The following is a 1,153,433-nucleotide window of genomic DNA, read 5'->3' on the forward strand; positions in this document are numbered from 1 at the left end:
GGTCAGTAGATACCAGTAGTTCAGCTTATCATTTATGGCAACAATTGGAAATTTGGAGAATTTTCATCTGGGCTTGTTCAAGGTGAAGAGGGGGGCTTATTCATGAGCCTCCTAGAAGTAGTGTGATTCAGAAGGGTGGTCTTTCGTCATAAGCCCTTTCCCCAATCACAAAAGGATGAAGGGATTTCTTGACCTTTGCTGTTTTCCAGCCAGGATATATCATTCTCAGTATATATCATTAAAGCATGTTGAAAAACAAACCTCTTAATGTTTAATAAAGCAATTCTCTAATTAGAATATGTATGTTGGCTTGAATTGGGTTAATTGCCTCTAGGGCTGGGCACAGTGGTACATAATCCCAGCTACTTGGGAGGTTAAGGCAGGAGGATCACAATGTAAGAATGTAATTAAAGAGAATTTGCTTTATTAGATGAATGCTAAACTTCTCTTTTAGGAAGGAAAGTCATAACCAAACTTAGCATTATACACATGCAAATATATAACATCGACTTTTAAAAAGTATTTTGAGAATAAAATTGGGTGAACTATTTAAATCTGTATGCAACAGTTGCAACTGAAAAAGATACTACATACTTTTTTAATGTCAGTAAATCTGGCATGCACAATATGTCAAACTGGTAAACGAGATGTGCTGGCAAGTAATGAATTATATACAGTAATAAGAGAATAATGTGGCTAAGAGGGTGTTCACAGGTTGTCACATTAACAGTTTCTAAGAGTAATCATCATGGCAGAAGTACTTTTTTTTCATGTGTAAAGTGTCATTAAAACAAAACAACTGGGGCTGGGGATGTGGCTCAAGCGGTAGCGCGCTCGCCTTGCATGCGTGCGGCCCAGGTTCGATCCTCAGCACCACATACAAACAAAAATGTTGTGTCCACCAAAAACTAAAAAATAAACATTAAAAAATTCTCTCTCTCTTTCTCTCTCTCTCTTTCTCTCTCTCTCTCTCTCTCTCTAAAAAAAACAAAAAACAAAAAAACAAAACAAAAAAAAAAAAAAACAACTTGCAGCAGGGAAATCTTTGAATAAAGGTTGGTGAGAAAAAATGTTTAACTTTTTTAATAGTACATTTTTCAGTTTTCTGGTACACTGTGACAATTGGTTGACTATAACTTCTATACAATAATACAAATCCTTTCTAATATCATCAGGGGCTCTTGCCATAGTGTTACACACTTTTGCATTGTTGTTCTCTATCATTTGTTCTATATTATAGGATCATAATTGATTATACAAATTGTAAATGCATAGAGGTGCTACTCTGAGTCTCTACTATATTTCTTGCTTTTCTAAAGGTGGTATTATGATAAATTCAATTAAAGATGAATGGACCCCAAGGGGAGGAGATGACTTTTTTTTAGAGAACATGAGCTGCTCAAATGCAATATAAAGCCAGACCTAAAAAAATACTGAATATGGTAACAAAGGGGCTCACTTCAAAGTCAGTATAGATTTAGGTTAATCCTTAGTGGGATTCTGGGCATTACAATCCCATGATAAATGTATGCAGTTTAAAAAGAAATAGCCTCTAGTGCTGGGAACAGTGGTACATAACTATAATCACAGCTACTTGGGAGGATAAGGCAGGAGGATCACAAGTTCTAGGCCAGCCTTGGAAACTTAGCAAGACCCTGTCTCAAAATAATAATAGTAATAAGAATAATAATGATGGCTGGGGGGGCATAGTTCAGTGGTAGAGTGCTTGCCTCACATGTACCAAGGTCCTGCGTTCAATCTCCAATATCACACAACACACATACACACACACACACACACACACACACACACACATACACACACAGACTCTAGTGCCACCTAACACTTCATGTTTATGGGCAAATACTAACTTATCAATATGCTTTCTTAGCTTAGAAAACTCTTTGAAACATTCTTCTGTTCCAGTTTTAAATAGCATCTTTGTTATTTCTCTTTTTCATTCTTGGCCTTTCAGAAAATAAACTTAGAACATTTCAAGAGTATTAAAATATTTTTTTTCCATTTTAAAGTTAGAACTGAGTTTGATTTCAGAGGGAAGCGATCTGGCTACTAACATATGTTCCAAGATCCAGTCTACAGGTTTGTAGTGTCAGAAATTAGAATTGTGTGATGCTTTGAGTCAACCAGCCTTAAACTTACATAGCCTAACTGTACTCATGAGAAGCTGATTTATAAGCACAGTAGCAGTTTATTTGTTTACACCATGAAATTCAACATTTAAGAAGACTAGAATATTTTTTTAGCCATATAGTACATTTATTCCCTGCAGAAAAGCTGTGGGTTTTGGTGAGCCACAGGAAATGGGATAAGAAAAAAAAAACAACTAGATGAGCTCACTGGTTGGTGTTATCCCCCAGTGGGTCCTTTGATAGTCACAACTTCTGGGTAGGGCTTGCGAAAAGATACATTTTAACAAAAGCTAAAACCATGACTTTCATATAAATATAAAATGAGCCCAGAAGATATTTTATGAATCTTATTAAACAAGTGAGAGACCCAGCAAAATATTACAACAAGTTCCAAGTAGAAGTAATGAACCACTGATTTCTTTGGAGTAAAGAATGTTGAAATGAACTTACAAGTGGACATAAACTGACTTTTCCTCCAGGGGTATGGATGAAGGAGTCAATTGCACTGCCACTAGATAGATTTTATTTGCATGTCTATAAATAAAAAAATATTTTCTACTATCAGTTACTACAACTTAGAGTTGTACATAGCACAAATAAATTAAATAATTTGATAACCCAGAGGATTATGCTGCACCCAGTATATGGTTTTCCCATTGGAGATATCCAATATCCCTTTTTTTGTTTATCCCAACTTTTCATAGAAACTTGATATTTTCTATTTACTAAGAGTTATTATCTCTAAGGTCACTTGTAGAACCAATTTCTCTCAGCCTTGGGACACCTTTATTCCTCCCCTCTTCACTGTCCTACAGCCAAGTGAAGGAAGTAGCTTTTATTATTTAAAACAATCTTCAATTGCTCTTTTATTTAATTAAAATGTATTGAGCATTTAATACATCCATTCCCAAAGCTGGTTGATCAGAATCACCTAGGTAGATTTTTAGAAATGCAGGCTGCCAGGCTAAAATCTGGATTTGATATAGGTTCTTGAGAATTGGAGCCTTGAAACATGTATCTTTAACAAGATTCATGGTAGGAGTTTGGGAATGTACTCTAGGTGAAAGACAAAGGGGTCTGAAGGGAGGAAATGTCAGAGTTGATCTAGAGGAAGGTTGGGCTGTCACTTTACATGCAGGGATATTTCAGGTGAAAGTGGCAGGACCTAGTGACAAACTGAATATTGTAATAGATGATGGGACAGGAATTTTCATGGATTCAAGACAACTTTCAGTCACTGAGGGTGTCAAAAGACCATTACAACAAAATTGAAAAGCTCAATTAGCTTTTATTTGCGATTCTAGAATTGGGTAACACCTCATTATTCTATAAAGTGAGAGTACTCATAAGCTTAGCAGAGAAGTTTGGCTTTATAAGCAGAAAATGGCTGAAGGAAGCAGAAACAGACTGAAAAGAGGTTTTTGTGGTCATTTCAAAGTCACTTTTCTGGAAAAGGTTAAAACATAGGGGAAATCCTAATTATGCTGACTGAAAGTGACCTGTTCAGAGACTTGGCTAATATCTATTTCTTCTAATTTCTTGGAATTTCAGATGAACAATTTAGCTTTGGCTAAGTCAGATGGAACTTCAGTGTGAGTAATTCCATGTTGGTTTGATATGTTGGGCCTAGTGTAGTAGCTCAGTACAAACTAATTATTTCCCATAAATTTCATTGAAAAAATGACCTGTTGGGTGATGATAAGGCCCATTATCTTCTTTATAATATGTATGTCATTAGGATTCTCACATTACATTAATATACTTTAGGATAGCTTTTTTCCTTTACCACCATTCTAAAATTAATTCCCTGTTTGCTATCATTTAGAAACATGAATTTTGTGATAGTCGGCAGACAATAAATAGGATCACATTTTATTTTATAACAAAAATCAACATGGAAACATATAATATATCTGGTAATTATTTTGGTCCCCATTACGTTACCTTAAATGGGCATTTAAAATCATCATGCAAAAACACCCCTGTGAAATTCAAAATTGACAATGCAGTTTGTGTCCTAAAAAGAAATCTCGAAAGAAAAGCCCAGGCTATGTATTATTGTAGATTGCATTGCTTAAATCCATTTCTATAAGTGAAGCAGGCATGCCTGGTTCCCAATTGAACAGCTTTCTATAAAGGACATAAAAGCCCTTAATTGACATATGCTTTCTCAGAGGGAAAAAAAAAATTGCCTCGGCAAACAGTAATCAATGATGCCAAAGACAGCTCTGTTGGAGGTTCAAGTGTCTCAAATGATTGGGCACCACTAGATGAATTCAAGAAAGCCTAATCTATCAGTGTTAAAAAGGAACAGCATGCACGGCAAGCAGCAGGTGTGTTAGCCTTTCCAGCAGCTGGGGTGTGCATCCCAGAATAGGACCAGCATATTACAGTGCTGATTATTACAGTGTTAGGGAGTAAAATGTCAATACCAAGCTGCTTTCTTGTGGGGCACTCAGGATTTCCTATGGATCCCCTCTGTGCCCTTCCCTCCAGCTTTCCTTTCCAACTCCTCTGTATATTGCCAGGGATCATTTGGATTTTAAAGGCTGAAAAATAAGTCAAGCTCTCTCTCACCTGGGGTTGATCAGTTGCCAGCTGCTTCCTACTTGGGGGTATTATCACAGTCAGTCTGTCATTGGGAAGGCCGTGCATTGCTGCCAAGGAGGACCTGAGAAGCAGCCTGAAACTGATTCATATCAGGGGATGATATTTTAAAATGGTTGTCAGTTATCTGTTTTCCTGGCACAATTTTCTGGAGATTCATTTGGCTCAAAGGATGGTAAAGAATTTTGACTTTCACATCCATATTTGAAGATTTAAATTTCCTACAGTATAAAGATGGGCACACCATCTTTCCTTATGGATTAATTTTGTCTTTATTCTGATTCTGCAGGCTTTTCTTTAATAAACCTTTGCCTTATGCTTGCAATCCACTCAGAACTTGGTATACACCTTGATCATAGCATTCATTATAGTGTATTGAATTTAACTGCATCTATGTATCTGCAGCCTCCTCAGAAGTCACCTTATGTTATTCATTTCCATATTCTTATTGCCTAGCACAATGCTTAATACATATTTGACTTAAATTGAATTTATTTCCTTTTCTCTTAAAGGATAAATCTCAACTATTTAGCCTGGTAATCAAAGCCTTACTTATCTTCTCACTTGTTTTCCTTTGATTACCTACTTATAGCCAGTATGTAGAACAAGAAGGAATTAGGGGATGGAATCATAAAGAAATTTTAGTTTTGCATCTAGTTGAATTTTATTTTTAAAATCTGTTCTGGGGTTATTTTTTTCTCTTGTCCTTAGAGTTTTCTAGCTACCCTTTGATATTATAAATTTCTGCAGTTTCTGGGTACAGTAGCACACATTTGTAATCCCAGCAGCTCCAGAGGTTGAAGTAAGAGGATCATAAGTTCAAAGCCAGCCTTGCAACTTAGCAAGGCGCTAAGTCACTTAGTGAGATCCTGTCTCAAATTTTTTAAAATAAATAAATAAAAAGAGCTTGGGGATGTGGCTCAGTGGTTAAGCACCACTGGGTTCAATCCCTGGTACTAAAAACAAACAAATAAATTCCTATAATCACTTCAGGTTGCACAATACAGTCTCAGTTTTGTTACCACTCCATAAAATCCTGAACTTGGACCTGCTGTAGGCAGGAAGTCTGCCACCAGACGAGGGCACATGACTGGCTTTTCTTCACTTTCCTCGTCTTGAGTTTCTCTACCCCGCTCAGATTTCTAATCATGGTTGCTGATTCCTCCGGAGTAGAAAGAGACTAGAGGAAAAGAGGCAAGAAAATTCTTTGGTATTGCCTTAGTGTTTCTTAGTAAGAGAATACTTTGACAGGGCTGCAAAGTTGTTTCTTTATATCATGAACATTCATCTATTCTAGTTGGAAATTTAGTCCTTTCTCAGCCCTGAACAATCTGGAAATCCCTCAGCTTCTGTATGCTAAGAGCTGTTTGCCACTTTTAGTGGTCCTCTTGGATTGGATTAATACAGTGCCATGCCAGCTCACCCTCATGCAGAGCTGACATCTGGTCCCTGGGAATCATTATCATTTGTGGCAGACACGAAGAGTTCAGAACCATCCCCAGTAAACTCCTCTACTTTTTAATGCCTTCAAGGAAATTATCCAGTTCAGTTGTCACCCTTCAGATTCTTGTGAGTCAAGCACCCAAATTTTAGGGAATTCATCTTATCCTCCTGAGTATTTCTCTTGATGACCTTGTCCCCAGAAATCCCTTCACATTTTACTCCTGAGCAACCTGGTCCAGTAAGGAGAAAGAAATCACACTAGGAATTTGGATAGGGTTTATATAAAACATTTAACTTAAGGAATTGTTAGCTAAATTTAAAAGTTGTTAACCACTGGAAAGATAAAAGGAGAATACTAGGAGGTGGCAGAGGTGGGCATTGCTACAACCCCTAAATCTGACAGACCAAAGGGAAGAGGTCGGAATTATCAAAACTTAGAAATGAAGAGAAGGAGTCTCATAGAGCCAGTGTCTTGGCCTATTCCTACTGCTATAATAGATACCTCAGATTAGGCAGTTTATAAACAATAAAAATACATTTCTCATAATTCAGAAGGCTGGCAATTCAAGATAGAGGCTCTGGCAGATTCTGTGTCTGGTGAAGGCTCTCTGCTTTATGGTTGGTACCTTTTGGTGTGTCCTCACATGATGGAAGGAACAAACAGTGTATGTTTACAGATGAAGGAGGGAAGGGCAAAAGTGAATTAGAGGTCCAGGTGTGGTGGTGCACACCTGCAATCCCAGCAGCTTGGGAGGTTGAGACAGGAGGAACGTGAGTTCAAGGCCAGCCTCCGCAAAAGCAGGACATTAAGCAACTCAGTGAGACCCTGTCTCTAAATAAAATACAAAATAGGGCTGGAGATGGGGCTCAGTGGTTGAGCACCCCTGAGTTCAATCCCCAATACCTTCCCCTGCAAAAAAAGTGATTTAGAGGATTCCCTTCAACCTCTTTTACAAGAGGACTAATCTCATTCATGGGAGTGTAGTGATCATCACATGATTATGTCTCCAAAACACCTACCTCAGTAGGTTCCAAAGAAGGAATTTTGGAGGAACACATACATTCAAACCATAGCAGCTGGTGTCTCTGGGACCCACACTTCTGAGGAGTGTCATAACTCATCCACAGGAACAAATTCCTGCTGCTGCTATGAAGAAACCTTGAGGTGTCACTCACAGGAACTGCATGCTGACAGCCTTGTTCGGCTCAGCAGAGCAGAACTAGAAGAAGCCAATTCCATTGACCTCTTCCTTCAGACTCTCAGTTCCCCACTACTTCCCAGTAATGATCAGCTAACAAAGTGGAAATGTGGGACACAGAGTCCCAGACCCAGCATCACAGAGCAGAATATGGAAGGGTAAGTTTTCCATCAAATAAAAACAACTTACCTGATTACCTGGCCCAGCTCTACTTGTGTTAAGGCTAGACTCCCAACACAATCTCTTCAACAAGCCCTTCTTGTGTGTGTGTGTGTGTGTGTGTGTGTGTGTGTGTGTGTGTGTGTTTGGACTAAACCCAGGGGAGTTGTGCCACTGAGCTACATACATCCCCATCTGTTTTTAATTTTATTTTGAGACAGGGTTTCACTAAGTTGCTAAGGCTGTCCTTGGATATGTGATCTTCCTGCCTCAGCCTCTAGAGTAGCTAGGATTACAGGCATGTGCACCTGGCAACCCTTTCCTTTTAAAAGTGTGATATATATTGATTCTTAGTATATATTTAATATATATCCAGCTGACTTTAATTATCTTTCTCCTACCAATTCTTCATGTCACCCACAAATAAGAAGTTTATGCCATGTTCTCTATTACAATAACTATCTTATTTTCATTTATGTAACTTCTTTTAATGTACATATGAGGCAGGGAAGTTGAAATCACAAAAAGGAAAGAGCTGCCAAATCAGACTCCCATGAATCAGAGATCTTAAGAACTTCAAAGAGCTGAGTGTGGTGGTGCACACCTGTAATCACAGTGGCACTGGAGGCTGAGGCAGGGGGATCACAAGTTCAAAATCAACCTCAGCAACTTAGCGAGGCCCTAAGCAATTTAGCAAGACCCTGTCTCAAAATAAAAAATAAAAAGCCCTCAGGATGTAGCTTAGTTTTAAGTCCCCCTAAATAAGAAGAACTGTGAGGATACAGTTAATTGTGAAGCATAAGTGATACATGGAGAGGGCTAGAGCCACTCACTCTTACCCGTGTACCTTGTGTGTGTGTGTATGTGTGTGTGTAGGGTCCACTGTTCCAGAATGAATTGAAGGGGCTCCAAATTAAATACCACTACATTAATTACATAATACACAACTTTTTTGAACATAAGCATTTACATTTTGTACTAAGTTATATGACTTAGATGACATTCTATACCCTGTAAATCTAGATTTCAGAACTGTTTGTCATGAGCAGTCCTGGGCAGAGCAGGTATATCTTGCTAAAATAATTTGATATTAAAAGTATCTCCTACTAGCCATTAGTCTGTTTGCTAGGAGGTCTATGATTAGCATTATTTCCAAGATAACTATCCAGGTAAACTACTTTTTTTTTAAGAAAGATAATGGATTGCTAGCCTACTGGCTAACCATTTCTGTCCCAGCAAGTGAGATGGAACTACGAAAGTTAGTACAAACTATGTTCATTGAAACTAAGTGAAAAAGAAAGCCACGGACAGAAATGTATGGGCAAGTTAAGTACGCTAAATCTGACAGATGTTTTCTTTAAAAGGTGAGGGGAGGCTAGGTCAAAATTGATAAGCCTAAGGTAAGGAGCAGTAGCAAACTTGGAGACTTTTAATAGCAGTAAGCAAACATTTTTTTTTTAAAGAGAGAGGAAAGGGGGGGGAGAGAGAGAGAGAGAGAGAGAGAGAGAGAGAGAGAGAGAGAGAGAGAATTTATTTATTTATTTATTTATTTTAGTTCTCCGCAGACACAACATCTTTGTTGGTATGTGGTGCTGAGGATCAAACCGGGGCCGCACACATGCCAGGCGAGCGCGCTACCGCTTGAGCCACATCCCCAGCCCAGTAAGCAAACATTTTAGGGGAGGTTTGTGGGTAGGGGTTGATAGGAGGCATAAACCAGCTCACACTTGAAGACTATCTTTGGGTCATTAAATGTCCCCAAAAGCTAATTGTGCTATTGGGATGTGGTGGAAACAAGAGGTGGAGCCTATTGAAGGAAGTAAGCCATTGCAGTGTGTGACCTGGAAGGATATATTGAGACCCTGGACCCTTCCTTTCTCACTCTGATTCCTGGATGCCATGAGATGAAAGTTTTCCTTTGTTGTGGGCTCCCTGCCATGATGTTCTGCCTCACCACAGGCCCAAAGGCAACAGGCCAAGCCATCATAGACTGAAAACTCTGAAACCATGAGCCAAAATATGTTTTTTCCCACTTTAAGTTGTCTATCTCTGGTATTTTGTCACAGTGATAGAAATGTGACTAACACAGGGACTTACAGATTGAATATATGAAAAAAACCTAGGGAACTGTGTAGTCAGATGTACCAAAAAAGTTTTCTAACAAGGTGTTTCTCAGACTTACCTCGTCACAGATTATCCTTTGTAGTGGGGGAAGCTTTCAAAAAATGCATAATCCTGCTCTCCCCTCAGACCTACTTTGATCAGCATCTGGGTGTGTAATGAGAATTAAGTATTTTAAAGATGCTTCCCAGTAATGTTCTAATGATCTTTGTGGCTCTGATTTCCCACATTGCCCTGTATAATAAGGGCAACACCAAGTCTACAAGTATCTGGCCCCTTTAAAAAACTGAGGCTCTCCCTCAATGTGCTAATATCCTGTAATATGTATGGTGTGTTCCATTTGGCATTAGATATTTGCTATCATAAGTGATTTACCTATTTATGATTGTGGCCTGTATTAGTTTTCTACTGATACTCTGACCAACCAGCACAAGATTAATGATTTAAAAAGTACAAATTTATTAGCTCACAGTTCTGGAGGTCTGAAGTACAAAATTATTCTCATCAGGCTAAAACCAAAATGTCCCACAGGCTTCTTTTCTGGAGACCCTGGGAGAGAACTCATTTCCATACTCTTTCCAGCTTCTAGTGGGCAGCCCACATTCCTTGGCTTGGGCTTCCTTCTTCCATCTTTCATCTTCAAAGTCAGCAGTGACAGACTGAGCCCTTCTCTTACTATCATTTCTTTTATTCTTTTATTTTTATGTTCTGTTGTGCTCATATTGGACCCACTGGGATAAACGAAGCTAGTCTCACTATTGTAAGGTCAGTCAATTAACAAACTTAATGCATCCTCAACTCTAATTCCTCTTTGCAATGTAATGTCACATGTTCACAGATTCTGGGGATTGGGTTGTAGATATCTTGGGAAGGCATTATTCTGTCTACTGCATGACCTGTTTCTAGTTAAATTTCCAAGAGAACAGGATGACATGTTTATTCTTTTAAATAGAAGGGTGTTTTGCTAGACTAATCTTTTAATCATTAATTGCTGAATGGTTGGATGCATTTGGGCTAAATGCTCAATTAAAATGCTTTTATTCCTATTTATATGGAAAGGATTCCTTTGTGTTATATAGTTCATACTTCAGAATAATTCTACTAAGTACATTTTAATTAGAAGGATGACACATTAATTTACTTAACTCATCTCAGTATCCAGAAATATATTAGGTCTGCGTCTGTAGATCCTCATGCATGTTACCATAGCTGTTGTCATTTCTCCAAGATCATGCTCTTCTCAAAGTTTGATTCTGTAAGTGTTTCACTTCTTCTACAGTCACTGGCAGAATAAAGACCCAGAAAAATCATCTTCATGTGTAATAATTCTTGTTGGGAGTAGAAATCAGCATTCTTTTGTCAGTAGAACATGGTTCCTGTTTGTTGCTTTCTACTCTCTTAGCATCTTAAATTTTATAAAAATCAAAACAATACATGAATGCAACAGAAAAATGACATTAGCTATTTCCATGACAGCATAGAATTTGAAAAAATATCTTGATTTGATTTTCATTTAGAAAAAAAAATACTTTATGTTCCACAGTCTTGGAAGGCAAGAAGTTCTTGCCTTCTAATCGGAGGCACACAACATTTTTCCTGTATGTCTCACAATAAAGTAATGCTTCCTGAATTCCATATTTTAGTGTTTAGTGACTCAATTAGAAAGTTTTTGTAAGACAGTTTGCTTGATAAGAGACATCTAAGAAATAAATTCTACCTAAAAGAGTCTTAAATCTAGTGGAAATATATACAAAGTTGGAGGAAAGAGTATTGATACAAAGAGAAGCATTCATGGAGTCTTTTCTATGCCATAGAAGCACATTTGCACCTAAAAATATGGTGTGGTCTGAGTATTTGTGTCCAAAATTCAAATATTAAAACCAAATTTCCACTGTGGTGATGTTAAGAGGTGGTACCTTTGGGAAGGGATTAGGTCATGAGGGTTCTGCCATAATGAAAGGGACTAGTTTCTTTATAAAATAGGCCTGTGAGGACACCTTTACACCTTGTGAGGACAAAGCAAGAAGCATCTTTGAAGCAAAGAATCAAACTTCAGCAGACCCTGAATCTGCTAGTGCCTTGCTCTTGGGCTTTCCAGTTCCAGAACTGGGAGTAATCAATCAATCAATCAATTATGTATATAAAACCTAGTCTCAGGTATTCTACTATAATAACCCAGAAGGATAAGACACTGTCTTAATCCATTTTGCTCTGATATAACATCTGTTATCTGGGGGTCTTTTATGCTTTTTATAGCAAAAGATGACAGAACAAAATCCTGTCTTCCTAAAGTTCGAACTGTGCAAAGATTTTAAATGGAAATATATCTTATCTATATTAGGGCTCCTTCTCCTAACTGCCTTCCCCACTGGTACAATGTACAATGTAATGACATGTTTTGTAGGGTTAGCACTGTTCTAAGATGATGTGATATAAAAACTTTACAGATGCATTTTCTTAAAAGAAATTAGATTTAGAGTCACAATTTTCTGCCTCAGTTAGAACTTCCCCTGAATGACTTATTTGCACAATGTGTTCATAGCAGTAAGCTTTTGAATTTGTAAATTTCTGATGCTTTGTACCCTTACAGTATGACCTGATCATTTGCATTTTTACAATGAGCTCCTGCTCTTGCAGTCCCTGGTCTGGCTCAGGAATAGAGGAGAAGCTTACTAGCTTCCTTTAGCTTGCTGACTCGGATTTACAGGAATTTGGGATATACTAAGAAGCAGATGACTTCTAGGCAGATATGATGATTTTTTTAAAGGAAGCTAACCAGAGACAGCTGGAGGAGGTGTGTTTGTTACAGATGCTACTGGCATTATCTTAGTTTTCTCTGAGAATGATAAATGGAAGATTGGCAGGAAGCTCCACTGAGGGAGGTGGACAACATTTAGAATTCTGTATGCACTTTTCCCCCTATTTGAACACATAGATCTGCCAGTTCTTTTCATTTCATCTTCTCTTAGTTTTGCATTCCCTTTTCCTATGACCAGCTGGGGAATCCTTCGCCTTTAGAAACATAAAAAATATCACCTGTGATTCAGGGATGGGTGGGGGATATTTTCCCTGTGGCCCCAAAGCCTGTCTGCAAGAAGGGTAAGTGAAGCCAAGGGATGGAAATCATCTCCCTGCCCCCCAACACCCCACAGACCAATCACCTGAGCCTTGGATCTAGGTCATGACAAAATCTACAGTTACAGGTCAGACACTGTTCTAAAATTTTCAATAGCCCATTGGATAAATGCCTGTATTTTCTCCCCTCCCATCTTTTTTTTTTTCAAGATAAGGCAGCTGAGGTACTGAGAAGTTAAAGAACTTTACATAAGGGTAATAGTTGACAGAGAAAAGATTCAAATACAACCATGTCTAGCACCAGAATTCTTGACCAGCAAGTTACACTGATATTAGTCTTGCCACATGCCATCTCCACCCCATCCTTCCTATTTAGGGGAGGCAATGAAGTTATTTCTTCTGCTTGTAACCAGATGAGGCCTGACAAACAGACCAACCAGAGTCCCAGGAAGGCCATTGGGTGTTAAGACAGTGAACTTTGGCCTGAACAATCTGGATGATTGGCCCTTATCTTCTCTTGTACTGTGTCAGTGGAAGCTTGGCCAAATATAGAGGCTATTTCTTATCAGCATTTCCTCTCTGCAATGGGACTCCTAAGAGGGACTCCTTCTCAGTAACTTAAATAGGGCAAAATGCCTTGAAAATCTTCTTGGGTGACCCCTAGCACAACCACTAATCCATTTACTGAAACCAGGCCAAGTTGCTGAGCTTCCTAGTCAAGTACATGAATTCATTTGTGAAAGTGAAAACCCCAGGCATATTACTGGAGCAGTATAATCCTAAGGCTGAAAGCATCAATGGATTGCCATGGGGTTAGGCCTTAGATCTGAAAATATGGAGGCTCTCATTAATGTCATGGATAATGGGATAAAAAATAACAGATGCAAAGATTTCAAGTCACTTTAAAGCAATTTTAAGGGGTTTTCCTGCAGCTTAGAAATTAGATCCAAGTCTAAAGTTGCCTAGCTGCCACAGTCTGGCTGGGCAAAATAACCGGGGGGTGACAAGCAACTTGTGAAGATTGAAACAGCGGGAGCTGCTTTATTACGGGACAGCAGAGGTATATATACCCAACTAATTACACACAGCTTAACTTAATTAACATCATCTAGATACAGTAGTCAGCCATTAAGGAATCCTTATCATCTTAATGGCTCGCTGGCTTTACTTCACAAACCACTCCTCCTGGCAAACTGCCAGGCGCCATCTTGACTTGGTTGTGGCCCTCAACACCTAGCAATCATCAGAATCAGTTAGCAGCACAAGGCCATCTTACTATAGACCCACTGATGAATTTCATTATGAAATGATATGTTCTATGAAAGGCTGGATAAGTTTACTTTGTTATTTAAAATATGTAATCAAGATGTCAGTTCATTCTTACTTATGTATTTCAAAGTAATTAGTTTCATAGACTATTAACAGGCTGCTTTAACCTCCTTTCCCTTCACCCTCCCCAACCTTGCCTCTCTCCAGTCCCACCAGCCTTAACTGGTATATACAAAATGCAGATGATCTTATTGTGTTACAGTAATAAACTATTACTAGTACATTCCTCTCCTATCCTCAGTTCCAGTAGCTGTGGTACTTTGGGAGTTAATAAGATACTGGAGAAAAACCAGAGAGACAGTTTGCTGCATTTTTGGAAACTACTAATTTTGTGATACCTGTTGGCACCAAGCGAGTAGGCAATTTGGGTCACCTGCCCAGGTTGAAGAGATGCACTTTTCCAAAGGTGTTTATTATTAATAAAGGCTCTTCTGCATTTGCCATTCAACTTCCTGTCACCATAATAACCTTCATTCCATAATGAATATTGAAATTCCAGGGAGACTAAAGAGGAAGGCTTTTTGTAGTATAATGTGTTTCTTTTTCTGGGGATCTGGCAATTTTCTTATCTTATAGGCTCTTTTTAAAAAAAATATTTGTTTTAATTAGTTATACATGACAGTAGAATGCATTTATGTACTTTGATATACATAGATGGGATATAATTTCTCATTTTTCAGAGTGTACATGTTGCAGAATCATATTGCTCATATAGTCACACATATACATAAAGTAATAATGTTTGTTTCATTCTACTATCTTTCCTTTCCCCACATTCCCTCCTCTCCCCTCCCATCACTTCCCTCTACCTAATCTAAGGTAATGCTATTCTTCCCTAGTACCCCCTGCCTTATTATGAATTAGCATCTTCATATTAGAGAAAACATTCAGCCTTTGGTTTTGTGGGATTGGCTTATTTCACTTAGCATGATATTCTCCAACTCCAACCATTTACTGGCAAATGTCATAATTCCTCTTTAAAGCTGAATAATATTCCATTGAATATATATACCACATTTTCTCTATTCATTCATCTAGTGAGGGACACCTGGGTTGGTTCTAGAGTCTAGCTATTGTGAATTGAGCTACTATAAACATTGATGTGGCTGCATCACTATAGTATCCTGATTTTAAGTTCTTGGGTATAAACCAAGGAGTGGGATAGCTCAGTCAAATGGTGGTTCCATTCTCAGTTTTCTGAGAAATCTCTATACTGCTTTCCATAGTGGTACATCAATTTGCAGACCCACCAGCAATGTATGAGTGTAACTTTTTCACCATATCCTTGCCAATTGTTATTGTTGCCTGTATTCTTGATGATTGCCAATCTGACAAGAGATGAAATCTTATAGTAGTTTTGATTTACATTTCTCTAATTGCTAGAGTTGTTAAACACTTTTTCATATATTTGTTCATCAGTTGCATTTCTTCCTCTGTGAAGTGTCTCTTCTGTTCCTTAGCCCATTTATCGATTGGGTTATTTATTTTGGTGTTTTTTGAGTTCTGCATATGTCCTAGAGATTAATGCTTTATTGGAGGAGGTGCGTGTGGTAAAGATTTTCTCACAATCTGTAGGCCCTGTCTTCATGTTATTAATTGTTTCCTGTGCTGAGAAGAAGCTTTTTAACTTGAATCCATCCCATTTATTGATTCTTGATTTTACTTCTTGCACTTTAGGAGTCTTGTTAAGAAAGTCGGATCCTAGGCTGTCATGGTGAAGATTTGGGCCTATGTTTTCTTCTATTAGGCACAGGGTCTCTGTTATAGTGCCTAAGTCTTTGATCCACTTTGGGTTCATTTTTCAGGGTAAGAGATAGAGGTTTAATTTCATTTTGTTCCATATGGATTTCCAGTTTTGCCAGCACCATTTGTTGAATAGGCCGTCTTTTCACCAGTGAATGTTTTTGGCATCCTTATCTAGTATGAGAGAACCATATTTATGTGGGTTTGTTTCTGTGTCCTCTGTTCTGTACCATTGGTCTGCAAGTCTATTTTGGTGCCAATACCATGCTATTTTTGTTACTATTGCTCTGTAGTACAGTTTAAGGTCTGGTATTGTGATGCCTCCTGCTTCACTCTTCTTGCGAAGGATGGCTTTAGCTATTCTCGGTCTCTTATTTTTCCAAATAAATTTCATGATTGCCTTTTCTATTTCCATGAAGAATGTCATTGGGATTTTAATAGGAATTACATTAAATCTGTATAATGCTTTTGGTAGTATGGACATTTTGACAATATTAATTCTGCCTATCCAGGAGCATGGGAGATCTTTCCATATTCTGAGGTTTTCTTCAGTTTCTTTCATTAGCATTCTGTAGTTCTCATTGTAGAGGTCTTTCACCTGTTTTGTTAGATTGATTCCAAGGTATTTTTTAGGCTATTGTGAATGGAGTAGTTTTCCTAATTTCTCTTGGTTCTTTGAAAAAATAAATAAAATAGATAAACCCATGCTAACAAAGAGGAAAAGAAAACTCGAATTACTAAAATACAAAATGAAGAAAGAAATATCACAATGGACACGTCTGAAATACAGAAGATAATTAGAAACTATTTTGAAAATTTATATTCTAAAATAGAAAATATCGAAGACATCAACAAATTTCTAAAGACATGTGACCTACCCAAACTGAATGAGGAGGTCATACATGATTTAAACAGATCAATTTCAAATGATAAAATAGAAAACACCATCAAAAGCCTACCAACCAAGAAAAGCCCAGGACCAGATGGATTCTTAGCCAAGTTATACAAGACTTTCAAAGAAGAATTAACACCAATACTCTTCAAAGTATTCCATGAAATAGAAACGAGGGGAACCCTTCCAAATTCTTTCTATTTGGCTGATAACACCCTGATATCAAAACCAGACAAAGACACATCAAGGAAAGAAAACTTCTGACCAATATCCTGATGAACATAGATGCAAAAATTCTCAAAAAAATCCTGGCAAATTGCACATACACACATACACACACACACACACACACACAAAGAAAACATATTAAAAAGATAGTGTACAATGATCAAGTGGGATTCATCCTAGGGATGCAGGGTTGGTTCAACATACAGAAATCAATAAACAAAATTCATCATATTAATAGATGTAAAAACAAGAATCATATGATAATCTCAAAAGATGCAGAAAAAGTATTTGACAAAATTCAGCACACCTTCATGTTCAAAACACTAGAAAAACTAGGGATAGTGGAAACATACTTCAACATTGTAAAAGCTATATATGTTAAATCCAAAGCCAGCAACATTCTAAATGGAGAAAAATTGAAAGCATTCCCGCTAAAAACTGCAACAAGACAAGGATGTCCTCTTTCACCACTTTGATTCAACATCATCCTTGAAACTCTAGCCAGAGCTAGAAAGAAAGAAATTAAAGGGATACAAATAGGTAAAGAAGAACTCAAAACTATCACTATTTGCTGATGACATGATTCTATATATAGAAGGTTCAAACAAATCCACCAGAAAACTTCTAGAACTAATAAATGAATTCAGCAAAGTGGCAGGATATAAATCAAACCATTCCTTTACGTCAGTGATGAATCCAATTATAGGCTCTTTATACTTTGTAATAGATGATTATGGCTATTAGATGTGTATTCCCAGATGGGTTCAGACCCTCACCACAGTGTGCTCAAATTTTGAACCACTCTTTTGCCTCTCTACTTTCTAGTGTCCACACATCTTGATTGGGGTAAATGCCCAGTTCCAGTGATTCTATTTAGAGAATGGGGAAAAGTGTTTGTTCGCAGCACTAACACACTACTTCTGAATCTCAAAAAATAATAGTGCTCAAAATGAGTTGAGAGATGTCACTGCTCTTCATAGATGTGAGCTATATAAGAAGCACCAAAGGAACAGAAGGAGTAGGTGTTGAAGCCAAGTCAAGAGTAAAATTTCAACTGCCTGCAGATCTCTGCCCCTTTGACTGTGTGCAAGGATTTTCCCCAGAAGGTTTTGGTGACTGCCTAAAGTACTTGCCAGTTTTGCTAATGTGATTTGACCTTACTGGGCTCTGATCACAAATGCCTGTCATTCATCTCATACTACTCGCAGCTGAGGCAGAGAAATGTATTCCTAGCCAAGAATCTCACAGAATTGGATAATCACCCCTTGGTGCAATCCAATTGCATTCGATTGTCCCCCAAGACTAAGCCTCCTCACAAAACAAATGTAGTATTGATCTGGTAGTTTGTGTATGAAACTGCCAGTTGTTCTTTACCTCTTTCAGATCATTTCTGTGTCTCACATGGTATATGATGGCTGAATTTATCAGGGGTTTTTCTCTTGGATGTCCTAGATTTTCATGGGTCATGATCTTGTCCTCAGGGTTTCTTTATTTCCTGTCTTTCTGGAATCTGTGAGTCACTAAATGTGCCCTAGCTCTGGGCTGGCCTGCCATCCTTACTCTAAAATCAAGGTCTGAATTGCCATTTTACTTGCACCATATTTTGTTAGGGCCAAGGAAATATGTTTTCATTTACTTAAAGCAAAGCTTTTTGAGGGTAGCATTCTACATAATGTTATCTGTGGTCTTCCATTCCCTGTATTTGATTATTATTTGGTTATTGTTTGTAGAATATGACTCAATTACTATAGTATTGATTTATTACCTATGTAGAAAAAACATGTTAATATAAATTTAACAATGTAAACATCAGAAGAGTGTGAACTATTCAATGGCAGGGTATGTATCTCATTAATCATTTGTGTCATAGCACTTTGATGAATAGAAGCCCATAGTCAGAATTCAGTAAATGCTTTCCTTTTAATGAATAAGTAAATAAACAAAATAATAACTTTGCACTCTTGGATTTCTCCCATTAAATGTGCCCAGTATTGTAAAGAATATTTTCATCATCTTCCCAGCATCCATTCCATTCTTCTCCATGAGAAATAGTAGTAAAGTATTTGGTGCCAGGACTGGGGCCACTTCAGCTCTAGAGGTCACTCCTAACTAGCCTGGGCCTATTGTTCCAGTGCTAAATACCAAAAAGGGCACACTATCTTAGGTACGGCTAAGAATTAGTGGGCAAAGCCATTAACAATTATAACTGTAATATATTTTTACTTCATAGATGGTACAATATGGAAAATATGCATCTTGCAATGGATAAGAAATTATAGATTGGATTAATTGCAGTGGAGTTCAGGATTTTTGTTTGATGGCTTGGAAAAGACATATATGTATTCTTAAGCAACAATGAGAAAACCTATAGCTCTGAGAATCCTTGGCCACCAGCATCCTCTGACTCTGAGTGGGGCTGACCCCAATGCAGTTTCAGTGGCAATAAGGAATGCTGGAAAGAAACTGGGTCCCTGACTCAGTCCTGTCTCAGAAGCTCTTCAGTTATGAGAATTGATATATTCTGTTTATCATTTAAATGAGGTCTACTTTTATTTTCTTAAAATTTGGAGCCTGAGATATACTGATTCAATTATGACTTTTAATAAAGGATACTAAGTTCAGGAAAGACAAACGATACTCTGAGCAGGAGTAGGACTTATTGGTGGGGGGGGATCCACATCATAACCAAGGATTGGATATGAATGAAAGTACATACCCCTTCTATGTATACTCTCTAGCTGGAGTCCAGATCATAACTGGTTACTTTTTTCTACTCTGCTTGGACTTTTCATCAGACTTATAGAAGAGTCCTCCAAGAAAAAATCTTGTAAGAAAATAAACTGGAATAGTCCAGTATAAGAAAACACACACACACACACACACACACACACACACACACACGTAGTAACAGAAAGGCAGGATAGTTTGGTTCCACAGCTCAGGGGCTAGAGTCAGAGATGCCAGAGTTTACATCCTGCCTCTGTTGATCACTGTAAGGATTTCAACCACATTGCTCCCTTCCTTGTATCTTTCTTTATCTGTCAAATGAGTGTCTTATAGAGTACCTATCCTTTGTATTGTTAACATAATTAAATGAGATTGATGCATGTAAAGCATGTAATGAGTGCTTTATACATGCTAATAAATAATATTGAAGAAATTTGGAAATTATTTTCAATTATATGCCATACCCAGAAAAGACAGTAATCAGGTGACCTTGGCCTTGCCAATATATAAGAAAAATTAATTTATGTGGAAAGTTCAAAGATGCAGGTTGGTTAAAAGGAAGACTTGTCAGCCAGTAAAAGCTGCTAGAGCACAAGATAGATAACTGACAAATAAGATTCCTATTTGTCTAGATTATGTAAAGTCACCCCTTGAGTTGGTCCAGTGCAACATTCTGAAATAGAAGGCTTGATTTTGCCTTCCTCTCACATTGGTTCTTCTGCTCAATCAGCAGCAGAATACAGTAACTTTCCTTTTGCCTGGTTGCCCAGTAACCTCCACTTCAGTGCCTCTTTTTAAGTCGTACTTCCTCTGTCCTTTGTCTTCCCTTTGTTGAAAGAAGCAACTTATGTTTGGACTAATTCACATTTCTATCCTTAGCTACCAGTAAAGAAACCATTGTTATGTTTAAAAACATTTGATTTTACTTAAATGTATTATAAAGTCCTGTGTTTCTTTTTTTTTTTTTTTTTTTTTTAAGGCTTTGGCCTGAATCAGAATCAGAGATCAGGGCTATCCAATCTTATGTGTACTACTTCAGAAGGCCATGTATAAATCCATATATGCATAGATCTAGGGCTTTGCCCTCAAAGTGTAGATCTTGAAGTAGCCAGAGCATCACCTGGGAGCTAGTTAGAAGTGTAAAATCTCAGCAGTCCTCTTGTCTCCTACTGAAGCAGAATCTGCATTTTGAATAGCTGAAAATGTTTGTGAAACATGTCTCTAGGGAGCAAATCTGAACAAAGGTGGAGAATTAACTATAAAGCTCATCTTCTGATTGAAAGGAGGCCTTTGTTTGATTTTATGCTGATAAGTGTTCATTCTTTGTTTACTCCATCTTTTGTATTCTCTTTCTTTGTCACTAAGAGAAGGCTCTCACTTATCAAGAGAGAAAAGGACAGAGACCAAAGGCTATAAGGGTGGCAGCTAATTAATTCTACTCCAGTCTTGAGGAGAACCAGGATTAGATTCAGCAGCTATTGCCAATGATCGAAGGTTCCTGTGTGCTCTGGGATGAAAGGGAGCCAGGAATGACAGACGCAGGGCATAGCTCACAGGGATTGACATAAAGTCAGCTCCCAGGAGGAACTAAACCTGGGAGGCAGGCTTGATCTAGAGATCTGGAGTGAGTGGTTTGGAGTGGAACTCTCTGCATAGCATGGAGTTAAGAGAATTTGCAGAGAAAATGTCAAAGTCAAGAAACAGGGAAGAGCTAAGAAAAAGTTTGATAAAGGCCCAGAGCAATAATCAGAAACCAGGAGACCCCTGGGAGTTTAAGAGGTAAGAAACAAAGCAAAGTAAGACGTATGGGACATTAGCCCTACGAACAGTCTACTAAGCCAATGATATGCTTTTGAAGGGTTGTAGACACAGAGCCTTGTATGTGGTTTATCAGAAATCTGATATGTGGTTTATCAGTGATTGTGAAATGGGAATTCCTTGTAGGAGTGTGGAGAGAGGGTCATGAAGACAGGCAGCAACTGAACCAGGGAGCTGTTGACCTAGGCAACAGCTCAAAGAAACAGGATTGAGAAGAGTTAATAGAGGAGCCCTGATTTCCCTATCATGGGAGCAAAGAGGTCCTGAAGGATTATTGGGGGCCAGCAAAGTAACAGAAGGTCAAAGGGTGAGGAGGAATCAGGCAAATGAGGCAGTTGGCCTGGGTTGTTGGAATTTTTTTTATTTGTTCTCTATTCTCCTTCATAGAGTCTGATGGGCGTGAATGACCCTGAGCATAAATCACACCACAGAAGAGGGTGGAGACTCACAGAGAAGATACTACATATCAGTGAGGCTTGTGCCTAAGTCTAGTATTTTCAGTTGTTTAAGTCTTTTTTTTTAATATATATATTTTTAGTTATAGATGGAAAATACCTTTATTTTGTTTATTTATTTTTATGTGGTGCTAGGATTGAACCCAGGGCCCTGCACATGCTAGGCAAGCACTCTACCACTGAGCCACAACCTCAGCCCCCAGTTGTTTAAGTCTTCATCCACATAAGATATTATTCCTTTGAATATAGGACAAAACATGCTATCAGGAAAATTTGTAGGCATTGTGATAAAAAACAATGGGGTTTTGGGAAAATATCTTTCAGCTTTTGTTCCTGTATCCATCAAATTGAGAAAACCCTACTTTCTTTACAGGGTGATTGCAAAGGTTTAAAACATGTAGAGCATTTAGCATAATAACGCCAAGTACATAGCAGGGGCTTGATCAGATGCAACTGAATAAATATGAAAAGAAAAAAAGCATTCATACCTGCTGTCACAACCCTGGAGCTACTATTATCTCATGATGCAAATTGTGTTTTGCTTTTTGAATTTTGGGGCTATGAAATTTTTTTGCACTTTCTGCATGAAGATTATTCTGTTTCTAGTGGGCAATGAATGAAAACAGATAAAATTCTTAAACATATACTTGATAGAAAGTTGAACACCACCTGATGCTGCACTCAGCACAGGATGAGGAACAGCTCTCATTTACTGTCCACTTCTCTGCCAGAGGGTAGAGAATGTGTCAAGGACAATAACAACTTCTTCTATACTAGCCCTGAAAGATCTTTGTCAATAAAGTGAGGACAAATGTCTCAGCTGAAATAAAAGAGCTACTATTTATTTGGTGAGTTATATGTAGGACCAGCTGCTTTTGAAGTTAATGGGTGGGTATAGGTTAGTACCCTACCTATTCCAGATAAGATATTTGCATTTTAACAGGGCTCTTCATAGAAAAAGGCCACCATTCAAAATTATGACTCTCTTTGACTAGGAAATTTTGATACCTTTGTGGGACCATAGGAGAGCAATTTGGGCATATGGTAGATTTATGTCATCCCTGTCCTTGGTGTACTTGAGCATTACCTCTCTGAATGAGCCTAATTTTCTGCCCACTTATTCCTGGACTTTCCCAAAGTGGAGATGGGGGAGTGGATTCTCAAACTGTAGTTAGCCTGATATTTTAGGTTCTGCAACAGAGGTATCTGAATAATCTGTAGCTTATCATATGCAAAACAAACAAACAAACCAAATCTCAGACAAATTATCCATGAAAAATTAAGCAGGGGGTTGGGGGTATAGCTCAGTGGTAGAGCACTTCTATAGCAAGGTCCTGGGTTCCACCTCTAGCACCACATGAGTAAGAAGGACCTACTAACTTTTTGATAGTGAATACTGCAATAGATGAAAGTATTTCCTCTCAAAGTCCCCCTTTTTTTCCTTTAAAATATCATGCAGCTTTGATGTTCTGGTGCTATCTGCCTTTTCAACAAAAACCCTTTAAAGTATAGCATTCTTGACTACGCATCCATTTCCAGGTAATTTGTGGCAATAAGTTTTATCTAAATAGGAAAGAAAAACTACTTTTATGGCAATGGCATCAATCTAGTTGACCATTTGAAACTTGATTACTGTTTTCAAACGAAGTTGAAACTGTAGTGTTAAATATTAGATCAGTTGATCAATTATAATTTGATTCCTTGGATCACACACTTTTGTTTTGTGTCAAACAAACCCATCGCTATTCAAGTTGTTGCTTTATGAGAATTAATGCCTAACAGGTTATCAATGACTAGCCATTTAAGAGATTTTTATTTGAAGGGCTGTGATTCAGAGGTCTTCATTAGATCAATCTTTTCCTCCTTACTTTTATGACTCATCAGCTTTGATGGGACCAGTTATGTGATCAATTTCACTTTGTTTTCTCTTTCTAAAAAGTACATCAGACATTTACTTTAATTTTCATTTGCATGGGATAATACTTTTTGTAGAAGGACTTTATTTTTGTAAAAATCATAATAGTATAAAATCTGCTTCATGAAAACAGTGCTAAACTGTACTTTACCTCTAAGCAGGTAGTGGTTTTTCACATGTACAATTTAAAAATGCTAAGAAGGTATTTAGGTGGATGCACATTGCTACAACTTATTTTCTTAAAACAGCCAAAACTGTCAAAAAGAGACTATGAGAAAATGACTACATTTGTGTTAATTTGGTTTTAGAATTATTCTGGTGGGTTCCCAGTATTAGAAATGGAATCTAAAGAACAGTGGTGTCAAGGACACCCACCAATGTACCTGTTTTTATTCTCTGGCATGCTGATGCACTATCATTTGGGACCTCAAACTGGTTATTGCTCCTGGAAAACTGCAAGGTGGAAGTCCTTCCCTGTGATTCTGTAGGGGTTGGCTACTATTTTTCAGAATGGTGGAATATGTTAAATCATATCAATTGGAGATGTGAGAAGAGAACTATATCCAAGAACACTGTAGCATATTTGTTTTGGCAAGATTGAAATCTTTAGGGCATTTTGTCTGTTTCAAACAAACAAACAAACAAATAAAAATACATTTGGAATTGAAAGCCAATTCAAAGAATATGTGCTACTCATTGTTTTAAAGGGAAAGGGAAAAATCCTTCTGGTAATTACTTCAGGAAAAATCTAAAGTGAATCACTGAAGTAATGAAATGGTTATTATGAGAACTATAAGTCAGGGCTGCTAGGAAAATGGAATTTTAATGAGTGGAGTGTTTGTAGAGAATAAATCATGCCCCACAAATATAAAACTTTATTTTGAAGCAATTAGAAAATTATAGGACAGAAGAAAGGAACATCCTTAAGATCTTAATTTACATTAGGATTAGTGTTTTTTCAATATATTCAGAAATCAGTGTGTGTAGAACTGGAATATCCCCTGTCTTTTCTCCGCTCCAACCCTGCTCCTAACAACTCATCCTAGGATAGGTTCACATTTATTTCCATAGAGCCTTATATTTATTCTTTATAGCATCAAACATTTTTGTAATTATTACTGTCTTTTAAATTTAATGATGGTAACATATGTCATCATATAAAAGAATGCATATAATATTACAGTTTAAAGAATAAAGTGACATTTTATAGCTCTCTCTCTCTCTCTCTCTCTCTCTTGCTCACTCGCTCTCTCTTTTTAGTACTGGGGATATGAACCCAGAGCTTCATGCGTGCTGGGAAAACACTCTACCCCTGAGTTAAATATAAAAGCTAAATATAAAAGTGAAAGGAAAATCCACATACCCACCATCCAAATGAAAAAAAAAAGATAATAACTAGTATTGTTTAATGTTTTTACTAGTATATCATAATTATACCTAATAGTGGTGTTTATTGTAACATGGGCATATAACAGTTTGCTCCAATTTGGAGCCAATACTTTTAATATATCCTTTATGCACTCCCCAATTAGTGTCCCCTTTCTTTCCAACAGTGGTCATTTTCCCGAATATCTTATTAAAATTGTCTTGCTGTTCTTTTTGAACACTACATTTAGATAAAAATTTATCACTATATCTCATTGATTTTTGGCATTATACAGATTTTTCATTTTTGCCAATCTGGGAACAGGAAATGAAATTTTACTGTGGTTTTAATTTGTATTCCTTGTTTACTATTGAGGGTGAGTATTTTTTCATATATATATAATAGCTATAGACATATCTAATAACCATTAGTAGGATTTGTTTCATGCTGAAATGCCTGTTTATGTCTTTTGCATTTTTCCGTGTAGTCAATTTTGGTTTTGATTTAGAGGATTCCTTCGTATAACATATTCTTTATATATTCTGGATAATAATCCCTTGTTTTGTCTACATCTTATCTACATGGCTTCTCTTTTCTCCTGGCTCTGTCTGCAACCAGCAACTTTTCTTGGCAGATGTTCCATGTTACTGGCATCTCTTAATCCCTGGGTCTCAATTTCAGCTTTGGCTTCACCTATATAGTTTCATACATTGCCCTTTCAGGGGCAACCCTGCAGGGATTCCCATCCTGATTCACTTTGCCTAGCCTCTCAGGCCTTCCTTTGAAATCTTAGTGAAAGTTTCCATGACCCCCCTAACTTCAGCATCCTTCATTCCTCCAGAACTAGCAGCACACATGGATATTGCCAAGGCCTGCTAATAGGTCAAGAAGTATTCAGACTACCTTGGACAAAGGATATAACAGCCTCTGGGAGCTTGGAAAGATGAGCATGGTGAAATGAATCCTGGGAAACAACTTTCTGGACACCCCTGGGTGAGCAGTATGTCCTCATAGTTTCCTAGAGAAATTTTTACGTATATACCCTTGAGCTTGCCAAATTTCTGAGATGTCCTCAAGGCATCTTTCCTATTGTCTCTGTGCAAAGTACTTATTATCTCTTTAGTGGCCATAGTCTCTTTAGCTATTACAGCTCCCTTGGCCTCAATTTTGTACACGCTTTTCTGGCCAAACTGCAAGTTTTTAGAACCCTTCTTAGTAAACCTGGCTAAAAGCCTTCGGGAAAATCTATATCACTTCCTGAATGCCATTCTGCCTTAAAATTTCCTCTGCCAGATTTATTAGTTCATCACCATTGAATTTAGCCTCATGCAAAGCCTCAGGATATGGGCAAAATAGAGATGGTATTCTTTGCCAGACTATAACAGAAATGGCCTCTAGTCCAATTCCCAATAGGGCCTTCATTTTCCTCTGAAATTTCATGACCAGTCTTTACTGTCTGCATTCCTATTGATATTCTAGTCTTCTGAGCTGCCACCAGATACATCCATTAAGCTTCACTTACAATATTGTAAGATTTCTGCAGCCTCCATTTCCAAACTTTTCCAAACTCCTCCTGTAAGCCATTTCCAAAGGCTTTAATATCACCTGGTCAGATTAGTAGCAACAATTATCCCACTTCTGGTACCAATTTATGTGTTAGTCAGATTTGTTTACTGTGATCAAAATACCCAATAAGGCAAACTTAGAGTAGGAAAACTTTATTTGAGGATCATAGTTTTGGAGGTGTGTCCATGATCAGTCAGTTCTATGGATCTGGATCTGAGGTGAGGCTGAGCATTATGACTAAAGGGCATGATAGAGGAATGTTACTCAGTTCACAATGGCCAGACAATAGAGAGATGAAGGTGTAGGGGCCACAAGGAAAATGAGCCCTTCCCAGGCATGCCCAATGACCCACCTCCTCCAACCATGCCCTACCTGCCTATGGCTACCACCTAATTAATCCATTTAAACCAGGCTGGACTAATTAGGCCACAATTCTCAATCTAATCATTTCACTTCTGAGTATTCCTTCATTAACACATGAGCTTTGGGAGATACCTTATATCCAACCATAATATTTATCCTCCTTCTTTTCCATCTTCTCCTCCACAGGGGTGCTTTACCACTGAGCTACATACCCAGCCCTTTTAATTCATTTTTTAATATTTGAGACAGAGTCTTGCTAAGTTGTCCAAGCTGGCCAAAACCTGTGATCTTCCTCTCCATCCTTCTGAGTAGTGAGGATCAGAAACATGTGCCACCACACTTAGCTCAAGTTGTTCTCTTCTAAGGCAAGTATTTTTTTTATGAATTTCTTCCCATGTAATACTATTATTTCATCCCTCAGATTTTCACCTCTCATTTACTTTTAAAATGAAACATAATAATATACATACAGGGTAATGAACACATAATACTTTTACACCTGGATGAAGTCTTTCACATCTAAATATAACCATTTTAAGTATTCCCTGAAACCCATCTCGAAAGTTTTATTTTATAGGGTTTCCATTTTCATTTAATTCTAAACATTTTCTAATTTTAATTGCTTTTTTCCCCTTTGACACACTGTTTGCATGTGATTCTAATCTTTCAGATGTGATTTACATGTGATTTCCATGATTTATTTTTTAGTTATCTTTACTACTAATTTCTAACATAATTATCCAAAAGCTAAGTTATGAATCAGCAAACTGCAGGGTTTTTTTAATAAATAAAGATTTATTAGAACTCAGCCATACCAGTTTGCTTCCTTATTGTCTACAGCCGCTTTCAGTATACCCACGTAGTGCTTAGTAGTTATGAGAGAGACCATCTGGCTCACAAATCCTAAAATATCTACCATCTAGCTCTTTATATAAAAAGTTTGCAGACCCCCTGGCCTAGGAAAATAGGGAAGGTAAATTTTTATAAATATTCAAGATATATTTTCCATATGTTGGGTATTATATTCTACTAATGCTCTTTAGAACAAGCTTGCTAACTATGGTATTCAAATTATCTTTATTTCTGGTTTTCTTATCTGCCTAATGTATAAATAGTTAAGAAAGAGATATTAGAAAATCATAATGTAAAATAATTGTCAATTCTTCTTAAAATTCTGCCAACTTTGCTTATATCTTTTTTTAAAAGAGAGAGAGAGAATTTTTTAATATTTATTTTTCAGTTATCAGTGGACACAAAAATCTTTATTTTTTAATTTTTTTAAATGTGGTGCTGAGGATCAAACCCAGCACCCCACACATGCCAGGTGAGTGTGTTACCACTTGAGCCACATCCCCTCCCTGCTTATATCTTTTGATGCTATCTATTTATCTTTCAGTACTAGGAATTGAACTCAGGGCCTTGCACATGCTGACAAGCACTGAGCTACCTCCCCAATCTTTATTATGATTTTATTTTGAGACAGGGTCGTTCTAAATTGCTGAAGCTGGCCTTAAATTTGCAGTCCTCTTGCCTCAGCCCCCTGAGTAGCTGGGAACATAGGTGTGTGCACACCCAGTGTTGATGCTATATTTTATTTTATTTTTTTTAATTATAACGATTTTATTTATCTTTATTTAATTAATATCCCTCTGTATCACAGTCAATTATTACAGGGACTCAAACATGTACAACACTCCCTGAAACACAACGTACCATACTGACAAGTTGGTGTAGCACTGTTATTAAACAAGGCTTCTGTTAGATGTCATTCCTTTTTTTTTTTAATTTTTATTGGTTGTTCACAACATTACAAAGCTCTTGACATATCATACTTCATACATTAGATTGAAGTGGGTTATGAACCCCCAATTTTACCCCAAATGCAGATTGCAGAATCACGTCAGTTACACATCCACAATTTTACATAATGCCCTATTAGTAATTGTTGTATTCTGCTACCTTACCTATCCCCTACTATCCCCCCTCCCCTCCCCTCCCTTCTTCTCTCTCTACCCCATCTACTGTAATTCATTTCTCTCCTTGTTTATTTTCCCATTCCCCTCACAACCTCTTATATGTAATTTTGTATAGCAATGAGGGTCTCCCTTCATTTCCATGCAATTTTCCTCATCTCTCCCTTTCCCTCCCATCTCATGTCACTGATTAATGTTACTCTTTTCTTCCCCCTCTTCCTCCCTGCTCTGTTCATATTTGCTCTCATTATATCAAAGAAGACATTTGGTATTTGTTTTTTAGGGATTGGCTAGCTTCACTAAGCATAATCTGCTCTAGTGCCGTCCATTTCCCTGCAAATTCTATGATTTTGTCATTTTTTATTGCGCATAGTACTCCATTGTGTAAAGATGCCACATTTTTTTTATCCATTCATCTATTGAGGGGCATCTGGGTTGGTTCCACAGTCTAGCAATTGTGAATTGTGCTTCTATGAACATCGATGTGGCAGTATCCCTGTAGCATGCTCTTTTAAGGTCTTCAGGGAATAGTCCGAGAAGGGCAATAGCAGGGTCAAATGGTGGTTCCATTCCCAGCTTTCCCAGGAATCTCCAAACTGCTTTCCAAATTGGCCGCACCAATTTGCAGTCCCACCAGAAATGTACAAGTGTACCCTTTTCTCCACATCCTCACCAGCACTTGTTGTTGTTTGACTTCATAGTGGCTGCCAATCTTACTGGAGTGAGATGGTATCTTAGGGTGGTTTTGATTTGCATTTCTCTGACTGCTAGAGATGGTGAGCATTTTTTCATGTACTTGTTGATTGATTGTATATCCTCCTCTGAGAAGTGTCTGTTCAGGTCCTTGGCCCATTTGTTGATTGGGTTATTTGTTATCTTATTGTCTAATTTTTTGAGTTCTTTGTATACTCTGGATATTAGGGCTCTATCTGAAGTGTGAGGAGTAAAAATTTGTTCCCAGGATGTGGGCTCCCTATTTACCTCTCTTATTGTTTCTCTTGCTGAGAAAAAACTTTTAAGTTTAATTAAGTCCCATTTGTTGATTCTTGTTGTTAACTCTTGTGCTATGGGTGTCCTATTAAGGAATTTGGAGCCCGACCCCACAATCTGTAGATCGGAGCCAACTTTTTCTTCTATCAGACGCAGAGTCTCTGGTTTGATATCAAGCTCCTTGATCCATTTTGAGTTAACTTTTGTGCATGGCGAGAGAAAGGGATTCAGTTTCATTTTGTTGCATATGGATTTCCAGTTTTCCCAACACCATTTGTTGAAGATGCTATCCTTCCTCCATTGCATGCTTTTAGCCCCTTTATCAAATATAAGATAGTTGTAACTTTGTGGATTAGTCTCTGTGTCCTCTATTCTAAACCATTGGTCCACCCGCCTGTTTTGGTACCAGTACCATGCTGTTTTTGTCACTATTGCTCTGTAATATTGTTTGAAATCTGGTATCGCTATACCACCTGATTCACACTTCCTGTTTAGAATTGCTTTTGCTATTCTGGGTCTTTTATTTTTCCATATGAATTTCATGATTGCTTTATCAATTTCTACAAGATATGCCGTTGGGATTTTGATTGGCATTGCATTAAACCTATAGAGAACTTTTGGTAATATCGCCATTTTGATGATGTTAGTTCTGCCTATCCATGAACAGGGTATATTTTTCCATCTTCTAAGATCTTCATCAACTTCTCTCTTTAGGGTTCTGTAGTTTTCATTATATAAATCTTTCACCTCTTTTGTTAGGTTAATTCCCAAGTATTTTATTTTTTTGAGGATATTGTGAATGGAGTGTTTTTCCTCATTTCCGTTTCAGAAGTTTTGTCGCTGATATACAGAAATGCCTTTGATTTATGCGTGTTGATTTTATATCCTGCCACTTTGCTGAATTCATTTATTAGTTCTAGTAGTTTCTTTGTAGACCCTTTTGGGTCTTCTAGGTATAGAATCATGTCATCTGCAAATAGTGATAATTTAAGTTCTTCTTTTCCAATTTTTATGCCTTTAATTTCTTTCGTCTGTCTAATTACTCTGGCCAGTGTTTCGAGAACTATATTGAATAGAAGTGGAGATAGAGGGCATCCCTGTCTTGTTCCGGATTTTAGAGGGAATGCCTTCAACTTTTGTCCATTCAGAATGATGCTAGCCTGAGGCTTAGCATAGATAGCTTTTACAATGTCAAGGTAAGTTCCTGATATCCCTAATTTTTCTAATGTTTTGAACATAAAGGGATGCTGTACTTTGTCAAATGCTTTCTCTGCATCAATCGAGATGATCATATGGTTCTTATCTTTAAGCCTATTGATGTGGTGAATCACATTTATTGATTTCCGTATGTTGAACCATCCTTGCATCCCAGGGATGAATCCTACTTGATCATGGTGCACAATTTTTTTGATGTGTTTTTGTATTCGATTCGCCAGAATTTTATTGAGGATTTTTGCATCTAGGTTCATTAGAGATATTGGTCTGTAGTTTTCTTTCTTTGAGGTGTCTTTTTCTGGTTTCGGAATCAGGGTGATGTTGGCCTCATAGAATGAATTTGGAAGAGCTCCCTCTTTTTCTATTTCCTGAAATAACTTGAAAAGTATTGGTATTAATTCTTCTTTAAAGGTTTTGTAAAACTCCACTGTATACCCATCCGGTCCTGGGCTTTTCTTGGTTGGTAGTCTTTTGAAGGCTTCTTCAATTTCATCCATTGATATTGGTCTGTTCAAATTGTGTGTATCCTCCTGACTCAGTCTGGGTAGATCATATGACTTAAGAAATTTATCGATGTCTTCACTATCTTCTATTTTGTTGGAATATAGGTTTTCAAAATAATTTCTAATTGTCTTCTGTATTTCTGCAGCATCTGTTGTGATATTGCCTTTTTCATCCCGTATGTTAGTAATTTGAGTTCTCTCTCTTCTTCTCTTCGTTAGCATGGCTAAAGGTCTGTCGATCTTATTTATTTTTTCGAAGAACCAACTTTTAGTTTTGTTAATTTTTTCAATAGTTTCTTTTGTTTCAATTTCATTGATTTCCGCTCTGATTTTAATTATTTCTAGCCTTCTGCTACATTTGCTGTTGTTTTGCTCTTCCTTTTCTAGGGCTTTGAGATGAAGTGTGAGCTCATTTATTTGTTGTTTTTTTTTCTTTTTTTGAGGAATGACCACCAGGCGATGAATTTTCCTCTTAAAACTGATTTCATTGTGTCCCATAGATTCCGATATGTTGTGTCTGTATTTTCATTTATCTCTAAGAATTTTTTGATTTCCTCCTTTATGTCTTCTGTAACCCATTGATCATTCAGTAACATATTGTTCATTTTCCATGTGATGTAGGATTTTTCCTTCCTTCTTTTATCATTGATTTCCAGTTTCATTCCATTATGATCAGATAAAATGCATGGTATTATCTCCACCCCTTTATATTTACTGAGGGTTGCCCTATGGCATAATATATGGTCTATTTTTGAGAAGGATCCATGTGCTGCTGAGAAAAAAGTATATCCATTTGATGATGGTTGATATATTCTATATATGTCAGTTAAGCATAGGTTATTGATTGTGATATTGAGTTCTATAGTTTCTTTATTCAATTTTTGTTTGGAGGATCTGTCCAATGGTGAGAGAGGTGTGTTGAAGTCACCCATAATTATTGTGTTGTGGTCTATTTGATTCTTGAACTTGAGGAGAATTTGTTTTATGAATGTCGCAGCACCATTGTTTGGTGCATAAATATTGATAATTGTTATGTCTTGTTGGTGAATGGTTCCTTTTAACAGTATATAATGACCTTCTTTATCCCTTTTGATTAACTTAGTCTTGAAGTCGATTTTATTCGATATGAGGATGGCCACCCCTGCTTGCTTACGAGAACTGTGTTCGTGGTATATTTTTTCCCATCCTTTCACCTTCATCCTGTGTATGTCTTTTCCAATCAGATGTGTCTCCTGGAGGCAGCATATTGTTGGGTTTGTTTTTTTTAATCCATGATACCAGCCTATGTCGCTTTATTGGAGAGTTTAAGCCATTAACATTCAGAGTTACTATTGATATATGGTTTGAACTTCCATCCATGTTTGATTGTTTATCCTTTTTTTAAAAAAAATTTAGTTTGTTTCTCCGTGATTATCTTTCCCGTCGCCCTCTGTCTTTAGTGAGGCACTTCCCACTGATGGTTTTGGTTATTGTTTTTCATTTCTTCCTCGTGAAGTGTTTTGCTCAAAATGCTTTGCAATGCTGGTTTTCTGGCTGCAAATTCTTTTAACTTTTGTTTATCATGAAAGATATTTATTTCGTTGTCATACCTGAAGCTTAATTTTGCTGGATACAGAATTCTTGGTTGGCATCCATTGTCTTTCAGAGTTTGAAATACATTGTTCCATGACCTTCTTGCTTTCAGTGTCTGTGATGAAAAATCCGTTGTTAACTGTATTGGTTTACCCCTAAATGTAATCTGTCTCCTTTCTCTTGTAGCTTTTAATATTTTCTCTTTGTTCTGTATATTGGATATCTTCATAACAATGTGTCTTGGCGTTGGTCTATTGTGATTTTGTGTGCTCGGTGTCCTGTATGCATCTTCAATTTGTATATCTGTTTCCTTTTTTATTTCTGGAAAGTTTTCTGTAATTATTTCATTCAGCAGGTTTCTCATTCCCTTGGTTTGAATCTCTGTACCTTCTTCTATCCTGATGACTCGTAAGGTTGGTTTCTTCATGTTATCCCATAACTCTTGGATGTTTTTCTCGTGATTTTTTACCAGCCTTTCCGAGTTGGCTAGACTCTTTTCAAGATGGTATATTTTGTCTTCATTATCTGACGTTCTGGCATATACTTGCTCCACTCTGTTAGTGACACTCTCAATTGAGTTTTTAATTTGGTTTATCGTTTTCTTCATTTCCAATATTATTGTTTGATTATTTTTTATAATCTCTATCTCCTGATAAAGATGCTTAACTTCTTCTTTTATCTGTTTATGTAATTCATTCTCAATGTGTTCTTTCGCTGCTTGAATTTGCTGTCTTGTATCCTCTTTAAGGTTCCATTCCATCTGTCTAAGGTGTTCCTTGAGGTCTTTATATGACCATTTTTCTGATGACTCTAGGTCCTCCTGAATATTTAGGCTGTCCTGCATTGTTTGTACTCCTTTTCTTCCTTGTTTCTTGAAGCTGCTCATGTTGCTTCTTGTTCTGTTTGACTGCTGAGTTACTGTTTACTCCTATAAATTTATTTGATGCTTGGGAGGAAAGGTATTAGGAGGGAAGGGAAGAAGTCACTAAAGAGAATGAGAGTAGGCAGATAGAATTCAAGGAAGGGGGGATAAGAAAAATGAAAAGACAAAAGAAAGAAATAGGAACTAAAAAAAGAAAAAAAATTAAAAAAAATAATAATAATAATTAAAAAAATTAAAATTAAAATTAGAAGAGAAAGAAGAAGAAGAAAAAAACAAGATAGAAAAATGAGGATGAAAGAAAAACCCAAATCAAAAAAAAAAAAAAAACTAATAAATGCCGTCTTAGAGTTTGATTAACTTCTCTTCCACTAGGTGGCGCTGTGCCCACCAGGTCAAGTCTCTCCTGTCAATACGCGGGAACCAATCACTGTGCAGCAGCTCCCCCCAGACTGGGCGAGTCTCCAATCCTGAGTGCCTAGGGCCTCCTCTTGTGACCAATCACTGCCACTTTTCCTCTAGCCAGGCCCCTCTCACCACAATACTGGCTACACGCCAGGTCTGGTGCTCCTGGGAGTCCTGTTTTCATGAACGACTGGGCACACTCTTCCAGTTTGCCATTCCCTCAGACCCTAAGTTTGTAGAGCTTGGGTTTGAGAATCCTCAGCGAATTTTACTTGCCCTCCGGTAGCCACTCCCCCGTAGCTGGTGCAAGAGACCTCAGCAGTCAGCCCTGGCGGGAGCGGCAGTTCCGTGCTGCGGGTTCTGCCCCACCTCTGACTCCCTCGGGCTGACTGTAGCACTCACGGGAGAGCTGGGAGGGGCCCTTACGGTTTCCCCGATGCGTGGAGAGGGAAGGCTAGGGGGTTACACACCTGTAGCAGCAGGCTTCAATGAAGTTATCTTCTTCACCGCAGTCCTGCGACACCAGCCCTCCGCCACAGTGGTATCCCCCGCAAACGGCGACAGTTCGCCTCCCCCTGCCGGGCAACCAACGCAAAGGCCCGGCAGGCATCCACCTCCGTATGATGGGAAGGGCTGACCAGCCGCCTCAGCTGGATGGATTAATGCAGAGTCACAGCTGTCTGTCTCAGCTTTTCAGACGCTGCGGCGCGGGGCACGGAGCACAGAGAGTCTTACTCACTTCCCGCCGCCATCTTCCTCTTCTCACTATCTTGGGATGATGGCGGGGCTCTCCCTCCGCTCCCTCCGGTGTGTCTCAGCCTCGGGCTCCCGTGCCTCTCTCCGCCGGCCTCCACTGCCAGTGCTGCCCCGGTCACTCTCTCCGCCCCCGGCGTTCCCGGCTTCTGGCTGCACCGCAGCCGTGTCTCTCCGGCTCGCGGCTCCGGCGGTGCCCAGGGCCGGGGAGGCGACAGCCCCTCTCTGGCAAGTATCGCAGTCCCCGGGCCCCGAGTCCCAGCGGCCACAAACTGACACTTTTAATAAACCTACCAATTCCCGGCCGGACCCCCTTCACGGAATTTTGCTAGAAGTTCCTCAGTAGGTAGACTGCCGCTGTTCCAAAGGGTCTTTTTGATCCCGTTATGTTCTGGAGGCTGGGAAGTCCAAGAGGAAGGCATAAGCAGGTTGGGTGTTGTGGTAGGTCTGCTCTCTCCTTCAAAGATGGCACTTTACTGCTGCACCCACCAGAGGGAATTACATGGTACCTTAAATTCTGCTTTGACATGTAGATAATGAATAAGCTCTTTAGTGTAGTCACTTTCCTTTTCTTGTAGAAACTTCTATTCTATACACCATTCTCGAATGCTTCCTTGAGAGTTGCAGAGAATCGCTGGGTCTTCCAGGACTTTTGTTGTCTTCTAGATGCTATATTTTAGATATTATATTATTATTAGGTTAGACATTTCATTCTTAATGGTCCTTAATTTTGGGATAAATATCTTAATTGATCCTTAATTTTTAATGAATCATTTTTGTTACCTGTATTGACTTTTGTTTTCCTTAAAACCTAACTTATCTAATGGTAAAAATAACTATACTTTTCCAATTCGTGACTTCATTTTCTATATCCTTGTATTTAGATGTGCCTCTTTAAAATGTATGAGACTTGATTTTGACCCTTTATGACAGACTTTGCTTCTTAACAAGCAAGAATGTAGTTACTTTATATTTATTTTGATTACTGATGAACTTGAATGATTTTCTTTTATTTTGTATTTATCTGTTCTGATTTGTTTCTTTTTCCTACCCTGACACACTATGCATGGTTTCCACTTTGAATGCCCTTTTTTCTCAACACATTTTTGCCCTCCAATAGATTTGAAATTATGGGTTCTGACTCTTTTTATTGTTACTTCCAGCTATTTTACCATGTGAATGTTACAAAGTTAATCAATATCTTGTCATACTGTTGAAAACGAAGAGAAAATTTAGTTTTTAGCACCAATAACTCCTCCCAACATATCTCACAGTATATAGCATTTTAGATATCTCCTTGTAATTCTACAAATTACTTTTATATACTCAATATTTTCTTATATTTCTTTACAAATTTCTTATAATTTCTGAGGCTCACAGTATCCAACACTTTCCTTTTGCCTAATGTCTATGCTTTAGCATTTTCTTTGGTTAATATTTGTTGTAAGTATATTCTCAGAGTTTTTGTGACTACAAATATATTTTTCCACTTTATTCCTAAGAGTTTTTGCTGGGCATACAACTCTAGGTGGAATCATTCTTTTCCCTTAGCTTCATCTTCTGTTTTTCACTGGTATATTTGAGAAAATTTCCATCAGTCAAATTACAGTTTTGGTACAAGAACTATCTTTTCTATATTTTCCCTATCTCCTTTTGAGATCTTTTCTTTGTTTTTGTTGGTATTTATTCCCCGTATAATATACCTACTAATGTATTTTTATTTACTCTGCTTGGAATTCATTAAAATTCATGTTTTGTAAGTTGAGATGTCTTTTTAACACTTCTGTAAAACTTCCATTTTGTCTTCAAATTTTGCTTCTATCCATTCTTTCTAGTTTCTTATTAAACTCAATTAAATGAGTAAAACCAGTTTGTGTTATCTACTCTGCTTCTTGACAGCCTTTTTACCTCTTTGCTTTATCTAGAATAACTTTATTGGATATCTTCTAGTTCAACTGTTATTGAGCTATGCCAAACTTGCTGTTTAATCTATTAGGAATTTTTTTCTATTAACTTTTGAATTTAATTATTGAATTTTCATTTCAAGATTGTTTTTCCTTTTTATCCAAATTGACTTGATGAATTTTTACTATCTTTCTCTGACTCATACTTTCAAGGTTACCTTTTATGTCTTTAAAAATGTTTGAATCATTTTAGATGTGGATTCTGGTAATTCTAATATATGAATTATTTTTGGTTCTGATTCTTTTGTCTTATTTCTGCTATCAGTCATGTTATTTTGTTGCTTTTTCTATTTTGTTATTTTCACTAGCTTTTCTGTACCTTTAAAGTATATTTATGGTCATTGTTTAAGGTCTTGGTTGAGATGAGTTCCTGAAGAAAATATAGATGTTATTCATATCAGTCATCTAGGAGTACCTCCAACCCAGGATCACACTTAATTCAATTTCCAAATTAAGCTTTTCATCTCACATTGGTAACATGAACTGAGAATGCAAATCTATGTGTGGGCCAGATTTAGGTAATATACTTAGGGAAATTGTTTCTTCTAACACCAAAATCAACACCAACATTTATTTGCTCACTATTCCTTCATGGTGGATTATATTTTTTATTCCCATTTACACTAAAGACTATATAGCTTCTTAGTGAATCACCTCTTAATGAAAGGATGTCCTAGTATTCCCTGATATATTGTCTTACTGAGAGATACTCTTGTCTTTATCTCCTCTTTACTGTATTTTCATGAAATTTCAGGATCTTTTGCTTTCAGCAGAATCCCCTGAGTATAAAGCTGAATGTTTAATTTCTTTCTTTCCTAATCTGGATTTTAAGCCCCATAAGGACAGGGCCACACATAATTTCTTCCTTGCTATTTCATAGCAAAATACCTGGCATGCTATATATAAATGTTAATTATTTTCCTTATATGACAGAATCTTTGCAAGCTGTGTTCCAGCCTCAGTTAAAAATTGATTTCCTCAGGGCCTCAGTTATACTTGAGATCCAAAGCATCTCCTTTTTTCCATTTTTAACACCTAATCAGTCACTTTTCCATGTTTACTGAAAAATAGAGCAGCAGTGTGTGCAAGGCATTTATGAAGATATCGCTTCTCAGTGTACAATCTTCCTCTAACCAAGATTCAGCTTCTATCTCTTAGACCTGTGAAAAGACCAATTCTGCTGGGTCAGTCTCTTCAGCTTTTCTTTTATGGGGTTCACTTGAGTGATTCAAGGAATTTTTTATTAAGAAATATTCGAAGCCAGAAGCAAACTATTAGATGTCATTCATGAAATTATAAAGTTAATGAGTGGCAATACAGGAAACCAAAACACAGTGTAATATAATTTTAAAGGAAAAAATTCCAAGAATTAAGTGTGCACACAGTGATTTATTTCATATATCTTTTTCCCCCTGAGTCTTTGTGAGAATGAGTGATCAAATGGGAAGTTGATGGTTACAAACTTTGAAATAAGTTGGTGATGCCTCATTTATCATTACAAGTCTCTTAAAAGCTTAATAAGCACCATTTACAAAAATTAACTCAAAATGAATTAATGACCTAGATATAAGAGCTAAAACCATAAAAGAGCTTAAATCATGAGGGATAAATTCCTCATGACTTTGGATTTGCCAATGAATTCTTAAATATGATACCAAAATCACATGCAACAAAAGGAAAAATGGGTAAGATAGACTTCATTAAAATTTAAATTTTTTGTGCATTAAAAGAAATTATCATGAAAGTAGAAATACAACCTATATAGTAGAAGAAATAATTGCAAATAATTTATCTGATAAGGATCTGGTACCTAAAATATGAAAGAATGATTACAACTCAAGAACAAGAAGACATCCTGACTAAAAAATGGACAAAAGACTTAAATAGATATTTTTCCGAAGAAGATACACAAATGACCAACAAGCTGGGTATGTTTACCTGTGCCTATATTCCCAGCTACTGAGGAGTGTCTTCCAGAAGGTTCACAAGTTCGAGACCAGCCTTGATACTTAGTGAGACCATGTCTGAAAATATAAAAGAAGACAGGGTGTATAACTCAAGTACAGCATTTGCCTAGCATGTGTGAGGCCCTAGATACGATAGCTAAGGGACACTCCACTAAGGCAATCAGCAGCCACCATCTTGGAGAGCTGAAGTATCCACCGCCACTCTCCGACAGATTGCAACAACAAAACAGGTGTGTGTCACTCAGCTCAGCCCCCATACATAGGGGGATTTCGCATAAAATCTCTCCTAGACTTTACGGGGGACAGAGTATCAAAGTGAGCCTGCATAAAGACTAAGGGAAAACTAGAGGCACCTGACCTTCAACCCCCCCTCCCATCAGCAGCCAAAACAAAACCTGTCTAGCCAGCGCTGGGGGAGGGGCAAGCAGAAAAAATCAAAACCATAGACTGCCGGGGATCCCAAAAGCCAACGGTGTGACCCCGGAGATCCAGGCTGTCTGATTCGCGCGGCCTGCCCCGCGGCTACAGAAGGCGTGGCGCTGCAGAGAGGGGATTAACTAGCAAGCAGGGAGATAAGTGGCTGCGACAGAGTGGAATCCCGCCAGCCAAGACCGTACTGACCCCCGGGCTGAGTACGGGATTTCAGACGGGGAAGGAAGCGGTACAGTTCTATCCCCCACAAGGGAAACAAAACAATAGAGTGCCGGGGTTCCCAATAGCCACCCTCCACACCCAACAAACGGCAGGCCCAGAGTACAGTTTGAACTGCTGAGAACCATCACTCAGGGGAAATCTGGTCTAGCAGGAGAAACCAAGACTAGCAGCAGAAACCAGGGGACTAGAGACAAGGCCCTCGCGACTGGGCAGCTGGAAACTGCAGGCCCACCGGCGACAGTTCACCCACTGCCCGCGTAACTGGGCGGTAGGAGAACGCCCGCCCGCTGGCGACTGATCACCTGCCCGTGGCCTGTGATACTGGGCGGCTGGAGACCGCCCGCCTGCCGCGACCGGGAGCTGAAACCAAACAGAGACAGTCCAGTCACACCCCCCATTAGGACACCCCGGCAAGGAGACTGGGGCCCGTCATAGCAGTGTCGTCACTGGAGCTCGGATGTCGGAATTCCTTCCCAGCAAAATCCACGTTAGCAGGCATAGTTTAACAACACAAAGGAGAGACATCAGAGTAATACAGAAACAAAACAAATCTATAGAAGAGAGCAGAAACACGACAATCAAATAGAGCTGGAAAGTAACGTGGACAACATGAGAAAACAAGGGAAAAAAGGATTACAAACAATGCAAGACAACTCAATTCTTCAGGAGGACATAGAAACATCAGAAACAGGGATAGGGAAAGAACTCAAGGCATACCTAACTCGAATGGAAAGGAATATTAGAGAAGACATGAGACAGCAAGTCCAAGAAATAAAAGTATATTTTGAAAATGAATTAAACAAACAAATTCAAATGGCAAAGAACGAGCTCTACCAGGAGATAGAGATCTTAAAAAAAAAAAATCAAACAATCCTAGATTTGCAGGAAACTATAAACCAAATTAAAAACTCAAACGAGAATATTACAAATAGACTTGATCAAGTAGAAGTCAGAACATCAGATAATGAAGACAAGGTTTATCAACTTGAAAAGAATATAATCAACACAGAAAAGATGCTTAAATCCCACGAGCAATCTATTCAAGAGATATGGGATGTCATAAAAAAACCAAATTTGAGAGTCATAGTGATAGAAGAAGGCACAGAGATTCAAACCAAAGGAATGGACAGCATATTAAATGAAATAATTCTAGAAAACTTCCCAGAGATGAAAGATGGAATGGATTGCCAAATCCTGGAAGCCTACAGGACCCCAAACATTCAAAACCATAATAGACCAACTCCAAGACATATAATTATGAAGATAGCCAACATACAGAACAAGGAGAGAATATTAAAAGCTACAAGAGAAAAGAGGCAGATTACATTCAGGGGTAAACCAATTAGGTTAACGACCGATTTCTCATCACAGACTTTGAAAGCGAGAAGATCCTGGAACAATGTATTTCAAACGCTGAAAAATAATGGATTCCAACCAAGAATACTGTATCCAGCAAAATTGAGCTTCAAATATGACAATGGAATTAAAATCTTTTACGATAAACAAAAGCTAAAAGAATTCGCAGCAAGAAAACCAGCTCTGCAAAGCATTTTGAGCAAAACACTACAAGAAGAGGAATTGAAAAATAGTGCCCAAAACTAACAGCAGGAGGTATCTCAGTAAAGGGGGAGGAAAGTAACCAAAAAGTAAAACTAGCCAAACTAAAATAAATAAATAAAGAAGCATGACTGGAAGTACAAATCATATCTCAATTGTAACCTTAAATGTTAATGGCCTAAACTCACCAATCAAGAGACATAGGCTAGTAACCTGTATCAAAAAAAACCAAATCCAACAACATGCTGCCTTCAGGAGACTCGTATGATAGGAAAAGACATACACAGGCTGAAGGTAAAAGGTTGGGAAAAATCATACCACTCACATGGCCCTCGGAAGCAAGCAGGAGTGGCCATACTCATATCGAATAAAATCAACTTCAAACCTAAGTTAATCAAGAAGGATAAAGAAGGACACTATATACTGTTAAAAGGAACCATCCACCAACAAGACATAACAATCATCAATTTGTATGCACCCAACAATGGAGCCGCAATGTTCATAAAACAAACTCTCCTCAAGTTCAAGAGTCAAATAGACCACAACACAATAATTATGGGTGACTTCAACACACCGCTCTCGCCATTAGACAGATCCTCTAGACAAAAACTGAATAAAGAAACTACAGAACTCAACAGCACAATCAATAACCTAGACTTAACCGACATATATAGAATATATCAACCATCATCAAGTGGATACACGTTCTTCTCAGCAGCACATGGATCCTACTCAAAGATAGACCATATATTATGCCATAAGGCAAGTCTTAGTAATTATAAGGGCGTGGAGATAATACCATGCACCATATCTGACCATAATGGAATGAAATTGGAAATCAATGATAAAAGAAGGAAGGAAAAATCCTACATCACATGGAAAATGAACAATATGTTATTGAATGATCAATGGGTTATTGAAGACATAAAGGAGGAGATGAAAAAATTCTTAGAGTCAAATGATAATACAGACACAACATACCGGAATCTATGGGACACAATGAAAGCAGTTTTAAGAGGGAAATTCATTTCTTGGAGTTCTTACCTCAAAAAAAGAAAAAACCAACAAATAAATGAACTCACACAACACCTCAAAAACCTAGAAAAGGAAGAGCAAAACAACAGCAAATGTAGTAGAAGACAAGAAATAATTAAAATTAGAGCAGAAATCAACGAAATTGAAACAAAAGAAACCATTGAAAAAATTGATAAAACTAAAAGTTGGTTCTTTGAAAAAATAAATAAGATAGACAAGTCCTTAGCCATGCTAACGAAAAGAAGAAGAGAGAGAACTCAAATTACTAACATACGGGATGAAAAAGGCAATATCACAACAGACACTACAGAAATACAGAAGATAATTAGAAAGTATTTTGAAACCCTATATTCCAATAAAATAGAAGATAGTGAAGACATCCATAAATTTCTTAAGGCATATGATTTGCCCAGATTGAGACAGGAAGACACACACAATTTAAACAGACCAATAACAAAGGAAGAAATAGAAGAAGCCATCAAAAGACTACCAACCAAGAAAAGCCCTGGACCGGATGGGTATACAGCGGAGTTCTACAAAACCTTCAAAGAAGAATTAATACCAATACTTTTCAAGCTATTTCAAGAAATAGAAAAAGAAGGAGCTCTTCCAAATTCATTCTATGAGGCCAACATCACTTTGATCCCAAAACCAGACAAAGATACTTCAAAGAAAGAAAACTACAGACCAATATCTCTAATGAACTTGGATGCAAAAATTCTCAATAAAATTCTGGCGAATCGAATACAAAAACATATCAGAAAACTTGTGCACCATGATCAAGTAGGATTCATTCCTGGGATGCAAGGCTGGTTCAATATACGGAAATCAATAAATGCTATTCACCACATCAATAGACTTAAAGACAAGAACCATATGATCATCTCGATGGATGCAGAAAAAGCATTTGACAAAGTACAGCATCCCTTTATGTTCAAAACACTAGAAAAACTAGGGATAACAGGAACTTGCCTCAACATTGTAAAAGCTATATATGCTAAACCTCAGGCTAGCATCATCCTAAACGGAGAAAAACTGAAGGCATTCCCTCTAAAATCTGGAACAAGACAGGGATGCCCTCTATCACCACTTCTATTCAATTTAGTTCTCAAAGTACTAGCCAGAGCAATTAGACAGACAAAAGAAATTAAAGGCATAAAAATAGGAAAAGAAGAACTTAAATTATCGCTATTTGCGGATGACATGATAATATACTTAACAGACCCAAAAGGGTCTACAAAGAAGCTGCTAGAGTTAATAAATGAATTCAGCAAAGTGGCAAGTTATAAAATCAACACGTATAAATCAAAGGCATTCCTGTATGTCAGCAACAAAACTTCTGAAACGGAAATGAGGAAAAACACTCCATTCACAATATCCTCAAAAAAAAATAAAATACTTGGGAATCAACCTAACAAAAGAGGTGAAAGATTTATACAATGAAAACTACAGAACCCTAAAGAGAGAGATAGAAGAAGATCTCAGAAGATGGAAAAATGTACCCTGTTCATGGATAGGCAGAACTAACATCATCAAAATGGCGATATTACCCAAAGTTCTCTACAGGTTTAATGCGATGCCAATCAAAATCCCAACGGCATTTCTTGTAGAAATAGACAAAGCAATCATGAAATTCATATGGAAAAACAAAAGACCCAGAATAGCAAAAGCAATTCTAAGCAGGAAGTGTGAATCTGGAGGTATATCGATACCAGAGGTCAAACTGTACTACAAAGCAATAGTAACAAAAACAGCATGGTACTGGTACCAAAACAGGCAGGTGGACCAATGGTACAGAATAGAGGACACAGAGACCGATCCACAAAATTACAACTATCTTATATTTGATAAAGGGGCTAAAAGCATGCAATGGAGGAAGGATAGCATCTTCAACAAATGGTGCTGGGGAAATTGGAAATCCATATGCAACAAAATGAAATTGAATCCCTTTCTCTCGCCATCCACAAAAATTAACTCAAAATGGATCAGGGAGCTAGATATCAAATCAGAGACACTGCGTCTGATAGAAGAAAAAGTTGGCTACGATCTACATATTGTGGGGTTGGGCTCCAAATTCCTTAATAGGACACCCATAGCCCAAGAGTTAATAACAAGAATAAACAAATGGGACTTACTTAAACTAAAAAGTTTTTTCTCAGCAAGAGAAACAATAAAAGAGGTAAATAGAGAGCCTACATCCTGGGAACAAATTTTTACCCCCCACACCTCAGATAGAGCCCTAATATCCAGAATGTACAAAGAACTCAAAAAATTAAACAATAAGATAACAAATAACCCAATCAACAAATGGGCCAAGGACCTGAACAGACACTTCTCAGAGGAGGACATACAATCAATCAACAAGTACATGAAAAAATGCTCACCATCTCTAGCAATCAGAGAAATGCAAATCAAAACCACCCTAAGATACCATCTCACTCCAGTAAGATTGGCAGCCATTATGAAGTCAAACAACAATAAGTGTTGGCGGGGATGTGGGGAAAAGGGTACACTTGTACACTGCTGGTGGGGCTGCAAAATGGTGAGGCCAATTTGGAAGGCAGTATGGAGATTCCTGGGAAAGCTGGGAATGGATCCACCATTTGACCCAGCTATCGCACTTCTCGGACTATTCCCTGAGGACCTTAAAAGAGCGCACTATAGGGATACGGCTGCATCAATGATTATAGCGGCACAATTCACAATAGCTAGACTGTGGAACCAATCTAGATGCCCCTCAATAGATGAATGGATAAAAAAAATGTGGCATCTATACCCAATGGAGTATTATGCAGCACTAAGAAATGACAAAATCATAGAATTTGCAGGGAAATGGATGGCATTAGAGCAGATTATGCTAAGCAAAGCTAGCCAAGCCCTAAAAAACAAATGCCAAATGTCTGCTTTGATATAAAGATAGCAACTAAGAACAGAACAGGAAGGAAGAGCATGAGGAAAAGACTACAGTAAACAAAGATGAGTGGGGGGAGAGAAAGGGAGAGAGAAGGGAAAGCATATGGAAATGGTAGGAGACCTTCAATGATACATAAAATTATAAGAGGTCATGAGGGGCAAGGGGGAGGGAAAAAAAAGGGAGAGAATTGAACAACAGCAGGGGAGGTAGAGAGGGAAGATGGGAGGGGGGGAGGGGGGATAGTAGGGGATAGGAAAGGTAGCAGAATACAACAGTCACTAACATGGCATTATGTAAAAATGTCAATATGTAACAGATGTGATTCTGCAATCTGTATTTGGGGTGAAAATGGGAGTTCAAAACCCAATTTGAGTCAAATGTATGAAAGATGATATATCATGAGCTCTGTAATGCTTTAAATAATCAATAAAAAAATATGCCAAAAAAAATAGATACGATAGCCAGTATTGAAAAACAGCATTGATAAAACAAATGACCAACAAACACATGAAAAGATGCTTATTGTCATTAGTCATTAGGGAAATGAAAAATCAAAACCACAATGAGGTACCACCTCATAACCACTAGGATGGCTACTATTAAAAATTATGGATACAGAAAATTTAGAACCCCTGTACATTGCTGGTGAGAATTTAAAATGTTTCACCTACTATAGAAAAGTGCCATCACGTATAACAAATTAGAATAAATAAATAATTTAATTTAAAAAATAATTGTTGAAAAAAGTGTTCCTCAAAAAGTTAAACATAAAATTACCAAAATATCCAGCAATTCCATTTTTAAGTATGTAATCCCCCCCAAAATTAAAAACTGATCCTCAAATAAACTTACCTGTATGTTTGTTGTAGCACTATTCACAACAGCCAAAAGGTGAAGACTGCCCAAATGTCCATTGGTGGATGAATGGATAAGAAAATTATGGTATACATATATATGGTGGAATATTACTCAGACATAAGGAGAATGAAGTTCTGATACATAGAACAGTGCAGATAAACATTTAAAACATTATCCTAATAGAAGAAGCCAGATGCAAAAGATTACATGGCATGATTCCATTTCTATGAAATATCTAGATTAAGCAAATCCATAGAGACAGGAAGTATATTAATGGTTTCCAGGGACTGAGGAGCCAAACTGGGGAATGATGATTCCCTGGGTACAAGGTTTCCTTTTGAAGTGTTGATAATATTTTGGGAATAGAAAGATGGTGGTTGCACAACATTTTGAATGTAGTAAAAGCTAATGAATATTTTATTTTAAAATGATTAATTTCATGATGCAATATTGAATCACTTCAAAATTTGAAAAATTTTAAAACTCTAAGGAAATCAGAATAAAATATGAAAAAATCTTCAAAATTTACAAGCACTTATGCCAAACTAGAGAAATGTGCTCATTTCCTGTCCTAGTTCCTTTCTATATTTTCTCTCTATACTCAGATTTTAGGGAACTTTAGATATAACCTATAGTATCCTCCATCATGGTTCATTTCTACCCTACTTCATGGAATTGCTGTCTGTATTAATTTCTCACTGCTCAATAACAAATTACCACAAACCTAATGGCTTAAAACAACACACATCTATCATCTCAGTTTCCATGGGCCAATAATCTGGACATGAAGAAACTGTATTCTCTGAACAGGGACTTACCGAAGTTTCTTTCTTCACTGTAAAGCTGCAGTGAAGACATTGATTGGGCTGCATGCTCATTTGGAGGCTTGAGTGTGGAAGAATCCACTTCCAAGTTCCCTCAGTTTGTTAGCTTAATTAATTTCTTTAAGACTCTAAGACTGTGGGCCCTGGCTTTTTTGCTGGTTGTTTTATGGAAGTCACATTCAACTCCTAGAGGTTATCCCAGTATCCTATCCTAGGAGTTGTCTACAGTTCTTTGCTTTGGAGCCTGATCCATTTGCTTATTTACTAAATCAATCTCATGAGGTAAGACTCACTCCAGTTTGCCCAGATGGAATCATATAAAGTGACAATCTTGGAAGTGATATCCCATGATTTCTGTCATATTTTGTTGGCAAGTCATAAGTCCTGCCTGTACTGAAGTACAGTGATCACAAATTTGTGTGAACACCAGGAGGTAGGACTCATTGGGGGTGAACTTAGGGTATAATCCTTAACATCGTTTCAAAATTTCCAGTGTTTCAGATATAAACACTTTTAAGTTTATGATTCCATAAACTAAGTATCATGTAAAACAAAGAGCCTGCCTGTTATTGTTGCCTATACAGATCTTGTACCTTTGAATTTATTTTATCTTTTTCTGAAAACACACAAATAAAAGATGCCTCAAATAAAAGGTAATGGAAGTATACACTACAACATGTCTCCCAGCCATACTTCTATTCCAACAACAGACATGGATTTAAAATTAGAAACTAATTGTAATTGGCTAGACTTTCAAAGTCAAATTCAAGGATACTGATTACTTCTAAAGCCCCACCCTTTTCATATCCCAAGGAACCTGAAATTCTGTGCTTTGAATGATAAGGAAAAGTGATTTCCTTTAAATTTCAGACATTTGCCTTATAGTCATCTAAAAACATTTAGAAATTTCCTCCTCCAAACAGAATAGGAGATAACAATACCTTTGACACTGATAAAACATGTGCTTTAGTTGAGATGTGTTACAAGGACTCAGAAGAGTTGAGTTGATTTTAGGTTTGCTTTCTCTAATTACACAGAGCCGAAAGTGAAATTGCATTGAAGTTTTACTGCAAGTGCAGTCACATCCAGATCACAGGGAGCCATCGTATTTTTATATCTAGACTACTATCCAATGATTTAGATGATAGATCTGCTCTAATTTTATTCAGTGTGTTCTTTCTGAGTGCTATAATAGGCTTTTGTTTGCACGCAGGCACCTAATTAAGAGAGAAAAAAAAATCCCTTGTTAAAATCAGCTGGGAATAATCAGAATGATCATTCCGCGGCTCATAAATATTACATGAGCAATATGGGAGCCTCGGTAATATTTAACTGTTTTCCAGTTCCACTTAAAACTTTTTGTTCTAAAAGTCTTCAAGCCCAGGAGAAGATTGGTGCTTTAAATTCTTAATCACAAGAAGAGCTCACAGGATTTCTATTTACAGCGATTTGGTTTATTTATACATGTTCAAGGATTATTACAAAAACCAACATGTTATTGCCATAGCTACTTTCCTAGTGTCTCAGGAAAGGGATTTAACATGGCTTACCCAGCTTCCAAGGGCAAGATGCCTACATTCTTTGGGCTATTTTATTATCTCCCATGTCTCGGACTTAATATTTTGTCTGCCCTTTTTTGTTACTGTTTGAATTCCACCACCTTTAGGGAACTTGGAGCAAAGGCATATGATTACATAAATCTTTTTAAAAAAATTAATTCTAATCAGGATTCTCATTTTAAAAATTTAGCTGGCATACCAGAAAAGAGATTCAAAAGAGAAAATAAATAGATCAAAGGAGGAGGAAAATTCAAGCCCTAGTGGAGTACTTATTGCCCACTATTTGCTCCCACTCTGAAACATGGTGGCCTCCTCTTGACCTCATAAGGCACTTGGACATATTCCTCTTCTGTTTGCTACCTCTTCTTGGTGGTTAAGGCGGGATTCAGGGAGAGGAAAAGAGCTTTGAGCTCCCCCTGGAGGTGCAAATGCATAACCAACAAATAACTTCCAACATAATCAATGACAATGACTTTCTGGGTCCTTGTTTTATGCAAACAATACAGTTCATTCACTTAAATATAGGGTTTTATTTCTTTTTTTATTGGTTGTTCAAAACATTACATAGTTCTTGATATATCATATTTCACACTTTGATTCAAGTGGGTTATGAACTCCCATAGGGTTTTATTTTAACCATACTTTTTTGTTGTTTACTTAAAACCTTACTCAAAGAGAATAAGAGTTTTGTTTTGTTTTGTTTCCCTCTGCAAAATTGGACTTTTCAGATAACAATATATGTGGGTTACCGGCAATGGATATAGTCCTATACTAAGCATGATGAGCCACTTAAAATGGAGAAGATGTAGGTCTCATCCTTTTCCTGGTGGTTGTAACCAAATCATTGAGTGTGAATGGGCATTATAATTATGTGTCTAGACCAAGGTTTCTGAGACTTAGCACTATGGACATTTGAGACTGGATAATTCTTTGTTGTAGAGGACTATCCTATACCTTGTAGATTATTGTTTAGCATCCCATTAGATGTTATTTGCACACATATACACACAAGTGTGACAACTAAAAATATCCTCAAATATTGACATATGTTCCCTGGGACACAAAATTGACCCCAGTTGAGAACTACTGGTCTTGGAAAACCATAGAGAATAAAGAATACAAACAAAAAGCAAAAAAAAATCATTTAAATTGATTTGTTTAAGACATTATTATGTCTATCTTGAGCCTGAGATATGTATTATACAAATCCGGGATCTAATACTAGCATTTGTAAAAACAAAGCTCTGCTCCTTCATATGTGTGACAGATTTTGTGATGCATTAATTTCAAGGACTACAGGGAGTTTAAAGGAATATAGTCAGTTGTCCCTTTAATACATTTTCAAGTATTTGTAAATAAATCTGTGAGCAAAAAATATGAGGACGTATTGAGGTTTTTCCTTGAGAATATTATCTATGTGGAAATTCTTCTTCAGTGAACAAGAACAAAGGTCTTGACTAGAGTCCAATTCTGCTAATTAATTTGTGATGAACAGGTTTCCTGTTTTATTTTCTCCCAAAGAGTGATTTATCTACTAACAACAACTGCAAAAGAATAAAAACAAAGAAAGGTTACCAGTATTTGCAGGTAAGGCCTGTCTTCACATAGATCACAGTTTCTTCACCAGGTGATTTTGCCCTCCAGGACACAGTTAGTGATATCTGGAGAGTTTTGATTTTCAGTTGAGTGAGGGGCTGCTATTTGCGCCTGGTGGTTAAGGGCCAGGGATTCTGCTGAACACCCTGCAATGCACAAGACAGCCCGCAGTGGCAAGGAATTCTCTGGCCCCAGATGTCAATAGTGTCAAAGCTGAGGACCCCTGGCACTGACATATGGGAAAGGAGAGTGTCATCATATACAGTCACTTGAAGGGTAGAAGAAAATTATTTTCCCCCAAATTACCCTTGAACTGTCCTCTGGGATTTCATTCCTTTGAGTCTAGCACAGACTTCTCATTCTCTTTTTTTGAAAGTCAAGTAGTCTTGGAAGAGGAAAGATATTGTGTAATAACCATCACAACCTTCCTGATGGTTTCTTTTATCATAAGAAGATTGCAGAATAGAGCAACTTTATTTGGGGACTGTATTTGGGAGTGGAAGAAGAGTCTTTGATGTAAGAGAGAAGCTACTGAAAGGGGCAATGGAGTCTGTTAAGACTGAATTCTATTGATTGCGTCATTTCCTTATGGTTGGTTGTTTTCAGGATCATTTTTAGGTTCACGCAAAACTGTGCTTGTGCACATGCGCACATGTGTAGGAGTTGTATTTCAGATTAAATCTAAAATATGATTTTTATAAAATGAACTTCCCATGCTCTTTAGTTCTTCAGATGGTGAGTGATAATGAGCTCTCTTCATCCCAATAATTCAAACAACCCACGGTTTACATTTAGCCCATAGACTCCTAGAAGACATCAGTTCTGTAGGGAGGGCTATGCTTATTCTATCATTCCAGCTCTGTTTCTGTGATCTTCCTTTTAATTATTAATTTTTCAATGCCACATGTCTGCTCTGAAGTAGGTCCAGAATAATTTGAAATACTAGTATCACTTTAAAAGTCCTCACTTTTCCAAGTCACTTTTCCACTTAAGGCTCTAAAACATTTATAACATCTCTCTCCTTTTTCTCTCAGAACAGCTTGAATATGTGGTCTTAGGACCTTTTCATTTTCCAGAGTATGTATTTTGTCTGTATACCCTAATATTTCTCATTGATAAATTGCAGAACTTTACAAATGAAGGTTGAATATAAGAGGTTAGCAGAAACTTTCCAAAGTGATCTGAAGAACAAAGTTGATTACCAAGAATGTCACACAGAATGTTCTTTGAGGCACAGCATTCCCTAAAATTGGGGTTTCCTGACATCTGTTTCTTCACAGTGGCATACTGTAGCATCTTTTTCTTTTTTCAAGTCACAGATCAGCCTGGAAGAGGTCCCAGAGAAATTTAAATTTATCATTCCAATCTTTCCCAACTCTCACTTGGGCCCTGCTATCTTTATTTTCTTAGGTTTCCCATTTGGGTTGCCAGTATGCTGTTAATAGAGTTGAATTTTCAATATTTCAGACTTCTTTCCCTCACCAACAGGAATAAGGAAAGATTCCATTTTGCTTAAAAACATGCCTTAAAATTGAAGATTACAAATTAGAGTTTTATTTTACAGCCTTTCACCAATTCAAGTTTTAAACATGTACTTATTGAAAATATTAACCAAAGCTTATTTAAATTGTCAAAATCTCCTATGTCTGTCAACATAATTTTTGATATAATACTTCTTGAACATTCAAAGACTTTGGCCCAATAGGGATATTGACTTCTCATATGACATCTCTGATTCTTTCAGATCATCCTGGACTTGAACTTAAACATAAATAAAACAATTCACTTATGAGGATGAATGTCCATTCGTGTAATTAGTATCAAATCATATTTGGAATATCCAGCACTTAACCCTTATGTGCATTAAGATGTGGTTGAAATATTGGAGGTAGGAAGTAGTCATCAAGCACATTTTGCTTTCTGTTAAGTGTATCAAGGCCATTTTCAGAATCTTGTGGCAATTCTGCTCTAAAATTCTGGTAGTGACTTCTGTTTCATAATCAGCAATGAGACTTTAAATTTTCCTTAAAATATGCCAGCTACAAAGACTTAGTTAACTAGATAAGTTTGTTCTCTTTTAATAAAAGGGTAAAAGAGCAGACAATATACCTAGGAACTGTAACTTCATTGGTTAGTGCATAGATTTTGTAAAATAACATGCTGCTTTTTCAATAAGTGAGGGAAGTTGCTGCGTTTCTGTCAGATGACAAGGGGGGATTTAAAAGTGCACTTATATATTAGTTTCTGGTAAATTGTGGAAAACTATAAATAGTGTGCTTTAGCAGAAGATTCCCTCCCTAGCAGCCCTTTTGGCCCTTCCTCACTGCCTTTGCAAAGAAAAATAAATAAGGAATGACAACCATGTTCCCAGAGTGGTGGCAATTAGGTTAAGAAATTTCTCTGGGTTGGACATGATTGTGACTTTAGGAAATCCATCTATCATGCTTATCCTGCACCTTTTAAGTCTGGCAATAGATGTAAATGCTCACAACTTATACAGCAAACAAAATAAAATTTCTTCAGAAGAAAATCCTAATGATTTTTTTTACATATTTATTTGTTGCGATTAATTGTAAAGTTCTAAAGGCCATAGGTTGTGGTTTGTCTCTTTTCACCCAATACATATGACAATGCCTGGTACATAGTAGGTGCTTAATCCACATGTATTGAACAAATAAAAGCTTACTTTAGGGTATCGAGAAAATATTTATTATTGTGTTCATGCATTCTTCAAAGAACTTTGAGCAGGGTCAAGAGAATACAATAAAATTTAATTTAATATTGTTCTGTCTCTCAAATATCATTGTGTGTGTGTGTATATATATATACATACATATATATGCATATATACAAAATAGATGCTTAATCAGATATTCCTGGAATACAGATGAAAAGTGTCAGAGGAATGTATAGGTCTTACATCTCTAAGAAGTCTAGGAAGGAAGATTACTATATGAAAGATGACTTAAAATGGAGCTTTGTAAAAGAGGTAAAAAGAGGAAGTAAATATTTTCCCTGGGGCTTGAAGAGAAAGGTTCTGTCTGAACAAAGTATGGCATCAAGAATTAGTCTGGGATAGAAATAATGAAGGAATTAAACTAGTTAGTAGTATTTGGAAACAAGACATAATTTGAATCTGAAATGGTGTGTAATGGGAAGCCCTGCAGATTATGAGATGGGATATGACATGAAGGTGTTGTTTAAGAGGAATAATCTAGACATAGACTTTAGGATTCTGAAGAAAAGAAGACTCAGGGAGATTGATCGGGAGGTCGTTCCAATAGTCCAGTTTTAATGAAAGATTGAAAGGATGTCCCTTTGATGTTTTGTATTTGGAAGGAAGGATACCAGGTTAAAGAAGAGGCAAAAAGTATCACATTATTATGACATGCATGTATTAGTCAATGATTGCTATAGTAATACTGATTGACAAATCTCTCCCAAATATTTTCTTAATACCCTGAATCTCTCCCAAACTTATTGGTTTACAACAGCAAGTATTTGCTTTTCTTGCTTGTAAGTATTTGGATTAACCACAATTGCTGTGACTGCTGCTTGGTAGGGCTCCATTCTAGGTTTTGGAATCCATACACCAGGCATTGAACTCCAGAATTCAATTCAACAACCTGGGTTTCATTATTGGGCCTAGGCTGAAGGACCAGAGGTTATCTAGGATGGCTGCTTTCTTTGTTATTGTCTACATTGGCAAAAGGCCAGGCCAACTTGCATAAGTAAACTTATAGCTTCTGTTTGTGTTATCTTTCTTTGGTCAGAGTCATATGGATTATTGCTCAGAAAATATTCATTTAATCTACCTTTTCATTGGCATACATTAAGTATTTCCCTGCCCATTGAACTTAGGCTTTGTCATGTGACTGACTCTGACCAAAGAAAGATAACATATGCTCCCTGCTAGTACTATTTTAATGAATTTATCTGCACAAGTCACTCACCTGAAAACTTGTAGGTGGCTCCCTACTTGTGTAAAGTTCAAATATAATATACAGGGTTTGTTTTTCATTATCACCCATATTTCCTCCTTATTCTACTGCATTCCCAACTTGTCTTTCACTCTGATAACAATGACCTATTTGCAGTTCATCATGAAGTTTCATGCCTTCTTTTCATACTTGTACCTTATGTCAAGAATGCTACTCTATTTTCAGTCCTTCAAGTCCCAACCTAAACGTTGAAGTATTTTCTGCCCTGCAAGACTATGATTGATGCCACTTATGTTTATCCCCACTTATGTTTATGCATAACTCTGTCGCAACACCTATCACTATTTGATGCTGTGCCCTCAGGGTTGAACATGTGGCTTGTTCATCTGTATATCCCTTGCATATGTTGTTGGAATGAAACTACGAAAATGGTGGGACCCTTTTGAGGAATTGGGAACTTGGGAAGCAGATTCAAAGGTTTTCTTTGTTTTGTATTTTGGGTGGTTATTATGTGTGGGAGAATGGAGGATGTGAAAATGAGGAGTTTTCCATTTGGGCATGTTTAGGTTGGAGGTGAAGGAGGCATCCACGTGGATCTCTATAGCTGAAAGTCTGGAATTAGAGCAAAGGTGAGAGGTGGGAGATAGAGAATCTAATCCAGTAACCATTTGCATTAAACCCATATTGAAATCTTGACCATGGCCTTAGTCATATCTATACAACTGCTGTCTAAAGTCCTGCTCTTGAAAACTTTGTCATCAAGAATTTTTTAAAAGCTTTGTGGTAGTCAATTTATGACTAACATTCAGATCACAGGAAATGTGTGATTGTTCATACTCAGAAATTATTGTTTCATCAGCTTTACATAACCTACCATCAAACTTTTATTTCTTAATGTTGATAAGAAATTATGAAAAGTTCGACTGCTTCTTTAGAAAACAACTTGTCTTTCCAAACAGCTTGCATCATGAACAGCTGCACAGTAACTTAAACTAGTTGACTAAGGGCTTTTCAGTTTGTATGGGAAGATGTTTTTCCTTTGCTTAATAAAAAAAAAAAGAAATTTGCTTTGATTTTATAAAGCAGGATTCCACTCTGAATGAGCTATTTAGTCTTTGGATAATTTCTCGTGTCTGTGAAATACACAGTAAATAATGGTTGCACATCTGATTGCTGATGTATAAGGATCTTATCTAGAAAGCCCTTCAAAATGTTTTTACTTGGAGTGGGCTTGGAAGATAGTCACCTGTGGAACTGCTTCACTTACTACTCCACCTATCACTTTTTCCTGGAAGTTGATCCTGTCTCTGTCTATATCCACTGGATTTCTTTGAGAGTTGTCATAGCCGTACACGATGTGCCACTCGATACAAAAGCAATAAAGATACCATGAGCTATATTAGACCCAAACTGAGTGATTCGGCTTGCATCTTCTGTGTTAGTATTCTGAAGAACCTCAAAGAAAGAAATCTAAAACCAGTCCAATTCCATAAATTAATATAGTTTTAATAACATTGAATCAGAAAACATTCAAGTTGAATATATGATTTTTAGCAACTCTGACAAACATGTGTACATTAAAATAGATAACATTGGGCATATTGCACCTATTCCTTTGAAATAGTAAAGCATGCTTGAAATGTGATGGGGGAAATTGGAGCAATTCCTGACAGCACAGAAATGCAATGCATGCACCTGTAACAATCACACAGGGACTGGATCTGCATCTCCTATTACTCATCACATCAAATATTCTTCAAAGGAGGAAAGCAAGTCTGAATAGGAGATTACAGAGAAATAGGCAGAGGAAGCAATTAGCAAATGGAGCATTCCCACTCCCCCAACTAAACACCTCTTTATAAAATGATCATGAGCACCTGTGCATGTCGTGTCTTGCTGTGCCTGGCTTGGGGAGCCAGCAATATTCAGAGAGTGGTAAAGATAAACCTTCTTTAGTCAACACACCATGCACACCCTGAAAAGATTTCCTAGGTTTTGCATTCTATTCTCTTCTTTGAGGAAAATAATTGAATTTAGTGACATTTTAAAGGTCCATGCTTCCAAACTAAGAAGCATGAATGTACTTGATTATAAGGTTGTATCTGATCTCTGTTGATAGCATATTTAATAAATGGTATATGCATAGCTCACTTTTCTAAAGCGATAAACCTTCTCAGATGTATTATTTTTAATTACACCAAATCTTGTGTTCTAATGATAATTTTAAAACCCACTTTGTTGTATTTTACCTAGGTGAGTTCTTTGACCATCTCTGCTCTGCCATCTTTCTGCTTCTCCAGATGAATTCTTCTCTATAGGTCTTGGTGCAAGTTTGGGTTAATTTTCCACAATTAATTTTGACATAGAACTATGGGGAAAAACTATGAAGATTTTGAGTTACATGGAGGCAGGGATAGATGAATTGATTATTGATTGTTAAGTGTAAGGCTGACTTCAGCTTGTTCACAGACATCCTCTATTCATTCCTTCCCAGAACATACTTGGCTCTCCCTTCCCTTCTTCAGTTTACATTCATACTTTTCAAAACTGAACTCAGGCATGACCTTCCACTGGAATCGCTTCCAATTCCTCATGCTAGACTTGTCTTTTCTCTCTGTGACTACAGCACCCTCTGGCTGGCTCTTTTCCACTGAAGTACCGTTTACCAACCCGTTTACTCATTTGGGAGCTCCTTCCCTGTGAAATAGTATCCTTTATTCCTTGAACCTCCAGCACCATAAAATTTCATTGAATGAATGAGTCTTTTATCTGTAAATCTTATTTTTTTCTACTTGATACAATTTGTAACTCATTGGGTACATTTTAAAAGCTAACAGCAGGCTTGGAGGGGAAGGGAGGGAGCATGGGGTTATTAATGATGGTGGAATGTGATGATCATATTATCCAAAGTACAAGTATGAAGACATGAATTTATTGTACTGTATATACAACCAGAGATATGAAAAATTGTGCTCTATATGTGTAATAAGAATTGTAATGCATTCCTTCATATATAAATAAAAAAATAAAAATAAAAGCTAACACAAATCTATTTGTAGTTTTCATTTTGTCCAGTATGTGCGAATGAATACTCATGGAGTTAGCTGCAGAAATATGAATGTACTTGATTATAAGGTTGTGTCTATTCTTGATAGCAAATGTAATAAGTGGTATATGCATGGCTCGCCTTTCTAAAATCAGAAGAAAAGGGATGAATTCAGGTACACATTTAACTCTGAGAGTTTCAGATAGAGGCAGATGTATCCATCTATAGACCCCACTTGCTGGCACTTGACACTTAGGGAGTAAATATTTGTATTCCTTAAGATTGATTGTACTAACAGCTATAACAAAAAATTGAGAGACAGTCATGTGGATCATATAGTCTAAGAGGAGGAAATCAAGCTAGAGAAAGAAGATACTATATAAATGACCATGTACTTCTTAGGTATTTTATGAGCATGGGCAAATATTGATATAGGAAAACAATGATACCCATACTATTTCCTCCAATCCAGAGTGCCTGAAACAAGAAGCAGACATTGTTATTGGAAAAAAAAATACAAAAAGACAAAACAATCACACTATTTAAAAGGAGGGGTAAAGTCATCCTGTTTGGTTAATTCAGAATACCAATGCTAAATTTTCAGTTTTTCTTCCTAACCAGAGGCTTGCTAGAATGACTGTACCTGAAAAATAGACACATTTTGATATGTGTAATTAAATGAAACTTTTGAAATTTGTCTCTGTAAATGAATTCTTTAGGATGGCCATTGAGTCTCCCCATTATCATTTCCCAAAGATTGTTGTTTTTGAATAAAGATTGACTTGCAGTCATTTACAGACTAGAATCAATGCCTGGGCTTTCAGAAAATGTGATTTAGACTAGAGAATGAATGCAATGTTGTCTGTGTGCAACCAGATCTATGAAGTAAATAATAATGACTATGACTCTTACTCTTCCTGGGGGCCCACAGGGTAACCATTGACACACAAAGCTTTGTCTTAAACACAGGATTAGGCAGCTCCTTGGAGGCCCATTCTCATAATGGCAGAAAGGAAAATGCAAAATGTGACTGCAGAGCATTGGACTTCTTTCTCAGTGCATTCAGTAAAGCATTTATTACCCAAATTCTAGACAATGAAAGATGCATTTTAATTAACTTTCTGTCTCTCCAATGAGTTCTTCGACCCCTTACTTCCCTTTATGAAGCTCAAATGATATACAGGAACAATAGCCTGCCTGCTTCTGCTTGTGTGGTGTGGGAATCAGTTATTTTCCTGAGCTTGTTCAGAGGCAGGCAGTTGTGATTGTATGTCAGGTCAGCAATTCCAAGAACTCAGTAGCATTGCTCCTAGAGTCATATTTCTAACCATTTCTAATGGGACAGTGCCATGGTTGATTTAAGACAAGTATATGGTCAGGGAATCTGTCTCAGTGGTAGAGCAATTGCCTAACAAACATGAGGCCCTGGGTTTGATCCCCAGTACCTTAATAAATAAATAAGTAAAAAAGTAAATAAATAAATAACAAGTATGTAAAGAAAGAATCAATTAAAATTAAGTAATGTTGGAGGTTAGTAGTAGTCATGATACATGCTTGTTTTTCTCTCCCTTATGCCCAAACTTAGTACAGTATTGTCAGTAGCTGAGAGCCTTTGTGTTGCTATCTTCTCATTTCCTGGAATGTGTGTATGGCATCTAGTAGCTGCTAGTAAATGTTTGTTAAATGAGTGGAAAAAGTATCCCTTGGAAGTTGGAAGAGGGATCCCCTGAGTTGTCATTTCTGTATTCATCCATTAATTCATGGGATGATTAATAACAGTCATTATATATCTCATAGACATTTAGTGTGCAAGGCTGACATGCTTGAGTTTCTCAAACTTAGTAAGGTAGTATTTGACACAAATAGTCACATTGATATATATTTACAAAGCTTGCTACAGTAGTCATACATTTCAGTAGTCCACCTAACAGAGAAAGAAATGGGAATTTCTCCTCCAAAGACCCAGGTCTTAGAACACTATCAGGTGGAGTTTCAGTAAAATAAGGTGTCAACCAACTACTCTAGAAGCTACTCTGGCATTATACTACTCTTGTTTATTGAGCCCCCACCCCCATCCCAGGAACTCAAACCCCAAACACAAATTGCAGTGATCCAGGAGCAGCAGCAGCAGCAGCATTGGCCTGAGTCACCCATGACATTCCTGCCTGTTCCAGCCCAAGGTGGTAGGTAGAAGAGGGTCTGAGATAAAGAGGAGAAATCTGGAATGCTAGCTCTACAAATTGATTTGACCCTCTTAATTCTTGATTTCTTTATCTGAAAAATAGTGATATAATATTGGTCACAAGACCAAGTGAAGTGATATATTGTACCTTACTATAATCTTCGTACATACACATCCATTAATTTAATTCAGTTTGGCAAGTATATATTGAGATTCTGCTGGAAATCTGCTTGTTCCATTTTCCATTTGTTGCCTGGTTTCTTTCATTGGTTCCTTTCATTGTGCATTTATTTTTTAAAAATCTATTCACCACCCAAATGAATATCATTAATACTATGGAATGAACAATTTTTTCATTATACTATCTCAGGCTGCAGACAACTGATTGCATGAGGATATGTTAGCCACACCAAATTCTTAAAAATGTTTCCCTCCCTCTCTCTCTAGCCCCCCAAAAGAAGACTGGTTCGGGGCCAGTTTTTTTTTTTCTAATGTAGGCGGACACAATGCCTTTATTTTTATTTATTTTTTGTGTGTGTGTGGTGCTGAGGATCAAACCCAGTGCCTCACCTGTGCTAGGGGGCACTGTATCCCTGAGCCACAACCCCAGCCCTCAGGGCCATTTTTTCTTCCTTCTTTTTCATTCCCAATGCTGGCTGTATAATATAATCACTAAGTATTATAAAAGTATTCCTAAAAATAAAATTTAAAAAATAAAAAAATACTCCTGGTCCTATCTTCAGCTATGAAGTTGACCTGAGCCTGCTTCATCATGCATTAAAGGTTCCAGAGATTGAGAACCATTGCTACAAAGCAGAGTTCTGTTTAAGACTTGATAGAAAGGAAGACTTCTGCCTGAGACCAAGGTCAACCAATCTGATTAAAGCTAATACTATTGCCAAACTAAAGCCATAGAATTGGGAGTTATTCATTGTTGAATGAGTGGCAGTCTCCTTGTTCTAGACATACCAACAGTATACTTAACAAGTTTGAACATGGCCTATAATTTGCATCATCATGGTTAATCTCTAAGCAACCCGTACATGGTACTTGCCTGAGGATATTCACAATTTACCCTATCTGTCCCACACCATACTATGTACATCTAATAAAGCTTGCCTCCAAAATCCTTGTATTGTTTATCACCTTGGTGTTGGGTCACTTAACAATGGGAACAAATTGCAATAGGTTCGATTTTCAACTTCTGCTTTTGTGATTCTGTGTCCTGTTCATTATCTCCACTTATTCTCTTATATCTGAAAGTTCAGTTACATTACTTGACATCTCGTCTGTCAACATGTATAGTCTGGCTGTGCAGCTGCTCACTGTCAGCAGTACATGTTCTGTCTAGCTCAATACTGCCACTAGGCCTCATACTGGTACCAGGTGCTTCTCCATTCCAGGAGTTGGCCTAGTAAACCAACATTCTACCTAACTTCCTCCTTGCATTGTTTGAATCCTTAATACCCCACATGTAATTTTCACCATTATTTTCTTTTTTGTTTGTTTATTTGTTTGTTTAAAAAACAGTGTCTCATTAGTTTTTCCATACTGGTCTTAAACTTGTGGTCCTCATGAGATCCTCCTGCCTCAGCCTCCTAAGTAGCTGGGACTACAGGTGTTTGTCACCACTCATGGCTCATCACAATTTTCTGTAATCTGGAATACACCATTAGTGATTTGGGGACAAGTGATTGTAGTAATTGATCTGCTAGTTTGTTGAGTTTCATTGATTAGCATTTATTCATCTTCTCTCAAATATAAGGCAGTTTTCTATATACCTAAATAGCACATGGAATATGGGTCATTTTATTTTGTATTCTTTAAAGTTAAGCCTGAGTAAACTAGTCTTCCTATTTTATCAATTTTCTTTTATCTAGTCTGAATTGAGGTTTCTCACATTAAAGCATGGTCAAAAATTGCTAGGAGGCCTGGTAAAACAGATTTCTGAATTCTACACCCAGAGATTGTGATATCATAGTTCTGGGATGGGGCCCAGAAATTTGCACTTCAATCATGATTCCAGGTGATGCAGATGCTGCTGGTCCACAGTTTGAGTAGCACTCATCTAAATCACAGACATCTCATCTTGGTTTGACAGTTTGTATTTGACCATTAATGAGAATCCCCAGCATGAAGACTCTGTGACATAAAAAACATAATCATTTGCTTGGTTCTCTTTATTTGACTATTTTTTTCCAGTCTAGACTGAGTCCATTTTATTTCTAATGTTTCCTTTAATCCCTAAGTACCTGGAGATGCAGAACCATTCTGTAGAATTCTATTGTCCTAGTTTTTACCCTGATGAATCATCTTTCAACAGACATGTGAGCCCTCACAAAATGCATTATGTCATCCCTCTGAGCTCTGCAAAGAGAATTGATATGCTTTGAGATCTGATGTGAACTGATGGCTTCTGTTTGTCCCTCATGCAGCAACTCTGACTTGGTAGGGTTTCCAGGAGTGTGACAGGAAATCCATGACTAGTGCTGAGTGGGGAAAGGGTGGGCTTCTAATCATGTTTCCCAGGCCTCCTAACTCCATGCTTGTGTGAGCAGAACTGTCTCCTCCCAGGCTGCCACATGCAAAAGTGGGATTTATTTTTAGAGAAGAAATCATTAGTCATTAGTCTCTCCAAATCTTCTTTTTTTTCCCTTTGGGTAAATTTTAAGAACCTGATCTTTATAAGAAAATTTTCAGGCTGTTAGAAGAAATGGTAAAATGATTATAGCCTTGGTACAATGAAGCCTCTTTTCTACACAAAGGCAGACTTCCCACAGCAGTCCTTGCCTAAAGTCCTGGTCTCTACATCTAAATCAGCTTTAACTTTCACAGCTTATTAGAGAAGTCCCTGAGTCTTTTGATTTTCTAGACCCCCTAAAACCTAGGACTTCAAAAACTAATTTTATCATACAGTGAACATTTGCCCTTTAAGCCTTTTATGAAATCTCATAATGGAAGTTGATTCTTAGCAAAATGGTCCTTTAGCTTAGGTATGTACAAATTCTATTTATGAACAGAAGGATTTAATAGATATAATCTATATTGAAGCAGAAATAACTAAAAACAAGATTTGTTTGATAGCTTGAAGTTCAGAGTTGTAAGAATTTTTAACATGCTTCCATTACCTTGGGGCTGAATAAATGTGGTGGTTATGATTTTACTATCAGACAAGCTACCAAAATCACCAACTTTTGCATTTAATTAAATTATATTTATAAGTGTGTAGTTGGAAATGTCATCATTTAGATGGTCATCAAAAATTCATAATCACCTGGTGGCTGATAAGGCCCAGCCATCCCCTGAGAGAAACATAGCATATATCCCTCCCTTCCTCTCCACAGCTATTGCATTTTATTTTTACAACTTAATCCTAACAAGTGAGACTGATTTAATCAACTTCAGGAAAGCAGGAGGTAGATTTTAAAAAGGTATACAAGGAATCCAAATGGAAGGGTTTCTAAAATATGACACTTGGAATACAAAGGGTTTCTGTGGTCTTTCTGTGATCTTTCTGGAGGAAGTGCCCATAACTATAAGATAGCCAGTTAAAGCTCCTCTGCTGTGCTAAAGTGATAGAGGAGGAGGAGGAGGAAAGGTAGTTATGAGAGTCTCAGGTCAGTCTCTTCTACTTAAAATGATTTTGTGTGGGAAATGAACATGGCCATACATTTGTTGACATACCACTCATTATAGGACGATCCCTATGTTCCCTCCAATTGAGTCTGAGTGGACACTGTGATTATTTAGAAAACAGAATGAAATGGTTTCTGGGCCTAGACCTTAAGAGGTCTGAGACCTTTCCCTGTTTTTGGAATTTCCTGTCTCTTGGAATACCCACACCTAGTCCCTAGCCTCTATGCTATGAGGAAGCCTAAGCAGCTCTGTGGAAAGGCCCACTTTAAGAGGAATTGAATAACTGAACATGGTGGCTTATGCATGTAATCCCAACTACTTGAGAGGTAAGAGAATGCAATTTTGAGGCCAGTCTGAGCTACTTAGTGGGATTCTGTCTCAAAATGAAAAATAAAAAGGGTTGGGGATGCAACCTAGCAAACGTGAAGCCCTAGGTTCAACACTCAGTACCAACAAAAAAAAAATCAAAACAAACAAACCAATCCAAAACAAAACAAAACACAAAGAACAACTATGGCCAGACTACAGGTAGCTCCAACTTGGCATCCATACAAATAAACCATGTCAGAAGGGGATCTCCCATCTTCAATAGAAGTGCCCCAGCTGACACTGGACCTGTTCATCTTACAGATTCAGGAGAAATATAAATTATGGTAGTTATTTTAAACTATCAAGTTTTGAAGTCATTCTTCATATGGAATAGATATTCCTAGTTAGCTTCTCCTTCTTGTACTCTTTCCCATAGTTGTCCTAAAAGACACTAGCAAGCTACTAGGCAGTAACTCTAATGCCATAGTGTTTTGGACAGGGTCCTGTCAGAATTTTCAAGTCAGGATGACCTTGGGTTTGTCCTTCTAGTCCTTTTCCTTGCAAATGTTGTCATCTCAAATGCTTTCTGTACTTACCCCTCCTCTATCATCCACACACTGTTGTTCTCTTTCATTCAGAGTTCACTGATTAACCAAACAGTATATTCAGGGTGAAAAACAAGTAGTAGTCTGAGATTTTCAACCTGCTGTTTGTCATAATCCCAACAGAAAGCTTATTAATCCATATTAAAAGCTTCTCAGTCCTCTGTATTTCCTCCTAGATGACATAAGGTAGTCCTCAAGGGTACAGCTAAAATCTATGATATGGTTGAACTCTGAGAATGGATTAGTGACAATCAACTAAGAAAATGGATCAGGCTATTAGTGACCACAGAATGGCATCCCACCACCCTCAAAAGTACTAGGAAGGTAAGTATATGCAACATTAAAGGGAAGAAGGAGCAATGTACTCAGAAGGAAACAGTAAACGGAGAGGGCCTCAGAAGTACACTTAGATGGTTTACCCCTGACTAAGAGAAACTGTTCTGAGTCACTACTTGCTGGGCCAATGCTGAATCATTACTTACACTAGTATTAATGCTCCTTCTACTTGCTAACATGGTGAGGCTTTGTGCAAGGTACTGCTCCAATACCCCACATGAATCAAGGTAGTTGCTATTAGCCTACTGACTTAGGCCTGAGAATACTGAGGCATAGAGAGGAAAGGACACTTTGCCAAGGTAATATGGCATGATAGTGCATAACCAGAATTCAGAACCAGGACCCAACCACAGGGATTCTGTCTCTAACACTTGACCCCATCTTTGACATCTGGACTCTAGGTACAGAGACAGAGTTCACCATACACTTTTATTAGTCTTTGGCTCATGTCAAGCATCAGAGGGACTGAGATAACAGATGTTTCATCATTTTTGTTATTTCAAACACATTTTAATCTCAAATATATCATATGTACCTTTGCAGGCTGCTTGAAGGCATCCTTAGAAAAAGACAGATTATAAGTAAACAAATATAGAAGGGAGATTTCAAAAGAAAATGTAAAAGATTATATAGTATCTTCATGTAAACAGAATTAAGATTTTTTTAGGATTGGGGGTATATCTTAGTGGTAGAGCAATTGCCTGGAGTCCAGGGTTCTATACTCAGTACCATAAGACAAAAAGAAAAGTTTCAAGGTTTGAGGGTATAGTCCAGTGGCTTTTCCTCAGCAGAAATGCTGACTCTTAAATGGTTGCCTGGAAGGACTGGATAAACTGGATGAGTGGTTTACTGGGATGAACAAGGAAAATAGGTCACACTATTAGATATGTCCTAGCATTTATAGAAAGTCTAATAACCCTTATCATAGTGACTTGAAAATATATTCATTTAAAAAATGTCTTAGATGTGGATGGTTTTAGTCTATAGACATTTCTTCGGTACCAACATAGTTGCATGCGTACCTTGTGGTATGTAGGCCAATAGGAGAGCCTCACGCTCAGAGAACTTCCTGCCAAGATCAAAATTTTTCATTTACTTTAAATTGCATACATGATTTAAGCTGGTTGTAACACCTTAAAAAGCTCAAAAATGAATCTATTCCTTTTTTCTGGGCAGAAATAAGTAGATTCTCTGTAATTGTAAAGAATGTGATCCATTTCAGTATATCTTCAGTGTTCTCACACACACAAAAATAAAATAGTAACTGTGCGGTGGTGGCTATTTTAATTAACTTGATTGTGTTGATTATTTATCAATGCACAATTCATAGAAATATTTAGTTGTATACCTTAAATATACAAAATTTTTATTTGTAATTTCTAGCTCAATAATGATAAAAATGACCTGAGAAACAGGTATTTTTTTAATTCTATTTGTGTATCAAAAATGTGTAGTTATCTAATATAAATGTAAAGACATTACAAATATTGTTTTAAAATTCATGAGTCTATTGTTTAATATGTTCAGAAAAAAGCCAGAAAACTTTTACAGAAGTCATAAAACAAAGATCCTATATTCTCACTACTCTGCTTTTTTCCAATATTTCATATGAGTTGTGTAAACAATTAATACTGAATAGTAAAGAGGTGTTACTGAGCAGATAATGGACTTGAATTAGATAAAATTGTCCTGGGTAGACTGAACACACCATTGGGGCATATTATTCTTACTTATGGTTTAATCTGATAGCTACTAACTTGAAGTCAATAGTTTTAAGATGTTGTATGAAAAGGTGAGCAACTACCTCTGTAAGGACAAATAGAGCAAGAAGATACAGTGAGACAAGCATAGGAAATATATATTTTCTATATCTCTTGAAGTTGTGGGGAGTGGGGAAGCCATGCTTTTACTTTGGAGGGAGAATTTTTCTTGTAAAAATTTTTTTAACTCTTAAATTTTTAAAATTGACATTGAAACTATTTGAAACTTAGAAACAAAAATATTTCAACTGGTTTTCATAAAAAGCAGTTGTACATCTGGGGCTGGGGATATAACTCAGTGGTTGGCTAAATACAGCTTGGTTAGCACGAATGAGGCTCTGGGTTCGATCCTTGATACCTGCCCCATGCATACACCAAATCATTGCATTTGTATTACAATGAATATGGCTTACCTTGTCCATTATTATAATTTACTAACTAGATATATGTATGTACATTTTAATTTTGGGTGCCATTGGAATCTTAGTTTGATTGAAAGGAAATCAAATAAGCACAGGGGCACAGAATGAGGTGGTACTGACAGGAAATTAGAAGATTTGGGTTATGACAAAGTTATGGACATCCTTACTAGTTGTGAGACCATAGGTAAATCTCTGTGCCATAACATCATTTCTCACAGAATAGAATGTGGATAATGATACCTACTTTCTCTGTGCCAGGAAGTTTCTTGATGAGTAAATGAAATTTGGTTGGACTACTGTTTGCAAATAGAAAATTGACATAGATAAACAAATGTTACTATTGAATCCCATAAACAAAAATATCATTTAAATATTTATGATGTCACTGCTATAAGGAGAGCAATATTCTAGGTTTTGTGATGATCAGAAAAATTAAAATATAGTTTCTGTGGACCATTCCAGAAACTTTAGTAGTATGGGTCAACAAATATTTTTTTGTGAAGATCTCTGCAAGAAATATGTTAAGCTCAGAAGACTGGATTGTCTCTGTTGCTACACTCAGTTGTGCTGTTGTAGTGCAAAAACAGCCATACACAGTATGTAAAATAATGAGCCTGGCTGTTTTTCAATAAAACTTTATCTACATAAACATACAACAGACCAGATTTAGTTCATGTGCTATAGTTTGCCCACCTTGGGTCTAATTTGATTGATGATGTGCATACAAAGCTATGATATGAGGTTGGAATACTCAAGTGTTACAAATGAAAGAAATAACAATGAATGACATTACATTCACCTGAGGCAAGAAAGTCTTCCAGAAGATTATAGATTCAAATTAGGCCTTGAATGATGTGGTCATGTTTATACTTCTTGAGGTGGAGAAAGACATTCTCAAGAGAAAAGATACCCAAGAAAAGGGGAAAAGTAGAAACATCGAAAAGCAATTTAAAGAAGAGCAAGTGGTTTGGTTGGCAAATCTGTAAGGGCAGTTAGAAACCAGAGTCACTAGAATAGATGTAAGAGAAGAAAAACAAGCCACTTAAACATAAGCCATGTTATTTATGACCTCATCCCACCCTTTCAATGAATACTAAGCTGTAATTTTTAGGAAAACATGTCTTTTATTTTTGGTTAGTTAGGGCACTATTACATGTTTCTGTGTTGCAGAATCATCTTAGGTATTTCCAAGGATGTTCTGCGTCTTGTGATCATTCCCGGGGGTGGTTTGTTTTCCTTCATGCTGCTTCACATATTACTCATCTATTGATGAAGAACTGCACGTAGGCTGGCCACTTTGAGGATAGAACCAGGAGGAGGTGTGTCTGATTCAGAGTAAGAGCTAAATCTTCAGAACTACACCATTCAACAAAGAAGCCTCTGGCCTCATGTGACTATTCACATTTAAATAAATTTTAAAATTCAATGATTTAATCACACTATCCACACTTCAAATTTTTAATAGCCATTTGTATCTAGTGGCAAGTATACTCAGCAGTGCATATACAGAACATTTTCATCATCACAGAAAATTCTATTTGGCTGTGTTGCTCTTAGGATTTAAGAAACTAAGCAACCTTAAAGCACTGGCTTAAAGTTCCAGAGCTGAAAGTTTGGGTAACAGTTGATATATGTAGTAACTATGGGCCCATTAATAAATGTTTTAGTTTTTAAGTAATTGGTTTTGTTATATATAATAGTAATAACAGTACCTACCTTGCAGGTGCTTATGAAAATAAAATGATATATAGCTCTACAGAAGCTGTAAAATTCTACATAAAGATGTTGCTGTTATTTCAGTGACACCATCTCTATGCCTACAGGCAATTTCTGTTATTTCTTTGCTCACTTCTACTTACAAAATCACATCATTTGCAAGTGTTCCTTCTTCCCTTTCCAATCTGAATGTCTTTTATTTTATTTTCTTGCTGAATTGCCCTGGCTAGAACTTCCAGTGAAATGCTGAACAGAAGAGAGCAGATATCTGTGTCTTGTTTCTGATCTTAGGAGGAAAGCTTTGCATCTTTCACCACTGAGTCAGTGTTAGCAGTGGGTCATTGATAGATGTCCTTTATCAAGTTGAGGAAGTTCCTTCTTTTCCAAGATGTTGACTTTTTTGTTTTGTTTTGTTATCATAAAGGGTGTTGGTTCTTGCTTTGTTCTGTTCATTCACTGTTTTAATCACCTTTTCTTAGCTCTTCACTTACTTTTTCCCCTCACAGCTCTTTATAGTGCCAGAAACCAACTATGTGACTGATTATACCTACCATCTCCTAAAGAATCTTCTTTAGCTGACCATGAGGAAGGCCAGACACAATACTGTAGATGGTTGGATTAGCCAAATACTTGGCACCTACATTAAGGATACTCTTTAAGAATCAGTGGAGAATTTATATTCTACTACAGTAGGAAACATGTTATCACCTGGGAGAAGAACCTCATACCATTAGTGTTTATAATTTATTCTTTTGATATGGAAGGAAATAGATTTTTATTGCTTATTGTAGCCTGGTGTAAAAGAAAAGTGGACAAGAAAAGGTAGATAAAAGGAGAGAAGTTGAAGAATGGGAAGAGAAGGGACTCTTGTGTTGGGAAAACTGCATGAACAAAAATGTAGAAGAGGGAATAATCATGGAAAATTGAAGAACTAGTGATGTGTCTGAATTGATGTATATGAGTTCAATTGTTTTTGTAGCACAAGTAAGTAGTGTGCAAGTTCTAGATTTCATCTTAGAACTTCAATTTGTTGACAAATCTACCATATCTAGACTTGGAATCCCATTGTTCACAGTGGTCTCATGGTTGAAAAGGAGCTATTAACTAATCTCATGGATTTTAAGGAAGTTGTATCTCAGTACAACCCCCAAATAACTTTCCACTTCTTTATAATCACCAATTTAGTGTGTATTTTTGGGTTTCAAAGCCTTATTTTTCTTAAGAAAAGGTAAATAGATTTCTTGTGCACTTCCTCAATTTTATCCCCAACCTTCCATTATTTTCTGCATGTTAATCTGAAGAGACATCAAACCTTTATATCTGGGGTTAAGAACAGTTTAGTCTCCTGAAGGTGTTGCTATGGTACAATATATGGTAAGCATCATTTCTAGGACCCTTACGTATTATTTTCCTCTTTATCCAGCTTAGTTTCAAGCTCACTTTATTTTACTACAGTGCCAATTTGCTGACTCATGGTTAATTTGCTTCACCCTGGAGTATTTTCTCAAGCTCCAGTGATGCCAGTCCTGTTTCTCTTTAATTCCTGCATCAGTGGATGGCAGTAGAAGATAAGCTTCTTTATGGCCCACCTCCTCTTTATTAGATGTTTACCAAATGGACAACATCATGGTACACTGAGAACTAACCCTTATGGAACCAACTAAATACAAACCATGTATAGTAGACCTTAGATAATTCTGAAATCAGGTATACTATTTAACCTATATTTTCCTAGTTTTCTTTACAAAAATGGAATGTATTTATCTAAAGCATTACTAAAGCCAGGTCTTATTTCTCTCCTACATGGCCTCCACACCAAAAATAGAGGTGTCTCCTCAGATTTCCTTCCCACTTTCATCCAGAGTATGCAAGCCCCAGATTTGGCAGTGCAGGTACTGGCTCTTATGTGAACCTCAGTGTATCACTGATGGTAAACAGCAACAAGAAACAGCTGGAGAGCTTAAGGTCTCTTCATTCTCATATTCATTCATTATTCATATTCATTCATATTCTCTCTCTCTCTCTCTCTCTCTCTCTCTCTCTCTCTCTCTCTCTGGCATTCATCATTCTGTTTCAAATTAACTGTTTTTATAGCATTTGGATTTTACAAAGCCAAGTGATGCTACCATCCTTAACAATTACAAATTATTTTTTGGAGGAGGTACTGGGGATTGAACTTGGGGGTATTCAACCACTGAGCCACATCCCCAGCTCTATTTTGTATTTTATTTAGAGACAGGGTCTCACTGAGTTGCTTAGCACCTCACTTTTGCTGAGGCTGGCTTTGAACTCATGATCATCCTGCCTTAGCCTCCCAAACTTCTGGGATAACATGTGTTTCAAATGCTGATTTCCAGTTGCTTTGTGGTCTGGACACTCCTTTCTACAAGCTGAAATGTTTGACTAGGTCTGACATAAATGATAGGTTATAGGTATCCCTGCCTGTTTGGTACCTCTTTTACAGAGAATTAAAACAGGTATTGTGGAAAGTAAGAAAGAAAGCAAAAAGTGTTATTATTTTATCAATGTTTTCAGTGCTTTGGACACGAAATAACAAAAAAATAAAAGTCTATTGATGCAAAATATAGAAATATATACATACTTGAGCATGTGTGTTATTGTTGGGGGCATGATTAAAGAATTCATGTGAGAGAGATGTGCCTGGGTAGCTGCTGCAAATATATAGCATTGCGTGCCCTGTAATTGTATTGAGTATGAGCTTCAGTGTAAACAATAACTGCTCAAGTACTACAGGCCGTGACAGAGAAGAATATAAGGATTTAAAGGCACAGTTGTGAAGATCATATTGCAAATCTCCCTCCATTTTCCATTAGATAACAGTATAAAATAACATTTCAGACAGTAAGAGACAAATAATTTAGCCTACTGAGGACTCTGTGGTTGGGACCAAAGATACAGTAAGGAAGAGCAAGAGTGGTTTATTTGTTGTTTAGTTGGGTTTTTGTTGTTGTTTGACTATATTTATGTGACTAGTAGCACTATGCTAAGATTTCAAAAAAGAAAAATTCATGGGTCTTTATTCAAATTTTAAGTGTATTCAGATAAAGTGATTGATGTTTATATAACTTGATTTTGGAGTAGAAATTTTCTCACCTAAATTCTATATTTCCTAGGCTCATATACATTTATAGCTAGCCATGTGACATAATTATAACCATTAAGATGTAGGTGAAAATTATACAGTGAATATTTATTGAATTATCTGTAAAATGTCAGTAGACACAGCTGACTTGGTGTCTTTTGCCTATCAGCCTCTGTCTTTTCCTGCTTAAGATATAGTCACAATATTGGAAGAGAAGGAGCCACTTTGTAACCACAAGGTTGCAATCATTGAAATCACTGCCACAAATATACTGAGGCTCAGTAAAAAAAATGGTTGCAGAATGGATTTTCCAGTGGCATCACAAAGCTGCCATATCTTTGGGACTTAATTTTAAGACAAGAAATATTGCCACTTTGCTGATTTTCATGCTATGTTTCAGAGATTCTCTTATTTGCAGTGATATAGAAAGGTAAACAAAGAAGGAGTTATATTCCAACTATTTTACTTAGAGAAGAATGGCTGTGTTTCATTAGATTGTATAACATGGATTTGAGGAATGATGTAAGAGGGTTATACCCCTTCCTGGGACTCACAGTAGGAGAAGTCAGTATAAGAACGGAAAGTTGTGACCGAGCTCAGGACACCACTGCAGAGTAATGGGAGAGTTGCTCATTGAATGAGTTAAGTCAAAGGAAATGGAAAGGAAATTATGAGGGTCTGTGGGATATGTAATGCTTCTGTTATTAAGTGTGGTTGAGTTGGAGGAGGGAGACTCAATGTGGTTAGCGTACTTATTATATGCATTAAGCAGAATAGAGTGCATTAAATGTGGAGTGAATTGATTTTATACAACTACCCTCTGCCATCTTTTTAGTGAAATAATGACTAATGCATCCCTGCAAATGTGTTTCTCCGGAAAAGCTTTTGGGGAAGAGAGATATATTTTAACTAATCCCTTTTTTCTCTGTTATAGATTATTTAGTGTGCTTATTTGACCTTGAGAATCATACCTCTGGCCATTAGGCAAAAGAAGGCTAGCCAAAGAAGAAAAAATTATATTGAGCATTATTTTTATAAAATCAACTATTTAGGTTAATTCTTTTCATACTGATTTATACAGAGTACACTGCCAATAAATGGGAAGCTCTTGTTTTGGAAGGTGAGGTCTATAGGCCAAAGTACAACCCAAGATAGGGAGCACCTCTCTTTCTACCCTCCTGTAACCCCATTTCTTCCTCTTGAGAGATTTTTTAAATGACTCCAGCTATGGGCTTCAGACTAGGGAAAGGGGCAGCCTTCCCAGGAAGCAGGCCAAAGCCTCTCATTGGAGGTGTACTCTGATCTCTTCTCTAGAGCTTGCATCTGACCTCCTAAGGTTTGCACTGTTTCTCTATTTTCCCCATTCACTAGGCTATTGTTGGCCTTAGAATAGTGCTTGGCCCATATACCAATACTATTTATATCCTCCTGCTCCTTGCTGATTGACCTAGCTTTGGAATCCTTACTTGCCCTGATCTTGGATAGTTGTATATGCTTTTTAGTGACTTGCCTTGTGGAGTCTGATCCCTTTCCTGCTCTGACTTCTAGTACTTGCTCAATCAGTAACACACTGCTTCTGCTTTCTTGCTTCCTTGACTGAGCCCTTGCAATTAACTCATTGATTTCTTTTGTAGGTTTAAATACAGAGAAGCAAAAAGATCCAGGACTGTTCAGCAGGAAATTTATATGGGTGTGTAACTTGCACATATCCGAGCCACACAGTAGACTTCCCACTGTGGCTATATTTAAAGTATCCCTCTCTCAGCAAGTCAGGAACTGGTTAGTATCTGGAATATGATTTTTTGAGCATATTCCAGTTCAGATGTCCATCTTTACATGGTGTTTTTTCCTATGTATTTGAGTCTGTTTGGGTGTTCAAATTTCCTCTTCTGATGAGGAACTTCACACTGGAATAGAGCTCACCCTAATCTCATCTCAACTTTATTATATCTACAAAGATCCTATTTCCAAACAAGGTTTTAATCACAGACACCAGGGGTTCAGACTTCATCATATCTTTTAAACCCATAAAACATACCAATCTGCTATCTAAAATCCTTTGGCAAGAAGTGTTTTAGAATTCAGAACTCTTCAGATTGTAGAAGGGCAGGGTATATACCATCTCTTCAGTATTACATCCATCAGTACATTATATTCTAATGCTATATTATGTTTTTACAGAAAATTCAATTATATTTACACTAAGATAAAGACCACTAATGCAATTTTACCAGCTTGCATCAAACTTTACTGCTAAATGAGTTAAGACTTAGCTCTCAGGGTATTTGTTTTGTGGCACTTGGGTCTTTATGAATTCATGACTAAACCATCATATTGAGTTCCAAATTATCTTCTTCTTTCACATGTTCATGAGTTCCTGACCAGTCTCTCTGATGTCTACATCTCCCATCTTCAACTATGCCTGTACTCTGCCCCTAGAATAATCTTTCTATTTGACTAAACCATTGACCTGATCAGATATCTTCTATCCCTCCCCATTTTCTTGTGAATAAATTTCAAACTCCTCAATAGAGACTTCAGTGCTTCTATAATTTGGGCTTTCTTCTTCCCTGTAGGATCTCTGAGTGAGTCCCACTGGACTACTCTCTTTTTTAGTCTCTTACCCCATAATGTCCTCCTTGTACATATGCTTTTCATGTCCCCAAGCCATGACTTCTAAATATCCAAATTACACTTATTCATCATAACCAAGTAAAGATCATATCAGCAGGAAGGCTTCATTGATTCTTTTAGTTAGATGTGACCTTATTTAGTTCCCTTGCCCCATAATAATGATAGAGATATTATTTTGAAGCACTTACCATGAACCAGGCATTGTTTATAGTGTTTTGCCTAGTTACTTTAATTCTTACACCAATCTCTGAGGTTAAATCCTTTTTTGCAGCTTTAATTGACATGTGTAGAAACTGAGGTTCAGAAAAATTAAGTAACTTTTCCAAAGTTGCAGAGTCTGTTACTGATAGCTCAAAATGAATTTTGAACACATGACATCTAGCTGCAGAGATTATTTGTTTAATCACTATGCCCCTTATTGTATCCTTATTATATCATTTATCACTCTTTCCTGTGTTATAAATCTCAGCATCTATCTATCTAGATACTAGCTCTTTGATTTAAAGTTTCCAGCTTTTATCTTTTTATTTCCAATAACCTTTTAGTTAACAGTGTATTGAAAGAATTTTCTTTACTGTTAAAGGTGATACAACCTACAGTAACACATCGGCCCTGAATCTAAACGGCTTAACACAGCAAAGCATATTTCTTGTTTACACAACTAGTTACAGTAGGTGTTTCTGGGTGGGTGGTGCTTCTCCCATGAGTAGCGAGAGGCCTATTTTTGGTTTGTTTTCTTTATTTGAGGTACTAGGAATGGAACCCAGGATCTCTCACATGCTAGGCAAGCACTAAGCTGCAAATCAAGCCACTAGTTTTGTTTTGTCATCTCACAGATGTGTTCTTTCATCACCTGAGTTCCACAGTTACCCCAGGATTGTCTTCCTTCCAGCCAGCTGGAAGGTGAGTAGTATATGAAGGAATGGCAATGGGAGGTTTTTGTGGGCCAGGCCTCGAACCAATACAAATTATTCTACTGGCCAGAGCTCAATCACCTGGCCAGATCAAACTGTTAGAGGAACTGAGAAATGTGATCAAGTTGCATATGTATGTGTGGGGGAGGAAAAAGAAACCACACAAGTACAAATAAATATTGAGAATATGTACTGTAGATTCCTGCAGTGTGCCATCACTGTAGGATTTTAATTAGCAACTCATCCCTCTTTGAGGACACTCTTACTACCATTCAAATAATACTACAAACCCTATCATCATGCCAACCATGATTGTTCTTATAATTTTGGATAAATTGTGTCAAAAGTCTTGGTACAATCTGGTTATATACTCTATTGCTATCATTTTCCTACATACATGTACATTAAATCAGCTTTAAAATCTATATTGAAATACAGTAGTTTTACAGAGACATGTCCTAGTGATATAGGCCATTCAAGAATCCTTTGATTTCATCTGTCTTCTTGTGGTTCACTATAAGAGATTATTTGTCTATTTAAAAAAAATCACATGTACACATACTCATGAATCAATGTATCAAATTTACCTAAAGTCAAAGTGTCCTTCATCTGGATTGCTTTATTGAGTGAAGAGCTATGTGGCTGATTCTATATTTTTTTTCTAGCCTCAAACTTTACAATAATTAATCAACTGAAAGTAGTAATAGGTTTACCTTTTTACTATATTTCATTTTGTTTCCCAAATGAGAAATATTAGAGAGATGTTCATTTGAGTTGTAAAAACTCTTATGTGCTTTCTTCTCTATTCATCTCTTCATCCCATAAGGCTATCAATTTCAGGGGACCAAATAGTCCTCTAACTTTAAAAATACACATATTATATAGCAGATATAGAGTACCAAATTGATAATTACTCTCATAAGATATTAACAAAACACCACTATAGGCCTAAACTGTTTACATCACTTAAAGGATCGAAGTCAAACATTAAACAAACATGTGAGTAATTAAAAATTATTGCTCCAGTTTGATTCACTTCTTTGTGACCTGTGCAAGTGCAGACTTTATTAGGCAAAGCCTTTCCTGCCCACTTCCATTCTGACCCAAATATATACATAAAAAAATCTATTGGTTCTTAGCAAGATGTTTTTCTAAATGCTTAAAACCCTAGAAATTTAGTTATGGCCAGTTCCTTGGGCATTACTAGATAGCTTGTCAGGGAGATTCCATTTTCACTTGAATCATATATGTTGATGTTTTCCTTGAACTATTCTGGAACCTCAAGTCCTTCAAGCTTATCAGCTGGATTAATGATTTATTAGATTCTATTCTGGAATAATACCACATTTCAGGGTGAAAACATCAATATAACTGAAAGAGTGCAGAGCGAGTTGGAAGGCCCCGGTGACAGCCCCTGCTGTAGTGCTAACTTGCTATATCACCATGGGCAAGGAAGACTTTTTCTTTGCCTCGATTTCTTCATCTGTGTATATCTAAAGGTTGGATTAAAAAAAATTTTCCAAGATTTCCTTCCCTGGTCTTGGGGATGGAGGAGCTGGGACTGTGTCACTCCTCTGTGTCCCCAGAACTTGGCATGATGCCTAGTCTATACTTGGTACAATAGAAATGTTTAATATTTTAAAAAAATGAATGAAACAATACATGTAAAGCACTTTAGAAAGTATCTGATGTGATATAAGTATTGTACAATTATTTTCTATTATTTTATCTAAAAGGCCACCTGCATTCATGAAATCTGCCAGCGGCATTCATGCTCTGAGCCCATTTGCTAGTGCAGGAAGGTGCTGAGCCAAACCTTCCTTGGTAGGTAGGCCTGCTCATTCCGTGTGAAAAGGCACACATTAAAAATTTTTCAATACTGGGCTTTCTCTCAGAAATAAATATAAGGATTAAATACTTATGGGTACACTAAGCATCACCTCTTCTCTCTGGCTGGGCAGCTCACTCTTGAGTCATTCTGTGTTCAATTAATGGAAAGCTGGCCTGGGACAAAGCACGCTGAGCCTTCCTCAGTCATGCTCAAGATGTCATCAGCATCATGATGGCTTGGAAAGTCCAGATTCCTATGTACTCTTGGTCATCTCCCTTAGGACCTAGTCTCTGTCCTATGTTGATGCCTCTGATCACAACACATAAAAACTGTAGTTTTTCACAATTCAAAAAAGCACCAACATTTTTTTTTTCTTTTTCTATCGGTCTTGGCTTTTAGTAGGTTATTCAGCTCACATACCTTATAAATCAAAGAGTCAAGAAGGAGCCCTGGGGCTCTATTGCTGGGGTCACTCTTCCTCAAAACCTGCACAACCACCCTGCCCATTATGCCTCCTGTTGCACACACATTCATAGCCTTTTTGCCACTATCAACATGATTTGCAACTATTAGGACAAATCTTGCGCTTTATTCCAGTTTTCACTGTGTTATAGTTGAGTATTCATGTTCTGGTAAGCTATCTTTCCCTTTCTACTTTGAGAGGTTACAGTAAAAAGATGGCCATGTAGGAAGAAGACACCCAAAAGACCTGAACCTGCTATGCCCTGGTCGTGGACTTCCCAGCCTCTAGAACTGTGATCAATAGATTCATGTTGTTTGTCACCTAGCTAGTCTGTGGTATTTTGATCTAACAGTCCCAACAGATTAAGACACACAGGGAATCACAACAAATTCAGACTCCCCAGCATCTCCTGATCTCTCATCCTCATGCATGGCATATTATTCCCTTCTCACTGGATTTGTTATTTCCACCTTTTCCTCACATCGTTTATCTGCTTTTTTCATTTGTTCTTTTTATATATACATGACAGAATGTATTTTGACATATATACATGGAGTATAACTTCCCATTCTTGTGGTTGAACATGATGTAGAATTTCACTGGTTGTGTATTCAAATATGAACATAGGAAAGTTCATCTGATTCATTCTCCTATCTTTCCTATTCCCACCCCCCTCCCTTCCCTTAATTCCCCTTTGTCTGATCCAAAGGACTAATATTCCCCTCCTCCCCTTATCGTATGTTAGCATCCCCATCCAGCCTTTGGATAAAGAAATTGTGATATGATATGATATGATATGACACCACACACACACACACACACACACACACACACACACACACACACTAGAATATTCAGCCATAATGAAAAATGGAATTATGGAATTTGTTGGTAAATGGATGGAACTGTTGTGGTTTTCTAAATTACCAATGCTTAGTTTCTTTGATTATTTGTCTGTCTTTTCCCATTACAATATAACCATCACAAACTCATGAACTTTTTCTTATTTTCGATGTTTTCTCAGTGCCAAGAATAGTGCCTGGTTCATAGTAGAACTTGAAGGACAATTATTGGAAGACTCTCTACAAGTAAAGGACTTGGGAAAAGATTCTCAGGTTGTTTTAGTCAGTTTTTTTAATTGCTATTTCCAAAAGACCTGACAAAAACAATTAGAGGAGGGAAAGTTTATTTTGGTTCATGGTTTCAGAGGTCTCAGTCCATAGAACTGTGACTCTATAGTTCCAGGCCCAAAGTGAGGCAGAACATCATGGCAGAATACCATAATGGAAGAAAGTAGCTAAAAACATGGCAATGGGAAGGAGAGAGAGAGACAGAGAAAGTGCTCTCCACTCACCAAGGACAAAACATAAACCCCAATGTCATACTCCCAATGACCTGCCTATTATTAACCAGTTAATCCATATCAGTGGGTTAATGTGCTGATAAGATTAAAGGTCCCATAACCCAAACATTTCACCTTTAAATTTTTTTGCATTGTCTTACACATGAGCTGTTGGGGACACTTCACATTCAATAACACTGGTCTTTAGGCTCTTTCATCCACTTATAGGCATTCTACTCTATTCCTTGCTTTTGGCACCAACTATCTTTCAGTTGCCCTTCAAGGTCTCTCAACCTGGTTTGTTTTTCCTGACCTGCTCATAATAGTAGTGATCACCCTCCTTAGGCACCACCCTCAGCCTACCTTTTCTGAGTTAAAAAATTGCTGAATACATTCCCACTTTTCTTTTTATTTTATTCTTTTTCTGGAAAAGCAGCTGAAGACAGAGTGGAGCTGGGAAACTGCTTTTTTTGAAAGTCATGTTACTACAATCAAGCCACAAATCTTGGCTGGTTTCTGAAGGTCTTTTTCCTTCTACTTCCTTTGTACTACTTCAGACAGATCTGAATACCATTTGGCAGAATTCCATACCATTTTCTTTCTCCTTTCCATTTTCATTTCTTTTGTCTATAATCTACGCTTCAGCTAAGCTCTGAGAGATTTTCTTTTTCAGTCTTCACCATGAAAGTTGACTTGACTTTGGTTATTTCCTGCAACGCATTTATCCTTGTGGGTCTGTATGTGTGTGAATGTGTGTGCAAACATGCCTACACATATACACAATTTTACAGATGAGAAAAACTGAAGTATAGAGAGATTAAATAACTTTTTGAAGGTTATTTAGAAGGTGAAGTCAAATTTCTTTTTAGTACATATTTTCTTTTTAGTCCACTTTAGTCTACCCCATTTAAAACCACTGTTGAAAAGATTGCTGAATCTTGTCAACTTTTGTTAATTTGAAATTTTCCCTACAAAATATTTTAAATGTATAGACAAAAGAGAAAAGTAATATCAGGAAAACCTATATGTTATCCTACGTTTGATTCAAATATTTTAAAGGAATACTGCATTACAGAAAAGATGATAATATCTGCTGCATACTTTTCCCTGGCCACATTCCTTCCACTTCCTCCCCAGATATAATTGCCTTAATGGTTTTTTAAATAATTCTTTTGCTTGATTTTACATTATTCCTAGATAAAAATGGATTTATACCAATATATACTTAATTTTAGATTTTTAACTTTTAAATAATATCTGCCTTTATAGCAATTGGCTTTTTTAACTCAATATTATGTTTTTGAGATTTTTCCATGCTGGTCTTCCCTTTTCATTCATTTTAATTGCTCACAGTATCATTGCATAAATATACTACAAATTATTTATCTGACTTCCTGCTAATGTATAATTCGAATTTTTTAGTACTTTAATTTTACATACAAAAATGTTACTCTCTTCATTTTATTCCACTACTTGACAACATTTGTCACATTTGACTATCCTTTATTCTATAGTTTTCTTTCTTGGTTCTGCAACCCCAAAAGTCTTGGTTTTTCTTACTGCTCCTCTGGCCACTCCTCTGTTATTCTTCCCTTCTCATCTTTTTATACTTAGCCTAAAAATGTTGGAATTACCCAACTCTTGGTCTTGGACCCTTTTCCTTTTTCTCTGCCTCCTCTTTTCTTTCTGTATGGTCTCATCTATTTCCATGACTTTAAATACAGGCTGGGCTCTAACTCAGTGAAATAGTGCTTGCCTCATATGTGTGAGGCCCTGAGTTTGATCACCAGCACTGTAATTAATACTTAAAATATAGGTTGACAATCCTTATAGTAACGTTTCCTGTCTGTAGCTCCCCTCTGACATCCAGACTCATGAATCATGTCGAATACCTACTTGGCACCTCTTCTAGATATCTCAGAGGCCATTCAAGGCCAAATTTAAAACATCTAAGGAAAAAATAACTCTTAATTTTTCTGTCTAACCCTGCAATATAAACTATTCTGCAATGGTCTAGCCTCCTGGTATTTACATCTGTGCCATATCTGTGTGTTGTCTCCTTGAATATGGGCTAGAAGTCATGACATGCTTCTAATAAGTAGAATACAGAAAAAGTGTTGGGATATCACTTCCACGATAAGATTACAAAAATAACTTCCATCTTCTTTGAATTCTTTCTTCCTCTCTTTACTTGCTTACTCTCATGAAGCCATTTCCCATCTTGCAATATGATGATAAAGATGTCTACATGACTAAAAACCAATTGATTGTTAAAGTGTGTATATATATATATATATATATATATATATATATATATATATACTTCAAAACATGATATTATACAAAAACACAATGTTATCTGTCAACTTAAGAAAATATAAAAATAAAATAAAATAAGTTAGAAAAAAACATGGATTCTGCAAATAACATGACCAAGAACCTGGAAGAGTGTCCTGCCACATTCAACTTTGTACTGACTACAAACACTGCCAACACTTTGATTGTACTCTTATGAGAGACCCTGAAACAGGAAGACCCAGATAAGCTGCTTTGAGATACCTGACCCACACAAATTTATGAGACAATAAGTACAACTTGGGGGGCAATATGTTATACATTTAATACCAATCATATTCACCACTTGGTTACTTAAGTTATAGAGACTTTTTTAACTTATCATTCTTTAGCTCATCTTTTTCATCCTTCACAGCAACCCATTTGATAGTTCTGTGGCTTTTATCCCCCAAATATGACATGAATGTCTCCATTTCTATCTCCAGATACTAGACAAGTCATCATCATCTCTTGTTTGAGAGACAAATAAGAGGTTCTTAGATGGGTCCCTTAGGATATGCTAAGGATGTTTTATCTTCCTGTCCTTTTTTGGCTATTAATTTATTTATTCACTAGACACATTTTTATATATCACTGAAGTCCCTTTTTTAAATGCTGAAGATCATAATAAAAACTTAATATGGTCCCTGAATCATGGAGTTTGCAATGAAATAAAGGAGAAAAATATTAAATTAACTGAAAAATATAAAAATTTCTCTGAAGAAGAGATAACTGGTTCTCTGAGAATAAGATCATATTATTCCATATTGTTGCTCAGTACAGTTGGGCAGAAATAAAGTTATGCATGTGACATTATGTCCCATCATCTGACTAATTGTCCCCTTTCCTGCCTTAGTTACCCTCCCATGTATAAATGGCAGGAATGGTATTTTAAATACCAGACACTGTACCTAGATGTTCTACTTCCCTTAATCATCAGAGAGATTACATTATATCTAAGAAGGAAAAGGTGTTATTATTTCCTGTAATATAGAATGGGTGATGTATATATCATGTCACTAATCATATTCTAATGCAAGCACATAATGGTATAGGATCACATCATTTTTTGTGATTCTCAAACTCTGAAATGGCGACTTCTACTGATTGTTAAGTTAACTTTCCCCTGTAGTTTGCAGATTTGCTCTATGGCCTTCAAAACTGGCAATTTTCCAACTTCTACATAGTTATTTCTAGTAACTGGCAACTCATTATCTCATAAGACCACTCATTTAACTATTAGAAAGATGTAAGTGTTGAGACCTCATATATTAGTGAGAATTCTGCTTCCTTTTGACTTATGTCTGATCAACCGTTTACTTCAAGCCAAACTGAGTAATCTAGAGTTCATTTCTATTTGGCAAATTCATATCAAAGGACTTAAATTCCTATAACTAAGCCTTTTTGATAGGCTATTCCTTTTGGGTCCTCAAAGTTAGCTAAATCTATTCTCACATCAGTCCCATAGATTATCTCTTGTAAGAGACAATCTTCAAATATGGAGTTGCAAGAAACTATAATTTTCTCAACCACGTAGATATTTGATGCAATCAAGTTATGTGTGTGAGCAGTCTGTGTGAGGAAAACTAGAACCAGCCTGAAACAATTCCTTCCTGCTACATGGAGTGTGACAAAAACTGTTCATGGAAATCAACACTCATTCCTCGGTCTTTGCTTTTTGAAAACAATTTTGCTGGGATATAAATATAATGTTAAGAAACAAAAAGTAAGAAAAACGGTCCTTATTTTTTAAAAAAGCCAAACAGAAACATCTAAGCCTGTGCCTCTTGTAAATTGAACTTCATAATGCATGTATTGATATCAAATAAAATATTTTAAAGTAAAATTTTTTCTAGTGAAAAGAAATATTAGTAACAATAGTATCTATGAAGATAAAATTATTCCTGATAAATAACAAGTGGAGTACTAAATAGAAAGGTCTTGTTTGTAAAAACACTGAAAATTCTCTTTTATAATATTTAAATATTGCCCAAGTCTTTGAGGTTCCATAGATGGAAGAAGCAAGTTTATTAAGTGGGTCATTGGTCTCCATTGCCAACCACTGAACTTGATATTCCAACATTGAGGGAGTATTTGTTTTAATTTGTTGCATAATAAATTGCCACAGATTTAGTGTCTTTAAAAACATTCAGTTTATATGGGCCAGGAGGGCATCAGTAGCTTATCTGAGTTATGTGCTCAGGGTCTCTCTCACAAGCTTGAAAGCAAAATATCAGCTAGGCTGTATCCACTTCCAGGCTTACATGGTTGTTAGCAGAATTCAGAATTTCTTTGCAGTTGAAGGACTGAGATCCCAGCTTTCTTATTGGCTGTCTGCTGAGAAGTACTCTCAGCTCCTTTTGATTTTCTGACAGCACTGCAGTTTACTTCTTCAGCACCAGCAGGAGAATGACTCTGAACTTTAGACTCTTTAAAAAAATGTGTGGAGATAAAATGCTTTGTTTGTTTATTTCAATACACTTTGTTTTTCAAAAAGCAAACTTTAGGTTCACAGCAGAATCGAGAGGAAGGAATAGAGATTTCTCATGTATTCTCTACTGCCCACCAACACACAGCTTCCCTTAGTATTAACACCCCCAACTAGAGTGGTATCCCACTAATGTTTTAATGTGCATTTCACTGATGACATGATATGGAACATCTTTTCATATTCTTATTTACCATCTCTATGTCTTCTTTATTGAAGTGTCTATTAAGGTTTGTGACCATTTTTTAATTAGGTTGTTTATTTAGAGACAGGGTCTCCCTGAGTTGCTTAAGGCCTTGCTAAATTGCTGAGACAGGCTTTGAACTTATGATCCTCCTGCCTCAGCCTCCCAAGCTGCTGGGATGACAGGTGCATGCCACCATGCCAGGCAACAACAGAGGGTTTTTAAAGAGGTGACTCAAAGGCGACATTCCAGGTGTTCCCTGACATGGGTTGTGATTCACTTGTTAATTTGGGAAATTTCTTACATCTTATAGCACTATCCCCAAGTCTGAATTACTTAGTTTCTGTGGTAGGTGTGTGCTCAAGGATACATAACTAGGCCTAGGATGGAGAAGAAGAAATGTTTCCCCTGTGATTAGGGAGGGGGAGGGGAGAAGAAAAGAAAGAAAAATGTCCCTTTTAAAAATAAAATAAATCCCAGTGGAAGAGCAGCAAGAACTATATTCAAAGCATAAAGTAGACCACTGTTAAATTTTCCCAGTGTAAATTTCTACATTCCATTTCTGTGGAAAAAATGGGCAATGGCATCTCCGAGCTGGGAAAGACTCGTGTTGAGCTATTCAAAAAAGACCTTATTTCTTGGCAACTGAAATTCCTGAAAATCCAGCATCAGTTGCTACAAACAACAGAAAAAACAGAATATGTTCTTTATGGCAAATCTGGGAATGATGATGGACCATAACCATCTAACAATTCCTTTGTTACAAGAGGAATCTGAGCCATTCTAATATAAATGTGCATAAAAATTGTTAGAGAAGGCATTTTCCTTTAGCACCAGTAGGGAGGAAAATGAAAATGAAATCAAGAAGCAAGTTGGAGCTAGCCATTGACTTACTAGAGATAAGACATACAGAATGTTAGCTGAAACAAAGCAAATGGAGGAGGAATAAAGGCTATATTTTGATGGTACACAGTCCCCTCTTAAACTGAAGTGCCTAGTATTACTCCTCTTAAATACAACTGAGGTACTCTACCAGGAATCAATAATGTCTCAGTGGATATTTTTTGGTCAGGACCATTGATTATATTTGTAAAATGCCTATCATAATATCTTTCAAACAATGAATGCACATAACAAATGCTAGCAAGTGGTGTTCTTAAAAGAAATAGATTTGCATACAGTAATACCCCAGAAGGAAAAAAATACTATAAAGTAACAATACCAATGTTCACAGTAATTTATGGGAGGATTGGAGAGAGAAGGAGTGAATACAGAAAAGTGTGTTTCAACATGATTGGTCAGTTTACAGATACAGGAATGGTCATGTTTTACCCCGGAGGCCAGTCTTGGTAGGAACTGCAGTGAATAGAAGCATATGTTATTTGTGTTTATATGATGAATGCTATTCAAAACAAAGAATTGTTTATAAGAATCTTCCAAAATTAAATTCACAGGGATCTTTGTCAGTTAAGAAGACATTTGGTGAATTAGAGGAACACCAGAAACAAAAGATCATAGTGTTAAAGGATCTAGTGTCCATGGCTATGTATTTTTCATTGCAAGCTGGAAATTATCAGTGTAGATGATGCACTGGGTGCATGAGAACTGAGGAGATGTGTTGGTTTTGCATCACTCTAGCTCAGTGGTTTTCAGCCAGGGGTAAAATTTTCCATTAAGATGCATTTAGCAGTTTTTGGAGACACTTTTGATTGCCACAACTTGTGGGAGGAGAGGCAGTGCTACTGGCATCCTATGGGCAGAAGCCAGTGATGCTGTTAAACCTCCTACAGTAAACAAGACAGCTCCCACAACAAAGACTCATATAGCCTTTAAAGTCATAGTGCCAAGGCTGCAAAACTCTGCTTCTGATATTTTCATTTTATTATTAGATAAAATAAAGCTGGCATGTGCTTCATCCAGGTTCTGTTAATTTAGTCCCATATAGAATCACAAAGTTGCATTTTGGTGTTTTACCTTTCTCAAAACCAACACTACAAAAACCTTAAAATTTACCATGATATTTACAATCATAAAAATATTATTTACGTAATTTATGTAATTTCATTACTGGTTAGAAAGAATACCCTTTGCTGAGGATTTTTAATGTATCTCCTGTTCAATTAGACCCACAGTAACAGATCTTCTTCCCCTATTTGCCTTAGCAGTCAGGAAATTCAGTGTAAAACTTGAAGCTCATTCATAATTTTTGAGCATTTGAACATAACAGCTTGAATAGTTTGTATCATTCTTTTCTTTGGTTATAATTTTCTTCTTATATTAACATTGACTGCTCCATTATATATGACTTTTTCATTAGCAGACAAAAAGAACCTCTTTGTCTCTAGACAGTTTCTAATAATTTTAAGATGAACTAATGAGATTATTTATATGTAAGTGTTATTGTGAACTCCTTCTAAGTACTGTATTTTCAATGCATTTTGCATCAAATGCATTATTGAAATATCAGACAAAACACTACATTCTAGGTAATCCATTGAGAACAAGACAGATAGGGTCTCCCCATCCGTCATCTGGTGAATGTAAACAAGTAAAGTGGGCAACTGAAACTGTATGCAAGTGCCCTAGTAAGGGAATATGTCCACAAATAATGCACTCCAACAAAAGTCTATGGATTTAGGAGTGATTTCATGAAAGACATGCTAGCCAAGCTGAGATCTGAGGGATTAGCCAGTAAAGGGTGATGTATACAGGCAGAAATTGTTCCAGGTAGGAAAATAAGAGTATAGATTCCAGAGATAAGAAAGGGCACAGGCTGCTTTAGGTAAGGAACAATGGTAAGAATTGCTAGAGAAGGGTGGGGATATCAATAGAAAGGTAGGGAGAGGAAGAGCTATACAGCTGGAGGAGTAACTGGGTGCCTCATCAAAAAAGGAAATGTAAGCTTATTTGAAGTTTGGGCTCTAAGAGCAACAGGTTATTGGTGAATGAGAGCAGGAAAATCACAAATCAGGGGTATATTTTAGAATGCTCTCTCTGCTTTTAGAGTAGAGATTGGACTGGAGCAGGACCAAGTTGGACTCAGGGAGACTTCTTTTTTAAAAATATCTTTATTTAATCATTCACTCATTCATTCATTTTTATATAGTGTTAAGGATCTAACCCAGGGCCTCCCATGTGCTAGGTGAGTGCTCTACTACTGAGCCACAACCCCAGCTCCAGGGGGACTTCTTAATGAACAATTTTCTTCTTCTGGAACCAGGGATACCTGTGGTCTGAATGAAAATTGTGACATGGGGAAGAGAAGTAACAAGCAAATGACAGAATCAAGAAAGTTTAGGGGTTAAAGTCAGAAAAAATTGATGTTTCACTATATGTATTGGATGAAAGTATGGGAGAATTCTGGCATTAACTGCAGGGTTTGGTTTGATGGCATCATTCACCAAGACAGGAAAACAGGAGAAGTTAAATGTAAATGAAAAAATGCATAAAATAAACAGATCTGAGTTTGATTTGCAAGCTTGAACAATCAAATGGTATAATCCAGTAAGCAAGTTTTAATTTGAAACTCAGGTGAAAACTTTTGAATGGTGATATGGATTTAGGAATCACAATAATTGAATCTATAGGAGTAGAGATTGAAAAGAAAACTAACAAAGAGGGTGGTAGAGAAATTTCAGTTTTTCAAAGTTAGGCAGAGAAGAGTAGCATACAAAGGGATTAGAGAAAGAGCTCCTACACATGTACAGGGACGTTGCAAGATGTGTTTCCATAAAAGTATTTGAAATATTCTCAGTTGTAAATGGACACAATTCATTTTATTTATTTATTTATTTATTTATTTTTATTTAATGTGTTACTTAAGATCAAACCCAATATCTCACATATAGTAGGCAAGCACTCTACCACTGAGCTATAATCCCAGCCCAAGAGTATGTTTTAGAGGAGGAAATCCTTGGTGTGTTTTATGTCTAATGGAAATATCCATTGATTTAACAACAGGGTCATCATTAACAATAATAGAGAGCATAGTTGCAATGGAATCATTTGACCTTAAAGAGCGGAGAACAATAGGAACATAAATTAGAGAGCACAATAGTTTTTCTATGGTTTGTATGAGGCTTGTCCCTAAGGGTTCATGTATGGAAGGCTTGGTCCTCAATGTGGTGGTGGCAGGCAGTGGTCCTTAAAGAAGTAGGGCCAGTTGGAGGTACTTAATTCATTTGGAAACATACCCTCAGAAGGAACTGTGAAACCCCAGCCTTTCTATCTTTCTGTTTGGCAATGTGTTCCCTCTTTCTTCCTTACGTTACTGCTGTATGTTGTAAGGTCCTCACCAGAGCAAAGCTAATGCTGGAACCATGCCTTTGAATCTCCAGAACTTTTAGATAAATAAACCTCTTTTATGTAAAACGTTAGCCAACCTTGGGTATTTTACTATAATAACAGAAAATAGACTAGTATAGGACCCAAGAGAGGAAATTTTAAATAAATGTTGGGAACTAGAACATGTTTGAATGCTGAAAATTGGTGCCAATTTAGAGTAGAAAATTTGAAAGTATAGGATAAAGAAGAAAAGATGGTTTCTAGAACACAAATGAAGAAACTGGCCTTAGGTGGAAGAAAGAACACTTTCTGGTATAGCCAAAAGGATCATGGAAGTTGCTGGTATATTTGAGTCTTTTAATAATAGATAAATAAGTACTTGCTAGAGAGCTTCTTTCTTCTCTGGAAGGTGAAAATAAAGTCATCTGAAAATATAGGGAAGCATTTGAGAAACTTGGGGAAAGTTTGAAATAGCTGATGTGGAAATTGGGAAAGAGCTAATAACCAAAGAAAAACAAAGGGTTACTAGTCAACAGAGTTCTGAGGACTGTTAAGGCCAGCTATTTTCAGTGTGGTCCCACCAATCCATTCTGATTCCAATTCTTTACAGCATTTGTCAACATCTTTGTATAAAGATGGTGCCAGTGTAGATAGCTGGGTTTATTATGGTTAAGATTTGTCTGTGTGGATTTGAGAGAAGGAGTATAAAGACAGGGCATTATGGAAATAAATGTCCATAAAGCTAAATTAAATGGAGAAAAAAGCAAAGACAGGAGATAGAAGTGATGGGTTGGAATAAAATAATACCATGATCAAGGACATAGGAGGTCCCTCCAAAGTTCAAGAATAGCTAATTAGAAAAACTGGATGCAGAGGAAGTTGTGGTTCAAAGGAAGCCACATGAGTTTACAATTCCAGATATGGGAAATTTCTAGGTGAAGGCAATATAAAAATTTTGCCATGAAGAAAAGGTTGAAAGGAAGTGAAAGTGAAGCTAATTATTGGTGAGGAAGTCGAGAGGTTGAGAGACAAAAGTTGTTGAATGCAATAGCCAAACTATTGTGGACTACTGAAGGAGAAATGTCTTCTTGGAATAAGGGGAAAGGTTTAAAGGTAATGGGAAAGGAAGAGGGAAGAGAAAGGTGGTATTGGGTGTCATCCACAGAGGAAGTATTTTAAACCAAGGATTCAGGATTGATGATCTACAGAAGTCACCGTGCAGGGTGAAGAGGTAAAAGGTCTATTTCCCAATCACACTATTTATAAGATGAGAATATGGGTTTCAAGGGATGTAGGAAGGAACAAGGAGATAAATTAGCCATAATTTCACCATCTTGAGCAATCACTGTTAACACATTTAAGAAGATGGCACTGGAGATGGGGCTAGACAAAAAGTAATGAAGTCTTTGATGTAGGGCTGTGATTGAGATAGAGAGGGAGTTGGATACAAACAAGATCAGTATTCATATGGTCAGTTAAGTTTCCTACTCACAAATGTCAATTTTTGAACACTGTGTTCAGAAGGCCTGCAAAATTTTAGCACTCTTCTTTCTAAACTTTTTTTCTGGACCAGAATCCATGTAGCTCTTGACTCCTACTACTTCCTTCAACTGGGAGTTGGTTTAGCCGAAAAGGTTTTCATCCAGTGTATAATTCTTGTTTTACACAAAGCTTCCTGTTAAGTCAGTAGCTTCATCATTACTTATTTCAGCACTTGTGAGTAGAGCAACAATTATAATACTGGTGGACTCTTTTTTTCAGTCTTTTTGTTTCTTTCACTGTGAGGGTTCATGCAGCCACCATCCCTATAGTCTAAGCACTCAAGAAATGGATTCAGTGAACTCATAAAACAGCATGTATGCATTACTTGGAGTCATGCTTTGGTTAACTGGTTTGTTTCTTTGCCTATTGTGTTTATGTGTGTTCATGTCTATGTGTGCATGTGTATACATAACTGATAAAGGCAGTGAATGTTTCCTACTGCCCTTGGTGTAAGCAGATCTAGCATCACTATAAAAGGTATACAGTGGGTTGACAACACAAGTTGGCAGTTGTTCCTCTTAATAGGATACTTTGCTCCTTGAAGTCTGCATGGAAAGCAGTCAGTCTCTAGAGCAGTTTGTGCCTAGTCTTGCCATCATTAAAATTCTGTTATGCTCAGTGTTGCTTCATTTGTGCAATCAGGATGCTCCATTTTCAGGCATTCAAAGTGTTGAAACTTCTTTAATAAATAAGATTTTTAGTTGACATTAAATCCAAGTTGAGTGATTTTCCATGGAGAAAATAACCACATAATTGTATTTTGGAGGGCAATTCCCCTCTTACGCTAACATTTGTAAGTGCTTTTATAGCTTCCAAAGCTCTTTCATGTCTGATATGATTTGTTGCTTATACAATACCATAGAGTTGGTACTGTGAGCCTCAACTTAGGGATGAGTAAATGGATTTTCAGAAAGGCCCATTTAAGTGATGGAGTTAAGCTAAAAACACTGGTTGTGTGAAACTCTAGGGATCTTTTTGTCATAACGTGCTAACTTTGAGCAAGTGAGGTTTCTAGTGTGATACCAGTTTTCATTGTAATAAAGTGTGTTCAACTTGATCTCCAGCTGTATTTCAAGGTTAACACTTTATAAATGGAACTAAATCATTGGAGCTTAGGCCAGGGGCTAGAAGTTTATTTATTGATCTAGCCCAGTCTCTTGGGTTTCTCGATATTTGGCGAGATGTTGTATTTGTCAGTACATTGGAAAAGCATTTTGTTTCCTCTAGAATGAAGAGCACTGGTCTTGAATTTTAAACATAAGAAATGACTGTCCAACTGGGCTTATGGGCACAAAGCAAAAACAACAAGCTTCATGTTGGTACAGGAAAAAATAAAATAGGCAATTTCTGAAGAGCCTTCCTATCAACGTAAACCTATGCCTTCAAAATATAGGGCATGTATGATAGCCTCTGAATCAAGTCTGCATAGTAATTAAATGTATCATTCTATTTCAAAGCTACATCCAGTGAGGTTATTAGTGATTAAATATGTTTATTTTGAAAGATTTTTGTACTGTATAATGTCATAGTGTTTTATTATTAAAATGTATGTAATGGAACTAAATTATAAGCTATCAAAGTTTTTCTACAGGAATTATTTGTTAATTACAAAGGATAAAATTTTCTCTTTGCCATAAATAAATCTGATGAGCATCACCAAACTTAAATGACTTGAGTTAATATTTACAGTAATAGAACACATGAACATGTTCTGCCTCCTAATGTGATGTACTGTGAAGAACACAGCATCATATCTTTGATAGCAATGTTATGAAAGACAAAGGCAGAGAAGCTGCCTTTTAATCTGGCAGAGAACTCCAGAATTAAAGAATATAAAGAAGCATAACCAGTAAATGCAAAAGATGATATCTGACTCAGAAAAACAAAATTGTTGCATAGGATATTAATAGGGAAATTTTCAAAACAAAAGTTGAATAAGAAATGAGAAATATCTTTAGAAACAATTGAAAATACTTTGACATTTCTTTAGAAATATTATAACTTGATTCACATGTTATTTTAATAAAGATCTAAAACTAAGAAATGAGCAGTTTGCAGAGAATCCTTTGAGTTTGCTTCATTATTTAGATGTAGTAAAAATAATAAATTTTAGCTGTTGAGTATCGGTAATACCAACTACTTGGGTATCTGAGGCAGGAGGATCATAGAGTCCCAGGCTAGCCTGGGCAACTTAAAGAGGAAGGAAAGAAGGGAAGGAGGGAGGAAGGGTTTATAGATTAATGTTGCCTATGTAAAGTGAAAAAGTTTTATAGATCCCTACTTCAGCTCAGCTATTGCCTAACCCATGCTGGTTAGTTGTACTTACATAGAATTTTAATACTTGGATGGAGTTGATTTCAATTTAACTGTTATAACCTAAGTGAATCATTTGAAAGACATGTTATCATTTATAAATAATACTTTTTTAAAAAGTTTGTCTATTGATTTCACAATGCAAAAATTTTCAAATAGCTATCCACTCACCATTGACACTGTGGTGTGTGGAATTACATTAATTTTTAGATTTTTCTGTTTTCATATTTCAAAATTTAATATTCTACCTTTACACCTCTCAGTGGGTCTGAGCTTGGCTAAATATCTTAGTAGAATCCATTTTTCTTTTTGTTAATATAAATACTCATTGAGCAACTACAAGATTATGGCCCTTTACGGAGTACTGGAACTGTACAGACAAATGTGTCGCTTTTTTCTCACATACGCAGTGCACTGACTTATGGAACTTCCATATAGTTCTCCAATATTCTCAGCTGAATAATGGGTATATATGTAGAGTTTTAGCATGAGAGGACAGGGAGATCTACTTCTCTACCTGTTCTTTCATAAGACTTAATATTTGTTAGGAAGCTTTTTTCCCTTTGTACCTATTTATTTAATTATGATGTAGTTCAACAGATGTTTAGTCATTTACCCAGCACCTCTACCAAAATATGGAACATTTCCATCATCCAAAACATTCTTCATGCTCCTTTATAGCCATCTCCTCTCCCCCTCATCCCTGGCCCCTGATCCGGTATCCATCTTTGACTATAGTTTAATATTTTTATTTTAATGAACTTATTGAATTGGTTGGATTTATGTTGCCATTTTTATTTCTTTTCAACACCTAATGAATTTTTTATTCCCACGTTGCTCATTTACTGCCTCCTATTATGATAAATGTTTCAGTGTTATGTTTTAACTTCGTTATTTTTAAAGTTTCCCCCAAATGTTTTCTTAGTGATAATCCTAGTGACTACAATATACATCTTAAATTGTCATATTCTACTACAAATTAACATTGACTTAATTCCCTCAAAAATAGCAACTTTCCTTCAACAGCTCTATTTTTCCTACTTCCTTTTGTAGTATTGTTATCTTATATAAACAGAGATATAAAAAAATGTGGTATATGTGTATATTAAGAATTGTAATACAAACAAAATAAATTAAAAAATTACATTTGTATGCTATAAACTCAAAAATGCATCTGTAAATTTTGCTTTATAGGAAATCTTTTAAGAGAAATTATAAAAGAAAAATGTGTGTTTAAAGTCTTTTTTTATTTATACCTACATTCAACCCCAGTTTTTCTTTTTCCCTGAATTAGTGTCTACTATCACTTCTTTCAACCTGAAAGATTCCTTAGTATTTCTTTTAAGGAAGACCCAGCAACAAATTTCTCTGTTTATGTAATGATGATGTTACTCTATCTTCATTTTTGATGACAGTTTTGCTAGAAGTTGAATTCTTTTTTTTAATTGATTATTTAAAACATTACATAGCTCATGATATATCATCTTTCATACATTTGACTCAAATTGGGTTTTGAACTCCCATTTTCACCCCAAATACAGATTGCAGAATCACATCTGTTACATACTCACATTTTTACATAATGCCATATTAGTGACTGTTGTATTCTGCTACCTTTCCTATCCCCTACTATCCCCCCTCCCCTCCCCTCCCCTCCCATCTTCCCTCTCTACCTCCTCTGCTGTTGTTCAATTCTCTCCCTTTTTTTCCCTCCCCCTTGCCCCTCATAACCTCTTATAATTTTATGTATCATTGAAGGTCTCCTACCATTTCCATATGCTTTCCCTTCTCTCTCCCTTTCTCTCCCCCCATTCGTCTTAGTTTACTGTAGTCTTTTCCTCATGCTCTTCCTTCCTATTCTGTTCTTAGTTGCTCTCTTTATATCAAAGCAGACATTTGGCATTTGTTTTTTAGGGCTTGGCTAGCTTCGCTTAGCATAATCTGCTCTAATGCCATCCATTTCCCTGCAAATTCTATGATTTTGTCATTTCTTAGTGCTGCATAATACTCCATTGTGTATAGATGCCACATTTTTTTATCCATTCATCTATTGAGGGGCATCTAGGTTGGTTCCACAGTCTAGCTATTGTGAATTGTGCCGCTATAATCATTGATGCAGCCGTATCCCTATAGAGCGCTTTTTTAAGGTCCTCAGGGAATAGTCCGAGAAGTGTGATAGCTGGGTCAAATGGTGGATCCATTCCCAGCTTTCCCAGGAATCTCCATACTGCTTTCCAAATTGGCCTCACCATTTTGCAGCCCCACCAGCAGTGTACAAGTGTACCCTTTTCCCCACATCCCCACCAACACTTATTGTTGTTTGATTTCATAATGGCTGCCAATCTTACTGGAGTGAGATGGTATCTTAGGGTGGTTTTGATTTGCATTTCTCTGATTGCTAGAGATGGTGAGCATTTTTTCATGTACTTGTTGATTGATTGTATGTCCTCCTCTGAGAAGTGTCTGTTCAGGTCCTTGGCCCATTTGTTGATTGGGTTATTTGTTATCTTATTGTTTAATTTTTTAAGTTCTTTGTACATTCTGGATATTAGGGCTCTATCTGAGGTGTGGGGGGTAAAAATTTGTTCTCAGGATGTAGGCTCTCTATTTACCTCTTTTATTGTTTCTCTTGCTGAGAAAAAACTTTTCAGTTTAAGTAAGTCCCATTTGTTTATTCTTGTTATTAACTCTTGGGCTATGGGTGTCCTATTAAGGAATTTGGAGCCCGACCCCACAATATGTAGATCGTAGCCAACTTTTTCCTCTATCAGACGCAGCGTCTCTGATTTGATATCTAGCTCCCTGATCCATTTTGAGTTAATTTTTGTGGATGGCGAGAGAAAGGGATTCAATTTCATTTTGTTGCATATGGATTTCCAATTTTCCCAGCACCATTTGTTGAAGATGCTATCCTTCCTCCATTGCATGCTTTTAGCCCCTTTATCAAATATAAGATAGTTGTAACTTTGTGGATTAGTCTCTGTGTCTTCTATTCTGTACCATTGGTCCACCCGCCTGTTTTGGTACCAGTACCATGCTGTTTTTGTTACTATTGCTTTGTAGTACAGTTTGACTTCTGGTATCGCTATACCTCCAGATTCACACTTCCTGCTTAGAATTGCTTTTGCTATTCTGGGTCTTTTGTTTTTCCATATGAATTTCATGATTGCTTTGTCTATTTCTACAAGAAATGCCGTTGGTATTTTGATTGGCATCGCATTAAACCTATAGAGAACTTTGGGTAATATCGCCATTTTGATGATGTTAGTTCTGCCTATCCATGAACAGGGTACATTTTTCCATCTTCTGAGATCTTCTTCTATCTCTCTCTTTAGGGTTCTGTAGTTTTCATTGTATAAATCTTTCACCTCTTTTGTTAGGTTGATACCCAAGTATCTTATTTTCTTTGAGGATATTGTGAATGGAGTGGTTTTCCTTATTTCCATTTCAGAAGTTTTGTTGCTGATATATAGGAATGCCTTTGATTTATGCGTGTTGATTTTATAACCTGCCACTTTGCTGAATTCATTTATTAACTCTTGCAGCTTCTTTGTAGACTCTTTTGGGTCTGTTAAGTATATTATCATGTCATCCGCAAATAGCGATAATTTAATTTCTTCTTTTCCTATTTTTATGCCTTTAATTTCTTTTGTCTGTCTAATTGCTCGGGCCAGTGTTTTGAGAACTATATTAAATAGAAGTGGTGATAGAGGGCATCCCTGTCTTGTTCCAGATTTTAGAGGGAATGCCTTTAACTTTTGTCCATTCAGAATGATGCTAGCCTGAGGTTTAGCATATATAGCTTTTACAATGTTGAGGTAAGTTCCTGTTATCCCTAGTTTTTCTAGTGTTTTGAACATAAAGGGATGCTGTACTTTGTCAAATGCTTTTTCTGCATCCATCGAGATGATCATATGGTTCTTGTCTTTAAGTCTATTGATGTGGTGAATAGCATTTATTGATTTCCGTATATTGAACCAGCCTTGCATCCCAGGAATGAATCTTACTTGATCATGGTGCACAAGTTTTCTGATATGTTTTTGTATTCGATTCGCCAGAATTTTATTGAGAATTTTTGCATCCAAGTTCATTAGAGATATTGGTCTGTAGTTTTCTTTCTTTGAAGTATCTTTGTCTGGTTTTGGGATCAAAGTGATGTTGGCCTCATAGAATGAATTTGGAAGAGCTCCTTCTTTTTCTATTTCTTGAAATAGCTTGAAAACTATTGGTATTAATTCTTCTTTGAATGTTTTGTAGAACTCCGCTGTATACCCATCCGGTCCAGGGCTTTTCTTGGTTGGTAGTCTTTTGATGGCTTCTTCTATTTCTTCCTTTGTTATTGGTCTGTTTAAATTGTGTGTGTCTTCCTGTCTCAATCTGGGCAAATCATATGCCTTAAGAAATTTATGGATGTCTTCACTATCTTCTATTTTATTGGAATATAGGGTTTCAAAATACTCTCTAATTATCTTCTGTATTTCTGTAGTGTCTGTTGTGATATTGCCTTTTTCATCCCGTATGTTAGTAATTTGAGTTCTCTCTCTTCTTCTTTTCGTTAGCATGGCTAAGGACTTGTCTATCTTATTTATTTTTTCAAAGAACAAACTTTTAGTTTTATCAATTTTTTCAATGGTTTATTTTGTTTCAGTTTCGTTGATTTCTGCTCTAATTTTAATTATTTCTTGTCTTCTACTACATTTGCTGTTGTTTTGCTCTTCCTTTTCTAGGTTTTTGAGGTGTTGTGTGAGTTCATTTATTTGTTGTTTTTTTTTTCTTTTTTTGAGGTAAGAACTCCAAGAAATGAATTTCCCTCTTAAAACTGCTTTCATTGTGTCCCATAGATTCCGGTATGTTGTGTCTGTATTATCATTTGACTCTAAGAATTTTTTCATCTCCTCCTTTATGTCTTCTATAACCCATTGATCATTCAATAACATATTGTTCATTTTCCATGTGATGTAGGATTTTTCCTTCCTTCTTTTATCATTGATTTCCAATTTCATTCCATTATGATCAGATATGGTGCATGGTGTTATCTCCACACCTTTATATTTACTAAGAGTTGCTTTATTTCATAATATATGGTCTGTCTTTGAGTAGGATCCATGTGCTGCTGAGAAGAACGTGTATCCACTTGATGATGGTTGATATATTCTATATATGTCGGTTAAGTCTAGGTTATTGATTGTGCTGTTGAGTTCTGTAGTTTCTTTATTCAGTTTTTGTCTAGAGGATCTGTCTAATGGCGAGAGCGGTGAGTTGAAGTCACCCATAATTATTGTGTTGTGGTCAATTTGACTCTTGAACTTGAGGAGAGTTTGTTTTATGAACGTTGCAGCTCCATTGTTTGGTGCATACAAATTGATGATTGTTATGTCTTGTTGGTGGATGGTTCCTTTTAACAGTATATAGTGTCCTTCTTTATCCTTCTTGATTAACTTAGGTTTGAAGTTGATTTTATTCGATATGAGTATGGCCACTCCTGCTTGCTTCCGAGGGCCATGTGAGTGGTATGATTTTTCCCAACCTTTTACCTTCAGCCTGTGTATGTCTTTTCCTATCATACGAGTCTCCTGAAGGCAGCATATTGTTGGATTTGTTTTTTTGATCCAGGTTACTAGCCTATGTCTCTTGATTGGTGAGTTTAGGCCATTAACATTTAAGGTTACAATTGAGATATGATTTGTACTTCCAGTCATGCTCCTTTATTTATTTATTTTAGTTTGGCTAGTTTTACTTCTTGGTTACTTTCCTCCCCCTTTACTGAGATACCTCCTGCTGTTAGTTTTGGGCACTATTTTTCAATTCCTCTTCTTGTAGTGTTTTGCTCAAAATGCTTTGCAGAGCTGGTTTTCTTGCTGCAAATTCTTTTAGCTTTTGTTTATCGTGAAAGATTTTAATTTCATTGTCATATTTGAAGCTCAATTTTGCTGGATACAGTATTCTTGGTTGGAATCCATTATTTTTCAGCCTTTGAAATACATTGTTCCAGGATCTTCTCGCTTTCAATGTCTGTGATGAGAAATCGGTCGTTAACCTAATTGGTTTACCCCTGAATGTAATGCCTCTTTTCTCTCGTAGCTTTTAATATTCTCTCCTTGTTCTGTACATTGGCTATCTTCATAATTATATGTCTTGGAGTTGGTCTATTATGGTTTTGAATGTTTGGGGTCCTGTAGGCTTCCAGGATTTGGCAATCCATTCCATCTTTCATCTCTGGGAAGTTTTCTAGAATTATTTCATTTAATATGCTGTCCATTCCTTTGGTTTGAATCTCTGTGCCTTCTTCTATCACTATGACTCTCAAATTTGGTTTTTTTATGACATCCCATATCTCTTGAATAGATTGCTCGTGGGATTTAAGCATCTTTTCTGTGTTGATTATATTCTTTTCAAGTTGATAAACCTTGTCTTCATTATCTGATGTTCTGACTTCTACTTGATCAATTCTATTTGTAATATTCTCGTTTGAGTTTTTAATTTGGTTTATAGTTTCCTGCAATTCTAGGATTATTGTTTGATTTTTTTTAAGATCTCTATCTCCTGGTAGAGCTCATTCTTTGCCATTTGAATTTGTTTGTTTAATTCATTTTCAAAATATACTTTTATTTCTTGGACTTGCTGTCTCATGTCTTCTCTAATATTCCTTTGCATTCGAGTTAGGTATGCCTTGAGTTCTTTCCCTATCCCTGTTTCTGATGTTTCTATGTCCTCCTGTAGAATTGAGTTGTCTTGCATTGTTTGTAATCCTTTTTTCCCTTGTTTTCTCATGTTGTCCACATTACTTTCCAGCTCTATTTGATTGTCGTGTTTCTGCTCTCTTCTATAGATTTGTTTTGTTTCTGTATTACTCTGATGTCTCTCCTTTCTGTTGTTAAACTATGCCTGCTAACGTGGATTTTGCTGGGAAGGAATTCCGACATCCGAGCTCCAGTGACGACACTACTCTGCTATGACAGGCCCCAGTCTCCTTGCCGGGGTGTCCTAATGGGGGGGTGTGACTGGACTGTCTCTGTTTGGTTTCAGCTCCCGGTCGCGGCAGGCGGGCGGTCTCCAGCCGCCCAGTATCACAGGCCGCGGGTAGGTGATCAGTCGCCAGCGGGCGGGCGTTCTCCTACCGCCCAGTTACGCAGGCCGTGGGTGAACTGTCGCCGGCGGGCCTGCAGTTTCTAGCTGCCCAGTCGCGAGGGCCTTGCCTCTAGTCCCCTGGTTTCTCCTGCTAGTCTTGGTTTCTCCTGCTAGACCAGATTTCCCCTGAGTGATGGTTCTCAGCAGTTCAAACTGTACTCTGGGCCTGCCGTTTGTTGGGTGTGGAGGGTGGCTATTGGAAACCCCGGCACTCTATTGTTTTGTTTCCCTTGTGGGGGATAGAACTGTACCGCTTCCTTCCCCGTCTGAAATCCCGTACTCAGCCCGGGGGTCAGTGTGGTCTTGGCTGGCGGGATTCCACTGTGTCGCAGCCACTTATCTCCCTGCTTGCTAGTTAATCCCTTCTCTGCAGTGCCTCGAGTTCTGTAGCCGCGGGGCAGGCCGCGCGAATCAGACAGCCTGGATCTCCGGGGTTACACAGTTGGCTTTTGGGATCCCCGGCACTCTATGGTTTTGATTTTTTCTGCTTGCCCCTCCCCCAGCGCTGGCTAGACAGGTTTTGTTTTGGCTGCTGATGGGAGGGGGGGTTGAAGGTCAGGTGCCTCTACTTTTCCCTTAGTCTTTATGCAGGCTCACTCTGATACTCCGTCCCCTGGAAAGCCTAGGAGAGATTTTATGCGAAATCCCCCTATGTATGGGGGCTGAGCTGGAAGTTGAATTCTTGATTAACTTTTCTTCTTTTTCTTTTAGCACTTCAAATATGTCATACAATTCCTTTTGTCCTCCAGATATTTGTTATGAAGTCAGCCTTTAATTGTATTGTTGTAGGTGATGAATTGATTTTCTCTTTTGCTTTCAAAGTTTTCTGTCTCTGGCTTTTAGCAGCTGACAGATAGATGATAGATAGATGTTAGGTAGGTAGGTAGGTAGGTAGGTAGATAGATATAGATAGAAAGATAGATAGAGATATCTGTATTTATCTTACCTAGGATTGATTGAGTTTGAGTTTCTTGGATCTGTAGATTAAGGTTTTTTTTTTTTTTTTTTTTTTTTTTTTTTTTTTTTTTTTACCAAACATGAGAAGTTTACAGTAATAATTCCTTCAGTTTTATTTTTCTGTCTCTTTGTCCTCTCCCTTATTGGCTGAGATTCCCTTTAGATTTAAGTTGGTATGCCTGATGCTATACCATGCATCTTGGAGACCCTGGCTATTCTTCTTTCTTGTTTTATTTTTCAAGTAGGATAATTCTATTGATGTGTCTTAAGTTCTTTGATTTTTTTCTTCTATTTTCTCCAACTTGCTTTGTATTAATCTTAGAAATTTTTAATTTTATTTATTGAACTTTTGTAAAATTTCTAATTGGTTCTTTTTTCATTGGTAGTTCTTATTTGCTGAATCATTGTCATAGTCTTTCTCTTCCTCATTCTTTATTATTTCAGGTTTGGAATCCAGGTCCTGGAATATGCTAAGCAGCTGCTCTCCCCTGAACCACATCTCCAGCCCATATAATCTTTTAAGCATGACTTCCTTTGGTTTTTGAATATATTTACACTAGTGTTATGATGTCTTTGTTCTGCTAATTCCAACATTCAAAGTTACTTTTAAGATGTTTTTATTTTATTTTATTTTTACAATGCAAGAACCATGTCCCTATTCCTTTGTGTATCTCAAAAGTTTTTATTGAATACTAGACATTTTAGATAATATATTGTAGCATCCTTGGATTCTGCTTTTTATTCCCTGAAGATCTGTTTTTGTTTATATTATTATTTTTTATTTGTCTATGGTATTATTTTATTCACTTGCCTAGATTTCATTGCAGAATCTGACTTTCCTGAGATGTGTTGTATAGTTCCTGGTCATTGCTCTCTTTGGTGAATTCTTTTCCTAATTTTAATTTTTACCTGGCATTTATAGATGCAGCTGCTTTATCTATAGAGCTTAGCCCCCAGGCAATGATTTGGGCAGAGGTTGGACTCAAACACTTGGAGGTGTTTGAAGGTCACACTCTACAGATTAACTTGTGTAGGGGATAGGAGCACATTCAATATTCAGGCAATTGTAAACCAGACACCAATGGCACACACCTGTAATTCCAGCTACTCAGGAGGAAGAAGCAGGAGAATAGTAAGTTCAAGGTCAGCCTGGACAATTTAGTGAGACCCTGTCTCAGAATTTTAAAAGTTATACAAAATGATGGTGATGTAGTTCAGTGGAGAGCATTTGTCTAGTATATGCAAGGCCCTGGGTTCAGTCACCAGTATGGGGATGGGGCACACAGGAAGAACAAATTTCAGGAAGTTTTAAAGTCTATCTCAACTTGTTTCTCCTTGACCATACCCATAATTTTCCTAGTCAATCAAAGATGTGTGGAGAGCTTTTCTTGCACCTTTGAGTGACTCTTATTTTTAGCACTACCTTTTTGTTAAATTTTTGGTTGACTTCCAACTGGCCATAGAACCTCAGGTGAGCAGGGCTGTGGTTTTCTCCTTTTTGTTCCCTACTGAGTTTGCTATTTTTACTAACAACACTGCTGAGCATGGGTTTTCAATCTCTGCTCAAATCAAGCCAGCCAACTCTGGCAGTTAAAGTGCTGGTTTGCAATCTATCCCCATATCCTTTAGCTACCTTTGTTATCTACTGAACCAGGCTCTGGGGGTGGGAGCAGCCCCAGGCAAGAAGGCCGCAGACTCCCACAGTTCTTGCCTCAAGTTCTGGTAGCCTTTCATGAATAAGCACTTCTCTATTTGTTATTTCCATTTATTCACTTTCTAGAGCTCTAAAACGCTTATTTGTGACCATTTTGTCCAGCTTTATATGTGCTCAGTGAGAGGAGGATTTGCCCAAATTCTCAGTCACAGATCATGTCCTGCTAGCCATAAGGGATTTAAAGGAAAAAAGTATGATTGTTTTTGTGGTAAAAGAAATGATATACAGATAATTTAGTGAACTAATGATAAAAGCCTATAAATTACATAAGGAGACAATTAAAATTAATGAAGATTAAAACTAGAATCTGAAATAATATCAAGTTTAAAGAAGAACAAATTTTAAAAGCTTCTGAAGCTATGTATATAGCGCAGTTGTAGAGTACTTGCCTAGCATTCACTGGGTTTGGTCCCCAGTACTATGAAAACAGAACAAAACAAAAGCTTCTAAAACATAAGCATCATATACTTTACAATTATACATAATGAGAATTTGACTATCTTAAAAAATCAGAGCTGGATCAGGAGTGGTGTCTTGCGCCTTTAAACCCAGACACTCAGGAGGTTGAGACAGGAGAACCACAAGTTCAAGGCCATCCTCAGCAATTAAGTGAGACCCTAAGCAATTTAGTAAGACCCTGTCTCTAAAATAGAAAATAAAAAAGGGCTGGCATTGTAGCTCAGTTGTTGTAAAACATCCCTGGGTTTAATACCAATTTCTCTCTCTCTCTCTCTCTCTCTCTTCTCTCTCTCTCTCTCTCTCTCTCTCTCTCTCTCTCTCTCTCTCTCTCTCTCTTTCTCTCTCTCTTTTATATATATATATATATATATATATATATATATATATATATATATAATTTTTTTTTTCATCACTAGAAGTGACTTGTCAAGTAGTCTCTAATCCACTGGTCCTCAAACCCTGGGCTATGGATTATTGGGGCCTTTAAGACCCATGAAGAATTGTTCTCTAATTTGTAGCACGTTATTATTTTTTCTTTTTAAAATGTTTTTATTAGTGCATGATAGTTATGTATAATATCAGGATTCATTTTGACATAAATGCAGAATACAATTTGCTCCATTTCAATTTGGAAGTACTTCCTCTTTTTCCCCCCTCTTGTCCCCCCTGTATGCCTCTTTCTCTACTAGTTTTTCTTCTATTTATTTATTATTTTTAATTGTATTTTATACATATACATAAAGATGAAAATCATTGTGATATGTTCATAGTTTAATTTAGTAAAAAATTAACATGCTTTTCAGAAAGCTACATCTATTTAAAATACTACATTAATCAGCACATTATTCTCTATATTTTGATATTAAAATGTCCCTTTTATTATAGGAAATACTAGCAATAGAGAAACATACATATCATGTTCTTATTTAGCAAAATTAATTTCTTCCCTGCATGTTATTTTCTAGCATTTTAAATTTTAGTTGAGGTCCTGAAAAGTTAAATGCTTTTCTCAATTTCATTCAGTTATATGATTTTTTAAAAGAGGAGAAGATATCATTTCATGATAATAAAATATAGTTTGTTCTTCATGAGAAAAGCTTTTTATACAACTGACAAGAAAAATGAATTACTGCTTTCCCTTCTATGTAATTTAGCTATTTGGGTTGTTTTTTTTACCAATTTTCTGAATGATACAATCCTTGTTTGGGCTGTTTTGGGGGACGTCACCCACAGCTCACAGCTCTCTCTCTCTCTCTTTTTTATTTTTATTTTTATTTTTTAGTGCTGGTGAATTTAACTGAGATTCTCATGCATGCTAGGCAAGTCCTATACCGCTAAACTAAAACCCACAAAACAGTTCTTAAATCTTTCTTTTTAAAATCAGTTTAGTAATGATTGGATGATTTTATAATTAGCAATCTAGAATCATAGTCACATAATTTTGGTTATGTTCTTATCACAAAACATATATTCTAAAGATCCAGAGTTTTGTATGCATATGCAAGAATGAGACCAGGGACAATCTATCAGGATCTACATTCCAGCCCTTTTGTTTTTGAAACAGGGTCTGTCTGTAAGTTATCTGGGCTGGCCTCCAATTTACAGTCCTTCTACCTCAGCCTCTTGAGGAGCTGGGATGTGCCACCATAACTTTTACATGAGTGATTTTCAGGTGTCAGCTTCATTGGTCCACACATGAGAGATGGACCAATCTAGCAAGAGAGAAAGCTGTTTGCATTATACCAATAATCACCACTAGGGAGTATGTGCAAAGTATAAAAGTTAGGTGGCAGACATATTAACATTGGACAGTTCTGGAGAGACTTGTTTGAAGAAGTGTCCAATTAGTCCTAACCCTGTTTTTATTTTTTATTTTGAGATAGGGCATCGTTAAATTGCTGAGGCTGGCCTCAAATTTGCAATCCTCCTTCCTCAGTCTCCTGAATTGCTGGGATTACAGGTTTTCACATACCTGTAATCCCAATGACATTTCAACTATCTAAATCCTATTCCTGAAGTTTGCTCTCAGTGTGGAATTACTTTATTGGTTTATTAGCAATTATTTTATTGGTACAATCTATAGAAAGCAGTGATCTTACTATTATGAGCTCTCTGAATTTGCCTTAAGTGCACAATTAGAAGCTTCTTATTTGCCATTTTGCTCAGAAAATTACTATGGAAACAGAAGTATTCTTTTAAAATTAGTAAGTATTAATTCTGCTTAGTTTTAATAATAATAGCTGATACAGACATCATTTGTTATATATTTCAAAAAGTTCTAAACCAAAGGTTGGCCAACATTTGTCTGTGGACCAAATCTAATTTGTGTCCTGTTTTTGAGTAGCCTATGAACAAAAGACACTTTTTATATTTTTTAATGTTGAAAATAAATAAGAATATTTATTGATACTTCAGAATTATATAAAATTCAAATTTCAGTATCCATAAATAAATTTCTGTTGGAACATAACCAAACTCATTCACTTACATAGTGGCTATGGCTGCTTTCATGTTAGAATGGTAGAACTGAGTAGTTTCAACAGAGACCACATGGCCCACAAAACTTCACTTAATTTTTAGTATTTGGTCCTTTTTAGAAAAGCTATGCCAGGTTCTAGTCTAAACATGTATCAGGAATCTTTTGAGGCTCAGGTTGAAGATATTTCTCTTCAAATACATTTTGTGTTTACTCCTAGGATTACTACCAAAGAGAGACCATGTTTTATTATTTTTTTCTTGTGTTTGGGTTTCAAAGGTGTTTTTACTTTGCCTCCAGGGGTTGGGAATCATTTTAAACTATTTATTCAGTTCTTAGCTTACAGGTTCCTAGAAAGTAGCATCATTTAACATCTGAACCCAAAACCTGTGTAAGAGGTGGTCTTCAATTTCAAATTCCAAGGGAAGATTTCAAATTTTCCCTGAAAAAGCCCATCTTGAGCAGACACATTACCCTGTTTTTCTTGGCCAGTGTGGGGATTATTTTCCTTGTCTATTTTTGAGGTATGTAGCTAGTCAAGGATCTTTGACAAGAAGGAAATTAAAAAGGGAATTGATATTTAAGAAGGGAAAATTATGCAGGAAAAAAAATCTCTGAACAGGTGGGTAAATCTAAAGATGACTGAATGAGATAATATCCATATTTAGGGGCATAAAAGCAAGCAAAAGATAAATCAGTGGACTTCAGTGACATATAAAACAGATGGAAGTATTTTTAGAGTTAAGTTGCTCTAAGAATCCTGTATTCTTTGGAGGAGGTAGACATGTAACTCAATTACGGACAAAATATATTTTAAGTAAAAAATCACTTTTAGAGGTAAAGAGAGATACCACACAATGAAAAATGGGTATATATCAACTCAAACAAACACATTCTAAACTTTTATGATAAAATAAGAATATAATCTTCACTGGTTGCAGTGGAACACACCTATAATCCCATCATCTCCGAGGCTGAGTCAGGAGAATTACAGGTTCAAGGCCAGCCTCTAACTAGTTGCCTAGTGAGACCCCTGCTTCTAAAATATATAAAAAAGGGGTGAGGATATGGGTCAGTGGTCAAGCACTCCTGGGTTTAATCCCTGGTACCAACAACAAAAAAGAAGATAATCTTAAAATAAAAAATAATACTTACAGAATTACAAGGAGAAACTAGCAAGTCCCTAGAGGAATTTTTTTTAATATTTATTTTTAAGTTGTATTTGGATACAATACCTTTATTTTATTTATTTATTTTTATGTGGTGCTGAACATCAAACCTAGGGCCTCATACTTGCTAGGCAAGAACTCTACCACTGAGCCACAACCCAGCCCTAGAGGAAGGTTTTAATAAACTACTCTCAGTAAATGCAACATTTACAGAAAATGACCAAGAAATAATTCTAGTAATTTTCCAAATATTGGTATCATACAGAATATACTTTTTATTGGTGATGGAATAATGTTAGAAATCAGTAACAAGCATATGACAAAAGAAATCCCCTTTATAATCAAAAGATGCAAAGCACATTTATAATTAACCCATGGATCAAACAAGAAATTATAATAGAGAACATTTGTAATTAAACAATGATAAAACAATACTGATATTTTAGAATTTGTGAGATGTTGCCAAATTGGTTCTTGGAAGAAAATTTGTAAACATTAATTGTTAATAAAAAGAAGAAAACTAAAAATGTAAAGGTATATATATATATATATATATATATATATATATATATATATATATATTTACTTGTATGAGTATATATAATACAGTGTTTTTCAAATAAAAAAATTTTGTTAATTTTTCCTATCTTATCTTTGTTGCCTATTTCTTTTCTACTCTTTATTATTCTTTCTAATGTCTTTGAGCTTATTCTAACATCTTAACTGGAGTTCTTAGCTCTTTAATTTTTAGATTCATTCTTTTTGTTAATCTAATAATTTGGGATTACAAATTTTCTCTCCAAGAACCACTTTAGCTATGTCCCACATGTACTGAAAAGTGGTTTTCTTTTATTATTGTTTAACTACAGATGTTTTCAAATTCTATTATAACTTTTCCTTTGACCCATGATATAATTATAAATGTGCTTCTCAACTTCCTAGTATACAAAGAATTTTTTGTTACATGTTTGTTACTGATTTATAACTTTACTTACTGCATCATGGTTGAAGAATGTGTATTTTGCATATAGACACATACATATGCCAGCATTGCTCTCCAAAGTGTACCAGTTTATATGCCAACCAGTAGTACATGAAAGTTCTGATAATGCCACATCATCACTAAGACTTAATTATCACCTTTTAATTTATGTCAATATTGAGTGTATATGGGTATCTTATTTTAATTTGTAATTATATGAGTACTGATAACAATAAGCAAATATGACTGCTGATTTAGGTAATGTGACAGTATCTAGTAAGGCCAAAGAAATTCATATCTTATGACCTAGTAGTTCTAATCCTGCCTAAAATCATTTCACAGTTGTGTGCAAGTATGAAAAGACTTGAACAAAATATTCATATTACCATTTTTGATAGAGCCAAGTATTGCAAACAACATAAATATCCATCAAGAGGAGAATGGATAAATAAGTTGTGGTATGTTACTACAATGGAATACTAAACAGCAAGAAAAATGAATGAGCTAAAGCTACATGTATTAATATGAACAAATCTCATGTTGAGTGATGGAAGCACATTGCATAAAGATACTCAAGTCTATTATCATCCATATGAAGTTTTAAATTATGTAAACTGTGTTCAGTATATATGTCTACATAGTGAAAAATATAAAATTATACATGGGAATAATAAACAAAAAAAATCAGAAAAATGCAAGCTTTAGGGAATATAGGGAGAAATGTACACAGAGAACTTTAAATATATCCAAAATATCTTATTCAGTTGGGGGATGGGTAGACAAAAATTTTAAAAAAATATTTGTTTAGATGTTGCTGGACCTTCATTTTATTCATTTATTTATATGTGGTGTTGAGAATCGAACCCAGTGCCTCAGACTTGCTAGGCAAGCATTCTAACACTGAGTCACAACCCCAGCCTGACAATTTTTTTAATAAGAAAATGTTATACTATTTTGAGAGATGAGTTAGCAAAGAAACCTATACTATATAAAGTAAATGCTATTTTAGAAGGGATACTCTTGGATGAAATCCTTTGTGGTGGCAGCAGTGAGGAAATGTTGGACTTTTAGAAGAAGTAAGATTATTTTTAATTGTTTTATCAAGCACAAGGTGTAAACAATATAATGAATTAGAATACCTTATAGTCTAACTTCATAAACTTAAATTTTCTCTATTTTAAGTTGAACTTCTTTGAAGCTTTCCATTCAGAGTACAAAATAAACTTATATTGAGAAGACTAAAATATCATTTTACTCTTTTTTGGCATTGAATTTGAAAAATAGAACTGAATTTGAATTTTGAAATATAGAATTGTTTAGAATTAAAATGATCCCAGAGATCACTTATTCCAATTCTTCTACTCACTCCTTTTAGAGAAATCATGGCCATACAACCATCCATCCACTCATCTACCCATCCGTCTACCATGCATTCAACAATCCATGAACCCAATAAATGCCCCATATTGTGCTGATTGTTGGGGTAAAATGATGAAAATAAACCATGGACCCTTTCCTACAAGTCTCTAAGAAGGGAATATAGGAACATAAAATTATACCACCATATGAGAAGAGATATATTCTGAATACTTCAGAAGCACAGAAGAGGGAAATAATAACTTGGTCAGGGGAGGCAATTTTTATTTGCATTCACTGTAGAAAATATAAAACATTTCATTAAATGGAGCCAGCAGTCTTTTTGCTAATCTCTTAGATATATTTTTTATATACCTCAAAGATTTTTAAATTTTTCAACCATATAAATTTGTTGAATTTACTTGGCGAAAGGGTCCAATGGCATTCAGCCATTTAGATGTGTTGTGCTAACTACAGACACCTAAATTTTAGTAGAGTTCATATTCCTGAGGTTATTTCTTCGAGTCAGAAGTAGAATCAAATGAGTCCTTTGTAAATCACTGTGTCATATTGATAGAGAAAGGAAGCTTGTAAACCTGTTTCTTGTCATTAAATGCCCTTTGTCTTCAGCTTAGATCCTGCAGTACTGATGATCTAACCAACACATCAAATAAATGTGTGTGGTTGGTACTTTGGTCTCGCTTAGTGAGAGAGTCAGAAGGAGTGAAGAAGAAAGGACATTTTAGTCCTCAAATAATGTCTTTACAGTAATTCTACAAAGAAATTTCTTGTTTTTTTTTAAGTGGGCAAAGGGATATATACTGTGTCTCCCATAGTAAATTGGGTATAATAGAAAATCCCAAATTAAAAACTAAGGAGAGACAAACTGACATGTTATTAGTTCTGTCACTCTGTGACATTGGGCCAATCAATCAGCCATTCCAAAATAATCATTAAATGTCTAGGTCTGTTTATCTGCTTTATCCCATGGACATTTAACTACCCTACAAGCAGGGTACTCCCCAATATTTTGTTCATGAAAAGAAGTTTGATTATTGACTTACAATTGAGTCCTTTTTAAGTCTCTAATTTAGTAGGCTGTAGAGACTATAAACCATCCTCTCAACTACTTTATTTTAAACAACTACCACTAATAAAAAGCCACCTACACTGAACTAACAATACTTGCTTAATACCATCAACCTGATATGGCAGGATTTAAGGCCAAGAGCCAAGATATCAGAGAAGTAATTGGTGCAAAATCAGTTAAGTCCTAAACATCACAAATGAAAATGGGAGAATAAAACAGAAGTGGACAACTTAACTGTGGTCGGTTCTTAATTATGAGCCATTCCAAACTCTCTCAGTGATGACACTTAGGAAATAGATGAATTGCCACTGTGTGTATGTTGGGGGTGGTGGTAAAGTTCTTTTCCTTACCCCTTCTAGGCTCATGGCCAAGACCTCCATACTGAAAGACAGATTTCCAAGAGAAAAATATACAAATTCATTTAGCATAAGCTTTACCTGGCTTGGGAGCATTTATAAAGAAATGAAAACCTGAAAAAATATTAAACATATATTTTTGTGCTAGGTTTGATGACTATCAGGCAGTTGTAGAGAAATGTATTTGATCTAATGATGATAAACTGGGGAGAATTTAGCAAAGCCTGTTTATTCAGATTATTCTCTGTGTCCCTGTGTCTTCAGAGAGAAGGATGGTTCTTTCTTGTGGGTATGAGGAGTGCACCATTTATGTGAGGATCTTATGACCTCTTTAAAGGGAAGTCAGTCTTTCTAGGTTTCTGACTTGCTTCAGGGCAAAAGGGTGCTGTGAGGAGTAAGAATTGAGAGTAACCTACCAACTCTTGCAGTTTTCTCAAATTCCTTTCAATTAAGATTTTGGTGTAGTGTATCCTAAAGCCTACCAGCCCATCAGTTCCAATTATGAGCTTCCAAATGACTGTCAGCACTCACATATCTAGACAGTGGTTAAAGGACCAGAAGGTGAAAAGGATGACAGATATCTCACCCAGGCTTGCTCCTTGGACCTGTCTTCAGTATTATGGTTGGCCTTCAAGTCATACAGACTCCTTACAACCCTTTAGTGTCCTAAAAGTCTGATGGACACACATATTCCTGCCCCAATTTTTGTTATTCTGCTCTTCTCTTTCTATTTCCCCTCCATAGCATTTACTAATGTGTTATATTTACTGATAAATCATTTTCTCCTCTCTCTAAAATATAATCTCCATGAGGACATCTGTCTTTATTTGGTCACCATGATTATTTTAGTCAGGAAATATTTGTTGAATTAAATTTAATTAACTCTGACCAGATTAAAATGGAAAGATTTTATTTGGGATATATTTTACTCCTGAAAATAAAATGGAATAAAAGAGAATAATACATAGCAAAAATTTTAAGCAACCTACATAAACCATGTTTGATATAAAAATTATTATAGAAATGTGACATAGCCAGTTTATTAAAGTATATATGTTTCCAAAGATAAGTATGTGAATGAGGGGTATATTAATCAACTTGATTTAATCATTTCAGAATGTATACTCTTGGTAAACATCACTGTGTACATTGTAAATATATAAAACTTTTACTTTTCAACTATACTTTCATGAAGCTGGGGCAATTTTTTGTTCTACTGGAGATGGAACCTAGGGCCTGAGCTACCTCTTCTTTCCAAAAATGGTATTTTAAAAAATATACAGATGTTTCTAGTCTTTCTGCCTGAACTTATTCAAAGAAAAAAAAAACATCTGCCTCCCTTGTAACAGTTAGAAAATAAGATTTTTGGAATGAACCAGAGAATGGTTGGAGGAAGATGAGGCTCAAATTTTTGAAGAATCAGGTAGGAGGAAGCTCAGTAAAATAGGCTACCTCTGTTTCTTAGTCCATAGAAACCACATAGCAGGAAGAAATATAGCCCACTAGAGGGGGTAGGAAAGGAATATGATTCTAGTTTCTGGGGTTTAGGATTTGAATCTGATTTTATGTTTGTGCAACTTGTAGTTAGACATTTTAGAAATGAGACCTTTTATTTGGAACCAGAGTTTGACCCCAGGTCCTGTGGAATGCTAAGCATGTACTCTACCACTGAGTTATATTCCCAACCCCTGAGAAATGAGAAATATTAAACAATTACTATTCTGTTTGGTGGGATCCCATGAGTATATAATTCATACAGTCTCCAGTGAATAAAGTACAAGTAAAATTTCCCAAGTCTCTCCTTCTTCCCAAATGTTATCTTAGCAATTTGTTTTTTCAAACCCTTAACATTTTAACAAACTTTATATTTTAAACCTGTTCATATGTAACCATAAATATATACATAATATTTTAAAAATAAACATTATCTAACTATATGTATCATATGACAACTTTTTTCATTCAATAAAATTTATGGAAACATCCATGTCATTCATGTCAGTACATTCTGGCAAGCTTATTCTTTTTAATGACTATAACGGTCTGTGATATGAATATATACCGAAACTTATTTAACTGTTTCGATATTGATGGGCATGTGGGGGGTCTATGTTTTATTACAACAAATAATGTGGTAATTATTATACATATGTATTTTTAGCAATTATGTAGTTATGTCTATCCAAATGACTCACAAAACATAGTCTAGTTTAAAATAAGAAGATTATTTAAGAGGAAATTATATTTTCTTCCTGCTTTTTTCCACTGGATAAGTTCAAATTCTAGTGCTTTTTTTAAAAAAACAAAATAGTGCTATAAAATGCTTTGAAGCAAATAATAAAAACATACAGTAATTGTATGATGAATTTAATGTGAACATAATGAAGACAGGCATTTATTTTAATTACACAAATTTTGGCAGATGTCCCTTCTGCTTTCATTTATCAATTAGTTACATTACTAATGATGGTGTTTTTGAGCAGAGCATAATTTAGTCTCATCAACATCACTGAAAAAATTCAAAGTCAGAATTACTATTTTTAGTTATTTCTCATGTTGTTTATTTCTTTTGGCTTAAATGGAATCTATTTAAACATTTAGATCATCAATTAAAATTTGGATCTACTGCTCTGAGTGTTGTCAATTTGATGTTGTGTTATGTATTAATGATATGCATTAATTAAGAGATGGTGAAATACAGAAATTGCCCCTTTTTTACCAGGTCTTATTGTGGCTAGAGATATTCTAACAGAGTTTCCAGATTTAATAAATTGAAGTTTGTTTTTTCAAGGCCTCAAATATTTTAACCATTTTAGCAAGAGTGATCTTACGGCAACATTAGTCACATCCTACAATACTAGTTTTTTATTCTGAATAACCAAAAGCAAGGGCTTAAAAATAGAACTAGTTTTTTCTCTTAGTTTCTGTGGGTCAGGAGTTCCAGCCTGGTTAGCTGAGTCTTTTTCTTAGAGTCTCACCAGGATGATGCTAAGAGGGTAGTTATTGAGGAGGCTTTTGTCATATCATGCTTACCTTCTCAAACAGGTCATAGTAGAGTTAATTTAATCATTTTTGCAAATACAGGAACACTATTATAAATATTCCTTCCTATATTTTGCTGTTACATACAGCCCAATTCTGTATCAGTTATTTATTTTAATGAAAGCTTTATTGTTATACATAGTAGTTGGGTTCATCCAATGTATCAGCATTTGAGGTATGATGACAATCTGTTCTTCTGCCTTTGCCTTCTAAAATCTTTAATTCAGGTTAGATTTCCAGAGGCCTGCATTTTGAGGCAATTTATCATTAGATAAGTAAGCAATTCTTGTTCTAGGGCTGGTGAGAGGGAGTTTTTTTTTTTTTTATTGTTGGTTGTTCAAAACATTACATAGTTCTTAATATACCATATTTCACAGATTGATTCAAGTGGGTTATGAACTCCCATTTTTACCCCGTATACAGATTGCTGTGTCACATCAGTTACATTTCCATTGATTTACAAATTGCCTTTCTAGTGACTGATGTATTCTGCTGTCTGAGACGAAGAGCTGGAGAAGAAGAATAACATTAAACAGGGATGATGGAATTGAGAGGGAGTTTTCAAAACTTAGAGTGCCCACTTCCTTTCACAGTATTTCTACAAACCCTCAGAGTTGTTTTTCTCCCATTTTTTCAAACCTTTCCCAGCAACAGAGTCAAGGTCAGCAAAACAAAATTACACAGGGAACTCAAAGGGTGTCACCTGCCATTCACAGGCAAAAATCACTTCATCAAATGTTGTCATAAACCAGAATTATATTTCATATAATACTCAATCATCAAATAAAATGATTCTAAGCTCATTGACAGGCAAGTAGGAAAGTAAAAGCCAATAAATAAAAATAGTACACCATGATGTGGTATGCCATTTTTCATGTACTAGCTTCATAAATAATTTTTATAATGTAAATTTTATAGGGTTCCTTATTATTGGTGACATAAAAACCATATTCTCTGCAAATGGGAGTGTCTGTTGGTTCAGCATTCCTAGAGATTGGAATTTTAAAATGTTCATAGAACTGGGATATAGCTCAGTAGTGGAGTACATGATCAGTATGCATGAGCCCTGGGTTTGATTCCCAGTACCAAAAATGTATATATAAATTAAGATATTTGTATGCTTTGATTGTTTAATCCAACCTAGGCCTTTGTACCAAGGAAATCATCACATACCCAAAGAAATTTGTGCAGTTGTTTCTTATTTATCATGAAAGAAATTAAAGGTGATGAAACTAAAATGTCTAATTATACAGAATTAAATTATTATATGTTGTAATATTTAAAAATCACTAAAAGACATATTTAGAGACTATTTTGTGATAAGGGAGAAAGCTCATCATTTCACTAAGTCAGTTATTTTTCAAAAAGGGACAGTTTTCTCCTCCTTCCCCCAAGGAGGCTTTAGGCAATGTCTGGAGCCATTTGGGGTTGTCATAACTGAAAGGCAGAGGGGCTATTGCCACTTAGTGAGTAGAGACCAAGGGTTCTGTTAAACATCCTGCAATGCACAGAAGAGTTCTGTTACCAGACTCAGGTCCATCTGCTCACTGCCTAAAAGCCAATACCCAGGAGATGGGAGTTCATGGGAAAGAAATCAGGTTTAATCAAGGGCCAGCATGCTTGCAGATGCAGGAGAGCTATTGTCCCCTAAGAAAACACCATGTTAGTAAGCTGAGATACACAAAGGGGCTTTTTTTAAGGAAAGAAATGTGATACAGGGGGGAAATGGGCAGGAAGACTTCATATTGAGCAGGATCTTCGTCCAGGGCATGTGTCTTTTTTTTTTTAATTTCTAGAATGAACATTATAGTTAGCTATGACCCCATGGGGCTAATTCCTGCAAGTTTTTAGACAAACATACTTTTCTGCAAGTTAAACCTCACAGTTATTTACATGATGTGGGTTCCTTGATACACAGAAATAAAAAAAGGAGGGGTGTTGTTACCAGATTTCTGAGTTTTGTTAACCTAAAGAAAGATTATTTAGCAGTTGACATCTTAATCATTTAGGTATGGGTTTCCCTCCTTTAGAATTTAGTTTAGAATGTGGGTAAAGGGAGGGCAAGTAACTTTGTTAAGGACAATTTCCAAAGGGTGGCCATAGTCACAGTTTCCCACAACAAAGAATTCTACAGCTCAGTAGTTAATAGAGCAGAGTTGAGAAATTTTGCATTAAGCAACATTTAAATTTAAGTTAAAATTTTAAATTAAGCAAAAATTAAACTTAAAATATGATACCAATATAGTGAAAAAGTCCCACCTATGTAGTCTTCTACCCATCTCTATAATATATTTTTAAAGAATGAGGACCCCATAACACTTTCCTATGGGATTGAGCAAAGAATACTACTTAACATACAAATTGGTATGCTGAAAAGATCATTGATCTTGGATGAATGAGTAAATCCATGAAGGTTCTGGGTTCTCCTTCCTCACCACTCTACACCTGCTGTGTGTATGTTCCCCTCCTCTTTCCCAATACCTCCAAAATCTGATTTAAACTCCTGTTATTTCATAGCCTGACTCTTCTACATAATTCTATGCACTTTGTGTTTGAAAGTATCAACTTTAATATTATATATGTAATTTAATATGTGTCTCTGAATGTGTTACCGTGCAGTTTTCTCTGAATCCTTGTGTTTAGGAATGACAACAACTCTCATATTTTAGTGTAATAAATATTTGCCCTGTGCCTCACTTAATCTTGCTCGGTGGTAGGTGAAATCATGATACTCTTGGAAAGAAGAGTTTTCCCTCTACCCTTCTGAGTTCTATTCTAGGGCTCAGGTATCAAAGAAAGATTGATACAAGAAAAACAAATAGAAGTTTATTAATGTGTATGTCTCACATACACATGGGAAATGCCCAGAGAAATTCTTAACCACAAAGAAGTGGCTTAAAATTTGGCTTATATGGTATTTGCAATTATTCCAAAGAGAGAAAGGGTGTGGGAAGGCAAATTAATGGAGGGTGACTAGGAGAAGCACAGTAAACAAGAGGAACTTTCCTGTGCAGATCAAAGTCTATAAGACTCCTACCATTTAGTCTTCCTCTTCCTGGTATTCAGAGGGAGACACCCTTACAAATGGAAATTTCTTTTATAAATGTAAATTTTCCTTAAAGAGGTGACTTCTACTCTGTTCTCAAAGCTTCTCCTATGTCTGCTGTTTCTGAAAATAATCAGCTCAAAATAATCCTTATGCAAAAGAGGCATATTTTTGTCTCCTACAATATTCATTTAAGAGAGAGCAAAGTGAGATGAAGTTCACCAATTAGGAAGATGTGGAGACTGCAGAGTCCAAATGGAGTGCTACAATTAGGAAAACAAAACAAAACACAAAGAAGCAAACAAGTAAAAATTGAAAGAGAAATGAACAGTGTTTAATTTATGATTGCCATAGGCCAAAGACAGGTTATTATTTTTTCTTTCCTTTTTCAACTTGAAAATGTAGATTTTACATTTTATAGTAAGAAAAATTGATGATAAGGATATTTTATTTTAAAAATCCATTTTAAATGTATTTATTTTCATGTACTTCTTGTTCCATTGTATTGTGTATTGAATTTTTTTTTTGTTTGTGTGTGATATTAGGGATTGAACCTAGGACAATCTACCACTGAGCTACATCCACAGACCTTTTCCTTTCTTTTTTTGAGACACAGTCTCACTGAATTGCCCAGGCTGGCCTCCAACTTGTGATCCTCCTGCCTCAGCCTCCAAAGTAACTGTGATTACAGACATCCACCACAACATCTGCCTGGAAGAACATATTATTAATATTTATTTTTTAGCTATAGGTGGACACAATATATTTTTATTTTATTTTTATGTGGTGCTGAGGATCAAACGCTTTTTGTTATCCATTGAAAAAAGGATAGGCTTTGCTGCTTTATCAGAGTTACATTGTGAAATTCATTCACACATTTCCTAATATTTATGTACAGTTATTTGGTAATCAAAACTACAGAATAGAATTTGCTAGCGCGCTCGCCTGGCGTGCGTGCGGCCCGGGTTCGATCCTCAGCACCACATACAAACAAAGATGTTGTGTCCGCCGAAAACTAAAAAATAAATACTAAAATTCTCTCTCTCTCTCTCTCAAAAAAAAAAAAAAAACAGAATAGAATTTGCTAATACTTGACTTTGTAACTTTGTGTAGGTACTAATAAGTGGCAGAGATTGGTAATACACCTTATCTTGTGCTATTTTCAGAAAATGTCCTAGTGTTAAAGAGAAAAAAAAACATTTTTATTTTGTCTATATTCTGAACTACTTTCAATAATAGAATTATGTGATCTTTCAAGTTTGTTCTTAGTTTTCTATAAACCATCTTTGCCTTTGTGGGGTTGATTTTTAACTACCTTTTAAAATCCTTCTATGTTTAATATGCAATTCACATTATCCGTATCTCCTTTATTTTATTTTAAAATGTTATAGTTTCATAGAAAACTGTTTAGTTCATCTAGATTTTTGAATTTATCAATACCACATATAGTTTAAAAATGAACTTACATTGGTTTTAATAAAGGCATTTGAATTCTACCCAGACTATTAATTATGGTGCTTGTGTTGGTGGTATTAATAACTATTTATATCATAGTGCTATTTTAATAAGCACCACATATTATCAAGTCTCATTTAATTAGAGACTGAAGATCAGGGTGAATGACTAGTTCCCTCTACTTTATACATATCTGACTGTAAGGAACCCTGGAACTTTCCACAATGTTGCACCTCATCCTGATATATATATATATATATTTGCTAGTCCAAAACTAATTGGTTGGTGTTCTTAGCTATTCTTTATCTGATTATGAGCTTGGGAGTTCCATATTTGAATGAAAATTTGTGTATCTTAGAATGGTTTGTGGCAAAAATTATCATTTGACCATCTCTTTGTTCCAAGTACTGTACTGTGTGATTTACATTTAAAATCATGGCCACTTTTATATAGGTAATAAGATACAGATTTAGGAGGGTATTGCATTTGTTTAACATTTCAGAACAAGTTTGTGGCTAGGTTGCAGTTTGAACCAAACTCTGTGGCCAAGAGGAAAATTTATGACATGGTACCAAAGCTCTGGAATAGAAATGAATTGTGATGAATTTTTCAGGTATCTAGATAAATCAGTGTATTTCCAGAATATGCTTTCCTGGGCTTCTTTCAAGTTGAAGACATTTGATTAGAAAATATGTCCAATGTGTCACTTACTAGTCAGGTAGCTTTTTCTAGAGGTGAATAAAAGTAAAATATCTTAACTTTGTTACTGGAAATACTTGTATGTGAAACTATATAGTTGTTGATAATGAAAATAAGGCTTAGAACAACAAAAAATGAGGAGTTCCTAGGTTAATCTATAAAAGAATAAAACAATCGTCTACCATATTAGGTTCCACTGCTCATTTAAGAAAAAGGAAACAGATTATCACTATTCTTGAGAATATATCAATATATCCTGAGGGAATTTTATTGTAGGCTTCATATAGTAACTAGTTAAGCCCCCAAACAATTTAAATTGTTAATTTCTGTGAATTAATTTAGTGTGCAACTGTTGTAAATAAAGATTACTAAAACTTTGTGTTCTTTAACAATCAGGGGCAAATGTATGAAGGAAGGAATATGGTTGAACCCTTGATGTTAGTAGTAAGTACATATAATCCATGATTTTTAAATGTCAGTGTGCATAATTAATGATATCTATTTACTAAAGGAAGAGAAGGTAATTAACATAAAAATAGATTATGCTTCTGTAGTTTGCTAGAAGACATACAGATTCCTATTTGCAAATACTATTGAATTTTAAATCATTCTCCCTTGGCAAATTGAGTGGGCGTTGTGACTTTTAAAAAGTCAGTGAATACTAGAAGGAAATAAATCATTAAGCCTTTAAACAGATTTCTGTATGAGTTCCAGGTACTCTGATTTATCCCTTTCAAACAGAGCTGTCCCTGGCCAGGCTTAAGTGGTGAGCCACTCTAAGAAGCCAGTAGCTGGAAATGCACAGTGACTCAAGGTAGAAGAAGGGAAGAAAAGACATGTGTGTCTTTAGTCAACACCAGTGACAATTTCATATTCTTGTCAAGAGCTTATTCGGAACCTAGGACAGTTCCATTGAAAAGGATCAGGCGGCCTGACAGGCTGGCTAGTTGGAATAGGCTTGGATGCCTAATGGCTATATTTCTCCTTTCTCCCATTCCACATCCATGTCAACCCTTGAGGCTACATATTGAAAGTGAGTATCTCTTCTGGCTTTGTGTATTGCTGTAGCAGTGTACCTACTGTGGCTGTTTTCATTTCTGCTTTTGGCTTGATAGTTCAAGGATACCTTCAATGATTATTTTGAACAAAACATTTCCTAAATACTAATATTCCAGAAGTAGATGGGGGCATAGACACACCTTATGGTTTGCCCATGGTTCTTATTTTTTCTTTTTTAGGGAAGGGTCTTTTTTCATCAAAGTAATTTTAATGTGTATATTTTTAATAATTCAAACTGAAACCTTGGGATTATGTGAGAGGTTATTTATTTTTCATTATATAGAAATCTCACTTATGCTGTATTTCTAGCCTTTCCCATTTTTAAGATGCAGGAATCATCTACTATTATTCAAACATTTAAATCTAACTACTCCTTTCCAAATGATTTATAAACTATATCATGTCACAGTCATTGGGTTAAACTGTGAGCTATTTTATGTGTTTCAGAAACTTAAATCATTTGGTTGAAACCCAAGATTAACCTTCTAGATAACACTATCCTGCACTGAATTAAATTTCAGTACGTTTCCAATTTTGTTTCTTTCTCCTGCTATTTTTATTAACTTAAATAAATTAAATTTTCTTCCAAAGAAGAACACCCACCCCAAATCCTTCTTTTAGATTGTCTGTTCAAGTCATTTTCTGCTCCTCAAATTTACACTATGTAGTTTCAGGATCTTTATCCATGTGTAGGAGCAAAATGATGAGGCACTGATACCAGATTTGAAGGGGTGTTACCTAGGAAACAAATCCAATTCTAAGATTTGTTTTCTGTAATCTTCCATGGTTGGAGCTGAACCCTTGAAATTTAACTTCCCAGGAACATATTTTTTGGTGAGCATGGTGTACACAAAAACAATTGAAAGGATCAATTAAGCAAATATATTTGATTGGATATCCAGCATTATTTTTCTGCCATTTCCCCTTTAGACAACTTGAGTTCTGTTTGTCCTTTAACAAATGTAGCTACTTTGGTCATGTTTATGGGGAAGGACTAATTTAATTACAAAACATGTAGGTTTTTGAATGCTTGAAATATTTGATGAACAATAAAATATTATGAAATTCAGACAATAAAGGCCATGTAATTTCCCCAAAATTACAAAAATTACAAAAAATGTTTTGTTTTACGTTTTTAAAAAATATTCTGGATGATAGTTGTTAACAGAAATGGTATATAATATGCATTATTTGGGGATGAAATCCTATTGTAAAAGTTACACTTCAGTCCCCATGGATTATACTCCAGATATCTAAAAATAGGACAAAACAAAATAAAAAATAAGCTAGCAACAGCCCCCAAGTTCCATTGAAAAGGATCAGACAGCCTGACAGGCTGGCTAGTTGGAATAGGCCTGGCTGCCTAATGGCTAAAGAAGCATTGAACTCCATGACAGGTTTATTTGTGTAGTAAACTCCTTTCATGTGAGAAGGCCAGAAGAAGTCCACAACACCCTTAACCCTCCCTCCTCCACTGGATTGAAGACATTATTCAGGTTCTAGAAATGCCCATGACCATTCAGGGTTCCCACTGCTCACCTTTTATGGCCTCAGTCATTTACAACCAAGCACTAAATTGATACATTTTAGATATAAATGACCTGTGTTTCCACAGGTTTGGTTATGGATTTTCATACCCAAATTACTAATCTGATGATCCAACATTATTTATCTTTCCCTCTCATTTTCACAGTACATGACTGTTGTAGGCAGAATAATGACTTCCCCCAAAGATATTTCTGTCTTAATCCCAGAACCTGACTATGTTACTTCACATGCTAGAACCACTCTGAAGTTGTGATTAAGGATCTTGTGGTGGGGAGACCATCCTGGATTATCTAGATGAGCTCAGTGTTATCATAAGGGCCCTTATAAGAGAGAAGCAGCAAGGTGAGTGACATAGAAGAAGATGTAAAGACATAGGGATGGAAATAGAAGTGGAGGAAACTAGAGAGTGATTTGAAGATGCTACACTGCTGACTTTGAAGATGGAGAAACTATGATCCAAGGAATACAGATGGCCTCTGCAGACTAGAAAAGATAGGAAAGAAGATTCTCTCCCAGAGCCTCAAGTAAAAACACAGTGCCATTGGCACCTTGGATTGAGACCAGTAAGACCTGGACTTCAAAACTGGAAGAAAATATGTGAGCATTGCTGAAGGTTAGTGTTGCTTCAACACAAACTTCCTGAATTACCAAGTGTTTGGTAATTGTTATAGAAGGAATAGGAAACTAATACAATGACAACTTTCTTTTACTTTCAAAATGGAAACTCCATTTTTTCTGAATAAAATAATAAAAAGCTCAGATGATAATGACGATGATGATGATGATGATTTTGGTGCTGAGGACCAAATCCTGGAGCTCACAAGTGGTAGGCAAGTGTGCTATCATTCAGCTTCACCCCTGGCACTACTAGCTGAGATTTTTAAAAAAAGTACTCTATAGAAAAATATAAATGGAGGATCAAAACCATCACTTAGAGAATATAATAGCCCTATTGACAACAACTTATCTGTGTCAGTACTTCCTGACCCTCAACCCATCCCCTTTTCCTTTGCTATCTTATTGTCAGTCTAATGAAGCATTATGCTATAATGTGTTTTAGTTAAACTATGGAACTAGGCTATTTACTTTTCTAGTTTTCCCACTTAACTATAAGCTGTTAATACTTGATTTTATTCTTGGATTTTAACAATTTTTTTGCAGTACGAGGTGTCAAACTTTGCAAATGTTAGAAAAGTTCTCTACTACTAAACCATATCCCCAGTCCTAAGCAAAATCCTTAGCACACAGTAGGTACATAATCAATAATTGCTGAACTTGCTGGTTAGTTGATTAGTAGTTGGATTCCTACTGAAACTACACTCTAATATTATGTTCATGAATATTTGTTTAGTTTCTACTATATATCTGACTCAATTCTAGACAAAAGAAGATAAATCCCCTGCTCCTGAGGTTCTTATATCTAGAGGGGATACACAGACAGTAAATAGATAAACAAGACAAAAAAATGCAGTGCACTCTTCCTAGCAGTGATCTGTGCTTTAAAGAAGAAAAAATTGCATGCTGAATGAAGAGTGTTAGATTGGTGCTGTTTATGGAGAGAGGCAGGGAAGGCTTCTCCAGGATGGTGACATTTGATTAGAACCTGAAGGAAATGAGAGACTGAATAATACCACTCTCTCACTGAAAAGCAAGGGTTCTGAGCCAGGAAGATGCTTGACAGATTCAACAAAATACAAAGATGACTGTGGAGGGAGGTCTTCCAAATAAGAGGAAGACTGGTAGCAGTGAGATTGGAGAGTAAATTTGTTCAGTCAAGGGGGCCATAGTTAGGCTTTGGATTTTTACCCTGAGCGTGGTAGGAAACTTTAGGAGGAGGCATGGTGTGACAGCTTAAAAGTATCTCCCTGTTTGCTATATTGAGATTAGATTTTAGGTGGCAAGGGTAGAGGCAGAGGGAATGGGAATCTAGGCAAGGTATCATGGCAGCTTAGATACCACTTGCCATGGCAAAGGTGATGAGAAGTCACTTAATTGTAGATATATTTCCAGGGAAGTGCAAGTAGGACTTTTTGTGGATTGGATGTGAGATATGGGATATGAATCTAGAGTTCTGAAAAGAGGTCCAGGCTAGAGATATCAATGGTGAAAAGGTAAGTGGATAGAAGATAATCCATAGCTGGAGGCTTGATGAACTTACCTAAGGGCTAAGTGTGAAGCATAGAGAGGTTAGGGCCCAGACTGCCCCAATATTTTGAGGTAGAGGACAAGAGACTAAGAGGGATCTTCAATGAGAGGTCAAGGGAACCATGAGAGGTATCCCAAAAGTCCATGAAGAAATCACTTTGAGGAGCAGGGAGAAATCAGAATGTCAAATATGTGGATAAAATGACAATGAAGGAAGTTTTGATCATGAGAATTGACCTCATGGAAGTCACTGGTGACCTTGAATGAGCAGCCAAATAGATAGATTGCAGATATTTCCAGAGAGAATGGGATGGTAGGAAGTGGAGACAGTGAGTTGTAGGCAAACCTTTTTTTTTTAGGGACTTAGCTGTAAACATGAAGAAATCAAACATGAGCTAGGGGAAAATGTAGGACCGAGGGAAGACTTTAAATTCTTAATACAGAAGGTATTACAGAATGTTGAATGAAGCTAGCAGTGGTCAGATAGAGAGTGGGAAATTGAAGTTGTAAGCAAGATGGGAGACATTGCTCAACTGATGAGCTTGAGTGGACAAGAGGAGGGGTGGGGTCTAGCCAGCAGGTGAGGAGCTTGACTACGTAAGTGGTGAGTGGACAGTTCAATTTTTAAATTAACAGGGACACATATTTTAGTGAAGTATTTTTGTATGTGTATGTTTGTGTGTGCGTGCTCATATATTTGCATGTGTGGTTCAGGAGATTGAATGCACGATCTTGCACATGCTAGGCAAGTGTTCTACTGCTGAGCTTCACAACCAGCTGCTTAAGAAAGGATTTTATGCCACTTGTTAGTGGGAGGCATTTCAAGAAATGGGGTCTTGATGCCAAAAGTGTTTTTAAATAGTTTTGTTTTGTTTTAGGAAATTTCATGGTTTCAAGAGTACAATAAGACAGGACATATTTTAAAACCTGGACTTTCACACACAAAAAAACCCCACATATACAGACAACTATCTAATCAAGTGGTAGTTATTACATATACTTGAATTATTTAAATCACTTATTAGAACATATTTCAAGGTCCTTTTTCATTTCATTCCCTCCAATATAGTTACTTCTGTCAGCTTTAAACAGTCCTTTGGACTGTACCACTAAAGTGAGTCATGCAAATCAAGATTGGGAGAGCATGAGCACATGAGGCTAATTTATTGCAGGGCCCTCCTCTTTACTGGGAGAAAAAAAAATAGTTCCAATGAGAATGAAAAAAAAAAATAGTTTCAATATAAGTGCATCAGCATCATCCTATATAAAAGATGACCCTTGGAGACAAAAAAATGTATACATTGTGGAAATGATATTTTCAACGTAATGAAGCGACCCTTTCAAAGATGAGCTACAGCTGAACTAAATCATTTAAAGTGCAAGCCTTAGAGCTTCTGGAACATTTGCATTGCAAATCACTGTTTCATCACAGCAACTCTGCAGCTGTATTGGTTATTACAATCTTTCAGGGAGTGTGCCCTCTTGACTTATTTTGAATTGTCAAATCTTTGTCTTAGAAAGATACCTGACAGCATTTATGAAAGACTGGTTAAATTATCCACATATTGCAGGTGACAATGAGAGGATTGATTTACTTGCCCAAAGTGCATAAATAGTGCTGAGTTGAGTGAGTCTGTGTATTGATCAGATCTGATCAAGATTTTCCTTTGGGGGCAATTTGATCTTTCCCTCCATCATTCCTTGCCTCTCTCCCTCCCTCCGTTTCTCTCCCCTATTCTTCTCCTCTCTTCTATCATAGGCATCTTTCCTCCTCCTCCTTTCCATCCTTTCTCCTTCCTCTCCCTCTCCTACTTCCCTTTGGTAAATCATATGTACCCTGGCATATTCCATGCAGAACAGTAGAAAATGGTCTGGTAAACAGATAATATCTTTGTAGTGCTTAACCTATTATAAACCATTTTTGCAGAAATTCTTCTTTAAATGTTGAATAATCCTGTGAGATAGATGTTTACTCTCATTAGCTTATGATTTCATTAATTTGGGCTTGGTGAGAACAAAGATCATAGGAGCTTTCCAGGGTTGCACAGATGGCAAATGGTAAGACTAAGGAAATGCAGGGTATATGATTGCAAGTTTCTTGCCTTAAGGCTGCCTCTTTGTAGTGAAGGCAAACGAGTGCAAGTGTGGGGCTATTGCAGCCTGACAAATTGCCTGTGCCCTTTCTCCACCAACTTTTTCTTCCAAGATGTTACAAACTTTTCTAAAGTTCCACTTCTACCCTTATCAGCAAAAGGGAAGACCAGGAACAAAAAGGCAAATGTGGTCTTACCATTAAGTGATTTCATGAGGAAATGGGCTTCCATGACACACTCAGTCCCTGGTGAACCTCAAACTCCTAAATGTTTTGATAAATGTTAGTTTCCCACCACACTGGACATCATTCTCATTAGTTTTTAATCATGTTTCATAGCAATTTCCCTCTCAACTCCTACTCAAGAATGGCACATTTCTATCTCTTTTCCAGAGACAGCTGTTGGAACCAAAGCTGTATTTTATTCAACATATCTTGAAATGCACCCTTGTATTAAGAGAGGTATGATTGCAAGATGCTTTATTCTCCATGAAATATATTGCTACTGAATTCTTTTTCATTTTCATCTCTGTTCCAAAATTCATAAAGCATTTATCTCGGGTTACAGCAATTATTTTGTCACCCATACCCTATAGTGCTCACTATAATTAGGTGTACAGTCAAATAACATGGCTTTATGGACTATGTAATTAATCATGCCTGGTTGTGTGAATTCCCTAGCATCCAACAATGCAGGGCTGACACTAGCCCAACCTCCTGCCTGATTTTCTTCCCTAAGTGCTATGTAATTCAAAGGGCATTTATAGAAAGGTTGTGGTCAGCTGAAAATATGGACAATAGAAATAATAGCTATTGGAGTGGTTTTGTAATGCTGGAATATATTTTCATTATGAAATTCTTTCATGCATTTCAGATATAGAGCACATACAAATAAACACACATATACCCATATTTAAAATTATGGTTATTTTTTTATTTGCTACAGGTATTTCTTTTAAAAACAATAAATAGAACATTATAGATGAAGATAGAGGTCTTCACTTTATTCCCTTTTCTTCCTCTGCAGAAATACCAGCATCCTGAATGTGTATTTTTCCTATCCGTATTTTTATATTTTCATTCTCCATTTGTACTCCAGGCACTGTAAATTATATCATTTATGATATTTTTCAGAACATAAGTAGTTTCATATTGTATCCTTTTGTACTAGATCTATTTTTTTAAAGAGAGAGAGAGAGAGACAGAGAGAGACAGAGAGAGAGAGAGAGAGAGAGAATTTTAATATTTATTTTTTAGTTATCGGTGGACACAACATCTTTGTTGGTATGTGGTGCTGAGGATCGAACCCGGGCCGCACGCATGCCAGGCGAGCGCGCTACCGCTTGAGCCACATCCCCAGCCCCCTAGATCTATTTTTTAAAAAAATTCTAACTCATTGTATAAAATATAGCATAGTTCATTTAAGCAGCCACCTTTTTAACCCATTTTTTTTTCTGTGCTGGGAATTGAATCCATGTCCTCATGCATGCTAGGGCTACCACTGAGCTATATTCCCAGCTGATGCAGTCACATCTTGGTGGACTTTCACATTTCTCCCAGTTTCTTTTAATATGCATGGTGTTGCAGTGAATATTCCTATACATCATCCTTGCACACATGTATGAGAGTTTTTCTAAGCTCAGGGATCCACAAACTAAGTATTTTCAGCTTTTTAGTCTAAAAGACCTCTCGGACAACTACTAATCTTTGAATGGTAGCATGAAAACAGTCATAGACAATTTGTATGGGCATGGTTTTGTGCCAGTGAAGCTGTATTTATTTGAATTTCACATCATTTTGACATGTCATTATGACTCTTGATTTTTTCCTATCAGCCATTTAAAAGGAAAAAATATTACTACCTCATGGTCACACAACTGTCATTGGGCCTGTTTCAGCTCATAGGCTGTGATTTGCAGACCCTTGCTCTAGGGTTTATACCTAGAAGTATCATTACTATACCAAATGGTATATGTAACTCCATCATTGGCTTGATAAGGCCATATTATCTCTCTCCAAAATAAATTTAATTATTTTTATATTCCTACTCACATTTTTCCAATAGCCTTACTTACACTGGTATAGTCAGGTTTTTTAATATATTTACAATCTGATGTATGTGAAATAGTATCTTATTGTTGTTTTAATAGTCATTTTCTACAAATCAGCACTTTCTTATTTCTAGTCCTTCAGAATTAGCAGACAATGTTTTGTGTGTTCATTAGCTGCTTGTTTTCACAATTCTATTGATTTGCCTGTTTCCTTTTCAGGGTTTTATTGGGTTGTTTGCTTTTCTTTTCTTTCCAATTTATAGTCTTATTATATAATCTAGCTACTAATATTTTGGCAGATATAAATACCACATTGTCTTTGTCTTAGGTTCAGGCCATGTCTTTGATGTACTGGAATAGTTTGTCAAACTTATCGATATTTTATTAATGATTATGATTTTTCTAAAAGAAATTTCTAGATTAAAATATTACTTACTATAAAGTCATTGATACCTATTTAGAAAACTACCACCACTACTACAGCTCCTACTTCAAAATTGAGGAGGACCTGACCTTGTCTCAGGTGAGCCCTCTCTTAATTTTAGTGGCATCTTTCATCCAGCCCTATCTCTTGGCACTGTCCCTGCATCTCATGTTTCTTTACTTTCTCCTGTGTGTCCTATTAAATCCTGCTCTCAGGTTCCTACTTCATTGCAGATTTATAATATCTGTTTAGGATTTTTTTCCAGAAAAGGATATCAATGTCTAAATCTGTGGGATAATTGACTGATATAAAAATTTAGATATCAATCAGTAAAATAAGAGGATTTTCTTGACTCCCTGAAATCAAGCCAGTTAGATTGCAGTAGACCTGCCTTACCATTGCAAGATAAATGAGCTTATTACTTCAACACCACATGTTATTGATTCAACATATGGTTCTTATATTCTATTAATGAAATTTGAGATAATAAGAATGCGTGAGTATTCCAAAATGTATTACATGTTTTGCTAGCTTTTCTCCAGTAACACTAGATTGAAAATACATTTGCTCGGCATGGTTCTTGCACCATGTCGAGTGACATAATTAAGATAATCTCTTTTATCCTATAATTCTTATAACAACATTCAGAGATATTTCCCCCAAATGCATTAAATTATGGTGTTTCCAAAAAGAAGTGCAGTGTTTGTAAAGGGAAGAAAGATCTTTCAGTCTGTGTGGAAAGAGGGTTGTAATCAGTAATAAAGAAACTGAAGAGCAATAAGCTTTCAGGCAGCAGAAGGCAATTTCCTTGGCCAGATCATGTCAGAAACTGGAGAAACAGTGGATCTGATGCTTATGCAGGCTATGATTCAAATGCACCCTTGAGCCCAGTGACTGAGAATGGATGTGACCTGGAGGCAATCCATGGATTTTCCTGGGCATAAAATGAACAAATTGATGCCTCACTTTGCTCTTTCATCTTCTAGATCAGAAATTATTAGTTTTATGTGCCTGTGTTTATCAAGCATGTCTGAGATGGGCCATGGATCAAAACAGGGAATTTGGACTCGGGTTGTGGCTCAGTAGTAGAGTACTTGCCTAGCATGTGCTAGCACTGGGTTCAGCCCTCAGCACCACATAAAAATAAATAGATAGATAGATAGATAAACGAGGAATTCTAGAGAGGAGGATCATTGAGCCAGTTCTACCATCAGCACTACTCAAGTCTGGGAGAATACAGGCTACAGCCCAACAACTCAGAGGCTTCTACCTGAAGGTTTCTAAAAAGGGGACAGGAATTGTGATGGGGATATATGGGAAGGATCTGAAGACACTTTTAAAATAACTCTAGAAGGAATTTTCTTCTTGTCTACAAGAATAATGATACAACTCAGGACCACAGAATGGAGAGAAGAGAGAAGTCTGACAGATCTAAACAGATTTTTCTCCTGTTCTTGGGTCAAGGATATTCTGAGTATAATCAGGCAACCTTAGGGAAAGAGTGCACTGAGGTATCCAGACTGAGTCCTATAAGAAAAAGAGAGAACTACAGACTATGGAGCAGCCTGGATGGCAAGGTTTGAACAAGATACAGATGTTATGGTAAAATCTCCCCATGAAAACCCAGAAAGGGGAATTTTACAACTTAGAGAGCAATGAAACCTTTGGGCCTTTTCTAGATTTAATGTTTATATCAGTTTTACAGTGGTGGTGGTGTTTATGACAATGGTGGTGGTAATGACCCACAAGGGAGACTAGAAAATACAGTGCTAGTGGTGCCGAGAATTGTAATATATAGCAGCCATATGACAAAAGATATGTTCTATATTATATGACCTGAAGATGGCCAACATGGCTGTTATTAGATAACTACACCACCAGTGCTTGCTTTCTTCCTTTGGTGATGGGAATCAGACCCAGGATATTGTGCATACTAGGCAAGTGTTGCACCACTAAGCTAAACCCCCAGGCCTACTTTCTTTCCTTTCAATCCATATGTTAAGAAGTAAGTTGTTTGCTTTTCTTTTCTTTCCAATTTATAGTCTTATTATATAATCTAGCTACTAATATTTTGGCAGATATAAATACCACATTGTCTTTGTCTTAGGTTCAGGCCATGTCTTTGATGTACTGGAATAGTTTGTCAAACCTGTGTGGACTCATGTTCTAGAGAAGATAGATAAAGGGATATAATAACAGTCCACTAAATGCTGTGACAGGAGTCTCATGTTGGAATTTATTCCTAAATTTTTTCTGTGCCAAATGAATTTTGTGATTGCTTTTTCTAATTCTATGAATAATGTTATTGGGATTTTAATAGGAATTGCATTAAATCTATATAAAACTTTTGGTAATATGCCCACTTCAACAATATTAATTCTGTCTATTCAAGAGCATGGAAGATCATTCCATCTTTTAAGGTCTTCATTAATTTCTTTCTTTAGTGTTCCGTAGTTTTCATTGTAGAGGTCTTTTACATCTTTTTTTAAACTGATTCCCAAGTATTTTATTTTATTTTTCTGAGGGTATTGTGAATGGGGTAGTTTTCCTAGTTTATCTTTCAGTAGATTCATCACTGATATATAGGAACATGTTTGATTTATGGGCATTGATTTTATATCCTGTTATTTTGCTGAATTCAGAAGAGTTCTGGCAGAATTTTTTAGGTCTAAATATAGAATAATGTCTTCAGCAAATAGTGATAGTTTGAGTTCTTCCTTTCTCATTTGTAGCCCTCAGAATTGCGAAAGCAATCCTTAGCAAGAGGATTGAGGCAGGAGGCATCACAATACCAGATCTTAAACTATACTACAGAGCCATAGTAACAAAAATGGCATGATGTTTTGGCACTAAAACAAACATGTAGACCAATTTTACAGAATAGAGGATACAGAGACAAACCAACATAAATACAGTTATTTCATACCACACAAAGGTGTCAAAAACATTCATTGGAGAAAAGAAAGTCTTTTCAATAAATGGTGCTGGGAAATCTGAAAATCTATATGTAACAAAATGAAATTAAAGCCCTATCTCTCACCCTGCACAAAACTCAACCCAAAGTGAATCAAAGACTTAGGCATTAGAACAGAAACCATGCACCTAATAGAACAAAAAGTAGGCCCAAATCTCCACCATGTGGACTTAGGAATATGACTTCCTTAACCAAACTACTAAACCACAAGAAGTATAATCAAGAATGAATATATAGGATGGATTCAAACTAAAAAAGCTTCTTCTCAGCAAAGGGAACAATCAATATCATGAAGAGAGAGCCTACAAAATGGGGGAAATCTTTACTACCGTCACCTCAAATAGAGCATTAATCTCCAGGTTACATAAAGAACTGAAAAAATTTAACACCAAAAACCATATAACCCAATCAATAAATGGGATAAGGAACTGAGAAGATACTCAGCAGAGGAAATACAATCAATCAACAAATATATGAAAAAAATGTTCAACATCTCTAGCAATTAAAGAAATGCAAATCAAAACTACTCTAAGATTTCATCTCACTCCAATCAGAATTGCAATTATCAAGAATACAAGCAACAATCAATGTTAGCGAGGATGTGGGGAAAAAGTTAGACTCACACCTTGCTGGTGGGATTGAAAATTGGTCAACCATTATGGAAAGCAGTATGGAGATTCCTCTGAAAACTTGGAATGGAACCATCATCATTCAGTCCAGATATCCCACTCCTCTGTTTATACCCAAAGGACTTAAAATCAGCATATTACAGTGAAGTAGCCATTTCAATATTTATAGCAGCTCAACTCACAATAGGTAAACTATGGTACCAACTTAGGTGCCCGTCACAGATGAATGGATAAGAAAAATGTGATATATACACACAAGGGAGTATTACTCAGCATTAAAGAAGAATGAAATTATAGCATTTGATGGTAAATGGATAGGGCCAGAGAATATCATGCTAAGTCAAATAAGCCAATCCCAACAAACCAAAGGCTTAATGTTTTCTCTGATATGTAGATGCTAATTCACAATAAGGGGGGGGTGGCTATGGAAGAATAGAGGTACTTTGGACTAGACAGAGGGTAGTGAAGGGAGGGGAGGGGTATTGGGGTAGGAAGGACAGTAGAATGAATTAGACATTATCACCCTATGAGCATATACTATGAGTATATATGACTACATATAGTATGTTTCTACATCATGTACAACCAGACAGATGAGAAATTATACTCAATTTATGTATGATGTGTCAAAATGCATTCTACTGTCAGGTATAACTAATTAGAACAAATAAAAATTGAAAAACATTTTTCCTGGGCTGGGGATGTGGCTCAGGCGGTAGCGCGCTCGCCTGGCATGCGTGCGGCCTGGGTTCGATCCTCAGCACCACATACAAACAAAGATGTTGTGTCCGCCGAGAACTAGGAAATAAATATTAAAAAAAATTCTCTCTCTCTCTCTCTCTCTCTCTCTCTCTCTCTCTCTCTCTCTCTCTCTCTCTCTCTCTTCTCTCACTCTCTCTAAAAAAAAAAAAAGAAAAACATTTTTCCTTTCCCCTCTCTTGAAATCTCTCCTCACCTTCACCATACATACCCAAATATAAAATGGATATTTCTTCATACCATTGACTAAATTAACCTGATTAGGAAGATAGGTTAAAAGCTCTGGTGGTAATCTTTTTTTAAAAAAAATCCATCTCAATTTTACAGTTAGTATAAGCAGTTAAATTTATAAGAAGTGACAACAATATTAATATTTAGAAAGTACTTATACTCTGCCAATTACTGTGTTAAACACTGTACTTGAAAGTATGACATTTAGGGTTGGGGATGCAGCCCAGTGATAGAGCACTTGCCTAGTGTGTTCAAGGCCCTGGGTTCAATCCCTAGCACCCCTCCCCAAAATTAACTGACAAAAAAGGAAGTATGATATTTATTCATCATAGCATTTTAAAAACAGGTGCATCCAGTGCCTTTTCATTTTAATATCCTTAATTTATTTTATCCTCTTTATTTTCAAAAGTCAAGGAAAAGGAGGCATAGTGAGTTTAATGGACTTATCTTAGGAAACACAGCTAGTAATCATTAGAGCCATAGATCCATCCAGGTCTGTCTCTAATAGCTGAGCTCTTATTTAACTGAACTAAAATACTATACTACTTGTCATGTGTTTGGGGAGTTAAAAACCAATTCTGAGGAGGAGGGATGGATGAATAGGTAGAACATATAGTATTTGTCGGGCCATAAAAATACTCTGTATGATCCTATAATGGGAGATGCCTGTCATTAGCTATTTGTCCAAACCTATAGAATGTACAACCCCAAGAATTAACCTTAGTTTTGAACCAAGAATGAACTATAAGTTATGGGTGATAATGATGTATTAACAGAGTTTCATTATATATATATATAATATATATATATTTCATTATATATATAATATATATATATATCATTATATATATTATATATATATATATATCACTCTGGTGGGGGATGTTGATAATGAAAAAATGCTATGAATGTCTGGGGAAACAGGGCATATGGGAAATCCCAGTACCTTTCCCTTAATTTTTCTATAAATCTAAAACTGCTCTTAAAGAAGAAAAAAAAAGAAGAAGAAAGGAAATGGTAAGGGAGAATGGACTTAAAATATAATAAAAGTGGGGCAGATGTGATGGTACACACCTGCAATCCCAGTGACTCAAGGATCACATGTTCAAGGCTAGCCTCAGCAACTTAGTGACACTGTGTCTCAAAAAATAAAACAGGATTGGGGATGTAGTTCAGTGGTAGAGCACCCGTGGATTCAATCCCCAGTAAAAAACATAATTAAACAATTGGAGAAAATTGAAAAACAAAAATAAAATCAAGTCCATTGGGCTCTGGATATAATTGATTGGTTGAGCACTTACTGAGAAAGTGTGAAGTCCTGAGTTGCATCTCCACATCATACACATACACAAATAACAACAACAAGAAGAAGAATTTGTGTAAAGATTAAATAAATAAGTTATTCTGAGAGCCTTAGGACTGGGTGCAAATTGTGATTGGACCTCACAACCTGGCCCACAGTACTGAGTCAGCAAAAGAGCTAGAGCAAGTGTCCTGCATCTGCCCACTACCAGCCCACCCAGCATTGTGCAAAAGTTAGCTTTCTTGGCCAGAACTCAATGATAATTATGAAGCATCAAAGTCATTTCCAGACTTTATTTATAATAGCAAATTAACAGCAAAACAGCCACTGACCACAGCAGTTGCCGAATTAGTTTGCCTGCACTGAACTGGGCTTCCTATGGGTCTTGATTGCAAAGAGCACTGAGAGATGGAATGTGGAATTGCAAAATAGGACATTTCTCACTTTTCAAGTCCTACCCTGTTCTTAGTAGTGCTTTAACCCCAAATTCTGGTCTCTGTTTCATAATTAATATTTCATAAAATTATTCTCTATGTTCTTTTTGAAAATGTTGCTTGTCTTTTTCTTTTTCTTTGAAACATAGCCATAAAGGTATTTTTTTTTTATTGCTTGCTTTTCTGTACTGAATGCAGTGTGGACACTTGGGGCAGAGGATGAAGAGCATTTCTAAGCTCTCTCAGAAGGTGGCTGAAGCATATCAAATGCATGAATAGCATTTAGGCCTACAATAAAGCAATATCTTCACTGACTCTTACCCTCTGTAGAGTAGCACCAGCTGGTCTTTTCGATGGGCAAACTACTAGTTTTTAGATGGAGTGATACTGGAGAAAACATCAACTGCATCTCTCTCTTTTCCCTGCCTCCCTCCCTTCCTTCCTTCCTTCTTTCCTTCCTTCCTTCCTTTCATATTGTGGGTTGAACCCAGGGGCACTCTACCACTGAGCCACATCCCTTTTTATTTTTTGAGACAGGTTGTCACTAAGTTGCCCAGGCTGGCCTCAAAATTGTGATCATCCTACCTCAAACTGTGGAGTATCTGGGATTACAGGTATGCACTGCTGTACCTGGTTTTTCACTGTACCTTCCACCCTTGAGAGAGAGAGATGGGGGGGGGGAGAGAGAGAGAGAGAGAGAGAGAGAGAGAGAGAGAGAGAGATATGATACCCTGACCTGTTGCTGGGGTTAAGACAGCCTAGTGTCTTGAGACAGAAATCTTATCTAAAAGGCTCTAAAAGTTAGCTTCAAAACAAAATCTATTGTCACAAGCAAGGATGGTTATAAAAGAACTCCTATTACCAGCTTAGGAATCCTAGTTGAAAACTTCTGATGATCAAATAGACACCTGCTGTTCCCACTTCGATCTGGAAAGTACTGATTTCCCCTTGGCAACCCATAGAGATCAAGGATACTTGAGGCATCGCAATTGAAGGCCTTCTGATTTTTCTTCCTCCACACGGAAGTTTTTTGCTACTTTGTCTTCTCTTTGGTGACCTTTCCTTAGTCCTTGATACTTCCTGCCCTTGTTTCTAGAAACTCCTTGCTCACATTCTATAAAATGATTCTATTTTCATTTTCTCCCTGCTTCTCCAAAAGAGACCATTTTCTTCAGTCTCTTTTCTCCCTAAATTTATACCCATCCTTTTCCATCCCCACCACATTCAGCCTAGATAAGTTCAAATCACTCAAGTTTATGTTCTTTCAATAAACTTAGCAAATACTAGCCTTGCACCAGTTCTTTTAGTTCTTTTATGCTTATTTTTCATCTTTGCCATCACCCTTTTCTTCTCATTCCTTTCTTATTAATTCATTCTACATATGATTCTATTTATTTAGGTACTGTGGAAATGACCCAGGGTTTTGTGCATGCTAAGCAAATGCTCTCCCATAGATCTACGTGATCCACAAGCCCCTTCTTATGATTTTACAGAGCTTTTGTTTTCTTTGATTTTCAAGTTTGAATCACTTAAAATATCTGTTTGTGTGTGCATACTTGAATACATCTTCCCCTGATATTTCATTTGCCTCTCCATCCACAATTTATTATTCTCCGTACAAATGCACACTGGCAATTTCATTTGTTTCTGTGTCCTTTCAGTTGGAACAGTTCTGCTTATACTACTCTAGGCACATATCTCTTTCCCAGTAAGTAGCACTGATCATGTTTTCTCAATTTTCTATGAATTCTGTTTGAATCAGCTTCTTGGAACCGTAAATGGAGGTCTGAGCATTTGTTGCTCTTTTTTAGCCTGTGTTCAGACCCTCTATTTTCTATGAGCATGAGGATGGGGTGCTGGGGCTTTGGAACTAAAAAATGAGAAATTATTTATTTTGAATTTTTCCTCCTGCCTTGTGAAACTCCTACACTAGTAGGTTCCTATGTCAGGCAAAGGCATGACTGTTTCTCACAGAAGAGCATCTCCCACATTTCTACCCACTTAAGGGCCATATGGCCACAGTGCAGAGAAAATGAGTGAGGGTGAAATCTAAAGGATTTCCAGACTTCTGTTTGGTCAAACTGTGGAATTTTGTATCCATAGTTTCCTCTGATTCACTGTTTCCAATTTGTTTCTATTTACCATTTTATAGTTTTCCTAACCCAATTTTCACCCCCACAGTTACTACTTTCTTTGTCTTCTCTTCTCCTCTCCTCTCGTCTCTCTCTCCCTCTCATTTAGGAATTCTGACCAGTAAACTATTACGTTTCTATGTTTTTTTTCTTTAGCATGGCAAACACTGCATTTTCAGTGTTCATCCTGTTTCTGCATAAGAAATTGCCACAATGTCAGTGTCTTAAACCACACACATTTTTATCACATAATCTCTGTGGGTCATGTTCAAGCATGGCTTGTCTGGATCCTCTGCTCAGGGAGGATCTGCAGTTCTGGTGTCAGCTAAGTCTGCAGGGTCACCTGAGATTCCCCTGGGAAAGACTTCTTCTCTCTTCATTGCAGTTGCTAGCAGAAACTATTTCCTTAAGGTTGTAGGACTGATGTCTCTGGTTTCTTACTGGCTGTCAGATGGAGGCTGCTTTCAGGTCCTAGAAGCCTCCCACAGTTCCCAAATACATGGTTCACTACATAGGCAGTTCATAGCATGGAAGCTTGCTTATTCAAGGCCAGAAGAAGGTTCTCATTCCAATCTTCTAAGAACAGAGTAATAATAAATTATGTAATATAATCATGGGAGCAGTATCCCATGAACTTTTTCATTATCTCTTGGTTAGAATCAAGTCACCATTTTCATCCACACTCAAGGGAAAGGATTCTATAAGAAAATGACTCATTGGTGGATATCTTGTGGCAGGAAGAATGAAAGGCTGGGCATTTCTTAACAAGATTCATCAGAATTTCTTCCCTTACTTCTTATACCAGAAACATCTCCTAAAGACTCTACAACCCTCTGAGTGAGGACTATCAAGCTCCAGATGCAGGATTTTCCTACAATCAAGAAAGAAATTCTAAAAGTATCTAATTTTATAATCCATAGACATCAACATAATTTGGGTTGATTTGATTATCCAATGGTGGTTTCTAGTCTATGAAATAATTTAGAAATAGAGGAATTAGTGTCTAGGACAGTATTTCTTAACCTCAACATTATTGACATTTGAGGCTGTAAAATTCTTTGTGGTGGGGTTGTCATGTGCATTTTAGTAGGTTTAGCAACATTCTCAGCCTCTGCCTACCAGATGCTAGTTGCACTCTCCACAAGTCCAGTTGTACCATATAGAAAATATCTCCAGACATTGGAACATATCTCTTGGAGATAGTGACGCATAATCAACCTCAGTTGAGATCTGCTAAGCTAGGGTCTTTCCCCAGGTTTCCATTAAGGAGACAGTGGGCATCTCCTGATTGCAATAAAATCCATGCAGTGTAATTTCATGGAAACATAATTAGGGTGAAATTGGTATGAGCACAGCTGTGAGTCTATCCAATTGCATTCAAACTAATGATCTAAGGCACTGGGAAGTTTAAATCTGACTTTAGGCAAACTATTAGGACATAAAGGATCCTAATCCTAGTGGGACTGTAACTTCTATATGCCCAATTCACCCCATCTGTAAAACAGGTATATTTTACACACATCTGTAAAATAAAGATATTGTAATCACAGAAAAAGTACTTTAATTTATAAAATGTTGCTACATCTGTTGAAATTCCTTCTCTCCCTTAACAATGTACCTGGTAATTGAATGTATCTGTATTTACCATTGAAAATCTCAGGATATTTCTTATAAGAAATAATGAAATTTTGTAACTTAGCTAAATAAAAATTAATAAAAACTCTTTTTTGGGGGAAATACTGAAGATCAAACCCAAGGCTTTATGTGTGTTGAGCATGCTCTATCATTGAGCTATACCCCAAACCCTAATGAAAACTCTTTTGAAACATGTGATTTGATTAATAAATCTCTCTATACATGATCCATTTTCCAAAGGTTTGTTTATGCCCCTATTTTTAATACTTGAATTTAAGGCTCCAATATTCTTGCCTTTCAAATAATAATAAAATGACAGAATTAGAAATGAAAGTCCTAAGATACATGTTTGGCAATCCATTAGAAATTGCAATTGGTATAGATGACCCCATAAATCTAAATTATTGGCACTCATGAAAGATTATTTCCATTTATTTTGTTTTATTATGTAATATTTTTTGTTCAAGCTGAGGTAGTTTTAAGTCCTGCCAGTTCTACAGTCTTAACCTTATGATATCATTTATTTTATAAACATCTGCAGTCTTGAACTTCCTTCTTTAGGTCATTCTGCTATTGGCAGCATTAATTGAAATATATTCTGTAACCAAGGTCTTAAAATAGAGAAAGCCTGGTAATAATCCGCTACAATATAATTTGGCTGGAAAATGAATCTCTCTTTACATTCCAGGATTTAAATAAAAAGTAAAATCAAAGACATATTATACCTTAATGTGCCATTTGGATTATTAACACATTTATGTATAAATTAAGTTCTTACATTTTGAAAATTGTTGCTGAAACAATTATTTTTGGAAGCTCTCTGAGGTTTAGCACCATATCCTTCCAATCAGTAACATGCTTCTTTCTCTGAGTGCAGATGGAATGAGAACATCATGTCTACCAAAAGAGGATGACAGTGTTATTTACCAACTCTGTGACTCTCTACTCTCCCCTCCACAGTTAGGAAACTATTTCTTGCTTCACTTGAGTTATAGGGTTCAAGTTCACTTTTTCTCAAATTAAATCTTAAAATGGCTTTTAAATCCTAGGATGGCCATACACTGATGGTCCTGGTTTGGCACCTGTTTTTCTGATATCCTAAGTTTTAAACTTCCTTTTCTCTTAAAAGCATTCTGCTTTGGATGATGACCTTTGTGGTCCTGCTCCTCCTAGCCCTTCTTAAAGGAGAAGCAGTCCATCTCTATTTAAATGGCATCGCTATGGGTGTCCACCAGGGAGTGCTCTTGTTTGTGGCTGGCATTCCTTGACTAGACATGATATTTTCTCCTGGCAGATTTTAAGATGAAGAAGGAGGAGAAACTAACTCATGGATATCTGTGAGAAAAAAAAAATTAGTTAGACACAATATTCTCAGTAGAGCTTTCAAAGTTTGGAAGCAAAAACAGAAAGCACAATCTACTCTAAAAGTGCAAGAAAATATCAGAGCCTGCAGAAGGATTAGAAGACAGTCATTGGGAAGGGAAAAATAGAAGGATATATCTACACTTCCAGCAGTTGTTTATGGTGTGATTGGGAATTATAATTCAAAAGAATTTATGAGTATGTCCCTTTCAGTAGTGATTCCAGTTGCTTTTCTAAGGTAGTCTAGAAGGTCAATGCAAATATTGCCATAGGTTTCTTGAACAACTCAGCTAAACAATACAAAAGCTGAATTATTTCTTCCTAAAGGCATCAATATTGCATTGCATTGCCTTCCAAAAATGTGTCTGACTTAACTCCTGTGAATTATTTACCTATATGTTTGCTTTTCCTCCTATTTAAATGGCTGCTTATTTAAAGCTACTCAGAGGAAACTTCATCATGGCAAATCTTTCCTTGCTTTTGCACTTGCTTCTTTTCATGTGTGAAGTCACCTTGTACAGAACAGACTTTGCATGGGACCAAAAGATTAAGTTGTTCTAGTTTTCCACAGCCTGGTGCCCAGCAGGAAACCCTGGTCCCTCACACACTAAGGCCACCAAGAATGAGAATAAGCTCTCTTTTGTTGCATTTATTTTCTGGCTTGTGGACACAACCTGTTTTGTAGCTGGTTGAGGTTAATGTTGATGACATTTTCCTCCCTTCTAGGATAATGGTTTCTTCCTTCTTCCTTTTCCAACTTAATTTTTCTCAGAAACTATACTATAGGACTACAAATATAGTTACTATTTCATATGAGAAGAGCAGATGCTCAAAACTTCAGTTTTTAGATCATAGAGTAATTGATGGTGAACTTGTCATGACTCGATTATTTCTCTTTTCTGTGGCTTCTCAGCAATGACCTTGACTATTATCTTATGTACTCTGAGTATCTACCAGAGAGGAAGAAGACTTGTAGATCACTAACAGGATGAGAAAGAACAGCAAAGCTGCCTGAAACCTTTCATAGCCCTGATGACACCTAGATCACTTCTTTTACAATACTTGTTTCTTCTATTTAATTCCTTTGGTATAAATTTAGATTCTAATGGGGAGGGAGAAATATATGACTGTCGATTCTTTTAGGAGTTGTGCTTTTCACTTTTTATTATATTTGAAATCCCCCAATGTCATCAGAATTGACAGCTCCTACCTTAGAAAATTTCATCAGTACTCTCTGCTGTGTTATGAAACAAATTTCCTCATTCCTGTGAAATTTATGATGTAAGAAAAGAGCCACCATAAATATTCTTCCCTATTACTATGACATTATTTAGTCAGTGAGTTATACTCTTAAAATTATGTGATGTAGCCCAAATGCTATTTTCAGGATTTTTTTTTCCTTTCATGAATGAAACACAAGTCATTTTCTATAGGTGACCCATTAATTGGTAAAGCAAAGTGAGATTTTAATCAAATTGTATGATAATATGAGATGCGATTAATTTCTTATTTGTTCATTGAAAATACCTAAATAAATAAATATATATATATATATATATATATATATATATATATATATATGTTTTGGACACAAACCTTCATTTTATTTAGTCATTTATTTTTATGTGGTGCTGAGGATCAAACCCAGGGCCTTGCATGTGCCAGGTGAGTGCTCTACCGCTGAGCCACAACCCCAGCCCACCTAATTATATTTTTATGTAGCTGTTTGTGCATATGGTAATTTTTAAGCACCCCTTCAAAAGACTTATATTTCAGAATGAGTAAATAGATGAAATGTTCAGGTAATTTTGGTCCCCTGAAATTTGATAGAGAATTTTGATGTTAATATAAGACTCTTACTTTTGATTTTCAAAAAGAAGTTAAACCTTTTGGTAGTTCATTATCTAAAATAGTGATAATTTCCAACAGATAAGGAAAACAAGTAATGGATGTTGATATTTCTTGCCTCTCTACTATGAATAAAAGTAGAATAGTTTGATACCTAATTAGGAGAAACTTCCTCTGACATAGGAAACTGCCAGAAGAGATAAGTCACATTGGGTGAAGACTTTGGAAAGACCAGAGACTTAAATGTGAGATTCCCTTTTGTTTAAAGCATTAGATGGCACAGATTTGGATAGGAGAATATGCATGTGGACAATGTAAAAAGCCTTAAGACAAACTTAGATCTGATATTTTGAATTTTGGTAGAGCCAAAAAAGTACTGGGGAAAAGGTTGTTGTTTGGATATCATCAGGGGATCACAAGCAATGAGAAAATAGAAAATAAAAAGCAGCATAAATAAAATGCCTATAGTTTCAATCCAGTGTGTTTAGAACTCAGTGTTGGGATACAGTAAAGCATGTGGTTGATATCAATACTTGTTCAATAGTTAACTATGATAATAGTATTTACTAGTGCTCCATAATATCACCAGATGACAAATTTTACCTAGTAAATGTGGCTTCAGAGTTTAATTAAAGTCTTTATATGATTCTGCCACATGATAATTACTGTACGAAATATGTATATTTCAATTGAAATGTATTTGAATGTATGAGGGGGGCTCATGTCCTATAGAAACCTTTGGGCATCCTTGGAATACTAAAAGAAACTTAGTTGATCTAATTATATTATGAATAATCACTACTAAATAAACTAAAAAAAAAACTCAGGTTGGGTAGATAATTGCTAACTGTTTTCCCTATTTTTTAACATCTTTTAAACAGTATTTGCAAAGAATAAAAATTATGGAGAAAAAACATTCTTAAGTCCACTTGTATACAATAACTATTGATATCAGTAATATCAATTATAGGCATCATTATCATCATTATATTTGACTATTTTCTAGCCATTTCACATATATTCATGTGTGTGTACAGATGTGTGTTTTTGTGTTCATGCTTGGGATGATATTCTTTGAGATTTCACATACACACAAAGCACATACATTAAAAAGAGGAGTGAATGGCTCCGTAATGAAGTATTATAGGAGTGCTGCACTGATTTTTCTCTTGAGGGTGTATATGTTTCTTCAAGTTGTTAAAGGCTCTAAAACTCCATGAAAGGTCTTGCTTAATTTTGCTTTACTCACCATTTCCCAAACATATTTGGCTACTGGACTGTTTTGTATTCTTTTTTGTTTTGTTTTGTTTTCTTTATTATGATTACTCGGGGAACACATGTAGCAAAATACTGAGGTTTTGTATCAAAAAATTATGTCCTTGGAGTGGATATATATTAATGTCATTAACATTTCATCATTAAATTATCAGAGATTAATAAGAAATTATCATTAAGGCTCTGGAGAAATCAGAGCATGTAGATATCCAAAGAAAGAGGGTGATGTGAGCATCTCTCTTTCAAATATAGGGAAAATGTGTTAGTCAAGTTTCCACCACTGTGACAAAATACATGAGATATTCAACTTCAAAAGAAGAGCTGGGCACAGTGGCTCATACCTGTAATCCCAGTGACTTATGAGGTTTAGGCTAAAAAGGACCACAAGTTCAATGCCAGCCTCAGCAACTTAGGGAGGTCCTAAGTGACTTAGTGAGACCCTGTTGCAATAAACAAAAAGTAAAAAGGGCTATGGATGTGACTCAGTGGTTAAGATCCCTGGATTCAATCCCTGATACCAAACAAACAAACAAAAGAAAGAAACAAAGAAAATAAAAAAGAGAAATAAGCCTTTTGGAGCTTTCAGTTTTGGAGGTTTCAGTCCATGCTCAGGTGGACCCCCTGCTTTTAGGCCTGTGGTAAGGCAGCACATCATGGCAGGGTTAGAAAAAACATTTACCTCATGGCAGCTGGGAAAAAAAGAGAGGGAAAGTGGAGAAGATCAAGGTCCCACAATCCCATTCAAGGGTATGCCCCATGACCCAAAACCTCCCACCATACACCAACTCTTTTTTTTTTTAGAGAGAGAGAGAGAAAGAGAGAGAGAGAATTTTAATATTTATTTTTCAGTATTTGGTGAACACAACATCTTTGTTTGTATGTGGTGCTGAGGATCGAACCCAGGCCGCACGCATGCCAGACGAGCGCGCTACCGCTTGAGCCACATCCCCAGCCCAATATACTAACTCTTATAGGTTCTACCACCTTCCACTAGCACCACACGCTTAGGACCATGCCTCTAATACATAGGCCTTTGTGGAACATTCCAGACCCAAACCATGGCAGCAAACTAGAGAGGTGTAGGTGAGATGTGACAGGAAAGGCCCTGCAAAGTCAGGCTAATCCTGAGAGTAGCGTATTAATTTCCTGGTGCTAACAAGTTACCACAAAAACAGTAGTTTAAAATTACACACATTTATTCTTTCACAGTTTCCAGGTTTGGGAATCCAACATTATTGAGCAAGGTTCTTTGCTCATCATTTCACGAAACTGCCATCCAGTTTTTGACTGGACTATGTTCTATTCCTGGGCTCCTCTTCCAAGTTCACATGATTATAGGTAGAACTGTTTCTTGGTGCTGAAGTACTAAGCTCATTAGATTTCTGGCATCTGTCAGTTGGGGCCATTGTCACTCCTAGGCACTTCCTGCTTTTCTTTTCATACAGCCCTTTCCCAGGCCCCACAGAGGATTTCTCTCACAGCATGGCAGCTTACTTCTTCATTCCAACCTGCTAGGACAGAGTCTTACATAACATCCCAACACCTTTACCAAAACTATTGATTGGAAACGAGGTAAGGGGGAGGTTATACAAGGCTATAATAACACATTGGAGGTCACCTTAGAGTATGTCCCCCAAGAGCATCAAAGATCTAAGGGTGGGAGAACTGGGTGGAAAATCAAAGAGAAGAAAATTTTCAAACTAGGCAGTGATGGTGGCAGGCTTTCCAAGCTGATTTCCCTGTTTCATAATTGGGCTCCATTCTGCCCTGTTTTATAGCAAGTATTTCATGTCCAACGTTATGCCCTCAAAGGCTCTCCTCTCAGAATTTCTTTCTCATTGTTGCTATCACCCAGGTTTAGCATCGAGATTCAGGAAGACTCCCAGGTTTACTCAAACTAAGTTATGTAACATTTTGGCCTCCTTGGTAGCTTTACCTCTTTCTGGCATCAGTATGCACTAAGCAGTGAAGAGATACAAGAGCCTTGTTCAAGCAGAAACAATAAAAAAGCCCACATTAGTAAGCATGTTTTCCTTAAATACAAAATATAGATTTTTCCCCTTTTGGCCTTCAAAATGACAAGGCAAAGAATTCATACTTGTAAGATATTTCTCTTTCTTCTACCCAAAGCATGTAACAGCCCTATAACACAATGTAACATATAATTACTAACCAAGTACTAGGTTATGCTTCTGCTATTCAGTTGTAGAAATTACCACATTCTTATAGTCTGAAGCAAACAATTGGCACCAAAGAAAATCAATAAATGTGTCCTCTCCTATTAGATTCCTGTCAAGATTTCATAGAAAAGTGGGTTGATGGAAAATTTGTGGTGCCTTTGCTGCAGGACTGCATCTGTTTTTGTGCTCCCAAGATGATAAGCTGCCCCAGAAGATGTAAACTATGAACCTGTCCCATGGAGTTTTGTGGGTAGAGGTGGCAGGATAGTGACTGGGAGTCATGGGTCTTGGGCCCACATTCCTACTTGTCTAAGTGTGTTCCGGCTGCTGTCACAAACTACAATAGACTGGGTGGCTTATAAACAATGGAAATTTTATTTCTCTTAGTTCTGCAGTATGAGAAATTCAAGATCAAGGTGCTGGCAAATTTGGTGTCTGGTGAGGGCTGTTTCCTGGCTCATATATAAATGACTTCTCTCTGTATCTTTACATGGCAGAACAGGCAGTGGAGCTCTGATATCTCTTTTATAAGGACAATAATCCCTTTCATGACCCCAGCTCACCTCATACAGATCCTAACTCCTAGTACCATCTTCTTAGGAGGTAGGATTTCAGCATATGAATGGTATTCAGGGGGCATATACATTCAGTTCTTTGCAACCCTCAACTGTGAATTGGTTGTGTGGTATCAGGCCAGCAACTTGACTTTTAGAGTATGTTTTCTTGCCTTTAAAATGAAGAGTTCTTTGCAGTTCTTAAGTACTCTGAGCTCTGTGTAAAGAATGACATGTTCTTCTGTGTTTAGCAAAAGACTGGAGGTGGTGAACTGGTGCTGGAGAATTGAAGGGTTTTTGTGACAATCTGAGCAGAACAGCTGTTCTTTCATTATAAATTTCTCTCTCCAGGGAATGGTGATTTTATTATCTACATACTATGTATAAAACAGAAATCACTACCTGGAAATACAGAAAAATATTACTAATTGGCCCCTATTTACTCTCACCTAAGTCAAACTAATTTTAACTTGATATTGAGGAATGGACTACATATAGAAAAGCACTCATATTTTAATTGCATGGTTTAATGAATTTTACAAATCAAATACACCTATATAATCACCACTTGAATTAAAATCTAAAGATTTAGCAGATATCCCTGAGAGGGCCCCTCCCATATGCCCTTTCACAAGAATAACCAGTGTCTTATCCTCTAACAACATTGGTTTGTTTTACCAGGTATTGAACTGTATATAAATGGATCGTGGACTTTTCTCTCTGGCTTTCACTCAACATTATGTTTGTAAAATTCACCCAGGTTCATGAGAGTGCTGTAATCATTCATTTTCATTGTTGTGACATATTCCATTAAAATAATATAGATGTTTCTTTATTCATTATACAGTTAGTCAACATTTAAGTTGTTTCCAGGTTTTGACTGTTATGAATGGTATTGTCATGTATATTCTGTCTTTTGCTGAACACATGTATGCGTTTCTGTAGAGAATAAACCAAAGAATGAAATTGCTGAGTCACAGAATGTGCTTATGTTAAGAATTTATAAATACTGTTTGTTTTTCAAAATGGTTGTATTTACTTGGGTCCTATAAATTGTGTGTCAGTGTGCCAGTTGCTGTTTTTCATTTTCACTGTTCTGGTGGATATATATATAATGATAGCAACAATAGGTTTTCATTTGCATTTCCCTGATATCTAATGTAATTGAGTATCTGTTTTTATAAGTTGGCCATTTAGATAAACTTTTGTGGAGTGTCTGTACAAATTTTTCAACCATTTACCTATGAGGCTATTTCCTTTTTGTTCCTTTGGGAAGTATCTTTATCTATATATTTATGTACATATTTAATATATATATATATCTATATATGTGAGTGCTTTCCTGAATATATGTACAGAGTCAACCAGTGTATTTCTAAATCAATGAGTGTGTTTAATGTCTATACCAGCTCCTGCTCTATACATAGTACAATAGGAGATGCTGTAAGAAGCATAAGTTAAAGTCCTCACCACAAATCATTGACAGTTTGGTTGGGAAACGTAAGTTGCAACTGTGTGGGGGATAAAGCACCTTGTTGAGAGATGAAGTCCTCTAAGTACTGCTATATATGAAAAAGTAGCCTAGAGAACATGTCAAGAGCCACAGGGAAAGATGTAGTATACATGACACATGGAGAATAAATAGGAATTAGAGAAATTGCAGAAATAGCCTGAGCAAATATGAAGGGACCAGGAAAAAATTAATATGCTCCTGATCTAATCAGGGTGAGGGATTTGTGGTGGGCTGTATATATATCTAAACCCATATAAATGTACATTATTACCTGAAATCCATTCGTTAAAAATAAGATAAGGAAAGAGACAACAAAAAAAGAAAGCATGGCCTTTCTTGATCTGAAATGGCCAGAAAGTACATAAATCCCATATCAGTTTCACTGCACATTTGCATTTCTTTTCTTGAGTTTTTCTATCAGATACATTAAGCTCATATTTTTCAAAGGCATTTTATACTCCCCTTCTTTCTTTGAAATTAGCACATCAAATATTAGTGAGATGATTGAGGGAGAGAGACATCTGCATTTATTGAACACAGAGAATATATTCTTCTCTGGTCTGATGTTTTGTGTGTGTGCTGGGGATTGAACCCAGGGCCTTGCACATGAATAGTATGTTCTCTATCACTAAACTACACCCCCTAACCCTGGGCACATTTTTGAATATGGAAATTAATCCCCTTAAAAAGTAAGATTGACATGTTTTCTTTGTTTCCCTCCAGAAGAGTTTTATAATGGCAAATGCTTATTGAGTGCCTATGACATTCCTGTGACTGTTCTGACCACATCATGTGTCTTTATTCATTTAGTTTTCATAACAGCCCTGTGAATTTGACATCATTATTATCATTCTTGTTGTCAGAATGGGAAACTGAGGCACCAGGAGATTTAAGGAACTTACAACGGATCGTATCAGTCATAAGCAGTTGAATTAGTGTTTGAAACCAAGCAGTCTGCCTCAGATTCTGTCTATGCTATAAACCAAGACTACATACACTTTGTCGGTGAAGGGCCAGATGTAAATATTTTAGTTTTTTTTTGCCCATATAATCTCCATTAATACTACTCAAATCTGAGTAATAAAGCACTCCTAGAATATTGTGAATGAATGAACATGTCTATGTTTTGATAAAACACTATTTATGTGAACAAGTGATGGGCTGGATTTTACCCAGGAACCATTGTTTTCTTACCCTTGATCTAAACTAATATGATACATTGTCACTTAATGCAAAGGATTTAAGTAAGATCTGATTTTTTATTCCCTCCTATTTCCTGTTTTTGGTCAGATATCAGTAGTTCTCAACCTGGGGTGATTATGCTTCCCAAAGGACATTCAGCAATGTTTACTTTTTTATTTTTTATTTTTTTATTATTAGTTGTTCAAAACATTACAAAGCTCTTGACATATCGTATTTCATACATTTGATTCAAGCAGATTATGAACTCCCATTTTTACCCTGTATACATATTGCAGATTCACATGGGTTCCACATCCACTTTTTTACATACTGCCATACTAGTGTATGTTGTATTCGGCTGCCCTTCCTAATGTTTAGACATGTTTGTTTAGCACAACTGAGAGGGTTTCTACTTCATATAATGTATGTAGGTCATATATGATGTTAAGCATCTTAAAATATGCAAGATAACTCCATAGAGTACAGATATGTGGCTCCAAATGTTGCTCATGCCAATCTTGAGAAACTGAACCAGTTGAGTCAGATTCGTTTTTCAACTTGGAGAATGCCCCTCTTCTCTAATTCTCTCCGTATGATGGTACTAGTCTTTTACTGTCTCCGAGGTAGATCAACACTTCCAAATAGTGAGGACAATGATGGGGTGGATGGTGGTAGTGTCAGCTGGTATCTATTAAATATTCATTATAATTATATACACTCTCTTATTCTTAAAATATCCCATTTCATTTCAAAATAAATTCATAAAGTAGGACTTATTGATTTTGCTTTTTCATATGAAGAAATATAAAAGCTTATTTCCAAAGCCTGAATCTTTCCATTCTATCCTGCTGCCTTTTTCTTATAAATTTAATGAATTATATCATTGGATATAATCCTTAGACATAAGGACTTCAAAGTGTGGGCAGCTCCCATGAATACTAGCAATGTCTAGGAGAGAGCGCTAGATGTATATATTCAAGTTTTATTTGTAAAGTTGGTTTTATAACACTAATTAGCTCAAAAATAGCTTTTGTGAGAGTCTGGGATTGAAAATTTGATGTTGGCTTCCTTTTCCCACATCAGGAAATAAGGTCAATGGTCAACCCCATGCCTTCCTGTTGATAGTAGTTTTCACCTTCCATTAGTGCATGCCGATATTTTTCCCTTTTGTTCCTTTACTTCCTACCTAATTTGCCTTGGGATGGAACTCCCACTGTCCTGAAAGGGAGTAGCCCAAGGACAGAGATTGAAAAGGGAAATAGAGCTAGAAGAGCAGAACAAATATGGACTCTGGAGGAGGCCATGAACATGATATTAAAGCAACAGCCCAAAGGCTGACCAGGAAAAGCAGTGAAACTTAAGCACATGAGCTGAGCCTCGTTCCCATTCTCATTGTGCTGCCTTAGTTGTGTTCATTCATCCAGCAAACATTCATTGAGCCCCATGCTGCATGCCTGTCAGTCTTCTAGGTGCCTGGACGCAGCAGGGATCAAGATAGACAAAAGCCCTGACTCAAAGAGCTAAAAAGTAAAGTAACTTCTGCAGTGTGAAATGTAAAAAGCATATTGGAGAAAAATAAATCAGCAAAAGGGATGGGGAGTTCTGGGAGATTCCAAATTGTCAATAAGGTAGTTGGACTATTTCTTCCTGTGAGAGGGACTTTGGTGCATTTGAAAAATGCAAAGGAACAAGCAATCACAATATCTAGTGGGGATGGGTGGGATTCCAACAGCAAGGACCCACAGAAGAATAGACCCTGAAGTTGGAAGGTGTTAGGTTTAGGAAGGGAGAAAGTGGCTTTAGAGAGGCAAATAGTCTAAATATCCTTCAGGGAAAGAAGTTTATTATAGCCTTAGTATGATGGGGTCTGAAGTAGAGCTTTAGCTTGCCCAGAGAAAGCAAAATTTGTTTTTTTTTAAGATTCTTTAGGGTGGAGGAGTTTTTGTACCACAAGGATGCAAGTCCCAGGTCCATTTATATTACCAAGTTAGGTTAAGCTATGCATTCAGCAGTATGGACTAGAGCAGGAACTTGGAAAGATCCAAAACCACTTTTTGGTAGAAGGAGAGAATCTCACAGAACAATGGACCCCATTAATTTGTGACCTTTCTGTGATAAAATGTACAAGGTAAATTGGAGGAATGGTGAGAAGACTTGTATGGCTAGGCTTGGGTTCTTTGGGGGAGAGGTGGAAGAGATGAGTGAGGATATATCCAGATTAATCAGTTTCTGTAGGTCATGGAGAGGACAATAGCCATCAATCTGGGCAACATGGGGACTCATTTGGAGGATGATGAGCAGAAACATCAGAGTTGAATTACACTGTAAACCAAGTGGACTTAATAGACATCTACAGAATATTCCATTCTACAGCTGTAGAACACACATTCATTTCATCAACATATGTAACTTCTTCCAAAATAGATCACACATGATGCCATGAAGTGAGTCTTAACAACTTTGAAAAATTGAAATAATTTATTGCATCTTAACAGATCACAATGAACTGAAACTAGAGATCATCAGCAAGAGAAACTACAGATATAAACACATGAAGACTAAATAACACACTACTGAATGAACAGGTGTCACTGAAGAAATAAAGGAGCAAATTAAAAATTTCCTAGAATCAAATGAAATTAAAGCACAACATCCTAGAACCTATGGGATACAGCAAAAGCAGTACTATGAAGGAAGTTTATATTAATGAGTGCATACATTTAAAAAAAAGAGATCTTGCTGGGCACGGTTGTACACACCTATAAAATCCTTGCTACTCAGGAGTCTGAGGCAGGTATTGCAATTTTGAGGACAGCATTGGCAACTTAGCAAAATGCCCCCCTCCCTCCCTCCCTCCCTCTCTCTCTCTCTCTCTCTCTCTCTCTCTCACACACACACACACACACACACACATACACACACACACATACACACACAAATTAAATAGGGCTGGAGATGTAGCTCAGTGGTATAGCATGCCTGAGGTTAATCCCCAGTTATGGAAAAAAAGAAAAACAGAGAAAGAGGTGGGGGAGAGATCTAAAGTAAATAACTAATAACCTAATGATTCGTCTAAAAGTCTTAGATAATAAGAATCAATCAAATTTAAAATCATTAGGAGGAAAGAAATAATAAATATCAGGGAAGAAATAAATTAAATAGATACCTCAAGAACAATCCAAAGGATCAATGAAACTAAAGCTGGTTCTTTGATTAACAAAATTGACAAACCTTTAGCTAAACTAGCCAAAAGAGAGAAAAGGCTAGTTTAGCTAAATAAAATAGAGGAGAAAATGAAGACATTAGAGCAGATACCACTGAAACTCAAAGGACCTTTATGAAATATTTTGAAAAACTATATGCTAATAAGTTAGAAAACCAAGAAGAAATGGATAAATTTCTTGACTCTTATGACTTATCAAAACCGAGCCAAGAGGATATAGAAAAACCTAAATACATCAATAATAAGCAATGAGATTGAAGCAGTAATAAAAAGTCTCCCATCAGGGCTGGGGTTGTAGCTCAGTGGTAGAGTGCTTGCCTAGCATGTGTGAAGTACTGGGTTTGATCCTCAGCACCACATAAAAATAAATAAAATAAAGATATTGTATTTATCTACAACAAAAGAAATTATTTTTTTCAAAGTCTCCCATCAAAGAAAGACCCAGGTTTGAAAGGACTAAGTACTGAATTTTACCAGACTTTTTAAAGAACTAATAGCTACTTTTCTCAAACTGTTCCATAAAATAGAAAGGGAAGGAACACTTTCAAACTTACTCTGTGAAGCCAGTTTAACCTGCTACTAAAACCTGATCACCATGCAATAACAACAACAAATTAAAACAATAGACTTCTTGTAAACATAGATGCAGAGATCCTCAATAATATACTAGCAAACCAAATTCAATAACACATTAAAAAGAGCATACATCATGATCAATTTGGCCTGATTTCAGGGATACAAGGATGTCTCAGCATACACGAATCAATAAACATTAGTACAGTGCACAAATAAAAAAAGTCACATGATCATTTCAAATAATACAGAAAAAGAAATATATTTTCACAAAAAAACCTCTGAAAACTAGAAAAAGGATCTTACCTAAACAGAATAAAATCTGTATGTGACAAATCCATAGCCAACATCATTCTAAATGGGGAAAAACTGAAGACATTTCCTCTAAAATCAGAAATAAGGCAAAGGGGTCCATTTTCACCACTCTTATTCAATATTGAACTTGAAATTTTAGCCAGAGCAATTAAGCAAGAGAAAGAAATCAAAAGGATACAAATAGGAAAGGAAGAAGTTAAATTATCCCTGTTTGCAGATGATATCATTCTATACTTAGAAAACAATTTAACCCACTGACTCTCAGAACTAATATACAAATTCAATGAAGTATCAGGAAATAAAAATCAGCATATAAAAACCAGTAGCTTTTCTACACACCAAATCACAAAATTGCCAGGAGAGGAATCAGGGAAACATTCTCATTCAAAACAACAGACTAAAAAATATCTAGGGATAAACCTAATTATGGAGGTAAAAGACAACTACAATGAAAGTTATAAAACACTCAAGAAAAAAATTGAATAAAACACTAGAAGATGGAAAGAACTTCCATTTTCATGGATTGGAAGAATTAAAATTAAATAGCCATACTTCTGAAAGCAGTCTACAGACATAATGCAATCCCCATCCAAATACCAATCACATTTTCACAGAATTTTTAAAAATAAACCTCTTAAAATGCATATGGAAGCACAGAAGACCTTAATAGCTAAAGCAATTCTCCAGCAAAATGCAGGAGGCATCACAATACCTGATTTTAAAATATACTATAGAGCCATAGTAACAAAAAACAATGTGGTACTGGCATTAAAACAGACATATAGACAAATGGAACAAAACAGAGGACTCAGGACTAAAACCAAGCAATTACAGCCAAATAATTCTTGACAAAGGTGACAAAAACATACATTGGAAAAAAAAAAAGATAACCATGTAAAAGATTGAAACTATACTCCCATCTCTCTCCATGTACAAAAATCAAGTTAAACCAAGCATGTTGGCACATGCCTATAATCCCAGTGACTTGGGAGGCTGAAGCAGGAGGATGCTGAGTTCAAAGCCAGCAAGTAAGGCCCTCAGCAATTCAGCATGACCCTGACTGTAAAAAAAAAAAAAAAAAAAAAAAAAAAGGGACTGGGGATGTGTCTCAGTGATTACCCCTGGGTTCTATCCTCAGTACCAAAAAAAAAAAAAAAAGGCAAAATGGATCAAAGAACTTAATGTAAGACCTGAAATTTTAAAGCCACTAAAAGAAAGCACAAGCACACAAAGACTCCTAGATGTTATCGCAGGAAGAATTTCCTGAATAGTATTCCAGTAGCTCAGGAAACAAGAACAAGAATTGACAAATATGATTACATTAAATTTAAAAGCTTCTGCACAACAAAGGAAGTAGTCAACAAGTCAACAGAGTGAAACATACAGAAAGGAAGAAAATCTTTGGCAACTATTAATCTGACAGAGGATTCCTATCTAGAACATATAAACAACTCAAAAAATTAACAAAATAAAAAAGTAACCCAGTCAAATAAATGGGCAAATGATCTGAACATAAATTTTTCAAATGAAGAAGTACAAATGGATGGGCAATAAATATATGAAAAAAATGTTCAGTATGTTTAGCCATCAGGGAATTTCAAATCAAAGTTGCATGGAGATTCCATCTCACCCCAGTTGGAATGGCTATTTTAATAAACAACACACAAACAACAAATGTTTATGAGGATGCAGACAAAAAGGAACACATACATTGTTGGTGGGAATGTCAGTTAGTACAGCCACTACAGAAAACAGTATTAAGACTCCTCTGCAAACTAAAAATAAGCTGAGTGTGGTAGTGCATGCCTGTAATTCCAGCAACTCAGGAGACTGAGGCAGAATGATCATGTGTTCAAGGCCAATCTCAGCAACTTAGTGAGGCTCTATCTCAAATTTTTTTTAAAAAATTAATAGGGCTGAGGATGGAGCTCAGTGTTAAAGCATCCCTGGGTCTAATCCCCAGTACCAGAAAACAAAGCTAAAAATAGAACTACATGATCCAGGTATCCCACTGCTGGGTATATACTCAAAGGAAAGGGAGTCAGCTTATAAAAGACACACCCACATCCCCATGCTTATTGCAGCACTATTCAGCACAGCTAAGATATTGACTCAGCCCAGATGCCCATCAACAGAGAAATGGATGAAAATATAATTTAAATACATTTACACACACAGTGAAGTATTACTTAGCCATAAAAAAACAAAAAACATCATGTCATTTGCCAGAAAATGGATGGAATGAATGGAACTGGGGGTCATCATGTTAAGCAAAGTGAGCCTGGCACAGAAAGGCAAATATCACGTTTTCTTTCATATGTGGAAACTAAACATCAATAATAACAACAACAAAAGCCTTGAAATTAGAAGAGGGGCTTGCTTGTAGGTTTTACAGGAAGGGCAAGAAAATAGAGGGGCAAGAGATGGAAGAGCAGAAGGGAAGGTGGACAAAATCAAGATGCAATATTTGCATTTATGTAACTGTTGTAATGAAACCCAATAATTTCTACAATCATTTTATGTTAGTAATTGTAATTAAAAATAAAATAAAATATAGAAGATTAAAAATCTGTGCACCAGTTTTCTCACTGGTATCATAGACATGACCAGCTTGCCCTTCTTTGAGGTTTGGTACATAGGTTAACTAAAGTAATTCTTCTGAGAGAAATGCTTCTGGAGCCAGGCTACCAGTGATCAAGTCCCTATTTACCACTTTGTTGCTGTGGAACATTCTCTATGCTGTGGTCTCAATTCATGTAACCTGTAGTTATAAATATTGGCAAAGGCGGGATGAGTTTAAAAGGTTGAGTCATGACTCAAACTCAGAGTCACAGACTGGAAGCAAATTCCATCAACTGGCTTAGGGGTTGGCAAACTGTGACCTAAGGTCTAAATCCAGCTCACTGCCTGTATTTTTAAAGTCAATGAGCTTAGAATTAATCAGGAAATAAATCAAGAGAAGGATAATGTATTTCCTGACATGTGAAAATTATATAAAATTGAAATTTCAGGATTCTTAATTGCGGTTTTATTGAGATGCAGCCATGTTCATTTATTTACATATTATCTGTGGCTGTTTTATTGCTACAGTGTCAGAGCTGAGTAGTTCCGACAGAGACTATGTTGCCCATAAAGCTAAAATGTTTACTCTCTGGCTCTTTGAAGAGATCTATTCCAACAAAAAACTCATCCGTTTGAATACTTTTTGCATTAGTAAACTCACTACTATATTAAAGCACCTCTCCTGTTGTCAGTGGAAGTTCTTTCAAATATTCACACAGATTGTCTGCCTCTTGTAATGTATCCTATTGGTCCTATTTTTTTCTCTGCAGCAGCAAATATAATTCTTCAACCACATGACATAACTGTAGACATACCCTATTGATTCCGCCTTGTTCAGGTTATCTGTCCTCAGAACTCTCCACTGTGCCTTACTGTTCCCAGACCCACTCCATCCATGTTGCCTTCCTATGAAATTATCCTAAGGCTAAGTTCACCATTATCTGCTTGCTTGCTCTCTTCCCTTTTTCTCTGGAAGACATAACATGCTGGTAATGGTTGACTCAAGGCCTGTATTCCCTTGGGTCTTATAAGATTAACAAAGGCAAGGACCTTGTTTTCTTTTGTTTTTCCTGTATTCCCAGTATGCTGTCTGACACTGATGGTTTCATTATTTGTCAAAGGTTATTAAGTGATTAATTTATAATATACCTCTTAAAACATTATATCCAAACATGGATATAACACTTCAAATGTCATCTGAATTCTCTCCTTTATTACTCTGCATGTAACCATAATATTCTTTTTATAAGTACATTGCATATCCAGTACACATAGAAATTGTTGGCATGTGAAATCCACAAGCTTCTTTTAAAACAGTGATTGTGAAGCTGGATCTCATTCATTTTGAAATGTGTTTTTTGAGCATTTATACCTAAGCTATGGCTTAGATATGTTTTCATCATGTTCTTCAAATGTTCATGTGCCAGAAGCTTTGTCCTCGGTGTGGTGATGTCAAGGGGTGGTAGAAGCTTTAATAGGTGAGGCCTAGTGTGAGGTGATTAGGTCATTGCTGGTGTCATCCTTGGAAGGATTTAATGCTAGTCTTACAGAGTTAAAGAGAGGCTATCCCATGCACCTGGTCCCTTCTGCATGTGGCTGATTACCTTTATGTTTCTCCTCCATGTTGTGATGCAGCTGGGAGTCCTTGCCATGACACCAGTGCCATGCAGTTTGGAACCTCCCATCACCAGAATTGTGAACCAAATAAACCTCTGTCCCTTATAAAGTATGCAGCCTTGGGGATTTTATTATAACTACACAAACAGACCAATAAATTCATTAAATTTTATTTTGTTTGTTTCAGTACTTCATTTCAACTTATTAAAATTTAAACAAATTTAATTCTATTATATAATATGTTTTCTGCCATCTCTACCTTTGAGTAGCTAACAAATTAAATGAGGAGTCTATGTCTTCAGCACTGTTGATAACGACATAGACCTGTGGCAAACCAATGGAATTTTCCTTCTAGCTTGATCAAAAATTAATCAAAACACTTTTGTTTAGCATACATTTGACAGGAACTATTAGAATCAATGCCTCAGCCAAAAGAAGCAAAGAGAATTGAGAACAGGACAGAAAGAAGAACTCTTTGGAATATAAGGACTTTACTGCCCAATCTTCCAGAAATTAGTTACCACCTATTCCACTGAAATGAAGAATTGCTTTCTAATGGATATAGTCATACAAAAGTAAGTAAATTGGGGACTGGTGCTGTAGCTCAGTGGTAGAGCACTTGCCTCACGTGTATGAAGCACTGGGTTTGATTTTCAGCACCAATCAAAATAAATTGTGTCCATCTAAAACTAAAAAAAATAAATATGTAAATTGTGATTCTTTTGTATGTCATAACAGCAGTGAAATGAAAACCTGTAAGACTTGATATTGTGTCTCAGTCTCATTACTTTGAAGGATGCAGAGAATGTTAGAACTGTGAGGGGATACAGAGATAAGGGCAGATCTCTCATTGTTCAATCTGCCTGCATTCAGTCCTGATGGATAGAAGAATGGTAGAACTTTAAAGACTGAGTTTACAACCTGGTAGGTGAATTTCAGTTTTTATTCAGGATAGGTATTATCTAAACTTCTGTAATATATTTTCACAAATTCAGTGATATTATAATTATATATCATAGATTCATCCATTTAAAGCAATAGTTCAATGGTTTTTGAGTTTATTTACAGAATTGTGCAAACATCAGCATGATCTAATGTTAGGATATTTTCATCATCCCCAAAAGAAACCCAATACATATTAACAATTACTCTCCATTTTTATCCTCCATGTATATATCCAGCCTTATGTACTTTCTATATGTAGAGATTTGCGTATTCTGAACATTTCGTATAAATAACATAGTGTAATATATGATTGATCACTTGAGTCCAGCTTCTTCACATAATGTTTTCAAGGCTTATCCATGCTATAGCATATTTTAATATTTAATTTATTTTTATTGCTAAATAGTATTCCATTATATAAAATATCACATTTTATTTATTCTTTAACCAATTAATGGACATTTGTGTTATGTCCACTTTTAAGCTTTTTATAAATGATGCTATTAAGAACATTTGGGTACAAATATTTATACAGACATATGTTTTCATTCCTTTTGGGTAGATACCTAAAGTTGAATTGCTAAGTCTTATGATCCACTATGTTTATCTTTTCATAAACTGCCAACCCATTTTCCATAGTAGCTACACCATTTTACCATCCTACCAGCAATTATGGCTGTTCCAATGTCCTCACATCTTGGCCAACACCAGTTGTTATCTTGACCTAACTCTTATTTTAATTGACATTAGAATGACCTTTGTTTGAGGACTGGTTACTTTTATTAAAATTTTAAGTAACTGAATTTTAGTTAGGGAAGGTCAGAAGTAATATAAGTTCTGAAAGATTGTTATGGCAAATTCTATTTAAAATGTGTAAAAAAATGAAAAAAAATCAGGGAGAACTGGTGATGCTTAGAGGATTAATATTGACATGAAACTTACTACAGTGAATGACAAATTACATTTAGTATCATAAGAAACATGTCAAGAAAGAATGTTAGTGCATGCATAAGATTTGCAATGAGTTCAAAGCTTCAAAGTAATGGCTACACTTTTAAAAAAGGTAGAGTTGAGAGTAGGTTTCTAGTGTGTCCTTAAGTGACGCAGAAGACTGATCTAACTAGATTTCACATGGACTTTATCATCTCCATTTTTATTTGTTTGTTTGTCTAGGGTTGAATGTTAGAATAAAACTAGAATCAGATGGGTTATATTCTAACCCAATACTTTAATCAGGGTGATTTTGGCCCCTGAAGGAATAGTTAGCAATGTCTGAAGACATTTATTGTCATGATTGGGAGTGGGATGCTGCTGGAATCCAATGGGTAGAGGCCAGGGAAGCTGCATCCTGCAATACCCAGAACAGTCCCACAGGAAAGATTATCCAGCTTAAAGTATCCATAGTGCTGAAGTGAAACCCTGCTATAACTGATGTTTCTGAAGGTGGAATAATTAGAACTACTGAAAGTGTTTGTTTCCCCTTATTTGGTTCGTAAGTATGGATAACAATCCTTTCTCCCCGCCCAGGGGATCTTGAATTTTGGGGTGGTGGGTGTGAAGGCTGGGCTGTATATTTGTAATAAAAAGTTATAATTGACTCTTTCTCTATTTTCTCTCTTCCAAATCCAGTCAGAAACTATCGCTCTAAACATTTTGTAATGACTCTGATCTGCCTTTAAATGAAATTAATGTTAAGCATAAATAAATTGGAGGGATAGATATGTTCATATTCCCACTTCTTATTCTGTAAAGAATTAATTACTTGGTTCTTTTCTCTATGACAATGCACTGGATGTTTAGGGCACATCTCTGGGTTATCAAAACCCAAATAAAAAATATCTACTAGTGTTTTCCAGGAAGTTCAGGATAAAATTTTTTTGACATTTGTGTAATAATTCTCCACTTGATTTTGGAAAGAACAACTTCTTACTGAAATAATACCAGCAAACCCTTTTGAGACTATAAATTTTACAATGAACATGGGCCCTGGAATCTTGATATCTTCTACTTGAGTTATTAGGTCACTTTTTTGTGTTATGGAGTAACTATATTTAGTTGAGCAGAATCACTCTCCTGAACCATAAATTCTGCTTTTAAAGGGCCATGATTAACGCAACTCGGCATGGAAGAAAGAACATGAGCTCTGGGACAGAGGATCCCAGGTGCAAATCCCAGGTCCACCACTTATGAGCTATGTGACCTAAGACAGCTTAAGCATTCAGAATAATACTTTCTTTATTTCTAATTTGGGAATACTATATGGCTCAGAGATCAACAAGCCATGAACAAAATCTGGCCTTCTGCCTGCTTTATAAATAAAGTTTTATTAGGACACAACTATGTCCATTCATTTTCAGATTATCTACCTTTATTTTTGCAATACTACAAGGAAGTAATTGTGAGAGACTTGTGTGTATGTAAAGCCTGAAATATTTACAATCTATCGCTTTACAGAAAAAAAAAATTGTAACTCATAGCTTTAACTCAAATATTTGATGGGGACTTACACTTAGTATACTTAAATCTCATATAGAACCTAAGGAAATATTAGTACTATTCCTTGCCAGGTCCAACAAATCATTCTTAACAATAACACTAAAATTAGGATTCATTCAACAACTAATGAATATATCTAAATATAAATACATTTAATTCTCAAAACCCAAGTGATTATTAGTCTCACTTTGTACATGAAAAGGAGAATATCAGAGAAATTAAGTAATGTCCTTAATGAAACACAGCTAATTTGGAGAGCTGGTGATAAAAATATAAATATCTGTCAGGTGTAGTGGTGCATGCCTATAATCCCAGTAGCTCTGGAGGCTGAGGCAGGAGGATTGTGAGTTCAAAGCCAGCATCAGCAAAAAGTGAGGTGCTAAGCAACTCAGTGAGAACCTTTCTCTAAATAAAATACAAAATAGGGCTGGGGACGTGGCTCAGTGGTTGAGTGCCCCTGAGTTCAATCCCTGGTACCTCCCATTATATATATATATATATATGTATATGTATATAAAAGACAGTTTTTGTTTGTTTTTTTCTTCTCTTCCTATTTTAAACTCTCTGAATTTTTGTAGGGCAGTTTTATTTTTATCTTATTATTTATGTATTTGCTGGGGATTGAGCACAGGGTTTCTTTACCACTGAGCTACATTTCAAATCCTTTTTAAATTTTTTTTTTAGTTGCAGATAGACGTAATACCTTTATTTAATTTACTTATTTTTATGTGGTGCTGAGGATCAAATCTAGTGCCTCACATGTGAAAGACAAGTGCTCTGCTACTGAGCCACACCCCCAGACTCACATTCAGAATCCTTTTAAAAATGTATTTACTTGTTTTTTGTGTGGTGCTGTGTGTCAAACCCAGGGCCTCATGCATGCTAAGCAAATACTCTACCACTGAGCCACATCCCCAGCCCTAATTATATTTTCCTATTTTGAGACAGGATCTCACAAAATTGCTGAAAACCTTACTTAGTTGCCAAGATTGATCTTGAACTTGGGATCCTCCTGCCTCAGCCTCCTGAGTTTTGGGGGTTACAAAATGTTCACCACTGCACTTTCTGTTTTTGAACTATCTAAAAAGAAGTTTTTGACGATTTAAGCAGTTAAAAAAACTTTTCAATATTTTCTGTCAATCATTTTCATAAAGCTTTATATTGGCATTACTTTGTTGCTTTCTTTCATGTTCTCTAGACTTTAATCATCTTTCTTTTCTCCTCTCTTCCTTAGTTTTTTATTTCCCTCCTTCTGCTTTCAAGCTCTCCCCTTTATTTTTTAATTGAGAGCATTTTGTAATGGAGGATAATTATCATCTCCCCTGCATCTGTGAATCTAAAAGTAGGGCATTGGCAAGAGCTGGCTGAGCATTACTTTGCAACTCTTTGGAAGCTAAATGTCACCAGTGCCATTGATTCCAAGGTGCTCTTCTTATTCGTGAAACACCGTCATCCCTAAAGATTGTCACTGGCGTTGTTATTTTAGGACATATCTCACAGCTCTGAGGAATATCTCTTAGGATGTAAAACCACCTTCACAGTCACTTCTTTTTGGTGTGTCATCTTCAGGAAGACATCCATCATTGGAGTATATGTTTCTTCAAGTGGTCATTGGCATCTGGATGTACCCTTTTGTGTATAGCTATCTGGCACTTAGGGGTGTGTTTCTATAGGCACTCAGCTGACATTGGGGTGTTTTTCTATAGGTTGCCATCTGGTTTCTGGATAGAGATATGTGTGGATGGGCATCTGGCATTTAGATGTGTTCCATCAGTGGTCATTCTTTATCTAGAGTTATATTTTCATGGATGGCCATCTAACATTTGGGGTTGTGTTTCTGTAGATGGTCCCCTGTGTCTGTGGCTCCATACTGGGTGAGCCTGCCCAGGTCTTTGGTACATGGACCTGCAATTTCCCCTCTATATGACAGCAGTGAAGCTGCCTTTACTTTTCTATTGCCCCCACTTCCACTCTCAGAAGCTACCTGACATAAAGTCTAATCCCTCTTCTGTTTGGTTGCTCTTCAGAATATTTGACAAGTCTAATCTCATCCTCCAAAGCCTTTATTTATCCATAATAAAAACTGCACAGTCCTTCAAATATGTGACACAAGATAAGATTATGGCCTTTTCTTATTCTGGAGATGCTTATACTGACCCTTTTTAGCATCCAGTGCCACATATATGCCACACATATATGTGTGTACATGTGTGTGTAGATAGATAGGTAATAAGTGGATAATATATAACTCCAAAATAATGAAAGGAAAGGAACAAAGGAAGGAATGAAAGAAAGGGAAAAGGGAAAATTATGTATTATCCAATTACCTAGGTAAATATTTCAAAATTGTTTCCCTCATTTTTCAAGCCATTATGTGTGTGAGTGAATAAATATGTGTTTATACATGTCCTTTTCTGTCTACAGCTTTCTCTTTGTGTTGGCATAGAGATCCAACTACATGCAGCTTTATGACTTGATTCTGTATTTATTCATAGCATGTTTACTTTCCCTCACAGTAAATAGTAGTCATGGACATTATTCTTAATAACTATATTTTACTCCATCATGTGGATAAATGAAAAATGATCTCTGCCCTTTTTAAAGTATGACTGACAGAAGCCACTGTGGTACTACAGATGGAATGGAATATGGCAGAAAAAAGTGGGGATCATCCTTGTCCTTCATCTGGGCTTTTATTTTTTCTGCATGTAAACATGGGTCTTGAAATTAACTTAATTTTCTTAGTCCTCACATCAAGTTTCTTCTTACCTGTCCAGCACCTTCAGCCTACAATATATAGGGGAAAGGACCATTTGCAAATTCGATAGCTTATGTATATAAGCTACAAAACAAAACAGAGACAGAATAAAATCATTTGAAAGGAAGATTATTACCCTGTTTGATTCAAGTTCTTTTGTGATTTGTGTGTGTGTGTGTGTGTGTGCGCGCGTGTGTGTGTACACACATCTTTGCACAGGCAGTAAAAAGTAATTCAAAGAAATTTTACCACCCATTTTCAGCTCTGTTCCTTCTCAGTATCTCTCTCTCTCCAGGTGATAAATGATACATAGATGTTGACTTTTTCTATTTTGTAAATAGAAATGTGAGCTCTTTGAAAAACTGAATAGCAAGTTTTAGCTGCTGAGATCCAACATATTTTAGACTCCCAGGAGTTCTGTGTGTTTCAAGTAAGTAGGAGATATAATTTGGGCATGTTGTTAGTGATTGAAAGCACGAGTTTTCAATTTAGTGTTCAAGGAGCCTCAGAATCAATGGATATTTTCAGGAGGTGGTCTATGAATCCCTGAAAATTCAGTTCATTTTTTTTTTCCTTTTTGCAGTACTGGGAACTGAACCTAAGGTCTAGCACATGCTGGGCAAGCACTTTACCACTGAGCTCCATCCTCAGCATTTTTAATTTTATTTTAAAACAGTGTCTTGCTAAGTTGCTGAGGCTAACTTTACAACTTTCTACCCTCCTACATCAGTCTTCCAAGTTGCTGGGTTACAGGTGTTCACCACTGGACCCACATGAGTTCAAACTTTTGTTGTAGTATTTTTTCCTGGAAATATTGTTCTTACTAGATTTTCTTATGTCCTATGATGATTACTGTATAGTGTAACTTAGCAAAACTAAATTAGTCCTTGAAAAGTCTTAGTTGGTTTTCTCAGAGTGATGCTGTCATCAGGGGAAACAGTGACTAATATGAGGGTATCATTTGAGAATGCAAGGTGGATGGCCTTTTTCCTTACATGATTTATCTCTTGGTGTATCAGGCATTGATTTAAATGTGAGAAGATGCTTTCAGCATTCAGAAATCCTTTTCTCTCAGTTAGTTCAAGATTCCCCTAGAGGATATCTTGATAATATTGAGATACCCCCTATCCCTACCCCATGGCACCTGTCACCTTTTCCTCTCCTTTGTGTCTTTCCATGATGCAGACAACTGAGGCCTTGTCAATCTGGAATGTTGTGAGGCTGTCTCTCAAACACCTTCTAGACCCCATGGCAAGTGACCTGCTGGGTGTGGATCTCACTCTCCTCCATTCCTCCAATGCTCATGGTCTTAAATCCTGGTGTAGAACTGGGACTATTGAAGCTTCTTTATGTCCCCTTCATAGTTATATGAAACACCTTCTCCCTTTCCCCTATAACTTTGACCCTAAAGTACCCTCTTTATTCCTTGCTATTGCGCAGCCACAGAATTTGCAGTAAAGTTAGTTGCTTCAAATTTAGCCTACAAGTTTTATTTCTCTCTCCCTTTCTTTTTCATCTTTTCCTTTTCCTTCTCTCCCCCCACCCCCTATGTTTTCCTTCTCTTCTGCCTCCCACTCCCTTTGCTTCCCTAGCTCCCTCCTACTACTGTTCCCTTCCCCTTCCTTCTGTTCCTTCTCCTCCCAGCCCTCTCTCCTACTAGTACTCTATGCTACAACCATATTCCAATCCTGCTCTACCCCCGTCCATCTCTTCCTCCCTTTTTGCATGCCTTATCCACAGTCTTCTTCCCTTCTTCCTCTCCCCATCTTCCCTACTTTCCTTTCCTCCCCCAAGGGATTCTATGAGCTTACATAGAGGACCAAACTTCAGTCAAACATTTCTTCTTCTTCCTTCAAGTATCCCTTCCCCATATCTTTACCCTGATCTCTGCTTTATTAAAGCCAGACCCCTGTCAAAATAACAACATACAATACTAGTACAGATAGTAATGCTAAGATGTAGGAATCTTTTCCTTTATGATGGTATGAAAGCTCATCTATATAAAATTCCTGTTTTTACTTTCAATATGATATTCAATACATTACATGAGATATTGAACACTTTGTGATAAAATAAGTATAATGACTTTGACTGTAAGCTAATGTAAATATTTTAAGCATATTTAAGGCTAGGCTGGGCTATAATATTTGGTAGGTTAAATGTATTAAACACGTTTTCAACTTACAATGGTTATGGTGACATAACTCCTAACTTGAAGAGCATCTGTACTCATCAACCATCCATCCTCTACCAAAGTCTTAGAGGGTCACCAACGCCTTCCAGACAAGTTAAGTGATCAAGGTGTGGCAACTGGGCATACTACATTAGGAAGGAGAAATCTGTGCCTAGGTGAGAAGGGTATGCCCTTTCACAGAAATTTAAATTCTGGTTCTCAAGCATTAGATAGCTAAAAAAAAAAAAGCACCTATGTAAATACCTTGCAGGTAGGTCAGGATTTGCTGACTTATACCTTAAGGAAAACCAAGGTTTGGCAAATTTTCAACAACACAAAATCCTGAATTTTAGAAAACTAAGGTATCCTGGAGGTCATGTGATGGAGACCCTCTTTTGCTCAACAATTTAGCTTCATGCCCAAGAGCACAGGTCTAGAACTCAGATTTTCTGAGTTCTATTCCTGTCTCAAATCCTATGAGTCATACTTCCTCAATTTCCTCATATATAATATGTCAATGATAATATAATCTGTTTCAGGGCTGTTATGAGAACTAAATTAGTTAATGCATGTAAAACACCAAGAAGAGTACCTGATGCATAGTAAACATTCCATGAAGATTATGATTCATTTTTACAAACAAGATAACTTAAGAGTTAAAAGCCATGTCTTAGTCATTTCAGGTAAGGAGTAGCTAACTTATGACAATTATTTCATAATGGGAAGGCCCTGCTTGAGAATTTTCTTTAAACTGTCCATTTCAGGAGTCAGTACATTTTGCAAAGGGCCAAACAGTACATGTCTTAGGTTTTGTGAGTGTAAAGTCTCTGTGACAGCTATTCAACTCTGCCACTGTAATGCCAAAGCAGTCACAGAGGATGTGTAAATTAAGGTGTGTGGCTGTGTTCCATTGAAACTTTATTTACAAAATCAGAGGGCAATCAAACACTAATTATTTCTCCCACCCTCTTAGATAAAATACTTGGGGGTTGGGGGAATAGTTCAGTGCTAGCATGTGTGAGGCACTGGGTTCAATCCCTAGCACCACAAAATGAATAAATAAATCAATTAAATTTAATTAAAGACTTGGATTTACATTTTGGTGAGTATTTAATGAGTATTCTTCTAGTAAAAAGATATTATTCTTAACCTCTTCCCTTTGTAGGTCTCTGGGAGCTTAATTTATTTGTGATTGAATTTTTAATTGTTACCACTTAATTATGGTAATTAGTTAGGGCAGGGCTATTGTGTAGGTCCAGTATCTGTGTCATTAATGGCCAGGGTCGAGATCACAGTGAGAGAATATAGATTTGCTATTGCAAACTTCCTTATGTGATTGTCATACTTGTTGCCTGAAAACTGTTTAATATCTATGGGATCTTGACTTGTATCATTATATACTGTATGGGTCAGAGTCTTTGAATCCTATCCCGTAAGTTTTATATATGCACATATAAAAATTGGTTATATTGCTTAATGATTTTAAAAGTTAATATGGGGCACACATAAGGCCTTCTCTTTGTTTTTGTCATCCTTATTGCTGAGAAACATCGACTATTTACTGAACCCTTATCATATGTTGCACAATATGGTAAATACCTTGTACTCGACACTCCACTGAATCCTTCTCAAACCCTCATGAAATACATGTAACTGTTCTTTTACAGACAAGAAATCAAAGGCTTCTAGAGGTTAAAGTATTTGGCCAAGACCCAGGATTTGAAGTCCTGATTCTGTGGACTGATCTTTAGTCTGCATACTTGAGATGCTCTGTCAAGTGCTCATTATCTGCCTTCATTTTTGTTTCAGGCAGTGGCCTTCTTTAAGTGTAGGGGAAGTTAAAATCCCAGCTGTGCATTGCATTACCTTCCTCACTTGACAAGCAGAGCTGCTCTTAAGACCAAGTGCAGTTATTTGCATACTTATCAGTATGCTGGAGAAGTTCCCTCCTCACACTTGTGACTCCTTCCATCCCATTTGCCATTCGATTTTGCACATGAGCAAAGCTGTCTCTGTCTTCTGGTGGATGCTGAGTTTTTGTCTCTGCTTTCGTTGATTGAGACATCCCAGCCCTGCTTTCCTTGGCACTTGCTACTCGGGTTATGGCATTGGCACAAACTGTACCTGCAGCATCATGTTACTCTTTTGTGCTAAAAATAACCGAGATCCTGAGTGAAACTTCATATATAATTCATGGTTTTGATTTATTAATATTTCCATTAAGCAGCAGAATGACATTTTTGCTGGCTGTCTTCCAATCTGTATTATCTTAGACATTTAGAATTTGCATTCACTTGCATACCTTATGTGTGTGCACATGCATGTGTACCTCTTTGTTTACATGTCTGTTTATTTTCATTGCAGTAATGTCAGAATCATCGCTGCTTATAAATACCTTTATCTTTAAGTTATCCCATACTTCAGACCCTTAACCGAAATGCAATACCTGAAAGCAGCAAACATCAAATGCATGTTGATTATAAAAAAATACAAAACCAGAATGAAAAAGGATAGCTGTGTCTTTATGTACAGATTTAAAGTTAAGTTCCTGTTCAACAAATGAGAAAGGGCAAAAATTTGAGAACCGTTCATTCATTCAGTATTTATTTATTGAGCTCCTCCTAAGTACTAGGATCTGTGGAAGGATGAGCAAGGTGAGGGTACTATAGTTAATGCCTCAACTTTCAATCTTTCATTCTACTCATTAAGGCTTTAGAGTAAACTAAAATCCTTTTTGCACTCCTATACTAACATCCGAGTTGATTGTGTTCACCTCAAATTTGAGAAGATACCTTGCAAAGAGTAAAAACATTTTAATTGTTTTATAAGACACTTGGTGAGAGCAATACCCTGAGGGTCACTTCAGCTTCTTGGGCACCATTACCTTCCATGAAACCTTTACCACCACTGCCATCTTTCTTTGGTTTTGACTATTCTCAAAGCAGAATAGAAGGCTCTGTACTAACAGATTAAAAAATGAAGGAGGAGAGCCACTCTAGTAATAGAGTCCTGTTGCTTTCTCATCAGACTCTATGAACCATCAGCTTTTTATAATTCTGGTACCCTAATATCCCAAGCCCCTTTTTAAACATGATTGTGTCCTTGTGGAGAGAACCTTGACTCTGATTGAAAACAGTACATCTTGAATATTGTATTTTGTAATTGTTTTGCCTGTTATGAAAGTAATAATTGTCCTTCTGTCTGCTGAGTTTCCAGATTAATTTATAAATATATAATAAGTCAACTTATTTAAGAGCCATATCCATACATTGGAGGATTAGGGGTAAGGGTATTAATGAAATCAGAAGTGTAATCAAAATCCAGTATTTATTTCATTTTATCATAATGTTTTTAAGGTATATAATCAATATTCAAAGAAAGTTACAACCTCAGTTTTGAATTTTCAACAAATATGGAATATGTATTTTTAAAAGAGTATATTGTATTTTGACCCAGTGGTACCTATAATTCTTATTCAGTATGCTTTCCTTTCCCTTCTTCTACTAATAGAACTTGTCTTTCTTGTGGATATCCAAGTTCATATGGTTTCTATGGGGAAGATACTCCTCCACTCCATCCCAACTACATGGGTGGGATGACCAAGGTCTAGCCAATTAAAGTACTGCATACCCCTAGCTAGAAGATAGGTTCAAGGAAAGGGGTGACCTGTGTCAAGCCAATCAGATTTTCCCTTGGGCCTTTCTGGAGTTTTCAGGGGGGCAGGGATTGCTCTTACTTTTCCTCTGGGGTTGCTATCATTAAGCAGGGCCACCACTCAGTGTTCTCAAGGGGGTTACATTCATTGAGGAAAAGAAAAGCCTGAATCTCCCTGTAGTGAGTTCATCTTTTCCATGATGTGAGGGGGAGACCTGCCTGAAAATGAGACCAGTGCAGTGAGAGCATTGCTTAGAGATTATTGTAATAGGTTCACAACATTGTTTGAGCCCTTTGATTAAGCTGGCTGGTTAAGTTAGCTATACCTCTAAACTTCTCAGTAATGTGACTGTATTAGTTTCCTACTGCTACTATATCAAAATACCACAAACTCAGTAGCCTAAAAAGATACATATTCATTACCATGTTTTTGGAGATCAGAGGTCTAAAATGAGTCTGCAAGGCCTCTTTCCTTCTGGGGGCTCTAGGAGAAAATCTATTTCCTTGCCTTTTTCAGCTGCTAGGATCCACCCACATTCCTTGGCTTCTGGCTTTATATCACTCTAACCTCCGCTTCTGTCATCACATCTCTTTCTCTGATTCTGACTCTGCTGACTGCCTTAGTTGTTTACCTTACAAGTCCCCTTGTGATTAAATTGGATTCACATAAAAAATCCAAGACAACCAACCCATCTCAAAAATTTTAACTTATCAGCAAAGTCCTTTATGTTATGAAAGGAAGTATATTTTCAGATTCTGGGAATAAGGGTAGGGACATCTTTGGAAGGGGAAGCTTTATTCTGCATACCACAATAACAAATTGGTTCCTTTTGGTTAATCTGAGCTGTAATACTGTCATTTACACCAAGAGTCTTGAAAACCACTATGTTGAGGACAATGAGAACCTAGTGCAATTTACAAATTCTGAGAAAAGGACTTTTTATATAAACATTTAGAGACATAGAACATTTTTTCTTCTGTAAAAATGAAAGAATCACAGAGAGAACATTGAATTATACCTACAACTTTAATTGGCTCCAATACTTTCCTCTCCTTTAATCTTTTTGTATCTTTCTAGAATATCTTTTCCACTTGTTATGCTACCAACTGGGAATTTTCTTTCACGTGATCTTTTTCTCATTCAAGTTCATCTTTAAAATTTTTGCTTTCTACTACAAAGCCTTTCTGCAATAGTTTCCCCCTCTTAATCATTCTTATTATTTCTTCCCAATGTCACTCTCCTCATTTTCTAAAATACTCATCTGTTCCCTTGTTAAATTTGAATTGTTTTTCCTTGTTCACTTTCTGCTAATATTTTTTTCTATGTCTTTAGGGATGGGATTAGGTGAAAACCTTCTTTTTTTAAAAAAAAATCATGTGCTTCTGTTCTAGGGAATGTTTCATGATAATTCTCATGCCTGGCATCACATAAATATAAATTCGCATTTCAAAATAAATGAATAAATAAACCTCTTCCAGGTTGTTCTTGTTCTTTGCTGTTTCTATGTAAATAATATAATCTTGTATTACTTTCCTGGAAACCTTATAAAATAATATTTTTAGTCTTTAAGTACTCATCTATATTTCAATTTCACCTTTTAAAAATTAAAATATTTTACTGGGCCATTTGTACTTTTTGCTCATAAGAATACATTGTATAAGCTCTTTATTTATTCAATGGCATTTAACTGTATCATTTTATCTATGGCAATTTACTCTAACAAGTGAAAATTCTTTTCTTACTGTATTAGGATGCCAGAAATAACTGTCATATTTTATTCTATGTTTAACCATTTAAAAATATAAATAACTATGTAACAGATAATACAAATATAGAATAACTTTTATAATGTAATATTGATGATTCATAAGAGCCTATGACCCTTTCTAGTATGTGTTCTGATATATAAACATGTAATTTTTTTCTCTTTCCTTAATTCATATATTTTTTGTGTATCTACTTGATCTACTCTGGAGGATATTGCTATAGAATAGCTCATGTCGCCATTTCCCAGGTTTTCTCACTTGTCAGATATATTTTCTGGTTTTATTTTTGGTTTGGGGTGCTGAGAATTGAAACTCATGCATCCTGAGCACATGCTGTACCACTGAACTACACCACCATTGCTATTATTTTTTTCTGTTTTTCTTCTGCTTTGCTTATACTATGAGCTATATAGCCAGAGCCATAGCATAGTCCTGAATACATTGTAAAGTAATTCCTTAGGAATTCGAGAGTCCTAATGGTGGTAAACCAGGATAATCAATAAAATCATAATTTTCTTATCTATATTACATTTTAGTGCTCTCATAATAAAATACCTCAAGAGTAAATAAGATTTTCATGAAATGAAGCAAGGACATGAGATTATTAAATATCATATAATAATTTCAAGGAAAGCTATTGGTTTTGTTTGTTTTTATAAAACTAGGGTCTAAGGGATGTTTAGGAAAAGGAGTGAAATGTATAACTTTGCAATGGAGATTTCTGGTCTTTGTGATTACTTTCTCTGTTAGTTGTGCTTTGCTTTCAGTGGTGCATGTCACCCCAATTGATGTTGCACTCTTGACATTCTCATCTTTCTCCCTTGTCCCTTCTGTTGTTTCCTTTCTTCCCCTAACTCTGAGTATCCCCCAATGCTGACATCTTTCTTCTCTTCCTTTATGTCAAACATACTCGGTAACAGATCTGAGTTTAGCTCATGTCCCTCACCTTGGCTTTATTGTCATTACCATAATGTGTTCTCTTTCCCAGTGTCGTTGCCACTTCCTTTTGGCAAGACCTTATCATTTATCCCCTGATTTAAATTCACTCCTGGCTGGTTTCCCTGCTTCCTGGTGGTTGTGATCCTCACTCTGCCCTTGCAAGCTGTGCCTCTCTACACTAGTCACTGGAACATTTTCTAGTCTTGATTTATGCTCATGGGCTTGTGGATGAATGGCCTGTTGCCCCTGACATATTATATTGATAGTGGTTTTCTGAATCTTCTAGTCTTTCCTTCTTAAACTCATCCTCCATCAATCTTCTTATTGTGGCAAACAAGTCTCGTCATGTCACTTTTAAACTTTACTAACTTCAGTGACTTTGCCAAGCCTGCAAGGTAATGTCCATACTCTTTGCTAGAACATAGCTGGCCCTTCATAGCCTGTTCACATTTAACACCTCATCTTCTGTTGTCAACCCCCAGTCTCACTCTCCCTGGCCCTATCATGCTTCTCACTATTGCCCCCAACATGCCAAGCACCTTTACCCTTTTCTCTTTGCACATGGTGAATTTTGGGGCTGGGGGAGAGGCTGAGTTTGCAGCCTGATCTTTTTCAATATCCATTTTACAGCATCTCCCTTAAAGATTTTCCAGACATTTGAACTCTCACCACATTCCTGAGACTGAATCCTAAGTGAGTGGAGCAATAATATGGGAATGAAGGCAGCGAGTGATATGTGGCAGAGACTACCTTGTCATAGTGACTTCTGTTTAGCCCTCAGGCAGGCTTTCTTAGTTGGGGTATCTCATTTGAACCTTAGACGCTGAGAATTATTTCAGTGACAATTTTTTGAATTCTGCCTGAGACGGTGCCTAACTATGTCATTATGGATGTGTAGGAAGAGAGGTAAGTTGCTATATGTGACATGTGCTATGGAGTGCTAGAGCTTCCTTTTCTCATGAAACTCAGGTTAGAAAGATGGCTACAGGGCATTTTGGGCTCTGTCAACTTTCTAAGCCTGACCTTCCATCATTGGTGCTGTGAAAACCTGATAATTTCTCTTTGTGTACAACAACTAGAATCCATTTTGGTAGCTAACAAATGAGACCTTTCTTTGATATAACAGTGTATTTGTTACTATGTGTGCTCATTGAATGATTGGATGAACAACCTTTGAATTCCTCTATTTTTTTTCCTTATACCAAATCAATCACCACACCCATGAATTTTTATGTACAGTGTCCCTCATAGTCTCTCCTTTCCTTAGATTTCCCAGGACCACCATTCTGATGCAGGTATTTCTCATTTCCGTCCACGTTCCTGGGGTCATCTCTTAATGTTGCCGTTTAGCTCTTTCACTCTTCATGTTACTGTACCCAGAACAATTTCCCTCCCCAATAAAAGAACACACTGTCATTTCACTTCCAACTATCATGCCAACTGGCTTCCCACATTAAGTCAAAACTCAGAAGCCTGGCACTCAGGGCCTCCTGTGATTGGCCTCACTTTCTCAGCCCAGCATGCTTCCTCCACTCTGCTCAGATGGGGACTGTCACTCTTCTGTGTTGTGATCTTTGCTCATGCTGTACCTACCACATCTCCTTCCCAGAAACCTGAATTACTGACTTCTTTTTACAATTTATTTATCAGGTTTATCAGATTTTACCAAATGTTCTTCCTGATATCTATGTTCCAACTGTTTTGTTTTCTGAGTATGTTAAGCACTGTTGCTTCTTTTTTTTGCCTGATGTGCTCTTTTCCTATTTATTATACTCTATTTCATCTGAGTCATTTTGTTTTGTTTCTTTTGCTTTTTGTAAATATATAAAATAGTTGTACTCTTTATATAACACACATACAATGGTTAAAGAAAATTAGCAAAGGGAGAATTACAGACTGCTCAGAAATATTTTTTTTAAATTATTACTCACTTCTAAAACCCCTTCCACATCAATATCTATCTCCTCCCAAAAGCCTGCTTGACTTTCTTCATCCCAAATACTCATCCTTTCTTAATTTTGATTCTTAACACTTTATTACTGCCTTGTTTGCATGCTAGTAAGTGTAATTATCCACTGGAACTCTCTTCATTGAGAGCCATTGACTAACCTGTTAAACATGCACTTAAGTGGATGTCAAAGAAGCCAGACATTTCTGGAAAATGCTTAGAAGTATTCTTTCTCCACTTATTTTCTTTTTTATACCAAATTGCCAGATACTTTGTCTGAAAAACTGATAGTCGACAGCAGGTCACTGCTGTCTATTAACAAACCTAAAAGCAAAACCATTTCCAAGTCACTGTTGGGGCACTGTCATTGTCAATGGAAGCAGAAAGACCTCCTGTGGGGGTCTGCAGTAGCTCAATGAGAACACCTGCCACTGAGGAGTGGGGGTGGGGGCAGGGTGGCCTTGGATGTCCAGGACTGTGTCAGACTTGGAGCACCATGCCTCTCAAGACTGTGCCATTCGGTGGTAAAGATGATCTTGGCCGGAAACCATTTGACTGCAAGAATTAAAAATTTGCTCAAACTAGCTGATTTGATGAAGAGAATCACAGTACATTTCCACTGTGTTATCATGCAGATACATCAATCAAAATGTGGCCAAATTTCATGAGGATGCGAGAAATGAAGTCTCTGGAACTGACAGCTCTTCATTTGTCTCTTGTCACCTGTTAGCAACTCCAGGACCTCTCCCATTTCTACTTCTCTTGGTAACTTTTTTGAGTGTTTTTAAAGGGCCTGAAAGGACCCCAAAATCCATGTCCTTAGAGCTCTCTCACCCCCCATTGACCAAATGCACTTTCTATGAGTTTGAATTCTCAAGTGAGTTTTTGGCTAGTCCTTTAATTTGACAAAGGTGGTTGACCTTAGACCAAGTATTCATCCTTGGTCCACAGCAGTGTCCAGAATTGGGGTTACATATTATAAAAATAAATACTTGGACCTGTCTTTTCAAGGGGACTTTGAGTAGAGTCTTACACAGTTTCCAACATTTCTATCATGAAAAGTTCAGTGTGCTGTATATATTTGAAATTCATCACTAAGTAAAAAAAAAAGAGAACTCAATGTAAAACAATTATTTTTAGTTGTAGATGGACACAAAACTTTATTTTATTTATTTATTTTTATGTGGTGCTGAGGGTCAGACCCAGTGCCTCGTGCAGGCTAGGCAAGCATTCTACCACTAACCCAAGCCCCAAAAGAATTCAATTTTAACCTTTAGAGCTGTTTCATTGCTTTCTTCTAACTTACATAGTCAGTTTATCCTGATATGGAAAAGGAATCATTAGTTATTCTGAAAATTAGCATGTCACTGATATGTCATCAATATAAAATGGGAAAACTATGAATTAATTTGTTAAGGTCTGTAAACAAGTCAGGATGGCGCCTGGCAAATGTTAGAGTCTGTAAACAAGTCTGGATGGCGCCTGGCATTTTGCCAGGGGGAGTGGTTTGTGAAGTGGCGCCAGGGAGCCATTAAGTATGGAGATTTCTTATTGGATGACTGCTGTATCTAGTTTATGTTAATTAAGATAAGCTGTGTGGAATGTATAAATACCACTCCTGTCCTACAATAAACGGCTCCCACTCCTGCTGTATCAATGTACACAAGTTGCTCGTTACCCCCCGGTTATTTTGCTGCAGCCGGACTGCGGCATTAATTTCTACTGTACATTATGTGGTTATAGAGCAACCTTATCAGAGACTGGTCACAACCTAGGGCTTCAAACTTTAAAAAGCATATGAAAGAAAAGGAGGTTTTATGGAAAGCTAAGCAAATGATAAAAGGGAAAGAAAATAAAATGTGAGCTTCAATTCAAGGAAGATGATAAACTTAGCCTGGAGAAGGGAGGACAGAGTAACAACATGAGAATTTCCTCCAACATATGAAAAGGAAGCAGGGTTATGCCACACCCATATATATTGTCTTAAAACAATATACAACAAAATATAGGCTTTAATGATAGCACAGACTCAAATGTTCAGACTTTACTGCCACAAGTAGAGAAATGTGTGGACTCTCTTTTAAGAATACAGTGTGTAAATGTGTCTGTAAGAACAGAATGTGGTGTCATAGTCAAGGAGTATAATTACAGGGCTTCCCTGAGATTGCCTCAAGCTCTATGAGGCTGAAGTCTGTTCTGTTACACTAAGTAGAAATAAAAGACAAAGTAAAGACATTTTGTAATCATTTTTTCTTAATGAGTCATTCTGGGTATGACCAAATGAGTGGTGTTCTCAAAGGAACATTCAAAGGAGCAGCACTAGTCACTAATCACTGACCTTTATTTGCATAATGAGGATTATGAACTAAGGGAAAAAGCTAATTTTTTTCTTCAATAACATACAATTCTGAGTGATTCTGAGGGAAGAAAGGAAGGAGAAATGGATTTACCAGAAATGAGGAAAACATGGCAGAAGTTTCAATTAGAGAAACTGCCTGACTTTTTCATAGGTTGTGTGTGGTGTGATCTTTCTCCACCTCCCTATCCCTACCATTTCTTCATAAAATCATCACAAAATCTCCACCTCTAGTTATTGGATCATGGGATTGGATCTCTGCTATGATGCATAGAAAATGCTAAATGTAGCCTAAAGGTGGTTTTGGATGAGAGTTGAGCTCACCTCTGCAAAGTGTGCTGTGTTCAGATTGCCTATGTTTATCTACCCAACAGTGTACTAAGTAGACATTTTGATACAGTATCAGGACTTAGTCAGAATTTTGATTGGGTAGAAAAAAGACCTAAATTTTAGAGACAGAGTAACTGTATGACCCTTAGTGGCGTAAATAAGCTCTTTATGCCTTATTTTCTCCTTCCAGTGTGTATATTTCACCTACCTCAGAATACAATAATGCATGATTGCTTTAAAGGAAACACAAGCATTTAGTATTATAAGTCTCACTGCCCAATAGTGAGACCTATTCAGAACCGAGCAAGTGCTGGGAGCTGTGGCATGTCTGCTGCTTCTAGTGATTACTCAAATGTGGTCTTAGAATCCTGGGGGGTCCTGAAAACTCATTCTGCAGGGTCATAGGTCAGAATGATTTCTCTAATAACTCTAAGATTGTATTTGTTTTTTTAAAATACTATTATCTCATTAATGTTTCATGGAGTTTTTCTGGTGGCTATATGATATGTGATAACTCAACAGATTGGATGCAGAAGCAGATACAAGAATCCAGCTGTCTTCTTTAAGCCAGATCTTAAAGAGATTTGCAAAAATTTAAAACAGTGCCACTCTTCTCACTATTTTTTCTTTTGTATGTGTGAATATTTTTCATTTAAAATGTTATTCATGTTAACATGGAATGGGTGTGTTTTTCTCAATTAATTATGTTCATTTTTTTTTGTTTTAATTTCTAACATAGTAAATACTAATTGCTGTAACTTATACAAACAAAAGATTTGGGAAGTCTTCCCAAAAAAGTATAATGGGACCCTAAAAATGAAAGAGTTTGAGAACTGTTGGACCACCATTCCACCTTGGCAAGGTGACTTTACATACAGTGTTTCATGCATATTAACTTTCCCTCCTCTCAAGGTCTTGTGGTTGGTGGTAGGACCCTCAGAAGATTCTCTCAGAGAGTACATATCTTTGGGATCTGTCCCAAACTGACACAAGACACAGCTGAACTGTGTATTTGGTTCCCTAGGCAACACTATCAAATCCAAGTCTCACAACATGTCCCATTTTTATGCTGTGGGGATTCTCCAAGGTTACTTATCTCTGGGTCCCAGAAATTGATGGTATTTTAGGCTGAAAGAAGGGTCCTTAGGAAGATCTGGTCTTGACAACAAGGCCTACTCTGGTATCATTAGCAGCCTTCTTCTGTCAGTCTCTTAACATATGCAAAGGCAGAGTGCTGAGTATTAGCTTCAGAATAGCAATTAGTGAGGCTCATGATGTATGTGACATACTTATGAGTTAGGTATAATTCTTGCCCCAATTTTGTATATGAAGAAATGGAGGCACATGTCTAAGTAAATTATTTCAGGAATTCATAGCTAAAAAGGAGTAGGATGCAAACACAGGCCCTCTGGATCCAGGTTCTGTGACATTAAACACTACTTGGTGATTATAATTTCTCCCTTAGCAATATACTAGGAAGGGCACATTAACTGCTATACTGAAGAACCAAAATTTACAAAAGACTAGTACAAAAGTTGTTCCATTGTTCTCTAGTACTTAGTGGTCTGGTAAGGGCTCTATATAATCACCCAGAGACCTATAGATAAGTTATCTGTAGCTCCATTCTTCTGTAGGCCCTTGGAGTTTTCTTGGTATAGATAGGAAAAGAAAGATTAAAATATTGAATATAGAAGGGTTTTATGGGCCAAGCCAACACTTTCACCCAAATTTTATAGCATCAAAGCACTCATGTGACCACACCCAACTGTGAGAAATGCTTAGAAATATAATCTAGGTGTCCAATGAGGAAAGGGGAAGAATTGAACAAATAATTGTCATTTCTTTAATGAGCACTTTGAATAGCTTTATGTTAACTAATAATGCAGAGATTCGAGGAATATTGCCAGAGTCCGAGCTCAGAGGTCAACTGAGACTTTACAAGGCATATCAATAATTCTATGTTCCTGACGTGGAATAAGACCTACAGGGTCCAGGTTCTCAAATAAAAAGTATATATGGGTCTGGAGTTAACTATAAAAAATAACTTTAATATGATGGTTAACTCTAAGCAGCTCTCCTAACATCTTAGTGAAAATTAGAAAAATACATTTTTCTAAAGCAGTTCAGTGTTGTCTCAGAAAATTTTCTGAGTAAATATTCAAATATATATTTAATATTATATGAATGAGACTATGATTGAGCAATGCACATAATACACACTGCATAAGGAGTGCTTGCCTTTATACTTTTATACTGGGTAAGGATTACTACTCCTTTTTTCCCTACAGTTTATTCCAGGTTCCCAGCTGTCATAATGTAACACACCTAGAAACATAGTTAAGTCATAACTTGGTTTTCTTTAAATGGTCCTCTTCCTAGTTCTTTCCATTTATACCATGTGTTCAGGTATCTCTCTTCTTTGCTCAACCTTATTTGAAAAGAAAACACTGTTGTTCTAGCTTCCAGTTTGGGCAGGGTTTGTCAGCACACATTGTTCATTAGTCTATAACATTGCCCCATGTCAGGGTTTCTCAAACTTTATACCCATTGACAATTGAGGTGGATCATTCTTCGTTGTGGGAACTGAACTGCAATTATAAGATGTTTAGCAGTATCCCCGATCTCAACCCATTAGAGTCCATCTGCAATTCTTCTTCCCAGGAATGACAATGAAAAATGTTTCAGGACATTGCTAGTTATCTGTTGGGTGGTGAAATCACACCTGGATGAGACCCATTGGAGGCAAGTGACAGTGTGGGAGTATAGTAATCATTTCCCAAACACCTTAGGTTAAAACACTTCTGGATGGGCTGTTGTGCTTGTGCTGCTTGAGTCATAGCAGAGGAGTCTGTTATTTTTATATCTTTCTGTGTTCTCTCCTCTCCCACTACGAAGCCCTGGGACATGACCAAAATTCCTGATATGAACAACTTAGAGGAGGGAAAGATTTATTATGGCCCAAGGTTTCAGAGGTCTCACTTACAGCCAACTCCACTACAGAAAAATCATGGTGGAAGGGCATAGTAGAAGAAAGTTTCTCAGTTCATGGCAGCCAGGAAGCAGAAAGGAAGGGGCCAGGGACAAACATAGTCCAAAGCTATGCCCCCAGTGACCTACTTCCACCAACCATGTTCTACCTGCCTATAGTGATCCACTCAGTAGCACATTCAGCTATCAATAGATGAACCAAGCAAATGAATTAACTCACTATTGAAGTCAGAGACCATATCATCGCCTAAAAGCCCAACCTCTGAACCATGCTGCACTGGGGATCATAGTTTCAACATATGAGCTTTTGGGGGGACATTCTAGATCCAAATCATAACAAGTTCCAAAGCAGGGTGTTCCCTAGAATACAGAAGTGCTAGAAGATACATTTGTTTGGCTCACAGTTGTAGCCATCAACATCTTACACAATGTCATTCACGTGGTAAATGCTCAGTAATGTTGAATGAAAGAATGAGTGAATCATGAATCAATTGAATGTACTCCACTGACAAGGCTAATTGTGTGGTTAATTTCTGTTTTATATAGTGTTTCCCATCCTATAAATCAGCTAGGAACCTTTTCACCCTCATTTCATTTGAGACAGTGTAAACTCTAGCAGCAGTCTCCCAACCTGGACAGATTTTTTTATTATTATTTTAGTACTGGGGATTGAACCCAGAAGTATTCTACTTCAGAGATATATCCTCAACCCTTCTTTAATTTTTTTGTTTGTTTTGAGACAGGGTCTTGCTAAGGTGCCAAGGCTGGCCTTGAACTTTTTATCCTCTTGCCTTAGCCTCCTAAGTAGCTGGGATTACAGGTGTGCACCACTTTGCCTGGTTTGGGTGGGTTCTTAAATCATTGTGCAATCGTGAGGGAATGCTTGAGGTCCCCAAGAGGCTTTCTACAAGCTATAAGGTCTTCCAGTAATTCCACAAAGAGGCCTTAAAATTCTCCTCTGCTGAGTTAACATTGTTTGATATGACCACACCTTTCATTTGTGAGTCAGTATAGGCTATGCTAATTTCCTGGAATATTCTCCTGGAATCCAGACACCCTCAGATATCATGCACCTGAAGTTAGAAGGCTACCCATCCCTTAGGTTTTACAAAATTGAAAAGAATCCACATGTGGAAGGCTTTCCTGGGATGTAACCAGAAAGAAAACAGTCTTTCTATTGGCTAAACTCAAATACTTTTCTCACTTTGTAATCTTTACATCTTCACAGACAGCCTCTGATGTGCAACTGGGAAATTTCCCCTCCCTGGCCTCCCTTCTTAATGCTTTTTTATCCTTGGTACCTCTCTGGGGCCTTCCTGACAAATACATATAGGGTCATATGGGCAGGAGCTGTCTCTCCAGGCCCTATTCTGGAAGGGATCCAATGCATCCTTCTAGACAGGGAAAAGTCATCCATAGGAATAGATTTAGATCCTTCAGCTTCTTTAGGGTGGAACAGACAACCTTTCCATTTGCTAACATTGATAATTCCTCATAACAAGAATCCCATTGTTATTAACTTAAGAAAAAGAAAAGACACACAAAAGCCTCTTTCACCCAAGTTGAGGAGGGCAAGTATTGAATGGGGTAAAGCAAGTATTGAATGGGGTGAGGATGACAGGAAATTCTGTCCTGCCATACTGAAAAGCCCTGAAGTATGTAACTTAGTGGCCCTTCTCTATTCCCATGCTCCTGATTCCTCAGCAGTTTCCCATCTTATCTAGTGTTTTCTTCTTGCTCTTTTGGCATCCCCGCCTCCCTAGAATCCAAGGGCATCTCTAAGACCAAGAATGCATGGGAGAATTTATATCACTCTGTATACCAGTCCGCTAACAATTGAGCTAACATTTTGCTAGATTACTTCTGGGTGATGGCAATCAGCCTCATAATAATGCCTTGCAAGTGTAACATTCTGTAATTAGACTGTCCTGTAATTAGGGAGTTGACAACTTAGCCACAGCTTGTCACTAGCCAGTGACACAGCAGGACACAGGAAGCACCATAGAGAAGGACATCTGTTTGCCAATTGATGGAAAGCATTCCAAGGAAAGCCAGAATGAATAGCATAGTAATAATAATGACAAAAGCAATAAAGCCATAAAGAGGATAAGAACATAGTTCTTGATGAGAGATGAAGCTGGTATCTTGGAAAGAAGGGACCATGGCTCTCCTTCCATCCTCTTGCTCTAAGGGATAATGAGTGAGAGGTAGATTTTAGTGTCTCTCAAAAACAGACATATAACTAAGGATGGGTCTGAAATGTTGGTGGTAACTCCAGGAAGAGTGATAGAGGTCCCACCTCACATTTAAATTGGACTGATGGCACAAAAGAAAGTGCTTTAAGTGGTTCTGAAGAGAACAGGGAATCTGATTAAAATAAATTATAGGGCTCTTAGGTTTTTGAGGAGCCAATGAATCCATCATCTCTGTCTGCCATTCCCCTAAACCTGGTGGGGTTTTGTTGTTGTTGTTGTTGTTGTTTTACTGAATTACTTGGAGTCTAGTTTAGTTCCTAACTTCCACAGCATCTTCCACAGCATCTTCCACATCTAATAGGCAAGTCTAGTCAACCATCCCATTTCCATCCCATCTTTCCCATTTTGGATGACCAGCCCTACTTTGGGCTGTCATCATATACTCTCTCACTGGACTGACCACCATATACCCCTGCTACTGGTTTTTGTACTCCAGGATTTCTTCTTCTTATTCTTCATCTACCCAGAGCTCAGCTGATAAAGCTGAATTTCCCATTGAAGTCATTCCCACCACCTCTGCTCTATATTCACCAATAGAGGCAAATTGTCTACTAAAATGGGATTCTGGGTATGAAATTTAACACCTGATTTCAGAATTCTTTTTATCCCTTATATCTTTAGTTTCTTTCTAACTCAGGACTTATACTCCAATTGAACTACTTGTTCAGTATATCTTTCTGTTTTCATCTTCAGGACATTCTCGATTTTATATGATCTTTTCTCTGAAATTTTTTTCTGAATTACCATCCATACTTTATTTTTTTCATAACAGTTTATTTAACACTACATGTGAAATATTAGCACTTAAACATGGAACATAACATTATTAAGATATTCTACATTCTTTTTCATGCTAAATTTTTAAAATTTAGCATTTATGTTAGAACTGACTAGCAACATATCAAGTGACTAATAGCCACATGTGGTTATAGCCATAATAAACATAATGACTTTAGTTATTTATAGCTACTAATTTTTTACTTTCCACCTTTTTATTGGTACATTATAGTTGTGCATAAATGATGGGATTTGTTGTTATATCACTTCCTAGTACTCGACCATCCCTCCTCTTCTCTTATCCTCTCATGCCATTCCTCTACTTATCTCTCTTTGATTTTCATTAGATCGCCTCACTTTCTTTTCCTTTTTCCTAACTTCCACATATGAGAGAAAACATATGACCCTTGACCTTCTGAGTTTGGCTTATTTTTAAAAATTTTTTGCTTGACATGATTGTCTCTCATTCCATCCATTTTCCTCCAAATGCCATATTTCATTTTTCTTTATGTTTGAATAAAACTCTATTGTGTATGTATATTACATTTTCTTTATTCATTCATCTATTGATGGATAACTAGGCTGGTTTCACAGTTTGGCTATTGTGAATTGTACTTCTATAAATATGGAAATACATGTATCACTATAATATGATGACTTTAATTCTTTAGGTTAAACACTTAAGAGTGGTATAGCTGGCTCATATGGTGGTTCCATGCCTAGTCTTTTGAGGAACATCCATACTGACTTCCACAGTGGTTGTACTACTTTACATCTCAACAGCAGTGAAAAAGTGTTCCTTTATCTCTACATCTTCTCTAACATTTATTATTATTTGTATTATTTTTATTGGTTCTTTTTAGTTATACATGACTACAGAATTTATTTTGATAAAATTATAAAAACATGGAATATAATTTGTTCTAAGTCAGTACCCAGTATATCCCCTTCCCTTCCTTCCTCCCATCCACAGTTTCCTTCCCTCTATTCTACTGATCTTTCTGCTATTTACTTATAGTTTTTTTAATTTAGTGTCTTGTGGATGTGCATGTTCCCTCTCATGCTTTAAGGTCCAGGTCAGAAGGTTGCCCCCAACCCCTGCTCTCTGGAGATTTATGTTTCCCAGCCCCATGAGTCTCCCTCCTTCAAACATGGTTTACCTTCCCCATCTTCCTATCTCTGACTTTCATGGTTTTCTCAGTCCCCATGACCACTGGGCTGAGTGACGTAGCTGTGATATATTTGAAAACTCAGTAACTTAGAAATTAGAATGCATGTGTGTAAGGATTGTTGCTTCTAGTTTGCTTGCTGTGTGATCTCTGGCAAATCACTTAACCTCCTAGGGCCTCAGTATTGTTATTTATAAATTGGAGGTAATAATCCCTGCCCCAAAGGATTGATAAGCCTGAGACTACATGTACAGAAACCTTTCTAGGCAGAAAAGCATTATATCAATGTGGAGTATCCTGATGATTATCTGGCGTATACTCTAATTATTTATATTGTTGCCTTACTGAATGTCTTATAGTTATTTGAAAAATGATTTTATGCTGTCCTCTCACAATAGTTGCTAACTCCCTGTATCAATTAGGCATGCATTCAGTACAAGTAACAGAATATCTGATTATCATTGGCTCAAGAAGGATGACAAAAAAAGAGATTTATTTATCTCCTAAATGGATATTTGAAGTCTAACATTCCATTTTGGCTTTAGAACACAGTATTTGGCTGGGGCCAAACTCTTCCTTGCTTGTATTCCACTATCCTCAAAATCTTCACTTTCTGTTTTTACACTTGTTGCCTCATGGTTGCAAGATGATGACTACAACCCAAAATTACATTACTTCAGTTAGAGGCAGGGAACAATGCGGGAAGACAGGAGTACTAGATTCTTTTTGGGGAATGGGTCCTTAGGTAGTCTTGAAAAGGGCTTCATTTCCACATAGAAAGAGTGAGAACATGCTGGTTGAGCTGGCAACAGTGTCTGGTATAGCTCTGGAAATCAAGGTGGGTAAGAGTAGATTACCTCTTCACAGTGCCTAGTATATAGTAGATGGCATATGGTAGATGTTCAATAAATATTAATTGAGTGAATTAAAAAGTAAAATAATAAATTAATATAGGAATGAGAGATCATAATCGTGGAATAACTCCTTTCAAGTCAGACATTATTGAACGTACATACATTTTACTTAAAGTTCACCCTTGTAATAGTCTTCACGATTAGAGCAATTTATCCATCAGGCAGAAGTGCTGTTATTCAAAGTGGTCTGATTGGTTTTGTCTAGTCTGGGGCAAAGGAGCAGGAATACTGTGTCAGAAAGACAGCGTAACAGTGAGTCTGGATCTGAGAGTTTTAAAATGAGTTTGAAATATTAAAATTTCTCAGGCAAATATGAAGTTTTATAGTTTTTTTTAATATTGCATAAGAATTCAAAATATTGTTACAGGGTATGTCACATTAAGAATTCATATTCTGACAATTATACACCAGAGGGATCTTCTAAATGACCTCTTCCCCCTTTTCTTTCCATAATTCATCTGACAAAGGAGATTCAGAGGAAAAACAGTGATTATAATCCTACATTGGTAGACTTTTGGTATATTCCTGAGAAAAATGGGTGAGAAAGGGTGGGGATAAATATGTAAAGGAAATGAGGTGATGTAATGAAGCCTAGTGGAAAGTTTATATAGCAAATATGTTTCTTGACCTGAATCAAAGTTCAGCTCACAGGGGGCTGAGCTAATAATTTTCTATTTTATAAATATATGATTAACTGGTAAAAGTTTCTGATCTTGAATGCCTTCCTGTAAAAACTAACCTTCTTGATTACAGGATGACCAAAGTAGATAAAATCTCAAAACATTATACTTCTCTTGACCTTCAGGAAGATTCACTTGTATATCTACATTGCAAGAGAAGGGAAAGGGAATAAGAACATGGGAACTTGTTTTAACCTATTAAACTTATAGTTGAGGGAGTCAACCCTAAGACAAGTTAAGTAACATTCTAAGGGTTACTTCTACTTACAGATTTGGGAATGGGACCCAGCAGGACATGCTAGTGCCTTGTCTGTTGTTCATTCTAATGCCCTATATGGCATTTAAAATGTTTGAGTCTTCTTTAACATAATTAAATATAAGAAAAATATTGAACCATACTGGTAGAACTTGAGACATTTTTATTCCATAAATCTGTATTCAAACATTCCCCTTATGATGCTAGATTTATTACCAGAAAAAAATGTTTCTCATAATATAGTAATCATACTTACTAAGAATTATTGTCATCACTTAGCTTTTCTGGTCTCACCTTTTGTCATCCCTAAAATGGGATAATAATACCTTCTTTGCCTAACTTCCAGGGTTACTTCCAGAACTAACAGAACTAAAGCATTTAGAAAAATTGAACCTTACAAATGTATGATATCATTCATATCTTTAATACTAAAAATAATAATAATTAAAACTAGCTTATCTTGTCTTCTATGTTCTAGTTCCTCCTCCATCCCCTGTAAAATATTAAGAAATACACGCAAGATAGAAAATTAAAGAAGGGAGGGGAGAAGAGTGGAAGGAAGGAAAAGAGGAAGGAAGAAAGAAAACCATCCTTTTTTGCTATTGTTACTAGTTTTTTCCTAATTTCTCAATAATGTTTTGTCTTCAGTTCTTGTATGAATCAGCCTTGTGTCACTATGACCAGAATTCCTGGAAAAACAACTTCAATGTGGAAACATTTATTTTGGCTCATGGTTTCAAAGGTTTCAGTCCAGAGTTGGATAACTTCATTGCTTTGGACCTGAAATAAGATCGTATATTGTGTTTGGGAACATGCAGTGGAGAATGCTGCTCAACTAATGGCCACCAGAAAGGAGAAAGAGAGACGGAGGGTCTGAGAGAAGATAAACGCTTTCAGGGCTTGTCCCTAGTGACAAACTTCCTCCAAATAGGTTCTACTTCCCAGTCATCCATCCAGCTATCAATGAATTAATCCACTAATGAGATCAAAGCCCCCAAGATCCACTCATTTCCCAAAGTCCCTACCTCTGAACATATACATGACACTTGGAGGGACATTGCAGATTCAATCCATAGCAGATGCCAAGTCCATCTCTGTGAATATCATTTCATTAATCAAAACTAAATCCCTCTGTAGAAGGTAAGTTAACATTTATACTAAATTCATCATATTTAGTGGCTCATTTATGTGTCACAATTGCCCTTGGGTTTAGGCTTATAGATCTAACATCCTGTGGACATCAACTGGGCATTTTATAGCCAGGATATGACAAAGGAATTTCATTGCTTTCCTTAAAAATTCTTGCTTCTCAGGTACCTCTGAGAATGGAGTTAGGGTCACCCCCAAAACCCCTGACATACACGTTTGACATCTGAGAGGATTCATTGACTTCCCCCCTTTTGACTCCATACATAATCAAATATTTAATCCTGATGATTTTATCCCCAACATAATGTTCTATCTTTTTTATGTCTGCCATAGATTCCTTCTATATTCTCATATTTAGACTTTTTAATGCTAGGGATCAAACCCATGGCCTCATACATGCTAGGCAATTGCTCTGCCACTGAGCCACAAACTTCTCCTGAGTGGACTTCTTATTTCCAGTCTTCTCCCCGCAACTTCCAAAGTATATAATTAAAGTATCCATCTGACAAGATCATCTCATACTTTAAGCCAGTCCATTACTCCCCAACACTAACACCATGGTTCTCAAACCATGTATGAAATCATATGAAGCCTACAGTAGTACCTTGGAGGGGAGAAAAAGGGGTGCCATTTGGGCTGGAGTCTTAATTCCCTCCTCACTTAGAGAAATATTATTCTATATTTTCTTTTTGCATTGGAGTTCTTGGGAAAGATTTGATTTTGGACAAAAACATATATTTTTTTCTGTTAAAATTGGAAGCCAGCCCAGTGACCAATAGGAGATATATATATATATATATATATATATATATATATATATATATATATATATATATCTTCCATGATATTGCCCCGGCCTGCATCTCCAGTTTCATCTCTCATTTTTCTCTTCTATTTGTAGAACCAAGCAGCAACAGAGTTCCCACTTTGCCTGCATACACAACAATTTTCCTTTCCCTAGACTATCTTCTTATGTTGTGTCCCATACCACAAAAGCCCACTAACTCCCCATCCTTACCTGTAGGATAACTAAATGTAATACCCTCTATGACTTGATATCATCACCTCTAGGAAGCCTTCCTTCTTTATCTCTAGTTGCCCCTCCTCCCCCAACAATCTTCTATCTGTAAGAGGCATTAAGTGGTGTAAGACAAGAACAGTGGCTTCTGATCTTCACTTTTTTTTTTTTTTTGCTAAATATGTGTGACTCTAAGGAATTAACTTTACTTTTATAAGACATCATTTATTCATTTATTCATCCATTCATTGATCCTTCCCCCTTGCCTTATGTAGCTTACATTCTAGTAGGAGAAATAATAAAGTATCTTATGGCATGATGTGTGTTGGAGAAGAATAAAACAAAGATGAATAAACAGTGCTGGAGAGTAGGGTTTTTCTATTTGTTACAAAAGAAAGACTTTTCTGATATCTAAGAAAACTTTCCTGGCAGTCAGAACAAGTTCTGTTGAGTATAGGGCCAGTGGGCAAAGCAGGGAGACTATAGTTAGTAAGTTGTTGCATAAGTGGCAGTGGTGGAGTTGGTGAGATACGTAAACAGCATGGATCTCCTTTGAAAGTGTAACTGCAAGATTTGATGATTGATTTTTGGTGAAGTTAAAAAGGAAAAGTCACAGGTGGCTCCTGGATTTTGGAACTGAGCAACTAGAAGGATGGAGTTGATATTACAGCTGAAGACTGGAGGGAGGGGTCTTCTCTATGGAAATTAGTTTTAGGATATGTGAAGTTCAAGGTACCTATTAACATCTGATGGAGATGTTCAGTAGATGATCTGTAGTAGAGAAATACAGGCCAGAGATATACATGTGGGAATTGTTGCATGTAGTTGATGTTCAAAATGATAAAACTTACTAAGAAATAAGCAGAGACACTCAAATAGAAGAAAGTGTAGGACTGAACTCCAGGGCATTCTAATGTTTACATGTTGTCAAGATGAGACACAGTGACAGAAGAGTAGAAAAGAAAATATTGAGAAGGAGCAAATAGGAAAGAAGGAAGAAGAAAGAAAGCCAGTACAGTATGGTACCTCAAAGCCCAGTGAAGAAAATGTTTCAAGGAAGAGTGAATGATCAGCTGAGTGAAATACAGTAAGGACCAAACATTGGCCGTTAGAGTTAGTTAGCTACATGAATGTTCCTGGTTACATGGACAAGAATGGTTTCAATGGAGTGGAGTGTTGATTGTAAGGGTATAAGAAAACTGATGGAATAGCCAGGCAGGGTGGTGCATACCTGTAGTTGCAGCTACTCGGGAGGTTGAGGTGGGAATGTCACAAGTTTAAACCTAGCTTCAGCAACTTAGCAAGACATATTCTTTCAAAAATGGTGGGGGGGGGCTGGGGATGTGGCTCAAGCGGTAGCGCGCTCGCCTGGCATGCGTGCAGCCCGGGTTCGATCCTCAGCACCACATACAAACAAAGATGTTGTGTCTGCCGAGAACTAAAAAATAAATATTAAAAAACACACTCTCTCTCTCTCTCTCTCTCCTCTCACTCTATCTTTAAAAAAAAATGGTGGGGGGAAGGCTGGAGATGTATCTCAGTGGTACTGTCCCTCAGTTCAATTACCATTCCCACAAAAAAAAGAAGAAAAAAGAAAACAGATGGAAAAGATTCAGGATACAGTGGGATAGCAAGTACAGAGATTGATAAAGAAGTTTTAATGTAAAGGCCAGAACAATTGGATTTAGCTGAAGGAAGACAAGTGTGGGGGGTAAGATAATTTTTAAAAATGGATGAAAAGAGCATTATTGAAGGCATCTAAGAATGACCTAGCAGTTCAAGGAAAAATGCTGATGTAGGAGAAAGAGAAAGTATCAGGATGGGGGCCTTGAGCGGGCAAGAGAGGTGATAATCACATATCAGGAGGGTCAGCCCTCTCAGCACAAGAGTTCATGGACAAATGGGAGAAGGCAGAGCATATGAGCACAGAAGTAGGTAAAACTCTTCCCATTTTTGTTTACCATCTTTAAACCAGGGTATTTTAAAAATAACATAAAATAATAACTTTTTCTTTATTATTTTTTCTCTCTGCCTCCCACAACCAATTCATCAACAAACCTTGTTCAACACATACCCCAAACCTCACCACTGTTTGCCACTTCCTTGTCATGATCCTCTCTGAGCCACTACCACTACTATTATAATAGGCTCCAAAGTCATTTCTGTGCCCCATGCTCATTTCCCTCAAGAGTGGTCATTCAAGATATAAATTGGACATTACCATATTGGTGCTAAAATACCTCCTAAGTCTTCTCATTCCACGGTAACAGTTGAACAGTTTAACTTGACCTGCTGAGCCCCATTCAATCTCACCACTACAAAGTCCTCCAGTCTCATTTCTATGAACACAATACCCATTTAAACTGGCTGCCTTCCGATTTGTCAAACAGACAATAGCAGAGACTCTATCCTTGTCTGTCTTTGCTGTTGCACATGAATGTTGAGTGACAGCCTCCTTCCTGTCCACCCTATCACACATTAAATGTTGCCTCCTTAGTGTAATCTTTCTCAACCACTTGATCTTTAGTGGCTACATGGTCACTCACTTTTAATCAAAGTGACAAATTCTCTGCACAACTTTATCTGCTATTTTTTTAATTTAAACAATGTTTTCTTTTGATGTTTCTTATCTACCTTCCCTATTACAATATAAGTTCTATGTGAGCAGAATCTTGCCTGTTGCCTGGTCTATCTTGCAGTGCTTAGAACAAACAGTCCATGGTATATAAGTGAACTGCTGTAAATATTTATTGAATGAATGGCCACCTTGCTTTGAGTTGCTATTGCTGTCAGGACTGAGGCCAGATGGTGGAGAAATGCATGGGGCTTTCTCTATTACAATTTGCAGCAAAAGAACCTCATTGGCTCTCCTGTATGGAACATCCAGCCCAATAGCAGATTCCCAACACCAGATTTAGATAAGGCCTTAACAGTGATGTAGAAATTCTTCCTCTTTCCTCTGACAAATCCCCAGAACATAAAAGATACCTCATCTTAGGGCTTTGTTGACCAATTAGGAAACAGTTTGATTCTTAAGCAATAGGGCTCACCTTTGATAAATCCAAGCAGATGTTTTAACTTTCAAAGTAGTGATGTCTGCACCCCCTCTCCTGAGAAATGAACCCAGTGCCTTGTGCATGCTAGTCAAGTGCTCCACCACTGAACTACACTTTCAGTCACTTTTTAAAATTTATTTTGAGACAGAGTCTTGATAGATTGCCAAGGCTGGCCTCAAATTTGTCATCCTCCTGTTGTAGCATCCTGTATAGCTGTGATTACAGGTGTGTGCCACCATGTTTGGCTCAAAGTGGTCATCTTAAAGGCTGAAATTTCTCCTAACAGTAATGTCAAGGGTTAAGATAGTTGTGAAAACCCTAGATTTAGCCTCCATGTGCCTAATTCAAATGTAATCCAATTCCAAGTGTTCAGTCTAGGTAAAGTAGGTATGTATTACTATTTCTATTTTACAGGTGGGAAAACTGGATCTTAGAGAAGTTACAGTCTTTCTCCAGAACTGATGACCCTGAGTCACTTATTCATGAGCACATTCAAAAATGTTTGAAAATTTGCCTGCTTTTCAGAAATGACCAAATGTCACTTAAATCTATGAAAAGCGAATTAAATAGATTTTCAAGACTAGGAAATATGGTTTGTGATGGGCAAGTCTCTGTAAGATCTAGAAGGGGCCTTAGAAATTATCCAGGCTGGAGCTAAAACTTCGGAAAATCACAGAGATTCCCAAGATCCCACTCCTTGGCTTTTGTTTATTTTAGGCTGATTCATTTCTTGCTAGAAAAAGAAGCCTCTCCCATGCTCTGCCACACACACCTGGCACAGACAGATCGGACAGGGCTGAGAGAACAGGTACTCAAATATCTGCCTGTCTGCCAGGATGGCTCAAAGGTATAAACTGGCGGTGTTAGCATGTTTCAGGGGAGCAGATTCTTCCATTTTTACATTAACGAGAAACAAAGGAGGAGGAGGAGAATCTCTTTGCTTTAGAAAATGCTATCAATCCATTAAAAAGCACACTAGATAATTAGTGTATCAGAGGAGCATAAAGACCTGGAGAAGCCAGTCATTCCCCTGGTGCCTATTTTGTTGTGAAGCATCAGCATCTGCACCATTCATAATTGTAGTGTAGAAATTGGCACAGGAAGAAGCTGAGTAGCAAGCTGTTCCAGGTAGAACAGATGTCTTGAAGGGAGGCTGTCTATAAGTAAATACAATGACTATTTCCTATCACTTTTACTGTTTTGAATAAGAAGCAATTGGTACCTAGAATAATTCCTTTTATAAATTTTTTTGGTGCTTAGGGATTGAACTTAGCATTTCATGCATGCTAATCATGTGCTTTAACACTGAGCTATATACCCTTATCCCCTAATAATTCTTGATTAATAGGGTATTCTTTTTTAAAAAAGGTATCTAAATTGTCATGCTATCAAAAAGAAGCACTTTTTCAAAATACATTCTCCAAAGCCATCACTGTAGTCCTTTTCTCCCAATCAAGAGCTGGTCTTGTGATACCAGATGTTGTTGGCTCAGAGATAAAGGAAGGTGTTGGTGACCTCTCTATTGAGAAGGGGTAGTAAGGGTGAAGAGAAAAAAATAAACAACTGGAAAAAATGAGAGGGCCTTACTTCCATCATTAACAACCCAAAAGAGGACAAAGGATGCAGGAAAAAGAGAGCAGTGGGAAGGGACAAACATCCATGAGGACATAGAGGCTTCAGAACTCACAGGGAATGCTTGACCAGCTTTTATTTGGCTGTCAATTGAATGATTCACTCAACAAATATTTATTAAAGGCCTTCTACATCCAGGTAACTGTTCTAGGCATTTGGGATCCATCAGTAAAAACAGCAAAGCAAAAAAAGAAAGAAAGAAAAGAAAAGCAATAACAACAACAAAAACAAAGATCCCTTTCCTTATAGATCTTTCATTCCAGTGGAAGATTCAGATAAGAAGCCATAATGGATTTTGGACCACCAAATAAAGTTTCAATTTCAAGCCCTGCTTGGACTTGAAAAAAAAAATACATGATCTAGTGTGCTGGTGGGTGATAAGTACTATGGAAACAAGAAAGCAAAATCCCAAAATAACCAGTTAATGGGGACTTGTAGTCCAGGATGTGAGGACCTTGCTCTTTTAAATAGGTTTTTCAAAACTTGATATTTTAGAAATGATATTTGTGCCAAGACTTCATAGGGTAAAGAACTGTCCATGCAAGTATCTGAGGGAAGAGTATCCCAGGTTGAGGGGACAACCGTAGCAAAGAGTCTTAGGTTGGATGATATCTACAGAGTTTGAAGAAGAGAAAGGAGGTCTGTGTTGCTGGAGCCCAGTGTGGGGAGGGGGCAGGAGGAGAAGAGTGAGAGGCAGAAGTCAGAGATGGAGCCTTGTTGGTTGTTGTAGGAGTGCAACTTCATCTCAAAGAAGAATGGAGAGCTTTTGCAGAGTTTGGATCAGACAAGTAACCTTATCTGACCCAAGTTTTAAAAAACATCTCTTTGGTACATTAAGAATGGATTATGGCATAAAAAGAAAAGATTTCTCTTTTTTTAAACACATTGCCTTACTTATGTGACAGGGTTGCTATGAGACTCAAATGCAAAAGTGCTTTTAAAATTATAAAGCACAGTGAAGACCCAAATCATAATTATTTTACACAAACAATAGGGGGTTCAAAAGCCAAGGTCTCTCTTGCCTTCCTCTGATCCATGAAAAGTAACTGCGTTCATTAAACTGGTCTGCGTGCAAGAAGCTAAAGGAAAATTGATTCTGTTTATTCAAAAATGTGATTTTATGCCCGAGTTTGAAATAATTTAGATTGTGCAGATTGCTACTGATTTCATGTTTAATTATAAAAGAAATGCCTTAAAAAACGTGGAAGTACTAGGCTTGAATATTGAAGACTTTAAATATAACAGCAGACCAGTATAGGAGCAGAAGTCTGGGAAGTTTAAATCTATTTCCTTTTCCTTAATCCCCTCAGAGAGCTAGACGCACTGGCTAGATCCTCCAACATTTCGCGGGTGGTATCTTTTCTTTGCGGTGGCCCTGCCACCAAGTAAACGCTGCTGGGTGGGAGCACTTTGTGCGGCCAGCTGACCTTCAGAGAGTCTGGGGAGAAATTTTAAAGACTTTTGGAGAAGAGGCCTTGAGGCTCCAAGAGAAAAAAGAAGAGAAAGGGGCCCCAGGAAGCCCAAGCCTCCCGGGAGATTGAATGAGTTAATGAACGGGCGTGATTGTCCAAGACAATTATGTAAAAGAGAAGGCGAGGAGTTCTAAATGGCTGCAACTTGGAGTTTACTCTGCCTAAGGTGAGTGTTTGTGTTTCTGTGATTTTGTTTCTCGGGCAAGGTTTTTTTGTTTTTTTTTTTCCCCGTTTCCAGTCTTCACCCACCGCTCAATTTTAAAAAAAAAAAAAAAAAAAAAGCAACTCGCTCTGCCGGCCAGACCCCTCATTCTTATCCCTTCTCTTCCTTTAGCTTCTGAGCCCCAATCAAATTAGCCTCTGCACCACAGCGCCTGGGACCCTCAGCTCAATCCGCCTCTAGTAAAGAGCAGCTGTGTTGTGTTTACCGCGCCCACCCGCCCCCCGTGCCTCCTGCTGTTGCCGCTGTGGTGCCGCTGTCCAAAGAACACACCTTCCTGGCCAACCCAGTTGTCACATCTTGCCCCAGCAGTCGGTGGGGAAGCAGTGGAAACTCTGCGATCTCCAAATTGAGCCCGCTGCGCTGTGCATCTCCTTTGCCTTCCCCTTGACAAATTATCCAGTCTCAGTCAACCCTGCTCCTTCCCTAACGCTAGTTTTGTTTACTGAACAAACCAAGGCTTTGGGCAGCCTGCGGTTGCAGGGCTCCCCTTGGGTTTGGGTAGACAGGGTAGCGTTCATGGTCCTCCCTGGTGCCATTGACTGTTCGACTAGATCTTTCAGATCTGGAGGCACAAGCAGCGGGTGACAGGAGAGTGCCCCCTCCCCCCCAGGCGGATGGGGGTGGGGAGAGGAGAAGGGACTCGGCTAGGGGAAGGAGGCTGGGAGGCAGCTGCAGTGCCGTGAGGGGTGCGTGCGCGTGTGCCAAGCTTGCCCGCCGCCTCCAGGCTCAGTCTGTGCTCTTCGGCGTGTGGGGCACAGGGTCCCAAGGGCCAGGGAGCAGGAGCAGTGTCCCTCGCCTGGCCTTGCCTTCGCAGGGCATCGGGTCGTCCCCGGGCGGAGCGCACGGGGCGGGGCGCAAGACCCGGGCCGCTCTCCCCGCCCTCTCCCCGCCGCTCGCGCCCAGCCTGGCTCCCTCTCCATTGAGTTTTCCCAGCGCCAGCGCCCATCAATGGTCCTGCTCGGGGATGCACACGCAGCTCACGGCCGGAGGGGGGTAGCAGCCGCCGCCTCCAGGTGCAGGCTCTGCCCGGCCGCCGCCGCCACCGCCGCCGCTGCCACCAGAGCCCCAGGCGCGCTGAGGTCCCCGCGATGGGGCTGCTGAGGCTGTCGTTGCTGGCGTGAGAAGGGGCAACAAAGTCGCCCGGCTCTGGGATCCCCCGCTGCCTGCATGGATGTCTTCAGCTTTGTGAAGATTGCAAAGCTCTCGAGGTAGGGGCCGCGCCGGTTTTCTTTGCACCTAGGGCCGCTGCCGCCTAGGGCAACTTGGTGCTTTATTTTTCGGGAGGCTTGGGAGAAGAAAAGCTGGACAGAGCAGCAGGGTTTAAGATAAAGCTGAAACCAGGTGGCCAGGGGCTGCCGTGTTCAACTTGTTTCTAACTGACTGGTGGGGTTTGTGTGTCTGGCTGTAGACCACACAGAGAGACACACATGCTCCCCCCCAACCCCCAATGTTCAGGGCAGTTTGTCTTCCCTTAGGGAAAGCCCCAGTGGTGCTTGGGGTCACATGTATAATTCAGGGCCAAGAGAAGATGGTTGTAATTGCTACTGCTAGGGAAAGACAGGAGTACTTGAAGTGTGTGTGAGTGCCTTCCGAACAGCAGTGACTAAAAGTGCCCCCCCCTTCCTCCCACCCCTGAATTAGACCTCCACACCCTGGAAAAGTCAGTTTGTAGGTCGACCCAGGTGTTCCCACCAGCGACCCAGATGGCAAAGCCATGGAGATAGAAGAGAAAGACTTTCAGCCTTTCTTTGAGAAACTATATATTCTTAAGCCTTGAAAGATTTAGAAATTTGCCTCCAAGTAGCCATGTTGTTGAAACTGAAGAAAAACAATCTAGTGGGGCAGATTTCTCCAGCAGTGCTGACAGAAGAGGAATATTTCCACTTTGGGGCCTCGAGATGTTACCTAGTCCTTCTGCTCTTGCCCTAATGTGCTTCCAAAGTCTGCATTGAACAAATGAAGTAAGGTCTTATGCTGGTAGCATTAACTGGGAAGAGCCAGATATGAGAGGTCTTAGAAAACCATTCCTAATCTTCTCTGTCCAAGTCTCTGCAAGGGCTGGCCCTCTGCCCCTGGACCTCTGGGGAGGTAGGAACAAGGAGGTAGACAGTTGTGTTTTTACAGGCTGCAGTTGAAAGACTTGCTTGCAATACCGGGAGACTAATTCTAGGTTTTCTTTCACTCTTTAGTATCAGAGTGAGATGTGTTGATTGCATCAGGCAGGGATGAACAGCCTCCAAAAGCCTGAGGCAGAAGAGTATGTTGACTTTGCTTTGCTAAATTCCATCTGGGCCATCTCAGAACCTTTCAGTTTGGATATTGCCATTCAGATGGGCCTCTCTCCAACATCCACAGGTCTTTGTTCTTCCTAATCATTTTCACCTGCCCTTTGTATTCACATGGGTCAATCTTCATGTTAAACAGATTTCTCCAGGGAAAGGGGGCCGATGTAACTTCCGTTGGGTAGACTGGTGATGGGTAAGTAAATATGTGCTCCTTAGAGCCGCCCACGAGAGGTCTCTGCAGATCAGAAGATTGATGTGTTAAGCAGTGGATGATTGTAGTGTAGCAAATTGTTTGGTTTTACGTTGATATTGTAGAGGGCCATGGCTTCACACCACTGTTCTATTAACTTCTTGTGTGCTTCTGCCTATGGCTGGATTATAAACAGCTGTCAAATGATGAACCATAGTAAGCAAATAGCCGTGGGCAAGTTTAGAGATTGTGTGGTGCCCTCTGTGTGATGGACAGAAATATCACTAAAGGAAGAGAGAAGTTCCACTAAGAGTATAGCTTAAGTGTTAGTGGCCTGGAGTGCTAAAACCAACAAGATTAACAAAACATCTAGACCTCCGGTGTAGTCCTTTAACAGGAGCTTTGGAGAGGTCAGTGCTGTGTGTCAGGGGAAAGATGTTTTATATTAATCAATTCTAGCATGCTTTGATGATATTCACAAACCTGAATATTTGTAAAACCCAAGCAAGGCTGTGTAGGTGGGTGGAATTAGTATCTTATTTTAAAAGAGTGTTTAAATTTTAGTAAATGAGAATGAATTTCACTTTCTGTCCTTCTTGTGATCCAATGGAGTGTTTAGAGAAAGAAGGTGCATATGTTCTGAGCCACTGTACCAGTTAAAAAATCTACCATCCACAGGAATTCTTCCTTTTCTTCATTGTGAGCTTAAGGATGGTCCCCAGGCTGAAACAGAGACACCTTTGGAGGGCAATTTGGCCTGCAGAAAAACATTTGCAGCTGCTGGTTTCTGCCCTTGAGGGAAGAAAGTCTTGAGCATGTGTGTTTAAAATACTCACAGAAATCAAGTTGTTTTCTCAAAGGTGAAGTATAAAAGTGCTTACATGGCAGGATTTTCCTGATTTCAGAATGGATAATCTTCCTAAAGGATTTAGCTTTGATCTACGTGGTTACTTGAATGCTTAAAATTCTCTTGGTTTAGAGGCAAACATACATAGTTTTTCTGGATGTTAGCCTTGTCTTTGGTTCCTATGAACTTGAGTTTCTAAAAGTTGATTCTAAAAGCATTTCCTGATATTTGCCAAGTGTCCTATCTGTGAGTTAAGACAGTGGTAATTACAGAGCATTCCAAGAGAATATTAATCCAAACAGGAATTAGTAAACTACACGTTTGGCTTTCCAAAGTACATTCAACCATGTTCACAGAATCTGTGGCCCTTTAATCATGTGAAAAGTCAGAATTCAAATTACCTCTCAAGTACCCAGTGCCATCTTTTGATAATCACTTAAAAAATTATTGCCAAGCATCAGAATAGCTGGCAAGTGGTTGCAGCCCTTTACACCATCTGTGTTAGTTGTGACCCTTGAGCACATCCTATGTGGGTGGCACAGTGTGTCATGGTTCTATCTGAAGGTTTTTACTTGTTCTTCTAATTTTTTGGTTATTAAACTGTTTTATAGTTTACATGCAGTGTAACTTCACCGTTTCCCTGGTAACAGTTATATATCATTTTCCATCTTTGTAGATGAGAGCATTACAGATGATTGCTTTATAAACCAGTAATAGTATAAAACTAGGCATATATTTTTATTGTTACTGCACTTTGTATTGACTATTTCATTCGTAAAGCAGACGCACTCTTTCAAATGTTTATAAAAGAATGTAGTTCAGTAGAAAAACATATGATTATGCCCCTTTTGCTTAAGAGAGGTGATTTGAAACCCCAAATTCATACAGGTATTATTTAACTGAGCAATGTGTTCCTGAATTGAATTCTTGACTTCTTTTTGTTAAGCACTCTGAGATAATGACTGGGTCCCAACTATTAATATGAAGATATTTCTTACAGAACTAGGTACATTTTGGAGGTGCTTTATTTTATATTTTCTGATAGCTGCATGGGTTATATTGTGGTATATAGAAGTGACTAATAAAGTGTTAATTTTGTTAAAAGCATATTTGAGGAAGAATAAAAGTATGTACTTATGGATTCCTTTGTTTTTTTTATTTAGATACTATGAAACTTCTATTTTTTTAATTGTTGTATTATTCAGAATTAAATATTTCCCAGGGAAATGGAGAAGTTAAAGAAGAAATACAAGAGGTCAGAGTTTCCCATATCCTTTATTTTTACCTGAGTAATTACATTAATATTGCTGATAATAGTGAGCTCTGGAGGCTAGCAATGAAAAAAAAAACATTCTGGATTTGAATTTTATTAAAAATGCTACTTACTCCTCTTCTGAGCCTTTCCTGAATTCTGCTGATTTTTGTGGCTGTCAGGAGGTGAAATGATGGAGTTTCATAACAGAACTAGATTCCTGTTTTAGGAATGTTTAACTCGTGTTTCCCAGGGGTTGTTAGTGTGCAGCTGAAAAAGTCTAGTCACTCTTGGTTTGGGAAAGAAGGCATGTAGTTAGAGCTTTGTATCATTTCAAGCCAGTATGTCTGTCTTTCTGTCTGTCTTTCTCTCTCTGATAAGTATATTTCACCTTCTTGCTCTGAGGTTTACCAGAGAATGTCAGCTTCTGTGAAAATCACTTGTACTTTAAATGAATAACCTGCAAGTTCTTGTTTTCTGCTTATGGACCATCCAGGTGTTTGTTGTCTCCTTACACACACACACACACACACACACACACACACACACACTGTTCAATGTTATTAATTTATTCTTTATTATTCCACTTGGGGTTTACCATAGAAGCTTAGCTGTGAGAGAATATACATTATTGATGAATTAGCAATGTTTATTTTCCTTTTGCCATTTGGGGGATTGAATCCAGGGCCTGGCACATGCTAGGCACGTGCTCTACCACTGAGCTACACCCTGGGTCCCTAGAAATTTATATTTAAGGAGTGATTTTGAAAACACTGATTTAACATTTGGCATAATAAGAAAAATTGATACTGTTTTTTTTTTGTTGTTGTTGTTGAAACAGCAGTCCTGAAATTTACCACTCATATACCATCAAGTGAGCTTGAACATTGAAAGCTAATCATATTGCAGAAATAAAATTATGAATAGGTTAAACAAAGGGTTGGCAAACTATTACCTATGGACCACATCTGGCTTTCGGACTGTTATGATACATCCTGTGAGCCAAGAATGTTTCTTTATTTTTAAATGATTCAAAAAACAAAACAGCAAGAAAACAAAAGAGTGATAAGAAATTTAAATTTCAGTGTCCATAAATAAAGTTTTATTGGAACACAGCCATACTTATTCATTTATGTATTGTCTATGGCTGCATTTGTTCCACAACTGCAAAGTCAAATAGATGCCACAGAGATGCTATGGCCCACAGAGCCTGAAATATCTACTGTTTGGCTTTTACAGAAAAAGTTTACTGACGCCCAGATCAAATGATGCCTTTTTCTGTTTTCATCATAATCAGCACACATGTGGGCGCATACACATGTCAAGTTGAGCATATTAAGTACTCAAATTCACTAATGCACATTCACAATTAATTTAGACCTTCATTGAAACTTCTGATCTCAAATTATTTATTCTCAAATTATTTATGGCCACTAAAAACCACTATAATTGCCCAACTGGTATTTATTGCACTTAGGGAAATTATGTATGGTTATTCTTTGGTCATTAAGTTAGCCTTCTTTCTTTAGGCTGGAGAGTTACTTGTTGGAATGATGCTTGCCTTCTATAGCCTTTAAACTTCTACCTCAACGTGGATGGAAAAAGAATGGGCAATAATACTTTTAAAGCCTCAAACAATTTGTGCTGGAAAACTGATAATCAAGTCCACAGGAGAATGCTGAGTATTTCCTTACAGTACACTTGAGCCATCTGGTCCTAATGGCTAATGACCTTCCCTAATCTGTTTGCAAATGGAAAAAAAAACCTAGATAAGTGGATTTAGTTGTAGGCAGAGGAATGCAGGTAGGCTGTATCAATGTGGAGTTGAGTTTAACCTCACATTTTTTATGATCTGACTGAGAACATTGTAATGAAAAACTATAGACTATCTTTAGTTCTTTATAGTGAAAGCAAATAAAAAATATGCTGTTTTGCTACTGAGTAATTTAGGTCATTTTGTACTTAAGCTCTGAAAGTTATCTTGAGGAAATCTAAGCCTTAGTTTTAGATAACAATGTTAACATTCCTATTTTTCCTGGCAAGAGATGAGAAGGGTTTTCTGCCTGAACTGTTCCTCCAGAAACATATTTTCAAGTATGGCTTACAGTATTTGGCATATGATAAATCCTCCATACTAAATAATTTGGAGTCAAATCATATACAATCCACTCTGATACTTGTTGCAAACAAATGGTCATTTTGTTTACCTGAACAATTCTCATGATCAGTACTTCTTGATTGTAATGGAGTTTAAGTTAATATGTTAGAAGTAAATGCCCTGCTCTTGGCCCAAGTCTCAGAGAATAAACTTTTATTTCTATTTTGACATTCAAAACATATCTTTTTATGTGAATTATGGTTAAAAAGTCATCAACTTGAACTTCTAAGAAACCTGTGCTTTACTACTATAAGCTGAACAAGCAAGTTATGATTACATTTAAATAGATTTGTATAGATTCCGCTATGTTAGGAAGTCCTTTCAGAATGGTAAGAAAGCATGGTCCTTTTTATGAAGGATATATTTCTAAAGTTTGAAAAGGAATAGTAGTTTCCCTATAATTGCAATTTACTCTCAGGCTTTAATTTTTATTTTAGTTATATTTCATATGTTTCCTAAGTTTTGTGAGATTTGATTTAATGAAAATAAGAACATGAGTTTTATCTGAAACAGATAAGCTTAAACCCCATTAAATCCCATCATCCCAGATGTGGGACATGTATAAAGAGTTAAATTGAGCAACAAATGTACCACTCACCCTAAATTTTGAAGTCATGTTTTAAGAGTTCTGTTCCTTCCCTCTTTCTTTCTCTCTTCCTTCCTTCTTTGAGTACCTAGGATTGTACCCAGGGGTGCTCTATCACTGAGCCACACCCCAGCCTTTTTTTTTAAATTTAAATTTTTATTTTTTAGTTGTTGGTAGACCTTTATTTATTTGTTTTTTATTTATATGTGATGCTGAGAATCAAACCCAGTGCCTCACTCATGTTAGGCAAGTGTGCTACCACTGAGCCCCAGCCCCAGCCCCTCACCTCAGTCCTTTTTATTTTCATTTTGAGACAGGATCTTACTATGTTGGCAAGGCTGTCCTTGAACTTGCAATCCTCCTGCCTCAGCCTCCCATGTTACTGGGATTATATGCATGTGCCACCATGGAATTCTGTTCTTTTGAGAAAAATGATATGTCAATGATTAGAGCATTTGAAAAAATATATGTAAAATATGTAAGGTCTAGATCATTATTTTAACCTATTTTAATGTACCTGTGTGAATCTTTTTTAAAAAAACATATTTTTTAGTTGTAGATGGACACAGTACCATTTTTTGATTTATTTATTTTTATGTGGTGCTGAGGATTAAACCCAGTACCTCACATGTGCTAGGTAAGCTACAACCCCAGCCCCTCAATCTTTTTTTTATTTTATTTATTTCTTAAAAATGTTTTTAGTTGGGGCTGAGGTTTTGGCTCAACAGATAAAGCACTTGCCTGGCATGTGTGAGGCACTGGGTTCGATTCTCAGCACCACATATAAATAATAAAATAAAGGTCCATCAACAACTAAAAATACATATATTTTATTAAAAAATGTAGATGGACACAATACCTTTATTTCATTTATTTATTTTTTTACGTGGTGCTGAGGATTGAACCCAGGGCCTCATACTTGCTAGGCAATCATTCTACCACTGAGCTACGACTCCTGTGTCAATCTTCTTGAAATCTTTGCAGAATTGAAAACTTGGAATTTAATGGAGTAAAAGAAAGCAATAGAGTTTGATGTGGGAGGGCAGCCATCCTGGGAAACTTAGCAAAACCCTGTGTCAAAATAAAATTTAAAAAGACTGGGAATGTAGCTTAGTGATAGACCACATGAAACACAAAGAATATTTACTACAGGTTTCCACCCTTTGCAGAGGTACGTATTTTCCTGTTCTTCCTTTCAGTTCTTAGACTGTTAGAAGTTACTATTGCATTTGTAGGTTAATTTTGAAGCTTTCTGAAGTGACTCTTCTATTTACTCGCTCCACATTCTTTATCTTCACTTTTTCAGATTTGGTACACATTCCCTTTATTTCCTTTGGATATCATATTTCTGGACACTTATTACTTCTTTTTCCTAGCCTTAACTTCCTCTTCAGCTCCAATCACACATGTATACACACATGCATCCCTATCTCTAGCTATGCTGAACTTCTTAAAAGTCATAAAAGATGCCACACCTTTGAGCCTTTGTATAAATTCCTCATCTTGTCTGGAATAAACTTTACATTGCAGCCGTTTTACCTGGTAAACTGTTTGTCTTTTATGTTTAAGTTTTTAATCTAAACTTATTCTATGTAGCATTCTCTAACATCCCAATGCTTTAGTAGCACCTTATGGGGGCTATGATAATCTAACTGCTTTAAAAGATTAGCCTCTCAATAGGTAGCGACTTATATTTTGTTCACTTAAAACTTTAAACCAGTTTTCCTGATGTGGTGAGGAGTCTCTGCCACATATAGTCATTAAGGGAACATGGAAAATAGATTCTCATTAATCTTCAATATGAGATGCAAAGTTGCCTTCATATCACTGCTCAACTGACAAGTGTAGGGAGAGAAATGGTGGAAGACTGAGTGGGAGGTTTTTAAGAGCCATGCCCCAAATTGAATTATAACATTCTAAGTTCCATTAACCAGAACTCCAGCCATATTAACTGTGAGGGAGCATGGAAAATTTAGTCTCCTTGTATATCCTGCCTCTGGTGGACATCCTGGGTCCTACCCTTTTTATAGCATTTATTCCTAGTGTGTTCGATTGAACTTTTACTTTGAATTCTTGAACCTTCCTTGAATGCAAGCTTTTTCTGTGTGACATTATAGTTCTTCCTGCTGGAAATGGGGTATATTTCCTGCCTTATTGTGTAGGGCTTGAACAAAGGACTTGCTTTGGCCAATGGAACATGGATAGGAGTCACAGTGCCAGTTTGGGTAGAAGAATGCTTTTATTGCCATTGTACCTAACTATTGCTTGTAACATTACTGTATGAAGAATTGCTTGGTGTAGCCTATTGTTTCCAGAAGGTAGATTTACATGAAGCAGCACCATCTGGTAAACTATAAGCATGAAAACAGATGTTTACTGTTGTATGATGCCCTGTTCTGCCGCTTTATCATGGTAATAGTTGACCCATAGAGATTACATTATAATTAAGTCCAGTATTGGTTTGTATCTCACTTATGAATTCTTTGAGGGTAAAACCTATTTGTATTAAACCTCCTTGGTTCACAGTAGATAATTTGGTGAATTATGAATGAATCAGAGTAAAACCATACTGCATTCCACATTAGGTCAAATATTGTTGATCATAGATGTGTTTGCTTCTGTATCTCATGCAACAGATTGAATGACTTATCACTGCCTGTACCACTGCATTCCTGGCAAGGAACTGCAGCCTGCCCCTGCAGCCTAGGGCCCAGCCCTACATCTGGACCTGGATTCTTTCATTCTCAGACTTATTTTCTTTCCCTTTCCTTCTAGTTGGAAAATTTTAGTCTTCTGTAATTGTAAACATTGCATCTGTACTAATGAGAGAATTACAGGTAATGTAGATGATCTTGCTAAAGATTATTATTTGACATAAAGGTTAGTTTTTATATTTTTCTCTCTTATTTTTTATATCATTAATTAAACCCAGGGACACTTAACCTTAAGCAACATCCCCAGCCATTTTTATATTTTACTTTGAAACAGGGTCTCACTAAGTTGTTTAGGGCCTCACTAAATTATAGAGACTGACTTTGAACTTGTGATCCTTCTGCCTCAAGCCACTGGGATTATAGGCCTGTACTACCACACTCAGCTATATTTCTCTTTTTAAATACCACACTAGACAAGCAAATTTTAACAAATGAGTCTGTAAGAACTTTATTTAAAAGTTATATTAAATACAGTACAGCTGTGAAAAAAGGAAATTCTTTTTATAGTGATCTAGAAAGATCTCCAGATATATTTACTAATCAAAAATAATAAGTTACAAATGTGTTGTAAAACGTTTTATATATAAATATATATACACATTTTTATATATACACATATATAAAAATGTGTATATAAATGTGTGTGTGCATATAAACATGTAGATATATATCTATATATATGCACACACATAAGATATATATATATGTGTATGTATACATGCATACACATGTATATATGTACACACACACATTTTTTCAAGTGTTTATATAAAAATGACTGAAAGGACATACAAATAAACCAGTTTTTAGTCCTATAAAACAGTGGTACAGAAGGTTATGTGTGAGGGAGTGGGGTACATGGGGATACGAGTTCCATGCCCGTCTTCAAGTTTTGCATTGTATTTATTTTGATTTTGAACCCTAGGAATCTATTACTTATTAACAGATAAACTTGAACTTAGAAGATGCTAATAATGTATCCACATAAATCTAAGGTCCAAACAACAGTAACAACAGGTTTGTAACATATTTTTTTGACAATAAACATTAGACCTTCAGTGTAAAAATTTTTGAAAATATAACACATACAAAGGAAAGGATAAATAAATATGTGAAATTCCACCAGTCTGGTAAAAATCACTTAGCTTCTCTGTTCTTTAACCTTTACACATGTTTCACATAGATAATATGAAAACACAATTTTATACTTAAGTTTTTACAAAATATTATATTTCCCCATCATTAACCATTCTTTATAAATATAAAATTAACAACCACAAATACCATTATTTATTTAATGATTTCCTATTTCATTAACATTTAGATTGTTTCCATTGTTTTACTTTGGATAATAAATATGATGAATAGCTTCACAATTAAGTCTTTGGATTTCATGAGTAGAGTTTTTCAAAGACATAGTATTCAAAACTGATTAAAGTCAGAAGGTAGTTTGAGCTGTCATTAAAATAGTATTTAAATTTTATGCTAAAATTGTGGGCATTCTAGTCACTCAGAAGTATTAAAGTTGACAAGCAGCATTTGTCATGCAAGTTAACCTAATAACAAGACTTGAAGCAGTGGTAAAGAGGAAAGCTTGGGCAGTGGTAGGTGGAACTTCAGGTAGATTTCAATCAAATAGACTTTGTTTCCTTTTTTTTTGGAAAATGGTAAAATTATGTGATATGCCCTCTAAATTTAGTTCTATTTCAAAAATTCCATCACTTTACAACAGAATAGCAAATTCAAGGAAATTCATATTTGAGAACTTAGATTAAAATAGCATGAAACACTATACAGCTGCAAAAACTGAATAAAGCAACATTCTCTGCAGTGATAGAGAATGATCTTCAGGATATATTGAGTGAAGATATTAAGGCACATAATAGTAAATATGCTTATATGTGTATAAAAGATACGTAAGAAATATAAGAATCTAAAAAAGTGGTTTAGAATTGGGGAAGAGTAGGAGGAAAAAAATCTACTTAGAAAAATAAAATTGATAAAAGCTAGATATAGCTGCACAGGCCTGTAGTCCCAGCTACTCAGGAGGCTGAAGCTGGAGGATCTTTGGAGGCCAGCAGTGTGTGCCCAGCCTGGGCAACATAGTGAGACCCTGTGTCCAAAAAAAAGGGGAGAATTGGATGAATTAATATCTCCAAAAATATGAGAAAATGTTGAAAAAATCTACCCTGGATGGATATATAAATTACTCACAGTTCTAAGCTATAATTTCTTAGTTTTTAACTATTTTGAGTGAGTGAAACATAAGAGATAGTTTAATATATTAAGGATATATATCAAAAAGTCTAATAAAAAATTTATATCTCTAAATTTTTAATGATGATTTTTATTAGCAAATTAAGATAAAGCTCAAAGAGCATGTCATTATAAAAATGATCTCTTTTTGAATAGAATTGAGTACTCTGAAGCAAACTTCTTTCATTTTTAATATCTAGGTAAGGTTTTCTCTGTTAGGAATATAAACAAAAATACTTTTTGTTCTCCAACCCTAGCAAGGAAAGCATGTCTGGTGAGTTTTTTAAACTTAAATTTTATTAATTTTTGACAGCAGTCTTAAAAACCTTATCATCTGACATTTTTCCACTCACCAAAGGGGACAACTTTGTGGGTTTTTTGAGAATCACTTTCTGGGCATTTATTGATGGATGTTTCCTTTAGGACTGTAATTTGATTACAATGCCATTAGTTCATAATTTGCCTTTCCGGTTGAGATCACGTTGACAGGCTGAAGAATAGAGTGCTATTTAAACTAAGTTGATGAAACACATAGGAGGCAATAAAGTATTTAATCCTTCTCTACTGGTCAATCCTTTACTTTATCTCCCTTTGATATTGTTGCAGTCATGTAAATTATGTAAATTTCCATTTATTTTGAATATAAGATGTCTTAAGTAGTCTATTACAGGTATACATGCTAACATTTTTGAAAGATTGTCTGAACACAAGAAGATATGTACATAACACTATGCTGGGCATAATTCATAGTTTTATTGCTGGCCTAGAAGTCATTTTTTTGCTGAATTTTTGCTGTGTCATAGTTAGGGGTCAGAGATTGGCAGATTACAATCTTTGGGATAAACTGTTGCCTATGTTTGCATTAAAGTAAGAGTGGTCCTCATATTTTTAAATGATTCCAAGAAATCAAAAGAAGTTGGGCACAGTGGAACACACCTATGATCCCAAGCTATTTGGGAAGTTGAGGCTGGAATATGGCAAGTTCAAACCTAGCCTGGGCAGAGTAGTGAGATGCTGCCTCAAAAAAAGTATAATATTTTATGATACATGAAAATTATGAAATTCAAATTTTAGTGTCCACCAATAAGTGTTTTTTGGAACATAATTGTCCATATAAATTGTCATTTATATGTTGTTTATGGCTAAAACAGCATGGCAAAAACAGTAGTTTTTGCTGAGACCACATGGTCCACAAAGTCTAAAATATCTGCCCCTTTATAGAAAGTTTGCTAGACTCTATCTATGTCATCAGATGTCACCAAGTGGTTCTTATTGGGAAGGGAATTTCAAATGAATGTGTAGATACAGATTAAGATACATATTTATCTTTCTGGGTTTTAAAAAAAATTCTGCATAAATGGGGCTTTGAACAATTTCACTTTGCACTTTGAATGTTTCTCTGTATGAATGTTCCTACTATAAAGAGTGATTTTTTCTCCCCAAATAGCTTTTAAACAACTTAAATAGGAATTGTGTTTGAAGTGTTTATGTTCTGCTGTTGTGCACAAAGAAAATATAGTAACCCATACATGCTATTCAGTAAAGGATTAAAAGAAAAGTGTTCATAAAGTGGTTCCCTTTGTCCACTGGTTGTTTTGCTGCTACAGGTAGATGCTCTGAAGGGAAGTGGAAAATCATACTGGAAAAGTTGGCTTGTTTAAGAGAATAAAAGAAAAAGAAGGGCATAATGACCCCAAGCCCCACCCTATAAGATTATCCAGCTACTACCTATTTCTATGGAGGTGGTTGTCAAAACTCAACTACAGCATCATAACTTCAATAAAACATAGTAGTGTGTGTATATACATACACACACTATACTTTGTGTGTGTGTGTATGATCTAAATTGCAGCTATGTTTTAAAGCAAAAATGTCTTTCTTATATTTCTTAAGTTTATCAGAATATTTTAGTTGCAAAGAAAGGAATGCTTAACTGTCAGTGGCTTAAACACAATATTTCTAAAAGTAGATGGTTCCTGGATTGAGGTTCATTGACTCAGATCAACAAGGATCCAAGCATTTTCCCCTTTTTCTTCTTTGTCAGCCTTAGACTTTGTCACCTCACAGGTATAAAATAGTTGCCACACCTCCAGGTATCATGTCATTTTATGACTGGGTTCAGAAATGGAGTGGCTGGAGCATTATGAGCTTTCTCCTTTTGTGACTCTTACTTTTGGTCATGGGGGAACATCCTTTCTAGAAGCTGAGAATTTCCCCTTAGAATCTTAGTGACCAAAATGGGTCAAATGGCCACACCTACTAAAGGACAAGGACATAATCATTTGTGGCCCACCTGTCTAAATATCTTAACATTTAGAATCAGGGTTCTAATGGAAGGGAGGAAAAAAAGGAAGGGAAGTTGAGATAGCAGTCAACACACTGTTATCCAGTAATATCCCTTTTATTCAGAGATACACTTAGAAAACTAAAACAAGGCTGTTTGCACAACACTGGAATTTGGGAAGTTGCTAACAAGCATCCATCTGAATACTCAGATTCTGGCAGAAATATATTATCCTTACTGTTTTATGGCCAAGTTGAAAGTGTATTCATTAGGATGCCGTCAGCCATAAATAATAGAGAACACAACAAAAAATAAAGAAAAGGATCATTTATTATCTCATGTAAGGAATGTGGAACTAGGGCCATTTTAGGATTGTTTAACTAGATTCGGGGTCTCTGGCTTTTTAAAAATGGGTTAATTTATTTATTCTAATTAGGTATATATGACAGCAGAATGCAGTTTGATTCATTGTACACAATTGCAGCACAACTTTTTATTTCTCTAGTTGTACACAATGTCTCTGCCTTTTGATACCTTTTTAATGTGCCATCTCAGAATTTTAAATGTCCCTCTTGTGGTTGCAGAATGGCTGCAGTTGTTGAAGATATCATGTCTTTACCCAGAAAAGACCAAAGGTGAGGAAAAGGGAGCAGGGTTTATTCCTTTGATGCCTCCCTTTCTGAGAGTGTGGAGAATTTCCCCAAAATTTGTGTAGCAGAGTCCCCCAAACTTGCATTGTCCATAATTGTCACCATATCCCAAATCTTTCCTAAATTTAGTTGGTGTGGAGAATCACCATAGTTGCTTTAGATTAGTAGACATTGGCAAGCTTGATCTATGGAGCAAATCCAGCCCACCACCTGTTTTTGTAAATAAAATTTTATTAGAACACAATTCTGGCCATTCACTTACATATAATTAATGGTTGCTTTTGCATTAAAATACCTGAGTTACATGGCTGCAATAGACATCATATGGTCCACAAAGTTTAAACTATTTAGTATCTGTTCCTTTATAAAAAAAAAAAGTGTGCCAATCCCTGTTTTAGTGTCCCAGTGGTTCTCAACTAGGGACAGATGTTGGGAAATGCCCCTGGGGATGTTTAAATTGTTTATTAAAGATATGTTAAAGATAGATGGAGTGTGGGTGCTATAGGTACATGGTGGGAAGTACTAGGGATGCTCATCATCCTAACACGATTGAGACAGTCCTATAAAATGAAGAGCTATCCCACTCAAAATAGCAGTGACATCTCACATTGACAAATACGCTTATATGATCAAGAATCAATTTCTAGAATGGAGAGAACCTCAGTTCCCTTTGCCCCATTTCACTGCAATCCCAGTCCATTTCCATCTGATGCCTCTGCAAAATTGGGACTCTGATTGGAAAAAAAAAAAAAAGGTGAGGAAATGATTGTTGGTCTGGAGATAAGGAGCACTGGCTTTGGAGAGCACAGAGGATTTGCTAAATTAATATCCAAAAGAAGTGGTTCCATGGGTACTAGATAATTATGGACTGACTCATCAGCTGATGATAGTGGTTGCCTTGATAGGAAACAGCTCATAATGCTGCAGATTTATACCAGTAGGACATGTGCTTCCATGTGTCCCACATACTGCAGAATTGGAATTTACAAAAACTGAAGAGGACTTTTCTTTTTTGCTTTCCTGTAATGAACAAGTTATCTCTAGCAAGCATTTGTGAATCATGATTGAAAGTAAGTTTTTAAGGATGATCATAAAAATTAAGTCATTAAATAATTTTCTTTCTGTTTATGATAAAACTAATTAAATTCATAGGCAACTTTGTTTGGATGTCATATTGAAAAGAAATCCCAGATTGTGCATTTCTTATTCTTAAGCATTTTCCCATTGATTGAATAAGGTGCAATAATAGTTCATATTAAAAAATGTCTCAGATATGCTTTTTTCTGTATCTACAACAATAACCATATAACCACATTAATGAAGACAGTGATAGATATGAAATACTTGTTTAATAGTCCCATAAATGAGTAGGTGTACTCATTTTTAAACAAATCTGATTGATGATTGTAGTAGTCTGATATTTTTCCATCAAAATGCACAATAAGAGGCCTAGGTATATGGCTCAGTTGGTAGAGTGCTTGCTTCGCATGCACAAGGTCCTGGGTTCAATCCCCAGCACCACAAAAATAAATGAAGAATTTTTTCTGCTGTTACTCACACACATGAGTATATATACACACGTGTGTATGTGTATACACATGCACACATACACACATAAAGTTTCAAAAAATAGTACTGAATCATAAACAATCAGATTCTCTTCTCCTTTATCCTTTTCCGTATTCTTAATTCTGCTATTCACAGCCCACTGAAGTAGTTTCACTATGTTGCAGACATGTTTGAGAAACACTAGGGTGTGGATATGTGATCTGTTACCCTTCTGGGAGCTCTTTCCTCTTCTTGGAACTTGGCTTCTCTTCCTTTGGGAACTTCTCCTTTCCCATGCTAACCATTGTGTACTGAAGTGTCTGCTGATCATCAGACCGCAGTCCCAGGTTGAACCAGTGAGAGCACTCAACCTGAGTGTTTTGAACTTTTGCTGACAAAGGGCAGCTTTTTTCTTCTGTAGTGACAAGCCTTTAGGAATGTAAGTCTGGAGCTCTCTGCAGCTTTAGGTGCCAGTTTCAGGGAAATTCTGCCTGAGAGCCTGAGCTAGTAGCATCGAGTTAGGGGTTAGCCAAAATGACCTTTTAGGGCATCAGTGTTCTGCATCCAGCCATGCCAGAGGCCAGTACACTTTGTTGGTTTTCATTATATAAGCTGATATTTTGTTCTTTCTTCATCTAATCTCAGATGATTTCTGTATTGAAAGGATTCTAAGTAATGTGCATTAACCAGTACAGAAATAGTGAGCCCTGGAGATGGCCATGTACTGACTGGCAAAGAATCATCTTTTGCATCTGAAATGGTATAAGCTATCCAAACCATATAGCCATTACTCATCTCAGTGAGTCAGGAGATATGAATGCATTAGAAGTGATAGAAGACAAACCTTCTTTTGTGTGTGTGTGTGTGTGTGTGTGTGTGTGTGTGTGTGTAGATACAGAGTGAAACATCCCCAGCCCGTGAAAGGGAAAAATGAGAAAGAAGGGGAAAAATAGGCAAGTTGGTTAGATGGGGAAGATTTGTTGGGAAAAAATAAACTTGTTATCAGAGAAATTCATTTTCCCCACAATCCTACTTGTGTTCTTTCTAGTATTTGCAGAGATGTTACTCCTCACATTTTGGGGTGTGCTTTGGTGGCAAAAAAAAACAATTTATAGTTTGGATTGGAGGCTATTAGACTGGGCTACAAAGTGAAGAAGCAGATAGAGGTTCATTACTGTATAGTGTTCCATTGCATGAAGATCCTGACGATCCTCAATTTATTTATCAGCTCCCTTGTTGGTGGCTATTTGGGTAGTTTTTCAATTTTATAGTAAACAGCTTCTCTGATCATTCCTTTGCCTGTCTTATCCTTATGTGCATATGCCTAGGAATAAAATTGGCTCCACAACTATCTTTTGTCATCAATTACATTTTCTCCCTCCTTTAACTAGACTGTATATTCCTTGCAAGGAGAGAAGACCTTATTCACCATTATCTAACCCTTACATTTAATAGAGAAGCTGTTGCATAGAAAATGTACAGGCTTCTTGAACAAGTGTAAGAGAGATCTGGTTTTAATCTTTGCATTTTATTTGTTATTTTTAGATATACATGACAGTAGAGTGTATAGCTTATTGTAAGAGTATAACTTATTCTATTTAGGATCCCGTTCTTGTTAACCTTTGACTTTTAATCTGGAACAGGGTGCACATGCATTGTATGCTCAATTGCTCCTCCCATCTGATTTAATGAGTTAAGGTAAAGCTGCTGCAACTAAATGACCCCAAAATGTATAATGTCTCCATTATTGAAGTCGTTTATGCCCTGCTGGTGTAAGGTCTCCTCCAAACGGTGATGCAGGAACCTCAGTTGCTCCTGTCCTGTCTTCAGTATGCAGCTTCCAAGTCTTCCTCCTTATCTGCATAAAGCAGGATGATTTTGAAAGGGAGAGTGGAGCAGACAGAAGGCAGGAAGAGCACCTGTGCTCATCTCATCAGGAAAACTTGTTCTGAGGTCAGGCCTGACCCCCAAGAGAGACAGGTCATTGTGTCACAAAGAGAAGAAACTGATCTGGTAACCGGCTGAGCAGTCTCTGGCATGGAGACTTCTGTGGAGCTCCAGAAGCTTTATCTTAACTCTCCTTTGAACAAAGCTCACTGTGTTCTCTGTCTCCGTCCTCCTCTGAGGGTGAGCAGAGTCTCCATCTTCAGGACAATTTGCTTTCTCTACAACAGTTGCCTTAGATGCCACATGTCTCCATGTTCTGTACTCTCTTACTGAATTTTGGCAGTAGAATATGTCTTATACTGGGGAAGCTTTGGAAGATAGATACAGCCAGTTCTACTATAATGCAGCATAAGCATTATTAAAATTATGGCACTATACAAAATCATGTGATAAGAAAGCACCAGGCTGACAGAAGCAATAGTTGAGGGGCATGACATTTAAAATGCACAAAACCTTTGCCAGTGACACATTTTTTTAAAAAGGCAAGGTAATGGGTAAGTTTTGCATATGTTGAATGGTTGGGAAATATTTAATACTACAATATGTATATCCTGTTCCCTTGAAGAGACCTGAAGTTTGCTTGTGGAAGAAGTGGGTGTTGGAAGAGTTGCAGCTACTGAGTTACTGGGAAGGGGTAACTTGAAGAAAGATGCTCAGAAATTAAAGGATAAGTTTTAATACTTAATGGGAATGGATATTCTCATACATGCTATGTCCTGAGGTAGCTGTGTTGTTGAGTGAGGTACATGTTTATACACATGTGTTTGTTTTGTGTACACTTCTACAGCTCTATTCAGATGGGTGAAATTTTCTGCATTCACAGTACATTTGTCAGATGAAAATGTGCATAAGAAAACACAAGATTTGCATTGTACTCAAATCATTCCCTAATGTATTAATCCTATTGAAATAATTTCACATTTGTAAAACAAGTGTTATAGCCAAACTGACTGTACCAGAATAATGCAGGTAGTTATAATTAGGTACACTGTAGTATGTGTTTGTTGCAAGGAAGTTTAATTACTGCATGCTATTCTTTATGTGAATATTTTTGTGCCATGTTTTTGACCACCATTATTCTCAGACCAGATAATCTGCTTCTAGGTAAAGAAGAATCCACTGTAGTTTGGAAGCTACTGTTGGTGGTGCAATATGCTGTTTTCTTTCCCTTTTGGGAGAGTGCCTGCCTCTATATTCTTTTCAGTGTAGCATTTTCTCCTCATTGGTAATCAACACAAATCATAAATAACCCTTACTTCAATGGTTCCTCTGTGGCTTTCATTCCCTCTAATCTACAGATTGCTATTTTTCCTAAAATTGCTCCAAGATATAATTATTTTCTTCAAGAGGAAGGCAGAAGAGTTTCATATTCTTTAGAATACCCCTGTGTACAAAATAAGTGATAATTTCTGGTACAAAATAGATCATTTTTATATTGCATTATTTTTATTGACTCTGCAAGGATGTTCAGGGCCTTGTTTATTAGTATTATTATGAATACTGGTTAATAGCAATGCTCTTTGTATTGTTAATTACAAATGATATTAGAAATGTTGGTAATAGTATTAGTAAGAGTATTACTATATCGTTACTAATATGTATATTAATTCTGTTATATAGTTCTGCAATTTACTGTTACTAATACTATTTACCACTATTTATATTAGTAATTACCATTCCTGAATGCATGGGTGATATTACTCCTAATGAAAATGCCTGTTGTTACTGCTGCTATGGTTCTACTATGATTTACCAAGAACTTACTGTGTCCCAGGCACTTTGTTAAGCATTTTATAAAGAATAGCACAGGTATTTGTTCTTCCAACAACCCAGTGAAATGGGTTATATTGTCATTCCCACTTAACAGAGGAAGAAGACAGCAAGGGCCTAAGAGGATAAGTAACTTACCCAAGGAAGAAGCAGAGTTAGGACCTGACAACTACTCCAGAGTCTCTACTTGTAAACACTGTGAATACTTCAAGAATGAATGCCACTCATATATGCTGTCATCATTTGCCTCCTGTAATCACATGGAACTACCTTTTAAAATAATAATGCTGCTGGGCATGGTGGTGCCTGCCTGTAATCCCAGCACCTCTGGAGGCCAAGGCAGGAGGATCACAACTTCAAAGCCAGCCTCAACAAAAGCAAGGTGCTAAGCAACTCAGTGAGACCCTGTCTCTAAATAAAATACAAAATAGGACTGGGACGGTGACTCAGTTGCCCAGTGTCTCTGAGTTCAATCCCCAGTACTACAACCCCCAAAATGCTATCACTTTTATGGAAAAATAATCTTTGTATTTTTGTTGTATTTTATATATATGGAGCTATAGAATCAAATACTAATCACTACATCTCCAATAATGTAAATATTAGTGATGTAAGCTTCTTCCCCCACCCCAACCTCTTTCCTTTTTTTTTTGTTGGCTCTGGGGATGGAACCCAGGACATTGTGCAGGCTAGGCATATGTTCTAACAATGACCTACATCCCCAGCCTTTCTCTCCTCTTTTATAAAAGAGAATTATTTTTATTACCACTATCAAAGGAAATACAGCCATTAGGCTTTCCAAAGTTCTTCAATAGCCCTCTTTCTAGGTAACCATCCTGGGCTGGGGATGTGGCTCAAGCGGTAGCGCGCTCGCCTGGCATGCGTGTGACCTGGGTTCGATCCTCAGCACCACATACCAACAAAGATGTTGTGTCTGCCGAGAACTAAAAAATAAATATTAAAATTCTCTCTCTCTCTCTCAAAAAATAAAAAAATAAAAATATCTGAAACTAGATAACCATCCTACTACATCTTCTCTTCTCTTTTTGAACCCATGCTACCTGTGCATTGTGTTTGTGAATTAAACGAAAGTGATTTACTCAAAATCACGATGACTGTCATAAAATTTCAGAGAATGTAAAAATGTCTGCATTATAGGGGTTAATCTTACATTGTAGATGAAACTAGTTATTTTCCTCCTAGAATAATTGTTGGAGAGGCTGATGACTAATTTTTGGTAGCACAAATAGTTAACTCTAGGGTAGTGGTTGGTTTCTCATATTTAACAACATTTATCTAATTGTTAACACCATACAACTCAGAATTAATTGAGGTGGGGTTATGTGGTCCATTTTGGACAACCCAAAATCAAACCCAAGAAAGCTGTTGGTGGTTTCTAAGAAGAGAAAGAGCCTTATAGGAATAGAGGCTGCTGAAATTACTGCAGCACCTTGTCCTTGGAACAGACATGGTTGCTTGAGGTATGTTAGTTGGCAGACCAGATCCCCCACTCAGAATGCAGTAGTAAGTTGGATCTAGACTGTTCTATAAGCAGATGCACTTTTTTGTGACTTGCTTCCTTTTTATCATTTCCAGTGACATTTACAATTAGTGCCCTTGAAACTGAGGACCACAAGTGCCAGGGGAAGTTAGTCTGTGTCGCAGTGAGTCACAGTGGTGATAACATATGCTTTCAGAATCACTGCCCACCACAGACACCCTGAAAGCAGCATCTGGGGTTTAGGCAAATCTGGGAAGACTCCTCTGCTTTCATCCCTAGCAGGTGGCATGTCCCTTTTGTCTGTTGAACATGGCATTTTGAGGTTAGGGAGATTCCTTTTTCACCCAATATGTGATCTGCTTATGTTGCAAAACAGTGAAATTTGATATATATTTTTTTCCTTCTAATCTCAAATGTTATGGTCAGCTGAAGAATTTGCCTAGATATATCTTCAGCTTTATGAATTTCTCCACTATTAAAATGTCCAGATTGACTCTATTAAATAAAAATCATACTTTATCTTATTGTGAATATTTTACTAGTAGCATCATTTGGACCACCTCCTTAGGTTACATCATGAAAAAAAAGGAATTTTCCAGGCATAGTGGCACATACCTGTAATCCCAGTGACTCGGGAGGCAGAGGCAGGAGGATTGTAATTTTGAGGCCAGCCTCAGGAACTTAACGAGACTTTATCTCAAAAAATAAAGAGGGCTGGGACATGGTAGAGTGTCCCTTGGTTCAATTCCAAGTACTGCAAGGAAAAAAGAGGGAAGGAGAGAATAGAGGGCCCAGTTTTTGTGTACAGGTAAAACTGAAATAGATGATTATCTGATGATGCTTTCCAAATGATAAATGGAACTATTAGGTTCCACTTAGGGACTTGAGCCTCCTCAGCCCATGAGTACCCCTTAACAGAGATATCCCACATTTAATGATATTTGTTGTTGAGATTTCCCCTGGGTGTTGAATAAGAAAACTATTCCAATTATTCTTTCTTCTCTGGAGTTGTGTCCCTCCCCCATGTTGCTTATTCTTTGAGCCCAACTTTTTTTTTTTTTTTTTTTTTTTTGCAAATTAGCCTATTATTATTTGATTATTCTTGACAGTAATAATTTTTCACAATTGAATTTCTTGGTTGCAGTGACCATTTTGACAACAAAATAGTGGTGCTTGAGGGATGGGGTTGTGTCTCAGTGATAGAACACTTGCTTAGCATGTGTGAGACACTGGGTTCAATTCTCAGCACCATATATAAATAAGTAAAATAAAGGTCCACTGGCAACTAAAAATATTTTAAAAAATAGTGGTGCTGGAGACCTTAAAATGTTAAAGTTCAGTTATTGTTTTTTTTTTTTTTTTTTTTTTTTTAAGTATTGGGGATTGGACTCAGGGGCACTCGACCACTGAGCCACATCCCCAGCCACTTTTTACATTTTAGAGACAGGGTCTCACGGAGTTGCTTAGTGCCTCGCTAAATTGCTGAGGCTGGCTTTGAACTCACGATCCTCCTGCCTCAGCCTCCTGAGCTGCTAGGATTACAGGTGTGTATCACTGCACCTGGCCAAAGTTCAGTTTTGATAGCAGCTCTTGTTATAAGTCCCCTCACCTAAGTGAATTGTAGCCACTATATTTTTAATTCAGTGCCAGGCAGAATTTACACTGTCCAGTGCACATGATTTCTTCTGCTTCTAAGTCTAGCACTGTCCTGAGTGACTTCATTTGTTCCAATATGTGCAGATTGTGAGAAGATACCACCACATTAATTAAACTACTCTTTCCTAAACAACCATTAAATGTTAATAGGAACATACAAAAGGCACAAGACTGCCTTTGAATACTATTTGACAGCTTCACATCAGCAAGAATGAGAAGTAGTGAGGTTTCAAGGGAATTAGGATTGTAGTAATAATTATCAGGGGTCCCAACATTTGGCATGTAAGAGCCACTTTTATGATCTCATAGGCTTTGTTCTCACAGAAGTGGTTTTGTGCACACACTCTTGCCTTCAATTTGAGAGAAACTGGGTGGATGGTGGAATTTTAAGTGAGGGTGAATACCAAGGGGTTTCTCTTATGTCTGGAAAAAATTCTAAGGGAACCCATTTTACTCAGGGTTTTAAAGACTTCTGTGATTTAAGTGTGGAGGTTTTCCTGCAACCAATGGAATGTTTCTGAAATGCTTGTGAAATAATTCAAGGCAGGGATAGGACACTTCCATTTTATGGGAAAATAATATAATGGACTTTCCAGCTGAAGTACCTGTATCCAAGAGCTAATTGTGATCATGTGCCATTTGTATGACAGGAACAAAGATAATGTGGTTTTTATACACACACACATGTAATTTAAGAAAATACAAATTAGTCTTCTGGGGATAAATAGAAATACACCATCTCTGATGGGTTGGTTATAATAATGTTTTCAAGTAAGTCACTGCCTCTCAAGGTGTGTGGGGAGAACAATTGTGCCCTCAGGGGACCTTTAACAGTGTCTGGAGACATCATTTTTGGTTATCAAAAGTGAGAGTGTGCTATTGTTATCTAGTGGGTAAAGGCCAGGAAAATGGTGCTTTATGTACCCTTCAGTGTCAAGGCAGCACCCCAACAACAAAAATGGCTGGCCCAAGAACAATCTGAAGGGTAGCACTGCAATATTGAGAAACATGATCTAAAGGTTTAGAGGAAGAAGAGCTACCAATGGAAGGTGTCTGGGACCCTAAATGAACTAATGCAGCAAAACACCCTTACACCCCTCCCCATCCCAATAATTTCACTGGACTTGGATAATAGAAAAGATAAAGTTTGACTAAGTTAAACCACTGCTATCTTGGAATTATTCTATTATACCAAAATAGTCTCTCTGGCTAAGATATTCAAAGCCAGGTTGAAAACATATTCCTGCAGTATGATCAGAATACCATAGATACACAACTTCAGTGAATGACATGCATCCTTATTGTGGAGCCATCAAACACAAAACAGTAGGAGTAGTTTTGGAAGCTTTTTAAATGCTCAGGTTTGAAATGGGGAAACAGATTTTATTAGAGAATAAGTAACTAAGTTTCTGAAATTTATTTTGCACCCCTTTGAAATTTTTAGAGGGTAAAGACACTGATTCTTTATTAGGTCTTATTTCACTTCAAAGTGTTTCTTTCATCTTCTTTGACATAGCGCTTCCATAATACAGCTATTGAACTTACTATTCATGAGGCTTGTATATTAACACATATATGAACGTGCCTTTCTAATGCCATGAGAATTTTAGAAGAGAATAATAAAGAACATATGAATGAAATTATATATGAAAGAGAGAGACAGACTGCTGGCATGGAGAATTAAGTAAGAAATAATTAGTGTAATCTAGAAGAAAGGGAAATCTTTTTTTATGTATTATCTCCTTAAATAGTACAGAAAGAGTTACTAAGGTGAGTTATGAAGGTATTGGTTTTATTTATTGGACTGCTCAATGATCACTGTCATTGTTATGTATACTAGATTTCACAGGATCAAAGAGACCAGAACTTGCTAAACATCTTTTTGTGTGTATGACATATGAATTAAGAAATAATGTTTTGCCACCTAGACCATAGGTTTGCAAATTCTCTTGCAGGCCTAATCTGGCCTGTTGCCTGTTTTTATAAATAAAGTTTTATTGGAACACAGCCATACCCATACATTTACATATTTTTCTGGCTGATTTCTTGCTACAATGGCAGAGTTGAATAGTTGCCAAAGAGATTGTATGGTCTATAAAGTCTAAACTATTTGCTATGTGGCCCTTTACAGAAAGTTTGCCAAACCTTTTATGTGTATTGAGCTAGCTTTTAGATTTCACTGTACATTTTAATTATATAATACTTTTGTGTGCATAATAAAGTGGAATATAAGCTAACAACTTAGTTGAGCTACTCCTCAAACTTTTGCACACATGACATGTAGAAGTTGGCCCATATTAATCACTTTTCAATGCCAATTCAAATCTGAAACCAAAATTATTATTTTATATGAAATATTTTCCCTGATACCACAAAAAGCATAAATGATGCCATGTTTCTTAAATGAGTGCTTCATTATTGCCTTTGGCATTTTATTACAGGCTAACAAATCCCATTTTGCTGTTTTGATGTAGATCTCTCCAAAAGCTGTCCCCTGAATTTTTCTCCACAGCAACAACAAAGACTCTTATTCTTTCCTCATATGATCTTTAAATATAATCATGTACTGAATAATGATATATCATTAAGTATCAGACTGCATGTATCAGACTGGTTATAATTTTACCTAGTGACATCATAGCTATTTTAGTTTGTATAAGTGCACTCTGACATTTGCACAATGACAAAATTGCCTAATAACCCAATTATCAAAATGTATCTCTACCATTAGGTGATGAAGAACTGTAAGTTGGTTGCCTGAAATGGGGAGGAGTTCCAGTTTTCAGTCATGATCCCAGTAATAACCAACTGTTTGTGCTTGCTGCAGATAGAGATACAAAAATGTCATTTATTATGAGATGAATTTGGAGACATTTTCCTCCAGTGCTGGTGATCAAAACCAGGGGCTTGTGAATGCTAGGCTAGTGCTCTACCACTGAGCTGTATCTCTTGACCTGATCCTGCAACCCGTTTTATTCTAGTCTTGGGGATGGAACCCAGGGCCTTGTGAGTGCTAAGCAAGTCTTCAACCACTAAGCCCCACGTTCAGCCCCCTGAGCCTGGAGAATTCCAAATGCAAAAGGCATGTGTCTGTTAGAATCCATGAACTATGGTAGCTTGTTTCCCAGCAGATGGGGAACGATTTGGTTTCTGATTGCAGGGAGAGAAGAAAGGAAGTTTCCAAGCCATGTTTCTGCAGGACTTTTTTAAGCCAGGCACTACCTATATACTTGAAATATTCAGTTTTCTTTTTAATTCTTCAATGAATAGATTTCTTACCAAGGCTCAAAATAAAACTTCATGAAAACGTTTTCCAAAAATGTCTAGATTCTAAGCTACTCAACTCCTCTGGGGGCACCAGTAATTCAGATTGATTGCAGCAATGTTCGGAGGTTGACAGGGGAGCTGGACTCCCACAGCTCCAGCAACCTGGCCCTGGAGCTTGTCAGACTACTGCTTCATCAGCCACAGTGTCCACTATGAATGTTGGAACTTCACTAATCTCTCTCCTCTGTTTTGTATGTAATACAGATGTCCTGTGAGAATCTGGAAACCTCTGGTTGGGTTAAAATAATGAGATCATTCTTTGAGTGACTTTTCAGGCACTAGTGTGGTTCAAAAGAATTGTGCCTAATGAACAGGTGTTGCTATTTTTTCTCAGATTTCTATCTGCTAGCACTGTACTTTAGAGAAGTCTCCTGCAGGGAATGGTGGTTAGATAGCACCTGAGGGTCTAAGAATGCTGATCTTCCCTGTCTCAGGGCACCCCAACTGTTGGGGTCTAGGAACCCATTTTTGTTTTCCTAGCAGTTGGGGGTGATAAAACCATGTGATCCCTAGTACAATGGAGGAGGGGCTGCTTATTTTCAATCCTCTCCTTGTGAATGGAACCCCACAAGCTAAAAAGGCAAAGGAGTTAATAAGTTGGGGGACAATCAAAAACAGCTAACTTTGAAATGTATTGGGTAAAAATCAGGGTTCAGTGGTAGGGTCTTTCTACTGATTATATATTCCAGTTTGGGTTGCAGGTTCTATTCATTTTTTTTTTTTGCTTTATGACAGATATGGTTATATAAGCAGCTTTCAAAATAAGACACAAAGCTTTTGATTTTTTCATCCTTTACTTTTGTGAGATCCTGGAGGCCTTTTAAAGAGCTAAGGCTATTTCAAACAGCAGAAGAGAACAAAAATTGATTGCACTTTAGAGTAGAGCTTGGCATGTATGCTTCTAACTTGTTCAGGTTGAAGAGCTGTCTTAGAACTTGGCAAGATATTGAAAACGAAAGCCAGGGTTGCAGAGCTGCAGTGGTTATAGATTCAGTTTTTACAAGTCAGAACCAAACAAACCAAAAGCCTTTGTAGACCTAGAAGTCAAAACTTTGTTGAGGAGGTTTCTTGGGTTCATTTACTTCTAGAAACAGGGAAAGTCATATCAACAGTTAGTAGAGATTTTGGGATGAAAAAAGAGACTAATAATGATGAAACCAAATCTGGCTATCAGCTGGGGCCATTATTAGAACTCAAAAGGCTGGCCCCAGAGGATCCCTCCTTGCTTGCTTCATGGTAACACCACAGAATGCCATTGCTGGTTACCCCTCTCGTCAACTTCAAGCACTGGTTGTGGCCATTAGTGTAGTTTTCTTCTCTCAAATTTCTTGGGTGGTGTAGACAGCTGCTATATCCCTTCATTATTACCTGATATCCATACATGGTCCATGCTTGCAGTGCATGAGATAATCTATAGAATAGTCTAGCTTGATGTTGAACCAACGAGCTCTGGTTTCTTTGCTAAGGTCTTTTCTTCAGGGTGTAATGAAATTCAATTCTCAAGTCCTTCTGTAAGAAAATTTACTCTTGCTGTCCTTGAAAATCACTTAAACAACACCTTCCTCTTCTCCTGTGTGGGTGGGAAAAATCACTCTGGAGGGCTTGTTAAAACATGAACTGCTGGGCCCACTCCCCAGGTTTCTGATTTGGTCCGTCTGGTTTGGGGCAGTCTCAATCTGGATTGAGAATTTATATCTATAAAAACTCCTAGGAAATGTTAATTCTTCTGTTGCAAGGACCATACTTTTTGAACCAAGAATAATAAGGGAGCAAGAAAAGAACAAGGAAGAGTAGATGTAAGAGATTCAAAGGTGAGAGACCCACTATAGCTAGTTGTAAAAGGACAAGAAGTGAGGAATAGACATTCTCTAGAAGCTGAATCAGAGCTAGTGGCAGCAGGCAGCCAAGTCCGTCATAGAAAAGAACACTTTCTGGCTGGGTACAGTGGAAGATACCTGTAGTCCCACCTCCTCCAGAGGATATCTTGATCTCAGGAGTTTGAGACCAGCCAGGACAACAATAGAAAGACCCCCAACTCAAAAATAAATATATAAAAATTTAAAAAGAAAAGAAAGCTTTCTTTAAGAGAAACATTATCTGCAAAGGTGCACTCTGCCCACAACCACTTTCTCATTCACCACCACAGCAGTTCTTGCATTTTAAACATCCCCTGTGCTTTTTATAGCCTCCACTTTACATTTACATAACTAAATGGTCCATTCACACAGCTTTTGCCAAATAAAGTAATCCTCTGTCCAAAACTTATATTCACTCTCTACCTAGAAGAACCCCAAACCGCTGTAGCTCTTAGTTCTAAAGATATAATATCTAAACTTTGGGCTAAGCCCAAGCTTAAGGTCCCTGTCTTTTTTTTTTTCTGATCAGAAATCTCTGAAAGTGAGAATGATTTCTAAGATGAGGAAGCCTTAAGTGATTTCTACTTAAAATAGGCATGTCAGATGAGGCAGGTAATTAAAAGATATTAACAGATCTTGTACCTGGAGTGTAATAGTAAATTAAATCCAGGCTGTTCTCAGGTAGATGTATTTGGGACATGGCATTCCTGCCTTCTTGTAACCTACCATGGTAAGGCATGGGGCCAAGATGGAACCCACACATTGCTTATATCTCTTGCTGTAGGAATCACCAGCTTTTCCCTATGGCTTCTCATTAGTGAGGCCTGAAAGAATAATGGCTTTAATATTCAAATTCAAGGAGAGCTAATGAAAGAGAAAGTCATCTAACATATGAACAGTGTTGGGAAATGAAGGTATATCAGAAAATGTTACATTTCTATCTTATACTAAGTCAAATTCAGCCTTATCTAGCCACTGCCCAACTAACAGGTAGAAGGTGCAGGAGAGAGGGCTGCTCTTCCTTTTCTTAGCATTGTTTAGGAATTCCAGGTGTAAGAAGACCAGGAATATTAAAGTGTGACTCTGGTCTTCATTTCATGACTCTGCTGAGATACTCATGGCCCAAGATGGCACCAAAAGGTGGGCCCACTCCCTCTGATGAGCTTAGCCTTTTGACTTTCCCTGCAGCACACAAGGCTGCAAATCTTGGTGGCCCTTCTATGAGGTCCCATTGGATGATTCCAGAAGACAGCTGTTTCTTTGAGAGCCAAAAGTAAGCCTCCTCAGTGCCTCTGTACTTGGAACCAGCCTAAGGATCCTCTTACTGGGGCTTAATCCCTCTCTGCTCTTTCACCATTTGAAGAGACATCTCCAGCTGTAGAGCTTCACAGGCTTAGAATTAAGAATGGGAGTGAGCAGGTTTTTTCTATAAAGGACCAGATAGTATGTATTTCCCTCTCTGGGGGCCATCTGGTCTCTTTTGCAACTCTTCACCTCTGCTGATATAGTGAAAAGTCAGCCACAATCAAAAATGAATGAGAGTAGAACTGGATTACAATAAAATATTTTAATAGACACTGAAAAATTTGAATTTTATATAACTTTTATGTGTTATGAAATATTATTTTTTCAACCAATAAATGTGTAGAAAGCAATACTAAAACACCAGGTGGTAGGCCAGATTTGGCCCAGAGCCTACAGTTTTCTGACTTCTCCTTTAGAAAACCAAAGCTGCTTATTCTCAAATCTTCTTGGTAGCAATGGATGTCTAGATGGCTGGGAGAAAATAAAAACACTTCTTCAATTTTATTTGTATTAAAATATAATTTCAAACTACTTTAAGGTCTGGCCCTGGCCTCCTCTTTTGTCTAGCCCCTCTTTCCACTCTGGGACCTACTGTATTACTTTAGCAAGCCACAGGTCTGGTCATGAGTCTCAGTCAGCACTTCTCACGCTTTAGTATAGATTAGGATCACCAGGAGAACTAACAAAGGACACAGAGGGTTAGGTGTGGTGGTGCACACCTGTAGACCTAGTGACTTGGGAGGGTGAGACAGTAGGATTACAAGTTTGAGGCCAGCATCAGTACGTTAATGAGACCCTGTCTCAAAATAAATAGGGCTAGGGATGTAGCTTAGTAGTAAAGTGCCCTTGGGTTCAATCCCCAGCACCTTAGAGAGCTCAAACCTTTATATTTCCCTCAGATTCAGATGATTCTAGTGCCCAGCAGTATTTCAGTATTTCATGCCTTCTTGATCTTAAATAAGCTGTTCTCCTTACATCAGAGAAAAAATTTGGTATTTGGTTTTTTGGGATTGGCTAACTTCGCTTAGCTTTATCTTCTTTAACTCCATCCACTTACCTGCAAATGCCATGATTTTATTCTTTTATTGCTGAGTAATATTCCATTGTGTATATATGCCACAATTTTTTTATCCATTCATATATTGAAGGGCATCTAGGTTGGTTCCACAGTTTAGGTATTGTGAATTGTGCTGCTATAAACATTGATGTGGCTGTGTCCCTAGGCTGATTCATAATGGGATAGGGAGAGGGAGCATGGGAGGAATAGACAAACTAGATAGGGCAGAGTTGTTGGAGGGGAAGGGAGGGGGCATGGGGTTATAAATGATGGTGGAATTTGATGATCATTATTATCCAAAGTACAAGTATAAAGACACGAATTGGTGTGAATATACTTTGTATACAACCAGAGATGTGAAAAATTGTGCTCTATATGTGTAATAAGAATTGTAATGCATTCTGCTGTCATATATAAATAAAAAAAGGAAATGCTAAAATAAATAAATAAATATTAAAAAAAAAATAAGCTGTTCTCTTTGCCTGGAATGGTTTATCTCCTTTCTTCCTGTGGTCTACTTAACTTGACTGTTATGCATGTTCTAAAAATCTAAGTCAACTAGTATTGGTTCTGACCAGACTCATTAATGCTTGCTCTATTTAGCATTCTTAAAGCAAGCTACATATATCTTTATGATGGCATAGTTATAAGACATTTCCACGCTTTGATTGATAGCTCCATGTCTTCCTAAACATAATGTGACCTTCTAGTCTGGAGTTTTTCTCTTTTGAACTTTTATTTCTAACATAGTATAATGCCAGGAATATAATATAGATTCAAAATTATGGTGGTGCCAATGAATGAACAAATGTACCCAGAGACTGTAGGGCAAGTGATAAGGAATAGGACAGAGATGAGAGGCATCAACAGAGGTATCTAATACTTAGGTCTTGTTCAGCTTTTACTGCAAACAGTGATTTATCTGTCACAATATTTTGCCTGCTCTCTATTCTTACTCTAAGTGGTCCACTTGTTAGTTCACACAACTAGTCCCTGGGCTAGTTGTTCTCAAAATGTAGTCACTGGACCAGTTTCATAAGCATCATCTATATTCTTGAGCTCCACTCCAGATCCACTGAATCAGTGTTTTATCAAGTCCTTCAGGTGATTCTAATGAGAACTCAAGTTTGAAAACCACTATGTCAAGTTGAGGAATTGGGTTCCTAAGCTAATATGATGGAGATTTGGGCCTACTTTTTCTTCAAGTAGGTGTGGGATCTCTGGGATCAAGCCTAGGTGCTTGATCCACTTTTAGTTTTTTGCAGGGTAAGAGATAGGAGTATAATTTTATTTTATTACATGTGGATTTCCAGTTTTCCAATTGCCATTTGTTGAAAAGTCTATCTTTTTTCCAATCTATGTTTATGGTGCCTTTGTTTTGGATAACTGTATTTATGTGGGTTTGTCTCTGGGTCTTCTGTTCTGTACCATTGGTCTTCATGTCTATTTTGGTGCCAATACAATGCCTTTTTTGTTACTGTAGCTCTATAATATTATTTATATATATATATATATAGATAGATAGATAGATAGATACATAGATAGATATAGATATATAAAATAAAAACCACTGTCTAGATTACTGGTTCTCAAACTTAGCTTTATTTGGAAACCATTTGGGGAGTTTTTAAAAATACAAATGCCTGTGACCTACCCAGTGCAATTCTGGGAATGCTTAACAATTGACTCTCTGGAAAATAAAGAGCCCTGATTGATAGTATCTACCTATTTCCATGATGTAAACACTCCCACCATTGCTAACTTCAAGCTATTAATTTGATGCCACTGAGTACAGATTTGGGAAGGTCTGTGGACTATGGACTTTTGAAAGGTGGTAGGAGGCCAGCCAGTTTCAGCATATAATAATTATATCCTCAGACATCCTGATTAATTGGCCAGGTTGGGATCTAGGCCTCACAAGTTTGAGGAATCACCCTGCCAGGTGCTTCCAATGTGGAACAAAGAAGTAAAAATCATTGTGAATATAATTCCTCTCATCCAGCCATGAACAAAATACTTCCCACCCCTTTGATTTAATCATCTCTGTATTTTGACAGTGACAAAGTTTGTTCTATAGGGAAGTCACTGGTTTGTAAATCAGGAAAATAGTACTGTAGGTATTTTATGGGGACTGTATTTCCCCAAATTTTCTTTTCAAAATATATTTGTATGAATATATGACTAAATGTGATATTAAAATTTGTATAATTGAAATTAAATCTAGTATACATTCCATAGTTTTACACATTTTGGGATCATAAAATATATAAGTTTGAGATAATTTTACTCACTATAAAAGTTTAAGATAATGATTAATGTTTCTAAAATTAGTTCCAAACATTCTAATCATTTAATTAATGCATTATCTAAACAAAACAGCAGTGTTTTATATTCTGAACTTTAGAATACATACAATTCAGATTTATAGTTTAGTTTAAAGGCAAATAAAATATAAAGGAATAATGCATTTTGAAAAATATGGTATTAGTGAAAAAGGCAAACCATTAGGTGTTTTTTTTTACATGATTTTCCATATTCATGCCAGGAAAATGCAATTTCTCAGATCCATGGGAAGAAAAATGGCTTAATAAGTATAACAACTATATAATTGATTAAAACTAAAATGAATCATTTATTCTAGTGTGACATTTGGTATTTTTGTGGATGAAAATAAAAAGCCATTATGAGTGGGCTATTTTTCATATACTTAGATGAAATCATCACTTAATAAAAAGATGGTATTAATTAGTGTCCATTAAATACAAATAAATCTGGGAGCTTCACCTACTGGATTGTAGGTGAAAATGATTAAGTGGATCTTAAACCAAGTATTCATTCTAAAATATTCATGTAGTATGAGATGAAGGAATGTAGATGTGGTTTGCATGAAACATGGAGATTCATTAGCTTGTTCTTTCTACTATTGTGTGTGTTTGAAATTTTCTATTAAAAATTTTTAAAATATTCATTAAAGCTTTATTGTTTATATCTGGTATGCTAGGCAAAGTGGCAAATAGAAAAATGCAAGAGACAGCTTTAGCTGTCAAAATGCAAGGTTAAAAATGAAGACACGTTCTAACACACTTATCTGACGGTTCATATTCATAAATTTTTCAGCTGAAGGAAGGTTTATTGCTAATATATGTTCAAACTTTGAAAATCAATTTTAGTAGAATTCTTTCCAAAATGTTGCCTCCTGCCCTGTGTTCTTAAACTTGATATTTATTATGCTAATTATTGTGTTAATATGCTCATTGCATATTTTAACCTTTTCCTGATAACTCAGGTTTATTTTCAATTTAGACATCAGTTTGATCTAATTGCCTTGAAGGTTGTTCATTTCCTGAACTTCCTGAGTGCAGACGGATGGGTCAGGTACTGGTCATACAGCAGTGAACAAAAGAGATAAGAATCCCAGCCCTGTAGCTCTAAAATTCTTGTGACTCTTCAGATGTTTTTCGTGGCTTAGATGAACAATGAGTGAGAAGGGCCACCGAATAGCTCAGAATCCTGTACATTTTCTGGCTCTCCTGTCTGTTTTTTTGTAGTTTATTGCATATATCTCCTTTCTAAATTGTTACTTTTGTTATCTTTTGGTTTGACTATGGCTATAGTCTGAATGTTTGTGTCCCCCATTCATATGTTGAAACTGTTAATCTAAAAAACAACAATGGAGAGAAATATTTCAAAGAATGCTGATATTTATTTGGGAATAGCAGAGCATTGCAGTTGTAATATGTGTGCTGTGGTAAGCCATGACATATTCAAAGAGGTTGAGGCAAAGGGACATTTTAAAGGCAAAAATCAGAAGGATTACATCAGATATTTTGAGACTATTATCTTTGGCCACAGTGATTAATAGGAATAGAATCAGGCCAAGGTTGAAGAGACAGTTTCTGTTCTTGGAGAAGTACTTTTGTATAAAGTTGCATTATCCTGTCTTTAAGCTTGTGGATTTTGGAATAATCTTTTGTGATAGTTATTGTCAGACACTTATTAGCCAGAACCCTTTCTTCATAACCTCCTAGCTTTATTTCCTTTGTGGTTTTCATTGTAAGAATTGACACAAGCAACTCCATTTTAATTCTGAAAACTTTCACAAAGTCTAACCCTAAAGGTGACAGCATTCAGAGGTGGAGACCTTAGGAGTTGATTAAATCATGAGAGCAGAACCCTCACGAATGGGATTAGTTCCCTCATAACAGATTCCTGAGGGAACTTGTTATCCTTTCTGCCATGTGAGGACTCAGCAGGAAAGTACCATGTTTGAAGCAGATAGAACCTCACCTAAAATCTGAATCTGCCAAAGTCTTAATCTTGGACTTCCTAGCTTTCATAAATATTAGGAATGAATTTTTATTGTTTGTAAGTTACTCAGTCTAAAATGTTTTGTTGTAGCATCCAGAATGGACTAAGACACTTACTCTGAATAAGTTTTTTTTAAAATTATTTAGTTTAAGTGTTCATGTCCAGTATTTCAATCATTGCTAATCTAGTCTGCATGATATGATAATTAGATTTGTTATAAATTTGTATAAAGTAAGTCACACTAGGCTTTGAGTATTTATTTGAGTTGCCAGTTGGGTGGCTCTTTCTTTTTTCCCCTCCCAATTATTTCTGTGTTTTATGTTTCTAGAAGATTGAATTAAGATTGACGAGTAATTTTCTCTGTGATCTTAAGTACCTATTGCAATGCATCATGGATCGATTCAAACACATTTTAGGATGATACTTTAGCTGAACGATTCACCCATTTAGTATTATACAAATAGCTACTAAGCACCTATCATGTGCCAAGAACCATTCTAGGAGTTGTGGAGACAGTAAACATAAACTACTCTGTATGTCCTAAGAACTAGGAGAAAGTCTAAGAGTTTACAATCCTGTGTGTTAGATGGAGAAGTTTTTGTAAGAGTAACTCATGAAAGCTGAGGATAGGAGATGGGAATCTGAAGGGAGCACAGTAAGGAGTAAAATTTGACCTGCTTCTGAGATGTGCAAGAAGAGATATCTAGGAATTAGTTGGAATTTCCTTTATCTTTTGTTGCATAACTACCATAAACCTTAATGAAACACAATTTAGTGTTTCTCACAATTCAGTGGGTTTTCTGGACAGTTCTGGTGTGTGGGCTCACTTATCTGATTGCATTCACCTACAGCATGGCTAGGCTAGAGGTCTGAGAAAATCTTGTGGCTTGTTTGGCAGTGGTTTCCAGCTGTTGATTTATCTTCACTTTGTGTTTGATCCTCCAAGATGATAGACTGGCTTCCTTTCTTACAAGGTGCTCTCTGGGCAGCATGCCAAGTTAGAGGATGCAGAAGTGGCAAGACTTAAGTCCTATTTTTGGTAGATGCATAACATCATTTTAGACATAACCCCCCCCCTTTTTGTTTTTTGGTACTAGAGATTGAACCTAGGTGCACTTAATCACTGAGCCACATCACCAGCCCCCTTTTAGTTTAGTTTAGTATAGTTTTTTTTTTTTTGAGGCAGAATCCTGCTAAGTTGTTTACATCCAAAAAGTTGCTGATGCTAACCTAGAGCTTGTGATCCTCCTGCCTCAGCCCTCACAAGCTGCTGGGATTATAGGTGTACATGTTTAGCCACATTCTTTTGACCAAGCCATTGACATGACCAGCCTAGGTCTGAGGGATGTGAAGATAGACCAAACCTCCTAATAATAGGAGCAAGAAAATCACCTTGCAAAGGGTCTTTTCTTACAGGATCAGGAGCATACACAGCCATATTTTGTAATTTATCAAAACTGCATAGATACATCTGAATCTCAAGAGAGTAATTTTGATGATAGAGTTTTGGAAGTAATCAGTGTATAGGTTAGAGGCTGAATAGTAGGATATGAAAAACAGGATGTTTCCACATGCTGTACATGAAAAACATGACAATTAATTATGCCAGAGATGCCCCAAAGTGTTGGATTGGAGAACTTAGCTTCTAGAGAACTGGACACCAAGCAGTGAAGATTGAAATGATTCTATAGAATCATTTCATGGAATGAATGATTCCATAGAAACTAAGTCAACAAATTATGATTCATCACCGGTGCAAACCAAGAACTTCAGTGCCCCACACAGGGATTTATTATGTTCAATGAAGAATTTGTCATAAAATTAATACAACGAATTCCCAAATAGCCCCTGATGTGTTACAGCTTATGTACTAGCCTGCTAACCTAGCCTCTTTTTTAAAAAAAAGATATCTTTGTTTCATTCCCAGAATTGATTCAAACATGAGCTGTATTTAAAGTCCTCATTGACCATTAACTGTCATGGATAATGTAGATTTCAGCCCACCAGTCACCTCTTGGTAATAGACATGGGAAAAATAAAGGAATTCTCTTTAGGTAATTATAGCAGAATCTTAAGAAAATATTGTTTAGAAAGCATGGAGATTTTACTATTTCTTAATGTTCTTAAATTTCTAATGTGCTAACACAGTAGCCATTAGTCACTTTTCCATATTTATATTTAATTTAAAATTTATCACCTTACTTAAAATAAAAAAAAAATGCAGTCCCTCAGTTGAACTAGCCATGTTTTAGGTGCTCAGTAGCTACACTTAGCCACTGGCCACCATCTTGGACAGTGCAAATGTATAACATTTCCATATACCTGGTCAGTTATATCAGACAGCACTGCTTCCATGTTTCTTGTCCAATTAAGAATAAAACTAGTAATGTCAGTTGTAGATCCTCATGTTGAAGATTGAATTAAGAGTGAGGAGTAATTTCCTCTGTGATCTTAAATACCTATTGCAATGCATCATGGATCAATTCAAACAAATTTTAGGACGATACTGGGGATAGGGAATACAATTATGTTTAAGAAACCATTTGGGAATTGGATTCAGGTTACACATTGATGGAATTAAAGAAGATTGCACCAAGCCCAAATGACTAACAAAATAAAATTTAAGAAGGATAATGTAAATGTTAATATTATTGGTTTAAATCAGGGGTTGGTTAATATATTTTTCTGTAAAGAGCCAGATGGTAAATATTTTTGACTTTGCAGGCCCAATAGTTTCTGTTGTGAGCACTTAATTCTATTATTGTAGCAGGAAAGCAGCAAGGTAGTGTGTAAGAGAAAACAGAACGAAATGAATGTGTGTTCCAATAAAACTTTATTTACAAATAAGCAGAATAGGTGGTGGGCTGTATTTGGTTTCTGGCTGTCATTTGCTGATATCTGGTTTAAATGATCAGTCATTCAAATTGAAGATGGGAAGGCTTGGCCTAATACTTTTTCATCTGACATTATCCCAGGAAGCTTCGGTTTGCTGATATTTTGGCTTGAGCCAGTTGCCTTAGGTTAGTTCCATTTTAGTCTTTGGTAGATGCATTCCAGCCAAAGGCAGGTAAGGTCAAATCCTGTTGCTCACTGTGGGAACTTTATTCAGTCTGTATATTGATGAGCTGGATATTGTATGGGTCGTTCAAAAACTTGGAAAATGAATTAAAGACGAATAGAGGAACTAGGGTTTAACTTAACAATGCAGAATTGTTAGGGGATGTGAATATAGCTATTTCCAGGTATTTGAAGGCCTGTTATATGTCAGGAAGTGTAATTTATCTGAATAATTTTACACATTAGAGCTATCACTAATAGATACAAGTTAATAAAATAATTTATCAAAAATAGTACATTTGTTTCAAAATGGGCTACTTCATAAAGTAGGGAGTTTCTCACAATTGAAGGTTTTTTAGGAAACTGATGGATAGCCATTTTTAAACTGAAGAATTTTTTCTAGAATTGGATGAGAGGTTAAAAGATAATCATATAAATTATTGTTATAGTGACATTGCAACTAGGTTGTACATGGCTAAAGCTCAACCCAAACTAGCATAAAGAAAAAGGGGAAATCTGTTGGCTCATACAACTGAAAGGTCCCCAAATAGGTTTAATTTCAGGTATGGCTTTTCCAGAGGTCTTTCAAAGTCTGTCAGCAGAACTAGCTATGTAAACTTAAGATTCTTTGAGTTTTATTTTTCATTGGGTTGGTTTCATTTCATTGAGAGCTTCAAAGCTTGCATTTTATTTTATTTTTTTTTAGATTTTCCAGAATTTATTTCAAAATATTTTCAACATCAGGATATATATCTTCTCAAATTAATATGTTTAAAGTCATATTTATCATGCTCCTTTTTTTTCAAACCACACTCCCCTTTCTATTAATAAATGGTATTTACCATCATTTTCCTTTTTTTCTTTTTTTTATTGGTTGTTCAAAACATTACAAAGCTCTTGACATATCATATTTCATACATTGGATTCAAGTGGGTTATGAACTCCCATTTTTACCCCAAATACAGATTGCAGAATCACATCGGTTACACATCCACATTTTTACATAATGCCATATTAGTAACTGTTGTATTCTGCTACCTTTCCTATCCCCTACTATCCCCCCTCCCCTCCCCTCCCATCTTCTCTCTCTACCCCATCTACTGTAATTCATTTCTCTCCTTGTTTTTTTCCCATTCCCCTCACAACCTCTTATATGTAATTTTGTATAACAATGAGGGTCTCCTTCCATTTCCATGCAATTTCCATTTTTTCTCCCTTTCCCTCCCACCTCATGTCTCTGTTTAATGTTAATCTTTTCCTCCTGCTCTTCCTCCCTTCTCTGTTCTTAGTTGCTCTCATTATATCAAAGAAGACATTTGGTATTTGTTTTTTAGGGATTGGCTAGCTTCACTTAGCATAATCTGCTCTAATGTCATCCATTTCCCTGCAAATTCCATGATTTTGTCATTTTTAGTGCTGCGTAGTACTCCATTGTGTATAAATGCCACATTTTTTTTATCCATTCATCTATTGAAGGGCATTTTATATCTGCAAAATAGTATTTCTCTGGTGACACTAGCCAATGATACAAGATAATTTTTGACAGAGTTTTCTCAACTATGAACCAAAATACATGGTGGTACTTCCTTTGGCTAGGCCTGGGTGATGAGTCTGCCACTGGAGCTGAGAGTAGTCAGGAGCAAGAGAGAAGGGAGCAGTTCTGTAATTAAAAGCAGGGATATAGTTACCTGAAGAAGGGGGATGGATGGAGGGCATTCCAATAACAAAGGTCTACTATGTTTAGCAAATAATTATGAGCAATATAGAAGAAGCAGTTCAAAGTAAGAAGTACTAATCCAGATACCTTGCCAATAAATAAACAGATGCCTTTAATTGCTGCATTTTAAAATTCTGTTTTTTTTTCAGATATGCCTTATGATTTTTCCTGTTTCATGTTTATTTAGTATGTTTGTATTCTTAATATGAGCTTCTGATCAACTGTCTGTCAAGATTGTATGATCTAACACTTACTGTTCTACCTGAAAATTATTTCAATGCTGTGAGAAATGTTGCCTGGAACTTCAAATATATTTCTCAAATGAACCTTCTATCCAAAACTTTGTTCAGTGTCTTAGGGGAAAATATGCATATACATATAAATTTTAGGCTTCAGTTGCTGTTTGGGTCAGTCCTTGCTGCTGAACCAGCAGAGTGTTTAGTAATATCTGCAGAGTGTTTAGTAATCTCTACTTAGAAGTTGACTTTTGCCAGGTGTTATGGTGCATGCCTATAGTTTCAGTGACTTGGGAGGCTGAGACAGGAGAATTGCAAGTTCAAGACCAGCCTGGACAACTTAGTGAGACCCAAAATAATTGGGGGATTTAGCGCAGTGGTGGAACACCTCTGGGTTTAATTCCAAGTACCAGGGGGATAAAATTGATTTTCTTGGTAAAAATCATGTGTCAAATTTCCAAATCACTTGAAAACATGAAGATAATCAGGTCATATTTGGACCATGTTGAATTTTGGGGGTGGATACTGTTAGACCAGGATGCAAGGAAAGACCACTGACTCCAATTAAAATCAAATTAAAGCAAGCTTATTATTTCAACTGGCTGGGCTGCCTTTCCCTCCCAAAATGGAGGGAACAAGACAGCAGCTCCACCTTTCCTACAGCCCAGCTTTATAGTCCAGAAAGTTACACAAAAGGGGGGTTACAGATAACAGAACTCTGACAAGCATCACACTAATGGTAGTTTACATTTTTTTTTTCTGGCCCCAACATCAGAATTTATGAGGACCATTAGAGCCTCAGAGAGGGTCGTTGTCTGGCCAGGGAAGGCCAATATTTATGAGGTGTCACTAAAGTTTCAGAGAGGGCTGCTATCTGGTCAGAGAGCCAGGCATGGGTGAGTTCAAGGCATGGGCAGGCATTCCAAGCAGGTTCAGAATTTGTAGTAATTTATAGTAAAGCAGAAATTAGCTTTTCATGGCTTTGTGGCAAGATGGCTCCCAATTTTAATAAAAGATCAGGTTGGGTCTATCAGATACCATGGAATGACTTCAGGGGCACTTTACCACTGAGCCATATCCATCCCCAGCTGTTTTTGTTTGTTTGTTTGTTTGTTTTCGAGTCAGGATATAAGTTGCTCAGGGCCTTGCTAATTTGCTGAGGCTGGCCTGGAACTTGTGATTCTCCTGTCTTAGCCTCCTAAATTACTGAGATTACAGGCATGTACCACTGTGCACAGGTCCCATTTGAATTTATAATGGATTCACCACCAATACAAATAAATTAATCCAAGATGTTCATTCTAAACCAGTAAAATTATACTTTGTTTTTCTTGTAACATCTGACACTTTTGGGGAACTAAATTAACAAACATATTTCTGTCAGTTTACCACAGGAGGCAGGGGCAAGTTGAATCCAGTCAGTCCCTTTGGGGTTCCATATAGCTCATGCTGAACCCTTCCATAAATCTGCTGTACCTGGGCAGAAGTTAAACCCAAGATCTCTGGAGCCAGACATCTGGGATTTAAAATCTGATCCTGCCACTTATGAGCTGTGTTTCCTTAGGCCAGTCTGCCTCTGTAAGCTTTCATTTTTCTTATCTGTAAAATGTCATTGTGGCTCTCTATGTATAAGCCAGCCATTAAAAACAATAGAAAGTACTTACCTGCCCAGGACCACCCACACCTGCCAAGATTCTCAGAGTACATATTCCTGGGTCATTCAACCAGGATGCTAGGATAGAAAACGAGATGGGTGTTCCTTGACTTCCTCTTAATATAAACAGAATATCAATTATTAATGTACTTGGTTAAGCAGACATTGGCATCCATTTATATTGGTCTGATTTCTACCAAAAATGTGTCCTTTACCAGCAGAGCATATCTTTCACAAATCCCTGACACATAAATTTACATTAATTTAATGTCCAAGAAGATAGTCTTTTGTTTCCTTTTTCCTATGTCAAACAAAGATGCTCAGTAAAATCAAGAAGTTCTGAAGTTCTGCAGCAGGGGGCATTGGGGGGGGGCGTGGGGAGAGCTTCCAGGAAGAAACTATCTAATTTCCTTCCTTCCTTCCTTCCTTCCTTCCTTCCTTCCTTCCTTCCTTCCTTCCTTCCTTCCTTCCTTCCTTCCTTCCTTCCTTTCTTCCTTCCCTTCTTCCTTCCCTTCTTCCATGCTGGAGATAGCTTGGGACCTTGAGCATGCTATGCAAGTGCTCTACCATTGAGCTACATCCCCAGCTCAAGCTTTATAGATTTTTTTTTTTTTTGGTACCAAAGATTGAACCCAGGGGCATTTAACCACTGAGTTACATTACCAGTCATTTTAATTTTTTTAATTTTGAGATGGAGTCTTGCTAAGTTTCTTAGGCTGGCTTTTAACTTGTGATTTCCTGTCTCAGCCTCTTATGCTGCTGGGATTACAGGTGTGCCACTACCATGCCAGTTTATATATTTTTAATACAAATTGTATCATGTAAGAGCTTGATTCCCACTAGTATTTTACATGGAGACATAGCTCTCTCTCTTCCTCTCTCCTCCTCTCCTCTCCTCTCCTCCCTCTCTCTCTCTCTCTCTCTCTCTCTCTCTCTCTCTCTCTCTCTCTCTCTCATTTTACTCTCATTTTAGCAGTATTGGGGCTTGAACCCAGGGCCTCACACATGCTAGGCAACCACTCCACCACTATCTCAGCAATCTATACCCCAGCCCTTATAGAGACAGTTTTGACATGTCTTCCCTCTGACAGATACTCATAATCTATGGTTCTTTAAGACATACACAGCAAGTGTTCTTCAAAATATAAATAGAAACATGAAAATATTCTTGGAGCTTTCTAAATTGACTTTGCTGAACCAAGAGAGAAATTAAAGTTGAGCTGAGGCGCCTACCTTTGGTTCATTAAATCTTGCAGTGTTTTCTCTGAAATGGCAGGTCTTCTGGGACAAATCAAAGAAAGGTTCTCTTGAAAATCCCTGAAAATCAGAAGGGCACAATTTTCTGATAATTTTTAAATTATTTTTACTAGGAATGCATATTAAAAGCAGATCATAAAATCTGAGTAGATAAGGGCAATAGAGGAAACAAAAAAGAAAGACAATATATGACTGTACTCACTAGGAAAATATTCTGAAACATAGTTGGATTTTTTTAAACTTCCAAGGTACTCTACCATCTTGGCTTACAGAAATACTTCAATTTAAAACAAACTACAACTTTAGTGAATAGAAATAAAACTCCTAAACAGTAAGCAAATACATGTTTGAAGGAAGCTTTTTGAGAAACATTTGCCTGCTTAGATATATAGAGATGGTACTGAGCTGCCTGTAAACTCCTGGATATACCTACAGGACATGGTAGGCAACCATTGAATTTGATTTCATATTCAAGCCATCATCTCTGATGGCCATACACACACACACACACACACACACACACACACACACACACACATCCTGAAAGGGATAAATATAAACAAATTGCAATAAAAACCATTACCCGGAGCTGTAAAATTTGAAAGAGTTCTGTCAACATATTTTGCCTTCATGAATCAAGGAACATAGCAGAATTGCACATTTACTCCAGTAAGTACTAATGTAAAATGAAGGTGCCATGATAGAAGAACATTTCATGGCCAAACAGGTAAGGCTACAGGAAACTCCTCAGCTCCTACTTACTTACTCAAGTCTTAAGATAAATGGTGTACATGTTCACCATAGAAGCACTTTTGACCACAAGTAAGCAAATGAGTCCCTGTGGCAATTCATGTGTACAGATAGATTCCCAGGCCCCACTGCATACCCACCAAATAATAATTCTGGGGATGGCATTCTACCATGGGGACAAAGTCAACAACCCCACAAGTGAATCTCATTAAGAATTACTAGAGCAACATGAGATCTAGAACCTTCAACCATTAAACCTAATGCCAGGGCTGACTCTTAGAAGGGTTCTTCTCTACCCACAATCACCCACCCTCCCAATCCCAACAGTTTACTCAACTCCCACAATTCCTGGAATAGAAAACATCTCAGAGGGACAAACTGTTCACTGACTCATTTTTAAAATGTCATTGCAAATGTAAGCAGTTTTGGTCTCACATAACTAACAAAGGGAAAAAATGGACTGTTAATAGTGGTGAAGGTTTAAGAACTCAATTTATTCCCAGGAGCTCCATTCATTAAATTTCACTATAACTTTATTGCATATTCACAAGAAATCATTACATTTTGGCAGTTTTTGAGTTCTATTACACAGGGTCATAAAATTCCCTCTAATAAGAAATCACTGCTGTCAAGTCCAGTTTGATTAAGGAGAATGACAGATAATCTGCCTTGGAGATGATGTTTTTGTCTACCCATTTTTTTTTTACATAGAAAGATGATTATATAATTATAAAAGGAAATCCATAGTTACACTTACAGGGCCCTACAGCATAAATAATTTTAAAGGTGGATAATCTGCATTTTCATATCTTTTATTGTTTGCATGCAATTTCTTGAATAGCCTTTATCTCAAGGCACTACAACTCGCTCTTTCATGTAAAACACCTTTTAGAAATCTCTCCAGCCATATACAACATCATAACCATAAAATTCACTAGTCAAATTTCTTCATGTTAATAAGCTGCAATGCCTATCTATCAAGAAACACCACATACCTATCACATTTTGAAACATGGCTAAGACTTCTGGGAACATTCATCAAACTGGGGCTCAGAGCCCTGTAGTGGCACCACTGTGACCGGCCTCCACACCATTGAACATCATATGACATGAGCATTCATGATGTTCAATCAACTTGCCTGTTATTCCTGTAGTGGCATTTAGGAGAGGAAGTATTGTTTAGTTTCCAATAGGTATTTTGAAACTTAGCCCAGAGCAAACTGTAGTTTGAGATTACTTGAGAGCCTGTGCAAAGATGGCAGTCTCTTTGACACTAGAGTGAGGTCTTGTGCAGTGACTGGTAGGGAGGATTTTTTGTGACTTTAACCTGATTGCTTCTCCTTAACCTTGTCAGTCAAGGATGACAGAAGGATTAACCTTCTTGGCATCTTCTTTCTTACCTCTAAAGATAACAGTGTAGGTACACCTGTACTCAGTATTTCTAAGTTTAAGTGTGTCTAAACATTGAAGAACAGCAATTCCCAAACTTTAGTGTCCATCAGAATCACCTAGAGGGCTTGTCATAATCAGATTTCTGGGCCTCACTCCCTGATCTGAGATAGGGCCAGAGAATTTGTACGTTTTTACAAGTTTCCATGTGATGCTAATGCTACTCATCCAGAGACCATAGTTTGAGAACCTCTGCTATAGGAAAAGGTCCATAGAGATAACAGAGGAAAAACTTAATGGAAGGATTAACACCACCAAAAATCATCAGATGCTAATCCAGCTGTTTCTGTTTAAATGGATAGATTATTTTAAAAATCTGTCCTGAAAAGAAATAATGGTGAGTATTCCAGATTTAAAATGTAGTGTTCCACTTTCATTTAAGGAATGATATAAAATAAGAATAAAGAACAGGTGGGAGATGGACAGCAATATCAAAAAAGAAAAAAAAAGGGAACTTTTCCTTCCTATTTCTAAATCAATTCTGATATTTTTGCATGTATTTGTCCATCTCAGGATTTGATAGATTTGTTTTCTAAATTGTATTGCCAGCTTTATGAAATAAATCAATTAACTTTGAAAGCTTTGTCATTTTCTGCATACAGCTTGATGGCTATCTTGAATTGTTGGTAATTGTCTTATTCTTCCTCCAAAATATTATCAAATAGTCATTTAACATCAAAGACATTTTAGTGCTAAACACTTATTTGTTTAAACAGACAGAGAGAATGGAGCTCCAGGTCACTGTGAAGTGACAGGTGAAAAGAGTAGTTGCAGAAGAACTTAAGCTCATTAGATAATTTATAAATTGTCTTATTCTTTGGTAAAAACCTGAAAAATAAAGATCAGTGAGTTCAGATCTTGTCTCCATACCCTGGCTAACGAGGTGATGTGTTAAAATGAAAGCAAATTTCACATCAGAACTTGTATAAGTAATTAGTGAGCCAGCCAAAAAAAAAAAAAAAAAAACAGAACAAAGAAAAAGAACAAACCTACTACCTTTTCTTGGGAGGTCAGTGAATACCTGTGTAGTACCACTGCTGAAGAGTTCTCCTTGCAACAGACATGGTCTCAGGCATCTATCTGGATCTGTCAAGCATCTTCTGTAAAGTGAATAAGGGTGAGGGATAATGCACAAAATCAAATGACAGTGTTGGAATTCCAAGCATTTCTCTTGGGTGTTTGTCTGTTAGTTTTGCCCACTTTTTCTTTTCTCAGGTTAGGGACTTTGTACTCTCATTTTAGCTGCCCCATTTCTGGAACACCACTTATTTCACCAATGTAAATAGTTTCTGACACCCCTCATGTTAATTAGCAAACTCTCTTGTACAGACTGAGATAAGACGTTAGAAGCGCTTGCCTTTGCAGTCTCTGAAGTATGGGTTCCTGATTAGGGGGCTTTAAATATGACCTAATTGTTTCTAGGATATGAGTTAGAATGAACCTGTAAATGAATATATTTATATCCATACACTATTAAATTTTAAAAGAAGTTAGCAGTGGTGAAGCATTAATTCTCTCATGTTAATCATAGTGGGACTTAAAAAATTGGGGGTGCCCCATTATCAGATGTATGTGTTATAGGTGTTGCAGTAAAGGAAGAAGTTTGAGGATCATTATTCTTTACTGAAGTGCTGTTCTATAAAATTCGGTGTTTTGTGTATGATTAGGTTTGTATCAAGAAAATGTTATAAAAATGATTGTAGCATTTTCTAATTCCATCATGAAGATGCAACATTTTTTAATCTCTAAGGCAAGAAAGCTAACAAGAGCAAAAGCATGCTGAAAAAGCCGGATGGATCTTTTGCAGAGGGAATACTGTTTCTTTTCACACTTCTCTATTCCTAGCACAACACGTGGGTAATGCTGATAGCAAGCAAGCCCTGCATTTAATTATTGAAAACAATGCCAACATGAAATGGAAGTTCCCAATGCCGTCCTCTACTTTCATCCAAGATCATTTAATTTGCCAAATAATTTGTGTGAGGGGTTGTGGCTGAAAGGTTAATAGAAGCCATGTTGCCCTTGGCTTCATTCTGTCCTTTCTTTTTATGTCATTTGATGTTCAGCTCAGACTTGAAAATTCAAAGATACGGCACATGTGTTGTGTGTCTGTTATGTGTTAAATACTGTACAGATTTCTGTTTTTTAAAAATATTGAGCATATAGGCAGATGAGTCAAAATTAAAATGAACTTGACAATTTATGTTGCTGAATTTGAAATTTTATTCCCTCACACTCTCAAATTCACTGACTGAGTGTCTGGAAGGGCATGACTATATAAATAACAGTACAAATGGTAGACTATTGAGACAGTGGGACTCTTTGGGGGTAGGCCATAAAGACCACCCACATATTTGGGTCTAGAAGAACCCATGGAACTCAGCATGCAGTGGTACTTTCAACATTGTTTATTCAAGCAACTAAGCAAGGGTATACAGAGGGATCAGTAAGGGAAAAGGGCACAGGCCAAGTTTGGAAGAGTATGTGCAGGTTTACCCTGTTGTCCATGAAAGAGGCCCACAAAGCACTTTCTTCCCCTGTAAGGACGAGGAAGCAACAATACTTGCAGTTTTTCTGCCCAGGATAGCCCATCTGAAATTCAGAGCCCAGGGATTTTATTGGTATCTGGTTATGTGATCACAAGTACTAACTAGTTACTGAAATTCCAGACTCCCTAAAAGAAGGCAGGTGCTTAGTGCCTTATGTGGGCACAACAACATGGTAGCATGGGGGATCTTCCCAGAAGCTGAGTTCCCACAAGCTAGCCAAAGGCCAGCCCTGCATCTGCCCTTTTGGCAGATAACAGCTCAGCCCTACAAGGTTTGTACTTCCTTGTAGTACTACTTACATGTTTAGTGCTATTATAGTTGCTTTAATATAATAGTTGGTAAATGTACATTTGTTTGAATAACTATACTAGACCATTGGCTCTATGAAGGCAGAAGTCATAAGCTGTTTATCCATGTTTCCTGGTATCTGGAATGAACCTGAAGTTGGACTTGAAGGGAAATCTAGTTTTGGGGCTAAGTGCATTCATCAATAGGAAGTGAATTCTAGTTCTGTGTGAATTGCAAGTTGGATATTAATTAGATTATAATTTAACTTTGGACCTAATTTATGGGATGATAAAAATCTCATCTTCTGAATAGAATTCTTGTAGCATGGCCATAAGAATCTCTAAGGAAAATCATTTCTAGACTCTCCAAGCTAATTACTAAATACTTAACATTTTGTGTCATTTCCAGCTTTTGAGTCAGTTGTGCAACAGTGATCATAATAAATGTGTGCAAGGATAAGAATCATTGTGGTGTTTAAACAGTGTTAATTGAGCTACAATGTATTCTCATTGGCAATTTTCAAGGCCCTTGCTTGCCCCAGTCCCAGCTGTCATTACACTTTGCTTTGGATTTAGGATGGAACAAATACACACACACACACACACACACACACACACACACACACCCCAATCTGGGACAATTGAAGTTCTAGACTGCTTACACGAATCTGAATCAGGCTTATTAGATACTTTCCATCTATTTAAACTCAGTTTATATGTTAAAATGGCCAATTAAGGGGTGATTAATACTGGTGAACCCACTGAAGCAGAAAACATTTGTTATTGAAAAAGAAGTTTCAAAATATATGAATAAAGAAGTTAAATATGTATATTTGTATAGATAACTGTATAGGAGCATGGAAGGTCGTGTTTGCTGGAGAACAAATTGGTTTTAAACAGTTCCTGAAAAGAACATCAGAAGACATTGGAATGTGTATTTCTTTCTTTTCAAATTCAATTACCTCAAATGTGAATATGTTAGAAGCACATTAACAGTGGAATTGAATCATTATGAATGTCAAGGTCCTCTTTAACCTTTTATGAACTGTCTTTACAGGTGTGTAGGAAGTGTTACAAGTCTCAACAGAAAATGGAATATTCTGTTTTTATCACATATTGTGGTTTAATGAATGTTACCATGAGTATTTCATATGAATCATTTCTTTTCAAATACATATATTTGGTCATATGTATTTTAAATTAAAGTACTATTGAAGTTAGTACATGCCGGTACTAATTTGCCCAGATGTGCCTTGGGAAACAGTCAGATGACTGTCCATGGACTCTGAAGTCCAGAAATGACCTCAACATAAATAAAATCAAGATGCTTTAAATCTTGGTTTCCTCAACCATGAAATGTGGCTGTACAGACCCAGTGAGATAGCAGATCATTCAACAACTACAAAAATAACTTAATGTCAGAAATTATTGCTTGTGGAATGAGATGCACATCATTACCCTGGGTACATGTATGACTGTACATATAGTGCATTGCTACATCATGTACAACCAGAGAGATGAAAAGTTGTGCTGCATTTGTGTACGATGAATCAAAATGCATTTTGCTTTCATATATGTCTAATTAGAATAAATAAATTTTAAATAAAGAATAACATTGTAAATAATAGTTATATTGTTTTACTGCGCTTTCTTTTATTAAAAAAAGGAAATTATTGCTATTGTCATTGCACCTGCATATAGATATTTGGAAGCACCCAGAAATATGCCTGCTTCTGGTCTTGTGCTCCATTTTCATCCATTGCTTTCTCAATGGAAATAGGAAAGTTGGGAGAAGGCAGAAAAAAGCTGAAGCTGAAATAAGGCAATAACAATGGTGAACTTGGACAATGGTGTCTCTTTTTTCTCAAAGACTTTGCTGTAATATCTGAATGCAAAGGTGATTTTTTGGGGGTGTGCATTGAGGGTGACCTTTGAATGCAAACAAGATTAAGGGCAATCTTGTAGACAGACTTGATATCCAGTGTATTCAAATCACACATTCAAAATCCTGTTTCTCCCTTATTTTTTAATACTTGAAAAGCAATCAAAATTTTACAGTCACCTTTTAAAGGACATTCTATAACACATTAAATGACTTTAAACATTTAAATAATATTTCTATATCTCTTTTAAAGTCCTCAGATGTCTGCCAAACCCTTTAAGTAATTCAATAACTTTTATAAAGATAATGTTTTAAACTTACAGATGTGTTTCATGGTCTTAAAAGTTTCAGTCCAATTTATAAACTCTTTTAACATTAGTAAGCCAGTCACCAAATCTCAAGCAGTTACTGAAATATACATTTTATTTTATTTGTGCTGGGGATTGAACCCAGGGCTTTGTGCATGCAAGGCAAACACTTTACCGCTGAGCTACATTCTAGCTTATATATATATTTTAAGTTAGAATTCCAAGGCTATCCTATTATAATGTCAAAGTATCTAACATCATATAAAGTACTCATAATACCAAATATATATAGATTAATTTTAAACTTAATACAAGTATATGAATACTCTGGGGATTGAGTTACTTCATAATTTCTGTATTTATTTCTAAACCTTTCTGTTTGAAAGATATAAAATAAGGAAAAATAGTTTCAAGTTGAGATGCTATACTTGTTCACTCAGTCTTTAATTCAGGCAAAGATACACAGGCCTGGTCTTTATTCATACTTGTGATATTGATGAGAGAAATATCTTTGCTGTTAACATCTTGCTGATTTCTTGACCAGTGTTTCTCAGTCTTCAGTGTGCCCACAAATCACCTGGGGGTCTTGTTAAAATGAAGGTTTGCATTCAGTGGGTGTGGGTAGGGCCTGTGATCCTGTACTTCTCAGGAACTTCCAGGGGACTCCTGTGCTGCTGCTGCTGTAGAGATCATGCTAGAGTAGTGAGGACACAGATTCAAGTGGCATTTTTTCATCTCCTCTTAGATGACTTTCTTCCCCACTGTCCTATTTAACTTCCTTCACAGTTTGATTAGTTTTGCCTTTCTTGACTCTCAAGACATTCAAATGTCATTTCCATTAGACTCTGCATACTTCTCCAAGCTTTGTGTCACCATGGTCATAAAATTAAAAGTACCCTCGAAGATTAAAATTACTCCTACTCCTTTATTAAGAGGAAAATGATTGTTTTAAAATAAATGCATAGATATATTTTACAAGAAAAATATTAGAAAGAATGGAGGGGACAGTATTGTCAGAGAGACAATTTAAGCTCTATTGAATGAATGTGAAGTTTTTTAATATAAAATATAAAATTTTAAAAAGCTGGTTTCTGCATTGAAGTGACTTTTTATTTCTAAATACTATGTTATGAATAACTATGTTAATAAAGCTATAGTTTCCCCCTCTCTTCTTTCTTTTCTGTGTTTGTTTGTTTGTTTGTGCCACAAGGGTTCTGTCTCCCCTCTTCCCCAGGAGTTCTTATTAGGAAATGTAGCTCCTAGTCTGGATACTTTCCACATCAAATGCCTGAAGAACAAAGAACCTCGTATAGTATGTCAGATTTTTTAGTGGAAATAGCTAATACCAGACCAAATTTCTCACTAACATCTCTTTTCTCAATAAAATAGACAATTTAAATTTTAGGAAAAATATGTGGGGTGTGTGTGTGTGCATGCGTGCATGCGCACATGTACGCACATTCACTTGGTTTAAATACTTTGGTGTGAATAGTATAGGAGGCAGTGGGCAGTGAGCCTCTGCTCTCTTCAGTCTGAGGTCATTTATCACTCTGTGATTTTACCAAAAGGTCTGAGTAACACATCTCTGTTTACTTGCTTGGCCCTATAGGCAGTTATATTTGCCACCTTAGTAGAACTAGATCTTCTCATATAGTGTTCATGGGAGTGTACCTGTGTATAGCCTGCCTGTAATAAGTTTCTGTATTTAAATTTGCAAGTACATTGGCCAAGCAATTCCACTTGTAGAAATCTGCCCACATAATTAATTGGACAAGTGTGTAGTTTTGTTTGATGATGGTCATTGTGGCACCAATCACAACACCAGGATATTAGGCATTATATAAATATCCATCCATATGGATTATTTACACAGATGGAATACTATGCAGTCATTACAAATCTATACTAATCATCATTGAAAAGAACTGCATGTAAGCAGGCTACAAAGAAGTGGTTATAATGGAATCCCATTATTGCAAAAAATCATGTGTTATAGTATAATTTTCAAAACAAGGTAAAACTATGACTCACACTGATATAAAATAAACACGTTAGATATTTTTATTTAATGATGTAAAAATGTTACAACATTTCAAAGGAGAATCCAAATAACAAAGACATTTATGGATTAGGAATACTGAAATTAGTTTGCAAATGGTTGCAAAGTAGCTTTTACAGTAGAAAAGAGAATTAGTTGTACCTTTAGCTTATAGAATTTATTTCCTTGCCTATAGGTATTATTTTGCATTGAAATCAGTTCTCTACAACTTAGAGCATTGCAAAATAGCTTAAAGACAACTAAGGGCACAGAGCCTCCATATAGTCAGAATCAGGTAATTTGAACAGGTGTATTATCTAGTTTGTAGCCTGAACAATGCAGTTGTCCCTTAAAGCACAAATTTTCTCTACTTATATTTATGTATATATGTGTGTCCATGTATGTGTATATGTGGGTGTGTATGTATGTATATTAAATTCTGCAATGAGGACAGAAAAATGCTAAGTTATCTATATTCAGGAAGATTTTGTGTTGTTATTTTTGTGTTTTAAAATTTTTGCATACATAGTATTTTTTTAAAAGCATGTAAAATTTTCCATAGTAAAAAGAAAAATCGACTTCTATGTTAGAAAACATTTATAAATTACCTTACAGATTTAGTAAATCCTTCAATAGCAACAATTAGAAAACACAATATGCTGTAAATATGCTGTCTGTAGGTTATGATAAATAATTGGGTGAGAATGCAGGCCAGAGTACATGGAGTGGTCCACATCCTCCTTGCTAAACTATTTCTGGTTACTCCTCCAATCGATTGCTTTATATTCAGGCCTAAAATATACCACTTAAAAGAGTTGGTGATGAAACCAAGGTGCATTAGCATTTCAGAAGATGTGTTTGGCTTTTAACACTCAATAAATGAAGTGGCAAGAATTTCCCAATGTTTTCTGTGACTTTTTAATGTGAGTCAGGATAAATCCTGTTTACTGATGAGCAACTTTTAGGAGGGAGGTGTGAGAATGGCGATGGTTTGTGTGGGGTGTCAGGAAGGCAGATGCTTTCATAAGTGTGTGTGATGACAGCTATTAGTAAATAGATGCTTCAGCATCTATGCAGTAGCCCCCCACCCTTACCTCACCCAGGTTAATGTGATTATTTAGAGACTGATTTGAAAATTAAATAACTCTTTCTTTCCCCAGTTCTGTAGTTTTAAAGAGATAATAAACATGCTTATGGCTTATATTATTCCAGAGTATTTGCCTAGATATCAGTGATTGTCTAGAGATTTGTCCCCTTTCTCTGCTCTGGGTGTTCATCTTTTTTCTTTTTGTCTCTCGTATGCTGTTGTACTTCTGATCCAATCCTCGTTTCCTTACATCCTGCCAAACAACATATCCTTCTGGGTGCTAGGTATTTTCTTATAATCCTCATCCTGACTGATGGGATATTTGCAGAGAGGAGGTTGGCCCACATTTACAATGCAGTGATGAATCTTATTGACAGTGTACATGGAATGATTTGAATAATCCCAGAAGCTTATATTTATAGCATGTAGTATCAAAATGATTAAGATAGCATCATTAGTTAAACAACAGTCTCTTGTTTTTCCTTCATTTAGCTAAGAGAAGTTGTGAATGTGGGTGCCAAAATGTTTTTGTTGAATGAATGAACAATATTTTTTATGTTAAATTCTATCACTTTTCTGGAGTGTTAGCGTGAGTGTTCATGTAGACATTCTTTCCTCAGAAGGAACCACTTCACCTATAAGAAACATTTTTGAGCAGGAAGTATCCATATTTGATTTGGAGGTTTAATTCTAAGAGCATATGTCTTCTGTGATGCTGGATGTCCTTCCTGTTATGCTCAGAGCACCACCTTATGGCAGAACTGGCTTTGGGTGCAAAGAGGCAGGAGGCAGATTTTATCTTTAATGATTATATATCTATACTAGATAAAATAGTGTCACCTAAAAGTTTGTGTCCACCCAATACCTGTGAATGTGATCTTATTTGGAAATAGGGTCTTTGCCATTATAATCAAGTAAAGATGGATTAATACTGGATTAGGATGGACCCTAAGTTATCTGCTTGCAATCTATTGGAGAATTAGGTAGGTAAAGTGGGGAAAACTCTTGTTAGTATAATGAACTCAGTGCAGCAAAGACAAGAAACTGCCACCTAGACAGAATCTTAGCAGCCTGTAGCACTTAATGGAGTCACTGTCAGGAAAATGCTCATGAGACACCAATAAAACCCTGTATCTGTCATCTGTCGATGTCCACATATCTGATTCCAGCTGCCACCAGTGACTATTATTTTCTCTTACTATTTCCCCTATCAAGTTTCTGCCAGTGACTATCATTGTCAGAATATACATGGAAATACTACTGCTAAGGGGAACTGGGAAATGTTCCAGGCTTTCAGCCTCAGTGGTACTGAGGGAGTTTCAAAGGGAGGGACAGAGCTAAATACATCCTTTCTCTCAAAACAAAAGCAAAAGTACTGGATTCTCAGAAAGATTCTATTAATCTCTTCATTTATACCAAAGTATTATAGACCAATAATGCCTTAAAATGCCATATGTACTTTTTATAAAATTAAAATAATGCCATATATACTTTTTTCTCTCTCAGGACTATTTATACTTTCACAACATCAGAGATTTAATTCAAAGAAGAGAATCTAATTGACACTTGGTTGGAACAGGGACTTACTAACAGCAATGTTTCTGAAAAGTCTTCAGAGATACAAAGAAATTTTGCTCTTCAGGATTTTAATCTACTTTGGTATTCTCTTTGCATACAGATATTTTGTTTTGTCCATGTTTTTATACGAATATAGAAGAGAAGGACAAATTCTTTCTGGATAAATGAATCATATTTTTCTCAATTCTCAGTTAATGGTGTTTTTTTAGTGGGGCAATTTTGATTTCTCCCTCGTTTACTCAGGTGACATTTGTAATGTCTGGAGCCATTATTGGACTTCACAACTGAGGCATAGAGTAGGTAGAGGCCAAGATTTCTGCCAAATGTTCTACAATGCACAGGACAACTCCCATCCCCCCAAACAAAGAATTACCCAGCCTAGAATATCAATACTGCCACACTTGAGAACCCCCCTCCTTTTTTTCTGTATGTGGCCCTTTTGTAACCTGGATATTTCTGTGGGGCTATGATGGGATTACCTGCTCTTGGGTACTCATTGATGCCCTTGCTACCTGCATCTATTGTCTTACCTTCCTCACTGACCTCTGATACACCTGATGAAAAGTGAGGCTGATGCTTCTCCAGGATTCCTAATTCAGAACCAAGGTACTGGCAACACATCCTCTACCTTTGAGTTGCTTTTTAGTTGTTGCTGTTCCATTCAGACATTTTCCTGGCCTTCAAAGCCACAGTCGGCTTGGTCCTCAACCTCTGAAGTTCCTTCTCCAGTGTCATCACATTTCTGAAAGGTCTCTTCTCTTCCTCTCTCTCCCCTTCACACCTATATTTTGCCAAATGCTCTACATCTTGGCATTTTACATCTTTTCATATGCACTTTATAACCTTCCTAGATTCATGGAGAAAAGCTGATGGTATAGAAATCAGTTCTTCTCCCCAAATCCCTTCCTGCTAATACACACACACACACACACACACACACACACACACACCCCTCCCTGCCCAGGGTCCCTGTTTTTTGCACCTATTTCAATCTGCTCCATTCATGAACTGTGCTAATAATTGTATTTTTTGTCTGGTTGCAGAATGCTGGAGGACTCGCATCTATGGTTACCATAGAATAAGTTCTTGGAGAAAAAGAGGTTCCTATAGTGCTCTTTGATCGACCTGGTCACAAAACAGGGATAATTAAATGCCAAAGGAAGGTTTTCTAATGATAAAGGTGATAATATTCCAGGGTGGAAGAGAATTTTGGAAGCACACAGAGGCTTTTCCCAATGCACCCAGATAGACTAAATTATCCAAGATAGATGAGGATCTATCCAATTTTCAAAGATTTCCAGAGAGAAAAATTTCACAACCTGTTCCAGCTATTAACTACTCTGTTATGAAATGCTTTCTTCCATGTAGCCTACATCTACTGCCTCTTAAGGAATCAACATTGTGTAAAAATATATAGCAATAAATGTTGAAATATGAGTAAGATTTTCTTTCTATTTGAGAAATTTATATGGTACAATTTCCCTTCAAGCTAAGAGGATTTTAATTTTTATCTGAAGAAATTGCTAAGCCAGGACTTTTGGCAAGGGGTTTGAAATTCAGGATAAATGAGTAGCTGGAGAAGAAGATAGATTGTATGAAGTAAGAAAAGTGGTTTAATTCATTCCATGCACTCTTAGGGTGTTACTGCACAGCTGACTTAGAATGCCAAAAGCACTTTTAAGATGACTTATGTATTGGGGTATTTATTTCTTTAAAGGAATCATCCTTCCTTCTGTATTAAAATGGTGCATTATATTGTTTCCTTCAAAACTTCCTACAGGGCAGCTGTTTAATTATGCAACTTCACAGGCAGTTCTGTTTACCTCAGCATTACCCCTTTCATTGCAGAAATGAATTTTCAAGATTTGTACAATTTATTCAGCAAACAAGGATTGAGTCTCTCTTCTGTGCCTAGGTACCATGTGGGCTAATTATAGATTCAGGGAAGGAGATGCTGTCTTGACCTGCAAGGGACTTTAGAGTTGAGCTGGGCGTTCAGACATGTAAATAAAGAAGTTCTGGAAAGGCCTGTGGACTCTGTGCTAGCGGCTTATGTAAGGTACAGTGGGAAATATTTGATACATAACTTTCTGTTAAGTATGCTTTCAAGAACACATGCCTCTTGGCTTTAGATAAATCTGTTGAGAAATCTGGTGTTATCACTGTGTGATCTTTCTGAGCCTCACAATCTACTCTTGCAAATGGAAAGAAATCATGTCTGCCTTAAAGATTGTGGTAATTAAATAATGTGGCTTAAAAGTGCTAAGCAAAGAGTGTAGAATTGCATAGGTACTTAATAAATGTTTTTCTCTGATTTTTTGATGACTCAAAGGCATTATGAGAGAATTTTATTCGTTTTTGTTGTTGTTGTTGTTATTGAGGAGGGGGAAGGAACTGGCTTCCAGCATCAAAATTACAATGGTACATTTGTGGACTCTCCTAAGTCATGAGGCAGAGCCAGCCATGCTTTAGAATGTGAAAATGGCACAGACTCATCTTTCTGGCCTTTCTTGCGGCTATCAGTGGGGCATACATCCAAACAGACATACTAACACCTGTCCTTGAATTACTGGCTTGTGATTTTGAGAAGCAGGGGCCAACCCAGAATCTTTTCTGATGACAAATCATGATGGTAGCAGCTATTCTGACTAGTCTTAGAGGTTTCGATTGCTGCATCTCTAGCAGAGAGAGTATTTGCTGTGCAAGTTTCAGTGTCTGTCCTCATTGGTGGCATTTGTGAAAGTATCTTTACTCTCCTGATTTGTGATGTGATTTTAAATATTAACCCTGAGTGCAATGCATCCTACTCTAGCTCTTATTATGTTCATGAACAACCATCACTAATAACGAAATATCCTTTAGTGAATTCCTTTTGAGCTTGTATCATCCACATTCTGTTTATGTTTCTTACAACTAGAACATTTGAATGATAAAAATATTGTTATAAATATCATAATGATATTGTTTGGTTATACAGTGATGCTTTATATGCTATAAAATATGGAAAGATGGTTTTCTTCTATGTTAAATAGACCTTTATAATAATCCCTTTTCAATTGTTTTGCATTTTTCATTTTTGAACCTTAATCTTCCTTTACTGTCACATGTCATTTCTTATTAGAAAAATAACAGTGTACCAGAGTTTCCATTTTCTTGATGCTAGATCTACATGACAGGGAGATGGATAAACCTTGTAGAATTGCCAGAACCTATAATGCCATATGCAGAGGGGAAACACTTTAGATTTTCTCTTTTTGGCATGAAAAATATGTCTCACTATTCATTAATTTTCTACTTTATAACCTGATTATTAAGCCCCAAACTTCTTTGCTATAGATAGAAATTTCCCAGTATTTTAACCAATGCTATGAAATAGAAAAATGGAGTGCCTCTTTATGTCATTATTTTTTAAATAATCAATCAAAGGCTGGATGTGGTGGTACATGCCTGTAATCCCAGTGACTCAGGAGGCTGAGGCACAAAGATCACAAGTTCAAAGCCAGCCTCAGCAACTTAGTAAAACACTGTCTCAAAATTTAAAAAAAAAAAATGAAATTAAAAGGTCTGAGGATGTGGCTCAGTGGTTAAGCACCCCTGGGTTCAAAACCTGGTACCAAAAAAGAAAAAAAAGAAAGAAAGAAAAGGAAAGAAAGAAAGAAAAGAATCAACCAGAGACAAATTCCTCAGGTTCTCATTCCAGTATTAGCAGTGTAGCTTATATTGTAATAACCAAAATTGAACTAAACATCTTGCTGATAATAATTATAAACTCAAAATTATAAACTATAAAAACAATGGTTTTAAAGCTGCCTGGAGAACAGCAAAAGCATGCCAGAACTCTAGGGGATGTGACCTTTGGAAGAACAGGAGCACATTAAGTAAGATCCACATTTAACTGTCTTTTCCACTGAGGGTGCTTCCCACTTTATGCTGCACATAGGGATAGAGCTCAGGCAGAAAGTGTCATTAAGTAGAGGAATCGGGATAGATTTTAGGACTGCCAAAACACTTGGAAGTTGAAAAGGGGGAATTCTGAAAATGGGTTACCTCAAAATTTTCGTACAAATCCCTAATTGACTCCTAAACTGCAGTGAACACAACAGAAATCATAGTTGGGAAATTAAAGACCTAAGGACAAATTTTGCCATGTTCCTGGTGCTAGGGAGATAGAGATTAGAGTTCAAGTCCTGAAAAATATTAAGGTTTTGGCAAACAATTTAGGGTTTTAATTGGAGCCTCTGTATAGCCTGGCATTCAATAGGGCCCATGACCCAGGAATCAAATATGTTTTTGAGTAAAGGCAAAGTAGAAATAGACCCATCCTAAGAAGATCTAAAAACCAAGCTCCCACAGAATTAAAGTGGCCTTTCAGTAACATAATTACCTACCAAGACAAAACTCAACACTATTCAGAGGAACATAACAGAATCCAGATTCTATACAATATATTGTTAGTAATGTCCAGTGTAAAACTACAGATTGCTAGATGGGCAAGAGTCAGGAAAATATAATTTCATAATCAAGAAAAGGAAAAAAATGATATCTGAAGACTATGTGTTACTCAGATGTTAATTTTAGCAGACAAGGACTTTAAAATAATGTGTTTAAAAGTTGTAGGAAAGGATGGATATAATGAATAAAAATTGGAGGAATAACAGAAGAGAGAAGGGAATTTTAAAAAAGAAAAACACAAATAGAAGTCCCACAACAGTAAAAAATTTCAAAATTACATCTTTGTATCCTTTCCAATGCCTTTTGCCAAATAGTTGTTTTTACATAGCTAATTATTATCATTGAAAAACTGATTTCTTTAAATCCATTAATTTGGATTTCCTCCTTTAAATCATATAAAAATAGACAGATAATACATTACTATACTGCAGATGGTCTCAAATTTACAATGCTTCAGACTATGATTTTTTCAGATTTACTATGGTGTGCATATGATATGCATTCAATAGAAACCATACTTCAAATTTGGAATTTTTATCTTTCCTGGAACCTAATTATATGTGGTATGATACTCTATGTTGATGCTGGGCTAATGTAAGTGTTTTGAGCACTTTCAAGTTAGGCTAGGCTAAGCTTTGATATTGGGTAGGTTTGGTTATTAAATACATTTCAACTTACACTATTTTCAATTTACAATGGGGTTACTGGGAACTAACCTATTATAAGCTGAGGAGCACCTGTATAATGAAAAGTTTACAGTAAAGTATAACAAATTATTAATTTTTATATATAGTTGAAAAAATTATTTCAATTAAACCACTTTACTCCTTCCTCAATTTAATGCATTTATGACCTAAATTTATTGTGTAAAGAGTAGAATTATGGAAAAAATTTTGGGAATTTTTCTTGTAAAATTATCAATCAATTAGAAGAAAGTAAACAATTATAATTCATTCTGGTAGAGTTGTTTTGCCTATTTACCTACCTGAAGCCAGCTAACTGAAGTAAAATGGCTTTTAATAAGATGTTTAATTAGTTGATTTGGATTATTGAATATAAAATCTATTTGTAATATTAATGATCATCACTAATATTTAATAAACATCTGACTTGTAAAACTAGTTGCTAAAGTATCATTTTTTTCAGTCCTCTTATGAAACAACCCAGTCTATCTTGAAACAACATACAGATGAAGTATTTATAATCATAAAATATTTTCTTTCAATATCTGTAATACAAATTTGGAGGTTTAAATCTGGGGCCCATAAAACTAAAAGCAGATATCCCCATATTTTTGTATTTTATTGAATAGTAATATATCAAAAGGTATAGTTTTGAGATTATCATTAATTATTTGCCAACTTTATGTTGGATATATGAAAGTGTGATCCTCAAAACCAACACTCTATATTTTCTTTGCAGTATAAGATAAATAACTTTATGAAACCAAAAATTAATTTATATAATCATAATATCAAGGGAGACTACAGGCCTCCATAAGCAAGGTCTGTAGACATTATTCCATATGTATGTAAGTATGTATGTATTTATGTATCTATATATCACACAAAGTTTTTTGTTTTGGCTGGAGAATATTGGATACTTCCTCACTTAACCCAAATGTACACATTATTCTTTGTACACCCCTGCTGTAATGTGATGGTCTTCAGTGCAGTGGATGGGCCTGGTGAATAACTCTGTGGAACTTGCAAAAGCATATCAATCCATTCATCCAACAGCTCAGTTTCTTGGAAGAGGAATGATTCCTCAGTTTCACATGATTATCAGATATGTTCTTGATTCCAAAAAAGTATAAGAATCCTAATAATATTTTTCATGTATTTACATTGGTGAATTTCTTCTACTTACTCACTGCTCCCAACTTTGAAAAAAATTGTTTATTTGTCAATGGACCTTTTTTAAAAATTATTATTTTTTTATAAGTGGTGCTGAGAATTGAACCCAGTGCCTCACACATGCTAGACAAGAGCTTTTCCACTGAGCCACAACCCTACTCCCCAACTTTTATTAACTGACAAGAAAACTAAGTTTAAACAATCATTCATTTAGTCACTTCTTAAAATCATTTTACTTATAATAAATGATGTGAATTTTTTCAGTATCAGATGTTGCCATTGTAAAATATGAAAGTCACTCCTGTGTTTTCATAGTTTCCACTGATGTGTCAGTTGTTTGGTCTTCTTTGTGTAGTAGTGCTTTTTTGAGTAATTACTTGCCAGGTCACTCTAAGCATATCAATGCATTTATACCCTGTATAAAACAGTGCTGGGTATGGTGGTGCACATTTGTAATTCCATGGACTTGGGAAGTTAAGGCAGGAGGATCGCAAATTTGATGCCACCTCAGCAACTTAGTGAGATCCCATCTTAAAATAAATAAAAAATTAAAAAATAGAGCTGGGGATGTAACGTGGTGGTAGAATGCTCTTGGGTTCAATCCCTAGTATCACAAAAAAATATTAAACTGCTCCTAAATATCTGTACAAAACAAGACAATATGTGAAGATATGAAACAAATAAGTAAACAAGAAAGGTAGACCAACAGGAAAGATGGTAAGAAGTCAAGTGTCAGTGTGTAAAATGTGTCTGAAGCTACTTCACTCTTGCTCGATGAGCAATTCAAAATTGAATCTACTCCTAATTTGAACCAGCAGAAGGCAGCTTGAATGGGCACAGGCCTGAATGGACGAGCACTAGAGAGTATGAAGTCAAGGAATTCCCCCATGTATTGCATCCTTCCCTTGATAGCAACATGGCTCTGGTTTCCTATAAGAAATCATGGAGAGCTCTGGGAAGAGAACAGTGGAGACCCCCTACCACCTCCTTCATGAGCCCCAGAACTATTTCTTCAGCTGCACTTCTCCACCTTTTGTTCCATCCTCTTCTCATTGGTAGTCTCTATCCTGCTTTCTACTTTCCTTTTTGTCCTTCTAGGAATATTTTCTGACTCCTGCTTTGTACCACGTTCTCTGCTGGACACTGGGGACATAGTGTTGTAATAAATTTAACTTCTGAGGAAGCTGACCATCTTCCCGAGAAGTCCACATGCTATTGAGGGTGAAAAGTGAGGGACTCTGGGATCCAGCCTTCAGAAGCACCCCCCACTACCTGGGAGATTGATGAAGGTTTGCAAAGAAGAGCTATTGGAGGGGCTGGCCAATCAGAAAGTATGTACAAAGGTGTCTTCATCTTGCCAAAACTACAAGGAAAAATAGCTTCTTATCATAAATTTGAAACTAGCTTGGCCATGCTCCTATGGGATGAGTCTGATATTCTGGAGACTCCATAGCCTGTCATCCTGTGTAATATGGGAAACTCCAACCCACACCAACATATTAAAAAGGGGAAAATAAAACTAGACAACCTGCAGTTTGAATTTAGATGTATGAGACAAAGTGACAGCCTTAACATTCACCAAATTTAAAGAGACAACATTGAATGGTAAGTTATATTTTAAAATATCAAGCACCAAAATGTTGAACTTTCAGAAATATGAAGGTTTTGAAATGTCAAAACTAGGCATTTAGGAAAAAATCTGTGATATAATTTCAAAGTGACAAAATTAAATAGAATAATTTTCAGAAAGATACTATTGTCAAGACATAAGTGTGTTTGAATTCAGTGGGTGATTGTTCATTGCTCTGGCATTTATTTTATGGTCTCATAAGAACCTGAGAGAGAACAGCTCCATGTAGTAGGGCAGAGTAGGACAGAGTAACATTTTTTGTTTTAGTTCTCACAAATGGTATTGAATCTAGCAAGGCTTGAATTAGAGCTGGTTGCAAAACTGGCTATCTAAATTTTCTTTGATAAGCAATCCCTGAGGAGCTCTGGCAGAAAATGGTGGTTACATGTATAACATTTGCCAAAGCAGCTCTCATCTTTTCCAGATTTGGAGGAATTTCCTGCTTCCCCTTTCTTCCTTTGACTCCTCTTGGCTTACATATAGACCTGTTGACAGCCAGTGAGCTGTTCTATATCCAATGGAAAACTTCTGCATATGGAATGGATTGTTTGAAGTACCTTGACTTTAATTTCATATCCACTTGGTTAGACTTATATTTGCAAAAATCCTAATTTGTTTTGTGTTTTGAAGTTTGTTGTATTAATCTTATTACTCTATTTTAAATACTAGTAAAATAAATACAATCCCCTTCATGTTTTCTTCAATAGGTATTTAATTAATCCAAGTCAAATAAATTATAGTTTCTTAAATAATTAGACCCATTTTTGAAGGTAGTTAATTAAATTCTCTTAAATATTTTACATTCCAATTATGCATTTAATATAATGTGTCTTTCTTTGAAGTGTTTGCAATGAACTGATAGGACAACTCGATATGCAAACAATAAAAGCTTCCTGAGCACTTAAAAGTACCCTTATGAATATAATAAATTCAGCCTACAAACCAAATAAGCTCTAAGAGATATTCCAATTCAGTTTAAACATATCATTTTTTTATTTCCTTCAGCTTAAAGTGACAAGGCTAAATTTAACAAGGTTTGTTAAATCAGTTATATAACATAGATTGTTCATAAAATTATCCCCAAAGTACTAATTCTAAGAGTTTATGTTATTTTAATTCTTTACATAACTCTCAACATTCCCAGCATTGATAAGACATTTTTTACTGTGGTTGAAATTTCCCATTCCTCCCCGATATCCACCCCCCCTCCGCCCCCATAACTGGCCTTGGCAAACCTTTTCTGTAAATGGCAAATAGTAAATATTTTAGGCTTTGAAAGCCACATATAGTCTCTATTGCATATTTGTCTTTTTAAAAACAATCATTGAAAAATGTAGGAAAAACCCTCTTAACTCTCTGGCTATTGAAAAACAGTCAGTAAGCTAAATTTGGCCTATGAACTCTAGTTTTTTGACCCCAGTTTAAGAATTTAAAAACCCTTCACTTGTTTTAGCTGGGCACATTTCCCAGAATGTCTTGTAGTTAGGCAACTATGTGACTCATTTCTGTGCTATTTCCCTCTGATGGAATGCAGACTTAGTGGTGCATACTGTACTTGGGACAACACCATGGAGCATGAGGATGGCAGAGCAACAAGATGGAGGGAGACTGGGCTCCATAGCCCTCCAGGACTCCCTAGATTACTGACAACTTTATGGAGCAGATTTGATAGTCCATGCAGACTTTCATGTGAGAGAGGAATAAATTTCAATCTTGTTTAGGTCACTGTAACTTGCAGCCAAATCTTTTTCTTAACTGATTCACTTTTTAATGGGACAGATTTCATGCCTCAGATGAGCTTAGGTTAGTGAATCAAAATTTTATATCCACCATATGGCTGTTATTAGAATGAACAAATTATTTGGCAATTGCTTTCATTTTCTTTTTTATTTTCATACTACAATCCTGTATCTTTCACCCTGGTCAAAGAAGTGCAAAAGCTGTTAGCACTTGGACTTTTCAAATACTTGGCATAGTCTGTTAGAAAGCCCATGACCTTCTTTTGTGTGTTGGTTGTTTGAATGTTTTCTCTTAAAAATGCAGAGCTGTTCATGTTTGAGAACAAAAGTACCCTTGATTTCTGTTCTATCAGTTGTGGTCCAAGGCAGAAGGGAGAGAGAATGGGACTCCATTGCTAAGGCTCTAGATCACATCTTTCTCTTTACCTCTTTTCTGAGACCCTGTAGCCAACTCGTACTGATATGCCCATTGTCTTCCTTGGTTATGTTTCTGAGCCTCAGTTTTAAGGTCTTTATATGATTTTTCATGTTCTAAGGCTCTATCTTATCTTTGTTAGTCTCCTTCCACAATGGAATCTACCCTCTAAGTCTGTTCTAAAGGTCCCTTCTAGGACAACATACTTGGCACATAATAGAAACTTAACAACAGCTAATTCTCTTGCTTATAATGTATTTAAAAACTAGAATGAGGCCATAACTTTTGGTGATACCTCTCCTTGCTAGTTTTAAAAAATAAAATTATACAATATAAGTATATTTTGCCATATTAAATTGGTTTCCTCACACGTAAAGTGGATGGATGGGTGGGGAACATAAAATTTATGGAACATATTTTGTCATGAAGAAGCTGGGGCATATGTTCCCCCATGAGGTATTGATGTCCTGAGCCTATTTTACTCGAATGGCTCAACTTTTTTTGTGGATCCCAAATAACTGAGGGACATTTAGTAATTTTTGTTTGATGGGTTCTTTTTTTTGTTGAAATTCTTTTTGCAAAATGCCTTTCAGCTTACTTTAAGTGTGTAGACTTTACATGATTAAGGAAGCCTTTACATATTGCTTGTTGCATGCAATCTTTGAATGCTCTGCTTAGATCTGTGTAAAATGAGAAGGGGTAAAATTGTATGGTTTAACCAAATTCTGCTAAGGTGACTTCTTGTAATATGAAAATAGAAATGTCTTAAGTGTTCATCCTCAGCTATTTGTTTCATCTATTATCCTTAAGAACTCTATTTTATTGTTGTATACATGTATTAAAGAGTGTATAAAGTACATTTATTTGACTTACCTTTGGGACACATCTTTTCTTAATTTAGTTGAAAGTGAAGATAGAAATTTTTTTTGAGTATCTGTATTTTATTTAGAGATGTTGAAATTTAAAGGAATATTGTAGTGCATACTTCAATATTTTTTAAATTTCCCTGTGATACCATATTAACTTAATGGTAATTTGTTAAGTTCTTTATCATCCAGTTAGAAGTTAATTAAAAATCAGAGCTCTTAAATAGTTTAGGTTTTTCTCTTTGATTTATTTTTTTGGTAACAGGCATTATAAAAGTAGCCTACTCCTGAGTATTGGCCTTGAAAAATAACAAAATTGCCAAAAAAGTGCAAGCTTAATGCAAAAATATATTCTCTTGCCATTGAGTAAATACATTATTCTCTTTTTAAAATCTTGTATCACTTAGTTTCACAAGATCCCAGGTTCTTAGTCTGTCATAGGAACTCCATTTATTTATATTTTTATCTATTATGATTTATGTCCTGTTGTATCAATGAGCTATGGATAAAAACACAGTATAAAATTTATTGTTTGTAAGAAATCCAAGGGAAGAGTCAAAAGAGACCTCAAGGCAAAGAGTGATTTTGGAAAAAGTAGGACCTCAAAACAAATGATATCTTTGCTGCATTTTAGTGGAGCATGGTAGATGCCTCCCCTAAATTCTTGATTTTTCCATCTACTAATGGCTATATCTTTATGTAGATGACATTGGGTTTCACATATCAACATACCCCACCTTCTACAATAATAAGTACATAGACTATTAAACATCATTTTAAAGCAATCTTAATTATATGAGAAAATGGTCAAAAGATCATGTTTAAATTTTAGAAATTTATTAATATATAGATGTGACAGATTATTCTGTTATATATGTATTTATACTTCAATCTTCTTATATAATGATTATTATAAAATACAAAATATTACAATATTTTAAACTTGTTACAGTATACATAAATTAATATTTTGCATGCAAAATATTTTGGATATACATATGTGATCATATGTGCAAATTATATAAAAAGGGGAAATGACACAATAAATTGAAAAATATAAAATTGTTGACATTCAACTTTTTACTAACCTGCCAAATTGGCCATTTTCTGGGTTATGTGATCACATGAGATTTCTCTCACAATAATTACATTTCCTTTACTTTATGATTCAAGTTTTCTATGAAGTGTGTTTATTACCTTTAGAGTTAGGAAGAAACCTCCATGAAACTTGTAAAATTAAATCTAAAAGGCAGCCTCTTCTGTCCTCCCTCATTCTGGTACCACTGTCTGCCCACATGGTTGGCTACAGTGAAAAATTGCAGAGAGATAACTTCAACCATTCACCTGACACTATGATGTTCTCCCCAAACACACATCTACTCTTTTTTCTCACCTCTTGCCCTTTGTATCCAGCTTGTTATAGAATCCCTTCTTCTGACATATATCTCATATTTTTCTCCTTCTCTTTCTTTCTGTTGTTACTCTTCTAATTAAACACAATAAAAAAGCAACAGGCATGTGACAGGCACTGATCTAAGCCCTGTCCTCCTGATTTAATTCTCTCAGTGACCTGAGAGATGGGTAATATTATCAACTTAAATTTTAAGGTGGATTAGGAAACTGAGGAACAGAAAGTTTAAGTGGGTTGCCCAAGAAATAATCTGGATCCACAGGCCATATTGCTTAAGTACCAAACCAAACTGTTTTCCAGGTATCTTGTTTTTCCTCCAAAGTGGTCTCTTTCATTTCTAGAATAAGTAGGTATATTTCTGTTTCTCGGACTGATTAGTTCTCCCTTTGCCTAGAATAGGAATCAGTAAACTATATCTTGTGGGCCAAACCTGCCCTTCCCACCTGTTTTCATAAATAAGAGTTTTATTTGCACACAGTTAAACCATCCCTAATATTCTGTGACTACTTTCCTTTACCACAGCAGAGTAGAATAGTTGGGACAGAGTCCATGTGACCTGCAAAACCCTCAAATATTTGTTATGTAGCCTTTTAAAGCAAAAGTTTGCTGAGTCCTGGCCCAGAATGCAATTCCTGTATCCAACTATTTGAACTATACCACTATGTAATCAGTCACTCCAAATATTTGTACTGTAAAACAATCTTTTCTCATGCCCATGTATTCTGTGAGTCAGGAATTCCAACAAAGCACAACATTGCTTCTCCATGAAGTTTGGTACCTGGACTTGAAGATACATAGTGAGGGGATTGAGCTGCAAGTCTCCTCAGGAATTACTCCCTGATCCTGGGTGGTTTCTCCAAGTGTTCTCCTCTTGAAGGTAGCTCAGGCAAGTGCATGGATCCTAGTGTGCATGACCTAAGAGGGAGCCAGATGTATGAGTTTGTGTCTTTGATGAGTAGCCCAGGAATATGAAGTGTTACTTTTGTATTCCGTGGATCAAGGCAGTCACAATGATCCTGCCATGTTCAAGCATAAGGAACAAGGGTACCATCTCTCAATGAAAGGGTATCAAAGTCACATTGTAAGAATAATGGGTGAAATGGAATATTTATCAGTATGACTATAGTTGGAATATGATATCTCCCATCCCCAAGAATCCACTTGACATAAACTCAGATATCTTACTGTCTGTCAAGACCTTCACCAGGAAATTCACCCTGTCCTAGGCCAAAGAAAAAAAAGTCTGCCATATATTACCTCATCTATGAAACCTTTGGTAATCTTTGTGTCTTATAAGTCACATTCATCTCACTGTTTTCTCATCCTTTCGTAGGAGAAAAAGTCACATTTTTTTTTTAATCTAAGTGCCATGCATTGCTTCCAGCCTCTAGTTCCGTTCCTTTTATGTGGTTATTATAAATGCATTTGTTTGCTTGTCTTTTTTTTCTGAGTCAGAACCAAAACTTATAATCTGGAAGTACCTTTCTTTTTTCTTTTCTCCTGTGGCTAACCAGGGCCTCTGGTCTGATCTAGGTTTAAAAATCTCCATTACCCTTTTGTAGACACTGTAGAAATTCTCTGTAAAATGGGGCAGGTTGCAGTTAGAGTTGATATGAAAAGTGTGTGTGTGTGTGTGTGTGTGTGTGTGTGTGTGTGTGTATGAGTATGAGAGAGAGAGAGAGAGAGACACACACACACACACAGACAGACAGAGACACACACAGGGGAACAGGATCATGGGACTTGTCTTGAAGCTGAATTTATAACAGTATTTCACACTTAGCAAAAATAAGTCAGTGGACATTATTTAAAACTCACAGGCAGTGGGTTTATGTTATCCCTTGGTTCTCCTACTGACTTCCTAATTTTGGACTCATCTCTGTCAGGTGTAATTTTTGTTGTCTTGGGAAAGTAAACTTCTGCAGGATTGCTTTTAGATTTACTGAAAGAAAGGAATGTGAGAAAGAAAGTTTTCAAAGTTGATCAAAAACACAACTTGTGGGGCTGGGGATATGGCTCAAGCGGTAGCATGCTCGCTTGGCATGCGTGCGGCCTGGGTTCGATCCTCTGCACCACATACAAACAAAGATGTTGTGTCTGCCGAGAACTAAAAAATAAATATTAAAAAATCTCTCTCTCTCTCTCTCTCTTTAAAAAAAAACAACTTGTTCTTCAGTCTGATTCTGTGAATAATAGTGGATAAAAGAAAAATAATCTTTCCTCAGAAGGTCAAATTAATTAATTTCTTCAAATAAATGTATATTAGCAAAAAACTTACAGTTTTGATGTTCCATCTTATAGGTACTTTGGGTAATAAGCTTAATACTCTTAATTGCCAAACTGGATTTCCATTATAGTTTATCTCAGGGAATAGTACTTTGGTTAAGTACTATACCATAATTAATTTTGGTAAGTCAGAGGTCAGCAAACTATAGCCTGTAGACTAAATCCAGACCTCCATCTTTTTTTTTTTTAATTAATGAAGTTTCATCGGAACTCAGTCATGCCCATTCATTTATATCCTGCATGTGACTGCACTAGTACTATAGTGTCAGGACTGAGTAAAGAGATGACATGATCTGCAGAGGGAAAATATTTACTATCTGAACTTTTAGAGAAAAAAATTACTGCCACAAAGCAAATATTGCCATTTAAACTAATTTTTAGATTTTTTTTCCATTTAAATGTCAGATAATACAGTGAAGTGAAATTCCATGGAAAATTTTAGTAAGGGTATATTTATCTTTACACTGCATTATGTATTTAGTCAATATAAAGGTGTTAGGAGAAATCAAGCTAACTCTTAAGTTTGGCGCTTGTATGATGGGACTTGAGAAATAAACTTTCTAAAAAAGGATTTTGGTCCTAAGTTCTCATTAACATCTCTATTTTTTAGCATCCTAGTTAATGAGAAAAAGAGGCTAAGACAAAAAGTTATGAACCTATGAGATGAACTCTGGAAGAAGATATTAAGATAAATAATATCCTATTAATGTAGAATGATACTTGGTTTAAAATAAATTTGTAAAAATATTTCCAGTGACTTTCAAAAATGGCTGTAGTAAAAATCCTTGGCAATAATAACAAAAATATTAGTTAGACATCTGCATGCTGTGATGACAGGAACTCTACAAGGGCCTGGGGCAGGTAGTGGGTACTGATGACTATCACTATGAACTACTGTGCAAAATAGGGATTAAGTATACTCAAAGAAGAGCAGATTTGTCTAGTCAAAGAATGTGAAATTGTAAGTTTAGTTGTGGTGATTTATAACATTCATAATCTGGGCTTATAAATCTCTGTTGAATTTATTTTTCTCTGCTTTTAATATAACCTACCCTCTCCCAAATTGAAGTAAAGGAAATAGATCAGTTCTAAAAGTGGCAAAGTGGCCATCCAATGACAGTGGCTTATGCCTGTGATCACAGCTACTAGGGAGGCTGAGGCAGGGGGATTTCAAGTTTGAGGCCAGTCTTGGCAACTTAACGAGACCCTGTCTCAAAAAATAATTTACAAAAATAGGGCTAGTGGTATAGCACAGTGATAGAGCACTTGCCTACTATGTGAGGTCCCAGATTCAATCTCCAATACCAGAAACAAAGGTAAATAAATAAAAGTTATACAGTTGATATGAGCTGAAGGATTTTGGAGTGATAATCATCACTGTCAACATTTCAAGAAAACTAGTCCAGAGGTTTGAATTGTGCTCCATTGTCTAATGGTTCTGTATGGTATCCTTGGGGGCCATGAGAGCTGGAGGCCTAGTTGGTGGTCCAGTGAGTACCTGGTCTTTTCTGCCTTCCTACTATAACAGCTGTGCTTTTGTTTTCTGTGTACTGCGTTACACATAGCATTTGTTTTATGACTGGCTTTTAATAAATTGTTTTGAAACTACAGATGCTAGGCCATCTCTTACAATTCTGCAGATGAGAAGACTAAGGCTACCATAATTTGAATAACTGGACTTGGATCATACATTAAATTCCAGTAAAACTAGAATTAGAATCTAGGTCTCCTATGTCTCAGTCAAGAGTTATTTTTTTCTTTTGTAATTCTATAATGAGAAAGAACAGACTCCCATGCCTTAATCTACTGACACAAAGGGTAAGCTTTATATTTTTAGTTCAGTAAGAGTTTAGTGTTTGTCAGCTTTTATGACTTTTGTCATCATATTCTAATTGCTCTCAAATTCTAGTATACGTAAGAATCACCTGGGAAACTCATTTTAAAAAAAACAAAAACATTTCCTTTCCCAGTCATCCTTTCTATGAATTCTGGAATGGAAACATATGCATTTTCATTAAGAATTCAGGTATGTGCTTCTGATACAATCTTCCAACTATCAAACTTTGAAAAATACTGCCTTAAAGCTTTATAATTGCACATGAAAGCTATTAATACATAAATTATTAGTTATTCCTTTGTACCATGCCCTCTACTGAAGCAAACTTCTACAATTCATTATTATTATTAGTTGATGTAAGAATGTAAGGCAAGCTAGGTTAGGTGAGGCCTTGATGTGGTAATAAAACAACCTCATTTGGGGCCTTCTACAGGAATTTCTTATATTTCACATTTGTGTCATTAGAAACATGTGGGGTTTAAAGTGGCCATGGAAGGTGAATGGGGCAATAAAATCATGCTTGATAAACTTGTTATTTAAATTAAAAACATTCAAATATAAACAACCATGAGTGTGCAGCTTAATGAAGTTTTATAATTGAGCACTTTCTTTTAACTAACACCTAGATCAAAATAGAGGTCATATAAAAACCCTTTGGTGTCCTTTCCCAGTGTTTATCCATATCCAACACCATAAGCATAATCACCAGGTAGGATTTTTTGAATCCAGATTTAGAAGTAACTTGTATGTCTTTCCACTGCATTTCACTAGGCAAGAACACAGACATATGGACCCCAACTTAACTGTAAGGGGTAACCTTTCTGTGTTCCCAGGAAATGAAACAATGTGGTGGACATAGAATATTTTCTTTATTAAAGTTTCTAGATTATAAACTAGAATATGATCTCATAGTTCAAATAATTATACTTCCTATGCTTTTCTGTCTATGGAAGATTAAACACATATTTGCATGCCTTCTAACTTAATCTTTTTACGTATAAATGAAATGAATCCTCAAATAGCTATATATATTTTTTAAAGAGAGAGTGAGAGAGGAGAGAGAGAGAGCGAGAGAGAGAGAGAGAGAGAGAGAGAATTTTTAATATTTATTTTTTTTTTAGTTCTCGGCGGACACAACATCTTTGTTTGTATGTGGTGCTGAGGATCGAACCCGGGCCACACGCATGCCAGGCGAGCGCGCTACCGCTTGAGCCACATCCCCAGCCCCTCAAATAGCTATATATTTATATTGATGATTATTTGAATACTATTATATGGAGTTGTGGATGACAGCTAATTTAGGACAAAATGGAAAGAAATGGAAACTTCCAGGACCACTTTATTTATCAGACATACATGAACACCATATTAATTTCATGGGAAAAAATATTATTCTCTGTGGTTTCTGGATTCCTGAAGAATGTTCACCTATGTCCTAGGTGCACCTTTCTTCAGATCCTAAGACCAATTTTTTCACTTCATTTTTAAACCATTGCTACTCAACATTTCTAGTTTTTGTGAAACCCTTAAAGTTGCTCAGTAAACACGTCAGAAAAGCCATGAATTTACATATGCTTCTGGTTTTAAGCCTCCCAACACCATCTTTGCTCTGTTCAGTGATTGCAAATCAACAACAAGTTTCCCAGTACTAACAAATGTACAGCTGGGAATGTAGCTCAGTGGTAGAGCACATGCTTAGCATTCAGGAGGTCCTGAGTTAAATTCCTAGCACTACAAAAGCAAAGAAAACAAATGCACTACTGCTTAGCAAATATAGAGGAAAATATAAAACCATGGAAAAACTGAAAAAATATGGTTCCTTCCACCACAGGGTCACAATCTGGTTGTTACCAAGACAAAAATAAAGGGAAATACACTGGGTGAACTTTATCAGTTTGAAGTCAGTGAATAAGGGCATCCCAGGTAGAGAGGAAAACAAAGCCTTCTTTTTTTGGCTTTTTTTCCTATTTGTTCTTTTTAGATAGCCATAACATTAGAGTGTATTTTGACATTATAAATACATGGAGTATAACTTATTCTAATTCTTATTAGGAAAGAGCACATCTAATTTGGAGAAAAATGAAGGAACTGCCCTCTATAAAAAGAAAATATAAGGTGTGAACACATTGAGAGATTCTTTATATGGTCTATTTTTGTGTGGGGGGGGTGGGAGTACTCAGAATTGAACCCAGAGGTGCTCTACCACTAAGTTACATTCCAAGCTCTTTTTGCTTTTTACTTTTTATCTTGAGATAAGTTTATGCTAAGTGTAGGAACAGGCCTTGAACTTGCAATCTTCCTGTGTCAACCAAGTGGGATTACAGATGTGTGCCACCATGCCCAGTTGTAGTGCCTAAATTTGATGGACCATGGGTAGAAGTACCTGTATCTAATACTGTAAGAATTTAGAAGTACTTTCCTAAATACATAGGAAATACTTAAGCAAATTGTGCTACATAACAATATAAAGGATGGGATATAAAATATAATTTAAGATATAGTTTATGAGCTAGGCCCAGTGGCACATTCCTGTAATCCCAGTGACTTGGGAGGCTGAGGAAGGAGGGTTGCAAGTTTGAGGTCAGTCTGGGCAACTTACCAAGACTCTGTCTCTAAATAATATTTAAAAGGACTGAAAACGTAGCTCAGAGGAAGAAAGTTCACGACTCCTAGCTCAAACCCACAAACTATTTGAGCCTCCCCAGGAGGGAGGAAAATACTAACAAAGCCACTGTGGTGTCCTGTGCAGATGCTTTGCAAGAGCTCCAACACCCAGCTCCACCCAAGGGTTCAAGGCCATGTTTAAGGGCATGGAATCTTTCAAACTCAGCAGCTACCTAAAGGTGCCAGGTAACACACCCACTAAGTGCAGTGGCATTAACACTCCATGGTTAAATTTTGCATGATAAAAAATGACTCAAATGATTCCAAAGTATGGTGGCTCTGCCTGGCCTGTGTAGAAGACACAGCCCTTGCTTGATTTGATGTGTTTTTTCTTATGAAAGAGTAGGCAGATGTGTAATGCACCATCTAGCATTTCCTTCCCCTCTTTCTCTGTCTCACTTCCTTTTTTGCCTTGTATTTGCTGCCAGAAGATCGCATCTCCAATAAATCCCTAAACTATAACAAAAAAAAAAAAAAGAAAGTAAGTTCATGAGTGTGATTCACAGTGCAAACAAAACAATGCTAAACAAATGATGTTTATGAAGAGTGCTGTGGCTTGGATATTGGTTGTCCCCACCAAAGCTCATGTTGAATTTTAATTCCTCAATGCAACTGTGTTGGATAGAGCCTAGTGTTTCAGGGGTGTATGTGTTTTGATCTTGGGAGCAAAGCCTTCATGAATGGAATGAATACTATTTGAATGAAGTAAGTTCTGTCATGGAACTGGATGAGTTATTGTGAGAGCAGTTTCATAAAATATCTCTTGCTTTGTCCTCTTCTTTGTTATGCATGGTATTACTTTCCACTTTTGTATTTGCTCCTGCCATATGTTGCCACCCACCATTTATGATATGGCATGAAACCTTCACCTGTTGTGGCAGCAATCTTGAACTTTCCAGCAGGACTCTGAGTCAAAACAAATCTTTTTATAAATTACCCAGTCTCAGATTTTTCTGTTATAGCAACAGAAAACAGACCAAGACAAAGTGCTTAAGTAACATAAAACTTAGCTGATAAATGAAAATTAAGATACATATTTATATTGCATAACCATAACTGTATGAAATAATGTTATTAAATTAAAATTAAAATTATTAAAAATATTTAGTGATATTAAGGTAAATAAATTCTGAATGACTTCTTCTATTTTACTTTTCAAATTCTTTCTAATGAACATGTATTTTATATTAAAAATTAAATAATAATTCAAAGTGTTTATTCATTGTGGACCCAGAACTGCAGTGATAGAAAAACAAATACAGTTCACATTATTTATGTACTCATGGAGAAGAAAACCAGTCCCCCATGGATAGTTAAATAATATTATTACAATGAAGCACTTTAAACTATTTTAGCAGCTTAATTGAGATATATATTTGCATGATATAAAAATAATAATTTTGAATATATAGTTTGATGTGTTTTAGTAAATTTATATGGTTGTACAGTCATCACCAGCATCTATTTCTGAAATAACTTCTATCATATAAAAACATTTGTAAAGATTGGCAGCCATTATGAAGTCAAACAACAACAAGTGCTGGTGAGGATGTGGGGAAAAGGGTACACTTGTACATTGTTGGTGGGACTGCAAATTGGTGCAACCAATTTGGAAAGCAGTATGGAGATTTCTTGGAAAGCTGGGAATGGAACCACCATTTGACCCAGCTATTCCCCTTCTGGGTCTATTCCCTAAAGACCTAAAAACAGCATGCTACAGGGACACTGCTACATCGATGTTCATAGCAGTACAATTCACAATAGCAAGACTGTGGAAGCAACCTAGATGCCCTTCAATAGACGAATGGATAAAAAAAAATGTGGCATTTATACACAATGGAGTATTACTCTGCATTGAAAAATGACAAAATTATAGAATTTGGAGGGAAATGGATGGCATTAGAGCAGATTATGCTAAGTGAAGCTAGCCAATCCCTAAAAAAACAAATGCCAAATGTCTTCTTTGATATAAGGAGAGTAACTAAGAACAGAGTAGGGAAGAAGAGCATGAGAAGATGACTAACATTAAACAGGGATGAGAGGCGGGAGGGACAGGGAGAGAGAAGGGAAATTGCTTGGAAATGGAAGGAGACCCTTAGGGTTATACAAAATTACATACAAGAGGAAGTGAGGGGAAAGGGAAAAATAATACAAGGGGGAGAAATGAATTACAGTAGAGAGGGTAGAGAGAGAAGAGGGGAGGGGAGGGGAGGGGAGGGGGATAGTAGAGGATAGGAAAGGCAGCAGAATACAACAGACATGAGTATGTCAATATGTAAATCAGTGGAAGTGTAACTGATGTGACTCTGCAATCTGTATACGGGGTAAAAATGGGAGTTCATAACCCACTTGAATCAAAGTGTGAAATATGATATATCAAGAACTACGTAATGTTTTGAACAACCAATAAAATAAATAAATAAATAAGCTGCTGAGACTCAAATAAATCAAAATAAAATAAAATAAAAAATAAAATATTTTGTTTCACAAAAAAAATTGTATTTGTTTGTAGTCAGGATTTATCCAGACCCACCTAACTACTGATATGTTTTTGGTTTCTGTAGTTATGCTTCATTTAGAGATTTCTTGTAAATGGAATAGGATATCATGTGGTCTTTTATGTTTGACTTCTTTTACTTAGTTTATTGTTGTTGATGTTTAGTTATGTTGTACCTGTCAGCAATTGCTCCTTTTTATTTGGTAGTGGTATTCAATTATAGAGATTTGTCACATTATATCTATCAGTTCACTGGATATTGGACATTTGGATTGTTTCCAGTGGTTAACTATTATGAATAAAGCTACTATGTGCATTTGTGGACATACATTATATCTCCTGGCTAAATAACTAGAAGTGGAATTGCTGGATTGTACATTTTATGTATTAAGAAACTGACAAACTGCTTTCTACAGTGGCTAAATCCTTTTACATTTCTACCAGCTGTGTATAAGAGTTCTAGTTTCTTCATATTCACGATAACACTTGTAATTATTTGTCTTTTTTATTATAGCCATTTAGTGGATTTTAATAGAGATCCCATTGTGGTTTAATGGACAACTGATTCTATTCTTTTCAAATGCTCATTTGCTGGTCATGTATCTTCTTTAGTTAAGTATCTTTTCAAATCTTTTGACCATTTTTATTTATTTATTTTGCAAAATATTTTAGAAGATTACATAATTATATGATTCAGTAAAAGGTTTATCCATATTGGTACTACTGACATTTTGGATCATTTGTTGTTGTGGGGACTGTCCTGTGTATTGTAGGATATTTAGCATTTTCTATGGCCTCTATTCCAATAGATTCCAGTAGCCCACCCTGTCATGAGAACCAAAAATGTCTGCAGACTTTGCAAAGTATTGCCTGGGAGATAAAATTATCTAAATTTTTTTTATCTAAAAATATCTATGGATATGAATTTTTAAAAAATTAAGATCAAATGTGTGTAGTAAAAGTGGAACTTATTTATTTTATTTCTGTCTATTCCATATTTGTATTGGTGCATTATAATTTTACACAAAGGTGGGATTCCTTATTACATATTCCTAAATGCACACAATATAGCAATATAATCTGGCGAATAGCATTCCCCATATTTCCCCTTTATTTCGCATTCTCCTTCCATCTGCTCCCTTCCCTTTACCCTATTAATCTTCCTTCAATTTTCATTAGATTTCCCCCCCTTTTTTTTCCTTTTTCTCTCTAGGTTCCATGTATGACAGAAAACATAGACCCTTCATTTTCTGAGTTCGACTTGTTTCACATAACATAATGAGCTCAAGTTCCATGCATTTCCCTGCAAAGAAATAAAATTCCATTGTGTACATATACCACATTTTCTTTATCTGTTTATCCATTGAGAGATAATGAGGCTTGTTCCATCATTTGGCTATTGTTAATTGTACTGCTATAAACATAGGTATGTATACATGTATCATAAAGTATGCTGACTTGAGTTCTTTAGAATAAATACCATGGAGTGATATAGCTGGGTCATATGGTGTCCATTCCAAGTCTTTTAAGGAAACTCCATACTGATTTCCACAGTGATTGTACTAATTAACAATCCTACAAACAATGTAAAAGTGTTCCTTTTACTATACAGTGTCTCCAGCATTTATTATTATAACATTTATATTTTTGATGGTGGCTATTCTAACTGGAGATGAAATATCAGTGTAGTTTTGATTTGAATTTCCATAAATGCTAATGATGTTGAACATTTGTTCATATATTTGTTGGCCATTTGTATTTCTTCTTTTGCAAAATGTCTACTTAGTTAATTTGCCCATTTATTAATTGGGTTATTATTTTTGTGTTAAGTTTACTAAGTTCCTTATATATTCTGAATATTAGTTCTCTGTTGGAAGAGTAGCTAGCAAAGGTTTTCTTTCATTTAGCTTCTCTCTTCATAGCCTTGATTGTTTCCTTTGCTGTGCAGAATCTTTTTTACTTGAAGCCATCCTATTTATTAATTCTTAGCATTATTTCCCAAGATTTAGTGGTTCTATTGAGAAACTTATTGTCTGTGCCTCAAAACTGAAGTGTTGACCCTATGTTTTCTTCTAGGAGTTGCATACTTTCTGGTATAATTCTGAGGTCTTTGATCCATTTTGAGTTTATTTTGTGCAGGGTGAGAGATGAGGGTTGAGTTTCATTCTTCTACATATGGAATAACCAATTGTCCCAGCACCATCTCTTAAAAAGGCTGTGCTTTCTCTAATGTATGTTTTTGAAGTTTTGTCAAAGATAAGATGACTGTATCTGTGTGGGTTTGTCTCTGTGTCTTCCATTCTGTATTATTGGTCTATGTCTCTGTTTTTATGCCAGTACCCTGCGGTTTTTGTTACTGCAGCTCTGTGGTATAATTTGAAGTCAGGTTTTTTGATGCCTTCAACTTTGCTTTTTTGGCTTAAAATTGCTTTGGCTATTCTCAGGATTTTATTTTTCCAAATGAATTTTAACACTCTTTTTCTATTTTTTTGAATGATGTTGCTGGTATTTTGATGTGGATTGCATTGAATCTGTATATTGCTTTTGATAGTATGAACATTTTATTAACTTGTATATTTTAAATGAATAGAATTTAGGAAGGTAGAAAGAAAAATGGGAACTTCAGGAAATACATTTCCTTTTTTATGATTAGTTTTGCTGCTGAAACATTTTTGTGATGCTAGAGATTTAAGATGGGAATTATATCCTGTTTCCCTACATGTTTTCTTGTGCTTTCATCTCATCATTAGTCACAAGTGTCTCTTGATAAGCAGGACTGCACAAGCCTTTTGTGAGACATTCAATTTGCCTCTGATTTTGTGCTCTTCAGTCCAGTCTTGCAGTGTGTTGCTCTGTTCATATAATTTCTCTTTTTCTTACTTTGAATTATTTACCTATAATGAATATTTATGAATAATGTTACTGGGATAAAGGATTAACTTTACTTTTATAGGTTTTATTATGGACTGCCTCTTTGTTTTCCACATTTGTACCAGTTAAGAAATTCCATTTCCGCTTCGTATAGGCTCTGTTATACCAAAGATAGTCTTTGAATAAACCATTTTTTCTCTACATATTGATAAGCAGCTATTCCAGTTTCTAAGCCTTTAACACTAATATTTCAACACTTTTGAAAAAAACAATATGCTAGGTCAGAATTCTTCTGTGAAATAAAATCCCTATGAAGGACTAAGATTTGAAGTATGGAATGATAAAAAATGAATTTAAAAGATAAATCTACCTCTGTGCCAAGTAAGGATGTTACTTTATGCAATAAAGGCTCCTTAAGTAAACATTTGATGGAAGGAATAGAATCTTTCTTGTGCATAAATCTTTTTTATTAACAGCAAGGTTGTGTGTATAATAAGTGAGTGCAAGGAAAGAGGAAGCAGGAGAGATTATAGCAAATAAGATGAGGGCAGAATTGTTTCACCATTGATCATAAATTGATCCAAAGTTGTTTAACCAAAATCAAAGATAGATGACCATCCTGATAGTGTTTTACATAACAGAGTGAAGCTAGTGCTTAATCAATAGTGTTAGCAACTCTCCCTAAGGGTTCTGAGTGCTCTAAAGAGTTAATGTTTTTCAGGTATAAAAATGCAAAGTGTTTCCTGCCCTCCTCCTTTTTGATTTTCCTAGTTTAATCCAAAATGGAACAAAAAAAAAATACAGACATCAGATGGAGCTAGTTAGGAGTTGAGCTTTATGGTTGTAGTTCCAGTTCTTTTATGTAGAACCCCAATATTACCATGGGTAGATTTTTCTGGATTATTTTGACCTGAGGCATTTGGCCAAGGACAAGTCTCACTCTCCCTTGGAATTAGTTTTCTGTCAAATCATAGTATTTCACCAGAATATTCCTTTTTATAGATTTAACAATGAGGGATAGTGTAACTAATATCTGAGAGGAATAACAAAAGAAAAAGTGATGTGTACTGGTGGGGTTCAGACTGTGTAGGGTGCTGGCTTCATTGCATTCCGGGCATCAATCAATCAGTTACCTGAGTTGGAAGAATAGTAACTACCTCCATTGTGAGTATTAAGAGAGAAAATCAGTACGTTGTACGAGAACTCAAGAATTCAGGAGTTTTAACCTTTGTTGTGGGTTTTTATTTATTTATGTTTTTATCATAAGAAGCTTAGGAGTTCTAGGGTATGGAGGGAGGCCATTTTTTCTTTCAGTAGTCTCACCACCTTTCTTTGCAGTACTCCCAAAGTGTTTTGTAGAGCCCCAGGTTGTACTTCCAGATACACTGCAAAAGAGGAAACCTTTGACCAAATACATTTGAATATCATAATGCCCCTTTGGAAATTTTTACTTCCAGTAACATTAAAGACTCCTAGTTGTCCTGCCCTTTAGGATGATTTTGCACTTTAGTCTTGCTTAAACTCACCTAACTAGAGAATCCTATTTCATATAAATAACATTCATGAAAATCTCATGGAAACAATTCTTTGGAGAGTAAGTTGTAGAAACTGTTTTATGGTAATTTTATAATATCACTGCCACAATTGAAGTGCTAATAATAATAAAGGAGACTTTTCAGTGATACCCATTGTTTCACTTGTTGCTTATTTCCAAGATCAGTTAGAAACTTGACATTTTTCCATCATGGCACTGCATTCTATTCATCACTAATAAAAGTTTCTAGTTTACCAGACATAATGTAGAAGTATGGATTTAGATATTAGTAGTTAATCTGAGATTTTAATAGCCATAGTTTAATAACCAACTTTTAATAACCCATATTTATTATGGGTTAATATGATTGTGGTTGATTGTGGTTAAAAACTAAATATACTTGTCATTTCATGAAGGTTGAACAGTACTTATTGAGGGTAAATTTCCAGTCTTTGACAGGCTTACAGAATATTAACACTTGTATACAAACAGCCATTTGTGAAGTTCTTGAGCATATAGAATACAAGATTGGTGACTGTTGGCTAAAGATGTCTTTCACTTGGGTCCATGTGGATTTTTTTCTAATTCTATATTGTTGCAAGGTAAAATAATAATAATGCAGTTAAGAATTGGATAGCAGCCTTGGTTTTCAGCTTTAGAAACCTGTATCAACTTGCTTGAGTGTTTTTCAGCATGTTAAGGATAGGTATGGTGGTACATGCTTATCATTCTAGCAACTTGAGAAACTGAGACAGGGAATGGCAAGTTTGAGGACAGCCTCAGCAAATTAATGAGACCCTGTCTCAAAATAAAATAAAAAGAACTAGGGATGTAGCTTAGTGATAAAGTGCCCTTGGGTTCAATCCCTGGTACTAAAAATAAAGTTCTTTTTAATCTCTCTTTTGTACAAATCATACATCAAATTGTATATATGAAAGCTGGTTTTTTTTGTAGTTTTCTCTTAAAAAATAAGAAGTACATATGACCAACTTGGTGGAATTGGAAGCAGGTATTTTGGCAGGAATGATCACATTTATTCACACTGGATTTTGTGATAAGTTTCACAATAGCTACAAGTTTGATGGATTTAAAGGTTGTTTCTCTCCAGTCACATTTCTTCTTCTTCTTCTTTTTTGTTTCTTCATGCATTCAAATCTAGGAGATTAGACACATTTGTGTTTCAGTGCTGGGTCCACCATGGGAATTTACATAGTGTATATGAGCCATGGTTTCTTCTTTTACTAAGAGGAGTATACTTCGGTTGTAGGGTTTGGGGTATGTTAAATGAAATGCCAACTATGATTAACCTAGTATGCTCCTAGCATATAATACATGCTCTGGATATATTCATTTCTCACCCTTCCTTCCCTCCCCTTCTTCATATTTAAGAACATTCTCTTTGCTATACTTTAACTGAGTTTCATGTAGCTCTCCCCTAGTTTTGCTTTTGTTTTTTCTTTTTCTTTCTTTTTTTTTTTTTAAAGAGAGAGCGATAGAGGGAGAGAGAGAGAGAGAATTTTTTTTTAATATTTATTTTTTAGTTATCGGCGGACACAACATGGTTGTTTGTATGTGGTGCTGAGGATCAAACCCGGGCCGCATGCATGCCAGGCGAGCGCGCTACTGCTTGAGCCACATCCCCAGCCCTGTTTTTTCTTACTCTTGAACATTTTCTCCTCATCCTTAATTGATTTTTTTTCTTTTTTTCTATTGGTATTTTCCTTAACTTCACCTTCACTCTCTCCATCTCCATTGGCCTTTCTGTCAGGCTTCAATCCTAAATTGGTCTCAGGCACACTGACAAGGTCTTGGTTCTACTATCTTCCTCCCTTGAGCTACAAACTTTGTTCTTTCCTTCATTTCTATACCCAAATGTTAGAACATGTCCATGCCATCTGCTTTCTATTTCCTTACTCTTTACTCTTTCTATTCCTTTGCCAATTCTCTTAATAATCTGTATTTACCCTACAGCTTTCTATTTTATTGTAGCACCTCTCTTGATGGACACTAAGAAACCATTTTGAAAAATTCATTTACCTCCCCCCATCATCATTTTTTATACTTTTCTGCTACATTTGATTGTTTGGATCACCCCTCATGAATGAGTCATTTGCCTTCCACTAAAAATTTATCAGACTTCTAAGTCCTTTTGCTTCCTTTCTGATTATTCTTGCTTTAAAGGATTTTGACTTTTTCCTTTTTCTGTTTTATATGAAAGTTATCCTTGGCCCTTTGGCTCTGTCCCAAACACTATAATTCAGTAGGATTAAATTATATCACAGACAAATCTGACCAGCTATTTTCCTCTATATTCACATCATTATCACTTGAGAAGTAGCCCATAGGGAAGTGATCCTTTCCAGCCATATTGGCTCTGAATCATTTTGGCACTACTATTATTCTCCTGACATTCAAGTTTTCAAAAAAGACCATGCTAGTCCTCGTGTATAAGGAACTGAACACTGGCAAATAGAAACCAAATTTCTTTACTGAGACTACATTTGATATATGTACAGGAGATATTATTACAGAATATCCATCTTGTTTTGAACCAAATCTATAACAAGTGTTGGAAGTCAAATCAAACCCCACACCCTATCCCTCCCCCCCCTTTTTTGTCACATACAACAAACTTCTTTGAATCAAAGTATGGAAGACACTAAAGTCTTGATAAGGAGGACTAGCAAGTATGGTGAGACCAGATGGTAGAAGGTACGGTTTCCAAGGGGCTGGTGGACCAGATGGAGGCCTGCATATTGAATGGATAAGCTCATGACATGAAAAAGGAGTTTCTTCTTTCCTGTTTTCATTAATTTATTTAAATGTGATTTCTAGTCACTTTTTCTAGTCTACATAGAGCTAGTGATTCCAAAGAATTTTCTCAACCTTTAATCCTCCCCTCTTATTCTTTTAGGCCAATCTACAAAAAACAGTACATTAAAATTACATTCTAATTCAAATAAATACTTTGTGTATAGTGGGTGAATTCCGACTGTGAAGTTGGCTTGAATCTAGATCTAAGCCCCCCTACTGGATGTGTATCTTTGAGTAAGTTGATTAACTTCATGTCAGTTGCCTCTGTATAAAAGGATTAATGATAGCACATGGCTTGGCTTTTCCCCTGTAGTATGTTTCTTCTTAATTTGGTAGTTCCTTTCTTCCTATGCTTGAACAAAGCATTTGTGAACAGCTTGCCAGGCTCTGGCTCACACACAGGGCCCCGTGTAGCTTACCTTCTAAACATCTAAGTCTTTACTACCAGAGGTTGGGGAAGATAAGCAGAGGACAGATGCTCACTTGCATAGAAAATTCACTTGGGTGAAGTTTAAATAAATACAGATTTCCTGATCTGAGCTGGATTTGCTAGATACAACCTTCTGGGGTGGGATTGAGGGCATGGATGGAGTACTGTTATCCTGTTTTTGAAGCATCCTAGGGCTTAGTTAGTTGATTCTCTCATGCAGCTGCTCTTTTTACCATGACTAGGAACCAACTGATGAGATTTAACACTCCAGTACTCCCCGCCTTATGAGTCTGCTGTCCTAGTTTCTAGTTCTTAAATGGAGAAGAGAAACACTGATTAATGGGGGCTGGGAGGCTTTATCATGGGCATACTCTTGAGTATTTCCATGCCATCTGTCTGTTTAAAATGAGTTCTTGAGTGTTCCATGAGTGGGATAACCATCCAAACCACTGTGCTTCTGAGAGTGAAAAGGGGAAATTAATAATGAGTCAGAGGCAATAGACATAAACCTAGGTGGTCTCAAACAACTTGTGGTGGCCCAGTTTTACTTTTTGGATGTAGTTCATAAGCCTAAATTCTAGATAACCTTACTCAGTACTGAAGATATAAATGCATCAAGTTCTAAAATTTAAATTCTCCCATCCTCTATTCTTGTTCCATGCTCATAAATCTGATTTTCTGAGGCCATTAACTGCTGCATGGGGACCATTAAAACAATTGACTTGAGGGTATGACCTTCATAGGGAGTGTTTTAAACTGAAACATCAGATAACCCAAAGGAATTTCAAAATGTTATATTTATAAGATAGATTTAACAAATAAAAATATAAGGTGCTAAGTAAATTTTGAATATCAGTAAACAATACCTTTTGTTTTTAGTAAACTATGTCCACAATATTTGGGACATACTTTTGCTAAAAAGATTCATTGTTTATCTTAAATTCAAATTAGAGTCTTATGTTTTATCTGGGAATCTTATATTTTATTTGGGAATCTAAGTTTGAATCAAGACTTTCTGGAACTTTTTTATTAAGTCTTACTTTTTATAATACTGGCCTTAACCATGTTCCATTAAACCTGTCATGGCTCAGGACTTGGAGATGCACAAGTCACTGTATCGAGCAAGATGCACAGTAAAGTGGCTAAATGGGAAGTCCAGGTGCAAGTGTGTGCCATGGGTGGGCGTGAAGAGGAGCAGTGTGGTTATGCTGAAGCTGCCTGATGGAGCATTTGGAGATCAGAGGGAAATTTGGAAATGGAGGCAAACAACCAGGGACCTTATAATCAAGGAAGAGAAACTTCTTGAAGTCAGAACTTGTGCTGTATTCATTTTGTCTTCCCATAGGTCTTAAAACAGTTTTTGCACATAAGAACTTCTCAAATATTTGGATAATTAAATCACCTTTTCCAAAGGGCTGTCTTCTGCTTTTGCCTTCTGGATAAACAGGGAATAAAATACTTGACTGATATATTTCTTAGCTGGATGCTGCACTTTATGAGTCCCTTCTTTAAGTTTGTGAATTACTCTATGGGATTCAGCAAAGGAATCCATGTGAATAAGAATGGGCTGGTAGACTGTATAGCCACCCAAACCAGGCAGAGGCCTACATTTGAACATCAAGACGGAGTGTAAAGGTATGAGTCTGTGTGTGTGTGCACACACACATACACAATCAATCAAGTTATGCAGAGGGCCTTCTTTTAATGTTATATTTTGATGTGATGTTAATGTTTTAATGTTATGGCAGAGTATGTGTGTGTTGTGAGAAAGAGAGGGAGAGAGAGCTGTGCTAAAGATGGATTATTGTGTTGGCATTTTACAATATCAACTTTTCATTAAAACCTCCAAAATACAGATTAATTTAAAAAATAAGTCAAAGTCAACCCTGAAGGTGAGAAATGAGCCACTGTATAAGAGACATCATACAGCAGCACTTAGGTGAGCCTTTGTCGTGGTTGGAGCAGAGAGGTGTGCAGAGACCACTCCAAGATGATTACAGTGAGCAGTATTCTTGGCTTCTTCTGCTACACTTTGTGACAACTGTGTTTTGCATCCTCCTGGAACAATGCCAAGCCACCTCTAGGGGTGTTAAAAAATATACCAAACAAAATTAAAATAAACTCACTTTTATTTAAAATGCAATTATATTCTATATAACACTTTTAGGAGCAGCAGGACTGGTTGTTAGAAAACCAGGCAAAACAATGGTGCAGCAATTTACCAATTGCAAAGTTGGAAAAAAAAAACATGCGAAAGACTCGGTAAGGGATTGGACACTGATGGAAGGAGATAGAAATTGGCAGTAAAAACAGCCTTTAAATTAGCTTTAATCAAACTCTTGGGAACTTGTCCCTATTTTTGAACTGTCCTTGTGGAATCTAATTTTGACCATTTGTTTGCTTACTTATTTATGAGTCATTCATTCATTCATTCCATGTTCATATTGTGTATTAACTCTCTGCTAAGCACCAGGATGTGTTTGTCATGAGTTCCTTTAACACTCCCATGTTATCATTCCATTCATCCTCAGATGCTCTCTGGTCTGTACTGGAAGCTGAGAGGGGACATGGTGTCAGTAAATAAAATTGAATAAGCTTCTTAAATGGCACCATTGAGAACCCATGTGTACAGGACACTGCAAATTCCTTTTTGGAATATATATAATCACTAATGACCTTGGGCATGAAATAATATATGCTGACCTCAAGGAAAAATTGGAGTCAGAAGAGAGAGAATGAAATATTTACCACCATCAGTCATGCCTTTTTGTGGATAGAGATGCCTTCCGAACTCTATACATGGTCTAACCAATAAGGAGATCAGAGGTATTGATGATTTGGTGGTAATTTTATTCCTTCTTGTAATACAACTTGATTTTGAGTTGACCAGCAAATAGCTAAGGTACTTTTTTAAGATAAGAAAATTCAAGCTTTCTCAATATCAAAATAAAATAAAATAAAATTTAGTTGCTTGACATGTACAACTAATTGTATAATGAGTACTATTAAGCTGTTTTAGAACATCAACCATCAGTAGTTATAAAAGTAAGTGTAAATTAAGGGGCAGTACTTACAGTTATATCTATTATTCACTGTTAAACTTTTTATCCAATATTGTATCTTTGTCTCTTTTTGAGGGGAAGTAGGTAATAGGGATTTAACCCAAGGGTGCTTAATCACTTAGCCACACCCTCAGCCCTTTTTTAAATTTTTTAAAAATATTTTTAGTTGTAGATGAACATGATACCTTTATTTTATGTATGGTGCTGAAGATCAAACCCAGTGCCTCACTTGTGCTAGGCAAGAACTCTACCACTGAGCTATAACCCCAGCCCCCCTTTTTACTTTTATTTTGGGACAGGATCTTACTAAATTGCTTAGGGCCTCACTAAGTGGCTGAGGTTGGCTTTGAACTTGCAATCCACCTGCCTCAGCCTCCTGAGCCACAAGAATTATAGGTGTGCACCCCCCCAGCCTTTATCTAGGGCTGTTTCTCAACATCTATCTTTGAAAGTTCAATTATATAAGGAACATTTTTTTTTTGTCAGAAAGAGACCCAAGTGCCAATACTAGCACTTTTGCTAATTCACCTGGGCAGGTGCCTTCACCTCTCTGAGCCTCAGTATGTTTACCTGTAGTGGGAATAATAGCATTGACACCATAGGGTTGCTGTGAAGTTCAGTTACAAATAGGTAGCTCCTGGCACAAGGCAAGAGTTTAGTAAATGTCAGTCACATCCCATCTACCTGCCTTTCCAACCTGTCTTCCTCCACCTGATGGTGTTGCAAGTGCCCAGTTGCTTCTCCAGGATTACAGACTGTAATTCAGAGTTATCAGATTATATCTGAGTTATTGATGCTAGTTTTTGCAAAAATCCTGGTATATAACTAGGACTGAGATGTCCTGCATTTTTAACAGGAAGAGCCTTTTGGCAACTGTGAACTTCCACTTCCTCATCAGTAAATGGACATTATCAGACCCTGCAGCATTATTTCAAACTCGAATGATATTTTATGAGGAAAGACGTTTTTAAACTGTCAAGCAGTATAAAATGTAAGATTTGTTCAACTGTTTCATTGAGCACCAGCCAACTATGTATTACTCTTCTCAAATCTAAAGATGCTCATGTGAAATTGGCATTCTTGTTAGGAGAAATCAGGATCAAATTAAAAGCTCTTTAAATGTAGGGATTCAGTTCTCTTCATTTTTGCATCCTTGCTTTTCTTACATTAAATTGACATACAGGGTTTCATAAATGTTTAATGAAAAGGAAAGGTAAATTGTTTTATATAAACGAAAATAGTATTTATATACTTTCAATGATTGTATTGTCAAATATTGAGGGAAATTTATATGACAATGATAACTTCCAGATTAAATATGTACCAAGAATCTGAACAGAAAGAGTGCTTGACTACAAGTTTAAATATATATTAGAAATCTGAAGACCAATGTCTTGTCATGTTCATTACTCAAGAAATATCTTTGGGTTCTTTAAGCTTGCTCTATCTAGTATGGTTATTAATTTCTCTTGGCATTTACAACATGAATCAATCTACATCAGTCATTTTTTTAAACAAGGAGTGATTTTGCCCTCTGGGGAAATTTGGCCATTTCTCCAGATTATTTTTGATTTTCACAACTGGTGAGAGGGTTGATCCTGGCATCTAGAGGGTAAAGTATAGGGATTCAGCTAAACTTCCCACAGTGCTTGGGACAGCCCACTGCAAAGAATGATCAAGACCTAAACTTCAATAGTGCTGAAGTTGAGAAATTCTGATCTCCACAGTGGAAAAACAAGAGTTTACATGCATTTAATAACATGAATATATATTTATGAGGACTTTACATATAGTTTTTCTTACAACAATATAGTGAATTTAATAGAGTAAAAATTAGTTTTTAAAGTATGTCTCCACATTCAAGAAATATATTTTAAATCATTTTTACAATGTATACATCTTAGTACAGAAAATATTCTGTCTTTTTTTGTACTTGTTTTGCAGCTGCATCAGAAGAAAAAGGTGATTTGAGCATGTTCAGATATGCTTCATTCATCCTGATCATGAATGAAATGTCTGTCAGAGAAGGATCATCTCATACAATATTTTTTAAAATTATTTTATTGTTGGTTGTTCAAAACATTACATAGTTCTTAATATACCATATTTCACAGATTGATTCAAGTGGGTTATGAACTCCCATTTTTACCCCGTATACAGATTGCTGTGTCACATCAGTTACATTTCCATTGATTTACAAATTGCCTTTCTAGTGACTGATGTATTCTGCTGTCTATCCCATTCTCTACTGTCCCCCCTCCCCTCCCCTCCCTTCCCCTCCCCTTCTCTCTCTCCATCCCCTCTACTATAAATCGTTTCTTCCACTTATATAATTTTTCTCCTACTCCTCCTTTCCTCTTATATGTAATTGTGTATAACCCTGAGGCTCACCTTCCAATTCCGTGCAATTTCCCTTAACTCTCACTTTCCCTCCCGCCTATCATCCCTGTTTAATGTTAATCTTCTTCTCCAGCTCTTCGTCTCTACCCTGTCCTTGGTTACTCCCCTTATATCAAAGAAGACATTTGACATTTGTTTTTTAAGGATTGGCTAGCTTCACTTAGCATAATCTGCTCTAATGCCATCCATTTCCCTCCAAATTCTATGATTTTGTCATTTCTTATTGCAGAGTAATACTCCATTGTATATAAATGCCACATTTTTTAATCCATTCATCTATTGAAGGGCTTCTAGGTTGGTTCCACAATCTTGCTATCTCATACAATATTTCATGTTGGCAATCAGACTTGGTCTTTTTTAGCAGTGTTCTTAGCATTTTGAACAAAGATTTTTCCATATTCATGGGAAGGAAGGTTCATTAAAATATTTTCAATTAAATTCCTTTTCAAGTCTTAGTGCCAATACACTCTACTTAATTTTGTATTATATGACTTTCATACTTGACCACACATTCAGAGAAAGAGGGTATATTTAGATATTAACACTAAGGATTTCTGGAAAATTCTCCATTAAAAAATATTTCTTACTAATTCTTTCTCTCTGATATTTGCTCCTAAGGTTTTTAACTACCAGATGAAGCTATTTTCCATAATATTTATTTATTTGATCTTTTTGAAAGTCCATTTTTGGACAGTGTTAAGAACTTGACACAAAATTTTAAGAAAGTGATAATAGTCCTTAGAATTTTATTCCTAAATTTATTCCTAAACCAATGGTTTAAGAGTTGAAGGCAACTACTTTTAGGTTGCCATTGGGAAACAGTACAAGAGGGGTTGACAAACTATAGTCAGGGCAGTGTTTTGTTTTTTTTCAGTGAAGTTTTACTAGATCACAGCTATGTGCATTGCCTATGGGGGTGAGTGTTTGTAGCAGGGCCTGTATGGCTTGCAAAGCCAAAAATATTTACCACTTAACTCTACAAAAATATTTGCCATCTCCAGCAGGACAATATTAGGCCTTTAAAAGTGTTTTCTATAATCTGCTATAAACTATCAATAACATTTTTTCTAAGAAAAGGTTAAAGATCAGTATTATCTATCATTATATGCAATTATTATTTTATCACAATGTCTGTAAGCACCTAAGGTTTATATTATGTCTCTTTATATCTGATATAAAGTTACATTTTAAAAATTCTATGTAATAAGAAAGTCATTAAAATTTTCAAAACTGAATTCTTGAAAAAACAAGGTTTTCCTCCAGATGATATAGTCTAATAAACTTCAACTATAAAAAATTGTAATAACTAATCCTTCCTGCAGAGTTTTACTGCCCTTAAATACTCCCTTTTAAAATAGCAATGCCATTATAAAATCTGTAAAATCAGGAATGTTGGAAGGCTTAATTACAGTGTGTTTAGAGTATTCTTTAGATAGTGGAATAATAATGCTCTAGGAAAAGTATTTGCTCAATGACATGAAATGATCTCCTTTTTGGTTCTATCTCAGATGAGAAAATGACTTGTTTGTATATATCATTGCATGTGCCTTATTTGTATGCCATCAGTTAATCACATTACATCAGAATCAAGGCCATTGCCCAGAATGAAATTGTACCTTCTTTCTTTAAGGCAGCAGCACTTTTCTTTTCTCAGATATCCATTATTTAGAAATCGGTCACTAACAGAAGTTACCCTAGGAGGTGATACTTGGCAAATATTTAAAAAGGAATGGGGGACAAGGGAGGAAAAACAGAAGCTTTACTTTCTTAAGAATTGTAAAATAAGTCTTTAACTTCAGCAAAATCTGGATGCTGAAGCCTGTCATAGGGACCCAGATGGGAGGAGCATCATTGTTTCTCTAAAGAGACTGCATTTTTTATATATTTTATTTTTTAGGTGTAGACGGACACAACACAATGCCTTTATTTTTTTTCTTATGTGGTGCTAAGGATCGAATCTGGGTCCCTCCTGTACTAGGCAAGTGCTCTACTGCTGAGCCACAATCCCAGCCCCTAAAGAGATTGCATTTTTAAAAACAGTTTGTGTGATGTCTGTTCTTTCCAGGATTGTCAGGATTACACAATTCCTTTTTTTATTAGGGTATTCTAACTTCTTTAACAAACTCTGAGGCTTAGAACAATAAATACTATTTTTTTTATTCATGTCACTGTTCAGTGGAGGGAACGAAAGAATTTCTTTTCCACACAGTCATATAGAGGCTCAGGATTTCAGTCTAGGGGGTGGCAAACTGTGACCTGAGGGCTAAACAGGGTGCTTGAATCTGTTTGCACTGCTGTATTGGAGCATGCTACACTGAGTGACTTATAACCAAGAGATATTTATTTTTCATAATTCTGAAATATGGGCCATTCAAGATCAAGTTGTAACAGATATGGTGTCTGGTGAGGCTGATTTCCTAGTTCATTGATGGCATCTTCTCACTGTGTCCTCACATGGTAGGGGTGGTAGAACTCTCTGGGATCTCTTTTATAAGGCACTAATTCCATTTATGAAGGTTCATAACCTCCTAAATACCCCACCTCCTATACTATCACATTGGGAGTTAGGATTTCACAAAAGAATTTTGGGGGAGGGGACATGAATATTCAGTCAATAACACATGGGTTTTATGTTTTACATAGTTTAAAATAATATTTTATTACATGTGGAAATTATATGTAATTCAAATTTCTGTATCCACCATACAAAGTTTTATTGGAAGCCAGCTATGCTTATTTGTTTACTTATTGTCTATGGGTACATTCCTGACACATTTGTAGAGTTCAGTGATTGTGAAAAAGAACTTATGTGTTGCCTAAAAAGATTGAATATTTTCTGTCTGGCCCTTTGCAGAGAAAATTTGGTAATCTCTGTTCAGCGGGGCTTGAACTTGGTGCATCTCTCAAGAGGTTTTCAGGGCATGGATAATGTATGGCTTTGACTGCACACACACAAAAAAAAGGCTGGCTATAAATCAAACATGTATGTCCAATGCCTGTCATGGAGGCTGGTAAATGCAGTCTAGCATTGTGCTGTGGATGAGAGCACAAAAATACTAGTGGACAGAACTCAGTGTCTGTGGTTCTATAGAAGACACATATTTGAGTGGACTCACCATTGAACCCTGCCTTCAACCATGACTTTGTCTGATTTATGTTCTATAAATACATAAATGAATGAGTTCTCTTATAACCCCCTCCCCACACTATCATTTCAGCTCATCATGCTATATTTCCTCAATGTGCACAGTCACAAGATGAAAGACAGGTTGTTTGTTTTTTGATTTTGAGGTTTTTTTTCTCTCTCATTTTTTAGATCAAGGTAAACAGCAGGGGTGTCCAATAATTGAGTTGGATTTGACAGGCTCATTTGTGTATTTACTGACTTAGTCATGCAATAGGTACTTGGAATATCGATCAAAGCAATGTTTTCTTTTTCTGGATCCTGTCATCCTTCTTTTTGGTCCGATTACAGTTGTTCATAATTGTGAGTTATTGTCAAATGGGCACCTTCCCAAAGAGTGATGGTTCATTGCAATATAAATTTCATGTGTGTAGAAACTCCTATGAATTCAAAGATTGTGATCAGACAGACTTTTCTTTCAAGACAGAAGAAAGAGCCAAATAACAGGAATACAGCAATCAGAGATTTTTATATTATTAAGGGGAGGTCTTTTGAAATAAAATTCAACAGGATTCTTGGTTTTCTTTGAGTTCCTAGGAATTTTCTGACATCAGGAATAACTTTTTAAAACCTGGTAATGAGAAAATACAAGAATTTATCAGCCTACCAAGGCAAGTGAACAAAGTTGGTGCTTGACTCATTGCATTCTGGAGATTTGTCTCCTTTGGTCTCAAATTGCAACAAGAGTAACTCAGACCTTGTCTAAGTGGGTCACTCATGCTCTCAACCTTTAGTCTGAGAGTCCTTGGAGGGCCTTGGAAAAGTCACAACTGTATGGAAAGTGGGAGATGGAGAATTGGCAAATGTACCTTGTTTGTAATTTTAAGTTTTATCACTTTTACATATCAAAATGATATTTCCAGGGCTGGGGATATAGCTCAGTTGGCAGAGTGCTTGTCTCACATGCACAAGGCCCTGAGTTTAATCCCCAGCACCACAAAAAAAGATATTTCCAAACCTCAGTATTGGAGGTTTTGTAGTGAAAGCACATTTCCACCTTTCATGTCAATCTGCCACTTTCCTACCATCATAGGTACCCTGGCCCCAGACTGGGGCTGCTGCTCTGGTTAGTGTAAAACACCTTGGGGTAAACTCCAAATTTCTCATGAGGGGCTAGCAGGTACAGAGCAAGAAAAAGAAGAAATTGCCAGGATATTTTGATACTTCATTACATTATCACATATCACTCCATTTCCTGTAAACTTTGAGTAGGTTCTTGATGTACTTGACTTCAGGATTATTACTGAGTTTGAATGTGAGTGTATCCATATTTTAAAGGAATTATCATTTTTTAGCTTATAATTAAAGAGATTCAGTGTTCTGGCCCACAGAACTAACCCATCCACTATTCTTCAAATAGCTATAGATTGCTAATTAAAGAAATGATCATCTTATTTTGCATAAAATTAATGGTCATCTCTGCACACCAAACCTATACTGTCATTCATAGTATCCTTTCTCAACTATCCACTTCCAAAGATTGTGGTGAGTTTACATACAGGGAGTCTATATTACTATGTCTGATGGAGTTCTTTTTTTTTTTTTCTGATGGAGTTCTAACCTATCCAAAACTGTAGACTATTTCCCCTAAATATCACCTAATTACTCTGTTACCATCCATAATGGATTTCTGCATAACATAAAGCATAAAAGACAAAACTCACCAAATAATTTAAAAATGAACACATGAATTGGTGGGTTTGTGTACAGTATGTAACACTACTGCACAATACTAAATGCAAATTCCAGATTTCTTTTTTACTGTGGTAAACATTGTTCCAATACACATAGGATTTCCATGTATGAAGCATGTGTTTTAACACATGGAATCTTAGAGTACTCCTAGATCCCCTGCTTCATTCATGTGTTTTCCCATTTTCTTAAAAAGCATTTTCAGGTAGTAATATGGAGAAGACTATCAGAGTTATGCATAAAATACTGAAACAATACAACACAGGATGTGTGACCAATATGACCACAGTCCAATACACATCCCTCTTCTAGACAGATGAACATTGAACATTCATACTACCATACATGTGAAAATTAATTATGCCAAGTTTTCAGCTTGGTGAATGTGGAGTATAAATATGTGGCAATTTAATAGACAGGATATTTAGAAGGTGAGTGTGAAGTATCAGGGTCTCTGCTATTTTTTATTTACAAAGTGGAAGATTTTCTTTTCATTATATATCATAGCATAGCATAGCATACTAAAAGTTCTTCAGGTGGAGGAAACACCCCAAGGTGGTTTGTGTTCAAAATTTTTCTCTTTGACTATGTAGGAAAGTGGAGCAAGATAAACATTTAGAACAGTATTTGCTGTGTAGACATCCTGTAGGATGTGGAAACAGTTGTCCATTTCCCAGAAACCTGGATTGATTGGTTGATTATTTACTTATTTATCCATTTGTATATGCTCCTTCATTCATCTAAAGAGGAAGTGTGCCCAGAACTCTATGTTGATAGGTTGGGCTGCTTGTCATTTGGCATCTAGCATAGCCCAGGAAATTCTGCTTCCAGCTCAGACAAGTTTTTCCTCGCTCAGTCCTCTGGCTGGTGCAGGGATAGTTCCACCTTATTTCATGGCCAGAAAAGACAAATGCCTGCCTCTTGGACCAGGCCACTCTGTCATTTAGAGGACATGAGGACAGTTTTCTTTTTCCAATTAAGGTCTCCCTTTTCTTAATGTAATGGAAGAATTTTTCATTTCCCCAGTTAAGGAAGGAGACTGTTGTAGATAGCTAAGTTAATTGGTGCCCTTGTTATGATTTCTTGGAGGGTTGTCATGCCAGAGCCTCTGTGTGTTGTTACATATTTGGTTGTCAGGCCAGGGAGAGAGATGTGGTATAAGTGGGGGCTAAAATCCAGAAATACTATAGACTTCAAAGCCTAAAATATTCACCAAAAAGTGGGATCTTCACAGGAAAATTTACTAATTCCTGTTGAAGAACATGTGATAAGTATCTGGGCTCCTGGGATTCATTGCCCCAATAGTCTGGAGCATGCTTCCAGTGCTCTTCAGGGTAAGCCACAATGAGGAATAGCCAAGTGGGTCTGTTTGTAAAGTAGAGGTGGGCAGCACCGAAGTGTATGGATTAGTTGTCCCCATGGGTCTCTAGAGTGAGTAGGAAAGAGAAGAAGTTTGGGCTACAAGCAGGGCCCTGGAGCTTTGTGGTGGCATACTGTGAGTAGCACTCTGAGGAGTCTAATGTTTTTTTTTTTTTTTTATTTGGGAAATTCCCTGTATGTTTTTTGTGAAAGTACTCTTATAGAATCATGAGGATAGAGTGCATATTTGACTTATTGAACTATTAATTTGATTCAGAACCTTTATACATTCAGAGGTACAGCAGGTGGCCCTCAGGTGGCTTTCCATTTGTGTTTGTACACAGACCTGCACATGTTGAGGGTGAACATGCATGGAAGATGGCCGCCACATTTAAGTACAGGCATGGCAGGTGCAGAGAGAGATAGTGACCTGATTGAACCACCCTTAACTTTACCCTGCCTTCCTCCTAGGGATTCCAAGCACTACAATAATGAGAGGGGACAACAGTGTTCCTAACAAAGGAACAAGGTCCTAGGCCAGACCTAAGGCTCACTTACTCAGGACATTGACATCTTAGCAAGAGAAGTAGAGCCCAAGATGGGAGAAGTACTGGGAAGTCCCCTGTCAAACCCTAAATGTTGACTATATACTCACCTAGAGCAGTCATGAGAGTTGACAAAATCTACTTTGTCTCTTTTTCTAATCTCTTCTCTTCTCTTTCATGTGTACTCATCTTTCCTTTCCTGGGGTTCTCGGCTTAGTCTTATAGAGAGTGTCCAAATATAATCACCAGGGATGGATTGCCTCAGAGTTGCCTGCATGGAAATTACTATTCTAGCACCTTCCCATCCAGCTGGGGATGCCTGAAGTGTTCTTCCCCCCTTGGTCTTTGTAAACAGATGTTTTGAAAACTAACCACTGCTTCTTGGGATACATTTTCTTGGAATTACTGAACCCTGGACCCCATAGGGTTTTTGAAAAGATGGCTTCACAGTTGGATTACTACTTTGTTAAAAACCAGGAAGGTTTGGTTTACATTGTATCAAAACCAGATCCATCCTCCAGGTTTATTTATTTAACTGAAAACTTTCAATTTCCCACCATCTTCTGATATGTAAAGGTTACTTTTGTCTTCTCTTAGTGGACCTAAATGCTAAAGTGGTAGAAAAATACAGGATTTGTCAACCTTTACCATCTTTGCTTCATTGATAGTCCAGGGTACAGTGACCTGCTATGGAACTCCTGTGAATTCTAAGATGAGCTCATTAACTTCACTGGTCTTTTGTTGTTCATTCTTTGAATTTGGAGTAAGATTTATTACAAGAGTTTTTTTTTTTTTTTTTTTAAGGATAAAATTTTCACAATCTCTGATAATCCTGTTAAGCCACTTAGAGTCATAGGAAAAAGTCACATATTTTCTTTGCATAATTCTTAGGGTAATTTCTGTTCTTTTTTCCTACTGATGAGGAACAGTACAGACAAAGAAAATGCATATTGCATGAGATTCCTGAACCAGATTAGCATTTTTTAGCTCATTTCAGTACAGTCTTTCCTGGACACCTTAAAATTAAGGTCTCATTTTCAATTAATGTGAGGACCATAGAGTATCATTACATCTGCCAACAGATTGGGTTCTTATAATTTAAAAAGAAGGCAATAAAAAATTTAGAAACCAGATTTCTAGCAACCTAAGTCTATGTTAAATCAAGTGTTGGCAACTAATAAGCCTAAGAGAAGATTTTTTTGGTCTAATGGACCAGTGGTTGGTGCCAGCTGGACTCTTAAGGGGATTCACAGAGTAGGTGAAGTTTGTCTTGCATTTTTCTTGTCTCACTTCTACTTCCTTATAACTGGATCAGAGGTTCTCAACATAAGCACTATTGACATTTTGGGCAGACTAGCTCTTTTTGTGGGATCTGTTTTGTGCATTGAAGGATTATTCTGTGTATCAGCATTCCTGGCTTCTACCCACTAGATGTCAGTAGCATCCCCTCCCCCAGTGGTGACAATCAAAAATGTTTCCAGTCATTGTCAAATGTCAGGGGTGGGGGGGCAGTAGGAGGAGCAAAATCAGGCCTGGCTGAGAACCTGTGCTCCAGAACCTCCCCTCCACCATTCACTAGATGCTGCATGTTATGTTGTAGAGTTTTCAACTCATTACACCAGTGATGCATCCCAGACTACCCTCCTTTGGAGCATGCATGCTGGAAAGTTATTGCTTTCTCTCCATCAAGGCATGACCCTCATAGAGGAAGGATGTGATTTACTTGTTTAAAGGGGTTCACACTGGTGTATGGAGGTCTCATGGGATGAACCCAGACTAGCACACGTGCATTTGGCAAGAGGAGATTGTTAAACTCATTTAATGTCTAATCAGAAAAAAAAAAAAAACTAAGAAACTGCAGCTTTACTAAATTTTACATGGTCTTTTTTTTTCAGACTTAGAGCAACTTTCTCAAATAGGCTAGGTTGTAGAAAAGGAAATTGAGACTCAGGAGATTAAGTGATTTGAACAAGGTCAAGCAGCTTGTTACAACAAAGCAGGAGGATCTTAGCCTAGTGATCATGGTACTTTGAAATGTCAAGAGAGTCCTTCTAGGTGTTTCCTAATTGTCCCAAACAATCACAAACATTCTTCTTCCTCCACCTGCCACCTGTCATAGATTGCCATCTTCTTTTATATCCTTTCAGTCACAAAAAGACTATTCAAGAGTTGAAATTCCAAGGAACTGATACACATCCTTTGAGATTCCCTGCAGTTTAGGGGAGATTTTATTCAAAATATAATAATTCAGCTAGTACTACTTAATAATTTTTTATATAGGCTCCTTTTGCCAGTTTAAAATCTCATTTATTGCAAACAACAAGAATAAGACTGTTCTTCATATTCCTCTTCTAGGAGACAATGGCATGGTCATTCTCAGATATACTCTTGCCTTAACAATTGTCACAAGAAATATTCTGATAGTTTTTTAGAGTTCAAGCAACCAATCTTTTATGTGATTGATTTCTTATTTTTCTAGGGAAATGATAAGAAATGCTGTGACATGTTGGGCAAACATGTACAAATGTACAAAACCTTGAAGTTGTTAAGGGTTGTGTGTAACTTATGTTTAACAATTATGAATTATTATTAGTTTTTTTTCCTTTTTGTAATTATACTGTAACAAATTTGGTTTATACAACATAAAACCACAAGGAGCAAAGCTTTACTCATAATTTCACTGCTCAATTATGATCACTGGTAACATTTTGATGCCTATCCTTTTTCTTACTCATATACATATATTAAGAAAACAAACACATTAGAATTATAGTAGTCAAAATTTTTAAGCATACAAGATTATGGGTATCATAATTATTATGTATTTGATTTAGATGACTGCATATGCTCTGTTTTATGTTATATAATGTTCTGTGTATTTGAATATATTTTTCCGTTTAAAATCCTAAATACAATAGGCATGAAAGGCATAAAAGACAAGTTTTTTGGCATGCTGCAGGTATCCTGTGGCATTAAATTTTGCTGGTAGAGGGAAAGAAGGATTCCTGGTGTTTGGTTTCTCTGAAAATCATAGACCTGAGCAGGTTCCATTGAATGAATAAAAGTTTGGTTAACCTCCCCAATCACATTTAGTAGGACAGTGTAGTTAAACTGGGAACAAGTACAAACAGTGCTGGCTGGTACTGAAGGAGGAGGATGAACTCCTGTTTCCTGGAATCAATGGTGCCTTGTAGCAGCTGGGTGGTGGGACATGAGATTAAGGGTAAAGGGGAATGAGTTTGGCTTACAATGTAATCATGCTTTGTGGGGCAAAAAACATCATCAGCATCATCCCCAACACACATTGCCTGAATAGAGGGCACAAGGAAAGTGGGATGCATTTGAAAACATGGGCTTAATAACTGAAAGTACACCCAGAAAGAAAGAAAGAAGACCATTGAGCAGTTTTTCCAGAGACTCAAGTCATCAAAACCATTCTCTTAAAAACTTTTCAAAAAACTATTAGAAGGGAAAGAGAGGTGTTAGTGAGTTATTTAATGGTAAGTATAACAGATAGTTAATGTTAGGACAAAAAAAGCCCTTCCAAGCCCCAACTTTACTTGAGCTATATTTTGCTTATGGAGGCAATGGGGTAGCAGAGACCCTTGCCTAATCCATGTTCTTATTTTGTAGTTCAGCAATTATGAATTATTATTAGTTTAATTTGCTCTTTTTGTAATTCTACTGTAACAAACTTGGAAACAATGTAAAACCACATTTTCACTTTTATTGGGCAGAGTGTATGTCATTAAACTTATTTTACATGGGGTTTAATGATTAATTATGGTGCAGGATGTGTGTATATTTGTGCACATATGTTCTTCAGCTCAAAATATTCAGTATAGTAGGCACAGAAGGTATAGAAAGAATTTTTATTGTGCTGGAGGTCCCTTGTGGTATTAGTCCACAAGGAGTGTTTGCTTTGTGACTTAGTTTTCAGAAACTTATTCATGGAGTGAGTTTTAAGTGGGCATTTAATCATGTTTTCTGATACACTTACATGATTTGGAGAGATTTTTTTAACATTTTCATTTCATGATGATTATTTTCACAACAAAAAGAGATGAAGGCCACCACCAAATATACCTAAACTTCTACTGAGTGAGTTGTAATATCTTAAGAATTGCCCCCCCCCTTTTTAAAAGAGAGAGAGAGAGAGAATTTTTTAATATTTATTTTTTTAGTTTTCAGCGGACACAACATCTTTGTTTGTATGTGGTGCTGAGGATCGAACCCGGGCCGCACGCATGCCAGGCGAGCACGCTACCGCTTGAGCCACATCCCCAGCCTGAAATTGCTTTTCTTGATACAAAATTATTAGTGTGGAGCTCTTTCTCCATTCAGTGCTTCCCATTATCCATCCATTCTTCCTCCTCCTCCTCCTCTCTCTCCCTCTCCCTCACTCCTCCTGTCTCTCTCTCTCTCCACCCATCACTTTGAAGATATTATTATACTACACAAACATTATCCAATTTAACTAAAAATATGCTTGGCATGATTTTTGCCCATTTGAGAAACTACAATATTTTTATTTTTGTATGATAACTAGTAGCAATAATTAATCCTCGATCCTCATTATTTTTAGTAAATGGCAATGACATTTTGTGTCATGTATCTGACTTCAAGACACAGTTTCTTAACTAGATTCACATAAATCACATGGGTATAAAACTCATGACATTTGAAATAATATTAAGAATACTGATTATGCTTAAATTATAAGAAACATAAATGATTATGGAAACTAAAATGAAATATTCATAGAACTGAGGGAGAATAAGACTTATCCAAAGCTTTCTGTGGCATCCTTGGTAAGTGGAAAGGACCTGTTCTGCTGGCTACCTCACTTATTGTTTCCTAACAGAGCTGGAAGAAAGTACATCCTGTAGTGAATTCAGTGAAGCTTTCCTCTGTCAATTTTGGTTCTACCTTTCAGAAGCATTTGCAAGAAATCTACACCTTCATCCAAACCGCAACTCCCCAGTATTTGGAGGACATTTCTACATTCCTGTATGTCTTGCCTATATTTGTTATTTTCTTCAATTAACAATCCTTTAACATATAGCTCATTATGTTTTGCCTTTCCACTGCATATTTTTTGTTCTCTGGATGCCATTACAAACAGCTAACATAATTCAGACCTGGTGGCCTGAAATCCTCCAGAAAACTGAAGCACAACTTCAATTCCTTTATATATTATTCAAAGTCTTATTTCTAAGTAGATTTTCTACTCTTGACCTTCACATCTAAACTACTGAAATGCAGTTACTTTCACAAAGGCTTGACTCAGGCATGCCCTGCAACATAGTCTGAATATGTTACATTCCAGCACCTCAGAATATTCAACACACCTGAGTATTTTCTCCCAGAAATTTGGTATATTGAATGTACCTGAGTTTTTTTTTTTCCTCCAAGCAATATGGTTTTCCATATGTCTGATCTTAATTTCTTTGCAAGTAATTAACACATACATGAACATAATCATATGTAGATTTATGCACATGACCTTCATATTTTTCATATGATATTTCCAAATTCACAGATTCAAGCTTCTTAGTACACCATAATCTAAACTCTTTTTCATTTCCTCCAGATGACACAGAAGAATCAATACCAGAGATTGCAATCATTTGAAATGAAGAAAGAATCACACTTAATGAAAGATTATTATTATTTGTGGTGTTCAAAGAATGGTTAAAGGACAGAGTCTTACTATTGTCTCCTTCTTCCTTTATCTCACATCTTTCCTTAATAGTATACTATTCCTGGAACTAAAACATAGCTCAGTTGGTAGAGTGCTTGCTTAACATGTGGGCCTAGGCCAACCCCAGCACTGCAAATAATAGTAGTAGTAGTTGTAGTAGTAGTAGTAGTAGTAGTAGTAGTAGTAGTAGTAGTAATAATAGTATAATAATAATAATCTATTTTTAATTTTTAAAAATCTCAGTTTCATAGCATAATTCATTTAATTCCATTCCTCTCTTTATAAAATATACCACAGTGAACTTCTCCTTTATGTATATCTATAAAGTACTAATTTAAAAAATAAACTATAAATAAATAGAAGACAGACCAGCAGAGGAAGGGGAAGAGAGGGAGGAAAAGGGGTAAGGAAAGGGAAAGCCCTAGGGACTGAAGTAGAACAAATTAAATTCCATGTGTTCATTTTTATTAACCCCAATAGTATGTATAACTATAATGCACTAGGAAGAAAACATTAAAAAATATCTTAGGTCCATTTTATACTTGGAGTTTGATGTACTCACTGGTTCTAGTAGACGTATTCCCACAATGTCAGACCACTAGATGCCAAAAGGTTGTGTCCTGTGCTAGCCCAGAGCCCTGGGTCCTAGTCCCAAACCACAACAAACCATGTGACTCCATACAAAGTCACCTAATATTTCTGAGTCTATCTTCTCCCCTATAAAAAGGAGACACACATAGCTGTTCTCTCATAAGGCTTTTTGTGACTTGTGCTACAGAGAATTATCTAAACACATGGATTCCTCTGAAACTTAAGAGCAAAATTTTGTACAAAGCTAACACTTATTAAGGGTTTATTATGTGTCACCACCCACCTCTTTTCATGTATTATTATTTTTTTAAGATTCATGACAACCTTAGGAATTGAGCTCCATCATTGCTCCACTTTGTAAGGAAAATTTTAGGTTGGAGGGGTCAGCCATTTTGTCAAATGTTCCACAGCTAACAAAGAAAGAGGGGAGGGTGGATTCAAGGCCTTGTTTTTGTTGTCCTAATTAGTTATACATGACAGCAGAATGCATTTCAACTCATTGTACACAAATGGAGCACAATTTCTTATTTATTTGTACATGATGCAGAGTCACATCGTTGGTGCAATCATACATGTACATGGGGTAATAATGTCTCTCATTTCAAAATCCTTCCACCCCCAGACCCCCTCCTCTCCTCTCCTCTCACTCCCCTCTGCCCAATCCAAAGTTTCTCCATTCTTCTCTACCCACCCCCATTATGGATCAGCATATGCATATCAGAGAAAACATTTGGCCTTGGATCCAAGGCTTTTCTGAGTCAAGAGCTCCTGCTCTTAACCATGAGGCTGCACAGTCACATGCAACTTGGGATGTTGGCATCAGACCTTGTTATCTCCCACTTTCTCAGAATCTATGCGCTCACCTGCTGTTTTAGTCCAGGCTTTCCAGAAGCAGACCCTGAAATGTAGGTTTGTGTGCAAGCAAGTGATAAGAAAGGCAGTGCTCCCTGGGCACACTTGGTGAGGGACTTGGGGAGCAGCACAGAGAGGAGAACAAGCCAAAGAGAGGATCACAGGATAGGTCTTTGAAGGGGAGCTTCAGCCTTATCCTACCCACAAGGGTCTCCAGCATGTGTAATGCCTCAGAGATGCCTTGGCCATGGGCAAAGGATTTCAACCTTCATTACTGGGTATTGGCATAGGCAGCCATGGGGTCAAGTGCTCTATGTTTGTGTGGTGAGTCAGGTAGAGATTCTCAGGTACTTTCAGGTATCTATTCAGTGATAGAAACCGGGTTCAAAGTAGATTTTAATAGTCAAAGGGAATTGCCAAGAAAATGAAAAAAAATAAAATAAAAGCAAATCAAATAGGGAGAAGCAGGCACAAAAACAGTTAAAAGCCTTGTGGGTGTAGACTCTGCATCATCCCCTCCATCTGGGAAGCATTCAGCATTTGCCTGACTCCCTTGCTCTGTGCTCTTTGATCAGTTGGGTCTCCTCAGACTTTCTGGCAGTTGGCTTAGACTGGAACTCAGAAAAGGATATTTCAAAACTTCAAGCAAGTTGACCAAATATTAAATTCCATTTGTTATGTTGGGAACTGTTATTCCTTTCACGGTGGGTCAATGCTCACAGCGAGATTAGCTTTAAACAAATGAACAACAAAGCTTAGCTGGGTTCTCTGCTGCCCCGGCCAAAAACAATGGGAGAGCAGCCCTGTGATGGCTGGACTCACAAGCATAAGCCTGTCCTCCATCAGGGCCACCCAGAGCCAGGGAACAAAGGGCATGAGGTCAAGGGGCTCTAGGTCAAGGAAGTTCTAGGAGATTCTGACCTGAGGCATCAGTTACAGGCAGCATGCACTTTCTAGGTTCTTGATCTACAATCCCACAATCCCTCCAGGTATGGTGCTGTTCACATCCAAGGACATCCTGCCTTGGCCCTGCTACCTAAGTTTTTTTTTTTTTTTTTTTTTTTTTTTTTTTTTTTTTTTTAAAGAGAGAGTGAGAGAGGAGAGAGAGTGAGACAGAATTTTTTTAATATTTATTTTTTAGTTTTCAGCGGACACAACATCTTTGTTGGTATGTGGTGCTGAGGATCGAACCCGGGCCGCACGCAAGCCAGGCGAGCGCGCTACCGCTTGAGCCACATCCCCAGCCCGCTACCTAAGTTTTGCTTTTGTTCTTTAATCAAAACAAAGCACTTTGGTCTTTGGAAACATTGGCAGGTTTGGCTATCTGGTTGAGGATAGGGAGGAGAAACTTATATTTTTATCTTTGCCTTCTCTTTTCAGTGTAGATCTCTCTTTTTAATAGTTCTATGCTAACTTTAAACTTTGACAACATAAGATTATTAAATTAATTTAAATGAATTTTTTATTTTCTCTGTACTTTAGTGAAATCTTTATTTTATTTCCCTAAGGTAGTACACTTGACTGCGATAAAGACACTGTCACTTAAAAGATTTCTGTATCATTCCGTATTCTGTGAAATTAAGTCTAATATGCACCAATCTCCCAAAGGTATATTCCTTTTCATTATGTGCGTGAGCAGTGAATTTGTCAAAGAAATATCTAGCCAGACATGGAAACTCTGGATTTACTGCAGAATATTTACATGTGTATTCTAAAGAAAAGGAGTTTAAGAATTCAGGAGGTGTGGGCTGGGAGTATAACTCAGTGGTAGAGCACTTGCCTAGCATGTGGATTCAATTAGCAGCACTACAAAAAGAGGAGGGGGGGCTGGGGATGTGGCTCAAGCGGTAGTGCGCTCGCCTGGCATGCGTGCGGCCCGGGTTCAATCCTCAGCACCACATACCAACAAAGATGTTGTGTCCGCTGAAAACTAAAAAATAAATATTAAAAAATTCTCTCTCTCTCTCTCAAAAAAAAAAAAAAAGAAAAAAAAACAAAAGCAATTTCAGCTGGGCTTTGTGATGGACACCTGTAATCCCAGTGGCTTGGGAGGCTTAGACAGGAGGATCTCAAGTTCAAAGCCAGCCTCAGCAAAAGCAAGATGCTAAGCAACTCAGTGAGACCCCGTCTCTAAATAAAATACAAAATAGTGCTAGGAATGAGGCTCAGGGGTCAAGTGCCCATGAATTCAATACCTGGTAACCGCCTACAAATAAAAGCAATATAAAACTCATGACATTTGAAATAATATTAAGAATACTGATTATGCTTAAATTGTAAGAAACACAAATGATTATGGAAACTAAAATGAAATATTCATACAACTGGGGGAGAATAAGAAAAGCAATTTCAAAAGATGAGTTGCGGGGGCTGGGTAGAGCCCTCACCTAGTTCCTGCAAAACCCTGGGTTCAATCCTCAGGGTTGAGGTATTAAATAAAGTTATTTTAAAAAAGAAAAAATATATGAGTTAGGGTTTTAATTAGAGTAGGTTGAGTTCCATACCTTTGTGATCATGTCAGTGTGTATTCTGGTATTATATATAACTAAAAAGAATAAAAATATTTTTACAGTAAATAAAACACAAGAGATTTTCTTATTAAAATGATCACTAAGAGTTTCCTTCAGAAACATAGGAATATTATTGGGAGAATATAAGATGTAAATACTGTTTTCTTTTTCCTTTCTCCAGAAAGGGAGACTCACCAATAAGAAGTCAGTCGTGATTTCTCATAAGCTCAGTGTATGGAGTGCAGAATATATGTGTGTGTGTGTGTGTGTGTGTGTGTGTGTGTGTGTAAAATAGAAAATGTGGTAGTACAGTATTTCTTGGGGAAAATAGATGGGACAAGGGCAAGGGCAAAAAGGGCTGTAGATGCCAATTTTTTGGCTACTACAGTGATTTTGCTATGAGAGGGAGAGACACTGGGTAAGAAGAGAAACAATTGTTAGAATTGACAGGACTTGGTAACTAAGGAGATGAGTGAGGAGCACTGGAGGGATGTTGGTGTCTTTTAGCAAGATGAGAAACAGACTTGGGTACAAGGCTCAGTTCAGGACTGGCAATAACAAAATATATTTGACACATCCAGGTGCAAATGTCAAGTGGTACCATGGAATATTTTGTATAATTTGACAGGCAACTGAGGCAGCTTGCTTTGGGAATCAAATGAAAAGATGTTGTTTCCTAATGACCACAGAGTAGAAGGCCCATAACTTTCTTGTTCTCTGAGGATTCTTGAAGCCAAAGCTGGTGGTAGGGAGGCAGCCTAAATTTCTGCTTCAATGGAATTTGATCAGTATACCATCGCCTTGTCCTCACGGGGTCTCAAGTATAGAAAAGAACCTCATTGTTGGCATCATCATCAACAACTATAATTTACACAAGATATTTATTGAGCCAGTTCAAACTCCTGGGGAATTGGAGGAGTTAACATAACAATTGCATTTCAACTTATTTTTTTTCAACCTTGTGGGCATATTATTTAGTTCTCTTCTTCCTTCTTTATGACCCCCTTTCTTTACTGTTTTCTGGATCCTTCCTATAGGGAATTTTGGGAAAGTCTGTTCCTCTCATTCCACACAGCACAGTATTTTACCTCTTCATAGACCTCAGTTACCCACCTCTGTACTTTCTCTACCCTTCCCAGTCTCATGAAGATCTTCCTCTACTCTGAGATTCAAGCCCTGCTCTTCTTCATCCCAGAGACACTGAAAAGTTCTTTTTCTTCATGAAGTGAAACAGAAAAGCACTTAATTATCCCATGTCAAAATCTATCACAAAAGTAGGAACAATTTTCTTTTGTGTTAACTTTTATTCCATCTACAATTGGATCTTGAGCTGAGAAAAGAAATCTGGTCTGGGGACATATTTGAGTGAGTAGCTGAGGTGGGTGATGGCACTCTACTCACAAAGTAGTAGAGGGGAATGGTTACAGTTTTCTTCTCAATTTGCCAAAAGGGAAACATTAAGCATTTTGGGGCCCAAGCCACATTTACCATGAGGACACTAGGGGTTAGAGTTTAGGGAGTAGAAGGCAGTTCCATGGTCAGGATTTGGGGAAGAAATATTGTCAAATTAAAGGCAGTGATTTATCAGCTGCTATATTTTTTCTGTCTTTAGGGGAATATTTTGTGAAACATTATTTCTGAGTAGAAATTCAATTTAATTCAGTTTCTGAAATATTCAGGCTTTCATTTAAGAATTCAAGTATTTGTTTTGCATTTCTCTAATTGCTAGTGATGTGGAACATTTTTCATATATTTTGTGATTAATTGTTTTTCTTCCTCTGTGATGTGCCTGTTTAGAGTCTTTGCCCATTTATTAATTGGGCTAATTGATTTTTGTTGATTTTTTAAAAAAATATTTTTATTTCTAATTTTTTGTTATACATGACACTAGAATGTATTTTGGCAGAATATACATACATAAAGTATAACTTGTTCTATTTTGGTTCCCACTCTTATGGTCATACATGATGTGGAGTTATCCTGTTCATGTATACAAATACAAAGCTAGGAAAGTTATGTCCAATTAATTCTATTGTCTTTCTTACCCCCCTCCCCTCCCTTCCCTTCATTTCCCTTTGCCTAGTCCAATGCATTTCTATTATTCCCCTCCCTGACCTCCCGTATTTTAGGTTAGCATCCACAAATCAGAGAGAAATTTGGCCTTTGGTTTTTTGGGATTAGCTTATTTCACTTAGCATGATGGTGTTAAGTTTTTTGAGTTTTTTATAATATCCTGGAGATTAATGCTCTGTCTGAGGTGCAGGTGGTTAAGATTTTCTCCCATTCTGTAGGCTCTGTCTTGATTGTTTCTTTTGCGGTGAAGAAGCTTTTTAGTTTGCAACCCATTTATTGGTTCTTGATTTTACTTCTTGCACTTTAGGCATTTGCCAGTAAATGGATGGAGCTGGAGAATATCATGTTAAGTGAAATAAGCCAATCCCCCCAAAAACAAAGGCTGAATATTTTCTTTAATATGTGAATGCTAATTCACAATAAGGGAGGGCTAGGGGAGAATAGAATTATTTTGGATTAGACAGAGGGGAATGAAGGGAGGGGAGGGGTATGAGGGTAGGAAGGATTGTAGAATGAATTGGACATTATTACTCTATGATGTGCATACATGACTGACGTAATTCTATATCATGTACAAGCAGAAGAATGAGAAGTTATACTCTGTTTATGCATGATGTGTCAAAATGCATTCTACTATCATGTATAATTATTTAGAAAAAAGAAAATGTAAATTAAACAACAACACAAATTGAATATAAATGTAAGTTTTATGATATATATATATTTTACCACAGTAAACATTTTTAAATTGAAAATTAAAAGCTTTTAAAAATAAAATAAAAATTAATTTAATATATTAAAAATAATAAATGTATTTATTAAATATTCATTAAATATTCATTATAGTCAAATAACTATTATACCTCTGTTTATGTTTCAGTAGTTTATAAGTTTTGAAAAATGAATTGAAGTATTTGGGGCACATAAAGCATTGTTCTCTAGAGTAGTTAAAGGGAGAGTTGAGTCATGTAATTGAATGCCTGTTCATCAAGGTAGTGGGTTTGCAGATGAAGAAAAGAAGCCTTTCTCTTGCTTTGGGATTCATTGAAGTGGCTGTGCTACAAATGGATGTTGTACCTTTTTTCCATTTATTGAAGATAGATGCAGAGGGCTAGAAACCAGGCAAACTCATGGACAGTGGTACTAATCTGGACATTCCCTGTGTTTTGGAACTTGATTCTTGAAATTGAAAGTCAGGTGCCACCTTCTGTGGGCCAGCCCAGCAACCTAACATTACCAGAATCAAGACTAAATGAAAAGGCTGAATGTTTAACATCAAGGTCAAAATAGCTACTTGCCATCCTATCTGCTTGACTGTCACCTTTTTGAGAGGCTTCCATAGAATGTAGACATGCACTAAGTGTTAAATTTTGCCGCAGCCCGGCTGGCTGGGCAAACTAACCCGGGGGAGGGGGGGGCGGTGACGAGGAACTTGTGTAGATTGATACAGCAGGAGTGGGAGCCCTTTATTGTAGGACAGGAGGGGTATATATACATTCCACACAGCTTATCTTAATTAACATAAACTAGATACAGCAGTCAACCAATAAGGAATCTCCACATTTAATGGCTCGCTGGCTTTACTTCACAAACCACTCCCTCTGCAAAATGTCAGGCGCCATCCAGACTTGTTTACAGACCCGAACAAGATTTCTTGAAGCAGTTGACCTCTGTGACTTTGTAACACAAAACCCTGGTAGACCCCTGACAAGCTCTCTGGTGATATGAGCAACCTAAATCTAAGGTGTTTTCATGTTTGGTCCAGGAATGCCTCTGACCTAGACACCCCCTTTCCCCACAAACAGAAGAAAATGGTGGAATAAAACATGAAAGATTGGTGCTACATGCCACCAGACAGGGCCAGCTAAAACTTATGCCTAAGAACTAGCTAGGACTTCCTGTAAACTACTTAGGTCTATGAACTGGTAACCAAGACTTGTGCTTACCACCCCCCAGGGAAGCTACACCAAGCCTTAGTGAGTAAATGACTGTATGTCTTGGGCCCTTTTGAAAGGGAATTCTGTTTTGGTTTTGTTTTGTTTTGGGGTATTGGGGATTGAACCTAGGGGCACTTACTACTGATCTATATCTCTAGTCCTTTTTTATTTTTTTATGTTGAGACAGGGTCTCCTTAAGTTGCCCAGGCTGGCCTCAAACTTGAGATCTTGACTCAGCCTCTTGTGCTGGGATTACAGGTGTGTGCTGCTACACCTGGATGATTGGAAGGACATTCTTAGTTAACCTTGAAGTTGGGATGATCTCAAAAGATTATGACTAGGAAACAGTCCAGACAAACCCTGTACAAAATACCTGTTTATAAAATCCTATTTATTTGCAGTTCCAGCATCTCTATTTGTCAGGGTTTTCATGTCATGACAAATGCAGAACCTAGTATATGGGTGAGGTTATTTGTTTTACAGGGTAAAAACCCATAGCAGCCAAATGTCTTAGGCCATTCCCTCTGGTTAAATATCTGATGAAGAATATCAGGTTAAATATTTCAACATGTTTATAATTCACTCATGGCACATGAGTGTACTTAGGAATTATACATTATTCCATAATTGTTAATCATCTAAATGTTTATTTCACTACCACTAATAAATCAAGTTATTCTTTCAGCATTCTCATTTATTTAATGACCAAGGTGTGGCAACTCTGTAAACATGTTTTCCAGAAAAGATGTTCATTGTCAAGCATTACAAATATCATCTGGCTTCTCATTTAAATTTTAATTATCATACTAGTTGAAATGAATCTTCAGAGTTAATGTTTCTTATCTGATTTTACTGGTGTAGTGTCCCTTGCCAACATTTTCATTTTCTTTGTGTTGTAATTGTTTGGTATTTACAAGTAATTCTATTTCACCAATATTTGGCTTTATGATTTTTTTCCTTGCAAACTTGAAAGGCCTATGTACCTGGGGAAAGGACTCTTGATTGAAAATGCTAATTTAAGTTTATCATACCTGTGGTTTCAATCTGGGTTTTTTTTTTTTTTGCTTTTTCTACCATGTTACAAATTGTAGGTAGGTGATTTACTTGTTCCTGTGCCTTCTAACACACACACACACACACACACACACACACACACACACTCACACACACTCACACCACTCACCCATGCACATGCATGCACAAATGAAGTCTTGCTTTGATTCTTGATCCATTTTCCATGTATTGATACTTGAGGTCAAAGACTTTTATTATTTTATTATTTTGTCATTTTCAGTTTTTTGGAAGTCTGAGTAAATATTTTATTTGTTTTGATTTTTTTTTCTGTTGTGATTTTCCCTATAGAACCATGAGAACTGTATGGTAAATACGATTAGATGAGAGGCCCCTCTAATCTGCCAGGTGTATTAGAAAGAACATGGGATTTTTGTTGTTGTTAAACAAGCTTGGGTCCTAGTATTTTTTATCCTCCTATTTATTGATTGCATATTCTTAGAAAAGAACTTATGCTTTAAGTCATTTCCTTACTTCAAAAAATGAACTTCTAATGTACCTTGATAAACTATTTTAAGGGGTGTGTGAGAAACCATTTATAATTATCTTATATTGTGCCCAGGGAATTGTTGGTGTCTATAACTAATGTTTATGCTCTTATGATGTTTTCTACTTAGAAAGACATCCATACATGCTTCCCTCCAGTTTCAGAGGACAAGGTGTCCCTCATTTTCTAGAAGTTACCTCTCCATCTATATGCCTGATCACATCACCTCTTACCTCTTGTCCCTGCTTCTACAACTTTACCTTCTCTCTCCTTATAAACTGCCCTCAGCCTTTATTAATCTAGACTGTCATCCTGAGAGTACCCCTATTTCTACCTTTTATTCCTTACTCCATCCCTCCTCCCCCAAAAGCTTTCTTGTCACCAACCATCATTCCAAGTTTCTTTTATCTTTTTTCTTCTCATTCTATCCTCCACCACTATTTCACCTTTACCCAAATGAAAAATGCTGGAGCATTTTCACCAGGCATCCCTTGTGTTCTTCAAAATAAACGTAAGTTTTGTATCAGCTGCAGCCTTCAAGATCAATGGCTTAACAATAAAAGATGTATTTTTACCTAATAGTGTTTGATCCTTGTCAGGAAGTTCTTCTATAATCAATGAAATAAGGACCAAAACTCTTCCCATCTTGTGGTTCTGCCTTCTGTAACACTTGGATAGGGGAGAAGGAATGATCATATGTTGGAAGTTTTATGGTTTTAAAGGTAGGTCTTCTTAATCAAATGTGACTGATGTCATTATAAAAGGGATATTTTGGATGGAGAAAAACAGAGACATAGGGAGAATATCATTATCACCTGGAATTAAAATAGAGGTTGGAGTGATGCAGATGCAGACCAAATTTTCAGCAACATCCAGAAGCTAGGAGAAGGTAAGCAGAATCTTCCCTGAAAACCTTCAAAATACATGGCCCATCTGACAAGTGGATTTTTTACTTAGGGCCTGCAGAACTGTCAGAGAATGTATTTCTGCTGTTTTAGATTGTTTGGTTAGCAGTATTTTGTTATGTGGGCCTAGTACACTAATGCATGGTATGTTAACTTTTCATTGTTGTGACCAGTTTCAAAGTTTAGTCCATGATTGGCCGACTTGGTTGCTCTGGGCCCAAGGTGAGGCAGAATATTAGGGCTGAAGGTTGTAGTGGAGTGCTGCTCTGTCCATGGTGGCCAGGAAGGGAAGGAAGGGAGGGAGGGAGGGAGGGAGAGAGAAAGAAAGAGAGAGAGAAAGAAAGAGAATGGGAAGGAGCCACATGGAAGGTGTTCCCTTCCAGAGCATACCCCCAAAGACCCAGCTCTTCCAGCCATGTCCCACCTGCCTACCATTACCACCTAAGCCATTCAATCTAGGATGGATTATTAGGTTTGTTAACAGCTCTCACAATCTGATTATTTCACCTCTGAGTATTCTTACATTAATATAAGAGCTTTTGGGGGACACCTCATATCCAAACTATAACACAGCTAAATCTAAGAGAGGTTAAATCATTTCTTTTCACCTCCATCGGCCAGAAATCAGTCCCATGGACACTTAAATGTTAAGAAACTAGGGAACAGTGGTCTAATTCTGTGTCCATGAAGAAGAAGAAAATGTGGTCTGAATGATAACCAGCAATTTCTGCCCCCTCTACATGACCAAATATTGTAAATATCTTTAATCATCCCTCCTGCTACATTTGAAAATATGATCTATATGGTCTTAATGTTGGTGAGGAAGTGAACGTGGTGACTACTAGATATTGAATGCCTGCTATGCTCCAGGTATTAGGTAAGATGTTAAAAACTATATTGTAATCATAAGGAGCTATTGTGCTATCAAAACTCTGTCCACATGAAATATTTGCTTATATTGCCAAAGTGAGTCAGAGAATAAAAAAGTAATGTTGAAGAAACTTATGAAATAAGAGAAATTCAGAAAAGTAAAGTTAGAAAATATTCCTAAGGGGTACTATGTTCAATTCAAAATATATTTTCAACACGTACATGGTTGGTAAGGGGGATGGAAAGGTACCCACTCTTCTGATCCAACGTGAGGCCTGGATATGGGCAACACTTGCTACTAACAAGAATCACTCTAAGGAATTAGAACCCAGAAAAATAGAGAAGACCCTTATTACATTTTCTGGGCTTATTCTTTGCTCACAGACGTTGATTGATTTACTATGAAAATCTTCACTATTGAATAAAGTATCAAGCCACAGTATTAGAATCTGCTCCAGACAAAGGGTTTCAAAGATCTAACTGCACATTAAATCACTTAAAGAGATTAAAAAAATACTGATGCCCAGGTCATAATGCAGACCACATACACCACAATCTTTAGGGGTAGGACTCAGGTATTTTTAAATCTCTCCAGATAGTTCTAAAGGTTGAGAAATACTTTGTCTTTGATTATTCTCCAGGCTTAAAACCTAACACAGATGACCCTTATTTTTTCATTAATGCAAAGTCAAGGTAACTGTTATTTGACAACCATAAGGTACCATGCTAACATATAGCAATAGGCCTTAATTTTTCTGTACTGAAAAGTGGCTCACTTTACACCACAGCTCTTTATTCTAAGACTATTTAGAAGATGGAGGGAAGAGATCAGTCAATTTCATTATTATGTTTAACATCAAATTTCATAGTAGATCCTACTAGGATGAATACAACCCAACTCCATACTTTCCCATCTAGAAAGGGCAAAAAGAAATTCAGATTAACCAAAAATAATTTTGTTTTCTGAGAAGTAGTCAAAAAAGTATTTTAATTCAACCAAAGAATACCTTAAGACATTCTTCAAGAACATAAAATAAAACATCTCTCAGCATTCAAAAATTTGTTATGTTAAACTAATAGACAAACTCATTAAAGTATTGTGGGAAAACAAACATATGGTAGCCTAGACTTACATCACACTTAATTCCAATCAACACCTGTTATAGAGAGATGGATTTATTATCACATTATATTATTAGAAGTATTAATATAGGGCAGAATTGTCATAAAATTCAGAAAGCAGCTGCAGTGTGAAATAACCACCCCTCTAGTTAACTGGGGAAGAGGAGAGTCTTTAGCTCATATGACAACACCCAGCCTTCTCCTCTCCTCTGAACTCCAGACTTATACCTCCAAAAGCCTATTGGACATTGCTACTTGCACATCTAATCAGCATCTCAAAGTCAACTCCTGATCTTCTCTTTAAGAGAAGTTTCTTCTCAGTTGGAGGAAATGGCAGTATTCACCTTTCAGTAACTAAAAATCTTCCATCACCTGTCTGAATTTTTGAATTTGTTCACTTCATATCCAAATTGTCAGGGAGTATACAATATATATCCTATCATTTCTTTATTTTTATTTTTTTTATTGTTGGTCGTTCAAAACATTACATAGTTCTTAATATATCATATTTCACACTTTGATTCAAGTGGGTTATGAACTCCCATTTTTACCCCATATACAGATTGCCGAATCACATCAGTTACACTTCCATTGATTTACATATTGCCATTCTAGTGTCTGATGTATTCTGCTGTCTATCCTATTCTCTACTATCCCCCCTCCCCTCTCCTCCTCTCTTCTCTCTCTACCCCCTGTACTGTAAATCATTTCTTCCACTTGTATTATTCTTCTCTTAGCCCTCATTTCCTCTTATATGTAATTTTGTAAAACCCTGAGGATCACCTTCCATGCAATTTCCCTTCTCTCTCCCTTTCCCTCCCACCTCTCATCCCTGTTTAATGTTGATCTTCTTCTCAAGCTCTTCGTCCCTACCCTGTCCTTGGTTACTCCCCTTATATCAAAGAAGTCATTTGGTATTTGTTTTTTAAGGATTGGCTAGCTTCACTTAGCATAATCTGCTCTAATGCCATCCATTTCCCTCCAAATTCTATGATTTTGTCATTTCTTATTGCAGAGTAATACTCCATTGTGTATAAATGCCACATTTTTTTTATCCATTCATCTATTGAAGGGCATCTAGGTTGGTTCCACAATCTTGCTATCGTGAATTGTGCTGCTATGAACATCGATGTAGCAGTGTCCCTGTAGCATGCTCTTATTAGGTCTTTAGGGAATAGACCGAGAAGGGAAAAGCTGGGTCAAATGGTGGTTCCATTCCCAGCTTTCCAAGAAATCTCCATACTGCTTTCCAAATTGGCCGCACCAATTTGCAGTCCCACCAACAGTGAACAAGTGTACCCTTTTCCCCGCATCCTCTCCAGCACTTGTTGTTGGACTTCATAATGGCTGCCAATCTTACTGGAGTGAGATGGTGTCTTAGGGTGGTTTTGATTTGCATTTCTCTGACTGCTAGCGATGGTGAGCATTTTTTCATGTACTTATTGATTGATTGTATATCCTCCTCTGAGAAGTGTCTGTTCAGGTCCTTGGCCCATTTGTTGATTGGGTTATTTGTTATCTTATTGTCTAATTTTTTGAGTTCTTTGTATACTTTGGATATTAGGGCTCTATCTGAAGTGTGAGGAGTAAAGATTTGTTCCCAGGATGTAGGCTCCCTATTTACCTCTCTTATTGTTTCTCTTGCTGAGAAAAAACTTTTTAGTTTGAGCAAGTCCCATTTGTTGATTCTAGATATTAATTCTTGTGCTGTGGGTATCCTATTGAGGAATTTGGAGCCCGACCCCACAGTGTGTAGGTCGTAGCCAACTTTTTCTTCTATCAGATGCCTTGTCTCTGGTTTGATATCAAGCTCCTTGATCCATTTTGAGTTAACTTTTGTGCATGGCAAGAGAAAGGGATTCAGTTTCATTTTGTTGCTTGGAGTTCATTCCTGCTTCATTTTTTCTCATAGTTCTTACCATAATTTATAATGCTCTATATTTAGGTATTTATTTGGTTTCACTTCTGCCTCCCCCAACAAGAAGGTGAACCCATAAGAGCTATTTTACTTACTTCTTGCTGTATTCTCAGAATCTAGAACAGTACCTGACACAAAGAAGATAAGAGATAACTGCTGAAAGAATTCTCTACATTATAAAAAAAGGCTTCAGGGAATATTCATAACTCAAGATGACTATATTGTTTCAAGGTGGCAATAATGGATCAAATGCTATTCTTCATGATTTTTAGGACTATAACCAATAAGATGATTACAAAAACCAATGACACATACAAAATTTACTGATTGTGCAAGAACATGAACTTGAAATTTGAGCCAAAGAACTCCAAGAAAGTTTGACTGAAAAAGGGGAGTTAGTGTCACTGAGATAAGATACATTTTGCTATTTGTTCTTGCATTTATATGCAGTACAATCCATTTAGAATTCTGAAAATCTCATTGAGACTTTTTGCAAACAATTATTACAATATACCTAACGAAAGCAACCTAATGACACAAACAACTCACCTGAGGGTGAGATGTTTAATACATTTTATTGTTATTAAAGATTGGCAGTATATCAGGCACAGTGCAGATCAGAAATCACAATCACCTCATTTCACCCACAACTGGCTTCATAAACAAGTTTATATTATCCCAAGAATATGCCGAGGGAGTCTTTGTTTTCCTCCCAAATAAATATCTCATTTTAAGAAGAAAATATTTGCTTCATGAAGATAAATGTTAAAATTTCTAACATATTTTTCCTCCCTCTTATGAATATTGGATTTGATTTTACTTTCAGGATATAGCTTGCCATTCAAAGTTGGAGGCTTATGAAGTTCAGGGCATGCTCTACTTGTCAACCATACAACAAATTCCAGTGTAAGTTATCAAACTCCTTCCATGTGAGCAAATGAGTAGTTGCTCTCCCAAGCTACCTCACACTCTACCCCAAGATACCCTGGGTTTGCCTTGTTCTTCAATGTAGAAAAAAAATCTAATTCACTATTCTTAGATAGCAAAAGAAAGAGTACCAATCCCCACCCTACTTGAAGTGGAGACACAATCAAATGCTAGCACATCCCATCCCAGTCCTAACTGAGCCCATCAAAATGCACAGCTGCTGGTGGGAGGTAGAGATGGACTCTTTGTTATGGTTTAGATATGAGGTATACCCTCAAAAGCTCATACATTAGACAATGCAAGAAATTTTAGAGGTTAAATGATTGGGTTATGAGAGCCTTATCTTATTCAGTGCAGGGATTAACTGGGTGGTGTATCCTAAGCAAGTAGGGTGTGGCTGAACCAGTTAGATCATTAGGGGTGTGCCTTTGGGGTTTATATTTTATCTTTGTTGAGCACAGAACTCTAATTCATATTCATTCTCCTCCCTCCCTCCCTACCCCCCTCTCCCCCTCTCTTTCCTGGTGGTCATGTCCTGAGCCACTATCCTCCACCACACTCTTTCCCCATAATGTTTTGCCACACCTCGGGCCCAGAATAATGGAGTCAGCCATCTATGGACTGAGACTTCTGAAACTGTGAGACTCAAATAAACTTTTCCTCTAAAATTGTTCTTGTCAGGTATTTTGGTCACAGTGGTGAAAGCTTACTAAAACAGTCTTCTTAGGCACCAAACATTAAATATGTAAATGATTTAAGAGATGGCCCTTATTTTGAATCCACTAGCAAACTTCCATGGATATTTATGTCTTGGATGGTAATATATGATGTGGGGATATAAGTGCCTGATCTTTTTAAACAGTTCTTCTTTTAGCAGTAAAGGTTTACAAATCAGTACCATGACTTGAAATCTGTTCAAGAGGAAACTTTTGATTTTCTAGAAATAACAAAATGGATCCTAGACCTTCAAAGCTGAGCCCTAGTCTTTGGACTGCAGTAAATTAACCAAATCCCTGAGGCTTCTTGGGTACCAGTCAGATAGATCTCTACATAAGAATACCGGCAAAGACACATTAATAACAACAGCCCCAATTTCATGAGCCTTTTCCATATTCTAAGACTTTGCTGTCTTCAAACCTTACCCCATCTGACAAGGAAGGGACTATTATCTTCCTTCTATACAGAAATGGGTGAAGGCAGAATGACTTACTTTCATGAGACTCAAATGACAAATGCATCTGGAAACCCATGGGTTTATCAGGCACCAGTACTACCACTAACCTCACTAATGATGTTGGTGATTATAATGATTATGATAATGATATGATAAAACTAACACTTAGTGGTTCTCATGAGCCAAACACAGTATTTTACATTGATTAACTCTTTTGAGCATCAGAACAATTCTGAGTTGGACTTGATTTTCATTCTTATTTACAGATGACTAAAAACAATCTCAGAGAGACTAAATGACTCATTTAAGGCCACATGAATGATAACAGGAAGCTCACACACTAAATAAGGGGTTGGCAATTTTTTTTGTAAAGGACCAGATAAAAAATGTTTTAGACACTGTGAGCCAAATATGTTTGGGTTGTGTGTGTGTGTCATGTTTTACTAAGGAGAGTAGATAAAAACAAATTATATTGCTACAATACAAAGCAATAAATATCTAATGATTTACATTTATAATTTTACTAATTTTATGTTGAAAATATTTTTGACATAGGTATACTGGCCTTGTATTTTTGAATATGTAAAATGAAAACCTCAATTTTACCTACAAGAAAAAAATGGGCAATGTCTGGGTGTTTAGATGATTCTGAAATGGCAAGATATAGGTAATTATTGAAACTAGGTAATGTGATAGGTTGTTTTATTATCCCATTTATCTATGTTTGATATTTCCATAAGGAAGATCTCACAACATGAATGCCTTACTTATTGTTGAAAATCAAATGCAAATCATATCTTAAGTTACTTGATGGGATCTAACTTCATTTTTCTCCTCACTTCTTGCTGGACTAAGCTATTTGCAGGGTTTTGCTTGGTTTGGTTTTGGTTTTCCTTTTATCACAAAAGTAAATTTGCCAGTCCTTTAGCTTCCAACAGCCTTTTCCCTAAATGTCAACTCCTGGTGGTATGCACTTGAGCAGGAGAGATGCAATTATGGCATTTTAAGAGGATAAGTGCAAATCACCAGCTTCTGAAGTCAGAGGTTCTAGGAAGCATCAAAACATGGTTAGTTCTTATTTTTCCTTGAATCAATAAATCCACAGATTCAGACAACATTTAGAGTATTGTATATTTTACATTCTATTTATGTCAGCTTTACTGACTCTGAAATGCAATTTCATAGATTTTTATAAAACAGCATATCTTTTTTTTTTCTTCTGAGATTTAGAGGGGATAAGCCATTGTCTGTGGTCAGGTCCAGACTTAAAATCTCTATCCAGGTGATTATGTTCTCTGCAAGAAGCTCAGCTTCATTTAGAAAATATTTATTCAATATCCACTATGTTCAAGAAACTACTGTGTCTTGTAGTGAGACACGCTTCCCTGCCCTACAATTTTATGTGCAAAGATATAAAACCACAGAGTATAAGTAAAGCCTGTAGGAGGGCTGTTTGGTTGTATTAACACAGAGGCATCCTAAGAAAAGATCCCCTAGACACCTGGAAAGATAAGAGGGATTAGCTGTATACATAAAACAGAGAGGGTCATCTGACAACAGACACCTGAGTAAGAAAAGGAATGAGGAACAGAAACAGTGTTCTGAATTAGGAAAACTAAACAGTTTGTTATGCTTGAACATGAACAATGACACAGTGGATAGAAGAATAGGAAGCTGAAGAAGAGGCATAAGAGAAAGGCCATTCATGTCCTTATGTGCCATGCTTTGGAGTTTGGATTGGCACATACAAGGGCATCACTGGTAAGTAAACAGAGAATAACTGCATACAATTAGCATTTCAGATAAAACATCCTGGTACCTGAGTGGATAAGGGATTTGAAGGAGGTAAAATTAATGTGAGACCATCAAGAGAAACTGAAATAAAATCCATCAAGGAATAAGGAGGCAGAGTTAAGCACTGGACAGTTAGAAGCGGAAGGAGCTAGTTTAAAATCATATCTAGGAGGTAGCACTGGGAAGAACCAGAAAAATTGATGGCTACCACCAGCCATCTCTGGTTTCAATGAAAGAACGGTATCATTTAATATGAGAATATAGAGGGAAGAAAATTCTTAGGATGAAATTTGAAAAGAATCTTTTAGAAAGGGCTGAGGTTTAGGCAGCTGCAGAATATAAGTGGCAGATATTTGAATATATTCTGGAGTTGAAGTAAGAGATCAGATATGGAGACTTGAAATTTGGAGTCAACAGCATACAGGTATAGGTAAAACTACAAAAGGATGAATTCACGAAGGGAATGCATATTGAACAAGAAGCACAAAAGGACAAGGCCACAACAAGAGAACATCTTAAATCCAAGATGTGCCTATGAGAAAAACCTATAAGAGTATTGTAGATATATCTAACTCTTTGGAAAAAATATACTTTAAGCATGACATCAATAGCACCTTATAATTTCCCCAAATGTCTTCTATAATACTAAGTAGTGGTAGGTTTACTAAGCTTGGCTATTATGACAGCCCATTTACTCCCTTTATGATGTAAAAAATATCTAGTGCTCTAAATAGCTCCAATTTCTTTTTTATCTCAGCCATATGGGATGGTTGTAAATGAAATATTGAAGCATGGCTATTAGTTTAGGTCTTGATAAATTCAAATTATTGGTTTGCTTTTAGGTTATTAACTATTGGTAGCATATTCAAATTGTTATTTGTTTTGTTGGTCCTCACATATTGTTCTGTTTGGAAAATGTTTGGGAGAAGGAGTGTTCACTTAAATATACAGGAGAAGCTAGTACTCATTTCCTTAAAATCAACTATCAGTAGGAGTTTGGGTGAAAAGGGGTCTAGAAGTCAAGTCCTTGGAAAGCAAAATCTTTGAGCAGAGGTGAGAAGGGCTTGATGATGATGCATATCAGCCTGCTGAGTTTCCTCCCACAAGCTGAAGAATGTACTTGGGTATTCTGCTAAGGGTTGTCTGTGACTCTCTTCTTTAGACTGAGGCCCTGGAAGAGGCTAAGGCCCTGGAAGGCCCTTGGAACGCTTCTAATCTTTCCCTTCCCCATCGTGTTGCTATCTTAGTTGTTTTTAACAAAGTAGTAGTAGTTGTTAAGATAATTATACCCCAAATCTCAATGGTTTGATACAATACAAGTTTATTATCTCCATTTAGCTAGCAGATTGTGAGAAAAAGTGAGGACAAGTGGTAGATTCATCAGGCTTAGAAGCAGTACACTCACTCACTTTTTACATGGTAACATTGCATAGAGTTCATTATACAGCCATAGGTGAATGTAAGAAAGGATGAAAAACCTCACCTACCTATTTTCCCAGGAAGATGAAGAGAGGATGAGTAACCATGAGTGGTAGCAGGTTCTACCATAACCATGCACAGGAAAGTTTAAGGAGTGCAAATATTGTAAACACCCAATGGGCTGAAGCTTCCTACTCCACCTCTAGAGGCAGGCTATAGAGCAAAGAACACTGACCATCATAGAAAGGAATATAGGTTCCAGTCTCATGAATGGTTGGGGGTTCATGCCTCATTTCTTCACCTATAAAAATGAGGGTAGCAATCTCTTAGGATGATTTTGAGGACCAATTTGGCTAATGGTTAGGAAAGGACTTTTGAAGTATTGTGATTCTTTTGTATTCTACCTTCTCTCTAATTATGCTACACATAGCCTATAATTGCCTCTTTGTGATTCTTTTTTCCAAATGGAAGTGTTCCATTTCATTGACAAGAGCAGCACATCATTAGTTCCCTAGGGTGCTCAGCCTTCTGCAAGAAGTTATATTTCTAATTTTGGGGGCTCTGGGTGCAATGCTGAGGGATTTTGATATAAATGTCACTTCAAGCTTTACCTTCTTAATGAGAATAAAGATTCTTACTTTACTTTAAAAACAAAAATAGCTGCAATTGTTTCCTTCCACTGGTGGTTTGGTTATAACCTGCATTTAGATCATACACTTTCCACTAGTCACAAAATAATACATTGGAAATGAATTAGGTCATCTTTTCAGTATGCTATTTCTTAATTGCCTATCTTTGAAAGTCTGGTTGGATTCTCTTATAACAATATATATATATATATATTGCATAGCATTAGGAGTGGGAAGTGAGATTTGACTTTTGTTTTTGATTCTGTTGTCATTTCCATATTTTTTTCCTTCTGTAGTTTACCAGTGTGAAAGGCTAGGTTGTGGCTTTATATCACATACCTAGATAATTTACAGCCTATCAATAAGATCACATTTAATCATGTAATAAGAGTCTGAGAGAATCCAAGGAGCCTTCCAAGATATGAATGGAGCCCTGGACTAGAAACCAAGCAGCATGGCTCACTAGATGAATGTGGAAAAATGCTTATGTTCACAGAGAGCCTCAGTTTCTTCATTAAAAAAATCAAAAAGTAACTGGAAGCTATTTTGGAAGGCTTCTAGCTATAGGCTCTATTCTTTAGTTTTATTAGTTGGTATTTTTTTAACCTAGACCATTCTTTATAATGTCATTCTAATGAAGAATACTAGTTAGCATGCCAAATACCACTGGCTTTTAAAAAATGTTTTTTAAAAATATCTTCTTTAGTTTGTCTTGGATGAACTGCTTAATTGAGCCATGTGTCAAATAATTTTCTATTCTCTTAAAACTCTCTGACCATCTGTTTGATGCGTAGCTCCTAAAAAGTGTAGTCAGCTTGTTAATTTCCCTGAAGAAAAGGAATCAGAATATTGCAGTTAGGTAACTGGTAGGACTAAATGATTATAATCAACTTGATGTGACAATGTCATGAATAGGAGAAGTTAATTGCAAGTTTACCTAATGGATGTTTTACTTTTCAATTTTAGATATACAGATTGAGCTATAGATATCTACACATACATACATAGATTTGTATATATTAACATACCTACATAAATCTATGAAATACATAGAGAAATAACATCTAACAGTTAAAAACAATCAACATATTTCATTGTATTAACTTATTCATTAGTGTTTTTTTTGTTCTGTTGTCATATCCATATATATATATATATTTTCCTTCTGTAGTTTACCAGTGTGGAAGACTAGGTTGTGGCTTTATATTACATACCTAGATAATTTACAGCCTATCAATAAGTTAACACTGAGTAATGTAAATAAGAGTCTGAGAGAATCCAAGGAGCCTCCCAGGATATGAATTGAGCCCTGGACTAGAAACCATGCAGCATGGCTCACTAGATTAATATGGATCTATGAAGAGGGTCAAAAGGTTTAATTGGTAGCTAAGAGAGAATATAATTTTTAATTTTTTTAGTTGTAGATGGACACAATACCTTTATTTTGTTTATTTTTATGTGGTGCTGAGGATTGAACCCAGTGCCTCACATGTGCAAGGAAAGCACTCTATCACTGAGCCACAACCCCAGCCCCAAGATAGAAATTTTTTTTTTATTGTTGGTCGTTCAAAACATTACATAGTTCTTGATATATCATATTTCACAGTGTGATTCAAGTGGGTTATGAACTCCCATTTTTACCCCGTATACAGATTGCTGTATCACATCAGTTACACTTCCACTGATTTACATATTGCCATTCTAGTGTCTGATGTATTCTGCTGTCTATCCTATTCTCTACTATCCCCCCTCCCCTCCCCTCCCCTTTTCTCTCTCTACCCCCTCTACTGTAAATCATTTCTTCCACTTGTATTATTCTTCTCTTACCCCTCCTTTCCTCTTATATGTAATTTTGTATAACCCTGAGGATCACCTTCCATTTCCATGCGATTTCCCTTCTCTCTCCCTTTCCCTCCCACCTCTCATCCCTGTTTAATGTTGATCATCTTCTCAAGCTCTTCGTCCCTACCCTGTCCTTGGTTACTCCCCTTATATCAAAGCAGTCATTTGGCATTTGTTTTTTAAGGATTGGCTAGCTTCACTTAGCATAATCTTCTCTAATGCCATCCATTTCCCTCCAAATTCTATGATTTTGTCATTTTTTAATGCAAAGTAATACTCCATTGTGTATAAATGCCACATTTTTTTTATCCATTCGTCTATTGAAGGGCATCTAGGCTGGTTCCACAGTCTTGCTATTGTGAATTGTGCTGCTATGAACATCGATGTAGCAGTGTCCCTGTAGCATGCTCTTATTAGGTCTTTAGGGAATAGACCAAGAAGGGGAATAGCTGGGTCAAATAGTGGTTCCATTCCCAGCTTTCCAAGAAATCTCCATACTGCTTTCCAAATTGGCTGCACCAATTTGCAGTCCCACCAACAATGAACAAGTGTACCCTTTTCCCCGCATCCTCTCCAGCACTTGTTGTTGTTTGACTTCTTAATGGCTGCCAATCTTACTGGAGTGAGATGGTATCTTAGGGTGGTTTTGATTTGCATTTCTCTGACTGCTAGCGATGGTGAGCATTTTTTCATGTACTTATTGATTAATTGTATGTCCTCCTCTGAGAAGTGTCTGTTCAGGTCCTTGGCCCATTTGTTGATTGGGTTATTTGTTATCTTATTGTCTAATTTTTTGAGTTCTTTGTATACTCTGGATATTAGGGCTCTATCTGAAGTGTGTGGAGTAAAGATTTCTTCCTAGGATGTAGGCTCCCTGTTTACCTCTCTTATTGTTTCTTTTGCTGAGAAAAAATTTTTTAGTTTGAGTAAGTCCCATTTGTTGATTCTAGTTGTTAACTCTTGCGCTATGGGTGTCCTATTGAGGAATTTGGAGCCCGACCCCACAGTATGTAGATCATAACCAACTTTTTTTTCTATCAGACGCCGTGTCTCTGATTTAATATCAAGCTCCTTGATCCATTTTGAGTTAACTTTTGTGCATGGCGAGAGAAAGGGATTCAGTTTCATTTTGATGCAAATGGATTTCCAGTTTTCCCAGCACCATTTGTTGAAGATGCTATCCTTCCTCCATTGCATGCTTTTAGCCCCTTTATCAAATATAAGATAGTTGTAGTTTTGCAGATTGGTTACTGTGTCCTCTATTCTGTACCATTGGTCCACCCGCCTGTTTTGGTACCAGTACCATGCTGTTTTTGTTACTATTGCTCTGTAGTATAGTTTGAAGTCTGGTATCGCTATACCGCCTGATTCACACTTCCTGCTTAGCATTGTTTTTGCTATTCTGGGTCTTTTATTATTCCATATGAATTTCATGATTGTTTTATCTATTTCTACAAGAAATGCTGTTGGGATTTTGATTGGCATTGCATTGAACTTGTAGAAAACTTTTGGTAATATCGCCATTTTGATGATGTTAGTTCTGCCTATCCATGAACAGGGTATATTTTTCCATCTTCTAAGATCTTCTTCTATTTCTCTTTTTAGGGTTCTGTAGTTTTCATTGTATAAGTCTTTCACCTCTTTTGTTAGGTTGATTCCCAAGTATTTTATTTTTTTTGAAGATATTGCGAATGGAGTGTTTTTCCTCATTTCCATTTCAGAGGATTTATCTCTGATATACAGGAATGCCTTTGATTTATGCGTGTTGATTTTATATCCTGCCACTTTGCTAAATTCATTTATTAGCTCTAATAGTTTCTTTGTAGACCCTTTTGGGTCTGCTAGGTATAGAATTATGTCATCTGCAAATAGTGATAATTTAAGTTCTTCTTTTCCTATTTTTATGCCTTTAATTTCTTTCGTCTGCCTAATTGCTCTGGCCAGTTTTTCGAGAACTATGTTGAACAGAAGTGGTGAGAGAGGGCATCCCTGTCTTGTTCCAGATTTTAGAGGGAATGACTTCAATTTTTCTCCATTCAGAATGATGCTAGCCTGAGGCTTAGCATAGATTGCTTTTACAATGTTGAGGTGTGTTCCTGTTATCCCTACTTTTTCTAATGTTTTGAACATAAAGGGATTCTGTACTTTGTCGAATGCTTTTTCTGCATCTATCGAGATAATCATATGGTTCGTATTTTAAGTCTATTGATGAGGTGAATAACATTTATTGATTTCCGTATATTGAACCAGCCTTGCATCCCAGGGATGAATCCTACTTGATCATGATGCACTTTTTTTTGATATGTTTTTGAATCTGATTCGCCAGAATTTTATTGAGGATTTTTGCATCTAGGTTCATTAGAGATATTGGTCTGTAGTTTTCTTTCTTTGAAGTGTCTTTGTCTGGTTTAGGAATCAGGGTGATGTTGGCCTCGTAGAATGAATTTGGAAGTTCTCCCTCTTTTTTCTATTTCCTGAAATAGCTTGAAAAGTATTGGTATTAGTTCCTCTTTAAAGGTTTTGTAAAATCTGCGGTATACCCATCTGGTCCCGGGCTTTTCTTAGTTGGTAGTCTTTTGATGGTTTCTTCTAGTTCCTCAATTGTTATTGGTCTGTTTAGGTTGTCTATATCCTCCTGACTCAATCTGGGCAGATCATATGACTTAAGAAATTTATCGATGCCTTCACTATCTTCTATTTTATTGGACTATAAGGATTCAAAATAATTTCTGATTATCTTCTGTATTTCTGAAGTGTCTGTTGTGATGTTGCCTTTTTCATCCCGTATGCTAGTAATTTGAGTTCTCTCTCTTCTTCTCTTTGTTAGCATGGATAAGGGTCTGTCTATTTTATTTATTTTTTCAAAGAACCAACTTTTAGTTTTGTCAATTTTTTCAATTGTTTCTTTTGTTTCGATTTCATTAATTTCAGCTCTGATTTTAATTATTTCTTGCCTTCTACTTCTTTTGCTGTTGTTTTGCTCTTCTTTTTCTAGGATTTTGAGATGAATTATGAGATCATTTATTTGTTGGTTTTTTCTTTTTTTAAGGAATGAACTCCAAGCAATGAATTTTCCTCTTAGAACTGCTTTCAATGTGTCCCATAGATTCCGATGTTGTTTCTGTGTTTTCATTTGTCTCTAAGAATTTTTTAATTTCCTCCTTGATGTCTTCTAAAACCCATTGATCATTCAGTAACCTATTGTTCATTCTCCAAGTGATGCATGATTTTTCCTTCCTTCTTTTATCGTTGATTTTCAGTTTCATTCCATTATGATCAGATAAGATGCATGGTATTATCTCTACTCCTTTATATTGTCTAAGAGTTGCTCTGTGACATAATATATGATCTGTTTTTGAGAAGGATCCATGTGCTGCTGAGAAAAAAGTGTAACTGCTTGATGTTGGGTGGTATATTCTATATATGTCAATTAAGTCTAGGTTGTTAATTGTGTTATTGAGTTCTATAGTTTCCTTATTTAACTTTTGTTTGGAAGATCTGTCCAGTGGTGAGAGAGGTGTGTTGAAGTCTCCCATGATTATTGTATGGTGGTCTATTAGACTCTTGAACTTGAGAAGAGTTTGCTTGACACACATAGCTGCACCATTGTTTGGGGCATATATATTTATGATTGTTACGTCTTGTTGGTTCCCTTGAGCAGTATGTAGTGTCCCTCTTTATCCCTTTTGATTAACTTTGGCTTGAAATCTATTTTATTAGATATGATTATGGACACTCCTGCTTGTTTCCGCAGTCCATATGAGTGGTATGATTTTTCCCAACCTTTCACCTTCAGTCTATGTATATTTTTCCTCTCAAATGCATCTCTTGTAGGCAGCATATTGTTGTGTCTTGTTTTGTGATCCATTCAACTAGCCTGTGTCTCTTAATTGGTGACTTTAAGCTATTAACATTTAGGGTTATTATTGAGATATGGTTTGTTCTTCCAGCCATATTTGTTTATTAAGTTACTAAACCTTATTTGTTTTCCTCTTTGATTACTTTCCCCCCTTTACTGTCCTACCTCCCACTGTTGGTTTTCATTGTTATTTTCCATTTCCTCTTCCTGTAATGTTTTGCCAAGGATTTTTTGAAGAGATGGTTTTCTAGCTGCGAATTCTTTTAACTTTTGTTTATCGTGGAAGGTTTTATTTCATCTTCCATCCTTAAGCTTAATTTCGCCGGATACACGATTCTTGGTTGAAACCCATTTTCTTTCAGTGTTTGAAATATGTTATTCCAGGATCTTCTAGCTTTCAGAGTCTGTGTTGAGAGATCAGCTGTTATCCTGATTGGTTTGCCCCTAAATGTAATCTGCTTTCTTTCTCTTGTAGCTTTTAAAATTCTCTCCTTATTCTGTATGTTTGGCATCTTCATTATAATGTGTCTAGGTGTGGATCTCTTATGATTTTGCACTTTTGGCGTCCTGTAGGCTTCTAGGATATGGGATTCTGTTTCATTCTTCAAGTCTGGGAAGTTTTCTCGTATTATTTCATTGAATAGATTGTTCATTCCTCTGGTTTGGAACTCTGTGCCCTCCTGTATCCCAATGACTCTTAAGTTTGGCCTTTTAATGTTATCCCATATCTCTTGGATGTTCTGCTCATGGTTTCTTAACAGTCTTGCTGAGCTGTCTATGTTCTTTTCAAGTTGAAATACTTTGTCTTCATTGTCTGATGTTCTATCTTCTAAGTGATCTATTCTGCTGGTAGTATTGTCAATTGAGGTTTTAAGTTGGTTTATTGCTTCCTGCATTTCTAGGATTTCTATTTGTTTGTTTTTTATTACCTCTATCTCCCTGTGTAATTGATCTTTTGCTTCCTGGATTTGTTTATGTAGTTCCTTGTCAAAGTGATCTTTCATTGTCTGATTTTGCTGTCTCATGTCTTCCTTGAGACTCCAGATCATCTGAAGCATGTATATCCTGAACTCTTTATCTGACATTCCATCTGTTGCAGCTATTACCTCTTCTAGAGTTGAGTTGACCTGCATTGCTTGTGGTCCTTTCTTTCCTTGTCTTTTCATACTGCTTGCGTTTCTTTCTGCTTGGTGAAACTGTTGTGTTTTTGAAATTTTCCCCCTATTTATTTATATTGCTCTTGTATAGTTGGAAAATCTCCCTTGTAGGGCGGGTAGTAGCTGTGCTCCTCCTCTAATTAGGGTGATCTCTCTACCACGCTGGTCGGTCGCAGGTCTGCCCACCCTGCGGGCGCGGGTGGCGGCCCTGCTCTGCCCGCACTCCAATTGTGGTAATGTAACTACCACGCCCTCGGGTCGTTGGTCCTGATCCGGATGTGGGTAGCGGCTCTGCTCGGCCCCTACTCCAATTGGTGTGACGTGTCTACCATCCTGGCAGGCCTCTAGGCCTGTTCCGCCGGTGGGTCGCAGGTCTGCCTACCTTGCGGGCTCGGGCGGCAGTTCTGCTCAGCCCCCACTCCCAATGGGGGTACCTGACTGCCTCTCCAACGGGTCGCTGGGCCTTTTCCCTACACGGGCGGCGGCTCTGCTCCACCCCCACTCCAACCAGTGTGACGTGACTGCCTCGGTGCTACGTGTCCACCACGCTGGCAGGCTACCGGGCCTGTGCTGCCAGTGGGACGCAGGTCTGCCTACCTTGCAGGCTCATACGGCGGCTCTGCACAGCCCCTACTCCAAATGGGGTGACTTGGCTACCGCGCCGTCAGGTCGCTGGTCCTGTTCTAGGCGTGGGCGGCTACTCTCTTCGGCCCCAGCTGCAGTTGGGGTGTCGTGATACCATGCCGGCGGGTCACTTGGCCTGCTCTGGGTGCAGGCGGCAGCTCCACTCTGCCCCCCTGGCCCTCACAGCACCTAGCAGGACCCAGACCGAGAAGCAGTCACCGCAGGTTCCCCAACCCTGGGCCAAAGCAGCTTCGGGAGCCAGAACCCGGCCTCTCCGATCCCGGCTCACGCTCTGCTAGGAGCAGGCTCCAAGGAGCGACCCCCGCGAGTTCCCCTGCCCCAGGCCAAAGCAGCTCCGGGAGCCAGAGCCCGGCCGCTCCAAGCTCTCCGAGCTCGGTGCACGCTCCGCTGGGAGCAGGCTCAAAGACGCAGTCCCTGCGGGCTCCCCAGCCCCGGGCCAAAACTGTTCCGGGAGTCAGAACCCCAGAATATTTTTAATGAAGACTTTTAAGTAGAATAAATGGTATTGTGTCAATGTCAGTTTCCTGGTTTTGTTAGTACAATGTAGTTATGCAATATTGAACTATCATTCAGAAAACCTAGATGAAATATATATGGGAGCTCTCTGTGTTATTTTTGCAATTTCTTTCCCTTTTTTGGTACTGGGAATTGAACCCAGGAGTGTTTTACCACTGAGCTACATCCCCAGTATTTTTAAAATTTAAAAAAAATATTTTAATTTTGAGACAGTGACTCACTAAGTTGCTGAGGATGACTCTGTCTCAGTCTCTGGAGTCACTGTGATTACAGACACATGCCATCACCCATTTACTTTTGCAACTTCTTATGAGTCTAAAACAGAATGTTTAAAAAGTCAAAATAGTTAGGATGATCTTCCTGCTTCCAACAGTAGTATTGGCATAAACAGTAACTGTGTTAAATGAGTATACTTTGTGCTTTTATCGAAAAGTATAATAATAATACTCCTATACATGCTGTGCAATTCCCACCACTCAGCTATAAAATATTAATATTTTCTGTTTTATCTGTTAATTAGTGAGAATACTTTATAATGGCAATAATGTTTTTATGTAAAGTTGTTCAACATATAATGTGCATGCAGAATTATGCTGAGGAAGCAAGTCTACAGCTGAAGAATATTTACAAATTTAACACATTGATGAAACCAGCACCCAAATCAGGAAATAGAATATGACTAATACCCAGAGCTCCCCAATTTGGCCCACTGATGCCCTTTCCAATCCCTAACTGGGTCCTAACTCTACCAAGGGTAGCAGTAGCTTGACTTCTGGTATCACAGTATTTCTCACTTTGGCATGGTAAAATTGCAAATGGTTCTACTATTTTTTTGACTGGAGAAAATTGTGAGATCCTAATCTACCATCATAAAGACTGTACTATACCACTGGACTGGACTGTACCACTGGAGAGGTTCCCATTTTCATCCTGTGTACAAGATAGCTGCTATTAAGCTCTTTGCTGCTCACCTGTGCTCGGTGAGCTAAAGTAAAGCAGAACTCAATACCACCGATTTTCGTTTTTAACTTAAATTTGTGACTGCAGCTTGTTGCAGCAATATAAAGTAATAGCTTTTATTCAGATAAAGCAAGAGCTTGGCACATGCCTATAATCTTAGTTTCTCAGGAGGCTGAGGTGATAGGATTGTAAGTTTGAGGCCAAGCCTGGGGAATTTAGTGAGACCATCTCAAAATAAAAAAATGAAATAAGAGCCCCACATGGTGGTACATGCCTGTAATTCCAGGGACTCAGGAGAATGAGGCAAGAGGTTTGCAAGGTCAAAGCCAGCCTCAGTAACTTAGTGAAGCTTTAAGCAACTGAGACCCTGCCTCAAGAAAAAAAAATAGGCTGAGGATGATATTGCTCAGTGGTTAAGCACCCATGGGTTTAATCCCCATACTAAAAATAAATAAGTAAATATAAATAAAATAACAAGAGCTGGGCATGTAGCTCAGTGGTAGGTAGCTCATCTCTGGGTTCAATCCCCAGTGAGAAAGAAAGAAAAAAAGGAAGGAAGGAAAGGAGGAAGGGAGGGAGGGAGGGAAGGAAGGAAGGAATGGAAGGAAAGACAAAGGGAAAAAAGAAGCTTTACTGCATAGTGGTCAAAAAGTGAGTATTGTACCTTTTGCCATTAATGAGTTCCTTGGACAAGTACATCTCAAACTTTGCAAACATCAGACTTCCCTGACAGTCTATTCAAAATGCAGATTCCCATGAAGTATGGCTGTGGTTGTGTCAAAGAGTCTGCATTTCTTCCAGTCTCTTGCTGATACTGAGCTTTTTGGTACAAGGACGACATTTTTAATGGGGACATTTTTTTTTTATTATTATCAAGGGCACCAATATGTGCCCACAGAGACTATGGAATAACTGCAGAGACTATGGACTGGTTTTGCTATATACCTGGGAACTGTGAATAAACTTTCTGATCTTCCACTGCCACAGTTTATATATCTATCAGATGGGGAAAATAATAGTAAGGTTTTGTGAAGATTAAACTATGTAATGCATTTAAAGTGTTTTCCACAGGGGGCCTGGACATAAATGTCACCATCATCATTATTCAGTGATTGGGCATTTGGGAATATCTTTTGTTAATCATTGACTTTGAATTTACAGCCACATGGTGAAGTAGATATATATTTGTTTCTGGAAGTATTAAGGATAAATGTGTTGGTGTTTGCACTTGGTTGGTAATGATTAAGGCATAGACAGTGGAGTCTCACTGCTGCCCAAACCAGAATCAGAAAAATGGGAGGGTGTGGTGGGAATCCTTCAAATGATGAACTAGGCAGCACCTGATGAAATGACTATGGAGGAAGGGCCAAGGTGGACAATAGAATGGATGGTTTGAATCACATTTTATGAACTCAGCTTTCCTTTAATTATAAATAATCTCAAGTGTTTTGAGTTTGAACCTTTGCTTATTTGTGAAATTTGTAACAACTCTTATCTAATGAGCAGCTATCTTGTGGGGGAATAGGTCAGGGTAGAAAATAAATACCACAACCTGAGATATTTTTGAAACAAAATATAATTGTTGTGTGAACTTACAGCTTAATGAAGAAAAAGGCTGTCATTTTAATTATCAGTGTGGATGGCATAGCCACTTCATTTAAGGAACCCCAGCTCCTACCCACTACTAATTTTAGTCTTGTATTAATATAGATAATTTCATGTGATGGAGTTTAATTTTTTTTTTGTTTTAAAAAAATGAACTCCTTAAAAAGCATTAGGGGAATGACAATAAACATGGAATTTTGAAAGTATTAAGTAAATATCTAAAATTGATAAACAAGAAGATTGGTGTCCATTTTACTCAATTTGTTTCTATTTTATATTTCTGCCAAAGTATAGTATGACATTTTTTAGCACTTATAGTAATTTGGCTTTCAAATCAGACACATTAAAAGACACTAGAATTATTTTGTGAGCATAAAATTTGACATAGATTATTTTCCAAATATAGATTATTCCAGGAATAAAAAGTAGAAATGACAAATAACATCTTATGTAAATGTAGTACATAATCATATGGTATGCCAAGATTATAGCACCATCTTTTCTAATTGACACTTCTGATCCCTTGCAGTGTCAGTCTCATTAGTGGGGTTGATATTTTAGTAGAAGCACACTAGAATATATAGTACCAGATATTAAATATATTTTTATGTTTTGCTCTAGAGTGCAAAGAACATGGAGGTCTGGATGCAACTTTCTATGCATCATGTACAAGAAATTACTTTGGGAAAACTTTTGTCTTTGTACTCAGTTTGTATCCCAGGCGATCAAAATGCATATGATTTAACTTGCCTCCTTGACTAAAATGTCTCTTTATTGTGTTTCACTCTCATTTTTTTCTCCACAGAGATGGCAGTATTTCCATGCTGTTGTGGCATGTTTGTAAAAGTTTTAGTTTCCTCATTATGGAATACTATGACATCTTAAAATTTCATTCATGTATCTATTCATTCTCTCAGTCATTCACTGATTGATTCTTTCCAGAAATTTTATGGGTCTTTTCATGTGCAGAATGGAAAATCTACTAAGTCTGCAGGATTTGGAGCTAAGACATTCCCATGGGTTTGGGGGCCCCTAAGTAGCATCTGGGAAGGGTGTGTGTGTGTGTGTGTGTGTGTGTGTGTGTGTGTTAAGATTGGAAACACACACTTAGGTATTTGCTTTTTTCAATTAAAATTTAAAAATAAAATCAAGCACAGATCTAGGGTTTAAGTAGCCAGAAACATTTACTTTTAGAAGCCCTCTTTGGGAAGACTATAAAATCATGAATACAAACTGCCAGTATTCCATCCAGAGCCTCACAAGGAGCCTTACAATTGGAGCCCTTCAGCTAAAATGTCATTAGCCTTGCAGTCAGGTCCACTTTGGAATAAAAACATGTCGCTTTACTGTGAACTAATGCATGTTCATTTCTACTTCTGTAGAAAAGATGTAGCACTGATAGAACAATAAAGCAAAGAAATGACATGATTGAGTACTACAGTTTATATAAGTAACCAAATAATAAAACATAGCTTTTTTTGTTTGTTTCATTTTGTTTTGTTTTGTTTTTATCTCCTCACACTGGGATTTGTTCTGGAGAGCTGATAGAAGAAAGGAAGAAGGAGGGACTGGGGCCTAGCCAGTGGCCCTTCCGTGTTCAATATAGAGAACTGCGTTTGGAATATAAAAATGGGCTCTGCTTTTCAGAAGCAAGTTCAGGAGATGATACATGTACATAAATAACCATAGCCCAAAATAGGATATATTTCCTTTTTAGGAGGCAGTGAGACGTGGTGTTAATGAAACTCAGAAAAGGTAAGATTATTGCCAGCTGAGGAAATATGAGCTTTCATGGGAAAGGTAACATTTTAGTGTGACTGATTGATGGGTGACATTTGAAGGTGTGAGGATGAAGTAAAATGGGATTTCAAGCAGAGGACTTGATGCAAAAACCACGGAAGAAGGCTGGGCATCAGGACAGCTGTGTATGGCAGAGATGCAGGGGTAGATTCAGACTGCAGAGTGGGAGAAGAGAATCCATGGAGTTTTATTTTGTATTGGGAACATAATGGGTAACCCATGAAGAAGTTTGAGTTGAGGGTGATATGAACTTAGAGGAAGATTAAGGAACAGCATTGTGGTGATCTAGAGATCAGTCTAGCTCAGCCTCTCACATCTCAAGATGAATAAGTGGGGCCCTGAGAAGGCAGTAGCTTCTCAAGACCACAGTTCAAGTCAGGGAGTCAACTTAGGTCTCCAAATGGACAATTTACTTTCCTTGTCTTCATGACATCATGGGAAGAATCAACCTCTAGCCCTATAACTTAGTTCACAAAAAACAGTGCCCCTTCTTGTATCCAGGTGGTGAAAAGAGGTAAGACAAAACTGTTTGAGAGTTAGCCAAAGTATTGGGTATTTGACCACAAGTATCAATTTTTAAGTCCTTTTTTTATATAAGGCAATACTCTTCAGTAGAAATATGTAAGGCACATGAGACATTTAAACTTCTCTAGTTACTACATAAAAAATTTGAAAAGTCTAGATTAATTTTAATAACACATTTTCTTTAACTTACTAGATCCAAAGCATTATCATTTCAATACATAACTGTAGGGAGGGGAAAAATCCTTCTCCTTTGACTCTTCTTGAGTTTCTCAGCTGGGATCTCTGTAACAAGAAACTGATTAATGAGAGAAAAACCTGAAAATTGATTTAATATAAGTTTTATGTGACACAGGAACCCTCACAAGGAAATGAAGAACCAAAGAAGCAGTTAGAGTTGAATACTTTTATAATGAATTGGATGAAGAGTAGTAAATCATGAAAACATGACAAGACAAAGGGGCTTGAGCTAGGGCAGTTCATGGTAGAAAAGTAATTAGGAAGATAAGGGTTAGTTTCATGAGGTTGGTTGGTATAGATTATTCTCAGCCTTGACTTCCTGTCTCTGGTGATAAGAATGTTTCTTTCTGGTACAGGGAAGACATCTCTCCTATGAGAGTTTTAGGAAGAAAAGGGAGTGATCAGAGTGCCCTTCTTGAACTTGCCTTTAGCTCAAAATAATTCTTATACCAAAGTGACATATTTTCGGGGGGTGCATATCCTGCTACGCTGGATGATCAATAAAAGAAGTATTTATATATATAATTTTTTAACTAAGATTTCATGATTGTATAATTATGGCAAAGCCCCATTCAGATTAATCATATTGTAAGGACTCAATACCACTTGAGGCTTGTGGCTACCTTATTGGACAGCACAGGCGTACATCTATAAGCTAAGTTTTAAAAGGGAGATTTCTGGTTTTTAGTTTGGAATTTCATATTCTAATCAGTCTCACACATGTCTGATCTAGCTAGTATTAGGAATTGCAAGAAATAACTGAATGAATATCACCTAAGTCAGATTCTTCGTAAAATATAGACTCTCACTTCTTATTTTCTAATTAGAAATCCCAGTGAGGGCTGTGCATAGATCTCAAGTCCACAGCCATTCTTTTTCTTGGCTCATTGGTCTCAAAACTGTCCGTTCTTTAATGTCACTTGTGGCAACTGCCACTAAATAAGGATAGATAATTGTAAGACATGTTAATTTGATGTATTTACATGGAAGATTAGTTCTATAATTTCATTGAAAATCTTAAGATTAAATAAATTGTTTTAGCTGTTGGTCGACAGTGATTAAACTGCAAATAGAGAAGTAGACGTGTTAAACCTTGTTTTTTCTCAACCTATATTACTACTGATTTCTGAGGTAAATATCATTCTTACCCAGTGACATTCTGCTTATATACAGAATACTATATTTATTAAAAATACACTATGTTCATTTTTTTGTATTTCTTTGCTTATTTTTTAACCTTTATATCCTTGGCATAAATGTATCATGTTTAAAGTTTTTGTCCTCATGATTCTTAAAAAAAATAAATTTCAGAAAAAAAAAATGTTCATTTGTCCAGGAAGGTGGTGAATCCCTTTTCTCAATTAAAAAAAAAAATTCCATCTAAAATTCAGGGTTTAATATTAACAAAATGTTCAAGAAGTATCAAGCTTGTTCTTTGACAGGAACTGGGTTTTTTTAGGCCCTATTTGATTTTCACCCATTTCAGTTGCCACTTGTGGTCACAGATGCTCCTAGTCACCTGTTTTCTGAATATATTCTTTTCCCAACTGGCTTGTCCATTTGTTTTGCTATTGAGAAAAGCAGACTCCAGCCATCAATTATTCTACTCACTCATTTATTCAGCCAGTTCAGTCTGAAAAGGTATGCTCTCATCCAGCCAGGAAACAAAGTCACAGTGAATTTTCCAAATCTAGTTCTAATACCTCAGAAAATTTTGTCAGTATGTCCAACCAACAGATCAATGCCCAAAGGGAAAATAGGGACAAGGAAAGATATTTGGCTGATTAAAAGGTATGAGGGAGAGAAGGCAAAGATATGAGAGGGTTTTAATATGTTTTGATTTTTATATTGCCCAGATGACTTGGTGTAGCAAACACTTTGGGGGCCCCACCCCCAAATCCTTGTTATTCTCCTTACCTTCACGTACTGAGGATGCCCATTGGAAGCACCCAGAACTGTGAGAAAGCAGAGGTATAAATGGTCTATTTTTCCATGGGGCAGGTCAGAAGTGCTGGGGAGTTGGTGTCATAGGAAACAGTGCTCAGCTAATGACAGAGGGAGAGGAAATTCAGAGTACATTCCCAAACTTCCTCTCCCCTCCAGTGGAGCAACTCTGAAGCATGTTCTATAGTCTCCCAGAGGTGCTGACAGGACTGAGCTTCAGTTGCCCACAGCAATAACTTACTTATTAACATTCTTTATAATGCTTTCCCTCCCCTGTCTGATTTCCCTAGTTGTCCTGGCAGAGCTCTTCAGACCATGTCCCAAACTGTTTTCACTCATCACTTTGCTTCTGATCTGCTTCTAGGGAACCCTGACTAAGGGGCTGCATTTTCCAGCAGTGTTTAGAAGTCAGTTGTGATTGTAGCCATTGTAATGGTAATATATGTGGTCCTGGGCTCTGAGGACCCCCACTGTGACATTCAGAGTAGAAGGTCTTTTCTTTTAATTCCTTCTCATCTCAGAAGGACCAAAGGATGTGTCCTGAATTCTTGTTGGTGCACCCAACAGTCTCCTGTCATCTGTCCTGCAGCCTCCAGTCTGCTAATATCCTTGCCGCTTCTTGCTCATGGCAGCTCAATATTTGCTACCTTCTTACTGACCTGGCCCCTCTGAGGCTGCCAAGGCTGCTCTTTTTCCAGGGTAAAGGCTGTCTGCTTTAAGGCCCTGCAGTGATTTTTAGTTTGCAAAGAAGGTAATCTTAGTTTGTGTTTTATAGTTACCTCCTAGTGTTGGGCACATATTAGCTATGCCTATGAGGTTCCTTTCAAGTCAATTGAGACAGTTTTCTCTAGATGTCAGACAGGGGATGCCTTACCTTGCATCTCTCCCAACATCCAGGCTTGTTTCTGTATCTCTCAACTTTCTTTTCCATGGGAGGTGCTGATTAGCCCTGGCCTGGTCCAACCTGCCAGTGGATTTTGCTATTCCACATCTCAGCATCCTGAGGAATCAACGATTCTATTACTTTTTCCTTCAGAAGGATCCCAGGTATAGAAATGTCATGCTTCTCAGCCCAAGCTTGCAGCATCTGCAAAAGAGTACAACAGTGCTGAGAGCACAGAACCAGACAACCTTGACTCAAATCCCACTTCTGTCTCTTACTAGCATAGCAGGTGCCCCGCCTCTCTCTGTGCCTTAGTTCCATTATTTATGTAATGGGGATAATAATGTGATTTACTTTATGTTGGGAAGATTAAATGAGTTTGCACATGTGAAATATGCTATACATTGGACAAGCCATTTGCTTATTATCTAAGTATATGCAAGCACTCATGCACACACACATACACTTGAATCTCAAGCATGTAGCACATAACCTGGTAGAAAAAATAGCCATAATTGATCATGTTTCTATTATAATCTTTTGCTCACCATGCTATATACTTATTTATGATTACTATTATTATTTTAATACAGGATATCACTGAGTTGCTGAGGCTGGCCTCAAATTTGCTATCCTAACATCAGAATCCTAAGTAGCTGGGATTTAGAGGTATATGCTACCATGTCTAGCTCAGTGCTACATATTTTATAAGGCTGCTTTAAAAAAAAGGATAATAAAGTCATGTTTATGAAAGAACAGCAAAATGATCTGAGGGAACACATATCTCATATAAATGTTGAATCAGAGGTTACTTCTGTGTAGAGATCCATGCTATTTATTGATGTGAGAGTTCAGGGAAGGAGAGATGTGGGGCTCAGGATCCTTGACCTTGAATCGAACCTGAAAGAACCCCTTTACTCTTGCTGGGGAAGCTGGCCTTCTCTTCATGGTAAATATTCATGGTCATCTGTGGGCTTTGTGTGTGTGTGTGTGTATGTGTATGTGTTGTGCTGCTGGAGAGTGAACCCAGAGTCTTGTGCATGCCATATTGTTTAATGAAGAGTGCTGATCCACAGGAAAAGCTTGATTTACTTCATTGAAACCACAATAGCATGAGGATATCACTCTGGCCACATACCTTGAGGCCCCCACTCTCTTAGGGGGAGGAGTTGCATTAGTCCACTGAGAAGGGGAAATCTTCCCAGGCTGGAACCTAGGAACTTTGGCACCCTTATCTGAGGGTTTTCTTACGCTTTGCTCTTCCATTACTTGCAGGGTGGGGTGGCAAGGGAGAAACCCTAAGCAGTCCTGGGGAAAAAGTAAACTAAAAAAGTAAAACAAAACCCAGCAACTACATCTCCCTTGCTTTCAGTCCTGAGTGCTCATCACCCATCCAGAGTGCAAGGAAGTTTCGGTAATGGAATGCTGGCTTCTCATTCCCTAAAGAAAGTTGCATATGAAGTTAGAGTGAAATACCACCTTCTTTCTTCTGAAATTCCATTCCCAAATCAAGGAACTATACAAAAAGATACACTAAACATTATGAGTTATGTCTTAAAGCAAATAATTCCAAATCAGTTAGATATTTTAAAAATGTATCTTTCAGCCCAGTAACATTTTGTTATATTTTTAAAGTTAGTGTTAATAATATTTTCAAGTATGAAAGATAGTGTGCTTTGCAGACATCATCTCATTTAGTTATCATTATTACAGTCCAGTGAGGTAGCTATTATTTTATTTCAGTTAGCTCTTTGAAAATTGGGTTACAGAGATCTTAAGTGGCATTCCTAAGGTCGCAGAGCTTTCTGGTGTAGAACTAATATTTGAATCTGACTTCATGAGGTTATAAAGATCTTTACTGAAGTTTCTCTTTATACCTACCCCAAATGCTATAGTTTGATATATGTGCATTATGTTACCTAGGAAGCATATATCAATGGGCTATCAGTACAGATAGAATCATAACCTAAGAGGTCTGAGGGATCATTCTACACTGTCTTTTAATTGTAAATCTAAGCATTTTTAAAACATGAACTCAGATGATACTAATTTGGAATTTATTCCATATACTCAGTATATCTTTACCTGATGTCTCTCTCATTGCAAAGCCCCTCACCCTTTCCCTTACCTAGGGACGCACCATGCTGCCTACCTGAGATCACACAGGAAGCTTCAGGTCTTATAAAACTGGAGGCCCAGGTCCAGATGAGGGGTAAGAACAAATAGTTAGCTCCAGCTTCAGCCCAGAGTAATTTTAATTCTTTTACATATTAAAGAAAACTGAGATTTTTAAGTAAAAGTTTTAATATGTAATATCAATATATTTGTCATATTTATTTCAATGTAGTTGTGAAATGTAACTTTTTAATTCTTTTTATGAATGAAGGGGTTTATGAAGGCAAAAGTGTTTGGGGCCCACAGAAAGTATCATGCGGTAGATGACAAGTCAAACCAAAGGCTGAATTGAAAACTACCTTCAAACAAAACCCATTGTATTATTTTGAAAGTTTATAGGCATTTGAATTGACCCAGGGCTGGGCTGGGGAACGTTCAAGAGAGCACATGTGTTGGGTAGGATAACAGCCTCAAGGGACCCTCTACCAAATGGAAGGGATTGAGAATTGCCTATGGAGCAAGTTGTGCTCATGTTAGAGCTCCCTCCATGGTCTCCATCAACATGCCTTCTGCTTGACCAGTTCACAATACACACACCATGCTTACATACTACCAGGCAAATGCGTGCTCAACTTCAGGACAAGTCTGGAGTGAGGAGGCCCCAGAAATTTCCAAGCAGGTCAGTACCTAACCTGCACTATCCACAACCATTAGTTACAGGTGGCTATTGAATTTAAATTTAACAATTAAGATTGAATACAATTAGAAACTCAGTTCCTGTGCTACACTAGCCACATTTCAAGTGCTCAATAGCTGTCACTACAGAAAGTGTCATTGGACAGTGCTGGTCTGTACCATATTCAAAGCTTGTTTAGGATTATTGGCTTTGTGGTTTCATAGGAGCAAAATCTCCAGTTACAGACCCTTCAGTGAAGACTCTTTGGGCTTTCAATTCTTGTTCTGCTAGCGTTAAAGCTGTCCTTGCAAAGTTCCATCTGGTGCTGTGAGGACCGGGTGTTTGGGGAGAAGGCCAAGTGGAGAACCCAGTGGGCGGGCCTGCTTTAATGAAAAGATAAGAATGATTTGCAATTAGTTTCATCATTATTTCTAAGTGAATGTTTTTCAAGTCCTTGAGATCAGTTTGTTCTTGTGGACAAATTAAGCATGTCTTCTGAAGCCTTGTTTGTGCCATTAAACTGATGAACACACACATCATAGTGAAGACATAAATTTTAACTTAGACAAGGTCAACTGTTGACACATCCTAAATTGGTGGGCTCTTATTTAATGAGGTTTTTGTACATATCATTTTCTCTAATAAACATTTTTAGTTGAATTTTCAGAGTCTGAATTGCATAAGTGACTAATTAAAATATTAAGAGATATTGGATTTCTTTGTAACTATTTGAGTCATTTCCTTTCTTTTTTTCTTTGATAATATTTATTCTCCATTAATTTGCCAGACTAGTACAAAGAAATGATGAATAACACCCTAGACAGGTCCAAAAGATCACATATAACATTTGTGTGGTTTTACAACTTTTGTTCTTGATATTTCCTTAATATAAAATTAAGAAATTGTGAAAAATCTCTGTTTCAATGGAAATGAATTATTGGAAACTGATATTGAATAGACATCACAGGAACTCTCTCCTGAAGTTCATTATACCACCACAGATTATCCAAAACTCTATTCTGAACTGCTCTATGTAGGATTTAATGAACTAGGATAAGGAGTTTTCAGAGAACAAATTAAATAAATCCCATGGACAAGGGAAACATATCTGTAGAAGATGATCTGATTCAGTACTTCTTACTTTTGTTATTATTACTCTTATTATTATTTTCAGATCACCACTCTTTAAAGTTTTTTTTTTTGTTTTGTTTTGTTTTTTGGTGAACAGCTGTTATAACTGAATAGTATATTAGTATTATCTCTTGAAAGTTTGGAGAAATATAATGAGGGCTTCAATAAAATGAATGAATTCCCTACTCTGTATGCTAGATGCCCCTAAAGTAGGAGCCCCCAATTTGGAACCTTGGTTTTTTGTACAAACCATTCATTTTGCAGTGCACCCTGGATGACAGATTACCTTACTGTCCTGCCCTCATGCCACACCCTCCCTCAACAGCTTCTGCCCCAAGCTCCAATGTTCACTGAGTAGTGAGTGGTTCATTTGTTCCTATGACAAGAGCAATTATTTTTGTAACTCAACCAGAACAGGTAGAAATGTGTTTGTGGCAGGTAAGACCTGTATTTCAGATAATAAAGTACTTTCTAAAAGGGTTCTAGGCAGAACTTGGGAAAGCTGAAACAGCCACACATACTCTATTACTTGTATGCTAAAGGTTCTAGGGCACAGCCTACATTAACAGCCATAGAGTCCTATTAATTCATGTTTACATTAGAGACTATTCACATGTTCCTAAGTACTTACTTGTAGCATATATGGTGGTTAAAACACATGTCCCATCTTCCTCTTCTCACACCAAACCATTCACAGATGCATGGAAAGATGTATTTTTGCATTTGCATTCAGAATGGTGCACATATCTACCAGTGTTGCATTTTACGTTGCCAAATTTAGCCTTCCTAGCTATCAGAATCCTTAAAAGCAATTTAGAGAAAGACCTTTCTAGGCAGCCTGTTTTGTAGCTTTAGCTCTGCCCCTCATGATCTGTAGGAACTTGGCAAATTTTAAAATTTTGCTATGCCTCAGTTTACTTATTTGTGAAGTGGGGAAAATAGTGTGATCTGTATCATAGGCCTGTTCTGATGACTGCAATAGTTCATTGATATAAAGCATTGGGAAACATGTTTGGCATAGAGAAAGTGATTAGAAAGACTACTGACTATTATTATTTCAAGCTTGGCCTTTCACAAATTTGTTATTCAACTCTTCTAGCTCTCTGCCCTCTGTAAATTTGATTGGGTTTCTATCCACATCTCCATCCAAATCATTAATAGAAGCATTGAATGTGAGAGAACCATTTGGTATGCCACTCAACAGCCTTTCCCAAGGCTGATGCAGGTTCAGTGGTAGAGCACTTAACTAGCATGCACAAGACCCTTGTAACTGAAAAACAAAACAAAAAATAAAGCTTTCCAGTTGATAGAGACCTATTCATTACACAATACCTTTTGAACAGAAATTCAGTCAGAAATCATCTCACTCTTCTTCTTCAGCACATGTGGCTCTAGCTTGTTCCCAAGAAGAATTTTTCCACATGTAACATTTGCTAACCAAGACTATTATTATTTTCAAATTTTTTCTCAGTAATTCTTATGGTGGGGCAGTATTGGATAGCAGAATCATTGAGGGAGACTTTGGGGCCATTATTTTGTCATTTCCCATTTTGATATATAGTAGAAGAGACTAAGAGGCAGAAAGAGCAAGATGAGCAAACACATAGAAATGTGTATGATATGTTGGGGAAATCCAGGCAGCTAATGTGTGTGTGTGTGTGTGTGTGTGTGTGTGTGTGTGTGTGTCTGTCTGTCTGTCTGTCTGTCTTAGGTATTTCATATATGCAAGCATAGGAGAGATGGGTTGAGCAAATTGTGGAATACAGAGGGAGCTCTGCCTACCCATAGAGGAGAGATCTGGAGGAAGGAGTCCTTTAGGCTGTTGTTGACCCAAATATTTTAAGCAAAGAATCCTCTAATCAAATTCTGAAGAAAGATTATGATAAAGCATTTGAATATTCATTTGCTTTTCATTTCTCTATTCTGAAATATTTTCACTTTGGCATGCTTCTTGTAGGAATCTGCATTAAACAGCCAAAATGCCAGACATATCTTAAGACTAATTGAACAGGAGTTGCACATATCAGTCATTAATTATCATGCACACTATCATATGTACTCACATTTAAGACAGTTCTGTGGATAAACAAATCTGTATAGGAAATATCCTGGTTTGGAATTTATACTCAATTTCATGATTTGGAATTTATACTTTATATAGTGGTGTAAATAGATAACATGCAGTTTTCCCCATTATCCAAGTACACAACACTTCCCATTTTTACTAAATTGACCATCAACAGGGAACAATAGCCCTATTTCTTTATTGATAGTTCTTTTCATTTCTTAGAGAAAAAATGCATTTTGTATACATGTATACATGTAAAGAAAAATCAAAGGTGAAATTTAATGTGTTATAATGTATACCACACAACACACACACACACACACACACACACACACACACACTTATGCACAGAAACACTACATTCAGTCATCCAATTGTCCCCAATGAATATATTTGGGGGTAATTATTTGCATTCTAAAATAATTCTAGGTTTTGTGCAAAAATCTTATTCTTAATCTTGGACCCTCCCAGTATATATAAAAATATTCATTGTAAACACAACAGTTTTCTTGTCTATAATGTTCAACAGGGAAGGGCTTGGGGGCTTAGAAGTAGGGTCATCCTCCCACATGAACAGAAAAGACTCCCAAGAGATGCCATAAACTGGAGACAAAGGTGACCAGGGCACATTTAGAGGCCATATCAGAATGTGGAGATTTATAATAGGAAGAGGTGTAGTCGGAGGTCATGAAGGGCCAGTCACTGAGGACTTGTATGCATGTTAAGGAGTTTGACTATTACTTGGATAGTGGAGGAGCACTTTAAAATAGAAAATGCCATTATTAGATTTGGAACCCAAGATTGGAAGCCTCAGACTAAATGTTGGTTGAGTTGTTGCAGATACATAGGACAGATGTGTCACTGATCTAAGTTTTTTTGACATCAGGAGATCAGAAGGTAGATTTAAGAACTTATAAAGGCATTAATTTGGATGAAGACTTAAAAATAACATTTACTGTTAAATAATCCTCATTATTTTATCATTTAGGATAGTTTGGTTGCTAGTAAAGAGTATCCAGTTAATATGGCTAAATCCCAATGGCCTTTATTATCTTTAATATTGAGAAATTTGGATGTCAGTAGTGACATTGCTTAGTGATACAGGGCTCTGACTTCTGTGCAGTGTGTTTAACTTCTGTGTCAAGAGTATAGGTGGCTGCCACATATTGAAGAAAATGCCCACCTGTGACAATATCCAAAGTCAGGCAGGAGGGGTGTGCTTCTTTCTCCTTGCCCATCTCTCTTCTCATGGTATTTAGTATTTCCTTCACACGCTTCCCTTAATATTTCTTTTAGTATTTCATTGGCCATTATGAAATCACATATTCAAGACAGGAGGGATGATATTGCTACAGCATATTCTAACAGTGTATTCCAAAACTATTATCACCCGCGAAAAAGAGAAGTAGGAGTGGCTTAACATGGAGTTGCTACAAAAAACCAAGGGGAAAAACCTTGCCTATTCTCTAAAGCAACAACTATCTCCACTCAAATTGCTCCTTATTATAATACTAGTGTTTTGGCATCTGGGCTGAGGTTCTGTTGTGCCTGTGATTGTGATACTTTAGGGGATGTACACTTAAAATTCCCTGTTATCCAAAGGAAGAAATGAGGAAGCTCCACTGTCCTAGAAAAACTGTACTTCCTATTTTCTAAGTTCATCTTAACATTTCAATTGTGTGCATTTTATACATTTTTCTTTATAATTTCTCTGTGCTAGAATGTAGCATCTCCAGTTTATTTCAGACCAGTATTCTGTTAGTGATGAATGACATAATCCTAGGTCGATTATCTTATAGCTTATCATTTGACTTGAAGAAGTATTGGTTTCAAACAGGATGGAGTAATGAACAATTTGTCCCTTCTATTTAAAAAGAGTGATATGGTGATTTGGTTTTTTTTTGTTTGTTTATTAAGTAATTTTATTCACATATATTGGAATGTAGCTGGCTCTGAATCAGGGCAGCTATAGGTATTTGCAAGATGACTAGTGCAGCACAGAGGTTCTGACTAAGTCTCTCTCTGTGTGAGTGTCCAATGGAGCTAACCACAGGTGCTGCCTTGTAGGCATGTTAAGAAAGAGGAGCTGATTCAGCACAGTGGTAGGAGGAGCTCGAATAAATAATGTGTAATTCCTGAGTTTCCTAAGTAGATCCACTGGGTGGGAGAGACAGTGGTTTGCATCTCATTGCATCTTTTTTATGTTTACATTGTATTCTAATCTCTAGACCTGTGTGGCTCAATTCAGTAGTCACTAACTTACATGTAGCTATTTAAAAACTCATTTTAAATAAGATTTAAAATCCCATTTGTCTGTTATACTATGTGCATCTGAGTGCTCAAACCTACCTGTAGCTAGTTGCCATCATACTGGGTAATGCAGGTAGAACCCTTCCCTTCTTGCTGACAAGTTCAATATTGGAAAGCACTACCCTAATTGCTTGCCAATATTCCATTTCTAAAATCCTTTTGGAATATTTGGGATGTACAGGGTACAAGGCAATGGGAAACCTCTCTGTCTCTACATGAGAACTTGAAGTAAGAGACTGTTTCTGACTTCTCCCCTCATATTTTCCATGCCTACAGTTCATGGGGTCAGATGTTGTTACAGAAAAGAAAAAAAAAACTCTCAGCACACAAGAAGGTTCAAATTAATACTGAACAAACTCCATGTCTTCTTGCTTGTTTGTGAGCTTCTGGCCATCTGAGATATGACATCGAGATAAATAGAGTATTTCCTGAGATGTTTCTAAAAGCCGTCTGTGTACTTGGACCTTGGTTAGGAAGTACTACCCTTAGTATGGGTACTGCAGAGTGAGAAAACCAGAGTAAATGCTGGTACACATTTTGTTTCAAACAAGATGGAGTAATGAACAATTTGTCCTTTCTATTTAAAAAGAATGATATGGTGATTTGTTTTGTTATTTAAGTAATTTTATGCACATATCCTGGAATGTAGTCCTGCTTTTAAATGGAAAAGGAACTTTCACTAGACCCAGCCATCTTACACAACCATTGTCCTGAAGTTCCGGATTCTGCTTCCTCCTAGTAACCATAGAAGTGCCCAGACATAGAGGCTGCCTGTGACAGTCAACAAAAGGCAGTTGCTTCCCCAGAGAAATCAAGTGAATTTGCGTGTTAGCATTAGCTAGACAAAGTTATCAAATATTTGCTTCATTCTGTACAGGAGCAAAGGTAATGAAGAATTTACTGACCAACTGACTTGGTCTAAAAAGGATTCAGGTAACCACTTAAGACTTGATTTAATTGAAGTAGCAAGATGTGCATGTAACTTAGAGTGCACTGTTAAATACATTATTTTCTTGGCACTCCCCATTTACATTCTACTACCCTCTACCCACATGCATACAGAGAGATGACCTTATATTTCACAGAGAAATAGAGCTAATAGGTAAAAAGCTACCTTATATCAAGATGAACTCCTTGCTTTGCTATGGCTTGTTTTTGAAGAAGGAGGAACTTCTTTCTTACAATGCTAACCATCCAAGGCTCTTTATTCTCTTCCCTTCATCTCATATTTGTGGTTATCACTTTTCTTCACATATATGTAATCTTTTGAGCCTAGGCTGTATCCCCATGGACAGTTTATGTGCTCAAATCGTCCCTTGGGTTAAAAAATAAATAAAAGGCCTTTATACTCTCCTATCTCACTTGCTACACATCTCTTTTTCTGAAATGTTTCCCTAAGTTCAAAGGCCAGTTTTTGATCTTCCTCTTCCTTGAACCACTTTGTAACATGTGTCATTCACCATTACTTCAATCTTTTCCTCCTTTTGATTTCTAGCTCTTGACTTTATCTTAATTTTGTTTTGACTCTTTTTGGGAGGGACTTTTTTCTTTTTATTGATGCATTATAAATTATACATAATAGTGAAATTTAGATGTTATATAGTTTACATGTACACACTATACCAGTATAATTTGGTCAATTTTATTCCCCAATGCATCCCCATCCCTCCCCTCCTCCTTACCAACACTCTTTTCTTTTTTTCTACTTGTTTCCCTTCTATTTTCACAATATCTCTATTACATGAGATCCTCAGCCTCACTTTTTTCTGTTTTTCTCTCTAGCTTCCACATATGAGAGAAAGCATCTGACCCTTGACATTCTGAGTTTGGCTTATTTCACTCAGCATGACATCTTCTAGTTCCATCCATTTAATAGCAAATAACATACTCTTTGTTATCACTGAGTAAAACTCCATTGAATGTATATACCAGATTTTCTTGATCCATTCTTCTGTAGATAGGTACCTAGGTTGCTTCCATAATTTGGCTATTGTTAATTTCACAGCTATGTATGTATCACTATAGTATTCTGCCTGGAATGCTTTAGGGTAAATACCAAGGAGTGGTGTAGCTGGGTCATATGGTAGTTCCACGCCTAGTCTTTTGAGGAACCTTCATACTGATTTCCATAGTGGGTTGTGCTAATTTACACTCCCACCAAGAGTGTAAAAGTGTTCCTTTCCCCCCACATCCTTGTCAGCATTTATTGTTGTCTGTATTCTTGAAGACTGCCCATCTGACTGGAGTGAGATGAAATCTCAATGTAATTTTGATTTGCATTTCCCTAATCGCTAATGATGTTGAACATTTTAAAAATTTGTTTGTTGCATATCTTTTGACTCTTTTTCATTTTTTGTTGGATGTTCCATTTCCATCAAATGTTATGATCCCTCAAGGATTGTTCTGGGCTCTCTTAAAGGCCTCATGGTATATTCGATCCCAGGATAATCTAATCCATTCTCATGGCTTCAACTGTCATTTACTTGTTTTTAAATCTTTGGCACTAGATTTTCTCCTAGTCTCCATGTCTGTACTTCCAAATTAATGATATTTTCTACATATTTATCCTATAACAATATTGACTTTATAATTATCAAATTTAACTTATGATTTTTTCCCAAACCACTTTTTATTTCTTGTATTCCTGAACTCAGTCACTGGTGACAGAGTTCACCCAGTTTCCTCAGTAGATATCAACAATTTTCCTATTGCCAAGTCACCCCCTCTCTCAGTCTCCCATTGCTTCTTAGTTCTACACTGGACATGTGTCACCAGTCTCATGCCTTCTCTCCTGATGGTGCTCACCAACTTACTCCTGTCCTCTTCCTTTCTGCTAGGGGTTTTCTCTCAATACCCCCAGATTCTTCCTAACTCAGCTCATCACCACATTAGTGTAAGAGTTATTTTCCTAAACAACAACACTTGTTATTTTACTTCTCTGCCTAAAAAATTCTTTTTGCTCTCTGTTACCTAGGAAATAAAAATCATAGGCCTTTGTTTGGCAAAAAAGATGATTTTCCATGCTTTCCAGACCATGACTAAGAACACACCTGGAGCTGAACAAGTTGAGGGAGAATACACACCATGAGGAACTGTTGGGTGTCTCAGTAAAATAGAAGAAAATTCTTATTATAGATTCTGAGCTAATGTTAGGGGAGAGTAAGGAAGCAGGACTTTCCTCCAGATTGGATACCTCAGGAAATAAACACAATTCTATAATTATACAGGGGATTAATGAATTGTATTTAGATCTCATGTATAAGGAGGAAAAATGAATTAAGGCCAAAGTTAATTTAAAAAGAAACGGCAGACACTCATTTTAGCCATGCTAGAGTGATGTTTGGTCATTTTCATGGTTTGGACAAGGTTCTTGTCTGTGTTCAGAGACAAGACGATTAACAGTGGCCTTGTTTTTAATTTGATCCACCTTAGAAATAGTGTCCTTGTCTGAGGTTGCTCTTCAGTAAAATATTCAAAGTTGACAGAACACCCAGGCCCAGTTGTGTTTGCACCTCCTGGACATCAGGGGCTACTGTCCTCTTCCTGTTTTTTGCCAGCTCTTTTCAATGGACCCCTCTAGTCTTCTAATTTACCCTTGATACACTCTCTCCCACTCTCCTACTCTCTTTTATATTTCCCCTGTTTTCCATCCTGTATTTTTGCCATACTGAAAATCTAATGTTTGGTTATAATATGATATATTTTTTTGCCCTCAACTCTTTTTGCAAATTCCCTTAATTCATATCATGACCTGCTTGATGTTTACTCAGTTTCCTCAAACTAAGGTGGTGAGTCAGATTAGAAATATTAAAGGTATGAGAAATTTAAGAAACAAAGACAAGGCATGGAAATAAGTGAAAAGCAGGGCATGGTGGAGACCAGCTCTGTGGAGACTGGGTCTATCCACAAAATGGTGCCCATGGGCTTTATTTAAATGGGTAGGAACAGCAATGGGATTCAGTGTGAAGAACTTCCTGGAAAACAGGATGAAGGTGGCAAAAACAACTTGATTTGGCTTAACAGGCTATTACCCACTTCCTCTATTTCCAGGCAGCTGTGTTTGAACCCAGGGCTGTCTGAGCCAATGAGTAGGGTGTCCGCATAAACTGAGCCATCTCAAATAGGTGAGATTTCACTGAGGGTTCTCAGAACAGCAATGCCCCTGCCTTGAAATGACTCAAACAAACTCATAATTTACTCACAGCCCACAACACTTATTCCTGTAATTCTAGCTGAGAAATACAAAAATCATTAATTCTGTCTTTCTTGGCATAACTGTATTTTATCACTTTCTGTCATGCACTGTAATATGTTTGTTTTTCCACTATATCATTACTTTCCCCAGTGGTATAGCTACTTGAATTCTATATACCTTAGTTTGCTTATCTGTAAAATGGGATCAATAGTAGTACCAATCCAAAACTGTTGCTGTGGGGTTAATGTATACATAGTAAATACCGTTTTTACTATTCATGGTGGTGATAGGCGAGGGCTGTGATGCCTTTTATTGTTATTGCCATATTTCTAAAGTTTTGACGACAAATTCAGTGCCCAACCCACAAAATGTTGATAGAAGTAGCGTTTTGTATTTATACATTTTGTTTGAATTGTAAGGTATTTATGTATTCATTACTTGACTTCGATTTGGTGTAACATTGTAAGTTAATTTTAATTGTAGTTGAGGAAACAAATGTGGCATCTTTTACCTGGCTGGGCTGTTCATGGTCTCATAAACAAACAATTTAGATGTGAAACTTGAACCAGGCTCCTCTTATACCTGAACCATTTTTTTTAAACTGATTGTGCCAATTTCAAGAAAAACTTTTTCTTATGCATTATTTTATACACACACACACACACACACACACACACACACACACACACGCTTCCCAGGTTGTAAAGTCTCTTGATGTGCATTAGGGAAATAACTGAATGATTTCAGTCATTTTGTTGTATTGGAGTGTAATTGAAAAACTGAGAAAAACATTGAATCTCTCTAATGAATCCAAATCAAGGCTAAAGAAAGGTTTTTGTGTGCATGTGCATGTACTTGGGAAAAATATATGCATCCTAATATTCTGCTATAGTATATATAATATAAATTGTTAAAATGAAAGTTTGTTGGTAACTGTGCCTATATTTTTTCTGTCCATCACCCTCTAGATTGTTAATGCTTAGAGACTGTGATCTGTTTTTATTAAAATTTCAACTCTATTTTTGGCTGATTTGAGTGTATACTTCCACAACTTTGCAGCTAGAAGGCTAAGAAAGCAGCTTGCAGTAATAAGAATATAGGGGTGTGAGAAACATGGCTGGGGAAAAATACTGATTTATGTAGCAAAAATAGATTCCACAAATAGATTTACTTCAGGGGAGTCCATTTGCCAGGCTGCAGTTTGTATCCAATGTAAATTATTGCCTGAAGAAAGGGAATAATTTGAAATCCAACTTGTCTTGGACAGCAGTATATAAATATGCAAATTGTTTCATTCTCTGAAATAGCAAGAAAGAATTATACCTTAATTCGCTTGTAGTGTCACTGTCCATTTTTATATGCACAAAACCCTGGATTCTTTCTACATTTAATTTATCTCCTGTCTTTCTTTAAATTATTCTTGTTGTCTTGTATGGCCACTGTTGTACAACAAGAAGGACAAATAAATTAAGATTGACTGCCTTGTATCACATAAGCCAAGGCTGCTGGCTATAGAATTAATATTAGGTAATTTTGCTTGAATTTAGTGCAGGCCCACTGTTGTGCTTTTTAAGTGTTTTATAAGTCCTGTGTGTGACAGTGTTTTAAATCTATGTAACATTTAGTATTAATTGTGTTAGGAATGAAATATTGCTACTTTTGTCAGTCTTTAAGTTGTGGTATTGTATCATATATTACAAAACATATGAATTTCATTTATAAACCTGTTTTCCATACATAATGTTGATTAAACAATTATATATTTGTCAATAAGATTTTTTAAAGGTATCTTGGATTAAGAATAATGGAGAAGACTTTAGAAATAATACATTCTGCTTCTGGAAAGAATAGACTAATAAAATCAGCAAGTATTTATTACACATTCTTTGATCTAAGATGATGATGATGTGTTAAAACAAAGCACAAGACATAGTTGTTTAGACTCTAATAAAAGCTTATAGTCCATATTCGTGTTTTGCAGATCCCTTCCCTCTCATCTTTACTTCAGGCCCTTATTTCTGTTATTCAAACAAGCTGTTGCCCAACTGCTCTGTTGCTATGATGCATATGGATGAGATTGAGAAAGGCATGCAGTTTGCTCAAGTGGCCTTGAAGTGTGCTCCTAGAATTCTGGGGTCCCTTAGAGTAAGGTATAAAAACCATGGTTCCACATGATGAAATAAGATGCTCTTTTGAAAAGCTAATGACCCAACAGGAGTTAGAAAATAAACTATGGGATCTAAGCAATTAAATTTGTTCATCAAAGGAAGTGAATTTTATTAATATCAAATGTGTTATACATTTTCAAACACTAGAAAATGGGACCATAATCCCATAACTGTAACACACACACACACACACACACACACACACACACACACACAGCTTTGTAATTGGTCCTTGTTATGCTTGGTATATAACACTTAAATACAATATAACTGATGAAGATGTTATCCCATATATGATATATGTGTCACAGGGATCTCACCAGATAGTGACTTAACTTTCTATCTTTGATCTAGTTTACAAAGTGTCACTGATAAGATTGAAGGATCCCCCATTAGAGAGGGTATCTTCACCAGATGAGGGACCATGTCACCCTGATTATCACTGTACTCTTGTTCTACAGTGCATTTCCTGGTAAACATCCTCTCAATGAATAAGCAAATACAAAAATCTGGGTGATAGCCTTGATCAAGGATCTGGTCTTCAAATGCATAATGCAGGAATCAGATTTTGGTCTCAAACTGAGTATAAATTGGCCTCTCAAGGATGGGATTCTATTAATCAAGTTCATGGAATTGATGCATAAATTTATATATCTCATTTATATGTGTAAACATGCAGAGATTATTTATAAAGATTTCTATTGAAATATTCCTCTACAGCTCTAGCATGAAAAATATAGTCCTGAAATGGACTGGAATGTTCATTTTCTTATATCAATACCTATTTTCTCTATAGGCAAGCTATCTGATAAGATGAATTATAATCAGACTTCCAGTTTATAAAAGTATAATGAGAACTCTCAAATCAACTGAAGGTTCATATCAGCTTAACCTGCTCAATGTTTCCCTACAGAGAAACTAGAGGAGAAAGCAAATTATCAAAAGTCTGTTTTGGTGAGTCTGGAATCAGAATAAGGGGTATTTGCAATATCAGTTGACTGTTTAATTGTATCAAATTTTTAATTATTAATATACTGATCAGAAAAGGGTCCTTTGGTTTGTCTGAAGGGAGCCTGCCTCTTCTAGCTAGTATATTCATGGACTGTGCTATGGTTTGCCTCTGAGAAAGAGCTAGAACAACATCCTACAAATTCATTAAGATTAAATGACATAAACTCTGAGGAATTACTGATAATTCAATAAACATTTATTATTTCAATAATGCGTGTTTGTTATTCCTTCTCTTTACCTTCCTCAATTTGGCCTTTTCCTTATTCATCATCTTATTCTCTACCTAGATGATTAACACCTCTTCTCAAAGATGCCTTCTTTCTCTGCAGGTATTGACATCTGACTTTTTCTCTTCTATCTAGAAGTCTTTTTGCCACTTTGAGAAAAGTTTGCATTTCTCTGATCTAATTAATTATTTACATATTTCAAAGTCTAATTTTCAAATGTCAACATGCTTCATTGCCAAGTTTTTGAGGATTACAGGGAACATTATTTTAGCATCTGGATGGATAGCAGCTTTTCTAATTTAATGGATAGAGCTGCCAGCACCTATAGTCTTATATGGTATTGAGCACATGCTAGGCAGTAAATATAGGTTGAATTACTTGTAGCAGTTAAAAATAATTTCCTTTAGAGCAGACCATATTTATATTTGGGGATGGATAATTCTTTGTTGCGGATCTGCACTGTGCATTTCAGGATGTTTAGCTATCTCTATGGTCTCTATCCACTACATGCCAGTAGCATGACTTCCTTTCCATTGTTTTGGGGTGTTTTTTTTGTGGAGGGTACCAGAGATTGAACTCATGGGCACTCAGTCACTGAGCCATATCCCCAGCCCTATTTTGTATTTTATTTAGAGACAGGGTCTCACTGAGTTGTTTAGTGCCTCACCTTTTGCTTTGAACTTGTGATCCTCCTGTCTTAGCCTCCCAAGCTACTGGGATCACAGGCATGTGCCACCATGCCCAGTGCCCCCCTTTCCATTGTAAGAACCCAAAATATTTCAACACATGACCACCTATTCCCTGAAGGACATGAATATCCTTGATTAAGAACCACTGCTTTAGAGCAAAACAGTACCCATGAGTGGTGTATATGCCTGTATTATCTCCCTTTAGTTCTCAAAATTTCCCAACAAAAACAGGAGACAAGGGCACTGTCATTTATATTAATCAGTATTCACTAACCTAAGGGCAGTAGCATTTAATGATGAATATTGCAAAGAATCACAGTTACCAGCTATGTCTCTATTACTCAGGTTTTTCTTTTATGGATCTGGGCAAGACACAAAGGAAAAGGGCCAGAAGAAGAAATTAAGGAGTGAAGATGGCTATGTCCACATACTGATCCTTTGTTTAGGGGTAGCTGTGACTTTGTCCACAGCTGTGGTATAGTGGAAGTGGGTTAGATCAACAATGCAGCCCTGAATCAGTTACAGCTTGCTGTACTTCAGATTTTGGAACTGTAACCTCAGATTCATAGCCTGATACCTCTAACTAATTCACAACAGTTTATTAACATCCTGATGTTATTTAGCTTCAGTCAACTATGGCAATAACTCCTCCCAAGAAACACCCTTTGGCTCCTGAGTCCCCAAACTCTCTGGAGTAGCAGTTCTCTCTTCAAGTACATTAATAAGGTATAGTCATATGGTGACCCCCATGGTGGAGGAAGATGGGCAGGTTGGGGAAGGGAACATCTTTTGCTAAGCTCCTCTCAGTCCTCCAGGGTATCCTGCTGAGTCCTGGCACCATGCTGTTGGGCATGGGATAGCTCTATGTTGGCTGTGCCCCACTCCTAAATGTGTCCCACCTGGTTCTGGCACTTACCTGAACATTTCCACTAGAACATGAACTTTGTTGCTCATTCTTGAGCACTTCATTGATTCCTTTATTTTTTCAGTGACTCCATTTATATATCATGAACTAAGCTAAGTGATAGGGGGAAGTACCACTCCAGTGCTATTGGTCCAGCTAATATATGAAGCTGATTCCAGAATATAAAACTACTGTATCAATAAGCACCATGTTTATTTGATACAGTAGGATTTTCTTGATAAAAGAATGATTTGCTTTCCCTTGTTACATAGCTTGTATATCATTGTACACTAGTAACAGCACGCTACTCTCCTGAAGGGCACATTTTGAATACCACTGATATAGAAGATAGAAATATTAATACAATATATTTTCAACCTCTGAAATCCATAGGCAGGTAATGTGAATACACATTTAGACACCAAATTGTGGCAGATAATAAGGAGTTTGGGGATGGAGAATTATAGGGGAGATAAGGAATTGAAATCTTGGAAAAGAACAGAAAATCATGTATGTGTGAGAGAGCAGAATTTTGGATGAGAAAGAATTGTGGAAGATCATACAATGGGGATGTACTGGAGAGAAGTGAACACTATGAGAGAGGTAGGGTAATTGTGTGAGAGAAGAAAGAATTGAAAAAACCATTTGGTGAGATAAGGAACAATTTCATAAAAGAAGATGAACATGAGGAAGAAGGGAAGGTGGTGGGGAGAAATGGAAATTGTGGGAAGGACCAGTGTAACTCCACATCATAAACAACTACAAAAATGGAAAGTTATACTCCATTTATGTATGATATGTCAAAATATACTCTATTGTAATGTTTAACTAAAAAAAATAAAAAATAAAGAAATTGTGAGAAGGATAAGGAATTATGGGAGGCACTGGAAATTCTAGGACAAAATAGAATTGTGTGAAAAAATGTAGGATTGTGCAAGAGACAGAAATTGTGAGAGAAATGAGGAATTCTGGGAAGATAATTAGGAGACAGATTTAGGAATTGTAGGAGTGAATAAGAGATTGTGGGAGAACAGGGAATTTAGAGAAAGACCTGATAATTTCTTGATAGGTGTGAAATAGAAAATGTTGCATTCCACTGACATTTATTTAATAAAATGAAAAAAGAAAAGATTCACTAGGTTAAAATAAATAAATGCATAAAACTAAACACCTCTTCCTCAAAAAAAAAAAAAAAGAGAGAGAAAGAAAGAAAATGGTGGGAGATACAAGGAATTGTTGGAAGTTGAAGACTTCTGGAAGAGAACAGAGAATTATGGAAGACAGTTTTGTGATAGTAGATGAAGGATTATTGGATGCATATGGTAATTGTGTGGAAGAATGGAGAGACACAGGATAGAACATGGAATTGTGGGATAGAATAGAAAATTGTAGGACTGAACAGGGAATTGTGGGAGACACTGGAGAATGGTGAAAATAAAGGGCATGTTGTGAGAGAACAGGGAAATATAACTGAGAATGGAGAATTATGAGAGGGTAAAAATAATTCTATAAGGCATGGGGAATTGTGGAAATAAGGGGAATTATAGGAGAAACAGGAAATTATGAGAAAGAACTGTGGCAGTAGCAATGAATTTGGGGAGGGATAGGAAATTATTCATAACAGGGAATTGTGAGAAAGTATTGAGAGTTATGGGATAGAAGGAAGCACTGTGGAAGACAATGGGGGAATTATAAATAAAAGCAATATTGGGAGATATAAGATAGGGAGAGAAAAGGAGCTGGCCCTCTGGGATCCATCTGGCAGGTTCACACCCCTCAGTTCTAGCCATGCCAACTATGCTCATCCCTAACCAATCCTCAGTTCACTCCTACATTTCCCCACCCCTAGGCTTCTCTCCCACCTGGATCAATCCCCTGCATACCCCACACTTTTCCAGGTCAAGTCTTCCTCCACCAAGGCATCCCCCTCTGGGGTACACTCCTACCCTTCTCCCTCTTAGTTCTCCCCTTTAAGAGCCGATACTGTGTTTTATATTGAGGCCTACTACCACCAGGCAATGTTCCCTGCATTCTATCCACTGTTAGTGACTTATATTCCCCTTCTGCTGCACTTATTTCTGTACTCTGATGTCACCCTTCATGAACACTTTGCTCAGGCCAATCTCTGTATCTGCCTGACCATGTCTTTGCTTTAGCCATGCCCTCTTATTTAGGTCAAGCCCTCTCCCTCCTTCTATGACTTCTCCTCCCAGTTAGAACATGCTCTGTGCTCTGACTGGGCCAAGCCTCTCCACCAATGACCAGGTCTTACCACCTTTGTTCTGCCTGAGCCATGGCTCTCATGACAGGAGTTGGAGAGCTCCTCTTGTTTACGAGATGCCTGGGCTTTGGGGAACCAACAAACATACTTGGAGGAGCCTCTTAATTCTCCCGAAAAACCCACCCAGGCCTGGGACTGGATGCTAGCTGCATTTGTAATATTAAATGAGGCTACATACACATGATTCTCATCTAAAAATGTCTTCTAATTTCTCCCAGCTGTACACACCTCATTTGAGGGATTGAGATTTGGTTCATTGGGGAGATAAAGTGACAGAACAGTAGTAGAAACATATCCCTTCCTGCTAGTTTTCTTGACCTTTAACACAAACTATAGAATCAATTCCTCCCTGCCAGTTTCCAGTGTTCTCTAATGTGACCTGGGTACTTGTATTCTTTCAGGCTTCTCAGCAAGACTTTAAATGCAATCAGACCTGAAGTAAAGTGACTCCTGTACTTCCTGATATCTCCTCCCCATACTTTTCCTAGGTTATGCTGTATCCTCTTGCTCTTTTGGAAAATCTTTACAACACCCCACTTAAACCAATCCTATAGTTATGGCCCTGGGCTCTGAGGTTACTTTTCTAATTCTCATTTGCAACTCTGGGTCTACAAGAAATAGTGTATAGTTTACAACTAGTATCCCACCTCTATAGAAAAATTTCAGAATGGGCCCTCCTTGGAGGAGCCCACTCACATTCATTCATATTTACCAAGTCCTTCATTCCAGGGACAAATATAACATTCCTCAAGTAACTTACAGCCTAGTTTGCACCTTTTTGTGTTTGTATGAGACAAGAAATGATGAGACAGTTTAGGAAGATGTGGGGAAGGGTTGATGGGTGGAAAGGGGCTTCGTAAATGTATGTCTCCTTGATCCCATGGGAAAGAATAATTTGGGCCAGAAAAAATAGGAGGTTACTTTTCTATACTTACTACAGTCCCTTATATAATAAATTACCTATCAGTCTTCATTGAATCTATACATTTTTTACTTGAGGAGAGAGCTACAATCATGTGCCAGTATTATAGTTTGGATCTAGAATGTCCCTCAAAGGCCCATATGTTAAAGTCTTTGTCTTTAGCTTGTCACTGTTGGGAGGTGGAAGAACCTTAAAGAGATGGGCCTTAGTAGAAAATTTTAGATCACTGGGAACATGCCCTGGAATGGGATTTTCAGACACTGGTCTCTTCCTCTCTCTTTACTTCCTAGTTGTCATAAGGTGAGAGCAACAACAGGGCAACCAATAATGGACTAAAACCTGTGAACCCCTGAGCCTAAATAAACCCTTCCTCCTTATAAATTGAGCATCTCAGATATTTTGTTATAGTGATGAAAAGCTGACTAACATAGCAAGCAGTAAAGATTTTGGTATAACCTGTTAGCTCTCTTCTCTTCTCTTTGTAACTTTATTGTATTTCTGAGTTAAAAACAGTTGGAACATTCCATGGTAAGCTAGAAGAAACACAGATAAAAGAATGTTTAACATAATATTTTTATTAAGCTCATGTTGACCCTGAAAACTGTTTTGTTTGCATAAAATGTTTCAACTATTGTTTAACCATTATTTCTTTCTTGACAAAAGTAATAAAAAAGTACCAAATACAGCCTCTATAAGTTATTTTAGTGTTGGTTTTTAGGTCATTAGTAATATCTGGACTTCTGCCATAAATGATTTGAGGCAATTTACCAAAAGATAAACAATACCTGATTTAAAAAATAAAAGATTATTTGAAGGAACCAGGGAAAGGGAAATTTAATGAAAGGAAAATAATGTCACAATGGTAAAATGAACAAATATGTGGACCATCAGATCCTGAAATGTTTCCTTCTGAGAACTGAGGAAATTGCTCTTGCTTAAGGGTCCAGAGATTGGACTCTTAAGATTTTCCAAGGTTCATAAGATGAAAACTAAACAGGCTCTATTGTTGTTGTCATCACCATTTATATGATTGTTTTTTGAGAACTACATTTTTCTTGATTTTTAGTACCAAGCGATCCCAGTTGCTCATAAAGATTATATTTTAAGATAAGGAGGAAATAAATGTTTTACAGAGTTATATACAGATTGATCTCCTCAATATAAGCTTTTGTCACAGTCACAAAGCACCATGCATTAAACCAATTCTATGAAACATCAAAACTTCAATTGAGTGTACAGGTTCTCAATAATCCATTTAGATCATTGTTCCCCATAATGGAAATCAAGTTTTAACTTGTATACCGTCTCTCATTGATTCATAGTCGCTGCCCCAATGGCTATGCCAGGAAGTTTTGTAGCTGAGTCCAGGCTCAGAAGAAAAAGGTTCTGTGATTGAATAACAATGTCTGTTGTGGGTACAAGAAGGACATCTCTGGTTTGTAGGAAATGAGGGCTTGTTTGCATGTCTTCTAGATAGCCCTCCAAAAAACATTTTTCATTGCAAAGCTTTTGACAAACAAGGCCATTGCACTTGGCCAAAATCTAGAGGTAGAAACTCTGAGATATTCATTACTTTATATGTTTTGAATATCAACCAGATAGAAGGTAACTTATTATTTTGTTATAAAAATGAGAACACCTATCCTAAAAGGTACATGAGCCAATGGCACTTCCACCTCTTTTCAGAAACTGATGAGGAACTACTTATACCTGGTTAAACATTTTTGGACAACTTTCAACTGGAAGGCAAGTGAGCAATTAAAAATGGAAAATCTTGCTCCACAGAGCAAGGCTGCTATAATTTTAGTCTAGAAAAATAAGCATAACCTTCCAAGACCACGAGAAAACTCCCAGTATAACAATCAAGCAACAGTGAAAAGAAATACTAGGGGAAAATGTCAGAAGATTTAGTATGGTCTTGTTTTTACTGTATGGAACTCATTATGACATCTTTGTCTACATTCACAGGATGAGACACACCAATAGGCACATATACATTATATCTAAATAACTTATGAATTCATACTTTGGGACTACAACCTTGGAAAAATTGTATCACTTGGTTTATCTAAGTTAATTTTTATCTCTAAGCAGTAGGTCATTAACATCCCTGAGTTTCAAAAAATGTTATTCTATGAAAATAAAAATTTCTGATATTTATGGCTTAGTTGATCTACAAAATTGTTGAGCCTTTTGAAATGTATTATTTTATATCATATTCTCATTTTAAAAAGAGACATAAGGTATGAGGGTGAACCAAAATTTCCAAAGTCATGGGTTCTTTTCTTATGGTGAATTCTGGAGGCTGTTTTTCTCTTGTTTGGTATGACAAAATGTAATGTATCTCAAGACGCTTCTTTATGTCAATAGCTTTCCGGTACTTCTTAGTATTTATCTTGGTTCTTTTTTGTGCTATAGTAATAGAATATCCAAGACTGGGTAATTTATACTGAAGAAAAAATTACTTGGCTCACAGTTCTGGCATCTGGTAAGTCCAAGATGGAGGGTCAAACATGATAATCCTATTCTTGCTGCAACATCTCATGATGGAAGAGCAAAAGAGCTTGCACCCATGCCTGAGAGGGAAATGTGAATGAACTCATTCTTTTATGTGGAATCTGCTTCTATAATAATTAACCCCCTTAGGTGATAATGGCATTAACCCATTCGTGGCTTAAGGAAACTAGTCACCTTTTGAAGGTCCCACCTCTCAACAGTGTTGCATTGGGGATGAGGTTCACAACACCTGTACTTTGGGAGACACATTCAAACTACAGCAGTACTCCACCTTATTGTAAAGATCAGTCATTTCAGGTTTATTCAGCAATCAAATAGTAATAGGCCATGAGAAATTTAAAAATGGACCAAATATAGCCCCTACCCTCCAGGAAGTTTCAATTTTATAGGACACAAAAGTAAACAATGTTGATAATAGATGCATGTAAGAATGTGAATAAAATGTTATGGGAACACTGACAGATGTGAGAATCAAAAGATAGTAGATTTGACAAGTCAATTATAATACTATATAGCAAAAGCAAAATAAAAGTTTCTCAAAGGAACTGATATCATAATAGGCCTGGGACAGTAGCTAAGACATTTAAATATGAAAATGAAAGTCCACAAGATGTAAGTTAAGAAAATTGTGTGAAAACAAATACATATAAAGGACAGAGGTAGAGCATGGCTGACTTGCAGGAACTTGCTGGTAGAATGCCTCAGAGGAGGATAAAGGAAGAGGTGGCAATTGTTAGTCAGCTTGGTGTTGCTATAACAAAATACTCGAGAAAAACAACTTAAATTAGGAAAGGTATATTTTAGCTCATGGTTTCAGAGATTTCACAAAGGTTTCAGTCCATGGTTAACTTGATTCATTGATTTGGGCCTGAGGCAAGGCAGAATATCATAGCAGACTGGTCTGGCAGAGGAAAGCTACTCACCTTAGCACAGTCTGGAAGCAGAGGAGAGAGGGAAAGAAAGGAACTGGGATCCCAACATATCCTTCAAGGCTGTACACTCAGTGACCTACTTCTTCCAACTAGACCCCATGTCCTAAAGTTTCTACTACCTTGAAATAGCACCATCAGCTTTTGACAGACATTCCAGATCAAGACTATAGCCATATATTTGTGTAGATATATCTGAAAAGCCAAGATGGCTCATATCTTATAGGACAAAGTATTTGGATTTTCCAACATTGTCCCTGGGATACTAGTGAAGATATCTGTGTAGGAATGGCTTCAGTGTAAATGATAAGGAAAAAGACAATGGAAGGCACAAAGAGCATTCCATCATAGTGAGCTGGTTCTTACTAATCAAGGGCTGTTGGATTGAAGGCCATAGGTATATCAAACAACCTTGGGGAGAGCCTGAAATGGTTTGGGGATAGGAAGAAAAGGGGAGAGAAATTTTTTTAAAATGAGTGAATGAAAGGGAGAAGGGAGAGAAGAGTTTAAAACATGGTATAGATTTTATGCCTCCCTTTCCAACTTCAGTTGTTTCTTCTTGTAAATAGACACCATGAACTAAAGCATGTATGAGATTTCTTTATATATTATTAAGTCTTTTCTGCTTTGAGGTGTTTCAGGTTATGAACAAATGTGAGAAGAGAATGCTAGGGGGTTTGAGGTGGGTGCTAGGTCATCTGAAAAGGAGTTCTAGAACTAACAGATATCAGACAACTGTAAGGAAAAAATAAAACATCAAGAGTGACTGAAAAAGTGTTAAAAACTTTCCTGAAGGTGGTGTGGAGGAGGTGGTAGAATTAGTGGAAGATTAGATCCACAAGGTCTTTTTTTTAAGCAGTGAGGATACAATCCAGGGCCTCATTCATGCTATGGAAACACTCTACTAATGAGCTAAACCTCCAGCCCTTAGATCCACAAGGTCTTAATCCAAGGGATTCTAGAAAATTTTTTAAAAAATATTAATATCTATTAATTATACAGATTAATGGAATATGCTGTGGTGTTTCCATACATGCATACATCTTGCATTGATAATGTCCATCTGTCATTCCACTCTTACGTCCCCACCTGCTTCCTCCAGCACCTTCCCCATTCCCTAGTAATCTGTCTTCTATTTTCAGGTTGATTTTAAAATTTATTTTTAAGTTAACACATATGAGAGAGAATATGCAATGCTTATCTTTTTGTCTTTGACTTATTTCACGGAACGTTATGTCCTCCAGTTATTTCCATTTTGCTGCAAATAACAGGATTTCATTCTTCTAGATGACTGAGTAATACTCCATTGTGTATATATACCATATTTGCTTTATCTATTTCTCTGTTGAGGGGCACCTAGGCTAATACCATGTCTTAGCTATTGTGTCTAGTGCTGCGATAAATATGGGCATGTAGGTATTACATTTGTATATTGACTTCATTTCCTTTGTACATATACCCAGAAGTAGTATGACTGGATAATATGATAGTTGTATTTTTAGTTGTTGTTGTTGTTGTTGTTGTTTAGTGTTACTGAGTATTTGGCATTGAACCCTGGGACTGTCTACTACTGAGTAATATCCCCAGTCCCCCACCATTATTTTTAGAGGCACTAGTTGCCCAGACTGGTTTCAAACTTGGCAATCCTTCTGCCTCGGTCTCTGTACTGGAATTACAGGTGTGTGTCACTATGACTGGCTTATTTTTAGTTTTTTGATGAACCTCTGTACCATTTTCATAATTGCTGCATTAATTTACATTCACACCAACAGTGATTAAGGGTTCCTTTTTCTCTGCATCCTTGCCAGTATTTGTTGTTTTTGTTGTTATTATTGATAGTAGCCATTCTAACTGATGAGTGGTATCCCTTTGCAGTTTTGATTTGCTGAAACAAGTTTTGAGTTGAAAAAGATAAGGGTGCTCAAGGGCTACAAGGAAAAGCTGAATCTCTCCACCACTCCCTCCCTTCTCACTACCCTGGAGTCTTCCAGCATCCACATCTCCAATTGACCTCACTGCATTCCTTTCCATTCTGCTGCTGCTTCTGTATTCCATTGAGCTGACAGGGTTGCTTCCATCTACTCTGTTTCCTTGGACTTGAAACCTCAGTAGTCCATTACTGCTTTCTCTTCTTCACAACCCATGGCCCTGTGGATTCACTTCCTGAAGGTTTCTCAAGCTTGTCCTCACTTCTGCACATGCTGTAGCCATTACTGAGACATCACTGTCCCCTCTCTGACTTTTCACAACTGGTTGTGGCTGGCATATTGGCCCCAGACCCTCCTACCCCATGTGCACTGTGCTGGTCTCATAAACAAATCTCAATGTGTGTTTCCTCCCTTAAAACCTTAGCTGGCTTGTAATTGATTTCCAGATGAAGTTCAAACTCCTTAGCAGAGCCCATAGTTTATCAATATCTGGCCCCAACCTAATTCTGCAGCTTCATACAACCATTCTTCACCAGCCAGTGCTGCAGTCATTGCCAAAAAAGACATAGATGTTTTGTTTTATGTCTCAATATTGGCTCTTATTTGTGTTGTCTTTCTCTTCCTTTTAACCTGGTCTTTCATGTAAGACCCAGCCTAATCATCATCTCCTCTGGAAACTCTCATAAGTGCTCCACAAGCAAATAAAGTCCCTGAATTTTCTTTGCTTCTTTCACACCTCACAGATTTCTTGAAAATAAACATAGTATTATATTTTCTTATTTGTTAGTTTCATCCATTATGCTTCTCAAGAGCACCAGCCCCCTGACTAAAATAAGATTAACCATAAAGTAGGTGTTCAGTAGATATTTGTTTAAAGTCAAATTCAGCTAATTTGTGAAATATCCACAGTAAATGCCAAGACACCATGGCAGATACTAAATAACAGGCTTTTTCTGAACCATTTGGCCTTAGGGTGAAATCCAAAGCAATATACTCTTATGTTTATGATGACCAAGTCAAGCTTTATCATGACAGTCTACATAAGGGAAAGACTATCTGTATTTACTATATGTAGTATATCCCTGAGCTTTTTTCTTCACATGCAGCAGAGTGTTTGTTGTATTATAAATAAGCACCCTATCCATACAGAAGAAACCAAAATTGATTTAGCTGGAAAGAGGAAAATGTGCAAGACTAACCTATATTTTGGTCCCAAGATTACCAATTTAGAAGAGAGGGCTGCTTTGGATTCTGGCAGAAGCACATTAACCTGTGGTGGAATAACAGAAATCTGCTTTTGGGGGTTCACCCTACCCTGGGCTGGATTCTTTATACATATCCATATCTTTAGCCCAGATTGCTCTTACTTCCTAGAATATACTATGATTGGAATTTTTCCCTGTTTTGCTTATCAATTCTATTCCTCACCAATATTTTCTACATTTTTTCTCAAACCAGATATATTTTTACATAATTATTAGGTATTAAGTAATTTATTCTTAAAATAGACATTATTATTGTTGCATGTATATAGGTGACTGTATGACCAATGTGATTCTGCAACCTGTACAATCAGAAAAATGAGAAATTATACCCCATTTGATTCAAATGTATGAATTGTCAAGATCATTGTACTGTCATGTGTAACTAATAAAAAAGTAATTTATTCTTATTATAGTTAGCATTTCTTGACTCTGTGTATCAGGCAGTATGTAAGCATATAGCATATAATATCAACTTCATTTAATTCATATCTGATTTAATAGTCACAAAATTCTAGAGGAAATATTGTCAAGACCTTAATAGACATAAAGAAATATTAAATAAAATACACAGGAAGAGCTTGTCCTGAACCCACTTGGATGAGACTGAGATAGACTGACCTGTGCCCAAATGCCACTCACCCTTCTTTTTAAAAAAAATTTTTTTAGTTGTAGATGGACACAATATCATTTTTTTACTTACTTATTTTTATGTGGTACTGAGGATTGAACCCAGTGCCTCACACGTGCCAGGCAAGCACTCTACCACTGTACCACTAAGCCATGACCCCAGCCTTCACCCTTTTTTGATATCATCCCAATAGCTCTTGAATAGCAGGTCTGTTTCTCATACTTGGCTCCTGTCACCTAGTTTCTAAGAAGCTTAATGAGTGTTGCAATCACTCAAAGAACTTACTTATAAAGTCTTGGAAAGAGCTTACTTTTTATAAAGGCCTTGGTTTAAAAAATGTTTTAAGAATACTCCAATTCTCAAATTATTAATTTTTTAACACTTAAAATCATTTATTTCTTAATTTCCAGCCAGGCTTTTGGCACCATACAATATATAAAGCTACATGATTCAAAATTTCCATAACATTTTATAATTTAATGTTATTATTACATATAGGCATGCACACATAAGTACAAGGGCCAAGCATTTGGTACATTTTGCAAGATGTTAGATGAAAAAAAAAATAAACAGTGATACTGGTAATGTATCATTTGTTAAAAGTCTTCAAGCAATTCTAGTGTAATAAACTGGAGGATTTTAGGGAAAGGGAGCTTTGGGACCTGAGTGTAGGAAAGAAGCACCTTTGTCCAGAAACAGCATCTGTGGGAATGAACCGACTCATCCAAAGTATAAGGTAGACTCTTTTTGTAAACAATTTCAATCTTGTTACTCAACACCAGCATTAAAATACTTATTCAAAATGAATCTTTTAAGGGGGATAAAATCTTCTTGTATTTTTATATGAAAAAATAAGCCTCAAATAGAGAAATAAAATAAAATTTTGATTTTAGGCAGATTGTATAAGATACATGAGTGAGGGTAAAACTAATGGACCGGTTTGCTTGCCGGACGCGTACCAGGTATTGGCGGCATTTTCAAAAATAAAGTTTTGTTCCTGCTTGAGTGGCTTGTGATTCTGTGCCCAGCCAGGCTGCGGCAGTTAAGCATCCCAGAGTTCAATCCCTAGTACCAAAAAAAGAAGGTAGATGAATTTAATTATAATTTCAAAATAGAGAAATTTTTAAATTATAAGCTTATAACATGTTTATATGAACACATGTACATACATGCATATATATGTACACATATATATTATGCTGATTTCTTATTTTGGCCAATATGCCATAAGTATATTAAATTGAAGTCTTTAGGGAAACATTATTTAGGCCTTTAATTGACATCTACTTCTTCTTTTCATTTCAGTTATTGGGAATAATCTCAAATAAGAATAGAACTTTAGAAAGGGAAGCAGAAAATAAATTTATAAATTCATAAGTTAGGCTGATGGTGGTAAGATGAGAGCAAAGGTTCATAAAATAGAGTTTTAGAAGCCCAAATATTGTGCTAACCACAGAGGAATGTATATTTTTAGAAAGAGAGGACTTTGGTCAAAATAAAACTCCATATTGCACAAGTAGTGTAGAAGATTGACAGCAACCTCTGCATTATTTTCAATATAAAACATTTATGTCCAAGTTGAGAACTCTTCAAGGTAGACTGTGCAAACCTAAGATAAGGAGCTTCTAAATAGTGGTCAATATGGAATTTGATTATTGGTATCTATGCAAGTATAAAAAAAAACTCACAATGGTGGCTGGAGATTCTTCTCAGATTATATGTGACTTATTTATTTATACATGTAAAGAATAAAAGTAATGTTGTCAGTTTACTTAGGTGTTAGCACTAAGTATTCCCTCTAATACACTGAGTCCTAAGTTGCTATTTTTAATAATGGGTAACTAAGAAGGACTTTGTAGTTCATTACTAAAATCCTTGCATGAGTAAAATGGCAACATTAGGTGCAAATAAGTCTCTTAGGGTCAGCACTATTGACATGAGAGGCCTGATAACTCTGTTGTTGGGAGCTGTCTGCCCTCTACATTATGGAAGTTCAGCAGCATACTTGGCCTCTACCCATTAGATGCCAATACCCTCCCCACCTCACAGTCATCTCTAGACATTGCCTAATATCCCCTAGGAGCAGAGTCACTCATGGTAAAGAACTACTGCTTTATAGTGAACCTGCAACAGTACAACTCACATCCTTCTCCTGGTCCCAAAGTTATTATAAGGAAGAAAATAAGTCAGTGATGGGGGCAAGGAGGTATGGATTTCCTATCACTGTTCATTATCAGCAGAAACAGAGCAGTCCCACTGCCTGCTTTTGCCCAGTGGAACCGTTTTAACTCAGCCCCTCCTGTCACTTATTCATTCACTTGAGGAAGAAGCCACCCTGAGAAAATTTTATTTTATAATCACATATAAAATATAGATGCCTGGTGCATGATTTTGAATTTTGACTTGCTGTATGTCATGTGAAATGAATTATTCATGATGAAACCATGATATAATCTATTGTAGAACAATATGCCATAGAGAACCTTATTAATTGGGTGGTTATCAATAAAATATGAATGTTGTAGGTCAGATATTACTCTGCCATTTTACCAATTTGCTTGCTGCAAAATAGTAAGTATAAAAGAATTAGAAATTAGGAAGCATGATTGACGGAAAAAGATTTTTTGTGTACACTAATTTAAGTATAATTTCTCAATAGCAAAACATTTCTTATAGGGTTTTATATATAAGCTTATGACATGTTTGACTATGAAAAAATATATATATATATTAGACAAATCTCTCATTTTAACCAATAATCCATAAATATATTAAATCATAACCTTTAGAGACATATTTTTCTCATCATATAGCATCATATACACATTAAGTTACACTAGTGCAGCTCTATTTAGTGGTGTTGGATAGATAGAGGAGGGGTGGATAGATGATAATTTACAATCCTAGAAACCCTGCTGCCTAGCTTCATACAATCAGCCTGTGCCCACAGGCAGGGAGGCAAACTCCAAATATTGCTGAATATTGGCAAAGCAGGGTAGAAAGAATATTTGAATGACATTGGAGTTTCTTCTAGCATTAACAGAGAAGTAAAGCACATTCTCAGGTGATAAGCTAATGGCCCCAGAGACATATTGACCAGGGAAGAGTTCCAAGGAATCCTAAAGTTGTTCCCAGTGGATTAATAACAACCAAAAGTCAAGCATGGAAATCTTCATCAATGTGCTGAAATGTCCTAAGTGGCAGAGCACTGAAGTTATTTAATTATTAAAACCTTTCCATAATTCTTTTTAGATTAATGTATATCAATTCCTGCATAGTATTGATTACTATACAAGACAGTGGCAACTCTATTTCATAGCCAGTTTTAAAAAATTCCAAGAGTGACTAGATGCAAACATAAGACCCTTACCACCATTTCAACTGGATCTCCACTTTATATGTATTCACTGGAGAGTTTGGTCATTAATTTTACAAACTTATTCTCTTTCAAGAAATTCACAGTAAAGTGTGACCCAAAAACTTTCATTAATAATGTGTCACTAAGGGTTCTAAACTGACTTTAGGCTATTTTTACAGAAGATCATTCCATAATCAGAGATACCAATTGCCTTTCTTATTCATGTCAAAACACTTCCTTATATTTCTCAAAGTGGTATTTACATTGATTATTCTATTGTTTTTAAGTTTTCTCCAGTAGATGATAAGATCCTCCAGGGCAAAGTTTATAAGTTCCTGGTACTTATACCCCACACAGCTCTTAGAACAAGACTTAGCAATGAGGAACAGTTAGGAAAAGAACAAAATAAATTATTTATTAGAAGAATGGCAGGGTGAATGTAACCAGTGATCCTCTCTTATTAATTCTTTTCTTTCTCTTATTAAACTCAGAAAAGTCAATGTCTTTTAAATCCCCGTTTTATTAAAATTAACCCCAAACTGAAAATCATCCAACTAATTTACTTTCTCTGGATTTGCCCAAATCTCCTACTGCTTAAGTGATTAAACAATTAATCAGAGAGAGTGTTTACTTTCCAAATGGAATTTCAGTAACCAAAAAATGGGCTACTTATACTTAGGAACACGGTATAAGTAGCATCAGAAGTTCCATTAGGAATAGCAGCCAACCCCTCATTCCATTCAGTTCTCTGGTAATTATTATGGGAAAGTCAATTTGGTAACACTACCATGGAAAATACTGGGAACACTTTCCAGTGTAATGGACTTCAAAGATGGGGAATATCATGTTTTCTCAGGATTTCCTGGAGGAGCTGGTATTTTTAATGATCCTAGGTGTTATATATTTTCCACAGACATGAATTAATATATTAGGGAAGGGGTATCCAGGGCTAAAGGTATTAGAAAAAGCCAAGGCCCCCAAGTGAAAGTGAGTAAGGTCTGATGACTAGTGGTAAGAGATCTAAATAGGCATAATAAAATACATGTAAACCTGGAGGGCAGAGATGAGTTTGATAAAGGCTGGATAATGAATTAAATTTAGTAGTGGAAACTTTTGAATGTTAAAACCAGGAGACCTACTTTTATTTAGAAAGTCAGTGAGAAACTATTGGACTATATGAATTTCGGAGTCATTTAATGGTAACTTTGCTGTGGAGATAGTAATTTGGTGGCTTGTGTAAGAAACAGTGATGGAGGAGAGACTGGAAGTCTGAGACTTTTCAGTCAGATACCTAAAAAGTCACCATGAGCTTTTCCCATCATAGCCACAAATTACAAACAAATAGCCATCACTTATATATCATTGCATAATATTCCATTGTATGAATATAGCACAATGAAAATGTATCATCACTCCATTCAACAAAACTTGGATGAATCTCACTGCCCAACAATGAGCAAAAATCCAATAAGAATCATTCTATTTATATGAAGTTCAAACATTGTCAAAACTAATCGAAAGTCTTAGTCATCAGAATAGTGGTTACCTCTGGGGGGAATATTGGCTGGAAACAGGCCCAAGGGGACCTTCTGAAGTGCTAGAAATAGCCTGTATGCGTGGTTGTATCCACATATAAAAAAGTTCATTGAACTGCATGCTTAAGATTAATGTTATCTGCTGCATGGATATTGTCCTGCATCTTTTTAAAAAATGGCAGTAAAAACTAATGAAAGCAGAAAGAAGTCATTCCAATAGTATTGTGGAAGGAAAGAAGGTCATCACTAGAGACCAGGGACAATAAGCAAGGGATAGATGTGACAACACATATGAGATAGACAGAGCCTAGGGCTTGGCAAGCATAAGGTGAGAAGTCAGAGGAAGGAGAGGAGTTAAAGAGCACCCTGAGATTTTTAAGTGTAGGTTATGTAAAAGAGAGAGAGAGAGAGAGAGAGAGAGAGAGAGAGAGAGAGAGAGAGGGAGGGAGGGAGGGAGGGGAGAGAGAGAGAGAGAGAGAGAGAGAGAGTGTGTGTGTGTGTGTGTGTGTGTGTTTTCCTAAAGTAACTAAAAGAAGAGAACGATTGTGGTGTGTTTGGTACCATATTGTTAGGATAACCATTAGATTTTCAGGGCCATCCAAAGCCTTGGCAGAGTTACCTCAGCTATGAGGCTCTATCATATTCTGCACACTTCTTTTCCTTTGTTCACACCCATAGAAATACAAGGACTCACTGGCTGTACTTCACATTTCATGTTCCTCTGAATCTCGTTAGCATCCACCTTGTATTCTATACAGAGCTGCCCTTCATTCTGAGAAGTTCAATAAATGTATTCTCACCAAGGTCATTGCAGAGCTTACACAGAAACCATCCAGTGCCCAGAAGATTTTGAAGTCTGCAGTTATAGGAAGTTTGTCTTTGCCTTTGTCTTTTCAGGGTTATTACAACCAAAGAATTTTGATATTTGGTAGCTAATGTTCCAAGTATTCTTGGATTCTTTATTGTGAACACACAAGGAGATCATGAATACCATTGTCCTTCAGTATCCTCAGTTTGGGTCCAGGACCCTGGAAACCCCCAGAAAGATGCTCAAGATTTTTATATAAAATGGTATGTATTTGCATATAACTTACACAGTCCTCTCAGAGACTTTAAACCATCTCTACACTACATTAATATGCTGAACTACAATGTGTTTACAATGTAAATGCCATGTAAATTGTTGTTACACTATTCTGTTTAGGGAATGATAATTGAATAAATGTCTGTACATGTTCAGTACACATTTTTTTCACTGAATATTTTTATCCCTGGTTGGTTGAATGTGGAACATGTAGATACAGGGGATGGATGGTATGTGCCTCCCATGCCTGACTTTTTATTTATGGGCCCTGTAGAAATGGATTTGGTGCTTTTCACAGGGCCTCTTTGCTATGCTTAGGGCTGTGCATTTGAATTGAAGTATAAATTCTTGAAGAACCAGCTACCTTGGCAATAATTTGAGGCTTCCAATGAACCAGCAGAGTACATTGATTGTAGGGGGTGGATGACAGAGACCAGACTTGCACAGGAAGGCAGCAGACTCTCCAAGGGACAATTGGGAATAATGTGTACTCTTCAGAGCAGCACCCTGTTTCTGGCTCACCAGGCAGTGGAGGTGGCCCAGGAGCCATATTGACATTTACTAACAAAGAAAAGTAGGGATGTCTTAATCATATGAAGATAAATATCTTGCATAAATAAATAAATAAATAAATACTTTATTAAATGACTACGTAGCTACCTGTAGGGAGCCAGTGTGATGTACAACAAATACTGAAAGTGCCTTTTTCTCTTCTAGTAGCTCCAAATTTGTCTGTGTATAGCAGCTAGAACCATTTTACTTATAGTTAAGATGGTCCCTTCCTAAATTTCTCCAAAAGCTATCTTTCTGGAAAGGATCAAAGAGTAAATATGTTCAGCTTTGTGGTCTGTATGATCCCTGTCACAGGTACTCAGTTCTGCTGTTGCAGCATGATACGTAAACAAATGAGCATGTCCTGTTCTAATAAAACTTTATTTATAAAAACAGATGGCTGCATGTAAGACCTGGAGAATCTTGAGTCCTAATTTATTTGTTTATTTTTGCTAAGAAGAGTAGCACCAAATTACTTAAAACTCTTTGAATCTTTGCTTGCACTACTTAATACTAAAATTTCTTATGAAGTGAGAAATTGAAATGATCAAATAAACTGATTTGATCACTTGATCATTTACTAGGCTGTATATACCACCATGGTAGATATGGCTAATCATTGTATACCAAGCTCCTAGTCATAGAGCACAATAAGTATTTGTTGAATAAATTAAGGAATTGAGCATGCAGAGAATATAGCCTAATTTCCAAGATTATTTATTTTGAAAACAAATTACTATGGTGTCATTTCAGGGCCCACACCATGCTGTCCTCCTTCTATGATACCTCAGAGCAGCCTTCAGGCAGGGCATCCATGCATTGTGTATTGGTGTTCCAGATTTGCTCTGCTCTGTTGACACAGCCTTGCTGATCCCCTTGGTGTAAGAGTTGCTGATTGGATCAGAAAGGACATCTGTGCTTGTGCAGGAGTAAAGCTAACTGGTCCCCATAGATTGGATTTCGCTTGTTTGTGTTCATTGTCCTTCCAGCCTAATGAGCTGCACAATGTCAACATAGTTTCTTACTTGTCCTGATCCTAGTCAGTCCTCTGAGTGAAAATGAAAGAAAGCCATTAAAATAAAATTCAGAAACCATTACCAGCCCTGTTTCCCACCTTCTTTCCACCAAAGAGGTATCATTGTCATAAACTGAAATCAATAGTTTTCCTCCAGATATATCTAGTATAAAATTTCATTCATATGGAGCTAAAAAGGAGCAACTGCTTATAAAGCTGTGTTATCCACAACCCAATGCAGTCAGTTTAACTTAATTTGAGAAATTTATCATAGCAGGTAACTATTTTCAACTTGAATAGCACCCTAATATAATCAGAAATCCTTATCTGCTCAGCAGACTAGAAGATCGATGATTAGTTTAAATTTTCCACTTTATTTCTGATGCTAGGTAGATATTCCTCTCTGGATTTTCTTATGCTTTATCCTTTACCTTTCTTTCTATATCCTTATATTTTTATGTCTTGTATAAAGAGAAAAAGATGGCTTTTTTTTTGGGGGGGAGGGGTTTACTAGGAATTGAATCCAGGGGCACTTAAGTAATTTCTGAGTCACATCTCCATCCTTTTTTTCATTTTACTTCTTGAGACAGGGTCTCATTAATTTGCATAAGGCCTCACTACATTGCTGAGGCTGGCTTTGAACTTATGATCCTCCTGTCTCAGCCTCCTGAGTCACTGGGATTACTGACAGGTACCACAACGCCAAGCAAAAGTTGGAATTTTAAAGTGGCTGATTTTATCTTCTAACTTGACATTAATTTCACTTACATTTAATATAATTAGAAATAGTCATATACATAGATTTGTCTACCATATTGTTTTGGACTTTCTCTTGATGATTCCATGCCCCCTAGTCTATTTTTGCTGATCTTGTTGCCATATGTGTTTGGTGTGTTAAAAGTAGGGGAAATCTATGACTGCCAGGTGAGCACTTTTCTGCTTCCAACTGTCTTGTGAATTTACTGGCAAATAATGGCTGGATATGCATGTGACACTCAAGTGCCATTCATTTTCAGGGCAAGTTGGTTAAGCAGGGTGCTATCATTTTAGTGGTTACCATAGAAAATAAAACATGGATTTTTAGCTATAGAAGTCTAAAGTTAATCAATATTTTCATCCTTTTTTCATGTAATAAAAATTAAACTATTTTTACTTCTTTCCACATAAAATTATACCTTGTTATTGAGTATTTTAATTTTTCCTACAAGATGAAACAGATTTTACTTGATATGGTCAGTATTGCTTTAAGTATATCCAAACATTTATTATTTTCTTTATTCTTCTTTTCCTTTAGGCCTCTTATGATTTTCTTCAGGCATCTTTCTTTTTTTGTAACTTGCTTGGTGAATACGCTTTTGAATTTCATTTAGATTGCCTCTGTTGGTGGTAAACTCTTTCTATTTTAATATACTTTGTACTTTAAAATGTTTTATTTTGCTTTTATTCCTTTTCTATTAAATATCTTTTCCTTTTTCTTTCTTTCTTTTTTTTTGTTATAGTGCTGAGAATGGAACCAAGGGCCTCATACATGCTAGAAAGGTACTCTACCACTGAGCAGTACCTCCACACATTTGCTTTGATTCTTGATTCTGTTGTTCTAGATTGGATATTTTCTCTCAGCTCATTTTTTATTCCACTATCTTGAACTTCTATTGTTGTGAAGTCAACTTTAAATCTAACTATACTTCCTTTGAAGATAATATCTATTTTATTACAGTTATTTTTAAGAATATGTACATTTCTAAATATGCATTTCATTTATATTCATTGGTAGATTCTTTCATTTATACAGGTTGAGCATCCCTAATCTGAAACTCCAAAATTTGAATTTCTCTGAAATAAAAAACTTTTTGAGCACTGACATTATATACTAGTGGAATTTCCACACTGTGAAACTTTGTTTTCTGCACAAAATTAATTATCTTCAAGATGTATATATATATATATATATATATATATATATATATATATATATATACACACACACACACACACACACACACACACACATATATATATATATATATACACATATATAGAGAGATAGAATGTATATGAAACATAAATGAATTTACTGATTAGACTTGGCTACTTTCATCAGAATATCTGATTATATATATGTAAAATATTTCAATATCTGAAAAAAAAATCTGAAGCACTTCTGGTCTCAGACATTTTGGATAAGGGATACTCAACTGGCACTCTCTATTCTTTGGTAATTTGTTTGTACCTCTGGAAACTGTGGACTCATGTGTCAGGGTAAAATATTCTCAGGTATTTTCTCTTCATATATTGCCTCTGCTGAATACTCCTTAACAAAGTAGTTTAAGTTGGACATGGTGTTGTACACTTATAATCCCATCAGCTCTCGGAGGCTGAAGCAGGAGATCACAAGTTCAAAGCCATATTCAGCAACTTAGGGAGGCCCTAAGTAACTTAGGCCCTATATCAAAATTAAAAAGAAATGAAGGTTAGATCCTTTCACTGGAGTTTCTTTATCTTTTACACACTATTCTGTTTTTACTAGAACATTGCTCTCCATGCTACATATGTATATTTCTTCTGATTTACCTTCCAGTTCATGAATTCTTTATTGTGCTGATTTTTGGTTAAACCTACCATTGTGGTTTTAAAGTTAATTTTATTATTTTCATTCATATTAACTCATTTGATTCTTTTTCTGATATGCTCCATTACTTTTTGTAGTTTCTTATTTCTTATAGATTTAAGATGATGTTTTCATTTATTTGTTTCTACTTGTTTAATTATTCTCATTCAGAATACTGACATACATGATTAAACTTGGTATTATTGGGAAGTGGATGCCCTTGCTTTATGCATTTTTTCACATTTTTTTGGCAAAAGAAAGCATACTGAAGTCATAGATTTCATAAACCTATTCACAGACCAACAGCAATTATAAATTATCCCTTTTAAAGGACCAAACATTTTCCTATGGTGGGCTTCCTCTGTAAAGAAACAGAATCCCCTCCCTCCCTAAAGCATGGAATGAGTAAGCCAAGAAACCATCAGTGATAATTGGGTATGCACCAATGAGACAATGGAAAAGGAAAAGGAGGAAACTCAGGGCCCTAGCAGAGGATGTAAGGAAAGATGCTGTGGGGGAGTGAACAGTAGAGCATAGATGAGATCATCTCATTTCTTATGAGAAATAGAATATTTCTCAAAAGAAGGGAAAAGACTAAGTTCTGAAAATGTGTATATTTCATTAGGGAGGTGGAGGAAGAGAGGTCACAAAGGTACATGAGAAGTAATAGAAATCAAAAGGACAGCATCCTGAGAACCACATCCTGAAATTAGTGGGACTAATTTCAAACTTAAAGATGAAGGACTGGGATAGGTAATATGATCAGGCAGTTTGACTGTCCTTAATGACCTTTGAGAGAACAATTTCCAAAGTGGTAGGTAGAAGTCAGGGCTCCTAAGTCAGGCAGGGGTAGTGATTAAATGGAAGATGGAGCTATGGGATAGCACCTTGAGGAGAGAGTACTAGGGGTTGGCAAACTGTGGCTTAAAGGTCAAATCTAGTCTATTGACTGATATGTAAACAAAGTTTTATTGAAACACAGGCATGCCTTTGAAAAAGAAAACCAAGTTTTTTGTTTTTGTCTTATCTATGGAAAGGTTGGGTAGTTGTGAAAGAGACAATGATGTGCAATATAAATTGAAAATATCTGGTCCTTCACAAAAACGTTTATTGACCCCTGAGTCTTACAGGGGAGCAAACTTCTGCCTGTTTCCTTTCAGTTGTACAGAGGATCAAGTTTGAGGTCAATTGGGAGGAGTGGTGAGGAAAAGACTGCCAGTCACAGTAAGAAAGTGGCTAATTGATGAGGAAGGTTCTCAAGGAGATGGGGTCTAGAAGCTAGCAGAAAGATCAGCTTTCAAGAAGATGAGACTTGCTCTGTCACTAGATAGACAAGAGAGAGGAGAGGATGAATAAATTTGCCACAACTTTGGGAAAAAAGAAAACTGAGAGAGCTCAAGACCAAAGAATCAGAGGGTTTTTTTTTTCTCTTTGTAATGTAAATATCTGAAAAATTGAAAAGCCCCAACTCTTTGAAAGGGCAAAGCTTTGTGAGCTCTTTCCCCCATATCTTTCATCTTTATAACCAGCTTTAAATTTCCAGAAGGATGTATAGTTTTGTTTTTATTGTATAAGTCTCATTTTTGACTTGGCCTTCCCACTATTTTTAATTTCTGTTTTTCCTCTCAGTGAAACTGACTGACCCATCCCCCATGAATTTTTCAAAATTCCCCAGTCTCCAAGAGTTAAAATGGAAATTCTCCAAAAGTTAATGTAATATGTGTAATGTAATGCAAATATATTAAACTAGAAAATGGAAATCAGGACCAAGGAATGAAAGGTGTCTATAAATATTGTATTTTAAAGTGATGTTAAGGCTGCTCTAGGTTTCAAATTTGGCAAGTATTTCTGGACTCAAGGGCGAAATTCAAGACATGAAACTATAAAACTTGCATTAACTCTCATCAGAAAGTGGACAATGTTTATTCAATCAGCTAATCACTGATTATCTTCTATCAATTAGGCATAGAGAACTATGTAAATCTAAGACAATTTCCTTATGTAGTTCAGAGTGAAAACCCGGTCAATCCATTACAGCTAGTAAGGACAGTGATTTAAGAGAACTCAACATACTTTGGTAACACAAAAGATGGACTTCTAGGCTAGCTTGCAGTTACTTGAAGGCTTCCTGGAGGAGGTGTTGCTGAATTGTCTTAAAGCTGTGATTTTAAAACTTTGTGGTTCCTGAGAATCACCTGGAGATCTTGCAAATAATATGCATGCCCATGCTCTTCCTCTTACAGCTTCTAAATCAGTTTTAGAAATGAGGCTGAGGACTCTGTGCAGGTGGTTTGGTGACTGTGGACCCTACACTGAGCAACTGGGCTGTAAAGGATACATAGGGATTATACAGCAATAATCAAGATAATATCCCATTGAGATGCTCAGAACATAAAATTCTCAATTTCAAATGTGCCTATGATTGCTTTGGGAAAATCTGAGGTTATGAACATTGAGTGCTTATGGTTTATGTATGTTTTTATGACTTTTTTAAACTTGGTAATAGACCTGTTAGACCTTTGTGTGTCTCTCTGCCTACTAAATGTGTAGGTGGTCCACTTAAGAGACAAGTGACTAGAGGACAGCATGATTAAAGAGGGACTCTAATTAGCGACACAGCTAACACTGCGAAAGCAAAGGCATCTGCTACGGTTGCTAAATATAATTGCTAGAGAAAAGTTTATAAATATTCATTTAAATGTATTTCTCAAAGGCTCATGTTTGGAACCACAGCTGCTGGGTTGCCTAAAGAAACATAAATGCACCACAATTAATGCATTCTTAAAGGAGGGGGGGAAGCTTTATCTTTAACATGCAGGCATTTGAGTAAATACCATGGATCAGCGATTTCTATAGCTAACATTTTGTATGTCATATTTATTAGATGGTGTTACTCTTATACGTTAGAAATTCAGTATTTTCTCTGATTATGGCTTTCTAGATTTAACAGTTATAAATTTAACTTTGCCAAATGACTAATATACTATTTAATGTCTTGTGTGATTAAGTTTTGAGTTTTCTTGCCAGAAAATTTGGCTAATGACTATTAAAATGAATTTCATTTTCTTCTCAAACAGAAATATGCAAACCTCCTTTCATTAAAAATTTCCAAACACATAGTTTTTTTTTTAAAAAAAGGAGTATTGGGTTAATTCTGTATTTTGTTATCTTGAGATGAGTGTAGTAAGTATTCACTGACCATTTGTCCCTCAGAATGTTCAAATATGAATCGAAGGATACATTTAATCCATAGCAATCTCATATTATTTCATATATTGAATTTGGTGTATAGATTTAGGGGAGAGAACATAACAAAGACCAGAGGTAGTAAACAGCCTGCAAAAGCCAGTTAGTGATGGTAGGTGATATGTAGGTGCCTGAGAATAATATGGGCAGGCATGAAGTGAAAATATGGATGGAATCCTTAAAGGTAAACCAGGCAAGACACATCAATGACCTCATTGCCAGAGGCTAGAGCAAAGAACAAGGCAGAAAGCATGATGGACAGATGAAAATAACAACTAGGCACCAAAAGAACAAAATGTCCTGTGAGCTTGAGACTGGGACAAGGTTTGGCCAAAGAATATTTGTGCCTGGGGAGGATCTAAATCTAAAGAGGTGGTGTTGTCTCTTAGAGGCCCTTTGGCAAGGTCTGAAGACATTTTGGGTTGTCAGACGGAGGGTGGGGTTATGCACCTGGCTTCTAGTGGATAGAGGCCAGGTACACTGTAAAACATTTTACACTTGGAGGGGCAGGAAAGGGGTCTCTGCCATCATAATGAGTCATAGACCCACAGTCTTATCACAAAAGACAGGTCAGTAAGAAAAATACATAACACATTTATTTGATTATAGTTTTACATGGCATGAGAGCCTTCATTTTGGAGACCCAGAGTCCCAGGGTGTGAACAATTTTATGCTTAGATTTGATGAAACATGGACAGCTGTGTAGAGCTATGAGTGGACAAAAAATATGATCTATTAGCAATATACAGAGGGGGAAAACTCAGCAAGGTGCATCTGTTTCAAATCTTCTTGGCCTCTCTGTGAAGCATTCTTCCTTTCAGACATGGGGTAGGATACTTTATGGAATGGGTTTATTATAACCTGCAATCCAACAAAGTAGGTTGAATTTTTTAATGGGTAGCTCTTATACAGAAGGGTTGGTGAAAGTTACAGCAACATTTTTAGATTTTATGATTTTATTTGGGGCAAAGGGGTTCTGGTTTCAATGACCTAACTTGGAGAAGAATTCTGCTTTTTATGGCTTGCTTGACTTGGGGAAGAATGAGGGGTAAGAGATAGGAGGGCAGCAAGTTAGAGACAGACTTTGTTTCTGAGTCTGCTCCTAAGGCGTTTGCTTTGGAGTATTGATTTCTAAGTCCCACACATTGCACAGAACAGCTCTACAACAAAGAATTATCTGGTCTCAAATATTGATGATAGTGAGAATGGGAAACCACTGTCTTTAGGCCAAAGGCTGATGGGAAACAAAGTTGGTATGCATTTCAAGCCTAGATTACAAATGACAGCTATTAGATTTAAGAAGCCAAGTGAATTGCTACAATTGTGTTCATTTTCATATTTCTGAAAAAGTAATATCTTTTTTGGAGGGGATGTACCAGGGATTGAACTCGGGGGCACTCAACCACTGAGCCACATCCCAGCTCTATGTTGTATTTTATTTAGAGATAGGGTCTCACTGTGTTGCTTAGTGCCTGACTTTTGCAGAGGCTGACTTTGAACTCAAGATCCTCCTGCCTCAGCCTCCAGAGCTTCTGAGATTATAGGAAAAAGTAACATGTTAAGTGGTAATTATATGATTTAAATTCTCAAGAGAATCTAAAATTTAAAATATTCTCAATAATTATGTTTTTAAAGATGATATAGCATAATAACTTATTAAATTTGACTGAAAACTTGCTTATTTTATTTTTATCAAACATGATGAATTTTGTTGATGATTCTTTCCATTATTTTATATTCACTTCTGAAACATGTTCCATCACAAGGGTACCAGGTAAATTCACTGTGATTCATGTTTATTTTTAGCATTAAAAATGGTGCTAAAAAATTCTGGGCTCTATGGCATTCTTTTCCTTTATGTTACAAAGGGTGCTTAAAAGCTAAACACAGAGCTACTAGGATGTACTGATCATACTATCTGGTTCAGAAGGAAATATTTTTATAGTTATGGTGATCATCATTGAAAATGGCATGCACAGTTTAGCACTTTTAATGTTACTAAAATCGTTAAAATTTATATTCAGTGAAGAATGTTTAGTTCTGAATTAATGAAGTTCCTATTGCCATTTTAAGATCTGAATACTAAAGCCATTTGAATTTTAAGGTCTTTGATGACTGCATAATTTGGATTTCAAATGAATGGCAAAGATGTATATACTGTCTTGTCAGTATTAAGGAACAGATTACCTTTATCTGTTTTGTTCTAATCACCATAGGGGAGAGTGTCAGGCATATTTAGGTGAAATGAATGACAACTTAAAAGTTGTAATTTTTTCTGTGTATCTTTTGATTGTCTTTTCTGGAAGATTCTAAGTTGTTTAGGATGAGTACATGATGATTCTGTTTGTCCTGTTAGCTTTCCAAATATTGATGTGAGTTTCCCCCAAAGCACAAATTGTGCCTAGTTAGAGCAGGGCAAAAGGAGAGATGGATTTCATCTCATGTCTATGACAGACGAATTGGTAGTGCTTGCCTTTTCATCCTGGAGGATAAAAAGCATTCTGAATGATAAGCAATGTCTGCTACAGGCATAGAAAGGAGTGTGTTGGTGATCTTCAAGCATATTTGCCATCCTTACTACATCCTTTAACTCTGCCTTCAGTGAGCTCCAGAGCTGAAAAGTACAATATGTTGCTCCAGGGTGGGGCTTTGAATTTGCTTTCTATCTAAATGTAAGAAAAAAGAAACGCTTTTTAAACATATAACATAGGGATTGATGTGGGAATGCTTACATTGTGTCCGTGCTCTGTGTTCATATTTGTGTTGAATCACGTACCTAGAGGGACACGTGAGTTTTATACTCAGAAGTGATTGTCAGACACACTATTACTGCTTTTTTTTACTTTCAATATTTTACAACATGTTATCATTTACATCCTGTAGGATGTTGGTATTGGGCCTAGTTTAATTACAACATTATCTAAAAAAGAACAAATAAAAATATGCTTTTCAAAAAAAAAGAATAAAGAAAAACAAATAAAAGAAATATCCAATAAAAAGAATAACAATATGTTCAAAAATTAAGAAAAATTATCTATTAAAACTTTAAATACAATATTCACATGATTTTGTGACAAGGTGGGACATGGCCATGAATTTTTTTTTCTTTGTACAGAGACTTGTTCCTTATCTCATGGAACTTCTTGAATATGTTGTCAAAATTTGAAAATGTTACCTTTTGTTTTACAAAAGTTCTTCTATTAGGAGGGTATTGAAAGTATACTTTCCAGCAGATCATTTTGACACATAAACATATTTGTCATTTCAAGATAAAATGTTAACCAACAAGCAAGCAAATTACTTCTTTTAAAATGAAATATATTTGAAAATTCTGGACCATTTTGAAAATGGATGTTTGTCAGTGTTCCCATTGTTAAATATTCTGAAATAAATATATTATTGATGAAAGTGATAGGTGCTACCTGTCAAAATTCTTATAGGTACACAATAGAAATCCTTGGAAGCAGAAACTAGTAACCTATTGTAAAAGCTCCTAGATTTAAGCTTTCAGTGGGTTCTAAATGCTTATATTAAAAATATGAAAATTAGCAAATTCCTGTTAGTTTCCAGAACAACTAACTGTTGCTGGGAAAGATGGACTTTTACTTTGGCTCAGTGGTTGAGAACCAAAAATAATGGCTGTTTGGTAGAAATGGGTTGAAAACCAAGGCTTATGAGTTGGAAAATTCAACCAATCAATATGTGAATCCACATATCTCTATCAAGTTTTTCTTTCAGTCCGAGAGTCACAGACCCAAGGTTTGCAGTAAAGTTGATGCCAGACCTGCAGATTGCTGTGTCATAGCATATGAAGCTAAGATTTTCAAAATTAATTAACATATTAATACAAATTGCTCCCAGTAATAAATATTGATAGGAGTAGTTCCACAGGAGCACATTCTGTGCTGTTAATAATAAAACACATAGATACATTTATTCCATTCATTTAAATTTTTCATTTCCATGTGTTTTATAATGTGTATTGCATATTACTATAGTAATACAGGTAAACAATTTAGCAGAATCTTGACTGGAGTGGCAAACTAAGGCTCCAAGGCCAAATCTGGCCTCTTGCCCTTTAGTTTATGTATTGTCTGTGATGACTTGCATGCTGCAAAAGCAGTGTCGAGTATTTGTAACAGAAACCATGTGGTCCCAAAAGCTCAAAAGTGTTTACTCTCAGTTTGGTAGAAAGGATTTACTGACGTTTGGTGAAGATTAGTAGGACAACAGTGGAAAAGAAGTGACCTCCCCTATCTCTCACATAGGCAGTATTTTTCAGAATGCCTCATAGTTCTGGTTCTCATATATAGCTGTATATTACAAAAGTCAAGAGAGTTTTTAAAAATAATGATGCCTGGTCCCACCCCCAGGGATTCTGTTCTAATTAGTATGGGAGTGAGCTCCGGATGCTGGAAACTTTCATACAGGAAATCAGTTTTTCTGTATAGGAAGGAGTTGCCGCTGTGTAGCATTATAGAATCATTCTTGCTGGTATGTTCTGGCTTAAAAAAAGTAGGCTTGAGGAGGGCTGACACCAGATTTAGTGGAAATCAAACAGGCTTGGGAATAGGAGCTCATTGTCCATCAACTTCCTCAGGGCTGTGGCAGGAAAGAATGAGATCGCCACTGTAAAACACTGATTCCCCAGACTTGGATGGAATGGAAAACTCAAGGGCTTCTATTGTCTATGGTTTTAGTGCTTTTCTTGGCTCTCTGGTTCCTATTTTTATCAGTGAACAATGGAAATTTATTGGCAAGAGTCCTGGTAGTTATCTTCCATTCAAATGTCAATGGAAGATGATCTGCAAGTTCTAGAAGTTTGGCCACGGTCAATTTCTTTTCCTGCATGGCTTAGGAACTAAGGATTATTTCAATAATAATCCTGTTTCTGAAAACCTGGCACACAGTGTTATTTTGCAGCTCTGTGCATGGCTGTCATTGTAAACACTGTTTATAGAACCTTTATCAGCATTTGCCTCTGGAATTTATAAAGCACTTAGTATAATTTGCTGTGAAACCACTGGTGTTTTTTTAGCTTAATAGAGTCGACACATATGGAGTATTTGGAAGATAGCAGTTTACATCCTATAAAATGACTTTCAAATCTAAAGCACTTTTATTGTGGGCATTTAAAATGATTGATTAGTTAATTCACACAGTCAGGTACTGTTCTCCTAATTTTACAAATGAGGGAAATGAGGCAAAAAGAGGACAGGGGACTTCTTCAAGGCCATGCAGCAAGGTGGGGGCAATTGAAAAGTGGAACTCAAGGTTTCCAGCTCCCCAGGCTGAGCTTCTCATTTCATTTTTTCCCAATACTGTGTAATAGTAAAGTCTCTAAACACCCCTTGGTCTACATCTGCCCAGAATATGAAGCATCTCCAACAGATGCTTGTAGTAAGTAAAACACATGACCAAATTTCTTCTCCTTCCTTGAGGAAAACATCTTCAAACTTTGTTATTATATTTTGCTTGAAATGACAAAAATGCAAATAGATCCATTGAGAAACAGGCATTTTGCTTTTTAAAATTAAACTGAGACTCCAGGTAGGCAGCATCATCCACAGAGCAATGGGAATGCATTTCACTGATATTCTGTAGGGCTCAGTGATAATCAGCAATGTGCTTTCTTAGTACCATGGTGTACCATGTAGTTATGTTGCTTCTTTAATTTAGAAGGCTTTTTGAAGGAGTGTTATAAAACTTGAATAGCCAAAGACAAGGAAAACAAATGTGCCCTACTTAATCGACTATACCTGGAAAGAATAACTAAAACTTAAAAACATCACTTTTAGGAGTTTGTTAAAAAATTTAATTTCCAGATTAAGTACCAAGAGAAGAACCCCCTCCTGTTTTAATCATGTTTAATACTTTTGACAATGACCCCAAGGCAAAGCAAGACACTCAATTATCAAACAGGAATCACTTGTCTGTATATTTTCTAAGGCAGCAGAATACATTTTTTTTTCAATTGTAAAAAGTATTCCAGTCTTGACTAAACTGTACCTATTCATCAGAAATTCTAGCTAAAGGAGTATTGTTTTGATGTTTTAAATACATGGAGACTTTGCTTGAGATAATAAACATGAGTGGCAGTGTATGTCCTGGAAAAGGAATTTTTGTAAAGTGAGACCTTTTTGCCCACTTATTTGATGGCTAGGTATTTCTGTAGCAGGGTCATATCTAGATCAAGAAGTGAATATAAATTATAAAACTAGTGGGTAGCAGTATATACTTACATTAATTGTAATTTTATTATTACTTGATCTCTGTGCTCATGAGGATTACAATTAGTTGAGGAAATTAGGCAATGAACAGAACTAACTAAATATATAGATGTGATTAATGTCATGAATAAGCATCAGGCAGTCCATAAAAACAGCATATCTACCTACCAGACTGACTTTGAACACTCCCATAAACTTAGTTGATAAGGAAACATGGAACCCAAATGGATTCAAGGCACCACACATTTACATTGGTTTTAGCCCTACAAGCTCCACATGGTGATGTAGAGGATACCTCTGAGATACTATGCACATAGTGGTTTGTGTCACAGGTGGAAACACTGAGCTTAGGAAATTCCCAGTTGTGTAGGGGACCTTCTAGTAAGTCTGTCCATCTTCTCCTTCAGAGATAGAGAGATAGCGAGGGAGGGAGGGAGGGAGAGAGGCAGGGGAAAGAGGTAGGAAGAGAGGGAGGGAGGAATCTTTATTAGCCTGGAATATAAGCAACCATACTTGGGGAGAGGAGGCGGATTTTCCTATACTTTAATGTCTCAGGATGGGAGTCAGGGAATGAAAAGAGAGGGACCTCTACCTCTTTTACTCTGGTCCATAAACAAATTTGTGACTCAGGATTATACTACCTCTAGCTCCGAGGCTGTTTGCTATTCAGGCATCCTTGTACAAAGCCACCAATGTCCTTGGTTCAGAGGACATGCAGAAACACTGGAATTCCCTTACAACAACAAAAAGAAAAGGTGATGTGATGTAGAGTAACTAAAGGGTGTCAGGGGAATGAAGAGCTGAACTTAGAGTTGATACAAGTAAAAATGGGAATCTGGCCCTAGGAATAACAAGGAGTGGGGTTCAAGAGGGGTCAAGATGAGGTGATTGTGTACTTGGTGTGTTCAAGTGATGCCAAGAATACCATCTCAGGAACTTCTTGGGCAAGCAGAAAGGTGACTGTGTAGGTCAGGTAGGGCCTTTTAGTTGTGGTTTGAGTTGGAAGTCCATCTTAAGAGTGATAGGAAACCTATGCTTGTCTCTAAGAATGAGTGACCTTTATTTTCAAATTATAGCTTTAAGCCATGTAGTGGATGAGTGAATCAGTACAGCTGATCATAAGCAGCATTTCAGTTTTAGATAATGAGATAGATTAGGACAGATGTCAGAGTGCCATACCTGCAGTGGGGTGTCTTATGTAACTATCATTTCATGAAACTTTTGTTTGTCATCATATATCATTAACACTAGGTTGCATGTGTTTCCTATTTTGACATTTCTTCCAAAGTCAAGGTGAGCTGTACAATCACTGGCATCTAAGATTTGACAAAAAATGCGGTATGAATGTTTTACATATGCATGGGCCAAGTAGATTGCTATGCAATATTTATTTCTGTCTGTGGCTTAGAGTTAATATTTTACCCCAGATGCAGAGTTAATAGTAGCAAGGTTGAAGTAGCTCGGTAAAGTAGAATACTACCTAGAATTGGAAACTCCCACCCTGCATGGTGTGATTCAAAGGAGATACAAGTATCCTTGGACTATGGGAGTAAATAAAGTCTTTATGTTGGCTACCTATGCCTAACAAGTGTGATCAAGTCAATAGACTCAGGCATTGACAATGAAATGTAAGGCAAGGGGGTAGCAGATACCCACTGGAGTACATGTCATTAGCCAGCAGATACTCCAAAAAGTGCCCTTTATTAATTGTCAGCAGATTATGACTAAAGGGAACTGAGGGAAAATGGGATCTGATAAGTCCTAGTTCTCTTCCCAGAACATGCCCTTACTGATAGACTATCAGGAGTAAAGCTAAGCCTTTAGTGACATGTTTATTGAGGTGATTGCCCAGGCCTGTGATAGAAAGAAACAGGCTCAAGTCTTCTAATTGAAAGAAGGCAACCCAGTTGGAACTGGGGAGCCAGTCTCAGGAGGAAAAAACTGTTTTTTATTGGGATCATCCTTTGGGCACTCTGTTTGATTAACCTCATTATGAGAAAATTCCTGAGAGAAGCCAACTTAAAGTTTTATGGTTTCAGAGGTTTCAGTCTATGGTCAGCCCAGTTGCTTTTGGACCTTTGGTGAGACAGAACATCATGGTGTGGGAACATGTTATACAACATCAAGTTGTATAACAGAAGAGGCTATTTACTTCATGATAGTAAAGGAAGGGAATAAGGGCCAGCGACAAAAATATATCCTTCCAGGGCATAGCTTCAATGACCTACTTCTTTCAATAAGGCCCCACCTCCTAAAGTTTCCACCACCACCCAATATCCCATTAAGTTATGAATCGATAAACAGATCAGTCTACTCATGAGGTCAGAGCCCTCATGATCCAGTCACCTCCCAAAGGCTACACCTCAGAACTTTGCTGCATTGGGGACCAAGCCTTCAACGCATGAGCTCTGGGGGATATTTAATATCCAAACCATAACAGCCAGTTTTCAACTAGACCTATCATTTTACTTGCTTACTTCTTTCTTCATTGTTATAGTCTTAATTGCCTCTATGGAGGGGTTACTTTGCGGAGAGAGCCCACCGGATTCGGATTTGGGCATCTAAATTGGGGGAACTGGATTTCTGGGACCAAGTGGAAGTCAGACCAAGACAATAAGGGCAGCTGGAATCTCAGTGTTGGATTGGGTTTCTGTAATCCCATCTGTATAAACCTAGGTAAAATTCCTTTTGGAGTAAGGCTGTGCTTCTGGGTAGGATCACTAGTGTAGGGAAGAGGAGGGAAGCTGTGATTGAATCCTGCAGTGGCTTATACTATCTCACCTCCCTTAAGAATTAAAAGAACTGATGACATAACAAATGATTATAGCAGAGTTGGCCAAAAAATAGAAAGGAGACTCAAGAATCAGTGTCATGGGCTGGGGATGTGGCTCAAGCGGTAACACGCTCGCCTGGCATGCGCAGGGTGCTGGGTTCGATCTTCAGCACCACATAAAAATAAAATAAAGATGTTGTGTCCACCAAAAACTATATATAAAAAAAAAGAATCAGTGTCTTGACTTGGAAGTATAGCTTGGCACTTCTTTCCTTCTTGAAGTTCTCTTTCCACAACCCTGTCTTTATTTCCCCAGTGCCAATAGAAGAGGGAACATAGATTTATGTTTTCAGTATGGCTGCTGGGCTGCAGCTCCATTGTCACTAACTTCATCTTTTCCGCCTGATAATGATGCTTAGTTCAAGTCGTATAACCTTTCCCAAGGAACTGAATTTAGTTCTAACATGTCATTAGCCAACATGTACTCTAAAAAGTGCCCTTTATTAATTGTCAGCAGATTATGACTAAAATTAATCAAATCGCTGAAGGCTGCTGAGAACCAGTAAATTAGCATGTGAGAATTTGTTCTTTACCTAATTCTGTGCTCAAACCATAGCTTCTGTGCTTATATGTGGGTGCTACGATATTAAAAGGCATTTCTTGAACTTGACAAGGTGACACATTTTGCTTGTTTTTTAATTGTTTTCAAGGATAACTGTTAGGAGTTTTAACATCATTTTAATGTATTATGAAGACAGTTCCTGCCAGTAAACTGAAAATCAGTTTTAAAATAAACATTCTATGGAGAAAAATTTGTAATTTTCATCTTATTTTGCTTTATCTATAACAAATTAAGTTCACAACTAATGAGTTTCAAATTTATTTCACTTGTGGTTTCACTGACGTGAAACTGTATTCATAAATACATATCTTGATGCATCCAAGTTACTTATCTTCTCTTTAGTTAATATATTTAGAAAGTTATTGATATTACTAATATATTTATTAAGTAAGAATGGGGTGAATTTTTTGTTGGTATGTTACATACATACACACACATATACACATATATGTGCACACACATAAAATAGACTTTGACTAAGTATAAGTTGGTATTTTATGGTCTTTTAATGTTTGTATGACACCAAATGTTTTACTAATTCAGTGAAATTCTGTGAGGACTGAAAACAATTTTGTTTGATGCTTTGTCAAAGCTGTAAACTCTTTAATGTAATCTACATTGAGTTTGTTTTTATTTCTATGATGTTTCCCTCACCCAAAACACAAATTAAAATATTCCAGAAGAGGAAAGTATTTTAAATGAATCTAATCTGTTTTCCCTTTTCTATTGGTAAAAATTATATGTTGCAAGATAATATGTGAAACAACTTCATATGTGATTTTTTATTTATTTATTTTTTTTAAAGAGAGAGTGAGAGAGGAGAGAGAGAGAGAGAGAGAGAATTTTTAATATTTATTTTTTAGTTCTCGGTGGACACAACATCTTTGTTGGTATGTGGTGCTGAGGATCGAACCCGGGCCGCACGCATGCCAGGCGAGCACGCTACCGCTTGAGCCACATCCCCAGCCCAATATGTGATTTTTTATATTGAACCCATAGTACATCTATTTGAATGAATACTGAATATATAGTCTAATTTTTTTTAATGTTGGACATTGAAACCTATGTAAATTGAGTAACTCAATTCTACCTATGGATAGTTTAACATTGAAGGGAATACTGATGGACTATGTGGCAAAGCCAAAAAAAATTTTGCTCTGTGGCCTTTCACGCACAAAAAAATGTAATCCAACTGCACTATCTAAATTATTTGGGTCCTAATTGAATTCATGGAAAGTAGTCCTTAAAATTAAGAATTTGGCATTATTGCCCTGAAATTGTAGCTCTTAGAATTACTGCATTTTTAGAATATAGGATCTCTGTCACAATTTCTGAACTCTGCCCAGTAGCATGAAAACAGCCACAGACAATATGTAAACAAAAGAGTATGGCTGTGTGCCAATAAAACTTTATTTACAAAAACAGGCTCCAGCTGAATCTGGCCTACTAGTAATTTGCCAATCCTTTCAAGCCTTTGATACTGAAAGAATAGTCCACACACTAGGAACATCAGCATTCTCTAGGGGCTCCTTAGAAATGACGAATTTGAGGCCCAGTTACTAAGATCCTGACCCTATTGAGTTAGAATCTATAGTTTACCAAGATTTCCTGAGAGATATTTATAGTACTTAAAGTTAGAGGTTCATTAGTCTAAACTACTCCTCAAAGAGAAGTGAGAAGTAGTTCATGAGGAAGCTCTGTGGAAGAAGTATTTGGATTACTGGGCATAATACTAGGGTTATCTGGAAAGGAGCTGTTTCTCTGTGGCCTTCTAAATGCTGGTGTTTGGAGATCTTTATCTGGGCCACAAGTCACCTCTACTTCCTGTCCTAATTCTTCTCAGATGGTTTATTCCATTTCTTTAAAGAAGACTCTTCTAATTTCTTGCCCTGGATTATATTGGCTATGGACATTTCTGCATGAGGTAATGGATAAGATGAGTTATTTCATATATGGATATTTGTGTATGTTTTTTTATTTCTTCTTTCTGTCCATAGCTTGTGCCAACCAATTCTGTACCTGCCATTTCTGAGTCAAACTTTTTGTCATTCTTCAATATATATCAGGTGTAACTTCCATTGTATATCCTGCTGATTGTCACCTAAGCTTCCAAGCTTTGGTTCTGAGACTCAATGATGAGCCACCCATGAGTACAACAGGGTTTCATGGATTCAGCATTGAAGGCTTTAGGGCCAGGTTGTGGGAAACAACCTGCTTTGGAAGATGTTTATCAGGATCCCTGGGCTCTCCTCATTTGATGCCAATAGTATATCCTGCCCCCCAGTTGTGATGTCTAAAAACATTTTCATACATGGCCAGATATGCTCTGGTGTATAAAATTGGCCTCAGGCGAGACCCACAGAATTACAGTGGTGTTGAAAAATCAATGCCTTCATGGGTGATCTTAGGGCAGCTAGAGATCCAGGACTTCAAACTCTAGTCTTAAAGATTTTTTCTGTTCCTCCAGTAAAGAATAATAATTTCATGTTCCATGTGAATCATGAAATGAGAAGCTTAGGACATGCAGTGAAAGCCACAGCATCTCTGCCTGGCTGCTCCAGGCCTTGCCCTTTACCAGTCCTGTATCCTCCCAACACTCATGGCTTCTCTCAGTTTTCCACCCATCTTCAGTCTCATTCTCTCTGTCAGTGTCAGTTCTCATTCAATTTTCTTCTTTATTTTAATGTTAAATGATCTTAACTGGCAGAAGAGTTGACTGTGTATCTGGAATTTTTAACTGAAGTCTCTACCATAATATTCTCTAAAAGAAACATTTTGGGGATTGAGAAACAAACAGACTTTTATAGTTTTAGAATCTTCTTTCAAATTATAATTCTGTTGCTTACTTTTCACTATTTGGTGCATGTTATCTTTTTGAAAATCATCACTAAATAACTTATTTTTTTTAGCTGATTCCTAAGAATGGTGCATCAAATTCAGGATTGACAATATGACTGCCCTCTGTAAGGAAGAAAGCTGTCCTTTGCTCTCTTGATATTTGTGTGAGTAATAATGGCCCTCAACTACCTCTCCTTTCTGGTCAAACCTAATGGATTTACTCCTATAAAGAGTCATTTTATTTTATGCAGAAACTAAAATATTAAGTTTTCAAATATTGAACTTTGTTTTCCATTTGATTATTTCCTGAATTTGTGGTATGCAAATTTCACTTTATTCAATTGACTGTAATAACCATTGCAAAAGGGAGTAAGTCTGGGTCAGTCAGAGAATCAAGTATGGAATCTACCTCCTGAGATGAAAATACTGTATAACAAATCTGATTTGTAATTTTATGCAGATATTTCATCATCTTCCAAGGAGAAAAAATGATTACATCTAGTCCAATGCTCCTGATAGTACACACTGTTACCTTAGTATCATGGATTGTTTACAAAACTGACCCAGTTCTCTATCTTTGCTTTGTCAATGTTCTTTGCACTGATTTTGTGCCTTACATTGGCCAATGGGAGAAAGGAAGAGAAATGATGTGCCTGTTTTGAACCAGCTACTCAAGAGTTCCTCCACACTTCTGCTTTCTTTTTCTTAGAAGACTGCCCAGCTCCCATGATATTAAGCCAGGGGTAGACTGCTGGAAGTTGATAGGCCACATGGAATAGAGAAGAGCCATTCCACTGTAGGACCCCCTAGACTACCACTCCTAATAAACCCTACATCTGACTACAGATGTATGAGTGAGACCAACTGAAACTAGAAGAACTGCCTAGCTGAGCTCAGTCCAGTTGCCAAACTTAAGAGTTGTTAGTTCAGTAAAGAAAGTTGTTTTGAGCAATTCAATTTTGGAATGATTTGTCATATGGCAACAGCTCAGTAAATAATGAGAGCTGGAAAAGATATGCCTTTCTAGGAGGGTTGTTGTCTTCTGCTCTAGGCACAGCTATAGAGAAGCTATGCAATCTTTAGGGGGGGACTCCATAACCCTTAGTATTAATTTCCCAAGTTTAGGTATTAGAAAGGAATTGACATATTATACTCATGTGAGGCCTTTGTTTAAAGACAGAGGATCTGGAACTGCAAGATAAAGCAATGTGGCAAGTTTCAGGAGTCTAAGAGGCATTCCAGCCACTCAGGCCTCTTTCCTCTGAGTACACAGAGCTGGACTGCCCTGAGATCTATGTGAGCAATCTCAGCTTGGGGAGAGATGACTAAAGCTCGCCATGAAGAGCACCACTTTTGTCATAATCAAGCCAGGGCTGCAGAACCAATTAGGGCAGTTATAAACCATCAGTAAAGAATCTAACTGTGGGGGTTGCCAGAAAAAAATTATACCCCTAAAAAAAACCCCATACCTTAAATCCCACTTCCCTTTCCGTGGCCAAGTATCAAAAGCCAAACATGCAGCAGTATCCTCAGTGATAAAGATAGAGCTTTTTCCAGTCCAGCTATAAATCAATTATATCTTAAAGCCCTGGTTTCCTTGATTGTAAAAAGGGGTACATTATAAACCTTTATAATAGGATTACTATGAGGATTGTATGAGGTGATTCATGCAGAACACTTACTATAAGTGCCTGGAAATTAGTAAATACTCAAATATCTGCTACTGTTATTAATTAAATGAAGAATGTTAAGCTAGGAGTCAGGAATAAAATTTGAGCCATGTGACCTTGGATGTAGCACTTCAGCTACCTGGGCCTCAGTTTCCATGGATGAAACAGGAAACTAATGATAGGTTAGTCCCATTCTGTGATTATCATAATTTCAATTGAACTGATGTCCCCAATCCCATCTAAGAATCCTATTTTGTTATCCTTAGGTCATTCAGGTTAGCATCTAGTAGGTGAAAAAGCTAGAAAAGTGACTTTAATTTATTCCTAATTCCAAGAGGGTAGTGCGTAATTATGTGGATAATCTCATGAACTAACTAACTTCAGAAAGCAGATGAATTGAAGAAGCTCCTAGGTTTAGAAATAGCTGTTGAAAAGTGGTTTTGAGAAACTTTTGGCACTGAAATTTTGGGCACCATAGAAAGTAATCTTTTTAGAGTCACTTAGCTGGTAGGGCTCCATTGTGGTCCAGGAACATTTGGTGATCAGTAAATTTTCACTTGTAGCCAGTGAATTGATGGGGCTCTTAAGGTAAGATATAATTTTCTAACACCAAGAAAGCATAAATGGGATGCTTGGTTTGCCATGGTGTCCTTCTTAACTGACGTTTGATTTAATCTCTAAACAATATTGACACCTTGGGGTCATTCCCTGATACTTTAATTCCCAAGATTCTGTCTGATGTATGTTCTCATGCTACCTGTACTTACCCTTTCTCCCTGCTCTGCACCCACAGTTGCTAGATGCTGAGTGGAAATATGGACACACCCTACAGAAGTAGCTCAGTGACTAGGAGCAGAACTAATGATTTACAGCAGGGATTGGCAAACATTTTTTGTCAAGGGACAGAGAATAACCATTTAAGACTTTATGAACCAGACAATTTTTGTCACAACTACTCAACTCTGCCATTGGTTATAGCACCAAAGAAGCCATAAGCAATATGTAAATTAATAAACATGTCTGAATTCCAGTAAAACCGTATTTATAAAGCAGGGAGTCAACTGATTTTGGCCCTGAAGCTATAGTTCACTGACTCACAGGTTGGCAGAAATAAAACATATATTGTTAAGGGCCAGGAAACAGAGCTTTTGGGATTTCTTTTTTAGCATAAACAGAGGACAATCTTCTATAGTTTACACATGAAAATGATATAATAGTATAAATGTATTAAGATTAATCCCTTCAAAATAGCTTCATAGAGATACATTTCAGAAAATAACTCCAGTGGCCCAAATGAATAACTTTTACAAGTACTAATGACTATACCCGTTCTTAGTGCAAAGCTAGCAAATTTCTCAAAATGGAAATATTGTGAACTTAATTGAAGGTTCATATCTGAATTACATCTTCCAACATAGAGAATAAAAGGCAGTTTTGAATTTTGAACACCTGTAGAAGCATCCTCACAGGCATGACTATTGAATCCAAAGCAACAAGAAAACCCATAATCTTATTTAGTTATCCTTTTCAGGATACATTAATATATTTCCTAAGGATATCAGTGAACTCAAGGTAATTGAACACCACGTAGCAAATATAATGTTTCAACATTAACAGAAAAAGAAAAGACCTAAAAAAGTTCTGGAATGGTGAACATTTTGATATTTAAAAGAATACTTTTATTGGAAATAAGTTTAAATGTTTTATGGCACAGTTTGGTTTTTCAAGCAGCCAAGGGATGGAAACCATAGCCTCATTAAATCTAAGGAAATAGTGAATTGATCAGGTGGCTCATTATAATGGTCCATAATAGGTACATGAAATGTGAATACTTACTACAATATATGGTTAAGTGCATAGTATTTTCAAGATCACTTTAATATTTATGTCCAAATTAATTGTCTTTTAGGAATCAGGTAGATATATTGTAATCTACTTATTTTCACCCAAACTTGAATTGGAACTAATATTAAAACTTAGGATCTTGGGTTCATAGGTTAATTGAGAATCCTGAAAGTAATTTTTTCTGGCATTAAAAAAACGGAATGTTAAAATTGCTTAGCAATATATTCTAACATTTAAAAATAAAAATAACAGCCACTAATAGTCCCCCTCTACTATTTATATATTCTTCTTGAAGATTTCACTCTTAAAATACTACATCATGAAGCAAGGTGCCCTTGTACTCTGAAAGCAACATATGGACAGAGTAAATACAATCCTGATTAAGCTCCCTATTTTATATGGGATGGCAATATAGCCAGACATTTTAAGTATCTGCAACTTGTCAACCTCTAATTTGTGTTTTCCCATAAGACTAAGATGCTATAGTGTATTTTTCCTAACTACAGATGTTTGCCATTTTTAACCATAATAAATGTACCAAAAGTTTTTAAAGCATTATATTTTTCTAGCTCATTTAAAGATAAACATCTGTTTGCTTTAAAATTGGAATAAGGTGTATGAATCATAAGAAAAGTGACACATTTTATGGGCCATATGCACAAACTCTAGATTTGGGCTAATTTTCAAAAATTATTATGGACAATTATGTGCTTGAAATTTTGCAAGCATGTATGATTCATTATCTAAGGCACTTTGATCATTTTTGCGGTTAAATGTTTTTGTAAGAAGGCAGCCACTAGGGCATGTTTCTGTTTTGGTCTCATAGTTACAGAGGTATGGCCAAGTGGAAAGGTAACTGAAATTAGCCCAAGTTTATGGGCAGGAATTATGATCCTCAGAAAACGTAGCTTTAGACATACCACTGCTAACAAAATGAATCTTCATTCCTCCAAGTTAACCAGGAAAAGAGATGCTTCCAGGATATTCGGTAACTGGGGTTGTAGCCCCATCTGTGAAAATTACAATCTAGGCTACAAATGAGTACAATTATACTGCATCATTTCTAAAAACCTTGGCCTTACCTTTTAATACCCTGTGGGGTCTATGATGTGCAACATGGTAAAGTTGTAAATATAGCTTTTTCAGTGAATGCTAAGAATTATGATTCTCCCTTTGAAAAGGGACACTTTATCACTAAACTATATCCCCAGTCCTATTGTTCTAATCATTTTAAATTTATTTTTAATTTGAGAAAGGGTCAACCAATGAAAGTTTTTTTGGGGGGGTAAAATTTAATTAAGATTAAGAAATCTTTTTGATATTTCACATAATTTATATAGAAGGTTTATATTTACATGGTTGGAAAAAACAAATTCAGGCATATAACATTTTGTCATGGTGTTTATCTCCAAATTTAAGCATTTGTGGCAGAAAACCGTAGTGATGTCCACTTTCAAGGATATATGTGCATCTGGTATAGAAGGTGAACAGATTTCCCCAGATCATTAAATAATGAGGAGACTTTTCTAATGTGCAAGATAAAACTAAACTACAGGGCTTAGCATTATCGTTTCCCATTAAAAGATCCTTCTTATATATGGTGCAATCACATATTCTTTTTATTGATGCATGATAATTATACATAATAGTAGGCTTTATTATTATATATTTATACATGAACACAAGATGCTTTTGTCACTCTTCATTCAGTTTCTCTCCTTTCCCTTCCCTTCTCCCTCCCTCTGGTTCCTTTCTCTTGACTACTGGTTTCTTTTCTGGTTTAATGAGATCCCTTCTTTTTTTCCCCTGTTTTTCTCTCTGGCTTCCACATCTGAAAGAAAACTTTCAACCCTTACTTTCTGAGTTTGGCTTATTTCCCTTAATATGATGCTCCTCAATTTTATCCATTTTCCTGCAAATGGCATAATTTTGTTCATTTTCAAGATTGAATAAAATTCTATAGTGTTTGTCTGCCACATTTTCTTTATCCATTCATTTGTTAATGGATACCAAGGCTCATTCCATTATTTGGCTAGTGTGAATTGTGCCGCTATAGACATTAGTATGCATTTATTGCTATAGTATGCTGACTTTAGTACTTCAGGTTAAATACTGACGAGTGGTATAGCTGGGTTATATGTTGGTTGTATTCCCAGTCTTTTGAGGAACCTCCACACTAATTTTTATAGTAGTTATATTAATTTGTGATCTGGTCAACAGTGTAAAAAGTGTTACAAAATTGTTCCTTCCCCCACCCCTCACTTAGCATTCATTATTATATAGTCTTAATGACTATCATTCTAACTGGAGTGAGATAAAAATCTCAGTGTCTTTTTGTTGTTGTTGTTGTTTGTTTGTTTGTTTTGGTACTTGGAATTGGACCCAGGGACACTTTATCACTAAACTTATATCCCCAGTCCTATTGTTCTAATTATTTTAAATTTATTTTTAATTTGAGAAAGGGTCTCACTAAGTTTTTGAGTGACTTGCTAAGTTGCCACAGCAGGCCTCAAACTTGCAATCCTCTGATCCTCCTGCCACAGCTGCCTGAGTTGCTGGGACTATATACATGTACTACCATGCCCAACCCTGTGCATTTTTTGTTTGCATTCCTCTGATTGCTAAAGATGTTGAAATTTTTTTATACATTTGTTGGCCATTGCATTTCTTTTTTTTTTTTTGAGAATTGTCTGTTTAGATCATTTATACATTTATTGATTGTGTGTGTGTGTGTGTGTATCTGTGTGTGTAAGTTTATTGAGTTCTCTTTATATTCTGGATATTAATATTAATCAGAAGAATACCTGGCAAAGATTTTCTCCCATTCTGTATGGTCTTTCTTCACATTCCTTATTCTTTCCTTTGCTGTGCAGAAGCTTTTTAATTTCATTCCATCCCATTTATTACCCTTGGCATTATATTCTGAACTTTAGGAGTCCTATTGAGAAAGTCATTTCCTCTGCCTATATGCTGGAGTGTTGACCCTACATTTTCTTCTAGGAGTGGCATGGTTTCTGGTCTAATTCCTAGGTTTTTGATCCATCTTGAGTAGATTTTTGTGAGGGGCAAGAGATAAGGCTCTAGTTTCATTCTTCTACATGTGAATAACTAGTTGTTCCAGCACCAATTGTTAAAGAGCCTGTCTTTTCTCCAACATGTTTTGGTGCCTTTGTCAAGGATCAGATGACTGTGTCTATGTAGGTTTGTCTCTGTGTTCTATTCTGTACCATTGGGTTTTGTGTCTATTTTTATGCCAATACCCTGAAGATTTTTTTCCACTATAGCTCTGTAATGTAATTTGAAATTATGAATTATAATGCCTCTAGCATTGCCTTTTGGCTTAGAATTACTTTGGCTATTCTGAGTCTTTCATTCTTCCATATGAATTTTAGGACTGTTTTTTTTATTTTTTTTAAGTTCTGTGAAAAATGTCATTGATATTTTGATGGGGGTCCAAGCACATGTCCTTATCAGGGAATTGTGGAAAGGACCTGCCCTTCTCATACCCTGTAGATCACAGAATGTTATTGTGGTGTCATTACCATGAGTTGTATCCTCACTTTGGGTCATGTTTTCTAATTTCAAGAGAGAATGTATGTTTTAAAATGGTTTAAATATATGAGGTAACTTGTGTCAAAGTAGTTATTTCATTTGCATGCAAATAGAATTGCCTTCAACCCTTTGTTTCCTGCTGTCTCTCTCAGATTTGTATCAGGATCAGGCAATGTATCCTGTGCTAAGAAACATCTCCCCATCAACAACCTGCCTCAGTGGCAATGTAGTGCTCCCTGTCAAAGACAAGAGCAACACTGGAATGCAACGCAGATTTATTCTAAATGTGTGCTTTATATGAAGGCATACATTCTTGGGAATGAGACAAGTTTCTGTATCCTCTAAGTTATTAAACCTCTCTCTGCTCCTCTGTATAAATAGGTATGGCATTTGCAGAACTCTTTTCATTGGTAAACAAACCAACTTCTATACAGGTAGGTAGCTAGAAGAGGTGTTTTTGTCCTTGTGGTTATTAACTGAGAGTTCTAATTCTTTCAGTTCAATTCAACAAACATTTATTGTGCACCTGTTAAGTGCCAGCTGTACTGTGAGGATAGATGAGACATAACACCTGCTCCCAAGAAGCTCACAGGCTGCAAGAAGAAAAAGACACGATGAGGTCTCTAGTACATCTCGTGTAATTGTTTACTTTCTTGGTAAAATGCATATTTTAATAAATACCTGGTGGTGTTCTAAGTGCTTGACATATGTCATTCTCAAGAGCACTATCAGAATTAGTATCCTATTATACAGTAGATAAAATTAAGGTTAAGTAATTTTTTAAAAGTCACAGAATTCCATGCAAGTTCCACTTAAAAATAACTTCAGGTGTTTTTTTTTTTCTTTCTGTATTTTCTTGGGGCAGGAACTGCATTTAGATTTATAGCTCTGTGTCAGTACTGCCTTTACTTTTTGACTTTTTTTAAAAAAATGTTTTTTTTTGTTTTGTCTCATATTTCTTTTAATACTACATGTTGCCTCTTCTGCAACACAAGGAATGTATTAGGAGCCTATTTCCCCTTAGACTCCAGCTTATTCCCATATTCTGGGGCCATTTTGCTCCCCACCAAGATGCTTTAACCATCAAATCTCATTTCTAAATTTCAGGGCATTCAAACCTCAATTTCTACAAGGAGCAATAGTATACTGGTGTCTTCCCCAATACACTGTGTCTCTTCTTTTTCTCAGCCTTTATATTGCATTAACACTGAGATCTAGTTTACATCATCGCCAGTTCCATTTAGGACTTTCTCCAAACAATGGAGTGGCTCTCTCTCAAAAGCAGGAGCTTGGCTGTCCTCTTAGAGTAATGAATTTATACTGCAGCCAACTTCTACAATATGATTTTCTTTTCTTAGGCTCTTTACTTATAAATATAATTTGCATAAAAACTTTGGACATGTCTTTTCAAAGGAACCAGTGGACTTGCTTTAATGGGCATTCTTGATAACAAAATCTTTTTGGTTTGGATTCTAAATGCAAAACCTTGATTTTCTTATGAGTGAACTTGTTTTACAAAATGAATTTCATCATCCAAAATATTTTTCTTTTTTATCATAAAGTGGAAAGACATGGCAGAGATCAAGATGATGGCTCACTTTAATCTCAGTCAGAGTTCAAAGATTGACACAAGGTACTCAATTTCTTTGCATCTTTGTTTAGCTCCTTCTGAGCTGGCCAATTGTGTGCACAATCCATTTCTAGGTCCAATGTCAATAGGACGATTATTAGAGCTCTGTGCATTCTTTGTATCCAGCACTTCGTATTTGTAGATACCTGAATGTCAAACTGGCAATGGCCTTACCAAAGCTCAGTCTGGTAGCCCTGGGCTTGAAGGCTTATTTCTCTTTGGGGCCCTCCTCAAGGATTAATGAGGCTTGGGATTCAGAAAGCTGAATGCTCTCTTTATTGCCTTAGATACCCCTTCCCATGAAGAGAAAATATTTGCTGAGTACAGCCATGCAGATACATCTTTTCTTAAATTGGGGCCTAGCACATGGCTGATTCTTGTATAGAAACATATCAGTCAGCATCACAGATACTGTGCAGGAACTGTAATATTTGGCACAGGCTGACTCATCTTAGAAGAAAGGCCAAAGGATCTTTCCCTATAATATCTCTGATGGACTTTTGAGAACTATGTTTTGGATCTAGAAGAACAAACTAATCCCATACTGAGCCTGAAAGGGCACACAGCTGGTAGAGGAAAAATGTCCAACTTCAAAGGCAAGCTTTTCACTTGTGTTGCTGGGATAGGAAAAGGTGGTTCAAAAAGGCGAGCTGTGTGTGTGATGGTTCAGAGCTTTTGATGGGGGAATAACAGTGAAGTGAACCCAGAGGATAAATAATTCTGGCAGAGTAGCAGGTGTGGATTATGGGACAATGGAAGGTGGCAGGGCTTGAGCCCTGAGAAATGCTGCCTCTTTTTTTGTTGCAGAGAAAGCAAGGGGATAACTTAAAGGATGTAGAGTTTTAAGAGGTCAGGATGTACAGAACAGACTGAAGGGTTGAAAATCTGGAGACACTTTGACCAACAAGGAAGCAATTAGAGCAATTTAATGTAGTACAAATCCTTTCCTTGTGATTAATACAAAAATTAAAGGTGATCTTTTTGTAGGCAAGTGTTCATTCAGAGACTTTTCTGTTCCATTTATTTATTAGCTTAATGTCTTTTTAATTGCAAAAGTAAAATAAAAATTATCTTTACTGCCATTGTTCAGGAATTTTGGTCAATGTAGAGTTGTTGAGGATCCAGTGGAAAAGCACATGTACCTAAATAGGAAAAATGCAGTTAGGATTTATAAGAAATGCATACATTCCAGAAATATTCTGTGTAATATTTTAAGTGTCTAGTGTATGAATTTTGGGGGGATATGAGTTTGAGGTAATGAAGTACACTCTGATGGACCATCTAGATTATATAAGGTAAGGAAATTATCAAGGGCTATTTTTTCCTTAATAATTGTTCTGATAACCAAATCTGCCTTTGAATTTAATGACTGTGTAGGTGCTTTTCAACAGTGGTCTATACCCTCTAGGTGGAGAGGTCAACTGCCTTGCAAAATAAAAGTTTAGGAAGATAATTGGTTTAAATAGTTCTTTGTATGGTTATATTGCTTTACTGTTAATAACTGATGGGTATCAGGTCTTACTACCTTCATGATAAAAAAGACTTTCAAAGAATATTATGTCTTTCTGCATATGTTTTGAGTTGACTTATGAATATAAAAAGGGGCATGCACTTGGCTCAGTCAATTCAGATTGCTATGACAATATATATGAATTTGTAAATAATAGAAGTACAGTTTTAGAGGCTGGGAAACTGAAGTTCAAGACACCAGTAGATTAGATTCAGTGTCTGGTGAAGGCTCACTCTCTTTAAAAGATGGTGCCCTTTTACTGTGCTTTCACATTGATGGAACAGGGACTGTTGTGGTTTCCCATGATGAAAGGACCAGGAACATCTTTCAACCTCTTTTATAAGGATACTGATCCATTCATGATGGCACATCCCTAGTGACTTAATTACTTCATAAATGCTCCCCCCTCAATACCACAAAATGGGGATTAGGTTTCAGCATAAATTTTGCAGGGACACATTGAGATTACAGCAGTGCTCAGATGCAGTGGTACCTAATCATAGATATACGTCCTGGTCAGCATATAGTCCTAAATAAAAGGAAGATGAAAAGCAGATTGAAAGGAAAGTTATCACATCATCTGTATTTGCCTCTGACTTATAAACGAAAGAAATCCCAACTCCATTATTCATTCAACCATCCATTCACTTGACAAACATTTACCAAGCATCCATTGTGGCCAATGGTTGAACACCTGGTATGTGCCAATCAGTGTGTTTGCTATAATTCAAATTAAAAAAAAGGATAAAATAGTCTGTTGTCTGGAAGAAGTGACACTATTAGAGGATATAGATGTGAGTTTTTAAAAATATAAATTGACAATGGTTAAAGATGGTTGTAAAATATTTCAGAAATTTAGGAATGTTTGCATAATTTTACCCAAGTTAAGCCAAGCCATTAGAAGGGAAGACACAGTGTGGAATACATCATACCTGGAGGACATTTGGCCAGGCAGTTGGTGAACTAAATTTTGCAGTAGCCATCAGGTAGCATCATTATTGCCTTTTTAAAAATAAGGAAACAGGAGTTTCCATTGGTGAAGCAGCTTGCATAAGGGCAAATGCCTAGACAGGAACAGAGCTGGGATTTCAGGATCAGTCCATTTCACTTCAGAGCTTGACTTGCCTGTGCTCCATATTGGATCTGCAAGGATAAGTAGGAGTTTACCAGTTAGTGGAGGAAAGGAAATTTCAGCCAGAGAACAGAGAATGTGGAGAGGTCCTTAAATGTTTGAAAGTTGTTGAATTGAGGCCAAAGCATTTGGGGTGAAGGGCAGCAGGAAGGAAGAATTTCGATAGTGAGAAGAATGTCAGCACAAATTAGGGGTTATCATCTTGTTAAGATAAGTGAGGGAAGGGTGTAGAAAAAATGAATATCTATCTGGAGCTAGACAATTTCAGTTTATGCAAATTTTAGAGAGAACTTTTTGGAGAATTTTTTTTGAATAAGCACAGTTTCAACTTAGACAAAGGATTATTTTATAGAACTCCAAATAATGGTTTTTGAAAGTTCCAAGGCACTTTTCTCATATTAGGACAGCATGCATATAATCCCTTGTAGATTCAACATCTGTGTCTGTTGTCCTCATGGATTATGTTCTTTGTTTTTATACCTGTAAGCCCACAGGTGACATTCTCACCTGTCCTGGTTTACCTATGGTTAAACTTGAGTCCATATTTAGTTCTACAATTTGAAAATTCATTAATTTCTGGCACATTTTATTCTCATAGCATTCCTGGGAACATATGAAATAAGAGATCAGGCATAGCCTGACTAACATCTTGCGGACACATCACCGTATCATTGGAAACTGTTTAATAAGATTACTTAACAGATGTGGACAGGTACCTTTCCTGGAATTCACTCTTAAAATGGATGGTGGAAAAAATCCCATTTGCCATTGAGTGACTTAATAGATGCCCTTCAATAGATGAATGTATAAAAAAAATGTGGCATTTATACACCATGGAGTATTACGCAGCAATAAAAAATGACAAAATCATGGAATTCGCAGGGAAATGGATGGCACTAGAGCAGATTATGCTTAGTGAAGCTAGCCAATCCCTAAAAAACAAATACCAAATGTCTTCTTTGATATAATGAGAGCAACTATGAACAGAGTAGGGAGGAAGAGCAGGAAGAAAAGATTAACTTTAAACAGAGACATGAGATGGGAGGGAAAGAGAGAGAAAGGGGAAATTGCATGGTAATGGAGGGAGACCCTCATTGCTATACAAAATTACATATAAGAGGTTGTGAGGGGAATGGGAAAATAAACAAGGAGAGAAATGAATTACAGTAGATGGGGTAGAGAGAGAAGATGGGAGGGAAGGGGAGGGGGGATAGTAGGGGATAGGAAAGGTAGCAGAATAGAAAAAAAAAGAGTGAATTCCAACTTCCTTTAGAATTGTTCTCCTTGATAGATTGTAGGGGTGCTCTAACACTGAGCTATTTTCCCTTCACAAGCCCCCCATTTTTTCTTTTCATACTGGGAATTGAACCCAGGGTCACATTACCCCTTAGTCACATTCCCAGTTTTTTTTTTTTTGAGACAAGAACACACTAATTTGCTAAGGATCTTGCTAAATTGCTGAGGCTGGCCTTGTACTTGTGATCCTCCTGCCTCAGCCTCCCAATTTGCTGGGATTTCAGGCATGCACCACCTTCCTTGGCTGACAGATTCAGTTTTATGCTTCTTCCTATGCTATATCAGGTTTCCCATTAGAGATACTTAAGGACTGGATTCTCAGCTTGCCAAGTATTGCTTAGGCTGATTACAAAGTGTTGATTGTATTATAAAGGTCATTAGCCATCATTTCATAAATGGCATTTTTCCAGTGAAAATGAACATAACATTTCAATACTCAACACTTTTCAGACACTTCTAATTATTTGCATGTACTTTTAGTTATAAGGAAAATAGTCTGTAGACTATTTTCTACACAGAAAGAATGAAGACAAAAACTGGATTTATATGAAAGGGGAGAGAGAGAGAGAGAGAGAGAGAGAGAGAGAGAGAGAGAGAGAGAAAGAAACAGAGAAACCAGTCTGAGAACAGTGAATGTTGGTTAATGTTTTAGGAAAAAAAAATGATTATTTGTTTGGGAAAAAAGGCATAGTGGACAGTTTTGTCATTTAGTAGGCTAACTGGAGTTACCAAAGAAAACCACCTCCATCTCTGGAAAACCTGGAGATTTTAACTGAGCAGCACATATGACAAGTTATTTCTGAGCTAAGTTGATCAGTGTCTTCTTAGTAAGGTGAGGTCTACACAATTTTTCTTGCTCACATTTCATAGTTTCTTTAAATATGTATTTGTATGTGATTTGTGAGTCTTAGTCTTCAGCCATTTTCTGCATCTAAAGATTCTGATTTTTACATCACCACTGACATTAAATAGGCTCCAGACCTCTCTGGTCAATGTTAGTTGTTCCCATCTTACAAATAGATATCTATGTAACCATTGATCCACGTGAATGACCTATTTCAGTGGAGTACTTCTTTAGTGCTTGGCTTTTCCCTTACTGCATTCAAGGTAAATGATACTCCAGCAATGTCAGGTGAGCTGATTGGCACTTTCTACTGTCACCATGCTGATTGATGACTGGGACTGTCTTTTTTTTTATTGTTAGTTGTTAAAAACATTACAAAGCTCATGACATATCATCTTCCATACATTTGATTCAAGTGGGTTATGAACTCCCATTTTTTTTCCAAATACAAGTTGCAGAATCACATCGGTTACACATCCACATTTTTGCATAATACCATATTAATGACTGTTGTATTTTGCTACCTTTCCTATCCCGTACTTGGGACTGTCTTTATTACTTGTTATCTCAGGAAAACTGAAAATTTCACTTTATTTATAAACTTCAGGCCTCCAGGTGTCAGCTAGTTGAGTTTTTGGGGGTTTTATTTGTTTGTTTGCTTGTTTGGTTTTAAGTTAGTTTTTTAAATCTATAAAATTACTAGATTTGAAGGTATAGTATTTCAAGCTATAGCCTTTGATTCTATGGCTAGGACTATTCTTCATGAAGACTTGCCTCCCAAAGCATTCCCCTTTATCTTCAAGGCATGAAATAATATCTCAAAATTGTATCATTTTAAGAAATGAATCTAAAACATTGATCAGAAAGTAATGATGCATAGGAGGCAAACATAGTGAAATACTGCCCTAATCTAAGCCATTTGCGTTTTTGCTTTAAGGCTATCTTAGAGATTTTATTAGAACCCAAAATGTGATTGCTCTCTAATTCATGGGGATTTTTTTTCTTGGTACTGTAGATTTAACGCAGGTGTATTTAATCACTGATTCACATCCCCAGCCATATATATATATATATATATATATATATATATATATATATATATATATGCAGAGTCTCACTAAATTGCTTGGCCTTGCTAAATTGCTGAGGCTGGCCTTGAACTCACTGTCCTCCTGCCTCAGCCTCCCAAGTCACTGGGATTACAGGTGTGCCACCATACCTGGCTCATGGGGATTTTTGTAAATTGATTATTGACACTAAAGGAAAGGTCAAATTTGTTTTCCCAAACTATTGTTATTGTTGCTGTTGTTATTGTCATTAACATACACCATTTACTGAGTGTTTGTTATTTTTCAGGCACTCTGCTGTTTTATGAGACAGGCATTAGTGTCCCCACTTACAGTTAAGGAAACTGAGGCACAGAACAGTTCAGTGGCATGAGGTCACACAGCTGGTAAGTGACAGATCCAAGATTTGAACTCTAACTCTGAACCTTGAGCTCTTAATACTCAACTACATTTGATATTTGTTGCTTGGTTTTATTATGCCTTTTCCACATAGTTTTGTATTATTTCATATCTCCCAACAAGTGAGTGAGAAATTCTTGATTCAAGAAACTTTTAAAGAGTGTCTCACATTTCAGATGTTTTAATGACTCTTGGAATTAAAATTCAACAAGCCTAAGATCTCCATAATTAATCAGAACTGGAATTGCTTTCTTTTCTCATTCTGTAGTGAGGGAAAAGCTAAACGGAAAGCAAATAATTCATTACCAAAATACTGATTTTTCCTCTGGATTTGGGCAAATGTCCTATATCTTTTAGAATGGATATTCAATAGAATAGATATTCAGATTTGTGAACCTGAGCCAAACATTCACTATGCTCCAACTCCACTCCTAAGGCAGGAAGGTTGACTGATGGATACTCATTCAATGAACATTTAAGTCTTTAGTAGTACCTCCCTAAAGCTAGATACAAGACCCTCTAAGAGCAATAAGCTATCATTTTTCTTCCAAGGTTCCAGAATACAAAACAGAGAGACATATATGAAAACAAACAGGTGTATTTCTATAAGCAATTGCTGGTATTTCTTGAGTGTTGAGACCTTTAATGTCTCATTTAGTGTCTAAGATCCTATAAAGAAAGTGCTGTTTAATCTCCATTAAGATCTTCAGGCATAGAGAGAAGTTAAATCACTTTCTTGGGATCATAACTACTAGAGAAAGGGTAGGAAAGTCCAATTTAGGCAGCATGACCCAGAAATGGGTACCCTCAATGGGGTCATTAGTGGGTTGGGTTGACTCCAGCTAAGATGCCTCATGGAGAAGAGAAAATTGGAATCTGGTTATGAACAACAAATTCACACAAGCCATCTAGACCCTGAGAATGAGGACTGGGAAAGTCACTCCAAGCTGAGAAAGTAACTTGGAAAAATAACAGTCCCAGGAGGGCAAAAAAAAATTATTTATAGAGCAGTGTTGGGTCAACCTGATAGGAGTGAGTTGTTTGTGTATAAGGGGATTATTGTTAAAAGATTAGTGCAGGTCGCCTACATCCTGGGAACAAAGTTTTACTCCTCACACTTCAGATAGAGCCCTAATATCCAGAGTATACAAAGAACTCAAAAAATTAGACAATAAGATAACAAATAACCCAATCAACAAATGGGCCAAGGACCTGAACAGACACTTCTCAGAGGAGGACATACAATCAATCAACAAGTACATGAAAAAATGCTCACCATCACTAGCAGTCAGAGAAATGCAAATCAAAACCACCCTAAGATATCATCTCACTCCAGTAAGATTGGCAGCCATTATGAAGTCAAACAACAATAAGTGCTGGAGAGGATGTGGGGAAAAGGGTACACTTGTTCATTGCTGGTGGGACTGCAAATTGGTGCAGCCAATTTGGAAAGCAGTTTGGAGATTCCTGGGAAAGCTGGGAATGGAACCACCATTTGACCCTGCTATTGCCCTTCTCGGACTATTCCCTGAAGACCTTAAAAGAGCATGCTACAGGGATACTGGCACATCGATGTTCATAGCAGCACAATTCACAAAAGCTAGACTGTGGAACCAACCCAGATGCCCTTCAATAGATGAATGGATAAAAAAATGTGGCATCTATATACAATGGAGTACTATGCAGCAATAAAAAATGACAAAATCATAGAATTTGCAGGGAAATGGATGGCACTAGAGCAGATTATGCTTAGTGAAGCTAGCCAATCCCTAAAAAACAAATACCAAATGTCTTCTTTGATATAATGAGAGCAACTATGAACAGAGCAGGGAGGAAGTGCAGGAAGAAAAGATTAACATTAAACAGAGACATGAGATGGGAGGGAAAGGGAGAGAAAAGGGAAATTGCATGGAAATGAAGGGAGACCCTCATTGCTATACAAAATTACATATAAGAGGTTGAGAGGGGAATGGGAAAATTAACAAGGAGAGAAATGAATTACAGTAGATGGGGTAGAGAGAGAAGATGGGAGGGGAGGGGAGGGGGGATAGTAGGGGATAGGAAAGGTAGCAGAATACAACAATTACTAATAGGGCATTATGTAAAAAAGTGGATGTGTAACCAATGTGATTCTGCAATCTGTATTTGGGGTAAAATTGGGAGTTCATAACCCACTTCAATCTAATGTATGAAATATGATATGTCAAGAGCTTTGTAATGTTGTGAACAACCAATAAAAAAAAATTTAAAAAAAAAAGATTAGTGCAGGTCAACTTGTAGAGGGCCACAAAGGTCAAACTGAGTTATTATAGGTAATTTTTTTATTGGTACATAATAATAATACTGAGTAAGCAGACTTATATAGCACTAACCACTGGTTTACACATATTAACTTATTTATTCATTATAGTGAGGTTATGTGTCATATAGCCATTCTCATTTCACAGATAGAAAACCAATTATATACAGAGACTAACATGCCCAATACCACATAGCTAATATGAGGTAGAGCTGGAATTCAAATTGAGGAAGTATGGCTTTAGAGACTATGATGTTATGCTGCCTGTTTATTTGGAAGTGAAATGATGTAATCAGAGCATGGCATCAATAAGTGAGGACCCATAAACAGGAAAAGGAAAGAAAAGAAAAGCAAGATGAGTAACTGGGGGAGGAGAGGCCAGGCGAGGTCACTGTTGCTCTCCTCAAGACAAATAGTCACTAGTATGGTAAGGTGGAAGCCTTGAAAAGGAGTGCACCATGTGGATGGGATTTGGAAATAGGAGCTCAGCGTTCAAATTCTGACCTTTATTGGTTGCTGAGTGACCTTGAGCTGGGGATTAACTCAGTGATTTGGTTTTCTCATTCACAAAGGGGGACATGGAGAAGAGCCTCAGCAAATGAATTCTGTTTTAGCCCAGCTGATTGTGAGGTGTCAGCAGGCCATCCATCTGGCCAGCCCCAGCAGGTCAGTTGGAAATCTGGGTCTGGAGCTCAGGAAAGAGGTCAGGGTTATAAATGTACTCCAGTGTCACCTCCAGGGATGTGAGAGTAGGAATTGCTAAGGGGGATGTTTAGATGGTAAGAGTAGCCAGAGAGGAGGGCTGATGAAAAACCACCAGTCTACTCCAGAGAAGCCATCAGGATTGATGAGCCCGCTAGGAGTGTAGTGCATTTTTTTACATCCATCATTCCATAGTTAATATATTTTTTGATATGTGAAGCTGTTGCTGACCTCTTCCCTCACATCAGCATTTTTCACCTGCACAGGATTCATCATAAGGTGGAGGTTGCGAGTGCTAATGATACTTATGTATTGATTCTCCATGTTTGCTATTTCTGCAGTTGCTATGACTTTAGCAGCAGGACCTCAAATAGTAGTCTTTAGTTAATTAAGTCCACAAGCAATTCCCAAAAGGAGGTTTTCCCTTCCTTCTCAATGTCCCAAAGTTACCATTCCTTACTCTCTTTTATTTGGGGTGGGGTGGAGTACTGGGAATTGAACTCAGGAGTACTTGACCACTGAGCCCCATCCCCAGCCCTATCTTGTATTTTATTTAGAGACTGGGTCTCACTGAGTTGCTTAGTGCTTCACTTTTGTCGATGCTGGCTTTGAACTTAAAATCCTCCTGCTTCAGCTTCCCAAGCCACTGGGATTACAGGCGTGCACCACTGTGCCCAGCTACCATTCCTTTCTAGCAGGCATCATATGTTGACAGAGAAATTATGATGCTGTTATTTGGGATTTTATTCATGCATTCATTTCCTTGATTTTATTTGGGATTTAGAAATAAAGTAGACCACTGAAGTTAAGAACAATTGCTAAAAATGGGCTTAGAAATGGCTTTTGTAAGTGCCTTTTTTTATTCACTCTGACGTCCCCTTGTATACATGCCTGGTGTCTATCTAGGCTGTTTGTTGTTGCTCTGAGGCTCACCTCAGCAGGCTGTGCCATTAAAGGAAACACAAATACAACCCTAAGAAGCTTTGCAAAAACAATCTAGGTCCTTGCTGAAAGCCTTGAGGACCTGTGGTTTGTATGGAACATGTGGGGGGGGGGGCAATCACATTTTATTGCAAAACTTTTCCAAAAATCTCATTAAATTCCCTTTCTCCAAATCCCATTTCCTTCTAAGTAAAATCTGCTAAGATTTTATTTTTTCTTCTCTCCTCTTCTCTGTCTCCTAGCCAGCCTCCCGTGAATACTTTGTTTTCTCTTTGAGTGCTACATTTTGCTCTTCTCTTTCTCCTTGCTTGCCTCCCCAATTCCAGTCCTTGTCAAAACCAACCCCTTCTCCTTATTTATTCACTTTCATTAGGAAGTGGAGGAGGAAAAGGAGGAAGAATTTTTATGCTTTTTCCCCGTCACAAAAATATTGATTTCATAATGGTAATTATTGAAATAGAACTGAACCTCATTCAATAAATTGTGTGCAGGAGATTCCTAGCCAAAGAACATGCATTTGTCTTTTGGTAATTTAGTGAGATTTCACTGACCTTTGTAGACTGATAGTACTCACTTCCTTTGTAGTCTGTTTCTGGGATTTAAAAATATATATATATATATATATATATTTTATACACAAACACACACACACACACACACACACACACACACACACACACACGTATCCTTCAGTGGATGGCAGGTGCTAAATGGATCCAAATTTGTAGACCTCCAGATCCACCATAGTGAGGAGGGGAGGTAAATCTAACTGAATTTCTTCTTCAACCCATCCTTTCACTTCTTCCCGATTTGGTACAAACTTGGGGTGGGGGAATAGCAATCAAAATTCATTCAAAGTTTTTTTGTTTGTATAAAGATGTAAGTTGGTTTAGGCAGCTTTTTTGCTACTGTAACCTAAAGACCTGACAAGAAAAATTTTAGAGGAGGAAAAGTTTATTTGACACAGTTTCAGATGCCTCAGTCCATAGACAGCTGGCCCTATTGCTCTAGGCCCAAGGTGAGGCAGAACATTATGTCGAAAGAATGTGGTAGAGGAAGTATCTCAGGACATGACTACCAGAAGCAGATAGACTGATTTGCTCACTATGGACAAATAATTCCTCATGACCCACCTTCTCCAGCCATACCCTAACTGCCTACAGTTACCATCCAGTTATTCCATATTTTTGGATTAATATACCAATTAGGTTAAGGCTTTCATAATCCAATCATTTCACCTCTAAACTTTCTTGCATTGTCTCATACATGAGCAAAGAATGTCAGGTATTCTTGTGGGTATTTAGTGGGTGGATGAAAGATGGATGTGCAGACTATTGATGGATAAATGGACAGAAAGATGTGTTGATGGGTAGTGTAAAAGGATTTGGACCTTCTCCCCCTCTAATATAGCAAAGCGAGCCATGAGTGAGTGTGCTTATAGCCCAGTTGTAGATTCATGCAAACTTGTATTTCAGATCCATTTTGGCATTAAGAAAATACTTTTTTTTATTCTAGTAAGTGCACCTCTGTATATTTCTCACTAAATTTAGGAAGGCTGAGTAACTTTCCCTGTGACTTCTTCCCAGGTAGTGGTGGCAGTAGACTGCCATCTGGAGAATTATGGACTGTCGATCACAACTAGTGATAGTGAATACTTGAAGAATTGGGGAACATTTGAAATTCCTCATGTTACTGATTTTTATTACCCACTGTCAATTTCCCAGTGGATAAGCCTACATTTTCTGATATGGGAGTATGATTTGTGACATACTAGGAGACTAGGAGGAATGGTACCAAATCTAATTTGTCACTTGTTTAACCAATTTAATTCAGTATTCTTAATTCTGTACTTTATTAAACACTAAATCTATTCACGCCTTATAAAATATCATTAATCTTTCTAGTTATTTAAAATATAACAATATACAGTGTGTTTAAGGCTTAGGAATATACAGTGTGTTTAAGGCTTAGGAATTTGAAAAAGAGCCCCCAACTTTTTCTCTAAATTTATAAAATGCATTTGTTAAAGGATATGCATATAGCTCATTGGTAGAGCAATTGCCTATTATGTGTGATGCCCTGAGTTTGAGGCCAGCACTGAAAAAAGAATCCAAGAATGGACAACCTAAAAAAGCATTAATTAAGCTACTTTATGAATAAGAATTCTATAAGGAAATGGAAGTATCTTTATGATTTCTCAAGCTTTGTAATATAATTTTGCCTTTGAAATACATTTTCAATAAGAATTTTTAAATATCTAATTTTAAAATCTATTAAATTTAAAAAAATGTACATTAAGATAAATGCTTAATAAAGACTATTGAACTACTTGAACTACTACTACCCCAAATTTAGAAGCCATATAGAAAATCAAACCAGTAAGCTAGGATTTGGTACATTATTAGAATGGCAAGGTGATAGTTAATGAAAGGTTTTGTTAATGAAAGAGCATTATGGATCACCATGGAATAAGTAGAAAGAGTTTCTTGGGATGATAAAATTTTATAAGGAAAAATGAGGCTGTATTGGAATTATGTAAATAAAGAAGAAGAAGCAGAGCCTACTCTGAAATTCTCACATTGAAGGGTTACAAATTTAGACAAGGTTTAAGCAGAGTAGGCTTAGATAGAGCCCTGAGTCCAAATTCAATCTCTCCCACTGAGCTTACATTCCTGTGGAAACCTCAGCAAAATTATGAATTTCTCTGCTTAGATTGCCTTATCTATAAAATTGCCAAAATAATGCCCACTTTAGGGAATTGTGGTGTAAGTATATCCTCTTATCTTTCCAGCATACTTCCTGTACAAACTCAGCTACATATAATACCCCTTACAAATATTTTGGAGTCTGCCACCTACTTTTGTCAAAAATGGCATATGCATCTTTATTCTCTAGTCATCTTGTTTTGCTCCTTTATTTGTTGAGGGAGAGTACCAATTCCATGGTATTTTTTCTTTTGTTTAGAGACTTTTCAAATAATCATTTTATTGGTTCAGATGGATGCTTTTGTTATTTCTTTGAATAATAATATCTCCTTCCCTTAAAATCATCTTAAATCTTAAAGATTTTTTTCATCAATTCATAACAGTAGAATTGGCACTTGCAAATAGAATATGGTATTATGTGGGATCTATTATCCAATATTCTGAGACAAGTAGTTAGCATAAATAATATTTTTTATTGCAACAAAAGTGTACAATTTTCTTTTCATGTAATTAGTTGGGGGTAGTTGTGATAATACCGTGATTCAGCCTGGTTGGGAAAATTCTTTTTAATCATATAATTCAATTGAGGAAAAAACCTGCATTCTCTGAGTTTGAGCCCAGGAAAGAAGGCTGAAAAAAATTAATATTCATCCTGAAACATATTTCTTCTTTCTTAAAACTATGTTGTTAAAATTTTATATGTTTAATATTTTCCATGGCCATTTGTTACAAAAATCTTGGCAGTATTTATCAACTTTTAAAACCTAGAATTTTATAATATGCCTTATAAAATTGATACAAAAATTTCATCTCAGAATTAGCTTTGGGCTGGGGATGTGGCTCAAGCGGTAGCACGCTCACCTGGCATGCGTGCGGCCTGGGTTCGATCCTCAGCACCACATACAAATAAAGATGTTGTGACCACCGAAAACTAAAAAATAATTATTAAAAAATTCTCTCTCTCTCTCTCTCTCTCTCTCTCTCTCTCTCTCTTTCTGTCTCTCTAAAAAAAGAATTAGCTTTAATTGTACATGGGGAATTAGAAATGATTAGTTTTAGAAGAAATCATAATAAAAGTTAGCAAAGATTAAGATAAATTCTTATTCTTCCTAAGTATTTTAAAGTTTCTAATCTGAGGTGATATCAATTAATTTATTGTTAAGATTATTATTATTGTTAAGTTATTGTTTAAATTGCTCATCAAAATGGAAATATTTATTTAAAAATTATACTGAAATGTGCCTAGTCTTAATATGATTTTCAGTTTTGTTGTATTGTAATATACATACATAGTTATTGCAAATTTATCTAAATCTAATTGTAATTTAAATTACCACTACCAGTTTTCATTTTAAGTAATATTTTGTAAGTAAATATGTACATATATTTCACTTTTTTTCCTGCTGGGAGATCCAGGTTATGAACAGTTGCTTACAGGATATACTCAAAGTACTAAGGATAGATTTCATTAGATGAAATTCATGACGTCTGATAATATGTTATCTCTTTATCACAACTTACAAATATTTACAAACCTTTACATTGCATGAGCAGCAGCTTATTTAAAAATGCATCAATGTTGGAAATTAAATTGCATAATTTACATTAAAATTTTGTTTTCAACCAATGATCCTACTTAGAAGCTAAGAACTCTTAATCCACCAAAATCAACCTCTTAGCTTCCTTATAAGTAAAGGAAAATATAAAAGAAGTATTATTTGTCTTTTTTTTTTACAAGTGGGAGAGAAACAGAGAATGAGGATGTTTTATGATTCTATTTCTTACAATAGGAGGGACAAGTGAAATCAGGGATCTCCAGGAATTCAGTCATGCCTGAAAGTAGAGTGCAGAGGAAGACCCCTGTGACTCCTCATCATTTCCTGGAGTGGGAACTGAAGACACTTGGCCCTGGGATCCCCTTTGCAATAAATAAAAATTGAAGGAAATTCTTCTGGGTGGGGGGACAGGGGGACAGTAGACCTTGAGTGAGCCTTCACTGTCTAGAGGACCTAAAATAAGACATTTAACCTAGTAGCTCAGGAGGCTGAGACAAGAGGATCACAAATTCAAGACCAGCTTCAGCAACTTACCAAAGCCATAAGCAACCTAGTGAGATTCTGACTCAAAATAAAAATTAAAAAGGCTAGAGATATAACTCAGTGATAAAGTGCCCCTGGGTTCAAAACTCAGTACAAAAAAATTTAAAAAACATGTTTTGATCATGAACTAAGCCAAATAAAACAAAACTGAAGAATACACTACTAGTACATAGGCTAAGACTGCATCCCCCACGTTTTACTGAATCCACCATTTTTCAAAATAGAGTAAAGGAGAAAATTGTTGAAAGAGGACACAGTTAGGATGCTCTGACCCCATTATCTTCTCATAAGTTAAAGGGGGGAAAAAAACAAGAAAAAGAATGCAAAACAGAGAAGAAAACACCAATTTAAATGGAACCAAACAAACAAATCCCAACTTACTGATCATAACAGGGAGTGGTCACAATCAGTGAAACCCAGCCTAAACAAAGGTGCCCTCTGGGAAAGAGTGTTTCATAAAAGAAGAAGTAGAAAAGCAAGGCTCAGGGAAGGACCCTGAAAGAGCAGGATGTGGAGAATGAGTGACTCTACTCTTGCCAGAGAGCAGCAGAAACATCTAAGACAAATGCCATTTGCAGAAGGCCAGGCTGACTGGAATATGGCTAAGTGGAGGAGAGACAGTGGGTGGCATTCAGCTATGCAGCAGCTTATGTTAGCTGAAGAAAAAGAAATCATTTTAAAAAGCACAGAATCACCACAAACATGCACAAATCTTGTGTCATGTTGGGTTTCCTGCAAGCCATATGCAAACCTTCTGTTTGCACTGCAAATGGTTATTATGATATAGAATCCTGTAGTTCCCAATGTGATCAAAAGCAGCTCTCCTGGGGGAAGGGGAGGGACCTGACAGTAAGGCTACCTCCAGAATCCTCCAGAGCTAAGCTCCATCCTGAAGTAACCAAACAACTATGATGTCAAGGGAAGACAATGGTGAAAGCCAAGAAGTCTGTGTGCAGCCAAGTTACCATTCAGTTATAAAGGCAAAAAGAGACATTTTTGAACATGTGAGTGTGACATCTGCAAGGTCTTCTTGAAACAAAAAACTTGACTGAAATTTCTTTAGCTAGAAATTAATAGAGAAGCTGAAATGAATATTATGTCCATTTCAATCGAAGACTCTAACCAATTGTGGGAAATAGTTACAACAGAGAATGAAAATACTTTATATCTTCCTAATGAGTCATTAATAATATAATTTCTATAACATAATTAACAAAATTTCATGGCAGGAGAGCATGTGAGAGTTTAGCAGCAAGGATTTCCTCATATGTAAGAGGCAGGAGAAAAATTTATTGCCTAAATTGAATGCAGTAAGTTGAGTAAGGTGGTGAATGGCTATAATCCCAGTGTCTCTGGAGTCTGAAGCAGGAGGATCACATGTTCAAGGCCAGCCTGAATATGTTAGCAAGAACCTTTCTCAAAATAAAGTCAAAATGACTAGGGATATAGCTCAGTGGTAGAGTGACCCTGACTTCAATCCCTACTACCAACAAACAAACAAATAAAATTAAAAATGTAATAAACATTTAAAAAGGGCTGGTGTGTAGCTCAAAGATAGAATTCTTGCCTAACATGCATGAGGCTCTGGGTTCAATCCCTAGCACTGCAAAGAGAAAAAATAATACATTAGGCAATAGAGCCTTAAATTATTTTATAAATACAAATCAGTTGAGGAATTCAAAATATAACAAAAAAAATAAAAATTGAGAGATGGAGTTAGAGAGGGGATGTAACTGGAAGCCTACTGTCTAATATTCCCATGTATTAGGCATGTGATAAATTTTATCTATTCTTTTTCATGTACAAAAAGGATGAAGCATATGTATATTGATTTCTCTTAGAGTCAGAAGTTAATACACCTTGTCTAAAACTAATAAAACATGAAAGGGATGCTTGGACACATAATACACTTATAAAGGTAACCATTAGGAGATCTGAAAAACTGACTATCATATGTCCGAATTGTCAACTACAGAACACAAAACAGAGCATGTAGCTGTATGATTTAGGTATGATATAGGAAGTTTTTTTTTTCCTTATTCCTTTTGTCCTATTCAATTTGTTTTTATACATGAACCATTTTAAAATTAAAAGACATGAGTATAGAATTTTTAAAAATTCACCCCAACTCTAGATTTGCATTAACGATTGTATTGTTCTTTAAGTGCAAAATTTCTGACCTGTTTTCTTGGCCAGCTTTTAGAAAATGAGCTACCAGATTCATTTGTGGGAATGAGGTCTAACATCTGTGTTGGTCATTCTGACCTCATTGTTATTGAAAAGGAAAGTTTTTTGGGAGTACAATGGTGGGCAGAGATAAACTGTTTCGTATTTAATTAAATTTTCAAAATGTTTCTGATTGAAAATACCCTGATATGGACTATACGTTGCTGCAGGTTAGACATTTCAAATTAATTTTGTAATAAGTTAAAAACAGGTCAAGAGACAGGAAATGAAAACTGGAGGTGAGCAAGGAAAAGTTCATGGAAAATTCTTTTAGAATGAAAGTGTTCTTAAATCTATTGATTAAATCCTTGAAAGAGGCTACATCATTTCAAAACAAGATGTACTCAAAGTAGAATAATGCAGGAAATGAGAAAGAACATTTGGAGAAAATGTATTTACCTAAAACATTTGATAATGTTACAGCACTTTCTAGAAAATACTGTGTAATGTGAAGTCCTTATTTAGCCACCTTGTTTGTGAATGCCTCCCTTAAAAAACGGAGGTGCCTGAGGTTTGGTTCTTCATGTGTGAATTTCTTAGCAGCCTCTAAATAAGCAGTTTCTAGTCCAGAAGATTTCACAATCTTCTACATTTTTCTTAGAATTAGGGGACTACCATAGTGACAATCTTCATGATGTCAAAAAATAAAGGACATTTTAAAATAAACTTTTTATTAAAGTAAGCATGTAAGCAAAAAATGCACAAGTTATAAATGGACAAGGCAAAGAATTTTCACAAAGTAATCAGTCACATGTTACAATTATAGCTCAGAGAAAATAAACAAAATGTTACTAGTCCATCTGCAGCACCTCAGACTTTCACTATTGGCCAGAGGCAGTATCTATCCTTACTGCCATGGCTAGGGGTTAGTGTTGCCTTTTAAAACTTGATTTTAATGAAATCGTAGAGCATCTGTTCTTTTCAATCTAGTTTTTCTCATTGAACATTTGTTTGTGAGTTTCATTCATATAGTAGTATGCAGTTGTAGTTTATTTTCAGTGCTATTGAATTTCATTGAATGAATACATCATGAAATGCTTAGCCTTTAAACTTTTGATGGACATGTGAGTTGTTTCCATTTATGAGGTATCCCAAATAGTACTTATATGAGCATTTGGCTACATGCCATTGGCTCAATATCTGTCTATTTATGTTGGCTAAGTAACCATGAAGATAACTGTTGCTCCAAAAGGTCTGCCTGGTCCTTCTTCCTTCCCTCCTTTCTTCTTCTTCTTCTTCTTCTTCTTCTTCTTCTTCTTCTTCTTCTTCTTCCTTCTTCCTTCTTCCTTCTTCCTTCTTCCTTCTTCCTTCTTCCTTCTTCCTTCTTCCTTCTTCCTTCTTCCTCTTCCTCTTCTTCTTCCTCTTCCTCCTCTTCCTCTTCCTTCTTCCTCTTCCTCCTCCTCCTCTTCCTCCTCCTCCTCCCCCTCCCCCTCCCCCATTTCTTTCTTTCTCTCTTTCTTGTTCAACTTTGGGCCTGACTTCCAGTATTCTAAACCATATGTGCCATTTATATCTCAGCAGCGGTGTGTAAGAACTCCATTTGCTTTGTCACCTCTCTTTAAGTCTTGTCATTATCTATTTTTTTTTTAGTATGGACACTCTGAAGGGTGCACAGTGGTAGCCCATTTTGGTTTTTAGTTGTATTTCTTAAAAAGGAACATTTTAACAGCAAAATTAGAAAATATGTATGCAGAAAAAAATATAATTCTTTCCTAAAGAGAACAATGGGCAACTTTTAATGACCTGCAAACTTTTATACAAACATTTCACAATATAAATACTGAAAAATAACAACATAAAAATTTCCTTGAGCATGTGACATAAATCTTAGTTGTTTTCTTGAATACCTGTACTATTTTGTGGTTTTGTTATTGTTCTCTAGTTCAACATAAACCCAGCTAGCAAAGCCTGGGTATTCAGTTTGTTCTGATGTTTCCATTATTATTACATTTATAACTGAAATTGAAATTAATAGCTCTATATTGATATTCTAAATCTAGAATATTCTGTCCAGACTGAGAGGCCAAAGAATCTAATAGCTCATATGTCTGAGACTCCTTGCAGGGCCAGGAAGAAACTGTGGGTGTCTGGCTAGTCAGAACCAGAGAAGGGAACCCTTCCTGATCATGTTCCTCTTTGTGTGTACTTACTCAGAGAGAAGATTTTGGGCCTAGCTGGACCCACCATCACAGGCAGAAATGTATCTCAGAGGGATCCTCTCACTGGTAAATTGTTGGCCCACTGGCTAGCACAAGTCCACAGACAAGCTTTGAGAAACAATTTCTCTGATTAGGAGGCTGTGTTTCATCACTAAAATACTTATCTCTCTCTGCATGGGGTTGCCCCATCTTGGCCCATCATGAACAACTGCTTTGACATCCTATTATTATCCATTTACTAGACATTCTTCCCAGAAGTGTGACTTATGCCTTGTAGAAAGCTAGAAACCTATTACACTGGACTTAACAGCTGAAACTCAAAATATTTGGGTTGTTCATTAGAATGTTCTTCAGAGGCAAATTTATTGCCAAATTAATGACCCTTATACTTCAGAGTTTTTCACTTGTACAGGCCACTTGTAAGGCTCCATATCTAATTTTGCATTCATATTTTTGTTGTTACTCTTAAGAATTCACCCAAAATTGTATAAACTTTAGGTCCGAGGAAACCTTGCTAACATTCAGCTTCAGATGTCTGTCATCTTCTTCAACTTATTTTATTTATTTGTAATTTGGAAGAGAACTTGGAAACTGAATATATTAACAGTACTTTGTGGCACAATGCTATAATTAGTTGTGAAATGTGTTAAAGAAACTTACATATGTCCTATGTCTACAAAGTGATAGAGCCAGGTCACTTTGCTTTTACTAACAATTAATCACTAAAATGTTTATATGATCAACCTATCTCAAATCAGTTTAAATATAAATAAGACAAGTTCTCAAGTATTACCAATATTAAGTTTTCATTTGCCTAACAATGTGTTCTTTCTGTTGGGAAAGAATCGTATGTGACCAAAATGTATTATATCCATGCTGTGTTCTCTAAATTCTCAAAAAAAGGAAAGAGCTCCCATGTGAACATCTGTCATTTTCATGTGGCAGACAAAAATTAAGAGCAGCCAACCTGGAATGCCTGTCTGCCTTTGTTTCAAAAGAAATAGACATGGCTAGCTGCTCCTTGCCCATGAGGACTAGGGGATTAGCTTGAAACTGGATGCAGTGTCATATTCTGTGTGTAGCTTAGTGGACCTCAGGGATACCTGCCTATCTTGACAAGCATAGAAGAACTGACTATACAAAAGCCAGAGCTAAGCCAAGGTCATTTCCATGGTTTCAATTGTTTTTTTCCACTTCATTCAGTTCTACAACATAGATTTTATAGTATCAGAGATTATACAGTTAATCTTGAGCTTTGGGTTTGGGCCAAGATGTTATTTCTTTGCTACTTAATGAAAAACTTGTCTGGTTTTCTAGATCCAAATGAGATGCTGCTCCTGAGAGTTTAGATATTTTGAAATTTGGTACACTATGATTATTTTTTTACAAGTAGCTACATAATCACTAATATAAATTGTTCTGCTTGAAGATCACATTAAGTGATACAAGAGAATTCTGTCCAGAACTAGAAAATCAAGTGACAGAATAAGAAGTCATTGCCTCCTTCCATCCCACTGAAGGGGATTAAATGCAATGCTTTAAAAAATGACTGGGGATACTATTGGCAAATTTTACTTTAGTTTTTGCCATTTGTTTTTTATGCATTTATTTTATTCATTTTTATGTGGTGCTGAGGATCGAATCCAGTGCCTCACACGTGCTAGGCAAGCACTCTACCACTGAGCCACAACCCCAGCCCCAGTGTTTGGCACTTCTATATATAATGGGCTTTAAAGTTTGATTCCCTTGATGAATGAAAAATCCATTTAAACAACATATTGTATGAATAGCATGGCATTTTCCTTCCTCTATGAGAGAGGTAATGGGATGCTTTATTTTTTCTTTCCATTGTCAGTATCTACATAGTCCCTTCAGTGTACTTTTTCTATATTGAGGTTTGTATCTGTAATTTTCTAATAATAATGAGGCACTACTTAAATGTACCTGCAGGCACAGGTACATTTAAATCATATTCTATACCTCATATAGTGTCTACAAAGTTTTAATAGAAGTGTACTAAATGACAAATTTTATTATATAAGTTATTCAGGGAATATAAAATAAGTGAATGGATTTTCTTTCTCCAGAACAAGAGATTCTCAAGATGAGTGTGGATAGGTGAAGTGCTTGGTTCTTCCTCTTCAGTTTTCTTTTGGGTATTCCATTTCCCTCTATTAGGAATGGATTCATAATTTTCATGTTAGTTCTGTGCTTCCAATGTACTAAGTAATAAAATCAAACCCAGTATAGAAAAAGTAGCAGAGGATAAGATTCTTGAGTCATTTACATTAAAATATGAGCTGTATATATGTAATGGGCTAAATGGTTGTGCCCCCTCAAAATGCATATGTTGAAACCCTGAATGTAATGTGACGATATTAGGAGATGTGGCCTTTGACAGGCAACTAGGCATCAGTGCCCTTATAAAAGGGACCCTAGAGAGCTCTCTTCATTTCTTTTTGACATTTGTGAGAACAGTGGAGAAGGAAGCCATCTGCAAAACCAGTACCAGGTTCTTGCTAGACACTGAATCTGTTAGCACCTTGATCTTGGACTTGCCAGCTTCCAGAAGTGTTAACTTCTAGAAGTGTTAGAAGTAAGTGTTTATTGTTCAAGCCACCCAGCCTATGGGTGATTTGTAATAGCAGCCTGAGCTAAGTCACTATGTATTGAATGACACGAAGTCAGTCACTCCTTTGCATGTACCTCAAGCAAAAGTAGCCAAGAATATCTGACCTATATGAAAGCAGTAAGGCTGCAACATATTAATTTCTATGTAAGTAAAAGTGGTATTACATATTGTTATTTTGTGACCATTAATTATCTCTTAACTTCAAAGGAAAAAATAATTCATGTTTCTTAACCTATGAGTAGTCAAATTTATAGAGACAGAAAATAGAATTGTGGCCAGGGGCTAAAAATCAGATTAGTAGGCATCAAAAGGAAAAAAAAATAGGTAAGTTGGACTTCTTCAAAGTTAAAAACTTTCATACATCAAAATAAAATATTGAGTGAAAAGGTAAATCATGAAGTGGGAGGAAATGTCAGCATGTTATATATCAGATAAGAGATTAATATCCAGAATATACAGAATAACTATGGCTCAATAGCAAAAACAAATGACCAACTTAGAATGTGGACAAAGGATTAAATAGACATTTCTCCAAAGAAGATATACAATGGCCAATAGACATACGGAATGATGTTCAGTATCACTCACCATTAAGAAACTGCAAATTAAAACACCAGTGAGATACCACTTACTCATTAAGATGGCTGTTATCAAAAATGAAGTAAATTAGAGTAGGTGAGGATGTGGAGAAATTGGAACCCTTGTGCATTGTCAGTGATAATGTAAAGAGATAAAGCCCCTGGGGAAAATGGTATGGTTATTCCTAAAAAAAAAAAATCAATATAGAATTCCCATATGATCTAGCATTTTCACTTCTGAATATATACCCAATTAACAAAATCTGAATCTCAAAGAGAGATTTTTACACAGATGTTCATAGCAATATTATTCACAATAGCCAAAAGGTTGAAGCAACCTTTTAGATAGATAGATAAGCATAGCTAGATAGCATGGATAGATAAGAATGATGGATAGATAAGCATGATGTGATAGATAGATAAGGATGGATAGATAAGTGTGATATGGTATATACACAGAATGGACTATTATTTAGGCTTAAAAGGAAGGGGATTTTGAAGTGGGCTACAGCATAGGTGAACATTGATGACATTATGCTAAGTGGAACAAGTCAGTTACAAAAGACAAGTGCTGTTGATTCTGATTATTTGTCTCAAATTTGTCTCAAATTCATAGAGACAAAGTAGAAGGGTTGTTGTCAGTGGCCCATAGAGGAGTTAGTTATTGTTTAATGGGCACAAAGTTTCAGTTTGTGAAGATGAAGTTCTGACTATAGATGGTGGTAATGGTTTACAACAATGTGAATACGGTTAATGCCACTGTACAGTTAAAATGGTAGATTTTAAGTTATGAATGTTTTGCTACAGTAAATAAAAAGAGAAAGAGAGGTTGATATGTTCAGTCTAGTATTCATTCCAATCTACTTTTCCTTGGGAAGTTCTAAGTGATAACACCAAGGTTTTAATTCTGGTGAGTTTTCCTTGAAGAGCCCAAGAGCCTACTGCTTCAGGGATAACTCTGTCTTTAATGCTTGGGTAAGGTCACTGGGAGACTCTGAGGGAAGTCTTTACTTACCATGATTTAAATTTAAGGAGAAAAATGATCATAAAACATCAAGAAGGATAATTCAATTACAGTTCTTAAATCAGTAAAGGGATGGCTTTAGAAATTTGATGCTGTATATTTGTAAGAATAGGGGAAAATCTACTAAAAGAGTTCAGAATGTAGGTATCCCTTGCTCAGTTCCTTATAATTTGATTTTTACTCACCCAGTGTGTCATTCCTAATGATTTTAAAACTAGATTTCCAAATACAAATTACTTCTATAAATGCAACAATATTGTAAAGTATGCTGCAAAGCTTGCCCCAAAGGGAACCATTGCCTGTTTTGTATTTAAACAAGGGTACAGAGTGCTGGAAGCTATCGTCAATGCTAGATAGAAAGAATGTGATGTCTGTTTCCATGATGCTGCAAATGTGATTGCTGGTGGATCTATTAATAGCTCAGAGTTGATTTTTGACCTTCGATTTATTAAATTAAAGAAGCTATAAAAATAGAGATGAATAAAATGAACTGATGAAAATTCAGGGCATATTGCTCACTTATTTTCTTTATGAATATTTAGAATATGGGGGGCACATACATATACATATAATTAATGTTTCCTGTACAGATCTTTTCAAAATGCAAATATTACTTTCAGGTTAACCTGATTGGATATAAATTCAGTAGAGTTCACTTTCTCTTATCTTTCTGCCATTTTGTTTGTTTGTTGCCAAAGAATCACTGCTCTGTTCTCAACAAAGTGCCACCATTCTATTGAAAGACAGAGAATCAGCAGTCTAGACAGTTTCTCTCTCTCCCCCTGAATTATGCAGTGGGTTACAGGTCATCTAGGGAATGCAAAACTAGAGAACCTCAGTGTCTCATTTCTGACACTGAAGTCTCTGATTTATCTGGTAATGACCATGACAGATATTTAGGGACAGGATATGACCTTGATTGACCTTACTGGTTCCATTTCATCAAGCAGACCCTTCTGAGGTTTAGGTTTAGCTCTTGATCTTTAAAGGAACTGGATAGTTCAGATATGTGCCCAGTTAAATTATATCAGGCATGCATACTTCAGTGTGAATAAATTCTTATGATTCTGTTCTAAATCTGGTAGGGATTGGGGGCATGGAGACCAAGTTTCAATAACTGCAAAATTTTGCAAGATTGGCCCACTCGTTGAGTTGAACTGAAAAACAGTTCATTTGGAACATATGGGGATAGTTCAGTGGAGGGCAACCATCCATGTATGTACATTGGCAAGCTGAATGTTTTCAGCTTAATTTTCTATATCAAAACTAAACAGAGAAAAAAGGAAGGAAAAATTCCTGTGTCATCTTCCCTTTACTCAAATGCTAATTTTGAACATCTGAGTCACTATTGGTCACCAATATTCTCAGATGTTAAGAGTAGTCATGCATTTCAACTGATATAAAAACCCTTTACATCCCGTCCCACAGATTAAACACATAGTAAAATATCACCATGCTCTGTTAATTACTGATATTACTTCAGTACTTAAAAACTGATTTTACAGTACTCAGTCCATGCTACATATTCCTACATTGAGAGAGTGACCACATCTTTGAAAAACTATTTCAAGAAATGAGTATATTCAAGAATAATTTTATGTTCAAGCAACATAGTTTTCTGACAGTTCTACTTCTACTTAATGTATTCATTTATTTTCTAATCATTTGGGAGAAACTCAAAGACAGCTTATTTGTGCTACTGCTAAAATCTCAAGTCATGAAAAGAAGAAACCAGTGTTTTGAACTCTGCAGACCTAAATAGAGCTCTCAGGCTCTGAAGAGAGATCACAGAAGTCAGTTAATAGTGCTCTTGTTTTGTCATCTCAGAGACATTAAAAGAAGTGGAGTTTCTCTGAAAAAAATAAGGTGATGCAGTGTAATAGTTGTATATGATGGCCTTGTTTAAAAAAATAATATAAATCAGGTCTTTGTTTAACTATGTCAGACTATGCGATCTGATGTTGCAGTTTTCTGAATCTAACACTTAAGGTCCAGTTTTGAGGAATACTTAGGTATTGGTTACGAGATGGATTTTATAAAAAGCCAGAGCAATGAAATTTCACTTGGAATATTAAGAAAACCTTCTTGGTAAGAACATATAAGCAATAAAATTATTAAAGGGAATAATGGGATTGCCAACTCTGGAAATGTTTCAGGCTGAACTTGACATCACCTCACTGGGATAATTTTTAAATCACAGGAGCAGGCTTGCCTTAATATAGAACAGGCAGATGAACCACCAGGCTTTGCTGGGGACACCAATACTGTCTTTCCATTTGGTTCCCCCTAAGATTTGTTAACCTTTTTCACTGAGGAAAGAGCTAAATAAAACTACTTGCTAGATGCAATTTGAATACAGTGTTTTTCAATTTTTTGAGACAATGTCTTCTTTTGTTTTATTATTTGTGTTTTGAGGACTTTGAATGTACATATGACAGTATATTCATTTCCTAGAGCTGTTGTAAGAAACTGAGTGGCTTAAAACAACAGAACAGTATTCTTTCATAAGTCTAGAGGTCAAAAGGCCCAAGTCAAGGTGTTGGCAGCATCATGCTCCCTCTGAAGGTTCTAAAGGAAAATCTTTCCTTGCCTCTTTCAGATTTCTGTGCCTCTAGGCATTTCTTTGCTTTATGGGCTTTACTGCAATGCCTTCCTGTCTTCATATGGCCTTTCTTTTTATGTTTTCTTCTATCACTTCTCCCCTTTTTGTCATTGGATTTTAAGGCACAGTTAACACAAAATTATTTCAATTCAATATCTTTAACTTATTTACATCTTATTTATTTACATCTTCAAATACACGTTTTCCAAATTATGTTTCATTTACAGAGACTGGAAGTTAGGACTTGAGCATAATCTTATTGGGGACAATTCAACCCACTACAAACAGCAAAGAAGACTCTATTAAGAGTAGAAATATGGCCATTTCTTTTCTGAAAGGCCATGCAGCCAATCTTAATCTTTTCTAGGTCTCTGAAACTATTGGAAGGGAAATTCTGTCTTCTAGAAGTTTTCTTTATCTTACCCAATAGAAGTTATAATTTTAAATTATTTTCCTACAAGCAGAATATTTTATTCCTTTAGAATACTTGCCTTATGGATGATACAGTTCTTCTGGGCAAAATGTCAAGTATTAGCTAAATGTTTGCATTTGTCTTTGAGTCCTACGATAAGTAGGGCTTCCGAGACCAAGAAATCAGTAGTGACCATAGTTCAGACTCTCTATGTCCCAATAGCTTAGCTATTAAATGACATGGTGAGGAAGGGAGATGATAAAAAATTTTCCAGTGCTTTTCAGCAACCGTGGAGAAAAGAGAAACAGGTTGGATCTGGATGAGGAGTGAAGGAGGTCCCTCTAAGCGACCACCAGAAACCATTATTCCCTTTACCTGAGTTGTCAGGACTTTGAAGGGTTCATAGAATTTCACAAGCCAGGTTGCCAAACAAATGCATTTGAAGGTATCTGCCATTGCTATTATTTGGATACGTAATAACTTAGACATCCTAAATTTGAGTCACTGTTCAGTCCATTGTCATTGTATGTGTGTGGTTTAAAGAAGAGTTTGACAGCCTCTTTAGGGAATACAGTGACAAGTTGCCAGCATGACAGTCCAGAAAATGATGTCTTGCAAATAGAGAGGAAGGTGATGCCCCTGGCATTAGCACCATGTGGTTAGAAACAAGAGAGCACACTAGGTGACAAAGAGTACTTTGGAATGAGGTCAGCTCACTAAAACAATATCTATGTTGCAAGTTCATTATATCTGATAAGAAACTTCATTTTTTTATGTTTAGAATATATTTGGTATTGGAAACTTTTCTATTTCCATATCAAAATTGAAGGTTCTATTTTCTCCGAAGATAACTAGTGAATCAGATCATCTACCTCCACCACCCATACCCACTGCCAAACACAAACATACTCTTCTTAACTATGGTGTATTAATAGAAAATTTAAGCTATAGTGAAGCTGATAGATCAGGAGGTGATTGCCACTGAAAGATAGTTTATTACTTAGAATTCCCAAGAGGAGGGATTACATGATGACATGGGGCCACACAGGAAGGATCAGTGTTAATCAAGAGGCGGATAGAGAGGGTAAAATTATAGGCAAGGGTGTTTATGGAGATGTTCCTTGGAAGCAACAGGCAAAGCAGGGTAATCAGACTCAGGAGAGACTACTTTTAATAATTTCAGTGAGCTTTGGGGTGTGAGGGTGATTAGAGCATGTGAATAATGACTTGGCATATAGTAGCTCAATAAAGGAAGTAGTCGGGGGATGTGGTCTCTGTATTGGTTGGTTTGTATTTTACAAATGTATCCCCAGGAGGAAGAGGATGCCTAAAAGGGGATGGAGATATGAGGGAGGCAGGAGGCAAGGGGAGGTGACTCAGACCTATCATCCTGTTGTCTGGAACAAGATGTGTCAGGAACATGTGAGTTGGGCAGATGTTCAAGATCCAAGATTACAAAACTAGAAATGTGGTACGCATGTGCACTTGCACACACACATGTGCATGCTAATCATCATAAGACTCCTCCAAAAGTAAGAAGTCAGATTAGAATCTTGCTGCCCTAGGCCATAAAGATTGATTTACTGAGCTTCATAGCTTCCCTTGGTTAGAGCTACCTAAAGTACTAAAATACTCATTGATTAGGATGATTCTTTTCTTTCTTTCTTTGTGGTGCTGGGAATGGAATCCAGGGCCTCATGCAAGCTAGCCAAGTGCTCTGCCACTGAGCCCTATCCAAGCCCCATCCCTCATTCCTTTCTTTCTTATTCTAATCAGTAGAGGTCCTTCCCTTGGCCTCTGTCCTGGTCTGGAGGCTCAGTGCATCCAGCTGGTGTTCTGCTTAGCCAAGGCCTTACTGTGTTTCTGTAAACACCCACTTGAAGAAAGATCTGGGGCTTGCTTCCCTGACAACAAGCTCAAGTGGGTAGATGAGTATCAGAAAGGCAAAAGATAGTGTTGATAAAACAGAGCTCTACCAGTGCCCTTCCTGGATATAGTTCCTGGCTGCCTGAGTATGGGATGATGCATCTGTGAAGTGTCTAACTTGTCTTTGGCCTCCATTTTGCTGATCTCTTCCTCCATCTTATCATCCTGTTTGTCAAGTTCCAGAGCTTTCTTGCTGTCCCTTGTCATCTAGACCTATCTCTTTGGGGTCCTCCCAGACATAATGGTCTATGTATGACCTCCTTCTCCTCCATCCCTCAGTATTCACCTGGCTCTACCTTATTCCATAAGGCCATTCTGGGTAGGAGTAAAGCTGCCTCTCCTGCCACCACAAAAGCAGGGGCAGGGCCAGGGACAGGGAAATTAGGAAGGACACTAGTGAGTGGTTTTGTGATTTGTGTCTTCTCTCATGATTTCTACATTATTCCAACCCCTTCCATCACCATTGCTTTTATTTTCTGTTCTTAGTCAATTATTGATGTTCTTTCATTTCATCATTCATTCATTAACTTAATTCATTGGGCTCTATACTCAGCGCTAAAGATGGATGAATAAGGATTGTATTGCCCTCAAAGTTCAGATTGGCAGCAAACAATTAAATAATTAATGCCGCTACAATGCATTTCAACTTATGGTAGAGGTTGGGGTAGAGAGTTGTAAAAACTCAAGGCGAGAAACTAACTGGTAACTCAGCCTCAGGCTTCTGGGCACATCACCAGAGTAACATTTCTACTATATTGTCAGGACATGAGGTGGTTTTCCAGGCTGAGAAAAGGCAAAGACATTTCAATCAAGGCAAGAAAGAGAATGGTCAGTCAACCTTATAAAAGGATGGACTAGCCTTAGAGGATGGGACCTGAGGGCCATGGGAAGCTAAAAAGAAGGGTGAGACTGACTGTTGAAGAAGTCCCTCACCTTCATTGGGATCTTGAAATTCATCCTACTGTCTCAAGCATCTCATGGGATTGAGAAGGGCAGTGAATATATTAGATAGGATCATAAGATCCAATCCCAACTCTGATGGCAGGGCCAGGAGTGGGCCAGGTGCAAAGAGACTAGTTCCCCAGTCCAGGGAGGATATTGTGGCAGTTGTCCAGAATGAAGATGAAAAGCACATAAATAAACCAAGTCCTTAGCAGTCTTCATGCATTTATTCATTTATCAGAAATTTTGCAGTCACTAGATATGAGCACACCTGCCCACTGTCCCCATGGGTTAGACTCTATGCCAGCCCAGTGAATAGAACGCCACACAAAGATGCCCCAGGACCCATTTTTGATAGATATGCAGTCTGGTAGGAGAGGGCTGCTGGGTCCAATGGGCATATGAAGAAGTGAAGCATACTAGTGGCTTGGAGTACATTGAAGGAAATTTTTAGGGCCTGTGATGCACGTTCCAAGGCACTGGACTGAGGTTGGCAATAAAAAAGGGCAGAAGGGCTGTGCGCCAGTGCTGAGGAAGGCAGGAGCCAGCTAATGTTATGGTTGCAAAATTGACACCTGTTCTGTTCTTCCTATGCCAGGATGGGCTCCTGTCTGGGCTGATGGCAAGGGTGGCGAGCATAATCAGACCAGGCTGGTGGATGGATTTTTGTGTATACCAGGCTAGCTCCCTGAGGACATTAGGAGGCTGAGCCTTTGCTTTTCCTAGTCCATGGCTTTTCTTTGCATGAAAGCTGGTGAAACAACATGGAAATATACAATCTTTTTTTTTTATTCACTTACCTGCCCAGAATTAGTAGAATAAGAACAGAATGTTTCAAGTTCTCTAACACTAAAGCACAGTTTTCTACAAGCTCTTAAGCCTCACCTCTGATCCCCACCTCTTTTTCTTTGTATACAGACAAGATTTCTACTCAGTTGGGCCACCTTTGGTTGGGCAGTGCTGCCCACTTCCCTGGCCCATTTTTGCCTGTGCATTCAGAGCTATAGCACTGCCTAAACCTAGGGGACACCCTTCACATCTTATCATAATGAAAGGCAGCTCTGGGAACCCTGGGGTCATGGAAACAGTGGACATAGTGCCCCCTGCAGTTGTGCAATGAATCACCATCAGTGGCTACGTCAAGACTAGATTTCCTTTTTTGACAAGGGCTTACTGGTTGCAGGGTGGACACAGATGAGGGTATACATAAGGAGAATGGTTACTTGGAAGAGAGTTGGTGATGCTTGAAGTGGCAGTAGTACGGGATGCTAGTGATGTGATGGAGGAAACATTTGAAGGTATTTCCACTGGAAAAATTTATGGACCTGGTCAGGAATTTGATATGAAATGTGAAGAATAAGATCGTGTCAAGAATGAACATTAAGTCAGGTGATATTAGCAACTGGTAAAGCTTGGGGGAAAGTATTTATCATGTTAATCAAAAAAATGCAAGTGAATAAACAGGCTGGATATGCCTCCATCTTCATTAGAAATAAATGAAACAAAACGTCCTCCTAAAAGTTTCATCTACCTGACGCCACCTGTTTATTTACACACAAGCAAGATGTTCTGAGTGACTTCAATATCCATAGAGATGACATCTCATGCAATTGCCATAAATTGTCAGTTCATTCCTGAAGAGCATGGCTTTTCCTGGGAGATAGGAGAAAGTAACAGCTAGCTCCTCGGGGTACACTGTCAAGTTTCAAGCAAGTAGCTACATCTTTGTGCCTCAGTTTCCTTTCCCAATACTCAGACACAAGCTCTAACCAAGGTAAGATGTATAAACAAAGAGCTGTCACAACCCAAGGTTTGGGCCTTTATTATTTCAGGTAGCTGACATTACCAGGAGAGAAAAAAGGACTGAATGCAAGGCACACTGAAGTTAGACAACCCAGCTAGGAGGAAAAATTCACAATGTATTCCATACAATAAAGTGAAACCTAGAGCTTAATTGGGAAGGAAATTAAAAAAGTAAAAAGAATGGTTTGCAGATTACTACTTGATAAAGGAACATGTTTTAGGTTTTCTACTCTGTGTTATTTTTTGCAAGTGAATAGAGTCAAAATATTTAAACATAGCCAATTATCTACAAACAACATGATATGTAACAAACAACATGATATGTAACAAAAGCTCTAAGGTAACACAAAACTATAAAAAGCATATGACAAATGTGGACCTAATTTAAATGCTTTCTGCCTCACCTCCTTCTCCACCCCCAACATGCCCCCCTCTCTCTATGTCTCTCTTTAGAAAGTAGACCCTAGAAAATAGAACTGTGTACCATTGCATCAAGTTTAGCTTCCCTGCTTCTCTAAATTGGGGCGCCTTCCCTTTTCAAGGTGCAGTATGGTCTATGTAAGGGCATCGTTACATTAAAATAAATTTTCCTTTTTAGAATTACTTAATAGTTTATGATACCATGCAAGTAATTGGAATTATACAGGTTTGTCTCCAAATGAGGTTTAAGAAACCTTATTTTCAAGGATGGACTATATCATTTAACCCAATCCTCCTTTTACTCAGAATTGATTTCAAATTCAAATTGGCTCATACTTAGTTTGTATCTTCACTCAACACTGAAGATACAAAGATGAAAAGTCAGAATGGTAGTTGTGTAGTCTAGAATGGGAACTATATTCATATAATGTGAGAAGTGTTATGGGTTTATACAGAATGTCATGGTGAATGATAACCATGCCTGGAGTATTCTGGGGTGGCTTCATGGAGGAAGTGATGTTAAATATGGGTCTTATAACATTAATAGGAGTTCAGTATTTGGAGTAAAATGGTGTGTCTTATGGTCAATGGAAATTGTTTCTATAAGTCACCTTTTCATCACTATAAAGAAATACCTGAGGCAGCTAACTTTATTTTGTTTTTTATTTACTTTTTTTTCTTTTTGAGCTGGTCATTGAACCCAGGGCTTTGTGCATATGACACTATATCCTAGACCTTGAGGTAGCTAACTTTACAAGAGAAATAATTTATTTCACTCACTGTTTTAGAGGATCAAGGGCATAGTACCTATATCAACACAGTTCTAGTGAGGACGTTATGACAAATGACAGATGGCAATGTTGGAAGTGTGTCAGAGTAAGCAGTCACATCTTGAGCCAGGAAGTAGAGATGAAAGGATGGGCTTGCTCCTTCTGTAACAGTCTTCTCATCTAGAACTCAAGGGGTTTCATGGACTTACATGAGAAATACCAAGGAGTCCCATAATTTCTTCTAAGGACACACCTCCCCTTGTCTTAAGGACCTCCAACTATCCCCCACCACTCAAATGTCCTACCTCCCAATACCACCACCCTGGGGTCCAAGCCTCAGATCACAGTGGATCTTTGGCCAACACACAGACCACACCCAACCCATAACACTGCTGTTATAAAGAATGTCTCTGAAATGTATAATGCATGATAGTTTTAAGGAACAGTTTGATATGGAGTATGACTTAAGATCAGGAAGAGAGACTGAGGGCATGTTCAAACAGGCCTAGTTGCTGAGCTAAAGAGTTTGGACTTAATTTAGATTACTACCTATGACTATCAATCCAGAGCAATGGGATTCCTTCTCTATTATAGAAATGTGTGTGTGTGTGTGTGTGTGTGTGTGTGTGTGTGTGTCCTCCCTTTCCTCTGCAAGACTTAATGGTTATATTTTTGATTGGCCTAAACTTTGCATGTGAAGGAGTTTCCTAATATTGAACAAGTACTGTTTCACTCCTTGTAATTTTCCTATTAAAAAAATCTATGCTATTCAATAACCAGCCTAATTCACTAAGAGAATGTCCGCAGGGCATTTGTTTCAAATTGTTTGCTCCATTTAAAATTTTCAAACTGGTAATGCAGATGAAAAAAAGGTAACAAAAGCAAAAGCCAGATCGGTTGTGAGTTATTCTAGCTATGTTATCCAGGAGGCTCACAACAATCTTAGGGAAATGCAGCACCTCTCTGTCCTTGGCCTTAGCCAGATGTAGTGAGCAAACCTTGCTGGGGGCACTAGAGCAAACTGGCTATAAAGGCAGTACTTCCTGGAACTGCATGTGGCCCCAGGGCAATATCCCCAACATCATCCCCTGTGCTGGGAAAATCTGCTCACGTGGAAAGGCAGCAAGGTTAGAAGATGCTTGCAAAATGTTGCAACTGTTCAAAAAATTAGGTGGGAATCCATTCTAGCAAACCAGGCTGTCACTATAATCCTTAAAGTTTCACTATCTGGACACCTGGCCTTTTCTAAAATCACTATACCTCAAACCTTCTTCTTTAAACATATTTTTAATATTTTATTCTCATCTGCTTTATATTCAGGAGCTTTATCCTTAGAATATTTGAAATCCCAAATGTTTCTGTATCTTTAGTGAAATATAAAAATAGACCTGGTCTATTGTGTTGTCTGGGTAGATTTATTTATTAATGAGCAAAGTGATATAATTTTTAAAATAATTTTTAGTTGTAGATGGATACAATATTTTTATTTTGTTCATTTTCTGTGTGGTTCTGAGGATTGAACCCAGTGCAGCAAGCATGCGAGGCAAGCACTCAACCACTGAGCCGCAACCCCAGCCCGAAATGTATATATTAATCTCACTGTCAGGGGCAAATTTCTTTTGCCTAATAAAGTATGCTTCCTATTATTATATGACTTTCCCTTTTTGCCTCAGCTTCTAGGAAACTTTAGGTTATATTTTACACTAAGTTGAGATACACAAGCTATCTTCAGCCTCGGTTTTCTTAAAAACCAATCTCATTCCCTGCTGTACTTGAATTTTATATACTTGTTTTAGTAACTTTATAGCATCTATATTTCCTGGTATAAGTTATCTGAATAATATGTTTTCCAAAACATGACAAAAAGGAATTGGATGCCCTTATCACATAGCCTGATGAATAGGTCCTACCCACACCATGGGACAGCCAGATCATCTGGTCACTATCACACCTGAGAATTATGGTTGGCTACAATTTTTGAGACACAGGTAGACTTACAAGAAGAAAAGAAGAAAAAAGCATAATAGTGTAGAACTAATATCCCTAATTAACTCTCATCTTCTAAACAAAACCCTGGCGCTTAAAGAAGAACTAAGCCCAAAATTTCTATATTAAGAGTTTATTCTTATTTTAATATGAATGCAGTTGTCCTTCACTATCCATGGGACTCTCTGATAAGGAGTGTATTTCAAAGACCTTCCTGCACTGAAGTTGTACATCAAGACCAATGCAACCATTTAAGCAGTCCTTGTTTTGTACCATGTAACCTCCAGATCTGTACAGTGGTAGTTTCTGGAAAAAATAAATATGTTAAAATATGCTAAATATTTAGCACAGTGGCTAGCATATGAGATCAATATGAATATGCCTCTAATGATAATGATGAATGATTATGAATATAGTGGTCATATGTAACAAACATACAGGATGCATAATCAAATGAATTTCAGATAAGCAGTATGCACTTTGTAGTATGTATATGATCCATGAAGTATTTGGAACATACTTATATTAAACAATATTACCCTGTGCAAATTTGAGACATACCTATATTAAAAATATTTGTTTATCTGAAATTTATATTTAACTAGGTATTCTGTGTTTTATAGAGCAACCTCAAAAATGAATAAATGTGCTATGCTGTCCTCTGATAAATGCTGAGTGCTGTACTTCAAAGAAGACTCACCCACTCGCCACCTCCTGTGCTTATTTAGAGAAAGGCTAGGCATCAGTTTTCTTGATTTAATCCAGATTTCCTGTTTCTATGGTCAGATGAACTAAGACCACACGCTACCTTCTGATGCTTGACATTTGCTAACTTTCAGAAGTTCCTGGAAACCTGTCAGCATTACCCTGGTGTTATCTACCTTATCTGAATGGTATAAAGATATTCTAAAAATACTGATGCCCAGGTTACATCCCAGACCCATTTCATCAGATTACTAGGGGTGAGACCAGGCATGAGTATTTTTAATGCTCCCCCTGTGATTCTAATATAGCACCTGGGAAGAGAGCCACAACCTAAAATTATACACCTACCAAAGCCCTGGCTGAAGCCTAGTAATACCAGTTCCTCGTAGCCCCTGCTGGAATATACTTCCTTGAATTCTGTTCCATCATTCACTGTCCTTATCATTGACATTCCTGCATCTCCCTATGTAGTAGCAGAGTTTGATTCTTGATAAACCTGCAAAGATCAGTCATGCTGGTTTCTCAGAGCAGAGTGTGTCTAGACTAGGCCGTCACATTTTGCTCTAGGTTCTGTAACTTGGGCCTAGAAATGATTAGTTCCATTTCTGGAAAACTCTTGGGAAGATGACATGCCTTTTTTCCTTTTAGTTGTGTGCCCACAGACCTGGTCTCCCTATCAACTGAGTTTGAGGCTCTTCCTCAGAGGACAGTTAAGAAAATGACTGTATCTGCAGAAAATGACTGTTAAGTCCTGCAATATGGCAGGACTTAACACCATCTTTCTGGGACTGGTTCCCCCAGAGAGACAGGGAGTTGGTGGTATAATCACTGTTCTCCTAGAGCCATATTTGGCAGAGAAATCCTTTAAAACTTAGGGAACATCCCAACTGAGTTCTCTCTGCCCAGGGCCTCAACAGTTGAGTCCACATTTATAGGACAGTTTACTTATAGTCTTCATCAGGTGTGAAGTGTAAAAGCCTTGCATAATTTAGCCCTGGATTTGTAAAGTCAAGTGCATAATCGCAATATGCATGACTTAATGTTTTCATGGGGCAGGTTGACTCACCCACTTTGCTCTGTGTGCTCTGTTGAATTAGAGGAGTTCTAAGTGACTGCTTAGTGAAAAGGAAATAATTCATTTTGCAGAGAGAATATTGCATTTCACTTGCTTTAACCTAAGTGTTTAAAGATCCAAATTCTCATATGACATTGTGTTCCTTTTTATTTGTTTGCATTTTAATTATTATGGAGCATTCAAGAGAGTTCAGTCATTAAGCAATAATCAGATGCTGATTGCTTGAACTCCACAGAGTGTTTGCTCTTGAAAACCTAAGTCTCAGATAATAAATGGTGCAAGTTTATCAAAGCAAGTGGCATATACTTTTCTTCTGGTTAGATCCAGATGTGGAACAATTTCTACCTGCTGGTTTCAATTGGCCCTGGGAATACCTTTTGTGTTAAGCCCACTCACAGCTAGAGGGAACCAGCATCAATCTGACAAAAGAATAATATTATCTTCCAACTAAACAAAGCAAAAAAGTCAATGGGACAAATCGTTCTGTCAATAATCCAAAGCCCAAACTACGTGGTGGTATCCTGCTATTTTTAGAACTTGAGGGGAAAAGAGTCCTTCTTATTGTAAAAATGATCCAATTAAATAGGAAGTCAGCCACTGGGAAACTCAGTGATTTCTGTGAGCACCATTTTGGATACCAGCATTTTTTTTTTTATGAAAGCAGAAAATGAAGCCCACAAAGGTGGCAGCCTTTCAAAGGAAGAACAGGTAGCATATATGCCAGGTGGCGGTTCCTGAAAGTTGCATTACCAGCTGCATGAAGTGGCAGAAGTAGTTTGATTTTGTTGGACTACAGAGTTGTTGGAGTACTAACGCTGATTTTGCTCTCCCTGAATTTCACCAAAACCTTACATTGAGCTCATCTTTCTTTACAGGTGTGTTGGAGGTCCAGAATGAGAGCTCTGTAGATTTTTCTGCAGTGAAATTATTCCAATTTAATAAGAAACTTGATGTGATTAATTAGATTAATACTCCAGACAAGCTTATAGAACATAAACCTGAGTTTTTATAAATCTTCATGCAACTAGGAACTTAAGTGACACCATTTATGATTTCAGTTTTTCTAAGTGTCAAGTATGTTGTAACATAGCTGGATTCTTTGTTAGGAGTTTTACCAGCCTGAAATCAAGGCATCAGCTGAGTTTCTAAGCCTATGTACTCTTTGGAGCTCATCACTTATTGGCTGATTCAGTTCTTTGCAGCTGTAGGATTGAGGTCTCAATTTTCTTGATATGTGCTTACTTCATCTTCAAGCGGACAACAGCACACTGATTTTTTCTCATGCTTTGAATCCCTCTGCCTTCCTCTGTGCCTCTCTTTGTCTCTGAGGACTCATGTGATGACATTGGACTCAACCAGGCAATCCAGGATTATCTCCCTATTTTAAGAACAACTGATTAATAACATTAATTACTCCAGAGAAGTCTGGTTGGTCATCTAAGAAAATCACAGGCACAAACCAGAAGGTGTGGGTCATGAGGGCCACAGTGGTGACTACAGAAGCTGACAACTTTGGGGTGTGTGGGGGAGAGAGAGATGAGAACTTGCAGTTCCTGCTGGCACCTCAGGGCCCAACTATCCTTGGCTTCTTCTTAGCTTCAGTTCTCAGGGTATTTGGGAAGATGAGAGTCAGCTGTTTAGAATCACAGGCAGGTTATTTCTGATGGGTAGAATCAGAAGTCTCTCTAGTAGAATACTACATTATCATTTCTGGGACTTTGGCAGAAATATTTATTTGTGAAGTGAGGAAGAGCATCCTGAGTTCTAAGACCATGAGCCCCATCTGCTCTGGAGGAGTGATCTATTACTCATTCCTGTATTCCCAGTGGGCAGCATGGCCCATGGCCCATGCAAGACACTCTAGAAATGCTTATTTGAATAGATAAACAAATGAATTGATCCATCCTGAGCATCTTCTATTTGGAGTTTTTGAACTGATATTTATAGTCACCCATTTCCTCCCAGCTGCTTCCCTATTCCCCCAAATGCTGGAATATATCATGCAATTGTCCATGCTATCTGTAAGCAATCATAATCATAAAAACCTGCTTCCCTTCTGAGAGAGCTGGATGGAACATTTTCCTGAATTTTTTTCTACCCTAATCATTGGTGCTAACATATGCATCTGTTTCTCCTTCCCCATCACCACTCATGCTTCCCAGGCCCATGCTGATGGCCTCAAATGTCTATGCTATGATTAGAAACTGAAAGGGTATACTTAGGTCTGGTGTTGAGTCTAAGAGTCTACTATAATTTATTTTTTAGCCTGTTGATTTTCTCTGAATTGTTTTTTTAAAATTTTTCATTGACTCCTAGGATGAGATTTATATAACCTGATACTTATTCCCATACCATCATTATACACATGCACAAGCGTGCGTGCACGCGCGCGCGCACACACACACACACACACACACACACTCTGAACTGCACAGTTTCTTGGTCCATGAGGAGAGAATTGATGATAGTTTCAAAGAGAAACTCATAGAAGGTATTATTGCTCATTGATTTTATGCTTGGTTTTGTACTACATTTATTTTCTCTTTAATATCTTTCTGTGTATCTGAAATAATAAGTTATCCTCTGAGTACCTGAATCCAGGTAAAGAAAAGTGGACATTTGTGTCAAACCTAGTAGGTAGGTATGAAAATTCTGATCATTTGAAACATATTTCCTTTGATATGCCTTATTTGTTGGGTAAATTAGAATTTATAAATTATAGTTTAGTTTATACATAGCTCTCTGTTCAGTGTGATGAGTATGACTTTCTGGAGAACTCCATAAACCCTGAGTATGATGAGCAAATATATATATATATATATATATATATATATATATATATATATATATATATATATATATATATATTTTTTTTTTTTTTTTTTTTTTTACCTGCAGAGCAGGGTAGAATTTCTCAGCCCAAGCAATGACCCAGTCTGCATTTCCCAAAGGGATACTTCTGCCAGGGTTCTGGAGGACTTCCTGCCAGTGGGGGTGTTTGCTACCCTCCTAGAGGCTCTCATGACCTGTCATCTCACCCCCCAGGAAGAAATTCTCAGGAAAAATCTTCCTTTTATATCCAAATGCATATTTCCCAAATTCAAGGTTATGAGACAGAATTTGGAAATTTGGAAAAGGCCCACCTAGCCCACCCCAAGACTCTGCCTGACTGTCTGAACACAAGAACACATACTGCAACACAGCCATGCAAATTTAGTGCCTAAACCTGCTAGACAGTAGGGACAATTTTAAGGAGGGAAGAAAAAACTACCATAACAATGTTGTCTTTGCAAGTCTGTCAACTGTGAACTGCATGTGAGGGGAGAATGTAAAATTAAATGTACCAAGAGAACTGCTTTCTTTCACTACTGGTAACAGGTCATTTTAATCAGATGGGGATGTTGGTGGTGGCGTGGTAGCCACATGTCATTATGTTACATAACATCACACACATTTTGGACAGTGAGTTTCTATTAAGTTTTTAAATATTATCTAATGTCATATATCAAAGGTGAATTAAAGCCAATGTGCCCTGTTTTCCTGGACTCATTTCTAATAAAGGACCAAAGAGCAGTTACCTCTCAGCATAAAGCTGACACACCACAGTGAATCCAGTGATCATTTTTCCAGTCTGGAAAATTGCTGATTGAAAGACAAAAGGGAACATGACAGTCAGCTCAGCCAATATCAGGATCACCAGGAGGATCCCTGGGTGCAGATGGGAACTCACAGAAGGTGCTTCTCTTACACAAGACAATCACAACATTGCAGGTGTGTGGAAGTGTACAGATGGGTTGTTGACTGGAAGTGGCGATGCTTGCAGAAGTGCAGTGGGGGCTGGCAGTGAAATGTAAGCTAGCCCTGTAATAAAAGCTCCTGGGAATGCAGAGGATGCCTCAGCATTAGGCATTCTCCTCGTGTTTCACATAAATGCATCCTGTTCTCAGGAGCAGATGAGCGGTGCGTTTGCACTGGCTCATTCAAATTGAATGTTGGTAAAAGGAGAGTCCTGAGCAAACAGAGCAGTTTGGCATCTTTGAAGGCTAGGAGCAAGGTTAAGCGGCCAGCCGTGTTCTCTGCTGTTTATTGGATGTTTATTCGCTGGCCTCAGTGCACACCTAAGGTACGTTGCAAAGAGGCACCGATAGGGCGGCTGATGCCTGAATGGCACAGGTGCCCATGCACTTTTCCCCAAGCTCTTTTGGGCACTAAAGTTCAAGGCTTCATATGTGGCTTCACATGTTGTCCCCTAACTTGCCATGGCTAATGTTTTGCTGGAAGAGAAAGCTCCTCTGGAGAGGCAGTTTATATTGTATTTTTTCTTTTGTTCTCTCTCTTTTTTTTTAATGCTGTAGCTTTAATTTTGTCACAGCAAGGGTAAGGTAGAGAGCCTGTAGAGGGCTTTTTGCAACATGCTTTTCAATTAGTTTTAAAGGGAGCAGAGCATCAACAGCTGCAGTGCTCACTCGTTCTCCAGTCATGTGCTATGAGGAATAAAGACACTGTAGGGCAGTGAACCTGAACTTGGCCCATTCATCCATACTGCATTGAGTGATTGCATGGAGTGGAGTCAGATGCCACTTGGGGGTGAAGAGCATGCCTCATCTTGCATTCCTGCTGGATACATTAGGAAGGACCCTTGACAGAATCCAGTAATTAAAAGGTAAACCGTGAAGTGTGTGTGTGCCGTGTGTAGGAACTTGGACACTGAGGGGTGCTGATCATGTGGGGGCAGAGCAAGTTATGTTTCACTTTGGGGGAATGATACAGTCATTAGCTTTTCTTGGCTGATTGATTGGTAGGAGAAAGGGAGAGATTTTGACTTGCTGCTGACTTACAGTATATTTCAGAAGTTTCTTTTATACACGATGACATCTCTTCTAGGCCCCAAGGACTCTGGACTTGATTGTTGTACTTCTATCCCTGAAACAGAGTGTTCACAGTGGCAATCATGGTGAAAAGTTTTGACCACAGAAATGAATGAGTACTCCTGGCCACCTCTGAGTTCTATTGGGTGAAATCTTATAGCAAGAATTCGTTCTGTGTTTTGATTTTCTGTTTGTTTTTCCAAAATCTAGTAAAGAAATGGCTTCGGGGAGGGGTGCACAAAAGCACTGGAAAATATGGCATTTGCCTTTTATTCCTTTCTGAAGACATGGAGTCACCATCATGCCTCCTTAGGGGAGAATCTGGAAGAGAGGCTTCTCATTTAAAATACACCAGCTGCTTTGTGAAACTTAGTACCATCTTTGTAAATCATTTTTACAGATGCTGCATTTAAAACTTTCTAAAGTAAACAAAGTCTTTTGGCAATGTGTGTTCCATGCAAGTAACTGATGAATTTGTGACCATAAACATAACTTGTACCTAGTAAATCTCTTGTCCAGCTCTCTGAGCTCTTTTACAAGCTGCATTAAAAATACAAGGATAGGTTTTTAATTAAACCAGGTATTGGATTTGCCCTCAGGGAGCTGAAATGCAGTAACATGGGCATATGGACAATGGGAGTTCATTGTTTCTAAAAATTGTTCATATAAGTTGCGATTTAAAAATTAGTATATTGCTCTTTGGATCTTTCTGATATTTTCTTTTGTCACCTTATGCAATTAAATCTACTGAATATGTGTTTCAATTAACACATTGAATAGATGCTTAATGATAATTTGTGATTTCCTAAAAGTATACAATATATATACACACATGCATCCTTTTTATTGATAAACACCCATGTGTATGTATTCTCACAGAAGACTTTTTTTCCAAAAGGTTATTAGATTGGGAATAGTATAATTTGTCAGCATTAGGGGTAGCAAGACTTGGAATAGAGGAAAGCATTCTTAGCATGTAAATACTGGCTCTCAAAAAGAAGAGGTTATACTAAAGTGTGGATCATTCAGTAGCATTTCATTTTAGAAACAATGCTGGTGATTACTTCAAGATTCATCCTAGCATGATGTGCATATCCATGTTTTCATGCCAGAAAGTATGCATTTAATCTGAAGATGAGAGGACAGGAAAAGAAGAGGACAGGGACAAAAAAGAGAATGCAAATTCTTGGGGAAAAATTGGTATCAGAAGGAGTCACTTTTAGTAGATTCCATGCTGGCACTAGGAACAACTGTGTGGAGAGTTGGTAGGAAAAGCAATTTTGATTGATGCCATATTCTTCATTTTGAGCCTATTAAAGTATATACCTTTGCCATTCTTTTTAATTTGTTTGTTTAATTTCTTGTTTAATGTGCTTGTTAAATTCTTCTAAGGAGTACTTTTATAGTGATTTTTAAAGGTATAAACCTAGTTTATGGAATATTTTATAGCAAAATATCAAAATAAATAGCAAATGCATATAATATATGTTACTAAGTTTTCAGAAATATAGTTTTGCATAGTGAGTACTGAGTTTAGAAATGGGCAAGTTGAAAAGGCATAGCACAAGAAGATTCATTCCAGTTATGTTTTTTCAAAGAAAAAAAAATTATCTTCTTACCTTTAATTAGAATATATATGGATTCACAGAAAGGAGGGATAATAAATCATTTAGTTTCTGTCATGTGGACTCTTTTACTTGAACTAAAGCAAGTATTTGATCTGTTCATGAAAGTTGCCCAGAGCCCCACTGGGCCTGAAAGTTTCTGCAATAATCATTTCTTTGAGGGTCCAACCTGTTAAAACAGCTGGGAAGAGTTCTGTGACACTGCAATTCATGGATGTCTGTGCTTGATTTATTTCCTAATGTGATTTATCAAAGCAATTGTGATATCTTGTATTTACAGAGCAGCCTTTTGTGAAGAGCTCAGAGTGTTTCTTGGACATTATCTAATTATCAGGATGCCAGAGGGAAATAGAAAGAGTACACTATCTCCACTCCACAGTTGAGATGACACTGAGACAGAGAGGTAATGCAATTTATCCAAGATGATTCAGAAAAATGCTGACACATAGCTAGCAAATGAGCTTGGGTGAGTTCCACAGATGACTATGGGGGCTTTTGTCTCTAATACCAGCTTACCTTATTGGTGGACCCTTGCTCTGTTCTCTGGAGTCCTCCACCTAAGAACATGTTCCATCTGGACTTCAGGGATTCCATCCCAATAATTTGAGGTTACAGGATTCCAGTGTCCTGTGTGACATCTGCAGTCATCAGCTGGAGTGAAAGCAAGACAGGACACGCCCTTGGGCTGCAAAACATGGGTCACAGAGTTAGCGAATAATGCTCAAGGTCATTACAACCAATGCAGAGAACAACAGGACCTATAATTTCTCTGTGTTTAGACTTGAAAACCATTTGAACCCTCTCCTTCCAGAAGCCCGTCAATTCTAGAGAGAGTAAGGATGCTTTCTCACCCTTCAGATGGAAACCATAAAAGTGAGAGGCAGGAAGCATGCTTCTATTAGTATTGCAGCTCTTAGGCAGGCTAAGCTTGCTCAAGATTGAACTAAAGCTATAGAAAAAGTGTTCTCACATAGTTGTGAAGATATACTCATTTTATCTGCTCTACTTTATTATGTGCTTATTTTTCAAAGAAATCATGCCCAGTTACAAGATAAGAAAATTATTTCACATTCATAGAAGTTAGCAAATAGACACTAAAAAAAAAAGGAACTTGAACCCTTCTGTAGAATGACAAACAGCTGGATAGCAAGGCAAGAACCTTCCACTTCTCTCTTCTCTCTTCTCCCTCCTCCTCCTCCTCCTCCTCCTCCTCCTTCTTCTTCCTCTCTCTCTCTCTCTCCCTCTCCCTCTCCCTCTCCCTCCCCCTCTCCCTCTCCCTCCCCCTCTCCCCCTCTCCCTCCCCCTCTCCCACTCTCCCCCTCTCCCACTCTCCCCCTCTCCCACTCTCCCCCTCTCCCCCTCTCCCCCTCTCCCCCTCTCCCCCTCTCCCCCTCTCTCCCTCTCTCCCTCTCTCCCTCTCTCCCTCTCTCTCCCTCCTCCCTTCTCGTCTGCGACTGGCTGCTATGGTCCTACTAATAAAATCTCGGACAGGTTAAAAAAAAAAAAAAACCTTCCAGAAAATTGAGACTGTCTTGGTAGCAGTTGAATTGTAAATGTGCTACTTATACAGTGACCCAGAGGTATGGTCTGGAGGTATGGTCTAGACAGATGGATCATAGAAGGAAGATCTGCAAAATGGAGGAACTATACCAGAAGTTTACACAAAGTAATCCCTGAAAGGCTATCCTACTCTGGAACTTTCTCTACATGACTGGTATTATTTGTATGTTGTGCTCCACCCCTGCCCCAAACAAGATTATAACCTTTGGAAGAAAGCAAATTATTTCATACTAATTATTTTAAAAATTCTAACTGAATAAGCCAGGTGCAGTGACCCATGTCTGTGATCCCAACTGTTTGAGAGGCTCAAGCAGGAAGATACCAAGTTTGGGGCCAGCCTGGGCATCTTAGAAAAACCCTGCTGAAAATAAAATTTTTTTAAAGGGCTAGGGATATAGCTCAGTGTCGGAGAACATGCCTAGCATGTACAAGGCCCTGGATTCAATTCCCTATACTCCAAAACATATAACTCCCTTGCTGAATAATGTACTATCTTAAACCCGTGAAGGTACTTGCTAAATATTTTTTATTTGAAATTATTGCCAAAAATGTAGGTCATGATTTATCATTATTAAAATTTTATAGTCATTCTAATTTAGGGCATTGAACATAGATACAAAATTCCGTAAGAGTATGAGGATATGCTAAAACTAGTGGTTCTCCAACAAGAGTGATTTTGCTACCCCTCCCCTAGAAGGTACAAAGGAAATGTCTGGAGACATTTTTGTCCTCACATCTGGTGGGGATACTACTGGCATCTAGTGGCTAAAACCTGAGGATGCTGCTATACATCCCACACTAAACTGGGTGGTCCCCATCAAGAGACATTTGGCTCTACCTCTCTCAAAAGTGTCAAGGTTGAAAAATTCTGATCTAAGATAAAATCCACATCATATTGTTTTTGAAATGACTTTTGCTATTTGTCTGTTTTCCCTTGAACTCTGAGCTTCTTGGTGGTAGGGGTTTGTTTTACTCATTTGTGGAGACCAAGTTCAGCACAACACCTGACATATATTAGGTTTTTAATATGTGATGGCTGAATTGATGAATGAATGAATGTTAATGATGCCAGAAAAGGTGCTCCTGTATCCTCCTTGGAACAATATTTTAATTAGAAACTACATTTCTAATCAAGGCCTTGACAGTAAATAATCAATGGGGTCAATGACAAGTTGCAAAAGCAGAGACACAACACTCACACATCCTTGTCTTTATTTAAGAAGTCCACTGGGCCTCATGTCATAAAATGTTAGCTCAGAAGGAGACATGAGAGGTCATTCAGTTCAACCTGCTTAAATTAAAGGTGAAGCCATTGAAATCCGGGGATGTTAAATGACTGGCCTAAGGTCACACAGCTCAGTGGCAGAACTGAGGGTAGAATCGTTTCTAACTCAGAGCTTTGGCATGTTATATGAAGATGCTAAACTGTCTCCATTATGTCAACCCTAAAAATGGGCAAAACAGGTCGTTGTGATCACAAGAAGCAACATGTTGATACAGTATTAAATGTAACAACATAAAAATCCTATTTACAGCATCATAGAATTTGATCTCAAACTTGTATTCTCAATGTCATCATCATTAATACAGAATTTAAAGGAAAGAAATGTTAGGCCTAAAAAAACTCTTGGTAACCATCTGGTGAATCCCTATATTCTGTAATGGGAGGAAAGAGGGCTTCAGAGATGTGAAGCTATATCCAGAGTCATAGGAAGGGGGTGCTAGAACTCTCTACTCAGTTCATCTTCATTCTTAGAATGTTGTGTCTAAAGTGGAATATTCGTTGCAAAGGATATTACAGGGAAACACAGTATAGTCAGATGATTTTTAAAATTCTAGAGTAAAGAATGATTAGAAGGTATGTTTGCAAAGAACATCTCAGAGTTTTTCCTGTACTGTGTACCTCTCCAAAAGAAAGATACAATATTCAGCTTCTCTAGAACTTATTAATTGGGAGGTAATTTATGTTATGCACCAATGTTCCTCAGAACATGCTTTGAAATCTGTGGTGCCCCATTCTTCCAGTCTATTTAAGTGCCAGAAAATCAGCAGCCCTGCTAAGGTTTCAGAGAGACTTTTAGGTATACTTTCAGATGGTTCATCTATCTTATCCTCCCATGTTTTGAAAAAGCTTTCCAGAGTAGTTTGAATCAGTCTGTTTTGTTTCTTATGATAAGTTTCCCAATTGCAAGTCAAGGTTTCAGAGTTGTTTCTGTAACCATTGTTGAACCATCATGAAGTAGAAAGACTCAAAGTCAGAGGGTGTTGCCTTGGCAAGTCAGCTAACATCTATTGGATATTAATGAAACTGTACATGACCTTCAAGGTCATAAGTGAAGAATTTCATTGTGATCAGAAGAGACTATAGGACTAGTTAATTTAAAGAATATAATCAACTATTTGATAAAAACATGGAGTGGCTTTAGAGAGACCACTTTCTTATCTGCTGCCTGACAATTTCATGTTGCTACAAATTCAGTCCTTATCCAGTAACACCATGGACTTTAGTCAGTTCTTTAATTATCTGGCACAATTGTTACAAGGTTGATATTTAAATTGACTTGAACTGGGATGGGATTATGGCTCAGTGGTAGAGCGCTCCCCTAGCACATGCAAAGCCCTGGGTTCAATCCTCAGCACCACATTAAAATAAATAAATAAAATAAAGGTATTGTGTCCAACTACAACTAAAAAATAAATATTTTAAAAAATAAAAAATAAATTGACTTGAACTTATAATAAAATGATTCTGTAATAAGAAAGCCCAACAACAAAATGTTGCCCCTCACATATTAATTCAGAGAGGGAACTAAACTATATAAAAAGCACACATTTCAAAAATATGTGTATAACAAGAGATTGGCAAATTTTTTTAAAAAGTATATTAACATGTAACTAACAACAAGGAAAAAGAAGAACCAAAGATGTTTTTAAAGTGAGCCTATTTGGCACTAAGTTAGAATGACAGATAGCAATCTTTACCTTAGACTATAAGTAAAGCAGTCCAAATACAAAGAGAGTCATTTTTGAAAAAGCAGTCCAAGGGAGTTTAGAATGGTACCATGTTTTTCTCTAAATACTTCGTCCGATTTGCAATCCAAGGACTTTATAATCATTTCTATGATGGCCCTTCCAGAAATTTGGAATGTATACAAAGAAGTGGGACTCTGCTTTCAGGTGAGTTTTGACATGATCCACCTCGTCTTCTTTTCATAGAACTTGATGACTTTCAAGTTCAGTGGAATCAAAACCTTCCTTAGGAAGTCATATGAACAGCATCAGCATTTTCCTCATAATTTAAAACAAATCCCACCCCTTCAGAGAGAAGTCAGGTTTTCAGAGTTAAATCTCATAACATCTAGAAGGAGCTCAGTGCAGCTAAAGTTGCCACCAAAAGAAACGACCCTGACAGATGACGAAGTACAAAGCAACAACCCATTTCCCTGGAAAATTATGTGAGGGAGAATAATTTGGGAGAGTTGGCACCCAAATATAGCCTAGATGGTTTTTACAGTGGGTGTATGGAAGGAAATCTATGAGCTGTCAAGGATGGAAGTGTTTGGAAGGATTAATTAGCAGGGGCTTTTTCCAGTTCTTGTGATTGCATCTTAAATTTTGATAGATGGGCTCCTCAAAGCATTTGGGGGTCTCCCTAACCTTCCCAGATTCTGTGTGTTATGGCTAACTACTTGTTTAATCAGTTAACACTATCTAGTAGTCTGTTTACTTTGAGGAAATAAAAAGAACCAGAATGAATTATCTCCTTCTCTGCTTGCTTTATGGTAGCCAACTCATCATCCTCTTTGGATGAAAGGCCTAGCAGTTCTTATATATTTACCTAATATGTCACAGGCTACAAAGGGGTGGCAATGGAGAATGGAAGAGTGGGGTGTGGCTCATGGGACAAAGTCTTTTCATCAACAGTAATAAATGAAGATGGTGCTGAATAAAGAAAAGGGCAAGAAACTTGTCATCAAGAAAGAAAGTTATAGTAAAGACATACAGTTATTCTGATGAGGTAGAGCATGGGAGAAGGGAGGCTACCTCTAAAGAATCATTACAGACAAATTGTTTTTCTTCTAATTATCCATACAAGAAGAAAAACATTTGCTGAGCATTTAGTATTTATACTAGAAAGGGATCAAAACATGCAATTATTGGCAAATAAGACAAAAGAAAGCTTTTTAAAATTTTATTGGAGGCTATTTTGCTGTACTGTCTTTAGTTTTAACTATGTGTTCATGGTTTGCTCTGTTCTTTTAATTACCAGGTTAAGAACATCATAAAACAATAGGGAAGCCATCCTTTCTTTGTTTCCATGTGAGATGAATGTCTAATGATATCAGGAAGCTTTTTAGTAACAAAATTTGCAAATGAAACCTTAATAAATATTTTTCAGTGTTTTGGATCCCATAAATATCCCTGGGGGCCCAGGTACATTAAACTTGGGTTAACATCATTTCAGACAGACCTAATGATTAAAGGCTGTTCATTTCTATTTTGCAGCATTAAATCTAAGCCTCTAGGAAATTCTAAGACAGATTAAATAATGTGAAAGCAACTACCTGAAAGATGCACAATGGAACATGAGGCTTATTGATTATAAAGTGAAATGAATCTTACTCAGAGGCAGGAAGGAAAATTATGTCTATGAAGAAAGCTTTTTAATAAGGTGTCATGACTTACGAGAGAAGTTTAAATCAGGTAAATAAGAAAAAAACAATTAAATGAATTAATCATAGATCAGTATGTTGTAGGGAATCCCTCTTATTTATGAGATTTAATAAAAATGATAATAATAATGCTACTGTTTCTAACTTGATGTACTTGCATCATTTCGGGAACTTCCATCTGTTTTTTCTTTTCTTTTTCCCTGCTAAGTCTCTGAGGACTAGACGAGCACTATGGTATGATAGTAAGCAAATTCTGAGATCATGAAGTATTTTCTATCCCTTCTCTCCCCTTCTATTCTTCCCCAAGCATACAGTAGATTTGTCTTAGTTAATGGCTTTAGTACATCAATGCCACTGTCCCTGTTTATGGGTGAGTGGTGTAACCACCAATTGAACCCTCAGTTGCCACTGTGAAAATAAGATTGTCGGCCCTCCTGTGTTGATTATAGCATAAATCATACTAGCCAGGTTATGGGATCAATCTAAATGACTAGCAACAGATGAATGGATAAAGGAAATGTGGTATACATGCACATTCACTCTTTAATAAAAGGAAATTCTTCCATTTTCAATAACATCAATGGTTTGTTTCAGGTGATGGGTATGTTAATTAGCTTGAATTAATTATTCCACATACTCCTCAAAAATCACCATTATCACTTTATACTTCATAAATATATAACTATAAATTGTTATTTACAATAAAATAAAATTGAGAAATATATTCTAGTGAATGTATGGATGTTTTAAGCAAGAAAGGATCTCTGAAATGTGAGAGTGCTATTATTTTATATAATTAATAAGGGTACAGAGACCCTTGGTAAACACTCAACTTGTGCTGATACTATCATATGTTTTCTCATTTACTATTTCTCACAAACCCTTGTAGCATAGTCAATCTCATTTCCATTTTATAGATTTCCACTAAGAACATTTACTAATTTAATATTTTACACCACTATGAATGACTTGCTGAGATTTAATCCTGGGTTCATCTGTTTCTAATTCCATTGGGAAATAATGAAATTGTGACTCTAACAGAAGTCAAATCCAAAATGGTGTCTGGTAAATTACCAACCTCATTGTTGTACTTTCTAGAACATTCCTAATGCCGTTAATATAACTATCTGAGCTACAATGTTGAGCCTTAACTTTGTGACAGAATAAAATCATGCAGGGAATCAAAGGTGGTTGCCAAAACTCAGTGCCATTTTGATTTTATTTTTTTTTTCAGTCTGATGACAGAATCTGTCAATGGCATAGTAGAGTGAGTATGAACTTTAACAGGAAAAAAAAAGAGGAAAACTCTCTGAACTTTAAATAATTTGTTAATATTCAAGACATGAAGTTTTTTCTATTTTTCTGGCCGTGATCCTTTTTTTTTTTTTTTGCCTTTTTGTAAGTTTCTCAATAGCTGTACCTTATACTAAATATTTGCTTGTGAGATCATCACTTTTTCTATCAGTTCTTTGCCTTTTAGAAAAATGCAGGAATTTTCCCTCAGTGGTTAATAATCTATGTTACTTGTACTCTTTAGAATATTCAATGTACTCAGATAATGCAACAAATCATTAATTTTGCTTTCAGAGTTCTTTTGTCCATCACCCTATGGTGGCACAAAAGTGAAATGAGCCTTAATAATCACCTTTGGGACCTCCTCATTTCAGATAAATCTGAAAATTGGTGTCCCTCAAAGGCCTAGAGCTTTGTTTATGGCTATATTGCTCAGGTGGGATGAAGCTAAGTCTGACATTACCTTATTATGTTTATCATTGTCAGGGGGCGGGGGGAATCTGTGGTGAGACACTCCAACTCAATGTTAAACTTTTAGGAGCCAATATTTAAATCTTATATATGTTTGAGAAATCCTCTCCTGTTTTTTTCTTGCTTACACTTTTGTGATTTCAATGTCCTGGCTCAGAAAATATTTTAAAATGTATTCAAAAGTGCTGATGGAAATCACCTCAAATTTATTCTCCCATCTACCTCACTGACTCTTTGTAGTTCAGCCTCCTCTGAGGTTTCCAGATTAGCATGGGTAGAACTAGAGTCTGTCTTTTGAAACAGAAGGCCTAGATGTGATGCTCAATTCAAACCCTTTAATTTAGAGTTGAGACTCTTTTAAACTTTGAAGCATTGGCTTCTCACAGACAACTTTTTAAAGTTGCAAATTCATTTAATAAGGAAAATCCCCAAGAGATTACTATCCCTACTAAAGAGTTACACACCCCCACTCCTCACTTATTCATGCAATTGAAATTGGAGAAGGGGAGAAGAGCATAACACAAATCAGACTCCTGACATTTAAGGTCGCTTTGCTGTCAAGAAAGAGAGAAATAGCTTCTCCAGGGCGATATCCTGGACAGAAGTTATTGCAACCTGTAGCCATCTATGAAAAATGAGTCCACAGAGTGATACACTGCCCTTGTACAAATCATCAGCATTCAGTGATGATCAGAACCAAATTAGGATTGGAGTATTACTAGTTATTATCAATATTTGCTCTATCTAACTCAGACTCTAGTTTCTCAATGCTGCCCACAAAGAGAATCATAGCATTTGAAAAATCATCTAATATCAGGTTCTCATTTTAGAAATGAGGAAACTGCTGTACAAAGAGGGGAAGTAACTGATGGGGTGGCGGAGTGCTCACAGGAAGTCCAGGTCATTTGACTTCTGCACCAGGGCTTTGTCCTTCCTCATATTACTTTGTTATAAGTATATTTAAAGCCATGTAGGTGAACATCTTAAGCACTGATGAGCATTTGGACAGAGCAGGTGCCCAGGGTTTCCCCAACTACAGAATGGCCAAAACAAAAATTCTGACTGAGAATAGTATTATCTTGAGACTTGGCAAGGCATGGAAAGTGCTGCTTCTACCTCTAGCTCAACTGCATGAGTTTGCATAATTCTAAGTAGGGTCCTGATAGATTCTAAACCAACCCTGTCTAATAAACCTTTCTGCAATAACAGAAATCTGTACTAATAGCCACATGTGGCTACTAAGTGCTTGGAATTAATGGAGCTGTGCAGCTAAGCACCTATAATTTTAATTTTATTTCATTTTAATTAATTTAAACTTAAGGGGTCTCATGTGGCTAGCTAATGGCTGTCATCTTGGACAGAGCCTCTTCTTTTCTTCCTGAGTCTATAAATTTTCAATTCAGATATAAGTGTTTCTGTTATTTGCTTTCTGCTTCCCATATCTTGAAGATAATCCCATACCATTTAATAAAAACTATGTCTAGATACGGTAAAAGATTTTAGATAATTATTTTTGGTTCCATCTCTGTATATACATACTTCACTTTTTGAAAGCAAAAACTTAGGAATTCATGATGAGTTGTGAACAGGTGGCATTAATGGTTTGGAGGGCAGGAACTGAAAATCCTATTTGGAAACTTTGGAAATATCTTCAGTAGGTCTTCTACCTTTATCACACTGTTCCATGATTTCTCTAATTCTGAAGGACAAATAAAAGATCACTATTAGAGAAATTCATCTGAAAAGATAAGAGACCCAGAATAGCCAAAGCTATCCTTAGCAAGAAGAGTGAAGCAGATGGCATCACTATACCAGACCTTAAACTATACTACAGAGCAATAGTGTCAAAACAGCATGGTATTGGCACCAAAATAGACTTGTAGATCAATGGTACTGAGTAGAGAACACGGAGACAACATATATATTAGACATCAGTGCCAAAAACATATACTGGAGAAAAGATAGCCTCTTCAACAAATGGTGCTGGGAGAACAGGAAATCCATATATAGCAAAATGAAATAAAGCTCATATCTCTCACCATACACAAAACTCAACTCAAAGTGGATCAAGGACCTAGGAATTAAACCAGAGACCCTGCACCTAATAGAAAAAAATCTTCATTATGTCAGATTAGGCTCCAAGTTCCTTAACAAGATTCCTATAGTTCAAGAAATAAAATCAAGATTCAAAAAATAGGATGGATTCAAACTAAAAAGCTCCTTCTCAGCAAAAGAAACAATGAGTGAGGTAAATAGAGAGTCTACAGAATGGGAGCAAATTTTTACCACACCTATATCAGATAAAGCGCTAAATATCTAGGATATATAAAGAACTCAAAAATCTTAATACCAAAAAAACAAATAATCCAATCAATAAATGGGGCAGGGAACTGAACAGAGACTTCTCAGAAGATGGTATATAATCAATCAAAAAATGTTCAACATCTGTAGCAATTAGAGAAATGCAAATCAAAACTATACTTAGATTTCATTTCACTCCAGTCAGAATGGCTGCTATTAAGAATACAAACAACAGTAAGTGTTGGTGATGATATGGGGGGAAAAGCACACTCATACATTACTGGTGGGACTGCAAATTGGGTGCAGCCAATCTAGAAAGCAGTATGGAGATTCCTTGGAAAACTTGGAATGGAACCACCATTTGACCCAGCTATTCCTCTCCTTGGTTTATTCCCAAAGGACTTAAAAACAACATACTACAGGGACACAGCCACATCAATGTTTATAGCAGCACAATTCACAATAACTAAACTGTGGCACCAACCTAGATGCCCTTCAGTAGATGAATGGATAAAGAAACTGTGGTATATATACACAATGGAATATTACTCAGCATTAAAAGGGAATAAAATCAAGGCATTTGCAGGTAAATGGATGGAGTTGGAGAATATTATGCTAAGTAAGCCAATCCCCCCAAAACAAATTCCAAATGTTTTCTCTTATATGAGGATGCTGATCCATATTGGGGACAGGGTGGGAGGAACATGGGAGGAAACTTTAGTTAGGGCGAAGGGAATGGAAGAGAAGAGAGGGGTTATGGGGGTAGGAAAGATGATGGAATGAGATGGACATCATTACGCTAAGTACGTGTAGGAACACACAATGGTGTGACTCTACTTTGTGTACAACCAGATATGAAAAATTGTGCTGTATATATGTATAATGAATCAAAATGCATTCTGCTGTCATATATAACAAATTAGAATAAATAAGTAATTAATTTTAAAAAGAGATCACTATTAGAATTGCAAGATTTAAAAATAAAAACGTAGCAGATGACTTGGATGTTTATATGGAATCATGATTTAACTGGATGGTCTGTATTTTACCTGGCAATCCTATTATTCTGTGTATTTAACACATCCATGCTACTCCTTTTTTTTCCTGTTGTTTCCAGAAGAAAGCAAGATAAAAAGTCTTTCATTATCTTTACTTTTCATTCATTTTTCCTTAAAAGGATTTTCTTGACCTTAGTGGTGATTTTTAAAAATTTGTTCTAATTGGTTAAACATGACAATAGAATAGATTTTGATAGATCACATATAAATGGAGTATAACTTCTCACTCTTCTGGTTATACATAATGTAGTGTCACACTGGTCGTGTAATCATATATGCACATAGGGTAATAATTTCCAAGTCATTTTACTATCCTTCCTACCCCCTATCCCCTCTCCTCCCTTCACTCCCCTCTTGGTCTATCTTGCCCTATGTGCTGGAAAACAGTGAATTAGGTATTGAGCTAAAATGGAAAGAACTGTTCATTTCTAAAGAGTCATTATATTCCACTAATGTCTATTATAAATGGGCTGTATGCACAGAAGCCCTATTCAATCTGCTTTTTAAAGCAAGAGCATTTTTTTTTGTTGCTGCTGTGTTTAGAACAGATATGCCTGGCTTTTCAGGAAAATGTCAGAAGACATTGCCTTTTGACTAATGTCTATCTTCAGAAACACTGGGAATTTGCACATAATTTTTCCTCAAGAAATCCATTTGTCAAAACAGCATTTTCACCCCTGAGGGAGTATGAGGTAATAAAATATTTCCCTACAGGTCTAAGAGAAGCATTTTTAAAAATTAGAGCCTTTAAAGAAAATCTTAAGACACGTGACTACTTATGAAAGAAGGATATTTGTAGCCATTCTGTAAAAACTTGAAGTGCAATCACCATATATGTGTGATAATAATAAGCAATAGTGTTGATGTCAATATCAAAATGCCATGACCTGCTCATTTTGTCATCACTGAGTGACAACTGTCAGAATTAAAAGTTATAACCTGTTAAATAAGAGAGGTTTACAGTAGAATCAGAATTTCAGCATAAGAAGGGGTCAAACATCTCCATGTTTATTTTGAACTTCATCAAGTGATGTTTATTTTGGACTTAACCCTATAACTTCTTTTCCCCCTTATGAACTTTTTACTTTTTACAGAATTTTTCTTGTTGTTGTTTTTCTTTTTGCTTTGTTAAGGATGGATCCCAGAGCACCATCTACAATAGGCAAGTACTCTATGAGCTACATCCCCAGTCCTCAACTTTTCTCTTTTTATTTATATATTTGTTTAATGGAACTTCAAAAAAGTATTTTTAGATATAGCTCCTAATCGTGTTTTTTTTAAAGTGATGGTTCCATGGGGCACAGCGACACAGCACTCTAATCCCAGTGACTCAAGAGGTTGAAACCCGAGAATCGCAAGTTTGAGGCCAGCCTCAGCAGATTAGTGAGACCCTATCTCAAATGAAAAGTTAAAAAGGGCTGGGCACATAGCTCAATGGGAAAGCAATCCTGAGTTTAATCCCTAGTACCACCAAAAATAAATGTTAGTTGCTCTTCTCTGACCTATTTGGACAATTGAATAATTATATCAAAGATGATCAGTACCTGTTAGGGTCAATCCTTTTTTTTTCCTCTCATTGACTTGCTCACTCATTCCTTCTTTCCTCCTTTTCTCCCTTCCTTCCACCCTTCTTCCTGCTTTTCTCTCTGGAATGGGAATAGATAGTCATTGTTTCATCCATCCAGTTATCATGTCTGGAATGGCCTGAAAGAGTTGCAGTGTTTACATTGTTTTCGTCCCAAAGTTTGCATTTATTTGTGCTCAGCACACTGATTTATGGCCAATATATGGTACAAAGTAGCCCTTTGTAAAGATTTGGGGATGAGGGTGAATGTTACACACATGTGTGATGTTTGGCATTTGGGTCTGAAGTACTAAGGTAAAACTGACAGATTTTCAGGCAGGCCTAGTACTTCCCGAATATTGTTGGTTGGCATTTCCAGATCCAGGCTCGGAGAAGTCTGGATCTAGCTCATCACATCTGAAGCTTGAAATTCCCTATTTATCTGGCTATATTGACAGATTTAACCAAGAGACATCTGTTGGTGTAGGTACTGGGCACTGACCAATAACAATTATAGCTTCCAACTGCTTGTGTGAGGCATAATGTAGAATTAGTTAAGCTCTATTGATAAGCATACTGGCAGATTAATTAGTTCCCAAGAGGCTTCTTTGAAAATGGAGAGATGGTAGACTGTAAGGTAGGTAGAACTTCAACTAGATATTTCCACAGGACCTCCTTGATCTGGAGAACAAAAATAAATTCCTTTGAGGATACAAAGGCCATAAAGTTTGGCCTGTACCTGTTTGTTGTTGATGTTGTTGTTTTAGTTTTTCACTGCAAGGATTATATTATGAACTATTACAACTAGCAAATATTTCACACAATTCATTTCCATGTATTCATCCAATTAAAGATGAACTTGATAATTTTTTATCATGCTTCTAAGGATATTATTGGTAGGTTTTTATTCATAATACTGGAAAATATAATTTTTTTATCTATTTACACTTCTTTGACATAATGTCCCTTGAGAGTTTGAGGCTATAGAGCCCTCTTTTGCCTTAGCTGTAATAATGGCTGCATATTTTACTAAATGTCTTTATATCTTGTTTTAATCATAGAATGATAAAGACTGTGTTTTTGTAAGAGTATGAAATTTGAGGGATTAGACTGAGGTAGCAATTTGAGAGCTTTTTAAAGTTAAGAAATATTTTCAGTTTTGTCTGTTTCACATATATTTTGATGTTCATGCATGAAAATAATATTCAAATCAATATTTGTATTATAATATCCCACATAAATAGCAGAATTGAATGACACATTCTGTAAAAATTAATGGGATATTGTTTAAGGCAACATTAGTATCTATAACAAGTATACTCTATAATCTCTGTAACTTTAAGTGGTAAACATTTATGTATCATAAACATAAAGTTCAACCAGTTACTTGGGAAAGGGGGATTGTTAAGTATTTGATCAACTCAAGTCCTTCAAGCACCAAAGCTGACAGAACCTCTACCATCTTCAAAATGTGTGGTTTCTAGATTCACCCTGTCATTGATATTCAGCCGACTTATGGGGAAAGGGAAAGCTCAGGAGGATTTTATGGACTAGGCCTGGAATTAGTGCAAATGATTTTGTCCACATTATGCTGCCCAAAATGCAGTCACATATCTTCTCCAGATCCAAGGGAGGGTGGGAAAAGTAGTTCCTGGTTGGGTGGCTTGTCCAACAACAGTTCTACATTATTTTGTTAGATAGATAACCATTTTTAAAGCAAAGAATTCATAAAACCTATGCATGCTTCTAAAAGCTGGCCTGTGATTTTCATTATCATTTGGCTAATGACTTCTCAGTGACATGTTTTCTTATTCAGTAGCAGGAACTGTACTGTTTACAAGTCTTCTCAGGGGTCTGTTATAGGATTACTCTTGATAGCACACATACCTGGCTAATAGGTAGACAAAAGTAAAATAATTATAGATATTTATTAATAAGCATGGAAGTCACTTTTGTGCATTGAAGACTTCACAATAACAGAAAAGCCAAGAGAAGAAATAAAGAAAACATTAATACAAACATCCCATTGTCCAAGCAAATTCACTGTTAGTTTTTGGTATATTTCTTACTTTGGGGGTTTTACCTATGTTTGGGAAAAAATAATCACACTCGAACTGTAAAGACAATTTTGTTTTCTGTTTTTTAAAGTTAATGTTTAGTTATAGGCATTTGTTCATCAATATATTATAAAATATTTTGTAATGATTTTTGAGTATTCCATTAATGAATGTTCCATATTTTGTTTAATCATTAATCCACAATTGGACATTTAAGTTTCTTCCAAATTTTGCTTATATAAAATACTTAAGAGGCTGTCTGATTCGCGCGGCCTGCCCCGAGGCTACAGAAGGTGTGGCGCCCCAGAGAAGGGGTTAAATAGTCAGCAGGGAATTAAGTGGCTGCGACACGGTGGTATCCCACCAACTAAGCCCAAGCACGCACTGATCCCCGGGCTGAGTTCGGGATTGTTGGCGGGGACGGAAGCGGTACAGCCCCACCCCCCACAAGGGACACTCCACTAAGGTAACCAGCGGCCACCATCTTGGACAGCGGAAGTAACCACCGCCACTCGCCGACAGATTGCAACAACAAACAGGTGTGTGTCACCCAGCTCAGCCCCCATACATAGGGGGATTTCGCTTAAAATCTCTCCTAGACTTTCAGGGGGAGGGACTATCAGAGTGAGCCTGCATAAAGACTAAAGGAGAGCTAGAGGCACCTGACCCTCAACCCCCCCCCCCTCCCATCAGCGGCCAAAACAAAACCTGTCTAGCCAGCGCTGGGGAGGGGCAAGCAGAAAAAATCAAAACCATAGAGTGCTGGGGATCCCAAAAGCCAACGGTGTGACCCCGGAGATCCAGGCTGTCTGATTCGAGCGGCCTGCCCCGAGGCTACAGAAGGCGTGGCGCCCCAGAGAAGGGGTTAAATAGTCAGCAGGGAATTAAGTGACTGCGACACGGTGGTATCCCACCAGCCAAGCCCAAGCCTGCACTGACTCCCGGGCTGAGTTCGGGATTGTTGGCAGGGACGGAAGCGGTACAGCCCCACCCCCCACAAGGGACACTCCACTAAGGTAACCAGCGGCCACCATCTTGGACAGCGGAAGTAACCACCGCCACTCGCCGACAGATTGCAACAACAAACAGGTGTGTGTCACCCAGCTCAGTCCCCATACATAGGGGGATTTCGCTTAAAATCTCTCCTAGACTTTCAGGGGGAGGGACTATCAGAGTGAGCCTGCATAAAGACTAAAGGAGAGCTAGAGGCACCTGACCCTCAACCCCCCCCCCTCCCATCAGCGGCCAAAACAAAACCTGTCTAGCCAGCGCTGGGGAGGGGCAAGCAGAAAAAATCAAAACCATAGAGTGCTGGGGATCCCAAAAGCCAACGGTGTGACCCCGGAGATCCAGGCTGTCTGATTCGCGCGGCCTGCCCTGAGGCTACAGAAGGCGTGGCGCCCCAGAGAAGGGGTTAAATAGTCAGCAGGGAATTAAGTGGCTGCGACACGGTGGTATCCCACCAGCTAAGCCCAAGCCCGCACTGACCCCCGGGCTGAGTTCGGGATTGTTGGCGGGGACGGAAGCGGTACAGCCCCACCCCCCACAAGGGACACTCCACTAAGGTAACCAGCGGCCACCATCTTGGACAGCTGAAGTATCCACCGCCACTGTCCGACAGATTGCAACAACAAAACAGGCACAGAGTACAGTTTGAACTGCCGAGAATCATCACTGAGGGGAAATCTGGTCTAGCAGGAGAAACCAAGGCTAGCAGGAGAAACCAGGAGCCTAGAGGCAAGGCCCTCGCGACTGGGCAGCTGTAAACTGCAGGCCCTCCGGCGACAGTTCACCCACTGCCCGCGTAACTTGGCGGTAGGAGAACGCCCTCCCGTTGGTGACGGATCACCTGCCTGCGGCCTGTGATACTGGGCGGCTGGAGTCTACCCGCCTGCCACGACCGGGAGCTGAAACCACACAGAGACAGTCCAGTCACACCCCCCCATTAGGGCACCCCAGCAAGGAGACTGGGGCCCGTCATAGCAGAGTAGTGTCGTCACTGGAGCTCGAACGTCGGAATTCCTTCCCAGCGGAATCCACGTTAGCAGTCATACTTCAACAACACAAAGGAGAGACATCAGAGTAATACAGAAACAAAACAAATCTATAGAGGAGAGCAGAAACACGACAATCAAAAAGAGCTGGAAAGTAACGTGGACAACATGAGAAAACAAGGGAAAAAAGGATTACAAACAATGCAAGACTACTCAATTCTACAGGAGGACATAGAAACTTCAGAAACAGGTATAGGGAAAGAACTCAAGGCATACCTAACTCGAATGGAAAGGAATATTAGAGAAGACATGAGACAGCAAGTCCAAGAAATAAAAATATATTTTGAAAATGAATTAAACAAACAAATTCAAATGGCAAAGAACGAGCTCTACCAGGAGATAGAGATATTAAAAAAAAATCAAACAATAATCCTAGAATTCCAGGAAACTATAAACCAAATTAAAAACTCAAACGAGAATATTACAAATAGACTTGATCAAGTAGAAGTCAGAACATCAGATAATGAAGACAAGGTTTATCAACTTGAAAAGAATATAGTCAACACAGAAAAGATGCTTAATTCCCACGAGCAATCTATTCAAGAGATATGGGATGTCATAAAAAAACCAAATCTGAGAGTCATAGGGATAGAAGAAGGCACAGAGATTCAAACCAACGGAATGGACAGCATATTAAATGAAATAATTCTAGAAAACTTCCCAGAGATGAAAGATGGAATGGATTGCCAAATCCTGGAAGCCTACAGGACCCCAAACATTCAAAACCATAATAGACCAACCCCAAGACATATAATTATGAAGATAGCCAACGTACAGAACAAGGAGAGAATATTAAAAGCTACGAGAGAAAAGAGGCAGATTACTTTCAGGGGTAAACCAATTAGGTTAACGACAGATTTCTCATCACAAACTTTGAAAGCGAGAAGATCCTGGAATAACGTATTTCAAACGCTGAAAAATAATGGATTCCAACCAAGAATACTATATCCAGCAAAATTGAGCTTCAAATTTGACAATGAAATTAAAATCTTTCACGATAAACAAAAGCTAGAAGAATTTGCAGCAAGAAAACCAGCTCTGCAAAGCATTTTGAACAAAACACTACAAGAAGAGGATGTGAAAAATAGTGCCCAAAACTAACAGCAGGAAGTATCTCAGTAAAGGGGGAGGAAAATAGCCAAAAAGCAAAACTAACCAAACTAAAATAAATAAATAAAGAAGCATGACTGGAAATACAAATCATATCTCAATTGTAACCTTAAATGTTAATGGCCTAAACTCACCAATCAAGAGACATAGGCTAGTAAACTGGATCAAAAAAACAAATCCAACAATATGCTGCCTTCAAGAGACTCATATGATAGGAAAAGACATACACAGGCTGAAGGTAAAAGGTTGGGAAAAATCATACCACTCACATGGCCCTCGGAAGCAAGCAGGAGTGGCCATACTCATATCGAATAAAATCAACTTCAAACCTAAGTTAATCAAGAAGGACAAAGAAGGTCACTATATACTGTTAAAAGGAACCATCCACCAACAAGACATAACAATCATCAATTTGTATGCACCCAACAATGGAGCTGCAACGTTCATAAAACAAACTCTCCTCAAGTTCAAGAGTCAAATAGACCACAACACAATAATTATGGGTGACTTCAACACACCGCTCTCGCCATTAGACAGATCCTCTAGACAAAAACTGAATAAAGAAACTATAAAACTCAACAGCACAATCAATAATCTAGACTTAACCGACATATATAGAATATATCAACCATCATCAAGTGGATACACGTTCTTCTCAGCAGCACATGGATCCGACTCAAAGATAGACCATATATTATGCCATAAGACAACTCTTAGTAAATATAAAGGCGTGGAGATAATACCATGCACCATATCTGACCATAATGGAATGAAATTGGAAATCAATGATAAGAGAAGGAAGGAAAAATCCTACATCACATGGAAAATGAACAATATGTTATTGAATGATCAATGGGTTATAGAAGACATAAAGGAGGAGATGAAAAAATTCTTAGAGTCAAATGATAACACAGACACAACATACCGGAATTTATGGGACACAATGAAAGCAGTTTTAAGAGGGAAATTCATTTCTTGGAGTTCTTACCTCAAAAAAAAGAAAAAACCAACAAATAAATGAACTCACACAACACCTCAAAAATCTAGAAAAGGAAGAGCAAAACAACAGCAAATGTAGTAGAAGACAAGAAATAATTAAAATTAGAGCAGAAATCAATGAAATTGAAACAAAAGAAACCATTGAAAAAATAGATAAAACTAAAAGTTGGTTCTTTGAAAAAATAAATAAGATAGACAAGCCCTTAGCCACGCTAACGAAAAGAAGAAGAGAGAGAGCTCAAATTACTAACATACGGGATGAAAAAGGCAATATCACAACAGACACTACAGAAATACAGAAGATAATTAGAAAGTATTTTGAAACCCTATATTCTAATAAAATAGAAGATAACGAAGATATCGATAAATTTCTTAAGGCATATGAATTGCCCAGATTGAGACAGGAAGACACACACAATTTAAACAGACCAATAACAAAAGAAGAAATAGAAGAAGCCATCAAAAGACTACCAACTAAGAAAAGCCCTGGACCAGATGGGTACACAGCGGAGTTCTACAAAACCTTCAAAGAAGAATTAATACCAATACTTTTCAAGCTATTTCAAGAAATAGAAAAAGAAGGATCTCTTCCAAATTCATTCTATGAGGCCAACATCACTTTGATCCCAAAACCAGACAAAGATACTTCAAAGAAAGAAAACTACAGACCAATATCTCTAATGAACTTGGATGCAAAAATTCTCAATAAAATTCTGGCGAATCGAATACAAAAACATATCAGAAAACTTGTGCACCATGATCAAGTAGGATTCATTCCTGGGATGCAAGGATGGTTCAATATACGGAAATCAATAAATGCTATCCACCACATCAATAGACTTAAAGACAAGAACCACATGATCATCTCGATGGATGCAGAAAAAGCATTTGACAAAGTACAGCATCCCTTTATGTTCAAAACACTAGAAAAACTAGGGATAACAGGAACTTACCTCAACATTGTAAAAGCTATCTATGCTAAGCCTCAGGCTAGCATCATTCTGAATGGAGAAAAATTGAAGGCATTCCCTCTAAAATCTGGAACAAGACAGGGATGCCCTCTATCACCACTTCTATTCAATTTAGTTCTCGAAGTACTAGCCAGAGCAATTAGACAGACAAAAGAAATTAAAGGCATAAAAATAGGAAAAGAAGAAATTAAACTATCGCTATTTGCGGATGACATGATAATATACTTAACAGACCCAAAAGAGTCTACAAAGAAGCTGCTAGAGTTAATAAATGAATTCAGCAAAGTGGCAGGTTATAAAATCAACACGCATAAATCAAAGGCATTCCTATATATCAGCAACAAAACTTCTGAAATGGAAATAAGGAAAACCACTCCATTCACAATATCCTCAAAGAAAATAAGATACTTGGGTATCAACCTAACAAAAGAGGTGAAAGATTTATACAATGAAAACTACAGAACCCTAAAGAGAGAGATAGAAGAAGATCTCAGAAGATGGAAAAATGTACCCTGTTCATGGATAGGCAGAACTAACATCATCAAAATGGCGATATTACCCAAAGTTCTCTATAGGTTTAATGCGATGCCAATCAAAATACCAACGGCATTTCTTGTAGAAATAGACAAAGCAATCATGAAATTCATATGGAAAAACAAAAGACCCAGAATAGCAAAAGCAATTCTAAGCAGGAAGTGTGAATCTGGAGGTATAGCGATACCAGAGGTCAAACTGTACTACAAAGCAATAGTAACAAAAACAGCATGGTACTGGTACCAAAACAGGCGGGTGGACCAATGGTACAGAATAGAAGACACAGAGACTAATCCACAAAGTTACAACTATCTTATATTTGATAAAGGGGCTAAAAGCATGCAATGGAGGAAGGATAGCATCTTCAACAAATGGTGCTGGGAAAATTGGAAATCCATATGCAACAAAATGAAATTGAATCCCTTTCTCTCGCCATCCACAAAAATTAACTCAAAATGGATCAGGGAGCTAGATATCAAATCAGAGACACTGCGTCTGATAGAAGAAAAAGTTGGCTACGATCTACAAATTGTGGGGTCGGGCTCCAAATTCCTTAATAGGACACCCATAGCCCAAGAGTTAACAACCAGAATAAACAAATGGGACTTACTTAAACTAAAAAGTTTTTTTCTCAGCAAGAGAAACAATAAAAGAGGTAAATAGAGAGCCTACATCCTGGGAACAAATCTTTACCCCCCACACCTCTGATAGAGCCCTAATATCCAGAATGTACAAAGAACTCAAAAAATTAAATAATAAGATAACAAATAACCCAATTAACAAATGGGCCAAGGACCTCAACAGACACTTCTCAGAGGAGGACATACAATCAATCAACAAGTTCATGAAAAAATGCTCACCATCTCTAGCAATCAGAGAAATGCAAATCAAAACCACCCTAAGATACCATCTCACTCCAGTAAGATTGGCAGCCATTATGAAGTCAAACAACAACAAGTGTTGGCGGGGATGTGGGGAAAAAGGTACACTTGTACACTGCTGGTGGGGCTGCAAAATGGTGAGGCCAATTTGGAAAGCAGTATGGAGATTCCTGGGAAAGCTGGGAATGGAACCACCATTTGACCCAGCTATTGCACTTCTCGGACTATTCCCTGAGGACCTTAAAAGAGCGCACTATAGGGATACGGCTGCATCAATGATTATAGCGGCACAATTCACAATAGCTAGACTGTGGAACCAACCTAGATGCCCTTCAATAGATGAATGGATAAAGAAAATGTGGCATCTATACACAATGGAATATTATGCAGCACTAAGAAATGACAAAATCATAGAATTTGCAGGGAAATGGATGGCATTAGAGCAGATTATGCTAAGTGAAGCTAGCCAAGCCCTAAAAAACAAATGCCAAATGTCTGCTTTGATATAAAGAGAACAACTAAGAACAGAACAGGAAGGAAGAGCATGTGGAAAAGACTACAGTAAACAAAGACGAATGGGGGGAGAGAAACGGAGAGAGAAGGGAAAGCATATGGAAATGGTAGGAGACCTTCAAGGATACATAAAATTATAAGAGGCTATGAGGGGCAAGGGGGAGGGAAAAAAAAGGGAGAGAATTGAACAACAGCAGGGGAGATAGAGAGGGAAGATGGGAGGGGAGGGGAGGGGAGGGGGGATAGTAGGGGTTAGGAAAGGTAGCAGAATACAACAGATACTAATATGGCATTATGTAAAAATGTGAATATGTAACAGATGTGATTCTGCAATCTATATTTGGGGTGAAAATGGGAGTTCAAAACACAATTTGAGTCTAATGTATGAAAGATGATATATCATGAGCTATGTAATGCTTTAAATAATCAATAAAAAATTAAAAAAAAATAAAATAAAATACTTAAATGAGATATAACTATGTGTATGATTAAATATTTTTGAGGTGAGAGGTAAATTTCTTGAAAAATCACTAGATAAAAAAGGAATAAACAGGGGCTGGGATTGTGGCTCAGTGGTGGAGTGCTTGCCTAGCATGTGTGAAGCACTGGGTTCAATTCTCAGCACTGCATATAAATAAATAAACAAAATAAAGGTATTGTGTCCATCTATAACTAAATAAAATAAAATAAATGTATAAACAGTTTTAGGATACACACACAAGTAGACACCTACACATAATATATGTGTGTTTTCTATCTACTTTGTAAAGAGTTTCCATTCTTTCACTCATAAAATCAATTTGTAAGAAATTTTTTTGCCTTTTTGCCAACATTGATTTTTTTATCCTTGCTAATTTAAAAAAGAAAATTATATCATACATGGAAATCCTTATTTATTTTATTACTAACATAAGCATAATCCTTACATTTGCTGATTTATTTTCTATCTTATGGATTCATGTTTATAAACTAAGAGTTATTTTATACAGACTGAGAAATCCAAAAACAGCACTAGCTCTTGGGAGTTCACAGACACTCATGCACTAAATAGCGTGAGTAGGACATACCTACCAAGCCTTCCCTGCTGTACTCGTTGGTTTTGACAGATGGATTGTCTCTTGGTCCTTCACCCTGATACAACCAAATTCATCATCCTAAAGAATGCACAGGATCTGGAACAGTGTCCCAGGACCCCACCCACAAATAGCATAACATCTTCCAAAACCTGCAACACTAAGTTTAGCCATGTTTCTCAAAACCTTTTAATTTGAAAAAAAAAATTATACAGATTTATAAACAAATTTACAACCCTCTGAACTAGGCTTCTATGGACCATGTTTTAGGAAATGCACTGCGGGGAACAACAATCAGCTGAAGCCTTAGTGGAATTAAAGCAACATGAGTAAAGAAGATAAGCTATAGATATCAAGTAAAAAGCATGCTAAATTGATTTCAAATTACAATGAAAGAGTAGATTTCCATTCTTTAAACAATATACTTCTGTATAATGGACACAGAGGTCATATTTTTATTATAGCATGAAAATAAAAAAATTTATCTCAGTATGATGGTTGTATGATGGAGGATATTTATTTATTTATTTTGTGTGTGAAATACATAAGTATCTTGTTATCTCTTTCTAGGTTATAACTTAGGTGGGCATAGACCAGGAGAGACTTTGAAAATAATAGCCTCTCTCCTCTCTTTTCTGTCAATTACTGCCTCTGATGTCATTCTGCAGTGTCTTTCTAGTGAGGATTGGAGTATGTTTGGCCAGAGAGAATTTGCTTTTCATCTGTGCATAACCACACAGCTCTCCTGGGTATTTCTTAAGTATAATAATACTGCCCCACATCAGTTTCTCAAATATTCACCTAAAAGGTATTCTTTGGCAAAATGGCCTTAAGATGAACTCAGTGTAAATATTTGTTCTTGCTTCTGATTCCTCAGGCAGGGGGCATACTTACTACCCATGCTTCATTGGTTTATAAGCCTATTTCTTTTGAGGGTGAAATATTAGTCCCCTGCATCCATAGTTAGATGAGATGAGTTCATGTAAAATAATTAGGAACATTAACCTTCAATGAGATTTTTAGAAAGTAAGTTGAGCCATCTGCTTCTTCATATTTGTCATATTTAATTTACCAGGATGGCTTTTTGATTAGAAAATGGGTAACCACTGTATCCTTTTGGGAAATCTGCCTAAAGCAGAGAGAAAATGCCAACTGGCAGAGTGCTAAGCCTAAAATTACATGAGGAGTAATAATTTTAATGACTCCCCTGCCCCTGGATGTCACTACATGTTTGAATGTAGCAAGCACCTCATCATATATGAATCAAGTTCACTTGGTTTAAAAGGAAAACATTAGAAACCAGCATTTCACAACCACAAAGTATGGTTTTGAGAACATTACTTTCTTGCATATTTTACTTCTTTAGATTTTTAATATCCTTTTCAACCTAGGATGGATGCCAAGCTGCCACTTTAATTTGTATGATTCCCATTCAATTTGATATCCAGTTTGCCTTTCAAACAAGTTCAGGGCAAATATCAAGTTCGCAAAAGAGTCCATTTTGTTTAATTAGAGTTTGTTTTATTACTGCTTCTGTTTTGATAGTTTAAGGTCATGAAAGATTTTGAGATGACACTGGTTTCAATACAGCCCTTGGAACTGATATTATAACCAGTTAAACCACACAGACTCCTAAAACTAAAAATTTTATAATTCCATTTTTAGCAAGCCTCATAGAAATGGTTAATTCTCATCTTTTGTCAGAGGAATGTAATAAGAATTTAATAACTAAATTGCATGTATTTTAGCTTAAGCCAGATCTTAGCTGAAGATGATCTATCATTAGAAGCTAATCTAATGTTCAAGATGCATGTTCATACAATTTTTTGAGAGAAAATGGGCAAGTTAAATGCAGTCAAAATCAACTCATCAGTTGATATTATGTCCTTTAATCTTGGTAATACTTGAGAAAAGAGTTAAATGTACTAGCTCTTCCTTCTCCTTTCTTTCTCCTTCCCCTCCCCTTTCCTTCTTCCCTCCCCTTTCTTCCTTCACACTTCCCTCTCTTTTTCTCTCTTGCCCTTCTGCCCTGTCTCCTCTCCTCTCTGATAGATGGAGAATATAATTCTTCATGCAGATGCTGGTTTATTTTGGCAGCTCATAGAAGGTTGAGTGAGGACAGTCTGAGGACAGTTGCTTCTAATAGTTTTTGGCTTGTGTTTTTCCCATTTCTGGTTTTCATCATGTTCCAGATTTTCCTAGTTATTCTTATCTTCCAACACTCTCCCTGTCTTTGGGAGGACCAAATGTGCCAGAGATAAATGTGGAAAGAAGAAAAGATGAATAAATATCTAACATAAGTTGGATATGTTAGTTAAATTGGGACAGATGATGATTAAAGAAAATTGGTTTTATAAAAATGTCAGTTGGCTTTTGAATATGGTATCATATGCATATTTCTTATACATAATAATGATTCATGTGATACCACAATAAATCTGAAATCTAATGGCTCCAATATTTACGGATTCATCCATTCCCCAAAATAGCTCATTTACAAAATCGTGTTTATGTGTTTATTTATTTACAAAGTAGTATATTAGATACTGTGGGAGATAAAATGAGTCAGTCAGAGCTGTTGCCCTCACGTTGCTTAAATACAAGTGTGGAGTTAATAGCAAATTCAGTTTGTATCTTGGGTAGGCATAGCTTTGGAGTATGAAGTTACCCTGGGCATTGGGGTGAAGGATCTAACACTTTGCAAGCACATAGAGTTAAGGCCTCTGCTGGGGAAGTAAAAGGTCAGATTCCCAAGGTGGTCAGGAAGAACGAAAAAACAGAGAAGGAAGTAAAATACTGGCTAGGCTAAGAATAATCAGCACCTTTGATGATAAAGTCACAAATGCCACCTCCTGAAGTTCCTATGCACCAGGTACTGTGTACCATCCCAAGAAAGCAGATCAAGTGGTCAGGACAGAACTGTCTGCACAAGTAGTATCTCAGAATAGCCTTGTCTACAGAAACCAGAGAAAATAAATTCTCCAGAAAGTGGAAACAGAAGAAATCAAAAGCCCCTAAGTCATGAATAAGATCCCTACATTCTAGAACAAAACCACTTGCTTATGAGATCAAGAAGGCTACCCTATTCCAGTAAATTTTATCACCACAGACCCTCAGGCAAAACCCCAAGGAGTCATCCATGTTTCCTCTCTCTCCCTCATTGCTTTCCATCATCCTATCCATTTACATCATTCCAGAATCTGCCCCTTTTATTTGATGAATACCATTAGTAACCAAGGTCTACCAATGCTATGATCTGAATATCCCAAAAATTCATGCATTGGAATTCATTCCCATTGTGTCAGTACTAATATGGGGCCTTTGGGGATATGATTAAGGCCTCTGCCTTAATGAATGCATTGGTGCCTTGTGAATGGACAGGAGAGTGTTTGTTTTGCAACACATCAACCCATGAAACTCATTTCTGCCTCAGGGTCTTTTTACTTCTATTTTCTTTAGAACACTTCTTCCCTCAAATTTCCTTATTCAGGTCACAGGAAATTCTCATGTCGTGACCACTCTATCTAAAGTCATTTTCCAGTAGTTCCTACACCACTAACTCAGTCCAATCACACTGCTTTGCTTTCCTGATGGCTTTTAGCACCAGGGACGTTCTCATTTATTGGCTTGCTTATTTATCACCTGTCCACTCTTCCCACCACTGCATCTAAGTGTGTAATCTCCCTGACAGCCATGTATATCTTGTTGACTGCTATCTCCCAGTACCACAAACAGGTTGTGGGTATTCAGTGAATTCATGTTGAATACATGAATAACATAGGTCCCCTCAGAATTGGACAGCAGCACAGCAATCATACAACACTCCTACAGAATGGATGCTTTCTGCTTTACTCTGGCTCTTCAGCCTCAACCTTCTGGGACCTTCAAGCTTCCTCTAGTTCTTGTCTTGTTTCTCTCAGTTAGATCACAAACTTGACCATCCTTGGCTGTGTTTCTCTGATGAGTTATTTGTTAGTGTCTCAGGAAGTGTAAACCTGCCTCCAACTCAACCAAATACTATTTGTGCAGCTGGTGTGGCCAAGTATAATCTTTTTTAGAGGTTTCATTGTGGGCATTTTGAACATACAAAAAGGCAAAAAAGTAGTACAATAATGCCTATCTGCTTACTCCACATACTCAAATATAGATTTAACAATCATTAATGTTTTACCATATCTGTGCTACATTTTGAGGAAGTATTTTAGAATAAGTCGTAAGGGCTAGGTGTCTTGCTCAGTGGTAGAGCACTTGCCTAGCATGTGTGAGGCTATGGGTTCAATTACCAGCACCAAATAAATAAATAAATAAATAAATAAATAAATAAACAAACAAATTACAAGAGTAATGACTATGTACCCTAAGTACATCACCCCACAATTGCATGAAATAGAGACATTTTCTTACATATACCTATCTAAATTAACAATGCCTTCAAATCATGTAATACCCAGTTCATTCAAACTTTCCCAATTGTCCCCCAAACCACATTCCCCAAATTGCCCATGCTTCTCTTGGTTACAATATTTTTTGTGTCTCTTTTGATCTAGAATAGCTGTCTGCCTTTTATTTAGTGTTGATGACTTGTTGAAGAAGTCAGGTCTTGTAGAATATATCAACTACTGGAATTTTCTAATTATTTTGTTGTTGTCTTGCTTAATTTTTTTTATTTCATCACCTATGTAACCATCTGTTATAGGAAGATAGAATTAAAGGTCTGAGCAAATTCCAAATAAACCTTTTGGGAAAGCTTCCCTCAGGGGTGATGTTGGGTATCACATCTTATTTCACAACTGGACGAACATAATTTCTCTTTGTTCCGCCACTGGGTTCAGGTGATGAAAGCTTGATATTTTTGTTGCACTCTATGTATTTCTTCTTACAACCAGAAAATAATGTGTGGGGTAAATATGATCTTTTTTCTCAAGTTATTCCTCTGTTAGCTTCAGTAATTTAAAGCAGGATTCTGAAAACGATTTCTATATAAGAACAGATAGAAAATATTTTCCGCTTTGCCAACCAGACAGTCTCTGTAGCTACTCAGCTACTTAACTCTGCCATTGTACCACATAATCAGCCCCAGGTAACATGAAATGAATGTGGCTATGTTCCAAAGGGGAAAAAAAATACTTTCTTTATGAAGGCAGGTAGCTACTGGATTTGACCTGTAGACAGTAATGTGTCAATGCCCAGTTTAAACGGTATTGTTCAACTCAGATGATTAGCACCCTAAACCAATTAAATCATAAACTTTGGATATGGGGCCCAGGTGTTTATATTTTTAGAAGCTTTCCAATTGATTTCAATGCATGGTTATTGTTGAGAACCACTTATTTGCAGGGAGCTAACCCCTCTAGGGGCAAGGATCTCCTAGGGTGAGATTGATAGATGTGTGAACAACTAAACTAACAAAAGACAGAGTAAAATAATTGCTGTAGAAGATCAAGGGGGACCCATAGAAAGAAGGATTGGAGAGGCAGTCAAAAAATTTTTTCTCAAAGAACAACATTGGAGTCATTCCTTAAATTCTGAACAGAATTTGATGGGAACAAAGCATATGGAAACAGCAGGTACAATCCATTTTGGACCAAAGTTCTGTCTCCCTTCTTAATATGAAATTAGAAGCATAATGAAAAATTAAAATATGCATCAAGGAGCTTAACTTATTTGCACCTTGTCATTATCTTACTCTTCAGGAATTAATATATCAGTGACTAAAAGCATGTGAATAATTAAATTTTATTTACAAAAAAAAATTTCTTAAAATACTGTAAATAAGCCATGTGAGGTGGTACTCGCATATAATCTCAGCAGCTTGGGAGGCTGAGGCAGGAGGATCTTGAGTTAAAGCCACCCTCAGCAACAGTGAGGCACTAAGAAACTCAGTGAGACCCTATCTCTAAATAAAACACCAAATAGGGCTGTGGATGTGGCTCAGTGATTGAGTGCCCTTGAATTCAATCCCCAGTTCTAACAACAACAACAACAAAACTGGAAATAAGAATCTAAGAACTAAAGAGTGCTACAGAGACAACCAAGTGTGTTCTATACACTTGTCTAGAGAACCTACTCTCTCAATATTATTTATCCAATGCCACTTGTTCTTTCATTTTTTTTTTATTTTAGATGTGGGGAGAGGGAATCTGGGGAATAATGAGTGAAGTAAAATAACATAATAGCATGAAGGGAGGAGACTAAAAAGGAAACTAAAAAGTAAGGCTCAACTTTGAGTATGCTTGTGGTCCTCAACTAGGAGCAAATTTGTCCTCTACCCCCATAGGATGTCTGGCAACGTCTACTAACATTTGGGGTTGTCACAACTAGAGGAAAAGAGCACTACTGGCATCTAGTGGGTAGAGGCCAAGGGTGCTGCTAAACAGCCTACAATACATAGCACAGCCCCACCAAAAAAGAATGATCTGGCCCAAAATGTCAATGGCTCTGAGGGTGAGAAACCCTAGATTGGACTAATGTATTCAGACACACACAGCTTTTCAGGAAATATTCTGTCTTGTATTTCAAGGCATCCTTATATAATTATGCCCATAGGTAAAGTTTTTAATAATCTCTGAAGTCACAAAGATATCTTTTACCAAAGTAGAGGGTGATGTCATTAATGTATCTGGAAATCAAAAAATTATATTTGGATGCTAGAGGGGAAAAATTCAATTAGAGGAAAGCCTGCTCTGTAAGGGGTGTGTGTGTGTGTATGTAATAATCTCCTCACCAGAGTCTCTTGTGCTCAGGGCAGTACATCTTATTTGCCCTCCAACCCAGCTGGGTCAGCTAGTATCTGCCTTCAGGGAAGATGTGCTGACACCAGCACAAAAGATGTGGGCAATCAATATCAGAATGCTTCTTTTCCAGTTTGAAGGTAGACACTGAACTCAGAGTTATTTCTCTACTCAAATCCCACCAAAATGTGCATAAGTGCTCTAGGAATCTTTGACTTACTAGCTTGAATTAAAATTAGTTTCTCTGCTGCTGCCAATGTCTGAATATTAAAGCATGGCCAGTGTTAAATAAAATATGGCCTTATTTTAGTTCCCCATGGGTGCTGTAACAAATACCACAAACTTACAGCCTTAAAACCACATAAATTGATTATCTTACTCTTTTAAAAATCAAAAGTCCAAAGAGGATTCACTGGGATAAAATCAAAATTTCAACAGGGTTAGTTCCTTCTGGAAGCTCTAGCAGAGAGTATGTCTTCTCATGTTATCCAACCCCCAGGGTTGGGGATGTCACTCAGTGGTAGAGTGCTTCCCTAGTGTGAATAAGTTTCTGCGTTCAATCCTTAGTCCTACAAAACGAAAATGAAAATAATCCAACTTTAAGAAGCTACCGGTGTTCCTTGCCTTGTAGCTCCAGATCACTCTAATCTCTTCTTCTATCATCACATTTCCTCCCCTGACCCTAATTCTTCTGTCTCCCTCTTTCACTTCTCAGGATCTTGTGATGACATTGGTCCCACCTGTGTAATCCAAAATAATCTCTCAATCCCAAAATACTTAACTTAATCACATTGGCAAAGTCCCTTTTACTATATGAGATACCATATTTACAAGTTCAGAAATTAGAACATAGACAGCTTTGGAGATTGTTATTCTACCTAGCACAGCTTGGTAGTGACTAAATATGGCATTGGTCATGCTAGGCTCTGCAATTGACCTTAGACTTCACTACACAGAAAGGCAAGCAACTACCACAGAATTGGAGACTCGGAACTGAATTTCAGTACTGGCTCTACCAACAACAAGTTATATGATCATACAAAGACACTTTACCTTGCCTCAGTTTCCTTATCTGTATTCCAATAATACCTTTCTTGATAGGTAGTTGTTGAGCACTATAAATGAAATAAAGTACTTGAAGCAGTAAATGTAACACTTAGCACATAATAATTGCTCAATATTTATTAGTTATTGATATTGTTACTTGTGAGACTGGAATGAGTATTAAATAAGGTAATTCAGGGGTCAGTAGACTTTCTGTGAATGCCCACATAGTAAATATTCTTGGCTTTGCAGAACATACAATCTGTGTCACAGCCATTCACCTTTGCTATTATAGCACAAAAGTAGCTATATGTAATATGTAAAGGAATGGATAGGTCAGCATCCCAATAAAGCTTTATTTATACATATAGACAGTAAGGTGGATTAAGTGTACACAGGTTATAGTTTGCCAATCCACACTCTGGCATAATGAGATATAATCCTGGTTACATATTGTCATTCTCTGTAGAACCTTCAAAAATTATAATAGGATGACATCTAGTTTTCAGTTTTCATTTCTTTTTTTTAAAGAGAGAGTGAGAGAGGAGAGAGAGAGAGAATTTTTTAAATATTTATTTATTTTTTTAGTTCTCGGCGGACACAACATCTCCATTGGCACGTGGCACTGAGGATCGAACCCGGGCCGCACGCATGCCAGGCGAGGCGAGCGCGCCACCGCTTGAGCCACATCCCCAGCCCCAGTTTTCATTTCATTAAAATGTAATTACTTTTATTTTCCTATTCCTGATTTCAGACTAAATGTCCAAGACACTACTCTTTACATAATAAGTTTTCATTTGTACTTTGTTGAGAAAAACATAGGATGATACCCAGGCCTCACTTCAGCCCACTGAATCAAAATCTTGTGGTGGGGGGGAAAGGCCTATCTAGGCATTGGTTTCTTAAAAAAATTCTCCAGAAGATGTCCACAGCAGCCTGAATGAAGAGTATGTGCTCCACAACCTTGCTTCACTTTCCCATGACAAGGAGACAGCCTGCTACTCACTGGGCATTAAATCAGTACACATAGAGCATGAGTAAGCAAACACAAGACATGTCATTAACATAGCACCTGTTCCAATTTATGACCCCCAAATGGTAGTTGATTGCAAAGAAAAAGAGTACAAACTGGCTAATTTGTCCAAATAGGAAATTATTGGAAATATATGAAGGCAATCAAAGAATTCAAAGGAGATAGCTATCAGGAGAGACAAGGATGTGCGCCAGTTGTAAGGACTGAGAAGCAGCAACTCAGAAAGACTTTGCAGGGATTTTTCAGGAAGATGAATGATGTCTGCTATTTCCCCTACTTTCATTCTATTGGAGAGAGATTATCCACCCCTTGACTAGTAAAAAGTACAACACCTTGACTTGTGTAAAACTCACCTTCAATGTGACCAATGGTGAGTTTGTCTCTAAGGCAAAATATTAGGGGTCTCTTACTAGAAGAAGGAGATAGAGATAATGCAGTGAGCTATCAATATCTAGTTGGTGCTCTAAAGCATGTTTGTAAAGACATAGCATAACAAGTGTATCCTGCAACACAAGGCATGTAGTAGATGCTCAATCCATTTATCATCAGTGAAACATTGCCGAATACTGGTAAACCCAATATGTCCCAATCCTTGCTCTCCAGTCGATTTCAATATAGCCCTTCATGTTTTCCTTTGTAATAGTGGTTCTCACAAGGTAATTTTACTCTTTTCCTGGAGGCATTGTTGGGGACATGTTGCTACTGACATCTACAGAACAGATGTTAAAAATGCTGCTATATCTGACAATGCACAGGACATCCCCCTGACAACAAAGTGTCATCCTGTTCAAAATCTCAATAATACCAAATTAAGAAACTGGTATAAGGTAGATGGATATTTATTCTGTTGATGCAGTTTTTTTCCCAGCTAAAAGAAATGAGATTTTCTAGTTGCTAATCTTATTTGTGTACACCATTCTCAATTTGAAGATCAAATTTGGTGAAAATGAGGGTCATTTGAATATATTCATTGATTATTGACAACAGAACTTTGAAGAAATTCTGAAGTTGAAATTAGATGGTGCAGAGAAGAAGAAAACATAGAACACATTTCTGAAGTTTACTCCTATAAGGTTATCCCACAGTCTAACTTGCTAAAAATAAATTAACAGAAGGAATGAAATTTGAATACATCCATGTTAATGAAATGCAGCAGAATATTTTAGTGGTCAAATAGAAAAGATTTTTAAATACATTCGGTTAGAACTAATTAGTTTTACGTTTTCCAGTTTTACTGAGGGAATCAACCCATGAAATGAAAACCATATTTAAAGAATGATCATTCAGTAAAATGGCATTTCAGTTACTTTTTTTATTTGAGCATCATATTTTTTTATTTATTTTTAGTCATACATGACAGTAGAATGCATTTTGATGTATGTACATTCCATGTATGTATTATATATCAATCATATTGTCTATTCTGCTGCCCATTTCAGTTATTTTTTTCTGCATTAAAAAAGATACTGAGTAGTATCACCTTTGAATTATAGTAAATATTAATTTTAAAAGGTGCATATTAAGTTCATTGGTGTTCATTAAACCTCTTCCTCCTTTCTCACGTGTATAGTAGACCTATAAAATATGACATCACTTCTGTTTTCCTCTCTTGAATTTTAGAAAAACAAGGCTTTAAAATATCTTCATGAAGTCTTACCACAATGCCAGCTTGAACATCCAATTTAAGCAGAAACTTTTTCCATGATCGGGAGCCTCAAATCGGTTAATTATTTTATTAGTATCTGACACATTATCATCCCTGGTATTTAAAGACTTCTTCATGTAGTTGAATGAAAAACTCATCCATTCCCTTTTAACCCCTACGCCACTCCAGTTTATATAATCACGTAATTATTCTACCAAATTTGGCATGGATATCCCTGTATGTACTTGTTTTTTCAAACGAATATTAATGCTTTTAGCACATTCATTTCAATTGCACATATTTTATTGTGCCATATGTTTCATGGTGCGTGTTTTTTTCCAAGCCCTGGGATTTTAAGATCCATTCATGTCGCTTTGTGCACTTCTAATTGGTTCTTTTCTGACTGCCACATCATGTTCCATGGTGTGCAGCAAATTTGGTTTCCAAGAGAAAACCACTTTACATCCATAACTTGCAATTCTGTCTTTGCTCATTTTATGATAGGCATAAAGGAAAAATGAAAGAAAAAAGCTACTAGCTGCAAATAGCAGCTAAAATGTCAATTTCAAGACTCTCAAAATTGATCATACATACAATCCCCTAAAATGGTCTTACTTTTAGCCCCATTGTAGGAAAATTTTCTTTTCTTAAACCCCAACTCTGGCTAAAGGCTATTTCGCTTATAATTTTGCTGAAGCAATTTTCTTCAATAAGTACCACTTAAATATTGCAGTGTAAGGTGTCTTCCTTCCTTATTTCCTTCATCAGACTCTTTCATCTTATTGCTGACCTACAGAACTGGTTTTACATTTTTCTTCTCTACCTCCGTTGACTCTTTTAGATTCACTCAGAGTTCTTTTAGACTTACCTAGATTTTTAGAAATCATGTATCACTTCTGACAACATATAAGAATGAATATGTAAGCAAAATAAATGGGCTGATCTATTCCCAAATCTTTTTAACATTCAGAATCTTTTCTGGATGCCTTTTGGGCTCAGAATCACACTTGTTCATACAACAGTTGTTCATACAACTGTTCATACAAATGTGCATACAACTGCATGTCTTAGGAATTTCCACTATTGTCCGTGAGGTTTTCTTCTGAACTACTGATACCCACTCTGCAAATTTTGACACTAGAATTTTCCTACTTTGGCCTGGGACAGGTAATGCTTTTGTAAGTATCTTAGTAGCACAATATAGCATAGCTTCATCCTCTCATGTGGTTGTTTTCCTTTCTTCTGTCCTGAAAACATGTGTCCCTTTGCTAGAAAATGTGAAAATGTCTTCACTTCTTCAATACTGAATATTTGCTTTCCTAATATAAAATTCATGCCACACTGCTCTTTTTTCATACATTATTGTGTACCAGTAACTTTCCATTTCAATATTGAATCATGATGTGATCTTTTGGAAGACATTTTAAATGAGATTTAAACTTGACAGGTATAGTCAGTATTCGACATAATTAAATTGAGATGAAGACAATATAAACAGCATTGAGTATATTGTTCACACCTGTGTAGGACAAACTTTGGCTTTGTGGACAGTGATCTATAACACCACTGGCTATAGAACTCATCCATATTTTAAAAACGTTCAAGTGTGGAAAATGTGCATCTTGTGCAGAGCTAAGTACTCACATTTCAATATATGGTTCCATTGTCCATCAGAGATCTTAGCAACTTCTGCACTCTGCCATTGATCCTTAGCATATAGCATCATTGTTAAGGTCACTGCATGGTCCAAATGACCTAGTAAGCTCCACACATCATGTCCAGGCAGAAAGGGAAGAAGCCAAAAAAAAAAAAAAAAAGGCATGAGGCCTGCAGCTCACTATATGCCACTGACTTGAAGAGAGACTCACTGGGGACTAGAATCTTTTACCCAGGCAAGTTCATCCCCAGGGGAAAAATCTGGGGGGTGTTATTAGGGAAAAGGGGAAAAATGTCTGCGGAGTAAACAACCATGAGTTTCTTTACCACATCCTTTTGAAAGACTCAATTTATGTGCAACTTGGTTCACAGGCCACTTCGGCCTAATTTCAACCATATGATTCATCGTGTAAGACTTTGTGATAAATCTTAATATTTTTCTTGTCTTTATATGTGATTCAAAGGTAAGCACAAGTGTGTAATAATTGGTATTTAATGTGGTTAAGTCATTTCTCCCTAATGAATCTACAGTTTCCTGGAGGCAGATCTGTCTTCTATATCTTAGTCACTTCTTCCACCCCATCACCTACCCCATTTCCCATTGTCTGAACTAACTATCTTACACACAATAAAAGATCTATATGATGACCTAGCTATCCCACTTCTTGGTATTTATCCAAAAGAACAAAAATCAGCATACTACAGTGATCTATACATGCCAAATTTTATAGCAGCAATTCACAATAGCCAAGTTATGGAACAAACTAGGTCCCCATCACTAGATAATGGATAAATAAAATGTGTTATATAGACACAATGGAGTTTAGCCACACAAGAGATTGAAAATTTCAAAATAAAATCATGCTAAGTAAAATAAGCCAGACTCAAAAAGTCAAGGGTCAAGTGTTTTCTCCTATGTGGAAGCTAGAGAGTAAAAGGGAATTTAAACAGGGGATCTTGAAAAATAGAAGAGAGATCAGTAGAATTGAAGCTGGGGACCAAAGGGGAGGGAGGAGCAGAGGAAAAGGACAAGAACTGGCAAGTGATGTTGACCAAATTATGGTATGTATGAATATATTACAATGCATGCCAATTTTATATGTAGCTATTATGTACCAATTAAAAATAAAGAACTTAGTAAATAAATAGAAGACCAATAGAGTAGAATAAGGGTTTCAGGGGGAAGGAGGAGGAGAAGGAAATAGGAAGTACTGGGGACTAAAATGGAGCAAATTATTTTCCATGCATGTATGATTAAATTTAATGACCCCCACTATTATGTATAACTCTAAAGCACTAATAATTTTTTCAAAAACTCTATATGTATATTTGATGTCATGTGGCTTCTGTGGCCTACATAATTGATTACTGCCTTCAGCTGGTCTGATGACTGAGATTCCTTCTTAAAGCCCATGAGTCATTTCATAAATGCCAAAGCTTGAGAGAGAACACAGAGAGGCACACAAGTGGCAGAGGTGGAGTTTGAACCCACATCTACTGAGTCTGGTCTTTGAAACTGCGCTTTACACCAAAAAAAAAAAAAAAAAAAAAAAAACTTCAGGAGCTTAGAAAAGGGGTGCAAGGAATTTTCTTCTCTAGTGGAGATTCTGTTCTAGTATAGAAAATGGGCCCAGTTGTCTGTACATTTAGTTACTTTTCTAACAAAAATGTCAGGTCCCACGTGCAAAGAGTGTGTTATACAGCCTTGGTCTCTGGAACATTGTGTGGCAGCTTTTAAATATGCAGATTCTTCTTTTTGAGGACCTGGTATACCCACCAATTAAAACACTTAGAGGGTTGTTTTTAAATCTGGTGCTATTTGCAGGATCAGCTCTCCCAGCCAACAATCCTCCAGAATTGTCGACAATCTAAAAAGTGATATTTTGGTCTTCTATTTCTTTCAAATGCATTTAGTGTCTTGGTGATAAATGTCTTTTAATTAAAACCCATAGGGCTATGGATTTATTGTTTGTGAGATAGCCTTTCCTGTTAAATCGACATTGGTCTGTATGGCTATAAATAGGGGTTTCAGCAGTTTTGTGAGTATATCTTGGCTAAGTAAAAAGAATTAAATGTTGTTGCCATGAAAAATTATTTATAGGGTTAGAGATATTGCTCAGTGGTAGAGCACTTGCCTAGAGTGAATGAGGTCTGGGTTTGATCCCAAGCACTTCAAAAAAATGTTTATTTCAAAAACATTTACTGATAATTTAATATGCATTGCTTCTACCTTCTACATTAGTATTCCTATACAGTGAATCAGATAGGTCCTTGCTAATCCTACCCATGCAACACATCAGGATTTGTTAATAGATTGCTATTGATGCAACTTTTATTTACCTGTTTTCAATATTGAGGTTGTCTATATTCTGCAGATTACAGTTTAAAAGCCTATCATTGATTCAACATGAAATTTGATCTTATTTAAGTAAAAGATTTATTTGAAATACTTAAAAAGCCTTTTATGAAATGAAAGAGATGCTATTTCTCGGCTAAAATAGAATCACTTTGTTATATTATTTGATCCCAAGGTTACACAAAAATAATTAAATCTCAGGGTAATAATGATGCTATCCTCGAAATACTTTGTGTCATTATGGAGATTCTTGGGATATATATTTTTTTACAGAAAGCATAGGGAATTCTGAAAACCAGGGTGCTACTTGTCTCAGGTTTTAGAGAGCTATGGGTATATACAGGTCCTGAAAACTTTCATTGCAGCTTGGGATTTTAGAGAAGAGGGATCCCCAAACAATGGAGAAACTCCAATACAGAGAGAATTCACATTCTGAACCTTATGTTGGTGCTTTACTTATCACATATTCCCCCACACCACAGAGAGATTAAATCATTTCTCCAAGTTGGCTATAAGACTGGAGAGACTTTTGAACTCTTCAAACAGATGTCTGTCTGACTCCATAGTTCTCTTTCTACACACGAGTGCCAGATTGTATTGAAAGCCTCAAGACTACATGGTAGAGTTTTTGTTTTATGGAAGATGAGATTGGAGAGCCTTCCTAGTGGTCCTTTAGATGACACCATGAAAGAAATTGTCTAAGTTTCAGGCTGCTGCTAACCTCTTAATTTAGAGGGCAAGTATGCAAAGGGGAGGAGGGTGCTGAGGGTCTTCTTGATGCATCAGGCCCGAGTACTCCAGCTAAACTGTTCTCCATGACACATTTGACCCTTGGTTTTACCCAGTTTTAAAACAGGATTGAAATGCAGGTGGTGTGTCTCTCATTAGAATTATTGTGGACATACATAGATCCTGAGAATAAGGGGGCTTCATTATAAGTGCAGCCCTCCTGAGCATCTCTGGGGGTAGCTGAAGTTGTATCAGAATAATACTGCTGAGCAGTATATTTTGTTTCATTACAGATATTTCTGAGTCCTATGACCTTCACCTCCTCTATCCACTCTCCCCAGTTGGAAAAATTCTTGTTTCTTTAGTTCTTAGTGTGAGGCAAGCAATGTGACCAAATTAATATATTTGGAAAAAATCTGATTAAAGGATTTTAACCCAGAATTTGTCTCCCTACACCCCTTTAAGCTTTTCTACCTCCTTTACCATTTAAGTCTGGACTACAATCATAAGAGGATAAGAGTGATTACTAACATTCTCTCCAATACTAATTTTTTACGAATAATGCCAAATTTCTGCTTATATATCATAATAGTATTGTTAAAAATATGAGATGAATTCTTTCCTACATCATGTCTGGTCATAACTCCTAGCATTGTATGCAGATGTATCCATAGTCTTCTTTGTTTATTGCTCATGTAGCAAAATTTGCTGTTTCCATTGATCAGGAGTTGAAGGACCGTTGGACATTATCTCCTGAGAATAGTTTATTCTTTCACTTTGAAGCATGTTCCTAACACTGCTGTTTACTGTTGATTTTTCTCATTTCAAGTCCATGGTCTATTTGTATTATTCACAATTATTGGCAGACACAGGGCTTTCAAGAAATTTGCTAATTATTTAGAATTCTTCATGAAAATGTGAGACCTTTGAGCAACATATATAATTTTAAAGGGAACAATCTAGTCTGTCAGAGTGATGAAATGCCAAGAGCTGGGTATTAAGAGAATGCTACTATTTACTGAGAATCTATTCTGTTCTGAATATTTACTTCCCTCCCTGGCTTTCTTATTTTCCTTATGACTTAATCATCCTTCTTTGCTCTGCTCTGCTCTATCTTTCATTCTTATTTACTTTTTCTTTCTTGTATTTGTCCCCTCCCCTTCTGTCTCTTCCTTCCTTCCCCCTTTCTTCTTTTCTCTCCCTCCTTTCTTTCTTCCTTTTCTGGTGATTTAGTAAGGGCAACAAAGCAATTCTCTCCTCCTTAGAAACTCTGTTCTGGGTGGGAGTGATGATGGATTTCCTACCATGCCTAGCCTCCCTATTCAGTTTCTCCTTTCACTCCAGTAGCAAGGAGGTGCTACTAACATAATTAGCAGCTTGTAAAATACAGCTTTTGAAGGCAGGGATCTACATTTTACCCATAGCCCTCTTGTTCTCTTATTTGGAGCAGTAACAATCAGTACCTTTTAGATTTCTATATGATTTTACCACCTTAATAGTTTTGGAATGTTATCCAAGATAAATTTTTCCTGGGCCTAAATTCTAAGTTCTGATTTTCCAAAAAAAAAAAATGATCTGAGGTGATTTTAACTGGTGTCTTATAACTCTCCTTTATTTATCCTATTGCTTCTTTGGAGATGGGACATATGAAAAAGTTGGTTTGTCTCCCTTGTGAGCAAGGAAAAACTAAAAATGTTATCCAGCTTGTTAAAATTGAAAAATATTTGTCCTGTGTTTTTGTTATGTTATTTTAATTCTTTGCCTTGGGAATACCAGAAAGAAATATCTCGGTTTTCACTCATTTTTGCCTAATCTCTTTCTTTAGTCAGCTTTAGAGACTATCCTTGCTTAGTTGAAACATTTTAATTGAATTTATTGATAAGGAAAACACCTTCAAGTCTCAGCACAGATAGTGTCTCTTCCAGGAGGCTATTTCTACCTCACTGATACTCCTTTGGTTCCTAGCAGGGATGCGTACTCTAATCTCTTCAGTGTGTTCCACTTATCTCTTTATAGGGCTGACTTACCATTAGCTTATAAGTTTCTGTTTCTGTCACCAGCAGACACCACTGTTTCAGGCACTAATAGCACTTTAAAATATTACTAGATCTTTCTATGTAATGTATTGACAGAGACACATACATGCTTTTATATTATAAATTTGGTTTTAGAAATATGTGGATAACTATGTTGCAGTGCAATTACTTTTCTTTTTAATTCTATGTATTTTATTTTACTTGTTTAAAAACAGTGTTCTGAGAAGAGGTTCATAGGCTTCTGCCAGAGGAGTTCATAGCACAGAAAAGGTTAAGAATCCCTACTGGAATAAAACACTGTAAAATTCAAATCCACTCCAAAAAGGATAGAGGAGTGGTTCTACACACCTCCCTTGCCTTCTCCCTTGGTTATTGAGTGTGATTCCTTGATTGTCACCAAGGAGAAGGCTTGTAGAATTGTGTGGTGTAGGAAAAAGCAGAAATTGGGTGAGTGAGGTCTATTAGGTGGCCTGATGACTCATGGATTCAAGCATCCATCAATGTTTCTGCTTGTAAACAATATTTGTTTCTATGTGACAAGGTTGAGATATGCAGAGAAGAAAATGCTGTTGAACTCAGACAATCATGTAACTCTCTTGCTGCATCCTGTGATAATACCATTATTGCTAGCTTACAGATAGCTACACATAGCCACCCCTTCTTCAGCTTTTCTCTAAAAAGGAATAGATGCTGCATTTAGTTGCTTGCTTCTTCTAAAATATGTCTGTGTGAATTTCAGTTTTTCAGAAGGCCCCATAATTTCTCTAACACCAGATACCTTTTTGATATACATATCATGAGATATAGTTATCCAAGAAGACTATTCCTTGGATTTCTTAATAAGAAAAGATGACTTAATCATCCACCCCCAAATATTTCCTTGCTTCTTAAATCTCTGACCCTTTTCTCCTACCTCATGATCCTATTTTCTAGAGAATGTCAAATCCATTAGATGAGAAGTCTCTCAACCTACTGCTTCAAACCTATCCATTTACTTATGTCCACATCCAACCCTTCTTCTTCACGGACTTTTCTTCCTCTGACCTCCCTTAAATGTTAGTGACCTTGGGGAACCTCACCTCCTTCCATGCTCCCTGAATGATCTCTCTGCGTCTTTGTTCTCTATTACCATCTCTAGATTAGTGATAGCAGTGTTCATCCCAGATCTTTTTGTGACACTTCCTACCTAAATAGAGGTAGGAACACCTCTATTTTTATATTCCACCAGCACTACAGTTTTAACACATCCTGAACTGAACTTAACACATCTCCATTCCACCTGCTCCTTTATCTCTATTTCCTTGACCCATCCTTTGTCTAGTTGCCCAAGACAGAAGTTTTTCTTCAGTCTTTCTTTTTACTTAAGTCCTCACTGTCCTTCTTTCATAGTATCCAGGCACTATGAACCTCCTGAATCCACAAAACTGTATACACTTCTCTGACTAATAGCACTGCCCCACAAGGACCCCCATCCCCTCTCCTCTGAACAAAAGTCTCCTAACTGGCTCTTTGCTATTCTAGTTTCTACAATGGCATGAAAGTCATCCTCGTAAGGTACAAACCTCATAATTTCATTATTTATTTCTTCAATGCCTTAGAACATGAAACCCTTCCCTACAAACACATTCCTCACCTGCTTCATCTCTCCTATCCCTCTGCATACTGGGCCAGCTACAAATGCTTTCATGCTGTCATACTTCTCTCTTTAACCCCTCACACATGCTGACTTTTCATTCTGAGCCATCATCCCTGCCCCCTTCCTACCCACATCTGCCTACCTCAAATACATGCTGCCCTGGTTAACTCACACTAGTTGTTTATATTCCAGATGTGATTCATTCCTCCAGGGAAGCCTTTCCTAACCACCCACTCCCATCTTAACCACCTTCATCCCCACATCTGACCTTCTGTAACACCCCATGTGTGTTCTGTGATGGCATTTGTCAATCCACACATGTAATTGCTTGTTTGGTATGACCTTTAAGAGGGCAGCAGCCTCTTTTCTTTATTTGTCATGGAATTCTCACAACAATTTCTAGCTCTGTCACTCAAGCAGTTCTCTTGATACCGATTTGTCAAATAAGGAAGTTTATGTATTTTTAAATTTATCTTTTACATTAAAGGTGAACAGAATCTACTGACTTTCCCAAGTCAAATAATCACAGAGCGGCTTGAGCACAGAAAAACAGTAATTTGAGTGCCTACAAAAATATAGCTACTATAGTTTAATTCTGGAACATTCCCCAAAGGCCCAGGTATTAATGACTTAGTTCCCTATTGGGAACTATTGGGAGGTGGTGGAACCTTTTTTTTTTAACAACATATTCCTTTATTTTCCCCACAAAACCTGCACTAAAATCATACCATGGCACCCGACGTGGTGGAACCTTTAGGAGGTCTGATGGAAAAGTCTTAGGTTACTGGGGGTGTGCCCTCAAAGGGGATTGTGAAACTCTTTCTTCTTCTCTTTCACTTCCTGGCCACCATGAGGTGAGCAACTTTATTTCATCATGTGTCCCCTACCACAGCATGCTGCCTTGTCAGAGGCCCAAAAGCAATGGAGCCAACTTGCTATGCACCGAAAGCTCTGCAACCACGAGCCACAATAAAGCTTTTCTCTTATTAAGTTGATTATGTCAGGTACTTATTACAGTAAAGGAATGCTAATAGACAATGGTATTTATAATTATTCTTAGTCCTAGGTATAATTGTACTGACTGCCGTACAGGAAAGCCATAAGAAAGAGCACTTGTGTCCTGGGTGGGTGGGAGTTAGCAACAGGTTGACAAGTTGAAAACTCCTATTTAAATATAAGGAGGGTAGGTTATATGGAATGGAGATTTGATTAAAAAAACATTGTCCTAAGATGAGTGTACCACCAAAAGTGACCTTCACTTATAAAAAACCTTACTAGCCAGGCAGAGTGATGTATACCTGAATTCCAGTGGCTCAGGAAGCTGAGACAGAAGGGTTGCGAGTTCAAAGCCAGCTTCATCAATTTGCTGAGGCCCTAAACAACTGTATCAAAACATAAAAAGTGCTGAGGATGTGGCTCAGTAGTTAAGCACTCCTGGGTTCAATCCTAAATACAAACTAATTAATTAATTAAAAATCAAAATCTTTATTATAAATATGGTCTTTTATTTAACAATAGTTACATCAGTGAACAAATGAAACTGTAGAGTGTAGAGTGTATCATAGGACATATACTCTAGTACAGTATTAACTGGTAGGTAAGGCGATATGAAGGAAAAGGCTCCCAAGATAACCTTTGGTTTGTCAAAAAGTAAAATATTTACAATGGATGTAAAAACTTTTTTCTATCTTTTTCATTAAAAGGCTGATTTCCTAGTTTATCACATAAGGAAAGCAATGGGAGGTAAACATGGACAGCGTAACAAAGGGATTCTGCTTCTTTCTTTGCACATTTTCCTATGTATCCTCACTCCCTTTACATTTCTCCCTATTTCCACTTTTTTACCACTCTTTTAGGAACTCATCAGACATTCGTTTTATTAAATACTTACAATTTCTTAAGGTATTATTCCTTTGAATCCTTGAGATGTAGGTATGTATGGAAAATATTTCTTTTCTAAAATTATAAAGTCCTTAATCATGGAACTTGTAAGTGGTCATGACTCTGACCTTGCTTCTTTTCAAAAGAAAAGAGTACATGACCATCAGCTCCTACATCTCTTCTAGTATTTTTCCATTGAAGGACTCACAACTTCTTTTCTTACCAAAGAAGACCATGGGCTACAAGTCATATTGGTTCAACAAATGTTTATTGACCATCTTCTAGAAACAGTTATTATGCAGGATGTTAGGGATGGACTGACAGTTTTGACATGTGGAGTATGAAGCCTAACCTAAGTATGAAGTCTTTTCCTCTTATTCCATTCACTTCCTTCAATACCAACTTACTTATCTGAAAAATGGGAGAAATAATATCTATTTTTCATGGATATTTTAAGAATTACAGACAATACTGCAAATGCAGTACCCAATGTACAGTAGGAACTCAAGTAAATATTAACTTTAAGAATTATTTTACAAGATTATAAAGGGTGAGGGAAGAGTCCCAGCATTAATTCCCAAAAGAGTTTAAAAAAGGTCTTGCATTTTTGTAAGAAAGAAAAATATGTAAATAACTGAGAAACAAATGTAAAAACACAGTTTTACAAATGTAGGAAGTAGTTATACCAATTTCACTCTAAAAGTAGCTCTCCTAGTTTTTTGTTTGATCTATTATTGATGAAGGTGATTAACTGCTAAGAGATTTGAGCAACTACTCTTTTTTCCCCTCATGCTTAGACTTTTTCAAAAGCAGATTAGGTCCAAAAATGGGAAAGATGCAACATTTTTTTTTATGAGCACTGTTGTTTACTGGAGAGAAGGAAGGACAATAGACCTATATATGTCATGTTTGTTCAAACTGACTGAACTTTTAAAGGAAAGGGTTATTCTTAACAGCTGGGTATTTCATATCCTGCTTGTGGAAACTCAGTAGGTTTCCAAAAGCAAAGTCTAAAGGCAATAACCTAGTGTTCCTGATGTCCTTGTGTGAAAGGATTATTTTCTGGCTTTGGGAGTGCAAAACACCTTTTAAAAATTCCTACTCCTGAAATCTGTTGGTATATGATTTTGATCTTAATAGGGTCATGGGGTCTGGTTAGCAATAATCCAACATTGTTCAAAATTTGACCCCGAATTGTAGTTCCTCCCCAGGGTCTTGAAAAAAGTGAGATTAGTTTTTAAAGGGAAGAAAAACTTAAGTGAGTGTTTTTCCTTAATTATGTTTTTGGCTGCCACCATAGGGATTAGGGGCTTTAAGCTTCTAAGCTTCTACCTTTTTTTGATATATTTCCTGTTACAGTATTATTGTTACTAAAGTAGGGGAAAAAATCAGGCTACAAGGGAAAAACAACCCCATCAATATAACTGAAATACTTTCTCTGCAATTCAGTGACTAGATTTATTTTTATCATATTTTAAAAGATTTATACAATTGCCTTTTTAATTACATAACATTGTTTTTCATTTATAGCACTAAATGTCTGCTATCTATCCATGCTCTTTACCCTTGTACATTGAACCTTGTATGATTTTAAAATACGAGAAATCTCAACCAATAGTGTTTACATCTGGGGACAGCAAGCCTAATGAATCTTCCTGTGCCTAATAGTCTCAAATGGCAGACTGATGGACCACTTAAAAATATTTTTTAAAAAAAAGAAAGAGAAGTTTTCAAAATAAAATGCATCATGGCCTTTCAGTTTAAGAGGCCATCTTTGGGTTTTGACTATTCATTGATTATTGTTAATACTAACATACTAGCATAGCATTTTATGTTTGTGTGGATGAATTAAAACATATTACTATGAGGAAATAATAAGCAGCATGTACCTTGGGTGCAGTAACTGATCACAGAACAGTTCTACTTTGAGACTGCAGTATGGTCCTTTTTTCTACTTCATTGTATTTTCTGCTACCTCATGTTAATTATCCACCTAGGAATACCCTTCCTTGAAAGAACATCTTCACTCAGTCATTGTTCTTATAGGTCTGTTTTGTTTTCTTTTGTCACTTTTCATATATAATATGCCATTCCTGGACTATCCAGAGCCTCATTTTAAAAGGTCCCCTCCACCATATTTTCTAAGAAACTTTCAACAGAACATGTTCAAAAAGTATTTTTCTGGATTGTCATAAAAGCTTTGGTAAGTTATGATCTTTTTTTTTTTGAGAGAGAGAGAGAGAGAGAGAGAGAGAGAGAGAGAGAGAGAGAGAGAATTTTTCAATATTTATTTTTTAGTTCTCGGCGGACACAACATCTTTGTTGGTATGTGGTGCTGAGGATCGAACCCAGGCTGCACGCATGCCAGGTGAGCGCGCTACCGCTTGAGCCACATCCCCAGCCCAAGTTATGATCTTAAAAGATAAACTTGAAATGTCTGGAGCAGTGCATCTCAAATTTAATAAGCATTATTACCTGAGGATATTATTAAAATGTAGATTCTGATTAAGTAGGTCTGGATGGGCCCTGAACTTATGCATTTCTGCTGAGTTCCTGGTCAACATAGATGCTGCTGACCCAGAGACTCCACTGAGTAGTGAGGATCAAGGCCTGTCTGAAGTTCAGAGTTCAGGTCAGACTTACTGTCTAAACAATTATTGATTGTGTATTCCCCTAATGCCTTAGCCTCTCCTTCTGGAAAATAATCATGTCATTTATCACACCAAGAAAACATATCAAAGCTCTTAACAGTTTTAAATTATCTCAAAGTTTTCTGAGCATCTCTGATTACAAGTGTTATACAAATTAAAACTAGAAATAATAATTTAAGCTTCACCTATACTGGGAAAAAGACAGTGCAGCTCATAGAATGTTTTTGCTTCTTTAAAGACAGCCTTACTGCAAATTCCTTAGTAATTCTGTTTTTTATTTTTTCCCAAGGGGTGTCTTCTATATGCTGAATGCATGAAGATCCTCTTTTTAAAAATATTCTTAGAAGACTTCAAAGGTTCGCAGTACAAAGAAATGATAAATGTTTGAGGAGAGGGAAATGCTAATTACCAGAGTTGATCATTATACATTGTATACATGTAGCAAATTAGCACACTGTACTCTATAAATATGTGTAGTTATGCTAAATCAATAAAAATATTTCTTGGGCAAACAATATTCCTAAGCACCTTATAATAATCAGTCACTAGTTCTGCCACAATTCAGAAAGACAGAATAAATTTAAAAAAATCTAGAGCCTTTCTTTCTTTGCTAGGCAGACTTATCTACTGAGCTTGTATTTGTACTTCATCTTTTTTCCATATCTTTATTTTGTGAGACAGACCACATTCCTCAAAGAAATGCTACCTTCTGCCTCAGTATTTTTGCTTTGTATTCCATGAATTCTTTCATCTACTTGTCAGAGCTATTTTTAAAGTTATAAGAAATTGCCAGCCAACCAGAATTGTGCTTTTGTTCCTTTTTTTCTTTGGTATTGAAAGCAAAACAAACAAAATTTACATGTGGAAGCTGGGCATGATGGTACATGCCCATAATCCCAGCAGCTCAGGAGGCCTAGGCAGGAGGATCTCAAATTCAAAGCCATCTCAGCAATTTAGCAAGGCCTTAAGCAACTTAGAGAGACCCTGTCTCAAAATAAAAAAATAAAAATAAAAAGGGCTGAGGATGTTGCTCAGTGGTTAAGCATGCCTGGGCTCAATCCCTGGTATGAAAATAATTAGTTAATACATGTGGAAAGGCACTCTCCCTAGTTTTCTCTGCATTCTTTGCTGGCTAAACCATGTTCCCTGTTATCTTTGGATGAATCTGTGAACATTACATTATAGATAAGAAAGTAAAATTGGAATTTAAAAATTTGCTTATCAGATAAAAACTGGTACATTCTTTGTATCTTCCACAGTGATTTTCAAATGGAGGCATTTTGCCCCAGCAAGAGACTTAGCAGTGTCTGGAAACATTTTGATTGTCACAGCAGAGGGTGGGTTGGAGCTACTGGGGCTCAAGGCCAGGGATCTTACAATGCATAGCACAGTTCTTGACAACAAAGACTTCTCTAGCCCCAAATGTCATGAGTCATGAGGAAGAGAAACCCAGTGTCCTAGTGCACTATGGTTTTGCCGGCATAGTGTGGTGGTTTTCCTTCCTCCTTTCTACTCTTAAATTCCTCTGAAATTTATTTTGCTTTGATTTGTGAGGGTGTGAGCCCTGCAGATGCCATTAGAAAAAGTAGAACACTACACACACACACACACACACACACACATGCACACACACACACACGTGTGTGTGTGTATAAATCAATGCTCTTGGGCAATAGAATTCTCTTATGAAGATTTGATGTATTTTATGACATGTAATGTTTTATGTTCTCAGTAGCAGGTAATTTTCTGTATGTAATAAACCATTACAAATTTTAGGAAGTCATTTTCAAATTAGGAATGTGAATTGAGCATATTTATTTGAAAACACATGTTGACCTTCAATGTCTCTTGAGAAAGACTGAGGCTCCCAGGCTAGGATGATTGGCCCCTATTTTTGAAAGGCATATGGAGTTAAGTTTTCTATTTGGGTGTTCTAATGTGATGTCAGCAGGGACACATTATAGAAACAAGATAATACCTCCCCCTGAATTGTGTTGATCTTGGTCATCCATGGATACAATGACTGAGCGGTGCCCTAGTGGTCCCAGAATCTTCTACTCCTAGAGCTGTATGAGGCCTGAGGAATGATTAGTAGCAGCCTCTTCTTCTTAGAGATGAGTACTGACAGTTAACCATGGATTAACAATGTAATGAGAAAGTTACATACAAAGAGAAGGATAGACCCTGAGATCAGTGATCTAATTTGAGCTAATGTAGACAGACTTGTTTTGTATAAGACCTTTTTATTCTTTCTCATCAGAGGTGCTAACTTGAAGATGGACCTCTGTGTGCTGCCCGCCCTTCTCTACCTTTGATAGGCCTTAGGAGAAAGTAGCCACCCAAAACAAAAGAAAAACAAAGAAATATACCACAGAGTAAGAAAGCAAAAGGAGTGATAAAGTAGTCTGTCACCTCTTCCATAATCACAGATTGGTGCTTGCTCATGAGGATCATCCTATCAGTGTATTCACACAAACCAGAAGAAGACCAGAAGCCATCTCTCAGGTTCTGCTTTTCTAGCATTCATTCAAATCTTGACTTGAAGTGACAGTGCCCTCAGTCCTTAAGGCTTCTAGCTATAGAGTTTATGGGGTTATGTTTTGTTTATGATGCTGGGGATGGAACCCAGTGCCTCACATATGCTAGGCAAGTGCTCTACTCCTGAGCCATGCCCTCAGCTCAAGTTTGTGTTTTTTAACTTGGTTAGAATCCTGGCTCTGTTAATAGCTGTGCAACCTTAAGCAAGTTTCATAACTCTTATCTCCCTAATCTCTCTGAAAAATAGGTATAATGATAGCCCTTGCATTTTAGATAGGATGGTGAGATTAACTAAATTGATATATGCAAAGTGCTTAGGACAATGTCTGGCACTTTGAAAGCACAATGTGAAACATTTTTGATTATTATGTATGTACATATATACTTACTTATATTTAAATACCTTAAAACTTAATTTTGTTTTGATGCAAAGTGTAATTAACTGGTTGCGGAAATTCATCCTCCAGGACTTTATATAATTGCATATTTAAGAATGTTCTGGGCTGGGTTTGTAGCTCAGAGGTAGAGTGCTCACCTAACATGCATGAGGCACTGGGTTTGATCCTCAGCACCACATAAAATAAAGATATTGTGTCCACCTATAATTAAAAAATGAATATAAAATAAAATGTTCTATCTCCTTAGCACAGAATTTCATATTTGGAGTGAGTCTTTTGTCTCCCTAAGTTGTACTCTCATCTCTCTAACTCTCTAGGATTAAAAAAAAAAAAACAATCAAGCAGTTAGAAGTTTGCTAGCCAAAATCAAGATGTGATCCAGTGCATATGTCTTTCTTCTTTGCTAGACTTGATCTGTGCAAAGCCTCAAACGAGAGACACTGGATAAGGTGAATGATGGTGGAAACATACAACAGAGAAAAGTGAGGGGAAGACCAGAAACAGAATAATGATAGAAAAAAATGAATAAACACATGGTATGGTCTTTGGGGGGCTTCAAGGGGAAGATCCAAGACACAAGGCAGCAAATGATGACACTGATCCCTGGGATGATGCCAAAGGCTTGCTATCCCCACATGTTGAAGCCACCATCAATCTAGATGCTGTCCCTAAAAACCAGTGGAGGTGACAGATGCCAAAAAGAGTGGTCTGTGTAAGTTCCTGTCTGGAGAAACATGCTATTTATTTATTTATTTACAAATAGTTTTAAAAGTCTGTGCAAAAAGTCCATGGCATGGAACCAAAGTCCATTCCATCCTTTCCCCTAGCTTGCCCTGGCCTCCAGAAGCAAATATGTTGAACCCTATTAGCTTATTTATTCTGTTATTTAGAAACATATTTTAAGTAATGCATTAATATTTTATTCATCCAATTTTAGACATTATCTATGAATTTCATATTCTGATAGAGAAAGATTTCAGCTCATTTCTCTATTTTAATTATATTTCACCTATTAAAATCCATGTGGTATATTTTTATTATTTTGATACTGTAAATATTGATACAATATTTACAGTATCAAAATAATACTGTAGTGTGTATTATTGCTTTGTAGTTTCTTTGGTTATATGTTTTTGTTTTGACTGGAAAAGTCTACATACAACCTCAGCCATCCCCCTGGATTTCCCAAACGTCTTCCTCCAATCTTGGATGTCTTTTCTGTGGGCCTACTCCAAAGTTTCAATTGAAGACCATCATCATCCTATAAATTGCCTTTGTTTCTTTTAATTCTGCTGGGACCTGTTCTTCTTGAATCTTCTGCTATCTTCTGCTTAGAGTTTACTCCCTCTTTTTGATGGTACACATCCTGTAATACTTCATGAAGAAAGAGCACATGGCTATAAAATATTCTGAATATTTATGGTATCTTTTAAGTTGTTTTCTGTTCCTTTTTCTCTGTTTCTTCTGATCCTCAGATTCCTTTATTTTTTTTTCATATTGTTTTGTTTTTTCTTATCATTCAATTGTAATTTTGCCCCAAATGTCACATGGTCCTTGACTGTTCCTACTGAAAATCAAGGAGGGAAAGGACTGCTCATAGTATCCATGTCCAAGATTAGTACTTGTGGACTCAGACTCCCCTATGAGGTAATTGGGTAAACAGTCAACTATCTAATTGGAGATCCCAAATATTACTATTGGCAGTTCTTTTCTCTGAAGCATTGCCATTTCTCTAGGGAAGTATCCCCAATCTGCTGCCCATATCAATGGAACAAGGGTGGGGTATGTCAGCTCATAAGAAGCCTGGCTGGAAACCATCTAAAACATGGAAGGAAGGACACTGGTTACTCCCTAGCCAGTATATAGTCTTCTCTATTCAGTTCTCGTTCCTTCTCTGTTTGACCTGTCTACAACCTCTCTACCTCAGTTTCAATTTCTTATGTGGAAAAACTTCCTGGCATCTCCTTTGGTTGAGGCAGAATGGTTGTTTGACTACCCTCAATAGGGGTGTGGCCCAGCCAAATAAATCTCATTTTAATGATTGTCAAAGTCCCTCTTTTCAGCCTTAGCATCATCCTTCTTTGAGTATAACTGGTAGCTTATACTGCCAAAATTTTCTGGGGTTCCATAGAAATATAACACATGCTTCCCCTATTAACACCCCACCTCCTTACCCAAAGCACCTAGTTTCAAACTTTTATCCTCTCTGCTAAGTTCATTTAGATTTCATCCCAATTCATTTCTGTAATTTGAGATACAGTTGTTCCAGTGTTAAGAAGATAGTTGTTTTAGTCAGGTTTTTTTTTTTTTCTGCTGTGACTAAATGACCTGACCAGAATGACTACAAAAAAGGAAAAGATTATTTGAGGTCTCATAGTTTCAGAGGTCTTAGTCCATAGAAAGCCATCTCCACTCCTTGGGGCTTGAGGTGAGGCAGGACATCATGGTGGAAGAGTGTGGCTATATATATATATATATATATATATATATATATATATATATATATATATATAGCCGCACCCCAATTCCCACCTCCTCCAGCCACACCCTACCACTTCAGGTACCACTCAGTTAGTCCCTATCAGGAGATTAAATCACTGACTGGGTTAAGACTCTTACAACCCAATCATTTCTCCTCTGAACCTTCTTGCATTGTCTCACATGTGAGGTTTTGCAGGACACCTCACATCCAAACCATAATAATCATCCTCTGTTTCTTCTTATACTTTTACATAATTTTCAAATATAATATCTTTTCTCCAACATCTTGAAAATACGACTAATTCCCTTTTATGCATCCCATGACTCTATGTGTAATTATTTTCTTATACCTACCTCACAGAGATAAATTGATGGAGTACATTGACATGCAACAAAACTAAAGATTTTTCTTCTTACCATCTGATTTTCCATAATTTCATCATAATCAATTCCATATTCTTTCCACATCAAATCAGTTGCCCTTCTCAAAATGTGATATGTACTTTAACAGCTCCATTAAAACCTATACTGAATGTGACTTTCAGGAAACAATATCCATCTTCTAAATTTCATGTTCAGATTGGAATTAACTCTTGGCAGTTAACCCTGCTTTCTCTTTATAATACTCTTGTTTGTTTATACATTAGTCTCCCAAACCACATGATCAAGACTTGAGAGAAACATCATCTTATTTGTCAGCAGAATTTCTTGCCCATAGGTGCTCAATTAATATGTGTTCAATGAATGCATAAATGATATTTCTTTTGGATGATAGCTCTCTAAAAGACAAATAATATTTCTCTTAATGATTATTTTTGCCTATTCTGGTGTCAAGGACACTTTCACTAGTAGCTGGAAATTGATGGTTCCAAATGACCAGCTAGAGAATACGTTGTTGCTAAACCCTCTGTCTCATTAATGAATTGCCCTTTTGAGTTTCATATTTTTGTTTTATGACCAGTGCATTTATATTCAGCCTTTCTGATTCATCTTTGAATTTGTTAAGCATTATTTTCTAACATCTTCCACACATGCGACTTTGTCTTTAGGAAGAAAGTAACGTTATTGAAGTCTTTTTAAAGATGGAAAACATTATCAGAAGCACTTGACTGCTGCTATTAGTTTTCCAGACTAAAATTTCAGTAACATTCAGGGTTCAGAGGAGTATTCATATTCAAATTGCACAGAGAAATTCAATCTTCCCCTTGAGTTACAAATCAAATTGCATCTTAAACATTGTATTTAGTAGAGACATAGTTTTCTCTTCGGCTTATAGGAATGTATCTTCAATCCATTTACTCATTAATCATAAATATGCAAACTTTAGTAAAAACCCACTAAGTGCCAAGTAATATGAAGGACTTTAGAAGTGCATATATGAGTTGGATGTGTCCTGTGCTCTCAAGGAATCTAGGAGAGGAAAACCAGAAATCATTATAGACAAAATTGGATATATTCCATATGAATATACATGAATCATGATATCAGTATAAAAGGGCATGTATATGACATCTGATGGCAGTTTCAATAGAGGAAATAAGTGGTCATGTTCTTCTCAGCAACTTTTTGCATAACAAATGAATATGAGTCTATTTAAGTGAGATTTAGACTCAAACCCATCAAGCATTTATTGACTACCTACTGTATGCTAGGGCCAGTGTCTTGTGTTTGACACAGTTCTCATAAAAATAGTAGCATGCACTATGTTTGCATTAATGTTTAATTAAAGCAAACAGAGTAAACCCAGTAGGTAAATAGAAAAAGTCGAGAATTTTCCATGCACCTGCATTCTCCATGGGATTTCATGGCTCTCTCAAGGTCCTATTCAGTCCTTGAGATACCTTATTCTCTCAGTAATTCTTACCTTTTAGCATGTTTGAGAATTATTATGTAATGTTGTTATACACAAAATCTTCTGTAAGAATCACCATGGTTGAACATTTTGACTATGCAATATTTTTGCCTTATGTACTAAATTTGTTTCATCTTAAGAAGTAGTTTTCACTCTAATTTACACAAGTTCCTTTTAACTACTTCATCATTTTTGTTTGTGTGTGTGTGTGAGAGAGAGAGAGAGAGAGAGAGAGAGAGAGAGAGAGAGAGAGAGAGAGAGAGAGAGAGAGAGATACCAATTATTAAATCGAGGGCCTTGCACAGCACTCTACCAACCAAGCTAAATTCTCAGCCACACAGGTTCATTTTAAATACAAAAAGGCAATACCTTTAAGATTGTGTCGATTGTGTTTTGATGGGTCTACTATATTCTCCTTGCTGAGGATTCAAATTCTGCCCAGGAGAAACTGTTGACCTCAATGAGATACAACATGTAATTAGCAACTTCCAGAGAGAATCAGTCTGGGAAGAAATAAAGTGCCCCTCCCTGCCCTATATCACTAAGAGCTCTAAATTTGTTTTAGACTGATCTTTGGCAGAATGAACATTTCAAGCCATGTCTCCTTCAGGCCTCTGCACTGGCTATTCCCTCTTAGAACACACGTCCTCTACATATGATCATGGCATATGCCTGCACACTCCTCAGCTCTACCTCAAATGTCTACTTCTCAAAGAGGCTTTCATTGAGCCTTCTTTTAAAACTTGGAGCCCCACTTCTAATATAGCTCCCACTAATCTCCTTATCCTCTTTAAGTTTTTTCTCCATAGTACTTAACATTCAAATTAGCCTGTCTTAGTTTTCCATTGTTGTATGGAGGGACACATTACTCTGAAATGCAGCCATTAAAACAATAAAAATTTATCATTGCAGTTTCTGTGGGTCAGGAATTTGGGTGTAACTTAGCTCAGCTCTCTAGCTCAGTATCTCACAAAATACTGGGATCAAGATGTCGACCAGGCCACATTCATGTCAACTGTAGCTACATCTGCTTCCAAGGTTCCACAAGTGGCTGTTGGCAAGATTAAATTCCTCCATCAGTCCTTTCTTGTTGTGGGCCTTCAGATTCTTGCTATATTGGCTTCTCCATGGAGCATCCTGAATCATGGCTTCATTAAGGTGAGCAAGCAAGATACCAAGAGAGACTTCCAGCAAGATAAAAGCCACAGTCATTAAAACCTAATCTCAGAACTGAAAATCCATCACTTCAGTTGAATTTTATCATTGGAAGCAAAGAGTAAATTTAACTCGTACCCGAAGGCTGTGGATTACACAAAGAAATTGTTACCACATTGTAGGTAGAAATCGTTGGCAGCCATCTTAAAAGGTTATCTACTAATACCATGTATTTATTAGTTTATTTTCTTTCTCCTCCACAAATCAATCTATAAGCAAAAATAGAACTGGAATAGTGCCTGTTTTCTTCAGGGCTGAATCTTCATGGTGTCTGCAATGTAGTAGATATCCAATAGATACTTGTTGAATATATACTTTTCACAAAAATAATAAGCTTTTGAAATAAATGTTAATGTAACCCTCCTTGAGGTTCACACTAAAAAATTCTTTCTTCCTTAATAAATAGATGCTAATGAATAACCTGTGTGTGTAATAATGTCCTCTTTTGTATTCCAAGCTTTTGACATGTAGAACTTAATTCAGTTCTTCCATTATTAGATGGTCTCAATTTTGAGCCTTCACATGTGTAGTTGCTTCTGCAAAAAATATCTTCCTAATACAGTTAGAGACCCACTCATAATTCTTCTTTCAGTTATTTAGGATTTTAAACAATATGCTTAAACTTTTGTTATTATATAAACAAATAGTGTTTCTCCTGATGCTTGATTTGTTAATATAAGGATATTAGCTCAACTAGCCTTTCCTTGATACCATCTTATCAAAGTCCTCCTCTCTCTTGATCCCACCTAGAACAATTTCTTTGCAGGCCTGAATCACAACGGCCTTGGGACTCCCAAAGATTCATGATTCATTGGTTTCCTAATTAGGAACCATGTTTTCTCTCTTTAGTGTGTGTGTGTGTGTGTGTGTGTGTATGTGTGTGTGTGTGTATACGCCCACGTGCACACGTGTGCATGTTTAATCCCTAGTTTTTCCAAGTATCTTTAAAAGAAAAGATAAATGAGCCCAACATGGTGGTGCACAGATATTATCCCAGCTACTCAGGAAGCAAATCAGAAGGATCACAAGTTCAAGGTCACCCTGGGCCACTTAGCAAGATCCTGTCTCAAATAAGAAATAAAAAGGACTGGGAGTATAGTTCAGTGGTAGAATACTTGTCTAGCATGTGTGATACCCTGGGTTCCATGCCCAATACTGCAAATACATTTTTTAATGTATTATCTATTATTTTAGGCATTGGCTGGGAGTCTTCACTTGTATTATCTATGGACAAGGGGGAATTACTCTTGTATCATAGTGCTTTCCAGTTTGATAAGAGAAAATCAGGATCATACTTGTAGTTACTTGATTCCTAGTGAGACTGAATTGTTTTAATATGTTTATCAACTGTTTATATTTCTTTGTTTTGTGAATGACTGCTCATTATCTTCATTTTAGTCAGGGTTTTAGAATTTTTCATACTTATTTGTAAATATTCTTTGTATATGATGTGATCAACACAATATCTTCAAATTTGTTACAGTTTATCCTAGTTTATCACATGTATTTTAATGTTCTTTATTATATGTTATCAAGATTATTTTAAATTATATACAGACAAATGTATAATGTCCTTGGGTGGCCAAATAGCCCCCAATTGAGAACAAGTGTGCTAAAGCAAAAGGTTACATGAACAGTGGAAAAGATGCAGTGAAGTGAAAGTATAAAAGAATACGGTTTGTTATAGACAAATGAAAGCACAAATATTTTATTCCATTTCTAGTGAATATTTTCTCTCTTAAATAAGACAATTTATTCTTTTAGAAATAGCCCCATTCTTATTTTGCTCCCCATATTAGAAAGTTTGTGATTACCTTAAAATATAACCAAATACCTACTTATTCTATAAATCACATTTAAATGTAGGATATGGAGATTTTACAAATGGAATTTTAAAATAATGTTTTAAGTAATTTAATCCCACATTGAAATGCTTGGTTGTGAATGAGCACTTAGTGATTAAGTTAGGTTTTAAAAATCTGGTGTTTAGTCTTTTTCAAGCTCTGGGTTTAGTTAACTCCTATTAACTACAGTTTTATAAAAAGAAAATGAACTACATTTTTCTGCTACAGAGTATGAGAAGTAGCTATAGAGTTTAGTGATGATAATATTTCTAAAAGAAGGATTTCAGGGTACGCACTGAGTTATGAATATAATTTGGTATCCTAAATAGTCCTTTAAAGTTTTATGTCTTAACCTTTTGAGCAATGGTAGTTGTCAGTATCAAAATCAGTGTTGAATTGCTAGCTAAGCTTTCAGGAACAGAGAAAGATTTTATTATCTTGGAGCTTGTTTTTGTAAACAAAGTCACAGGCAGAACAGAACAGTACAGAGCATAAAGCAATCTATTTCTGCTGACATGGAAAGGAAATGGATAGGATTAAGCTATAAATACAGCCTGGAGATTGTCATCTCCTCTCCTCCATGGACACAACAGTGCCCCAGGTTACAAATGATTTCCAAGGATCTGAAAATGTAGAGATTGAATTGGCCTCTTGCTGCTAGGGAGATATTACTCTTCAGAGGTTGGCCAAAATTCACAGCTCCATCTTCTGAGTTAACAGATCAAAGAGAAGTGAACAGGTTATACAATTTGGACACAAGTTCAAAGTGGCCAGGAGTGGAATCAGAGCTGAAGATATTAAATAACAAGATGAATCAGATGGTTCAAGAAGCATGATCAGAAATCCAGTTCAATCAAGAATATTTTCTGAAAGCTTACTGTGTTCAAAGTATGAGGGACCATAAAGGTATGGCTTATTTCTTGTCCCCAAATCACTTATAACCTATTTGGAAAGATGACAAATATCTGAGAAATTTAGAAGCAATAAAAGATGTCAGCAATTGCAGAAGAATGACCACTTGGCAATACATATTCAGTTGCCAATTAAGTGATGTCAACCTTAGATGGCAGTTTCAAGAAAGGAAATTGGTAGCCTGGAAAAACCAGGAAAATATTTGTAAGCAGAGTGAAATATCAACTGTGTTATTAAGATAAGTACATGACTTTATATATAGAAGAAAGGATGGGTTCTTCCTGATCAGTACAATCTAACAAGTGTTGTAAAAAGCTTGGAGGTAAGAAAATACAGTATTTAGGAGCAGAGTATTGCAGATGGGGACAAAGTGCAGGAGAGTGGCTAAACGACATGGCTAATGGAAAAGCTGTGAAGTTCATGGTAGACCTTGGTGCCCTTCAGCCCTTGAATAATCTGACATCAATTATTTTACACATGAGCATGCTTCTTTCATGCTTGTGCTTTAATTTGTATAGATCAAGACATGTTTTAAATTTGTGAGAATTTTTTATTTAGGAAACCCTCATGGTGAATATTTAACTCCTGTCATATCCACAAGGATAATTTTGTCAAATTGCAAATTCCCTAAATTAAAATAAAGAATCTTAGAGTTGGTTTACCATAGTGATTGAGTTACGTTTCCTTGTGATGGTCTTGGCCCTGCTGTCCTCTTAATGCAGCCTTTATCCTCACTCTGATATCAAGATGGAGGCACAATTTTGTCCATGTGTCCATGAAGGAAAGCATGAGAGGAATTGAAGGCATCTCTCTGCTTGAAACTTTCCATGTAGTATGATTCTTCTAGAAGCTCCTAGAAAACTTTCCCTCCAGTTTGATTGGCTTGAATTACATCAGATGCCTTTATCCTGAACCAGCCTATGTGGACTCAGGTACTCCAACCAGGTCCTATTTGGCTTGGAACCTGGCTTCTTAAATCATCAACAGACAGGAATGAAAGAATGGACTTAGACTTGATAGGTTTACACTAATCAGGATCACTCCTGGTGCTGAGGTGAATCCCCTAAGCTCATGATAGCTACACAGTGGAGAAGAAAAATAATGGAAGCTGGGGAATACTCACAAGTTTAAGGCATTCATGCTTTACTTTGGGTACAAATATGAAGCTTCTATTCAAAGTTTGCTTTTTAAAAATTGTTGTTGCTATTCTTCCATTACTTACCCATGCTAATTTTAGTATTTTTAGCCATGCACCCATAGAAATCTTTCTTAGATTTTGAATGAGATTATAGTGAAAATTAACTTGATGGATTGGCTCCTTCACTGGGTCATCCTACTCAATCTTGATCAGAGTGTGCTGCTACAATTACTGGGGACTTTCATTTCCATCTATGGCATTTTATACTTTACTCCATATATAATTCTTCATATATATTTTCTTCATAATGTACATTTTTATTATATTTATGCCAAGATATTTTTATAGTTTTTCTTACTAATGTAAATAGAATCTTTTTTCTTATTGCATATTCCACCTGGATAGGAAGTGGCATTTGGGGTCTCATTGATTATTGTATGTTGATCTTGTCATTAGCCACTGGCAGAATTTTCACACAAATTCTAACTGTGTAGTGATTACTTTGACTAGTATGGTACCTGATAATAATAAAAACATTGCCCCTTTCTTTACAATCCTAAGACAGCAAAACTTTAAACAAGTATAATAGGAGCACCATGAAAGGAAATGAGGCAAAGGCGGAGACATAGATGGATAGAGAACAATATCAGATTTCTCATCACAGCGTAAATTACAGAAGACAATGGAGTAACACCTTTGAAGTGCTGAATAAAATGAAAAAGTTCTCAGGAGAAAAACAACTGAAATGCCAAACTATCATTCAAGAGTAATAATAAAATAAAGATATTTTCAGATACATTAGAATTCAGAAAGTTTGTTGTGTAGAACCTGAGACTCAAGTGAATCTTTCTTATGAGTTTCTTCTCTAAGGATTTACTAAGAAACCTGTGATGTTACACATTCAAAGTCCTTTGGTGACTTGTAATTTCAAGAAATAATACATTTTTCTTTTGTGAATTTTGTTTCAGATCAAGCATCGAATATTACTGATGAAAATAGTGTGTGGATACTTCTATCCATTTTTTAACTAAACCTAGAAAATAAAGAAGTAGATAAATCAAAATTGCCTCTGGCCTTTAGATATTTATTATTTTGTAATTTGTCCAGCCCTAAAAGGAATTAAAAGCTATTTGGATTATATCCAACTACATTATTTAACAACTGAGTGTATCAGCAATCCAATCCACAAAAGGTCTTCCGATGACCTTATGAAGGAAAGTATTCCTGCTGTTTTTTGTAAAGTTTAAAAAGTCAGCTTCAGCAGACACAGCACACAAATGCTTTGTGAAATTAGAAATCCAAGAACAGAATATTAATAAAGTGACCTTAATTTCTCTTTCATTCTTTGTGCAATTTGAGGTTGGGTGTAAAATTGTTTTACCTCCTTGTTCATTAAATATTGTAGTCTAGTAATAATGTTTGGGAACTACTAGATTCATAGGGTTATATGCCAGGCTCTTACTGAAAAGATAGTATTAGGGGAAAATTGAATGAATATATCACTTTATAATTTCAAAAGTGGCTTATCTTTCCTATCTCATCATTCCTAATATCAATGTGGAGAAAGTATTGGTGTTCTTATTTTAGCATAAAGGAAGCCTCAGATTCAAGACGTATTTCAGGTTAGATTACGCCAGACAGCCTGAACTTAATTGAGAGCAACACACAGAGCCTTATAAGTGGCAGATATACAATGCATATTGGCTTAATGAAGGAGAGGCAAAAACCAGGATTCTGATGCCACACCCAAGGCTCTTTCTCCTCCTATAGCTGTCATTAGTCACATGGAATTATACAACTGTTGTGGAGAAGGCAAGAAATAGAAGTATTCAGAACAAAGGAATTTTTCTAAACAGAAAGTAAGGAGGAACTGCAAAAGAAACTATTATCCTATTTTTTTAAAGAGAGAGTGAGAGAGAGAGAGAATTTTTTAATGTTTTTATTTTTTAGTTTTTGGCAGACACTACATCTTTGTTTGTATGTTGTGCTGAGGATCGAACCCGGGCCACACGCATGCCAGGCGAGCATGCTACCGCTTGAGCCACATCTCCAGCCCCTATTATCCTATTTTGTGGATGAGGAAACCAAGGCTGAGTTCCAGGAAACAGTTCTCCATGTGTCTCTCAGATTTCTACATGTCTTGTGAATAGAAGCACTGCCAGCCTTTCTTGGAACCATCATTCAAGGTTATTTGTGTAGTGAACAAACTTAATTAGTGTAGATAGTGACTGCATCCAGAACAAAGGCAGGGCTGTTTGTTATTTAGTATAATAAAGATAGCATCTCCCTCTAGGACAAAGTTCAAACAGGCTTACTGTCCATTTTGAAAGATTCAGGTTCTCTATGGTAGAAATTCTTATATTGTTTTTTGTTGTCACCTGAACCTTTGTGTCCTCCAGTGGGAATTGGGGCTCTAGTAGTGGTACTAATTTTAATACTCTAGCTCTAGCTATTGCTGTAAGTAATAAATTCCTTTATCTCTGGCCTAGGAGTCTTTTGTCTTCTGTAAGGATCCATGAAACTGTGGTAGAATAATATATTAGCTTGTAAGTAGGGTCAAGTCTCAGATCTTTCACAATTTTTAACACTTAGCCAGGCTCAATATTATCTACCTAGTAAGTACTAACATTTGAACCCACATGTGATGGTCCTGAATGCCACAGCTGGTGACTGCTACTCTGTGTCATTTCCAATGGAAACAAGCTAGAGCCCATGGTGTTGTGATATAACTTGAACTGTTTTGTTATTACATTCAGAACTGGTGAGGTCCAGAGCTCATTTCAATGTATTTTCTTTATAACCCTTGAAATTTATGTCCAGTTATATTCAAAGACCAAGCAAATGGTCACTTACAGTGGACAAGAGGCAGGAGAAAGTCACCAGTCAGCAGGAGAGTTGTTTCTTCTGTGAACAATTCATATTTCCCTATTCAGGCCTCATTTGTTAAAATGCCATGTTTTAAGTTGGTTCAAGATGCCAAATGGTGATTGGACACTGCAACCTTAGTTGAAGCTACTTTGACAACTTGTTTTTTCCACAGGGAGGATGAAAAGTACATAGTTCTAAGAAGATTAGGCAAAGCAAAGTATAACCAAAAGAATAACACAAACAAACAAACAAAAAACAACATAAAAGGTTCTAAGTAGGAGTCAGAAAACTACCAGCTCTTGTATGACCTTTGAAATGTCACTATATTTCTCTAAGTTTTTTTTAAAATCTATTCAATAGAAATAATTATTTCAAAAGGTTGCTGTGTGGGTCTAAAGATAGGGTGGCCAGATTTAGAAAAAAATACAGGATATACCCACTTACCTTTGAATTTTTGATATGCAATGCATATTAAGTAGTCTCTTGTGCATGTAGAATTCAAGTTTAACTGGATGTTCTATATTTTATTTTTAACCCTACAGTAAAGAATATATTATAAGGCAACCTGATGTGAGGATTTGTATTGAAAAGTTCTACTTAGGACCTGCTCCCAGGGTTGACTATGACCAATAAGGCAGTAGGGAGGGTAAGACAGGGGAGGAGAGGAAGAAACCATGCAATGGTACAACTGCAGGGAAATTTTGCTTAGCAGCAAAATAAAGCTTTATCCTGAACCCACAGAAGGTCCTGGAATGTGAGATGCACTGCAGATGTATCTCAATCACAGGTGGGGAAGCTGGGCTTTGTTATTCCTTGCCCTTTTCATTATTGGTTAATGGGTACTTCTGGTTCTCTCCAGTAATTGGCAAAGTAGATCCAAGCAGGTCTGAGGGTCCTAGGGCAGCCACTGAAAGAATATCTGCACCTGCAAGTCATGGAAAAGGAAAGTACTCTGGCGGGGCAGCGAAGAGGGCTGGAAAGGAAGCAACAGAAACAATAGGGAAAGGATCTAAGGAAACTGGGAAGAGTGCCAGCTTATTTATTATAGTGCTCTAAGAACTATAAAGACCATGTATCATTGATAATTAACAAACTGAGGGGCCCTGGAGCCAGGGTTCTCAGTGAAGAGACCAAAGACATAGTGGACCCCATTTGCCCAGATGGTTAATGTCCTAATTCTTCCCATAATTCTTTACCAGATTCTAACACTCATGGCAGAGGTTAAGATAGTATCTTCTCTATGTTTTATTTGCATGGATCGATGAATTTGATGAGATCTCCTTAAATCCAGACAGCAGGCAACCCCTGAAGAGCTGTGTCCTCTTGACTATGCTTTTGATAGCCCAGCCAATATAGTCACCAGTTCCTGAAGGGCATATCATGGGAAACCTACAGGGCATAATTTGGAAGTCCATGAAATGCTATTGCTATGTGGCTTTGTCGAAAAACTCATGGTGAGTAGTTGAATGGCCTTAGACTGATGCCAAAATTGCACATTGAAAAAACCCTGTAATTTAGTGGAAGTTTCCCCAGGAGGCTGCATGAGCTGCTTGGCCTATAAAACTCTAAATATTAAAATTAAAAATAGTTAAATACACAATTAGAAAAGAACATGTCTCTTGAAATCATTTATTTCATTTGTTTTATTTTTCCTTCTCCTTCAAATAATACCTTCACGACAAAAGGTTTCTCTAGTATCACACTCACTCATTCATGCATGAGACTGCCAGGATGCAAAATGATAGGCGAATGGAGCAGGGCATTCTGCCACTGCCTTGTGCATTATTCAGAAGTAAAAAGGAGCAAACTGAGAAGCTGGGGGAGAGGAAAAGAGTCTTTGGCAAGATACAAGGGAGGATTTATTTTTGAGGACTGAGCATTTGGGGAAAAAATGAATTCTGTAGGGACAAAGTATAGAACAAGGTCTCTCAACTCAGTGAAAAACTGCTTCTGTAGGCCACCAGTATTACTGGAGTCCTTGGAAAAAGACCTAGCCCTGGAGATTCCAACAGACCAGGCTTAGCCACCCAGTCCAATGTGCCAGTCAAAGAGATAAGCAGTGGTAAAAGACAGGAAATGAGCTTTTAATCAGCATGGCCACATGAGGAAGAATAGATACACAGGTACAGTGACCAAAGGGGTGTCTTCAAGAGACTGACAGAAACTTTGAGGTTTTATTGAAAAGGTGAATAAGGTAAGGATTAAGGGCTTGCACAGCTACAGGGTTTGCATAGCTGGCAGACTAAATCATCCTGGTCAGGTGATGGTTTGGTTGATCATTATCTCAGTACTGGTTCTGTGAGGCTCTGGGAAAGTTATCCTTATTTGAAGGGATGATTTGGTTCCCATCATGAGATGATTGCTCCAGTTTGGGAGGGCACTCTCATGATGTCATCTGTTCTGTGAGGCTCCCTGTTACTTGGGAGTAGTTTTGGTTCCGTGTCATAAAATGCTTATCAACCATGCCTGTTGTTCCTGGAATCCAAGGTAACTGCAGAAGAAAGTGTCTCAGAAGAGGAAATTTTTAAAAAGTTAAAAAGGCAAATTGAGTAAGAAAGGGACAAAATGGAATTGATGAGGTCAGTGTCTGGGCCCTCCTTCCCAGGTTGAAAGGCTGACACAGTGAAGATAGCATGTCTTTAATTGTTGAGAACACTCATTTCAGGAATTTCCATTTATGAAGAAGATTATTTTAATGGAACCATGAATTTTTAGACTGACCAATAGGCACAGCTATTTTCTCATCTAAATGTTTTGGGAACATATAGCTCCTCAGTATCTTTGGCCACAAAAAATTGGTAGTTGGGATGTTTCCAAACAGTGTAAAGAATTCCTTCCAGAGATCCACAGCTTTCTAGTGTAGAACTTCCCAACTACTGTGTCACAAATGGATATAGGAATGGTAACCATATGTCAAAGTTTGCCAAGGCCACCTTGGATTATGTCTATAGTCCCAGCAAAATTATGAATAGTACCTCCTTTCACTAGAACCATTTTCTCAGTTCAGGTAATAAATATTAACAATAAAATATATAGTTCTAAATGTGTCTAGAATTTTATCTTCCAAGTCTTTGGGTGGCTAGAGTCACAGGGCCATTTATTTTGGCTGTAGGCAGTCCTGTCTATTTTCCCTGGCCTACTATACAAATCCAATCACTTTCTGTACATGGCATGGAATGTGCCCTGCATTGTTAAGGGAACCCCCTGCTTGCTGGACACAGCTTCACTATGGACAATGCCATGGAGATACATCAGACTTTAGGAGGAGAAATGAGGAGAAAGGAAACTAACATTCTAATTTACAAGTAATACAGTCAAATTTTCTCTAAATCCTTGTAACTCCTTTGTAAAGATCATTCAATTCAAAATGTCCAATAAAAATGTAATATGCTCAAAAACACAATAGGATACCACTTCACATTCCTTAGGATTCATAGCATTAGAAAGTCAGTAAATAAGTGTTGGTGGGAGTATAGAGATTTTGGAAACCTCAATGGTGGAAATATAAAATGGTGTAGCCATCTCATAGAACAGTCTGGCTGGCTGGTCCTTAAAATGTTACACATGGGGGCTGGGGCTGGGGCTCAGTGGTAGAGCGCCGCCTCACATGTATGAGGCACTGGGTTCAGTCCTCAGCACCACATAAAAATAAATAAAGATATTGTGTCCAAATACAGCTAAAATTTTTTTTAAAAAGTTACACATGGAATTTTTAGATGATCTAGCAGTTTCACTCCTGATTATTACACCCAAGAGAAATAACACATGTACAACCAAAACCTTGTATATGATTGTTCATGGCATCATTATTCATAATAGACAAAAAGGAGAAACAATACAGATAACCATCAACAGGTGAATTGATAAACAAAATATGTTATATCTATACAATGAAATATTATTCACCCATAAAAAGGAGTGAAGTGTGTGCTACAACATGGGTTTAAAACAAGGAATGATGAGAAGTGAAGTAAGCCAATTGCAAAAGACAAAAATTGTATCATTTTATTTGTCATAAATGTTCAGAATAGGCAAATCTAAAGAGACATAAATTAGATTAGTGGTTTCCAAGAGTATGAAGGGAGGAAAGAATAGGGAGTGACTGCTAATGTGTTTAGGGTTATTTTTTGTTTGATGAAAATGTTCTAACAATAGAAAACGATAATGCTTTCACAACTCTGTGAGTATAATAAAAACTGCTGAGTTGTAAACTTTAAAATGGCAAATTGTATGGTATTTAAATTATATATCAATAAATCTAGAATTCAAAACATAATGCAAGTACATATATAGCTATAACTTTTGTAGTAGACAAATTAAAAAAGGTAAAAAGAAACAATTTAATGCAATTTTAATAATGCACTTATGAACCTGAACTATTCAAATTATTTTCCCATATCAGCATTTTTAAAATTAGTGTAATATTTTATTCTTTTAATTATACAAACTCTTCAAAATCCAGCATATATTTTATATGCATGATCCGTTTCAATTCAAACTGGCTACATTTCAGACTTAAATGCTACATGGGACTAGGGCCTACCATAGTAGACAGTATGGGCCTAATTCATGGTGAAAAATAGCTGTTATCCAGGCATAATGGTACATGCCTATAATCCCAGAGGCTCAGAAGGCTGAGGCAAGAGGATCACAAGTCCAAAGCCAACACCGGCAACTTAGTGAGGCCCTAAACAACTTAGCAAGACCCTATTGCTGAATAAAAAAAATTAAAAATGGGCTGGGAATGTGGCTCAGTGTTTAAGCACGCCTGAGTTCAATGTCAGACACCAAAATATTTTAAAAATCAAAATAGCTGCTAGCTTCTGGGTTTTGAACATATAATAAGGTTAAATTTGAAGACTAAGATAGGCTAAGCTTTGTAGAAACAGAATCAAATGAAAGTGTGGTTTAATTAGGTTTTGATTCTTCTTAGGGCTAGCTTCTTTGTGCCTTCTAGCACTATTGATTATGCTGACAAAATAAATATAGAACACAGATGTTTTGGGTTTTGGTGGGGGAGTAAATACACACCTACTCTCCAAGCCCATTCATCATACAAGTTTGGACTTTCCAGAGAAGTGTAATCTGGTGAGTTAGGCTTTGAGGGACTTTAACCTACATTGATAGGTGTATCATTTCTTCATTTTCCAGGAATTGGCCTAATACTCATCTTGGCACTTCTAATTTATCTTGTACTTACCTGGTTGTTTCAAGTTCTGATTTCCTGTCTATGATTTTGTTTTTCTATTTCCACAGTGTGGCATAGAATACAATCTAACTCCCTCTATATTATTCTGCCCATTCCCTGATTTGAGGGAGACAGATGACTATTATGGTATAGGTAAACATAAGAGTTATTCCTAAAGCAGAGAGGAAAATAACTTATGCAGTGATAAGTGCATCTCTTTCCTAAGGCTGAGGTTTTTCTAAGGAACAGGAAAAATAAAAAGGTGATGAAAGGAAATTTCTTGCCCAAGTAAAAAGACAATTATATCCCTCGTTAATTTTGGTGAATCTGTGTATTTGTTGACAACTGGGAATAAAGGGGTTAGTAAACTCTGTGCAAAGAGGACCATAAACCACAGGTATGAAGTAATTTCCCTATGAGGACAACAACAGAACAACTTTTGCTACTTTGTTAGAAAATTGAGACATGTTGTTTGTATTTTTTATATTCCTATGAGGCAGTGAGGTTCTTAGGACTTAATGGTAGAGTTTTATCTTACATTCCTGTGTATTACACTCATTCAAGAAACAATCATCCCAACCCAAGTTTGACTCAAAATGGTTATGACAACAGAATACCTGTTTCCTGTACTTTGGGAGTTCTCTGATTATCCTGTCTTAGCAACTTACTTCTCCCTACATCTAATGAGTCAGAAAATGTGTTTTAATAAGTCCTCCAGGTGACTGCAGTGTGCACTCAAGTTTGAGGGTACTGGGGCTGGGGATGTGGCTCAAGCGGTAGCGCGCTCGCCTGGCATGCGTGCGGCCCGGGTTCGATCCTCAGCATCACATACCAACAAAGATGTTGTGTCCGCCGAGAACTAAAAAATAAATATTAAAAATTCTCTCTCACTCTCTCTCCTCTCTCACTCTCTCTTAAAAAAAAAAAAAAAGTTTGAGGGTACTGACAGAGATTTTCATACTATGTCACCTGCTCCACCTGTGGGGCTTTAAAAATAAATATCAATGGAATAACTCCAGTTGAAAACATTATAATCATAGAAGGAAAAATATACAAACAAAAAAGATTTGGGAATAATAAATCATTTGTTGCATGCCAAAGATATGTAAAATACTCTCCTAGTACCTTTTAGGTACATCCTCTCCAGTCCTAACATATCTGAAAATTATATAGTCTTTACAGGCCTATTTTATATCACATAAAACTGTTACTCGGGGAGCATTAGTAATGCACCCAGGGTCAGCAGCTGATAAGAGGTAGCATTGAAATGAGAGTTGAATCCAAGTTTGTGTACTTAGGGCACCTACAAAGGTATAGTAATATGAATATGGAGCTATTGATGAGTGGGGTAATTAGTGTTGTTATCCATTATTTTTATTATAAAAAGTATTTAATGGCTGACATACCATTTCTTGCCCTCTTTTAAATAATATTCTGGCTATAAGCACTAACAACTTTTCAACAGTACATGTTGGCTTTGCTTAAAGTATTTTTAAGCTGTACCCCATAAAGTAAGCATGAGCAGATCTCATATGTTCTTGTGTTTAACAGCATCTCTTACTTGCAAAATAAAAATGAGAGGTAATTTATCCCCAGCATTGTTCAATGGATTGGATATCTTACTAATTATGCAATTTGAGTCTGTAAACCCAAGGATGAGATAGAAATAGAAGAGGGTAAGGGGAATTGTAAGCATTGTTACTCTCAGGGATAGGATGGAGACAGGAGATGGCTGACTAGACTAATGAGTTTTTTTCCACTTTCTTCCTTTTAATTGAACAAATCTGCCCTGATATGTTCCAAGGGATACTTTGATCTTCATTTATTATTACAATTATTCATTTTATTTTTCACAAGGCACCAAAATATTCTGCAAAAGATATCTGAAAAGTTGAATCTCTATAAATAGCATATTCATTTTTCGAATATTACAGAGAGATACTACTGTATTTTGCAAACCAACTCTGTTTATGTAGTTTCAAAGAAGATGTTGATAATTTGTGATATTTTCAATGAGATATTTCAATAATCTTTAAAAGAAGTAATAATAATTTTAATGATATTGAATAATGAAAAGAATTTTCAGCTGAATCATATATCTACCTGGACAAAACAAAAACTGTACATTTCAGTTATTATGCATATTATTCAAATGTATTTACTGAATATATTGATAGCTTCTTCATTCCTGGAAGATATTTTATTTTATTTTTTCATAAAAATGCAGCTTTTTATTAATTTAAATCACTGAACACTTATCTTTATTACTCTTTGTAGCCTGGAAGATATTTTAAATGGCTATAGAATTTGGTTTGACGATTCTTTTGTTTCAGCATTTAGAAAATGTTCTGTTATTCCCCTATACATGTATTAGACTAATGAGTTTTAGTCTCCTTTGACTTTTGATTTTTTTAATCTCTTTTGATCCACATTTCAGGACATGCATATATACATGTTTATAGAACAAGCAATATTGAACAAAACAAAATTCATAGTTAGTATTTGTGAGGAACAATATTGCTTGCTATTTTAGTCTATTTAATTTTCTAATGATAGCTATCACCCACTAATCATTAACAATTTGCTATACTGAAGTAATGAAATTTTGAAAAACATTGTCTATTCTGTACATTTTGGGAAATTTTGAGATGCCTTGAGTGTCCAGAATAGGAAATAAATGTTCCTTAAATAGAAAGAAAATAATCAAAGAGGTTGAATGAGTCAGGGAAGGCTGAACCAACTCTCATAAGCCTTTGACCTGGACTTGTGAACCTCACAATTCCCTTACCAGCGGTGGTTCTGCTTTTTCTGTGTGTGTTTGGAAGTTGACTGTGAACATGATATAGCTGTCCCAATGACACCGAGCACTCATGGCTTTTGGTAGTTGAAGGTCAGGAATACCAACTGTGCTAAGGAGCTCATAGCAATTCTGCCTTGCCAACTTTGTCTTGCCCATTGTGCTGTAATGTTCCCATGGAAAAATGTAGTGGATAGCTCTTTGTCCCTAAGCCTGTCAGGTCCCTTGGACTCCTAGAGCCAAAGACTATATACAAAGGAGTCTCTGAGTAGGCTTCTGCAGTTTAACATCACTAAATGAGTACCCCAGTCCTATATCAATAATGAGGGGGAAGCCAACAGGGGAGCATCATGAATGACCAAAGCAAAATTTCTCCGCCTTGGCACTGTTGACATTTCAGGGCAAGTTTTTGCTCTGGGAAACTTCCCTGTACACATAGAATGTTTAGTTTAGCAGCATTTCTGACCTTAATGCTAGGTGTTGTCAGCACTGCTTCTCACACCCTAGGCATGGAAAACAAAAATATTACCAGGTATTGCCAATTTGTCCTCTAGGGGGAGTTGAGAACCACCAGTCTAAAGTAATGAAAGAAATGTTGTACATCTTTTTAAATGAATTTCAAGTAAGAATAAACAGTTTACAAGCAGCATGCCTACAAAAAGAATGTCCCCTTCTGTAACTTTTCTGAGTTAGATGGAATCAATGCAGTTTGTCATTTTTATATTTTTAAAATATATTTATTTATTCGAATTAGGTATATAGAGCAACAGAATGCGTTTTGATTCATTTTACACAATTGCAGCACAACTTTTCATTTCTTTGGTTGTACACAATGTAGAGTTACATCACATGTGCGGTCACACATGAACCTAGGGTAATGATGTTCATCTCATTCCACCATCTTTCCTTCACCCATGCTCCTCCCCACCCTTTGACCAATTAAAGGTCCTCCATTCTTCCCATGCCCCCCATTATGGATCAGTATCCACTTATCAGAGAGAACATTCGACCTTTGTTTGTTTTGTGATTGGCTTACTTCGCTTAGCATGAGTTTTTTTTTTAATCCTTTAATACTTTTATTGTTCTGCAGTCACAATGATTAGATGATCATTTTTTAAAAATATTTATTTTTTAGGGGTTGGAGATATAGTTCAATTGGTAGAGTGCTTGCCTTGCATACATAAGGCCCTGGATTCAATACCCAGCACCACAAAAAAATTTAAAATATTTATTTTTTAGTTAGACATAATATCTTTATTTTTATGTGGTGCTGAGGATCAAACCCAGGGCCTTGCATGTGCTAGGCAATGCTCTACCATTGACCCACAACCCCAGCCCCGGATTAGATGATCATTTTATAGAATAACTTTATCATGGATCCAGGACCTTGTTCTGTTTACTTACATGTGAAATACCTACATAAATTACAGTCTGCACATATTCTTGGTAAAATTCTATTAAATAAATAAAGATAATACACAACCTCTAGGATCTATTGCATATTTGTGGTTAATTATCAAAATAACATAAAAATCAGCATCATCCCTCTGCTAAGTTCCCTTAACATCACTCTGTTTCATTTCTGTTTTATCTCATCAAATAAATGTGGTGTTGCTTTCAATTATTTCTTTTACACTATGGAGCTGTCTCAACATAAATCCTACTTTCAACTTTTCTAGGAAACATGATTTGGGTTTAGATGTCATGGGTGGTAACTGTCCTTGTAGAAGGACTGTCCTTGTAAACAAAGGGGATATTTGTAGAATGGTAATTAGTTTCATGCAGCAACTATTGCTTGAATCTCCTTAAAATCCTCTGACTCTGCACGTTTAGAGAATGATTGAGCGTTTGTGTACTCAGTTAATCAAAGTGGAAGCATTTTGTTGTTCTAAACAAAATAAAGCTCTCTTAAAATGTATTGTTACTGTTCCTGATAAATGAAATGACCTAAGAATTCGTTAGAACTTTGTCCTCTATTTTAATAGTAACTACCTTCAGATCTGAGAAGAATAAAAATTTGTTCTTGAGGATTCATGTTGTTGACTAATAAAAGAATCATGGAATTTAAATAGAAAACAAAACCACAATAAATGACAAGCAAACAGTAAACAAACAAAACCAACCACCCTTATTTTTGGTCCAGAAGCAAATAAAATGAGCTGTTTTCCCTTCAATAAAAAAATACTAAAAATGTGCAGTGCAGGCTAGGAAAATTCAAAACTAATAAATATAGTTTTGGTCCTTGTGAGTTGTATTATTTATGCCATTGATTGAGTTAAGAAACCTTTGGCTGGAAAGAAAATAACACTGGCATATGCCTAGGAAATATTAAATTATCCACGAAAATTGACTTGCTTGTTTTTTGTGCAAGAGAAACTAATAAGAATTATTGTTGTCTTCACTGGAGGTAGAGTGATCATAGTTCACATGAATTAAAATAAAGATGTTTCTATTCGAGCACTTAACATCTATTTGTTTGGTTTTCAATTAAGTGATATGTTAATGATTAAACATACTTTGTTTAATGAGTATAGGAAGACATATATGATCTCAAACCAGTTTTTTTTCCCCATTGAGTAGTGCTACTGGCCCTATGTAGTTTCCATCAATCTCTCCATGTTCAGCATGTATGAAGTTGGCATCTCTTCTGATTGGTTGTTTAAGACCCTGCTTGGATATCCTACATATGCTCAGAAATTTCTTTTTCTGTGATACCCAGCTAGCTTGATTAAAAAACTTGTAGTCATTCCCTGACTATTTCATACTTGCATAATATATGTTCATATATGCAGAAATCCACAAGTAGATCATGCTATTTGAAATTCTGAGTTAAGAGATTTGCACAATACCTCTTTTAGCCAAACTGTGGTCATCCATCTGCTCTCTGATAAATTCTTTGAAGAGAAAATCATAGGATAAACAAACAGTGGATTTCACAATCAGAAAAATCACTTCTAAAACTTCCCTCTTATCTTCCCACCTGGGTAACTGTGGACAAATTACTCAAACTTTTTGATCCTCACTATCTTCAGGTATTAAGAGTAATCATTTTAACAACCCTATCTCTCAACATTATTGTATTTGACAGAGTAGTACATCTCAAATTGCTTAGGAAGTTGATAAGTGCTTTCAAAATAGAAAATAACGTTGCCATTTCTTAGGAATTGAAATTGGATAACCAGAATGGCTAGACTTAGAAAATAAACCAGAAACATTTTTCTTAAAATAATGGAGTAATGCGACAAAATATAATACTGATGCAAATTATGCCACTGTTAAAAACAATGCTTTTCATTTATTTAGAGGGCTTCTAAACCTGTTATTTGATCTGATTCTCCACAGGCCTGTGAAAAGATCAGAGGATTTTATTTGATCTATTTTGACAAATGAAATAAAGAATACATAGATCAAATGGGTTCTGAAGTATGAACCTTTTTGCTTATGTTTTAAGGGGTGGGAAAATGAGAGGAATTCACATCAAGTAATTCTCTTTTAAGTTGGTGAAATACGTAGTTTTTTCCTGCAATGGGTATATAGTACTTTATTTTTGGCCAACATCTTTTATAATCATTCTACAGGCATCTTGTGTGTAAGATAAAGCTTGCTGCTTTCTCTGAGTATGATCAGCTCAACTGATTAGTCTCTCATCTGCATTTTATATTCTACTTCCTTGGTTCAATATGCATGATATCCTTATTTATAGGCAGTGCTGTTTATTTGCACTGACTTTCCTTTTTTTCCATATGATGAGATTTTCTAAATTCAGGTTGTTTATTTGAGCAGATAGATATATATTGTTTATAAGCCAAATAAGTGACTTTTTAAAATAAAGAAATACTAAAGGAAGACATAAGAATGAAACACCCCAACTCTCTCCTCTAGGGTTGGGTTCTACTACATGTAATAGAAAACTACTGCTGCTGCTACTGCTGCTGCTGCTGCTACTACTACTACTACTACTACTACTACTACTATTAATAATAATAATAATCAGTGAAGTTAAAAGAGATTGTCTCCTATAAAAGAAGTCAAAATTTAGCTAGATGAAGACTGCACAGTTACCAAAGGGACCTTACTGTTCTGCTGTTGTAGTAAATTGCTTACAACCTAAAGTTCACTTCATGTTCCAAGATGGCCTATGAATCCCAGCATTGACTCCTACATTTCAAAGAATAGGAAAAGAAGGATAAAGAAATGAGTAAGTAAGGACAGAAGATCTCCCAGTTTTAAGCAAATTTACAGAGGTCTCACTCAGCAATTTCAAAGCAACATAATTGTCAAGAACTTAATCACATAGCCTCAGTGAGCTCCAATGCTGGAAATGTAATGTTTTAGCTATATGTGCTGACATTTTTAATTAAATACGGGTTATTTTACTAAGGAAGAAGGAAAGGTGACTCTCAGGTAGAAACTAGCAATGTCTGTCATATATTTGCCAAAATAAGTTACCAATCTGTAAAATTGAGATAGGATGTTTGGTAGGGGCCTTTTTTGCTCAGAATAATTTCCACTAAATCAATGAAAATATCTATTGAGTATGATAAATTATGAGCAATTATTCAAGTAAAGGAGAGAGATAAAATCCAGAGAGTGCATTAAGTCAGTAGTTTCCCATCTCATTCAGGAAAAAAAAAAACAACAACAACATTGTCCTTACAATGAATAGCCAGCCAACAAGGCCCTCTAGGACCTCGACTCTCCTCCCAGACATCATTTCCTACTGGTGATTCCAGTTTCATGTGTCAAGTGCAAACCAACTTCTCATCTGAACTAAAACTTCTTCCCCCTAGTGTTTGCATCACTCATTCCTTTTCTTTCCAGTCTTCATTCAAATTTGCTCTATGAGGCCCACCTGATCCAAAGAGACCAGAAATTTTGTGCACTTCTCCTTGTAGTGCTTAGAACTGGAATACCACCCTCCACCCCCATCAAATAAATAGATAAATAATGATGATTAATTCTTCATCACACAGTATCTGGTTGTGTTTGGAATGTGGTTGAAGAACTTCCATGAGTCTTTCATGGGTTCTCTAACTTTCTTTTCCTATAGATACATTTTCTGCCTGTTTGTTTGGAAAGACAATGGAGAGGAATGTTTAGAGCATGTGGTCTTGAAGGAAAGGAATGGAATAAAGGCATTATAGAGATAGTCAATGATAACATGAATTGTGATTGTTTTCTATTTCTATGAATATAAAAAGACATTCACGGGACATAAACAAGGAAATGTCTTTTTTTTCTTTTTTTTTATTGGTTGTTCACAACATTACAAAGCTCTTGACATATCATATTTCATACATTAGATTGAAGTGGGTTATGAACTCCCATTTTTACCCCAAATACAGATTGCAGAATCACATCGGTTACACATCACATTTTTACATACTGCCATATTAGTGACTGTTGTATTCTGCTACCTTTCCTATCCTCTACTATCCCCCCTCCCCTCCCCTCCCATCTTCTCTCTCTACCCCATCTACTGTAATTCATTTCCCTCCATGTTTGTTATCCCATTCCCCCCATAACCTCTTATATGTAATTTTGTATAACAATGAGGGTCTACCTCCATTTCCAGGTGATTTCCCTTTTTTTCTCCCTTTCCCTCCCACCTCATGACTCTGTTTAATGTTAATCTTTTCTTCCTGCTCTTCCTCCCTGTTCTGTTCTTAGTTGCTCTCATTATATCAAAGAAGACATTTGGTATTTGTTTTTTAGGGATTGGCTAGCTTCACTAAGCATAATCTGCTCTAGTGCCATCCATTTCCCTGCAAATTCCATGATTTTGTCATTTTTTAGTGCTGCGTAATACTCCATGGTGTATAAATGCCACATTTTTTTTATCCATTCATCTATTGAAGGGCATCTGGGTTGATTCCACAGTCTAGCAATTGTGAATTGTGCTGCTATGAACATCGATGTGGCAGTATCCCTGTAGTGTGCTCTTTTAAGGTCCTCAGGGAATAGTCCGAGAAGGGCGATAGCTGGGCCAAATGGTGGTTCCATTCCCAGCTTTCCCAGGAATCTCCAAACTGCTTTCCAAATTGGCCGCACCCATTTGCAGTCCCACCAGCAGTGTACAAGAGTACAGTTTTCCCCACATCCTCGCCAGCACTCATTGTTTTTTGACTTCATCATGGCTGCCAATCTTACTGGGGTGAGGTGGTATCTTAGGGTGGTTTTGATTTGCATTTCTATGTTATATCTTTATTTGTCTCTACAATTCTCAGACTGTTCACACAGTCAATTCTTATATTTCAAATGTTTTTATTAGTGTATTATAGTTACACATAGTAGTGGAATTTATTTTGATTTATTCAAAAACACATGGAATATAATCTGCTCCATTTAAATCCCTAATACTTCCTCTTTCCCTTCTCTCCATTTTCCTTCCTCTGCTTTACTGCCCTTCCATCTCTTAATTTATTGTTTTTTTATTTCTATATGGCAGCAGAATGCATTACAATTCTTATTATACATATATAGCACAATTTTTCATATCTCTGGTTGTATACAAAGTATATTCACACCAAGTCATGTCTTCATACCTGTACTTTGGATAGTAATGATCATCACATTCCACCATCATTAATTACCCCATTCCCCCTCCCTTCCCCTCCAACCGCTCTGCCCTATCTACAGTTCATCTATTCCACCCATGCTCCCTCTCCCAATTTATTGTTTTTTAATTGGTGCTTCATAGATGTACATAAATGTGGAATTCACTGTGGTGCATTCATATAAGTTCACATGATAATTTGATCAATTTTATTCCTTAGTTTATCCCTTTTTTCATCCCTTCTCCCTTCCCCTCACTCCCTTTCCTCTTCCCCACTCATCTCCCCTCTATTTTTATAGGATGTTCCTTTTTTCCACATTTGCTCTAGATTCCACATATGAGAAAAAACACTTGGCCTTTGACTTATATAAATAAGTTGGCTTATTTCACTTAACCTGATGTTCTCTAGTTTCATCCATTTACCAGAAATTGCCATAATTTTCATTTTTCTTTATGACTAAGTATAAACTCTATTGTGTATATATAGCATTTTCTTTACCCATTCATGTGTTGATGGGCACCTGGGCTGATTCCATAACGTGTCATTGTGAATTGTGCTGCTCTAAACATTGTTGGGCCTGTATCATTATGGTATGAAGATTTTAGTTCTTTTGGATAAATACCAAAGAGTGGGATAGCTAGATCATATGGTTGCTCTATTTCTAGTTTTTTTTTTTTTTGAGGAATCTCCATACTGCTTTCCAGGGTGGTTGCACTAATTTTCACTCCCCACCAACAGTGCATAAGTGAATGTTTTCCCCCACATTCTTGCCAGCATTTATTACAATTTGTATTATTTATGATTGCCATCCTAACTGAAGTGAGATGAAATCTCAATGTAGTTTTCATTTGTATTTCCCTAGTTTCCAGAGAAGTTGAATATTTTTTCATGTATTTGTTGGCCATTTGTATTTCTTCTTTTCAAATATATATGCTTGGTTCTTTTGCTCATTTATTGAATAAGTTATTGTTATTTTTGGTGATAGGTTTTTTTTGAGTTCTTTATATATTCTGAATATTAATCCCCTGTCAGAGGAGTGGCTTGTAAGGATTTCCTCTCATTCTGTAGGGCTGTCTCTTCATGATCTTGTTTCCCTCTCTGTACAGAAGCTTTTTAATTTTATGCTTTCCCACTTACTGATTCTTGGTTTTATTTTTTTACCTTTAGGGATCTTGTTAAGGGAGTCAGTGCCTTCATTAATATGTTCTTGTGTTTACTCTGTGTTTTCTCCTAGCAATTGCAAAGTTTCTTTTCCAATTTCTAGATCTTTGATCTACTTTGAATTGGTTTTGTGTGGGTAAGAGGTAGGGATATAATTTAATTCTTTTATATATGGATGTATAGTTTTCCCAGCACTGTTTGTCCTTTCTCCAACATATGATTTTGGGACCTTTGTTGAGTATCAAGTGACTTCATCTATTCTATTCTCTTTGTTTTCTTGCCTGTTTTTGTGCCAGTACCATACTGTTTTGTTACTACAGCTCTGTGGTATAATTTGAGATCAAATATGGTGATGCCTCCAGCATCAATCTTCTTGCTAAAGATTGCTTTGGCTAATCTGGGTATTTTATTCTTCCAAATTAACTTTAGGGCTGTTTTTTTTTCTAGTTCTGTAAAGAGTGTTATTGATATTTTGATGTAGGTTGCATTGAATATGTATATTGCTTTTGATAATATAGCCATTTTGACAACATTAATTCTGTCTATCCAAGAATATGAGAGATCTTTCCATTTTTATGGTTTTATCTAATTTATTTCTTTAGTACTCTATAATTTTCATTGTAGAGATCTTTTCCCTCCTTGATTATGTATATTCCAAACTATATTTTTAAAATTATTGTTAACAGAATAGTGTAGAGAATTTTCAGAGGTTATGATCTTGAAGGAAAGGGATAAAGACATGCATGCATACCATAAATTTTGATTGATATCTGTTTCTGTGAATATAAGAATATGCTTATGAGACAAAACAAGGAAAATATCAATTTAAACATTATCATATATTTATTTTCACTGGTCTCTAAAGTTTTCAGACTGTTCACACAGTCAATGCTTACATAGCATTAAAAGCATTACTTGTTCTTCCCAATACTGATAGCCTTATGGATGTGTGTGTGTGTGTGTGTGTGTGTGTGTGTGTGTGTATGAGGGGGGGGATTCTATTTACTTTACTCTTCTCTGTTTCTATTTTGGTTCCAAGTGTTGGCATGTTGAATGAATTTTCCATCTTTTTCTAGGATCTGAGCTTACTAGTTAACTGATTAAATTAAACTTTCTCATGGGCAGCTCTATTATTTCTCTCTTCTTTTTCCACTAGCCCTCTATCATGTCCCATCAATTATCAAGAGGCATTATATGGATTCAGTGAGAATAGATATTACAGAATTCTCAGTAAAATATTATCTCCTATGCTGAGTCCTTTTGCCTCTCTCTACAGGGATAACTATGTCAACCAGAATCAGTATCCAAATTTAAAAAATCCAGACCAACAAGGGCTTGTATTACTGAAAGGATGACCCTTACCAGGAAAGGATAGAGTTAGGTATACATCTACTTTGCCAATTATTGCATTATAACCTATGGGATAATTTCTGTTTCATATCTACAACATATTCATGGCCATGAATACCATCTTGACATCTTTTTTTTTTAACAAGTAGATGAGGAAAGCAAAAGTGATTAGGAAACTTTGCCATGATCAGCAGGAAACAGCTCCTATAACCACCAACAGCCAATTTCCCAACATGGCAGTGGTTTATATTGTCAGTGCCCTGAAATTTAATCTCCTTCTGTTCTCTATCAGCTGTTATAATCTCTGTCCCATAGGACCTGTGTTTTAAGGAAGAAGTGTGCCTCCACCCAATTTTTTAAAAATAGGACTTCTCACAAATTAAATATCAGTTAAAAGCAAACCTATTTTTAGTATTAACATTCATTTTATACTGTGAAATTGTCATAACTTTTTATGTCCACTCATAAATGTTGAAACAGGCCCATGATTCAGCACCATTAAATCGCTTGTAAATTACCACTGATGAGGCTAAAATTGCTGGTTCTAAAAATGCACTGCTGTGAGGGCTTCCTGTAGTTTGGTGAATTACCACCTCTAAACTGCCTTCCAAGTTGTGCTGACTGTCTGGTCAGACGTGATGAATGTTTGACAGCCGCTGTTGGGGATCTCTGAATGGCAAGGGCCAGACTTCCAGCCCAGCATGGACATAATTATTTCTACTTTTGATTTTGACTACAGAAGGTATAGTAGAACATCCAAAAAGTATAATTATTTAATGTGACTATCATTTAAAAAAACACAAAAAGTAAACCAAAATAAAATACTCCATATTTTTGTCATTGCAAACTTAGAAACAAATAGTAAAGGAACTTACTACTGGCCAAAGATTTGTTAAGTATTTAACACATTTTAAGATTTTGTGTTTATCTCATGTTTTTTTTCAAAATTCCCTACAACGAGGAGAGCAAATTAATAAAATAAAGGAGAAAGTTGGCCTTGATAATTGTCTAAACTGTAAGACCTTCTTAAAAAAATAGGCACACTTTTAAAACAAAACAGCTACAATTCTGGGTCAGTTATAGAAAACAAGGTTGCTTTTGGTTTGGTTTTAACTTTTATGTTGTTTTTGTTTGTTCACTTTTGAAGTTAATAATTTACCTAAGGTATTTAATGGGGATCAGCCCTTTTAATATCTTTTAAAAGCATCAGTCTTTCATGGTAATTATCAATATTTTTGGATTTTGATGGCCGTAGCAAAGATGACAATAGGCCCATGAGTTCACTTTTTAGTGTGTCATCCATTTTGATGTCAAGGACCACAGAGCAGGTTATAGAAGCTTGGATTTCCCATTTGACAACCTTCAGTGCCGTATGCTATTGTTTCTTCATTCATTCAGCATCACATATTAAGCCGCCCTTACATGTCACAATAAAGTGAAAGAAGGTGGCTTTTGAAACTAAGGATATAGACATCTAAAAATTAGCAGAATTTTGATTTCTAATATATAATAACCACTTTAATGATCTACCTGGTTTATGATTTTATTTATACCTCTGAATTTTTAATATACCACAGTTCCTTGAGCTAACATATCAACATATGAAACCAATAGATTGTTCTTCAAATTTTTTTTCTCTATGTCATCATGAAGTTTTAGTTGTTATTTCTGCACATTTTACTTTGTAAATACAGATAAAATGAATCTAGCATAGGAATGCTTTTTGTAAACAGATTTGCTACTTCTCCAGGGAAGATGAAGAGAAAAGGCAGAAGAAAACTATTTTTTGTTATGTCTTCTTAGAATATTCAAAATATACATTAGTATCAGCTTAGCTAAAAGTCGATCTTTAGATACATAAGTTTCTATGTGAATATTAACATTCTAAATGAGTTGTGCTTCCAGACATAAATCAATCAATGAGCTTCTCTTTTTCCATGAAATGTCAGTGATGCATCTGTAAGCTGTATTTTTTTAGAATCCAGTGAGAATTGAATATTTGGAAAGATTAAAATATTTTTTAAAAAAGAATCTCATTATTTAGTCATACTGACTTACAACCAATCTAGAAACCCATTGAAGGGCCCACTATAAGTTGAAAGGAAGAGTATGACCTCCAAATCCCCCACTAACCATAGGAATTTAAAACATTTCGTTTGTCATCTTCTTTGCAGAAATAGTTTGGAATCCTTAAGTGGTAACATTTTCTCTTCCTTTGATTTGATTGTTAGTCAAAAGAGGATGATCATTCCCTAGCTTTGAGAGACTTACTATGACCACAGGGGAAAAGGCTCACAAGATTTTAATATGAGATAGAGCTGTACAGACCCCTTGTTTAGGAAATGGTGAATAGATTTCATCATTCATGCCAACCCGTATTGTTGAGTAATGTATTGATGGGCATTCTTTTCTAGACTGGAGCTCAGAGGGAAGGATGTTGTGATCCATTAACAATGTCTGCCATAGGCTTTAAGGGAAACCAGGCTCAAGAGAGAGTTGTGGCATTTAGCCATAACTTGTCATCCCTGAATAAACTACTATAGAGAGCTAAGTGGCTTGTGGTCCATTGTTTATCCCACTAGAATTTTTTTAAGTAGAAGTATCAATAATGAAAAACTAAACAATATTTGCAGCAATAAATGTTAAGGGAAATACATGGTCCCTGAAAAGGACACAGACTGAGGTCTATGTTGGCATATCCCCATGAACGTACAAGGTGGAATTTCTGGGTTCTTCCTCAACTGCACCATGATGAGTGCCACACCTTTGTGTTCCACAGGTGAGGTTATTAAGAGGGAGCTAGATTGTTCTCCAGCAGTTATATGGCTTCTGTGATGGGCCTGGGCTGGAAAGAGAGAAGGAAAGGAAACCTAGGCTTAAGAATCAAGCAAATTTCAATGGTTCGAATGAGAAAGGAAAATATTAAGCAAAAAAGTCAACAACAAAAAATCTGACAAATTCCTATTTTCTAAACTAAGAAAATATTCCTTGGTCTATAATTTTTTGTAAAAGTCATGCATGCATTGGAAGCAATGAGATTTTTGGAAGAATTTCACAGCACTGCAAGATTCCATAATGCAATTAAGCATAATCACATGATCATGGACTGCAAAGAATATTGAATGTCCATGAATTGTTGGAGGGTGTTTTTGCAAAGGAAAATAACTTTTTGATGATGAAAACTAGTACCACCAACATAGAAGCAACCCCATTTGGGGAGGTTTTTTTCCTAGACATTTCAGTGATGGGTTCTAAAAAAAGAACCTAGATTTGAGCTCTGTTGAAGTTTCTTATTCATCACTCTGTGTTGATCCATCCAGTTCAATTTAAAAAGCCTTTTTATTCCTCATACAATAAAATTCAATAGGATAAATGAAAGCATGAGATTTGGTATTAGGAAGCCAGGTTTTTGTAGCTTTAAGTATTAGACCAAACTTAATGAAGCAATTGCTTGCTCATCTTTTCAGTGAGATATCACTAACCTTCTATCTCAGAGTTGGTGAAGACCCTAGAGGAATGTTCATAAAGTGAAACAACTTACAAAGTCTATAACATTATATACATTATCCTTTTATTTGATTAGCAGTTACTACAAGGTCATTAGTAAAATTAGAATGGAGACTGGAGTTAAAGTAATAGTAATGTATAAAACATATTGTTCAGTTTTGATAAGCATACTATGGAAAGCTGGGTAAAAGATAAACATAAACTATTTGTGTTATCCTGCAACTTTTCTTCAATCTAAAATTGTTCCAATTTTTTTAAAAAAAATATGCCTACCCTCCTCAGCTTCTCTTACTAATGGAATGCACTATTAGCTCTACCTGGCATGATTGGCATTTTTCAGGATCATTGCCCTATATGTTCAGAATAGCTTCATTCTCTAGATCTAGTAAATAGTACTGGAAATATAAGGTTTTACAGAACCAATTAAATAGTTGTAGTTTAACAAAATAGTGATGATCTTGTGTACAGTATAAAATGAGAGACTAATTTTAAGAGGCCTGTTAATTTGTGTGTCATTACCAAAAGTGACCTACCTGTCCTTATTAAGTTACTGTTCTTAGTTTTACCTCCTTTGGAAACATGGCTCAAGGTTACACTTCTGAGCTAGCTCATGAGTGGGACTAGAAGAAAGGGAAATAATTGGCACTGGTATTAATAAAGTTAAGTTTAAACAGAAAAAAAAGAGGCCTAGGGCCCAGAATGTTAAGTATCCATCATTTATTTAAATTGCATCCAAGTTGCCTGTGAAAGATAAAACATTTCTTAGACTCCACAAAGGACCTTGAGCTTCTTTTATAGCTTTGTGGGTAGCTCATGCTTGGAATACAGCACCAATTGTTGTACAGTAATTGCAATTACACGATGCAAGAAAAAATAAACAGTGGCTTAGGACATCACTGGACCAAGTCAGGCTAAGGGGTGATGATGTGAGCTTACATCAAAGTGTCTGGATTTGTTCTTGATGCTTTCAGAGTAACTTTCTCATTTGAAAAGAAAGCACTGGAGTATATAAGAAAGCCTCATTTTTATCCTACCACAAAGTGGTCATGTGCTTTCAAGCATGTTAGTTAACTTACTATACCTGGATTTTCTTATTTTCAAATGGACATCAAGTAATAGAATAATATATATTATAGAACAATAGGTAGATTAATTTAAAATAATCACTGTCAGTTCCAAGCATATAGTAAGAACTAAAACAATACATGATAATGTGACTACTCAAATCTCTCACCCTTTCTTCTCTCTTCCTTTCTTATTCCTTTTCTCTCCCTGCGTCTTCCCCGTCCTTCTCTTCCTCCCTCTCAGTGACTTCATTTATTGATGCTAGAGCCAACTGCTACCAGTTTGGGAGAGCCAATAAATCATTAGTAACATGAAATTGGCCATGATGCAAATATTTACACCATGGAAATCAACAAACACTACAAGTCATGCTGGTTTTGTTTTGTTTATTCGCTTGCTTTTCAAATCAGTTTATCAGCACACCACTGCTTATTACTTGCCCCCCTCCCAAATTCCCCCCTCTCTCTAAAAGGGAAATAAACACAAACAAGAATCATCACACCACCTGTAATCTCAGTAACTTGGGAGACAGAGATAGGAAGATTGCAAATTCAAGGCCAGCCTCAAAAAATTAATGAGGCTCTATCTCAAAGTAAAAAATAAAAACGGCTGTGGATGTAGCTCAGTGCTAGAGTGACAATGAGTTCAATCCCCAGTATAGGATAAAAGAAAGAAAGAAACCCACAGATTCCTTCTTGAACTTGAATTCAAAGAGGGGATTTATCTTAAGTAAAAAATCACTCTTTCTGTATAGATTAAAACAATTTTTGTGAGTTTCTTAAATAACTATGGATGTTTTCTGCTATATTTGCATTTTGTAAGCATGTTTCAGCTGTAATAGGTAAGCAAATATATATGTCACTTGCCTCCAGAGTACATTTTATTTATGCTTTGGAGTTTGAACCAAAGCTTCTCACTGTATAGACTGTCCCTACAATGAAATGGATTTGGATACTTTCAAGGTTACATCTCTCCACCCCAGGTGCAGGATGAGAAATTGTCATTCATCAGATTCCCTCCAGGTCAGCTCTGACACTGCTGGATTTTGACCCCACTTGTGGCTTTCCAGACACTTGGCTTTGCTGAAGGAATTCCTGAACTACATAATTTTTAAGAGCTTCAGAAACAAAACTCAGCCACCCTGAGAGAGGAATCCATCAAAATCCTATAGATTGTTAGTCAGTAAACTCTTTTACTATTTGAAATCACAGCTTAGTTGGTTTTGCAGCTGTTTTCTGACAAAACAAGCATGTTTTATTTGTTCCCTGAGTCAATAGAAGATGCTGACACAATCTTGAAGAACATTAATTTTTTAGTGGGAATGTACAGGGACACTGGGAAGAAGGTGGGCAGTTGGCACACCATAGAGAAGAAAAACCCTGTTCATTAGACTACTGACCCTCTAAGAATGATTGTTGATTCTCATGTTTCTCACTCAATGGGCCATGTAGGAAAAGATCCAAATTAAAAGCATTTGGCAATGAGAGTAGTGCTCCATTATGAAAGTGTATGGACATTTACTCTCTGCCAGGCAATGCACTAAGTACTTTATTGAATTCTCTCTCATTTAATCCTCATGAATACTATATGTGCTGTAGATAATATTATTATCTCCATACTAGAGATTACTGATGTAGGAATGGGCAGCTTAAATAACTTGCCAACATGGTGGCTAAATGGTGGAGCCAGGATTCAACTTTCTAGGAAATATATTTAACCACTGCTCTGTAGTTCCTTTCGGCAAATGAAAAGGCATCACATAAGTGATGATGTGATGTGAACTGCATTAAAGAACTCTGCAAGATGCAGTAAAGATGATAGTTATTTCTGAGGATGGTGATTCTGTACATTTTACAGCAAGCACTACAAAGTGCTGTGCCACTATCTCTTTTAATCCTCAGAGCAAACCTAGAAAACAGTGAAGATACTTCTTCAAAGAAACTGGATATTCAGCAATTCAGCAACCCTGAAACTGCTTCTTTTAGAAGGGCCTGCTTTCAAGGTTGGTTCTTGGCTGTTGCATGGAAATTTGACTCTCAAAATATTCCCTCCGTTATTAGATAATAAGACTTGTTTGTTGCACTTCAATGTTCTATACAGATGGTATGATATTTAGTGAATACCTGCTTTCCTTCTGGGAGTCTAGAATTTGAGAAATTGCTTGGCAAAGGGTATGTGCATGACTAGCACAATAAAAACCTTGAGTGTGAGTCTCTATTGGTTTACCTTGGGCAAAAACAGTACACACACGTTCCTGAGTTTTTGTTGCTAAGAAAAGAATGCACTCTAAGTGATTTTTCATGCGATGGAAAGAACACAGAAAGCTTATACAGATTCCTCCAGAATATTCTTTACACTATTGCTCTCATAAATCTTAGCTATGAGAATGAACATGTATTAAGGCCAGTGAATCCTCCTAGTTAATCACAAATTATGGAGGTGCTCTTGAAGATCCCCATCTCACTGGACTCAGAGAGTTTAAGTCAATTAGTTAATCATTTACTGTCCAAAAAATCGCACCAAAACTTAATGGTTTAGAAGCATCACAATATATTGTTTCTCTTAATTCGGCTACTTGATGGAGCATTTCTGCTGACCTTGCCTGTTGTCATTCATGTAACTATATTGGTAGCCAAACCTGGTCCCTATCTCTTTGTTTTCTCCACAAAACAAGATATGTGTTATATGTATGTAAGTTGCATATTCCTCATTTTGCATTTAAGGAAAATGAGGTTTTGTAGAATGTAAAAATTTTGATAGGAGGAAAAGAACTTTCAAATATTTGTGTATAAGGTAAATTCCTTGTGGTACTATAGGGAGTTACAGCTCAGTACACTGGACACTGTTTTCTTTCTAAAAGTTTTTCAATCTTTGCTATCTCTCAGTCCAAGGATTAAGAAGAACAAGAAAGTTTATTTCATGAAGGTATGAAGCCATAGTGTCATGGTGTGTTCCCTAAATAATTTTCACTTTTTCATAATTTAGATGAAGCACTTGCTATATGCAAACTATTTTTTCTTGTGCAATATACTTTGTAATGTTATCTCAGTTATTCCTCCCACCAACCTAGCAAGTTAAGAACTATATCTGTAAGGCCAAGATACCTTGAATAATCTGTTTGTATTTGTTCAACTCAAATGGGAGTAGGGATTTCAAACCCAGGCTATCTGACTCCAAAATCTGTACTCTTAACCACTGTCCATACTACAAACCCACATCATATGCAATAGGTCTTTTTATTGTATAAATTTTACTAAAACTTTTTGAGTACGAAATCCATATCTGTTTAATCTTTGAACCCTGTGACTGAATTATGTCAGGGTAGCAAAAAAAAATCCCAAATACTTCAGTGGCTTACTGTAACAAAGGTTTGCCTATCATTGTTGCCAAAATCATTGTGGAATATCTGTAGTTTTCGACCATGCTGTTTTCCTTTTAGAAATCAGCTAAAAGAAAACAGAAGGAAAGTAAAAACACCTGATAATATGTACAGATTTTTATTAAGAAGTATTTTGTCACTTCCACTCATATTTTCCCAAGCCTGACTCCAATGAAGTAAGGAAATAAATCTGAACATAGGGACTTATAATGAATACAGTGTTTCAAACCACTCCCATGTATTGTAGATAATAGTTTTTAAATTTTAAGAATGAATGAATAAATGAAATGTGAGGAAGAAACATAATAATTAGAAGAAAATAAGAATTAACCACATTAGTCATCAAATATAAACCAGGTGACTATTTTCCAAGAGAGTAACAGAATGAATAACATACTTTTAAAAATTTTTATTGTTTCGTGTGGAAAGTTAAATACTGAACCTTTGGGGAATTTATGGACTCTGCTCTAGTTGAGATCCTTATATTTGACCATAGGATTAGTAACTCATCATTACCTACTTTATACTGTTACAGATCTTTAAATACCCTTAGAGAAAATAGTCAAATATTTGCCCACTTTTCATATTCCCATTATTCAATAAACCTAAATAGACAGAGACATTCTTTAAACTAGTGTTTAGGCCTGGTATGTAGCTCAGTGGTAGAGCTTGCCTAGCATGTGTAAGGCTCTTGGTTTGACTCTTAGCACACGCACGCACGCACACACACATGCATATTAACACACACACACATACACACACTACCCAGAACACTGTCACATCTGGGTTTCAATGAGTAATGTATTTTATCTAAATACATATTTATTAGAAAATCAAATCTATTAGGATCAAATGTAGCAACTTCCAAAGGAAGAGTTAATATATTCTCTTCTACCATGTTGCTAGTATTGTAAGCCAAGAGACAGTGGATAGGATTAAGCCCCAAAGCACCTTCTATCCACGAAGAACACACACAAAAATAGGAATTCTATCCAGGAATTTGATGAAGTGATAAAATTTGGAGAAATCATTAAGAAGCCTCCTCAGAGGCTTCCACCCCAGGGTTCCCTTCTTATAAACAGGGCTACTCACATTGTCCCTGTTTATTAAATCTTGAATGTATGTGTAGACCAACTCTTAGCAGTCTTCTAGGAATACAGAAGACACTTCTTGAATTGCACACAGCTTGGAATCAGGTTGGGTCAGTTATTTACTCACCAGCATTCTATTCCCTAGCTTGAAGCTCCTCACGAGCCAGATATGTTACTTTGCAACACAGTTTTTCTTATGTAAATGATGATTATGGAATATGGAACATAAAGGTTATGCAATTTATTCTAACAGTAGAATGAACCCAAGTTCCAAAGTTATACCTTTATCTTAACCATCATCTTCTGATAAGTATCAATTACTACCAGGGCACTAATGCCAACATAGAATGGATCTGATTTTTTCATGCATGCTTCCTTTATTACTTCTGTCATCAGACATTGAGTGCTTGTTGCATTGGGTGTCTGTGACTGCTGTGTGTCAACTGCATTGGTGGCTAAATGTAGTTATAGTCAAATTTATAGATAGTGTATTTGAAAGGTGATTCCAGGAGAAAGGAAGTGGAAAATGTGAGAGAAGAAAGAAAAGCAAAACAAAAAGATTGTGTAGGTTAGCAGTGTGAGTCACTACTAGGCCTCAAACCCACTAAGGAATTTCTAAAAAATCATGTAGGAAAAACTTTCACAAAAATGTGTCCTATTGGCCAAACCTGGCCAGCTGTTAGTAAAATTTTATTGTATCATATCCAAACCCATCTGTTTAAGTATTGGCTATGACTGCTCTTGTGCTCAATGGCAGAGTTGAATAGTTGTGACAGAGATCATATGACCTAGAAAGTATCTCAAAATATATGTGGCATATTAATAAAATGTTTGCTTACCCCTAGTGTAGAACTTACTCAGATTTGTCCTTCTGAAGCACAAAAGCTGGAATATGTATTCATGACCCCTTCCCAAAGGTTTCCCATTGGCACCTTGACTCCATTTAAACAACTTAAAAGAAAGCTCAAAGACAGAAAAATGGAGAGACCTTTCAGTTAGACTTCATAAGGTGATACCACTGGTGAACATACAACTGTCTGCTATAGCTATGCACCAGCACATGTTGGCTGACAAGGAGATATTAACGCAGCCTCCACGAGACTATTATTCTATAAGGACTAACCTCTTCTCACCTACCAATATTTATTTCCTTTGACCAACAAGAAGACTTTATCCATTTAACATCAACCAAATGTTTTGGTTACCTTAGCCATCTATTTATAGGAGTTTTGAGAGTTTCATATGCACCCACTAGGAGATTTTCTTTGAAGTTAATTTTTCAAAATAAACTTAACAATTTGACCAGATAGGAACAGTTATTCACTGCCAAAGGCTAAGGGATAGCACTGAGAGGTGCCCTTTTCTAACCAAGATCTCCTAAATCGTGGTATGTACAGGATAGCAAGGGTACGCTATATGGGGTTTAGAACAATTCACCCTTTGATGTTGCTTTAAATGTTTATCATCAATGCTTATGTACACAGATGTAGCTATTTCCAGAATCCAATTATGAGATACCTTTGTTTTGCTTCATTTTTTTTGACATAAGGTCATGTTGCTCAGGCTGGTCTGAAACATGTGGTCTCAAGTGATCCTCCCACCTCAGCCTCCCCTACATAGCTGAGATTACAGGTGTGGGCCATCATGCCCACTTTTAAGAGATACTTTGAAATTGAACTGTATATGAGAGAGACATGTGGATTAGATGCTACAATGCAACATGGGGACTAGAGGTACAGGTCATGTAGAGTAGACAAATCCATAGAGCCAAAATCAAATTCAAAACACAGTGCACTCCTTTATTTTTAAAATATTTTTAATAGTTGTACACAATAATTTCATTTTATTTATTTATTTTTTTTGCCACAGTCTGGCTGGGCACAATTCAGGAGCCACTTGTCAAAAGAAACGAACTTTATTTTTAGAACACACACATGCCACACCACACAGCTCCTCAGGAAAAACCCTCAGAGCCCAACTGCCACCACCGGCTTCCCACAAGCCTCTCAACCTCCCCCACTCCTCCTGCTCTTGAGGCCGATTGGCTGGGTCGTGTGGGCGGAGCCAAAAAAAGTCCCCCAATGAACAGTTCCATGGTCTGAATGGGCGGAGAAACAGCCCAATGAGCATCACCGCAGAGGAGCCAATCAGTTGGCAGCTAGAAGTTTGCTGGGGCCACTGTGAGCCAATCATCAGCTGGCAGCTGGAAGTTTGCTGGGGCCCCTTGGGCTGTAGCTCTCAACATTTTTTTTATGTGGTGCTGAGGATAGAGCCCAGGGCCTTGCACGTGTGAGGTGAGCACTCTACCGCTGAGCTACAACCTCAGCCTCACACTCCTTTAAAATTACCCATAATGTAAGTAAATGGTCTATATTCACCATATAGTCCACTGTGGGTAAAAACCACTCATTTCTTTAAATGTACTATTTTTTTTTCCCAGAAGTTAGAGGGTGTTCTGAATCTATGTGAGTAATGTATCTTTCAAGTTATTGCATCTGAAAAATGCAAGTTATAATCTGAGGAACCCAGTGTTAGAAGAACATATATTCACATATTCAAACTTTCATATTAAGGCACAAATTCTGTCCACACTATCTCTGGTTGAAAAGCATGCAGTGATTATTTCATTGTTAACATCCTTTTGACTCTATTGCATAGGAATGACACGTTATTGATTTGGATAAATTACATGATCCTAACTAGGAGCAGTTTTCACTTTTAGAGTTGCTGGTTGAAAAGAAGGACTTGGTGGACCAGGTGCAGTGGCACACACCTGTAATCCTAGTGACTCATGAGGCTGAAACAGGAGGATCTTAAGTTCATACGCCAGCCCCGGTAATTTAGTGAGGCCCTAAGGGACTCAATGAAACCCTGTCTCTAAGTAAAATATTAAAAAGAGCTGGGGATTTGGCTCAGTGGTTAAGTGCCCCTGGATTCAATCCCAGGTATTTAAAAAAAAAAAAAAAGATCTGGTAAGATGGTCCCTGATAATATTTCATTCTGTGGGTTAATGTCCTGATGACTACTTGGCTTGCACCTTTAGCTGGGCCAAATGTCTTGGTGACAAACAATGTAAGTGAGACTGGATTTTATTATAAAACAGTCTAGAACAGAAGTCTGCCCAGACCTTGAAATGAATGTTCAATGCCATTGCTTAGGAAACACTCAGCGTTTCACTGTTCTATGTGCCTCAAAACAGATGTTTTGCTAGATTATGAATTAGGTTTTATAAGTTTGATTGAATCATGTTTGATGCTATACTTTTTATATGTTTTTAGTTGTTTATGGATCTTTATTTTATTCATTTATTTATATGTGGTGCTGAGAATCAAACTCAGTGCCTCACACATGCCAGGGAAGTGCTCTATCCCTGAGCCACAACCCCAGCCCCTGATGCTATACTTTTAATATGTGAAAACACAGGTTTTAATAATCATTTGTCTGGGAAAGTTGTAAGCTTTAAAATTAAATGAAAGGATCAATTGAACAATAAATGCAGTGCCTAGAATGCACCAATTATTGTAGGTTACTATTGAGAAGAGGAAAAAATAAGAAAAATGATATTTATTGTAAATAATAACTTCTATCAACAAAAGTATTATTGTCAATGCAAACTGTCACATGTATTTGGAAGTGTAGGAAGAATTAGATTGGAACCTGGGCTCCATGCTTGAGTAGAGCTATCAACTTCCCTGCCCTATTCCTTTACTTCTTAAGAAAGACCACTGTGCAACTGAATTTTCCTCCTAAAAAGTTTTAGGTATCTGTAAAAAACTTTGAAGTTAGATTATCCTGAGTACTTTATCCTGACTTTTATTCCCTAAAGAGATAATGACCACAGTTGGAAAGGGAGGAAAGCAAGAATAGTGAAAGCATATTTTCATTCTGAGTATATTTGAATTTGTAAATATAAATTCCACTAATACAATGGAACATTAAAAGTTAGATTATAACACTTTATCTCACAAAAAGTTTTTTGGTTTACATTCTCAGAAATGCTAATGAGAATAAAAAGGATCATAAAATGTGATGCCAGGAAAAATCAGAGCTGATATATTTTCCAGTGTTGATTTTACTCCCCATAGAAATATCTGCAAATGAAAAACCAAATGGATAATGATCATACTTTTGCACCATGTGATTAAGAAATTATTTTGCCTCCCAAATGCCTTCATGGTCTTCATTTACTGGGCCTGAGATTTTCCTATTTTTCTTCTTGATTTCTCTCTCTCCCTAAAGTTTTTCCACCTATGGTCTGCTCTTACTCCTCTCTTCTGTGATCTTTGAAAACTCATTGGTTTCTTTATAACCTAATAAGAGTCAAAAGAACATCCATATTTGAATGTTTTCAGTGTTCAAATTACAGATGAAGAAAGGAGAGTAAGAACCTCTTGTTAGTGAGGGACACAGAAAATCCAGTCTGTGCAACTGTCTAAAGACCATGATTAATGGAATGTGCAGTGAATGTAAAATCAATTTTCAGAATAATTCCTCCTTCCTAAAGCAAGGGCAAAGAAAGGGATGGCCAGAATTGAGCCAGAGGAAACTCAGGTGGCATATTGGGAAAGGTAAAATCAGTTTAAGGAGCATTCAGATGTTTTTTTTTTTTCAGTGTTAATATATTTGAACCATTTTTGCAGAATTCTACTTAGCTTCACACTTTTTCTGTTCCTGAATGTAGACATGTATCAGTCTCCCCAACTGGGAGGTTTGTGTGTGTGTGGCTACAGAAATTTATATGCGTGCTTGTTATATGCATGCATGCTTGGTTGCTTCCTCCAAGACATTAATTCTACAGCCCAAAGGCAGTTGTTGGAAATACCAGTGAACAGACAACTGTTCTCATTCTGACTTCCTAGGCTTACCATCCTTATGTTCTATTAAAAAAAGACATTTGCCATCATAGTCCTCAGTGGGTCAAGTAGTTACATGACAGCTTTACCTCTGACCCATGATACATTGTACTAGGTCAATTTGTGCCCATGTAACAGAGCTTGTTAATCAAGTTTTCAAAATAGTTTTGCAGATGAAGACCTTATTTCACCTCTACCTCAAAGGTTCAAAGAATGAAACCCACAGTATTTTGATAAAGCACAGTATTAGGTGGTATCTCCTAAGGAAGTGACCATTTCTTAACAATTGTTCTATTGCATTTCAGTAGGAGACCTCTCTGATATTTTAACTGCCTATAGCTGTTGGACCAGCCTTGGTCCTGGGAAATTGTCAAAATAATGGTGGCTTCATTCTCAATATGATGAGTAGCTGGTCCACAGCACAAATGTGCCCAGTCCAACCTATCAAAATGGATTAAGATAAGATTCTAGTGTATGAACCATCAGGAAAAATTATCCACTCTTAAGGAATAGGAAATGCGTTTTAAGGCTCAGCCAAAGGATATAGCACTTCTGTCTTTTAATTAAGATGACACTTCACTTATTTTCATGCAACATTAAGTTAATTTGTTCCAGTTTAATGCAAACAAGGAGGAAGGAAAACATGCATGCTGTTCTACATAAGATCCTTTCTATGGGTTATGTCTCCTGGAGGGATTTGATTTTACAGCAAATGAAGGGCTTAAATTGACACTAAATTAGAGCTACCCCCATAAAAACAAGATCAAAAGTGGAACAGAGGAGCTCCTGGTTTTCGTCATGGTTTCAGGGTACAGATTTCTAATTTATTGGTACTTTTCCAATCTCTTCATGAAAAGGTCTGCTTTGCACAGGGCACAGAGTTTAAATGATAATCATCTGGAAAGGGAATGTCTAAAATAAAATAGGTTGAGATGTGAATCACTGAATTGTGAGAATTAATGAATTTTTGTGGATTAGTGAGAAATCACATTTACTAGAGTTATCCCACACATCATATTTGTCTTTTGGGATATGTATGATTTACATCTCAGTGTATTGAATAAATAAAAGGAGGATTTGCCCCACTTTATTTCTACCAAATTTGTATAATATTTGTTGTCAGAAATAAACAAATGGATCCAGCTATATACTAGTGATGGTATCAAAGAGCTAGAACAAATTGTACTTTCATAAGAGAAGTATTTTTGAACAAAATACAAAAGAGATATCTGTAAACTCAGCAAAAAACTACCAGCAAAGTTGTTTAAGATGGAAATTTAACAAAGGCACATGTAGGAAAGTGTCATATGCCAAGCTGTGGTTACCACTGTTAGGGCTACGCCAGAAGGAAGACAAAGTGCCTGACACTCAAAGCTCATTATGTGCCTATATTCAGGCCATATGAAGAATCAAGGTGATAGAAGTTCATGTAGAAAGGAAACTTCATTGAGGTAAAATTATTTAGCTTTAAGAAACACCTTGTGCCAGGCTTGATGGTGCATGCCTGTAATTCTAGCTACTTAGGAGGATGAGGCAGAAGATCACATGTTAAAGGCCAGAGTCAGCAACTTAAAGAAAAACTACAAAAGCACCCCTGGGTTCAATCCCTAATAAAAAAAAAAAAACTTGTCTGTTCTTCTGTATACATGACTTAAAGTTTACAAGTGACAGACATACCCTGAATTGGGATCCAAGTGGAGGAAATATTCTAGCCACATCATCACTACTTACTATGAGATCCCAGCATGAGTCACTAGGATACCCTGGATCAGGCAGGTAGGTATCTCTTCTTTTATAACATTTACAACACACAGAAATTTTTGGAAAGATGTTCATACAGCATGAACTGTCCTAAAAGCTCTTATTGATCTTTCAAGGAAAGGAGAATCATAAATATGTTTTGTTGTGCCACTTTCAAACTGTACAAGGTATGTTATATTTGAGAATGATCAAATTTAAGTTCTTTAATATTTTCTCTGTCCCAATGAAAACTGCAATGCAAATTAGGAAAAAAAATTCAGAATGCTTTGATTCCTTCTAAAAATAATCAATTGTGAAAAATGATTTTTTAAACAACTATGGTTCTTTCCTACCTTAAAATGAAACTGAGTTGTTTCATTTGCTTAGAAAGACCTGGATGTTGGGTATAGTGTTCCAGGACTAAAATTCTGGTCATCTCTGAAAAATCAAAGAATAGAACTCCAGTAATTTGGATATTTTACACTAGCATATTTATTTTTCCTTCCTTGCTTCCATCTTCCCTTCCATCTATTAATTATCTTGACAAACTATATCTCTATGCAAAGAGAAATACTCTTTACAGGAAGTCATAATGTTTTAGGTTGTGCTTGACTTTTTTTATAATTACCTTCTTGAAGGTAAGCACTGGCAGATACTCAAGATGAAGCAAGGTGATGAGCATTTCAAAGGCAACTATAAAATAAGGCTAATGAGGAGAAGAGTAAAATCTTTGAAGTTATTTCAAATGAATTATCCATCATTGGCTTATAATCAGATATCCTAGGTAGAGAAATATGAAGTCATCTGTTAAGTTAAAAAATGTTTCATCTATTATCAGGAGGCTATTCACTCAGATAGTTGATAGGAGATTATGGGGACTGTTTGCTCTTAACAGACAAAAACTATCAGCCATTTAATGTGGACCATTCAGTTATCATCTCCGAAATGAAAATATTAATTTACTTCCCTAAGTACAATGATTAGGATTAGATGGAATGACAGGTATGAAAACAGTTTGTATAGGGAAATCTGTATTGCAAGATACAAATATTACAAGATACCATTATTGCAAACTCCAGTTGTTATAGTTAGGATATGAGGTGTCCCCTAAAAGCTCATGTGTAAGACAATGCAAGAAGATTTAGAGGTGAAATGATTGGGTTATGTGAGCATTAACCTAATCAGTGCATTAATCCCCTGAGAGGCATTAACTGAGTGGTAGGTGTAGGCATATAGGATGTAGAAGGAGGAGGTGGGTCCTTGGGGGCATGCCTTTGGGGTTTATATTTTGTCCTGGTGAGGAACACACTCTCTACTTCCTGATGATCATGTACTGAGCTACTTTCCTCCACCACACACTTCCACCATGATGCCCTGCCTTACCTTGGCCCTGAGAAATGGAATCAACCATGTATGGACTGAGACCTCTGCAACCATGAGCTCCCATATCAACTTTTCCTTCTCTAATTTTTCTTGTCAGGTATTTTGGTCACAGCAATGAAAAAACTGACTAAAACACTAACAAAGAGCCAATCAGAGTGGAGACACCATTAAAATCAGTGTAGGTATGAACACATCCTTCTCTTCAGAGTCTCTTAATTATTGGTAAAAATCACTGTCTCTGAGAAGGCATGATTCTTAGACTAGCCTTCTGTTTAAACACAACTGAAAATTGTGGTAACATCTGTATATTCTTTATTTTCCTCCCCATATAATAATGTTGAAAATGACATTTTTTCCTAATAAATAAATGTAGCTATAGCTACTAATGGGCTCATGTTTGGGAACATTTAAGACCCAATTCTTGCCTCTACACCACCCTATCCATTGAATTGTATTTGCATAATAAGAACTGAATTATTCCTTAACATTGCTAATTGACTACAATAACTATGATGTTTTTCTTTCAGCAAAAAGGACAAACTGGCCTAAAGTCTTTGTGGCTAGGCTTCTATGCATTGAACATGAATTAATTATATTTGTGGATGAACATAAACATGCTTTTTAAAAATCTAGTATGATTGTAGTCTTTTGTTTTTATTTCAAATGTAATAATAAAAAACAATGGGGTAGAAAGTGTCCCAAAAATTCCCTTGGGAAAATAAAATATTTTCCTGAGACCATGTATAAGAAGATCAATCTGAGTAAATAATATCTCTCATTCAGACATCCTTCCCTGAAGCTGTGAAATGTATCTTCTACTTCTGTCATGTTATAAAGTTTTTCTTCCTCATCAAAATTTTTGGTCACTCTGTTGTACTACTGAAAACAAATTGAGAAATCTAGGGTCTGTGTCCTTTCACTGGCTACTTCTAGCATATGTCCATCTGTGTTTCCACTCATCTGTCCATCCATCCCTCCTTCCTTCTATTTGAGCAACAAACATTACAACATATCTAATATATTATGGCATATGGTTCCAGAGAAAATTAGTTGAAAACTTCCCTCCCCTGTTGATATTTTGTTCATGGCAACTTTTCTCCTGTACTTCCCTTTAGCAAAGCTTCTGTTCTTCCAAATTAAAACACTCAAATCAGCACATGAACCTTCACAAAAATTGCCCTCAACTTATTTTGACTTGTTTCTGTGAATAGTTCAGGACCTGAGCTTATTGGGAGTGGTCATATCAGTGCTTAAGCTGGAGCCATGCTCTGTAACAAACCACATTCCACCCTAAGGAAAGATGCTAACAATTAAGAAACACAAACTTGTTTATAAAGTGCTTATAACTAATGGAGCAAGGATAGATACAATAAGAAGCATGAAACCTGCACCCACAGAAAACAACTGAAGTAAGACTAATATAGTTGAAAGAACTTCAGTAAAGCACATGGAATGGACTCAATTGTGAGGTTAGGTGACTGGTTAACAGGAACAAATTAGAAAAGACTTACCAGAGAAGGAGTGATACAAATGGGTTTGGAATAGTCAGGGGAAAAGGTTGATTCGATTTGGCAGTTCCTAAAGCAGGGATGAGAATTTAAACAAAGCCAGAAGCATAAATGAGCAGCAGATTTGCCTGGCTAGTTTTGGGGCCCTGGTGTAAGATTTGAGGATAGTGAATCTGTAATACTTGCTGTTGTATTTTCATGGAGGGGAACTCCACCTAAAACATATCCTTTACTTGTAATTGGCAATAAGCATGGTTGAGGAGTGACTGGTTCATCAAACCAGGGGGTTCTCCCTGCAGTTGAGTGGTAGGATTCTGGTCCTGGTACTTGGCATTGGTTTTCTCATCTAAATCACCCACAACTGAAGGAGAAATGTACTTTTAATTTTGAAACAGGAAAGTAAAGATTAAGTATGTGCCAAAGTCTGTTAAGAGCCCAGACTCAACCTCACATCTTCCTGGCACTCAGCTACCCATTCCATCCATTTTTTCACATCCTTACCCTAGAGCAGGGCTTCCCAACCCATACAGTTGCCCTGCCACTTACAGCTATGTCAGAACCAGGCATAGTGGTGCACACCTTCTGCTACTTGTGAGGCCAAGGCAGAAGGATGGCAAGTTCAAAGCCAGCGTCAACAACTTTAGTGAGACCCTATCTCAAAATGAAACATAAAAAGGGATGGGGAGCTGGGCACAGTGGTGTATGTCTATAATCCCAGAGGCTTGGTAGGTTGAGGCAGGAGGATTGTGAGTTCAAAGCCAGCCTCAGCAACAGTAAGGTGCTTAGCAACTCAGTGAGACCCTGTCTCTAAATAAAACACAAAATAGGGCTGGGGATGTGGCTTAGTGGTTGGGTGCCCCTGAGTTCAATCCCTGGTATCCCCTACAAAAAGGATGGGGATATTCAGTAGTGGAACTCTGCCTAGCAAGCATGTGAGTCTCTGGGTTCAATCCCCAGTACTGGGAAAAACACAACAGCTATACAAAATTTGAACTTCAGAACAGAGATAAGAAATTATGCAGTAAAAACTGAAAACTTCTATATTATATTCCTCAATATTAAAAAAAAAAGATTTGCCACTAGCAATTGGTAAGCTGCCAAAATAAATTGCCCACAAACACTGTGTTCATGATGATGAATCCTGGGAGTCAGTGATGTCAAGTTAATCTATCTGCCATCCCTTATGGTGAGAAGCTAGGTTTGCAATAAATTCAGTTTTACCTGTACTGAAAACTATTCAAGAGATAGCAGAAGGCACTGTGAAAGCTAACTGTATGTATCAAAATTCTTAAAGGAATCACCCTTTTCTTTCTCCACATATAATGATTATAACTTGTAAGTGCTGAAAAGAAGACTCATTGCAATTAATATTATGTTGTAGTCTCAGCACGTAGCTTGAGAACTCTGGTTGTGGAGCAAGGAATGCATTGCTGTATCCTGGGATCTCCTCTCAGAATTTAATAAACTGCAGTTTTGACTATAAATTCTTTGGAAGTTGTCCATGCTGGGTGTGTGAGAAGAGGTGTTAGGCAGACATCAGTCTTTTCAGTTGGGTTGGTTCCAGCAGATTCATTGAATACAATAATGTATTATTAATATTGAAAGTTCCTTGAGATTAGGGACCATATGTTGAACAGTGATATTATTAAGGAGAATAGCTCATACTTAGCAACTAAAGAGTTAATGTTGTAGTTATTTGTTGACAAATATATATTGCATGTTTTACAGAGTAGAATTTTATAATTGGTATATATACCTATTAAATACTCTAATTAGTTGATGTGTTATCCACAAAGTGAATTTGATACTGAATTTATATAGATCAAAAGGACCCAAATGATCTTAAGGGACTGTCGGTGTTCTGTTTTGTTTTATTTTTCTACTTCCAAGCAGAGATATAAATAACTAAATGTACATTTATATCCCCCATAGAATCCTAAGATAGTTTTAGGATTCCTGCCCTAGGAAAACTCCTGAAAAGTCGAAGTATATAATAGGCTATGGTGAGGTAGGACAGGTAACACAGAAAAGTGTCTCAAGACCCTCAGCTTCCACTGTGCCCTTGGCAACACCTGGCTCAGAGAAAATGTGAAGGAAACTCTATGATGACTATTGGAGACATGTATTCTAAGTTTAAAGTGAAATGATGTGCGTGCTGGGTCCCTTAGTAGATACTTGCTGCTCACAGGAAGAAGGGGGTCTCTATAGTAGGCTAAGATGTCAGCTTAGAGGAGCATTCCAAAGTCAGGTACCCACAGATAATGACAGACACTGAGAAACCCAACCTGGGTGAAAGGAGAGATGAAAGAGGTACCAATGCTTTTTGTCAGCATGTCAAGAGAGAAGCAGTTTAAACAAAAACATATGTAGGCCCTTGATTTCAATTCGATAAACCTAGGTTTAATTGCTGGTTCCATCATTTACTTACATTACTTTGGGCAAGTAATCTAGCAGTTTCCTCTTCTGTGGAAGGTGGATAGGAATAATGACCTTATAGAGTTGTTTAGATTGTAGTTCTTATTATTATTTGTTTAGATTATTATTATGAATTTCTGTCAAAAATTATAAATATAGACTTAGAAATCTGAAGACCTAGCCTATAAAGCTAATTTGGATGCTGAACTAGCTCAATAACGTATGGATATTTTTGAGGATCAGTTACCTTATCTATTAAATGGGGTAGGGAAAGAGAAAGGTGTGGCCCAAATTTCATTCAGTCATAATGTTATCAAATGCCATCAGTGAGATCTATGTAAGACCATTACTTAGGAGTGGAAAAAAGTGGAATATTTACAGGGATCTCGAAGGAATACAAGAAAGCATATGAAGCAGATGGAAATTGAAAATAGAACATAAACCAATTGATTTTTTTTTCTTTTCATGCCTCTTCATCTTGGGACAGCAGCACTCTTAAGACTATATTTATAGGAAGAAATTAGTCAAAGGAGATGAAAGTCATCTTTCTGCATTGGGTAAAAATTAAGGATGAGGTCCAGAAGGAAGGGAAGGGAGAAGTAAAATCCAGGAGGTTGGACTTACTATGACGAATGACTGTATGCTTTCAGTTTTTTAAGGCTCAGAATGCATCTATCTTAACCCTCTGCTATACTATTGTGAAATGGGTCCTTCCTTTGTAGGATTTAGGGGAAATTGATGGGATAATGTCTGCAGAATAGTTTAATCTCCTTGGGTGAGCCCCTTTACAAGTGCACATTTTTATCATTATGACTATTTGTGCCTCTATGAAATACTGCCAAAGAGAACAAGAGGAGCCTGCCAGAAAGAGAAATTTTCCTAGGGAGAGAGATGAAAAAGAAATGGAATGAGAGTGAGATTTTTAAAAGAAAATACGGAAAAAAGTCATTGCAAGACAGAAATTAGAACAATTATATAAACAGAGATTGGCTTCAAGGACACATGGCCAAAATCCCAGAATCAGAGGAAGGCTAGTGGTGGGTAAGAAGAAAAACCACAACAAAAACCTTTGAGAGGACATTGAATTCTCCAGGGGTGATCAGAGAAGTTCCAGAATAGAAGCTTCAGGCAGGCTACATTTTAAAAAGAAGAAAGAGAGAAAAGAAAAGAAAGAAACTAAGAAGGAAAAGCAAAATTTCCAATAGGTCTTTGCATTTTGGACTCTTCTGTCTTCCAGAAGAGATTTTTTCTGCCGTAAGAGATTAGCTATCACTGAGAGAAAATGGTAATTGTGGCTTTTGCAGCCTACTGCAGAAGTTTATTATGCTTCCTGTATGCAGTACCCCTTGTTTTTCAACTCATTCACCTGTGCTGAGAATAAAGCAGCTTTCCTTGTCTTGTGCATCATAGTTGATGGCCAGCTTCCTCTCTATAAATAGGCAAATGATCTTAATGACATCGGTAGTCCACATTAGAAACATTTATCAGAGCAGTAGAACTAATACAGACTATTAGCCTGCAAATGTTGGTTCCTGTGCTGTTTGAGATTATTTTTAAGTTAAAAATTATCTAAGAACAATCATGTGCTCTGGTGTGGAATTTTCACTAAATAAACTTAACAGTTGGTCAGTTTTGTACTTGCTTTTTGTAGATATAAATTAACATCGTGCTTTTTATGAGAAGAATTTTAATATCCGGACAAATGATTTGGCATCTTAAGACACTGTTCGGAACTTTGGGGGCAGTCCCTTTTGCTTACTCACTATTGCCTGGAGGATGAAGGAGAAAACAGAGAGGATCCTGGATATTGGCTTCCTTGGAAGCTTCCCAGTGATGTTGCATGTGAATTTACCCATCTTCTCTAGGGAGCTTGCCAGCCCTTCTATATCCAGCTGTTCTACTATCATGATTCAGAGAAGTCACTCCCTCTATCCACCTATACCCCCACCCCACCAATGTTTTAAGAAGAGTCAATTAAGTTAAATACTAATTTTCATCAGACCCAGCTTGTGAAACTTGTTGCTATAATTTGGTAGGAGATGTACCCCAGAGGCCCATGTGTTAAAGATTTGGTCCCCAGTTTGGCATAATTGGGAGGTGGTAGAACCTTTAAGAAATGGGGCCAACTGGGAGATTTTCGAGTCATAAGGAGTGTGTCCTTGAAGGGGATAGTGGGACACCAGCCCCTTCCTCTTTCTCTTTTTTACTTCCCTGCCATGAGGTGAGTTTGCTCCACCATATACTTCTGCCATGTTATATGGCCACAGGCCCAAAGCAAAGGGACCAACCAATCATGAACTAAAACCTCCAAAACTGTGAGCTAAAATAATCCTTTTATTTTTGTAAGTTGATTATCTTGATTATTTGTTATAGTGATGGAAATCTGTCTAACATACTTGTGAATAATTGTTTTTAGCTTTTCATTTGTTGAATTAATTGATAATCACTTTTAAGGTATGTACAGAGTCCTGAGAAAGATAACAAAGAAAATATGAGATTTTTTTTATACTGACAGAACTGAAACCTGATGAAGAAAAAGTGACTATTTATTATTTTGTTGGTTGTTTTTTTTTTTTTTTTTCAGTTCTGGGACCAAAACCAGGGCCTTGTATATACTAGGCAGGTACTCCACACTGAGCTACATACATAGCCCAAGAAGTGACATATTGTGTTAGTTGGCTTTTCATCTCTGTGACAAAATACCTGAGAAAAACAACTTAAAGGAAGAAAGATTTATTTTGGCTCATGGTGTCGGAGGTGTCAGTTCATAGTTCACAGTTCATAGTTGACTGGCTTCACTGTTTCTGAGAAGGAGGGGGGCCTGTGTCAAGATAGAGTCCGCAAGGACTCACCCCCAAGGACCCACTGCTTTCTTTTTTTTTTAAAGAGAGAGTGAGAGAGGAGAGAGAGAGAGAGAGAGAATTTTTAGTATTTATTTTTTTTTAGTTCTCAGCGGACACAACATCTTTGTTGGTATGTGGTGCTGAGGATCGAACCCCGGTCGCACGCATGCCAGGCGAGCGCGCTACCGCTTGAGCCACATCCCCAGCCCCCCACTGCTTTCAATTAGGTTATACCACCTAGTTTCCACTACTTCCAGTAGTCCATTCAGCTATGAATCCATCAATGGATTAATCAGGATCCAATCATTTCCTGAAAGTCCCACCTGTGAACTTTACTACATTGGGGACCAAGCCTTCAATGCATGAGTCTTTGGGAGACATTCTAAATCCAAACCATAACACTCATTTAAGTATCCGTGTTAGACATTTGTAGTCAATGAAACTATAAGGGCTTCTAGAGACTACCTAGTTTAACCCTCATCTTTAGCTATAGCCTAGGGATGTAGGATGACTTCAACTCTGGTCTTCTAATTCTCTGTGTAGTTCTTTGGTTCTTTTAGCAAACATGAGAATTCATACTATGCATCAGATGTGGGTGTAATCTTGAACAAGATATCAAATTCACTGTTCAAGCAGCCAGTAGAGCCCAGGAGAGAGATACAAATTACATGCCAAATTAATAAAAAGAATGGCAGTTGTAAAAATATCTGTGGGAGGAACACCAAACCCTGTCCCCAGGTTACGGAGCAGCACAGTCTTACAAAATTATAATGCAAAACCACATTATTTAAAATTTTCTGGTAGTTATATTAAAAAATTAAACCGATGCAATTTACTTTTATTGTATTTTCTTTAACCCATACTATCCAATATATTATCATTTCAACATATAATCAACTTATAAAAATTAGATGTCTTACATTCTTTTTTCCTGCTAAGTTTTTGAAATTTGGTGTATATTTCACATTTATAGCATATCTCAATTCAGAATTGCCACATTCCAAGTGTTCATTAACCACATCTAGTAAGTGACTAACATGTTGGACAGAGCCTGTTGGTAGAAAGTTTCTTGGAGGATGATTAAGCCAGAAGAATAAAAAGTTAGCTTGGAAAATAAATGGACATGGGAGCATTGGAGACATATTCTGGGCTTGAAGAACTAATAAACTCAAACACTCAACAGATTACAGAAGGCAGAATCTTCCAGAAAATGCATGGGATTCTTTGTATCCTCTCTTGCAATACAGGGCAACCATTTTTAGGGATGGGAAAGCTAGGGGGAGAAGTGAGTTTGGGGGAATAAGATTGAGTTCAGTTTCAGACATGTTGATTTTGAGTTGTTTGGGGACAACCATGTGGAACTGTGAGCTTCAAGAACTATAGTAGTTCAGAAACTTCTAGGTGAGTTGGACTACAGCACAGAAGCATCAGGAAGGAGATGAAAGTGTAATCAGTGTTTTAAAGGATGGGTAGACAATGTCAGTTACCCTACAGGAGCTGTAGGCTACACAGAGGAACAGACAAAACAAAGCTAATTATTGGAATTACCAAAAGTTTGTGGACACCAAGTCAGCCTATATGTAACATTCACACCCCATTATCTCCTATAAACAAAATACGGTTACTTGTTATGCTAGAGTGGCATTTTGGTGTAGATGCAGACCTTTTATTAGAAGACTTACATTTTCATCACTCATGAAATCAAGGTCCATTTTGTGTGGCTTAGGGAAATTTCATTAATTTAGGCTGTTAAGATCATTCACAAAGTACATAATTTTTACTGAATAAGTTTTTACCCATGCCTAAAGTGGAATAAACTAAATTTAAGCATCACACTTATTTTTCTTTTTTAATCCAAATTGTTAAAACATCCTATAAATTTATATATAAATTTCTAATATAGAATCTGAGCATGGGCAAAATTAAAAATTTCAGATTTTTAGTGGGGGAAACAAGTGAAATTGTTATATCCAAAATATTAATGTCAAATAAATTAATTTTAAGTGGAAAAATACTAACTTCCCTGAACACATTTCTTCTGTTGTCTTAGCAACTACTAGAACTCATATGGGTGTACAGGGCACAATTACAAAATATGGACTTTTGGGGACTGGTAGAATGATAGTAAATGAATCAAATTGTGAAAATTAGAATATACAATGGATAAATATAATTAGAAAAGGATCTGAATTAGTCTCCTTTCCAGAGGCAATGACAGAAGGTATATATTTTTATTCCATTCTTAAAAATTGATGAATATAAGGGAAGAATTTTTAAAATAAAGAGAAAAGTTATTTGCTCACAAAATGCAATCACTGCCTCATTTTCCTACTGGGTCCTTGGAGTTCAGGTGAGACTATACAATATCAGATGAATGATTTGCTGGAGCTGGAGAAATACACAGCCCTTAAGCTGGCATGCTAATGACTGAGCCTCTGGGAAGGACAGGGAGTGTGCTCTTTATCTCTGCTATGGCTTGGAAGGAAAGATTCACCAAGGATTAGTAATGCTAATATCAAGTATTTTATGGCTGCAATTCATTGTGGAACCTCTTGTAAAATCCTGTCAAACAAAATGGCTGTAAGAGCCACTTTTGTTTTGCTGCCAAAAGAACCATTTGGTTTCTGCTAATTTAGTTACAGGTTTAATCAGATATTTGCTCATTGCTCTTGGAAATTTCACTGTCCTAAATATCATGGCTCCATTATTGCCCTAGAAAAACTCCAGAGTTCAGTTTGATTCAGCTCTGTTCATTGGACTCCAAGTTGACATGAATCCCTATGCTAGTGGTACATAGATGAGTAGGGAGGCTTAACACCTTATAAGAGAACTAGGGTCACTTACAGTATAAAGTTAATAAGAACCCCTCCAATGGTGGTGCAACCAAATAGTCCTGGTGTACCCATCAATCTTTACTGGCCTCCTATCTATATACTTATCTACAGTTGATTGTAATATAAGGTGCAATAGAGATACTGTGAAGAAGGTACTTATTACTGTAGAACAAGAGTTGGCAAACTTTTTCTGTAAAGGTTAAGATGGTAAATATTTTAGACTTTGCAATCTATATGTGCTCTGTCACACTACACAACTCTGCCATTTTTGTGTGAAAGAAGTAATAGACAATACTTAAATGAATGGGCATGGTTATGTTCCAATAAAATCTCATTTATAAAAATCAGGTAGCAGGCCAAGCTCATGGATTATAGTTTTCTGACCACTGGCTTGGGAATGCAGAGAGGAGACATCATTACTGAATGCTTGAGTCAAACCTTTTTGAGGGAAGAAGTATAAAAATTGGTTTTAACAGGATGCACAATGTTTCTGTTGGCATACCTATTTTCAATGAAGTTTGTTCTTAGTTGTTGTCAAATTGTTTTATGTATATTAGTATTCTGTCATCAGCTTTTATATAGATTCCTTAAATATTGAGGCCAAGTGGTCATTTTCAGTTCTTAACAGGGTTTAGATGAATTCTAAGATATTAAGAATAGAATAGGGACTTCGGGAAATTTTCACTGAGCTTTTCATCTGCTTTTCTAAAGGTCCAAAGCCACTGCTAACGATTAATAAAGACTATTCTTTTTTAAAATATTTTTTAGTTGTTGATGGACCTTTATTTTATTTGCTTATTTATATGTGGTGCTAGGAGTCGAACCCAGTGCCTCACACATATGAGGCAAGTGCTCTACTGCTGAGCTACAACTCCAGCCCCAAGACTAGTCTCATTTATCATTTTGGAGTTGTAGATACTAATAGAGCTTCTGAAAGAGGCATTTAACTCGGGATCCACCCATGTGGGAACTCCAAGCTGAAATCTCCAGCAGTCATGGTTCACGTGCACTTTCAAGAACATGTGAAGAAGTTGGATCCTGGTAGCAGCTATGGTGGCTCTCATGTTGGCTAGCTCTCCTTGCCATCTTCCTTTCACTTCTAGAAACATAGCTTCTGGTGTGACTGTCTCCAGTGGTGACATCAATGGTGTCCCAAGAAGAGAAGGGGCCCCTTTGATTCTAGACCATAATGGAAGCCCTATGTTAATGCTGAAAGGAAGTAAATTAGCACTCAAGTTAAAGGGTGGTCATGTTGGCTATGCATTAAAAACCTGAGATAACCATAAATATGAAGGGCCCTTAATATTCAGGAGACATACTTTGTTTTGTCTTGTTTTACCTGCTCAAATGAATTCTCATGGATTCTTTGACCTGAATCTCCCAAGATCAGTGCCAGGTAAGGAGTGGGCCTTAATATCCATCCTGACAAACCCTGTCAGGGCAGTTTCATAGGCCTCACAAATACCTGTCAACTGCCACCCATCTGGGAACCCCAAGCTAAAATCTCCAACAGCCATGGTTCACAGGCTGTTTCAAGAACATGTGAAGAAGTTGGATCCTGGCAGCAGCTATGGTGGCTCTCATGTTGGCTAGCTCTCCTTGCTATCTTCCTTTCGCTTCTAGAAACCTATCTTCCGGTGTGACTGTCTCCATTGGTGTCATCAATGGTGTTCAATGACATGAAGGTACACAAGTCTTTGATGCCAGAAGAAGTGAAGAAATGCAAGAAGGTGGTGCTCTTCTGCCTGAGTGAGAACAAGAAGAACATCATCCTGGAGGAGAGCAAGGAGATCCTGGTAGGTTTTGTGAGTCAGACTGTAGATGAGCCCTATGCCACCTTTGTTATGATGCTTGCTGACGAGGACTGCTGCTATGACCTCTGACACAACCTACAAGACCAAGGAGAGCAAGAAGGAAGACCTGGTGTTTATATTCTGGGCCCATGAGTCTGCACCCCTTCAGAGCAAAACGCCAGTTCCAAGGATGCCATCAAGAAGAAGCTGACAGGGATCAAGCATGAATTATAAGAAAACTGCTAAGAGGAGGTCAAAGACCACTTCACCCTGGCTGAAAAACTGGCAAACAGTGCCTTCATCTCTCTGGAGGACAAACCTTTATGAACCTCCTCCAGCCCCCTGCATGGAACATCTGGCAGTCCCAGACCTGCACTAGGGTGTTGCAGGCTGTCTCCTTTATTCCAGAGTGGAGGGGCTGGGGGATCCCAGCAGGGGGAAGGCATTCCCTTTACCCCAGTTGCCAAACAGCCCTTCCATCCTTTGGAGTTTTCCCCTCCCTCCATCCCTGACTGCCCTGGCCTTCCCAAACTGCTTTTGATCTTCTGATTCCTCTTGGGTTGAAGCAGACCAAGCCCTCCCTAGGCACCAGGTTTGGGGTGGAGGCTATCATTTTTTAAAGGACACTCCTACTCCCCACATCCCTACTCCTTGTCCCATCCTGCCAACTTTTATCCACAATACTGACTCTGTGCTGATCTGTTTAGTTCTCTGTATAAATGGAATATTATGGAGATGATCCCTCCCTGTGCTAGCTGGTTCCCCTTCCTTTTCTCTTGGTCTTGACCATTCATGGAAGCAGGACCAGTAAGCAGGACCATTTGGACATTCAACTAAAAAACAACAACAAAAAAAGACAACAATAAAAAGGCTTGTTAATGGGGAGAAGAAAAAGAACATGTGAAGGCCTGTTACTCAGGGTGTGGTCCTTGGGCCAGCAGCATCAACATTCCCTGGGAATTCATTAGTAACCCCAGTATCTTGATCCCTACCTTAGGCCTGTTTAATCAGAACCTGCATTTTTTTTTTTTTGTAGTACTGGGGATTAAACCCAGGTCCTTGTACATACTAGGCAAATGTTCTACCTGAGCTACATCCCTAGCCCATTTATTTGTTTGTTTGTTTTAAGTTTTGAGACAGGGCCTTGGTAAATTGCCCAGCTTGGCCTTGAACTTGCTATCCTCCTGCCTCAGCATATGGAGTAGCTGGGATTACAAGTGTACAGCACTGCACACAGCTAGAACCTACATTTTTAATAATGCTTAGATGATTCCTGTGCAGACTAAATGGAGAAGCCCTGCTATAAGGGGCACTTTTCATTATAAAAGGCTTTTCAGCACTTTTCTAATAAATGTATCAGCTAGTTGCTAAAATCTCTTTCCTGGAAACATTCACAGCTGCAGATATATTATTATTGTCAGTTGGAGGAGGAGATTTTTAGAACTTGTCTAATAAAAACTTAGTATGTCACACATGGTTACAATATAGCTCATTCCCTTTACCAAGTAAGTCTGTACACTTTGTAAATAAATGTGTTCCTTGCTGTGGAAATAATTACTCCATGATGTAGAAATATTGAGAGCTTATTGCCTTCCTAGTGTTTTCAGCTCATTTTGTCTCTATGACAGATCTTGGAAAAATACATGATGGTGTTTTATCCTGATTTACAAAAGGATTATGTTTGGACATAAAAGGTAACACAGCTTACTTGTGGCTCTTACTTGAGCTAAGGCAAGGGAATTCTGAATTTTTATTTGTTCAGCGATAATATGCCCATATTTGGAGCAGATGGAATGCAAAATATGAATAAACTCCAAATGGAAGCTGGGGAAGATGGATGAAAACAACGAAAACCTAATATTATTACTAACGGCACCATTTATCTTCTTTTAGTTTTTATTATGATTGCCATATACATATAATTGTTATCAAACTTGTTATGGAAATGTCAGGCCACAATGGGAAATTGTGGAAATTATATTTTTAATGTGGGCCTTCTCTTTCACCTCCAGAGTCTGAGATGGAGGCCAGCTCTTCCAGATTTTTCTAAAGACACAGGCCATAATTCAGTCTTCCTTATATGGAGCAAGGAGACATAATGCTTACATTTTTAGTGCATTCTCAGCATCACTTGTTCCCTCAATTTTTATTTAGACTGTTTGTTCTTTGAGGACAAAAGTTCGTCATCTCTGTTTATCTGTCATAGTTCTACCCATTAAATGTTGCTCAAGGATGGCTGGGTGTGTGGCACACACCTATAGTCCCAGTGGCTCTGTAGGCTGAAGCAGGACAATCATGGGTTTGAAACCAGCCTCAACAACTTAGCAAGGCCCTAAGCAACTCAGCGAAACCCTGTCTCAAAATAAACTATAAAAAGAGTTGGGGATGTGGCTCAGTGGTTAAGCACTCCTGGGTTCCGTCCGTGGTATAAAAAAAAAATGTTGCTCAACATAAGGATTTTCAAATGAACAAAATAAACATAAATAAAAGGAAGGTGATATTGGATGGGAAGCATCTGCAAATTGGCTTCAATCATGATAGGAAAATTCCTATATAATCCTTAGAATATATTTTCTCACTATGATCTTCACAGTTGTTTAAAGATGACAGGGGGAATGTTGGGGGAGGAGGGAGAGGAAAGAAGAAGAGGAGGAGGAGGAAGTTCTGAATGATAGATATCTATTTTCCAGTGTATATATTTGTATCCCTTATGAGGCTTTTTGTACTCTCTATTCTTATACATTTTTTATGATCTTGGAAATGTGCATATATTGAGAAATCTAGTGAAATAATACATTTCCTTTGATATCTAGACTGGGAGTATTAAAAAATCATTTTAATTTCTGCACTTAGTATCAAGTATACATTTGTTCCTTTATAGTAATAGTTCTGGAAAATTATGAGATGCCATGGAACTGCATGATGAATTCAGGGTTGTAATAAGAAGAGGCAACAGTCATGTAAATGTGGAAATGAAGGTGTGAATCTCTGTATTAAGCAATTCTAAATGAAAAGCCACTAGAAATCTTCCTAGAATTAGATAAAAAATAAAGCACACTAGGTTTATATGTTTTGTTTACATTATATATAACCTGTTACAATATCACATAGATACTCTAACTGTAGGGAAGTGAAACAGATGACACATTTAACACCAGTGCATACAGGCATAACTAAGTATGCTGTAACTCTCTACCACACTTTGTTAAGAATATCAGCAGGTTTACTATAAACACCTGTGCTTAAGGGATTATAATTCAGCAGTAAAAATAAAAGAGTTTCCAGCAGACACAGAGATAGCAAACCAAACTCAGGCGTGTTTGGGATAAAAAGTAGGCACATTTAAGATAGGAAAATCAAGCCTTTGGTAATTAGATAAAACCCAAGTAAGGCTAAAACAATGATGAACATTATTTGGCATCATACCTCTTGATAGTAAAACCACTTTATAACATGATATTTGAAAGCATATATTAGTTTCTGGTCCCATTTGTTTCTCCCAGCTGCAAAAATTCTTGATTTGAATTTTGGAAAGCAGTCACTACAATGGGTTTTTCCATTATGGTTTGGAACTGAGTATGTTCCATATTTGAGATACCATTCATCCAAATAATGCCCTATTTGTAAGAGAAGATCAATGGTTCAGAGATTTAAAACTTGCTATAAATATTCAGGTATGGGATGAGCTAAACTACAATGTAGTATCTTTGGATCAAATGCTATGGTAAATAGGAATCTTATTCATTTTCCGTGAGTGGTAATTGTTACCTCAGTGAAAAAATTGTATTGCAGAATTTGTGTATCTGGGTCTCTTCCAATCCTATTAAAGAGTATTTCCTTTGAAAAAGAGACCTGTTTAAATGATGAAGGTGGCATTTTGGAATTTGAAGGGACTTCAAAAATCATGTAGTCTAATGCCTTCATTCCATGAATAAGGTAAATGAGGAACAGAAATATAATTACTTTCCCAAGGCGACACTATAAATCAGAGTTCAGAAAACTATGGCTTGAAAGCCAAATATAGATGTTTTTGTAAATAAAGTTTTATTGGAAAGAGCCATGTTTGTTAGTTTACATGTTGTTTGCAGCCACTTTTGATTCAATGGTAGGTTTGAGTATTTGCAACAGAAACATTATAGCCTGTAAATCTGAAAATATTTATTCTCTGGCTCTTTACAGAAAAAGTCTGCTGAACTCTTTACAGAAAAAGTCTGCTGTACTTAGAACTCAGCCTCTAACTCCTAAGCCAGTGTTTTTTCATCTATTTCCATTTTGTTCACAAAAGTATATACACAGTTATATCAGTTCCTTCCCCTCTCTCTCCACTTCCTTCTTTTTTAACAATTCCTCCCTTTTTATTCCTGTATGTACCTAATCAAAGATAATTTATAAGTAACATTTTGATTCTCTTACTCAGAAAAAAGCTTAATGGAATAGGAGATAACTATTAAATAAATACACTTTTAACTTAGGATTATGAAAGTCATTAAGCAAAGCCAAGAAGATTGAGTGAACTGCAGTCCAGATAAGCAAATACTTTATATTGTAGTCTACAAAAAATTAAAAATTATCAAAACATGAGCACATTCCCAAGAATAGTGAAAATGTAATTTTCACATAGATAGCTACATGGGAAAATGTTTTAATTTTTTATATACATGTTCATTGAAAAGCCAATTAGTTTTGAGTATGCTTGGTGAGTAGCAATATTAGGTTATAAGTCATCTATAGTGAAGTGAAATGTGAAGATGAATGCTATCTCTCAAATTGATGAGTGGTTGCAAAAGTGATTTTAAAACACATTTGAAAATTAGATTAGGTCATTTGGCATATTCAAGCAATGTTGTGTTTCATTAATTCTACAATCACTATCAAGTTCTATGACATGATGTATTTGGTGGACCCTGAGAGCATATTCTAGCTTCATATTACAGCTAAAAGCAAAAGACTAGGCCCCTAATGAAGGGGGGGGGAGTATTTAATGATTGGTATGAGTTAAGAAGTGGTCTGTGTGGGAATAATTCGAGAAATGCAAGGCAGATTTTCCTATCTCCCAATGCCCACTCTGTGAAATTCCCAGAGCAGGAGTTTAAATAAAGCTCAGGGTTCAGGAAACAACCCAGAACCAGGACAAGTTCCAGGTTGGGTAAATCATGATCCCTGCCTTCCTCAACAATGTTATAAGTTCCATGAAGGAAAGTAACTTGTCTGCCTCTCATATCTCTAGTACTGCACAATAACTCTCACAAAAGTCCTCAATAAAATGTTTTCAGTGAATGAATGAGTGTAGTGTTATGAGGGCACTAGGTGTTTGGAAGAGAGAAAAAAGAGCTCTCAGACTGCAATATAGCCCATAAAAATGGGGATGTAGAGATAGGGTTGCTATATCACATACAGGACTGACCACAGAGCCTTGAAAACAGGGGTCATTGTTCAATGAATCCTTGCTGATTGACAAGAAAGGCCTATCTAGGTAGAGGAATATTTGGCCCTTACAGTGCCTACGTTTCTACTCTGAATCTTGACTTAATCAAAATAAGTCAGTCTTCTCTCTGGTCATCAGTAAAATCAAACTGTCATTTTGAGAGATTCATTCGGCACCTCAGATCTTTTCTGAAAGAAAGAAGAATAAAAAGGATAGGTTAGTGTCTGGCATTCATTAACAAATGTGAGCATTCCATTCTGGATGTGCCTTGGGCTCCTGGCATATTGAAACATTGGTGAGAAGCTTTCTAACCAGGATAGAATGTTCTTTGATGTTAAAACCCATGTTCTGGTGCCTGCTTTGTGCTGTTGCTGTTCTTTCTTGTCTGTCCCACTTCCTTCCTCTATCCACCAGAACGTGGGGGTCCTCTCTGTTATCCAGTGACACATTTCCTCATCATAAATTCTAGGAACATTTTGTCCTGCTTTCTGATTGTTAAATAATTATTAGCTCATATTCCCATCTTGATCTCTGCCTTCTGATCATTCCAAGGAGGAACCTTTGAACCTTTTCTGCCATATCCCTACTACCCACAATTACCATGGTATTTGCATATAAAGTTCTCATGTCTTGTGTGTCAGCTCAGTTAACAAACAGTAGCTGTTAGACAACTACCATCAGTAGACACTGCTTGAATTATAGGAGTCATATTTGAATAGACTTTATGACATAGTTTACAAATATTGGTCATTATTGCTGAGATTTGCAGGGAAGAACTATATCATCTTTCTAAAGTTTAAAGCTTATGATGATACCACCAGTTATGGGTGATGAGTCCTGCTCCCTCACATTTTGAAGTATAACATTAGAGAAGCACACTGAGGCAAGCATATAAAGCAAGATTTATTTAAAAAGGGGTAACATAGATTTCTCCCAGGAGGGAGAAGGGGGCCATAGCTGGTATCCTAAGAAGTGAGGGTGTTCTGCCTTTTTATATGTCCTAGGCTTCCTTTGTTCTCCTGCTCTCTTCCCCTTATCTCTCTCTTTCCTGTGTACTTGACTAGGCCTAGGAGATGCTCAGTGGGATGGCCAAAAGGTGAGAAGCAGATGGACAGGGGAAAGGCAGAATGAAGCAGTCCATGACACATTAACAACTTTATAACTCCCTATAGGGAGGGGCAATTCCTTGGAGAGGTTACCTTAGCAACAGGTTGGTGCAGGGGCAGGTTATCTTGATAGAGTGGAGAAGGGCTCAGAAGGTATATCAATCCCTCAGGGGGCAGTACCCAACTTCCTGGACTCACTCACATTGGACTTTTTGATCTGACCTGACTTGATTACCTATCTGTACTGACTTCCTGTCTAATTCTGGCTTCAGTGACAGCTTTGCATCTTGAAAACACAGTTGAATAATGAGACAGGACAAGTAAATGCAAAACATAAAGCCTAATGGATACTGAATAAAACAAAGATTTTTTTTAAAGGACACTATTAGGATAATTGGAGAGATCTGAATGTGGAGTATACATTAAATAATGTTATTATATCAACATTAAATACACTTAATGTGATATTGTTTTGTGGTTTTAAAGGAGAATGTCTTTTTATGAGATTGATGCTGCAGAATTTGAGGGCAACATGTCATGGTTCTATAACTTAATATCAAATTTTTCAAGTAAAGACTTATAATCACAGAGATAGGGAATGAGGGGAGAAAGATAAATGTTGCAACATATTAACAATTGATAAACCTAGGTGTTTGGAAGAGTCTGCATTATAGCCCTTAGGCAAGGAGATGTATAGGATGTCAATGTTTTTTATCCTCTGCACTATTGATATTTAGGGCAGGGTGATTCTTTGTGTTGAGGCTGATCTGTACATTGTGGGATATTTAGTAGCATCCCTAGTCTCTACTCACTGCAGACCATTCCTCCCTGCTAGTAGTGACAGCCAAGAACATCTGCAGATGTCAAAAGATCACTGGGGGGCAGAATTGCCCCTGCAGAGAACCATTGGTGTGGGTAAATAGTACAGTGGTGTTTGTTAGACTCATATTTCAACTTTTCTATATGATTAAAATTTCTCCAAATAAAAAGCGTAAACAGGCCAGGTATGGTAGTGTGCTCCTATAATCCCAGCAACTCGGAAAGCTGAGGCAGGAGGATTACAAGGTCAAGGCCTGCCTCAGTGACTTAGTGAGACTCTATCTCAAAAATAATTTTTAAATAGCTGAAATGTAGCTTAATAGTAAAGAACCTGTGGATTCAGTCTCCAGCCTAGTACTTCCAGGGAAAAAAAAGTGAAAAAGGGTAAACAAGGAATCATGGTCAGGACAATAAGCTTATCCTCAGGAAAGAGTCACATCCTACTTAAGCTAGAGAAATGAAAGCAACTTTACATCAAGGAAACTAATGAAGGCTTAAAAGTCTAACATCATTTAGGTTTAGACTTACACACTGATTTTGTTTTGGAACCTTCAAATTTCTATTTCATCTTAACAAAAACTCCTAGGATGATGAGGCAGCAAGTTCCTGTTGAGCACAGTGCTGGCTTTGAAAACCTGGACCTGCCTGTTTATTGTCATATGACTCCTTTTGGAGGATGCCCTCAAATGAGAGCTATTCATTCATTCACTTGTTCAAAGGGTACTGTTATTAAACAGTCTGCAGGTACTAAATGCTGTACTCAACATTGATGTAAACAGTAGTAGTGGTTTTGGATCCACTTATTTCAAAGTACAGACTTGGTGGTCATTGTGAAACTCAAAGGAGAGGGTTGGAAACCTAGGAGTCATGAGAGTTCCCATGTCTGTCTGTACATTTTCACCATGCAAAGACATATATCCACCCAATCATTTGTTAACAGCAAGTAATGTTCTAGGGCTATGTTGTAATTCCAGGTATTTAGGTTACCCTTCCAAAAACAATGACAAAAAGATTTATTTCTGTGCAATTTTATGTTCCTTGGTTAAACCAAACTTAACAGGACAATTTATGTGTCAGCTCAATATATCTACCAGGCATATAAAGATAAGACTTGTTCTTGTCCTTAATGAAATACCAATTGGCTGGAGGATATAATAGATAAGTAAAGAGAGCATGCTACTTCAATGTGGTAAGGCTAATGAGAAGAGTTCAAGTTGCAATGAATATATTCAGAAATAAATGTTTATTAAGAATTGACTAAGTGCATCAAGTGGGGATGTTTCTCTTAATGCTATGACGTCTCCAGAAGCTTATAATCTTGAAAGACTTGAATACACACAGTTATTAGAAATTATACAAAGTAGATGTTTCCAGAAAGGTGCATACAATAGTTGCCCATGACTATAAGAAAGCAAGGTACTAATTGTGGGGTATTTGGAAGCTACTTTATGCAGGTGATAGTTTTTGATAAGAGTGTAGGAAGATGGGTCAATTTTGAAGTGATGGAGAAGTATGGGGAATTGGTGTGGATGAGGAGAATGTTTTAACCAAAGGAAATAACGTGAACTGAGGTATGGAGTTAGGAACATAGAAAATGTGTGTCCAGAGAATGATGTCAGGTGAGATTGTTTTAAAGCAGCAGAATATTGTTATATAAAATTAGAACAATACTAATCTAGAAAAGAAGGTCTCGGTGATTGTGTTTATTTTCTGCATCAGGGGTTTTGGTGTTCTATGTTTTGTTTTGTTCAGTGATACATGTCAAGCACCTAGAACAGCATGTGGCACAAACTAGACAATGTTTGTTACATGTGTGCAAATAATAACAATAGCAACCAAATTTGATCACCCAATTTTGGGGGTCCTTACAACAATCCAACAAGGTGGTTAGTATTGTCCCTAATACTCAGAGAAGAAAACTGATGTTTTGATGAGAAAAGGGAACCTACATAAATTTATATGCATGTTAATTAGTAGAGCCAATGTTCAAATGCAGTACTATCTGAATCAAGATTTCATGGTTTGGCCTTATTTCTTCTCCCTGATTCATCCCTTGCTTTTGCACAAATAGTAGAAAACTGGGCATCTCTCTATTTCTCCTTCCTCCTCCTCCTCCTCCTCCTCCTCCTCCTCCTCCTCCTCCTCCTCCTCCTCCTCCTCCTCCCCCCTTCCTCCTTCTCCTCTTCCTCTTTCCACTTTCCCCTCCCCTTCCCCTTCCCCTTCCCCTTCTCCTTTTCCTTCTCCTCCTTCACATTGTAGTGGGAACTGAATCCAGGCCTTTGCACATTCTAGCCAAGTCTTCTTACTACTGAGCTATATCCCAAGCCCCTATATCTTCCTTTTTAAAATATAATTAGCATATCTTCAGAATCTTTCCATATCATTACATAAAGAAATCCCTTTCTTATTTTACAGCTGCATTGCATTCTATTGTTTGCTTTTATAATACTTTATTTAATCCCTCCTATACTAATGAATACCTAGGTTAAAGGACAAACTCCTAAATAGAAGATAGTCAAGATGCAATAAATGGCAATGCACATTTCCATACAGGCACACCAACACTGTGTGTTTTCAAAGTTCCACTACTTCTCTATAATTTCTCCAGTGATTCCATTAAGAATCCACAGGGAGTCATAGCCCTTTCCTAGTTTCTATTGTTTAAAAGAAATTATAGTGATAAAAATAATGCATGCTCATTATAGGAAATAATATATGAAAAAGCAGACAATTTTTAAAACACCACAATCTTATAACCCAGTGATAGCCACTATGGACCCATCCTCCCAGAACATTTTTCTCTATGTATAGGTTTTTGGTTTGTTTGCAAAGTTAATCATATTGTGCACACTGTTTTAATAAAAACTTTGTTCACTTAACAGTGCATCCTGTGACTGTTTTCATCTACAACTTTGATTTAATGACCAAATGGTATTCTATTGTTGAATGAGTTGTCAACAACCCTCCTTGCTGAGCCGTTGTGAATAAAAAGAAATAACCCATGAAAATACCTGAAATAGTTCTGCCTAACAGTAGTTATTAACAAATGGCATTGTCCCCATGCCCATGCTTTTACCCACCTGAAAGCAGAAGGCTACAATTTTAATGCCTGAGATTCTGTGCCAGTACCTTCATGTACCTTGATTTCATTTATTATTTCAATTTACATTTGAGCATCAGTTATGTACCTGGCATTACTCTGAGTAATAGCATGGAAAAATGAAGAAGACATGGTCACTGCCTCCTCAGGTTGTGTGCCCAGTTCATGTTAGCCACTTGGAATTGTTTGTTTATTTGGGAGGCACAACTATGAACTCATGAGCAGGTGCAACAGCAGTCAAGCAAATGGAGATCAAGACCTGATCTGTCAACTGTTCCCACATTTAGTTCTTTGAGCAATGAAACCTGGCTGTTCTGTTCTCCTCAACAATACAGGGCCAATTATAATTGTCTTTCCAAGTATACGGAGTTGAATAATTCAATGAGCTAAAAGATACAAATGCATTTTGAAAAAATGTAATTTAAGTCAGAGCTATATCTGACTTTAAGGGCAACCCCTGTGTGTGATGTTTGGGTAGCCTAGATACATGACCTCAGATCTTCAGGACATCTGTCATCTGTCATAGGATCATACACAAAATGAGGCTTAAATTTATATGTACAAACTTTGAGGAGGAGAACCAGTTAACCCAGAATTACTTCTAGTAATTCTCCCTGATTCCTAACTAGGAAACATAACTAATTCAACAGGCTGTGAGAGGGTTGTGCTGAAACTCACAGATGTATCATCACAAAATTAGTTTTATTGTGTAGGTTGATAAATCATATAATGAAGCAGATGAAAATAAGCCAAAAAGATGTTTAAATTTGATTGTTAAAATATACATTCAGGGGTAGTTTGTAACTCAGTGGTTGCACATTCACTTAGTATGAGCAAATCCCTGGGTCCAATCCCCAGTATGTGTGCGTGTGTGTGTGTGTGTGTGTGTGTGTGTGTATACATGTAGAAATGCTGGTTAAATGGTTAGGTCAAATGCAAATGTTACTCTCATTACTATTACAACTACTTTTTATATACCATTTGATGAGACTGTTATAAATAAGCCAAGCTTTGTACTTTAGGGCTTTGAATATCTCATTTGTCTTATAGCATCACTGTGATCTGGATATTGTTATTTCCATTTTATACATAAAACCAAAATGCAGAAAGACCAAGCTATTAAGTGACAGAGCTGGGATTTTAACTCATTCTTTCTGATATAAAGACACATGGTGCTTACCATAATTACGATTTAAGTGGAAACATTGAGAATGCTTTTTTCCTTGTTTTCAAGTAATATTTATTGAGCCCCTACTCTGCAAAATACAGGGCTAAACTTTGTATAGTCACAACCTTACTTTCTCATAAAAAGCTCTGTGAGCAAAGCAGGGTATAATCCAACTTGTCACTATTACCATTTTGGCTGGATCATTTTTTTGTGCATGGAACTGTCTCATGCAATGTAGTATGTTTAGCAGCATTCTGGCCTCTACCCACTAAACCCCAGAAGCACACATTTCCATTCCACCACTTGAGACCACTAAAAATATCTCCAGACATTGCTAAGTGTACTTTGAGGCAAAGTCACCCCGAATGGAAATGTTGAGTTAGAATAACTCCACTTGATAGGTGATGAAAATAATGTATGGAGTTTAGAGTAATTTGCCCAGGGTCACAAATATAGTAAGTGGCAGAATTTGAATCTGAGTCAGGAATGTAGAACTTGATCTCACATTCTTCTCCCCTACAGCATCCATTTTTCTTTTTTATTAATTAATTCTAATTAGGTATATAATGACAGCAGAATGCATTTTGATTCATTGTACATAATTGCATCACAACTTTTCACTTCTCTAGTTGTACATGATATAGAGTCACACTATATATGCAGTCATACATGTACCTAGGATAATGATGTCCATCTCATTCTTCCATCCTTTTCGTCCCCATACTCCCTTCTAACCCATCCCTCCCCTTTGCCCCATCAAAGTTCCTCAATTTTTCCCACTCCCCACCATTATGCATCAGTATCCACTTATCAGAGAGAACATTCCACCTTTGGTTTTGGGGAATTGGCTTACTTAACTTAGCATGATATTCTCCAACTCCATCCATTTACCTGCAAGTGCCATAATTTTATTCTCTTTTAATGCTGAGTAATATTCCATTGTGTATATACACCACAGTTTCTTTATCCATTCATCTATTGAAGGGTATATAGGTTGCTTCCACAGTTTAGCTACTGTGAATTAAGCTGCTATGAACATTGATGTGGCTGCATTACTATAGTATGCTGATTTTATGTCCTTTGAGTTTAGACTGAAGAGTGGGATAGCTGGTCAAATGGTGGTTCCATTCCAAGTTTTCTAAGGAATCTCCATACTTCTTTCCAGATTGATTGCACCAATTTGCAGTCCCAGCAGCAATGTATGAGTGTGCCTTTTCCCCACATCCTCACCAACATTTATTGTTGTCTGTATTTTTGATATCTGCCATCTGACTGGCATGAGATGAAATCTTACAGTAATTTTGATTTGCATTTCTCTAATTGCTAGATATGTTGAACATTTTTTCATATATTTGTTTATAGAATGTATATCTTCTTCTGACAAGTGTCTGTTCAGCTCCTTGGCCCATTTATTGATTGGGTTGTTTGTTTTCTGGGTGTTGAGTTTTTTGAGTTCTTTATATATACTTGAGATTAGTGCTCTGTCTAATGTGTGTATGGCAAAAATTTGCTCCCAAAATGTAAACTCTCTCTTCACCTCATTGATTGTTTCTTTTGCTGTGTAGAAGCCTTTTAGTTTGAGTCCATCCCATTTATTAATTCTTGATTTTATTTCTTGCACTTTAGGAAACTTATTAAGGAAGTTGGGACCTAATCCAACGTGATGAAGATTGGGCCTACTTTTTCCTCTATTAGGTGCAGGGTCTCTGGTTTAATTTCCTAGGTCCTTGATCCACTTTGAGTTTAGTTTTGTGCATGGTGAGAGATAGGGGTTTATTTTCATTTTGCTGCATATGGATTTCTAGTTCTCCCAGTACCATTTGTTGAAGAGGCTATCTTTTCTCCAATGCATGTTTTTGGTACCTTTGTCTAGTATGAGATAACTGTATTTATGTGGGTTTATATCTGTGTCTTCTATTCTGTACCATTGGTCTACAGGTCTATTTTGGCAGCATCACTTTTTCAGATACTGAGTTACTTCTAAGGAAAGTCAGATCACTGTAGAGGCCTGCAGGCATTTCCAAAAGCCTATTTTTTCCTATGGCAGATTTGCCATTAAGATTTGGTGCAGGACTTAGGGGCAGACATAGAGGAGGAAATCATGGAGCACTTCCACCAATGATCTCAACACAAATACTGCTGCAACCATGCCTGTACTGTTCATAGCTGCTCTCATTTCATATAAAGTAGGAAGATCTATCTTGTCCAGGATGGTTTTAGCCTGTTGCAAACAATAGATGAGTGAAGCACAAAGTTGCAAACCAGTTCAGTCAGTTGTTATGAGTTTCTGGAGTGATTTAAATAGCTCTGACAATGTAGGTCGCTATTTTTAAGGCTGAGCTAAGTGTTCAAAAGTGGTTCACACAGCCATGATCTCAGATAGAAGTTGCAGAACATCACAATTGCAAGGACTCTCAAAGCCTTGCCCAAGAAAAGTGGAAAATGACCCTCTGTACTCTGGATCACAGACTTGGGATTCTTGGTTTTTGGTTAAAAAAAAAAAAACTTCCTGATATTCCTTCTGCCTTGAGAAGGGCTGAACTCATCAACTTCTAGCCTTATGAGAAGGTGTGACTGCTTGGTTCAGCCCCTTCTAGACCTTGCCAGACTAGAAAAGCATAGATGAATGAGCCTTTCACCTTCTTTCTATTCTGAGGATGGATTACAGTCAACTATATTTGCACAACGCCCCCCTAGTATTATATTTTTTTAAATTTGTAGGTAGATATTTATTTATCAAAGACTTTCAAGCGTATATGTCTGGGAATCGTACAAAATTATTTCAAAACTCACTTAATATTCTTCCAATGATATGAGTCCTATTATCACCATTTGACAGAGGAGTATCTGGTTCTGAGGAGGTTAGAGAGGTTAACTAAAGTGCTTAATATCATGGAAAATAGATGGCAGAGACTCAGTTAAAGGGAGGCTGATTCTAATCCAGTGGTTCTAAAACTCCAGTGGGCATCAGTTTTGCCCAAATAGTATATGTGACATACTTTAAAAATGTTGCTTATGGAGAACTCAAATTGGAGACTGAGTGCCCTATATTTATTGTTCTACATTTAGCAGCCCTAGGCTGGAAGACCACCTTGCAAATGTTCTCAGTGGGGCCAACCTGCATACCGTCCTCAGTAACACAGCTGAAAAGAACAGCCAGGGTATTACTTATGAGAGTGTTCAGGCTCCACAGAGGTGGTCACGAGGAATCTTGAGGCTGGCAGGTTCTTAGACAAGAAAAGTAAGACCTCATTCAAAGAGGGAAACTTTTACAATGGCTCAGCTCAAGAATTCAGAATGGGCTCCCTATGAAATGGAAAGGAAATAAAAAGGCAAGTATCTCACACTGGCATGTAGGTTTGGCATTATTGCCAAAAATGAAGAGCTTTTAGAATAGTGTCATCATAACAGTTCCTGGGCTATCCTAAGGAATTGAGTATAATTTCCATATCTGAAGGAGTGCTAAAGCAAAGCAACCAAGAGCTTTGCTTTTACATGTATTGGCCTCACAGCTGCTCTGCAAGGGACCACTCTTAACCCATTAAATCCCAAGTTTTTAATTCTATATAGGATGATGGGACATAATAGATTCATATTCTGGGTATAAAATGTTGTTCAGCAGTGATGGGATGGGGATTTGAGAATATTAAAGAGTTTGGTGCAACACCAGAGGTGAGAGCAGGAAAAGGAAGTCCCTGAATCATCTCCCCAGAAAGCAGGGAGGAAACCACTGGATTTCCAAGGCTGGATATTGTTGATGACTAGACTTCCAGTAATCATACTTCATAGAAGCAGGAGCCAGATCCCTTCACAATTATGGCCTATATCCTTGAATTTTCTTAAGACATTATGGATAGATACTTTTAAAGGATGTTATTTTTGTTGTACTTGCACTTTTAATTTGCTAAATTCTACTAAGCATTTTCAGACCTATACATTTCATTTTGACACATTGACAGGCAGATATATGTTCTTTTATTGATCTTAATATTGAAATCATTTGTTTTATATCAGCTGATGCCTCTTGGCCTAGACTAAACTCAATTAGTATTTATGTGGTTTTCCAGCATTAGAATTTCATTTGGTGATTTTTTAAAAAAGAAAGCTTTACTTGAAAACATCTTGCTGAACTGTTGTTTGCCCCTTCCTGAACATACTGTACAGGACAGAATGTCATGTATAGTAAAATGGGTTTCCTCCAGTTCTTTATTATAATGCTATATTTTATATGGAAGTTATATTAGGAAGCCTGTGTGTTTCCTTCAGTAATTAAGATTTCAGGGAGGAAAAAATGGTTGAAGGAAAAGAAAGACAGTTTATTGTTTTTAATAAGTTAGCCCTCTATGAGGAAGATTACCTTTCTAATACAATACGTAGTTTAAGAATCCAGAATTAATTATTGTATTCTCTGCACAGGCCTCCTCCTTTCACTCCTAACAACAGTCTTTGTGCCACTTCTAACTGTACTCTTGCTTTTGGAAAAAGTTTTTAATAACAGAACAGACTGTATTCATGCCTCTAAGAACTTGTTTCCTTGGCACCATCTTAGAAAGCATTCTAAATATGATCTCTGCAGTTGTGGAGAAAGTGGTGTGGGGTTTTTGTGGTTTTTTTTTTTTGTAGTACCTCAGAGTGACAAACTCATGTGTTCTCTCACTGCAGGAAAGCAGCACATTAAAAAAAAACACCCTAGGAAATTGCCACTGCTGACTTTTATGCAAGTAAAAGAACCAAAAGCAGTAGCCATGTTTTTCTTTTAATATCAACAGACAAGAAATAAGCCTATGGTGGCATTCTAAATTTACAGACCTGTATCAAATTGGTGAACACTTTATGAAGGATGTAGCAAAACTGAAAGGAAGTTAAAACAAAAGCAGTGGAGTTGGTTGAAATTATGCAAAATACTTCCTCTGTAGAAAACTTACAGGAAACAGACTTATGTTTCTTAAGAAATTTTGGGTTATGGCCTGATGGGTATATGAGAGGGCCAAGTGGGTTGAGGGAAGGAGTTGCCCAGTATTCTATTGACTTAATGTCTCCCTCTTCACAAAAGGGTTAAGAATCCTGGTTTAGGTAGTTGCCACCAAAGGGCCACAGGCTACATGAAAGCAAATACATTACATTATGCAAGTTGTACCTTGTGCAAGAGGGCCGAATCAAGGAGGCAGGTGACAATTGCAGTCCATCCTCAGGCCAGTGGCACTTGCTCTACTTTTATCTAATCATAGGGGTACTTCTTTCTCATTGTAAAGTGCTCTTTAGCAGCTATTGAGACACTGATTGTGAGTCCAGGAAAATGTCATCACTGCCTTCTCTCTGCCTGCTTTAGTTATATCATTCTGGGATTTGGAACCATGAGAGGATGTTAGAGGCTATACAGTGAATAACTTCTCCATAACCTAAAGGACAAAGTGATGAGGGATGTTGATCAATCCTAAAATGGAATTGATTACTTCCTTCCAAAAGCATGGTGAAGCTCTGAAGTAGTGTTGGACAATTATTGGAAGACAAGAATTTCTCAGGTCCTGGGTTGAAGAAGCCAGGCTATGATTCAATGATGTTCCAGAAACTGGCTTTAGGATTCTAGTTATGGACTGTGGCTCTGCAGTGCTACCCATCATAACTGCTTGTCATAAGGAGTTACTTCTCCCCTTCTCTTACTCTTGGAAAAAAACAGATTTAAAGGAAATTCTCTTTAATGACACTTTCATTTTACTGATGAGTCAAATTAAAGTTGTGCACTGGGGAATTTGTGAAGAATGATGTGTGGATTTGGGTTGTAATTTAAAATTGTGAGTTTGTCTAATGTTTATGAATAACTCATTTAGCCTGGAGTGTGGTTAGCATGAGTCTGTGTTTTGGTCATAGGAATCCAAGAAACTGAGGCTTGGGGATTGTTTTTGTTTGTTTTGTTTTGTTGTTTAAGAGCACAAAAATTTATTTTCATGTGTATTTATATAATATTGTCAAATCTAATTATGGGACCAAATATTCCTCATGTTTGGTTTCAGGGATGTTTGATGGAAGTTGCAGAACTTTTGTTCAAAATTGGCTTGTATATCTTCAAACGCTTAAACTTTCTGGCCCATTTATTGTTTCCTTATCTCTAAAATGTATAAATGTGCTTATGCTTCACAGAGCCCCTGTGGAAACTGAAATACCACATAGAAAATGCCTAGCATGGTACATGACATAAAAATATTCTTTATAATTATCCAATTAATCAATTGAGGAAATATCCCTCAATTTAGAGTAAATAGGGTATTCTTCTGCAATTTTTCTCAAAAGATACATTTATGAGTCAGTTGTGATAATCCTTTTTTTCTTTTGCAGCCACAGGACGAAGTCTTCAGGCTGGCCACCTCCCTCAGGAACCTGGGGCTTGAACCAGGTGCCACCCTATGGATGGGAGATGATGACAAACCGAGATGGGCGAGACTACTTCATCAAGTAGGTGTAAAAGTTGGCATGATGAATGAAATCCTTGGCTAATGGACTTCTCTTGTTTTGATTTGCACAGGAGAATGAATATACTTCAAGTAGGACTGAGGCATTTGATCTTCTATACATTCTGTATCTTGTGGCATTGGGTTGCTTTGCTCTTGGGCAGACTGCGTCTTAGAGGAACAATTCATTATGTAGTGTAGTAATTCTGGCTCAGGCAAACAGTGTCCATTATTAAACATTAAGTCAGCATATTCATTGTCTGAAAGTAATAACTTAATTTTGACATGAAATAGTGTCATTTTGAATGTTTTCTAGAAATGGTCAAGAGAAGAATGCTACTGTAATATCTCGAACTAGAAAAAACAGCAAAAGGACTATGTGCATTACATGTACTTTTGTAAATTTCTCATCCTAATATTGGCTTAGATTTGGGATTTTTTGTAGCATTTTAAAAACTGTTAAGTGAATATATACATATGAATATATATAATGTGATTTACAATTGTAGCCACTGTAGATTTATAATTTAGTGGTAATAAGTACACCCACAATGTTGTGCAATTACTTAGCACTCATCATCCCAAACAGAAATTTGGTATCCACTAAACAATAACTATCCATTTCTCCCTCTTCCTATTTCTGGTATCTTCTATTCTGATTTCTATATTTGAGTTTACTTATTCTTGGTTACACATATAAGTGAAATCATACAATATCTGTCCTTTTGTGTTTGTCTTATTTCATTTTGAATAATGTTTTCACATCTTACCAATGTTGTAGCATGTGTCAGAATCACTCCTTTTTAAGGCTGAATCATATCCCATTATAGAGATAGGTCACATTTTTGTTTACTCATTTATATACTGAAAGACATTTAGGTTGTTTCTACTTGTTGGCTGTTGGAAGTAGTGATATAATGCCATTGATGCACAAGTATTTGTTTGGCAGTCTGAGAGCATAGCTCAGTGGTACAGTATGTGCTTAGCATGTGCAAGACTCTGGGCTCCATCCTCAACAACAACAACAACACTCCACACACAACTGTTAGGACCCTGCTTTCAATTGTTTTCAGTATATAACTAGGAGTAGAATTTATGGGCCAAATGAAATCACAGGTCAATGTTAAATTCCATGTTTAGATTTTGAAGGAACCACCGAACTGTTTTTCACAGTGTCTGAAGTGCTCTTTTTTCCCCCAGTTTTATGAGAAGAGCATTTATATTGCACTTCTCAAAACGGCAAGGGTTCAACCTGCTGTTTTCTCCAACCTAAGTGAAATATTCCTAATTACAAGAAATTAGTGAAACAGATTTAAAATCAGGAAGCATAGTGGGCTCAAGCCCAATTGTAATTGAGCAGAGATTGGAGGTCAAGGGGGAAAATATCTGTCTACATCACAGGCTTCATTCTTTGTTGCAGCCAAGCTGACTGTGGACTGATTAACAAACATAGGATCACCTTGAAGTGGGGGGTCATTTTTGTAAAAATGTCTGTCCAGATTGTTTGGGGGGGATTTGGTCTTTTGCATTCCCTACCCTAGCTACAAGTGAGGATTGTTGGAACAATAGCCAGACAAAAAATACATGTGAGTGTGGTGAACAGCTTCATAGTCTCTATAGCCCAAATTTCTCCCCTTTCCCAGAATTCCTGCAGAGCAGGTTGCTGAGGGACTTGCCTACAGGATCCATCCCAGGAAAACCCAAGTTGCCCTTGAACATGACCCATGTGGGGAGGCATAAGAGAAATGGCCTTCTGGCTCTTCAAGTCTTTTCTACAATGGAAATGGCAGTTGGAGCAGAATTGACTAGAAAATTCAAAGACTGGTAGAAAGTCCAATAGTTTGGCTTACACTCCACATTTTGGATTGTTAATTTCTTACAGTTTGCCCAAGCCCCTTCTGCTGCTATTAAGACAACACGGAATATCTATGGATGAGATGCAGTGTTAAGGTCTGTAAACAAGTCTGGATGGCACCTGGCATTTTGCCAGAGGGAGTGGTTTGTGAAGTAATGCCAGTGAGTCATTAAGTGTGGAGATTCCTTATTGGTTGACTGCTGTATCTAGTTTATGTTAATTAAGATAAGCTGTGTGGAATGTATATATACTGCTCCTGTCCTGCAATAAAAGGCTCCCATTCCTACTGTATCAATCTAAAAAAAAAAAAAAGACAACGTTTTGATATCATATTGTACCACCTATTTTATAATATGGCTGTGAATTTATACAATTGGCTCAGTTAAGATGACCTATATTCTTTCACACAAATCAATAAAAAATTTTGCCAAGGAAATGTAATTTTTAAGACATGGATTACAAATTTATGTCTCAGACTTCTTTGATTAAAATGAATTTCTCTTTTCTCCTGTTTAGAGTTGGGTTCCTGTATACCCCAGGGCATTAGGATCAATAGGTAAAAACATAAACTGAGACCAATTGACTAGAGGTTATAGGATCCCTAGCTAGCTCTATTTTCATTAGCATCACTGACATTTTTAAACAACATAACAGGTAGCAATATAACATTGATACTGGCCCAATGCCAGCTGTTTAACATATAAAAACAAATCAGCAATATGAAAAACATGAATTGATTACTAAATGACAAGTTTTAAAACCAAAGTAACCAATGTCATTTTTTTCCAAATCTGTGTAGTTTCTTTTTACTTGAAAAGTAAGTTTCTATAGTCATCTCAGAAAGTTTTAAGGTATAAAGGATAGTACTTCCTTGGAAAGTGTTGTTCATTTTTCATTACTAATGAGTTTTATAAATAATGAGAATCATTCATTTTTTCCTTACCTACTGTGTAATGTCCATTATAAAGAGATACTCTAATTATCAGAGTTTCTGTGTTGTCCAGGGTTGTAATGTAGGGTATTTCTCTACTCATTAGTTTTAGAAGTTAAAAATAAAATTTGAAAACTAATCTATGGTTAGTAATCAGAACCTTTGCATTTAATTTTTTACTCTTTTACATGTTATTTTTGAAAGAAATTAGATGTTTTAATATTGTCTTGGGATGAAGATGATACCTACGTTAGACAATTATTTTGATAGAGGTACAACTATTTCTGAGTGGCTGAAAAGGCTATAGGAAGACTCAGGCTTCATGTGTTCAAAGTTACAGTCTAATAGCTAAATAATAAGATTATCCTATCATCATGAGCCTTTCTGAACATGGCCCAGAATAGTTGAAATATGTTAAAATTTTATCTGCCCCTGTTCATCTCCAATTATTTAGAGTAGGTCTAGGTAACCTGTTTTCTTTTAAGGAGTTACTGATCCATAGGGTTTTTAAAAAGCAAGGATATAAACATACATGTTGTTTTACATTTGTATAATATTGTATAATTTACAGACTGGTGGTTTTCAACCTTGGCTGAATATTGGAATATACCTAGGAGCAGTAAAACAGCTTGATCCTTTAGTGTGAGGTAGAGCCTGTGAATAGTCTCAGAACTTCACCCAGGTGATTCCAATGAAGAGTTATGATTGCTGTTCTGAAGCACTTCTCTGCATGCAAGCTCATTTATTTGTCTGCAATGCAAGAATGGTTATCCCCATTTTCTAGATGATAAAACTGAGACTCTGGCTAATTCCCAAAGTGACACATGTGCACAATCACAATCCATTGCTTGTCCAACTTCACTAGATTCCTCATTAAGAAAGGACCACTTGTTGGTATGCTTAGAGAAATATGAACTAGAGATTTTTAATGCTTTTATTAGTGCATTATAGTTATACATACATGGAATTTAATTTGCTCCTTTTCAGTCCCCAGAGCCTCCTCTCTCCCTTCCTTCCTCCCTCCCCATGTTCCTCTTCCTCTACTCCAAGTAGAGTTGTTTGTTGTTGTTGTTGTTCTAAGGAACAGAGAATATTGTTTAAGACACATGATAGATAAAAAATACAAATTTCTCAGTTCTTATTATTAACAGTTAAGAGATAGAGTAGGGGGAAAGGAGGAAGACAGGTGGGAAGAGAGAAACTACAAGGAAAGGAAAGAGTCTCAGGAAAGGGTGTCCTGATGAGAAATGGTTAAGAGAGGTAGAGATGGTTGGAAAGAGAAATGAAGGGAAACAAAGTGAGAAACTCTGGGATGATGATAATAACAGCAACAGTAAACAGTAAATGTAGAAAGAAATGGGAATAGATAGAACTACAGATATAAATATGGATATAGATATAGATGTAGACATACATATAGATATAGAATATAGACACTGACATAGATATTGGTATAGATATAGATATAGATTTGTATAGATACACAGATATAGTTGTAGATATACATGGATTTAGAATATAGATATAAATGATATAGATAAGTGAGCATATAACCAAGTTAACCCAGAAGAATTCTGGTTTGTGAGTACTGTTCTGAAGTTATTTATTGATACTACTTCCTCTTGCTCTCAAAGGGTTCTGGTTTGGATAAAACAAGATAACTCAATTTATATACCACACTGCCAAAGTTACAAAAATTATTACCAGGTATAAGATTTCATTTAATCTTGACAATTGTCCTATGAGGTACTTAAGACACATAGAGGACTCTTGCTTGGTAGAAAATATTGTGATTCACAGGAATTAAGATATCTATATCTTATGGTTATTCAGTCCAGTGTTTTGACCCACATCTTTAGACTCCAATGGCTTGGTTCTTTTTTTTCTGTTATGGAATTGAATCCCCCTGTTTTCCATAACTTTGACTCCCACCACTAGTTACTCATCCCAGTTAATGTGCACTCAGCTCAACTCACCTCCACCTGTACCCACTCAGAATTCTCCATTCAGAATTCTTAGATCTGTACCGGATCAGCCTAGTTGTCTGGTCTTATGCTTCCTTTAGATGCTCTTCTTAGCCATACTCAGCATTTATTGAGTGCCACTAAATACTGAAGATAGCAAGATAGGTAAGACAGGTTCCTATTTTTAAGGAATTTAGAGTGTAGTAGAAGTGATAAGTACAATAATAGACTGTGTTTTGGATACAGTGGAGGCCTCCAACAAAAATTAATTCAATATGTTTAGAAAGGAGGGCAGGAATGAAGGTCATTGCCATGGACTTAACACTGCAGAGAGGTCGAACATCATTCTTAACTGACCAATGTCTATTTTAACCTCTTTAGAAATATAAAATATACCAGGCACAATAGTGCAGTAATCCCAGCAACTCAGGAAGCTGAGACAGGAGGATCACAAATCCGAGGCCAGTCTCAGCAACCTAGTAAGACACAATAAAAAATAAGAGTAGCTCAGCAGTAGAGCTCCCCTAGGTTCAATCTCCAGTAATGAAAAAAAAAAAGAAGAAGAAGAAGACAGAAATACAGAATATTGTTTAAATTTTCAATTTTTAATTTAATGGAGTCAGAACATGTTTGTTTGACTGTGTGGGTTGGAGTGCAAAACTCGGTATTCATAAATCTGAAACTTTGGGGTTTTGTATACAGAAGGAAAGAATTAAAGCCTAAGCAAAATAAGTATTAAAATGCTAGCCAGATGAGGATGGGGCATTGGGGAGGTATACTCATACAATTTTTGTGGGACTTTGAATTGGTGCAACCACTCTGGAAAGCAGTATGGAGATTACTCAGAACACTTGGAATGGAACCCCCATTTGACCCAGTTATCCCACTCCTCGACATATGCCCAAAGGACTTAAAATCAGTATACTATAGTGATGTGACCACATCAATGTTCATAGCAGCTCAATTCACAATAGCTAAGCTATGGAACCAACCTAGGTTCCCTTGAATAGATGAGTGGATAAAGAAACTGTGATACATACACACAATGGAATATTACTGATCCATAAAAAAGAATGAAATTGTGGAATTTGCCAGTAAATAGATGGAACTGCAGACTATCATGCTAAATGAAATAAGCTAATTCCAATAAACCAAAGGCTGAATGTTTTCTCCAATAAGTGGATACTAACACACAACGTGGGTTGGAAAGTGGAGGTTCACCAGATTAGACAGGGGTGAATGGGGAGGGGATGGGAATGGGAAGGACAGTAGAATTAATCACACATAACTTTCCTATGTTCATATATGAATGCATGATCAATATAACTCCACATCATGTACAACCACAAGAAGGGGAAATTATACTCCAAGTGTGTGTGATATGTCAAAATACATTCTACTATCATTTATAACTAAAAAGAAAAAATAAAAATATTTAGAAAAAAATTTTAGCCAGAAAGATGGAGGATTATGATGAGCTAAGTTGGAATCTGTGGATAAAAATGTATGATAGGAGAGGAAACTAGTGGGTCATATCCAAACCACATGATTTTTCAAGTACAAATTTTAGAGACATTTATTTTCCTGGCCTTCTGGCTTTCTGGCCAACTTCACCCTGTATATGTAAAAATTATCCCTGCATGTGTATTTGACAAGACATGCCATTCTATTGTTCTATCAGCAATTCCCATGGTGGGCAATTAAACTGAGCTACTAACTCCTTAATGCACAAGAATTCAATTTCAAAATCTGCATAGTAGAGATGGTAATGAGATGTGGAAACTTCTACTTTGTTCTCCAGTATGGACTTGGCCAAACTTTGAAGTAGTTTAGCCATTCCCATCAGCTGGTCTATTCTTTGATCAATGTGAAATTTATTTTTGGTTCATCTTTCTCCAGAAGAGAATAATCTGAATAATACACGTAGTTTGTGCACTCTGCTCACCCCCACATACACACACACACACTTCTTATCAACCACAGCAGAAGATGGTCAAGTGAAGGAGATAGGATGTCAATGTAGAAATTAGAGAAGGCTTACCTCATCCTTCCATGTGAGCTCCAAGTATTCCCACTATAAACTTCACTTAGTCTAATTCAAATGTCCCAAAGGGGTAAAAAGTAATTGACTATCTTCAAACATTATGTGGCAGTTCTAGGTATATTCTTAAAGTTATTTTTTCCTTGATTTTTATTCCAAGATTTTATAAGACTCTTAGGATTATTTTGTGGATTAGTGTCTTTTTCTACTACTCTTTGATGAATTCCCTTAAACTATTTTTTCTCTTACTCTAAAAATTAAAAAAAAATCAAGAAGAGTTAAGTTGTAAAGTAGATGTGGATATTGTGCTTGCATTCTTGTGGTATTTTTTAATTGGAAGCAGATGTCAATTTCCTACTTTATCAAGCCCACACTTTGAATACACATCCAACAAAGGACAAATGGATTTGAGAGATTACACAAGTTGTTACCCTTTGTTTCTGGTAACAAAATCCTGGAGGTCTCTGTGGAAATTAAAAGTTGTAACCATGAAGGAAATAAGACAGATCTATTTGTAGGTTGCTCTGTTTTTTTTTTTTTAAGTTTTAAATACCCAAAGAGTTAAGATCTAGCTTTGTTAGAGAAGGGGCAGTTTGCTTCATTTTTTGTGATTCTGATAAAGAATTCTTAAATAAATTATATTGCTTCCAAGTGCATACAATAAATTATGCATGAAAAATGAAGGGTCATATAATTGCAAGAGCAAATTTTCAACAAGTTTCTTAGGATTTCAAGCATCCAGTCCAGGGGAGGAAGGTATATTATAATTTTGGAATGGGGAAAACAAAGTAAACATGATAATATCATTACACAAAATGAAAGGTAATTATGTCAGTCAATGCAGATGTTCCCCAAGCTGAACATTGGGAGCTGTTTATTCCCTTCATTGGAGCATATTTGTTTTGTTTTGAATCTGACAAAGCACCTATCTGCTGAGTTAATAATCGCTGCTTCCAGCTGAAGGTTAAGTTTGCAGAGTTGATGGAAAGGCTTTTAACAGGAAGGCTCTGAAATGACACTGTCATTCCAGGTCTAACTTGGCATAGAGCACAAGGAGCTGTGCAGACTTCTCCCATATCGCAGGCTATCATTTCCCCTGTGCATTTCTTTTTGAAACTTTGCTGCTTTACTTGATGTGGCCTTCACTCAAGGACAAATACCTAAAATGCCAGCTTATTTGTTGAACAGGTCAAAGAATCTGGTGGGGTTTTAATTATCTGAAATTCTTGGGCCACTTAACTACAACAGATTTGGGACATGTACGTTTGGACCGAGCTGTGGGCAACAGATTAACTCATGCCCTGAGTCACCTCTTTCTTCTCCTGTTATGTATGCAGCCACAGGGATGTACCTGAGGTGAGTCACAGAGTCCATTTGGAATCATAGGGGTGGCCAACCTGTGCAAGAAAGAAGCAACTGGAAGACCAGGTTTCCATCACAGCCTGTAATTGAAATACTAGCTTGGGGCTACCTGCCACCCTTGATTCTTTTGCATCACCTTTGAACCTCCTCTTTCTGGATTGAGCCAACCCTTGCAGAGAGCAATTTTGATGTCATTGCCTAAAGCTAGCAGAAATTCTAGCCTGTGCCAAATGCCAAGTGGGATGAGTGGGTGTTGCTGGCAGACCAATTGGCTGAACTTAAGAGGGTACAGAATCACTTTTGTGACAGGTGTCTTTCCATTATTGTCTGTCCTCCTGCTTAAAAGGAGAAGGTGAGCAACTGAAAAAAGAGGGCTGGTGACAGAAGTACCTTTCTGTGGTCCATTAAAGAGTAGGAAAGAGTAATTCCTGCCAAGCCCTATCCTATAGCACCTCTTAAAACTTGAATAAAGCCTCATTATTAATGGCCAATTTCTGGCAAAAAAAAGTGCCCCTTCAATTGCAAGGATGATAAGAGGTGGTAGTACTTTTCATACCAGTGGACACTCAGCTCATTCTGAGTCAAGAGTACCCATGTCAAGCAGTTGCATAAGACCATGCCATTTAGCTCCTCCAAGAACACAGGATTGGCAATAGCAGTTGACATTGAAACTCTCAAAGAAGGCTGTTAGGTACTAAAGAATGGTGCTGAGCATACACAAATGGCTACATGATTTTCCTGACCACTACCAAATGAGAATGCAGACCCCTTGTTCAACATCAAGATAAAAGTACTAGTAAGGGTACGAAAATGTGAAAGTTTTCCCTTTTTTTGTGGTCTATCAACATGTAATACAGTGCTTTATTTGCTAGTTAATGTCATTCTAAAGTAAAAGTTGAAAATGTCAATTATTAATGTGAATTTTACTAATGATCATCCTTACATTGTGCAATGCAGGCTATAGATACAAGTGTAAGAGCACTGTAACTGAAAGTACATGTTTACTTACTAATTCAGAGCTCTTGCATGTGTATGCTTTCATTATTCCCAGAATAGTAGAAATGGTGCACAAAACTAACTCATCTGTTTTGATTATACTTGATATAAGCACATTCTATGAACGTTCCCTCCCTTTGGCTTGCTGATGAGTAAAGAAGAAATGAAAGGAAAAGCAATTCTGGGCTGCCTTGTCTTTTCCTCTCCTTCTTTGTAGTCGGTTTCAGTGTGCGTGATTAGCCAATACAAACAGGTACATGAGTAAGAAAGGATATGACAGGATTCCTTGGTCATTCATGCTTCTTATAAGGCCACTTGTGTTAAAAACAAATTGGCCTTTAGCTCTCATCTCTTAACTTAAAAAAAACTTAACATGGCTTCCTTAAAAAAGGCCTAGAAAATAAACAATTGCTTCCAACTGTTGAATCCCTCAGAAAGTAATCTTCATGCAGGGCTGGAGCTGTAGCTCAGTGGTAGAGCACCCGCCTTACATGTGTGAGGCACAGGGTTTGATCCTCAGCACCTCCTAAAAATAAATAAAGATATTGTGTCCAACTACAACTAAAAAAATGTTTTAAAAAAAAGAAAATAATGTTCATGCCCTGACAAGGATGGGTCTTCTCATCAAAAGATATACACTTTTCTCCATGTGCAACCCCACCTCTTAATTCTCTAGGTCAGGTCAGCAAACCTTTTTGAAACTGACACATAGTAAATATTTTAGGCTTTGGAAGGGATGTGATCTCTGTTGTGACTCAACACAATGCAACTCTGCCACTGAAGTATTAAAGCAGTTGCAGGAAATATATAAACAAATGGATATGGATGTCTTCCAATAAAACTGTATATACAATAACAGACTTTGGGCTGGATTTGACCCATGGACTATAGTTGTTTGCTGGCCCCTGCTCTAGAGCATCATGCATTTGAGCTTATTCTCATATTTTTAATTACCTGATAAATTTCCAAATCCCTCCCATGAAATGGAGAGCTGCCACATGTTTTATCTTTGAAAGGAACTAGGGCAGAGTTTGGTGAAATGGCTGAGCTAAAAAATGGACCTCAGAGCTATGTGTTGTCCTACTTGTTGCCAGAAAACTCTATGATGTGTCTTCTCTTGGTATGTAGTTCTTATATAGCTCTGACACCTATGACCTACCTTTAAAGGGCATTCTAAGAACAACATTGTTGAAGTCCACCAGAGAAGTAGAACTTTTAATATGAAAGTGTCATTATTCCCCTCTTCCTTTTGATGGGTTCTCACGTGGAGGAGTTCTGTTGATCACAGCACTTGCAGCTGTTCCCAACCTCCAACTAGCACCTTCCTGGGAGGGTGATGGAGGGACAGGAAATGATAGCAACGGGGCAGCCTAGCCACAATGGAATGCTGAAGTCAAGTGCAAATAATTATTAGGGAGGTGAAAATTGCATAGCAACTTCCTCTTACTAATGTTCTACAGAGAAACAGCCCTATTATACTTTCAAAAAGTTAATTGTCCATCATGTTTTGAAGAAATTCTGCTTATTATCCTCATGGACTTTTTTTATTGGTTGTTCACAACATTACAAAGCTCTTGACATATCATATTTCATACATTAGAATCAAGTGGGTTATGAACTCCCATTTTTACCCCAAATACAGATTGCAGAATCACATTGGTTACACATCCACATTTTTACATACTGCCATATTAGTGACTGTTGTATTCTGTTTTTATAAAGCTGCTACATAAAGGTCCCCAACTCTTTTTGTTGATGTTCTGTTCTCACAGCATCCATGCCACTATCCCCCTTCTTTAGCACCAAGCTCACGTGAAATTCCTTCTGAAGTTTCCTCAGCTGGTTTATTTAGTTCAATATTTAAATTTTAGTTCCCCAAACTATCAAGATGATATTTCTAGTTAAAACCCACCAAAAGATGTAAAGGATTCAGGAGTGTAAATATGATGAGACCATTTACTTTTAGTTCAAAAATCAATAGATTTTCATGACTATTCACCTGTAGGAGACAAAGGAGATCAATGACAATTGGTTTGCACTGCCTAGGCTATTGCCTTAGCAATAGCATGTGATCAATTAGTATTTGGTTAATAGATATTTACATAGAGATATGTATGCCATACATATGAATATGCCCATTTGTGAACAAATATATTCAGTAGATTGTTAGGGGAAATGCTGATACACAAATCAGAGAGTTAAAAATATCTTCTTAACTAAAAGATTTCATTACCAGAATTTAGGTATTTATGTAAGATTATATTTAAGACCCCAAGATTCATCAAAGCCTAATCATTGATTCATGCTAGTGTAACTGTTTATCAGATTTCCAGAATTCAAGATGTAATGAAGGTATCTTTGTAGGAGTCATATGAGTGGGATGTATTCCTGAAACAAGTGGCATAGAGTACTAAAGCACATAAATTACAGCACAAAGACTTCTGCTAGAGTCACAGCTCTTCTCCAGTAAAGATAAATTATGTATTTATAGTTATAGAAGCCTATATTCATGTATTTTTGTGCACTTACGCACTTTTGATCGATGTGTACAATTGAAATAATAAAAATGTAAAAATAACCATAAATCTATGTTAATGAATATATAATATAGAAAGATGTAATCTGATGGGCACAGTGGTACACCCCTGTAATCTCAACAGCCCAAGAGTCTGAAGGAAAAAGGTAACACATTCAAGACCAGCCTCAGCAACTTAGCAATACCATGTCTTAAAACAAATTTGTAAAAAGGCTGTGGATGTTGCTCAGTGGAAAGTGCCTGCCTCACATGTGCAAAGCCCTGGGTTCCATCCCTAGTATTGCAGAAAAAGAAAAACAAAGATATGATTCATGACATTCATAATATAAAATAGTGAAAGTGGAGATGTAGAGGAGTGTTTTTGTAATATTAGAGAATTATTCATTTTAAAGAGTGTGTGCAAACTTAAAGATGATTTATGTAATTGCAGTAGTTACTACAAAAATTGGACCATAGCATACCTAAACTAATCCCTATAGGCAGAGGGGATAGGAGTTGCTAATCAGCTTAAGCCAACTAGGGCCTACCCTTATAGTGGAAACTAAATCAATCCTACCTAGATCACTTAGGAGAAAGGTGGTTTCCCAGTGGAACCAGGGATCACAAACTGTTTCTGTAAAAGACCAGATAGTAAATATTATGGTCTTTGTGTGCCATATGGTCTCTATTGCAACTATTCAGCTCTACCATTGTGTAATGAAAGTAGGCAGAGATCTTATGTAAATGGATGAGCATGGTTATATTCCTATAAAACTTTACAGACACTTAAATTTGAATTTCATAACAGTTTTAAGTATCATACAATATTTTCCTTTTATGTTTTTTTAATTGTTTTTTTAGTTGTAGATGGACACAACATCTTTATTTATTTATTCTTATATGGTACTGAGGATGTGTGCGTAATGTGTGCTAGACAAATGCTCCACCACTGAGCCCCAGCCCATGTTTTCTTTTTTAACCATTTGAAAGTATAAAATCCCACCTGGGGATGTGACTCAAATGGCCTTGGGTTCAATCCCCAGCACAGCCCAAAACAGAAAACCATTCTTAGTTCACAGGTGGCAGGTAAGATTTGGCCCAGGGATAAGTTTGAAGATCCCTTGGGTAGATAACCTCTCTAAATGCCTTTTTATGTTAGCAATTATTTTTCTTCTTAATTTTTCCTGGTTCACTTTCATTAGTGTTTTTTTTTTTTCATTACCTATAATGAGATGACCCTCAACTGGCATGTTTGCTCAAAATCCTCAACCTTACTTGCAACAAGGCATTTGGAAGTTTGTGAAATCTCTTTTATTATTCCCTTGTGCAGTGGAGTGTTATAATATCTTGGTTGCCATAGAACACTTAGGCAATATAGGATAGCACACCATTAAATATTAAAGATAATGACTCTTCCTCCTACCCCTACCATTATTGGAAATTAAATATATGCCTTCAACTCTACAGGCATGATTTATAGAGTTAGGTTAAACTTCTGTCATGTTGCTAAGCAATTGTTCTTCTATTTTTATTCACCTTTAGCAGTACCTTTTTTTCTAACTTAAATATTTAGTAGACTAGAACTGTCTTCTGAATGATATATTTCTTAAAGGATTTATTTTTCAGTCATTGGACAGAGTATCATTATGTAAATGATTGAAGCAAGTATTCAAAATGTGGGTTTAAAGTTTTTCAGGGTCAGGGAATGACCCTGGGGGAGAGAGAGACTGGAGATGAAGCTGAACAATAAGGAGCAGAGGAGGATAAAGTCAAGGAAACATACAAATGCCTGTAAGAAACATGTTTGGCAGGATCTCTGGAGAAAGAGGAAAAGAAAACTGGCTTGGGAAAAAGTGAAGTTCATTGAAATAGCATGAGGCTATAGAAGAGTGATGATCTGTTTTAAAATGAAAATAAGAAATTGCAGGAAAATTCAGTCAAGTGTATTTTGACAGCCTTTGAATTTTAGTCCAAATATCTTTGCACATAGTTCAGTCTTACTTTCCACAGTTTCAGTTACAGTCAATTACCCTCCAAAAATATTAAATGGAAAATTTCACAAATAAACGATTCATAAATTTTAAATAACTTTGATTGTGGTATATTATTATAACTGTCCTACATTATTATTAGTTATTATTAATTTCTTACTGTTTCAATTTATTAAATTAGGCTTTATACATATGTATGTATAGGAAAAAATAGTATTTATAGGGTTTGGTACTACCTGTGGTTTCAACCAGCCACTAGGTGTCTTGGATTGTATCTCCCCAAACACAGACGGGGCCACTGTATAATGACTTCTACTTCTAAGGAAAAAAAAAAAAAAAACATTTGGATCATTTTGACCCAGATAGTGGCATCTCTGTTAAATTTCAGAGAAGAACTCCCCTTTTTGTAAAAGGAGTAGATTTTAATCCCCATTTGGCCCCTTGGCCAGCACATCCTCTATATCTGTTTGCAGGAGCCTCAGTGTGGAGTGCCTTATGATAAAAGCCACATCTGATTGGGTGGCAGTGCATTTGAATTGCAATTCTCCCAGGTGAAATTTCCAAGCAGAGTCAAAGGGCCATTTAGTGGACAGAGCTATGAAGGACTAGGTAGAAATCACTAGTGATGCCACTAATGCATGTATTAGAGGACTTGTCTAACTCTTCACAAAACCAAACTGTCATCATTCTGGTAAATTACAATTTATAAATTCTAGAATTTTATTATAGCAATTATTTTAATGGCAAGATTTCCTAATATCCAATTTTCAGTTCCCTTTCTCTGCTCTCTTAAGCCACCATTATGAGGCACATTCAAGGTGAAGGAGGAAGGGTTAGTTTTGGCCCCCCCTCTGAGTAGTATCACTCTGCTTTTCGTATTTACCTGTTTCGGTGTGTGGGGGGGTTATTGTTGTTTTCTTTTCCTTTCTTTTGTATTCTAAATTTTGAGAGTCCCTTACAGTAAACTCAGTCTCCTGACATAGCTTTGGACTTTAAATGTTCTAATAGCAGCCCCTTTCCAAACTATCCTACATCCTGTTTCACTCTTAATTTATAGTTTATAATCTGATAATGACCAGGAAACCAATTTCCTATGCTTCTTAGAATTGTATATAAAACAAAGGTTAGCAGGTTCTAAGCCAGGGTCTTATGGGTTCTCCTGAAATGATGGAGGCGGAAGTTTAGTGCAAGGGCTGTGGTGCTTCCTTGATATTCACTCCTTTGGTTTTCATTCTCCCCTCTCATTTCCAATGCTTAATTATTGTGTTCTAGCTGGTTGCATTTATAGGAAAGTAATGTCAAATAATGTTAAAGCTGGGTTTCTTATTTTCTGTGAAGTAAAAGCTAACCTAAAGGAAAGCTAAGGTGGTTAACAGTGTGAGCTCCAGAGCTAGGATGCCTGGATTTGAATCTTCTGTCCCAAATTCCAGTTGCCTGCGGTTGACCAAGCTGCCTAACCTTCCTGCATTGCTTTACTCTTATGTAAAGGGAAGATAATAGTAGCACCTTCTCAGCTGAATTGTAAGAGGGGTAAATACTAATAAAGGATTTATAATAGGAAGTATTCAAGTGTTAGTTTTATCATTATTGCTGTCTTTATCATTATTCTCTTAGGAAGAGAAGGGAAAGGAGATCAAGCAAGGGAGAAGACTCTACAAATGGATTTTATGTCAAACATTATCCGTGTGACTGATATCTTGGAAAAGATAATGTGTGCTCTCCTTCCCTGATGCCTGTTACTTTGAAATACACAAAGTTCTAATGCCTGGAACATTCCTGTAATCCCAGTTACTCAGGAGGCTGGGGCAGGAGGATCACAATTTTGAGGCCAGACTGGGAAACTTATCAAGACCCTGTATCAAAATAAAATATAAAAATGGCTGGAGGTATAGCTCAGTGGAGAGCATTTGCCTAACATGCATGAGAACCTGGGTACTGCCAAAAGGAGAAAGAAGAGGAAGAGGAGGGGGAGGAGGAGGGGGAGGAGGAGGAGGAGGAGGAGGAGGAGGAGGAGGAGAAAGAAGGGAAGGGGAAGAAGAATGGGTATGGCAGCCATGAATCAATGTCTAGACTTACTATATTTGACCTCGATATTGTCGAATTTCTCTCTCAGTTCCCATTCTCTACACCATCAACCCCGTGGCCCCCTCATTCTTCTCCAATAAAAACCTGCATTGTGGAATGGGTATGATGGAGTTGGTCATGCTAGCATCTGACTGAGGAGCCAGTGCAACATTTCTTCAGGAGTATTTGTATTTTTAAAAAGGTATAATACCTTTAACCAGACAACTAAATTTAATTGTAAAATATTCTGGTAGGTATCAAAGATTCCTCCCTTCCCTTCTTTTCTGCCCACCTACCAATCTGCAATCCTATAAACATATGTGCAGTCTCCCTTCCACTTATTCATGTGGGTCTCATCATGGTGGAAGGTGAGGTCTTTGAACCATCAGTTCCTCAGTCTCTGGATCCAAACCATGATACCTCCTTGCAGATCTGACTGCCTTGCAATCTATTTGCTGTGTATTCAGTATGTTTGTGGTCTGGGCAATTTGCATCAGTTTTCTAAACCCCATGATCCTTGCAACATGCTCTATACTTGTAGCATGATTTAGTATTTTGTTCCTCTTCATGGCTGAATAATATTACACTGTATGGATGGACTACATTTGGCTTATCTGCTCATCAGATAATGGACATTTCTATTTTTTCCACTACTTAAGTGTTCATGTACACAAGTCTTTGTGAGTATTTGGCTTTATTTCTCTTGTGTAGATATTTAGAATTTTGAGGCAATCCTACATTTAACGCTTCCTTTTTACATTCCCACCAGCAATGTCTGAGTGTTCCAATCGCTTCACATCTGTCCTTTTAGTTATAGCCATTCTAATGAGAGTGAATTGGTTTCTCAATGTGGTTTTGTTTTGTTTTGTTTTTTGCAGTCCTAGAGATTGAACCCAGCGCCTTGCACATGCTAGGCAAGCACTCTACAACTGAGCTACATCCCCAGCCCCTCAATGTGGTTTTGATTTCCATTTCTCAGATGGCTAATGATGTTGAAGATCTTTCCATATGCCTTTTAACTCTTTTTATATCTTCATTGGGGAAATAGCTAATCAAATCCGTTGTCAAATATTTTGCCCATTTTAAAATTGGGTCATTTATCTCTGTGTTAATAAGTTTTAAGCATTCCTTATATATTCTGGATAAAACATTTCTTTTTATTTCCTCAAACATTTTGTGCTAATTTCTTAGTCTGAGAGTACTACAGGGGAGGTAATTTAAAATTTAAGGGCCTTGAAAATGTCTCCTTGTGGGAGCAGCACTGATTAACAATCCCCACAAGCACAGAGCCCTGTGCAGGCTTCCTGGCAGGTTAGTTCCTTCAGTGTGACCAATTCATCAAAGTATAGTCCGTATGTGTCACTCTCCTAACAGCAAAAGCTGGGTGCAGTCTGACATTAGCCATCATCTGCCCTGAATTTTAATTTTAAGCACCTTGGATACTAATGCTTTCTCCTAAAGTCTGGAGCAGCCAGAGTGAGTGACAGGAGCCTACAGTGACATCCTTCCCAGAGGTATTATTCTTAATCCGTGCATAGGTTTGCCTCTTCAGGCACAAAGAGCCCCGTAGGGCAAGTGCCCTTGTTAGCAGCTTATGGGGTGCAGAAACTACTGACTTGAGAGAAGTCCATTGCTAAAGGACTTGAGAGTAATCCTCATGTCAGTTCCACTCATCACACGTTTCCCTGTGAATCATTTTCCCTCTGCCCTTCAACGCCAACCTTTATAACACATTCTCTAAATCTTCCTCTTGCTTGAGTAGCAGCCATCTGGTGGTCAAATGAGCATTAAAAGTGCCTTTGACAGCATCTTGGAAATCCTGAGGAAGCATCCTGTGTTTCCGAGAGAGATAATGGATGGGTGACAACAGAAACGTTTTAAATTTCCAGAAGATTTTATATGAGAAAACAGTCTGATTTTCCACTAAGCCAAAAAAATTTGTTATGTTTTAGAATATTGTTGTCTTGTGCATCAGCATACATATTATCAAGAGGAATTACCCACAGGTGACACTCCATATTTCACAACACATTCAGTTGTAACTGCTGCTCCTGAGATTCGCAGGAGTCTCAGTCCTAGAATTAGAAATAAAAAAAGTAAGAAAGAGTGATGTTTCTTATCTACAGTCTGTCTTCACCTGCTGTATCCAGTCAGTTTCATGAGTTACCATATAACCAAGATCAAAATTTGGAAACCAGGGGAAATATATTTAAGCAATCCCTTAAGAGTGGCCTTAATTGATTATTTTGACTTTGAGATTGTAAACTCATAATCAGAATGTCTCCTGAGGGACAGATACCGGTTGAATGACTATGGCAGGCCCACATTTCTCACAGTGCTTAATTAAAGCTGTTACTGATTTTTCAGTTACTGGAAAGTGCCAGGCTAATGGCATCTTTCTGGCTGAGTCCTCGCCTACAGAACTCACTAGAGGTTTTTCCATTCATGTCAGCTAGTTTTTAGTCTCATTTAATCCCATATTAATTTACATTTCTGTTTATTTTATTGGCACTGCTTCTGTTACTGTAAATGATCTTTGTTAATCCTTTGGATTTAAGGCTCAAAATATTAATTGGCCCTTACCCAATATCAGAGATCTGAGTTGCAGCTGACCTTTTGTGTTCCCTCTTTGTGAAACATAAGTGAATCACCTTGCCCTTGGAATCTGGGTGGCTTTGGTCTATTGTTTGGTTGGCTAGTATATTTTGCTTGGCATTCTCAAGAACTCCTCCACTCAGGATAAATATCCTTTTCTTGTTTTCAGCATGCACATGGCAACTAGATATAGACAGAAAGTATAATCTGTTCTTGGTCAATATATATAAAAATATCTATGCAAATGTAAGTTCCTAACTATCTGGAATTCATCCACCACAATGCATGTGCTATTTTCAGGTGTTGTATTCTTTTTTTTTAATATTTATTTTTCAGTCTTAAGTGGACACAATACCTTTATTTTATTTTTATGTGGTGCTGAGGTTCAAACCCAGTGCCTCACACGTACTAGGTGAGCACTTTACCACTTGAGCCACAACCCCAGCCCTCAGGTTTTGTATTCTACTAGTAAAACTTCCTTACAGAGCTGACATGCTATTATGGTTTGGATATGAGGTATTGCCACAAAGCTCCTCTGTTGATGCTAGAATATTCAGAGGTATAATGATTAACCAGAGCTTTAACCTAATCAGTCCATCCTAGTTTGAATGAACTGATTGGGTGGTAACTGTAGGCAGGTGGCACATGGGTAGAAGAAATAGGTCACTGGGGTCATGGCTTGGACTATATCTGTCCATTATCTCCCTCGCTCTTGTTTGTTTTCTCTCTCTCTCTCTCTCTCTCTCTCTCTCTCTCTCTCTCTCTCCCTCTCCCTCTCCCTCTCCCTCTCCCTCTCCCTCTCCCTCTCCCTCTCCCTCTCCCTCTCCCTCTCCCTCTCCCTCTCCCCCTTCCTCTCCCCCTTCCTCCTCTCCCTCTCCCTCTCCCTCTCCCTCTCCACCTCTCTCTCTCTCCCTTCCCACCCCTCTCCTTCCTGGCTACCATGAACAGAGCAGTGCCCCTCCACCATGCACTTTATCCATGATGCCCTGCCTCACCTTGGACCCAGAGCAATGGAATCAACTGATCATGAACTAAATCTCTGGAAACATGAGCCAAAATAAACTCTCCCTCTTCTAAGTTGTTCTGGAGAGACAGTTTGGTCACAGTGATACAAAGCTGAGTAACACAGGTGTCATGGTTGGAATTTTTCCTAAGACATTAGACAAAACTTATCAAATTTTCATTCCAAGGAAATTTTAAAGTATAAGAAGTCCTTTTGGCTTATCAGGGGAAATTGAAATGTTCTCTCATGCAATAACTTCTGACATTTAAAAACTCTTCTATAATTGCCAATCAACCAATCAGTGATCAGGAATTTATTGACTAATTTACTATATGCCAAATGTTGTAGAAAGTAGCATGAGAAATGGGAAAAATATGGAAAAATCATATAGTACAGACAGATTCAAAACCAAATAAGAACATGAAAAAGATGGTTGCTTTTGTTCATAAACAAAGATAAGAATGAAGTTTCACAATTAAGCTCAAACTTAATGTGTCTTGCCCCATTTGGGCTACTATAACAAAAAATAAACCAGGTAGCTTATAAATAGCAGAAATTTATTTCTCACAGTTGCTGGAGGCTAGAAAGTCTAAGATCAAGAAACCAGCAAATTTGGAGCTTGGTGAGAGCTCATTTCCTGTTTCATAGACAACACCTTTTAGCTGTGCTCAGACATGATGAAGGGAGTCAACTAGCTCTCTGGAGCATCTTCCAAAGGGCCTACCTCCTAATAACCATCACCTTGGAGGTTAAGATTTCAACATGAATGAGGGGCACAAATATTCAGACCATACTTTTTGTTGGAACTTCTGTAACACTCTTCTTTTTTCACAACAGTGTTCCCAGAAAAAAAATGATATTGGAAATGGTTCTTAAGAAATGAAGTAAGTAGAAATGGCTTTCCAAGCATAAAACACACACAAAAGATGAAAGGCATAGAAATGTGATGCAGTATGATACATGCTAGGAACACTGGTGGTATATTACTAGAATGTTAAGGTTGTGGTATGTGACAGGAAATTGTTGTTATGAAATGAGTCTAGAAAGATGCATTGGAGTCATTAGAGAAAGGAACATGAATGCCATGCCATCGAGTTTGGGTTTCATCATATAAATGTAGAGAGATGACTGAAAATCTCTCAAGTAGAATAATGTGGTGAAATGCATGCCTTAGAAATGGATTATGGTGCCAGGCATAGTGGTGTACTGCTATAGTACCAGTGACTCAGAAGTCTGAAGCAGGAGGATTACAACAAGTTCAAGGCCAGCCTCAACATATTAGTGAGATTCTCAGCAACTTAGCAAGACCCTGTCTCAAAATAAAAAAATAACAGGACTGGGGATGTATCTCAGTGGTAAATTACCCAGGGTTCAATCCCCAGTACCAAAGGGGTTAGGGGAAGGAACTATAGAGGCCAGGTGAAATTGTTACTGGAGATAGTAGATAGGAGGCTAAGAAAATATTTCAAGGAGAATGTTTTATAATGTAAAATAAGATTCAGGCAAATAAAGGCCATTCAGATAGAGTTTTAAATCAGCATATTTTTTAGGTCTGAAATTTACAAGGTTATCAGATCCAAGAAAATGTTGTGAGGAATGAGGGAAGGATGTGGAAGAGCCAAAGATTTCTCTGGAATTTCTACCTCAGGAGAATAAAAGTCTCTTAAAAGAATGAGTATGTCTTATTTGTTTTCAGAATCTCAATTCTGATTTTAGTGATTCCTAGGACTTGGTTGGTATCCACTAAATTAACAAGTGGATAGAGAGATAAATGAATAAATAGATGTTGGATGGATGGATGGTATATAGATGGATGGGTGAATATGTGTGTGGCTAGATAGTTGGATAGAAGTATGGATAATATTATAAATCATCCAAGAAATACAGAAGAGAAATCAGTTTAGGGGACAGAAAAGATAATAAACAGAAGGAAGTAATAAGACACTCAGGGGGCTCTAGTGAGAGTAGAAAGAACTAGGAGAGCAATTAGAAAATTATCCCAGGTTTCTTCTTTACGGAAATCCATTGCTTTGTTATTTCTCAGTGGCAATTTGTTATTTTATCCAATTCAAAAAAATTCAAGAAAGAATGATTTCTTCAGAAAACAAAAATAATTATTTATGTAAATCATATTAAGATTTTTGAAACCTATTAGATTTTTCAGTATTTTGTCTAAAAACATTATGCTAAGCAGTTACCAATCTGTCCAATGGAGTCATTTAGCATTCCTTTGATTTTAGTAAAGGACGTGGGAATGCTGATTTTCACTCCAGAAGCTCAAATCAAAAAGTTCTGTCCTTGCATATCCTAAGTAACCTTTCTTCCCATGTTACAACCATACCTCTTGACATGAGTATTTCAAGGCAATGCTTCTCAAAGTTCAACATGCACCATCCAAGGGACTGAAGGGGTAGCTTAGTGTTAAAGGGCTTGCCTAGCATCTGTTTAGGCCCTAGATTAGATCTCTGGCACTGACAAACAGAAATAATATTGAAAAACATTATACTATCTGTAGATATATTTAAAATGTGGATTCCAAGTTTGAAATTTGGAGTAGGGCTTGAGATTCTGTATTTATTTTCTTTTTTCTTGTTGTTGTTTTGTGTTACTGGGTAAACTCAGTTGTTCTATAACACTAAGCTATATTCCCAGCTCTTGATTTTGATTTTGAGACAGGGTCTTGCTAAGTTGCCCAGGCTGGTCTTGAACTTGTATTCCACCTGCCTCAGCCTCCTGAGTTGCTGAAATTACAGGTTTACATAAAATTCTGTGTTTATTTTTGTTTTGTTTTCTTTTTCCAGTGCTAGGGATGGAACCCAGGGTCTTGCACATGCTAGGCATATGCTCTACCAGTGAGCCATATTCCCAGTCCAAGATTCTGTATTTCTGACAAGAGTCCAGGCAATATTTATGCTACTGATTCATGGACCACACTTTGAGTGTCAAAGACCTTAAAGTATCACTCAATATTGGTGACTTGGCTGATGTCACTGTTGTTGATAGGCTGTCAACTATCTTCCAATATTATGTCTTCCAATCCAAATTTTCATTTACCTCATGCTCATTTTCATAGCTTCCCTGGGTGTTTTTAGTTATCTATTCCTTCTCTGGTACTTTCAACTCTTCCAACTTAATACAATATGTGAGAGTAGCTCTAACATGCTTATTTCCACCTCATTCAGTTCCTTAATGAAGCTGTCAGATATGACCTTTGCAACACTCCTTTCTGCCTTCCCTCATTGTTTCTTCACCTAATGCTTTGTTTACAGATCTTAGATTTAGTCTGCAGTCTCTTGTTCTTTAAGGTCTTCAAAAATTCACAATCAATTAAGGTTCAGAGGTCAGGGATCAAGTCTTAACATTTTAGTAAGAAATTGGGATTCAAGAAGTTACAGTGTTTTGGAGGTCAGCAATGTGTCAGCACAAACAGATGAGAAAAGTGTTCATCATGGGCCACTGGGGAATGGTGTCTTATCTGGAAACAAGGTAGCTCAAGCTTTATGCTTCCTGCTGAACAATTATATGACCTTGAAGAAATCACTTTCCCTGTCTCAGCCCAGGCTTTATCAGTTTTAAAATAGTACATTAAGTTTAGATGATCTCTGTGGTCTGTTAAAATTAAGAAAAGGCTAACTTTGCCTCACATCTCTTTTATGTATTTAAACTAGAGCTTCCTAATATGAGGCTCGTGGATCTCCAAGAACTCTGTGGATAGAATTCAGAATTCATGAACTTCTATTAGAGGAGGTTTATTTTTATTTTTATCTTTATCTAAACTCAAACTGTTAGTGAGAATTTTTTTTTTCAATCAGGAATATAAGCAATATACTGGACAGTACCTGTGATTTTCTTACCAGTTAGAAAATACAAATAGATGTTATGTCATTGTCATGGTTTAGATGTGTGGCCTCCCCAAAAAGCTCATGTGTGAAACAATGCAAGAAGGCTTAAAGGTGAAAAGATTGCATAATGAGAGCCTTAACCTAATCAGTAATTGATCCCTTGATAGGAATAAACTGGATAATAACTGTAGGCAGCTATGGTTTGGATGGACAATGTAGGTTATGGAGGCATGCCTTTGGGGTTTATATTTTGTCCCCAGTGAGTGGATCTCTCTCTCTCTCTCTCCCTCTCTCTCTCTCTCCTTCTCGGTGCCATATTTCCAGCTGCTTTCTTCTGCCACATACCTCCCTCATGATGTTTTACCTCACCTTGGGTCCTAAGGAATGGAGTTGACTATCTATTGACTGAGACCTCTGAAACTGTGAGCTCAAAATAAACTTTTGCTCCTCTAAAATTGTTCTTGTCAGGTCCTTTGATTACAAGAGCAAAAAGGCTGACTGAAACAGTCATATTCTACTTTTAGTAGGTATCAAATATCATTGAAGCTTACCACTACTTCAAAGTTTTGATGCTATTGAGACTGTTAACTATATCTTATCACTGAACATGCAATGGAGGAGTATATTTATTACTGTAGCCCAGGGGCTGTTGGTTAGAAGGATTTTACCCCAAACAGCACATTTGGCAATGTAAGGAGACATTTTTGGTTGATACATTTGGGGAAGGGAGTTGGCCTCTAGCAAGCAGTGGGAAGGGATGCTGAAAACATCTTACAGTGCACAGGACACCCCACCATTACCAAAAAATAAACAATTGTCCAGTCCAAAATGTCAGTAGTATTGAAGTTCAGAAACCTTCTATAGCCTTCAAATGTTTTTTGAAAACTGTATGTTAATGGAATTGCTTTCCTTTGTAATATTGTGCATTTTATTTTATGCATTTATGAAGTTTATTCTTAAAAGTGGCCTTGTTAGACTCAAAGATGTCCACAGCACAAAACATGTAAAAACTTGCTGAATGAGAAAGATAGTAAAGACCATCTGAATTCAGATTTTCTGGTTGGTAGTACAGGAAATTGACGCTCAAATACTTGACCTCTGAAAGCAGCATGACTCAATAGAGAGAGAAGGGTATTGGGAATCAAATAAGGTTCAGATACTAAAATCCAAATATCAGCTTCACATTTACTGTTGGTAGAACTTTAGCCAAATCATTTAACTTCTCTTAGAATTAGTTTTCTTATCTGAAAGATGGCTGAAATTGTACTTCATTTAGAACAGGAATCAGCACACTACAGACTACAGGCCAAATCTAGCTGTCAGCTTGTTTATATTAGTGAAGTTTTATTGACACACAACCATGCCCATTTGTTTACATATTGTCTCTGCCTCTGTATCACAATAGAGTTTTGTTACAGCATAAACCACAAAACCTAAGATATTTACTATCTGGCCTTTTTCAGAAAAAGTTTGCTGACCCCTGACATAGAGTATAGACACAAAGCTAAAGGGACTCAAGATGTGTAAATATTTAGCTCATTGCCTGGTGTAGAGTAAACTAAATGTAGTCCATTTTCCCCTTTGAGACAGAATGACTATTGTAGGAAGACAGAATATTTTTTCAAGTCTATACTGTATGATTTCTTTGAACTAGAGAGGAACCCAATAGTCAAAAAAACATGGGGAATAATGTAACTGATTCACAGGTAAATTCTAGAGAAATTAAAATGAACCTGTAGTATATTGAAATATGATTATATTTTGCACTTATCTGAGAAGTACTTAGGATGAATTCCAACCCAATAAATGGCTATGGATATAATAAAGTCTCCTAATTATCTCCAGAAGGTAAACATGGCAGAAAGCTAGGATAATGCCTGGAACTGAACTTTATGTTTAATATTGAGCTTCCAGAAAGCCACAGTAAATCAGAAAATATGAACCAATGGAACACCTGTTATCAGAAATAAATTCCAGAAGATTCAGGAGATAGAGAGTTTTTATCTTTATACAAATTTTAAGAAGAATTTTTCACAAGGATGTTTATAGATACAATTTGCCATTAAAGACAATAATCACAACTAATAAAAAATGACTTAAGAATATCTGAGCTTTTGGGGCTCGGGATGTGGCTCAAGCCGTAGCGCGCTTGCCTGGCATGCGTGCGGCCTGGGTTCGATCCTCAGCACCACATACCAACAAAGATATTGTGTCTGCCGAGAACTAAAAAAAAAAAAAAAAAAATATATATATATATATAAGAATATCTGAGCTTTTCTGACCATCTCTTAAACCTACCCAATATGAAAAAAAGGAAGAGAGAAGGAACCATAGTGGGTGATTGGTAAACCCATAGCTTTCCAGAGGTGCGCTCATGCAACCCAGCTTTCTGGAGTTTAATTATGTGTAATATCTAATCCTTTCTTCTTGTTCAAAACAAAATGGCAAACCATACCCAAATTACTGAATTTTGCATAGTTTTGTGTAAGTATAAATGCTCTTTCTGTATAATTTTAAGATCTTTGAACTTGGTAAAATATTGCTTTTTTCATATTCTCAGGACCCACCATGCTCTTGAATATTTATATCTGACCCAATTGAATTCTCTATCTGGCTGTCTACCTTGTCATACCAACTTTCAGGCCTTTATATTAGCACACTGAATCACACAATTTTGTTTATTCTAGAGATGTTCTCCATGGCTCCATCAAATTCAATCATTGCCTGTACAGCAGCTGAAGAATGAGTACTTTTCTCCTTTATGTCTTCCTATCATCAGGACCAAAGTGTAAGATATATCAAAGTCTCTCAGGGTTGTATGTGCCCTAGGGCAGTCTCTGTGAACCAAGTACAAAAAGGAAAAACTCCACAGATTTCCAAATTTAATTCACACGGACATAACTCCCTTGGAAACTGTGTATCACATACTTCCAGGCAAGGGGGATGAACTCTGTGTGTTATTTTAATGAGCCCACAGACTGGGGTTTAAGCTACAGACTCACATATTTCAGTTTATTTTGGAAAGAGCGCAATAATGATATTTAATGGTGAACTGCAAGGAAATAGATAGGGAGGAGGAGGAAATGGCATGGAGTTCAATTTCAGCACTTCAAGTCATGGGCCAACCCTTTATTAAAGTATTCTTTCCAGTTTAGGGCTCCAATGCCTTAAAGGAAATTTGAAAAGCTAAGTGTAAGTCCCAATCAGTGGCACATCTAGAACATAGAAATGAAAACTCCCTAATTATCAGTGAGCCGTTTAACTTGTCTTTATTGAGCTGGACTACTTAAAATTACTTCTAGTCACAGCTGGAAAAAAAAAGCAACTGGTAAACAATGCCATTTAAAACCATCATTTTGAGTGGCATTTCAATATGTCAATGGAAGAGTGGTCCAAATTTTGGCATATCATTTTCTAATGAATGTTTGTTTTTATGATAGCCATTATCAAGTGAAATATATTATGTCCCAAATTGTGAGACCTTTTATTTCTTGAAAACTGCCTTTATTCCTGTTGTCTTATACAGCTCTACAGTACTCTGTCTTATGACCAGAGCATTTTCTAATTATTGGTTTATAAACAAAAAATTGGAACATAGAATGAACTTTTCCAAACAAATAATGTGAAACATGGTGGCAAAATTCTAGGCCTGCCCCCAAAAGTTACTGACTCAACATATAATTTAGTTGTATTTAGAAATGTAGTGGACTTTTCTATATTTTTCCATGCAGGAATATATATGATCCACTAATCTCAATCTTGTTACCAAAGTAGCACAAGTGGCAGACTCCAACCAACAAACCCCATGGAGTTGGATTCAGTAAAGCTTCTATGCCACTCATCACATCCTCCTCCACAAAATACTGGTACTCAACATGTACAGCCACGGTGGGGTTTATATATAAATATGAAAAGGCCAATAATAACAGTAAATGTTTATTAAGTACTTATTAAGTACCATTTACTGATCAAATCACCCCCTCAACAGTTCTACAGAGTAGTGCTTCCTCCTTCTACAGTTGAGGAACTGAGGCACAGAAATGTCAACTTGCCCAAGGTCACAATGCTAGCAACAGGATTACCAATTCAACTCAAATGATCCAGCTCCGGAGCCATGTTCTTTGTGCTATAATGCAGGGATCAGCAATCCACAGTGTACCACCTGGTATTGTATGGCTCAGAGGTAAAGCTATTTTTACCATTTTTAAAAGATTGTTGGAGAGAAGAAGAATATTTTATGGCAGGTGAAGAATGATGAAATGTAAACTTAAGTGTCCATAAATAAAGTCACATTGGAACACAATCATGCCTATTTATGTACATATTATCTATAGGTACTTTCAGGCTGAAAATATTAAGATAAAATATTTATGACATAGCGATAAGGTATAAAAATATATAAGAAGTACTATCAAAAAAAGAAGTACTATCCACAAATACATGCAAATATTTAAACATAAAAAATGCTGGCAAAAAATATCCTAAACAACTAACCATGGGCTGAAGGAAAAGAAGTGATTAAAAAAAGAGAGAGAGAAAGAAAGAAAAAAAGAAAACCTCTATTTCCCATCTTCTCTGCAATGATCAGGTATGGCTTTTGCAATAACCAACTTAGTAAAAAATCATTTAACTAATTTAATAAAAACTAAATAAATTGGCACAGGTTAGGTAAATCTGTCAAAGAATAGAAGGGATTATAAGTGGTACAAATAAATAGACATTTAATGAAAGCTTCTAGGATTCGAGGTTCTAACTCTATTATGTCCATTTTAATGACCTCTAGTTGTAAATCTCTCTGGAGAACTAAAAACGATCAATGATACATACAAGAAATTTAGAAGGCACACTATGTAAGTATAAATTTAATTTATTTCTAAACATCTTTATTTTCCTATTGATTTTAAATTTGAAGGAAATGTACTCTTTAAGATTTTTTTGTCACATCATTATTTTGATTCTTTTTTATATCACTAAGCCACATCTGCAGCACTTTTTATTTTTCATTTTGAGACAGGGTCTCACTAAGTTGCTTAGGGCCTTACTAAGTTGCTGCTGGGGCCAGCTTTGAACTTGCAATCCTCCTGCCTCAGCCTCCTGAGCCAGTGGATTATAGGCGTGCACCACCATGGCCAGCTATTAGTTAGATTCTTGATGTAAATATGCTTGCATGAAAACTTTCCTCATGGGTTATATTTTTATTGAAGAACAAGATGTCTGAGAATGAACAAATCTTAGTTAGTCTTCCTCAAATGTCAGTTAGACATGAAGTATTCTCATGGATCTCTAGGCATTATAGGAAGGGTGGAAATGATTTTAAATGAAAAAGATTTTATAAGGTATTTTATAATTCTTTAAAAATTTTTTACAAGGGCCTTCTTTTACCAGTGTACAAATCCAGCCATCTATATTGTGCTTTTATATCTATGCACTTCATTCACTACAATATGGTAACTTAATGCTTTATGAGCACTGAAGCTCAGAAAAGTTTACTTGTCCTAAATTACATAGCTGCTAAATGCTAAAGTCTGGCATCCTATCTAGTTCTACTGAAATTGTGCTTCTCAGCTGTCTAGCAATATGGTAACACAATGTCATCCAGTTAAGAATTCTACTCTCTACTATTCCTTGGCTTTCCTTAAAAACTGTCACTAAGGCACAGAAACACTTTTCAACATTCTTTCCACCTTTCTGTGAACTGATTGAAAACTGAGTTTCATGGAACTGGTAGGGTACTGAGCATCTTGTGGAGAGCGTGGCAGTCACCAGTTAAAGGTGAAGTAGACAAGATTGCATGTTGGTTTGTTGGGCCAGGCAATGGGTATAGGGTTTATTTCATTTTATTTATGTTTTCTTTTTTTCTTGTGGTACTGGTGATTGAACCCAGGGGTATTCTACCACTGAACTACATTTCCAACCCTTGTTCTTAATTTTCCTTTTTCAGATAGGATTTCACTAAATTGCCCAGGCTGACCTGGAATTTGCAATCTTCCTTAGCCTCCTGAGATATAGGTTTTAATAAAGTCAGGCAGGCATGGGTTAGGGAAGTAGTTGGCTATAGATAAACCTGTACTTGGAGGTAAAATTTGAGTTGGTGAAGGAAGAAAATAGGGCCTAGATATCTAATGGGGCTTGATCTTTCATCATGAGTTTCTTAGCAAGATGGCTCAATACCTCAGATAGTTCCAGTAGAGTAGCTATTTATGAAGACAGGTTTTCTCAGAAACCTAGGTTGGAGTTGGGGATGGAGCTCCGTGTTATTGTGTTCATGAGGTCTTGGGATTGATCCCCAACATAAGGGGGGAAACAAAGGAAAAGAAGCAGCCCCATTTTATTTTTCAATTTATTTATTTTTGCAAAACTACTTTTTTGAAAAACTTCCTAATTTCCCCTATGTCCTCAGGAATCTCATTTGCAGAATTAGGAGAGTGGAGCTACAACTAATAAATAAGCTTTCTTATGAAAATGTTCATATTCTTAAGATTTCATACATTATTATATAGAATAGCCATCACTTCTAGCAAAAAGTGTGTCTATGTAAGCAAGTATTCCATCAGATGGGTTTATGGCATCAAGGAAAAGATCTAGCTATCTCCCCATAGGTCTCCATTTCTGAGCCAGTTCAGAAGTACTAACGTCTTAGATTCTCCTTTGAAAGTTCTTCAGAGTAAAAAGTGTCATTTGTTTTATGAATTATATTCCTAAAATGTACACACTCAGATATTCTTTTTCTTTTACTGATAGTGATTGTTTTAATTTCTCATAAAATTACATTATTCAAATTTTAGGTCATCTTCCTTTAAAATCTATAGCTGAAGTCAATGTACTTTTTCTTGATTAGTTCTCAAAACAAGTTTATATTTTGTATAAGAGTTCTTTAATACAGAAGCCTAGAGTGTGTCTTCATAGATGGTAGTATTTTTTTCTGTAAATTTGCCAATTGCTACATCTGTTTCAGAAAATGAAAGTTCTGAATCAGAGCTACAAAAAGACTTAATGTGGTTCATGCTGCTGTTGTTGGCAGTATCCAGGTGCCAATAGCATTTCCCAAACTGCGTTTTACCAAACATTAGTCCAATACAAAGCTCTATGAAAGGAAATTGTTTCTAGAAAAACTATGGCTTACTTTCTTCCTTTCATTGGAGAATCACAATGCTCATTAGTATTATTTTTCTGAATAAAAAAGAGCTTATTCATGCTCTCAGTTCAGCATTTTCCAAATCCTTTGGGCAACATAACCATTTTTAATTTAGCAGTACCCGTTGCTATCTCCCCAGTCTATCATTTTAACATAAAATATGTCTAGATAGTCAAGTGATAAGTATATTATAGAGGACACTGATGGCATCTAATGCATAAAGTTAGTGAGATTTGTATTTCTTAAAACCAGAACCTATGATTTTTTGTTATTCTAGCTTAAATATTTGCATATGTAATAGGGTACATTTTGGTTAGATTCAAAGATTGTGTTTATTTATTTCCTAAGTAGACACTTTGGGACTTGGAGATACACCTTCCTAACAGGGTAAGTAATTAGGCATAGTTATACATTGAAAAGGTTTGGATTACTTGTATAAAGATCAGGGCTTTAGACACATGAGTTAAAACTATAATTAAATTAATTAAAATTGGTAGACAAAAATTCTATTAGTATTCTAGGTTTCTTTGTTGGGTATGGAAATTAACCAAGCCAAAGTGAAAAAAAATCAAGACTGATTCTTAATGACTTTAAAAATGCTAGCATCTTCTTGAAGCATAAAACTCATGAATAAAAAAATCTGATATTTTTCATAGCAGAAAGTGGAATAAGTTATTTTGGATTCACTGAGGTATACTACTATTGAATATTTCATAATAGCATGACAAGTACAAGAAATACAGTACTATGTTTGAAGCTTCAATTTTGAAAGCACTTTTCCAACCCATTTATTAAAAAAAGTATTTATTTTCTGAGCCAAATGAAGTAGCAAAAGAAAAAAAATGTTCTCTGTATGTATACTTGTATTTTTCTTTGGATCGTGGATGAAAAAGATTGATTTGATAATATTCCTAAATTACTAGAACTTTACAATCTTTGATTCTTGTAAGACTTCCTCCTGATATACATGTTCATATATGGATCTACATATATCTACATATATCTGTGTATTTATGTATTTACTTCATATATGGATCTACATATATCTATGTGCTAAATGTTTTTTTCTCTCCTTGGGAAATATTATGTTTCCTGATTATTCATTTTATTCCTATGTGTTCTTGTGAAATATGTATTATTTTGTGAGCATGTTTTCATAATTTATCATGTAAATAATATTTACATATGTGTTTCTTATTTTTTCATTAATTTCTATAGTATTAGAAATAACATTTTACTTTGAAAAATTGGAGGGATAAACCAGGTATACAATGAGAGAAAAGTACAATGAGCTCATATATGCCCATCATGCAATTTCAATAATTAACTCATTTATGCCCCATACTTCACTCCCACATAGATTTCTTGAAGCAAAGCTCAAAACATCATATCAGATGTGTAGATCTGTATCTATAGATCCAAACTATTTAATGACAATACCATTATCATACACAAGAAAGATAGTAATTTCTAAATACCACCAAATATCCAGTCTGGGTTAAGTTTCTCCCAATGGTTTCAGGAATTATTTTGTAGTTTGGGTAAATTAGTGTCCAAATGAGAGCCATAAGTAGCAGTTGATTGATGTGTCTCTCAAATCTCTTCTTATCTCTAGAATTTTGCTTTAATGTATGTGTAGAAAAATATTTCATTTACTCTATGAGTTTGCCTATTTTCTGGATATTGTTTATCATATACCCATGGTGGTGTTTAACATGTTCCTATTATACTATACTTTCTGGAAATTGGTGGTTAGATCTGGATATTTGATTAAGTTCCAGTTAATTTTGTTTTTTTAAGGGGGAGAATATTTCATTAGTGGTATGGAGTACTTACATTTGGAGGCACATGATTTTTCTATGTGTATAATGTTAATAGTCACTGATGATCCTTGCTTAAATATTAATTCACCAGGTGAAGGGAAATGGTGATATCCTAATTCTGTCATTCCAACTGCATAAATTAACTGAAGCATTTCCATAAGGACAAACTTCTTCTCATCAACTGTCTGTTATACTGATTACAGTTTGAATGAAAGGGAGAATAAATTCTAAGGCTTTCATTTATGCCCCAGTTATCAAAATAATGACTTGGTTTCCTAACATCCCGAAAAGGTAACCAATGATATTTTCTCATGACATTCTCTCTCTCTCTCTCTACCTCCCCCCCCCCACCCTGCTTCCAGTGCTAGGGGTCAAATGCAGGGCCTCAGACATGCCAGGCAAGTACTCTGCGACTAAGCCACATCCCCAGCACCCAATGATTCACATTTTCTTGTGTTACTATTAATTTTCTTTCTGGTATAACAAGATATATCAGGTCATTTTTACATTACTTATCCCAGACCCAAGGTAAGCCATTTCTACAAGAAGCCCTGCCTGGTTGGGTATGTAAATCCAAAATTTGGGGGTTAGGATTTTAATAGGAGTTCTAATTACAGCTGGGATAGGCATAGTTCTTTGAGATCTTGTGAATAAGCAGAGTTAGGAAATATGTATTTTTTAAGATAAACTGCATCACAATTTCATACTTTCAATTCCAATTCAGAACTACGGGATTTTTTAATAACCTCATTGGTCTTACATAAGTATCTATGTTACCATATCTAACAGCACCAGTATAAGTATTCTTTGGCTTTACCCCATAATTCATACACAGTCTCAAAATAATAATACTAACACCACCTACAAAATATACTGGAAACAATTAAACAAATATATTTTACAGTTCTCTTGTCCTTAGAATATATTCCATTAGTAATTTTAATTAAATTGCTGTGATTTAAATTTACTTGAAATGTTTCCTTTCTTTACACTAATGTCAGTAGCTCAATTGATGGTTAGGTTCTTTTCTTTCACCTTTAGTTTGATTTATAGAATGTCTTTTTTTAATTTAATCTTTCTCTATAACTATTTAAAATATTTACTTGTTTCTGAAGTGAAATATACAAAATGAGATTTACTCAGAAAAGACTGACATTTCTCCCTGTCCTCTTCACTTTGTTTAGTCTCTTCCCCATAGATAAAATTTTAGTTTATTTTTTTATTTTTATACCTTCTATCATCTCATTATTTTTCAATATAGGTATGTATATGCCTGTATATACATCTCTTTTGTAAATAAATAGTAGCATACACAATATGCTTTGCTTTTACATTTCACAATAAATTCCGGCAATTGCTCCCCAAGGATATATAAAAGTAGTTCTCACTCTGTTTTACAGCTGCAGAGAATACTAATGGACATTTGGGTTGTTTCTGGTCTTATCCTACACTATATAGCAATATGCAGCACTGATTTTGTGATATCTGTATATATTCATATATATATATATATATATTCCATTATTTGTAACTGCAACAACATATTCCCTGTAGGATTTTGCTTCTCTGTTCCTCTCCATGCTGCTTTCAACTCCTTTATACTTAACCCAGGTACTTACTCCTATCCCACCCAAAGTCGGAGGTGGCACTGTATGCACAGGTCCCAGTGTTGCTGTATGGCATGAAACACCAGCTCTATGAAAGCTATAGTCTTACTAGGGCTTATTACTTTGTCCTGCCTGGTTCTATGGTTTGAATGCCCAACCAAAATTCATGCTGAAATTTTATCCCCCATTGTGAGGTATTAAGAATTAGGACCAGGTGGGACTGTTATGAGGTGATTGGGTCATGAAGGTTTAGCCCTCATGAATGTATTAATCCATTTGTGGATTAATGGATTAGTGGATTGAAGAGTTATCAAGGGAGTGCCTTTGTTGTATAAAAGCAGCTCTTTCTGGATTGCTTGCACTGTCTCACCATGTGGTACCCTTACAAGTAGCCAAGCAAATGCCAATGCTGTGCTCATGGACTTCAAGAACTGTGAGCCAAATAAGATTTCCCCACCCCCCTCTTTTCATCCAAAGCCTCTGACATGTTAGGCAAGCACTCTACCCCTAAGCCACATCCCAAACTAAATGAACCTCTTCTCTTTATAAAATACCTAGTCTGTTGCATTTAATTATTGCAGCAGAAAGTAGATAAAGGCACCCACTTATGAATGGGCATCACAAAGGAAAAAAATGCTTCTTATAAATATATATATTTGCTATGGGTAGGTAATAAATTGTGTACTAACCTTTATTTAATCCAGTGTGGAGGAAAATCTAGCCATCTATACAACATGACTTATGCTGGGAATTGAACCTAGGGCCTCATGAATGTTGGGCAAGCATTCTACAAAGCACAGCTATTCTTGTAGCCAAGAATATGAACCACCTATGGCAAATATATAAAATTATGTGGTTGTATTTTTCCATGTTTTCTTAAAACTTCATTTTTACAAACTCAACACTATGGTAGACTTAAAGAAAAGATTATTTATTTTTGCATTACAATTCTTAATATATCATTATACCATAATTTATAATGCAAAAATAAATAAATAAAATATAAAAGAAAAAGAAAACATTAGGCTGGGTGCAATGGCACATGCCTATAATCCCAGTGGCTTGGAAGGCTGAAGCCGGAGGATTACAAGTTCAATACTAGCCTCATCAATTAATTTAGTGAGGCCCTAAGCAACTCAGTGAGACCCTGTCTCTAAATAAAATATAAAAAAGGGTTGGGGATGAGGCTCAGTGGTTAAGTGCCTCTGGGTTAAATTCTTGGTACCAAAAAGTAAAAAGAAAATAAATATTAGCTGGATGCAGTGGCACACACTTGTAATCCCAGCTACTCAGGAGGCTGATGCAGGAAGATTGCAAGTTCAGTGTCAACCTCTGCAATTTAGCAAGACTCTGTATCAAAATAAAAATAAAAGAAGAGAGGGATGAGATGTAGCTTAGTGGTAGAGTGCCCCTGGGTTCAATTCCTACTATCCTAAAACAAAAACAAAACAAAAAGAAATGATTAAGTCATTCTAGTTCTATGTAGTTCAAGTCTTGTGGCAACATACTCATTTTTGTATACAGGCTAGTGTCAGCATTCTAGAAGGACATTCACATTCCATGTTTTTCCATTTAAGAGGTTGCTTACAAATGTCTGTATTCTTGAAAAAATGTCTCTGACTACAGCTTTCCAATATTTTTAAAGCACATTTCTCTATGATGGTAACATTTTGAGGTGATTCTCTGAAAGAATTAGTGACCTGACATAAGAAGCTATGAGGGCAAGACTTTTGTATAGAAAATTTTTTGAGCCATGAAATGTCAAGCCATGTTTCATAATTTCACATCTTAGGGAAAAAAAGTGAAGGGATTATTTGGAGGGATTTTTTTTTCCTTGTTGTGAATGTACACTTGCATTTGTATTTGTAAATCAAAAGACATTCACAACATAAAAGCAGATTTTGGAAGTTGGCAAGTAGTCAGCTCTGCTTTAAAGAATGTACTGCCTATAAGGAACAAATTATATGTACATGTATTTATATTTATATCTAATATCATGCTTTAATTTGTGTTTATTTTATATCAAAAATATAATCTAAGAAATTCTACCTATGTGTTTTATACAAACTTTTGTAATATAGGAACATAATTTCATTATCCAGCATCACTGCCAAATTAGGGATAGCATGGAGTTTTTCTTGGTATCTACAGCTAATCTCCAAAGAATGGCCCACTGATATATTCAGGAGCCACTGAAATACATATGGTGGTGGTTCACATGCAGAGAGATTTCCAAAGACTTCATTTACTAGGATGTCTGGCTCACTATTTTTACCTGTTGGTGACTCAGAAAATCAATTCAATAAGTCACAACAAGCATTTTCAAATGTTACCTAGGTTAAAGTAGAAAATAAAGTGCATGACATCTAGTATAGATAATATTTTTGAAAACAAATAAATATAGATGTATACATACATACTAGATGGCTAGGGATATGGCTCAGTGATGGAGTACCTGTTCAGCATGTGTGAGTACCTGGGTTCAATCCCTAATACAGAGAGAAAGGTATGTATATATGCATAGCAAATAAGAAAGGAAAATATATTTCTTCTTGTGGAAGGTACACCAAAATGCCAGAAGGGCCCTATTCTGGAGGGCAGTTGGTCCCAAGCCATACCACTAGCTCAGTGGGTCCCTCTATTTCATCTTCCTATGGATCCCTTTATCTTATTTTGGCACCAAACTATATCCATATTACTTTCCTCCTTTATTTTTAAACTTGTGTCTCATAACTCTTCTTTGCCCCTTGGCTTTAGGGGGGAAATATACCAGAATTCTACAATATTATCATCCTAACAATGAGCCTTCACCTCCACCTTCAGCTCCCACATAATTGGTGAATTGTTGAGTGTCAGAGTGGATTTCTGGCCCCTGTGTATTTTCTACTGTGTTTATTATTAGCTCACCTAACTCAAAAATTCTCTTTCCCTGCTTTATTTAAACTGGATTTTCTGGTATTATGGGTATCAGAAGACTTCATACACACACACACACACACACACTCTCATATGTGTGTGTGTGTGCATATATATATATATATATATATATATATATATATATATATATTTTCAGAGGGGATATATAAATTCAATAAAATGCATATTATTCCTTCTCTTACAATTATTAAAAATGAAATTGAGGCATATTGCAAAAATTATATTGAGAAATCTTAGGACCAACTGATTCAAGAGCATTTACTTTTTTTTCAGAATTTGCACTAGCTAAATGACCTTTGACCACCAAAAGTCAGTAAGTGAAAGAGAAAAAAAAAGTAGGTACTTATAGGCAGAGAAGGCCCTATCTTTAGGAGATAATCCCTCAGGTCAAACAAAGCACATTTTTCTACAAAGTACTTCAAAACTGTTCATTCTGTCATGGGAGAAGAGAATGTAGAGATGTCTCCAAAGAAAGGTCTGAGGAGTTCCAAGAAAGATGGGAGAACTTGACTCAGGACCAGTGGGGTCCTTGGCTTACATGAGGGAAAATAATTTCAACTGTGCCAAAGAAATAGACAAAGGTTTATTTAAGAACTAGATACACAGCCAGGCATGCTGATGCATACCTGTAATCCCAGCGGCTCAGGAGGCAGAGGCAGGAGGATTGCGAGTTCAAAGCCAGCCTCAGCAACAGCGAGGTAGTAAGCAACTCAGTGAAACCCTGCCTCTAAATAAAGGGCTGGGGATGTGGCTCAGTGGTCAAGTGCCCCTGAATTCAATCCCTGGTAGTAAACAGAGAAAAAATAAGTAGATACGCATTCAAGGGAGAATGTGGGATAGAGGGAGGAAGTAAGAGGGGGAAAGAGAGAGAGAAATATTAGGGGGTAAAGCAAGAAATATGGATTCAAGGAAGAATGTGGGCTATCTCAAGAGTGAGAGATGGTTTAGGGTTTCCTGACTCTTCTTTTAAAGGAAAAGAAGAAGGTATGTCGGAATGATATCCGTCTGGTGATCTCAAGATATGTTCTGGTAGTCTGGTCATTCTCAGGATCCTCAGGCTGGCATGGTCTTCATTATCTGATCAATAGACAGTGCTGGAAAGTCCCCTCAATTACAGGTTCCTTAAGATAGCATATCTCTCTTTGGTTAATCTAATTATCATAAGGTTAATTAATAGGGCATAGGTAGATTTACAGATTTCCCAGCAATATGGGGAGTAACAGGTCTATAAGGGAGACAGGCTTAAGGAGTGATAGGCCTGGAAAAAATGTGGCACTTCTAAGTTAAAAATCCTAATTTCTTGCCCTTCCTTTATGTCTCCTTTTTACCTATTATTTCTTTTTATCCTACCTCAAAAATTTTCAGATAAAACAAAACAAGATTCTGTTATCCCACTAAAATATCTGGAGTATATTCTAAATGGCTTGAAACTGAGTATTAATTAAATGTAATGCTAACTATAATTAGGAATAATAAAATTTATATCATAAAAGATACCATATAAACTTTCATTATAATCTGGTTATGATCAACCATATCTGTAATCCCAGCAGTTTAGGAAGCCAAAGCAGGAAGATTTTAAGTTCAAGTCCAGCCTAGGCAACTTAGCGAGACCCTGTCTCAAAATAAAAAATAAAAAGTGTTAAGGATATATCTTAGTGATAGAGTATCCCTTGGTTCAATCCCCAATACTGGAAAAAAAAACACTTTCATGAAATATAAAGTTTTTCCCCATTTTATGTCAAGTTAAGTATTCTATTTTAATATATATGGGAGAAAGAATTCAGAGACAACCTTTAAGATTCCTGCCTCTGATATACAATCCCCTCTGGTTGAATGTGGGCGGGACCTTGAATATAGTGGATATCATTCTATGATTGTTGTTAGCTAAGATGACAAAGTAAGAAATATTGCAGATATAATTAAAGCCCAATTCAATTAACATTAATGTAATCAAAACAGAGATTATCTTGGATGAGCCTGACCTAGTCAGATATGCCCCTTTAAGGAGATTCCAAGTAGCAGAAACCCTTCAGCTGAATTCAGAGAAACAAAAAGCTGTGTTGTATATGTCTATGGAGAGGGGTGACATCTAAGAACTGAGGTTCTCATTCTGATAGCCACAAGGAACTAAATCTTACCAGAAAACATTAAGTTTAAATGAGGACTCCAAACTCCCGATAAGAACCACCAGAGTGTAGCCAAAACCTTAATTTCAGTCTGATGACTATATTAGCAGAGAATCCTGAAACAATACACATGTTGTTTTAAGACACTATTTGGTTGTTACAGCAAAAGTACAAAATAATTATGGTTAAGATCTATTAACGCTCAAATGACCATAGATGGTAGACCCAAATGAAACCATCTTGGCTTCCCAAAATGTTCACTTAATTATCACCATTGGAATATGTTGAAAATATAGCACTTGAAAATCTCTACCAAATCTTAGAATAAAATGGACATTTCTCCAATCCTATACCTACCAGCCTTCCATCTCTCTGATTCGTTCCAAGTGTTAAGTGAATACTTATCCTTCCCTATTCAGGTGAGACCCTGAGCTTCTGGCTACTGCCCACATCCCAGTTTTGCTCTCATGCAAGAGGGATTTTACCTATTCAGAAGAAAGCTGGTCTTGGAAGGAGAAGGCAACAAATAATCATTGGAAGCCTTCTATAGATATGGTTGTATAACATTTAATTTTAACAACATCTTTTGAATTAGGCATTATTTGTCCCCTTTTTAGGAATGAGACAACAGATTGAGAGAAATTAAGTCAACCAGAGTTATATAGTTAAATATGGTAAAAACAGGATTTGAATGTCTGAAAGATCCCAAAGAGTAAGTCTCTTGCTACCACATCTTGTGCATAGGCTTGAACAACAGGACAACTTTGCACATTGTCCCCCAAAGTTACCAACTAAATCATTCATGCATGATAATAACAGCTACCATCTGTACATCCCTTCATGGGTTGCAGTGAACCTGTACTTGTTTCATTTGATCCTCACAAAGTTGATTGCTCATGCAAAACTGTCATATGCTTTTCCCTTTTAAAAAAAACAGTTAAGGGTACATTCTCTGGAACTGAAAAAAACAGGGTTATGTTTAACAAGTCATTGATAAAAGAAAAAGAAAAGAAAATGGCCTACAGACATTTGGATGACCGAAGTTGTCTTTTTGTCAACAAAACAATAGCAATGTCTATGATCTGTCTCTGCAACTATAAGTTACAATGAAAACCAGACACTTTGTGCTTTTTAATTCAAGGCATATCCCCAGGAAATGATCTGACTTTAAAATATAAACTGTATTTGCTAAATGATGCCTGTTATACCATGATAGATGTCAACCCTTTTCAAAAGCCATTTTGCTTTCAGAAGATAGCAGGGGGGAAAGCACAGATTTTTTTTTTCCATATGCATCAGAAGGCTAAGCAAAAGCAATGTTTCAGGAATCCTCAGTGTTAGTTACTAAATGAGCTCATTCAGAACAGGAAAGCCTTAAGCAAAAGAACACTCAAGAGTAAACAGGTTAAGTTCAGGTCATGCCACTATTTTTTAGGTGTTTTTCTCAAATTTCATATTGATGTCCACATTTGAATTAGGAGTTAAATTTGCATTGGGGGAATCAGCTAAGCATCAGACTTTTCAAATTCAAAATGCCAAAATTTACCTACCCATTACCCAAGATAATTCCTGAGCCCCCAAAAGTTACTTGTGCTGCTTACCCTATACCACCCCAAATTTAGGCTAAAAAATGTTTCATTGGTAACTGATTTAGAAATAAATATACCTTCTAACAAATTAGTAATATATTTGATTAAATAAAAGGCCGATATAAATATTGGAGCAGTAAAAAGAATGGCTCGTGGCAAGGAGTATGTAAAATTGAAAGTTAGCAAGAATATGGAAGGCTTCAAAAAGTGGCAAAAGATTTTCCTGATTAGCACATGAATGTTACCGACATTGAATAACTTATTTGAGAAAAAATTCACCTTCTTTAAATGAACATTTAGTTACAGAAAATTGTGTGGCATGGAGAACTTGTGACTTTTGCTTGGTTGAGCGATTATTTTAAATTGTCAATTTAAGAAACAGAAAGTTGATGTCTTCAAATTAGATTTTATTCTGTGAAGAATAAAAATGTCTACTCCATTTTCTATGCCCTCCCTATTTTCAGTTTTCAGTCCTGGAAACCCAAGATTTTTTTCAGAGAGGAAATAAAAGAGTTTTCTTTTGCAAATGCTTTGCAATTACAGAGTGCATTCAAATAGATGATTTATTGAGTTTGGAAAGTGAAAGAATTCATCTAGTAGTAATTTGTGACACTTTTTCAACATTTACCGAAAAAATATTGATTTAACTCTCAGGATAAAATATCAGACAGTATACACACACTTGGGAAGTATTCTCTTTTAAATATAAAGGCTTGTGATTCCATAATTACTATTTTACCCTTGTTTAAAACCTTTATTCATGGCTGGGGATATAACTCAGCAATACTGTGTGCTTAGCATGCTTGATGTCCCAGGTCCATCCCTGGGACCACAAAAATAACAATAATGGCAACAACAAAAATCCATTATTCAAATATATATTTCTCTTTTAAAGTTTATTTATCTTAGAGTTTCCAAAACTATATATGATAGCATTAATACCTCAGGGAAAAGCAAAAACAAAGAGCCAGGATTGATGGAGGAGAAAGGGAGCCAGCAAGAGAGAATTTAGGAGAAACCAAAAAGTCAGTCACTTGAGTGACATTAAAAGAGGGATATTAGCTAGAATTTACAGCAATTTGACTTCATGATGATAATTCTTAATTTTAATAAAAATGTAAATACCGTGTGAATTCTTTAAGAATGAAAATATTCAGAATGGGGATGTAGCTTAGTGGTAGAGCACTTTCCCAGCATGTACAAGGTCCTGGGTTCCATCCCCATCCCATAAAAAATAAACACACACACACACACAAAAAAAAAAAAAGCATGGAAGTAACTTTTGGAAAATATTACTAGCCTAACAGGAAAATTAGGTAAAATTTTCGAGTTGAAAAAAATTAAATATCCTTAGCTTCAAATGTTTTTTTTATAACCAGTAATTCTCAATAAAGTATTACTGCATTGTTAAAAATATGACATAATATGCATTTAGACAATAATTTTTGTGTATATACTTTTTACCATTTCCCAGAATTTCAGAGTAGGAGTTGTTCCTGAATTTTCACCTTTCCTCACCTTTTCTGAAAGTTCTAACACTAATTTATCCATCATATGGAAATTGTGGGTCTTATTTTTGCTTTTTTCAGACTTTGAGGAAGTCAGCAAATTCGAATGTCTAATAATATGTCTAGATATTTCTACTTGCTGACCAATTGAGGACTAATAAATTTCACTATATTATTTACAATCAAGAAAATTTTAGCTGGGTGGTGGGGAGTAGTGACACTCACCTGTAATCCAGCTACTTAGGAGACTAAGGCAGAAAGATGGCAAGTTTGAGGCTAGCCTCAGCAACTTAGCAAGACCCTATCTCAAAATAAAAAATAAATAAGTCTGGCGATGTAGTTCTGTGATAGAGTTTTTGCTTAGCATGTGTTAGGCCCTGGATTCCATCTCCAGTAGCACAAAAACATTTTCCCATTGAATCTCATGTCTGCCTTGAATGTATATTCCCTAGAAAAGTTATTTAGCTACAAGTTATAATAAATTACAAACTTCAAACTTATAGTTCCCCTCAAAAATTTTCTGCCTCTGTCAAGTGTTATTATATATTTTAAACACACTTACCTATAACTTTCCTGCAAGGTACCAAATAAGCAACCAATTCATGTGATTTTTTAAAAACACAATCGCAGTTATATATTAGCATCTATTCTGTAAAAGACAGTATTCTAGGACCTAAAAGATTTTTAAAATAATCTTTATTCTCAAAAAGCACAAAATCTACTTGTCATAAACTAACTATAGTATATAATGCATATGAAATACAAAAGATTGACAAAGTTTTGTATGTGAAGAAAAGATCATTATAATAGTTAATATTTATCTGTAACAATAACTGTTATTTCCATCCTCTCAACAACCCTGTGACATCATTTTTGTTATCCCAACTCTTCTGGTTGCCAGTGACAAAAACTTTGACTTAAACTGGCTTAAGCATAAATTGGATTTTGTTGGCTTATATAAAGAGATGGAGCTGTACCCAGCAGCTCCAATAATGTCATTAGGACTCAGTAACTACTGTGAGTGTGAGTGTGTGTGTGTGTGTGTGTGTGTGTGTGTGTGTGTGTGTCCTGGGGATGGAACCTAGGCTTCATATGTGTTAGGCAAGCACTACACCACTGAGCTACAGTGCCATCCCAGGACTTATGACTTCTGATCTTCCTCAAAGCTCTGGTTTCCTTTGTCTTCATTTCAAGTCAGGCTCTTAGGCATCAATAGTTTCAGGCTGGCACCTTGCAAGCTTTGGAACTGGTAGCAAGAAAGCTTCTCTTTCTCAATAACCCTACTCAAGGTATAGGTCTGAAAGTCATGCCAATTGCTTTATGTGTCTTTTGTGAGCCACTGACTGTGGCTGTAAGTGGGGTCAGCCTCTTGTGTGGGTATCCAGTCCAGTTACTTGCACTTAGAAGGCTCCATCACTTGTTTTAACCCTCTGCTATCATCATGTTGAAATTTCTATTATCTTTTAAACAAATTGTCCTGCATTTTTATTTTGTCCTGCATACAACAATTATGTGGCCAAGGCTGGTGGGATATGATGATTGGCCAGATGTAAGGCAGATGAATTTGAGGGAGTTGGGAGTATAAGTTCAGTGGTAGAGCACTTGCCTTGCATGCTGAAGACACTGAGTTCATCCCCAGGGCTAGAAAAATAAACCCATGAAAATAAAATAAAACAAAGAAATAGGACTGGGGTTGTGGCTCAGTGGAAGAGCCCTTGCCTGGCATGTGTGAGGCCCTGGGTTCGATCCTCAGCACCACATATAAATAAAGTAAAAAATCAATTGGCAACTAAAAAATTTAAAAAAAAAGAAATAAAGGCTGAGAAATATTTATTTAGAGCAAGAATTACCACTTTGAGTACCAGACCCCTTTGGAGAATCTGGTGACACTTATCCTACACCTAAAGTATGCATATAGAATTTTGTATATTATTTTGCATATTAAAACATCACACACTAAAGCTACTGATGACTCTTGGGTTCCAGGTTAGAAATGGTGAACTTGGGTTCCAGGTTAAGAATGGTTAACTTGGAAACCTTTGAGCAAAAGAATGACTCATGACTCTCAGTGCATGCTATTAGCCACAGACCAGAGAATGATCTGTAAAGATACAGTGAAGATCAAAAGCAAAGGGAAGGCCTGGGGTTGTGGCTGAGCAGTAAAGTGCTTGCATAGCACGTACGAGTTGCTGGGGTTCAATCCTTAACACCACATAAAAATAAGTAAAATGAAGGTATTGTGTCCTAAAAAAAGCAAAGGGAATCCTGAACAACTTGCTAAATGCCACTTTTTATTTGAAGAGAATAAAAACAAGAAAGCAAGCCACAGATTTGTGAATAATGCTGAATAATCAACAACCCAAATGGAGTGAGGAAACATGTTTAATTGTAACAGTAATGTGGAAACTAGAAGGACTTTATTTCTGTGATAGATATCAACCAATCCAAAGTTACAGATGCTCATCCTGCATTCATTTATCAAATATGACCCATGATCAATTCTGTTTCTTGAATATACAAAATAATAATTGCTCAAGGGATTCCACTTTCATTTTCCATTAGTGTTTGATATGCATGATTTAGGTTTCAAAATCTACATCTTGCTTAGATGAAGCTGTATATGTGGGGGAGGAGGTTCCTATGGTTTAGATATTACATGTCCCCCAAAGCTCATGTGTAAGATAATGTTAGAAACTTTGGAGTGAAAATGATTGGGTTATGGGTTTTAACCTAATCAGTGCATTAATCCCCTCATAGGGACTGTAGGTGAGTAGGATGTGGAAGGAGGAAGTGGATCAGTGGGGTCATGCTTTGGGGGCATACATTTTGTCCATGGTGAGGAAAGTCTCTCTCTTTCTACTGCCTGATGCCATGTTCCCCGCTGCTTCCCCCCCACACATACTTCTAACATGGTGTCAGGCTGTACCTCAAGTTCTGAGAAATGTAGCCAGCCATGTATGGATTGAGACTTCTAAAACTGTGAGCTCTCAAACTTTTCTCCTCTAATTGTTCTTGTCAGGTCTTTTGGTCACATTAGCTAAATAAATAAATAAATAAATAAATAAATAAATAAATAAATAAAACAGAAGTGGAGTTTAGTTGTTCTCTAGAGAGGTCTGAAAATAAATCATAACCTATCTGTAATTTAAAAGTACTATTTTCTTAGCCAGGTGCAGTGATGCATGCCTATAATCCCAGTGGTTGGGGGAGGTTAAGGCAGGATAATCACAAGTTTGAGGCCAATGTCAGTAACTTTAGCGAGACCCTGTCTCAAATTTAAAAATAAAAAGGGCTGGGGATATAGCTCAGTAGCAATATGCCTGTGTTCAATTTCCACTACCAAAACAAAAACAAAAATCAAACAAAACCCTACTTTTTTTCTTGAGTTCCTATCTTATGAGGATTTCCTCTTACTTTTTACAAAGAAAAGTAGGAACTAATCCATATGATATAGTCAGCCTTTTTGGATACTCTCTACTATGATAGTCAGTCAATTTATCCATACTTTTGCTTCCTGGTGCTGGCCATAGCAAACATCATCTTTGGCGTTATGTCCCCCATGTAGACAATTATGAAAATATCAACAGTCTACCCACCTCAGATACTTCTTTCTCACAATCCCTATGGAACTCAGTGCGAAGTAATTTTAGCTCCTTGGGAGGAAAAAAATGTGCAAAAGAAGTATAAAATGTTATGATTAATTCTCTCATTCTTCTCAAATGGTGTTAGTTGAAAGAGGAAATAGAATGAAACTCAGGAAATTGACTTGAAAACTCATAAACCCACACTCTGTGGACTGCCCTTGCATGCTGAGACAGTGCAACACCATTGAAAGCACAGATTTGACCAAAATCTTTCATGAAGCTTCTCTAGAAAAAAATAAATGTAGTCTGTTTTTTGTTAACAGTTTTTTTCTCTGTAAATCTTGGAACTCAGTACATTTGGTGTTTCTAATTGGGGCAGTATTCATAATATTTTAACAACAGGTACAGTATGGGCATAAACAAATCAGGGAAATACCAGACAAAAGCAATATCATCAAACCAGTGAATGCTCATGGTAACAAGCATAACTCTGGTGTCCTTGGAGCACTGGCTCTCATCTCAAATGCTGAGTCACATTATGAAGAGTCTGAGATGTTACCTTACTTTCACAGTAACAAATCAGCTTCTCACAATTATATATATACTTGTGCATACATACAAAGCACATAATCCACATGTCTGAGTCAGATGCCAGTTTTTCAGAGAACCTTTTCCAAAAGCCACAGTTCCTTTTGGGAGCAACTTAGTCTGATCCAGATGTACCTGCCTGCATAAAGGAGCTTTGAACTACAGAGGAGAACCCTGGATTTATGTGTTTTAGTTAGCTTTTTATGCTGCTGAAATGAAAAAAAAAAAAAACTCATGACAAGGATGATTAGAAGAGGAAAAGTTGATTTGGGGACTCAAATTTTCAGAGATCTCAGTCCATGGATGGGTGACTCCATTCCTTGGGGCACAGAACATCATGGTGGAAGTGTGTGGTGGAGGAAGGCAGCTAGGAACATGGCACCAAGAAGTAGGGAAAGAGGAAGGGAGGTGGAGGGAGGGAGGGAGGGAGGGGAAAAGAGAGAGAGAAAGAGAGAAACTCTCCTCACAGACAAAATATAAACCCCAAGAGCACACCCACAATGACCCACCTTCTCAAGCTACACCACTCCATTAATCCCTATAAGGGGATTAATTCATTGATTGGATTAAGGCCCTCATAACCCAGTCATTTTGCCTTTAAACATACTTGCATTGTCTGAAACATGAGCTTTTGGGGGACACCTAATATCTAAATTATAACATTATGAAACCTCAAACTTATTTAGGAATGACTAGTATATCTATACATCCTCACCTCTGGAGGAAAAGATGGCAAACATTGCTCTGAAATGTAAAGAAGTCCTGTCTGGAGACTAGAGGGAAAAGTCTATAGCTCACCACTCTGGAATATAAAAATAGGGCTATAGGGAGATCTAAGATTGCACATCACTGCCAAGGTCTCAGTTTGTAGGTTTGCTATTCATTCATGTTTTGTTTTGTTTTGTTTTGTTCTTTGTTTGTTTGTTTGTTTGTTTTGGTACTGGGGATTGAACCCAGGGTTTTGCACATGATAGACAAGCACTCTGCCACTGAGCTGCATTCAACATCCTTATTTTATTTTAAGGCAGGATCTTACTCAGTTGTTGAAATTGGACTTGACCTTGCAATCCTCCTGCTTTAGCTCTTAGAGTAGCTGGAAATACAGGCATTCACCAACATGCCTATCTATTCATCTCTTATTCAAAGTGCCAGAGTGTTTTGCTTTGAAAGCTCTGACCATGCAGAAACCTAAAAATATTCAAGGAGCAGTATTTCTTGACACATCTTTAGCTGCTCACAGGAAGCCAATGGAACTTGGCTTTTCCCACAGTGCTGATTGGTCTGGAATGCTTCCTGGATACTTCTAACTTCATTGAATCTTTACAGTTGGGTTGAGACCCACTGGTATAAACTGCATTTTTTAAGTATTGTTAGGCATGGTTAGGAACTGAGTTAATAACAGCATATCATCAAAATGATGGTTAGACATCTAACACTTCTTTTATGTCCTAGTTCAGAATGCAATAGCAAATATAATAGACTGGATAGTTTAAATAATAAACATCAGGTACTAGGGATGTGGCTTGGTTGTAGAGCATATGCCTACCAAGTACAAAGTACTGGATTAGATCCCTAATGCCACTTACAAAGAAAAGAGGAAAACAATAAACATTTGTTTCTCCTAGTTTGGGGGACTAGAAAGTCCAGCAAATCTGGTGTCTAATGAGGGCCCATCTCTTCATTTGTAGATGGCCATCTTCTCATTGTGTCCTCACATGGAAAGGAGCAGAGAGAAGTAGCAAACTCTCCCATGCCTCTTCTTTTCAGAATTAATCATGTTCATCAGGGCTTCACCCTCAAGCCTAATTACCTCCTAAGGACCCCCCACCAAATGCTATCACAATGGAAATTAAGCTTCGACATATGAATGCTTATGATTGGTAGAACACAACATTCAGTCCATAGCACTCTACAAGGGATTGATTCTCCGGACTGGGATGCTTCAAACTTTTGCATGACCAGAGATTAATTGGATTACAGTCTTTAAAATCTAAATGGCTCAAGTTTCTATTTTGTGGTAAAATAATTGTAAGTGATGGAACATGGGCCTGGTAGAGTTTATTTCATCTGGCATAAAAGAATTCTTCAATCATTTGTTATCATGTGTTAATGTGTTCCATAAAGAACTATTTCTGAAGATTGATGCTACATAATTGCAGTATTTCCCCCACAATGACTCTGTTCTCACAACCTACAGTTTCACAATTTAGTATTTAATTCAATAACTGGTACTTATTAAGTATAACAAGCGAGTTTTATACTTTATAAATCATTATAAGTGGAATCAATAAGTGGGATCAACTTTCAGGTTAAGGCATCTGGCTCCCATTAAAGCCCCTATTAAATTTAAGGGGTTGTACCATTCTCCCATGAAAGGAAACAGAGCAACTTGGAGAAATATCTGATTGTGTGGCCAGAACAGGGAAAATACAAGATCAGTCTGCAGTATCTCGTAGTAGTAGAAAGTAATTAAATGTTGAAAAAAAAGAGGGGGTAATGTGTCAGAGGGACACAAGAGCCAACCTCAAAGAATTTCCAATGGCCAAACCTGGAATTTGAGTAACAAAAGAGTAGCATACACTTGGATTATAACTCAATGAAAAAAAATTAAATATATATGAATCCATACTGATATAAATAAATGATTTAAATGGTTGGAGACTAATCTTCCTTATGGAATTTCTTATAACTCATGCAGCTACTTCCTTCCCCTTGTTGAGGGTAAGTTGCACTTTGTGATTTGGCTTCCAAAGAGTGTGTAAGGGTAAAAACATAACTTTACAATAGAGAAGGCTGGTGAAGACCACCCTAGCTAGCTGACTAAGATTAACATCATTAGCAATAAGTCATGTTGATGGCATGTACTGATGATGATGTAATGACAAAGAAACATTACTTCTGATATTCCTTATAAATCATGATCATTTCTTGAATCCTCAATATCAATATGCTTGCTTATAATTTTAATATTGGGGGTTGAACCTAGGAAGCTTTACCACTGGGCTACATCCCCAGCCTTTTTTATTTTTTTATTTTTGAGAGAGGGTCTCATTAAGTTGCTTAAGACTTCACTAAATTGCTGGGGCTAGCCTCAAGCTTGCAATCTTCCTGCTTCAGCCTCCTGAATCACTGGGATTACAGGTGTGCACCACCATTCCTGACAATATACTTACATTTTATTACAAAGTTTACTTAATAATATCACAAGTAGTCTGATATCATGATTTAAATATATGAATTTTCTATTGTGTAAATATTTTCATTGAATCAAAAGAAATGAAGCAAAGTGGGGCTGGGGTTGTAGCTCAGTTGGTAAAGCATTTGCCTTGCATGTGTGAGGCAGTGGGTTCGATCCTCAGTACCACATAAAAACAAATAAATAATAAAGGTATTGTGTCTGCCTAAAACTAAAAAAAAAAATTAAAAAAGAGTGGATGTTAAAAAGAAAAAAAGAAATGCAGCAAAGGCAGAAGAAACCTATTCCCCATTGAATTTAAATAAAATTTTAAAAGTACTAAAATGAATTGTCTTAAATTTCTAAAACTTGAAGGAGATAAGAATGCCTAAGAAATTATATACCAGAAGTCTATTCTACCTTTGTCTTAGAGATAGGATAGTGGGTTATTTTACATAAAATATTGTATTAATAACTGCCCAGTATTCTTTGGATCTAGGAACTGTGACTCTTTGGGGAACATTTTTGTTTGAAGACTATTTGGAGATCATTTTAAAAGTAGCCTAAAATGTTATTTCTCAAGATCACACACCAACCTAGCCCTTGCAACTCCCCTCTTGGAAATGAGAAAACTGCCTTTCTCTACTTACTTGCAATATAAAGATACTTTAATCTTGGTTATAGCTGAAAATTCACTGATAGAAAGTAGAAATCAATGCTGATTTCCTTCTTTCCATTTCAACATAATCTTCCCATAAAGATACATAAGTTATTACGTTTTCTTCTTTTCCTAGACTGAGACGGAAGAACATTATCTTTTTCTTTTTTTTTTAGAGAGAGAGATGAGATGAGATGAGAAGAGAGAGAGAGAGAGAGAGAGAGAGAGAGAGAGAGAGAGAATTTTTAATATTTATTTTTTAGTTCTCGGTGGACACAACATCTTTGTTGGTATGTGGTGCTGAGGATCGAACCCGGGCCGCACGCATGCCAGGCGAGCGCGCTACCACTTGAGCCACATCCCCAGCCCCATTATTTTTTTCTACATTAAAATTTCCTCCCTCAACTAGTTTCTATCATGAGCTCCACATTCTGAACTGCTGGTGATTTTTCATTGTCTGAGTTATTACAGTAATGACAACTGTAGTCCTCCTGTTTGGGGTTTCTGAGGAGGAAGGTAGACCTCTCCACCTCAGGATTCAAGGAGCAACAGATTGGCACAACATTCCTTTTCCTTCCAAGAGCCCTCCACTGCTGGTTGTACCAGAGCCATTTGGATTTAAGATAAGAATTTTATTTAAAGTGAAATATCAGTATCCTTTTGTGATATTTCTGTGGCATGGAATTGATATTCTAAGCAAATAAAATGTAAAATCCTAGCTGTATGTAACCATTCATTCATTCATGCATGCATACCTTTGTGGGACTCCCAAACAAACCACCCCAAAATATATTTCTTTTGGCATATTTCAAGATGGATATCAGAGATGCAGGATTTATTCCAAAAGGCTGCTTTATTGTTATGAAATTTGCATCTCTAAAGGAAATCTACATTAGTAAAGTACAGAGCCAGCTAATGTAAAGAGGCTTCTCTATCTGATATCCCCCTTTCTCCCTCAGAAGGATATTTCTACAGGAAGAAAAGTTTGAGTCTTACACCTGGCCTAGATTGAGATTGTCATGGGTGGCTGTTATGGAGAGACTTTATCTATATAACAAGAAAAACTTTTCTGGTTGCACATCTCTGTCCCTAACCTCCCATAACCTGTTCCTCCCTTCTTAGAAACCTAAGTCCCTGCCTCTGTTTAGCTCCATATAAAGTTCAGCCATCTTGACCTTCTTTGAGTATCATATGAAAATTGAGGGACTCCTGTGTTTAGGCTCATAATAAAATTAAATGTTCTTTTTCTCTGTTAATCTATCCATTGTCAGTTCATTTCACAACGTAAAATTATTGAAACTTCAGAAGGAAAAGAGTAAATTTAAAATTTCCCTGCACATTCACCCATTCCTTAACCAATTAGGAGGTGCAATTAAAAATGAATAACCAATGTGTCGTCTGCTGAAGAGGTTGTTATCTCATAGAGGGGACCCAGGTGCAAGAAGATAATTGCAATAGATGTCCAATGCAGAACTAGAGAAATGAGTAGGAATGGAGAAGTTTGAAACGATTGAGGTGATGCTTATGTGGTGAGCAGTTTACTCTCTGCAGATAAACCAAAGACTTTAGGAAAAGAGGAGCCAACTTAAATGGACAAGCCCATGACCAGTCCTGGGCATTAGGATTGGAGACCACAAATCCTATTGAGTGGCTAGGCAGGATGATGGTGGAGAAGACAGTTTGGAGCAGATTCTGAATAGTCTTGTACACCACACAGAGAACACTGAACTTTTTCAAGGTATATGTACTTTGAGCTGACAGAAGTTTTTAACCAGGGATATTATATAGATAATTTAAGTTTTTAATAATAACTACATACCCTTGACCATTGCCAGAGCAATTCAATAATGTATATTTAAATAATTATCAATATTTCTAGAACATTTATTTTAAAGAACAAAAATAGACAAAAAGAAGTCTAATGAGGAGAACCATGAAAAGGGGAGGACTCTTGATTACTTCCCAGAGGCAGCCAGGGTTCAGTGCTTTTGAGAAAATAGCCTTGAATCTGCATGCACCCCCCCTATTTTTGTTTGACTAGAAGATATTAGTGTAGGAAAAGTTTAAGATAGCCACATTAGTATATAGTAAGCAGAATGACAGACACAGAAAGGTACTATATGCTGGGCATTGTGGCACATACCTGTAATGCCAGTGACTAGGGAGTCTGAGGCAGGAAGATCACAAGTTCAAAGCCAGCCTCAGCAACTTAGTGAGGCCCTAAGGAATTTAGCAAGACCCTGTATCCAAATTAAAAGGACTGAGGATGCTGTTCATTGGTAAAGCACCCTTGGGTTCAACCCCAGTACAGAAGAGAGGAGGGGGACAGAGAAAGAAACTATGTGCTATCAGTAATACCTTGCATTTCAGAGTCTTTTAACTTTCAGTTCCATAGTTCAATTTATTTTCTACTAAGCATCATCTAAGAGACTTGTCATGCTTCATAAACTTTAAACTGACAAAACACATTCCAATTAACAATAATTATTTCAAATTTTAAGTAGATTAAGATGCAAATACCATAACAAATTTAGAAGTCCAACTGAGGAAATATCTCCAATATGTATGACTAGCAATAAGCTAAATTTCTTGCTGTATTTTTCTTCCTTCCTTCCTTCCTTCCTTCCTTCCTTCCTTCCTTCCTTCCTTCCTTCCTTCCTTCCTTCTTTCCTTCCTTTCTTTCTTTCTTTCTTTCTGGTGCTGGGGTGGAACCCAGGGTCTCATGCATTCTAGGAAAGCACTCTACTGCTGAGCAATTCTCAAGCCCTCTCTAATTCTTTTTAAATGCTGCACAGAATTCCATTGAGTGTGATTTAAGTAATTTTAACTGATAGATGAATGTAATTTATATATATATTAAAGTATTCTTGTGAAGAACCACTAGAAATGGGTATCATGGGCTGGGGTTGTGGCTCAGTGGTAGAGCACTCGCCTAGCATGTGCAAGGCCCAAGGTTTGATCCTCAGCACCACATAAAAATAAATAAAATAAAAACATTGTGTCCAACTACAACTAAAAAATAAAAATATTTTAAAAAGAAATGGGCATCACATCTTCAGGGAAATGAATTGGAGTTTGGGAAACTGAGATAAGACCCTTATTTTTCTCTTTTATAGTCTTCCCTAACAATTTGAAATTTTCTCTAAAAGTATGTTTTACTTCCATAATATTAGAAAGCTGCTCTATGATTATAAATTAGCAATGAAAAGTAAGAAATTATTGGATTCCTAGTCTGTGACAGGGAGTATTCAATATTATTTATCTTTAAGAAAGAGGCACATTTCAGAATTTCATGGTCTACAAAATCGCATCTAATTTTCAAATATATAAAAAGTTTAATGGAGAGTGAAATTTCAGAATGTATCAAAGGAAAAGGTAGATAAACCAAATTTCAGTAAAGATAATTCATTATGCTAAAGCATATTTGTAATTAATATTACAATATTTTAAGCTAATAGTCAGGAAACCCAGAATTCAAACTTTTTCTCTTAGTTCTTAGGCAGTAAGATAATTTCTTGCTGCATGAGACCCTGAGTTCCACCCCAGCACCTCAAAAAACAAAAAAAGAGGGAAAGAATATAGCAAGAAATTTAGCCTATTGTTAGTCATACATATTGGAGATATTTTCTCAGTTGGACTTTTAAATTTGTTATGGTATTTGCATCTTAATCTACTTAATTTTTTCCATATGGCTCAGGTTATTAATCAGAAAAATGAAAATTATTCTATTCACCTAAATCAATGGAAAGCAATATTTTTATCTACTATTAAAAACCTGTAAGAGAGCTAGGTTGTGGCTCAGTAGTAGAGCAGTTGCCTAGCACACGTGAGGCACTGGGTTCAATCCCCAGCACCACATTTTAAAAATAAACTAAACTAAATAAAGGTATTATGCCCTTCTACAAATAAAAAATATTTAGAAAACTAAGAAATTCAGTAGGAAACTTGAAAAGAGTTATTTTTTAAAGCCGCACTCTTAATTTTCATTGTGTTTTTGTTAACTTTTAGAATTTATATTTTTAAAATAACATAATTTGTTCAGGTATTTTTTCTCTTGGTCTAATGACATGGAAATTTCATTGAAACATAAAAAGAATAAATTGAAAGAGTTGTGCAATAGTAAATGTGCTAGAGAAATTTTACTATGTCTGAAGTTTTAGAACTAACATAACATATTCATCTATCTATAGGAGTGCCTCATATAATATTAGGCACATAGTAGGCACTTGTTACTTCAAAACAAGTATAAAATACTTGTTAAAATTTTAAAACTAGGTAAAATCATAAGTCCTCACATACATAAAATGAACCCATATCAAAGATTTTTACTCATTAATGAAGAAACTGCTACAGGGCTCTCAGCAGTCCAAAGGAGAATCCAAGGAACAGTGAAGAATGTGCAAATAGAGGCAACACTAGCTTCCTCTATAGTGAGAATGGGGGATAAATTGAACCTCACAAGATAAGACAGAATTATTGGGGAAGGTGGTGGTGGTAGTTGTTTTATTTTGTTACTAGAGATTGAACATATGGGCACTTAACCACTGAGCCACATCCCCAGCCCTTTTTACTTTTTATTTTGAGACAGGATCTCACTAAGTAACCTAGGGCCTCACTAAGTTGCTCTGGCTGGCTTTGAACTCATGATCCTCCCTCCTAGGCCTGCCACATTGTTAGGATTACAGGCATGCATCACCATAGCCAGATTTTATAAGTGGGAATTTGCACATCTATCAACAAGAATTGTTTTGCTTAGCCATCAGTTACCTGTAACTGCCAGGGTTGTAAAATAGATACTATAGAATCAGAATCAGATGTCAAGTGTTCCTTGAGCAATACACAGTTTTCCATTGAAGGAGACTTTTTTCTCTTGACTCAGTTTTGATTGATCCAGGAATATTTGTGAATGTGTTTCAAGGGCTGCTATGTTCATGACATTTCATCAAGAAAATCATGTTTTCCTGGTTTAAAAGAGAGTATGATCTAGGAAAGACCAGCAACTTGGTGACAATCACTCTGCTCAGTGGTAGAGCAATGGAATCTCCCTGTCATCTTGAAAGCCCAGGCCCAGTGCTTACTGCCAGGACTGGTTTATTTTCTTTGGTTGATTGAGAATCAGAGGGCAGTTAATGTGAGGATGTCATATGATGTTGTCCTGATAATCAAGGAAGGCAAATGTCACTTCCTGAATGCCTACTGTGTGCCAAATACCTTCTTGGTATTTTATAGTTCTGATACATTTAAATCTCATGTGACATTCAGTTAAACAAACAAGAAAGAAACAAAATCAAACAGTTTACTCAACTCCATACAGGGTGAACATCTGGATCCCAATGGGAATATGACTGACCCCCAAATCTCTGTTTATTCCATTATAGGAATAAAATTCCAATGATTATATCTCTGAATGAATTTCAGAAAGGAAAAATTAAAATAGTTAAATTTTCCATGATTTGAGAGGTGAAAATATTTCAAGGGAAAATAGGTAAAAATTATCAAAATTTATAGATCACAAAAACTACCTAAACTCACTAAAGTAGATTAAATACTACTATGTATAGAGTTTATTTCAGGAGCTTTCCATTAAACATGAATCAAATCCCCATTACAACCCACCAGGTAGAAATTATCCCCATTTTATTAATGGAAAACCAAGGTACAGAAATGTTAAGGAATATTACACAGCCAGTCCTTGGGATTGAGGACCTCCACCCAGGACAATTCATTGATTCTTCCTGCCTTCCTTCCCTCCCTCCCTCCCTCTCTCCCTCTCTCCCTTCCTTCCTTCCTCTCTTGCTCCCTCCCTTGCTTTTTTTCTCCTTCTCTCCCTTCCTTGCTCCTTTCACTCTCTGTTTTGGAACTGGGCATTGAACCCAGGAGTGCTCTACCATTGAGCTAAATCCCCAGTCCATTTATTTATTTAGAGACAGGAATTCTCTTAACTGCCTCAGCCTCCTTAGTAGCTGGAATTCCGGGTGTTGGTTACCATGCCCTGCCCTCTTTAACTACCTGTAAACAAGGGCCCTTGTAGCTTAGCTATCCCACCTAGGGAGAAAGACTCCCTGCCTATCAGTCTTCCTCCCTGCCATAGCCAGGAGTCCTCTTTGCAGCTGATACTCCATTCCTTGCCCCTTTGTCTAATGGAAAAGACAATGAAGGAAAGCCAAGGTTCCTTCCCTCTGCTGAGGGAAGAGTCAACTCAGTCACAGACACACTCCCCTAACCCTAATACCTCCAGTGTTTGTATTTAAAAGTATTCTTCCTATTAAGTGGCATAAAACAATCTCCCTTGTCTATTTCCTAATATAAATCCAATCAATTCCTGTATAGTTCTGTGGTATTGCTCTGCCTTCCATCTGTTTGAATCAGAGGTGGCTTATAAAAAGACTTCAAATGTGGCCCACACCATACACTGAGTACATTTAAATGGTTTGGATATCTCTCTCTTTGAGTGTTTGGTATATACTCTTTTTTTTTTAAAGAGAGAGTGAGAGAGGAGAGAGAGAGAGAGAGAAAGAGAGAATTTTTAATATTTATTTTTTAGTTCTCGGCGGACACAACATCTTTGTTGGTATGTGGTGCTGAGGATCGAACCCGGGCCGCACGCATGCCAGACGAGCGCGCTACCGCTTGAGCCACATCCCCAGCCCCTGGTATATACTCTTAATTTATACTCATATACTAGATAACATTTTAAAATTGAATAGCACTTTGTAGTTGGCCTAGCACTTTTACATTGTATCTCAGTTGGGAACCTGTAGATTTTCCAACAATTGTCTTTGGTGAAGCCACTTGCCTGAGGCAAGGCTAGAATTTGAGCCAGAGCATCTCAAGGTAAAGCCCCTGACCTTTCCTCTGCACCATTGCCTCAGGGCAGCATCCAGTTCCTAATCTCCCTGAAAAGATAGAATTCACATCTCTCTGAACTTTACATATTAGACAGTATGTATGCTCAGCACGATTTTTATCCAGCATTGTGCTACAAAACATAAAAATGCTGTTATCTTCATAAATAAAAATGTTACTTTTGTATTAAATGTCTTGTAAGAAATCTGAATCCGAACCTAAACTCTGAGGTCAAGATGCTCTACCCAGTCATTAAGGTTGACCTTAATATTGAACTACTAAACTCTTTTCTCCCACAAGGAATAATTCACTCTTCAGCCAAGCATGCCTGTGAAATAATTAAAGGAGAGCTACACAAATGATCACAAGAAAGCCCTTATTAACTTGCATATAAAACATATTATGGTATTTGCAGATAGGTGTTGCTATGACAGCATTTAAAAAAAAAAACTGTTTAAGCATTTGGCATACTAAATGAAGTATGGCCTGTGAGTAATTTTTTTGTCAAATGTGCATTTACATGACTGTAACACGACAGTGGCTTAATGGGAACTTAACAAGGAGTGGAGTTTCCCCTCTCCTTTCTAGCCTGTTTCCCCCTTCCTCTTTTGAGCCATTTCAGGCTTTCCATCTTGATTAACTGTGTCTTAGTAATTGGAGATTACAGCTCAGAACAGTAATTCTGTCTCATAATTGTAGATGATAAATTTTAATTCCACTCTGTAATTGGCAATGATCATGCCACATTCTGGCTTTTCTGCAGTGCTCTAGTAGAGAACTCTGGCCTCCTTTTCCTTTCAGTGAAGCATCTCTTCTAGACTCATCCCCCTCTAAACAATTAGGTCTAGTCTAGAATAAAATGATATGATAAATATGTATAGATTTGGAGGACTTTGAAAAGGGGTTTCCTAATTATTATTGTTCACTTGGTTGAAAATTTCACAGCTCTAAACTTAGAAGGTAATCACATTGAGGTAGTAAAAATTGCTTAATCACAGGGTCACCACAGCTTTGATTTGTTTCAAAAATGGATCATTTTGTGTGGTTAACATTGAATATTGGCATAAAATAATGGTGATTTTATTTCAATTTCTTTTAAACAATGGGAATATTTTCTAAATGAAAGAAAATAGCAAGAAAAAATAAAATAGTAAAATTCATTGGGTTTTTAGTTAGCATGAAATTCTGAAATTGTGTGTCATATTTCAAAAACAGAACTCAGTGAGTGAGTTCCAGAAGATACTGGAACTCAAAGGTTTTCCTAGAGATTAGAGTCCCTAGACTAAGGTTGTAGCTCAGTGGTAGAGCACTTGTCTGGCAGCATGCAGGAAAGCCCTGGGTTCCATCCCCAGCACTATAAAAAGAGAGAGTCCCTGTTCCCCACATGACATTTGTTATATTCCCCTTTGGGAGGTATATGGTGTGTACTAGACTTTGAAAGCCTCTGATGATTTCTCCAACAATGAAAGACACTAGTTTGTTTACTATTACTTTTTTAAAAACTTCTATTAACCCATTGATTCTCAGATAACTATGGGATCCTGTTTTCAATAACATGTTGAGCTGTGCTTATAATTTACTCAGTTTTAAGACCAGAACTTATACTATATAAACTTACAAAGTAATCAATCACATCAAGGTAATATAAATTGCTTAAAATACATGATGGATAGAGAGGAGATTGTTTGCATTTAAGAGAGCAAAATAAATGTTGCCCCTAAGAAAAAGACATACCAATGTTTTAAGATGAAAATTAAATGTAAAGTCATTCTCCAAGGCAGGGTTTTTCATTCATGACCTTGTTGACATTTGAGGCCAGATGCTTTTGTTGTGGGGTTATCCTGTGCATTACAGGATATTTGGCAGCATCCCAGGCTTCTACCACTACATGCCAGTAGCACCCTCATCCTCAGTTATGACAACCAGCAATGTTTCCAGACAGTACCAAATGGACACTAAGGGGCAAAATTGTCCCATTGAGAACCACTGCCTTGGAGCTTCCTAAGAGTGGGTAGTTTGCCATTCATTTTCTACATGAAATGCTACAAGTTATTCAAACTTTGATTCACCCTCAGCAGTATCTAGTATTTGAAGTGGAACAAAATAAAACATTTGAAGTTAGTTGTTTTTTTTTTTTTTAAAGAGAGAGTGAGAGAGGGAGAGAAAGAAAGAGAGAGAGAGATTTTTTTTTATTTTTTTAGTTCTCGGCGGACAACATCTTTGTTGGTATGTGGTGCTGAGAATCGAACCCGGGCCGCACCCATGCCAGGCGAGCGCGCTAACGCTTGAGCCACATCCCCAGCCTGAAGTTAGTTTTAATGTAATTTAGAAGCCAAGTCCAACCAATTTTCAAAAGGAATACTGATCAAGTGCTTTGACTTATGCCTCTAAAGAATAATAGTGCTCTGCCTGTTTTACTTATTAAAAAGGACTTAAAAATGAAAATTGACTTTTGTTCTTAATGCAATAGTTAATAGCTATTTTACAAAAACTCTTCTAGTTCTAAACTCTCAGAACAAAATGAAGACTAAAAAATATAGTAGACATCTGTAGAGGGAATCTTAGAGAGAAAGAGGGCAGGACCAGCCTACCCAACACTGCTTGGGAGACCAGGCTCCCAAAACTGTCCCTGCTTCTTACAGTTTCAAAAACTAACTTCACTGACAGTGGCACTATGGAATTATGAAATAAAACTGCTCTTTTAAAGACAATTTTTCCTCTGACTTCAGCCCAAGCACATTTTCCCTGGCATCCATAAATTTGTCATTTAACTGGGATCCCTATAGTACCAATTCCAGAGCAGTAGTTCTCAGAGTATGATGAAAGAACCCCAAGAGTCCTGAGGACCCATGGGGGAGGGGGAAGCAATGTCAAAACTGTTGTCACTGTGTTCCTAAAATTTTGATTGCCCTTCTCACTCTCACTCTCTCATAAGGGTACAAGGGCATTTTCTGGGCATGTAGTCTTGCAAGAGACAGAATGTGGAAGCAGGTGTTAGGATCCAGCTGTCTTCTATCAAGCCAGACATTAAAGAGATTTGCAAGATCTCTTTAATTTGAAAAAAATTAAAAAGTTCTTTAAAACAGATGTGTTTGTTTGTTTGGGTAAATATAATTATTTTATAAATGTGTTGCTTATTTGAAAAGAGAATGGGTTTATTATTATTGCTATTTTAATGAATTAATAAGGAGTTTTGGAAACTTCTCAGTTTTAATTTCCAGCATGGTAATATCAATAGATAAAAGTCATTATAAACAAAGGATATTTGAGACCTTCAATAATTCTTAAGCATGTAATGAAGTTCTGAGACCAGTAGTTTAAGAAGTGATGTTCTAAAAACTGAGAATATTCTATGAGTATGTACAAAAATGAAAGGATCAAACTAAACTCAATGGAGTCTTTTACGTGGAGAAACATTTTCAATACACATTGAAAGGTAGATATAAGACTCAGAACTGGGATTCATTAACATCTTAAACCCCATAAAATGTCACATTAAAAATTAGTTTTCTCTTCTGACACTCTTATCTCCTGAGATTACTCATTAAACAGGAATATCTATAAAGACAAGTCTCCTTTCCTGACAGCTTTTGTATGTCTTCCCCTTCCACTAATTCATTAAAAAAAGCTCTGATTTCCCAAGAGAACACCCAGTCCCTTGCCTGTCTGCCTGCCTTTACCATCAGATCAATTCTCCTGCTGGAAATGATAGGTCAAGGTGGACCTCAAGTGAAGCCATTCATAGAGAGTTTAACCAATATACATGATTACTTGAAGGCTCAAAGAAATGAAAAGAGTATTTTATCTTGGATTCTCAGAAATTACTGTAAGTCATTCTCCCATTGCTGACTTGGAAGATGGAAGGTGACCATGAGTCAAAAAAAAAAAAAAAATGTGGATAGCTTCTAGAGGCTAAGGAAAACCAGGAAAAATATTCAGTACTAGAGCCTTCCAAAGGAAACCAGCCCTGCCAAAAATATGATTTTAGCCTAGTAAGACCCATTTCAAACTTCTGACCTCCAGAACCATAAAATAACAAATCTGTGTTGTTTAAAGCAACTAAACTTTTAGCAATTTATCTAAGCAGCAATGGAAATTCAATACAAAGCATATACATGCATACATACCCAGCTTTCTAGGCTGGATTGACCCCAGGGTAAGGGCCCTATATGTTCCAAAACCTCATTTGATTATGAGAACCCAAATCCCTTGACATCTGTTTACCAAAGCTCTGTGTATTTAAAAAAAAAAACTTTCTTTCTTGCTTACAGCCATGTTTGCAGTTAAAGTAGGCTACAGTTAGATGCTCCTCATAATAAGAGTTTTGACTTTAAGTTGGATGAAGTTTTTTTAATGAAACTAAAATAAGAAAAATGAGCTTCAGTCTAGACTTCTAATTAATCATGGTGGAGTTGCAGAAGAAACATTACAAAAAAAGATTCTTATTCTGAATAGAGCTCACATTAATGCAGATGCCCAAGCCATGCCTGGATGTTTGATGACACAGAAGACCTTCCTCTATCTGGGGGAATTTTTGTTTGTACCAAACCACATTCTCCACTGCTTAAGGCCTGCAAGGCTGCATTTGTGAAACAGGAAACCTATCAGTCTCTTCCTTCACAACAGCACCCTCAGGCACTCTTGTGGGAATTCAAGCAAGAAAATCAAATCCTGTCAGGGTTGCAGGAGGCAGATTAATAGTAATGGCAAGAAATTCTGAATGTTCTTCTCACAGGGTACCTTTGGGATGGTATATGGGGGTGCATCACTGGGGATCTTTCATACCCTATGGTAGTCCATTGCTACAGGTGCATTAAAAACTTAGAAATCATCATCAGCACATCATTTAGGAATGAAAAAGGAAACAAAGATCACAGAATCTGGAATAGCCAACCATTTATTAGCAGTAAGAAAATGTGTAGGAGTAGACATTGACTCTGAAGCAAGTTTAATGAGCTAAGCCTGTCACTTGGGTTGGCCAGACATCTTTGAGGGACCAGGAATGCCTGAATTCCATGTTAGCTGTCACTTTAAGGCTCTGATTCTTATTAAATTATAAATCTATGGACCTGTCTTAGGATACCTACTGAATGCTAAGCCTCCTGAGGAAAAGAATCACATCTTATTCATTCTAGTCCCACAGAGACAAAAGCTTCATGTGTAGACAGTGGCCAGTAAATGTTTATTAGTTATCAGTGAGGGATGACATTGTAGTTTTAATCTATAACTATGTATTCCAGCCTTTGTGTTAGGTGCTCTTATGTCTTAGCCTGTTTTTATTGCTATAACAGAATATCTGAGACTAGGTAATTGTTTTAAAGAATACAGGTTTATTAGTGAGGTGTGGTGGGGCATGCCTGTAATCCTAGCCACTTGGGAAGCTGAGACAGGAGGAACCCAATTTCAAGTCCAGATTCAGCAACTTAGTGAGGTCCTAATCAATTTAGAGAGAACTTATCTCAAAATATAAAATAACAAGGGCTGGGGATGTGACTCAGTGGTTAAGCACCTCTGGGTTCAATCCCTGGAACCAAGGAAAAAATTATACACATACACACACACACACACACACACACACACACACACAAACACACACACGAGTTTATTTAGCTCACAGTTTTAGAGGCTGATAAGTCCAAGATCAAAGAGCCAGCATGTTGTGAGGGCCCTCTTCCTTGATCATAAATTGTCAGAAGTTACCACAGGTGAGAGGGTAGGGGTGTGTAACTCAGGACTCTCTTTCTCCTCTTATGAAGCCATTAATCCCATCTTGGAGCCCCACCCTTATGATCTCATCTAACCCTAATTACCTCCTAAAAGCCCCACCTCCAAATGTCATCCATATGTGAATTTGGGGCCCAAGTTTCCAACAAATCCCCCAGCACCCCACAAAAAATCATATATTATTTATTCATTCATAATGGAAAGTATACCTTTCTAGAGGAATTGAATATTCCTATCTTCGATCCAGGTATTGGGAAAATTAAAGTTATAGGATAAAAGAAAACTAAAAGAAAATAAACTGTTCAATAAGCATTGAGTTCAAAGAAAATAAATTGAATAGTTATGGTGTTATGGTTTGAATCTGGAATGTCCCTCAAAGTCTCATGTGTTGAAGTCTTGGTCCCCAATGCAGGAAGCTTAAGAAGTGAGGATTTTAGGAAATTAGTGGATCACAAGAGCTCTAACACCATCAGTGGATCAATCCATTCAATGTATTGCTAATTGAGTGGACTAATGGGTGGTGGCAAAAACTGTAGGCAGGTGGGCATGGTTGGAGGAAGTAGGTCACTAGGGTCCTATGATAGGGACTGTATTTTGTCCCTGGCCCTTTCCTTCCTCCCTCCCTCTTTCTCTCTCTCTCCTTCCAGACTTCCATAATGCTTTGGCCTTAGAGCCAGCTGATGATCATGGACTAAAACCTCTGAGATCATGAGCCAAAATACATTTTTCCTCCTTTAAGTTGTTTTTCTCAGGTGTTTATCAGATTGCCAAAAAGCTAACACATGTGTAGAATATTTCATATATAGAAATCCTGTTAAGACATCCCCTATCCTAACACATGAAACCTGACTTTAGTGAACCAATGTAACTAACTCTATAATAGATAAAATATTGACAATGATGACCAAAGTCTCAAAATCTGATTTTCCCTTCTACCTTTCCTAGACACCGTTCAGATCACCCTTCCACTTTTATAATGATACAATTGTCTCAGACTTGTTACAATGCAATTGAGTATTTTATAGCCCTTGAGAACATCTTAGTTTTCTTAATTGGATTAGACTGCAGACTCTAGTCTCATCAGGGACACATTTCAAAGTCATCTACCAAAGAGTTACATTGGAAGATGCATTATTCTTTGTTTTGAGTAGTTTCAGCCTCAGAGGCAACCTCATTCTGACCCTATCTCCCAATCCTGTGGTTCCCCAGTGGAGCCCATGTGAAGTGATAATGGGTTGGGAACTCAACTGGGTATTATCTATTGAGTCTGGAAATTGATGTTTAGCACTTCTGTATCTTCATTGTTATAAATAGTGCTTCTGATATTTTGCTTTCAAAAATCTGCATTTTATACACAAAAATGAGTTTTGGTCTAATAGAAGCTATTTACTGAGTTAGTGCCTCCTCTGAATTCTGTGTATGTGTGTGTGTGTGTGTGTGTGTGTGTGTGTGTGTCTGTATGTTACTAGGGATTGAATCCAGGAGCTCTCTTCCAGTGTGATACATCCCCAGCCCTTTTTTTCTTCATTATTTTGAGATAGCATCTCACTAAATTGCCCAAGCTAAATTGTCTCGAACTTGCAAGCTTCTTGCTTCTTCCTCCAAGTCTCTGGGATTATAGGTGTGTGCCACCATGCCAGCCCTTCTTGAAATTTTTACTTGGCAGAAAGTGGAATCCAGTATCTTTCATGAATGTTTCATTCCACTTTTAAAAATATACCAGGAAACAAATTGAAAACTCAAAATGTTTTCTTGTTATAGGTCAGAAAAAACATGAGGTTGAAAGGAGAGAAGATGTTAAAATAGGGTTAAAAGGTCTTTGGAAAATAAATAAAAACTTCATTCCCCTAGCAGGAAAGTTATTGGAATAGGTAAAAAGTTCAAATTACAGATTTATTTAAAAAATAAATATGAATTTTTGCTTTCAGTATGGCAAAAACAAAACATACAGAAATTTCCTACTAGACTGATCTTCTTACATAAAATAACTGTAAACTCTAGACATAATAAGTGATTACCTACCCCCAGGCATTGGGAAGTAAAGAGAAACAAACAGATTCAGTGGCAGAATTAACGGGTAGAAGAAAGACATGAAAAGAAATCATTTTACTTACTAGTTTTTATGACTTCTAGCCTATCACAGTTGGCCCCATGTCAAATAGCTAACATTCCAAAAGGAAACCTGTAGTCTTTTGATGTGAAGAACAAGGGGACAGAGTTTGGGTCATGCTCGAAATAAAGGGAGAAATCACTAAAAGGAGAAAGTCAAAGGAGGAGTGTCCCTCATTCTCTGCATCCAACTTGAATCTGTGAATGACTTCTGAACCGTACATGTGAAAACATATTAAAAGTGCTCAGTGAACAGTAAAGAACATGAATCCTGGTTGGCTTCATCTCTAGAGACAAAAAGCTAGAATAACTCTGCCCCATTCCATGCCTAAAGGTCCATTTCCTTGTTAGTCAAATGTCTCCAGTTCTCTGTGCATACAGATAAAGCAGGTTCTGGCTGCCAGTATTATCAGCCAACCCAGATCCATGGTACTGGCTGTTGGGATTTCTCCCCAAAAGGCAGGATGTAGGGAAATGATAACAGGATTCTTGGACTATGGGAGCAGAACACTGAGAACACCATGGCTTTTTAGATTTAGTCTTACTCCATTCTCATTGCCAGAGTCACTCCCTGTTCTTCTGGTCTTTGCTTTTGCTTCACCTGTCTTGCTTCTCTCCCACCACCTTTCCAGAAGATTTTCCTATGCTGGCTCCTCAAATAAGCTTTGTCAAGGTCTCAGTACCCAGTGAGCACCTCATTCCTCTGAATCTTCATTATGTCCTTGACCCTAGGCAAGTCACTATGTTCCATATGGTCACCTGTCAAGGGTTTGAATTCTGATCACTCAAAACCCTTCTAGGGCAAGGAATCTCTGATTCCATGGCTTGTAATATTCCAAAATGTATTAAATTATGAATACATTTATCAGCCCTCACTGAACTGTAATTTATCAAGGATAAAAACAATATTTTATTCTCTGTCCTATAGCTATTTTTTCTGAAAATGGGGGAATATTTATATCTCTAAATTTAGGTCATGAAGATTGAGAATAATATATGTATAGTGTCTGGAACATACACAACTCTCAAAATAAATGATTTGTGTATTGGCATATCTTTGTACTTCAGGAAGAGTCTTGTACATTAGAGTCATTCAAGTCATATTTGCTGCATTATGGGATGAGAAACTAAAGACCAGATGCTAGCTAGTGACAAAGCTGTATGCTGTGACCTTTCTACTCCACCATGTTGCCAGAGCCAAAAGCTGATTGCAGAGTGGAGACTGGCTTTGGTCAGATTCTGCTCATTGATAGCAGGAGTCTGAGAATCAAAAGCTAATTCTGCAGTAAAAGATCTTTTGCTCAGGATCGTCAACACTATATATCAAAAACCTGCCCAAGGCATTATTACAAAACCTTCACCTAGCAGGTGGGATTAAGTGAATCTTTCTTATTCTTCATTTCTTCCTTAATAAGTATGCTGCCTCCCTCTTCTTCTCTTCAACCCCTTCCTTGGAAAAGATCATGGGAGTAATGATTCAGGAAATGTAATACTTGTATCTTGCAAGGAAGCTTTCATTTCCTTTTAAGATCATCTGTACTCTAAGGCAGTGCTGCATAGGATCAGAGAAGGGGAGGAAGAAGATTCAAAGAGAAAATTAGCCCTTCAAAAGGAAATTATTTTAATGTCTTTTTTATTGTAGTAAGATACTTATAACATAAAATTTACCATTAGAGATATTGAGTATATACATAATGTTTTGCAACTATCACCACTATCTAGTTCTAGAACATTTTCATTACTCTAAAAACAAACTATAATCATTAAACAGTCAATCCCCTTTCTCTGTCCCTACAGCCTCTGCAAGGACTGATGTACTTTGTCTCTATGAATTTGCCTCTTCTGGATATTTCACATAAATGGAATCATACAATATGTGACCTTTCACATCTGGCTTCTTTCACTGAGCATCATGTTTTTAAGGTTCAACCATGTTGCTGTAATATATACATATATATATATATATATATATATATATATATATATATATATATATCAGTACATTCTTCATTTTTATGGCTGAATACAATTCCATTGTGTGTGTGTGTGTGTGCACATGTGTGTATGCATGTATGTATATCCCACAATTTGTTATCCATTCATTCACTAATGGATATTTGAGATCTCACAAATAGTGAGATCAATGCTAATGTGCAATTTTTTTGTTTAAATACCTGTTTTCGGTTATTTTTAGAATTTACCTAGCAGTGGAATTTCTGGGTCATAGAGTAACTGTGTTTATCTTATTGAGTATACATCAAGCTGAATGCTTAAAAAAACATTCTGGCTTGGTCTATGGAATTCTTGTCTTTAATTTGAGTTCAGTGGTGGGAAACGACAGTAATTAAGGGAATTATTAAATGATGGTGATATCTTCACAAAGTTCAAAATGCCAGTGCCCAGGATTTGTTTCCTTTGGGTATAAAGTAAGAATCTAATAAGTAACATGTTAACAACACACCCCACAATGTTGTTAATGATTAGGACTTGTGGTCCATGTCTGTGACTATCTAAATTGAAAACAATATTTCCCATTTCACCTTGCTTTGCTTTCTTTCTGCCTAGAATTAATCCAGATGATTTTGTATAATATGGACAAGTCAAAATATTTTCAATTCAGTGGGCCTATTTTGTAATGAAATATCCCACTCCATAATTAATGTCAACTTGCTGAAAGCATCAGTTGCTTATCATTATATTTTAAATGCCTCTTAATTTAAAGTATCTTTTCTGTTCATTTCAAATGTGTGTGTGTGTGTTTGTATTTGTATATGTTGGTATACACACATATATCTTTAAAGGAAAGTTGTATACTTTAAAACATCTTCCCACCAGAATGTTCTCTTATGAATCCTCTAAAGGAGTTTGGAAATCATGATTTATCTTCAGTTTTTTATAGAATGAAGTATTTCCTAAGCCAATATTTTCCTAATATTTGCTTGAAGACACAGTGAAATAAATTGGTTTCTGAATATCATCAGAATATTCTTGTAATGTAGATAGGCATTTTAGGGTCACTAATATTTGAAAGGTTTGCATAATAGAATCTTTGAAAAAAAATTCATACAGTTTATTTTAAATGAGGCTAATAACTAACTTGATTTTTTTTCTTTAGGCCCAAACCAGGTGTTTCATTTGGAGCTTTGGTTGTCAAGTGATAATATTCACGAATGTAGAAACACGATTAATGTCTTCCTCAGAGATCAAGCCACTATTTATTCAGTTAATCCCTAACAAATTTTCAGAATTCAAGAAAACCCCTGTGGGGAGAGAAACAACTTCCAGGTGTGAACTATCTCAGATTTTAATATATCTGAAATTAAATACAGAAGGTGATTACATTCTGTTTAGCAATAATAGTCACACAGAGAAAAGGTTTATCATTTCATGTAACATAGAAAGTATTAGCAATTAGCCAGGCATGGTGGCACATGCCTGTAATTCCAGGGAGGCCCAGGCAGGAGGATTGCAAATTTGAAGCCACTCTGGGCAACCTAGTGAGACCCTGTCTCAAAATAAAATAAAAATGGCTGAAAATATAACCCAGTATCTATCTATCTCTCTCTCTCTCTCTCTCTCTCTCTCTCTCTCTCTCTCTCTCTCTCTCTCTCTCTCTCTCTCTCTCTCTCACACACACACACACACACACACACACACACACACACAAATGTATTAGCAATTATATTATTACAATCTGTAAACCTCTAAATCTGATTTCTACAAAAGACAAGTGCTTAAACTTTGTATATCCAAACTTCACTTCACATACTTTTTATATATTTTATACATCCTAACATATGCCTTTGAAAAGTGAATTGTGGCCTTTCCATGCTTAATTCATTCCTTAATTGTGCATGATTTTATAATGCCCATAAAATAACACTTAAAGGCATAACATTTCAAGTCTGCCATTTTCAGAAAAGAAGAGTTAGATTTATTTCCAGATGTTTCTACCATACACTTTGTTTGCTTTCCTTCACCCTCCACTCTCATTTCATTGTTGTAATTAACATTGCAAAGCTCTGTAGCAAAAACTCATCAGCTGATTCCTTCTACCTATGAAATCCACAATTTTTAGCTCTAAATTTGAGACATAATGAAAGTCAACTTTGCATGATTATCAGGAGACTATTTATAATTAAATGATGAAATGTGGTTATGCTCCAGTGGAATGAGGCTTTCTGTAAAGTGAAACTACAAAAGTTTATTTCTCTCCTTTTACTTCATCTGATATGTGAGTAAGGAAATACAAACAAGCAATTCATTTCCAAGGCTAAATCCTCTTGGGAATTCCCTTCCTTCCTCCCTTCCTCCCTCCCTCCCTCCCTCCCTCCCTTCCTTCCTTCCTTCCTTCCTTCCTTCCTTCCTTCCTTCCTTCCTTCCTTCATTTTACATTTTAGAACAGAAGGCAATGTCTTAAATTCAAGAATAACTGGACACTTTAATAGGATTTCCTCTTCAATGTTAATAGATATTGCTCACAAGTTTTAAAAAGTACCAATCATCAACATTACACTCTGACTGTTGCCTTAAAAATATGTTTAAAAGCTTTTAGGATAGCTTTTCAAATACCCGAATGAGAAGACTTGTTTTCATCATGCAATTCTAAAGCCTAAAATGAGCCTTGCAAAAGTTTCTAACCCTGATTTATAGTCTTGATTTATAGCCTGTTCATTTCTTCTAATAAAATAAAACAAAGTTGACTATGCCAACCTAAAAACGAAAACAAAGATTCTAAAGTTTATTCAACTGGGGCATAGCATGTCTAGAATTCTTTGTAAACGCCCATGAAAAATTGTTAAACTGAATTTTTTTTTAAAATAGGGGTTTTTTTTTGTTTGTCTTACAGTATTAAGGATTGAATCCAGAGGTATTCTACCACAGTTCAGTATCCCCAGACCTTTTTATTTTATTTTTTATTTTGAGGCTATCCTTGAACTTGCAATCCTTCTGCCTCAGCCTCCCCAGGAGTTGCAATTATAGGCATGCACCACTACTCAGGATCCTATGCCTGTTGTTTTTTAAATTTATTCTAATTATTTATACATGACAGTAGAATGCATTTTGACACATCATACATAAATGGAGTGTAACTTCTCATTCTTCTGGTTGTACATGATGTAGAATCATACCAGCCATGTAATCATAAATGTATCCTCTATCCTCTCCCTTCCCTTCACTTCCCTCTACCTAATGCAAAGTCCTTCTATTCTTCCCTAGCACTACCTCCCTTATTGTGAATTAGCATTGGCATATAAAAGAAAACATCCAGTCTTTGGTTCTTTGAGATTGGCTTATTTCACTTAGCAATGTTATACTCCAGCTTCATTCATTTGCCTGCAAATGCCATAGTTTCATTCTTCTTTAAGGTTGAGTAATATTCCATTGTGTGTGTTTGTGTGTGTGTGTGTGTGTGTGTGTGTGTGTGTGTGTATTCTTTAACTATTCATCTGTTGAAGGGCATCTAAATTTGTTCCATAGTTTAGCTATTGTGAATTGAGCTTCTATAAACATTGATGTGGCTGTGTCACTGTAGTATGCTGATTTTCCTTTGGGTATAAACCAAGGAGTGGGATAGTTGGGTCCAATGATGGTTCCATTCTAAGTTTTCTGAAGAATCCCCACACTGCTTTTCATAATTGTTATACCAATTTGCAGCCCCATCAGCAATGTATACCTTTTGCCCACATCCTGGCCAACATTTATTGTTGCTTGTATTCTTGATAATTGCCATTCTGACTGGAGTGAGATGGAATGTTAGAGTAGTTTTGATTTGCATTTTGTAATTACTAGAGACATTGAACATTTTTTTTCATATATTTGTTGATCAATCGTATTTCTTCTTCTGTGAGGTATCTGTTCAGTTCCTTAGCCCATTTATTGATTGGGTTATTTGTTTTGTTTTGTTTTGTTTTGTTTTTGTAATGAGTTTCTTGAGTTCTTTATATGTCCTGGAGATTAATGCTCTATCTGAGGTCCTCTGCCTGCTTTTGTAAATAAAGATTTATTGGTGTTGGTGGGACTGCAAAATGGTGCAGCCAATTTGGAAAGCAGTATGGAGATTTCTTGGAAAGCTGGGAATGGAACCACCATTTGACCCAGCTATTCCCCTTCTCGGTCTATTCCCTAAAGACCTAACAAGAGCATGCTACAGGGACACTGCTACATCAATGTTCATAGCAGCACAATTCACGATAGCAACATTGTGGAACCAACCTAGAAGCCCTTCAATAGATGAATGGATTTAAAAAATGTGGCATTTATACACAATGGAGTATTACTCTGCAATAAGAAATGACAAAATCATAGAATTTGGAGGGAAATGGATGGCATTAGAGCAGATTATGCTAAGCGAAGCTAGCCAATCCTTAAAAAACAAATGCCAAATGTCTTCTTTGATATAAGGGGAGTAACCAAGGACAGGGTAGAGACGAAGAGCTTGATAAGAAGATTAACATTAAACAGGGATGATAGGCGGGAGGGAAAGGGAGAGAGAAGGGAAATTGCATGGAATTGGAAGGTGAGCCTCAGGGTTATACACAATTACATATAAGAGGAAAGGAGGGGTAGGAGAAAAATTATATAAGTGGAAGAAACGATTTATAGTAGAGGGGGTGGAGAGAGAGAAGGGGAGGGGAGGGGAGGGGAGGGGAGGGGGGATAGTGGAGAATGGGATAGACAGCAGAATACATCAGTCACTAGAAAGGCAATTTATAAATCAATGGAAATGTAACTGATGTGACACAGCAATCTGTATACGGGGTAAAAATGGGAGTTCATAACCCACTTGAATCAATCTGTGAAATATGGTATATTAAGAACTATGTAATGTTTTGAACAACCAACAATAAAATTAAAAAAATAAATAAATTAATTAAAAAAAAGATTTATTGGAATCAGCCATGTTTACTTTTTGTTTGTTTCATTTTTGTTTTTGTGCTGGGGATAGAACCCAGAGTTTTACACATGCTAAGCATTTGGTTCTAAAATCTACCATTGAGCTATGCCCTCAGCCCCTCCATGTTCATTCTTTATCTGTTATCTATGAACACATTTGTGCTATAATGACAGAGTTGAATAGTAGTGATGGTGACTATATGGCAGGCAAACTCTGAGTGGCCATTTGCACAAAAAGTTTTCCAACTTCTGATCTAATAATGTGTTTAAATTTGTATTACCAGTTTGAGACCTTATTTTGTGATTTTTTTATTCTTCTAGATAAATCTAGGCCAGTTGTAGCATTCTCTACCTACTTCTTGTGCTTTTGGGGGCTCAGAATGTGATACCCCAAAGTATGGTACCTTGACATGCTGAGAACTTTGAACTAAAGGAGATTGGAAGGACCTCAGAAAGCAAAGTCTTTCTGACCTTCTTTTATTCTTCTGTCTCCATCCTCTCTTTCTCTCCCATAGTGATGAAAAAAAACAGATTACTTCTTCCCCAAGGAAGTCACAGAAACTAGAACCCCTCTCCTTCAAAGCAAGTTATGAAACATAGAAAGCTCACTCCATCCCTTGTCTCTTGAAGACTCCCAGTCTGGAGGGGTTCTGCCCCATACCTAGGAGAAGAGGAATGCTACATAGAGGCCAAGAACAATCCCAAGAGACATTCAGCCCATTCCCATTAGATGAAAACCTAATGGCACATGCCTGTAATCCTAGCAACTCAAGAGGCTGAGACAGGAAGATCAAAAGTTTGAGCCCAGTCTCAGCAACTTAGTGAGGCCCTGTCTTTAAATAAATAAATAAATAAATAGGGCTAGAGACATAACTCAGTGATAGATCACCCCTGAGTTCAGTTCTCAGTACTGAAAAAAAAAAACATTTTGTGCAATCATATTTCTGTGACAGTCCACTCTTCATCAAACCTGAGCATAAAAATACAGTTCTCCCTGTGTCTTTGAGTATTCCTTCCTGAAGACTCTATGACACCTAAAATTTGATTTAATAAATCTATGGTGCTTTTCTCTTGTTATCTGTCTTTTGTTAGGGGAGTGTTCCCCATGATCCTTTGATGGGTAAGAAAAAGGAAATACTTTTCTGTCCCTATATACTCCTCTTTCTCCAGTGTAATTCTATAACTGCCAGTTATCTTTATGATTATAAATGATGGATTACAGTTTTATTTTTTATTCTACTGTAAATAGCATATTTTGATTCTAGTAATTCCATTTAGTAAGATGAAAATATAATCAATGTAACATTCTTATTTCCCTTGCCTTATTCTTTTCTTTCCCAAGCTTTATCTGCCATATCTTGTCTTTAATAATATAAAAGTTGAAAACATTTGCAAATGCCCTGAAGCCATCATAATTTTTTTGTACCTTACCTATAGGTTGATTCTAAGCTTTGATAATTTTTATTTTAGTGTCAATAAAATATTATTCATTGTACAGGTAACCATTTTTGATGATAGTTCCACTAATGTAAAGTCTTTTTGTTTTTCTATCTTTGACAGCTTTTCATTTCCCTCCTTGTATTTTTCTGTATTAAATGGTTTGTCTTTCTCAAGTGCAGAGTCAAATCTTTAGAATTATCTTCTATCCTAGTTGTGTTCCTCCTCTGCTCTTCCTCTTGCTCCAACATGGCTCCTTGACTCCCTAGGTCTCTTACAAAACTGGTACCCTGTTGTACCATTTTCTTCTCTTCCCCTGTTAGGTCCATTGCATTCTTGATCCCACACCTTTTACTTTCTTCATTTTGTTAGAGAACATCCTCAGATAACTTGCTTCAAAAAAGGTGTTGACTGTGAACTTTCTAAATCTTTGTCTATATGGAAATATCTTTATTCTGCCCTCTCACTTCACAAAGAAATCTAGTTTTAATTTTGCACAGAATGTTTTAGGCAAGATACATTGTTTGGGGGCCTCCAGGTCCTGTAGTTGATCATGATCTGATTCTCCTTCCTTTATTCTCCATATGTCTTTTCTATCTATACCTTTAAGGATAATATATTTGGTGAATTAAAATTTCAATGTGATGCATCCAGATGTGAAGGTACTTTTATTGTCAGTCTGAAGGTTCTTAGACTGAGTTCTTTGGTCATTCAACTCAAGAACTTGTAAGATTCATTTTTCAGATAATTGCTTCCTCTTTTCTGTTTTAGAAATTACTATTAACTGTATATTGGATCTTATTGAGGATTTTTTGTTTTGTTTCATTTTTGCAGTACTAGGGATTGAACCCATGAGTACATTACCACTAAGCTACATCTCTAGCCTTTTTAATATTTTATTTTGAGGTTGGTTCTCGCTAAGTTGCCAAGGCTGGCCTTCGCCTTGTGTTCCTCCTGCCTCATCCTCCTGAATTTAACTTAGAAATGCCCTTCCTACCACAAGACTCTAAATGTATTCTTTAATATTTTCTTCTAGTGCTTTCATAGCTTAAATGTTTTATATGTAATCTGTAACTTGTGCATGGTGTGTTGAATTTTAAAGTAGTTATTCCAAATAGCTATTCAGTTAACCTCCTTTTTAAAAAATAATCTATCTATGTATGTATCATCTACCCATCTACCTACCTACCTACCTACCTATCATCTGTCTATGTGGTGCTGAGGATGGATCCCAGGGCTTCATGCATGCTAAGTAAATACTATACCTCTGAGCTATACCTCCAGTCCAGTTAATCCCCATTTTAAACAACAGTTTATCCTTTCTCTGGGTTTTGAATTTCCTAATGCTTTATTTATGGACCACATCTGTTTCATTGCACCATTTATCAGTGTATTTTAGAGACTATCTTATTTTATACTGTAATAATTCAGTGGGCGCTCACCTCATTTCCAATTACTAACTGTCCACAAACTGGTTATATTAATGCTTTGTTCCTTAGTGCCCTCAACTATAAATGAAAATAAGGATGATACCCACTTAGTAGGTTCATTGTTAAAATGAATGTTGCACTACACATAAATAATTGAGAGCAATTCTTGGTAAGTTCAGTGAATGTTAGTAACAGAAGCTACTATTAAGGTGATGGTTCTTTTCTTCAGGGTCTAGCTTAGTGCTTGATAATGTGTTTTAAAATTAGATAAAATCAACACGAATTATAATTATCATTGTACTGAGGCCCTCACACATGCTAAGTACTTGTTCTACTACCAAGCCTCAATAATTAATGAAAGAAATAGAAATAACTGTGTGGAAGAGAGAGCAGTATAAAGTTTTAATATCCTTTTAAAATATTTTTATTAATTTATTTATTTTAATTAGGTATATATGGTAATGTCCGTTTTTGTTGTTTTGTTTTTAAATGTGAAGATGTCGGGGCTGGGTATGCATGCTGTACTTGCCTAGCATGTACAAGGCCCTTGGTTCCATCCCCAGAAACACCAAAAAGAAAATGAAAAAATAAGTAGAATAGGGTTAAAGTCTCCAGATTTATTCATTCATTTCTTTCTTTCTTTCCTTCTTTATTTAGTTATTGCTACGAGGGATTGAACTAAGGGGTCCTTTATCACTGAACTACATCCCCAATCAATTTCATTTTTTTTTATTTTGAGACAAGGTCTTACTAAGTTGCTGAGGCCAACATCAAACTAGTGATCCTCCTCCCTCAGTTGCCCAAATCACTGAGATTACAGGTGTGCACCAATGTGCCTGGCCAAAATCTCCAGAATTTCATCCAGGGTATTTGATTTGTTTTCCTGATGGTTTGTGTGGCCCAGAAAATAAGTGTCACACTAATAAAGGCTGAAAGTAGTTTTCAGCCCTTAAATTGAGTTAAATGAATACTATTGTGACAAGTTAATTAGACACCCATAAAATTGCTAAATATATGTCACTGAAAATGCCTATGTTCCATATTTTGTTAAACATCAATTATGATCATAAGAAATTTGCATCTTGTAAAATGGATACTGGTGACACATGTTAATTATTCTGGAAAATAATTGAGTGCTTTAAAATTTCAATATGCTATTAAGCATTCATGGCATCAGAAAGTTTGAGCTATTTTGAGCTTATCCAAATGAATCTAGTACTATAAAATAAAGTAAAAATTTCTTTAAATTCTCTTAGTAAGTCAAAAGGTAAATGCAAATTGCTATAGTTAAGGATCCATAAAATAAGCTTAGTTTGGACTATAAGATATTCAGGTAGGAATGTTCCCAAGTCTCAGCTTCAGTCTGTGCTGGAGTTGCCACAGCAAGACAAAATGATGAAGAGCTGTTTGCTCTGTGAGATGATGGTACATCAATTCTGAACAGAGCAACAGAATTTTGAAATGTGCCTCTCTAATCTATATGCTTTCCAATCCTTGACAATGGTCTTGATTCATGCTAATGTTAGAGGTCATCACTCCAGCCAGCTGTGCAGTGAGAATAGCTGCAAATAGAGGATATATGGTCACTGGATATCTGCTTTGAAATAGCGGTGGTTGAACACAAGATTTTACATATGCTAGGCAAGCACTCTACCACAGAACTACGTCTGTGGCCCTTAAAAAATATTGAGACAGGGTCTCACTAACATTCTGAGATTGGCCTGGAACTTGTGATTCCCTTGCCCCAGCCAACTAAGTAGCTTGGGATTACAAGTGTGTATCACAGTGTCCAGCTAGGTATTAGATACCTATTTCCTCTCTTGAGCTCTTTCCCTGGATCTCTTTCACTGATCCAGTGCTTTTCAAAATGTGGTCCTTGGTCCTGTACCAAAATCTCCTGACATGCCTATTAAAAACTTACATTCCTAGATAATGCTGGAATAAGTAAAAATTTCAATATGATAAATGCAGTATGACTTAGGTTATCAGATGAATTGGAACTGTAACATGAAATATTTTTTAAGATAATAGTATGAAAATAAATATTATGGAAAACAAAACATTGTTCCACTTTCTTTAATTTTTTCATTATTTTTTATTTTGAAATGATGATCAATGGTGGGAAATGTATTATCTTGGAAGATACTGGCAATTCTTTGACTAGTATCTTCTCTCTACAGAAACTGAAGGTCTTCTCTGCTTGAATGGGATCTAGAAAACTGCACTATCTGGTTTCCTCCCAGCCCATGTTTCCCTTGATTGCCAGCACCTCTGGCTCCCAAATGGAGTGTGCCATTTTTTGTTTATTTTTGGTTTCAGTGCCAGGAATTGAACCCAGAATATCACACATGCTAAGCATGTGCTGTACCACTGAGTCACACCCACAGCCCTTGGAGTACACTTTTGTCATCTCAGGACTACCCATTTTCTGTCACGGAAGGGCCATTGACATGATCTGAAGGTCCCTGCTCCTGGGTCCTATCCAGTAACTCAGGGTTGAGAATACAAGCTTGGGCTTACTACTAAATAACTTTGTGACATGGTAATACCAATTTATTCTCTAGGAACAGATTTCTGTACTGATATATGAAGTCCCTTATAGTCTCCCCTAGAATTCAATTCATACTACTTTAAACTCACATAAATATCACACCATATATACTGATTATTTTCAAAAAGCATACAATCCTGGGTATTTAATGTTGTCTATATTACTTGTCTTTTTAATTTTTAATTACCAAAAAATTCTCCATCTAAGCTTGAGTGTTTCTTGAGTAGGAAAAGAAATAAAGAAACCTACTAAGGCCTCTCTCTTCCAATTCTCCTTGGTCTCTCAGCAGCATTCCTTCTTCCTAGGTATAGGGTAGGACCCTTTGTGAAATAAGGGTCTATGACCTACTATCGGACAAAGTAGGTCAGAGAAATTTTTATGGCCAGCTCCTACACAGAAAGGTGCAGAGGTTATAATAATATTTTTAGGTTTTTTGGCTAGCTTTGGGGAAGAGGGGTTCTGGTTTTATGACCCACTTTGATAAGAGGTATTCTAGTTACTATGGCTTACTGTGAGGGAGAAAAGGAGGGCAGGAAGTCAGAGAAATACTTTACTTCTGAGGCCTTCTAATGTCCTTCAGTTCAAAGTACTCAGCATGCTGAAGTGTCATACTTTGGGGTATTGCTTTCTGACCCCCAATGCTAGAGAGTAGTGCACACCTGGGGTTGGTGGTATGAGGTAAGGTTGAGAGCTTCCAGCTCTTCTCAGCATCTCATTCAGCCCAAGGATGTGAACTTGATTATTATTGCCTCCTACACATTAGAGTGTTATTAACATAAAGTCATCTCTTAAACACATTGAACTGAATTCAATTAATGTAATTGATTACCAGCCTAGCTGTAGGGATTTTGCAGCTTTAGGGAAACTGACAAACATCTTGCCCTTTTAGATCCTACAAAATTAGATTCACAAGTCACAGTCAATAAGCATTTTGTAGGCTCCAAACTCTGGCTGGATGAACTGACTGTTGATAAAAGACTAATTGTGGAAATGGTTTCAGTAGTGGTATTGGCAAATAGAACTGAGTCCTTGAAGGATAAATTTGATCGTGAATTAATGGAACCTATTTTAGACGTTAATTTATACAAGCCCTAATAGATCCTTGATTTACTGCATCTCATTTTCTAAAGCTGAAAGCATGACTAGAAAATGTATCAGCCTAGGTTCTATATCAACCCTGTGGTCCTTTGAACTGTGATCCTTAAAGTGAATAGTGTTCTGACTCATAAATAAAATTGATACTGTGTGTATTTGATTTTATATTGAAGAACTCTATTAACCTTATTTTCTAAGATATTCCACTTTGGGCTCCTATAAAATGAAGAGAGAATTTCAGGACTTTTATTGTCTTACTCATTGCATACTGGATTCTAATCTGATAGATTTTAGCATCTGTGAGTTTTCTAGTAAGGATGACTTCTTGTTTATATAAAGGGTATATAACTAATAAGAGACAGCATTCTAACATGGCTCATGGATATCCTCTCTAACCTCATTTATGCTTGCTAGTGTTCTCTCTCCTAACTCCCCCATAATACCCAAAAAATGGCAGTGTTTTCCAAACAGCAGTTTCTTTTATGCCTCTATGGCTGTGTTTGCTGTTCCCTTGGATTGAAATGGCATGTTCTTCCTTATTTGCATGGTAGTTACCACTGCACTTCTCCAGACTCACCATAAAGCAATTATTGTGTGAAGTTTTTCCTGGTCCCCCATTCATTTTCCATGGGCTGGATTGACTTGGAAGCCAGGACACTCCTTCAGTGCATCTTAGTGGCAATTTTTATTTCATGGGATCTATTAAGTTGTTTCATGGAAGAAAGAGGTATAACAAGTGATTCAGAATCCTGTCAGGAAATAAGCAACTGTGGGAACAGATAAGGATCAACAAGTCACTAAGGCACCAGGGACTGGCAACAGCTGACCCCTGTTAGCTCCATCAGGACTCAAGGGCAAAGAAAGCAGTAATGCTGTATGGAGCAATTTGAATCAAAGCAAGGAAAGGAAAGGAGGAGTGAATACCTGATTTCTCTCTCTTCCCACCCTCATTTTCTTCGTCAGCACCTCCCATGTTTGAAACCAACGTGGGACTTCTATGTGAGTCTCTATCCATAGAAGTGACACTTGGAGGGCAAGGAACAGAGAAAGGAGCTGGGAAATGGATATGGAATGGGAGTGCAAGTAAAGTCTAGTTCAGGTGCACATCACTTAAAACAGGGGAAACACAAATAAACCCGAAACAGAAAAGAGATACGAAGTTGGGCAATAATATAGTTTTAGGTCTAAGGAAATTATTTTTTTTAATTTTTTATTCTAATGTGTTATATATGACAGCAGAATGCATTACAATTCATATTACACATACAGAGCACAATTTTTCATGTCTGGTTGTACACAAAGAATATTCACACCATCCATGTCTTCATACATATACTTAGGGTAATGATGTCCATCTCATTCCACCATCTTTTATACCCTCATGCCCCTTCCCTTCCCCTCCCACCACTTTATCCTATTATATGAACTCTAGATAGGAAACTCAATTTTTAGGTAAGGGCTATGTTAGTATAGAAAAGGTTGAGACATCATAAGTTCTTAATTAAAACATACCTATTAGCTCAAACCTTTGATTCTGTGATTTTCTTACCAGCCCCTTTTAACTTCCATCAAAAGTTTTAAGTTTTTGAACTGAACCCATATCAATTAATCACTTTTTAAAAATGCTTTGTGTAAAGATTATATAAATTATGAAATGTACAAAGTGTGGTCAGTCAACTCTAAAAATATCTCTGACCCAAATCAATTCATGTTTTTGTTCTTAGAATTTCTGTGTCACATACTCTTGTTGTGTGCATTTACCAAAACCATGGGATTCTTTTACTTTACAAGTATGAAATTATAATATAAATCTTCAAAGAATATAAGTAGACTAGGGGGACATACAAAAGCCTCTTGGAATGGGCAAAGGACCTCTTATGTCTTCAATCCTCCCCCCAACTACTGCCCTAATATATGAATAGAATCCAGTTTAGTGGAGACAAACTCTCAGACCTAAATTGATGATGTTAACATGTTTGAGAAAGGCTTCACTCATTGTTATAAGTATTTTGCTCAAAAATGCATTCTCCTGCAGGTACAAAAAATAAAATAAGAGCAATCAATCAAGAAGAAAATGTCTGCCCAGCAATGCAATACTTCATGCTCTGTGAGCAACAGATGTTGACACTTTAGAAAGGTTTGGAGTGATTGGATTTTTAACCCCAAAGGGTTTAATCTGTTGGAGCCCAAAGCAAAAGCATGTGTAAGAACCATCAGTCTGTCTGTCCCTTAGTCACTCAAACCTGGGGCCAGTCTGTTTCATTTCACTTGCTCTAGTGGGATTAGACAAGCAGGACGGAAATTCATCATGTCCCCTCAGTACTCTAACTTTGTTTTCAGATTTCTAAAAATGCCACTGAAGATTTCTGAATGTGAGAGCTAGGGTTTTCAAGAGCTGTAGTGAGCTTTGTAATATCAATGATTCTATCCATCATGTTTGAATATGTAAAGCACTCATAGGGCTCACACAATAAATCAAGAATCCTCTGGAGTATATACAACGGGAATTTTTATGTATTTATCTTTTATAACCTTATTATAAAAATGTTTTGAACACATTAACCCCAAACATGTATTAGTTTGTTTATGATTTTATATAATTTATTCATAATTTATATTATTTATATATGTGTGTACTGCTATAAATACTGTATTATTGATAGTATAGGGCTTATCTAAAAACATTAAATGTAGTATTAAAATAAGATGAAATGAAGGCAAAACATACATTTTTGTCACTTTTACATATTTTTGTATCACTGCAGCATTAAGAATTATTTAATATTTAAATGACAACAAACTAATAGAGGATGTTCATTTATTTTTTAACACCTTGGTTTATCACTTCATTGACTAAAAATGTGAAGTTCTAGTTGCAAGTTCAGTTAGTTGTGATGATGATGATGATGATGATGATGCTGCTGCTGCTAGGAATTGAACTCAGAGCCTCACACATGGTAGGCAGGTACTCTACAACTGAATTACACTGCCACTCCTTTTTTTATTTTTTTAATTTGGAGACAGGGTCCCACTAAGTTGCTGAGGCTGGCAACTTATGATCCTCCTGACTCAGCTTCCAGAGTAGTTGGGATTACAGGCATGTGCCACCATACTTGGCATAAAAATACTGTTTTTCAATCCCATCTATACAGAGGATTTTATTGAAATTCACCTGGGAAGTTTCCATCTTCTTTGATGTCAGCCAACTGTTTTTACATGGAAGATACTGAATCTCCCTGTTTTTAATAAATGAGTTCACAATCCACTGGATTACTTCATTTGGAAGATATATTAAACAGGTTAGAAAAATTCATTTCCCAATTTTCAAAGACTTCAGTTTTATCTGAACATATTTGCATAATTTTCAGTAAGACAATCACATGATTGTTATATCCAAACATCTGCTTCCCTACATTTTTACCAAAATCCAAGTTTTGGGGGGAAAATAAACTTGTTACTTTCTCACTATTATAATATCTCCATCACCCTGAAGAGACAACTCTTTTGGCTCATTGTCACCAGGTAGCCAACAACTTGTATGTAGAACAAGAGATTTTAATAGCTACTCTAGTAGTTTTGGTTCAGAAGGAACCACCTTGTTGACAAGTGAAAGCACTTGGGTTTCTTTCAAAATTTAGCAGGAAGACTTGTTTTGTTCTAGTCAAAGCTGCTACACCAACCAGGTGCAGTGGCATACATCTGTAATTCAAGTGGCTCAGGAGGCTGAGGCAGGATTGCAAGTTCAAAGCCAGCCTCAGCAACTTAGCAAGACCCTGTCTCATCATATCTATGGACTAGGGATGTGGCTCAGTGGTTAAGTTGCCCTGAGTTTAATCCCGGTACCAAAAAATTTTTTTTAAAAAGTGTGCCACTCTATTGTCATATATGTTTCTATGTCTGTGCCAGTATCATAGCATTCTAAGAATTGTCATTTTAGAGTAGGTTCTGGTATGTTGTAGGAGAAAAAAAACAGATTTTTTCTTGTTCATAGTGTTCCTTTATATTATTATATAAAATTCAGAATTATCTTTATTGAATTACTTAAAAAGGACTGTTGAGATATCTTTATTGGATGACATTAAATCTATAAATTGTTTTGGAGAAAACTGAACTTTTCATATTTAGTCTACCCATTTAGGAAAAGCCCTTTTATTTCAAAGCTTCCTAAAATTCTCCAACAAGATTTCTCTAAACATTTTGTGATTTTAAGGTTAATCATTCTGTATTCTCTTGACTTTTCAAATGCCATGTAAGTTTCCAAGCTTGTCTAAACAGTTTAAAATCTTTAAATGCTTCTGATGTGTTGTGGGAATTGACTGACAGTGGCCTGTGGAATTGATTAGTGAAGGTTAAGTCCTTCTGAACCTACAACTTGCATATTTGTGAAGGTAAAAATTGTGAGGCCCACTAAGTTATGTGAGGTGAAAACCCATTATTGCAGTTACTTATGTGCAAAAAAAAGGTAACTCATGCCAGGTGTAGGCACACGGTGCATGCTTGTAATCCCAGCAGCTTGGGAAACTAAGTCAGGAGAATCACAAATTTGAGGTCAGTCTCAGAAACCTAATGAGGCCCCTAAGCAACTTGGTAAGACCCTGCCTCAAAATAAAAAAGGCTGGGTATGTGGCTCAAGGATTGAGCATCCCGGGTTCAATCCCCAGTGTGTGTGTGTGTGTGTGTGTGTGTGTATATACACACACATACATACATACATACATACATAAAAACATATATATGGTAAGAGTGATGGGATTGTATGGATGTAAGAATGGAAATATCAAGGGGCCAAGCCTCTTTGCCTGATGGAAATCAGTGGCAGGAAGTAGTTCCAGACACAGGGAATGCTTAGGATCCTCATTAGCAGGGATGCCTCCACAGTATGATCTCTCTCCAAGTTTAATAACTTCTTCCAACTCACTTCTTCTCCCTTCCCTCATTGATTCTGTTTCTGTTTTCTCATGTACCTCATATAAATATTTTTCTTTAAATAACTATGTGTGTGTGTCAGAAAACTACTACTGGTTGGCCATTTAAATGTAAGCATGTTGAATATTCAAAAGTCCTGGGAATCTTGAAGAGCAGAAATCCTAGAAGGCATTGAGATTCAATCCACATTACCCACTCCTATGATGACCTCCCACACCCTGTTCTGTTCACCAACTCTACCAGTTCTTTAGGCTCAACTTATGTTTCTTGATGCCTTGCTAAACATATGACCATGCTGTTTTTTTGAAGTTTTTGTCACATCACTGGAGTCTTCCACTCTTTCCACCTCCACCAGATAGCTCAGGCTTTCAGAAAACAAGTCAGGTGTTACATACAGTCAACTTTTGATTTGAGCCCTGGCAAATGCATCTCACCTAAGACGAGGGAATCAAAAAGGTGGTTCTAAATTTGGTTCTGTCTTCTAGATTCTTCCCACTCAGCACATACTCCTGAAGGGAACTTGCTGGCTCTAATGAGTATATCAAAATCAGGAATGACTTTAGGTTTTCTTACAGTGTGCTTTCTTCCAATCAGAGTAACCCTTTGTGATACATAGGATGTATCAGCCTTTTATTTCTGCTGAGGAAGAAAGGCTTCAAGAGTTCAAGGAAACCATTTTGCTTTCATTATAGGGGGTTAGACAGCAGGACTACCATTATTTATTTGGAAATTAAATTTATTGGAAATAAGAATGTTTTTCAATTGATCTTAATTGGACACATTTTTCCCAACTCAGTAATACTCTGTAGTTTCAGGTCATAGATTCCTAGACTATATTATGTTTATGTGTTCATTGGAGAATGTTGGGGTGGGAACAGAGGATGGAGGTGTATGTAGCACATCAGTAACATTCTGTAATCTCCAGAATTCAGTGAAGAATATTCAGCAGGTAAAAAAAGATGTTACTTTTTCAGCTCATACAAAAGAACTCAAACACCCTTACACAAAACATTGCAAGTATATGGCCCAAAAGTGCTCATCTTGGTACAAAGGACAAAACCATGTTTCATAGGGAAACATTTTAGTATTAACCAATTTATACTGGAAATAGCCAAAAGTTGTTTATTTGGGGATGATTTATTCTGAAAATCTGTGAACAAGAAAATGATCAGGAGGTTATGGTCAATGTACAAGCAAAGTTAAGAGAATAAAATAATAATTAACAAAAACTAAAGAGCTAGAACAAGCAGTTAAAATGCACATTTGATTATGTTTCTGTCCTTATTTGGATGGGAAAATAACAATGAAGGGACATGGGCCAATATATGACTAACAATACAGAGGATGGCAGCATCAGAGGTAAAAGGGCCTGTGCCTGCCTTACACCTCATTATAGAACATAACTAGTGCTTCACATTATCCCCACAGAATAGGCATGCTCCTCAGCCCTGTACCCAATGGTCACTTAGTGATCAGGGGACATGGCCAAGGGAAACTTATGAACAGTGATTCAGTCACTAGAGAGCCTGGATTTTATTTTATTTATTTATTCTACCTTCTTTTTTATTCTTTTGTGTTCTGGTAGAGCATTGCCTTGTGAATGTCAAATTATATTTGTATTTATTGTGTCAATGCATTTGATATGATTTTTTTAGTTGAAAGCCTCAGAGCTTACCTAAGATTCCTGAGGCATTTTAATGAGACAGTTGGGCTGCAAGTATTCAAAACATTCAGTTTGTTTTCATCTAGTAAGATTGAATAAGTTCATGACATCTGAAACTGATTCTTTTCTAGTCATTGATCTCCAGAGATAAAAAAAATAATAGCCAATTATTTTTGAGTGCTTACTGTGTGCCAGATGTTTTTCACAACTATGTTAAGCATTTTATACAATTACTAACATCATTTTCCTAATGATGAAACTGAGGCACAGAATGGTGAAATAATTTGTGTGGGTCACATCACCAGAAAATGGTGGGACCAGAACTCAAATGCAGGCAGCCTAGCTCCAAAGTCTCATTTGAACAACCATGTCAGCTCATGTTCACCCCATACCTAGTCATTTGTTTCTTGAATAAACCAGAAAGTGCTGCCTCCCAGAAAAGAAAATGTCTCCTGTAGATTACTGCAGATAGGTCAGCCAACATACTCACAAGTCTATCCTCACTGATAACAGGTGGGTACAGTAAAAAGGTTCCAGCGTAGGAATCCCATCCTGCTCTACCACAATGGCCTCCAAATCTATTCAGAGCCCAAGAATTTATGCCATCATGATCTTTTGTCAGGATTGATGCAATGGGCCTCAAAATGCTCTCCCTGCTCCTATCAGTGCCCCCTCTTTTCTGTTCTCAGCCTAGCAGTTAGATTCTATTACTTCCATCCAGAACTTTCCAATGGTTTCCTGTTTTAGAACAAAACACCAAATCCTTCCAGGAGCCTGTGTGACCTGTGTGTCTCCTTTGTCACTTCTTTACTACTCTCCTCACTGCCTCCAAACTGTACCCCACCCCATACTAATTTCTACTACTCTGGAATCTTCTTCCTGCACTACCCATTCTCAGTGAGAATGGACCCATGAGTATGTTGGCTGTTGTGAGGCATGCTCTCACCAGCATGTTGGTCCTTAGGACCTTTGCAATTTGTTGCCCCTTTGTTGTAAGGGCTCCTCCCCCAGCTCCTGATACAACATGGTAGCCCCCTCCCTCAGCAGCTGTCTATCCTCCCTCCCTGTGCTAATTTTCTCCTTAGTATTTATAATGACCTGATACAGCACATATTTTACTAATTAATCAGTTTATTTTCTGTCTCTGAATATTAGAGTGGATGTTTTATTTTTTGTCTGCTTTCTTTCCTCTTGTATTCCCAGAACAGAAAACTCAGTGTGCATTTAATAAATTGACTAAATGAATAAAGGGGTGTATTATGGAGTCAGTTTGGAGGATTAAGCAAACTAGCATATGGCAAGCATTTAGAACAAACAATGCTTAGCATGAAATTAATGGTTAATAATGTCATGTTTTATTATTATATTATACTAATGTAATAGTTATTTAATGAATGCTGCATTGAAATATTAGATACTATTTATTGGGTAGTAGAAAGAGGATAATCAAGCTACAGATGTTTTTAATACTTTAATTTACATTGGCTCCAGGAGGTAATCAGGGGAAATTATTTGTACCTTCTTTTTCTGTCATCTAGAAGATGCACTATAACCCACACTTTGCTGGGAAGATGAGTAGTCCTCAAACCTTGCTGCACTTTGAAATTACCTGGAGATCTGTGAAACATTGATCTTAGTCCTCCCCCCAGCCTTGCCCATATATTCTGATATGGTGTACCCCAGGCATTAGGATTTTTATGCTCCCCAGGTGATTCCAATATGCAGCAAAGTTAGGGAATTGCTGCTGTAAGCTTGTCATAGATCTGGCAGAAGCAGAAGGAGAGACTCCTGTAGTCCCTTTCTGTGCTTGGAAGTGAGAATTAAGCCTTCCTTTGTCCCATGGCACATGTGGCCATTAGCAAATTCCTTAGCTGCAAAGATCTTTACCAGTTTCTTGAGTGGATTATGGTGAAAACTCAGAACTCAGGGCCAGGATCCAAAAATGTGGACTCCCCTTCCTTTCTTCTTCACTCCCTACTTCTTTCTCTTTTTTCCTTCTTTCCTTTGTTCCATATTGGGATAAAAGAAGAGGATTGTTTTCAGATGTGCCACTAGAAGATATGCTCTGAGGTGGTGCTTTCTTTCACATGAGACAAGACAATCTCACATGTCCATCATGATTAGGTGGCCCCACTCTCCTCCAGACGCAGCCACCCATAACTGTTTCAGGTCTGGGATGGCTCAATGTCATGAGGTCAATTTTCTGTCTAGTGAGGCCCAATGTAGGAGAATCAGAGGTCTTTCTTGTGTCCTGATCCCCAGCCCTGACTTCCCTAACTCTTCCCTGGGTTTCAGTTTCTCCCTGCAGGGGGCCCTGTCTGAAGCTCCTGCCCTGGTCACTGAGACTCATTCTGTATTGGTTTTGCTTCCTTCCTCAGGGACTGAATTCTTCCCCCTGATCACCAGGCCTCTTCACGAGATCTTCTCCCACTTCCTTTCACCTGCCACAAGCATGGGCCCCACTTAGGAGCCATGTTCAATCTCTTGATCCAGACAAATACCTGCAATTTCATACTGAACAGCTTCTCCCCCTTGACTCTAAAACTTCCACTCTGAGCCAAGACTTTTCTAGAATCATGATAGGACATTGAGGATGGCACGCTACCAGGGACAGATTCATGGGCATTTGACCAGTATAGTCACAAAGGACCTTGAGCTAGATTTAATGATTTTTTTGTGAGTTAGGGGGGAATTACTAGGAATTGATCCCTGGGGCACTTTACCACTGAGCTATATCCCCAATCTTTTTTATTTTGATTTTTTTTTTTAATGTTGAGACAGGGTCTTGCTAATTGGCCAAGGGTCTCACTAACATAGTGAGGTTGACCTCAAACTTGCAATCCTTCTGCTTCAGCCTCTGGAGTCTCTGAGATTACAGACTTGAGCCACCATGTTGGGCCTCTTGAAATTCTTAATCAGGAAATGAAAAGAGCGGGGGCCCAGTTTTTCATTTTGCACCATCCCTGCAAATTATGGAGCTGGCCTTGTGCAGACACTTAAAATCTGAAGACCTAGCGTGAATCAAGCCTGACTTTCACCTGAGAAGAATTGACCTCAGTTCAGTTATTTTCTTCTCTTAGTATTTTCAGAGGGGTGGGTTGGGTTGAATAGTTCCATCATAGGAGAGTTTTTAAGGATGAATTAAGGTAACAAATGCGTGGTAGCACGGGGCACACAACCAGCTAGTCCTGTTTTATCTAGTGTTCTAGATCACAATCAGCTAATTGAAATGATACTTTCTCTCTGTTTAAAAGGGATTATAAACTTTTGTTTTTTCTTGACAGTGATATATACCCAAAGGACAGTTCCTAGAGGGCTTTCATTGATCTTACTTAACTCTTATTAATTACACAGAAGGACAACAAGATTCCTGTTTCCCTGTCTTTCTTTATTACATTTGAACAATATGTTGTCCAGATGGCATATAGAATAGCATCATCCGCGGTATTTTAAAATGATCTTCTTTTACTTATTGAAGATTAGAGAGAAAAAAAAATTGAATTAAGCCCGTGTCATTGAAATAATCTCAGCTTACATTACTCTAAGCAGATTTCTAGTGTTCAAATTAATAAATCTTCCCCCCAAAGAAGGCTTCCTTGGACAATGTTCATGATGAAGACTTCATTAGAAGTCTTGGCAGTTGGTCTTTGACCTGACACTCTGCCATATCAGCCATGACCCCAGAACAACAATAAGCTGTGATTTTGATCTCAGTTTTCTTATGGGAAAAATGCAGATAAAAATGCCTGCTCTTCTCCCTTGTTCTCAAGGTTATTTCATGAATCAAAAGCATTTTGAAAATTTTTGAATACTATACAAATTTCAATTGTGGATTATTGATAAGACTTCAGAAATTGAGATGTTAATGAAATGACTCATCTAAATCACTCAAAAATCTTCCCAGAGAGTAAACACCAAAAGCTAAATTTGCAACTCCTTTCAATGGGGGAAAGTATTTGGCACTGGATGACTTGTCACCACCACAATAATCTACATTACTTCAATTTCACTGAGGCCAGAGCCATACATGTTACCTACTAAATGTCCATAGTCCTGTGAGGCAGTTTCTCAGATCTGCTATAACTTGATAATTTTCTACAGAGAAATATGTTTCTCTGTATGTATTAATTCAATTATTTATTGAGAATCTACTATGTACCAGGTCTTCTAGGTACCTGAGAGAACCCAGTGAATAAAACTAAGTTCCTTGGCCTGGGATTGTGGCTCAATGTTAGAGCACTTGCCTAACACGTGTGAGGCCCTGGGTTCGATTCTCAGCACTGTGTATAAATAAATAAAATAAAGGTCTTAAAAAATGTTAAAAAAACTAAGGTCCTGGCCCTCCTGGGATTTCCATTCTAGTGTGGAGAGCAAAACAATAAAAATAAACATAAAAATAAATATGTTTGGGCTGTGGTTGTGGCTAAGTGGTACTGTGCTTCACCTAGCATGTGCAAGGCCCTGGGTTTCATCCTCAGCACCACATAAAAATAAACAAATAAAATAAAGGTATAATAAATAAATAAATATGTTCCACAGCACATTCACAGATAATTAGTGCTGTGGGGGAAAACTAGAAGAGGGTAAATGGGATTGGGGGAGCAGGGTGGCCATTAAAAAATATTATACAGCAGAGTCCTCTGTAAGAAGGTGCTATGTATTGTAAGCAAAGGATTGAAAGAATTGAGGATGAGCCATACAGACATCTGCAGAACAAGTATTCCAGGTTGGGGGGAACAGTCCTTGTGAAGGCCTAAAGCAGAAATGAGCTAAGGGTTTTCAAGGAACAACAGGGAGTCCTGAAAGAGACATGAGTATGGGTCTCTCTGGATCTTTTACACTCTGTACCAGAATAGGTTTTAAAACTAGAAAGCATGTGATTGTTCTGCTGCCCTTCCTATTCCCCCTTCCCCTCCCCTCCCCTCCCATCACCTCTCTCTACGCAATCTAATGTGACACATTACTCTCTTTTTTTTTTCTTTTTTTCCTTCCCCCTCACATCATCGTACATGTATTTTGTATATCTATGAGGGTCTCCTTCTATCTTCCGTGCAATTCCCCTTCTCCCTCCCATTCCCTCCCACCTCTCTTCCCTATTTAGTAGTAATCTTCTTCTCATGCTCTTCCTCCCTACCCTATTTTGAGTCACAGAATAAAATAGACACTAGTATTGTTGTATGTATATATGTGGCCATAAAATCAATGTGATTCTGCAACCTGTACACTTGGGAAAATGAGAAATTTTACCCATTTGATTCAAATGTATGATATGTCAAGATCATTGTATTGTCATGAGCAACTAATAAAAAATAAATAAAATACAAAAAAAGAAAGCATGTGATTGCAAAACCAAAGCCAAATATATACATTGATGCCTCCTTTCTCTTGTATGTTCTTTTTTCTACAGTCACATGACACAGGCAATTCCATTTGATGACCCTCGGTTAGAAAGCTGCCAAATCATCCCTCCAGCTCCCCGGAAGGTGGAGATGAGGAGAGACCCTGTGCTGGGTTTTGGTTTTGTGGCAGGGAGTGAAAAACCAGTGGTCGTTCGCTCAGTAACACCAGGTAAGGATGCAACCCCATTCCTTCTCCTAGAACTATCTGCCACACATTGCTAGGATGACTGCTGTTCAAGTTTCCTGTGTCCAGGCTGTGAATGCTAGATGGGTTTTCCAAATACCCGCAGAGTATCAAAAGGTCAAAAAATGTCTCTCAAACTAAGTTTTAAACTATCAAATCATTTGATTCAGGAAAAATACTGATCCATCATTTGTAACTATGGGAATGACTCATTTCTTAACATGTAAATGTAAACAATAAGAAGTAGGCATCGTACTGATGAATTCCTTAATGAAAAAAATAAAAGCAGAAAGTAGTGTTTGAGTTGTAGTACACTAAGATTTTGGAGTGGTTCAATTACTTTACAAAAATGTACTCCTCTCCCTTCTCACTGGAGGCAGAATATATTCTATCCCATTGCTGTTGGGCTGGACCTAGTGACTGACTTTGGCCAATGACATTAGGAAGGTGACATAAGCAAAGGCTTGAGATTTGCTCATTCAGTGTAAGTTATTTCTTGGGCATCTTCTATGGCCATTAGAAGAGTCTTCCTCAGGTGGCATCTATCCCTTCAGCTTGATCCCCAAAATGAACACTGAGGCTGGCACCCAACAAGTCTGCAGCCTGGAGCTAAGTATACCCTGATCTTCAGTTTGAAGCAGAACTTCTCAGCTGACCCTGGCCTAAATCAGCCAGTCTGTGGGTGTGCTAAAGTCCCACAAGCATGAAAAGAAATGATTATTGGACACCTACTGAGTTTTGGAGTGCTTTGTTATACAGAAGATGCTGACTAATACAAATCTCTTAAATTCTATATGATAATTATTAGATTTATCTTGATCATTCATATTAGAGTATACAGATGTTCCACTAACAACCCAGTTGAATACAACAGACTGTGATGTAATTGCCTAAAGTGGATTGACTTTGCCTTTCTAGGAACAATATGCTTTTATGTTTTACTTATTATATATATTTATGTACTTATTGTAATGGACTTAAATTGGGTTTTATTTTCAGACAAAAGAAAATTCTCTGTCATTGTTCTCCAGAATTTCGAAAATAAGTAACAGAATTCAATAGTAAAGTACACTAATGTGTACAGATTCTGATATTAAATTGCCCAACTTTGACTCTGGCCTCTACTCCTTATTAGACTTTTTATCTTCCATTTTATATTCCCTGCTTTTCAGTTTGATGTAACTTCTCTATATCATCTGTACTATGGGGATCATAGTAGTATGTAACTTACAGAGCTATAGAGAGAATGCAATAAGTTAGAAGAGTGCTAAGGACATACTTATTCCATAACTGTTTTTTTATTATTATTATTATTATTATTATTATTATTATTATTATTATCATCATCATCATCATTATTATTACTGAACTCTCAAATATTTGGCCAGTTGAGTCTGTCAATTATGGGAAACTCAAGTCAACTAGCGAGCTGGTATAGATTTTAGAATTTGATTAAATTTTAACTTTTTAATATTTTGACATAATATGCCCCAGGCATGCACCACAAATACAATCAACCCCTTCTGACTTGTGCTGTTAAGTATTGCTTAACATTTGAGCTTGATAAACTGAGAATTTTATTCTCAAAGTAGATTTATTGCTTTTTATTATAATAAAATAATATATGGGCTTTGTAAAAAAAAAGACATAAACAATGTAAATAGTATATAAGTGAGAGTAAAAAAATGTCAATTCCTACTACCAAGACATAACTGCTATTCACATAGACATAGAGAATATGTATAATAGGCATAATTCTGTAAACACAAAAACACAAATATATTATCCATTATATATTTAATGTGTGTGTATGTATATGTGCACACATAGTTTTTTCTAAGAGGGCTCATATTTGGCATGCAATTTTATACTATTGAGATAGTTTAACATTGTTGGTGATGAGATTCTCTGAAGTATGAGTCCTCCCAGGAGCTGTGGAGATTATAGTTTTGTTTTTCACTTTTTTGTATTGTCTCACTTTTCCCTCAATATCTTCTCTCCTTTTCCCTCATCTCTCCTTACCTTCACTAACGACAACTATTAGACAGCCATTCAGTTGTTCTCTACCCATACAGGCACTTGGCATATGTGTTACTCAAACTGTACTATAAATTTGTCTTTCTGGGGAGTAAGAAAGTAGAGAAACCTTAACATGTACCCATATCAGTGATAGAAAATATTTATTTCACAGATCTGGGAATTGAGTTCCAGTATTTGAAAACATATGGAATCTAGAGAAATCACTTGACAAACTTATTGTAACTATTGGACTGTGTTCAAACAGTCACACTAATTCAGTAAAATCAATGGGTAGAATTCAAATGCAGATAAAATACAGAAAAGTTTTCAAAATAACTGGTAGTCAAAAGGATGTAATTATGAGAACATTCTTATTCTTATATTAATTATTCTCATAAGAATAGATAGTACAGTTTGAGTAACACATATGCCAAGTGCCTGTATGGGTAGAGAACAACTGAATGGCTTCAGTTCTTTGTTCTGGGCATGAAGTGTTCATTTCAATTACTGAACAAAGTAATGGTGATATTATTTGAAAGATAACATTTCAGCTCCCTCTCACCAAGTGCCAGACTTTTGTAAAGAGAATTCAAATAATAGTGCCACATAGTACTATATCAATATTTGGAAAGTAATTGCTTCTGTCTAGACACGTGAGAATAATCCAAATAATTGTTCTGGGTTTTTATTTAAATACAGATTGTGCTTCACACAGATGTGGCTTTTAATTTGCCTGTTAAGAGACATGACAGTTACCAGGTTTTGAATTGTGAGGACAAGTTCAAAAGTGACATTGACCACTTTGACAGAATTCTACAGATGCAAACTGAGATCCAGTCCTACCTTCATGCCATTTTTTTCCACATATGTGAAACTCGGTTGTCTCACTGTATGGAAGAAATGATAATATTCAGTGAGGGTATCAGGCAAAACAGCTCATTGCCAGCTACACAACAAATCAACCCACATTAATTTCCTACTCCCTTATTGGAAACCTAACTGAAAGAAAATCAGCTTCTGACTTCCAGAAGCTCTCAGAGGCCCTCATAGCTGGGCCTGGCTTATTCTGTTGAACATGAACAGTGTCACCAAATATCACCAGACAGGGCCATTCTGGCTCTGATGAACCAAGATAAAAACAAGACTCCTTGTACTGATATGAGTACAGACACAAACATCCAAGCACAGTCCAAACCACAAGCATGACCAACTATGACCCTCTGTCAGCTGATATGAATGACTGTTGTTAATCAATCATAACCTAGTTCTTCTTCCTTCATCTTACCTGGCAGGCAATTATTAAGATGTTCATGACAGAATCACTTCTGCTTTCTATTAGCTGCTGATCCAAGGACAACACCCCACTTCCTTGAACCTGCCCCAACAGCACCTAACACAAGGTCAAATCTTCTAATAAGTCCTTTCTAACACCCTATGATTGAGATGCCTTGTGATTTCCCACAAAGTGCTATCTCCCTACTCAAAATGAGCAAATAAATACAATGTTGTTTAAATCCAGTTGTGCCCAGGTTGTTGCAGCTTTGGCTGCAGGCAACACAGCTGTTTGGCTACCTGTTGGGAAACTACCTTCTTGTAAAGACCTTGATATTCATAACCCTTTTGACCAGCAGCATTAACAGCTGCTGAGAACCTGGGAGAAATGCATGATCTCATCCTGCACCCTTTTACGGTAAGATGATCCACAAGTCATTCATAAGCATATTAAAGTGTGCGAAGTGCTGGGAACCTAAGTCTCCATCTGGCCCATGAAGTTTTTAGAAAATGTGGATGCATGAGTCTCACTGCAAAAGTTTCTGATTTAATTGGTCAGGATGTAGCTTATGATCTCAGACTTATCCAAAGAACACCCAGGTGTGATTGGGTTTTGTCTTGGCTGATGTCACCGCCTGCTCACAGTGAATCATAATGGATAGAGGGGATTTTGGATGGCTTGCCAATGTTCTTCTCAACTGGACTTCACTCTTGTGTGTTTTCAGGTGGCCCCTCAGAAGGCAAACTGATCCCAGGAGATCAGATTGTGATGATTAATGATGAGCCAGTCAGTGCTGCACCCAGGGAGCGGGTCATCGACCTGGTCAGGTAGGTGACTCATTTACTTCATCCTGTCATGAAGGCTGCTACACAGCTCTGAGGCCTCATCTGGAAATGCAAGAGATTCCTATGGACTTATTTATATCAGAAACACCAGATTACATATGCACTTTATTAAAAATGCTGGTGATACTAATATAAAAACACATGCTCCATTAGCACAGAATGCTTAATTGTCCACTCTCTTAACATTGAAGATCTGCATGTTCCTGCTCAAATTTTTATTACTCCTATTTTGATTTCTACCTCCAAAGGTTGCATATTTTTCTTCCAGAATTACTAACACATTGATTTTTTTTCATAATCAGGGAGATCAAAATGCAATGCCTAAATTCAGCATTAAATGATAATGAGTAATTTTATATACATAATTCCATGGATACACAAACATACACATACAGTTCACTGATTTTTCATACTTGACTGATTCATTACTGAATTTTGAGATTATCAACTGAGGCAAAAGAATAATTAGGATAATTAGGTCAAAGCTATGAAAGGTAAAGAAATGTGTTTGGTTTATTAGTTCAGTTTTATTGTGGATATAAGTAGTTTGTTATGTGGTATTCTTAATTGGGCACCAAAAATGTGTTTTGAGTGATTTAAAAATATTAGCAAAAAATTCCTTTAAAACCTCACTGGAGTTGCACTTTGTCAGTGAATTTAGAGCAAGAGAAGTCTATAAATTTTCTAATGAAGATGGTTCTATCATATGAACAGATCTACTTATGCTACGGGGGTGTTGAGGTATAAGAAGGTGTGGCATTTGTCTTTTATAAACTGATCTTTTGAAGCAAGATTAGAGTGGAAGCTAAAGCTATCAGAACACTTGAAACTGAATATTTATGATCTAATATGTATGCTTACTCATAGCAAAAAGTACCTCTGTGCTTTGGGAAAAACGTTAAGTGGAGTATTTTTAGGGTCTTCTGCAGAAATTTTCTTGCCCAAACTCAGGATAGTTTCTACTTCACAAAGTAGTCATGGATGATCAAGCATACTTGGAAGAATTTAAAGAAGAGTAAGAAGATGGGGAAATAGAAAGTGAGAGGACTCATTTTTAGGATAACCAACCATCCCAGTTTTAGCAATGGAAAAGCCCACATCCTGGAAAAACTCCTTTAGCCCTGAAATGGTTGGTACCTACCATGGTCTGAATGTTAGTATCCCCTCTTCCCAATTCAAATTTTGCAATCTAATACCTATTACCGATTTAAATCTTTGAGGAAGTGATTAACTCAAGAGAGTGGAGTCCTCAGGTATGGGATTAGCACCTTTATGAAAGAGGTGGTAGTTGCCTTACCTCTTCGGCCACTAAGAACACAGCAAGAAGGTGCTATCTATGAGGCATGGGGCCTTCACCCACTCTGAATGTGCTGGAGACTTGATCTGGGACTTCCCAGCTTCCTGAAATATGAGAAATAAATTTATATTATTTATAAGTTACCCAGTCTAGGGTACTTTTTATAAGCAACCCAAAGGGAGTAAGATAGTCACTCTAGTCAGGACCTGATATAATGGAACCTTCTCAGTTGGCTTGAAAGTTTGTGCCTGTACTCAAAGGGTATCCAGATCTCCAAAGGATGCTATCATGCAGGAAAAAGTACTGGGACTTAAGTTATATTCACCTTGCATCAGGAATAAGACTTGGGAATCGTTCCAATTTCTGAGGACTGGAAATACAAGAACAGGAAAAGATTTTGGATTTGAGAGCCTTTGGGAAGGAGTTGTAGTGTTACTATTTAGGGTCACTTCTATCTTGAGAGGTATGTGGGTGTCAGCAGGGACACTCTTCATCCAGGCAGGCTCTGAGCCTTTTGTTGGCTTGCATCCTGAAGTGCCATGTTTGGGCCTAATGGCAGAAGTCACATTTTGTTTTTCCCTAGGCACACACCTCTGTGATCAGTCCTATTGATTTCTGTGCTAGGAGAATGATATAAGAAATAATATATCTGAGTTTGGGTTTGCTGTGACTGAATTGCCTGCTGCAGGACAGGATGGAGAAAAGCTATCTAAAAGTGTGATCATTTCCTAGCAATCTTACCTGGGGCACTTAGAAAGTTGTTTTCTTTTTTTTTTTTCTTCTTCTTCTTCAAGAATTTTTCTTTTCCTTCTGGTTTAACACATTGTGAAAGAAAATGGCATCTCAGAAAACAAAGCTTTCCCTATGGGAGTTTATATGTAATGGAATAAATGAACCAATTAAAAGAGGGCATGGCAAGTAGCTCAAGTCCAAATCCAGCCTGCCACAAGTTTTTTCAAAGCCTGTGAGCCAAGAACAGCTTTTACCATTTTTAAAAGTAAGAAAAAATATAAGAATGATATTTTGTGACCCATAAATCACTTGAAGTTCAAGTTTCAGAATTCATAAGTATAGTTTCACCCATTCAATTACATATCATCTAAGGATGCTTTCTCCCCATAATAGCAGAGTTGAGAAGAGACTCTGTGCCCTACAAAATATAAAATACTATCAGGACCTCTAGAAAAAAAATGCCAACACTTAGAGAATAATCTAATTATATTGTATTTTCTTTGGTTAAGCCTAATGAAGACCAAAAGCCCAAATAATATATAGAGAGAATTTCTCTCATAATGAAGTTTTGATTATTGCACAATTTCCAAATGTTTGATAAAGTGATGGTGGTGTTTTAAATGGACTGAAATTGAGAACATGCATGCTTTCCACATTCTTTTATAGCCATGCCCTGAAAGTTCTGTTTGAGAAGTGTTCTTCTAATAACAAAGACATATGGAGACCCTTGTGATATTATATAGGATATTAATAGCAAAAAAAAAAAAAGAAGAGTTAGTAGGTGAGGGGACCCTGGTGAGGAAAATCACATAAACGTGGCTTTTTTCCTCAGTAGTAGCTTTGGAAGCATAGCCTCTTGTTCCTATCTCCTTTCTTTTCTTTGTTCTCCCTGATGAAAAGTCAGGTCACTGGGGAGAATTGTAAGAAAATGACCCGACCAGAACTAGAGAGAATGGAATAAACTCAGGGCAGCTGAGGCTTACAATTTCCTATGCCAACAGAAACAAAATCCAAGGAATGACAAAAAGAAACAAGAATAACTTCTTAACTCATACGAAGTCTTTAACTGGTAGAAGCATGAGATATATTGATCCAATGAATATTTTTTTTGTTTTTATTCTTTCTCCAAGTTTGAGGGCTTTTTCCCTTGTGCTTGGTCTTGATATTCCAAGGTACAAAGAACAAGAAAATATGCTTTTTATCATTCATGAAGCCAAAAAATCCCTACCCATTTGTCCACCTGTTATGGTTTAGATATGAGGTACCCCCCAAAAGCTCCTGTGTTAACATGCAAGACTGTTAATGATTGAAATGTGAGAGCTGTAACAATCAGTCCATGTTAGTGTTAAAGGACTCACTGGGTTGTAACTGTAGGCAGGTGGGGCATGGCTAGAAGAGGTGGGAAACTTAGAGCATGCCCTGGAATGGTTTATCTTCCCTGTGTCCCCTTCTCCTTCTCTCTGCTCCATGGCCACTTAGAGAAGAGTAGCTTTCTTTCTCCATGCCCTTCCAACATGATGCTGTGTATCAACTCAGAGTCAACCAACCATGAACTGAACTTCTGAGACCATGAGCTCAAGATAAACTTTTCCTTCTCTCAATGATTCTTGCCAGGTATTTTTGTCACAGCAACCCAAAACTGACTAAAACACCACCTTCCTCACCTCAAGACACCAGTAAAAACAAATAGTTGACAAGGCTCAAAGGATTCCATGATGACCAAGAGGCAATCTTCTTCAAGGGACCTAAATTCACTTTTGCTATCTATTATCACACTATTCCACACATCCCACCTATACTATGAATTTGCCAGTTGAACCATAATCTAGGACAGGAATCTGAAAGCCATCCTTAGTTTTCCTTTCCTTCATTTTCTATATCTAACAGTCTGCCCTTCTGTACATCCACCTGTGCACTTATTGAGAAATTTCAACTCAGTGAAAGACAGAAATTTGAAATGAGTCTATTTTTTCTCCTCCATTGCCTTTAGTCAGGAACTATTATATTCTTCTTTCCTGTACACTGACACCATCTAAGGCAGAACCCATATATTCTTTCACTTGCTAAAGTCCAGTTTGAAACTCCAACTTTATGCCATTTAATTTCCATCCCCTTCTTTCTCTACAAGTCAGACTCAACCCAATGACTGCAGAGGGGGGGTGAGAGTTAAATCTGCTAAATTTTCCTTCACTACCTCCTATTTAAACATCATAAATGTTACAGTTTAAATTTTAAATGCCCCCCCAAATGCTCATACTAAATTTTTTGTCCTCTGCCTATGGCACTATTAGAAGGTCAGACCTAGGGGAAGGAAGTTAGGTCACTGGAGACATGCCTTTGAAGGGAATTTTTTCTTGCCTCTTCCTCTCTCTTTGCTTCCTGACTACAAGGATCCTCTCTACCATGTGCTGCTGCTATGATATACTGTGCCACCCCAAGTCCAAAGCAAAGGGGCCAGGCACCCATGGACTGAAACCTCTGAAATCATGAGCCAAAATAAATCTTTCCTTTTAAAGTTCCCCCTCGAATGTATCATCACAGTGACAGAAACCTGACTAAGACAATGAGATACTACAGGACATAAAAATGCCTTTCTCTTCTCAAGGACCAGCTCCTCAGTGGTGGAAGTTGAGTGGGGAAATCAGAGAAACTACTTTCTGTTAGGGCCCTCTCTTGGTAGACTGTGTTGCTCCTCAAATTAACACTGGCTGCTGACTCCCTTCATGTTGCTGGTACCTACATGTTGGCTATCTTATGAAGTTCAAATATGAATTTTTTTGTGATATAAAGCATAGCCACTTGGAGAAGCCATCCCTCTGTATAGGACCATCAATTGGAGGTCTGGCTTCAGATCTTTTCCTGTCTTACTGTTAGTTTTCCTGATCAAATCTCCTGGCTAAGGTATTTGCAAGACCAGCTACTCAAGGTACCTAATTGTCCTTTTCACAGAAAACAAAAAGTAAAGTTTCACCAGGTCACAGCCATTTTGCCAACCCCATGATTCTCTCTCACATGCTTTCCTAGTCTTGTTTGTAAAGACTGAGGAAGTAGAGGATATGAGATAGAGGGTGGTGGATGGAATTAGCAGAGCACATCATGCCTCCTCTTAGAAAGTTTTGGGGGATCCAATTAATTGTAGCTCATTTTAGAATGTAATATGAGTGTTTCTTTGCAGATATCTCATGAATATATGACAAAGACACAGTTTAAATGAAGAATATAGCTTGATGTTATAGAATCAATTGACCTAAATTTTAAATTCCATGAGAATAGAGTCCTTGTCCATGTTGCTCCCTGCTGTTACCCAGGATAATACCTGGATTATAGGAGGTCCTTGATAAAAAAAAAAAATGGCTCTGAAGAATACTCTTTGAAAACTGTGGACTTACATGGGTTCATCCAAGTTTTCCTTCACCTATAAATTCTATGAATCTTAATATCCACTAATGAATCCATGCCTCAGAAAACGTTTATTTTGTTTCACTTCTTTATCAAACATTTTTATGTTCTACTATATATAGGACATAGAGCCAGGCACTGGTTATACTAGCATCAATGAAACAGATCTCAGCCTTCAGAGAACTTACATTCAAGGCTACTATGAATAATGACTTCAACTAAAGTTGTCCTGAAAACAGACAAGCCCCCACATTGAAAACATGGAAGAACTGCAATTTTCAAAGAATTTTTCTAGTGATAAACATAGACATAGGCTGTGGATACTATTGAGATGATAAACATGTAATCCTAAAACATGTTCTCTTTTAATCTCAGAACAATAAATTTATCTTTATAAAAGTAATGAGGTACTTTACTTTAACCAAACAAATCTAAAGTAATGAGGTACTTTATTTTAACCAAATAAATTTAAGTACAATGGCACAGTGCGAACCAATACCTTCAAACTCATTAAAATAAAAATTTGAAATAGTGTTTTTTTTCTCATTAATTAAAATGTTTAGACATTAGAAAACTTTCCTGTGCTTTCTGATAAATGTAGTCATATGTCTTCCATAATGTGTAGTAACCTAAAATTTTAGCTCTTGTAAAATAATTCCCTTTTTACTGGGCTCCTCAGCCAATATGTGTTTTAATGTCTATATCTTACACAAGATAAATGCCCCTTCTGGTTAATAAAGTATCCCATTCCCTAAGCCACTAAGGAAATTCAGAAAAACACTCATCATTTTAATAACACTGTAAAATTCTCTCTTTAAAAATTGGCATCCCTTTGCTTGCCTAAGTGGTTTAGTCTTGTTTTGTTCTTTTTTCTCCATTGCAGTATTTTCTCATGGATCATTTTTTTTGTTTCCTGATACATTTACATTTCTTTGTGGATTATTTTCCTTATCATTTGGTTGTTTGACTATAGACATTTATTATTTTTTCTTTAGAAAATAAAAGAGTTTCTTGGAGACCAATTTACTGCTATAGTAACCACATTTTTTATGCAATCTCAAAAAGAGCCATAATTGCTGCACTGAAATTAGATGAGTTCCGTTCATTTCATAGTTCTCTAAGTTGTTAATTCTAACTCATACTTTGTAGTGGTTGAGGAGAAAAATCTTTGAAGAATCCGTGCTCTTTGCAAATCACTATATCCTTCTTTAGAAGAATCTAAGGGTAATTTTATTTGGCTTTTCACAATTAGACAAATTAACTTAAAAACAATCTCCCACATTTTATTGTTTAAAAGTATAGAGTACAATTGCTCATAGAAACATTACAAATCATGCCTTAAACCCCCTGGCTAGCCAACTCAATTAAATTCATTGCACATCAACAGTTTTTAAGCAAAAACTATGTAGCTCATGTAAGGCATACTAAGCATGTGTAAATAGATATATAAGGTATGATTCCTGCCCTCATGGAAGAGACTTCTTATTTATTACACCATATTTATGATTGTGCAGAGCTGATGAGGAGGATACTACTTGGTAGAAAAGTTTGGTGGGGGGTGGATAGATGGGTTAAAGAATGCAGTGATGATGGCAAAGAATAGCCCTCAATACTGAATGGAAGGGCAGGTGTTTATATGGGAAAGGGGTTGTAAAATAGATTATTCCTTTGTTCCTGGAAATCTCAAACCTTCCTAATAAATACTCACTTTCCAACCTCCAGATGTGAAAAATCGATTGTCTTGGTGGCTGTTCTGAACCACAAAACCTCAATTTTTTTGTTCTGCAAGGCAGCAATATAAGTCTACTGGCTTTCATTAGACCAGGTACATTTGCCTTTTGGGATTAAAGATCCATTTGTGAATCTAGTAAATGTCATGGACTCCTCCCTCCACCTAGAAAAACTCATGTATACATAGTTCTGCATACAACATAAGGATGTTCCTCAACGCCCCTGAAGCCAGTCCCATTTTTATCACCCTGGCAGCAGACTCTTTTTTAATGCTGTCTTCCTTCCTCCACCTTCCCCAGTACCAGAAGGTCACATTGAAGAGCCAAGCACATAACAACTCAGTCTTAACCTTTCCAACACAGTGGAAGTAGAGTTGTATATTCCATAATAAGAAAATACAAAGGTCATACTACAGACTATTCTCCCCTCTACCATCCTTTGTTATGTGGATGCTAACCAATGCTCCCTCTGCTTTCTCTCCCTCTGCTTTCTCTGCTAATCTAATGGATGAGCGGTACTATAGCTATGGCCATTTATAGGCAAAAAGTTGCCCATGTTTTCCAGATGTCACTCCTTCTATACTAATATCCTTGAATTGAAGAGTTTTTCCAGGGAGCAGTAGAGCTCTTCCAGTAAGAAAATAACTGTAATGAGAAATAATAATGGGTGGCAACTTAACGACAATAGCAAGGTGGAAGAATGAGAAGTGCCTTGTTGGCATTTCTCACAGAAACAACAATTTGGCAATCATTTGTGGACAAAAATCATTTGTGCTCCTTTTGAGGAGCACTGGATTCCAGAATGAGGGTTGTAAAACACTTGTGGAGCCCAAGACCAAGGAGGACAATTTTTAAAAGACAGACCCAAATAAATTCAGGTGGCAGGCCTGACTCTCTGGCATGTTAAATCCTTACATGGTAGCCTTAGCAAATGGCACATCTATAATTGGGCTATATAATCTGAGTCTTATCTCATGTGACCCATATACACAATCCATTTTTGTTATACAAAAATAGATTTTCTCCTATTCCAGGTTTGTCAAACAATTACCTTGATTTTAATAGGGAGTGCTCAGGAATAGGGAGTACTCAGTGTTGCAGACAGTGGGAGATTGGCAAGACTATTAAGAAAAACAAAAGAATATTTGGAGGGATCCCTCTAAAAATTAGATCTCAGAATGTCTGTCTTTTTATCAGTCCCTCCTCATCAGGATTATAATGGAAAGTCAAATCACATCATGTTCTAGGAGCATTGTATCTGCAGAAGAGTACATTAAGAAGGTCACCTTCCTGCCTAATTTCAGCTGGACTTAGGTGAAGTACAGTGCTGCTTAGTAAAATAACAAAGTGAAGAACATCTATGGAATATCCAGCCCATAAAATATGCATGGTGATGTATAATATAATAAGGCCTTATTAAAGTAAGACCAGCAAGCAATTTCAGTGAAAACACAAAAGAAATAGCCTTGTGGTATGCTGACACTGCAAATTTTGGTCTCAACTAATACACACTTGCATTGTAGATGTTTTCTGACAATTGTGAATTACAGAGCCTGGAAAGAAAGAGATCACCAATTCCATAAAATGGAAAATATGACAAAATTCTAATAAGGATAAAGTAGAAAAAGGGATTTAAGTTTATAGTTCATAAAAGTTATAAGGACATATAATGATGAAAATTAATAAGAAAATGGCTTCACTCAGATTATTTTAATGTGCCTAGATTTTGTTAATGACCATCTCCTACTCACTCATTAAATCTCTTCATTATTATAGATGCTTTTATGCAACTCGTGTGGAAAATGAATGTTGATGTTTGACGAACCAGAACAAATTTAAACTAGGGCATGTTTTCAGTGATCTCATATGGTTGACACTACTGAATATCTTAACATCTTATGTATATTAAGAAAAAAAAGAGGAGATAATTATTGGACCTATGTCATGTTCTCTTATATTTTGGAACTACAAATTTATGCATGATTACCTGCCCTTTCTCTAAGTAGCTGAAAAGGCAAAAGAAACAATGATTATTTTGGTGAAGATGCACATTTTTCCCTATAGTCAGAGCATGCCTATAACCAAAGTATAAGCTTCATTCCTGAAAGAAGTTTAATAGGAGGGTCTCAGGAACTCAGAGCCAGAACCCCAGTTTTACAGGTAACACAGTGAGTGGATGTGGTGGGAAAGACTCACAGGCCACATGCTCTGATGTATAAGAAGTATCTCATTTTTATCTATTATCTATAATAATCCAATATTTATTTCAAATCCTGATTCCAGCATAGGATCAGTTCATCCCATTTTCTTCAGTGCTAAGTCTGCATTTAGTGGGTTTGGTTCAATAAAAGGAGGTATTAAACAAAATGAAGTGTATTTTCTCCTGAGTGACATCATCCGTCTCACCAACATTCATCAAGTTATATTTGTGCTCATCTGATATGTCTTTGATCACTCACATAGGCATGGAGACATTGTGCCATCCCTTGTTTCACCACTGTCAAGCCTTCCTTAGCCATTTCACTGCCATCTTGGGTGCATTTGTCACTTCTAAGCCATATTGAGACAGCATGATATCTGGGACTTAATCCATCTAGAATCTTGTCACATTCTCAGATTTATTACTAGGAAAAGTCAAAGGTTGCCATGCTTTTTCATTTCACAAGGCTATCTGGGGGTTCCCAATTAGTTCTTCCTGGAAAATCAGCTCTTAAAAGCCAGGGAACATGACTGCCTTACCACCTACACCTGCAAGTCTTTGCCTTTTTGCTTGCTCTTAAGAGTTACCCTATTTCCCTCATCTCTAGAATAGACCCTTTTATAGAGAAGAGTAAATTTAACTCTTATTTATTGGATATTTTTCCTTGTTTTATCAAGAGTTTCTAGAACCTAGATATTCCTATACTTTCTTCTGTAACAATGCTGTGCTGAGGCAGTAAGTGTTGATTAATGGTCTAACCGTCCAAATGGGCAAAGAAATAGAAATGATCAAGCACAGAAAAATAAAAAGAAGGGCATGGGATGGGAAGACAACTTTGGTGAGTATTTCTAATATCATCCTGCTATATATTCCTATATAAATCAGGAAAATATCAATCCTACCTCTGCAATGCACAGACTATGTGTGATCTTAGACAAAGAACTTAATGTATATAATCCTCAGTTACTTCATCTATACAATGAAGGCCTACCTATAAATTTATATAAAGAATTAGATAAACTGCAGTGCATAAAGCTTTTAGCAGAGCATGAACACAGAATCACCTCTTAATAAATCTGAATTATTATTGTATTTATCAAAGTTGTCATCAGCTTCATCTCCATTCCTAAATGATAGTGAGAAAATTGCTTCAGTCTCAGGATCTTAGTCTCTTAGTCTATAAAAGTGACTAAGAGGGCTGAGGAATAGCTCAGTTGGTAGAGTACCTTCTGCACATAAAGCCCTGGGTTCAATCCCCAGCACCACACACACACACACACACACACACACACACACACACACACACACACACACAAGTGACTAAGATTTCACACTTCTAAGCCTTTCTCTAAGGATAAAATGAAATAATGTATGTGAAAGCACTTTGTGACTTGTAGTCAGTTAGGTCCTGTGAGAGGCTATCATTATTGCTCTTGAAATTGCAAGATAGGGGGCTTGAGCACAAACATAGGTACCCAATCAAAGCAAAGGGAGGAATCTAGACAGAAATCTAGACTTTTAGGATGAAGGAATGATTAAAAAGGCCTAAGATAGGATTTGAGAGGTGCCCAGGGCTCATACCTGAGGTGTTAGAAACTAGAATTTGGTGATGAGCTTGACTTTGGGGACCATGTAGGTATGCAGAAGTATAACAGCATGGTGACAAATAAAAGGGATCTATCTCAGTGTTCTGTTATGTGGGTGAAGGGGTATGGAAAGATTCAGAGCTATTGACATGTGCCCTGCTAGGGTTGAAATTAGGTTAGGAATGACCTAAATCAGGGATCAACGGACCCTTCTCTGTAAAGGATCAGATAGTAAATATTTGAAGCTTTGCAAGCCATATGGTCTCTGCCACAAAAGCTCAGTTCTGCCATTGTAGCGCATAAACCAGCCTTGGATGATACATAAACAAATGGTTGTGGCTTTATTCCAATAAAATTTTATTTACAAAAACAAGAAGGTAAGAGGAACAGATTTATCCCATAGGCCTTATTTGCTGACCTCTGCCCTAAACCACTGAAACTTAGAGTAACCTGACCTGAAGATAATAGGACATAAAAACAGAGAATGAAGCAGAGGATTTTTACTAGAAATAATAATAAAGATAAAGCAAATATTGCTTCATCTCATATTACCTAAAATTTATTTTATAAAGTACAGAGACAGGATAAAATGATAAGATAGCAAAGAAATAAATAAATATCTTAGATTTTTCTTATGGCCCACTTATCCTCCCTAAAAAGAAAAGTGTTTCCAAAGTTTTAACCACTGAGAAGTATATACACCTTTATTATAATCTATACCACACAATGTTATCAATTGAAATTTTGTTTTTCTTTGTCACAATTCTGTGTGTTTCTTAATGAAAAGGACCAGTATTAGGGCAATACCAGCTGTTAACAAACCCAAAACTAGGCAAAAGTTCAATCACAATAGGAGATCGTCAATAACAAATAGTCCATAATGAGTGTTCCTGATAGATGGACATCTCTCCCTCAGAGGGTAATACAAAGGCTCAACTCAGATTCTCTCCATCGTGTGGCTCTGATATCTTTCACATATAGCTTCCAGTTTGTCCCTGTCAAACTGGGGAAGAGGAAGAGAATACAAGGACACATGGAAGGGTCTCGTGGAAGGACTATACAGCATTTCCACTCCCCTTCCATTGGTAAGAAGCCAGCCAGTGGATGAATCTAACTGCTCATGAAGCTAAGTGTATCCTAGCTGAGTGCCCAGGCAGTGGTGGGAGCAGGTTTGCCAAGTACGTAACCAGGCTCTAAACTGATCCTGTTTTATTTATTATGTTTGCCTTCATGCCTACTCCAATGCTCAGCATGAAATTGGAAAGGAATAAATGTTTGCAGAAAAAAATCATTGAAGTGAATGTACAACTACTCACCTTGAAAAAGATTACTATAACTTATTTTATCATTTTTGGAATCAGATCTAAATGAATTTATCAACTTTTCAGCCATTGTACCTGAAGTAGGCCCATTATTTGTCTTGTGTTTGTGCATGTCTTGATTTTAGCCTTGATATAACATATGTTCTAAACATCTCTATCACTTCATCATTGTCATTCGTTATATGATCTCCATCTGTCTCACTTTTACTAGCTCCATTGTTCTCAACCTCTTCAAATAACTTTAGGCTCCGTTTATGAAATGAAGTGTTTGATAAGATGTTCAAATCATCATTCTGGAATTAAGCTGCTCTCATACTGCTTTAATCCAGTGTCAGATTATACACCTGGCATAACCAGAGTAACATGTATGCCCACTGAACTCTAATTTTGCATTAAACTCAGTAACCTGTCTTCTCCCTAGGAAACTGCAGTGTTTCTTGGCCTTTAGTTTGAGGTTTTAAGGATTATTTATTGCCTTATGTATGTCATTTACATGTGAACTTGCAGATAAACATCCTTCTTCTCTCTGAACCAGTTTCCATATTATAATCTCCTCACACCCCCTATTGTTATGATGGGGGAGGTAGGAAGAGACTTGCATCTTGGAGAGAAAAAAAATGAGGTTCTACACCCTGAATTTCCCAACCAGCTCTGTCAATTTAGACATATAACAGCTTCAGAGTCTTCATCCTCCAAATGGTTGGAGGAAGCATTATAGACATTCTATGAGAGACCATTCTTCAGTGTACATATCTGCTTTAAATGGAAGGACATTTTACATCTGTGACCCTATTCACTAAAATCTTGGTGGTACTCTCCAATTAAATGAGGTTCTACACCCTGAATTTCCCAACCAGCTCTGTCAATTTAGATATATAACAGCTTCAGAGTCTTCATCCTCCAAATGGTTGGAGGAAGCATTATAGACATTCTGTGAGAGACCATTCTTCAGTGTACATATCTGGTTTAAATGGAAGGACATTTTACATCTGTGACCCTATTCACTAAAATCTTGGTGGTACTCTCCAATTATTGGGAAGGCCTCTACCTCATTGAGAATGACTGGAGATGATTGTTGCATAATTTTTCCAGCTTAAGCATACCATGATTGATAGTAGACACATATCCATTTTTACTGAAAAGGATAAAGTTTTCATTTCCTAGAGATAAATGGCTCCCTGGTGAATGGGACTGTTCAAAGATGGCAGAATATCCAGGAGCTGTTGAAAAGATAGGAGGGAATTAACGAGGCAATTCCTGTCCTTGTTCCCAAGCATTGGAGGAGGGAGCAGGAGGTAGCAATAATCAATATCTGCCTTCTCCCTGCTGGGAACCCAGATGGTGATGTAAGAGCTGAGTAACTTTCCTAGGAAACACATATGTCCCAGACAAGGAGAAAAGTCTCCCAGATTGAACTGTAGTTTTCATTCACCTACTAGACATAAACTGAGAGTAGAGGTGTATTATTTTAAAAAGTAAATAAACAGTATACTTTGTATAACTAGTTTATGAAGTAAAAATTCTGTATATTATGTAGTTTTGTTTCAATGTGGATAAAATGCAGAAGCATGGAAATTAAGGACTTTCTTTAATGCCCCCTTCTACTCTACAGTTTATTTTTATTCTACATACACAAGAGCTTATATCTATCAAATTGGTCTTATACAAATAAGACTTCACTTATATTTCAACATTTTTGCTTATTAGTATTCTGAATATTTTAAATCAGTCCTTATTATATGCATCAAATTATATACCACCATGTAGTAGACATTAAAAAGCAGTTAATAAGTCATTTGATAACAACATAAAAAATAAAAGATAGACTCATTTCTCTAGCTATAGAGGTATAAAATGTTAGCCAGAAAGGTACAAAAACTGTACATCTTGTCATTAGAAACAATTGCAATATACAATTATTCCAAGTAAGATTTCAGTTTTATATCAATATCTTTGCTTTTTTAAAAAAGTTTATTTCTTTTTTTTTATTGGTTGTTCAAAACATTACAAAGCTCATGACATATCATCTTCCATACATTTGATTCAAGTGGGTTATGAACTCCCATTTTTTACCCCAAATACAAGTTGCAGAATCACATCGGTTACACTTCCACATTTTTACATAATACCATATTAATGACTGTTGTATTCTGCTACCTTTCCTATCCCCTACTATCCCCCCTCCCCTTCCTTCTCATTTTCCCTCTCTACCCCATCTGCTGTTGTTTAATTCTCTCCCTTGTTTTTTTCCCCTTTCCCCTCACAAACTCTTATATGTAATTTTGTGTAACAATGAGGGTCTCCTTCCACTTCCATACAGTTTCCCTTCTCTCTCCCTTTCTCCCACCCCACTCGTCTCTGTTTAATGTTAATCTTTTCCTCATGCTCTTCTTCCCTGTTCTGATCTTAGTTGCTCTCTTTATATCAAAGAAGACATTTGGCATTTGTTTTTTAAGGATTGGCTAGCTTCACTTAGCATAATCTGCTCTAATGCCATCCATTTCCCTGCAAAATCCATGATTTTGTCGTTTTTTAGTGCTGCGTATTACTCCATTGTGTATAAATGCCACAGTTTTTTAATCCATTCATCTATTGAAGGGCATCTGGGTTGGTTCCACAGTCTGGCTATTGTGAATTGTGCTGCTATAATCATTGATGTGGCAGTATCCATATAGTATGCTCTTTTAAGGTCCTCAGGGAATAGACCAAGAAGGGCGATAGCTGGGTCAAATGGTGGTTACATTCCCAGCTTTCCTAGGAATCTCCATACTGCTTTCCATATTGGCCGTACCAATTTGCAGTCCCACCAGCAATGTACAAGTGTACCCTTTTCCCCACATCCTCGCCAGCACTTATTGTTACTTGACTTCATAATGGCTGCCAATCTTACTGGAGTGAGATGGTATCTTAGGGTGGTTTTGATTTGCATTTCTCTGACTGCTAGAGATGGTGAGCATTTTTTCATGTATTTGTTGATTGATTGTATGTCCTCCTCTGAGAAGTGTCTGTTCAGGTCCTTGGCCCATTTGTTGATAGTGTTGTTTGTTATCTTATTGTTTAATTTTTTGAGTTCTTTGTATATTCTGGATATTAGGGCTCTATCTGAAGTGTGAGGAGTAAAAATTTGTTCCCAGGATGTAGGTTCCCTGTACCTCTCTTATTGTTTCTCTTGCTGAGAAAAAACTTTTTAGTTTAAGTAAGTCCCATTTGTTTATTCTTGTATTTAACTCTTGGGCTATGGGCGTCCTATTAAGGAATTTGGAGCCCGACCCCACAATCTGTAGATCGGAGCCAACTTTTTCTTCTATCAGGTGCAGAGTCTCTGATTTGATATCAAGCTCCTTGATCCATTTTGAATTAACTTTTGTGCATGGCGAGAGAAAGGGGTTCAGCTTCATTTTGTTGCATATGGATTTCCAGTTTTCCCAGCACCATTTGTTGAAGATGCTATCCTTTCTCCATTGCATGCTTTTAGCGCCTTTATCAAATATAAGAAAGTTGTAATTTTGTGGATTGGTCTCTGTGTCCTCTATTCTGTACCATTGGTCCACCTGCCTGTTTTGGTACCAGTACCATGCTGTTTTTGTTACTATTGCTCTGTAATATAGTTTGAAATCTGGTATCGCTATACCACCTGATTCACACTTCCTGCTTAGAATTGCTTTTGCTATTCTGGGTCTTTTGTTTTTCCATATGAATTTCATGATAGCTTTATCTATTTCTACAAGAAATGCCGTTGGGATTTTGATTGGCATTGCGTTGAACCTGTAGAGAACTTTGGGTAATATTGCCATTTTGATGATGTTGGTTCTGCCTATCCATGAACAGGGTACATTTTTCCATCTTCTAAGATCTTCTTCTATCTCTCTCTTTAGGGTTCTGTAGTTTTCATTGTATAAATCTTTCACCTCTTTTGTTAGGTTAAAGCTATATATGCTAAGCCTCAGGCTAGCATCATTCTAAATGGAGAAAAACTGAAGGCATTCCCGCTAAAATCTGGAACAAGACAGGGATGCCCTCTCTCACCACTTCTATTTAATTTAGTCCTTGAAATACTAGCCAGAGCAATTAGACAGACAAAAGAAATTAAAGGCATAAAAATAGGAAAAGAAGAACTTAAAATATCACTATTTGCGGACGATATGATCCTATACCTAGAAGACCCAAAAGGGTCTACAAAGAAACTACTAGAACTAATAAATGAATTCAGCAAAGTGGCAGGATATAAAATCAACACGCATAAATCAAGGCATCCCTGTATATCAGCAATAAAACTTCTGAAATGGAAATGAGGAAAACCACCCCATTCACATTATCCTCAAAAAAAAAGTTTATTTCAAACTTAAAAAACTAAAGGGAAACTTATTACCAATTCTAGGACCCAGAAACAAAAAGATTTTTATTTTTCCTGTATGTCAGGACTTATCACTGTTAAACATCCTTCTTTCCCTTTTAGCTCCCTATTGATGTTCTATTTATACTTTTATTAACAAAATAGTCCACATCTCTGTGTCTAATAAATGGGATTGCTTTGTGGAATGAGCATTCTTGGATTTTTTAAGAAGCATGTCAGAGCTAAATTTTCATCACATGCTCTAAAACTCTACCCCAGGGTGTTTTCGTTTATATTTAATGTTAAATCAAGGATATCAGAGGTGGAACAGGCTGTTGTTCATTGAATACAATCAACAGTATCAGCTCACTCTGAATTCCAGAAATAACGTTTGGAATGTTCTTTCTTATAGAGCACTTCAGGGTACCTGGGTAACTTGGAGCTTGATAATTTTAAAATTGAATAACCAAATACAATAACAAAGGAAACCTCTCTTGGGATTTATAATAAAAAATATAAAGTTTTGGGAACACTTCTAAAAGTGCAAAACATTTTTAGAAAACATGTTTCTTGCCCCCTTTAATTTCCTGCATGTATTATGTTTCTTAAGCACAATAAGCCATGATTTTCATTATTTGACAAAGTAATGCAATATGTAGGTGGCCCTTAAAAGTAGCCTTCCCCTGTGATTTGTTTTCTTTTCTCCATAAAGTCTTTCTCATTGGGCTCTCAGATATACAGTATGTCTTAAAAGTAGATTAGCTGTGACTAGTAAGAGCCTTTCAAGCTGATGTAAAAGAGACACCATTTCAAAATGGCTTAAGCAAAAGAGCAATTTACCGGCTAGCAGAACTAAAAACAATGTGAGGTGAACTGTTGAGGCACAGGAAATTTAGATATCGAACACAATGTGTCAGGAAGGCTTTGTCCTCCATTGGCTCAGATCACTTTCCAGTGTTGGCCATTTTTCCAGGATATATCTCTTTAAGGAGTGTTAAGATTGTACAAGATCTCTGGATTGGTATGCTACCAAGGAGATGAAAGACCACCATTTTCCAGTCAATCCAATCAGCCTTCCCAAACAGAGCTTTCATTAGCTGAATATGAGGACTGAAAAAATCACTGCCACCCAGAGGGTGGAACATGTTCTCCAGAGAATCAGAATGAAGAGAACTGGCTCACATGATCACAGAGACAGAAAAACTCCACAATAGGTCATCTGCAAGATGGTAAGCCAGAAAATCTGTAGCCTTATTCAGTTCAAGAAGCCAGAAGCCTCAGAATCAGGAAAAGGGCATAGCTTCCAGTTCGAGGCCAAAGGCCTCTGAGTCCCTAGAAGGTTGCTGGTGTAAGTTCCAGAGTCCAAAGACCAAAGAATCTGAAGACTGATGTCCTAAGGCAACAGGGGAAGAAAACATATACTCCTTTAGAAGGAGATCCAGAGACAGAGAGAAAATTCTTCCTTTCTTGTTTCATCTGGGTTCTCTGGAAATACCCTTCCAGATACACTTACAAGTAGTGGCTTACCAGTTCTTACCCCAGTCAAGTTGATACCCAAAATTAACTATTACAGGCAGCCAGGTCCAGATCTCGTGCCTGCTCCTAGAAGGAAGGATGGGGTTTGACCCACTGGGATTTTCAATATCTAAGCATCATCATGGAGGTTAGTTTTGCAAAGGAAATCTCATGGCTATTATTAAAAGAATGAACTGAGTCATAGTCAAAACAAAGGAAATTTCTGCCACTACAAATGGTCATTTGAGACTATAGGTTGCTCTAGAAATATTTCATTATGGATGATTGTTGACAGAATCATAAGTATAGAGAACAGTGAGGTTACCTCATGTTCCAATCACCTAGATTAAAAAATCATCAACTTGTGACCATATACCATACTCCATACACCATACTTAAGTGATACTGAAGTAGACTCCAGACATCACATCATTTCATCTATAATAATTCAGTGCATGTCTCTAAAGGATAAGAATTCTTTATAAAAAATAAAACCCCACATTACCATTATTGTGTCATACAAATTAATAATGTTTTTCATATTATCAAATATTCAGTTTTCAAATTTCCTCTATGGTTTCATAAAATAATTTATTATTACAGTATATTTAAGTCAAGATCCAAATAAAGTCTATATAATGTGATTTGTTGATATGACTTTTAAGACTATGTTAATTTATAGTTTTTCTTTCCATCCCTATTATTGTCTTTCAAGCTGAACACTTTATATTGTTTGTAAAAAATCATTGTTTTATAGAGATTGATTTTTAGAGCCTGAATTTTGCTAATTACATCTTTTAGTGTTATTTCACATATTCTTCTGTCTTCCCATATTTCTTGTAAGAGTTAAATGCATTACCTTCTGGAAGATGCTGTGTATTTTTATCCTCCAGAGGTATATTATAACTGGGTGTCTCTTTTATTTATATAAGCAGCTATTGATACTCTTTGCCAGCATCTGTTGATTCACTAGTGATTACAAAAGGGTGATTATCTAATTCCATCATTTATTCTTCAATTATTAACTGAATAACTATTTGAAGAACAAATACTTGACTCTGTCACTTTATTTGCCAGTTTCCAAAACAATGTACTGCAAAAATGGCATTGCCAAAGAAGAAGAAAAATGTTTTTGCAAAGTATCATTATAATAAATGTAATAAATGCATGGATTTAAGTATATTGGATATCATATACTCATTAAAGCCAACTTGTCACATCTTTGGTAAGCAGAAGCCTATTCAAGTGGGCTGTTGAGTTCTTTCAATGTAACCCAAATCATCTTTGTTAATGTCTTGGCTTTTTTATATGTAAGATGCTCAAGATTCAATTTATATAGTTTATTGCCCCAAATCTGGAATCAGTAATTTCTCCAAGGATCCCTGATCCCTTTTAGTGGGAAATGGTATTTAGGAATCAGAATGCTAGTGTGTACATTGATAAGGAAAGAACTATGATATTTGTGTACATTGTTTGAAGATAAAATGTATCATAATATAATACTGATGTGACTGATTCAACTTTAGGACAAAGAGTTTTTATGTAACCTCACCTATATTAAATATTATCTATATGTTCTCAAACTCCTCTCAGTGACACTGCTATAATCTTTCAATTTTATCCCATACTACCCACACAACAGTCCCCAAATAGCAACACTACTGAAAATAACCTGATTACTAAACACATTTTAAGATATTTGTATTGTAGTTCTCTTTGGCATTATGGCATATCCCACAAGGAAATTCAAGTTACTCTTTCAAAATCACTTGGGATAATTCCTCTGTGTGTTACTATGCCACTAACTAGATTCATAACTTTAATAATTTCATTTTACATAGAATTCTTGGATATAGCTTTCTAATTTAATTTTGTTTTTAAAATTATATGTAACTACAATCATTCCACCAAGTGGATATGCATGTTCTTTATTTCATTTTACATACAACGTTTAGCAAATACTTTTAAAATTTTAACTGGGTTTTAGAATTATGTATATGTATACGATTCCTAAGTCAAATTTGCAAAATGTACATTCAAACAAGTATAGATTCTTTCCTTTTTCTCTCCACTCTATTTTCTCCCCAGTACATAATACTTATTTTAAAATTTTATTTAATAGATCATTCTTCCTTTGTATTTTTTGTTTTGATTTTTGGTTCCTGGGATTGAACCCATGGCCTCATGCTAAATATGAGTTTTACCACTGAGATACACCCTCCAAGACCATTTTCTATTATTTAATATGGTAATCTAATCCCTCACCATTCTTAGAAATAGTGGTAGACTAGACACACTTTTATTCAAGTTGATTTTTTTTCACTTTACTGTATATCTTAGCTCCCACTGTCTTATGTTTTTATACACTTATGGAAAAAATATGGGTAGGTAAGACTATGTGTGTACTTACATATGTATGTATCCCTTTTAGAAATTTGGGAAAATGTATATTTTTATTCTAATGGTTGTCAATATATGAATGCCTTTATATAATGGCTTAAATTCCCTGATATATATATATATATATCCGCCTTTTCTTCCCCTAGCTATTGTCAATTGGTTTACTACTATGAACATTATTGAAATTTGCTGAGTAATCCCTTCTTAACTCTTTTTTAACCTTTTTTTAATTTTAATTTTTATGTCATGCTGAGAATCAAGCCCAGTGCTTCACATGTGCAAGGCAAGTGCACTACCATTGAGCTACAACTCCAGCCCATCTTCTTAACACTTTTTGCTCTCTTTCTGAACATTTGACTTGAACTAGTCTCTTCATTCCCAATTAGTATTATTAATATTACTACATATAAGTCAAGGAGTTACCTGATTTTCTCAAACTTTATTGTTTCTCCTTCATTTGTTGATAGATAATGCCCACGTTGTCACAATAGAGCACCCAAGACAAGGGTGCTGCTTGTCTCCTGTAGAGCATTAGCCACTCTTCCACTTCTATGGCTATTATACTGAGTATTATAGATGTCTGCATTTCATTCTCTTGCAGATTCCAGGATAAGAATTTCCTATCTCTTATGAGAGACTATCAGCAATTTAGGAGTTTTCCCAGTCTTGGAATCATTAGAAGCTGCTTTCCCTCCCCTTCATTTCATCCCACATAGAGTCAGGGTTTGATTCCATCAGCTCATACTTTGGTATTCATGGGAATATCTCACCACCTAGTTTTGCTGGTATTGTCCATAGGTTTTGACTGCTACCTTAGTAGCTTTCTCTTTCTCTTCTTCTTCCTCTCTCTTCCTCTTCCTTCTTCTCTCTATTGTAGTACTGGGGATTTAACCCAGGCATGCTCTACCACTGAGCTTCATCCCCAGCCCATTTTATTCTTTATTTTGTGAGTAGATGGCACTAAGTTACTGAAGCTGCCCTTGAACTTATGATCCTCCTCCCAAGTTGCTAAAATTACAGATATGGTCACTGTGCCTGGTTGCTTCCTATCTTTTTAAGAGAGTGCTCAAAGAAATTGAAAAGTATTTTTTCGATTTCCCATCATCCTGCAGTAGGTACAGATTTTTTCAAAAAGTTTTGATCTGAATGATTAGTTACAAATATTCAGTCTCTCTTGTGATCATTTTGTACCTTAAATATCTAGCACTCTAGCAGACAACATAAACAAGTGGTAATTCTCACAAGCTTATATATGACTTGATTTTAAATCAACAAACAATCATCTATTATGGAATAATAAAACTTACCTATTCTGAAAACAAAGCAATTTTTGTTTCATTGAAAGCAAATATGATGTACATATGATTTGTTTTAAACATTGAGAATTTTATACTTGTGGACATAAACAAAGCCTAGATAAAAAAGTTCCTGTGAAGTAAAGTGTCTACTTATAGGGTAATGTGAAAAAATATTTGATGTATTAGAGGCCTTGTCTCTGCCAGTGTTATTTCATTCTGTAATTTCTTCAGTGATTAATATATGTGAGTAAAGAGTATACTTCACCTTCTCAAAATAAGAGGTTCATAGAAATGGTCTTCTTCATTTTAAAAGTGAGGATGCAGAAGCTCAAAGATGTGTAGTATTTTCCCAGAGTTATTTAGCCAGTAAATAGCAGAGCCCAGAGTCAAAGGTGACAAGTGAGAAGATGAACTGGAAACCATTGTTCTAGATCACGTGAAAACCATGCAGCAACGTTTTCAACACACACACACAACAATTCTAGCAATTACTCTTGGAGAAGAAAACTTAAGACTTCAATTGTTTAAAGGATAGTAAGAAGAAGAGGGGAAGAGGAAGGCAGTTGAAGGGCTTATATACTCTTACCATTAAAATTCAATAGATTTAATTTTTTTCTTCCAAGTTTTATAAGCTGTAATTCAGAGAGGCACCAGGGTGGTATCTGCCCACCTCTAGATTGAAAAAGAAACATAGAATCAAGGCTATTTTAGGCATCTGTCAAGCTGTAATTACCTCTATGCTCAGAAATCTTTATGTAAGACTAATGCAGATTGGCATTTCTTTGGTTTAAAAGAACATTTCCAGTCATCCTTTTAATAGAATGATCCTTATTAATGATGGTTATTTCAGTATGTTTTGATATAGGCAAAATGTTCCCAGTATGGCCTTGACATGGGAGATTATACTTGTAATCTGGTGTATTTCTTATTTATTTATGATCTCCAAATACTTCTTGGAATTTTCTTCCCCTACTCTTCCTAGTTCAGAAGTTATTGAATGAATAGCATTGAGTTAAGCTTTTCAAGTAAGCTAGGCATGTTTACAATCAAGTTTATGTATACTTTCTGCAAAATATTTGCCCAAATTATGACCACAAAAGGTGGGATTGAAATTATAATCTATAAAGAGAATGACAAATTTTCATCATTAAGCACTTATTCACTGTCTTAGGTTCAGCTCACCCTGAGATGAGGATCCATAAACCATGAGAGGCAGAGGTATTGTGTTTATAAGATTGTCACAGGTTAGGGAATGCCCCTTGGCTTACTGTGCCAGCTCCATGTGTTCAGGCAAAACAGACTGAGTACCTTGAGTGTATTTCTTTTCTTTTCTTCCTTTTTTTTTTTTTTTGTGGTGCTGAGGATTGAACCCATGACCTTTTGCATGCAAGACAAGAACACTACCAAATAAGTTGTATCCCCAGCCCAAGTGTATTTCTTGAACACAGAACTGAGCATGGGTGCTGCATGCTAAGAAAGAGAACATCCTGGATCAGTCTGCGTGTTATCTACTGACTGCACCTGGTGCTTACGCTCTGTTCCTTGCATGTGCCTTTTTCCTCCTGTGGCCATCAGGACATGCTGGAGTCCTCAAGAATATTTTAAGTAAACAAGGTGCCTGAGAAGCTCAAGTTCTTTCATTTTCCAGACAATTACCAAATCAAAAATTGGAGACTACCTATACCTAAGTTCAATGTTTGTTTCTAGTCAAACATTTCATATTCACTGAGAATTATCTCTAGAGAAAGGTCTTGAGAGTGGATTAATTTAACTAGAAAAAAGATAGTTGCTGTAAAAAGGACTGTATGCTTTTTTAATCTTTAACTCAAATCATAAATATACAACCAAAGTAGTCTTAATGTTTTGAGTGTTCTGATCATCAGCCTCTGCAATATTATTTAAAAGAATGGATGGTGTCTTTAAGAAATTATCCTATCTGTTAAGACTGTATCTAGGGCTAGTGTTGTGGTTCAGCGGTAGAGCACTCGCCTAGCTCATGCAAGGCCCTGGGTTCAATCCCCAGCACCACATAAAAATAAATAAAATAAAGGTATTGTGCCCAACTACAACTAAAAAATAAATATAAAACAAATCACAGAAATCCTACTTTTTTAAAACAAAAGACTATATCTATGTAAAAGAAATCCAAACACAAAGAAAATGTCTGAGTCTTAGGTACTTCTTTGGGGTGTTTGGCATATTTAATCATCATGGCAATCCTCTAAAGCAAGTACAATCATGCATTGCTTAATGCTGGAGATGTCTTTGAGAAATGCATCATTAAGTTATTAATGATGATTTTGTCATTATGCAAATATCATAGAGTATAATTACACAAACTAAGACAGTTATGACACCACTTGGTGAAATAATCTTATGTGACCAATGTCGTATACATAGTCCATTGTTGACCAAAATATCATTATATAGCACATGGCTGCATTGTTAGTCCTGTTTTAGTTATGACAAAATTAAGGCTCAAAGAGATGAAATGTATCCATTGTGTATTTATTAGACAGTCCCTATGTGCTAGGCTTGATGAGCCCATGATTAGGAGAGGTGAGTAAATAAGTTAAGTTGATTAGAGTTCTGTGTTTTAAAGTCCTGGATCCTGCCTTGGAAACTAAGTCTTCATGCTTTTTCAATGAACATCATGGTGTCTCACAGGATTATCACATGAGTTACACTCTTAATGAACACAAAACGACCAACACTAAATTTTCTCACTTCCAATATTTGGAGCAGTTTCATAATGGGCCACAAAGAAATGGTCAAAATTGTCTATTTTAGGCAGACATGCTTGCAATTGTGTTGCCTTGTCTTTACATTTTATGAAGTTTGTGTATAATTTGTATTATGCATAAGCTAAATATGAGCTCTTTTTTTTCAAAGAAGCAAATATTTCAGACCATTGATTAAACTCTTTCAAATGTAAATTAAACATGTACTGCCTTATGCTATGCAAAGGCATCTTTGTGGACATGCAATACAAGGCTCAAAATAGTTGTGGGCTGTTGCTGTGACCATAACATCTGGCAGCTGTGAAGGGTCCACCCACCTACATTTCCTGGTCCTGATTTGAAATGAGGAGATTCCAGTGTTGTTAGCCGTAGACTGGACGGAGTGGCTCTGAGGGCCCCAAGGCTGAACAAGACCTTCTGCTTAGGTTTACCTTCCCATCTAGGTAGCTGAGCGGGCAGAAAGAGGTTTCTCCTAGTGACCCCACTACTCCATCCAGAGTGAATGCAATATCAAGCCACAGGTTACAGACCACCCCAACACGAGTCTTCTTAAGCAGCAGCCCCAGCCCAAATCCTGGCACAACTTAGAAACTAAAGGACAACCCAACTAGCCAGTTTTCAAATTCAAGCTCCAAGTACCACACACATATAATCATTTCTGGGGATTTATATGGAGGGCATTTATTCCTATTCTTAACAAATAGCAATTGGTCTACACAAATACATTGCATGTGAATAACAGAAAAACATGTAAAGTGGGTCATTAAATATGCAAATTGACTATTTCACCTGTTTTTTTCCAGAATTCCCCCAACAGTTTTATAGGGCATATGCTATTTCACCACTTCTGTTTGGTTTTCTTGCTTTGTTTTTTTAGTCAGCTTTTTTGCTTCTGTGTCTAAAATACCTTACAAGAACAATTAGAGGAAGAAATGTTTACTTGGGGGCTTATGGTTTCAGAGGTCTCAGTCCATAGAGGGCCAACTCCATTTATGGGAGCCTGTGGTGAGGCAGAACATCATAGTAGAACAGTGTGATGGAGGAAAGCAGGTCAGGACATGGCCACCAAGAAGCATAGGGGGGTACTATGTTCCTCCCTAATAACAAAATGTATACCCCAAAGGCACACCCCCAATGACCTACCTCCTCCAGCCATAACCTGCCTGCCTACAGTTAGCTCCCAGTTAATCCGTATCAGGGGATTAACATGCTGATTATGTTAAGACTCTCGTAACCCATTCATTCCACCTCGAAACTTTCTTGCATTAGCTTACACATGAGCTTTTGGGGGGACACCTGATATCTAAACCATAACATCCCACCCCTGACCCCCAAAACCTCATGTATATCTTGCAATACAAAATGCATTTAGTCAATTTTCAAGAGTCCTCATAGACTTACCAGTTCCAGGACTATCAAATGTCTAAGTCCAATACTTAATGCAAACTCTCAACATGAGCACCTGTAAATATCAAAATCAAGTTACATATATCCAATATATAAAGGTACAGAGCAAACATTTTCATTCCATAAGGGAGAAATGGGGCAAAGAAAGAAGGGATGGAATCAAAGCAAGACTGAAATCCAGCTGGGAAAATAAGTCTTGGAGTTTCATGTCCAGTATCTGGGGCACATAGCATCCTGATGTTCTCTCCAAAGTGCTTGTATAGCTTCATCCCTATATCTTTGCTGGATGAAGACTACATGTCATCTCTCTTGGCTTGTCTCTGATCAATTCCTGCAGCTTTCCTCAGGAGACATCCCATTGTACTGGCATTCCTTAATCTTCAGGGTCTCCACTGCAGCTTCAGCTTCCTCTTCCCATCTTCGCACAAAGACCTCTCAGGGTCTGCCTGCAGGGACTCCAACCTTGCTGCCCTTTGCCTGACCTCAAAATCTTTCCTTTGAAATCTCAATGGAAGCCTCCATGATATTCTAACTCCAACATCCTGTATTCCTGCAGAATGAGCACCACGTGGTTGACACCAAGATCTGCCACCATCTTGAGTAGTGGCCAAGCCTCCAGGGAGCATGGCTGCAGTAGTCTCTGAGTGCCTCAGCAGCTGAACATGGTGAAAAATCTTCCTAGCCACACCCCCACTGCAAGTGTTTCAAATCTTTCTGCTTTGCTTTCTCCTCCTGATTACCACAATAAACTTAACTAAGAGCCACCAGCAATATCCATGCCACTGCCTGAATACTATACTGCTTGGAAATTTCTTCTACCAGATCAAGAAGTCCAGTGCCTTTAGATTCAACCTCACAGAAAATGTCAGGGAATGGGAAGATGCAGGAAATTTCTTAGCCAGAACAAAATAGAAATGACCTCTAGTCCAATTACCAATACAGTCCTCCTTTCCCTCTAAACCCTCTTGAGACTGGCTTTTAGAGCCCACAATCCTATCAGCATTCTGGTCTCCTGGGCTCCCATTAGAATTGACAATTAAGGTCTACTTACCACATACTAAAGCTTTTCCAGCTTGCATCATTAAACTTTCCAAAATTCTTCCCACAGATTCCAAAAAGTTCCAAAAGCTCCTGAACCACATGATCAGGTTAGTCACAGCAACAATCCCACTCCTAGGTACCAATTTCTGTTTTAGTCAGCTTTTTCACTGCTGTGACTAAAATGACCCAACCAAAACAATTGTAGAGGAGGAAAAGTTTATTTGGAGGCTCATGGTTTCAGAGGTTTCAGTCCGTAGATGGCTGGTTTCACTCATTGGGGCTTGCAGTGAGGCAGAACGTCATGGTAGAACAGTGTGATGGAAGAAAGCAGGTCAGGACATGACCACCAAAAAGGAGAAGGGAGTGGTAGAAAACAGGTCAGGGCATGGCCACCAAAAAGGAGAAGGAGAAGTGTAGGCGGGGAGGAGATCCTCCCCAGGGATAAAATATATACCTCAAAGGCATATCCCCAGTGGCCTGACTCATCCAGCCACACCCTATTTGCCTACAGTTACCGCCCAGTTAATCCATATCATGGGATTAATATACCAATTAGCTTAAGGCTCTCATGACCCAATTATTTCACTTGTAAGCTTTCTTGCATTGTCTTATATATGAACTTTTGGCAAACACCAGTTATATAAATTATAACACTCTTTGATTTTAACATCAATGTATATATGGTTTTTAAAACTGATCTTTGTATAGTTTTTCATGAAGTAATTGAATAGCTTTTTGGAGTGAAACACTTTCTTTTTTTCCTTTAGTCACATTAAACCCCAGCTATAAACTCTATTAAAATAAAACAGGAAGTTCTCAAAATTCAGTTGCAGGGTTAGTGTGGCCCAAGTCTGTGTTCAAAGCAGTATTTCCCAATAGAGCAGAAAACAGGATTTCTCTCTGCCTTGCCATGGATGAAGTATAGCCACTGATCAGTTTATAAATAAATTTCCTAGGTTGAGGCTAAATTCAAACAGGAAAGGCACACTTTAGAAATTTAGTATAAATCCCACAACCTCTTTCCCTCAATGAAAATATTATCAAGGTTGACTGAAAATCTGTCAGCTTTCAGAGAGGATTAGAGCATAGTTAGGTTCTCTGAGATTTGAAGTGTCATTTCAGAATAGCTGTGTTTGAACTATGTACCTATTCTTCCTTAACCTGATTTGTACCTTCCAGAAAGAAGTTAAATTCTGTCCTGGAGGTGTTTATAAGTCTATGCATGTGCCTTCCTTGAATTGAAGCTTCTTTGTGGCCATCATTTTTATCCTTTGACAACATTAAAAATAGCTTTCTCTGCTTATACTGTCTCCTGTCCCCTAGTATGCAGATGAATATTACCAATTGAAACAAGAGTTTATAGACTTTATCACTGTCTTGTTTTTGACATTCAAGTACAAGTTCAATTCCAGCAGAGCTCCACATTGCTCCAAATCTGATACACGTGAATTGAGAGGTACTGGCAAACATCATTAAGCTTTAGGAATACCTGGTAGTCACAACTACTTCCCATTCCAGAGCAACATTGCACATGGTTTTGCATTTACTTAATTCTCTCTGTGCCTCTCACATTTTCATTCTTGGATACCACTCTAAATATGAGGCCTTTGGGCATACATATTCTCTGATATGCATCTCTTTGATACCTGGTTCTTCTTTCTCAGTGACTTATCATTTTGCCTGTGGCCACTCTGTTTTATGTTTGGTTTCCCCCAAGCCAACTCTAAGACAAGGATTTGTGTGTTTCTAGTAGATTTGGGAAATACTCCCAGGAAACACCAGTCATGAAATGGGGAGGTGAGTGTGAGAGGGAAAACAATCAATAGAGGGCGAGTTATCAAACCACTATGGACAACTGGAGCTTTATTTTCTTTGGGAATTCCAGGATCAGTGTTGAACACATGCCTCAGTTATTCAACTGAGGGTTGACTGAGTTTGAGTATTTATACTCCAACTCCAGTCAGGTATTGAGTAAAGGCTGCTCTAGGAGGTAGTTCCCTAGCACTTTTAGTTGGATACATATGGCCAGGGTAGACTTCAACAGGCAGAAATAACTCTCAGGCAATTAGAAGAGAGAAGAGCAATTGTCTGCCATACCTCCTAACCAACCATTTCCACTGCATGTCCTAGAATTCTTACTCTATTGCAAGCAAATGTTATCACCTTAACATTTAAGTTCCCTACTAAGTTCTGAAACCTGATCCTTCCTTACAATAATCTTGAAAGAAGGCTGACTCCATCTTATGTCACTTAAGTCACAGGGTCAAGAGGTAATATTGGCATTCTCCTGGCTTCTCATTATTAATTTATAGGCCATATTCTTTTATCCCAGTATAACATTTACTCCTGTTTCTTACTGATGCCCTCCAACAACATCACCTCAGATTCTCCAAATGTATTGGATATTCAACACCTTCCAAGTCTTCCATGACACTCTGGATGAATATCAACATGCAAATATCCACATGGGTGAACTTACCTTCTCAGTTTATTCATCTCCTCAATTCTAGACACCTTTTCAATCATTTTATTTTAGGCAAGCACTCACATCTCCACATCCCCAACCTGTATAACACCAGAACTGACCATTCTCTAACATCATATACTCCCAATATCCCAACTCCCTCCTCTCTGAGCTCTGCCCTATGTTCATTGACCTTTATCTCTGATTTCACCCCAGTTTCTCTCTCTGTCACTCAAGACACAGCCTTTACATGGCTCTCCCATTGAAATCATGAGCCACCTATCTCCCTTATCTTTCTTCCATTACTGCCCACAAACCCACAGTCCTCAAGTACTTTCTTTTCACCTACCCAATCCAAGCCACTAGTGTTGAAGAGGAAAATCAATAGTTATCTGATTCCGCCATTTCAGGACTCACAACTGCCTTGGATGGCAAGGATGGAACCATTGTTTTCTTTGAGATCTTTCCCATGTTTCATTCTTTGATCTCTCCTTTAAATTGTTCTTTCATCTCTCCTTTTCTTTATCCTCATTTCTGCATCCTTACTTTAAGCTATCATTCCATCACACCTCAGTATGGCAATGACCTCTTCACTGAGTCGCCATTTTCGCATATACCTGAAATTTATATGTACTGTTGGCTGAGTGAACTTTAAAAAAAAATATTTATTTTTTTAGTTGTAGATGGACACAATACCTTTATTTTATTTATTTTTATGTGGTGCTGAGAATCTAACCCAGGGCCCTACACGTGCTAGGTGAGCACTCTATCACTGAGCCACAACCCCAGCCCTTGGCTGGTGAACTTTAAAAAATGAAACTGTATCTAGTTTAAAGAATCTACCTCAACACTGTTGTCTGAAATAAAGTATGTACACCTAACCTAGAATCAAAGCCTGCTGTGATATTGCCTAAGCTGCCTTGTCAGTTGCACACCCTGCCATCCTCTAGTATGGTGTTACCAAATTACCAGCAACCCCAAGTGTACTGTGTTGTTTCCTGCCTTGTTTTCTTTGGAATTCATATTCCTAGTGTCTTCATTTCCTTGACCATTTGGTAAACTCCTCCTTTATCCTTTAAGAATAGTTGAAGCATCTCCTACTTTGTAAGTACTTCACTAAGTGTAAATTTCCTCACATACATCCTGGGGAGAGTGGATCCATTCTCCTTTCATACCACCATGTACTGCTGCAACCTTCCATATTATACTGTCATTGTAATGATCTGTTTATCTCAGTCTAAATGATGGGCTTCTTGAGGACAGGAAACCTGTGATGTTCTTCACATCCCTATAGCCTACCATGATTCTATTTACCAAAAGATTTATTGAATTAAAAAATAGGAATGAATGAATAAGATCCAAATTAGGCTGATTTTGAAAAACCTTTATTCTTATGTCTCCTCTGCTTCTAAAACATTAAAGTCTTTTTTCTAAATTCTAATAGTGGTAACAGGTAACATAGAGCCTTCCTTGCTGTGATACCTACCAAAGTACTAACCACACTCATCCAGTTAAAATTTCACCTGTAACTCCAGTTGATTTCATAAGCAGAAAAGTAGTTTCTGTAGGATATGACCCACTGACAGCATCCTTTCCCTTTGTAATGGCTCCATTACTGAAGAGTTGGGCTTACCAGAATTATTTACAGCAATGGAGTTTCCTCAACTCTTCTCTGTCTTCCTGGGATTGCTTTCTCTTAGGACCCCTCTGCTTCAGTAGTCATTCATCACACATCCTATATCCTAATTACATCTGAAACATACTTTTTCTTAAGCATACCCAATGTTTTCCTGCCTGTAATCCTTTTTTACCACTATTCCTGGAAACCACTTTTCTCACCGAGCTCTTACCAATCCATCAAGAGCTCGCTTAAAGGCTGACTTCTTTATGATTCTCTGCCAATCCTCCTCCTGTGTACCATAAGCTACAGTAACTCTTTTTGGTGCTGTGGTTCCAAGATATCTGTAGTAGCTCTGCTTTGCAACTATCAGATCTTCCCTGCCAAATGAAGTGGGAAATTACTTAGTCTCTCTGTGCTTCAGTTAAATGAACTACCAAATGAAAGAGGTGATAGTTACCTTTCAGTGTCATTATGCAGATTAAAATAATCAATATGTGAACATACTTTGGAACTCATAAAAACTAATACAACACATACTTTTAGTGGACATCTCTAATGGATCAATCAAGAAAGGTAGAACCTTGGGGTATTGGAACTTTGAATACTAAAAATGACTTCAAAGTGAACAGAGGGAAGAACACTAGTGCACATGGCCTGGGTTGGACTCTTGCCTCTTACTCAAATGAGTTGTGTGGCCTTGGACAGGATGCTTTATCTTCGAAGAGAGCCTGTTTCCTCATGTATAAAGTGGACATAATGAAAGCTAACTTGCATAATTATTGTAAAGATTAGAAATGATGAGGGTGAAGCACTGTGACCCAGGCTGATGTCATAGGTGATAAATAATAAATGGAAGTTTGCATAGCTCTCATGATAGGAACCCACATTGCTCCCAAAATTCCCTTATCACTTTCTTCATGGACCTGTAAGATCAAGACACACACCCTGAGTAAGAGACAATGTTATATGATTTTACAAGGCCTGAGAGAAAGTGATTGTCAGACTTATGAGACAAAATTCTATCCTGGGAAGTCATACTGCCAACCTGGCCAAGTGTCAAGATCCTACTTTAGGAATCTGTTTTGTAATCCAGTACCCCACCCTAGGGTTCTCTGAGTCATGGCTGAGAGCAGTCTAGAGCGTCATATCAGCTTCTTCAGAAGTTATTCTCAGAACCTCATGGATTTTTGTAGGCTCATACAGATGCTCCAAGAATATGCAGCAGGCATGGGAGGAGGGAAAGGAGAAGTTCTTTATGCAGCATGAAATGAGCCAACTCCATCACTAGGCTAGACTCTCCACTGTGTCTTCTGGGATGCTTCTTCTCAGAGCTTCAGGGACAGGAATTAGTAATAGTAATTACTAATTGTTAAGAATTAGCAATGGTTTATTAACAACAACAGCAGGCACCAGCATTTTTAAAGCCATGGTTCAGGGCTGATATGACACCCTCCCATATGCTCTTCTACTTATTCCTGCCAAGCCAGACCCAGATTGTGCCCAAGGGTTGGTTCTGTCACTAGGTCTATAGTAAGTCACCTCCTACTGCAGCAGGAGTTTGGTAAATGAGGATTTGTTTTAAAATATCTGACACATTGAGTTCAAACTTCCAGAGCTTCTGCCTTTTCATCTCTAAATAGAAATAATACCAACATTCCTAATATGTTTGGAGGAGTATATGAGAAATATTAGGTGTGAAGTACTCTTCACAGTGCCTAGCTTACAGTATACAGGAACTAAATGATCTTATACTGGTAGTTCCTCTAAGAATGTCTTTAGTTGGCCTCTCATAGATCCTGATTATCTCATATTCTTCTTGTATTGAATCATTGTCAGAGTAGTCTTCTCATAAAAATGATTCAAGTGGGCTAGGGGTGTGGCTTACTGGTAGAGCACTTACCTGAGATGCATGAGGCCCTAAATTCAATCTCCAGCATCACAAAGAAAATAAATGGTCCAAGCCATATTAATCTGGATAACCAGACAACCTGTTTCTCTCTTTTCTCAATTTGTTCTCTCATTTCTTTTTTTAACATTCATTTTATTTATTTATATGGTGCTGAGGATCGAACACAGCACCCCACACATGCAAGGCAAGTGCTGTATCACTGAATCTCAACCCCAGCCCTGTTCTCTCATTTTTTAAGGAGAATCAAGGTCTTTCCTTCCATATGCCCATGAGAGCTATCTTTGAATATTGATAGATAGCCCTGGAGGCATGGGATAATGAGGAAAGATGTCACAGAAGTAATTCCTGAACAGTGTTCTGAAGAAGGAGGGTATAGAACCATTTGTTGAAGAAAAAGTAACAGGAAGTTTCAGGAAATGACTATCTTAGGGCATTTTGTGTTGCTATAACAAAGTAGCTGAGGCTGGAGTACTTTATAAAGAAAAGTTTATTTGGCTCATGTTTCTGGTGGCTGGAAGGATCAAAAAGAATGGTGCTGGGGTCTTGGTGAAGGCCTCCTTGGTTGCATCACAATGTGGTGGAAAAGCAGAAAAGGGAACTTGCTGTATGCACACAGGACCAAAGGACCAAGCCATGTAATGGCCTAGCTTTATAACAACTGATAATTTTGAGACAACATTGATCTGGTCAAAAATTTGAAGCCCCCATGACCTAATTACCTTCCACTAGACTTGACCTTTTGAAGGTTCTACCACTTCTAGTCTGCCCCACCAGAGACCAAGCTTCAAGCACATGGAATTTAGGGAACAAATACATCCAAATCATAGCATGACATTGCAGAAAATAGCTTGAATGATGTAGAGGACTCATCAACTAGAAAGGTAAGAAGATTTGAGTCTCTAGGAGAGACCTGTGTACTTTGGGGTCTGTTTCAATTTCTGAATCTTCTGGATAAAAACTCATATGGCTAGAAGGTGTAAGGAGATTTTCCAAGCATATTCCCAGCTGTCTATGGGCCTCTGCTCTGGCTCCTAAGTCCCAAGTGATTCTGTATAATGGTGACCACAGATTTGCAGAGATTGTTTTCTGTTTTATCCACAGAGTCTAGAACAATTTTTGATATGTAGTAGGGTTTATAAATATTTGATGAATAATTCCAGTGGTCTTTAAAGTGTAGGTGAAAATAAAGTGAGGTGAGTATGGAGCTACTAAGGATGTTGTCTATTGGAAGAAAAAGATTAGGATATCTTACTTGAAGCTAAGATGCATTTGGAAATCACTGAAGTATTTTGAGAAGGGATGTGACTTGATCAACATTAACACTTCAGTAAGATTAAAATTGCTTCAAATGTTCTGGAAAGAAAGGAAACAAGAGATACTCCACTTCTTACTAAAAAGTTATTTTCATTGAGTATAGTTATTGAGTGAATTAATTTGAAAAATGATTGAAATATTGGTTTTCATGAAAGCCATAAGCTTCTTGTTTCATCTTACCTTGAACTCATATGTATGGAGTTGAAGATAAGAATTCAAGGGCTCTCACTATAACTTTGAACAAACTAATATTCAGCCTTGTCTTCAGAAATGCTTAATTTAAAACAACTGTTGCACATACTGGCATTTGCAGGCTAATTCATTTAGAGCATTCAATATTAGCACCCACCCTTGAGAAAAGGCATTTATAGTTATGTTGGTAGAGTATTCTCTATGCATGCTAAAATTCAGGTGAGTGATAGAAGTGAAGGCAAAAGCTACATCAAAAAGAAGGAGAGGGTTCCATTTGCAAGTATAGACATAAAACCTATATACTTCTGGACAAGAGTGAGAAGACATCCTTACCATCCATCTACCTGCTATAAAGTTATGTGTCTAGGTAGATGAAGTTTAAAACAAATGCAGTGGCCAAGAAATGCTTTAAATGAGCTATTCCTTGCTTCTTTGAATTATTTTCTCTCTTTCCTCTCTCAATTCTTGCTCTTATCCACCCACTAGGATCTTTTTTAGCAGTCTTCAAGGGAAAATAATGAAAAGAGAAAGAAGTAGAATTTACATAATATCTTCCTTCCAAGATACTAACAGCAGTTCACCCATCTATAATTGGTTCTCACAATAGTCCTCTGAACAGGCCTGCTATTATCATCATCATCACCATCATCATCATTATTATTTTCATTTCACAGTCATATCTCTTTCTGCTGAGACTTTCAGCTAACACCTCATTGCTTGAACAATTTCAGCCCCTCGACATATATATAACAAAGACTTCAACTGCCACCTCCCATTTGTGATTGTGCCACATATTCCATTACAGTCTCTGGCCCTCTGTTTAATTTTATCAGTTAAAAATATATTAAAACCCTGTATTGTGGGAGAGCACTGCAGGATTACTGAACAGAAGGTGAAGTGAATTCTGAAAAAGAACAGAATCAAACATAAATATCTTCCAAACTAAAAGGAAAATGGAAAGCAACTGTCAAGGCAAATTGATTTGAATTGCATAAGAATGTGATTTTTTTAATTGACTTGGGACATGAACTATTCTTTCTAACTGCTTCAACTTGGCAGATGACACTACCTGTCTCTTTCTAATCTCTTCCAGTCTTTCAGCCTCCAAATTTGTATTGGCTTCAAAACTTTGAACATCTTAGAAATGTTTCCAGCTCACTAAATTCTTCTAGTCATTTCACATATCCAATAACAACACAGCCTCCCATGGGAATGACCCTGAAATGGCATGAGTCACTGGCAAATGATCCCTTCTTATTGCCCCAACAATCAGTTCCTTCCTTGGCCCACTACTCAATTTATTTTTAACATAGACAGATTTCAATCAGTGGGCCAGATGTTGAATCTTACATTTCTCCCCTTTCATCTCTTACTCATATTTAGTGTTACATGAAATCTCTCCCTTTATATAATAGCTACCCTATAATTAGACTCTTTATTAGTCAGCTATTATAACAAATAACCACAAGAACTTACTGGCTTAGTGAATATTATATCCATTGTGGTAAAATAAATATATTAAAATATCCATTTTAACCATTTTAAGTATAATTCAGTGGCATTAATTATATTCATCATATTGTACAGCCATTACCACTATTTTCAAAACTACATTTCTCAAATAGAAACTCCATTAAGCAATTACTCTCCTCTTCTCTGAGCACCCTGTAAGCTCTAATCAATTTTCTGTCTCTATGAATCTGCCAATTCCAAATATTTCTTATAAACGGAATCATATAATATTTATCCTTTTGTATCTGGAAGTGCTTCTTCCTCATGAGCCTACAAACTGGATGGGGTAGCTCTGCTGTTCTTGGCTAGACTTGCCTGAAAGATACTTCAGGTGTATTTCTTATGTCCCTCATACTGTTTAGACCAGAGGGATGTACTTGGTAGTACAGACCTTCAGACAACAAACAGGAACATGCAAGCCCTCTAAAAATGAGGCTCTAAACTGGTAAACTATCATTTCCATATCTCTTCCATTGGCCAAAGCAAGACATTGGACAGAGTCAAAGACTAGAGTCAGGCAAGTAAACTCCTGGTGCTGAGGATCGAACCCAGCACCCCGCACATGCCAGGCAAGCACGTTACCGCTTGAGCCACCTCCCCAGCCCCAGTTACTCATTTTTAAGCACTTAAAACATGACAAGTGCAACTGAGGAATGGGATTTAATTTGTGTGTGTGCGGTGCTGGGGATTGAACCCAGGGCCTTATGCATGCAAGGCAAGCACTCTACTAACTGAGCTGTATCCCCATCCTGGGATTTAATTGTATTTCATTTAATGAATTTAAATGGAAATAAACATACGTCTAGAGACTTCTTTAGATGCCTGAGCCAATTAGAAAGCTGTTTGATATTTATCTCATCAAGTAACATATACTCAAAAACATAGACAGGCAAAATAAATACGGAAAGAAAGCTTTCATAGTGGAAATATGTCAAAGCAGCCAGAAAAGGATGAGCTGATGTGGTTTATTCCTTTCCTTTCCTGACTGTTCATGGTAAGCATAGACTATAACCACCTGCACACCAATACTTTGGGCTGTTAATAATTTTTTTACACTTTCAGCTTATAAAGCTTTAGTTACTTTTTATGTAACTTAAAGACATCTTCTCCAATCCCTTATTTGTGAAACATGAATTGCTTGCTTGTTCAGCATGATATCTTTTAGTCATAATAGCATTTATCTCCACATGCATCCAAAGATAAGTGTGCAAGTATTGATGGACTGCAACTTGTTGAAGTAGCTATCAAAATCAAAGGGACTCAGTAAAGACATTAAGAATAATAAAAGAGTAAGGTAAAGAAAGGGTATTAGAGTTTATACAATTAGAGATACACATGTTCCAGGATTGGGAAGAAATGATGTAGCCAAATAAAACAGGGTTATTGGCTGAACACATGCATACCCTATGACCTACCCACTCCTAGGCATATAGAAAACATAAATGCATAGTTATATTCACCCAAAATCAAATATAAGACTATTTATAGTAGCACTATTTAACAACCCCAAACCGGAAATTACTCAAATGTCTATCAGTGATAAAATTGATAAATAAAGTGTGGTACATTCATATAATGGATACTATATCAATGAGAATAAATGATCAACAACTGCACATAACTGTTAGAATGAATCTCAAAAATAATTCTGAGTGAAAAAATAATTCATACACTATAATAACATTCATATGATGTTTCAGAAGAAGCGACACTATTCCATGGTGTTAGAAATCATAATAGTGGTTATCCTTGGCAGGTATATCCCAAAGGGGTTTCTCTGATACTGGTAATATTCTGCTTCTTTATCTGGATCCTACTTATCTATTTCTGCATAATAAATTACCTCAAAACTTAGTAGTTTAATACAACAGACATTCATTATCTCATATTCCCTGTGGGTCAGGGAACAGTACAGCTTACCTGTGTGTCTCTGGCTCAAAGTCTCTTACATGGCTGCAATTGAAGTGTTGTCTGAGGCTGTGGTCTTGTCCGAGGCTCAACTGGGAAGTAATCTGTTTCCAAGTTCATTCGTGTGTTCAGTTCAGAGAGAATTCTGTTCTCACTGACTATTGACCAGGGCCTACCTTGGTCTCTTGCTCTGTTGGCCTACCCAAAACACTGTTCACCACATAATATTTGATTTCCTTCAGAGCAAATGAGCAAAAGTGTAATAAGGAGTGAATATAGAATCCATACTTTTCATAACATAACCTTGGATATAACATCTTATCATTTGTGACATATTTTTTATATTGTGTCATGTATGAATATGTAAAAAGAGATCCCATCATTGTGTACAATTATGCACCACTAAAAATCTGGAAAAAAAAGAAGTCCAGCCCACAGTAAAGGGGAGGAACTATGTGCAATCTGAATACCACAAGGTACAAATTATTGGGAGCCATCTTGGGGTTACCTACCACATATGTGTTCAGTTTATAAAATTTAATGAGCTGTACACTTTAGAATTGTGCACTTTTCTGCATATACATTATACTTAAAAGTTTGGTTGGTTGAATAATTATTAACAGAACTTCTGGATCTCACAAAAGTGACCTGCAGCCTTCAGATTGTGTTATGGTTTGGATAAGAGGTGTTCCCTAGAAGGTCACATGTGAGACAATGCAAAAAAGATCACAGGTAAAATGATTGGGTTATAACAGCCTAAATATTATAAGTATATTAATCCACTGATAGTGATTAACTGGGAAGTAACTGTAGGCAGGTAGGGCGGGACTGGAAGAGATAGGTCATTGGGGACATGCCTTTGGTGTATATATTTTGTCCCTAGTGAGCACTATCTCTGCTTCCTTGTTGCCAAGTCCTGAGTTGCTTTCCTCCTCCACATCCTTTTGCTTTGATGTGCTGCCTCATCTCAGACTCAGAGCAATGGAGTTGGCCATCTATGGACTGAGATCTCTGAAACACTGAGTCCCAAATATACTTTTCCTCCTCTAAAAATGTTCTTGTCAGGTCTTTCAGTCACAGCAATGAGAAAAGCTGCCTAAAAAGGATAGATTTCTCACTGGAATTTCTTAAATTTAAAAGAAGTCTGGATCAAATGATGTTTCCATTCCCAGTTTTCCAAAGAATCTCCACATTGCTTTCCATATTGGCTGCATCAATTTGTAGTCCTACCAGCAATGCATGAGTGCACCTTTTTCCCACACATCCCCGCCAACACTTATTGTTGTTTGTCTTCATAATAGTTGCCATTCTGACTGGAGAGAGGTAGTATCTTAGAGTAGTTTTGATTTGCATTTCTCTGATTGCTAGAGATGATGAGCATTTTTTCATTAATTTGTTGATTGATTGTATATCCTCTTCTGAGAAGTGTCTGTTCAGGTCCTTGGCCCATTTGTTGATTGGGTTATTTATTTGTTTGTTTGTTTGGTTTTTTTGTTGTTGTTGCTTAGCTTTTAGAGTTCTTTACATGCTCTAGAGATTAGTGCTCTATCTGATGTGTAAGGGGTAAAAAATTGCTCCAAGGATGTAGGCTCTCTATTCACCTCACAGATTGTTTCTTTTGCCATGAAGAAACTTTGTAGTTTGATTCCATCCCATTTATTGATTCTTGGATCTGGCTCCCAAAAACAGAGCCCCTTCATCCAACTCACCTTTACCAGTTGGGTAAACTGCAACAATTGCTAATTTTTTGTATCTCTGCTCTGTACACCATCACAGTGTATATCTGTGATCACCACTGCTCTGAAAATCCATGAACTCTGAAGGGCAAAGGATTTATTTCCAGTTAAACTTAAAGGGAATGTGTGCTATGAAGAGAGAAAATGGCCCACATTGTGCAGTCAAAACCTGGGTTTCCTGTAGCAACATCTTTGGTCAGATTGTCAGAATAGGGAAGCCTCTGAGATAGTGAAGAATTTAAATCATATTATTTAAAGTTATCTCCTAGTAATGATGTGTGTTCAAAGGACTGGAAATGAAGATCCCTTGAGTAAACATCATATAACAATTATCATGCACTGAAATTTATAAGTATGCTATATGTTGTCCCCAAAGATGGGGCCAGCAACTTGCTAGTTAGTAACTGCTAATCTTTAAACCTGTGTCCAGTACTGGTAACATGCATAGAGTAGGAAGGAAAGGCATTAACTTTGGAAATCTTATCCTAGGTGATGAGAATAAAATAGCATTCTTGTAAAAGTTTTAGACATTTTAGCAAAGGAGCTGCAAATAAAATGCACTTTCTCATTATTAAAGAAGACTTTTGGCTCTTTCTCAATAACCACTCCATTTTTCTCCATATTTTGTTCTAAACCCTGGCTGGATTTCCCATCACTGGAACACAAATGGGGTAACCTGGTTAGACTTGGTACATCTTCATCCATGGCAGTGTCCATGAAAAACCATCCACCATATTATTTTCTAACCTTCCTCCCTTCCTTTCTTCATTCCTTTCTCCCTTCCTTCATTTTTAGTACTTTTTTGTGCTTTTAGTTTGTTATGTCACTTCCTTCTAACATCATTCATAAGAAGTGCTATTAAGAATAAGCTTTCATTCTACAATAGTGTACATATATGAATATATCACAGTGAATTATATATGTATGTATGTGTGTGTATATATATGTATAATTTTATAGATTAAAATATTACCCCAAGAGATCTTGCTTCTTTTTATAAGTCTTATATATAAGTGCCATTTTCAACTATTAAACAGGTAGTTCAAATGCCAAAGACAACATTCATCAAAAAATTAATTTAGTGAACAAAGTAATTAGATCAAAACAAAAAGAGATGTCATATGAAAATGAAAATTTTAGCAACCATTTCCAAATTTAGCATCATACCTGAAATTTTATTTTATTTTTTTTTAAAGAGAGAGAGGAGAGAGAGAGAGAGCGAGAGAGAGAGAGAGAGAGAGAGAGAGAGAGAGAGAGAGAGAATTTTTAATATTTATTTTTTAGTTCTTGGCGGACACAACATCTTTGTTGGTATGTGGTGCTGAGGATCGAACCCGGGCCGCACGCATGCCAGGCGAGCGCGCTACCGCTTGAGCCACATCCCCAGCCCCATACCTGAAATTTTATTGTGAAGGCTTAAAAAATACAATAAAGTGTATAAATAAAGTGTTGAAATGATACAATTTGACCAAAATATTAATTTTGATAATCACTATGTCAGTTATATGGATTTAACCTTACTAACTTAATATTCATCACAAAGACAATCTCAACCTAAGCCTAAAATACCTTCATGTAAAATGTGGATTAGACATCAAAGAATTCTGGGTCTTCTTTTACTTTTATTCAAGTTGTATGCAAGCTATTTAATTCTAAACCTAAAATTATAATGTACTTTAATTCTTTCTCTTTAAAATTCAAATATGTATTTTACAATAGTGCTCTACAATTTATTCTTTGTAGTGAATGAAGCATTTTTAGTCCAAAATGCTGACCGGATCCTCTTCTCTCTCCTAAGTTTATTAGTTTTTTTTTTTTCCTTTCCACACCAATCACCAGAAGTTCAAAAGTAATGTTAGAATTGTGCTAACCCTATTACCAGAAGAAAGAGTATCATCTCCTACACTTCAGCACAGGCTTATATAAGACAATATTGTTTTTGGTTTCTTTATTTCTTTTTTTTCTTTTGGTTGGGTTGGTTATGTTATTTTGTTGTATTTTGTGTATGGGGGGGGTGTGTGTTAGTGCAGGTCACAATTACAATGTACTAGCTGGGGTTGTAGCTCAGTGGAAGAGTACTTGCCTAGCATGTGTGAGGTACTGGGTTTCATCCTTAGCACCACATAAAAATAAATAAAATAATTATTAAAAAAAACAATTACAATATACTAAGAAGTTGTTATGCTGGACATTTTCCCTTCCTGGATAAGGGAGATATTTTCAATTTTTAAAAAATGTATTGGTTCTTTTTAGTTATATATGACAGTAGAATCTATTTTGATATATTTATTCAAGCATAGAATATATCTTATTTAGATTAGGGTCCCAGTTTTTTGGATAAACACAATGTTGATATTCATTGTGATATATTCAAATATGAACATAAGACAGTTATATAGAATTCATTCTACTCTTTTTCCTATTATCATCCCTCACCCTTCCCTTCACCCTTCCCCTTTGTCTAATCCACTGAATTTCTATTCCCCTTCTTGTTGGAGATTAGCATCCACTTATCAGAGAAAACATTCAATCTTGGTTTTGGGGGATTGGCTTATTTCACATAGCATAATAGTCTCCAGGTCCCTCTATTTATTGGCAAATGTCATAAAGTCATTCTTATTTATGGATGAGTAATATTCCAACCCATTTTATTCTTTGAATGCCTGTTTAAAAATAGTCTTCAAATTCTTTATGGGGGGTGATCTTATATCCATCTATTACTAACAGATGTAAATAATGGCTTAATAAAATAATTTATTATCCCTCATTGTTCTGTGGGTTGACTGGTCTCATCCAGATGGTTCTCACTGGAGGCTCTTATATGGCTGCAGTAAAATGACAACTGTGGCTGGAGCCATCTGATGACGCAATTTTACCAGACATCAAAGAGGGCTTCTTCACTCATATGTTGTGGCCTGGACTTGGAAAGCTGACATATCTGGGGTTAGTCAGGCACACCTCCCTCTGTTTCTCCACATGACTAGCTTCTTCTAAACATGTGGATATTGAAAGGTTGTTGGAATATTTACATGGTAGCTGACTTCCCTCAAATTTAGCATTCTAAGATATTCAAGTACATGCTGCAAGACATCTAGAATTCTTCTGACTGAGGCCTGGAAGTCAAGCAGTGTCGTTTCTACAATATTCCTTTTGTCAAAATTGAGTCAAAGGATTACAAAAAAGGTGTGAATGCTAGTAACAGACTACATAGAGGTGTGAATACTAGGAGGTTTGGCTAATTGAAGGCCATATTTGGAGTCTTTGTATCACAAATGAAAAAAGATAAACAATGCAATCATCAAGTTTTTCAGAATGAACTCTTTAATATATTGCTTAATAAGAAGCTTTCCTTAATTTCTTTACTTCTTCCTTTGAATACCATATTTTTGGTCTTTTCAATCAGCAATTTTCACTCAAGGGTGAAAACCGCAGTGGGGGAGACATTGTCTGTAGAATTGTAGAAGCAAGCTAATGCTACTGCACAAATGTACTCCTTAATCCATCTCCTTTATGTCTGTTTCCCTGATGACTATGGTGACTTCATTTTGCCTGTATTCTTCCATAGTATCCCATGAACATTAGTGAGAATGACAAATAATCCTATTTCTCTTCATTGCAGGTATCAGGGTAGAGACAAGTTTCAGAAGCAATGAGCAGAGCATAAATGCTTCATGTAGTCCATGACAGATCACACTTAGCCATTATATGTTGACCTTTCCTGACTGCTTGGTCATTTGCTGGACATTTCCATTCTCTCAAACAAATGGCTTCAGTACCTGTTAGGAATTGATTCAATGGATAATTAAAATCTCTATTCCTAGCGTTGCAAAGGTCAACTAGATGAAACATTAAACCCCATTCCAAGTATGGTCCTGTGGTGACTTTTCTGAAACTGAAGGGCAACACTACATCCTCCAGCTTTGCTAGTGACTGACGAGGCTGAAACTATGTTATGATTGGTTACCAGGTCAGAAAAATCTTGGTGTTCTTTTCACATTTCTAGATTCAAATAGGAAGAGAAAAAAGAAGGCAAACAAATGGCCTCATAACTAAACACCCTAGGATTAAGGAAAGGCCCTTCAGAACAGAGTCAATGGAGAAATGCTGCTAATCAGTTCTTATTTCCATCAACAGTGGCTGCCCACAAGCAGAGAGGTTAAGGGCTACATGCACTAGTTTGCAGAAAAAATATTTTTAATCACTTTGAAAAACTCTGAAGTACAAGAATAATCTTATGTATGCACATATTTACCTTAGAAGTAAGTGTTCAAACCCTTTTTCAATGTGCCTTACCACTTTATTTTGTATCAAAATAAAAATACTATACAGCAGTCTCTTGAGTTATGTTAGAATGTCATTTTACAGTTTACAAAGTCTTTCCATATGTAGCCCTGAATTATCTTTTTATTTGTCTTTTAAATCCTAACCTTTCAGTGTTCACAGAATGATTATTTTCTTCTACTTTAGAAGTTTAAAATCCTATAGTTAACTTATTTGGACTTATTTTTTACTAAAACTCTTGAATTTTATCGCAAAATATCTTCCTATATATTTTTGTTGTTTGATTTATTTTATTTTGTTTCATTTTATCAATCTCTGGAAAAATCTCAGTTCCCTTCACAACTCTTATTAAATTCACATCAATCTCTGAGTTGATCAAGGAATATAATCAGTTGGTATTGAAGGGAAATAATATTGTAGCACATGCTAATATGATTATATTGCTATATTAAAATGTCATAAATATAAAATGGAAAAGTCAGTTAAAGAAAAGTGCTAAACCATGCTGCTCTATGAAATAGAGAATACCAGCTTTAGCTTCATTGTAAAAGAGATTTTAGAGCTAGGAATGTAGTTCACTGGTAGAGCACTTGCCTTGAATATATGACATTCTAGGTTCCATCCCCAGCAACAACAAAAAAAAGTGTGGAGATTTTAATATGTAAGACTAGACCTCATTAAAATATGAATGTCTTTTTCACATAGTTCCCTTGCATCAATAGAATTACATCCAGTGAAATTATGCAATAGAATGTGGTGCCAAACCATGCAAGCTGGGTGTCCCAAACATGTTTTAAGGAAGGATGAGATAAAACCTTATCACAGAAATGAAGAGATAGGGGGGCTGGGGCTGTAGCTCAGTGGTAGAGCGTTTGCCTAGCATGTGTGAGGCCCTGGGTTCGATCCTCAGCACCAAATAAAAATAAAATAAAGATAAAGACATTGTGTCCACCTAAAACTAAAAAAATAAATATAAAAAAATGAAGAAATAGGAATGAAGGCAAATTTGGCAGGAACAGTTTAGAGTAGGTGAAACTAGATCTCCCCCAGCAGGTCAGTATTGTGATTCAGAAATCAAAATTATGTTTATAACCAACTCAGCCATTTAAAAAATGTTGGACTTGAAATTTGAAAATATTCCTCAAAAGTAGAAACTTTACTTGGAATTTATTATGAAATACTTCTCTAAATGTAATTCTAACTGGATTTTTAAGGGCCTCTAGATATTTCAGGCCTTCCTAAAAAGAGGTTATCTGTTTGCTTGAATGTGGCATCTTTCATTCCTGATTTTAATCTTTCTGTTGAGGCTATTTTAAAATGGCTTAGATCTATTTTTTCCTCCTAGGAAGTTAGGGTTATGAATTCTAAAAGATCCAAAAGATTATGGAGTTAAACTTTCTTGTTTGGCAGGTTAAAATTAAATAACTGTAGATGAGAGAAAACAGAAAAGCATGTCTCTAGTTCTAATGATAAATATCATTTTGGAATATTTTATTTCAATTCAGATGACTTCAATCTTTAAATCATAAAATTAGAAATCAATCTGTTATGTTTCAATCAATTGAAAAACCATTACCATAGACACAAAGACTAAATACAATAGGCATATTTTGAAAAATATTTCCCATTTCCTGCTAACAAGGTATGCTGAGCTGCTTCTTGAAATTGTTGGCAGAAGAAAAAAATTCTGTGTAGGATGAAGTCATAGGGAGACATTACTTTTGAGGTGCTTATAGGTAACTTGGTTACAAGTCCCTCTTTACCAGTATAGCAGACAGAATAGAAGATAGACCCCAAAATCCCTGCTACCTTTTATTCATAGCTTGGGGTGGTCTATCTCTTTTAATATTGCTGTGGCCTGTAATTTGCTTATAATCAATAGAATATAGCATGGGTGATGGCACATCACTTCCCTGATTATATTACATAGGATTTTAACTTCCACCATGCCTGAAGACTCTCCCTTTTGCCAGCTTTAATGAAGCTAAGTGGCAGTGTTAAAAGACCCACATGGCAAGGAACTGAGGGTGGACCTAAGCCGACTACTGAAGATCCTCAGTCCAAAAGCCTAAAAGGAACTGAGATCCTCAGTCCAAAACCTAAAGAGGAATTTAATTCTACCAAATATTATGGAAGTGAACTTTGAAGTAGATCCTTCCTAATCAAACTCTAAATGAGGCCCCAGCCTTGGTCAACATTTTGATTGAAGCCTCATGAGAGAACTTGAAAAGGGTGACTAAGCTAAGCCATGCTTATATTTCTAACCCACATCAAATGTAGATAATAAATGGGTGTTGCTTTAAGCCTCTAAGTTTGTGATAATATGTTATGAAGCACTCAATAACTAATAAAGCTCACATCTGTGGCAGGAGAATAATGACCCCCCAAAGATGTTCTCAATTTCTAGAGTCTCTGACTTTGTAGATGTAGTGAAGTTAATGATGGGGTGGTTATCTTAGATTCCAGGGAGGACTAATTAATCACAAGGATCTTTGTCAGTGAAAAAGAGTCAGGGAGAGGTTTGAAGATGCTGTACTGATGGTTAGGGAGGGACCATTCTCCAAGGAACACAGGCAATCACTAGAAGTTGAAAAGGGCTCCAGAATGAATACAGCCCTGCTAGCAACTTGATTTTAGCTCAGCAAAACCCAATTTACTATCTTACATTTCTGACCTCCAGAAATGAAAGGTAGTAAATTTGTATGGTTTTAAGCTACAAAGTTTATAGTAATTTGTTATAGCACTAATGGGAAGCTAATACAGGATCTATGATTACCAACATCTATGATGAGTAGCAATAGTCCTTCTCCAGGAGCTCATCTGCTCCTAACGGCTACTGCACAATAACTGTGAATATCAGCTTCCTTTTCCAAAAGTAAACAAATAAATATGTTGCCACTGAGCATCATTTGATAGAAAATTACACTTGTCCCTCTGTTTTATGGGCCCATTCATTCTCTTGCTGACTCCATTTATTTATTCTGATTTATTCTGAGCCTTATTCATCATTCTTGTGTTTAACCTTTTTATTATTTCTTCCTAGGATCAAAGACTTTTGGTCAAGGACTATTTGAACTCAAAGAATATGATCTATTCAAGTCTATATAAGTAAAGAGAGATCGGAATAAGGTAGCCAGCATACCGCAGAGGGCACAATCAGAAGGAAACTGTGCTTCCCCTACCCCCGTTAATCATTTATAAGAGCTCCCTATGGTCATTTGTAACCTTTAACAAAATCTCAGGTTGATCCCAGAAATGTATTCAGCATGCTCAGAAAAATTCTTCAGTCACTTGTATCCTTGTGATTACAATAATTTATAATCTAATTAAAATGTTCAATTGTCATGGAATAGTTAAACTCCCAACTCCACAAATTTGTCCCTTGCCCCAGGTTTTCCTTCAGGTTTGCAGTGGGTTAAGGGGCATAGTCAATGCTTTCTCTGGTTTCCAACATTCTTCTCTAGCCTTAGCTCTTCCAGATTGAAATGGGGCCAGGGTGGTGAGAGTTTTCTCTCAATAAAGTTTTCACTTGTTTGAAACCAATATAATCTAGCATTGGTTTCCTCTATCCATGCAACATAATGATGGTTGATTCTTCCCCTTGTAGGTGCGTCTGTATATTTCCAGAAGATTTCTCTGCTGAGTTGCTCCAATTGCAGCCCCATCAAGTCAGACAGAACCCAAGGCCTGGTTATACCCAGTATTCCTCAGCTTAGCCATCTTTTGGCTAATGCCCTTTCACTCCTGGAAGAAGTTTAGTTGATCAGGAGGCCTTTGCGAAATGATCCTAGGGTAACATTTCTTGCACATCTTACCCCAGGAATCACATTCTGTGCCTGGCTGAGTGGAAGGATAGTGATTTCACACATGTAGCCTCTACTCTTCAGGCATATGCTGCTTCTGCCAGCTTCTCCCTGTTTCCTTTTTTCAATTTTAAATTAAGTCATGAATCAGACTGAAGGTGAATAAGGGGTTAAGGATTACAAATTCTCCTTTCAACACCCCCTTGGAACATCATCCAGCACCTTTCTTTAGCATATGGAGATGATTGGCATCTATCAGCATGGGACCTCAGCTGAATCTGTCTAAATCCATTTTGGCATCCTTTAACATATAAAAACATATGGCTTTGATCTTTTTTTTTTTTCTTCCTAGGATCGAGTTAGGAATCCTAAGGGATCTGAAGCACTATGGAATTAATTCTTCTTGTCTGGCAGGTGATGATTAAGTACTTACAGATGAGAGAAAACCGAAGTAAAAGCTCATTCCCAGAATGATGATAGATATCATACTGAGAAATTTTACATCAATTATTTTATTTCTAATGGAACAGTGAACAACCAGCCCTCAGGAATGGGGGGAATTAGAACTGTTCCAAGGACTACTGGCATCTGCATCCTTTACTCAGATGCTCTGCCACAAATGTCTTGGCTCCCAACTCTCTTAGTCTCTGTGTCTCTTAATAGTAATTCTGGAAACAGGAAATTTGATTAGCTCATTTTTAACACTCAGTCCCATCAGCTGGTCCCAGAGGCTGAGTTCCCAGGACTGCTACTGAGGGCTGTGAGAGCAAATTTGGACAGAACAGGCCAGGCAGGAGAGACAAGTTCATTGAAGTGGCTGCCATACTCACAGATTCTTTATACTGTGGGGCTGTGTCACATTTCTTATTTCCTCAATGTTTATTATTTCCTGTGAAGTGTGGAAACTAGGGAACAGTACTTTGCTTCTGTTTATGTTGCTTTCTGCATATTTGTCTCCTATCTGCTGACCCAGAGATGGACACCCAACTTCCCTTCAACCCCTCACCCCAACACATTCTATTGCAGGGAATATCCATATCCCCTTAAAGCATAGTGGAAGAATTTCTTTGTGAAGTAAAGCTAGTGTAGACTGGCTGGATAACAGTGTTTTGACACTGATATTGACCTGGTGATGCCAGATTGCTCCTCAAACTGCTCCATGTATCTACACATGTGCCCACCAGCAGGGCACGATCCTTATCTTACCCACTGAAACTACATTTGATTATACTGTTGCTCTCTCTATTGCAGTTATTGGGCTCTCTGTCAGCCTTGAAAACTAAGAACTTGTGAAAGAAGCTGGGCCACTGTCAACAGTATGCTATCTACCTGCTGCAGTATCCCTATCAGCCTACGTGTCCTGGTTCTTTCTGGATTTATAGTTCTAGTTCTTTTCCTGCCCTATTCATCCCTCTCCTCCTGTACCTCACTCTCTACCTCAAGATTCACATCACCTTTGACAAATCAGTAGTTCATGGTCCAAATAGCCAGGATGAGTAGGTGAAGCCACAAATCAGTTAGTGAGGGAGGTACAATCTGCAGTGACTTTTCTCAAGAGAAGAGAATTACAACAGATCCCTTTGCCTTTATCATTCAGGCAATAAATCACAAAAGCAGGTAATTAATTACAACCTAAAGTAGAAAAAGTCAGCTCCTCTTCAACAAAATGGCAACTGACCTTTCTCTTACTTATGATACAAAAGAACAAAGAAAGGAAGGAAGAAAAATATTACAACCCATAATGTGATTTTTCTCTAGGGTTTGAGTCATTTGGAAGGTTTGGGTTACTTGGAGGAAATTAAATAAACCATTATATGACATTATTCTGCTTTACTATGAAGGGTTCCCTGTTGTGAGCAATATTTCCCAATTGGTGCCTGTCTGAAATACTTATTAGCTCAGGGTCCTTGGCACTGGATGTACAGAGCTGAACGGTGTGGGGAGGGATGTTTGCTGGGATGCTGTTTTTACATAAGCAACCTCCAATGACATTTATCTTTCATAATGCTGACCCTGAGAAGATAATTATGTTCCACAAGTTGACAGAATTTTTAAAATCCCTTCCCCTTGCAGAAAAGTACAGAAAATTTTAAGCGGCAAAGAAAAGCAGGCTAAAGGAAAATCAGAAGGGGAGAATCAATTCTGAGAGCAGCAAAAAGCGTACAGACTGATTGAGTTGAGGCTTCTAAAACCGTTCTTCCCTCGCCAAGTCTTATTTTAGGGTCCTGCTGTTCAGCAGCACAGATAATATTGCCCAATGTAATCCGCCTAGGAAGCTTTCAATTGGACAGTTTGTTACACTCGGCAAACACTTGATTTTGGTTTTCTCTCTGGTCTGAAAGCCCTCTTCTGAGCTGTTTGATTTACTCTGCCCTGAGAGCCTAAGAAACATTGGCCAACACATCACACATTTCATTTACAAAGAAAACTGTCACTGTTTGAGTCCAGGCTCTGTGCATTTTGTAAATATGTTTATTTCTCTCTCTTACAGAAGCTGCAAAGAATCAATACTCCTCACTGTCATTCAGCCTTACCCTGTAAGTGTTCTGTGAGTAAAAGTGCCACTGAATGATCTCGGGATTCTAGTCTCCCCACCCACTTTACAGAAGTCATGACAATGAATAACAGTAGAGAAAAATAACATGCATTCACAGTGCAGACTCGGAATTCTTGAGTATTTGTACTTTGTACTCCGCATTAGCAAAGCCATCTATTGGAGAGGAAAGAAAGTTATGTGTTTCCTAAATATCTTGAAAGACAATCAGCTATTCAGCCCTATGAAATTCTCGCATCTAGAAATAACACCAAACTCAAGACTGTGGTTTCCGGCTTAAGAATCACAAGTCTTATGGGAATATCTAATTGTAGGAAGTTGAAGAACAAGTTTTATTCTTATCTATGTCTAAATAATTTGGTAAATAACTGAATATTTTGCCTGCTTTAAAGGTGGTCCTCGAGGAAATATGATTTGTCTGAATTTGATTTCAGTTTGGTTCTGAGGATGGAAAGAGATTAAAATCATACTGAATTTAGTTCCCATGATTTTAAAAAACAATGATCATGGTATAATTTGCTTACCATAGGATTCAACCATTTTAAGAGTATAATTCAATAGATTTTACAAAATTTACTAAAGTATGCAACCATCACCACAGTCTGGTTTCAGGAAGTTTTCATCAACCCAATAAGATCCCTGTTCCCACTTACAATTAATCCCAGTTCCCACGCTCAGTTCCAGGCAACCACTAATTTACTTTCTATTTCTATAGACTTGCTGTTACTTGTGAATTTCATAATTGTCAGTTAAACAAAAAAATACTAAGGCAAATTCTTTCAGATTTCTCCCAAAATGATTATCATCAATCAATACGTTTGTTTGCCCTTTACATGGAGGGGCAAAGATTCCAACCTGCTTAGGCTTCTACTTCCTTCACCATAGAATTGGAGCGCTTCTCCTCTCCCATCCCAAAATTTTCCTAAGAGCAGTGGGCTAGACATTTTTTTTTTGAGAGAGAGAGAGAAAGAATTTTTTAATATTTATTTTTCAGTTTTCGGTGGACATCACATCTTTATTTTATTTGTATGTGGTGCTGAGGATCGAACCCAGCACCCCGCGCATGCCAGGCGAGCGCACTACTGCTTGAGCCACATCCCCAGTCCAGTCTAGGCATTTTAGGTAGGAAAAAAATGTATTCAGAATTCTGATAAGACCACAAACAGAACTAACCCAGACAATAAATTATAATATAATATTACTGGTACTAGATCTCAAATCTTAGTTCTTTCAGATCCAGCAGCCTCAAATTCAAATGCACATGTTTAAATTCAGTCAAAGAGATGGAACTAAGAGGTTTTTTTTATATATGTCCTGGATGGCATAATTTATTGTCTACTGATTTTCATAGCTGTCCAGAACTTTCAGTCCCTTATCTATATGAGGATTGGTTGAGATCATATTATTTCCAAGGGCTCCCTTTTGCTACCATCTCATGATTCTATGATTCCTACTGTATGCTTTAACATAAAGTACAGATGGGCTGTTTTCAGATTGTTTTATTTAACCAAATTGTCATTGTCACCTACTTCAAATCTATCCATACTTTGTAATTTGTTGGTTGCAGGAAAATACATTTTGATAAAGCCAATGTAAATGTCTATTGTAAGTAGTAAGGAAGTGATTATAAACCACTGCTGGAACTTCAAGTTTATATTGTTTTTCTGGAATTCTCTGTCCCTAATTTATAATCTATTAGAAATGCAAGACCAGAACCATTTTTATTCTAAACCAAATTATTTTTGTAGTAGGTCATACTGGAAATTCTCTGTTGTGGGACTGTCATGTACAATATTTAGCAGCATCCTTGACCTCTACGCATCAGATGCTAACAGCACCCTTTTCCCCAGTTCTGACAACCAAACATGCCTTGAGACGTTGCCAAAAGTTCCATGAAAAGAGAATTGCCCCCAGTTGAGAACCACTGTTCCTCCTAAAGTCTTGTCTTATTCTAGTCATATATGACCTTTCTCTTCTCTGAATTGTGGGAATTCATACTCTGAAATTATTTCAATAGACACATTAGATATGGACAAGAGGACAAATGGGAGAAAAGACTACAATTTTTTATTTGTATGTTTGTGTTTGGATTTTCCTACCAGCAAATTGTTTCTTTAAAATATTGGGTTTCTTTTATTTGCTAAGTATCCTTTTGGCAACCAGGATTGACATACAGAAACAGATGACAAAGCAAACCAAGAGATAATTCATAAATTCTACTTTTATTATAGACAATAAAAATTAACATTTTAATTTATTTTGCAACTTGCACACTAGCAGTTTTTATGTTACTTGCATTTCTTCTCAATTATAAGGTCCAGTAAAGACAAGAGAACCAATATTTATCCAGCCACAAAAATCTATCTCCAGGAAGGCCCAGGTCAAGGGGACCTGGCAAAAGTCTAAGGATCCATGAAATTTCTTGATAATTTTTTAAAAGTATTATGAATGACTCTTTCACCCTACATTTTTACTGTTCTCCCTAGGAAATAAATGTAGAAATACAGAAGAAAATTCTGAAGCAGAAAAATTTTTTAAAATTAAAAATCAGTAAAACTTTTTCTCAGGGGCAACCAAGTGTAAACATTTCAAACTACCTCCTTCCAGTCTCTTTTTTCTATGCCTTATTGGCAGCCAATATCATATTAGATGCTCAATTGTATCTTGCTTCTTTTACTTAGTATTTCATAAGCATTTTTGCATGTCATCAGCAATTCTTTATAAGATTGTTTTAACTGGCTGCAAAATGTTACCTTGAACTGTTAACTCAACTAAGCCCCTATCATTGGGCCCTTCACACTGTCTTTAATGTTTTACTATTATAAATAATTCTGCAGATTAAATTGTTATGTATAAATCTCTGTCTGTATTTAGTAGTATTTTCCCAGGATGGTGTGTGTGTGTGTGTGTGTGTGTGTGTGTGTGTGTGTGTGTTTGGTGCTATAGATTGAATCCAGGGCCTCAAGCATACTAACAAGTGCTCTACCATTGAGCACTTCCCAAATTACCTACCTGCTTGGTAGTCCTTCTCTTAAAGTTTGCTTTGTGGGGACTCAAAACTAAGTTACCCATTGATAACTGCAGGGTTATCCTTACCAAATGTTTCACTCAATGTCTGTTGTATAAGAAGTATCATAGAGCTACAGGACTACAAGTTCAAGAACTTACACTTCAGTTTCAGGAATCAATCTTATTTATGTAATTTTTCAAACTATATTCTAGTTACTTCTAAGAGTATCTGACAACATCAGGAGCAATACCACCCTCTATTGTGACCATCTTAGCCAAAGCAAACTTGGAAAAGGGTACAAGATTTAATTAATGGCCTACTAATCTTACAATTAACAGCAGAAGAATGATTATTCTAAATGAAAATAATCATCATTTCCACCACAGGATAAGAAATTCTTATAATAAGCACCTATAAATTGCAAAGAATTAACTCACCAGGTTTTTGAGTGGTGTACCTTGTACATTTTTTTTTTTTGAGTAACAAAGAAAATTTGAGTTAAAACTGTAGTTTACACTACACCAACCATCAGTATCTCTGGCCAGTAAAGTAAGCCATTGCATTGTTGATTCTTATTAAGTAGCCTTCAGACTTGGAGAGTTTATGTTTTTATTTTCAAAAAGTAATTTTTAAATGTAAATTGAGTATATGAAACAGAATCCAGAACATGAAAAATGAACTTGTGAACTCTTAGACTTTTATCAAAGCTCAGTTAATTTCAAATTATATATATAAACTAATATTTATTTAACAGCCTTGGCCATCTAGTAGTGTCTTTTCTGTTCTTCATAGATTACCATGTTTGTCAGTAGGGCATAGTAAATAAATACAGTAATGAGGCTACCAGAGATGGCACGTTATACCTACAGAGAAGACAGAGAATCCCCAGCTTAGCAAGTTCTACTTGAGTCATTTACTGGAGTCATTTACTCTGTGAAGAAATAACCCTATATACTTCCATGACCCCTGGGAACATCACTGCATTCTAAGATTATACGAAATTATTTCATCCAGAAACTAAGTTCCATTAAATATACATATTTTAAAAAATCAAGATTGAACCTAGGGGTGCTTAATCACTGAGCCACTTGCCTAACCCTTTTTATTTTCTATTTCAAGACTCCTTATAGTCCCACTAAATTGCTGAGGCTGGCTTTGAACCAGCGATCCTCCTGCCTCATCCTCCCAAGCTGTTGGGATTACAGGTGTGTTCCACCATACCCAGAAAATATACTTTTTTATTGACACAAAGAATTCTGTAGAACATTATAGAAAATATGGTAAAATATTTTTTTAAAAAAACAGAATACACAGAGGAGTAAAGTTCGGTGTCTAAAACCTTGAACACATGTGAAATATTTCATTCCCAAACAATGCTGGAAAAGTAGGTATTACTGCATTGAAACATCTCATCTAATTATTAGTGTCTGTTCTGGGTAGCTTTATTACAGGCGCTTCACTTGTTGTGCCAAAGTAAATACTGCCTGCTTAAAATCATTAAGGGAGAATAATGTTTTCCCTTCAGCTAAAAAATGGCGTATCAAAAGCAAATGAACTCCCCACTGTATGATTTGCTCGTTAATCATCACTAAACTTGGCCTATAATTACACAGATACTGATGAGAACACCACTGTCATATCACTTAAGCTCTGTAGTAGGACTTCTAAAACTTGAGCATGTTTAAAGATGGGTTCTTTTGAGGGAACACCCATTCAGAGTTCTTTTGGTTTGGGGGGTTTAATTTTGTTTTTTTGTTTTGTTTTGTTTTGTTTGTCTATTGTAATAGTGGGAATTAAACCCAGGAGTGCTATACCACTGGGTTACATACCCAGAAATTTTTGAATTTTATTTTGAGATAGGGTCTCACTAAGTTACCAAGGTTGGACTTGACCTTATGATCCTCCTTTCTTAGCCTCCTGAATAGCTGGGATTACAGGCTTGTACCACCACTATTTTGATTTTGTTTTTTTAAGAGAGCAGCCATTCTCTTAAAATGTCTTTCATAGGTGGATCAGTTGAAGTTCTGGAGAACTAAACCGTCCATTCATCCAGTCTTTTAAGACAGTAGTCTTAGCAAATGTTGGGAGTTGTATAGGTGTAGAGGATATCTTTACAAATATTAGGATTCTCCTAGTATTAAGGCAAAAACTGCACACAGGAATACACACACACACACACACACACACACACACACACACACACACCACATACACATTTTATCATGTTTTTTCATCAGTGGCTGGATTTTTATTATAGTGAAATACGTATAACATAAACTTGACCATTTTAAAGTGTGCTATTCAATGACATTAAGTATATTCATAATGTTGTACAACATTGCCATTCAATAATGGTTCCATAACTTTTTCACTACCCCTAAAGGAAACCTGGTATCCATTAAAGTGATCATTCCCCAGTCTCTCCTCTCCCTGCTCCTGGCAACTACTAATCTACTTTGTTTCTATGGAATTTTCTTATTCTGAATATTTTACGTAAATGGAACTATATAATATACAGTCTTTTATGAGTGACTTCTTTCACTCATAATCACATTTCCAAGGCTCATCCATGTAATATCATGTGTCAGTATATTATTCCTTTTTATGGCTGAACAATATTTCATTGCATGGACATACTACATTTTATCTATCCATATTATCATGTTTGGTGTTAATTTAATTGATTGTATACTACTTGTATTGGACAAGAATGTGAAAATTTTTTTTTCATTTTACATGAAATCCAAAGTATGGGTCACCCTAACAGGTGTTTGTGCCTTGAGATTAATAAAATACACAGAAGATTCAACCTCTGTGTTGATTCTAGAGTCAATTAATAGAATTCATTATGCAACAGTCTTAATATCTTAGAACTATATAGCATGAAAAATACTAGCCTGAACCCTAGGCAGTTGCCAATATTTGACCACTTTAGTTTATATGATTCATAGCTAAATATTTACCTCTTTATTAGGTTCTGTAAAATAAAGTAACTCTTTTAAAAAATAGACAAATGATGCTGGTAACATAGTAGACAACTATTAGAGGTGAATTCCCTTCCATTTAAGTGTCATTAAAATTATATGATAAGAATGATTCTCAAATTAAGCAACTTTATCAAAATCATACAGCAAAGAATCCCCCAATCCCAGCACCCTTCTAAGTAGGTTCTTCCACTCCACTGGCAATTTCTGAGAGAGAACTGTGTCACTCAGCCGCTCTTTCCAGTAAAAGAAGAGAAAGAATCATAAAGTTTGGAGGACCTATAAGGCAAAATTTTAATTCAATTTTCAATTCTAAGTTAAAGTCTCCTTCATACCCTGCCCAATAGTATCATAGATCACGGGTTACCAAAAAGAGGCTGAAACTCAGTGTGCAGATACATAAAGCATCATGAGTGCTTGTGTGTGTCTGTATGTGTGTGAGTGTGTAACTTGCTTGCTCACATGCCCATATATTCTAAATATGAATAACAATGGGAATATTGAACTTTGAGCGGTTCTTCTCCACCTCATTAAAATAGATGATTAATGAGCAAGTCATCAAAAACCCAATATTAGATTTGACCACCACCTCATCTTCCACATTGTGCTCAAGGCTCTGTATTAGAAGTAGGGTCTATGTCTATTCCTCCTATGCCCCCCTTCCCTACCCCCACTATGAATCAGCCTCCTTATATCAGAGAAAACATTTGGCATTTTTTGGGGGGGATTGTCTAAATTCACTTAGCAATATCTTCTCTAATTCCATCCATCTACCTGCAAATACCATGATTTTGTTCTCTTTAATTGCTTAGTAATATTCCATTGTGTATACATGCCACATTTTTTATCCATTCATTTATTGAAGGGCATCTAGGTTGGTCCCACAGTTTAATTATTGTGAATTGTGCTGCTATAAACATTGATATGGCTGTGTCCCTGTAATATGCTGTTTTTAAGTCCTTTGGATATAGACCAAGGAGAGGGAGAGCTGGGTCAAATGGTGGTTCCATTTCCAATTTTCCAAGAAATATCCATACTCCTTTCCATATTGGCTGTACCAATTTGCAGTCCCACCAGCAGTGTATGAATGTACCTTTTTCCCCACATCCTCACCAACACTTATTGTTGTTTGTCTTCATAATAGCTGCCACTCTGACTGGCGTGAGACAAAATCTTAGAGTAATTTTGATTTGCATTTCTCTAATTGCTAGAGATGATGAACATTTTTCATATATTTGTTAATTGATTGTATATCCTCTTCTGAGATGTGTCTGTTCAGGTCCTTGGCCCATATATTGATTGGGTTATTTGTTTTTTTGGTGCTTAGCTTTTTGAGTCCTTTATATACCCTAGAGATTAGTGCTCTATCTGATGTGTGTGTGTGTGGTAAAAATTTGCTCCTAAGATATAGGCTCTCTATTCACCTCACAGATTGTTTATTTTGCTGAGAAGAAACTTTTTAGTTTGAACCCATCCTGCTTATTGATTCTTGATTTTAATTCTTGCACTATAGGAGTCTTATTAAGGAAGTTTGGGCCTAATCCCACTTGATGGAGATTAGGGCCTACTTTTTTTCTATTAGACACAGTGTCTCTGGTTTTATTACTAGGTCCTTGATCCATTTTTAGTTTGAGTTTTATGCATGGTGAGAGATAGGGGTTTAATTTCATTTTGTTGCATATGGATTTCCAGTTTTCCCAGCACCATTTGTTGAAGAGGCTATCTTTCCTCCAATGCATGTTTTTGGCACCTTTGTCTAATATAAGATAACTGTAATTTTGTGGGTTAGTCTCTGTGTCCTCTATTCTGGACCATTGGTCTACTGGTCTGTTTTGGTGCCAATACCATGCTGTTTTTGTTACTATTGCTCTGTAGTATAGTTTAAGGTCTGGTATAGTGATGCCTCCTGCATGGGGTTAGAAATGATGGTGGAATGTGATGGACATTATTATCTAAAGTATATGTATGAAGACATGAATTGGTGTGAATATACTTTGTATACAACCAGACATATGAAAAATATGCTCTATATGTGTAATATGAATTGTAATGCATTCTGCTGTCATTTATAAATTCAAAAAAAATTAATAAAAAAGAATTAGGGTTTATGTACTTTCACTGCTGTCATTTTAAAAGCTCCTTGGAAATGTTCTCAGTAACAACATGGAACATGCTTTTCATATTTCTGGTCTGGTGGCTAAATCCGACTTATTAGTTTATGGGCATGACAGGATTTCAATTACATTCAAAATTTGTATTTCTTCTTTAAGTTGGGAATGTACCAAATATTCTACATTTTAGCAAAAATATTACATTTCTTGGAGGATGAAGATGAAAAACAATTGTTACATGGTTCACATTATGTTATCAGTAACCAGATAAAATATTTTCTTTCCTTCTAGTCTCCCAAATCAGCATTTATTAGTGCTGCAAAAAAGGCAAGATTAAAGTCCAATCCTGTCAAAGTACGATTCTCTGAGGAGGTAATCATCAACGGCCAAGTGTCGGTGAGTTTAGAGTCATCTGCTTTGTGACTGAGAGGGTCACAGAGGTAGGAGCTTAGCATTTAAGCAACGCCAGTAATTTGACTAGAATGATCAATCAAAACTAGTTGTTGTTTTTCACAGGCGTGTTGAATCTCAGGAATGCGAAGAGCTTAACAGATCACCAGGTTGTAACTCAGGCCCCTTAACATAGCTAGAATATGTGATAATTCAATGTTTCCTAGAACATATTTAGGGTGAGAGACCTCTCTGCTTTGCACCAGAGTTTATCTGATCTGTGTGCACTAGCATGCCTCATTCATATTGGGTAAAACAGTCCTCTTTGAGACATTCACTGATTTCTTCCTATTGGGCCAACTAAGCATTGTTCCACACAATAGACCATTGTGTATTTTGAGAAAAGTATTATTTTTCCCTTATCAAAAATTTATGATCTTTGAACTTATAAAATAGCAAAAAAAAATTAAAACGATGGAAAGGTTTTATATATGCAACCAGAACTGAGGAAATATTGCTCAGATCCCCGTTAAATAGGTCTTAATAGAAAGCATGACTGCACAAGCATTCCATTGATCTTCAAAATGAATCATGCAAACATCAGTAGGATATTTTAGTTACAATTTTTTCCAAAGAACATAGTGTAGCTTTTACAAATCTTTTGTCCAAGGTACTAATATTTGGGGACGGCGGGAGGGGGGGTGTCTTGGAAATGCCAGATTTTGTTGTTGAGTTTTGTTGTTTTTGTTAACATTGTTTAAATAAATTCACAATGATAATATCTCATTTGTGATATTTTGTTATTGGTCACAAACTATTCCCTGAGGTTGGTACTGGATCAGAAATGGAAGATGTAGGCCTGCACATCCTGGGCAAGGCACTTATGAGTCTTCTAGTCAATTTATATAGATGGCAGGGAGTTAACTGGTCAATCTGTCAAGACTATTGTGACACTTATGGAAAAGGGCCTGAGGCTGACACTGTGTGCACTGTGAGCATTTTCTGCTGCCCTGTGAGCATGTTCGGTTCTGCTTATTTGGTGAATCCCCATCATTCTGGATACAGGGTTAGCTTATATTATCTATTCACAACAATCTGTCCCAGTTGAAGGATGGAAGGAACAAAGCAATCAGTACATCTCTCAGAAGGTCATCTGAAAATCACCTTTTTTCCCAGAGTTTCTGAGCTTGAGATTGGGCATTTATAGAAGGAATATGATTCTAGAAGCTGTTGTAGCAAATGTCAATTAATCTCTGGACATAATAGAGCTCATAAAAGTTAGCTGGTGTATGAAGACAGTTCTGAGGGCCAGACATTCTTAACCTCCATTGCCTTGCCACAGGCTTATGGATGCTGGACCTTCAGTCCCATGTCTGTTCCTCAGCCTTTGTGACCTCTTCATGCCTAGTCTACCTCCACTCTTCCTGGTTACAAGGTGCCATTTCACCTGGATGTGGATCCAGATTTACTCAATAAATTGGGTTGCAGAAAAGTCATGTGGGAAGTCCATGGAAGTAGACAGGAAAGGCAGAGAAAGAAACAGGCATGTGAAAGGAAGGGGTTGCACTTACTGGGACTGTAAGATACTGGCAAATGTTTGAGAATCTTGTCTGTAGTTCCCACAATCTTCAAACCAAGGGCCTTATGGTTTTATGATTGCTGAATCCCCCTCAGCCCCTGTGAACTTGGTAGCCAACTACATGTTCATAACTCAGTTCACCCCTAGGACTCATAGAACTCACACATACATGCTTCCTCCTCCCTATTTTCTCTCTCTCATGACTTCAAATTAAAGAAAACATCTGGAAGCATACATTTCTTTTGGTTGTATTTCAAAGTGCCATCTCTTTTCAAGGTATTTCTAAATTGTGATCTGTTCATTATAGACTTAATGTTTAACTCTAACACACTAACCCATTCCTTATATTTTTCCTTTTGAGTTTGAGGAACATTCCTAAATGAGGTAAAATATAGTTTCACACACAACTTTGCACTTCAGACTCATTAATGCTTGTGAGTCACCATCATGACCACTGCCAGGCACCAACAGCATTATATCACACAGCATCCCTACCAGTCCTTGTTCTGTTCAATTCATCCTGCCCTGCAGAAACCTGGGCTTGCTTGTACTTTCTAACACTGAAACTCAATTAAAAAGGTATTATTTTTTATTTGTATCTTCCAATGAGTATCAGGTTTTTTTTATTTTGTGATTAAAATAGACTGTATAGATATGTGTTGCCACTGGCCAAAGTAGATTCCTAATTTGACTGACCTGCAACCTTCCCACCCCTTTTCTGTTATTAAACAGGAAACTGTTAAGGACAATTCACTTCTTTTTATGCCAAATGTTTTGAAAGTCTATCTGGAAAATGGGCAGACCAAATCATTCCGCTTTGACTGCAGCACCTCCATCAAGGTAAGATGACCTACTAACATCTGTACCTAGGCAGTGCCAGGTACAAAGTGAATGATTCACACTATAATGCCAGAGTGGCAACACCTTCTTTCAGAATTATCCCTTTATTCCTATGAATGTTTTACTTGTTCCCATATAAGGTCACATATGAATATTTAATTTTTTAATAACTTTATTTTATTCATTTATTTATTTTTATGTGGTGCTGAGGATCGAACCCAGGGCCTTGCACTTGCAAGGTGAGCGCTCTACCGCTGAGACATAACCCCAGCCCCCATGAATATTTAAAATCAAACAAAAACAAAAAGCTTAAACTAAGAAGGTTCTGCTCTTTTTTTAAACCCCCTTGTTGTTGTGAAACAATGTAATATGCTCCCAATGAAGAAACACTACGGCTAGTCATTTTAATGCAACTGCAGATTAATTAAAATAGTGTGACAGTCACCAAGAAGGTTTGGCACCCTGCCCAAAGCCAGCATGATTTCTCAGTAATGTCAGCCACCAAGAAGATTAAGATGTTAGCTGCTAATTGAATATCTGCTACTTTGGTGTCCAGCAAAAACAAGGGGTAGAATAATGTAAAGATTACAGTTACTTTTAATTGCTGTAACCAATTTCATGGGAATAATGCATAAAAAGTCAGAAATGAAGCATGCTTCTTAGGAGAAGTGGTAGAAAGGAAGTGACACAAAGCAATCCTATGATTTCAGAGCCACGGGTGAATTTTACATAATAGCCATTATAGCAAAGTGTACACCTATTTTTCCTCATGTTTCCTTCCCAGAAAAGAAAAATGCATATTCTTTTTTTTATTATTATTGGACAAAAGTGTGTACAGAAATGGACTGCTCCCTAATGCTACATCAGCCTAAAATAGGCTTTCTTCAAATGGCACAGTAAAAAAGATTTTATGGAGATGCAAAACTACCTAATGATAATCTGTACAGTACTCTATCAAGAGAATATCGACTCTGGTTTAAAAATGTCTGTCAGTAGTCAATCCCTAATTCTATTTTTTTAAATTAATCAGCATAGACCTCACATGTGGAAGGATTTCTGAAAAGGCCATGATACCAGCAAGCAGATTGTCTTGAATTGCTTTAAACACATAGTTATTTAGTAGGCAATAGAATAGACAATATTAGTAGATTGATTTTGGAGCATTAAGTCATCTTTCAATCATTCCAATTGATTTTAACTTCCTTCACACAAGACTGCTAATTTTAAATGGTGATCACTGAAAAAGTCATTTTCCTCTTTCCTATTCAATACCAATTTATAGTGTGATGTTAATCTTCTTATTGATTGACAAATTTTTCCTGCAAAAGGCCAAATAATAAATATTTTAGGCTTTGTGACTCATTTGATTGTTCAACTGTTCAATCCTGTCTTTGCATAAGGAAAATAGCCATAGACAGGTAGGTTTGGGAAATCCTCAAGACCACCCTCAGGTTTAATATTTCACTTAAAGGATTGAGAGAGCTTCCAGGTGTTATCGCCTAATGGATTCATGCTCACAATGATCGATTATTCCAGAAATTATGTGTGACAATATGCACGAAGTACTGTCAACCAATGAAGCTCACTTGAACCTTGGTGTCCAGAGTTTTTATTGGGGGTTGGCCATGTAAACAAACCTGGGTGACCTTAATGTCCACCCCTTCAAGAGGTCAGGCTGATATTGCATGGCCAAAGGCCCCTACCATAAATACAGTTGTTAGCATAGATCAAGTGGTATAGCCCAGGGCCCAGGTTAAACAAAAATACTCCTGTCAGGCAGGACATTCCAAAGATTGAGAAGTTACTTCCCATGAATGGAAGCAAAGGGCCACATCTTTGTTTAGGCAAGGTTAATCTGTTAATGCAGAGATGATATGTGAACAAATGGGTATGTCCTGATTGGGCCCAACAGCCATGGTTTGCAGACCCCTAAAGTAACCCGTATAGCTATATATTACAACTCTAATACCATGGCCTTTTTTGGTTACCAACAAGTCAGTTCCTTGCCACTGAAATCCCTACCCCACCTGAAACTATAGGTAAAGACTTTGATGGATATCTTAACAGAAACAAAACTAAATTTAAGAAAGCTCTGTTGTTAATTTCCTCTGGTGTCTTTATTATAGGAACCCAGACTAGACTGAGTTTGATCTCCCCAAGGACTGCCGATGACAATGAGAAGACAGGGAGCAATGCAGAGTTCACATCAAATCAAACTTATCTTATCTTGCACCTAACAGCTTTATTATCACAATAGACAGTGGCTAGTAGGCGTAAAATAGAAATAGTACAGTTATGAAAGGAATATAACACTGTTTAATAAAAATTGCCAAAATTCTTGCTACAGAGTTATAATAGGAAAAAACTATAGCTATCAATTTTTAGTGTCCTCCCTAGTGGTTGGGGAGATAGTTTTATAAAGTATATGTTGCCATACAAAGAAAGGCTGGTTTTATTTTTCTCTTTACTGGGCCTTGTGCAGAAATTATGAAGCAGAAACCTTTTTGGTGAAATTCAGCATAGTCAAGGCATTTCTACTGAACAGTTTTTTTGGGGGGGCATGTATGGTGGATATAGGGATTTTTCCATATATTTTTGGTGCATTATAGTTATAATAGTATTGGGATGTGTTATTTCATATTTATTTGGATATGGGAATTTTGTTTTAAGAGGGCCTGGAGAAATTTTAAAAGGGCCACAGAGAAGAATCAAACATCAGAAAAGTCAGTAAAAGAAAACTTTATGTATGATAGGTTTCTCTATCTTGACACTATTGGGATTTTAAACTAGATATTTCTTTGATATAGGAATGTCCTGTGCATTATAAGATGTTTAGAAGCATTCCTGGTCTCTATACACTTGATGCCATTAGCATCCTCAGCCCAATTGTGACAACCAAAAAATGTCTCCAGAAATTTCCAAATGTTACTATGGGACAATATTTTCTCTGGTTGAGAACAACTGCTATACAGGAATTTAGCATCTGAATATAAGTTTTCTTGATGAGGGATAATTTCCTAATTTTCAATAACATGAAAAAAAATAAAGATTGAAAAGATTCATTTTTGCCTTGCAGCAAATGTGTGTATATTTCTATATGGAACACCTTTCTGATCATAAATGTTTAATACTACAAATGATTACTGACAGAGCTTGTCCATTCCCCCTTCCACAGAGATGTAAAATAAATGTATACAATTATGGTGCCCTAACTCTGTGCCAAACAGTGTTTTAATAAATGTGTTCTACATATGAACTCATTTAATTCTCATATCCATTCCAAGGAAGTCATTATAATCATCCCCAGATTACAGATAGGGAAACTAAGATACTTATAAATTAAAAAACTTGCCCAAAGATGCACAGCTAATAAGAAGTAGAGCTGCAATTAGAAAGCAGACTATCTCCGGGCTGGGGCCATAGCTCAGAGGTAGAGCACCCACCTTGTACGTGTGAGGCACTGGGTTCAATCCTCAGCACCACATAAAAATGAATAAAGATATTGTGTCCAACTACAACTAAAAAATATTTTTAAAAAAGAAACCAGACTATCTCCAAAGTCTATTTTCCTCACCCTTTCCATATTCCTTGTGCAGAAAGGTAGACCAGGTGCCAGCTCATTCTGTAAAGGGCCAGATAACAAATATTTCAAGCTTCATGAGCTATTACTCAACTCTGTTGATATGGTGTGTGAAAACAGTATATAGATAACAAAGAAATAGTCATGGCTGTGTCCCAGTAAAACTTTATTTACAAAAACAAGTGGTAGATTTGGCATTCAGGCTATACCCCTGAAGCAGACCACTTTCAAAGCTGGTTTAATAACTACTTCATATAGAAGGAGATTTGAACTAACTACATTACACCATCTATTGACACCCTTTCTAATTTAAGACATGACTTGGTAAGTAAGCTCCTCCTACAGCTATGTACCTTTAGGTCTTGAACTCCATAAAGATGTTGGGTACTTGGGAGACCAGGAAAAGGCTAAGAGAAGGAAGGCCTCACTTGTGTACTTTTTTGAAGCATTAAATTTCAGAATCAACCAAAGATATGCAATTTCAAGATGTAAAGCCTAAAAATATAACACTTTCCAGTCATGATAGACTCCAAAAGGGGTACCTTTGATTTTGATCTCATTATGTCATTATTTCCTCTGTAAGGATGTCATCTTAACCCTTCAAGAGAAGCTCTCCATCAAAGGCATCGAGCACTTCTCCCTCATGCTGGAGCAGAGGACGGAAGGGGCTGGCACCAAGCTGCTCTTACTTCATGAACAGGAGACACTTACTCAGGTCTGTGAAATTATACTCTCAAGTGTTGATGTTGCTGGTAAGAGCAAAGCCAAGCTTGTAGTCTCAGAATGTCCCTTCCTTTAATCCTTTCAGTGTAGTAACTGCATCCCCTGTGTTCTCACTGAAGGGACCGCTGGCATTCCGGAGGCATTTTACCCCTCAAGAAGGATTATTCCCTTTTTGTCAATCTTTCATGGACCACCAGTTGATCTCCCAAACAGACTCATCAAAGACTCAGCAGCTACTTGTTGGCAATACAGCTCTGTAGAATTATATTTTATATTATTACAATGACTTGTTCCCCTATTTTGATCATTGATCTCTTGAAATCATTAAAAAGAAATGATTTCTGAGATTATGTATGTACATTAAGTAAAAATCAAATTTAGTTGTCTTAAATTTTGGATATATAATTAAAATTATTTTGGGAAGCCTAAAATCTCTGCCCCAGTCCTGCCCACTATAAATATGTGATCTACCAATGTGTCCCAGTTCCTGGTTACCAAGATGCCACCCCCATCTGTTCTCTGGGGAGACAAGCAGACTGCTTGGCTGCTGAATTCAGCATAGCATCCTCATTTGTCTGTAATTCCACACAAGAGGAGTCTTTTGTTGAATATCCAAGAAGTTTCAACAAATTCCTCTTACATGCAAGAGTTCAGTGATGATGGAACTTTAGAGAGAGGTAATGAGAGGATACCAGGAGCTGAAGCATCAAGATACCACCAGATAGATGGATGGACAGAAAGTACCATCACACTAAAGTGCTTCTTGTTTGTGTCATAATTAAAAACTGGTTTCCCACACATTGAGTCCTGCAAATAATCCCTGATTCTCTTGATTTAGTCTAATTGGAGGTAATGAATTGGAAAGTTGCCATTTGTGTTGGTTTATATTCTTCTCAAAACTTGACCTATTATTTATATCAGATTTAAATCAACCCATACATATATTAAATTGTTTCTAATGATTGTTTATTATTTTGACCTATGCTAAAGCATTCTTGGAAACTGAACTATTTGTGCCTTATTATAAAGTAACAATCTCTGATATACAGAATCCATCAACTGGAAGCTCAATATCTGCATCCAAGAAGCAGAGCTTAACAAGAATTGGAGTGCATGTGGTTTATTTAGAAGGAGATCTTGGGAAATTCTGGAGGAGGAATGAGGAAGGGAATGGAAACAATTGGGAAGTCAATAAGGACTATATCATCAAATCAGTTTCTACTGCAGACAACTCACTCCAACTGGGGAACTATGGGAGAGAGTATAAAATACATGTCAGAAGTATCCCACCCAATGGGTGAGGTAGCTGGGGCATTTGTCCACCACTGTATGGTCTGCTATTGTTGGTGAGCTGCATCTGAGGATAGGTAACTCCCTAGTTATTCAGGTTTGCCTTGTGCTGTCAGATGGTCACAGGTATTTGCAGGAAATAGCTTTTAGCCTGTAGCAAAAAGTTACAAGGGGATGCGGACAGATAGCCAGTTACTATGAGTCTAACAAAAGCCCCACAACTCTATCTTACCATTTATACTTTTTCTCTAAACTTATGTCTACTTCATAGGCTTCAAAGAATATGTCATGCTGATTTATTGAATAAAGATTTTTTTTAAATCTCTTCTGGTACTAGGTAAACAAAACTTAAGAAAATTTATTTAAATATCCTGAAACAAACCAACTATGTATCTTTGAAATCAATGTGATGTAATTATTACAATTTCTGAGTGGAGTAAAAATTGGTTTAATGTAAATATTTGTTTGAATTCGTATGATCCTACAAAGGACTATATTTTCTCCTATCTTGACCTGCTTCCCCCCACCCCCATATACTGGGCTCTCCTGGGATCAGTTCCTTAATAAGTCCCTTGCATGGAAGCCCTCATCTCCAGGCCTGCTTCTGGGAAACCCAACCTAAGTCACAAGGTAAGATGAAGTTTTCAGGGAATGAGTATCCATGATAAATACTAAAAGAACTTTTGACTACTCTAGTGTGGAAAGAAAGTTAACTTTGCTTCTCTGTCCCTCAGTCATCTCTCAGATGGCACTGAAAGGTTCTTGTGTGATGGGTTTATTCTTCCAGGTGACACAGAGGCCCTGTTCCCATAAGATGAGGTGTCTTTTCCGAATTAGCTTTGTCCCAAAGGATCCAATTGACCTGTTAAGGAGAGATCCAGTTGCTTTTGAGTATCTCTATGTTCAGGTATGTGAAAAATTTAGCATGGTTTATACGAAGGTTGTGGGATAAATTAACTTTTTCTCCTTGAGTTATTTTTGGGGAGATCTTTTCCTGTTAGTCCTCATCCTAAAAACTTGTAAAAGTAGTCATCTATATTTTCCACTCAGGTTCAGCAATGATTAACATTTTCCATATTTATTAGTGTCTCTCTCTCCATAGGAAAATACACACATTTTTTTTTTCTAAATGACATGAAAGGTAGTTACCAAAATCAAGTGTGTTTACTTCTAAATACAGTGTACATTTTCTAGTAACCTAAATGATTTTTTATATGATCATTGTACAATTCACAAAATCAAGAAATTTAACATTGATGTTATTTCCATTATCTCATCTGTAGTTTGTATCCAAATTATGCCTAATGTCCCCCAAAGGTTCTTTATATCAATTTTTATTTGGATCAAAATTCACAGCAGGATCTCATTTTGCATCTAGTTGTCATTTCTCTCTAATCTCCCTGTCTCTGGAACATTCCTTAGCCATTCTTTGACTTTTATGACCTTGAGAGTCTTGAGGTGTACTTATCAGATATTTTGTAGAAATCTATCAATTTTGGTTTCTCTGGTATGTTTTTATGATTACATTGAGGTTATATATTTTGGAAAGAATAAGATGAGTGACTGTGTCCTCTTCAATGCATCACATCAGGAAGCACATGATGGCAGTTTATCCCCTTATTATCAAGTCTAACTCTTAGGTGGTATTCTAAAAATTGTCCTTCCCAGAGTTACTACTTTTCCTTTTGTAATTAATAACTAATTTGTGGAATCACTGTGCAACTCTTATTATCCTGTATCTCATCAAATTTTTACCCACTATTTTAGTATTAATTGATGATTCTTTCCTGAATCTATTAATATTATAATGGTAGAAAATTATGTGCCTAATTCCATAATTTCTTCTTCATCTATTAATTTGCATGTTACTGTAAGAAATATTTTTCCCTTCTCCTTTATTTATGTATCTACTCATGCACTTATTTGGTGCTTAGATTGCTCTGAAATATTGTTATATTTATTATACTGGAATTATTACTTTTCAGTTAATAGAACTTTCCTAGACCATCTATCTGATATTTGATTCTAGGATATAATTCTCCCAAAAGCAAAAACTTCCAGGAATGAGTATCTGGCACAGTTTGTCCCAAAAGAAATTTATTCAATTTGATATTTAGGAGATGATTCTATATTTTTCTATAACCATATCCTATTACTCTCACTCAAATATTCAATAACAAACAAACGTTTGTTAACTCTGAGTAGTTGGTACACATGTATTGGATGTATTTCAAAGCTTTTGATATCCTCAAAAGTTGGATAGGGAGAAGAGAGATAGAACAGAGAAGAGAGATAGACAAGATAGATTTTAGAAGTTAGAAATTATCACATAAAGTGATAATAAGCCCTAGAGATCAGAAATGAAGTCAGAAAATAAAAGAAGGAGAACATTCTAGCACATGGGAGCCCTCAGGGTAAGGCCAGTTAAACTTTCACTACGTCAGTGGTCTTTAGAAGAGACTGTGGTATTTATGGCTCAATAAGATGATTGATATTCATGAAGATGACCCTGAACACTTAGGATGCATCAAATCCTGTTCAATTCATACTCTGTTTAATCAAGAAAATAAATGTACTCTGGATTTTCCACTCGAAACAGTGAGACTGTCATGTTTTAAGTTTTTAAATGTTAAACTTGGTCACCTGGACCCTTTACTTGTCAATGATGTCCCCTGTTCCCTAATAGGCCAGGGAACCCAGACATGATTGCATGAAACAAAACCTGATTCTCAGCTGATCCATTACTGCATCTTCCCCATATTCCTGCTGAGAACCAGCACAGGGCCAACCACTCCAGTTAAGACCATGTGCTTCATTTATTAGCTCGTTAGTTGCAAATAAGTAGTTACAGGTGCCAGTCACACTCTAGCTATAGACAGATACATTTGATGATTATTTTTTATAGTTATACATGCATCCTGATTGCAGGATGGTGCTTTAAATCCATTTGACTCTACTTCTGTTTAAACACAACAAGTGCATTATATTTATAAAAGAATAGCATGCTTGTGTTTCCTCTTAAGTAGACAAGGAAAACCTTAAACCTGATTCTATTAAGGTGTATTTGCTCAAATTTAATGCATGGAGATATTTCTTACTCAAAAGACACATCTTTTATACCTGTGGGACTTGTCTCAGAATGGGAAAAGCTGTCTGGATATCTTGCCTAGGGACAAGCAGAAAAAGACTAATGTTTCTGCTTTCCCACCTTTTGTGCTGTGTAGGTGGTGGATTAGCTACCTCTTCAAGGAGTAGCCAGCAGGGGAGATGGATAACCATATATGGTAGGCAATAGAGACCACAATAAAGCTGTTATCATCTTATATATCCTCCACTGAGAATAGGAAATGAAACTTTCTTTGCCTCAGACTCTCTACGTTGAAATGACCACATCACAGAATGTGTGGTGTATCTAAAATAACATATCTGTCTGATATAAGAAAACAGGTTTGCAAAGTGGTACCTGTGTGATGTTGATTTTAAGCTACTAAAAAGGTGAAATGAAATTAACCTAGAGAATCAAAGAGTAAGCAGAAACAATGTATGTCACTATAGAAAAACAAAATCAATTTTATTTAGCAATCTCCTAACAAGAATAGTCACCATTGACTAGTTAAGGCATGCTGATGAAAACAGATTTAGAGAGTGATGATATCTATGAATCTCCTAGTTATTAATGGGCCTTAAGACCTTTAACAGATTTTAGCATGTGTATTAACAGTAAACTATTAATCCAGATTATTCTAATTCATAATTATGATGGGCTATGCTGACGTTTTCCTGTCTCCTATGTATTAAGAAAAAGATTGGTACACCAATTAGTAAACAAAATGTGACCTAAGAGGCTCCAAAATGTTTTCAAACACTTTAATAGCATTGGTTTACTTTTTAACACCTAACGTTAATTGCAAATGAACATTTCATAGGCCCAAAGACCTCTATTTAGCAAAACAGTGATTGCCATTCACTTGTGTAACTGTATTTTAAGTAATATACTTGAGAGTAATAAAAGAATGATACACACACACACATATGTGTGTATGTATATATATATATATATATATATATATATAAAATTCAGATTTCACAATAATTCTCAAGGATCCCTCTGAACTATTGATATAATTGACTAACTACCTTGTCAAAAAAATTCACCCAAAAGTCTGGTTAAATACAGGGTAAAACAGGGATGGGGAAAATGATCCCAGCCACAACTCTTGGGAGAAGTAATAGTGATTAATCATTTTTTATAAAGCATGTTCCACTTTAAGCATTCTCACAGGCATCATGACAGCCTTGTGATTTAATTGTTAATTCTCAAGTTAGTTGTTGTTGAAAATTTGACCATTTTTCACATAAGAAAATTGAGACTCAAGAAAAATGAAATGCCATTTTCGAGGTCATTTGATTAGTAGCTGACATAGCCTGGCATCAAACCTAAGATTTTGTCTCTGGATTCTGTACAAAAATTATCTGCTTCAGATCTATTTTGTGATAGCAGTCATTGAAGAAAGTGATTTATCAAATGGTTTATCTTAAAAAAAAATTCTTCACGCACCTGGCACTGTGCCAAGTGGTTTCCTTATTCCTATCTTTCATGGGACTCTATAAATTGACCCTATCTAGTCTGTTATTCCCTTGGACCCCATAGGAACAATCCTGAGCACTTGGAAATTATTGGTAAACCCAATCTAGCAAAACAAAATGGCAGTCAGGCTAGGTAGTGCAAACCTGTAATCCCAGTGACTTGGGAGGCTAAGGCAGGAAGATTGCAAGTTCAAAGCCAGCCTCAGCAACTTAGGGAGGCCTGAAGCAACTTAGCAAGATGCTGTCTCAAAATAAAACATTAAACAGGCTAAGGATGTGGTTCAGTAGTCAAACACCCTTGGATTTAATCCCTGGTACCAAAAAGAAAAAAAAAAATGGTAGCCTGGGATTGCTTTCAGAGACTTCCCTAACTTAAACTCCCTTGCTTTTGTCTCATGACAGACCCCCTTCCAACAAGGGGTCCCCTGCATTCCAGGTAGCTTTAAGATTTTATCAGAAAACAAAGGTCAAAGAGCACACTGGGGGCGAAAGGGTAACAAAATGTGGGTTCACACTTAACAGTAAAGCAACAGGCCAGAAGACATGCATACATCACAGGTGGATAGAATGTGCAGCATACAGGGCCAGCACAGCATTGGTTAAGTATGCCAAGTGTCAATATTGTATGCAGAAGCCATACAGTGGTACATGTTCCCATTGTAGTAAAATCGATATATAAAGGGCTGGGGATGTGGCTCAAGCAGTAGCGCGCTCGCCTGGCATGCATGCAGCCCGAGTTCGATCCTCAGCACCACATACAAACAAAGATGTTGTGTCTGCCAAAAACTAAAAATAAATATTAAATCAATCTCAATCTCTCTCTCTCTCTCTCTCTCTCTCTCTCTCTCTCTCTCTCTCTCTCTCTCTCTCAAAATCAATATATGAAGTGATTAAAATGTGCTTCTCTTGAGAGGAGACAAACAACTCCTGATGTAGGTTTCCATTTGAAATCCTTTTGGGACAAGGCAAAGAATAAGGAAAAGAAGGATTTTTAAAAAAGGGTTAAATATATTCTTTAGCACAAGAACCCAGGTTCCCATAACAAAAATAAGTAAACATATGTAAATCATACTTAAGCAATGCTGTGATTTGGTCAACATTTAGCTCACTGCTTTGTTCCTAAAGAATGAGAACCCTACTCTTTTAAGATCCAACTCTTGTGGTCATACAGGACTTTGCACTTGATAACACACTCTCAGTCACCCTTTAATTTGATCTTTACAACAGATTCTAGGAGTTAGGTGTTCTCCATTTTACAGATGTACAAACTAACACCTGGAGATGTGGAATGACTCCCACAGAGTTACACTTTTGAAGTAGCAGGGCATTCAAATGAATGGAAAATTTGAATAACTGCCCTTTAGAGTGTGCCAGTGGACACATACTGAATGCTTGAACTGCTCCCATGAGGCAGTTAGTGTGAATCCCCATTGCACAGATGAGTTAACTGAAGCCACAGGCGTACACGCTAACAGGGCAAGGTTTCACACACAGGTAGCCATTGGCAAAGCTGAGACTGCAGAACAGTTGGGTAGAAGTCCAGAGCTGCCAACCCAGTCACCTTACTGATTCTGCCTCCCTGAAGCTGCTCTGGATTGACAGAAAGAGAGAAGGCAGAGAGGAATGTTGTTGATGACAGTAGTTAATCTGTAAGAGCGTTTACAGTTTACCAGGTAAATTCTAATGGCTTTACATCAACTTAGGTAATCCTCAACACAACCCTATGACTCTTGATGCTTTTCCCCCACTTTATAAGAGGGGACACTTGCCCGAGTTCACACCCCCTAGGAAATGGAAGAACAAATTAGGAGCCTAGAATTCCAACTCTGACAGCCTAACTCCAAAAGCCATATTATGCTATCAGTGCTTCGCGTGTTCAGCTGCAGCACCTGTGTTTGGAAATTTCATTCCTAAAATTCTAATTATTTTTACAAAAAGCTAAATATTTAAATAACAGCTTGTCGATGAATGTTAAATGTTTTGTGTGGTCTCTGTGTTTGTGCGTGCAGTTAAACACTGACGCGGTTCCAAGCAGCACGGTGGAAATGTTTCCACTTTTAGCCTCCTTGCCTTTGAAGTGAAGGTTGAAAACGCTGGGGGAAATGCGTGTCACCTGTTCCTCTAAGGCAAAGAGGGGTGGCCCATTCTCTGACGAGCTGCGCCCTCTGCTGGTCTCTTCGCAGAGCTGTAACGATGTGGTTCAGGAGCGATTTGGGCCGGAGCTGAAATACGACATAGCCCTGCGGCTGGCCGCCTTACAAATGTACATCGCAACAGTTACCACCAAGCAGACGCAGAAAATATCGCTCAAATACATCGAGTAAGTGTTGGCTCTCAGCGTCATTTCAGAGACAGAGATGCTGCCTCCTTAACACCTCAGTGTATTTTTGATCTTTATTTCCAAAATTGATCTTGCTTGTAGCAGAGCATTTGTTAACCAGAGGCAAATGTATGAATATCATGTCCCTGATGTAGTGGAACAGATCCATTACTTACATAATCTGCCTTTAAAAATTGTAGTTAAAATGAGGGTCACATTTAAAATGAAGTGTACATTTAAAAATTCCTAAAAGGATTTGGTTCCAAGCCAAGCTTTAATCTCAGTGCCTTTCAGGCATTAACTTGTTTAATTCTCACAATGTCCCTATAGTTGCAGTGGGATTTTAGGTTCATTTTAGAGATGAGCAAACTGAGGCATAGAATGATTATGTAATTTGCCCAAGTCACAGGGCCATTCACTGGAAGGGGCAAGGGGACCTTTTGTTGTGCAACAGTTTGCATGATGGCTTGAGGCACCTGTGTTTGCAAAGTGTCTGCATAACCTGAGATCAATTGAGATGGTCAAAATGCAGTATCAAAACTAATGCCAGGCTGGGGCTATAGCTCAGTGGTAAAGTGCTTGCCTTACATGTGTGAGGCACTGGGTTCAATCCTCAGTACCACATAAAAATAAATGTACTGCGTGTTCATCTACAAATAAATAAATATTTTTTAAAAAAATAATGCCATAATTGGGAAGCATGGTATTTGTAGTGAAAACTGAAATTGAAAGGATGCCCCAAACCAACTTTACTTTGTGAATCATATCTTGTTATGAATGCCTTCTCTTGCTTAGTCTTCCACTCAACTGCTTCCATAGACTTCTTCAGCCAGGGAAGATCCCCTTGTCTTAGAAAAAAGACAGTGTGTATTGCCCTCAGTTGATGAGTCTATATAAGTGAGTATATTCAAGGGTCATCCTTTAAAAGGAAGCTCTGTGTCTCCCTGGAGGTGATTCAAAAGCCTAAATCAACCCCCAACTTACTTCGTGCTGGCAGTTCTTTATGCTAAGAAACTGGAACACTCATATTTCAGAGTTCATGACCAGGCCAAAACCCCATCTCCATGTAACGCTTAAAGTTGCCTTGAATTTCTCCCTGTCCCCACCTCTAAGAGATGGACAAACTAACAATAATCTCACCTTCCAAAGAAGACTCCCATGGGCTGCCTATAAAATAACATGATGCCAGGTTAACCCACCTGGGGGAAAAGTGGCTTTTCTCATGAACTTGTGTTGGAAAGTATTTGAACTCCAATTTTCTGTCTTCAGTGCTACTGTTCTGGCAACTCTCAATTCACCCATTGATGCCTAGAGACAAACCCTCATATTCAGTTAGAGTCTCAACCCACTCCTCCCAGATGGTTTCTCTCTTTTCCCTTGCCACACACCTGCAGTGACTGTAGCCTGAGAGAGGTACAGCTCACAGAGAGGTCTCAGACGCAGCTGGACATATTCACACCTTTTCCCACTCTCCTTTCTGAAGTTCTTAGAGACGAATGAAACTGGCTGCCATTTGAAAAGATGACCTGCACAACCTGAGCAGATCTTCACACAATTAAGATGCATTTCTGTTCCTACTCTCTTGTAGCCACATTTTCCCAGGTTGAACATTTTCCCAGATTGTAGAGTCAAAAACCTCTCAGAGATAACTAGCTTGACTAAGAATCTTGCAGATTCTACAATAGTGTCATCATCAATTCCTTTACTCAACAAATATTCATTGAGCATCAAGGAACTTGTGGTCTGATTGTAAAGATAAAACATACAGATATGAAAAGTAGTTATTTAAAGTAATAATTCCAGGCTGGGGCTATAGCTCAGTGGTAGAGTACTTATCTAGCATGCATGAAGCCCTGAGTTCCATCCCCAGTACCAAAGTAAATTAATTAATTAATGATAAAAGTAGAACTAAAAGGCCACCCACAAGAGTGCCAAATAATGAATTAAAATAATAAGTACAAGTTGAGGAAGAAGAAAAAATATAGTGATCACAAATAATTGCATCTTTAACAAAGAACATGAATGGTGAACTGGGGGGGAGGTTGGTTTTTTTCTATTTTTATTGGTTCTTTTTAGTTATACATGACAATAAATCTACCTATCTTTGTGCTATTTACTTACAACTTTTTTTCTAACTAGTGTCTTATGAGCGTATGTGAGGGTGAGAGTCACTGTGCTATATTTCTATATGTACATGTGAAAGTAAAGTCAGATTCACTCCACTCACTTTTCCTATGCCATTCCTTCTCTCTTCCCTTCATTCCCCTTTGTCTACTCCTCTGATCTTACTTCTATTCTGGTTTTTTATCCCCCCTTATTTTAAATTAGATTCTGCACATCAGAGAAAACATTCAAACTTTGATTTTAGAGATGAGCTTATTTCACTTAGGATGATAGTTTTCAGTTCCATTCATTTACCAGAAAATGACATAATTTTATTCTTCTTTATGACTAATATTCCATTGTGTATATATCCAACATTTTCTTTATCCATTCATCTATGGAAGGGCACCTAGGTTGCCTCCATAGCTTAGCTGTTGTGAATTGAGCTGCCGTAAACACTGATGGGGTTGCATTACTGAGGTATGCTGATTTCTTCTTACCCTTCTTCAGAGAGGATCTGGAAAAGGAGAAATAACAGAATCTTCTTGAAGCTCTTTATAATTTAGATGACACTCGTTGGGCCCACAAACAATCAGTATAGGTTTCTAAGCATTCAAATATGAAACCTTCTTAGAAGAGGGTTTAACGATTGCTGGGGTTTGGGTCAAAAATATATTTACCCAGTCCTATGTGCTGCTTTTTTTCTTATATATCCATATCCATGATAGATGTATACTTCCTGTAAGTACCGACATACTTGAGGGTCATAACCTGCCCCCTGTATAAGAGATATTGATGGAAGGAGTTACACATGAATTGACTGGGATAAAAGAACTGTGAGTTTCTAGAAAATGAGCCACTGATGAGGGAGAATGGCAAGGAAGATGCTTTGGGGCATGAAGAAATTGCAACCATTCTTCTAAGAGAAGAAGGAGAAAGAGAGAGAAAATGTGGGCAGACAGGGAGATGTGAGAATGGGAATAAACAAAGAAATGGATAGAAACAGGTATTGAAAGAATAAACTTGGACATGTGAATTAATCTCCAGAAATGGGTTGGACAAAATGCCTCTTCAATTTCCATTGGTCCACATATGCCTTCTTAGCATTCTTTCTGGAGAGTAAGGAATATGTTTCTTTTAAAATGCAAACATATGTATTAATGATCAAATAGTATGTTTCCTGGATGTAAATTAAAAGCTGCTTCCCTGCCCTACCAAGAGTTCATTTGTTCCAACAAACATCAGAGTGCCATTTTGTCTTAGATAACTAATCATCACAGGAATGTGAAATTAAAGATATGCTTTTTCTTGCAGGAAAGAATGGGGATTAGAGACTTTTCTTCCCTCTGCTGTGCTGCAAAGCATGAAAGAGAAGAACATAAAGAAAGCACTTTCACACCTTGTCAAAGCAAATCAAAACTTGGTACCACCGGGTAAAAAGGTATCACATTTGCATCTTAATAGAAAATAGATTTTGAAGAGGGAGGTTTGCATGCATTTTTTTAAATGTTTAAAATTAGCCCATGAATAAAATACTTAGCACCATATTTTCAGAAGGCAGTAACACTCTATAACTTTAAAAAAATCATTAACGTTTTCTAAGACTAATGAAAAACAAATATCCTTATGGAAACCTGTGTACTTCTTACAAGTTAGAAATCCCTTATTGTACGAGACATGTACATTCACGAGCCTACCTTGCATGGCCTCTGAGACCTTGTGATTAGACAATAGAACTGTAAGATAATGCTGCATTTCCTTCATGTTCTTGCTTACTGTTCAGACCAGCTTAAATGTATAGCAGCCAAAAAGGGGCCCTTTTTAAATCTGGGTATATCTACTGTAACATAATTGATATCTGTAACAGTTCATTCTTTGTCGCAGGGGGAAGGGAAGCTGTCCTGGGCATTGTGGTCTCTACCTACCAGATGCCATTTTCACCCTTCCCCTAATTGCGACAAAGAAAAATGTCTCTGTACATTGCCAATTGTGCCCTAGGGAACAAAATCACCCCTACTGACAACTATTGGATTAAATCCTACTTTTAGAAGGAAGATAAAATTATTTCTGTCACTCATCATTAGTGTTAAAACTTTTGTATTTGTTTTTATTAAGTAGGAGAAACACAGAAGACTTTTTAAAATATACTGTTGGTCAGAAAAGAAAGGTATGGTTTGTAAATAATTTAAAAAAATGATTCCAATAACCAGAAAGAGAAGGAGACTTGAATTATTGGCACATAAAATAGGGAGCAGGCTAACAACCTAAGAACACTTTCCAATTGTTATTGGCTATAGAAACTTACATGACTCTCATGTATATCATGGTCCATGTAGATAATTCTTTGATCTTAGTATCAGATTCTAAGTCATTTTACTAGTTAAGGCACATTATTTCTATTCCTTTCTCCCTGCCCCATAACATTTTTTAATGTGTAATAAGGTTCAACACACTCTCAGCCTCCTTTCACTTACAGTTCATGGGAGTATGTTTGTCCCATCGCAGTGAACATTCAGCTTTAAGAATATAGTGGAATGCCCTGGGTCAAGATTTTTTTTAAATTTCCATTCTGATTTGCCCAAAGCTAATTTCTACTAATTGATTTGATATTTTTTTAAAGTCTGACCCATTTGCATTATAATAATTTAGGAACTAATATAAGTTCTATTCATTTCTATATGTATCACTGTCCTTCTATAATGCTAAGCTTTTTTATAACAAGTGGCTTGCTTTCAAAATTTGCAAAGCATGTTGAGTTTTTGTAAAAAGTAAGATGAGTGAGCCAGATACAGTGGCACATGCTTATAATCTCAGTTACTTGAGAGGCTGAAGCAAGAGGATAACAAGTTATAGGTCAGCCTCTGCAAATCAGCAAGACCCTGTCTCAAAATCGAAATTTTAAAAGGGCTGGGAATGTACTTCAGTGGTGAGCACTTCCCTAGCATGTGTGAGTCCCTGAGTTCAATCCCCAGTACCACAAAATAATAGTAATAATAATAATAATCATAACAATAATAAATGGCACTAAATAACAATTACATAAAGGATAGTACCTTCAAGTGAAACAGAATTTAATAGGCATTGCTACTGAAAGATCATCTAAGCCTTGTTGGAAAATTTCACCCTTAATAAACATTCCTGGCACATTCAGTATGAAACATGGACATGTTTTTAATCGAAATACTTTTTTAATGATGTGGGGACCTACATTAAGTCTTTATAAAGATAAACTTTATCTGGATAAAATTTCATTTGTAACTCATTCATGAAACTCAACAGATTCTCAGAGTTGAATTAACCAAACAAGGACTTATATAGCAAGTTCAAACATTTCCACAATGATTGGAGTTCAGAAAGTTCATTTTCCCTGTAAATTTGCAAAGACCAGAAGAAACTTGAGAGGGGAGGTGTAAGAGCCTGTTTAAAAGGCTTTGCATAGATTCCAGGTGCGTATTCTAAACAGCTCCCACAAACTACATACAGGTGAGTCTCCTGTGCTGTGGGAGAATTTGTGTGCAATCCACCTTTGTCCTTAGTTGCAATTGGAAAGCACCACTCGTCTCTTGAAACTTCCCAATGGGCAGATGTTTCCATGGAACATTTTATGAACTTGTTCTCACTTGTCAAACATCTCAGCCCACATCCCCATACTCGTGAGTTCCCCATGCATTTCTCTCAAATGAATTAAGATTTGAATCTTGATGTCATGTTGCAATCTATCAGCAGGAAACCAAATACATAGCAATTTACTCTCCTTCCTAAAGAAGGGTCTTGTCATACTCCATCTCCCCAGCAAGAAATTGTTCTTCTAATTTGTCCCTTGTTTCTAGTCAGTCTCTAGCCCAAATGGACTCACACCCAACGGAGTCAACAAGTTAGTTTTCTTTTCTCTCTTCAGCTCTCTGCACTACAAGCCAAGGTTCACTATCTCAAGTTCCTCAGTGACCTGCGACTGTATGGGGGCCGTGTGTTCAAGGCAACGTTAGTGGTAATTTCTGCTTTCTTGCTTTTTATCAGAAGCTATAGAGGTCCATAAAATATCACTGCAGAGGCTGTCTTCAATGAACTGCCCCTGAAGCAAAAGCAAATCAGCTATGAATCTTTTCCAGCCTTCATTTCTAATTGACTTCACCACTGTCTGAAAATATCTGAAAAAAAAAATGTTAAACTAGATAACACCATTGCAGAATGCCCTAGAAAAATGTGAAGAAACAGGAGAATCAAAGGGCTCTAACAACAGCTGCTTTTTAAATCATTGAGCCAGAAGTTTCTTTGACACTAAAAAGAGAGAAGCCACAAACCTCATTTCTAAAAAAAAAAAAAAAAATTGTGATTATGAATTTATTGTGTTATGATAACATTCTCTTTATATATTATTCATAATTTACAAGAGCTTCAATGTGATCATATATCTGGTTCTTCTCATTGGATGATGTAGTACAATGTGACCCAGACGTACTTTCTAAAGAAAATATAACCTTAGGGCTGGGGATGTGGCTCAAGTGGTAACACACTTGCCTGGCATGCGTGTGGCCCGGGTTCAATTCTCAGCACCACATAAAAATAAAAATGTTGTGTCCACCGAAAACTAAAAAATAAATATTAAAAAATTCTGTCTCTCTCTCTCTAAATAAAAAAGAAAATATAATCTTATAAAAACAGGCTCTCAGGTTCAACTTTGCATGGTGCTTCAGAAAGTGTGAGTTTTAAAATATTTTGTCACCATCTCTTCTCAGCAGGCAGAAAAGCGCTCAGAAGTGACTCTCCTGGTTGGGCCACGGTATGGTATAAGCCATGTCATAAACACCAAAACCAATCTGGTAGCACTTTTAGCTGACTTCAGCCATGTCAACAGGATTGAAATGTTTACTGAAGAGGAGAACTTGGTGAGGGTGGAGCTCCATGTGCTAGATGTGAAGGTAAGCCTTTCAAATGTTGACATATGACCTTGGTTTAAACATCTCATTTCTGGCAACACTGCTGGCATTTACAAAGCAGAGAAGTTAATGTGTGCAGAGTCTCAGCAATGCTCTGAGGTGCAGGAAAACCCATCCCACTCAGGCCTGAGACTCCAGTCTGCTGTGATTTGGGGGCGATTTGCTATGCTTCTCTGGGCTTCATTTCTTTATCTATACATGAGAAAGCAAGCTATCTCATTTCTAGGTCCCTCTTATTTTATAATACTGAGCCATAGGCAGAGACTAGGGGAGATTTTTTTGATTCACTCAGAGTCAGGGAGATTCTTTTCCCTAACTTTATTCAAAATTCCTATTCCCTTTCATTAAGTTGGGACCATATGTGATTGTTCTTTTGGAAAATATGGGTATTTTAGTTTGTCTTCTCATGCTGTAGAAATTGGTACTGACTGAACATCTTGCCACTAGGAATGTCATGGTCATTCTATTTAAAACAACCATCCGAGGTTGTCTACAAAAGGCTAAACTCTACTCCCCTTATCAGAAATCAGCAGGAAACAATCCAGGTCTCCTTTTCCCACCCCCTTCTTCTTCCAGTAAATTTGAGTCATTGGATTTTGCCTATGTTAATGTATCTAATGTTTCTATGGAGAAAAAGCACTAGACTCAAAAGGAGACAGGGCCTCCACAAAAGAGACAGCATCAGCTAGCAGGGATGCTCTGAGGATGGTCAGAGAAGACCCAACCATGCCCATACTACCACCAGTGTGTTCTGGGAAGAGTGGATCAAGAATAACGGAAGCTATGGGAAAGGGTTTCTAGAGCAAATCAGGATATATCAGTACACTCTGCAACAGGAACAAATGGTCAGGAAAGAGAGAATATGGAACTAGGACATGTTATCTATGCCCCATAGGATTTCATGGGCTGAATCTAGAGGACTCCAGTTGACTTCATGGCAAGTTACAAGTCTTATAATGTATTTGGAATGTCTGTCCTAGTCCATGACTAATGATACTGAGGGAAATAACCCCATAATGAGAAAAGGGCAGAAGAATGAACTGAATGTGGTCATTATAGGTCTGCTGTCAGCCTTAATCTAAATAGAAATGAATAGTGAGACCCTACTAATGGTGTCCTCCTTTGTATTGAATAATGGTAGTATAGCTTCAAGATTGAGGGGAGACCACAACTATAGTTGAAGGAAAGATAGTTCAACAAGTAGTACAGGTTCTTTGGATGGGAATTTCTATTCTACCAATCAGGGACATTGAGCATGACCAGTATCCTATTCCTGGGAGTGACAGTAGAGACCTGTTTCTTCCTCTCTTCATGTCTGCTTTTTGTTGCTCCCTTATTTCTCTCCCAGGTTCTTTCACTTTCCACAAGAACACACTCTTCCTAACTAAAAAAAAAAAATTGCTCTATCAACATTTCCTTCCCTGAACACCCAAGATACATGTCCAATTATATAATATCATTGGTTTCCAGAAAGTTTTATCAAGGTCTTTTCTCAACTCTCAGTTCTAGTTAACCTTCCTGTAAATGTACCTTTACTTTCAGAAGTATCCTTTTCCTAGATATCTTTGACAGTTTTCATTCAGTCTTTTATTATCATTAATTAATTTATTTATTTTAATTAGGATATGTAACAGCAGAATGCATTTTGATTCATTGTACACAACTGCAGCACAAATTTTCATTTCTCTGGTTGTACACAGTGTAGCATTGTGCCATATGTGCAGTCATACATGTACTTAGGTTAATGATCTCCATCTCATTCTACCATCTTTCCTTCCTTGCCCCCATGACCCCTCCTGGCCCCTCCCTCCCCTTTGCCCCATCAAAATTCCTCCATTTTTCCCATGCTCCCGCCCATTATGGATCAGCATCCACTTAATCAGAGAGAACATTTGGCCTTTGTTTTTTGGGGATTGGCTTACTTCACTTAGCCTGATATTCTCCAACTCCTTCCATTTACTTCAAGTGCCATGATTTTATTCTCTTTTAATGCTGAGTAAAATTGCATTGTGTATATGCGCCACATTTTTTTTTTATCTATTCATCCACTGAAGGACATCTAGGTTGGTTCCACAGTTTAGCTATTGTGAATTGAGCTGCTATAAACATTGATGTGGCTGTGTCCCTGTAGTATGCTGATTTTAAGTCCTTTGGGTATAGACCAAGGATTGGGATAGCTGGGTCAAATGGTGGTTCCATTTCAGGTTTTCTAAGGAATCTCCATACTGCTTTCTAGATTGGTTGTACCAATTTGCAGTCCCACCAACAATGTATGAGTGTGCCTTTTTCCCCACATCCTCGCCAATTGTTGTCTGTATTCTTGAAAACTGCCATTCTGACTGGCGTGAGATGAAATCTTAGAGTAATTTTGATTTGCATTTCTCTAATTATTAGAGATGTTGAACATTTTTCATATATTTGTTGATCGAATGTATATCTTCTGAGAAGTGTCTGTTCAGCTCCTTAGCCCACTTATTGATGGGGTTGTTTGTTTTTTCGGTGTTAAGTATTTTGAGTTCTTTATATATCCTGGAAATTAGTGTTCCATCTAACATATGTGTGGCAAAATTTTGCTCCCAAAATGTAGGGTCTCTCTTCAACTCATTGATTGTTTCTTTTGCTGAGAAGAAGCTTTTTAGTTTGAGTCCAGCCCATTTATTAATTCTTGATTTTATTTCTTACACTTTAGGAATCTTATTAAGGAAGTCAGGGCCTAATCCAATGTGATGCAGATTTGGGCCTACTTTTTCCTCCATTAGGCACAGGGTCTCTGGTCTAATTCCTAGGTCCTTGATTCACTTTGAGTTGAGTTTTGTCCAAGGTGAGAGATAGGGGTTTATTTTCATTTTGCTGCGTATGGATTTATAGTCCTCCCAGCACCATTTGTTGAAGAAAAAATGTATGTTTTGGGCTCCAAAGTATGTTTTGGGCTCCTCTGTCTAATATGAGATAACTGTATTTGTGTGGTTTTGTCTCTGTATCTTCTATTCTGTCCCATTGGTCTACATGTCTATTTTGGTGCAAGTACCATGCCATTTTTCTTACTATAGCTTTGTAGTGTAGTTTAAGGTCTGGTGTTGTGATGCCTCCTACTTTACTCTTCTTGCTAAGGATTTATTTGGCTATTCTGGGTGTCTTATTTTTCCAAATGAATTTCATGATGACTTTTTAAATTTTTTTTTTAAGTTGTAGATGGACACAACACCTTTACTTTATTTATTTTTATGTGGTGTTGAGGTCGAACCCAGTGCCTCACACATGCTAGGTAAGCACTCTATCACTGAGCTACAACCCCAGCCCTCATAATTGCTTTTTCTATCTCTATAAGGAATGACAATGGGATTTTAATTGAAATTGCATTGAATCTGTATAGCACTTTGGGTAGTATGGCCATTTTGACAATATTAATTTTGCCTATTCAAGAGCATGGGAGATCTTTCCATCTTCTAAGGTTTTCTTCAATTTCTTTCTTTGTGTTCTATAGTTTCATTATATAGGTCTTTCACCTCTTTTGTTAAGTTGATTCCCAAGTGTTTTACTTTATTTTATTTTTTGAGGCTATTGTGAATGGGGTAGTTTTCCTAATTTCTCTTTCAGAGGATTCATCACTGGTATATAGAAATGCATTTGATTTGTAAGTATTGATTTTATATCCTGCTACTTTGCTAATTCATTAATTCTAGAAGTTTTCTGGTAGAGTGTTTTCAATCCTCTAGGTATGTCATCAGCAAATAGTGAGAGTTTGAGTTCTTCTCTTCCTATTCGTATCACTTTAATTTCTTTCATCTGTCTAATTGCTCTGGCCACAGTTTCAAGGACTGTGTTTAATAGAAGTGGTGAAAGAGGGCATCCCTGTGTTATTCCAGGTTTTAGAGGGAATGCTTCCAATTTTTCACCATTTAGAATGATATTGGGCTTGGGTTTAGCATAGATAGCTTTTACAATGTTGAGGTATGTTCCTACTATCCCTAGTTTTTCTAATGTTTTGAACAGGAAAGAGTACTGTATTTTGTCAAATGCTTTCACTGGTATCAATTGATATAATCATATGGTTCTTATCTTTAAATCTATTGATGTGGTGAATTATATTTATTGATTTCCATATGTTGAGCCAACCTTGCACCTCTGGAATGAACCCCACTTGATCATGATGCACTATTTTTTAATGTGTTTTTCTATGCAATTAAGCTGGAATTTTATTGAGAATTTTTGCATCAATGTTCATCAGGGACATTGGTCTGAAATTTTCTTTCTTTGATGTGTCTCTTCCTGGTTTTGGTATTAGGATGATACTAGCTTTGTAGGATGAGTTTGGAAGGATTCCTTCCTTTTCTATTTCATAGAATAATTTGAGAAGTATTGGTATTAATTCTTCTTTGTAGATTTATAGAGCTCAGCTGTAAATCCTGGGCTTTTTTTTTTTTTTGGTTTTTAGGCTTTTGATGGTGTCTTCTATTTCCTTGCTTAAAATTGATCTGTTTAAATTGTGTATGTCCTCTTAACTCAGTTTGGGTTGACCATATGTCTCTAGAAATTTGTCAGTGTCTTTGAGGTTTTCTATTTTACTAGAGTATAAATTTTCAAAACAGTTTCTAATTGTCTTCTGTATTTCATTCAGTCTCATCAGAAATTTCCGCTTGATTTTTAATCTTCTCTTTAACACTAATTTTCACCATGAACCCCAAATTTAATCTTCTTCTGATTTTCACATTGTGAATTCACTTCTGGTCATGGATGTAACTTATAACTAATATAAATAGTTAAAATGTTAACTATTCGAGAAGAAAATCAATTTGTTTTGTTGTTGCTGTTGTTTTTTTTTTCTAATCTGACCATGAAGAGATCATAAATGTCCAGATTTTTTAAGTTATATATCCTAAATGTTTTTCACTAAGGCACTTTGTGTTATCCCTGACTTTTTCTTCCCATTCACATTTCTCCAATGCAATTTTTGCTTAATAATTTCTTCTCTATTTAATGAGTGTAAATGCAGCTGTTGCCACTTGAGGGAGGTTATTGAGGAGGATGGCTTTGACCAAAACATCTTTTTTGTACAGCCCATCACACTCCTGATGGAATCCTCAGATGCCATGAACCTGGCCTGTTTGACAGCTGGATACTACAGGCTGCTGGTAGATTCCAGGAGGTCGATATTTAACATGGCCAACAAGAAAAATGCAGGGACCCAGGACACAGGTATATTCTTTCTAAACTAATGAAGCAGTGACTCCTTCACCACCACTGTGGTTTCCAGACATCACCTAACAATAATAAGATGTTACTTAAAGAGTTAAAATTGATCACATAGAAAAAGTTATGTCCAGACAATATAAAAGCATTCAAATATTGCTAACATTGTCTAATTGTTAAAAATGCTGATTCCCTATCACATTTATTATGGCACTTGTAAATTTCAGGTGTGTTGTTATGGCTACATTTGTATTGCCTCACTCTTACAGTGGCCAGGACACAGAGAACTAATAATGGAATACCCAACTAATGATTGTGAGTCCCCTGTTCTAGGGCTACTCGTTCCTTAAGATGTCTTAGACCCACCTGCCTGGGATCCTCCTTCCTGTAGTCAAAATTTTCCCAAACTCAGGAAGCTTTTCCAGCAGGAGGAGGTAGGTCCTACCCACAACTTGGACTCAGGGACTGTAGAAGGAACTTATTCTGCTCTGGCAGCCATTTTAGATCCATAATAGGAGCATCAAGATGATACAGATGTGAAATACTTCAATATAACCTCTTGACAGGACAAGGAGGGCCAAAAATAATAAATTGATTCTTTCTTTGAGGGTGTTTTTCATTTATTTTAGGACTTTTTTTAAGTATTTGAGCATTTTCCTCTATCTACAGTGGATTTTCAGTAAATGTGGCTAATGGATACCACCGTTCAAGGCCAAGCCACCAACACATGAAAAAGTTATACGCAGGAGTTCTATAAATAGTATTTCTTCTAAAAGAGAAGAAATTCTTAAAATCAAATTTCTGTCACCATTTCTGAGAGAAGGGGGGAAGTAAAACTCTCTCTTCTTTTTAAACTGAGAAGAAAATATGTCTTTATTCCACAAATATATTGTAACATGCAGATTCATAGACATGCACATAGACTCACATGTAATTTATTATAATGGCTTGGTAACTTAAAGCACTTGTAGTCATAGAAAATGGGAAGGCAGAGAAAAAGAGAGATGACAGTGAGTTAGAAGGCAATTATGACTTCCAGACAAATAAATCTAAGGTTTAATCCAACCCTGCCTCGGAGTGTGTGTGTTTTCAAATTACTCTAGGTTTGGGTTTTCTCATTTGTATAACTGGTATTGAAAACTTAGTTTGCAAGGTAAGTGTTAGAAAAAATATATGTACAACACCTAACATGATGCTCACTAGTTCTATTACTAATCCTATTAGTTGATAATGAAAAAATGGTGTAAAAATTGAGGATGAAAGTTATAGAAATATAGAAGGGAGAGGAAGATGGAAGATGGAGCAAAGAAATCCTAGAAAGACATACATGACTAAAAATAATTAGAGAAAGGGAAAGAACAAAAAGGAGGCAGTAAGTGTACATAGGGTTTGCACACATATTTTTATAACCACACAATTTCATTGAGCAAAGGGATTTAGAGCAATTCAGCAATGACCTGTGAAATTCTGAAGAACAGTTTAGCAACTTAAAATAATCCTTTCACATTGAAAACCCAGCTGTGGTTTTTTATTTTCTAATCTTAATGTTTATCTTGACACTAAAACCTTTTCACCATGGACTGCTAAATTGTATGGGTATGGGAAAAAGACCAAACCTCCATTCTAAAAATGGTTACAGCAATAAGGGTCTCACTTCTATCCAATTTATAGCCATCTACAATGTAAATGTGTTGTAAAACTGAGAGGCAAACTTAGTTGCAAAAATATTATTACTGGGCTGGGGCTGGGGCCCAGTGGTAGAGTACTTGCCTACCATGTGTGAGGCAGTGGGTTCAATTCTCAGCACCACATATAAATAAAGTCCATTGACAACTAAGAAAATATTTTTTTAAAATGTATTATTAGTATGGAGGAAAAATGGAGCCTCAACCTCTCAGTGATTTCTTCTAGGGTGAGGAACATGCTCCAAATACCTTTCTCCACTCTGAGAAAGGGTAGGATGGATAAGGGAGAGAGAGCACATCCCGAAACAAAACAGGTAGACCTCAGGTGAGCAGCAGTCTGGGACTTAGTACCTATAGTGGCTACAAGCACATCTTCTCTTTAGAAACTGCCACAGATTTCCTGAGATTTGAGAAATATCAGGAGTAAAGTCTGATAAGATCAGTTCATCCCTGGTCCACTGGAGGCTAAGCCACAGAACAGATCTAAGTTCTCACCCCAGATCCTTCCATGTCTCCACAATCATTCCAGGAAGCCAAATAAGTATACCCTTCTGGAAGGAAGCTAAAATTGAGCGTGTATTTTCTTCTCATTACAAACTGAGATAGACCTTAGTTAAGATCTCTAATAAGGAACTGTAAGCCTCCATTTATTTTCCTCCATCTTTAAAATATACCTTTAAGCATTTTCAAAATCCCTGACTCCATACCTTTGTATCTCTGGGCTTCAGGGGGCTCTGAATAAATATCATTAACTTGCTTTTAGCTTTCTGATCTGTTCAGTGTTTTTGTTGGTCTAAACCATGAGTTTTACTACAAATAAAATTTTATTAGAATTTAACTACACACATTGTATTACTTTCCTAGGGTCTCTGTAACAAATTATCACAAATCTGGTGGCCAAAACAACATAAATCCCTCCCAGTTTTGGAGGCCAGAAGGCCAAAATCAAGGTGTCAGCATGACTGTACTAACTCCAAAGGAATTAGAGGAGGATCCTTCCTTGCCTTTCCCACTTCTGAGGGCTGTCAGCATTCCATGTGACTGCACATTTCCAGCCTTGGCCTCTGCCTTCACATGATCTTCACCTCTTCTTGGTGTGGTCCAAATCTCCTACTACCACAAGGGCACTCACCATTGGATTTAGTGCCCAAACAGATAATTCAGGATGATCTTGCCTCAAAATCCTTGAAATAATCTGAAAAACTCTTTTTCCAAATAAGATCATAGTGTGGACACATTTTGGGGGTGCCACTCACTCAGCTCATACTCCCTCCCGTTTGTTTATGTATCACCTATAGCTACTTTCATGTTAAAACATCAGAGTTTAGTTGTTGCTGTACTGAAACAGTTGGCCTCCAAAAACTAAAATATTTACTCTCTAGCCCTCCATTTATGGAAAATATTGCCAATACCTGGTCTAAACTTAGCTGTTACAAGTATTCCTCAACATCCCACCCCCACAAACACATATGCACACCTGTATACACCCACAGAACCCATCATAACCTAAATTTTCATAGTTGATAAATTATGTTGAACTCCCATGCAGTATATTGATTATAAGGTAAGATGTAATTGTGGCTAGTATATAATTAAATGTCTTCAAAATTATATCTTTTACTTGCTATTTATGAATATATATATTTAGTAAAATGACTCTCAACAGTGTTCAGCATGAAGTCTATTGTATAATTTGGGGGGAGCAAAAACTCCTTTAGTAAAACCAATTTTATTTTCTATATGTCTTATACGTATGATGACAGTGTCACCCAAACTGAGCCAAGTGGCAATTTGAGGGAACAGATGGAAAAGTGGAAGGGTCCTAAATTTTGGTCAAAAGGTTTCTTCTAGAATCTACAAAGCAATAGTCACAGAATGACCCAAATTCCCCATCTTGTTAAATATCAGAGCTATTCTTCACTTAAAAATTCCATATTTAAAGACCCTTGAAGAGCAAACAAAACAATAATATTTTTTAAAGAGAGAGAAAGAGAGAGAGAATTTTAATATTTATTTTTTAGTTTTCGGTGGACACAACATCTTTGTTTGTATGTGGTGCTGAGGATTGAACCCAGGCCGCACGCATCAGGCGAGCACGCTACGGCTTGAGCCGCATCCCCAGCCCAACAACAATTATATTTAATTAGGGTAATACAATTTTAATTCATGATGAACATCAAACAAATCTTCATGGGTCCCATGATAAGAACAAAAATTAAAGTCACTCTAAATATTAACTATACTTAGAAATGGCAGAGAGACGTACATTACTTGTGAATGAATGTTCCACCTTAAACATTATATACTCTTTATATACACACATACATATAGCGATTCATGCTGACATTTTTACATGAATATATTACATTCAGTAGGATATAAATAGGCTGAAGGTAGAGGTACAATATTTATTTTAACTTTCTAGGAAGTGTGATGGAAGTATGAAGATCCTTGACCTTCTATTAATTCAATGAGAAAAAAGTCCAATATCTTCCACCACAAAGTGAAGACTGTTAGATCTCACTTTACAGAGAAAAGAACAATTTATTTTCTAGAATAATAGCCTATTGAAATATCACCTATCAGCTTTGTAAAAGACACGTTATATATTTATATTCATATATGGAAATAAGGTATTCTAATAATAATATAGCAATTATATATAAAGATATAGATATATAACTGATATGTGTGTGTATGTATGTGTGTGTATATGTGTGTGTGTATGTATGTGTGTGTGTATGTATGTGTGTGTGTGTGTATATATATATATATATATATATATATATATATATATATATACACATACATATATACACACACTCACATCAGTTTTGTTAATGGTGATTCTCCTAAACAAGGAATCCTTGCACCTGGAACTTACATTGGGCAGTACTGTTTGTTATTTGGGAAGTAAAATAATTGTATTTATACAGTGATGCTATAAGCCATTAAATTAAGAAACACAGATAAAGCCCTCCCACCAAAAAAATATTACAGTAATGTGTCTTTGCATGATTCTTTCTCTTTAGGAGCTGAAAATAAAGGAAAGCCTAACCTCCTTGGCCCAGATTGGAACTGTATGCCTCAAATGACCACCTTCATTGGCGAAGGGGAACAAGAAGCTCAGATAACATATATAGACTCAAAACAGAAGACAGTTGAGATTACAGACAGCACCATGTGTCCAAAGGACCACCGGCACTTGTATATAGACAACACCTATAATCCAGATGAACTTAACCAGCAGTTGACCCAGCCTGGTGATGCTCCCTGTGAGGCAGACTACAGAAGTCTAGCCCAGAGGTCCCTGATGTCCCTCTCAGGATCAGAAACTTTAAAGAAAGCACAGGAATCTCCGAGAGGAGCTAAAGTGTCCTTTATTTTTGGAGATCTTGCCTTGGATGATGGTATGAGTCCCCCAACTCTTGGCTATGAGAGACTGTTAGATGAGAGTCCAGAAATGCTGGAGAAGCAGAAGAATCTCTACATCGGCAGTGCCAATGACATGAAGAACCTAGATCTCGCTCCAGACACAGAGAGCATCCAGTTTGTGGCAAATTCTGTTTATGCAAACATAGGTGATGTGAAAAATTTTGAGGCCCCTGAGGGGATAGAGGAGCCCCTCTTGCATGACATCTGTTATGCAGAAAACACTGATGATGCAGAGGACGAGGATGAGGTAAGCTGTGAGGAGGACCTTGTGGTGGGCGAGATGAACCAGCCAGCCATCCTCAACATGTCTGGGTCAAGTGATGACATCATTGACCTCACGTCCCTGCCTCCTCCGGAAGGTGATGACAATGAGGATGACTTCCTGTTACGTTCCTTGAACATGGCCATTGCTGCACCCCCACCTGGCTTTAGAGACAGTTCTGATGAGGAGGACACTCAGAGCCAGGCAACGTCCTTCCGTGAAGACAAGGAGCAAGGCAGCAGCCTGCAAAACGATGAGATCCCCGTGTCCCTCATCGATGCTGTGCCCACTAGTGCTGAGGGAAAGTGCGAGAAGGGATTGGATAATGCTGTTGTTTCCACGCTGGAAGCTCTAGAAGCTCTATCTGTTTCAGAAGAACAGCAGACCAGTGACAATTCAGGTTCTTTCACGATTGTTACATTTATTCACTGATAACTGTGTCATTCCATCCTTTCGAGCCATTTGTCTTTGGAGTCCTGTTACGTGGTATTCTCCATTTCACGCATTGTCCCATTTCATAAATATGCTGAACTACCATCATGGGTGTTTTTTGTGTGTGTATGTGCTTTCTTTGTTATTTTTAAATCATATGGCACGTCCCCCACCCCCATTTCTGGAACAACTGTGCAATAAATTCAGAGTCCTTACTGAAAAGGGAAAAACTTGTTTTTGTTTTTGTTTTTGTTTTTTAAGAATAATGAGTCCCATTTTCTTACATGTCTCCAAGTGCCTCTGATACATCCATTAATTGCTTCTTGTTTTTTACGGCATGCAGGTGTAGCCATCTTGCGGGCTTATAGTCCTGAGTCTTCGTCAGACTCGGGCAATGAAACTAATTCTTCTGAAATGACTGAGAGTTCTGAACTGGCCGCAGCACAAAAGCAGTCAGAGAGCCTCTCCCGCATGTTCTTGGCCACTCATGAAGGCTACCACCCCCTCGCAGAAGAGCAGACAGAGTTTCCCACCTCCAAAGCTCCTGCAGGGGCATTGCCTCCAAAGTCCTCCCACAGCCTGGCTGCTCGCCCAGTGACCGACCTTCCGTCCAAAGTTGTGCCTTCCAAGCAGATACTTCACTCGGACCACATGGAGATGGAGCCTGAAACCATGGAGACCAAGTCGGTCACTGACTATTTTAGTAAACTGCACATGGGGTCGGTGGCATATTCATGCACCAGCAAAAGGAAAAGCAAGCTGGCTGAGGGGGAGGGGAAAGTCCCCACAAGTGGAAACATACCAGGAAAAAAACAGCAGGGAACCAAAACAACAGAGATGGAAGAGGACGCCAAAGGGAAATTTGGTACTGTGTCTTCAAGGGACAGTCAACACCTCAGCACTTTTAATCTAGAGAGAACTGCCTTTCGCAAGGACAGCCAAAGATGGTATGTGGCCACTGAAGGTGGGGTCACAGAGAAAGGTGGACTGGAAGCAGCAGCTGGACAAGCCTTTCCCAGAGCTTCTGGTCTTGGGGCAAGGGAGGCCGAAGGGAAAGAGGAAGGGGCTCTTGATGGAGAAATGAATGATGTTTCAGGACTTGGCCAAGGAGACCGCTTCTTAACAGATGTGGCCTGTGTGTCTTCAGCCAAAGACTTAGATAACCCAGAGGATGCTGACTCACCCACCTGTGACCATTCCTCCAAGCTTCCAGAGGCGGAAGAGGGTGTGGCCCGCCTTTGTGATTACCACTTGGCCAAGCGGATGTCATCCCTGCAGAGTGAGGGCCATTTTTCTCTACAGAGCTCTCAAGGCTCTTCAGTGGACACAGGCTGTGGTCCAGGCAGCAGCGGCAGTGCCTGTGCCACTCCTGTGGAGTCGCCCCTCTGCCCCTCCATGGGAAAGCACTTGATTCCAGATGCTTCTGGGAAAGGCGTGAGTTATATTCCTTCAGAGGAGAGAGCCACTGGCCTTCCCAACCATGGAGCCAACTTTAAGGAACTGCACCCACAGGCAGAAGGGATGTGTCCGCGGATGACAGTGCCTGCTCTGCACACAGCCATTAATGCCGATCCCTTGTTTGGCACTTTGAGAGATGGATGCCATCGGCTCCCCAAAATTAAGGAAACCACAGGTACAGCAATGATGGATTTAGTGCTTTGCAATACACACCAGGACCATGTAAACCATACTTATAACAAACCTAAAAATACAACATCTGAAAGGTCAAAGGTAGCCAAAAATGGCCATAGAAATGTTAAATAGCAATCCTTGATCCCCCTGGTAGTGAATAAATTGTTAAGTTTCTAGGTCTGGAATAAGAGTGAAAATGGAATTTGCTCTTTATAATTTGTTCTGCTCTTCCTTTAAGAATTTGATGGAGCACTATTTGTTTTCTAAATTCTAAATGCAGACTTTTAGCAGGGCCCAGTATAACTTTTGGTTACAAGATAGTATTGATTTGAGTCATACAACAATTTGATTTCCTTCTCAAGATATCTCATTTCCAGTTTTCCCATTTTGTTACTGAGAGACAAAGAAGGATAACAGAGAAGAATATTACAGAGACTGGAGGGGTTCTGAGAGATCATTTGCCTTCCAGGAAATTTACAGATTCTTTCCTTCTCTGGACAACTCCCCTAAAGGAATATTCTGAAGTATCTGGTATACCACAGTTAGGAAGATTTGGGGGGTATGCATGATGAGTTGCTTTATTTTCCCCCAAATAATAAAATCTAGACACAGGTAGAACCAAGAATCTAGCCACATTCTGTACCTACCTTCACTGTTCTACTTTCCATATAGTGAACACATATGCCTCTCATCAATACACATGGCTGGCCATCAGATAGCAAAAGCAGATGCTCCTTTATACTTTCTTGTTTCAAGTTATATCCATAGTGTCTTTTCAATATTGGTCAATAGATATATGGGTTAGTTTATATTCCTGTTCTTAAAAACACCTTTTTAAATCTTACAACTTTACTATTTTTACAAAGTCTACCATTGGCCATGCTTACCTGTGTAAACTAACCTGTAAATGATACCTAATTCTCATCACACAACTGCATTTTTTTTTGGTACTGGGTACAAGGGTCCTTAAATATAGAGCCAGGTCTCCATCCCCCTGCCTTTTAATTTTTAGGCAAGGTCTCACTAAGTTGCTTAGGGCCTCACTAAATTGCTGAGGCTGGCCTTGAACTTGAGACCCCCCTCAGCCTCCAGAGCTACTGGGATTACAGACATGCACCACTATGCCCAGTTACCCAACCACATCTTTACCTCTAAATTAATTGAAACACACTCTTTAATCCTTCATGGTTTATGGGGAGTTTTAACTAAGTTACCTCTTGCTCTTCTTCACATGAGAGCTTTTCTTAAGAAAACCTGAACAACTTTCCCACTGTCTTGACTTTAGACCCCATACCAGGCAAACCTCATACCTCATTCTGTCCTCTTAGAAAGGTTAGATTAATGAATTATTTTTAAAAAGGTAACTGATGCAATTCCAGAAAAACCCAACTCCCTTGAAATAAAACTTAAATATTTTATTTTTCAATAATCTAGAAACAAAATGTATATTTTCTAAGTATGTTTCTAAACTTCAATAGGTAATTATTGGAAGCAAGGGAGTTCATGAAATACCATTCTCTCCTGGAAAATGTCTGTGATTGTTAGACAATTTCCAATGAACTAGCAGTTCCAGAAATAACAGATTCCAAGTATTTTTTGCTCTTCACTGAAATGGAAATCAGTTATGAGTTATCAGGAGTCAGTCTTTGGAAAACAGGGTGGCCCTAACATATGGCAGGTCTTCTATAACACATCCTTGGGAAATGACAGACATCATGTAGAGATGTTGGGAAAATGGCTACCCAGGAGATGCTTAATGAATCTCTCTGTTTTTCTACTACCCCTAGTGTAGCTTTGACAGAGCCTGGGAAGGAGAGACGAGGAGGCATGCCTTCAGCTTGGTCTCAACATCCTGAAGTTGATCCCATCCTGCTACCATCAAACATTCACTTGGAATCAAAGGTGCCAATTCCAAATCAAGACCCTAATGATTTCTCCCAAGCAAATCAGGCATATGGAGAGTCTGTGAGCTGGCGGCCACCGGATCTGAGAGGGGGGAGCCTCAGGACACCCCCCAGCCAGAGGGCTCTCAGGCATAGCAGCAGTATCCTCTCAGGATCCATAGCATTGGAGACCTTCCGAGAGAGAACCAAGGGTGCAATCAGCTTGAAGTATCCAGGTATCACAGAAGCACAGGAGGCCGGTTCAGAAAGGCGAGCAGAACTCCCTCTGGGGAAGAAGCTCACCAAGAGTTTTTCCCAAAGCTCAATGCACTTTAGCCCTGAGGGGAAGTTTCACAAAAGGTCCCCAGTGGTTCACAAAGACTCAAAGCAGTATAGGACATTACCCTTGCGGAAGATAGAGGGCAGCAGTTGGAGATGCCGAGGACCTTTCAGCTACTGTTTCCTTAACCGAGGGCAGGATGAAGATGGTGATGAAGAAGAAGAGGAGGGAGAGGCCACCCTTCGGGTCTCTTGCCTCTATTCACCCCAGATGACTCACGCCATGCCAGAACCAACCAGTCCATCCCTGGCTGCTGGGATTTGGAAGAAAGGAGGGGAGCTAACCAGAGGGTCAGTGCTGAAAGTCTGGTCAGAAGACCTGAATGGCCCAGATGACTTGGACTTCAGCAATCTGGCTTTTGATGCCCGGATTGCAAGAATAAGTGCACTAAAGGAGAGCACATACACAATGCCTGATGGGTTCCTTGCAGCCCAAAATGATGCCAATGAGCTGCTTTGCCTTGTCAGGGCAACTAAGGGGAAGAGAGAGGAGTCACGCCCTGAAACATATGACCTTACACTTTCTCAGTACAAGCAACTGTTATCCATCGAGTCCAGACAGTTGGGAAGTGCCTGTAGGAAAATGGCGATGGCCGAGAAAAGTCCAGAGGAGATGCTTCTAGCTATGACTTCCAGCTTTCAAGTGCTCTGTTGCCTAACAGAAGCTTGCATGCGATTAGTTAAAGTCGTGAACTCAGAAACACAGCAGCAGGAAATTGTAGCAAAGATCGATGAAGTGGTCATAAACTACATATGTCTCCTGAAAGCTGCAGAGGCAGCCACTGGAAAGACCACTGGGGATCCTAATATTGGACTCTCAACACGACATTCAACCACCATGGCCGCTCTAGTAAGCACACTAACACGTTCTCTCAAGATGCTTTTAAATAAATAAATAAATAAATATGAAAGTCACATCATAATCTACCTTTGCAAAGCCATACATGAACTTTTATTTACTTTATGTGTACGATGAACAGATGTCTCCTTTCTTCTCTCTGTATATTTTGTTATTTTATATAAAATAGGAGATAAAAGTTACATTGATGAAATGTTGAAACGTCCTTATCAAATGTATTCTGTTTATATTATACATATATATATATATATACACATGTAAAAGAAATATACGAAAAAGTGATGACATTTGGCTATTTTTCATATAGCCAAAACTCCAGGTATATGATGTGAAATTTTAAATTCTACCATGTTAGAACAAAACAAGAATCCTATCCCCTCTCCTTCCAAGCAGATACTTGGAGACCATATCATTCATATTTAGAACTAAAAACCAAAAGCAAAAATAGAAAAGAAATCACAATGTATATAAACAGTACTTATGTTTTAAAATTATGATTTTTAAGCATTGGAAATAGCGAAAAGACATTTAAAATTCGAGAAGCTATTATAAATTACTATAGAATATATATAATAAATTAATTTTTTGCTCATAGTGTTTGGTTATTGGATGCTTTCTTCCAACAATCCCACATATTTAATTTTGGTTTATGCTATTTGGGCTGCAGATGGGGGGGTTGGATTCTGCTGTGTCAACACAAATGCTCTTCACAGTGCTTCTAGAATTTAAAAAAAAAAAAATCCCATATAGAAGAACAGAGAAAATGATAGGCATGTTCCTAGGTAGAATTATGGATTACCTAATTGCACAAAATGAATGGAATCAATAATGCCAAAATTGGATACTGTAGTGAATAACAAGTTCTGCTTTGACTAAATGTCAAAATACATAAACCAAAGACTATCTTCCCCTCACCCCGATTCATCCATGAAGCTCAAAATTTTATTTAGAGTCACAGGTCATTTGGTAAAGTATTTGCAAAATTACAAAAAAATGGTCATGAAAAGTAAGCACAGACTCAGTAATGTAAACCAGACCACACAGTAGCGCCTGTGAGTGAGACACATTTCAGCTCTCAGCAAGGCTGTGCACAGCACCTCCTCTACAGGGGTCAAGATTGCCAATCAGCCTAATACCAGGACAGAATTTCAAATCTGGAATGCTCCAGAAAACCAAGGAGAGACGGCTACTCTAATAGTAGAAGCCATGATTAAATAAATAATAAAGTATTTATTAAGTACGTACTTACTCTGGTATTTGTCTAACATGCACAAGGCCCTGGGTTCAATCCCCAGCACCAAAAAAAGAAAAAAAAAAAGTATTTAATCTGGATTGGCTGATAGAAATAAGAAATCTGAAAGCAAACAAAACTGCAGAAGTGATAAATTTGACCATTTCAGGTGAAACCAATGGAATTCAAAGATGTTTGCAGAACTATCATCTCTCTAAAAATATATCTGTAGGTCAAAACAAATGGATACAAACTCTGCAATTCATAAATTAAAATTGATTTTGTACATATGTATTTCCTGGGTCTCTCAGTGTTCAAACTATACACACTCTTATTTATGTAAGTGGCTCCTTGGAATATGACAGAATACCCAGTACAAATATTTCCATTTTGTAGCCTACTGGGGAGGAGTCATAACACAATCCATGATTGCTATCTCTCTCTACTGAGCCATTCCACAGAGACTCAACAACAAAAGCCACACCACATGTTTATAGATGGCAGCAAATGAAAGGAATTTAGGCCTGTGTTATTATAAATAATGTTTAATTCAATAATAAAACATTATTTCATTATAATTATAAATATTGGTGTTTTGATATTGAGAGATATTAGTGGTGTTTACTGTGGAAAATCCTAGTAAATATTCTGTGTACTAAAATACTAACATTAATAGGATGTGTGTTCTATGTCAGACAATGTGCTATACATTATCATATATATTATCTCATTTAATCTTCAGAACAATCTTATGGTTTGGACACTATCATTAATTCTTTCTGGTTTAGTAGTTAAGCATATGGGTTTTGAGATCAAAAACATCTTTATTTAAATTTTGGTTCTGCCATTTTCTAGCCCTTTCATCTTTGGAAAGCTATTTTTTTCTAAGTCTCAATTTCCTCTTAGTAATATGGAAATCAATAATAAGATCTATTTCCATAGGGTTGTCACAGTTTTAAGTAAAATTATGTGTATAAAGTTCTTACCACAATATCTGGCAGAGAATAAGTAATCAATGTTAGATATTATAATCAGCATAATTATTGTGTTAAATATATTGCCCAAGATAATATGTGGGGGAATGTTTGTTTTATATGCATATTGTATCCTGTGTGCAGAACACATTATGTGAATTGAATATATATAAAAGAAGTGTACAAGGAAATGATGACCCTTGTTCAAATCGCATTTGTAGTTAGAACAACTTCCTAGTCAATTACAGTTCTTTGAGAAGCCTCAGGGAAATAGCTCTGGGTCTTTTTAATCAATCTCCCATTACCTATGGCTGCTCCAGTAAGTTTCTGTTTCTTATAAACAAATTCTTTAGGACTTGGAAAACCTCAAGGGCCCCCCACTCCTTCATTGAGCATGGGGCTCCTAACTGGGGTCCAGGTCCACTAGAGTATAGGAAGAACATATTAGAACAAATATTTGTGTTTATTTTTATCTAGCTTTTTTATGTTTATGTATGTTTTATAATGGCATAATAGTACAGTGGTACATGTACAAAATTTTAAATAAATAAATGAATGAATAAATAACTAAGCATATGCCTGGTGCATGCATGCAAAAATATTGTCGCAGGTAGGATCACATTCACTAAGGTTTGGAGAACACTTAACAGGAGAACAAAACTTCTTTGCACTGGAGTTCTTTGCATTTAGTCCCCAGCCTATTTTCAAGTGTGTCACCTACCGTTTTTATTAATCTCTCATCATAAAACTTTCAAACATATACAAAGTAGACATTATCATTCAAGGAATCAATATGGATTCATCAGACACCAACAGCTGTCCAGTCTTACTTCTCTATTATACTCACCTCTTTCCGTACTATATGATTTAGGAGCAAAGTTCAGACATCATAGCATTTTTAATCCATGAACATTTCAGTAAGAATCTCCTATAGATAAAAACTTTTGTACAAATATAATATCATTTTCACATTTGAAAAGTTAAGAATTCCTTAATATTATTCAATAAAGAGTACAGAAATAAATGATAGAGGAAGTGAAAGTCCCCTATAACCAAACCACCAGAGAAAGTCATTGTCTACAACTTGGGGCATTCTTTTTCAATGCTGTTCTTTACATATATTAGTGTTGATATTATTATCTTATCTATTTATGAGTTTAACTTTGGACTCAGAGTTGATATGACCACATTTGCCTTTCTGCCTGAGTCTCATTTCATCCCATCATACTTCATGTAGGTGGAAAGAATTGGCCAGAAAGAATATAACTGATGTGGAAAGAGAGACTGTTCAGATGAACACCATGATGGCATTCAGCTTCTAGTGAAATCCAACATTAAACATTAAAGCAACATTAAAGCAACAAGAAATTGCTTTAAGCAATTTCTTACTATATTAAAATTAACACATACTCTACTGATTCTAGGACCAATAGGAATCAGTCTAATCACAAAAGATTATTTTCCAGAAAAACAAATACAAATAAAAATTGAAATCACCAGCTGCAGCAACACTACAATGACTCAATTTCTTTTGCTATGATTTTAATCTTTCAATATGATATGTCTTAGAAAGACACTCTTCATTTGTTTATGTTCCACTTTCACGTATTTAAATGCCAGGTACTAATTATCCGAATGCTATTTTATGAACTACTCAGAATGTTGCTCTAATTTCTTATGCCTGGATCCCTTTTTGTTTTTGTTTTTGATCTGTTGGGGGTGTGCTGGGACTCAAACTCAGGGCCAGGGTCTTGTGCATGCTGCATGCTAAGCAAGTGCTTTTCCCCAGCCCTGTTTACATTAGTTTTGATTTGGTAATGGAGGTAGTTTGCTCTCTTAAACTGTTTATTGTTCATTGAGATTCTGTTAACTACTCTTCCTTACAATTTGGGGGGTTTAAAATCTTGGGTTTTTTTGCAATGCTCAGGGCAGAGGGCATGCTAGGCAAGTACTCTACCACTGAACCATATCCTCAGTCCTGTGTTAAAGGTTTTAGAAATTGAACAACAACAACAACAAAAAAAAAAGCAAATGTCCACGAGCATTAGAGTAAGAATCTATGTTCTTACTGATCTCCATCCCCATCACTGAAAAAAAGAAATCTTCATGGGAACCAATACATATGAATATTAAAATTGTTTTTCTCTAATGTGATTTTGTCTTTACTTTGAAAGGGGCCAATTTTGACACCTCTCTCTATATATATCTCTTTCCTTCTACCTCTCCCTCCCTCTTCAGATTTCAATTTGGCTTTGTGGAGGGCTTTAGTGATACTTTATCCTCTTCCATTCTAAAAACTATGAAAAAAATTTATATATAATATCCCATTGTAGCAATACCTGCTCAGTTTTGAAAAATCAGAGAGTAGTAATCTTACCTTTTGAACTGATTTTTTATTCTTAACAACTTTACTCTCACTAAACTGAATACTTTTTGCTTATTCCAGTTACTCTCTGGCCTACCTGTCTCATCCTAATTTCAAAGCCTACACATAGGACATTCATGGAAAACAATCTCTGTCTATAAAACAGTGTTGCCTCACAAAATAATGGAATGAATTAAATTCTGCATCACTGAAAGAAATAATCAATTATCCCAAGTAGCTTATGAAATTAACCTGCTGACTTCAGCTGAACTTTCCGCCACATTTAGAATTGCATCTCAATTTTCTTATACACATTAATTTTAAAGCCTTGTATTTGTTTTGTTTTTATTCTTGTTCATTTTCATTTTCCTCTCTACAGTCTGGACCAAAATTCTGTTCCATTGTGGCATCATTATTCACAACTACAGGAAGAATTAGCTTTTGCTAGTAGATAGACATGGGATAAGAAGTTCAAGAGCTGAACTTTCTTGATAGTCTCCAATCAAGTACTATTTCTACTGTTTTCATTTTGATTAGAACCTGATACCTATCTTGAGCTTTCATTAATGATCAATGACTCCTTTTTGCCTACTACTTGAAGAGGCAGGATAAGTCTATTCATTCATTCAATAGTTATTAATAAATTCCTAATCTGGCAAATATGCTAAATGCTGAAGGCACGTACAAGGATGAATATGATTGACATGGTCACTGCCAAAAATGGGCACTCGCCCATTCTAGGATGGAAAAAAAAAAGAAAAGAGGAGTTCAGAGTGAGTCAGAGTTACTAACATTTGGGCTGGTGTTGTGGCTCATTGGTAGATCACTTGCCTAGCATGTGTGAGGCACTGAGTTTGATTCTCAGCACCACATATGAATAAATGAATAAAAATAAAGGTTCATTAACAACTAAAAAATACTTTTAAAAAAAGAATTACAAACAGTCCTCCTTTTCATGATAGTGCAGGACTAGAAAACTGATCATGTGTGACACAACTGCAGATTGATCTTACTAATCAATGAGAAAAAAATTACAGCTGTTATATGACCTACAATAATTTTTCTCAAAAATTTAAATACTCTCTTATTGTCAGTTACACATATACAGGGACATGGAAAGGTATAGTGAACTGGATGTTTATCTAATACAAAATAATTTAAAATATTAAAATCTTGAGAATTAAAATGAGTCTTTTTTGTAAAAACTTACAAAGAGTAATTTAAACAGTGCTTGCTTTTATTCGCTGTATAATTTAAAATATAGACAATCATCTATTCTATGATTTGGCAAATTGATATACTCTTTTCTATATTTTGTTTTATTTTTTTGCAGTGCTGGAGATAGAACCCAGGGCTTCATGTATGCTAAGCAAGCACTCTCCCACTGAGCTCCATCTCCTGCCCCTGTCACACCTTTTTCTAAATTTGAATCCTCTTCCAGCGTTTTATCATTTGTGCTTTTAATCTTGGGAAATATCTCTGAGAGTTCTTTTAATGTGCCACATTGTATTTTTTTCCACTGTCACTTTCTCTGAGACAGCTTCATCTTTCCATCATAGTGACTCCTAATTTGCATCAATACATTCATTTTCACTGCATCTCGCTGGCTATACATCTATAGTCTCAGATGAAGACACTCTCATCCCTACTGTCAGCTACATATTTGATTACTCTGCTGACACTGGATTTTAATTCAATTTCAGGCATCATCCCTTTTTGTTTCTTTGCAAAAAAGAAGGCAACACAACTACCTGCTCTGCTGTCGGTGCATGAGCTGAACATTAGATGCTCAGTGAGCAATGGCTGGTATCCTTTGAAAGAAGTGACATGATTGGTTGCTCACCATCAGGCACATATTTTATTTATATAGTAGTTTTGGGACTGAAGAACTAACAACAAAGTGTATATTTTACAAAATTACTCAGTTAACATATCACAGTAACTGAAATTTAGACCATTTTGTTGGGGACTGGTGATTAGTTAAATCATAGTAATTGAAAACCATGCGTATCAGAACCACAAATAATGATTGCGTGTACTAAGATGTTTGGAAGGTCTAAAACCATGGCCTGGGGCTGGGACTCAGTGGTAGAGCATTTGCTTAGTGTGTGTAATATTTGATCCCCCCTACACACACACACACACACACACACACACACACACACACACACGTAATTAAATAAATAAAACGAGTGATAAAATAGAATTTGACACTATCCAATAGAATTTTCTGTAACTATGGAAAATTCCAAAACCTGTAATGCTCAATATAATAGCAAATAATAATATGTAACAACAGGGTATTTTCAGTATGACCAGTGTGACTAAGGAACTGAGGGTTTATATAATTTAGTTTAAATACCCACATGAGGCTATTGGCTGCCACATTATACAATACAGTTTTAGTGGGCAAACAGATTTTTAAAATTAGAGAAAAACAGAATAATTATAAATTGTAAGTTCTAAGAAGGAAATTGAAAGGCTTCAGAGGAAGAGACTGTATAAGTCAGGGCTTTGTCTAGATTTGAGAGAAAGAAACTAACCCTGATCAGTTATTATACATGACAACCATTTCACACCAACCTGCTGAACACATTTAAATGGTATATGTAATAAAGGCAGTAGAAAATAAAGATTCCCTCATTTGAGCAGAGGTTTGACTTACCAAAATCCTTTCATGGCCCTTAGTAAGTTCTAGATCAAAAGACAATTGATCACCTCCTCAAAAATGCAAACACACACACATGAAAGACTCAAACACACTTGTTTTCAGCAATGCCTTATATGATGAGGCATGATTTATGTGGACAACTATTCCTTCCTCAAGATTTGAACATCTGCTATAAATTTTTCCTACACATTAATTTGAAAATTATTGGCAAGTGTATTAGAAAATAAGAAGCCTTGTGGCAAAAAGTGGACTAACAGCCAACAGAGCATTCTGTTTCCTAAAACACTTCCTTCCTAACACAGTCTGAAACCACAACAGGCCCTAATTCATGGCCTTAGCTTTGCTCTGCTCTGTCTTCCTCTTTCTACCTGTTCTTGGACCCAACTTATTCTTGGCTGAATTTCAAAACTACTCCCAAGTTCATTCAGGTGTGGACCAATACATTCTGCCTGATGTCTCTGTGTGTGTGTGGGGGGGGGGTGGTATAAGGGAGACCCAGGGCCTCATAAGGTAGCAACTAATGTTTTGGTTGGGCTGTATTTCCATCCGAAGTCTTGGCTTAGGATGAATCTGCTTCCAAGTTTATTCATGTTTCTGGAAGAACTTATTTCCTTGCAACTATATGACTGAGCTCATGGCATTTTGCTGGTTGGAGACTGGAGGCTGCCCATAGTTCTCTAAGGCATGTCCACTATGGCTGCTTATTTTATCAAGCCCAGAAGGAGAATCTGATCTCAAAGAGGATCCCTCCTTTTAAGGATTTTCATCTGATCAAGTCAGGTGCACCTAGGATAATCTTCCTTTTGATTATCTAAAAATTAACAGATTTGAGACCTTAAATGTATCTTCAAAATTTCTTCTCCTTTGCCATACTGATATTGTTTAGAAGCACATCACAAGTCCTGCCCACCCTCAGAAAGAGAGAATTGTCTAGGACATGAATACCACAGGGAAAGAATCATGAAAACCACTTTGGGGTCTATTTGCCATTCCCACCAAGATCTTTCCCTCAACTACAAACTCAACAGATCATATATTCCTCTGGACAAAATAAATTGTGGTGACATTGCTTCTGTGTAGAAATACAACCCTAATGTGAGTCATTAAAGGCCACGTGGGAAGCCTTTGTCTGTCCTGGTCCAAGCCCATTCTCTAGATATATTTCTCTTTTAATATGCCATGTTGCTCTGGGAATGGAAATGCCAATAGTTATGATGTACTGATCTGTGTAAGTCAGGATTTTATTAGTGCCAAATCCATTGGTAAGCTTTTTGTGGTAAGACCACTTTTTTTCATTACACTCATTTTAGAGTTAACTTCAGGATCAGGTTAAACTGAATAATACAACTGGCAGATTAATTGCTAGAGATGATGACCTTTAACCAGCATTACTTATCACCTTTTATTCTTCTTACCTTTCTGAAGTATTTATGGGCAGGAGAATAAGGATAGCTCAGGTCACTTGCTCCTAAGCTATCCATCTGTCAACAGAGCCTGTGCATTCAAGTTCAACTCCCCAATAGGCCCCACTTGGAACTCCTGGCCACATTACCTTAAAAAGTTTCTGTTGCCTTCATGCATCATCCAGCAAAGATGTGTATGGAATAGAAATCATTTCTTTATAGATTTCATGCTCCTTTATTCTCTCCATTTATTTTCCAATGCTATAAAAACTGTATTATTGAATCAGATTTACTGGAGTACCCCTTCTTTAGGATTTCTGAGAAAGGGACAGTAAGGCAAACACAACCCCCATACACATAGTTGTACAAGATGTAAACAAATATAGAATATTGCATCACCCAGAAATACATGTAGGGACCACATTTGTTTTCCTGCCCCCATTCTGCCTATGCCTCCAACTCCTGTGAATTCAATCTCCAATCTGTTATCAGTGTGGTTATAATAAAAGCAGCAGCAGTAACAGTAGTAATAGTAGTCAACATTTATTCAGGTACTGTACTAAATGCATAATTACTGCACCTATTTCATAGAAGAACCTATAAGAAACTACTATTATCTTCCTACTTTTTAAGAAAGGAAATTGAGGTTAGAGACTCCAAATCACTTGCCCAAAATCACAGATGCTAGTCAAACTCAAGATTTGAACTCATGAGTTGCAATACGTGAATTGCAAATTTGTTCAGTAGCTTTTAGTCAAGTAGCTGGCTTTACTGCTTTTAATCAAAAGAATACACGCATGTCTTTTTTAAAAAATTAAATTCCACCAAAGAACTTACAACAAAAAGCTACCATCTCCCACCCCAAGCTTCTCACCCTTAGTTCCAGTTCCAGGTGATAAACCTGTTCGATCAGCTTTGTTGTTGTTGTTGTTGTTGTTGTTTTGGTGGTGCTGGGATTAAACTCAGGGTCTCTTCTTCTGATGCTAGCAGGTACTCTACCAATGGGCCTCAGCCCTGGCTTTTGTTTTTAGTTTTCTAGTGGTTTTGTCCATAGTTGTGATTAATCCAATATTTTGACTTGCTAACTTTGTATATAATGGTTTTTATCAACTACCACTTGAAAATAAGGAATTCACTTACATATGTTACTCATCACATTTCCTTCTCCTTCCCTAACCAATGTTTGATAGGGATATTATTAAGTTCTATTCTTGGCATTTATTTAGCTTTAAATATTATAAATGCATTGCTATTTCTGGTTCAATCATATTTAGACAGTCTCCTTGACTCCCCACCTATAAGAAGTGAAGCTCTTTGTGCCCCCAGCCTTTCCTTCCCTCTACCCTATCACTTCTTTACTTACTCCTCTATCTTAGGCCATCAGAATCTTCCCATCTACATCATTAATAGTGTTATTTTTTTGTTTTTTTGTTTTTTTATTGATTGTTCAAAACATTACAGAGCTCATGATATATCATCTTTCATACATTAGACTCAATTGGGTTTTGAACTCCCATTTTCACCCCAAATACAGATTGCAGAATCACATCTGTTACATACTCACATTATTACATAATGGCATATTAGTGACTGTTGTATTCTGCTACCTTTCCTATCCCCTACTATCCCCCTTCCCCTCCCCTCCCCTCCCATCTTCCCTCTCTACCTCCTCTGCTGTTGTTCAATTCTCTCCCCTTTTCCCCCCCTCCCCCTTGCCCCTCATAACCTCTTATAATTTTGTGTATCATTGAAGGTCTCCTACCATTTCCATATGCTTTCCCTTCTCTCTCCCTTTCTCTCCCCCCATTCATCTTTGTTTACTGTTAGTCTTTTCCTCATGCTCTTCCTTCCTGTTCTGTTCTTAGTTGCTCTCTTTATATCAAAGAAGACATTTGGCATTTGTTTGTTAGGGCTTGGCTAGCTTCGCTTAGCATAATCTGCTCTAATGCCATCCATTTCCCTGCAAATTCTATGATTTTGTCATTTCTTAGTGCTGCATAATACTCCATTGTGTATAGATGCCACATTTTTTTTTATCCATTCATCTATTGAAGGGCATCTAGGTTGGTTCCACAGTCTAGCTATTGTGAATTGTGCCGCTATAATCATTGATGTGGCCGTATCCCTATAGTGCGCTCTTTTAAGGTCCTCAGGGAATAGTCTGAGAAGGGCGATAGCTGGGTCAAATGGTGGATCCATTCCCAGCTTTCCCAGGAATCTCCATACTGCTTTCCAAATTGGCCTCACCATTTTGCAGTCCCACCAGCAGTGTACAAGTGTACCCTTTTCCCCACATCCCCGCCAACACTTATTGTTGTTTGACTTCATAGTGGCTGCCAATCTTACTGGAGTGAGATGATATCTTAGGGTGGTTTTGATTTGCATTTCTCTGACTGCTAGAGATGGTGAGCATTTTTTCATGTACTTGTTGATTGATTGTATGTCCTCCTCTGAGAAGTGTCTGTTCAGGTCCTTGGCCCATTTGTTGATTGGGTTATTTGTTGTCTTATTGTCTAATTTTTTGAGTTCTTTGTACATTCTGGATATTAGGGCTCTATCTGAGGTGTGAGGGGTAAAAATTTGTTCCCAGGATGTAGGCTCCCTATTTACCTCTCTTATTGTTTCTCTTGCTGAGAAAAAACTTTTTAGTTTAAGTAAGTCCCATTTGTTTATTCTTGTATTTAACTCTTGGGCTATGGGCGTCCTATTAAGGAATTTGGAGCCCAACCCCACTATATGTAGATCGGAGCCAACTTTTTCTTCTATCAGACGCAGCGTCTCTGATTTGATATCTAGCTCCTTGATCCATTTTGAGTTAACTTTTGTGGATGGCGAGAGAAAGGGATTCAATTTCATTTTGTTGCATATGGATTTCCAATTTTCCCAGCACCATTTGTTGAAGATGCTATCCTTCCTCCATTGCATGTTTTTAGCCCCTTTATCAAATATAAGATAGTTGTAACTTTGTGGATTAGTCTCTGTGTCCTCTATTCTGTACCATTGGTCCACCTGCCTGTTTTGGTACCAGTACCATTTTAATAGTGTTATTAAAAGCAATATTTTCCATGGTGTTTAAGGATCAAAATTTTGTAAACCACTGCAGCCTGGAGATACAGCATGGTCAACTGCTTTCTCAAAGCTCTGGAGGAAGTTATCCAGATCTCTTCTAGAGGGTAAAACAAAAACAAAAACCCTAGGCATGGAAGAAGAAAAATTTCACTGTGAATTCAGTATATCTTAAGTTGGTTATTCTCAAAACATGGCCTTTGGGGCTGGGGATGTGGCTCAAGCGGTAGCACGCTCGCCTGGCATGCATGCGGCCCGGGTTCGATCCTCAGCACCACATACAAACAAAGATGTTGTGTCCTCCGAGAACTAAAAAAATAAATAAATAAATACAATTAAAAAAAAAAAAAACATGGCCCTTGGACAGAGAATATCAGCATCTCTTAGAAACTTGGTAGAAATGCAACTTCCAGACCTACTCAATCAGACACTCTGGAGTGGAGGCCAGCAATCTGTGGTTTAAAAAGTCATACAGGTGGTTTTAATGCACACTCAAATTTAAGTACTACTGTGTTGAATGATTAACAATGAATACAATTTAAGCACCATGACTTTCTTGCATTGAATATTGTCTTATAACTGAAATTGGTTAAAAAATGCTATAAAAATCAAAATCCATTCAGATGGGTAATGATTAATATTTCTAAAAGAAATTACTACAGGCTACATGCATATTTAAGAGAGCTCCTATGATATTGGAATTTCATCATCATAAGACATCAAGGGAAGAAGTTTCACAAGACAAAAGTAAGTAGAGAGAACACAATTTTAATCACATCTACTCTGAAGAAATACTTTATAGGTTGTTTAAATTTTTTTTCCTGGAGTTTCTCCAGGTTTTTCTTTCTATTTACTGACAAAATTCAAAGATGCTGTTCTGCATATGTACTGCATTAAAAACCACCCCAGGGGGCTGAGGGTGTAGCTCAGTGGTACAGCATTTACCCAGTATTCTAAAGGACCTGTATTTTATCTCCAGAACCATAAAAACAACAAAAATAAACAAAGACCACCCCAAAGTATAGAAACATAAAGAATTATTTGATATCATCTCTCCTGGGTTCAGGAATGGGCTCAGCTGGGTGGTTCTTACTTGCAGTCCTTTACACAGTTATTATCAAAGGATGATTGAGTCCACTTAATGACTGACTGGGTTTCAACAGGACTTCTCATGTAGGTAGTAATTATTAGGGAAGGAAACCCAGCTGAGTTTGATAAGCCTAGTCTTACAGGTGACCTCCATGAGGCTTGTGCTTCTTCCAGCATGGTTTTCTGGAGATAGCAGCACTTCTTACATGTTTACTGGCTTCTAAGCATAAGCATTCCAAGGCAACCAGGCAAAAACTGTGAGACTTATTCTAACCTAGATTGGAAAGGCATTCATAGTGACTCTCCACTTGTCACCTGAGTCACCAGGCCAGACCCAATTCAAGAAGAAGAGAGAGGACACAGAAGATAGTGCAGTAGAGAAAAGCTGCATTCCAAGCTACACTGTTGCATGGGACCAAAACAGCTGGTGTACAGCTTCTGAGAGAGGTGGGTGAAAGAGGGAATTCACTAAAACTTAATATTGAACACTCAGGGACTCAGAAATTTGGGTACAATAAAGAAGAGAGAAGACACTGGTGCTGACATGGAGGCCCCACAGGCACCACTAATGCATATTCACCACACACAGAGAAAGAGGAACACAGTGATGATGCAGACAAAGCCAAGTTCAAAAATACTCCCCAATATTAGCTGATCTAGAGGCTGCACTGAGTGTTGGTACTTGAAAAACACACTCTGTATCTCAACTGGCAACAAAGAACTGAGGCAAGAGCACCACTACAGTGACATGGGGCAAGTACACCAGAAAAGAAGGAAGGAAGGAAGGAAGGAAGGAAGGAAGGAAGGAAGGAAGGAAGGAAGGAAGGAAGGAAGGAAGGAAGGAAGGAAGGAAGGAAGGAGAAAGAGGGAGAGAGAGAGAGAGAGAGAGAGAGAGAGAGAGAGAGAGAGAGAGAGAGAGAGGAGGGAGGAAGGAAGGAAGAAAAAACATGGCCACGATATTCCAGCAGGCACCTATCAAGTGACCTAGGCTGTGCCTGGTGGAACATGAGTGAAATAGGTTCATAGTAAACTGTATTCAGGGGAATTTCATTTGGAAGGGCAAACTTCACCTTTGTGTCTAGCAGCTCACATGGTGACCAGATTAAGCAGACAGGGAGTCTGAGTGGGCTGGGTGAATATACTCAGGGACTAAGCCCAGGAAGGCTGTGTTCTTGGCAGCAGTGAATGCAAAACCAGCCCCACTGACCAACTTTGACTTTCCTGGGAGGCTCCTGAGAAACAAACCCACAGAAGAAATCAGCTACTGTCTACCCCTAGAGGTGGCTCAATCAAGTCTCTCCAAAGAAGGCCCAAACCAACAAAGCCTGATTAGACCTGTGGCCTCATTAGACCTCATTCCCACTTGCTGGAAGTCCCCTCACAGAAAGCTGCAGCATTGGTATCCTGGGGGTACACCAAACTGATACTAATGGACAATATGCCAACTAAGAATATATCCTAACCCATCCCACTTCATATAAGTGAGAAGGGAAGCTGACTGAGTCTTATATGAAACAGCTTCAACCTTAGGCTACTCCAACTGGCAGCTCAGAGAACAACACACAAACAAGAAGTGGTTAACACCCACCACTCCTTGCTCTTTCTATTAGTACATAACTCAAGAATTGGAAAGTCTGTTGAACATAGAAAGTGACCACCAATCACGTCAACTATTCTGACCACCTCAGTGGAGAAGATTCCTTCATTCTTCACTAAGATTTTGAATGTTTCTAGTATTTTTTAATTTATTTTTATTTATTTTTTTCTCTGTGTAAGTATATGGGGCAGAGCGTGCATGTATTTGTGTGAATTCTTGCTGTGTTGATTGGTTTAAGGCCACACACACATACACACATACACACACAACACACACACACAACACACACACACACTTATTTGGTTTTTTTTCTCTCGTTTTTAGCATTTTTAATGTAATTATTTTTCCTAGTATTGTCCTTTGAGGGTTCAGGTTTTTGGATGGCATATTTTGGTTTAGTTTGGTATTATTGTCATTTGTTTATTTCTCATATTTCTCTTTCTCTCTTCTCTTCTCTTACTAATGGCCAAATGCTATTACCCTCTCTCCCTCTGTTCCAATACCTTGCTTCTTCAATTTTTCCCCTCCCTTCATATAAACATTACTTGATACTTTCTTCTACATTGTCTCTGTTCATGTTTCATAATTGTAAAGTCTTTTCTAATTCCCCAACCCATTTCCTTTTTCCCTAATTAACTGTATTTTTACCATCTGTTATGGTTTGGATGTGAAATGTCCCCAAAAAAGCTCATGTGTGAGACAATGTAAGAAGGATTAGAGGAAAAATGATTGGGTTGTGAGAGTCTTAATCCAATTAGTCAATTAATCACCTGATAGGGATTAACTGAGTGATAATTGAAGACAGGTGGGGTGTGGCTGAAGGAGGTGGGAATTGAGGCTTTGGGGTATATATTTGTATCTGGCAGGTCAAGACCTCTTTCTCTCTGCTTCCTGATCACCATGCTTCCCTCTGCCACACTCTTCTGCCATGATGTTCTGCCTAACCTGAAAAATGGAGCCTGCTGTCTATGGACTGAGACCTCTGAAACCACGAGTCCTCAAATAAACTTTTCCTCCTCTACAATTGTTCTGGTTGGGTCCTTAAGTTACAGCAGTGAAAAACCTGACTAAAACACCATCTTTCAGGACCAATTGGTTTAATAACTATTGCCCCCCACCATTAATGGTAATACAATCATTATTGCAATGGATGATATAGTTGCCACCTGCTGTTTGCTTTAAAGCCAGATATAGCTCATGGTTATTGTTTTACTGTTGACAATTGCTGATCCCACCATTCCAGTAAGACTTCAAGTAGGAACTTTGTGTTGTTTGTTGTTTTCAGTGGTTGTTGCTGTTGGCTAATTTGCCCCATTCTGTGAGGTGCTGGAAACCTACAGGGACACTAAAAGTCACAGGTTAGAGACTCTGCTGATGAACTAAAGATTCCCTGATGTTACTCCAACCCAAATGAGACAAAAGCCCCAAACCAACAACAAGGACACAAGGAGGAACCATTCAGAGAGGGAACACAGGTCCTATCCCTTGGCATCTACTCATACATCAAAAACAGAGAAGTCCCAGAACAAATAAGATAATTACATACAAAAAGTATAAATGCAAAAAAAAGGAGGTTGGGGAATCCATCTCAATTGATGTATAAGTCCAAGACCTCTGAAAAACATGATGAAACAGGCAAACAAATCTCTGCCCCAAATTCACAATCCCCCAACAAAGGATCCTACTGATAGTGAGGTGGATGAAAACCCAAAGAAAGATTATTTTAAAAAATTATTAAAGCATTCAGTGAACTAAGACTAGCAACACCACTCTGGAAAGCAGTGTGGAGATTCCTCAAAAATCTGGGGATGGAACTACCATATGGCCCAGCTATTCCACTCCTTGGTGTTTCCCCCCCAAATCTAAAATCAACATAGTATAGTGATACATCACCTCAATGTTTATAGCAGCACAATTCACAATAGCTAAATTATGGAATCAACCCAGATGCCCATCAATAAATGAATGGATTAAGAAATTGTTGTGTACACACACACACACACACACACACACACACACACACTCATAAAATGTAGTTCTACTGAACCACCAAAATAAATTATGGTAGTTGCCAGTAAATGGATGGAAATGAAGAATAAGTGAAGTGAGCCAAACTCAGAAACTCAAAGCTTGAATGTTTTCTCTCATATATGGAAGCTAGAATAAAATAAAGGAAAGGGGAAGAGAAGGACAGGATAACATAAAGAACCAATTCAATATAAATTACTAGACTGCGTTTTGCTCATGTATTAGAAAAGAGGAAGGTGAATGGGGGAGGAGATTGAGGATGGGAGAGAGAATGGAAGGTAAAAAGGGGAGGGAAAAGGGGACGAGTCATGAACTGAAGTCAAGTTCCGTGCATGTATGAGTTTCTCAGGAAACTCGGTATAATGTAAAGCTCTTTAAGAAAAAGACTCTGAAATTATGACATTTGCAGGGAAATGGATTGAACTTGTGAACATTATGTTAAGCAAAATAAGCAAAACTCAGAAGGTTAAGTGTTGTATAATTTGTCTCATACGTGGAACTTAGGTAAAAGGAAAGAAATATGGTGGTGGGGGGGGGAATAAAAGGAGAACAATAGAATAGAGGAAAGAGGACAGGACAGGAAGGAGGAAAGGGAAAGGATAAATAGTGGGGAGTGATATTGGCCAAATTGTTACATGTTGTGCATGTATGCATATGTAACAACAAATCCCACCATGATGTACAACTGTAATGTACCAATAAAGATGTAGAAAAATACTGAATTGTATTAGCTTTTAAATGTAAAATTAATTAAATTAGATTTAAAACAAAATTTAAAATTCAAAAAAAAGGGAAAAACAGGAGAACTACTCTCCATCTCTCATGGATAAGAAAAAGAATTACATGAGTGAGAAAAAAACCTTTAGCTATCTTTAATGGGTCACTTGTGCTTCCCCCAAAGCCTCAACATGATCCAGCATCTCAGGTGTTTTATATACTTTAAGAAATCAGCTCTGCAAATGAAGACAAAAGTCATGAAAGTGTATGGGTTTCACTAGGCCACCAACATTGGGAAAAGGTGCTGCTTTAGAATGTGGGGTAAACTGAGCAGTTAAAGCCCTTCACTAATCAAGTACTGACACAAACATTCTTCCTATATACTAATTTTTGTATAATAAATTATTTTTTCCCAGGCGGGAAGAAGAAATCAGCTCTTCCTGGAGACAGTCATCCCTGCCACAGCCTTTTGACTTCCTTTTCCAGTATGAACCTGTTTTTGTCTGTATAAATACCATCCTAGGACTTCCCTTCCCAGCTTTCTCAAAATAAACCTCACAGTTTCCTGTACCTAGTACTATATAGAGGAATTTTCTCATAAAGATTATGTAGAATGTAACATTTCTAAGTTATTGCATATCTGAAAATTACTTTACCCATATGTTTTAATTGATAATTTGGCTGCATGTGGGATTCCAGATTCAAAATCACATGCCTTGAGAACATGGATGTCATTACCCAGAATATATTAGTAGCAATTTGTTAAGTTTTTCTTGTTTCATTAGAGCCCCCTGAAAAAGATGCACTTCTGTTTATGCATAATCTTAATTTCACAAGGTTGTGTATAATTCTGGAATTTTCTCTCATTCTTTCTGCCTGGAATTTAATGGATTGTTTCCTTCTGAAGTTTGTCTTTCTTCATTTCTAGATTGCTTTCCTTCTATTATAGCTTTTTCTGTTTACTCAGTAGCCATTATCTAATATTCATTTAAGACAGCAAACCATTAGGCAGATAATCACAGATAGTGGTTCAGAGATATCAGCTATGTTATTTTCATTAAAAAATCCTATTTAGCACATGCAGAGCTGTGGTTTGTTATTTTTATGATTTTAGTTATGATGTGACCAGTGGAATTTATGCAAGTATCCTATCATGATATAAACATACATAAACAGGTAACTTTCTTCCTATCTCTACTTTAGCAAGTATTCTATTGATATTGTGATTTTAATATGGCACAGTTGAAGCATATATTATTCTCTATAATATTCTAAAATAAATTATCATGTACCTACTACCCAGCTTTGTCAGATCCTAGCAACTAACCATATTGCTTTGGATCCTAGTTTTTCAGAAATGCACAGAGACAGAGTTAGAATACCCTCCCCACTACAACATTCCTCTTTCCCTCCTCAGAAATCATCAACCTGTTTTGGTTGTTTTGGTTTTGTTTCTGCTTTTGTTATTGTTTTGTTTTTTGTTTTTGTTTTTGCTGTTGTTGTTTTTGTAGTTCCAAGCTGTTCTGCAAATATATACTACATAATTACATGTTCCTTACAATGTATAATATTGTTAGGCATGTTTTAATACTTTATCTAAATTATATACTGTACATATCCTTCTAAGATTTCATTATTAAATATTAGTTTTTCAAGATTTTTACCTTTGATAGGTATAGCTCACATTCATTTATTTTCATTGATTGACAATTGTGTATTGCATATTAAATTTACCTTCTATCAATAGACATATAAGCTATTCACAATGTTTTACTATTTTTAATACTGTAGTGAATGTTCTTGTACCTGGCCTTTTGTATACATATGTGAATGCCTTTAGAGTGTATGCCTAAGTTTGGAATTTGAAAAATAGATAGCTCTTCTTTAACTTTACTAGATATTATTCCCCTCAAGTGGTCAGACCCAAACTTTTACGGTGATTACAAGAGCAGTGAAAGTAATCCAAGCAGGATGCCTACATTGCTCTGAATGTTCTTCCTCTGGTAGTCAGTTTCTTGGTATCTGAGGTGTCCTTCCAAGCAGGCTACTGAAGCAAGTAGGCTAATTATATATATACAGAGAGAAGTCAAGAGATGTAGATATAGAGAGGCAGAAGAATACAATGATTGATTTCTCTCTGAAACAAATTATATATGGCACTCTCCAATACTAACCAAACCCAAGTACCCATAAGAATTTCCAAGTACCTAGGCTTATGTTGAATTTTTTAAAAAACATTTATTTATTTATTTTAGTTTTAGGTGGGCACAATACCTTTATTTTATTTTTATGTGGTGCTGAGGATAGAACCCAGTGCCTCACATGTGCCAGGTGAGCGCGCTACCACTTGAGTCACAACCCCAGCCCCAAGGAACTTATTTGTTATTTATTTTTATGTGGTGCCAGGGATCGAACCCAGTGCCTCATGCATGCTAGACAAGTGCTCTACCACTGAGCCACAACCCCCGGCCCCTTGAATTTTTTAAAGAAGTCATTTTGTTCCTGTTAGGGTATCTGGCACAAATATCCATGAGAGAGACATCTCTGAGTTCAAGCAAAAGTTTATTGAATAAAATATCTGCCAGGCTGCCCTTCTGCAAGGCACAGAAGCCTGCTGGACAAAACCTCTTAACTATATAGTCAAGTACAATGGAGTAGTTAAAAAATAACCAATCTGGTCCTGTGATTGTTAGTTGTTATCTTTGCTGTGGTTTTGGTAATTAGGGACTCTTTCAGGGTGGGCCTAATGGGAAGATCATGCCTGGGTGGGCAGGTGCTGATTTTCAAAATGGAGTTATTTTGGCCTAGGGACCTAACAGTTCCTCTTCATGACAACATGACTACAGTATAAGTAAATGTTTGTAGTGGGTTTATACTAATATATACACGACCTGGATAATTCAAACAAAGAGATGCAAGAGGGGAGTGGAGAGAAAGGAAGAAAAGGGAATGGAAGGGAAGAAATTAGGTGATCAACTCAGGAGATCCATCATCTGAAAATAACACAGCTTTGAAGAAAACTGTATTATACTTTTGTGTGCATAGAACATAACTTAATGTACATGGTACCATATGATAGATCCTGTTCTAATTGTTGTGTGTGTGTGTATAGAAATATATTAGTTGTAGGTGAACACAGTACCTTTATTTTATTTTTATGTGGTGCTGAGGATTAAACAAACCCTAACCCTCATGCATGCTAGGTGAGTGTTCTACCACTTGAGCCACAACCCCAGCCCTATGGTTATATTTTTTTTATCTTTGCATTGTTATTAGTGGAAAATAGGTTCCCTATTGCTCTGTGGACTCTATGATCAGATCTTGGTTACCAATGACTTTATAAATTCCATAGCATGTGTTCCTGCCTTTATTTGTCTGTTTCTCATGAGTGGGATACCTAGATGATCTTCAACTCCTGCAATAATTCTTAAGTGAACATCCTCATACACACTCCTATAAAACACACACAAACACACACACACACACAAAATCACTCACACTCATAGATACTGAATCACAAGGTATATGCGTACCTTGTCTACACTCTCATAGGGTGTTAATTTATGTAGATCACCAAAAATCCACATCATACAAATTTCTGACTTTGTCTATTGATGGATTTATATTTCTTTATTGTTTTAATTTTCATTATTGCCAAATGGGACCTATTTTTATATGGTCATTGACTATTTGGATCTTTCTTGTAATTATATTTAATGTCCTTTTCCAAATTTTCAATTGAATTTTCTATTTTTCTATGTTGATTTGTAAGCTTTCGTGCTTACACTCACTGGTTGGGGTATTGCAAATATCTACTCCCAATCCATCTTTGTAAACTTTGTATATAATTTCCTTTATAAAATAGAAAGTGTTAGTATGAAAATAAGAATAATAAGTCAGAAGGTTAATGACTGGTACATTTATTTTCATGTGAATTTTGTTTAAAAGGCATTTTCAATTCTTCATGAGAAATATATTCTCTCACATTCTCTTTTATTTACTTTAGAGTTTCACCATTCATACATAGGTCTTTATTAGGTAGAATCTACTCTTATTTATGAACATACGTGTTGGCAATTTCTTCAAAATTGAATCTCTTGTCAGATCCTATGGGACAAACAGCACATGTAAAGGCTTAGATGTTAAAGGGTGACAGACTGGGGTTGGGGATTTGCATCACTTCTAGGTTATATACATTTGGTCTCTGGCCCACTTCGGACTCTAGAGGGCATGCTCCTGATCATGACACTGTGATGATTGTGGACATTATGAAAGGCAGAGGTGCTCTCTGCCATCTCATAGGGTGGAGATCACAAGGATAAACTGAGGCAGAAGAACATGGTGGGTGTCATGCCTTCTAGGCAAACTGTTGGTGAACTCATATGAGACACTATCAAGAACTCCCAGGAAAACCCAAGACATTAATGAAAAAGAAAAATCCTACATTACCAGTTGGGCACATACGGAGCCCAATTATGGTTAATTACTATTAAGTTCATCCCTCTATAACCAGAACTGATGAGGGTCAAAGGAAATAAAACAATGCATGTCAACTGCATTCTCTAATGTTTGATGGTATGAAACTACCATTTTATTTTCAGATTCTTTACATAAGAATTATAATTCTGGGACTAAATTGCAATTCTAAAAGAGAAACCTAGCCTGTATATATCACCCATTCATGTTGTTATGAGTAAAGGATTACTCTATACAATTATTTTTCTATTAGTTAATATTCATACTATTAAAGCAAATGGATATGAAACAAGATGTTATAATTATACAGTTAAACATGTAAACCTATTACTAAATCACACTTGAAAGTATCTTAAATAAAATGGCATAAGGGAAAGAATAACTGAACCCAGAAAGGCATTTTTATCTGTCTTTGAAAATATAGTACAGAAGGCAGAGTAGAGTTCCTAAGTGCCTGTGGCAACACATAAATCAGCACAAATTAAAAGTATCATAATGATTGAAATTTGATCAATGCATCTTGAATTTGTAATTATAATTTTAAATGAGTTTTTCCAGGAAAATTGCTAAATTTCTCAGAAAGTTTCTTATATCACTCATTGTATGCAGAATGCATTCAGTTCAAAACACATCAAAGTTCAGTCTCACAAAACTTAATTTTCAGATTTAATTTGATGTAGCTACACATACAATTATAGCTGATGATTTTATAATCCCTTGAGTCATTTTATTAATTAGTCCAATTGGCCAAATACAACAACTATTAGAGAACAAACAGTCAAGCTAATGAGACAAGGCCCCATAATACTCTTAGTCAAAATTACTTCAAGAATCTTATAAAACTGAATATAGATATATTGTTAACAATCCAGAAAGTTAAAAAAAAATTATGTAGATGCTAACATGTAAGCCTAATGTCATCATAAAAGGGCCAAAAGGTCTTCCCAGAAGCACAAGAGACCTTCATTCAGACACCTCAGGTTCTTAACATGTCACAGGAAATAATTTAAGCATGTATCAGGTTTTAAGGATGTGTCAGCAAAGAGGAATAGCTTTATTAGATATTACAAGGAGAAGATGCATGCATTCTCATAGCAGAATACAGTCTATGTGAAGAATGAGAAATACTTTTTGTTTCATAGGCTCTTTTAAAATAAATTTTGGGGGGTTGGGCATGGGAAGGCATGTGGGAACAGCATCAGCCTGCTGAACTCAGTTGTTTGAACTCTAAATCCAGACCTTGATGGTAGTATGATGGTATGAAGATCTTTCAGGATCTTCAGGTTAACATTGTCTCTTCTATATACATGATGTTTAGAATGTGCCTTTATTATAGGTTTCTTTTTTAAAAATGTTTTATTCTTTTTAGTTATATGTGACAGTAGAATATATTTTGACATACATACATGGAGTAAGTTTCTTAAAATACATCTCCCTTTGCTTCATCTAATCTAAAACACATTGTGTGGGCTAACAGTGTACTTAAGCTTTAACCAAAATGAGATAATTTTCACAGATGAATGGATTCACAGTAATAATAAGATTTGTAGATTTCTCCAAAATTTTGGAGTGACAGGCCTGGGGGGAATAAAAAACAGGTCTTGGGGAAAACAAGTCTAATTAGGGGGTTTCAGATTTGTGACTATTCCCTTTAACCTGTTCGGCCTATTTCTTCTTTCCTAACTCACTATCACTCTGGGTAATAACTATTATGAACAATTTGGCATAATCAAAGCACTGACACTGAAATATTTCATATCTCTGTGTGATCATTTCTATCCAAAACCCTGTAATTGAAGTAGAAGGAATAAAAAAATAGTAGAGAGGAGACATAAAGGAAGACAAGGAAAAAAATTTAATTCAGAAGTTCTGTATAGTATCCCAGGCCTGTCTCTTCCCAAGCCTGTCTACCTTATAGACCTGTTACTTCCCAAATTCCTGGGAAATCTATAAGTATACCTATGCCCTATTAATTAATGCCCCAGCAAATAGATTAATCAAAGATAAATATGATATTGTGAGGAACCCAGAATTTACGAGACTTGCCAGCACCATATATTGCTCAGATAATAAAGGCCATGTCAATCTGAGGGTCCTGAGAATGAGACGGAGCAGACCACCAGAACCCATCTTTTGAGATCACCAGACTAATATCCTTCCTACCATTATGCTTTGAATATTGATGTATCCTGCCAATGCTCCTGTTAATATGGGAATATTCAGAGGTTAAACTATTGTATTATGATAGTTGTAAACTAATTAGTCTATCCTAATTTAAATGGACTAAGTGATAATTGTAGGTAGGTAGGGCATGGCTAGAGTAGGTGGGTCACAGGAGTGTGCTCTGGAAGGGTGCAATGCTTCTTTGGCCCCTTCCCCTCCCTTTTCTTTTATCTGCTTCCTGACCCCACCATGAGCTGAACAGCTTTCCTCTGCTGGGCTCTTCACCTATGATGTGCTGTCATACCTTGTACCTTAAGTATTGGAGTCAAGTGTCCATGTACTGAGACTGCTAAAACCAAGAACTTCCAAGTAAACTTTTCCTCCCATAAGTTGCTCTTGTCAGTTATTTTGGTCATAGAAATAATAATTCTGACTACAACAGAAACTTGTACCAAGAAATGGGGTTGGTACTGTGACTAATCTGAATATTGGTTCAGAAGCCTTTGGAACTGAATTTTAGGAGGAATTTTGAAAAGTTTAGATATAAAAGCTGGAAAAGCATAATAATGTTGGATGCACAGCTTAACTTTCTGTGAGGCTTTTTTTTAAAGGTGATATACTAATCAATCTCGCAGAGGAAATTTTAAGGCAGCACAGAATTCGGGCAATGTCATGAATATTGCTGGCAGCTTTTAGCCATATTTACTGTGATAATCAGGAGCAGAAATCAGAACAGATAGATTTGAAAAACTTGCAATTTGCCCAGAAAAGTGCATAAAATTAGGGACTAGGAATCTGTGGTTGTTGAAGTGATTACAGCCACTAAAGAGATGCTAATTATTTTACACAAAACAAAGGGAAAGATGGCTAGAGAGCATCTCAGGAATTGGCAAGAACATGCCCATGCCAGGCTCCAAGGTATAAAAGTACTAATTCCTTTAAGAAGAGACTATAAGGAAGAATAGCACGTTTTTTCATTGTCCTCAGCTGCTTAGGCACTCAGAGGCTGCTACAGCCATAGTCCCAGGAGTCTTGGATATTGCTCAAGATATTGGTAGACCTTGGCATCATCCATGTGGTGCTGGTTCTGCAGGAATGCAGGAGTTAGGGGATCATGGAGGCTTCCATCAAGATATCAGCCAGGTAAAGTGTAGCAGGTTTGTAGCCCCTGTGAGCTTCCCCTGAGAAGGCAATGTGTGAAACTGATAGAGAAGGCAAAAGTGTAATGGAGATCTCAGGAACTGAGATGCCATTAATGTGGACTGTCGGGCAAGAAAAGCTGCTGGCTGCAGAGAAGTTCAGACAAAAAAAAAAAAAGTCCATGTGCACTGCAACTGGCCAGGCTAAAGGGGCAGGGCTTCCCAAGCCCTTTGGAGAACACATTTCACAGCCATGTGTCCTAGATGCTATACATGGAGTTAGGAGACCTGTTTGCTTGGCTGGGTTTGGTCTTGTTTTGGCCCCATCCCTTCTTTCTATATGCCTATTCCTACCTTTTGGAATGGAAATGTTTACTCTTTGCCACTCTTTATTGGAGATATATATGGAGATATATTGAAAAACCAGCCTCTACCTCAGAGCAAAGCCTGTCCAAGGAAGGGACATCACCTTTGTCCTTGCACTCCTAGGCACATTCCCACCCTGCTAAGTTGTTTATCTACAAATAACAGGAGAGATCTGCTGCCCCAGGTGTCCCTGACTCAGGCTAGGTGGAGACCCATAGTAACCCCCTAGCAGCCACCAATCAGCTTGAGACAGGGAAATACCTGGGATGCCAGATGACCCTCCCAGTGGTTTATGGTGGTTGATAACATGTTGGGAAACCATGTAGTTCAGCACGTACTCCCATTGGGGCTTAAACCAATCAGTTCAAATGAATCCCCCTCTTGTAGTAACCAATCACCCCTACCCAACTTGTTCCCGCCAGTGAATGTGCTAATCATGTTTTAGAGTTGTTATTTGATTTCCCACGGTGTGTGATGATTTGCTAAGAGATGCTATGGTGTATGTGGGGGTCCCTGCCTTCTCCAAAGAGTGTATAAAACTGCTGCAAACCCTGGGCTTGGAGCAAGCTAGCTCGCAATAAACACCTCTTTTCTGTTTACATCGATCTTGGTCTCTGGTGGTCTTTGGGGGGTCCCGAATTCGAGCATAACATAGGCAAAAGAATTGACCCTTACAAAAAGGGTAAAGGGATTGAAATTGGGCTTCTGGGCAGAAGGGAGGAGGCACAATCTGTGGATGCTTGGGGGAAAGCAAGGTCTGTCTTATTACGCAGATGAAGCATCTCTTGCAACACCCACCTGTGGTTATCCCTGGGTAAGCTGTCAACCCCCAATCTCGTCTTTGCGTCAAAGGATCCACCCAGGCTGAAGGAAGGTGGAGAGGACAGAGGCTCATCTTCTCTATCTGCATTTGCTGTTTACTTATGTTGATAGATGTAGATTTCTTTTTACAAAAGAACACCTTTACAGAACCATTGCCTTGTCTGCCTAGGTTTTTGTTCTCTCTGCTTAATAACTAGAAAGAGGCCCTGTGGTCTTAAGTGACCTTCCAAATATCTTTCTTATTTCCAATGGAGTAGTCCAATCAGACTGGTAATCTGCTTTAATCATTTTGTTGAAAGGTGTCAGCATGATATTGGGGGGCAGAGAGACTGGGAGATAAGATGAGCTGAGAGGGAAAGTGGCAGCACAGGATTCCTGGAGAGCTCCAGCACAGATCTTGACAAGTACCACATTCCCTTAGGAGTATGATCTTCACCAGGCTAGAGCTAAGGAAACCTACCACTGATAGTCTTCCCTGTTGACCTGGGAAAAGCTGTCCAAGTCTGTTCATGATGGTGGATCCAGTTTTAGAGGCCTGAAACTTATACAGTTGGTGGGGTCCTCTGAATGAAAATGATTGAAAACAGAAAAAACAAAAGTAGCTAGGTGCAGTGGTGCATGTCTGTAATCCCAACTACTTGAGAGGCAATTAGCAAGAACTTGTTTTAAAATAAAATTAAAAGGGTTGGAGATGTAGGTAAATGATAGAGCACCCCTGCATTCAATCCTCAGTACTGAAGAGAGGGAGAGGGAGGGAGGGAGGGAAGGAAGGAAGGAAGAGGGAAGAGGAGAGAGAAAAAGAAGCAAGCATGCATTATTTATGTTATTTATGATGAGAAATAAATTATAACAAAAACCAGTTAAGAAGTTCACAAATAAGATAAACATAAAAATTCATAAAATGTCAGTTATTTGTGTTAAATAACTCCTAGATTAATTGGTAATAATGCCTATTTGTCCATTGTGTTTATATTCTTTAATGGCCTCTCCATAGCTTAGAAAAACTTCTTTCAGACATGCAACACATCACTATTAAGGTCAAGTGAATTTTTAGAATTGTGAACTTCGGGAAAACTTCTATCAAGGTTTTTCAGCTATAAACTAAAATTTGAGGGTATTTTGAGAATTCTTATGCAGTAACTAATATTAAATGTTTTGCATTGACAACATTCATTAACTGGTTAGTGGTTAATGTCTTCATTGTGGTAGCATATATTAGACCAGGACGCAAGAAAAGACCACTGACTCCAATTAAAATCAAATTAAAGCAAGCTTATTATTTCGACTGGCCGGGCTGCCTCTCCCTCCCAAAACGGCTGGAACAAGACAGCCCCGAGGCTTCTTTGTGGCCCAGTTTTATAGCCCAAAAAGTTACACAAAGGGGGGTTACAGATAACAACACTCTGAGGAGCATAACACAAGTTTACATTTTTGCTGGCCCGGCATCAGAATTTATGGAGATCTTAGAGACTCAGAGAGGGTCATTATCCGGCCAGGGAAGGCCAGAATTTATGAGGTGTCACTAAGGTTTAGGAAAGGGTTGTTATCTGGTCAGGGAAAACCGGACATGGGTGAGTTCAGGGCACCGGCAGGCATTCCAAGTAGGTTCAGAATTTGCAGTAATTTATAGTAAAGCCGAAATTATCTTTTCATGGTTTTATGGCGAGATGCCCAATTTTAAGAAAAAATCAGGTTGGGTCTATCACATATTATGAATTTTATTGTTTCCTTGTCAATATTTCAAGTCAGATCACTGAGAAATAAAATTGTAAAGTATAGAGTTTATTTGTGACAGGAGGGAATTTCTATTTTGAGTAGTTAAAAATGAGAACCAATTCTCCTGCTTAAATTTTTACACATTGGAATGATTAGAAGAATTTTTCTGGACTAGCTTCTGGCTATTTCAAGCTGGTATTTTAAGCTTTTTATCTCTACTATTCATATACTTTGGGTTCTGGTTACAATAGGACATATCTATATTGAGATAAAGCTACAATTTCTTGTCAAGTCAACTCAGTGGGTGATAGAAGTAAAATAGTAAGGGACCATAACAGGACAAAATGGTGGATAAACTCTGGGGCCTTAATTCATATTCTGTTACTAAAGGTCTTTTCCCACTCCCCTACTCTAACAATGTATGTAATGTGCCTTTCCTAACTCTCCTATTCTTAATTGAGGAAGCATAAACACCAGGTGTAGGGTGATTCCAGGACATATCATTAACTCTTGGGCCTTAATTCATTATCCCTACTCTCCAAAGTCTTTTCCTACTTCCTCACTCTCTTTATGTTGGGAAGATGCCTTTCTCACCCTCCTGTTCCTAATCAGATCAACCATAAACACAAGCTACAGGATGGCAATAATAGCTTTCCATGAGAAATTCCTTTAGAAATTGCTACAAAAAATATTAGACCCTTTCACACTCTAATTGCTCATTAAAAGACTATATCCTTTCTTTGTTGGGGGAGGTCATCTTGAATTTTCTCCTCCTCAGTGCTATCTCCCCTCTCCTGGAGGTAAAACTCCCAATTAAAGCTTTGTGTGTGTTCATATTCTTAGGCTTGCTTTCATTCCTATTACCAGGGATGGGAACTTTTGACCCATGATATCAGAGACATTCCTCAGTGCTCTTCCCACACTATGGTGACAAGCAATAACTGAACAGCCCATAGAAGCAATCATGTAAATATATCCCACTATGTCTAGACTAAGTATATTCCTGATTTATCTTCCACTTAAACATTTCTCAAAAAATGTTTACAGTAGAAAAGAGGGAAAGAATAACAGAGGGGATGTCAGAAAGGAAACAGATAGCTATATTTTAACCAAATCCTGTTGAAATATATTCTTCTTGTAATTTTTTATAAAAAATCCATGACCTTTCAAACACATAACTAAGATTCTTTACAAGGGCTTAGGAATAGACCTATGGAAACAAGTGTTCCTGAAGCATAAGCTTTCTTAACTTCACAAAGAAAAAGGCAATGTCATCTCTGTCCTAGTGTTATGGCTTGAATGTGTCCTGCAGAGCTGGTATATTGGAAACTTGACCTCCAATCCTGAGATGTTTACAGGTGGGATTTTAAGAAAAGTTTAGGTCATGATAGTTCTGCCCTCATTAATGAATTAATGTTTATTAATTAGGATGAATTTGTTACTAGAGTCCTAGGCCCAGAGCCTCACTCTGGGTATCTCAACAGACCAGATTCAGCCACTTACACCAATTACTGAAATAGGAGAAAAGTGGAGGTGAATGTAAAAAATAAATGTATCTAGTGTGGTCCCACTGGGAATCTGTGAGAGTAACACACTAAGTTCTGTTTCAAGTCACTGACAAGAGTTCTGGGTTCTATAGGGGAAGAATTAGGGAAGGGCTCACTGTGTAGTCAAGCAGTCTTGGTCAAACTGTGGTTACTTTGATTAGTATTTTAGGTCTGCTTCTGGCAGGTTCTGCTGGCAGTGGGAATTTGTTGTTGCTTGAGCAGGCAATTTGGTTTTCCTCAGGAGATGATTGCTCCCACTTGGGAAGCAGCCTCCATTTAGTCATAGGGTATAAGTCTGCAGGGCTCATTGTTTCTGAAATCTGAGATAAGGTGAGAAGGAGAAAGTGACTCAGAAAGAGAAAAAGGCAGAGACAAAGACAGAGATCAAGTCAGAGGGGCAAAATGGAGATAGCTAAGATGAGGGCTCAATTCTTCTTCAGTCATTATATTAGCAGTGGGTTCTTTATAAAAGGAGAAGTTCTGCTCCCTCCTTTTCCTTTCTTGCTCTGCTTTTTGCCATGTGATGATGCAGTAGGTAGGTCCTCACCAAATTTTTGTTCTCATTATAAATGACCCAGTCTCAGGTATTCTGTTATAGCATTGGAAAACAAACAAAAACACATAGTCTTAGCAGTTGTATACCATCAATTCAACTGTGTTCTTTTGGGTTCATGGACCAACCCTGATACCAATGAGACATACATAAAGGCATGACTTTTAGGAGGCAAGTCATGGAAAGTCATCTTGTAACCTGGGTACCACACTGAATGACCTTGAACTAGTGAATCAAAATTTTGAGCTCTCTTTCATTTGCTATTATTATTGTAGGTTATTTTATCCAAATCAATTCTTATGAAGTTAAGAGTCTTGTTGATTCTTATGGGTGAGCCAACAAGGGAAGTTGGACTAGGAATTAGGTAGTCCCCAAGTTAAATGTTCAGACTCTCCAGGATTCTGATCCTTGAAAGACTCTTCTACAGCAGATACCTAAAGGAGAATGTTTTTTAAAATATTTCACAATGACTACCAAGAGTTCCTTATGGGCAACCTGAGCATATCAAAGTGAGGAGAGTGGTAAAATCACATCTACACTTATGAATGAGATTACCAGAATGGTTGAATGGTGCAATTAGTGAGAGAGAGAGAGAGAGAGAGAGAGAGAGAGAGAGAGAGAGAGAGAGAGAGAGAGAGATATTTATTGATCCACTGTGGGAAGTACAATCTGGCAATTAAAAACTAGGCCTCTGAAACCAGACTGCCTGGGTCTGAACCTTGTCTCTTCAGCTTATTGGCTATGTGACTGTGAGACTTTGAGCATTAATTAACCTCTCTGCAACTTACTTCTGAATCAGCAAGAAGTTCCACTGGTTCCTAAGACTTCTATACAAGGTTCTTCAACACCCATACCTAAACACACACCCCTATGTGGACTTTCTCACATGAAGCAATATACACACAGCCAGCTACCTGAGCATTAAAGAAGGTATTCTGTCCTAGGATTCAGCCACAAAAAGCCAGAATTGGGGCACTTGTAAATAATCTGGTAAGAGAAAGGAGAAATAAAGATGTCATATACAGTGTTGTTTACAATATCATCATTGAATCCTTTGATATATTGCTTATATTTAATATTCAGTTGAATGAGTCAGACACATAGGAAGGCTGACTTGGCCCCCTGATTCACTTGGTTCTATCAAACTCATTAAGCCTGTCTACTGCTCTCCTCAGATCTTCAATCCACTCTTATAGATTTTTACCAACCAGACTCTGCCCATCCCAGGGGCAATGCTCCCCTCTGGGTTAGTTAGAAAGACACAGCAAGAATTGTCACTTAGAAATCCTTAGCCAAGTCTTTCTGTCAACTAGAGGCAGTCTTGCCCACCAGGAGCAACTTTGGCAATATCTAGAGATATTTTTTTATTGCCATGAACTGAGGAGATGCCACTGATATCTAGTGGGTAAAGGCTAGGAATACTGCTAAGAATCTTAAAATCCAGATGGTGCCCACCCAAAAATTATCTAGCCCAAAATGTCAGTACGACTGTCATTGAGAAACCCATTACCCAAATTCCTTTATAGGCCTGCAGTACCCTTAACACTCAACACATATTTTGCCTTTTTCATATACACAAATGTGATTAGCAAACTGAGACTTTCTAATAAGTTCTGCCAAGATCTGTATGCATCTTTTCTTTTTTAAAATATTTTTTAGTTGTAGATGGACATAATGCCTTTATTATCTTTATATGGTGCCAAGGATCAAACCTGGTACCTTACCTGTGCTAGGTGAGTGCTCTACTACTGAGCCACAACCCCAGCCCCTGTATGCATCTTTTCTAGAAGACAATTTATATATATTATACATGTTTTGCAATTTATACAGACATACATATTCTGCAAGCATCACACATTCTGTGAGAAATCTCTCTAGAAATTGCTCCTGCTTGCTGTTTTAATGATGAAATTAGGAAGTAGATGGAGACTTTCCCATAAATGTTCTGTAAATGAGGTAATAGTTATAGCTGGATGTCCGTTGCTGATCTTGTTTGCCTTGGGGAGATCATGAAAACAGTCGACTTCTTGTGTCCAAGGAGCTTGTCTAAAGCTTATGGGCAGATCCTTCTTGGGGAAAGTGGCAAGCAAGAGTAAAGGAATGTGGGGGTTTCATTCCAGAGTTAGTGAAACATCCTAAAATAGATGTGGTGGTAGATGCACAACTCTATAAAAATACTAAAAATGATCAAATCGTATACTGTAACTGAATAAATTGTATGGCATGTGAATTATATCTCAAAAACAGTTATATTTTTTAAATCCACTTACAGGTTTTTGTGAAAGCATAGTTTTTAAAAATTCAAAAATAAAAAATAATTCTCTCTTTCTTCCTACCTCCTTCCAGGCTTCCATCATCTGCTTGTCAGAAAGAAGGAAGTACCTTTTCTGTTAGAAGCAAGGTGGTCTTCTTTCTACTGTGCAAGGAACCCAGATTTTGTGGGTGATGTCACTGCATCAAAGTGATCTTTCTGAAATGCAAACTTGACTGCACTTCCCGTGCTTAAAACTCTTCTTCAGTTCTCATGGAACACTCCAAACTGTTTTCTGTCTCTGTGTCTTTCATCAAAGGAGCCCCTCTGTCAGGTATGCCCTTCCACCCTTTGTTTAACTAATGAAGTCCTCTTCATTTTTAACAAAATATTTTTAGTTGTAAATGAATCTTTTATTTTATTTATTCATATGCAGTGCTGAGGATTGAACCCAGTGCCTCACACATGTCAGGCAAGCGCTCTACCACTGAGCCACAACCCCATCCTCAGTTCTATTCATTTTTTTAAATTACCCCTCATAGGTCACTTCCCCAGGTAGCCCTCCACCACTTTTCTCATCATACCTACCCTTAGGTAACCACTAATCTATTTTCTGTCTCTATAGATTTCCCTGTTCTAGTCAGTTTATGTAAAAGGAGTAATGCAATGTGTGACCTTTTGTTACTCACTTCTTTGACTTAGCATCATATTTTCTAGGGCTGTTAAATTTTAGATCTGAGGTCTCCCCCAACTGCTCATATGTTAGACAATGCAAGAAAGTTTAGAGGTGAAATGACTGAGTTATGAAAGCCTTTACCTAATCAATGCATTAATTCACTAATAGGGATTAACTGGGTGGTAATTATAAGCAGGTACATGTGTCTGGAGAAGCTGGGTCATTGGGGGGGGGTGCCTTTGGATTTTTTGTTTGTTTGTTTGTTTGTTTGTTTGTTTTGTCCTTGGTGAGTAGAGCAGTCTCTCTATGCTTCCTGGTTGTCATGACCTGAGCTGTTCTCCTCCTTCACACCCGTCCACCATGTTGTTCTGCTTCACCTCCAACCAGAGCAAGGGAGTCGACCATCTGTGGGCTGAGACCTCTGAAACTATGAGTGCCAAATAAACATTTTCCCTTCTAAAATTGTTCTTTCTGGGTCCTTTGGTTATAGCAAGGAAAGAGCTAACTAAAACAAGGATCATCCTTGTCCTACCATGAATCAGAAGTTTAATTTACTCCATTTGATTACTGAATAATACTCTATTGTATGTTTAGACCATGGCTATGGTCTCCAACCCCATTCAAAAGCAACACTTCCCCCCTGAGCTGTCTTGTTAATGTTTCTGTTACAGTCTTAATTCGGAGATTTTGGTGGTGGTGTTGCTGTTTATCTGTTCTGCTTCATAGAGTATCTGCATCTAATTTATGTTTGTATTCCTGAAGCTTAGGATAATAACTGGCATACAGCAAGCACTAAAGTAAGTGTATTTAAAAAAAACTGGACTTGAAATTCTAAGTACTTGGGTTTTTTCCCATTTTTGTTAGTTTGTTTGTTTCTGATAATGGGGATTGAACCCAGGGCACTTTACCCCTGAAATACATCTCCAGCCCATTTTATTTTTTTTTAATTTTGAGACAGGTTCTCACTGAATTGCCCAGGCCTGAAACTTGCTATCTTCCTGTCTCAACCTCCCCAGTCACTGGGATTGCAGGTATGAACCACTGTGCCTGGCCCTAGGATTTTCTTTATGTATTGACATAGTGATGAAACAACCTTTGTAGGGGGATTATATTTTTTAAAACGTTTAATATAACTAGATCTGTGACCAAATTGAAACTGACAGGAATATAGAACTTGAACTTCGGAATTAGATGTTATCTAGTCCAATGCATCTCCAACTTTAATGTGCATATAACTTGTGTGTGTGTGTGTGTATGTGTATGTATGAAAATTCAGATTCTGATCCACAAGGTCAGGGGTAAACCTGAGACCATGAATTTTTCAGAAGCTCCCAAATAATGTGGTGCTTTTGGTCCATCAACCACATGTGGAGTAGCAAGAGCCTAGTACCCCCTGCCAAACGCATGAATTATAGCTACAACATCTGGGCACCTGCACAACAAGCAAGCAGATGTGAAAGTTACACTTTATCAATTTCTCTAAGACAGCAGTTCTCAAAATTGACCTCCACCAGAATTACCTGAAGAGCTGTGTTGAAGCACAGTTGGTGATATCCTTGCCAAGTGTTCCTGGGATGGAGCTGGGGATTCTGAATTGCTGCAAGTTCTCAGGTAAAGCTGCCACTGCTGCTAGCCCAGTACCACACAATGGGAATCTCCACTGTACCTATCATGCTGAAACCACCACAATCAATGATCAATTTACCCACAGTTATCGGAGTCCAAACATTTGCACATGAACATATCAGAGTACCTTGGAACCATCTGTCATCAGAAAGTCAGTTGGTGACCCATTATATTAAGAATCTTCCAACACTGTAAAGAGAAAAGGGCTCTAGAACAGAAGCACAAAGATCTGACTTCTAATCCTGGATCTTGAACTTGGAATTTACACCCACTAGGAAGTTACTGAACCTCCCCAACCTCAGTTTCTCCATATCCTCAATATCTGTACTTCAAGATTCAGCCAAATAGGCTCTGCTCCATGGACCTAGCAGAGCTCATCACCAGGCCCCAGGCAACTCTGAGCTCCTATCTTATAGGAACTTTACTCCTGAGTGATACAATGCCCCTTGAGGGCAGGGATGAGTCTTAATTATGTTTATTCTCAAACAATAAGAGATACCCCTAGTAAATAGCAAATGGCAAAACACTCATTAAATGTTACTGTTGAATGAACAAAAGTAATATCTGGGCTCCAATAGTTCTTTAGGTCCTGAATTTATGCTAATTTGATCAATTTAGCTGCTTTGAAGTAATATTAGAATAGAACACCCACCCAAGTAGTGTTGGGAATGAAAGATACATAATTCAATGCTTAATATGACTCTCCAGAGAGCAATACATTGGTTGGGCTGCTGAGCTGTGAATGATTTTTTTTTTTAATTTTCAGATTTAATGAAATGTAGAATTAATTATGCAGGTAAATATTTTCACTACTGCTCTTTAGCACAAGTTTTCTTAAGTACAGTGTTCCGAACAGAGTCTTGCTTTTATAAATAAAGCAGGTCTTTTATTATTGTAAGTTTTCATTAATAAATGAAACCTTTTGAGCTTAGATGTTTGTTTTTATATTCTATTTGCTTTTTTGATATTTTGTTTATTTAGTTGTAGTTGGACCCAATACGTTTGTTTTATTTTTATGTGGTGCTGAGGATCGAACCTAGGGCCTTGCATGTGCTAGGCAAGCACTCTACCACTGAGCCACAACCCCAGCCCTAGATTTTATTTTTTAGTTAGAATCATTTTGCTGGTTAGTATAATAATAAATATCTATTTGTCCTTTTCCCAGTTCTGCTGAGTCATAGCTGTGACTTGGGTGAGGCACCTAATGTTTAGGTGCCTCATCTTCCTTTATCTGAAATCTAGGGATATTATAATTTTTACTTTATAGTTTTCACATGACATATTAATTAATAGATGTGTTTCAAAGAATTTCTGATATATAAGCCCTAATAAATAAAAAGAAATTGTTATTTTCAGGGTTTATAAAATAAACACATTTGCAGACGCTGTGACAGTCTATCACCAAAGGGAAGTTTGCTCTTACCCAGGTCATAAGCCAGGCAAAAGGCTTGTTGGGGTGGTTTTCATGAACACTTAGGAAAAAAAAGAGGGGGCTCCCTAAGTCATTCCTTTGTTCTTGGCTTCAAAGTGAACAGACTTCTTCAGTTCTTGTTCTTTCCCTGAAATTTACTAATCTTTACAGATTTTCAGGGGTTACACAGTGTTTTCATTTCAATGTCTTCCTTAAGTTCTCTGAAGAATTCTATGGATAGCCCACTTCGCATCTGAAGAAATGACTCTACAGATCAGAGAGGACTGTGAACCTGCCCAGGGGCCCAAGAAAAGGGAAGCAGTAGACACAAAAACATGCCTCTGGTCTTTGACCCAAGGATATGGGGGAGGTATGAAGGACAGAAATTCATCTTTTTCCACCAGAAAAATTCAAGTTTTGACTAATATCCCTCACTAGAATCCACCAAAAATTCCTCTGCTCACCTTCTTGCTTACTACATCATAGAGAGGCCACAAGCCTCTGACAGCTGTCTCCAGAATGAGGAATATGCAGAGAGGAAGAAGGAATAGAAAAGTCTGCAAGCCAAGCCGTAGATTGTAGGAATATAGGGTTAATGAGGGTACTTCCAATTACCCCAATGAATCAACTGAACCCCAGGAACTAAGAGGAAGTAGTTGGCCTTGATAGTCTGTGGGGTGGGGTTTCACCACTCGGTCTGCATAGGCAGAGTTGGTGACTGTTAGAAACACTGCCTCCTTGTCGATGCATTGCGTAAGGCCAGAAGCAGTTGCCAAAAGGTTCAAAGGCTGACAAAGGAAGGAAAACCAGCTAGAACCATAGATTAGCTAAAGATGTGGTACCAGCAAGTCAGGTCTGTTTTTCAGATCTGTGAGATTTTCACAAGGATAACTGAGGTAATAAAGTAATGAAGCGAATGGAAAAATAGGGCTGGAGGCCCAGAAAAGAGAGGTGACCATGGAGAAGGCTGGCCCTCAAACTCCATAGTTAGGAAACAAGAAATTTCAGACCAACCTGCCAGGAGAGATGAGACTTGGCCCATTTGCCTTTTTTTTTTTTTTTTTTTGAAAAGTATCAAGGCTCTTGACCATGACCTTTGGTTTTTTTTTTTTTTTAAAGAGAGAGTGAGAGAGAAACGAGAGAGAGAGAGAGAGAGAGAGAGAGAGAGAGAGAGAATGAATTTTTAATATTTATTTTTTAGTTCTCGGCGGACACAACATCCCTGCTGGTATGTGGTGCTAAGGATCGAACCTGGGCCGCACGCATGCCAGGTGAGCGCGCTACCGCTTGAGCCACATCCCCAGCCCGGCCCATTTGCTTTTAAAAGCTTAGCTGATAATGGCTCAACTGACCTGCAGCTAGCCACAACCAAATGAGGGGATCCTAGGGAAACCAGGACTGCCTAGTCAAGCTCAGATTACACTGCTGATCTAAATAATCTCCATATAAGTACATAGTTGGTGTATGGAGCTGCAAAATTTTTAGAATGTTTTTACACAGCAAAAGACAACTGATACAAGGAACAATTATTGAGCTTCAGATATAGACTATATATTATATCATATCTGGCCATTATTAATTTTCTTCAGTGTGATAATATTATTGTGATTATATAAACTATGTCCTTATTAAGAGACAAGGGGTGACATAATGTCTACAACTTTCAAAAGTTTCGGCAAAAAAAAATATAGAAAAGTATTGATAGATGGCTTGACAAACATAAAGTAAATCTGACAAAATGTTATTAATTTTTCAATAATGGTAATGTTTCTATGGGGGATTGTTATGGTATGGACCTTTAATGGGCCATGAAAAGCTCCTGTGTTCGAGCAGTTCACAGCTGAAATGATTAGATTTTGAGAGCTGTAACCTCATCAGTGGATTAATTAATGGGTTAATAATTTTAATGAACTACTTGATAGTAACTGTAGGCAGGTAACTGTAGACTGGAGGAAGTAGCTCACTGGGGACATGGCCTGGACTATATATATATCTATGATTCCCCTCACCACTGCTTCCTGGCCACCATGAGCCGAGAAGCTTTCTTTTGCCATGCCTTTCCACCATGATCTTCTGCCTCTCAGGCCCAGAGCAATGTAGTCACCAAACATGGACCAAATCTCTGAAACCATGAGCCAAAAATAAAGTGTTCTTCTAAGTTCTTGTCAGGTATTTTGACTATATCTATCAAAAGCTGACTAACTCTGGGATCATGGTACCCATCTTTCAACTTTGCTATATGTTCAAAATTTTTCATAGTTAGTAAAATGTGTAAGTTTTTAAAAATCACCTATATCCCACATTAAATATACATTTATATTTTATTGTTTAAATGTTTTGTTAGTGCATTATAGTTATACATAATATTGGGAATCATTTTGACAGAATCTACATGCATTAAATATAATTTGCTACACTTCAGTCCCCAGTGCTCCTTCTTTCACTTCCTCATCCCTCCCCCTATTCTCTTTTCCCTACTCTTCTGGTCTTTCTTCCATTTATTTATAGTTTTTTTGGTGCTTCATGTTTTAAAATGAAATGTATTTCATGTGTGTGCACGTGTGTGTGTGTTTTGGGGGATACTGGGGATTTAAACCAGAGGCACTTAATCAATGAGCCACATTTCTACCCTTTTTTATATTTTTGAGACAGGGTCTTGCTAAGTTCCTTAAGGCCTTTCTTCTTTTAATTTTTTTTTGTTTTAATTAGTTATACATGACAATAGAATACATTTAAGCACTTTGATATATCATACATAGATGGGATATAATTTCTCATTTTTCAGAGTGTACATGTTGCAGAATCATATTGGTCATGTAGTCACACATATGCATATAGTAATAATGTCTGTTTCCTTCTACTATCTTTCCTATCCCCACATCCCCTCCCCTCCCCTCCCATCACTTCCTTCTACCTAATCTAAGGAAATGCTATTCTTCCCTAGGGCTCCCCCACCTTATTGTGAATTAGTATCTGCATATTAGAGAAAACATTTGGCCTTGGTTTTGTGGGATTGGCTTATTGTGCTTAGCATGATATTCTCCAACCCTAACCATTTACTGGCAAATGCCATGATTTAGTCTTCTTTAAAGCTGAGTAATATTCCATTGAGTATATCTACCACATTTTCTTTATTCATTCATCTATTGACGGATACCTAAGTTGGTACCATGGTCTAGCTATTGTTAATTGAGCTGCTATAAACACTGATGTGGCTACATCATAGTAGTATGCTGATTTTAAGTTCTTTGGGTATAAACCAAGGAGTGGGATAGCTGGGTCAAATGGTGGTTCCATTCCCAGTTTTCTGAGGAATCTCCATACTGCTTTCCATAGTGGTTGCATCAATTTGCAGTCCCACCAGCAATGTATGAGTGTGCCTTTTTCCCCACATCCTTGCCAACATTTATTGTTGCCTGTATTCTTGATGATTGCCAGGAGTAAGATGAAATTTTGGAGTAGTTTTGATTTGCATTTCTCTAGTCAAATACAAAGAAATTTCTATGCAATTTATGAATTTTTGGATGCCAAAAGTATGTTTAACAAATTTAGCAATACTTGAAGCTGGCATACTAAATCTTGTGGCGACTTAATTGGACTATAATTTTTTATTAGAGTTTTATACTTGTACATATTAGTTCTATGTAGTATACATACTATGTAGTTTATCATGCCAACAAACTCATATATGCATGGAAATCTATTTCAGTTCATAACCTCCTCATTTTTCCCTCCCCTCTTTCCATCCATCCTCCCTGCCCTCTCCCATTCTCCTTCCTCTACTAGACTTTTGTTTGCTCATCAATTTATCTATATTTGATTGATTCATTATACTATCCTATCCTTCCTTCCCCCTTTCCTTTATTTTACAATAGCTTCCACATATGACAGAGAACTTTGAACCTTTGAGTTTCTGAGTTTGGCAAAATTCACTTAGCATAATATTCTCCATTGCTATCCATTTACTGGCAAATGCCATAATTTTATTCTTTTATGTGGCTGAATATAAATATATATATGATCACAATTTCCTAATCTGTTCATCTATTGATGGGCATCTGGGTTAATTCCATATTTTAGCTATTGTGAATTGTGCTGCTATGAACATTGAGGTAGCTACATTACTGTAGTATGCTGATTTTAGATCTTTTGGGAAAATACCAAAGAATGGGATAACTGGGTCATATGGTAGTTTCATTCCAAGATTTTGAGGAATTTTCATACTGCTTTCCGGAGTGGTGTTACTAGTCTGCAGTCCAATGAACAATGTGCAAGTGTATCTTTTTCCACACAATCTAACCAGCATTGATTGATGGTTGTTAGTCGTCGTCTTCTTCTTCTTCTTCTTCTTCTTCTTCTTCTTCCTCTTCCTCCTCCTCCTCCTCCTCCTCCTCCTCCTCCTCCTCCTCCTCCTCCTCCTCCTCCTCCTCCTCCTCCTCCTCTTCTTCTTCTTCTTCTTCTTCTTCTTCTTCTTCTTCTTTTTTGTACCAGGGATTGAACCCAGGGGCGCTTAACTACGAGGGCACCTCCCCAGCCCTTTTTGTATTTTTAAAAATTTACAGACAGTGTCTCACTGAGCTGCTTAGCACCTTACCTTGCTGGGGCTGGTTTTGAATTCATAATCCTCCTACCTCAGCCTCCTGAGCCACTGAGATTACAGGCATGTGCCACCGCATCTGGCCAGTTGTTCATATTCTTGATCATTGCCATCCTGATTGGAGTGAAGTGAAATTTTAGTGTAGTTTTGATTTGCATTTCCCTGATTGCTAGAGATTTGGAACATTTTTCATATATTTTTTAGCCATTTGTGTTTCTTCTTTTGAGAAGTTTCTGCTTAGTTCTTTTCCCCATTTGTTGATTGAGTTATTTGGTTTTGCTGTGTATGTGCATGCTAGGTTTTTGAGTTTTTGTATATTCTGCATATTAATTTCCTATCAGAGGAGTATCTGGACAAGATTTTCTCCCATTCTGTAGGCTCTATCTTCATTCTCTTAATCATTTATTTTGTGTGAAGAAGCTTTTTAGTTTGATGGTATCCCACTTATTAATTCTTGGTTTTGTCTTATACTTTGGGGTCTTGTTACAGAATTTGGTTACCAGCACCTATATAATGGTGTTGACCCTATGTTTTCTTCTAGCAGTTGAAAAGTTTCTGGTCTAATTCTTATATCTTTGATCCATTTCTATTTGAGTTTTGTGCAGAGTGAGAGAGAAGGGTTGATTTCATTTTTCTTTTTTTAATTTATATTTTTATTCTAATTTGTTATATATGAGAGCAGAATGCATTACAATTTGTATTACACATATAGAGCACAATTTTTCATATCTCTGGCTGTGAACAAAGTAGAGTCACACCATTCTTGTCTTCATACATGTACTTTGGATAATGATGTCCATCTCATTCCACCATCTTTCCTATCCCCATGCCTTTGTCCTTCCCCTTCTTCCTCTCTGACCTATCTAGAGTTCATCTAGGGCTGGGGATGTGGCTCAAGCGGTAGTGCGCTCGCCTGGCATGCGTGCGGCCCGGGTTTGATCCTCAGCACCACATACCAACAAAGATGTTGTGTCCGCCGAGAACTAAAAAAAATAAATATTAAAAATTCTCAAAAAAAAATAGAGTTCATCTAATCCTCCCATGCTCCTCCAACCCCATTATGAATCAGTATCCTTAAATCAGAGAAAACATTTGGCATTTAGTTTTGGGGGATTGGCTAACTTCACTTAGCATTATATTCTCCAACTCCATTCATTTACCTGCAAATGTCACTTTATTCTCTTTTAATGCTGAGTAATATTCCATTGTGTATATATACATTTATACATTTATATATATTATATTTATATACATTTATCCATTCATCTACTGAAGGTCATCTAGGTTGGTTCCCCAGTTTAGCTATTGTGAATTGTGCTGCTATAAACATCGATGTGGCTGTGTCCCTGTAGTGTGCTGTTTTTAAGTCCTTTGGGTATAGACTAAGGAGTGGGATAGCTGGGTCAAATGGTGATTTCACTTCCAGTTTTCCAAGGACTCTCCATACTGCTTTCCACATTGGCTGTACCATTGGTCTACCAGTCTGTTTTGGTGCCAATACCATGCTGTTTTTGTTACTATTGCTCTGTAGTATAGTTTAAGGTCTGGTATCGTGATGCCACCTGCTTCACTCTTCTTGCTAAGGATTGTTTTGCCTGTTCTGGGTCTCTTATTTTTTCCAGATGAATTTCATGATTGCTTTTTCTACTTCTATGAGGAATGTCATTGGAATTTTGATTGAAGTTGCATTAAATCTGTATAGTGCTTTTGGTAATATTGACAATAATAATTCTACCTATACAAGAACAAGGGAGATCTTCCCATCTTCTAAGGTCTTCTTCAATTTCTTTCTTTAGTGTTCTGTAGTTTTTGATGTAGAGGTCTTTCACCTCTTTTGTTAAGTTTATTCCCATTTCTTTTAGGCTACTGTAAGTGGGGTGGTTTTCCTAGTTTCTTTTTTCAGAGGATTTTTCACTGATATACATAAATGCCTTTGATTTATGGGTATTGATTTTATATCCTGCTACTTTGCTGAATTTATTCATTATAAAAGTTTTCTGGTGGAATTTTTTGGATCCTCTAGGTATAAAAACATGTCGTCTACAAATAACGATAATTTGAGTTCTTCTTTTCCTAAGTATATCCCTTTAATTTTTTTCATCTGTCTAATTGCTCTGGCCAGTGTTTCAAGAACTATTTTAAATAGAATTGGTGAAAGAGGGTATCCCTGTCTTGTTCCAGTTTTCAGAGGAAATGCTTTCAATTTTTCTCCATTTAGAATAATGTGGGCCTGGGACTCAGCCTAGACAGCTTTTACAGTGTTGAGGTATGTTCCTGTTATCTCTAGTTTTTCTAGTGTTTTGAACATAAAGGGGTGCTGTATTTTGCCAAATGCTTTCTCTGAGTCTATTGAGATGATCATATGGTTCTTATCGTTAAGTTTATTGATGTGATGGATTACATTTATTGATTTCCATATGTTGAACCAAACTTGCATCCTGAAATGAACCCCACTTGATTGTGGGTCACTATCTTTTTGATATGTTTTTGTATTCTATTTGCCAGAATTTTATTGAGAATTTTTGCATCTATGTTCATTAGCAATATTGTTCTGAAGTTTTCTTTCTTTGTTTCTTTGTCTGGTTTTGGAATCAGGGTGATATTGGCCTTAGAGAATGAGTTTGGATAGAATAGAATGAGTGTTCCCTCTTTCTATTTCATGAAATAATTTGGAGAGTATTGGTATTAGTTCTTCTTTGAAGATCTTGTAGAACTCAGCTGTGTATTCATCTGGTCTTGGGATTTTCTTGGTTGGTAGGCTTCTGATGCCATCTTCTATTTAATTGCTTGAAATTTATCTGTTTAACTTGTGTCTATCATCCTGACACAGTTTGGGCAAATTATATGACTCTACAAATTTTTTGATGCCTTTGATATTTTCTATTTTATTGGAGTACAAATTTTCAAAGTAATTTCTAATTATCTTCTGTATTTCTGTAGTGTTCATCATGATATTTCCTTTTTCATCACAGATGTTAGTTTCAGTTTTCTCTCTCCTTTTCTTTGTAGACATGGCTTAGGGCTTATCAATTTTATTTATTTTTTCAAAGAATCAACTTTTTGTTTTGTCAACTTTTCCACTTGTTTCTTTTGTTTCAATTTATTGATTTCAGCTCTGATTTTAATTATTTCCTGTCTTCTGCTACTTTTGGTGTTGGTTTGTTCTTCTTTTTCTAGGGCCTTGAGATGTAATGTTAGATCATTTATTTGTTGGCTTTTTCTTCTTTTAAGGAATGAACTCCATGCAATGAATTTTCCTCTTAGTACTGACTTCAGAGTGTCCCAGAGATTTTGACATGTTGTGTCAGTGTTCTCATTTACCTCTAAGAATTTTTTACTCTCCTCTTTCATGTCTTCTGCAACCCATTGTTCATTCAATAGTATATTATTTAGTCTCCAGTTGGAGTAGCTTCTATTTTTTTTTTAATTTTATCGTTGAGTTCTAATTTCACTCCATTATGATCTGATAAAATGCAGGTTAGTATCTCTACTTTTATGTATTTGCTAAGAGTTGCTTTGTGGCATAGTATATGGTCTATTTTAGAGAAGGAACCATGTGCTGCTGAGAAGAAAGTGTATTCATTTGTTGATGGATGAAATATTCTATATATGTCTATTAAGTCTAAGTTATTGATTGTATTATTAAGTTCTACAGTTTCTTTGTTTAGCTGTTGTTTGGAAGATCTACCCAGTGTTAACAGAGGTGTGTTAAAGTCACCTAAAATTATTGTGTTGTGGTCTATTTGATTCTTGAACTTGAAAAGAGTTTGTTTGATGAATGTAGATGCTCCATTGTTCAGAGCATACATATTTATAATTGTTATATCTTGTTGATTATAGTTCCCTTGAGCAGTATGAAATGTTCTCCTTTATCCCTTTTGATTAGCTTTGGCTTGAAGTCTACTTTATTTGGTATAAGGATGGAAACCCCTGCTTGTTTCTACAGTTCATGTGAGTGGTATGTTTTTCACCTTCAGCTTGTGGATGTATTTTCCTATGAGATGAATCTCTTGAAAGCAGCATATTGGTTTTTTGTTGTTGTTGTTGTTGTTGTTGTTGTTGTTGTTCCATTTTGCCAGTCTGTGTCTTTTGATTGAAGGGTTTAGGCCATTAACATTCAGAGTTATTATTGAGACATGGTTTGTGTTCCTGGTCATTTTTGTTTATTTCTCCTTATTTAACTTAAGTTGGTTTCCCTTTTGATTGGTTTTTACTTTAGTGTAATACCTCCCCTTGCTGATTTTCATTTCCTCCTCATGGAATATTTTGCCAAGGATATTCTATAGTGCAGGCTTTCTAGTTGTAAATTCTTTTAACTTTTGTTTACCATTGAAGGTTTTTATTTTATCATCAAATCTAAAGCTTAATTTTTCTGGATATAATATTTTTGGTTGGCATCCATTTTTTTTTCAGAGCTTGGTATATGTTGTTCCAGGATCTTCTAGCTTTCAGGGTCTAGGTTGAAAAATCTGCAGAGATCCTAATTGGTTTCCCTCTATAATCAGATTCCTTTCTCTTGTGGCTTTTAAAATTCTATCCTTATTCTGTATGCTAGGCATTTTCATTACAATGTGTCTTGGTGTAGACCTGTTGTAATTTTGTACAGTTGATGTCCTATAAGCTGCTAGTATTTGATCTTCTAATTCATTCTTCATGTTTGGGAAATCTTCTAATATTATTTCATTGAAGAGATTATGCATTCCTTTGGTTTGAATCTCTGTGCCTTCCTCTATCCCAATAAATCTTATATTTGGTTTTTTTTTATGTTATCCCATAATTCTTGGATATTCTTTTCATGGTTTTTTACCATCTTCACTGTGTGGTCAACTTTATTTTCAAGATTGTATATTTTGTCTTCATTATCTGATGTTTGGTCTTCCAAGTGATTTAGTCTGTTGGTGATGCTTTCTTTTGAGTTTTTTTTTTTTTTATTTAATTTGTCATTTCCTTCATTTCAAGGATTTCTGATTCTTTTTAGAATCTCTATTCTCTTTCTTGAAGTAATCTTTTGCTACCTATATTTGCTCCTTTTTCTCTTTCTAGGTGTGATCAATGGTTCCCTGTATTTGCTCCCTTATCTTTTTGTTGGAGTGACCAATGTTGCATGTATTTGCTCACTTAAGTCATTCTTTAATTCATAGATCATTTTAATTATGCACATTCTGAACTCCTTCTATGACATCATCAACTGCACTGTCCATGGATTCTATGATTGTGGAATCTTGGATTTTGGGGGGGTACTTTCCTCTCTTGTTTTTTCATATTGTCTATATATCTTCCTTTCTTGCAGTGTGAATCTGAGGTATTACAATTTCTACCTTTTAATCTTACAGTGTCCCTACAGGTTACCTGTACCTCACCTTGGTATTGGGCTTCCATACCCTGGATGGTGTCCCATGATAAATGCAACTAAAGGTGGTGGTGGCAATAGTGGAGATAACTCAAAATAGCAGTGGGGGTGTTCCAGGATGGATGCAAACACTTTCAAAGATGAGGCTGAATGGGCGGGCTGTCTGTTCAGAGATGCAGCTGCCTCTAAGTCCTATCTGTTGATCCAAGGTGGAGGCTATTGCATGGGAGGGCTATGGTGATGATTGCAGTGTCCCAAGATGGAGGTAGGGTAGGCCTGGCTTCTGAGTGGATCTGCCGGTCATTGGCAGGACAGTCCTGGGGCTGGGGCTGGGGTCTGACTTGGGTCTGCCAGTCAGTGGGGCAGTCCTGGGCTGGGGCCTGAGTTCTGGCAGCCAGTTCTGCTTCTTAATAAACTACAAGAACCCTAACACTTCAGTTGGCAGAGTGGTTAGAGTTGTTCCTTGTCAGGGACCAGTGAGCTCTAACACTATGTTCTTGGGAACCATAGAGACTTGGGATCAAATCCCACATATGCTATTTTCAAGAGACCACTTAACAACTCTGAGCCCTAGATTCCTTAGGTTTAATGAAGATCAAAATGACCATGTGCTTTGATTTTCATGATGCAAATTGAGAATACATGATTGAATTGATAAGATTGAAAAGAAAGTGGGAATCATGTAAGAGCTGCACATCACACCTGGTGCCTTATGATTTTTACTTTCTAGAAACTGAGTGATTGCAAAGGAGGAAAAGAAGGAATACATCTGGCAGAGTTCTCAGCTCAACTCTAGATGGGATTGGAGGGCTTTTAATGGAGTCTTGAAGAAGCATGTACAGTTTTGCCTTCTACATAAAGCAGGGACAACACAATAGAACAGTGGGCAAGCACCACAGAGTACCTCAATAAATAGTTGTCAAGTAAATTAATAGGACTTGTCATAACACTGCTTAGAGGGAATATTGCATTTGGAGGGTGTTCCAGGAACAAAGGCTTAGAAGTTGATAGCAGAAGTAGCCAGAACATAACCACTTAAATAACCCTGTCACTACTAGACTGCCATTAGTCCAAATGACACTTTTGTGAAAAGCAGATAAAGCTCTGTCTTCCTCAAGATACATTATTTAGTGTGTTGGAACGTTGCTGAAATATCATAAATTATTTTAGGCCAATTTATTATTGTCTGCTAGGTAATTGTTATAATAAATACACAAATTAATTACATATGCCTAAATTATAGATATAAATGTTGCTTACTTTTGTGGCAATGCCTAGATATTCAAATTTGGAAAATATATAAATACACACACACTGCCATAGTCAAGACCGACAGTGTAATATCATTCATGTTCATGATTTTCCTGAGCAGCTGGGAAAGTGTAAAAATCTTAATCTCAGTAAAATTTGAGATTTGTAGTGCTAAACCCAGAAAGAAGAAAAAGCAAAATCAAAGAAAAAACGTACCTTATACCTGTCATAAAATTATTTCTTCTCAGACTTTTTTGGACCCAGACCAACATTTGTTTCCTGTTTTATTTTTAACTTCCCTGAAAAAAAATGCAGCTTGGATTCATTCCTATTAAGCTGTGAGCATTTGCAAAAGTGAACAAAAACAACCTAGTCTAGTCCAGCAGTTTCTCAAAATAGCTAAACACCATAATCACCAAAAAAGTTATTTTAAAAAGGAAGGAAGGAAGGAAGGCAGACACAGGCCTGTTTCTCACTTCAACAAGCTCTGGAACACTTTGAGCTAAGCTAATAAGTGGACTATGAAGAGATAAGATGATAGTGTCAACTGGAGACCCTGAGTACCTTGTTCTCCCATTTCCCATTCAATTTCCTCTCTGGAACTTTCTGGCATGCTGACAGAGCCTGAGAGCATCCAAGGTGTCAGATTGGGCAGGGACCTCTAAGCTAGTGGTCTGCAAAGTGGGGTGCAAGCTCCCTAGGGGCATTGCAAGACAATTTAATGGAGTAAAAGAAAACTGTTTGGGCTTTTTTCCCCATATTTTTATAACCCAGTCCCTATATTAATGAAGTGGCCCATTTATGCAATTTACATGTAAATATATGTGATATATTATATATATTGGTGGAATGGTACAAATATATAATTTATAAGCACACTCATTCTTTCATTTCAGAGTGATTTTTCAACTTATTTTTAATCATTAATTATTTATTCTAATTAGGTATATATGACATCAGAATGCATTTTGATTCATTATACACAATTGCAGCATAACTTTTCATTTCTCTGTTTATACACAATGTAGCATTGCCCCATATACCTCTGGTAATGGTGTCTATCTCATTCCACCATCTTTCCTGCCCCCATGCCCCTCCCCTCCTTTGTCTTCCCTCCCCATTTAAAATCAGCATACTATAGTAACTCAGCCACATCAGTGTTCATAGCAACTCAATTCACAACAGTTAAACTGTGGAAGCAACCTAGATGCCCTCCAATAGATAAATGGATAAAGAAACTGTGGTATATATACACAATGGAATATTATTCAGCATAAAAACAAAATAAAATTATGGCATTTGCAGGTAAATGGATGGAGTTGGAGAATGTCATGCTGATTGAAGTTAGCCAGTCCCCCAAAACCAAAGGCTGAATGTTCTCTCTGATAAGTGGATACTGACCCACAATGGGGCGGGGGTGGGGAATGGGAAAAATAGAAGAACTTCAACCTATTTTTTAAAGGAGGGAGAATCTGCTGTCCTAGAGGAAACATTATTTTCTAATTGGACCAAGAAGCAGAAGATGAAGCTGCCTGACCAAAAACAGAATTTCAATTCTCTGGAGAGAATTGTGTTAGGTATCATTTTGTAGAGCCACGGCATCAGTAAGATGTGTAAATATATACAAAAAAGTTTATTATGAGGAATTGGCTCATATGATTATAGAGGTTGGAAAGCCAAAATCAGCAGTCAATGTACCAGTTTGAATTCAAAAGCTATTAGGTAGGGTGCTATAGAACAAGAAAAGAGTTGATATCCAATTTGAAGACTGTCAGGTGGTAGAATTACCTATGGAAGGAGGGTCAGCCTTTTTATTCTATTGAGGTCTTCAACTAATTGAATGTGGCTCACCCACATTATGGAGGGTATTCTGACTTACTCAGTCTACCCATTTAAATATCTACTTTATACAAAAAAAAAACAGTATACCCCAAATATCTGGGCACCCTGTGGCCAAGTGTCATTGACATACAAAATTAACCATCATAGGATGCTGCAAGTACACACTAAACCCTTCCAGTGGAGGCCCCTCTGATTATGCCACTTCCAGTTACACCACTTCCATTCCCGGTTGCTAAATTAAAACTTGTGTGGTAACTGTTTTTAATAACTTCTAACATTGCTTTTTCTATCCATTTTCTACCCCACAAGTGGCTATGGTTCAAATATCACCCCCCTCAACCCAAAAATGTGAGACTAGAAGAATTTGTACGTATAAAACAGGTTAAATTTTGAAATCACCAAAAGGTTTCAGTTTTGGAGCAAGCTTTGCAAACATTTCATACATATTTTCTTTAACAGGAATGGAATGTACACAATATATTCTAATAAGGAGTATAGAAGTAATATAGGGACTAAATCTTCTGGAGTTGCTGATGCATGAATCCCGCCTGGGAAGTGTGTTATCTTCCTGTGCATGTATTAACCTAGGAGGTCACTGATACTTTCTGCTCCCCAAAAACCAGTGGGTGCTCAAGTAGGCCTAGTTACTCCTATCCCTGAGATGAAGATAATAAATAAATAATAAACAAAAAGGCTATAAACAGTGACAACTGGGAAGAGCAGTGAGTAGAAAGCTCACCTACTAACCTACCTTAGGGTCTGAGAATGAATTTTACCATATCTGGAGGAACACTGCAATTAGGTGATCTCTCAGCAAATGAAACTCAATATGCAGGGAGAGGGAGCTCAAATGGAAACCCTAGAACAGGCAACTTTTAATGAATAATAATGGATAATATATTTATTATTTGTCATTATTTCTCATGATTTCAAATATTACCACTATGCAAAAAAAGAAAATGAGAGACTCAAATTCAATTTTAGCATTAGAAAGAGACTTTCTGAAGCTAAAAACAAAACAAATGATTTCCAAGTTTTAAAAGGGGAGTGTGAGTTTTTTCATTGCTACTATGTTCATTACACATAGTGAGTATATAAACATTCAATGATTAAATAAATAAAATTCAATATGTAAAATAGAAGAGGCAATGAGAGCCAATAAGAACAGAATTAATTGCTTCAAAGTAAGTATACTAACAGTGCCTTGCAATTAATGAAATACAAATCAAAACCACAGTGAGAGGGGATCCAACATCAACCTAACAAAAGAGGTGAAAGATTTATACAATGAAAACTACAGAACCCTAAAAAGAGAGATAGAAGAAGATCTTAGAAGATGGAAAAATGTACCCTGTTCATGGATAGGAAGAACTAACATCATCAAAATGGCGATATTACCCAAAGTTCTCTACAGGTTTAATGCAATACCAATCAAAATCCCAATGGCATTTCTTGTAGAAATAGATAAAGCAATCATGAAATTCATATGGAAAAACAAAAGACCCAGAATAGCAAAAGCAATTCTAAGCAGGAAGTGTGAATTGGGAGGTATAGCGATACCAGATTTCAAACTGTACTACAGAGCAATAGTAACAAAAACAGCATGGTACTGGTACCAAAACAGGCAGGTGGACCAATGGTACAGAATAGAGGACACAGAGACCAATCCACAAAATTACAACTTTCTTATATTTGATAAAGGCGCTAAAAGCATGCAATGGAGAAAGGATAGCATCTTCAACAAATGGTGCTGGGAAAACTGGAAATCCATATGCAACAAAATGAAGCTGAACCCCTTTCTCTCGCCATGCACAAAAGTTAATTCAAAATGGATCAAGCAGCTTGATATCAAATCAGAGACTCTGCACCTGATAGAAGAAAAAGTTGGCTCCGATCTACATATTGTGGGGTCAGGCTCCAAATTCCTTAATAGGACACCCATAGCCCAAGAGTTAAATACAAGAATAAACAAATGGGACTTACTTAAACTAAAAAGTTTTTTCTCAGCAAGAGAAACAATAAGAGAGGTAAATAGGGGACCTACATCCTGGGAACAAATTTTTACTCCTCACACTTCAGATAGAGCCCTAATATCCAGAATATACAAAGAACTCAAAAAATTAAACAATAAGATAACAAACAACCCTATCAATAAATGGACCAAGGACCTGAACAGACACTTCTCAGAGAAGGACATACAGTCAATCAAGAAGTACATGAAAAAATGCTCACCATCTCTAGCAGTCAGAGAAATGCAAATCAAAACCACCCTAAGATACCATCTCACTCCAGTAAGATTGGCAGCCATTATGAAGTCAAGCAACAATAAGTGCTGGCGATGATGTGGGGAAAAGGGTACACTTGTACATTGCTGGTGGGACTGCAAATTGGTGCGGCCAATATGGAAAGCAGTATGGAGATTCCTAGGAAAGCTGGGAACGGAATCACCATTTGACCCAGCTATCGCCCTTCTTGGTCTATTCCCTGAGGACCTTAAAAGAGCATACTATAGGGATACTGCCACATCAATGATCATAGCAGCACAATTCACAATAGCTAGACTTTGGAATCAACCTAGATGCCCTTCAATAGATGAATGGATTAAAAAACTGTGGCATTTATACACAATGGAGTATTATGCAGCACTAAAAAACGACAAAATCATTGATTTTGCAGGGAAATGGATGGCACTAGAACAGATTATGCTAAGTGAAGCTAGCCAATCCTTAAAAAACAAATGCCAAATGTCTTCTTTGATATAAAGAGAGCAACTAAGATCAGAACGGGGAAGAAGAGCATGAGGAAAAGATTAACATTAAACAGAGATGAGTGGGGTGGGAGAAAGGGAGAGAGAAGGGAAACTGTATGGAAATGGAAGGAGACCCTCATTGTTACACAAAATTACATATAAGAGTTTGTGAGGGGAAAGGGGGGAAAAACAAGGGAGAGAATTAAACAACAGCAGATGGGGTAGAGAGGAAAGATGAGAGGGAAGGGGAGGGGGGATAATAGGGGATAGGAAAGGTAGCAAAATACAACAGTCACTAATATGGTATTATGTAAAAATGTGGATGTGTAACTGATATGATTCTGCAACTTGTATTTGGGGTAAAAAATGGGAGTTCATAACCCACTTGAATCAAATGTATGGAAGATGATATGTCATGAGCTTTGTAATGTTTTGAACAACCAATTTAAAAAAAAAACCACAGTGAGATACCACTTCACACCAATTTGCATGGCTAGTGTTCCAAAACACAGGAAAAATAGCAAAAGAAAGAAAAATCCCAGAAGATAACAAGTGTTGGCAAGAATGTGGATAAACTGGAATCCTTGTGTGTTGCTGATGGGAACCTAAAATCCTGTAGCCACTGTGGAAAATACTATGGAAGTTCCTAAAAACATTATACATAGAATTACCTTATTCAGCAATTCTGCTTCTCAGTATATGCCCCCAAAATTAAAGTCAGGGATTTTTAACATCATATACTAATATTCATAGCAGCATTCTTTTTTTCATCTTTATTGAGGTAAAATTGAAGTACAATAAAATGCACATGTTTGAGCTGGGCACAGTGGCACACACTTGTGATCCCAGCAGCTTGGGAGGCTGAGGCTGGAGTATCATGAGTTCAAAGCCAGCCTCAGCAACTTAATGGGGCTCTAAGCAACTCAGTGTAGACCCTGTCTCTCATAAAATACAAAAAGGAGTTGGGGATGTGTCTCAGTGATTAAGTGCCCCTGGGTTCAATTCTCACCAAAAAAAAAGCGCACATATTTGAAGTATGCAATTTGATCAGTTTTGGCATATGTAACCAATAAAATCAATATAAAAAGCATTCTCATTACTTTTTTTAAAAAAATTAAATCTCTTTTCTGCATGATTTATTACATTAGAAATCAATCACCTTAACACAAATAGAACCCTACCCCCACATATCAACTATTTCAAAATTAAAAGGCACACTTATAAATATCTTGCAGGTCAAGAAAGAAAGCACAAGAAAAGTAAATGAAAAGTTCTTTGAACTAAATGATAATAAAAGCTTAAAATATCAGGATCCCTGGCTTGGGATGTGGCTCAGCGGTGGAGTGCTCACCTAGCACTTGTGAGGCCATGGGTTCGATCCTCAGCACCATGTAAAAAAAGGGGCTGAGGCTGTGGCTCAGTGGTAAAGTGCTTGCCTCGCATGTGTGAGGCACTGGCTCAATCCTCAGCACTACATAAAAATAAATAAAAATACTGTGTGTTCATCTACAACTAAATAAATATTAAATAAATAAAATAAAGGCATTGTGTCGAATTACAAGTAAAAAACATTTAAAAAATAAAATACCAGGTTCTCTGGGATGGAATAGTACTCATGAACATTAATAGCTTAAAAACTTTTATCAGAAAAAACTAGAATAACAATCAAATTATTTTCAAATTATGTAGTAGAAAGGAAAAATAAGAGTAGGAACAGAAATATATAAAATAGAAAAGAAATAATGTAGCTAAAATTTGATAAAAATCAAGTCTAATCAAGGAAAAAGCAAGAACACAAAAATTAAAATCTATGGAAAGGGACCTATCAAAATAACCCTACAGAGATGCTAAAAAATATATTAAGGAAATACTATAATTGTATGCTCACATATGTGATAACTTACATAACATGATCTATATTCGAGAAGGATCTGTGTGCTGCTGAGAAGAAAGTGTATTCAGACATTGATGGATGAAATGTTCTATACATGTCTGTTTAAGTCTAAATTATCAATTGTATTTTTCCTTCTGTAGCTTCTGTATTTAGTTTTTGTTTGGAGGATCCATCCAGTGGTGGCAGAGGCATGTTAAAGTTACCCAGTATTATTGTATAGTGGTCTATTTGATTCTTGAAATCATAACAGCATTCTTTACAACAAGCAAAAGGTGGAAATAACGAATGTACATTGACAGATCAAAGAATAAATATGATCTGGCATATCCATACTGTAGAATGTTATTTAGCCTGATAAACAAATGGGATTCTAACACATGCTACTACATGGATGAAACCTGAAGACATTATTTTAAATGAAATAAGCCTGACACAAAAGATTACATATTGTATAATTCTACTTTTATGAATAATTTAGAGTACTCAAATTTATAGAGACAGAAAGTAGGAGGGTAGAGTAGGAGTGTGGTTTTCAAGGGCTGGGGTAAAGGGTGAATTGTCTAATAGGTACAGAGTTTCAGTTTGGCAAGATGAAAAAGTTCTGGGAAAAGGATGTCAAAACAGAATTTATGAGGAAGAAGATGAAATACACGAAGAAAGATTGGGAGGACCTAAAATGTAAGTTACTTAGTTTACTCTTAAATAACAGGAATAAAGAACCATAGTGAAGTAGATAATTAAAGAAATAATGGAAAAAATGATTTTCCTGGGCTGAAGAAAAAGAAGTTTTCAGATTGAAAGGACTCAGTCTAGATGGGATTAATAAAAATCAAAGGCACTTGCCTAGCAGCATTTTTATTATATTCCTGAGCTCCAGGGGCATAGAGAGACTCTTTCAAGCATTATTGGGAAAGAAATAATATTTTACAAAGGCAGAAAAAAAATCACAATTTTCATAAACAATACTAAACACTAAAGGGTATAAGGAAATGAAATAACATCCATAAACTACTAAGAACAAAGAATTGCAGGTGAAAACTCCAATATCCACCCAAGGTGGCATTGACCTATCTGGGTAAAATATAATATTCAAAGTGATGATATTGAGCACTTACTATGTTCCATGTATTCTGCTATGGGCACATAAATAAAACCCTCAGCCTCACAACAGTCACACTAGGTCAATACTTTTATTATGATCCTAATAGGAAACTGTAGCACAGAAATTAAATTGCTTTAAAATTTAAGTAATCACACAGTTCAGAAGAAACAGAGCCAAAATGCAAATTCTGGCATTTCAAGTCTTACACCATTCTGCTGTTCCTAGAATTTTTGCCTTTATGAGGGATGGGGATAGGTCAGAAGGATAGTTTGGAGAGTAGGGAGGATTGGGGACAGAAGAAAAAATATATTGAAGAAAATACATAGTACAATGTACACAGGAAATACCAAACATAAACTATTTTATTGTAGCTGAGTTGGGGATGTAGCCCAGTGATAGAGTGCTTGCCTAACATGTGCAAGGCCTGGGTTCAATCCCAAGCACTGTAAAAACAAAATACATTTTATTGAAAATATACATATATTTAATGTATTATTGACAAGAACTCAAATGTGATTGGACATATGGAAGTGTAAATTTGATCCTGATATCTACAAGCAAATTAACCCTTAGATTCTGGTTATTTCAATATATTGTCTGCAATTAAAGAGTGCAAGAAGAACAGAGTTTCAACTTTGGAGACTACCTGCCTAGATTCCAATTCTCATTCTAGTTGTGTAGTAGCAGAATACTCTTGGGGATTTCTGGGGTATTTATTTAACCTTCAAGTTTGTTCCATTTTGAGGAAAAGGAGTCTATTCATTTCTTCTTCTGCCTCCATCAATCATTCCGTAGCTGCAGCTTCCCAAGGAAGATGTATGCTGTGATGGATCTTGCTGTCTGGCTACTATAACTTCAGTGGCCTTTCAGCAGACCTCAAAGGAAGACCACAAACATGAACAGTAAGAAGCAATGTGAATCAAAACTAGAGAAGTAGCCAGGTGTGGTGTCACATGCCTGTAATCCCAGCATCTCAGGAAGCTGAGGCACGAGGATCACAGGTTCAAAGCCAGCCTCAGCAACTTAGTGATGCTGTAAGCAATCTAGTGAGACACTGTCTCAAACTTTTATAAATAAATAAATAAATAGGGCTGGGGATGTGGCTCAGTGGTTAAGTGCCCCCAGGGTTCAATCCCCAGTCCCCTACTACCACCAAAAATAAAAAGAAAGAAACTAGAGAAGTAGCCCTCAGAACCCATAAAGCATATTCAAGGAAATTTGGGCAGAATGCTGTGGTGGCCATATGGGATTTATTTTTCTCCCATAGCAAAAAAAGACAGAAGGAAGCGGTTGGAAGAGTTAGATAAGGGGGATGATAATGCTGTTGAGAAACAAAGCTCTTCCTATCTTGCAGCTCCTGCATCCTTAGCAAGTTGGCTCTTTGCCTTAGGGGTTGAGATGCTGAGCAACCTACAGGCATAACATCCATATTTCAAGTAGGAACAAGTGGGAATGGGTGACAGTCCAAAAGTATTCTTGACAGAGCTTTTGAAAAAAGTTTAAAGCTCTTTATATTAGAAAGGAAACTCCTAAGCAAACTTCTTTCATCTCATTAGCCAGAACTGGAATAAATGTTTACCCCAAAGTAATTAATGGTTGGCTTTTTTTAATTTTTTTTTTTTGTACTGGGGATTGAACCCAAGGGCACTTAACCACTGAGCCACATCCTAGTTCCCTCCCCCCCCCCTTTTTTGTATTTTTATCTAGAGACAGGGTCTCACTGAGTTGCTTAGGGCCTCACTGAGTTGCTGAGGCAACTTTTGATCCTCCTGTCTTAGTCTCCTGAGCTGCTGGGATTATAGGCATATGAAACCAAGCCTAGCTAATGGTTGATTTTTGACTAACCCTGATTCAGGTCATGGGACTGGGGCAAAAGCCTACCTTCCTGGATATCAAGGGCTGTGATCAGTGACCTTAACAAGCCAGTGTTCATCAGTAGCATCAATAGCTGTTGGTGGGTTAACAGGATCTACACCATCCTTTACACTGATTGAGAGCATAAGAGTAATGAGAAATATGTGAGCCAATGAAAGGATGAAGATATATAAACAGAAGAGGATAGATGGCTGTTATGTATTGTTGCATAGCAAACCACACCAAGGTCGGTCCTCAATATTTCTCTCTATCTCATGGCTTGGGGCACTGGCTGGCTCAGCTGGGTGATCCTTTTTTATGTTTCTCATGTGGCTGTGGCTGGATCAAAGGATTCTCACTCTCACATTTGTTGGAGTTAGGAAGGCCCAAACTGATGGAGCTTGGACAAGATGAGCATCCTCAAACATCCCACTCTCTCTCTTTGTGGTCTTTCTACATGATCTCTGTCTCATGATAGCCAAACCTCTTATGGCTTCTAAAGACGTGTGATCCAAGGAGAGAGCCAGGTGATACTTGCGCCACCTTTGATGACTAGCTTCAGAAATCACCAAGTATCACCTCCTACTACATTCTCACTAGAACCCAGGGATGAAGAAGTTCATCTCCAATAGCTCTTGATGGGCCCCAAGGCATAGAGTTTCTGGATGTGTTCCGTAACTCTTATTTTATCCTGCTGATTGGTTAGCACAACCAGAATGGTACATAATTGCTAGAAAAGTGCTAGCAGTCCCAGACAAAGGATATGAGTCCCTTTTAATGTTGCTATAGGAAATAAAGAACCCGCAAGTCATCTACTCACAGAAGGGGCCCAGTCTCATGCCCAACTGGAGAGACAAGCTTCACTAAGCTTTATAGTCTCCCATGTTTTCTGGCTGATAAAAGAGAGGAGCACATCAGATCTTTCCAGAAGCTCATGTTTACCATTCCCTCATTGTTGTTTTTTCCCCCTACTCTTAAGCCCCCATCTCACCAAATATTTTGGAGTCTTTCCAACCTGCTCTCAATGCAATTCACTGATATCAGCCCCTGCACACTGCATTCTCCTCAGTGTTTACTGCAAACACAAATGATCAAAGGTCACTTCTCTAATCATGGTTTCTGCTAGCTGTCCCTGCCCTCCAGGCTGCCTGCCACCCTTGGTGCACTTTATTATCTAAAATCTATACCTTGCCTGTTTCCAAGGGCTTTGAGGCCACTCACACAATCAAGCAAAAGGCACAATGAGGTAATTAGAGAATAAAGAGACCCATGTGGATAGGACAAAGGGGGCAGAGAATTATTGTACAACTTTAAATTTCCTGACAGTGAAACCAAAAGGGCAAATCTTGGATTATATTTTTTTAAAATTCTTCAGAGACACATTTTTCTTAAGAGTAAGCTAATTTATCACAACAGAGCACTATATAAAGGATACTTGCTTGCAAAGGTGACACAGTGCCTTTAACTACAGTTGTGCAAGAGTCATCAGCTATCTGCATGATGGAGTCTTCTATTGATCCCTTATAAAGATTAAAGATATATTATGCCCAATCAGCTGGATCTTCCACTATCATGTGTCTTAAGTGACTATTTCTTACGTTCCTTCTCTGAAAAATTTATTGTATGTCTTCAATATGTCAGATAACTATACCAGGTTCTGAAATAGCCAATCTATCCCAGAGTCCTCTAAAATAGAATTTGTCCAACTTGAGTGTGTGACATGATCCCCTGGAGAGTTTGTTAAAACTTTGGGACCCTTCCCCAGAGTTGCTGATTCTCTAGGTGAATTTGCATTTCTAACAAGTTCCCTGGTGGTGCTGATGCTGTTGTCCAGGAGCCAGACTTTGAGAATCACTGCTCTAGGAGTATTCTGCAGAAGTAATGTTCCTAAAGGATGATGTTAGGTATTATACATGGTTTGGATGTGAGATTTGGGAGGGAAAGTGGTAAAATATATACATGCATCTGAGAAAGATTAAGAGTCAGGTTTATTTTCAGCTAGACAGAATACCATTTCACTTCATGAAAAGTGTAAGAAATAGTGGGGCTCGTTAGAGTATGAGCAGTATTTTTCTCAGCCAAGAATTTGGGATCTTTTTGAAAAATGTGAAAGGCCCTAAAATTACTGTCAAATAGCATGTGATATTGTGATAATATAAAGAGATGATATTTGGGCTGAAAGATCATTTGAAACACCTGTTTCCTTCTTATAGCTTAGTCCATAAAAGAACCTCAGTATTGCCTCTGGGAATATTTTATCTTTATGAAGACCATCATCTTGATGGACTTGTGAGAATGGACTTAAGTTCAAAATGCACTCCTCATAGGCTAGGATGAATTGAGCATTTAAATGGAGGTTAAAACACCCAACATTTTCTTGCCACATGTTCTCCAGATAATTACTATGAGTCCCTTTCATCACTTTCTATATAGATTGCAATAAAGATCATTCAAATACAGCGATTTTGTGCTAATCCAAAAATATTCTGTTATATTTCTTTAAAATACTTAAAGAATACTGAATATTATAGCTAATTTGACTCACTTTCAAAGGATAATATGTAAATTTGAAAAATCTGATTATCCAATTTTTAATTTCTTTCAGTCTCAGTTAAAACACACAAATACCAATTTAATAACCAGGACTTCCAGTGAAATGTGGGCCATTAAAATCCAGTAGTTATTTCTTCTCCATTCAAAAGTCCCCTCAAGCAAAGGATTTGTGATGTATTTTTAAGGTATACACTCACAGACAAAGGAAATGGAAGAAGAGAATATAATATCACAATGTTGGAGGTGGGAAGGCAGGAGGTCAAGTGGGAACTGACTTGGTAACTGGAGATAGACAAATTCTAATCCTGTAAGGGAAGAAACCATGAAACAATGATAATTTTCCTGTTTCCTACAGGTCCCCCAAAAGGCTCAGAAATAGGTCATCCCATTTATCTTTAGAAGTGGAGATAAAAGTGGTGTTAAGGGCTGAATTTTGTCCTCTTTCCCAAAATTCAAACATTGAAAATCCTCAGATTGTCACCATATTTAGAGTAAGGTTTTTAAAGAGGTAATTAATGTAGGATTGCTGATCAGGGTAGGCCCTAAACCAGTAAAACTGGTGTCCTTTAAGAAGAGGAAATTTGAACAGACATGGACAGGGGGAAGACATTGAGAAGACACAAGAAGGTAGTTATCAGGAAGCTAAGAAGAGAAGCCTAGAGCAGAGTTCTCTCTCAGGGCCCTCAGAAGGAACCAAGTCTAGAAGCACCTTTATGTCAGATTTCTAGACTCCAGAACTGTGAGGAAATAAATTTCCATCAGGTAAGCCACCAAGTCTGTGATACCGTATTACAACAGCTCTAGCAAACTAATTTAAGATAGAATTTTACAAAAAAAGTGGTTGAAACAATTGATGCTACAGATCCTCTCCTTCAATTACAGAGGCTGGAAATGTCCTTTCTCCTACCCTGGGGGACAAGTCAGGTTCTGTGCTATTGAAAATATATAATAGAGATTCCTACCCTTAGATAAAGCAGCTATGGTTAAGGGTAAGGGGACTGTGATGACAACAGGAAAATTAAGTTAAATCCATATATGCATGCAGTCAGGAGATTGGAGAATTCTTCTCTGGAAAATTCTACCCACTCAAGTGAAATGATAATGGGGCTTTTGTGACAGAGTGGGTCATGTATTAGTTCCTACTGCTGGAAAAAATTACCACAAACTGAGTGGTTTCAAATAACACAAATTTATTGTTTTATAGTTTTGGAGGTCAGAAGTTCGGAATGGATCTTTCTGGGATAAAATGAAGATGTCATTAGGGCTGTGTTCCTTCTCAAGGCTCTAGAAAAGTGTCATAACCTGTTTGATTATGGTGTGTCCCCCAAAGGCTCTTCTGCAGGAAGCTTCCCCACCCCCCATTGTGGCAACATTGAAAGATGGTAGAACTTTTTAGAGGCTGGACATGTTGGGAGGTAATTAGGACTTTTGTTCCTTTTGCAGAACTGGAGAAGGAACCCAAGGCCTTGAGCTAGGCAAGCCCTCTACCATTGAGCAACATCCCCAGCCAAAGGAGGTGATGATTAGTTCTGTAAGTAGAAGTAATACTTTTTTCATGGGAGTATCTTCTTGCTCTTGCAGAAAGTCCTATGAGAGCAAGTTATTTTAGAGAGAACTTGGCCCTTCCCCAGTCTCTTGCTACCTATGTTGCCATGTGATCTCTTCCACATGCAATCCTGCCCTTGCCATGCTGTTTGCTAAGTGGCCCTCACCAGAGCAGAGCAGATGCCAGTGCCATGCTCTTGAACTTCTAGGACCATGAGCTAAATAATCTGTTTTATTTATAAAGCTCCCAGCTTTAGATGTTTTGTTATAACAGTACAAAATTGACACAGAAATGAAGAATCTTTTTTCCTTTCCCAGATTCTAGAGACTGCCTCAGCTCATGACCCCACATCACCCCAACCTCTGCTTTGATTACCTCTGATTCTTACTCTTCTGGCTGCCCCTGTCACTTACAAGGACCCATTTGATCACATAGGGCTCACTTGAGTGATCCAGAATACTCTCCCCATCTCAAATTCCTAATTACATGTGCAAAGTCCCCTTTTAACTTGTGAAGCAACATATTCACAGATTCCAGAGATTATGGTGTAGGCATCTTTGGGGCTATTATTCTGACAACCCAGGGAGCTCCATAACTCTCAGTGAAACCCGTAGTTGACAAGCCCCACTTACTGGCACAGAGCTTCTGTTCCTCTGTTTGGTGTGGCATCTTAAATATTGACAGACAGCTTAGATATCTGAACCTCCATTTCCTCATATCTCAAGCAGCCCTTACCACACAGGATTGTTGCTAAGATGAAGTAAGTTTATACACATAAAGCATTTAAAAGAGTTTCTAACAGACAATAAGCACTACAAAAATGTCTGGTATATTATTGATATTATCATCATCTGAGGAAAACTTCTAATATGAAAGGCAGAGAACAAAACAATTATGTAGTAAAACACAACTGAGAAGAAAGACATCATAGGAAGATGAAAATGTACAAAACATCTGCCATTAATATATTCTCAGAGAGATCAGAGAAGATATTACTTCCATGAAGTTAGAACTAAATGCTATCAAAATGGGGGGAAAATCAGAAAACATGAGTGTTACAGTTTAGATATGAGGTGTTTCCCCAAAAAGCTCGTGTGGCGATGCAGGAATGTTCACAGGCAAAATGTTTAGATTATGAGAGCTGTAACCTAATTAGTAAATTAATTCATTTGATGGATTAATAATTTGAATGGATTACTAGGCAGGTAAGGTATTTAAACTGAGCAGCTTTCCTCCACCATGGCCCTCCACCATATTGTTCTTTTTCACCTCAAGCCAAATCAATGGAGCCCACCAAGTGTGGACTGAAACCTCTGGAAGACATGAGTTTAAATAAATTTTTCCTCCTCTAAGTTGTTGTTGTCAAGTATTTTGGTCACAGTGATGAAAAGTTGACTAACACAATGAGCAGCTTTTACAAATTAAAAATATCAGTCTGATGCACAAAAAAATTGCCAATTTTGAAGATTTAAAATCATCAAACATTGCCAATTTCATATGGTTAAATTTAATATGAACACAAATGGAAAAACTCAATAGAGTAAAAAGTTGGGGAAATTTCTCAGATAGTAACAGAAAGACAAAAATAAATGAAACACAGAAAAAAATATAAGAAGTATCATTCCAGGAGGCCCAAAAACTAGATGGGAGAAGTTCCAGAAAGAGAGAACAGGAAAGAAAATGAAGGGAAAGAAATCACAGAAGTAATTCAAGAACCTAGCCCAATTTTGAACAGCATGATTAGTAAGGTTCCTTGGGTGACTAACATAATGAAGGCAAATAGAACCACATGCCACAACAAAAGAGGATCTCACAGATGACCCCATAGAGTAAAAGTGGGGAAAAACACAATCTCACATAGGATTTGAAATTTTGTCCTTTTGAACAGAAACAATAGAAGCAACAAGCCTACATTTTTGAAGGAAAACAATTTCCAATCAGTAAGTCTACTACCCACTAAATTTTAAGTGTGAAAGTACACTTAAGTCATTTTCAGATGTGCAAAACCTCCAAATGTATTTCCTGTGCACCAGTAGTTTCCTGTGCATCAGGAAACTACTGCCCCCCGCCCTCCCACAAACAAGGGAGTCTAAAAGAAAGAGGAAGACACGGTTGCAGATAAATTCCGGAAATGGTGATAAAATCAGGGCTAGTAACGAAAGTACAGGGCTCAAGAGAAAAGCAAACATATATTTAAATAATACCTTAAATATATATTTTAAAATATATTTACAATAATGTAACAGAGAAAATCCTCTGAAATATGTTTCTCAAACTTGAATGAGTCACTAGGAAGTCTTGTTAAACCAGAGTAAGCTTTCTAGGCATAAATCGTATCATTGAGAGATATAAAGCTTAATTAAGAAAAAAATTAAAGAGTTGAAAGTAGTTATATCCAGGGAGGAAAAAGAGAAGATGCAGGGAGTAGGGGTGGGAAGGTACAGTATAGGAAACTATCAACAATAACCACAATAGTTCCTTACAAGAAAGATATTTGGCCTTTTAGATGAGATATCAGAAAATTATGCCCAGCAAAAGCCAGCTGCTTATGTTTGTAAATTAAGTTTTATTAACAGGCAGATATTCCCTCCCCCTTTGTTTTTGTTTTTGTTTTTGTTTTTGTTTTTGTTTTTTTTTTTTTGTGTGTGTGTGTGTGGTGCTGGGGATTGAACCTAGAGCCTCATGCATGCTAAACATGCACTGTACTACTGAGTTACACCCTCAGCCCTATTTATACCCATTTATTTATCTATCTTATCTATGGCTGCTTTCCCACTGGAATGGCAGAGTTAAGCAGTTGCCACAGAGTCTGCGTGGCCCACAAAGCCTCATATATTTACTATCTGGTCCTTTAGAGAAAAAAATTCACCAACTCATTTTAAACTATTAATGTTTAATATATAGAAATAAAACATAAATTTTGAAAAAGAAAAAAACAAAAAAGAATAACTATAAAATCATAAAATGTGGGCTTGGGGTGTGGCTCATTGGTACAATGCTTGCCTAACATGTGCAAAGCCCTGTGGTTCCATTCCCAGCAATACAAAACAAATCATTAATATGTTAGGGTGGGTGGAATGAGATGGACATCAGTACTCCAGGTACATGTATGACTGCCCATATGGTGTGACGTTACATCATGTACAACCATAGAAATGTAAAGTTGTGCTGCAATTATGTACAATGAATCAAAATGCATTCTGTTGTCATATATACCTAATTAAAATAAATTAATTAATTTTTAAAAATGTAACTATAGGGGCTGGGGTTTGGCTTAGTGGTAGAACGCTTGCCTAGCATGTGTGAGGTACTGGGTTCAATTCTCAGCACTGCATATAAATAAACAAAATAAAGGTCCACTGACAACTAAAAAATATTTAAAAGAAAAAATAGGGTGGAAAAGAGCATCTCCAATTGTGTTGTTTTACAAGTAAGAAAACTTGGGTTTAGGAAGATGATATAGTTTATCCACTACCCAGGAATAGTGGGAAGTCCAGCAGTATAACCCAGTCCATTCATTCTGGCTCAGATCCACGTCAACCACCATGTTGCTATCTCTCAATAATCTATGATCAAATTTAAATAACTTTCCATCTAGTCAGTCATACAAAGTTACTAAAGTAAAGTATTCATGAATTAAAATTCACCTGTGACTAGAGTACACTGAAAATTCTAATTAAGCATTCTACAATGAAATCCATGGACCATAAAACCTTTATGCAGCTGAAATTCTCAGACTTATCAAAAACAGTGTTTTGAGTCTGTTCTGAGTGTGCGATGTTGACTTAAATGTGATTTTCAATTGCTTTCAGTTGTAAAATGTGACTCTACCTTATTATCAGTCATCAACCCTAGTATATAATATTTGCTGATTAGGGGCCCATAATTTCCCCCAAGGTAGGATTTAAGGTACCTAAGATTTATTTGAATATGAGTTGTCCATATCTTTTGTTATAACCTAAACTGCTGTAAGAGTAGAACCAAGGGGCTGGTGATATAGCTCAGTTGGTAGAGTGCTTGCCTTGCATGCCCAAGGCCCTAGGTTCGATCCCCAGCCCACAAAAAAAAAAAAAAAAAAGAGTAGAACCAAAAATGTAATGGTTCACACCATTTCTGATTCACATAACACTTTGAAGTGAAAAAAGTGGGGGAGGATGCAAGTTGGGGGAGGGATGAGAGAGGCTCTGATCCTTGTGATCATTCAGAGGCCTAGCCTGATGGAGGCAGTTCTATCATATTCAACATTCGACATCCAAGAAAACTGCTGTCATTATTCCAGCTGACAGGAACTGGAAGGGCCATGCAGGGATAAGTGACTTTTAATGCTACTTTTCCTCAAGTTCCACTGACTAGAACTCAAACAGTGACACCTAACTGACTAAGTGTGAAGATAATTGGGAGATTTACTAGTAACATGCTCAATAACTTTCATCAACTTCTAAACACTTTTCCATGTGTGGCCACGGGCCTGGGAAGGAGTAGATGGATTTTGGTAATCTTTGCCATTCTTACTGCTATAAGGGTTTATGGCCAAAAATGCTTGCAAAGTAACATTCCATTGTTATCATTTCAATCTGATTGTTTCTCCATTGGAAAGTATAAATGAGACAGATGGGTTTGCAATGGGGAGGTCTTTTGTTCCACTAAACTGTATCAAAAAACTGAGTCATTGCTACTGATGAGCAATTACAATTAATAACTTGATTGACCAAAAGTTGGGAGAGGGGATTTTGGTTGAGACTCAGAAAGTGAGTGGTCTCCCCAAGGACTCAGGCTTATGGAGAGAGTCTACATGCCCTGAAGCTAAAAATCAATTTTGAAAGAAAACATAAGAAGTCATATTCACCTGCAAGCACAGACAGGTAATAGTCAAGAATGATTCTAAATAACTTTATCTTACATCTCTATAATTGTTTAAACCTGGAAACAACTCTAATCCCAGGTAATGTTGTCTGTATACCCCAAGCTAGCACACTTACTGGATGAGGGTGGCACAGATCTATGGCTTCCTTCTCTGATCAGGTTGGCATGACTCATAAATCCTCCAGCAGCACACCTCTCTTTCCTCCTGGTTCTACTAGTTGTATTGCTGCCTGGAAGAAGCTATGGATTGAGAAAAGGTACAAACTCACTCTGTCTTGTATAAATTGATCTGGAATTGGCATAATCCAGGTGTTCTGTCATTTGATTTCCGCTCCCAGGTCTTCCTGGTTACAGGGAGAGTTGGAATTCTCAGAGGAACTAGTGGAACAGAGAGCGCATGTGCCAAAGTGGAGTTGGTGGTCCTAACAGCAGTAGAGTCTCCCAAGTGGAGGGAAGACAAAGAAACCCGACAGTCATCAAATATCAACTGCATCTCCTTTAAAATATGACCTCAGCCCATCCCATTCTCACCTAGAAGTCAGTTATTTGATTTTGTAGTAGGAATGTTTGGATTTATTATGGACTTTGGTTTATGTTCATTTTAATTTACAAATTCCTGCCATCTAGTGGCCAAATTAATAACATTTCCTTTGAACATTCTAGTATTTGCCCAACTCAAATCTCTTACCCTTGTAATTTGAGTTTTTAAAGATGCTTAATGCAAAGCATATGTACAAAAATATTTGATGCAAAAGTGACATGTAGTTCAACCAAAAGTTTCAGGATATGGAATATGACACCCCAAAAATGAAAAATAACCATATCTGACAATATTTGTTTATAAATTCTTTTGTCAATGCATTGTAATTCAGTATGGATCTCTCCTAAGAAAAATCATAGAAGAGCAAGAATATCGAATTATTCTACGGACGCTATCTTCACCATCATCATCATCACCATCAACATCATCACCATCCTTATCCAGACAAAAAGGACCAACAACAGGCTTGCCTTGAGAAAAAGGGGAGAAATGGACTACAAGGGTGATTCCAAAATCTGCATATTATAATCACCCAGGGGTCTTTGAAACATTCTAAAACCCAGGCCACGTTTCAGACCAATGAAATCACAATCTCTGGGAGTGGCCCATGCATCAGTATTTTGAAGCTCCCAAATGATTCTAATGCTCAGCCACATATAGGGATCATGGATTCTGAATTTTTAGCATTTACATCATGCAGTGGTTATCATATATGAGCATGGCACTTCACAGTTTACGAGAGCATTTTGGCATGGAATATCTCAGCTAAATCTTGTGCAGTAAGTATAATTCCTAAACAATAAGTACAATGGTCTCCTTGGTGGTTCTAAATTTCTGTAGAAGGATAGCAAATTAGTAACCCAAAAGCTTGGGGAATGGTCTAAAAGCTAAGTTTGTATAGCAAGCCTGCTCCTCTTTCGTATATTATATGGTTTCTTGGGGTACTGGGGTAAGAAAACTGATGAAGGATGTGGCAGCCTAAAGATTCCCCTCTATGGTCTCCTAAATGATTTGCTATCTGTACTTTTTAAGAGATGGAGGCTGTCCTTAAAGATGCAAAAAAGTATTCAACAGAGGCAACCCTATGACCTAGATTGAAGTTTCCTGAGAACTCTTCAGATGCTACTGGTTCTTTTCACTCACAGAGCTGGGATCTACACCTTGTAGTGATCTTCATTTAAAGCAAATTGGATGTAGAAAATACAAATTGTTCCAATTACATGAGGTGATTACTTTGTGAAAGTTGTTTTCTCTTTATGAAAAAACAATTGTCATAGAATTTCTTAGGATAACAACTCCCTGTCTATATTTTAAATTATTCCATTTAAAAGTTCAGTTCTACATTCATCTTTTCTAGTAATCATTTTTGGACTGAGGCTAAGCATGCCCAAATATTTGTTTATGTCATTGACTCTACATTTTTATACTTGTCTATCCAACACACAGTACCACAGAAAGAGAAACTTTCCAGAAACCAAAGAGCTGACCTTCTCTCAGGGTTGATGTTATGGGTGTGTAGATTGTGTACTGCAGAACCCCAGAGGGCACACATCATGTGAACAGTGATGTGAGTCATATCTCCTCATTTGTGTGATAAAGTATGGCTGCTATGATGTTAGGTATTGCTGAAGAAATAGAGGTGCCTGCCTTGTTGTGTGTTTCTATTCTGAATGCTGGTGATGCACCAGCTCAGTCTGGGAAGACCCCACAGCCAGACCTAATGGTTATCCCTTTAAATCCAGTGCTGAATCTCCTGGAGAGGCTTCATGTTGGTCCTATGTCATATCTCCAGTCATGTAAAGAGCATTTCCTCTGGTATTTAAAAGAATTTCTCTGAGAACATTTATTTTAAAGATTTGTCCCAGCTCATCTATATTCAAGAGAACTTCAGGCCTTTTACCCTAAACCTGAAAAGCTCAGTTAATAGAAAGAACATAGTGTCCCCTCTGCCAAACATACACCATGGCCCCTTACCGACCCTCAGTGCCATACTTGCCATTGTTGTTTTGCGCAAACACTGATTCCCCTTGTATTCAAATACAATTTTCACCTCTTCTGAAGCATCTGATGAATTCTGTGTTTCTGCAGTTTGCTTGCCTATGAGGGTAAGCTTCCCCACAGTGGGGTCCCCAGCAGCTTCTGGAAGGGGAAGGGCAGATCTTGGAAGGCTTGTTCTCCTATTCAATACAAAGCTCACAAAAATGAATGTGTTAGGGCTGGTTATAGCTCAGTGGCAGAGCGCTTGCCTAGCACATGTGAGACACTGAGTTCAATCCTCAGCACCACATAAAAATAAATAAAAAAAATAAAGGTATTGTGTCCATCTACAAAAAAAAAGTTTAAAAACAATGTGTTAAGAACTGAGGGGCTAAACTAGTCATGGCCCATGGTCCTTTCATTTCTTCATACAACCAGATCTGCACTCAATGCCAAAGCCATCTTTGGAATCCTTAAGTCTGAGGGCTATTCTCAGCACCATCACCAGGAATCATAAAGACCACGTTTCCTTCTTAGCCTCCCTTGGTTGCCTGGAAGTTCAGAGAGATTTAGAGCTTCAAATTTTCTCCTCTAACGTGGCTTTCTAATGTGATTCATCCAAATTCATTTGGTCATTTTAATCTTGCATTAGTATGTTTGGTTTGCTTATTTTGGTGATTTTTATCTTGAGGCTGACTCAAATTCCTCTAGGAAGATCAATAGAACTTTTAAAACACATATATTGAGCTGCAGATGTAGCTCAATCATAGAGCACTTGCCTAGCATATGTGACAGCCTGGGTCCCATTCTTAGTATCATAAAAACAAAACAAAGTGAACAACCACACACATTGAAAATATGCAGTTCTATCTCCAAGCCTTTGAGATTAGGTCAGAAGGCAGGAGACCCCTGAACACTGCTTCCTGGTCATGACAATGGCAGGAGTGGTTAGAGAAAGGAATGTATTTTTTCCTATTTTCTTAAATACATAGGAATCATAGGTTATAAATCCATACCAATAAGCAGGGACAGCGTGTGCAGTAATTCACTTGATAGGATTGGGAGGTCAAACCCGCCTGATTTCAAATCACATCTCCACCACTTACCACTCCTTGATCAAGTTACTTTTTCCTCTCTGCCCTTCAGTTGATTAATCTGTAAAATGGGGGTATTAATTCATACCTCTTCAGCTTTTGTGAAAATTAATTGAAATAATGCAAACTCTTAACACATTGCTTAGAGTATGTATAATATGGGCTTAATATATGTAATAGGCATATATAATGAGTATAGTTTAATAATTGTTTTTTCCAGGAGAACCTGGGTAACAATTATATGCAATTATATGACTGGGTTTATTGTTAGCCATCATTCTAAATAACAGGAACAATTGAAATTGTTCTTTATGAAAAGGTTCAGGGGCTATGGAAGAAAAATTTCTAGAAATGACTTTTTTCCCTTTGCAAAATTTTTCCCAGTTTATGTGTGTGTGTGTGTGTGTGTGTGTGTGTGTGTGTGTGTATATATATATGTACATATACATATATATTCCTTTGAAATAATATACATTTGAAATAATATGCATATCTTTTAAGTGTAACTGCCCTTAAACACTAATTAGGACAGTTGAATGTTTCATTTGCATACAGTAATCTTTGATTCAAGACTACAAAACACCATTCCTTTGGGGTTTGTTTCTGAAAATAAAAATTAAAAATACATGATCTCAGTGCAAATTCATTAAAATAACCAAGAAGTAATATATTCTTAAATTTCATTCACTTTTTTTTATTGGTTGTTCAAAACATTACATAGTTCTTGATATATCATATTTCACACTTTGATTCAAGTGGGTTATGAACTCCCATTTTTACCCCGTATACAGATCACAGAGTCACATCAGTTACACTTCCACTGATTTACATATTGACATACTCATGTCTGTTGTATTCTGCTGCCTTTCCTATCCTCTAATATCCCCCCTCCCCTCCCCTCCCCTCCCCTCTTCTCTCTCTACCCCCTCTACTGTAATTCATTTCTCCCCCTTGTATTATTTTTCCCTTTCCCCTCACTTCCTCTTGTATGTAATTTTGTATAACCCTAAGGGTCTCCTTCCATTTCCAAGCAATTTCCCTTCTCTCTCCCTGTCCCTCCCGCCTCTCATCCCTGTTTAATGTTAGTCATCTTCTCATGCTCTTCTTCCCTACTCTGTTCTTAGTTACTCTCCTTATATCAAAGAAGACATTTGGCATTTGTTTTTTAGGGATTGGCTAGCTTCACTTAGCATAATCTGCTCTAATGCCATCCATTTCCCTCCAAATTCTATAATTTTGTCATTTTTTAATGCAGACTAATACTCCATTGTGTATAAATGCCACATTTTTTTTATCCATTCGTCTATTGAAGGGCATCTAGGTTGCTTCCACAGTCTTGCTATTGTGAATTGTACTGCTGTGAACATCGATGTAGCAGTGTCCCTGTAGCATGCTGTTTTTAGGTCTTTAGGGAATAGACCCAGAAGGGGAATAGCTGGATCAAATGGTGGTTCCATTCCCAGCTTTCCAAGAAATCTCCATACTGCTTTCCAAATTGGCTGCACCAATTTGCAGTCCCACCAACAATGTACAAGTGTACCCTTTTCCCCACATCCTCGCCAGCACTTGTTGTTGTTTGACTTCATAATGGCTGCCAATCTTACTGGAGTGAGATGGTATCTTAGGGTGGTTTTGATTTGCATTTCTCTGACTGCTAGCGATGGTGAGCATTTTTTTCATGTACTTGTTGATTGATTGTATGTCCTCCTCTGAGAAGTGTCTGTTTAGGTCCTTGGCCCATTTATTGATTGGGTTATTTGTTATCTTATTGTCTAATTTTTTGAGTTTTTTATATACTCTGGATATTAGGGCTCTATCTGAAGTGTGAGGAGTAAAGATTTGTTCCCATGATGTAGGCTCCCTATTTACCTCTCTTATTGTTTCTTTTGCTGAGAAAAGACTTTTTAGTTTGAGCAAGTCCCATTTGTTGATTCTTGTTATTAACTCTTGTGCTATGGGTGTCCTATTGAGGAATTTGGAGCCCGACCCCACAGTATGTAGATAGGAGCCAACTTTTTCTTCTATCAGATGCCTTGTCTCTGGTTTGATATCAAGCTCCTTGATCCATTTTGAGTTAACTTTTGTGCATGGCGAGAGAAAGGGATTCAGTTTCATTTTGTTGCATATGGATTTCCAGTTTTCCCAGCACCATTTGTTGAAGATGCTATCCTTCCTCCATTGCATGCTTTTAGCCCCTTTATCAAATATAAGAAAGTTGTAGTTTTGTGGGTTGGTTTCTGTGTCCTCTATTCTGTACCATTGGTCCACCCGCCTGTTTTGGTACCAATACCATGCTGTTTTTGTTACTATTGCTCTGTAGTATAGTTTGAAGTCTGGTATCGCTATACCACCTGATTCACACTTCCTGCTTAGCATTGTTTTTGCTATTCTGGGTCTTTTACTTTTCCATATGAATTTAATGATTGCTTTCTCTATTTCTACAAGAAATGCCATTGGGATTTTGATTGGCATTGCATTAAACCTATAGAGAACTTTTGGTAATATCGCCATTTTGATGATGTTAGTTCTGCCTATCCATGAACAGGGTCTATTTTTCCATCTTCTAAGATCTTCTTCAATTTCTCTCTTTAGGGTTCTGTAGTTTTCATTGTATAAGTCTTTTACCTCTTTTGTTAGGTTGATTCCCAAGTATTTTATTATTTTTGAGGATATTGTGAATGGAGTGGTTGTCCTCATTTCCATTTCAGAGGTTTTGTCGCTGATATACAGGAATGCCTTTGATTTATGCGTGTTGATTTTATATCCTGCCACTTTGCTGAATTCATTTATTAGCTCTAATAGTTTCTTTGTAGACCCTTTTGGGTCTGCTAGGTATAGAATCATGTCATCTGCAAATAGTGATAATTTAAGTTCTTCTTTTCCTATTTTTATGCCTTTAATTTCTTTCGTCTGTCTAATTGCTCTGGCCAGTGTTTCAAGAACTATGTTGAACAGAAGTGGTGAGAGAGGGCATCCCTGTCTTGTTCCAGATTTTAGAGGGAATGCCTTCAATTTTTCTCCATTCAGAATGATGCTAGCCTGGGGCTTAGCGTAGATTGCTTTTACAATGTTGAGGTATGTTCCTGTTGTTCCCTATTTTTTCGAGAGTTTTGAACAAAAAGGGATGCTGTACTTTGTTGAATGCTTTTTCCACATCTATCGAGATGATCATATGGTTATTATTTTTAAGTCTATTGATGTGGTGGATAACATTTATTGATTTCCGTATATTGAACCAGCCTTGCATCCCAGGGATGGATCCTACTTGATCATGGTGTACAATTTTTTTGATATGATTTTGTATCCGATTCGCCAGAATTTTATTGAGGATTTTTGCATCTAGGTTCATTAGAGATATAGGTCTGTAGTTTTCTTTCTTTGAAGTGTCTTTGTCTGGTTTAGGAATCAGGGTGATGTTGGCCTCGTAGAATGAATTTGGAAGTTCTCCCTCTTTTTCTATTTCCTGAAATAGCTTGAAAAGTATTGGTATTAGTTCCTCTTTAAAGGTTTTGTAAAACTCTGCTGTATACCCATCCGGTCCTGGGCTTTTCTTAGTTGGTAATCTTTTGATGGTTTCTTCTATTTCCTCAATTGATATTGGTCTGTTTAGGTTGTCTATATCCTCCTGTCTCAATCTGGGAAGATCATATGACTTAAGAAATTTATCGATGCCTTCACTATCTTCTATTTTATTGGAGTATAAGGATTCAAAATAATTTCTGATTATCTTCTGTATTTCTGAAGTGTCTGTTGTGATATTGCCTTTTTCATCCTGTATGCTAGTAATTTGAGTTGTCTCTCTTATTCTCTTCGTTAGCATGGCTAAGGGTCTGTCGATCTTATTTATTTTTTCAAAGAACCAACTTTTAGTTTTATCAATTTTTTCAATTGTTTCTTTTGTTTCAATTTCATTAATTTCAGCTCTGATTTTAATTATTTCTTGCCTTCTACTTCTTTTGCTGTTATTTTGCTCTTCTTTTTCTAGCATTTTGAGATGAAGTATGAGATCATTTATTTGTTGTTTTTTTCTTTTTTTAAGGAATGAACTCCATGCAATGAATTTTCCTCTTAGAACTGCTTTCAATGTGTCCCATAGATTCCGATGTGTTGTGTCTGTGTTTTCATTATCTCTAAGAATTTTTTAATTTCCTCCTTAATGTCTTCTATAACCCATTGATCATTCAGTAACCTATTGTTCATTCTCCAAGTGATGCATGATTTTTCCTTCCTTATTTTATCTTTGATTTTCAGTTTCATTCCATTATAGTCAGATAAGATGCATGGTATTATCTCTACTCCTTTATATTGTCTAAGAGTTGCCCTGTGACATAATATATGATCTATTTTTGAGAAGGATCCATGTGCTGCTGAGAAAAAAGTGTAACTGCTTGATGTTGGGTGGTATATTCTATATATGTCAATTAAGTCTAGGTTGTTAATTGTGTTATTGAGTTCTATAGTTTCCTTATTCAACTTTTGTTTGGAAGATCTGTCCAATGGTGAGAGAGGTGTGCTGAAGTCTCCCATGATTATTTTATGGTGGTCTATTAGACTCTTGAACTTGAGAAGAGTTTGTTTGATGAACATAGCTGCACCATTGTTTGGGGCATATATATTTATGATTGTTATGTCTTGTTGGTGTATGGTTCCCTTGAGCAGTATGTAGTGTCCCTCTTTATCCCTTTTGATTAACTTTGGCTTGAAATCTATTTTATTTGATATGAGTATGGACACTCCTGCTTGTTTCCGAAGTCCATATGAGTGGAATGATTTTTCCCAACCTTTCACCTTCAGTCTATGTATGTCTTTTCCTATCAAATGCGTCTCCTGTAGGCAGCATATTGTTGGGTCATGTTTTGTGATCCATTCTACTAGCCTGTGTCTCTTAATTGGTGAGTTTAAGCCATTAACATTTAGGGTTATTGTTGAGATATGGGTTCTCCTTCCAGCCTTATTTGTTTATTTATGTTACTGAATATGGTTTGTTTTCCTCTTTGATTATTTTCCCCCCTTTACTGTCCTACCTCCCACTGTTGGTTTTCATTGTTATTTTCCATTTCCTCTTCCTGTAATGTTTTGCTGAGGATTTTTTGGAGAGATGGTTTTCTAGCTGCGAATTCTTTTAACTTTTGTTTATCGTGGAAGGTTTTAATTTCATCTTCCATCTTGAAGCTTAATTTTGCTGGATACACAATTCTTGGTTGGAACCCATTTTCTTTCAGTGTTTGAAATATGTTATTCCAGGATCTTCTAGCTTTCAAAGTCTGTGTTGAGAGATCAGCTGTTATCCTGATTGGTTTACCCCTAAATGTAATCTGCTTCCTTTCTCTTGTAGCTTTTAAAATTCTCTCCTTATTCTGTATGTTGGGCATCTTCATTATAATGTGTCTAGGTGTGGATCTCTTATGATTATGCACATTCGGCGTCCTGTAGGCTTCTAGGATTTGGGATTCTGTCTCGTTCTTCAAGTCTGGGAAGTTTTCTCGAATTATTTCATTGAATAGTTTGCTCATTCCTTTGGTTTGGAGCTCTGTGCCTTCCTGTATCCCAATGACTCTTAAGTTTGGTCTTTTAATGTTATGCCATATTTCTTGGATTTTCTGCTCATGGTTTCTTAACAGTCTTGCTGAGCTGTCTATGTTCTTTTCAAGTTGAAATATTTTGTCTTCATTGTCTGATGTTCTATCTTCTAAGTGTTCTACTCTGCTGGTAGTATTCTCAATTGAGTTTTTAAGTTGGTTTATTGCTTCCTGCCTTTCTAGGATTTCTGTTTGTTTGTTTTTTATAACCTCTATCTCCCCGTATAGTTGATCTTTTGCTTCCTGGATTTGTTTATGTATTTCATTGTTGAAGAGATCTTTCTTTGTCTGATTTTGCTGTCTAATGTCTTCCTTGAGACTCCAGATCATCTGAAGCATGTATCTCCTGAATTCTTTATCTGACATTCCATCTGCTGCAGATATTACCTCTTCTAACGTTGAGTTGACCTGCATTGCTTGTGGTCCTTTCTTTCCTTGTCTCTTCATACTGTTCGCGTTTCTTTCTGCTTACTGAGACTGTTGTGTTGTTGAATTTCCCCCTATATATTTGTATTACTCTTGTATAGTTGTAAAGTCTCCCGCGCAGGCGCGGGCAGGGGCTCTGCTCCTCCTTCAATTGGGGCACTGTGCCTACCACATTGGCAGGCCGCTGGGCCTGTTCTGCTGGTTGGTAGCAGGTGCGCCTACCTTGCAGGCGCATGGGGCGGCTCTGCCACTCCCAGGTTGCTGGGCCTGACCTGCTGGTGGGTTGCAGGTCCGGCTACCTTCCAGGCGCGGGGGGGAGGGCGCACACCTATTTGTATTTAGACAGTTACGCGAAATGGAGGACGTAATGTTGGGATGAAAGTTGGGGGGAAGGGGAAGGTAGGTGCTCTTGAAAAGAAAGAAGGAGAGGGAGATAGATAGCATAGAGGAGAATGGAAAGAGCAGTAAAACTTGGAAGGGGAGAGAGAGAGGGAAAAGGGAGAGAAAAAATTAAAATGAAATAGGAAATAAAATTAGGTCTTAGAGATCCATTTTCTTCTCTTCCCGTAGGCAAAGCTGTGCCCTCCGGGCTGAGTTTTGCCCTCAATGTGTCAACAGCAGTCCCTGTAAGGCGGTTCCTGGGAGTCTCTCAATCCTGTTGGTCCAGAGCCGTTTCACTTCTACGGCCCCTCCTCCCCTTCCTCCTGCCAGCCAGCCAGGTCCTGCTCACCGGAGGCAGTTCCCCAAGGATTTGGTTACACTTTCAGCCCCACCGAGTGCTCTATTTCCCTAACTACTGAGCACTCTCGCTGTCATTCATCTAAGCCCCAGTGCTGTGGAGCTGTGGTCTGGGGGTCAATTGTTTAATTTTTCCGGACCCCTTTGGTGGGCACACCTTCGGAATCTGGCAGCTAAGACCATTGGTGTCGCTGCTGGTGGTAATAGGAGTTGGGGGTCGAGGATCCCCTCTACTTCCCTCAGCCCCTACAGTCACAACCACACTGCTGGCGGTAGGAGGAGTTGGGGGTCTGGAGTGTCCTCTGTTTCCCTCCGCCCCTACCGTCACACCCTCTCAGTTCGCGGTTGGGGGATTTGGGGGTGGGGAGTCTTCTCTGCTTCCCTCTGCCCCTACAGTCACGCCCACGTCACTGGCAGTAGGGGGAGTTGAGGGTCGAGAGTCCTGTGGCCCTTACGGTCACGCCCACGGAGAGATTTTGAAGTTTCCCAGTTGTTTGTATCTGGTGTGGGTGGGAGTCACACTCCTGCTAAAGTAGATTCCGCTGGGAAGGAATCTCTTTGGCCCAACTCTGGTGACTTCCCCTCTCTGCTGTGGCGGGCCCCTGGCTCCTTGCCGGAGTGTCCGAAGGGAGGGGTGGAACTGGCTTGTCTCTGGTCTGACACAATCTCTGGTTTTAGTTCCCAGTTCGCTATTTCGTAAAGGGTTGGTTAGATTCCCTTCACGCTGTCTGGGGGGGGAGCCGTTCGCCGGGTGGGCGGGGCTGTTAGTAGAGCCGGGAGGGCACGGGCTGTCTGCTGGGCCAGGCGGGGACACTTCTCGCTGCGCCGGGCCGCCGGGGGCTGCCTGTAGAGCCGGGCAGCTGTGGCTGTGTGGCTAAGATCCGGGCGGGCGGGGTGGCGGGTGCCGTCTGCGGGTTCTTGCTGAGCGAGAGCGGGGCCTCCCGGGACGGCGAGATGGCGGGTGCCGTCTGCGGGTTCGGGCGGGCCGCGCCGCTCGGGGCCGCCGGCCACTTTCTGAAGCGGCTAGTGGCCGCGGGATTGTACCTCTGCACCCGCCGGGGGGCCACCTGTAGAGCCGGGCAGCTGCGACCGCGTGGCTACGAGCCTGGCAGGCGTGGTGGCCGTTCACAGAGCGAGAGCAGGGCCTCCCCGCGACGGCGGGATGGCGGGTGCCGTCTGCGGGTTCGGGCGGGCCACGCCGCTCTGGGCCGCTGGCCGCTTGCAGAAGCAGCTGGTGGCTGCGGGACTGGACCCCCGCGTCCGCCTGGCCGGCCAAGATCCACTTGTCTCGGACAAACTGACACTTCTAATAAACCTACCAATTCCCGGCAGGTCCCCTCTTAACGGACTTTTGCTAGAAGTTCCTCAGTAGGTAGACTGGCGCTGTTCCAATGGGTCTTTCTGATCCCGTTAATGTGGAGACAATGGAATTGCTGCTTCCTGGCCGGCGGCCATGTTGGATCCCCCTTCATTCACTTTTAGAAAAACAAGTTCACTGGAAGATTCTCTTTTGCATAATTAAAATACTGAGTCAATAGCTTAACCAGGAATGCCACATACTTTCCATACTTTAATTTCTTTAAATTCTTGAGGAAAAAATACAATAAGATCAAAATTTTACCAAAACAATAATGATACAACAAACCTTTTTCTGGAAAAAATGAAAATATATTTCTAAAATAAATATTTTTTAGAAGTTAAGCTAACCCTGCAAATCTCAAGCTACATGGTTATAAGTCATATTGCCAACCAACAGCTTCTGACACATAAATTTGAATTTTGACATTTCCAATATTACCTGTTTTCTTAGGTTGCATTATTCATTTTGAACTTGATTTTTTTTTGATTCTCTAAATGTACAAAGAAGGCAGCAGATGCTTTGCCACGAGGAGGAGCACAAGTCCTTTGACCATTTGGATCTCTGTCCCCTATCTGCAATGCTCTGGTGAGGCTAGTTCAGAATCAAGAGCATAAGAATAGCCTCCATGTTAAGAACATTTTACCAGACCTATCTGATATGCAGTGTGTGTGTGTGTGTGTGTGTGTGTGTGTTTCCTACAACAGTGAAAGCATACTCTCTCTACAGCAGGATAATTAAATTTCTCCAGCCTCATGCACGTCCTGAGCTGCATTACAGGCCCAGGATAATTGGAGACAGGCAGCTATTTGCCCTCTAATTTAAACAAGTCCTAAGGCTTAGAAGCACACAAGCAAAACCAGACACTTGTAGGAGTCACTGGATCCATGGAGAGGGGTGACTATGAGATGGCAAAGCACAAACACAGGCATGACAAAAGAGTGCAATTGACACATGGCCTCCATGGGGCTAAAATAGAGATTGCTGGGGTAGATGGCAGAGGCAGAATGATGCCCAGGTCAAAGATATCAGACCAGGTTCAGGGACAGAGGACTGTGGCTATGAGGAAAAGCAGGATTGGTGTTACCAGATCATCTGGTTTTTTAAGATAAGTCAAAGGTTTGTATGAAATCTTCCACATTTGAAAGTGAACATCTCATTCAAATTAAAGGCTGCAACACAACCACAGCACTATGCAGACCAAAGAAAATAGAACTGCTGGGCACTGGTTTCCCAATTTTGGCTTTGAGTATGTTTTCCATAGGCTTGCAATATTCCTTGAAATATACATTGAGACAAATGCCATTCTTTTAAAAACTCTTCTCTGATGACAATATTAAAGAAAAAATCTTGCATTCCGGATTGGACCCTGGAAAAGAAAAAAGCCCATAGTCATAAGGAGCAAAATCCAAATCAAGTCTGGAGATGTTTAGAATCCCACTGGTTCCCTAAGGACAAATTGCCTTATCCAACATTGAAGAGTGAGTGATTATCATCTGTGTTTCAAATTTTTAAAAAATCCAACTTACAAACAAACAATGGAGACAAGACTTCCAATTCTTGTCCCCCCTTACTTGCTAGGTAACCTATGAGGCTCAGTTTCCTTATCAGTACTAATGGAGCAATACCCAACAGGGTTATTGTCAGAGTTAATGTGACTCTCTGAGAAGGAACTTGACCTATAATAAGGGAGTCATGATCCTTTCTTGGGGTCTCATCAATGAATGAGTCAACAAGCAAACTTTTTCTATATTAAATTGATATGATTTATTGTTATTTGGGTTTCATACAATACTGGTGTTTGTTAAATATATTGTATTGACTTCATTTAAAGCAATCTGGAACTGAAGGTCTAAGTAGCAGAGAGAAGTGTACAAGAACTAAAATTCCTGATGGTGGCTGGCCAGTCCTTCTCTCACCTATGACAGTGTGACCTTGAAAGCATGCCAAGGAAGTTAATCATTTACTAAGCATGGCTTTTTCCCTAAAGACACTTGAGCTGAGGCTTTTTCAAGCCTGAATAAAGTCACATTATTTATTCTTTTAAAAGATTAAGAAAATCACATCATGCTTTTGAAAATCAATGTGGAGATAGTTGTTATCATGTGTTGGCATTTGTGGAATTTTTTTAATAAACTGTGGTTGTGAATCAGATTATTATATATGCTAAGTCTTCAGAAAATACATACAAAATTCTTACCTCCTTTACAGCTGTAATTTGGAGGGGAAAATGTTTTCAACAATTATTCATTTTCTCTTATTCTAAATAAATACTTGTTTAAATGAGCTATATAAAAAATATTGAGAAAGCTTTGATTTCAATGTTTCCGCATGACCATGGCTAAATTAATTAGGCAGGATAAATAATTTACATCTTCTTAGCTGGCACTCCCAATACCTGAGGAGCAAAAGATACTGAACATGGGAGAAGGAGAAATAATGTCAGAATCATAGCCCTGATAACCTGATTGGGGAACAGCAGAGTTTGATGGTCTAAAGATCTACATAATAAATAAAACAACAACAAAGAAGGCAAACACCGTTAAATTCGGTGCTATTCTTCCAATGAAAGGAGGCTTAATATTCTGAGGGAAAAGAAGAAGAGAAGAAGCCATTTCAGAATCTAGAAACACAAGAAACTGAGGGGAGAATTGGAAAGGTGGTGGTGGTTGTTATTGGTGTGTGTGTGTGTGTGTGTGTGTGTTCCTTATTATATAATGATCGGAAAGACATGCTTTCTTGGAGTTATTTCTCACTGCTCTAAGAAGTTTCTAGAGGTCACTGGATGTTAATTCCTATCTTATAGCTAGATTATTTCTGAGCGTGTCTATGTGAGTGCAGCATAAAGAGACATGGGTTTTCAGAAAGATGCCAAATGCTGAACAGTTTTTTGTTGTTGTTGCTGTCTACCTTGATCACATCAATTGCAAAATAATCACATTTCCAATTAACTGTGCACTGCGCCTTCTCTGAGAACAAATTTAAGGAGCATTTGTTGGAGAGCACTTCTAATTTTTTAAAGTTTTTGCCTGCATCCCTCCTTTATATTTTATGATTTTTGTATGAGAATCTGCCAAACAATATGCTAGATGAAGGATTGGCAAACTGCTTATGGCCTGCTGGCCAAATCCTGCCTGCTCCATTTCTATACAGCCATCAAGCTAAGAATGGTTTTTATATCTCTAAGTGGTTGAAGGAAAGAAAGCACAAAAGAATAATAATAAATAAGAATAAAATAATAATGAGAAGCAGAATATTTCATAGCACATTAAAATTAAGTGAAATTTAAATTTCAGTATCCATAAATAAGGTTTTACTGGAACACAGCCACATCCATTCATTTATTTGTGCTACGGCTGCAGACTTGAATCTTTGAAACAGAGATCCTATGGCCTGCAAAGCTGAGTATATTTACTCTCTGGCCAAACATGCTTATGGGCTTAGGATGTAACTGTGATCAAGACTGACCCAATCCCTGGCCTAGTGTTGCTTATTTTCTAGTCACTAATGGGAAAAGACAGTCAATATTCAACAAAAGACAACAAAGAGATAAATGAAGATAAATGGTATAAAGGCAACCAGTACACAGAACAATGTGATAGAGAAAAGCTAGAGTGGGAATGGGGAGGAAAGAGAGTGATTATATATAGGGAGGTTCAAGAAGTGATATTTATAAACTGACTCAAAGAACAAAAGATCTGAGGCTATGATGGAGGAGCCATGGAAAGAGCTTCTCAAGAGAGGAAGGTCAGGTGCAGAGGGCCCATAGCCAGAGAGATTTTATATGTTTTAGAAAGGGTTTGAGAGGACCTAAAGATCAGTCAGAAAGGTCACGTGAAGTTGGAGTGCAGGAATGATGATTCACTTACTTTGATTGTTAAAAACAAAAACAAAAACAAAAACAAAAAACAGCATTGTGATTGTTGTGTAGAAAGAGGTGGGAGGGAGGCAAAGATCCTGGGAAGAATGCCCTGAGGAGGCCCCTGTAAGGGCTAACTGATAGCCATGGAGATGGAAGAAGGTAGGGAGACTTGAGGTCCAAACTTGGCAAATAAACCAACAGTCTTGGAATGGGAAGGGTGAGAGTCAAGTCACAGTCAAGAGTAATTCACACATTTTGGACTTGACCAGGTGGATGATGGTGGCACCATGTATTCAGGAAAGAGCAGATTATTGGGAGATGGAGCATCTTGCTTCCCATTGGAGAAGTTCAGCTTTTCCTTGAAATGACCAAATACTAATGTGTGTTCAGAAGGCCAGTGTCTCAACCACAACCCTTCAACTCTGGGTGGCACAAGAGCAGACACAGACAATATGTAAATGAATGAGTGTATAAATATGTAAAAATTGATTTATAAAAACACGTTGTAGACATGATTTAGACCCTGGGCCAGAGATTGCCAGCCCCTGGAGTATGTTTATTTAACTCTGACCCTTACTGGAGAAGTCTAAGCTTCTATAAGTAAGTGCTCAAGATTGTCACTGGCCTTGATGACATCAAGGAGGACATATAAAAAGAGTGAAGGTAAGAAAGTCCAGGATCCAGAACTAGGATGTAGCTCAGTGATAGAGCTCTTGCCTAGTATGTGTGAGTCCCTAGATTGCATCCCCAGCATTGGAAAGAAAAAAAAAAGAAAGGAAAAGAAGGAAGGAAGGGAGGGAGGGAGGGAGGGAAAGAAAGAAAAAAAGGAAAGAAGTAAGGGAAGGAGGGAAAGGAAGGAAGGGAGAGCATAAGAAAGAAACAAAAAGAAAGCAAGCCCAAGGACATACATGGAGGAATTCCAATTTTTTTGGCTTGATGGAATAATCTTTATCAAAATTGCATTACTAGGGCTGGGGATGTGGCTCAAGCGGTAGCGCGCTCGCCTGGCATGCGTGCGGCCCGGGTTCGATCCTCAGCACCACATACCAACAAAGATGTTGTGTCCGCCGAGAACTAAAAAATAAATATTAAAAATTCTCTCTCTCTCTCTCTCCTCTCTCACTCTCCCTTTAAAAAAAATTGCATTACTGGAATTATTTAGAAGAAGAAAGCATTATCAGAAGGAAGGAGAGGTACTCTTTATACACCACATTAATCTAAAATTGAAATTCTTTTCAACCACATTCACTTACGTGGTGGAGTGAAGTAGAAGGCAAGAGAGAGCCATAACAAAGAACTGTCTGGCTCGTGTTGACTTGGGCAAGTTACCCAATATCTCTGTTCCTCAGTTTCTCTACACATGTGAGATGAGGTTGATCATAATGAGACTGAGCTCATAAGATTATTTTGAATGTTTTCTGTATAGTAAATACTATATACATATGCAAAATTATTATTTCTTCTCTTAAAAGCTAGCTTATTCTAGAAGATTTGCTGAAACTTGCTTTTATTGGTCCTTACTTAATTAAGACTCTCCAATTTTCCATCAGATTGGTTCATACTAATGTTAAGCTCAGTCCAATTTCAATGACTTTATATTGTTCCTCTCATCAGAATATTACCCTGCCTCCTTCCTGAAAATCCACCTATCCATGAATTAGTCTGCTTTTAATTTGCTATGATAAAATACCTAAGTCTGGATAACTTTGTAAAGAAAATAGGTTTATTTCATTCCCAGTTTTGGAGTCTGAAAGTCCAAAGAGTGTGTCACTGGTTTGGGCAACGGTTCTGCTGATTGCATTACCTCATGCAGATGACATCATTATGGGGCATATATGAGTGATCATGTTGCCAGATAGGAAGCCAAAGCACACAGAGAGTGGCCAGGTTCATTCTTTTATAACAACCTTCTTATACATCCTCAATGACCATCCACTAGGCCCCACCTCTTGTGTTTGTGTGTCTGTGTGTGTGTGTGTGTGTGTGTGTGTGTGTGTAGCAGGTATGCTGGTGATTGAACCTAAGGGTGCTATACCACTGAGCTATATACTTTGCTCTTTTTTACATTTTTAAATTTTGAGACAGGGTCTCACTAAGTTGCGTAGAGCCTCACTAAGTTTCTGAGGCTGGCTAAAGGGTAGTTCTGTACTGAACAATTTCAGCTAATCTTTTTAGACAGGAAGGATTGATAGAATTAGAAGTTTCCAATTTTTCAAAGGTAAAAAAAAACAGCCTTATAAATGGAGGAATCAGAAAATCATCTTAAACCAGCGATCAATCTCAATATCCCTAATAGCAGAATAATTTGACATGTTAATGTTGGATGTGATCATGATATTGGAGTCATAAAGAAAAATGTCCTAGTTCCCTTCACATCCATTCTTGCCCCAGATCTTGAATCAGCCAAATCAGCCAATGATGCTTGTGTGCTTTCTGTGGAAGATAGTACTACAGTTTGGATCTGGAGTGGCTCCCAAAGGCTCATGTGTTGAAGTCTTGGTCTCCAATGCAATGATGTTTAGAAAAATAAAGTTTTATTTAGATTTAATTCACATACCATGCAATTCACCCATTTAAAGTGTCAGATTTGATGGCTGTTAATATATCCACAGAGTTGTACAACCATCACCACAATCAATTTTATAACATTTTCATTACCTCCCTAAAAGAAATTCCTCACTCCTTAACCTTCACCCACCCAATATTCCTCCATCCTCTCATGCTCCAAACATAAGCACCCTATAATTTACTCTATACATTTGCTTGTCATAGACATTTTATATAAATGAGCTCATGCAATATGTGTTGTTTTGTGTAGAATTTTTTTTTTACTTAACATAAGTTTTCAGGATTCATCCATGTAGTAGCATGTATTCGAACTCCATTTCTTTTTATTACTGAATAATATTCTATTGAATGTATATACCATATTGTGTTTATTCAATCATCAGTTGATGGACATCTGGGTTGTTTTCTCAGCTTTTGACTGTTGTGAACAATGCTGCTGAGAACTTCTTGTAAACTATTTGAGTACCAGTTTTTCAGTATTTTTTAGGGAATATACCTCTGAGCGAAACTGTTGGCTCATATGGTGACTCCATGTTACCTGCTTGAGGTAGTTTTTCAGAGCACCTCACCATGTTACCTTCCTGTCACCAATGTAGCAGGCTTCAGCTTTTCCACATTCTCACAACCATTTGGCAATATCTGTCTTTTTTATTATTACCATCATGGTGAATGTGTAGTGGTAGTTCATTGTGGTTTTGATTGGCCTGAGGGCCAATATGGTTGCCAGCATTTCATTTATTAGCCATTTGTATATCTTTTATTTATTTATTTATTTTGGTACCAGGGATTGAACTCAGGGGCACTCAACCACTGAGCCACATCCCCAGCCCTATTTTGTATTTTATTTTGAGACAGAGTCTCACTGAGTTGCTTAGTACCTTGCCATTGATGAGGCTGGCTTTGAACTCACAATCCTCCTGCCTCAGCCTTCCTAGCCACTGGGATTACAGGCATGAGCCACTGCACCTGGCCCATTTGTATATCCTTTGGGAGACATGTCTGTTCACATTCGTTGCCCATATTTTTTTTCATTGTTTAATAGACCTTTACTTTTTAGAGAAGTTTTAGATTCATGCCAAAACTGAGTAGAAAGTACAGAGTTTCCACAACCCCCCTGATCTCAGACCTGCTCAGCTCCACCATATCAATATTCCACACCAGAGTGGTACATAGGCTACAATGAATTTTCATTGACGCTCATTATCATCCAACACCCAAAGTTTATATTATGGTTCACTCTTGGTGTTGTGCATTCTATTGTTTTTGACGAATGTATAATGTGTATCCACCAATAATAGTGGCATGCAGAACAGTTTCACTGCATTAAAAATCCTCTATGTACTACTGATTCATCCCTCCTTCCCCTCAAATCCTAGGCAACCACTGATATTTTTAGTGTCTCTGTAGTTTTGCCTTTTCCAGAATCTTATACTTGGAATCATACAATATGAACGGAGCTGTCTCAGGTTTACTTCTTTCACTTAGTAATATGTTTTTAACTTTCCTCCATGTCTTTTCATGGCTTGATAGATCATTTCTTCTTAGTGCTGAATGGTATTCCTTTGTATCAATGTATTACTGTTTCCTTACCCAGTCAGCTACTAAAGGACACCTTGGTTGCATCCAAGTTTTGACAATTATGAATAAAGCTGCTGTCAACATCCATGTGCAGCCTCCTTTGCCAATTTTTAAATTGGGTTATTTGATTTTATATTATTGAATTGTCATTTTTTAATGTAATACAAGTCCATTATGAGATATGTGATCAGTAAACATTTTCTCCCATTCTTTGTGTTGTCTTTCACTTTCTTGATGGTATCCTTTGAAGCACAATATTTTTTTAAATTTTGATGTACAGTTTATATATTTTTATGTGGCTTCTACTTGTGCTTTTGATGTTATATTGTTTAAAAAAGCATTGCCTAATCCAAAGTCATGAAGAGTTGTACCTATGTTTTTCTCCAAGTGTTATATAGTTTTAGTTCTTACATGTAGATCTTTGATCAACTGTAAATAAGTTTTTGTTTATACTATGATGCCTTTATACAGATATAGGCTGAAGAGTATAAAGGTTAATATATGACATTTTCAATTTACTTTAAAATATTTCCAAAAAAATAAATGAAGTAATTTTGGCAAAATTTTTGATGGTTGCAAAATCTATGTGATGGTTGTATGGGTGTTCATTATACTCTCCTCCCTGTTTCTGAATTTTTCTTTAAGCAATAGAAGATAAAAAGGTAAGATATATAAATAAAAATCAGAAAAAAACTATTTGATTATGTGTGAAAGTGTCACTAATAACGGAGTAACATTGAGTCCACTTAAACTTATTTTTAAAGTGAGTTGTTTATAAGCTTTAGCATTTTATAATTAGTCACAAATTATTTGCCATATCCCTGGTAGAATTACATAAGAGAATGAATGTGTTGGGGCATCTTGGCATAAGTCTTAGAAACCAGTGTTCTAGAGCTTCTAGCTCTAATAGAGCAACTACTCGACATATGTGGCTGTTGAGCACTTCAAATATGGCAAGACCAAAGTACAATGTGCTATATGTGTAAAATATACATCAGATTTGATGCCAAAAAAAGAATGCAAAATATCTCTTTAATATTTTATACCAATTACATGTTGGATTAATGTGTTAGATTAAATAATGTGGATTATTAAAATCACCTGCACCTGTTTCGTTACACTCTTTTTAAAATGTGCACTTAGAAAAATGAGAAATTATACCTCATTTGATTCAAATGTATGATATGTCAAGATAATTGTACTGTCATGTGTAACTAATTAAAACAAATAAAAAAATAAAAAATAAAAATAAAAATGTGGCTATTAACAATATAAAATACAAATGTTGCTTGCATTAGATGCCTTTTGGATATCACTGTTCTATAGAGGAAAAGACCAAGCTAGAAGACCTGCAGCCTAATTTTTTTGCTGCTTTTCAATATCTGTGTGACTTTGGGCCTGTTCTTCCACTTTGTAGCCTTAGTAAAGAGTAAATTCATTCAGCAAATATTTAGAGCTCTTACTACAAAGAAAGAACTTGCCTAAATGAAATGAGAAGTTCAAGATGTGAAACTGTCCACAAATTCAAATCATTGTTTTCCCATTTCATGCCTATACATGAAGACAGACATCAACAATGGAAATTATTTCATCACTGTATTCTTTTCCACATTTTATCTAAAAGAATGAAAATTTTATAAGATGCTCAAAATCAGAGATCCCATATACCCAGAGTATATGTTCTTTTTCTCCTCTGAGTCTTGAGTTTTGAGTACATGTTCCAGTTTTTCCAGAACTCCCACAGCTCCACATTTACTTCAAAAATAAGTGCACTGTGGCAGACCTTTAGTGGACCTCATATTTGTGCTTTTATGTTGTCCCATAACACAATGACTCAGATCTTAGCTAATATGAATTACTTTGGCCAGTAAGATTTTTTTTCAAGAGAGCTTGTCTGTTTTTAATTTGACAGATATTAATCTTATAGTTCATTGTGAGTCCTTCCCACCCCTGTCCCAGCTCCTAGGAAGCTCAAAGTCAAATTTACAGGTGATCTTTTTCTTAGTAGAGCATTATAGTTATACACAGTAGTTTAGTTCATCTTGACAAATTCATACATGCATGGAATTTGATTTCAGTTCATGTTCCCCCTGATTTTCCCTTCCTCCTCAATCCCCCCCACTCTCCTTCCTCTACTCTGCTGATCTTCCTTTTGCTCATTTTTTATTTTTGATTGGTTCTTTCTACTAATGCATAAAGGTAAAATTCCCTGTGGTATATTTATACATGCACATATCATGATTTTTTAAAAAATTATTCTGCATTTCCTCCCCTTACCGACTCCTCCTCTCTCCCTCTGGATCTCCTTCTTCTACTCTACTGATTGTCCCTATATCTTTATGATATCTGATCCTCCCCTCCATCCTTTCTTTATTTTGCTGTTGCTTCCATATATAAGAGAAATATTTGACCCTTGACTTTCTGAGACTGGCTTAGCACTTAGCACTTAGCATGATGTTCTCCATTTCCATCCATTAACCAGCAAATCCCATGATTAAATTTTTCATTATGACTGAGTAAAACTCCATTGTGTATATATACTACAATTTCTTAATCCATTCATCTATTGATGAACATCTGGGTTGATTCCAGAATTTGGCTATTGTAAATTGTGTTGCTATAAGCATTGAGGTGAATTCATCACTATATTGTGCTGATATTAAATCCTTTGGATAAATACCAAGGAGTGGAATAGCTGAGTCATGTGGTGGTTTCATTCATAGTTTTTTGAGGAATATCCATAATGCTTTCCAGAGTGCTTGCAACAGTCTGCTGTCCTACCAGCAATATATGAGAGTATCTTTTCCCCCCACATCCTTGCCAGTGTTCATTATTGTTTTTGTTCCTGAAAAATGGTACTCTAACTGGACTGAGATGAAATCTTAGTGTACTTTTGATTTGCATTTCCTTGATTGCCAGAGATGTTGAACATTTTTTTCATACATTTGTTTGGCCAGTGGTATATTTAACACACAAGATAAAAGTAGAAGGCTGATAAGCACTTGTTCTCTGAAAATCATCTTTTTGAAACACTTCTTGGACCCCCACAACTATGCTGTGAGGAATCTCAAGCAGTCCCTTGGGAAGGTCCACTTGGAAGAGGAAAGAGCTGGGGGTTCATTCACACAAATGATTCTTAGCCTGGAGTGATTTTTCCCCCTGGGAAATATTGGACAATGTTTGGGAATACCTAGGATTCTACAATTGGTGGAGAGGTACTACTGGCATTTCATAGAGACCAGGGACGCTGCTAAGCTTCCTTCAATGTACTGGATAGCCCCTACAACAAAGAATTACCCAGCCTATCAGCTGTGCTGAAATTGTGAAATCCACCCAGCTCAAGGTTTCTGCACAATCTGGCTCTTGTGAATCAAGGAAAAAGAGGCTTAGGAAAGAAGGTATTCATGCAGAATCTTCCAAAGCTACTCTTTTGAGCATGTACATTTCCCAATGATGGCTTTCTCTACAGTCCATTACTCATGTTGATTTTTGATGATCCCGATTAGTATTCTCATCTATTGCAATGGTGTATTTTCCCTTGTTTACATTCAGAACTTAAGCATAGTAAGTCATCAAACCATTGAAACAAAAACCACGTTTTTAGTTACCCCAACCCAGATATTGCTTCAACCTGGTATATCAAGGTCATGGGATGGGTGAGTCACAATTCAATGCTGGCATCCAAATCCCAATCCATTAAGCAGTCCAGTGACCAGGGGCTTTAATTTAAAATCCACTGGCCTTGTCATCAAAGAACCATGTCCCTACTATACTAACAGAAAGTCACTTTCCCTCTGAGTAGAACACATATATATTTAGAAGAATTCCATTATTAATCAATTTTGTTCATAAGTGAAACTTTAAAAACAAAAATTACAGTAATATTGCTGGGTAGTAAACTTTATTGGCAGGGTTAAATATAATTACATTAACAGACTCATTCAATAAACATTTTAGACATATGGTTGAGTATAAGTATAAATCTCATTGATATGGTAATTTAGTATGCAAATTTAATTTAATCTGATTTATTATGATACATAGTCATGTGTCATTTAATGTCTGGAATGTGCTCTTAGAAATACATCATTAGGCGATTTCATCCTTGTGTGAACATCATAGAGTGTAAAGGAACTAACAGTTACAACAGCACTAAGCAAAATAATCTTTTGTGACTACCTTTGTATTTATGGTCCATCATTGACCAAAACATGGTTATGTGCTGTCTTACTGTGCATAGATTATAAAACACAGCAGGTAGGTTTTTTTTTTTTTAATATAACAAGGCATATAACAAGCAGAATAAAAAGGGGCAGAAATGCTACTGGAAATGGTGCTTGGGGCAACTTTTTGGTAAGCAGGAACATTCAGATGTTTAAAAGAATCACTGTATGTGTAAGGCATTCCACTTTGTAAAGTGATATGATAATTGTAATAATCTCCTAAATCCCAATAATATGAAGTTGAGTTAGACAACAGCTCAACTACAGGTGGCTTTCACTATGGGTAGAAAGCCAATTCTTGCCAAAGTTTGTAAAACCCAGCCATTTCTCTATCAGACTTATCTACAGTGAATTGTTAAAACTGTGACCAGCATCACTAGTGCCCATGCCTCCATGGAAACAGGACACATTTCTTCCCCTACACTTGATTTATGCCCAAAGGTTGGCTCTGGTACTGCATTAGCTTTTTGAGAAAACATTCTGGCTGGTTTCTGCCTGGAGAAGTGAGGGAGGTGCTGATTCCAGGGATGTAAAGAGACTGAGGCTCGGGGCCTATCTGGGTGGTTGGTGATCCTGGGATCAGGTTCTTGAGAATCCAAACGGCAGGAGGTCCTGATAGCTGGCCCAAGGACACCCACATTTACCTAAAAACGAGGTATCTGAGGGGATTTGCTTTGATCCAAGGCAAATCTTTCCACCTCCACCTGTGGTCAGGGTTCAAATGGTGGCCGGATATCGCTGGTTTTTGAGGACATGGAACAACTCTATAGTTCAAGGATCAACATTTAACTATTAAGGACAGGAAGGTAAATATTTAAAGTCTTGTGAACCAAGAGGCAAAAGGGAAGATATTTTACAGGTACTTTTAAGAGACAGAAAACCAATTTTCAGTTTTATTGATAAAATCCAAAGTGTAATAATATCTGAGTACTATTTTTGTAGTGCACATCTACTAATGAGAGAAAGGAATTCTTTCTATGAGGAAACATTTCTTTTAAATTGGGATTCAAAGGTGGTGTATGCTACCATCAGATAACGTGCAAAAGTGCTTAGCTCTCTGGTACAAACATAGGCAGCTCTCAGGGTTCGTCCCGCTGGCCAGAGTGTGCATATTCCTGCTAGAGAAGAACACCAGTGTTCTGCACTGGGTTTGGGGCGCACCACACTGGGAGGTCGCTCTTTGCTCCGAGGCACCTCCGTGGCCCCTTCGCTCATTTTCTCTGTGCCCTGTTAGTCCGGTTCTTCGGACTTCCCCTGTGAGGCAGGTCAGAGAGGTCAAGTGTCGGGTGGGAGCTCTCCCACGGAGCCAGAGCGCCTTATTGGTTCAGGACCACCCAGGGCTTCACAACCTGCCGCCTGGCCCAGTGGGCTGTTGCAGCTTCCCGGCACCCTCCAGCTGCCCTGCCGCGCCCGCTCCTTCTCTCTCTCTCCCGCGTCCCCGGCTCCTCCTCCAGCTCCGCCCCTTTGCTCCGCCCCTCTTTTGGGTCCAGCCGCCGTGCTTTCCCGCTCCCGCAGCAGCAGCCGTCTTGTCGCTGAAGTTGTCGCTCTCGCTCTTGCTGCGCGCCCCTCGGATCCCACGCCTCACCATGCCCAACATCGTGCTTTTCAGCGGCAGCTCGCACCAGGACCTGTCCCAGCGTGTGGCCGACCGCCTGGGCCTGGAGCTGGGCAAGGTGGTCACCAAGAAGTTCAGTAACCAGGAGACCAGGTGGGGAACGCGCTCTGGCGGGCGCTCCGAGCGCGGCTGCGGTCCGGGACAGGGACCGACGCGTGCCCCAGCCACCTCCCCGGGCGCCGCGCTCCCCCTTCCGGGGCGGGACGGCGGCAACGCGGCCTCTGAGCCATAGCGGCTGCGCCCAGGGAGAGAAGTCTAGGAGGGGCACACGCAGCCACCCGGGCGTCCCTGCGTACGTCCGGGCTATCCCTCCGCTGGCCCGGTCTCGGGCCCCGCGACCCGTCGACCCCAAGACTTTAGGGTCCTTCCAGTCACGCTGCTCAGCCTGACTCCCCAGTCCGGAAGGGCGACATCGCGGGGTCACAGACCATCGGAGAGAGAATGGACACAACCGGTGGGAACTGTATCTGTGCAGGGCTAGGAGGAGGGATGTCCCTGGGTCTGCCTGTCCTGGTTTCTGTGACCCTGCAAGGCTGAACTACAGACCTGTGCGTGGAGAGGTTCCCCTCACGTCCGGTGCCCTGGCTGGTTTTACCTGGAGACCTTTCAAACGCTGTTTCCCGGGCCTGCCCCAGAGGTTCCAATCCAATGGGTGGACTGAGGATCCGTGTTTTTCCAAGTCCCCAGGTGACTCTCACTAGCAGCCAGGGGGCTTAGCACTTCGTTATCCAGAATCAGGTGAAGTTGTGCTGCGAAAGACTGTAAGAACTCCAGGACGCACGTGCTGGGCTCCCCTAGGCTTCCTCTAACTTGGCTGCCTCAAAGATGATGGACTTTCATCTTCTTTGTCGTTCTGGAAATCTGCTGTGTAAAGCAGCAAGGCCCTAGTTCGGTATAAATTACATCCATTTCTCAAGTCCACAAGTGGTCACCTCTGCTCATTTTGGTCAGGTGGTGTCCCTCCTCAGAAACTGGGCTGAGGGACTCCTTTTTTCATTTTGCCTGAGTCAACAAAGTGTTTTCACTAATTTCAAATTGGTCTCATTTCCCCCTCCCTCCTCAAATGTCTAGTACAGTTAGTTAACTGTACACAGTTACAGATAACTTTTATATCTTTGGCAGAGTTCCACTTCCAATTCAACCTTTTAAGAAAAGGTGCTGAAACAGTTGGACAGCCAGATGAACAAAAAAGGAACCTCCATTTATACTTTCCATTAAATTTAATTCTATTAAATTAACTTGGAATGGATCATAGAACTAAATGAAACTCTAAAGCTTTAAAATTTCTAGAAGAGAGCATGGGAGAAAATCTTGATGACTTTTTGTTAAGCAAAAATTTCTTAGTGAAGAGTGACATTAATATTGATGGCAAAGATGCTTTTATTTGATTTTTAGGATATGTGAATCCTTTGTGACTTTATCCAGGTGGTGAATTCCAGTTACATGGCTCTGACAGTAATATAAGTGAAGAGACTTTGTAGTGAGTGAGTGGCCTGTGGTATTACTGTCCAGAAAGCTCTGGCTAAAGAATTCCACTTTGCAGAGTTTAGTGCACATGACCTGGAAGATGGTCAAGGGCTGTGGAGGACAAAGCTGGATTTTAGTATTGCAATATTTGCCAGTCCTGTTCACATTTCAGTAGTTCTGAGAACACCAAGAGTAATAGTTTTTGTTCACAAAGTGTTGTCATATAAATAAATGAGAAATTTCTGGATGAAGTGGGTTTTGAGAGCAATTATGTTGCCTTTCCGTGTTATCTCAGAACAGCACAATCCTTTGCTAAAGAGCGTAGTTAATCTATATCAGTTCATTGCTAAGTCAATGTTGTATTTCTGCTAAAAATATTTAATGACTGTTGGGTGAGACTCACTCAGACATTCAAGTATGATTGTTCATGCATTTGTTTTAAATATAAAGCAGACTCAATTTTTATTTGATTTTGAGTGCCATTAAACCACTGCTTGATAATTAGAAATCATAAGGTCTCAAAACCCACTCAACATGAAGACTCTGAGAATTGCTTATATAGCTACATTTTATGTTTTAATTTATTTTTATTTTTTAATATTTATTTTTTTAATTGTATACAATACCTTTATTTTATTTATTTTATATGGTGCTGAGGATCGAACCCAGGGCCTCACATGTGCTAGGCAAGCACTCTACCGCTGAGCTACAACCCCAGCCCCATTTTATGTTTTAATATGTAGAATATAAAAAAAAATGAATTTCTGAGTTTTCTGTTTCCCACAAACTGTATAGGTACAGAGGTTGATTTTTACCAATAGCCCTCTCAGTGCCAGGTGCTATACTAGTGATCTGGATTTCACAGTGTTCCTAGCAATGAGAAACAGAAGGGCAAAACGAAGAGAAATTTGATTCCATTCCCATAAGAAACTCTCCCACATCTCTCACTGAGCCAGGACCAGAAATCTGATGTGCAGGGAGGTCTACTCCAGCCACACTGTAGACCACAACACCCTTCAATGACTTCCAGGACAACATTCATGGTTCTAGAGTCTCTATTGTACTTTTTACCCTTGTCAGGTAAAAATGTGCTAGCAGGGTGCTTAGCTGTATTGTGGGACCCAACGTTCTGGTTACCATGTAACAGATCACCCCCAGAAATTAAGGAGTTAAACCAGTAATTGTTTATTTGGCTCACAAATCTATAGTTTGGGCAGGGTTCAGCAAGGAAAGCTTGCTTCTGTTTCATATGGTGGCAACTAGAGTAGCTATGAGGGCTGGAGGCCATTTCCAAGGTAGCTGATTCACATGGCTAATAAATTCACACTAGCTTTTGTCTGGAAGCTTAGAAACCTAAGTTCCTCTTCCTATTAACCTCTTCACAGGAACACTTGAGCTCCCTTCTAGCATGGAAGTTAGATGGCAAGAGGAGGTGTTTCAAAGTGGTAGCTACCAGTCTGTTAAGGCCTGGGCTTGCAAGTTGGTACATCATCAGTCCTATCACATTCTGTTGGTCAAGCTCAGAGCCCTCCCAAATTTGAGAGAAGGGGATAGAGACCCTGCTCCTTGACATGAAAAGTGTTAAGGAGTCTGTGGCCATCTTTCAGTTACTATGCCTGTTGTTGAGTCAGTTATGCTCTTCAGCCTTCTTATTTGGGGTCTGAAAAGATCTCTGGCTGAATGGCAAGTGACGCTGCCTTCTATCCACAAGCTGTTAAAGACTTTGAATATGGATCAGGAGTGATAATCTTTATGAGTAGAAGCAAGACCATCTTTGGAAAAAATGTTGCCATGGCATTCTCTGTCTTTCCCTGGACTCATGTGAGGTTTGAGGTTCCTATGTGAGGAAAAAAAAAAAAAAACAGGACAAAAAGTCTAATATTGTGGGATCAAGAGTCATAAGACCGGGCTGGGGATGTGGCTCAAGCAGTAGCACACTCCCCTGGCATGCGTGCGGCCTGGGTTCGATCCTCAGCACCACATACCAACAAAGATGTTGTGTCCGCCGAGAACTAAAAAATAAATATTAAAAAATTCTCTCTCTCTCTCTCTCTCTCTCTCTCTCTCTTAAAAAAAAAAAAGAGTCATAAGACCAGGAGCTGGGAAACTTTCTGTAAAGGGCTAGATTTAAAATATTTTAGGCATTGCTGGCCACATGTAATCTCTATTGTTGCTATATCTTACCGTTATTATTTTTTCTTTTTTTCTTTTTTTTTCTTTTTTTATTGTTGGTCGTTCAAAACATTACATAGTTCTTGATATATCATATTTCACAGTTTGATTCAAGTGGGTTATGAACTCCCATTTTCACCCCGTATACAGATTGCCGAATCACATCAGTTACATTTCCATTGATTTACATATTGTCATTCTAGTGTCTGTTGTATTCTGCCATTAAACAGGGATGAGAGGTGGGAGGGAAAGGGAGAGAGAAGGGAAATTGCATGGAAATGGAAGGTGATCCTCAGGGTTTTACAAAATTACATACAAGAGGAAGTGAGGGGTAAGGGAAGAATAATACAAGTGGAAGAAATGATTTACAGTAGAGGGGGTAGAGAGAGAAGAGGGGAGGGGAGGGGGGATAGTAGAGGATAGGAAAGGCAGCAGATTACCGTTATTTTTGAAGTCCATGGTAGGTCAGCAAGGCTGCATCCTCTCCTGAAGTTCTCAAGGGAAATTTGTTCCTATTCGTCTTAGATGCAGCCCACATTCCTTATCTCTTGAACCCTTCTTCCAGCAACAAAGTATCTCTCTGACCCTGCTTCAGGCATAACAACTCTTTCTCTGACTCTTTTGTCTTTCTGTTCTATTTTTAAGGACCCTTGTGATTACGTCAGACCTATTTAAATAATCCAGTATAATCTCCCTATTTTAAAATCAGCTTGTTAGTATCCTTAATTCCATCTGCAAATATGCAAGTTCCTTTGTCAGGTAATCAAACATATTCAGAGGATTAGGGCATAGATTTCTTGTGGTGGGGGAGGCAGCCATTACTCTATCACACCATTTGTAGCTCATGGACCATACAAAAATAGGCTGTGTGCTATATTTTGTGAACCACTGAGCTATATAATACTTGATTTCCAAATTAAGTTCATCCTTCAGTTTATGTAATATTCCACTGTTATGTTAACCCCTTAGAACCCAAAACAGAAGGAAATGCACATTGAATTATTTCTGTCTCTTTAATCCTGAGTGTACTAATAATAGCCATAGCAGAGAGCATGCAAGAACAAGATCGGATTTTATCAAAACTTATTTTCAGAAATATCAACTTAAACATCTTCATTTTTGTCTTCTGATTATTCTCTTTGAATAAGCTTCTGTTTGTTTGAATAGACTACATAGTATCTCAAATGTTGATTTGTTTTTAAATTGTCATTATTTGTAATTGGCTCTTCTAATAAAGTAATTTTATTGGGTACAATTGGCTTCTGATAGCAAGAGAAGAGAGAAGGATAATCATGTATCTCACTTATAAATTCATTGTATTTGATTTTTGGATGAATTTGCTAATATCTAGTTCTGCTATAATATGACATATGGGTTTCTAAAAATTACCATGCTATGAATCATGCAATCAAAAGCCACAGGAGTTATGAGAAAAAATGAGGATGGGCATAACATTCAAAAACTTCTTTGACACTTGAAAAAATGGTAATGTAATATGAACAATAAACCACTTTTACAAGTATTACATATTTTAAAAATATATAAATGCTATAAGAAACATGGCACTTCCTGATGAAAAATACCTTCCCTTTGTTGGTGGTCTCAGATGGTTACAGCTTTTGAGTTATTAGGAAATGGTAGAAGGAGGCAAGTTGGGACACCAGATGGGGATAAATGTGGCTCATTGCCCTTTTGAGTTATGTGCTTGTATATGCTTAAAGGATTTCTCAGGGACTCCATTCAGCTGGGTTTAGTGCCGTTTTCTGCATTCTATCTCAAGATAAGAGGTTGTGCATAGTAAGCAAATAGAAAATTCACATTATGCTCAAATTGTTCCAAATATGTCAATTATCGGAACAAATTTGCCTGCTCAAAACAAGCACTAATAACAGTCTATGTTCTTGATTCTTACACAGTGCTCTGTGAATGAACTACCAAAGCACATGAAGCTACTTTGCTTTTCTTTCCACAGAGGACACAGACCAGGAATGGGCTGACTCTCATGTTGAATACTCAGAATTCTATACCAGCAATTTCAGAAATTTTCAGACATGCAATTTAAAAATTTAACTCCTATTTACTGTTCCTAAAGAAACTGGTGGAGGATACATACCAACAAGCCAAACAAGGAAGTACACCATAAAAGAGGATACAGAAAGTGGGTATTTGAGTGCAGGACAGAAGCAAAGAGAATCCCCAGACAACTGTGGGGCACAGACAGGAAGATAAGTCAGGTCATCCAGCTCTAGAAGGAACATATGCAGGATGATGAAATGTAGATGGGACTTGAAACATTTGACATTGGGAGACTGAAATTGTTAGTGAAGTGTTCAGAATAGAATTCTGAATTCAGTATTTACAAAAAGTAGTAGAAGAAAGATAAGATCATTACCTATAGGGAAAATAGAAGAAAACAGAAGTTGTACATGGCAGGAGAATATGAATGTTGTTAAGTTTACTGCATGGCTCAGCTCTGAAGAACATTTATACAGTTCAATTGAAGTGGTCAGTTTTGAGTTTGAATATTGATCTTTATTGGGACGATGACATTTTGGGAAGGGTTGTACCCATGTGATGGGACAGAGAGGACATTAGAGTTAAATCCTCATCTTCCATAGCAAGAAGTCAATCATAATCAAGACATAGCAAGACTCACATATTAGCCAGAGATTTGGTAAATATGTCGAAATTGGTTGCTTCCAGGCTATTTATCCATTATCAATCTTATACAACAATGTGAATTTTAAAAGTTGTTTTTATATATAACTTTAATTAAAATAGAAAACTTAAAACTAAATATAGTATTCTGCAGAGAAGTGTTATCACACTAGGTCTGGAAACTTAAAAGGCCTGCTTGCAAAGTTGGCCCTCAGTTGGCAGCTAGGAACTTAGATTTTGCGAAGCTTCCCACTGTTCCTTGATAAGAAAGGCTCACTAAGCTGTTAACAACTGGCAAACAATGCAGCTGATGCTGAATGCCTAGAGTCTGGCATTTTGATTTGCACTAGGCAATGGGTCCCTTCGTGACCATCCCCCAGTAAACTCCTGGGCCTTGAGTCTCTAAGGTGGTGCCATGCTAGACAACACTTTGTACATGTTGTACCCACTTGCTACTAAAGACCTTAAACTCACCGTCTGTGATTCGTCTCTAGGAGAACACTTGGAATCTCACCCCATTTCCTCCAACTTCATTTCATGAACTTTGCCCATTTACTGATCTTGTTCTGTGTCCTTTCCCTATAATAAATCAGAGGGAATGAATGTGACTATATGCTGAGTCTTGTGATTTGGCCTGGTGGATCATTGAACTTGGAGGTAGTCTCAGAGACCTCTGAGATACAGATATACTTTACTATTAATCAATGGCATTTTTCTTTCCCTAGCGTCGAGATTGGTGAAAGTGTGAGAGGGGAAGATGTCTATATTATCCAGAGTGGCTGTGGAGAAATCAATGACAACCTGATGGAACTGCTCATCATGATCAATGCCTGCAAGATTGCCTCATCATCCAGGGTGACTGCAGTGATCCCATGTTTTCCATATGCCCGACAAGATAAAAAGGACAAGGTAGGAGAGGTGTCTCCTACCCTTGAAATCTGTTCTAGGTCACCATTGTTTCCTCACATGTGGCCTTGATTGGAATGTCTGGAAAATGTTGGCTTTCTCTTTTAATGATAATGTAAATACATATCCTCACTTATTTTTCAGATTTGCCTTTGAACTCACCACAATGTTACTATTTATAGATATCAAAACAGATAAAGCATGTTTTGCAGATATTAAAATACCATTATTTTCCTTATGATAGAATCATTGTGTCTCTGTGGTGGACAGAACTGAATATGCACACATGCACACACACATAAAAACACACACAACTCAGGGAATCCAAGTCAAACAGGAATACCCCAAATCAGATCACCGGATTGTATCAATTTCAGGGTCCTGGTTGTAATGTTGTGCTGTATTTTTGGAAAATATTATTTTGGGAAGACTCTGGTAAAGGTCTCTAGGATTCGTGCATTACTCCTTACAACTGCATGTAAATTTATAGTTCTCCCCAAATAAAAAGTTTAATTAGAAAAATACTGTTGTCCCCTTCTAGTCTTTCAAGAAGAACAGAGTTAATATTGGTTAATTATTCTTTTAGCAACATTAGCATTGGAGGAGGCACTGTAAGTCTCTAGGAGAATTTGAAGAAAATACTCTTGGTCTTATCCTTCAAGATATATCTGGGATGGAGTTTATGGGGAACTTTGAGATTACATTCATTTGCTAGGACTTCCTTAACAAATTAGCATGAACAGAGTGGCTTAAAAGAGCAGGAATTTATTCACCTACAGGTCTGGAGACCCCAAATCTGAAATCCAGAAACTGGAAAGAGTCATGGAAGCCTCTTGTGTTCCTTGTTGCCTTGGGCTTGTGGCAGCATCTCTCCAATCTCTGACTCTGTCTTCACATAGCTTCTTCCCCATGTCTCTGTATGTCCTTTTGTGTCTCTATCAAGGATACTGTCATTGGATTTTGGATCTACCTTAATCCAGAATGATATCTTGAATTTTTACCTTGGTTACATCTGCAAAAACCCTATTTCCAAAATGAGGTCACATTCTGAAGTTGTGGGTAGATGTGAATTTTTCAGGGATACCATTTGACCCACTACAGGGATCAACTCTAAGCTATTGTTTCATTTCCAAAACAACAAAATTTGTGAAAACAGCACTTAAGATCCCTGCAGATTTGGGAAAAAAAAAAACTATATAAGTCTGAATTCATATACCAAGGTCTTCCTGAATTTTAATCCCTACCTCCATAATTATAACTCTGGTCCTTCTGTTGAACATGGCTCATCAGTAAATTTCTTGCTAAAACTTTGATATCCAGAACTCCATTCAGTACTTGAGATGATTTACCTTATTTAGATTAGAAGGGCCAGTCTACTTTTCTATAAACGAAACCTGTTGCAGCTGCTGAACTCTGTGCCTCAAAAGCAACAGCAGACATAAATGAATAGATGTGGCTGTTCCGATAAAACTTTATTTGTAGACACTGAAATGTGAATTTCACATCATTTTCACATGTTATAAAATACTATTCTTTTGATTTTTTTCAACCACGTAAACGTATAAAAAGCATTATTTGCTCACAAACAACAGAGTAGTTAGTATAAGCAGTATCAAAACAAATGGCTGGCTAGATTTGGCCCATGAGCCAGTTTGCCAACCCCTGCAATAGATTACTGATTACTTTTCTTAATCAGTTTTGCATTGCTATAACAAAATATCTGAGACTGGGTAGCTTATAAAGTAAAGGTGTTTATTTGACTCATAATTCTGATAGCTCAAAAGGTTCAAATAGCATGGCCACTGGCATCCTGGTGAGGTTCTTCCTGTCTGTGTCACAACATGGAGAAGGGGAAAGGGAACTAGCCACATGCAAAAGGGGCACGTGTGTGAGCAAGGAACAAGAAAGTAGGGAGGGGCCAGGCCCATTCTTTTTATAATAACCCACTCTTGCAGGAACTAACCCACTCCAAGAAATCCACATCAATCCCTTTTCCTGACTTAACCATCCTCTGCTAGGCCTTAACTCTTCACCAAAACTTTGGGTCACACATGCTTCTGTGAAGCCATGTCCTCCCACTGGTTATTTATATAGTTTCTTTTATTTTAAACTGGATTCTGAAATTATATGTGTTAGTTTAGCTGCTAAATTTCAATTTTTAAATTTCATCCCATCAGTATAGTGTGAGCACTTCCACCCATCTTTGTGTTATGATAGGATAGTTTAATATCTTTATCCTTGTCCATGTAAAAAAGGACCTAATTTTCTGCCACTTTTTCTATTCCATGTGACAAGAGATTTGGGAAATTCTCATCTCATTTAGCTATTTTAATGAAGTCCTTCTATTTCCAGTAAGTTCTACATCCTGTATTTGGCTGAAATATTTGATACATTGTCTCTTAACTCAGTAAATTATTTCTTTTATCATGACAAGGTCTCCATCCCACTGTTTAAAAATTGGAAGCATGAAGTTCCTCTTTGGTACCAATATTGAGATTCCTACATTTTTTTGTAAGCGCGTATCTGACTTGAAGTAGCCTCTTTTTTTCAAGGTTGTATTTTTCACAATTTGTATCTTATTTTTATTCATAGTGAAGTCTTTGCAATAGAGAAACTAGCCATCCATTCTCTGCCCCTTTAAGTGCATGAAATGGTAGCTCCAATTGCTTGTACTGCTCCCAGCCACTATGCCAAAAAGAAGAGCCCTACAGCTTTCCAATAACCAGTGGACCTGTTTTGTAGAGCAGCTGCGTTATCTGACCAGCTTTTTACCAGTTTTCCTGTTGTTGGATATTTAGATGTGTTTTCCACTTGGGGCCATTTGAACACATTTCTTTCTGAATTTAACTGCTAGTAGAAGAGATGAGACTTGGATCATCCAGCCAGGACACTATGGATATTGAAAGGGGGTACTATGAGTAAGTATACCAGAAAAGAAGTGCCCACCCACACGGCCCTAAGCAAGACTGATACATAGCCACTCTCTGTATAGGTCTTTATCCTCTGAACTGAACTTGCAGGTGGCCAAGACACATAAATTGTTCTGGCTTCATTATTTCTGACACATCTATATAATCCATGTGACTCATCTTATAGGAAGGAGACAATTTCATTCTTTCTTCAGACTTGTTGAAAGGAGAATTCTTGATTTCATCTATCACTTGAGGTATTTTTGAAGTTTCTGACAGTTTTTCTAACTGTTTACTTCTTCCCTTGGATTGAGCAGCTTGGTTTTTGTACAGGGAAACTGCTTAGAGTAGGGCAACCGGAATTTAGTTAGCACTTTGGAGAAATAGCCAGAGCCTGTTAGTGTATACTTCTTGGCCAAGTGCTTACATTTACCAGTGTGGACAAACTGAAAGGAGACCAGGTATGATTTGGAGTGAGGGTGCACTTCTGCCTTTTTGCTTCACTTAGGTAGGTGGAAGGCCATGTGGTATTTCTATGAATGTCATAGAAAGCCAAGGGCTACACTTGATCTTGGACATAGACAGAAAATTGTCCTCCTTGGCAACAGATAAAGCTCTGGACAGACCTCCCAGGCTTTCTGTTTCCCTTTTCCCTTCCTTTGGGACTCTATTACCTATGACAACTGATGACACACTGAAATTCTGTGTAATCGCTCTACTTAGAAATACCTGCAAAGAAGCTCAGAAAAATCTAGACCCTTTAATCATCTTCAAAGCTTGTTTATTTTTCTTTTTATTATACGCTTCTTTTTTAAGAAAGTCCTGCAAATATGTAAGGTTTTATTTTGCCTTTTATTTGTATGTACAAGAACCCAGGGGCAGGTTCTGACAATGAAGGAATGGTTTTATGATACATCGCAATGTAATATTTACAAGGAAAAGTGATTATATAATATTAATTGTACAAGATGTGGTGTAAACTGGTCTGAGATTTGGGTTGTACCTTGGGAATGAAGTGGACCCAGATTTATTTACTCAGTTTGTCCTTTGTAAAAGGTATTTAAACTATGTGTCCTTAGTTTCTTCATCTGTAGATTGAGGATAGTATTAGCTAGTATTGATAAAGCACCTACAATACAATATAGGAGTGAGCAGACTTCCTCTGAAAAGAAACTCGTGTCAAATATTTTAGGCTTCATAGACTATTGGGTCTCTGTTATAACAGCTCAACTTTTGCCATGTTAATGTGAATGCAGCCATAGCCAATATGTAAACAAATGGGCATATCTCTTTATGCACAATGAGATAGGAATTTTATAAAATCTTCAAATGTCTCAAAATATTGTTCTTCCTTTTTTTCATAACGATTTATAAATGAAAAAAAAAATCCTTAGCTCTCAGGCTGTATAAAAACAGGCTATAGGTGGGATTAGCCTATGAGCATAGTTTGCTGTCTCCTGCCGTAGTAGACATTCCATAATTGCTAGTTCCCTTCACTAGTGAAAGCCATAGATTGTGGGTAAGGCAAGGAATAATTACTTTCTGAAGTAGGTGAAGGACTTTCAGCTTGGATTTTTTTTTCTGTTTTCAAAATCACTTTTAAAGTCTTGTTTTTATTTCAATTATAAAATATTGTTTTTTATTTTTAACTGATATGAATCTCTACAATCTTGTAATTTCCTTAAAACTTTGTCAGATTTCCCTCAAAGCAGGGTTGCATTTGATGCTACAATTTAAAATTCTGAGAATACTTGACTGACTTGAAAAATGTTTCACCTGTATGCATTTTACATTAGAGGGACTAAAATTTTAATTTTTGGCTACTGTGCCTTTACTCTACTTTGTTTAAATGCTATAGTAATTTTTTCTCTGTATAGGCTATAAAGTTAGTTAACTTGTTAATCACTCTTTCTGCATGATTTGGTTGGGTATCAAACCAAACTATGAAACACAATACAGAACCAGATTTGTAAACAAGGGCTGAAGAAGGAAATCAGAACATCTGAGTTTAGAAGTTACCCCTATGGTTTGGATTCCAGAAGTAAGAAATGCTTGATGCCACTGAGGGGAGAGAAGATCCTTTTTGCTGGTGTCTTAGTCTATTTGTGCTGCTATAATAAAACACCAGAGACTGATAAATTTTATTTATTTATTTATTTATTTATTTATTTATTTATTTATTTATTTATTTATGTAGGTACCAGGGATTGAACTCCGGAACACTTAACCACTTAGCCACATCCCCAGCCCCACTCCTTTTTTGAGACAGGGCCTCACTAAGTTGCTTTCAGGTCTTGCTAAGTTACTGAGGCTGGCATTGACCTTGCAGTCCTGTTACTCAGCCTCCTGGGCCACTGGGTTTACATGCGTGCACTACCACACCTGGCAGACTAGGTAATTTATAAAGAACAGAAATTTATTTTCTCACAGTTCGAGGACCTACAAGTCCAAGGCACTGCTGTTTGGTTTCTGGTGAGGATCCTATCTTCCAAAGGGAGGAATTCTTTGTCTTTATAGGGTGGAAGACAGAAGGGCAAGCTCCCATGATGCAACTGGAAACTTCTTTTATCAGGGCATTAATCACATTAAAAAGGGTAGAATGGAGCCCTCCTGGCCTCATGGTCTCTAAAAGGATCTGCTGCTTAATGTTATCATGTTAGCAATACCTGAATTTCAGAGGGACACTTTCAGTCCAGAGCAGCTGCTTATAAATGGAAGAAGAGTCCCAAATTGATAGCATTGTGAATCAGATTCTATTACAAAGAAGTCACAGTGACCAATTTGTTCTTTTTATTATCCTGGCAAGGTGGAACATAGCATAGAAGAGTTAAATAATGAAAATATGAATTGTGATATAGTTAGTAGGAAAGATTGAAAAGCTTTTAATAAAGAAAAAATTTCTCCATTTTCTCCACAGTTTTTTTTTTAAAAATCTACTGTTAACATTTTGGGATGTTTCAGTCTTTTCTTTATATTTTAAGTTTATACACAAATATATGTATACGTATATATATGTAAAAATAAAACAAAATATTATACACATTTCCTTTTAAGAATCAGAATGGTGTTAGAGAAAATAAAAATATTTTGTTAACCTTTTGATATAATTCTTTCCTCTGTGTGTTTTTACATGAATATACTGTGTATGTGTGTGTGTTTAACAGGATCATTTATCTGTTATTATTTTGAATGAAATCTTTTTTAAACTTCTGTTTTCTTTTTTATAGCTAGTATTATACAGGAATACCATTGTTCACAGCAAATTGCTGAACTCTTCTTCAATCATATCTGTATAGTTTCTTGATTTTTTTTTTTAATGTGGACAGTTTTATTGTCCATAATTTATAATGTGAAAACTAAAGCTATAAAGAAGTTTTTTGAAAAAGACATAATGTCAGTGTGCCTATTTCTCTAAATATTAAATTATCAATCACCATAAAGTGTTCTTTCTTTCCCCTGGTTTTTGTTTAATTTGTAACAGCAGTAGTTTGCAGCTGTCAGTACATGAATGCCTCTTTAATAACTGGGCTTCTTTCAGTCCCTGGCTGTGTGAAGCTCTTTGGCTTCAGCCATCTCACACATACCATTGTATCCTTCTAGAACACTATTCTCCCTGCCTTTGTCACCTTGTCTTAAGAGCAATTTCCTCTAACGCCTACCCTATTTAAACTTTCTGTCCTTTCTGCTATCATCTCTCATTCTGTGCCTTTTATTTTAGGTCTAGTCACTTCTTACAATTTGAATAATACAAATTGTGACATTATACATATAGTATATAGACGTATCTGTTTGCTTCTTTGACATTTGTTTTCTATACCCAGTGTTAAGCACATTGTTTCACAATGATTTATGTAAATATTGAATAGTCAGTGAACAAAATGGTATGGGTAGATCTTTTGTTGTCACAACTTGTGTAATTTTCCTTATTATGCTTTGTTGATTTTTCTCCATTTTTTTCTGCTATCAAATCCATGTCTTTTTTTTTTTTTTTTTTTTTGGCAGTGCTGGGACTTGAACCCAGGGCCTTACACAGGCTAGGCAAGCACTCTACCACTGAGCTACATCCCTAGTCCTATGTCTTTCTTTTTTAGAGTCGTGCTCCAATTTCTGCAAAACTTGTGGCTAACATGCTCTCAGTTGCTGGGGCTGATCACATCATCACCATGGATCTGCATGCCTCTCAGATACAGGTACCAAAATTTTCTTTCTGCCAAGGGTTTTGTCTTAACACTCTGTTAAGTTAAATAATTTTAGGAGGCAACATTATTCATGTTTGAATTTGTGTATGGCTACTCTATGGATTTTTTTACCTTTGTGAACCTAGAAATGTAATTTGATGTTGATATCTCCTGTCTGTATCACCACCTTGGCTCTAGTTATGTTTTGAGGAGTGGAGATGGTGTCTTGGAGTATATACTACATAATTCCACCTCACCTTTAAGAAATGATTAGAATGGCAGAATCATAATGTGCATTTTAATCTCTACATTACTTAGTTTCTTCATCCTGAAAACAGACCACATTATACCATGCCCACTTTACAATATATAATGAATATAAAGTATTTGGTTTGTAATAGGTGCTAAAACAAAACAAACCTCGCAACCTCCACCACTGCCCTACAAAGAGGATAGGCCATCCTAAGTGATTTATCATGTCTTGAAGGTGGGTTGGATTGAAACATGCCCTGCAACATATCTATATTGATTTTATTCTGTTAACAAAAATGAATCTATTATAATGATTTCTTTGGAATTAAAAATTTAAATGTTGGGCTGGGGATGTGGCTCAAGCAGTAGCGCGCTCGCCTGGCATGCGTGCGGCCCGGGTTCGATCCTCAGCACCACATACCAACAAAGATGTTGTGTCCGCCAATAACTAAAAAATAAATAAAATAAAAATATTAAAATTCTCTCTCTCTCTTTAAAAAAATAAATAAATAAAAATAACAATTCAAATGTTATTCAATAAAGACAATTAGTTGTTTAAAAAATAAATAAATAAAAAATAAAGGTAACACTCATTTTTCCCCTTAGGGATTCTTTGATATTCCTGTGGATAACTTATACGCAGAGCCTGCAGTTCTGCAGTGGATTCGGGAGAATATCACGGAGTGGAAGAACTGTATCATTGTTTCACCGGATGCAGGGGGAGCCAAGAGGTAACTCACAGGCAGAGCCATGCAGATTTCTCATTTTTGCGAATTGCTTTTTCCTTTCCATATTTCTCTATGTCCCCCTGCCCCTGCACCTTGCTGGGGATCAGAACATATGCTAGGCAAGTACTTTATCACTGAGCTACACCCCAGTCCCAGGAATCATGCTTTAAATTATTTATCACTTTATTTTTCAAATGAGAATAAGAACACCACAGACTTCACTTTCAGAGCAGAAATTTATCCTCTTTGACAACATTTCATCATGAAAATTTTTAAAAAGGCACATACGATATGTATATATTTATTTGTTTTCAGCAAAAATGGATGTATTTTGTTTTTTGAAGTTATTTTCTGATTATAAAAATAATGCTCTTAATTGAGAAATAAGGCTTTTAATGAACATCACCATTAATGGAGCTACCTTGGAAATGGTAGCCTAAGTTGAAAAAAATTTTTAAGAAGACCAAGAAACCTGAGGCCCAGAAATAAAGAAGATGCTGACACTGCATTTCTGGTGCTGGAAGGGGAAGAGGAGGCAGGCTGGCGGCCTGGCTGTGAAAGCTCATGTTTGGACCTCCATAAAGAAAGGAGATAGAAGCCAGAACTCTAGCTAGCAATCTGGGCCTTTTAATGGGAGCAGAAAATAGTCCCCCATTAGGAATCAAACCATAAGCCTATGCCACAGGCAGATGTACAGTGGAATATCCACTCTCCCTGAGGTGCAGAAATCCCTATACTAAAAACGTTAACCCTGAATATGGGCCTCAAGCTGCAGAACTACTGCAGAGGAAGACTCCCAGTTGCTCAATGAGCACTCCCGACTGAATGTGAACGTGACCAGATGGATGCTTGATGATCTAAAGTCAGCAATCCAAGAATACATGATTCTCCCAGACCCAGTGTATGCAGACAATAGGGCGGCAGGCAGCCAGTAATGTGGGGTGATAAAACAATTACAATGCTATCAAGTGAGCAAGTTTCAAAGAAAAGTAAGGAGAAAGAAGAGATAAAATCCAATGTGGTACTAAAAACGCCCAGTAGAGAAAGTGATGCTGAGTAACAAATCTGAAGGGGTTTTAAAGGAGACTCAAGGAGGTAGTGAGCCATGAGGACACAGGGTGTTAAGAATCAAGGCCAAGAACAATAAGTGAATGCTGATCTGATACAGTGTTGAGGCTGGGGAGTAGCCTTGTAGAACTTTGCAGCAGCTATTTAAGAAAAAGACAGTGGAATGTGGGAAGAAAAATAGAAGTGGAATGGAGTTGTATTGCCCATTTAGGGGCCACCATAAGGTAAGGAGGTAGGAGACACTTCTACCTACCAGCCCAGTGCAAAAGTAAGGAGGCAAATAGGTATGTGTGACTAGTGCCGAGTGGGCACCAAGTCACAGGAGGACTTTAAAATGCAGGGGCTGGGGATATAGGATGCTTGCCTAGCATGCACGAGGCCCTTTCAAGCCCCAAAACCAAAAAAAAAAAAAAAAAAAAAAAGCAAAACAAAAGACTGGCCCTCATTTGGCACCCTCATCCACCTGCAGCCCATCTAGGGACCTAGAATCACACTTAAAAGCTTAGGAATGGCCCAGGAAGTGGTCACAACACCCATGTGAGGAAATGTAGGACCTGATTCTCAGAAGAGCCCCATTTGTTCTGCTCTCAGCTGTCCAACGGCTGCCTAAGTTCCCAGCTCTGAAGAGGAGGAAGAAATGGGCCATACAGCTGGAGATGGGCCTCTGACAGCTGCAGGAAGTGGCTGTGGAGAGGAAGGAGACACAAATATATAAATGATAGCACAGAGAATTAGTTTGCAAATCCCTCAGAGGGACAGCAATGGTGTGGAAAACAGCACCGTGTTATGTGGCTTGTTACAGTACATGATGGGCACACATATGCCTTCATCCATCTCATCAGAGTTAAATAAAAATGTGAGCAACTTTTCAGAGTCATTTCTACTGAAAATGCTTGCAGTTTTCATGGAAACTTACTTAAGTCACATGATGGAATCTGCATTCAAATATTGCTGATCTACTGGTTTGGGGTGAGGAAGTAGGCCAAGGGGTCCAGGTGCCTAAGTTGTCCTTGGTTTATAATAACAGCTCTATTAAATTGTAATTCAAATACCTACAGTTATTCCATATACAGTTGAGTGCTGTTAATATAGTCACAGATTTGTGCAAACATCGCCACTATCTAATTCTGGAACATTTTCCTTGCACCAAAAGTAAACCTTATATCCATTAGCAGATGCTCCTCCCCTGAGCCCCTGGCTACCACTAATCCACTTTCTGTCTCTATGGAACTATGTCTTCAGTTTTCGTATCAATTGATCATAAAATATATGACCTTTGTGTTTGGTATATTTCTTTTTTTAACCCGAATGTAACTTTGATGGCTACTAAGCCCAAATAGATTCCAAAGATTTATATTGCCTTTTTCTTTCCTGTCTCATCCCTATTTTTATACATATGGTAAAAAAAAATACAATTGCTATGAGTAAAACTTGAAACAGTACAAAAGGTGACACCTCTCTTCTTTAAGCATCACTATTCTTTCCAATGTCAGAATGATGTTATTCAAACATATATTCCCCCTATTTCTTATAAACAAATGTCAATGTGCTATATATACTTCGTCACTGTGCTTTAAAAAAAAATACTTGCTATAGTTTAGCGATAGTTCCAGAGTTGTATAACAGGTCTGCTTGACTGCTTTTTCTTTTACAGCTGTGTAATGTTCCCTTATGTGCATACATTATAATTCCTGTGGCCAGTCCCCTGTTACCCACTTGTAGGTGCTGTAATTTGGACACTCCTTAAGCATTACTCTTTCTTTACCATTTAGTGCATGGGTACAGGTGGGATACATTCCTAAAAGTGGAATTGCCAAATCAGAGAGTACCAGCCTTTGTAGTCTTGATGGACAGTGCCAAAATGTGGTCATTCAAAACAGACTCAGAGGCATTCCATCAAGTACAGATGCCAGTAACTTTTTACAAGCCTTGCTCACACAGTAGATTATCAGACAGTTTTACTTGATGAATCTGGTGAGCAGGGTTTGCTGTCTCCTGGTGACGGAAAATGCTCTTTGTGGCATGGCAGATTCCTGAGTGATCTCTTCAGACCTTTTGCCTGTGGCTTTATGGCTGGAGACCTTGCCTATGGATTGTCAAAGAGTTCTGCATGGATATGAGATCACAGCTTTGTTTCTTTTGTGTGTTGCAAATATTTCCCCAAGTTTTTCCATTTCTTTCCTCTTTTTAATTTTTATTCTCTGTGGGACATTTAAAACCTTCCTATTCACTCATATTTATCTTTTCTTCATATTATGGCTTCTGGGTTTATAAAGCATTTGCCCTTCTCTTACAAATTTTTCTTCTATGATTTTGTATGTTTGGGGGGCTCCCTTTTTTATTTTTGGCACTAGGTATTTAACCCGAGGGCACTTCACCATGGAGCCACACCCCCAGCCCTTTTAATTTTCATTTTAAGACAGAGTCTTGCCAAGCTGATTAGAGTCTAGCCAGATTGCTAAGGCTGATCTTGAACTTGCAATCTTCCTGTCTCAGCCTCTCGAGTGGCTGGCATTATAGGCATGTGCCACCATACCCAGGCCCTTTTTCTTTTTTAATGTTGCAATTTTTTATCTGAAATTTATTTTGGAAAAATAAAAGAATGAAATTAGAACTCAACTCTTTCACACCCCCCATTCCTACCAACTGTATAGTCGTTCCAAAACTATTTATTACATAACCCATCTTTTCCTATTGTTTTGAAATGTAATGTTTTTTTTATATACTAAGCCCCCTCTGTCTGTTTGCTAACTCCTAAATACAGAATAGACTAACCAGAGGAAATGGCCAGGTTTGAGATTCCATTTTGTTCAGATCCCTTCAAATAGCCCCACTCATCCACCCCACTCTCTGTCCCAGGAGAAGCCAGTGTAGGAATTTTTGCCACCTCCTCTCCCTTTTCCCCAAAGTGACAGCTATATATCATTGTGTCTTCCTCATGTTCTAGAATGAACTGTTCTACTGACAGTCCCCCCAGAACAACCTTTCAGATAACAAGTAATCCATGCAGTAGTCATTATCTCTGATTTCTTTGCATAATGTAAAAAGCATATTTCCCTAGAGAAAATATGTCTATGTCCAATTGGAGCTTGTTGCTTTGGAAAAAGCTTTGAGGCCCAACTCCTTCTAGGTAAAGCTTAGTATTGCCACAGGAGGTCACTCTTGAGTAGTCTTTGGAGCTTGATTGGGTTGAAGAAACAGACCCACCCCTATTGACATAGTAAATATCAACCTGAAAGTGACAAGGGAAGTGAGAGAAACTAAATTCATATTCGACTTTTTTCTGATTATGTAATCTTTGAACTTTTTCTATAAAAATTTTTTTAAAAATTAGAAGAAAACTTTGACTACCTCCCATCTCTATCAATGATAATATGTTGAACAATTTGGTGTTATCATGTATCTGTCCCTCCTTGGTCTGTCCCCTGACATTGGTAGACACACACACACACACACACACACACACACACACACACGAAAGAATGTAAAAATTGCCAAATAACAAACCAAAATCTAAGAGTATGATATTTTTGTTCTAGTTCTACCCACCTAAGATTTCAACATGACATGTTGTCTTAACCTCATTTTAGGAATATGTATTGTGTATCCATCATATACCCAGGAAAGAAAAGTTATCTGTAGCTTTTTCAGGAAATAGTGTTATAGTAACCCAGAGGGCTTTTTGCAGGGATGTTTTCATTTTATCTTCTACCTTTGACATCACTACTGGGTACCTGATGTTGCTGGAGCTCTTCACCTAGATCTAGATGCCCCGTGTCCCCCACTACCAAGAACCCCATAGTTCAACTTCTGTCTGAGACAGGCCTCCGTGCCTTCCAACTGTATAGTTGTTCCAAAACTATTTATTACATAACCCAGCCTGTAAACAAGCTGATGAGGACAGGAGTCTCCTGGCAGACAGGGGAAAGCAAGTTGTGCCTGGTCTTTGCAGACTTAGAACTTCAGCCACAAGTGGCAGTGTTTCCCAAGCTGCTCTGTGGACCAGGACTGTTCCTGTTCCTTACCAAATAAACAGATGAATAAAAAATTAATGCAAATGTACATTTTGTGTAAGGTATTCAAGTATCCTTTCTTGAGGAAGCTTCTTTCATATTTTAAGAAACAAGCTTTCCTTAATTTGAGTTTAAATGACTTGTCTCTCATAAAATTGGCATGTAGATCGGTAGTATATATTTGAAGGTGATTATGGGGTGAAGTTTTTGTCTACCTTCGAATTACATTTTTTTCTTTCAGTGAAATCCTTAGGTAAAGAAACTATTGAAACTTTAGAAACTAAAGGTGCCTACTAGGGCTACTGTGATTTTGGTTCCTGCTTGAAAAAAAAAATTTTAAGGGGAGCAGAAACATGGACTTCGTCTTAGTAATGCTTCCTTTTGCTTCTAAAGATATTTGAGAAATCTAAAATCAGTGTCTTTTCATGACAGTCTTTTTTACTGGAAAGTTTGTTCCCTTTTCTGTTACATGATTACTAACATTTGGATTTATGACCACAATCTTGTGCACTTTAAAGCTGTTGCCCAGTATAGCTTTTGTTTCTTCTCCACAAATTGGACATTATCATTGCAGTTTTACACAATCAACATTTATTAAGAGCTGTTCACATATCAATCAATATATTTGCTTACTTTTGTTCCCTACCACATCTCAGTGTATAATTTTTCCTTTACTTAAGTTGCAATCTTTAAGTCATATGTTAGAAATTAATTCTCAAGGTATATAATTCAACCAAAAATATCTTTAGGTTGTCCTTGTTCTAGAAAGACAGTTTTCTTTGGTATAGAATCCTAGTTTGACTTTTTGGTAGAATTTGAGAATTTGGATGCCAGTTTGATTGTTATTCCTTTTTAGGTGACTGATCTTTATCCTTTGCCTTTTTGATTTCTTGATCTTCCATAGTTTCATATGACTGTTTGGGGATTCGTTGGTTGAGTTTGTTGGATCAGAGAATTAGTGTCTTCCAATAGTTCTGGGAAATTTTCAGTCATTGTCTTTAAATATTTTCACTTCTTTGTTCTTTTTTCTCTTTCTAGAACTCCATTTATTCATGTCACCTTGTTACTCTGCTGTTCATGTCTCTTAGCATCTTTTTCGTGCTTTTTCTCTTTTGTCTCTTCTACTGCATTCTGGACAATGACTTTATCTCCATCTTCCAATTCACACATTCTCATTTTGAATATTTTCCATCTATTTTCAGTTGTATTTTTAATTTCAATAAAATTTAAATATAATATTTACCAAAATTCTCTTTATTCATTCTTTTCTTGATGGGATGTTATTTTTCATCCTTTTGTTCTTATCCAAGATTCTGTTTTATTTCTTTAAAACAATCGACTTATATTCCTTTTCAGCTAATTCCAGTATCTCATTCTTTGTTCTTATAATTAGGTGACACTTGTTTCTGGTGGCTCTCAATTTTGCTGATTTGGGTGTTTTGGGCTCTGTTCTATAATCCCTCAATTTCCTTAGAATTTTATTATTGTAATCCTTCTGAGAGGGTGTGCATGTGTTGTTGCCAGCTCCCTTGGAGAACTACCCCCAATATTCACTTTTAATTAAACTCTCTACTTGAGGGTTTTCATCAGACACATAATAGGAATTTGGACAAGCAACCCTCACGAGAGCTAGAATTTGCTTTTGAACTCTCTAGTAAGAGCTAACCTTCTCTACTCAGCATCGAGTTTGAGACAGGTAAGCATCCTTCCTGTTTCCAGGTGGGCAGCAGGTTTATTTTTTATTGTTTGTTACTCTGAAAGAAGAGTCTATGGTGTCCCTGTGTATTAGGAGGGTTTCTTGTTAGACCTACACTCTTGGCTGAGCCCTAGGCTTATTCTCTCATCATCTGCCAGGTCCCTGCCAGCAAAATGGAAGCTTAAAATTGTTAGGGTTTCTCAGAAGCCCTCAGAAGAAGCACTTTGCTGCTTGCCAGCTTCTTAGAATCATTTACTTCTACATCTTTTGCCTCTGCTGATGTCTGCCTCTGAGTTGGTGATGTATTTGTAAAGATAGTTTCCTTGGCTTACAGTATCATCTAGCATTGTTTCCACTTGGAAGGGTAATCAGGCTACCTAGTCTGACAGAGTGCCACAATGCAACTCCAAAACGTCATCTGGAAGTAGAGATGTGTATGTATGGAATAAAGATGGCCTTCCCTGAGGTCTCATTTTCATATATGACCCTTGCTTACAATGGCAAATATCCTTGCTTTATAATGTAGAAAGAAAGCCTGAAGGTTTGAAAGAGGTTGCTGCATTCTCTGTTCACATTTAGAAAAGGTACCTTGAAACTGTTAAAATACTGACCAAATAAGTTATATACAGTTACATATGTTCTGGCAATTCTACTCCCAGGTATATGCCCAAAAGACTCAGAGAAAGGAATTCAGTGTCCACAGCAACACTGTTCACCATAGCCAAATGGTAGAAATAATCCAGGTGTCCATCAGAAGATGAGTGGAGAAGCAAAATGGTTATATCCTTTCAGCGGAATCTTACTCAGCCATAAAATCAGTACTGATATATGTTGTAACATGAATGAACCGTATAATGTTAAGAAAAACACCAGACAGAAAAGTACACATATAGTATATTCTATTTATATAAAAAGCCCAGACTAGGTAAATCTATAGAGACAGAAAGTGGGTTCTTTTTTTTTTTTTATTGGATGTTCACAACATTACAAAGCTCTTGACAAATCATATTTCATACATTAGAATCAAGTGGGTTGTTCTTAACAGAGAATTGCCCACTCTGCCCATGGAGCACACATGGAGGTCCATTACCTGTTGCAGTCTGAAGATAATATGATGACTAGGACCAGTGCTTTAAAAATAATGTCTGGAGGTGTATACTCCATGCACTGTATCCTAAATTGGGTGAGTGGGCTATGAATTGGTCCTATGAATATTTTTCAGCTGAGTTGCCTAATGACTGTTATGTTAAAAACTGGAATAGGAAATTGAAGTGTTATGTTATATCCATGGCATTGTTTTGAAATATGTTTCATCATTTAAGTCTAATCTTCATGGGCAAATCCAAAAATGTGCCGTGCTCACCAACTATCTAGGCCTATGCCCTTCTCCTTCTCTTGCCAGCTCAGCTTTTCCTGAGCCAGTGACTTTGAAGCATTTGCCTTGAATGTACAGAGGGACTGGACTCATAGTTTACAAATCTTCTTAGGCCTTAAGTGAACAAAACTCATTCTCATAAGCCTACATATTACATGGATGTATTAACCAGTACTTTTGTCCCTGCTGTCTGCTCCACAAATGGAGCAAATGGTAGTTCCTATATAACCTGTTTTAAATTGTGCCTATGATTTAAAAAATGTACCCCCCCCCACATACTAATAAATTGAACATCAGTTTCTTATCCAGTAGTTTATCCAGTGGTCAGGGTGCCCTGACCTTCATTACCAGCTGTCACAAAGGCAGAGGTTTGTTTCTCATCAGCATATTTCTCCCTGTGGATTGCTTATTGTGTACCTCAGAGTATGCTGGCTTAACCTAAGTCATTTCATTTTCTTTTTCTTTTTTTTTTTTTTTAAAGAGAGAGGGAGAGAGAGAGAGAGAGAGAGAGAGAGAGAGAGAGAGAGAGAGAGATTTTATTTACTTTTTAGTTTTTTTGGTGGATACAACATCTTTGTTGGTATGTGGTGCTGAGGATCGAACCCGGGCCGCACGCATGCCAGGCGAGCGCGCTACCGCTTGAGCCACATCTCCAGCCCCTCATTTCATTTTCTTGACTGTAGTTTCTTGCCATGTTACTAAAATACAATTTCAAAGAAAAGATTGTCTTTTTTTTCTTTTTTGTGTGCTGGGGATGGAACCCAGGGCGTCACACCTCCTAGGCAAGTGCTCTATCATTGAGCTACACCCACTGAAGAACAAATTCCTACATGGACTGTATTATCATGTTCCTTTGCATCTTTGCACAGGGTCACATCAATTGCAGACAGGTTGAATGTGGAATTTGCTTTGATTCACAAAGAGAGGAAGAAAGCAAATGAAGTGGACCGGATGGTTCTGGTGGGGGATGTGAAGGACCGCGTGGCCATCCTCGTGGATGACATGGCTGACACGTGTGGTACCATCTGCCATGCTGCTGATAAGTACGTGGGAGCAGTTTGGAAAGCATGAAGACATCTCCTTAAAAAAAATCAGTTTTTAGAAATTGAGCCTGTTTTTCCTAACTATTGATGATACTTTGTGGTGGAATTTTAGACCAAAGGACATTCTAGGCCCATTTGGTTTTATAGTTGTTGTTCGGTTTGTTTATTTGTTTGGCACTGGGGATTGAACACAGTGGCACTCTGTGCTGAGCTACAATCCCAGCCCTCTTTATTTTGTATTTTGTGATAGAGTCTCACTAAGTCACTAAGGCTGCTTACAGTCCTCCTGCCTCAGCCTCTAGAGTTGCTGAGAGTACAGGCATACACTACTATGACTGGCAAGGTCCATTTATTTTTATCCTTTTTATGGTACAAAAGAAACCATGGACCTTTTCATTTTCCAGGTTGAGCTTTAGGTGTATTTTAAAAAGGGTCAGAGAAGGTACTTCCCTGGAAACTGAGCACAGAAGAAAAGAGTTTTGTGGCTTCTTCAGTGCCTTGCTTCCTTCACTTTGCCTTTGCTCCAACTCCCATGACAGCATGGGTCTCCAGAGGCTGCAAACTTGCACAGTCCAGTGCAGAGACCTTGCCAGCCACTCACGGCTGTCAAGCACTTGTAGTGTGGCCACTCTGACTTGAGATGCACTGAGATAGCTCACTAAGCGTTTTGCTAACACATACCTTTAAAGATCCTAGTTTGGGCTAGTAAATGTGAGTGAAGTTTGTCACATCTTTTCCTTTATGTGACAAACATTTTGCTTTTAACACTGATACTAAGGCAGAATATCTCAAAACTATTTGTATATACTTAACTTTTATCTTCCATTTTACAGACTGCTCTCAGCTGGGGCCACTAAAGTTTATGCTATCCTTACTCATGGGATCTTCTCTGGGCCAGCTATATCCAGAATCAATAATGCTTCCTTTGAGGCTGTTGTTGTCACAAACACAATTCCGCAAGAGGACAAGATGAAACACTGCTCCAAGATTCAGGTACTATCCCACAGGCAGAACCAAGCAGTGAGGCACCTGCTTTAGATTCCTAAAAATTACACCCAATCTTCTCTGTGTGACTGCTTGCTAGTGCAGGTACTCACTGAGATTGCAGCTTCTTAGCACAGCAGGGTTTCAGTCACCTTAGATCTCTGAGAAAGGCCAGGGTCAGCAGAGATCAATTCCACTATTTAGAAATAGCAAATAAATAAAATTACAATAGAAAAACAGGCTGTGCTGAAGTTATGTACCAAATAGTTCCACCCCTAGGTATATCCCCCAAATTTGGGAACATGTTCAAATAAAAACTCGCATATGAATAATCATAGGAGCACTATTCACAATAGCCAAAAGGTGGAAACACCCAAATGTCCGTCAGTAGATACAGAGAAAGCCAAAGTGTGGCCTAGTGCTATAACGGAATATTATTTAGATCTAGAAGGAAGGAAATTCTGACATATCTTATGTCATGGATGAATCTTGAAAACATGTCAACTGAAATAAACCTGTTACCAAAGCAGGAATATTGTATGTTTCTGCTTATATGAAGTACCTACAATAGGAATATGGTTAGAGACAGAAAGTGGAATGGTGGTTGCCAGAAAGTGGAGGAGGGCAGCTGGGGAGTTAGCATTTAATGAGTACACAGGGGTGTTTTTCTGTTATTTGTTTGTTTATTTCTTTGTTTTGGTTTGTTTGGTTGGCTTTTGGTACCAGGGATTGAACACAGGGTGCTTAGCCACTGAGCTACATCCATGCCCTTTATATATAATATATATATATATATATTTTTTTTTTTTTGAGGCAAGATCTCACTAAGTTGCTGAGGGCCTCATTATGTTGCTGAGGCTGACTTTGAACTTGAAATCTTCCTGCCTCTGTTTCCCAAGCCACTAGAATTACAGTTGTGGGCCACTACACCCAGCCCACAGTTTTTATTTGGGATGATGAAAAGGTTTTAAAAATAGATAATAGGGATGTTTTTTCACATCATTGGGAATATAACTCTGTTATATACTTAAAGGTTTAAGTGGCAACTTTAGTTATATAAATATTTTAGTATAATCAAAAAGCAAGGGAGGCAGTGGAAAGCAGCAGACTATACTAAGGATCTTTGGCACTTTGATCTTTTGTATCCCTCCTAACTACTTAGTGGCACACAGGCCACTGAAAGCTCTTGGCTGTCACTGACACCAAGTAGCCTGGAATCAGTCTAAAGGTTTTGAGTCATCATTTTGCCTCTGTGTTTCTGTGAAACTTGGCAAGTCCTTTAATTCCTCAGAGCCTGGGTTCCCTTCAGTAGAATGTGTAGGTGGGTCAGATTGATCTACCTCATGATTTTTAACCCATTAGAGAGAAAAAGAGTTCATTTGAAACAAGGAGGTAAGTTTGAAAATGGTCAAAATACTGGTTGCTTTTATATGTATATATATGTATTTGCAGGGACGGGGGATTGAACTCAGGGGCACTCAACCACTGAACCACATCCCCAGCCCTATTTTGTATTTTATTTAGAGACAAGGTCTCACTGAGTTGCTTAGCACCTTGCTGTTGCTGAGCCTGGCTTTGAACTCACAACCCTCCTATCTCAGCCTCCAGAGCTTCTGGGATTACGGGCATTTGCCCCCCGCGCTCAGCTGGTTACTTATATTTTAATGTGTCATTAGTGGAATAATTTAGGAGTTGGCAAACTGTGGCCATAGGCCAAATCATTGTTTTTATAATGAAGTTTTATTGATCACAGCCACACCCATTCATTCGTACATTACCTATGGCTGCTTTCATACTACAATGGTGGTAGCCTATCTGGACTGTACATCCAAAAATGTTAACTCTGGTCCATTACATAAAATGTAATTTGCTGACCCCAGGATTAGATGATCACATTTAATTGTGCTCTGAAATGGCACACAGAGAGAAAGAAAAAGCTTCTACCACCTTTTCTGAAACAGAGAAAAAAGACTCCCATTGATGATTGTGTAAAATGAATTTTAAAACAACTCCATATCATGTACAACCACAAGAATGAGATCTTAATTAGAATAAGTTATACTCCATGTATACATGTCAATATACTCTCTACTATCATGTGTATTTTTTTTTTTTTTTGGTGGTGCTGGGGATTGAACCTAGGGCCTTGTGCATGCAAGGCAAGCACACTACCAACTGAGCTATATCCCCAGTCCTTACTATCATGTATATCTAAAAACAACAAATATTTTTAAAAAGAATGTAAAAAAAACAACAACAACAAATTCCTAAGATAAGGATGTCTCTGATAAGGATGTCTCTGATTAATAGCCGTCCTGGAGATCCTTTAGATGTCTGCACTGAAAATCTTCCTTCCAGGTTTGGTTCAGCAGGTTGTAATGTGAAAATAGATCCCAAAGCTATCTGCCTTCCCAAAAGAAATGGGTGTGGGAGCGTTTAACAGTAACACATGATGTATACTGAAGAAATCATTTCTAGACTTCTTGGATTTTAATTTTTTAAATAATTATAACTCCTCCCCTTCTGTTTTCTCTTTGGCGTTCAGGTGATTGACATTTCAATGATCCTGGCTGAGGCGATCCGAAGGACACACAATGGGGAATCCGTGTCTTATTTGTTCAGCCATGTGCCACTGTAAATGCAAAGTGAGAAGTGTCGAGCAGGCCTCCTGAGACTTTTCACTTGATTTATTTGCTTTTTTAGTGTTAGGACTAAGCAATGGTAGGCTAATCACTGGCAAAAGCATCAGATTTTTGTATACTCTGAAGCCCAAGACTATTTCTTTCTGGTTTATTGGGGGAAAGGTGGTGGTTATTTGGTATTTAAGTGAACCATCTTAAATGAATAATGTTTTTATCATCTTGACTTCTTCTGATAGGTGATGTTTTCTTTTGTTCTTTTAGTATTTTGAGGCGACAACTTTCAAGTATAAAATTCCATTGTGGAAATTCATCTTTTATGTATTTTGAGGTTGCCAAAGGTGACTTCACATTAAAGTCTTCTGTGTAAATATATAACGATAATGCCTATGGACATTCGGGTAAAACCCTGTATAGCCCTTTACTTTGGAGTGAATCTTAGAAAATTTTTAATACCAAGAATTTTGAATTTTTTTTCCTTCTTTAAAAATGGTATCTGGATTTTAAATAGACCACCTTAACTGTTCCCCTTTTGGACCAAATTTTATTTAGCTAAATATGGCCACTGACACATTGATTTTTGGTAGACCTTAGACATTTCAAAGGCAATATAGTTCTGTATCATTTTTTATTACCACTTTTAAGTGATATTATAACTATCACTTGAAATACCATGTCCCAAAACTTCAAAATTATGTTCTACAATTGTTCTAATTTATAAACCATTTTGAGTTGTGGTTGCTGAGCTCAGGGTCATGTTTATACTCTCCTCTGTCCACCATATTTTTATTCATAGCTTTCACTTTGTATTTTTTCCAGTAATTTTGCTTGAGGATTTCTACTAAAATCAATGACTCTCTTAAATTCCCTCAAATTTACTAAGCTGATCATTATTGTCTTTTGACACACATAAATGTGAATTTTTTATGAGTGCCACCAAATGTTTATTTAAACATGAGCTTTGAGTAAATGTTCTTTTGCCCATGGAAGTAGTAGGTCTCTGGCAAACAAGTGTCTTAACTAAAGCTGGTACACCAAAAAAAAAAAAAATGTGTGCAGGAGAGGCCTATGGAAAGTAAAAATCAGTTGCTTCACTAGGATAATGTTCAAAAAGTGGCTCAAAAATTATTGTGAAGATTGTGAAGGGAAAATTCACTGAGGAATGCCTTCTCTATAAATGGCCCTTGATAACGTCCTCTTAAGTGAAGTGCCTTGCTATCTCTGTGGCAGAAGCCAAGTGTTGACTCTCTGAATTTATTATATGCATGTCGGTAGACAACCAACTGAATTCATCATTCCCCAAAGAACAGGATTCTCCTGCATAGAAAGCCTAGTAATGAGAAAAACAATCCCTTCTGCTGAATCTTTTGTCCACTGTTTTATTGGAACTGGAGAGTAAAACCTCCTCTGCTGAGTCTTAAAACTGATAGAAAATAAATGGTCTGATAGAAATTCTTCAGGTAGAAAAATCAAACCTAATTCATTAACAAACTTGAACAGCAGTCTTTAGAATTTCAAAATTCAAGACAGCAGAAGTTGTAGTCAGAAAATATCATTTAAATTGTTACTGAAACTAGCATTTTGTTGTACTTTAAAATGGTTTCTGAGAAAGAGTGATGGAACCTGATAAAAAGTCAGCTCTGCAGTGCAGATTGACTCTGTCTAGAAAGAGTTGACTGGAGATGGGTAAAGAACCTATATGGATGCTTTGGAATTTTCCTTTTTGATAAATGTCTAACATCTGTATTTCATGGGATTTCTATGCTTGTGTGAAATGAAAACAATTGTAAATGTTTATGTAGACAGCTTAACATACAAGTATGCAAGTTCAGGTGTGTTGACTAAAGACACTTGATTTAAAGGTGACCATTTTATCTAAGATACTGAAAGTCTAAGAATTTATAGAACTAGTTTTCTAATAATGATTTCCAGGTATAAAAAATGGTTTCTATCATTATTTAGCCCCACTTTTGCATTTCAAAATACTCCTGAGTACATTTATGAACTAATTAGATTGGACTTGGCCTTATACCGTGGAAATACAGGCTTTAACTATTCAGTGGTTTCCAGTTGATAGAAGTGATGAAGAGTGCCTTGTGAACAGCCTAATCCCAGAACATTCTCATTCCTTGCTGTTCATGGTGTGAAAACTTAAATGAAACCACCAAAATGCATCAGTCCTGTCTAACTCTCCTGAATGGGAGTAAACTTTGCATATATCTAGCCAAAAAGGGGAGCCACCAAAATATGAATATACTAAAGTTGTTTAGCCTCCAATTTAAATTATACTAGTCAACTTATAGATGTTCACATGATAACTGTTCTTTATTAGATATGATGCCAACTAGATTCATGAATGTATCATTTGCAGTGCTTGCATTGGTTAGAATCTAGGATTCTAAGATCCTACAGTGTACTAAAACATTTTAATAAAATCCTGCTGACTACTTTGTTTCATAGTTTGCATCATTTTGGTAGAGTTTTGGGTTAATGCAGTACTGAAGGTGTTTGCTACTTTACAAGTATAGCCCAATTTACAAAAACAAAAGCCTGAAGTTACTTGAAGTCAGCTCTTCTCCATTTTGAATGGTTTTCTTTGTGAAGGACTTCCTAGCAATCTCTTACCCTAAGGCATAACAGCTATGCCACATAAGGCATCTAAGTTGGTAATTATAGATATTCCCCTTAAAGATTGCACAGTGTGTTTAGGCATTGAAGTAATGATGTTCAGTACCCATCTATTGGAGCATAACAAACTTAAACATAGGCCACATAAAAGTTATTCATGTGTTTTGATGTCAGAAGCAACCGAGAACTGTTTCTGTCCCAGAGAACACACACCTGTTCAGTGTTGCTAAGTTCCTCCAGTGAAACTCAGCTTCAAAGTATGGATAACACTGCAAATAGCAACCTGATGTCTTAAAGTCACAGGGAAATATGAAGAATAACAACCAGTCTGAACAAAAGTTGATCACGGTGTGATACAGAACATATAGAATGTACTAGAGAGAAGGAAGGAAATGAAGGAGAGGTCAAAGCCAAAAACAAATGCTTTACAATTCTACCTGCTAATTCAGTAACATCTGAAGGTGTTTTACTTCCTACCCAATCCACTGGCTGAACTACAGCCAGGCAAGCTAAGTCGGGAAGGGAAAGATGGATACTAAAGAGTTTCAGAGCATTGAATCAGGCTGGGGAGATCAGGAAGGGCTTTGTGAAGGAAGCAGCATTATAGATGGTACTTCACAGCAGAATTTTCCAGAACCTAATGGCCAAGTTCCAGCATGGACTGAAGCAGGACAGCACAGGTTGTTCAGTATGTGATGTGTTTGAGTGAAGATAACCAATGAAGATGGGAACTAGGACCTAAAACACTACCATATCCTTCATCTGAATTGCATGTCAAAGTCAACAGAGCACCTACTTTTCACTACAGTCATCTATATTACTGATCTATGGTTCTGTCCCCCAGGAACACATCCCTCCACCTTTTTCTTGCCCTTGCTTTCCAAGACCACATTCAGGATGCTTTACTTTATTGCAGTCTTGGAGCTCCATTTTCTCTTCTAGAAGAACATAATGTTCATGAACACAAACTCTACCACTTGCCAGATTTAAAACAACAATTTGGGCTGGTTACTTAACCTCATACAGTACCTCAGTTTCCCTGTATGTGAAATGGGGATAATAATATTACCTCCCTCATGGGAGTGTTGAGGATTAAATGAGATGTTATCTATAAAGTGCTATGAACCCATCTATTTATACATTAACTTAAACTTTTAGATGGGCACCCTTAATCTCCCCTTGGAAAGAATGTAAAGAACAAAGAAACCAAATTTCTTGAATTTTTTAGGTGTCAAACCTAGAAGGTAACAATTCTGTCACCTGCCATTTTAGATGGGGTATGTGGTCTTGGCACATGACTGCCTTGGTCAGTGTTAGCATTTAGGTGATAACAAATAATTGCATTTTGGAAATATTTGCAGTGGGCTTAGAGATGACAGAAGTGAATGTCCCCAGATCACAGAGATGGTGATCCATTGAGGCCATTCAATGACCCAATTCTATTCTACCTCTCTTTCACCATCCCATCAGAAATGCAACTAAAAGTGATGCCCAATATAAACCAGAAGAACAGTTTTCGCTCTTCCAACAGCTGGGTTCTGTGGCCAAAAGACAAGCCAACTGAACTTACTTTACATTTTAAGAGGATGATAAAAAGAGAAGGAGGAGACAAAAAAGAATGCAGTGGGAAGCACCCTAAATTGGGAATGTGGCAATCTGGAGTCTGTTTCCTGATATGCTACTAGCATGCTGTATGACCTTGGGGAAAATGTCCACATTTCTCTGAGTCTGAGTGTCTCTGTTATGGTTTAGATATAAAGAGTCCCCCAAAAGCTCATGTGTTGAGACAATACAAGAAAGTTCAGAGGTGAAATGATTGGGTTATTAGAGTTTTAACCTAATCAGTGCATTAATCTCCTGATAGAGATTAACTGGATGGGAATTATAGATAGGTAGGGTGAGGCTAGAGCTACCGGTCTCTGGGGGAGTGCCCTTGGCATTTATATTTTGTCTGTGGTGAGGGGAGCTCTCACTCTTTCTCTCTCCTTCTGCTTCCTGGCTGCCATGTCCTGAGCTGCATTCTTCCTCCATGCCCTTCCACCATGATGTGCTGCCCCATTTCAAACCCAGAGCAATGGAGTTGGTCATCTGCACTGAGACCTCTCAGACAATGAGCACCAAATAAATATTTCCTTCTCTAAAATTGTTCTCGTCTGGACTTTTGATCACAGCACAGAAAATGCTGACTAAGTGAGGGGGAAAATTATTGCCAAAATCATGAGCATTTTATAGGCTATGGCATCTACTCTAAATTCAGATGAAATTGTTCTACTAACTGAAGGCTGTGGTTCCAAAGAGGCAAACGGGGGTTGGTTACTTCTTCAAGTAACCATCTTGTTTGGGTTTGCCTGACACTTGACTCAATTTTAGCGCTGAAAATTCTACATCCCAGGAAATCATAGGCAAATTAGGATATTTGGTCACCTTAGTTCCCTTGCTTGTAAGACAAAAAATTCTGGATTCCCAGTACCAGGTTGGCTAAGGAATCTCATGAACAAGAATCTGCCCTTGTGCTGATTGCAAAAAAAAGAAAGAAAAAGAAAAACAGATTATATGTCAAGCTCAACAATGTGCCAAAGACCTGCACCATTATAGTTCTTTTTATATCTGTTTTCAACCAACTATAGAAGCTGCACAGCTGCAGGGAAACAATTAGAGAATATGTTCAAGACCTGATATGTTCCATAGTCATTCAGCACAACTACCGTTAATGCTGTAAATGGCCAGTAAAGCCCTCAGGGCAGAATCCAGGCGGAGAGCACTGAATGTTTGCTGTTGGACATTTGCCCTTCGGTGCACTGAGGGGTCCCTAAACTAGCCAAGAGGTGTTAAATCTAGTATTGTCTTGCATTGAATCTAAGACTGACCATGAATTGTGGGAAAATATTTTAATTCTAAAACTGAATTAATATGCACCTTTAAAATCACTGATGAAAAGGAAGACTGTGCAAACCAGCTTTTCCCTGGGGTCAGATAACCTCCCCCTGGAGGAGAGTCCCTCTGCTCTTGACATTAAGGACTGGATATTTGCTGTGGGACTTCCCTGTACACTGTAGAATGCTTAGCGACATTCCTGGATACCCATCACTAGCAGTTCTCAGTCCTCAAACCTCATTTGTGATAATGTGACAATCAAAAAGCATGTCCAAACAAAGCCAATGCTCCCTTGGTACAAAACTGCCCTCAGTTAACGGAAATGAGGACAACTACTCCATTCACAATATCCCCCCCAAAAATAAAATACTTGGGAATCAACCTAACAAAAGAGGTCAAAGATTTCTACAATGAAAACTACAGAACCCTAAAGAGAGATATAGAAGAAGACCTTAGAAGATGGAAAAATATACCCTGTTCATGGATAGGCAGAACTAACATCATCAAAATGGCGATATTACCCAAAGTTCTCTACAGGTTCAACGCAATGCCAATCAAAATCCCAACGGCATTTCTTGTAGAAATAGATAAAGCTATCATGAAATTCATATGGAAAAACAAAAGACCCAGAATAGCAAAAGCAATTCTAAGCAGGAAGTGTGAATCAGGCGGTATAGCGATACCAGATTTCAAACTATATTACAGAGCAATAGTAACAAAAACAGCATGGTACTGGTACCAAAACAGGCGGGTGGACCAATGGTACAGAATAGAGGACACAGAGACTAATCCACAAAGCTACAACTATCTTCTATTTGATACAGGAGCTAAAAGCATGCAATGGAGGAAGGATAGCATCTTCAACAAATGGTGCTGGGAAAACTGGAAATCCATATGCAACAAAATGAAACTGAATCCCTTTCTCTCACCATGCACAAAAGTTAACCCAAATTCCTTAATAGGACACCCATAGCACAAGAGTTAATAACAAGAATCAACAAATGGGACTTTCTTAAACTGAAAAGTTTTTTCTCAGCAAAAGAAACAATAAGAGAGGTAAATAGGGAGCCTACATCCTGGGAACAAATTTTTACTCCTCACACTTCAGATAGAGCCCTAATATCCAGAGTATACAAAGAACTCAAAAAATTAGACAATAAGATAACAAATAACCCAATCAACAAATGGGCCAAGGACCTGAACAGACACTTCTCAAAGGAGGACATACAATAAATCAATAAGTACATGAAAAAATGCTCACCATCACTAGCAGTCAGAGAAATGCAAATCAAAACCACCCTAAGATACCATCTCACTCCAGTAAGATTGGCAGCCATTATGAAGTCCAACAACAACGAGTGCTGGCGAGGATGTGGGGAAAAGGGTACTCTTGTACATTGCTGGTGGGACTGCAAACAGGTGCGGCCAATTTGGAAAGCAGTATGGAGATTCCTTGGAAAGCTGGGAATGGAACCACCATTTGACCCAGCTATTGCCCTTCTCGGACTATTCCCTGAAGACCTTAAAAGACAGGGATACTGCCACATCGATGTTCATAGCAGCACAATTCACGATAGCTAGACTGTGGAACCAACCCAGATGCCCTTCAATAGATGAATGGATTAAAAAATGTGGCATTTATACACCATGGAGTATTACGCAGCACTAAAAAATGACAAAATCATGGAATTTGCAGGGAAATGGATGGCACTAGAGCAGATTATGCTTAGTGAAGCTAGCCAATCTCTAAAAAACAGATACCAAATGTCTTCTTTGATATAATGAGAGCAACTAAGAACAGAGCAGGGAGGAAGAGCAGGAAGAAAAGATTAACATTAAACAGAGACATGAGGTGGGAGGGAAAGGGAGAAAAAAGGGAAATTGCATGGAAATGGAGGGAGACCCTCATTGTCATACAAAATTACATATAAGAGGTTGTGAGGGGAATGGGATAATAAACAAGGAGGGAAATGAATTACAGTAGATGGGGTAGAGAGAGAAGATGGGAGGGGAGGGGAGGGGGGATAGTAGGGGATAGGAAAGGTAGCAGAATACAACAGTTACTAATAGGGCATTATGCAAATTGTGGATGTGTAACCAATGTGATTCTGCAATCTGTATTTGGGGTAAAAATGGGAGTTCATAACCCACTTGATTCTAATGTATGAAATATGATATGTCAAGAGCTTTGTAATGTTGTGAACAACCAATAAAAAAAAAGAAAATGGGCTTCTTGATTCTTCACATGAGGAGGTTTGCTCTAAACCAAGAAGCTTCCAATGATTCTAATGGATAGCTCCTAACAATGAAGGAGCATACCACTAAACCTCAGGGTAAGAAAAGATCAAAATATGGCACAATAATTTCCATCACAGCCTGGACTTCTTGCTTCTGCTAACTTATTAGTTATAAGTTAGTTAACTTAGTTATCCCCATAGTTCCTCCCACCCTTCAAATTCTTTATTTTACTTGCTGCATTCTTCTGGTCTTCTTATAGATGGTCATGCTAACAAGCAATCCAAAATAACAACACTAGGTAATAGAGGTTTTTTTTTTATAAATAATGGTAATTTATGAAGTGTAGTCCTGAACTAGCAGCATCTGCATCAACAGGAATTTAGGAGAAAGTTGAAAACCAGCCCTGATGGTTAAATCCATGTGGGTGCTAGTGTGATGGTTCCTGTTATAGTGAAGGGAAGATCCTTTCCTTTTCTGACAAAAAAGCTTCAGACTCTGGTAAGTTCCAGTCAAATTTAATCATGCTTAATTGTAAATCTTGCAATTTGCTGAGAAACTATGTCAACTTGGTGGACATCTGAAGAGAATAGAAGCTTCTGAAATATGTAGAGTTTCACAATTCCTAGATTAAAAATATCTGATATTTTTATTCACTCACCTGACAGTTATAATTGTCAGGGGCTGTTTTAGTTGCCTAGTATATTTCAGTAGCTACTAATGCTTTGGTTGAATGAGAAGAAAAAGGTAATGCTGGTGTTCTTGGAACACATGTATAAGGTAATGCTTCTATATTATTAATATACCACTAGTGAAAATGCAGTTATTAAAAATGTTGCAATTGAAAATATTTAAATCACTTGTAATAAGGAGGTTAATAAAAACACCTTAATATTTAAGTAAATCCATTTTAGTGTTTCATATTTTAGTAACATGAGAATAGTATCTTTAGGAGCGAAGATAAAAATCAAGAGAAAATGATCAATATCCTTTTTTAAAAATATTTTTAATTTTAGTTGGACACAATACCTTTATTTTATTTATTTATTTTTATGTGGTGCTGAGGATCAAACCCAGTGGCTTGCACATACTAGGAGAGCGCTCTACTGCTGAGCCACAACCCCAGCCCCAATTAATATTCTTTTATTTAACACCATGTTTAAAAACACTATTGGTCAGTTAAACAACAAAATTAGTTAAATCAGGGAGTTAATTTTTTTAAATACAAATCTGCAACTTAATCATTTTATGTTAAATTGGAATACATCAATGAACTTGTTTCAAGGTGACAATTCTCCATGGGTCTTTTGCATTTCCATATTTCTTGTGAGCAGAGGCGTTAACTGTCTTTATTCTAGAAACACTCATCAAAGATGTTGGTATAATGTACAGAAAATAGTGGGTAGTGTTGGAAGATAAAGTATCTTCCTCTGGCATAGGTGGCAGATGTGTTTGCTGTCTAGTATAATAAAGATAATTTCTAGTAATGTCTTCCTTATGGTAAAGTTCAGGGAATTTTGCTTACTGCCCACTATAAAAGTTTCAGTTCTCTAAGCATAGGTTCTCCAGCTGTGGCACAAACCTATGTGCACAGCATCTACCTGGTGAACTCTGTGGAAGTGGGGCGAGGAGGAACAAAGGAACTGATGTTTGCTGTGCCATTAAGAACTAAAGTCATTTGTCTTTTAGCCAGGGTCTCTTATACTCTACTAGCTTCCAGACAACTCTGGTGAGTTAACTTATTAACTGGCAAGTAGGATGAAAGCATGAATCTTTTATAGTCTTTGAAAATCATATTCATTAATTGTTTTAATGTAAGTTAAAGGCCCTTTGAATATGGATTCCTTGGTTATCTGCCTTCCAGAAACCATACTTGGGATACATTAGCAGTTATTTATCTTGATCTTTTTAAAAAGGGAGCAAAAACTTTAAAAAATACCCCATAGTGATCTAACTTACAAAATCCTTCCAGATATTTTCCCCTTTATAATTATATACATCTAATGTGGTAGCTATATCAATCAAGGGTCTTTGAAGATACAAGACCAATAAAAGATGATATAGATACATAGATTTGTTCTTAGGAGTAATGGGAACTGGCAAGTATGAAATCTATAGGGCAAACTGTACACTGAAAACTGAAGCAACAATGGGTGTTACAATGTGGAATATGAATTGTGTAGGGTGGGTTGACAGGATGGAAACTTAGGCAGGGTTTCTATGTTCTTGAGGCAGAATTCCTTTTTCTCTGAGAAACCTTGGTTTTTGTTCTTAAGGCTTTCAACTGGTTGGATAAAGCTCACACACATTATCAAGAGTAACTCCTACTGACTGTAAATATTATTCACTTCTATACAATACCTTCATAGTAATACCTAGACTAGTGTTTGACCAAACAACCAACCATGTCCTAGGCAAGTTGACACTTAAAATTAATACTCATAATAGCTTTTTTTTCCTATTTTAAGCAACTTACTTTGACTGTTTTTCCAAAATATCCAGCTGTTTCTTTCTATACTCTTATTTAATGGAGCTCTAGTATTACAATTAAAAATATACAACTGGCATTAAAAGGTTTAGAAACAAATACGACTGACTCTGGGAACACAACTTAACCTGTGGGAGCAAAAGGGAATATGTACTAGTACACTACCAACTTGAGAGGTTAACAGATCCAGGAAATCAGTCAATACTTGTTTACAGACAAGAAGGAGAATACAGGTGAGCCAGTCAGATTAGAATTCAGATCAGTTAAGATAGTTTTGTCTATGCCTGGTGGTCTTAAAATTGGCTGTCAACTTGAACCATGTGGACAGTGTTAAAAATGTCGAATACTCAAGCCAAACCCAAGAGTGGTTAAATCAAAATCTTCGGGTGCCAGGAATCAGGGACTTCATAGTGATCCTTTTCCAAAAAAACTGAGATGGAGAACCTCAGGTCATGGCTGCCAAACTCTCAAGTTCTGCTGCCTCCTCTCAACATGACAGTGTATCAGCTTTGGGATATCACATTTAGAAAGCATAAAGATTGGTGGAAAGATATAAAGAGAAAAAAAAACACCACCATTAAGACCACAAACCAGTACAAGTCAGAACCTACATTTTGGAGAATTATTTTTTTCTCTCCTTGGAATTCCTACAAACAGAATCCCTCTATTAAAACAAGGCGTATTTTACATTCTAATCTATTTGCTCATCAATTTGTACTCCCTCCTAAAGTGTCTAAATCCTGGCCAACAATATGAATTGATAATCTTTTTTTTTCTTTTTTTCCAATGTGATAATTTAAAAACATACTGGGGTATGGTTGTATGTACATTTTTATTAGAACTTTATTCTATTAACTACAGATACTTTACAGAATCTATAAGCAATGTATCTATTATATAGATGTACTATCAACAATTGTTGCAATACTATTTTTTTATTTTCCTTAATTATAATAGCACTTTATTATTGATTGTGAAATAATATGTATTCCTTGATATAATTTTGATAAATACAAGGACAAGAAATGAAAACAATCTGCTGATTGTTGGCTAAAAGCATGATGGATATCCAAACAAGTATTTATTTTAGAGCTTTATTTTTTGTTTACTTAGCATATTATATTTTTTTCTATTTCATTTAATATTCTAATAATGTGATTTTCAGAGGTTGTGTAGTATTCTAAAGTAATATTGAAGTCTGATATCCTTCCAAGAATCAGAAAAGACAGATCTTGACTTAAATACTAATCCCTTTACATTTTACAAGTGATGGATTGTTACTTTGATAGTTCCTAATGAACCATTCCTCCCATTATTCATGCCACTCTGAGTGCCTTTTCATATTGACTTTGGTCGTGGCCAATAAATAGGATGTGAACAAGAAAGACACAAACAAAGACTTCATAAATGCTGATTCACTTGAGCTCATCTCTCTTAAAATGCTGCCACTTAGGATCTAACCACCATGGAAAGAATCCCAAGGTAACTGTGTGGAAAAAGAAAGAGGCATAACTTTCCAGCCTTCAGCATGGAAGCAGTAGACAGGAGAAAAGGCATCAATTACAATCTCATGGGAGACTCGAACTGAGACCAGCTGAAGAGCTGACCAGTAAAGCTCTAGCCAATTTACAGAATCATGAACAAATAAATGGTTGCTGTTGTAGACCAATAAGTTTTAGGAGAATTTTTCACACAGCAATAGATAAGCAAAACATGACAGTATCTAATATGAATAGTTGCATTGATTGTGGAAAAGAAATCCTTAGAATCATAAACTCAAAAGAACTTTTTCTTATCTACTCAAATTGCTGAGGTCCTGGCAGCATAGATGTCAGAAAGAACAGGGGCAATGGAATTAAGACACGAGTTGTAATGCAGTTTGGTTCATTACTAGATCTAAGATTCTTTGAACATCAGCTTCCTTATGGGAAAATAGCTGTCTTGTGGGTATATTACTCTTAGGCTTTAGGACTAATGGAGCCTCTAACTCCATAAAATCATAAACAGGATGAAGGCATTATTTAAAAAGTAAACCAAGGCACAAAATTTTCAAAGTGTTTATGTGGGAAAAAAGAAACAATGATTTATGAATCAGGCAGTTCCAAACCAGAAGTGGTTCAGGAACTCAATGGAGGGAGCAACTGGGGAGCTTTTATAGAATGGATACAGAAGTAAAGAAATTATTTGATTGGTTACACTTATATAGTTGCCTTATTTGGTCTGTACCATTAGGAAGCCCTTAGCTATATAATGCTAAGTTTATTGGCTGCTTTAGACTGCTTAAGTTCTATAATTCATAAATATAGGCGTTTACAAGAAATGATTCAAGTTTCACCTGTGTTTACAAATCAAGGAAAGTTGAGGACTAACTGCTTTTCAGGCCTGGACTCCATCTTGATTTACTTTAATAGCATGAACAGGTGTGAGTTAACATTTTTATTAGCTAGCCATATCTCTTAAATCCCAAGCAAGTGCTCTTCCACTATACCTAATACTGATAAATCACTTATGGGTCTATGGAGACCAGATGGTGAGATGGATTGTGTAAATGCCCACCTTAGGAAAGCTGCTTTGGAGTTTCCAAGACAGCAAGAGACCATTACATACAGATATAGCCTTTTAACCAAGTCATCTACTTGATTATTTGCATCAGTATCATGAACTTTAGTCTCATTTGGTGAACTCTGGTATGTATTGAGAACTAGCCTTCAGCACAAAAGAACGTTTTTGTCATATTAATTTGCATGTCCTGTCAAGGACATATGCAGAACACTTTCATTTCTTGGTAAAATGAAACTTAGACAGAAATTAAGCAGTGAAGTGCTTCATGTTTCAGTTTAAAGAGGGAATGAGAAACAAAAGACAAGGTTAATTATGACACTGGGGCTTTACAACGCTAAAAATATACCCTCTATAAAGGAATATGTAGGCTGTGTTCTTTTTCCACATGTCATTTACAAAGAGCAGGCTCAAGGTACCTGCGAATTTCTAATAAAGCACATTATTTTTAAAATATCCATAATTGTATCTAACTGAAGGGGTTAAAATTTCAGACTAGTTATAAAAATCCCGTGAGGCTTGTGGTTGAAGTTCTGCTTCCTTTTCATCAAGCAAACCCTGGATTACAGAATCTCAGAGTGGAAATAGCCAGCAGAAATTGTAGAAGTGTTGGGACTCATCCTTACTTCTCATTTACAGGCTCCCCTAAATCGTGTAGAAAGAAACCAGAAACCTAATATTTCCACATGTTGGGGATGCAGCATTAGGTAGAATCCAGCAATTTGAATTAAGATTTTATTTAGTTTACCCAGTAAAAAGGTGTTTCTCCAGCTGTGGAAAAGTATGGATCATGTTGCTTCTACTGAACCATTTAGATGTCTGTGTCTGAGACCAATGGTAGAACTGAGACTCAAACCTAGGACTCCATCCCTACCCATATCCTTATTTAGTCACCATTCTGGATAAAGCTCAAGTCTGATCTTCCCCTTCATCTCAGAGACTTCACCCCAAGGAGTCTTTCAATGTTTAAATCTTTGGACCTAAAAATGGCACTACACTAGGAAGGGTGGACAAAATACAGGACATCCAGTTAAGTTTAAATTTTAGATAAATAACAAATGATTTTTCAAGATATCCCAATTTGTTAAGTTTGGCAACCTTACACTAAACCTTACCTGCCCACTAAGGACTGTTTCCTATCTTCTTCATTTTTACCTGAAGGGAAAGAAAAAAATTCAGTGAGACTGAGAAGCCAAAGAATGAGGCACCTCAGCCAACAAGAGGCCTGTTCTCACAAGATAAATAGAAGAATTCTATCCTCTTCATCCAGTGATTTTCCTCAAGCTAACTTAATAGCAGAGGACTTGGCCGACCACATGGGATCTGTGGGATCAATCAGACTGGGGTAATTCATAGGAACCACATGGACTCTTCAGAAGAAGGCTTCAAAGGGCCAAAGTTAGTCATTGTAGTAAGCACTTTTTCTCCAAAAGATCACAAATAGCCCAAATGTCTGTAATAGAAAAAAGGTAAAGTAAACTGCAGAATATCCAAATAATGAAAGCTATTCTAGCTTTGAGAAGAAAAAATGAAGGTGTAGAAGGGACTCCAAATAAAATAAGCAAGAGAAGAGCAAAGTATACACTGACAAATTATACCCTTCTAGGGGGAAAAAGGGGTGATAAGAGTGTGTTTTCATTGATTTGTATGCCTAAAGAAACTCTACAAAAATAAGCAAACTCTACAAAAATAAGCAAGAAACTAAATAACAATGGTTTCCTGTGGGGATGGGTGTGATTGGGTGGTAAGAGAGTGGAAGATGTTTTACTACATATTCACCTATGTATGTTTGCGTCCATGTGTATATGTATGTATATGTCTGTACAGAAAACAGTTAACAGTGGGGCTGGGGTTGTGGCTCAGTGGTAGAGCACTTGCTTAGCACATATGAGGCACTGTGTTCGATCCTCAGTACCACATAAAAATAAATAAAATAAAGGTATTGGGTCCATCTACAACTAAATTAAAAAAAAAAAAAAAACAACAGTTAATAGCAGGCCTGAGACTGCTGTGATGAGAAAGGTCTGCATGCAAGGTTGGCCCTTGACTGGTGCCTGGGAACTTGGCTTTAGGAGTGGTTCTCATCATTTCCAGAACTGTCAGGAGTAGTTCACTGTACTTAAACTGTATAAGCAATGTGCTAGGCAGAGGGAGCCTACATGACAGCCCTCAGTAAACATTCTAGGCACTGAATCTCTAATGATTTTCCCTATCAGAGAACATTTTGTGAGTATTTTCTCAACTGGGCTACTGGAGGAAATAAGGCCATCCTTTGTGACTGCATAGGAGAAGACTCTTGGAAGCCTGGGCTGGGTTTCCCTCTAACCAGAACCCCAGGCACCTTTGCTCATTGCTGATTTGGATTTGCATATTTTCACTATAATAAATTGTAGCTGTGAGTAGGATCATATGCTGAAACTTGTGACTCCTCCTAGTGAATCACCAAACCAAGGGTGGTCTTGGAGCTCCTACCATGATATAGTGTCTCTCCCTTTCTCTCCCTGTATCTATCTTCGTATCTCTATATAAAAGTTAAGTACTACATGAATATTTATTACCTATTGAAATAAGTAATTGAAATCAGAGAAAAATAAAAAGGGACTTTATGTTTGCCCAAAAGCCCCATTTGATCAATTCCCTCTTTCTTTATATTTCTGTTTCCTCTCTTTTTTCTATTTTAGAGTTTTAAACTCGTGGCTATTATTTTCCATAAAAATTAAAGAAAAACCTTTAAAAAATATTGTCTTATATTTGCCAACTAAAAACCCCAATCAAAATTTTTTGCAGAGAGGAAGGGAAAGAAAAATGAAAGAAATAAAGAATACAACACACTTCAGTGCCTTGATCTCCAAGGAGATAGAAAATTCTTGTAGCTTTTAAATGACAATGGTATGTTTAATTTTTAATTTTTTTCAACTTTTATAAGTTAACGTTTCAAAATCTTAAGGCTTTGTTTTAGAATAATATGGTTCCTCTTTGTACTTACAAAAACAGTCCAGTCCATTACTGGAAAAACAGTTCTGCCATTCATGAGAAAGTTTTTGACACAGAGCTTAGAATAAACTTTGAAGGTATTGTATTTTTTTTTCACAAGTTTTCATATAAACGAAGATTTAAAGAAAACACAGATCTCTGAGAGGCTTTTGAATCAGAAAAAATAAATATAATTTAAAAAGTTATAAAAGATGTTTTGGAGACAAATTGGGGGAATTTGAATGCAGAATTGATGAGATTATATGAATTGTTAGTTCTCTTTGATATCATCCTCATTTTAGGAGATATTGCCTTAGGTATTTAGGGGCAAAATTTCATGTTGTCTATGAATTTCAGATGATTAAGAAAAATATATAAGTATCTATCCACATGTAAAAGGATAAAATCAATGTAGCTCACTGGTAACAGTTGTTGAACTTGGACAACCAGTGTTCAGGTTATACTGTGTAGTTCTTTCATATTTTCTATATTTTGGAAAATTTTCAAAACAAAAAGTTGGCAAGAAAAAGGAAGCTTTTTTTCTTTTTAAAGTAAGGATATTAATGTAATTGAAGTCAAGACAGAATGATGCCAGTGGGGACGGGCTTTGTAGTACAGCATTCGCCTAGTGTGCACAAGGCCCTGGGTTCAATTCCCAGCACTCTAAAAAAATTAAAAAGTAGAATAATATAATATCAGTTTGAAAATCAATATCCACTCTGCTAATTAATTTACCATACTGAGTTAAGAAGGAATTAGTATCTTTTGGTGGAAGGCTTACTGGGGTTTGAACTCAGGGTGCTGTACCACTGAAATGCATCCCCAGTCCTTTTTATTTTGTGATAGGGTCTCACTAAATTGCCAAGACTAGCTTCCTACCTCCACCTCCTGAGTCACTGGGATTATAGGTATGTACCAAGGCACCTGGCTTGTAAGGACTTAACATCTTTTGAATAAGAAAAGAGAGGCTTTATTGATGTTGGATTAGTAGAAAAGTTGCACTTGACAAAAATGCTAGTTAATTCAACCAACTAGTGAACCCAGTCAGATGACTGATTACTTCAATGGGTTAATCTGCCTAATGATCTTCCTCTCAAAATCTGTCTAATTGATTGAAATGTTATTATTTTCATGATCACTTTTCTTTTCTTTTTTTAAAATATTTATTTTTTAGTTGTAGTTGGACACAATACCTTTATTTATTTATTTATTTTTATGTGGTGCTGAGGATTGAAACTAGGGCCTTGCATGTGCTAGGTGAGTGCTCTACCACTGAGCCACAACCCCAGCCCACAATCACTTTTATTTTCATCGTCATAATGAGCAACTTCTTAAACACCTACTGTGAGCAGGATGCTGGAGACAACATGTTCTTAACTCAATGGATCTATAATATCACTGGGAAACTAGGAGATATGAATAAAGAATAAATACCCATACAAGAAAGCATAATCAATATGCTAAATGCATAGTATCATGATCTCTCAGCACCTTAGCAAACAAAACCTGGATGTGTCATTACTTGTCATTCAGCATTACTCAGCCTTATCTCTCATGTTACAGATGAGTAAGATTTATTTTTATGTATTCAACTTTCTCAATGTTTTCCTTAAGACATTGAAGTTGTTGCCAGTGGGTTTTTTTTTTTTTTGTGTGTGTGTGTGTGTGTTTATTGTTGTCAAACTTAGAACAAATTTCACACTTCAAGATTATGAAAACATTTATCTAGGGTTTCTTCTAGCAGTCTTAGTTCAACATGTTATATTTAAATTTTTGAACCATGTGAAATTCATTTTAATATGAGAAACAAGGTTGGACGGTAGGGTGGGATTTTTTAAAATTTCAAGCCAGTTGCCCAACATTATTTGAATAATCTCTTATACTCTACATGTGCTTTTACTTAATTCTGACTTCTCTGTTGTATTGATGAGCCAATTTTAGGTTCTATACCATTCTAGACAACACGTCATTATAATAATTTATTATAGATCTAGAAGAGAAACCCTTCACTTGGTACTTTTTCATTCAGAAATTACCTGGCTGTTCTCTTGCCCCAGTCAGGCTAAATTCCTAAGAACCAATAATGTAGCTTTTATTATACAGAAAGAGATGACATTCATGGATAGTATTGCCCCAGTCTTTGTAATAAACAAAATAGCTCAACTGATTTTCCAAATGTCCCTCAGTTTCAAATCCATCTGGTAAGTGTCTTAAAAAATCCTATTGGTATCTGATGGAGATTGCACAACATCTACAAGCAAAGCAAAATTTCCATTTTTTTTTACAATGCTGTGGCCCCTATTCCCAATAACAGCATATTTCTCTTCCTTTATTTATGTCTTTGCATGCTCCAGGGCCTAAACAGGAAACAGATGTCACACTAACATGAGAAATTGATGAGCTCAGCAAAGTGACTGTATTACTTAGACAGGATCTAAGGAAATCACAAAGGGTGTTGCACTTTAGGGAAAAGCCTCCTGACTCCAGGCCTAAAATAGCAAGGGGGGGAAGCAATTACTGGAATTCAGGAAAGAAAGCATCACTGAACAAGAGCATTATTAGATAATGGTTGCAGCTGATTCTCAACCAGGCAGCGGGAGGCAGCCAGGGGGAGAGAGATCCTGCACTCAGATATCCAACCCAGGTCTCCCAACCAGAAGGCAGTGGGCTGGGAACAGTTGTTCATATAGCTCAGCCTCCAGGGACACAGAACAGGGTTGGAAGGATGGCAGAGCTGGGACAAGGTGAGGGCTGGCAAAGGCACAACTTGCAGCCTACTAGGTAGGCGAAGCTGCTTCCTCTTCCACCTTGCATTTCCTGTCAATTTTCTTCTCAAGCATTTCTGACTTTACTGTTCTGGATAGGCTCTCCCCTTCCAGGGCCTCTTTAGGTCACTTACCATTTATATGTGAGAAAAATATTAATTTTTGCATATTACTTGCATAGCAGAGTTCTTTGATAAGGAGGTGTTTGATTTTTAAAATTGTTTTAGTTGTTGATGGGCCTTTATTTATTTATTTATATGCAGTGCTGAGAATCGAACCCAGTGCCTCATACATGCTAGGCAAGCACTCTACCACGGAGCCCCAGCCCCAGCCCGAGGTATTTGATTTTTATGCATATGTGGGTATCACTTGTTATGTGACCCAGGGGAAGTTCAATATCCTTTCTGCATCAATTTCAGTATTTGTAAAAAAAAAAAAAATGGGTAATAAGGGCTAGGATTGGGGCTCAGTGGTAGAGCACTCACCTAGCATGGGTGAAGCACTGGGTTAGATCCTCAGCACCACATAAAAATAAATAAGTAATGGTATTGTGTCCATCTACAACTAAAAAATATTTTTTTAAATGAGTAATAAGATATTTACTTCATTGTTTTCAATTAAAATGTTAATACATATGAGGCAGCTATAATAGTATCTGGCTCATAATAAACCCTCAGTAAATGTTACCTATTATTATTATTTTTAAATATTTATTTATTTATTTTAGTTGTAGATGGACACAAGACCTTTATTTTATTTATTATTTTTATGTGGTACTGAGGACCAAACCCAGGGCCTCTCCCATGCTAGGCAAGTGCTCTACCACTGAACCACAACCCCAGCCCCTGTTATTATTGTATCTAGTAGTTTTTCAGGCAATTTAGGGCACCAGCAACTTTTCAACCCAGTGTATTGATCCTGGTCATTTTCAGCTGAGTTTTCTATGCCAAAGTCTGAATTTACCATTTTTTTCAGACAGAAAAGGTGGATTAAATAGCTTTAAATATAGTTACAGTATCTTGGCTTTACTTACTAAAGGCTCTAATAATCAGTTAAGAAAGGAATCATTCTCTTGGGGACCATGGTCTCAGAAGCAAGGCTTTATCTGACACTAAAATGCAAGTACGACTGGCCTTTTTTAAACTAAAGTGAATGAACCAAATAGTAGCTTAAAAACCAGCATCTCTTCCAGCTGGGTCCAAAACAAAATGAGGTAAATTTAGACATGTCTCTGAGATATCTATAGAACTGGTGGTTATCAACCTGTGGTATTTTGTCCCTTGGGGGATATTTTGCAATGTCTAGAGACATCTGTGATTATCACAACGGAAAGGAAAGGAGGCAGTGCTGATGGTATCTAGTAGGTATAAGGCAGGGATACAGCCAAACACCCTGCAATCTAACAAAGAATTAGCTGGTCAAAAATATCAATACTGCCAAAGTTGAGAAACTCTGTTATAAAAAAGAAAAGATTAGTCTGACCAGTGGTTTGGACTTAGACGAGATATTGCCCCAATTATGGTGGTAGAAATAAGAGGAACCTAGTGGTTCTGCAAACCCCATGTCTGGGTGGTTTAAATAGTCATGCTCCTCCTTGCTCCCCCCTCCCACATCGTCTTTGCACTTGGAAACTCCAGGGCTGACAGCCTAGAGTCTCTGTGACTCTATGTTTCCTCCTGCCTATCTCTTCATCTCAGAAGACTCCAGATATAGAATCACTCCATGCAATCAAGAAAAGTATTTTAAGCATTGGAACAAATTGGAATAATTTAAGTAAGTTGATGTATGCACTGCTATAAGGGAGTGGGGAGGGAAAGAGAGGGAACCCAAATCATATGCAAACAGTTTTTAGAATATAAAGCAAAAATGTGGTAGTCTAAAATGTCAATTATTCAAAGATAAAGACTTTTAGTAACATTAGAAATGGTCTTCTGGAGTTCGTCTCTCTTTTACCTTTGAGGAAATAAATACTATTAATAGGTATTTTCAATAACATATTTTAAAGCAATGTTTACAGCATGTTTTTAGGCTACAGTATGTTGGTGTCTTTGTGATGTCAAGTTCAATGTCTGTTTTTATCTTAGTTGATGCTATTGAGTCCATCTCAGGCTGATCTTGGTACCTCTCATGCTCTTCCCTCTTCCACCAGACCTCTATATTCCATTTTGGAAGAAGACTCAAAATGGTAAGAAATCCAAGAGATCTGTAAAATTGTTATCTGTGATCTTTTGGGGAAGAACTAAAACCAGCTGGAAAGAATAATACTTAACATTGTATTTTGGCTATTTCCCAGGGGAAAACAGTTTTGTGATATTTCATAATAGAGGTTAATTGGGAAAGCATTTCATAATTTCAGATTAATCAACACTTTCTCTGTCCAACTTCCTACAAAAGTTATATATGTGTGCTGTAGTGAGCAGGGGCAGATATTTGGACTGGAGACATGGCTTCTATAGATCTCATTTCTTCATCCTACATTTTTAGCTTTGAAGCTCAAAGTTACTTTGAGCTTCATGCAGCATATGGTAGATTGAATGACTAAATAGATAGGACAGGGTGGGATGAATATAGGACTAAGATTCCACCAACCTCCAAGCTTGGGTGCTGTTAAAAAAGAAAAGAGCTGGCAAATAGTTAAAGTGGTACTATCAGAACTATTGTAACAGGGGACGAGAGACCTCAGTATAGAACTAGACTCAATTCCAAATATAGCAAGAATAAGTGGGAATTTATAGTCAGGGAGCAGAATGGTGTCGGGGGATGGAAAATTATTGAGAAGAAACTTCAGGGATTGGGAGATTCTGGTTAAACTGATCTGGAAAGATTCTTGCTGGAGGCAGGCCAGGGGGATCAGACATTAACTAGGGAATGGTGGGGGATGAGGAATTTGATCAAATACTAAAGGTGCTCACAAACCAAGGTATCGGGGAGGATTCTCAAAAAAAAAAAAAAAAAAAAACAAAGAATTCTTGCTCAAATCAGGCAATGCAAAGATGGATAGAGTGGTCCTTAGAGGCTTCTGGGCTTAGAAGAGACTGACTAAAGTTTTGTCAAGGAGAGTCTTTGTCAGTACTGACTCTCCCAATCACTATCTGGGGGAACTTGTGCCCATCACCAAGGCTTCTGAAGCTTGATTTCTATGATTATAAAATGAGCATTAGAATACCCTCCTCAGTTGCCTTCAGAGCCATTGTGAGGTTCAAATAAAAATCTATTTGTTCAAGTCCTCTGCAAGTGGCATGATGCAAGTATAAGCAAACAGGTATGCCGAAATTAAGTAAGAAAGAGACATTGGTGGCCTTTTCCTGAAGTTGTTTCTCATCCAAATTAGATGTGATGAAGAGTATTCACCAGGAACCCTCTGCAACCTCTGGATCTGAATGTTGGATCTTGGGCTTATTTTGTATCTAAGGTCTCATGAAACGTTAACCATAAGGCTATTCTGCTACAAAGGAAATGACTGTTTATAGTTTCATTTCCTCGAACCCCAGATGTCTATTTTATTGCACACATGTGCATACAATTGTCTTTGCCTCTTGAGGGATGGCATGATAGGAGTGATGAGAGTCAAAAGAGCTCACATTCTTGACCATTTAGTATAGATCAAGCATCATGCTAAGGGCTTGATACACATGCTTCTGTTTCAGTCTCAAAGCAGTCCTGTGAGGTACAGATGAGGAAACTGAGACCTCACAAGAGTAAGGAGCTTGAGGATGTGGCTTGGGCAGCCTGATTCTTTGAAAGGGGGGCCCAAGGTCTCTAAGTTTTTAAATCAAGCCTGGCATGCACTTTTACCCAGCAGACACTCAATAAATGTAGGTTTGATTATGATCTTACTATTTAAGAGAATAGGGGAAGTTGGCATATCTCTTATACAAAAAGACATTAAAAATAATTTTCTTTTTTTTTCTTTAATTTTTTTTAATATTTATTTTTTTAGTTTTCGGCAGACACAACACCTTTGTTTGTATGTGGTGCTGAGGATCGAACCCGGGCCGCACACATGCTAGGCGAGCGCGCTACCGCTTGAGCCACATCCCCAGCCCCTAAAAATAATTTTCAAAAGAATAAATATACAGGCTGGGCATGCAGGCACGTGCCTGTAATTCCAGTGGCTTTAGAGGCTGAGGCAGGAGAATCTCAAGTTCAAAGCCAGCCTCAGCAAAAGTGAGACGCTAAGTAACTCAGTGAGACCCTGTCTCTAAATAAAACACAACATAGGGCTGGGGATGTGGCTCAGTGGTTGGGTGTTCCTGAGTTCAATCCCCAGTACCAAAACAGAAAAAACAGAATAAATATACCAGGCCCCCAAAACACAGAGAAAATATTCAACCTTACTAATAGACACATCAGATCCTTTAATCTGGAAATCTGACTTCTAGAAACTCTTCTCAAAGCAATGATCAGGTTTGTGGTGAACCATTTACCAAGACAATGTATGCAGCAGGGCAAAGGATGTATGTATCTCAGGCCCCTTGTTGGGGAGGGCTTAATTCATTGTGGTCCACCCATTAAATGGAATCATATGTAACCATTTAAATTCTATTTTTAAGAGGATACTGAATGACATAATAAAATATTCATGTTATAATGTTAATTTTAAAAAGCAAACTAGAATCAGTAACTGTTGTGTATTCCTGATGTTTTTAATGCACATCTTAGATAAGTGCTGGGTGATTACTAATCTGTGATGATGTTTCACATACATAAATGTGTTACATATTTTAATTTCACCAAAAAATCCCTGTATTATGATCATTTTACAGTTAGGAAATACGAGTCTTATGAGGCAAAATTATTTATGAAAGTCTGAGAGCTCTTATGTGGTAGAATATGAATTTAACACCAACTCTTTCCACTGACAAAGTCCTGGCTCTTACTAAAATGTTTCTCACTATGTGAAATAGATGCATGGATGGGGAAATTCACATTAGAAGGAAACATATCAAAATGTTAAAGCTAGGGCTGGGGATGTGGCTCAAGCGGTAGCGCGCTCGCCTGGCATGCGTGCAGCGCGGGTTCGATTCTCAGCACCACATACAAACAAAGATGTTGTGTCTGCCGATAACTAAAAAAAAAATAAATATTAAAAAAAATTCTCTCTCTCTCTTTCTCTCTCTCCCTCTCTCACTCTCTCTTTAAAAAAATGTTAAAGCTAAGAAATTTTTAAAAATAAAAATATTAAGTTACCTTAACTATAGCTAATTTCTTTATGGCTAAATAAAGGGAGAGTAAGGTTATCTATTTACTAAATTAATAATTATTTAAAAATTCAAAGTAGCAAGGACTGAAACAACTTACTGAGACCCTGACTCAAAATAAAAAATAAAAAAAAAAAGGGCTGGGGATGTGGCTTAGTGATTAAAGACCCCTGGGATCAATCCCTGGTACAAAAAAAAAAAAAAAGAAGAAGTTTGAAGGGTTTGCTGAAGTCAAAAATATCATTACAGATTAATCAACCAGACTCTTCACAGCCTGAGTATAGAACATTTTGACATCAGAAGTTTATCAAAGCTTAGGACTAAGACTGGCAAGCTCTGGCCTGTGGGTCATATCAAGCCTGCTATTTGTTTTTATACAGCCCACAAACTAAAAATGTTTTTTTATGTTTTTAAATGGTTGAAACATAATGAAGAAAAATTACTATTTCATGATACCTAAAAGTTATATGAAATTCAAATTTAAGTTCCCACAAATTAGCAAGGATGGTGGAATGTAATGGACATCATTATACAAAGTATATGTATGAAGACTTTTAAAAAAAGTTTCCCACAAATAGTTTTATCATTTGTGTACTTGTTTATATATTTATAACTGCTTTTGCACTCTAATGGCCAACTTCTCAAAGAATTGAATAGGGAGAGAGACTGTGTAACCTCCAAAGCCTAAAATATTTACTTACTTGCCCTTTATAGATAAAATTGCCAATCTGTGACTTATGGAAAACAGGGGATAAGGTTTAATGTCACATGTGATTTAATATCTTAGGATCTTTGGTGACTGTTGTAATACATAATAGGTGCTAAATTCCTAATATACATAAAACCACTTGATGTAATTATATTCTTTTCATTTGAAAACTAAATCCATTAGGCTAAAATGGTAAGGAGCAAATGATTTTTAAAAACTATTTATTTATTTACAATTCTGGAGATTGAACCCAGGGCCTGGCATGCGCTAGGTAAATTCTCTACCACTAAGCTACATTTCCAGCCTTTGTTATTTTGAGGTAGGGTCTGACCAAATTACCCCGCTGGCCTTGGACTTGTGATCCTCCTACCTCCGCCTTCTGAATCCTTGGGATTACAGGTGTGTACCACCATGCCAGGCTAAGATGTCTCTTCCTTTTAAAAAGTGTGTTACACCATTGTACTTCAATTTTGTTATTGTTATAAAATGGGACTTTGATACCAATGGTTTTTACACTTCACAGAGATTAGCCTATGATTAGAAATATTTCAGAACTCTCAAAAAGGGGATATTGGGTGAGAAATCTGTTAGGGAAATTCCTAGTAGAAGTTCAGTGTATAAATAAATATCATTTAAGCAACTTCCCTAATTCAAAGTTCTTGATTAACCCCTAGAGAGACATACAAAGCACAAACCTAGTTACCAAATAATTCAATAACATCAACATGTCATGAAAGTAGAAGTCCTCTTTCCCTAGAAAAGGCGTCCCTCATTCCATTCCCCAGAAGAAATTGCTGCTAAAGGTCACTTGAGTAATCTTCCACTTCTCTTTGCAAATACAAACACATGTACATATATTCAACATAAATTGATCATATGCTACATATGATTTTGATACTGCTTTTAAAATCCACTTTATTTTTATAGTCATAGTAGGTCTTGCACAGCTTGTCATATCAACACCTATAGCTCTACCACATTCTTCTTAGGGTATATCCCACTATTGGTGATTTCTCATTTTTAACCATTCTGCCAAATTGATTGGTTGTTATCCAGTTCTTCCCATTCTTACTATTTCAGAGAGCTTAATCAAACTAATAGTCTTATCTGAAGTCATATAATGTTTAGTTAATATTATCAAAAGGTGCACTTGCTTGTTTTCCCCTTCTGTGGAATCCTTAAGATGTTAATGGTGTTTAAAACTTTGCTTAGGCCATTTTGAAATGGCAGCAGTCTGAGGTTCTGGGGGGCTATGAGGACCCATTGACTAAACTGCACATCCACATTATACTATGTGCATTTGCAGTAGATAAGTTTCAGGAAACTCCAAGCCAACAATCAGTCATAGAGTCAGCACACTAGAAAAGGACTTTGCAGGCCCATTAGTTCAACCCCCATAGCCTATAGATGAAAAAAGCAAGGTTTAAAAGAATTCAATCAGTAGCTCTAAGAGGCTGAATCCTGGCCTGTCTGTTCACAAGATTGATAACTCCCAAAATAAATAAACAAGAGGAGAATTCAGATGAATCCTGGCATGGCTCTAATTTGTTACAAGACACAAGCTACTTGACCTCACTTCCTCATTTTTTTGTTTTTTGCCATCTACTAGTTTCCAGTTACATACATCTCCTTCTCATTCCTGATATCACAACCATATATCTCTTACAAGCTTGCAAAGTTTTGAAGATAAAAATGCTATATGCAAAGCACAAAGTTCAGAACATCTTGGTTAATGTTTCTTCCTGTTGGTAATCATATTTCTACAACTGTAAACATTCTGGTGGAAATATAATATAGATCTAAAATCAGGAGAATTCAGTTCAAATACAAACTCAAGTCCTGCCACCAAAATGGTGCAACTGAATGAACAGGTTTTGCCACTTTGAAGATTTATTTATTCAAGCTTTTGTTTGCAGGGTGGGCAAGCAGCATTACATTTAGATACATATTATTGTCTCACCATATATTTTCCTGATAACAGAGGAAGTTCTGTTCACAAGAGAAAGTCAGGGCTTCTGGTGACTCAGCCATGGTTCCTAAATGAGCAGGAATGGGGTCTGACTCATCACCAGTCCCCTACTTTGTCTAACACAGTACCTTGCACAGAGTAGGTTCCCAGTTCTATTTGTTGAATGATTACATAAGGGTAGAATTTCCTATTATGAAGGTAAATCTCAAGGTGCCTTTAAGAATATAAATTCATAAATTGCCCCCAATGTAGCACAGCTATATCCTATGTCCATAGGATACAATCCACAAGAAATACAGCATCTGAAAAAATGTTTCTGCTTTTTTCCCTTCAACTCAGTTCTACTCAAAACATAAATACCACTTTTTTAATATTTGGAAATTTTATTATGAAAACATACAGTCCTGCCCCCCAACACCCCCCTAAAAATAGAACAAAACAGAAATATTAAAGTGCCAAGAATCACTAATTGAAAAGGAAATTGACTAAACTGCAGATCCACATTATACCATGGGCATTTGCCATTAACTGTCTCAGGCAACTTGAACATAGATGGGTCAAAACCGAGTTTGAATCTTGGTTTGAAATTGACTCTCAGATCTGTGCTTCCTCATCAGTAAAACAGGAATATTTTCAATTTCAGTGTGAGGGACCAGTGATGCAATAGAAGTAGTGTGTCTGCCTTAATACCTGGCATACAATAAGTAGGGAATAAAAGTCACTAGTTTGATACTAACACACACACACACACACACACACACACACACACACACACACGATTGAAGGCCGCACAATCTGAATTCTACATTTTCCACTTAAACAAATGATGTGATTTAGTAAGAGAATAGAAACACCTGTGCATACAAAAATTACACACTCCCATTTCTACCATAATTAGTTCACTAATTGAGCATCCAAATTTACCCAGTGTATTTGCATGTGTAATTAGCTGTGATTCATCAGCAAAGCCAGGCCTATGAAATGGTGTACTATGCTATTTTACAAATCAAATTACTAAAAGAGGCATGACTTTAGGCACTCATTGACCCAAAAAACAGGCAAAACAAAATTACATGGATTGTTTACATCACTTAAAAAATTAGATCTGACTCAGAATGGAACTTTTACATTTCAAAATAATATGATTTGAAGCTAAGTACGTCTGAAGCTGGTTGGAAAGGGGGAATTTCCATGCTTAAAAAGTTCCATTGGCATAAAGGAATATTTCACATCTTGAAACCATGCTCTCCAAAAGATCCCTTAAGTTAGGAAGCCTCAAAGGTATCTTTCTCTTTAAATAATAAATTTAGAAAGGCTTTGTTCATTGAGCTCATTTTCTCCGTCACCTGCTAGATCAGAGCCCAAATTTCTCATTGCAGTTGATCTTCCTCTTGGCATGAGTCCTAGAACGCTAACTTGTTGATATCTTCAATTCCCAGTCTTTCAGTCCAGCCATCTGGGAGAGCTAAGAGACACCTTGTTTGCCATATAACATTCCAAGGGGTTGGGCTCAACTACTGAGCATAGAACAGGACTAGCCTTGTCCTGGTTGTGCCTGTTCCCAGGTGAGACAAATAAACCCTGTACTTCCACTGGTGGTTCAGGATGGAAGGGATAGAACTTCTGAGAAAAAGGGTGAGGATGGAATTTCCCTGATCTCCACTGCCCATACCCTTCTAATGACACCAGCTGCTTTTCTTCTGTGACACTATTTCCACTTCAACCCTTCCTTTAGAGGACCCAGTCCTTTCTAGTCTCTCCTTATCCACTTTATAAAATCTGACCTTCAGAAAAAAAAATCTTTCTAGTGATGATAGTTTAATATGGGACTTCTATGGGATTTTTTTTAAGTTTCAAGCTTTGATTTCCTCAGCAAATGCTGATCATGCACTCACTATGCAGCATTATGATGAAGTGTAAATAAGGTGTCTGAACCTAAAGTGTCCCTTGCCTGTAGAGAGATGAAGACAGCATAGTAGAAGGGCTAGAGGGAAGGCTCTGTGTTTGAATTACCTGGAAACTACCTTGGTGAGTTGTAGCATCTTTGCTTTTCTCTTTCTTCGCTGAAAATGAACATATCTCTTAGAATTGGGAGAAGGAGTAAATGATTTTGAAATTAGCCACATGTGAATGGATTTACACGCTTTTCAGGTAATCCCACTTCTCCTTGTTAGACTTGGATTGAATTTTCTTCATGTTAAGTCTATGCACAAGTTTAGCACAGCATAAAATTTTATCCAGACCAGGGGTCTGCAAACTGTGACCTGCAGGCTACATCTGTTCTGCTACCCATTTTTGAAGAACTGAGTTGAGGATGGTCTTGTAATTTGAATCACATTAGAATTACATTCTACGTAGTTACCTAAGTATCTCCATAAGATCCTCAATTTCACCTAAAGTATTATGTTTATATAGAAAGTTTGCCAACTCTTGGTCTCGACAAACCTCTAACAGAAATTTCTGGGATGATGAACACATTCTGTATCTGTATCTTTCGATACAATAACCACTAGCCTAATGTGGCTTTTGTGCAGTTAAAATAGAGTTAGTGTGACTGAGAGACTGAATTTTAATTAATTTAAAACTAAATAGCAACATGTGACTAATGGCTATCACATTAGAGCAGCTCTAGACAACTTCAAATGCAAAGACTTTGTTTTCTGTCTGCTCTCTGGGTTCTGTGCTCCTCACTTTCAATTTAATCAACTATCCTGAGGCTCTCTAAGTCAATGGGGAGGTAACACTCTTAATCAGATTTTTGCCCTGGACTGGCTTTTAATGTCTGCTAGAAAATGCTTAATGGAAAGTGCTTGAAAAATGCATGCGGACATAGGCTTATTTTCTCTAAGGCTGCTACTTTGATTCTATCCATTACATCTGTCTTAGTTTGGGAAAAAGTAGTTGGCTTTTTCAACTTAACCAGGCCTCAAATTTTAAAAAGTCATAATCAACTTAGTGTTCAGGCTGCAGGCAGACAAAATCTCTTTTATCAAAGTTATGTTTCCTTCCAGTTCTTCTTTGAAGACTGTCCAACTTCAGCACTAGTTCATTTCTCTCATAGGACTGCTGAAAAACAGCAAGAAGCTACCAACACATAACCATCATTATGAATATTGCTAAACCATTTCTCCTAGAGTAAAGTTATAGTTGGCATATGTTCTGCCTTCCAAGATTTTCCAGGTGATAGTTTATGAAGTGTCTTTCAATAGTATAATATGGGCCATCAGCTTTCCATCCTCCAATACCTGAGTCTTTCTTGCTTATAGACTGATGAAATCAACATTAGATAATTTAGATTCTCTCATGGGTAGCAATTTATTTTCAAATTCTATATTGGTTAAAATTAGGTTTGTGTGCCAAGCATGGTGGTGCATGCCTGTAATTCTAGCTACTTGGGAGGCTGAGGTAGGAAGATCACAAGTTCAAAGCCAGCCAGCCTCAGTAACTTTGTGAGGCCCTAAGCAACTTGTTGAGAACTTGTCTCAAAATTAAATAATAATAATAATAATAATAATAATAATAATAATAATAAAGGTTGGGAATGTGACTCAATGGTTAAGACCCTCTGGGTTTAATTCCTGGTACTAAAAAAACTATTAGGTTTGTGTTTGTGCAATGAAAATCCAGTTAGCATTGATGTACCATAACTATTTTCTGCTTTATCATTAACTCCTAGAAATCAGTAATTCAGAACCATTATTTCTATTCTGGTCTATGAGGTCACACAGGAATGATCTGGACACTCTGGATCATCCACCTTGTTGCTTCACTATCCCTAACTTGTTTCCCTCATTTGCATCATCTAAGATGGCTGCCTACAACATCCACATTATAAGAAGCCACATGGAAGTAGATGGGAGGAAGGGGAATAGCTCCATTGTTTAAGGACATGTGCTGCCAGAGATTGCATGCCTTACTTTCTCTCACATCTCATTGACTTAGTCATAGGTTCACACTTAACTGCAGTGGAGTCTGGGAAATATAATAATTTTACAGAGTGGTGGATGCCCAACTAAAAATGGAGAATCTGTCACTATGAGATGAGGCAAGTGGGGAAAATGTATTGGGAATATATTGCAATTGCTAAACTCTGATGATAATAGAAAGAAGTAATTGTTAGTATTAAAAAATACCAAATGGAATAAGAAAAACATACATTTAAACTACACATAATACAAGTGTCAGAATCTTGTCTGAAAAGAATTAATGGTTTTCTACATTGTAGACTCCTGTTGATTCCAGAAGTATAACCTGAAGGAACCTTCTCTGAGGGGAATTATTCTCCTGCAGAATAAACATTAAATGAATAAGCCTATAAATCAGTAAGATAATTTCTGACTGTGCTAAGTAGTATGAAGGAAATAAAGCAATGTAGTATAATACAATGTATGCCTCTCTGTGTCTCAATTGACTCATCTGTATAATGAAGACACACAAGTTTACAATTCCAAAATACCAAAGCTGAAAGTTGTGTCCTAACTCAGTTGAAAGCAATATGTCATGATCTGAGTTGCTCTCTGGGCCCCAATATGTATCATATATACAGGGTATATGTATCATGTTACCTTCTGAAATCAGTAAAAATCTGAAATCCAAAACACAAAGCTTTGGGATAAGCGACTGAAAATCATTAGAACCCTCTCATTTGGTTATTGTGAGGATTAAATGGTTAGTATATATAAAGTACTTAAAATTATACCTGATAAATGCTTTCTAAGTTCACTACTATTACTATCATCATCACTACTACTACATAGGAGGTTATTTAGATTAGTTGGTCAGGGAATTCTTCTCTGCAGATTGTCACCTGAGCAAACACCTAAGAGGTGGTAATGACCTGGCCATGGGAAGAGAAGGAGAAAGAAAATCTCAAAAAGAGGGAACACCAAGTATCAGGATTGAGAAGGTTACAAGCTTGGCTCCAATGCAGAAATGAAAAGAGGTGACCAGATGGCTGATATGTGTTGAAAGAAGGGAAAGATGGTTCAAGGTTAGAGAGGTAGGCTGGAAGCAGAATATACACACACTAAGGAATGGAAAAACTTTGGATTTCATTCAGAGTGTAATTAGGAAGTCATTTTAGTTGATTGGATTTGTGTTTATAGAGAATGCTCTGATGCTGATTAATGAATGAATTTTAGAGAAGGGGAAGCAGGGTGATCCATTTAGAGTCTACTGCAGGAGTCCAGGTAAAATTGAATGACTACTTGGATTAGAAAGGTGGGAGTAGATGAGCAAAAAAGTAGACACATGAAGAGAAAATTTAGAAGGTGGTAAAAGTTTTCTAATTAATTTTACACTTGAATTTATAACACCAGTATGTAAAAGCTAAAACTTTCAGTCATTGTCAGGTGTGTTAAACCAAGTGGTATGATGCACTCAGTACATACAGGCTTTACAAGAGCAATTCTGTATATCTCTCCCCATCGCACAAGTAGCTTGAAATAGGCTATGGTGAAAATATTTACACCATGGACATTGACACATGCTATGAATCAGGACTTGACAAGTGAGAGCATTTTGCTGGCAGGGGAGAAGGAAGGCCAATCATTAAACATTTATCTGCACACCACTGGTTAAGATATGACTTTATTTTCTAAAATAATACTTCTTTAGTGCCTCCATTGTAATTGATCACAAAAGTACTTAAACTAGAAACACCCTGGGAAGCTTGGTTGGTAATTACTGGCTCAATCATTTCATGTTTTTAAATCAGTTAATTCAGGTATACTCCCACTTCTACCTAGGGTCTCATATATGTTCATGGGAATGGGTTGGGAAGAGAGCACCTGTTTCATGATTGTCCTTTATTCATGTTGGGCCCCTCTGGAATAGAGCGTGCGTCCCTGGACCACAATATCACTCTTAGCAGCAGTATCTATTGCCTTCAGATAGTATGATCCAAGCACCCATCATGCTTTTTAAAGAAGCATAGCCAGGGTAGTGGTCCAAGGCCTGGGAGCCTATAATCAAGGCCCATGCATAACATTCACTCTATTTCTCTCCTTTCTCTCTTCTAAAATATTTCCTCCTATCTTGACTCATCCTCTCCTCCCTGAGTAGTGAACACTTTCCCTGTATGTTTGAGTAATTGTGATGCTCTAGGAAGATGTGCCATATTTATCTAAGGTCTTCTTGTATCCCCTGGCCCATTACCATATATTCCCAGGTATCTGCATGTTAGAGTAACATAGCCTTAAATAATTCTGGTGGATGAAGAAGGTAGGAAAGAGTATGGCAAGTGGGGGGACTTGAAAGTCAGTGAACTTGGGTTTAGCAGTGAGAAAAGCTGGTACAGGAGTTATATCAGGTAGACCTAGACAAGGAGGCAAGGGGAAAAGTTATGGAAGGCTTAGAATCCATGATAAAAATTTGAGCTCATGCTATAAAACGTGAGAATAAAACAGATAAAGAAAATTATTTTAAAGACTACACAGCAAGACAATCACTGATTAATGTTTGGGAATCTGGATGGATAATGTGGATTGGAAGAGTGAGGGCACAGGGACTAGGCTTTGGAGTAGACCAAGGCCCAGCTGGTGTTGTGTCAGCTAAAATGGGAAAGCAAGGAGGGTGTTGAGAAGTGTAATGGAGGAGGTCAGCTGTAACTGATGAATGGTTTTAATGATGTGGAAGAGAGGACAGGGTTGTGAAAGGTAAATAGGACAATTTTGTTCCCTTAACTTCAATGCACTTGTGGGTTGCATGTAAAGATGGGTTCAAAAGCCATTTTGAGATCCTTCTGAGCTATATTGCATCAGAGAGTAAGAAAGCTGGGGTAAATTTTGCTTATTTACCTCCTTTTAGTGGAATTAAGGGAAGTAGGAATTTGATTTATTAGATATCAACATGATTGATTGTACATTGGGAGTGCAAAATCATTAGCTGAGCCAGAGCCTACTGTAGAAACATAGTCTGGATTGTTCCATGTATAATTACTAGTAAAACTAACACCAGCATTTCAAAGTAAAATACTGATAGAAATCCTGAAATATGACAACAAGTTCATGTTTGAACCTCCTTCTAAGGCAGGGCCACTTGAAATTCATATGCTGATCAGCGAAGTTCTTCAGTGCTTCTCATCTTGCCATTTAAGGCTCATTTTTCCAGGGTTGTAGTGTCTTTCCTGCTAAATCTAAATGCCCAAGAATCATCTTTCAGGGTAGATTCCTGTGTGTCCCATTTTGCCCATTTTGCCATTTTTTGGTTATTCTTATAATCTCAGCATAATCCTTTATGACTGATTCCCTTATCCCCTGTAAGTATCCACTTGATCAATTGTATAACTCTAATTATGGATCACCCAGGTATATTTATGTAATGTAAACCTAATGGATTGGGAAAAACATTCATCCTCAAATCATTTTGGAGGTGATTTCTGGAATTATTTCCAAAAACAATCCATGAGAAGAACCAGTTTATAGAATGGCAGTAAGGCAGTGCCAAAATGGCAGGAGTGTATTTGATAATCAAATGCCATTTGTTAAGTGGGTGACCTTGGGAAAACCAGTTAATATTACTAATCTGTGCCTTAATTTGTAATATAGGGAAAATGGATCTCTTATATTTTCTTATTTAGAATATTATGAGGTTTGAATATTATGAAAGTCTCTTGAAATGTATACCAGGGCATGGTGAGCAAGTAAACATTAATTGTACTTAAGTCCTTTTATTTTTCCCGTGCTAGGGATGGAACCCGGGGCCTCCCACATACTAGGCAAATTTTTTACCACTGAGCTACATCCCTAGCCTGTACTAAAATCTTAATGTGTGGTTCTTTTCAGATGCATATGCATTTTTCACATTCCTTGACCCCCAAAATTTAAGACTTCGATAGCTAATTGTTGACTCTTTTTGTGGTATTCTATTTAACAACAAATCAGAAAAGTCTACTTTTGCACAATAAAAGATATTTTGCTAGAAAGTTAAGGTGCCAAAAACTGAATATGTGACCAAATTATGGAAAACCTCAGTGATTGACAAATACAGTCCCGAGGTATGCTATTTAGATAGCTAAGAACAAGATCTAAATTGTTTATTTTTACAGTGTAGCAAAAGAGAGGTAACAAATGGGACTTCCAAATTCGGATTATTAGCATATTTTAGAACAATGGTTTGTTCTTTTTTTATATTTTCAGGTGTTTCCAATGTGGACATTGAAGAGACAATTTCTTATCCTTTTAAACATGATCCTAATTTCCAAACTCCTTGGGGATAGATGGTTTCCAAAAACTTTGCCCTGTGATGTCACTTTGGACGTTCCAAAGAACCAAGTGACTGTGGACTGCACAGACAAGCATTTGACAGAAATTCCTGAAGGTATCCCTGCCAACACCACCAACCTCACCCTCACCATTAATCACATAGCCAGCATCTCCCAAGACTCCTTCCATAGGCTGGACCATCTGATAGAGATTGATTTCAGATGCAATTGTATACCTCCTCGAATGGGGCCAAAAAACAATGTGTGTACCAGGAGGCTGCAGATTAAACCTAAAAGCTTTAATAAACTCACTTATTTAAAATCCCTTTACCTGGATGGAAACCAGCTTCTAGAGATACCTCAGGATCTTCCTCCCAGCTTACAGCTTCTGAGCCTTGAGGCCAACAACATCTTTTCCATCATGAAAGAGAATTTAACAGAACTTGCCAGCATAGAAATGCTCTACCTGGGCCAAAACTGTTATTATCGCAATCCTTGTAATGTTTCATTTTCAATTGAGAAAGATGCCTTCCTAAACCTGACAAATTTAAAAGTGCTCTCCCTGAAAGATAACAACATCACAGCTGTCCCCACTGTTTTGCCATCTAATTTAATAGAACTGTATCTTTACAACAACATCATTACAGAAATCAAAAAAGATGATTTTAGTAACCTCCACCAATTGCAAATTCTTGATCTAAGTGGAAATTGCCCTCGTTGTTATAATGTCCCATTTCCTTGCACACCCTGTGAAAATAATTCCCCCCTAAAGATCCATGATAATGCTTTTGATGCATTAACAGAATTAGAAGTTTTACATCTACACAGTAACTCTCTTCAGAATGTGCCCCCAGCATGGTTTCAAAAAATGAAGAAACTTAAAGAACTAGATCTTTCCCAAAACTTCTTGGCCAAAGAAATTGGGGATGCCAAATTTTTGCATTCTCTCCCCAACCTCATACAACTGGATCTGTCTTTCAATTATGAACTTCAGGTCTATCAGGCATTTATAAATCTATCAGATGCATTTTCTTCTCTGAAAAAACTAAAGATTCTGCGGATCCAAGGATATGTCTTCAAAGAGCTGACAAGCAGAAATCTCTCTCCATTACGTGATCTTCGTCATCTTGAAGTTCTTGATCTTGGCACTAACTTTATAAAAATCGCTAATCTTAGCATATTTAAACAGTTCGAAGGATTGAAAGTCATAGACCTTTCAATGAATAAAATATCACCTTCAGGAGAAGTTGGCTTCTGCTCTAACTCCAGAAGTTTTGCAGAAAGTCCTTGGCCCCAGGTACTTGAAACATTCCATTATTTCAAATATGATGAGTCTGCAAGGAGTTGCAGGTTCAAAAACAGAGAGGCTCCTTCTTTCTTGCTTTTTAATGAGGATTGCCACATGTATGGGCAGACCTTGGACCTGAGTAGAAATAGTATATTTTTTATCAAGTCTTCTGATTTTAAGCATCTTTCTTTTCTCAAATGCCTTAACTTGTCAGGAAATAACATTGGCCAAACTCTTAATGGCAGTGAATTCCAGCCATTAGTCGAACTAAAATATTTAGACTTCTCTAACAATCGACTTGATTTACTCTATTCAACTGCATTTGAGGAACTTCACAAACTGGAAGTTCTGGACTTAAGTAGCAACAGCCATTATTTTCAATCAGAAGGAATTACTCACATGCTTAACTTTACCAAGAACCTAAAGTTTCTGAAGAGATTGATGATGAATAACAATGGCATCTCTACCTCCACTAGTAGGATCATGGAAAGTGAATCTCTTCAAATTCTGGAATTCAGAGGAAACCACCTGGATGTTTTATGGCGAGATGGTGATAATAGATACTTACAATTCTTCAAGAATCTAATAAACTTAGAGGAATTAGACATCTCTAAAAATTCCCTGAGTTTCTTGCCTCCTGGAGTTTTTGATGGTATGCCTCCAAACCTAAAGACTCTCTTCTTGGCCCAAAATAGGCTTAAATCTTTCAACTGGGGAAGACTTCATCTTCTGAAGAATCTGGAAATTTTGGACCTCAGCCACAACCAATTGATGACTGTCCCAGAAAGATTATCCAACTGTTCCAAAAGTCTCAAGAAACTGATTCTTAAGAATAATCAAATCAGGCATCTGACAAAGTATTTTCTAAAAGATGCTTTCCAGTTGCGATATCTAGATCTCAGTTCAAATAAAATTCAGATTATCCAGAAGACTAGCTTCCCAGAAAATGTCCTTAACAATCTGCAGATGTTGCTTTTGCACCATAATCGATTTCTGTGCACCTGTGATGCTGTGTGGTTTGTCTGGTGGGTTAATCACACGGAGGTGACTATTCCTTACCTGGCCACAGAAGTGACTTGTGTGGGGCCAGGAACACACAAAGGCCAGAGTGTGGTCTCTCTGGATCTGTATACCTGTGAGTTAGATCTCACTAACTTGATTCTGTTCTCATTTTCCATATCTACAGCTCTCTTTCTGATGGTGGTTATGACAGCAAGTCACCTCTATTTCTGGGATGTGTGGTATTTTTACCATTTCTGTAAGGCCAAGATAAGGGGGTATCAGCGTCTGCTATCAACAGGTTCTTGCTATGATGCTTTTATTGTATATGACACTAAAGATCCAGCTGTGACAGAATGGGTTTTTGAGGAGTTGGTGGCCCAATTAGAAGATCCACGAGAGAAACATTTTAATTTATGTCTGGAGGAGAGAGACTGGCTACCAGGGCAACCAGTTCTGGAAAATCTTTCCCAGAGCATACAGCTTAGCAAAAAGACAGTGTTTGTGATGACAGACAAGTACGCAAAGACTGAAAATTTCAAGATAGCATTTTACTTGTCCCATCAGAGGCTCATGGATGAAAAAGTAGACGTGATTATCTTGATATTCCTTGAGAAGCCCCTTAAAAAGTCCAAGTTTCTCCAGCTCCGGAAGAGGCTCTGTGGGAGTTCTGTCCTTGAGTGGCCAACAAATCCACAGGCTCACCCATACTTCTGGCAATGTCTGAAAAATGCTTTGACCACTGACAATCATGTGTCCTATAGTCAGATGTTCAAGGAAACGGCCTAGTTTTTTTTTTTTTTTTTTTTCAAAATGTGACTATCTAACTTACTCAGGAGATGCCTGGTTGCCTGAATTTTCTCATTAATTTTTCACCACAAGACTGCTTTGATATTCTCCAAGAATTAGAATTTCCTATGTTGGAGGAAAGTCACCAATGTATGACAAAGAAGTTGGAAAGATGGAATTTATGTAATATATCAAGTCTTCTTTCTTCTTTCTTTGTATCTCCATTTACATTTAAGCTTTTCATATCAACTCTTGTATAAAGTACTTTTGGAAGACAGATGGCAAGGAGAGAACATGAGGCTCTGATTCACCTGCAATTATGATCATTAAATATATGCACAATCTTGAAATTAAGAAGAACTATACTACTACCCTTAAGAAGTTGGCATACAATCCCTAAAAAACAAATGCCAAATGTCTTCTTTGATATAAGGAGAGTAACTAAGAACAGAGTAGGGAAGAAGAGCATGAGAAGATGACTAACATTAAACAGGGATGAGAGGTGGGAGGGACAGGGAGAGAGAAGGGAAATTGCTTGGAAATGGAAGGAGACCCTTAGGGTTATACAAAATTACATACAAGAGGAAGTGAGGGGAAAGGGAAAAATAATACAAGGGGGAGAAATGAATTACAGTAGAGGGGGTAGAGAGAGAAGAGGGGAGGGGAGGGGAGGGGGGATAGTAGAGGATACGAAAGGCAGCTGAATACAACAGACATGAGTGTGTCAATATGTAAATCAATGGAAGTGTAACTGATGTGACTCTGCAATCTGTATACGGGGTAAAAATGAGAGTTCATAGCCCACTTGAATCAAAGTGTGAAATATGATATATCAAGAACTATGTAATGGGCTGGGGATGTGGCTCAAGTGGTAGCGCGCTCGCCTGGCATGCGTGCGGCCCGGGTTCGATCCTCAGCACCACATACCAACAAAGATGTTGTGTCCGCCGAGAACTAAAAAAAAATAAATATTAAAAATTCTCTCTCTCTCTCTCTCTCTCTCTCTCTCTCTCTCTCTCCTCTCACTCTATCTTTAAAAAAAAGAACTATGTAATGTTTTGAACAACCAATTAAAAGAAAAAGAAGTTGGCATATGGGCTGGGGCTGTAGCTCAGTGGTAGAGCACTTGCCTAGCATGTGTGAGGCGCTGGGTTCAATCCTAAGCACCACATAAAAATAAATAAATAAAATAAAGATATTGTATCCATCTACAACTAAAACATTTTTTAAAAAGATGTTGGCATGTTCAGAAATAGGTAAAAATACTAAATCTCTATGATACCAAACTGTACCAGAGTGAGTTTAGTGAAATAAAAACCCAGTTAACTCCTCAACAAATTGCTTGCTAGTGCCCCTTCTGTGAAGACCAAATGTTGGTACCACACAGACAGTTACTGCTTTTGTATCTCTTGTTCTTGTAGCTTGGGTCTGTTGATGGGTTTCATAGGGAAAGAGAAACATCATTACTATCCATGAACATGGTCTACCTATAGGTGGAAAAATAATTAAAACAATTTACCTTTATGCAAAATGATGTTCTTTACCTTTGATGATAATTTACTTGTGAAGTACTTTTATCTGAACTACAAAATACTATATCCAAAGTAAATTAGCCTCATCAAATGATCTTTCAAACTACTTTGTTAACTAATACTATATATTTAAAAGTATCTGCAAACTTGATGCACCAATATTATGTGGTCTTGATGGTAAACCCCAAAAGAGGATGAAAAGGGCATGTATTTATAGTTATCAGAGATGACAATTAGATGGTTGACAACTATACAAATTCCTTTTTATTTTTGAAGATAGGAAAAGAAGAATCAGAGGTTGATAAATCTTAACATTGAAAAAGTTTCATTTTCAAAAAGAATCAAAACATTCTTAAGGCAAACTGAGTATAAATTCACATGAGTTCAAAGTTTGAAATCTGAAATCTGGCAAACTTGTTTTATTTTATAAAATAAAATTTCTACAAATTTATCTGTGCCATTTGGAAAAATAGCATGCATATATTCAAATCCTAGAGCATTAGCTTAAAGAAATTGCATTTTCCTCATATGTGAAGATGCCGAAAGCTGTACTGTAAATGAGTGCATACTATGTGAATTAATATAGTATAGTATATAAATTATCATAGTATCTGAATTACTTGCACAAGACATTTAATCGATCAATAGGAGTACACATTCCCAAAGGAATTTTTGGAATGATAGAGAGGTGATTAAGTTGCTAGAGTCAACTACTTCACAGCTTCTAGTAGCTTTGCTGTGCTCAATAGATTTTCCTTTTTTGTGAAAACAAAGATAATGTTGGCTTTGGGCCATTATAAATTTTCTACTATTAAAATATAAAGTCATAAAGATTAAGCTATTTTGGTGATTTATAAAATCATAAGTCACTTGAAGACAATTTAAACATCTTCTGAAATGGATTAAGAAGAAGGGAAACTAAAAAAATAAGGCAACTCAGAAACCACAGCTTCTTTTGACATGAAGTTAAGTACGGTGGTTTGATGCAGAGAAAACAAACAAGAACACACCAATCATGTTTTTTGTTTAATTCCTTTGTGACTTTGACAAGTCACACTTTTAAATGAGGGCCCTCTGTGAAGTTTTGTGAGGCTGGAGCTGTCCATGGATGGCTCTGATCAAAAGCCATCACCTCAAGGTTCCAAGAGAACATGACTCCTAGGTCCCTCCATAAAGCTCAGAATAAAGAGCTTCTCTGCTGACCCACCTCTGGTTGGTTCTACCCCAGAAGGGACTCCTAACTTTTCCATAAATCCTGCTCCACCATCAATATTTGGCCCCCAGGTCCTTTCAACTCTGTGCCTGCAAAGGTGTGTTCTTCCTGCTCAGATAAATGCTGCACCTGAGCAAGACTTAGACATTTTTAGGATTCAAGCCAAGGGATACGTTGGGCAGGGCATATATTACAGTTGAGGGAAAAGCAAAACAAGTGTCTAAAGTTTTTAGGGGAGAGAAAAGATGAATTTGATTGTAGGCCTATTTCTAAGTCAGGTTCTCTGGGCCCCAGCATCCTGTTTACTTCCAGTAATATCTGCCTGAACCCTCTTAGGTCCAGATGGTCTCTCAATTGTAGTCATGGAGTATAGAGTACATGAAGGGATGTAGTGATCTGAAAATATGGACATCTTGTTTAATCTCCTAGGAAGCTGTGGTAAAGGTAACAAGGACACACACTCTTCTTTTGAGGAGGTCTTTTCCCCTTCCATAAAACATGCCTTTTGTTTACTTCCTTTTCATCCTAATCCAGGTAAATGAGAAATCCAGGATGCACATCCTGCTAGTTATTTATGGTCCAATTATTAAATGGGGGTGGAGCTGAGGTTGGAGTTTTTCCTATACCTCATCTGCACATGCTCAGTAAGAAGAGAAGATTGACTTGGGAAATCACTCCTGCTTGGAATTTTGAGGTGCCAGGTCCCGGAAGCAGTTAGTTATGGGACATGCTGCCAGTTGTATTTGATGAAAGGTTGAGTGCTTCGCCCTAAGGAACATTGGGAACTTATTTGTAGCATCTGAAACATAAATAGCCAGCTGTGTGGGAGGAAAACAACCAAACATGATTGAGGAGACTCAAAAGTTTAAAGACACCAAGCAGAAAATTAATCCATTTAATTGAGTTAATCTAATGAATAAAATATGAAACCAACCTATTTACCAACCAACACATTGAAGGGGAATCATGTTGGAGAAAAATTCCCAAGCCCACAAAAAGATTGTAAGGAAAAAAGCCCTGGTGACATAGGGGCCATCCATGCTGGTGAGAATGGAATTATAACAGGGCATTTTTATGCAGTTCTATGTTTTCTTTCTTTCCCACCATCCTTTTTCCTCCCCTTCCCTCTCAGTTTCTTTTTGGCTATAGACACACACAGCAAGCCTCATGAAATGCACAAGAATGAAAAGAAGGCAGCTATACTTGCAGGTGGATTCTTCTGTTTGGAAAGGTGGTCACATGTGTACTTTTGGTTTAAAACCTCTCTTTCCACACATACACAGAATAAATCCCCACCTGCTTCAGTGAGCATGACCTTCTATAATTGGCTTGGTGAAAACTTCCTGGGTGACATTGGCTAGATTTTCTGCCACATTCAAATTCATATTTTTCTACTTTCAAGCATGGGAGGTAAGAAACTGGATATGAACTGGTGCTCTGCCTTGAGGATTGCCCTAATCTCAGATTTTAATTCTTTTCTCACATGTTTGTCATGACATTTCAGTGATTTCATTTCTTCATATGTTTATCCTTGCCCCTTCTTGATGACCTATATTAATTAAAAGTTTTAGAAGTGTGCAGAGTTAAACTGACCGTGGAGGTTTGAGTAACAGTATCTAACAACAAGCACCCTCTGGAAACAGTCTGGTGGGATCTGGAGAGGAAAAAGGAAGTCCTACTGCCCTTGTGGCAATTTTCAAATATCCCTTAGTGCCCACCACTGGGCAGGGGGAGGAAGGCAGTTTCTTCCACAGACAACAAATGGCTCTTAATGTTCTTCTGGTTGGTGATGACTCCCAAGGCTAAACCTAGACAGAAATGGCCAACTTGGATGCCACACTGCTCTTTCATGATACACATGATGGCTTAACATCACTGGTGAAGGTAGCACAGTGGAATATATATTCCAGGGACTTTTTTAACAGTGAATTGCATGAATTGACATCTTGAGCAAACTTTGTAGTAACATCTACATGAACCCATATTTGAGGCCCATTGTTCAGGGGGACCACACTGTTAAGATCTCGTAAGCTGTTTCGGGAGTTAGGGCTTGGCTGTTGTCCGGCTGTTGTCTCTGAGATTGTGAATAACATCTTTGGGCAAGGTTCTAGTGGGGCCCAACACACAGGACTTAGATACCTGGTGTTATGCATTAAACAAAATAGCTTTCAGCTTCTATCTCTCATTTTTAGGACTGAATTAGCCACAACGTAGTTGCCTTTGGATTGAGGCATCATAACCAAAGTTCTCAGTTAACTTATAGCCTGCCAAGGATTATCCTAACACAGTGTACTTAATCATTAGTTGATTATTTTATGAGATAATCAACTCTTCAGAACAGGTCACCTAAGAAAACTGGACACTGGAAGAACATTTTGAATGGGGAGGTGCATTTTAAAATAATCCCAATTTGGGCTCCTACTCATGAGAGCAGATCCACAAAGGAAATGACAGACAAGGAGAAACTGAGGAGGATTTTAGGAAGACAGATGCAATATGAAGTCTCTGGGACCCCAACAATGTTATTGAGTGGGGGGAAGTCACATATATTATGCAGCAAATGCAAATTAAATGTTTAATTTATTCCATTAAATCTTCATATCACCTCTACGAGGCTAGTATCTTCAGTACCTTCATCTTAAGCATGATGGGTTAACTCAGAGATGAAGGGGCATTAGAAAATGAGCATTAGCTTCCCAAGGTCACAGAGAAACTAAGCGATAACACTAAAGAATTTATCTAACTTTGTCCAAAAGGTCCAATTGCATCTTGAATTCTACCAGGAGCTGATATAAACTAAGGAGCTTGGAAATCATGTAGATTCCAAGTCCCTACACCAGAGATTCTGATAACTAGGCTCAGGAATCTACATTTCTAAAACTAGTGCAGGTATATATGAAGCATCTCACCTGCAAAGCAATTTTGGAAGACCAATCCCCCAACGTATGTTCAATTATTCTTTTTCCTTCTGTGTATAAACCTTGGTGCTTGTAGTCCATTGCCAGGGAGTAGAGTTTCACTTGAACTCCAATTGTTCCCCACTGGAAACCTTTGGTGGGGGACTATAATTTAGGTATGACTGACAATTATGTTCAAGGCTAAAATGTGAAGATAACCTGGACAAAAACATTGGTGCTGGTTTAGGCAGAGAAAAGGGCAGATTCAGGGTAACTGAACCTCAGTCCCATAATTCCTGATAAATGGAGCTACTACTTACAATTAAGGTGGGAAAGGATATTTTTACCATATTTTTTCCAAATGTCTTACTGAATGAGTAGATACCAGATGTGGTTCTACATATATGTCACAGGGTGCCATCTAGTGGAACGTGAAGCCCTTCATGGGTGCTGATGCTCTGCTTCTAAGACCTTATCTGGGTCTCCAAACTGGGATCTGGAAAGAAAATACTGTGTAAGAACAGATATAATCATCTTTTCGAAAATGTTTGTGGCTATTTTTATCATATATCCAGTGTATTAGTACAGAAATTAATAACACATATATCCAGTGTATAATTACAGTAGGGGTGTATGTTAAATATTGTTGACTTGTGGGGAGACAACATAAAAGGGTGAAGACAACACACCATCAAGGCTTGGTTTCTCCTACTTATTTCCAAGGCTTTTGCTTGATGTCTCAAGATGGAGCTGATCATGCATGTCCCTTTGCCCACACAGATGTAGATGAGTAACTAAGTTAACTACATGAGTGGCCTTCTTTTCCCCTACAACACTTTTCTCTTTTTTTTTTACAGAACATGCTCCCCCAATATTAAACTGTGGTGGAGAATCAATAGAACCCCTCTTTCATATTCACTTCTTGAGTGCACTCTCTCATATTTCTGAACAATCCAATCATTAACACTCCTCTCCTACCACTAACTCCCACCACTCTAGAAATGGCATTTTGGAAGCCTGCTGTAGCTTGACGGTGTCTGAGGGTTAGCAAACTTTTTCATCCTCCTCCGTGCCAGTTCATGACAATGGGATGGGCTTGATCAAGCTGAATGGGCTTGATGCTTGGATGTTTCCTGCCTGCTTCCTGAAAAGTTAATCAAGTCAAAGATGATGGAATGCTCACTTGCTGAAACTGTATGTGTGTGTGTGTGTGTGTGCGTGTGTGTGTATCCACATATTTATTATATAATTGTATATGTATCTGTACATATATGTTTGTGTATATATGCACATGTAGTTATGCAAGTATGTATATATTTGTGTTTGTGTGCGTGTATTAGAATCACTGAAGTCCATGCCACCTTCTACATAGGTTAGTTGTAAACCTAAGGGAGAAAATCCATGAAAAGTATTCAGCATAACATATAACATCTACCAAGATCTCCATAAAGATTATCTTCTGTTATTTTATTTTATTGCTTTAGACAATCGATTTTATCATCTCAAGAGAATAATTATGTGTTCTTCATACAGTTACTATTTTAATCTTTTTATTTTAGCAAACAATATTTGGTAATCTTTTCCTACTAACCATTTCTGCTGTGTATAAAATTTATGCTCAACATTCCAAGTACTATGTTCATAGATTACATAATTTTTTTTAAATTTAAAGGATAGCACTTAATTTAGTCCTTCCATACATTACATATTCTTAAACACTGCTTGATATACTCTTGCTTTTTCTGGATTTAAGTTCATTAAACTTTCCAGAAATGTCCCAGATACCCAGAGCTCATCTCTGTAAGCTTTTTTTAAATATATATTTTTTTTTATTTTCCAAATATTCTACCATAAAAATGCTGGCCACTTCTTGCTTAAAATTTATCTGGGGAAAGTCCCTTTTAGTTGATATCCAAGTTCCCAGATTTCTCCAGTTCTGCATCTTCCTATAATACCATAAAAAGAAGAAGAAAATTCAAAAGTATGAAGTAGTGCCAAATGTTGGTTTGCATAAAGTTCAGTGATAGTTTCTTACCTGTGAGAATCAGAATTAAGGCTTTCCTGGTCTTTTCTTCTCCACTTCATGCTGTTTCCTTTAATTCTGGGTATAAGTGGTCTTCTCTACTGTTATAGATGAGTTTCAATTTTTCCAGATATAGCCTGTTTTCTTAAAATGCTATGTTGAGGGAGACCACAACAAGTTTTATATAAACAACTGTCCGGTGGTTTCTTCTGATAATGCAATTGACAGGGTTTGTCTCCCCAGGGGAAGCACTGGCCTCCAAGGTTGTGCCAAGTCCAGCCTTTGTGAAGTTCACCTGGGAATTTACAATTCCACTTAGAAAGGCTGAAGCTTTCAGAATTGTTGTTTGAAGGAACAGGTTACTTATACCTCTCTCCAGATGAGTGGTAGAGACAAGTGCAGTTAAGAGCCAGTATTTGTGGAATTTGATGTCCATAGCTTGCAATTGGCATCTTGCAACGCTCCAGTCCCTCCATTCAATTGAGTTGACCCACTCAGTCACAGATAGAAAAGGAGAAATGTAAGACTTCACTCCAGAGTGAAAGCTCTTTGTCACAGAGAGCTTACCTATGAAAGCAGAAGCCAAGAGAGGGTGCATATGGGCAGACTGTCCCAGGAGAACAAGAGCCAGGGGACTGGAGTGAAGAAGAGCAGGGACCCTTTCTCCTACTGTTGCCAATCCACCAAGTCACCCCATGTTTCATGAGAAGCACAGGGTTGGGGAAGAGGAACAAATTCCCTTCCTTCCTCATTTCAGAGATTGATGTTGAAATGTAGGGAGAAGAGAAAATTCCCTCAAAAGTACCATTCTGAATCAATAATAAATTAATAATAAATTCTCAACTAAGTTTTCATACTGATAAATTAGGTCAGTAAAATATGATGCCAAGCTTGAACTAATGTGATAAGGAAGACTCTTCTCTTTTGAGCAGAGACCAAAGTTTACTGGTTTCCCTCATCATGCATCTACCTTCCAGAAGAGTGTCATTTATAAGACTTGTTATTATTGATTAAATTCTGTAGTTTCCTATTTACCTTAATGAGATGATACAAAATGTAGCTACAGAATTTGTATTCTGCTTTATATAGATGTATTATTCAGAGAGGAACTGCATTCATTCATTCATTCATTCATTTACTCAGTTAGTCAATAAATATTGATTGTGTGCCTACCGTGTGCCAGGCATGGTGTTCAGGATGAGGAGACACAGATAGGCAAAAGTAGAGATATTCCCTATCCTTCCAAAGATTATTTAGAGTTCCATTATCAGATAATCACATCGAGGGAGACAAGAGTTCTATGAAGGAAAAGAAAAGAAAGGAAGAACTTTCTGTAAGAATATATAATTTTCATGTGATTACTCAAAGAACTGAGTCAAACTGGGGAACAGGAGAGGTAGGTTTCCCTGAGGATGGCCAATCACATGGAGATGGAGGACCACATTTGGGGGTGGGAGATAGCAAGTGTGTCTTAGTCATTTTGAACTTGGGGGCCTTCAGATAACCAAATTGGAGATGCTGAGTAAGTAGTTGTCCATAATCAATGGAGCTCAAGGAAGAAAACTGAGCTGGCGAGATGGAGCTGGAATCTCCTGTGGCAATGGTAGTAATAGGCACCTTGGGTAGGGCCTTGCTACTCAAACTGTGGTCCTTGAGCATCAACATCAGCACCTGCTGTGGGTTTGTTTGGAAGGCAAAATCTCAGGCCCCACCTCAGACCTGCTAAATCAGAATTTGAATTTTAATAAGAAACTCAGGTTATTCCCAGACATAGTATAATTTGAGAAGTACCTTTCTATAGTAGAATTTCACTGCTCAATCACTATTGACAGTTGGGGACAGAAATTCTTTGTCAGGGAAGGAGAAGATCTGTCCTGTGTATCCTGGAATATTTAGTAGCAACACTGGCCTCTACCCATTAGATGCCAAGAATGCTCCCCTCCCCAAGTTATGACAATCCAAAATATTTCCAGATGGGGCTGGGGATGTGGCTCAAGCGGTAGCGCGCTCGCCCGGCATGCGTGCGGCCCGGGTTCGATCCTCAGCACCACATACCAACAAAGATGTTGTGTCCGCCGAGAACTGAAAAATAAACATTAAAATTCTCTCTCTCTCTCCCTCTCTCTCACTCTATCTTTAAAAAAAAAATATTTCCAGACAATGCCAAATGTCCCTTGGAGAATAAAGTACAGCTAGCTCCTCTTCTGAGTTGAGAACCACTGACCTAAGGGCAGAATATAAAGTAAAGTGGGAAGAAGATCAGAACTGAAATTTGAATAATTCTAATCTTTCACAGTGGGTAGATGAGAATGAGCCTGAAGAGGAAAATGGGAGGTGGGTGGGGGAAGGACACAGATAAACCCAGGAGAATCATGTCTGGGAATCAAAGAAGTAAGGATGCTGCTAAGAAGAGGATGTGGATTAAAACATGCCAATTTAATTTAGAGAAATGGAGGCTACTGGTGACCCCAAAATAAGTTCTATTTGGTAGAGAGGAAAGATTAAGGTGAGTAGGAGGTAGGGAAACTAAGACTGTGAGTTAGTTCCTTAATACTCAATGTGGCCCCCAGACAGTAGCATCAGAATCTCCTGGGAGCTTGTTAGCAATGTAGATTCTTGGGTCCCACCTCAGATCTATGGAGTCAGAATCTGCACTTGAACAAGAGCCCTTGTTTCCAGGTAATTCCTGTACCCTGGAATATTTAGTTTGAAGAACCCCAGAATAGGCAATTCTTTAAATCTGCTAGTGAAGGAAAAGAAAAAACAGACATTATACAACTGGTTTGCTACATGTGAGTGCCTTAAATATATTACCTTCTAAAGATTTGAAAGAACCACATACGGTTGAACATGTTGGATCTGTAAAAAAGAAAATGTGCAATTTACAAACTCATAAATCAGAACTCTGATTGCATTCCTATTTTTGAGATGCTTGCTAGATTAAAAATTGTATGATTTTATTAAGCTCTCAAGTATCCTGGTTATTTTATACTTTTGTTCAGGAAATGCATGTTCAAAAACAAATGCAACTATGTTTGTAACTATTTGGTTTTCATAAAAGAAGAATATCTAGTGTAGTTTGCTGTAAGCAAATCTTAATCTTTTTATAAGTTGTTTGTTATGGTGGTGGGAATGCAATTGACCTATATTGCTTTAAATTTGTGGTTTTTCAATTTGTTTTGGGGAGGGTATCAGGGATTGAACTCAGGGGCACTCTACCACTGAGCCACATCCTCAGCCCTTTTTTTTTTTTTTTTAGAGACAGGATCTCACTGAGTTGCCTAGTGCCTCAATTTGCTGAAGCTGGCTTTGAACTCATGATCTCCCAGTGGTTACTGGGGTTGCAGGCATGCATCACCGTGGCCGGCCTGGTTTTCAATTTTTTTTTTCTTCATGCAGACACTCAGGTAAAAGATAACCTTGTCCCCAATGGTTACAACTGCAGAAACTTTCAGGGTGAGCATAATACCAGAATATCCCAGAATGGAGTGTATATTTATTGTGAGACAGTCCTAGTGATTCAGATCACAATTCCTCGCCTGTTGCAGGGATTATTAATTTTGGCTGCACTTCGAAATTACCTGGGAAGTTTCAAAAATACTCATTCCTGGGCCTCACCATGGAGGTTCTGATTTCATTGGTTTGGGCTTCGGCCTGAGCTTTTGTATTTTAAAGCTCAAGGGTAATTCTTATAGGCACACAAATTTGAGAACCACTGCTGTAGAACCATTGCTCTATTACCATTGGTTTTGAAGGTTAAGCAGGCATGAAAATCACCAGCGGTGAATGTTAAAACTTGGATTGTAGGTCCCCACCTCAGACTTTCTGATGCACTGGATCTGGAAGTACAGCTTGAGAATTTGCATCTCCAAAAAGTTGGGTCAAGGTGATGCTGATGCTACTGATCTTGCCCTACTCAGTGGTTCTCAAACTTCATTCTTCACCTGCCGATTTCTAGATCTTATCCTGGAACTCCTCAATTAATAGCTCTGAAGGCAGAGTCCTGACATCTGCATTTTAAAGAAAAACCTACCAAGCAATCTAAAGATGAACTTTTAAGTTTAAATAAAAATCTCTAGAGATAATGCATAACTTTATGCACTGAGATGACACTGGAAGGCAGAGTCAAATGTCATCTCTTTTCTTTCCCTTTTCTTTCATACCCATTCAAGCTGATCATAAGCTCTGTACTTATTGTCTCAAGAGACATGTTCAGGGCAAGAAAGTTATTTAGATTTTGTCTTCTTAAGGTTGAATGGTCTTAGGGGAATACAGGTAGGTTTGTGGAAGTAAAGATACTAAATGACATCAATGGGGTGAGTCTCCAGGAAGTGTCCATTTTGGAGAAAGAAAGGAAGAGAGAAGGGAGGGAAGGTAACAGGAAGGCTGAGGGGGTCTGCTGGAACTGAGAAAAGATGGAAACTGTCAACTTAATGCAGAAAATGTTTCTACATAGAGGTGGGATTAGTAAGCCCAATTAAGAAATCAATTGTGTTGTATCTCTTGGTTCAATCCACAGAACCACCAAAAAAAAAAAAAAAAAAAGAAAAGAAAAAAGAAAGAAAAGAAAAAGAAAGAGAAAAAGAAGTCAGTTGTGCCACCCTTTCACCACCACCACTCTGGTTTTTCAATCAGACCCAGAAACTGTGCTCAAACCCTGTCAGGCTAGGACTCTTTCACTCTCCCCACCTACTGAGTTTCTGAGGCTTCTGGAGAGTTAAGCAGGATGAAAGCTCAGAGACAGAAATTAATCCAAGTCATAGAAAATGTCACCTTTCTGCACATTTGAGTTGGTGGACTGAGAATAACATCAGATATATTGCATTAGTATTTGAACATTACCCACCTAGTTCTGTTTCATATATATATATATATATATATAGTTTTTATTTTATTTTAGTTTTTTCAAAATTTAACTCAGTATGTAGATTTAGATTGTACTTTGAGATCTCTGAGCTTGATCACATATCACTTGTAAAATAAACTACCCTCTAGCTTTGAACTTAGTTAAAACTCTCTACCTATTTTAAAATTGGAGGAGCAAAAGATTATTGTGGCATAGTGGTGCTTTTCTTAAATCTTTAGCATTTTTACATCCATAGAACAAATTATCAATAAAATGTTTTTTTAAACATGCCTTGTGTTAAATGAATTGGCTCTAAAATCAGAATAAAACGTTTGTAAATGTGCTAACTTTTACAACAGTTTAAAATCTTACACTCATTTTTGTCCTGTATCATGAAAAAAAAAAAATCATCTGTCTGCTGAATTTGAAGTCTGAAATACTGGGCGTTGGCGCCATCTGGTGGCAGGATGATTAGGAATTCCTTTGCCCTTAGATCTTCCAGTCATTTCTGACACGTGAAGGTGGTTCCACAGTTCCTTGGGGGCAAGATACAGAAAAAAAAAGAAACAAAAATGGCCTTATTCAATGCTTCAAGCACCATTTATGGTTATATAAAAATTTGAAAATAAGAAATGGAGGGAGGGGCTGGGGTTGTGGCTCAGTGGTAGAGTGCTCTCCTAGCACATGTGGGGCACTGGGTTCAATCCTCAGCACCACATAAAAATAAAAGATGTTGTGTCCACCTACAACTAAAGTAAAAAGGTATTTTAAAAGAAATAGAAGGAAAGAGGTTCGAAACATGTAACAATCTAAATGATGGAAATTACCCTTCTCGAAACTACATCTCCACACGGAGCCCTGGGCCTTAAACCTAACAGGTTGTTCTTATGCTTTTCAAAATGTCTTCATATATTTGAATTGATTGGCTGTTTCTAAAATCTTCCCAAGCATTTTCAGCCTATGGCACTGACCCTTCCTGATATGCTGGAGTTCAGGACCCCCAAAAGACCACCAAAGACCGAAAATGATGTAAGCAGCAAAGAGGTGTTTATTGCAAGCTAGCTCAGTCCTCAGTGCACACACAGCAACTGGTGATGCTGAGAGGCCCCGAGCCCAGGGTTTGCAGCAGTTTTATACATTTTTTGGAGAAGGCAGGGACCCCCACATACATCATAGCATCTCTTAGCAAATCATCACACACCTCGGGAAAATCAAATAACAACTCTAAAACATGATTAGCACATTCACTGGTGGGAACAAGTTGGGTAGGGGTGATTGGTTACTACAAGAGGGGGATTTATTTGAACTGATTGGTTTAAGCCACGAGGGCCGTAGGTGCTCAACTACATGGTTTCCCAACACATTATCAACCACCATAAACTACTGGGAGGGTCATCTGGCATCCCAGGTATTTTCCCTGTCTCATGCTGATTGGAGGCTGCTAGGGAGTTGCAATGAGTCCTCACCTAACCTGACTGAGTCAGGGACACCTGGTCAGCAGATCTCTCCTGTTATTTGTAGATAAACAACTTAGCAGGGTGGCTATCTGCCTAGAAGTGCTCTGTCGGTTTTTCCAAGGACAGGGGTCACACCCCCTTCCTTGGACAGGCTTTGCTCTGAGGTAGAGGCTGGTTTCACAAAAATGGAGTCACATCAGTTTCTCATTCCAACCTCCAAGTAAACACTGCACCACATTTCCTACCTCATCAAGAAATCTGAGGCCCTCCAATAGGCACTTCCTCAAATTCCTTCCTGTCTACGTCAAAATGTGTTCTATGTCACCTACCCCATAACCATTTTCTCCTTCCACTGGGGAAACAGGCTTCATCAGTTTTGTTCCATCTGCTGTATAATCAAGCTTTTCCATTGTACTGGCTTTTCCTCCTCACCTGAACCCACTGATTTTTAAAGTATCTTCCCTCCAAAGATGTTTGTGGCAGCTTGCTTGTAATTTTTAAAAACTGGTATAAACACAAATGTCAGTAAGTAGGAGATTCATTAAATAAAATCTTACAGCTGTAACAATGAATATTGCATTGCATTAAACAACAACAACAGAAGACAGATCTGTGCGCCCTGAATAGGAAAACATGGTACATTTGTACAAAAGTATTCTGTACATTTCTGTATGCAAGGATATACATTAAAAAAATCTTGAAGTGTATACACCAAACTGTTAATAATGATTATCCATGTGGAGTGGAATTTGTAGGGCTTTCATATTATATGTTAGACATTCCTGTATTTGGATGTTTAGGACCACATAAGGGTAATAAATACATAGGTAAAATATTACAATCAGGAATATTTTATAGATAAGAATTTTTCTTAATTCTATCAATACCATCCTCTCTGTATCACCCTTTCACTTTCACCAATATTTACCAAATGATAAGTGTGTAAGACTGGCCTGGATAATTAAAACAGCCCTGGGGCTCAAAAATTTTTACAGTCTACAAGAGAATGTAAGATAGACCCACCAAAATGAAGTCAGAGCAGAGTATGGCAAGTGCAATAGAGCTTTCAGTTCAAATCTCAGATTTGTTGCTGAATTGGGGTAAATTATTGATCCTTTGCATGCCTGTTTGTTCTTCTGAAAATGGGATTATAGTAACAAGTAAAAATAAGCATGAATTAAAAATGGGTTCAGTCTTAAATAGGTTCCTTGTACAATGGATGCCATTTGATCTTAAATTGCTTAGAGTTAGGCAGGAACCTGGGGAGAGAACTCTGATTTCACATCTGCCAGCAGGAACTGGTTAGAGAAGGTACTAGTACACAAGGGCAGGACACTATTAGGCTGAGTCCTAAATGCTTATGGCCACAGAGGCCCCCCAAGATCACAGAATGCAAACCCCCATGATTTACAGAGCTAGGGTCAAGTGGAGGCGGAAGACATCTGTTTTGGAAGCATAAGACTTAGGGTCTCTCGAGGAGCAAACAGCAGTCACATCAATTAAACAGGTTTCAAGTCCAGGAATATTGTGAGGGAAAGTGGAAAATTTTGATGTATGTTGGAGAGAAACTTGGCCACCAGCTCACTGGTTCATAAATATGGCGATAGTGTGAGTTAAGATGATAGTAATTGCTGCAACAATTTGGAAAGGTTAATCTGGAGTTCTGTGTGGTTCTTGGTGGGGTTGGTGCTGAGTGAGAAGGGCTGTCATTATTGTTTAACCTTCTATCACCTGGCTTCATTCTACCACACTGTCAAAACAACTTTTGAATGTTATTAGTAACCTTCTCTTTGCCAAATTAGGTGACTTTTTTGAAGTTTTGAGACAGGATTTCACTAAGTTGCCCAGACTGACCTTGAACTTGTTGATCCCACCACCTCGGCCTCCCAAGTTGCTGGGATTGTGGATGTGTGCCACTGTTCCTGACTAAATGAGGTGACTTTTTATAGGTCCCTGTCATATTTAACATTGTTGGGATATTATATAAAGGTTAAGAGCACAAACTCTGGAGCCAATGTAATCTGACTTTTTTTAAATGTCTTTTTGCTTCAGCTTCTTTCTATGAGAAATGGTGGTAGCCACAATCCTTTCATCATAGGCCAAGTTTTTATGGAGGAGTGAGATTGGGGCCCTGTGTTTGGGGGCAGATCATTCATGGGTGCGTCTTGGTAGGAAGAATGCAAAGCAACTTCAAAGACTATAGTACTGGCTGAGGAGGGGAACTGGTCTCTCCAAGAGCTGGAAAGAAAGCCAGAGCCCATCATGAAGGGTCTTCTTCATGATCCTAAATAGGTTAGATTTTATCCTGAAAGCAGGGGAAATCCTAAGAACTTTTAAAAACAGGAGGTGAGAGCTACATTCTAGAAAAATCTATTATCTTTTTTTCTGGCTTGTTCTTATCCCTGGGGTACTTATTGCCTGTCTCCTTTGACAGCTCAACACATTGACTGAACACTTGATAACATCTGGCTTTTCACTTAGGACAGTCATATAGGGAGGAGCTGAAAGAACACAAGAGCAGAACTTGAGCAGTGAGAGTTCCAACACTCACTTTCCCACTATTGCACCCTTGACCTTTGGTTTCAGTTCCCTCATCCATGAGATAACAGGACTCTTCCAGTTTTAACCTGTTATGGTTCTTGGAGGTGTCTTGGGCCATTATTTGGGAGACACTGACTTGAGAAAATAAAGAAAAATATAACAATTGTTAGAAGACTCTGGTTTTAAGATAATTGCCCTGATAAAGATGGACTCAGAAAAGGAATCTGTAGAAGACTGTGGATACCTTGCCTTATCCCTGCACTTAGGCAGCCAGAGTTGCCATTGGAAGGGGCAGACTCATTCATCATGGTGAAATGGGCTTCAGTTTGGTTTAGCTGGACCGCCATGTACAGTTGCACAGTTGGCTCTGCACAAGGCTACTTGGCAATATGGCCAGGCAAGCCCAGCTCCATGCCCTGATTTGGAGCTATATTAGCCCACAGGAAGAGTGTTGTTAGCTACCTAGTTCATCCAGAGAGTCACCACTTTCTAATGGGCACTGAGAAGTTTTATAGGCTAACACCTTCAGCTTTTATTTCAATTGAAAAATAATAGCACATATGGAAAATAACCAACAGAGGTTGGGGATGAGTGTAATAGAGTTGGTGGAAGTTAGAGTCCGTGTGAAGACTGAGAGGGCTCAGGAAGAGTGGGTTAAGAAGCTTCTCTGGTTTAAGTGTTTGTGTCCCCTCCAAAAATCCTCATTGAAACTTAATTCCCAGTGCAACGGTACAAAGAAGTGGGGGCTTCAGTATTAGGCCCCAAGGGCTCCCTTCTCATCAATGGATTACTGCCTTATAAAAAGGCTCAAGTCCACCCCTTCCATCCTTTCCACTATAGGAGGATACAGGGTTTACTCCCTCCCTCCAGAAGATGCAGCAACAAGGTACCTACTAGGAAGCAGAGAACAACCTCACCAAGTAACCAAACCTGCTGGTCCCTTGATTTTGGCCTTCCCAGCCTCCAGAACTGTGATAAATTAATTTCTATTGTTTATAAATTACCCAGTCTGTGGTATTTTGTTTTTGTTTTTGAAGCACAAACATACAAGGACAGGGACCCAGGAGTGAGGAAGGAAGAGTAAGACGAGGACATAAGCTGGGAATTGTGAGCATTAGTACAGGATAAAGGTATAATAAGAAGAACAGCTATACTCATTGAATGCTTTCTTTGTGCCACATATTTTTCTGAGTTCCATGAGTGAGAACACATTTAATCCTCAAGTCTACTATATGAGAAAGGTACTATGATTACTATGATTATTACGTTATTTTCATTTGAGAGATGAGAACACCAAGGCTCAGAGAGACTCATCTGCTGGTGATGTGGGTATCTAGGATGTGCATGCTATCTTGTAGATCTTCTCCCCTCCATTTTGGAATAAAGACCTGTGACAGCATAGATGGCATGGGGAGAAAAAGGGAAGATTGGCACAGGAGATTCCTAAAAGCTTTGTGCTTCACAGGGCAGAGCAGGGCAGGCAAAGTAGGCCTGGGCACCAAGGGCAGTTTCTGGGCTTGGGCAGAGGCTCAGATCATCTGACCTCTTTGCACACTAGATGGAACTTTTGGTTCACAGTGCCCTTCCTGTCCTGCTGCCAATTTCATTTTCATTTTCACCTTCCATGGTACTGACAGTGGGGGGAAACCATGAAAACTCATTTGTTGGAAACAATTAGCCTATTTTTATAAGTTCACCTGGCATAGACACTAGATGGTATGTGTATATATACATATATGTATACCTACACATAACAAATATATAAACATATTTTATAAGATTCTCTGATTGTTCTACAATTGACTGGCACTTGGTGGCCTAGAAGCCAGCACATGAGACTCTGGCTTTTCTAGAAAGACTGAAAAACTCTAGCCCCAAGAAGCCTCACTTGGTCCACTACTGGAAGTAATTTTTACTTACTTTCTCTGCTTTATTTGTGAGCAAATGTTTCAAGGGAAACCAAGAGACTGAGAGGTGGCCAGATGATGTCTTTGAGCTCACAATCAAAAAGACTTTTGGTTAGCCCACGAATAAATACCCAGGATACACTCTGATGTCATGGGAATTGCTCCTCAAACTATGCAACTATGATTTGTTTTGGGTCATTAGAGGTCAATTTTGGGAATGGCCACCCAAGCAATTTTGTGACGTCTGAAAGGCATTCTTCATAATAAGGCTTTTCATAGTGTCTCTCTCTCTCTCTCTCTCTCTCTCTCTCTCTCTCTCTCTCTCTCTCTCTCTCTCTCTCTCCTGTGTGTGTGTGTGTGTGTGTGTAACCCCTGTCCACCTTGTCTCCAACATAATTTTCTCCCATTCAGGGGGTGTAAAACAAGGTGAAACACATTAGATCTCATTCCAAACATTGTTCCTTTGGCCAGGGATCAGTACATTTTTTGTAGAAGGTCAGATAATAAATATTTAGGCTTCTCAGGTCAAGAAGCAAATTTCTGATGTTATGTATACACCTACATAGTGACAGAAAAACAAATTTATACAGTTCCTTAATTTAAGAAATTTAAAATATAATAAAAATAATTGAAGGCAGTTTTTTAGTATGTGTCCAGTAACAGGAAGAATACAATTACTTTTGAAGGAGACAACATTTTGATTAATTGGAGTTTAGTGTTCCTTTTCATCAGATCAATTGCCAATTGTTCATCTATAAAATTTATTTTTCACTTGTGGATCAGAGTTGGCTCAAACATTGCAGTTTGCTGACTTCTGTTCTTGATTAAACCTGAGGCCCTGGGTCTGAGAGTTTTAAGTCAAATTCACTTATCAGACCAGATCAAGAAAAGTAGATTCTTCAGCCTCATAAAAGTTCATCAACCCTTCACTCACTTATTCATTCAATGAATAATTATTGAACTTTTACTATATGCCAGGTGCTGGGCAAAGTACAAGGTCACCCAGGGGAAAGACTCTCTTTGCAGCCATAGCCCGGTGGGTTACCCACACCCACCTGTGTTGTGTGCTGTCTTGTAAATATGTGGAACAAAGGTGAAGCCATACTTGGGTTATATACCTACATCTGTGAGTTACACATCAAAAGATGAGTTTATAAATTCAGTATAAATTTGGTTGATTTTTTGTTTGTTTTTGGTACCAGGGATTGAACCTGGAGGCATTAACCACTGAGCTACATTCTCAACCCTTTTTATTTTATTATTATTTTTAAATTTTGAGACAAGTTCTCACTAAGTTGCTTAGGACTTTGCTAAGTTGCTGAGGCTGGCTTTGAACTTGTGGTCCTCCTGCCTCAGCCTCCTAAGCCTGTAGGATTACAGGCATGCACTACCATGCTCTGTTTGTGGTCATGATTTTCGCACTACCAAAAAATTAAAAAATAAAAAACACTAAAATTTTCTCACTACAATGAAAAAGTTCTCCCATTTTCTCACCCTCATTTTCCCCCAAACCTGCTCTCCAGAAATAATTATATTACCATTTGGGTGAGGATCTTCTGAGCCACTCCCCATCTATACATGCACAAACACACATATACACCAACTCACAAAAATGTGCTGTTTATATCTGATTTGGGTTCTATTTATATAATTTTATAAATGACTTTTTCCCCAATTTCAGTTTCCAAATTTTAAAGCACAGTCAATAAATGATTTAGCAAGAGTTAAGAAATCACTAGTTCCCTCCCTTCTTCCCACAAAAACTTCTGCAAACCACATGTTCTGTTCTGCTGATGGTAAAGTGAGCCATTTCAGGAAGTAAGCCAGTCTCTTCTCTTCATGCACCTAGTGCACAGAGGAAACCAGCTGATGCTGCTTCAAGTTGTGGAGTGAGAAATTAGAAGAGGCATCAACAAAAAGGGGTAAACCATGCCTATTATTTTACGAAAGCTTTCCAACAAAATAGAATTTCTGTCACAGAGATCTGGGTTGGTGGTTATTCATAGGAACGTGGAAAGTAATAGATTGTTTATAAGTATAAAAAGGTAAAATATTATAACAACCCTGAATGGAGGCAAAAAGGCTTTAATTTGTATGGATGTTAATGTAAAGTAATTAAAGAGTAATGCAGAAAGTTGAATGCAGTGATAATCTTATTGTTTTGAACAAGAAAACAAGACATTCCAAGATAGAAATTGAACTGGAATATTACTTTCTGCCAACATTCTCTTCTAGAACAAAAGAGTCAGAGAGGGAGAGAAAAATTTTTATCTTGCTATATTATAGAAAAAGACAAACTCCCTTCACATGTGTGGATCAGTTTCTAGAGGCCTACTGAAGCTTTGCTTAATATAATTACTAAAATCTTAAAGTTCAATATTAATGGCTACTTTTCTTGTTCAAAGTTTTAAAGTAACATTACTACTTCTAGAATTATTATTCTACAGTGTCTAGTCATAGTTTGTATATTATCAAAACTATAATACTGTTTTGTATTATCAAAAACTCTCAGATTGAGGGCTTGGCTTGTAGATCAGTGGTAGAGTGCTTGCCTAGCACCTGTGAGGCACTGGGTTTGATCTTCACCACCACATGAATAAATAAATTATAGAGTTTTTTTTTTTTAAAAAAAACCCTCTCAGATTGAAAAACTTTAGTAGTCTTGTAAGATGATATAGAAAATTTAATGAAGTTTAAGAGCAATTGAATCTGATTTCAAGAGAACTTCATTCAAAATTTACCACATGCTTTTTTCTCTATCATTTAGTGCTTATTTATGTCCTTGGAGTTTTGTAACAAGTTTTCAACAATTTGATGTTTATATAAGTCTTCTTGAAGTTAATGTTTATTCTCAACATCCATAATGGATCTTTTTTTTTTTTTTTGGTACCAGGGATTGAACTCAGGAGTGCTCAACCACTGAGCCAAATCCCCAGCCCTAATTTGTATTTTATTTAGAGAAAGGGTCTCATTGAGTTGCTTAGCGCCTCACTTTTGCTGAGGCTGGCTTTGAACTCATGATCCTCCTGCCTCCACCGCCTGAGCTGCTGGATTACAGGTGTGCGCCACGGTGCCTGGCCCATTATGGATCTTAAAGGTGAATTAATTTTACACTAAAATTTTATTACACTTTACAAAATGACTGTAGTGGCCCAAGTCAGCCAATGACAGATATGAAATTGCAGTTGAAATTATCCCATTTCTATTTGATAAATTACTATGATGATCAATATAATTGTATCATAAGAAAGCAAAATATAGAATAATACTAGAATCAAATTAAACTTGGGAAAATGCCTATCTTGCTCCCTCTGATGGTACATGGAGGTCAAGGACCCTTGTGCTACATTTTAGAATCACAGAGAACTTTACAAAGTCCTGCTGCTGAGGGTGAACCTCAGACGTACAAAATCAGAATCTCTGAGGGTGGGTCTATACATTTGTAGCTTTTAAAATTCAGTCATCTCCAATGTGCAGCCAAAGTTAAGAATCCCAGGAAGTTTTTGGTCTTTTCATTAAAGAACCACCTTGGTTTGATTTCAGAAAGCAAAATAAAAGTTCTGGGTATACTAATCTTACAAGCTGAAACTGTGAATAAGGGTGAGGGCAATTGATAGAGTTCATTCTCTTCCTTCAAGCATACCTTCTCCTCCTTTCATGTAATAATTCTAAAAACTGCAGAGTTGATAAGAGAGGAGGCAGTCCTATGGGAAACCTTAGATTCACAGAGGATCATGTGTCTTTGAGGGGAAGAGGTTGTGATCCATGGTTGTCTTTGAAATTGGGTTGGACAATATTTGTAAGGGCATTTTAGTGTTGTCTAAAAGGTTCATTGGGGGGAAGGGAGTGCCTTTCAAAGGATTGTCTTTTGAGTTCAAATGAATTATTGAATGGAGTTGAAGAACTTGTTATTTTTAAACTCTTGGCTCCAATTGATGACCATTCAAGACCTGTAAAGATAGAGTAAATTTAAATGCGTAACTGTGATTCCACATAAGCATTAGCAGATACAAGCTGTGTTGTCTTTACAAATTGTTACGAATGGCTGCTAGTTGGTGCATACATATAAAATCAGTGGATTTACTGTTCTTCTGCAGAATGTCTGAGAATCTGGAAGTTCTCTCTGGTAGCCTGATCAGTGCAGAAAGGAAAGGTGGAAAATCTGCCCAGCTTTTTAATCCTGTAGATTCTAGATATGACTGTGATATCTCTATTGACAATTTAAACCAGATCACTTCAAACTAGCCCCTCAATTCCAGTGTTCCTGATTCATTAAGTACTCAGGTAGATCCAGGCTTGATTTAAGCTCTGCCACCTGAGTGACCTTGGGTAAATTAACCTCTCTGAGTCTCCCGTTCCATGTCTGTGAAGTAGGGGCTTATGATACCACACATCTCATTGATTTTTAAGGATTGAATGAGAAAATGCATGACTTTCACTTTCCCCAATGTTTGCCTCATGATAAAGCCCTCCACTATACTCCCTACCATATTCCTGGGATGCAAATGGCATAATTTTTCATATTTTATGTATGTGAAATCAGGATCCATCTCTTCCATAATGGATATATTTAATGTCACATTTTCTTTTGTCTTCCTAAGCTGTTTGTGAATCCATAAAATTTGGAATTGATAAAATAAAGTATGTACTATTAGTTGTAAATTTCACGTAGCATGATAAAATCCTGTTTGCATCACCATCAGTAGGACCATCTCTAGAGACAAGTATACCTAGGGAGATGGTCTGAGGAAAATAATACCCTGGCGAAGAGAAATCCAGCTAATCCTGAAGGAAGCCTTTGAAGGAAGAAGGAAGGAATCATTTTTGCAAAATGGCTGCTGCCTGCAACCTACAAAGGGCTATGACAAGATTTTTTTTTTTTTAATGGCACAGTCCAGGAGGTATCACTAGGTCCCTCCTACCATTCACTGTGGATTGTGTAAGAATTATTTCAGTCTCACCTGGGGGTGCTGCTTCTTTTGTGTCCACACACCTAGTCTCTGCCCCACCTAAGGCCCTCCTCAGGGTGGTTTCTGGGAATGGCCCCTCAGCTTACTTTGACCCTCAGGGAGCAAGTCCTCAGATAAGGGACACTTTCTGAACTGCTATTCAAACTGCTCTGATGTCTTTAAAATGTATGTTAAGTGTCCTATGGGGTCCAATCTGAAATGCAATATTTGGGTTAGGACTGACAGTGGTTGTTATCCTTGTGTTACTTGGTTCCTTCAGAACCTGAAGGAGAGAATTGGTGGGTTGTAGACCATGGACCCAACCAAAGACAGATGATGCACAGGAAACAGGAAAAAAAAAAACACTGTGAAACCACTTCCTCAGTAGCAACAACTCTATTTGTCAGAGAGAAGAGAAGTTAGCAGGTATTTTTTTTTTTATGATTCATACTCTTTTTAAAAAAGAAAAAAGAAATGGGTTCTGTTTTGAAATATGTGAATCACACAGGCCTAGTCATCCTCTCTAAGGAGTTCTGTGCAGTGTGTTCATGGATATGGCCAGTATACAAGGCTTTTCTGGTAGGTTTAATTTGTCCACCAGTGTGTTCCATCAAACAATCTTATTTTCTTAAACATTTTATGGGGGTACTGATGATTGAACACAGGGGTGCTTTATCACTGAATCACATACCCAGAATTTTCTAGTTTTTATTTATTTACTAAGTTACTGAGGCTTGCCTTGAGCTTTGCAGTGCTACTGCCTCAGCCTCCGAAGCTGCTGGAAATACAGTTGTGTGCCACAATGCCCAGCCAGATCAGATTTTGCTGCCAAATAAATTATGGGGGGAAAATTTTTGTGGTGCTCAGACCTTTAAAGATTTCACGATTGCAGAGAGGAGATTGAAAATCTGTTAAAAATAGTATTAAGAAAATAAGCCAAGTTGGGTACAGTGGAACATGCTTGTAATTCCAGCAGCTTGGGAGGTTGAGACAGGAAGATCACAAGTTCAAAGCCAGTCTCAGCAACAGTGAGGCATTAAGCAACTCAGTGAGACCCTGTCTCTAAATAAAATATGAAACAGGGGTAAGGATGTGGCTCAGTGGTGGAGTGCCCCTGAGTTCAATCCCCAGTACCAAAAAAAAAAAAAAAAAAAAAAAAGGAAAAGAAAAAGAAAAAAAAGAAATAATAAACCACCCTCCTGGGGTCAGAAGGCCTACTTCCACCAACTGCTTCTCTTCTGATTGTTTTCTTTTTGCCTCTTTCCATCTCTGTTTTTCATGCTCGTGCCTGGTGCCGCCCATTTCATAGCAGTGGTGGTCCAATAAAGTGTTGATTAAAGCTCCAGTTGTAAGAACAGGGCCTCCCACCTGATGAGGCTTACCATGGATAAGGGTTGTGAGTCCACTTGTTGATCAGGCTGTGCCTAATGTAATCTGGAGACATCTGGTACCATGTAGGGCCAGGACTAGAGGAAGTGAGCGAAGCACTCATTTTAGGTGCAAAATTTAAGGGAGAGACAAGTGAGCCAAAAAGCTGAGTAATGGAACTGAACATTTGTTTCTGAAAAACTTTTAAATGTGTCTTACATTTTTATGAAACACATGTGAATAAGTAATTTTACATTTCAAAAAAAGATTAATGATATTTTAATGCTATATTTTTTAAAAACTCGCAGAATGCATACTTATTTTAGTAAACAGATTTTTATTGGAATAAGAGCCAGACAGAGGGAGAGCAATCGAAGCAGTGTCTTTCAAGTACAGGGTCAGGTCCTCTCTTTTTAAAAAATATGTATCTTTTGTTCATTATAGATTTTCATTCTTTTTCAGCTTTTTTTAATATTTATTTATTTTTTAGTTCTCGGCGGACACAACATCTTTGTTGGTATGTGGTGCTGAGGATCGAACCTGGGCCGCACGCATGCCAGGCGAGCGCGCTACTGCTTGAGCCACATCCCCAGCCCAAGACTATTCATCTTGATCATCAAGTTTTTCAATGCTCCCCTATGTTTTGCCTCACCCTGGCCCTGCTACTGTGATTTTCTGTTGTCCCAAAGTGAGATCCTCTGATCTTCTGTCTCGGATGCTGGAGTGGAATGTTCAGATGACAACAGATATCAGAGTTCCCAGAGCTGAGGCAGGGCTACTGGGCTCCATACACAGACTATGACATCATTCAGCCCCAGCTGGCATGTCACCTCCAAGGTGCCTGCTGCCTCCAGGTCTTGCATCTTCCCAAGGTTCTGTGGGGTAAATTGACTTTTCTCAGCTTGGCCCAAAGACTTTAGCCTTCTCTGGTCTGCTCTGTCACCTACTACTCATCTGTCTCCTTTCCATTTTCCTAACCTTCTTACATATTTAAACACTGCTGGTGTCTCCTTTCAGCTTTCTTTGCTTTGTAGGTTCTATTCCTTTACTTTTGGTTTAATGGGAGCATTCGGCTGCCATATTCAACCAATGGAAGCTGGCTGGAAGCCCCCCCCCCCTCTCTCTCTCTCTCTCTCTCTCTCTCTCTCTTTGCATAGTTGCAGTTTTTTCTCTATTGTCTTTGCATAGTTTCCATTTCACTTTTTCCATGCTGGGTGGTTTTTATTTATTTGTTATACCACAGGGACAGCAAATTTTGAGGCTAGGGGTGTAGCTCAGTGGTAGAACACCAGTGTAACATGTATGAGGCTCTGTGTTCCATCCCCAGCAATGGAGGGGGGAAAAGAGTGAATTCTCACTTCATCTGGGATCAGATTCCCACTGATATCCTTTTGGACCTGAGACTTTTGGTAGTCAGAGGCATAGGTGTGGCCAAAAAGAGGAACTTGGCTGAGGAAATGCAGCTCTTGCTGGCTCTTTGGGCTCTGCTCTCTCCAGGATCCACATGGATGTTATGAGCTGGGGTTCACTCTACTGGGCATTGTTACATGGTGCTCCCCTGGATTTCATCTGAGCACCTAGGAAAATAAGCACTACCAACTCTATGGTCCTGCATAGAATGGAATGTGAAGGCTTGAACAAGCAGTGATTTCTCCTTAACTTCTTCTTTTTTTTAGTACTGGAGTTTGAACACAGGGGTGGTTAACTACTGAGCCACATCCCCAAACTCTTTTTATTTTTATTTTTTGAAACAGGGTCTCGCTAAGTTGCTGAAGCTGGCCTTGAACTCAAGATCCTCCTGCCTCATCCTCTGTAGTGGCTGGGATTACAGGTGTGTGCCATCAAACCTAGCTCTCCTCAACTTCTTGGCTAGCTACCTGCTCACCATTTTCCACTGTTGCCCCTCATGTACTTGTCCAATTCATGCTTTTGGTGTTTGACAACTAATGTTCTTACCTCAGTCATCTTTTTTGGAAGAGTGACACTAGAAACCTCAAGCTATTCACTCAGAAATCTCTTGTGGAGTGTTCTGTTGATTTCCATGGCCCATAATTTAAGTTACTTCCAACTCTCTGGGAGGTTATTTTCATCCTGAAAACTTTGCATGAATCTCAAAAGGCTCCTTTCTTGGTCTCTAGCGACCCCTAGAGGTTTTTCTCCTCAATTGCACTGATTTGTATCAGAGAATTATATTTGAAATTAAATGTGGAGACCTTACTTAGAGGATAGGGAGGCCACACAGAATTGCCCTGCCCTCTGGACTCCCTGAAGTATTCACCTAAAGATGTCTCACCTACCAGTGGTACTATTTTTATCAGACAAAGGGAATGTTTTATTAATTTATAGACAAAAGTTGTAATAGGGATCTGAAAAACACTAACTCAATCTGATGATGAAGATCCACATCAACAGGGAAAGCCAGGTTGATAGCATGTATTCTTGAGACAGGAGAGCACTTCACCAGTATGATCTTCCTCCCCAAAACCCATGACCCCAGTCTGATTTTGACAAAAACAATAGACAAGTCCAATTGAGGGGCATTTTAATAACCATCCTCTTTCCCATCTTAATTTTTATCCATGGTACTTTCCACTATTGAACATTCTATCTTTCAACATCCATTCCAAATTGGCAGGCATTTTCACTTGTTTTGTTATTTGCTGCATCTCTAGCATGAAAAAGATCTTGAAATAAAATTCTCATTTAACAAATGTTTGTTAAATTAGCGAATAAACATAGAATTGTCTTGGGGCTGGGGATGTGGCTCAAGCGGTAGTGCGCTCGCCTGGCATGCGTGCGGCCTGGGTTCGATCCTCAGCACCACATACCAACAAAGATGTTGTGTCTGCCGAGAACTAAAAAATAAAAATATTAAAAATTCTCTCTCTCTCTCTCTCTCTCTCTCTCTCTCTCTCTCTCCCTCCCTCCCCTCTCTCACTCTCTCTAAAAAAACAAAAAACAAAAAAAAAACCATAGAATTGTCTTATCCCTTTTAATTGCTACATGGTACTCCACCATAGCAATATACATATTTCAAAATGTCCTGCTATATATCATAAATATATACAACTTTTAGTTGTAAATTTAAATAAATTTTTCATCAAGAGTTGTGTCAACAGGTTGATGCTATAAATACACAGGTGCTATGCTATAGCCTTAATATGAACCAGAGCCATGATCCAGCTGAGACTCAATATGGTAGTGGGGCATCTTGATAATTCCATCTGCAAAAAGTTCTCACTGCCTTAATCTCATATAACTTCATTTTCAACTGCTTTTAGTACCCTGAAGCTGAACACGGTAAAAAAGTAAAATCATTTGGAACCTCATTTAAGGCAATTTATTTAACTTTTAAGAGAACTTCCAGGTCAAACTCATATGAGTGTGAGGAAGAATTGTTAATTTCATGATGAAATGCCCAGAAAATGTTGCTATTCTAAAATTGTGTTTCTACTTTTGATTTTTCCTTTAGGAAAAGATGTCCTTCTGGTCTTCGAATCTGATCTGCCTTTTCCTGCTTATCTCTGATTCCTGTGAGTTCTTTGCTGAATCGAATTACTCCAGGAGCTATCCTTGTGATGAGAAAAGGCAAAATAACTCCATTATTGCAGAATGTGACAGCCGTCAACTACAAAAAGTTCCTCAAACAGTGGGCAAATACGTGACAGAACTCGACCTGTCTGATAATTTCATCACACAGATAACAAATGAATCGTTTCCAGAGCTTCCATATGTCACTAAAATAAATCTAAACCACAATGCCAATCAAGAGCACTATAATGAAAATCCTAATATGAATAAAAATGGCATGAATATTACAGATGGAGCATTCCTCAATCTAAAAAACCTACAGGAGCTACTGCTTGAAGACAACCAGTTAGAGAGAATACCCTCTGGTTTGCCAGAGTCTTTGAGAGAACTTAGTTTAATTCAAAACAATATAATTTCAATAACTAAGAATGACACTTTGGGACTTATGAACTTGGAAAGTCTCTATTTGGGCTGGAACTGCTATTTTGTTTGTAGTGAAACATTTTACATTGAAGATGGGACATTTGAATCCCTTACAAACTTGAAGGTGCTGTCACTGTCTTTCAACACTCTTATCCATGTGCCACCCAAACTACCCAACTCCCTTCGAAAACTTTATCTGAGTAACACCAAGATCAAAACTATCGGTCAAGAAGACTTCAAGGGATTGGTAAATTTAAGATTACTAGATTTAAGCGGGAACTGTCCAAGATGTTTCAATGCACCTTTTCCTTGTACACCTTGTGATGGAAATGCCGCGATTGAGATACATCCTCTTGCTTTTCAAAATCTGACCCAGCTTCTCTACCTAAACCTCTCTAGCACTTCCCTCCGGAAGGTTCCTTCCACCTGGTTTGACAATATGCACTACCTGAAGGTGTTGCATCTCGAATTCAACTATTTAGTGCAAGAAATGGCCTCTGGGGAATTTTTAACAAAGCTGCCCAATTTAAAAATACTTGATTTATCTTTTAACTATGTAAAGACAGAATATTCACAATATATTACTCTTTCCGAAAACTTCTCTAAACTTCAGTCTCTCAAGGCACTGCATTTAAGAGGTTATGTGTTCCAGACACTCAGAGAAGAAGATTTCCGACCTCTGATGGTTCTACCACAACTACGAACTATCAACTTGGGGATTAACTTTATTAAGCAAATTGATTTTACCCTTTTCCAAAGATTCCCCAAACTGGAAATTATTTACTTGTCAGAAAACAGAATATCACCATTGGTAAGTGATATCAGGCAAACTCCTAAAAATGATTCCTCTTTGCAAAGTCATACCATTAAACGACGCTCCATGGATGCCAAGTTTGACCCACATTCAAATTTTTATCATAACACCAATTCTCTAATGAAGCCACAATGTACTGGTTATGGCAAAGCCTTGGATTTAAGTTTAAACAGTATTTTCTTTATTGGTAAAAACCAATTCAAAGGTTTCAGTGACATTGCCTGCTTAAATCTCTCTGCCAATGGCAATGGCCAAGTATTTAATGGAACTGAATTTTTAGCTGTGCCTCAGGTCAAATACTTGGATTTGACCAACAATAGACTAGACTTTGATGATAACAATGCTCTCCGTGAACTGTCCCACCTGGAAGTTCTAGATCTCAGCTATAATGCACACTATTTCAAAATAGCAGGGGTAACACATCGTCTAGGATTTATCCAAAATTTGACACAGCTCAAAGTTTTGAACCTGAGCTACAACAGCATTTATACTTTAACAGAGGAGATGGAACTGAAGAGCATGTCCCTGAAGGAATTAGTTTTCACTGGAAACCGCCTTGACCTTTTGTGGAACACCAAAGACAACAGGTACTGGTCCATTTTTAAATGTCTCAGGAACCTGACACGGCTGCACCTGTCTTCTAATAACCTCCAGAATATCCCAAATGAAGCATTCCTTAACTTGCCAAACAATCTCACTGAACTGTACATAAATAATAATCTATTAAATTTCTTTAACTGGACACTACTCCAGAAGCTTCCATATCTCCTCTTGCTTGACTTAAGTGGAAACGAGTTGTCCTCTTTAACTAACAGCCTATCTAAATCTACACCTTCTCTTCAGACACTGCTGCTGAGCCGGAACAAGATTGCTCACCTTCCCTCTGGCTTTTTTTCCGAAGCCAGCCATCTGGTGCACCTCGATTTAAGTTTCAACTTGATAAAAATGATCAACAAATCCACACTTCAGACAAAGACTACTACCAATTTAGCTCTTTTGGAACTAGGCAGAAACCCTTTTGACTGTACCTGTGACATTGGAGATTTTCGAAGTTGGATAGATGAGAATCCAAATGTCACAATTCCTAGATTGATAGATGTCATTTGTGCCAGTCCTGGGGACCAGAGAGGGAAGAGCATTATGAGCCTAGAGCTGACAACATGTGTTTCAGATACCATTGCAGCCATACTCTTTTTCTTCACGTTCTTTATCACTACCATGGTTATGTTGGCTGCCCTGGCTCACCACCTGTTCTATTGGGATGTCTGGTTTATCTACCATATGTGTGTTGCAAAGATCAAAGGTTACAGGACTCTTTCCACATCCCAAACTTTCTATGATGCTTACATTTCTTATGACACCAAAGATGCCTCTGTTACTGATTGGGTAATCAATGAGCTGCGTTACCACCTTGAAGAGAGTGAAGGGAAAAATATTCTCCTTTGTCTACAGGAGAGGGACTGGGACCCGGGGTTGGCCATCATTGATAACCTCATGCTCAGCATAAACCAGAGCAAGAAAACGATATTCATTTTAACCAAAAAATATGCCAAAAGCTGGAACTTTAAAACAGCTTTCTACTTGGCATTACAGAGGCTAATGGATGAGAACATGGATGTGATTATATTTATCCTGCTAGAGCCAGTGCTACAGCATTCTCAGTACTTGCGACTGCGACGGCGGATCTGCAAGAGCTCCATCCTCCAGTGGCCTGACAACCCCAAGGCAGAAGGCTTGTTTTGGCAAAGTCTGAAAAATGTAGTCTTAACTGAAAATGACTCACGATATAATAATCTGTATGTTGATTCCATTAGGCAATACTAACTGATGTTAAACCATGTTTTGACACCATAATAAAACCTTCTCGCTTAGGTATCTATTCCTGTGTAACAAGTTACCACACAACCTAGAGGCTTAAAACAACCCATGTTTGTGATCTCATAGTCCCTGGAAGTCAAGAGACCAGATGCAGCCTAACTGGGTCCTTTGTCACAAGGTCTCTCAGAGGCAGCATTCCAAGAATTGGCCAGGGCCACAGACATCTCTGGGATTGGGACCCACTTTCAAGCTCACATCTATGTGGTCATTTTCAGGATTCAATTTCTTCTGGACTATTGACCAAACACTGCTCTCAGGTACCTACCAGGTGGACCTCTCTCACAAAGCAGCAAGAGAGAGGGGTTGCTAGCGACATTAAATCATGTGTAATTAAGTGACATTAAATTATGTGTGATCTATTCAGGGAAATGATAACCCAATACTTGGACCATATTCTATTTGTTAAATGTCAACCACAGATCCCACCAGCTTCATGGGAATGACCAGGGAAAACAGCTGAACTGGTGGGACTGTGATCACCTCAGTCTGTGGAAATCAGTCTATGACAGATCAGTGGTTGACTTAGACAATCATCAACAGTTTCCCCTGGACTACCATCCAGCCTGCCATCTTGGTCATAGACTGTGAATACCAGGAGGTATGTATCATTGTGGCCTCTTAGCAATCAGCCTACAACACCTGCTTTTTAATATATAAGAACTTATGGCACTGTTAATTAATGTTTCTGATTAGACTGATCATAAATTTTATGGCTACATGGTTATATTATGCTATGATTGAATTAGCCTTTCTTTTACAATAAGTTTTAGAGATATTGGCTATAATGTTTGACTTTTAAGGTTTAGATGTCATGTAAAGGCTGAAGTGGATAGGTTTTTAGTATCTTTTATTTCTTAACCATTTTTCTTTAAAAAGTATGCATCTACATTGAAAACTTTTGGAGTATTTGTTAATTTCCCTCTGCTGTAAATCTTAAGATAAATGATTAAACTTTCTTCATTTTACAAGACAAGTGTATGATATGTATATAATAGGGAAATTAAGCTATACTATAAAAGAAATTGTCACCTATGCTTGGTTTTTGAGAAATCTTTTTTGGAAAAAAAATATCATCGGTAGAAATCAAAGGAAAAGCAGTTTTTATATTAAGATAATTATTAATACAGAAATTAATTATTTCTTAATTTCACACTCAGAAAATATAAAATCAGGGGCTGGGGATGTGGCTCAAGCAGTAGCGCGCTCGCCTGGCGTTTGTGCGGCCCAGGTTCGATCCTCAGCACCACATACAAACAAAGATGTTGTGTCCGCCGATAACTAAAAAATAAATATTAAAAACTCACTCTCTCTCTCTCTCTCTCTCTCTCTCTCTCTCTCTCTGTCTCTCTCTCTTTAAAAAAAAAAAAGAAAATATAAAATCAGAAGTCTGTTGGTACCCTTTACACAATCTTCCCAAATAAAGCCATTTGGCTTCCTCACCACTTCTACTAGCCCCATAGTTCCTGCACATCAGGTCATTGTACCCTCTATCCATTATGAATCTTGAATCAGCTTATGAAATCTACTTGAGAATAACTGGACCTTAACTAAGCATAAGAAAATAAAGTGCCTTCAGCATGAAAAGAAGAATCACCTCCATTGCATCATTCTTCCTAAAGTATAGCCTCTTTGTTAATCTTGCAGGATGAGTTATCTTTAAATGTGTATGTCTAAGCAATTGACCCAAACAGTATGTCACGATGTTATCTAATATGGGCAAAGTAAAAATCAACACAAGTTTGCCAAAGAGAATTTAATTTTGTCATATTGAACCCTATTTTGTTGCCATGGTAAGTTTTTAGGGAGATATTTATGGCTGTGCTTGTTGTGGCCTGGGGATAAAAATTTAAAAGGCAAGATTGAGTTGAATCTGTGGTGGTGCATGCCTACAATGCCAGCAACTTGGGAGACTGAGGCAGGAGGATCACAAGTTTGAGGTCAACCTCAGCAACTTAGTGAGTCCTTCCCTCAAAATAAAAATAAAAGGGATTGGCATTGTAGTTCAGTGGTAAAACACTCCTAGGTTCAACCTCCTGCATCAAAAAATAAAATAGAATAACAAAATAAAAAAATAAATGAAAGGCCCAATAATTCCATTGAACAGACAAGAATGATAAGGGGGCAGTTAGAGCCTCCCTCCGCTTAGTCAGTTTGGACAACTATAATAAAATGTCAGAGACTGGGTGACTTACAAACTGTAGAAATTTGTTTCTCTTAGTTCTGAAGTTTGGAAAGCCAAGATCAGAGGGCCAGCATGGTTGGGTTTGGTGAAGGTCCTCTTTTTGATTGTAGACTGCTGACTTCACCTTGTAACCTCACATGGTGCACAGAAGGTGAGAGAACACTCTGGGGTATCTAATATAACAACATTAATTTCATTCATGAGGGTTCTACCCTAGTGACATAATTACCTCCCAAGGGCCCCACCTCTGGTAACCATCACATTGAGGGTTAGGTTTTCAACTTATGAATTTAAGGGGATACAAGCTGTCAGTCTGTGACATCTCTGTTGATACCATATTAATTTGTTTTCTGCTAGAGGTTCTTTCTTATGGTCTCTAATTATTTCAGTAAAATTAAAATGTCTATATGAAGAATCTATATGAAGCTCATGTACTTTAGCAGTATTCTGCTAACAGAATCAAAAATTAATGAAAGTGATGCCACAATATCAGTGGTCTAAGACAACTGAAGTTTATTGTGTAACAGGTCTGGAAGATGAAAGTCTAAAATCAAGATGTCCACAGGGCCATGCTTCCTTTGAAATCTATAAGGAAGATCTTTCTCACCTCTTCTAGATTCTGGTGTTTACCAACAGTCTACTGCATTCTTTAGGTTGAAGATGTATCACTCCAATCTCTGCCTCTGTTGTCACATGGGGTGTCCTCCCTCCATGTCTCTCTCCTCTTCTCCACCCTACTCCACTGTGATTTCATCTTAACTAATTACATTTGCAACCACTCTATTTCCAAATGAGGTCACATTCTGAAGAACTGGCAGTTAGAACTTCAACCTGTAATTTGGGGGTGACATAGTTTAACTCATAACAACCTCCATGGCTTTTCTTTTTATAAATCACTCAGAACTCCATGGAAATTTAAAATTCCTTTGTGAATGGGAGAGTAACTTATGATTGTTGGAAGAATAAAGGTGATTTCCTTGTTGATTATTAATAAAGTGATTTTAGTGTTATGGTAATATTTCCAACGTCATTATATTTGAACTTGAAGCCACTATAGTATCCATGATTTCCATGTTTTCATTTCTGACTGTGAGTGCTTTAAGCAAAAGAGGGAATTGGTAAAACTCCATATCTTACTGACAATCATGTTGTGTTCTTGATAGAACAAGGCAAGGGATAAGTTGTGTTTTGAATCTGAGGAGAACAATTCAGGATTTCCTGTGCCAATGACTTGAAATGAAAACCAGTCTTTATACATGTCCTTTCAGTGTGCAAAGGGCAGGGACTGGGATTTAAAATTCAACAGCTAATAGTCAGAAAAATAAAACCAAAATAACTCACTTGTAATAGTAGAATGTTGCCATTGGAAATTTTTTAAAAATATGAGCCATTTTTATTTCTTACGTGGAACACATTTCTAGAAGTGGAGAGAAAAGACTCATCTCTCATGTCCTCAGTCTTTCCCTCCTTTGAGATTATATTTGGACTATTTTTGGAAGAGCTCTCTCTGGTTATCTCATGATGATGCCACCAGAAATGCAAAGATGATGAAGAATCATGTGTGCATTTTCATGAAAGCCCCAAATGCAGTTGCTCATACCTGGAGCTCATTGTTGATGCTTCCTTCTTTCCCCCACAGCCAAGTATATATCAAACACATTTGATCTGACCTCCTAAATTCTTCTTCCTTCTATACTCCACCTCCATCTCCATCAACACCCCCTTATCCAAGCCACTTGCATCTCTCACTGGTTTCCTGGTATCTACTTTAGTCCATTCAATTTAGTTCCAGCAGCTAGAGTGATTCTTGTAAAAGGTATGGCTTTTTCTGAATTCAGTTTTAAATGTGAATAAAACCACAAGGGCCCTCTGTGACTTCCATTCTCCTGCCCCTCCAGCCTCCTCTCTAAGCATCCTCACCTCTAGTCCTTAGTTTGTGCTGAGAACACACCCAACTCCCATTTCGGCACCTACTCACACTGTACTGCCCCGAGGGACCTCTTCCTCCAAACTTTACTTAGCTAATTCCTGCTTATCCTACAGGAAGAGGTTAAATGTCTTTTAGAGAAGTCAGTATATGAGCTGCAGTTGGAAGTGAGGTGGTCAGGAAGAGAAGTCAAAAGAGTTGGGAAGGGTATGAGTAAGCACACAGTCAAGAGAGACTGGAATAGAAAAGTCTCAATCAGCAAGGAAGGAACAGAAAATAAACTACTTCACAGCTAAAGAGCCCACAAAATACCTATGACCACTCTAGAAATTATTATTTGCGTGCTATATAATCAAATGAAGAGATGGAGAGGATAAGTAATAAAGATGATTGAGTGCAATATTCAAAAGAAAGTTGAAAATGTATTCCAGCATATTTATTCTTCTTCTATGAAGCATGTTTAAAAAATGCATTTCAGGGCTGGGGCTGTGGCTCAGTGGTAGCGCACTTGACTGTCATGTGTGAGGCACTGGGTTCAATTCTCAGCACCATGTAAAATAAATAAAGGTCTATCAACAACTAAAAAAATTTTTTTAATTTAAAAAAAATATTAAAAATGCATTTCAGCATATTGGTCCTTCTTTATGAAGAATGTTTAATTAAAATAAACTTTGCCTTAATAAACATACACACTAAAATACATTTAAATATTTTGCATACATTTTTTGTAAAATGTTGGAAATTTGTGTTTATATTCCTCCAAAAATATTTTTCCCTATGTAGTCCCAAATAGATCTTCCTATACATTCCACTCACCAGGCACTGTGCTGGCCAGGGAGGACTCAAAGAGGAAAACCCAAGGTTCCTGAACTCCAGGAGTACAAATAATGTTGAGACAATCCTGGAAAGACTATAATGTAGAGTAGTATTTGACTAGACTGGTAAGAATTTGGGGAAAAAAGACACGAATCAGAAATATGTTTTGGGACAAAAATCCACACACCTTGGAGACTGAGTGGGTTCAAGGTAACACTAAAGGTTTTATCATAAAAGATTTAGAAGAACAATGAAGAATCATTTTAGAAACAGACAAACCCAAGGAGAAATGGTCTTGATCTTTGATGAGTTGATGTAGAGGTAAAGTGGTGATGAGATATTTTAGGGCAGGGCTTCTCAACTTTGACATGTTGACATTTTCAACTAGATTTTTTTTAAGTACTGGCAACTGAACCCAGATATACTCTATTACTGAGCTACATCCTCAGCCCTTTTTAAAAATACATATGTATTTATTTAGTTTGGTACTAGGGTTTGAATCCAGGGGCACTTTACAATCTGAGTCACATCCCCAGCCTTTTTTATTTTTTATTTAGACACAGGGCCTCACTAAGTTGCTGAGGGTGGCCTTGAACTTGTGATCCTCCTTCCTCAGCCTCCAAGTCACTAGGATTACAGGATTGTGCCACCACACCTGGCTCAACTAGGTTATTTTTTGTTGGGGACTGGAAGAGGGGCTGTCCTGTGCATTTTAGTCTGTTTGGCAGCTTTTCTGGCTTTGATCCACTGTATGACAGTAGCACCCCTTCTGCAGGTTGTACATTGTATACATAAGAAAAAAAAAACATACTATATTCTTAAAGTCCAAGTTTATATCCAATCTCTACTGGTTATACAAAGCGGCCTATTTTACCTTCAAACTTGGGGAAAACATAGAGGACTTATATCTCTCTCTTCTCCAAAGTGGCTAGTTTGGGGGAGAAAATGAGAAGTTCACTGGTGTTTATATCCAACTCTCATCTATACTGTTCCAAATGCAGTTACTACTGGTCTGGGTCTCTGCCTCAGTAGCTGCCATTTCCACACCCAACCAGTGAAGCCCTTTAGAGACACAGATGGTAAACCCAGATGTGCTGATGCCTCTATAAGCAGCATGATAGCCTTTATAGAAGCCCCATCTGTATTGAAAACTAGGCGGTAATAAAACCAACCAGGACTGAGAAGATTCCAAATGGCAGTTTCATGCACACAAGCAAGCCCAGGTTTTCTCATGGGCAGTAGGTGTATATAAAAATAAAAATAACACATAGAATTAACAGTCATTTACTGAGCACCAACTCTGCTTTGTATGGAATCCTTACCTAAAATCCCCACAGAGAATATTACTGTTACCATTTACAGATGGTAATAGCTTCTGGGAGGATAAAGGACTTGCCCCCACTTACACAGCTTTGTGACAGAGTGAGGATTTCCTCCAATTCCTATTTGCCTCCAAACCTAAACTTGATCTTTCCTACTATGTTTCATAGTAAAAGTTGCATTAGATAACAGGGCATAAATTACAATGCAAATGTAAGAGACGTGTAGTATAAATGTCCTCCTACCTTCCCCTCATTATAAAAACTTTTGAATGCCTCTTTATGTCCCACATCATCTTCTTTTTGAAGTGTTGATTCTAAAACTTTGGAATGCTTCACCTGGAGGGCTCATGAAAACAGTCTTGGTCATACCTGGCAAGTTGCATCTGTAACAGGTTGCCTGGTGTTGCTGGTGGGGGAACATACTCTGTGAAGCATTGTTTTCAACATTACCAACATGCCCTGTTCAAAATCTCTGGTTTCCATCTCTGCATTTGACAGCACTTTGCTCCTGTATCGTGGCACATCTGTATTCTATCTTGGTCATAATAGGTTTATTTCCCTCTCCAGCAATATTTTAAATCCCTCGAAACAGGGATTTCAGTTTACTCATGCCTGGATTCCCCAAGAGTACCAAACACAGTACATCTTAGAAGTAGTTTAATAAAAGCTTGTGGAAGAGAATTCTGGAAAGTGATCTGATAAATTTGTTTGGTATATAAATAATGCACATATTAACCTTTGTCTTTTAACTGTGCAAAGACAGAGTATTCACAATATATTACTCTTTCCAAAATCTTTGTACTCCAGTCTCTCAAGTCACTGCATTTAAGAAGTTATGTGTTCCAGGTACTCAGAGAAGAAGATTTCCAACCCCTAATGGCTCTTCCACAACTATGGAGTATCAACTTGGGGGTTAACTTTATTTAAGCAAATTTATTTTATCCTTTTCCAATGTTTCCCCAAACTGGAAATTATTTACTTGTCAGAAAACAGAATATCACCTTTGGTAAGTGGAATATCATCATTGGTAAGTGATATCAGGCAAAATGGTACAGAGGTTTCTAAGCTTTGTTTCCTGAGGGCCATATCTGAAAGCCTTTCCAATGCTGTCCGTTTGAGCAACACACCAGGACAGTGGAGAAGACCTTTAGGCAAAGACCTGCTGATCAACTCTTAAACTGCAACAGTTAGCTTCTGCTATTTCTGTCACTCTTACTTATCTGGACAGTGTTACCTACCCTCCTAGCCTCTGATGGCCAGAAGTTTTAAATTAGGCACTAATCTGAACCTATGATCATAATTTTCTGATCACAGAATATGAAGGCTCATTTAAGATTCACAATAAAATGGTAGAAGGACAAAATAAACTGCTAGACATGTGCATATCCCTATGATAATTACCTCATCTGATATATTTAAGGGAGCTCCTTTCTGCCTACATCATTGGTAGTAAAATATAGAGCAAGGGCATGGATCCCCCAGGCTTTAGAAACAGCAGGACCCTGGCAACTCTCACGACTCAATACCAATAACTGCCACTAGATGGCAGCAACAGACTACCTAAAGCTTCACTTTGGCTTTAGGTTCAGCAGGAGCTCAGGGTGTGGAGTCTTCATTGTTTTCTCTGAAATCTGGCTCCTCATCTGCATCTGCCTGTGAACTCAAATCCTCCTCTGCCAATACCACAACCACCGAGGAAATGTGTGGAAACAAGAGAACTGGTAAAACGCTGAATGTACTGTAAATCAGAGACTGGACTCATCAAAAGAACGCTGCTTGGAAATCTAACCCCGGACATTCTATCCAGAAATTTCTAGGTTGAATCAATTCAGAACTTAACTTGTAAGCTGCAGCTGCAGTGGAAGTTTTTTATTGGTTCCTGGTGATGTCACTTCTAGTGAAGCTGGGAGAACTGGTTTCCTAGGTGTGGGAATCCTTATTATCTGAAACACCTACTAGGAAACACCCTGAGGCCTTTCACCTCTGTGGGGTGAGGGCCTGTTGCCCTAACTGAATACAGTATAATGCTTTTCCCAAGTAGACTCTTTACTACAACAGAAAATCCAAGAAATGGAAGTACAAAAGAGGAGTAGGGCAAATGCACTGCATTAGTGGTCTTGACCTTGGCTGCAAGGTGAGAATCACCTGAGAGCTTTAATATGCTTAAATGATGCCTTGCCCCCCTACCCCTAGTGTGGATCCAGTCTGGGCAGCTGGAGTTCTGAGAGGTCCCCAGGTGAGTCCCAGGTGCAGTCAAAGCTGAGAACCACTGTTAGGCATGTAATCTTTGATCCTGGGTTAATTAAATCCTCACACCTCTAATCAGTTTAAGTTCCTTATACCTTGAGCACATTACAAATAAAACCTAAAACTTATTAAGAATCATTAGTACTGGGTTAGAAGAATAAGAACCCAGATAAAATAGAGTATAAAGCAAAGTCGATTTTTTTTCCTCTGAAATTGCCACCATTAACTCTGTTCCCAAAGGTCAATAGTGTCCGCCTGATATTTACTTTATCCGTTTCTGAATGAAGCACTTGTGTTTGGTTACCTTCAAACACTTGCAGGTTGTCTAAGAGGAAGTCATGTGGTACTTTGACTTTTGGTGACCTAGCAATTTGTTTATATCAAATGCCTTTAAACTTCTCCAATTGAAGGCAGAGAATGCCCCTTTTCAGAGCTGCCTGAGCTCTGAAGTGGAAGGCTTCAAACATAATTTAGGGCAAGTCAGCAGTGACCCCAGTGAGCTCCATTAAACATCATGTATATAGCCAAAAAATGGTCCTTCCACAGCCTTAAGCATGACAGTTACAGTTGAACATGTGGTTATGTCCCATAATTCTCTTGGACAGTTGGGCTCACCATATCTCCCAAGGATAGGAAGAGTTGGAGGAGTATTTAATAGTAGGGAGGATAGAGTGGGAAGATGACAGAAGCTTTGGGCTAGGTCAGGCTTACCGCAACACCCACCAGCTGGGTGATCTTAGGTGCATTTATCACTGTCTCTGAGGTTTACTTTGCTTATCTCTACTATAAAGGAATAAAAGGCCATTTCAGGTGGTTTTCTTAAATAACTGGGATAAACATACAGTGTGCTGATAACTGTTTAATAACTGTTTGGTGAGAGGAGGGGAGCACTGATTTGTAGTATTGGCCCATTTCCATGCTGTAAATACCCTCATCATGGCTGATTTCAGATACCAGTGTGCCATCACTGAGAACTTCGGAAGAGATGTGCAACATCTGGAGCAAACTGTTGTATAGTAACCTGTCTAGAATGTGTAGCAGACACTCAGAAAAGATTATATCCCCTGCCTTTCCCCCTCATAGGAACATTTATGTTCACATAGGGCTTTACCATTTTTAAAGCATTTTCACATATGCTAGCTCATGAAATTCTCAGGGTAACACTGTGAGATGAGCAGGGTGGATATCATTTCTGTGTTTCTGGGGAGAGTCTTCCAGCTCAGAGAGATCAGAGTAAGTCACTCACAGTTATGCAGCAAGTAATCCATAAAATGGGTGTAAGGCACCAAGCCAGAGCCCCCCAAGGCTGACAGCATTCTACTCCTGGAAATTTGTGACTATCTTTGGTTACTCAGCAAAAAGGGATTAGGTTGCAGGTGGGATTAGGATTGCTAGTCAGCTGACTTTAAAAGAGAGAAATTGTTATGGAATATCCAGGTATACCCAATATAATGGAGGGGTCCTTAAAACTGGAAGAGGTTCTTAAAAGGAGAGAGTTGGAGAAAAATGTAACTGCAGAGGAAGGAGACAGAGATGCTACATTGTTGGCTTTGAAGATGAAGGCAGGGCCAGAGCCAAGGAATGAGAAATGGTCTTCAGAATCAGGAAAGGCATGAAAACAAATTCTCTTCTAGGGTCTCCAGAGGTAAGAGGTCCTCTACCACCTTGAGTTTGACCCAGTGAGCCTTCTGAATAACAGGACCGTAAGATGATAAATGTGTGTTGTTTGAGCCAAATTAGTGATGATTTGTTACAGCAGTGCTAAGAAACTCCCTGGCAATCAGGTCTCCTCCTCCCTCAAGTCTCAGCTCAAATTCCAGGAGGATTCTTCTTTTCCTTGCCCTTTCTGGTCTTTTGCTTTCTCCTGAGTTCCCATAACACCTGGCTTTTAGCACTTACCATATGGTTGTGATTCTTTGCATACCTGTCACTCTTCTGCCTAATCCCTAAGGACAGTCATTTTTGCATCACTTTCCTCCAGCACAGTGCTTTCCCCAAGATCAGAGCAAAATAGCCAGATTTTGAATATAGGAGTATGTGAATAAATTAAGGAATGAATGGAAGCTGACATTAGCAATAGCACTGCACCTCATCACCAGGAGGATTCATGGCGCAGAGCTGTCAAAGCTGCAGAATAATCAAGAGCATCTCTTGATGGTGGTGTGAGCCACCCTCCCCCTTCTGCACTGCATTCTGGGGTCTTCAGGAAAGATCAAGACTGCTTGTCTTCCCACTGGCTAGCACAAGTGGCCTTCCCCCAGAGACCAGCATGCATCTGCTATGGTCTTATGCAAGGGTGGGGGATTCTGGCTCAGACTGCAGAGACAGGCATGATGTATGCGTTCCAGGAGCCTCAGACTCTGCTGTCGGCATCTTTGTCTCAGCAAAGCTCATAATTGGATTTGGGCCTTTAGGCCAGTCACTTATTTACTGTTCTCATTTATCAAATGTGAGAAATTCTAGCCCGGTGCTCTGCTTACATCTAAGACTTCTGAAGAAAGGAACAAAAGAAGTATGAGCAGGCTTTGAATACTGCCACACAATACACTGAGAGCAGATGTGACCACGTGCTCAGAATAGCCAGGGCTACATAGCAAAGTTCACATTCACACGGGAAGTGAAAGTGAACCACGTCACTGCTTCTATCATGTGACAGCTGTGGGGTGCTAATCAACTCTCAGAGCCTGTAGTTCTTCCTGTGCAAGATGAGGATAGTGATAGTTCCCATTTATTGAGCATGTTCAATGTGCCTGACCCTGTTCTAAGCCCTTCTCTGTTATTTTATAGTTACACAAGTCATCAGTGTCAGAATTGGAAGCAGTTACATAGTTTGTGAGCCTAGTGACCTTGTTCAAAAATGATTGAGATGGGCTTTGGGGTGTGGCTCGGTGGTAGAGCACTTCCTTAGCATGCTAAAGATCCCCACACCACAAAAAAAAAATCAAGATTTTTCAAGATGGCAGCAGTGGAATGTTAAGCCAAGCCCAGAGCCCTCCTAAGTATAGGCCCCTATGTCACTGCATAGGAGGAACAGCCATGAACCTGGCCCTGAGCAGAATTAGCATACAAATCCTGGCACTTTGTTCACTTTGACTTCTATTTGAACATCTGTGCTACAATAGCTGTCTTTTAAGGTCATTGTGAAGTTGGAATTGAGATTACTGCATTCCTGGTCAAGGGAACAGTGAATAACTGGAGGTGTAGGCATGTAGAGGAATGTGAAGGAGGAATGATAAACCCTGGTGGCTGAGGGTTTGGTTACTTGGAGGAACCTGAATGTGCTGGTTGATAATCCTAGCTGCCCACAGTGGTGCTCTCTGACTGCCAACCTGAGGCCCTTCCTTTGTGCTGCCAGTGATGAGGAGTGCTGGAAGGCTTTGAAGCAGGACATGGCAGGGCCCTCGCCAGTGAAGTAACCCTAGGGGGCAGTGTGGAGCAGAGCTGCCTAGGGCAGGGCACTCCCTAGAGGACGTTGTTGCTCCAGCACTCCCTGGCCCAGCAGAGTAGAAGTCTGAAAGGGAAACAAGAGAACAGCTTCCACAAAAGTAGAATTGATGTTTGGCATTACAATCTGGACACACAGTATTGGGGGTGTAAAGAGAAGCTTATGATACCTACTGGTCTAGCCTTTTGTTTGGGGGGACATCAGACCTAACTTGGTGTGTTATCACATACGACTATATTTTTAGTACACTACACACAGAGTACAAATCTTTAGGTAGTAAAAACTCTTTGAGAAAAAGAAACGGGTGCAACTTTCTAAAATAACAGCTGTTACTGGCTATAAACTTGGTCATTTCTCTATTTGGGATTTTTTCCCTAAATACTCCCTTCCAATTTGCAGAGGCATAATCAGCTTTCCGATTATGTTCCTTGCATATAATTATATCATATAATAATAACAACTGTAAATTCTGGATGAAACAAACAGTGCAATTAAAACAAAACAAAATGAGAAAGAAAACAAATTTTCCAAGTATCTCTGAGATTCTTCTCTCCAACTAAGTAGGAGACTGAGGGATAGGACATCTCAAGCCCAGCTGCCTACATTCAAATCCCAGTTCTCACTAACCAGCATTGTGAGTTTGGAAAAGTTAAGTAATCCAATTTTCTACCATGAAGTCAGAGCAACCACACCTTATCTCAATTACACAGTGTTACCATGTTCTGAAGATTAAATGAGAAATGCTTAGCTTCGTCTCCAGGATAGAATAAGTGGGCTATAAATGACAGCTGTTATCAAACTTTCCAGATTTTTACAATCACCTAAATGACATTTAAGATCAGAAACATCTAAATAAAATCATCATGATTTTCATGACTTTCTATTTAGTTTCAAGGAGGAATGAAGACCCCATAGATAAGAGGTTGGGTGTTGCCTTGTGACGGCCCTAGAAATCTAGAAAGAAGGGCTTATGAGCTTTCCTTCCCATGTAGCTATTAACAAACAGGGTCTCTGGATGAATATCAGAAGCCTGAGTTAGTGAGGCCACAAGGAAGGGGGAAGCAGCCCCATGTCTGTACCTGTTTCTGAAGAAGAGCTCTCCAGATTAAACACAATCTTCCCACTATTTTTGATTCAGAGTTCAAACCCTGACACCTCAGTATCTGTTCAAGAAGCATCACTTATTCAGGGCTGACATTGCTATGTGCTGGAGATTCAAAAAGAAATAAGACCTCACCTGCCACTGAGGAGACCCAGCCCAATGGGGAGAGGAGACAGGGCAGCAACAAATGACCGCAACTGGGGCAAATAATACCACAACGGAAGACTTTCCAAAGCATGGGGGTGTGGGGCCTACATCCTGCCTCAGAGTGTCAAAGCTTCACTCAGCCAACATTTAAAGCACAAATCTCTAAAATGGCTGAGAGACAAGGAACCTTCTGGATGATGGAAGTGTTCTGCATCTGTATGGGGCTGATGGATATGTGAGTGTACATAGTCTTCAATATTCATTGAATACATGCTTAAAATGAATGCATTTTGTTTTATGTAAATAAACCTCAATCAAGTTGATTGTGAAGCTGCCAAAAGGGAAGTTACCATGCTGTCGTGTTAGCACACTGTCTGGCAAGTAGTGGACACTCAATAAGTCTCTGCTGAATGATACCATGAGGAGCAGGGGGAGGAGGCACCAAAGCTGTGTGCATCCCAAGGAGCCAACTGGACATTGCTCCTGCTTCTGAACTCCGTTTTTGGGTGACCATAAAGATATCAGAACCTTGCTTTATCTGAGTACAGGCTTTTGCTGGGTGGACCAGCTCAGAGACTCCCTTTGTCAGGTCCCTTTGTCAAGTTGGTGTCTCCTGTTTGCTTTTTTTCTTTTTAATATTTTTTTTAGTTGTAGTTGGACACAATACCTTTATTTTATTTTTTATGTGGTGCTGAGGATCAAACCCAGGGCCTCGAATGTGCTAGGCAAGTGCTCTACTGCTGAGCCCCAGCCCCAGCCCTCCCAATTTGCTTTTAAAGCTTGTCGTTCACAAAGCCTACTTGGTAGAACTCTAAGCCATCTTCCCAGAGACGGCTCTCTCCCAATACCTCTCCTTCTCACTTCCCCCTACTCCCTCTCCTCCTCCCACCCCCTCTTTCTTTTCCCCTTTCCAGCTGGGCCTGGGCTAGTGGGAACCCCTCAAAGGAGAACTTAGAGGTCTCAGATTTGCTGAGGTAGGTGGTACGTGAGTGTGTGAAGTGTGTGTAGGGGGGTATGTTTGGGTGGAGCTGGCATGGAAAGACAGCTGAAGTAGCAATGGACTCTGAAAGGATCTAAGTTTTTTCTCTCTTTTTGGTCCCAGGGATTGAACCCAAGGATGCTTAACCACTGAGCCACATCCCCAGTCTTTTCTTATATTTTATTTAGAGACAGGATCTCGCTAAGTTGCTTAGGGCCTCTCTAAATTGCTGAGGCTCACTTTGAACTTGCAATCCTCCCTCAGTCTCTTAAGCAGAGTGAAGCTGCTGGGATTACAGGTGAGTACCACCCCACCCAGCTGATTTCTCTTCCAGGGTAGAGTTGCCACAGAAAATATAGGATGCTCCATTAAATTACAATTTCAGATGAAATAGTTTCCAATAGAAATATGTTTCAAATATTCCATTTGATATACTAAAGGGTGGTTTGTTATTTACCTGAAATTCCAATTTAACTGGGCATCCTGCATTTTTATTGGTTAAATCTAACAACCCCTGTCTCAGGGTATGGTGGGGAATGGCAGGAAAAAGAGTGAACATGGGATTCCTTGGCACTCTCAGAGAACCAAAGCATGGATGGAGCCTATACAATTCTCTGTGATGGAGAGCATCAGCATCAAGGCCAGCTATGGTAGGAACAGTAGGGATTACAGAGTGGTTGTGTGAGGCTTCTTTCCTCTGCCTCTGTGTAGTGATTATCCAATAACATTTGTGTGGAAACAAGCAGTTGACAGACATGGGAAGAGAACAGGGGATGAGAAAATGCTTTGTTCCCCTCCCCCACTCTCTGTCCCATGGGACTCCATCCCCCATGTTGTACAGAGAACAAGTCAGACAAGTCTGAGGGACAGGGATTATGGGCTAAAATCAGAGGCTAATATGGGAGCAGAGATTGGCATCACCTGTTTTTCTAGGCTTGTCCCATTGGCACTTCACTCTTGAGGGAGGCCTAGGCAAAGTCAGTGGAAAGTTACTTCCACATCAACGGTCCACTGAGGGGTGATGAAACCTCAGGAAACCACAGTTCCTCCCCTACTGGGGCACCAGGCCAGAAGCCACCCTGCTGGTCTTGGGACCCAGTTCTGGCCTCACTAAGTGCCCAGAGACCTTGGGCAAGTCACTTACCATGTGCCTCATTTCTTCATGTATAGGAGGGAAGCTGGTTGCCCACTGTCACCCTCAGAGCTTTGGGGAGACAAGAATGAGCTAGCAGACTCAAACAATCAGCAAAATAAAAAACTGAACATCTGTATAAGTATACACTTTTATAGTGGATCAACCTGGATACAGGTGCTTTTACTTAAAGAAACCCCTCTCATGAATAATTCAGTCATGTTCACACACACCACTAGATGATCCTAAGAGCAGCTTCCCTAAGCTGCTGAAAATACAGATGATGCAGTTCACCAAAATGTAGTGTCCTGCCCACATTTTACAGAAAAATATCCAATCCATAGCAGCTGTGTTTAAGGATGTCCCTTAGTGGGGCCTGCATGGGGGCTGGCTGACTAAATTTGGTGTGTTGCGGAAGCATTGTACAAGGTAGCATTGTACTAGGAGGGCCTGCTGCAGACTTGTCAGGGTTAACCTCATTTCAGGATGTAAGAGTGATAGACTTGAAAATAACCATCCTCCTGCCCATTTAAGAACATAGGTTCTGGGCTGGAATTGTAGCTCAGCGGTAGAGTGCTTGCCTAGCACCTGTGAGGCGCTGGGTTGGATCCTCAGCACCAATAAAAATAAATAGATAGATAGATAGATAGATAGATAGATAGATAGATAGATAGATAAAGGCGTTGTGTCCAAAAAAAAAAAAAAACAAAAAACACAAGTTCCTTCAGTTGCAAATAAGCAGGAAGTCCCCTTCCTCTGGCTGCCTCTGGGGCCTGTGTCTGGGTGGTGAGTTTCACTTCCTTCCAAAGGTGTTTTCTTCCTAAAGAAACCAGGAACCCAGGGTCACATTCTGTTTCTTTCAAAGGCACACTCAACCACCTATGAGTTGGTTTTGTGAAAAGATGCTTGAGGGCTGGGATTGTGGCTCAGTAGTAGAGCGCTTGCTTCCCATGTATGAAGTACTGGGTTTGATCCTCAGCACCAGATAAAAATAAATAAATTAAATAAAGGTATCATGTATAGCTACAATTAAAAGAAATATATTTTAAAAAGATGCTTGAATGGGAACATATACAAACAATATTTAAAACCAATGGAAAAGGAATATCTGTCTCTGGAACAAATGTCCATTTTGTAAAATGGATTTTCCATTCCCTTTCCCCAGAGGTAAACTCTAGTTAACAGTTCTTAAAATTCGCTTCTGGAAATTGTCTCTATACACCTGACTTATATTTGAATTCTACAGAGAGGGCCATACACTATTTATGAGGTTCCCTTTTTTTCTACTTGAGAATATACTTTGGACATAGTATAATATAGTACCATGAATAAATCTGCCTCCATCTTTTTCTGAGGCCCCTGTGGTTTTCCATTGTTTGATGTTCTATCATGCACTTAATCTCCTCATTACTGTACACTCCACCTCATAACCAGTGTAACTCCACATCATGTACAACCACAAGAATAGGCAGTTATATTCCATGTATGTATGTCTAAATACACTCTACTATCATGTATATATAAAAAGAACAAATTACAAATTGCCATTCTCAAAATATACGTATACATTCTGCTTTCTTCTATCTTTCACTCCATCTACAGTGCTATGGGGGGAAAATATGTATTTGCGAACGTGTCCATACAGGCACATCCATACCTTTGCATAAGTGTCTAAGTAAGGCTGTTGAGAAAATGTAAACAGTGGCACTACTGGGTTAAATTGGAAATGCCTTTTTGATTGTCAATGCCCCTAGTACCTCTGAAAAGTGCACACTAATTTAGACTTCCAACAAGGATACGTGAGAACTGCTTTCACTCTTCTTTCCCTGCATTCTGGCCAAGGCAGGCATTACTCAACCTTTTCATTTTTGTTGGTCTGAAAGGAACAGTGAGGGCCTCCTCGTTTGATTTGCATTTGAAAGCCTACCCTACAGGGGCATCTTCCTGACTGGATCCTGGCTCAGTGAGGAGGGGCTTGGAGGCCCAGACTTTGGAACCAGATAGAACTGGATACAATCCCAAGTCCACTGCTTGCCAACAATGATGCCTAGAGCCTTAGCTGATCCATCTATAAAATGAGCATCCTTAAGACCAAGTTCATGGGGGTTTGGAGAGGCTGCAATAAAACAATACAACTGATCACTACAAACAATAGTGTTTCCCCGTCAGAGTAACATATATGTTTATATACTTATTTATCTATACTATATATTTACCTGTAATATACAATTATAAATTATATATGTATATATGTATATGCTGTTTTGACTTCGTCAATGGCTGATTAAATGTTTATAGTATCTGAGATCTCACCTTCTCCTCACTTGCTGTTGCATGTTTAAAGGGGAAAGTGAAAATGCTAAAAAATAAAACTTGAGACTGTCACATGAAATGGTTGGACTTACTAGTTGAGGTGCCTGGGGCATGCTACTTCCCTGGGCCCCAGTTTCTTTTTCTGCAAAAAATGAAGTTTCCATTATACCCAGCCAACAGGGTGGCTAGGGGAATTCAGAAGCACTCAGGGTGGTGCCTGACTCTGGCAAGGTCTCCATAGGTCATTCTTCTTGTAATTCTTGGCGAGGATCCCCCAAACTGCTTGACCCAATCCCCCCAGGAGGCTAAAAGGAGAGTCTCCTCAGCTAAAACAGATGTGAGTCAAATTCCTACTACCTGTCAGGTTATCGGAAAACCCGTTGAGCCTATAAACAACCCGTTGAGCCTATAAACACTGAGGCAGGGTGCTGCAGAAGGATGTCTGGACTTTGTGGCCCAGTGTTTTAGATACAATGACATCCTGCTATGCTCAGCCTCAGGGAGTAGGTTGAAACATCAGCCCTGTTGTTTTTCATTTCCCCTGAAAAGGTCATCAACAGCCCCTTTCTCTAGTGCTTAGTAAAAAATGAGTCTGCTTTGTGAAAAAATCTTTGGAATGATTTTTGCAAGGTAAATACTCTGATGTTTCTCAGATGTCAGCTGAGTTTCTGGTAAGTGAGGATGATGCTGATGTGGTTTCTCTGTGTCCTTCATTCCACATGGAATCTCATTTGCATTTGCTCATGCTGTGGAAAGTAATTCACTCTATGGAGGCTGCAAATAATCCCCTCATAACTGAGCTAAGGGCTTTTTGTAAAGACAACTGAAATAACCACGCCACATAGAAAATAGAGACATATTAAAGAGCAGGCCTCAAAAAAAAAAAAAATAGCTTTCTAAGGTAGCAACCTGGCAAATAATACCTTCATCAAGTGATCAAAGTTAACATTCCCAATAATGGATCAAATAACATCTCATGTGCCTCCTGATGCAAAACACTGAGAAGGTCACAGCATCTCTAACAGAGTATGCCTGCCAAAAAGAGAAAGCCCAAATCGAATCATGAAGGAACATCAGTTAAACCTAGATTGAAAGATATTCCACAAAATGACTGGGCTGTCTTAAAAAATATTAGCCTTATGGAAGACCAAGAGAGGCTGAGGAAGCTCTAAATTAAAAGACACTGACAGGAAATGACAACTGAATGTGATGTATGCTCCTGGATTGGAATCTGGACCAGAAAAAAACTGTTGGAAGGATATTATCAAAACCAATAGACAAAATTGGAAGCAGGTCTTTAGATTAGATATCTGTATTGCAGCAAAAGGAAATTTCCTGGCACTGATAATTATACCGAGGCCATGCTGGAGAATGCCCTTGCTCTTAGTAAATGTACACTCAGTGTTCAGGGATAAAAATGTGTTGTATTCACAACGTATCCTAAAATGATTTAGAAAAAAATAGGTAACTAGGTAGGTAGAATTAAAAAACAAATGTGGGCTGTGGCTGTGGCTCAGTGGTAGAACACTTGCCTGGAACATTTGAGGCACTGAGTTTGATCCTCAGCACCACATAAAAATAAAATAAAGGTATTGTGTCCACCAACAACTAAAAAAAATACATATTTTTAAAAATGTGACAGAATATTAATTGGAGAATCCAGGTGAAGAGCTTGCTGGAATTGTTATATTTGTACAGTTTTTCCTTAAGTTTGAAATTATGCCAAAGTAAATTTTTAAAAACAATCTGGTAATTCCAAACCATGGTGTACATTACAAATTAAACAATAAAATGGGTCCTAGTTAAGAAAGGAAACAACATATTAAAGTTGTAGAAATTTAAAACAAAAAGCAAATAGTACCTCTCTCCTGACACAAAGCACTGGTCCTTCCATTCCTTATCACCCATGTTTACACCCTATCTTCAATTCCTGGAAGTTTCCGCATTTTTGTTTGTTTGGAGTTTTTTAAAAAAATGTTTTAATTGTTGATGGACCTTTATTTTATTTATTTATTTTTATGTGGTGCTGAGAATCGAACCCAGTGCCTCACACATGCTAGGCTAGCACTCTACCATTGAGCCACAACCCCAACCCAGTTTCAGCATTCAGTATATATACATATAGTTGTCAATGGATCTTTATTTTTATTTATTTTTATGTGGTGCTGAGAATTGAACCCAGTACCTCAAATAGGATTGCAAATTCAAAGCCAGCCTCAGCAACAGCAAGGTGCTAAGCAACCCAGTGAGACCCCATCTCTAACTAAAATAGGGCTGGAGATGTGGCTTAGTGGTTGAGAGCCCTGAGTTCAATCCCCAGAACCAAAAACAACAACAACAACAACAACAACAAAATCTTCCTGACCTGTCTACTTGTGCTTTCCTGGCAAATAAAATGTCTTATGTCCCATTAAGCTCCAAAGCTTCCACCCGCCCAAAACCTGAGTGCCCCCCCCCACAGCCTTCCCTACTTCCATGGATGACCATAATCTGTGGTGTCATCCTTGACTCACTTCTTCTCCCCTATGAATCCTATAAGTCAGCAAATCCACTTGGCTCTACCCTCAAATTCTATGGAGCATCTGTCCACTCATCCCTATACTACTGTCCCATCTGGGTCCATCTTTCACCTGAACTTTGCAATCACCACCCAAGAACTCTCCCTTCTTCTAGTCTATTCTCAACTCAAAAGCCAGAGTGGTCACTTTCAAACATAAATCATATCATGGAACTTCTCCCATTGCAAATTACCAGAGACTTCCTAACTCACACAAAAAGGAAAGGTCAAGGTTCTTAAAATGGCCTACAAAGTCCCTCATGTTTAGTACCACCCATCCCAAACCTTAATGAAGTTATTTTTATCCATTTGACATCATATCTTGTGCATCTTTGGATCACTGTTACTCTCCTTACTTCAGCCATGCTGTGTATGTGATCCTTGCTCAGGGCTTTGCCGTTGGTTATGACCTCTCCCTGGCATGCCATCCCCAGATGTCACTTTTTCATTCCCTGGAGTCTTGCTTCAGATGGCACTTTGTCAATGGAGCCTACCTGGACCACCCCTCCTACATATAGACTCCTGTTATTTCTCCTCTGCCTGCTTCAATTTTTCATATTCGTGTTCTAGTATATTATCCACATTACTCATTTTTTAAAAATATGTATTTTTCCTCTCGATCCCACTAGAATGTAATATCATTAAGAGCAGAAGTTTTGTTTATCAAGATATCCCTGGCTCCTGGAACACTCTTACCAGAAACTAGTTGCTCAATAAATATTTGTTGAACAAATGAAGATTATTTTTTAAACTAAGCATAAGGGATCAACAGAGTTGCATTCTTTTTATGTATGCTATAAAAGATAAGCAGGACCATCAGGGATCTTTTAATAAATTTTTCAATATAATCTTTCAATAAAGGTATTTATTCTGGATTCTGGAGTCTTATTCAAATACCAATTATTATTGCAAATGATACAAAGCATCTGGCACTGGTTAATAAATGGGAGTATGAGTTTTTCCTCACTTTTTCATTCTGTAAATCTATGCAGAGTTAAGACCAACTTCACAAGTTAAGGACAGAGTCCCCAAGATTTCCTCACTTCAGATACCAGTCACAACTTCAAGGGTCCCAGAAAAACTCATCTGACCAGCTGGCTAAAAATTCAAGGGTTCCTATGACCATCCTCAGGTTTAATAATTTGCTAAACCAACTCACAGAACTCAGGAAAGTGTTATGCTTCCCCTTACAGTTTTATTATTGCAAATGAAACAGAGCAGAATCAGCCCAAAGAAGAAAGGCACAGGGTGTACTCTGGGAGCATTCCAAGTGCAAAGCTTCTGTCACCCAGGGGGCTGTGCTAATATCCCAGAATCAAAGTGGGACAATATTCAAAGAGTATTGTCAAACAAAGAAATGTATTTGAGCTTTGGTGTCATGAATTCTTATTGAAGCATATTAAACAGACATGATTGGTAAAAAATACTGGCTATATGGTTGAACTCTATCTCCAGCTCCCCTTCCCTCCCCTTCCCATCCCTTCCCTTCCCTGAGATTAAGCTGATATCATGTGGCTTAAAGTCCCACCTCTCTAATCACATAATTGGTCTTTCTGGCCTAGCCAGCCTCACATCCCAGTCATCCTATTAGCATAAACTATCCACCAGTAAAGCAACTCATTATCATAAATAATCAGGCATAGTCCAAGGAGCCCACCATGAATAAAAATGATACTCCAATCATTTGAGAAATCGTGAGGGTTTATAAGCTACCTACTAAGAACAAGGAACAAAGACTAACCAAATTCTGTATTACATAAAACAAAATACAGTATTCTAGCTATAAAAGTAAGGTATTTGTGCAAAATACTCATAGAATACAAAATATAAAATTCAGACACTAAAACACCTCTTCATGGCCCAAACCAAAATTGTGTCCATGTCTGTATATAGGTAGAAAAACAAATAAAAAGATTCAAGTCCAAGTATATGATATTTCTTTGTGCCAAGTACCATAAGTAGTAAAAAGAGAGAGAGAGAGAGAGAGAGAGAGAGAGAGAGAGAGAGAGAGAGAGAGAGTCATTTTCCTGAGTGAGGAAATTTCATCTTTGGAATCCAAGCATTCAATTTCAAATTTGAGAAATGGATGCTTGAATGACTATCCCCACCAACTGCCACTTTCACAACAAAATCAGGTGTACTGTTGTTAGCTGAGCTTTGGAAACAATTCCAGCATTGATAAACCATTCTATATTTAGGTAAAATATTGATGATTGAGGTTCATGAACAACTGTATTTGACCCCCTCTCATCCTAGATGTACAGTCTTCCTCCTGAAGTATGGATACCATGAGCTTTAGCACCTAAAACCATGCCCAAAGGAAGAGGAGCCACAGTTGAAAACAAGGAGTTTTGGTTTGTGGTCTTGGCTCAGCTAATCAAATGAACACCCTTGGGCAGTTCTCTTAACCTCTCTATGCGGAATTTCATCCTCTGCAAAATACTGTTACCTAGCCCCTTTATTTGCACAAAGGTCCTTTAAGGATAAAATGACATAATAGATGAGAAAATTGGGGCTGGGGATGTGGCTCAAGCGGTAGCGCGCTCACCTGGCATTCGCGGGGCGTGGGTTCGATCCTCAGCACCACATACCAACAAAGATGTTGTGTCCACCGAAATCTAAAAAATAAATATTAAAATTCTCTCTCTCTCTCTTTAATTTTTTATTGGTTGTTCACAACATTACAAAGCTCTTGACATATCATATTTCATACATTAGATTGAAGTGGGTTATGAACCCCCAATTTTACCCCAAATGCAGATTGCAGAATCACGTCGGTTACACATCCACAAATTTTTACTCCTCACACTTCAGATAGAGCCCTAATATCCAGAGTATACAAAGAACTCAAAAAATTAGACAATAAGATAACAAATAACTCAATCAACAAAAGGACCTGAACAGACACTTCTCAGAGGAGGATATACAATCAATCAACAAGTACATGAAAAAATGCTCACCATCTCTAGCAGTCAGAGAAATGCAAATCAAAACCACCCTAAGATACCATCTCACTCCAGTAAGATTGGCAGCCACTATGAAGTCAAACAACAACAAGTGCTGGCGAGGATGTGGAGAAAAGGGAACACTTGTACTTTGCTGGTGGGACTGCAAATTGGTGCGGCCAATTTGGAAAGCAGTATGGAGATTCCTGGGAAAGCTGGGAATGGAACCACCATTTGACCCTGCTATTGCCCTTCTCGGACTATTCCCTGAAGACCTTAAAAGAGCATGCTACAGGGATACTGCCACATCGATGTTCATAGCAGCACAATTCACAATTGCTAGACTGTGGAACCAACCCAGATGCCCTTCAATAGATGAATGGATAAAAAAATGTGGCATTTATACACCATGGAATGTTACGCACCACTAAAAAATGACAAAATCATGGAATTTGCAGGGAAATGGATGGCACTAGAGCAGATTATGCTTAGTGAAGCTAGCCAATCCCTAAAAAACAAATACCAAATGTCTTCTTTGATATAATGAGAGCAACTATGAACAGAGCAGGGAGGAAGAGCAGGAAGAAAAGATTAACATTAAACAGAGACATGAGATGGGAGGGAAAGGGAGAGAAAAGGGAAATTGCATGGAAATGAAGGGAGACCCTCATTGCTATACAAAATTACATATAAGAGGTTGTGAGGGGAATGGGAAAATAAACAAGGAGAGAAATGAATTACAATAGATGGGGTAGAGAGAGAAGATGGGAGGGGAGGGGAGGGGGGATAGTAGGGGACTCTCTCTCTCTCTTAAAAAAAAGAAAACTGTTGGGAGGCTCAGTGGTAGAGCAGTCACCTAGCATATGCGAGACCCAGCACCACATAAAAATAAATAAATAAAGGTAATGTGTCCAACTACAACTAAAAAATAAATATTAAAAAAGAACTATGTAATGCCTTCCCTTTCAAGACTTTATTTGACCCACTGATTTTTAAACATTATAGAAATAAATATGAATGACTACTGAGGAAAATACTAAAATGGTGAAAAATTGTGAGGAAACTACCAATGTTCAAGATGACAAAAATCCCTTTAATCTGAGTGCACTGGCTGTGTAGAAGGAGGCCAAAAGACAAGATTGAATTTCTGTGAAATAATTTGAAAATTGGGGCAGGTAAATATTTGATGCACATGATATATTATTATAGTATCTATGTTTTAAAGGCTTTTTTCCCCCATTTTTTTTGTTTTGTTTTTGGGAATATAACTCAGGGTCTCAAACATTTTAACCATGTGCTCTACCTCTGAGCTACACCCTCAGCCCTGCTTTAAATTTTTAATGACATTAAACTGGATGATCTATGAAGATGGACTATAGTTTCATTCTATCAAGCCTATAGAACAAAGTCGACAGACTGTAGGCTTCTAGAAAAAAATGTAGTATTTAAAGGAGGCAGATTCCAAACCAGCCAGAGTTCAAGCCCTGCCACTGTGTGGCCTTGGGTAGGTTGCTTAATCTCCCTAGGGTTCCTTTATCTCAAAGTGAGGAAAATAAAGGTGCCTCTGTCCTCCATTATGTAAGGATTAGGGAGATCCTGCATTGGAAAGCTCCCCAGTGTGTGGAAGGAACTAAAAAAAAAAAAAAAAAGCTTGCTATTATCACTGCTATAATTATGCCCTGATTGGTATTATTATTACTCTACAACCTGGCCCTGCCTGCCTCTCAACATTATTTCCTGTCACCTCTCATCCTATGCAGATCCCTGCTAAGCTGAGCGATTCATTGCCCCCTGTATAACTCAAATATTCTTTGCCTTTGAAATCATCCCTTGGCTGTTTGTAGGCTGAGTAACCACTTGGAGGGGATGTTGCCGAGGCGAACTCCAGCCACAGAAAGGAAACTGGCTCTGAGATTCCATCAGATCAATAACAGGAACAGGACAATTGCAGCACCACATTCAACATTTGACCGGGTGTTCTTGGACTCTTCTTGGCTTCCCCGTTATCTCCAGTCATTTTTTTTCACACTCACAGGGGAGCCCTTTGTTCCAGGGTACTGAGGACAATGTGGAGCTGACATGGTGGTAATCCTGGAGAAAGACCTATTTCAGCTAACCAGAAGGCAGAGATGGGTCTCAGTGGAAGGGATGGAGACTTGTAAAATAGAACTGGAGTTTGATCTAGAGCGAGTCACTTAAATTCTCTGAGCCTCAGTTTCATTAGCAATAAAATCAGATTAGTACAGTGTGCGGGATGAGAATTGACTGAGACATTGTATAAAAGGGCTTAGCCCAGGGCACAAATCTAGCCAGTGCGCTAAATATCCTTTTCCTCCTTTCTTCTTTCCACTCCCTGTTATTAACGGGGACTCGGGCTGTGTTTTTAAGGGGATTTAGATTCCAGCTGGTGGAAGGAGGCTGTGTTGTAAAGGAGACCAGAAAGAACAGATGGAGACTGCAGGGCTCCCAGGGGAATGTGGCTGTGGGCAGGTGGGGGAGACTTAGGAGGCCTTGAACCCAGACAAAGGGACCTGGGCTTGAGAATTCAGAGTTAGGACATTTGCTGTTGTCCCCATGTGTTTCCATTCCTCTTCTTCTTCCTTCTCCTCTTGTTCTGGTAAGTTCTGTGCATGAAATGAAATAGGTTAAAAATAACAGAAATCATTTTCATGAATGCTGACTTCAATGGCTATTTCCCTGTAGTTGAAAATATCCCCAACTCTGGCCTCAGCCCTCCTTGGAAAGCAAAATAAAACAGTGTCTCCTGACCCTTCTTCCTGATTCCAGGGGACACTGGCTTGAAGGTGGGGCCACCCTTCCATGTGGGTTCTGTTGCACATTCTTCATAGGGCGCTGAGGCCCTGAGCCCAGAAAGGCAGGGCAATTGCCACATGGACTCTTGTTTGTCTTTCCCTGTATCTTTCCCTGATGAGCCCTGAAGTCAGAGCACATTGTGCAACCTGAAGTCATCAAGCACCTTTGTTAGGCAATTCTTTTTTTTTTTTTTTTTTTTGATTTTGGAGACAGGGTTTCACTGAGTTGCTTAGCTCCCTGCTTTTGCTGAGACTGGCTTTGAACTCATGATCCTCCTGTCTCAGCCTCCCAAGCTGCTGGGATTACAAGTGTGTGCCAAAAAGCCTAGTTAGTAGGCAATTCTTTTGCCTCTCTCTGTCTCTGTCTTTCAAATAAGGATTTAAAACTCCCACCCAAGGTTATGGCCAGCACATCCTAACTCACTTATAGATGGTGCTTCCCTAAGGTTGGCACATGGATACTAAGTGGATTTAACTCCCTAGAGAAGAAAGCAAGGTTATTAAAGCCACAGGTTCAGGAGGTGGGTTCAAGAACCTTCCTTACCTAAGAAAGTCAACAGAAAGCAGTATAATAAATACTTATTGAACAAGTGTTATCTACTAGGCATTTTGGAAAACAACAGCCTGTCCTCTCCCATTTTTCTGGTGGTCCTCAGGTATAGGCTCAGGGGCTAGAGGTGGAGGCTTTTATGAGTTCCTTAGCAAAAATAATAGAGAGTGACTACCTGTTGGGTAATCCCAATGATGAAGCCTCAGTTTCTCCATCTGTAAATTTCTCCTCATTTATTGGGCATGAAAGGAGAAAATGAATGTAAATCTCTTATTACATTGGGAGACTGACTATTGGAAGTCATCAAGCAAGGAATGTTGTTTTTTTATTTGCTGTAAAACTAATACAAGGTCACATTTTATTGATACTTTATCAGAGAAACAATATATAGCCATACATTATTTATGTAGAAATACTATATAATAGGATACATAAATTTCTATGAAAGAAGATCTAAAATTTTTAATTAATTCCAAATACCAAAACATACATTATTTTATTTTCTTCTCAAATTTCCATTCTAAATAATAATAATGATATGCCAAGTACAGTGGCACACACCTGTAATTCTAGCTGCTCAGGAGGCTGACGCAGGAGGATAGTAAGTTCAAGGCTAGCCATAGTAACCTATTGAGACCCTGTGTCAAAATACAACAAAAAGGGTTAGGAATGTAGCTCAGTGGTAAAGCACTTCTGGGTTTGATCCCCAGTACCACAAAATAATAATAATAGTACAAAGAGATTATTAATTAACAGAGCCTCACATTGTCCCAAGCACTAAATCCTCCCACAACCCACAGGAGGTAAACACTGAGATTAACCCATCTTACAGATGAGAAAATTCAGGTCAGAACAATTGATTAATATGATTAGATTCACACAACGTTTAAGAGTATTCCTTTCGTCTGCATTTCCTTTTATCTACCTCACCCTCCCCTTTCCATTCCCTTGACTGATTGGCAAGTCAAGGCCAATTACAACTTCAGGAAGCTGCCTCCCTTTTTCCCTTTCTACCTACCCACTGGTCCTCTTTCTATCAATATCTACACACAATGGAAGGCTGTTTGTAACCAACTAGAAAATTTCTCCAGATGTGTGCAAATTTCTGCTCCTCCATCTCTTTTGGAGTCATGGCTTCTGTAAGGGGTAGCCCTTCCTAAGGCAAAGTCCTTGCAGAAGCAGCAAGGAGACGATAGTGGCATTCCATTGTTCTCAGGAGGCGTGGGGAGGAAAAACAGAATTTACTACAGCAGCTGGGTGAGACGAAATGGAATCACAGGATTGACAGAAATGGTGACTGCAGCTGCCAGTAGAACAGGCCAAAAAGTCACTGTGTACGATCTTTTCTGTGTTCCAACAATGAAGTAAACTCCCAGGCCAGTCAACATAGGGTAATGATGATAGGAACGTGTTACCAGAGAGGTGACATCTGATGCATACAGAAACAGGTCCTGGGCCCCTTTTGTAGGACAGGAAGGCAGCCAGTCACCTAGCAGAGTACTAACTGGGGAACCAGCCCTGCTCAACCCCCACCCCCTTCCTCCCCAGGAAAAGGGAAGTCAAGTAGACAAGAAATGGGGAAGTCCTAACTGTTCCTACTGTGACATTTAAGTGTCTATATAATAATCGATGCTGATCCCCAGTGAGACCAAAGCCTCTACCATAAAAGTGAATAGCGCAGGGTTTCTGAAACATTTCCTCAGGACACAGAAAAGGAGAAGAAATATTTTGTACACTGCTTTGAATCTCAGAAATAATCACAAGGAGGCCTTTTCATAAGTAATGAGCCTTTTTCATTTCACAAGCCATTTGCAGGCACAGGTCATGGGATTTCTAACTAATTTTCAGGAGCAAATGGGTCACTGCTACTCACAAAGACAGGTGCCATTTTGAAAGCTGTTCCTCTCTACCTAAATCTTCCATTTTCCAGATACACTTCAGAAATGTCCAAGTGCTGAAAATGTCCCCTTCAAAACACAGAGTTCAACTTTTAATTTAACCTGAGGATATTAGAAATAATGGGACTGTAGTCTTCAGAAATCAACACGGTCCTCCTTAGCAATCGCTTTTATAATTTATGAAAATAAGGAACAGGAAAGTAAAGAACTTCCTCATTGTCAGGCAGCAAGTCAATAGCAGAGCTTGAACTTGACTTATCTTTTTAAGGGGAGGCATTGTACTCTATAAAATTTCAAATTACCTTGCTCCAAGCATATACTATGGTTATTTGATTTGAGTGCTCACAAAAATCATAGCAATTAAAAATATGGATGCCACAGCGATGAAACTTTAAAAAAATCCTTTAAGGATTCTTCACTTTCCACCCAAGTCAAGGGAGAACACAGGCGAGGTAGACAAAGAGGACCGAGGACCGGGTGGGGACAAGGCCCTCCTGTGGTCTAAAAGCTGAGTCATAGGATCGTACCCCTGCAGTGGGCGAGGTCCTTGTGTGAGGGTCACTGGCACCCTAGCTTAAGGATGTCTTGAAGCAAACAAAGCCAGTTTAACGGTAAAGGAATGCCTGTACCCCTAGGTACCAACAGGGTCCTTAGTTACCATGCGCTAGTCCGCCGTAGCCGTTAGGACCTTTGTTGAAAAAATTCATTATGATATAATGAAACGTAAGGGAGGAAAATAAATCATGAAAGAAGATTTGTAGGATGGGCATTTGCTCATTTTATTTTTCGGCCATCGTTGTACTAGGGCGCGCGGGTGAACATCGTGGCGTGGGGGAGGGTGGCAAACGCCCCACAGGCCTCCGGACGCCGTTCCGGAGGCGCAGCGCGAAAGAGTTAAGCGGGCTCGTGGATGACATCACCTCATTTACATAGGAGCGCCAATATAGCAGCGTGCGCCGCGCCCCGCCCGACACTCGGCGGCGGTCACTTCGCAGACCAGACTTCTCTCGTTCCGGCGTCTTGCTCCGGTGAGCCCCCGGGCCCTTTTTTTCCCCTTCCTCTGTCCCTTGGGATCCTTCCTGCTGGGCGCCAGCACTCGACCCCTTCATCTACGACCCCTATTAAGGCGTCTCTAAATCCGAGTCCGCGGGAAGGTCGTTTTGGGGACCATGGGGATGTTAAACCCTTCCAGATGCTAGCTAATAGGAACGCGATCTTGACTTTTATTTTTTTTAAACCCTCAAAATCCGGCGTCTTGCCGTGCAGGTTAAGGGGAAAATTTAATTTTTTTTCCCCTTAAAGGCATTCTGTATTGTCTTTTGAGTTCAGAAACAGAACGATCCTTTGTTCTAACGCACGTTCTACCGAGCCTTGAGCTTCAACGATTCTGTATCCCCGTAGCCTCCGATGGCTTCTTGGGCTGTCCAGGTTTAGTGTGGGCTGGGCTGTATCGTCAAATTTTGGAAGTCCTTCTTACAGAGGAGTGTGAGCAAAGGATGCTTAGTTGTCCCCTAATGCAGATCAGGATTGATTTATGGGGTGGTGAGGAGGCAGCTTTGTGAGCCGCTGGCTGCATTGTTGAGCGCGAGAGGAAGCGCGTAGGGCGGTGGTCCGACGCTCGCAGCTGCCGCCTTTGTGAGAGGGGAAAACTAGACCCCGTGCATCTTTTGGGAGAGATCACATCCAGAAAATGGAAACACATTTTGCCACCTTGGCTCCATTTTCAGGATTTTTACTCGATTTTCCCCCATTTTAACTTGGAAGTGGCTTCGTTATTCTCTACTTGTTCAACGGGATTTTAATTTACCACTCCGCAATGATCAATTTCATTACTCGGAAAAATCCAGCCTTGAAGCCATCTTCCCCCACGTTTTGAAATATTGAGGGGGAGGTCTTTTTTTTCTTTTATCTTTTTTTCCCTGTAGAAAGAGGAATCCCTTTAGTCCTAAATGGACAAGGAAAGAGGGGGGGCGGTTTCCAGGCTGCAACTTAGAGGGGAGAAGCGCATTGCTGAGCGGGTAGAGGCGAGGGTGGGTGGCTCCTTCTCAGTCTTCCTCTTGGCTTTGTACCACCAGCTTCCTCCGAAACCATGTCTGACAAACCCGATATGGCTGAGATCGAGAAATTCGATAAGTCGAAATTGAAGAAGACAGAAACGCAAGAGAAAAATCCTCTGCCTTCAAAAGAAAGTAAGCTCCCACCCTCCACCCATGTTCGGAAAAGGCTGGGCGGGAGCAGCGGGTGGGAGGATGGGAGGGGCTGTGAGGAGAAGGGGGGGGAGTGCGGGGGGAGGAGCCGACAGTTTGATGATAAATGTGGTTTGGAAAGGTTAATTAAAAATTGTTTATAGCCAGCAAACACAGGGCTTTAGTGATTTAATAATGGAATATTTAACCTGCCATATTAATATACAAATACATTTATTTATTAAAATGTACTTTGATTTGATATTTTTTAAAAAATATTTTATTTTATTATGGAATATTTACATACCACTTGTAGAATTTTTGTGAAATGCAAAAATGTTTTAAATGAAAGTATTGATTCTTATGGCGTCCTCTTAGCCTCCATCTTTTTTTCTCTTTTGTCTTTTTCCGGTCACAGCGATTGAACAGGAGAAGCAAGCAGGCGAATCGTAATGAGGCGTGCACCGCCAATATGCACTGTACATTCCACAAGCATTGCCTTCTTATTTTACTTCTTTTAGCTGTTTAACTTTGTAAGATGCAAAGAGGTTGGATCAAGTTTAAATGACTGTGCTGCCCCTTTTCACATCAAAAAATCGAGAACTACTGACAACGAAGGCCAGGCCTGCCTCTCCCATCTGCCTGTCTCAGGCTGGCAGAGAAAGAAAAGAACTTGCATGTTGGTGAAGGAAGATATTGGGTGGGAGGATGGTGAAATCTAGAGTAAGATTCAAGGTGTCCTGCAGGCTGTAAAATGCAGTTTAATCAGAGTGCCATTTTTTTTGTTCAAATGATTTTAATTATTGGAATGCACAATTTTTTTAATATGCAAATAAAAAGTTTTAAAACCTGGCTTGTGTGACTTGTTTGGTGTCTGAAAGGAGCGGTTTGATACCTTAAGAAACCTTTGCAATGGGGGGCCTGCCTCTGAGAAGTGACAAATATCTGCCGATTTGGTAAATTCCCTCACAGCATAGAAATATGGCTTTCACCCAGGACCATGAAATGCCTTGTGTATACTAAGTAATGAAGAACATTTTCTTGGGCTGATTAAATTCCTAGTATGAGTTGCATGAAAGCTTTAATAATAATTTATTTGCAAGCCAGACAAGGTAGTGTACTTATGTCCCTGCTACTTGGGAAGGTGAAGGAGGAAGATCACTTGAGCCCAGGAGTTTGAGGGCATCCTTGGCAATATATATGCAGTTTAAAATATTTATGGGCTTCAATAAGCCAACCCTGAACTTATTCCTATGCTTGAGAAGTTGGAAGATGACAATTTATAGCACATCCTCAGCTATCAAAATGAACTTGGGTTATTTAACCAATTATTAGCATTGAACAAATTCTATGAATTTTAACAGCTGCTTTAAAAATAAATTTGGGACAATATTTAAGGTTGCTTTTATGAAGTAAGTGCATTAACCGTTAAGGACTTCCTCTTGGTTTGAATAATAAATGTTTGAGTTTAAAGGACATAAGAAGGACACACGAGACATTTGTGCAAACTTTAAAGTTCAGCGGGAATTGACTGATAGCCAGATCTTGACTCTTTGGAGACCTGAAGAATTTCTCAAACATCTGAAGTAGAGTATTTTAGCTGGTGGGAAAAAGCGAAGACCTCATTTGCGCCATTTGCTACAAGCCACAACATACAAGAAGAAAATGAAGAATAAATTTTTTAGGGGTAAAAGATGTTCTTAAACCTCCTTAATGGGTTCCTGGGTTCTGTAAGGAAAGGTGCAGAGTTTTTAAAAGCAATTTTATTAAACCAAAACAACATTTAAGAATGATAGTAGGCAGGCACGGTGATGCATGCCTGTGATGCCAACTTCTCCGGAGGCTGAGGCAGGAGGATCACAGGCTTGAGGGCAGCCTCAGGAACTTAGTGAGACCCTATCTACAAAAAAAAGGGCTGGGAATAGAACTCAGTAGTAAAGCGCCCCTGGGTGTGATCCCCCCCCCAAAAAAAGTAGTTCACTCAATATCAGCAAAGCTAAAATGTACAATGCAAATGTCAAAGGTAAACCTTTTCTCCCTAAAAGCTGACTTAGGAAAATACCCTTTAGAAGTAGGGAGGGGCAAATTCTTGATCATTATTAACTTGGATGAAATTCATTTCCTTTGCTTAACACTTCTTTTGAGAAATGCACAGGAAAGCATGTACCTGTGGTTTAGACAATCAAGTAGACCATCAGCTAGAAACCCATATTTGCGTTGCAAGGGGGGGAAATGTATCGCTGCTGCCAACCTGAAGGGCCCCGCCTGCTGAAGGGGAGAAAACGTGGGGAGGGAGATGAAGCTGGCCTTGTAAGCTTGCAGTTTCTTTTCTTACCTACAAGGCAGAATATAGGCCCAGTGAAAATGCCCAAGCCACAGACAGACCCATAGAGGTTTTTGTTGCATGCATTTTTCAAACAGTGCAAAGATGAAAAAAAGATTTTGAGAAATTAATACAATTCCAGTGTTCCTCAGTTTAAAAACATTCAGGGAAAGGGATGACTCAGGAGATCAAGTGATGAAAAGAGAGGACTTTTCTTTCCTGGGAGGACAAAACTAAAACAGCAAACAAAAAGTAAAATTAGAAATCCAGTAATGACTGAATGTTGGCTGCTTGGTGTGAGAGATCAGTGAAATTCAGCCTCCTCTGCCTATGTCATCAGCTGTTGGAGTTAACTGCTGTAGGGGGATAGGAGAGCCTGTTTGTTGTTTTTTAATGTGATGGGAGAGTCTTTATTCTTCCCAAGGGAGAATCTTCCCAGAAGGGCTGGGGATATTTATGAATCAGTGTGGGAATTTATGCTCTTGCTAGTTGAAAACTGGGGGTTGACAGTATTTTTCACAGATACAAAGGGAATATTAAGTTTATCATTAGAATGAGAGAATCTTCCATTTGGAGACCCTCACTACTGCATCTTCCACCCTAGAGGAAACAGGCCAAAGGAACTTAAGTAAGAGCTGAAGGTCACACAGTTTTGTCTGGGACTTCTGCAAATTTCGAATTGATAAAGACAAAACAAGAGAAAATAACAAGAGGCTTACTAAAACCAGCTTTAGGACAGAACCGTCTTCATTTTTAAATCTCACAGATTCTCAAACCGTTACAACAGTGAATTTCGGTCTTTCAGTGGCTGGAATCTTAAAGCTTTTTTATTCTTTCAGAACAACACAGCTTTTGGGCTGTGTGCAACGATTCAGTGTGCATGGGGGCGGAGGGGGTGGTCGGCAGGCAGGCATGAAAAGCCTTGCAAACATCAGGCTGCCTCTCAGCTCTTTTGGGCCTCTTACATCCCTTATAATCAGTTAGGTATTGTCGCTTTAAGTGCATGAGGGAGATCTATTTAATTCCTCACAGAAGCATCTAATTCCTCAAAACACAAAAATATATATTTCTTAATTATTTCTAAATGTATGGGGCCAACTTTCATACTTACTAGGAAGAATTCTGCATTTGGAAGTCATATTTCAAGCAAAAATTAAAAATAAAAGACTTTGAGCCTTTCTTAGTTCAAGAATGTAAACTTAAAACATTGTTTAATAAGGTTAAAGGCATTTAATGCTTCATTTACCTTGTAGCTTTCTCCAGCTTAGCAAGAAAATAGGAAAAATACCCTCCTCACCACTCCCCAAAATGCTCACTTTTTTTTTTAGATTACATTTTTAAGAATGGCTTACAATGCAGTCTGTGAGAATTAACATACCAATTTGGAATTCAACTATATTTTATTTGCATGTAACGAGAAAGGGCTAAATTATAAATTTAAGGCACAGATGTAGGAAGAAGTAAACTGAGAAGAAAACATGTTTCTAAAACCTGTACTTATTTGGTTTATATTTCTCTTGATATTTGTACAGTGTTTTAGATCTCTAGTCACATTGTCTTGCAAGTGCTATCCCTACTCTTAGCTTCTGAGGCTTTTGAGGGCACAGTTCAACAAACATGATGTATTGTTTCATGTCCAAAAGTGCCTCTCACAGTAATGGACATATATGATGGTTTCATACATACTTTTTGCCCCTTGACTGGTGGAGACTTCATTTAACATTCTTGTTTTGAGGTGCCTTTGAACATGTGACTATCATTCTATGCAGCACAATTTAAAATATATTTTTAAAAATAAAGAGCTTTGAACACTAACTCACCACTGTCCTCGGTTGTGCTGACTTGAATCAATACTTAGAGCAAACTATGTATTCTCATATTATTAAGCCAGAGCACTGGATCATTAGTTTACTCTACCAATGCTTATTGATTGTCTAGTACATGCCAGGTATTTTATTTGCCACAGATAGATACTTACAAATAAGACACAGTCCCTGGCTCTTGTGTATCCTACATTAATTAGAAAATGTCCTTTCCATCTCACTCCTTATTTTTGAAAGGGATTACTGGGGATAGAACTCGGGGTGCTATACCACTGAGGGTCTACATCCCCAGCTCTTTTTATTTTTTATTTTGAGACAAAGTCTTGCCAGGTTGCCCAAGCTGACCTTGAACTTGCAATCCTCCTGCCTCAGCCCCCAGTAGCTGGGATTACAGATGTGTGTCAGTGAGCCCTGCTTTCCATCTAACTCTAGAGTGGAAAATGCTAAGAAAATATTTCTTTGTGGGTTTAGGGTACATGATGAACCTAAAGGGGTTTGAATTTCTCAAAGAATTTTAAGATATTTTCTTTGCTTTAGTTTGGACATTTTCCCACATGGATCAATAATGATTACATTCAAATCCTCCCAAAGCTCTAGTGAGTGACGTGTAATTGAAACCAACTGATCCTTCACAATGAAATAAAATATTTAATCAGCATTTAAAGATTGGAAATAACACTTGCCTGTTATATTTTCACAATCCTTTCTGAGGAATGCCCAAGATCCTGGAATGAACTGGACTGATAGCCTTTGGAAAATCTATCATTTGTTGGGATTTTGTGATTTAGATGTTGAATTTCCAGGAAAACACTTATTTCTCAATCTTCACCTTTCCCCTGTTCACCTTTTCTCTCCTGTTAGACCATAAGATTGTGGGGAGCAGAAATGGTTGCTCAATTTTGAAATTCCTCAGAGAACCTAGCAAAGTCAGGACCACATGAAGTTATACCTAAATATAGCACCTGCCTGGGTGAGGGTCACATTTGTTTATTAGGATTCAATGGCTTGATGTGTCAATGGAGAGGGACAAGCTATGTGCATGATCTATTCAAAGAAGTGGGAACTATTCCTGTCACATTACTGTCAAACCACAGGAAATTATGTTTTTCCCCATTACCACACTGAGCTCTGTAAGTGCCTGATTACCTTTGACTACACAGAGACTTCATGATAGTGTTTCTCTCAATTTAGAAACAAATATTTCACAGGATATATATATATATATATATATATATATATATATATATATATATATATATAAAAATATATATATATAAAATCTGTCTGTCTGATGTGTGTGTGTCTGTGTGTGTGTCTCTGTGTGTGTGTGTGTGTGTGTGTGTGTGTGAGAGAGAGAGAGAGAGAGAGAGAGAGAGAGAGAGAGAGAGACCATGTGGTTGATTTTATTTAAAACAATGACTTGCAAGGGAAAGGAGAGATACTGAGGAATGATATTGACCAAATTATAGTTATACTATGTGCATGTATGAATATGTAACAACAAATCCCACCATTATGTACAACTATAATGCACAATTTAAAAAAACAGTGACTTGCTTGGAGAGAGGAAAGAGTCATTCTTTACTTCTGAAATATTTATTGCAGACCTACTGCATGCCTGGCTCTTTCCTACTTGCTAGGGAAAGAAATAAGTCCTGGGTCTGACCTTAGCTCGATGTGAGAGGTGCATGTGCATGGGTGAACAGCCATGTTCAGCATAAGCCTTGCCTTGGTTCACTTACCCAGCAACTGTTCACTCAGCTTCTATTTTTGCCAGGTAAGATATTGGGCTGGAGATGAACTGGAACCAGATTGTGAATGGCTGCTGCACTTGGTTAAGGAGTTGTAATATTGCCCTAATCGTTTAGTCCTCATGAGGCAGCTTGTAAGCTCTTTCTGTTCAGCAGTGTAGCCATGTGTAGGTCGGGCAAGGAAGAAACAGTCCATACTTGTCATCAAAAAGCAGATTAAGATCATTAGTGTTACAGTAAGCTGTTATCAGAAGCTCATAAATCTTGCTTATATTGGGATTTCTAGGCTTAGTCAATAAGAAGAGCTTGTAATGTCTCTACATTAAAAACACTTTTCATGTTCACTTACTACCATTTTTAGACTGACATGGACATAGAGCTAATAGATTTGAAGTGGTTCAAATTACTCTATTTTGTGTGGGCTCTCTGAGGCTTGAAGTGCTTTTTTCTAGGGTTTGTATATCAATATATGGTCTTTAATCATGTATTAGGTTCGTTAAGGCTGCTGGAACAAATGATCACAGTCTTCGGTGCTTATGGAAACAGAATTTATGTTCTCTAAGTTCTGGAGACCAAAAGCATGCTATCAAAGTGTCAGCAGTGCCACAGTCCCTCCAAAGGATCTAGAGGAGAATCTTTCCTTGCCTCTTCCAGTTTCAGGTACCTCCAGGTATTCCTTAGCTTGTGGCTACATATCTTCAATGACTGCTTCCACCTTCAGATGGTCTTCTCTGTCTTCTCCTGTCTCTTGCAAGGGTTCTTTGTATTGGATTTAGGGCCTACCTGCATAATAACCCAGGATAGTCTCATCTCAAGCTCTTTAACTTATTACACCTGAAAAAAACAAAACAAAACAAAACAAAATTCTTTTTCAAATAAGTTAACATTCACAGGTTCTAGGGATTTGGTATGCACTTACTTTTATATGTGAGAGGGGCTGGTTGAAGTGGTCAACTGGTGATCAAGAATACGGGCAGGGACATTTTACTGGACAAGTGGGTTTGTGGAAGGAGAGAAGATAATTGACACTTTTTCACAGTAATCAGAAAATTACTCCATGATTTAAAGACTAATGTGGAAAAACTTAGGAGACAAGGGGTAAGGAATAGAAGGAACACCAAAGGTTTCTGATTAGTACGTTTCCTGTGATTACAGAGAATATGTCACAGGTGATCATAGAAGAAAGCAATTGTGCTGGTACAGTAATTTGGAATGTCCTTTAGGAGAGTTAAAAATACCATATGAAAAAAAGATATATTATAAGTAGATGAAAGGACAATCCCCAAAACTCAAAAAGAAATAAACTAAGCAAAGAATATACACTGGATTTTTTTTGAAGAAAATATTATAATATATAACCCTCAATTTGTAATGTCAAAACTATTGGAAACTTGAGCTCAGAAAGTGAGAACACTGTGAGTTCATATATTAAAAATATAAATTCTCAAGGCTGTACATATATGGCTAAGGTATTCCTCTAAAGTTCCACTGACTTTTTTTTAAATATATATTTTTTAGTTGTAGGTGGACATGATACCTTTATTTTACGTTTATGTGGTGCCACGAATTGAACCCAGTGCCTCACATGTGCCAGGTGAGTGCTATAACACTGAGCCACAACCCCTGCCCTCCACTGACTTTGTAAAATCAGCTTTTTATAAGCTCTGTTTTATAATCAAAATCAAAAATACATGCATGCATCAAGAACAAACATTGGCAGCTACTGTTTTGAACCTTCATCCTATCAGGGCATCTTTTCTGTCATAGGTCATAAAATTTTCCAGTAGAAAAGAGAGATAGCAAAACAGAAATCCACTTAGGTCTTCAATCCATATTTCAAAGAATTAATTCTTCAGACTAGAAAGAGGCATAGTCAATTGTATTTAACAGATTTTAAGAACCATCGGCCTCAAATGAAACTGACTTTTTTTTTTTTAACCATATTCTTTTGAAACAGCTAGAATTTATTTTCTCCTCTCCTGGAGGCTGACACCTATGCATGTTGACATCTTTGTATCACTAGAATTTCTTGGGCATTAGGTTTGGCCAAGGCCAGTTGTGACAGCCCCCTGCCACCATTCTTTGTGCCACAAGTGTTCCAAATAGGGTCTCATTAGGATATGAGGGTGAGTTAGGGTTTTGGGTCATAGGCCCAGGCTTAGTTAAGAAAAAATACTTGAAGCTGGTATATCCAAAACACCCAGCTGACTACCATTTTAACTTCTGTTTCTCATCCCAGCTCTACCAGCTTCAGGCCACACCCTAGAACATGGTTTTCAAACCACAGGCCCTGTCTCAGGAAATCAATTTTAGTTGATCTTGCCAGCATTAAAAACAAGAGAATAAAAAACGAACAAGACAAAACAAATCACTAAAGAGAAATAGAACAGGAATTTCCAGACTCTTATGCATGGTAAGGGTAAGAATTGTTGAACCAAACTTCTGTTTGAGTTATTTATGTGTGAGAGAGTAGAGGTGTGTGTGTGAGTGTGTGTTTACTGATCTGTGATGTAAAATGCTTCTCTCAATGTGAGTCAGATTTGCACATATCATGACTTTCATTTCCCAACTTTCTGACTCCTCAGGGCCTTTCTCCCCCTTTTTTTGTGTCTAGATTCACTCCTAATCAATCATCTCTGTTGACTTTATCCCTCTCTGCCAGGTGCTGCTGAAATTGTCCTTCCCACCCAGTCCTGGAATCCACTCCAAGAGTCCATTTTCCATTCTTTCACCCAGCTTCCCAACTGCCAACAGACCGAATGGGAGACACTTTTTCATACTGTCACCTCTGAACTTGTCTCTTGCTTCTGGTTGGCACTCTATGAGCTGTGGCACTTTACAGAAGCTTCATAACTTCTATGAGTTTCAATTTTTCATCTGTGAATTGGGAAAGGGGTGGTCATAACATGTGGAGTTGCTGTGGGGATTGAAGGAAATACATATATTATAGATGCTCATTATATGGTCTTATTATTGCAACAACATTTTAGTTCTCAGATAAGTGCACTGTAACTTCTCCCCTTACCTTCCCCCTTGGTAGTTTTGACAATGCTGACCACACCCAACTTTTTAAATCTCCTTCCTTTCTCACCACATGTTATTCTCATTTGTCTGACAATTCTTGTTCCATCAGTTCCTCTGAATGATTTTTCTCTCTTACCCCCAAAGTGTTGCTAATCTTCAGATCTGGTCTGTTCCTGACCTCCTTTGGTGCTGGGCCTTACTCTACACACTGGAGGACAGTTCTTTTTTTTTTTTTTTTTTTTTGGTACCAGGGATTGAACCCAGGGGCACTCAACCACTGAGCCACATCCCCAGGCTTTTTTGTTTTTTATTTTGAAATATGGTCTTGCTAAGTTACTTAGGCTGGCTTCGAACTTGCGATCCTCCTGCCTCAGCCTCCCCAGGAGCTGGAATTACAGACATGGGTCACTGTACTGGGCGGGAGGACACTTCTTTAATTTCTAAGTATTGTTTTCACTCCTGAGCTTCACCTCCTTGTGTCTTTGCAATATGGGAAACCAGATAGCTGCTCTCTCCTGCCACAACCTGCAGCCTTCCATTAAATTGCCCATCATCCCAAGGATGGGGAGTGTCTTGTCCTTTCACAAGAAGTCTTTATGTGACTCATTTTACTAACTTTGAAAAAAACCTTCAAATTTATTGATGAGTTTCTAGAAGAGTCAAAAGAATCCCCCACCTTCTTCACCTTGATTTACTGATGGATCAACATTTTACATTTACTTTATCACCTTCCTCTTTTTTTCCCTAAACTCTTTTATATTAAAGTACCATAGCTTACATTTCCTGAGAACAAGGACATTCTCTTACATAAGCACAGAGTTGATTAAATGCAGGAATTTTAACATCAGTAAAATATTATTATCTAACATGAAGTCCATATTTAAATTTTGCCTGTTGTTCCCTTTTTACTTTTTTTTAGGTACTGGGGCTAGAACCTAAGGGTCCTCTACTACTGATCTGCCTCTCCAGCACTTTTTATTTTGTATTTTGGGACAGGGTCTCTCTAAGTTGCTGAGGCTGGCTTTGAACATGTGATCCTCCTGCCTCAGCCTCCTGAGTAGCTGGGATCACAGGCCTGAGCACTTTTCTTCTTCCTCATCTGAGATCCACTGCAGGATCATGCATTGCATTTAATTATCATGTCACTTTAATCTGGAACATTCCCTAAGATGTTCACATCTTTGGAGAATACGGACCAACCAATATAATTTCTCTCAATTTCACTTTACCAATGTTGTTTAATGATTAGATTCAGATAATTGTGGGTAGGAAAACTGGTAAAGGAGACTGGGTCCTTCTGGGTGCTTCACATTAACAGGCACATGCTGTCAATTTGTCCATTTATCAATGATAACTTTGATCACTTGTCTGAGTGGTTGCCACCAGGTTTCTGCACTGTAAACCTATCATTTCCCCTTTGTAATTAGTAAGTGCATGTGAAGAGATTTGAGACTTAAGACCATTCCTCTTCAAACTTTCTCAAAACTTCATTTATTGATGATTCTTGCTGAGAGCAATTATTTCTATGATATCAGAAAACAAGTCATTTTCTGATTCTATCATTTCTCTAACCTGACTTATCATTTTCATATGTCCCACCTCATATGTTTGAACCAATGAAAATGCAATTTCAGGAGCAGGCATGGTGGTACATGCCTGTAATTCCAGCTAAGGCAGGAGGATTGCAAGTTCAAAGCCAGCCTCAGAAACTTAGCAAGACCCTATCTCTAAATAAAATATTTAAAAAAGGGACTGTGGATGTGGCTCAGTGGTTAAGCACTCCTGAGTTCAATTCCTAGTGCCAAAAAAAAAAAAAGAAAAGAAATGAAAATGCAATTTCAAAATTTATAGGTTGGGGCTGAGAGCATAACTCAGAGTGGTAGGGTTTATGTTTAATATATGTGAGGCCCTGATTCAATCCTCAGCACCATACCCCACAAAATTATATACTAATGATAATAAAAATAAAAATAGCTTATATAGGCCTGTGGATTTGTTCTGCTGAAGGACTCAACATTATAGTGGTACCATGTTACAAGGAATACTTTCAATGTCTTTTTCAAGATGCCAGTTTGTGCTGTTATTTTAATCTTCAACACAGATTGGGGTTTATTTGCAACCAGCATTCTCACATGTTATGGTTGTGAATTTAGAAAAAGAATATAGATAAATATGTGTAAAAAGCATGCATGTTCAGATCACACTGGCTCTTTAACATAAGTTTTGATCAACCACGAATATTATTTAGCTTCCATGATCTGTCAGAGAAATTGCTTGTCATTAGTTGTGTGGGGTTCCAACAAAGATATGAAGTGTTGGGGGTTGGTAGAGGCAGATCCTCCTTAGGTTCCTGCTAGGTAATGAATTCTTGCATTATGAAAGAAATCTAAACACAACTGGAGTAATTGGGCGTGGCCTTCAGCAAGTTTTTTTTTTTTTTTTTTTTTTTTGGCAACTGTGCCACAGGAAAAAGCCTTCTGCTCTGTCTCTGAAAATCAAGAAGAGACTTTCAGAAATGTGAGTTTGACTTCAGTCAAGTGCCTGTGTTTCAGCAAGCCTCAAGCAAACACCACCTGTTCTACTGGTCAAACACACCTTCCTAGCCCTAGTCCAAGAGAGGAATAAAAAGGCAGAGAGCTTCAAGGATGCCTGGCCCTCTTCCATTTTCTACCTGGAAAAAATGTCTTCATCCAAATACTGCTGTTTGCTTATAACAATTGCCTTATATTATCTGCATCTTGGGGCCAGTGCTAACACGGCCACATACCTAAACAATGACTCGCCCCTAAAGTTGTTTTAAAGACACCCTGACCATGAATTTGTTTTGGAAACCAGGAAAAAAAAATCTATTTCAATGGAGACTTGTCCTCAAAAGAGGAAGAGTCTCCAATATGTAATAATAATAATAATAATAATAATAATAATAATAATAATAATAACTTTCTTCTAGATTTCTTTTGCAGGACAATCATCTGATTCCCCCCCACCCCCGTACTGGCAGTGGAAACCAAGGCCTCATTACATGCTCTACGACTGAGCTATATCCCCTGCACTGATCTTTTAAGAGTGTTTTGAATTATGAAAAAATTTTGAACCATAATACATATATGTGATTCTGAAACCAAGGAAAACCCTAAATATACCCTCTAGCTTTGCTTGCTTTTAGTTACTTGCTTTTATCATCAATTTTAGAGGTCATGTAGCTAAGCAGTATACCCCCAATTAGCTTTGTTGTTGATAGCACCTCTTATGTCTGGTCCTTATGGTAATGATTATGTGAGTTGTTTTTCAGAAACTTGGAATCTTCTTTTGTCCATCTCAAACCAGTTGAAACCACTGACTCTTCATTTGGGCCTGCATGGGTATCCAGTGGGTGACCTTGTGATGTGAGAGGGCACAAAACTTCCCCCTCAGATCATGCTAACACCACCATTTTTTTCTGAATATGTGCCCTACAAAGAGCCACGAAATAGAAAGACCACTAATTACATTATCTTCCCTACCTCCATCACCTTTCCTTATACCTCAGATTACCCTTTTTCTTTATTCCATAAATATCTCTACACCCTGCCCTCAGTTAAGCAGATAGGAGATTTGGACCCTATCTCATGATTCGTGTGTCATGAATAAACTTTCTTTGACAAAATTTGCCATTTTAGTAATAGACATGCTGTGTGGGAGGCAAAATGGGCCTCATTCAGTAACAGTTCAAACCTCAAAAGGATATGAAAGGTACACTCTTGTTTGCCTGATTTTCCTTGTTCTTTTTAGGTAATACTTTTTATTAGTTTCTGGTTTAACCTCCAATAAGTACAAAATAAATATGTATTTTAATTTCCTATTTCCTCACACAATTGCTATTATAAGTTTACTTAAAATAAACAATATAAAATAGACTAAAGGAAAAAATTCTTCTGACCTCCCAACTCATTTTCCAGAAGTAGCCATTAACAATTTTATGCAAATCACTACAGTTGTACTCTAATAACGGTGCTAATGACAAGAGCTGCTTGTGAAGTGTTTCAGAAACATGAGGGTTGGTTGTTAAACACAGTCACTTCTAAAAATTATATAAGCTGAGCTGGGGTTTAGCTCAGTGGATGAGTGTTTCCATAGCATGTGCTAGGCCCTGGGCTTGATTCCCAGTACCACACACACAAACACAAATATATAGAGATAAAGAGATACACGTATATTTGTATATATCTCTCTGTATATCTATCTATCTATCTATCTATCTATCTATCTATCTATATATATATATATATCATAGATATATAAATATAAGCTTATGCTGAAATACATTGTATTAAAAGGAAAGGTAATAAGTGTTCAAAGCTTATCACTGTTTAAGTATTTTACTATTATTCATGTTCTTGAAGTTAATTATATCTCTTATATCTGTTATGGTGGTAATACTTTAAAATAAGTCTTGCCAAGCATCTCTTCCAAGTTCCTTTTGAGGACTTAACCCCTCTACTGACATAGACTGTAAAATATCATCACTTAAAATATCTTAAAACAAGGAATGTAAAGAGGTAACTAAAATGCCATCACAATTATTCTTTTAATTTAAAGAAAATCAGCCTTTACAATAAATGACATTGTTTATGAAACAAAATTGGCTAATGCTTACACATATACAAATGTCCTTTCATTTTTCTTATCCAAATGCCCAACTAGACAAGACTTGTCTTCCCTCATCCTGAAAAGTCTTCTCTCTCAGCAGACAAATAATGTATGTAGACATTCTCCCCTCTAATGGGGAGAGATTCATTCCTTTGACATACACTCCAGTATAAACTAGATTTAGTGACTCTCTTCCAAAGAATTGACTATGGAAATGCAAGGGAAAAATTGTAACATTAGAGTGGAGAAACTTGGCAGACATCCCCTTAACTAAGTGATGAAGTATAACGTCAATGTCATGTAGTCATCGAGTACCCTCTGATATGTTTTGACAAGAAAGCCACATCATCCCTTCCAAAAAACAAACAAACAAACAAAAAACCACATCCCTGATGAGAAAAAAATCACATCAGGCAAATCTGAATTGAGAGACATTCTATAAAACACCCGATACTACTAAAAATTGTCAAGAGCATGAAAAAAATATAGAAAGACAAGAAATTCTGGAGATTAAGGAGATATTATGATTAAATACCATGTGATATCCTAGAAATTCTGGCACAGAAAAAGAATGCTTATTGGAAAAACTGGTGAAATTGAAATCAAGTCTTGACTTTTGTTAATAATAATGTACCATTGTGGGTTTCTTAGTTATGACAAATATACCATGTTAATGTAAGATGTTAACAATGTGGGAAAGGGGGAAGGGATAATTGGGAACTCTGTCCTACTTTGAATTTCTTGGTAAATATGAAGTTATTCCAATATAAAGTTTATTTAAAGAAGCTAAATGACAACAAAAAGATAATATCTTTTAATCAACCTATTTGACATAGAATTGTTTTCATAATTCAATATTCCTCAGATACTTTGATTCCACAGATGAACTGTTAACAGTAAAGACCTGTCTTCCATTTGTAATTGGAGATGGCAGGCTGTTTAGAGTATAATGTAGTGAAAGTCAAGACTGTAGGTTTGACATGGATTTGTTAATTCTGATTGATCCCATAGTCATCATCTCAGCCCTCACTTTTTCTAGAGAGATTCTGTGTAAATGTATACTGTTTGAATCAGTGTGCATAAATGCCCACTGTGCCCCAGAAAATAATTGAAAACACATGTTCTCTTCAAGGTGAGCCAGCATTACTACCTTTTTGTGTGACGACCTGCTTGATTATAATTAAAATTTTCATTTGACTATTAATAGTAAAGAATCATTGTAAATTAAGGTAGCAATGTCAGAACCTCTGGGAATACTTGTAAAATTCCTGTCTGTAATTAGAGAGCTACAAAACTTCAGTTACTGATTCTTTATGGTGTCTAGATCTCATTTTGTAAAGAAGCTGGTATTTTGCAAATTGAAGCTTTTCAGGGCTGGTGACAAATTATGGTTCTTGTTTAGGGGTTGTTGCTTGAATTTCTTTCCTTTATGGTCTGGACTATGAGTTAGAAGGCTGATTTCTTATTGTCACTGGATATGTGAGAATCTGGGTGGTCTAGGTCATGTCATGAACGTTTTGGATTCGAATTTCCAAATCTTACTAGTTAGTTATTTGACTTTTCCAGTTCAAAAAGGTTGAAGTTTTTGTTGTTGTTGTTGTTGTAATAATGAAAATAATACTCCATAACCCCACTTCTCTTTCAAAACTAAAGGCATTAATTATCTTTGAATGGTAGGTTTGGTTTTTGTTTTATATACTCCTTTTTACTTTATATTTCCAAATACATGTATGTCTGTATGTATATACATTTGTACACATCATGCCTGCATCTACATTATATGGTGATATACACACACATAATCTTATCACTTTAATATGATAAAAAATAAAATATAAAACTGTAGTTGGAAACACAATAATGACATATATCAACAGAATATATGTCTCTTGTAGGGTCTGGGTTAAACTAAAGAATTGTGGTCAGGTAGGTCTTAATCCTTCCTATTAATGAGAATTTTGCCAAAACAGTCTGAAAGTTGAACTTGATCTTCAGTCTTTCCCCTATCTGTCTTTTTCTATTCACCAGTCTTAATATTTGTACTTTCTCCTTATAGAGTTTACTTCTCAGTTTTTATCTTCCCTCTGCCCTATTGGATTAAAACAAACAATAGCTTTAAAAAGAACATTCCTCAAGGTAGATATCCCCAGAGAGCTTATATTTACTTTATCATGAATTCTTGCTAGACCACCCAAGTTGATACTCCCAATTCTTCATTATCCATCAACATATTACACCGTAATGGATACAATGACATAAAATGGTATTTAAGCACTGTGCAAAGCCCTCACAGTTCATTAGGACAACACAAAGTTAGGAAAACATTTTCTATCTAATTCTAGAACAATTATCCACATCTTCCTCCCTTCCCTCTTCCTTTTGATGTTTGTAAAAGGCAAAACCATACATATAGTAATTTAGTGCTCAAGAATTGGGATACTGAGAAATGGCATTGCCACCTGCCATGTTTCCCATTGGGTAAAAACATCTCTTTTCCAAGAATATGCAAACACTACAATCTTTTAGATCTCTGAATGTTAGACTTGATTGTTTTACACATGTCAATATGATGTGATGGGCAGCTGTGTCAGAGACTAACACTGTATATTTCATGTTCAAAGCAATGAATGAGGATATAGAAAAACCAGCCATTTGAGTTTGCCTGTGATTACCTTTAAGTTGACAGAAGTCTGAATATGGCTAGATCACCCCTAGTTTGGTTATCTTAACTGATTGCCACCAATTAAATCTCACGATTCTGTTATTTTTCAAAATATTAACATATTTATGTCAAATAATACAAAGGACTCTATGGTGATATTATTGTACTACCTGGGTCTTCTGGTGTACTCTGGTTAATTGAGTTTATTGTACAGAATGAAATGCACATAAAGAACAAAGGCTGGTGTAAACTCAGCTACTTGAGAGGCTTAGGCCAGAGGAACGCAAGTTCGAGGCCAATCTGGGCAACTTAGGGAGATGCTGTTTCAAATTAAAAACAAAATGGGCTGGAAATACAGCTCAGGGGTAGAGTACTCCTGGGTCCAATCCCCAGTACTAAAACAAAAATAAAAACAGTTTCATAAGCCAAATTCAAATCAGTCTCTTTTTTTGAAGATGTGACCTAATTTGTGACTCTGGCCCCTATAAGGTCATTTAGAACACATATCTGCTAATTTTTTCTTTAAATATTTTTAGTTATACATGGACACAAAATCTTTATTTTGTTTATTTATTTTTATGTGGTGCTGAGAATCAAACCCAGTGGCATACACACACAAGGCAAGCACTCTACTGCTGAGCCACAATCCCAGCCCTACTTTTTATCCATAAAACTTTTCATTCTAAAAAAGAGAAAAACTAATCTGTTGGCTCTGATAACATCTTTCTATAAACCAGGAGTGAACAAACTCTGGTCCAAGGGCCTGATTTTTTCTGAACTGAGACCTATGAATGGTATTTACATTTTTAATAGACTGGAAAACAAAAGAAAAATGCTATTTCTTGGCATGTTAAAAAGATATGAAATTCTAATTTTCATGTCCAAAAGTAGAGTTTTATTGCCATGTGCCAAACTCATTCATTTATAGCTAGTCTAAGGCTGCCTCTTGTTAGAATGGCAGAATTGAGTAGCTGTGGCAGAGACCACAGAAAAAATTTACTATATGTCCCATTTCAGAAGCAGTTTTCTGATTTCTGGTACAGACAAAACTATTTTCAGGGGAACTGAGGCATAGGATGAAATGTGAGGACATAGAACAATGACAATGGACTAGCATGGAACTTAAATATAGCTTCTTATGAAACATTTATAATATAGTATCCTATATGAACAGGGTAAAGAAAAATCTGGCCAGGCATGGTGTCACACACTTGTAATCCCAGTGGCTTGGGATGGAAGAAAATCATTAGTGATGGAGGGGGGATATACCTAAGAATCATTGTCATCCTTTGTTTCCACATTATGTATGTGTCTAATGTTTTATTTTGAAATAATGTCTTGGTATAGTAACTCATATATATATAATTTATAAATACATAATACATTTATTTATATTTGTGTGCTCAAACTTTTCATCAATAGTTTCATTATTTAACAGTGCGTACATGTATCAGCCTAAATTTTTTATTGCTGTGCAAAAAAATACCACAAACTTAGGGACTTAACATAACACACTTATTATCTCACAGTTTTATGCAATACTTTCCTACAAATGGCTCAGTTATACCCTTGACACAGGGTCTGAAGAGGCTGCACTTGATCTATCAGCTGGAGCTGCATTCTTATCTAGAAGCTTGGGATCCTTTTCCATGTTAGAGTGGTTATTGATAGAATTCTGTTCCTTGATGCTCTAGAACTCATGTTTAATATATATATTTTAGTTGTATGTGGACACAATACCTTTATTTTACTTTTATTTGGTGCTGGGGATCTAACTCAGTGCCTCACACATACTAGGAAAGCAGTCTACCACTGAGCCACAACCCCGGCCCCATGATGTTTGCTTCTTCTTTTTTTTTTTTTTTTTAAAGAGAGAGAGAGTGTGTGTGTGTGGGGAGAGAGAGAGAGAGAGAGAGAGAGAGAGAGAGAGAGAGAGAGAGAGAGAGAGAATTTTTAATATTTATTTTTTAGTTCTCGGCGGACACAACATCTTTGTTGGTATGTGGTGCTGAGGATCGAACCCGGGCCGCACGCATGCCAGGCGAGCGCGCTACCGCTTGAGCCACATCCCCAGCCCGGTGTTTGCTTCTTAAAGGTCTGCAAGAGAGAGAGAGAGTCTCTGTGGCTCAGAGAAGATGTAAGCCTTCTTTTAAAGGATGTCCAAGTGAATAAATCAGGCCCACAGAGGATAATCCCCCATTCGATTACTTACAGTCAACTGATTTGGGACCTTAATTACATTTCAAAATCCCTTCCACCTTGCTGTAGGTTGTAATCAAGGGAGTGACATCTACCACATTTCTGATATGACACAATCTAATTATGGTATAATACCAGAGAGCTGAGATATAGGCACCCTGTTAGGATTTTGGCTACCACCTTATGGGCAAGAAAAGAGTGAGAGGGAGCCAGCTTCAGATCTTAGCTCTCCCACTTTCTGGCCTCTGTGTTCTCAGCTGTAGGCTGGAAGGGATTCTGGCACCATTCTAGCATTCTAACACCTGCCACTTTGGGCTGGCACCAGGATTAAATAAGATTATATTTATTAAGGGTAGAGTGCAGTGACTGACAAGTGATCAATAGCCAGATATTTTCATTTTCATACATTTAGGCTTTTTATTCATACAACACAAAAAATACTATAAAATATCACTAGAACTACAAGAAAGCAAGGCCAGAATGGGGAAGATTAGAATGTAAATAAACTCTGGCTTTATATCACCCTGTGGTGATTAAGAAAATCTTACTTCAGTAAGGCACAGTGGTGCATGCCTGAAATCCCAGTGGCTCAGGAGGCTGAAGCAGGAGGATTGCAAGTTTGAGGCCAGCCTTAACAACTTAGCCAGGCCTTAAGTAACTTAGCAAGACTGTCTCTAAATAAAAAATAAAAAAGCCTGGGGGTGTGGCTCGGTGGGTAAGTATCCCTGGGTTCAATCCCTAATACCAAAAAAAAAAAAAAAAGCCTAGTTCATGAAACAGTGCTTTAACAAGGGTATGGGGAAGCACCTGCACTAGATACATATTAGTTGAACTAAGAGCTGAATAGAAGTACTTGCTTAATTATTATTACTGAATTCATTGATTTGATTATCTTCTTCTTAAAGGCAAACCCTTTGCTTAACCAAATGATTTTTTCCTTTTAGTGTTACCCACAAAATTATTTTCACTTAACAAACATTTAGTTTGCCCAAGAAGCCCCTCCCATCTTCCCCACTTGCAGATAAGGCCTGTTAATATGAAACCAACAGAGAAAATCACCGTGTAAGAACACTTGGTGACGATCTTGATAAAGTGTTGGACAGCAAATGGAGAAATACAAATATCAAATCTAGGACCTGTAGTTTTTGTACTGAAAAAGATCTCTTATTTACCTCCTAGTTTCAAGTTAAAAGCCTGCACTATCTCTTCTATGAAGGGGAAGAGAAAAAAGCAAACAAAAACCTCCATGTAAGAAATCAACCCTCAAAGAAAGCATCACTCTAAATTTGCTCATGTCGTTAGAAATTTAAAGAAACAATTCCCTCTGATTACAGACTTCCTGATATGCAGAGAATGTAACGCCCCAGTTGCCTCGTGCTCACAACAATGGGGCAGGCAGAAATGCACACAGAGCAGGCTTTTGTCTTCTCCATATATTGTCATCTCATTCCCCAGCAACACTTCTTGCCTGGTGATGGGCAGAGCGCCTGACTGCTGAGAAAGCCTCTTCAGAGTGCCTGATGTGGCTGTGGGTGGTGTCTGCAGAGATTTGGAAAGGAAAATTCCTAGGAGCAGGGGTTGTACAGTAGCTCCTATAATTCAGTCTTCTTGGAATTCAGGGAAAAGCGAAAGTTTGGGCTCTGGAGTGGAGTTTTATCAGAGTGAATCAAAAAGCTACCTATTGTAAAGCTTTATGGAAAAGGTGAAAGATATTGGAGAGAAAGGGCGAGAGATAGCAAGAGAGCTAATGCATAAATATATAGTAACATTTTGAATCTCAATTTCATACAAGATATTAGGAAAACATCCAAAGTGACAGATCTAGATCTTACCAAACTTTGCATGAGATTTTTAGAAGTTTTTAGAGGATAGTGGAAACAAAGAGACTCTAAGGTGTCTTGCCTTACCTCAGAATCCCTGAAAATAATATTTCCATTCTTACTATTATATAATGATAGAAAATAGCAGAATGGAGGCAAACACATGGAAGTTTACAAACATTCAGGTGTTTTACATTGTGGAAATAAATATAGACTCAGCCTATGTGGGCTTTACATGGGTTCATTATCTATCCTTATTTTTATTCATTCACACATTCATTCATGTGTATTTATCTGGGGTACATGGCCATGAGCATAGTTCATTAATTCCATACACATACCTACTATGTAAAAGATACTCTGAAAGATGCACATGAGGGGCTGGGATTGTGGCTTAGCGGTAGAGCGCTCCGCCTAGCATGTGCGAGGCTGAAGGTTTGATCCTCAGCACCAAATAAATAAATTAAAAAAAAGGTATTGTGTCCAATTACAACTAAAAAAAATACTTATTTTTTAAATGGTGGTGCTGGGGAGATTAGAACTAAAAAAATAAATATTAAAAGAATAGATGCAAATGACCAGTTCTGAGATTTGCAGTCCTATCCCAGAGACTATAACACACCCTGGGACTAACATGGTTCAAAGCCATATTGACAGACATATGCCTCTCTCATCTTCCAGAAAAGTGAATCAAGAATATTGAACAGGTTGTCTAATTTTAGAGAAGCACAAGAGTGAGACTGAATTGGTTGGTAATTCAACACATGTCGTTAACTCAATTCCAGTTTACCAAGAGTCAAACCAAAGGCTTCTAAGAGAAGTAAGTCAGCTCTCTGACCCATGTCTGTCATTTCCGTGTCTGTTGGAGGAAAAAACAAATGGGCCAACTGTTCCCAGGAAGGCAGAATTGCAATCAGTCAGATGCAGTTTTCACCTCTGAACCAAGTTTTTGGTTTCACCTACACACTTCCTGTAGAGTGTTTTGCTCGTTAAACGTTTGACAGCTATATTTTCCCCATTCCATTCATCTTGCTTTCTTCTTAATCATCGCTGGCAAAACAGGATAAAATACCTTATTTGATCTGAGGCTCAGGATTACATTCAAGATTTGTCTTTTTAAAAACTAGGAAGCCATTGCATTCAGCAATAGAGGAGTGGTAGTAGACATGACTGGGGGTTCATATTGCCAGTGCAAATTGCAAATTATGCTAAGAAGATCTGAGAGAAAATATCTTGTGTTATCAACTTCTAATTTGATGACTAGTATTTTGTAACTGCCTCTCCCCTTCTGAATACTTGTGACATTTTTCTTGAAGTAGCAACCAATCTAATATATATTTGTACTAGTTGTGGTATCATTGCTAAGAAGAATACTCCATGAGAACTCTGATGCTATTTAATTTTACATTTCAGAATCGTTGGAACAATTTAAGTAGCTTGTACTTGGGTGTAATTCTTAAAATGCCTCAGAGTACCTTATGTAGAGATACATTTTAACCAATGCCAAAACAGCCCTTTGGCCATGAGAGTCCCTGGAATGTTGGAGAAAAGATGTTAAATCAAAACCCCACATTATTTAAATGTTTCCGTGAAAGGTGTAATAAACTGTGCTTCTTGATTCTATTTGAAGACATGTCAGGCAGCAGGGGCTCTTTTGACAAAAGCAGCCAGGAAGTGACTCTACTCCCCCAGAGACAGCAGTTTCAAATTGCTCTTTTCTGCTCAATAAAGGTTGAAAAGGAAGTGAAACCTTTTGTACTCTTCTGTACTGCTGTTTTGTTTTGTTTTTTCAGATGGAGCAGGAACGCCTGACCATACAATCTTCTAAAGATTGGCTAAGAAAGGGTTGAAAATTGCAGTCAAGAAGTGTATCTGTTTTAGTGCCTGTTCTTTGTCTATGAAATGAAAACAAAACAAAACAAAACAAAACAAAACAAAACAAAACATCAAATTTGACGTTTGAAATTGCAGCATTGTATATAACTATGATGACCTGCTTGACCAGCCTACAGTGTTCTAGAAGCAGGAGCCTGTTCCAGGAGCCCACTCAGCCATTTCTCAAGTATGGTGGGGACTGGAGCCATGTGGTTGTGCTTCCTCTTCCTGACCTCTGTAGCAGGCAGCAGCAATAAGCTGAGCAGAAACACATGCAAATAAAAACCAAGAACTCCAGAGAGTAAGAAAATCACTTCCAGAACAACGTATAATGAATTTCAAAGCTTCAGCTCAAATATCACTGATTCAAATCCATTTGTTCTAGCTCTTTAAAGGAATGTGAGGTTAAATACACAGAGTTATGTTATTAGAGCTCTCAATACTAATACCTGCATGTGATTTTTAAAAAGACAACATAAAATTGAGTGATTGAAAAAATTTCACCTAGAATGAGAAAATATAAAGTGCTTTTAGTTTTTTCCTCTGATTTTAAAGGACTTTTTAAAAAATATTTTTATTTTTTAGTTATAGGTGGACACAATATCTTTATTTTTATGTGGTGCTGAGGATCAAACCCAGTGCCTCACGCATGGTAGGCAAGCACTCTGCTTCTGAGCCACAACCCCAGCCCTAAAGGACCTTTTTTTTTTTCCTTTTCCGTTACTACAGTACCCTAAAGATTTTCAAAATTAAACCATGAGGCAGCTCTGAGGCAGACTGAAGTTGTACTTTATTGACCTTTGTGTCCCAGACTGCCAGACATGGTGATGTAGTACTTGATGAACGAGTCTTCATCCTACTCTTACTGAATCCAATCATCTTCTATTTAGGATAATGCTAGATCTGAATTACAACAAGACCCTTGGTTAGTAGTACTACTTTTACTACTAGGATTAAGTTGGGGAGAAGGTCAGAAGATCATACATTTATAATTTTTTTTCCTTTTTGGTACTGGGAATTGAACCCAGGGGCACTCTACTACTGAGCCAAATCCTGAGCCCTTTCTACTTTTTATTTTGACACATGGTCTCACTAAGTTGATTAGGTCCTAGCTAAGTTGCTGAGGCTGGCCTTGCAATCCTCCTGCCTCAGCCTCCCAAGAAGCTGGGATACAGGTGTGCTTCATGGCCCTGGGTCTGTTTTCTTTCCTTTTCTTCTATGAGTCAGGTATCTATTGAGAATTCTGCTTTCAGCTATCATGGTGGTGAGGTAACCATAGCTCTCTGTTACTTCCTGTTAATCATTTGCATTTCTGTGGTCTTTTATAACTAAACATTTCAAGGGATCTCATAAAATGTGAGTATTAATTCAATTAAACTATATCTCTTGTCTCTGGGATGAATATGACAATGTTTTGCTCATTTTAGAACTGGAAAATTAAGACCCAAACATTGTAAAGCTATGTCTCTTTCTGAATTCTTCATGTAGTATGTGTATTATATGAATGGATTATTTAGTACAGTAGAAAAATATCAGATTTTCTTCTCATTTGAGCTGGAAAGAAAGTTTTTGTATAGATTTTCATGATTCTTCCTGCTTTACCCATTTGCTTTCCTAACTAAATCTACATTTAAAACCAGCTGAACGTTTGTGATCAGAGGAATCCAAAGAATTTAGCTAAAGAATTAAAATTTCTCCTTTTCAAAGATTGGGCCTTTTGTGGAATTTATATTGTTTATGTATATGGTTCCTAACTTTAAAAAGAGTGACGCTTCTTTTGCTACCCTGAACTTTTTATGACTTCCTGCAAGATATTAAAACTATGTTTTAGAAATCAGAATTGTACTAGAAAAGAAAGGATCTTCTAGCTAAGGAATTACATTCATGGAATAGGGAAAATAAAGTTTCTAATATTGAATCTCAGTCCTTGCTATAACTCTGAATATCTTAAGGAGTCTTAGATCCACAGGTAAAATTTCAGTTGTGTTCACTCAGCCATTTAGTTGCCTCCTTGCATTGTCTTCTAATTGCTTCCCCATGTTTAGTTTTAGAGGATGGGAATTAGGCCATCCTTTCTTTCTCAGGGTTGGCCACACATAATGCTTCAGAAATTCATTGTTCATTTATTGTTTGGTCCATTCTCTTGATTTTTTTTTGGGGGGGGCAGGGAGGATACACTGCACTGACCTTTCAAATAAATATTTGGGTGTTGCTACTTGTTTTGTATTTTAGTATAGATTGATTTACATCTAAAAAAATCTGACTAAATAACCTGACTCAAATATTACATAAAGTAGCAAAATAATACATGGTACCCCATTAAAATGTACGATCTTTATGATTTTCTGTATCGATTAAAATATGGAAAACTGTTTATTAATACATATTCAGTCACATTCTTTTTTCCCCCCGTTTTTATGAGAATGTGACCGAATATTTATGGATCAACAGTTTTCCGAATTTGTAGACTTTGCTCTTTGAAGTCTATTTTGCTTTCTCTTTTCTCAACTTGGAGGACCCTTTGGTTTTCTTGTGAGAGTATAGTTTCCAAAGATCCACCCTTGAGAGAGAAACAGGACCACTTGATTGGATAGATAGGGGATCTAGGCCTGACCCATTGATTTCTGGAAGAGCCAGGGGAAAAAAAGATGGTCTTGTTATACACCTTTTCTACCTATATTTTAGATTTACTTGTCAATTTAAAAAATATTTTTTAGTTGTAGATGGACACAATACCTTTATTTTATTTATTTATTTTTATGTGGTGCTGAGGATTGAACCCAGTGTCTCTCACAAGCTAGGCAAGTGCTCTACTACTGAGATACAACCCCAGCCTGCCAATTGTTTTTTTTTTTTTTTTTTTACTAGTGTATTTTCATCACAGTCTCTACAACCATCTTGTCAACAAGTTATCATAAACATTAATTCTCAGCACAAAAGTTGTCCTTTGACCCCCTCATGCTTTACTCTTACATATGGCTGGCATTAGCTTGCTTTGAATATATGGACACTGGAACACCTCTTCTCTCAGTTACATCACTGATGCTTCCTTTGCAGCTGGTTATAAGGGACTTCATCCAAGTGACAATGACCCTGGAACCTGAACTCCACATGAGCTCCCAAGCCTTATGACTACTTCAATTCTTTATGTTTCCAGATGTTGAATATAAATCTCTCTAACTATGCTTGCATAGAGTTGGTAGGGAATTACATGAGTATCTCCATGAAAGTGTTGTCAAGAACTCTGCTTTGTCTCTAGATCCTGCCTTCTTCAAATATAAGTGGGGATTCAGGATCTTTCCACTGGCTTTAGGCTTTTTTATTGCATGTTTCTCTGATTTTGCTGGGGATTTGTAGTTCCAAGTTCAGACATACAATAGTTACCACACCCAAATGCAGCCAAGATTCTTGGGTCTACTCTTGGATTCTAGTTAGCCATGTGACTTTGGGTAGGTCATTCTCTCTGGTTTTGATTTTCTCATTTGTAAATGATGTAACTGGGTTAGGTTCTTTCCAAGCTTTTCATGGTTCTTTCCATTTCTATAGGTCTATGAAGAATAGATAAACCATGTCATGGTGACTTCCAGCACTGTCCCCTAACTCCTCACCCTCAATGCTTGGAGTGAATGCACATCTCCAAAGAAACCTTTCTAATTTTTTAAGAAGGGCAAATGGATAAGGAGAACTGAAACCCATGTTGTTTCAGTTCTGACTTGGTGAGTTTTGAATTTAAATGTCTTTTCATATGAAGCAGTAAGTGGGCAGAAGAAGTCTACAGAAAGAGAGCCCCGAGGTTGGATGAGTAATGTGCACTCTCTTTCTGTTGACAACTCTCTTTTGGAACAAAACACATCACTGCTCAAAGCTCAACTGCCAAAAAAAGAAAAGTTAAGAATAAGAAGAAGAGAAAAAAGAGAGAAAGCTGGAATGTACCTCAGTGGTAGAGCACTTGTCTATTATGCACAAGTGTAATCACCAGCACCATGAAAGAGAGAGAAAAAGAGAGGTGGGAGAGGGAGGGAGGGAGAGAATGAGAGAGAGAAACAAACCTATCACCTAGCATGGGAAGCATTGTTAAACAAAAGAGAAATAGAAGTTGACACGTGAATCCATGTAGGCCTTTGGCCAACCTACCTTCTTCCAATGCTGCCACATCTGCATATATCAGGGTGATTTCTGGGATGGAGGTTTATACTGAGCCATTGGAGGCAAAGAGATTTGCTCACAGTCTTCAAGACTTTCAAAAATAGGGCTGGAGATGGAGCTCAGTGGTAGAGTACCTGCTTAGCATGTGTGACCCTACATTTGATCTCCAGCACAGAAAACAAAACAAAATATCAGCCAGTTCTAAGAAAGAAAAGGGTTGGGGCTTACATGCACTAGCATCTCTGAAGCAGTTCTGTAGGCTGAGTAACACTTGAGATGGAATGCATCAAAATGTGAGGCCAGAAATGGTAGCAGATAGTGCACCACCATTGTTTCACATAGCCTCTTACCAAGGCAAGAGTCTGAGCTCATTGCCTCCAAATAATATGTTTGCAATTCTGATAGTTTGGATTCACAACTAACAAATATGCTCTAGACAAGTGATAATATGCATGATTTTTTATCAGGTTTTTTCTTTTTTTAAAATATTTTTTTTAGTTGTTGATGGACCTTAATTTAATTTATCTATTTACATGTGGTGCTGAGACTCAAACCCAGTGCCTCACCCATTCTAGGCAAGTGCTCTGCCACTGAGCCACAACCCCAGCCCATTTTTTTCATTTCTTTAAATGAAAGACAAAGACCAATTGGAATCAGGGAGGTCTTAAATGTAGCTTGAGAGTCTGAAGAAAAGATGGAGAGAAATGCTAAGTATTTAAACAGGAGGAACTAATGAAGAAAAACATAACCATATTACAGTGGAATTTTTTCCTTTTTTGGCCATTCCTGAATTTCCATAGTTGTAAATATTCATCTTAAGCTAGTTCCCTGATTTTTATACATTGTATAAAATGAAGAGTCTATAAAAGTCAAGATTTTGTAGATCTGCAAACTTTGCATCTGGCTTTTTGAAAGAAGTCATTACTTATTTGCCATAAATGACATTCCAAGTTTTCCTTGGATTTTTGTGAGTAGAGAAAAAGTTAGTTTTCTTGTTTAAATACTGAACTCCCTGAAGAACATCTGTTTCTCAGAGAGTGATAAATAAGGGAAGGGGATATGACTGCACATAGCAAAGTTAAAAACATCATTAGTCATGTGAAAGAATCTAAGGAAAACATGACGTACCGATTTATGGGGAAGGGTTCAAGGGAAGCTGGACTTTATGGAGAAAGTAACATAATATGCTGGTGGATAGAGATGGATGTAGAGATATTGCTGAGATAAAATAAATAAGAATTAAAACTAATGTTGACATTTCCCTTGGATTTGGAAAGTTCTGGAAACTATTTTTTTAAAATACTCAATAATTCTCCCATGGAATATTATTGATGGGAAAGATTGATTCTGACATAACAGTCCATTGTATACCTGGAACCAGTCCAGGTTTTGGATATACACAGTGACTAAAATACAGAGTCCCTGTCCCCAAGGAGCTTGCATTTTAGTGAGGAGACATGAAAAACAAATAAATACACAACAGGATAGGCATATTGATAAACACTTTGGAGAAAAGTAAAATAGGGTAAAGGGGTTAGAGGAGGCCCAGGAGGCTGGAGGTCCATGTTATTTTATACCAGTTATGATTATAAAGATTAAGTCCAGAAGCAACTGAGACCCTGAAGGATGAGATAAATGACACAGAATTCTCCAGCTGGCTAGTGGCCCACCAGGAAAAAGAACTCAGTTCTCCTGACCAAATATCAGTGCTTTTTCAACCCTTGCCTCAAACACTAGGCTTGCCCATACTTGAAGATGAGTTGTTGCCATCAGATTTTGCAGTTTATCATTTCTTCCCTTTATAATAATTTTTTGCTGATTCTCTTACAACTATAAAATGAGTTGACAAACACTATTTCTTTACTAGCTTATGGCAGTGGTAATGGTGAAGACAGATTTAAAGATAGGTAGTTAGTGTAGTTAGGTAAATCAGGTCTAATATAGAGTAAGATAAAGAAAATGGAGGCCATTATTGAGAATGGAGTCCAGGAAACCAGAGCAGCACTTGGGGAAATTGAAATGTTAATGTCCCCAAGGCCCAGGAACCCATCCTAAAGAATGAAGCAGCTCCCAGCAAACAGGGAATTTGCTAATCAAAAGCCACCCCAGGCCCTTCCTGCCCAGATTATTCCTCCAACCCACCTATCTCCCACCTTTTGGGCCTTCCCACCTGCATTCTATCACTGCAAGATAATGAGAAACCAAGGACAGGAGTGTGGGAAAGCTGAAAGAAGACCTTAGCTATAAAAGAGGGAAGACCTCCCCGTTCCATGAATTCCACCTTTTGGGTCCCCTTCTTCCTCCAGGGAGAAGTCTTTTCTGCTGTCCTTTAATAAAGCCTTCAGGGAAGCAAGGACTGTTACCAGTAAATAGCGGTAACAATGGTAGCTGAGGTTTAGGAAGGATTCATTTATCAATTGGTGTTATGAGACTTGTCTAGAGTTGACTCGACCAACCATGTGGTCAGTAAGCAAGCATTCATGGGCATGACACTGTGCTCAGCACACTTTCCAGTGATGTGACACATTTAGGAATGGAGCACTGCATCTTCACCTTTAAATGTGTATGAGTCACTTGGGAGTCTTGTTAAAATGCAGATTCTGATTCAAGATGTTTAGGTGAGCCTGAGATTCTGCACTTCTAATGAGCTTCCAGGTGATGCTGAGTTTGCTGGTCCATGGACCATACTTTGAGTATAGAGGGTCTAAGTACCTCTGCTCCAGTTTGCTTAGTACAACCAAGAAAGAAACGTAAAAGTTAAAGCTTGCATTTTTCTGTCTTCACTACCCCATTGCCCTACTCCCCTCCGTTGGAAGAATCCAAATTAAAAAAAGAAAACATTATGAAATGCCAGTGCCAAATCTGAATTACAATGTTAGGCACATAATTATCTGGGCAAAGGCAGATGCCTCAGACTGGGGGTTATTTTAGCTGGCAGCCAGGGCCAGAATGATAAAGTTCCTAGATTGAAGGCCACACAACATATGCTAAAGAAAAAGGGGTACTGGTGTCTGAAACTCAGGGAGGTGAGAAGTGGGCAAGGGTTAGCACAGCACAAGTAATTTTGGAAGCTTCTCCTTCCCCAACCAGATTGCAAACTGAGACTCCTGTATGCTAATCTTGGCTGCAAGAGTGACTCAGTCTGCTTCTGCAAATGAAAGGTTTTGTCCTTGGCTGTGAAATAAAAATAGCAAAGAGCGTGCACCAAGCCAGGGCTTTTCCTCCATCAGCCACTGTCCACTGTTGAGAGCCTCTGCCTGAGCCATCCAAAAGGAGGGAGCAAGTATGAATGAGTGGGACAGATTGCATAACCAGCATGAAGAGAGCAAGACTGCTTAGATCTTAGATGTGCCCTGCAAAGCTCCAAAGCCCACCTTCTAGTGCACTTTACATTTGGGCCCACTTGCTAGCTCACCACAACTTCCCATTGTCAACAACATTGACTGCCACTGTAACATGTGAACAGAAGTCCTGGAGACTCAGAAGGCAGCTCAGGAGGGAAAAGCAAGGCCCCTACACTGTGATCTGATTAAGCTTTGGAGCACTGGCTTCTAAAGTCCTTTTGGAAACTCAGTTTCTTCTCAGAGAGAAATGGTAACAATTATAATTTTTTAAAATTAAAATCTTACTTCTAAGGGGACAATCTGTCCCTGCCACCATCATGGCCCCAGGCCTTGCTCCTGTTAGGCAAGTACTATAACAACTGAGCTATATCCTCAGCCCCATTGGCCCACTCTTTAGGGCTGCCTTACTCTTTTCAGGGTCAAATCTTTTTACCACTGGACAAAATGTTCCTTTACCTTGGAACAGTAGGGAATCTCCCCACACTCTCAGGAAGGACAAATGGAATGTTCTAGACCCAGCAGGTTGTACTTCATCCTGGGAATTTCTGTGGGTCTCTTGTTTAATGTTGAGCCAGAGAGGCTGCAAACAGAGGTGTGACTTTCTAATCAGTTACTAGAAAGATTTCCCACAGTCCAAATAAGCCATTGGAGGGAAACAAAGATTAGTTCTTTCAGCCTATATCAGCTCCAGCCACATAACAGCCTTCCAGCCTTGGGAAAGGAATAGGGAGACAAACATTCTCTTTTTCACAGAAAAAGGCTCCTGTGACTCATGTGCTGATAGACACTTGTGTGTGTGCTCAGCAGAGTTTAGAGCCTTTGGGCAGAGCTGGGGGGAATACAACTATCCCTGGCCAGAGATTTTAATATGACACTGTGATTTTGGCTGGGCAACCACTGTTTGTGAAAGTGAAGACAAAAATGTTTTTCACTTTTAATTTAAATGGCCCTTCTCACTGCTACTTTGAACAGCTAAAACATTTGTATTTTTAATGGTCCACACTTCCAGATGTGCTGTATGTAAGTAGACCTGCCCCAATGGAGCCATTTTATAACTCTCTGGAATGAGCCAACCTATGGGATAAAGGAGGAGGAGGGGGCAGAGAAGAGTTCAATCCATTTTTCTTATTGCATTACTTACTCATCTTAAAACATTGTAATTTCTTTAAAGCAAAATAGCATGTTTTTTGTTGTTTGTTTGAATAAATGTTTTGCTTTGAGATAATTTTAAATTTTCAGAAAAGTTGCTAAGATAATACAGAGTTCCCATATACTCCTCACCCAGCTTTTGCCAGTGATAATATCTGACATTTTTACTGTGCATTTGTCAAAACTAAGAAACAAACATTGGTGTAGTACACCAGACATTATTTGGTTTTCACCATTTTTTTCCCTTAATGTGCCTCTTCTATTTCAAGAGCCAATCCAAGGTGCCATATTGCATTGGGTAGCATGCTTTTTTCTAATGAACTCTACTTGAGTAGAGAAGATGTTTAAAAGACTTTCCCAAGCACTTGTTCTCTAAAGGGCCCTGGTTAGACAGACTCTGAGGAATAATGTTGAATAAGTCCTCAAGCAGTTCACTGTCTCTTTAAAAAGGCTAATGCATACATACTACAATGGGATGCCCAGAAGTAGAGTGGTTCATGAAGGGATTATGGGATTATGGAAGACAGACATAGTTCTCTGTGCTCAGGGACTCACTGGGGAAACACTTGTATGAATCCAGTAAAATCAGAAAGTCATTCCTAGGTGGAGTAGTGGGCTAGGGTCAGTAGTTCAGCAAACTGATAAATAGTTCCACCCAATTGAACTTTAATAGAAATGGAAAAATGCTGTGGGGTGCTGAGTTGATCATGGACATTTAGAATTTGATAATGTCCCAGTCCCCAGAAATGATGAAGGGAAGTACTGTAACACTGGAAAAATTATCTCTGTGTGTGTGTGTGCATGTGTGTGTGTGTGTGTGTATGTGTGTGTGTGTGTGTGTGTGTGTGTGTGTGTGTGTGTGCCAGGATGAGGGAGGTTTTTCAGTTGGGGTTCATTAAGAAGAAATCCCCTGATCTTTCCTTTAACATGTAGCTAGTTGAACTACTTGATTTTACAGCACAGAACTAACAGAAAGAGTACCTATGTTCTCAGGCTGAAAGCACAAGAAAACACCAAAAACCTATGCTATGCCAGTGCCCAGATAGAAAATCATTCATTGAGTTTGTTGGTCATTAATTTTACTTGTGTCTATGAAGTATGTGCCTTTCCCACCTAGTGATACTGACTGCAAATGTAGGAGAGGCTTGAGCTGTGGAGTGAGTACACTTTTCCCAACCCAGACCAAATGGTTGCAGGAACATGGGCTGGTCTGACTTCCACACGGGTTCAGCTCAGTCCCAGAAGACCATGGGGTCCACTGGGGAGAAAGACTTAACACATTATGGAAATCTGTGCTGTTCAAAAGCAAGGTGTCCACTGATGTTGGAAGAACTTGCAGCGGTGACTTATAGGATTTCAGGCAGGATTCACTGAAAGCATATTCAAAGCTTAACTTCAGTTTTCCCATGAGGATTTGCCAAGATGTAGGATCAACGCTCTTCTACTCTGGTCTCTCACAGTACTCTCCACATATAAACACTCCCTAGCCATTCCAGACTTTGAGAGTGGAGGTGTTATTGAGGAACATCCAGATGGGGAGGACTATGGTGATGTCAGAGGCAAGAGGCCTGAAGTCAGCCCTCCATAGGTGAGGGCAGAAGGCTAAGAAGGCAGGAAAAAGTGTGGGTTCAGAGCTGAGGGGAAGCCAGAGTACCTTCAATAAATGAGTGAGCCTTAATCCTTCTGAGCCTCAGATTTTTGTCATCTGTAGAAGAAATATTATCATCTGCCCTGCCCATTTTTAGGGCTCTAGTAAGAATTCAAACAGCAAAGGACTGTAGGATACATTGTCTGGAAGACTAATACTTGATAAATGATGGCCATTGTTCATATTGCTTAATGTGTCATGAAAGACTGTTTTCCTGCATTTGAATTCCTAATAAATGCAAGGGTCTTGTTGCAGTAAAAAAGAAAACAAAGTATGTGTGTATGTGTGTGTGTGTGTGTGTGTGTGTGCATGTGTGTGTGAGTGTGCATGTGTGTGTGTGTGTGTGTGTGTGTGTGTGTGTATATATATATATATATATATATATATATATATACATACATACATATCTCAAAGGGGAATTTAAGTTGCAGATGGAAGTAAAGTTCCTAACCAGATGGCCTTAAAGTAGGGTGACTCTCCTAAGCTATTTGGGTGTGGCAATGTAATTGCAAGGAGCCTTAAAAAGTGAAAAAGGAAGCGGGGCACGGTGGTCCAATTGTAACCCCAGTGACTCTGGAGGGTGAAGCAGGATGATCTTGAGTTCAAGGCTAGCCTCAGCAACTTAGACAGATCCTCTTAGTCAAACCCTGTCTCAAAATAAAAATTAAAAGGGACTGAGGCTGTAGCTCGGGGGTAAAGCATCCGTGGGTTAAATTTCCAGTATCAAAAAAAAAAATGTGGAAAAGGAAGATGTGACTATGGAAGAGAGATGGTAGCAATGGGAAAGACCTGACCTAGCCTTGTTGGCAACGAAGATGGAGGGAGGGTGGTAGGAGTCAAGGAATGCAGGCAGCCTATGGAGGCTGGAAAAGGCAAAGAAGTGGATTGGCACTAAGATCCTGCACAAAGGAATGAATGCAGCCCTATTGACATTATGCTCTTGACCTAGTGAGTGAGATTCATGTCAGACCTCTGATCTACAGAGCTGTAAGATGGAAAATAGTGTTGCTTTAAGGCCATCCATTTCTGGTAAATGGTCCCAGCAGCCCTTCTTGGACATAGGAATTAAATGTTTATCAGCTGTATAGTTTTCCAGGAGCCTCCTTTGCACCTCTTTTCATGTGTGTATAATCATAGATGAATTCTTATTTCCCCCCATTTGCCTGGCAGGAATTGTGGTTGCCAACCCAGAGTAGCTATTTGCAGAGCTCCTTTTACAGTTTCTATTGTGTTTTCAGAGATTTACACACAAAATATTATTGCCTGATTCAGGCTCCCTGGTTTGGTCTTGAACAGGGTGTGCCAGGGCTGAATGAAAAGGGAAATTCCAATCAAGGGCAAAGTGATGTTGAGAGATTACAACGCAAAATATTTAGAGAAAAAAGATGGGTAGGATTAAGTGGGTCTCTTTCTTTCCCTGTGATGTCGAGGTTTTCCTGAGAGCACAGGGATGCAGTAGCTTTGCCTTTTGCTTACTTTTAACATGAAAGGAGCATTGAGGCCACTGCTTGGTTACCCTGAAGGAGCTAAGAGAAGAAGAGAAAAATCCCAATTCCTAAGTAAACATCTGTAAAAGGATTTGGAACTGAGGATAAGAAAGTTCTGAGACCTCTTAAAAGGGAAGGAAAGGCTTTATTTACTGGCCACGGATTGTACTTCCTGTTGTGAAGCTGAAGGCGCTTTCATAATGCCTGGGGGGCTGCAGGATCTTGTGCTGTAATGAGGAAGCAGCATTCTTGGTTCCTCCATGTTACACAAGCCAAGACCCTTGACTGCACAGTGAAATCGATGAGGGGAAAAGAAGTGAACACTTGTTCCTGCAGATATGATAAAGCTTTTTTTTTTTTAAATTTCAGGAATATCTTTTGGATATAATATTATTGAATATGCAACATCTCCTTTATTCCTGTGTATGCTCTTTGCTTGTCTGCAGATTAAAGCAGCTTAAAGGGATAAGCACTCACCAGGGACCTCCCCACAGCATGTATTAGTTGTCACCGCTCAGCCAGGGGCTACGAAAGCCAGTATAATCCTTTAAAAAAGGAATTTGGTTCATGTCTCTCTTGTCGTGTAACTTCCACCACAAATGCCATGAAAACTGTACAGCTGACTCACCTGGAGGGTCAGCCAGGGGATTGGGAAGGAACATTTTGAGCTTGACAGGAGGCATGATAACCTACCTGTATCCTTCTTAGCATGAATAACACTTGGGGCTGCTCTGACATGTAAAATGCAATGCACAACTGAAGAGACTTCTTGGATATCTCATTGGATCAATAATCAACTATCTAGTTTTGTTTTCAGCAACAGGGTTTTTCAGGTTAGGGAACAGAGGGTGGGCTCCCTCATCCTATGGTGTGAGTTCAAATCCATACTGTGCCATTCCTAAAAGTATCACCTTCACTAAGTTAACTCACTTCTCTATGTTTCAGTTTTGTCACATTTAGTGGTACCACTTATGTTGTTGTAGTGGGAATTAAGGCAATATATGAAGTCTGTAGAATTGTGCCTGGTGATATAAGTGCCAAATCAATGTTAGCCATTTTGATTAAACAGAATGGATGTAAATTCATGATTTCTTTCCTTTCTTTTTTGTGGTACAGAATATTAAATCTGGGATGCTTTATAACTTAGCAATACCTCTAGCCCGATTTATTGTTTTATTTTGAGACAGAGTCTCACTAAGCTGTCCAGGCTGGCCTTGAACTTGCTATCCTCATGCCTCAGCCTTCAGAGTAGCTGGGATTACAGGTGTGCACCACTGTGACAAGCTAAATCCCAGGTCTTCAACTTGTTTACCATGTGCCCTACCAAATACTGGGGACACCATTCTTCTAGCAATGAAAGTCTGTGCTATTTACTGTATTCTCACTCCACCATTGTTTAACTTCTAGAGTTTGGTTTCTTATTCCAGGAAAGGGATTAGATATGCATTTTGTATTCTCTAAGTTATCTTTCAAATTCAAATCTCAAGCCTGACACTGTTGAGAATCTACCATGAGTGTCAATATTTATTGACATTTACATTGATCCAATAGTTAGGGGGCTGTAAGAGGCAGGTTACCCCTGCACCCAAACACACTAATGGCACTATAGATAATATATCAATCTCCAGTGGACCCTCATTGTTGTGAATCCTGGCAGGACTCCTTCACACCCCCAGACTTTGGTCCTATTTCAGTGCTGTGTCTTTGGTGTTCAGCCTGTTGGCTACATTGGAAGTGAAACCATGAGCTCATTTCTCATGGTGGGATGTAGTGTACAAGGAAGTAAAACAGGCGAAAAGAGAACAGGCCTGCTTTAATTCCTTTTAATTTCAGGTTTAGTGGGTCATAGAGTTTGGGGCAGGTTTGGGAGGCCTTGCTTCCTTTGTGGTCTCCAGGGAACATGGTGACCAAGTTCCTTTTGTAGGGGAATGCAGGACAGTGTAAAATATTCTATTTTGAGCAAATTGCCTGGGAAAAATAAAGAAGGCATGACCCTCACCTGTTATGATGGGGTGCAGGACCCAGGCAGAGACAAGTGTTGGCAATAAGCATTTTCATTTCTTCTGGATGAAGTTCATGCTGAAGGCTTGAGAATCCATTCTCTGTGGGGGAGGTTACTCAATTGCCTCACTTAATTGCATATTGTCCTGGCCTTTCACAGCTAGATTGAACCTTTGGGGCCTCATCTGTGATACAAGTTCATAGGAGGATTGAAAATTGCTCTTGTCAGGTCATTTTTATTCACTAGTCTTTGACTTATTCTGGATACCATAGAAAAATTGCTCTTCAGTGGTCAGCATTTCCAAGGGGGAAGATCATAGCCAGGTCTTCTTGGAATGTCTCTCTCCCACCATTCATTACTTTTCTCTGCCTATATCAGGTCCCACTTTCTGTCTCAGCCTAGAAATAGCATTTTCTCCCATAACCTTAGAGAGAGGAGATTGGATCACATGCTACTTTCTACTGCCAACATTCTAAGCATCTCCTTTCTCTTGTTGTGGTGTGATACAGGGAAAAGCAAGTTAGGTTTGATATCAGACCTGGATTCCAAAGGCAATATTTCTGCTTTCTGGCTCGATGAAGTTGCATGAGTTCACTCTTTTTTTCCTTCCTTCCTTCCTTTCTTTATTTTATTATTTTAAAGATTTCTTTTATTATTATTATTTTTGTACTGGGAACTAAACACAGGGTACTTTACTACTGAACTACATCCCCAGTCTTCTTTATTTTTTATTTTGGGACAAGGGATAGCTAAGTTGCCGAGGGTCTGTTTAAGTTGTTGAGGCTGGCCTTGAACTTGAGATCCTTCTGCCTCAACTTCCAGAGTCACTGGGATTACAGATATGCACCACCAACCCACCTTCTGAATTCACTTTTTCAAGACTCATTTTTCTCATCTCTGAAATAAGAATGATGCTAATTTCAAAGAGTTGTTGATAGCATGAATGAGGTCAAGCATGTAAAACATCTACTACAATGCCTGACACAGTAAGCAGTGAATGCATTTAGCTATTATTATTCTTAAGATAATTGTGCTAATGTCATTAGTATCTTTTATGGGATGGAAAAAAACAGAAAAGGACCAGTCAGGTAACTCCATATAATGTTATGCTAAAACATGAGAAATTTTTAGCTACTCAGGAGACTAAGGCAAGAGGATCACTTGAGTCCATCAGTTCCTGATCAGCCTGGGCAACACAGTGAGACTCTATTTCAAAACAAGGTGGGGTGGGTGGGTAGGTGGAGATGTTGCTCAGTGGTAGAGCACTTGCCTAGCATGTTTGAGGGTTCAGGAAAAAGAAAAAAAGAAAACCTACTTGGGAGTACTGATGGGCTTCCAAAGCAGTGATGGGCTGAAATTGTTCATAGACACACACAGACCAGCACTCCAAGTGTCTCACTGACCAAATGCACTGGGGCAAAGCCACTTAAGGGCTGGTGCTGCTGGACCTGGATGAGGCACAGAGGTTGAGCAGAAATAACTAGATTCCTGCTATTGAGCAGAGACCACAGGGCTGACTCCGGCTACACACGATATCTCAATTCTTACAGGAGTCTTAAAGAAGGGATGTTTGTCTTCCATTTTACAAGTAAGGAAACTGAGAGCCAGAAAGATGAAGTAACTTTCCCAGAGTGGAGCCAGGATGTCCGACCTCCCAGCCATGTGCTTTTCCGCCCTAGTGTTTGGGTTTAGCAGGGTGGGGTTCAGGGACTCCTTTCTTTGCCTTTTATCTACATTCAGAAAGTTCTTCAGAATACTGAAGAACCTGATTCTCCCTGAGACAGCTTGGGCCATTGGATAACAATTTGCACACATATTTTCATCTATCCCTAGCTGGGCTGGGTGTGTCAGGAAGTCATTCTTCGCATGCTTTTCAGAATTATAAGGTTTCAGGTAGACTTTCAAATTATAAGATTCATTTAAACAGAATTCAAATATTCCACCTGATGCCTTAGATGGTGCTTTTAATCTCCAATAAACATCTTTCTGTTTGAATCTAATATTTTTTAAATGTGCTATTGCTGAACTCACATTCAATAAATCCACTCCCTCTCAGCTATTTTTACTTTGGAAGAACATTGGTCTAAGAAATCAGAGATGGCTCCTTGTAGCAAATGCATTCAGAATTTCCCCATAAACACCGACGTCCATGACAACCAAACAAATAGAGAAAAGGAGGGAGAAACTTGCTATCTTAAAGCTATGAGCTGTAAATCCTTCCTGCTGAAAACTGTAGTACAATATAGCTCCTGTCTAAAATTTGATTTGTTTGACTAACATAACAAATAACCCTGTGTTTAAAAGTTCTTTCTGCTACTTTTTACATTTTACTTCTAAACTGATATGGAGATACTGGTATAAAATATCTATACAATGGATGAATCAATAAATTGAGTTGATAAATTTGTCTTAACTAGTCTATATGTCATAATTCATTTTGATTACTTATATACACTTTGGCTTTCCAATAATTGGCATCCTTCTCCCCCTTCTTTAGGTGGGTGTATCTCTATGGCACCAAGAGAGTAATTGATAGTGCAAGCCAAAATGACCCATTTATTTCCTGTTTCCCTCTAAAAATAACTCACATTTTTAACATCACTGATTACAATGGATGCTCTTGTTCTAAAGTGAATTTTACATTTATTTTGTTACTAGAGTACAATTCCCAGAAACACCACTAATAGGGTCTGCTTATGGATTCAATTCGGGGGAAGATGAACATGTTCGAAACTCTGTGGTAAAAGGTTTACCATGACTTGTCAACCTCTGTTCCATTTGTCTCATTAAAATATTCAAGTTGGGATATTGTGTGACAAATACCACAAACAGCACTCCCATTATGTTTCTGTTATTTTGTACCCTGGACAAAGAATGTATGAGATTTCCTGCATGGTAATTTCTCCAGATGTGCTTCTCCCAGGGGAGAGAGCTATGGGGTACATTTTTCTTTTCATAAATTACCACAGAATCAGCTTCTGACAGATCAACAGCTAGAATGACACTCTGTCAGCCCTGGGATGATTCCTTTATTCATTAGGGGTGCCTTTCAGTGCCCTGGAGCTACCCTCTGTTATCTGAGGATACCATGCAGTGTGTATTGGTTTTTTTAAATTAACTTACTAATTGTGCCCTTTGTTTTCTTCTCTGTGTGATATATGTGTTCTGGTTTCAGAAATACAACTCACCATTTTTCTCTCCTCAGATAAGCTATTCTGCATGAGCATTTCCTACAAGAATTTCCAAGAATTTTCATAATACCCAACTACAGTAAGAGAAAGTTTGAAATAAACTGAATATACAAGTCAAAGACAGTTATCAGATACAACAAGATGGAGTATGAAATACCTATAAAATGAGATGTATGGAGAAGTATTTTAAGTTATGGAAAATTCACAATGCTTCCTTAAACCTTTGTACTGTACACATATGCAAGAAGTTCTATAGCATATATTCCCAGAAATGGAATTCATCATGCCAAAAACTTAATCACTTTACATTTAATAGATGTTGGTTAAAAAATACTTCTAAAAGATTGTGCAAATTTATAATCATAAAGAAATAATTAATTAGATGAGATTTATCCCAGGGACCATTTCTTTTTTTTAATATTTATTCTTAAGTTTTAGGTGGACACAATATCTTCATTTTACATTTATGAGGTGCTGATGATTGAACCCAGTGCCTCATGCATGCTAGGCAAGCACTCTACCACTGAGCCACAACACCAGCCTCCAATGGATCATTTCTAATTCATCTGTCTTGCTCTAGGAACAAGCTGGATGCTTTTCACTCAACTGTGCATCATTTTTAAGAAATATGTGCAGAGAAGCTGTCTATAAAACTCATTCTATAAGGTTATTTTATGTTACTAAATTAATCAGCAGTAAGTTTGTCTATTATAAAAACACACAGTTGAAAACATGTTTTTTTAAAACATCCTAAAATCTTCAGGATAAAGTTTTATAAAGACAACTCAGTTTTGCATCTAAATGCTGTGTCACTAACATATTTTTCTCTCAGTTTCCTTATTTTTACATTGAGGGACTGGAAAGTTAGGTGCATTTCAGATCTAACAACTCTGATTTCACACTCCCTTTTATCAACAGATCGTAATTACCAGAGGCCTCTTTCTCTCTCATAAGAATGACACCTTATGTTATAGGTTTTGTTAGTTTTTTTCCCCCTTTTGGTACTGGGAATTGAATCCAGGATCCAGGGGCACTTAACTGCTGAGCCACATCCCCAGCCCTTTTTATTATTTTTTTTATTTAGAGACAGGGTCTCACTAAGTTGCTTAGGGACTCACTAAGTTGCTGAGGCTGGCTTTGAATTTGCAATCCTCCTGCCTCAGCCTCCTGAGCTTCTGGGATCAGAGGTGTGCGGTTACTGATATCAGTATCATTATGATCATCTTACAGAGAGGAAACTGAGACACAAAAACAGTAAGTAACTTGTTTGAGGTTATGGAGTCAGAGGTGATAGGGCATCCAAAGGGTTAGTAGGGCCATGTTTTTTCTCCTTCCCTCCCTTCCTTCTCCATCATTACAGAGAGAAACAAATTTCAACATGAATCCTACAAATTTTCAACATTGCGTGCCCTAGCTTAGAGAGATAGTGTTTATTTCTGTGTTGAAGGGAGAAGATTGTTCAGTTAAGCCCAGTTGAATGTATAACTACAAAAGCAACTTAGCTCCATTGTGCCTTGTTCTTTAAGTGATTTTTTTAGTTTAGTTTAGTTGAGTTTTCTTTTTTAGTTTCTGGGTTTTGGGTAAGTGTGTAAATTAAATTAATGCATTGGTGAAAAGAACTTATTAGCATAGCCGATGGCCTATTTTCATTTCCAAAAGACTTGTTTGGCTTATTCCTTTTTTAAAAAAGTCAACCTTATATGTAAATATTATAAAAACAATAACACATTTTTAACATCACACATTGTAGGGAATGTGTTTGGTAGTATTGAAACAAAGGCAGACAAGGATCATGGGGGAAAATCTCTTTAAGGTCAAATGGAGTTATTGTCTCTGGCATATCCAGATTGATATATTTTTAGCAGATATATCCCTGTGGTCCATGCAGTAATCTGAACTAGTTCCTTTTTTGGGGGAGACCACTATAAAGACTGAAGGGAAATGCTGAGAATAAGATGAAACTGAGTGTGCAGAGCAGGTACTCATAGATGCTGGCAGCCACCTACCCCGAAACCCTCCCTGGCCAGATTTCCAGGCCCAGAAAGCTCAGGGACTTTTTAGAATTTGGTGCCAGATAAGAGCTCAAGACTGTCTCTAAATCTAAGGCACATTGGAAATTTATTTTTCTTTTAAAGCACTTGAATGTTCCATATCTCCAAATAGCAAAGAAAAAAAATGCTTGGTTTTGCCCTTGAAACTTTCTAGTTCATCTTAGTGTTCTTTTTTTTTTTTTCATGGTACTAGGGATTAGAACTAAGGGCCTTGTGCATGCAAGATACACACTCTACCAACTGAGCTAGATCTGCAGCCCCATCTTAGTGGTCATTTTGCTTTCTCACTCTTTTCCAGTTGATGAGCACCTCCTCATGCCTAGATTATTCCTTGAATCTTTGGGTATCAGCTCTGGAACTGACATGTTGGTTCTAACACTTGGATCAAGTTCTGCAACTCCTCTGAATCTCAATTTCTTCATTCATAGGAAGGAAGTAATTAGAATATCTACATGAATGGGTTTTTTTTTTGGTTAAATAAGGCAAATAGCTACCAAATCCAACCCATCACCTCTTTTGTTAAATGTTTTCTTGGCACCCAGTCATGCCCATTTGGTTACATGTTGTCTCTGGCTACATTCCTGTCTCAATGGCAGAGTTGAATATGTAGTTGTGACAGAGATAGCATGACCTGAAAACCATAAAATATTCACTGGCCCTTTATAAAAAATTTCTGATTCTCAGAAAAACCCTTTGGAAAAATAGATTATCGAAAAGAGATTTCTTAGTTTTGGTGGGCTGGGAAGTAGATTTCTGAAATCCAAAATCAGTATGAAATTAGTATGACATTATAGGTTTGGGGGAAACTGAACCAGTATTTAGATCAAAGAAGAACATCTCCTAGCTATTTTTTATTCAGGTAAAAGAAAATTCAATGAGAAGCTCATGCTTAGAATATAATGATAACAACAGAGGGTAAGTCTATTTCAAGACTTAAAGATTTTGTTGGGGGCAATCATGTACATGAATATGCATATAGGAAATGTAGACTAGTTAACTGTAACATTTTGCATGTGTGTTTAACTTCCACTATATTTATTATTTAGTAGAGACATTTGTAATTGTTTAGAGTTATTGTTTTTATAATATTTACATATAAGGTTGACTTTTTAAAAAAGGAATAAGCCAAACAAGTCTTTTGGAAATGAAAATAGGCCATCGGCTATGCTAATAAGTTCTTTTCACCAATGCATTAATTTAATTTATACACTCACCAAGTATTTATTGGGCATAGAGACTGAGCATATGCTCGGGATCAACATTATGAATAAGACACAGTCCCCCCATCAAGTTGCTCAAAGGATTTGAGAAACTACAATTAAATCTGTTAAGGACTACTCTAGATACATCCAGAACTCCTAGATGGTAGGAAGATGGATGAAACAGTGTGAGAAGGGCGAAAGAGGATGTAAAGTAGAAGTTTGTAGGAATTGATGACCTCTACGCTGATTCTTGGATAGAGGGATGGCAGTCAGAGACTGTTTGCTTGTGTATGCTGACATTTATTCATTCAATAAATGTAACTTGAAAAAGTCAGGCAGATTCCTGCCCTCTAGAATAAAATTTAAGGTAGAAAATCACTAAGTGCAACAAGTACCATGAAGGATGAAAGCCAAGGCAATGTGCTATAGGGTAGGGTGGGAGGTCGGAGGGTAGTCTGGGATAGCCTCACTGAAGAGATGGAAAAGTAGAGCTAGAACAACAGAGAGCCATCCAGGAGAGGAATTAAGAGACAAAAGTATTGTAAGGGTCCGGCGAACGTCGGAGGAAGAGACCACCAAGAGACCGACTCATGCAATTGCAGAAGGGGATTTATTGAGGATCCAATCCAGCACGCTGGGGCTCCCTGCTCACTCAAGAAGGGAGAGCGGCCCAGAACCCAGAGCAGGGGTTGAGCAGTGCTTAAGTACACTTTTTGGGGAGGGCGGGGACTTTACATATATCACAGTCTCCTTTAACAAATCACCATACATCCCGGGAAAATCAAACAACAATTCTTAGACTTGATTAGTACATTCATTGGCCGGAACAGGTTGGGCTGGAGTGATAGGTCATTCCTAAGGAGGGGGTTACATTCAAACTGATTGGTTCGGGCCCTGAATGCCTACGTGCCAAGCTGCACAGGGTCCTAGGCTATTAATCAACTAAATGGTCAGTGGGGCATTGTCTTAACTGCCTCAGGAATTTCAGGTTCTGTGTGCAGTTCAGAAACTTTACAATACCTAGTCCTCTACATTTCAACTCAGGCTTTGCAGCTTAGAAGCAGCTTTACAATGCCTGGTCCTTTACATTTTAACTCAGGCTTTGCAGCTTAGAAACTTTACCCTTTCATTATCACAGGCTGAGGGGCAGCAAATGGGAAGGCCCTGGAGACCTGAGAGACTGATTCCTGGGTTGCAGAAAAGGAGGAAAACCCATGCTAATAGTGGGGCCATGCTAATGGCCCCACTCACAGGCCTCATGCCATTTGGATCTTATTCTCATGCCAGAGACAGCCAAAGGAAATTTCAAAGCAGGGAAGTGACATGATTTGATGTTTCATAATAATAATGGTAGAGTGTAGCTATTATGATCATTTTTGAACTATCACTCTTCTAATAGGATTAGGAAAGTTCCCCTGAACTGGAGGTATAGTCAAAGAGACTCAATCCAGGAACTGATGGTGCTAATGGCTCAGTGAGGAAGAATAGGGAGCAGGCCTGGGCATCAGGGTGGCAACAGTCAGATTTCATGCTCTATTGTTGGCTTCCTTTTAGGGTCACCTTTGTTTTGCCCTCTGGCCATGGTAAAAGATAAGAGAAATTTGAAAGGAAACACTCCTGAGACAACAACAGCTTGTTTACCTGAAATGGAAAATTCCTTAGAGCAAGACTTGCCAGCTCCCTACAATTCTGAAATTATAAGGTCAATCTGCATTTTAACCTAGACAAGATCAGCATGAACTAAACTGAGACTGGACCACCAGCCTTGCAGTTCAGACTCCTATTTTCATCATGGACTCTTCCCTGTTTTGCTTTAGCCCTTCTATAAACTGTTGCAACTCTCTCTCTTCTCATCTTCTGATTGCATAAATTTTGGGCATCAAATTCCAATGACTTGACTCCCTCTGAACATTCCACTCTAAAGCTGTTTCTATGCTAAAATCACAGTGGGTCAATTCAGTCAAATAACTGCTCAATAGAAGGGAAAGGAAGCCAGTCAAAACAAGGATTTGGTGTCAAGTAAACATAGCCACAGACTTATAATTGAATATATCTTTCCCTTTTTAGCCTGTTGTTTTGTTGTAGAGACTGAACCCCAACAGCCTGGTAGCATTTTAAGACTCCTCCCATTTCTTGATTGCTCCCTAGGCTCCTTCAGGCTGTTTTCCTGCTGAGGGCCTATCTTGGAATGGCAGAATATCAAAGGAAAGGGGAGTCTGGAGTGCTCTATGTCAAATAACTTCCTCTCCCTCACTGGTGAAGGATGGGCCTGTCTCTTTCTTAAGCAGGGAGAGTGTGAATACCCTATGTAGTAGGAAGTGATTTACAATGTCCTGTGGGTCTGTATGATTCACTAAGCAACCCTGGACAAGTAGACAAAAGCAAATATAAAATCTACCCAATGGGATTGTAAATTAGTAAAACCACTATGGAAATTAGTATGTGGAGCTTCCTCAAAAGACTAGGAGTGGAACCACCATATGACCTAACTGTAGCACTCCTGGATATTTATCCTAAAGAATTAAAATCAGCATACTACAGGCATACATGCATACCCATGTTTATAGGAGCACAATTCACAATTGTGAAACTATGGAATCAGTCTGCGATGGATGAATGAATAAAGAAAATGTGATATATGTATATATATATACACACACACACACACACATAATGGAGTTTTATTCAGCCACAAAGAATGTAATTATGTCATTTACAGGAAAATGGATAGAAATCAGGAACATTATGTTAAGCAAAATAAGCCAGACTCAGAAATTCAAGGGTCATATGTTTTCTCCCACATGTGGAAGCTAGAGAGGAGAAAAGAAAACAAAGGCATGGTAGAGGGGTCTCACGAAAATCAAAGAGAGATCAGTAGAGAAATGGGCCCAAGGGGAGGGAGGAGGGAAGAGAAAGGGGAAATACTAGGAAAAGATATTGGCCAAATTATATTGTCATATGCATGTATGAATTTGTAACAACAAATCCTGCCATTATGTGCCACTCTATGGCACCAATAAAAATATTGAAAAAATCCACTTAGTTCAGAGGATTAGATAGTTGTTTACCAAGACAGCTTTTTCCCTGCTTTATACAAGATGTACTCAGTGAAGGACATTATGTCCAAATCAGTGCATTGTATGGGCCCTTCTTTTTTTCTCTTTCCACATTTCAGCCCAATTGTTCTCTTTTCCTCCCCTCCAGAAGAGAATGGGAGGATGCTCCAGGCCTGTTTGCAGACCTACAATGACCATGAGCAGTTGATGTTTACACATGAAAAGGAACCCATCTTCTAGGCCTGCAGATCTGAGGGAAATGCCTATTTCCTTTTGAATTCAATAGGCGCCTAATGAGTTTTCCATCTTTCTGAATCTCTGAGAGCTGCTGTTGTGTCCAGTGATGTTTGCAAATGTAAAGTGGTCTGGTAGACTTCCTTCCATTGCAGAAGACTTTCTGAAATTGAGTATAGATGGTCATTTATGATGGTTTGATTGGTAACCATGAAAAAAGGTAGCTTCTCTTGATCCTTGACTGTCCACATTTAGAAGACAGCCTGTGTTGGCATGCAATAGCTGCTCTATACTCTTGTCTTGGCTTATTTTAGGATCTTCTTTTTAACAATTAAAAGATGCATAGATCATAATACAGCAGATTATGGGTCAGCCCTGCCATCCTCTGTAGATCATGATTGTAGACCAGTCTACAAAAAAGAGAGAAGAGGGTGGGGAGAGAGGGAGAGATTCTGATATAGGAATAAACATAGAAAGCCATCTTATCTGCAAAGTCTATTCAGTCTGGGCTGCAGTGTTCAAGGCCGTACAGTACCAGTTAGATTTTTAGTAAGTGATTAGAAGGATGCAAGAACTGACTTGAATATAAGACTTTCAATCACTAGGACACAGGCTTTTTCCCTGTAAGAAAGCTGCAAAAAATCTATGACCTAGATCTCTAAGCTTGGGTATTTCCAAGGAAACCACCAGACTTTCCCATGGTCTTAGATAAAACACAATTAATGAAATGCCTAACATGCCCCAGATGTCTTTTGTATAATTAGATCAACAGCATCACAGGTTATTATCACTAGTACAGCATTGGAAATTTAGACCTTTCTACAACCAAGACCTCATAGGCTTAGTGACATACCCAATTGGAAACAAGGAAGGAACAAAACTCCAAGCTCCAAACAAAGCCAAATCCAAAAACACAAGCAAAACTACCAATGTAGTTAAGAATCCAGGGATGAGTAGAGTAGTTACCTAATGTGCCTAGGTTGGTATCAATAAAATCCTATGTTACGGGGCTGAGGTTGTAGCTCAGTGGCAGAGCACTCGCCTCGCATGTGGAAGGCACTGGGTTGTATCCTCAGCACCACATCAAAAATAAAGTAAAGGTATTTTAAAAAATCCTGTGTTTTAATAAATGTAAGTTGGTATTATGTGCCCCATTTTACAGATAAAGAAGCTGAGGCTCTGAGAACCATCAGTAATCCTAATGTCTTCAAGGCCAGGACTCAAACCTAGTACCTGGGACTTCAGCATATCCAGCGTATGTTACAGTCATACCTTCACCAGGCTCACTGGGGAAAGATGATTTCATATATAATTTGTTAAAAGTAAGAATGAGAGTGGTGAATGAAAATGTATAATTTTCATATCTAAAAAAAGAAAGACAATTCATTGACATGCTAGCTTATAGACTGACTAGGGTGTGAACGTGAGCTAGTAAACCACAATGTTCATGGGAATGGCCCAAACACAAGCCACTGCACCATCTGGAAAAAGGGTGAAGCCTACACAGAAGGAATGCCAAGCAGAAAAGTGATCTGGGTTTATGTCAAGCAAAGATCAACATTTCCTGTTTCTTCTCACTTTTAAGTAGTTATTCCTGTTTATGACATATCCCTTGGCACTGAACTCACTGAGTTTGTTGGTTGGATGGAAAACCAGTAGGAATTGACAGTGTTTTTGAAGGAGACCCCACCTTCGGGCAAGGTTCAGGATTTCAATGACAGAGGTTGCTTTCTAATAAACAGCTTTGGTAATTCTTCCTTATCTTCTTTCAAGGGCCTGGTGTTCATCATTTTATCAGTGACTTAGATGTTGGAAGAAAAAAACCTGTTTACCAGATTTTAAGATCAGCTTACAGAGAGAGGAGGATGGGAGTTGGGTACATAGCCTTTGAAATACAGGATCAAAATTCAAAAGAGATCAGAGAAAATTGTAAAAGGATTCATTTATAAAGAAAAAATTATATATATATATGTATATGTGTATATATATATATATATATATATATATATATATATATATATATAAGATGCCTTTTGAATATGATAAAACAATGTAAGGTATTTCTGAAGAAAATGAAATTGGTAAAATAGGTTATAAGACAAAAGGTCTATTGATCATAGTTATGGTACGTTTTTGTTCCTGAAATAAAAACCTAAATTATATCATGATGAGCATAAATATACTTCATAACACCAGTTTATTGGGTATTTACTTGATTACTTCTGTTGAGATCTTGATGAGGTAGGGCAAAGGAAAATGAGAATTAAAATAATCAGTTCAGCTGATTGTTGGGCACTCAAAGGATAGTTCTTCTTGATTAAAGAGCTAAAATATACTGTTTTTGCATTTTCAGTTTTATTGACATGTGATAAAAGGCACATATTTTAAATGTGCAATATGATGAGTTTTGATTTATACACACACCTGTGAAACTGTCATGACAATTAAGTCACTGAGCATATGCATCATCCCTAAAAGTTTTATTTCTTTTTTTTTTTAAAGAGAGAGTGAGAGAGAGAGAATTTTTTTTTTTTTTTTTTTTTTTTTTTTTTTAGTTTTTGGCAGACACAACATCTTTGTTTGTATGTGGTGCTGAGGATCGAACCCGGGCCGCATGCATGCCAGGGAGCGTGCTACCGCTTGAGCCACATCCCCAGCCCCCTAAAAGTTTTCTTATGCCCCTTACTAATCTCTGCCTCTCCATTCCCAGGACCCAGGCAACTAATGATCTACTTTCTGTTACAATAGATTATATTTTGTAGGTGCAATTTTATATCAATGAAATCATCTAGTGTATCTTCTTTTTAGTATAGCCTCTTTCACTTAGCATAAAAATTTTCAGAATCATGATGTTGTTTAATTTCTTTTTATTCCTGAATAATATTCCACATGGTTTGTTTTTTGGTGCTTAGTTATTACTTCTATGGATAGATTAGTCAGTTGACTCACTTATTCTATTGCTTCTTTCTTTTTATTTCTATATTTGTTGTCTAATGCATCATAGACTCAGTAAATATTCATATTGATTCATTTAAGGACTTGGTCCAAACATTTTTTTTAAACCTCTTGAAGAGGATTCTATTAGAGGCAATTCATTCATTTGTCCATTAAATCCTTCAGCAAATTTTGATGAAGCCCATACAAGGTCTCAGGCGCTATTTTAGGCACTGGGGGTACAACAATAAAGAAAATAGACATAAACCCCAGCCCTCATTCTCTTACATTTTAAGAGAGAAGACAGAAAACATAATAAAAACACAAATGATATAAGTTACCACACACGATTTTGAAATAATCACTTGGGTAAAGAGCTATCAGATATCAATCATCGTAACCAGGCAGCCCGGATTCTGACTGACTCCCAGAAATTGGACTGGATGTAGATTTGGTGTGATATTCTCAGACTCATAAAGGCTCCATGGAAATCGACTCTGAACAAGAGTTGAAAGAAAAATGAGGTTGCCATGAATGGCCAGGAGTTAGTGAGGTTGTCACTGGGTTGGGAATCCGCCTCCTACTTCCCACAGGGATTAAGCTTTTGTGTCCACCTGTAGGAGAATGATGAGAGGGTGACCACCACAGTCTCCTCCCCTGACTGTAGGAATCAAGCCAGAGAATTTGACACTGGACGAATACTCCTGGGAAATTAAAGCCTGTCACATTGTCCCACTCCAGTTCCAACTATAAACCTCAACCTGGAGATGTATGTGCTTCACTAACTCCAGGCACTTGGGTATTTGGTTTGGGGGAGGAAAGACAACAAGGATGGAACAAACTAAACTTTCACCAAGCCATAAATGCTTTGCTCCAAGATTGGAGTAAAGAATGTTGAATACTTTCCTTTCCATTGAAATGTTTTTGGCATTTGAGCTTAGGTAGGTTTAAAAGAGGAGTGTAAAGAGACAGTTTCTGTAGCTGAAAGAAGGGAACCTTCTCTGTCTGCTTTTAGCACTTTTACTCTGGTGAGATTTAGCCTCTCTCCAAAGCAGACGAACCTTCTGAAAACTGGATTTCCTGTTCCCACTGCCTTTGCAGACTGAAGGATGGGGTTGATCGGCAAGAGAGCAGCAAGCAAGAATTAGTGCAGGAGCAAGGGGTGGAAATTGTTTATTGCAACATGCTTAGAAATTCTTAGAAGAAATTTTGTGAAAATAAAAAATTCAGTTGCAGCAGCTTGCTTCTTTTAAGAGGGAACTTCAATCATAAGATTCTTAAAACTCAGGAAGACAAGTTGTTTTGATTTTTGTTTCACAGTCATTTAAAAACATGAAAGTATAGACTTTTAACACAGAGGGGACCTAATTCCACTCCCGTATTTTACAGATGATGCAGAGTACTGTGCTATTGTTGTTAGGTAGGTCAATCAGCCTTGAACAGGTGGGTAGAGGGGAAAACAATGAGGGGCAGTGACTTACAGGAAAGATTAGACATATGCATAAAGAAAAATCCATGAGTCACAAAATTGAGGCCACAGGGTACCTAGCAAACATGCGGAAAACGGGGCCTAGTATGTCAGAATCTCCCCTAGTCATAGTTAATTATAATCCCTTAAGGGAACTACTGTTTTCAGAGCATGCCATTACCATCTCTTGTGGCCAGATCCCCAATGACCCTTCCTTATCACCAGAACTATGTCACAATCACCCCAACCACCCCTTATAAGGGGACATCATGACCCTCACAAAGAAGGTTGCTAAAGGTTATATCAAGGGCTAATGAACTACTTGAAGGGGTACAAGACAATAGAACAAGAAAACTCAAACCTCTTAAAGCCCCTGACTCTACAAAAGTCACATCATTCTCCTTGGAAACATCCCACTTAGCACCTTGTTCTGAACATTTGTACTCTTGCTCTTTCTAATAAATTCCTGCTTGTTACTCTGTGAGTCTTATTTGAAATTCTTCCTGTAAGATTGCAAAAACTGGTGACTGTGGACTCCTGCAGCTGCTTTGACTCTGCAGATGTGTCTCCTCTGTGACATTGTGGCAATGGTGGGGAGCATGGGAGCACACTCCTTGTTTCCTGGCTCCAAACAGTGAAATTTCCTCTGCAGATTATAGAAAAGGCCATTTAAAGACCAGGTGTGAAGGTGAATTTTGCTATGTATAATATATGTATATTATACCTTACAACCTGATGTTAAATACAAAAAAAAAAAGCATATTCAATGATTCCTCTTGAACCCAGGTCTGTTAGATTCCTAAGATAGATCTTTCTGTATTCTACTTCTCAGCAGCAGTGTCCCTCCCCCAAGAGTCCTTGCTCCTTGTGTGGTTTGTTTGAGGAGGAAGCTGTGGGCTGAATACAGTGTGCTATACAAAGGCATTAACTACAGCGACTGGAAAGAAAAGCTCATTCAGTCTTGAGCCTGATGGATCAAGAGCTTCTGATAGTGTTGTGCAAATTTGACATCCCCATGAAATCAATCACTCCTCTGGTGGAGAAGCCATTGCATCCCAGCCAATTCCAGCTTGGAGTTCAGAATCGAAAACAAAACAGTTCACTCATGATGGGAAAGAGACTTTTGGTATTCTTGTTGGCTTCCTGGCTAATTATAAAGTGTTAATGACATTCAAAGGAAACTCGCCTCCCTCAGTGATCTACAAATAAGGAAGGGCGATAGAAGGTGAGCCAAAGAAAAGACTGAGGCCTCTAGTGAAATGAGGATCAAAACCAATCAGCCCTCATAATCACCAGAGAGAGAGAATTTTAATTTACAAAGGAAATAGATACCCTGGTAACTTGGAAAACCAGCAAAGGCTGAAATTGGGTGGGACCAAGAGCTCTGAAACTAATCATAGCTAGTTTTCAGAACTCAAAAGATTTGTTATTGCAAAACATTACTCAAACTCTAAACCAATTGAATGAATAGTGGTCTCTTTCTTAATGTCCATATTAAACATATACAGCTGAAACAAATAATGTGCTTAAGAGGAATTAGGAAAGGAGAATAGAGACACTAAAGCTTAATGGCTTTGTTAATGGAACACTTCTATGATATAAAAGGTTTCTTTCTTTAATCTTCATTACAACAAGATCAGTGTAGTATTTTCTTTGTCTTATGTGAATATTCTTAATGAGTATTGTTCCTGTGGTTAAAATGATATTAAGTTCAAGAGTTTAAATTTTCACTTTGAGACCATAAACTTGTTGGTTAGGATTAATGAATTGTTACTATAATTTTTAGGTTAAATCAGATATCACTTGCAGGGACAGAAAAGTGTGATACCTTTCCTCCCCTGTCATAAAGGTCATGATCATCTTTCCCATAATAAAAGATAGATTAACGAGAGAAAAGCATAACAGATGTATTTAATCAAAGTTTTACATTAGACAGGAGCCTTCCCTGAAAATCCAGGGAGAATGGTTTTTATGCAAAAGTTTGATGAGGAGGAATGGACAGCCATAGAGTTGTGATTGAACAAAAAGTTATGATGTATTGTAACACACTGAATGGTGGAAACCCAGCAAGTCTTGTCTGGTCAGATTCTTCTTAACCTTTCTGTGTGCAGGTTGAAGAATTTCTTCATGGTCAGCTCCTAAACAGAAAGGTGTCAGAAGAGGTTAGAGTAATATTTGTAGGTTTTATGGCTGGTTTTGGGAAAGAGGGCTCCTAGTTTCTATGACCCACCTTGGGGAAGACAAATTCTGGTTTCTATGGACTGTGTGGGGTTTAAAAAGCAGCAGAAGGAAGAGGGCAGAAAAGGGTCTGAAAGAAACTTTGTTTCCACCCTGATATTGGCTCTTGCCTCAGGTGCAAACTCAGCCTGGCAAGCACTACATTAGCCTCAGGCACCACAACCTTTACCTCTAGATTTGTCATGATACAGGTATTTCCATTGCTGGATTGGGAGCCATTTTCCCCCAACAAGCCGGGAGTTCTCAGTAACCCATAGGGAATCTTTACCCCTGCCACTAAACACTAACAGCAGTCTCCACTTCCCCCACGGTCCAATTGGTACTCAGATTAGCCAATGAGGTATCTTGGGCAATTTAAAGCCACAATTGCCTTAGGATTCCCTCTATTTTGAGCTTAAGATGTGTAACACTTAAGAAAAAAAGGCAAATTTTGCTAAGTGCTTTGTGCAACCAGTCATACTGCTTTATACCCCATCTGTATAAATACAATTTATCAATGCTTCATCAAGGATTTCACCTGAAAATACAACACGAGGCCCTGTCTGTAACTGGAAAATACACACATACACCAACTAGTGGTATTCAGCTAAGAATTCATTGCTGTCTCATTTTTCTTTAACAGAATGTCAAATCAAGGAACATGATTGTTCATTACAAAGTGAGATTTGATGTCAGGTGGAGACAAATAAGGATGACAGAGCTACTTATTTGGCATAACTGTCTAGAAACAAACTGAAAAGGATTTAGCAATATTAAATATGCACAAGACACTCTTTCCAGAATAACCAAATGTCCAAGTTACAAAATCCCAAAGAAGTCCTAAACTTTCAGTTGGGGCAATTTATCTTTTTTTGCCAGCTGGAGTATTTGTGAGATGTCTCTCAGAAACAAAATATGCAAATCTTCCAGCTCCTGAAAAGGAAGGAAGTCTATTTGAAGCAACTCTAGGGAGAGGAAGCAAAAAGACTTGAAAATGCATTTTTCACATAGATTTTGTGAACTAACCAAAGTGTTTAGAGTGAACGTGGTCACTTCATTTTTTTTCACTAGAGGTTATCTACAAAGACCACAGGAAATGTTTAAGCAAATTTAAAAGCTATTTCTCAAGAGTTATTTGGATAAGCACAGTAATTTATTGGATTGGCTTCTAACAACCAAAGGCCTAACACCGTACTCAACCCTTTTGTGTGAACTGACTAACAAGTAATATTAATGCTTAGTAACAAATGTAAGAATGATATCAATTTTGAAAAAAAAAATGTTCACTGTTATGCTTTCATGGAGAACTAACTCAAAGAAATGCATCTCTTGGATTTATAGAAAGATAGAGGGCAAAACAGTTGGATGCATATGTGGTATGTAAGTCTAGGTTCAGTATTCTGAATCTGAAAATCTGAAATCTGGAATGCTCCAAGATCCAAAAGCCTTTGAGCACTGACATGATGCCTCAAGTGGAAAATTCCATGTCTGATGTAATGTGACTGACCTCAGTCAAAAACACTTAAGAAAAAAAAATATTTTATAAAATTACCTTCAGGCTATGTGCATAAGATGTATATTAAATATAAATAAACTTCATGTTTAGAAGTGGGTCTCAGCCCAAAGATATGTCATTATATATATGCAAATATTCCAAAATCTGAAAAAAAAAACAAAACCCTTCTGGTTCCAACCATTTTGGATAAGGGATGCCCAAACTGTATAACCAAATGTCATGTTGGAATCCAGGTGGTTGGAACCCAAATGTTCATTATAGAATTCTTTAAACTGCTCCAAATTTTTCAGTTGAAAATTTTAATAATAAAATGTTAGGAAAAAAATATACCTCCAATTTTGAAAACTTGAAATTTAAGTTTGGGCTAAAGATGGGGCACATCCATGCTCTGTAGCCTAAATTAGTGATTTAAGCTCTAATATCCAATCAAGCTGGTAATTTATCAAAGGGAGATGGTAATATAGGCAATGGAAATTTCCCTACCTATTATCCTCTCAATGGGCTGGTTAGGAGTCTCTCCAACTAGATTATGATTCCCCCAAGGGAAATAATTGAGTGTTCGTTGACTTTGCATCTCTACCACTAGCACCATGGTGGGCCAGTGTGGTGAATTCCCAGCAAATACTGCATTTGTCTATTCATGGATTAATTATCTGTGTCCCTGTAGAGCCAGAGGCTCAGGCCTTCTCTTCAAATAGCAGTCAACCACCTAGTCCTAAGAATTACATGTCTGTCAGGTTAAAGAAGAGTCTCTACTGTGTCATCCCCTGGATCACTCAAGGGACTCTAAAGCACACTTTGATGCCTCCATCCTCTGCACTAAATTTCTGATTAACTGCTATGGGGTGTGGTCTGGGCCTCACCATGTTAAGCTCTCCCTAGATGTTAAAAATGTGTAAGAAACACCCGGAACTCCTGGGTTAATACTTTTCAGGTTACCAGACAGTTTCATTTTCTCTCACCATCTTTCATTTGATTCTGAAAAACATCTTCCTCATCTCAAAGACAGAAGGTTATCACTTAAGTGAGTGGTTCTCAACAGGGGGTAATTTTGCCTCCCAGGAGACAGTTGGCAATATCTAGAGACATTTTTGGTTGTTTAGCCTGGGAGTGAGTGCTATTGAGAGGCCAAGGATGCTGCCAAACATCCTACAGTGCACAGGACAACTCCCCCATAAAGAATTATCTGGCTCCAAATGTCCATGGTGTCAAGATTGATACACACTTATTTATGGTGAGTTTGATTAGCTAGGGCTTCTTAGTCAAAGTAATTTCTTTGCTGCCTTTTTTTCATACACACCGTGCCTGTGCCCTACATATGACAGACAACTGCACAACAGCGTATTCCAAAGTACATCTGAGTCAACTGTTGATGTTACAGGTTGGAGTAGATCCAACGAAGGAGAGGCTGACATTCAACGAGTGTTCCCTTTGTGCCAGGCACTTTATATACAGAGCCATATGTTCCTCCCAACAATCTTGAGATAAGGATTCCAAATTTGAAAGCTACACTTATTATATAGGTCACACATTTAATTAAGGGTTTGAGCCCAAACTTACCCTAAAGACAAGTTGCCTTAGATCTCCAATAAGTTTGTGTTCCTTTAATATGCAATGAATAATCCCCTGTTTCTCAAACCCTCTTGTTTTTTAAAAATATTTTTAGCTGTCAATGGATCTTTTATTTTATTTATTTATATGTTGTGTTGAGGATCAAACCCAGGGCCTCACACAAGCTAGGCAACTGCTCTACTACTAAGCCACAACTCCAGCCCTCAAACCCCCTCGTTTAAGAAACTAACACATTCTTCACTGTCCCTCCTCTCAAGGAGTAGAACTGTGGTGCTGTACAAGTGAAATCATTAGCAAGGCACCCTGCTATCCTTCCCTTGTAATCCCACCTTCCTCCAGCTCACCAGAAGTCCATCAAATGTCTTTTAAGGAAAAACATTCATCACTTTAGTATAGTCAGAGCTATGGCTTATTCTTGTTGTCATGGATAATCGAGTCAATGGTATAGAAATGGAAACTTGTAAATTCTCTGATAGGTGTTCTAATAAAGTATTAAGTGTCACAGTTAAAATGGAAGCTATCATACTAATATAGATTATTGCTGGACCCAGCTCAATTCCTGGAATAAGATTTGCACTTAATAAATGTTTCCTGAATAAACCAATGAAATAATCAAATAAATTGAAATAAGCAACAAATTCAAGTAATTTATAGAATGAAAAGTCTGGGAAATTTTTATTAGAGATTGATGTATTCTCTAGGGGTAACTGAAACAGGTAATAGCTGACTTTCGTTTTATTATTAAAACAAACAGAGCATATCAATATTTATTTTTTGATCCTTATATTGGTGTCTAAGAGTGTCACTAAATATATTATATGAATGAATATAATTCTGATATTTACATCAATATTTTGGAGGGTACTGAGGATTGAATCCAGGAGTGCTCTACTGAAACAACATTTCAGTAAGTCACCATGGCTGGCCTTGAATTTAACATCCTGTCACAGCCTCCAGAGTCACTGGGATTACAAGTGTATGCCACTGTGCCCAGATCATATCAATATTTCTTGTAGATATCATATTTTTCTTTTCTTAAACAGCTTAAAACAGCAAATATTTTACATGATTAGATTTTTAAAAAATAATTTTTGTGCTACTATCAGTATATGACAAATATCCCCTGGACTGGCTTCTCCATTAGGCAGGGTCGAGAGCCCATAAATTATTTCAACTTCTTTTAAAAATCAGAAAGAAAAGTGTTAATATAATCTGGCATGAATTGCACACACACACACACACACACACACACACAGTCTATTATGAAGTTAATTTAATTTTTAAATTAGCTTCTGATTTCCACTTTTTAGAGAGCTTTGTGTAATCATCTAAATGATTCTCTGGATCCTTCATTGAAGGGAGGCTGGCAGTTGAGGACATTCTATATCTAATTGATGACAAGGGGCCAATTTAGGAAGTGACAGCAGGAGACTCAATTTGTGAAGTGGTGATACACTGGCTTGCAGATCAAAGGTTACATGTCAAAGATGATTCTAAGATATTTAAGTCAGGGATCTGGGTGGCCCAAGGTGCAGTATCCCAGTGATCTCTAGGAAATCCCATGAGAGGGGTGGTTGATGGGTCTCATGGGGAATGGGAATAGGAGGGGCTAACGTTCTGGCAGAAACAAAGGAGGAGACGCCATAGCAGACTGCCATATGTCTGGCAGAGATAGAAGGACAGACTGGAGAGCTGGGCCCAGAGCCCAGAATGGGACAGAGTTTTAACTATTATGGAGAGGTCAGTAAATTCAAGGTCTCAGAGGAATCAAGGAGGTTGAGGCTTGGACAGCTAAACCCAGCTTTGACCATCCGATGAGCACCAGAGGTCTTAAGTCTTGCTGCTTCTGAAGGGCAATGTGTGGCGAAGCCAGATTGCAAGAAACAGAAAATCCAGAGCCAGAGAGGGAAAAAGAGTCTTAAATGCTGTCCCTGGAGGGCATTTAAGAACTTAAGGACATTTAAAGGAATTTAAGGGCATTTAAGAATTTAAGTTGAAGAAAAGGAGTCAGTGGCTAGGAAGAGAGAGAACATGCTGGGCCTTCTCTTCTGTTTATAGGAAGCATGCCATGTTTGTAAATAATGGTTTATTGGAACACAGCCTTACCTGTTTGCTTATGTCTTGTCTATGACTGCTTTTTTACTACAAAGACAGAGCTGAGTAAGTGTAACAGAGACTATCTGGCCAACAAAGTCGAAAATGTGTACTATCAGGCCCTTTAAAGAAAGTTTGTCAACATCTGGTCTAGGTCAAGCCCCTCAATGCAAAGATGAAAAAACTGACATTCCATTCCATTTCTATATCCATTTGCTTTCTTGTTCTGACAAAGCAGAGGTGCCTACTGAAGCTACAAATACATCTGTCATCACCCACAAAAATTTAAGGGCTATTTGTACTATTTCAGCACAAAGCAAACCACCATTTTTTACTCTCATCAGGAAGAATTTTTCTCTCCACTCTAACTGCAAACCAAAACTAAAGCTAAAACTCACTTCCGTTCTTTGTACAGGCCTCATAGCAGGAATGTTTATTGGGCACATTAATGAGCAGAACTTACTTAGCTTCATAGCTGTTTCAGAAAACTTGGAGATTTCAGTAAAAAGGAAATACTTTTGTTTCTACTTTCATCCTATTTTTGTGTGAATCAAAGTTAATAGCTAATGGTCGGGTTGGTGGTTCACAAGAAAGGGCGAGGTTGTCATAAAATCAAAATCACACAGTTTCCTGTTTTTGAAGATCTATTTCAACAATATCTCTGAGAGTTTCAAAGACAAAAATGGCTGTTTGCCAGGGTCAGACCAACTCCAAGTGCCTTTGTTTTGTTGTTTGATGCTGAGGGGTCAAAGCACCCTCTTCATTGTGTTCTTCTCTTTGCTCCCCACCCCTGTTATTTTTTTTTGTTATGCTATTAAAATTCCTGCTGAAAATCAAATTAAGTTTTCTAAATTTCATCTTTGTTGATTCTTGCAAGTAATTATTGAGAAATTAGAAAAGATTTTCCACACTAGGATATCTTTTAAGGTTATAATTGACTACACACAAAGATGGCAGAATAATAGTTTTGGGAAAGATTTTTATACTGATATTTCAACCAATAATTTTATATTTTGACAGAAAAATTCCTCCCATTTGAACATGAAAAAGTGCCTCTTACTGATGTCCCAATCTACTTTTCCCAACCTATTCTTCTCTGTTCATCTCTACACACCACCCACAGTATTTTTAAATTATGGCCCATGGCCCACATGGCTCCAACTTGGACTACTCTGTATTTCCTTGTCACTTGCATTCACAATTATGGTTTTGGTATAGTTGAAAATTCAAGAGTGATAGTTTTTTTAAGGAGGTTCACAGTAGATATGAACTACATACTTTAGTATAGATTGTGTGGGAGGCATCCATGGAAGGATTTGAAAATTCACTGACTACAGAGACACCCAAGGTTATTTTGTGTGTATTCAAACTACTAAGGAAACTATAAAATCAATCCACTGACCTGAGCTTTGGGTCAAGACTCTTGTGACCATTATAGACATGAATGGTTTGGCCCCTGGCAAAGAGTCTCTGAAGTACTCTTCAGATGTGGGGGTTTTAGACCCAGAATACCTTGTTTCCTTTCAGACCATTTTGGATAAAGTGACTATACTGTTGGATTTTAAATTTAGGAGGCAGGAGCAAGAACAAGTATTCATAGATTATTTGAAGCACTATGGCTTCTGAGTCAAGATGAGTTTTCCAGGGTAATGGCATGTGTGTAATGTGTCACTCCTCTGTCTCCTATGAGACAAATGTTTTCTTTGGCCTGGTCATTCCTGTCTAGGTTGACAATTAAGATCTATAAACCTCAGAGACCAGATATGATGCCCATGATGTCATACAGGTGACTTCAAGGGAAAGACAGAGATCTATATTTATCTGAATTTAAGGTAAAGGTATGCAATCCCAAGTACTGCAATGACAGTGCTAACTAACTCTGAAACCTAATCATATAATCTGAAAATCCTTGAGCTAAAATGGAGTATCTGCCATCATTATGGTGCTCAGACCTTGTTAAATGTTCATCTACCAGTGAGTAATATGGGAAATCTCCAACAGGCTCCTACCAATATTTTAATTAAGAAGATTTTCTGTATTTACCTAAGGCCATCCCAGAAAAAAAATTCTCAAAGATGTTTTATTCATAGAAATTTGCTGTCCTTTTTATGATTAAAAATCATATTTTTAATAGTCTATTTGACTAGACTATCAGTGTTTGGTATTGAGCCAAATTTGAGCAGCCAGTTTATTCTGTTCAGCTTGCAAATAGGCAGGGATCCATGCACACACTTGAACTTTGATTCTGTATTTGTTCATCAACAAAAGGAATTGATATAAAGATGATCTTTGACCATTAGTATTCACCACAGCAATTACTGAGACAATCTTAAAACATCATAAAAATCAAGACTTTATAGCTTAGTCCCATAAAATTAGAATTATAGTACATTGCAAATTAATATTGCTCTAAATCAGCATAATCCATTCATCACACTAATTAAGAGTAATAATTACTCACTGGGAAGACTTTCCTGAGTAGTTCACAGATTCAAATCAATGTTTTCTATTTGGTAAAATTATAGTGATATATATATATATACACACACACACACACACACACACACACATACACACATATATATATACATATACACATATATGTATATGTATATAATTTTTATAATTCTAAAAATAATGTGGACTTAGGATAAAGGAATGACTTTCATCTCTTCTCACTATCATTCCTCAGAATGATGTTAACACCACCTTATATAAGCTTTCAGAATACTTTTTATTATACTTATAAAAATATTAATATTGGTTGACTTTTTCCTCAGCAACCACCTGAGTAGAAGTATACCAACTGATTTTTTTTAAAAAATAGAATCATACTAATCATACTATACATTTTCACTTGGATTTTTTTAACCTAATGACATCCTGTGAACACCTTTGTGTATTATTGCATCTGCCTCATTTCATGGCTGTACAGTATTCAATTGTATGGAGATAGGGTATTTTAACCAGTTGCTACTTAATAGTTTTTGTTTTTTTGTTATACATTATTTCTAGTTTTTCTTTTCTTACACTTTTTCTTTTTTTGGCTGGTATAAACATTTTCTTTTGTGTGTGTGTGTGTGTGTGTGTGTGCGCGCGCGCTAAGTATTGTAAAGGGCCTTGTGCATGCTAAGCATGTGCTCTACCACTGAGCTACACCCTCATTCCTATATCTTCTGTATCACTGTTCAATTGTGCAAATTGCTAGAAATAAAAAAAAAAAACTGGATGAACTGGAATCTAAATAAAATCTTGTGATTTGTTGCTAAGTTGCCCTCTCCCAAATTGTTCTGGCCTATATTTTGTTTTGTAAATTTTAAATTACTTTATTAATCTTTAAAACTATTATGATTCAATTATAAGCCATTGATATTTAGAAAAATTATCCTTTTCATGAGGACTTCAATAAGCTGTCAGTGTTTTGCCAATGAACATTGAGATAATTCAAAGGTACTAGGAAGGACTGTCAATTTTGAAAACTGAAGATTAGGCAGAATGTCCTTACTATGAACCTATGAATAAGTAAAATAATGTATGGTTGGGTGAATAAAATAGTCCTCTATTAAGAATTCACACACTAAGGTTGAGGTTGTAGCTCAGTGGTAGAGTGCTCACCTAGCATGTATGAGGCACTGGGTTCAATCCTCAGCACATAAAAAAAATAAGTAAAATAAAGGTATTGTTTAAAAAAAAAAGAATTCACACATTAAGCACAGCTAATCCTCAGTGTCCTCTGATGAACAAAAGTATTATAGTAGCCACCCTGATAGAGTGCATACAGTCTCTTGCCTAAAAGCCTTACCACAAGTACACAGTCATATTTGTGAAAGTTTTACTGCTTTTTAAATCCACAACTGTTCACTGCTGGGTGATATCATGATATCAGATCTGAGAAAGCCATTTAGAATTTGAAATTTTGCCTAGGAGACATGTCCATAGAATATCGTGCATCTTCCTTTTTTTTTTTTTTTTTTTTTTTTTTGGTACTGGGGATTGAACCCAAGGGTGCTTAAACACTGAACCATACTTTTTTTTTGTATTTTATTTAGAGACAGGGTCTCACTGAGTTGCTTAGTGCCTTGCTAAGTTGCTAAGGCTGGCTTTGAACTCCTGATCCTCTGGCCTCAGCCTCCTGAGCCTCTTGGATGATAGGTGTGTGCCACAATGCTTGGCTTCCTTTTTTATTTTTATTTTTGTAGTTGTAGATGGACAGAATGCCTTTATTTTATTTGTTCTTTGGTGCTGAGGATTGAATCCAGTGCCTCACATGTGCTTGGCAAGTGCTCTGCCACTGACTGACACCGCAGCCCCTCCATTTTTGTTGTGAGATTTGTGATAATCTAGAACTTAGCATGACATCTTTTTAGGAAGTGGAAGGCCAAATCTGAATGAAAGTTTCAATTTTCAAACAAAAAATGACTATAAGGCCAAAGCATTGCCACAAATATATGCATGTTGGATATTTAACTTCTTAAGTACATAGTGTTAGAAAGCAAAATAGCATACTTCGAATTAATAAATCTAGCTAAGTTTTATTTATGTATTTATTTTTGCCCTTTTGGCCCTAATTTTTATTTTTAATTCAAATTTTTCTTTTTAATTAACATGTAATAATTGTATATAACTATGATATTTTATATGATGTTTATTCCTCAAATCAGGGTAATTACATTTCCATCTCTTTACTATTTGTGGATATTTGGAAGCTTTAAGCTTCTCTCCTAATTCTTCATAAAATACATAATAGGTTATTGTAAACCAGTCACCCTCCAGTACATACATTAATCTATATAGCCTAAGAACCAATGCTAGTGTTCAGGAAAGAAGGTACCTATGTTAATGGAGGTGTCACTGGAATAGTTTCAAATGCAGCCTCTGCACATTCTCTCTCTTTTTTATGGTCTCTGCCAGCAAATTAGCAGGCATTTTATATTTATAGCAGTCTGTGGCAAGCTGCATGCTATGATTACGCTGGATTTTATCCCCATTCTTGATTGAATGAAGCTTTTCACATATACACTGAACTTTGATTTGTGAAGAAGGCGGCTTGATGATTTTAGGAGAATAGAGAGACAGGATAAATTCTTAAGATTGCTACTTAGAAAACCATTGTGAATTTGCTCATCTGGCTTGTGGGCATAAAATAATAAACTTTATTACTGCTATTGCAGGTACTCATGCAAGCCTCTACCCTCAACTATTTGCTATTCTTCAGAACTCAGGGCATTCTATATGTCCATTGGATGGCCTTTCTGCAATGACACAGTCCATCAGTACTGCTGCTTATAGAATATAGAATTCAACTTTGGATAACTCAAGTGAAAAAAGGGAATTCATTGGAAGGGATTGGTAATTCATATCACCACCAGAAGAGTGAAAGATTAGACTCAGGAAATAAGCATAAACCAAGGGTGGGCCTCATTACCACGTCCAAGGCCAAAATCATGCTGCATTCTTGTTTGGGTCTTAATGCTGGCACCACCACTTCTGGCCTCCCCATAACTTCAGGTTCTTGAATCCACCATTGCCTACAAGGGGGATCTTACACCTGTGTCCCTCAAAAGATTGAAAGTTCTAGGGGAGACTTTCTGATTAGCTGAGCTTAGATAAGGTACTCAAGCCCCAGCAACAGAGACCTCTGAGAGGCAAATTTTTTAGCCTTCTTTTGGCCTCCTCCAGGGCAAGTCTCCCATCAACACACCACACCATGGGAAAGAGGATTCTATTCCTCATAGCCAAAACAAACAAACAAAAACCAAAGAAATCAAAAAACAAGAACTAATGACCATCCTGAGGCCTCCACTTCTGTTTCTCTAATGACATTCTAATTTATTTATGATTCTCTTTACTGGTACATCCTTAAAAGAAGCAGGTTAGCTCCTTGTAACCTCATCTATGAGCCATGCCTTGGCTCATGTTATTTTTGTTTTTACAGATTCTCAGCAAATAGCAATAATGCTTTACAGTCACCAAGAACTTGCAGTTTTCCAAATGATTTTCCATATGGGGCAACATTTCATTAGCTACCTCCTAAATAGTGGGAATAATTCTCCCCTTTCATATTTACTCTTTTGACATAACTTTTCCCCTCAAGCTCCTTCCTATCCAAACCCTAACCTGGTCATTTCTACTTGCTTTCTAGGCAACATTCAAAAGCTCCATATTAATTGTCAGAAAAAAGACTTTTCTTCTTGGATTCCATTACCACACTTGAGCCCATGTTTTCCTGCCTATAAGCCACTACTCACCACCACAAATCATTCATTCAGCCAGTGTGCTCCCTCCTGCTCAATCCTAGGTCTTTACACATACATTACTCATTGCCATAAATGGAAATAAGGCTGTAGACTTCGAATGAAAAAGTCCATATTTGTCTTATTTTTATTTCTTAGTATTTCAGAAATGCACAAGTAGCCAGTCACTTTTTATAGTTTTACATTTTCACATCTGTTTCATGAATTTTTCTTCTGTGAAAAACTTAAATGAAAGAAAAATACTTCAGTGAATTCTATAAAAACTTACATTAAACCAAACGTACAATCTTTGGAAAAGTAGAGAAGCCCTACAGGCCTCAGATTGCACATCTGAAAGGCTAAATGTTAGGCTGGTTGATTTCTGATTTTCTCCTCAACTGTAACCTTCTATGCATTTTTAAAACTCCATGAGCAAAAAAAAAAGGAGCTGACAGACATGGGGACTCAAAGGATCCTTCTATGGAGGATGGGTAAGTAAAATATTATTCACATTCATTTATAACTATTTTTAAAAAATATTTTTTCAAGTTGTAGATGGATATAATATCTATCTTCCTTCCTTCCTTCCTTCCTTCCTTCCTTCCTTCCTTCCTTCCTTCCTTCCTTCCTTCCTTCCTTTCTTTTTATGAGGTGCTGAGGATTAAACCCCGTGCCTTCCATGTACTAGGTGAGTGCTCTACCACTGAACTACAACCTCAGTCTATAGACATGCTAAGATTTAAATGGGTAAAACGAACCCCTAATCCAATACACTCATATGGAGCCATTCTAAACATGCTACCATGATTGTTTGCTCCCTGGTCTACTGAACCAGCTTTAGCCAAATTGAACACTAAAGCTCTGTGTCCTGGGAAACTTTCCTTCCTCCTGGTACCCAGCAGGCTCCTTGTATGGGTTATCTCCAACAGTGCAGCTATATACCAACCCTGCTGCTTCCAGGCCATTGCTGAGGAAAAAGTTTCCCTTAGGAAATTCTCATGGGCACTGACATACATGTTGAGAAAGAGGCTGGGGGAAGGCTAAACATGGTTTAAAGTGGAGGGACACCAGTGGGAATCCAAGTAATAAAGACCAATTACCAGTCAGCCTGAGAAACCTAACTGGAATTTAGCTTGAGGCTGGGTAGACAACTCTTAGAACCTCTATTTTGAAGCTGAGAACTGCATTGGGCCATCCACAATGGAGCAGGAGAAATCAGATCACTTTGGGGATGAAGTTGGTAGAAAAGAGGTTGGGCAAATTGACAGAATTTCAAAGTGATTCTTTTCCATATGAATGGAAATAATCAAGGCTTTCTTAAAGAATCAGCAAATCACAATTCCTCTTTTAAAAATATTTTTTAGGTGTAGATGGACACACAATATCTTTATTTTTATGTGGTGCTGAGGATTGAACCCAGTGCCTCACACATGTGAGGCAAGCGCTTTACCACTGAGCTACAACCCCAGCCCAGATCACAATTCTTATTTGCATAGAAAAAAAAATGCAGCTGCAACTAATTTAGAGGAGTCTGAGTCTACTTCCAATCTTAAAGATAGCAGAGGGTGTGGCTAAGAGGTGGAACTCCTGCCAGACCATCTGGATTTAAATTCTTATTTCAACACCCTAGGCAAGTTACTCTTGATATACCTTGGTTTTCTCACCTGTAAATCCAGTATAATAATTGTGTGCCTCTCATAGGATTCAAACTAACACTCCAATTTAAAATAGTGCCTAATGCAGAGAAGCAGTTGATGTTTCTGATTGTAAGCTAGAGCTTGCCTTATCTCACCACATAGGGTGAACATCATCTAGGCAGGACAAATTGAGGGCCAGGGAGAAGAGGCTGTTCCCATACAATTTAAATTGGTCATCAGTTGCCATTCCTTTGGGTTAATAAGTTACTTGTGTTGCACATTTTGGGGAGTTAGAAAACAGGGTGGGAACTGAAGGAATGGCCCTAAAAGATCACTATAAATTTTATGGGAGCAACCTCTTCTCCCATGCCCTTGATTTGTCCTACTAGATAACGTTTCCTCTGCCTGGCATGATAAGGTTGGTATCATTTTAAATTTGAAAACGAATCTGATAGCATTTTCTTGTTAAAATAATTTATAACAAGGGCCAGGGTTGTGGCTCAGTGATAGAGTACTTGCCTGGCATGCATGAGGCACTGGGTTCAATCCCTGGCACCACATAAAAATAACAATAAAAAAATAAATAAAGGTATTGTGTCAATCTGCAACTAAAAGAAAATATTTATTTAAATATCTTTATTTTGTTTATTTATTTTTATGTGATGCTGAGGATCGAACCCAGTGCCTCACATGGGCCAGGCAAGAGCTGTGCCACTGAGCTACAACCTCAGCCCCTAAAAGAAAATGTTTTTTAAAAAGAGTTCATAACAAAGTAAAATATTTGATATTTACATGTGCCTTATTCTGTCATTAACACTTTTCTTTTCAGCACACTAGTTATTCTGGCTTTTGTACAAATACTGTGCAGAATCAGAATGAGGCTTTCTTGCACTTTCTGAGGGTGAACCAACCATTGTGCACTTTTGGTTCCTTTGCTCCGTCACCCTATGAGCAGTACCACCTCTTTAAACCTGATTCCCAGAATCATTCTCAGACTCCATGTATCAGAATGCTCCAGAGTGGGAATTAAAAGTGAAGTTTCCTGACTGGACCCCATATCTTCTGAATTTGTATTTGTAAAAATAGGTACAGAAGTGAAGGAACAGTGGCCATATGCCTTACACCCAGGGCCTGCCATGTGACCCATGACCAATCCTTCAGCATCCTTTTCTTCTGTCTTGTACACCCAGGCAGCTGCCTTCCCCCATTGGCATCCTGCATGGTGTTGTCTAGCATCTTTCCCAAGGATGGGGTGAGGATAGAATGTTGATATGTACTCTGTGGTGAGGAGACAGGAAGGAGTTTTCATCTGAAGCTAAGGGGTTTATCTTGAGCCCCAGACAGAAAACAGACGGGATGAGTCATCCAAGGAAAGGGTGAAGAGGTCATCTAGGCCAAACTCATAAAGCAAGACAATCTTGTGAGTTTGACTAAGTTAATCCATGTTCTTGGGTCAATAAATATTTTCAGAATGAAATAAATGATTTACTGATAGCAAAATGGCCAGACTGATCACTTTGATTATCTGCCTGGGTACACAGTGTCTGGACCTGAGATTTCACACATTATAGAAAAATAGTTTGTGCAGCCTCCAATCTGTCTGGGACTTGGCCCTTACTCTGACCTTGATTGCTCTTATTTCATGAATAATTCCAAGAAGATTGATTATCTGATTAGTCAGCCCACCGAAAATGGAAAGCAGCTGATTAGAAGCAATTTTCAAGAATAAATGGAATATGTAGAAACAGGCACCATGACAGGGGCAAAAACTGGCAGAACCTAGAATTCTGGAAAATTTACCTATTAGAGTTCATCATTCCACAATGGTAACATAAAAGTTGGGTGGGAATGTGAAGATACCTGTACAAACTGAATACTTCCAACTTCCAGAAGTAAGACTTTTCTAGTACTTTAAAAAAGAAAATAGGTCATCAGTGACCAAGCAGAATGCTGACTACCTTGGATTGGAGAAGTAGAGATAATTAAAGGTAAAAAGGCTTTATACAAGTTTTAGACTTGAGTCAGTAACATTTCAGTGTTTGGAACTAGATCCCCAATAGGTCTTTCTGAATTCGTAGATTTCATTTTATAAAAGGAATGGAACAGTCTAAAAATCTATAGTGAGATTCTCTTCTGTTTCATTGACCTACATTTTTTCCTCTTTGGCTGAAAGCATTAGCAAAATGCTTCCCACTAATGTGTGGACATTTAAGCTAGAAATACAATGCTCAAGGAATTAGAATCAATGTTCCCTATACATGTACAAGTGAGAGCTTGGATGTTTCTCTGCACATAGAGAAAAAATAAAGCCATGTTCTGGCATAGTTTTATAAATATTTCTAAATTTCAGATAGTTCCAACAATGACATCAAAAAATACAGAATATAAAAGTCCAAATTCTAAAATAAAATGGAATATTATTATGCATAATCATGTAACCCTTATATTTGAATTTATGCTAAGAGAAAAAGCTTAGTGTTTACTATTTGCTGAGGAAATTAAAGAATTTAGGCAACAACATTGTGTTAGATAGTTTGGTGTGTCTATGTGGTTTTTGTCTTAAGAGGGTAAATATATGAAGGCAAGAAAATACATGGTAATAAGGGCTAGGGAATCTGTTAGCAATAACCACCTAGGTGAACTTAAAATTTAAATCTCAATAGGAAACATTCATCTCAGGTTGCAAAAACATCACTCTGATGAACTCTGATGAGGCCAAAGCCCTTTCCATCTTTGAGTTCTGTTTCTTGAGCCAGGATTTACTCTGAGCAAGATTCTAACGTTTCCTGGGTTCTTGATTTCTCTACTTGTAAAGTGGAAATATTATTGCTGACTGTATCATACTTACCACAGGTTAATAATGACTCTCCAATTCTAAACACAGTTTCTGAGAGGACCAATGACATTCGAACAGAATACTAAGATGTTAGATCAGAAAGAAACTTCTGGTTATATAGTACTATACTCATTTTGTAGGTGAAGGAATGGAATCTGAGAGGATAGTGCCCTCACCATCTGATTTCATGCACTTTCTGTGGGGTGCTACAATGGTCAATGTGTGTCTCCTCAGTTTGGGGAACTCTTTTAAGGCAGGGGTGTATCTTAGTCATCTTAATTCCCTCTGTCCTTGCAGAATGCCAAGAATAAAGCAGATGTTGTTATTTGTTAAGTAAGTTGTTAAAGCAAGTCAGAAAAAGAGTGTCCTTGGTAACTGGACTCCTAGCCAGCCCTCCCAACACTAAGTCTCAGCTTTGTAAACATTTTTGACAAATATGTCAGTTGAGAACATTCTGGACTCACCGAGGGATTTGTCTTAGCAGTGAGATATTTAAATTCCTTTGCTGAGAGGGTCCTGACTGCATATTTTCACAGGCCTTAGCCACGTCTGCACAAACATGATCTCTTTCTCTAAGTCTCCCTGCTGTAGGTCTCTTGACGGAGACTGTGAATTAGTCATTTTGACATCACTGGAGACTAGCATGGCGCCTGGTGCACAGTAGCAGCCCTGTGAATGTTTGTTGGACAAAGTAATGTTAACTTGCTGAACACTAACCATGCACCAGATAGCTTTCTAAGGCATTTCACATCCTTAAATCCTCACAACACTATTCGTATCATTATTCAAGATTTATGTATGAGGAAAGAGGCATAGAGAAATTTGGCACCTAATCCAAAAACCACACAGCTAGTAATCGGAGGAGCTTGTATTTGAAGCAAGGGAATAAGACTACAGAACTAACCATACTAGACTTCCAAAGTTTTGGTTTCTGGTCCATTTGTACTCTTATAATTAGTTGAGTTCCTCAAGGAGCCTTTCATCAGCACCTCCTATAGCTAAATTTCTGAAAATTTGCAAGATTAGAAATTAATCCAGGGAAATTTAGAAATATTTATTAATTTATTTATTTAAATGTAAAGTAATCAGCCTGTTTCATGTCAATGACATTGTTTTATAAAAAACAAACAAATCATATTTTTTCTTAAAAATATAGTGTGAAGGGCTGGGGAATATAGCTCAGTTGGTGGAGTGTTTGCCTTGCATGCAAAAGGCCCTGGGTTCAATACCCAGCTACACACATGCACACACACACACAATAATGTGAAGACTTTTATGATGTTTTTATATAGTTGTAAATCTCTTTAATGTCTGACTTCATAAAAACAGCTGGATTCACTTATTGGTCTGCATTTGGTCTCTTGACATATCTTCTACAGTCTCTAGGAAACTCCACTTACATTTGTGAGAGGAAGAGAGAAAAAAGCAAATAAGATTTTGGGTTTCCATGACTTTCAGGGGCCCTGTTGGTAGAACTTGTACCACATGTAACTCCCTCTCTTTGTTGGCCCTGAGGTGTGATGGGAGTCAGAAAACAAGAAACTCTTCATGCAGCAGAGATGACTGATGTGTTCTACTCTAGCCTGATATAGCCAGCTTTGGGGCTGTGGTCTTAAGAAACCAGTTCATATGCTGACTGCTCCCACTCCATGTGGCTTCCTGCCTCTTTGACTTTGTTCTTGCCTTTGTTCTCTGTCTGGCATGCTGTCCTTCTTCAGGTGGCTTCACAGAGGCCCAGGCTAGCCTGAATGTTCCCCTCTTCTGGGTTAACACAGCACCCCAAACAGAGCTCTATGGCAGCCATCACATTACATGAGTCTCCTTACCAAGCACTGAGTGCTCCCTGAGAACAGGGGTTTTGAATTGCCCTCCTCACATTTCCAGCACTGAGGGCAGAATTGCAGAGCAAAGTGCTGGGAAACATGGTGGTGGAGAAGAAAATTTAACCTGAGGATGAGAGGAGACATTTTGGTGAAAGAAAATTGGACCTAGCCTGGGAGCAGAGAGAAGAAAATGGCAAGCCTGTCATTAGGAACAGTTTGAGACAGGGCAGGGGTATCTTCAGGGTAAATGGAACTTGGTGGAAGTGGTTGGAAGGTCTGTGGCAGAGGCACTGTTGGGAGACAAAGGTGGGCAGCCAAAACAGGGCACAAAGACACTTGGATAAAAGCAGCTCATCTGATCTTAATTCCTGTGAGTTACACAAGGATTGGATGATAGGTGACATCAATGTCTCTCTCAGTATAGGGAATGAAAATTCAAGGCCTTTCAGGTGAGATTAAAAATGCTTTTCCTTGGCAGCCACCAAAACACATCACATTTCAGGCAACTACAGGTCCCAGAGTGACTGCTAGTTGAATTCTATAGGAGCAAGTTCTTAAGTTAATGAAAGCTCACAGTCACTGGGCTGGTGAGTCAACTTATTCTCAAGGGTGTAGGCCACAGATCTCATACAAATACAAGAGAAAGTAATCACACATCAAGCTACATGATGGACAAGCAGAGTGCTTAAGAAGTAGGAGTTTACTTTTAGAAGATAGAAAGAAATATATCTTTCCCCCTATTCTTCAGCTACCACTTTGGCTATTTTTTTTTTAACTCTGGGGAGAGGCAAAGCCAATAATTTCTTGTAGACATGGCAAGTGTCATGTTTTAAAATGTGTAGAAACATTTTACTTTTAATCTGTTCATTCCAGACATTTAACTTGGCACCACTTATTAAATTATGATTATAAACTTCTGACCATTTAAACATTATTATTGTTACTAAAATGATGTTCATTGGAGAATTTGAAAGTACAGATCAACAAAAAGAATCAGAAATAATAGAACTTCTCTTATAATTACAAACACCTAGATTCTTATATTGTGTTATTCTCTCAAGATGGCCATTATCAATTTCTTCCCTCCCTCTATGCACATATTTGGGGATAGAATCCACTTCCTCTTGAATCTAGGCTGATATCCAGAATTTCCCTGATTACTTGAAGTCTGCAAAAATGATTCTATGAAAATTCTAGGCTCTTTAAGGGGGGCCTGGCAACTTTTGCTTTCTCTTTGGAAACCAGCTGCCATGTAAAATAAAATGGCTGTCTATTCAGAGACTTCATGTTGTGAAGGAAGCCCAAGCTGCAACATGGAGAGGTCATATAGAAGAGAACCCCCGTGTTTCATAAAATACTTGAATATTTTTTCCAACAATAATTCATTTAGGGTAGGAGACATAGCTCAGTGGTAGAGCATGTTCTTGACATGTGTGAATCCCTACGTTCAATTCTTAGCACCATAAAAAAATTCTCATTTACTCTAAACCATCTTGAAAGATTTTTGTTTCCTGCAGCTAAATGGCACTTGAACAAGGTCAATGATTTCAAAAGAAGAGCAGGAAAGAATAGCATCTTAAGAGAATGAGACCTTCTTCTCTGGAAAATGAAATTGCCTCTGTGGACTTTAGTTCACTGATGATGACTCAGCTCTACAACTTGGAAGTGAGCAATTAGTAGACTGCTTACACAGAGTAATTCTATTGATGTATGTACATTTTATCTCTATGTCCACTAGTAAGGTCCACTCCTGAAGCTGAATTCTAATTCAAAAAGGAATGGAGGCCAAAACTCCTGGGAGTCCCTGAGAAAGCAGTGCCAAACCTTCTGCTTACAGAATGAGGACATTAATTGCCCCATCACTGCATTGACTCTATGATGAGCATTATTGCTTCAGTTTTCCAAATGCAATCATAGCTTGTAGAATCAAGGACATCTGAATATTGCTTGTGTGCATATATGTTTATCAATAATTAATATTCTTTTTCTAGGCTAAGAGCCCTGAAACTATTTTATATAAGCATGCACAAATGTACCTTTTATTTTGTTGATATTTAATTTTCTTGTAGGCATTTTTTTCTTGAGTAAATTATTTAGTGGTGATACTTTTTCATCAGTAATCATAAAAAAAATAGTCCAGATTTCTGGACTTATACTTCAATGTTTTAGCTATATTTGCCAACATGTGGTCTTGAATATCTTATATACAGCAGGTATCTGTTAGAAAAACATTTACTAAAGCTGCTCTTTCTATACAATAGCCACTAGCCCCATGTGGCTACTAAGCAATTGAAATGTGTCAAATAAAGTTCAGGTATTCTGAAAATACTAGTTATACACTTAATTTTGATGATTTAGTACAAAAAAGAATATTAAAATAATAATAATATTTATGTGATTTTCTGTTGAAATGATAATATTTTGCATATATCGGGTCAAATAAAGTATATTACATTAATTTAATCCATTTCATTACACTTTTAAAAATATAGTTACTGGAAATTTTTTAAAAAATTAAATTCAGTAGAAATTTAAAATTACCTGTGTGATTCATTCTTGTGGCTTGAATTTTTTTTTCCAGTTGAGAACACTACTCTATGGAGTTGAATTCAGCTTTTTGTGAATCCATCTAGGACCCCAACCAATAGAGATTAGTAGGAGCCTAAAGCCCTAGTATATTTATTCTTAAGGGTTCCAAGGCCCAGAGCAAATAGATAAAAATATCAGGCTGCATTTGCCTTAGATATTTCTCAACTCTTGGCTACTTTCTTCGATTCCCAAATCACTAATGGTACCTGCTACTAACTAAGTGACCTACCTACACAACCACCCTGCATGTCCTTCTCAAGATATCTCCTTGAGTTCCAGTTATTCACTATTCTCTTTCCTTTTCATTTTCCCCAAACAATCTTTCAGCCTAGTGAGCTCATGGATTTGTTATGAAATTTGGGCTTTAAAAAATTTCCCACCAGATGTGAAAGATAGGCTCTTGCCTTAGCCTGTTAGAGGTCAGATGGAAAGGCTCTCCAATGAGACAACTTCTGGCCAGGTCAGCCAGTAAAAAGATGTATTTCCATCAGTTGAGTGAGAGGTATTTGGGGATAATATAATTAAATCAAACATTGTAGGCACATGCATATTCTGTATCTATAGTAATCTTTACTTTGTTAACAGTGTAGTTAGGGGTCTTAATTCATATTATATGATCTCTGATTGTTTTCCCCTAAAAACAATCTATTTTCATATAAGCCCCTCCTGCCCCTATCTCTGTGTCTTATTTTGCTCATAAAAGTCTTTAAATTTTAGAAGGTTCCTGTCTTACTCCATTTTTGCTCTTATAGCAGAATACTTGAGACTATATATTTTATAAAGAATAGAAATTTAATTTTTACAGTTCTAGAGGCTAAAAAGTTCAAGATCAAGGTTTGAGAAGGTTTGGTGTCTGGTGAAGCCCTGGTCTCCACTTCCAAGATGGCACCCTGAATGCTGCATCTTCAAGAGGGGAGGAATGCTGTGTCCTCCTGTGTAAGAAGAATGAAAAGTGGGGAACAAGCTTGCTCATTCATAATGAACCCCCATCCCCATGATAACAACATTAATCCACTTAGGAGGGTGAAACCTTCATGGCCTAATAATCTCTTAATTGTCCCACCTCTTAATACTGTTACATTGGAAATTTAATTTCAATATGAGTTCTGGAGGAGACAAACATTCAAACAAAGGGCTAAGATGTTTTTAGTTGTTTTCCATTATTGATGAATTTTTCTCCTTGGAAGTGATGTGTTTCACATTCACCCAATCGTTCACTCTCATTTTTAATTATATGTATATGCACAACACTTTCTAATAGTTATTGAAGCTCTTAGGTACCCTTCATATGTATGCAAACATGCTTTTCCACTGTTGTTCTGTCAAACTTGGCCTTCTACTGAAGGAAAACAATCCCACACACATAGCAATCATGCTGCAAACAGATCCTAAACTGGGCCTTTGGGGAGTTTTGCATGTAGAGTCACATGGAGAGTTGGGACTTAAAAAAATCCCTGAAAATTAATCCATAGTTTATAAAAAGTTAGCCCAGTCTAAAAGTGGTTCCTTAAGCGATTTCTACAGCCATTGAATTATATTTCAGGGATTTTATGGGGATAAGGAGGTCTTTATTGGGAATTACCATTAACATGGTCATTAGCTTTCACATCATTAAATATCTCATTTCAAGGGCAATTATGTTGGACTCTATATTCATCAGAAAATAATTGCAGAAAAATGTGCAGTACATATCAGTTTTTCAGAGGCTTAAGCAATACAAAACATGGAGGTAAAAAGTAACATTACCTTTTTGTGTATTATTTGAAAATTATACCATGAAGGACTAAGTTTTGAAGGACTAAGTCATAGATTGACTTATTTATATCTGATTGTGTATGAGCACTGAATTATCCAGCTTCTCCATGATTCTTTTAATCTATTCCTCCTAAATGGATGCATGCTTCTTGTGTTAAGTTTGGTTTATATGGTAATTGGTGCCTTACTATTAGAAGAATTGCTTCAATGAGCTAAGATTATTTGTAGTTGAGTATAGTAGACATATCCTAAAGTGACCCTCAGTGACACACTTCCTTGTATAATCTTCTTCCCTGAGTCCAGGAGAACTTTTGACTTATTTCCAGCCAGTGGAACATGGCAAAGGTGATGGGATGTTGCTCGCTTAATTAGGTCATGTAAAACTCACCCTCAGTGGACTGGAGTGATAGACCCTTGCCTGCTTGTGTAGTTAGTAAGCTGCTGTGTTGTGAGAAGGCCATTACAGGACCATGTGACAAGGAACTGCAGACAGCCTCTGGGAACTGAGGATGGCCCCTGACAACTTATAAGAAAACAGGGACCCCAATCCTATAGCTTTAAGGAATTGAATTTTGCCAACAAACACGTGACCTTAGAAGAGATCTCTCAGCTCCAGATATGACTGTAACCCAGTTGACACATTTAGTTCAGCCTCTTGAGGCCAGACCAGAGAATTCAGCCATATTGTGGCATGACTCCTGACCTGCAGAAATTGTGAAATAATAAGTAGGGGTTATTTTGAGCCACTAGATTTGTGTAGTTTTTTTTTAATACAGCATAAAACAGATATAATGGGTTTCCATTTGTTTCCATGACAGAAGATTCATAAATTTATCTTTAAACTAGTTATTCTCAAGTTTTGTTTGTAAAGAATCAATGTTTTAATCTCCAATCTATCATGGAAAATACATGAATCAAATGAAATATAAAATAATTATAAAAAACAAAATAAAAGAAGATACAAAAAATATAAGCCCATGGACTAATAGTCTCATAAAATGAATTATTCAAAAAATTCAATAGACATACAATATGTAAGCCAAAAGTTTTAGTATTAAATTTATTAGACATAGTTATTCTGTCAATTTTGTATAAAAGTTTCTAAACATTCAATCTCAATTTTCATGTCCTTTGAAGATGGGTAATGAACAGTCCACAGATAGGCACTAATCCATGGATCTTGCATGTGAATGATATTGAATCAACATAAAGATAGCTGATCTTTATGGAGATTTACTAGGCTTTAGATGCTGAATACAGTCGTTCACATGAAGTACATTCTATTAATGTTCCTCAAAATGCTGTGAACTTTCCAAATTTCCCCATTTTATGTGGGAACAAACTAGGACTAGTGGGTTGAAGTAACTTGCCCAACTTGGTCACACAGCTAGTGAGAACAGAAAGCTGTGACCTTCTTAATTGCACAGTATTATACTGAACGACTCCTTTAACCATCTTAATAATTGAGGTAACTCAATGTTTGACTTATCTTAAATATGAAATAAAACTAATTTCACCATGATCAAAATTCTTACAAAGTCCTACTTAGGGAGTTTTCTATGCTTTTCTTCCCTAAAAATAGTCTTAATTACTTGTGCCAAATATGAGCTATACAGAGATGAGATGTAGTGATATCTAGAAGGAAATGAATCTTGATCATGCTGATCTCTCTTCTCAAAATGTGATAGCTCTTAGTAGCAGAATCAAAGATGCAGAAGAGAGGAGAACAGGTGTACCTTGGGGATTTATGCTCCATTTACAATTGGTTATGGCTTTCACTTCCTTCACTGAAGTCTGTCAGAGGCTTAAGAGTAACAGTTCCCATCAGAAACACTGGGGGATTTTTATAACCACTATTGTGGGGGCCCCATCCCAGGGGATTCTTAGTTTACTAGTCTAGAAGAATCTAGGCAATTGGGAGTATTTCCAAAATTCTGGGGGGATTCGAACAAAGTGCAGTTAAGTCACTTCTGCTCCACTCTTGATGTCCTCTTGCCAGGGGCTGAGTGGAAGCCACATGGGATCAGTTTTCTGCCCATGACCCTCACCTATGGGAAATACTCCATTAGGATTAGAGTTATTCAAGTTACCCATATTATAAGCTCAGGAAAACTTTCACCAGCTACTTCAACAATCTCTAGCTTCTAGCAATTCAGATCCTTGTCAGCTTAGGTGTCACCTCTTTTGAGAAATCACATTCAACTGATTTTAGCTTGAGAGAAATACAGAATCTCTGATCCTACCACAGACTTATTAAATCTGCATCTGTTTTTAACCAGAAACTCCCTCTCACACCTCTCACACTTGTAATTGTGTGTGTGTGTGTGTGTGTGTGTGTGTGCCTGTGTGTGTGTACTGAGAATTGAACCTAGGGCCTCATGCATGCTAGTTGAGCACTCTACCATTAAGCTACATGACCAGTCTTCCAGGTCATTCTTATATATGTATGGGAAGAGCTTGAGAAGCACTGAATATTGAGAGACAACTGCAAATTGTGTTCCTTTTTCTGAAGGTACATGATACACATTAGTGTATAAAATTTTTTGTTAAGACCGGTGGTAAAGAAACTATTTCACCCTAGATCTTGCCAATATATTTGACCATAGATTCAACATTTTAAAAACTGTAGCAGTTTTAAATAGTTCTTTTTATTGGAGTGTGACATACATCAGAATGGTGCACATATTGTTGGCCACCATTCTCCATGTATACCTCTCACCATCCTGCACATCTTGTAACCTAAGGCATTGACTCCATTTGTTCTGAATTCTCTTCTCAATAATGGCTGTATAGAGAACAACCTTGGTAGACAGCAGTAGAGTCTCCCTCCGGAACAAAGATTGGCCCAATATAATAAATTACAATAAAGTCAGCCCAACAGAACCCTTTTTTCCAGGACAAGGGTCGAACAGGCTTATTGTCTATTTAAAAATATATGGGTTCTCTACACTTTGAGGCAAGCACTCTACCCACTGAGTTACATCCCCAGCCCCAAGTTCCCTACACTTTGAGTCCATTAGCTATGACACAAATACACTGCATGGGCAGCATTCTACTGGGCCTACCACATTACCCCATGGGATGTAGAGTGAAAGTGGAACTAGTATGAACACAAAGTCATGCTGGCTGCAGTTCTTCAAGTGATAATGTTCTCTGACACAGGAGTTTCATGTCTTCTACCAGCATCCATGAAACCATGGCAGGCCAGCTTGTCAGTTTGCAAGTAGGGTCAACTATGAAACCCTTCCCAATTCTTGATAATTATATGAGATTGACTTGGGATTCTTTTTACAAATGGCACTAAGCATGTAACTAGTTATCAGATCAGGAAAGATAGCATTACTACTGCCTCAATGGCCTCCTCATGACCCTTTCCAGTCACTGCACTCCTCAATGCATGTGAACTAACAATGATCTCATATGTATGTAACAACCTGTTTTCTAAACTGAGATCATTTAAGCTGACATTTATCAGCATTTACTATGAGTCAGGCACTCTCCAGATGACTTCACAGATAGTAAATAATTTAATTCCCACAGCAACCCTCTGAAGTAGGAATTATTATTCTCATGTTGCAGATGATCAATTGAAGCACAGAGAGGCTAAGTGACTTGCCAAAGGTCACATGACTAGAATTTGAACCCACTTAATTTGACCTCAGAACTAACTCTTAATTTTGTCACTATGCTAGACCCCATATTCTAAAACTGGCATAAGATACTTCTAATAGGTGTAATCCTGGGAAGTTTAGGCATGAGTGATTTTACAAACTCAAGTAAGCCCCAAATAGAAATATGCTAAGTTCCAAGAATTTGTTTATAAACCAATCACTTTGTTATATGGTAAAGAATGTACTGAAATGAATATTTGAAAAATCTAGATTCCAATCTTGACTCTTACTTAGCAGCTGTGTGACTTTGGATAAGGCACTTAACCTCTTTAGGATTCAGGTTCTTCATGTGCAAAATAAGGGAGTTGGACCAGATGAGCATGCAAGCTTTTTTAAAATTGTTTTTATTTTTATTTTTTTTTACATTTGGATCAGATGGAATATAATTTATCATTTTTCTGAGTGTACAGGTTGCAGAATCACTTTGGTTATGCAGTCACATATATATACACAGCAATAATAATGTCTATTTCATTCTACTATCCTTCCTTTCCCCCCTCCCCTCTCCTCCCCTCCCATCACTTCTCTCTACCCAATCTAAGGTGACTCATGCAAGCTTTTAAATTTAAAATTCTGTATTTTTTAATTCAATATAAATACTCCATAGAATTAATGGTATTGATTCCAAAGTTAGCACCATAATATTTTTTTTCAAGTAAAATGGAGCTGAAAATAGGAAAGAACACCCATAATAAAGTTTCCATGGACTAGTAACTGACTTAATCACTTATGACTTGAGCAAATCATCTAATAGGTGTTAGGATGCTTTCACCTTAGTAAAATGGAAATAAGTAATATTTGTTCTGTGAGAAAATCATGAAATTCCCTTCAGATCTATCTAATTATCTATTTATTTAAATTTATAAATAATATCTATCATCTTTATTATCTGTAAGGTGATATGTTTATATACATAGATAAGGTACTTGCTGTTTATAACCTCGTTTTCTATTTATCTATCCTTCTCTCCATCCATTTAGATATCCATCCATCCATATATCCATCCCAAAAGCATCTATTGAATACCTGCCCACTCCTTGCCAAGTACTGTTAATGATGGAGCTACATTAGAATATAGTGTGGTAGAGATCCCAAGAAATGGAAGTTGGGTGTTTTTGTGGGGAGGGGAGAGTAGAAGATAGTCACGTGAGGATTGATTTAAAAACTGAGACTTGAAGAATAACATTTACATTAACTACTGGGAAAGTGAGTAGGGAACACTATTCTAGGCACAGAACACAGCATGGACCAATGTTGGGAGGCACCGTCACAAGGATGTGGGGCCAATGTATTTGAACTTCAGACCCATATTTAACACAACATATGTGGGGGTGGTGTAGGCAGTTCCCACTATGGGATGGTGCAGACAGCTATATTTGGCAAAATTTTCAACCTAGCATTAGAAAGACCTATCTTTTCTTAAGGAGTTCTTCTCTTTCCAAATTGGAGCAAGCTCTGGTTTATTTCTGCTTCTTCTGACAATCACTTTTTCTTCAGAGGTTACGTGGATAGGTGGTAAGTCAAGGATGCCTTAGATTCCACATTAGTCTATGGCCCTATCCCCTGCCCCTCTCCCCTCCTCCTCCATCCAGCCAAGAGGGCCCAGAAGCCGGAGTCTAATGCTGTGTTTGGGGATGTACTATTCTCTTTGAGGCTGGCTGATTTTAACTCAGCTGCTGTTAGATGAAGAAGTTGAGGCCTTGCTCTTTCTCTTTTACCCTGTCTCACCTCCCACTACACTCTGGGGCCACTGGTTCAGTTTGTTCCAGGAATCACACAGACACACCCAGCTTCTCTGAAACAAATGGAGAGGCACTCCTGGGGCTGTAAATCCCACAGTTTCTTTCTACTTTGGTCTAGGATTTCTTTAAAGCAATAGCAGGGGAGAAAATCTGAGGGAGGCTCCCTGATGATAAAGGGAAGTGCTTTTAATTCAGGTCTTTGAATTTGAACTTCAGCAGGGCTCCCTCTGCCTTTCCAACTAGACAAGACAGAGTGGGGAGATGGAGTCACCTGAAAAGCTTCTAATTTTCCTTATCTGAATGCTTTGAACCTGTTAGCAGCTAAAAAGCCAGAGATTTAGATGCTTGATGCATTAGAATTGCCTTCCCTAGGTACCAAGTGCTTGCCTCTCAGCCCCATTTTGTTTTCATAGCTGCCTTGTGGTGGAGGGAGAAATGTCATCATCATTTGCTCTCTGCTACCTACCAATGCAGGTAGGTCATGGGCCCTCAGTATTTGGTAAAGGAGGGAAAACAAGGCCAGATAAAGAAAACCTTCTTTGAGTCATGGTCAAATATCTTGCATTCAAGCTCAGGGCCTTTTTATCTTTTAGGATCCAAGCTAGCAAGCCATGTTGCAATTACTTCATGTACATTTTTTTTAAGTAAAAATATTTTTGCTTTCAGTTGAAGAATTTTCATTTTATTTCTTGCTGCCTATCTTTCTTAAAAATATCTATGTAAAATTTGGGAAACATTTATTCTTTAGATAATGAGGGCATTCTTTTTTTAATAGTTGTTTGGCCTTTAATCACCAATGAGAATGAAAAATTATAGAATTATGAGAAATGGTTCTGGAGGGAATAGATACTTTAAGCAGCCAATCAGATGCACATAGCAGAATTATAGGTCCTATAATCCAATGGGCAATTTATTCAGTCACTTATTTATGTTTACCATTTTCAAGTGAATTTACTAATTTGGGATAGCCAATGGCTCTATATATCCACTACCACTCTGATTTGATATATTCCTCAAAACATTAGCCAGATGAGACTGGGGATGTGGCTCAAGCAGTAGCATGCTCACCTGGCATGCGTGCGGCCCAGGTTCAATCCTCAGCACCACATACAAACAAAGATGTTGTGTCCGCCAAAAACTAAAATATTAAAAAAAAATCTCTCTCTCTCTCTCTCTCTCTCTCTCTCTCTCTCTCTCTCTCTCTCTCTCTCAAAAAAAAAAAAAATTAGCCAGAGAGATTAGACAAGAAAAGGGGATCAAAAGGATACAAAAAGGAAGAGGAAGTCAAAATATCTCTGTTTGTTGATGATATGATCTTATATACAGAAGACTCAAAAAACTCTACCAGAAGACTTTTAGATCTTATATATGAGTTCATCAAAGTAGCAGGATGCAAGATCAACATCCACAAATCAATAGCTTTTCTATGCTCCAACAACAATTCAGTTGAGGAAGAAATCAGGAAACCATCTCATTCACAATAACCTACAAAAATAAAATAAAATATTTGGGAATTAATGTAATCAAAGAGGTAGAAAAGTTCTACAATGAAAATTATAGAACATTAAAGAAAGAAATTAAAGAAGACCTTAGAAAATGGAAAAATATTCCATGTTCTTGGATAGGCAGAATCAATGTTGTCAAAATGTTCATACTTCCAAAAGCAATACTCATATTCAATGCAATCCCCATCAAAGTACCATTGATATTATTCACAGAATTAGAAAAAAAAACAATTCTTAAATTCATTTGGAAGAATAAGAGACCCAGAATAGCTAAAGCAATACTAAGTGAGAGAAGCAAAATACGAAGCATCACAATATCTGACCTGAAATTATACAATAGAGCTGTAGTAACAGAAACAGCATGATATTGGCATCAAAATAGATATGAAGACCAATGGAACAGAATAGAAGACATAGAGACAAAACCATATACCTACAGCCATCTGATAATTGACAAAGGTGCCAAAAATATATTTTGGAGAAAAGACAGTCTTTCTAACAAATGGTGCTGGAAACTGGATAGCTCTATGTAGAAAAATGAAACTAGACCCATATCTCACCTTGAACAAAATTCAAATAAAAATGGATCAAAGACTTTTGAACTAGACTAGAACTCTTGGAACCGCTAGAGGAAAATATAGGGTCAAAACTCCAAAATATAGGTGCTGGCACTCACTACCTTAACAATACCCTCAAAGCACAAGAAATAAAACCAAGAATCAATAAGTGGGGTACCATAAAAATAAAATGTTTCTAAACACAAAGGAAACGACTAAGAGCATGAAGAGAAAGCTCACACAATGGGAGAAAATCTTTGTCAGTCACTCCTTTGGTAGGGAATTAATATCCTGAATGCATAAAGAATTCAAAAAACATAAAAAATCTAATAATCCAATCAATAAGCAGACAAAAGAACTAAATAGAAACTTCTCAAAAAAGGAAACAAAAATGGCCAACAGACATATGAAAAAATTTTCAATATCTCTAAGCAATCATGGAAATTCAAATCAAGATTTCATCTTACTCCAGTCAGAATGGCAACAATCAAGAATACCAACAATAATAAATGTGTTGAGGTTGTGGGGATAAAGGTACACTTGTACATTGTGGAACTGCAGACTAGTACAACCACTCTGAAAAGCAATATGGAGATTCCTCAAAAACTATGAATGGAAACACTATATGGCCCAGCTCTTCCACTACCTGAGATTTTTGCAGAAGATCTGAACTTGGTATACTATAGCAATGCAACCACTTCAATGTTTTAGGAGCACAATTCACAATAGCTATGAAATCAAACAAGGAACCTGTCAATAGATGAGTGGATTAAGAAATTGGAATTCTACTCAGCCTTTAAAAAAATAAAATTATGGCATTTGCTGGTAAGTGGATGGAAATGGAGAATATCATGTCAAGCGAAATAAGTTAAATTTAGAAACTCAAAGATCAAATGTTTTCTCTCATATGTGGAAGCTAGAGTAGAATAAAAGGAAAGAAGAGAAGGTTATGATATTATAATGACAAAGGGAATATCAGTAATAAAGAAGGAGACCAAGAGGCAGAGTGGAAGGATGGGTAAGGGGAGGCAATACAGAATGAACTCTTTAAAATCATGTTATGTGTATATATAAATATACCACAGGGAATTTCATCTTTATGTTTAAGTAAAAACAACCAAATATAAAAAAAATAGGTGAGCAGAAGGATATTTAGTATAGTAGAGGAAGGAGAATGGGGGAGGGGAGGGAGGATGGGAGGGAAAAGCAGGAGATGATGAATTGACATTGAATTCCATACATGCATGAGTTTGTTAGGGTGAACCCAACTACTATGTGTAACTATAAAACTCTAATAAAAAGTAAAATAAGGGGAAAAATGTAAAATGAGGGCTGGGGTTGTGGCTCAGTGGTTGAGTACTCACCTAGCACGCATGAGGCACTGGGTTCGATCCTCAGCACCACGTAAAAATAAAATGAAGATACTGTGTCCACCTAAAACTAAAAAATAAATATTTAATAAAATAAAATAAAATAGCTCTGTATGTGTTATATAAAATGTGAGATTGTGTCACTTTGCTACTTTAAAATCTTCAATGATTATAGCAGTTTTATTCATAATAGCCAAAAGGTGAAAACAACCCAAATGACCTTTAGTTGGTGAATGGATAAACAAATTGTGATAATCCACACAATGGGATATTCTTTAGCTATAGAAAGGAATGAGGTGGGGCTGGGGTTGTGGCTCAGTGGTAGAGTGCTCAACTAACATGCAAGAGGCCCTGGGTTCAATCCTTAGCACCACATAAAAATAAATAAAATAAAGGTGTTGTGTCCAACTACAACTAAAAAATAAATATTAAAAAAGAAAGAGGTATGATATATAGTACAATACGGATGAACCTCCAATAAGTATGCTAAATGAAAAGACAGTTATGAAAATCACATGGTATATGATTGCACTTATATGAAATGTCCTGAATGGGCAAATAGGCAAATATGTAGAGATCTAAAGATTTCTGGTAGCCAGGGGCAGGGGGAGAGGAAGATGGAGAATGGCAGCCAATGGATATAGGGTTTCCCTATGAGGTGATAGAAATGATCTGGAACTAAATGGTGACAGAGTTGTACAACATTGTGAATGTATTATGACTACTGAATTTTTTACTTAAAAGTGGTTAATTTAGTGTTATGTGAATTTCAGTTCAGTTTATTTATTTATTTATTTATTTATTTTTAGTCATACATGACAGCAGAATGAATTTTGACATATAATACATACATGCAATATACATACATCAATCATATTGTCTATTCTATTCTGCTGCCCTTCCTATCCTCCCTACTCCTCCCCTCCTCTCCCATCCTTTCTCTCTGTCCAATCTAATGTGACACACTTTTTTTTCTTTTTCTCATCACAACATCATATATGTATTCTGTATAACAATGAGGTTCTCCTTCCATCTTCCGTGCAACTCCCCTTCTCCCTTTTTTTCCCTCCCACCTCTCTTCCCTATTTAGTGGTAGTCTTCTTCTCATGCTCTTCTTCCCTATCCCATTTTGAGTCACCCCCTTATATCAGAGAAGACATTCAGCATTTGTTTTTTTTTGGGATTGGCTAACTTCACTTAGCATAATCTGCTCTAATGCCATCCATTTGCCTGGGAATGAAATTGATCAAATTGTGTTATGTGCATATTTGAACATGGCATAATGAATCCAGTATTATATATAGTTATGATGCATCATTAAAATATTTTAAAAGTTAATTAACTAAAATCTAAAATGACCCCTTCCGTTGTCATGAAAGCAGAAGCCAAAAATCCTTACAGAGGCTGCCAAGTCCCATAGGATGTGGTCCTGTTACTTCTGGGCCTCCTCCCCTCTGACTCCCCCTGCACCTTCCCTGGGTACACTGGTTTTCCTGCTGTTCCTTTTACATGCACAGCATGCTCCTGTCCCTACTCCTCTTTGAACACACTACCCTCTGCTGAAGACACTTTTTCCCAGTACTCATGTGGCTGCCTTGTTGGCATCTGTCAATCTTTGGTCAAATGACACTTCCCAGGAAGTCCTGTCCTCGCCACTCTATTTCCAATTGTACCAGCCGTCAAACATCACTCCTTTTATTCCACTCAACTTATTTCCTGAAACAAACTATGTATTTTTCCTTATTTTTCTGTTTATTCTTTTTCCCTTTCTTCCAACCATTAGAATGTAGCTCCACCAAGAAAAAGATTGTAATAAGTTTCTGCATTCTAGGCTCCATTTGTGTTGATTCTAAAAAATCCTAAAAACAATCAAATAACAAAGAATTACACATTCAAACAGATTCAGTTAAGTGGAATTTGAAGAAAATATTCATAGAAAATGAAGTCTTAAAACTCAGTGACTTATGACTTTATTTTCTGCCAATCTTTTTTTTTTTTTTTTTTTTAATTTCACAGAAGCACAAAATCACTTAGGCTGAAGTTAAAACTTGCTTCTCTTATCACAAGTTGCTTGAGCTTTGAACTTGGAAGCGGAACACTGGGATGAAAGTTCTTAATCATACACAGTAGTAGAAATGTAAAATGTTTTCTACTAAAAGAAAGTAACTTTAAAAAAAACTAATACTGCTAAAACTTTATCAAGGGTGGAGCAGGGAACAATATGAAAACCTTTCTTTAAAATTGCATTTACTTATTAATTTTTTGCAAAGCCTTGATGTTGATTGTGGAAGGTCCAAAGAACATGCATCCTAGTGTTTGAAGTGAGACCACTAGTGTGATCACAAGGGGAGTGAAAGTCGGAATTAAAAAAAGGAACAGAGAAAAAGAAAGGATGAGAATTTAGAAATAGATCATTGCCTGAAATATTTTTGTACACTAACAGGAAGTTGCTTTCAGAAAGCCAGGCCACAGACTCTTGCACATGGACCTTGCACAAGGGGCTCTAGGATTAGAAAACAGCATCATGAGCTTAAAGGGATTCCATTTTGCTGATGGAGTGTCTATTCATTTTTATCTGTACTGTGGCTAGAGATTGTGCTCTCTGATGCAAAAGCAAAGAATGCAAAAACAAGAAATGCTATAATCCTTCCCTCGGTGTTTAAGGCTGAAAATGTGTCCTTTATCCCAAACATCAGGAAATTGTATCATAGTAGCAGAATGCATCTAAGTATCTAAGATTGAGTGCAGAATTCTAATAGGAGAGCTCCTGAACAGAGCTCCTGAACACAAAGTTCCATCTTTGGACAAGGAGGAATTGCTCTGTGTCCGTTTCCATTCTTTGGTTTTTGCTTAGGGAAGTGCTTCCTGAATACACATTCCATTGTTCTGGCATCAACTCGGACACACCACCCTTATGAATTCCATTGGAGAAAAGAAAAGTTCAAGAAGCAGAGGGGATGTAGGGTGTTTTTTTTTTTTTTTTGTAACTGCTGTAATTTCAGAGAGTGCAAAACTAGCATGACCTGTTATTGGTAACTCTCATGATCAGAGTGTTCTGTTCCTAGCCACAAGGAAGCCACTTTGTTTCTGAGGCTGAATTGGCCAGTTCAGGAAACAACAAAGATGCTTAAATTAAAAATCCTTCTGCATACCTGCATCTTTAAAAAAAATAGCAGGATTTTTTCTGATGGGAAAAGAAAAATTATTTTTCTTGATCTTGTATAAAGCAGGTTGACATGAATGCTTTTGTTGATAAGCTTAAGCCCCCTCAAATGACAGCATGCACTTACATTCTTACAGAGAGAGCTGGATGGAGGATTGGTGTTGGGGAGAGGCATGCATCATTATTTAGGATTTTTTCATATTTTTGTTGGAGCATGAATCAAACAAAAGAGATCCAGTTCCTGTGAGAGCTCTTACATTGTAGTGTGAAACCTGTCTAGGAGATTCTAAATAATCCCAATGTAGTGATTTTCAATTTTGTGCATGTTGAGGGGGGTGCAAGTTGGCAGAAGGAACATTTGGCAATGTCTGAAAACAATTTTGATTGTTACCATTGAAGGTGGAGAAAAGGGAACTGCTCCTGTCATCAAGTGAGTAGATACCAGGGATTCTGCTAATCATGCTACAAGGCACAGGAAAGCCCCCTGTGCATACAGAATTATCAGACCCCAAATGTCACCAGTGCCCAGGTTGAAAAATCCTCATTCTAGCAATGCTCTAAATATAAGCCCATTTGAAACACCCCCCCACCTTGGTGGAATTAACCAGAATAACAGTCTGGTAAAACAAAACCCATGCAACCCAGTTATTAATATTTCCTCCTTTCTCTTTCCCACCCCACAGAAAATCATTGAAGAAATGTAAGCATGACCTTTTAAAGCAAATGACTCTGTAAGCAATCTACTTATAAATATGTTTCACTGCAATTTCTGCCATTCTCTTGGGGCTATTATGTGTCTAGTAAAATTATTGAAATCCCAATAATAAAAATTTATAGCACCATACCATTAGTGCCTCTTGGCTAAACTTGTTGAAATGACAGGTGAAGGAAAAACCCCTCTTTCAAAAAGCTAGCTTGTTTTGTTGCTGCAGAGTTTAAGGGGAAAAAAGCAAGAATGGATGCTAAAACTCTAAAGATACAGGGTAATGAGTGACTTGTGATAAAATTTGAGCCTAAAAAAGCAATGCTTATTTTAGTAGTCCTAATCTTGTTGCTCTTCTGATTTGTTTGCCAGGAGATGAAACTGAGCTTCAGTTGTTCTTCCTAATAGAAAATTTAATGATCATTATTGAAATATGAAGCCAAGATCCTTTGAGAATATTAGTACACAAAATCCTGCCCATGGCTTGCAGAGTTCTGTGCAAGGAGTGTTAATTGGGAGATTTTGGACTTTAGAACAACCCTTGGCATTACTTATCTGTGTGACCTCGTCTTCAGTTTCCTTATCTGTAAAACAAAGGCTTTGGGTTGTGACCTCCAAGGTCACTTTCAATTGAAGAAACAATAGCACAAAAATAGTTAAGTACAGGCTGACCTTGAGATTTCCACCAAGCCCACAAACATCTCTATTTGTAATTTTTACCAATTTGGAAGTAAAATGATAGCTCATGAAAATGTGGATTTGCTTTAACCCAGTAAAGACTATTGACTAGAACTTGCTAGAGAAGGATTTCTGATAATTAAGACCCTCTTTTCTTTGTCAGAATGAATGAAACCAGGACATCTATTATGGAGAATTGATTTCTCCAGCTTCCAAATCCATTTGTTATTCTGTAATGGGGGAGTTGGGAATTTATATAACAGTAGGCCATGTTGCTGTCAATTTGGCCTTACAGGCCCCTCTCTCTGGCCTGACAATAGTACTTCTATCTTAATATCAGTTAGAATGTTAATATTAATTATTTTAGAATTTTCCAAGCAAATCTGCATATAAAAGAGATAGCCTGGCAGCATAGTGTCTAGTGTACTCTCTCTGAGAGGTTCTTGAAAGCTGAAAACAGGAGAAAATACAAGGCAATAGCACAGAAACACTGGGCAATCAGCATCACTTCATGTTTTTTCCTCTACAGAAAGTCCCTTGCCGGAAGCCATGCCACAGAGCATGGCAGTTGCTTGCAGAGAAGGGTGCAGCTCACACTGTGCCCGGAAATGTTCTGGGGAAGGCAGGATCTGTTTGTTTCTTTACCGGCTTTGCTCCCTTGCTCATACACTTCAACCCAGAGCGTTTGGCTATCTAGGTAACTGCTTCTAGCTGTATGCAATTATTTTAGAAGTGGTTTTACAGTGTTTGTTTACCTCATGTTGTCTTGCCTTTTCTTCTCTTTGTGCGCTTGAATTTAGATGGCATGTGACAGCAAAAGGCAACAAATCCCAAACCTATGTTATGTATTCATTCATTTGTTGATTCATTTTTACTTCAGTAACAATTTTGAAAGAAAGGTTAATATGACAAAAATGTAGATTTAGAAGACCATTAGCAGGTTTTAAGACAGGTGACCATAGGTAGATAATTGAACATTGACTGTATAAATCAATTTTTAAAAAATTGGATAGTATCCATTTTGAAGTATATCTTGGGTTGTTTATTAAAGTATGTGACTTTGAGATTGAGGAGTGGTGAAAATGAAAGAAGAAAAGGCATCCTCCATTTGAGATCTTGTGACCCAGCTATTCTCTTTGCCAACTCTTTGCCAAAAATTGTAAAAAACCAATTTTTTAAACCCTCAATAGGGAAATACTTAAATATTTATGAAGGCTTCCCTTCCTATCTACAGTGCCCTTGTTCAGGATGCATCATTTTGAAGTCTTGCATTGTGGGTTACAGTTGAAATTAATGGTGCAAGAGATATTTTTGTTTGCTTTTTTTCTTCACAACGGAAGTGTAACTTGCTTGCAAAGCTCATGAGCATACATCCTAAATTGTAGATCTCATCTGTCTTGGAAGGGAAAAGCTTGACCCAAGACCATTGGGATCTCAAAGAATGGTTCCTAGGAGTCTGAGCATCTTTGATGTGATTTTAGGGCCCTCTTAGCCTCTCCATTAATGCTTGTTCAGTAATGATAAATAACATCGATTGATATGGAGAGGAGATTAATAACAGAAGACAGCTAAAAGGTCCTCCCTTTCAGCCCCATTTCCCAAAAGGGATCACTCAGTTATCTTAGTGGAGCAAGGCCTTTCCTTCTTTAAGTGGTCTCTTTTGAAGCTGGAGGGATTACTGCTCAAGGGAAAGGGCTCAATCTGAGGGATTCTTTAAGAGCAGCTGAGATAAGGCCCTAAACCCAGGCCTCTCCTCAAATGGATCCATTTTGCTATTCACTGTTTGGTACGCTTGGACATTACAGTAAGAAAAAAATACAGTGTGAGAAAGCAAATGTTTTCTGTCAAAGTGTAAAGGGGACTGTATCTGAGTAATGCTAGAATTGGACAGAAACCATAAAGTGTCTTATGTGAACGTTTCCTTCTGCAAATCTACCTGACTGTTGCATGAAACCACTACCATTTATCACACGCTTGCGAGAAAACCCCAGGCTTCCTGTTTCATGTCCCTCGTGTGAAGGATTGCACAGTACAATACAGGTTTCATTGTCTTTCTGCTATTTCTAAGCTAGCAGAAAGAAGGAGAATTTTGGCTTTCTATTTTAAGGTCTTCTATTAATATTTTATATTGTAGGTCTCTCCATTAGTATTCAAATACAATACAATGCAGAGGAGACTATAGATTTGGTTAAGCTTTACATCTAGGCCTTGGGGAGAAATTGAGACAACTCCATGAGCTAAAAACCATGTGGTTTGGTAGAGGGACTTTCAAGGAGAGATTGGTAGGAGACAGAGAAACATAGTTGACAGATGGCAAGAATATTCTCTCTAAGATGGAGAGATGGGATTGGCATGGGTGGGTTGCTTTATGAGGGCAGAAGGCTTGCAGTCTCTATAGTATAACCAAAGAATAATTAGAGAGAGTAGAGGAGAAAATGGTATCATGTAAAGTTCACATCAAACCTCAAACCTGGGCTGGGGCTGGGGCTCAGCGGTAGCGCACTTGCCTGGCATGTGTGAGGCACTGGATTCAATTATCAGCACCACATATAAATAAATAAAATAAAGATCTATTAACGACTAAAAAAATAAAAAAAAAACCTCAAACCTTAGTTTAGCATGTCCTCCTAAGGAAAGGTTAGGGGCTTCTTGCCTTGTAAACTGCAATGGAAATATATTCAGTGTTGATAAGGACAAGCATCTGGTCACCCAGTGGCCAGTGGTGTCAAAGTTCTGATCATAAAGTAACCAGTTTCTTGAAGATAGAAGAGCACTGTGGTCATGACCACAAGTCCCAAAATAGGCACCCCCTGGGGTGTCTAGGGCTGCTCTTTGCACTCTGTACAGTTTTGCATATGTGCTCTGAGTTGCATGCAATGGCTGAAGTTTTTCTCTTCTGCTTTGTTAACTCAAGAAAACAGAAGCCAGACACCAGCTGCCTTCACATTATCCCTTCCCTATCTCTGCTCTGACATTTGGGGATTTTTGCATTCCTCCCAATCTGCTATGAGAATGGTCACAACACATTGTCCCTCAATTAGAGTACAAGGACAGCCCCCTCTTTCTCAACTTGTCTGGGCAAATTTTTGTGGAAAACTTTTTTTTTTTTTTGTACCAGTGATTGAACCCAGGGGTGCTTAACCATCCCCACTCCTTATTTATTTATTTATTTTATTTTGAGACAAGTTGTCCCTAAGTTGCTTAGGGCCTCACTAAGTTGCTGAGGTTGGATTTAAACATGTCGTACTCCTGCCTCAGCCTCCCAAGCAGCTGGAATTATAGGCATGTGCCACCATGCTTGCCCTGGGCAAGGTTTTAACTTACCATATCTGAGTGTAAAAGTAGTGGCTTCTTGCATGGTGTGTGTTGTATGTAATCATGATGACCATTTTATAAGCAAAAGGGTGTATAAAGTTCAGAGGGTCACAGGACTGATTCTTACATCATTTCAACTGAACTATTAGAATGTTGCCTCCCCCCCATTTTATATTATTAATTAACTAAGGATCAGCAAGCTAAGGTTAGGATATTACTTTCCTAAATGATTTTTTCCTTTATAAAAATAACACTTATTAACTATAGGGAATTAGAACAATATAGAAAAGTATAATGATAGAGGTCAAAAAAACCCTGTATGGATTTCATCCTCACACAGCCAGAAATTGTTAATAATTTGATATATTTCTTTCTAGTATTTTTTCTACATATACTATGAAATTCATTCTTTTTATAAACCTAGGTCATTTTAAATATCCAATTCTGTATCCTATTTTTCATGTTACATAAAGTTTTAGCTATATTTCTCCATCCTCCTACAACATGATTATTAATGGTTATGTTCATTTATTTATACACACACATGCACACACATTTATGTAATTGCTATTGAGTAATACTTAAAAGGTATACATCTTTTCCTTTTATCTCCATCATAAACAACATTGTAATGATTATCTCCATCTACTGATTTTCAACTCCATCTCTGAATATTAACCAAACATGTGATCTTTGAATTATAATTGTCAAGATTATAGATTGTCAGATTGATCTCCAAAATAGCTATACCAATTTATAGTCACATAAGGTTTTCTCTTTTTTTGTTATCAAAGAATCCTTTGAACTGAGGATTGATAGTGACAGTGTAGTGTCTAAATGAGAGCAAAAAGCACAGATCAGCTCCATATCTGGGATTCAAAGATCTCAAAGGAAAACTTGTAAGATGTGGAACTGAGGGTGCTTCCCAGGGTTTTTCTAGAAGGAAATGACCATTTTGGCAGAGGCACTGACTTTTAACAAAGATGCCAACACAGAATACATTCAACTTAAGTTTGAAAAAGACATACAATATGCTTCATGCAAAATTTCCCTATATCCCCCAAACCCACACTTCTCTGTTCTAGTTAGGGTTTAATGACAGCGTGGCCCAGTAAGGTCTGAAGTCTCTTTAAAGGGAAGGTACATTGGTATGAGTTTAGTTCTTGCAAAAAAAGAAAGCATAAAAGTTGAACTTTAAATATTTTTATTTATAGATGCACACAATAACTTTAGTTTTATGTGGTGCTGAGGATTGAATCCAGTGCCTTACATGTGCTAGGCAAGAGCTCTATCACTGAGCTACAGCCTCACCTCCACAAGGTGAACTTTGAGGTTACATGGTGCACATCATGCAGTAGGCAAGGAGAGGTGACCAGCCCTTGTTCTCTTCTGCTTCTGGCCAGAGCTGATTTTTGTCATTATGTTTTTTCCATTGGGAACAATATCCATTGGCTTCCTAAGGGATAGTTGGGGTTGAATTCCTGTTTCTCAAAGGCTTGGAAGAGGGCCCCCTGGCAGCATGTGCCAAAGATTGACAAGGAAGTGCTGCCGTTGGCTTGGCAGCCTGCACAGCTCTCCCAGATGGCTATCCAATGAGGCCTTGGTTGCTCATGAAACAAGGCTGAGGTTAATAGTCTTCATCCCTACAGAGCTCCTGGGCTGGTTGTGCAAGAGACTCATGATCTGATCATAAGAGTAAAAAGAATGACTGTGCTGCTGATAACAAAGAATTACACAAGGCCTGAAACAAACACTAATGTTTTAAAACACTTGGTGGAAATTTAAGCTGCAAAGCATTTTATCATCACAGGCCATCGCCTGAGGGGCCAGCTGAAGCTGCCCCTTACACATCCTTTTACAAGCACTGGGCTTTCAATGGGTCTTTGAAAAGCAGCTGAACTGTAGCTTGCTTTTCAGAGTGCACAGGCTGGTCAGTTTACAACAGTACAAATTGGCAGCGTGGCAAGAAAGAAACTGAAATTCAATCCAACACTGGGATTGAAAGCTCTGGAGACTCAAATGTCACTCTGGGGTGCGGCTTCTCCTCTAATTATGTTCTGTCAGATGAGGGTTGAAAATGTTAACTTCAGACTCCAGGCTTGGCTTCTCCAGCAACCAATAGCAGTGAGCTCAGGCCTAGTTCAAATAACAAAGAACAAATTTGAAAAGCTTTCAGTTGATTTCAAGACTTCCTGGGACTGCGGTGATGTTTAAACCACAGTGTTCTTCTCTTGGGGCAAAGTTAAGAGCCAATCATAATTGAGGGTTCTTCTTCAGCATGCTGTGCCCATATTTGGCTGTAATCTTGCTTCATTCATCTAAACTCATAATATATGCATTTGAAAAGCAAGGCTTTCGGAATTGTTTGTATCTCTCTCCTTGTTATAAAAGATATCTTATCATTATGCATAGGGAGCTGCCTGTAAATGTACAGTGTAGCTTCAAAAAGCCAGTGGAGGAAATTTATTGTTTTAAAACAAGCTTCACTTGTAGCTTCTGTCTTTATACTATTTACATGAAAATACATAGAAAACAGAAACTAGTTTCACCCTATGTAAAAATAACCAAAAGTGGTTTTTATGATATTATGGGGATATTGAACATAGAATGCACCATGCATTATATTATTTCATCTATGATGTTTGGTGATCTGTTTCTCAGAGATTCCAGGAAATAAATACATCCTTTAGAGTTGCCTGAGGAGCATGCTCAAGTCTTGAACAGAGATAAAATACAAATATGATAAATCTCATCCTATTTTTGAGTGAATATTTACCAACCACTTGATATGTATCATCCATTTCATTCCCACCACAATTCCAAAAGAAAAACCTATCTTTTTCAGTGGGGGGGATGAAACCCAGGGCCTCATATATGCTAAGCAAGCACTCTATTACTGAGCTACATCCCCAGCTCTTTTATGTTTTGTTTTGAGACAGAGTCTTGCTGAGTTGCTGAGGCTGGCCTTGAATTTGTGATCCTCCTTCCAACCAAAACTGACTTAGGACCATGGGGAAATAAAATTGAGAGGTGTTCAGCTTCTCAGACCTGTGGCAGGGAGAGTTCAAGTGGCCCCTAGGAAATCGTTTCCAGAACAGTCTAGTCAGAGATGAATCTGGAGTCCTCCGGTTGGGCCACTCATTCAGGGCTCCAGTTATTTCCAGTCTGAGGGAATCCAGCTCTAGAAACTATTCCAATGGCACTGATGACAAAAATCCTGGACAGAGACCCAGAAACACAGTCTTTCTGTCTTCTCAAAACTGGAAGACAATGAGAAGGAGAGTGTGGCAAGGCAGCCCAGCTTCTGCAGGGGCTAGGACGGGGTCCACTCCACTCTGTAGAGCAGTGTGATTCATCTGGATGCACTTAGCCCTCTATGGGATGTTTGGTGATATTTGGAGTTATGTTTGGTTGTCACAGCTGGGATGTAAAAGTGACAGATTGGCCTTGACTGACTAAAGGCCAAGGATGCTGCTAAACATTCTGTAGCACACATACAGAGCTCACCACAAAGAACAATGTGGCCCAAATTATCACTGGTACTTTGGTGAGAAACTCTGCCTTCAAGTCTTTAGGTGCATTCAACCCATAACTCTGAGGAAGCTCCACATGAGGCTTCTTCAAAGAGTCATTCTGCAACCAGGAAGTCGACGGCCAGTACATCTAGGCGGAAGACAGGCAAAGGGGAAGGTGGGACCCTTCACAGGGGTTTAAATTGATTGCATTGTTCCTCCTAATAGAGAGAGGTCAGTGTTTACTTCTGTTTACGGGCATCAGGACAAGTTAGGGGCTGTCCCTGTATAACAAACTGAAAAATGGCCCCCTAAAATATCAGGTCCTAATCCCTGTGGCAAGGATTACAGATGTTAACTTTCTGTAAAAAAGATAGTCCTTGCAGATGTGATTTAGTTAAAGATTCTGGAGATGGGGGAATTTTCTTGCATTATCTGGATGGGCCCAAATGCATAACACATATCCTTACAAGAAACATTCAGAGGAAGATACATGGTACAAGTACAGAGGAGACAGTATTGTGACAACAGCAGGAATTGGAGTGAGGGGACCACAAGCTAAGGAATGTGGAATACCCACCAGAAGCTGGAAAAGGCAAGGAACACATGCTGTTCTGGAGCTTTCTGGGAGCACACTGTCCTGCCCACACCATGATCTCTGCCCAAGTGATACTGATTTCAAAATTCTGGCCTCCAGAACTTTGAGAAAGAACTGCTATTGTTTTAAGCTATTGATCTATATTGGTGATCTGTTCCTAGATCCCTTAAGTTGAGCCTCAGCAAACCCTTCCATGCAGACAAAGCTGACTGAAAGGGAATGGAAATTTCCTTTGTGTCTCCTTGATGTACTCATCTTTCCTACCCTCCCTTTGAAGCATTGTCCCCTATGAAAATGTGGTACCTACCCTCACCCCATCTCTACCAGTCCACTGAAGGTTGAGCAAATCATATGATGTCTCCCGCACATGATTCAAAGCTGTCTGAGTCACCTGTCACTGCCTACCTTGAATTCTTGGCACTGGTACACATGAGGTTGATCCTATACAGATAGTGTGCTCTTGATTTGCTTTACTATTAAAAGCCTCCCAAAGCCCCCAGCCAGAATCAAGCACACAGTAATACTCAAATCAGTGGTTGATGTTGATATTCTCCATTCTGACTATGAGAAACAGTATTTGGTTCTCTTACACTGGCTGGTGGTCAAGAAGCTCAGAATCAAATTTGATGCTTATTAGCAGTAATCCCCATGTACTTTGTTAGCCCTGCAACAACTGAATATAGATACTGTATTAGTCAGCTTTCTATGTCTGTAATAAATACCCAAGATAATTAACTTATAAAGACAGAAGGGTTATTCTGGCTTACAGTTTTGGAGATTTTAGTCCATTGTGAATTGATCCCATTGCTTTGGGGACTGTGAGAGGCAGCACATCATGTTAGGGAGCACATAGCAGGACAAAAAGCCACTAACCCTCGTGGGTGGGCTGCAAAGGAGAGAGAGGTAAGGAGAGTTTGGGATTCCACCATCCCCTTCAGAGGCACACTTTAATGACCTAAAGACCTCCCAAGAGGCTCCATCTCTTAAGGTTTTACCACTTCCCAATAGTACTAAGCTGGGGACCAAGCCTTTAATACATGGGCCTATGCAGACATTCCAGATCCGAACTATTGCAGACACCAACTGTTTTTTTTTTAACTGAGATGTAATTTGCATACAGTATAACAAGCACATCCTAAGTATACAACTTGATGAATTTTTACTTAACGTATACTTCCTGGTACCCACTGACTGGATCAAGATCTATAGCTTTCCACCACCCCAGACATTTATTTTGCTTCTCTTTCTCAATCAGCTGACCCCACGCTCCTCAAATCCTGGTGAATCAACATTCTGATGTCTACATTCATAAATTAGGGTGGTTTATTTGTGAACTTCATATAAATGGAATCATCCAGAATGCACTCTTGCATCTGCTTTCTCTTGATGTAATGTTCTTGAGATTTATCCATGTGGTTGCATGTGTCAGCAGTTTACTCTTTTTTTTATACTGCTGTTTATTATTCCATGGTAAGGATATGCCACAATTTGTTTATTCATTCTACTGTTGATAGACATTTGGATCATTTCCATTTGGGACCTATTGTGAAAAGCAGCTATGAACACTTGCAATTTAAGGACCTGTGTTTTGTTTCTGTTAGTTATGTACCTAGGAGTAAAATTAATGGTCCAGAGAAGGTGTCCACTTAACTTCACAGAACTTAATATCATTATTTTTTACTTGGATCTGAGAAAAAAGACTATTCGAGGAAAATGAAGCAGTTACCATTTTTTTCTGTACCTATTTTCACAATTCCATCTATTAATCAGTTTTTTTTTTAAATAGCTCTTTTCTTGCAACATGCATAGCTAATGGAATCAACAGTAGGAAAAGTTGGAGGGTCATAAAGCCTGAAAGATTGAACAAACACACATCCACATAAATGCATTCTCAGTATCAGTTTCTGTGCATTCACACCAAGCTGTATCTTTAAAACTGGCCTTTCCTGGCATCGAGACTGACCATAGTGCTTATGCAGATGGAATCTCTGTGAAAGCAAATATTTGAAGAGGAAAATTTGCTCTGTAATGAAGCCCTGATTGAAATGACAACTGCAGGCAGTGAGAAGTATGTGGAATATGTAGAATGAGAGCAATCAGCCCCTTCTGTGGTGTCCATCCTGAGTATTTGAAGAAGTCTTATTCTTCTGCCAAATCCACAGCTCTCCTCAGACCCAGGCACAAAGGGAACTGCCCCGCTTCCCACCTGCCAGTGCCCTTCAGAACTGAATTCCTGAGTACCAGCTGCTCCCCACTTGAGTGCTGCTGAATTCTAGAAATCCCAAACAGCTTTGTAAAAGTGACCAGAGAAGCGGAAACTATTTTAAGAGCTATAATATTGCACCGCCCTAAAGCCTGGTATGCCAAAGGAAAGCATTCAAGCTAGTCTTTTCACAAGGTGTGTTTTACTATTTACTCATTGCAAGTAAAATTCCTTTCAATCAAATAAGCATTTCATATAATTTTTCTAGCAGTGCATAATGTTTCACGGCTTTCAGATTAATTAACATCTCATCCCTTCTGCTATTTAAAACATTGATCTTTGTCTGTGAGGCACATCTTGTACCTCACTGAATGGCAGCTTGCTACAATTATACATCCTTGGTCCTTTCTTACAGAATTTGAGAGGTCACTCCTGGAATCCACTCTACTGCATATATGACTCATCCCTTATTTGATTTCCCCCCAAATCCTCATATTGTCCTTGCCCCTTTCTTTATATCCACGGAAGAAGAAGACCACGTCTGTGTAACACCAATAGTCTGATCAAGTCAGCCAATAGGAAATGTCAATCACTCAGGTTTTGTACTTGGCACCAGGAAATCCAAACACTGGGGTGATTCAATATTTTTCTTTTCTTTTCTGTTTTATTTTTTTAAACATTTTTCCATTACTCTCCTGCTGTGTAGATAGTCATTTTCTGAACAATAACAAAAACAGAACTTGCTACTTGATCTTCTTTACCTTTGTTGTCAGTGGTGGCATGGATACTAGGGTTTGACCCCAGGGTCTTGCACATGCTAAGCACACACAATTCCACTGAGCTATGTCCCCAGTCCCTTCTTTACCATTTTTTGAGGGTCTATTGAATGAACTGGAGTTGGAACTGTTTTCAAAACAGAAGTAAGCTTTCTCTGTGGGATAGATAAGCAACACAGACAGAATTGGCCCAACATTTTTCATATTGCTTTCCTGCAGCTCTGCTTCCTTATGAATTATTTTAATGTGTAACATATTGGATCTGTCATGATTGTGAGCTCATTTTTTTTTCTTATTCTAAAGGGCATGCATTTGAGCATGGTGGAACACACCTGTCATCCCAGAGACTCAGGAGGCTGAGGCAGGAGGATCGTGAGTTCAAAGCCAGCCTCAGCCAAAGCGAGGCCCTGAGCAACTCAGTGAGATCCTGTCTCTAAATAAAATACAAAATAGGGCTGGGGATGTTGTCAGTTTAAAAAACATTGTAGACATTCTTATGGGTTTGTAGTGGCATCTCTTGTGGTTTTAATTTGTATTTCCCCAATGACTAATGATGTTGAACTTGTATTCATGTGTTTACTTGACATCTACTTTTCTTCTTTGTTGAAATATGTAGTCAGATGTTTTGATCATAATTGTTTGTTTTATTCTAGTTATTGACTTGTGAGACAGCAGAACAAAGAGGAGTCATGGCTTTTTGTCCAATTCTTAGCACTCTGGTTACAGATTAAGGGCATATATATTTCAGACTGTGTCTCTCCAGAATTCCTGTGTTGAAATCCTTACTTCTCCTCAATGTGATGGATTACGGAGGTACAGCCTTTGGGTACCATAAAACAGAACTTTTTAAAAAACTCTCTGTTCTCCACCATCTGAGGATTCAATAAGACAGCCACCAGCAAATCAGGAAGTGGGTCCTCACTAGATACCAGGCTTGCTGACACCTTGATCTTGGACTTCCCAACTTTCAGAACTATGAGAAAGAAAAGTTTGTTGTTTAAGCCTTCTGGTTTTTTAATTTACTGTATCAGCCTGAACTAAGATAAGGTGAGTGTCCTGAGAAAACAATATTGGCCTAAGCACTGGACTCTTTACTTCTCAAATTTAGTGTATATAAACTAATCTGGGAAGTTTTGATTAGTATGCAGATTTCCAAGCTTTACTCCCAGAAATATTTATTCAGTAGATGTGGAGTGAGGCCCAGATTATTGCAGAATTTAATAACAGACATATTATCCTGACATAAGCAGATCTGGAATAAGACTTTGAGAAACACTGAAAATCCAAGGCCACTGACAATGTCTCATATCTGCTGAGGTCACGATTCACATTTCTAGGTCCAAACAAAATGATGAGGTGTGAGCTTGAGTAAAGGAATGCTGCTACACAACTATATAAAAAGAGAAGAAACACCAAAAAACGCAGTAATTTTAGGACATAACATTCAGCCTCTTCCCTCATTAATCTATAATTCTGCTATTGTAGGCATGTCTTAATTTCAGCAGATATTTTTTAAAAGTGGCTTTCAAGTGTGATGCTTTACTTGTATAGATACTGGAGGGAGAAGGCAGTTGACAAATAAATAACGGCGCACTAAAAAGATCAGTCAATTCTTAACCTTGATCCTGAATAATAACATTTTCTCTATAGAGGACTAGGCTGCCAACTATGTGGCTGTAATGGATTCTGGTACATTTTTCTCAGGTTCACTGTTCTTATAGAAAGTCATCTGTTTTTTTTTTTTCACTTTTTTTAGGGTTACATGGAAGATTTTCAGTCTTATAATAGAATTTTCTGGACAAAGGCAGGATTTATCCTGTTCATTTTCAAACAAACTCATGAAGGATGTTGGAGTATGAATCATTACTGCATTTTTTAACAAAAGGAAACACAGTAGCATCAAAACACCCAATTTCTATAAACTCCAGGCATCCAGATGTTTGGACTGTGCAGTACCAGACAACCGGTTGATCTGAAGTTTTTCCTGAACTGGACAAACACTTCTGACATTGTGTGAAACAAGCAGCATGATTTAAGTTTTATCTACCAACAGAAAACAATTAGGACTAGCCTGATGTTCCTTGTCAACTAACAAATATTATTGTTTTTATTTTTTGCATCTCTCTGCTGAAATAATTTTTAAAAATCTGTTACTTTAATCCTGTGGTGCAATGTTTCTTTGAATTATGACTAGTGAACAAATTGTTCTAGGGCAACTGGGGTACATTAGCCTTGATGACTGATCAATGGTTATTAATCTAAGGTGATATGGTTGGAAGAAGTCTGAACTCAGAGGCAAAAATTCTGGATTCTCCTGCTTCCTTGAGCTTAGCTATGGCTCCTTAAGCTTTCATGAGAGCAGATATGTAAGGAAACAAATTTGTAAGAAGACTAAAACCAAAGTGGTTAACCACTCTGTCAATATAATTCACCCCTAAAGTAGGCAAGCAAGCTGTTATGGTTTGGATCTAGAAATATCCCCCCAAAAGCCCATGTTTTGAAAGCATGATCCCCAGTGCAAGAAGGGTCTTTTAGGTAATGATGAGAGTTCTAACCTAATCAGTGGTTTAATCCATTTGATGGATTAATAATCTGAGTGAAATACTAGGTGGGAATTGTAGGGATGGGGGGTGTAGCTGGAGGAAGTTGGTCACTTGGGTCATGACCTTAAAGATCATATATTGTCCTTGGCTTTTTGTGCATCTCTCTCTCTCTCTCTCTCTCTCTCTCTCTCTCTCTCTCCCTCCCTCCCTCCCTCCCTCCCTCTCCTTCTTCCTCTCCCTCTCCCTCTCTTTCTCTTTCCCAGCTGCCATAAGCTGAACAACTTTCCTCTGCTAGGCCATTTTGTCATGATGTTGTGCCTCACCTAGGGCCCACAGCAACAAAATCAGCTGACCATGGACTGAATCTCTCAAACCAAATTGTTATTGTCAGGTATTTTGGTGTCAAACATGAAAAGATGAACAGAACATGAAGGAATCCAAACAATATGGGTATTTTTGTGCCTCCTGTATAAAGGTGACCTGGAACCAAAAGCCACAAAATTCAACAAAGCAAGCAGAGAATTATTTTTTACATCCTAAAACATTATTCAAGTTATGCACAAGTAAGAAATAAGGAAAAATAACAATTAAAAGTGAGATCACTTGAAACTGTATCACCCGGTAAAAACTTCTGTTAGCATACCAGTGCATATTTTTCCATGAATACATATATGAATGCAATATATGCATATTTCATATGGAATCATATTGTAGATACTGTCCTGAAATACTGAAATCTGATCCTTTAATGCTGTACCATGAAGCACCTTGTATGTCAATAAATAAGTTCCTTCATTACCCATTATAATGGCCATATTGTATTCCACTGTAGGCTTGAAAATATTAACAAGAAATCTGATGTTTCTTATGTGCCTGGCACTGTTCTAAGCACTACAACAACATCCTTGAAAGAGGTAGTATTATTCCTGTTTTACAGACAGGGCAAATGAATTAAGGAGAAGTCAATTAACTTGCCAGCTGGGATTCAATCCAAAATGGGCTGGTGTCAGAGCCCAAGTTCTTAACACCTGGTTATACTGCTTCTCCCTTGGGTGGGTTTAGGTTATTTCTAATATTTCATTATTACAAACAGGGCTGATCAATGTAAATGTTTACTTCCTCAAAAGAGTGTTGGTAGAGAGTGGAGGCAGAAGGGTGAGAGTTGATAATGGATGGTTTTTCAGTAACAGAATAATATGGGGACGTTCTTTTGTGCAAATGAGGAGGTGTTTATTCTCATGGTAAAGTTAGGGAAGTTCATAAAATCACTGCAGTTACTCAGAAGAGGGGGAATTTTCAGTTGTATACAGAAGGCATGTGTGCAGAGTTGCAGGAGAGGGGGATTCCACCACTGCATGGATCTATGTGGTAGAATAACAACTCCATAGTAGAAAAGAGTAGCCCTGGTAATCCAGAGTTAATATTCTACAATCTGAACTTTGATCTATTGTGAAGAGAGAAATAAAAGTCCTTGATGATTCAAGCATCAATTTCAGGTCAAGGAAGAGAGCATTCACTCCCCCAAGGGACTGGGTGTGGTGGGAAGTGGAGCAAAGAATGACTCACAGGCATATCTGCAGAGCAAGAAGGGACAGGGTGGGAGGAGGGAGGAGACCTAATCAGAGCTAGGAGGGCACTGCTGTGCTCTAAGTCATAGTCACAGGCTTACCCTTGATACAGGGTTTTCATTAATTATGTTTGCATATTATTATTATTCCATTAAAACTGTACACAACTAATGTGTTTTCAGTGTAGAAACATTTTTAAAAAATATTTGGTTTTAGCTGTAGGTAGACATAATAACCTTTATTTTATATTTATGTGGTGGTGAGGATCGAACTCAGTGCCGCATGCATGCTAGGTGAACACTCTACCACTGAGCCACAACCCCAGCCCCCAGTGTAGAAACATTTTAAAATGCAGATGTATTAAGAAGAAAATAAAGTAAAAAATCATCTATTACTTCAAACACTCTTAAAGAACCACCATTAAGATTTACATCTAAGCTAAACACAGTGGCACATGCCTATAATCCAAGCAACTTGCTGAGACAGGAGGATCACAAGTTCAAGGCCAGCATCAGCAACTTAGCAAGACTCCATCTCAACATAAAAAAATAAATAAATAGAGCTGGGGATGTGGCTTAGTGGTGAAGTGAACCTGGGTTCAATCCCTAGTTAAAAAAAAAAATTCTCATCTATTTTCACACTATTTTTCCACATACTTTTAAAACAAAGATAGGACAACATTATACACACTATTTTGCAATCTGCTTTTCTCCACTTAATAATAAACATGTAATTATAACAAAATTCATGTAATGGGATGCTATGCAACCATTTAAAATAATTTTAAGAATATAACTTACTTGAACAAATAGTAATGAACATTGTGCCTACATGGTCTTAACTAACCAGTAGTCATTTTCCTCTTTGTTCATTGAATTCTTGATTTTTACAAATTTAATTGTCTCTTGGGCTAACCTCATTGACTTCTTAAGCACCTCTGCAATTAAGTAAAAATAAGGCCAGGAGTGAGAACTGAATTTCAAGAATGAAAACACAGAACTTTCTTATAATTTTTTTTTTTCAAACTATGGAATTCAAAAGAATCAGGCTACAAAAGCTATAGGCGAAACAGCAACAGAAATGGCAAACATGTCCTGTCCACAGCATAAAGACACAGAGCCTTTCTGGAAAACCAATCTTTGGATACTGAGAATAGAAGGAGGTTTTCTAGTGTAGCACTGGTCTAGGTATTTAATTCAAATCAGGTCTTCTAGCAGTCTAAGCAGATTGTAGAGCTCCCTAACGAACTCAAAAGAGAGAAGAAAGCTCTAATTAGAAAGCATGACCCTTCTATCATGTTATTTTCATGAATTTCCTAACTAGCATGGTAAAGAGACAATAATACAACTGGCCACGGCATTTACTGAGTTTCTACCATGCACCAGACACCTTTTTAAGTGGTAGGCATGTAATACTGAACAAAAGCATCATGGTGGTTGCCCTCATGAAACATGAATTAGCAGTTCTAAACAGACATCTCTCCAAAGAAGCTATTTAAATGGCTACATGAAAAGGTGCTCAATATAATTGGTCATTAGGAACACGTGATTCAAAATCATAGAGAGATATTATTCCATAACCATAAGGGGGGCTATAATAAAAATACACAATAACAAATGTCTGTAAGAACATGGAAAAACTGGAATTTCCATATGGTTTTGGTGGGAATGTAAAATAAAATGGTGGAGTCACCATGAAAAACTACTTGGGACCAGGCAGAGTTGTGCGCAACTGTAATCTCTATAACTCAGGAAGTTGAGGCAGGATGATAGGAAGTTCAAGGCCAACCTCAGCCACTTAGTGAGGCCCTGTCTGAAAATAAAAAATTTAAAGGGCTGGAGATATAGCTCAGTGGCAAAGTGTCCTTGGGTTCAATCCTTCAGTCCTCAATCCTCAGAACCCAAAAAAGAAAGAAAAGTTACTTGGTAATAACATGGAGTTACCATATGACCCAGCAATTCCTCTTGTTAGTTATATACCAAAGAGAAAAGAAAACGTATGTCCTCACAAAAACCTGTACACAAATGTTCATATTAGCATTATTGATACTAGTCATTTAGTTAGTGTAAACACCGCAAAGTCCATCAGCAGATGAATAGATAAACAAAATATGGTAAATACATATAATGGAATAGTATTTAGCCATAAAAAGTAGGGTTGTGGATGAAGCTCAGTAGTAAAGTGCTTGCTTGCCTAACATATCTAAGGCCCCAGGTTCTATATCCAGCACTGCAAAAAAACAAAAGTAATGAAATACTGATACATGCCAAAAACATGGGTGAACCTTGAAAACATTGTGCTGAGTGAAAGAAGCCAGGAATGAAAGGCCACAAATTATATGATTTCATTTATCAGATTTGTCCAGAATAGGCAAAATCCATAAAAACAGAAAGAAGATTAATTGTTGCCAGGGGCTGAAAGTATTGGGGAATGGGGAGTGACTGCTAATGAGTATGGGGTTTCCTTTTGAGGTGAAAAAAAGAAACACATTCTACAGTTGACTGTCATGATGGGTGGACATCTGTGTGAATGTATAACAACCACTGAATTGTAGACTTCAGAAGGATGAATTGTATGGTTTGTGAATTATTTATCAATAAAGCTGTTAAAAAATAAAATGTGGTGAAGTGAGTGGAAGGGACAGAAACACAGGCCCAGAGGCCTGAAAGGATCTTGTGTGTTTCAGGAATAAAAGAGGAGGCTTGTGTGACCGAGTGTGCTGGAGGGGTTTGAGGGAACAGTGTATCTTGACAGTTCATGTTAAGAAGCCAGTGGATGAGGTCAGTAATTAGAGGTACTTTGGGATTATGTTCAAAGGACCATGAGAATTCCTCAAAGGATATGACATCCAAGAGTCACATAATCCAACTTGTATTTTAAATAGTTCTGTCTTCTTGAATTATTAGGGCAGAAATGGATTGTTGTTATAGCTATTAAAACCAGCTAGAAGCCGTCAACTTAAAAATTTAGAATTAAAGTTAACAATGTGTGATTTTTTTCTTTTTGGCTTATTATGTATGCTAGGAAAATGAGGATGTCAAAATACTTTTTCACTAATAAATCAAAAGAAGTGCATTATCAAAATAATTATGGGTAAATGGCAGAAAGATCAATAGAGGGAAGGAAGGGGTGGGGAAAGGGAAGGGGAAGGAGAGGTACTGGGGACTGAATTAGCACAAGATATATTCCATGCTTGTAAAATTATGCCAAAATGGATTCTACAAACAATTAAAAACAATTAAAAGTAAATGATAACATGAGTTCTCAACTTTTTAAAGTACCTTTATTTATTTATTTTTACATGATGCTGAGGATTGGACCCAGGGCCTCACGTGTGCTAGGCAAGTGCTCTGCCACTGAGCAACATCCCCAGCCCAGATCTCAACTTTTTTACCCTGAATGCATTCTATTGCTTCTACAGGACACAAGTTAAGAAGTAAACAATTTTATCCATGTTTATTAAGGCATTTATACCATATACAGGTTCAGATTTAATTGCATTCAAGAGAAGGAGCAGGTAGAAGCACGTCTATTGCCGGTCATGATGGAATGAGCCAAGGTGTTTCTGTGTGTTAAATGAGGGGTCACAGGTGTATCACCATGACGCATAGGTTACCAGGAATTCTGTTGGCCTCTTGGTTGAAACTATGAAGAAGTTGCTGTGACTAATGATTGTATTTCAGTAATTTTGAGACTCATAATCCCAAATAAGAAGGAATGGGCTTCCCCAGCCTCAAGGAGGGCAAGAAACATAGGGGAATAAGGAATATAGGTGTATGGGAAGACATCTGGGGACATCAACTCAGGTCTGAAGTAGTGGGGAAAGAACAAGCTTGGAGATAGCACCCTACCACACTCCTGGAAGATGCTCAGGTTTCGTGAATCAGGTTCTCTTTTGGAAATGACAAGATCATTGTGAAGAAACTTCCTTTCATGGCTTTCTGTAGTGACATTAGCAAGACAATGAACAAAATATGACAGAAGTGACAGTTAACGACTATGGTAGACCACACACACACACACACACACACACACACACACACACACACGCACACATGCACGCATATCCATGGGGAGGGGAGAGATTTGGAGAACACGCATTCTTCATTACTTAATCACCATTAGCTTTGAATGTATTCCATTGCTTGGTGTGTCCTTTTTATTTAGTCTTGTGATGATATATTTTCAAGTTTCTTTCAACTTTTTAGCATTTTAGACAATGCTGCAACAGATTTCCTTGTATCTACATATTTCCATCTGTGCTAGGTCAGAAATTACAGGCCATATAATCTTTGACAAAAGTCATTGAATTGTCAAAAATGTTGAAAAAAATTATATGTTCATCAACAAGTGTATGCAAATATATCCCTACACCCTTGCCTATTGGGTGTTTCAAAATTTTCCTTTTTGGGCAATGTATAGTTTAAGGTATCAATCACATTGTAATTTTTTTATACAAATCTTTTTTATGTTTATTCTTAAGTTTTAGGTCACAATATCTTTATTTTACATTTATGTGGTGCTGAGGATCGAACCCAGTGCCTCATGCATGCTAGGTGAGTGCTCTACCACTGAGCCATAACCCCAGCCCCACATTGTAATTTTGATATTTAATTCTTAAATTATAAATCAGAGTAAGTATCTTTTCAGTTCACTTGCCATTTGCTTTCTTCCCCTCTGTTATTTCCAGAAAATTCCTGCTCTCCTGTTTTCTATTGAATTAACCATCTTGCTTTTACTGATTTGTGTTAGCTCACTGTCTTATGCATTGCAATATTTACATCAGTCTTTGGGCTATAGAAATAATGTTTTCTGAAATAACAAAGTTTATATTTTGTGCCAGATGTCATGATGCATGCCTGTAATCCCAGCAACTCAGAAGGCTGAGGCAGGAGGATTGCAAGTTCAAGGCCAGCTTCAGAAATTTAGGAAAAACTCTCAGCAATTTAGTGAGACCCTGTCTCAAATAAATAAAAAGGGTTGGGGATGTAGCTCAGTGGAAAAGTATCCCTGAATTCAATCCCAGTACCCACTCCAAAGCAAAATAAAAAAGTGAAATAAGAAAGAAAAATGAATAGATTTATATTTGTGATATAATTAACTTTATAAATAATTCCCTTCACAGCTTCTTAATTTTATGTCTTGCCTAGAGATCTGCTTTTTTCTCATCATGATTAAAAATACATTCATTCTGTAGAATTACTTTATAATCCAACAATTCCACTCCTAGGGGTGTGTGTGTGTGTGTGTATCCAAAAGAACTGAAAACAAGAACTCAAACAGATACTTGCACACCAATGTTTCTAGAAACATTATTTACAATCTTCAAAAGATGGAAACCACCCAAATGTCCATCACCTGACGAATGAATAAGCAAAATGTGGCATATACATTTAATGGAATATTATTCAGCCAGAAAAGGGAATGAAATTCTGCTACACTTTGCAACATGCACAGACTTTATGCTAAGTAAAGGAAGCCACATACAAAAGCACAAATACGATGTGACTGTACTCATATGAGTTACCTGGAATAGGCATATTTGCAGGAATAGAGAATAGTTAATGGTTTGAGATGATGAAAAAATTCAAGAAATGAAGAGTGGTGATGGTTGTATACCATTGTGTACATACTTAATGCTACTGACTTGTACACTTAAAAATGGCTAAAATGGTAAATTTTATGTTATGTATAGTTTACTGCCACAATAAAAAAAGTAATTTTAAAAATACATTCACTCAAATTAATTTATAGGTCTTTATATTTTATTTTCTATGTTTAAATATAGGAATGAAACAGGGACCAGATTTCTATTTTTATGATTCCCATTTTCTATTTTCTTCTTGAGTCAATTAGATTAACTATTTTCTTGTAGTAAGAAAACATCCATTTTATTGAGATTTTAAGTTTATTTGTTTTAAATTATGGCAAATAATAATTTAAAAAATTCCTTCTCTATCTATGCTAAATATTCCATTCTTGTTAAAGAGCTGGCTTCTTGTGTTTTTATAGTTTCATGGTTTCCCTGTTTTCTGATTTACAAGTTTGTGTTTTTACACTTACTAATTTCTTTTTTCTCTTTTCCTTGGTTAATTTCATGGTTATTTTTCTAAATCCTTGAGCTGAAAGTGTAGTTAATCAATTAATTTTAATTTTTACTAATCTAAATGTGAAAATATCTATTTTCTATTCTGTGGGTATAGGATAGCCATATTCCACAGTTTTGACTAAATTTACTTTTGTTGTCATTATTTTCTAGATATTCTGGCATTTTGGTTTATATTTTTATTTGGACAAAAATGTTCTTTAAAGGGGAGTTTTGTTTTGTTTGTAATCTCAGTGTTGGATTCTTCCTCACCCCTTTTGTAATTATTTTCTAGTATATGGCTACAGAAAGGTTCTGTTTTCTTTTAAAATTTGGGAAGTTGTTGAACTTAACTTTTGTCACAGTGGATGGAAAACACCCATTTTTCCAAAGAAGTATAATTTCTGTTATAAATTAAAAGTCTATTTTCTGTTATTCAGTAATTCAATACCCTCACTTCACTTTTTCTATATTATCAAGAGTTGAGGGCTGGGGTTGTGGCTCAGTGGTAGAGCACTTGCCTAGCATGCGTGAGGCATTGGGTTCAATCCTTAGCACTACATAAAGCAAAATAAAAAAAGAAATATTGTGTCCAACTGTAAATAAAAAATAAATATTAAAAAAAAGAGTTGAGAGAAATGAGTTAAAGTATGGGTTAGAATAGTTTCTATCATTTATTTTAGTATGTCCTCCAGTTTTTCCTTTATATATTTTAATGTGATGGTTTAATGAATTGCAGTTTTTCTTTTAATAAAATCCCCCTTTTTGTCTCATGCTTCTTTCCTTCAATTCAATCATGTCTGAAAATCATTGCCTAGAGTCTTAGTATTCTTTCCTTCTCTTCTTCCTTTCCTTTCTTCAGCATTTGACTGATTGATTTGCTTTCAGAGTCACTTTGGTTTCAATACATATCCTACATATCACACAGAGTTGAAAGTCCTTTTTAAAAAAATATGTATTTTTTAGTTGTACACAATACCTTTATTTCACTTATTTATTTTTATGGGGTGCTGAGGATTGAACCCAGGGTCCCACACGTGCAAGGTGAGTGCTCTACCACTGAGCAACAACCCCAGCCCTGAAAGTCCTTTTTAAAAAATTCAGTGTAAGGGAACTGGGACTGTGGCTCAGTGGTAGAGTGCTCACCTAGCACTTGTGACACACTGGGTTCCATCCTCAGCACCACATAAAAATAAATAAATAAAATAAATATATTGTGTCCATCTACAACTAAAAAGAAAATGATTTTAAAAATTCAATGTAAGTTAAACAGAGACATGAGGTGGGAGGGAAAGGGAGAAAAAAAGGGAAATTGCATGGAAATGGAGGGAGACCCTCATTGTTATACAAAATTACATATAAGAGGTTATGAGGGGAATGGGATAACAAACATAGAGGGAAATGAATTACAGTAGATAGGGTAGAGAGAGAAGATGGGAGGGGAGGGGAGGGGGGATAGTAGAGGATAGAAAAGGTAGCAGAATACAACAGTCACTAATATGGCAGTATGTAAAAATGTGATGTGTAACCGATGTGATTCTGCAATCTGTATTTGGGGTAAAAATGGGAGTTCATAACCCACTTGATTCTAATGTATGAAATATGATATGTCAAGAGCTTTGTAATGGTGTGAACAACCAATAAAAAAATTCAATGTAAGGATTGTTGTCAAAAACTAAAATTACATTTACTTATTTACCTTTATTGGTACATATCTACCTATATGCTTGATCTTAAATCTGTAATCTTATTTAAATTATCTTTCCTGATTTTTGAGTATATGATCATGTGATTTTTCCAGTAGGTAATTTAGAATATTGACATTATCTTTTAGAACCTAAAGGAGTCCCCTCATAAAATGAAATGGTTTAATGGCTAAACATTTCAACAATTATATAATGGTCCATCGTATGATTATATTCTAATCTATTTTTATCACTTCCTTTTGTTGAAAATATAAAATGGACATGGTGGCACATGCCTATAATCCAGAATTGCAAATTTGAGGCCAACTCAGGCAATTTGGGGAAAATCTGTCTCTGGGGACTCAGGTCAGTGGAAGAGCACTTGCCTAGTATGTTCAAAATCCTGGGTTCAATGCCCAGTACTGAAGAAAAAATTAACTTCCCTAGTATTGCTAATATAAAGTAACACTATGACAAACATCTTTGGACTTAACATTTCTGTCTCTAATTTTCAGAATCTCTCCAGAGGATAGAACAATGATTTCAAATAATTCAAATATTATAAACTCCTGATTTCTTTTGTAAAATTACTTTCCATACATGCTATGACAGTTTATCTGCCAAGTAGTCAAAGAATTGGAGAAAGGGAATCTTAGATAATAAAAGAAAGTTGTCCAAATCTTAATTAGCCTTAAGGCCAAAAAAGCCTTGGGATAAAAGTATCCTTTTTAATTTGTATTCTGATATAATTTATGTGAAGAATTCCCATAACTCCATCAAATTTCAGAATCCTTTTCTTTTTTAAATTTTTTTTAGTTGTCAATGTACCTTTATTTTATTTATATGTGGTGCTGAGAATCAAACCCAGTGCCTCAACATGCCAGGCAAGGGTTCTACAACTGAGCTATACTAGCCCCAGAATTCTTTTCTTGATGAAGAATTTTAGAGACCTTATCTCTTCCTATTGATTTCTTACACAACAAATAGTTGTAGAAACAAGTTTCCTTAGTCTCTTTTGTAAAATGCCATGTTGAAAAATGAAAAGAGTGTTCTGAAGATCTTTCAAACAAACACAAAGAATTTAAATTTATAGAAACTTATTTATAAACTCATGAAGTTATCACCATGTTTTAATAAAGTGCAAGTCAGGCTTCTATGTTTTGTTAGCAGGTCTTAAAAGTTCTTGCAGCAAATGGGGTGGCACCTAACTTGTTGAGTGGCTTGCAATTAAGCTCTTTATAAGTACCTAATTTTAATAAATGGTGAAATATAAAGTCTACTTTGGATTATTTCAAATTACATTGCATTTTTTAAATAAAAAAGAATTCAGAGTGTTTATGTTGTTGATTGTTTCTATAATCTTGCTTATTCATATAAACTAGAGTCTGAGTGTGCTTTCAAAAGCATTCCAATGTCCTCTTTTGCTGTATCCATAAACATAGTCCATGTAAGACAGAAATTTTCAGTGTTCCCCTCACAGTCTAAAACCAGGAAGAAGACTTAAATACTATGTCTGTGCTTCTCATCTCATCTTTCATTCCAAATTTTGAGTGAGAAATATGCTTTACTTTTTTCCCAAAAATTTCTTTCCTGGTTGACTGCCTCCCTTATTGGATAGAATCCAGCAAATTCTGGCCTCACATTGAACCCCTCCCACTGCCTGTATTTATATGGCTTTGAAGCTGAGAATGACTTTTATATTTTTAAATGATTTTTTTTAAAAAAGAAAAAACAGAAGAAAATGAATATTTCATGACATGTGAAAATTATATGAAATTCAAAAATCAGTGTCCACAAATAAAGTTTTATTGTAACACAGCCAGGCACAACAATTTGCATATTGCTTCTAGTTACTTTCTTATCCTAAATGGAAAACATTAGCAGTTACTCTTTTTCTCCCCTCCCCACAGCCCCTGGCAACCTTCAGTCTGCTTTCTGTCTCTATGAATTCGTCTATTCAGAAATTTCATGTAAATGACATCATGCAATATGTGATCTTTTGTGATTGGCTTCTTTTACTTAGCATAATGTTTTCCAAGTTTATCCACGTTGTAGCATGTACTTTACTCCTTTTTATGGCTAAATAATCTTCTATTGTAAGCATATGTAACAGATTTATTTATTCATTCATCTGTTGATGGACATGTGGTTTTTTTGACTATTGTAAACAGAGCTATTATGAAATTTTGTATGCAAGGATCTATTTAAATCATTTTTTTTCAATTATTTTGGGTATATACCAAGGCATGAGATTGCTGGGTCATATGGAAAATATGTTTAGCTTTTTGAGGACCTGAATTTTATTGTAGTAGATTTTTGTTTGCTCTCATTCTATTTCATGATAAGGACAAATGAAATAATCAGGTAGTGGAGATTTTTCTTATTATTTGGTATCTCTATCTGCTTTCCTACTGAACATTTTTCATTCAATCAGGGAGTCAAATCAATCAATTTCATTTTATATCATTTATTTTCCCAGTCTACAACTTGATGTATCAGTTTTTAAAGGGCCAGAGATTCATCCTAAGCCAGCAAGCAGGAAAGTGGCTGAGAGAAAACACAGGGCCTGGATAAACTTCAAGTTGCCTGTGAATGATAAAGAGTTGGGGTTGGCCTCATGGGTGTGCAACTTAAGCAGTTACACAGATCCCTGCAGATAGAAGAGCCCTGCACTCAGGAGGGCCTGTGCTCAGAAAGTCTTTGTACATGATTTAGTGCTCTGCTGTCACTATCTTGAAAATCTTAAGGATTTTTAAAAAGAATTCTCACCTCTTCATTTTGCACTGGGCCTTGCAAATTATGTAGACTGCCCTATTAAAAATTGATAGTGTCTCTCCCTGCCTGTCTTGGGCCCTAAAAAAAAAAATTCTAAATTCTAAAACAAATTCTAAATTGGGAATTAAAAAAAATATATGTCTACCACTCAAAGTGGAAGCATCCCACACGTGGGTGGCTGCTAAATAGAATGGTAATCTAATAACTCAAGCGTATTTAAAAACACAGACGACAGACCAAAGCCAGACAGTTTGCACAAATGAATTTACTGTGTCTACTATTATTGGCCCGAGAAAAGAACCCAAAAAAAGCAGTTACAGGAAACTGAGCCCAAATAAGGACAAATAAATAGCAAAGATATTCCTGCTACTCTCCAAGAAAAAATGGTAGGTTTTTGTTTTCATGCCCTCAAGTAGAACCAAGCAATGCCCCTGTGCTTGGCAGGACCCAAGTGAAGCCAAGAATAAGATGATGTTCCAAGAAATGAACTTTAAAGAAAACAGAATACTTTTGCAATAGCCTGCTAAGCTCCTCTGTGGTGTTTGATTGCAGGAAAGATCTGGCTTCTGGGCTCAAAGAAAAATAAGTGAGTTACTGATAAACCCAAACCCTGCCCTACCCTTTCCAGTATAAGCAGGGAGAAGAGGGTTGGGATTTTCCTAAGAGTGAACAGGTCTTAAATTCAGGATGGAATCCCCACTGGCCCAAAAGCTGATCAGGGCCTCCTTATCCACTCTATCTGCTGGCTCCAACCACCTTTAGCAATTGCCCAATTGTGACGTCTTTAAACACATCCTTGCCAAGAGCACCCCAGTCTTTCCTTAGTTAAAACAATCTACAAAAGACTGAATGTGAACAGCTGGGTGGAAGACCTGGCCACCTCTGTATGAGAAATATCCTAGGAGACAGATCTTCCAGGACAATGATTAGCCCAACAGTCCTGTTCAATCAAGCAGATTAGCTGTGATGTGATTAAGTAATTACATGGCTTGTTTCAAGGAGACATCATAAATGACAATCAACAATTTGGCACTGTGCAGCAATTTGGGGTGTGACCTGTAGCAGGGGAAGCCAAGTTGGATACCAACAACAGAAGGACTTGCTTTCATAAGGAAAAAAGAGTGGAGGGTGGTGTTTTGTGATGGTGAAAACATAACATATTCAGGGAGTTTCTTGTAAGGAGTTTCTTTTAAGTTTCTTATAACATGTGTCTACGTTCCTCATTCCCTTACAGCTCATAACCTGAGTTTCAGGAAAAAAAAAAGTCTTAAGGTGGAAATAACAGGGGTAGGCTCATCTGTCGCCCGTGATTTTGTTGAGTTCTTTGGGAAGGAGATTCTGAAATACCTTTTCCCCTCATTCTCAGTCCCCAGGTTGTTTTTGCACAAACCTTCTAGTGGCACGAAAGGCCCCACAAGCACATCCCTAGCTTGCCTTATGGGGTCATTCACAAAGAAACAGGTAGTGGATGCACCCTGCAAGGGAACACCTATATTTTTATATGTATCATTTAATGCTCAAGTTTTTTAAATGGTATTATGATGTTCCTAGGCTCACTTCAACTTGATTGGGTTGGAAGGCCAAGTACAATGGTAATTGCTTTTTTACCTGTCTCCCCCACTGAATGCACTCCTTGAGGACAGGTATTACATTATATGGATCATCAGATTCCCAGGATCTGATACAATGCCTGGCACAAAAGGGGTGCTTACTAAGTGTTTCTTGACTGGTTATTGGTTGAATAAAGCAGATAGAGACCCTTTCAGGATTTTTTATAGCTCATGAATCTGAGCAAATAGAGCAGAGATTATAGAAGTAGGCTACTTGGTTTTGGATCCTGGCTCTGTTTCTTTTTGTACTTGTGACTGTGGCTGTTACTAACCCTCTCTGTGCCTCAGTTCTATTATCTTAGATCTGTCTTAGACTGCTGTGAAGATTAGAAGAGTTAAAACTGGGAGCATTGCCTAGAAAATGATAGCACTCGACTGTGTTAATTCCATTACTTTAAAAAAATGTACCCATGACCCACTGCCATGTTCTCTCAGCTTTGTTCCATCACCTCTTTTTCCTTGGTTAAAATGTTTTCTCATGAGAAATTGTTGGGGCTCAGAGAATGACACTCCAAACTATGGTATCTGTATGCTAATGTTGTTTGTTTGTTTTTGGCACTGAGGATTGAATCCAGGGGCACTTTTCCACCAAGATACATCTCCAACTTTTTAAATCTTTTTTATTTTGAGAGAGAGTCCTGCTAAGTTTCTGAGGCTGGCCTCAAACTTGTGATCCTCCTGCCTCAGTCTCCTGAGACACTGGGATTACAGGAGTATGTCACCACACCCAGCCATGCTAGTGTCTTGAACTGTAGAAGAACCAAGGTCTCTCTTACCTTTTCCTGTCCTCCTGACTCCCATCCCTTTCCCTTCCTGAAACGCAGAAATTGGCTTTCTGCAAAGTTCTTCTATCTACCTAAAGGCTGAATTTTCTCAAGTATTAATTGGTAAGAAAGAAGATTAGAGGTGACATTACACCCAAAACCCAAGTAAACTTTATCCCATGTTCATTTCTGTTATCCAGGCCCATTCATTTCCTCTGAAAACCATTTTACTCTTCCTCTCAAGTGCCTATATCCTTCACCTCCCTCTCCCCTATGAAGATGTTATGTACATTTTTCAATGTCATTGGCTTATTGGTACTCATTTTCCTGAGATGCCCCTGTACATGTATGTCTTTTCACATGTCACTCAGCCTCTTGCTGGCTTATTTTAGCAGACTCAATTACCAGTCCTTCAGAGGGTGGAGGGGCAGCTCCCTTTTCCCTAACAAAATCATTATATGTCAAATCATCTCCCTTATAATTGTTCCATTACACAAAGCAAAAATCCTATAGGAAAAAATATTGTCTTCAAATCCACACTCAGTAAGGCAATATTTAATAAATGTCCAACTGGCAAAAAGAGGGTCTATGCATGGGCAGACTTTCAGAGCCATTTGAAGCCTTTAATGACCTAAGTAACATTTACTAAAGTTTAAGTCAGATGTGGTGGCACATGCCTGTAATCCCAGCAGAAGGGAGGCTAAGGCATTAGGATTGGAAGTTCAAAGTCAGCCTCAGGAACTTAGTGAGGCCCTAAGAAACTCAATATAGACCCTGACTCTAACAAAATACAAAATGGGGCTGGGGATATGGCTCAGTGGTCAAGAACCCCTGGGTTCAGTCTCAGTACCAAAATAAATAAATAAAATTATGATAATAAAGTAAAATAATTTTAAGAAATTATTTTCAGTTACTAGATATAAAAAAATGACCTACTTATGCGTGGCTGTGATTGAGTAGATTTAGTTGATACATCATATTTTCAATTAACTCTTAACTACATGACAGGTACAACATCAGAATTGTGAGTTAAAGCTCTTTTAAATATAATTTTTCTGACATCTTTACCACTTAAGAAAATGTCTGCATTTTCAAACCTTATGGAAGGTTTGAAAAATTACAAACATGCCAAGTGCTTCTTGATCTGTTTTTCCAAGCACTTCTCTTACATCGCCTGGGCTGGTTCACCTGAGTTACAGGGAAAGTTGGGGAAAGGGTATGCCCATGAGCTGACTTTTAAGAAGCACCTTGGATCAGGAAGCTAGTGGCAGAGGGTCTGAGTGTTGGAGTGTATGTGGCTGAGACTTCCCTGAAACAAATCCATTCACCATTCATTTAAAAAATTTTTTTAGTTGTAGGTGGACACAATATCTTTATTTTGTTTATTTATTTTTATATGGTGCTGAGGATCAAACCCAGTGCCTCACACATGCAAAGCAAGTGCTTTAACACTGAGCTATAACCCCAGCCCCACAAATTCATTTATTTTTATGCTCTGAGGCCTGGGTATTCTTGGGGGCCCCAAGATGCCAAAAAATGTTCACCTGTGAATTCTGGTCACCAACACCAGCTTGCCCCATGGTTAATCACCTACTATTTTCTACATATGCTACAAGAAACCATCAAATGAGAAAATAAAAGGATAAGAAGCAGGATATGCAAAATTTATCCCAATTATTTAAAAAGAAATAACAACTCATAAATAAGATTGGAAGTTGGGACTCACAAAACAATACCCCAAGGTATGGCATTTCGCTGCTGAGTGAGCACTTTGGACTAAAAGAAATTGGAAAACCCTAGAAGATGGCTTAGAACCAAGGTGTGTTTGCATTGTTCCCCACCCCCCAGGACAGGGAGAGACTTTTCACTGATGTTCTCTTCTCTGCCTGAAAACCAGACACACCAAAACAGAACACAATTGCCCTCAATAATCTCATTGAAATTTCATCACCCAAGTAAGATTAAACTCATATCACAGGAGGAGAGACTGAAAATCAAACATGATACCTGGAACCCAGAAAACTTTATCCTGAGCTACTGTTTGTTCTTGGAGCTCACTGGTTTTCCCTAAAATCATTTGTCACCCCTCTAAAATGCCTGCACCCCCTATTTTCAACTCACCTTCGAGGAAGGATATATAAATACCTCACTCTTATTGTGTTACTGGGCACTTATTGTCCATAAACATGGATGCTTTTACTCTTGTTAATCTGTCTGTTGTTAGCTTATTTCAGCCAATTTACAGACTCAAACCTTCAGAAAGGATGGGGCAGAAATCAGCAGAGGTTACACTGGGCTTTTAATTTGTAGCTGATTTTTATTTTCTCCTTTATGCCTGCTTTATTTTCTAAAATGTATATAATAAACTTACATTGCCATAATTGCAAAAAAAATGAACCAAGTTTTATTTAGGAAAATAATGTGTTTGACATGGTAAGAACTGGCTAACCCAGTACTCCTTAAGGCTAGTTTGCAGGCAGATGTATAGGATGATAGCCAATTGAGAGAAAATAATTGAGTTGCCTCTCAATCAGATGCACTAACAAGGACTTGCTGGAAGTCCTTACATCAAATTCCACTCCTAAGAGTCTTGTTTTTTGACTCGTGGATTGTTTCCTGAGAATATAGACTCAACCTGTCTTTCACCGTCCTCCATAGGTAATAACTGGGCTGTAATTAGTAAAGATTTAAAGTAAAGATTTGTTCCCAGGATGTAGGCTCCCTGTTTACCTCTCTTATTGTTTCTTTTGCTGAGAAAAAACTTTTTAGTTTGAGTAAGTCCCATTTGTTGATTCTAGTTGTTAACTCTTGTGCTATGGGTGTCCTATTGAGGAATTTGGAGCCCGACCCCACAGTATGTAGATCATAGCCAACTTTTTCTTCTATCCGATTCGCCAGAATTTTATTGAGGATTTTTGCATCTAGGTTCATCAGAGATATTGGTCTGTAGTTTTCTTTCTTTGAAGTGTCTTTGTCTGGTTTAGGCATCAGGGTGATGTTGGCCTCGTAGAATGTAGTTGGAAGTTCTCCCTCTTTTTCTATTTCCTGAAATAGCTTGAAAAGTATTGGTGTTAGTTCCTCTTTAAAGGTTTTGTAAAACTCTGCTGTATACCCATCCGGTCCTGGGCTTTTCTTAGTTGGTAGTCTTTTGATGGTTTCTTCTATTTCCTCTATTGTTATTGGTCTGTTTAGGTTGTCTATATCCTCCTGTCTCAATCTGGGAAGATCATATGACTTAAGAAATTTATCGATGCCTTCACTATCTTCTATTTTATTGGAGTATAAGGATTCAAAATAATTTCTGATTATCTTCTGTATTTCTGAAGTGTCTGTTGTGATATTGCCTTTTTCATCCCGTATGCTAGTAATTTGAGTTCTCTCTCTTCTTCTCTTCATTAGCATGGCTAAGGGTCTGTCGATTTTATTTATTTTTTCAAAGAACCAACTTTTAGTTTTGTCAATTTTTTCAATTGTTTCTTTTGTTTCAATTTCATTAATTTCAGCTCTGATTTTAATTATTTCTTGCCTTCTACTTCTTTTGCTGTTGTTTTGCTCTTCTTTTTCTAGGATTTTGAGATGAAGTATGAGATCATTTATTTGTTGGTTTTTTCTTTTTTTAAGGAATGAACTCTAAGCAATGAATTTTCCTCTTAGAACTGCTTTCAATGTGTCCCATAGATTCCAATATGTTGTGTCTGTGTTTTCATTTATCTCTAAGAAGTTTTTAATTTCCTCCTTGATGTCTTCTAAAACCCATTGATCATTCAGTAACCTATTGTTCATTCTCCAAGTGATGCATGATTTTTCCTTCCTTATTTTATCGTTGATTTTCAGTTTCATTCCATTATGATCAGATAGGATGCATGGTATTATCTCTACTCCTTTATGTTGTCTAAGAGTTGCCCTGTGACATAATATATGATCTATTTTTGAGAAGGATCCATGTGCTGCTGAGAAAAAAGTGTAACTGCTTGATGTTGGGTGGTATATTCTATATATGTCAATTAAGTCTAGGTTGTTAATTGTGTTATTGAGTTCTATACTTTCCTTATTTAACTTTTGTTTGGAAGATCTGTCCAGTGGTGAGAGAGGTGTGTTGAAGTCTCCCATGATTATTGTATGGTGGTCTATTAGACTCTTGAACTTGAGAAGAGTTTGCTTGACGAACATAGCTGCACGATTGTTTGGGGCATATATATTTATGATTGTTGTATCTTGTTGGTGTATGGTTCCCTTGAGCAGTATGTAGTGTCCCTCTTTATCCCTTTTGATTAACTTTGGCTTGAAATCTATTTTATTTGATATGAGTATGGACACTCCTGCTTGTTTCCGCAGTCCATATGAGTGATATGATTTTTCCCAACCTTTCACCTTCAGTCTATGTTTATCTTTTCCTATCAAATGCGTCTCCTGTAGGCAGCATATTGTTGGGTCTTGTTTTGTGATCCATTCAACTAGCCTGTGTCTCTTAATTGGTGAGTTTAAGCCATTAACATTTAGGGTTATTATTGAGATATGGTTTGTTCTTCCAGCCATATTTGTTTATTAATGTTACTAAACCTGATTTGTTTTCCACTTTGATTACTTCCCCCCTTTACTGTCCTACCTCCCACTGTTGGTTTTCATTGTTATTTTCCATTTCCTCTTCCTGTAATGTTTTGCCAAGGATTTTTTGAAGAGATGGTTTTCTAGCTGCGAATTCTTTTAACTTTTGTTTATCGTGGAAGGTTTTAATTTCATCTTCCATCCTGAAGCTTAATTTTGCCGGATACACGATTCTTGGTTGGAACCCATTTTCTTTCAGTGTTTGAAATATGTTATTCCAGGATCTTCTAGCTTTCAGAGTCTGTGTTGACAGATCAGCTGTTATCCTGATTGGTTTACCCCTAAATGTAATCTGCTTCCTTTCTCTTGTTGCTTTTAAAATTCTCTCCTTATTCTGTATGTTGGGCATCTTCATTATAATGTGTCTAGGTGTGGATCTCTTATGATTTTCCACATTCGGCGTCCTGTAGGCTTCTAGGATTTGGGATTCTGTCTCATTCTTCAAGTCTGGGAAGTTTTCTCATATTATTTCATTGAATAGATTGTTTATTCCTTTGGTTTGGAGCTCTGTGCCTTCCTGTATCCCAATGACTCTTAAGTTTGGTCTTTTAATGTTATCCCATATTTCTTGGATGTTCTGCTCATGGTTTCTTAGCAGTCTTGCTGAGCTGTCTATGTTCTTTTCAAGTTGAAATACTTTGTCTTCATTGTCTGATGTGCTATCTTCTAAGTGATCTACTCTGCTGGTAGTATTCTCAATTGAGTTTTTAAGTTGGTTTATTGCTTCCTGCATTTCTAGGATTTCTATTTGTTTGTTTTTTATTACCTATATCTCCCTGTATAATTGATCTTTTACTTCCTGGATTTGTTTATGTAGTTCCTTGTCAAAGTGATCTTTCATTGTCTGATTTTGCTGTCTCATGTCTTCCTTGAGACTCCAGATCATCTGAAGCATGTATATCCTGAACTCTTTTTCTGACATTCCATCTGTTGCAGCTATTACCTCTTCTAACGTTGAGTTGACCTGCATTGCTTGTGGTCCTTTCTTTCCTTGTCTTTTCATACTGCTCTCGTTTCTTTCTGCTTGGTGAAACTGTTGTGTTTTTGAAATTTTCCCCCTATTTATTTATATTGCTCTTGTATAGTTGGAAAATCTCCCTTGCAGGGCGGGTAGTGGCTGTGCTCCTCCTCTAATTAGGGTGATCTGTCTACCACTCTGGTCGGTCGCAGGTCTGCCCACCCTACGGGTGCGGGTGGCAGCTCTGCTCTGCCCGCACTCCAATTGTGGTGACGTAACTACCACGCCCTCGGGTCGTTGGTCCTGATCCGGATGTGGGCGGCGGCTCTGCTCGGCCCCTACTCCAATTGGTGTGACGTGTCTACCACGCTGGCAGGCCTCTAGGCCTGTTCCGCCGGTGGGTCGCAGGTCTGCCTACCTTGCGGGCTCGGGCGGCAGTTCTGCTCAGCCCCCACTCCCAATGGGGGTACCTGACTGCCTCTCCAACGGGTCGCTGGGCCTTTTCCGGACACGGGCGGCGGCTCTGCTCCACCCCCGCTCCAACCACTGTGAGGTGACTGCCTCGGTGCTACATGTCCACCACGCTGGCAGATTACCAGGCCTGTTCTGCCAATGGGACGCAGGTCTGCCTACCTTGCAGGCTCAGAAGGCGGCTCTGCACAGCCCCTACTCCAAATGGGGTGACTTGGCTACCACGCCATCGGGTCGCTGGTCCTGTCCTAGGCGTGGGCGGCTACTCTCTTCGGCCCCAGCTGCAGCTGGGGTGTCGTGATACCACGCCGGTGGGTCACTTGGCCTGCTCTGGGCGCAGGCGGCAGCTCCACTCTGCCCCCCTGGCCCCCACAGCACCCAGCAGGACCCGGACCGAGAAGCAGTCACCGCAGGTTCCCCAACCCTGGGCCAATGCAGCTTCGGGAGCCAGAACCTGGCCTCTCCGATCCCGGCTCACACTCCGCTAGGAGCAGGCTCCAAGGAGCGACCCCCACGGGTTCCCCTGCCCCAGGCCAAAGCAACTCCAGGAGCCAGAGCCCGGCCGCTCCAAGCTCTCCTAGCTCGGTGCACGCTCTGCTGGGAGCAGGCTCAAAGATGCAGTCCCTGCGGGCTCCCCAGCCCTGGGCCAAAGCAGCCCCTGGAACCAGAATCCGGCCGCTCAGAGCCCGGCGCACGCCTTGCCAGGAGCGAGCCCCTAGGAGTATTCTCCACTGGTTCTCCAGCCCCGAGCCTGAGCGATCTGTCTGCGAGACGCAGGCAAATACCAGCCTGAAATCACCTATTCCGTAGCTGAATGAGCTGAGATCAGTAGAAAACAGGGATGATTACATCAGCTCTCCAAGATGGTGGCTGCTGTCCTCCTCCGTGGTCCGACCGGTGTCGAGAACCGAACTGGACCGCTTCTCTCCTCTGTCTCAAAGCCGGAACTCAGCACTAAGCACGGCCATTGCACCACTGGCAGGAGCCCCCAAAATCCGCATCGCTGCACACCCGCTCCGGCACCTCGCCGCTTCCCAGCACGCGCTGCAGACTCCAGCTGCGGGGCGTGACCCTCTGTGTGGAGAAATCGCCCACGTCCGAGCCCCCGCAGCCGAACCTCGCGTGATGGAAATCCGTCCACTAGATTCTGGAGCACCTCAATTTCACTGGAAATTCCCAACAAGATAGCCTTCAGCTGTTTCACCTCGTCTTTCTCCCGCAAGCCTCAAACTCTTTTATGTCTCTCAAAAGAGCACTAATCCCATCCATCAGACCAGGCCCTCACCTTCACGACCTAATTACCTCCCAAAGGCTGTATCTCCAAATAATATCATATTGGGGTTTGGGATTCGATTTGTGAATTTTGAGGGAACATAAATATTAAGTTCATAACATGCCTGTACATTTCTACCTGGAAACTAACCTGGAAAAAAGAAATCTATGATCTATACAAACAGAGGGGAAAAGTCAGATTATACAAAGGAAAGCAAAAGTTGCTATTAAACAAATTTTTTATTTATATATGACAGTGGAATGCATTACAATTCGTATAACACATGCTATTAAACAATTTTGTAAAGAATTGTTTTAAGAGGTTGAAAAAGATGGTGGCGGGAAGTGAGTAAGCCACTCCGTGCTCCACACCGCCGCGCCCGCAGCGTATGTTGCCGCTAAAAGATGAAGTAAAGATCATTAAAGGAGATCTGTAGACAAAGACTCAGCACCGTGTCAATAAAGGGGCCTAGGTGGAGTGAATCCGCCACGACTCCAGCCAAGGTGGAGTGAGTCCATCACGACTTCAGCGCGAGCAGTAAGGCTGCAGCCCCCGAGCTGCCCGGCTCCCTCGGCCCCTTCTCCTTCTCCTCTCCGCCTTTCCGCTTTGCTTCTCCCCCGCCGTCTCTCCTCCCACGCTCAGTCCCTAAATCTAGATCTCAATTTCTTTCCCCCACCCCGCCCGCTCTCCCGCGTGTCCAGTACCTGGCCCGCGCGGGCCCCGAGGCGCTGCCTCCCCTCCCCCAGCCCGCACCCCCTCCCCGGGGGTCCCGAAGGCCACAGCTGGGCCGCCACCACGCTGCCGCCGCCGCTTCCCACAGAGCACCATAGAGCAGACTCTTCACCGCTCGAGTGAGCTGCCGAGTTAAATGGAACAGCTGATAAGATGAGTGACAATTAAAATCTAAGTGATCCAACATGGCAGCGGACGCGGAGAGATCAAGTCTCTAACCCCTTCAGCTGCGCGAGCATAGGGAGAAGTAAACTGTCAAAATACTGTTCGCTCAGGACCACTAGGCACTGTTGAGCTGAAGGGGATCCCGGGCGAACAGTCTGCCCCTCTCAGAACACACCGAGCCCGGATTGGGCTGCATTCTAGTTCTGGTTCGCCTGCTTCTCGTGAATCAGCACTAATGATCCCGCTGAAATAACTAGTCGGCCCACCTGAACTCACAGAGGTAAAAGCCAACCGAGCACGATAGTCAGACCCAGGGTATCCCTCTGCTGACAACAGAGGTCCCTTGCACCAGCTACCAGGGGAGTTGCTACCTGAGGGCAAACAAATTCACTGGGGGTCCTCAGCCCCAAGCCCTACAAACTTAGGGTCTGAGGGAGGCAAACAGAAAGGGTGTGCCCAGGCATACATGGAAACAGAGCTCCCAGGAGCAGCAGACCTGGTGTGTAGCCAGTATTGTGGTGAGCGTCACAGGTGAGCGGGGCCTGGTTTGAGGAACCACAAGAGAAGGCCCTAGGCACTCAGGATTGGAGACCCGCACAGTCTGGGAAGAAGAGCTGAGACACAGTGATTGGTTCCCACCCATCAAGAAGAGAAGCCTGGCCTAGTTCCCACCTACTGGAAGAGAAGTTAATTGAGCTCTATGACTGCATTTATTATTATTATTATTTTTTAATGATTATTATTGATATTTTTTTAAATTTTATTTTCACTTTTTGTTGTTGATGTTGTTGTTGGTCTTCAACTCTCTTATTAATGGTTTCAATTTTTTAATTCTTTTTATTCTATTATTATTACTATTATTTTTTAAACTTTAATTTCCATTTGTTTATTATCATTATAATTTCTTTTTTGGTTTTAAATTTTTATTTTTTCGTTTTTTCTTTCTTTCTTTTCACTTTTTTTCTTTTGTCTTTTCATTTCTTTTCAATTTTCTTATTCCCCCTTTCTTGAATTCTACCTGCCTACACTCACTCTCTTTAGTGACTTCTTCCCTTCCCTTCTAATACCTCTCCTCCCAAGCATCAAATAAATTTATAAGAGTAAACAGTAACTCAGCAGTCAAACAGAACAAGAAGTATCATGAGCATAAAAAAGCAAGGAAGAAAAGGAGTACAAACAATGCAGGACAGCCTAAATATTCAGGAGGACCTGGAGTCATCAGAAAAATGGCCATATAAAGAACTCAAGGAACACCTTAGACAGATGGAAAGGAACCTTAAAGATCACATTGAAAATGAATTACATAAACAGATAAAAGAAGAAGTTAAGCATCTTTATCAGGAGATAGAGATTATAAAAAAATTAAACAATAATTCTAGAAATGAAGGAAACGATAAACCAAATTAAAAACTCAATTGAGAGTATCACTAACAGAGTGGAGCAAGTAGAAGCCAGAAATTACATATAAGAGGTTGTGAGGGGAATGGGAAAATAAACAAGGAGGGAAATGAATTACAGTAGATGGGGTAGAGAGAGAAGATGGGAGGGGAGGGGAGGGGGGATAGTAGGGGATAGGAAAGGTAGGAGAATACAACAGTCACTAATATGGCATCATGTAAAAATGTGGATGTGTAACCGACGTGATTCTGCAATCTCTATTTGGGGTAAAAATGGGAGTTTATAACCCACTTGATTCTAATGTAAGAAATATGATATGTCAAGAGCTTTGTAATGCTGTGAACAACCAATAAAAGAAATAAAAATTAAAAAAATAAATTGAACCTAAAAAAAAGAATTGTTTTAAAAAGTTCTATTTTTCTTCTATAAAAAATCATTCATAAATCAGTATTCCTTCTATATAACAGAATTAGAAGTACTCTGTTCATCTTGAATTCCCCTATACACAATGTTAGCCATTCAAAAACAAATAGAGGAGCAGTGCTCCCTGTACTGCCACTCAGCAAGGTTATTCTATTTGGAAGCAGATACCACGTTCCAAGAGCACATACTAGCCCAGCAAGAACAGAATGAAAAATTATATTGGCTATATATTTCTTGCCAGGAATTAGAAATTTGACAGTCTCAGCACCAGCACAGCTTGTAAATTCATGCTCATCTTCCTCAGCTAAGATATCTGTGGTTAGCATTCTTTCTACTGTCACTGATTTGTTTTTGGCATATAAACTTGTGAACTAGATGACAAATGCAGTGAAAAGCATTAGTCCACCAGCAAATGATGCTATATAATAGTCTTTCAGGATGCCCAATTGGTGCAAAAGTGTTCCCATTCCACTCAAAACCCATGGCATCAGAAAAAGGATAATTTGATTAACATATACACAAAAGCCTAACTTGAGTTGAAGGCCTCCAAGAAGAGTCTGTGGAATGTGCTTCTAAAAAGAAGTCCTGTTTGTAATCATTTAGCAGAAGCACATCTGGATTCATCCTTTTCATGCAGGATTATTCTGAAAGTCACATCCTTTTCTGTAACCAGAAGACTCTTAAATCACTGGAGGGAAGAGGTGGTGCAAAGGCAGCCTGAAGTCTGCACTTCTGCTGGTAAACCCCCAGGTGAGCACTCCCACCTGGAAGCTGGCTGGAGGCATAGAAGCTGCAGTGGCCCCAAAGCAAAATCCCAGAGATGCCTCCATGGTTACTCCTGGTTTCCATGGCTCCAAGGTCTTCTTTTAACTTGAGAAAGTATTTTGTCTTTCCAACTCAACAAGAAGCTCATCAGGGACAAGTGACAGGCCTGTTTCATTTTTATAAAATCCACATTGTCTCAGTTCTTGGCAGATACTAGTAGTTCAATTGATTATTGTCAAACAAATGAATATTAAACATATTTATTGGCTACCTATTCATTCATTCATTCAATCAGTTTATACATATTGCTTGAGCACAATATGCCAGTCATGTTCAAAGTGCTGAGGATACAAACTTAGACCCAACTAAGATCCCTGTCCTAAAGAAACTTCCATTCGTTCAGGTGCAGTTGTGCATGCCTGTAATCTCAGCAACTTGGGAGGCTGAGGTAAGAGGTTCACAAGTTTGAGGTTAGCTTCAGAAACTTACCAAGGCCCTAAGCAACTTAGTGAGACCCTGTCTCTAAATGAAAAAATAAAAATGGCTGAGGATGTGGCTCAACTTAAGTTCTGGGTGAAGTGCCCCATAGTTAACTCCCCAGAACAAACAAACAAACAACAACAACAACAAAAACTTGTGATTAAAAATTTTGGCCCAGGACTTCACACGGCTAAAAGGTATGCATCAGACAGAGCCTTCTCTCATTGCGGAACTGGAGTGCTTGCATGATTTGAAATGGAAGGGGTGAAGAAAAATCATGTGGCTGTCTTGTGATAACACCCTGTCTTTTCCTCTTCTTCCTCAAGGCAAGAATTCAGGAACTCTATGACTCAGAGAAAATGAGAAGCTAGGATAAAAGTCTGTGTGTGAATAAATGGAGTTGGGAGCAAGAAGGGCAGGCAACCTCCAGGAAGGGGGAAGTTACCCACTGGGCATTCTCAGACACGTAGTATGGGTACAAGATTTCCACAGTATGTATGATTGAGCCCTAAGCTACTTTATTTTGACATTGCAGGAGAGCCTGGGCCTGGAAGGCTGGGGGGCATGACAAATTCAGATTATTCTGCAGTCTTAACCTCTTTCCTAGCTTGGAGAGCACATTGGCAGCTCTTTGTAGGATTCCCCATGTGTTTATCTGATAGGTCTTCATGTTTTGTTACTCCGAGAAAAATCCAAGAACTTTCAAATATCTCTATTGGTAGAATGGATTCATTTAAATGCCTATCATTCCTACTTGGACACAATCTTTCCCTAAATTAAAATGAGACTATGCTGGGGAGTGATATTGTTATGCATATATAAATAGGTAATAACAATTCTCATCATTAGGGACAACTATAATGAACCAATAAAAATGTGAAAAAGGAGACTCTATAAATCTGAGTTTACATAATGCAAAAATCTGAACTATTTCCTGTTGTTTTGCGAAACCATTTTCTGAATCTCATATGCAGAGGACTCATGGGTATTAGTATCCCACATTTTTTTTCTCTCTGAGGGATCCATAACTAATCCCAGGAAAATGCAGAAAGTCTTGCAAGCTCATGGTTTTGACATGTTCCTTGCTTATGAAGAAGTAGCTGTTTTCCAAGCAGTGATGCAACTTGAATGTGAAGTTGTGTCATCAATAACCTATTTGCACAAGTCACTTTGTGCAAACCAGAAATGAACACTGGCCTAAACTTCCAGCAGTGGGGGCTGTTTTCTCTCTCAACCTTTACACCATACTTTTGCATCCCACCCCTCAAAAGAGCAACTAAATCCAAGAAGACCCAATGTTTCACTGAAATCACAAATCTAGTTTGATTGGAGCAAACTCTCACTTTCCCCAAGGTCCCTGCTCCAGCACTGTTCTGGCTTTGAAACTGAACTTTGGGAAGGAACATTCCAAAGACAACCTTGGTTTCAGGGAGATCCATGTAGAAATTCCTTGGTCTCTACTTTTGCAAACAATGAGGAGTCAGAGAAAACTTGGGACCCTAAAACTTCCATCTAAAAAGTTAGACTTCTGCTAGAGAGGATGTCATACTTAGAACTACAACTGCCCAAAGAGGTCATCACACTGACACACGTGGGTTAGCCCTGTGCCTATCCATATTTCATTTGAAGCTTCAACTCTAAAACTCTTTAGCTTAGCCTTTTTCCTTTCAGAGCCTGAAAAATGAATTGAGTAATGGAGAACATTTATCACCAGTGGATTTAATAATCTTTTCATCCATTTGCTTTCAGAAACCTGCCTGGAATGATGGTGATTCTTCTCTCTTGTTATCATTTAGCTCTTTACCTTGATGCTATATTTTGCTCCCTTAAAGCTTTTAATGTCCCTAGATAAATCAGAGCTTTTACATCATCCACCACTTTCTGCAATCCAAATACTCTGTCTTAATCTAGGACTGAACATGTTTCTAAGTTCATCTACTTTTGATCACATCTGGCTGGGGCTTTCTATCTTCCATAGAGATTTTCAGCATTGAAAAGTTCACAGTTTTGTTCAGCTTGAAACCCGATTTTCCAAAAGTTTCCATTGAGACTTTAGGAGTTAAAAAGACAATGTCTTAAAGGCAAAGCAGAAGGCAGGCAATAAGGCGAGCCACAACTAAACAAGATGCCTGAGAGTTAGCAGCCAAATCCAACAAAACCCAAGCCCTAGACTGCTCTTTCCTCTGCCCCAAAGCCTTAAATAGCTGGCTAAGGTGGCCACCTCAGTCTAGAAGGCTCAGCCCCAGCCATAATGTTAAGGCTAAATTTGCACTTGTCTCTTCTCTGTTCTTTAAGCATCCTATATAGTCTTCATTCCATTCCAACACATTCCTCATGTTTTACTCTTTGTTCAGTTGTCTGTCACCTCTAACATCAGCACTTTATCTTCCAGACTGTGATCCATGTGTATTTGGTAAACTAGTACCAGTATCTTAACTAGTTAGGCAAATGCTATCTATTCTTATTGTCATAGAACAGGATTTTTCAACCTCAGCTCTTTTGACATTTGGTGGGGGCTGTCCTGTGCATTACAGGATGTTAGCAGCAATGCCCTCCTTCCCAAATCACTGCAATCAAAAATGTCACTAGACATCGTCAAATGTCTCCCAGGGGACAAAATCACACCCTGGTATACTCCCAGGGATAATCACTGCTACAGAACAATACAAATGGTCCCCAGCTGATAATGATTCCATTGAGGATTTTTCAAATTTACAATGGTATGAAAACAATACTCATTCAATTCACTAGGTACTGTCCTTCAAATTTTGAATTTGGATCTTTTTCCCAGGCTAGTGATATACAGTGTTATCCTGCCTCATGACGTTGGGCATTGGAAACCATTGGTACTCTACAGTCTACTGTGTTGCTAAGCTATGATGTTTGGTAGGGTAGGTGCATTCAATGCATTTTTTACTTACATTAGTCTTAATTTACCATGGTTTATTGGGACCTGGCCTCACAGGTTGAGAACCTTCTGTATTAAAAAGGTAGGTTGAGCTGGATGCAGTGATGCACACCTGTAATCCCAGCAGCTTGGGAGGCTGAGACAGCAGGATTACAAGTTCAAAGCCTGCCTCAGCAACCTAGTGAGGCCCGGAAAAATTTAGTGAGACTCTGTCTCAAAAGAAAAAAATGGATGGGCATGTGGATTAATGGGTTTAATATGTGGTACAAAAAAGTGGGTTGAGTGATTTCATTTATAAGGTCTTTAATAGCATGGACTCTCCCAAACTAAAAAAACAGCTTCCTCCTCCTCCTCCTCTTCCTCTTCCTCTTCCTCCTCCTCTTTCCTCATCCTTCTCCTTCTCCTCTTCCTCTTCTTCCTCCTCCTCCTCTTTCTCTTCTTCCTCCTCCTCTTCCTCCTCCTCCTCTTCTTCCTTTTCCTCCTCCTCTTCCTTTTCCTCTTCCTGCTCTTCCTCTCTACCACCTCCTCCTTTTCATCCTCCTTTCTTCCTCCTCCTTCTCTTCATTATTATTAGGAAGGAATCACCAATGTTTTACCAATGCAATCTTCAGATTCTAATTTAGACATATTTTTAATATGATTTCATTAAAACCAAAGTTTAAAAAAAGTATTCCTGGGAGGCAGTTTACTAGTAGGCTCTCTAGGGTAGGGTAGGGGTTAAGAGTATGGAGAGTGGAACCAACTACTTCAGTCTGAAATCCAGTTACTACCAGGTACTACCAGTGTGATCTTAGGGACACTATTAATGTCTCTGTGCCTCCTTAGCTAATAATAATTTAATTACTCTAAATCATAATCTAGATATAAATCATAATACAGATATGATAACCTGCCAAAAAATTGATGGTAGGGTTAATATTTGAGTTAATATTTGAAAAGCTCTTAGAACCATTCCCAGCACAAAGTAAACAAGATATAAACATTAACTTAAAGTCAAGACTATGAGGATTTTCAAGAAATCTCCACATTTTAAATCATTCATTTAGGACTATTTGGAAGCTTTAAGATTCTGCTGCCAAGAGTATCTAAGTAGATCCTGCAAAATGTACAAAACATATCTATTCTCCCATATTTCAAAACCGAATTCTAAGATTACAGTCAGCTTTGTACCTTTCTATTATTAATTCTCAACCTTCCTTCAACTATAACATATTTTTTTCCTTTTTTCCCATTTCTTTCCTTTTCTTCTTCTTGCAGTCTGGGGGATGGAACCCAGGGTCTTTTGCATGCCAGGCTCTAACACTGAGCTAAAGCCTAGCCCTCAACTCTTTTAGAGAGTAAGGAATAGAATGAGTCTGAAGACAAGAAACTGGAAATCTCATTGTCTTCTGTATATATCAATCAGTGCTTCCTACTTAACTACAAGAAGCAAAAGCACAAAAAAAACCAACTGATTGCCATTTTGGTAACACATTCCAGTTGGTGTGTGTGCTCTGGGATATTGGACCATTAATCTCTAGGGAACTTCTCTTTATTCTTTTGTCTTTCCTTTTTGTATATTAAAAAATCAAACCATGTCATGCTTTTGTTTTGAGTGTAAGGAATTTTTAGACTGTCATCTGTGACAATCATTTCACTGGTTGCCATCAGTATATATTGTATATATATTGTATTGTAGCGGCGGTGTAGTGCAAGGGCAAAAACATGGCTTTGGGGAAGAAATTCCCCTTTCGCAACTAAATAGATTTGTGAGCTTGGGTGAGCCAATCTGCAACCAAGAAGAGGATCCTCACCAGAACTTGACCATGCTGGCACCCTGACCCTGTACTTCTAGCTTCCAGAAATATGAGAAATAAATGTTTGTTGCATAAGCTGTCCAGTGCGTTCTGTTTTTGTTATAGAAACCTGAAGTAAGTCAGTGAAATTAGCCTTACATTAGGAAGAAGATAACCAATGCAAAAAGATGGTGAGAAACTGGCCCATAGTCACCAGTGAATTAGCATCAGTTGAATCTGGAACTGGATTTTCAAAACCCTGAGTCTAGTACATTTTCTTGGATTTGTGCTTCTCAAAAATTAGCAGATAGTCAGACAATCTGGGAATCCTAATAAAATATAGATTCTGATTCAGCAGGTCTGGGAGCCTGAGATTCTGCCTTAACTTAAGGAAATTCCTCCCAAGTCGCAAAATAAATTTTCTCCAAAGTCCCCATCTAACAAGCCCCCAAATGGTACCACCTCTGCTGAGCCAAAGACTCCACTTGGAGCACCCAAGGGTCTATATAATTGTTTGCATCAAATGATGGTATTTCTGATGCTCTGAAGCTAATTTTCAGCAGAGTTCAAGGGGCAAAATGTGCAGAAAAAATAACAAAACATATCATGGGGATAACCCCAAGAGTCATCATTCTCTTACCATTGTAAAGTTAGATGAGAATTTATTACCAAAATACCAATTGAATTTCAAAATAGCAGAATGACAGGCAACCCTGAATTTTGCCAAGGCCTACAGGCAATCAATAAAAGTTTCTACTCAGTTGACTGATTGAAGGTCCTGCTGGGACCCACAAAAGTCCCTTTCCTCCTTTCCTTCACTTAGCACCAGGAAGCTCATTAGCAATGGGGGGGCTCCATCAAAAGGAACATTTCTCTTTCTTCTGAAAACTGATTGCTCCAACTCTGTATACATTTGTTTTTCATTTATATGGATATTTCAGCTATGTTTGTGTAACCTACGTAACCTAAATCAGCTAAAATAAGAACTAATTCCAACCTTTGTATCAGATTTCAAACTGCACCTGAGCTTAGCACAGATGGAACACCAGGAAGGATGATGGGTTGTGATGAAGAGGGCTGCTCTCCTGGCCAGAATGGCATGCAAGTGGGTGCAGATGTGTGGGAGAAGCCCAAGTGCCACTGATGACAATCGACTAATGAACAATGCGTTCCTCTTCTTTTTTTCCACATATAGTTGTTTGTGCTTTTACTTTCATATTAAGCTGACTTTACACATTAGAGTAGGGATTGGCAAACTTTGTCTATAAAGGACCAGATGGTAAATATTTTCATCTTTGCAGGACATATGTAAAATCTCCATCACAACTACTTGACTCTGCCCTTTGAGTCCAAAAGCAGCCACAGACAATATGGAAACAACTGGGCATGACATTGTTCCAAACAGACTATTCATAGACAATGAATTAGAAATTTCAATTCATCTTTATATGTCTTGAAATATGATTTTCCTGCTTATTTTTTTCATCATTTACAAACATAAAAATCATTCTCTGCTCACAGGCTGTACAAAAGCAGGCAGCACAAAAGCAGGCAGCAGACAGGATTTGGCTCCCAGGCCATGGTTTGCTGACCTCTGTGTTAAAGTAACATGAGCCCTGCCAAATGCAACATTCTCATGAAGTTGTGTAATGTACAACATCAGACATAGAGTAGACTTCCAGATTTCCTGCATTTATGATGACAGCTTTAAAGGAAACCAAAGCTGTGCACTGGGGGCTGTTCTAGGTGTTCTGCAAATGTTTTTTTCATGGCTGCCTTCAGTATATGATATCTTCTCATTTCCTAGGGCTATTTGGTTTGTGAATGTGAAACCATCAACTTCCTGTGTCAACTTCAAGTAGCTAAGTTTCCCATTTGTTTGAATTCCTTTAGTGGACCCTTGTCTTGTATTTATTTATTTTGGCTCCAAAGACTGACCGTATCCATACCAAGGGTTTGGAAATGTAAGTGGTAATTTTCTGCGAAGAAATATATTCTGACCAGTTTCACTGAAATTTCCTAAACTATGTGCTTTTATTCTAGTAATAACTATGCTAATAGGGGCTGTGGCAAAGTCCTTTAGCCCTTTTGGCTTGTACATATTACAGTTACAAGAATGTAGATGGATTTCTTTTTCCATGGGGGAATTCAATGCATAACCCAGAAATTGTTTCCAATGCAGAATTTATCTTCATAGCACACAGTCTTAACAATGCATGTTTGGTTTTTGATTATGCACAGTTCTTCTTTTCTGTTATATATTCTAAGCTTGCTTTGCTTTTGGCTCTTTCTTTCCACACCAGGCACTGGTTCCCTTCCAGTGTTACCATATACATGACCTTTAATCTCAACAGCCTTAAGTTAAGGAAATTCCTCCCAAGTCACAAAATTAATTTTCTCCAAAGTCCCCATCCATATATATCTCTCCCCTTTTTAAAGTTTGTTAATAGCACAAACTTAAAACAAGATACAAGGGCTTCAAGCCTAGGATTCCTTTTTTATGATGTCTGTAAACCATCATCTAATTGTTGATCTGACAGATTACATACATGGAGTAAGTTTATTAGCCAGAGTATCTTTTACCCTATAAAATTAATTTATTTATGCCCCATAAGTGTATTTGGGAGCAGGTCAGTAAGAAACATCTGAATCATAATTACTTTTGGAACAGCCCTTATGCTCAGTAAAAATAACATTGACTCGGGACCACTCCCAACACTCTGCTGCCTCAGGAGATGGGCTAAGGAGCCAAATACTGAATGAAGGATGCCTACAGACCCGGCACAACTTGGCTGGGACCTTGCCAACACACCTGAGACAAGGATGGAAGGAGCATCATTTGACTCTTCTTTGGGTAATTTGTTGTGTTCTCTTGTGCCTTTGATAGGAACAGTGAGACATAAAGGCTTTGTCCAAAGAGGAAGAGATGGGGGAGGACCACAGCTGCTGCTTTGGGCTTCACATAAGCTCTTAGATCTCTGACATCTGCACTTCCTCTACCCTGACCTTTTCCCAGCACTTCCCCAGCCAGAGGGTAGTGCTCCCAAGAATGCAAGCCTATGTCACAACACCTTGCATGATCAACGACATCCCTGGGTGGCCTAACAATAAAAGCACAGCAACCTGAGGAAATCAAAAAAGAAAAAGGGCAAGAAGAACTCTAAGTGAGAAAATCTGCAATAATAAAGGCCAAGCTATTCAATGTCTATTTCATTGCCAATTCATAGACTAGAAAGAAATTTAGTTTTAAAACTACACAAGTGTGCACATACACACAAACACACACAAAAGACACACAATGGCACATCTTTAACTTGTTTTTAATGATGAATGTTTTGGAGTAAATTGATGCATATAATCTTCTTAAAATACACACAAACATGATATGGCTTTTGTTTGTTTACTTATAAGCAACTATAGTTCAGAACCCAATTTTGCCCTTCAAATGTCCACCTGTGATGGAGATAATATTCATTCTCAATTAGCCACACTGCTGGGGGGGGGGAGGGACATACATGATATGCAAATCATTTCTGTTTAGTTCAGGAAGAGTTTTATGGTGTTCATTGCACCTGATTTATCCTCTGATCTGATGATGTTTGGCTTCTACTAATTTTAGAGGAGCAGGTATTCCCCGAGTGTACACTCTGATGAAATTTATCCAAACAAAAAACTCCCAGAGCTGTTTCATTGCAGCTTGGGTAACTTTCTGCTGCAGTGGCCAAAGGAATGGTGGAATTTCTCATGCATTCCCCCTCATTTGCTTTTCTTGTATCATGACCCTCCTCCCCATAATGTGTCAAGCTACACAGGAAGCAGTGGCCACGCCTGATCAGTTGCTGAAAGTGTGCAAAGCCATTTACTCTAGTGCAAGGTTCTTCAGCCTTGGCACTCCAGACATATTGGGCCACATCAGGGTTTGCTGTGGGGTTTGTCCTGTACACAGCAAGATGTTGAGGAGCATCCCTGGCCTTTACCCACAGATGCTAGAAGCCTCTCTTTTCCCAGTTATATCAAATAAAATTGTCTTTAGATATGGCCCACTGTCTCCTGGAAAAAAAAAAAAACCAACAACAACAACAACAAAACTTCTCCTGAATGAACACCATTTTTCTTGTATGATAGAACTGTGGGGATACACGATATAGTTTGTTTTATGTCTTTCAGTTTGGCTCAGTTTGAAGCATGAGTTGTTCTTCTACAGACTTCTGAAGTACAGGACAGGCAGTTATGCAAACTAAGTTGCAAGTTACATGAAGGAAGTGACCCTCCCTTGTTCTTATTCTCTTGCCTACTCATAAAAAGTAGATGTTCAATAAAAGCATGACAAGTTGAATTACATTTTTGTTTCATTCTGCTACTGCTATTTTCTTTCCATTCTGTACCGAAAATCTAGTACTGTCAGCACACATTTCTTGGTAACTGGATAAAAAGCCCTTTAGCTTTGGATCCCCAGTCCTGGCTCAGTTTCAGACTTTTTTCTTTTCTTTTTCTTGAGACAGGGTCCAGTGTGTTTCCCAAGGCCTTGAACTCATGATCCTCCTGTCTCAGCCTCCTGACTACCTGGCATTACAGATGCCCAGCTCAGCTTTAAATCTTAATTTTCTTGGCTTAAAACACTTTTCTCATGAAATGTCTCTGTCCTGGGTAAGTCTTATCTCTCCACTTTTTCTTTCTCAGCAGAATTTCTTTAACTTTCTCTCTCACACCAGCTCTTCCAATCTGCCTGTAGTCCTCTGGCAGTGAAAGCAAATATCATCACAAGCACAGAACCTGAGAAAGAAAGCCTGAGAAAGAAAGCACAGAAAGGCATGAAGGACTTAAGTATTGGAGAAAACTTACAAAGGACTTTGGGTCTAGGTTTTTTGAAAGAAGAGTGTTAACCTCTATTGCTTCTTCAGAAAAGTTAAGACTTGAAGAATTCACTGAAGTACAAATTTAATTAGAGTAGAGAAGACTTCAATGGTAATGTGAAGTGTTTGGTTTGTTTTACTCCATCTTACAGTGCTAGAAATGGAAAGGAAAGCTGCTAGGAGATTTTGGTGAATAGAAAGCTCCCCAAACTACCCGGTTCCCGGATCATTTTGACATAGCAGCTCTTGGTAAGTATTCTGCGTGCCGTGGGGAAAAAAAGGAAACAAAACAAAATGGAGACAACCATTTTTCTTAATTGAGTCAAGTGAAGAATGATATTGCAAAAGGAGTCAGAATTTATACCAGATATTATTATATGATCAATTCTTCCTTTTTAAGACAAATATGCCATTCTTGAAACTAGATTTTTACTTTCCAGTATACTATCCCTTGGAATTATATAGCAAGTCACAAAGACATCTTATTCAACCCATTAATTGTTAAAGAAAATATTGTCTGCGAAAAGAAAATTCTGAGCACAGTGGTGATATTCTCAATCAGAAAAACAAACAGAAGTACTAACATGTTTATTTCAATTTAATAAAGACCAAGGAAAGTTTATATCTCTAAGCAAGAGAAGGAAATGTTTCAAAGAGTTACAGGGAAATATTACTTTAAGAGACAGATGGGAGAGCTTATGTTTTGGTGAGAATCAATTGACACAGTTGAAAATGGCTTGATTTTGTTCAACTGTTTACTGTTTGTAAATATTTTTAAGTCTCTTTGCTGGGACAAGAGATATCCTAGGAAACTGAGGAAACTTAATCTGAGCTCTTGAACCTGAGTTCAGTTTCTGAAGACTGTTGACCAATGGATAAGTGTCTAATATGATTACCAAAGATTTGGCTTTGAGATTCTAATAGATTCATTAGAATCAAGTGAGGGCTTTCTGGAAGAAGTAATGCCAGAATAATCTAATGTCTTTTTTGAAATAAGCTTTACTACATTAGTGGGATAGTGATATGAGAACATGAAAGAGACCACGACAAATCCAGTACCTTACAACAAATACAATGCAAAGACCTTCTGACATATATGTGATTTCCTCTCAGTTGATATCTAGGCATATAACATAATACATAAAATATTATTTTTAATAAGTGAGATGAAGGGCCCTTGTATTGAGAAATGCCAAAAATAAAAACCTTCCCTATGACTATATATATAGTATTTTTCTTTGAACAAAAGGCAAACTATTTGAGGGCCCAGGATGTGACAATGACAGTAAATGGATTCTAGATGTCAATGACCATATCATCATATGGACTTACTCTTTAAAGGCATTTATTATTTGCACATAGCATGTACAACAGAAGTTTGGCATGGATTATCCCTGAGCTTTTTCCTGTGACCTATCTGGTGGAAATCCTAGGGGGTCAATTTTTTGGCCAAGAGAAGTAAAACTACTGGAGTTAAACAAACCAACTCTTCTAACACTCTCAGCCTACCCCTCCCACTGGCCTAGCAGGGATGATCTGTGTCCAGGGATTGCAAGGAAACTCTGAAGATGTGGTCTAGATGGTTACTCTTCTGGTAACAAATGTACCAAAATACATGGATTTTCAATGATCTCTGTTTACATTAAAGGGGAAGTACCAAACTGAAGAGTGGCTTCAAGCAGGAGCCCTTTAATACACACACACACACACACACACACACACACACACACACACACACATTTAAGCTTTACTTCACAAATATCCTTGTCTGTCAACAAACTGTCAGCTTCATTACCAAGCTGGTTGAAAAATATATAAGTGTCATTGTAATCCTTTATTACTATACCTAACAAGTGTTTCTAGAATCGGATCTCAGGCAAGTCCTTATCAATGGATTGGAGGCATTGGGTGGGACCAGTAAAGGTTGTCTGGATTTGAGAAGGCACTAGCTTTAGGGTCTTTATAATATGTCTCCTCTCCTCTGGAGGAGGAAATGATTGTTGTAGAGATTAGGTTAATATATATTTGATAAAGCTTGGTTTTCTTTGCACCAGAAATTCCATGCAGTACATATAGCCTTGAAAATAGGTTCTGGGCATGGGCAGACAGTACCAGTAGACAGAATTTAGAAGCTAGAAGGATGCTCACTGTGCAGCCACAACCACCAGATTCCATTTTACTTCTAGAATTGTAATTTTATTGTTCATCCATTCATTTCCATAGGGCCTTTTCATTTTGCATTATGTTGTTTATTTTGCTTTGGTTCTCTAGTCCAACACCAATACACCATGAGGAACAGCTTCTAGGCAGTGTTTATGAACAGCCGAAGGCCAGGATCAAGTTAAATTGCACATATACTCCCAGTGGGATTTTCCTCTTTGCACTTTATAATCTTCACATTGCTAAATTCCTTAAACTGTAGTTGATTCTCTCTACAAGAATTGCTAAGACGCTGCCAAAGCAAATTTTGAAAAGGTAGAAATGTGACCTTTATACAAATATATGGTGAGCAGGTATCAAAGACATATTTTACTCATTAACAAGGAAGCAAGGGTGTAGGAGAGACTTATGTATATATAGTCAGTAAAAAAATGTTAAAATATGATTGCAAAGATAGATATAAAACTTTTACATGCTTTAAGGAAATACAAGCCTAACTTTCAGGGACATTTGTTTATTTTTTTTTTTTACCAAATAGAAATAATTTGCAACTCTCTAAATATTGTTTGCAGCTTATCAAACTACAAATTAATTTCTCCTTTCATAGAGTCCTGGTCCTAATCAATGGTAAATAGTAAGTCAAACATAGATGTATCTTCCTAGAGAATGAAACACACTTGGATGGGCTGCATTATAACTTTGCAAGGACAAGCTATTATCCTTTTGAATATTTCCAAGTATTGTCTAACATTTCTTCACAGGGTCATACATAAGACATTTTGTCTAAAGTTTAGTGGAAGGGGGTTTTATAGGTCATGGTCTCTGAAATTCCCCCAAAAGTCCTATGTCATTAAAAGCTTCAGCAACCAACAGAAAACTCCAGTGTTGAAAGATTTATCTCTCTAAAAGCAAGCTTTGGCCATGCACCCAAGGCAAAAGGTGGGCCCCCTCTCTGCCCAGCACCTCATTTGATTATAGTCCTGAAATCTTCAGTGAACTATTTGTTAATGTTCCATTGTAATCTGGGGTTTGAGGGGTGTAACTCCCCACAGCTGGCCACAGCTCCTCAGTCGACATTTTGCTAGCCCACAAGTGCAGCCAGAATGTCCTTTAGCATATTGCAATAAAGAAACCCCAAAACCCCAGGCCATCTGAAGCAGAGGAAACCACACACAGCCTGTCTTCTACGGGCTCTCAACTCTAGTTGCCCTGTTCATTTCTTAGTAGTTTAAGTCCTGTGACCTTAGGGAAGGTTCAGCATCCACTGCTGATTGAGCAGGCAGAAAGAAATACAGTTCTCAACACAGGCTTTAGAAGCAGAAGAATCATACTCACATTCTGTGCATACCATGTCCACATTGTTAGATGTGCTCTGAGTCTTGAGTTTCTCTTCTGTGCAGTGGGAATGATAAGACTTAACTTTTCTACAGAATTGATTTAAGATTAAACAAAAATATGTGAGGAAAGGGCCTGCTATAATAAATGTCATTATCATTATTATAAAAGCCATTCTACACTGGATGCTAACTGAAAAGGATGCTTTACATACATTAACTCAAATCACATTGAGAACCTCATAGCTGTTGGTTATTAGGAATGTGGATGACAAATACTGTTACTTGCATTCCAATATCCATTGATTACCTTCTTTCATGCTAACATAATCTCAATTCTGTTTGCAGTAGCAGTATGCTCAGCTCTGTTCCCCAGACCCTCTTTTGGCTAGGAGGAGCCACATGACCTGATTCTGGGCAGTGAGGCAGAAGCAGGTCTCTTTGGAAGCTTTTGCCTCCTTGGTAAAAAGAGATGAAGCCAGCCAGTGTGTCCCTTTCCATGTTTCTAATTTTTCTCCTGCCTTAAATGCAGAAATGATACTTGTTACCCCCAAAGTAAAGAAAAGGTCAAGAGAACTACAGTGACATAGGGCCAGCCATTACTGGGCAAAATTCTTTGATGATAATAAAAGCCCTGGTAATCAGGAAGAGATAGATTATGTTCTTTGTTGGAGAAATGGGCCTGCAGTCCTTTATCCTCTTAAAATTACTAAAAATGAGTATGAAACTGGTAAAACTCGGAAGGAAGAAACAAATGAATGGGATCCTTTAACTTGTCTTCCCCCAGGAATATTTCAGAAGACGGTAAAGAGGAATCAGAAATGGCTGAACTTTATTTTTTTTAATATTTTTTTTTGTTGTAGTTGGACACAATACCTTTATTTTTATGTGGGGCTGAGGATCGAACCCAGCACCTTGCACATGCTAGGTGAGCGCTCTACCAATAAGCCACAACCCCAGCCCCTGAACTTTATTTTTTAGAACAGTTTTAGGTTCAGAGGGTAGTATAAAGGTCCCCTTTGTCAATGACATCCCCCACCAGAGAGGTACCTTTGTTTACAATTGATGAACCTACATTGTCACATCATTATTGCATTATAGCCTATATCAGGGTTCACTCTTGGTGTTGTACATCTTATAGGTTTGGACAAATGAATAATGGCATGTGTCTACCATTACAGAATCATAGAGTAGTTTCATTGCCCTAAAAGCAGTCATTGCTGTTGCGGGGGGTGGGGGGGGGAGAAAATGGGGAAGGACTACTAATGAGTTTGAGGTTTCTTTTTGGAGCAATGGAATGTTCTGAAATTAGAAACTGGTGGTTATTGCACAACTTTCAGAACATACTTTAAAGGGATGAAATTTATGGTCTATGGATTGTATCTCAATTTAAAAAATGAATTCTTAAGCTAGTTGTCCTTCTCTTTTTAATTATTAGTTGTAGCACTAGAGTCCCATAGCAAAGCCTACTCTGTCTTCCACAAAACCACATGGGGTCCTTTTCACCATAGTTTTCACCTAGATATTAATAGTCCCATAAATGGCAACAACATAGTATTTATATCCACGTTGGTTTTTATTGACCCATACCACATGAGTTGTGTTCCCTTCCTTCCACAGTGACATCTGGTGAGCATTTTTACAACTTTCTTCCCGAAGTTTGATAAATGCCGGAAAACATGAAATCTAAGATACCCGATGAAAAATGATCTCCTTCTAAAATATAGTAATTACTTGATTTTTTTTTTTGGTCTTATTGTTTTATGGTTTCGGTTTTGGGGTTTTTTGTTTAAAGGGCTGACATAGCTTCTTCCTTCTTTCTTTTTATAGTTAAAGGCCAAGAGATTAAAAGGGCAGTAAAACACACCCACTACCTATGGGACCTCAGGGGTACAGAGGCAGGTAAGGTAAACACCCTGCATTATCAAAAGATAAAGCCAGAGATTTGGTTGAGAGGGAGGTCCAGAAGGGCAGTGCCCAGAAGGTGAGGCTCTGCCTGTGATAACCATATCCTGGGGGCCTCTCCCACTGTGCTCAGTGACCGCAGCTCCAAGGACTTTCCCTATCAACAACACATCACTGGGGTGAAAACTGATACTGGAAGTGTTGTGCTCCACAGTGTTGGTGGCTTCTAGACAACAAGTCTCAAGGATATCAGATATGCAAACTTTCCTTTTTTTGGGGGGGAGTATTGGGGATGAAACTCAGGGGTGCTTAATCAATGAGACACATGCCCAGCCTTTTTTGTGTGTTTTTATTTAGAGACAGGGTCTCACTGAGTTGCTCCTTAAGTTGCTGAGGTTGGCTTTGCACTCCCAATTCTCCTGCCTCAGCAAGCTCTCCTTTAAACAGGGTGGGATCAAGCAATTTGCCTCCAGTGCCTTCACTGAGAAGATGAGAGGCACTTACTTCCGGGTTTGCGGGTGGGAGCAGGGCCCTTTTCCCTCTAGAGCTGCACATGAAGAGTTCAGTAAAGAACCAGCCTTCCTTTGTGAGCAGGGGTTTGGGGATTGTCAGGAAATTCCTCCAGGCCCTCTGTAAACAGGAATAACCCTCACCCAGGGGACACAGAGCCACACCTACAGGCCTAGGAAATGCCCAAACTGTGAGGAGCCCTTGTCTCACTTCATACAACATTCCTGTTCCTGAAAAGATGTTTAAATAAGATTATACTGGAGGGACTGGCTCTTTAGAGGAATCCAAAAGTGTATTCCTTTGTAATCATTTTAAGATGTGCTTTCATTGAAATACAATATGTACAGGGAAAAAAAAAACATGAGGGAGGTTGAATGTCTTTTCCTTGATAGACTTAAAATTGTATGAAGTCAAAACACTGAGTCTTCATTATTTTACCTCCAGTCCCTGTCCAGTGCTCAGGGCACAGTAGGGGCTCCAAAGATATTTGTTAAATAAGGACAGAAATATTACAATATTTCCCTTAGTAGTCAAAATAACCCCTTGAGGTATGCGTCATTATCTGTTTGTAAGCAAGGAAGTTGTGGCTGCTGTGGGTTAGTTAATCTGCTCAAGATATTATAGAAGATGAGAGCTAGAGATGGGATTAAACCCAGGCAAAAAATGTCCACCCCCATAATCCTGCCATTCAGGATAACTCAGTTAACCACTTTTCAACTTTTAAAACATTGGTATACAAAACTAGATTTAAAGTACTTTTTTAAATATTTTTTTAATATTTATTTTTTAGTTGTAGTTGGACACAATACCTTTATTTTATTTATTTATTTTTATGTGGTGCTGAGGATCGAACCTTGCACGTGCTAGACAGTGCTCTACCACTGAGCCACAACCCCAGCCCACATCAATTGTCTTTTAAGCAATATAAAGAGATTATGTCATTGGATGTTCTTATATATTAATTGCTCCTAAAGTAGGGTTCAGACCAGCAACATTTGCATTGCTTTGGGACTTGGTAGAAATATAAATTCCTGGACCCCATCCTAGATTTACTGAATCAAAAACTTCAGGGTGGAGTGACGGAAGGGGAACACATGAATATGTGCTTTAGTTAACAGGCCCTCTAGGGGATTCCAACCTGTATTCAAGTATGAGAACCATGAATACATATTATTTTATTGTATATGTCCTACTCAGTTTGGGCTGCTAAAACAAAATGCCATTGACTGGGTGGCTAGAAGTCCAAAATTAAAGTTGTTGGTGAGGTTACTCTCCTGGCTTGCATATGGCTGCCTTCTTGCTGTATCCTCCTTTATATGGCAGAGACAGAGTGTGGGTGTGTGCCCAAAGTGGAGTACATGAGCTCTGGTTTTTTTGCTCTTAGGAGAAAATTAATTCCATCATTGTACTCCACTTTCATGACCCCCCCCCACCAAACCTAATTACTTGCTAAAGGCCTCACCTCTGAATACTATCATATTGGGAATTAGGAGTTCAACATATGAATGGGGGTACAGAAAACTTCTGTCACCCCATGAGTCCCTAAGCAATTCATTTTCTTGCAGAGTTGTAGCAGTAAACATTCTTGTAACCAAACATTTGAGAAATCTGTAATTATTTTGCTACAATAGATATAAAAATTATATTTTCTAGGTACAGGGTTTACACAATTATAAACACCCACATTCTCTTTTGCTACAAACTCACAAGGTCAGTACATGGTGGACTGTGGTCTGGAACCAATATCTTGTGACTCTATAACTCCACAATGCCCTTATGCCAGTGACCTCAGTAAATATATGAACATTCCATGGCAGAATTTGGAGCAGGCTCTGGATATCCAGACGTCAGTGCAGGAAACCATTAGATCATAAAAAGGTTTTTGAGGTTTAAGGAAATGGAGGAGGGAGATAAGATGAAAAGCAGAGAGCACTCTCCATAAATAAGCAAATATCTGAGGCGGTTGTAACAAATTCAACTCATCTGAGGATCAACTTTGATTAAATTTAAATGTAAGCAAAGTGTAAAGCAAAATTTGAACTCCACTAGAGTGAGCAATCTCATATTTTTTCTTGCATTGAAAATGCCTTATTGCATACAGATCGGAAATTATTAAAACAAAACATTCCAAGCATTGTAAAATGTTTCCAGAGACATCTGAGTCATTTTATAAAAATAGATTATTTTGCTTTTATTACTAAGAGTGGGTATCAAAAGTTAGAAATAGAAACTGGAAACTCCACACCAGAGCTGATGTACATGACAAAGAACTTAAATATTCCTTGAGTGAGGCTCTGCTCAGATGGGGGTCCTTGTTAGGGACTCACAACTGCCAAAGCATCAGAGGGACAAAGGACAAAAACAAATCAATGATGAGCCTATGCTCAGCACACATCAAGCATTAAGGACTAAATGGTGGCCAGCTACTAGATAGCTCTTCTGATGGTGGTATCCCAGGAAACAGGGTTCTAGTCACAACCATGGTATTTTCAAATATCTGGGCCAGATCACTTTCTTAGCTTCCATGTCCTCATTCAAGAAATGCACACACAGATATCTGCCCTTGTTTATATCCCAGAATTACTGTGGGTTCAAAAGGAGGTAATAGCCCTGAAAATGCTTTATAAAGTATGGCATAAGAGTAGGTATTGCCATTATAAAAGATGGACTTGACATGGCTATGATTAGGCTGAGAGACAGTTCTTGTCTTGGCTCTGTCACTAATGAACTAATGGCTCTAAGTAAGCAGCTAGAGTGGATCCTCCTTATTGTTCTGGCATGTCCTCACCCAGCTGCTGGGCGCTCACAGCTGCTTCCTTTTCTGCAGAACTGCTCCTGACCAAAGGGAGTCACCTTGTCTGGGAGGTTTATGTACCTGCCCACCTCCCTGCAGTACTCAGGTGGGGAGATGCCAAAGGCAGCCGTCTTCCTGCCTCAGCATGCAATTCTATGGTCCCTTCATGCTGCAGAGGCTCCATGAATCAGGCTGAAGCTCAGCCGAGACCAAACCCTTGCCTCTCTTCTTTTCTCCTGAGAGCACTGAGAGAAACATCTAATAACTCTGATGCACTTAAATCCCAGTTGTGAGCGCTGCTTCTAGAAAATGCCATCCTTGCGCTTTCTCCTCTTCCTTCTCCATATTGCTTTACTTTTGTTCCAAAGCCATCCTCAACCAAAAGAGTTTGAAACTTCTCAACACCAGTGTGCTCTGTGATTCCTACACCAAGACAGGCATCATCAACCCCCTGGTTAAATATATTCTTTTGGTACTAGGGATTGAATTCAAGAGTGCTCTACCACTGAACTATATCCTCAGTGCCTTTTACTTTTTTTTTTTCTGAGACAGGGTCTTGCTAAGCTGCTAAGGCCAGCCTCAAACTTGAGATCCTCCTGCCTCAGCCCCCCAAGTCACTGGGATTACAGGCATGAGCTGCCATGTCTGGCTTGAGCATTCATTTTTATACATAACATTGTTCTTCAAAATGACCTTTGTGCTTCTCATATCACTTGCATCCTGATTGAAATCTACTTTGCATGCAAAGTGGCCCCAAGAAATGACTTCAAAATGACTCTCTGTATAGGTGACACACAATTATTCTTCAGCACATTGGAGCTTAAAATTAGTTTTGCTGATCTGTCCAACTCATTAGTCTTTGTTGGTTCTTTTCCCAGCACTGTAAATGGACACCCTGTTCTTTTAGTTTTGTTTATAAAATGCTTCCCCCCACACACTCCCAGACTGTCTTTCTACAGCTTGGATGAAATCCCAGAGGGCCATGTCTCTGAGCACAATAGTGTTGCTACTGGAATCTCCAGGGCTGCAGACATGACTACTCCTTTGCTAGGGAGTGTTGCCCATAGTAACCTCCACATGGGACCAGTTGACAAGAAAGGCAGGGAAATGGTCTAGTCCGTGGCATTTAATAGAAGTCTTTCCATAGTTACCTTCCAGGGGCCTTAGATAGACACAACAGTCACATCTGAAACATTAACAAGTCACATGATTCTTGGGAGGATCTGTTAATACTTAGAAAATGCAATTCACCACCAGGTACTCCTTTGTGCATTCAGAGATGGACAAAATAAGACTGTGAGCCTAGAAGCCACACACACAGGTTGTCAGGCAAAGGGATTTCCAAAGTCTCTGAGCTTCTTTCAAGTTTCAGAGGCTTGCACAACACTATTCTCCCTACTGACATTCAGGAGCATCACTGTGTTTTTTTTTTTTTTTCTGTCCTCAGGCTAAGAAAATACAAAATAGAAGAAAAAAGGAAAAATTCTAAGTTTTATGTTTCTCCTAAACTCAATGGTCCCTCCTTAACTTGTCCCTTTCCTTCTTCTTTTTTTTTGGGGGGGTACCAAGAATTGAACTCAGGAATACTCAACCACTGAGCCCCGTCCCCAGCCCTACTTTGTATTTTATTTAGAGACAGGGTCTCACTGAATTGCTTAGTGCCTCACTGTTGCTGAGGCTGGCTTTGAACTTGTGATCCTCCTGCCTCAGCCTCCTGAGCTGCTGGCATTACAGGTGTGCAACACCACACCTAGACTTTCCTTCTTGTAACTAGTTCTTGAAGTATTTTATCAGCTTAATGGGGAGCTCATCAGATAACATGGAGTATACTAAAGGATAGAAACCCCTGTCTTTGCTTTTGTTATGAATAATCAAATCAGAGAGATAAAACACAGCTAAGTTGGACAAGGCTGTTCATATTTCTCAGATGAAGAACTGGAGGCTATAAGGGCTTAACTGATTGGTCTGGGGTCATCAGACACCCAAACTTGAGCTGAGATTCAAACCCAGATCATCTTTATTATATATAAATTTTATTGTGTGCTTATTTGGGGATTATAAGATGATTTTATGGGTTACATATTGGTAGTAAAATGGCCCTGATTGACTCCATTAGTGGGTGAGGCACATGATGTCTATATTCTGTGGCCATAGAATAAACTGTATTGAGAAGAGAGTGAATCAGATTCGAGAAAAACCCAAGGATAACATTATTGAATTCAAGGCAAATGCACTTTGAATGGTACATTCAAGGCACTATTTTCTGACTATTGAGTAAACCAGTTATACCATCCAGGGAGTCTGTTGTGTATTCCTTTGATAAAAAATGAAAGAAAATTATGAACACAGTGTGTGTGTTCAACAGTGTGCTAAATGTTGCAAGGACATAAAGCATGTAAGAGTGAGACCTCAAAGAAGTTACATTCTTCTTGGAAAGAAATTTTACAAAATGATGTTTGTTGGCAGGGACAATTCTCCAAATAGTCATGCCATTAGTTACATAATTGCACCAATCACATTAGTATACAAGACAATTAAAGAGCTTTAGTCCTATTGCAAGTTTGGGAGGTAGGATAAGGTGGCTGTCCCAAGTTAAGTAAACCCTTGGAAAATTTTTTAAAGTATGCATTACAGAAGTTTATCACATTATACTTATTTTATTTGTGCCTGCCAATGAATGCCTGCTGTTTTTTTTTTCCTGAAGAGACAGAGCCTAATTGCTTATTGATTTTGTTCTAGCAGATGATCTAAGGTCAAATAGACAATCCAAGTTAAATATCTGAATAATTGGCAGGAGTTGCTTTAAATAAGATGAGCTATGGAGGCTTGTGTCTTTGCTGTAAGATTCTGGCCTAGGAGTAATAATCAGGGAACAGAACAGGTTCTTCTCTCTGTTCCACCAAGTAATTATTCAATGAGCATGCCTTCTATCAGGTACTACTTGAAATGGCATCTAAGGACCTGTTTAATGCTGAGACATCAGTAAATTGAATTTAATTCCTTAGGAATTCATGCCACAGTATTTTTCTTTGAAAAGCTATTATTATTATTTAGATTTTATCCTGGGAAAAAATTAAAAGAATACAGGAATAAATTTTGTAATCTAACACTGACGCTATCTGGAACTTTCTGTGAAGTTTCCTCAACTCTTCCCCAAGCATCTCTATGCAAAGGCTGCTTTTCTTTTCCCATTATATCTCCTTCTCTCACTTTTTAGGTACTAAATAAATGCACTGAGTAGTTAATAAACATTATCTGTGATGACCTGGATCATGGTTCCCATGACCATCATCATAGCCTCTGATTCCTGACCTGGAGTTTGTTCCTGCTCCTTCTGGCCCACTCACCATGATAGCCCCAACCTAGAGCTCCACAGAAGATTCTAGACTATTTAAGACCCATGATTTACTACACATGGCATGAGGTTCTGGCAGTCATCATTAAAATAATTTCAGGTGAATATTATATTATTAAATATTATTAAAATATTAATAAACGTATTTATTAAAATATTTTCAGGTGATTCTGATGACCATCCAGGGTGGATTGGTAATAACTTGTTAGTTTATCTCAGTGAATTGCAACATGTGGTGAGGCATCATTCTCCCTGGAAAACTTGTGAGAGATGAAATTTTCAGATCTCTGCTCCAGACCTACTGGATCAGAAACTCTAGGAGTGGGGAACAACTATCTCAGTGTTAATAAATCCCAGGGGATTCTAGCCTGAGAACCACTGATTCATCTTTAAGGCATTTTCTTTCTAGCCCTAAGAGAATCTTTATATTTTAAATGTTCTGCAGACATTTGTGATGCTAGCTTCATCTGGGAAGCACTTAGAAATGAAAACAAAGACCCAGAAAATTGCATGGCAGGACCAAGCTTATGGTCATGTAGTGACTCAAGAAGGAACCAGAAACCCCGACTCTCGATTCTCAGTTAGAACCCCTGCATACTCTACACTGTATTCCAGCATGCTAGGAGTCCAGACTTCAGGGCATCTCCATCTCTAAACTGTAAATATTTACTGTGCCATCACTTCTGTGAGCTCCTAACCAAATCCAGCCTAAAGATTGAAGGTGGAGCAGGGTGTGTCCTCCTGATGCAAAATATATTGTTGGTATTTATCCTTTACCAGGCTAAAGGCCTTTTGGGAAAAAATAGCTCTCCCAACTGCCTCTATTTGTTCACCCCTGTTCCCATCCTCATCATCGTTTATATGTCTTTCCTCCTACAATTGGGACACAGAAGGTTCACTTCATATTAATGGAGTGAGTTAACACAACTGCCTACCAGCCAGCCTTTTTTTTTTTTTTTTTTTTTTTGGTGGTATTGGGAATGCAACTCAGGGATTTGCTCATGCTAGGTAAGTGTACCACTCAGCTATATTCCTAACCCTTTTTATTTTTTATTTTGAGACAGGGTTTCATTAAGTTGTTTAGGGCCTTGCTATATTGCTGAGTCTGACCTCCAACTTATGATTTTCTTGCCTTAGCCTCCTGAGTCACTGGGATTACAGGCATGTGCCACCACATTTAGCTTTCCTCTTCACTTTTAAACACAGAGCAGATGCATGTTTTTGTGGGTGAAAAGGGACAATAAACATTTACTTTATTTATTAAAGGGTGAGCTCCAAATGGACAATACAGTGTCATGCTTATCTTCCAGGCATGGTCACATTTTTTTATCCTTTCCTTTTTAGGCGGGGGGGGGGGTGTTTCACATTTTTTTTTTTTTGGCAAAAGTTAAAGTGGCTACAATAAGAAGTTTTAGGAACTGTGACTCCAGGATAGAGACCCCGACCAGCTTTCAATCTACGCAAGAGACTCACCTCTGGTGAAGGACTTTCAGTTAACTAGCCTAGTGCCAGGACAAGAAGGGAGATGGGGGGACTTTGGTTCCTCTTACTTAATCACAATTTCCTGTTTTTTAAGAAGGATAAAAAGATTATTGTTAATGTAAAAAATAACAGATATTAGATCACAGTTGAGAAAATATGTTCCAAGAAGGTTATTTTTAATAACTGAGAAAAATGATTTCAATTTAGTATTTCTAATAGCTAGAGAATTCCAATCATAGGCCCACACACTCAGCTGTGGTAAATCAAAAGTTCCCTACTTTGGGGGTGTGTAAAGAAAAATCAGTGTATCTCCAGTGGCTACCAAAAGGAAACAAACACAAAAAGAAATAGAAGCTGCAAAATGCTAACATCTCTTCAGGGACTCTCAGCCATTTCCAGAAGCCTGTGCTTTTCTTTGTAGTCTGGTTGCTATGGCTCTGTCTTCGTTATTGCAAAATACTGTCTGATACACTCTGGTAAGTGGTTAAATAAAGGAGCTGATAACCACAGAGGTGCTTGCAGATCCCTATCTTTCAGGCTCTACTCCCAGCCTGGAGCCTTCTGACTAAGCCTTTATTCCCACCTTCTTATTACTTCTGGAGCTGCCAGCAATTAAAGGGACACGGAAAGAAACCAAAGAAAACAGACTCAGCACACAGCAGCCAGTTTACTGCCAAGGGGCTCTGTGTGACAGAAATACCAACCAGGCTGAAGGCAGGCTGAATGTAGAGGTGTTAAAAAAAAAGTCTGACCTTGCAAACATTCTTCCTGGATAGCACACATGTGGGCTCAGGTTGCACAATGGGAGTCGCCAGTCTTTAGCTGTGAGTTGACCTCATGGGAATGGAGGTGAATGTACATATAAGAAGAAGTCTTTCTGTTGGGGGCAGTAATGCAGGAAGCTAACCACTCTCTTCTGTCTGCACTGTCCTTGTCTATGAATGGGCCTGAGATCATCTCTGCCTTCATCTTGTTCCCTCATCCAGGCCAGGGGAGTCCAAGGAGCCTTCCTCTGTGTCTTTTTGACACAGTTTTATTGAAGTACAATTTGTGTAAAGAATATCCTTCTAAATTATACAATTCAAAGACACTCATGACACCATCAGCAGAATCAAAAGGAGAATATTTTTCCTTCTTCCCTCCCTCCCTTTCCCCCACTCCTCTCTCTCTTGAACCTAAGGGTGTTCTACCACTGAGTCACATCCTCAGCCCTTTTTCCATTTTGAGATATGTCTCACTAAGTTGCTGAGGCTGGCCTGGTGGCCTCAAGTTTGTGATCCTCCTGACTCAGCCTTCCAAGTCACTGGGATTATAGGCATGCACCACCAAAACTGGCAGTTGTCCCTTTCTATTACTGAGTTGTGTTCTATTAGATGGATCACCACTCTTTGTTTATCCATTTTCCAGGTGGTTGAGTTGTTTCTAGATTATGACTATTGTTTATCTTTAATTGCTTCCTCTTTACTACCTTTACCCCATTAATGCAGAGATATGCTCAAGTCTCTTCTATCTTTAAAGACAACCCTCTCTGACCCACCAAACTTATGTGCTCAGCCCCAGAACAGTGATGGTTCAGTTGGTACAACCACTCTGGAAAGCACCATGGAGATGCCTCAGGAAACTTGGAATGGAACCACCATTTGACCTGCTCCTCAGTATATATCCAAAGGACTTAAAATGAGCATACTATAGTGATGTGGCCGCACCAATGTTCATAGTAGCTCAATTCACAATAGCTAAGCTATGGACCCAACCTAGGTATTATTTCAACAGATGAATGAATAAAGAAAATGTTACATATACACAATCGAATATTACTCAGCCATAAAGAATAATGAAATAATGGCATTTGCCTGTAAATAGATGGAACTGGAGACTATCATGCTAAGTAAAATAAACCAATCCCCAAAACCCAAAGGCCAAATATTGTCTCTGATATGTGAATGCTAATGTGTGAATGCAGGGGGAGGAGTGGAGTTTCACCGGATTGGATTGAAGGGGAGAAAGGGAGAAAAAGAGGGGATGGGAATGGGAAAGACAGGACAATGAATTGGACATAACTTTCCTATGTTCATATATGAATACACAACTAGTGTAACTCCACATCATGTACAACCACAAGAATGGGAAGTTGTACTCCATGTATGTATACTATTGTTATGTATAACTAAAAAGAACAAAAAAGAAAGAACAACGATGACTGTTATTTTCTGGGGTATTCTGAGAATTTCTAAGCAAAATCCAAACGAAGCAGGCAGGCAAATTTAAGTGACCTGTCACAATCATAAGACAAGCTATTCTTTTCAGATAAGGTTTATCCAACCTGCACATTTTTCAGGGCTGCCTCTCAGTCTCTAGAACTATCTGCCTCTGACGGGGATCCTCCAAATTATTTTTTCCCTCTTTCTGGACACAGTAACCATTCTGTGCCTGTTTATCTTGGAATTCAGGAAGGACAAATAATGGATTCTTCTCTAGAGCCTCCAGAGGGAACCAGCCCTGCTGACACCTTGATTTTAGCCTGATGAAAGCAATTTCTGACTTTTGACCTCCAAAACTAGACGATGACAAAGGTGTGGTTGCTGTTAGGAGCCACTAAGTGTATGGTAATTTGTTACAGCAGCAAGAGAAAAACTGTATCTCTACAACAAAGCCAGTGCCAGTAGCTGGGACTCCAGTTCTTGAATCCTTACCCACCAGCTTTATGGGCTCCCAGAGGAGCTACAAAGAGGGGACATTCCAAGGAAGTAAATGAGGCTTTTTAAAATTTGCAGCCATGGCTCCACAACTGTTGGTGGAAGTTCTGCTTTAGTGAGTTTTCCCAGGCCCTGGGTGGCCCTCAAGGAGCTGAGTAACTTTGAAGATAAGGCTGTGAAATAATCTTTGGAAAGTCAGCCTTGCAAGAGCCTTGCTTCTCCTATAGCTTTGACTTTGAATTTCTACTAAGAATTACATCCGATCGAAATGCTTGAGACACAAATAATTTTCAGCCACACTCTCTTGAAGTCAAAATCTACAGTAATTTAAAATATCACTATATCTTTGCTCTGAATAGTATTCAAGGGTAGGTAGTCTTTGAGGATCCTACAATACCTCTGAAGACCTTACACCTTGTACTGGGAATATTTATTTGGATGCTGTCCAGAGAAAATGTTAAATATAAGTAGGACTTTATTGGTTTCCATATACTTAATTCCTTGGTGACCTAGTCAATATGGATTGAATATAAACCAAGATCCACACTTTTATATGATTACTAATTGATATCTTTCAAGAAACCATGTGCCAAACATAGACTTTCAGAATGAAACAAATTGTTAGCAATAGAATTTAGAGCACCACATACTTAATATGTAGAAAGCTGATAGCCCATTAACAGCATCATTTATTGCTTATTGAATATATTTAAATAGTCTTGGAGTCTAATGTTATTCACACAGAAAGTTCTTGATCAATATTTCAATTAACAAATTAAAATACATATGGTTCTATTATATTTTGGGTTTATGGATGGGGAAGTGCAATATAAGCATGACTAAGTATCTTAATTTCTAAGTACTTTGCAATAGATCAGAAAAATAACCCATGTCCAATTTATCACTCCAGAGAATGAACAATAGTAAGTATGAAACATGTCAATTCATTAGTGAAACTCTGGATTATTTTCTTTCCTAGTTCATTATGTCAAACCATTATGGTAGCATGTAAGTTGGATTTCACACACATTTAATAACCTATCATCTCCAGCTCAACTTAGATTACCTTTTTGCCTATTCAGAATTGTCTTTTAAATAAAGCTTGCAAACACAAGAAGCTGGGCACAGTGGTGCATGCCTATAATCCCAGCAGCTTGGGAGGTTGAGTCAGGAGGAACACAAATTCAAAGCCAGCCTCAGAAACTTAGGGGAGCCCTAAGCAACTTAGTGAGACCTTGTCTCAAAACAAAAAATAAAAAGAGCTGGGGATGTGGCTCAATGGTTGAGCATCCCTGGCTTCAATCCCAGTACCAAAAACCAACCAACCAACCAACCAAAAGAAAAAAAAAAAGCCCACAAGCACCTATATGCAAAAGTATAAGCTTATAATGTAGCTGAGAAATGAAAATATAGGCAGAAAAAAATTATAGATAGATTCTAATACCAATGAGTGGAACAAATTATAATGTAGCTACAAAATAAAGATGACCTTTTCTTTAATGGTCAAGTTACAGTAATTTGGTTAGGTATGAGTCCTAAAAAAACATTTTTTTAAAATTTTCTTTTTTATGATTTTTTTCCACATTTTATTGGTGCATTTAGTTGCACATCATGGCAGAATTCATTGTTATATATTTGTATATGCATACATGATATAATTTGGCCAATATCATTCTCAGTATTTCCTGTTTCTTTCCCTCCTTGCTCCCCCTGATCCTTTTACTCTACTGTACTTATCTTTTTATTTTCATGAGATTCACCCCCCATATTCACTTTCCTTAAAAAAATTGCTGAGATATAATTCACACTCCATACACTTACCCGTTTAAAGTGCACAGTTCAATGCTTTTTAGTGTACACACAAAGGTGTACAAATACCACCACGATTTTAGAACATTTCATCAACCTTAAGAGAAACATATCCATTAGTAATCACCACCTGTTTTCTCCCAACTCCCTCATCCCACTGTAGGCCAGGTTAAAGACTAATCCACTTTCAAGCTCTATAGATTTACCTATTCTAGAAATTTCATGCAAATGGAATCTTATGTGATCTTTTATGTCTGCCTTCTTTCACTTAGCATACTGTTTTCAAGGTTCATCCATGTTGTAGCATGTTTTAATGCTTCATTCCTTTTTATTTCCTAATAATATTCCACTGTATGGATGGACCACATTTTATTTATCCCCTGATGTACTGTTTCTACTTTTTGAATGTTATCAATAACATTGCAGATAACATTTGTGCATGGAGTCTTCTGTGGACATGTTTTTATTTCTCTTCAGTATACACCTACGAAAATTTGCTGAGTTATTTGGTAATTCTATGTTTAACCTTTTGAGGATCTGCTGGATTATTTTCCAAAGCAGCTGCAGTATTTCACATTCCCACCAGCAGTGGATGAGGGTTCCAATTTCTCTGTATCCTCACCAACACTTTTTAATGTCAATCTTTTAATGATCACCATTCTAGCCTATATGAAATGCTGTCTCAATATGTATGGTCATGAGCCTTTTCATAGGTTCATGGTTGTAGGGAAAGGAAATTATTAGGGAGAAGACTAGGAGCAATGGCATAGAGGTAAGAAGCCCTCAGTCCTCAGCATGTTAATTTCACCTGTGGAAGGCAGGCCATTTTGGTTTGCACAGAAAATCTGTTTTGGAAAATAGTGTGGAAAGAAACTAGAAAATTCCCTTAGAGGAACACCTGCATCTCTACAAGTGGGTGGTGCTGCAGGTGGGGTTAATGTGTATAGGAACTAGTAAAGACATTGAAGGAAGTTCTTTGGTGAAAAACTTGCTTTATGAGAATTCATTTGGATGTATAGAACTTCTTGGGCAGGAGACAGAGGGACACATTCTGGATGCATTTCACAAAGGCCAGAAATCAGATTGGAGTGCTGTTTTGCATAAAGGATGGTGAATGTGAATTAAAGTGACCCTCAGACTTGTAGCTGGGATCCCTGGAAGAATACTAGTATCCCAAGAGAAATAAAGAAGTCAAGAGGAAGAGCTGTTTTGTGGGATGGATAACAAAAAGGGAGATTTTCATATTAGAAATATCAAGTCTGATAGTGTTTAGGACATCAGGATTAGAACTTAAGGAAAAGAATTGGCCAGAACAGGGGTTGACCAATTCTAGCTTATAAGCCAAATTTGGCTCGCGGCCTGCTTTCCTAAGGCCCTTGAGCTAAGAACAGTTTTTACACTTTTAAATGATTGAAAAAAATCTAAAGAAGAATAATATTGTGTGACAAGTGAAAAATCACATGAAATTAAAATTTCAGTGTTTGTAAATAAAGTATTATTGGAAAACAGCCATGCCTATTCATTTATATTATCTATGGCTGCATTCATCCTGCAAAGTTGACTAATTTCAGTGGAGACTATATCTCCCTAAAGTATTTACTATCTGTCCCTTTATTGAAAAAAAAATTGTTGACAAGTAGATTGGAGAGAAATTTGGGAGGTGTGGCCTCCTATTATTGTGATTTTTAAAAGTGAAAGGGTAAGTGTTCCAAAGGAACAGGGGCCAGTCCTTAGGGCTCTTCAGGGAATGCAGGGAGGTAGAGGAATCAGTGGAGATGGTAAACAAGCTTAAATAAACCTCAGTTTAATTAAACATGTCAACTCCTGGATTATTTTATTGCTTGGTGTTTAAGACACACTCCCAAGAGGAAGATTAATTAAGTTATAACCTGGGGTAGCTGTCCAGCTGGAAGCAAGACTGGGCCATAATCAGCAGGTTTATTTTTGGTAAATTTCCACGTTTGTTCTTCCCTTCCTTCTCCTTCAACAAGGTGAGGCCTCTCATTCCTGCCTTATTCCCCAAAGGCCTGGCTTCCAGCTAATTGTCTCAGAAAGGGATATGAGAAGAATATTGCACTAGGTAAATGTTTTATAAAAGCTCAAAGTGCTGTTGCTATCCTAAGACGACACCAGGGAATGACTCTCAATTCTAGAAATGACACACACTGGCAGAGGAGCAGACAGGGAGCAGTGTGAGAATGTGGTGAAGGAATTCTGCACCATTCTTCCAATCAGGCTGACAGTGTGTGCTATGCATGTAGGGATTGAACCCATTGGCTTGCCAAGTGGCCTGGTATAAGTCACCTCTATAACCTCTATTGGTAACTCATTTGGAAGGGGAGAATAAATTCCAAGTCACTTTTAAACCAGAAGAACAAAAGCATTTATGTCTCCAGTATTTGCTTAATTAATCATTGCAAGCTGGTCATGTCAATAACAATGATGTTTGGCGGAAAACACCTCCATTGAGATTGCAGGTGAAATTGTTTTGTTTTCATCTTTTCTTGGACTTGGCACAAGGAAACAGGAAGCCATTCCCAGGAGTTGCCTTCCCCTCCCACCCCTGAGTACGTGGCAGGGCCAACAGCTGGGGCTGAATGCCCAGCCCTGAGCCACAAGTGCTAACCTGTGTCCTTGAAAGCAGGAAACACATTGTCTTCATGGAATCTGCTCCTTAGGTGCAAACACGAGCAGCTCTTGAAGGAGGCCCTCATGGGTCAAAATTCAGTGGCATGCCTGCCTTCTCTAACATTGCTCCATCTCACACTCGCTTATTTCTTTGTTTCAGCCTGGGATCTGCCCTCTTTTTCATACACAGATTCTCTCCTATATAGAAACCCCCAATTTGCTATGTACCTTCTAAGCTTCCATCTCAGGTTCCCGCACTGCCGTGGAATTGCAGCTGGAATACCCACTCCACCCTCCTATTGGCTTCTGACATTTCCCAGTCTAGAGAATATCTTACCTTCCCCCAACAGCCTGAATTTCTTTTTTTATTTTCTCTCTTTCTCCTTCTTCTTCTGCTTATAATGATATTGGTCAGATTTTCATCTATGAAAATTCTTTAAGTGGGGCTGGCATTGTGGCTCAGGGGTAGAGCACTTGCCTGGTACGTGTGAGGCACTGGGTTTGATCCTCGGCACCACATAAAAATAAATAAAATAAAGATATTATGTCCATCTACATCTAAAAAATATTTTTAAAAAGATTCGTTTAGCATGGGAATCTTTAGGCAGTCATGCCCTAATTAGACCTATATAATAAGATTGTTTTCCATTCAGCTGCATAGAGAAAAGCAAGATCATTGTAGGACAGATAAAAAGAGGTGATTCTGGAATCTGAAACACTGGCAATGTCTCAACAAAATGGGGTGCTAATGGGAGTTAGAGGGAAGCCTGGAAGCTCCAGAAAATCTGGCATTCCCAAAGTAAAGGCAATAAACTGTGGCAAAGAAGCACAGGAAAGGAGCTTGACTTCCACCTCCACTGTACATCTCTATGGCTAGTTTTGGCACCCATCAACACAAAGGAATCTCCTTTTCTTCACTTCTTTACCTACTGTTCCTCCTCCCCTTTCCTTTCCTCTTTTTTTCTCTCTTTTCTCTTCCCTTCTGCCTCAATAAAGTGACACAAAGTGGGATGCTGTGAAATGTACTTTGGCCCTGGATTCTGCACGAGTTGCTTAATCACTCTGAACCTTAGTTTGCACTTCTACAAGGGTGTGCACTGCAAGGGATGCTGTGACAGTCAAATGCAATAACACACATGACGGCATCTGCACAGTTAGTTTACTTTTTCTCTAATAGTACTGACTCTGCAAGTACCAACGGGTACCAGTGGCCCCATGAAGTATAGGTGTGATAAATTATCTGTCATATCTATATACACAAACACCCCTACTCACTTAGCTTATCTCACCAAAGGGACTGGAAGAAATGTAAAGAAACAATGTTGGCCAACTTTGCAATTTTGCTTGTGGAAAATCAGATCCTGGATTTCCCCTGCACCTACCCCCACCCACTACCCCAATAAATTAGTGTATTTTTAAGTTCCATCTAAGTATGTGCTGCTGGCAAATCCGATGTTGCCTGGCAGTTGATGTAAATAGGCCTCAATACCCATTCAATATGGGGCCCCAAAGCTTCCTAATTAATACAATGTAATTGCTGTCCTAGGAGTGATCATATAAGCATTTACCTCTCTCTCTCCTGTTTATGTAAAAAGAAACTGAGGCTTTGATAATTTAGTGTGTTTTTAAAAGGTAGTAATAGTTGAGACAAAACTAGGACTAGAACTCAAGGTACCTTAACTAACAATCCAAACTTTCTTCCTACATGTTCCAGCCTAGATCATGAATGTAAATGAATAACAAACAAAAACGGTAACACCTATTAAATGTCAACCACCACCAGGCAAGGTAGCACATGCCTGTAATCCCAGCAACTTGAGAGATGGAAGCAGGAGGACCGCAAGTTGGAGGCCAGCTCCAGCAACCTAGCAAGCCCCTGTCCCAAAAGAAAAATAAAAAGGGCTGGAAATGTAGCCCAGTGGTAAAGCACCCCTGGGTTCAATCCCTGGTACAAAGAAGAAGGAGGAGGAGGAGGAGGAGGAGGAGGAGGAGGAGGAGGAGGAGGAGGAGGAGGAGGAGAGGAAGAGGGGAAAGAGGAGAATGAAGAGGAAGAGGAGGAGGAGGAGGGGGAAGAGGAGAATGAAGAGTAGGAGGAGGAGGAAGAGGAGGAGGAGGAGGGGAAAGCTATGTAGATAAAGGATGGGAGGAAAGGGAGGAAGGAGGGAAGGACTGAAGGAGGAAGGGGAAGAAGGGATGAAAAAAGAAAATAGGCCAAAATATTGCTGTTAATTCCTGGTGGCAGGCAATTGTAATTTTCTAACTTTTGCTTCCCTGTATTTTACAAATTCTTGTATTTTCTTAGAATGAGGAAACAGAATAACAGCAACCCTAATAAATAGAATTTGTTAAGAGGATTGACCAACAATGGCAAAGCCCTTGCAATGTCCAACTCCACTGTCTGGTAATTCTGCTTCTGCTTGGGCTCCCCTTCTTCCCTCATTCACATCAAGGATCCAAGAAATCCCACTCAACTTGAGTCCAGGCCACATCCAAGATGCTCCTAGATGGAAACCTTTCTCAGATCCCTTTGGAGATTTTGCCTGACTTCAGAGAAAATGACCACTGATCTGACGTTCTGATCAGCTGTTCGGTTTTCCATCAGATTCAGTCATAGCAATCCGTGGTCTGGTTCTGTCATTTGGTTTTCATCAATAATGCTTCAATTTACCCATGCGAAAATATCTTGAAAATTACACCCTTCACTCAATGTCCCCAGGTTAACTTTGGAATCCTTATTGAAGAATCTGAAACCACTTGACAAATCAATTTGAATCGCAAACAGCTGCAGGCACAAAGCCAGTCTATATCTTTTAACTCTGAGAAATATGCTGTTTTGATGTGTTCCTCATTTTGCTAGCAAGATCACTGGGTTCATTGCTTTATCTTAACAAAATGTCCCCTAAAGCTGAAATATAGGATATGTATCCTAGCTATTGAAAAGTTTTTAAATAAAAGCTTTGACTCTAAAGAATGTGAGGAGAATGAAGTTTATTGATATAGGGATCTAGTTCATTTTAAAACCCAGATCAAAGCAGCCCACTTATATGAAGAAAAATGTATATTATCCCACATGTTCTGGAAAATTTTATTTCAGGGTCTTGGAAACATTTAGGTGGCATTGTAGGAATCTCTGAGAAGCACGAACTGTGCTATTTTAGTTTAACTTCTGTAGAGTTTGTGACATTTGTGTTTAATTTTGTTTGGTTTCAGAGATTGAAACAACAGATATTTCTCCTTTTTAAACATATGGTTTTATCTCTATTACGTGCTAAGAATTGTGTTGTTATTACAGGGAAATTAAAGTGATTAGGAGTTGGCATGGTGACTGGCACATTGTAGAGAGGCAATAAATAATGATTCCATTAATGAATAGCAAAAATCTGACCTTATTCACATAACACTTAAGTGTTACTTGACCCTACCTTGGGGTAGGGTTTTGAGATTAATGCACCTGGAAGTCTCCACAGCTGAACACATTGGTTGGAGAAGGTATTCTAAGTATAGTATTTGTTCAGTTTAGGTTACCAAATACAAGTGTCTACAATAAGGGCTCCTAATATTTTAATAACAATATTAACAATATCATCTAGCACTTATCAAATGCTTACTTCTTGGAAAAAGCAGTTTTACATATTTTCTACTTATCTCATTTAATCATCACAAGTTCTTTTGTTATTGTTATAGATGAGAAAAGTGTAGAACACAGAGGTTAAGTGACTTCCTAGCATCTAGGGTGAACAAGTATTAAGGACAGAATTCCAGACTAGGATTCAGATTTCACAGTCACACCTCTAAGATAGTGTGTTTCTGTTGTGCTATTTCTTACCAAAATGCTAAAACCCTGATTTTGTTGTTGTTGCTGTGTTTTGTTTTGGTACTGGAGATTGAACCCAGGAGTGCTTTGCTACTGAGCTACTTCCCCAACCCCATTTTTTATTTTTTATTTTGAGATAGGGTCTCACCAAGTTTCTGAGATTGTCCCCAAACTTGCGATCCTCCACCTCAGCCTCCAGAGTTCCTGGGGTTACAGGCATGTGCCACTATAACCACCCTAAAACCTGATTTATAGGACAGTTAATTAGCCCTTAGTTTAGAACTTTTGAACATATGACCTAAATGATAAATTACAAACTCATTGTCATGTGGAAATAAACCAGAGTCACCAGCAACCTAGGAGCTAGTTGACCCCAAAAGGTAGTCATTAGAGCCATGAAAGGGACAGAGGACAGGACCTGAAGGAAGAATGTGGAGAGAGGGGGCTAATGCAAGCAATAATTCTAGTTGGGGTTTGGGAATCCATAGAGAAGGGGAAGAGGCAAGTCTCTAACATCCTTCAAGGTTTCTAAGAAGGATATTTGGGTAGGTAGTGAGTCTATGTCCTTGAGCAGGTTAGAAAGAGGTGGGATGAGTGAGTTTGGGGGTAGTGGGTACAGGGTGGTTGAAAAGGAACTTGTTTGAGTATTGTGTCTTTGAGAGTAATTACCCCATGAAGAGATGGAGTTCCCAGAAAACAGCTGGAATGCTGGGCTGGGGATTAAGGGGCATACCAGTTGTAGAGTTAAAATTCTCTGTCCCCAAACAGCACATGTCAGAAAGTGGAAAGACACATTTATTCAACCCTAGGGTTTGCTTTAACTCCCAATAATAACTCTAGGTAGGAAACCAAACCAGATTCTAGAAGTCAGTGCACTTGTACCAGCTTTTGTTCAGAATGAGCTACCTTCCATCAGCTCCTGAAGCCACACCAAAGGCTTCCCTTAAATGCCTGGCTTGTTTATACAATTCCTTCTCAAGAAGGTCCACTCTCCTCAATTTAAATACAATTTCTCTCCCAAAGAAGGTAGAGTTTGAACAGCCCAAGGCTTGCTTGCTGACTATTCTGTGTCCCTAGCAGGATAAAGTCTCTTTGTTGTTGGGTTATGCTACTCCTTCTAATGACAGAGAGCTTCCCTTTTACTTAAGACCAGTGACAAAACAAAATAGCAGGCACTGGCCTCAGTGAGTACTTTGGTGTGAAAAAATCAGCAGCCAGCCTGGATCTGCAGTCTTCTTATCCCACTTCCACAGGAAGGAAAAGTTTTCCTTCTTCCAGTTCAAAGGCAAAAAGCAGGTACTGACCCTCTGTGGGTATCATGGTGAGTTCTGGTTCCCACTGGGGCATAAAGTTCCCTGAATCCTTGCAAAGGCAGCTGGTTTTCATTATAAGGAATACATCCCTGATGAAGGCGATAATGTTTCCAGTGGAGCCTGTTCTGAATGTCCCTCTGCATTGAACTTGTGAACCCTTCCACTTCCTGTTCACAGAGGAAGGCTGCCCTCTGCTTCACTCTGAGCTTTCTCCTCTTTACCCAAACTTTCAGTTGATTGTGGAGACTTTCCAGAGTTTGCATTCCAGTCTCTTCCTATCCCACTTTCTCAGCAACTAAGATGAGAGGAAACACACACACACACACACACACACACACACACACACACACACACAGATACGCACACACACGTTTCTGTGGTTTTTATAAGAATGTTTAAAGCATGCTTCCAGAACAGTAATGAAAGTTAGTTTAGGCAACATTTGCTTCTCCATCCTGACTTGAAAATCTATTACTCATTTACGAGGAATTCAAATTCTATCAGTAGGAGGAGATATTCAAGATTAAATAAAACACTTTTTACATATTAGGCAACTGGACTCAAGCACCAAACAGAAAATTATTACATTTTTATAGCCTTTGGGAAGAGAGAAATTTGACTTGCTACTTTAACATAACAATATGGAAACTTTAAGTTAATTCTTCTAGGGTTTAACATAGATCATAGATGTGGTTATCCTCCCAGGGTTTCTTCCCAATCTTCTGTTAGATCCTCTGTCCCATTCATACCAGTGGTTTCAAAATATTTCTGCAAAGGCTTTGACACTCTTCCCGTCAGTAGTAGTGTCTATGGTCTCTCCCCTTGATTCTGAGTGACAACTTCAAACAGTAGAGGATGACAAAGTGATGCTTTGTGAATTCTGAAACCAGACCATATAAATCCTTGAAACTCTGCCTTGTTCACTGGGAACACTTGCTCTAAGCATCTAAGCTACCATGTAAGAAGTTCAAGCACCCTGAGGACCCCCTTGTGTCATGCTGGAAGTAAATGTTCCAGTGGACAGTCATCTCAGCCCAGGTGTCAGATGTGTGCATGCAAGAACCATCATAGAAGTGGATCCTCTGTCTCCATCTATTCCACCCTCCAGCCATTTTAGTTATTAGTCATTTGAATTATCTCAGCTGAGACCCCAGATATCATGGAGGAGAAAAAAGACATCCTTGCTATGCCCTTTCTTACCACACAATATTACTTATGACATTATATATTGGAATATATAAGCAACATATCCATCCTCCCTCCTTTCCTTTGTTCTTTCTGTTTGCTTATTTATTCTCTTGTTCTGGTGGAACATATGTATCAGCATTTTTTTGAGAGTTATATTAGAGGTAAATGTTTAAGTATTTTTTCAGTCTAAAAATATTGTTATTTTAACTACTCATCTGACGCATACTTGGCCTATGTATAGAATTTTTGTTTGAACGTTTTAAGACATTCTTCCTTTGTCTTTCAGCATCTTACTTTCCTATTAAGAAGCACAAGGTTTGATTCCAATTTTTATGTTATCCTCCTCAACCCACCACCACTCTCATCAGGAAGCTTTTATATTTAAAAAATCGTGGTACATATGACCCAGCTATACCACTCCTCAGTACTTATCCAAAAAAAAAATTAAAGTCAGCATACTATAGTGATGCATGCATATCATGTTTATAGCAGTGCAATTCACAATAGTCAAGTATGGAACCAACCTAGATGTCTGTCAACAGATGAATGAATAAAGAAAATGTGATATGTATACATAGTGGACTTTTATTCAGCCATAAAGAAAAATAAAATTATGTCATTTGCAAAAAAATAGATGGAACTTGAAATATTTATGTTAAGCAAAATAAACCAGACTCAAGGTCAAGGGGCATGTTTTCTCTCAATTGTAGAAGATAGAAAAAAGAAAACAGAGAATCATGAATATAATAGGGAAAACAGTAGAGGAAGGGAATCAGAAGAAGAAAAGAGGGGACAGGAAAAGGAGGTATAAGGGGAATGAAATTGACCTAATTATGTGCAGGTATGCATATGTCACAATGATTTCACTATTACATATAATTATAATGCAACAATAATTTTTAAAAATCCTGATGGTATCAAATTTCACAGCGTTTTGATGCCAAAATTTCTTATTTATTTATTTGTGCTAGGCCTTTAGTGAATTTTGATCTAAAGACCCTTATGTTTTAGAATAAATTCATATGTATAATTTTTCTTCTCTGCTTTCCCTAGTCTCTATTTCTAGAAGTTCTATTTATTAGGTAGTGGACCTGCTAGATATTTTTCTTATCCTTTCCCATTTTTTTCATCTGATTGTGTTTTATTCTTCTTTGGGCCACTTAGTCACACAAATTAATGGGACACCAGATAATGTCAATGGTTTTCCATGTGGTTTTTCAAAGTATTACCAGGAGATAACCTTGAGTTTATTCTCTCAATCACTGACTGAATTATTTTTATTTGTGCTATAAGAACATTTTTCTGTTACTTTTCACATGTCATTCTAATCTTCTCTTATGTATAAAACATTGTCCCTTATGGTTATAAAAATATTAATTTTAATTTCTTAAGCTTTTGGTTCTTCTTGCTTTGTCTTCATCTCCTACAAGTTCCATTATTTGTGTGTGTTTAGGTTTCTGTCTCTCATGTTGCAGTTTTCCTTGGTTTTATGTTCATATTTCAAGACAAAAGCATACAGAATACAATTAGAAGCTTTGTGAGCAGAGATAGGGCTTGACTTTCACAGTTGACTTCCACTGTGCAGTGTGGCATTTAATGTTCCACATGGAGTTGGATTCAATGTTGGTGGATCTCTGATATTAGTATCTGTATATTCTCTCTGTAAGACATTATTAGCTTTCTCCAGTTACCACCCCACAATTTGTATTAGTGAACTATTGCTCTAACCACAAACATCTCTCAAATCTCCATGATTTGAAACAGCATTTATTTTTTATTTAAATAACAAAAGTTATTGCCCTACTAGGCTCTGCTGGGCTTGTCTCTATGTGCCTTTGCATTTGGCACTCCAGCTTGAGAGCAGACACCATCTGGGGACTTTTGTTTTCCTGGTAAAGGGCAGAGAACAATGAAAACCACACAAGTGCATGAACACTTTGTGCAGACATGTCTTATGTAGTGTTTGCTTGCACTCCATTGGCCAAAGCAAAGCGAACAGTCAAACCCAAAGAACATGGGTTGGAGAAGGGAATCCCCCTATAAGGAAACAGAGAAAGAACAGGAAGGGAACAAGTAAGTATGAGCCAAGTGTAGTGGTGTACTCTTGAAATACCAGCAGTAATGGAGGCTAAGGGAAGAGGATTGCCAGTTCAAAGCTAGCCTCCGCAACTTAGCAAGGTTCTAAGCAACTTTGCAAGACCGTGTCTCTAAGGGAAATATAAAAAGAACTGAGGATGTGGTTCAGTGATTGAGTGCCCCTGAATTCAATCCTCAGTACCAAAAAATAAGTATGAACAAATAATAAAAATGGATCACCATATCTTAGGCTGACTGGGATTTTATTTCCCCAGTTATCCTTACATTTGTGAAGTTATACCCTTTTCACCTTTTACTATCATCTTAATGGGTTTAAGGGAGGATAAGAGATAAATGTGGGTGCTCAGTCTTTAATGTTCAACTGCAAGCCCACTGTTAGTTTAAATTTTAGGTGATATCAGTTTGCTGGGGAAAACATAGTATTTTTCAGAAATAATGTATAAAAAAGGTGAAAATAAGAAAAAAAAGAATAACACTCATTTATTTCTTTGAAACTCAGAAACAAAGGCTTATGAAGCCAAGAATGGTATTTACCTGGGGATGGAAGTGGGTATGGCATGTAAGAATACTGGGGAACTTTCTACTCTATAACAATTATACATTCTTGTTTTTTTGGATCATGCAAATGTATTGCCTCTTCAGGAAATTAAATTCCACAGTAAATTTTAGCAAATATTAGAAAAAATTAACTTTTTAATGTTGTTATGAAATTCAAGTGAGAATGGAGATGCAAACTTTTCCTACACCAACTCTCAATACTTTGTTGGAAGTACATTTTAACTATTCATATGTTTCATTTTTCAAGATGAAATTAAAGAGAAAGAGAAACATATATAACCTGTTTTCTTATTTCTATCACATTAGCAGGGAGCATTAGAAGGCAAAAGGACACTGATGAATCTTTTAGATTCACTTCAAATGTCAGTTTTTTGAAGATTTTCTTAACCCATCCCCAACCCATTCATGCTCCAGGAAGACTAATATTTTTGTGTGTTTTGAGCAAAGCTTTTTTCATGTTTGCACCATGGTGCTCTTAAATCTCTAATATAATCATTGATCTATGGTGTCTCTCCTCCACTGGACTGGGTTTCTTAGGGCTTTGTAACCCTAGGACTTATCTTAATGTCTGGCATTTAATCAAAGGCTGATGAATTGTTAATGAACTAATATACACTTCAGAATCTAGTTTAATAAAATGAACGCTAACAAAAGAAACCAGTCTTTTTATTCTCATGACACTCTAAATTCCAATGCTAACATTTATACAAATTCCATTTCATTTCTTATCTATTTTCTTTTCTTACTTACTGTTTTTGCATCGATATTCTAAAAAATATATTTTTTCAGAATATAAAAATAGCCAGTGGATAGTGAACAATGCAAAACAAAATATTAGTAGAACATATATGAAATGGAACGTAAATAAACCATGACACAATCATACCCCAGGGACCACAGCAGTTAACACACACACACACACACACAGAACAAAAGTTAGGAAATAAAAATACAGCCTTTGAAATAAAATAGATATACTGGCCTTCTGATTAAACACAGTAGATTAAACACCCACATTTATTTCTACTCACAAAATCCTGCTAAGATGGAAATGAAAAGATTAATTTTTAAAGGTATAGATCTCCAAAAAAAGTGAGATGAGAGATGATAGTAAATTGCATTTCGGAAGGTGGACAAAGGCTATATGGGTGGAAACTGACCCAAAAGGCCCAAAAGCTGAAACCTAATCTAATGGTGGCAGATACCCCTGAAAAATGTAATTCCTACATGAAACCACAGCTTATGCTAATTGGTGAAGCTGACCATTCCTTTGGAGACCATTTTGATCCTTGTACACCACATTTTTCATTAATTACCTCAACATGGGAACTTCTCATTTTAGATAGCAATACCATCACTTTCTTATGCTAAGGATTTTTCAAGGCTTTCTGAAAGCTCTAAGACTCTAAAACAACAACAGATTAAACTTTTTAAAGTTGACAATATAACACTGTACAAAAAGTTGATCATGATCTGATTCCTTCTGATGATGCTTCTCTCTTTAACCACTTTCTTTATTCCAACTGATGTCCCTCATCCTTACTAGTTTGTGAATCATCTAGAAGCTAGGTGTGGGTTTGTGATCACTTTTGCATAAATTCCATCAGGAAGTGTTGTGTCCTGTCTATTTTATGTGCTGGGTATATCACCATCTGTTTGGATCCAGACCACAGTCCATTCTGTTTTCAGTATTAAATTCTCTTATTCCCACAATTATAAATCTAACCTCATTCATTTGATAACATTTTTTATTATTTGCTTATTTTTTCCTTTGGATTGTTAAACCTGAGTTTATCAGTATTTTATCAGTATTTCCATGAAGAACAGGTGGGCTTTAAGTATTTCTGTCTAAAATTGACAATTATTAGAGATAAACATGAAGGAAAACATTCAGTTGTTTGCAGCTACCATTGGCATTTCTTATCCTTCGTTTTTCTGGATCATGTAAGCACTAAGTTATATTAAGTACTCATGCAAAATCTATTTTTATAACCTTTAAGGTTTAGCTCAATACAAAATGTCACCTAATAGAGGGCAGATACCACTTATCATGTAGAGTTCCTCTGAATACTAAGTGGTTCATATATGAAGTTTTGGCCATCCATTTATCTGTAGGTTGGGATGGTCCAAAACTATTTGCTAAGAGAGATATTGGCCTTTGCCATGGAAGTGATGATTAATTTTATGCGTCAGCTTGTCTGGATTAAGGATGCCCAGAGAGCTGGTAAATTTGATTTCAAAGTGTGTCAGTGAGGGCATATTCAGAACAGATTAGCATTTGAATCAGCAGACTGAATAAAGAAGATCCATCATTACCCAACAGGAATGGGCATCTTTTAATCTGTCAAAGGGCTGGATAGAGCAAAAGAGCAAAGGAAGGGTGGATTTGCTGTCTTGCTTGAGCCAAGACATGCATATTCTTGTATCTTTGAACATTGGAGATCTTGGTTTTTAGGCCCCCTGGACTCTGAGACTTACACCTGTGCCCTATTCTTCCACCCCTACTCTGCTCCCCATTTCACCCCTGTTCTCACATCTTTGGTCTTGAAGTGGAGTCACACCATTAACTTCCTGGTTCTCAATCCTTTAGATATGACTGAATTACACCACTTACATATCTATCTATCTATCTACTTCTATCTATCTATTAATCTTTATTATTTGTTTGCTTTCTCTGTAGAACTTGACTAATACAATGGACATGCTCTTGATTTGCTTTCCTCATGTGGTGGCTTTGTGGATATCCATCCAACACCTATCTTGGATTGGCATTTTAAATTTCCTAAGATGACCTTAGCTGTAACCTTCTTTTTACCCTGTCTTTTTGATGGCTGAAACATACAGATCTCTCCCTAATTGGCAACAGAAAACGTCTGGCACTGGGTTCACACCAGGGATATTAACCTTGAACAATCTGCTCTTGCAAACCTTATCAAAAGCACATTTACAAGAAATAATATTTAGGTAAGATTGCTTAAAAGAAATGAAGTACATCCTCTGGTATTTGAAAAATTACCCTTGGACCAATTCAATCCATCAGCAAGTTTTGTACTTGACTGTCATTGCTTAGGCCAGGCACAGATCACTTGATGAATTTCCTCCTGCCTTATGCATTTATTCTATAATGAAGGACTCTTCTAAGAACAGCTTATGAGACTCATTTTTAAGTATTGCAGAAAAGTTGCCAAAGATGCCTTATATACTTATTTTTCAAAATGTGGTCCTGGGAATAGGAATTTTGACATCACCTGAAAATTTGTTAGAAATAGAGACTCATGGTCCCCACTCTAGACCTGTTGAATCAGGATCTGCATTTTTATCCTTTTTATAAGGCCCCATGGTAATATGTGTGAACATTCAAGTTTGAGAAGCACTGTCTTAAACAATATTCCTTTTTGCCAGAAAGCCTAGGCAAAAAAGAGGGGGAAAATCCAATCCAAAAAAATCCCTCATTTTTCAGAAATAAAGCTTTAGCTCCCCCCCCCCCATCAAAATGCTTTTTATTGCTAGGTTATTATTTTCTGGCTATATCTTCCTTTTACCTGAGTTTCACAACTATGGAATGAGTCTACAGTAGTGTTTCAGTTATCTAGTGCTATGTTCTGAGCCATCCTAAGACTTAATGGCTTAGAACAACATTCACATTTAATTTGTTCACAAAGATATACTTTAGGCAAGGTTTGGCAGGACAGCTTGTCTCTGTTCCACATGGCATCAATCAGCTGCAGATACTCAAAGACTGGGGGCTGGAATCATCTGAAGTTTTGCTCATTCATATGTGTGGAAGTGGAGACTGGTGATTGAAAAAAGAGACAAAAAGCAAATGGGACTATGGCTGAAATACCTTTATGACACCTGTCTCGATGATCGACATGGTGGATGGGTACCAAGGGTGAGCATCTTGAAATAAAGCAAGCTGGGCAGGAGCTATTTTGCCTTCTTGTAGCCCAGCTTTAGAACATAGGTAACATCACTTCTGCCACATTCTTTTCTCAGAATAGAAATGTAATCCTACCCAGGGAAGTGAAACAGAGTCCATCTTTTAATAGGGAAATGGCAAGATTCAAGAAGGGATGAGAAATAGTGCTGTGGCTGCTTTGGTTTGGTTTGTTTTGTTTTGAAATAAAATCTGCTAAAGCTCTTTTTTTTTCTTTTGAGGGATTGACAACTACTTATACTTTAAAAAAACTGTTTTATATAGGAGAGAAGATGGGAAATGAATTAAAAGTAAACAAACAACATGTGTTAGAAGTAAATAGCTTCTAGATTTTTTCTTTTTAAGTTTGTTGTACATATTTGTTTTATTACAAAGTAAATAGCATTGGGTAGTAGGTAAAGAGTTAAAAATGTATGGAAATATATTTCCTGCTCCTAATGCTAGAAGCAGATTTAATCCCAATGAGTTCTAGCCAAAGTATTATTTTGAATACCAATTGAACCAGAGTATCTGCATTAGAGTCCCATGTTGAATATGGTTACGAATCATCTATCTTGGTGGGGCATCTTGTTAAAATGCTGATTTTGATCCTGTGGGTCTCTGGTGGGGCCTAAGATCTGCATTTCTAAGAAGCTCCCAAGTGATACTGATATTGCTAGTTCATCCACACATTTTGAGTAACAAGGGATCAGACAGAAGTAGCTTTAAGACGTGTGGCTTTGGGAATCTTAGTTTCCAGGATTGTTCCTTGATGATAACCATAAAGGAGGGACAAGACTGAGATGAATCCCTTTTTCACTTCCGAGTGCAAATAAACAGTGCCCATTGGAGATAGCTGATTCTACCCTAAGTTCATTCAGAAGACGAGGTTCTGATTTCCTCTGCAGACCCCAGAGCTTCCTCTGTGAACCTGAAGAACCTAGGCCTAAGGTGACATGGAGTAGCAAGTAAGACCATATCTCATCAGTTGGCCTGAAGCTCCCTTTGATAGGTGGCAGGTCCTCCTTGGATCTTCTCTGGCTCTGTAAATCTTGTCAAGTCTGATTTTTCTGATGCTAGACTCTGTGAGTAGGAACAACAGCTGTGTAAATTCCAGTCTTTTTCACAATGCCTTTATTTCCATTTTACTCTCTCAAAACACACTGACCCTACTTTGAATGATTTCATCTCTGCTAACAGTTGTGCTACTGTACCATCATATCGCATATCTTCTATGTATAGGACAGGGGAGAGTCTGATCTGGTTCCCAGTCATTCTGAGCCTCAATATTAAAAATATTTGGGGAGGAATGTTAGATACTATAAATTTTCATTTTTTGATACAATATCTGATGTAATGGGGCAAAAGCACTAACATTGTGCCCGGAAGATCTGGATATAAATTTCTGTGCAGTGCGTTTAGCCAGTTAATTATTATACTTTAAGTGCTGTGAACCTCAGTTTAAAGTAGTAGCAAAAATTCCTACCTTTAAACATTGTGGGAAAGACAAAGCAAATAACAGGATTGTTATGGTTTATATATGAAGTTTCCTCCATAAGTCTCATGTATGAGACCATGCAAGAAAGTGCAGAGGTGAAATGATTGGGTTATGAGAGGCTTAACCTAATCAGTACATTAATCTACTTATAGAGATTACATGATTGGTAACTGTAGGCAGGTAATATGTGGCTGAAGGAGGTGGGTCATTGGGAGCATGCCTTTGGGATTTATATATTGTCCTTGGTGAGTGAGAGCTCTCTTTCTCTGTTTCCTGGTGCCAAGTCCTGAGCTGCTTTCTGCTGCCATGATTTTCTACCACATTCTTCTGCTGTAATGTTCTCGCTCACCTTCAGCCCACAGCAATGGAATCAGCCATCTATGGACTGAGACCTCTGAAACCATGAGCCCCCCAATAAACTTTGCTTCCTCTAATTTTTCTCATCAGGTCTTTTTGTCATAGTAGCAAAAAATCTGATAAAAACAGTATTATTATATTTTATATAATGTTATATTTTAAGATATATTTTTGTAGTACTGGGGATGAAACCCAGGGTCTTGAGCATTATTATACTATATTTTAAGATTAAAGATACCAAAGAAAGAGAAAGGCCCAGGTCCCAGATACCCTTGTAGCAGTTACGAGGGCAGGAAAGACATAATTTTTATCTTTTTACAATCAGTCTTACTAAAGTATGGCTCAAGAGCAAGTCATCAGAATCACCTGAAATGTTTCTTTTTTTCAATTTATTTTATTTTTTTTTTAAATACATGACAGTGGAATCCTCTAGCCTAATTTGAGCTTTAACTAAATCTGAATCCCTAAAGGAGGGCCAGGATTAGGTATCTAGTAATCTGCATTTTAAACAAGCTCCTTAAATGATTCTTATGAATACTGAAGTTTTAAGAGTGAAGCTGCTGCTCCCACCAATGGGAGTTGATTGACTTCTGCTGGGTTAGGCTTCAGGCCAACAGAGGCGGGATTTCACCCCGCTCCCTTCATGCCCAAACCCCAAATGCTAATCTTTTAAACTTCTCCAAGATCCAGTCCCAGTTTGATTTCCCACAACCTTCCATTTGTAAGTTCCAACCCCTACTCTGGTTTTCCCATATCTATCTCTCATTCTCGACCTTCTTCTGAGCACCCTTCCTCTAATATTCAGTTTTCAGCCTTCTTCCAGGTTTCACTCCCACAGTGTATCCTCAGGGCCCTCAGAATCACTTCTCAGACAAGTTTTTACTATCCATGGGGAGTGGTTATTACACTTTTTATTATTAAGCTAGCACTTAGAGTATCTTAGCTTCAATATGTTCCACAGGGAAAAGAAAAAAAAAAAAAAGCCTCAGCAACAAGTCAAGTCTTGTAGGGATCATCCCTTTACCATGAAAGAAGGTTCCATGACAACTTGCCCTAGTCCAGGTGTTTGCTGGGAAGCCACTAGGACTACCACAATGAGCACATAAGTGGCTCACAGCTCTCTTCTCCTGACTTGTTTCAGAAGAAAATCCTAAACTTGAGGGAGTTCCAGAGGCGATCCAGAGCAGAGTAATACCCATTCACTTTCACCACCCTAGAACAGGGGAAACTGGGGAATCACTCAAGGCAGTCAATATCACTTCAGGGAGTTTCACCCACATCAAGCCTTAGTGATGCTCTTCTTCCTTAGCTTTCACAGAAAGAAATATAAGTTGGTTAAGTGAGGCTTTGTCTCCCAGAGAAGTTCTACTGGCTTTGCTAGCAGATGTACATAAGCTGAGTTCTAGTTAGTCTAGCTATTGAATCAGATCCTTAACAGAATCCAGTTGGCTTATCCCTCTGGAATCATTTCCCAGCACATGTGTGTGTATATTCCTGAGGCTATGAGAACACTTGAGAGTGTAGATTGTATATGAAATGACATTCGTTCCTCTTCTCTTTTCATGGTGTCTCAATAGGAAGGTACTACAATCCTCTTCATTCCTTTAATTCTTATTGGTTCTTTTTAGTTATACATGACAGTAGAATCCATTTTTGACATACTTATAAAAGTATGGAATATATCTTGTTCTAATTCAGTACCCAGTACCTTTCCTTCCCCTTCCCTCTCCCTACACCCTGTTCCCTTCCCTCTATTGATCTTTCTGCCACTTATCTATTGTTTTTTTTTAAGTTGACTTCTTGTGGATGCACACGATGTTGAGACTCCCTGTGGTATATTCATATATGTACATAGGAAAGTTAGGTCAGATTCATTACACTGTCTTTCCTTTTCTGATCTCTCCTCCATTCCCTTCATTCCCCTTTACTCTACTAACTTCTATCCCCCATTGTGGGTTAACCTCCACATATCAGAGAAAACATTTGGCCTTGGGTTTGGGGTAATGAACTTATTTCACTATCATCTTCTCCAGTTTCATCCATTTAATGGCAAATGCCATATTTCATTCTTCTTTTTTTAAATTTTTTTTTAGTTGTAGATGGACATAATGCCTTTATTTGATTTCTTTATTTTTATGTGGTTCTGAGGATCGAACCCAGTGCCACATGCTAGCCAAGCGCTCTACCACTGAGCCACAACCCCAGCCCCAATTTCATTCTTCTTTAAGGTTAAGTAATATTTCATTGTGTATATGTACCACATTTTCTTTATCCATGCATGTTGAACAGCACCTAGGTTGGCTCCATAGCTTAGCCATTGTGAATTGAACTGCTATAAAAACATTGATGTGGCTGTGTCACTGTAGTATGGTCATTTAAACTCCTTTGGATATATACTGAGGAGTGGTATAACAGGGTCAAATGGTGGTTCGATTACTAGTTTTTTTGAGAGAGAGAGAAAGAGAGAGACACAGAGAGAATTTTAATTTTATTTTTTAGTTTTCAGCAGACACAACATATTTGTTTGTACGTGGTGCTGAGGATCGAACCCGGGCCGCATGCATGCCAGGCGAGCACGCTACCGCTTGAGCCACATCCTCAGCCCCATCCACTACTAGTTTTGGAGGGTCCTCTTCATTCTTTACCAAGTGAAACAATAGTTACTTAATGTAGATTTCTTTTATTGGTTGGCATTAAAATGATGACCTGAAGTTTTGCTTAGATTAGGAGTTGGCAACTCAATTGGCATGATTTTTTTTTTTCTTAAATACTGTCACTGGAACAAAGCCACACATGTTTATTTATGTTTTATCTAAGGCTGCTTTCCAACTAAGGTAGCAAGAGTTGAATTAGTTGTGGAATAATGCTATGGCCCTTAAAGTCTAAAATTTGACTTTTTACAGAAAAAAAATTTGGAAACTCTCTTTGATTATAAACATCTAGAGACCATGATCAGGTACACCTAGGTTGCTTTGTAAAGAGTGTAGCACAATTCTACATACTTAATACATACATCCTAGTGTGTTTGATGATTTCCAGAACTGAAGTACTTTACAATTTTTATATGGAAGGGAAAGAAATTAAAGGAAAATGTTAACCATTATGATCTTGAATAATGGGATTATGGACCAGTTTAATTTTCTTCTTTTTTCTTTCTGGATTTCCTAGATGTCTTTCAGTAACTGTTTATTACTCACATACTCACACACAGTGAAATACATCACAGCAAGTCTCCTGACTCATAGGCTATTATGTGGGGTCTAATTCTTTAAACAAAAAAGGTCTAAACAATGTGGAAATTATTCTTGCTAAGTCAATGTGGAGATGAGAAAAAGAGAAAAAAATCTTTTTTTTTGGGTTGTAGATGGACACAATATCTTTATTTGTTTATTTTTATGTGGTGCTGAGGATCAAACCCAGTGCCTCACATGTGTGAGGCTGATGCTTTGCCACTGAGCCACAGCCCCAGCCCAGAAAAATCTTTTTCATAATCAAATTGTAAATAAATTAAATTAATAATATTCAAAAGTCTTTTTTTAACATTGTGCCCCTGTGATAAATATTTATGATGATCTGTTAATCTAAAGAAAAACTTATGGATTGAAATTATTCTATAACATATTTTACAATGCTAAATTCAAGTCCTTAGTAGGTACTAGGCAATCATATTTCTTATGTTACTATTGATGAGCTTTGTATTAGTCAGGACTTTGTGTTTGCAAGTGACAGAAAGCTGACTCAAATAACTTAACCCCAAAAGACAAGGCATTTATTGGCACATATACTCATGCCACAGGAAGTATGTAGGAGCATCTGGAATCAGCTCAGGGGCCCTCAGTTTTCCCTATTTTTACCTCTGCTTACTTCCTTGCATGGAAATCATTCTTTCAAGACAGCTTGTTAGGACTAGCTTGAAAAACCACAGAAGGATTCTGATGGACTTGTCTTGAGTCATATGCTTACTCCTGGTTGGGGGAGGAGAGATGCATGCATACTCTGCTAGACAAAGTGGGTAGGGGGAGAAAATGAGCACCTGTCACCAGAAACAGTGCGGTGAGGAGTTCCAGTCACAGGGAGATTGTTACGAAGTGAAAGACACTGTGATAGGCATCTAACTATAGATACAGTGTCTGAATACATTAAGAGAGACTGGATACTATACACAGAGTTCATCCAATAGAGTTAATCTCAGAAAATCCATGTTGTTTAAAATCTTCATACTCCAGCTATCAAATGCCACTGAAATAGAGACCTCCGCTCCCTTCTTCACCCTTTTCTTGATGAAAAATGAAATACACTTCTGTATCTCTTCCTCCAGCATTTTGTTCTCTATCCTGCCAGTTAGATTCCTGGTCACTCTCATTTATTCTGTCCTCTACTCAGGACGAAAGGGAAGTTTGAATCACTCCTCTAAGAATCTACTCTGGTGTGCTAATAGTCATCCTCACAGAGTCCAAGTCAGTAGGTGCCACCCAAGTGGGGCCTATCAACTTTCATTTCTAACAAGCTACCAAGTAATAGTGATGCTGTTGATCCATGGACTATACTTTAAGTACCACTGATAAAGTCCATGCTTCAAAATTTACCTTTGTATAGTAACCTCAAACATAAGTAGGCTTTCACCCAGGGACAATTCGGCCCCCAAGAGGACATTTGGTAATGTCTGGAAGCATTTCGGATTGACACAGATTGAGGGGTAGGGGAAGGTACTACTTCATCTGGTGGATAAAGTCCAGGGATGCTGGTAAGCATCTTACAATGCACAGGGTAGCTCCCCAAACAAACAAAAAAAATTATCTGGAACAAAATGTCAATACTGAATAGGGTGAAGAAACCCTATTTTAGGTTTTAGAGCCATAGGATGCTAACCCACAGGCCAAAGATGAAATTTGCAGAGTATCATTTAGCCTCTACCATATACTAAAAGGAAGAAGAAGAAAGCAGAACAAGTATAATCCAACCTACTCAGGGAGACTGAGGCAGGAAGATTGCAATACAATTTAACAAGATTCTGTATCAAAATAAAAATTAAAAAGGGCTGGTGATGTAGATCAGTGGTGGAGGACTTGCCTAGCATGAATAAGACTCTGGGTTGTATCCCCACTACCACACACACACACACACACACACACACACACACACACACACATACACACACATTCTCTCTCTCTCACACACACACATTCACACAAAGGAAGCAGATTATAGTACAGTCACCTTAATATCTACTGTCTTATACTGTTCATATCTCCTTATATTAACATCTTGGCGGCTGGAGGCATGTAAGTTTGCAACCTTCTGATCTCATCTAATCTCTTTATTTTATAGCTAAGGAAGGAGCTGCCATATGAATCAAAAGATTTGTCTAAGGTTCAATACGGAAACAAGACTTGAAATCTACAGTGTCTATGACAGTAATCACAATGCCAGTGTACATCAATATACACAAGATAGGTGGATGCTCTCTGGTAAGTTCAGTTATAGCTATATTATTCATTCATTTATTTATTCTTTCAGTATTTGTTCCTTATATACAGGGTTCTTATTTGCACACACAGAATTGAATACTTACACACATAAATCAAAGGTTCTCATATATTACCTAAGAATAGCATTGGACACATGACATGTTTGGCCCATGATATTTATTTAACATCCCCTCCAAATGCTTAGAGATAGAGATGTTCCAGCAACAAGTTCCATTTTTGAAATACCAAATTGAAGCTTGGAACTTGTTATGAGACCGGATGGCTCTTCCATCTAGTGATGCAGAGTGAAAACAGCTGGCCCTTTAAATTATGTGTACTGAGGCCAAACCATTTCTCTGCCCTTCAAAGAAACTTTGCACCATAGGAATATTTTTTATATTTATCACTTTAACATTTAAATAATCATAGGAAGATAAATTAAGAAAAAGAAAGAAAAGGGAAAATGAGACACAACCACGAAAACCCACAAAACAAACAAAAAGCAAACAAAAAATTCAAAATAATCATGCTTGAGTGATGCTTCTCAATCTGGGGTTGGGAAACTATCGCCTGGAAGTCATATCCAGTTCTTCACCCATTTTTTTTTTTTTTTTTTTTGCAAATGAAGTTTTACTGGAACCCAGCCACGCCCATTCCTGTACACATTTTTCATGGCTGCTTCACAGAGTTGAACACTGTGACAGAGACCCTAAGGCTGGCAAGGCTTAAAGCATGGACAATCTGGTCCTTTGCAGAAAAGTTTTGCTGACTCTGCTTTTAATCATGCATTAACTTGGACCATATAAAATCACAAACATTTGGCAATTTTGACCTATCCCTTCATATGATTCATTCTAAATAGCAAAGGATATCAATTCCACCAAAAACAGCATTTGTCTTCTTGCAAGTTCAAACTTGCAGTGGTTCTTGGGCCTCACAACAGAATCTCCCAATAGTCATGCTCATCAATAAAATTACTTGCTCATAAACGAAAATTAATAAAATGAAATAGAAACCATCTATCCTTTTCACAGAAAATGGGCAAAGAGTAAACTGCCTCACAGGAATTTCTAAGTAAGATTTTTTAGTTCTCTATGGACACAGATCCACCCTGCTCTGTCTATAGGGTCTCTCTCAACTGCAGCTAGTTATTCACCAGGACATTTTATTAGCTCCCTCTGCCCATCCCATCTTCTACAAATACTTTAATGTCTAAGCTACACTTGAAAATAGCACAGATATGTTTGCCTAATGTGGTTCATTTTGCAAGTCATTGCTAGTATAATAAACTGCTCAGATGGCCTCAAGTTACACCATACCCATAGCTGTCAATTTCCATTTTGTATAAATTTACAGCATTGTAAAGGAAAAGAGCATAGCTGTGGGACTCAGGCCAACCTGCTTTGCCTTGCACTGCCTCTTACCAAATGTGTGGACTCAGGTGAGTTTGGTAGTTTCGATCAGCCCCACTTTCTTTAACTGTAGAATGGAGTTGCCAGCCAGGGTCGGTACTAGGGTAAGGCAAATGAGATACAGAAGGCACAAAATTTAAGGAGGCACTCACTTTCAGGTGCCTGCTGTGTACTAGGATGATTCTGAGAACAAGTGCTTCTTTAAATATTGCTTCCCTCTCCAGTCTCAGCCCTGTTGCCAAATTTCTCTTATCTGGCTGAAAAATTCCTCATCTCTATCAGCTCAGGTGCCTGGTGCCTCTTCATAACCTGAAAACCATCTCTTGGATGACCCTTTAATAATTAAAGGATAAATGACTCATAAAAATCATAACATTACACCCTCCCAAAGATGTTTGCTTCAAGAAAGTATTAAAATCTTAATTTTAAAAGCACTGAAGGAGGATTCCAGGTATGATTTAGTAGAACAGAATATTGCAGGAGACCTGCAACCTCTGGGGATCCAAAAAATCATATCAATTGGCAGGAAGTGTCTAATCTCATCCTGCATGTCTAAGCACATAAGCTTGTAGCCACAGAGACACTGATGCATTCTTCAAGACTAAGTATTCAAATTAATATTTCCTTTTTTTTCCTTTTCCAAAAATGACTTGAAATGGACTCATGTCAGCCTCCAAAATTGCTTCCAAAGATTCTTCTCTCACATTCTTAATGCTCATATGTAGTTAGAACTGTCCTACATTGAATTGGGGCTAGTCTTTGTCACTGATAGAATATGGTAGAGGGGAGGATATGTGGCTTCCCAGACCAGCACATAAAGAAAATTGTGCCTAACCATCTCATTCTCTTAGATCACTCACTCTTAGGGAAGTCAGCCACCATGGCATGAGGACACTTATGCAGCCCTGTGAAAAGAATCACATGGGAAGGGGAATGAGGCCTCCTAACAACAGCTAGCACCAATTTAGGAGCCATCTTGAAAGTGATCATCCAGTCCTAATGAAGTCTTTGAATGACTGTAGCCTCAGCTGACATCTCACTCCGATCTCCTGAGTGATCCCAAGAACCAGCCCAGTCAACTGTTCCAAAATTCCTGACCCCCAGAAAATCCAAGAGAGAATACATGCTTATTGTTGTTTTGTAGTATTGTTTTCAGTAACTATTACACAGCAATACAACTAGAATTCAGGGGAAAACTTCCTTAAAATCAGTAAGGAAAGAACACAATAGGGAAATGATCAAAAGACTTGAGAAGATACTTCATAAAAAACAACATCTAAATGACAAATAAGCGTGATGAAAGCTGCTTGAGTTACTAGCTATCAACAAAAGAAGGATAGAGACCACACTGAGATGCCACTGTATACCCACTGTAAAGGCTGTAATGAGGAAGACAGAAATACCACTTAGCAAAGATGTGAAGAAACTGGACAGCATGTTGTACTACAGTGAGGCTGTTACCATGATTGTGTGCACATAGGTCAGGCCTAGGTAAAATGGAAACAGAAAGCATTGAGTGCCCCTGAAGCTGCCAGCCAGGGTCTGGACTTGGACATACTACTTTGGAAAATGCTTTGTAGGTGTCTGCTAAAGCTGAAAGATGAACCAGCAATGCCACTCTACTCTGGGATACAAATCTAACAATATTTGCATATATATATATATATATATATATATACACACACACACACACACACACACACACACACACATCGATTAGAGGTTTGTATATTAGCACTATTCATAAAACAAAAACTAGAAACTACTTGATGTCTGCAGCAATAGAATGCATAAACATATTGTGGTATATTTACACAACATAGGGACATATAGCCATAGAATCAAATGAGCTGCAACTATACACAACAGGGACATGACTCACAGACCTCATGTTGAGCTTCTGAGGGGTTGGTGATGGTCTTTCAGCATTTTGTAGTCTGGGTGCTGGTTATACAGGTGTGTTCAGTTTCTGCACATCTGCCTAACTGTAAAAAGAAGGAAAAAAAAGACTTGGAAAGCACCCCATTTTCTATGATGTGTTAAGAAGGTAAGACTCTCAGTTCAGTTCATGACCTCTAAAATTGTAAAGTTCAGGCTCAAGGCAAAATCACGTTTGGCTGTCTACTCCTTAATACAACCTGAGGGCAAAATCCAGCCAACCATCTCTTTTTGTAAATAAAGTTTATTGGGGAATGGCCACGCCCACTTATGCTTTATCTATGGTTGCCCCCTCCTGGCTCCAGTGGAGTTGCAAAGTTGTTAGTGTCCTCAAGGCTCACAAAGCCATCTGCCCTGATTGAGAAACTTCAGATGCTGCTGGGACTCCCACCCCTGTATTCCCTGTATTCCCTCTTCTCCCTTCTTCCCCTTGCTTGTATATACACATTGTGTATTTTTCCAAGTGCAGACAAGCCCTCTGATTTTCCTGATAAAGAACAAGTCAGGCCACCTCAATGCTCACCATTGCCCTGCCTCTGTTATATGTCTGAACTGTTGATTGGGACAAAACCCAGGTGTTCCTCTGATGGGCACCATGAAATGGAATGATCAGATTGTTCATTTGGCTCATCACTAAGGTGCTCCCAAAGACAAGATTGAATTTGACAACAATGGCAATTTAGGGCATGCAGAACACCTGCACACACTCAAGCTACTTAAGTGGAAAGAGACCTGTAAGTACAGAATTTTTGGAAAAAAATATTTAGAGACATTTTGATTACTAACTTCAACTCTTTTCCAGCACATGATCACAGATGGGGTCTGGATTCCCATGGCTTTGTTTTTAGTTAAGAGGTTAAGAGTATGTGACACATGCCAGGTGTTTGGCAATTACATAAGTCTTGCTGAACGTGGTCACTTATGTGGAAATATCAAAATCATTCACTGAATCAAGAAAATTGTCCCTGACAGACATGTTTGAGATATTCTTTTTTTCTGAGGTACTTTTCTCTCCCACCATTTATAATCAGCTATCTTTGAGGTATCGTTTTTCCTTAAGAAGGGACATATTGAAGATGAAAAAGACAAGTTTGAGAGGATTGTCTGATATTAAAACCCTAGGTTTCACATGAGAAATTTGGCTCTTTTCTGCATTTTTCCAGTCTTGCTCAGTGACCCTGGGCTTAACTTATATGTTCTTCTATCCATAAAAAAAATAAAAATTTTTAAGTTTGAATTAAATCATTTCTTCAATCAATCTGTTGAATGTTGTCCTTGAAGTTCTTTGGTGAAACAGGTGATGGAATTTTAAAATTATCTTCTGTGACAAGGGCTAGTTCATTCCCACTTTCAGTATTTTGTGATTAAAATAGTAAACATTTATGTTCCTACTTGCTGCTAATATCTATAGTATTTTTGAGTGATGCGATCGTTGAATAATTTCATGCAACTTTACGTAAATGGGAAAATGAGTAGTCTGGGTAAAGAGAAGAATCTCTGAGCAGGAAAGAGAAATTGCACAGAAGCACAAAGAAGAGGATCTTCTGAAAGTATCCATTAATTTCTTTATTTTCAAACTTGTGTTGGTTGAGATTTTAATTACTTCACCAGAAACACACGCTATATTCAAGGCACTATCATGAAACCAAGGACATTTTTGAAATTCTCTTTGTGAAATCCAGAGGCTTTTGGATTTTAAATTTCAAGGTTTGGAGTGCCAGTCTTGGCTATACTGTCTATTGAATATGTGATGTTGGGCAATCTACTTAATTTATCTGAACCTTGATTTTCTCATCCAAAATTGGAGATAATCATTATAAACACATTCTTTAGAATCACAATGAGGAAGAAATGAAATAAAGGAGGTAAAATGTGCAGTACAGTGCCTGAAAAGGATCCAGCAGTAAATATTAGCCATGGAACTATTGCTGTCATTATATTAAAAGTATTTTACAATCAAGTCTGCTTTTGTTGAGAAAAACTTTCCAAGACTTGGAATACAGAATGATTACAGTGCCACACTAGAGTAATACATCTCCAAGTCCACCTAAGGGGCCATTAATACAGCAACTGTATGTTTGAATTATTAGTTACTTGCTCTGATCCAA

At 37.4% G+C, this 1,153,433-nt stretch overlaps 5 protein-coding genes and 2 pseudogenes across 10 annotated transcripts; 6 read left to right on the forward strand and 1 right to left on the reverse strand.

The window, feature by feature from the left end:
- Positions 1 to 193,431: 193,431 nt before the first annotated feature.
- FRMPD4 (FERM and PDZ domain containing 4) lies at positions 193,432 to 752,456 on the forward strand (the record flags this gene model as incomplete). Of its 2 annotated transcripts, none has more annotated exons than XM_081278110.1 (17): positions 193,432 to 193,472; positions 561,552 to 561,668; positions 651,642 to 651,802; positions 655,834 to 655,936; positions 706,187 to 706,238; positions 714,646 to 714,750; positions 717,056 to 717,163; positions 721,327 to 721,458; positions 723,544 to 723,663; positions 729,527 to 729,663; positions 733,081 to 733,207; positions 735,665 to 735,754; positions 736,503 to 736,685; positions 741,761 to 741,899; positions 746,611 to 747,675; positions 748,051 to 749,340; positions 751,132 to 752,456. In XM_081278110.1, the coding sequence occupies 17 exons, from the start codon at positions 193,432 to 193,434 to the stop codon at positions 752,454 to 752,456; spliced, it is 5,295 nt and encodes a 1,764-aa protein (XP_081134236.1). The 2 variants fall into 2 exon arrangements, with proteins under 2 accessions (XP_081134236.1, XP_081134237.1); XM_081278111.1 differs by having other exon boundaries at positions 706,187 to 706,232.
- Positions 543,378 to 543,927, forward strand: LOC308638921 (cofilin-1-like; annotated as a pseudogene). Its single transcript has one exon. The product of its transcript is annotated as a cofilin-1-like (transcript).
- A 90,863-nt stretch (positions 752,457 to 843,319) lies between the features above and the next one.
- On the forward strand, positions 843,320 to 872,328 carry PRPS2 (phosphoribosyl pyrophosphate synthetase 2). The gene is made up of 7 exons (XM_081278124.1): positions 843,320 to 843,559; positions 850,489 to 850,672; positions 857,670 to 857,768; positions 858,615 to 858,739; positions 867,758 to 867,931; positions 868,765 to 868,924; positions 871,461 to 872,328. Exons 1-7 carry the CDS (start codon positions 843,438 to 843,440, stop codon positions 871,551 to 871,553), a joined length of 957 nt encoding a protein of 318 aa, XP_081134250.1. The 5' UTR covers positions 843,320 to 843,437; the 3' UTR covers positions 871,554 to 872,328.
- A 17,596-nt stretch (positions 872,329 to 889,924) lies between these two features.
- TLR7 (toll like receptor 7) lies at positions 889,925 to 909,251 on the forward strand. The gene is given in 4 exon segments (XM_081276516.1): positions 889,925 to 890,055; positions 892,161 to 892,196; positions 892,199 to 892,261; positions 906,094 to 909,251. Coding segments are annotated over 3 exon segments (3,237 nt in total). The 5' UTR covers positions 889,925 to 890,055; positions 892,161 to 892,163; the 3' UTR covers positions 909,235 to 909,251.
- A 20,233-nt stretch (positions 909,252 to 929,484) lies between these two features.
- TLR8 (toll like receptor 8) lies at positions 929,485 to 941,767 on the forward strand. Of its 3 annotated transcripts, none has more exons than XM_081277461.1 (3): positions 929,485 to 929,572; positions 935,722 to 935,798; positions 937,440 to 941,767. In XM_081277461.1, the coding sequence occupies exon 3, from the start codon at positions 937,446 to 937,448 to the stop codon at positions 940,557 to 940,559; it is 3,114 nt and encodes a 1,037-aa protein (XP_081133587.1). In that variant the 5' UTR covers positions 929,485 to 929,572; positions 935,722 to 935,798; positions 937,440 to 937,445; the 3' UTR covers positions 940,560 to 941,767. The 3 variants fall into 3 exon arrangements, with proteins under 3 accessions (XP_081133587.1, XP_081133588.1, XP_081133589.1); XM_081277462.1 differs by lacking the exon at positions 929,485 to 929,572 and adding an exon at positions 934,507 to 934,849; XM_081277463.1 differs by lacking the exon at positions 929,485 to 929,572 and adding an exon at positions 934,507 to 934,839.
- Positions 941,768 to 969,867: 28,100 nt separating this feature from the next.
- TMSB4X (thymosin beta 4 X-linked) lies at positions 969,868 to 972,027 on the forward strand. Its single transcript, XM_081277623.1, has 3 exons — positions 969,868 to 970,016; positions 971,064 to 971,177; positions 971,593 to 972,027. Exons 1-3 carry the CDS (start codon positions 969,899 to 969,901, stop codon positions 971,625 to 971,627), a joined length of 267 nt encoding a protein of 88 aa, XP_081133749.1. The 5' UTR covers positions 969,868 to 969,898; the 3' UTR covers positions 971,628 to 972,027.
- A 124,299-nt stretch (positions 972,028 to 1,096,326) lies between these two features.
- Positions 1,096,327 to 1,096,936, reverse strand: LOC308638973 (pecanex-like protein 4; annotated as a pseudogene). The gene has a single exon. The product of its transcript is annotated as a pecanex-like protein 4 (transcript).
- Between the last annotated feature and the right edge of the window lie 56,497 nt (positions 1,096,937 to 1,153,433).

Source organism: Spermophilus citellus (assembly GCF_964194105.1).
Source record: "Spermophilus citellus genome assembly, chromosome: X".
NCBI lineage: Eukaryota > Metazoa > Chordata > Mammalia > Rodentia > Sciuridae > Spermophilus > Spermophilus citellus.

What these genes read in the sequence shown, in the direction of transcription:
- PRPS2 (XM_081278124.1), top strand. Translation starts at nt 843,438, where the DNA reads ATGCCCAACATCGTGCTTTTCAGCGGCAGCTCGCACCAGGACCTGTCC. An exon ending in GACAAGATAAAAAGGACAAG is followed by an intron (nt 850,673 to 857,669) that starts GTAGGAGAGGTG and finishes TTTCTTTTTTAG; the next exon opens with AGTCGTGCTCCAATTTCTGC. An exon ending in GATGCAGGGGGAGCCAAGAG is followed by an intron (nt 858,740 to 867,757) that starts GTAACTCACAGG and finishes ATCTTTGCACAG; the next exon opens with GGTCACATCAATTGCAGACA.
- TLR8 (XM_081277461.1), top strand. Translation starts at nt 937,446, where the DNA reads ATGTCCTTCTGGTCTTCGAATCTGATCTGCCTTTTCCTGCTTATCTCT.
- TMSB4X (XM_081277623.1), top strand. Translation starts at nt 969,899, where the DNA reads ATGACATCACCTCATTTACATAGGAGCGCCAATATAGCAGCGTGCGCC. An exon ending in CGTTCCGGCGTCTTGCTCCG is followed by an intron (nt 970,017 to 971,063) that starts GTGAGCCCCCGG and finishes TTGTACCACCAG; the next exon opens with CTTCCTCCGAAACCATGTCT. An exon ending in TCCTCTGCCTTCAAAAGAAA is followed by an intron (nt 971,178 to 971,592) that starts GTAAGCTCCCAC and finishes TTCCGGTCACAG; the next exon opens with CGATTGAACAGGAGAAGCAA.